Source organism: Girardinichthys multiradiatus, chromosome 12, assembly GCF_021462225.1.
Source record: "Girardinichthys multiradiatus isolate DD_20200921_A chromosome 12, DD_fGirMul_XY1, whole genome shotgun sequence".
In the NCBI taxonomy this organism is placed as follows: Eukaryota; Metazoa; Chordata; class Actinopteri; order Cyprinodontiformes; family Goodeidae; genus Girardinichthys; species Girardinichthys multiradiatus.
The window spans coordinates 12,877,540-14,030,972 of NC_061805.1; the positions used below are offsets into that span (position 1 = coordinate 12,877,540).

The following is a 1,153,433-nucleotide window of genomic DNA, read 5'->3' on the forward strand; positions in this document are numbered from 1 at the left end:
GACTTAGACTGAAGAAAAAATCAGTCCCTACTGTTGGTGGCGAATCTGCAGATGACAGAAATGTAAGTACTTATTTTGTGTCTTATAAGTTTTAGTTTTGTTTTTAGATGTACAAAGTGTTGGTTAGGGCGTGGCCAGATACAGCTAATTTATATAAAAGTGACAGCTCATTCTGAAACGAGCAAAAAAAGGGGTGCCTGAGGAGGTGAAATCTCATTATCTGAGAATAATTTTGTGCAAAAAATGTAATTAGCATGTTTTGTATAGCCCATAGACCTATCCCAAATGTTTAAAAGGAAGTATAATAGGTCCTTACTTTTAAAAATGTAAAATATTAATTTAATATTATTGATCTGGAAATTTCTAAGCTTTTACAGAGAGAACATTATTTGCAAATTTTTAGTCATGATTTCAATTCAATTCAGTTTATTTATATAGTGCCAATTCACAACACATGTTGTCTCAAGGCACTTCACAAAGTCAGGTACATACATTCTAATTAATCCTAACCATTGAACAGTGCAGTCAGATTCAGTCATTTATTCAAATTGGATAAAAAGTTTTTCTATCTAAGGAAACCCAGCAGATTGCATCGAGTCAGAGACTTGTAGCAGTCACTCCTCCCGGATGAGCATGTAGAGACAGTTGACAGTCAATGGAATTTACTTTGAAGCAGTTCCTCATACTGAGCATGCACGTAGTATCGGTGGAGAGGAAAAACTCCCTTTTAACAGGAAGAAACCTCCAGCAGAACCAGGCTCAGTATCACGACCAGAGACAGAGAACCCAAATTCAGCCAAAGACAAAGTGATAAGTTAAAAGGTTTATTCGGAAACCCAGGATCACAGAGCAGGAGAACAGCAGTCAGCTTCCAGGAAGCATTGAGAACAGAGAGACTAGTTAGTGGCTGAATAAAACTCAGGATTTTCAAGGAGTTAGATAAAGCCACTAACCTTCTCAGTCTGGGGATGAGGCTCAGAATTCAGAAGAGGAAGTGATCCAGAGAGCTGTGATTGTCCTCTTGACAATAATTCCAAGCGGACTAGAGAGCCAGGCAGGCTCAGGCTGAATAAACCAGTGGTTAGGCTGAGGCGTAAATCCAGGGACAGAAACAGGGTCGAATTCCAGTGCTAGTGGCGTCAGACAAGAGGCAGGCAGAGGCAGAAAACCAGAGGCAGAAAACAGAGTTGAAATCCAGAAATTTAGTCCGTCAGATAAGGGGCAGGCATGAAGACAAAATCTGTGAGGCAAGGCAAGGTCAGAGAACAAGATCAGTCAGGAAGAAACGCTGGATAACTACTCACAAATGTTTTCAAAAATCTGGCACCCCCTGCCTGTCAGATGGCTGTATATAACTGCAGCTCCACAGGTGTTTGGCATGACGGTGATTGCGCAGCAGCACAGCAGACAGGTGAAACAGATGAGTTGATTGCATGAGTGAGAGCAGAGCAGGCAGACGGGCCAGAATCATAACAGTGCCCCCTCCTCAAGGTCCGGCTCCGGACATACCCCGAGGCTGATCAGGATGGAGGCGGTGGAAATCCCGGATGAGGGTTTTGTCCACAATGAATCGTATAGGAATCCAGGACCTCTCCTCAGGACCATGGCTCTCCCAGTCCACCAGATAACGTATGCCACGTCCCTGCCATCTGGACCGGATGATGCGCCAGACAGTGTAGACTGGGCCATCAGCAAGAAGCCGGGCAGGTGGAGGGGGCCCGGAGGTGGGCCCGAGATGGGACACCACACAGGGCTTGATCCGGGACACGTGGAAGGTAGGGTGAACTTTCATGGCATGAGGCAGACGTAAACGAACAGCCACATGATTGATGATCTTGGATATGGGAAAAGGTCCCACAAAACGAGGTGCCATCTTAAGGGAGTCAACCAGAAGCGGGAGGTCCTTGGTGGACAGCCAAACCTTCTGTCCCACCTGGTAGCTTGGAGCAGGGATTCTCCGAAGATTTGCTGTGCGTGCCTGCACCTCCGACATTCTGATCATAGACCTTCTTGCCTTCCTCCAGATGCGCTGACATCTTAGGGCCATGGCCCGAGCAGAAGGAACCTCAGCTTCTTTCTCCTGGACTGTGAAAATGGTGGCTGAAAACCAAACACAACTTGGAAAGGGGATAACCCTGTGGCACTAGCCGGGAGGGTGTTGACAGCATATTCAACCCAGGGTAAATTTTGAGACCATTTAGTTGTGTCTGACTCACATAGTGCATGAAGTTTGGTCTCCACCTCCTGGTTGGCCCTCTCAGTCTGTCCATCCGACTGTGGGTGAAATCCTGAAGACAAACTAACAGTAATCCCCAGCAAGGACACAAACTGGGGCCCTCTGTCTGAGACAATGTCTGTGGGTATGCCATGAAGGCAAAAAACCTCAGGTGCCAGAATGTCCCCCATTTCCTTGGCTGAAGGCAGCTTCTTGAGAGGAACTAGGTGAACCATCTTTGAAAATCTGTCGATGACAGTTAACAGAACTGTGAAGCCATTAGAAACTGGCAAACCTGTGACGAAGTCCATGGCTATATGTGACCAGGGACGAGGAGGAATGGGTAGGGGTTGCAAGAGTCCAGCAGGAGGGCGACGAGAAGACTTGGGTTGGGAACACTGAGTACAGGCCGTGACGTAATCGGTGACATCTTTGACAAGAGATGGCCACCAAAACTGAGTCCAGACCATCTGCAACGTCCTGCTGATACCAGGATGACAGAACAGACGTGAATTACGGCATGAATTAAGTACCTTGGGTACGAGGCACTCCGGGACAAAACACCGGTCAGGTGGGCATGAAGTTGGGATAGGGAGGTCTTTGGTGGCATCTCTAACCTCTCCCTCCAACTCCAATATGGTGACAGAGAGTCTCACTGATTCCGGGAGAATAAATTCATCCTCCCCAGAGGCCTGTGACTCGGAGGGTTCCTGTATTCTTGGACAGGGCATCCGGTTTGCCATTTTTGACTCCAGGTCTGAAAGACAAAGAGAAGTTGAATCTTCCAAAAAATAAAGCCCACCTTGCCTGCCTAGGATTAAGGCACTTCGGTGATCTCAGGTACTCCAGGTTCTTATGTTCTGTCCATACAAGAAACGGTTCCTTAGCCCCCTCTAGCCAATGCCTCCACTCCTCGAGAGCCAACTTGACTGCCAACAGTTCTCGGTCCCCCACATCATAATTGCGCTCTGCTCGGGACAAAGTCCTAGAAAAGAAGGCACATGGGTGAATATGGTCATCAGAATTTATTTGGCTTAGGATTGCTCCAACCCCTGTGTTTGAGGCGTCAACCTCCACAATGAACTGTTTATCGGGGTTAGGGGACTGTAGAACAGGAGCAGATGTAAAAAATCCTTTGAGCTTGATAAAAGCTCTTTCTGCCGTCTCGTTCCAAACAAACCTTGTCTTACACGATGTGAGAGCATTAAGAGGGGCTGCTACGAGGCTATTATTCCTGATGAAATGTCTGTAAAAATTAGCAAGCCAGAGAAACCTTTGAAGCTGTTCGCGGTCGGTAGGAGAAGGCCATTCCAAGACCACCTTGACTTTGGAGGGGTCCACTATGACTTGGTCTGGAGAAATGATGAATACAAGGAATGAAGTGGTGTGAAACTCACACCTTTCAGCTTTGACAAACAGATGATTTTGAAGAAGACGGAGGAGAACGGTCCGAACATGACTTCTGTGAGTTTCCAGATCCTGGGAATAAATCAGAATGTCGTCAAGGTAAACAAAAACAAACTGTCCAACCATGTCCCTCAGGACATCATTCACCAATGCCTGAAAAACTCCGAACATGACTTCTGTGAGTTTCCAGATCCTGGGAATAAATCAGAATGTTGTCAAGGTAAACAAAAACAAACTGTCCAACCATGTCCCTCAGGACATCATTCACCAATGCCTGAAAAACTGCAGGGGCATTGGTTAAACCAAAAGGCATCACACGTACTCATAGTGACCAGTGGGAGTGTTAAATGCCGTCTTCCATTCATCCCCCTCCTTGATACGAACAAGGTGGTAAGCGTTTCTCAAATCCAACTTAGAGAAGATCTTGGCACCTTGAATCTGGTCGAAAGCAGTGTTCATAAGTGGTAGAGGGTATTGGTTCTTGATGGTGATGTCGTTTAAACCCTTGCAGTCGATACATGGTCTCAAGGAACCATCCTTCTTTCCCACAAAGAAGAAGCCTCCCCCTGCTGGAGAAGAAGAAGGTCTGATAATACCAGCTTTTAGTGACTCACCAACATACTTCCTCATGGCTTGGTTCTCTGGTCCTGACAATGAACACAATTGACCCCTAGGGGGAGAAGTGCCTGGTAGAAGCTCAATGGCGCAGTCATAGGGTCTATGAGGTGGAAGTGCCGTGGCCCTGGACTTGTTGAAAACCTCCATAAACGCATGATATTCGGGCGGCGCCTTAGACAGATCGGGGTATGTCTCCTCAATGTCATTCTCCTGAATAATATCTGTAGAGGCAGAAGACAGACTAGCAGGACATAGCCCAGCCCAATATCTCTTTGGCTTGCCAGTCAATGTGGGGGTTGTGCTTTTGTAACCAGGAGGCCCCTAAAACAATGAGTAGTTTAGGTGAGTTGATGATCCTGAATGTGACTTCGTCCTGATGATTGCCCCCCAGTGTGAGTCTTACTACCTCTGTTTTGTAGTGTGAACTGTTGATACTATGACCATCCAATGCCAGAGCATTACGGGTGTCAGACGTGGGAAGGAGCTTGATGTCATGGTCCCTGGCGAATGACTCATCCATAAACTCTGTGTCCGCCCCTGAGTCAATGAACACTGACACCTGATGAGAAGTAGAAGAAACTTGAATGGTTGCAGGAAAAGAGCATGAGGAGACAGACAGTTGTCTTCGGCTCAGTAGAGTTCTCCTCACCTCTACTGAGCCTGGGCTTCTAACGGACTCTTAAAGGCAACATGATCCTGTCCACCACAATAAAAACACAAGTTATTCTTTCTTCGTCGATCACGCTCCCCCGCAGAAATCTTTGAAAGACCCAACTGCACGGGCTCCGGGTCACAATGGTGATCAGAAGGGGGTGGAAGACCCTTGGGTTCTAGGTGGGGAACAGGACTGTGAGCTGAAGAAGGTTTAACCCCCCTATGAAGCCTCTCCCTCCTCCTTTCTGTGAGTTGCAAATCAATGCAGGTTCCCAGGTCCTCAAGTTGGTGAAGGGAGGCAGGGTAGTCCTGCGTAGCCAGTCATCCTTGATGTTCTCATTAAGACCTTGCATGAAAGCATCCACATGAAAGCTGCCAATAAATAAAAGTTAATGATATAAGATGTGACACTTCTCTCTCCCTGTTTAATGGAGAGTAAACCTCTGGCAGCTTCACGACTAGGAAGAACTGGATCAAAAACCCTGATGAGCTCCTTGGAGAATGCAGAATAAGAAGCACATGTGACCGAACCATTTTGCCACTCTGCAGTGCCCCATTGCTTAGCCTTTCCAGAGAGCAGGGAAATAACAAACGCCACCTTAGAGTGCTCAGAAGGGAACAAAGATGGCTGAAGCTCAAAATGAAGCTGAAAATTGGCCAGATTTTACTATCACGACCAGAGACAGAGAACCCTAATTCAGCCAAACACAAAGTGATAAGTTAAAAGGTTTATTCAGAAACTCAGGATCAGAGAGCAGGAGAACAGCAGTCAGCTTCCAGGAACCACTGAGAACAGAGAGACTAGTTAGTGGCTGAATAAAACTCAGGATTTGCAAGGAGTTAGATAAAGCCACTAACCTTCTCAGTCTGGGGATGAGGCACAGAATCCAAAGGAGGAAGTGATCCAGACAGTTAATGAGGAAGCGTCCAACAGACTGAAGTTGGATTGCCGACTGATCCAAATCCTCTGAGGAATCAGCTGAAGCTGTGACAGGAACACAGAGAGCTCTGATTGTCCTCTTGACAATAATTCCAGGCGGACTAGAGAGCCAGGCGGGCTCAGGTTGAATAAACCAGTGGTTAGGCTGAAGCGTAAATCCAGGGACAGAAACAGGGTCGAATTCCAGGGTTAGAGGCGTCAGACAAGGCGCAGGCAGAGGCAAAAAACCAGAGGCAGAAAACAGAGTCGAAATCCAGAAATCCAATCCGTCAGACAATGGGCAGGCAAGAAGGCAAAATCCGTGAGCAAGGCAATGTCAGAGAACAAGATCAGTCAGGAAGGAACGCTGTATAACTACTCACAAATGTTTTCGAAAATCTGGCACCGTCTGCCTGTCAGATGGCTGTATATAACTGCAGCTTTTTTTAGTGGTTGCTTCAAATTTGATTCTGAATGACCAATGGCAGAATTATCCTGTTTCACTTTGAGTGCACGTTCAACATGTATTTGTTGAAGCCACATGTTATGTTTGTTCTGTCATGGGTGAAGCAGCACAACAGTAAGTATGTAATTGTGAAAAAGGAGAGATTTAGCTAAACTGCAAATAAATAAAGGAAAACCTGCTACATATTTTTAATTAGAAAAAGCCAATGTTGTGTCACTTCTGTTTTACCCCAAATGTTGCCCATAAATTAATCCTGCAGCAACACACTGCCAGAAATAAGATAAAGATTTTATTTTTTAATCTCAACTGCTGATGCAGCTTAAAACAAGGTAAGAAAAAATCCTTAAAGAAAAACAGTCTCATAAAATCACGTAAGCAGTTCAAAAACTGGTGTTTAAAGGTGTCATGACATGAGGCGCTGTTCAGTTGCTGTTAGCATGTGCCTTTGCCAGGTAAGGTAAATTTAAACTTTATATGTTTTAAAACCCATATATTACCAGAAAACCACACCAAAGACTCTGATGCAGAGATTCTGGAAGCTCTGCATTAGCTGAAATGTGCTTGGCTGATTAATGATTAAATAAAATACACCCTTTGTGCCATTTGTAAACCAAAGAAACAGTGGATTCTTATTTTTCGCATAATATTGCTGAAATCTCATCATGTTCTCATGAGCACATATTGTCTTGTCCTACAAGATGGTTGATGGTTGTGTTGTTACACCCCACTGCGGCAAAATATTTAGATTTTAATTAAAAACCAAAACAAGGTAAGACAGTGCTTCCTACGTGTACACACACACACACACACACACACACACACACACACACACACACACACACACACACACACATCTGTTGAAGAGAAAACACAGAGGAAGGCATGGACTCTGGGGAGTGGTATGACACAAGTGAAGATGACACATCCTGACAGGTGAAATATTAGTTCCACTGATGCACAGAGCAGGGGGAAAATGTCACCAGCTTCCTCACAGACAAACACACCAACCTGCTTTTATTGTATATCTCATTGGTTTTTCCTACAGATATATATATATATATATATATATATATATATATATATATATATATATTTATATATATAATAATCTTATTGGCTTTCGGGTGAACTTTCAGGATCTAACGCTTTAATTTGGAACAGCTGATCTTTTAATGAACTGACCAATGTTTCAGTCAAAATTTGTTTTTAAACAGTCCTCTTCATCATGTTGTTCACATTTTGACATCATGAGACCAAGACAACACCTAGCAATCAACAATACCTCACCATTGCGAGGCTTCAAACAGGATGTTCTCAGACGAAAATGACAAGTGAGCTTAAAGTGTCACAGAGTTTCAGAGGCAGGTTGCAACAGAGTTACAGAAAGACTGGAAGAGTCACAGAAAAGCATAGAAGTGGAAGTCCTTTGGCCAAATCCCACACAGATGACTGCTTCATTGATGATGATCAATCAACTTCAGGCAGTTTTAAGGGAGACAAAAGGCACCCAAGCACTACGTTTAAAACCGTCATCTTGTTCTGCGTGCTAGACGACCTGCATGGTTAACTGACAACCCCACCAGGCACAGACATCATTGTCTCTGTACCTCTTAGTTTTTGTTACCAATCAACACAGCAGACAGGTTAGGGTGAAAGTGGTGGATAAGTTTAAAGCAGGGTTAGGTTATAAAATAATGTCTCAAGCATTAAACATCTCACTGAGCTCTGTTCAATAAATCTTCCGAATAGGGCACAACCGCAATCCACCACAACATGGCTGCCCACCTAACAGACAAGGCCGAGCAAGGAGAGCATTGATCAGATAAGCAGCTAAGTGGCCTATGATAACTCTAGAGGAGCTGCAGAAATTCAGGCCTTAGGTGGGAGAATCTGGCTTTTACAGAAGAGTGGCGAGAGCAAAGCCAATAAAGACAGCCATAAAATGTTCTGTTTCCAGTTTGTACTGTAAAAAGTTGGGAAAAAAATTTGACATGTAAATAATTTAGCAGGGCATTTTATTTTATTTTTTCTGCCATTGTCAGTTGTGCGAAGAAGCTTGAGTTAGAAATCGGCAGAAATTTGCTAAATAAACATGAAATCATTAATCACTGTAGCTCACACTAAAGCATCTTCTCAAAATAACACTAGGAGTTGTTTGTTAGTCCTAGCTATAAAATATTAGCAATTAAAAGGACTACAGCCAGCCAAAAACAAATGAAAATGTGAGATGTCTTAGCCTAGTATCAAATATACTTGATACTTCTTATGCAATATGTCAATATGTCTTCTGACTTTTTGTGCTTTTCTTGCCATATTCTTTTTGTATTTTAGGAAACAGGCAACACAACTATGTAGTACAGTTGTCAGAAATTTATATTTCTATATAATTGACAGTATGTTTTTTGATAAAGATATGAACTGGTCAAAAAAAAGTGTTTTGCCTATGAGATGAAAAGGAAAAGTCAAATGACGTAAATAAGCACTAATGTGCCGTGGTGGATAGAAAGTCAATTCAATTCAGTTCAATTCAGTTCACTTCAGTTTATTTATATAACGGCAATTCACAACACATGTGGTCTCAAGGCACTTTACAAATTCAATTCAGTCGAATCATACAGATTTCAAGTCAGGTACGTACATTCCAATTGATTCTAATTATCAAACAGTGCAGTCACATTCAGTTTATTCTTAAAATAGGTTAAAAAGTATTTCTATCTATCTAAGGAAACTTGGTAGATTGCATCACGTCAGTGACTTACAGCATTCTCGCCCGTATACCGCTTGAGATAGGCACCAGCTCCCCCATGACCCTGTATGGGAGAATCGGGTATATAAAATAGATGGATGGATGGATTGATGGAATTATTAGCATAGAATGTATGTGTATGTGATCACTCTGTTGTTAAAACAATGTGGGTCATCACTGAAAAAAACTGAAGCGCATCGTATGCCAGATCCAACATTTGTTTCAGTGACTGACACCTTTGGCTATGAATCCAGCCAAATGAAAAGGTTGTTTCCAGATATCCACCTTTGTGAAGGTTTGGGATTAAGATAGTGGTTTATAAAAATGAGGTAAAAGAAACAGGCTAAAGTGACAGTGGAAACCTTTGATAATACCAGTGGTTTAAATTAAATTATTACTCATTTCATCCCGAGATTCCATGATTCTAGATATTCCAAACAGACATAGTCATAACTACAATTAAACCCATTTATACCTAATATGTTTTTTGAATACAACTGAAACCACAGTCTGGCAGTGGACAGAGGTCACTCGTGTGCTTGGTTCTCAGTTTCTCCCCTCTCATTGGTTGTCCACCCTCTAAATAATGCACACCATCTCATTAATATTCTTCACACATTTTAGTAGTAAATGCTGGTAAGCAGACATGGAGGGCCTGACACCCTTCAGTTTTCCATAGTTGAGCATCTGATTGAAATTGTGTGGTGCATCATTGCACATCACACAATTATGCTCATGCACACACTACAATTATGATACAATGAGTCCAAAAACAACACTGGATACAAACACAAACATTGAAGAGTTCCTTTTTTCAAAGGAATTATGAACTTTCAGGTGACCAAACTCTACAGCTGCTAGCCACTGAGGTTCCTATTGTTTTGCATACAATTAAAAACAGATGGTCCTGGCTCCCTGCATTTGTTTAGCCTTAACTAATTGGATTACAGAAAAAGATCAAAATATCCACCTTAATAGATAAAAAAAACAGCTGCCTGAAAAGAACCTTTCATTCTTCCTTAATATGCAAAAGGGACAATCGCAGCCAAGTGCAGATAAATATAATACTAGAGCAGATGTGTGTTTTCACAATAGCCCCTTTTTAAATCAACCTAATAACGTATGGGGAAGTTGTGAAGAAAACTACGCTTCACTGTCATTCCAGCAGATGCCATTACTCCTTTACTAAGTTAAGTTTACATAAAATAAACAGTCTTAGGGAATGTGTATTTCTTTTGTACAAAGAAAAATTTAAGTGCTCTGATCATCAGTACTGCATTAAAGCATTTGTCTTAGAAAACTATGGTGAAATAGTTAAAAATTAATGCCAACAATAACTTAAAATGTCACAAATATTCAGTTTTATTTTCCGGAATTTGCAGTTATTCAGCCCATACCTACTAAATGCATTATATTCACTACCAGACGTTACCACAGATAACATGTAGCGGAAAATCCCTGAGCGCTGGGCCGAGATCAGGCAGCGGTTAGTGAGAAAGTCCCAGTCCAGCTGCCCGGTTAGCATAGCACCCGGACCAGCATGTAAGCGGAGCTCCACTGCTCCAAAAAACATTTAAATGTAGATTCTTGATGAACTGACTGCACAGATGAAGTTTTGACACCACTGTCAAATGTTTGCCATGGGCCAGAATGGGCAACATCGTGAGAGTAAATACAGTACGATTGTTATTCACGGTGGAGGTAATGATGGCCGGTTATGCCAACTGGAGGTCACCAAAGTTAGTGTTGCTTCAGTGTGTAAGTTTGCCAAAACAATGTCGGACTCTGTAATTTTCTGGTCCCTTCCCTGATCTGATCAGTGAAAACATATTTAGTTGCATGCTGTCATTAAATCACTGGCTGTCTTTAGGTGGCGTCATGATGTGGGCTATTGTTAGAGTTAGAAAGCTGATAAATACAGACAAGTGTAAAAATAAGATACAAGTGAACCAAGTAAGTTTGACTTGCAAGGGAGAGAGTGTCCTCTGCCAAACAGCAACTTCCTTCTCACAAAGAGAAAATCCTTGCACCAGCCTTTTATTTACAACTCACATTCCAACAAGCAAAAAGCTGGAATTGGTTCAGCCAATTCTTACAGAGATTTCAAAATAGAAGAGTGGTCATTCCTATATATGGTATAAGCTTGTCATGTCCAGGGATTGATCCACTCCACCTTGTCTGATCCGCAGAGACGGGATCCATCCCACTTTGGATAAAGTAGCTCTTATATCTAGGAATCTGGCTGAACTTATTCGTTCTCCAAAATTCTGACAACCCAGGGTTCAGACAAGGAATCAGGGTTGTTGTTTCTTCTGTCTTGCCCACAACCAAAATTGAAAATAAAAAAAATTATAATCTAAAAGGAGGAAACCATGAAAATATCATATCAATAAACACAACTCAGATGGAAAAGAAAAAGAAAACAATTAAATCGGCTTATTGAACATACAATCTCTCTCTTCAAAGACTTTGTTAGTTAAGAACTTGATTGGTGACAATCACATTGATTTATTTTGTCTCACAGAAACCTGGCTGCAGCAAGAGGATTATGTTACTATAAATGAGTCAACTACTTCTAATTATTAAAGTTTTCACATACCTTGAAATACTGGGTGAGGAGGAGTAGCAACCATCTTTCAGTCTGATTTATGGATTGGTCCCAGCCCAATTAATAGCTACAATTCGGGCTACAATTCAGCTTGAATATTTAATCCTTAATTTTCCTCATTCAAATTGCAAAGCACTAAAACCACTTCTATTTGTTGTTTTATACCGTCCACCAGGCCCTTATTCTTAATTTTTAGATCAGTTTTCAGACTTCTTATCTGATTTAGTGTTAAATACAGATAATGTCATTATAGTGGGGGATTTTAACATTCATCTTGACACTGAAAGTGACAGCTTAAATATAGCCTTTAATGCTATCTTAGACTCATTTGGCTTTGATCAAAACATTAACACACCTACCCACCTTTGTCTTCATTATCTGGACCTTGTGCTGACAGATGGCATTGAGTGTAAAGACATGACAATATTTTCTCATAACTCTGACCTGTCTGACAATTTTTAATAACCTTTAAGTTTAACTCAACTAAGTATTCCACACCTTAAAGAAATTTTCATTATAGTAGATCATTATCAGACAATGCTGTAACAACGCTTAAAAAATCAGTTACATTTTTAATTTCCCCATTATCACAGAAAAACACAGATGAGGGCAATAATTTTGTTTCTTTCTCTTCGCAAATTGTTTCTCTTGTTGAAAGTGTTACTTCCTCATTGCATGGTGCATTAGACAATGTAGCCGCCTTGAAAAAGAAGGTAATTATTCTTAGGAGGCTGGCTCCCTGGTTTAATTCAGAGCTGCATACTTTAAAGCACAATGTTAGAAAACTGGAGAGAAAATGGTGCTCTGCACACCTTGAGGACTCTTACTTAATCTGGAAAAATAGTCTACTGTTGTGTAAAAATACAATTTGCTAAGTTAGAACAGTTTATTTCTCATCATTAATAGATGAGAATGAGAATAATCCTAGGTTTAATGACAAGAGAAGTGTGGTAACAGACAGAATGAAAGGAGACATAAAGGAGCGGATACCTAAAATCCCAGCTCGTCCTCGTCTACATCAAACAATGTAAACATCATGCTGAGCTGTGCTTTGCATTAGATTACAGTTGCCCGTTATCTAACCTCTTCTCTAACCAGTGTTATATGTTTTAGGCTAATCGGCTGTTGCCCCTAATAAAGCCACGGAGTTATCTCCCAGGCCCTGAACAACTGTCCATTAGCATAGAGTTTATCTACGGCCACTATAGCTCTAATGCCTTTGGTGATATATTTTTTCCTGATTGGGAATAATACTCTCCTCCAGGATATTTTCTTGGCACACTTGGGGCCCCTTAGTACCAATTGAGCATCGTGTCAACGCCGCAGCCTATCTGAGTATTGTTGCTGACCATGTCCATCCCTTTATGACCACAGTGTACCCATCTTCTGATGGTTACTTCCAGCAGGATAACGCGCCATATCATAAAGCACAAATCATCTCAGACTGGTTTCTTGAACATGACAATGAGTTCACTGGACTCAAATGGCCTCCACAGTCACCAGATCTCAATCCAATAGAGTACCTCTGGGATGTTGTGGAACGGGAGATTCGCATCATGGATGTGCAGCCGACAAATCTGCAACATCTGTGTGATACTATCATGTCAATATGGACCAAACTCTCTGAGGAATGTTTCCAGTACCTTGTTGAATCTATGCCACGAAGGATTAAGGCAGTTCTGAAGGCAAAAGAGTGTCCAACCTGGTACTAGCGAGGTGTACCTAATAAAGTGGCCGGTGAGTGTATAGTTCAGCTCTGTCGGGGTCTGGGAGTTTCTGTTTGTTTTCTGTTTTTGCCTTGCCTGCTATTTACTCTGCTTAGTCCATAGGTGGCGTGGGAGCTCATGGTTGCTGAGGTGACAGGTGTTTCTGATCCTGCTGATTGCTGTTAGGAGCATTTAAGCAGGAAGCTGCCAGCGGTTCAACACCCGAGCGTTGCCAACAAGGGTAACAAACTCTTGCCAGACCGCCGCATTGGAATTAAGCTTTGTGTTTGCTTTGTGCCTCAACTAACCTTCGTGTATCTTCCTTCTTAGGTTGATTTCAAGCCCTGGATTCGTTTCTGGTTCGTTTTCTGACTTCTGGAATAGTTGAATTTCCTGACTCTTGGACAAGAAGTCTTCTGGATCAAAGTTCAAGTCTCCAGTTACCCTCTTCGGAAAAACTTCGAGCTGGCAGCTTCCCAACTCCTTGATAATCCGGACCAAGACATAAGCGAGCCCTGTTCACCCTCCAATCTGCTCTCACGCAAGTACCTCCACCCAGTGCTCCACACCACCATCTCTCACATTCTGGACTAAGTTGGGCAGGCCTCCCCAGGAACCACCTACCTTGGATAACTCTCCTTCAAGTCATCTCCGGTCCTGGGATCCCAGACTCCACATTTCTCTTTACCCCTGGCGGCTCAGTCCTCTCTCCCAGTAAGCTACACATTCTTCTGAGTGCAAAATATTCAGTCTCACTATAGACTTTTTTTTCTTCTAAAGAGACAGAGGACGGCAAATTGGACTTTCTTGCTTCGGAAGAATCTCTGGTAATAAAAGTAGATTTCTGTCCTTTTCTCTGTTAACTGTCCAGCCGCACTGCAAAGGCACTAAATATAGAAGTTCTGGCCGCCATATTCATCAGAGCAGCAGAGGAGTGAGTGAGTGCAGCGCTGGTTGAAGAAACCAAGACTTAACCAGAGAGCGTGTACATGCCTGTTAGTGTGAATGAGCCTGGGTTTTAAGAGTGCACTTAACCAAAACATTTTTGCATGTGTTTGTTGTCAGGCAAACATTTGCATCATTCCAGGCATGCTGATGTAGTATAATGCTTGGAAACTTGTTTATTTACTTGTGTGAATTCATGCAAGTGCTTTAAATACAGCTAAGAAGTGTCCTCTGTAGGAAAATACACAGATATGCCTATGGTAAAAAGATTTGACAAAGGTAAGTGAAAATAAATTATTCACTTATTTTGCTTTAGTTTGAAGGGATTTTGAAGAGAGAACAGTTTACTGTAATCCTGAAACCATAACATGTCACATTCCCTCAGAACATGATAAAATCACAGCTCCAGTAGAATCTATGAAGAGAGACAGAGAGCACCACTGATAACCTGAAGACTCTCATCATAGGGCGATGAGATAGAAAGACAGAGAAACGCTAAAGGATCATCGAGTCTGAGCTGGTTTTAGGCTTGTTTTATTTTAGGCACATAAAGCATATCTGCTGGACAGATGGGAGCCTTGACTCAGACTGAGTCTACAGTATGACAGCATTAGCAGATCCAGCCTCGGTTTGGCCATAACCGTTTGTCTTATTGTCTGCGATGTCCCTGATTCTTAAAATCAAACTGTTTACGGAGATGCTGAGATAAAAAACACAAAACATGTCAGACAAATTACATGTTTGAAGTAAGAGCTGCTGTTATCTTTAGCTTCTCGTCCCAACTGTGTTTTAACAGCTTTGAGTTTATTCTTTTAGGTTTACAGTCTGCAAAAAAAAACTGAATTACACATCATTCCATTAAAGTTCAAATTCAAAAATTCCTTATGAATCATATATTAAAATTAAATGTTGTTGTATCTTATATTATATTATATATATCATCATTCAACATGAACATGTTTGACTCGTTAAACAAACAATATCAACAAAAATATGTGTTGTAACAGTGAAAAAAAGTGAGAAGACCTTAACCCCTAACATGTATTTGCAAATAAGTTAGTCTGAGGGGCAGAAGTGTTTGGGAGGAAGCTGTGCAGTTGATAGCAGCACTGGCCAAACACAGAAAATAACATAAATCATTTGATGTCTGGAATCAGAGTAGAACATTTATATAGTTAAATAACTCATATAATAAGAAAACAGGTTTATTTTTTCTTCTGAGTAAACATGATTAAGAACCGTTGGACAGTTAAAAATATCTTGTATTTACTGTACAAATAATTCCTTCAGGAGACACTAAGACTTCATCCAATTTACACACTTTCTGTAGATGTTCAATTGTATATGAGAAAAGGCAGATTGTTACTAACCTTACTGTGCTCATTTCCTATCATGGTAAATAAAGGGCACACTATTTGTATCAAATTAAAAGCAAATCTAGTGAAAACCAAGTACTTTATCACTTAGTCAGCGAAGAGTGTGACGACATCTGGAAAAGCAGGGATTTGGACAATTTTCTGCCCAAGGCCAAGAAGGAAAAGTACCAGAAATGAGCTTAGAAAAGCAACTACTGCAGCCAAACAATGTGGAAAAGGTTACGTTTGGACATTTCCTAACAATTTAAAATGATTCACTACTAGGGATGTTTAGGGGTGGGTACTGAATTCGGTACTTTTATAGGTACTGACTGAATTCCGTCTGTACTACCGAGTACCTATTCACGTAAAATCAAGTGGAACCATGTTTCGGTACCTGAACGCATCATTGTGACACTGAGGGAATGGAAAATTGCCATTTTCCATGGCGGACATGAGCAAAGCATGTCACAAGAGCGTAATGACGTCAGTAGCTGCTGGTACAAAGCAAGCACGGCTGATAGAAAGTGCTCGAAAGTATGACTCACTTTTCAAAATGCAATGCAGATTACGTTCGCTGAAATATTTGTGACGCAATATGCAAGGCCAGCGGCGGGAATACTTCTAATGTGAGAAAGCACCTGCTTAAGCACAATATTTGTTTTATGGTTGAAGACTGCACAATTCAGATCTACAGCTACAACTCCTGCATTTGGCATCGTTAGCACACCTTCATCCGTAAGCGAGTCTGCAGCCAGCAACATGGGAGAAGAAATGTTTGAAACAACTGCGATGTTACAATACAAGCAGCTGAATGTTGTTTTGATATATTCATTAAAGTTTAAATATTGAGAAATAAATGTGTTAAATTGAAAAATGTTGAGATTTTATTATTAAACAAATTAACATTTATTACCACATAAACACGCAGAAAAGTGAAGAAAACTGATGGCATTGAGTACCAATACAGATTTCCAGGTACCGGGCATTGGTACCGTATCAGTTCAAATGTGAAAGGTACTCATCCCTAGGAATGGGTGCCTTTTTATTGGATTTTTAATGGTTTGAATAAATGTTAGTTAATTGACTTTTAACAGTCCTTTTATTTAGTCAAAAGACTACATTTGTTACTGTAGCCTTCGAGTTTTATTTTTTTCTCTTTGAAAACAGGTTGATAGAATATTGTCCTGCTTGAAAAACACTGCCTACATCCAAACAGACATCATGACACAAGACAAGGGGTAACGGGTCACCAAGGCTTTACTGCCCACTCACAGGCGCTACCCTTGCTAGATGAGAAAAGAGGTCACATTAGGTAAGCAGAGGGGGAAAAAAATCATATTTTGCACTTTATCCTTAGCAGGATACAGTTTGAGATTTCAAAAAACCTCAGCACAAAGAAGCAACACGTATACAAAACATCATCATGCTGGGGATTGGTGAAGGCAGTGTGAGGGGGTTCATATGTTTATCTTGAGCATGTGTGTGTGTGCAAGTGAGTGTGTGCAAGTAAGTACATGAAGCACTGTCACAGAGACCATTGTCCTTGATGGTACGTTGGAATGTTCATCAACTGGCCATTCTGAGCAGCTCCACAGATGTCCTCAGGGAAGGGAGGGGGCAGAGGGAGCAGAGCATCATGTTTACAGAACCTCCAGAGAAGCTGAAGATAGCCAGCTATCAAGGCCATACAGGGGAGCCAGATTCAGAAAAACAACAATTATTTGGGTTAGGCTGACTCTTACTTTTCCGTCACGCTTGAGAGTCTCGTTGGTCTCGCTGGTGCTTCTCAGTCTGAGTGTTGATCGCTCTGCAGATCCCATCATACTTCCCAGGAAGCCTTACAATTACCAGAACAGCTGCTGATGTTTTCCAAATTTCTCAAAAACGAGATCCCAGATACAAGCGGCTGAAATGAGCTTCCTCCGTAGGGTGGCCGGGCACTCCCTTAGAGATAGGGTGAGGAGCTCGGCCATCCGGGAGGGGCTCGGAGTAGAGCCGCTGCTCCTCCACATTGAGAGGAGCCAGTTGAGGTGGCTCGGGCATCTATACCGGATGCCTCCTGGACGCCTTCCTCGGGAGGTGTTCCAGGCACGTCCCTCCGGGAGAAGGCCCAGGGGACGGCCCAGGACACGCTGGAGGGACTATGTCTCTCGGCTGGCCTGGGAACGCCTTGGGCTCCCCCCGGAGGAGCTGGAGGAGGTGACCGGGAAGAGGGACGTCTGGGCGTCTCTGTTGAGTCTGCTGCCCCAGCGACCCAATCCCGGATAAAGCGAAAGACGAGTACGAGTGTCACACTCTTCGCTGACTAAGTCTGGAAGTACTTGGTGCTCACTGGATTTGCTATGAAATCAAGAGCTATTGCTGTATGATTCGATTGAATTGACTTTGTAAAGTGCCTTGAAACGACATCTGTTGTGAACTGGCGCTATTTAAATAAAACCGGATTTAATTTAATTGACAGAACACCTGGATTTGTACTGAGATTAAATTACATGCAAATGGGCTAACACTACTATTAAAACTGACTTCTGAAGGCAATTGCCTTTCACCAAATTTTATTTAGGGATAATATTTATTTACACAATGAAGGGAGTGAATATAAATGCAAGCCACACTTTTCAGATTTTTGTGCATAAAAAATAAAGAAAACCATGTATATTTTCCTTCCATTGTGCCCTGCATTAAGTTGGTTTATCACATAAACATCCAATAGAATATGTTGATGTTTGGGTCATAACATGACCCAAACATGTCATGTCATGTGTCAAAATGTGTGAATTACTTTGCAAAGCACAGTAGTTGATCTAGAAATCAGTTTGTTTCCAACTGTTTGTTCAGTCAGTCATTTTCTATACCGCTTCTTCCATAGTGGGTCGCGGGGAAGCTGGTGCCTATCTCCAGCAGTCTATGGGCCGGAGGCGAGGTACACCCTGGATAGGTCTCCAGTCCATCGCAGGGCACTGTTTGTTCATCTAATGTAAATGCAACTCATATAGAAGCAGATTTCTGTCATATTTACTTGCATTCTCCTCTTCAGGAGTTTCTCGTGTCGCTAGACAAATGGAGGGCAGATGAAAGCTCTAGATTGACATTGGATAGGAGTTCTTCATTTGTATATGGGAACCTTGCTATGATGACAGGGACACTGTAGTAGCTGCCTCTGGAGACTGTAGCTATCTGGCTGGAAATCATCCCTGTGCTGTCACCTTGCACTCCCTCACACCCTCCCAGACAGGAAAAAAAACGGATTGAAGATCATTGCCTTTGCCAGGGAGACGTAATAGAGAAGAAAACAATGCCTGGCCGACTACCACTCAAGGTATTAAGGGAAATAAGAGACAGAAAAGGAAAATCTTCTGGGTATTTTGTCATGACAGACAAGATATGTGTTGCTCATCAGAACCATGGACTCGCTCAGGTTTTATCTTAAAGGTTTGTGCCACGGAGTGGCCAAAATTAGCCAGAGAAGACAACAGTTTTTTCACTTGCCAATGCTTGGATTTGTTGCATCATCTTGGCTCACTGTAGTTTGCACACTATTATGCAACAAGCCAGATGCATAAGGATTGTATTCCAGAGTAAGTTTTATTTTCAAGTCATAATATGAATATTTTAACACAGTTTGTCATTTACATAAAACATTTCTTTGTATTTTAAATGTGGAAAATCTGTAACTTGGATTTTAATGCCGGTACATGCTGGTATATGGTATATTTTTTATTTATTTAACTTTTATTTATTTATTTTTTTTTTCATTTCAATATTTCCATATGTTTAGCTACAAAACAATTCAGGAAAATTGTGCTGATTGACTATTTCTTTGCTGTAGAAATAGTTCTTGTGCCCATGAAAAACCAATGCAAAACAGTTTACTCAGGTATTGGCTCTTATTTGGTGACGTTTATTAGATTGGGCGACTGCAGCAACATTGGCATTTAATGGTTTATTAATTTAACAAACAGATACCTTAGTAGTGCTTGGAAAAACCTAATACAGCCACCACAACAGCCTGGCCCCTCCTCCTCATGCTGGTCACCAGCTCGGTATCACACTGCTGTGGGATGGCATCCAATTCAATTGGGATGTGCTTACTGTTTCGGGAGGTTAGGAAGCGCAGAGATGGAGGGTGAAGATCCTGGTGAAGGAAAGCTGGTAAGTTCTCAGAATGGTGGAGAGCGGACAAGCAGGAGAACGCTGAGGAAGGAGGAGCTGTGGAGCAAACCCTGGGGGGAAAGGAATCCAGAGGCCAAACCTGTCAGCGTGGAGTGAACAAACAGTATCCAGGAGTGTCTCAGTACTCCCAACTGAAGGTACAAAGGAAGAAAGACGCTGGATCAGGGGTGAGGTATATCTAAACAACAACTAATTCAAAGAGTCAGATAACTCAGACAGGTAGTGGAACTTAGAGGGCATGATTTTACCAAATACATGGGACAATCAGGCAAAAAAAGGTTGTCTTAGCCACGCCACTGATGGTGTAGGGGTCAAGCACGCGACCATATAAAGAGGCTACAGTCCTCGAAGCAGCCATCCTGGGTTTGAGTCCCGGGCCTGGTGACATTTGCTGAATGTCTCCCCCTCTCTCTATCCCTCTTTCCTGTCTGCTTACTCTCAAAATAAAAAAAGGCCACTAGTGCTGAAAACATATCTTAAAAAAGAAAGGTTGCCTTGCAGCGATTGCACACAGGTGTGCAGCCTGCCACTGATCTGCCACACCCTCCAGCAAAGGTCCTCCGAAGCAGAGAGAACTCACAAAGAAATACAAACACCCACAGCCTCACACCAGGATCACGACAAAACCGATTCTACAGGTGTTTAATGAGGTTGAGGTCAGGACTACAGGTAGGGTGATTCTATTCCTTCCAGTAACAAATTATGGACATAGTTTCATGTAAACCCTGCACTGTAGGGGCAAGCATTGACATCTTGGAGGACAGAGTTCAGTCCCTATAAGCAAAGGTATGGAATTGCGACTGTTTGCAAAAGCTGATATCATCTCTTATCTTTGAGATTGTCCACAGTGATGACAATCCTTGTTTTTTCCAGTTGTTTGACATTGGCCGAGGTTTTTGATGGCTGCAGCGCACAAATAGATTTTCCTCACAAAGGTTTCACCATTTAAGGCGAATAAAGAGGTTTTGTCTGAACCTCTGTATTGATGACAACAACAAAAAAGCAAGTGCAAATTCCTTATGTTTCATGCTATGTTTATTTACCAAAGGCAGTGTTAGGAAATAGATGTCTGGTGTATACACAAAATGTTTTATGTGCCATCCAAAAAATTAATAAATAAATAATTTCATGATCAGGTAATTTTATTATTTCATATCAAATCTACTAGTTAGCAAAAATGCAAATATGCCAATTGGGGGAGAAATCTGTTATCTTATGCAGTTCTACGGATTGGTTAAAAGAGAGAAACTTAATAATGGTTGCATTACTAAATATGAACAGATGTTATATAATTAAATTTTAACACTTGAACTGTTTCAGCTTTAAAGCACATCTGAGCAATAAAAGGACAAGTGCTCTATACCTGGCAGTTCCAATTTAATAGGACTCCTTCCGACAGTCTTGTTGATCCCTAAACACTGACAGTAAAAAATGTTTTATGTTCTTAATTCCTCTGACACTCACCCACCCACTAAAACAAACATCTCCACAAACAGCATGGACTGGCCCAATGCCTCTGTGGGACAAAGTGTTTGGCAGGAGTTTAAGAAGCACCCGATCAGTTGTCTACGATTGAACCTGCCATCAGCTAGTCAGACGCTTAGGATCTGAGGCACAGTGAGAGGACAAACCCTTATTGATAATGCTTCCTTTTCATGTCCTTTATGCATGCACAATGAAGATTTTAGGAATAGGAAACACATCATCTAATTATGTCACAATGCCACCATCTAGTGGTGGATTTTAGAGAAGACATTTGCTGTTTCTGTGCTTCAAGTGACACGCAGCTGCAGTTTTTGAGATCACATTTAAATTACATTCATGTATTTATTACGTTTTTTTTTCCGGGGTGCATTTATGACCAAAGTATTCTCTAAGCCCTGCTCTTACAGCTCTTCCATAGAGCAGTGAAAAAGTATTTGCTTCCTTACACATTTGTTCGATTTTTATTTTTTGCTTTGTGTGACAGTTTAATTGTTTCAGATCAGCAAACAAATTCTGCAAATAAGAGTGGGCCAAAATTCTTCTACACCAATGTGGATGACTGATAAAACTGTATTTTGTATTTACTCTGGTTTTCTTTGTCTGATGTTAAATTATGTTTGATGATCTGAAAAATTTAGATGTAACAAAAAATCAAAAAAGAAATGAATCAGGAAAGTAGTAGATAAATTTTCACCGCACTGAATAATATATTTATAATATAATGTATAATGTATTTAGTTTCAGTAGGTGTTGCTCAGCAGATGGTAAGGCAAGTTTAAACAAACAACCACCGCTTTTGAAGAAATGGAACTGAAACTGCATTGCACAGCAGCACAGCTGTTAGCATTGCTGCCATGCAGTAACAAGGCCCTTTGTTTGATCCCCAGCAGGACTTTCTGTGTGGAGTTTGTGTGTTCTCTCTGTTTATGTGTGAATTTTCTCCAGGTACTCTGGGTTCTTCCTTGAGGCCAAAAACATGCCAGTGCTTTAGTAAAGAATGGTAAATCATCATTGGGACTACCGTGCATTCACATGTATACCTAAGGACAGTTCATTCATTCATTCATTCATAACTTTTATTTATACAAGTGAGTCCCGTTGAGACACAAGGTCTTATTATCAAGAGAAACCTCTTAGGTTTCTCCAACTGATCTAACATGCATTTTTTAGGGTGTTGTGCTGGACAATGGTAACTCTGTTTAATATACATGTGTCTTCTTGCTTATTAATAATCTAGAGTCAGCAAATCATGCAAAATATTATTATTTAGTTTTCTCATTTTGTTTGAATTTGTTTTATTTATTTTTACTTATTTATTTAATTAATGTTACTTATTTTTATTGGGGTTTACACCATCATCTTGTCCAGGACTCTCTGGAAGAAGATATGCTGTATTTCAGTAGGCCCCAAATAAAGGCAAATAAAATCCTAATATTTCAAAGAGGTAAGATGTTAAAATACCTTGTGTAGTTATTACTTGAACTATTTGAGTTGTTTTAGAAGGTAGAAAAATAGCAGAGAGTTGCAGTAATTGTTGCTATTCATAACAGTAGGCAAAGCTGCAGGTAAACTGTACTTGTACTTATAAGAAAGACTATCCCATTAAGGTAATGCAAAAAAATATAGTGTATATAAGTCATGAAAGCAGTTTCTGTTTTGGTTTGTTTCAGGCACAGTTGTGGTTCACTGTTGTTCCCTCAAGATATGATGGAAAACATTTGAATTGAATCCTTTTGTTCTGTCTGTAGCAACAAAACAGAACATTAAAGATCAACCTTCCAGAAAGGGAGTCGATACAGGTGTAACATTAGGGAAGAAAGTGAGACAATCTTGGAATCTATGAGTGTCTCCTCAAAGGAAAGGGATGTGTTCTGCTGCTCTTCATGTGCCCTGGGTGATGGAGGCAACTACATGGTTGTCTCAGCCTTCAGGCTGGGAACGGATCAGGGCTAAGTGGCTTCCTGGACTGCCAAGAATGTTGTTGTAAAGCTCCAGCAGTATCTCACCTCATCACCTCCTGGCTAGAATTAGATGATCAAACCTAATCATTTTAATATCAATTAAAAGGTACTTATAGCCCTGTTTGGCTTAACTGCTGGGAGCAGTGGTCAACGATGAGGTTATGTGTAGCCAATCATTGATTTTATTTGGATATTGTCACATTTTTATGTTCTCCATTCTTAATGACCATGGGTCTGTGGTGGAAAGTCAGAAAAAAAACGTTTGCTTCACTTTTTTGTTAAATGTCGACCAGAGACTCCAACAATACATCAGACGGCCCTGAAATGCACAGAATCCTTGAGGGTCTAACAACACAGTACTCACATATAACACTAGAGGGGGCTCAATGTCAGGCACAATGACTTCAATGTCCAACTTTGTTAGGTTGTAACTAAGCTATGGTTCACCTCATCTTAAATTCATTTACAGTCATTTAAAAAAAAAAAAAACTCCAATACATTTATTTTTCTTTTTGTAGCCTTTTCTATGTTTACAACTCAAATTCTGGACAAATTTAGAAGAATAGAAGAAACACTGAGAAGAAATACAAACAGGGTTGATGGATAAATGAATGGATAGATAACTTTGTACAGGTGCAAAAAATAAAATGACACAGAAACATTATGGAGTGAAGCAGATGCTTATTAATGCATATTAATCCCAGATCAGTTCAAGGGTCACACATACAAATGAGCAGGATGAAATAAAAATAAAATCTAATTAGCCACAAGACCTAGGTTTAATGTAATCCTTTAATTTGACCAACATGTTTCTTCTGACAGGAAACATTAACGTTTTGGAGCGGCCCAACCAGAGTCTTAACTTGAATTTGATATTGAATCAGTAGAGGGACTTAAAGATTGGCGTGATAGCAAAGAAACTTACAAATATTAAAGACTGGGAGCTCATCAGCAGAGATACATCTTCAAATTACCACTAAAAACATGCAAAAGAGCTGGTTAGATTTTGCAGAACCTATGTGCCAACCAGAGCATAAAAGCAACAGAGTGAGTTGAATATTTCATTTAACTACATAAAAGTAAACTTGCAACACAACAGGGGCCGTGGAACAAAGGCAAAGAGTGGGAAAATATCAGGGAAGCAGAGGCAAGGACATGGAGCATGTAGCAGCCAGGAGGAACCAAAGAAGAACAATGAAAACCAGAGAGTATACAGGTCCTTCTCAAAATATTAGCATATTGTGATAAAGTTCATTATTTTCCATAATGTCATGATGAAAATTTAACATTCATATATTTTAGATTCATTGCACACTAACTGAAATATTTCAGGTCTTTTATTGTCTTAATACGGATGATTTTGACACTGGACGTCTAGCATTTTGGCATTTCCTTTTCCCCAGTCTTCCTCCAGACTCTGGCACCTTGATTTCCAAATGACATGGAGAATTTGCTTTCATCCCAAAAAAGTACTTTGGACCACTGAGCAACAGTCCTGTGCTGCTTCTCTGTAGCCCAGGTCAGGCGCTTTTGTACCTGTAGCCCATTTCTTGCACATGCCTGTGCACGGTGGTTCTGGATGTTTCTACTCCAGACTCAGTCCACTGCTTCCGCAGGTCCCCCAAGGTCTGGAATTGGCCCTTCTCCACAATCTTCCTCACTGTCCGGTCACCTCTTCTCGTTGTGCAGCGTTTTCTGCCACACTTTTTCCTTCCCACAGACTTCCCACTGAGGTGCCTTGATACAGCACTCTGGGAACAGCCTATTCATTCAGAAATGTCTTTCTGTGTCTTACTCTCTTGCTTGAGGGTGTCAATAGTGGCCTTCTGGACAGCAGTCAGGTCGGCAGTCTTAAGACAATAAAAGACCTGAAATATTTCAGTTAGTGTGTAATGGATCTAAAATATATGAATGTTAAATTTTCATTATGACATTATGGAAAATAATGAACTTTATCACAATATGCTAATATTTTGAGAAGGACCTGTAAATACTGAGGTAGGGTGGAGAATGGACCAATGTACACCAGGAGTTAATCAGGGGGGAAATCAGGAGCGGCCGATAAAGGACATAAGCAGGCAACAGAGGGAGGGTGGCTAATTAACACAGATAAGCAGGGAATCCAGGGGAATAACAAAACATCTAAATGAATAGAAATAAGTAAACAATGGAACCAACTAAAGAACTTTAACAGAGAGGAACCAGATCTAAATCAAATACAAACTAAAACATCTCACACAGGAGTCCAAAAAAGTAATCTAAACACAAGAATGATGGATAATTCTAATGAACTGAAATAACAGCAACAGAAGTAAAGAAAACAGACAAGGAACTCAGACTCAAAACCTAACACAGGCAGATCATGACATGGTCAGCAATTATAAAAACAGATAAAGGATATTTCGGCTGATTATTGAGAAGGGCATTAATAGTCTTTGACATTGCATTTTTAATAAAATGTAAATAAAACACATAAGAACTTTTTTTTTTTTATGAATAATGATTTTGTTTTATTATCTTCTTAGAGATCACTGTCTCATTTCTTCTCAGAAGCAAATTTCTTGATTGAAATTCTTGAGTAAATAATGTTGTTCTTAACTATATTTTCCCCAGTTGAAAGAGGCTCAGAGTTCACACATATTGATTAGTACACATATTAACCTAGAATGATTTTTTTTTAACCAGACAAATCTTTCTTCTCTTGAACTTGTTACCAGGTATTCCAGAAATGAACTCTCAGAACTTTGTTTTAAACTATTAAATAATTTGCCTGTTCAGACAGAGGCACTTAAAACTTAACAGGGGGAACTATTCAATTCATTTCAATTGATTTTAAGTTCTAATCTTTACAAATTACCCTCTTAAACTATAGTATTGTTTTTTCCAGTTTAAACTATTTTTGAGAAACCTTGGAGGGGTATTGATTAAATGTGGAAAAAAAAAAAAAATTGTTTCTCTAAACTGCAATCGCTTCAAAATGTAATGAACTGAAACACATAAAAAATGTCAAAAGATTTATGGTTTTTTCCATAGTGTTAAAAAATTACCTTTTCTCTTACTGCTCAGTTTAATGTGCATTTTTTCAAGTCTCTTAAGTAGGATTTATGATCACCTTTGAAGTAAGTACAGTGATTTTCTTTGGGGGTTTCCCTCTCCTGCGTTAGTCAGGTGGAGTAAAATGTTTGAGAAGTTTAGGAAAGGAAAAAATGAATAATTTAAATGAAAGACAGATTGAGGAACAATGTGTGTGGGTGCATACAGTAAAGGTAGCCTGGAATTTCACATCACCTAAATTTAACTATATGAATGACAGCAGAGTAAATCCAGTTATTTGTCAATCACTATCAATGAAGTTCTACTCAGATCTTCTGATTATCACTTGATAAGGGCATAACATTTGTAATCGTTTAGTAACCTTTAGTAACCACCATCAAATAGTTTCTCCATATTTTTATCCTTTCCCTTCATTTGAGAAGTCCAAAAAGTTTTTTTCCAAAGCACATGTGAAGGTTTCTCGTTTTTACGTTAGTATTTCCTGTCAGCACAATAAAAGGTATTGTTCCACATCTTAGAACATATGAATTGAATTATCAGCATGGAGGAGAACAAATATTTACATTTAAGTTTTATATTTAAGTTTTTTTTTATTTGCATTGTGAGCAAAATGTCTAAAACACCGCACCCTAACATATATGACAATGACTTATTTTTAAGAAATGAGGTCACCCTCCAACAGCACCTCTGCATTTCTTACACATTTAGACATGTGGATATTTAACTAGTATTCTAACAATAACTGGGAAATTTTAGGTAATATAAATGAGCAGTAATAATGAAAGAAAGAACCTTTTAAAACCTTTATGTAAAATGTAAAGGGCACAACTGTCTAAACTATGCTGAAAGATTATTTCTTTAGGGCTGGTTAGAACAAATCTCTGGCAAGGCATCTCAAACTGGTGTTCCTCTGAACTCCTAATGAAGTAATTTCATTGGCAGACAGGGGTAACCATCTGTCTATGGAGAAAATGCAGAGAATCCTTGAGCATGTTCTTAAAAAACATCTCACACACTTATTGATTCATGACACTATGGTGTTCCAATCCAGTGAATTACGACATAGTTTAAATTTACATTAAGTTGACTGCTTTGTTTTTAAATGTCATGGACTAAGTGACTGATTTCATCTTTAGCTCCCATGCTGTTAATCATGCAACCAACCACATCCAGGAACAGTTTGGAGAAGCACAGGTGGAACTAATTTCATCAACAAGGGAGGATTTGGTTTCATCAAGACACCAAATGAGGCATGACTGTGAGCCAACATGTGTAAAAACTAGGAGCCTTGATGAATCTCACCCACAGTGAGATTGAAGCTGCTGTCATTCCTTCCATGAATGTTGGAATATCCAAAACCCTTTAGGTGGGTCCAAATATCCAAACATTTTGTGGCACTTCATGTCCTGTCATGTATATGAAACATGTTTGTCATATATGAGATGCCAACCATTGTACTGTGTTTTTTACTAAGATGAAGGGGGGAAAATGTGCCTCATACATCAAAGTAACAAACCAGCTCATTTTTCTCTTACTATATTTCATAATCACCTGAACATTTGATGTTGAAACTTCAACGCTCTTTAAAAAGTCTAGTGTTTTCCAAGATTTTAGAAAAACTCTTTATTAACAGACTGGAAAATTTCATTAATATACAAAAACTACATTCTGAAAGCTCATATGGATTTAGATCACAGAGATCCACAGTTTTGGTAGTCCTAGAATTAATGGAGGATATCGCCATTTCCATAGATAAAGAGAGGTTTGAAATTGGTCTGTTTGTTGATCTAAAAAAAGCATTTGATACAATTGATCACAATGTGTTATTCAGGAAATTATAGCATTATGGGCTGTGAGGGGTTGGGTCTGGAGTGGATGAAGAGCATTTAAGCAACAGGCAACAATTTGTGAAAATGGGTGATTATCAGTCATCCTGCTTGGATAGTGCTTGTGGTGTCCCCCAGGGGTGAGTATTGGGACCAAAGCTGTTTATTCTCTACATAAATTACATATGTAAAGTTTCAAAAGTATTGGTTTGTTTTGTTTGCAAATGATATTAATATTTTCTGTATAAGTGAGAGCTTACAGCAACTCTTGGGTGAAATCACACCAGAGACAAATAAACTAAAACACTGGTTTGACCTAAATAAATCGTTCTGAAATTTGGAGAAAACTAAGTTCATATTATTGGACATTATAAAGGAAAGATGTGAACTTCATAATAGATAGGGTAAAGGTGCAACAAGTAACTGAAAATAAAGTCTTAGGTGTGATTATTGACTACAAAATCTGGTGGAAGCCTCAAATTAAATATACAGGTCCTTCTCAAAATATTAGCATATTGTGATAAAGTTCATTATTTTCCATAATGTCATAATGAAAATTTAACATTCATATATTTTAGATCCATTACACACTAACTGAAATATTTCAGGTCTTTTATTGTCTTAATACGGATGATTTTGGCATACAGCTCATGAAAACCCAAAATTCCTATCTCACAAAATTAGCATATTTCATCCGACCAATAAAAGAAAAGTGTTTTTAATACAAAAAACATCAACCTTCAAATAATCATGTACAGTTATGCACTCAATACTTGGTCGGGAATCCTTTGGCAGAAATGACTGCTTCAATGCGGCGTGGCATGGAGGCAATCAGCCTGTGGCACTGCTGAGGTCTTATGGAGGCCCAGGATGCTTCGATAGCGGCCTTTAGCTCATCCAGAGTGTTGGGTCTTGAGTCTCTCAACGTTCTCTTCACAATATCCCACAGATTCTCTATGGGGTTCAGGTCAGGAGAGTTGGCAGGCCAATTGAGCACAGTGATACCATGGTCAGTAAACCATTTACCAGTGGTTTTGGCACTGTGAGCAGGTGCCAGGTCATTCTGAAAAATGAAATCTTCAACTCCATAAAGCTTTTCAGCAGATGGAAGCATGAAGTGCTCCAAAATCTCCTGATAGCTAGCTGCATTGACCCTGCCCTTGATAAAACACAGTGGACCAACACCAGCAGCTGACACGGCACCCCAGACCATCACTGACAGTGGGTACTTGACACTGGACTTCTGGCATTTTGGCATTTCCTTCTCCCCAGTCTTCCTCCAGACTCTGGCACCTTGATTTCCGAATGACATGCAGAATTTGCTTTCATCCGAAAAAAGTACTTTGGACCACTGAGCAACAGTCCAGTGCTGCTTCTCTGTAGCCCAGGTCAGGCGCTTCTGCCGCTGTTTCTGGTTCAAAAGTGGCTTGACCTGGGGAATGCGGCACCTGTAGCCCATTTCCTGCACACGCCTGTGCACGGTGGCTCTGGATATTTCTACCCCAGACTCAGTCCACTGCTTCCGCAGGTCCCCCAAGGTCTGGAATCGGCCCTTCTCCACAATCTTCCTCAGGGTCCGGTCACCTCTTCTCGTTGTGCAGTGTTTTCTGCCACACTTTTTCCTTCCCACAGACTTCCCACTGAGGTGCCTTGATACAGCACTCTGGGAACAGCCTATTCGTTCAGAAATGTCTTTCTGTGTCTTACCCTCTTGCTTGAGGGTGTCAATAGTGGCCTTCTGGACAGCAGTCAGGTCGGCAGTCTTACCCATGATTGGGGTTTTGAGTGATGAACCAGGCTGGGAGTTTTAAAGGCCTCAGGAATCTTTTGCAGATGTTTAGAGTTAACTCGTTGATTCAGATGATTAGGTTCATAGCTCGTTTAGAGACCCTTTTAATGATATGCTAATTTTGTGAGATAGGAATTTTGGGTTTTCATGAACTGTATGCCAAAATCATCCGTATTAAGACAATAAAAGACCTGAAATATTTCAGTTAGTGTGCAATGAATCTAAAATATATGGATGTTAAATTTTCATCATTACATTATGGAAAATAATGAACTTTATCACAATATGCTAATATTTTGAGAAGGACCTGTTTCTAGAAGCATTGCAATTTTTAGTAAAGCAAAACATTTCTGAATCATAAAGCATTACATATTATCTACAGTTCACTGATGTTGCCATACCTGAGCTACTGTGCAGAAATCTGGGATAACACCTACAGGACAACACTCATCGCATTGCACGTTACAGAAAAGATCCATTAGGATAGTTCATAGGAGTGGCTATCATGACCACACTAATCCATTACTCATTCATTCCTGATTGCTAAAACTCTCGAATCTGGTAGACTCTCAAACCTCATAATTAGTGTTAAAAGCTAGAAATAGACAGCTACCAGACAGCATACAAAAACATTTTGTTGAGAGGGAGGATATAATTACAGTGATAACTTAAATTTAAAAATCCTATGTGCTCCAACAAACCTGCATTTGAATAAGTGATGTGAAAGTGGAAGAAACTCTGTCTTGAATTAAAGCAATGTTGATGTTACGTACTGTAAGAAGGAGAAGGGATATGATTAAAAATATTTCACTTCCTTATTCCCTTTTTAGACATAATCACTAAATTATACATATAATTATATATATAATATATATAATGCCTGTTTGTATATGTTAAATTTATAATTTTACTAGATTGTCTGAAATAAAAATAATTCATTAATTCATAGTATGTGCAGTAGTTTACAGTCTCCTCTCTAATTCATCCCAAAGGTGTTCTGTCGGGTTGAAGTCTGGACTCTCTGCAGGCTAGTGACGTTTTTTCACACCAAATTTACACACACATCGGTATGGACCATGCTTTTTGCACTGATGTGCCGTCATGTTGGAACAGGACATCCCTATAACATCCCCAAATATGTTCCCAGTACACTAAAAGAGGACATTTCACTGGATCTAAGGGGTTGAACCCAACTGCTGAAAAACAGACCCTCGTGGAAGTGTTTGGAACACTTGAGTTTGAGGATATGGATGGATAAGGCGACCACTTTGGGCAATATAGTGTACATTTGTATTGGTTCCATGTGCTACAATGAAAGTTTTTATGGCGATACGAATGGGCTGGCTGAATTGGCCACGTGAATATGCAGAGAATGGAGATAGAGGATGGGCAGCTGAGACCTTTGCTGAAAACAGTAAGCTGACCTGCAGTAAATCTACTACACCACTGCCTTCTCCTTTCCTTCTTTCTCTGTTATCCATTAGATAACAGGATACGTTATTTATAGCTGCAAGAACACACACTTTTAATTAATGTCTTTTGAACAAGAAAAATGAAATTTCATCAAAGTTTATATTTTTGATATACATTAAATCATAATAAATTACTTGTTACTTGTGGTTAGTTATGTTTAGAACCCACTCTTTATTTACGGCAGTGCTCTTTGGTAGAACTTCAAGTAAGCCCACTCCCTTGGATCAGAAGCAGATCCACATACGGATTGTATCAGGATGCTTAACTGTTATCACAGCACAGGACTCACCTTTCTCACTCAGCTTTTCTTCTCCTGACAAATGATTTTGAAGATGTTCCACACAATCAGAAAGGCAAAATAAGTATCAGGATTTCAATCTGTTTTCATTGTTTTTCTTGGAAAGAATTATGTCATTTGCTCTTTCCCTTCCTATCACAAGTTTGGAATCCAACACCTGAGTGCAGATATACTCATAGTCAGGGGGGCGACAGTGGTAGGGTTCAAATGCCCACTCCGTCCATCTCAGTTGTTGTGTCCTCGAGCAAAACACTTCACCTGTCTTGCCTGTTCATGGTGGTCACAGGGCTCAGTGGCACCGATTGTATGGCAACCTCACTTCTCTCAGTCTGTCCCAGAGCAGCTGTGGCTATAATGTAGCTTACCACTGTCAGTTTGTAAATGTGTGTCTGAATGGGTGAATGACTGATTGTAGTATAAAAGCACTGTACAAGTGCAGGCCAGAGGGCCAAGGCTGGGCAAGCGCAGCACTGATGGCAAAGTGAACCTGCAAAACACTCCTTAAGAATCAGACCATACTCCTGCTGGACATTCACAGACATCCTGAAGTATTCTTTGCTTTAAATTGTTGAAATGAGAACATCTCTATCTTTAGTCAGTATCAATTTCTTTTTTTTGGAATGATACAACATATGTTCTTCATTTGAATTACTTTACCTTTAAGAAAAAGTGTTAGATTGCCAGATTTTAAACCATGAGTATATTGCTTTAGCAGCAGAATGTGGCCTGAGACAGATTTCCCTATGGGTAAATAAAATGTTTTTTATCTTAACTACAATCAATACTTCTGACTTTTTCAGTTCTTTTTGAGCTGGATAGTGAACCTAAGTGACCTGAGCTCAGTGAGAACCATGTGGGAGCAAGCCAAATGACGAACATCCAAAAACACACTGCGCTGATTGTGCAGAAGTGGATCAGCTTTGCAGGAGAGCCTAAACTGCCATCCCTTGATGCATAAACCCTACTATGTCTTTAAAAACAGGGGTTTGGACCATAATGTTTCCTAATTGGAGCAGTTTTTTGTTGAAATTAGAAATAGGATTAAGTCTAGGAATGTGGTGAATGTTTTGACAGCTACAGTTTATTTAAAGTTGGCTATGTGCTTCTGGAGATGGTTAAATAAGAACAACATTCACTAAAATCTGCAAACTGCTCATGTGGAAGAAAGAATCTTGGCATAATGTTGAAATTAAAATCACATAATCAGAGTTTAAATGCATCCATCCATCTAACATCCCGATCCTTGCTTTTATTGCTGTGCCAAGCTCCCTGTTTCTCAACATCTTCTTAATATGGTCCTTTGTTAGAACATAGAGCACAGCCAGAATTGTTTTAAGAGTTTAAAAAACTTGTCCTCGTGTTGTTTAGACAGAAGCCAAACAACAGACTCAGTAATGGTTCAGAGCTCTCCTCGGTTATGCTGTTTTTAAACTGAGAGAGCAATCACTAGAAGAGCTGAAGGTTAGATGAGGGCTCTCTAGGTTTTAGAAACGTTCTGTACCATATAAACATAAAAACTTCAATTTAAAAATCATATTTAAAAGATAGAAAAAACTGTTTGGGGTAATGGTGTCATACTTCAGTATCCCAGTGTTGCAAATGTCCTTTTTAATTTATTTGAATGGGTACCCGCAGTGCTAAAGTTATTGTGCTGTAATATATCTTTGGAGCAAGGAGGGGCTATGTTTGAATCCTGGAAGGGGCCTTTGTCTGTGGAGGTTGCATGTTCTCACAATTTACACAGAGAAAGCAGAAGCTTTCTCCAGGTTCTCAAACTTCATCCCACAGCAAAGATGTCATTGTCCCACGTCAAGTAGACTAGAATGAAATTAAAATGTTTTTTTTTTTTATCAAATGCATGTGATCTAGTCTGCCTGTAACACTGTATTACAGTTGGTTAGGCTCTGAGACCTATACTGTGTTGTGTTTAGGCCAAGCATTCAAGTTTGACAATTATCTTTTAATGTATTTATTTTTATATTTTTAATATACATATGATGAGCAACGTAAGTGTAGAACACTCACACTATTTTTCTCAGTAAATATATTCCTATTTTTCCATTTACATTTAATTCACACCAGATGTCGGCCACAACACAAGTAATCCACACATACAAAGAAATCAAAGCAAACTAATATACAGATAAAGTTTTAGTTAAATAACACAGGGAATTTGTATTGAACACATTTACGGTAAAGTCTTAAATACTTTTTTGGGTAATGACAACTTCAAGTTGTCTCTTTGAATGGCGAAATTAGTCACATGCATTGCTCTGATGTGATTTTTCCACAAAACTTGTCTTGAAGGTTCTAAGGTCATTTCTATGCTTTCTGTGTCATGATGTGGAATTTTGGTTTGGGATTGGATCATGTTTTTTTCAGTCAGGTATTTTTCTGTTTATTTCTGATTATGGTAGCTTTAGGTTCTATGCTTCAGGTGCGTTTTCCGTTTCTTATAGATTTATCTAGGTTCTGCTTTGTTCTGTGTTCTTATGGGTTTGATGATTGTCTGCTTAGATCTGTTCCTCCTGTTTTTAGTTATGACGTTTATTTCCTGCCTTGTCCTTCATGTGTCTGTTCTCTCCCCTGTGTTTTGGTTCCCTGGGTTTGTTTACAGTTTATTCCTAATCTAGCTCCTCATGTTCCTGTTACTCCTATTTGGTTCACCTGCCTCTCAGTCTCCTAGTCTGTCCACACCTGTGTCCTGCTCCCCCTGATTATCTGCCTTATTGTTTCTGTTTGCCTCCTTCTGTATTTAAGTCTGTTTCTGTTCATTGTTTCCCACAGTGTCGTTATGTCTTTTTTGGGTTTTGTCCTTTGCTTCGGATCCTGGTATGTCAGCTTCTGTCCTTTGATATACCTTGTAATCAGGATTATCTTGTCACCCTGTGCCACGCCTGCATGTAAGTGGACTCTTATAAATTAAAGAAGGAGTTTCCAACTCACCCTGCTGCCTCCTTGCTCGTCTTCATTTTTGGTCCAGCCTAAACAACTTCATGACACTCTGACCTTATGGCTATTGTCTTTTTGAAAATCCACACTCTTTTATCTTCAGAATCGTATCTTTGGACTGATGTGCAGAACCATTTACCCCTAAAAATCACATGTGTGATTGACAAAATTTGTGTTTTCTACGATATTTTAATGATGGCTCTGCTACCCCCAAAATGTTCAACAAAAGATGCATACTAACAATGCTGCTGGGGAAGAATTCTTGGTATCATTCAATAAATATGTTGATAAGGGGGAAGATGTGAACATGCTTATTATTTTCATTAATACACACTGCCCTAAGATTATAGACCAAGTTGCTCCTTTTAAACTTAGCCTGTTGTCTCTTAAAAAGCATTGCCCTTGGATGAATGAAGGTATATAAATACTAAGAACTTAGATAAAACAGGAAAGATGGAAATTCATGGGCGATCTTTTAAATAGCTTATTCTTTCCTTACATGACATGTTGAAAAACTGTAAAGTTACTTATTTTAGACATCTAATATCTTCAAACAAGCAGAACTCTGACGGTACAGTTGGCATCACTGTTTCCTTGCAGCAAGGTCCTGGATCCGAATGTAGGCCGGGTGTCTTTCTGCTTGGAGTTTGCATGTTCTCCAGATCCTCCCACACTCCAAAAACATGAGTGTTAGATTAATTAGTGTCTCTAAATTGTCTTTAGGTGTGTGTGTGTGTGTGTGTGTGTGTGTGTGAGTGTTTGTCCTCAGTGTTGCCGTGTGATAGACTGGTGCCTGTCCAAGGTGTACCCCACCTCTCGCCTGTGGACTGCTGGAGATAGGTACCAGCTCCACTGCAAGGACAAGTGGGTATAGACAAAGGATGGATTGAAGAATAACTCTAATGTTATAAATATTATTATTATATTATTTAATATTAACATTTTAATAAATAACAATTTGGTCTGTTAAATGTTGTCCTGTGCATACCAGCCCAAGACGGCTGTGGTATTAGCACAATAGTGAAAGAGGTGAGCCAAGCTCTGACATTACTGAATAGCAAAACTCTGAAAACATATGGAATAAATTCACACAATTTCTTAAAATACAAGAATTTATAACAGAAATAAGTCAACTCAGAGTCAAACCTATTTCAATCAACAAACTCTCTATACTAGGACAATCCAACTAAATCGACCAAGCAAAACGAAAGAATAAGGAAGACCAACAATATACAATATGAACTAGTGAATCAAAGATGGTTAAAAAACTATGAACACTAGAATTATGCAATATTATTTATGTTTGAGAACCAGGGATTATCTTGAGGAATCTGGAAATTAAGTTAAGATAGACTTGGAACTAACTTGGACAGTAATTGGTATACCTTCAAACAACCATTCACAGTGCAAGGTTAGAGAAAACACAATTTTAATAAAATAATATTTCAAAGAAGGATTTGCTGAGTAAAACCAACCTTCTGGATGACTAAATCTCAATGGTATTTAATTAGCTGCCTTTATTTAGTAAAATACTATTTATTGAAATATTACTGAGGAAATATTAAAATAACATTTAAGGAAATATTATTTTGAATATGAACCAACAACCTTTCTGGAAAAAAGGAACTGGCCCTCACTTGGTGACGAGGAAGCTTATGGACTCAAAAGATGGCTGCGAATCAAGTGTTTAGCTCTAGGAGCTAACAAAATCAAACTTGTAGCTTGCAACAACTCCTTCAAAGTCCTGCATGTACCTTTAAAATACCCCTAACAAAAGGATTAAAATGCATAAGTGTTTATAGCATTATGACCAGTCTGTGTTCAAATCCACCCCTTAAATAACGTTTGTCTTGACTTTTTAAAACACAACACAGAACACCTCATTTGCCTAGCAGCTAGTCTGCTAGTACTTGGATAGCTGAGTTTCTCAACATAAAAAAAAGCAAACATCATGAACTAAACATTATTCATATTATTTAATCCTAAACAAATATTTCTTGGAGGGGAGGACTCTACTGGAGAGACTCCTGGTGGTGTCCAAGCAACAGGTGATGCACCTAGTGGAGATAAATCTAACCCCATCAAAGCGATATGTGCATGATTAGGAGAAGGGAAAGAAAGGACAACAGCCTTAAAGCCTTTTCAAATCAGGACGAGGAGTACAGGCCTTGACCAGAGCAACGAGAATGGCTTTACCTACATGAATACATTATGTTAACCATGTGATGATGGCATTGATGTCATGCCTCTCTGACAGCATTTGCACTACTTTAACACTGGAGCAGTTGTGCCCTGTCAGAATGCCTTGATACAGGAAGATATGGCCAGATCTGCCATTTAGTCTCACCAGTTTTCTCACTACCAGCCAGTTGCATCAAAACACACTGCTGGGGTACATTTCCTGGACATTGTCTTGTACACATGCAGCTGATTATGACTCCAGTGGTGACAGAAAAACTTGTCCAGTCCAATATCTGCAGTGCTTCCACTGTGAGGTGTGCTATATTTTAATAATTGCCAAGATACGATGGGATCTTTGTCCCCTAATTTAAAATCTTGTCTCTCATTTGACTTTCCACTGTGTGGCCAAACTAGTATGGTGGCTTGGCTCGGGATCTCCAACATCCATCAGATCTGCTGCCTTTGCTGACCTCCATAGGGCTGGTTCCATCCTGCCATCACACAGCCCTTTTGCAGGTGTCCAGACAGTAACCACTTGGAATGACCAGTGTGCAAGGAGATATCTGTGTCTTCGATGGAACATTGGAGCACTATTGAGCTGATAACTGCTGTCTGTCTGTCACATGTCATTTCAACATGGCCATGATACTCTTTACAGGAGCCTTTGATTTCTATATAGGTACTGCTGATAGTTGGATAAACCTTGGCTCTTTGGGATGCGAATATAAATTTGTTTTGACCTTCTTCCAAATCTGATTAGTTATGACAAGATTCCTGGGGGCCAGGTTTCAAAATTTTGTATTTCTTTGTTCCTGTTGAAGAAAACTTGTTGTTGTATTCTACTTTTTCAGGAATAAATTTCAATTCAAAGGGAGCTTGTCTGGGAGAAATGCGCCCTCCATTTAACTCTGTGTCAACACTACTTTCACCAATTTCTAAAGATGACCAGATGCTTTGTCTGTTTGATTTCACAAAATATACAGGTCCTTTGCAGACATCTTGTGTTCCTGCTGCTGGCTCAGATCTGTCCAGACAGTGGCAGCTGGCATGGCTATTTTGGAAATTTGGAGTATGGCTTCTTTTGGAGTGCAGAGTACAAAAATGTCATTCCTGTCTACAGATGTCTGTTGGCGTATAATTAAACAATAAAAAAAGCAAAAGCTGTGATTAGCATTGATCAGAAGATTAATTCTGGTTTACATCATGTCTGGAGCCACAAAACATATCGATCTCCATTGTAAATACAGGAATCCTAGAGTTGAATTTACTACCTTTAAGTACTTATTTTACTACCTCTACAATATTTTTACTACCAACATAAAATCAAACAGCAGCTTTTTCTGGGGGGAGCAGTGCCTTCACAGCACCGACCTATATGATGATTGCCCATCTCTCACCCAAGACAAAACTTTATCCCACTAACTTAAAGGTGTAACTATGACTTTTATAGCGTCAAATTCAAGCCAAAACCCGATAGGAGCAATAAAGAAGATCACGAGCAGCTCATTTTAATTCCAGGAGCGCGTGGATTACGTTTCATGCGCGCATTGGAAGTCCCACAATCCAATGACCACGAGCGCTACTCTACGCTGCAGGCACAAAAGTCAACAGAGGGCGCTAGAGATGCTCCTTTCTGTGCTCTTGGTGTATCAATCTGCTCGCGCGTGGATTACTCCTGCGCGCTCGTGTGAAACATTTGGCTGTTTAGAAAAAAAAAGACATTTACCTGCCTATGATTGGCCACTTTTCCGCTATCCCCGCCCCGTGACCCCTGTTGCTAACCCTGACCAGCTAATGCAGCTGACATGAAAACTTTTTTCAGGAAATCGGAGTTTGGTGAGTAAGGGCTTTATGAATTTATCATAGAACATTATGCATGTTTCATAGTTGCATCGGATTATGCATGTATTTATTCACAATATTACTTGGTCTGGAAAAAGACCGGTTAAAACGTTCAGTAGCTAATAGGTTAAGCTAACATTTAGCTGCCTTCTGCGAAGGGAATCAGCAGGGGATACAAGGGCTATAACCACCCAAAACTCCAGTTGATATTGAGTGACAAATACAGAAATTATACAAATGATTTCCTGAAAAACGTTTTAATCTCAGCTGCATTAGCTGGTCACGGTTAGCAACAGGGGTCATGTGGCGGGGATAGCGGAAAAGTGGCCAATCATAGGCAGGTAAATGTCTTTTTTTTTCTAAACAGCCAAATGTTTCACACGAGCGCGCAGGAGTAATCCACGCGCGAGCAGATTGATACACCGAGAGCACAGAAAGGAGCATCTCTGGTGCCCCTGTGTTGACTTTTGTGCCTGCAGCATAGAGTAGCGCTCGTGGTCATTGGATTATGCGCGCGTGGGACTTCCAATGCGTGCATGGAACGTAATCCACACCCTCCTGGAATTAAAATGAGCTGCTTGTAATCTTCTTTATTGCTCCTACTGGATTTTGGCGTGAATTTGACGCCATAGTCTTTGTCTTATGTGTCTTATAGGTGTGTGTATATATATATATATATATATATATATATATATATATATATATATATAGATATAGATATATATAAGCATATATATCTATATATAAGCATTTATTGTTTTTGACTTGAACAGATGCAGTACTATCCATGTACATTCTGCTTTATTTGAGACTAGTGCCAAGTGCTACCCACAATCTTCAGTTTTGACCACTGGAGGGAAAATGATATTGCTATGTAAAGAAAATAAAAATAAAACATCAGGTCTATATTAAGTGCTTTAAGTTAACAAATTCTGAGCAATACAAGCATTAAACACTAAACTTGTAGCTTTTGTTCTGCTTCAAATATAAAATTAATAAAACAGACTCAATCACAGTGCTGTAAGTGAGCACATCAAAAATAACATTGTTCATCATTACAAAATAAAATACTGAAATAACATCAAGCTATCACTTCTAGCAGGCTACGGAGGACAAAGCAGCTTCGGAGGCTCCTGAGTGAGCATACCACCAGTCATCAATACTAATGCTAATCTGCTCTGAAGCGCTGCAGCTCTCCAGACTCCATTCCATCTTCTTCTGAGTCAGAGTCTGACCCCAGCAGGAGAGTCCTCCTCTTCTTTTTCTTAGCAGGTTCATCATCCTCTGTGGAGCGCTGGAGAGCAGCTGCTCTTCTGGGCACTGTTGTTTGGACCATGTTCTCCAGAGTGGTCCACACCTGAATGAATTAAAAGATGGAGAGATGGGCAGGTGGATGAATGAATAATTGTCTTTAAGAAAATTGACTGAGTAGTCAAGCATATCTATATGTTTTTTACCTCTTCTCTCTTTCCTCTTGGAACACATTTCAAATCCTTGAAACATGGATCCAATGCTGTGGCCACCTTGAACCATGTCTCATTGGTACCAGCTCGCCGTTCTGCCAGGTCACTATGGAAGGCATTCTTGAATTTTAACACATAAGTTGGATCCTCATCAGTGACGTCCATGACACACTCAACATGGCGAAAAGCAGGCATCACTACAGAGCAAAAGACATAGGCCACACCACCCAGTAGTTTAGTTACATACCTGCATAGGTGGATAAGTTTGAAAAAATAAACTTAGCTGAATGTTTAAAGTGTAACTGGTTTCCAATTTAATTATCCTAACAAGAAACTGTTTCTTTCATTTAAACATGTGACAGTAGTTCATTTCATTAAAGTGGACTGGTGTTTATTTGGGCTATTTCGAGCAGGACCTCCAATTTGTGCAGTTTCCTCCACTCAGTTTCAGTTGGCATGAACAATCTGTGGTTGCTCTGTTGGTCTAACGTAGCTTGGACAGCCTCTCAGTTGCGAAAGAGGCGTGAGACAATTGAGAGTGTGGAATTCCACCTGGTCGGTAAATCATGTATAAGTTGCTCGCTGTTTTTTTCAAGCACTACTTGTTGCTGGTTAAGTTCTGTGGTACTTGTGTTTAAAATGGCCAACAATTTTGCGGCACTTTGCACTTTGCACTTTACACTGGCAAACCCACTGTATATCGAGGCAGACCGTGATGGTTCTCTGGAGAATGTGAGCGTTGCAGGCGATGCGCTCGTATGGAAGGGCTCTCATAGCAGCCAGCATGTTTGCTGTGCTGCCTATACCAATGGTGGATATCTTGTTAAAAATTGCCCAGTCATTTGCCACCGTAAGGAAATGTTCTGTGCAAATATCAGCAAAGTGCCTGGTTTCTGTTTTTATGACGGTCAGTGCAAATACGTTAAGGTTCCACTCACCATCAGTGAAGTGTCTGGTCACCCCCAAATAGCTGTGGTTGCCAGCTGATGTCCAGTGATCTTCAGTTATATAGCAACATAGTTGGGCGAATCTTCCATCAAAGTCTCCAGTTTATTTTTCTTTCGCTGTTGTGCATTTTGCTGATTTTGCGCATTACGGTTGTCCTTGTATTATGGATCACCGGACGCAGTTTGCAGCACCTCTGTTAACCCCTCGTCTTCCACTATGTTTACTGATCTGCAGCTCATGGCTATCCAAGAACAAGAACATTCGTCAACCTGTTGGTCGCAGACTTGCTCATAATCGGGTTGTAGTCCTTTATCATTTGTCCCGTTGAGGCGTTTTTAAAATGTAAACTTACCATTCATTGGACCTACACCTTTCACATGCTCCTCCATTTTCATGACTCCTCTCTGCTACACTCCGCTCCTCATCTATGACCTTGCCCTTCCAACTACAATGGGAGCCTATCAGCTTATGCTGAGCACACTGAAACCCAATGGCAGCCAATCAATGTCCACTTCAAGGTGTTACTGACTACCCCCAACAACTCAAGGACAAAAAAAACAAATTAGAGATCACAAATTAGATCAACGCGACTAAAATGCACGAAGCACTAAATACGACTGTAATTAATTAATCACAAATAACACAATAATTTGACACCCCAATATATATATATATATATATATATATATACATGTACACATGTATATTATCCTTTCTTTGATTCGTTAATGCGACAGATTTTCCCTATAATGGCTGGAAAAAATACAGTGTGAACCTTGTTGAAGAGGTGGTTTTTATTTTGAGAAACATTTATCAGTCTCATTTTCAATGTTTTTCACTAATGTGTTGCCGTTGCCATAATTACCAGGATCCAATCACTGCCAATAAACAAACTGGTCGCATAAAGAGACTGATGAAAGCCAGCATCCAGTGTCAAGTAAAGGACAATTACAAACTTTCAGGCTGGCCTCTTATAACAGAAACCTGCTGATGATAGAGTCCTGAAATGGGAAGTTTTCCAAAGTACATGAAGCTCTGTCCCTGATTTTGATTACCAGGATGATGACAAAAGTTTGAGAAACACTGTACAACACTAAGAAGGTTAGACCACACAGTACACTTAGAAGTAAGTGCAAAAAAGTGAGTGGCTGAGGCGCAGTTTCCACTTAATGAGTGTGGCAGCATGTGCACACATGAAATAGATGCCCTCAGGGAATCTTCTTCACTTAAGTTAGGTATATAAACAGATAAAGCTGGAAAAATCCTCCTAGTGAAATATTGTTCTTACCACTAAATTTATGAGTGTTTCCCAGGAGCTTGTGATTTCAAAGTTTATTTATTCAAAGCAAACGCAGACACCCAAGTTGTCATGCATGATGTGAACAAACCAGTGTCAACAGCCATGCCTGGGCTTGATGGGCTCATCACAGGGTGCCAAAAGCCCCAGGTTCTCTTCAGTGGGCTGGGAGAGTTAACTGTGGTGATGAGCAAACAGAAAGGATTAAGAAGGAAGAAATCCAGATTTTCTGTAATGCAGGCTGTGCAGACAATATGTATTCTGTCTGATATGGTGATTTCACAGGAGTCATTCTGAAAGGCTGTTGGCACAGCTTCATCTGTATCATGAGCATATTATTAGATTAGGTTCACACATGTAGTTAGGTTTTCTGGATCAAAACAGAAATTTAATCATGACTGGGTTTGAGTCGATGACCCTGCGCCCTGATAGGATGATGTTCTCAAGCAAATATTTTTCTTAAGATACCAGAGAAATTTCTGGAGTGAGTGGAGTTTCTTCCAACTGTATAAGGCTAAGTCCTGTACCATGACAAACCATTTTAGCATTAGCCAGGATGGATCTTTATTTCTCCCTATTTCTCCATTTGTCATGACAAAAAAGTTTTTTTTAAAGGACCCAATGTCTTAGCTATCATTGGTTTTAATTTTATCAGACTTCTGGGGACTAGATTTGAATCCTTGGTTTTTCTAAACAATTATCTGACTGATTTGTATAAAAAAGATGACAGAGTGACAGCCAATACCCAAATGTGTGTTCCCTTGCTCAACGCATGTGTCAAACTATGAAAAATAAAACAAGAGTTAATATTATTGTAATAGTCATATTATTTCACTTGCAGCAATCTAACAATTCTTCCAGTTTTGCTGTTAATAAAGAAACAATGTTTATATCGGTTTGTGTTTGTCTTTATTATCAGTCAGGGATAACATGAGTAAACACAAAAAGCAGTTTTCAAATGGTTAGTTAATTTCTCATAGTAAAAACTAAACTAACCTGATTATAGGGGAAAATCTATTTGCTCCAATAAACTTTGATGTGATGACATTCCTAGCTTGAAACAATGACCTCTGAGTTAAATTGGAGGCAGCATTAATGCAAGGCCTGACATTCATTTCTGTTAAAGGACAGAATGTACATCTTGTTACAACTACATAAAGAATCTGCTTCAGATAAAATTACTAGTGCGACAAACCTTAAATTGCACTGGAAATTTTTGAGTCAACTGGTACCTGAAGAGTACATTTATAATTAGTGTGGAGACATTAGGACTTTTCAGAGAGCACCTGAACCTTTCTGGAAACTGATTTTTTCAATAGGAACTGAGCCAGGAAAACTAAACAGGCACCATATTGTTATTTCAGATGGAAAATCCCCATAAAGCTGTCTTTTTTTTTTTTCATACTGCATTATTATTTTATAACAACATAATTACTAGGGAGGTCTCAGTAGATAGTATACCTCAGAGGTGAAAAGAAAAAAACTTTGGAAAATATTATCAGAATACAAAAATGGATGCACCTCAGCAGGGCCAGACTGCAAAGAACAATCCGGTCTGCAGAGAGGAGCGTCGGGGCTGACCTTCCCACAATCCAGGACCTGTATAGTTCTAGGGTCAGGAAATGGGCAGCTAACATCTCTGCTGACCCCACACATCCTGGTCACAAACTGTTTAGATTTTTAACATAGGGTTGGGGCTATTGCAAATTTTTTTGCTATTTGCAAAAACCAGCCACCACAGAGATGCAGCCATTATTCAGATTGTCCTGTGTTCATCCATCACTGTGTAGTTTGGCTCATCCACAGAACATAGCAAACCCAGACTGCTATGAACAATCAGGTCGGCAGAGAGAATGATCAGGGTTGACCTTTACTTCATCCAGGACTTGTACCTGTCTAGGGTCAAGGTAAGGGCAGTTAACATATCTGAAGACCCCACACATCCAGCACACAAATTGATTTTTACCTTCAGGTTTGCACTACTAAGCGCTATTTGTAAAAACTGCCACAGAGACCATTTCTTCCCCTAGACTGTCTCTGAAGAACACAATGAACACTTCACTGCCAAAGTCGTCAGCTACTCTACTGTGAAACAAAATGAGCACGTTTGCATTTACTGGAGATTGGTTTTAGATTTTGTCAACTAATGAAGTCTTCATGCAACAAAAAAACGTGAAAATGGTCAGTGCTGTTTTTTCCGAATTTCAGAAAAAGACCAACAAGTGATAGTAAAAATAAATAAATTACTGATGTACTTGATGGCACCATAGAAGTGCCACAGGTGGGAAAACCCTTCTTGTTAGACAGACTTCCCTTGACACATCACCTGTGTACGATTACATGTCTGCTACCATGTCTAGTATTTGGGGTTGGCTGAATGGCTGGTTCAATTGTACACAAAGCTAGATTTGAACTTTAGTATATTCTTCTCTGTACCAATAATGTTTACATTCAGATTGACGTCTTTCAGGTGAGTAATTACGTTAATTGCAGAGCAGACAATGTACCTTTTGGCTGTGAAAAATCACTGACCTAAAGCTTTGATTCTGTCCACTTTTATATCTGTATTTTTACTGTAGCTGCAAAATATCTCAATGTTTCCAAGTAGCAGACTTTACAGACAGTTGAAACTCCTCTCCGCTTTGTTTTGGTGCACTATTAAATTTTTGTCGCAGATCATAGAATCCTACATTTCAATTTCACACATAAATGTGCTGCCAAGTGCATGTTTAAAACACTGCATTTGTCCGAGATGTGAATGGGTTTAACTGAAAGTATTTTTTTTAAAACATCTTTTTCAGGTGTAAGCAGGGGAGTATTAATGGGTCATGTAGTTTTACATGATCTTCCTGAGCAACTAAAGCATGGCTGGATTACATCTAATTAGGAAAACCGTGATCCTTGAACACTCTTATTACTGGCTTAAAAGGTTTTCCCATGCTATTTTCCTCATCCACAAGACCCTCCCCTCTGCCCACAACTATCTTACCATGTACACCCATGAACCAATCACACCCCGGGCCCTGGCCAAGCACAGCTCTCTCGTACCATGCCAGGACAAAGTTATGCACTAGCAGGTCATGCAAGACTAGTACAAGGCTGCTACCACAGGCATCATATGTGCACTAGGTTGCTTTTGTTACCGTCCTCTCACCAGTTCCTTCAGTCTTCTAGTAACCAGTAGGGCTGAGCCTGGACGCTATTTGGAGATTTGTGCCATTCTCTTCAGTTTGGAGACCACCTACAGCACCAAGCACAGTGCTTACCTCTTCCTATGAGCAATAACCCTTAGCATAGGGCTGCATGTATTAATGCATGTTGTAGATGGGTTGGTTCAGCCATGTGGTAAGTGAATATTGTGATGCTCTTCGTTGTAGTGAGACAGATTTTAGGAGCTAATGTGCAGCCTTAGTACTGAAAGGATTGCAATAACATAGCCTTCACATGAGGCCGGTGCAGCCAGTTTTAAATTATTGATGCCTAAGCCACATTGGTGTGCATTGGCTCCACTTGATGAATACACTGTTGCCACTGCAACCCCGCTCCCCTATGCTCTACTCGGGACCTTGATATGTTGCCACCACATAAATAACCACCCACAGCATCTAACTCTCACGTTCTATTTTGTAAATTGGTTCAGTAAAATTGGGTGCTTTATACTAAGAGGACTTCACCAAATTGATTTAAATACCATCCTTCTTATAATAGATTTTTGACATAACGGTGGTCACAGGGTGTGCTAGGTAGAGTTCTGGGTATTTTATTAATGGTTTTAAAGACCTTTTTGTATGAGTAAAGTTGTCTTTTCGGTAGAGGCGTAAACCTTTCTTGTTTCTGCTGCGTTGTCACCGCCATCTCAAGAATGAAGATTCAAGAGTCTTTATTGTCATAATGACCTGGCTCAAAAGATAAACATTTTTATTTATAGACATGTGGTTTGTAGTAATGTGTCTGGCCCTTTTCTGGACTTGTGCAGTATAAATCGAGTCCAGATCCCCTGTGCTGTTCTCACCACCTGTGCTAAGTCCTTTCTCTCCTGAGAAGAAGCTTTGGACCTGTTGTGTACATCCTAGAGTTATATTATTGTCAGGCAGGTTTATGCACAGATGGCTCTGTGAATGCCTGCTTCTAACTGTTTTTCAGCTGTAGTAATTCCTGTATTCCTCTCTGACTTTGTGCAGGAGACTAAAACAGCCTTTAATTTTAAGATGTGGTGGGCCAAGATGCATGGCTTTGATGTACCATGACGCATTTCCTAGTTGTTCATTGATGCCTTGTGATCCTTGTTACACCACTTCTGAGACATATCTTTTTGAAGCATAACCTTTTTATATCAGTTACTTTGAACCTAAATGCTCCTAATCTTTAAAGTGAGTGGGGTTTGTTGTGCTTTGCGTTGCACGGGTTTTTCCTATTGAGGAAAGGTTTGCTGTTCTAACCAAGACAATTTAATCCTTGTTGAGGATTGCTGAATTGCTGTGTCAGATTTGGTACTCAGTTCTTTGATGAACTCTGAGTCTTTGCTTCAGTGCTGTTCAGACAAAGCTTTGGAGTACAAATTATGGTTGAAAGTGTCCTTCTGTGCTTGCCTCCAAATCTTTATTAGCTGGCTCTAGTTTCAGCTGTCATTGCTTTGTTGCACACACTGCTCATATTTTAGCTGATATGGTCTCAGTATTAACACAGCCTGAAGCTGGATGAGAACAATATCTTAACCTAAAGCTGCGAGTGCCAACTTCTCATTTGCTTGTAAACTTTTGGAAGAATTTTTGATTTATAATACTGTCTATTATTTTTTTCCACTAGTCTTTTGAAAAGACCTGCAGAAAGCACTAAACTCCCTTTGAGATCAAGAAAAGTGTTGCTGTTTTCAGTGACAAATTGTTGCTGACAATGTCTTGACAAGATGATACCTACTACACCACAATTCCAGCATAGTTGCTTTATCATCAAGTTTTATTCTGTTGACCGCACACTGAAACTTTCAGTACTCACACATTGACATCCGACACTGCACCTTCCTGTTTGCATATTGTTCATTCTCCAACTCCACCTTTTTGTAGACAGTAAGAAAAGTTAAAGCAATCCTTAATGTTTGAAACAATGATATTTTTCCCTGAATAAAGTGTCCATTCCAGGAAAGAGTAAGTCCATTGTAAGTGACGGTCAAAGCCCGTTCAGACTGTTTTCACCCCTCTTTTTTTTTAAATGGTTATCTTGGTAAGACCTGTTTGTGTGTTTTTGGGAAACCTGTTGAAATTGACCTGAGAATATTGGCTTTTCTGGTCTGATTATTTGAAATTATTTGGTAAAAAAAAACTCCCAGTGTGCCTCAGCTGATTTAATGAATTATAATTATTAAGGTTTTATTGTCTGATTCTACTTAAAACCTATCAATATAAAATGTCTTTTAACCCTTGAGGGACCTTTGTATTAAACATACGGGTTTTACACGGAGGTCCCATAATAGTACTTCTTCTAAAAGTGTAATAAAATTTTAATATAAAGTTTTTTTTCACTATCACTGCATCAGATCTTTTCAACAACTTCAGACCTATCCATAGATATATAGTTTTTCATATATTGTTTTACTCTTTTATATGTCTTTTTTTAAAGGGTTTTAACACAAAAAAAATGTATTTTTTCCAAAAATAAACATTAAAGTCCTGGGTGTACCCCGCCTCTCGCCCATAGACTGCTGGAGATAGGCACCAGCTCCCCCCGCGACCCACTATGGAATAAGCGGTAGAAAATGACTGACTGACTGACTGACTGTTTTACTCTTTTATATGTCTTTTTTTAAAGGGTTTTAACACAAAAAAAATGTATTTTTTCCAAAAATAAACATTAAAGTCCTGGGTGTACCCCGCCTCTCGCCCATAGACTGCTGGAGATCGGCACCAGCTCCCCCGCCACCCACTATGGAATAAGCGGTAGAAAATGACTGACTGACTGACTAAACATTAAAGTGGAATATTTAGGATGTGGGTGTTGAAGCCTTGACTTGGTAGAAAATAAAAAAAAATATTTGGATGCATTATTATTGTGGAGCAATGAGAGTTTAATGCAAAAACTTGCACTTTTCACCCTTAGGTCCCCACCCATGGTACCTTTTATAAAAGTGTAATAAAAACTTTATATACATTTTGTTTTCCACTTTCACTGCATTAAATCGTTCCAAAAGATTCAGACCTATCCATAAATAAAACGTTTTTCTGATTTTTAATTTGTTTATATTTTTTTTATGTCATTTTGTCCAAAAAACCCAGATTTATTGAGGGGAGAAAAAACACAAAATATGTAATATTTTTCCAAAAAAAAAAATTAAGGAGAATATTTTGGATGTGGGTGTTACAGCCTTGACTAGGTGAAAATTTATAACAATATTGATTTTGATGCATAAGTCTTTTTGGAGCAATGAAACTTTATTATTAAAATTTACACCTTTTTTGTTTAGGTTCCAAAACAGTACTTCTTATAAAATTGTAATAGGAATTGTAGATAATAAAAAAAAAAATTTTAACAGCATAAAATCTGTTCAATACCTTCAGACTAAACCACAGATATGAATTTTTTTATTTTTCTTCATTTTGCATTCACAACTTGAAGCATAAAACACAGATTACAGTAAGCTGCATTTTGCATTCATGTTTTGCATTCATGTGCTCCACATTTGGCACACTGGTTCCACACAGGACCTTCCAGAAAGCGAAGGAGAATGTTTAGCCAAAACATGGAGAATTTAAATAATAACATATGAATGTCATGCCTGAGTTGAATACAAATGGACTTTTGAGAGTAACAAATTACTGTTAACTTTATACTCTCTAAATGCAAGTAAAAAATAAGAAGTTGCGTAAAACGAAAAATACATAAAAGAAAAGTGGAGAGACGCTGCTTTTTTTGTGGCATTAGTGGAATTTATTTTGAAGGTCACCAACAGAAAATGGGGTGGTGAGAGAGGGGAAGACATGCAGCAAAGGTCAACAGACTGGGACTTGAACACGTGACAGACACGTCGAGGACTGTATCCTTCGCACATGGGACACATGCTTCATCCCTGCGCCACTGCCGCATCCCAGACATGCTAATTTTAACTGCCATGGTGCATTGGGAATGTGATTACTGACAATACAAGTCATTTTTGACCATCTTGGATCAAATTGCAAAGCATGACCACAGTAACTGAGAGATACACATGCCAATACCAAGTAGAGAGAGAGATGTGGTCAAGAAACCACGTTCTTGGGCGCGGCGGTAGTGCAGGGGTAAAGCACGCGACCCAAGAATGCTGGCTACAGTCCTCAACGCAACCATTCGGGTTCAAGTCCAGGCCTGCTGACCATGTTCTTAGGTACCAAGTTAGAAAACAAAATATTTTCATTTATTAGTATATGGACCCTCCCTGATAGAACTGTGCCCAACCTCAGGTCACCCCTTGTATAAAAGTCTATATTCGCAACAGCAAAAAGGTTACTGTTTTTAACGGGATATAAATAACATTTCGCATGTACCCCAAAATATTTAGTTTGGTCTCATTTGGCCACAGCAGTTTGTTGTGTCCCCTACATAATTTGAGGCACACTGCAAACATGACATATTTGGTTTTCTTCCAAAATGCCTCTCTTGTTGCCACTATTCCACATAGACCAAATTTGTGGAGTGCACAACTAATGATTGTCCTGTCACCAGATTGTCCCAACTAAGTTGTGGATCTATACAAATTTCTCCGTGACCTGCCTGCTGTGTTCCTCCGTCTTTATGATGCTGTTTGCTCAACAATGTTCTCTAACCAACCTCAATTGTCATTCAGAACATTTTAAGACTCCAAAGGTGATCCAGCTGTTTCTGTTGAATCAGGGCTTTAGATTGCCTTCTTTGGATATTTTTAACTGGATTTTATTGGTTTTACTGAAAATAATACATAATAATTTTTCACACCACAGTTTACATTGTTTGTAAACATGGTGCACACATGGCTGATGGTCAACCAAAACTGAACTGCCATGTTGGCACTAGCAGTGCGGAACTGTATGAAGAAACTCTCTTACATCCACACCTCAGTCTACAGGCAAAGAGGATGAGCTTCAGTGAGGGTTTCTGAGGAGGAAGAGGTTTAACAGCTTGCTTAAAGCTGTAAAATAGAGCTGGATATCATCAAATAACCATCACATCTGTACTGAGTTATGCCTATTTGCTACAAATTCCTGATTTCATTTTAAAATTTCTCTGACTAGGCTAAAGCCGCATGCTCTCCAATCACTGCTTGGTAACTGCTAATCTCCCTTGGTAAAGAATAAGAATCCAGCATTTGTAGGAATTATTTTAGGGTGGTTGGATCCAGAACGAGGCAAATATGGTTACTGGAACAACAAACATACCTACAGTGACATCACCCTCTTAAAACTAATGGCTATTATTCAAAACCATGTGGCTGCTGCCCACATGTGGCCCACACTAAACATGCACACACACACTCTAAACATACACACCTCCTCCTGCTCCCTTGTGGACTTTTGTAAATGAGAAAACAATTGCTCCTCTGTTTTGTTTTCACTGTCTGTCTGGATTTTGATGACTGTTCATGTCATAATTGCACTCTTCAAGTGCTACTACGAAACATCAAACAGCCTGAAGTTCAGTAAAAAAAAGATTGATGGGAAAAATGTGCCATTTTTGACAACGATCTCAGAATTTCATAGGAATCCTGTCTGTAATGCCTGTGTCGACTTATCCCTCCTCCTTGATTCTGTAAACAAGCCAGATACATTAACTGAGAGCTCTGTGGCAGAGTCAACCACAAAGGGAAAAACACACTTCTGGATTTCAAAGACTTTAAATTCATGCGATGACACACACAGAGGAAGTGTCAGTAAAGCCCAGTAAAGCCAGTAGTGTACTTTAAATGTCAAAAGTCAGTCCAGCCTGACACATTACACATCGTGCGGCTTCAGGAAATCATTTTATTTCTACTTATTAATGTGATTGGTGTACATGTTTGCAATCTGTGATGGCACACCCTACAGCTGGGTGAGCCTCCAAACACAAAATCTTCTTAAATGACCCTTTTAAAATCACTCATTTCTAACAGAGCGCCATAAAACAGTATACAGCTATACCATTATACACTAAGGATGGATTTACAGCAGCAGACACTGAAAATAGAGGGGCATCAAGTTTAAAAAGTTCTATAAAAAGAATGCTTTGGATGTGGTGAAGGAAAAAAATATATATTTAAACATTTCTAGCCTTTTATCAAAACTTTATCAGAACATCAAATTCTGTCAGTCAGTTTCTACCGCTTATTCCATAGTGGGTCGCAGGGAGCTGGTGCCTATCTCCAGCAGTCTATGGGCGGGAGGCGGGGTACACCCTGGACAAGTCGCCAGTCCATCGCAGGGCAACACACAAACAACCAAGCACACACTCACCTAAGGGCAATTTAGAGTGACCAATTAACCTAAAAGGCATGTCTTTGGACTGTGGGAGGAAGCCGGAGTACCTGGTGAGAACCCACGCATGCACGGGGAGAACATGCAAACTCCATGCAGAAAGACCCCTGGCTGGGAATTGAACCCAGGACCTTCTTGCTGCAAGGCAACCGTGCAGCCCCTGCATCAAATTCTATGTTTTCTTAATCAAAAAAGATACATTAGGAGTTTATAGTCATTTATTTACAGTATTTTCCAAGCTAACAATACATACAGTTAAGAACAGAGTGGTTCATACCTCTGGCAGATTTAGGTTTAAAAGAATCTGAAAATTTTACCAACCTATTTATTCTAACAAGAAGAAATGTTAACATTTTGTAGCGGCCCAGCCGAGCTCCTCCTGCCTTGAATCCTGTAGAGAATCTATGGAGGGAGTGAAAGATTAGTGTGAGGATAAGGAAATGCTCCAACCTCAAATAATTTAATTTAACTGTATGTATGTCTTATATTTTGTAAATAACACACGAAGTATTTACCACTTTTAAAAACCTCTTACATTTCTTTTACATGCATTTTGGAATTTAACACAAAGTGTTAAAAAACAAATTAGGAACATCTTTATATGGAACTCTCTTGGAGGTCTCTCAAATATGTGTTTTAAAAAATGAGATGTGTGGCATTGTGAAGTTAAAAAATATTTTTTGTAAGGTTAAAAAAGTTTTTTAATTACTCAATTTAATGCTTTGAATGCGAATCCTGTGTTCTGTCCAGTTAAGGGACTACATGCTTGAGATTACAGTGTTAATTACATGTGAAAATAACAATAGTCAATGTAGTTATCATGGCTAAAAGGATTTATCATTGTCATTTTGATGCATTGGTGGATATTGGAAAACTCTCCCTAATGCCCAAAGGAAACATAAAAAACACACTGGAAGGCGTGCAATGCTTGCATCTCCTACACTGTCCTCTTTCAGGCAGGGGGAAAACCGCTTCTCTGCTGGGAACCGAGACATCTGTGCTGGGAACTCTCTGGCATGCAGGTTGCTCCTGTGTAGGAGAAAAGTCAAGCCAGGCTTGTCTCAATCACCCCACTTACATATGAGCGCTGGATTATCTAAACAGCTGATCAATACTTAACTTTGTTGCACTCAATCGGTGGGCCTTCGACTATCGGATCGTAGCCGCTGTGGAGTTGAAGAGTTATGCCTTTTCGGTTGCAAGGAGACATTCACGCGCAGTGCCTCTCCTGTCTGACCTCGGCTGAGAGTCTTGTTAAATGAGAATGAACGGAAGTAGGGATAGTGTATTTGTTCAGGGATTCCAGCTCTGACTCCTCCTCTTTCTGGACTGCATTAGTTGTAGGTTAGTGTGATTTTTAAAGGTGCAAAGAGGTTTATATCAACCTTTGATTGTGTAAGGTTCATCCATGTTCTATCCATGTTTTAATCCATGGCTGGTCCCCAACATCAGCATCTGATTGATTTGACCAACAAGTGCCCAGACAGGGAACTCTTCCGCTGGGCCAATGTCAGTAAACTCAGGATACGACTCATCAGAGAGCTTTCTCATCAGATCCAGGTAATGAGCTAGATACCAATTTTCCAGTTTGGCTGTTTTAAGCCTTCTGTTTGTCAGCATGGTATCTATCTTGTGTTAAATTCTTTAAAAGTTGGTGTAACATAATTTTTTTCTTCATACACACCGAAGCTCATTTTAACCCAATAACTTTCTTTAGATCAAATTCTCTTCATATTAACAATCCAGTTCTGTCATTATCCAATGTTGGCACGATCGATACAGCCAATGCCTGCTCCTGAAGGAATAACGTACAATCACTGAGAAAGCTGTGGGTGAAATATCGAAATAGGAGGAACCCCAAGATGTGCATTATTTTTAACACGCAATTTAGCACTCCTTTTTTGGAATCTTACTAGATCAGCCCTTAGATTGTTTAAGAACACCCAAACTTGTTTTATTAATACAATATGCCTAACCCACAATAATCTGGTTTAATAAACTGTACACATGAAAGTAAACAGGTTTGAAAACAATGGCTTGGCAAAACATATCTGCCTTGTTTTCTTGGGATATTTGGGCAGAATCACATACAGTAGACCAAGAGCAAAAGGGACTTCAATACTACTCATTTAAAAATGCCTTGCTCGGGTCCCCAAGTCAATACCAGGAATCAGGACTGGACATCCTTGTAATAATAGATCAGCCCCTAGTGCTCAGTTGAGAATTAGCAGTATATGGGCTGATGTATAAATTTAATTAATCAGTTAGAATTAAAAGATGCTAACTTACTTGTTGTCCAGCCTCCAAGGTGTTTTCTTTGAAAGAATTAAAAAAGTGAAAGATAAATTTACCCTTTCTTAGCAAGTGATATGGACGCCTTCTTTTAAATCACCTCTTAATTGCACGGATTTGGAGCTTTGCCATAGATTTTCTGAAGTTGAAGTAATCAAAAAAGTAAAATCCACATCTGAGATATATTTACCATTGGTGAAGCCATTACTGGAACCAGATGGGCAAAATGTGGGCCTGTTTGATACTTCTTGGTTTTTAACAAGCGTTTTTATTGACATGGTGGTTTCATGTTTTTTTTTTCTTTCTGTTTATAGATGTTGAACTGACATGATAGGTCCTAATCCATAAAAGCCTTCACATGAACATATTTATCTTCAACTTTACAAAAGTTATGTTTTTGTTGAGCTTAATACAGACAGACTGCTTTGAGACTTTTGGATGGTGCACACGTTACTTGATTTAAATGAAATGGCCTTAAAAAGACACTAGATGAGTCTGTAAATCAGTTTGAAATGTATGAAAATAGTTCCTTTAAATCAGACACTTGATAAGACAGGTTAAAAAAATTTATAAAAAAATATTGTTATGAGCGGTTAATGATGTTCATTTCTGGATTAGCATTTGCAGGCAACATACCAAGATGCCAACAGTCTGTGAAACAGCAAACACAAAAATGCCGAGATATTGTCCAAGAAATGGAAATAACATCCTGCATGCATAAGAGACTTTCTGGTGCAGAGATCTGGCAACCGTATGTATGGCTTACTCTTTCAAAAACGCTTGAAATTGTTAGTTTGAAACAGCTCTGTTTGACACATCTGTCAAAGCAGCAGTTGTCTGCACAGTTCCTTCTCTACTGTGTTCTAACAGCGTCACACGTCACGTGCCAAGACCCAAATGTGAGCAAAGACAAAGATAAAAGATTGCAGAGTTGAAAAGATAGGTAGTTTCAAGACACCACATTTATTCAGGCATAACCTGGAGATTACTCACATTTTACCTGCTTTTGAAAAATGTAAATAAGAAAAGTGTCCTTCACTTCTTCTGTCTAGTTTATACATTCAGATCCTACTGGCACTCTCTACACACCTGATTAAAGTGAATTTACTGAAACAACAAAATGAAATGTAGAATTTAATGTGTTTTGCAATTCAGGAAGCTGTCAAATTAAAGCAGCTGTGTTTGGTATATCAGACAATGAACTCCACTACCCTGATTAATTATGCCTGTTATGATGTGAAAGTTAAATTAAAAAAACAGATGTAAAAAATGTTGCTGAAATAATTGTAACAGCTATGGAGAGGTCTAAGTTCTTTAAAGTTTTTGGAAATCAGAAATCAGTTCTGGAGTATGGAGTCTGATCGATCTCTGTTGCACAGTTAAAGAAGTGAGAAGATTCTGCATGTTTATCAAAATGAAGAGTCACAATTTTCTAATGATTTACTTAGGGTAAGAAAAGCATAAACAAAAAATGTAATTCCAAAATCAATTAACAATCTAATTCTATGTTGAAAAAGGGAAATATTATCTGAACCAGAAATAAAGTTTTAAATATTTCCCAAATGTGATCTGTCAAATATTTACTTGATCTCTCTGTCATGATGTAGGGTTGTTTGGTTTTTGGTTTCGGGTCTCTTATGTTTTTCACAGTTAAGGTTTTGACTCGTTTGTTTGTTATTATTCTTCTTAGATTTTGAATCATGCTTCTGTTATTTTTCCTGGTCATGCTTTAGTTTTGTCGTCTTGTTCATGTTTTGTCAAGTTTGGTTTTCGGATCTGGTTATGCTTTAGCTTCATGTTTTTCTAGTTTATTTATTAGAGTCTCTGTTTTTGCCGCAGCCACGTTTTTTTCTGTCTGTCAATTAAGTTTATTCGGCTCACCTGTCCAAGTTAATCTGTCTCCTTGCTCCACCTGGTTTTCACTCGATATATTCACACCAGCTCTGTCTTCGCGGAAACATCTTTCACTCTCCTGCTCATGTCAAGTTTTGATGCTCAAGTCTTGTTTTCGGATCATACCATGCCTGTCTTGCCCGTCCATTGTTTTGTTCCTGCCTCCTGCTGTGAGTGAGTTTTTGTTTTTTCGTCATTAAAACCTTTTCTCTTACCATCACGCTGCCTGCTCGTCTGCATTCTGGGGTCCGATATCAAGTAAACCGTGACACTCTCTCTCTGCAAATTAAAGCAAGGTCTAGAAGTCTGAATGCTAACATTAGTTGTAAGGGGAAAATAATAATTCAGTGTCAAATCACCTGGACATATCAATTCTCAGACTACAATGTTAAGATAGCACAGGGCAAGTAAGGGCCTATTTTTGGGTCAGGTATCACACTGCTGTCTCAGTCAGGGAAGCTGCTTTTAAAGTTTGATTCCCACAGTCCCGCTTCTTGCCTCAACTGACTGAAACCTTGGTGAAAAACAGAACTTATGTTCTGGCTGGGACAGCCAGCATGTGGGAATGGACTCCATATGGATTTTGTTCAGACTCCATGGGAACTATGAGTTGACAGCCCACACTTCTACGGTTTCTGCAGCCGGCAGTTTTCAGGGACGGAGCAGTCACAAGGTGCAGATCAACCAACCAGAAGCTGACTTTTTACATTATTGATCTAATAGGCGGAAAAAAATATTACAAACTATCATTGTAGAAAAAAATACTCTTGGCTGAAGATGCTTTCCCATTCAAGGATCCAACGTGTAATCATTCTACTGACTAAAAGAACAGGATTACGTTACAGAGTTTAACACAATAATCACTAATTAACTTTCAAGTTAATCATGGATTGATGCAAAAAGCTTTTTTCTAAATATCTAACTATAAAAAATAACAGTATTCATAGAAGAGATACTTTGACATGCTAACTGATATGCGTTCAGACAAGACTTATTTTGAGCAGAACATTTCATGGTAATAAAAACATTAATGGAAGATTCAGGCACTCCATCAATATGGGATAAGAGGTTGTTATCACTAACCAAAAAGAACCGTCAAGGATATTTTCAAAGTATTTGAAGAGAATGAATTTGAATGGTCAGATATAAAGCTTTCATGGTCATTACACAAGCTACATCCAAATCGAAGACACTGGGCTTGTGTTTTGTTTTATTTACACTAAAAGTACCCCTTTGGAGTTAGTATTGACAAGTTGGAAAAACAGTGCGATCTGATGATGTGCCTAGTAACCCAGCAAACTGCTTTTTTGCAGCTTGAAAATGTTCATGCATTTTAACAGTTTAGGAAAATGTTCACTAACAGAGGGTTTATGTGTGTGTATGAAATTTTAATGGTGAACAAAATGTAAATGAACACTTTATGAAGATGAGTTTGTTTCTGGTCACAGCCATATTGGATTTTGAGGTGGGGGTTGATAAGAAAGCTCCAGCTTTTCAAGGCAGAGTTCCAACTGCGCAGGATGTTCCCATATCTCTTCCACATGAAACTCAGAAAATCAGACCTCTGAGTAAAAACTGAACTCAGCATTGTCTCACATAAAAAGTTTAAATCATGCAGAAAGTTTGGACAGCTTTTTTACAGGATCACAGAACAAGTACGTTTTAAACACTAAATGAATACTTTGTGACACAGTTCAATTTTTTCATATTTTATGTAAAATTTTTATGTACATGTAATAAGCAGCAATGAAATGCTGACACTGAAATCTGAAAAAAAGAAATAGTGCTAAAATGAACCAGAAATGCCAAAGCAGAACAGACAGGAACACCAAGTTGAGATACACTGTGCCAAGTTCAGCATTTTAAACACGTATAAAAGACACGATCCATCACTAATACTTTGCAATGTGCATCACAAGATTGAACTGTGTATCTCTTAGTTTGACAAGTATTTATCATACAAATGCACTTTCATACTCTGTGTCGCTGTCATAGCTCAAACATTTGTACAAATACAGATTAAAATGTTTCAGGACTGATTTTCTTGTCCAGAATTGTGGTTAGCCTGCATTAGCATATCAAAGCAGGGACAACATACTAGCAAGGCCTATCCATAACAATTATATGTTTGCTATTTTCAGGTACATTCAAAAGAGTACATTAATTTTTTTTGTAGTTGTGTTTAGAGGAAATTCTGTGTGTTCAGAATAATGCTTGTTCTTTAACTTTATATTTACCATACAAAACAAGTTAGCAGTATTAAACTTTTCTAACTCTTAGAAATATTAGTTGTTTGGTCAGAATAAGCAACCAATCCTCTCTGACCTGGCACACAAACAGTCTTTTTCCCTAAACTGAAGGGCAAAAGGGAAACTCATCCTTTTCATTGTCGTTCCATACTGCATTCATCTTAAACTGAACAGTGGACATTCTGAAGTATACATGTAAATATACAAAGATATATAGGTATATAAACAGGACAACAGAAAGCAAAGTTTGGCATTGCTTTTGCCAGTTCATATGTAGGATAAAATTCAACTAGATTTTGGGCTGTGCGTGTACTATTTAAAGACAGTGGTAAATTCAGGACATTTGTAGGTTTTGAGTGTTTTCATTGCCTTTTTGAACTCCTTGTTGGACTTGTCCCACTTGTGGATGCCTGTGAGGAGGTACTGCTTGTCCACCTTACGGCCCATGATTAGATACTGGTTTGTAAGGTTGTCTAGCTGTTGGCAGGGGCAGTCCGCACCGTTCTTCAAGTACAACACCAGCTTCTTTGTATCTTTTTTCTTCAGGTTCCCTGATTTTATAATCTTCTTCCTCTTTTGCAGGATCACCTTGCGGTCCATGTTTTCTTGTTTCACCTCTTTTATTTTGGCCTTGATAGCTGTGGTGGAGACATGGGAAAACATTGCTTTATATTCAAAAGTGGGGGAATTTTTTTTTTTTTTTTTTATCCAAGTACAGTCCTGCCGCTTCAGGCATCATGTTAGTGTTTAATAAGCAGAAAAACAGAATTGCAGTGAAGTCTTTTTGAACTCCTTGAGTATGACAGTAATACACAGGGCATGACTCATAGCAAACTGCTGTACTCACTTCAGAGACAAGATGATAATGCAAATATAACCCCTCTCATTGCAATGCACTTTTACAACTATTCAAGCAAAACTGTTCATGAGCATTTCTTTGACTTGAGTCACACCTGATTCCTTCTAATAAAGCACCAGTAAAAATCAGTAAATAAAACCAAAACAACCTTAAGTGGTTTTCTTTTAGGTGTCAGTTTAAACCTGTGGACACTTTTAGAAACTTTCTACCAATTCAGTACCATGGCTGACCTGGTTCTTAAGCAGTTCTATAAAAACACACTAAAGAACTGGTTTGGTTTTCCACAGCCAAAGGTTGCATTATTAGAAGTTTACATATAAGTCAGAAGATCAGATGACTGAGGAAAACTGAACACAGGCTTTCATTTTCTGGTTTTCACAAACTGAATAGACGTTTCACAAATCACAAACTGTGTCTTAAAAAATCAGTAATGAATGTAGAATATTTTATTCCAGGTTTGTATGGTTCATATTTGGCAGTTTATCTGCTTGTCAACTATGGTAGTCCCAATGCAAAAAAAACATTTAAAAAGCACTATCTCTGGCACTGGTTTCTCAGACCCGAAGGTGGAGCATTGGTGGTGGAAACAGAAAGAACTGATAATAAGCCAGAACTGACCGCATTCTACAGTGACTTGGAAACTATTTGACCCCCTTGGCTTTTTCCATGTTTCTATGGACCAAAAATAGTATCACAATATTTTTAAGCCCAGTATACGATTGTCGTATCCTCTGAGCTGTTGGTTTGGGTTGGTGTCTCTCTTTCTCTCCTGCAGGGCGTGGCCAGCAGGTGCTGCTCCACAGCTGCAGGTTATAAGCGGCAATCAGGAGTATAAAGACTTGCAGCGTCCTCGAGGCTGATGTCAGATTGTTTTTACCCACCAACTTGGTAATTCTATGGAGAGCTGTTTCATTCAAAAGTAAATAAATAAATACTGCTATTGATAAATTATTAATAAATATTTCATGAAATAAATAAATATCCCCATGAAATAAAACAAAATAATTATGTTAAAAGAAATTTTCATCTTATTTTATTTAATTCATTTCAAGATTTATTTAATTTACTTAAAGATTTATTTATTTATTTCATAATGTAGTTTTATTTTGTGACACTTTTATTTTGTAAAGATACTTTACATATTTCAGTGACCTTTACTTTTTAACCCCGTTTTTCATTTTAAGCTCTTTTTATTTCATGTTCTTATATTCAAATGAGGGGGCGGAGTTTTATCTGTGGGGCGGCGCTGGGACAGCAGGGCTGAGCTCAATTCGTGGCTGTGGCCGGCAGAAGCAACCCCTGCCTGCCAGAAGACAGCATGTCGGAGGGAGCCAGGGGATTCTGCAAGGATGCCAGAAGGTGCCTTAAAAGCCTGCCACCGCGGTTGCCGCTGTTTTTGTGGAAGGTGTTTGTGCAATAAGTCTTCGTCATCCTTTCAGCACATCATACACACACATAGTGCTATTTATTTTCCATCCCAAGTAAATACAGCCACTTTATGTTATGGGTCTAACGCTGTTTATTAAATAAAAACCAATAAAGACATCATCATTTAAAAGTAACAGGCTATAACAATAATGGCATCCCATTTGCCAATAATCAGCATTGGTTTTCACAAAAACAGCGGCAACCGCCGTGGCAGGCTTTTACGGCCGGTCTGGCACCGGAATCTCCTGGCTCCCTCCGGCATGCTGTCTTCTGGCAGCGCCATGCTTCTGCCGGCCACCGCCAGGAATTGAGCTCGGCCCTGCTGTCCCAGCGCCGCCCCACAGATAAAACTCGGCCCCCTCATTTGGATATAAGAACATGACATAAAAAGAGCTTAAAATGAAAAAGGGGTTAAAAAGTAAAAGTAACTAAAATACGTAAAGTAGCTTTACAAAATAAAAGTGTCACAAAATAAAACTGCATTATGAAATAAATAAATAAATCTTTAGGTAAATTAAATAAATCTTGAAATGAATTAAATAAAATAAGATGAAAATGTCTTTTAACATAATTATTTTGTTTTATTTCATGGGGATATTTATGTATTTCATGGAATATTTATTAATAATTTATCAATAGCAGCATTTATTTAATTTTGAATAAAAATCCTCTCCATATAATTTGACCTACCCATCTAGTACTTTGTCTCGAAACTATTTTCTAATAGTGAATATATATGCACACACTCACCGCCACTTTATTAACTGCTCGTGAATGCAAATTTATAATCAGCCAATCACATGGCAGCAACTCAATGCATTTAGGCATGTAGACATGGTCAAGACGATCTGCTGCAGTTCAAACCGAGCATCAGAATAGGGAAGAAAGGTGATTTAAGTGACTTTAAACGTGGCTTGGTTGTTGGTGCAGGATGGGCTGGTCTGAGTATTTCAGAAACTGCTGATCTACTGGGATTTTCATGCACTACGATCTCTAGGGTTTACAGAGAATGGTCCGAAAAAGAGAAAATATCCAGTGAGCGGCAGTTCTGTTGGCGCAAATGCCTTGTTGATGCCACAGGTCAGAGGAGAATGGCCAGACTGGTCCAAGCTGATAGAAAGGCAACAGTAACTCAAATAACCACTTGTTACAACCAAGGCATGCAGAAGAGCATCTCTGAATGCACAACACATCGAACCTTGAGGCGGATGGGCTACAGCAGCAGAAGACCACACCGGGTGCCACTCCTGTCAGCTAAGAACAGGAAATTGAGGCTACAATTCACACAGGCTCACCAAAATTGGACAACAGAAGATTGGAAAAACGTTGCCTGGTCTGATGAGTCTCGATTTCTGCTGCGACATTCGGATGGTAGGGTCAGAATTTCCCGTTAACAACATGAAAGCATGGATCCATCCTGCCTTGTATCAACGGTTCAGGCTGGTGGTGGTGGTGTAATGGTGTGGGGGATATTTTCTTGGCACACTTTGGGCCCCTTAGTACCAATTGAGCATCATGTCAACGCCACAGCCTACCTGAGTATTGTTGCTGACCATGTCCATCCCTTTATGACCACAGTGTACCCATCTTCTGATGGTTACTTCCAGCAGGATAACGCGCCATGTTATAAAGCACGAATCATCTCAGACTGGTTTCTTGAACATGGCAAGGGGTTCACTGTAGTCAAATGGCCTCCACAGTCATCAGATCTAAATCCAATAGAGCACCTTTGGGCTGTAGTGCAACGGGAGATTCGCATCATGGATGTGCAGACGACAAATCTGCAGCATCTGTGTGATGCTATCATGTCAATATGGACCAGACTCTCTGAGGAATGTTTCCAGTACCTTGTTGAATCTATGCCACGAAGGATTAAGGCAGTTTTGACTACCGAACCATTTTTAAGGACCATGTGCATCCAATGGTTCAAACATTGTATCCTGAAGGCGGTGCCGTGTATCAGGATGACAATGCACCAATACACACAGCGAGACTGGTGAAAGATTGGTTTGATGAACATAAAGTGAAGTTGAACATCTCCCATGGCCTGCACAGTCACCAGATCTAGGCGAGTCAGGAAACGTTTTCCTCCACCAGTATCACGTAGTGACCTGGCCACTATCCTGCAAGAAGAATGGCTTAAAATCCCTCTGACCACTGTGCAGGACTTGTATATGTCATTCCCAAGACGAACGTATGCTGTATTGGCCGCAAAAGGAGGCCCTACACCATACTAATAAATTATTGTGGTCTAAAAACCAGGTGTTTAAGTTTCATTGTCCAACCCCTGTATATATATACACAATATAGAGATGCAGAATGAGCGAGACCTTGGTGGTCTAAAGCTCCCCCATGTCTGTCATGCAGGGATGTAATGTGTGCAGCCAGAAACCATGGTGACAGAGGACTAGGGTTGATCTGACTGTAAGTATAATGCGAATACATCTACTGCAAAGAACTGAAGTGGTTAAAAATGAAATTGTTCTTTTAATCTCTCCCCATTTTAAAACATTTGATCACCTTACACTTACAGAATTATGGTGGACAAGACGGGAAACGTTTTCATAAAACTTAAGTTTCTCCTTCTTCCTTAGCACTTGTATTGTTCATTGCTAATGTAAGTGGTAAAGTGTGTCTTTTTCCTTCACTGTATTAGGGGTGCACATGTTAGAGATTAGGAAATTTATCCCCTTCAAACGCTCTCAATGAGAGGGCTTAGTGCTATGTGGAATCAAACTGGACAGCATTCGTAATTAGTGAGTCATGATGGAGACGTCCTGGCCCATACCTGAGAGGACTTCATCTAGATAAGTCTTCCATCCCCTATAATCCCGTGATGCTCTGAACTTTCTTTGTACTTCATGTCGTTGAAAGGGACCTGATCTGTTTGGCAGGACCACACAAAGGAAAATTCACATCCGATGACTTCTTAATATGCTTTTCTTATTTGCAAGTGAAACTGACTGTTTTTTTTGCTTTTTTCTCCAAATGTTTGGTTTTTAATGACACAAAGACCACAAAATTTACCCCAGGTCCATTGTGGAAGACAGCCAACAAGTGCAATGGCAAAACATGCAGTGATAACAGAGAAAGCAAGCTTTAAAAGCAGTTACTCAGTAGATAGTTTATAGTAGTTCTAAGAACAGCTGAAATGTATCAATGGACCAGATGCCATAGAACAACTCTAGTCAGATTAAAAATACCACAAAATATTACGTACATTAAGATAAACTACTCCCGGTTAGTTAATGGTCTACTGACAGGCAGGAAGTAGACCAGCTATTATTACTGGCAAGGTAATACATTTCCGTTGTTTAATTAAACTACGGGCTTCTGGTTACGTGTTTTTATCAAATTAAAGAATATACAACGTGTCTATAACCTAAACTATGAATATGAACATCCATAAACTTTTTTTGTGTCTGGCTGTTAGTTGTGCAGCAGGATTGGAAGGTATGTTCCCTTCCTCTGCAGGTCTCAAAGGTGCTTGAAAATTATCCTGGTGGACACAGGATCGGCTAATCCATCAAATCATCTGATAAGGTGGTTTAATACTCAACCAAGGTAACCGCATAGAAGCACGGACGCTGTTTGGCTGAAAACAACAGCAATAAGGTGTTTTGATATTGCACACTTCCAATCCCACACATATGAAAATTCTCAGTTTGCTTTAAATTGCGAAAGTCAGCTAAAACAGAAGTTGTATGTCTGCCTAGCTGTTAGCTTCCACCACTCTAAAAATTTATTTACATATTCAACAAGCACACTGTGATAGGACAGCTTTGTGTTACAGGTAGAGGAACAATTTCTTCAGTATATCCAAACTAACTCTGTAATTTGACTGTACCCAGCCTTCCTAACAATACATTTGCTAGCTACTTTGTACATTTATTTACATATTTAGACTCTAACCTGATAAAAAGTGTAGGACATCAATTAGTACTGAAGTAAGTTGATCCTCCAGTGCTTTTCTGATAATGCCTAAACATCATGTCATGACACATAAGCAGTAAAAAGCTCTTCTAATATTCAGTTTACAATAACTCAGAAACTTAGCTGTGCATCAAAAAAACTAAAATCCTTTGTGGCATCGATTCGACAGTGGTGTCTAGGTACATTCTGTATGTGTTCCAGAGTACCAGACAGGAAGTTAGCTGGCATACTATTGAAACCCCCTTACACTTACGGTGTGAGTTTTGTCAAAAACCATGCATACAAATCATAGGACCATAGCGGCAACAGACACAGTTAAACACTCCTGTCAGTAGCATCTATTGGCTGGGAAACGTTTAACCTGGATTGCCTCCTGGTGTTCTCACACTTCTTTATTTGACTCAAGCTGGCTCGGCTTTATTATGATGCTAGTTATTTGTTGAACTGAGTCGAAAATCGTGTTTTATTCTCGCATTTGTTGTTAATTGGAGACTGTTTAATTCCAAGGAGCGATTTCAGTGCCAAACTCAGCAACAATGAACAAGAACGGGATGGTGACAGAAATCCACACGAAGATAAGAAAAAAGCCGTTCACTGCCAATTACGAGCTGGTGGGCAAAGAACTGGGCAGGGGAAAGTTTGCTGTGGTGAAGAAGTGCACCGATAAGGCAACAGGAAAGCAGTATGCTGCCATGTTTCTGCAAAAGAGAAGGAATGGAGCCGACTGGCGCATGGACATCTTCAATGAGATGGCTGTGCTGGAGTTGGCCAAGGCTAACCCCTATGTGGTGTTACTGCATGGGGTCTACGAAACCAACTCCGAAATTATCTTCATTCTAGAATGTGCGGCAGGTGGAGAGATCTTCCACCAGTGCATGGTGGATAACGATGAGGCCTTCACAGAGAAAGATGTAATACGACTGGCCAACCAGATCCTAAATGGAGTGGCCTTTCTGCATAGAAACAATGTCATCCATCTGGATCTGAAACCCCAGAACACCTTGTTGACCAGTGCCAGACCCCTGGGTGACATTCGTGTTGTGGACTTTGGCTTGTCCAGAAGGATGGACAAGATCACAGAGGTCAGGGAGATCCTGGGTACTCCAGAATATGTGGCACCAGAAATCCTGAACTATGAACCCATCAGCAATGCTACAGACATGTGGAGCATTGGGGTCCTGATCTACGTCATGCTGACGGGCGAGTGTCCCTTTCTGGGTGATGACAAGCAGGAAACATTCCTCAACATTTCCCAAGTCAATATAGACTATTCGCAGGACACATTTGAAGGGATCTCCTCCCTGGCAGTTGACTTTATCAAGTCGTTATTGGTGAAAAACCCCAGGAAGAGAGCCATGGCAGAAGAATGTCTCAATCACCCCTGGCTGAACCCCCACTCCCACCCACACCTCCACACGATGTCAGCCTGCTCACTGGATGAGCCCTAGATGAGCCAGTCGGAATCGGAGCCCGAGAGCCCGGCTCCTTCCCCAGAGCTGGGATCGTTTGGATTGTTTCTCATGGCCCTGGGCAGGGCGAGCTGAAGGCCGGCCGCGACACCTTCTCCTTCAGCGAGCAGCCTTTCCCCATGTGACCTGAGATAAAGCAGGAGCTGATATGCTGACACATATTGCACTTGTGGTGAGGGACAAGATGGATCCAAACTCAATGGAGCAACGGCTGAGAGCCAGTGAACCTGCAGCTTCAGAGGCCCTGCTCTTTACACCTGGCTGCCTTTACTGCTGTGATGTTTTTGAGTGGACCTGTTTGTGGCTTCATAACTCCACCTGTTTTTTGTGACTGTGCTTTTGAACTTATTTGAAAAACTGCACAGGTGAAGTGGAAGTGTTTGAGGAAAGATGAAGCAGAAGAGTGGGAGATGACACAAGGAACTTGCTCATACTGCACTGCTGCCTTAAGTGACAGAACTGAAAAGAGCTCAGCTGCACGCTGTCTAGTTCACCCCTGCACTGGTTTCTTTTTACCTATACAGCCTGTTGGACTGGACTGCAGTTCTATCTTTCTTCGCATTAGACTATTTATCCTTCAGTTGACCTGTACATACTTTCTCTGTAATCATTTGAAGACGGTAAAGAATTTAAACTTGGTTCTCTATAAAAAAGGGAAATGCAACAGAGGGCAGCACCTACGCTGAAGACAGACATTAAATGTTATTTTTGTCTTTTTTTATGTTTATTTATGTTTGTTTTATTTTGCCTTAGCAACATAAATGTCTGAGTTTAAGGCTGAAATAGTAGCATTCTTATTTTTTAAGACAATCTTGAGCATTTTTATTTTGTTTATTGAAAGCATACTCTGCTGTTGCACAGTGTGCTGTACATATAAACTGTTCTCCATCCCTCTGTTTTTGCCACATGACCATGACCATATAATGTGCCATTTTTTTTCAGCCACACTTTGTTGTTAAATCCAGTTTAAACTTTATATTTTGGGCTATTGCACAGGTTGCACACGATGTTTTGTATCTACTTGGAAGGTTGCTTCTGGATTTCATGCTGGACATCGGCAGGCGCATAGTGGATGGATGTGTTGTAATTACAGTTTTATGAACTTAATGGAGACAAAGGAAACACAGGAACCAGGGAGATGGCAACGACAAAAGCAGTGACTACAACAGCAATTACAACAGACCACCAGACAACGAAGGGACCGAAAACAAGAATTACAAACAACTGAGGTGAAAGGAACTACATGGAAAGCTGGTGGGTGCCATTAATAGAAACACAAACAGGTGCGGGTCATGACAACCCCAAATAAAAAGGAAACAAACGCAGTAGAGCATTGTGTCTGATTAGTCACTTTCCTTGTTATTGCTTAACAAAACAAAACAAAAATATCAGCTTGATGTTAGCAAACTACATCAATCTTTCCTGTTGTTGCTTTCGACTGATCCCAAGGAAAGTTATGACTTTGCGGACTTGAAAATTGTCCTGTTATAATAGGAGTTTTAATGGAATACATAAAACTCTGTTCCATACATACAACCAATAATTAAATAGCTCCACTCCTTAAGGTCTTGATTTTTAATGGTGCTAAAATGTATGGCAAATTACAGGTTCAACATGAAGTTTGTATAGATAATGTACAAGGGTTGGACAATGAAACTGAAACACCTGTCATTTTAGTGTGGGAGGTTTCATGGCTAAATTGGACCAGCCTGGTAGCCAGTCTTCATTGATTGCACATTGCACCAGTAAGAGCAGAGTGTGATGGTTCAATTAGCAGGGTAAGAGCACAGTTTTCCTTAAAATATTGAAATGCACACAACATTATGGGTGACATACCAGAGTTCAAAAGAGGACAAATTGTTGGTGCACGTCTTGCTGGCGCATCTGTGACCAAGACAGCAAGTCTTTGTGATGTATCAAGAGCCACGGTATCCAGGGTAATGTCAGCATTCCACCAAGAAGGACGAACCACATCCAACAGGATTAACTGTGGACGCAAGAGGAAGCTGTCTGAAAGGGATGTTCGGGTGCTAACCCGGATTGTATCCAAAAAACATAAAACCACGGCTGCCCAAATCACGACAGAATTAAATGTGCACCTCAACTCTCCTGTTTCCACCAGAACTGTCCGTCGGGAGCTCCACAGGGTCAATATACACGGCCGGGCTGCTATAGCCAAACCAAAGAAGCGTACCACCCAGACTATTGCATGCCCAGAATGAAGCATGGGGGTGGATCAGTGATGGTTTGGGCTGCCATATCATGGCATTCCCTTGGTCCAATACTTGTGCAAGATGGGCACGTCACTGACAAGGACTACCGAACCATTCTTGAGGACCATGTTCATCCAATGGTTCAAACATTGTATCCTGAAAGCGGTGCCATGTATCAGGATGACAATGCACCAATACACACAGCAAGACTGGTGAAAGATTGGTTTGATGAACATGAAAGTGTAGTTGAACATCTCCCATGGCCTGCACAGTCACCAGATCTAAATATTATTGAGCCACTTTGGGGTGTTTTGGAGGAGCGAGTCAGGAAACGTTTTCCTCCACCAGTATCACGTAGTGACCTGGCCACTATCCTGCAAGAAGAATAGCTTAAAATCCCTCTGCCCACTGTGCAGGACTTGTATATGTCATTCCCAAGACGAATTGATGCTGTATTGGCAGCAAATGGAGGCCCTACACCATACTAATAAATTCTTGTGGTCTAAAACCTGGTGTTTCAGTTTCATTGTCCAACCCCTATATATACTTAATTCTGTCTATGGTTCACTATCACAGTTCCATGTGAAACAGCAACATTTACTTTTCCTCCCACTATCTACCCGCTCCAAAAGACAGATCATGACATGGTGTTTTTAAAATATCTTGCTTTTGCCTAAATTATACCAAATTATGCGTTCAGCTAAATATGTTGTCTTTTAACAATCATATTTATTGTACAAATAAATAGGACACATACAACCGACATACAATCTACCTGTGGAAAAAAGGTTTTTCTATCACTTCTCTTCATTAAATGATGATTTGTGCATGCAGCAGCTCTTCTTCACTTTACCTTTATTCACAGCTTACATTCTGCTTGTTGGAAAGCCTTTTTAAGTTTAATATCTACTCCATTTTGCTTTGTTTAACATCAATATTGCATTGTACTTACAATTTTTTAACCCACCTCCAAAATGGCAGAACGTATTGAAAAGCATTCTGGGTAGCAAGTGGCATCAGTGTATCTTTATCCATGACCTGATCTGACTTCACTTGACCTCTTCAGCAGGGTAAAATAAGAAAGAGCGAGACGTTAAAATTTTGCTGTTTAATAATGTTAATGTCAGTGGATAATTTTATCGGCTTTAGTTAACACACAACAACTATTTTGTTTACATAAGATAAATGTGCTTTTTACTTGCTAAGCATGTCAGCACAAACTAATGTTTACATTCAACTCTTTTACCAAAGGAAGTGGTCATAAAGTCAATAAAGACAAACCATTAAGCTATGTTTTTTTTGACATTTAATTCTTGCAGTTGCATTGCAAAATTACAATTTGTTTTAGCTGTATACACTTTTGTGAAATACTACACAGACAGTCATGGTGTGGAAACTAAAGCAGTGTTACCCATCACTCCTTTTAAGGTAAGCTACAACCAGCATGTCTGTTAAGCAAATGACTGTAGGCTGGTAACCTAAGTAGCTCGACCAGACTCCCAGTGTGAGTCCATGAAGAGCACAACAAAAGGTAGAATGTTTTCTGTTTGTTCGGTTTTAAATCAAGGCAGTTAGATCATCTTACACATTTTTGTTTGAAATCTTTGAATACACTATTATTGTGAAATCATGATATTTTCTACACAAGGATACTATACTGCATCTCATACCAGCCCAAGCCTAAGTTCACCTAGTGCAATATAACAGAAATTTATTCAACCTGTATAATGCTCCCTGGTCCGAGTACATTCAGCCATATTTAGCCCTCGCATTGAATGAGTTGCTTGTACTCATGTTTAACAAACATGAAATTGTTCTCTATAATATTGGGTACGTTACAATTGATATTGCTGTTCTTTTCTTGTATACTTTAGTCTATTCCTGCTGCCATATAGAGTTGTCAAACAATATGTATAAGGCTTTCTATTTCTGTTTCTAATGCTTTCAGAGATTTTTTAAAACTGCTTTAAATTATGCACTTTATATTTGACGTCTGCTGGGATTTCTTTAGTGTGTGATAAAATTAGAAACTATTAGGGGTGTAACAGTAAACAAAAATCCCGGTTTGGTATGTTTCCCAGTTTTAAAATGACAGTTCTGTACGTTTCCCAGTTATAAAGTCATGGTTTGGTACGCTTCAATCAAGAAAAATTACTTTTTTTTAACTTCAGTAAGCAGTAAACAAAGAATATTTTTCAATTTCTGAAATAAAAATGATTTCATTATGTTCTAAAATTTTAAAAAGAAAGTTTAGAAATGACTGGAGATATTCCCCAATGAGTAAAGCAGTGAAAGCAAGTATAGCCAATGCCAGAACAGATTATACAGCAATATAAATAGGGTTGCACCGATTGCAGTTTTCTGGCCAATCACTGATCTTTAAAAAGCCTGACCTGCCGATTCCGACTTTGGCCAATACTGATATAACTGACACTGTCAAGTGTTATAGGGTCACAATACAACTTCAAAGTTTCAATCTTGCTTTATTCAAAAACATTGAACGATACCTGTGAAACAATACAAACTTATTTTACCTGCACATGAGGCAGTGCTTTCAAATATAAATGAAATGTTTAGGGCATGGCAGTTCATTTAGTCTTTAATTTTTTACATTTGAAAAAGTAATCAAACTTGCACAATAGGTTAGACAGGTAGATAAGATCGGTCGATAAGATCGGTTTCACATGTAAGTATCGGCCACTGACCGATCTCCCAAAATTAAGGAAGTCGGGGCCGATCAATCGGTGCACCCCTAAATATAACCACCTGAAAACGGTCAGTGTTAATGTTTAGAATTTTTTTTAATTAGACTGTGCCCATATTTGAGAAGGTAACACAACCGAACCACTTTGGATCTATTGTAATATTTTGACAACCTAGTTTCAACTCCTCATCAACGGAGATTTCTCCAACTTGCATTTTATATGAAGAAAGGGTTTTGGGCTGTTTGAATGCTAGAGGTAGCATTCTGTCTCCAGTATTTGTGATGTTTCAGGTGATTAATTAAGTTAAGTTAATGTCTAGAGCAAGCTACATCCCTTTTGCTGGTGGGGTCCCTATTTCTTTCTCCACTCTAGCTGCATGAGAAACCTTAATGTTCCAAAAAGCAGATTTTAGTGATAGTGGGGAGTCCTCTCAGGTTTGTTTTGGTGTCACTTTTCAAATTTGAGCTACAGAATGTTGCATTGTGCAGCCCGTTCTGCACATAAACATCCTGCATGTGTTCAGGAATAGAACACCGATGTATTTGTTTGGTACACGTATTTACCCAACCGACAGGGCTGTACCAGATAGTTTTTATACAAATACGTGTACCGTTACACCCCTAGTAACCATGCCATCCGTAGAGACTCCAACTTCAATGAGAAGATTAGGGTCTGATGTTGCAAATAAAGAACAAAATGTGCTGATATCCCAGCTGTATGGGCTGTGCCTTGCTGTGAACAAGTGTTTACCCTATTACAGGTAGATTCCATTTTAGCTTTTTAGACAGTTTAATATCAGCCCAAAAACAAATTTTAAATGAACGTATGTGAAAATACAACTGCCTCTATTGTTAAATCATGATTTAACTTTGATTAACCCCATGTGTTTGGTTCAGTTTCACAAGTAACACTCAGACATAATAAGTGAATGTACTGCAGAATCAGGAGTCACTCAAACAGAATCTGTCTGATAACATAAAGCAAGAAAAGAGATCTCAAAAAGCAACACAACATGATCTGATCCAAAGAAATTATTGAACAAATTAAAAAACGTCAGTGACATCTAATAGCCTGGAAGGTATATCAAAGATATTTCTTTTTTTTTATGTGTTCTTTCCAGCAGAGTTGGCACTCAGAATTGTTGTCCGAGTTAAATGTTAAAAGGGAGAGGAGATAAGAAAATGATCGAAAGAAGGATAGAGAATACAAGATAACACCCTAGAGGTCTGCTTCTACACCTGCAGAAAGAGAGAGAAAGGTATAAAAAAAAAACGCAGGGACAAACAAACGCATATATAGCAACAACAAAGTTACTGAAAAGTACAGGTCCTTCTCAAAATATTAGCATATTGTGATGAAGTTCATTATTTTCCATAATGTCATGATGAAAATTTTAGATTCTTACATTTTAGATTCATTGCACACTAACTGAAATATTTCAGGTCTTTTATTGTCTTAATACGGATGATTTTGGCATACAGCTCATGAAAACCCAAAATTTATCACAATATGCTAATATTTTTAGAAGGACCTGTACATGGTACTAATTAATACAGGATGTATTTAGTGGCAACCACATCTCAATGTGGAGTATATCTGTGTATCTATAAACACCTGGATCCAAACACCTGTGTGAGTGCACTTGTGTATAAAGGGTTTCTCTGTAAGAATATTCAATAGCTGGCAAGAGGCGCCACAGACCTGCACTCCAGAACTTAAGACAGGCACAGAGGAGATCAGAGCCACAGACATCCAAAGGCCCCCCAGAGCCCGGGATCCCCGGGAAGACCACCACACCAGAGGAACCACCCAGCAGCCACAGTGCAGAAGCCTCAGGGAGAGGCAGCGATGAGCCCACAGGCTACGCAGGCAGCCGGCTAAGCCGAAGCAGATCCAGCCATGGACCCAGAAACCCAAGACCCAAGGGCACACCATCCCCCAGCATATGCCCTATGCCCTACAAAGCCAGGGGTCCAGGCCCCCCCAAGCAGCCACAGGGAGTGCGCCTGCACACACCTGAGCACCCAGCCCCGGACACCGAGAACCACCAGCGGACCGGCGGGCAGAGACACCAACTACCACCAGTGAGAGTGACAGGAGGAAGTAGGCCCCACATTTGATGTCCAAAGTAATGCAAACCTCACTTGCCTCATTTAAGATGAATGTTCATGATTCAACAATCAGGACAAAAACTGGGCAAAAATGGCATCCTTGTGAGAGTTCATGGGCTAACACTACTGCTGACCAAACAGAACACAAAGGCCCATCTAACATTTGCCAAAAAAACTTATTGATGATCCTCATTTGATCCCCCAAGACATTTGAAATAATATTTTGTGGATTGATAAGACAAAAGTAGGGGTTTTTGGGAACATGTACATTCCGCATTATGCAGCAGAACAAATATCCAATTTGCTCGAAAAAAAACTACTTTTTTTACTGCACTGTACATTAAAAAAGGAGACTACAGAAAGAGGTGCAGGAGTAAAGAAGGATGGATTGTTGAACTTGATAACAACATATGGTTTAATTTAGGAATATCTCTGGACTGGTCTATTAACCTGGTCATTAAATGTAGCCACTGATGCTACATTGAATGCCATTAGTTCCCATGTTGCAAGGCTATAAATAAAACCTTCCAGTTCATTCAACTATCTCTTCAACTATACAGGTCCTTCTCAAAATATTAGCATATTGTGATAAAGTTCATTATTTTCCATAATGTAATGATGAAAATTTAACATTCTTACATTTTAGATTCATTGCACACTAACTGAAATATTTCAGGTCTTTTATTGTCTTAATACGGATGATTTTGGCATACAGCTCATGAAAACCCAAAATTCCTATCTCACAAAATTAGCATATTTCATCCGACCAATAAAAGAAAAGTGTTTTTAATACAAAAAACGTCAACCTTCAAATAATCATGTACAGTTATGCACTCAATACTTGGTCGGGAATCCTTTGGCAGAAATGACTGCTTCAATGCGGCGTGGCATGGAGGCAATCAGCCTGTGGCACTGCTGAGGTCTTATGGAGGCCCAGGATGCTTCGATAGCGGCCTTTAGCTCATCCAGAGTGTTGGGTCTTGAGTCTCTCAACGTTCTCTTCACAATATCCCACAGATTCTCTATGGGGTTCAGGTCAGGAGAGTTGGCAGGCCAATTGAGCACAGTGATACCATGGTCAGTAAACCATTTACCAGTGGTTTTGGCACTGTGAGCAGGTGCCAGGTCGTGCTGAAAAATGAAATCTTCATCTCCATAAAGCTTTTCAGCAGATGGAAGCATGAAGTGCTCCAAAATCTCCTGATAGCTAGCTGCATTGACCCTGCCCTTGATAAAACACAGTGGACCAACACCAGCAGCTGACACGGCACCCCAGACCATCACTGACTGTGGGTACTTGACACTGGACCTCTGGCATTTTGGCATTTCCTTCTCCCCAGTCTTCCTCCAGACTCTGACACCTTGATTTCCGAATGACATGCAGAATTTGCTTTCATCTGAAAAAAGTACTTTGGACCACTGAGCAACAGTCCAGTGCTGCTTCTCTGTAGCCCAGGTCAGGCACTTCTGCCGCTGTTTCTGGTTCAAAAGTGGCTTGACCTGGGGAATGCGGCACCTGTAGCCCATTTCCTGCACACGCCTGTGCACGGTGGCTCTGGATGTTTCTACTCCAGACTCAGTCCACTGCTTCCGCAGGTCCCCCAAGGTCCGGAATTGGCCCTTCTCCACAATCTTCCTCAGGGTCCGGTCACCTCTTCTCGTTGTGCAGCGTTTTCTGCCACACTTCTTCCTTCCCACAAACTTCCCACTGAGGTGCCTTGATATAGCACTCTGGGAACAGCCTATTCATTCAGAAATGTATTTCTGTGTCTTACCCTCTTGCTTGAGGGTGTCAATAGTGGCCTTCTGGACAGCAGTCAGGTCGGCAGTCTTACCCATGATTGGGGTTTTGAGTGATGAACCAGGCTGGGAGTTTTAAAGGCCTCAGGAAACTTTTGCAGGTGTTTAAAGTTAACTCGTTGATTCAGATGATTAGGTTCATAGCTCATTTAGAGCCCCTTTTAATGATATGCTAGTTTTGTGAGATAGGAATTTTGGGTTTTCATGAGCTGTATGCCAAAATCATCCGTATTAAGACAATAAAAGACCTGAAATATTTCAGTTAGTGTGCAATGAATCTAAAATGTATGAATGTTAAATTTTTATCATTACATTATGGAAAATAATTAACTTTATCACAATACGCTAATATTTTGAGAAGGACCTGTAGATTTCAAAAAGTGCTTCCTCTCAGCTATACTTCCAGCTTAATTGAGGAGTGGAAATTTGTCATTTTCCTGCTCTAATTACTTTTATATGTACAATAATGCGATTTCCGGTTGCAATATTGGTGTGAGAATCACTTTTTAGTTGTTGGCTTCCTGACCCCAGACCCGTTTTCCACTGCCAGGTCAGATGCACAGACAGGATTCTCCAGCTCCCAGTAGCAGGGTGTGGACTGCTCCCTGTTTGCAATATTAGAAACAATAGTGATCCATTAAGCTGCAGCAATCAGTTCTCCAGTATAGAGCTGTCCTGCCGTTTACCACATCAGTAGAGAAGCAACGAGTTGTGACGAGTTGCCGTAAAACATTAAACACAGAGATAAAATGTGGTAGGAACAAAGTAGAGTGAGATGAGCTGTAAATCTGTTAACAGCTGAATGCTGCACACACAAGATGTGTGTGTTCGTTCAAAGAGGAATTATAGAGAGATGTGTCAGAAAAATCAGAGTGCCAGCCTGCAAAACTATATTACCACCTGACTCTTTGCTTCAGATCTGTGTTGCACTACTGGGAAAAGAAGATTGTACAATTACTAGGAAATGTGAAGAGAACAGCAGCATCATGCTTGACATTTACCTCAGCTGAGAACACTTATTTCCCAGCTTCCAGTAAATGAGGTTCACTGACGAAAGAAATGCTCCCTCATGGCCAGGACGCGAATATTTTACACATGATTGGTCCGCGTCAATTAATAAAGACTCCGGTGCGAGTCTCTGATTCATTTCTCAACCCTACCTGTGGTTTTCCAGCCAAGCATTCCAACAGAGACGCGCAAAAAATCTTGTCTATCTATCATATCTGCTTTTGCGGTCTCCTCCAAACAAAATCAGACAAGCACGCCTGTAACTTGGATGTATAAAAACCCAGGCTCCTAAAAACACGCTGTTACCCACCAACCACTTTCAGTCAAGTTGAAACCAGCAGAATGGAATCAGGATGATGGCCTTATCTTTTGTTACTGGGATAAAGTGTTTCATGATTAAAGCCATGCATTTTCCATCAGCGTGCTTTCTTTTTTCTCAAGACAAGACACTAACTCGTGTTTGGCCTCAGGATTTCCAAGGCATATTTATAGCTGCAGTTTTCTCTTTGGACTGAAACCTAACTCTTCTGGAAAATAAAAAACAAATTTTTACTCCAGCCAGGGAAATAAGCAGAGTTCTTCTCATGTCAGGCTCTTTTTTTGGTCATAATAAAGTCATATTGAGCTCAGGGCGAAATGTGATCCATTCCAGAAAGGGTCACCCTGCCTCCATTCGGTAATACCAGTGTATCATCCTCTGTATGATAGTAAATCTGTCTGTGTATCCTCACTTGTCAGCAGGTTAGGGGACTTATGACAAGCAAGAAAAACAACATTTGTCTTCAGCCGACATGAAACAAGCCAACAATGTGCCCCCCTCTCCTTCTGGCAAATCAGGACACACACAGAATAAAGGCGAGTCCTATCACCGCAACATAAACACCAAGGCAGTTCGTTAAACAAATGTAACCTTAAACTCCTCCCGAGAACCAGTGGAAAGTCTGGTTCCAATGTGATTGCAGTCCATGTTTGCTCGGCGTGGCACCAGGGTTTCAGGCTGCCACAAGTTCCAGCTCTGCCAGCAAATAAAACATGAAATCTCTTGTATCTTGTGTGCATCATTCACATATATTGCTCAAGTCCCTCTAGCTGCAATCCAGTTGATGTTTTCAGTTGACCACGGGGCTCTTGATGTATAAGAGTGAATTCTACAGCTGTAATTTGCGTGTACTTAGTCATTTTTTGTATATGTATGGTCTCCCACAAGCATTTCAGTGTGCAGGTACATGCACAGTGTCAGATATTTAAAATATTGTTATTTAACTGGCTAAAATTTAAACCAACTGGGTTCCAGACATAACTCTACCATAAATAGCCACTACAGCTTTTCCTCTCTCCCTTTTATTAACTTGTCTCAATGAAGCATTAGACTGATTCAAGAGAAAGTGACCAATGACCAATACAGATTTCCAAAAAGTGATTATCCATAGACATCATTTCATTGTCATTTTAGGTTGACCGGTTTTTATTTGGCTGAGAGGTATATGAAAAAGAAAGTTGGCCTTTCTTTTTCTTATTCATCCTGTCCAAACAAAGGTAGTCAAAGTCAGGCTTAGTTAAACCATTTAACCCTTGTGTTGTCTTGCGGGTCAATGCCATATTTAGCTGTAGAAAAAATACCTTTAACTATCTTTTTCCAAATTGAAATTTTAAGACTTTTCCTAAAGCACAAGCAAAGCCACAAGCAGACATTTCACTGTCCAACAGGTCCTGGATGAGATATTTTCAGGAGCTCAGGCGGAACAAGAGGATGAAGATGTATCTGAAGAGGAAGATGGGGAGGAATGCAACCAGGAGGGTGATGCATCTTCAGATGAAGAAAAAGAGGAAATCCCTCAAGACAGAGAGACATTTTTGTCAAAGAACGGCAAAATTGCATGGTCCTCATCAAATTCAGACAGAAACCAGGGAAGAACTGCAGCACCAAACATCATTAGGATGGCTCCAAGGCCAACAAGGTATTTGACTGCCCATGTCCAGGACATTTCATCCACCTTTCCCCTGTTCATCACACCAGCCATCAAAAAAATCATCCGGGAGAATACAAATTTGGTTTGGGTTTCCGGAAATATGGAGAAAACAGGAAAAATATGGATGAGATTGACCTGCGTGGCTACATAAGGCTTTTGATATTAGCAGGTGTATATACAAGTCCTTCTCAAAATATTAGCATATTGTGATAAAGTTCATTATTTTCCATAATGTAATGATGAAAATTTAACATTCTTACATTTTAGATTCATTGCACACTAACTGAAATATTTCAGGTCTTTTATTGTCTTAATACGGATGACTTTGGCATACAGCTCATGAAAACCCAAAATTCCTATCTCACAAAATTAGCATATTTCATCCGACCAATAAAAGAAAAGTGTTTTTAATACAAAAAACGTCAACCTTCAAATAATCATGTACAGTTATGCACTCAATACTTGGTCGGGAATCCTTTGGCAGAAATGACTGCTTCAATGCGGCGTGGCATGGAGGCAATCAGCCTGAGACACTGCTGAGGTCTTATGGAGGCCCAGGATGCTTCGATAGTGGCCTTTAGCTCATCCAGAGTGTTGGGTCTTGAGGCTCTCAACGTTCTCTTCACAATATTCCACAGATTCTCTATGGGGTTCAGGTCAGGAGAGTTGGCAGGCCAATTGAGCACAGTGATACCATGGTCAGTAAACCATTTACCAGTGGTTTTGGCACTGTGAGCAGGTGCCAGGTGGTGCTGAAAAATGAAATCTTCATCTCCATAAAGCTTTTCAGCAGATGGAAGCATGAAGTGCTCCAAAATCTCCTGATAGCTAGCTGCATTGACCCTGCCCTTGATAAAACACAGTGGACCAACACCAGCAGCTGACACGGCACCCCAGACCATCACTGACTGTGGGTACTTGACACTGGACTTCTGGCATTTTGGCATTTCCTTCTCCCCAGTCTTCCTCCAGACTCTGGCACCTTGATTTCCGAATGACATGCAGAATTTGCTTTCATCTGAAAAAAGTACTTTGGACCACTGAGCAACAGTCCAGTGCTGCTTCTCTGTAGCCCAGGTCAGGCAATTCTGCCGCTGTTTCTGGTTCAAAAGTGGCTTGACCTGGGGAATGCGGCACCTGTAGCCCATTTCCTGTACACGCCTGTGCACGGTGGCTCTGGATGTTTCTACTCCAGACTGAGTCCACTGCTTCCGCAGGTCCCCCAAGGTCTGGAATTGGCCCTTCTCCACAATCTTCCTCAGGGTTCGGTCACCTCTTCTCGTTGTGCAGCGTTTTCTGCCACACTTTTTCCTTCCCACAAACTTCCCACTGAGGTGCCTTGATATAGCACTCTGGGAACAGCCTATTCATTCAGAAATGTATTTCTGTGTCTTACCCTCTTGCTTGAGGGTGTCAATAGTGGCCTTCTGGACAGCAGTCAGGTCGGCAGTCTTACCCATGATTGGGGTTTTGAGTGATGAACCAGGCTGGGAGTTTTAAAGGCCTCAGGAATCTTTTGCAGGTGTTTAAAGTTAACTCGTTGATTCAGATGATTAGGTTCATAGCTCATTTAGAGCCCCTTTTAATGATATGCTAATTTTGTGAGATAGGAATTTTGGGTTTTCATGAGCTGTATGCCAAAATCATCCGTATTAAGACAATAAAAGACCTGAAATATTTCAGTTAGTGTGCAATGAATCTAAAATGTATGAATGTTAAATTTTTATCATTACATTATGGAAAATAATGAACTTCATCACAATATGCTAATATTTTGAGAAGGACCCGTATGATCTCTGGGATGCAGAGTGGAAGGGCAATTTTTTGGCCACAATGCCGCTGAAAATCTTTCATACTCTCTCAAGAATGCTGAGATTTGACAACCGTGAGTCAAGACCAGCAAGGCGTGTGACAGACTAACTGGCAGCCATCAGAGAGGGTTGAGCATCTGCCATTCTTCTATAACCCTGGGCCTGAAGTCACTGTAGATGAGCAGTTGGTTCCATTCAATGGTATTTTTTTATTTTCATATATGCAATGTTACTTACCTGAAATGTTTCTTTATTTTATTGTGATCTAACATCCTTGATTCATGCAGTTTTCTGTGACACTCACACTGAGTTATTGTAATCTCTTTTACTTTTCAGCCATATATGCAAAGCAAGCCAGCAAAATATACCATCAAAACATGGATGGCCTGTGATGCAAAATCCAGTGATGCATGGAATATGCAAGTGTACACAGGAAAGCTGCCGAGTTGAGCACCAGAGAAGAACCAGGTGAAGCGAGTTGTGCTTGAATTGACAGTTGGACTGAGGGGGCACAATGTCACATATGTTCATTTTTTCACCTCCTATGAACTCGTCCAGCAGCTCCTGAAAAGGAAGATGACCATGGTTGGCACTGTTTGGAAGAATAAGCCTGAACTCCCCCTGCACTCCTCACAACAAGAGACAGAGCGGCCTTCTCATCAAAGTTTGCCTTCACTCCCACCACCACTCGTTTCTTATCTTCCAAAAAGGAACAAGAACGTGGCCCTGCTTAGTACACTGTACAAGACACCTGAAATCAATGATCGTGAGGTCAGGAACCTAGCTATCATTGTCGACTATAACTGCAATAAAGGAGGCGTGGACAACCTCGACAAGGTTATTGGAATGTACAGCTGCAGAAGGATGACTGCACGCTGGCCCCTGGTCATCTTCCATAACATCATTGATTTGTCCTCATATTGCCTTTGTGATATGGCAGGAGATCAACCCGACCTGGATGTCAGGAAAGAAAAACAAGAGAAGGATGTTCCTTCAGCAGTTGGGAAAGGCTCTTGTCACCCCGTGCATTGAGAGAAGGAAGCCTCTGCCCCGCACAGAAGCCTCTGTAGCCGTTGTGGAAGCTGTTCAGGGAGCTGAATATTATTTTAATCCACCTGAGGCTGCAGCTGGGTCAGTCAAAAGAAAAAGGTGCCAGTTCCACCCCTGCAAGAAGGACTGCAAGACAAAAGCTGTGTGCTGCACATGTGAGAAATACATTTGCAAAGCCCATTCTCACGTTCACACATACTGTGCTACATTTGCTAAACAGAGTTGATGTTAAAAATTGTCCACAAAATCAGGCAACAATTTATTTTGTTCTGTTATGAGAGAAGTATTTTTATAAAAATATGAAAGAATAAACTGTTGACAAAAAAGTTCCAGATTATTGACAGTTTTTTCCCCTTTCAATATAATTAAGTCAGAGGTAATTAGTTCACATTCATTTAATAGCAATAATAAACCTTTACTGTGTGTAAGAAAACTGTTCTGACAGTTGGTTTGTGGTAAAAAAAAAAAAAAAAAAGTGTAATACTGTTTACTGGTGATCGTCTTTTTGTATTGTGTAACAAAAAATACATAATAAAAAATTCATGAAATTGAGTTGAATTGAAAAATAACAGGTTGCTTTATCATGTAAGATAGATTTTGGATTTAAAATTCAATTAAACTGCTTTATTTTGGGGCTTTGGTAGGGCGGGTCATTTTTCACCGGTAGAACAAGGGGTGTATACAGAATGTTAAGATCGCACAATGGTTAACAAACCCTCAAAACTTCCTAACTACAATTAGACGTTAATATGAGTCCTAAAAGGATAATTTGGATGTTTTGAAATGAGGTACAGTGAAGTTATTAGTTGTAAAATGATGTCATAAACCCCTTGAGTTTTGTAGAAAAGTAAGGAAATCCTTTGAGAGGAGGTAGGCTCAAAGCTAGTCAGATAGATTCCTTGTTTTAGCAGATTTTAGCCAATTTGAAATAGTTACAAATAAAAAAGTTCACCTCCACTCTGAAAAAACATCCCAGTAACTGTAAAGTCACGCTGGTCCAGTCTGTATTAATCAGCCTCCTCACCTGATTGTTGGTCTGCCAGAATCATTTCCAAACAAGACCTAAAATACAAACCTGACAAACTTACACAAAATGCAAAAGTCTACTTCCCTTTGCAGGAATTCAAACAGATTGAGTTGCAGCTTATCAGGCCAATCCATAGAGCCGGCAGGAAGGATTTCTGCTTGAGAACAACTATCTTTTTCGAAAACGTAAGCATTTAATATGTGCTAATATACAGTTACGCCCCTGATTGTTCAGACTGCTGGCAAATTTAGATTTTGTTATTTTTATTTATTAATACATTTTTTTTATTTATTTAGGAAATGACACAAGCATGTCCCAGAACACAATAAGACAATGTACAGGCTGTAAAAAAGAAAAAAGGAAAAAAATAATATTTAGTTATAGTTACATTTGCAGTAAGCAAATTAGCTTTTAATTACTCGAAATGGCATTAAAACAACAAAGAATTTGCAATAACAAATGTTAAAACGTGTCTCTGAAACTTTGCAATTGTGTTCCTTTCCTTTGTTTTACTTGAGCAATCAAGCTAGCCCAACAATTTATTTAAGCTAAATTAGCAAAGTGCCTAACCTGCTTTTGTCCATTTCATTCAATTAAGAATCATTCTTAAATATCATTGCTGCATAAAACAAAATGTTTCTGAGCACTGTTTATTGTTAAAAACAAGTTACCAATAAGTTTAACTAATTTGTATTAGAAAATATGGTAAGCTAACACAAAGAGGTAACTCATGAGGCTTGACAGGACATTTTCAGGAATTTTATGAGCTTTAGTGTAAATTTCTAATGAAAAGTGTTAACCTAGCACACCTTATGTTTCTACTTTCTATTTACTTTTTAGTAGCCCAGTTTTTGTTTTATTTGCAGTCATAACACCCTCAATGGAAAACAAATGACAAAGTAATTCACATTATTTAAAAGTCCTATTCAGTTTATATTTAAAACAAGTTTTTGGAATGTTGTTCTCATAACATTTTTACATTCAGAACAGTTTGTAACAGCTGACAGTCTTACATCTGCAAAAGTTCCTGTGTAACCCCAGCCAGCCTAGACACCAGAACAAACATCCAGCTTTACTACTGCTTAATAAAGACTTCATTGACCCCAATTCATTAGTCAAACAAATCCATCCTCTACCAAGTCTTCAGAAGAACTGATTAGGAGAAAGAACACACAATTAAATGAAGGGCAAAGTCTGACACATTATGCATAGATGGAAAGTCTGCCTCCATAAGCTTTGAAAGTATAATTCTGAATATTTAAGTAATCCCCCGATCTTAGAAGCAATATAAATTGATCCAAACAAGGATTTAGATTTAACTGAACAATTTAATCTTTGCCAAGGTGGCGGCGGATGCTTACCAAACTCACTGGCACACATGTGCTCCAGCATGGTATCTGTTTTCATTTCATTGTCACATGGAGGGCAGATGGGAGAATGACCTATGAAAAAAAATTAAAATAGAAATATAATGAAGACAGCTGGTGAAATATCAAAAGCAGTAATGGATTAGTCACATATTAGCAAAACTCAACAGAAGAAATTAAAATTTATGCTTTTGGATTCCAAATCTCCACACACGTAACATCTGTCTCCATGCAAAGATCTTGTCTTGTGCCTGATGTCAGTCACCTTGTTTCTTTAGTTTCACGTGTCTTCGTGACCTGACCTTAGAGAAGAATGTCCTCAGCTTTTGTAGCCAGCTGTAACTAACAGCAGCAGTAAACACTACTCTTCACTTTCTACACAGCTTTTACAGTGGATCTGCTCAACATTAACATTTTTATATGTGCAAAAAACCCTAAGAAATGCATAAAAAAAAGGAAATAGTAATGATATTCAGTTACAGCTTACTGGAATGGTTGGACATTCCAAGAAACGCTAGCTCATGGAGAACAACAAGGAAAGCCAAAATGAATTTAGCCAAAAAGTTCTGTCTGGAGGCATATCTGCAAATACTTTACCACCACAGTTTAATTTTTATAATACTGCGAACAATCGCTTTGTGCCAAACAGCTGAGCCTACTTTTCTAAACGTGGACCTTTTTTTCCTGTTTGTTGAAATCTGCAGCATTGCCTTTAAAGAGAATCTGTTATCTCAGTGTTGACTCAGATCAACCAAGCAGATAGGGGCAGGTAAGGTGGAAACTAATGGCCTTCATTAAGTTGCCAGTTGTCCTTTACACATGTTTAACATAAGCTTGTGAAAGTAACACCCAGGTGCAAAGTGTTTGGGGAAAAAAACACACCATTTACAGAGTCACTAGGTCTTTTCCCTATTTGAACCCTTTAAATCCATTAGCACCACCCTGCCGAGCGGTAAGCACTGGAAGCTGACCTCTATTAACATTCAGTAGTGGCCAAGAAGATTAGTCTACATTTGTTCTGTCTTTATCAACCCCAGCATTGTAAATGTAAACGTTTTTAACTAATATTGATATCAGAAAATAAGCGAAATAAAATTCACTTTGAATTGATTAGCTTTTAAAAGCCGGCAGAAAATCACTGACTTTATTTATCACTAGAGTTGAAAAATGATAGCAGGTGGTGTCTGGGGAGGGTAAAGCTTGTGTGGTCCCCACCCTCACCCTGCAAATGAAAACTTTTACCAAAAAACCCCAACTTCCCTCTGTACCACTCAGGGACTCAGTAATCCACCCCCTTTAAATGCAAAACACACACACACACACACACACACACACAAAGAGACATTTAAATACTCCCACTACAGATACAGTGAGCTCTGTCTAACTGTTGAAAGATCCAAAGTCCCCCCATTTATGTCTCACGTGTTAATTTAAAATGGTTCTGAGTGCTCTATTTACAGGTTCAGATGGAAGTAAATGTTGATTGATGGTGTGATGATGGAAGGTCCCCAGCGTATTGCTTCATCTGAATGAGTCAGTTGTGCTTTCTCCATCCCTTGTGTGCAGTTTGTGAAAGCGACCAGCAAGGAAGCTGGCACATCAGCCAACCTCGCGAACCCGCAGTAGAACTGGCTGATGCTTGATCCTTTAGGCAGTTTTTTTGACTTGGCATATAGAGTTTTGTCCTGGAAGATCCAAGTTAATCTATCTCGTTCAGAAGGGGTGCATGAACTGTCTGCAAAACCTTCTGATAGCTGGAATGCATCCTTGGGAGCGCTCCTTGGAAACTGCCTGCAGCCTAGATTACAGTTCACAGTATTCCGACCGGGTTTCTTTCAGCTTTTCGTCTCTCATCAGATTTAATGTGTTTGTCAGACAACGAGAATTAATGGATGCAGGTACTCGCTTTTTGTTGCAGCTGGATTTTTGACCTCCAAACTCGGCAAACACCTTAAAATAAATTACTACCATCTGGAGTTTATTTCCATCAATATTTTGTGATCTTTCAAAGTCAAAAGCAGGCACCTTTATATTCACACTAAAGAGAGCATTTAGGTAGCAGACTATAATGAAAATAAACCATTCACCTTTAGTTTTAGCTGTTCTGGGGACTGGGGGTTAAATGAGACCAGATTCGTCTGTTTCACAGCTCAATTTTCTCTCCCCCAAAAGGTCCTATTTGGTTTCCTTGTGCAAGGATTTGCATGTGCAAACACACCTTTACCGCTGAAACAACATTCTCAAGCCCATTTAAGGGTTTTACAAGGCCTATAAGGGTGCCGACTTTCACACAACAGCAAAAGTGCTGTATTTATATCAGGTAAGAAGCTTATGTTTGGTACCCAATATGTTTTTCTTCTGAAGAGTAAATACTACATTGACTTATTATACAGATCCTATAAAAATTAATCTTGATTTATCTTGATGTTTTCCCAAATATTTATCAAGGCACCTCTGGATGAATATGCTCTTTTGTGCTGGTAAATACACGTTGTATTGCTGTTACATAAAAAGAAAATGTGGGGACATTAAAAAGAAGCTCATGCACCTCCTGATTATTTACCAACATAAAAAGCTGCATAATAAATTAAGATACCTAGAAATGCTATAGCGGATGCCCATAAACATCCTAGTATTTGGTTTACCATAAATTTTAACAATCTTTCCCCACTTTTTTGTTCTTCCTAGAACCATAAAATCCTTCTTACTGCCTTATTAAAGTAAAAAACTACCTTGAGGCTGTTATTTTTACCCACTTTTCTAAAAGTCTTTAAACTAAAAGATTAATTCACCAATGTAAAAGGTAAAATACGTAAAATTCAATCCTCATTCAACCAGCCCTAAAAAAGCTAAATTAAAATAAAAACAACTTTTTCACAGATTACTGACTTTTTTTGCTGCATTACAGAGAGAATTAACAGAGAGGTTTTTTAATACATATCTGGAACTTTCTAGACCAACTCATTCACTGACTAATTTAGTTAAAATTTGAAAACTCAATCCTCATCCAACCATAATCAAAAGTGTGTGAGTAGAAAATAAGGAAGAAGAAAAACAAATCACCTTTTCTTAATGTTACCACCCTAATGTCGCAATAACAACAGAAATGAAGGGAAAATTCAGTGGTTGTTACTTGGAAACCTTTTTTTAGAACTTTGTTCATTGGAGGATCTGTTGACAATTTACAGGTAAATGGTCTATAGCTCAATCATTTCCCTGCCAGCCTTAAAATTACAGAGTTTAAATAATTTTTATGTTCACGTTCCCACTGTTATGACAGCAGCAATCTGTTTTCATAGCCTGTAAGATTGCGTTGACTAATCTGCAAATAGCATCTCAACCTCATCCTCATTCTACTAACATTACATATCTAGAATTCAAACCCCAAGAAAATAATCCTTTCTTGAAACTTTATCAAATTTTTTGTTGCAATAAAAGCAAAAATAACATCAATAATCAGTGGTCATTTTCACCACTTTTTAGAACTCATTAGACTAAAGGATTCACTGGCTAATTAACAGGTAAAACACCAGAAGAAAACAAGCCCAGAATTAAAATGATAAATAAAAATTGATCTACTTTCTATATTGCAATAGCAGAAATGACAATAAACAGTAATCATCTTGAAACGTCGTTAGATCCTTCTTGACTGAAGTATTCGCTGATTATTTACATGTAGATGATGCACTCTTCATTAAATGCAGAATTAAAACGAATAATCACTGACAATCCACCTTTGTAACTGTACCCACAACACAAATAACAGTAATAATCTATTGTTATTTATGCACATGGATTGCTTCATCATGCCCTAAACCCAAGTGTCTTTGTGAAGATTGGAGCTCCACAGCTCACAGCTTAAGCCCCTGGTTTGATCAAAAAAGTGGGTGACAACATGAAGGTGGGGTTGGGGGGTATTTTGTTACCTGTAGACTCGGGGGACTCGGTGGCGTTGTTCGTCAAGGAAATGCACACGTCATGTTCGGGAAACTTGGTACAAGTAAGCATTTCTGGCCACGGGTAGCCGAACGCTTCCATGATCGGGGTGCAGCCGTCCCGCACAACCTCGCACAGATTGCGGCACGGGTAGATGGGGCGATCCAGGCAGACGGGCGCAAAGAGCGAGCAGAGGAAGACCTGCGTGCCTGGGTGGCACTTCTTGTGCACCAGCGGCACCCAGCTGCTGGCCTGCTGCTTCACCTCTTCCATGGTTTCGTGCTCCAGCAGGTTGGGTAGCAGCATATCGGAGTAGCCCACGCCGTGGCAGAGCCGCAGGTCCTCCGGGATACCAACGCACTGGGGGGACTTGCCGTAGATTGGCCCGGCGCTGTATGGGCCGTGCCAATACTCGTACTCCGATGCTCTGCACGCCGACAGGAGCGCCACTGTCACAACCATCCGGATCATCCTCCAGACTAGTGCAGAAACGGACCTCATGGTTTCGCTTTGAATGGTAACCACAGCGCTCACTTCACCAAGTAATTCAGAATGCCGATGAGTGCAGAGAAAGGCTCTGTTGCTCTGCGGTCCTGTCCGGCGCTTCTGCCTTCAGTGAAAGTTGGATGAGGTAAAGCCTCAGCATGCGCTGAGCCTGAAAACAAGAGGGGATTGGAAAGGCGCGATCCGGCCAATCAGAGAGCGCCTGCGTCTTTTGGCTCTCTGCTGTCAGTCAAAGAGTTTAATTGCCCGGAGTATAAAACGCTCCCGGAGCCTTTACCCCTCCCCTGTAGTCCTGGCAGGCACCTCCATTTCCAGTAATGTAAAAGTATTCATAACTCTCATACATTTTCACACCTTTTCACGTTACAACCGCAAAGATCGGTGTGCTTTTGGTTTTATGTGATAGACCAGCACATATGTGCATAACTGTGAAGTAGAATGATACGCGTGAAAAGATTGACAAATAAAACTATTTATTTATTTCAAAAACATCGTCTGCTACAGTTCCAACTTCAAGTCTTTTGGAGTATGTCTCATTTAGAAACTATTCTCCATTCTTCTTTGCAGAATGCCTTAAGCTCACTTTATTTGGATAGAAAGCATGAATTTTCAAGTCTACAGTCTTCAATTGGCTTTAGCTCTGGACTTTGACTGGGCCATTCTAATACATGGATGTGCTTTGGTCTAAATCATCTGTCCTATACTTGAAGGTGAACCTCTCTGGTCACGTGGTTTCTTTGCAGCCTCTTACAGCTTTTCCTCCAGGATCCTCCTGTGTTTGGCTTCATCTAGCTTCCCATTAGCTCCGACAAGTTACCCTCTCCCAGCTTAAGAACACCATCTGTCCTGTATAAAGCTGCTGCCTTCTTGTTTCATGGTGGGAATGGTGTGTTCGGGGTAAGTGTGGTGTTTGTTTCCCACCACAATCAGAGCTTTGCATGTAGGGCAAAAAGTGTATTTTTTCTAACCAGATCACTTTTGCCCACGTTTTCTGTGTCTTACATGGTAAATTGCAAATGAATCTCCTTACAGTGTTCTCTCTACCATGGCTTTCTTGTTCCGCTCTTACATAAAGTTCTGATTTTAGGAGTGCACAACTAACAGTTGTCCTGCTGACAGATCTTCCCACCTGAGCTGTGGATCTCAGAAGCTCCACCAGAGACATCATGGGCCTCTTCACAACTTTCTCTCTGACATGTCTGGTACTTTCGGCCTTTATAATGCTGTTTTATCTCTAAGGTTCTCTAAAATGATTTACTAATTAAGTAACATCAGAAGGAAACGGTTTGTGCTGGATTTTATTCTGGGAAATTAGAATCAGGGGAGTAAATACAAATGCACAAAGCACTTTTCATGTTTTTATTTGTAAGATATTTCCACCAATGTGTGTCATTTCCCTTCCACTTCACAATGATGCAAAGCTTTGTGTCGGTCAATCACATAAAAATCCAGTACAATACATTAAAATCTGGGGCTGTTACATGACAAAATGTGACAAAGTTCAAGGGTTATGAATACATTTGCAATGCAATGTAAATGTATCTTTTTATTCTACACTTATTCTTACACTTAATTCTACACAAACTTAATAAGCAATTTCTTTTATAGTGCAGTAACCAAGGATGGAAAAGGTCCCAATTCATGTTACTATCTTCTCCTAAATTTGGCTAAATCTTACATTCAGTTGATAATAACTGAATAATATACATAAAATACATCTACACCTCTTTGTGAATTTGTCATATATATGTGTAATATTTTACATTTCCCCCTTTCACTTTCAGAACAGTCATGATCCGTTGACGCATGGACTGCAGCTCTCTGTCGGGGTTGGAGATCTCTGTGTCTTGTATTGTTTGTATTTGGTTTTCTAGAGGGCGCTGAAGAGCATGAGCGGTGAGACAGGTGTGTTCCATTCACCAATGATGAGTCCTGGAGTATTTAAGCAGGAGGCAGCCAGCATCTCAGCGCTCGAGTGTTAGCCTTCAGTGGTAGTTACTCAAGCCAACTTTAGAACCACTTCTCGTATTGCTTACTTCGACTTATGTTAACCTATTTCTGTCTTTTCTAGTAACTGTGTCGGTGACTACCTGGATGTTGCCCAGGCCGGCCAACGACAGACTTTTCCTATGGAGACCTTGTTCCAAGTTTCACATGGATGACTCAACTAACAAGTGTCTCACTAATGCTGTACTACTGGGTTTACTCCTGCTGGCTATTTCCTGGCTTCGACCTCCGATCCAACCTCTACGAAACCTGTCCACCCTCCACCGCTCCTGTGATGCCCTCACACAATCCTCCAAACACTGTTATCGACCAAGGAGCTAAGTATCTTTGCAAAACTCGCCTCTATAGTTTGACGCTGTTTCCTCCGGCACGACTCCCTCTCCTCCTTTGTCAACAACGAACTAGTAAGAGACAGTACATTATTAGTTTTCTATTTAGCTACCGTCTTTACTTACCTTGTGCTTCCCTTCTTACAGCGTTGCCTACTTTGTCAAGACAATGCTTGTTCCTGTGATTTCAATAAATCTGTTAAACACTTCCTGGTTTCCCTTGAGCATTTACTGCATGTGGGTCAGATCAATCCATAAAACTATGACATAAATGCCCCTTCAACATTTCTAAATGTTTTCCATGTCAAAATCCCAAATCTTTCCAAACTTGCTAGAGTTCTTGGTTCTTTTTAGCAGCATGTTTTGAGATATCAGAGATTTTAGTAGGATGCTTTTATATTGGCAGGCTTTAAAATACCATGGGGCTAGCAGAAACTGGAAACTGTAAAAGGAAGGAAGGAAGGAAGGAAGAAAGGAAGGAAGGAAGGAATATTTGTAGATACTATTCCAGCCTTGTCCAGTCCCAGTCAGGAATGCTTGTCTGGAACCCTGACATTTTGTTACGTCACATTCACATACATCAATGTAATTTATTGAGATTTTGAAGCACGATCTCTGTTGGGGTTTTGTCCAAGTCAGTCAGATTATTGCTCTGGCCCTTTTTCTGCCTAATATCAGATGCCACCCTGTTTTTAAATTCACACAACAGTGGCATAATGTTATGGCTTTATCTGTGATATACTAGATATCTGCTAAAGCCATCTTTATGATGTTTATGTCTGGTCTCTGGTTGACGTTATTAGATGAAACAGTCTGCTTTTGGCAGCACAGTGATATAAACTGTTGCCCCTTTAAGGAATTTACCAGGTAGTTTTCTCAAACTTAGACATAACAAAGTCTAGCTGCTGTGACAGAATGACGGGTTATAGTTTAATTGCTCAAAATCACATTCTTTTAATTCCACAATAACAAAATCTTGGTGGGAGGAGTTACCTACTTGTCATTTCTTGACATAATAGCCATGTTTTGGATTCTATAGTGAAAAATGTTCACAAAAACCGCCATGACCAACTAATGTGTTAAGGAAAAAAAAACTTTCTGGATCTCATAGTAAAATATCATCTTAAGTTTCATGAAAGTCCAAGTAAAGTACCTGATAGGTTTCTGGAAAGTAACCTTTAGTGCCCTAGTAGTTTAATAAAACCTAGTCAGTAAGTCCTATGAAAATTCCAGGAAAGTAACCAATAGGTTCTATGAAACGTCCAGGAAAACACCAGCTAGACATCTCCTGGAATGTAACCTCTAAGATCTCTAAAAGTATAAACAGTGTTATGGAGTGCTGCTCTGTTCTGTGTGGACTTTGCATACCCTCCCTGTTAATAATTTGGCATCCTCTGAGTACTCCTGCTTTCTCTGACACTTCACGTGTGTATTGTTATTTGTCGATGTACAAGTTTGTGATCGACTAGTGATCCAACAGGATGAACTTTTCTTTTTGTCCATTGACTGATTGTCTGAAGTGTTTTAAATGGGTTTTAAATATTTTCAAATAATGCCTTGATAATACCAGTTGAAGCCTCTTTAGTATGGCCAAACAGAGTGAGCTGTTCTTCTGGTTTGTAAGTGCTAAGATACTCTTAGTCATATCCGACACACTTCTCAACAAGAGGTAATAATCAGTGTGTGCAACAAGCCACAGGAAAGTACTTTTTAATTACCTAAATTAAACCCTGCTGACTAAAGTCAATTTGCGGAGGCTCAAGAGACCATCTCAGTCTTTCCTAGCTCTTTGATAAGTCTTGTGTGAAATTCTACTTAATAAATGGAGGCCAATTTGCAATGCAATGTGTTAGTAATGATCCCATAATGCATAACAGCAAATTCCTTCATTTAATGTTAATGCATGGATGCAGCTAACAGAGCACTTTGAGTACCAGTTTAGTTGAGCTTATTTATCAAATCAATGTGTTTTCCAGCTGTCTCCTCTGCAGAGACGCCACTCACCTACACATTTTCCTCTTTTTTTTCCTTTGAACTGCAGCCAGCAGAAAATATTCTGGAGCGAGATGTGGGATGTTTAATGCATCATTGCGTATGAATAGAGGGTGACAGATGGCACCGTAATCAGCAAACGACTGTAATGTGCTGAGTGCAAAAGTTGGAATGAAATACATAAATGTCATAGGAACGCTGCAAATCATTGTCACGCTGTAATCACATTCAAATCAAAAATATAACCTCATGCTGCTCATCAGCTAAATGAGAAAATTACATTGAACTCTGTGCAACACTGCATACCAAAGTGGTGAAATGAGTAAAAAAAGGTCAGCTCATTATCTAAGTGCTCTAAAGACAACACCTCTATTGATATTTCAAATTAACTGTGATGATTTAACAAGGATGGCTGTGTTCTTGGAGATGCTACATAGACTGCTTAATGGGCTGATGGCATTCAACAACTGTTTGTGCATCTGGTTGCTAAAGCAAACAAACAAAAAAAATTGCAGATCAGGGTATTTTTACCTTCTCCCTCCAGACAAGACCTGGCTTTGCTCAGCTGGAAGAGAAAGCATCCTATCTGCTTGAGATGCTTGCTAAAATCCACCAGTGGGACAGCACTGAGCCAAAACACCAGTAAGCCAAATAAATAGGAAGAACATAAAGTGGGGAAAAAAGCTTTTGCGAGCAAAAGCAGATGAGTATCTGAGTGTACATGTCATTACTACATTCACTCTCTAAAGTGCCTTAAAAGCTTATGACTAACAATAGAGAGACTAAATATTTGGACTCCCATACTTCTGGGAGGACAGTTCCACAAAGAAGCAGCATTGTCTGTATAGTAACAAGAGTTTAAATTTGTGTTTCTATTACAGGAAAAGCCAATTTGTTTCTAAAGAACAAGTAAGGATGTTTGAGATGAAGCACCTGTTGTCAGAAAGCATTAACTAGACATCCAAAATGTAGCTTAAAGAACATTGTTGTGGTGGAAAGAGCTCAGGTTCATGTAAAGACAAAACAAAAATCTTGTAGCTGATTATTATTTTCTGAGTTAGATCTAGGATAACACTGAGAACCTAAATTAAGCGGTCTGATATTGTTTACTTGAGAAACAAACTGTCAGGGACTGTATATTTCTGCTTTGTGGACTTGACTCAACTTTCCGTGATCAGAATCTGAGCGAGGTTGACATGGAAAAATTATAATTGTTGCATCATGGCTGATTGGCTGGCTACATGCCTGGATTAGAGTATGTGATTCTTACCACTGAAATTGTTGTCTCATCAATCTTGTTTATGACTTTCAGTTGTTTCAGTCTTGCTCATGACAAATCGCAGACCTCAGGACCCTTTAACAGCTCAGTGTTGTTGAAGAAAACAGTGAAGTATTGGAAACATTTAAATGATTAAAATGACTATAACGTAATTCAAACCCTAATTCAAACCTATTTGGCTCCTGCGCCTTCCTGTGTCAGGCTGAATTTGGAGATTTGAGAGAAGGACAAATTTCACATGGGCTAAAACGTGCCAGTCTTTCCTAAAGGCAGATACATGGAGTGCACAACTAATAACTGTCCAAAGTTACCAGAGACCTCCTGGCAGCTTCTCTGATTTCTGCTCTCCTTTCCCAGTTTAGGTGGACGTCCATGTCTTAGTAAGTTTGCAGTTGTGCCACACTCTTACTATTGTGGAATCATGAATTGAACAGAGCTCTGTGAGATGTCCAATGCTTGGAATGTTTTATAACCTAATCCTGTGGACTAACTTTAAAGCCTTCACAGAACGGCTGTATGTATACTGAGAGGAAATCACAAATGTGTGGACACTCTTTACTATTTAGGTTGGCTTCTGAAAATGGTTACATTGATTTTTATTTCAGGGTATCAGAGAATTAGGGACGATGAGTACAAAGTCCCCCAATCTGTATATGGTTTTTGTTTTTCCGTTTAAAATAATACGCATAAAAACTAATAAACAAGTTTCTTTGTGTTAAAATTAAATTAGAAAAGCGACAATTCCAAAAAAATGCTGTGTTTTCTAAATTTAATGGTTAAAATGTAGACTTGTTTTATATATTGTTAGTTCACCATTTAGGACCTATTGGCGGAGCCAGATACTGGCAATGGCTGCACTCAAACCCTGATTAAAGAACTAATTACAGAACAGAAATAATGTGTTCCTCGCCACACAGCACCGATGTTACACCATAGGCGCTACATGTATTTCACCATATAGTGCTTACACAGAGTTCTTTAGGTTTAGGTATGAATCCTGAGGTTAGGGTTAGTGGATAGCAGACTGGTGAGGAGAATCGGCTAGTGTGAGGCAAACACACAGCAACAGCGTGTTAGAGTCACAATATACAGATAGAAGGGAAACAGATTATTTCAGGGGAACAGAATTTTGCAAGTTTTATGATCAATGCCAGGTTCGAGTGCAGCCATTGCCAGTATCTCGAGGAATTACTGATTTATTTTCCACAGTTGTTCATCCAAGGGGCTACTTCTTTGGTGACATCTGTCATTTTAGGTGTTCTGACACTCTGTACCACAAATTAGGCTCAACCACATGAATCACAAAAAACACGGGCTATTTTGTGCTTATAATTATATTACATATCAATTTTTTAGAGTACTGATTATTCTGTATCTGTCACTTTATCATTTCAGGTGCAGTGTGACCTGAGCAGTCGGTGGACACATTTTCACTGTACCAGATGTAATAAAGATCGTCACACAACTTATTTATGCAGTGTTTGCAGGGATAACCGGTATTTGTAGATGTCTATTTAATTTATTGGCAATAAAACGTGTCTGATAATGTTTCATTCTTTCACTCTTCAAGTTAGATATTCTGATGAAGGAATTTCTTGCATCAGCATGTGCATGTGTGAAGGGTTTTGGTGCATCTGCACACGTATATTAAACAGGTAGGATGTTCTAGTGGTTTTAAAAAAAGGTTTTTGTCATTTAGATAAATTGTTCCAATGCTATGCATAACTGCTAAACTGCCACTTCAGACCCATCACTTGAAGAATGTTTTCTGACGATTATATTTAACAACAACACTAACCGTTATGGTTTTCGCCATGTAAACATGACGGAAGCAGTTTTCGGAGGGTAGCACCAACAAACAGAGATATAGCTATCTACACGCGCTACGGTAGGAAAATCTGACGAGGTAGCACAGATTGTCAGAACACTGGGATCTCTTTAAATTAAAACAACAGCTGTATATTTTGTTTTAGATTTAGATAGCTAAAGCAAAAATCAGTAGTTCAATATTACATTTTTACCGTTAGCTTTTCAAAACGGAAAAGCAAAGAAACAACACTGTTATTTTCTTTTTGCCATTTTGTTTTGAAACGGGAAAACCAAAGAATTCAAGGCAAACCTCACAAAAAAAGAGAACAATGCCTTTTAATTCCACTTCACATTTATGTAATATTATAACCCAATAAAATACATTATAGTTTAAGGTTGTAACATGACAATGTAAAACAATCTAATTGCCACAAGTTGGCACCGACCTTCAACATTGACTTTTAACAGCTGATTCTATATGGAAGCTTATTTTGCTTTGTTCTGAATGATGGCCCCATTGGTTTATGCAAACAAGATGAGATGTTGATAACCGCAAATTTAGATCTGCCCATTTTCTTCCAAAGGACAGATTAAATATCTGACCACTTTAAAAAGTCCCTCCATGCTCTTGAATCATTTAATCTGTTTATCACAAACAATTGTGTAGTTTACCCTGTGATTGTCTTAAATCTATAATATATTTGATGAAGAATCTGCACGCAAAAGTTAATCTAAAATTGAAAAGTGAAATATATCCTCTCCCTCTTTTTTGGAACTACTTGATAAAATTAGATTAGACTTCGATGATATTTTGTGATAGTTTCACAGATTTCAATCTTGATCCTTAGCTCCATAAAATTGGTCATTTAACAAAAAAAAAGGATAATGCCATGGAAAAACTCCACCAATAAATAACTTTTTTTAATACTCTGCCTGATTAAAGCTGTAAATTTAGAGGGAAAGAAAATGAAGAAATTTAGGAGGTTTACAGAAGTGTAATAATAGTGTATGGGGTCTTTGTAACTAATGTCTTTAAAAATCTACTGTTTGTGGGAAGCTGAATGAATAAAGACCAGGAACAAAATCCACTGCTGAATGTGTGTGTGACCCTGGAGCTCTTGGGCTTCATGGTATGGAAAGCCATCAGGCCACAATAATCAAAATAGCCACTCTAGCTCCGCAGAGCCTTGGAAAACCATTGTCATTCAGTTCAGCTCCCCACAGCAAACAGAATTGTAACCTGAAACCAAATAATGCATGAAGGAAACAATACATCAGTGCTGCGCAGAAAGACTGCAGAGTTCTGTGGATGTTTTCTGTGCTCAGAGGAAATCAACACAAAAACCTGACTGTCATCTGGTTTTTTGGGAATAATGATAATAGTAAAAAAAAAAAAAGAATCCAGACTTTTAATAGAAAACTCTGCAAAAAGTACTATCTATGATAACATCAGTGTAAAATAAAGCGTTGCAAATGTAAAGTTTTTCTTATGTAACTAAAGTAAATGTCACGGTGTGGTTTTGAGTCGGACCAAAGTGCAGACAAGAGCTGGGCAGCAACATGTTGTAAAAGGTTTTCAGCTTTATTTCCAGAGGTTAACAAAGAAACCAAACAAGGCACTGCAATACAAACAAAGTCCAGATCCAAAAACTTACAAGATCGGTTGTGCAGGAACATGGAAAAACTCAGCACAAATACGTGGGTTGAGAACAAGGTATGACAAACACTAGGAACCAGCGATGAACAGAGACACCAAACCAACTAATATACAGGGGAAAGACAAAGGCAGGTAATCAAGGGAACTGAGAACAGGTGTGACAAGGAGGCAGGAAAGCAGAAGGAACAGGTGAAACAAATACAAAGGCTGAGGAAGAGTAAAAGGAATAAACAAACAGAAAACACAAACTAAGCAAGAGCATAAAGCAGAGGAGGAAATAAAGAACTAGAATAACTATGCACTAAAGTAAACGGAGAAACTAGAGGGAAACAGAAACAAATAAACATGATGCAAAAACCAAAATGGAAACATCTAGACAAAATAAACCCTCACAAGACACCAAAACCAAAGTCCAAAATGTCACACCGTGACAGTAAAGCCAGAATGCAAAACCCATGTGGGAAAAAAACTAAGTGCAACCTGTGATTCATTAGCTTGTAGAACTACCTTTAGGAGCAATAAGTTGAATTAGTTATTTGCTGTATGATTTTATGAGTCACATCACTGTGGGGAAATGACAGCCCACTTTTCTTTATAACATTACCTCACTGCTTGCAAAACCCTATTCCAGCTTTAGCTGTTGGACAGATGCTCTCACTAGAATACTTTGATATCTTGGAATTCATGGTCAACTCTGACCGCAAGGTAGTCAGGTCCTTTGGCTGCAAAACAGTCCCATATCACACCCCCTCCACCTCCATGTGCTACAGTTGGTATCAGAGTGTCATATTTGGCTGGAGTTGGGTAGGTCCAAAGTGCAGATCGGAGTGCTGGAGTCACATGGTGAATAGTAAGCTTCTTTAATAACAGTAGTGAACAGAAAAACTTACAAACCGCAGGGCATGGAACACAGGCAGGTAACAGGGTAGATGTCACGAGGAACCAATGGAGAGCAATTAAACCAGAGAGTATAAATACTGAGGTAGGTTGGAGAATGGACCCATGAACCAGGGGCACTAATCAATTTGAGACAGCTGGTGACCAGGAATGCAAGGTAACTGACAGAGAGAGGTTGATTAACACAGATGAGGAATGACTTCAAGGGAATAACAAAACATCTAAGTAAACAAAGAAACTAACTGAAAGAACATAAACAGGAAGGAACAGATCCACAAGGAAACTAAGAATCTAAATGCAAGAATGAACGGTTAATCTAATCAACCTGAAATGAACAGAAATAATAGCAATTGAAGGACATGGTAGTGCAGAGAGAACTGATGGAACTCAAACTCAAGACGTAACAGAGGCGGGTCGTAACACAGAGATGTTTTCACAAACATAAGCTGGTAAGTGTGATAAAACATCAGTATGTTAGTCTCATTAATGTACCAGACATTGTATATTCAGCTACAACTTTGCAAACATTTCATGTCGCCATGACGTTTTGAGAAAATAGGCATTTGCCTGACAGCTCTCACAAATAAGCCACACGTGTACATATTTTTCTAATTGTATTGTCATGACATGATATTCAGTATGCTAAAGTTATGCCTGAAAAGTGTGGTATGGAGCTGTTTGCTTTTCTTGTCATTCTGATGAATGCATGGTCTGTATCTAAAATATTGCAATTATTGATTGGTATTTATTTTTGGCTTAAAAAAAAAAAAAAAAAAGTCAGACTGCATGGAGTGATCAGATTTCTTTGGGTCATAAAATTACAGTGAAAACATAGGTTTGCGCCAAGATTTTAATACCTTTGCAGTTTTCATTAGTTTTTATTTTTATTTAGTTTTGACTTCAAATTTCCAATTCTATTTTAGTTCTAATCCTTGAACTGCCACCTTAACGTGGTGGAGGGGTTTGAGTGCTCAAATGATCCTAGAGGCTATGTTGTCTGGGGCTTAAATGCCCCTGGAAGGGTCTCCCATGGCAAACAGGCTCTAGGTGACGAGTCAGACAAAGAGCAGTTCAAGAACCCCTCATGACAACTACAAAATCGAGGCACGTGACGTCGCCCGGTACGGCGGAGCCGGGGTCCCACCCGGAGCCAGGCCTGGGGTCGGGACTCGTCGGAGAGCGCCTGGTGGCTGGGTTGCTCCTCGCGGGACCCGGCCGGGCCAAGCCCGAACGAGAAACGCGAGACCATCCCCCAGTGGGCCCACCACCTGCAGGGGGAACCGTGAGGGACCGGTGAAAAGAGGATTGGGCGGCGGACGAAGGTGGAGACCTCGGCGGCCCGATCCCCAGATGCTTAGGCTGGCTCTAGGGACGTGGAATGTCACCTCGCTGGGGGGGAAGGAGCCTGAGCTTGTGCGGGAGGTCGAGAGACACCGACTAGAAATAGTCGGGCTCGCCTCCACGCACAGCGTGGGCTCTGGAACCCATCTCCTCAAGAGGGGCTGGACTCTCTTCTACTCTGGAGTGCCCCACGGGGAGAGGCGAAGGGCCGGGGTGGGTTTGCTTGTCGCCCCCCAGCTCGGCCGTCTCGTGTTAGGGTTTACCCCAGTGGATGAGAAGGTCGCATCCCTGCGCCTTCGGGTTGGGGAGAGGTCTCTGACTATCATTTCAGCCTACGGGCTGAGTGGTAGTGCGGAGTACCCGGCCTTCTTGGCGTCCCTGTCAGGGGTGCTGCATAGTGCCCCTCCTGGGGACTCCATCATTCTGCTGGGGGACTTCAACGACCGTGTGGGAAACGACAGTGACACCTGGAGTGGCGTGATTGGGAGGAATGGCCTCCCCAATCTGAATTCGAGCTGTGTTTTGTTATTGGACTTCTGTGCTAGTCACGGATTGTCCATAATGAACACCATGTTCAAACATAAGGGTGTCCATCAGTGCACTTGGCACCAGGATACCATAGGCAGGAGGTCAATGATCGACTTCGTTGTTGTATCATCAGACCTTCGGCCGCATGTTTTGGACACTCGGGTGAAGAGAGGGGCTGAGCTGTCCACTGATCACCACCTGGTGGTGAGTTAGATCCGCTGAGGGAGGAGAAAGCCGGACAGACTTGGCAGGCCCAAGCGCATAGTGAGGGTCTGCTGGGAACGTCTGACGGACCCCTTGGCCAGGGATGTATTCAACTCTCACCTCCGGGAGAGCTTTGACCAGATTCCGAGGGATGTTGGAGACATAGAGTCCGAGTGGACCATGTTCTCCGCATCTATTGTCGATGCTGCTGCCCGTAGCTGCGGCCGTAAGGTCTGCGGTGCCTGTGTGGTGGACACTGGCAGTAAGGGACGCTGTCAAGCTGAAGAAGGAGTCCTATCGGATGTGGTTGGCTTGTGGGACTCCTGAGGAAGCTGACGGGTACCGTGGGGCCAAGCGTGCCGCGGCCAAGGCGGTGGCAGTGGCAAAAACTCAGACCTGGGAAGAGTTCGGTGAGGCCATGGAGAAGGACTACCGGTTGGCCCCGAAGCAATTCTGGCAAACTGTCCGGCGCCTCAGGAGGGAGAAGCAGTGCTTCGCCAACACTGTTTACAGTGGGGGTGGGGAGCTGCTGACCTCGACTGGGGACATTATCGGCCGGTGGAAGGAATACTTCGGGGATCTCCTCAACCCTGCCATCACGCATTCCCTGGTGGAAACAGAGGCTGGGGACTCGGGGTTGGACTCTTTCATCACCCAGGCTGAAGTCACCGAGGTGGTTAAAAAGCTCCGCGGTGGCAGGGCTTTGGGGTTGGATGAGATCCGCCCTGAGTACCTCAAGTCTTTGGATGTTGTGGGACTGTCATGGTTGACACGCCTCTTCAACATTGCGTGGCGGACGGGGACAGTGCCTTTGGATTGGCAGACTGGGGTGGTGGTCCCCCTACATAAGAAGGGTGACCGGAGGGTGTGTTCAAACTACAGGGGGATCACACTCCTCAGCCTCCCTGGTAAGGCCTACGCCAGGGTATTGGAGAGGAGAGTCCGGCTGATCGTCGAACCCCGGTTTCAGGAGGAGCAGTGTGGTTTTCGTCCCGGCCGTGGAACACTGGACCAGCTCTATACCCTCTACGGGGTACTCGAGGGTTCATGGGAGTTTGCCCAACCGGTCCACATGTGTTTTGTGGACCTGGAGAAAGCATTTGACTGTGGCCCTCGTGATGCCCTGTGGGCGGTGCTCCAGGAGTATGGAATCGGGGGCCCTTTACTAGGGGCCATCCGATCTCTGTACAAGCGGAGCAGGAGTTTGGTTTGCATTGACGGCACTAAGTCGGACCTGTTCCCGGTGCATTTTGGACTCCGGCAGGGCTGCCCTTTGTCACTGGTCCTATTCATAACTTTCATGGACAGGATTTCTAGGCGCAGCCAAGGGCCGGAGGGCGTCTGGTTTGGGGACCAGAGGATTTCGTCTCTTCTTTTTGCAGATGACGTGGTCCTGCTGGCCCCCTCTAGCCAAGACCTACAGCATGCACTCGGGCGGTTTGCAGCCGAGTGTGAAGCGGCTGGGATGAAGATCAGCTCCTCCAAATCCGAGGCCATGGTTCTCGACCGGAAAAGAGTGGCTTGTCCTCTTCAGGTTGGAGGGGAGTTCCTGCCTCAAGTGGAGGAGTTTAACTATCTCAGGGTCTTGTTCACGAGTGAGGGAAGAATGGAGCGGGAGATCGACAGACGGATCGGTGCGGCTACCACAGTAATGAGGGCGCTTTGCCGGTCCGTTGTGGTGAAGAGAGAGCTGAGACGAAAAGCGAAGTGTAATAACAGTCTACACACATTTCTTTTTCTCATTCACAAAACGCTAAAATCGGGGACATTTCCGGGGACAGCTTTAGCCGGGGAAAGGTAATCTAAAACAGAGACTGTCCCTGAAAATCGGGGATGCCTTTTTTTCTAAAATGCAGTCATATTCAATCCCAAATTGGACTCTGGCACTTTATCCCAAGTTTTCCTGACATGATGCAAGGTGTGGACAGACCGCACAGATGACTTGATTGATACCTGCCATGTGCTGGCATCATGCGGCACAGAGAGAACAAAACCAAAAACAAACAGAAACTAGACTTCATAATGCATGAGACACAAACAAAAACTAAGCACATTATCTCTATAAACTCAATTAGTTTCAGGTTGTTTTGTGAACACTCATTACAGTTTTAGGTAGATTTCCTTTTTTTTCAAAGTATTGTTTTTATTTTCATTTCAGTTAATGAAAATGTATTTTTATTTCTATTTTTCGTTATTTCCTTAGTTTTCATTTACGATAATAACCTTGATTTGCATTTAACAAATCCATACCATCTATAACAACCCTATATAACACCTTTTCATTTGTAACTGTCACAGTAAGGAGTTGGTGCAACACATAACATATCCTTTATGTTTCTGTAAGACTTTAAATCTGAGCTGCAAAATAAAAGCAAGTGAATGGCCTACCTGATGTGCAGCTGTACAAGATGATTTGGCTGGATACACTGCTGCTACCAAGACAAATTTATATTATTTCTGAAATACCTTTGAGACGACTCATAAATGATACTTTCTGGCTGGAATGGCAGCATCCCTGCACAGCAGGAAAAAGACTAAATACTTACCTGGCTCACACAGATTTCCACATGAATACAACTTATTGTACACTGTGCATTACTGATAAAATCTTCTAAAACTGATTTGGAGTGGAGTTTTTTACTTTTAGTGTTTTTTTGCTAGGGAGCATGGTTTTATTCATTACTGCAGGTCTCCAAGCAGCAAAATAGCCCCAGACCATCACACTACTACCACCCTGTTTGATTGTAGGTACGATGTTCACTTTCTGATAAGCTGTACTAGTGTTACACCAGATACAACAGGATGTTCATTTTCCACTTTTCTCTCAACAGTCCACAGAATATTTTCTTGAAAGCCTTGGGGATTGTCAAGAGGTTTGGGTTATTTGTGGACAGCATAATTTTATTGCCTTGGAACCTTCTCATTGATTCCATTTTAGCCAAGTGTCTTTCTTTTTACTTTTTGAGATGTATCCTACTTGTTCTCAAACAAGTTCTTTTTAAGTGATTTATCCAACACTCAGCTTGGAATAATGTAGTGATCAGAGGAGCAGGTTGGTTTAGAAAACCTTTTCCCCTCATAATGAAACATCTTTTAAAAATACTTTTTGAATTGCACATGAAAATTTGCTTGATGATCTAAAATATGTAATAGTGACCAAAGACAAAAACAGAAGGAATCTGCAGTGGAGCAAATCGTTCTTCACAAAGTTGTTGTGATAAGATTGAAAACCAAAGTTTTATTTTCAGGTCAAATCTTAAATGAACTGTTCTGTACTGATTTTAGTTTCTTTACAACATAGATGATCATTTTCCTAAACATATTGTAAAAATTTGGTCTAGTTCTTGCAAACCCAATAACCTGTGTCATTTCATCTCTTGAGCTTGATGTATTTTTCACCTCTTTTTGTATTGGACAGATGGAATACTGTACCCCACTCTCAGTGTAGTAAAATAATTCTAAACTGAGTTGATTGATGTTTATTTTTACATGTTCAATGACACATTTACACTCTCCATTTCATCGTGTAGCAACTTGGTTCACTTTGCTTTCAGATCTAAACATCATGACAGTTGTTTCCAGCAGTCTGCCTCAGAGGACTTCATTGACTGCATTGCGTTTTGTGCTGCTTTTGAACTGGCATTGCGTGGGCATGATGAAAGGGATGCTTCCGAAAACCCAGGAATTTTCAGAGGTTTTGTCAACTTAATGGCTACTGTCTTTGGAGGCGCCACAAAGTTGGTGCAAAATGAGCTACTTGACTGTATGCTGGCATTTCTGAGAGGAAAAATCTTGGAGGAAGCAAAAATATCAGACTTTTTAGCCATCCAAGCTGATGAAACTACTGACATTTCCACACACTGCCAGTTAGTCCTGGTACTAAGATACATTGACAGAACCCATAGTGTCCGGGATAGTTTTTTTGAGTTTATTAAGCTCTGCAACGCCAGCGCAGACTCAATTGCCGGTGCCTTATTGGAAAGGCTGCGCACCATCCTTCCCGAGGGTCAAGAAAGATTTTTGATTTTCCAGGCCTATGGAGGGGCGTAAGGGATGAAGGGTGCAACTAAAAGAGTTCAGCGTAAGGTCAAGGACACCTATGGAAATGTTCATTGTTATGCCCACCAGTTGAAGCTAGTAAGGGAGTATGCAACATCCTACGTTGCACAGATCATTCACTTTTTTCTGATATCTGTGAATTTTCTTCCTTTTTTTCCAAGTCAAGCAAGACAGTGGCAGTGCTTGATTAGGTGGTGGCGCATCGCCTTCCAAGTTCATTTGCAACACGCTGAAACTTCAGCAGCTGTGCTGTCAACACAGTGTATGAACACAAGGCTGACCTGGTATAGTGTTTTGAGACCATCCGGAACAGAGCTGAAGAGAGAGAGGCTGGTGACTATGTGAGAATGCTGGAAGATGAAGCTTTCGGATTTTTCCTGGTCCTCTTTCACAAACTAATGCCACATGTGGGCATGCTGTATAACCAACTGCTGAAAAGAAACATTGATTCTGTCAACATCTCAGGAAGCATTCAGAGATTCATCAATAGCATACAGGCTATCAGGTAAGCTGCATCTGTGCACAGTGTTATCCAAATGTTCATTCTTTTTGAATAGACTAATGTTTATTTCTCATGTAATTAAAACAGTTTGTTTATAACGTTTCGGTTCATTTAAAAGGCTTGAACACAGTGACTTATTATTTAGTAAGTATTGGGCATATATATATCTGATATCTGACCAATTTCCAGTGATGATTCTTGAAGCTTACATATTGTTTCTGTATTATCAGGGAGGCTGTTCCTTCACTAGTTGAGGGTGAGAAGTACAGGGGACCATTTCAGGAGCCACCCACAAAGAAACGGAGGGTACTGGGAGAAGACAGGCAACAGCATTTGGCACTGGAGGTAAGCACTTGCACCTGCCACCTAGTGCAGTGGTTCTCACCCTTTTTTTAAACATTGTACCCCCTGCAGAATATTTGTTTAGATAAGGTCCCCCTAAACCAGGGGAGATATTGTACATTTTAGTTCAGGTTCCCCATTCATCACAATTTCATCTCCAGCAGGTCAGACCAGCCAAATAACAACACAAGATATAAATAATGCAAACTTCAAATTTTGTTTTAGTAAAAGTATATCAAGATGTTAATATGTAATGAACTATCCTTATAGAAAACGTAAGTAAAATAAATGTACTTTTACTTATTTACATATTTTATTTTTATTCATATTTGATATTTTCATTATATATTTTATATAAATTCAAAATAGAATATATATTTATAATTTTATAAAAATATGTACACATGCAACCAATTTTTATATTTTTAAATTTTTTTACATGATATTTTTATTTATTTCTTTTATTTTTATTTAAGTTAATTTTCATATACTTTATCTATTTTACTAATTTTTATGCTTATACATTTACTTGTGCATAACAACTTCCACATCACTATGCATCTGCAAAGCCACTGTATATTTTATACCATCAGGAATTGAAAAATCCAGTATTTCACATATAATCATAGTAACTTTCTAAAGATCTAGATGTTACTTTAAATGTACATACGCGTACATATCCACATGTGTGTAGTAATCCTGACCACCTGATCTGACTCATCTCATCATTCAAACTGAAGTCATATCTATGAGGTCAAAGATAGAAAAGATAGAACAAGTTATCCTCTTTTTTTAAACTGTGGCCTGTTATGTTATGGATATATAGAGTAAGCCATATTGGCTCATTAAAGTATTATAACTGTTGAGAAAAGTAAAAGAGAATTATAGCTTTTTGTTTAAATACAAAAATAAAGTCAAAAACGTATTTTTACCTCTTTTTAAAATATATATTATGTCATAGGTATGTGACACCATTATTTGTCATGCCAAGGACATTCATTCACCAAGCACTTGGTCAGGCCTACTCTGCTGCAAGAAGACTTATTCCCACAACACAACAAGAAGTTCCCAGATTCAGCACTGGATACCACAGTTGAAGCCAATCCCTCACCGGACAAGGCCAGACTTAAAACAGAACTGTCCCTGATCTACAGCAACAAGGAGTTCCAGAGTTGCAGTGGTGGACTCGCTCTCTTTCAGGTTTTGATGGAGATTAACTTTCAAGACACATTTACAGAGACTGTAAGTCTTCTCAACATTCTCATCACCACACCAATGACAACGTCTGAGTCAGAGGGGTGCTTCTCATCTTTAAAGAGGATAAAAACTTTCCTTAGCAATATCATAGCACAAGATTGCCTCAACGCTCTGGCAATGCTCTCCATAGAGAAAAAACTAACATGGGACATCCCTGATTTTAACACCAGAGAAATTTGCCACTCTGAAAGACAGAAGAGTTACATTTGTGTACAAATAAGAAATGTCCACCCCCTCCACTCACTCCTCACATTACACTCGCCTTCGAAATACAAACATAGCCTTCTTGCTTTCACTCTCTTGTACACTGTTGATTTTTCCAGATTCAGCTGATCATACCCTTTGATTGTTGCTGATTGTTGTATTTGACACCCTTCATTTCTCCATAGAGCATTATACAATTGAAAATTGTTCATTTACTTTATCTGTGGAACTGGACATTTTGAGAAGGAGATTAAATCATTACTGTTCAATTGTATTTGTCATCTCACTGTTGATTCCATTTCTTATATTAGAGTAGCTAGACAAATGTATAGTTAAATCAGCCCAATCAAGAATGTTTTTCACCATCCACCACTGACCAGTACTCTGTTTCCTAACCAACTATTAACCAATATACCATTAAATGTGTGGGGCCTTTTTTTCTTCTTTCTCATGCCCACTTAAGTAATGTAAAACAGCCCATGCTGTGACCACAAAGAAAAGCCAACAGCTTTTCAAATGCAAAAACAACCCTGCATCATTACAGCAATGCTTCAGCTGACATTCAGCATACAACTTAATCAAAACTATTAGGGTGTGAGTAATATGATCCAAATATGTCAATTTGAATCAAACTGCACAAATTATTCATCTCTTCCATGCAGCATTTAGGCAAAAGCTCATCACCAGTGTGCAAGGAACCCTGTGCTGAGTAACTACTTATAAAGCTGCTTTTAATCATGAGCTGCTGTCTATAGCTCAGAGGATGTGAGCCGAATGCATCATTTCTTGTCAAAGAACGAATCCTTCCAGCTGTTTTTTTGTTTTTTTGTTTTGCTTTCCAAACCAACTCCAGAGTTGTTTCTGCAGGGACTCAGTGCAGTAAATCAGCAAATCATGCTGCCTCGAGTTCATCCGTCCTTCACAACCGGAAATTTTCTCCACTACTCCACCCTTTATTTTTATGATACCGATGCCGTATTTATATCTCATTCTAGGACTTCTTCCTCACATTTCTCCCCAAATTGCTGCAGTTTAGCTTATTTACTATACAAACCTTTCTTGTGTTGGACGACATAAGGCCATTTTTAGTCAATAACCTCAAAAGCAAACTAATCAGGGGTGCAAACACCCTCCCCCCCAGCATTCTCCCATCAGGGGCCCATGTTTTTTTAGAAATATCACTGCTTGTGGTCTTATCACATGGGCCCGAAGTATATCACAGGTTTGTTTCTGGAACATCCTGAACATAAACAGGTTTGTCACCCTCGATTTGCAGAGGAGACCGATTATGTGTAGAAGGTGGGGAGGGGGCTTGGTGATGATGATGGGGGTTTCGTGGAGAAAATGTGAAATTGGGGTGTGGAGTAAGTTGTATTCCAATTTTAACAAGGTTTTTCATGCTGTCAGTGAAATCCAGGAAAGGGTAGTCTGGGCTTAATGGAGATAAGGGAGAGGTGGGTGGGGCTGAGGGAAGAGAGGTTTGGGGTCCTTCTTTGGAGCTAAGGGGGGGCCCACTTGTCCTTTTGGAGTCTGAGGAGATTCCATTTGTTGTAGTGATAAAGATTCCTCTGTTTGTGTAATTTTTTCTCCATGGTTCATCCTTACCTCAGCAGGCTGCAGTTGTCCTTCAGAACGCTGTTCTATCAGTTGTTTAGTGCTCTCTGGTCTACTGTTTGTGGCCGAGGCAGCTGGTGTCTGATTCACAGAGTTGTACTCCAGACTTAATTAAGACAAAATCAATTTTTCTTGAAAAGATGCCTTCTTTCTGTGAAAATATTGAAATTGTCGATAAATTGCACAGATTATGATTTTTAAGGCCATTTGTTGAGCATCTGCAGTCTACTGAAGTTCTCATCTCCACCATGAACTTTTAGTAATGGTCCACTTAAAAACACCTTGAAATTGAGATTTGGACTTTGTTCAGCAACTGAAAAAAACCTTTTTTTAAGATTTTTGCTTCACATCAATGGCTACTGTGTGTATGATTTAGTTTTTCATTGTTAGATGTTCTTCTGTGTTCATCAATATTTTCTCAGAGATATCCGACACCAGGCTATTGACCAAAATAAGTACTTTGGTGTTTTTGTTGCTGCAAAGGTGTTTAATCACCTTCACAGCTCCATCACCCACTATTAGGGTTTTTGGCCTGGTGGCCTTCTCTTTTTGAAGCCGTTTAGGAGATCATTTATAGGGCAATCTGTTCTCATACGGCTCACTGGTGAAAGATGAGCTTTCCTTCGGGGAGTCAGTCTTGCAGAGTTGGAGCAGACCTGTTTTCTAGTGGAATTCCAGTATTTTTAGTTGGTTTGCTCCTATTATTTATTGTGAGAACAGTTCACTGCCGTTTTCACCTATTTGTTGGGGTTGAAGAGACATTTTCTCTGCGTTGTTTTATTTAGATGCAGGGTTCGTCCTCTTTGCCGTCTTCCTAGATACAAAGGAAGGGATTATCCTTTGATTTTTTGCCGAGAGTTCCAAGGATGACTGTTCTTCGGTTTATTCTCATTTATTGCAACGTTGTGTTTCTTGGTGGTGCTAGTTAGCTAGATGTCCTTCTTATCATTGTTTTGAGTCATCAGTAGGACATTTAATTTCCATACCCAGTATTTACCTCTACATTCCCTTCAAGGTGATTAAAAAATTTGAGAATTCCTTCAAAAATTTAAAAAATAAAATAATCTCCCGAAAATTCTTGCGAGTCACTGACTTAAAGTGTTTTAGTCCAACTTTTCTGTAGTTTTGGCTAAGTGATAATAAGTTAAGAACAAAGAATACAAGCAAACAGGGAGTGTGGAAATATATTATGTGTGTACATCATTACTATGTTCAAAACCAGTGTGGGAAATAAAATGTGTAACATGTGTTAGTATAAGACATTGTGCGGCCTGCAGAAGTATTTCTCACAGGGGTATGGTGAAGTGGAAAATTACTGAGAACTGCATGTGTGTGAAAATTAGAGATAGTACAACTGACTGAGTTACTCCCTGCTTATATCAGTAGATACGGGATGCAGCTGTTGGACAATACCTGTCTAAATATGGTAAGCCGGAAAAGTGTGTACGTGACTATGTGTAGAAAATATTGTAAATCAGGGCGCTGCCCAGTTTTGTGTGTGTTTTAATAAAAGAAATGAGCCCAGTGAGAGAGAGCCAGAAGAAATCTCGGTGTGTCCTGCCCACATGAGCTCTCTTCCCCTGGGCCCAGGTATTTAAATTGAATACAACGATGTCTTAGTGTGATTTATTCTAATGTGTTGTGAATTCCTCTAGGTTACGGTGAATAAACGAACGCGCAGAAGGCTCCGTTAAAGGGGTATTTCAACAATTTGGTGATCCCGATGATGATTCACGGCTGAATCAGGGAATTCGGATAAAAAGAGAGTGTGACATCCGAACCTCCTGACATCTAGGGCGCCCATAAATCATCAAAGGTAAGGTTGAGCCTATTTTATTAAACTCTCAGATTGAATTTATATATAGGCTAAATTAACCAGGGTGTCAGTTGGTTCTGACTGTCATTTTACTCTGCAAAACTGTAAAAGATTGTGCGTTAACTGAACGTGTTAAAATGGAGTCAGATAAGAATCGCTGAGAGTGTCGTCTGTAGCTTGTCAAAATACAAAAGCTGAAAAAGGTTAGAGTCCTTATATTGCTGAGAGTGGCGTCTCAACTTATTGTTTGACGGAGCAGTAAGATATAGCTGGGTTAAAACCAGTGAATTGGCAAACCAGAAAGGATTAAACCGGGTTAAAGGCCCATTGAAGTCCATCTGAATATTTTTTAACGGGTGACAGGTTCATTCGGAAACTTTACGAAGGGTTAGAGGCCCATCTAGTGGACACACGGAGGAATTACGGTCCTCACAAGCGAGGGGTAGTGGAGTCGATGTTAAATAATTGGACACAAATTCTGAATTAAAAATGCGGTTGGATTTTTGATTATTTGAGGGAAAATAAAAGACAAGTACTAGGTATAAGTATCTGTATTGCGGATTATAGTAGAAATGTGAATGTTAAGTTTTTTTGCTGATATTAAACGGGTGTGACTGTGAGGAGCGCTGACTGACTGAGTGCGTGTGTGTGACTGGGTGAAGCCAGCAGAGAGCAGGCTCACCATTGCTGTTTATTAAATGCACTGTATTGTCTGGTAAACCTGGCGGTGTTAACAAGGACAATACAGTGATAAGCGGATTTTATATGCATATTGTGAAGCGTGAATTGAACATTAATTTCACAGGATTTTAAACAACATGGAAGGGAAATTTCCGGAAGCCCCAATATGGGTAGATTTGGAAACCCAATTGACTAACATGCAAGCACTGGTTCTCCAAACGAGAGGTAAGGAAGAAGGTGAGAAGGTGAAGAAGAAAATGGAAAAACAGGTAAGAGAAGCAATGAAGGAGGATGGACTTAATTTGATGGCCAAGTGGAATTTAGGTGATTGGTTTAGAAAGAAAATGAACACAGCTAAGAAAAACAGACAGGAAGCACAAGGTAAGTTGAATGAAGCTACTTTGTGGTCCAAAGGTAAGTACAAGACCAACAAAGAAAAATGTGAAAAAGAGGAGCCCTTCTGGGGAGACATGGTTTTGATATACCAAGGAGGACAGCACACAATGAAGCAGAAAGAACCCAGAGGAGGAGACAAGAAGGAGGGGTCAAAATCAGCTCAGGGGACGAGCCCAGACAGACCGCCCCCATATAGACCCTCCTCCCCATGCAGCTCCCTCACTGGTTCACCCACACCGCCCCCTGGTGGATTGTACCCCATATTGGAAGTAGAGAATGGAACACTTGTAGTGCATGGCTTGGACATTCCAGAAGGGGGGACTGGATCTGTCAGTGGAAGTTCTGGATTGTCTATGTCAGCATCTGCTGGCTCATTTCAGGATGCGGAAAAAGCAGCCTTTCAGGACAGAGAGGTAAGAGAAAGAAAAGAACAACAACAACAAGGAGGCATCTGTCTAACCCTTTCGCTCACCCCCACAACAATCCTCCCAACCAGCTTCTCTAATTTCAGAGGCTGGGGCACGGGGGCCACCCGGGACACCCGGCCCAAGCTCTGGCTTAGAAGGAGCAAGGACTGATCCGGTGGGATCAGTGGCTTTACTGCTAAGTGGATCCTGGAGGCCAGATAGGGTTTTGTGTCCCAATCCTTTTCTCACACCCACACCTTGTTACACCTCTACCCCACCCCCCACCCCACCCCCCTAGGTATAAACCTTTCTCTCTGGGCGACATTACGGCTCTCTGTGACAAGTTGCCCCCCATAACTGAAGGAGCAGCAGTGTGGCTCCAGACTTTAGACACCCTGACGGCAGGCACCACACTGGCATTGGGAGATTATAGAGCAGTGGCAGGACGGTGCATGCCACACCACACATGTAGAGAGATTGAGACTGCTGCTTACACCTCAAGAGCCCCGGATTCTGACCTCTTCACCCAGCATGTCCACTGGCTAGGTGATGCATTGAGAACAGCATACCTTGTAACCAGGGGACGCACCATTCCTAAGTTTGAATGGGACCCTAAAATTAACCACAGGGAATACCTGGACCAGTGCAAATCCATGTGGCAAACTCAGACAGGAACTAACCCAGCTAATGAGGGAGCACAGCGAGACTGGTTCAGAGATGCTGTCCTTAAAGGACTGCCCCAACAGGTAAAAGCCAGTATGGACGACAATCCTGACATGGCGGGAGCGGATGCTGGAACGTGGGATCGCCATCTGATACACCACCTGTCCAAAATAAGAGAGGAACATAAGAAAAATGAGGAGGAACTTAAGACCCTGCAGACCCAATTGCTAAAAATGCAGTTAGCCGAAGCAAAGCAGAAAGCAGGAGAAAAGAAGAAAGACAACAAAACTCCCAAAATAATGTATGAAGCTGCGGTTTCTCAGGGCCCCCAGACTTCTCCCTTTCCTGGCCATCAGGACACGATTGCACCGAGGTCTGCAACCTCTGGTCCTTATCATGCCCAACCAGGCCGGTTCAGAGGCAGGGGCGGGCCAAGGGGCCGTGGATTCCGTGGAGGACCACCAAGGCGATGGGGAAGTGTTGACGTTTGCTACCAATGTGAGGAGCAGGGTCATTGGAGCCGAGACCATACAACCTTGAGGCATATGGGCGTATGAACCCCTAGGAGGCCCAGGGCGACGCCCGTATCGGGGACGGGGTGGTCCACCATGTGGAGGTCAACAGCAGCACCCTTCACTTCAGCTGCCAGCCTGGGATGAACCCAGCTTTGGGCCAGACCACTACTGAGGGCCCCCACAGAACCCCCCGGACAGAGGGACTGAGGACCTCTTACTGTCCGTGACAGTGTATGGAAAAACTCTTCCTTTTTTGGTGGACACTGGGGCCACATGCTCAACTATTCAACGAGCCCCTCCTACCACCCTCTCCACAAGGACTACCACTGTCATGGGGTTTTCTGGGGCTAAACAGGTCCTACCTTACACCAAACCCCTAAAAACCAAGATAGGGGGACAGACTTTGAACCACAGCTATTTGGTGTCAGCGGACACCCCTGTCAACTTATTGGGCAGAGACATGTTGATTAAAATGGGAGCCACCATTTTATGTGGACCTGATGGACTGTCTGTGCATCTGCCCAATGGAGCTCAACTAGCCTGTGGCAACAATTCCCGCCTCTCTCATGGACAGTATCTCATACAACCCCTGGCTGACCCTATGGCTGACATATATTGGGTCCTCCTGCATCCAGAAACCACAGCGGGCAGAGGCATCCTCTCGTCCTTCCTTCGGTGGAAATCCTGGATCTTGACCCTGGCGCCCTACGTCCCTCCCCCTGACCCGCCACATGTCACCCTCTTCTATGACTGGAATATCTGTGAGTGTTATCAGGAAAGCTTTGCTGAGGAGCTGGAGGGGACTTCCTGGGAGATCGCCAGCGCAGACATTTATGTAGCCCCTGAAGGTGTCGTAGTCTACAGAACAGGAGAACTGGTTTAAAATGTGGTCTGATGGTGTACCCCATGTTTCACTGGCGTTCCACCCTGCTCACGAAGCCCGCGAGCTGGGAGGAGTGTTAAAACGCTCCCTAGCTCTCACTGACTGACATTCTTTATCCACACCAATCTATCTTATTCCCCCTCATGTAACACCTACCGCATTACTAACATGTCCACAGACGTTGGCACCTTGGAACATGTGCAACTTGAAAGACATCATGGGAGAGAAAAAACAGATCATCCAATGGCTGCAGCTGTAGTTCAGAGCATGCCATCTTCACTTTGGGCAGAGGGCCCCACGGACGTGGGACTCATTCAGTGTTCTCCCATCGCTTTCCAGCTTAACACTGGACCGACCCATTTGGAAATCCCAGTACCCTCACAAACCAGCAGCCGAAAGTGGAATTTCTGACACCATAGAAGGGCTGTGGAATGCTGGGGTGCTGGAACCAGCTGATGGCTCTTCTTGGAACACCAAAACTTTCACACTCTCACCATTGAGACAACAGAGATTGAGTAAGGTGCTGGAGGCGCCAAATATCATCTACAGCCATGAAGGGATCAACATGGCAGACAGAATGACAGAAGGAGAGCCCCACGTATGCGCCGAAAAAGTTGAGGTAAGTGAGAAAATCAGACCAGACCTACAAGGAGAAGCACTGACAGAAGCAAGAAACCTGTACACTGATGGCTGTTGTTTTAGACATGACACAGAGGGTCTGAAAGCAGCCTATGCGGTGGTGGAAGACACAGGAACAAACTTTGTGACTCTTAAGGCAGAAGGGCTGACAGACACCCAATCAGCACAGAGAGCAGAGGTGCTAGCAGTAATAGCAGCCCTAGAACTAGGGGAAGGACAAAAAGTGAACATCTACACAGACTCAGCTTATGCCACGGGAGCAGCGCACATGGAACTAAAGCAATGGATGAGAACAGGGTTTAGAACAGCAGGACAAAAACCCATTAAACATGAGCAAGAAATGAGAAGACTAGCTGAGGCCCTACTACTTCCCCAAGAAGTGGCGGTCATAAAATGCAAAGGACATGATAACAGCTACACTATGGTGGCTCAAGGAAATCCATTTGCAGACCAAGCAGCCAAAGCCAAAGCTGGATATCTGCCCATACACATCTTGATGAACTCTGAAGTTGAATGGACACCAGAACCGACTCTGGAGGAGGTGAGTAGACTGCAAAAGGGGGCCTCACCAGAAGATAAATCAGTCTGGAAGGCAAGAGGGGGAAGAAAAGACCAGGATGAACTATGGAGAAGTCTAGACGGATGTCCCATCCTACCCCCAGGTTTGACCACAGCAGCGCTGGAAGAAGCACATGGACCGGGACATGCAGGAGCTGCACAAATGATGAAGAGTCTTGAGCACTGGTGGCATCCATACCTGAAACAGACGGTAGGTCATTGGATAAGCTCGTGTAGCACCTGCCAACAATTCAATGTGAGACCCACTCTGAAGCCTGCACCGGGTAAGTTCCCTGTGGAACCGGTAGCAGGTAAGGAAATCATCATAGACTACACAGACATGACTGAGAGAGTGAATGGGTTCAGATATTTTTTGGTGTGTGTGGATGCGTTCACAGGTCACCGTCAGATCAGTGGTCCCACCAATAGGGGCAGAATAATCCCCTGGTGAGACCACTTAGCTCCAAGTCAGTCTACACCTGTGAGTGAAGACCAGGACATCACACAGAAGAGGCGGATGTGATTGAGCTTTCCTCTCTTTCACTGGTGGTCGTAGCTGCTCTCCCACCGAAGAACTGAACTGAACACTCTTAACTTGAAAAAAATAAGGTCTTTTGTGTTTCACCATATTGTTAATCCTTATCTTCCTTTGCTGGTACCATTGAAATTGACAGGGCGTCTGATATGTATTACTGTCTAGGGAGCAGAAGGACGGTAGAATATTACATTGGTATATTTGGACAGACTATGGAATAAAGCCCGGATAGACACCCTCCAGTTAGAGGGGTCAATACTTCCTGTCAAGACTTAGAAGGTCGTAAGCATCCTTGGGATTACAAAGGCCGGACAGGCAATAGTCCCTGGGCACATGGCATGGCATTGGAGGCAGGGTCAAAAAGCATGATGACAAACATTTCCTTCTGCTCCACAGGTTGTAATGATTGTTAAAATCTTTTATCAAGCATCTTCAAGTAGTGGTGAAGTCTTAGGAGACTTCAAAAGGGGGAAATTGTGGAAATATATTATGTGTGTACATCATTAGTATGTTCAAAACAAGTGTGGAAAATAAAATGTGTAACGTGTTAGTATAAGACATTGTGTGGCCTGCAGAAGTATTTCTCACAGGGGTATGGTGAAGTGGAAAATTACTGAGAACTGCATGTGTGGGAAAATTAGAGATAGTACAACTGACTGAGTTACTCCCTGCTTATATCAGTAGATACGGGATGCAGCTGTTGGACAATACCTGTCTAAATATGGTAAGCCGGAAAAGTGTGTACGTGACTATGTGTAGAAAATATTGTAAACAAGGGCGCTGCCCAGTTTCGTGTGTGTCTTAATAAAAGAAATGAGCCCAGTGAGAGAGAGCCAGAAGAAATCTCGGTGTGTCCTGCCCACATGAGCTCTCTTCCCCTGGGCCCAGGTATTTAAATTGAATACAACGGTGTCTTAGTGTGATTTATTCTAATGTGTTGTGAATTCCTCTAGGTGAATAAACGAATGCGCAGAAGGCTCCGTTAAAGGGGTACTTCAACAGGAGCAAGGGAAGGAGGCATCTGAGCAAGTAGAGGCTGAGCAAGTAGAGGGCCAGAAGCAAAAAGCTTAAATGTTCATAAACCCGATGAGAATGACAAAAGAGAAAATATATGAATTATCTGAGTCCATTAAATATTAAAAACAGTATGCTCACATTTGAATGAGTATGCGGAGTTGGGTTTGTTGTAAATAAGATGTTACTAAGTACCGGCTAAACAACTCTCACTTTGGTTCAAACTAACTGCTATACCCGCTCATGAATGCAGCTGTTCCTAAACAGACAGCAGGAGCAAAAAAACATTACTGAGTTCATTAAGAACAGCAGCAAAAGGAAGGCTGCTGTATGATAAGGTTTTACATAAATACCATCTACTGAGCATTCAGTTGTTGTCATTCTGTAAAAACTTAAACAATGGCCTCACAAGTCTCTTCCTGTTTAATTTGGTTGTGTTACTTATGCACATATGTTCAGGAAAATCTAACTGAGTTAAGTTCTAGACAGTTGTTTAATTTTTTGCATAGAGCCATCATCCTTCATCAGTGCTCAGCTTAGGTAGAGCCTGTAGCAGCATGTCCACTTTGACCTAATGAACCAGAATCAGATATCTGCCAGTTCCTCTGTGCAAGAGCCGGAAGTGAGTAGAAAAGAAAGTAGTCTTTCAGCTTCTGTCAAGATACTTTATTTATAGTTTTAAGACAGATTCATTGAAATATTAGGTTATAAAAACCAGAGAAGACCTTAAACTCTCACTGAACCCATGCTGACATCTTGAAAGTGTTACCTTTTTATCTCTTTGATCAGACATACAAAAATAAGTTATGATAGGTACATTCCAAAATGACTACTTTTGCCTGACTTTAAATGTGTAGATTAGTTTTTCCACAGTAGACACGTTTCTAAGAATAGACATCATTTTTGTCTATGTCATTTTGGTCAGTAAACTCAGTGAAGAAACAACTTTGGTTCAGCCTTCATTCCTTCTGGCTGTTTTTTATTAATGTAGACAAGAGTTTTGTAGATTCTTACAACCAATGTCCTACCGCCAAATAACATATCAGCTCATCAGAATCAGAATCAGAATCAGAATCAGAAAAGCTTTATTGCCAAGTACGTTTTTGGACATACAAGGAATTTGTTTTGGCGTAGTCGGTGCAATACAGTACAAATTAAACAGTATAAACATATCTACAATATAATATAAATATATGTGCACAGTTTTAAGTGAGTGAGAGTAAATATAGAGCAGTATAAGATGCAAGAGCAATACAACAGTGCAGGTGATCATTGTGCAAGTAAAGCAGTGCAAGTAAAGCAGGAGTCCAAGCTGAGCGTTAATGTAACACATAGAGTTACAAGTTACAAGTGTCCTGTCAGCAAAAAAAGGGGGGGTGTGGGGGAAAGGGACAGTGTCAGGGTGGTTTCCGGGCTTTGTTAACCAGGCTGGTGGCAGATGGGAAAAAAACTGTTCTTGTGGCGTGAGGTTTTGGTCCGGATGGACCGCAGCCTCCTGCCAGAGGGGAGAGTTTCAAAGAGTCTGTGACCGGGGTGGGAGGGATCAGCCAGAATCTTCCCTGCCCGCTTCAGGGTCCTGGAGGTGTACAGTTCCTGGAGCGACAGTAGCCTGCAGCCAATCACCTTCTCAGCAGACCGAATGACACGCTGCAGCCTGCCCTTATCCTTGGCTGTAGCAGCGGCGTACCAGATGGTGATGGAGGAGGTGAGGATGGACTCAATGATGGCTGTGTAGAAGTGCACCATCATAGTCTTTGGCAGGTTGAATTTCTTCAGCTGCCGCAGGAAGAACATCCTCTGCTGGGCTTTCTTGATGAGGGAGCTGATGTTTGGCTCCCACTTGAGATCCTGGGAGATGATGGTTCCCAGGAAGCGGAAAGATTCCACAGTGTCAATTGTGGAGTCACAGAGGGTGATGGGGGCAGGTGGGGCTGGGTTCTGCCTGAAGTTCACAACCATCTCCACTGTCTTTAGAGCGTTGAGCTCAAGGTTGTTCTGGCTGCACCAGTCCAACAGATGGTCCACCTCCCATCTGTACGCAGACTCATCACCATCAGAGATGAGTCCGATCAGGGTGGTGTCGTCCGCAAACTTCAGAAGCTTGACAGACTGGTGACTGGAGGTGCAGCTGTTGGTGTACAGGGAGAAGAGCAGAGGAGAGAGAACACAGCCTTGGGGGGAACCGGTGCTGATGGTCAGGGAGTCAGAGACGTGCTTCCCCAGCCTCACGCGCTGCTTCCTGTCAGACAGGAAGTCAGTGATCCACCTGCAGGTGGAGTCGGGCACACTCAGCTGGGAGAGCTTCTCCTGTAGCAGAACTGGGACGATGGTGTTGAAGGCAGAGCTGAAATCCACAAACAGGATCCTGGCGTAGGTTCCTGTGGAGTCCAGGTGCCGGAGGATGAAGTGAAGGGCTAGGTTGACTGCATCGTCTACAGACCTGTTGGCTCTGTAGGCAAACTGCAGGGGGTCAAGGAGGGGGTCGGTGATGTCTTTTAGGTGTGAGAGCACAAGGCGCTCAAAGGACTTCATCACCACAGAGGTCAGGGTGACGGGTCTGAAGTCATTAAGCCCTGTGGTCCTTGGCTTCTTGGGAACAGGGACGATGGTGGAGGACTTGAAGCAGGCTGGCACATGACATGTCTCCAGTGAGGTGTTAAAAATGTCTGTGAAGACTGGAGACAGCTGATCAGCGCAGTGCTTCAGGCTGGCTGGTGAGACAGAATCCGGACCAGCAGCTTTCCGGGGGTTCTGTCTCCTGAAGAGTTTGTTGACGTCCCTCTCCTGGATGGAAAGAGCCGTCCTCGGCGTGGGTAGGGGGCTGGTGGGGGGGAACTTCAGGGTGGGGGTTGGAGGTGCCAAGGCCCCTCTTGAGGTTGGAGAGATGGGGGTGGTGGATTGTGGCTGCAGCTGTTGGGGGGCGTCGTGGGAGATGGTTGCAGGACTGTCCCTTTGTCTTTCAAAGCGGCAGTAGAACTCGTTCAGGTCGTTGGCGAGGCGTCGGTCGTTGATGGAGTGGGGGGCTTTCGGCTTGTAGTTGGTGATTTGCTTGAGCCCTTTCCAGACAGACGCAGAGTCATTGGCTGAGAACTGGTTTTGGAGCTTCTCAGAGTACAGTCGTTTGGCCTCTTTCACTGCCTTGCCAAACTTGTACTTTGCCTCTCTGTATATGTCTTTGTCCCCACTCCTGAAGGCCTTTTCCTTATCCAGTCTTAACCTTCTGAGTTTAGCTGTGAACCAGGGTTTGTCGTTGTTGTAACTCACCCTGGTGCATGATGGTACACAGCTGTCCTCACAGAAGCTGATGTAGGAAGTCACAGCCTCTGTGTACTCGTCCAGACTGTTGGTAGTAGTCCTGAACAAATCCCAGTCTATACAGCCTAAACACGCCTGGAGATTCTCCACAGCCTCACTGCTCCACTTCCTTGTCGTCCTCACAACAGGTTTGCAGAGCTTTAGTTTCTGCCTGAATGCAGGAATCAGGTGGACCATGATGTGGTCGGATTGGCCCAGTGCAGCACCTGGGACGGCGTGATAAGCGTCTCTGATGGTGGTGTAACAGTGATCCAGAATGTTGTCCTCTCTGGTCGGACATTTTATAAACTGTCTGTATTTGGGGAGTTCGTGGGTGAGATTACCTTTGTTAAAGTCACCAACGACGATAACTAAGGAGTCCGGGTTGGTCCGCTCCACACTCAGTATCTGGTCGGCGAGCATGCGCTGTGCGACCTGCACGTTAGCTTGCGGCGGGATGTAAACACCGACCAGGATGAACGAAGCGAACTCACGGGGGGAATAGAAAGGCTTACAGTTTATGATGAAGGCTTCCAGGTCTGGAGAACAGTGCTGCTGAATCACTGTCACGTCGTTGCACCAACCACTGTTGAGGTAAAAACAGATTCCTCCACCTTTTGCTTTGCCGGAGAGTTCCGTGTCTCTGTCCGCTCTGTAGAGCTGGAATCCTGCCAGCTGCAGCGCAGAGTCCGGTATTAATCCACACAGCCACGTCTCCGTGAAGCACAAAACTGCCGATGAATAAAAGTCCCTGTTTTTCCCCAACAACAGTTGTAGTTCCTCAATTTTGTTGGGAAGTGAGCGCACATTAGAGAGAAATATTCCAGGTAACGGTGTTCGTAGTCCACGCTGGCGAAGACGTACCAGCACCCCAGCCCGTTTCCCTCTCTTCCGGCGTTTCACCGCGTGAACAAAGGTGAGCGGAACCTTTGACCAGAATGTCCAAATATTCCAGAGCAGTAGGTAGAAATGTTGGAAATAACTCCTCTGGTGTAGTAGCCCTGATGTTCATGAGTTCTTCTCTGGTGAGAGAGCTCCGGGTACCATCAAAGAAGACCGTTTTAAAGCAAAAAACAAAACACAACAATGCGCACCAACACGCCGAGGCGACCATCTGCGGCGCCATCATGTAAGAAGTATCAATCAGTATCAATCACAGCTAGGTTTCCCAGGCTCTTAACTTTTTCTTTAGTAAACTTTGTATTAGGTCCTAATTGCTTTTTTGTTTTTATTCAAGGTCTGATCTGGAAACAGACTCATCTTCTTCTTCAACTCTTCTCCATGAGCTGGATTGAGTCATTCCACCACTTGTTCACCAGCTTTGCGTCATATTTTTCTTTAATGAATTTTAGATTTCTTCATGCCTTTAACGTTATATTGCCCATTTTCAAAGATGTTTAACTACTTTTCACAACTAAAAAGCAATGGAAATATGCACAGATATTGTTCTCTAAAATAGGTTTAAAATATATGTAGTTATTAAACTATTAAGTATTTTGTTGGTTTGACTTATTTCTCTTAAAAATGTCTCCAGCTGTAACTAAATCACAGAAAATTACTTGTTAAATTTTAACATTGAATAACTGCTTACTGGTACAAATCAGTTTTAGTTTAATCTAAAACTGATTTGAAGGGAAACCTGGGAGAAGGGAAACCTGGAGGTGTAGCTGTGTATGTTGATAAAAACTTAAATTATAAAATAGTAGTAAACATGACCAGAGTGACTAAAGATGTATTTGAGTTTATAACCGTTGAAATATATATGGAAAAGTCAAAAAATGTCATTGTCACTTGTGTTCACAGAGCTCCCTGTTCCAATATGGAAATATATAGAGAATGGTTTGAGCAAACATGCACAGCTACATCTCAGAAGGTCTTTTTCATCTGTGGGGACTTTAATATTGATCTACTTAACTCAAATAATCATAAACCTACTGAAGAGTTCATTAACACCATGTACAGTTTGAGCCTTTTTCCCCAAATCACTAGACCCAGCAGGATCACACTGAACAGTGCCACATTAATAGATAATATATTTACTAATATCTTCAATAATAATACAATAAGTGGTTTAATTATTCAGCATATTAGTGATCATCTTCCAGTCTTTGTTGTTAGCTACAATTTCTATATAAAAAATAAGGATAAAAGTAATCCACACTTTAAAAGAGTAAGAACAGAGGAATCACTCATATCTTTCAAAAATTATTTACTGAAACACAACTGGGAGTCTGTTTTGCAAGAAGTTAATGTTGATATAGCATATGAAAATGTTCTAAGTACCTTTAAAGTATTATATGATAAAAATTGTCCATTAATAATGTACACTCACAAAAACAAATACTCAGAAGCTCCATGGATCACAAAGGGTTTGCAAAATGCCTGCAAAGAAAAGAACAAACTTTATTGAGATTTCATAAAGTATAGATCCTTGGAGGTGGAGAATAAATATAAGAAAAATATAAGAATAAATTAACTACTATTCTACGAATAGCTAAACAGGATTACTACAGTAAATTATTAGATAGAAATAAGATAAACATCAAAGGGATTTGGAATGTATTAAATAATATTACCAAGAAAAACTCGGGAAAAATTAATTTTCCGCAGTTTTTTGTAAATAATGCTGGCAATTTGGAGGACAGTAAGGGGGAGTCAGGTTTAGCCTAAACCGGCTCAGTTATGGTTGAGGTGCAAACACACCCTCCATTTCTGCTAACTGTGTGACCCCCTCTCTTTTCCAATGGTTATGGTCAATCTGACAGAGAGAGGTATCCCAATCATTGTGGTTTTTAGTATAACAATGACCATCAGTGGGACCCTTTGTGGGGTTCCTTGAGACGGCATTGTTGTAAATAAGTGCCGTTTTACTAAATAATCTGAACTGAAACTATCTGTGTAGTTATGCTGCTATAGGCTTAGGCTGCTGGAGGACATAATGACCACTTTCACCCTCTTCGCTACATTCTCACACTACTCTCCAATTTTGCATCATTTGCTGTTATTTCAGCTTTTAACCTTGTTCTCTCTTTTCTTTTCCTAGAAGCTACACCTGGCCTGGCTCTGTGTCTACCTGTGACACCTTTCTGGAGAGGGGCATCGTCCGAGCTTCTGCTGGCAACAACTTAATACTCACCCTCTACCGATGATCCACATGGCCCTGTCTTTTAGTGTTTAACCCTTTCTCTCCTAGACATGGAAATTGACTGAGCTTAACTGTAACTAATTATATGTGCTCTCTTTCAGACTCTAACCTTGAAAACTGGCTCAGAGTTTATATGTTCTTTCTTTCTATGTGAAACGACTAAAGGAGCTACATCCATTAACATTTACTTTTCCTTCCCATAGAAAGTACTTCTGGATCAGTGCTTCTTTGTTCTCTTTGTGTCTCTGCTCTGTTCTCTCAAACCCCCAGTCGGTCGTGGCAGATGGCCGCTCACACTGAGCCTGGTTCTGCTGGAGGTTTCATCCTGTTAAAAGGGAGTTTTTCCTCTCCGCTGTCGCTACATGCATGCTCAATATGAGGGATTGCTGCAAAGTCAACGCCAGTGACTGTCCACTGTCTCTACATGCTCATCCAGGAGGAGGGAATGCTGCAAGTCACTGACTCGATGCAATCTGCTGGGTTTCCTTAGACAGAAAAACTTTTTATCCAATTTGAATAAATAACTAACTCCGACTGCACTGTTCAATTGTTAGGACTAATTTTGAATGTATGTACCTGACTGTTGTGAAGTGCCTTGAGACAACATGTGTTGTGAATTGGCGCTATATAAATAAAACTGAATTGAATTTAATTTAATGACGTTGTTCATAATTTCAATACATTTTTTGTGAGTGTGGGACCCAAACTGGCAGAACAAATCCCTGATCCTACAACAAGTGGAGCTCTGAATGAAACATTAATCAGTAGAAATCCTTATTCTATGTTTCTCACCGCAGTGGGAGGAAAATAAATTATAGAAATTGTCAATAAATGTAAAAGCAAAAGGTCAACTGATTGTGATGGTATTGATATGACAATAATCAAGAAGGTAATTGAGGAAATTATCCAGCCTATGACTTACATCTGTAATCTGTCACTTCAATCGGGTAAATTTCCAGAAAAGATGAAAATTGCCAAAGTTATTCAATTTTATAAATCTGGCGACAGACACCATTTCACAAATTATAGGCCGGTTTCTCTACTTCCACAGTTTTTCAAAATTTTGGAGAAATTATTTGTAAGTCGATTAGATACATTCATCAATAAACATAATCTGCTTTCTGACAATATGACAGTAGAGAGAGTTAAGGAAATTAAGTTTTTGGAAGTAATGATAGACAATACGATTTGCTGGAGTACTCATATAAAATACATTCAAACAAAAATATTCAGAAGTATTACTGTTCTCAGCAAAGCTAAATATTTTCTAAATCACGCTGCTCTTCATATTCTGTATTGTTCACTTATATTACTTTACTTGAGTTATTGTGTGGAAATATGGGGCAACACCTATAAAACCTCACTGCGACCGTTATGCACATTACAAAAAAGGGCCATCAGAATGGTTAATAAGACAGGATTCCATGACCATACTAACATACTATTTATAGAGTCCTGCCTCCTCAAACTCCCAGATCTGGTAGAATTTCAAACAGCTCAGCTGATGTATAAAGCTAGAAATAAACAACTACCAGAAAATATTCAAAAGCTGTTCACAGATAGAGTGGGGGGTTATGACTACAGGGAAAATCTCAATTTCAGAACCTTGAGGGTTCGAACCACCATGAAGAGAATGTGCATTTCAGTCAGTGGTGTGAAGGTCTGGAATAAACTCCAGAAAGAGCTGAAGCAATGTCCAAGCATGAGTCTGTTTAAAAAAAAGGCTAAAACTGATATTTTTCAACATATACTGGGATGAGGAGGTGAGGTGAATGGTATCATATCTGAGCACTGTTTGTGTGTGTGTGTTTCTGCTGTGTGTCTGCATGGGGTGCATGGGGGGTGCTGGGCCCTCTACTCTGCTTCTGGTCCTCTGTGGCTGCAGCCTGACGCTGCAGTTGTTGACGCCTGGCTTCTCTCACTGTCCTTGCTGTGTGCTTCGTGGTGGTGGGGGGCTGGTCGGGGTTCAGGGGACTCTTGTGGATGGGTTGGTAGTTTAGGGGGGTCCTGGGGATCTTGTCCGCCTCCTTGCGCTGTGGGGTTGGAATTGGTGGGGGGAGCTGGTGGTGGAGCTATGGTGTTGGATTGTGGCACTGATGACTGGGGTTTGTGTGGGGTCTCTGAGTGCCGATATACATGAGTGTGAATGTGGATTTAGGCCTGATGTGTATGTGTACGTATGTATGTATATGTATGTATATGTGTGTATATATGTATATGTATGTGTACGCATGTATAAGTATGTATATATGTGCATATGTATGTATGTATATATATGTATGTATGTATAATTGTGAATATATACAGGGGTTGGACAATGAAACTGAAACACCTGGTTTTAGACCACAATAATTTATTAGTATGGTGTAGGGCCTCCTTTTGCGGCCAATACAGCATCAATTCGTCTTGGGAATGACATATACAAGTCCTGCACACCCCAAAGTGGCTCAATAATATTTAGATCTGGTGACTGTGCAGGCCATGGGAGATGTTCAACTTCACTTTCATGTTCATCAAATCAATCTTTCACCAGTCTTGCTGTGTGTATTGGTGCATTGTCATCCTGATACACGGCACCGCCTTCAGGATACAATGTTTGAACCATTGGCTGCACATGGTCCTCAAGAATGGTTTGGTAGTCCTTGGCAGTGACGCACCCATCTAGCACAAGTATTGGGCCAAGGGAATGCCATGATATGGCAGCCCAAACCATCACTGATCCACCCCCATGCTTCACTCTGGGCATGCAACAGTCTGGGTGGTACGCTTCTTTGGGGCTTCTCCACACCGTAACTCTCCCGGATGTTGGGAAAACAGTAAAGGTGGACTCATCAGAGAACAATACATGTTGCACATTGTCCACAGCCCAAGATTTGCTCTCCTTGCACAATTGAAACCGACATTTGGCATTGGCATGAGTGACCAAAGGTTTGGCTATAGCAGCCCGGCCGTGTATATTGACCATGTGGAGCCCGACAGACAGTTCTGGTGGAAACAGGAGAGTTGAGGTGCACATTTAATTCTGTCGTGATTTGGGCAGCCGTGGTTTTATGTGTTTTGGATACAATCCGGGTTAGCACCCGAACATCCCTTTCAGACAGCTTCCTCTTGCGTCCACAGTTAATCCTGTTGGATGTGGTTCGTCCTTCTTGGTGGTATGCTGACATTACCCTGGATACCGTGGCTCTTGGTACATCACAAAGACTTGCTGTCTTGGTCACAGATGCACCAGCAAGACGTGCACCAACAATTTGTCCTCTTTTGAACTCTGGTATCACCCATAATGTGTGCATTTCAATATTTTGAGCAAAACTGTGCTCTTACCCTGCTAATTGAACCTTCAAACTCTCCTCTTACTGGTGCAATGTGCAATCAATGAAGACTGGCTACCAGGCTGGTCCAATTTAGCCATGAAACCTAAAATGACAGGTGTTCAATTTCATTGTCCAACCCCTGTATTTATTTATTTTTTTGTTTGTTTGTGAATTTTGGATCAAAAACATAGACGTTAATCAGGAAGGTTACTTAAAGTTAATTTAAGTCCAATTAGAGTGAGAAGGGGTATGAAAAATAAGTTTTACGTTTTCATACCCCTTTACAGATAATTTATATTAATCAATAATCAATGTCAGATCTCAGGTTAAATATACTGACAAGTTTATTTATTGGAAAATGTTTATTTTACTAGTTTCTATTTATGTTTAAGTTAATTTAATTTATTTGGAACTGGAAACTTAATTTAATTTAATGTTTACCAAACACTTCTTCGTATGGTATTTGGATATTTGCTTGTTTGTTTGTTTGTTTTAAGCATTTTTGAAATTGATTTATTTATTTACTGTTATTTGTCTTTGTCTGAAATCGTTGTCTGAAATAAATTCTACAGTAAAAGAAAAAAAAAAAATCTCAAACTGGGGAGAGTCTGAAAAATGCTTTAGATGTGTTCAGTTCTTGACTCAACATGTGCAGCTCTTATTGGAATCAATCTAAAGGACCTCCTTTGATTAACATTTAGTAGTGTAGACTTTGCAAAGAGACAACGTGATTACATGTGCATTTCTTACTGGGGTTTGCATTTTATTCATGTTTGAACTTTATTTCTCCAAAGTCCTTTTATTCTGAAAGAAGCAATGGGAGATGACCCTTTTCAGTGATCCATGACAGAACAACGGTTGGTGTAGTGGATGGTGGACCAGCTGCTTCATCTACATGCCCTGGATAAGAGAACAGATAAATTTAATAATTTCAGAAAAAAACTGTTAACCACTTAGATATTTAATGTGGTTATTACAAGTCACATTTTTTATTTAATAGGGTATAGTATTCCAAGAGCTGTCCTGAGGTGCTGATCACTGTGGAACAATTAAACTTCACAAAGCCCCAGGCACCATAGCTTGGTAATTGAAAAACTTTGTAAACTCTACTTAAGAATTTCAGTCCTAAATATTTTCTTCATCAATGGTTTTCTCTGATCGGAGGCCAAAACAAAGTATGCTTTGTTAAGCTTTCTATTTACAGTAGTGAGTATGTGTGACCTAGTTGAAGATCTATAACCAAACTGACCAATGTTAAAATAAGAGAAACCTTTTTTTTCATTCTTTTTTTCTTTTTGTATCAGAATATGTAGCTACATAGACAAATCTTACTCCAAAATTTTATTTAGTTTCAGGGTGTTCCACAGAAGAACTGGCAGGTATCTGGTTTTGGTTCATCAGGTCAAAGTGACCGTGCTGCATCAGGCTCTACTTAAGCTGAGCACCGATGGAGGATGATGGCTCTATGCAAAAAAAGAAAACATCTGGTTAGAAGTTACCTCTGTTAGATTTTCCTGAACATGTGCATAAGTAACACAACCAAATGAAACAGGGAGAGACTTTGTGAGCCCACTGTTTAAGGTTTATACAGAGAGGCCACAACGGAATGTTCAATAGATAATATTTATGTAAAACCTTCTCAAGCCCTTCTCTACAAAGGAAGATGGACGCAGCAGCCTTCCTTCTGCTGCTGTTCTTAATGAGCTCAGTAAGATTTATTTGCTGCAGCTGTCTGTTAGGAAACCACTGCAGTCATGACTGGGTATAGCAGTTAGTTTGAACCAAAGTTGAGAGACGTTTAGCCGGTACTTAGTAACATTTTATTTACAATAAACCCAACTCCGCATACTCATTAAAACGTGAGCATACCATTTCTAATAATTAAGGGGCTCATATTGTTCATATATTTTCCTATCTGTCATTCTCATAGGGTTTATGAACATTTAAGCTTTTTGCTTCCACCTCTCTGCTTGCTCGGATGCTTTCTCCCCTTGCAATGTCAGTATTTTATGGTATTTTACCAAAGCAGTTTATATAAAATCTGAAATTTAACAATGAAACTGTTCAAACCCCCCATGTTCCAGGAACACATCGAGAAAGGGGAGGACACTTTTACCATGTTCAGAATTTGGGAATTATGTCTGACTGAAAGTGTAAAAAAAAGATCTGAGCATGAAAAACAAATCTGAAACTGAAACAAAGGATTTGAACATTTAAAAAATGTATTAGAATCTGAAAATTCAAAAAATCAGAAATTGAAAAAAATCAAAACATTTCTAAACATAAAGATATGTAATAAACAAAGAACTGAATTTATTCTTTATTCAAACTAAAAAAATCACTTTTACATATTTTTCAGATCTCAAGATTTGACATTTGGTTTCAATATTTCTCAGTTGCAACTAGTTTTTATAAATATATTTTATAAATATATTATAATTTTGACCCTTTCCTGGCTCCATAGATATGGCTGTCCAACTAAACTGGTTAAGCAGGGCATTAATAGAGAAAATCTGCCAAGAGACCTGTGGTAACTCAGGAAGAGCTCTTGGTGGTGCACTCCAGAAATCTGGCCTTTAAGAAACAGAAGCAAGAAGAAAGTCTTTTGTTTAGTCATAAGATGTCCCATTTGCAATTTGCCACAAACCAAACAGGGAACACAGCAAAAGGGAAGTGAAACCAAAACATATCTTTTTTGCCTACATGCAAACCAGTATGTGTGGTAGAAAACTAATACTGAATGCTTCATCCCTAAAGTGTTTTGATGGTGGCATGATCATGCTTAGGGATACTTGTCTTCAGCAGAAACAGGGAAGCTTGTCAAAGTTGATGGAACTAAATACAAAGCGATAACTGAAGAAAACGTATTAGAGTTTGCAAAAGATTAAAACTGGGTTAGAGGTTCACCTTTCAACAGGACAACAACCCCTAAAATACAGCAGCAAAGATGCTAGAGACATATCCCAAAAGTTTTACAGATGTTTTTGCAGAGAAAGGTGGTTCTACAAACTATCGAGCCAGGTGAGGCTGAATACAATACATGTTACGTTTAGAGTTTTATTTGTCTTTTTTTTTTTTTTTATCCCAGTTATGTGCTATTTTGTGCTGGTCTGTTACAGAAGATTCCAGGTTATGGTTGCAACATGACTGTAAAATTAAAATGTTCAAGAGGTGCGAATGGTTTTACAAAGCACTTTGAGAAGGCCCACCTAACTGAAGCAGCAGAGACAGGGATGTGTGGACGAATGAAGCTATTACCAACAGTTCAGCTCCCAGCCGCTTTAACACCATGGGAAATCTAGCTGGGTGAGCATGGGTCAGGTCAACCTTGTCTCCTCGGCTGACTGTCAAAATAACCTTACCTTCCCCTATGGCGTCCAGCTCTATCAGTCAGAGCCAGGCCACTGAGAGCTGTGGCACAGAGGGGTGGAACAGCAATTAAATCAAACATGGGTGAGTAGTTGCGGGACAAATGCCCAGTGAGCATTTCTTAGCTAAGCAACAGAGATTGTTTTTGATGAGAGGCATTCATAGGAAGAGGGAGGTGAAAAACTAAAGTCTCTAAAAGAGCCCTAAGACATTTTGTTTCTTTGGCTGACTAATCCAGGAGAATCCTGACACACACTGGCCCAATTCATGGCACCATTAAGCTCAAACTATGGTTTAAAACTTAGGGTAAGACACATACTGTGACACCTGACACCCCTGCTTCACTTCTGCTCGTAATTACCCTTGCACATCAAGCTTCTCCGACCCCCTCCAAAGACAATGTAACAATTTGTCTTTTCAATTGTCTATCAGTCACTCTGTTATGAGTCTTTTCAGTGGGGAAATGTGGTTTCTTTTCCATTTGTATTCATTATTTATCTTGGTTGGAGATGTGGGGGTGGTCTGGGGAGTCTTTGTTTGAGCTCATTTCACATGGATATAAACAACACCCTTATAACCACCCCCAACCCCTCCACTCATGTTGCTGCTCCCTGCCTTCCATCCAGCTCAGACCCCATCAATTTGTTCTGGGGCTGGAGAGTGGCTGATTCCAGGGTCATCGTAAATGGCATCACAATAAGCATAAACCAATCAATAAAAAGTTTTGTCTTTCTGTGGACCAAAGAGGTGCTTTTTAACTGGTCTCAAAAGTCAGCTGTTCTGCATGTGGTTATCTCTGTCTACTGTTTTACTGAGACCCTAACCACACCACACAGACATCAGATGATATTTCATGATTTGAACTCTGTTCATTTTAAAACTCCACTGCTATGAGCTAAAAAGAAGGGAATGTTTCTGAGTCTCTTTCATTATGGTAGATTCCATTTGTACTGGAATGCCAGAATATCCAAGTTCCAGTCACATCAAAATCCCCCAAAGCCATAATTCAAAGTCAAAAAGTTGGAGGTTCCTTACCAACCCAATTTAAAATCCAATGTGGCTGTCATAAAGAAAAGGTAGAGATAGCTGCATTAAAGCCTTGTTTACTATACGTTGGTGATTTTCTAAGGGCTTGCAGGCTGAGGGTGCTCTGGCACCCCCTTGTGGCGGACAGATGTTGAAAATATGTAATTAACTGAAACAACTTACAATTTAATATATAGATTCTTAAAGAATGATGCTTTTGGTTGTATTTAGCATCACGAGTAAGATACAATTGCACATTATATATGTATGTATGATCAAGTCTCATCTGTTTGGAGCCTGTTTTATGTGACAGACCAGTCTTTTGACCACAAAGAAAAGCAACTGTCTAAAGTGCCTCAGGCTGTTCAAGCTATGTCTAAGCATATATCTAATCCTTCAAAAGTGAAGTCAAGATTCACAAGAACCGTGAAGTGATGTTTCACGGGTGCCATCCATAAAATTTGTTTTAGACATTACCCTTGGTTAACCATTAAGCAATGAAGCCTTCTCTGTTTTGTACTATTTTCAAGCAACACCAAAAATACCCATGGCTGAAGTTCTGTCTCTGCACACTTAAGCACAATCCATCTATTGCATGTTTTTTGCGAGAATTGACAAGTATCGTGCTGTGTTTTTACCCTACCATTCAACCACTGTGTAGACTGTCAATATTTTCTATTTTAAATGTGCAAAACTGGCTCACCACTTCATAACTCTGTGAAAAATGACATACTTTACCCTAAGCAACTTTAAATGGATTTTATAAGGTTTCTGTAGTTCTAAAATACAAAAACCTAATGATTGTTTTGTCGACAGCTCATTGATCGTTTTGCCTCCTTTTAAAGGTTGGTTGTGTGACAGTCCTTATTTTTAATATATTTCCATATAACTTATTTTCAAAGAAAATCAACTTTGACTCTCACTTGATAATAACTGAAAAGCACCAAAATTAATGTAAAATAAAAAAAATCTATAGATTTTTAGAATGTGTTCTTCACCACAATTCTTGTAACATCTTTGATATTACCATTTTTTTAGTATTTGATTGCTTCAGTAAATTTGTACTCAAGGTTAGAAACTGCAGTTATTTGGATCAACTGGGCACCTAAAAGAATGTTTCTCTGTGATTGATGCTTAAGATGATTCTGAACATTACCGGTCAATGATTTGGCTCAATAAGAGCATCAAGGAGGGTGGTATGTTTTTATACCGATAAAAGGTTTTCCACCACCTTATCATTTGAAAATCACAGCATGAAACAACTGTTTCCAACAATGTTCCAATGCAAGGTAATGAAAGACACTGGAGACAAACAACATTTTAATCTTGAAAAGTGTGATGTCACATGGCTTTTAAAGGGATAAACACGATCTGTCTTCCAGACAGCTTGGTTTGCAAAAGTCACTCATTGTGTTTGTCTGTTATATTTCTTATGAAGCTCCTAATTACAGCAGTGTTGGGAGGGAGATTTGCTCAAAGACTGTGGTTTGCTTTGATCAGTTTAATTTACAGCCTTGAAAAATTGCAAGAATTTGAACAAGCGGTTGAAGTTGGTCCGTGTAGAAACAAAGCTAGGAGCTTAGTATACCAGTGCAAACTGAACAAATCACATCAAATGTTGCAACAAGTAAGTATTTATAGTATTTACCCAATTTCCCCTATCCTTTACATTTTATGAGGAGAACCCATGTTCGGAACTGGAGAAGCCTTTAGGCTAAATGTGAAATGTCTTCAAGAAACAAGTGAAATTCAGTTGTGCTCTACTATAGCACTCAGGGTTGTCATGTCCTGGAAGACAGAATCTACACCAGCAACCTGCATGTAACAGAACTGTATGCATCTGAAACCTTTCTTTAAAAAATTGGACTTCGTACTGTTTCCGTTTATTTGGAATTATAAATCCCACAAGGACCTAGCCCTCTCAGACTTTATACTTTATTATTGGATGGTTAACATACGTTCTTTTTCCTATTGGCTAGAGGAAACCGTTGTCCTTAATAGCTGTCTGGAGATGGAGCGGGAGGACTGTTTCCCTCACTCAGTCGGAGCTATCATAATGTCTCCCATTCGTCTTCGAAAATTACATTATAGTTACAACCCAATTATCCATGATGCTATTCAAATTTGGAAGCAAATTTAAAAAAAACTTTAAACTAAGAGTACTATACTATATACTACACAAGAAACGTAAATAGGTGAATTTCTCAGATAGAAATCGGGCAGATTTATCTTTTTTCACCAAAACTTCTCAATTCCAATTGATTTGGAATTATAAAAACAATTTTCTGCATAAGACCTACGTCCAAAGAGTTAGAAGATTCTCCAGTCAGAAAATATATGTTGCTTTGCCATAACTCTTATGTTTCACCTGTTGCAAAACCTGTGCAAAATCCTTTACAATCGAAACCTGACCTTTCCATACAGTGTACAAGACACACAACCTTTTTTCCCCGCTCTGTGACATCAGGCTGGACTTTTCTTGTTGCGGCTTTGGATTGGCAAGGTTGTCTCTGATTACAGAATGCCAGAATAAGGAGAGAGAGCATTTTTTTAGACCCCAATGTGGATCATGTCTGAAAGAATGAGATCCCAGATACAAGACTGAAAGGAGCTTCCTCCATAGGGTGGCAGGCTCAACCTTAGAGATAGGATAAGGAAGTCCTTCATTTGGAGAGAGCAGATGGATGGATGGATGGACGGACAGATGGATGGATGGATGGACGGACAGATGGATGGATGGATGGACGGACAGATGGATGGATGGATCAATATGTCTGCTGATGTCGACAGGTCACTTCCTCAAATAACAACTCTCCAAGCTTTGCTCCTGCATGATTTAACACCATAATTACCTGTTTTAGCAGCTTATTATTTCTCTGTATTAGCCAAATAACTAACAGATTTATCAGTATTATAACTTTACTTCCAACCCATCATATGTGTAGCATAAGCTTTGAGTGATTTTCAGGGAAAAAACTAACTGAAGATCGATTTTTTGGGTTTTGGTAGGGTGACAGACAATTTCAGAGGAATATTGTTTAGCTGTATTGCAATTAAACTAGGCTGAATAAAACATGATATTTTCTAGAAAAAAAAACTTTAGCTGCTTTCATTCATAATTGCAATATTTTAAATAAGCACTGCATGATTCATTAATGTAAGTGTTTGGTACCTGAATGCTGCCAGAATGCTCTGGGATGTCAACATGTTTGTCACAAGTGGTCAGTCACCACTGTGGTGAATTCTAGGTAGACTGGGCTCATAACATACCACTTGTAAATCCTTGGGTAGGGTGCTCAGACATCTGTCCTGACTTCCCCTTTCTCTCTGAATAAATCATCATATAAAGCCCTACCCTGCTGACGCACACATCTCAGCTTTGGATTTTGCTGTTACTATTTGTGACACACAACACTCTTGGGTCCTGTTTATACAAAATCAATCCATTGAAAACAGATTTGTTTCAGTTTCTGTTAATACAGCTACATGACAATGTTTTAATAACAATCTCCATTCACACAGCAACAGTAGAGACATGACAACGGTGTAACTACCCCACCACTAGTAGGTGGTATGTTCTTTAAAAGACAACAACAGATGTCCTGCTTACAAAACCGGGGTAGAAAATTAACACTTTGTTGGAGAACTGTCATTAGATTCAAGCACAAGTACTCTGCAATCTGCCATTGTTATTGTTGATATCTTCATCTTCTGTGGATTTTAAACTGGTCAGCAGCCATTAGGTGGTACGCTTGCGCATTCATTTCCACTGACTTCAGTCATATTGCGCATGACCCAGGGCTTCCCCATAAGAAAGATAAAATTTTTCTCATCTACACAACACAGAGTGTATTTCAAATCAATATACTCTGGAACTCGTTCCCAAATTGTGCCATTTTCAAGGAAAACATGTGCTGTTGTCATGTAAATGATCAGTACAAATGCAACTAAACTTTTCCGTTTTCACCAGAAAACATTGTGCAAACTGGACCTTAGACTCAAGTTGAATGTTGGCTATTAAAAAACAATGTTATCTAAATAACTAGAGCAGCTTTGTAGAAGTAGTAATTGTATTGTACAAGTAGTATATGTTCCTGCAAAACATTAGATTTGGATGCAGGGTGGGTTAACGGAGTGGGCCAGACTGTAAATTTTGGTTATGTCATTTTATGAATCACGTTTTAATTTTGTTTTATACAATCAATCTGTCAGAGACTGAAGATGCAAATTAGCCATTTGGCACATTTAAATGTGCTTGAGAATGACGAAATAAATGCCTTTTTGTGATTATACATCTTTTGTACAAGTATGTAATGCCTTAGCAAACCAAATGTGTATAATTTGTATGCTTTCTTTAAAGGTTAAGGTAAAGGTTTCTGCACACAGAAACTTTGCTCACTTGGTCTTATGTGTTTTTTTATTTATCCTTTGCAGAGATATACCCTGCAATACAAATTAGGGATTTGTGATGGTCCACTTGGTCTATCAAGTCTGCTGTCAGGCATAAGGGCGGTTTCACTTGCATATTAAAGAGTGGTGGAATAAATCAGATAGATTCTGGTGTATTTTATTAGTTCAGTTTATTGCTGGCAATAATGAGCAAGATGCAAATTACAAAAATGACTAATATCCTTCTACTTATTTATTTTATCTTTTAAGCATTTTTTGCTGAGAAACTGAATAATTTATCTATTCAGATGCCCATTTGGAGAAACAAAGGTACTGCAGATATCTGTTCTAAAAACTTTGGAGTCAGTGTCTAAATCTGACTGTCATGTTGTTCAGCTGTTAGGTGGGGACCCACTTAACCAAGAAAACTAAATATATGATTTAGTTTTAGCAAGACTCCAAATTTTCTGGTTGACCTCACCTCACACTGCGTCTAGTGTTTGGTGCTCTGGTCTCATTCTGGATCAGTTTTTGTATTTTGGTCATGAATCTTATTAAAATAGAAAATATTGAGAAAAAAAACATTTCAAAGACATCACCTCAACAGGCATTTGTCTGTTCCATCAACACCTGAGAATGTAAAATCATAACAGAAGTTTTGAGCTAATGAGACCCAATCACATAACACTCTTACCACCATAAACCAATAGCTTGGACTGAAGGGGCAAATCTTAGAATAACACAAAGCCCATCGCTGCCAATCAGTCTCAGTCAGTGACAAATCTGAACCAAAAAAGGGTAGGTGAAGGGGAAACTGATCCTGCCGGTACAGGGCAGGCAAATTACCAGGACGTTTGTCATAGCGAGATGCAAAAATGCTGACCTGGTCACAATCCGCTCTACAGGTCCTTCTCAAAATATTAGCATATTGTGATAAAGTTCATTATTTTCCATAATATCATGATGAAAATTTAACATTCATATATTTTAGATTCATTGCACACTAACTGAAATATTTCAGGTCTTTTATTGTCTTAATACGGATGATTGTGGCATACAGCTCATGAAAACCCAAAATTCCTATCTCACAAAATTAGCATATTTCATCCGACCAATAAAAGAAAAGTGTTTTTAATACAAAAAATGTCAACCTTCAAATAATCATGTACAGTTATGCACTCAATACTTGGTCGGGAATCCTTTTGCAGAAATGACTGCTTCAATGCGGCGTAGCATGGAGGCAATCAGCCTGTGGCACTGCTGAGGTCTTATGGAGGCCCAGGATGCTTTGATAGCGGCCTTTAGCTCATCCAGAGTCTTGGGTCTTGAGTCTCTCAACGTTCTCTTCACAATATCCCACAGATTCTCTATGGGGTTCAGGTCAGGAGAGTTGGCAGGCCAATTGAGCACAGTGATACCATGGTCAGTAAACCATTTACCAGTGGTTTTGGCACTGTGAGCAGGTGCCAGGTCGTGCTGAAAAATGAAATCTTCATCTCCATAAAGCTTTTCAGCAGATGGAAGCATGAAGTGCTCCAAAATCTCCTGATAGCTAGCTGCATTGACCCTGCCCTTGATAAAACACAGTGGACCAACACCAGCAGCTGACACGGCACCCCAGACCATCACTGACTCTGGGTACTTGACACTGGACTTCTGGCATTTTGGCATTTCCGTCTCCCCAGTCTTCCTCCAGACTCTGGCACCTTGATTTCCGAATGACATGCAGAATTTGCTTTCATCCGAAAAAAGTACTTTGGACCACTGAGCAACAGTCCAGTGCTGCTTCTCTGTAGCCCAGGTCAGGCGCTTTTGCTGCTGTTTCTGGTTCAAAAGTGGCTTGACCTGGGGAATGCGGCACCTGTAGCCCATTTCCTGCACACGCCTGTGCACGGTGGCTCTGGATATTTCTACACCAGACTCAGTCCACTGCTTCCGCAGGTCCCCCAAGGTCTGTAATCGGCCCTTCTCCACAATCTTCCTCAGGGTCCGGTCACCTCTTCTTGTTGTGCAGCGTTTTCTGCCACACTTTTTCCTTCCCACAGACTTCCCACTGAGGTGCCTTGATACAGCACTCTGGGAACAGCCTATTCATTCAGAAATTTCTTTCTGTGTCTTACCCTCTTGCTTGAGGGTGTCAATAGTGGCCTTCTGGACAGCAGTCAGGTCGGCAGTCTTACCCATGATTGGGGTTTTGAGTGATGAACCAGGCTGGGAGTTTTAAAGGCCTCAGGAATCTTTTGCAGGTGTTTAGAGTTAACTCGTTGATTCAGATGATTAGGTTCATAGCTCGTTTAGAGACCCTTTTAATGATATGCTAATTTTGTGAGATAGGAATTTTGGGTTTTCATGAGCTGTATGCCAAAATCATCCGTATTAAGACAATAAAAGACCTGAAATATTTCAGTTAGTGTGCAATGAATCTAAAATATATGAATGTTAAATTTTCATCATTACATTATGGAAAATAATTAACTTTATCACAATATGCTAATATTTTGAGAAGGACCTGTATTAGGGAGGACTCTAAATTTAGTCTATGGCTTCTTTCAGTTCAAAACCAGCTGCCTGTAGACACAGAGATCTAATGTGATTAGAGGAAACTGTCAAAATTCTAAGATGCTAGGTTATGGTTTTAATTTGTATTCATGTTTTTCAGCATGTTCCTTGTTCATAGGCCTTCCCGTATTCTCTTATTTTGACACTAGGGGTTTGCCATATAGTTCCTTTCCTTGTGCTCAATATTCCTTCGGTGTATTTCTTTAGCTCATTCTTTGTGTTTTTCTTGTGATCCTTTAACATTTAGATTGTTTCCTGTTAGATCTCTGTTTGGCATTTCCCCTAAGGTGTCTTGTTCAGTTCCATTCATGTTATTTCTACACTTCTCTGCTCTGCTCTTTTCTTCTGTCCCAGCTGGTCCACATTTCCTCTGATAGCTCTCCCTTTTCTTTGCCTCAGCTGCAATTCGTTCCCTCTGATTAGTTCTTCTGGTTTGCTTGTCATTTCTCTACCCCTGCCTCAGTATATTCAGTTTAATTCTGTTTTATTTATATAGCGCCAATTTACAACACCTCATCTCAAGGCACTATAAAGTTCATTCAGTTCATAATTCAAATTGGTTAAAAAGTTTTTCCATCTCAGTAATCCGGCAGATTGCATCGAATTAGTGAATTGGAGCATTCACTCCTCCTGGATGAGCATTTAGAGACAGTAGACAATTGATTGCAATGACTTTGCAGGATTCCCTCATACTGAGCATGCATGTAGCAACAGCGGAGAGGAAAACTGCCTTTTAACAGGAAGAAACCTCCAGCAGAACCACATACAGTGTTAGTGGACATCTGCCACGACCAACTGGGTGTTTTAGAGAACAGAGCAGAGACACCAAATGAAAGCAGAAGTACTGATCCAGCAGTACTTTCTATGGGGAAGAACAGTAAAACGTTAATGGTTGCAGCTCCTTTAGTGGCTTCATCTAGGAGACAAAGACAGCTAAGTAGATTAACTCTGAGCCAGTTTTCAAGTCTAGAGTATAAAAGAGAGTACATACAGTTAGTCCCAGTAGAAGCTCAGCCAGTAGCTATGTCTAGGAGAGACAGGGTTAAACACTGAAAGACAGTGTATCATCGGTAGAAGGCGAACATTAAGTTGTTGGCAGCAGAAACTTGGCCGATGCGCCCCTCCAAGAAGGTGTCACAGCTAAATACAAAGTCAGGCCATGTGTAACTTCTAGGAAGAGAAAAAATAGAGAGACAGCATAACGTTAAAAGCTGAAATAACAGCAAATAACACAAAATTGGAGAGTAGTTTGAGAATGTTGCAGAGAGAGTGAAAGTGGTCATTATGTGCTTCAGCAGCCTAAGCCTATAGCAGCATAACTACAGAGATAGCTCAGGACAAAAAGAAAAGTTTAAGCCTTAAAGTTTTAAAGCCTTTAGCCTTAAAAGTAGACAGGGTGTCTCTAGGATCCACCAGTAAACCTGCAGTCTGAGAACAAATTGATCTGTTAGGAATATATGGAACAATCAGATCCCTAATGGATGGTGGAGCTAAATCATTAAGGGCATATCTTAGAAGGATATTTTAAATTGTTTCCTGGATGTAAAGGGAGCCAATTAAGGGAAGCAACAATTGAAAAAAAAAATTAACTGTCTTTTTAATTTTTATTAGTACTCTTACTGCAGCATTTTGGATCAGCTGAACTTTAACTGCATTTTGTGGACATCCTGATAGTAAATAATTACAATAGTCCAGCCTTGAAGTAACAAATGCATGAACTAGTTTTTCAGCATCACTCCTGGGTAGGATATTTAAAGTCATCCAAGTTTTTATGCCTATCTAACTGGTTGGGCTCACCAGGATTTATGGATAAATAAAGCTGAGCATCATCAGCATAACAGTGAAAATGTATCCCATGCTGCCAGATAATTTTACCTGTTGGAAGCATATATATAGTAAAGACAATTGGCCCAAGCACCCAACCCTATGGTACTCCACAATTAACCCTGGAGTTTGAAGATGATTTATCATTTACATGAACAAACTGGAATCTGTCAGACAAATAAGATTTAAATACCAGCCTAGCGTTGTTCCCCTGATCCCTACAGCATATTCCAGCCTTTTTGAGAGAATATTATGGTCGACTGTATCAAATGCAGCACTGAGATCTAACAGAACCAGTACAGACACAAGTCCATTATCTGAGGCCATAAGAATATCATTAGTGACTTTCAGCAGAGCTGTTTCAGTGCTATGATGAACTCTGAAACCTGACTGAAACTCTTCAAACAGATCATTGTTGTGTAAATGCTCACACATTTGAATAGCAACTATTTTCTCAAGGATCTTAGATAAGAATGGATGATTGGATATAGGTCTGTAATTTATTAAGTCATCTCGATCAAGCGAATATTTCTTAAGAAAAGGTTTAATTACAGCTACCTTAAAGGCCTGTGGTACATTTACATTTACTAAGGGTAGATTAATCATATCTAAAATGTGGCTGGTTATCAAACACTTCCTTAAATAATTTGGTTGGAATTGGGTCTAACATACAAGCTGAAAGTTTAGATGAAGCTCATATTTTTGATAACTCAGGAAGCTCCACTGGATCACAGCAGTCCAAACACAGATCCGTTTATTACATTAACTTCCAATGTTGTCTCACTTAGTGAGGATAAGTAATCATGTTTGGGAGTATGCCAATGATTTTGTTTTTAATATAATAAATTTTATTTAAAAAGAATACCAGAAAGTCATTACTAGTGAGAGCTAAGGGAACGGATGGCTTAACAGAACTATGACTCTGTGTAAGTTTAGCAAGTGTATTGAAAAGAAACCTGGGATTATTCTCATTTTCTTCTAATGATGAGAAATAAGTTGTTCTAGCTTGGCAAAGTGTCATTTTATACAACAGCAGACTATTTTTCCAGATTAAGTAGGACTCCTCTAGGTGTGTAGAGTGCCATTTTCTTTCCAGTTTTCATTGTGCTTCAAGCACACAGCTTTGAATTTAACCAGGGACCCAGCCTCCTATGAATAATTACCTTCTTTTTCAAGGGGGGGTTAATTGTTTAATGCACCATGCAGTGAGGAAGTAACACTATTAACAAGAGAATCAATTTGTGAATGTGTGAAGAGGACGAAACAAATTATTGCCCTCTACTGTGTTTTTCTGTGATATTGAGGAAATTAAAAATCAAACAGATTCGAAGGTTGTTTTGCGCTGTCTGATAATGATTTACTACAATAAAGTTTTCTTTCAGGTGTGGAGTACTTAGTTAAATTAAACTCAAAGGTTATCAAAAAATGGTCAGAGAGGACAGGGTTATGAGGAAAAATTGTTATTTTCTTTACACTCAATTCTGTCAGCACAAGGTCCAGAGAATGAAGACAAAGATGGGTAGGTTTGCTAATGTTTTTGAGCAAAGCCAATTGAGTCTAAGATAGCATTAAAGGCTATATTTAGGCTCACTTTCAGTTTCAACATGAATGTCTAAATCCCCCAATATAATGACCTTATCTGTATCTAACCCTAAATCAGATAAGAAGTCTGAGAACTGATCTAAAAATTGAGAATAAGGGCCTGGTGGACGGTACAAAACAACAAATAGAAGTGGTTTGAGTGCTTTGCTAAGGATTAAATATTTAAAAGAGTTGAAGCTATTAATTGGTCTGGGACTAATCAATAAATGAGACTGAAAGATGGTTACTATTCCTCCTTCTCATTGAGTATTTCTAGGTATGTGAAAATTTAAATAATAAGAAGGAGTTGACTTGTTTATACTAACATAATCCTCTTGCTGCAGCCCGGTTTCTGTGAGACAAAATAAATCAATCTCATTGTCACAAACCAAGTCATTAACTAACAAAGTCTTTGAAGAGAGAGATCTTATGTTCAGTAAGCTACATTTAATTGTTTTATTTTTCTTTTCAGTCTGAGTTGGGTTTATTGCTATGAGATTTTCATGGTTTCCTCCGTTTAGATATTTTTTTAATCTATTCAATATTGGCCGTGGGAAAGACACTGTCTTAATAGGGTAATGGGTGGGTAACAGTACAGAAGCAGCAGAGAGGAGTGTTAAACTACGACCCTGATTCTTGGTCTGAACCCTGGGTTGTCAGAGTTTTAGAGAACAAGTAAATTCGGCCAGATTCCTAGAAAGAAGAGCTGCTCCGACCAAAGTGGGATGAATGCCGTCTCTCCAGATCAGACCAGGTTTTCCCCAAAATGTTTGCCAATGTAGTGTAGCCGACATTGCTTTCAGGACACCACCTAGACAGCCAGCTGTTGAACGACAGCATGCGGTTAAACATGTCGTATGGGGGAAATTTAATGCCAAAGGTCAAGAGCACATATTTCCAATTTGAAAGAAGGATTTCCTTCTGCTTGTACTCAAACTTAGTAATACTTGCACTCAAAACTAGTAATGCCTGCCCTCAAAACTTCTGCTTTCTTTCAAATATACTGTGTTCTCTCTCAACTCTTTGTTTCTGCGCTCTGATCTACTGCTTCTTGCATAGATAATTTCTCCAAGTGCCCCCCAACTAAGCCTGTGACCTAGCAGTTGCACACTGTCATTCCATTGGCTGATATGGTTGCTAGGAGATGATTCAAATTTAATCTGAGAGAGAGCAAAAATTATTTGCGAGCAGGGAAGAAACTTGATCCGATCAGAGAGCATGTTTGTGCGCATGGAGGATGAAGCAAGCAGGAGGAGAAATTATCTATGCAAGAAGCATTAGATCAGAGTGTAGAAACAAAGATTTAAGAGAGAACAGAGTATATTTGAAAGAAAGCAGAAATTTTGAGTGCAATCATTACTAGTTTTAAGTGCAAGCATTATTAAGTTTGAGTAAAAGTAGAATGAAATCCTGCTCTCAAATTGAAAATATGTCCTCTTGATTTTTCTCAGTAAATTTCCCCCATTTTCTTCCTGCTAGTTCTGCCTGAATTCTGCAAGTTATTTTCATGTGTGTTGCTTTTTCTATTAAACATTCTCACTTTAGTTGTTCTGCATTATGGTCATTTACAACCCAAACATGACAGAAACACTTCCAACCTTTAATGTAATGAGTTTGTAATTCCCTTGGAATTTACAATTTGCTTTTAGGATGTTTCCTGTAAACTATTTAAATACTTTAAATGTATTGAAATTAAAGAAGGTATAGTATCATTTATAGTAGAATAAAGATTCAACTCTTCATATTGTATATTTGAAATATCAAAAAAGATAGAAAGGAACTACATGCAAAATAAAAGTACCAGTTAGTTCAATTTAACCTATAGGTAAGTTCAAGAAAATTTTATTTGGTTTACAAATTATAAGATAAATCTTCTGTGTTATTTTAAAATGATTTCTGATAATATAAGAACACATGATAGGGTCATTATCAGGATAAAATCCAGTTTCCAAGACTGGGCCAATGATTCTCTGTAAAATACTTTTTTTTCTTTTCCAGCCTTGGGTCACTTACAGAGGGCCACTAAAGGAGCTACTGCTACGGTTAACTCTATGTACTCAGATTTTCTGTCCCACACTCCCAGACCAGTGGTTTTTTTTTTTTTTTCTGTTTGCTTTCCGTCTTGTGAAACCCTGAGTTGGTCCCTGCAGATTGCCGCTCACATTGAGGCTGTTTCTGCGGGAGGTTTACTCATGCTAAAAGGGAGTCCTTCATCTATACTGTCACTAAATGCCTGTCCAGAAGAAGAAATTGCTGCAAAGTTAATGACTCAGTACAACTGAGTGTGCTTTCTTACATGGATAAAATTGGATCAACTGGCACTATAACCTGAATTAGTCTGTCTAGCATTTTATTTGCTACCAGACTGGACTGTGTGTAACTGACTCTAATCTGTCTTAATGACTGGATTGTATTGATATAAATTGGATTTATTGTGTATTACTGTATAACTGAAAATTAATTGGAGTTTCTTATCTTATAAATGCCCTAAAGATGACAATAGTTGTAAAAAGAGGCTATAAATAAACTAACCTTAAAACATCAGGTTTTGTCAGATGATCACTTATTCATGCCAGAACAATACATAACACATTAGTCTGAATAAAATCTAACCTTCTACATGCCTGAGGGGCAAATTGGCCAATGGTCTCCCCATGTGAATTCTAGCACCTCTGCTTATTTAAATAAGCAACTTTGTGCAGAATCATGCATTAGAAAAGAAGAAATTGAAAATGTAATTGCTGTTTGTGACAGTTATTCGTGAAACAGGATGCTGGCACCATTCCAGCCTCAATGTCAGGAAAGTTGACAAAAGCCCCAGGATCAGGACTTGTGTGGAGATTATCTAACTCTGTGACTACATGGCTAATTTATGTAGACTTTTTTAATGTGGAGAAAATATTTCATTTTGGTCCTGGGAAATGCTGAGATCTATACACACTTGTTCTTTCTGCTGAGTTGGCAGGCAGCGCTGCATAAGCAGCATGAGCCATTTGATCTGGTAGACTCAGAAGCTTTTCAGGTCTGTGAGTTCAATGAAATTCACTTTTGTCTTCACGATGAACCAAACTTAAAAGGAAAAACAGAGAAATGAAACGTGTTGGCTAAGAAATATGTGCAGGAATGTTTTGGTCAGTGACGCTGTGAAGGAATGCCTTGCTCTACAGACTTCGCCTTGTTAACTTGGAGATTCGGGTGCATGAGTCTGGAGCAGATTTATGTGTGTTATAAACATTCCCACACACAACACTATAAAACTGTCTGGATATATCAGGAAGATTAATGCCTCTCAAACAGCTTACTGAAATATGAAGTAATCTGATCTCTGTCCAAACATGCCGTACACCATCATCAGGATACGTTGAGTAAAACTTTTAGCATTTTGTGTGACACTGCATCCCACAGTATGTCCTTCAGTATGAATTGCAGTTATTTTACTATAAAAAACAAATTGTGTAATATTACTCAGGTGCCCTGTGTCTACTTTTTAAAGTTCAGTGAAACTGAGGAAGAGGAACACTTGTACCTAAAGGAAACAGTGACTTAATCAGGGGATCTTACTGCACCAAGCTGATAAAAGACACCCTAAACAGGATATTAAACAGCTAATAAACATTTAGAGGCATGCATGCTTCTCTTTATGTCTCCTCTAGGCATCTCAGGGAAAGTGAGTGTTTGAATTTCCACGGGCTTTCGAATGCACCCACATCTGACACAAGTGAGTCATGTGGAGGTGAAGTAATAACATCATGTCATTACTTTGGTAATTTGGGGTGGCATGAGGGACCCCTGAGTGGGTACATAGAAACCAGCTGTGACCAAGGCACTGAAGCATGAAATACGGCAGAGTTTCAAAGTAGGTCCAAGGAGGGCTTGAAAAAAACTCTTCAGCCACACATTCTTTATGTCCAAACCAAAATAATACAATTAAATGATTTGTTTTCCTGCTTTGTGCTTGGGTGGTTATTGTGGTTACTGATGAAGGTCAATGGCTAAATAATTATGTGAGCAAGTGATGAGATTTCTTGCTTTCATTTACCAAGCAGACTGACACCATACAAAGTGTTCTGACTAAAGAAAAGTTTGGTGCACTCTTTTGAATTATGGGGTTTTCAACTGCTCTGCAGGATTTGACTGCTATGGGTAAACAAGGGGTGACTGTGGCGACTGTGGCTCAGTAGGAAGAGTAGTCGTCTTGCAATCAGAAGGTTGTGGGTTTGATTCCAGCTTCCTCCTGCCATAGGTCGATGTGCTCCTGGGCACAAGTTGCCTACTGATCTGCGTATTGGTGTATGAATGTGTGAGCGTTAGTGAGTGCAATTGGGTGAATGTGCCTCTAGTATAAAGTGCTTTGAGCAGTCTGTATGACTGGAAAAGCACTATATAAGTTCAGTCCATTTACCATTTGCATCACTATATTGAATACTAATACAACAAATCATTCACCTGCTTTATGGCCTTGCAGCTAGAAGGTGTTGAGTGGAAATCCCAGACTGGACTTTCCTGCGGAAGTTGTATGTTGTACCGGTGCAGGTGTGGGATGTCTCTGGGTACTGTGGTTTTCTCCAGCAGACCAACACCAAACATCTTGGTTTAAGTGGATATTTAAAATTGCCCCTAAATGTCTCTGAATGGTTATTTTATATGTCTGCATCAGCATGGTGATGAACTAACAATCTGTCAAACTCTTCCCCTTTCTTTTGCCTGTTAACCGCTGCAGATAGGCACAAATTCTTATGAGACACAGACCAGAATGAAGCAAGTATAGAAAATGGTTGTAATGGGTTTTACCAGACTCTGAATAACACAACCACGAGTGAACCAAGGCAACCAAGGATTGGGGTCTCACTGAGGGAGAAAAGAGAGGCTTAGAGAAATCAGAATCAGAATCAGAATCAGAAAAGCTTTATTGCCAAGTACGTTTTTGGACATACAAGGAATTTGTTTTGGCGTAGTCAGTGCAATACAATACAAATTAAACAGTATAAACATATCTACAATATAATATAAATATATGTGCACAGTTTTAAGTGAGTGAGAGTAAGTATAGAGCAGTATAAGATGCAAGAGCAATACAACAGTGCAGATGATCAGTGTGCAAGTATGGCAGTGCAAGTAAAGCAGGAGTCCAAGCTGAGCGTTAATGTAACGCATAGAGTTACAGTTTACAACTGTCAGCCAAAAAAACGGGGGGGGGGGGGGGGGGGAGGGGGAGTGTCAGGGTGGTTTCCGGGCTTTGCTAACCAGGCTGGTGGCAGATGGGAAAAAACTGTTCTTGTGGCGTGAGGTTTTGGTCCGGATGGACCGCAGTCTCCTGCCAGAGGGGAGAGTCTCAAAGAGTCTGTGACCGGGGTGGGAGGGATCAGCCAGAATCTTCCCTGCCCGCTTCAGGGTCCTGGAGGTGTACAGTTCCTGGAGCGACGGTAGACTGCAGCCAATCACCTTCTCAGCAGACCGAATGACACGGCCTTATCCTTGGCTGTAGCAGCGGCGTACCAGATGGTGATGGAGGAGGTGAGGATGGACTCAATGATGGCTGTGTAGAAGTGCACCATCATAGTCTTTGGCAGGTTGAATTTCTTCAACTGCCGCAGGAAGAACATCCTCTGCTGGGCTTTCTTGATGAGGGAGCTGATGTTTGGCTCCCACTTGAGATCCTGGGAGATGATGGTTCCCAGGAAGCGGAAAGATTCCACAGTGTCAATTGTGGAGTCACAGAGGGTGATGGGGGCAGGTGGGGCTGGGTTCTGCCTGAAGTCCACAACCATCTCCACTGTCTTTAGAGCGTTGAGCTCAAGGTTGTTCTGGCTGCACCAGTCCAACAGATGGTCCACCTCCCATCTGTACGCGGACTCGTCACCATCAGAGATGAGTCCGATCAGGGTGGTGTCGTCCGCAAACTTCAGAAGCTTGACAGACTGGTGACTGGAGGTGCAGCTGTTGGTGTACAGGGAGAAGAGCAGAGGAGAGAGAACACAACCTTGGGGGGAACCGGTGCTGATGGTCAGGGAGTCAGAGACGTGCTTCCCCAGCCTCACGCGCTGCTTCCTGTCAGACAGGAAGTCAGTTATCCACCTACAGGTGGAGTCGGGCACACTCAGCTGGGAGAGTTTCTCCTGGAGCAGAGCTGGGACGATGGTGTTGAAGGCAGAGCTGAAATCCACAAACAGGATCCTGGCATAGGTTCCTGTGGAGTCCAGGTGCCGGAGGATGAAGTGAAGGGCTAGGTTGACTGCATCATCTACAGACCTGTTGGCTCTGTAGGCAAACTGCAGGGGGTCCAGGAGGGGGTCGGTGATGTCTTTTAGGTGTGAGAGCACAAGGCGCTCAAAGGACTTCAACACCACAGAGGTCAGGGCGACGGGTCTGAAGTCATTAAGCCCTGTGGTCCTTGGCTTCTTGGGAACAGGGACGATGGTGGAGGACTTGAAGCAGGCTGGCACATGACATGTCTCCAGTGAGGTGTTAAAAATGTCTGTGAAGACTGGAGACAGCTGATCAGCGCAGTGCTTCAGGCTGGCTGGTGAGACAGAATCCGGACCAGCAGCTTTCCGGGGGTTCTGTCTCCTGAAGAGTTTGTTTACGTCCCTCTCCTCGATGGAAAGAGCCGTCCTCGGCGTGGGTAGGGGGCTGGTGGGGGGGAACTTCAGGGTGGGGGTTGGAGTTGCCCAGGCCCCTCTTGAGGTTGGGGAGGTGGGGGTGGTGGATTGTGGCTGCAGCTGTTGGGGGCGTCGTGGGGGATGGTTGCAGGACTGTCCCTTTGTCTTTCAAAGCGGCAATAGAACTCGTTCAGGTCGTTGGCGAGGCGTCGGTCGTTGATGGAGTGGGGGGCTTTCGGCTTGTAGTTGGTGATTTGCTTGAACCCTTTCCAGACAGACGCAGAGTCGTTGGCTGAGAACTGGTTTTGGAGCTTCTCAGAGTACAGTCGTTTGGCCTCTTTCACTGCCTTGCCAAACTTGTACTTTGCCTCTCTGTATATGTCTTTGTCCCCACTCCTGAAGGCCTTTTCCTTATCCAGTCTTAACCTTCTGAGTTTAGCTGTGAACCAGGGTTTGTCATTGTTGTAACTCACCCTGGTGCATGATGGTACACAGCTGTCCTCACAGAAGCTGATGTAGGAAGTCACAGCCTCTGTGTACTCGTCCAGACTGTTGGTAGTAGTCCTGAACAAATCCCAGTCTATACAGCCTAAACACGCCTGGAGATTCTCCACAGCCTCACTGCTCCACTTCCTTGTCGTCCTCACAACAGGTTTGCAGAGCTTTAGTTTCTGCCTGTATGCAGGAATCAGGTGGACCATGACGTGGTCGGATTGGCCCAGTGCAGCACGTGGGACGGCGTGATAAGCGTCTCTGATGGTGGTGTAACAGTGATCCAGAATGTTGTCCTCTCTGGTCGGACATTTTATAAACTGTCTATATTTGGGGAGTTCGTGGGTCAGATTACCTTTGTTAAAGTCACCAACGATGATAACTAAGGAGTCCGGGTTGGTCCGCTCCACACTCAGTATCTGGTCGGCGAGCATGCGCTGTGCGACCTGCACGTTAGCTTGCGGCGGGATGTAAACACCGACCAGGATGAACGAAGCGAACTCACGGGGGGAATAGAAAGGCTTACAGTTTATGATGAAGGATTCCAGGTCTGGAGAACAGTGCTGTTGAATCACTGTCACGTCGTTGCACCAACCACCGTTGAGGTAAAAACAGATTCCTCCACCTTTTGCTTTGCCGAAGAGTTCCGTGTCTCTGTCCGCTCTGTAGAGCTGGAATCCTGCCAGCTGCAGCACAGAGTCCGGTATTAATCCACACAGCCACGTCTCCGTGAAGCACAAAACTGCCGATGAATAAAAGTCCCTGTTTTTCCCCAACAACAGTTGTAGTTCCTCAATTTTGTTGGGAAGTGAGTGCACGTTAGAGAGAAATATTCCAGGTAACGGTGTTCATAGTCCACGCTGGCGAAGACGTACCAGCACCCCAGCCCGTTTCCCTCTCTTCCGGCGTTTCACCGCGTGAACAAAGGTGAGCGCACCTTTGACCAGAATGTCCAAAAATTCCAGAGCAGTAGGCAGAAAAGTGGGAAATAACTCATCTGGTGTAGTAGCCCTGATGTTCATGAGTTCTTCTCTGGTGAGAGAGCTCCGGGTACCATCAAAGAAGACCGTTTTAAAGCAAAAAACAAAACAAAACAATGCGCACCAACACGCCGAGGCGACCATCTGCGGCGCCATCTTGGATAAGATGGCAAAAAATACTAAACAGTTTCTTTGGTTTAGACTTACGAAGGCAGAACTCTCAGCTAAACTTGGGAGGAATAATTCTGTTCCACGATGGTTGAGGTTAGCAGATCGGTGCAGCTGAAAGGAAAGTGTTTCCAGGTTCTTCAGACTCAGTGTTTCTTTGCTTTTTGATCCTTTCCATAAAAGCGGGGTATTTCCGTGGGAGGGTGGACAGACAAGTGGAAGGTTCTCAGAAGCAAATGAATCAAAGTTCTAGAAACCCGGGTCCGGGAAGGAGGCAGAGTGGAGGCTCACAGCTGAGACATCGAGGCTTGAATTACCTTGATCCTCAGAACATGCCAAGAATTAACCGGAGGCACAAAAGATCCACAGAATCTTCGGCAAAAACATCTTCCTAAGGGGCAGAGGAGAAAACACAAAAAGTCAGTGATCAGTTGAAAAAGCTGCAGAGCAGCAGAGGTCTATCTGTTTACCACGTTATGTGAGACAATGAGCTGATACTTCCCTCTGGTTCGCCAGTCCTCTTAAAGCCTAGGTTGATTGCTCCCTGATGAGCAACAGCTGCGTAGAAGCACCTGCCAGTCACACCTTGAGTAGGAGGAGAGAAACACAGCAAAAAACACAGACTGCACCCAGCCTGCACACAACCACCGTGGATATGACATTTACCTCTTATGGACATGATAACAGTTTTGTTTCTAGAAGGGGGAAGACCAGTCACAAAATCTAAGGCGATATGGGACCATGGATGACTGGGAACTGTCAAAGGTTGTAATAAACCAGCAGGAGGCTTGTAGGAGGACTTATTTCTGGCACAGGTAGTGCAGGCAGAAACAAAATTTACCACATCCCGATTAAGGGTAGGCCACCAAAAGTATAAAGGATATGGTGCGACTAGAACCTGGGTGACCAGAAAACGTAGAAGTATGCCCTCACTGGATGACCTGAGACCTAACAGCGGTGGGAACTTAAAGGCAACCAGGAGGTCCCCCAATAGGATCAGGTTCGTGTTGTTGAGCCTGCTTTATGTGGTCCTCTAATCCCCATGTTAGGGTACCCACCACACAAGAGGGGCCAGTGATCTGTACGGGTTCGGACTCATCTTTAGCTGATTAAAATTGTCTGGACAGGGCATCAGGCTTTATGTTTTTGGAACCTGGGCGATAAGTGATGGTAAAATGGAAATGAGAGAAAAACAATGACCAACGGGACTGTCGTGGGTTAAGTCGTTCTGATATATTCAAGATTCTTGTGATCTGTCCAGACAACAATAGGTTGGGAGGTTCCCTAAAGCCAGTACTACCATTCTCTGAGGGCCATCTTGATGGCAAGGAGCTCTTGATCCCCCACATTGTAATTCCTTTCTGCAGCAGAAAAACGTTTAGAAAAAAATATGGATGGATGGAGCTTGCCATCTGTGGGAGATCGCTGGGACAAGACATCTCCTACTCTGGTATCGGAGGTGTCGACCTCCATCAAAAATTGCTCCTGGGAATCAGGATGCTTCAGGACCGGAGCTGTGGAAAAACATTGCTTGAGCTTCCTGAAGGCAGTGTCAGCTTCAGGGGACCAGACAAAAGGCTGTTTAATGGATGTCAGAGCTGTGAGGGGCGAAGCAAGGAGACTGTAGTCACGGATGAAACATCTATAGAAGTTGGCAAACCCCAGGAATCGTTGAAGCTGCTTGCGATCCACAGGAACCGGCCAATCCACAAAAGCATAAATCTTGCTAGGATCTGGCTTCACCTGTCCACCCTCAAAAATAAAACCCAGGAAGGTCAATGATGAAACATGAAATACGCACTTCTCCGCTTTGACAAATAGACGGTTTTCTAGAAGTCTTTGCAATACAGCTCTAACATGTTTTGAATGTTCCTCAGGGTCCTTGGAAACAATCAGGATGTTGTCTGGATAGACAAAAATAAAAACATTGATAAAGTCCCTGAGCACATCATTCACCAGGACCTGAAAAATGGCTGGGGCATTAGTAAGACCAAATGGCATCACTAAATATTCAAAGTGACCTATAGGTGTCTTGAAAGCAATCTTCCACTCATCCCCCTCACGTATATGGATAAGATGATAAGCATTCCGGAGGTCCAGTTTGAACAGACTCAAAGGCAGATGAGGGTAAAAGAAGAGAATATTTATTCTTAACAGTGATGTCATTTAATGCTGGATAATCAATACACAGTCTTAAGGTTCCGTCTTTCTTCGAAACAAAAAAAAAAATCCCGCCCCCATGGTTATGATGTCACGCGTATTATGCCAGCCTTGAGAGAGTCATTTATGTAGTTCTCCATGGATTCTCGTTCTGAACCTGATGGGCAGAAAAGACAACCAGAAGGCAAAAGTGCTCGAGGGCGAAGGTCTATCGCACAGTCATAAGGTCGATGAGGAGGTAGAGAAAGGGCGAGATCTTTACTGAAAACCTTTTCTAGGTCATGATATTCTGCAGGAACGTTAGTTAAGTCAACCACCGTGGATATGACAATGGATAGTTCTTTTGAAAGCATAAGTGGACTATGTGGCTGTTTAGAGCCCCTCGCTGGCCTTAGAGACCCAAGAACCAGCCAATATAGTGTACTGGAAGTAAATGTACATTGAAAAATGTTCATGCTTTGAAAGAAACAATAACTGGGTCATAATTAAATGCTATTGTCTGAATAATTTCCATGCTTGTGTCATGCATCACATTTTTTGCTGTAACTTTTTTCAAGCAAATCAATAAGTTGATGGCCAAATTACTGAGGTTTCTCATAAAAACAACACTAATAAACTTGGCTCCTCAACCGCAGTGAGTCAGAGAAATAACTTAATGTTTATTCACGGTGGCCACCTTCGAAAACATGCAGGGACACCTCCACACAGTCTGGCTGTAGCAACCCAGCTCAGCCAAGGAAACTGGAGGCATAAACCAGATGGAACTGTTAAGAAGATTAAATGGTTTATTGGCATCTTTAATGTTGGAAAACAGACAAATAAGGTAGGTTACAATCACTATGAAGGCCTCTCAGCAACAACAACAAAAAACATTTGTTCACCACATTCACACTATACCAGGCAATATAATTTTTATTATTATTTTTTTTATAATTTCTACTGCAAAATAAAAAAAAAAATAAAACATTTAGCAGCAGCATATAGTAAGGTCAGGTAATAGACAGAAGCGGACCAGAAAACATAAGAAACTGCTTAGATTAAATCACAGACACATATCCAATGCCAGGAGATGAGTTCCAACAGATCTTGCAGGTAAACAGTACCAAGGCTGGTCTAAATCTTATTTGTCAGACAGATTCCAGCTTGTTTATGTAAATGATAAATTATCTTTATACTCCAGGGTTAATTGTGGAGTACCACAAGGTTCGGTGTTTGGGGCAATTCTCTTCACTATATATATGCTTCCAGTAGTTAAAATTATCAGGCAGCACGGGATACATTTTCACTCTTATGCTGATGTTAGGAATAACCTTTATTAATATGACTCATAGCTGTTTTTCCCATTTATACCATAGTGATATAAAGCACAAGTTCTAATGTTTCCCTTTTGTCAGAATAGGATAAGAATGCTCATCGACACACAGCACAAGGATAAATGGCCCAAGGTTTGTCATGAACGACCTGAGGCTGGGGCACTGGGTTTGATAGTGGAGCAACTGGTATAACTGGTTTGATTAGAAAGCCACGGCACACTTAGATTAAGGATGGACACCCGCTACTACACAACCTAACAGATAGACACCACAATGCTGACACATAGTCTACTGATTAAAGGAACTAAATGTTAGAGACTGTTTGAGAGTCGTTCATTTAAGTGTGTGTGATTGCTTCTGGGGACCAAGGAACGGAGGAGCTCCGAGACGTCTGACCGCCAACAGGGTGCGGTAGTTCGGACATTGATGATACTCAGCTTTATTTGTCCATAAGTCGTGATGAGCCGAACCAGTTAGATAGACTACAGGCATGTCTTGAAGACATAAAAACTTGGATGACTTTAAATTTTCAGTTTCTAAATTCAGACAAGACAGAAGTTGTCATCTTTGGACCTAAGTCTTTGAAAAAGAAATTGCTTAGTCAATCAATTAATGTGGACAGCATTAAATTGACCTCTGGAAATAAAGTAAAAAATCTTGGTGGTATTTATGACTAGGACATGTCATTTAAATCCCATATTAAACATGTGTCTAGGATTTCCTTCTTTCACCTCCAAAATATTGCCAAAATTCAAAAGCATTCTTTAAAATGTTATTTTATTAAAACATATATGATTCACTTGTTCATATTGTACATATTTGATCTTCCTTATTCTTTCAATTGCTTGGTAGTTTAGTTGGATTGTTCTAGTATAGTAAATAGCTTGTTGATTGAAATATGCTTGACTTTCTGTTGACTTATTTTTGTTAATAAATTCTTGTATTTTATGAAACTGTGTGAATTTATTGCATGTGTGTGCAGAGTTTTTCTGTTCAGTAATGTCAGAGCTTGCTTCACCCCTTTCATTATTGTCCTAATCCCACCGCCGTATAGGGCTGCTATTCACCAGACAACACTTGACAGACCGAATTATTATTTAATAAAATATTAAAATTTTTATATTAAATTATATATTCATGAGAATAAACATAACATCCCCAATAGTCATAGTGCGAAAAAAGAACTGGAAAGTCCGTTAATGTATTGACTATTGTAAGTTTAACATTCTGACAATACGTAATGCATACGCATTCCCTAACCTTGAAGAGACCTTCTCTGCTCTCTCTGGCTTAAATGGTTATTAGTAATGGAACTTAAATCAGGCTGTATTACCAAATTGAGATGGAAGAACGTGACAAGCCATAAACTGCCTTTCTCTGTCTGTTGGGTTTCTATGGGTTGAATCGCATGCCCCAGGGTATTACCAACGCCCCTAGTACCTTCCAACGCTTAATGGAAAAGTGTATGGGCATCCTACACCTCAAGGAAGTTCTAGTCTTTTTGGACGACATTATAGTGTTTTCCAGCTGATTAGAAGAACATGAATCCAGGCTTGTACACATCCTCCAACAACTAAGAATGTCTTAAAACATTCCCTTTCCAAATGTCGTTTTTTTTTCTGACCTCTGTGTGGTATTTAGGCCACATTGTTTCAAGCAAAGGTGTCAAAACAGACCCTGTAAAGGTTGCAACTCTTCGCACCTGGCCAAAACCTCAGACCCTCAAATTTCTCAAATAACTCTTAGGGTTCACGGGTACTACCGCAAATTTGTCCAGAACAACTCGAAGATAGTAAAGCCTCTAAATGATCTTACTGGTGGCTAGCCGCCTCTCTGGAAGGGCAGAAAAGCTACTCCTTGCCAGGGAGCCTCATCAGTGCTGGTACTTGGGTTTACCAATCCCTAGTCACTGTATGTTCTTCATACTAATGCAAGTACCTTTGGTTTAGGACCAGCCCTAGGAAGCTGAAATGTGGGTTATAGCCTACGCTAGCTGGGGGTTATCACCTAGTGAAAAGTGATATCCTGCTGATAAAGAGGTAGGTGATAGAAAAGTTCCAAGATTACCTTTAAGGAACAACATTCGCAGTCATAACGGATAACAACCCGTTAACCTACCTTCTAAAGTCAGCAAAGTTAGATGCAGCCAGTTATTGCTGGGTGGCTGCTCTTTTTCGACATTTAACTTCAACATCAAATACTTTGCCAGCAAGACCAACCAAGATGTTGACGGTCTTTCAAGACACCCCCATGATACACTAAGCGATGACTTTCCATCTGTATTCTAAAATTAATCATTCTGCTAGGTGGGCGGTTTAGTATGTTCTGAACTGCATATAAATATATATATATATATATATATATATATATATATATATATATAGTCTAAGCGCAAGAGGCAGGGTACACCCTGAACAGGTCGCCAATCCCTCGCAGGGCAAACAGGACATACAGGACAAACAACCATGCACACACTCATTCACACCCAAGGGCAATTCAGAGAGACCAGTTTACCTAACAGTCATGTCATTGGACTGTGGGAGGAAGCCTGAGTACCCGGTGAGAACCCACACATGCACGGGGAGAACATGTAAACTCCATGCAGACCCTCGGAGTCCAACCCAGGACCTTCTTGCTGCAAGGCAACAGTGCTACCAACTGCGCCACCATGCATAATTATATGTGTGTTTTTGAGTTGTTAATTTATTACATAGTAATTTAACAAGTACACCAAAAGCTGCTGGTTTAAAACAACCAAGTTTGGATGAATTACTAACCACGTTTTGGGTCAACTATTTACTGGTTCAGTCCTGGGTTGATTAAACACAACAGGGTTGGATTACGTTTGTTTACATTCATTTAAACACAACACCAGTCATTGCAAGGTTTTTTGTTTGTAATAAAAATGCAACAGTATGTCCATAGGATCCTTGAACTAGTCATCAGCAACATTATATGAGGGATAATTTTAGAACTGCCTATTCTGAGGATTGAATAACCACCTTGGTATATATTAGATGTTTATTAGATGTTTATCCCAGCAGCCCTGTTCAAGTCTGACAATTTCTCTAATTTTGATATATGATCAGTTGTTCAATGTAATCTGACAGATCATACAGATATCTTACTTAGAAAATTTGAGAGGAAGGACACATCTATAAAAAAAAAAAATTTACCCAATAAATGCCAAAAGAAAATCCTTTATGCATTGCCTTGGCAAGGTCTTCAGGTTGTATTAAGAGCGCAATAGGCCCATTATTACTCATAATAGAGCATGAAAGTTTCCTTAGGGTTTTAGGTATGCACCAAAAAAGTAAAAATTACTTATTTCTCTAATAAAATGTCTCCCTGCCAATGATGAACAATATTTATTGTCATTCAGTCATTAAAGTTGAATTAGCAGAGAGAACCCAAACTTTTAAGCCCATTCTTTATTCGATATAATTCTACTGGTGTTGCTGTAGTACTGATTGCGTAGAACCTATGGTAAGACAGCAGAGGTTACAGTAAGGCAATTAGTTTTGATTACTAATCTTAGTTGAGTTGTACTTTTTAGGCAAATGGTTTGCAGTTTAGCTAAATTTCTGCTTTTTTGATTATTTCAATGACCACACACTTACAGACATGTCTTAACTTGACTACTAAGCCGACTGTGGCTCAGTAGGAAGAGTAGTCGTCTTGCAATCAGAAGGTTGTGGGTTCGATTCCAGCTTCCTCCTGCCATAGGTCGATGTGCTCCTGGGCACAAGTTGCCTACTGATCTGCATATTGGTGTATGAAAGTGTGAGTGCAATTGGGTGAATGTGGCACTAGTGTAAAGCGCTTTGAGCAGTCTGTATGACTGGAAGAGCGCTATATAAGTTCAGTCCATTTACTTGCTGACGTGTTCTCAACTGCACCTGTAATCAGACAAAGTTTGTTAAACATAAAAAGTGATAATTATTTGCCACTGGTTGTGCAATTTCCTTTAGTTACAAAGAGATAAGAAACCAGCAAGAATGTGTCTGAAGAATCAAAATTGGAAGCAAAACCCTTTATATTTACTCCGCTCAATTTGTCAACAAAAGCCCATGGTGAGAAATCCTTAACCTGTTTGGCTGCAACTGACTACCTGGGAGCTTCTGAAAGTATTGACAGTATTGCTAAGAGTAGGTTATGTGGGAGTTTACGTTTTACAAATAACAATCAATGTAGTAACATACTTTATGATTGATAATAATTCACAAATTACACTTCTTTGTATTTTTCTCTCTCGGTACTGTGTTTCACACATTTAATCATATAATACTGATTGATGGACTGGAAAAATAGTAGGGATTGTGTGGTACTGTGCTAAATGGTTTCAGATCTTATTTGGGAGAAAGGGACTACCTTATTTCCCAGATGTTAAATTGATGGGTTCCTCTAGGTTCCATTCTCGGGCCACTTTTATTCAATATATGAGCCCCATTGCTCAGGTTTTAGATTACTACTATGATTACTACAAAGGTTGTTGTTACCGTATGTATGCTGAGGAATCTATTGCAGTCACTGGATCCATTAATCCATACACCCTCCTCCAGCTTAATGTGTACAAGACAGAAGTAATTGTTTTTGGTCCCAAAAAGGTGAGGATAAAGATCAATCTTAAACTAGACTCAATGGGGCTCGAGAACAAGCAATAAACATTGGTATCATTTGAAATCATACCTAAATGTTAAGGACCACATGAAGTCTGTAACTAAATCTGCTATCTATAGTCTTAAAAACATTGACAGGAAACCCATAAAGGGTTTCCTGTCAGTACAAGACACCGAAAAACTGGTGCAAACTTTTATTTTCAGTAGGTTAGCTCAGTAATGATGTGTTTACCGATCTCTGTAAAAATCAATCAGACAGCTGCAGCTCATGCTTGCTCAGTGTTCCCAGGACCAGAACTAAACAAAGGGAGGCAGCCTTTAGTTTCTATGGGCCTGAAATCTGGAACAAACCCAGTGACACTGTTGGTGATGAGTGAGTGAAACATAAGCATTAGGACTAGATTTGTATTGTGAGATTTGTATCTATTTATGCAATGTTTTTCTAAGCATAAAGTTTTTTGTTATTCTGATTGGTTTCCTTTGATTTTGTGTAAACAAATTTGGACTGCTTTATGTGTGAATGGTGATATAAAAAATACTATCCTTGTCTTGCCTTACCAGTCCATGACGTCTTGGTTGATACATTCCTGTCCCCATTCAAAACCTACACCAGACAATTACCACAAAAAAAAATCATTGAATTCACAATTAATGTACTATCAGGGATATAAAAATATAGAAAAGATCAGTATCAAAATAAATTATACTTATTTTCCTTCATATTATTGGATTGTAACTGCATGGCTGCAAAATTGCCCTGGTCCCACAAAACCTGAACAGCTTGCTGCCTTCATTTCCTCTGACGATGACACTAGAACCCGAGCCCACTTTAAAGTGCATAAGATTGTACCCAACCTCCCTGAGGAAAACACTATCAACCTTCTGACTGGGATGCCTCAGGCCTTTTTAGATTGTTGACAGCTATTACGTTTTGTAGTGGACTTGAGGCAGCTATTAAGACGTAAAAGCAGATTTTTTTAAATCCATCTGAGACCATTTATTTACATGTTAGAATGTTGGTTTGGAAGTCATCTTCCTAATTCACACAATGCATCATGGGTTATATGAATGAGGTGGATACCTAGTTCATTCACCAGATAATTGAGGCAGATGTCAGCTTTTCCTAATTTTGTATTTCATTGTAGTGCACTGTATTGTATTTTGTTTGTTTTGGACTGTATTAAATTTGGTTTGTACCAAACTTGTTTACTTTCTTTACAGAGTGGCCCTTAGAAGACTTTTGATGAAGTTTCGACGCTATATAAAGAAACAGAATAGAAATTTTGTTTTGACCAATGATTGTTTATGCAGAACTTTGCATGTTTCCACTCTGTTTATTTATACTTGCATTTATTCACAATTTTAACCAAACTAAACATTTATTTCAGTACTTCCACACCTTTTTCATTTTATCATATATTTCTCTGTATATTGCTGGATTTAGATGATAAAAACTTATTAAAAGTAGGAATTTACAACTAAAGTGTGGAGTGAAAAAGAAAATCCGGTCTACGATGTTGCAATTAAAATTAGAGAAAATTTATTTTAAAAAAAGAGGGGGGGACTTGAATAAAATTGCCTAGTAATGTAGAGAACATAGCTAACATATGTATTTACCTACTTCCTCCAAAATAAGCCAGACATTTTTTACTTATTTTAGTTCCTAAGGGCTGCCAACAGAGGTAATTAAAATTCATCAGGCTCTGCGGATCATTTTAGGAACTGAAACACCTGGAGATAAAATGTTATGCTGACTACAGTATAAAACAGTTTGGCGAAGCTCTGAAGGCGCTGTTTCTTTTTGGCCTGCAGAACATCTCCATAGGCAAGCAGCTGGAATCCTTTGAGAACATTGAGTGAAATAAAGTTTTCACTATGCAGCCCAAGAGGTAGTATAAACGCACAAATATGGGAAATCACCACAGTTGTAACTTCAAATTGTTGTTGTGATAAATCTCGGTTTGGAAAAATCCAGCTTTTTCATGTTTATCTGGACGGACTGTTTTATGTGTGCAGCCAAGCCATGAAAAGCCTCACTGTGATCTGGAATGCTTTAAAATGAGAAATACAAGTGTGAGTAGCAAAGCCAGGTTGCCACCAGGCACATGGGGTATAATGAGGTTATGTTTAGTAAGTTTTCCAATGCCTTTGGTGTGTAATATTCCATTACTGAAGAATATTCAGCATGCATCAAGTGTGAGCCAGTGAGTGGAAATGTCAGAAAGAAGGACTGACATCGGAGCAATTAGCTTGTCATTACATAGATCATATTGTTTTTCTCAGCATCAACCTAAGCAAACCAAGCCTGTTTGGGTTATTTTGGGTCAAATATGGGCCAATCCAGCCCTGGGTTGATTTACCACAACAAGGTTCAATTATGGACTCTTCATCCTGGGTTAGGTTCCAACACAAAAATGGGTTAAAGTGACTATAACGATAAGACTACCAAAGAGTAGGTTACTGCACAACCTGGATTAGTAAACAAGTAATATTTGGGTTAATATGATGGATATTCAATTTAATTCTGCATTGAAAAATGATCCAGTTAAAAAAACAGCCTCATCTGATGAACCTGTCTCATAGAATTTATTGAATTTCTATCTGACAGGAATAGTCAACACTGTATAAATTTAATCATATTTTTGTTTTCCTCAAATTATTTTTGGTTTAAACTATAAAATGGAAGTAGTAAAGTATTACAGAAGAAACAAAATTAAAGTAGAGATAAATTGCTTCTTAAAGGGCATATAACATAATTTTGTCTCCTTTTTGAGATGTGAATGCATCCAAAAGTGGCTGAAAAGTAATAAGTTAACATTTGGAGTGCCAAAATCAGATATCAATGCATGCCACAAGATAGAAATAGTGATAGCAAAGTCTTCAGGTTAAATTTAAATTCCTGAAATAAAAATGTATTAAGGGACTCAAACAGTAACAAGCAGGAACATTCTGGCAGTATTCAGATTGAAGTTTAAATTTCTGCTCTGGTTCAGACATTGTTCCTCTGGTGACAGCTGTGTCACCAGAATTAGCAAGCCTTCCAGTGATTATTTAAGCCTTCCTTTTATTTAAGTAATCAGTTCATGTTTTATTCATGACAGTTTCACTTCACTGCAATAATGTGTTCTCCTCACATATTTTTTCCATGGGGCTCACCCAAGTTTCCTGCCAAGATAATCTTTGTTGCAAAAATGCTCACACATTTTTTTTTTACTGTTTCCATTAACATTGTCTTTTAAAGCATGTCTGGAAAATAATTCGTTATGTGACCATCTGGGATTTTCATGAGGTACCTTTAGAGCTCCTGCCATCATCAGCATGCTACTTTTTTGTGTGACTCTAAAGTACATATTAAAACTATTTATTCACTCTGAAAAAAACAGAAAGAAACAGATTGTAATTTAGCTATTGTGTTTAATACTTCCAAGATTTTTTAGGTTTTCTTATTCTAAAATATGCCGAGATGTGCATTTTAACCTGTCTATATTGACGTTATGACAAATTCTTTGGTCATTGTGTGAATGTGAACATACCAGCTTGCTTTAACTACTGTTCTTAGAAGATAGCAGTAGGGGCGTAGTACCTAAGAACTGTCTGGAGATCAAGACCAGTCCTTAGACCACATTTTCAAAGTCCTGGGCCCGTATTTACAAAGAATCCTAAAACTAAAAGTAGCTCCTAGTGACTTCATCCTAAGAAAAATCGTAGAATTTCTCGAATTCTAAGATTTTTCTTAGAATTTTCCCTCAATATGACAAAAGTTATTCACAAAGCACCTTGGGCCATAAGAGAGCTCCTAACGTGAGGAAATGTTAATAGTGAGGAGGACTTTTAGTGAGCCTAAGAGTGTCTTAAGCAGGAAAGATGGCAGAAACACTGAGAGAAAGGAGAGATATTCTCTGTACAATGAAAAACGGTGAATTAATAAAACGCTACCCACTTGACCGCACAGGGATCCACCCCCTAAACAGTCGAGTAAATGAGCACATAAACTTCAACAACAAACAAGCAATAAACATAACAATCAGACAATTATTAATATAGAGATAAGATAAACTTTATCATCCCCCTTGGGGGAAATTAAATAGTTTCAGCAGCAGGACAGATTAAACGTGAACCTCTAGAAGGGTAACATTAGGAAGAATAAATAAATAATAGAAACAATAATAAATAAGAATGAATAAAAAGTGAACAAAATTACAAAAAATATAGTACAGAAGTATTTAAATATTTGTAGACTGTAAAATGCTTTCAAAAATAAATTGGAAAAAAATTGGAAAAACTCAAAAAAATATATTAATACAAACTCTAGACAAAGGTACCAGCAGGTACCAGTGCTTCTCACATTCCATTCATTTTACCAAAATAAACCTCATTATATAAGAAGGCAATCACAGTAAAATGCGGAATTTTAATATTAATATGGAATTAATTAATATGAAATAGATGCAGTATGAAAGCAACCAGCATGGCGAATAAACATAATAACAAGCAAATCGAAGTAATGAAGAGCATGTAAATGAGCTACGTTCAACATATTGATACTGTGTGACAATTAATTTAACTTTGTTAAGTCATCATCCTGATTTACATTTCAGAATCCAGTCTAAATTGTATCATCGGTTATTTCTCTCTATTGATTACTAGGAGCGCATTAGTTTTTTGTTGTTGCATTTTTGCAACAAACAATCACAGCTCTTAGAAGACAGCATCACATCAAGCAATGGGTTCAACCACACCTCCTTACTAAGATTGGAATTTCTGTCGTCTCCTCACTCAGAGTCATCCTCACCAGCAAAGTGAATCACTCTTATGCTAGGAGTCCTTGGCAGGATTTTTTAGGCTAACTTCTGAGAAGACTCTGAAAATCTTTGTGAATACGGGCCATGGTCTTTTTGCATTACGTTTTTACCAGGTCTTCTTTCGGGCTTGTTGGACTCAACGTCATATAAAAAACTTGGCTTCATCTCAATGTTTTGGCAGAGCAACTAACTAGAAAATGTAGGTGCATCAGTGCAGCCAATTAGTTGGAGCCCTGATATTCGTAAGCTTGCTAATGAGCTGCCATAGGCAGATTTCTTAGTTTTCAGCAACACCAAGTAATTTTGATTACAGCCATGGTCTGGAAAACGTTTTTGTATTGGTTTGATCTTGGTCTCCCCCTCTGTCAGACTTGGTCTTGAGTCTGTCCCACCTCCCTCAAAGTCTTGGTTTTGGTATGTTCTGGTCTAGGGTTAGGTGGTCTTGACTACAACACAAGTTAATAAGCTAGTCACTTTACCAATGTACCACTTCTTAGTTCAGTAACATTTTCACAGAGAAATAAATGGTGTTCTGTAAAAAATGAATAGGTTCCTTCTAGTTTCCTCTATAACCCAACAAACAGGCTCACAGTTTTTTTACTTCCTGTTTTCTTTAAACTAACCAGCTTCTTTCCCAACAGCATAAACCCAGAATGTAGTTCAAAGAAACAACATAGCAGTGGTATTTTGTGAAGGGCTGACGAAACTATTAGAGCAGGTCATCATTCAGTTGCTAAGGCTAACCTCTGACCGTAATGTTTGCACAGCTGAAATGTGCCTAATCAAAGTTCACGCTTATTTCCTTGGCCACCTCCAAAGTTTCAATTAAAGTGTCATGAATTTTGTAATTTACGTTTTATGATTCATCAAGATACACTTCACATCCCCTATAGAATAATTTCTATGGTTGGTCCTGCTGCGGTTTTGTTCTCTATAAAAAGTTGAGCAGTCATCTGCAGTGGCTGTACAGCATTTCCATGAGAGAGCAACTGAAGCAGTTCAAGTAGGAGTAACTTTATTGTCACAGGTTATAAACCAGCATGAGTTGTAATTGAACAGGCCAAATTGTGTTCATTAGTGCTCCCTCCCCACTCTGGTCATCACAGATGAATGGGGAATTAGTTGTTAAGTCCCATAGAGAGGGTTATTAAAAACACTCTTTAAATAAATAATCTTTTATTGCAGGATCACAAACTCACATCAATAATTTTAAACAGAAATTATACAGGCCAATTAGTGTAGATTTATTCAGGATAGAAAATGTCAAATATAAGAAAAAATTATTTTAACAACCACAGTGGTACAATTGTTGGTCACTCTGCTGTTGAAATGTTACAACGCTAGGATGAGAACAAAAAGTCTTTTCCAACATTTCACAAGGCTGAAGCAAACATCTTTGGAGATATTTAACAATTCCTCATTGCACAATCTGTCAGAGTTGTCTAGTCTCCTGGTCCTCTCTCATGCTCTCTTCACCTCAACCAAGAAGAGTCTTTTTTTCTGGTATCCCTACCAAACAACCTATTGACATGTGAGGGTTTCTAATGGTTGTTATGGAAACATAGGGACCCCAACATGTCCCTCTTTAGCAGTGAATTTTGGAGATTTGTTTTTACTGCTTACCATCCTGCTCACTTTGCATGTGGCAAGCTAAAAATGTGTCTTCATCCACCCTTGTGGCCAGTGGCAAAAACAAATTGGCACCTCAAGACATACTGTGTATATAATCCAAGGAAACACAGAAACATTGTTTTCATTTCCCCAAAGCTATAATTGCACTTTCTCTTTGGCACTTGTGACAAATTACATTTTAAAAAATAAACTTTACAAAGGAAATTGTATAGCTCTGCTTTCTAAATTAATTTTTTATTTTACTTATTTATTTGCTCTGTGGCATTGTCACCAAACCATATTGTGATGAAGGAGGACAGGTGTTGCAAATTTCATTGTACAATTGGGCAAACAATGCAATTAACACACCAAAGTGAATATCTAGTAAACTGAATAGTTCTGTATCGTATTTTTGATGCATTTTTTTACAAGGCAAATCGAATAATAAAATATTTTTAAGACAATGTGTTTTTATTAAATTTAATACATCTGATTTTTTTTCCCCTATATTTTATACATCATTTAATTATCTGCGTTTTTGCCTTTTGTTTCAGCAGTAAACCTGGAAATCTTAGCAGAGTTTGGCTGGAACCATATTAGAGTGTTTCCCTACGGAACTCGTACTCAGTTGCACGTCGTCAAGAATCCTTATCAGATAGACAGAAATTTCCAACATGGCAGAGGTAAGTTACATTTACAAGAGCTTTTGATTCCTCACACCTGTAACAGATAACTTGTCAACTCAAATGTCAGCGGCGGTGCCGGTCTTACTAAAGAAATGAGGTAAAAGAGAGCCTGGCCGGCGGCGGTGTTAGCCTGTTGCTAGCTCACGGTTTGGTTGCTAATTTGCTAAGCAATGTTATGAAAACATGAGGTTCTTAAATGACTTCTTTTGAATTATGCCAAGCAAGGGAACAGACGCTAGCTTCACTTCCTAGCTAAGGTGAGCTGATTTTAGAAGAGGCTAGGTCTTATAAGAAGGGCTAATAAATGACACCATTAACTGTTGACAGCAAACTGGCTCCTAAAAGAAGACAAAAAACATGAACACAATTAAATTAATTGGTAACATTGTTGCTTCAAAAAATGTAGACTTTATTATATAATAAATAATTATCAGCTAAATAATGAGCTGAAATAAATTAATTATTCCGGTTACGCTCCAAGGAGGATTATTCAGTAAATTACTGTGGTTTAAAACAATGCTTTAGCGACTTCAGTTAGTTAAATTATCTCAGGAACTCGTAATATAAAGATTACTCATAGTAATATTTTGCAAGCATGTCTGTTAATTTTGAAATTTACAGCTAACAAAGACCCGACACCAAGTTTTTCAGAAAATGCCAGTATTAAATAAGACCAATAAAGAAAAGACTGTTTGACGCGTTTTAGGTTATGGACCACACATTCATGGGGAAGATGACGGCTTGACAGGTGTCCAGCAGACAGTCATTGACACCCTTGTTAAGAAAAATTATACTTCAGCATTTTCCTTAACTGTGAGTTCAGCAAATCTGAAAAGAAGACTTCATTTAAATTAAAATAATCACACCAAGTTTTAATTAAATGCAAGCTATATTGAAAAAATCAGAAAAGATTAGATTAACATGAGATGTATGTATACAAATGACCTTTTTCACTCTGCTGTGATCAGTGTCACCCGCAAGTGTATGAGCCAGCTCCACAAATGAAAAAGAAACCTGTGTATCTGATGATTAATGTGGGGGTTCAGCCAGGTTTAGGAGCTGTCCCACCCATTGTTGGTGTCTAGCATCTGGGCCTGCGCTCTTGACACATAAAGCTGTCACCAATCTTCATCAGATGGTCGGGTCCACCCCCTGTTGCACCAGTAACAACTCCAATAGATAACCTTCTGCTTATTTGCCACACAGTCATGTTTTTTTCCAGTTACTCTGACTGCAGAAGAATATCTACAATTACCTGTCTATTTATTCTTATACACTGGAGTCATATAAGCAGAGATAAGTCCATAAAACACGAACCAAGTAACACATGCCTGGAAGGAGAAAATACTACAGTTTAAGAGGTCAGCAGCAGATTACTACAATTTGTAACCCTATGCTTATAGGCTGGAAGACAGGGTCTTGCAATAAATATAAAAACTCCAAGTGTCACTGAAAAGCCCAAGAGCTGATTCTCTCTTGTTGAAAGCAATAAATACCTCATCTCACTACAAACAAAGTTGACGTGCTGTTTCTTGTAATATCCCACTAAGAGCAGTATTGACACAGTCAGGAAGTCACTGAGAGGCCACTATTAAATCTATTCATGACTTAAAAAACATGATCAAAAGTAATTAGCTTGCTGAAACTTACTAACTATAAGAGCTGGCATGAACTTTAGCTAATAAAAACTTTTTACTCTAACACCCTTCACTAGGAGGGAAAGCCACAGGTCATTGCCGAAGAAATTTACTGTTTACAATGCTGTACCTAAGTATATTAACGGGAAATTGGGTGGAAGGAAAAAGTGTAGAAAAGCGAAAAGCACGAGCAACAGGGATGACTGCAGCCTTGAGATAATTCTGAAGCAACGCCCATTTAAAGGTTTGGGGGAGATGCACTAGGCGTGGACTGTAGTTAATCGGTGCTTGGGGAGCCCTCTCACATAGATGTATCCAAGACATCGGCTACAACTGTGACGGTAACCCTTGTGCTTAAGTCACTCCTGAACAAGAAACGGCATTGACAGCCTCTTACTGGGGCTAAGGCCTAAAAGCACTGAACTGTCACTTATAGTTGTTGCTATAGTCAGCACTGCCATCTACCAGGAAATTTTAGAGCACTTCATGCTTCCCTCTGCTGACCCACGTTGAGGAGATGCCGATTTACTTTTCCCGGAGGGCCCGGAACCTTCACTCACTAAAATAACCAATATGGTGTTATTATGCTTTAGGGGCCAACAAACTGGCCTGACCTAGACACCATAGAAAATCTATTGCACATCGTCAAGAGGAAGAAGAGAGACCAGATCAAACAATGAGAACACCTGAAGCCCGCTATCCAACCAACCTGGGCTTTCATTACGCCTCAGCAGAACCACATGCTGATCTCCATGCCATGCTGCATTGATGCAGTAATTCATGCAAAAGGAGTCCCAACCAAGTATTGAGTGTACAAACTGTACAGTACATGGACATGCTTTTGGTTGGCTATTAAAATCCCTTTTAATTAGCCTAATGTACTATTCTAATTTTCAAACAATCTGAATTTGGGTGTTTATTATTTGTAAGCCATAATCACTGAAATTAACAGAAATAAATGTTTTAAATATATCATTGTGTGTGTGGAATCCAAATTAACGTTTTAACTGAATTACTGAAACTAATCTTTTTATTTATGCATTCATTGATTGCGATGCACCTGTACAATGTTTGTTGAGCGTTCAGCTCAAAGCATTTTCCCACTCTGCAACAATACAGACCATACCAATTAGGCTAAACTCAGCCTCAGATAATAGTGTTTTAAGCAGACCGTAAAGGAACTCCAGAGTAATGAACATGTTGATTACCTATTGATTAGTTATTTGTTGATGTTTAGGCTGAAATTTCTAAAAGGTTATATAGTAAAATGAAAGCTGCTATTTGTAAGAAGACATGGGTGCAATAGACTAGTAGATGTTTTTCTGTTATTATTGCAGGACTGAACTGTAATATTTCCAGAGCAATTTCAGTAAAGCACAGATGTTTGCTTCTCCAAATTGAACATCAGTTCTGATGTTATTCACTTGAACTATTTAGGCCAAAGGCAGAACCCCAGATTAGATTCCACGAATCTGTCTCCATCTGTAGGTCCAAGGTCCTCCATATCTGTGTTAATTTGCTTTTACATCTCATTTTGATAATATGGGATTAAAATATGACTCATCTCTTCTGCTTTTTTAACTCTAGTACTTGTTCATTCGCTTGATGTAAACTTTAAAACAAAACATGTTATAAGGAGCAGGGCTGCACAATGACAAATATACACTACAAGTCAAATGTTTTACATCCACTTCCTCATTTAATGGTTTTCTTTATTTTCATGACTATTTACATTGTAGATTCTCACTGACAGTATCAAAAATGTGAATGAACACATGGAATTATGTAGCACACAAAAAATTGTAAAATAACTTTAAATATGTTTCATATTTTAGATTCTTTAAAATAGCCACCTTTGCTTTGATTACTGCTTTGCACTGTTGGTATTCTCTCAATGCCTCATGAGATGGTCACCTGAAATGGTTTTCCAAAGAGTCTTGAAAGAACTTCTCAGGGGTGCACCGAGAAAAGGCCAAAGGTTAATATTTCAGTCATCAAAGCAACGGGTGGGCACTTTGTGGAATGTAAAATAAAAAAACATATTTGAAGTTCTTTTACAAGTTTTTGTTTGGTACTTAATTCCATATGTGTGTATTCAGTTTTGATGCTTTCAATGAGAATCTATGTACAATGGAAATAGTCATGAAAATAAAGTCAATTTCAAAGTTTGTCTAAAATATAATGTATAATATTAATCTTGCAAAGGACCGTTTTTGCTTTTTATTATATTCTAGGTGTCAGAACCAAGGGTGGGGATATGGCATTAAATGTTTTCATGATATTTTGTGGTGCTATATTGATAATGTTAAAAGTGAAGAGAAACTATAACTTCTTTTCATTCTTTTTTTAGCTAACTATGTGGCGCAATCAAAGCACCACTAATACTACTGAAAAGCATACTCATTTGAAAATAGGCTTCTTCAGGATGCCAGGTATACAGGTCCTTCTAAAAAAATTAGCATATTGTGATAAAGTTCATTATTTTCCATAATGTCATGATGAAAATTTAACATTCATATATTTTAGATTCATTGCACACTAACTGAAAAATTTTAGGTCTTTTATTGTCTTAATACGGATGATTTTGGCATACAGCTCATGAAAACCCAAAATTCCTATCTCACAAAATTAGCATATCATTAAAAGGGTCTCTAAACGAGCTATGAATCTAATCATCTGAATCAACGAGTTAACTCTAAACACCTGCAAAAGATTCCTGAGGCCTTTAAAACTCCCAGCCTGGTTCATCACTCAAAACCCCAATCATGGGTAAGACTGCCGACCTGACTGCTGTCCAGAAGGCCACTATTGACACCCTCAAGCAAGAGGGTAAGACACAGAAATAAATTTCTGAACGAATAGGCTGTTCCCAGAGTGCTGTATCAAGGCACCTCAGTGGGAAGTCTGTGGGAAGGAAAAAGTGTGGCAGAAAACGCTGCACAACGAGAAGAGGTGACCGGAGGTGAGGAAGATTGTGGAGAAGGGCCGATTCCAGACCTTGGGGGACCTGCGGAAGCAGTGGACTGAGTCTGGAGTAGAAACATCCAGAGCCACCGTGCACAGGCGTGTGCAGGAAATGGGCTACAGGTGCCGCATTCCCCAGGTCAAGCCACTATTGAACCAGAAACAGTGGCAGAAGCGCCTGACCTGGGCTACAGAGAAGCAGCACTGGACTGTTGCTCAGTGGTCCAAAGTACTTTTTTTTGGATGAAAGCAAATTCTGCATGTCATTCGGAAATCAAGGTGCCAGAGTCTGGAGGAAGACTGGGGAGAAGGAAATACCAGACGTCCAGTGTCAAGTACCCACAGTCAGTGATGGTCTGGGGTGCCGTGTCAGCTGCTGGTGTTGGTCCACTGTGTTTTATCAAGGGCAGGGTCAATGCAGCTAGCTATCAGGAGATTTTGGAGCACTTCATGCTTCCATCTGCTGAAAAGCTTTATGGAGATGAAGATTTCATTTTTCAGCACGACCTGGCACCTGCTCACAGTGCCAAAACCACTGGTAAATGGTTTACTGACCATGGTATCACTGTGCTCAGTTGGCCTGCCAACTCTCCTGACCTGAACCCCATAGAGAATCTGTGGGATATTGTGAAGAGAACATTGAGAGACTCAAGACCCAACACTCTGGATGAGCTAAAGGCCGCTATCGAAGCATCCTGGGCCTCCATAAGACCTCAGTAGTGCCACAGGCTGATTGCCTCCATGCCACGCCGCATTGAAGCAGTCATTTCTGCAAAAGGATTCCCAACCAAGTATTGAGTGCATAACTGTACATGATTATTTGAAGGTTGACGTTTTTTGTATTAAAAACACTTTTCTTTTATTGGTCGGATGAAATATGCTAATTTTGTGAGATAGGAATTTTGGGTTTTCAAGAGCTGTATGCCACTATCATCGGTATTAAGACAATAAAAGACCTAAAATATTTCAGTTAGTGTGCAATGAATCTAAAATATATGAATGTTACATTTTCATCATGACATTATGGAAAATAATGAACTTTATCACAATATGCTAATTTTTTGAGAAGGACCTGTATAGACGTGTCATTTACATAACTAAACTAACAGTAACTGCATTTAATCATATTTTATTGATGCTCTCATGGAACAGTGGAGAAAATAGTAAAAGTAACAATCCCAACTATATACCCAGTTTTGGGGGTTTTCAAACAATATTAATTGGAATTTATTGTTGTCACAATAATTACAAATTCTTGTTATAAGAAACTTTTCATGATGATGATAAAAAATACTAACTTAACCGGAACTTAAAAAAACTGGAACTTAACCCAGTCAAGACTGTGGAGATGATGGTGGACTTTCAGAGAACACCACCGCACATACCCCCTCACCATACTTAACAACACTGTGTCTGCTGTAGACCACTTCCGATTCCTAGGAACCAGCATTTCTCAGGTTTCGAGAAATGGTGGTTCTCGAAATCTGAGATGGTTGTCACATATAGACAATGTTTGGAAGAAGTATGGGGTAACAACACTGTCAAAAACAATGTGTATGTAAAGACGGAAATGTGTGCATATTAGTCAATAGTTGTGCATAAGTAAAATCCAAAAGAGGTATTGTATATTTTCTCTATAAGAATACAAAGTAAAATGTTACAGCTTCAAGAAATTACAAACACAAAGTTCAAGTTTACAGTTGTGGTTTATTCTTTATGAATACAATATGTTATAACAGTTTGTGAATGCGATTTCTTTTCTATGAGAATACAAATTTACATCAGCAACTTGGTGTCATGTGATCTCAGGCTCAGAATATAGTGGGTGGAGTTATACAATGATGTACAGTAGGTGGCAGTATGCACCTCTGAATTTGTTGCAAACCGCCAGGAGAAGAAGCAGCAGCAGCACTAGCGCCAAGATGACGGACCAAGAGCATATATTAACGACATTAAGACATATATAAACTTTTTAACGTTACCTGGCTTTGAACCATAGTTTATTGGTCCGTTCTTTTGGCGCTAGTGCTGCTGCTTCTTCTTCTCTTCTTCTGCTGGTGGTTCGCAACAAATTCAGAGGTGCATACTGCCACCTACTGTACATCATTGTATAACTCCACCCACTATATTCTGAGCTTGAGATCACGTGACACCAAGTCGCTGATGTAAATTCGTATTCTCAAAGAAAAGAAATCGTATTCACAAACTGTTATAGCAAATTGTATTCATAAAGAATAAACCACAACTGTAAACTTGAACTTTGTGTTTGTAATGTCTTGAAGCTGTAACATTTTACTTTGTATTCTTATAGAGAAAATATACAATACCTCTTTTGGATTTTACTTGTGCACAACTATTGACTAATATGCACACATTTCCGTCTTTACATACACATTGTTTTTGACAGCGTTCTTACCCCATAAAGAAGGCCCAGCAGAGACTGTACTTCCTGAGGCAATTCAAGAAGTACAACCTTCCACAGGAGCTGCTAGTCGTCTTCTACACTGCCATAATTCAATCTGTCTTCGTCCATCTCAGTGTGGTTTGTATGAACCACAAAGCAGGACAGGTCCAGACTGCAACGAACACTCAGGTCTGCAGAGAGAATCATCAGGCCTGACCTTCCCTCTGTCCATGACTTACACAGTTCTAGGGTCAGGGAAAGGGCAGCTAAAATCTCTGCAGACCCCACTCACCCTGCACACAAACTGTTTAGACTTTTCCTTCAGGTGGCGCTACAAAGCACTGTCTGCTAAAACCAGTTGCCACAGAGACAATTTCTTCCCCCAGGCCGTTTCTCTGATAACACTTAACAGTCCAGAACAACACAATGCATTTTAAAGTCAATTGTGTATATATGTACATTAGATATATATATATATATATATATATATATATATATATATATATATATATAATTAGAAGAATCCTCACTGAGAGCAGAGAGTAACGGAGTTCCTTGTTTGTCTGTACAAACTTGACAATAAAGCTTATTCTGATTCTGATAAATGTCCACTCTTTGTCAGAATGCACTTTTTGCATGCCAATAAGATATTCAGCCTGTTTGATGAAATCTCAGTGCAATAGACCTCAACACCTAAAACGAATGATCATTCCCAAGATGCTGAAGGTCACAGAGAGAATTAGAAGCATAGTAATGCTAGATAAGAGATGAGTGAGGTAAATGGGAGATTTATATCATCTTTACAATATTTAACAATAAAATGACCACTGCAAGACTTTCTATAATCATGGAGACGTAATTTCAGTATTGTATGATAGAGACTCTCCACCGGTAAAATGCTTGGTTGTTAGACCTATGAATCAGTCTGCTATTGTCTTCTCTGAAGATTTTTTTTACTTTAACACAGAGACATAAAAATGATAAAATGTGTATTCCAGTAGTTCAAAACTGTGGTCTGTTTTTTTTTTTTTACTTGTTTTGTAACTCTTTTTAGACCTCGAGTTCAATGACATCACTCTATAGTGGTGCGGTAATGACTGAAGAATAATTCCTGTTTCCACAGACCCACAGCTTGCAGGACATGAGGCAGCAAGCGGCCGTCGCTGCCAAAGTCTTCATTCAGAGAGATTACACCAATGGAACCATGTGCCAGTTCCAGACCAAGTTTCCTTCGGAGCTGGAGACCAAGGTAGGAGACGCCTCTAAAATGTGCTTCACACGAGGACTCCTGCTGGTCAAATTTGGTCCAATATATCTGTGCTGTCTTGTGGTTGACAGTGGTTTTGATCCACAGCAGATGGGAAACAGAATCTGAGTTTTAGTTAATCTTGAGTACAATTTCAGAGTCCTACCTATTGTTTATTTCTAGTACAGATGACATCTTTTTGTACTTGATTCAAATCTCAGTTGCCTACATGTTTTGAGATAATAATCTGTAGACAGTAGGCTAGTGTAGCCACCAAGTAAGTTGTAATTCAAAGTAAGCTTTAGTGATAAGTTAGTTCGGGTCTTTTAATCTGCAGGACTGGTGAGACCAAAATTATACATACTGCTTCAACCTTTTTTATATTTTGTCCACAAACCACAAACTTGGAAGGTTTTACTGGCCTTTTATGTAACTGACCAACATAAAATAGGTCATGATTGTTTAGTCGAATTAAACTAATGGCTGGGGGGGACAGTAGTGGCCTTTATTTTTTCCAGTATTTTTTTTGGTCTTTTTTTTGACAGTAGATAGACAGGAAATGGGGATGGAGAGAAAAGGGAAGACATGCGGCAAATGTCACCGGTTCCAGTGACATGGTCGGGACCCGAACCCGGGATGGCACGTCAAGGACCAAAGCCTTCGCCCTCACCCGATTTGTGGGAAGAACACTGTGATATGACGCGTTTATACCCACCCTTCAAAGCTGACCTGATTTTAGAACGCTTTGTCATTAGCGGTCGCACAGGGTCATAGGGTGCAACGAAGCGGGAACAGACTCAGCGCATGCGCAATAGCCTACATGTAAAAACCACACATGGAGGAAGCCCAGATGTCAGTCTAGGGCCGATACCCTGAAATGCGCTGATGAGAACCCTGGTTCTGTCTCAGTGCTCTGTGGAGTCTGTGCTAATGGCAAGAAATGATGTGCATCCACAGCATGCGATACAGAGATGGTCTCTGTGTTTTTACCTTAAATCTCCAGCCATCTGCCTGAAGGGACTGACTGCAATCATCACAACACACACTCGAGCAAAGCACATGTTCACTTTTGTACAACTTAGCTGATATGGGGCTTGGACTATCCCTAAGTGGCGAGTCAGAGCAATAATAGCAGTGAGTTGACTCTAATCCTGTCGCTGCCAGGTCTGTTTCAAAAAAACATACAGAGATGGCAAAAAGGCCTCTCAGGTTCCATCTTAAGCTTTTCTTCCTCAGGGCGAGCAAAGCTGCTTGATTGGTGGAGGTGTGGATATAAAAACGGGAATCCTGGACGAAAACGTGTTAAAGATTGCAAACGTTGAGGCAGGGGTGGAGATTGACCTTCCAGCAGAACAAGCTTAAACACAGCCAGAGGTACAATGCAAGGGTTTTCCTTCTTGCTACCAGTTATGTACTACTTTGTGTTGTTCTTTGACAGAAAACACATTGAAGTTATTTGTTGTAATATAAAATAAAAACCAAATATAAAATTGTTCAGTGTGTATGGCAAGTTTACTCACTTAGTTATATACTGTGTATTCATTTTGATAGGGGCATCATTGCTGCACAGAGGCGATAAGGACCAACAGGAAGTGTATCAGTGGTGTAAAGTTGACTCTGTATACTGGTTTAGTCCAGAGTCACAGTGGTAAGGAGAGGGTTGAGGAACACCTGACTCATTTTTTCATTACTTCAAACTAATTTCACCAGAGACGCCTGGGATCAACAGATCTGCCTTCATGTCTTTTTTGCCACATTGGCTCTCTCCTCTCCCCACTAACGTGCTCACATTGTGCTAATCTTCTGCAGAAAATTTGCCATGGTAGCGAACATTTTCTGATGGCTTAGTCCGCAGATGAAAAACAACCAGACTATGTAACATCTGCAATGTGTTTGTCTGTTCTGGTTTGTGGAGTTTGATTTGAGGCGTCAATTCCAAACAATTCATATGAATTGGTCAGGAATTTGTAAATGATCGCCACAGCTGACATGCCCCTAGTATTCAGAGCAGAGTTTTCAGCGGTGTTAAACTGTTGTGCTTGAGTAGTTGATAACACTATTTTAGTACTCCTCATCCACATTTATTGGTTCTGTTTGCTTTACTTGAATTTTAGGATCTTGCAAGATGTCAACACTCATAGTGGTGCTGTAGTGCTGTTTTTCTAACAAATGATCTAAAATAGGAGACACACTGCCATTGTTTTTGCATTTAAGTAAAGCACAGTTTGTTGATGGATACTATCAGCTTTCTCTTCATGGATAAGTCTTGACCTCGGTCTTTATGTAAGTTGTGCTGAGGAAGAAGGTCTGATGTGGAGAATGAAGAGCAGGTAGCTGAAACAGCACAGGCTTTATGCTACATTTAAGCCCGTGCCAGCCACATGGACAGAAAGCTGGGGATTTGATGCTCATGCCACATAAAAGAGCTGCTTTTCATCATGTTAAGAGGTTTATTGGCACTTCCGTATAGTAGGGTGGTCTTCAGTGTTTTTTCCAGTAAGATTTAAAGGTCATACACATAAATGCTCACTGCCATAAAATTCCTCCCCCACACATTCGTTCAAGATTAGCTATACTTCTATTTCTAAAATATGCATCATATGGCCAAATATTTTATGGCCTGCATTTTTATTTAATTAGTTGATTTAGCTTTTTTATTTGTGCCAACATTTTTATTTCCTTTTGTAGGGTTTGCATATTTTGTGGTTTTCATTAATCACGTGATTTGCAATGTTTTTTTTTTTTTTTTTTTTTTTTTTTTTGCCAGATTTGTTCATTTAGGATATGGGATTTTCTTTTCATTTTAAGTATGTGGCTGCTCTATAATTATTTATTTTCACTGGGCTGTGTTCACATTGTGTTGACAGTTACAGATCAAAGTGTGCCATGTTTGTTGAATGTGTTTGTAAAAGCTACAGTATGTAGGAATGTGCTCTTATCCTTCATCTTAAAAATCCTTATCTGTCTGGCATAAGCAATGTAACGGTGCTCAGGTCATGTGGTTTGGATCACAGCCTACAGAGTGCAAAATTGCAGGGAGAACAAACCTGCTGCTAGAACGTTGTGTTGCATTCCTCAGGCACAAGAAAGCATAGCATTGGAGGGGTTTCTGCTGCTCATGGCTCCACTTAGACGCTTCTCAGTGATTAGTCTGTTTTGGGGTTTTTGCTCTCAGTACTACATGCAATGCAAAAGTACTAGGGGTGTTATGGTACACAAAAATCACGGTTCGGTGCATACTTCGGTTTTAAAGTCACAGTGTGGGATGCTTTCATGTTTTCTTGTTTTTATGCTTTAATGAAGAGAAACAAACAAAAAGTTACGTTGTTGAACTGACTGGAGATCTGCTTTGATTTTGTTTTTATTGAATAAAGGATGGATGGATGGATTATACAGCAGTGAAACATCTTGATAGTGGTCATTGTTCTTCAGGAATTTGTAAACACAACTGCACAGACATATGTAATGCTGTTTTTAATTATCAGTCAGATTGATGGAGACAATGTCTGTACTTTAACTGGATCATTCTAATACCTCAATATGCTTTGTTCTATTTTGTATAGGCTTTGCCCTTTAAGGCTATCGCCAGTGGGTTCTATTCTTTCGCGCATGCGCAAGCACTGAAATCTTTAGTCTACACCCACCTGCTGGGTAGGCCTCACCCGGTCTGTATAAATTGTCCACAGACTGGGTAATCGGCTGCTTTTTTTTTTCTTCAGCGTCAGCAAGAGCATGGAATTTTAGAACATTATAAGCAAGAAGAATGGCGGGCTACATCATGGGCTATGACTGGCACGCCATCTGTGAGGGTTGCTTAGGACCTGACCACTGGTCTGGCCCTGTCCCTGCAGCCCACCTACCCTTCCTGCAGATACCTCCCTCCAGAGGAGAAACAACAGAGGCTTGCTATCTTTTTTCCCGTAGGAGGAGAATCCCCATAGCTAGACATAGTGCTAGATGCCTTTGATCAGTCGATTCCACCTCTGAGGCGGTAACTGGCAGCACCCGTACTTCCCTTCTCCGGAAGAAGGAGCCGAGATAAGTGCACCATCAGCCCACTCTCAGGGCCTACTGATGTCAGCAACCACACTTCTGGCGATGGTTTCGCTAACATGCGTGGCCATAGCTATCGTAGCAAAGTAGCTAGTGCTAAAGACGTCCCGGTGCCGCTAGGCCCGCCTTCCACAGTTAAGATGTCAGGTAAACTGCCTTGGCACATTTAGCCGACGAGACCCGGTAAGGCCCCGCTTCGCCTCGGTAACAACATACCTGTCAAGAGCGGCAACCGAACCCCTGCAACTGAAGGCCCCTGTCTTTGCCTTCTCAAACATCACGAGGGCAGGGTCCTTCACTGGTCAGGGCTTCTTCTGGGTTCCGCACTAGAGCCCAACCTGACCGTGACGTTAAGGAACAGGCTGGCCTGGCACGTTGGACGACGGCTGGTGCCCCTTCTCCCCAGCGATCAGATCGCAGCAAGGCTCACTGATCGCTTCCATCAGTGTGCCACTCAGGCTGCAGCAGCAACCAACAGCATCTTTTTCCTCGCCTATGCTGTCTTAAGAAGGCTCAAGAATTAGGATCTCCCATCAGAAGACGCAGAGGACTTCTGTAACTTTGCCGACCCCATTCTGAATCTCGATGCAGCGTCAGCTGTGTGCTCCTCTCATCGCTGCTTGGCAGAACCTGCTGCAGTGTCAATATGGCTTTGTCTCTCCTCTTCTATCACATAGGTATTAAAGGAAAAGAGCTGCTGGAAGGTCCTATCAGTACTGCTCTGGTCCGTTTTTCAGTTTTTGCTGGAGCAGCTGCAGACGTTTCATAGTCAGGAGGCATGGGGCCCCATTCCAGCCTGAATCCCGCTACTCCCACACCACCAGCCGCCGGCCGGACCATCAGGTTAGGCAACATCAGTGGAGGCGATCAGCACAATGCGTGGCAGGAGCCCGCTCTGAAATGGCATCTCACTGATGTGCCCACTCAGTTCACACAGTTTTGCCGGCAGAATCCAGCTGCGCGCCCAAGGCTTAACTTCCTGCTGAAGCTGATCTGCAGTCCTCCTCAAGCAGAGGCTCCATGGGTTCTCCTCGGAGATTCCGAAGCATATAATGGCAGCAGGAGCTTTAAACTGGCTCATGTTATTGAAATCCACATTACGGCAAACAAAAGCGCCCCCTCTCAAAGCACTATTATGAGTGGCAGTGCTATGCTCCCGGGACAGATTGAAGGACACATGGATCAGCAGAGGTTACACGCTGCAGTTCCTGTAACATTCCCGATCGTTCAGAGGGCTTGTGGAAACAGTTCTGGCTGGAGACAGCAGAACTGTTTTCACAGAACTGCTAGAACTCCGTGCAAAAGACTTTATTTCCAGAGTTCCACATGCAGAGGAAAACAGGGTTTTATTCCCTTTATTTCCCGGTTCCTGTGAGAACGAGACCCGTTCTCAATCTGTCCCTGTTCAAAAAATCGATCATGGTGAAACAATTCCACATGCTGGCAGTACGGCAGATACTGCAGAATGTTCACCAGAGCGACTGGATCTGAAAGACGTATATTTACACATCCTCATCATTCCTAAATACTATATATCTGCGTTTCGCTTTTCAGGGGACCCCATATCAATACAACCGCCTGCCGTTCGGTTGCTGTGTCACCCCGCTCATGTTCTCCACATGCGTGGAGACAGTGCTCCAGCCGTGGTTTCTACTAGCTTGATCCAGAGAGGAAGCAGCTGTGCAGACAAGGACATGGGTGGCACATCTAGCAAACTTGGGTTTTTCCATAACCTGAGAAAAGAGTTCTGTTCTCCCAACCCAGATTATTATCTGCGATGCAGTTAAACACAGCCACATTGAGAGCCCGACTCTCACAGCTGAGAGCAGCTGTCTGGCTGCTAAACGGGAGTGGTTAGAGAAGATCGGCCTCCTGCTGGAAGTCATGCACATAATTCAGGGGACTTCTACTACAGCTTTAATTACATTTCTGTCATTCAAAACAGCTCTTCTGTTAAGTCTGACATCTGCCAAGAGATTGCGTGATTATCTGTGCTCTCTGTTGCTTCTTCCTGTTTCAGAATACAGGGCGACGGCAGCTCAGCTGAGCAGCATCCTAATCCTGCTTTTATAACTAAAGAATCACAAACTCCTTCAGGTCCAGAGTGATAACTCTGAATGGCTTCTATCCTCCTCATAGCTCTGAGGAGGAAACTACTCTCATCTTCTGTCCTGTGTGTCTGCACAGTGCCTTTCACACTGGTTATGTGAGGCTGTTTCACATACTGATACTTTTCTGTATTGGATCCTCCGCAGAAGCTCTGAGTTCACTTCCGCTGGGGGATTCCATCCCCCACAGCTCTGCATGGATGAATGATGGTAGAGGACATTTGCGTGGCAGCTTCCTGGTCATCTCCGTGCTCATTTATTATGTTTTATCTGCAGGACGTTTCCCATTCTGTTCTCAGGGTTCTAACTGAATGAATTATGTGGAGAGCAGAATGATTATTATTTCACTGAGCTTTCATATCGGCTCACTCTTTCACCTGCAGGCTCAGAGTGAGATCATAATTATCTCCCAGCCCCGATTCGTGACCTCTCTTATTGTCACTACAGCTAAATTCCTCAAGCCTCCCTGTGATCAGAAATGATTCCCTCTGCTGTTGCGCTCATGGCACGCAGGGGATGTTGCGCTGTGCCATCAGGCATGATTCAGCAGCTGATTGGTTTCCTCCTCCACCTACGGAGTTGTTGACCTGCTCTGCTCAACATCATCACAATTCACAGCAGCAGGTCTTTCGTCTCAGCCTCCACCATAAACGGAGATTATTCTCTTCTCTGTTGCTCATTGCGCAGGGCGCTTCTGACCGTGTATTTACGCATGCGGAAGGCTGGGTTTTTGTGGTTATTCTGGTCTAGCAGATGTTTTTTGTGGTTCGGACGGGCCCAGTGAGGCATATACTACATCCTAACGTTTTGCTTGTTGGCTAAAAAAGTCAATTTTAGATCATTTAGACTGGAGAACATTCTTCCACATGTTTGCTGTGTCCCCAACATGGCTTGTGGTAAACAGGACTTCTTATGGCGTCTTTTCAACAACTGCTTTCTTCTTGCCATTATTCCATAGAGACCGGATTTGCAAACAGCACAACTAACAGTTGTCCTGTAAACATATTATCCCAGCTGAACTGGGGATCTCTGCAGCTCCTCCAGAGTTCCCATTGGCCTCTTGGTTGATTCTCTTAGTAATGCCTTCCTTGCCGGTCAGTTTAGCTGGACGGCCATTATGTCTTGGGAATCATACATTTATGCCATACTCCTCCCGGTTTTACATGATGGATTAAAAAGTACTATGTGAGATGGTCAAAGCTTTCAGTGTAACTTTAAACTTGATGATTGTTGTTTTACTAACTTGGTGACTTCAGAAGGAAGTTGGTTTCACTGGAGGTTATGTAGAGGTTCAAGAGGTAAAATGGAAGTCAATACAAATGCGTGCCACTCTTTTTAGGTTTTTCTTCTAGAAATCCATATATTGTTTTTCTTGCACTTCATAATTATGTGTCACTTTATCTATCACACTAGACACAAATGAAATGCATTGAAGTTTGTGGTTGTAACACAACAAAGTGCAGAAAAGTTCAGGGGTGTGAATACTTTTTCAAGGCAACTGTCAACGCACCAGTCTAAGGATCTTAGAGAACAACTGAGATCGATTTAACTCTAAAGAAGATCTATGTCTCTAGGAAGGAATATTTTGAGGATTAGTTAGTAGATTTTTGATGTTTGTGTCCAAGTTGGACCAATTCCCGCCAGTTATTAAGTAGAAACAGCCCCAAGGCGCACAGCCGAGGCATCCTCATCGTTCAGGAGGTGTTTCGAAATGCAGGAAGGAAGCCTAGAGTTTCCTTGATGCATGACCAGTCTAAAAACATGCAGCCCCTCATTTATCAAAAGAGTAGAATAATTACTTAAATACATCCTGGAAACAACACACACAGCTGTAAATCCTGATTTGAAATGTTTAATCTGTTTTGCTTTTATATATGTTAGATTGACAAGCAGCAGTTTGAAGAGACGATACGGACACTGAACAACCTTTATGCAGAGGCAGAGAAGCTGGGAAGTCAGTCATTTATTGAAGGCTGTCTGGCGTGCCTCACAGCTTACGCAGTCTTTCTGTGTATGGAGACTCATTATGAGAAGGTGAGATATGTTGGCTTTGTAAACTCATACAATATTCAAATGTGTATTTGGTCTAGCAATACTTGAACTGCGTCCACCTGCACCCAAACAAATCCTTTTGGTCTTATCAAGAGACTCAAAGCAAACATTCGGAAGAAGCAGCTATTTCCTGTTTTCTTTTCAGAGTGGCTGTTAAAATGATAAAATGGGTATATGCTGATTTTTATCTGAATGGAGAGGAAAAAACTACTTTAAACATGAAATTCAACCTAAACCTAAGTAAAAAGTAATTTCCTCCCATGTTAAATCTTAAATTAACTGTGATTAACCACACTTTTTTTTTAGGCAACTGGATTTAGTGTCACTACCCACATCTAAACCTTATTACTGCTAGACCTCTATAATTTAGATGTCACTTAGAACCTGGCTGGTAACATGAAGTACCCTAAAAGATCTCCCAGAGCACACACCTTCGCTTGTTCTGAAGAAACAAAAGACAGACGAGAAACAAAGCCGCTGACATCTGTCAGTCTGGTAGGGCTCATTTCTAAGGTTTTGGGACTCTAATAAAACACGGTGAGATCCACTAATGGAGATAACTTTGAACAGTGCTAGGCTCATCCAGGAGGTCACAAGAGAACCCAGAACAACATCTAACGGTCTGCAGGCCTCAGTTGCTTCATTTAAGGTCAGAGTTTATGATTCAACAATAAGAAAGAGAAATGGTCTGCATGAAAGAGTTCTAAGGCCAAAACCATTGCTGATAAAAACAAAACAAAAAACACGCAAGGCCTGTTTTAAATATGCCCAAAAACATTTTGATGATCCATAAGACTTCTGGGAAAACATTCTGTAGACTGATGAGCAAAAGTTGAATGTTTTTTAAAGCTAAATAACACTTTCAGAAACGAGTGTCATACCCACAGTCCAATATAGTGGTGGGAGTGTGATGATCAGGGGCATCAGGTTTTGGAGTGGCCTAGTTATTGTCTGGACTGGATTGTCTGATCTGATTAAGATGCTGTGGCATGATGTTATTTAAACAGGCTGTTCATGCCTGAAACCCTCCAATGTGGATGAATTAAAACAAATCTTCAAAGAGGTGAGCGAGTTGTTGACACAGGGTGCCACAACCAGTTATGAGGCTTAGAGGGGATATTACTTCTGATAGGGTTATGTTACTTAGGATAGGGTTTTTCCCTTAACCCTTTATGACTGGCGGGAGCACCGGTGCTTCCATTTGCATATCTATTTTTAAACGCCTGTAGAATTGCGACCAAATAAGCTAGAACAATACCTTTTTTTTTTTTTTTCAAATGAAACCGGAAAGTTCAACTTAAATATTCTACTCACCACATGTCCCGGAGCACGATTTTTATTTTCTAGAAACTGATGCAGAAATCCAGTAAAAAAGCGCAAAAAACGAACATTAAAATCCAGACCAAAGTGTACTTTCTACATTGGAATATGCGTGATGACATTGGTGGATGAACTATCACATGGTTTTCTTTCACACCAATGCCTGCAACAACCGGAAGTGATGTCATTTCCTGGGTGTTTTTTCCCGGGAGTGGTCTTTTTTCTTTTTCCCAGAAGTTGTAGTTTTTTGCAGTAAACTTCGCTCGCACTTTCGCTTTCATTTTCGTTGTTTTTTTGCACTTTTTATTTTTTGAAGATGGTCTTATGAACATATGTGTGTTCATAGGTATCTGGCACACTTAGAGATTTAATTACACTTCTGTAAATAGTTTATTTTGATGTACATATTATCTTTTCTCAAACTGTTCACAATGTACATTTTATATTCGTTTTGGTCTCTGTTCAAAAAAATTTGTGTATTTCAAAACTGAAGTTATGGACACACTCCAAATAAATTTCCTGTGGTTTGAAAGGGGTTTGTGCAACTTTTTTAAATTGCAACGTTTGAGGGATAGAGCTATAATATTTCTGTATTTAGGAAAATTAGTGCGAAAAAAAAACTATTTAAATTTTTCTCGTGGTTAATTGCACTTTTTAGCAATTTACTTAGTTAATATGAAGTTATTATATACAAAATATAAACATTTTGAATATATTGTATTGATGTATAACAAATTGAAATGCTCCAAAAAAATGGCTCTACAGCATGTACAAATGTAAACATATGCTCTGGCAAACTTGTTCTATGGTAGGTCATAAAGGGTTTTAATAAAAAAATAATTTGAAAACTGCGTTTGTGTTTATTTTAGGTTTTCTTTGTCTGTGATGCTACAATTTATTAGAAGATTTAAAAAATGAACAAGTGGTTAAAAAAAAAAAAACAGAAATGGAGGAAATCTGAAAGGGAGTCACTACTTTTTCACAGCTCTACAGCTGTTGGATGGTGGTTTTTACCCCAGTCCCAATCTTAGTAAGCTACTAGTTATAATACTGGTCTGCTGCACCATGCTTTGTTTAGAGGCTAGATGGGAAAGAAATGGTTGATTTCCCTTAAACATAGTTTTTGTGATCTTATGATGTTCAGTACTGATTTACAATTACAAAATAGTTGATTTAAATGATCCAAAATATCCAGCATAAACATATTGTAAATAGAGCCTGATCTTGGCTAAACATGCTTACTATATTTATATTTGGGGCACTTAAACTTCAGGAAAGAAAATCGTGGAAAACAAATTCATTGTTCTTTGTTTTTTTAGGTTCTGAAGAGGATTGCAAAGTATATCCAGGAACAGAATGACAAGATCTATGCACCGCGAGGCCTCCTGCTGACAGATCCTATCGAAAGAGGACTCCGAGTCGTATCCTAAATTCCCATGTGAATCCATAATTATTAAGTACTTTATTTCACAGACACTGTGATGATTGTAAGCCGCAGTGCTCATCAGAAGAACAATCCTCTCTGTAAGCATTAGAATGGTCAGGAAAGCGAACAGTTCTGATTATTTTGGGCAATTATAGAAAAACTGCCAGCTAAACAATTTACCACAGTTGTAGTAGTTTACAGGCCAGCTGCCCCCCACTTTCCTTTAGTGGGTAAATATGGAATCTAACAGTCAAAACAGTTTACAGGAAATCTGGTGCTATGAAATTATATGCTGTAAAAAGTTAGATAAAAGTCAAATGTAATCCATAACATCTACATAAAGCAAGTGGGTGCACCAACATCCTGACTGTCGCTGTATATCTGCGTGTGTGTGGTGACTCGGTATGCTCTTTAATTACATCTGGGAGGGTAGAGGAGATCAGGGTTAACAGAATATGACTGAAATTGTTAGCAGCTGAGCTTTGTTCCCTGTCCTGCCTGAGATTTTATTGAAGTGACAGCAATCTGGATAATTTCTCCAACAATGTCAAGCTGCTGTGCTGATTTTGGCATAAGACCACCGGGGGGAAGGGGGTCTGACAGCAGAGTTTCACCTCAACTATAGTTTCAACATATTAACAAAAGGAATATGACAATTTAATATTTTCAGATCATGTTTCTGGATTTGTTTTGTCTATTTGGTCCTAAACTGTACCTTTGCATGCAGGATTCAGGGGATATCTGTTTTCTTACATATATTTTTAACAGACTTCTAAAGACCCTGAGCGCTGAAATAAATAATGGCAAATAATGACAAAACATATCTGCCAAATACCTGATTTTTCAGCGTCAACATTTGTTTCTGGCACGCTCTGTTGCATTCCATCAGATTTATTGGAGCAGCAGAATCTCACACTGAAAAGTGCACCACAAACCAATGTTTTATTTGAGTACATTTAATCGGAAATGTATTCATTTGTTTTTACATGAAATCATGTTCACCATATTTATTGGCATCCCTGTTGTAAATGTTGGTACAACCCCCTTTTGCTATAGACCTGCACTTCTATGACATTTCACGAGGCTGGAGCAAACAGAGTGAGAAATCTCTGACCATTTCTCTCTCCACAATGGAAATACTGGAAATACCCAGTATCATCCCATTTCATTTTACCGTCAGAGTTCACCAAATTCATGATTTCATGATGCAGTGTCCTTTTCAAGATCCACAGGGTCTTTGGAAGAGATACACACCCACAACTAGCTGTTTCCTGACTGATGAAAATCTACACAAACCTGCCTAATTGAAAACATGTCCTCTTGTCTTTCTCATTTTGAAGAGTAGAGAGGAGAAATGGGCCTCTGCCAGGTTTATACTCGAAGGAAACAAGAAGCTTCGAATTAAAATGTAAATATTTGTTTTACTCTAATAAATGTTCTAAACATAAAAGTTGGGTTCTTCTCAAAGGTTCAGTTTAAGATTGTGCTAGTAAAACATTAGTTCATTTTAATTCATTTTTACCAGATTTTTGAGGGTTTGCTGCCAAAAATGATGCTCCAAACTGTCGAGAAAAGATTTTTTATATTAAATAAAGTGAAATGTCACTGAGCCCTGTTTTGTAGCTCAGGCAGGCACACAAAGCAAATATAACAGCTGCAGTAATTAGACCTATTGTTTCTTAAACTAAATGTGAAACTGCTGCAGCTGCTTTTCCTTGACAGCCTTGACAAGATCGAGATCACCATCTATGAAGACAGAAGCTTCACCAGATAAAATCAGTAACATGGTGAGTCCAACCACAACTAGAGCCAAGGCCTGTTCCAGTAGCTCAGATTTTATGGAGATATATTATGCTCAGCAAGCTAAACATTTCGACATCACACATTTTTTCCCATAGCTGTAACTGAGAGTTGGAGCGAATTGGCTCTGGAAATAAAAGGGAGTAATAACACAAGCTGCTCTCCTCTTTTGCCCCTCTGTCCATTGCTCCTAAAAAAATGCCTCCTACCCTTTCAAAGACGGATCCCACATCAAAGTTAGAAGCTGTGAGTAATATTAATGAGCTACTTCCCCACTAGGAAGCCTGTTTTATGGAGCATTTTTTAAGGATTATTCTACCTCCTTTATGACTTCACATTGTAGCGCCCAGTGTTTAGTCATGCTGTAAATTTACTGAGAGGTTGATGTTTAGAATACATGAGCAAGCCAACCTGAGTAACTAATCCTAAAATTCATGGAGAATCTCTTGATGACAGGAGCCCTCTGGATGTTGCTACATGGGATTAATGAAACTATTCCAACATTTAAAAAGCCACTTGCTTGTTGACTTTGAAGGCCACATTTGCAAAGAACAAGGAAAAGTGTTAGCTTTGTTTTTAAGTCACTTGGAAACAAGAAATGAAGCTTTAATATAACATATAAGCTATAAAGTAATAGTTTAGTGTATGCTGTGCCACAGAAGGTACAGTGCTTTGCAAAACAATTCAGACTTCTTTGTTACATTAAAGCCATAAACCTTTTTTTTTTTTTTTTTTTTAGAGGATTTCATGTGATGGATTAACACAAATTGGTGCATAATTGTTAAGTGGTGGGAAAGTGACAAATGGTTTCCAACATTTGTTTAACAAAAATGTCTAAAATCTGTTTTGCAGAAATATTGAGCTCCTCTGAGTCAGTACATTGTTAAACCACCTTTACCTTCATGCTAAGCCTCTACCAGCTTTGCCCATCCTCATATTAAAAGTTTTGCCAGTTCTTCTGTGCAAAATAACTCAAACTCAACTTTTTCCAGAGGCTGACTATGAGATTTAGGTCTGGACATTGACTGGGTCATTCTAACAAATTAATATGCTTTAATCTCTAACAGGTTTTCTTCCAGGAGTTTTAGCTCCATCCATCTATACACTGACCAGCTTCTCTGCCCCTGCTTAACAAAGCATCCCCACAGCATGATGCTGCCACCACCATATTTAACTCGTAAATGGAAAAATGTCAACAGATAAAATTCTAAATTATGGTGAGGATTGGTATTGGAATCCCTTTATTCTGTTACTCCAAAAAAAGTAGACTGCAAATAGCTGGTCACCTAAACCCTTGTAAATTATTGTCATTTATCTACTTTAATCTGCATTGGGTCTCAATGTTGCCAAGGTGGATATGTATCTCACTATTGCCGGTTACTGCATATTCAACACATTTAAAGGAGTGTATTGAAAGCACTTTGTTGCCATCTAGTGGTCAGAGTTATCTTAAAGTATGCCTAATTTTGTTGCTTGGCAAACTAAGTAAATACAAATTTATTATCTGTACCTTATTCTAATTAAACAATCTCCACTTATTTTAGCCTCTGTTTGACAGCACAACCACATCTGTCAATCATTTCTGTTTTTATGTGATGTAAATAAATCCAGAGAGTAAGGAGCTAATTGGAAATGAAATATATCCAAGTTTGTGGGTTTATTTTGACCAAATTAAGTAAATAGTGAAGGTATGGTTAAAAATGAAAAATGTGGCTGCAATTTAAACAAACATCCTCACTAAACTAATAGCTTAGAACATTTAACGTGAGTCAGAAAATATACTCTGTAATGTTTCTGGTGCTAAGTTTAGAATAAATGTTTGGGAGTAAAGGTTTTCCAGCATCTCAACAATAAGTTTACTCTGGAGCATTTTTTCAGGGGTGTCCTAAATCACAATTGGCTTTCCTAAAATGCTGCATCCTTCTGAGGCAGGACCGCATGATCAACCACAGATGGGAGTTTAAATACCTGCAGATCTTCCACACTCAGTTGGCACAGCTCATCTCATAAATCTTTTCTTTGTCTGTTAAAGAAAATCCCTTTCTTTCTCTCTTGTGTTCAGATAAGCCAGGGAGGCTCATTTAGGATCTGCTGGGTCTGGATCATTCTGAAAAGTACTCTTGTGTAGAACCTGGCTAGTATCAGGTCACTGCATTGCAGCAGAGATACCACCCTCAGACAGAGTGAGACTTTCTCTGTAAATACATTACCAGGAGTCTGTTGTTTTTGGCGACGTCTTTGTGACCATAGACCCCTGTGGACGGCTCCGCTATTGGCCAACTACCAAAAAGATGGATTGAAAGATTTCTCTGGTCATCTGAAATTCCTACTAACGGCCTCAACTCATATGCACCTCCTTCCGAGAAATGCAAACCCGGGGCTTTTATAAGTAGCTGTTGATGGAAGGCTGCATTGGATATTTGCCAGTCAAAAGCAGGGTAAGCTGTAGCCAGCAACGTGACTAAGGAGACCTGTAGTACATTCATCTTACAGTTTCTTCGTCCTGCCAGGGTCTCTCCTCTGTCTCTTCCAAGCACGGCCTGATACATCCGTGTTGAAAATTAGGAAATGCTATCCTGTTCTCAGAACTCTGTTTTACCCTGGAATGTTCAGCTTTAATTACCAGACTTCTTATGGAACCTTAGGTGCACCAGAACACATAAAACCGCCTGCTAGACCTTGAAGAGGTTTAAAGCAGGAATTTTGGTTGCTGAGCATCTGCCAGGTGAAAAGTTGAATGGTGATGATGGATCAGCCTCCAGTGGGAGGAGTATGCTGTGGAGGAAAAACACGCTTGGCCTGTACAGTCCCCGACTGCTGAGCAACTACTCAAAGGCTGATGGCGCCAAGTCCATGTCCCGACGTCTCTTTCCGAACACATTCTGCTGCTGCAGCACTGTTATTTGGCTCGATGTACAAACCTGTAAAATGAGTCAGTGGAGACTGTTGGACAGGGTGAGGGCATAAGTGATATTCATCATTAGCTTTGTGTTCTTTTCATTATCTGAAATGTAGAGTTTCCTCAGCTGTCAAGTTTATTTTTCAAAGACCAAACGGAAGATAATTTTCACTTACCACCTTTTAAATTGCTGTTATTACACAAGGCTGTAAATCATGTTGGAAAGCAGTCAGCACTTTTCTTCAACACTTCTTGATACATGCTTTTGATTGGATTCATTTTACAAATATGTTTTTTTTATTAAAAATATTTATATAATTGTCTTTGGAAAAAAAGATGATTTGTCACAAGTGAGGATTTTATTGATTAGAATATTACAGAACGTGGTTTTTTTGAGCTGATTGTACTGGCTGTGATGCTTATGGAGAGTCATGGGAATGTTGTGTAAGAAAAGCAATGGTTAGAAAAATGTGGGTTAATTATAATCCCATTGTAAGGTAAGGTAAGTTTATTTATATAGTGCTTTTCAGTAACGAGACACTCAAAGCGCTGTACATACAATTACAATCACAAAGAAAATAAACACAGATACAGACACAGAAAAACTACAATCCTTCTGAGAAATCTAAAAATCTCTGGCCAACATTACAATGATACAGATAACATTAATAATCCTTCGGGTTTTACTGGTAAGAGCTGGTTCTAAACCAATCTGTCTAAAGAGGTAATTATATCATTAAGTCCTCTATGTAGGGGAAAGCATCTTGTGCTAAGAGAGAATGATCCTTGGGTTCGCTGGTATAATTCAGTTGTAGTCCCATAATTGAAATTTAACCAAGCAATCACTGAGTTCTGACTAAGGAAGCTGAGTCACTGGTGTAAAAACAGCTTTTGTTCAGCCATGACTGACTAGGGGTTGGTCATGGCAGATTGTCCAGGAGTACTTTCTATGTAAAGGTAAAGTAAAATGTTAGAAGCAGTAGTAGCTCCTTTTTAGTGGCTTCATCTCAGAGAGCAACACAGCTAAGCAGATACTCTGAAACAAATTTTCAAGTCTAGAGTATGAAGGCTCAGCCAGCTATGTCAGTAGCTATTTCTAGGAGACAGGCTACCATTAACCTACATAATTGAGCTAATAAAAAATTCTGTAGCCAAAATAGCCCTGGGCTGAGGTAGGGAACTTCTCTGACTTGGAAAAGTCCTTTAAAACTCTGTGAGACCGCTAAACTAACAGACTCCCTTAAAGAACGGCAGGTGTACAGGGGTTGGACAATGAAACTGAAACACCTGGTTTTAGACCACAATAATTTATTAGTGTGGTGTTGGGCCTCCTTTTGCGGCCAATACAGCATCAATTCGTCTTGGGAATAACATATACAAGTCCTGCACAGTGGTCAGAGGGATTTTAAGCCATTCTTCTTGCAGGATAGTGGCCAGGTCACTACGTGATACTGGTGGAGGAAAACGTTTCCTGACTCGCTCCTCCAAAACACCCCAAAGTGGCTCAATAATATTTAGATCTGGTGACTGTGCAGGCCATGGGAGATGTTCAACTTCACTTTCATGTTCATCAAACCAATCTTTCACCAGTCTTGCTGTGTGTATTGGTGCATTGTCATCCTGATACACGGCACCGCCTTCAGGATACAATGTTTGAACCACTGGATGCACATGGTCCTCAAGAATGGTTCGGTAGTCCTTGGCAGTGACGCGCCCATCTAGCACAAGTATTGGGCCAAGGGAATGCCATGAAATGGCAGCCCAAACCATCACTGATCCACCCCCATGCTTCACTCTGGGCATGCAACAGTCTGGGTGGTACGCTTCTTTGGGGATTCTCCACACCGTAACTCTCCCGGATGTGGGGAAAACGGTAAAGGTGGACTCATCAGAGAACAATACATGTTTCACATTGTCCACAGCCCAAGATTTGCGCTCCTTGCACCATTGAAACCGACGTTTGGCATTGGCATGAGTGACCAAAGATTTGGCTATAGCAGCCCGGCCGTGTATATTGACCCTGTGGAGCTCCCGACGGACAGTTCTGGTGGAAACAGGAGAGTTGAGGTGCACATTTAATTCTGCCGTGATTTGGGCAGCCGTGGTTTTATGTTTTTTGGATACAATCCGGGTTAGCACCCGAACATCCCTTTCAGACAGCTTCCTCTTGCGTCCACAGTTGATCCTGTTGGATGTGGTTCGTCCTTCTTGGTGGTATGCTGACATTACCCTGGATACCGTGGCTCTTGATACATCACAAAGACTGGCTGTCTTGGTCACAGATGCGCCAGCAAGACGTGCACCAACAATTTGTCCTCTTTTGAACTCTGGTATGTCACCCATAATGTTGTGTGCATTTCAATATTTTGAGCAAAACTGTGCTCTTACCCTGCTAATTGAACCTTCACACTCTGCTCTTACTGGTGCAATGTGCAATCAATGAAGACTGGTTACCAGGCTGGTCCAATTTAGCCATAAAACCTCCCACACTAAAATGACAAGTGTTTCAGTTTCATTGTCCAACCCCTTTATGTGCATTCACGTTGTCGCCATGCCAAAGTGTGTGTCTCCTTGTTACAGACCATCCAGGTTTTAGGAGCTAAACATTATTTGTTTGAAATGCAGAGTTAACAGCTTGCCTTCTGTTCCGATTCCTGGCTAGGACACACCACCTCAGTGCACCAGAGCCATGCAAGTTAGTTTATTCGGGTTTGGCACATTTGAAATCATTTTGTACAAATCACTCTTAACTTTCTCAGTAGCATGGCCTTTTTAGGGAAAGAGTGTGGTTTCGCACCATCAGGTGCATTGTTCTTCACAGAAATAAACAACACATCGATTTGACATGCTATGTTAAAAAAAAATAAATAAATCAAATTCTATTTTGGTTTATGATCAAGAAAACGTTCCGAAACCTTCACATCTGACCTTGCACTAACAAACCAAATGCCATGTTCATGAATTCTGTTTGTGTTTGTGCAGAAGCTGTGTGACAGAGCAGAGCTGCTGGGCAACAGAACCAGATCCCTGAAGACCTCCCAGACCCACGACCTTAATGCTGTGTCTTTACAATCTGTCCCTGCTGTTCAAGTGTTGTTCAGAGAATCCCTTGTGACTAAGTTGGACATTTGAAGAAATGTTGGAACATCTGACATTTCTGCGACCCTTTTTGTATTTTAGCGCTCACATTTGTAAACGTTTGTGTTAAGCTGACTACAAATAGAAGTATAGAAAAGTCAGTTTAACTCAGAATGTAAGCAGTCTTTTAACCCTTTCATGGTCAACTACTGCAGCTGTTTGAAAGTTAGCTTTCAAGTTGAATTACCCTTTTTGTTTTGTTTTTCTGGACATATGTGTCCTTGTCAGAATTCCTTTTGGATGGTACAGCCATCAAACAGGGGAACATAGAGTTCAACTGTGCTGTAAGGGTTCATTTTGCCTGAACTGATGGAATAATTCTGGGCTCTGTGGTTATTGGTGCATGGTTAGATCTTTTTATTTTTTGTTTGTTTTCATTTTTTTCCCCAGGGCTGTTTGATAGTTTTGTGCCTGTTTTCTTTGCACCTTATCAGCCTGTTTTCCAAATATGGTTGTAAACCTTGTATTTAAAGCTCTATGGAGTCCTGTGGCAAAATTGTTATTCTTGTAAATATTTGATTTGTATGCATTGATTCAACAGATCCTTTAGTTCTGTACTCCGTGTATAATACTGTAGGTGCAGTCTCTTTATTTTCATTTGGAATTTGTGCTATGCATAACATGTAACTACTGCTTATTTTTATTATTTTTAATATATACATAATACTCCAATATTGCCTTTGACCAAAGTACAAAAAGTGCTCTTGTTAGCTGACTGAGCCCAGAGTGGCTTTGAATGTTGCCTGTATGTAAGATTAAAGGGCCGGTCACATCAAAATTAAAAGAACAAACTTTAAAACATCTCAGTGGAATGGTTGAGATTGGCACACATTATAAAAGCACAAACTGTTTTAAACAAGGCTTGTGGTCTGCTGCTTTCAGGCCTAAACAGGAAAGTAATTGTCAAATATTTCTTTAGAAGTTTTCTAGGTGTGCACTAATCAACTGACCAGAGATCAAAATCTTTGATTTTTGCCTTTCAGGTTAAGGGTTCAGATTTTTTCCTCATTCATTTAAAGCATCACAACTAAAATCTGTCAATAAATGCATCAAACAAAATGCATGTTATATGATGCGTCTTTAATAAAATCTGATAACAGTCAGAGACTCTCATTGTGCAGTATGTACTGTAAGCTGCTGATGTTATGCTTCAGTTATCTCAGATGTCCTGTAAAAAATCATCTTGAATCTGCTACGTTTGTCAGTAGACAGCTTTGATTGTGTAACTAACGGTAAATCAAGTGGAAGTCTTCTATAAATAAACTTCGATTTGTGTTTTGTCTTTAGATTTTTATGTTGAGCCCACTAATTGAATCTTTGTTCTTTTGCCAAATGAAATTCAAATGTATTGACGAACTAAAAGATATGCTAATAAATCATGTAAATATGTGATGGTATAGAATGTTTTCTTAAGTCCTTTTAAAAACATTGGGTTTTAATTATAATTTGCCCCTTTATGAATAGAGTTGGAATTAATTAATTGAGATTAATTCACTAAGCTGAAGATAATGAACATAGGATCTGAGTAGATCAAGCAGGGTTCACTGTGGCATTGCCACCTAACAGTACCAAATGCTTGCCTTACTGAGGATGCAGGAATTGTCCAAGGGGTAGGGTAACCACACCCTGATCCAACTGGGATAAAACAGGATCTTTACGGAAAGGTTGGTGTTGTGGGTGTTTTCTCGAGGACATTAACATCACTGTTTACATAAGTTAATGATGGCCATACAAAAGCACATTAAATTCTTAAGACTGATTAGAAAATGCTGTTAGTCGTATGTTTTGTATCATTTAAAGACAAGTCTTTAAAGCTCCAAAACCGTTTTACTGAGGGAAAAAGGCAGTTTAAGCATCCATTAATACCCTGCCACTCAGTAAAAACCTGGAACCCTTAATTGGGCAGCTGTTTATCTTTACATATAAATGTCTGTGCACGTTTGGCTCATCAAGCTAATGGGATGTTTGCCCAGTCAAAAAACAAAACTGGAGGAGTTTCTCTATTGTACAGCAATCTTTCAATCCAGTCATAGATTCTTGGAAACCACATTAAGATCGGTCCTCTATAAGAGGCCTGGGAGATTGAGGGTTCTATATGGTATTTTACAACTATTCTTGGGACTGTGCTCCTCTGTACACAAATTAACTTTTTACAGCTGCTCTTAGTAACACACAAGTAGGTTGCAGATAGTTATCAAAAAATGTGCAATCAAAGAACAAGAACAAAAATGTGCAAAAACAAGTAATAATAGAATAAAATAAAATAACATGTACAGTAAAAAAGTGGAGGTGAATGTCCTAAAGTGACAGTTATTGCAGGTATTTACAAATACAGAGGTTATGACAGCGGTGGGGATGAAGGAGCTGCGGTAGCGCTCCTTCTTGCACAGAGGATGTCTCAGCCAGCCGCTCAAGGAGCTGCTCAGCTCTTCTACAGTCCGGTCCAGTGGGTGAGAGGTTAAGTATTTTCATTTCCATGCACTCAATACTTGGTTGGGGCTCCTTTTGCATGAATTACAGCATCAATTTGGCATAGCATGGAGGTGATCAGTCTGTGGCACTGCGTAGGTGTAATGGAAGTTGCTTTGAATGGCCTTCAAATCATCTGCATTGTTGGGTCTGGTGTCTCTCATCTTCCTCTTGACAAATTCAGGTCAGGCCAGTTTGCTGGCCAGTCATCACAGTAACACCATGGTCAATGAATCAGCTTTGGCAATGTGGGCTGGTGCCAAGCCCTGCTGGAAAATGAAATCAGCATCTCTATAAAGTGTGTCAGCAGAAGGAAGACTGTTCTTCCAATTTAGCTGGCTCTTAGCACCTTCGTTGCTGCTGTTTGCCTGTGGGATCCCAGGGATTATGCCATTAAAATGTATTTTCTCCTTACATATTTCTTCTGCTTTTGCTCTTTGGTCCCACTTAAATGTTTCTGATCACCAAACAAGCTTTAATGTCAAACAAAGATAACCTGAGTAAGTGCAGAATGCAAAAGGAAAAAACTTTTCCAAACCAATCTGGCCCTATGCTAAAAGTAATTGCAAGTCGCACAGGTCCTGAAGCAGCAAAACAGGCCCAACACCAACCATCACTCTACCACCACCATGTCTGACTATCAGTGTTGTGTTCTTTTTCGCAGATGCTGTTTTAGTTTAGACCAGATGGAACAGGGGCACATGCCCTCTGAAAACATGTTTTCACTAAGATTTTATTTTAGTGAATGTAACACAGCCCTTTTTTCAGCAGTGGTTTTTAGCTCGGAACTCTCCAATGGATGCCAGTTTTTCCCAGTCTACTTCTGACTGTTGAATCATGAACACTGAAGCAAGCGAATAATGTCATTTTGTAATATTGTAATGATGTTGCTTGTAATTGTGTAGTTCTATATCTCTGTAGTCTCTTTTTTTGTTAATTTTCTTTCACCACCAGTAGCTTTAAAGTTCTAATTCCACAGAATTACTCATCATGGGGTTTCCGCTGAGAGAACAGCGTTGTCTTTGTTTTTTCTTCTAAACAGTAATTGGCAGGATCTGGATAAAGCTCCAGGCCTCTTAAACCCCACCTCAGCAACATGCCAGGCTCATCACCGGTGGATAGTGTAAGTTCAGAACTCTCCAGCAATTAAATGGGCTCTTAAAATCCAACTGGCTTTGCCGTTACAATTACTACATTCCACTTGATCTTGGCAGTGTGGTGCAGCCTGTTTCACAAGAGTTTTATTTTACCAATTTGTGTGTGTGTGTTCCACCTCGTTACAGCCGTTGCTTGTATATTTGGCCCTTAAAAACTAGTAAAACCTCCCAAAACCTGAACCTGGTACACTCTTTTCTGACCTTTTGACAGTCCACAGCTACAGTTCCCTGTCATGTTTTGTCTGTTCCATACCAAGATCTTATCAGTTGTTTCACTGTTCATTCAATGTTGCCAAGGTGCGCTTGTACACACTTGACAATACCCTCCAAGGGATCTTTCGTCATGTAGATCTTCCGCCAGTGTAGTAAGTAACCTTAAAAATGATAATGGCTTGATAAATCTTCATGAAAATGATTAATGCTACTAGGCTTCTATACATTAATGTAATTAATTAGCTATAGACTTTTAGCTTCTCTAGAGCACATCTGTTGCTCTCCTGAGATTCAAAAATAGTTTAAACCAGATATTTACAATCATGGTATAAAAAGTCACACAACCAATTTTCTGTCTGACATTAATTGGAATAAAAATTTCCTGTTTTAGGTCAGTAAGGGTAATTATATTTCGTCGTTGTACTCGTAATGATAGATAATTTTGATTTACTTTCTTCATAATTTACTGTACATTTCCTTAGTGTTTTGGTAGAACTACCGATTAAACTTTGTGACTTGACACGTTTTGTCGATCCTTCTACAATCATCTCACAATAGTTTGCTGGGATTTTGGCCCATTGCTCCAGACAGAACTGCTGTAGCTGAGTCAGGTTTGTAGGCCATCTTGCTTGTACACACATTTTTAGCTCTGCCCACATATGTTCTCTGGCACTGAGATCAGTGCTCTGTGATGGCCATTCCAAAAGATTGACATTGTTGTCCTTGAGCCACTTTGGGACTAATCTGTTGGTGTAATTAGCATAACTTGCCATTCAGAAAACCTATTTGTGTCCACGATTCAACTTCCTAGCTGGTGGCTTGAGATATTCCTTCAACATTTCACCTAATATTATCATTTTCCTTGTTCAGCAAAACACGGACAAAACATGATGCAGCCATCCTCGAACATCACAGTTGGGGAGGTGTTTTCAGCTTGCAAGCTTCCCCATTTACATCCGAATGTAATGATGATCATTATGACCAAATACTTCAACTTCAGTTTCAGTGGAACACAAGACATTCTCCAAAAGTTAAGGTCTTTGTCCATAAGTGCATTTGCAAACATTCAGCCTGACTGGCATCTTCACAAGGTATTTTGCTCTTATGGGGTTGATACACACATTTTGCTCTAATAAATACACATAAATTAATCTCTGAGACACAAAACACATTGGCTTCCTGAACAGTATGATGGCTGGACATTCCCATGCTGTTTAGGGTTTGCGTAAGTGTTTGAACAGATGAGTGTGGGACCTTCAAACTTCTGCAAATTGGACTGGAGGATAAACCAGACTTGTGGAGATCCATTGTTCTTTTCCTGATATTATGGCTGATGTCTTTTGATTTTCCCAAGAAAGCAGTATGTTCAAGGTGTTGCCTTAAACTACGTCCACGTGTATGCCTGCAGTTACAGTGAAGTCCCAAACTATCCATACTCATAGAATATTTAGGGTGATGGCAAAGAGACCTTCCAAACTATTGTGCCAATATTAGTAGAAAAATGCAAGAAGCTGGTCAGCAATAATAAGGGTTTAATTGCTGTGACACCAATAAAGGTTTCAATTACAGAGTCATGGCATCAATATCATCATCTGAGCTTTCTCAAATTGTTTAAAGGTATAGTGATCTGTGTCTTTACGTTGTGTGTGTACGAATGAGGTTGGGAACATGTGATAGTGACTGTTTTGTGCCTGCTTTTGTGTCAGGTTGGGTCTTAGGTTGCCCCCTACTCCTGGATCTTCTTAGGCCCCCCATTAAATGTGGTTTTTTTTCTCTCTTTCTGGTGGTGTAGAAGCAGCTTTATAGGGTGTTATCTTGTTTTCCCTTTATCCTTCTTTCTCTCCTCTATTCTTATCTCTTCTCCCTGTTAACATTTTGTCTCACCGCTTTCCCTTTCTTTCTTCTTTTTTCCCCTTTTGTTACCGTCTCCGTGTCCATTGCATTTTAAATACCCCAAAGCAATTTCTAATAAAGTTTTTTATATATCTCAGTCAGAATCAGAGTCAGCTTTATTGCCAAGTTTGTAGAGACAAACAAAGAATTTGACTCCAGTACACTTTGCTCTCTGTGAGGATTTTTTTCTTTTTTTGCATATACAACAGTGGAAATAAAGAATATATTTTTAAATGTACATATATACACAATTAACATTATAAAAGAATACAATGTGAGATCAGTCGAAGTATGCATGGTGTTGTTCTGGAACTCTGACTTTCAAGTGTTCATTAGAGAAAAAGCCTGAAGGAAAAAACTATCTCTGTGGCAGCTGGTTTTAGCAAACAGCGCTCTACAGCGCCAACCTGAGAGTAAAATATATAAATCAAGTGAAGCATTATACCAAAAGCCACAATGCTCCACTTGCGGGTCCATTTTTCCTTGGCACTGTAGTAATCCAGTATGTAAACTTCTGAATTTGAGGAAAGTCATTAAAAGATTCTCTCCCTCAACAGACTTTTAGCAGATATAAATATTTTTGGTAATTCTAACTATCCTACAACAGGGAATGTTTGTTTCTCACTTTCTGACGTTAAATCCGACCAAACTATTTTAATTATTTTTATGCGGTGTCTGCAAATGTCCTGTTCCAACTGTATAGTAGTACAGTAGTATGTAAGTTTTCCTTTCCAGAGGAATCTCTCTGAGTACTATTTTAACAAAAAACAATGATCAGACAGACTGAGACCAAATCTGTTGTTAAAACTATAAAATGCGATTAAATCATTTTATCAGTTTTAGTTCAATTTGGTGGCGTAGCTATGAAACAACTAAACATTTTTATGCACTCAGGTTTACAGAGGATGGTCTGAAAAAGAGAAAACACCCTGGGAGTGGTAGCTGTGTGGACAGAAATGTGTTTTTGATGTCAGAGGAGAATGGGCAGACTAGTTTGAGATGACAGAAAGGCGACAGTTGCTCAAATATCCAGTCGTTACAATCAAGATATGCAGAATACCATCTGACAGTAGTCTTCTCATCCCAGGTTAAAACTTGAAGCAGATGGGCTACAGCAGCGGAAGAACACACTGGTTGCCCCTTCTGTCAGCTAAGAACAGGAAAATGAGGCTACAGTTTATACACGACTGCACAAAACTGGACAATAACTGATTATAAGAATGTCACAATGGTCTGAGTCTCAATTTTAGCTGCAACATTCAGGGTCAGAATTTGCACACAGAATGCATAGCTCCTACACTGTAGAAATAATTGACACTGTAAATAATATTATTAGTTGATACTTAACATACATGAGAATGGATCAACTCCAACTGGCTGAGCTTCTTTAGATACAAAGTTCTTTACTAATTGGCATCATAAAGTGAATAGGACTGCATTGTTCACTTTGTAGATTTAAATTGGAATGTACATAGTTTAATCTGAATCTCTATGTTTGGGTTAATTTGATTGTGTATTACAGTATAGAAATTTGATGTCTTTTTCTGTCTTCAGATGACATTTGTCATGAATTGGTGCTATATACATAAACTGAATTAAAGTGATCTGATTGTCCCTGTAAAAAAAATGAAGTATAAAAATAAATGTAATGATGGTTGTTAGGCACAAGAGGACAGTGTTGCATTATTACTGAGCCCCATGTTCACCTTTTTTTCTGGCGTCCATCCTACCAGTTTGATAGGAAGCATCATTAATTGGATAAATTTAAACACCTTTTTCTTCAAGTCTTTAGATGCTGATTTGCACTGAGTGAGAAGTTTTAGCCTGCCATAGGAAAGATTTTTCTTCTACCATCCTGAAGCTAATTTTCAGTGTGAGGCTATGTCCTTGCATTCTTTAATTCTAACTGGTCAAGCATGACCTTTTAATTGCTCACCAGTTCACCAGTAGACCTTTTGGCCATCACTGATTTCTACATTTTTGCTCGCACCTCTGGCAAAATCAATGGTAGAACAACAAAAGCAAAGCCCTGTGGGGGAAAAAAAAATATTGTTAAAAATGTGGTGAGCATAAATCCTTGACAAAATCCTGCAACTCTGTCCCAATTTTACATGATTAATTTAACAAAAATACACATATTACACAATACATGTATTGCGGGAGGAAAACGTTATGGAGTTTTCTAACCTTATTGCATATAAGATGTGAAATTGTGGAATGCATTAAGATTCCGTCCTCCTGAGACAATACATTGTAGAACCACCTTTTACTGTAATTACAGCTTTAATCATTCTGGGTGTGTCCTCCAAGCTGAAAATTTTGCTCATTCTTCTTTGCGGACAGCTCAAGTTCAATCAGATGGGATGGAGAGCATCTGTGAATGCCAAATTCTAAAATGCCACATTGGATTTAGGTCTGGACTTTGACTGGGCCAATCTATAACACATGGGCATTATTTGATTTCTAGCTCTGGCTGTATGTTTAGAGGTGAACCTCTGCCCCGCCACAACTCTTTTACAGCCTCTAAACAGGTCTTTTTCCCCTGCATTGCTCCATCCATTTTCCCATCAACTCTGACTGGCGTCCCTCTCCAGGCAGAAGAAAAGCATCCCCACACCATGATGCTACCACCATCTTGTTTGTCATGTATATAGTAAAGTGCAGGCAACAAATACAGACACCAAGAGATAGTTTAAAAGGTTTATTGTTAAATGTGTATAGTGAGATAATTCTTCCAGATTAACAGGTTTGGTCTAGGACAGCACGAGAAGTAGTAAATGTCTGGGATCTAAGAGAATTAAGATTTATTTTGTAATGAAGTGAAAAAAAGGTTTCTTACTGATGGAGAATATTGTGTTCCAGGAGGCGTTGATCCACAATAGCTGAGGTTCACAGAGGATTGGTGAGTGAGTTTTTTGGTGATTGTCTCTTTATCCAATTTCTAGGTTGGAGTAGTGGAGTGGTGAATATTTGAGGGTGGACAGGCAGGTCAGTGGGCAATGGGAAATCCAGAGAGGTGGTTCCAGGAGATGCCCTGGCTACCTGTCCAGGGTGTACCCCGTTTCCACTTTCTTCTAGAGCCAGATCTGTTGACAGAATTGTGTATCTGAGCTGTGGATCATTGTGACACCTCCACACTGTGAGGCTCTTATCTTCTCTTTCCGTGATGGACTCATCAGTGTTCCATGAGATGTTCAAACCTTGGGATATTGTTTTTTAACCTAACTTTGCTTTAAACTTCTCAAAAACACCCTTCTAAAGTTCCTTGGTCTTCATGATGCAGTTTGTTCACTAATGTTCTTTAACAAACCTTTGAGCCCTTCACAGGGAAGCTGGATTTAGAGATTGTACATAGCTGACCCCTATTCACTAATAAGGTCACTTCTGAAGCCAACTAGTTGCCACTGAGCATAATTCTGAAGGGAGCTGGAATTCAGCTCCCTTTATCACAGTAAAGGGAGCTGAATTCAAACAAAGGCCACACTTTTCCTGTTTTTTATTTGTAACATTTTGGAAAAGCATATAATTTTCTTTTTACTACACAATTATATGCAATGTTATGATGGTCTATGACATGAAATTCCAATAAACTACATTGCAGTTTGTGATTGTAATGTGACAAAATGACATAAAGCTCAAATGGTAGGAAAGGTTTTGCTATATATATACAAAGGACATTCCATGGCATAGTGTTTTAGTTGCTTTATAACTTTTTATTATAGGTCACCACACAAAGCGCATCGTTTCAATTAAAGTATACAGTTAGTCAGGGGTGAAAGTGAGCCGGTACTGTACGGTACTGCGTACCACTATAAGATTCTGCGCTGGTACCAGGAAGAGGTAAGAACGGCTGTCTGCTATCAAGCCCTCATCCAGACCCAGTTAAGGCTGCAAAAATTCACGAGCACACAAAGAAGATCAGATCCGCTACCAATAGGCAGTCTAAAACATAAATATAGCTTTTTCCCCCCTCATTCCAAATAGTTTCTGAACTGTTCTGCTGGAGCCTCAATGCTCTTGCTTTGCTTCTCTCCCCTCGGAGCTCGAGGATTTTGTGAACGGCCAGCGTTTAAAACGAGCACCGCTACGTTTAATGTCTGTCTGCTCGCTGCTAAATACCCCAGTTAAAAGCAAAGGGAGAGAAACTAGTTGTGTATCATGTTATTTCGCTGAATTACAGAAACACAGTACAACTCGAAAACACCCCTTATGACCAGAGATTTCACATACACTACACGAGAGCGCATGCGCACTTACCTCCGAAACAGAATGGTTGCCAAGGAAATTGGTGCGTTCGATCTAATGGACTGGGAGATTTTACACAGGTGGTGCACAGACATAAAAAACCTCCGCTTCCATTAGGACAGGACGAACAATAAATCACTTACAATCTACAGACTTTTAAATAAAATTGCAAAAACTGTCAATTTTTTTATTTAAAAGAAAAACTTCACCACAAAGCAGAGAACAATAACTTATTTGTTCAAAAGAAAAGACAGAAACTGAGGATGAAAAGTTATGCACAGAAAATTGTTTATCATTGTTTCATACATGGCAGTTCTTTAACAATTGATATATATATTACATTGTCAAGTGATTCTACTTTCTGCCTTATACAGACAGCCTACAGTAAAGTAAAATATTGATACATTTTAATTAGTTTGAGTTTGGACTTTGCTGAGAAAGAGAGATATCGAAGGGGCCACAGATGAGAGTAACAATTACAACACCATCCATCCATCCATCCATCCATCCATCCACATACATATATATATACATATATACATATATATATATACATATATATACATATACATATATATACATATATATACATATGTATATATACATATATATACATATGTATATATACATATACATACATATGTATATATATATACATATGTATATATACATATATATATATATATATATATATACATATACATATATATATATATACATATATATACATATACATATATATACATATATATATATATATATACATATATATACATATATATATATATATATATATATATACATATATATATATATATATATACATATATATATATATATATATATATATATATATATATATACCCTCAGTGCCTCCCCAGGGCCCCCTCTAGCTCCGCCCCTAAGTACCAGCAAGAATTTAAAACTACTTTCACCCCTGCCGTTAGTATTCATAATGTAGCTGTTCAACATGTACTGTGCCCTCAGAAAACAGAGGACCAGTTTGATAGCACCAAAACGTACAAATAAACTCAATTCACACACATTAAAAATGCAAAGGAATACAAAAAAGAAATAAAATTAATTTACAAAATACTCCATGAAATTTGTTCAAGCAATGTTTTAATGTATGCAAACATAAATGTCAGGCAGAGAGAAATATGTGATGTAAAAAATGGTATCTGTGCCATCACAGGGTAGAAAACAAATCTTCCTCCAGATTGTATTGCTGTTAGAATATAATGTGAATGGGTCCCACATAATATTCGACAGGTTTCATACTGGCTCTATAGCCATGCCAGCTTGTGTGTGTGTGTGTGTGTGTGTATGTATATATATATATATATATATATATATATATATATATATATATATATATATTAGTTCCCCTGATTGCTCCATTTGCCCCTATTGTGACCCCACAAATACATATTAAATTAGGAATTATATAGGAAGCCCACCTGGATTTGCCAGTTTGAAACCTACAATAGATGTTTTCCATTTGTACTAGGAAGTGTAATTTCTGGGTTCCAAATCAGAAAGATCAGCTGCATGCCCCCTGAAGTTGGAATTCCAACATCTAAAACCCCAGAGCAACCCTGGTTTAAATATCCAATTTTGCTGACACATAAAACACTAGAAGTTGCATAAATAAACCGTTTATTTCCACTTCTGAGCTTGTTAAATGAATTACATTTAGTACTGCACAAATATGTTTGTGAACATGTTCCTTCAGTGTTTGAATCAGTGTTACTGGTTTAGATAACTGATAGCTAGCAGGGTTATTTATTTAATCCTGCTTGTTTTTTTCCCTGCAATTGAGACATAGTTTGGGTATGGTATAGGTCCCAAATTCAAGTTATGACTTGAAATCTTCTTTGTTTGTTGCAATTAAAAGAAGGGAAAAGTTTGCTAGAAAATGTAATAAATGTTTTGTATCTAAGAACAGGCTACAGGCTGTTAGCAGTGGTTTTCAATATGCAATGTGTTCATTTGGCTTTTTTAACTAAACAATGCTAGTGCTAACGGTCAATGCTACATTATTATACATGAAGAGGACTTTGCTTTGCTAACGAGAGCTGTTCAGACTCTGTAATCTGCTACAGTATTGTTTCACATTTTCGCCTGGAACAGAAAACACCAGCGAAATAATGATTCATTCCTTTTTGTTTCCTGCATCAACAGCTTTCTGAGCTAGTAGACTTGAAAATGTGTGCCTTACAGCTAGTTAGAAGACAGTTAGCTTGGTTTGCCAACAGGATAATAGGATGTTACAAGACATTACAGTTTCTGTCTTGTAAAAGTCTGAAAACTCTAATATGAGGCAGATAATTTATTAGAGGTTACATTGTTCAGCTAACTAGAAATATTAGCTTCTTCTATTTTTGACACATTCAATATGGCTTCTGCTTGTATGAAACAGAGAAAGTTGGAATAATAAATCTATGTGTGATCATGTTATCTTTGGAACATAAAATGAAGATAATTACACTGTTAGTTTGTATTACTACTAGTAGAATAACAACAGTTAGCAAATCCCACTGGTTTCTGACTTGCCGACTTGTGAAGCAAGTAAAACTTAGAAACATGGAGAATGTTGTATCTTGGTCAGTGAAGGTGAATAATTCAGTAATTCAATAATTCAGTTCGGTCAGGTCACCGGAGTTAGCTGATTCAACTGAGCTCTAACATGCCCATGGCCAGGACATTTTCTAAACGCTGTATGAATATATAGCTAATGTCAACCAAAACAGAAGCTCATAGTGCTGAATAAACTCCAACACGATGAAGAACTATAGGCAATTTCTGAACATTTATTTCAAAAAATTATAATCCCTCTGTGACTAAAACCATCAAGTGTGTCTAACATACGGTTACAATCTGCCTGGAAGGTAAGAAATCTGCTCGGTCAATGACTCTCTTTGTAACGCTAACTTATGATTCCTAATTTTACATTTTCTCTTGGTAAGTGTTGTCCTTTTGACATCCTTGACGATTTCCTAAAAGTCAATTTGATGGATGTTTAGGAGAAGCACAAAGAACGAGTGACAAATTATTGATAGAAGGGAACAAGGGATTCACTCACATTTCTTGCACTTTTATATCAATATGACAGTGCTTTCAAATTTTAACAAATATATTTGTTATATATATTTAATATTTATAACAAAAAAGTGCCCCTGATGGATTGTTGAGTAATTCTTCTTTTTAAATTAAGGGAAGTCTACTGAGTCTGCCAAGGAGAAAGTAGAGCAAATGCTCCCAATACTTCAGAACTGATCTTTATGTCCTGTTGGGGATGTTGCAGTTCAAGCAACTATCACTTAGAAATAGTGATGAATAGACTTTAGACATTAAAAGTCTGATCAAATGAATACAAAGCAAAGAGCCTCTTATTCCACAAGCAGCCCTTCATTGATTCGTTGCAGAATTCCAAAGTCTACAGGGACATCCTTGTACAAAAACACCAGGCTCTACAGTTGGGTTCTTTTCAAAGTGCTGCACTTCCATCAAGACAAGTTTTAATGAGGTTCCTTAAAATACCTGTCACTAACCTGGATGTTTATTTAATCACACAATAAACGAAATAGTCTCTCAGTAACAGATCTACACAAAGCTTCATCATTCCCTTGATCACCACAAGGAGTTTGGAAGTGTTTTGTAAAGTTCCTGCTGCCTCAGCCTGGACAGAGGAGGTAATCACACATTCTGTGCTGAGAGTTGGCAGGAGGGTAAAGAAAAAAAGATGCTGATAAGATGAGATGATTTATTCAGGGACAGGAAAAATAATCCAGCACAGATGGAATGGATAGTGGTTGGTAGTACTCCTTCCAATGGAGGGGATTGCCTCTTGACTCCAGTCCTTCATTTCTACCAGTGGGTCACCTGGTTGTTTAGCAGGCCTGGAAACGTCATCTCTGTTTCAGAGCTCAATGAGCCACCTAAAGGCAGAGCAGCAAAAAAAAAACAAAAAAAAAAAAACATGTAGAGGTTTAAGAGAATCCAAAAGTAAATTGATTGGTTAACTTATCTGCTGTAAATAGTTTATAAAATCCTAGAGGCTATGTTGCCCGGGGCTTAAATGCCCCTGGTAGGGTCTCCCATGGCAACCAGGCTTTGGGTGACGGGTCAGACAAAGTGCGGTTCAGAAGCCAGCACGTGACATCGCCCTGTATGGCGTTGCCGGGGCCCCAACCTGGATTCAGGCCTGAGGTAGGCACGCTCACCAACGAGTCCCAACAAGCACGACCTCTCCCTGTGCCTTCGGGTCAGGGAGAGGTCTCCAACTGTTGTTTTGACCTACGGGCCAAGCAGTGGTGCAGAGTACCCGGCTTTCTTGGTGTCCCTGTCAGGGTGTTGGACAGTAACCCTCTTGGGGACTTATTCTACTGGGGGACTTCAACGTCCACGTGGGAAACGACAATGACACCTTGAGGAGTGTGATTGGGAGGAATGGTTTCCTCAATCTGAACCCTTATGCTTGAACACCATGGAAAAGCATAAGGGTGTTCATCAGTGCACTTGGACACCCTTGGCAGGAGGTCGATGATCGACTTTGTAGCCATGTCTTTGGACCTTTGGCCGCATGTCTTGGACACTTGGGTGAAGAGAGTTTGCCCAACTGGGGTGGGGTGGGGGTCATCGTTCCAGGAGTATGGAGTCGGGGGCCCTTTATTAGGGGCCATCCGCTCTCCGAACAAGCAGAGCAGGAGTTTGATTCGCATTGCCGGCACTAAGTCGGACCTTTTCCCAGTGCATGCTTGACTCTGGCAGGGCTGCCCTTTGTCAACAGTCCTGTTCATAACTTTCAAAGACAGCATTTCTAGGTGCAGCCAAGGGCCAAATGGAGTCTGGTTTTGGGACCAGTGGATTTTGTCTCATTTTTTAGCAGATGTCGTGCTATGCACTGGGGCGGTTGGCAGCCGAGTGTGAAGCAACTGGGATGAGGATCAGCTCCTCCACATTCAAAGCCATGGTTCTCGACCAGAAAAGGGTGACTTGCCCTCTTCAGGTTGGAGGGGAGGTCCTGCCTCAAGTGGAAGAGTTAAAGTATCTCGAGGTCTTGTTAACAATGAGTGAAGAATTAAGCGGTAGATGGACAGATGGATCCGTGTGGCCGCCGCAGTAATGAGGATGTTATTGTTGGAGTCATCCATTTTGGGCACACAGTTGAACATGCGCAGCTCAACATATATTGCAGCTCTGATGTCACCCAGGATTATAAAACCCGCGGAAAACATACGTTGCAATTTCCAGCGTGTCTCACGGGACAACGCAATGGAGGCGCATATCTATAGAGACAAAAGCTCGCAGGCAAACTTTTTCTCCACACGGCCATTCCCGAAAGAGCTTGAAAGCTGGAAATCTGTCTGATACAAGAAGGTCAGAAGCTTCATGTACTGATCAAAGACCATGCCGACACCCAGCGCAGGTGAAAAACCTACAGAGGTTTTATTTCCATGGAGATGAGTTTCCTCCTTGTTGATTCAGTTGACTAAATGGTTCTTCAGATTTTCCCCTCCTGGACGGATGAGAAGTTTACCGTTTTTTTTTCTCTTCAGAACTGACCCATCCCCAACCGGTGGAGAGAAGAAATCAACGTCAAAGTAATTTCGTTCTTTTTTTATATATTAAATTGGATAGGTGCATTTAGAAGTCTGGGCAGGATGAGGCATAGTTAAGGTGATTTAGAATCATCGGTAGTTAATCCAAGGTATCAACTTGTTGCATGAAATACCGATTGAAGTGTTTTATGCTGAGCTGTGTTTTGATTTGCTGCGCAAGCGCTGCTGAATCGTGCGTGTTCACGTTTTGTCTGGCTGATCCCAAATCAGCCAGGAGTTAAAAGTTGGACTTTTAAAGTTTTCATTCAAAGCAACTGCGGTCTGGGCCCCGTCTGACCACTCCTTTGTTCCAGTTTTATTACTGGAGTTTTTCCCGCCTCAGTTTTATGACTCTTTGTTTGAGATTTGTTGCAATCAGCTGATAGTAGCAAAGAGCACCCAACTCACTGTTTACCAGCTGATCACTGCAATTGTGACATCAGCACACCAGGGTGGTTTCTCTTTCCAAGTTAACCCAAATTGCAAATTTTGTCCATAAAACTGCTGGTTTGATCTTCATAGACACTCAATGCGCAGATATTTTTATTTTATTATTATTGTTCGGTAGTAATTTTTATCCCTTTGTGTAGAATATTGCTTGTTAGTTGGGTGAAGGTTTTTGGACCAGAATAATGGTATATCAGAAGTATTTGGCTTCAATAAATCTTCATATATATAATTAAGAGAAGCGTTTGTGTTTGTTTCGTGCAAGAGTGAATTATCCGTCAAAACAAGGTCCAAGTTTCCCCACCTTCAGTAAGCGGTTGAATAAACAGTGATGCAGTGAGTTGTCGCTGGAGCTCTGGGTAACGTCACTTCCTGTTTTCGCTGTTGCACTTGGTGTGTGAAGGCTCTCTCATTTGATCGGATTTCTCTCTACTGTGGCCCCGTCCCAATACCCGCACTTCCACCCTTGTGTCCCTGAATTGTGCGTTCCCGTTGATGGGTTCGAGTGCGTAGTGTGTCCCAATTCTCCAGAGTCGTCCTTAGCCCCGCCCCCTTTGTGCCCCACATCCACCCTTCGGCGAAGCCCGCATCTAAGCGGACTTTGCCGAAGTATATTACCCACAATTCACTGCTGCAGATGACGTTCTGAGCAAAAACCAATCACAACCGTCAACGTAACCAGCCATCAAATCAGAATAATAAGAACTGCGTAAACTTTAGACAGCAAGCCGACAAATATATTTTTTTACTGGTTTACCAGGCTCAACATTGTAAGATACCATTGGGTTCAGAGTGAGTCTGGGCAGTCAGTAGGACATAACACTGAAGTTATCTTTCAAACAAACACAGACCCTGGGAGAGTCTGGTGTATAAACCTCCTTCGCTTCCTGCGCTTTCTTCTCCTCAAAACAATTGCTTGTTGCACTTTTAAATAGTTTTTTTTAGCAGCAAGACTGTGAAAACAGCGCTGGTTCCCGCCCTTTTTGATGTTGCAGTTACGATGCAGAGGTGCAAGTCGATGACCCCTACTGTCCCTATTCTCCAATATTGCACGCTTGTAACCTGCGCACTTCAACCCTTACATGCACTTGTTCAAAGTACACACTTCATAGAGGGGCGTAGGGTGTAGTGTGGGTATTGGGACAGGGCCTGTGGTATCTCTTACTTGTTATAATACATAAGCACGTTAAAACACATACTTTCTGTTGCTGTATTTGACGTTTGGGGACTCTCCGTGTCTTACACGGTTTTTCTAGTAGTGGTAAGGGGTCGCTAGCTTAGCGTTAGCTTTAGCTCCACCATGGCTACCTGTTCTGCTGTTTCTCTCTCTGAGTCTCCTCCTCTCTCCTGCTCTCTGTGTCAGATGTTCAGTTACTCCTCTGCCTCCATTAGTGATAATGGTATGTGTAATAAATGTAGCATTTTTGTAGCTCTGGAGGTGAGGGTGTCGGAATTGGAGGCCCGGCTCCACGCTGTTGAAAAACCAGCAGATAGCTGAGGCCCCTTAGGCAGTGCGGAGCCACCGAGGGTAGCTCCCCGTGGCAGTCCTCCAGCAGAGCCCACACAGCCGGGGCCTCAGGCCGGCTGGGTGACAGTACGTGGAAAGCATAGTCCTAGATCCCTGCCCACGGGTCACCACCAACCCGTCTGCGTTTCTAACAGATTTTTCCCGCTCAGCGACACACCCGCTGAGAAGCCAACTCTGGTAATTGGCAGCTCCATAGTCAGAAAGGTGGCACTAGAGACACCAGCGACCATAGTCAAATGTCTGCCAGGGGCCAGAACGGGTGACATCAAATCATACCTGAAACTGCTGGCTAAGGATAAGCGTAAATACAGTAAGATTGTAATTCACGCTGGCGGTAATGACACCCGGTTACGTCAATCGGAGGTCACCAAAGTTAGTGTTGCTTCGGTGTGTAAGTTTGCCAAAACAATGTCGGACTCTGTAATTTTCTCTGGTCCCCTCCCCAATCTGACCAGTGACGACATGTTTAGCCGCATGCTGTCATAGTGGAATGTCACCTTCCCCCCCAGCGAGGTGACATTCCACGTCCCTAGAGCCAGCCTAAGCATCCGGGGATCGGGCCGCCGAGGACTCCACCTTCGTCCGCCGCCCAATCTTCTTTGCACCAGTCCCTCACGGTTCCCCCTGCAGGTGGTGGGCCCACTGGGGGATGGTCTCGCGTCTCTCATTCGGGCTTGGCCCGGCCGGGTCCTGTGAGGAGCAACCCAGCCGCCAGACGCTCTCCGACAAGTCCCGACCCCAGGCCTGGCTCCAGGGTGGGACCCCGGCCCCGCCGTACCGGGCGACGTCACGTGCCTCAATTTTGTAGTCGTCATGAGGGGTTCTTGTACCGCTCTTTGTCTGACCCATCACCTAGAGCCTGTTTGCCATGGGAGACCCTACCAGGGGCATTTAAGCCCCAGACAACATAGCCTCAAGGATCATTCGAGCACTCAAACCCCTCCACCACGTTAAGGTGGCGGTTCAAGGAGGGGCTGTTTGTAAAATAATTAATTTTAAATATATTTTAAAGGTTGATGAAGCACTGGTCATTTCACAGTTTCTTGTCGGGTATTACCTATAGTTGAGTACTATAACCTGCTCACAATGCAACACGTATTATTATTAAATTTAAGCAGTTAAACTGAGAATACCAGGTTGAGCACCAGTTTCTAGTTTGTTTATTATATTTTGGGATCAAAGACAGTAAAAGATATAGCTAGTCTTCAAATCATTTCAAGATCTCACCATTATGGCAGCTGTACATCCACACACGATGACCATCGTATCGACATCTGCATTTGGTGACGTTGTTGGTGTAGTCTGATTCTGGCACTTCATAATTAGGGTTAATAATGATCTGTTAAAGGACGGGCAAGAATTAGTCAAAATTTGTGCAATGAGAAGACATTGCAGAAACACCACTAATAGAAAGAAAAACAAAACAGGACAAATCACCTGAAAAATGTAATCCCCAGGTTTGACATCGGTGATGTCAACCCACTGACAGTCAATGTCGTGCCTGTAGGTATCCCAACAGCCCACAGTGATGCCTTGCTCTCCAAAGTTAGCACATTCATACTTCTTTTCAATACCTACAAAGATAAAGTAAGAGAACTTCACCACACAAGGCTTCATGGAGCCATTCAGAAATTATTGATGTTTTGCATAAGGTGATCTACACTCACCGGCCACTTTATTAGGTACACCTGTCCAACTGCTCGTTAACACAAATTTCTAATCAGTCAATCGCATGGCAGCAACTCAATGCATTTAGGCATGTACAGGTCCTTCTCAAAATATTAGCATATTGTGATAAAGTTCATTATTTTCCATAATGTCATGATGAAAATTTAACATTCATATATTTTAGATTCATTGCACACTAACTGAAATATTTCAGGTCTTTTATTGTCTTAATACGGATGATTTTGGCATACAACTCATGAAAACCCAAAATTCCTATCTCACAAAATTAGCATATTTCATCCGACCAATAAAAGAAAAGCGTTTTTAATACAAAAAACGTCAACCTTCAAATAATCATGTACAGTTATGCACTCAATACTTGGTCGGGAATCCTTTGGCAGAAATTACTGCTTCAATGCGGCGTGGCATGGAGGCAATCAGCCTGTGGCACTGCTGAGGTCTTATGGAGGCCCAGGATGCTTCAATAGCGGCCTTTAGCTCATCCAGAGTCTTGGGTCTTGAGTCTCTCAACGTTCTCTTCACAATATCCCACAGATTCTCTATGGGGTTCAGGTCAGGAGAGTTGGCAGGCCAATTGAGCACAGTGATACCATGGTCAGTAAACCATTTACCAGTGGTTTTGGCACTGTGAGCAGGTGCCAGGTCGTGCTGAAAAATGAAATCTTCATCTCCATAAAGCTTTTCAGCAGATGGAAGCATGAAGTGCTCCAAAATCTCCTGATAGCTAGCTGCATTGACCCTGCCCTTGATAAAACACAGTGGACCAACACCAGCAGCTGACACGGCACCCCGGACCATCACTGACTGTGGGTACTTGACACTGGACTTCTGGCATTTTGGCATTTCCTTCTCCCCAGTCTTCCTCCAGACTCTGGCACCTTGATTTCTGAATGACATGCAGAATTTGCTTTCATCCGAAAAAAGTACTTTGGACCACTGAGCAACAGTCCAGTGCTGCTTCTCTGTAGCCCAGGTCTGGGGAATGCGGCACCTGTAGCCCATTTCCTGCAGACGCCTGTGCACGGTGGCTCTGAATGTTTCTACTCCAGACTCAGTCCACTGCTTCCGCAGATCCCCCAAGGTCTGTAATCGGCCCTTCTCCACAATCTTCCTCAGGGTCCGGTCACCTCTTCTCGTGCAGCGTTTTCTGCCACACTTTTTCCTTCCCACAGACTTCCCACTGAGGTGCCTTGATACAGCACTCTGGGAACAGCCTATTTGTACAGAAATTTCTTTCTGTGTCTTACCCTCTTGCTTGAGGGTGTCAATAGTGGCCTTCTGGACAGCAGTCAGGTCGGCAGTCTTACCCATGATTGGGGTTTTGAGTGATGAACCAGGCTGGGAGTTTTAAAGGCCTCAGGAATCTTTTGCAGGTGTTTAGAGTTAACTCGTTGATTCAGGTGATTAGGTTCATAGCTCGTTTAGAGACCCTTTTAATGATATGCTAATTTTGTGAGATAGGAATTTTGGGTTTTCATGAGCTGTATGCCAAAATCATCCGTATTAAGACAATAAAAGACCTGAAATATTTCAGTTAGTGTGCAATGAATCTAAAATATATGAATGTTAAATTTTCATCATGACATTATGGAAAATAATGAACTTTATCACAATATGCTAATATTTTGAGAAGGACCAGTAGACATGGTCAAGACGATCTACTGCAGTTCAAACCAAGCATCAGAATGGGGAAGAAATGTGATTTAAGTGACTTTGAACGTGTCATAGTTGTTGGTGCCAGACGGGCTGGTCTGAGTATTTCAGAAACTGCTGATCTACTGGGATTTTCATGCACCACCATCTCTAGGGTTTACAGAGAATGGTCCGAAAAAGAGAAAATATCAAGTGAGCGGCAGTTCTGTGGGCGCAAATGCCTTGTGGATGCCAGAGGTCAGAGGAGAATGGCCAGACTGGTTCGAGTTGATTAAAAGGCAACAGTAACTCAAATAACCACTCATTACAACCAAGGCCTGCAGAAGAGCATCTCTGAATGCACAACACATTGAACCTTTAGGCGGATGGGTGACAGCAGCAGAAGACCTCACCGGGTGCCACTCCTGTCAGCTAAGATCAGGAAACTGAGGCTACAATTCACACAGGCTCACCAAAATTGGACAATAGAAGATTGTTTGCCTTGTCTGATGAGTCTCGATTTCTGCTGCGACATTCGGATGGTAGGGTCAGAATTTGGCGTCAACAACATGAAAGCATGGATCCATTCTGCCTTGTATCAACGGTTCAGGCTGGTGGTGGTGGTGTAATGGTGTGGGGGATATTTTCTTGGCACAATTTGGGCCCCTTAGTACCAATTGAACAACGTGTCAAGGCCACTGCCTACCTGAGTATTGTTGCTGACCATGCCCATCCCTTTATGACCACAGTGTACCCATCTTCTGATGGTTACTTCCAGCAGGATAACGCGCCATGTCATAAAGCACGATTCATCTCAGACTGGTTTGTTGAACTTGACAATGAGTTCACTGTACTCAAATGGCCTCCACAGTCACCAGATCTCAATCCAATGGAGCACCTTTGGGATGTGGTGGAACGGGAGATTCACATCGTGGATGTGCAGCCGACAAATCTGCAGCATCTGTTTGATGCTATCATGTCAATATGGAACTGATTCTGAGGAATGTTTCCAGTACCTTGTTGAATCTATGCTACGAAGGATTAAGGCAGTTCTGAAGGCAAAGGGGGTTCCAACCTGGTAATAGCAAGGTGTACCTTATCAAGTGGCTGGTGAGTGTATATGGCAACTTGAGGGCAATGTAAGAAGGTGTGATTAGTCACGTATTTGATTTATAGATCGATTCAAGACATCTGGTTAAGTCCCCTTTTTGGGGGAAAGCAGAACCTAGGAGTAAATTAAATTTCTGGTGTATTAAAGTAAACAGAGAGTGTGTGGAGCAGTAATCAAAGCAAAAGGTGGCTACTTTGAAGAACCTAGAATATAAGACATATTTTCAGTTGTTTCACACTTTTTTGTTCAGTATGTAATTCCACATGTGTTAATTCATAGTTTTGATGCCTTCAGTGTGAAGCTACAATATTCATAGTCATTAAAATAAAGACAACCCTTTGAATGAGAAGGTGTGTCCAATATATATATATATATATATATATATATATATATATATATATATATATATATATATATATATATATATATATAAATATATATATATATATATATAATTAAAACTTGAAGCATCATCATTATAAAGCACATTATAAACACTGAATAAGCTGATTAAACTGAAATGAAAAGTTGCACACATACTCTATCATTGTCATTAACCAGCTAAGCAAACAGTGTCATCAGACAAGCTAACGGAGAGACTAACATTATGTTTCCTCACTCCGAAAAGGAACAAATGTAGAATATTGTAGTGGCTTAAGTTGCTGCTGAGCTCCCTTCACCCTCATCGACTCCAACATGTTTTTGTTTCAGGTGCTGCATCATCACCGTGGTGCTCCGGTGCCATGTCCAATCACTTTTGTAAAGCTTGCATGTTAAGCATCTTTTAGTTTAGTGAAGAGTGAAGTGCTCCCACACTTTTGGACTTGGGTCAAACCGTTTTCTGAGTTGGTCATTTGTGGAATTTACTGAATTTCCTTTAAAAATATCACCTCCACTCTGCCTCCACCTCGCTCCGTTCAGCTCGCATTGCAGGTTGAGTTTTTTTTTTTTTTACTTTTTCGGTCAGTCCGCAGTGACAAAGCTCTGCAGGGGACGTAAACGTAAACATGGTGAGTGACCCAGAAATCGTTGCCAACACTTTTAATAATCGATTTTAGTAATTGATTTTTATTGATTTTATCGATTCGTTGTTGCAGCCCTGCTGTCCACCCTCCGACGCTCTCATCTACTGCACTGTTGTGCCCTACACCGTTGCCCTCCAACCCTCTGCTACAAACCACCACACAGACCTCTGTCCCTGGATTCTCTCTCGCTCTCCCTGGAGTTCATCTTCCACTCCTACCAGTTAGCCTCCTACATTTCCCTCAACATTTTTCTGTGCATTATCTCCTCAACTCACATCTACCTCTCAACCCTAGTGACTCTGCTGACCTGTTTCTCCAGGACGTTCCCAGATCAAGATCACCTGTGCTTTAAGTATCATTGTCTCACAAACTGTTTAAACCTTTCCTCTGGTCTTCTGAGAGCATTGGTCCATGTGGGTCTCGCATTTAGGTAAAACAATGCCATTAGCAGTTTTTAATACTTTATATTGGAAGTTTACACGAAATTCAGTGTGGCCTCTACCTGAAGCTGTCTGGAGACAAACGTGGCACGGACCAACAGTTTGACCCAGCCTATAACTTCCACTCAGTTGTACCTCCTAGTGGCAGAGGTGTCATAGCACATCCTTAGCATGCCCTTTTGTTTTTACACTCATGTAACCCAACATTGAAATTAATATGAAGGTTATTTGATTCAACAATATTTTGAAAATGTTTTTCTGTTATTATTAAATCATCAGTAAAAGCAGCAACAATGAGAGTCCAACCTTCATCACATTCTGAGTCCTCCAGGCAGAAACTTGCTTTGTGTCCCTCTGCCACTCTGGTTCCATTTAGGGTCAATAGGTCATACGTAGTGAACACCTCCATGCTGTGATAATGCCTACACAAAGACAAACATAGAAACATTTTAAATGTCTCTTGATTCAAAAATCACTACCACACTATAAGAGTCTATAGTTCGCAATGCAGCATTTCTGTAGTTCATTAATATATGCGTTGTTATTTATAAATATTTGCTCTGTGACCTGTGACAGTCGTGCCACACCCACAGGTGCTTGGCAGCTTTAGGTTTGAAGTCGGACTGGCCGTTGTTGTGAATCTGGGAGGAGAAGCGCAGCAAGCGGCGGAACGAGTTGCTTGGCGTCCGGTCGGAAGTTGAGGCCAGACAGTTCTCCTCATATGCACACTGCAGCATGAACATTGGGCGGTCCTCCATGTAGGTGGTCTGCTCCACCACCTGAGGGTTCAACACCAGGTCAGGAGCCGCTGAATGCCGGGGGATGCGGGGAAAAGAAACAGGGATGAGGACAGAGACCAAACATTTTTAGAAACACAGAGAAATGGCTGTATGTGAAGAAAATGAGTGGTTTGTGTTTCAAGGAACAGTGATAGTTCAGTAGTTCAACACAGGTTTGGTAACCTTTGTATAAGGGATAAGGAAATGAACCACCTGAATAAAACAACTCTGCAATTAGTTTACAGCAACTTGAAAAGTATTTATCTCCCTTAAACTATTTCACATTATGTCATGTTACAACCAAAAACTTTAATGTGTTTTAACTAGATTTCATGTGACAGAGTAACACAAAGTTTGGCAAAATTATTATGAAGAAATTAAATGATATAGGATTTTCACTTTTTCTTTTTACAAACAAAAAACCTGCTGTCGCCTCACCCTTACATGTCGCTCGTCTGACATTTCGCCAGTATTTCGCATGACCAACGGGCTCCACTCGCTCAACGACGTCATCAAATACAAGGAGCTTCTCTCTGCTGCTTGCCGGTTTCAGCTCATCATGGAGCGAGTGACTATGCTTTATTTATGGAAAAGCCAAACAATGTCGCCAGCGTCAACATTCCTGGGTTCACCACATTCTCCAGAGACGGAACAAGTTTGAAGAGTACCACCACCTACTCCAGGAGCTTGATGATGCAGTGTGAGGATTTGTCCCGCGTTGGGGGACAAATCAGCCTCTGGGACATCAACTACAGGAGCTGTATCCCTGCTGCAGAACACCTGCACATCTGTCTTCGGTGAGTAAATAAATCTCAGCTCACTAGATAAACAGCCAAATTGTACTGTCCAAATCTTCTAAATATAATAAACATTTTTGTGCCTAAACATATGGATGAGGACTGCCAAAATACACCAGGCAAGAGCTGATATGACAACAGAATGTAGCATGGTAGCATATTGAATAATTTTTTAATAATGGCTGATCGGCAACCTAGAAATCAGGCTTGCTGACGTATGAATCAGTAAATTAAATACCTATAAATAAAATAGAATTTCCAACATGAACATAGATGTGCCCTGAGCTACTGCTGTGAGCTTCATACTTGTATGACAATTTTTGTCCTGAAAAGAGGGCTATAAATGCAAAGCAAATTGACAGAAAAGTTCAGATTTTTCAACTCCAGCGAAATTCGCTTCGTGTCCACCGCGACCTTCAGTTTGCTCTCGCTTTGCTCTATTCGCCCTAATCGCATCGACGCATCGCTTTGCTCCTAAACGCGCGTCTACATAGAGATAACATGTAAATCACTCCCACTCCGGTCACGTCATTCGCGTTCGGTCTGAACCTACCAGTAAAGAAGACGAAAAGCAGATATAATCAGTAAAATGCAGGATTGTTTTTACAATCAAAATATTGTATTTTACGGGCAGATTTTGCTGTGTTTGTGTCAGTCAATCCAGTTATTAATTTAATTGTCTTTGAAGTGTAATAACTAACCAAATATAGTGAAGAAATGTGGTTTACATTAGTATTTAGCGATCCTTACTAAATATGTTGTAAAATCACTTTTTGCTGCAATTACAGCTGAAAGTCTGCTAAGATATGTCTGTAACAGCTTTGAACCTCTGTAAAGTCCATTTAAAGTCCATTTTGTGTGTAATTTCAGTCAGTTCAGTCAGATTGGATGGAGAACATCTGTGAACAACAATGTTCAAGTCTTAATATAAATTCTCAACTGGATTTAGGTCTGGGCTTTGACTGGGCCATTCTAACACATGAAAACACTTTGATTAGAACCACTCAATTGTAGCTCTGGTTGTATGTTTATAGATTTATAGTCCTGCTTGAAGGTGAATCTCCATCCCAGGTTTTCTTCAATAATTGCCCTATATTGTATTGTGTGGCTCATTCATCTTCCTATCATCTTTAACCAGCTTCCCTAACCCTGCTGAAGAAATACCTTTCCACAGCATGATGCTGCCCCCCACCATGTGTAACTGTGAAGATGGTGTTTCCAGGGTTACATGCAGCATTAGTTTTCTGCCAAACATAGGGTTTTGAATGAAGGCCAGGAAACAGTATTTTGATCTCATCTGGCCAGAACACCCTCCTCAACATGTTTATGGTGTCTCCTATATAGTTTGTTGCAAAACACAAACAGGACTTCCAATGGCTTCCTATTAAGACTGGCTTTCTTCCTACATAAGACCAGATTTGTGGAATTTAAGATCTTCCACCAGACCTTCAGAATTAACATGCGCCTCTTGGCTGATTCTTCGATTGATGTTCTCCTGCTCTGGCCTTGATAAGTTTGCACTTGTCATACATCTTGGTGGACTCATCAGAGCTCTGTGAAATGTTTAATGCTTGGTTGCTGCTTTCTGACCTAACACTCCTTTAAACATCTCCATATCTTTCTCCATGACCTATCTGCTGTGTTTTTTGGTCTTTATGATGTTGTTTGTTCACTTATGTTCTCTAACGAACCTCTGAGGCCTTCACAGAACAGTTGCATTTATACTGATATTTATACTGAAATTACACACAAGTGAGCTCTTGTTATTAAATTACTTGAGTTATTACTGGTGTGAAGTAAAGGGAGATGAATACAAATGCACACCACACTTTTCAGGTCTTATGTGTGTTGTGTTGCTCTGCCACATAATATTAATAAAAATGGAAGGTCATGGAGTGTGAATATGTTTGCCAGAAGCTGTAACTGCAAGTTCAAATGTGTATCATCGCCGCATTTTATTTTATGCGTCAGTCTGAGTAGAAGTGGGGATCTTAGGAAGGCAAATATTAGGCACTACCTTTCCCAGAGTCTTACTTTCAGAGCAGGAGACTCCAGCGGCGCTGCTTCCCCCTCCTCTGGGGCAACTGAGGTGGGCTCCGTGGTGCAGACAGTGAGACAGAGACATCTCAGTTCCAGAGCAGCGAACGCCACTCATCACCACATTGTCAGCACTAACCTCACCTGGCCAATGCCACGTCTCCTGTTGACAGAAATGTTCAGAGACGAAATTACTTACCATTTTCTCTACTAAAACTGACACTTATTAGACCTTCTCAAACACAGCACCTTATAAAAGTTGCTAATATCCTTACTCTTGCCATGTGTTTCTGCCTGGTGTTACTGTGATGGGACTATCAATGTACACCAGCAAAATAAAAGAAAACTGAGCAAATGCTTAGAATAAGGAGGAATTTCTCTGAGTTTTAGGCTGGCACAGTATTCAGTTTAAGACTTCAAAACTAAACCACTGAACAATCTTTAGATACAGTTTATTATTTTCAGGTTGCTGGAAAGAAAATGTTTGGTGAAAACAGCGATCCCGAATGTGGGCCAAATCCAACAACCTTTGTATTCCAGGTGTATTTAAGATCGAAAGCAACATGAGCAGATTCTTGATTCTCAGGTAGATTTGCTCTTAGGTTAAATGTATTTCCATGTAAACGTTTCCACACCTAAACAAGTAATACAACTGCTAGTTTTGGAGAAGGACTTATAGTAACCGATGTAAAAGAGAACATCCATCCCATTGCAGCTGACAGGCCTTCTAAGGCTTGCCTGGAGGCAATGTGGTGATCTGATCACACAGCTCTAAATTACACAGTTCCACAGACACTTTCAAAGGCTGTTAGAGCTAACCATCAGATTTCTGACTGTAAATGATATGATGAAACAATTAATTTCACACCAGGACAAACCCATCCTGAACAGAATCCTCGCCTGGCGAACCAGGAAGATGTAAACAGGCTCTTTAAGCGCATGAAAACAAAGAAAGCTGGAGGACCTGATAACGTCTCCCCATCATGTCTGAAAGCCTGTGCAAATCAACTCGCCCCCAATCTTCACCTGGATCTTCAACAAGTCACTGGAGAAGTGTGAGGTCCCCTCCGGCCTCAAACGAACCACCATCATCCCGGTGCCCAAGAAACCCACCATCCTAGGATTAAATGACTACAGGCCTGTAGCCCTGACGTCTGTGGTCATGAAATCCTTTGAGCGGCTGGTGTTGAAGCACCTGAAAGACATCACAGGCCCCCTGCTGGACCCCCTGTAGTTTGCTTACCGAGCAAACAGGTCGGCAGATGATGCTGTTAACTTAGGTCTACACTTCATCCTGCAACACCTCGACCACCCAGGGACATACGCCAGGATCCTGTTTGTAGACTTCAGCTCAGCCTTCAACACCATCATACCAGACATCCTCCACCAGAAGCTCACACAACTCAACATCCCAGCCTCCACCTGTCAGTGGATCAACAGCTTCTTGACGGACCGACAGCAGCAGGTGAGACTGGGGAGCATCTTCTCCCGATCCAGATCAATAAGTACTGGTGCCCCCCAGGGATGTGTTCTATCCCCACTCCACTTCTCCCTGTACACAAATGACTGCACCTCATCGGACTCGTCCGTGAAACTCCTTAAGTTTGCAGACGACACCACTGTCATTGGACTGATCCAGGACGGTGATGAGCCTGCATACAGACAGCAGGTGGATCGGCTGGTACACTGGTGCGGTCAGAACTACCTTGAACTGAACCCACTCAAGACTGTGGAAATGGTGGTGGAATTTCGGAGAACACCACCCATATACACCCCCTCACCATCCTCAACAACACCGTGTCGGCTGTGGACCACTTCAGGTTCTTAGGAACCACCATCTCTGAGGACCTGAGATGGTCTTCACACAGACACTGTTCGAATGAAGGCCCAGCAGAAACTGTAATTCCTGAGGCAACTCAAGAAGTTCAACCTTCCACAGGAGCTGCTGGTCATCTTCTACACTGCCATCATTCAGTCTGTCCTGTCTTCATCCATCTCAGTGTGGTTTGGCTCATCCACAAAACAGGACAGGTCCAGACTGCAACGAATAATCAGGTCTGCAGAGAGAATAATCAGGGCTGACCTTCCCTCCATCCAGGACTTATACAGGTCAAGGGTCAGAAAAAGAGCTGCAAAAATCTCTGCAGACCCCACACACCCTGCACATAAACTGTTCAGAGTTTTACCTTCAGGCCATCGCTACAGAGCACTGTTTACTAAAACCAGCCGCCACAGAGACAGTTTCTTCCCCCAGGCTGTTTCTCTGATGAACATTCAATAGAGTACAGAACAACAGCAAGCAGATTTTGCAAATTCACCTTTTTATTATATATGTGTATATTGTACATTGAAAATATGTATATTATGTAATGCAAAAACAAAACTAGAGAGCTAAGTGTACCAGAGTCAAATTCCTTGTTTGTATGTACGAACTTGACAATAAAACTGATTCTGATTCTGATGCTAAAGCAGAAAAAAAACTTTGGGCAGTGGGATGAATGGAGTAAAAAAGAATTCTTCAGATTAAAAAATAAAGTGAAATCTAACTATTTTTATATGATGAATTAATAAAGAGGATGTTCTGATTTACACATATTTGCTCCTGGGTCATTATCCAGCCCTTTAGATGTCCAAGACTGACCCATAGTGGTCAATTGAAAATCCCAAATTTAACATGTGTAGTATAGAGGGACCCCCACGATGTGACATTTGTCCCATGCATATTGTTACCTGCAACATATTGTGGCTTTGTAACAGAAAAACATTGGTTTCTCTACAGACTGAGACTAATGTCCATAAAGAGAGAAATTCTAATTTCATGTTAGCTGACACACACAGAATGTAGAATCATTACTTTAATAGAACCCTGTATACAGTAAAATATGATAATGCTCTATTAAATATTGGGATTCTGAAATGAAAGATTCTTTTTAAATCCTCCTGCCATAATATTTCTTTGCTACAACCATCAAATTATGGCCAAAGATAGTTTTTCCTTGATTCTGTGTGAAAGCATCTCCCATTTGTCAGGATACATGAGGTGGCTTAAGAACTCCAGGTCAGTATTATTTAACTGACCTTTAAAGCTATATAATGCTACATGGCTTTAATTTTTCTAAACTCGAAATAAGTGTTGTACTCAGCATATGCTACTTTAATACCTCGGATCAGCATCAGGGATGAAAAATCCTGATTGGGAGATCCCTAATAGAGACATAAATAATTACAGCTTCTTCTGACTTTATCTACTGCAATAAAGTGTTGCTGGAAATGTATACCGGAATTAAATCTGCAGTCTAATGCAGGTTGGTATAATAGTGAAACGATTTTTTACTAACAACTTTTTAAAGTCATCGGTAAAATCTGCAGATAAACAACAATAAAAAAATAAAAGCATTTTGACAACTTTTTGTGTTAGGCTTTTGTTCTCTAAAGCAGATAACTGCAATCTAGGTCAGATGTCTGATGGACAAACAGTAACAAACTAAAACAGTCATTTTCTACCGCTTCTTCCATAGTGAGTCGCAGGGAAGCTGGTGCCTATCTGCAGCAGTCTATGGGCGGGAGGCGGGGTACACCCTGGGCAGGTCGCCAGTCCATTGCTGCAAACTAAAACAATGTCCTGATATTTTCTGGGAAATCAAAGTCCTTAAAGAGAAGGCTTTTTGGTTTTTGGGATTGTAGAGATTGTAGTCAGTGCTTTTTTCTGTTTGTTCTACTAGACATCATTTTCAAATGCAGTTTATCTATTGTACGAAGTTATTAAGGAAAGTCATGTTTTGTTTTGTCCTCTCATGTTCAGTTTCTTGAGATATTATGTTTTAAATTGTAAGTGACCAGGTACAAGAACTGGTCAAAAGAAAGGCAAATAATCAGCCAATGTCAAAACAAACCTTTTAAAGACCTTGCTTCTGTGTATTAGGGGAGACTTTTCAAAGATGGCACAGTAAAACTAGTAAAGATAGCACTGATATAGTCCATCTTAAGTTGTTTCATATATTTATTAAGCTGGTGTGATAGAGATTACCTGAACATAAATCAAACTGTTGACAAATATGAAATAGTGAAATTTGAGTAATAGAATGTGCACAAAATCCGATTCATGTGAATTTAATTCAAGTGTCTCCTTCTAAGAACACAAGTGAACTTGTTCTGTTGATGGGACCAGTACCTGGAAGGCACTGCTAGCAAAGCCCAGGCCTAACTGTCTGCAGACCACCATGGCCTCCATGGTTCCCCAGCCCTCACTGCATACTGTCCCCCACACCAAAGAGCCGTTCCTCTCCACCAACACCTCCACACGGCCTTCGAAGGGGTTACGGCCACCTCTCAGACGCAGCTGTGGGTGAAACATTAGGGGGAAAAAAAACACAGTTAAGGATGAATCTGTGGTTCCTCGAAGCAGACACTAGATCTTCAGTCACTTTTATTTATATTTTCTACTTTATTGAGGACAACAAATCTACTTAAACATCTTTCAAAAATATAAAAATTTCATCAATTTCAGTCAGAAAAGCCAATAATTAACCTTTCTGTTATAGGAATGATAAGAAAAGCTCTTTCAGCATTTTTCAGCATCAGAAGACCACCAAAGCTCCAGAACCTGATAATGTCTCCCAATCATGCCCGAGAGCCTGCGCTGACCAACTGGCCCCCATCTTCACTCAGGTCTTCAACAAGTCTCTGGAGCTGTATGAGGGTTCAAATGCTCAACCATCATCCTGGTCCTCCTTAAATGCACCATCACAGGATTAAATGACTTTAGGCCTGTTGCTCTGACTGTTGTCATAAAATTCTTTGAGCAACTGGTGTTGAAGCACCTGAAGGACATCACAGGCCCCCTGTTAATGATACAGTCAATTTGAGACTACACTTCATCCTGCATTACCTCGATCACCCAGGGACATTGGCCTGGATCTGGTTTGCATGCTTCAGCTTGGCCTTCAACACCGTCAGCCCAGACCTCCTCCACCAGAAGCTCATCCAGCTCACAGTGCTGGCCATCTATCAGTATATCAGCTGCTTGCTGACTGACCCGCAGCAGCAGGTGAGAATGGGGCGCATTTTCTCCTGTTCAAGAACAATCAGCACCGGCACCCACCAGGGATGTGTTCTCTCCCAACTCCTCTTCTGTTTGTACACAAATGACTGCACCTCAGCAGATCAGTCTGTGAAACTCCTGGAGCTTGCAGATGACTCCACTGTTATTATTTTGATCTAGGACAGTGATGGGTCTGCATACTGACAGAAAGTGGATCGGCCACTGGTGCTGTCAGAACCACCTGGAGCTTAACTGAGTAAAGTGAAGTGTTCTCTTCCAGAGAATACTACCCCCCTCACCATGTTGAACAACACGGTGTCTCCTGTTGATCACTTCCAGTTCCTAGGAACCACCGTTTCATGAGACCTGAGATGGTCCTCCCTCATAGACACGGTTTGGAAGAAGGCCCAGGAGAGACTGTACTTCCTGTGGAAACTCAAGAAGCACAACCTGCCACAGGAGCTGCTGGTCATCTTTTGCTCTGCCATAATTCAGTCTTCGTCCAAAAACCAGGTGCCACAGAGACAGTTTTTTTCCCCCAGGCTGTTTCTCTGATGAACACTTAACAGTCAGAGTGCCCAGATTGCTACCATGCATTTTTGGACTAATTCAATCATGTTTTCGGTTTTGTAAAAACACAGCATTTAAATATACACATTTCACAAAAAAACTTTGGTTTTTCCTTCCCTTCTTATCTATTTAAATTTAATATGTCTTCATTGAGAACAAGGTGGAACAGATGTCACGTTCCTTGTTTGTGTTACAAATTTGGCGAATAAAGCTGATTCTAATAAAGAGAAAGCAAGTTTTTTTATGTTAGTGGTCCAGGACACATTTCATGTTAATAGATTCAGTAAGCAGACAATCATCAACATTAACTGCTGAGAGACAAACTAGTAAATCCCTAATTAGATCATGTTTCTGACCCTCTGCTCGAAGCCCATGGCTGGAACGTTACATCTGACGGCTGCATCCTCCTCATGGCTGCAGCCAAGAGCCTCCTTGTTTAAGGAACACTCAGTTATGGACTTCTCAAATCCTGAGCACTGCACTTCATTCATATGCACGGGCCCCATACCTGAGAAACACACAAGCATTGAGAGGTGATCAGTTTTTCAGGTTTAAAAGTTTGTGATTTAATTTTAAAAAACTTAAACTATACGTCCTCAACAAAAAAACTTTCAACACCACCATTTGTTTTTGGTACTTAAAGTGAAACTTAACTAGATCTAAAAGCATAACCCAGCCCCCAGACAACTTTTTAAAAATGTCACCTTTCAGAATACATTACGTTCACACTGCAGGTATTGATGCTCACATCCGATTTTTGGCTGAAAAACCATTAAAAAAATAATAATTTTAATAATGATTATTATAATATAATAATTAAATGCAACCGCCATCAGAATTCACTCTGAACAGTTGACGACCACAGAGCAACCCGCATGTGCAGAAGGAGAATGTACACAGGTAAAACCACTGAGTAAATTTTACTCAAATAGAAGCAACTTTTACTCTAAAAAAAGACAAAATTTGGTCGCAGTCTAAATGAAAGAGTACAATTTACTCACACAGCAGACTTGAACTTACAGAGTAAAATTTACTCTATTTGGTCTATATGTTTTAATCCACATGATGATAATGTCCTCAGTGTTGTTTAATTTTTTTTTTTACTCTGGCGTAATTATACTCCAATGAGAAAAGAATTTACTTGGAGTGGAACTGAATTTTAATTCAAATAGGTTAAGATTTTTACTCAGAGTAGAATGTAATTATGTCAAATATTGCTCTGAATACACAAAAATGGTTACTTCTGATATTATTGAATTTTATTCCCAAAAATGTGAAAGTTTACTCTTAAAAATATTTTTATCTCTAAATACAATTATAAATATAACCAAATTAAACTTTATTTCACTTACTATATTACACCTAACTGTATTACAGTCATTATGCAGTGCTAGGTTTTTAAAAAGTACAATAAATAGATCAGAAATCAGTATTTTAACAGCACCTTTACTGTTCACAGGAAACAGTATAAAAACTGGCATCGCCATGACTGTATGACACCTGTAAATCAAAAGCTTTGGAACAGAAAAGCTCTTCAACATAAATGACATGAGGTCCATCTCTTGTACACAGAACTTGAAAAACATTGAAATGCTCATTCAGACACAATGTTTGCAGTTCAAAAGTAACCAACAGTAACCTCTCATCTTTCACAACAACATTGTAGATCTTATGAAACTCTGGTATTTCATTATGGACTTTATACAAACAACTAAATCCGCACGATAAATATTTGCATGGTGTTTGGCCCATCAAACGTTTAACACCTTTGTGTTCATTGGTAGCTGAAGAGTCTCTGCTATATCGCAGCCCCAGTCCGATGCATTTAAAGACATCATTTTAACTGATCCAATGCTCAGTTTCTGTAATCAAAAAGTAATACCAAAAATGCAGATGCAGAAAACACTAATCAAAATACAACTGCTGGAGCATCAGGCACCTCACCCACATTTAACTGAGGAGGATAATTTTATTTGTTTGAACAAAATATCAATAACTACTGTAGTTTCACTTGAAGGCAATACATACTTGATGAAATGCAAGGACTTAACAAAATGATGAGCAAATATGATGATTCTCACTTAATTGGTCTCTTTATTTTCATGACTATTTATATTGGAGATTCTCATCAGAGACAACTAACCTGTGAATAAACACACATGGAATTATATAGTAAACTAAAAGTGTGAAATAACTCTAAATATTTTCATATTATAGATTTTTACAAAATAGCCACCCTTTGCTCTGATGACTGGTTTGATCTCTTGGCATTCTCTCCACGAGCTTCATGAGGTGGTCACCTGAAATGGTTTTCCAATGAGTCTTGAAAGAACTTCCCAGAAATTAATATTTCAGTCATTACAGCTAAGGGCAGCTACTTGAAGGATTCTAAAATATAACATTTTTAAAGTCAGTTCACAATTTTTTGTTTGCTACATAATTGCATATGTGTTCATTCACTGCTTTGATGCCTTCATTGAGAACCTACGTACAATGTAAATAGTCATAAACATAAAGAAAACCATTAAATGAGAAAGGTGTTCTAAAACTGCTCCATCCCCCAGCGAGGTGACATTCCACGTCCCTAGAGCCAGTTTAAGCATCCGGAGAACAGGGATCTCCGCTCTCAGATCCTCTTTGCATTTGGTCCTTCATGGGTCCCCCTGCAGGTGGTGGGCCCACTAGGGGATGGCCTTGCATCTCTTGTTCGGGCTTGGCCCGAATAAGAGATGCGGTGCCTGTTGTGGCGGCAATCCCCGAACCCTGTGGTGGACACCGGCAGTCAGGGATACAGTCAAGCTGAAAAAGGAGTCCTATCGGCTGTGGTTGGCTTGTGGGATTCCTGAGGCGGCTGATGGGTACCGTGAGGCCAAGCGTGCCGCGGCCCGGGCGGTGTGCAGAGGCAAAAACACGGGCCTGGGAAGAGACTGATGAGGCCATGGACAAGGACTAATGGTCGGCTTTGAAAACATCCGGCGCCTCAGGAGAGGGAAGCAGTGCTTCGCCAACACTGTTTACAGTGGGGGTGGGAAGCTGCTGACCTCGACTGGGGACATTATCGGGCGGTGGAAGGAGTACTTCGAGGAGCAACTCAATCCTACCATCACGCCTTCCCTGGTGGAAGCAGAGACTGGGGACTCGGAGTTGGTCTCTTTCATCACCCAGGCTGAAGTCACATAGGTGGTTAAAAAGCTCCACAGTGGCAGGGTGGATGAGATCCGCTTTGAGAACCTCAAGTCTCTGGATGTTGTGTGGCTGACACGCTTCTGGCTGTCAGCCACTGTGGCTGACACAGTGGCTCTGGACTGGCAGAGCGGGGTGGTGTTCCTCTCTTCATAAGAAGGGGGACCGGAGGCCGAGTCCAACTACAGGTGGATGGCATTTCTCAGCCTCCCTAGAATTAACTGCTATGTCAACTGCATTTGTATTAATTAAGTGTACTTAACACAGAACAGAATAGAATAAAAAATGCTTTATTGTTCCAATAATTGTCAGCAACAAAGCAAAAGGCAAGGAAAGCATACAGGTTCATACATCACCAAAACTTCAGAAAAGGTTACCAGACTATAGGCTATAAGAACCAATCAGGAAAAACAATCAATTCTAGTAAAGTAGAATAAAACCCAGGATAAATGAAATTTATGTTTGAACATACTGTGTGGTTATCAACAAGTCAGATTAATTAAATTAGAGGTGCAGCATAGTCAGGTGACATTGGTGACCGCATCAATGTAAAAAACAATATATTATAAAACAAATTAAAAAAAAATCTCCTTTATTTAGTAACTGCCATGTATGTGGCCAAGGATTCCTGGAAACCCAGAAATATATGAATAGATAATGCTTGAAGTCTCAAAATGTGATAGAGTGTAAATTAACTAAATCTAAGCTATTTGTGCCTGATAATTAAATACACCCAGAATTATACTATAACCTCTGTCAGCGATCAAACCCCAGTGTCCCCCATGACAGGCAGGGACATGAACCACTTTGTCCAATTTGACTTGATTACTTCTGTTTCAGTAGTTACACAATCAGCCTAACCCCGAGCATAAAACAAAAGAGACCTTCTTCTATCTGCCAGTTACTGGCTCACTGTTAGAGACACATTTGCTTTCTACTTTCTCTACTGGACAGATACAGTCAAGGGGTGAAACCAAAGGACAGCTGACTGCAGGCTGTACCCAAACATCCAGCCTACTAAATACTGTGTACCAATAAAAAGCAGAACAGCAACAATATTCACTGCAATAAGAACTAGAAAACTGCTAGGAAATTTAGCTCACATAAAATCTGTGAGGTCACGACCCTATGAAAATCTGCATATGGTATAGCAATAAAAAGACAGAATCACTTCCTGAAACGTTTGTGAGATGTGGTTTTTACTTGACAAGGAAAGTGATAGCATGTAGGAAATTACAGACAGAGAGTTGTTCCAGCAGTAAAAACTATCATTCTTAGTTTATTATTATGGGATAGTTACAGGTGTATTTTCTAGTTTGCAAGGGTGTCTGGGTTCTTGTGGCCTTCTGTTGGCCACATGTTTCTTTAGACCATAATTACCGGTTGTAATAACACTTAATTTCAATGTGCATCAAACAGTGGAGGAGAAAGGATTCATCTGACAAAAAATTAAGAAAGAAATGTACTGTATGTATAATTTATACCTTGTCCAAGTTGTCCTCCAGACAGTGCTTCCTTAGCTGAACCAAAGCCCAGCTCGCGACACACCACAGTGGCAGACAGTAGGTTCCATTTGTCATCACATATGGTGCCCCATTCTCCATTTTTCAGTATCTCCACTCGGCCCTCACCCACGATGGCTCCACCACGGAGGCGAACCAATGGTTGCTGAAAATTGCAAACACACGGTGTGAGGAGGAACTACCATTAAAGCAGAAGTAACCAAACTTTTAAAGGAGCAAGTCGCATATTTTGGTTATTCTGGTTATCTTTCCATAAAAACGTTTGGAACATCATTTTCCTCCCTTGCAACGAGAAAGTTGAGGCAGCAGAGTGGATGGCTTCTTGTTTCCAGAACAAGTAGATCTTCCATCAGTTCTTAGCATGAGGTGTATCTGTTTCATTTTGCAAGTAAACACATTAGCTGCCGAGTTAAATCAGACTCGATTCTGTTTGTTATCTCAACCCAGAAGTCTTTGTGTGGAATATGTACATACTGGCCAATATTTTAATAATACCATTGCATAATCACAGTGTTGGTTCAACCTTGAACATATTAGTTGCTGTGTTTGAACAATATCTAACTGAATCTTTCTTTCCCAGAACTTCTCAAGAACCTACAACATTTCTTTCAGACCTGAGGTTCCGAGTAAATTTGGGAATATATAGCAATGAGTCAGAGTTTTGTGCAAAATCAGTAAAACTCACTTAGATACAATTGATCAATTATATAACATGTCATGGTCTGTTTTTCTATTTCTTTTCACTAAAATCATCCTTTAAACACGGTAAAATCTGCCCATTCAAAAACAAGCTTCCACATTCTTCTGGTGACATCACATAAGGCGACTGATCAGAGCAAAAGGACATTATTAAGCATGTCTTTGTGTTGGTTTTCCTGTTTGATCACATGTTCTTAATTTCTACGTTTATCCTGACTGCAACAAAACATTTAAGCTGTACACGGGAACACTGAATTGGAAATTTGTTAACACATGGAACACATGGGAACGGTTTATGAAAAGGGCTGAAGGAGACCACAATGGCCACATTTTATTATGAACAATCCTCAGTGATGAACACCACTGGGAGGGAAGGTGGAATAAAATCCCATTTCTTAGAGGTTAAAAACAGAGAAGTTGTTTGGGTAAGATTGAGTAGTATAAATTCAGACTGCATGCAGTGCCACAGTCTTGGCAAATCTTGTAACTATTTAAGGTTATAGAAAGAAAATACAAAATTTACTCATTTTACGAGCAGTGAATATGCACAAACAGCAATCAGATGGAAGAAGATAGACAGGAATTCAGACAGATACCTGGTACCTTGTACCAGGTATAGTTCTGATGCTGATCACAATCTTTAATGTGAGCTTTAGCTTCTTTATCCACCGTGTAGTGTTCATTGTTTGGGAATCATCAAAGTCAGACTCTCGCTCAAACATGTAAGGTTAAACCCCTTGCATCTCAAATGTGACTTAAATGCTTCAGAATCTGCCAAAGCCTGTGAAAAGCTGCTTGTCTTCCATGTTTCACAATGACTGCTAATCAGCCCAATCATGTGCCTCTTATGACATCACAGTCCCATAACACACAAAGCAAAGTTTGCAGTTTGCAAGCTGTGTTTTTTATTGTCATAGTACATTTAATAGTTAAAACAAAATACACCACTGTATAGTATCTTTAAGGTTGTTGCACAGCTGCAGTGATAATGCTTTGGACAGCGGTTTAAAAGTAATAAAGTTAGAAAGTGTAACAATGTCACTGTAAGTCTTCTAAAGCTTGTAAAGCTGTTAATTTTCCACTTACAGCATGAATACTAGTTAAAAGTTTGCAAATATAACATTCAGACTGACACTCATGCTTTTTTAATTAGTTGAGGAGGCAGTTAAAACCTCCCAACAGTAGGAGAGGAAGTTTAAGAGGAAGGCCTATAAAGCTGGAAGCAATGTTAGAATTCTTCATAGCAATTCCAGTCTATCACAAATGAAATTACTTCAAAGGCCGCTGCAATAACTGTGACTGATTTTAAATTAGTTTAACTCACAATAATCTCTGTTTACAACTCTCTGTCTCAAAGGAGAATGAAAGGTGAGCTCTGGATAGCGAAACAGTCCCTTATATAGGTATTCACACTCCTTAAACCTTTTCACAACCTGTTATGTTACAACCACCAACTTCAAAGTATTTCAGTGGGATTTTCAATAACAGACCAATGGAAAGTAGAGCATGATGCTCCTTTTCCACGGGCTCCTTTAGTCCGGCTCCACTCCACTCAACCCATTTTACGAGTGTTTCCATTAGTGTTTTTCTGTACCGGTACCTAGTTTTTTGGTCCCTGCTCGTGAGCAGGTACGATTGGAACAGAGTAGGGACTACATGAGAAGAAGAAGGACATCATGTCAGCTTTCTAAATTGTATGCAGGCGGGGCACTGTATTTAATAATATCCCAAACCAGCTGATCACACATAAAATAATCTTTTCAGATGCACAAACATTTGACCCAAAACTCACAAAAAAAAACCCACAATGAAACCGCGTATTTGGTTTGGAAATTTATTGACTGTGCTTAAGCGAAGCAGCGTCTGCGGGAGGATGGAGCCGGCAGAGAGCAGATGCCCGTAATCAGACTGCCTGCATCGGGTCAAACGGGAGGAATGTCCAATATCTAACCTAAAACTAACTTCACCACAGTCAACAGTCAGTGGTTTTGCAGGGTGAGTGTAAGCGGTAGAGACCTGCGGAGCTGGAACATTCAATTGAAAAGGGGCATAAATGTCAAGTGGAAGGAGAGTGATCCATGTTCATTTGTTTTTGCAAACGAAAACCTTCAAAAGTCAGGTGAGCATTTGTGTTTAGCCTTTCAAAGGTCAATTGTTTGTAGAACCACCTTTTGCATAATTTACAGCTCCAAATAACTTTTGGTATGTCTCTCTAGAGACTAGGATTTTGTCCATTCCGAGATCAAATTCAGTCAGATTGGATAGAGATTGTCTAAAAACATCAGTTATAAAACCTTGTCACAGATTTCAAGCTTAGGGTAAAATTTTATCATCTAACTATGCTTTAAGCTTCTCCATAAATTCCGCCTGACCTGTCTGCTGTGTTCCTTGGTCTTCGTGATCTTGTTCATGCTCTGAAGTTCACAAATCAACCTCTAAGACCTTTTATAGAACAGCTGGATTTAAACTGAGATCACTCACATTTACTAATTCGGTGACTTCTGAGGGCACTGGTAGGGGGGACTTAGCCGGCATTGATTGGGATGTGGCACCGCTTCGGTGGAGGGGCTGGCCGGCTGGACTGCTTGATGGGCCGTGGGTGGCCGGCGGGCTGGGGATCCCCCGGGGTTTGGGGGTGGGGTTGGCGGGGTGCCTGGTAACTGTTGCTGTCGTGGCCTTCTTCCACTGCATCCTTCTGTGGTTCCGGCCTATGGTCGGGCGCCGGGCTGCGGCTGGCGGTTGGGTAGGTGGGACACATCTTGTGACTGCACTGGGGCATCTGGTGGGTTGTGCTTGGCCTGGAGCGATTGGCCTGCATGGCCCAGGTACCTGGGCCATGCAGGCCATGGAGGGGTTGCAGCCTGTTGGGTGGAGGGGTTGTATCCACTTCTGGGATGTGGGGTCACCGGCGTTTGGATCGGCTGGGCGGCGAGGGTGGAGCTGGGCTGGATAGTGTTTCTCCCTGGGCCGTCGTTGCAGTGGCAGAGATGTAGTTTCTTTTTTTTTTGTGGCCGACGGGGGTATTGTGGGGGCATGGTGGGGGACACTGGCCCCGGGTACTGGGTGGGTGAGTTTGTCCTGTCATGCTGCGGGGTCGGGGGTCCTGTTGTGGGTGCGGTGCTTGGTGGGGTCTGCCCTGTTGCACCGGTGGGTCGGGTTGCGCGAGGCCCTTGCCTTGCCGTTGCGGCACGCTGTGTGGTGCGGCAGGGGTGCTTAGAACGGGGCTAGGTGTTGAGATTGCGCTGGGTGGGTGTGGCTTCATCGGTCTCTCGGCTATGGAGTTCACCTGTGGGGGTGTTCCCCTGTGGGGGAGGGGATTCGTGGCGTTTGGGTTCGGGGGGGTTCGATATTGGTGTCCTTGTTGGGGGTGGCCCTGTGGGGAGGTTCATGTTGGGGTTCACTGGGGGTGGGAGACTCATGGGGTTGGGATCGGAGCTCATTGGGGGGTCAGGACTGCTCCGTCCTGAAGAGACTCTGGTTGATGGGCTGGTTTGGGCCATGTGGACCCCTCTTTAGTACATAGCCCCCTCTCCGGAGGTGGATGGGGGTTGTTGGGGACTGGGTTTGGGGTGGGGGCCAGGCCGGGCCGGGATCTTTTCTTTGTGACAGGTTGGGTCTTGGACTGCTCCCTCTCCTGGATCAGCTTAGGCCCCCCCATCTTTTTGGGGGCCTATTTCCTCCCCGCCATACTACCTGCCGGTGGTTGGAGTCTCTGCCCGCTGGTGTACTTGGGGTTCTCGGTGTCTGGGGCTGGGTGCTTTGGTGTGTACTGGCTCACTCCCGGTGGCTGCTTGCCGGGGCCTGGCCCCCTGGGCTCTGTCGGGCCTCTGCTTGGGGGGTGGTGTGTCCCGGGGTCTTGGGTCTCTGGGTCCATGGCTGGATGTGCTCGGGCGTGGACGGTTGCCGGTGGGGCCTGTGGGCTCGTCGCTGCGGCTCCCTGGGGCTTCTGCATTGTCGCTGCTGGGTGGCTCCCCTGGGACTCTCGACTGCTGTTCTCTGGGGGGGTTGTGGTAGTCCCGGCGGTGGTTCTCCTGGGGTTCCTGTGCTTTGGGGGGCCTTTGAATGTCTGTAGTTCGGATATCCTCAGTGTCCGCCCGGGGACCACGGGGCAGGTGGGTCCTCAAACTCCCTATTGCATATTTTTGTGGAGAAACCTAGTATGCAAAGCGCGTCCACACTCATACTCACAGGTGTTGAGCTTCAGGTGTTGACAGATACACAGATGTTTTATATTGGGCTGCACCTCTCACTAAGTACATTTTACATTCATAAATACCGTGTACTATTTTGTTAAACATTGTTTATTTGTTAACATCTGCAGGTGTATAAGCAAGCAGGGTGTAATCTTTTATTCTCTCCATCGTTCTTTCTCTCCTCCACTCTTTCCTTTTTTTCTCCCCTTTTTCCCCATCTCTCTCTTTTTCAAGCTTCCGTTTTCCTTCTCATTTCAGTCTCCGTGTCCGTAACAATTGAAATATTCCCAAAGAAGTTTATAATAAAGTTTATTTTATAAATATCAAGCAGAGCTTTAAAGCATTAGCTGTGATGCTCCGCCTGTGAAAGTAAATCTGTTGTCAATTTCTTGGCACTCAGACAACAATTCTGAGCGATACTCTGCTGGACAGGACACGGTAAAAAAAAAAAGGAATATGTGAGTAATAGAACCACTGAAATTCCCAGATAGGAAATAAGTTTCCCTCTTCTTCTCAGTGTAGAGGTCAACGATTGCAGAGCCAACAGTGATCTGAGGGGAAATTCCCACAAAAGTAAACTTTGAATCAATAAAACAACTTGTGGGTAAAAAGCATTTTAGTACAAAAGGAATTTAGTTATAGATCTGCAGGCATTACACCTACACAGAACTAAAAACTCAGCAAACACTGAGCCCACTTCCTCTCCTTTGGCTGCAAGTTTTCTACCAGATGTTAAACCAGCAGTGGGAGCAGTCATCTGCTCCCACTGCTCCCACTGCATGCATGTGACCACACTGGTCACTAGTGGGTAATGCAAGACCTGCCTGACTCACATGTGGTGTTCACAAGACTCTAAGATGGTGTTGACTCAGGACCTGAGGCTGAAACTGGATGGAGGAACATTTCTGTCTACTGTTCTTTCAAAAACTAATCAGTTCAAATCAAGACTAATTATTTTTAGGCAAAACTATTGAGTCACATAAAAAATCTAATTATTCTGACAGAATTCAGCATATTGGTGTAAAATCTGAGTCAGCAGGGTTTCATACAGTAGATATTTTAAAGTAAACAAAGAAAGGACTCTAAATTAATGCTAGAATATAAGGAAAAGACTCAAGGTGTCCAGTACCACCTAAAGTACCAAATTGTTTCTTAATAAAGGTTTTGATTTTTCAATCAATTTCTTTGGAATTCACATTTCTTTAGCGTCGTTAGTGGCTAGTATATTTTCAAAGTGCTTACACATAACTTGTATGTCTTTGTCTTTTTTCTAACAAGCACCAATATTGCAGAGATGCAAATAATTTAAATGTGGTGGAGGCTTCTTTGGTGCTTTTGGAACCGTGTGATGTTGATTAGGACGATAACATCTTTATTAGCCAACTCTGTCAACACAAAAGAGCAACACAAGACGTCCGTCCTTTCTTGCTACACAACTAGAGTTTTATAACAGAAATACAACAGTGTCAGGTTTAAAGGACACACCTTCATATTTGAACCTCATAATAACAGCCTAGACCTATTTGAGCAGACAAAGTCACAACCTGACAGCAACTGAATAGCGCTTCATGACATAGACTTCACTTTGATGACAATTATTGCAAATTTAATATAACAAGATCTTGTGTAATGGGATTTTGTTAGCACATACCCCTAGCTATCGTTAAACCTTTAGGACAACTATTCTTTTTTCTCTTCTAATTTTAGGGCTTTCTAAGGCTCAGATTTATTTTTAGAGAGAAAGAAAAATACTTATTTTTTATCATTTTAATGACAGCTTTTTGGTACCAAAAAGCTATATGTCATTATTGAATCTTTTTTGTTGCTGTTTTTTTAAACTTTTTATATTACATATATTATCAGACATAATTACTTCATATGCTTGTCCTAAATGCAGGACAGTAATTCAGATGAGATGCTACCTGCTCATAAGCTCTCTGAAGAACCCCACTTTGAAAAAAATGTCAATTGTCCTCTTAATCATGCAGATTTGCTAAGTCCAAGTACCCATTTTACCAAACTCACATAATCCATACAATGCACTGATATTCCTAATAAGTTTAGGATTTGCTACACTGAGACATTGTAGTCATTACCTCTTGTCTGAAGGCCTTCCTATATCCTGTCATGGGCGTAGGGGCGAAGGCTCTACCAGGCACACAGCTCACCACCACAGGCATTCCTCCAGCACACGTCTCATTGGACAACGCTAAGATCTGTCCCAGTTTACAGCTGGACAAGTGGGCTTCACTGCCGGTGCAGTTGACGGAAAAGTCCCAGTACGTTGGCTTCCTTCTGCGAGCAAACATCCTGAACAGATGTAACAAAGAAAAAACAAAATAAAGATAGATTATGTAAAACTAAATCAAAAGATCATGTGTGGTACAAAACGTTTTCTGTGAAGGCCTCAGAGGTTTGTTGGAGGACATTACTAGATAAAAGGACAGAGCACAAAAGTCATGGAGGTGGCTTGTCAAAATGTTTCCACATGTTGGATCACAACAAACATGCATAAGAAGGTGTTCTGATCAGAAGACCCCAAAATTGACATAACTGGCCTACATGCAAAACACTATGTGTGGTAGACAACAAACAACTCAAATAACCCTGAACACACCATCCCCACAGTGATACATGGTGGAGGCAGCATCTAGCTTTCGAGATGCTTTTCTTCAGCAGGGATGGTGGTGCTGCTCAGAGTTGATAGGTAGATGAATGGAGCTAAATACAAGACAATTCTGGTAGAAAACATGTGGGAGGCTTCTTGTCCTTATTTATTTGTTTTTACATATTGTGGTTGTTATTTAGGGGCTGCACAGTGGTGCAGTTGGTAGAACTGTTGAACCCAGGTTAAAAAAGATCCTGGGTTCAACTCCCGGCCTGGGGTCTTTCTGCATGGAGTTTGCATGTTCTCCCTGTGCATGCGTGGGTTCTCTCCGCTTCCTCCCATAGTCCAAATCCAAAGACATAACTGTTAGGTTAATTGGTCTCTAAATTGCCCTTAGGTGTGTGAATGAGTGTGTGCATGGCTGTTTGTGTGTTGGACCGGTGACCTGGAGATAGGCACCAGCTTCCCAGGTGACCCACTATGGAAGAAGCGGTATAGAAAATGACTGACTAACTGACTGGTTATTTGGACTGATCTTGATATACGATATGTGTTATGGAAACCAAAGTCAAATTCCTTGTTTTGGACACAAACTGGGCTGATAAAGTGGATTCTGATTCTGATCTCAAAAACAGTATCTACTGCAAGTGACATACTGGCTGCTAATAACCTCTCCCACCTAAGAAACTCTGCATTAGAAGTGAATTGTGCAAATTGAACCAATAGAGTTCTAATTGTATGTGGCTCTAAATGTTGTTTCTTTTGTGCTGACAAGTCATACCAAAATTAAATTGAAACTTGACAAGAAATTACCATTTGACCCTTTTAATGCAGGTCAGAATGACAATGTTGCCAAACACGACCACGAAATTAATAATTTACACAATATAATTGAGACAACTTACAGTAATAGTAGCATGTCACATAAGACCACATAAGACATACGACCACTGTGGTCGTAATCTCCTCCTCTTTGGTCATTAATAACCCTGTAACATCTATTTAATGATCCACAGTTGCAGAGCACCTTGACATGTCTTCCTGTCCCATTTCTGGGGTATAGTTGTAAAAGCTGGGTAAAGCAGGACAGGAAGTGATTGTTTTTCATTTGGGATATAGCGAGAAGCAAGCTGCCGACTGGAAATTCTCCAGAGCTTGTATTCAAAGCTGCAGGCTTAGGACTGGCTTTGCTATCTCTTCAAAAGCTGCTTGTTCAGTGTTCTGACGTTTGGGAGCGTTGTCCATATGGAGCCCATCCCTCCTTCCACTCATTTTCTTTAAGCCAAAAACTTTATAGTCTTTGTCCAAAACACCATTCCATACCCTTCCAAACTCATTAGACTTCTTCAATGGTTTTTCTAATTACCCTTTCTGAAGCCTGAACACTGAACATGCTAAATAAAGCCTGTAACGTCAAAGCTGGAGCTCCTGGGTGCACTGTAGTTTCTCTGAGCATTGTATGGTCTGACCTTTGGGTGAATTTGCTTTTTCATTGATGAATAATCTTTGTCTCAGTAAAATATTGGACTTTAAGCCGTTTGGAAATGGCATTATTACAATTTCCAGAATAATGGGCAGCAAGAGTTAATTCTCTGAGATAATTTCTGATTGCTCTTATTGTTAGCATTGCATCAGCACACACCTTTATGCTCCAGATCAACAAAATGCCAAAACACTGTGGGTTCATTTGGTGATTAGCAGTTCATTAGTGGCTTAAAACAGAAGCAAACTGCTTCTTTCTTAGATTTAATAGAAGCAGCTAATGAGTACTTGTATTTTTCTCATAGCCAATTTGACAGTTATGAAAGCTTTCTTTTTCTCATTAATGCACATTAAGTTTAAGTTTGTTTTAATTAGGACAGTACACATTCAACAACACATTGACACTATGTCTCAATGTAAATATGCTCAATTCTCGAATTGTGCTGCTTAAGGTGGCAGCATGTTACTCCTCTGTTACTTTTCTTTTTGATATATTCTTTTTAAGAACTCTAATTTCTCTTGTGGTGGACAAAAATCTATTTTTTGGATGTTAATCCTCTCCGGTATCGAATGCTGTGCAGCTGGAAGGATTCTTGCTGATACATTTTTACTTTGGTACATCTGTTATGATGCAAAACCATAACAAGGACGTTTTTTACAACTGGAAACAGCTGGCCAATATCTCAAAAGCACAAATAATACTTCAACTACAACCCCAAATCCCTGGTGAGTTTAAAAGGAGGCGCCATGGATGCAGAGCAGGAGCGAAGAGAAGAGAAGAGAGAATAGGAGGAAGTTTAAACCATCTCTTCCATCGATTCTGTGGGAAATGTGAGATCTTTGGGAAACTAGTTGGATAAACTCCAAGCCCTACAAAGCACCCAGCCAGAGTATCTGAAATGTAGTATTATGTGTTTCACTGAGACATGGCTGCAGGAATCACATCCCTGACTCCAGCGTCTCTCTGCCAGGCTTTCTAACCATATCAGCAGGTAGAGATTTAAAGACGAGCGGCAAACGCAAAGGAGGTGGATAGGGCTTGACGCTATATTGCAAAAATACCGTGATCGCGATAATGGCATTTGGTGTTTATCTGTGGATGATCAATCAGATGCGCCCTTAAATGCTCCCAGCATTCTACCCCCGTACATACTCTTATTGGCTAGGCTAGACCCATAGGCTTAATAAGCAGGTTAGCTGTTGCATGTAGAGGGAAAGCAACGGCGGACACGGGAGAGGAGGAGCTGAATGGGGACGAAAAGAACGAACAACTTATGCCTAAAAAGAATAGCATGTCTTAAATATGGGACTACTTTGGCTTTAGAAGAGAAGGCGTAGCACATACCCAGGTACTGTGCAATGTATGTAAAAAAATAGTGGCTATGTCGAGAGGAAACACGACTGATCTACACAGTCACATGGAGCACAACCACAAGATGCTATATGAAGTTTTCAAGTCTAATACTCCCAAAACTACCAGGCGAAGGCAAGTTGTAAAAAGGCAAATCCACAGGCAATTATAAATGACAGTTTTGCGAGTGTCCCTCCCTCGCAGCTGTTGCACGATATGTTGCCAAATGCATGATACCACTTAGTACTGTGGAAAAATATGCATTTTTGGATCTCATGAAGGAAGTGGTCAACAGATATAAAGTGCCATCACAAACTTATTTCTCCCAGGTTGCCATTCCACAAATGTATGAGGCATGCGTAGTGACTGAACTGAGTCCAGTGGATTTTTACGCCAGCACCACAGACCTCTGGTCTAGTCACACAACTGAACCCTATATGGGCTTTACTGTTCATTTTCTCAACAAATACTTCCAGACAACACGGTGTCTGGAAGTTCGTTCGTTCGTTCGTCGTCTTCCGCTTATCCAGGACCGGGTCGCGGGGGCAGCAGACTCAGCAGAGACGCCCAGACGTCCCTCTCTCCAGACACCTCCTCCAGTTCCTCCAGGGGGAGCCCAAGGCGTTCCCAGGCCAGCCGAGAGACATAGTCCCTCCAGCGTGTCCTGGGCCGTCCCCTGGGCCTCCTCCCGGTGGGACGTGCCTGGAACACCTCCCGAGGAAGGCGTCCAGGAGGCATCCGGTATAGATGCCCGAGCCACCTCAACTGGCTCCTCTTGATGTGGAGGAGCAGCGGCTCTACTCCGAGCCCCTCCCGGATGGCCGAGCTCCTCACCCTATCTCTAAGGGAGTGCCCGGCCACCCTACGGAGGAAGCTCATTTCAGCCGCTTGTATCCGTGATCTCGTTCTTTCGGTCATGACCCAAAGTTCATGGCCATAGGTGAGGGTAGGAACGTAGACCGACCAGTAAATTGAGAGCTTTGCTTTTCGGCTCAGCTCTCTCTTCACCACAATGGACCGGCACAGCGCCCCCATTACTGTGGCAGCTGCACCGATCCGTCTGTCGATCTCCCGCTCCATTCTTCCCTCACTCGTGAACAAGACCCCGAGATACTTAAACTCCTCCACTTGAGGCAGGAACTCCCCTCCAACCTGAAGAGGACAAGCCACCCTTTTCCGGTCGAGTACCATGGCCTCGGACTTGGAGGAGCTGATCCTCATCCCAGCCGCTTCACACTCGGCTGCGAACCGCCACAGCGCATGCTGTAGGTCTTGGCTAGAGGGGGCCAGCAGGACCACGTCATCCGCAAAAAGAAGAGACGAAATCCACTGGTCCCCAAACCAGACCCCCTCCGGCCCTTGGCTGCGTCTAGAAATCCTGTCCATAAAAGTTATGAACAGGACCGGCGACAAAGGGCAGCCCTGCCGGAGTCCAACATGCACTGGGAACAGGTCCGACTTAGTGCCGGCAATGCGGACCAAACTCCTGCTCCGCTCGTACAGGGACCGGATGGCCCCTAATAAAGGGCCCCCGATTCCATACTCCTGGAGCACCCCCCACAGGGCATCACGAGGGACACAGTCGAATGCCTTCTCCAGGTCCACAAAACACATGTGAACCGGTTGGGCAAACTCCCATGAACCCTCGAGCACCCTGTAGAGGGTATAGAGCTGGTCCAGTGTTCCACGGCTGGGACGAAAACCACACTGTTCCTCCTGAAGCCGAGGTTCGACTATCGGTCGGACTCTCCTCTCCAATACCCTGGCGTAGGCCTTACCAGGGAGGCTGAGGAGTGTGATCCCCCTGTAGTTGGAACAAACCCTCCGGTCCCCCTTCTTATAAAGGGGGACCACCACCCCAGTCTGCCAGTCCAGAGGCACTGTCCCCGACCGCCACGCAATGTTGAAGAGGCGTGTCAACCATGACAGCCCTACAATATCCAGAGACTTGAGGTACTCAGGGCGGATCTCATCCACCCCCGAAGCCTTGCCACCGCGGAGCTTTTTAACCACCTCGGTGACTTCAGCCTGGGTGATGAAAGAGTCCAACCCCGAGTCCCCAGCCTCTGTTTCCACCACGGAATGCGTGATGGCAGGATTGAGGAGATCCTCGAAGTACTCCTTCCACCGCCCGATAATGTCCTCAGTCGAGGTCAGCAGTCTCCCGCCCCCACTATAAACAGTGTTGGCAGAGCACTGCTTCCCCCTCCTGAGGCGTCGGACGGTTTGCCAGAATCGCTTCGAGGCCAACCGGTAGTCCTTCTCCATGGCCTCACCGAACTCTTCCCAGGCCCGAGTTTTTGCCTCTGCCACAGCCCGGGCCGCAGCACGCTTGGCCTCACGGTACCCGTCAGCCGCCTCAGGAGTCCCACAAGCCAACCACAGCTGATAGGACTCCTTCTTCAGCTTAACAGCATCCCTTACTGCCGGTGTCCACCACCGGGTTCTGGGATTGCCGCCACGACAGGCACCGCAGACCTTACGGCCGCAGCTATGGGCAGCAGCATCGACAATAGATGCAGAGAACATGGTCCACTCTGAGTCTATGTCTCCAACATCCCCCGGGATCTGGTCGAAGCTCTCCCGGAGGTGGGAGTTGAATACATCCCTGGCCGAGGGCTCCGCCAGGCGTTCCCAGCAGACCCTCACTATGCGCTTGGGCCTGCCGAGTCTGTCCGGCTTTCTCCTCCTCCAGCGGATCCAACTCACCACCAGGTGATGATCAGTGGACAGCTCAGCCCCTCTCTTCACCCGAGTGTCCAAAACATGCGGCCGAAGGTCTGATGATACGACAACAAAGTCGATCATCGACCTCCTGCCTAGGGTGTCCTGGTGCCAAGTGCACTGATGGACACCCTTATGTTTGAACATGGTGTTCGTTATGGACAATCCGTGACTAGCGCAGAAGTCCAATAACAAAACACCACTCGGATTCAGATCGGGGAGGCCATTCCTCCCGATCACGCCTCTCCAGGTGTCACTGTCGTTCCCCACGTGGGCGTTGAAGTCCCCCAGCAGAATAATGGAGTCCCCGGGAGGGGCACTATCCAGCACCCCCGACAGGGACGCCAAGAAGGCAGGGTACTCTGCACTACCACTCGGCCCGTAGGCTGAAATGATAGTCAGAGACCTCTCCCCAACCCGAAGGCGCAGGGATACAACCCTCTCATCCACTGGGGTAAACCCCAACACGAGACGGCTGAGCTGGGGGGCAACAAGCAAACCCACACCAGCCCGCCGCCTCTCCCCGTGGGCCACTCCAGAGTAGAAGAGAGTCCAACCCCTCTCAAGGAGATGGGTTCCAGAGCCCATGCTGTGCGTGGAGGCGAGCCCGACTATTTCTAGTCGATATCTCTCGACCTCCCGCACAAGCTCAGACTCCTTCCCCCCCAGCGAGGTGACATTCCACGTCCCTAGAGCCAGCCTAAGCATCCGGGGATCGGGCCGTTGAGGTCTCCACCTTCGTCCGCCACCCAATCCTCTTTGCACCGGTCCCTCACGGTTCCCCCTGCAGGTGGTGGGCCCACTGGAGGAGGTGTCTGGAAGTATTTCCCTGAATCTCAAATGGGAAAATATAGCCAGCGCTCTGAGGGATGTCTTGGCAAACTGGGGCTTTGAAGAAGAGAAACAGGTGGCTATTACAACAGACAACAGCACCAATGTAGTAAAAGCTACAGAACTCAACAAGTGGGTCAGACTACAGTACGTTTGGCCACCGCCTGCATCTGGTGAGTATTTTTTTATACTATATTTTTTTTAATCAAAGATGCCCAATTTTAACATAAGATTTTTATATTTAATATATTACATTACATCATATTACATTGCCTACGGCTATTAACATAAACAACATCTCGTTGAAAAAAACCCTATGAGTTACGACAACACTTAATTTCCCTTTGGGATAAATAAAGTATTTTTGAACTGAATGGAATTAGTTTAATTGTATTTGACTGTCAGTTGAAATTGTGACATAAATTTGATAATCCCAGGTTATTTTAGCCCAAACTAAATCCACAATTATCCTTTTGTTTTTTCCCCTGTACAGAAAAATCTGTTAAAGGTGACGAGTGTATTTCTTGAGCTGTGGGACTTTGCAAGAATTTAGTGGGGCATTTCTCACACAGCTGGAAGGAGAAAACTGCACTGAGAAAAGCCCAGAAAAAACACCACCTCCCAATGCATGCACTCATCACAGAATGCTCAACAAGCTCTTCATTCTTCTCTGCCGCCCACAAAAAAACGGATATCCCACCCTCCTTTGACCCACAGCTTTCCTGTCATACATCAGATGTTTCATTTTCCACCTGAGCCATGGACCGTTCTGCTTTTACATGTTTGTCTTCAATCAAATCAGAAGATGCTCCCTTGGCCTCCCCCTTCAACCTGTGTGTCTCAATAACTCAGGTGAAGAGGCAACTAGAGAGACTCAACAAGAATAAGGCTGCAGGTCCAGATTATGTCAGCCCTAGAGTCCTTAAGGCTTGTGCATAGCAGCTCTGTGGGATTCTGCAGCACCTCTTCAACCTTAGCCTGGCCCCGAAAAAGGTTCCAGTGTTGTGAAAAACATCTTGCTCCGGTACCAAAAGATTTCACCCATCAGTCCTCAATGGCATCATGAAGGTTCTAGAGAGACTCCTGTTAGCCCACCTGAATAAGCAAACAATAAACTATCAGGACCCCCTGCAGTTTGGTTATCGCCGTAGATGCCATCATACACCAGCTTCAACAAACCTGTCATCTAGACAAAGCCAGCAGCACTGTGAGCATCATGTTCTTTGATTTCTCCAGTGCATTTAACACAATTCATCCTGATTTGCTTTGTCAGAAAGCCCAGAAGACTCAGGTGGAGGCCTCAACAATCTCCTGGATCAAAGATTACCTGACAAACAGACCAGTTTGTGAGACTGAAGGGTTGTGAGTCTAACCAGGTAGTCAGCAGCACAGGAGCATCACAGAGGACTGTACTCTCACCATTCCTTTTCACTCTGTACACCTCAGACTTCCAGTACAAGACAGACTCCTGTCATCTGCAGAAATACTCAGATTATTCTGCAGTCGTGGGGTGGATCAGAGATGGACAAGAAGCTGAGTACAGAGAGCTGGTGGACCGCTTTGTGGCATGGTGTGGAAACAATCATCTCATCTTGAACATGAATAAAACAAAGGAGATGATTGTAGATTTTAAAAGAAACAGGAATAGGTCAAACACTATTTCCATTATGGGAGAAGAAGTGGAGGAGTATAAATACCTCGGTGTTCACCTGGACAACAGACTGGAGTGAATATGCAACTGCGAAGCCATCTGTAAGAATGGACAGAGCAGACTGTACTTCCTGAGGAAGCTTAGGGCCTTCGGTGTTTGCAGCAAGATGCTGCATATCTTCTATATTCTGTTGTGGAGAGTGCATCTTTTCTGCAACCATCTTTTGGAGTAGCAGCATTAGAGCCAGAGACTTAAACAAGCTCAACAAGCTGATAAAGAAGGCTAGCTCTGTTCTGGGGACTCCTCTGGAAGCTCTGGAGATCACTGTGCAAAGAAGGATTCTACATAAAATGAAGAACATTATATTGATAATAATTTTAATAATAATAATTTAGATTTTATTGATCTCCCAATGGAGAAACTATCCTGCATTTAACCCATACCTTACAGAGCTGTGGGCTGCCATTGTGTGGCACCTGGGTAGCATTCAGGGTCTAAGAGTCTTGTTCAGGGACCCAGAGTGGCAGGCTGTGGGATTTAAACCAGGATACTTGTGGCCTCTCCAGGACGCAAATATCCTGCTCTCTATCATTGCCCAGCTCTACCATTCCCCATGGAGAACCCTGAGCATCCTCTTGATGAGACTGTTGTACAACAACAGAGTGTCTTCAGTCAGAGGCTTCTTTAGATCTGCTGCAAGACAGACTGCTACAGGAGATCCTTCCTGTCCACAGCCATCAGCATCTACAACAGCTCTTTGAAGAAACCTGCATAATATGAGCCACAACAACAATTAATTTTCCTTTGGGATTAGTAAAGTATTTTTGAATTGAATTCATTCTTATTCCTTATTCAGATAGTAAAAACATCAACATTTCCATTTACAAAACACAAAAATTCTAAAACAATGCATAACACACAAGTCACCACAAAACTGCATATGTGAAGTTGGTTCTAATTGGGAAAAGTCTTTCAAAAATTTTCATTTATATATTTTGGTGTTGAAAAATAAGTTATTTTAAAAATGTGCAAGATAAATTAGAAAATGCAACACATAAGAAAACATTTAAGTTATTCTAATTTAGCTAATATCCCATATCGTTAGGTTTAATTAATTCAGGAAATATTGCTTTTACCATTTGATTTAGTATTTAAACTGCAAAATGTGACCAATATCTTTAAATAACCAGTTTAGAAAACCATTAAATCTTCTGTATAAGAACTATACAGCACAGGCTTCTGAAAGTCAGGATGGCTAAACTGTCGCAGCTCCTGCTCCACTCATACAATGGCAGCCTGTAGAAGCACACTGTGTTTCACAAGGCTGATGCACGAGCAGCCTGACACGTAGACGGAAAGTTGGGGCGCATCTGTTCTCCACTGTGGTTACCTAAAGCAGGAGACTTCCAGGCTGAGCAGACAGAAAATTTAAGGTTATCTGGAATCCTGGAAGTTTTAATGCTGGGCCATGTTTAATTTGTGGCTAGCAGGCGGAGAGCCTCCCAACGTAAGCAAGATTTATGATGCATCCCTGGTTTCTCATACATTACATCAACTGAACGCAATGCACTGATGTTGGCCAGTCAGGAGTTAAGTACAGGTTACAGGGTTTGAGGACCTTTGATGTCAAACACACCTGTACTACTCCAGATATATAGTTTACATCATAACAGCATTGGTTACACATTTAAGCATTAGGTTGATACATTTGTTATAAAGTAGCCAAGAGTAGAGAGTGGAGACAATGTTATTTACACCTAATATTCCTCATAAAAACATTGTGTCATCCCTTCTTCTAAAGAATGTGATTTATTTTTTGCAGTCGTACTCGTCATGTCCCGCTTTATCCAGAACCGGATATGGTAGAGATGCCCTGACGTCATTCAGACACAGATGCCCAAGCCACCTAAACTGACTCTTCTCGATGTGGAGGAGCAGCGGCTATACTCAGAGCTCCTCCTGGATGGCTAGGCTCCTACCTCTAAGGGAGTGGCTGGCCAACCCTACGGAGGAAGCTCAATTCATCCGCTTGTATCCGGGATCTTGTTCTTTTGGTCATGACCCAAAGTCCATGCTCATAGGTGAGGGTAGGAACGTAGACCAACCCGTAAATCGAGAGCTTCGCTTTTCGGCTCAGCTCTCTCTTCACCATAACGGACCAGCATAGCGTCCTCATTCCTGCGGCAGTCGCACCAATCCGTCTGTCAATCTCCCGCTCCATTCTCCCCTCACTTCTGAACGTAACCCTGAGATACTTGAACTTCTCCACTTGAGGCAGGAACTCCCCTCCAACCTGAAGTGGACAAGCCAGAGTCCAAGAGCGCCCCCCACAGGGCACCATGAGGGACATGGTCGAATGCCTTCTCTAGGACACATAAGGGACACAGTCGAATACCTTATCAAGGACCACAAAACACATGTGGACTGGTTGGGCAAACTCCCATGAACCCTCGAGTACCCTGTAGAGGGTGTAGAGTTGGTCCAGTGTCCCACGTCCGGGACTAAAACCACACTGCTCCTCCTGAAGCCGAGGTTCTACTATCAGCCGGACTCTCCTCTCTAATACCCTGGCGTAGGCCATACCAGGGAGGCTGAGGAGTGTGATCCCTCTGTAGTTGGAACCAGTGGTGGGCAGTGACGGAGTACATTTAATTGAGTACTATACTTTAGTGCACTTTTTGAATATCTGTACTTTACCTGAGTTTTTGTTTTTTTGGAAACTTATGACTTTCACTCAACCACATTTAAAAGACAAATATTGTTCTTTCGACTCCAGCTCCGAGCTTGTAATTTCATTTTCCTTTTTTTGGCTCAGAATTGTTTTGAAATTGCTTTTGCAGTTTTTCTTTCCTGAAATGCAATTTGCCACACGCTGTGCTCCTCACAAGACTCACAAGAAGGAGTCATCACTTACAGTCATGGCCCACACCTGGGATGGATTTGGAAATATGTTATACTCGTACAGTTTCGCGAGTTCTCCCACCTTCATTCAAACAGAGCTTGGCAATGGAGACTGTAGGAGAAACCAGCACACCCATGGCCATATCTCAGCTCGATGTTTGAGATTTGGGGAATAAGAAATAGTTTGTATCAGTTTAAATGACTTCTGTGTTCACCGCGGACAAACATCATTTCTGCATTTAAGAACTCATCATCCAACCTGAGAAAGCACACTGAGGTATGTAAGAAAACCTTTTTTTTCCAGTTAAACACCTTGATGAAGTTGTCTAAGGCTGAAGTGGTTAAGGTTTAATGGCATGACTGATGATTGAAATACAGCCAAGCATTAGTGCGCTAAGCTTGGTGACAAGTGAGATGGAAACAGCCTGCTTAGTCCGACTCAAACTCTTATACGCTGTGAATTAAGCAGTTAATTTTGACCAAACCGGAGGTGATGATTGTTGGAAGAGGGGACAGACTAACAAATATGGTTTGAGTAAGCTTTACCTGTTATTCAGTCAAGTTTAGTTAGGTGGCTGTTAATTAACCAATGAAGTTGTCTTAGTTCAGTAAAAGAGATAAACTTGAATTCAAAAGGTGTACAGCTGTATTTTGGGTCTCTAAATTAACACCCGGGTTAAATTTTCATTTGGTGGGTATAAATAAAAACTTACAAGCCATTTTGGTGGTTAACAAATGAGTAAAACTTCTTTGTAGTTCATGAAAATAGCATGAGCTACTTTACAGCTGTTGCTGATCAGTAACTGAATAAAGTACTTCTCAGTCCAATGCTCATTAGAACAGTTGTAAATGGCATCATGGAGAAGGGTAGAAGCTTCTTAAAGAGATGGGCCAATTTCAAGGTGTCACATACAGCTACGATGCGAAGTCAAATTTTTTAGTTATTTCTGATATATAATATATGCAGCATTTTCATAACTAAAGGTAATATGGTAACTTTATTGTGCCATAAAATTGCACTATGTGCCTGAAAATACATAATGTCCCCCCTTTAAAGTCAGTATCTGCTCTTCTTTTATGAAAATATTTGCAGCAATAACTTTCAGATAGCTGAGGGATAGTAATAAAACAATACTAAAATAATTGATAGATTGTAATCAAGGTAACATGTTAAATTAATCGTAATATTGATTTGAAGTCAGTCCCCAGCCCTACTCAGCAGTATGGTGAAATTGCATTAATATATTTTGATATTCTTTATTTCCACTGCAAAAAAACAAAAAAAACAAAAAACATCCTCACTGAGAGTAAAGTGTACCAGAGTCAAATTCCTTCTTCATCTCTACAATCTTTGCAATAAAGCTGGTTCTGATTCTAAAAACCTGAGACGTAATAATAAATTGCTTTGGAATGTTTTTTATTTGTTTTTATGAAACGCCATCTTAACGTGGTGGAGGGGTTTAAGTGCTCGAATGATCCTAGAGGCTATGTTGTCTGGGGCTTAATTGCCCTTGGTAGGGTCTCCCATGGCAAACAGGCTCTGGTAAGACAAAGAGCGGTTCAAGAATCCCTCATGATGACTACTAAATCAAGGCACGTGACGTCGCCGGTACGGCGGAGCCGGTGTCCCACTCTGGAACCAGGCCTGGGGTCGGGACTCATCGGGGAGCGCCTGGTGGCTGGGTTGCTCCTTGTGGAACCCGGCCGGGCCAAGCATGAACGAGAGACGCAAGGCCATCCCCCAGCGGGGCCACCACCTGCAGGGGGAACCATGAGGGACTGGTGCAAAGAGGAATGGGCAGCGGACGAAGGTGGAGACCTCGGTGGCCCGATCCCCGGATGCTTAGGCTGGCTCTAGGAACGTGGAATGTCACCTCGCTGGGGGGGAAGGAGCCTGAGCTTGTGCGGGAGGTCGAGAGATATCGACTAGACATAGTCGGACTCTCTTCTACTCTGGAATGGCCCACAGGGAGAGGCGGCGGGCTGGGGTGGGTTTGCTTGTTGCTCCCCAGCTCAGCCGTCTCGTGTTGGGGTTTACCCCAGTGGATGAAAGGGTCGCATCCCTGCGCCTTCGGGTTGGGGATAGGTCTCTGACTGTCATTTCAGCCAACGGGGCGAGTGGTAGTGCGGAGTACCCAGCCTTTTTGGCGTCCCTGTCGGAGGTGCTGCATAGTGCCCCTCCCGGGGACTCCATTATTCTGCTGGGGGACTAAACGACAGTGACACCTGGAGAGGCGTGATAGGGAGGGATGGTCTCCCCGATCTGAATCCGAGTGGTGTTTTGTTATTGGACTTCTGTGCTAGTCACGGATTGTCCATAATGAACACCATGTTCAAACATAAGGGTGTCCATCAGTGCACTTGGCACCAGGACACCCTAGGCAGGAGGTCAATGATCGACTTTGTTATCGTATTGTAAGGATTATGATTATTGATTAATTAATATTCATCAAGAATTATAATTTAAAATCATAACTTGAAAAGAAATTAATTTCTTAACCAAAAATCATTACTTATGAATAGAAATCAGAGATGTCCTCTGGTGTTGTGATTATGGGCTCAAAGCTCTTTAATAATTACAAATTATTAACTGTGCTTCACCGAAGGTGGGGGAACTTTGACCTTGTTTTGACAGATAAATCACTCTTGCACAAAATAAACACAAACGCTTCTCTTAATTATATATATGAAGATTTATTGAAGCCGAATAATCCTGATATACCATTATTCTGGTCCAAAACCATCACCTAACTAACAAGCACTATTCTGCACAAAGGGAATAACAATAACTACCCAACAATAATAATAATAAAAGAAAAAGACAGTACAGACCAAACGTTTGGACACACCTTCTCATTCAAAGAGTTGTCTTTATTTTCATGACTATTAATATTGTAACTTCACAATAAAGGCATAAAAACTGTGAAGTAACACATGTGGAATTATATACTGAACAAAAAAGTGTGAAACGACTGAAAATATGTCTTATATTCTAGGTTCTTTAAAGTAGCCACCTTTTGCTTTGATTACTGCTCTGCACACTCTTGGCATTCTGTTGTTGAGCTTCAAGAGGTAGTCACCTGAAATGGTTTTCCAACAGTCTTGAAGGAGTTCCCAGAGATGCTTAGCACTTGTTGACCCTTTTACCTTCACTCTGCGGTCCAGCTCACCCCAAACCATCTCGGTTGGGTTCAGATCCAGTGACTGTGGAGGCCAGGTCATCTGGCGCAGCACCACATCACTCTCCTTCTTGGTCAAATAGCCCTTACACAGCCTGGAGGTGTGTTTGGGGTCATTGTCCTGTTGAAAAATAAATGATGGTCCAACTAAAATCAAACCAGATGGAATAGCATGCCGCTGCAAGATGCTGGTAGCATGCTGGTTCAGTATGCCTTCAATTTTTAATAAATCCTCAACAGTGTCACCAGCAAAGCACCCCCACACCATCACACCTCCTCCTCCATGCTTCATGGTGGGAACCAGGCATGTAGAGTCCATCCGTTCACCTCTTCTGCGCCGCACAAAGACACGGTGGTTGGAACCAAATATCTCAAACTTGGACTCATCAGACCAAAGCACAGATTTCCACTGGTCTAATTTCCATTCCTTGTGTTCTTTAGCCCAAACAAGTCTCTTCTGCTTGTTGCCTGTCCTCAGCAGTGGTTTCCTAGCAGCTATTTTACCATGAAGGCCTGATTCACACAGTCTCCTCTTAACAGTTGTTCTAGAGATGTGTCTGCTGCTAGAACTCTGTGTGGCATTGACCTGTTCTCTAATCTGAGCTGCTGTCGACCTGCGATTTCTGAGGCTGGTGACTCGGATGAACTTATCGTCCGCAGCAGAGGTGACTCTTGGTCTTCCTTTCCTGGAGCGCGTTAAGGCCGATCTTCTGTTTAAAATCACCCTTCAAGTAAGGTTTGTCTTAACTTTAAAAACATACAAACAAAGAACACAAAACTGAACATGAGTGCTGCAGATATTCTGCTAGCACCCAGATAGCTGAGTTTAACACAAACAAAACCAAACTTCATAAAATGAAAAACATTTAGATCATTTCAATCTAAATCCTTCTATTTCTCTGCTCTGCCCAAACCTAACCTCGTATGAACTGTGCTGAGGAAAAGCTGTCCGGGCGACGATGAAGTTTGAAGAGAGCTCTGTGAACAAAGGGTTAGCTTCCAGCTAACCACTGGAGCAGTGGCTGGAAGACGGCTCGTTCTGTCCACTGACCACACTGCATGTTAACTGCCGTAATGCGGCTACTCGTTTGTCCTCCTCTCAGGCAAGGAAAACCACTTCACTCGGCTTGTAGAGACAGCATCTCTGCAGGGACCTCTTTGGGACACTGTTTGCGTCTGCAGGCCTCAGAGAGAAAGTCAAGCCAGGTGTGTACCTTAATTCCCGTTTTTATGAATTAATACTGGGTACACAAACAGTTATTCACTCATACTTAACTTGTGCATATGATCGCGTGATCTTATGACACTCTTGGATCCAGTTGAAGAGTTGTCTTTTTTTTTGCCAGCAAAAAAAAGGCCGTGTGGAAGAGGGCGGATGCAGCAACAGCTGTGCTTTTATCTGGGCAGTGGTGTCACAGGAAGCCCGCAGTTATCCCGTTTCCTGGCTGTGCCGGAAGAGGGTTAATGCACTTCATTTTGAAAATTCCAGAAGAGTCCGTACCGGAGTTTAATGTTGAAATCCATGGCTGTGGTCCCAACAAGAGGGACGTCCGGGCGTTTCTGCTGAGTCTGCTGCCCCCGCGACCCAGTCCCGGATAAAGCGGAAGATGATGAGTAGTGGCCTACCACCATCAATGTGTTTTTCCTTTTGATGCCAATTTGCCAATTTTATCCTGAAGTTCTATATTGTCTTTTATAGAGAAAGCATACAAGTCAGCTGGAGAAAAATAGTCATACTACAGCAGCCTGCAAGTAAAAATCTAAGGGTGGAACGTCTTTGACAAATCTCAAACAGATAAAGCTTTAAGAAACAAAGTCTGTCTCTCAGAAGAGTGACAACAAGGCAGTAATCAACTTTAGAGTGCATAGTCTCCAGCCCTTCTCTCTTGTTAAGCAGCCAGGATTTCAGATGCTTGTCGAACATTTGCAGCCAAACTGCTCCATCATGTATTGAACTACTGTGCGGCACAAGCTTAATAAAGCCACTTTAGCGATGAAGGAGCAGGTGAAAGAAGCATTGAGGAAGATTCTATACATGGCCACAACAACCGATTGCTGGACTGCAAAGAGGAGGAGTTTCATTGGCGTTACAGCCCACTGGTTGGGTCCAAGCAGCTTTGGAGGCATTCTGTTGGTCTTGCATAAAGGCAGTTTAAGGGCGCTCACACATTTGACGTTTTGGCAAGAGCGATGAATGCCATACACTCAGAATATGAAATCCATGAGAAGATAGTCAGAACCACAACTGATCATGGCTCAAACTTCATTAAAGCATTTAAAGTGTTTGATGAAGATGAAAACAATAATGTTATTGCTGATGAGGTAACTGATGACGATTGTGAAGGAAAATGTAGAAAGTGCCTTTTGCTCTAATTGAGGTGACACTGGCCTGACAAAAGGTTTTTTCAATTCCTTTTTTGCTCCCTCCAGCTGGAAACCCCTGCTGTAAAATACAAGATAAAGGGAACATTTATTGCAGAGGAGTTTAGGAAGGGCTCTGCACTTCCTAGAGAGGGGCCAGGCTACATGGGGTTATATAGAGAGGTGATATCCTTTGCCTGGCAGAACAGTGTTGGCTCAGTTCAGGAACACGTATGACCTGTAAACTATCTCCCTTATAATGCTTAATGAATAAAGCTGATTGAGTGATGATCATTGATCTCCTTTGGTGAATATGATTTTTTCCACAACAGGATGCAACACAAGATGATCAGGATGAGGAGGTGGAATTCATTGACGTTGGCACCATTATGACTGAAGAGGATGATGACCAATTTTCGAAGCATCATTGGTGTAATCTTTGGGTAACATCACTTCCTGTTTTTGCTGTTGCACTTGGTGAATTGTTTGGTGTGTGATGGCTCTCTCGTTTGATCTGATTTCTCTCTACTGTGATATCTCTTACTTGTTCTAATACATAAGCATGTTAAAACACATACTTTCTGTTGCTGCATTTAACATTTGGGGACTCTCCGTGTTTTACACAGTTTTTCTAGTAGTGGTAAGGGGTCGCTAGCTTAGCTTTAGCTTTAGCTCCACCATGGCTACCTGTTCTGCTATTTCTCTCTCCGACTTTCTCCTGCTCTCTGTGTCAGATGTTCAGTTACTCCTCTGCCTCCTTTAGTGATAATGGTACGTGTAATAAATGTAGCATTTTTGTAGCTTTGGAGGCGAGGGTGTCGGAATTGGAGGTCCGACTCCGGACCTAACCGGAGTCACCGAAGTTAGCTCCCAGTAGCAGTCCTTCAGCAGAGCCCACGCAGCCGGGGCCTCAGGCCGGCTGGGTGACGGTACGTAGAAAGCATAGTGCTAGATTGGTTGGTCACCACCAACCCAACCCGTCTGCGTTTCTAACAGATTTTCCCCGCTCAACGACACACCCGCTGAGAAGCCAACTCTGGTAATTGGCAGCTCCATAGTCAGAAACGTGGCTCTAGAGACACCAGCGACCGTAGTTAAATGTCTGCCAGGGGCCAGAATGGGCGACATCAAATCATACCTGAAACTGCTGGCTAAGGATAAGCGTAAATACAGTAAGATTGTAATTCACGCTGGCGGTAATGACACCCAGTTACGTCAATCGGAGGTCACCAAAGTTAGTGTTGCTGCGGTGTGTAAGTTTGCCAAAACAATGTCGGACTCCGTAATTTTCTCTGGTCCCCTCCCCGATCTGACCTGTGACGACATGTTTAGCTGCATGCTGTCATTCAACCGCTGGCTGTCTAGGTGGTGTCCAGAAAACTATGTGGGTTACGTTGATAACTGGCGAACATTTTGGGGAAAACCTGGTCTGATCCGGAGAGACGACATCCATCCCACTTTGGATGGAGCTGCTCTTCTTTCTAGGAATCTGGCCAAATGTATTAGTTCTCACCCATTACCCTATTAAGACAGTGTCTCGCCCACGGCCAAAATTGAATACATTAAAAAATTATCTAAAGGAGGAAATCAGGAAAATCTCATAAAAATAAACAACTCAGACCGAAAAGAAAAATAAACAATTAAATGTGGCTTACTGAACATAAGATCTCTCTCTTCAAAGACATTGCTAGTTAGTGACCTGATTTGTGACAATCAAATTGATTTATTTTGCCTCACAGAAACCTGGCTGCAGCAAGAGGATTATGTTACTATAAATGAGTCAACTCCTACTAATTATTACAATTTTCACATTCCTCGAAATACCGGGAGAGGAAGAGTAGCAGCAACCATCTTTCAGTCCGATTTATTGACTAGTCCCAGACCAATCAATAGCTACAACTCTTTTGAATATTTAATCCTTAATTTTCCTCATCCAAATTGCAAAGCACTAAAACCACTTCTGTTTGTTGTTTTGTACCGTCCACCAGGCCCTTACTCTCAATTTATAGATCAGTTTTCAGACCTTTTAACTGATTTAGTGTTAAATACAGATAAAGTTATTATAGTGGGGGATTTTAACATTTATGTTGACACAAGTCATCCCTTAAATATAGCGTTTAATGCTATCTTAGACTCAATTGGCTTTGCTCAAAACATTAACAAACCTACCCACCTTTGTCTTCATTCTCTGGACCTTGTGTTGACATATGGCATTGACTGTAAAGACATAATATTTTCTCATAACCCTGTCCTGTCTGACCATTTCTTAATAACCTTTGAGCTTAATTTAACCGAGTACTCCACACCTGAAAGAAAATGTCATTATAGTAGATCATTATCAGACGATGCTGTAACAACCTTTAAAGAATCTGTTCTACTTTTAATTTCCTCATTATCACTGAAAAGAACAGTGGAGGGCAATAATTCTGTTTCTTCCCCTTCACAAATAGATTATTTTGTTCATAGTGTTTCTTCATCATTGTGTGATGCATTAGACAATGCAGCCCCCTTGAAAAAGAAGGTAATCATTCATAGGAGGCAGGCTCCTTGGCTTAATTTACATCTACGTACTTGAAAGCACAATGTTAGAAAATTGGAGAGAAAATGGCGCTCTACACACCTAGAGGATTCCTACTTAATCTGGAAAAATTACTTACTGTTGTATAAAAAGACACTTCGCCAAGCCAGAACAGCTTATTTCTCATCATTAATAGAACAAGAATAATCCTAGGTTTCTCTTTAGTACAGTTGCTAAACTTACACACAGTCATAGCTCTGTTGAGCCATCCATTCCCTTAGCTCTTAGCAGTCATGACTTTATGGGATTCTTCTTAAATAAAATTGATTCTATTAAAAATAAAATCTTTGACATACTCCCGAAGTAAGACAACATTGGAAAGAACTGCAGAACCTGATTTGTGTTTGGACTGTTTTGATCCTGTGGAGCTTCCTGAGTAATCAGAAATATTAGCTTCATCTAAACCTTCAACTTGTATGTTAGACCCAGTTCCAACTAAATTATTTAAGGAAGTGTTCCCTCGGATTACCACCCCCATTTTAGATATGATTAATCTATCTTTAGTAAATGGATATGTACCACAGGCTTTTAAGTTAGCTGTAATTAAACCTTTACTTAAGAAACCTTCACTTGATTGAGATGACTTGAAAAATTACAGACCTATATCCAATCTTCCATTCTTATCTAAAATTCTTGAGAAAATAGATGCTAATCAAATCTGTGAGCATTTACACAGCAATGACCTGTTTGAAGAGTTTCAGTCAGGTTTCAGAGCTCATCATAGCACTGAAACAGCTCTGCTGAAAGTCACTAATGATATTTTCCAGTTTGTTCATGTAAATGATAAATCATCTTTAAACTCCAGGGTTAATTGTGGAGTACCACAGGGTTCAGTACTTGGGCCAATTCTCTTTACTATATGTATGCTTCCAATAGGTCAATTATCAGGCAGCATAGGATAGATTTTCACTGTTACGCTGCTGATAGTCAGCTTTACTTATCCATAAATCCTGATGAACCCAACCAGTTAGAGTACAAGCATGTCTAGAAGATATAAAAACTTGGATGACTTTAAATTTTTTTCTTCTAAATTCAGACAAGACAGAAGTTGTCGTCTTTGGACTGGAGTCTTTAAAAAAGAAACTGCTTAGTCAATCACTTAACCTGGATGGCATTAATTGACCTCTGGTAATAAAGTAAAAAACCTTGGTGTTATTTTTGACCAGGACATGTCATTTAAATCCTATATTAAACAGGTTTCTAGGATTTCCTTCTTTCATCTCCAGAACATTGCCAAAATTAGAAATATCCTATCCAGGAGTGATGCTGAAAAACTAGTCCATGCATTTGTTACTTCAAGGCTGGACTATTGTAATTCTTTACTATCAGGATGTCCACAAAATGCAGTTAAAAGCCTTCAGCTGATTCAAAATGCTACAGCAAGAGTTTTGATGAAAATTAAAAAGAGAGATCATATTTCTCCTATTTTAGCTTCCCTTCATTGGGTCCCTGTTAAATCCAGAATAGAATTTAAAATTCTCCTCCTCACATATTAAGCCCTTAATGATCTGGCTCCATCATACATCAGAGATCAGATTGTTCCATATGTTCCTAACAGGGCACTTCGTTCTCAGACTGCAGGTGTACTGGTGGTTCCTAGAGTCTCTAGAAGTAGAATGGGAGGAAGATCCTTTAGTTATCAGGCTCCCAGTTTTAGCCCGTGAGGCAGACACCCTGTCTACTTTTAAGGGTAGGCTTAAAACTTTCCTTTTTGATAAAGCTTATAGAGTAGCTTAGTTTATCAGGGAGGGACCCTTCCTCCCTCCCTGTTGAATGGAGTAGGGGGGAGTCAGGTTTAGCCTAAACCGGCTCAGTTATATTTGAGGTGAAAACACACCCTCCATTTCTGCTACCTGTATGGCCCCTTCTCTTTTCCAATGGTTATAATCAGTCTGACAGAGAGAGGTATCCCAATCCTTGTGGTTTTTAGTAATAACAATGACCATCAGTGGGACCCTTTGTGGGGTGCCTTTTGACGACATTGTTGTATATAAGCACCGTTTAACTAAATAATCTGAACTGAAACTATCTGTATAGTTATGTTGCTATAGGCTTAGGCTGCTGGAGGACATAATGACCACTTTCACCCTCTTCGTAACATTCTCACACTACTCTCCAATTTTGCATTATTTGCTGTTATTTCAGCTTTTAACTTTGTTCTCTCTTTTCTCTTCCTAGAAGCTACACCTGGCCTGGCTCTGTGTCTACCTGTGACACCTTTCTGGAGAGGGGTATCGTCCGAGCTTCTGCTGGCAACAACGTAATGCTCACCCTCTACCGATGATCCACATGGCCCTGTCTTTTAGAGTTTAACCCTTTCTCTCTCCTAGACATGGCAATTGACTGAGCTTTACTGTAACTAAGTATATGTGCTCTTTTTCAGACTCCAACCTTGAAAATGACTAAAGGAGCTATGTCCATTAACATTTACTTTTCCTTCCCATAGAAAGGACTCCTGAATCAGTGCTTCTTTGTTCTCTTTGTGTCTCTGCGGTTCTTTCTCTCAAACCCCTCAGTCGGTCGTGGCAGATGGCCGCTCATACTGAGCCTGGTTCTGCTGGAGGTTTCTTCCTGCTAAAAGGGAGTTTTTCCTCTCCACTCTCGCTAAATGCATGCTCAGTATGAGGGATTGCTGTAAAGTCAACGCCAGTGACTGTCCACTGTCTCTACATTTCCTTAGACATAAAAACTTTTTATCCAGTTTGAATAAATAACTAACTATGACTGCACTGTTCAATGGTTAGGACTAATTGGAATGTATGTACCTGACTGTTGTGAAGTGCCTTGAGACAACATGTGTTGTGAATTGGCGCTATATAAATAAAACTGAATTGAAATTAATGTCATTTGTAATGGTTAATTCTTTTTAAATGGTAAATGATAAAGCAACTTTGTCCAAATCAATTTACAATATGTATTAAATTCACGTAAAACTCATTTTTTGTTTTTGTATGTGTTAGGTTCAGCTTAGCTGACATCGTCTTTTTGGGTGAATATGCCAACGCCATGTGTCCAGTTATAAAGGCAATAAACATACTTCAGGGAGAGTCCAACATTCAGATGGGATGGCTGCTTCCTACAATCTTGCCCTGCAAGATGGATTGAAGAAACAATTTGGGGAAGTGATGTCTGACCCAGAGCTAGTTGCTGCAGCCATTTTCATCCAAAATTCAAAAAATCCTGGACCGCTGATGAAGAGGTCCTCAAACCAGGTAAGAAAACATCGATCATTAAATATTGCTCAGACATTTTCCTATTTCCACTTTTTTTTCAGATAAATCAGTCAATCAAAAATCTTATAAATACACAGAAGACCTGAGGATTCTAGATGGTTCACCACTTAAAGGCCAATTTGACAAAAAACTTAGAACAAGGTTACAAAGAGTTTTAAAAACTGGAAGACAATTCAAGGATTTTTGAAAAATGCTATACATGTATAGCCTGATGATGAAAACCATTTGTTTGATTTAGGTCTCTGTTACATCAAGGAGCATCTTCCTGAATAAGTCTCCTCTGTGACAAACTGACTCTTCAGGGCCTTCTGATGAAGCTCCGCAGTTGAAGATGTATGATAACTTTCGCTCTATTAAAACTCCCCTGCTATTAAGAAGAAGTGTCTTACTGAGTCACAGCATCCAAAAGTTGGACATTATGGTCTCAAACACAGTGTGCCAATTAACACTTTGAAATCCCCCCTCCGAGACAACACACATGCTTACTTGTAGACTCTGGCGTTGAACTTCCTCTCCCCTGGGAAGCCAAACATGCCACAGATAACTCTGCTGTTAAACTGGTTCCACTTTGTGTTGCAGATCTGCTTCCATTTGCCGCCATCTTTTACCTCGACGTAGCCCTCTGTCACAGGGATCTGTTTACGGTACGAAGACAGGATGGCTCGTATGCGTACATCCTCCACATGAATATCAAGGTTCTGTGGGAGAACATTGACAGAAACATGTCAGAACTTGGATCCTCAAACAGTAAGAACACATGTGATGAACAGAATATAGTGCACACACCCCATATTTTACCTATAGCAGCTCTCTTTTTCCGGATCAATTTGAATGGCTTTGGTGGACTTTAATCAAAACAAACTGATTTCCACCTTTACAGAGTCAGTTTTAAAATGCAACAAGCATTTTTGTGATCTTGTTCACTATTGTTGTTCTGTTTCTATGAAAACTGCCAACAGAAGCCTCTTAGATGAAAGTAGGTATTGGGACTAGGCCAAAAAAATCTTTCTCTAAGCTTCAGAGAGACTGATAAAGTCTTAATTCATTTTCAGTTTCAATCAATCAACATTTTTGAACATTCATTTCATACCCATAAAACCGTTTTCTTAATAGTCTACTGATTATATGCATTGTTTTTCTTTGTTAGTCATTTTATGCTGTTGCTTTTTTATTTTTTTCATTATTACAAAATAGACAATTTTTTATTAATATTAATTGTCAGTGGTTCCGTTATAGTTGGTGTGTCGATTATTTCTTTGGACTTATTCTAAATAAATCCCACTTGTGAAAAATTTATAGTTTTCTGATTATTCTGTCATTGCTAATGAAAAGGCAAAGAACTCGTCCTTCAAATTGATTTTGGCAGAATATGAGACTGCTTGATTTATAAACATAAAGATAAGTTAACATATCTTAACACTGCGATAAGACATTAAAAAGTTTTGTCTGATGTTAATACACAGTACAAGCTCTCTAGTGGGATGACTATTTGCTGCATCTGTCTAGAGACACATCCTGTGTTACATAAGATGTAACCATCAACCTCCCCCCTCCATGTCTGTTACCCAGTTCTCTGTGTGCTGCCAGTAAATCTTCTCCAGATGGCAAAAACATTTTTACAACAATATACAGGGGTTGGACAATGAAACTGAAAAACCTGTCATTTTAGTGTGGGAGGATTCATAGCTAAATTGGACCAGCCTGGTAGCCAGTCTTCATTGATTGCACATTGCACCAGTAAGAGCAGAGTGTGAAGGTTCAATTAGCAGGGTAAGAGCACAGTTTTGCTCAAAATATTGAAATGCACATAACATTATGGGTGACATACCAGAGTTCAAAAGAGGACAAATTGTTGGTGCACGTCTTGCTGGTGCATCTGTGACCAAGACAGTAAGTCTTTGTGATGTATCAAGAGCCACAGTATCCAGCATACCACCAAGAAGGACGAACCACATCCAACAAGATTAACTGTGGACGCAAGAGGAAGCTGTCTGAAAGGGGTGTTCCGGTGCTAACCCGGATTGTATGCAAAAAACATAAAACCACGGCTGCCCAAATCACGGCAGAATTAAATGTGCACCTCAACTCTCCTGTTTCCACCAGAACTGTGCGTCGGGAGCTCCACATGGTCAATATACACGGCTGGGCTGCTATAGCCAAACCTTTGGTAACTCATGCCAATGCCAAACGTCGGTTTCAATGGTGCAAGGAGCGCAAATCTTGGGCTGTGGACAATGTGAAACATGTATTGTTCTCTGATGAGTCCACCTTTACCGTTTTCCCCACATCCGGGAGAGTTACAGTGTAGAGAAGCCCCAAAGAAGCGTACCACCCAGACTGTTGCATGCCCAGAGTGAAGCATGGGGGTAGATCAGTGATGGTTTGGGCTGCCATATCATGGCATTCCCTTGGCCCAATAGTTGTGCTAGATGGGTGCGTCACTGCCAAGGACTACCGAACCATTCTTGAGGACCATGTGCATCCAATGGTTCAAACATTGTATCCTGAAGGTGGTGCCGTGTATCAGGATGACAATGCACCAATTGGTTTGATGAACAAGAAAGTGAAGTTGAACATCTCCCATGGCCTGCACAGTCACCAGATCTAAATATTATTGAGCCACTTTGGGGTGTTTTGGAGGAGCGAGTCAGGAAACGTTTTCCTCCACCAGTATCATGTAGTGACCTGGCCACTATCCTGCAAGAAGAATGGCTTAAAATCCCTCTGACCACTGTGCAGGACTTGTATATGTCATTCCCAAGACGAATTGACCCTGTATTGGCCGCAAAAGGAGGCCCTACACCATACTAATAAATTATTGTGGTCTAAAACCAGGTGTTTCAGTTTTATTGTCCAACCCCTGTAGGTGTTGCTCAGTATTCCTTTAGAGCGTAGGAATGAGTTAAACATACAAAGTAGCTTCAGAGATGCATGTCTAAGTTACTGCTCCTGGGCATAAAGGTGGCACATTTTAAAAATAAATGGGGTGTTTCAGTTTCATGGTCCAACCCCTGTACCTCATAAAGGTTAAACACTGATGAGCTTTATAGAGTCCAAGGTATTAAAGCGTTTCTGTAATGAAACGTGTCTACTGTAAAACAGCAGCTGGAAAATGCTTATACACACACAATGAGTACACGTGCAATAAGAAGCAATCACAGAACAGACTTTTTTTTCCCCCTCCCAAACCCTTTCTATCTACTTTGTCAATGACTGCAGAGTTGAAGTACAGGGCTTGGACAGTCATTTCGCAAAGTAGATAGAAATATTTGAATTGGTTTTGTGTTTGTGTCCCTATAGTTCCTGACCAGAAAACACTGAAACTCTGAAATGTTTTCAGGGCCAAGATTAGTTAGTTTCTGATAGATCAGTAACAATATTTTGAATCCCTCGTTTTGAAAAAACCTGATATAAGGACTATAACATCATTTATTTTCCTGTTTTTGGTATGTACTCTGACAGCACCATTATGAATGGGCTGCAGCTGCCTTATTGATTTTTTTACTGACATATTTAAATACACTACTACAACAATCCAACCTCCTGAAAGTAAAATCATTGACTAGTTTTCTTTGCTGTGTTGACAGGCACTTATTTTTAAAGTGCCAGTTGAGACTGAGAACATAGTTACAGGATGAATCTGCCAGGTTCAGCACATACTTTTCTTAAACAGAGCCAAAAAAACATAAAACCCTGACATGGAATAATGGCAGAGGAGGGTTTCCATAATTGCCATGTTCCTCCAGGGAAGGGCACATGTCACAAGAGAGAAAACATCATCAGTTTTTCTGTCCTCTGCTATTTTCTCTAAAAGATAACCACATTACTCATTTTAGTCTAGTGCAGCAACGTCTGGATTTTGCGAGACATAAAACTTTTATGGCATGCAAATTATGATTGATTGAAATTATGGTATGCAAAAATTCCTCTATTGGTACACACATGTCATTGCTTGTAATTTATCTTGATGAGTATCCTGTTTAGATTTGCAGCATGTGTGCAGAATAAAATAAAAAAAAGCTAATCTGACTTGGAAAAACAGGCACTACCTAACATGTGTCTCTTGTTTCAACTGACTCTCAGGAGTGTCTGAAAACTGCTACAGACAGAAAAGGTATCAGTGAGATGAACTGAGGGAAAGATTTGGAGGAGCCAAAATGTATTTCAACATAGGTCTGATTCAACATGACAACTCTGAGATCATGTTATACATTATGTACTTTATATTCCTTAATTATGGCAAATCATGTTCATTAGAAATGTAAAATTTGTTGCTACACTTCGATATTTATTTATTGACTCTTTAGTTCTGTTTAAAAAAAAAAAATCACTTCCACAACACTTGTGTTCAACAATGTTACCGAAACGGACATGGTACTAATGAATGCTAGATGTATTTAGTGGCAACCGCAGCTCAATATAAAGAATATCTGTTAACACCTGAATCCAAACAGCTGTGGGTGTATGTGTGACCGCGCTTGTGTATATAAGGCAAAAATGTCCAATAGCGATCTCAACCCCATGAACCTTCCACCCCCCGTGAACACGAACATGAATTTCCATCCCAGCCTCCGCCCGCAAGCGCAACAGAGCAGACACCAACGAGCACCGTACTCAAAACGGACCCCCCAACCCCACATTAAGATGGGACCATCTCATCTGGCAAACAGTCCTGGTCTGTTGGCCACCCCAGCCAACAGACCAGGCACCGAAACCTTGAACTGAAATCCAAAAAATCCGAACAATACCGACAGAGCCGAAACATCAGCCTTGGCACAAATCGACCCCCAAGACCCAACTTCCCACCCCAGCACAGACCCCAAGCAGAAGGCTCGCTCCTCCTCCTGGCCCCCAACCCCAGATGGCAAAAAAGGGAATGGGGTGTGGAAAGAGCCCAAACCTACCTCCGCCCGCTCAAATGTGGTGTTGATGCATGTTGCTGTCGAGAGCATTAAAAAAAAACAACAAAAAAAACAGGTTTCTCTTCATGCAACAATAGAATTGTACAATAGAATTGGGGCCCAGGCCGCATTGGGATTGCAAAGATGGAAAACTTTCCCCATAGTCGAATGACGCACCCGCACCCAAAATCCATCACACAACCTATCTGAGTGGTAGTGTGATGGAGCACGCAGAGGGAAGTGTCCAGGGATTGGGAGGCAAGGACTGGGGGGCAAAATGCTCCCCTGGGGAGCCAGCTCGGTTTGCCGAGTTCCACCAAAGGAGGGAGGCTCCGGCACATCCACCAAGCCCAAGGCTAGGGATGGGCACTGAGTCCCAAAAACTGACCGAAAACAGGACCAACACCATCAGCCCCCCCGGAACCATCCAAAGCCTCAAACCCCGATTCCCAGCCCCAGCACTCCTTCCGCCGAACTAAGAAGCCACCACTCCCTAACGAAGAGGAACCTGCCGGAAGCAGGGACTAAGAGCATGGCCCCACTCCAACAAAAAGAGCCGACCAGTCGGCCTGGCACAATAAGGATACGCAGCACAAAAGAGGGAACACGACCAACATGCCCAAACACCCCCTGGATCCACGGCGCAGAACAAACAGAGCTCCCAGTCCCTGATGCCGCCTCCAGCATGGCAGCGGATCACAGCCACCATGGCCACCACCGTGCTCAAGGGAAAGACACTGGTCCAGCAAACCAAAAATGCCACAGAAACGCCACGGGGCTGTCTGGGGTGGCCCCCTGAGAGCCACCAAAAGCCCCACCCCAATGGAGGCCAAAGACCCCTGTGCCAGATCCCCCCAGCAACCCCAACTCAGGGACACCCCAGATGCCCCAAACACAGACACCCTCCATATCAGCAACAATGCCCCGCAGGATGAAGCCAAAGATCCCCCACCCCCATTAGGTAATGGAGCCAATCAAAGGGGCCCAGAAAGATTGATCTGATGAGGAGGCAGAGGCTGTCTCCAGATTTATGTAATCCAACAAAAGGTCTCTATACTGGTTAACACTAATAAAATGTTTATTTTTTTCAATTCATGAGGATAGTTTTCTCAGCGATACATAAGGCAGTGAAAACTATGTGAACTGAATTTGTCTTCTCGGTGACATCATCTAAGTTGCCCAACAAGCAAACTGAGGGGGAAGGTGAAATATTACATTTCAGACACTTTGATTAGTCTTTATTTGTCCGGCACCAGAACTCTAAACAGTTGTACATTACCATAGTGTGTAGATGGTAATTGTCAGGTATATTGCTTGTGCACTGTAAGCAAGTACTAGATGGTGCAAACCCCATAATGAACATCTGTTGACCTGTACAGTGTACTTTATTAAGGATTTTGTAAGGCATTAAGTGTAATCTAGGGTTACTAGTCATTTTAAAAGTTCTTAAACATATCTGAGACCAGAATCTATGGTCTAAGTTGACTGATAAATTGGCCTCCTATTTCATAATAGAAAGGTATATTGATTAATCTACTTTAGACATTGTCCTCTGTATTTTAGATAGTAATTTGGGGGGGTTGAGATTAAGGGACTCCAATACACTTGATGGCATTTGTAACAAAACATTATTGAGCCTAAATTTATTTTATATTAGAGATTTAATTTGTTGATATTCTCAAGATTTGTTCTTGTCCATATTTTATAATTAATCTGTTAAATGGGATGAACTCAATTCCTTCAAATGTTTTCTATGTATTCAGTTCACTTACACCTTCAATCTGGAAAGTTTATCATATAATTTTTTGTAGGATGTCAGGGTTGTTCAAGATGAGTTTACGTCTGCATGGGATTATTGAAGACCCTGTAATTTTAGATACTCCCAATATGCTGTCAGACAGGAGCTGATATTTAGGCTTTTAGGGCAAACATGTCGTTTTATATTTGAGCTAATAAATGGAAGGTCTGAAATCTTAATATTATTGTATAGTGTCTAGGTATTGCCAGAGTTCATCTAGTGGACTGTGTTTAAACCATTTTGCGATGTTTTGTAGCCTATTAGCTAAGAAGTAATGGTGTAAGTTAGGCAGACCTAGTCCTCCTTTATCTTTGGTCTTCTGTAGCTCTTTTAAGCTAATATGTGGGGGGTTATCTTTCCAAAGACATGTAGTGATGGAGGAGTCCAAAGCTCTAAACTAGTCAGATGACGGTTTTTTTGGGATCATTGAGAATAAGTCATTGATCTTTGGCAAGACCATAATTTTTATTGAAGCAAGCCTTCCCATGAGCTATATGGGTAGAGATTTCCGTCTAACTAGATTATCTCCCATTTTTTTTAAAACGGGTTGTGGTTTAGTTTTGTTAGATCTACCAATCTAGGAGAAACATTTATAGCCAAATATGTAATATTCCCTGACTGCTGTTGTGTATTAAGGGAACTGTGGAAAGAACAATTAATAGGAAGAACTGTAGATTTTAACCAATTTATAGAATAATCTGAAACTCTTTAGAAAGAATTTATCAATCCAATTACCTTTGTTTGTGAATGCTGAAGTAATGCATCATCCGCATAAAGACTGATTGTATGTTCAATATTCATGCATTTTATGCCTTTAATATCTTGAGTTTCATAAAAACAGCAAACAATGAGGGGAAAAGTGGGCATTTCCGCCTACTGCCCCTCTGAAGACAGAAGCTGGAAAATGTTTGGTTATTCGTCCTGATACTTGCTGTTGGGTAACTATAATATGTTTTAACAAGTTTATGAAAGAGTTTCAAAAACCAAATTTACTCAGGGTTGCAAACAACAATATTCAGTTAACTCTATCAAATACTTACTTATTAATCTCAAAGCTTTTACTGTAGGAATAGTCTATTTAAATTGGTAATCTGCATGAATTTGTGGATGAATGCCTCCCTTTTATAAAACCAGTTTAGTCAGGATGTGTTATATGAGGAGTTCCCTTTTCTTGTCTTTTTGTGAAGGATTTACTGATTATTTTCAGATAAACGTTAATAAGGGATATGGAACGATAGTTGGTATAAGATATTGGGTCTTTGCCTGGTTTTAACAGGAGGGTAAAGTTGGCAGAATTTGTATTTGACAAAAGTTTGCCATTTTCCTTAGTTTCCTTCAACATTCTGTGGAATGTTGGTGTCAAAATATTCCAGAATTCTTTGTAGAACTCTACTGGAAATCCATCTGGGCCTGGAGCCTTTTTATTGTGCATGCTTTTGAGGGCTTCCGGGATTTCAGCTGATGCCAGTGGTGCATGCAGAGCCATACCTAGACTATCTGATAGTTTAGGAAGTGTTACTTTATCCAGAAATTGATCAATGTAGTTACCTGATTGGTATATCTGTGGTGAGTATAAAGCTTTGTAAAAAATCTATGAAAGTGCTGTTTATTCTTTCAGCATCATAAACTGTATTCTCTGTCGAGACTTTAACAGCAAATATAGTTGTCTTTTCTTTTATTATTTCTAGCTGATTAGCTAAAAAGCTATCTCTTTTTTTGCCATGTTCAGTTTTCTATTAAGTATTTGTACTAAGAATTGGGGTTTTTTTCAAAATATTTGATAATGGTAATGGTAAATAGCCTGTACTTGTATTGCGCTTTATCAGGCCTGAGGTCCAAAAAGCACTCAGTCATCCACTCATTCATCCACACATTCACACACTACCAGTGGTAGACTACATTGTAGCAACAGCTGACAGAAGTGAGGCTGCCAAAAATGGGGCTTTGAACTAGTCCTCATACCACCATCATCTCAGTGTCCCCCCCCCACAGCATGGTGACATACTCTTTGTGCACCTAGTGCAGAAAAACACAAATATAATGAATGAAATAGTTGCAAAAAAACAGATTTTATTCGCAGTGAATTTCCCCGACTGTCCATGACCTGTCCACAAACCCCATTTCTAAATAACCACACTATCCCTTTAAGAAATACACTCACCAGCCACTTTATTAGGTACACATTGCTAGTACCGTGTTGGACCCCTTTTGCCTTCAGAACTGCATTAATCCTTCGTGGCATAGATTCAACAAGGTACTGGACATATTCCTCAGTGAGTTTGGTCCATATTGACATGATAGCATCAAACAGATGCTGCAGATTTGTCGGCTGCACATCCATAATGCGAATCTCCTGTTCCACCACATCCCAAAGTTGCTCCATTGGATTGAGATCTGGTGAATGTGGAGGCCATTTGAGTACAGTGAACTCACTGTCGTGTTCAAGAAACCAGTCTGAGATGAATCGTGCTTTATGACACGGCGCTTTATCCTGCTGGAAGTAACCATCAGAAGATGGGTACACTGTGGTCATAAAGGGATGGACATGGTCAGCAACAATACTCAGGTAGGCTGTGGCGTTGTCACGATGGTCAATTGGTACTAAGGGGCCCAAATTGTGCCAAGAAAATATCCCCCACACCATTACACCACCACCACTGGCCTGAACCATTGATACAAGCAGGATGGATCCATGCTTTCATGTTGTTGACGCCAAATTCTGACCCTACCATCCGAATGTCGCAGCAGAAATCGAAACTCATCAGAACAGGCAACTTTTTTCCAATCTTCTATTGTCCAATTTTGATGAGCCAGTACGAATTGAAGCCTGAGTTTCCTGTTCTTAGCTGACAGGAGTGGCACCCTGTGTGGTCTTCTGCTGCTGTAGCCTGTAGCCCATCCGCCTCAAGGTTCGATGTGTTGTGCGTTCAGAGATGCTCTTCTGCATGCCTTGGTTGTAACGAGTGGTTATTTGAGTTACTGTTGCCTTTCCATCAGCTCGAACCAGTCTGGCCATTCTCCTCTTACCTCTGGCATCAACAAGGCATTTGCGCCCACAGAACTGCAGCCCACTGGATATTTTCTCTTTTTCGGACCATTCTCTGTAAACCCTAGAGATGGTAGAAAATCCCAGTAGATCAGCAGTTTCTGAAATACTCAGACCAGCCCGTCTGGAACCAACAACCATGCCACATTCAAAGTCACTTAAATCACCTTTCCTCCCCATTCTGATGCTCGGTTTGAACTACAGCAGATCGTCTTGACCATGTCTACATGCCTAATGCATTGAGTTGCTGCCATGTGATTAGCTGGTTATAAATATGCGTTAATGAGCAGTTGGACAGGTGTACCTAATAAAGTGGCCGGTGAGTGTACATTTCAGTGTTTTGCTTAATCAATGAAGCTACAGTTTTTTCTCTCTCAAAGCAACTGTTTTAGGCTCTCATCTTGCCCAGAGCCATATGTAACTCCTAAAATAGCTTTAAATAATTAATTTAAGACAAGAAGCTGCAGAACACAGTGATCTCATGCATGCAAGCACACATCTCTGCCCTTCAGAAACATTTCCTGGTGCAGGATTCCAAAGAATATGACTGGATCCGTGATCTCTTCACTGCAAAACTACCTACAAACGTCAGCACATCAGAGGAGGAACAGTTCATTGATGTCACCTCTAATTCAACAATGCGGCTACAGTTTCAGTCAAAGACACTGGCTGCATTTTGGATTGGAGAGGAGAAAGATTATCCACTGCTAGGTAAGAGAGCCCTGGCCATAGTTCTCCCTTTTGCCACATCCTACCTTTGTGAGATAGGTTTTTCTGCGGTGGCCTCAATCAAGACAAAATACAGATCAAAGCTGGACATTGAAAATGAACTTTGAGTGGCAGTCTCACAATTGCAACCCAGATTTGAGAAGATCTGCAGCAACAAGCAGGCTCACACCAGTCACTAAAAAGACATGAAGATGAAAGATGTTTTCAAAAGAAACCTTATTTTTCTTCTCAGGGAGTTGTTCATGTTTTACACCCATTTTACACATTTTTGAAAAACGGGTTCATACCAATGTTGAATATTGTTATACTGTAAAAACATTTACATTTGAAATGTTTACACTGTAAAAGGTGGTTTGTTGTTTTGTTACTTAAATGACTCTGTAGTTTATTTTATTGCAACCTGTAATTTACTGCAGTTTACCGAGTTGTGAAATAAATTTCAATAGAGTTTGAAAACTAAATACGTGTGTGTTTGGTTGGAGGGTCGATGTGTGCTGAGCAGAAGGGGCAACAACATTTCCCTATAAATCAAAGGGGGGCCCAGGAGAAACACAATTTGGGAACCACTGGCCTAAGGGAAGAGAAAAAAGAGCAATTCTGTCAAAAAAGGGCTTAAGAACATATGGTTCCAGTATGTTTTTGCTAGCGAAAAGCACCTAACATCTACACCAACATCCAATAACATTGGGTTCATGGTGAGGGATGTAGCTGCATGTCAGTTACTAGGGATTTCATACTTTAAAATGTAAATGCACATTTCTTTGGGAGAACTAACTGACCAGGATAATGTGTTTTCGCAGCTGTTTCCAGAATGTTGGGAACATTGCCTCACAGTGTGCACTTCCTCCTTTCAGAACTATTAAAACAGCCCCTTTGTTTACAAACTGGGATGAGATGTGTCTGAGACAAACTGAAGCATAAATTACAGAGTCAATGACTAAATGGAAATGAAGTGATTCAACATGCCATTAAAGCTGAAGCTTGTGGAAAATGGCTGCACCCTAGCCCCAAAGAAGCGTACCACCCAGACTGTTGCATACCCAGAGTGAAGCATGGGGGTGGATCAGTGATGGTTTGGGCTGCCATATCATGGCATTCCCTTGGCCCAATACTTGTGCTAGATGGGCGCGTCACTGCCAAGGACTACCGTACCATTGTTGAGGACCATGTGCATCCAATGGTTCAAACATTGTATCCTGAAGGCGGTGCCTTGTATCAGGATGACAATGCACCAATACACTCAGCAAGACTGGTGAAAGATTGGTTTGATGAACATGAAAGTGAAGTTGAACATCTCCCATGGCCTGCACAGTCACCAGATCTAAATATTATTGAGCCACATTGGGGTGTTTTGGAGGAGCGAGTCAGGAAACGTTTTCCTCCACCAGTATCACGTAGTGACCTGGCCACTATCCTGCAGGAAGAATGGCTTAAAATCCCTCCGACCACTGGGCAGGACTTGTATATGTCATTCCCAAGACAAATTGATGCTGTATTGGCCGCAAAAGGAGGCCCAACACCATACTAATAAATTATTGTGGTCTAAAACCAGGTGTTTCAGTTTCATTGTCCAACCCTGTAAGTTAAGTATTTGTGGTCAAGTCTTCAATGTGAATCCTGTTCACACTGGATAAAACTTACAGTAGGAAAGCAGTAACATATGGTTATAATCTTCAAAGGAAATGCATACAAATAGTATGCAGCCATCCATCAAATGACCCTAGATCCAGATCCAGATTTGTGTTCAAACAGAACAGATGTTCTGGTGTTTAGGTCTGGCATTCCAATGGACCAACCTGTGTGCTGTGTTCTGACCTAAAACTGAGCTTTTTTTTTTTAGAAAGTCTTACTAGCCATCATGGACCTCCTCACTGAAATGAGATAATCACTTAATTTTAACAGATGTGCCCATTGGAGCTGCATGCAGTCCCAATACTATTGTTCAATACTGAGATGAAAATATTAGTTGGGATAAAACCCAAATTTTTCTCTCCCAGTTTTATCATCTGTCATTAGGATATTCTCAGCACTCTCTGGTACCTTTAATATTTTTAGCACTATCACCTGTGTCAGATACAACAACCTATTGCATAGAAACTACTAGCATACAAAGTGTGAATTCCTGTGATATGGAGCAAAATTGCCAATAAATACTGTATTCCAGTCCCTTACAATGTCAATGTAACATAAATTGAGTGTGATGACACTATAGATGCAATATACTGTGCATCTCTACTGCCCATGATAAATAAAGATCATATGGACTTTATATATCCTGTCTAAATGTTTCCTTAACAAAAACAATAAGGATGGCATCAAGATGAACACTTTCCTCATGAATGTAACATGGTGTTCCACAATGATATAGAAAAGAAAATGCTGCAAGCTTCATTAACAACAGGAACATTGGGAATATGACAAATCTGTTTTACACATGAGCAGAAAAACAGTGAGCAATCAGTTAGATGCCAGATCAGCAACTCTGTGTAGGCTTTAGGAGTTTGAAACTGTACAGTTGGAACAATGATGAAAGACCAACAGCTTCACATGAAGGAAGCTCGGGTCCTACAGAGTTTCTTCCTTTGTGCTGATGACACCATGCTAATAAATTAAGCTGTTGTTTTATCTTGCAAAGAATGCTGGTACACTAAAGAAACGAGTGTAATGTTGGCCTAAACATGAGTAAATTAAGGTGATTTTATGGAGCATGAATAATGCGGGTATACTGGGAATTTGATATTTGACTACACCAGTAACATTACTTTTCTGTAATGTCACCACCTCATTGTATCAACTGACAGCCAAATTCAACGCTCATTGCACACCCCAGCTTGGTTAGATAATTATTAGCTAAATTAATCAGTATGTAAAGGAGAGCACACAACTGAAGTACCGTGGCACATCTATTTAATTAAGGATCTTAAGCTGACACCTTTAACAAACATTGAACGTGTCATGCTGAACTGCACCAATACAGGATATGACACTGGACTCCAGGCTTGGATAGTTCTATTAGAAGCGCCAACGCTCATGAGTAGAGGGTACATCACCTTTGAGCGTATTTTTGGATGCTTTTCTGATACCATCAATATGTCTTGTCCTTAAGCAGGCAGAGAACAGTGGCCTGTAATCAGATTCCCTGCATCAGATCAAACGGGAGGAAGTCCCCACTGAATCTGCACAAATATCCAATATCCAACCTAAAACTAACCTCACCATGGTCAAAGGTCCACAGTTTTGCGCTTTAAAGTCCTTGTCCTCGTTATTGCCATGGCTTAGACAAAAACGTCCTCATGAAGCCCAAAATTGTACCTCCTTCAGACAAAGCTTGAGGCATTACCATTCCAGACATATTGTGATATAGTGTTTAGAGGACTTCGAGAGCAAAAAAAGAGTGTTACAATCCTTATGGCTGTAACTCTCTTTAACTGGAGTTGCATCGAGTCGGTAGGTGGTCCTCCAATGTTTATGACTCAATACAACAAATGCATCATAAGTACATCCTAAATGAACCTCCTCTCTGCTTCTTCTGGCACCCCCACCTCACATTAAAATGCCTGGGCCTTATTTTCTAAGTTTTGGCTGGGCTGTGTTCCCGATAATTATTTTTATTATTATTTGATTAGCGGTACTTGGCACTATTTGAATCTTATGAAAGCAACAAGAGTTATTTTAGTTTTTCACACACAGCTTTTCCATGCTGACTTTGTTTTTGCTAAATAAAAAATGACTGGGTGGAATCTGAAGTGTGCTTTTGTTCACTTGGGGCTGAATTTATTTAATTGTACTATTTAAAGGATAAATCATTTCTGTTATGTCCCTATACTTTCAAAACCCAAAACTGAAAAACACTAATTTTTACCATTGTTATACATTACATACATTGGTTCATCTGCTAAACTAATAGTATGGTGAAAAACAATGAATTTAGTTACCAATAGTCAACAGTGACAATAATTAATTTATGTTGTCAAAATCAAGATCTAGCGTGCTACCTACATTCTGAGACAACTGCTGTTATTAACTTAAACTATATATGTTGTGCTGCTAACTTCTCTGGTCAAAGTAATACGAAAGGTGCTGCTTCCCCTTACTTCATTTTCTCTCCTTCGCTTTTCTTTTTTGTAGCCTAATTTCCCTTTCTCGAGGAAAGGCATGACTTTTTCATGTTCTTCTGCTCCTTTGGCTGTGTGATTACTCGACATATAACTCATCTGAATGGACAGAGGAATGTGTGGACTAAACCATTTTGCTCCTCTTTAAAGTGGTCATAGGGGTCTCAGAGAAAATCTCCATTATTATTGTTAATGGTAACTCCAGTTTCTCAACCACTTTATTCAGCCAGGGTCAATTTTATAATGAAACATTAATTAATAAGAAAAAAAAATGCAATCCCTGAGTGCAGTGGGTAAACAGTAACTAGATCCCACCATCCCCACTCCAGTGCCTTATTTCTTTCCACTCAGAGCTATCAATCAGATTGTTGAGTTCCGAATCCAACAGTGCTGAATTAATCTGGATTTTAAAGGCAGAAATCATAACATTTTATGAACCCTGAAAATTCTATTGATGTTTTCTATCGAATGAAATGCCTCTGAATCATTAAAAACCTTAAAAATAGGCTTTTGAACAAACCAAAGGTCAGCAGACTTCCTCAAAGCCATACAAGATAAACAGGAGGTAGGGAAAATAAGGTTATAAGTATTTCAGAGATGCACGACTGAACACTATCACTTTATGTTGCTTACTGTAATGCTAAGACAAACACCGTTGAATGTATAGTTAGGGAAATCAAGGAAACCTCAAACCACAGAAAAACAAATTCATGGAATAAGATGTTTACTTTCTGCTTGTCTGTCATAAAATGCTACAGAATACAAAGCACACATACAGAGGAATCTGAGCGCTGATGACGGGTTAGCAGCATGTGTCTGGAAGTGTTCATATTTCACTTCAGTCTTACCTCACTCTCTCACCATTTCCTGTGTGGGTTTTATTGGCTCAACTGCTGGAGCTGAGCCTTACATCACCTGACAGAGCCTCAGCATGCAGCCTAATAATCATCCTTAACCACCGAAACGTCCAGCGGCATATCGTCATGGCTGCCATTACAACAATGTGCCTGCCTGGATGATAAGTCCAGGCCTCTGTGGCAGAGCGCTACTCCCAACTGGGTGTGTTTTACATGCTAGGGGTCAATTTGACTTATTTTAGTAAACAGAAAAGCTGAGTCGGAATTTTTTCTTTTTTTTCCCCCTGTCTGGCTCCATACGTCTAGGCATGTTTAGCTGTACTCTGTGGAGAAAATCAAAATCTACTTTTTGGGTCTGTAATCCACAAAGCACATCTCTCTTTGCAATCCACATCTATTCCACATCTATTAGCAAATCTCGTAAACATTCAACTTCTACAAAAATTCAAGCTTTAGTTTGAATACACTCATTCAGGGGGGTGGGGAATCCTTCATTAGCAAATGTTTTTAACAAAAACACATTTGTTGGTACTCCTGTTGTCAGTGCTTTTTACAACACTGTTTAGCTGATAGGACAGCACTAAGAGTGTATTCACACTGCTGGTCCGGTCCAGTGATCGGTCCAGGCATCTGTACAAGTGAGAAAATTCACACCTTCAGTTGGTGCGTTTTGCTTTCACACAGAGATTTCTAGACTAGACCAAACAACGTCTTACGGTGGCAACGGATTGCTTCGGGGACAGTATTGCTTCAGCATTGCACTAACTGAGAAGAAAAAAAGCACGACAAAGAAAGTCTGTCTCATCTGGGTTTCTGTTGCTACATTGGTGTTCAAATGTAGTTGTGCTCCTGCACCTCTCACTACTCCACATAGCCCCATGAGATATTTTCATATTCTTCTGTCTCTGATTCGCACTCTTACTATGTTTTTCTTCTTCTTCTACTCAGATGTGCTGCTCTCACATCACACCGTATGGTCCCACACCCCAGTCCACCAAGCCCCAACCACTGCTGCTCCTGGCCCACCCGCCAAGCCAGGCACACCGAGGAGGCAACCTCCACCTTGCACACAGATAGCCACACCACCGGGAGTCACAGCAGGCCCCAAGCCGCCTGGGGACCCACTCCTGGACCCGCCCACACCAGCCAGGACCGAAAGCAGCCCAGACAAGTGGGCAGAGCAGCCCCCACCCCACCGCATACATCTCCATGTCAGACCCACCGCCACCCCAGGGCAACACCTAAATGCCCAGTCTGCCTAGGGACAGCACTGCCCCGGCACCAGCATTCCCATACTCCCCGGCCCGCGATGATGAGGTGGCAATGCCCATACCCCCTACTAGGTGATGTATTCAATTATTGGAGACCAAACCAATTCAATGTTATTCTGTTGCTTTTTTTTTTTTTTTACTTTTTTTTACAAGTAGACATACTCTTCATAAAAACAAATACTAATAACATATTTTTAAAAAGCATTATATTTAAACTCCTTTTATTCTTCTAGTTCTTAAGCAATTCTTTGGCAATGCTTAGGACTGCAAGAAGGATGTCGCATCTATTTTTTTCCAAATGTACTTTTGTGATGTCACCAAGAAGGCAAAGTGAGGGGCAGATTGGAACTGTATACTCTAGGCCTTCGCATACCTTTAGCCAGATGTCATAGACAGGCGGACAGTGCCAGAGAGCATGTAGATAGTCATCAGGTAAATCACCCATGCAGTTTGGACATGTGTTGTTAAGTGAAGAACCCATTTGAAACATTTCTTCCTGTGTAGTGCATACTATGAAGGAGTTTGCATTGTGTCAGCTGAAAATAGGCATTTGAGTCATTCTAAAACAAGGTGGGATTGTTAAATCTACTTCTGAAATTTTTCTGTAGGCTTTGGAGATGGTGGTTTAAAGCAGCAAGTTATTACTAGAGGAAGTTCTATGTTAATTTGTTTAATCTTAAATTTGGATTGATTTTGGTTGGTGATATTCTAAGAATTTATTTTTCACAATGCCATATGATACTTCTAAAACATATGTTTTAGAAGTATCTTCCAACAGATACGTCCTCTAAATGATTTATTCCTTTACTGTTCCATGTTAAAAAGTTAAGCGCCATTTCATTTTGCAGGATGTTTGGTTGTTCCAAATGGGGGTTTGTCTGCATGGGAGAATTGAAAACCTATTCATTTTGAGATATTACCACAAGCCTGTCAGAGGTGTACTGATATTGATGCTTTTAAAACAGTTGTGCTACTTAATTAAAGGGCAGATAAATACAATGCCTGAGATACAGATTTCCTTCCATAGTGTTTTTTTATCCATAGACTATCTGATTTTTTCAAATCCATTTTAAGAGATTTTGAAATCTATGTGCCAAGAAATATTTATAACCATTTGGGATTTCCAATGCTCCTAAACGTTTTGCCTTTTGTAAAGTCTTTAAACTTATGCAAGGAGGTTTAGATGTCCAAAAAAAGGTTGACAGGAAGGAATCTAAGCCTGGGGTGTTTTAACTGGGATCATAGAGAAGTTATAGTTTATTTTAGGGAGGATCATCATTTTTTCCCATAACTGACAAAGGGAAAGTTCTCCCATGTGAGGTCATCTTCTATTAATTCATGATTTAATAATAATAATACATTTTATTTAATAGCATCTTTCATAACACTCAAGGACACTGTACAAGCAAGTTAAAAACAGCAAGCAAAGCACAAAAAAACAACAAAACACAAGCAGCTTAACATAAATAAGACATTACAGGGAATATGCAGATTTGAAAAGGTGAATTTAGAGGTGGATTTTAAACTGAGAAAGGGAGTCAATATTACGGATATCAGGTGGAAGTTGATTCCAGAGCTAAGGGGCAGAGTAAGAGAGGCTCTGCTCCCCATGGTGCTGAGGCAGACAGAGTGAACAGAGAGGTGAATGGAGGAGGAAGACCTGAGGGAGCGGGAGGGCGTGTGAAGACAGAGGAGCTGGGATAGGTAAGGTGGGGCAAGGTTGTGGATGGCCTTGAATGTAATGAGGAGTAACTTAAATTAAATTCTGGATGTGATGGGGACCCAGTGTAGCTGTTGTAATATGGGAGTGATGTGGTGGAAGGAGGGGGTTTGGGTTCTGAATCATTTGAAGTTTATAGAGGGATTTTTGTCAAAAACTGTAGAGGAGAGATTTACAATAGTCAAGACGGGAGGTGACCAGGCTATGAATGAGGACAGAAGTGGAGTGGGGGCTGAGGGAAGGACGAAGACCGTTTATAGAGCGAAGTTGAAAATAAGCAGACTGGATAACATTATTAACATGAGTAATGGGGTATAACTTAATTGTGTCAGGTCATCCAGCCTGTTAGAAATATTGATGCCCAGGTACCTGATGTCTCCAATTTGTAAAGAAATGGTCGGAGAGAGATAAATATCAGAGGAGAGATGAAGGCCCATTGACTAGTTCCAATCAATAGAGTAGTGTGAAATTGTTGAGAACTTACAGTGGCTTTTAAATGTATTCATACCCCTTGACCTTTTCCACATATTGTCACATTACAACCACAAACATAAATATATTTTATTGGAATTGTATGTGAAAGACTGACACAAAGCCAATTATGAAGTGGAAAGAAAATTATTCATAACTTTTTTTTTTTTTTTTACAAATAAAAAACTGAAAAGTGCATTGTGCAAAGGTATTCAGCCCCCTGAGTCAATACTTACTGAACCACCTTGTGCTGCAATTACAGCTGCAAGTCTTTTAGGGTATATCTCTACCAGCTTTGCACATCCAGTGACTGAAATTTTTGCCCATTCTTCTTTGCAAAACAGTTCAAGCTCAGTCAGATTAGATGGAGAGCATTTGTGAACAGCAGTTTTCAGATCTTGCCACAGATTCTTGATTGGGTTTAGGTCTGGACTTTGACTGGGCTATTCTAACACAATAATATGTTTTGCTTTAAACCATTCCATTGTAGCCATGGCGTCGTTGTCCTGCTGGAAGGTGAACCTCCGCCCCAGTCTCAAGTCTTTTGCAGACTCCAACAGATTTTCTTCCAAGATTGCCCTGTATTTGGCTCTATCCATCTTCCCATCAACCCTGACCACCTTCCCTGTCCCTGCTGAAGAGAAGCACAACCACAGCATGATACTGCCACCACCATCTTTGACAGTGGGGATGGTGTGTTCAGAGTGATGTGCGGTGTTAGTTCTCCGCCACACAGAGTTTGGCATTTTGTCCAAAAAGTTAAATTTTGGTCTCATCTGACCAAAGCACCTTCTTCCACATGTTTGCTGTGTCCCCAACATGGCTTCTGGTAAACTGACAATGGAACTTCTTATGGTTTCCTTGGCTTTCTTCTTGCCACTCTTCCATAAAGACCACATTTGTGCAGAGCATGGCTAATAGTTGTCCTGTGGACAGATTCCCCCACCTGAGCTGTGGATCTCTGCAGTTCCTCCAGAATCACCATGGGCCTCTTGGCTGCATCTCTGATCAGTGCTCTCCTTGTTCGGCCTGTAAGTTTAGGTGGATGGCCTTGTCTTGGTAGGTTTACAGTTGTGCCATACTCTTTCCATTTATGACGATGGATTGAACAATGCTCCGTGAGATGTTCAAAGCTTGGGAAATCTTTTTATAGCCTAAGCCTGCTTTAAACATCTCCACAACTTTATCCCTGACCTGTCTGGTGTGTCCCTTGGACTTTATGATGCTGTTTTCTCCCCAATTTTCTCTTAACCAACCGCTGAGGCCATCACGGAGCAGCTGTACTTGTACTGAAATTAGATTACACACATGTAATCGCTATTTAGTCATTAGCTATCATTGGTCAACTTCTGAAGGCAATTGGTTGCACTCAGAGTAAAGGGGGCCGAATACTTTTGCACAATGCACTTTTCAGTTTATTTGTAAAAAGTTTTTGTAATTTTCTTTCCACCTCACAATTGTATACCACTTTGTGTTGATCTTTCACATTCCAATAAAATATATTTATGTTTGTGGTTGTAATGTGACAATATGTGGAAAAGTTCAAGGGGTATGAATACTTTTACAAGCCACTGTATGTATTAGGCTTATTGTCTCTGTTACAAAGCGATTTGCATTTTCCAGAAAGAGCAACAAATCATCAGCATATAAACAAATTTTGTGAATTTTATTGGCTGTTTGGATTCCATAAAAAGTGTTGCTGTGACGAACTGCAGCTGTTTCTCATTCTAACCTAATTGCTCAAACCTTGCTTGCCATGCCTTTCTCCTCACTTACAACTGTATATAAGCTCTCTGGTTTTCATCGCTCACTGCTGGATTCTTCCATTTGATCGTTTCATATTCTGGCCATTCTCTGTGTCCTGTTTCTCCTATGCAGGTTTGCTGTTTCATTTATTAAATTATTCTGCTCACTATGCGTGTTCCTGCATGCACTTTCATCCTGCTCAAACCTCACACGTCATGACACTAGTAGCCAGTGGCTAAAAGAAATGGGTGTCACGTTACATTTATACTGCAGGAACATTGTGAATTACAAATTAGAAAATCCTAGAAACTCTGATCAAATTGAAAAAGTAAATTATAAATTAATATGATGCTTCAGTTTTTAAAGGGATTGTTAGGGTTGTCAACAGGGCCGGTTCTAGGCATGGTTACATGAGGGGGCAGGCAGAAATGTGAAGGGGGCATCTCATCGGTATGCATTATGGTGACGATGGAAAGATGCATTTCAACTAAAGGTGTCCATTTATGGAACAATCTTGACAGTGAGATAAAACAAATAATTTTCTGCCTTTAAATAAAACTTGAAAATCAATATGATGAAGCAATATGGTGTTGATTAAGCTGATGTTTTGTTGTATTTTTTGTGTGTAAATTTTTTGTGTATTTGAATTATCTTTTTAATAGTCTTCTGAGCTGAATAGCTCATTTTCTCTTTATGTGAATAGGGAGCAGATGTAAGTTTCTACTTCTTTCTGCTCCTTTTCATTCATTTCTTTTAGTTGTTACATATTTCATTCATATTTATTATTAAGGGAATTAAATAAAAAACTAATGAAAATCAAATAAAATATACTCTGTCCAACACTACAAAAATGGACTGGACTTTGTCTGGCCTCTACTCCAAGACCTGCCCAGCTTGGGTGTCCCACCTGAAGCAAAGCTCCTACTGATATTGTTCTTAAGGCCACTGAGGCACGCAAACCCCCTGACCACAATAAGGTGGCAATCCTTCAGGGGGGAAACAGAAAGTAATAATAAATAATAAGAAGGAAATTTAAGATACTCTTCATCTAAGATTTAACAACCGACATAACATTTATCTTATTGGATGTGCATTGCATCTTAAACTAATTTGAACCTAATAATAACCGCAGAAAAGTGAAATTAATATTTAAAGCAAATTACACCAAACATTTCCTCAAACAGGATTAACAAACAGCATAGATTAACGGAAAATCTTTTTGTTTGTTTGTTTTTTGACTCCTCAAAAATCTCCTTCTTTGTCTTCTCACCAGTCCAATCTCCTTTCTCCTCACTCTCTTCTACAATAACAGTCTTCTGTTACCCTGTGCAAAAACTCTCACAAATTCATCAATATCCAGGTTATTTGTAATAGTCTTCTCATGGGCCAAGATCACCAAATTCCTTTTTCTCTGGTGTAACATGGTGCGACGGTAAGGAGTTAGGATCTGGGACAATGTCGAGAAGGCTGTTTAATACAATTTATGCAAATCCAGAAAGGCCCCCTTGTACTCATGTAGGTGTTTACACACAGTGGACAGGTTTGTATCATTTGGACATTTCTTGAGTAACATCTGTTTTGCCACAAGTATTTAATTTTTGAGATTCTCATTATCTGTCACAAACCAGCCAGCACAGCCAGTGGGTGCAACAGGGTTAAATCTAGAAATGTACTAGATTTGGGTGCAAGGCTGGATATGGCTTATATCAGGTCAACATTTTTCTGTGAAAATCTATTTCCCTAATAGCCCTATCAAGGATGTTGAGGAGAGACCTTTTCAGAGACTGAGGAGGGGAAATGCTTGGGTCACCAGAGTCTGTATGGCCCACAGTTTTAAAAGCACAACACTTTTACCAAGAAGTTTGCTCATTGTTCTCCTTCTCTTTGGAGGATGTAAATCATCCCTAGCAGCAGACTGAGACTACTTCCCCTCGTACTCATTCTTATTGTCCCGGATGTTTTTTAAGGACTCCAGTGATGCACCAACAACCTCAGCAGCGCTGCACATGTCCACTGTCTGAGACTGAAGTACTAAATTTGCTGGTTTTAAGACACCAAGCACCCGCACTACAAACTTTCCAGTCTCAAAGAAGTCTTGCCTCTTTATTTGACAGAGCAGGCCTGATGCCTCGGTGCACAGGTCAACTGCAGCATCATCATCTTCAGTCATCTCAGATAAGATACTGACAATCTGGTCTTTATTGTCCACAATGCACCTTGTCACTTCATAGTGGCTTGTACATCGAATATGAAGCAATCTTATAAGATTAGGTGCATCATATTTCTTGGACACATAGTGATGCTGAAAAAAGTTGTAGAGTGAACTGGAGAGGTCAAAAAATCTTTTTCCACAAGGTTCGATCTGCATGGCATGCACAACCACTAAGTGCAGTTGGTGATTGTAGCAGTGAATGTATGGGACATGTCTTGCAAGCTTCATTTGGAGCAGAGCTTGTACACCACCACTTATCCCACTTATCACAGACGCGTCATCTGGCTAAGTATGTTGTGAGCACTGTAGCCAGCATCAGAGAGGAATGTCAGTATCTCAGAAGTGGTGTACTCTGCATCAAGTTGACCCAAGTCAAGCAACCCAATTAGATGTTCTTCTGGCATGGAATTGCTGACAAATCGGAGCATCACAGACACATTTTCCACATTCCACCTGTCCCTGGTCCCTTCACTTTTGAGGCAAAACCCTGTAGAATCAGAATTTTCAAATTTTTTATGACTTCCGCAAGCACCATATCTGCCAATGTTTTAATTATTTTATTTTGGATATCCTTAGATGTGTATTTTGCATTGTTTGGGATACCTTTAGCGATATTTGCTAGTTTGTCATCCTTCTCCAAGGTGTACTCCATCAGTTTTAGAAAAAGACCTCAAGCAACATCGTCATTGTCAGCTGTAGGCCTATCATGTTTCAAAGTTTCTGCTGTCCTGTGGAACCCCCAACTCATTCACACAGAGAAACCTTACAGCAATGCCACACTCTTGACGTAGTAATGTTTTTTTTTCAAGTTGTGTTTTGCCAACCAACAGGGAGTCAACAGTCCCCCCTGTAGCCTCTCTGCTTTTGTGCTGAGTCCAGATGGTGGAAGTATGAATATGGTTGTGGGTTGACATGTCTCTGTACCCCCTTGTCCCAATCAAATGCTGCTTTCCAGTTGTTAAAACCAGTTAAGGTAAAAACAACATCCCTCTCGTTAGCAGTTTTATATTTCCGACAGGGAAAACAAAATCCTGCGTCTAGAATAACAGATAAACTCTAGCCATGGTTCGTGTGCGGCACCAGGCAGAATTGAATGGTCTTAATGATGTACCGAATGCACGCTTTGGGTAGCTTCCCAGTATTGGATAAGATGGTTCACTGTCATTTAAATCACTAGGTAGACCTATCTTTGCAGGCTGCATTGGAGGAGCAGCACTTGCGGGAGAAATGTATTTTGCTGATGACAAGGGTGTAGTTACAAGCATGCTAGCTGCTGCCTCTGAAGTACTCCCAGCATCACTGCTACTGGTAGAGGAAGGAGCAGCATCGGAATTTTTAAATGTTCTGAAAATGGATGCATCATGTAGCATTAACTGAATGGAGCTCTTTAGGAGCTACTAAATCCGGTGAGAGTGGAAAGTGAGAAAAGCTTAGTAAAAAATGCGGTAATTATTCTCAAAACAGCATAAAAACTATAAAGTGGATAGGGCTTGATATAAGGGTCTTTTACACACAGGTCATTTCCTCAGTCTGTGTTATGCACAGGTCGCTCATATCTCTCTGTGCTTATGTGCGTGAGAAACCCTTCCACTGACAGGTTCACATTTGGAAATGAACAGCAAAGCATTCCCCAGTTGAGTCAACAAAATAGATGCTATATTTGCATCCGTTTCTTTTGTTAACTGTTTATAATGTGTCTCACAGCATGACTCGCTATAACGAATTTCATTGAGCTTTTCTTCTTCAATGTTTACCATTTCGGCTTTTCCTCTCAGTGAGAGAGAAATCTGACACTGTTAGCTAGTCAGGCTACTTGTAGGCTCATTTGCATACTGAGCGCTGATTCGTCGATTACTAGTAGGAGCGGGAGGGGGTTTGGTCCCTAATATATAATGAGTAAATATACTAATATTTTATATCAATTGAGATATTGTATGATGGATAATTGTTAAATGATCAATTTTAAAATTTTTAATTAATAAAATGTTGCTGATATTGCCTAATTGACTACAGGGCTTCTAGAAAGGCCATCAGGAGGTTTAACTTGTTTACTGTAGAACTTTCTGATTATAGCTCTGCATTCTAGTAACAGAACAGAGCAGTTTCTGAAAAGATACAAATAAATACCGGAAATAAATAACTGATTTGTCAGTATATATTATGGTAAACTGAATCCAGAAAATAAACACTTCCCAGTAAATAAAGAGACATGTACTACTGTATTAATCACCTAATATTCATAAATGATGATTTACCCTCAACAATGTTGCATGCAAACTGGGAGTAATCTGGGTGACAGCTAGAGGCTAACAGCAATACACACAACTGTTAGCTTAAATTATGCTAAATCACGATTGTGCTAACAAGCAAAAACTGACATTTTAAAGGCTGCATAAATACACCAGCAACTAAACAACACTACCAGAAGTAGTAAGCAACGTTTAGGTATTAATTTCACATCACTATGAACTAGACTTACATAGTGACTACTGCACCACTCTAAGCATGTCATGTGGTGAACCTGAAGAATAGGAAGAGCAACTGCATGAGAACACCTTCAAAATAAAACACCCATTTCACATTAAAAGCCTGAATACATTAAACATCTAGCTGCCTGAAAAATTCTGAACAGTAATAGTCATAGTAGGGAAGTTGCAATCTAATCCTAGGTATTGGCTCGGGATCCCAATTATTTTTAAGTGATCAATATTAGGAAGCCATGACTTAACTCATGGGGTTTGGGCAGCCTGTTTTTAACAACCACAGCCTATTTCTAGATTTTCTGCTTAGAAATAAAGCCATTTACACACTTTATCATGGGACTCAGTGAGAAAGAAGCTACAGCAGCTCTCTACCTATCTCAGTCCTGCTCTGCATACTGCACTCAGTACGTTCTCTGTATAGGAACTCTGCATGCAGCTGTAACACCAAACATTACATTTGACCATGTTAAATACAAAGTGCTGAAATTCATAGGCAGAAAAACCTTTTCTAAATGTTTTGCCTGTACATAATTGGAGTCACAGAAATACAAGCTGAATTATCAACAGGTTATGTCAAATGAGAAAGTAAACATGCTAATGTAAACCTGGTCAATAGCAAAATAGCAAAAGGTGAGTTTGTTAAAAAACTGCAGCTCTAAATGTGTTAAGTCATATCTCTTGTAAAACTAATAATAAGCAGCGTATTGTTTAGGCAATGTATTGTCAGAATACCATTGTACCTTTCTAAAATCAGTGAGTTTCACACAGGAAGGTCATTGGTGGTGCACCGCCACTACCATAATGGGCCTATTCTGCTGGTTTAAACTGAATGGACAGTTAAACTGAATGCAACCCTGTCTTTTGGCTGCTTAGAATATTTCATTGCATGTCAGTAACCTTCAAGAAGAACACTACCTCCACCAAGTGATATCTTTGTTTGGAAACTCCCTCTGAAATACAAAAAGGATCCAACCTTCAGGCATGACCACAGTGCATTATCTGCCTCCATCTTTCTCAGTCCTTGGTCTCCTTCTCTGAAAGACCAACTCTCCGCATATCCTCCTTCAATACAGGAAGCTACACTGTTGTCTTCCTCTTTTCTGCCATTCTGGCAGCTTAATATTTATCATCATTTGCCCAAAGCTGCAAGAACAATGTGGTGCATTACCGCCACCAACTGCCTTGGAGTGTGGACCAGAATGTCGCTGACCCACATGGCTGCCCATCATGCCTGTTCAAAAGTCAGACATGGCACCTGGCAGGAATAAAATGTCTACATAGCAAATTAAAAAATGCTTTGAGGTCTGGACAAAATGCTCTCTGGGTTCAGATTTGGACCAGAGTCTGGGGTTTGGAGACCCCTGGTCTAGACCATCTCAACTTTACATCCACTTCAACTTTAACCACTCTATCAGAGCTGTCCCTTTAATACATTATTTTCTAATACTGTCCATTTTGGTAATTTCAAATAAAAAACCTTAAAGCTTTACCTGAACCCCACTTTTTTTTAGTTCCACCATCCCCAAACAAGATATCATACCAGATCGTAACAATATCTTGTAAATCTTCTCTTTCATTCTTGCAACTTTTCTACAGCATCCTTCCTGCATTATGTTAACTATCTTGTGCACTGTCTGTTCCTTTACATGGCTAACCTCAGGTACTTAAACCCATCCATCCTTTAGTACCTCACAGCCATAATTGTCCACTGGTCTCTGTCTTGTTCACATTTTGTCATCATTTCTCCTCAATCATAGCAGCACCTATTCAGGCTTTTGTCCACCCACACACCACAATGTCGTGTGCAAATATTTCAACCCACAAGGATCCATTCCAGCCTCTTGTGTCAGTTCTCCCATTATCACTGCTGCACCGCATTCATAATATTTAAATCTTACAGGGTTTCCTTGCCAAACAGAAGTATTTACCATGAACCGCCATCTCGCTGCTGTCAGCAAGGCACTTAGGTCTGGAAAAGTAAGTCTAACCTATAATTAGGAGCCCGGGACATAAAGTTGAGTGCTTTAATATTGACATCCTGTATCTACTATTGAATTTCTTATTTTAAAGTTAGAAGGGGAGTGGAGTTTGAGTTGCCATGTTGCGTTGACATAGTTAGCTAACAAAGATGTCGGACTGGTGGTGTAGGGGTTCAGCGTGCAACCCATATACAGAGGCTTCAGACCTCGACACAGCTGTCTTGGGTTCGAGTCCCGCCCTGGTAACATTTGCCACATGTCTTCCCCCCCTCTCTCTCTGCCCCCATTTCCTGTCTGCCTACTTTGAATAAAAATACTGTGAATATAAGGGACACCAGTACCACAAAAAAGTCTTTAATAAAGAAAAAAGATTTAATGTAAAAAAACTTTTTTTCAGGATTTTCAAAGCTTTGTTAGCATTAGAGTATTTAAATAAAAAAAGCATGAAAAGAGAAATATTGATGGATGAGACAAAGATTGCACTGAATTATTCTGCAATGACTAGATACCAAAACCTTTACTATGCTGGTATAAACAAAACAAGATAAAATTTAGTATTAACCAAAAATATTGCAGAAATCTCACTCAGAGCCCAATATTGTGTTGTCTTTTAAACTAGATGTTTCCTTACGTTCCTAACGAAGACGCATAAGGTCTGCGTATGTGAGCAGCATGTGAGATATTTTAGTAAGTTCCAACTCTGTTTTTGTACTTAAACTTATTCAGATAGAATTACTTCTACATTAAAGGGTAAATAATGGCTAAAATATCACTCAGAGAAGACGGTAGTTCTTCTTGCTACACAATCAGAGGTAGGTTTATGAGGTTACATTTCCTGATATTAGTGCTATAGCAACTCCTTATGTCCCTTCATATTTTTACAGGACATTCACATTTTTAAACCAAAAATTTATGCTACCTTCCGAGCCTTGTGTAATAGGAAGGTTTGATGAGGTAATTAATTATATAAATTTACTCTTGTTGGTTGTAATCCGCAGCAGCAGCGCCGCTTTTATCATAGCAAAGCCATTATACCCTATGAGGTTCACTCATGACAAGATGAAATAATGAGTAAAACATTAAAGCTTAAGCTGACATTGGAGAAAAAAAGTCACATCAGAATAGACCAAATGCACCAACTGGTACCCAGTAGGTCAACAGACACAGAAGGAAATAAAAAAAGACTTTGGATAGGTTTACCTCCACATGATTGGGCAATGTGTTAACAAATCTAAATCCAGGGATCCTCCTGTCACTGCAGACTACGCCTACATCTTCAGTGTGTTTGCAGTCTGAAACACCAATCCCGTTGGATGGACACAGAGCCAACGTCCTCTCTTTCCCAGTGCATTGAAGATTGTCAAACCAGATGGGTCCTTATAAGATTAAAGGGAGATAAAGGTTTCATTATTGTTAGCATTCAACACGCTACCTTAGTTTTGTTGCTACTATGATATTTAAATTTACACATATCAGTATATGTGTATATTTACACAGTATATGTGTAAATATACACATATACCAATAAATGCCTTGTAAAATACGTTAGATGGGATCTATTTGGAATGTCTGTGCATTACCTTCTCCTTTCCCATATTTTGAAGATGGCACCCATGAGACGGCTTCCTGGTAGCCCAGTTCCTTGCACACCACCTGGGCAGCATGGATACTGAAGTCATCGTCGCAGACAGTACCCCACGTACCGTTGTAGTAAACTTCCACTCGACCCTCATTATGCTTCCTCTTATGTCCCGCTAGTCGGAGCTGAATCCTGGGAGTATCTGGAGCCAGGACTGGGGGGGTGTACTGTTCCTGTTCAGGGTTGGGATAGCCCAGTGGGTATTCGAGGTACTCATACTGGGTATGGACCAGTTTTAACAACACCAATAAGATGCCAGTGCAGTAGGATAGTTTTTGATTGGGCAACATTTTGCTGTAAAAAAAAGATGAGTAGAGAAGAGCAGTCATTAAATGTTGTAAGAAGCGGTCTAAAGCTGGGGCCACACTACACAAAATTTGGCCCAGTTTTACCCTTAGTTCCCAGTCGGGGAAAGTCTGCATCAGGGTGCACAAGTTTTGGTCAGTCGGCAGAGTGAGTCGACACAACAGTCTGAAATTGTGAGAGGAGGTAAGAACTGGAGCCTCCAGTGTGTTTGGGGAACTGACCCGACCTCAGTTGAAGAATTTTTTGAGGTGCACCTGGATGCAGTCGGATCATGTGAACCCAACTGCAAATGTTACTAGACAATGAAAAAGAGTCTTAGATGTGGCAACAGCTGGGACCCCACGTTTTTTTAGGGGTACAACAGTGTGGGCATTAAACAAACTATTAACCAATTACAGCCACAGTGATAAACAACAAACAACAAAACAACAAAGAGATAGTTTAATATTCAAAACTAAAATACAGTAAATTATAAAGGCCCTTATTGAAATAAACCAAACAGTTAATGTATTAAACATAAAGGTAATGGCACATAATTTAATAAATTGACATTTTATTTTTTTTTATTTCAAACCAAATCTGTCATCAATTTTTCATGGCCATTTGCATAATCCAATCCATTGGTGGTGGTGGGGGAGTGGGGGGCTGGGTTGGTGTGAATTCTGACAATATCTTCTATTACTGCCATCAGTTTGGTATGCTCATTTGGCTTGAGCTGGACTGATAAATCCTGTAGTGATCTAGCAGTAGGTCTAGTTGTTACGTGTGTGATCCCCAGTCATTCCTCAGTTGGGAAACAAAAACCAGTCTGTTAGTGTGAACACATAGTTCTTTTAAAATCTGGGACGACTGTGAAAGTTGGGTAGTGCGTCCCAGGCTTTAGATAGCTTATTGATAGTGAAAGAGGAATCGAGCTGAACAAATATCAAGGGATTGCAGGTAAAAGGGGCATTACACTGATTTCATGCATAAAGATCCTACTACAGTCAGCTAGGAGGACTCAAAATAAATGTCCAACAATAAGAATAATCATTATGTGTTACAGGAAATAAGGCATGTCACATTACACATAAATGGAGTTCAGGAGTTGGTACAAAAAGAAAAATAAACAAATGCCAGATGTTAGGTCTCTTTTCACTTATTTTTCAGAGAACATAACCCTCAGAGAAACAGTCCCAGGTAATGGTGTGGCCCTAACCTGCTGCGCTTTGCAAAACAGGGTTTGTTTAGTTGTAATTTCATTATAAAATAAAATAGTGCCCCACAGACCATATATCAACCAAAACCCTTAATGGAGTTCAGAAGTGAATGGCCAGTTTAATTTCAGTGTGTATACACACCAGCAAATACCATGTTTTTAGGCCCTAACTTGTTGATGGGGACAATCTCTGAATCTCTAATTTTCTGCTGGATTCAAAACCCTTACCTCTAACAAAGAATGTGCTGCACTTTTATTCTTTCATATGCAACTGTTGTAATATTGTTGAGTAACAATACATCCAGCTTAAGAGACAAGATGATACATAATATTGGACTGTTAGGACTGAGATGGGACAGGATTTTAACAATATTTAAAAGGGAAAACAAGAACTCACATTGTTTTTGCAGTTTTCACAAATAGCATAAAGTTTACACAAATCAAAAACTATATGAATCTCTAATCAGTCTATTATACAGCATGCAGGTTTGACTAAAATTATGTTTATTTTACAAACAGAATAAAGGTTTCATTCCAGACTGCTACTCTGTTCTTTGTAATATTATCTATTTCAGGTTTGATTAGTCAAAGTATTTTGGGGTGTGGATGAAAGGTGTGGGTCAAAGGCTGTTCAGAACCATTTAACAACAGTGACATGGCCCTAGAATTGAGGAAGCGTTGAAGCAGATGCCAGCTTTAGCATTATTAGCTGCAAACAGTTAGCAAGTCGCTGTATTCTTTCGGGGTTTACAAATCATTTGTTTTTTGTTTTTTTTGTCTGTCACGGTTTTTTTCTACCGAGTGCCCAAATAAAACTGCTACACAAACAATTTAAAAATTGCAGAGTCAAAAAGTGTTTCTGGCCAATTCAACAAGCAGTCTTCATTAGTTGAATCTTCATTAGTTTATACTTTTTTCTACTTCCCTTTGGGCATAACATTGAGTTGCTAATGTAGTATATACTGACAATTTTGCTATAATCCTTATTTTGTATTATTTTCTTTTACTATTTTTTCCTACTACTGTAGTTTGATAAAAACTAATCAGTCAAACAATCCATTAAATAACATAACGGACTTTGCACACATTCACCTCTCACCTTCCACTACTGCCACAGATCACCAGGATTGCCCTGTATTTACTGTTCCTCTAAGTGTGACATTTTTCTTTGTTTTAAAATCTAAAATTAGATATAATTTCTTTGTTCTTTAATTAAACCTAAACCATTTATACAGCAGTTGGTCATAAAAATGTCATATTGCTTTTCAGCTCTAGACAACATTTATTTATTAAGATTAAGGGCTTGTAAAGGTTGCTGACTGGCACATCCTCAAAGAGCTGCTGTTTGTCCAGACGGCTGCAGCTTTACCCAGTCTGCATGCTTTCGGATCATTTTCCCATCAACTTTGAAACAGCTTCCCGCTGTGTGCTGAAAAAAAAGCTATCCCACAGCATGGTTCTGCCACCACAATGCTTCAAAAAGCAATTTTGTGTCCAGAGTGATGTGCAGTGTTAGTTTGTGAGACAACGCACCTATTTGGTGTCACAAATACTGAGAAAGTCTGCAACGTGCCAGATCTTTTAGTCAGCTTCAGACAACTTTCTTTGAGTTAGATGTTACCAAACAGCTTAAAGTTTATGTTGGAATCTGTTTTGATCTGTCCTGAACTTCGTGTTACTTTAACACAGACCATCCTTGCAAACTTCGCAACACCTCTCTTCAATACTAGACAACTAACCTCATCACACCACAAGAAGTATTCTAAAATGACCTAAATAACATGACATCACTAAAATGTAGGTATTGAAGCAGCCCCATGTTCCCCAGGTGAAACATGGAAGGAGTCGGATCTATACGGAGGCACCACCTCACAACCCTGAAGAACCTAAAGGACCAGTTATATCCTGATGCCAACTGTCCAGCTAAGCTTCAAATGTTCTGTCACTGCTTACAAATGCTAGAAAATGTCATGGATTATTTTTTGTGTGAAGCCTCACAAGCATGTAGAAACAAAACAAGCAACCATTAAACAGGATCAATGCCAGAAACAAGAAAACATCCACTCATGAGTGAAAAACAAACTCAAAAACATGCACATAACTGTAATCAAAAGACTTTACAACAGATGTGCCTGTAATGTGCTTCAGTGTGAAAACATCTGGCAGCCCAGGGCTGACCCATCAGCTGCAGTGTTTCTGCTTTCCTTACTGTAACGTGGCATTAGTTACACAACTAATGGAATGAAGCTCGCAGCCTCCTTGATTTCCTTTGGCTTTGGTTTAAAAGGAAACTAAACATTAGGGACATCAATGGATCAGAAAGGCTGAAATATGAAACCTCTGCTGTCAGGAGCAGACATGCACACAAAAGTATTTCCATAGGAGCTCTACTGTATGGTGGCCAGACCCTTTTCTAAAAAGCTTATGTTCAACAAGCTCTAAGGACTCTTTAGGTGTTTTTTGTGTCATGTGAACCTTTTTTCACCTTCAGTAAGGCCTATGACTGCCACCAGTGATGGAAGCGATCTATGGTCTGGTTAAAAAGGGCAAAATGTCAATTTGCAGGAATACCAGAAACTCTTCAAATGACCCTTGCAAAAGACTCCAGCACTGCAGGCACTTACAAAGAGGAAAAAGTTAAATCGCATTGTTTTTTGCAGCAGTCTCCATTTTAAATCATTCTAATTTTGGATTCTTGATAAGTAATTCATGTTGCACTTATCTGATAAATAACTGCAGTCAATTAAAGCACATATAACTTAAACAGAATGTCCTATAGCCATGGCATGTCAATTAAAAGTAATCTAAGGCTAGAAAAAGAAACCTTGGATTTTGATAATGCACTTAACTTGTGTTGAAAACAGTGCGGATGAGAATACATAAAGATGCCGTGCACAGAATTATAAATCTTTGCAAAAGTTTGAAAAAACTTCGAGACTTAAAGTTTGGGTTCAAAGATTGAGAAGTTTTAGCTGTGGCTGAACTTACTGCTCTTCCCTTCTGGCGAGATGAAGCTCCAGTTAACGGGCTCAAAGCAGCCTAGTGTTCATGAAGACCCTGGATCCTGAAGTCAGCTGCTCCTCCTTCTGCCGCTCTCTGAACTTTCACTGCTCTTAATGCAAATCAGCACCATTGGAAGGGGGGCTCCAAAGCCATCAAGGCCCCGCCCACCGACGCCCACCATAATCGTGACCCAGGCGGAAGAGGAAGAGTCCCGGGAGGTGCAACAGCAGCTTGTCCGATAATAGGCCTTCCTTCCCCAGCACAGCGAGAGGATGTCCTGGATGCTGCTTTCACGTACTATCGAACGTTAAATAAAAAATAGATCAAAACTGTACAGCAAAATAGGTTTTTACATTATTTTCACACAAAAAAAACTGTAAACTCTATGGTTATTTTAGTGAGCAAGAAATTAAAACAGCGATTTATTTAGGTTTTTTTTTTTTTTTACCTTCTACATAAACACTCTGGATCTCCACAACGTTGTAAAACTTTCGCAAACTACAATATAACTAATATGGGTTTCAACACTTGCAGTCTCATTAAATTAGTCTTTTCTCAAAATAACAAAAACAAAAGGAACACAAAGACAAAAGCCCATATAACCCACCTTACAGGAGATCTAGAGAACAGAGAAAAACAAAAGCACAGGAGAGGGAGCCAACTCATGAGTCTCAAAACGCTAAAAGGGCAATATCCAGTATTAACTGCCCAAATGCATTCATACCTAGCAGATTTAATTTTAAAATTATTTTCATTCAACTAAGAAGTCTGTTTCTGATGAGAAAAACAACAGGCCCCTATCAAAGGTGATAAAACAACGTAAAAGGAGTATAATGTATTGTGTGTGTTTTCATTTTATTTCATTGAAAGTGGAAATGTCAAAAATTATTCACACTCTTCTCAGTTATCAGTTGAAAAATCTTCACTGTCAAAAGAAACATGTTGATAAACTTAAAATATTTCTTTAAACTCAAACCTGACTGTTTCTAAGTGTATTAATGGAAACTTAAATGGAAGGGAAAAAGTCTGGTATGTAGAGGCAACAGGTACAGCCTTGAGGATGCAGAGCCCATTCAAGAGTTTGGGGGAGATTTACAAAGCTGGACTGCAGCTGGAGTCAGAGCTTAGAGAGCCATCACAAATAGACTATCTAGGACATGGGCTACAAACTGTTACATTACTTAAGTTAAGCTACTCCTGAACCAAAGACGATATCAGTAGAGTCTCAGGTGGGGTAAGAAGAAAAAGAACTGGATTTTTGTTCAAAGTCCTATTTTCAGATTTGATCAGCATAAAAAGAGCGTTATAACACCTGTTCTATGGCAAACCAGAAAAGTACAATCTAAGGCAGAAGATAGGAATAAGCAGTTAGATAATATGGGGCTACAATATAAAAGGAGTAACAGATTGAAATGTTCCCTCACTTTGAAGGCAGTGTCAGATCACTGCATGGAGGAAGAAAACGATCACATGGGGTGAGTGAAACATTCCAGACTGAATCCAGCTCCATCGTCAGCCAAGTAGTAGAACATGCAGCCCCAATTCCAATGAAGTTGACTAGTTAAAATAAAAACAGAATACAATGGTTTGTAAAATCTTTGTATTCTGTTTTTACATTTTACACAAGGTCTTCTCTGGGTATTTGTTTTTATTGAAGTTTACAAAGGTATGAGTCTAATTGAAATTGATGCTTTTGGTGACGAATATGTAGTTTTATGTTTGATAGATCTGGTATCTTAGTACAATAAAACTGAATTGAATTTCACTATCTAGAGATGTACCTATCTGATGATTATTCTATAAATTTGCACTGTACTCTGCTGCCATCTTGTGTCAAATAGTCATAATCATTTTCTACTAAAATCACGGAGGCGTCCAAAGTTTCCACCAGATTCAACTGAATGTGTTACTTTTAAACCAAAGATGTGTTAAATTATCTTCTTCGTGATCGCATCTCACAACACACACCGGGTTGCTCATCAGTGATGCTACGTTTGGTAATATTGTAGAATTAGAGCTGATACGTATGTTTTAGAAATAGAAGACAACTGCTTTCACCATTTTGTTTCTGCGCGGTAGCTTTCCAACATGTGACTTCTACACCTGGGAGGACATGTAGTGTATTTGCGGCTTCCTCTGCATGATGGGATCATGTGCTCCACCACTTTCATTTTCAACCACTGTAGATTACTATCAGAGTCTGGTCAGCCTCGTGTTTCTGCTTTTTCCGTGCAAGAAAAGAAACTGATTCATCATGAACGGCGGTGCAAGTACTTCAACTCATCCTGTCCTCACGTAGGAGAGATGCCACACATGAAATCTCAGCTGTCACACTTTAAGTCATGTTAAATTCATGCAGAGTCTCACAACACAATTCATACCACATGGACTTTTCCACAGATTTTCATGTTACAACCACAAGCTCACATGCATTTTATTGGGATTTTTGTGATAGACACACATACCGTGGTGCATAATTGTGAAGTGGAAGGAAAATAATACATGGTTTATATCAATTCCAAGCCTTGTCACACATTCTCGGTTGGATTTCAATCTGGACTACTCAAACACATCCTACATCTAATTCAATCTAAACCATTCTATTATAGAGTGTAGAGTAGTTGTCCTGTTGGAAGGTGAACCTTCAGCCCAGTTTCAGATCTTAGCTTTTTTCAGGATTGCCCTGTATTTACAACTTTTCTGTCCCTGTTAGATACAGGCGTCCCCACAGCATGATGCTGCCACTACTTTGTTACACTGTAGGGAAGATGTGTCCATGGTGATTTGTAGTGTCAGATTTCCACCACAGCAAACAGACCAAAAGGTTTCATTTTGGACTTATTTGACTAGAGCACCGTCTTCCACATATATGCTGTGCCCTACTTGGCTTGTTGCAAACTGCAAACAGGACTTCTCATGGTTTTATGTCAACAATGGCTTTCTTCTTGCTGCTCTTCCATAAAGGATAAATATGTGGAATGCCCAACTAATGCTTCTCCTACCAACACCTTAGTTAGTCTAACTGCCAAAAATCTTGCAGTGGCACAGCAAAAAACCCTACATAACAGTAAAAAGCGTGGTAGAAAACTTAAGTGTATTACCCTATTCACCAGTGATAATGTCTCTTTTGACTTAGGAAACAGTTACAAAACCTAAAAAATGGTTAATTCAATTTTTTTTTAGTAAAAGTGTATGCATTATAAGCAGTCAGTTTTTGATGACAAGTAGGAACAGAAACCCTGAATAAAACATTATGTGCAGAACGTTGCAAACGTTAGAGAAATGTCCAACAGTGAGACAGAAAGAAGATGGAAACTCTGGAGGATCAAGGTGTGTGTGTTGTGTAAAAGGTTATTCCCTTTTATAGATTTCTTTAATTTTATTCTTGTCACTCTTAAATGTTGCAGTTCATCAAATTAATTTTAGTATTAACCAATAATAACCTAAGCTAATACAAATGTAGTTTTCCAATTATGGTCAAATATATAGAAATAATGATTTAATTGTATTAAGGGGAAAACCACCCTGACCCTATGTTAAAAACTAATTGACAGCCTCGTAAAATCAATAAAAGAATTGTAATTAATCACATTTTATAAAATGATGTTCAATTTTACAAGCCACAATCAGGCTTGAATACTGCCAAACCGGTATAAATAACCACTGAAATAGAACCTATTGGTCTGCATGAAGTAAGATCTGAAGTAGCAACACATCATGTCCCGAGTCATTGACATCCATCTCTTGGGACTCCGGTAAACCAGTCAGACATTATTCACAAATGGAGAAAACAGTGGTGACCTTCCAAAGTGGCTGGCCTCCCAAAATAACTCCAAGAGTGCATTAAAGACTCACCCAGGAGGTCAAAGAAGAACGCAGAACAATATCCAAAGCTCTGCAGGCCTCACCTCGTCTCAGCTAAGGTCACAGTTCACGATTTAACAATAAGAAAGACTTGGCAAAAATGGCATCGATGAGAATCCCGAGCCAAAAACGACTGCTGGCCAAAATAGAACAGAAAGATCCCTCTCAAATTTGCCAAAAAGGTGTGGTGAGGATCCCAAAGACTTGATGGAAAATATTCTACAGATTAGCAAGACAAAAGTGGAACATTTCGGAAGGTGTTAGTTCTGTTGTAAAACTAACAGCCTTTTAGAACAAGACCATCATTCCTAGTCAAGCACGGTGGTGGTAGTGTGATGGCTTAGCACTGCTTTGCTGTTTCAGGAACAGGAAGACTAGCCGTATTGATGGAACAATTCAATCTGCTCTAGTGCAAAATCCTGAAGGAGAATGTCTGCTCGTCAGTTTGTAGCCTTGGGCTGAAGCTCACTCGAGTTGTGCAGAAGGCCACAATTCCCCCAAAGAGATGTTAAACACTCATTGCCAGTTATTCCAAACTCTTGGTGTTAACTGTCTCAGTGGTGGAACAACCAGTCATTGAGCTTAGAGAGCTATTACTTGTTCACATACGGCCAGGTTGCTTCAGATAGCTTCTTTCCCCTTAAAAGAAATAATCATTTCAAAAAAGCTTTTGTATATATACTTATGTTATCCTTGATATTAAATTGATTACATTTGTTCCAACATTTAAGTGTGACAAAAACACAAAAAATCTGTTAGGGGTCAAATTCTTTAACAGCAATGTATGCGCTTATGAAGCGCCTAACAGTTTCCAAAGAAATGAAATAATCTTTCTCCATCTACCCACAGACGTCTTCACTGTAAATCCTGTCGCGTCACCCAGCTTAATAGATTTGGAAGAAACAGGATGTCAGGGCAGGGCTGCAGTGCATCATAGGACAGATTAAAGTGAGCAACAAACACAGGAAGAAATCTGGTGAAAAACTCTTTATTCTTTGGGTGAATAAGCAACCTTAAATATAACTCCAAATAAATATTTACATCGATAACAAGGAGATTAGTTTTGCATACACCAGTCAACAACTTTAATGATCATCAAAGAAAAAAAACATTTAGGCAAAGAGTAATCTTTTCTGACTGCAGTGAACTGGTTGAAGTTCCTCGACTTTCAGTCATTTTCTTCTTGAAGCAACGGCTGTAAGATAAAGAAGATCCGGGTTATTATTACATAATTGACTGAATCAAATGAGCTTTTTTATTCAATATGAGCTAAAGAGATCCTCTCACTGTGTAAACCATGTCCTGAGGCCTAGAATCTGGTCTCTGCCATTTAATGTTAGACAAAATATTGAGGATAACCAAGCCAAAGGCTACAATTAAAGCCCCTAATGAGTTTCCCAACACAGCCTCTGCTGGAAGGTTGGAGTATGGCTCTGCTCCACTGAGGTTTGCTTTTCTGAGGAAAGAAACAGATGTTAGGATTAACATTCTTAAAAAGGGACAAAGTCATAAAAGCAACCCAAAGACAACTCACAGGACAAAGAAGAGTTTCTCGTTGATGCCTGAGATGCAGGCGGCGACGCTGAGCAGCAGGATGCTGCCCCCCAGCCACACGTGAACGGGTTTCAGGAGTTTACGTAGCAATACGGGGGAGCAGGGCAAGAGGAAGCCTGCGAAACCCACCGCCCACTGCACAAAGATAGGTCAGAAAAGACAGGCACAAAGGGGGAAATAAAAAAACAAATCACTAAACGAATGATAAAACAGACATCTATCCATTTGAAGCCTTGTACCTGTACTGCAAAAAGAGCTACAGCTGCGATTCCAATCCAGCTGTGTAACGAGTACAGGTTGGCAATCTTATTGGCATTGTGGAAGTTGAAGACAGCGTAGAGCCCCAAAATGGACAGGATTAGGGAGATGAGCATCAGAGCTGCATGAAGCAGCTTCCAGGGAAGTTTGTTCTGACCCCAGGTCAGGGGAACGCGGTACAACACTGCTCCTGAAGGCAACAGAAGGAAAAATACATTTTTAAATCAGATCTTTAAAGTGACATACACTGTGCCTCCTAAAGACAGTCAGATAAATCCTCAGTATAACCGATGTCGATCCTCCTGGTCCTGTGTTAACTAAAGGTCTGATCTTACTAATCTGTTTGATGATCAGTTAATCAGCGCATTTGTTTAGGAGCACCAAGCTGGTATTTCGATTCTAAATTGCTGTAGAAGAAGTCAGGGTGAAGGTAGATGTTTGTTTACCCCATGCTTCTGCATTTTGCCTCAGTGTTTGATAAATAACTGACAAGGTAAGTCATATTTCCTCAGATTATACCTATGCTGCTGGTCAGAAAATGACATGCACCCATCAGGAGTATGAGTCTCATATGGACTTATTCAGACTGCTCTTTTTCCTATTTTTTTCCAATCCACCCTTGGTCAAAAATATACATACAGTTAGAATAATTCATACCCCATGCAAAATTAGTTTTCATGTTTTTGTTCAACCAAGAGGTCTGTTTTGGATCAGATGCATCTTAAAAGATAAAACAATGTAAACAGAGAATTCATTTTGAGGTTTACCTATTTTGTTTTTACATTTTAGTTAAAACAATTGAATGTTGCAAATTATGTGTACCCTTCTCAACTGCCAACCTGTATTGGCATCACAACAATCAAACCCTTGCTGCCCAGCTTTATTTATTTTTCCACTTTTATTTTGATGACTTCTTTGTGCCGATGAGCTCCAAGATTGGAAGGCCTCCTTGCCATCAGATTTAAGTCCAGGCCCTGACATACACTTCATAATGTTATAATCACTGCCAGTCAGAAGAAACATGTTGATAAAATTAAAAGATTATTTTAAACCAAAATCTGTCAGGGGTATGAATAATTCTGGTCTTAACAGTTAACACTCATCACTACTAACATTAGGTCAAATATCCGTCAGCAGGTTGCAACTCAGCCACAAACTTTTGTTTTGGCGTTTTCAACGTAGTTGAGCTATGGGGCTATCCAGAAGCGTAATGTCAACCTCCTTTTTCCAGTTTTGTTTTGTCATAACGACCGAACAGTACAATAAAAAACAACACGCAACCCTGACATGAACTGAAAACTGCCGGAACACAAGTAGCACCCGTCCACAGTGAAAGAAATTTCATACCGACATGGACTGAGAGGATGCTGACCTAAAATGAACAAAGGCCCTACTCTTGTCAAGCATGTCTCGTTGTCCAGCTAATTTACACTTATGAGCATGACTAAGCATGAAGGAAAAGTCTGAAAAAAGCTGTTATGGTGAGATCAGACAAAGACTGAGCTGTCTGGAGCTTGAACCAACTGTCAAGTATGGTGGTGCTACTAGCATGCTGTGGGACTGTTTTGTTGCTAGGGGTCCACTGAACAAAACAGATGAAATAATGAAAAAGTAGGATTACCCTTATCCTTGTCAACTTCATTTCAACTCAACAACTAGATGTTCCAAGAGAAAAATCCTCCCAAACAGCCAAATAAGCTAATAATAACGTAATTAAGAACCGACCCCAACTATACTGAAAGACTATACTTTAAGTCAGATCCGCGACAGGAAACCCACCTGTTTAGAAACCCACTACCAATTCTGCCAACAAGAAAGGTCAAATATTGAACCTGAATGATGCCAGAGATTTTTTTTTGAACAAAGGTGTGTGATAGATGACGCTGTGTTATTGTCTGCTGGCCTGAAACAAAGCATGAAACCCTTTGTCTTCCTATTTCTACAGTAACTACGGAGCCTGTTAGGTCATGTGTTCTCCATGTGTCTGACAGAGGAGTCACACTTAAAATCAATTCAGCCGACTTGCATGAAAAACAGCTCAGGAGACCACTTTGTCCTGACTGTGAGTTATGCGACAGACATCGGCACCCCTGATCCTGCTTCTGAAGGTAACTCATGAAGTCCTCTTCTGAACTGAATCAGAACCTAACAAATGGCCAATTTAAGAGAGAGACTATAACAGACACAGAGGCAGGTTTTTAAAAGAGATTGTATAAAACATTTTGAGATCAGAGATCATAACTCATACTTAAGCTAGCTAATGGTAGCTACATCATACTTGTATCAAAACAACAAAAATGCAGCCTGAGTCTCTTGTCAGTGAAATCCCTGGTTCATAAATATTAAAGAAGTTAGTGTGTGTAAAATGAAAGCCACAGCTTATCGCTTAAATGGAAGCTCTAACATGTCGAAGTCATTCAGAGCTCCAGGCAACTGTCACTGTCAATCAAAGAAGAAAAAACACACTGATTTCACCCAGAGAGTTAGGGATTCAGCAGCTGGTGTTCCACATGTATATTTTAATCGGATACTTCAGGTACAGTCGTGTGCTCAAAATGTAGTGACACTGAGAAGTGAACTTTTTAAACTGCTGGCCCAAGTTCATCCTCTACCTCCAGGTCTGCAATGAAAAACTTCCAGAGTTGTAAAACCAGATATTTTAATGGTCAACAAATAAAACCAGTTCAATTTGTGAAGCAACGGGACATATTCCTATGGAATGTGATTCCAAAGATCCTGACAGACCAGTGTAACTTCATGCTAAGTCATAAAAAGATTCTTCAGACCAAAACAAGGGCTTTAGACTTCTTGGAATTTAACATGGCTGGAATGTTTCTAAAGCTTCGTTTGCAGCATTGAGATAATGCAGTTTATGCGCAGCCCTAAGCCACAGAGACAACTACCCCCCCCCTCTGAGATTCAGGCTGCTGATCTGTTGTTCAGAGGGAGGAAGTGTTAAGACATGTTGTTCCCCTGAAGCCTAGGCTGGAAACCACAGCTTTGAAATCCACTCACTGAACCATCGCCTACCATCACATCCATCATAATCTGTGTCTCAATAGGTCACTTATGATTACAGTGTTATCATAAGTGATGGAGTTATTTGTGTCAACAGTTGAGGTAAAGATTTAACCATTTACAATATTTATAAAGAACAGTCCAAAAGTTTTCAAACCCTTTGTAGTTCTGGATTATCTGATTCAACACGGGAGCCTACCTAACCCCAGAAATCCCACAGTATTCCAGACTGAAGGTTCTTCAAGCTTTCTGAAGTTATTCTTTGGACACTAGCTCATTTCTTCAGTCACGTTTAACCTACTTCAACATACTTCCTTTTGAAAGTTTTTCCTTGGTACCCCAGTTATGAATCATTCAACACAAATCGGGAACTTAAACTAAACAAATGACCCAGTGTTGTGACCACTGGGTCATCCTAGCAAACAACCAGCTTTAAATTGGATCCTTACACACCTCCTCCTTGTGTCAAAAAAAGAGATCAACAGAGCTTATGATGGTATTTTTGTAATAAAAAGATGATCCCAAAGAATCATTTGCCAGAACATTGGCATGATCTACAGGTCAATTTGGGAGAAAACTTTATTGAAAACAGTGTCTAAGACAGGAAGTTTATAAATTTAACCAGATCTGATACAGGATATTCATCATCCTTCTCTTATCTCATAGAATCCAAGTTTTTAGGAACAAAATTGCTTTTTTATTACAATCTACTGCTTTCTAAACACCAGTTTGCTTCCTGTGTAAAAGGACGTCCTTTAACGCTGAATGCTTTAAAGATCAAGGGTTTGCTGACCTCATCATATAAAAAGAGCAAGTTCAACCGAGCACTTTGAAAGTTCTTCAAAAAACCTGAAGAATTTAGTTTAAAAGACAGTCTGGCTACATAGGATATAAAATATAGCAATAAGGAGCCACGTAAGAGATTTACAGATTTGCAACCGAATGGGTTTTCCACCAAGTTAAGATAAAGAAATTCCAAAACAGTTGCTGGTGGTGTTCCCCAAGGCTCATTCTTTGGGACAATCATAATGTGTTTGCTCCACCTAAAACAAAACATTCAACGTCACTGAGGCAGTGACAACAGCCCCCCCCCCCCACCTGTTGCTGAGCACTGCAATATGGCTGGCTTTTTTGTGTCAGTAATATGTGACTCTAAAACCTTGGTATGATGACTGAAGATCATAACACAAGAACCATGTACTGGCCCGTGCCTATGTGTAAGTGTTAATACCTTGTAAAGGTCAACGGTAGCAGAAGTGCCAACTTCCTATTATAAACTGAATGGCTCTTCACATGATTGCATGGTAACAGAGAGGAATAAAAGTGATGTCCAATACACAATATAGTACAGATGACATTATGCATTATGGGGATCATTGACAGGCCATCATGACATCTCACATGAACAATATTATACTTTAACAGAACACAACACCCACACTGTGTAGTTACATAAATACACCTTCTGCATCAAAAGAAGGAACAGAAGTGAAACCCAGTAATGAAACTGCACAATCCAAATATGTAAAGCCCACCTACCATAGCCGTACAGCACCACCAGGCCTGTCACCATCAGCACTGGGTGCCAGTTAAACTGGAGGGCCGAGCCGTCCCAGGCAAAGCCGCCTCTCCACCGGCTATTCCACAAGCACACACACACCACGCAGGCCAGCCCTAGAGCCAGGCACAACAGGTAGCAGAGGTAGAAATTCACAGTGGACCTCATCTTAAAGGGATCTGCCAGCTGAGGCTGCAGGAGAAGAAAATCATATGAGAGGGAATCAGCAGGCTCAGAACGGAGTTAAACACTGTGTAACTCATTTTTCTGAACTTGTTTTATTACAACCACAAGGTAATAAATGACAACTACAAAAAAAAGGTCAAATATCAAACTAATGCAGAAATAACCACAAATACATGTCAGAACCTCATAAGCACAGTCCTGTCCATCTTGCAGTAAAGCAATAAGCTCTATTACAAATATGAGCCAGTGTGAGAGCCTTACCTCGTCAACAGCCGCTAAGATAGCTAACAGCACTGCCTATACTACTCTACTGTCCAGTGAACTTAGCTCCACATCATGTAGGAGTTACTGTAGTCCCTCCCCTGACCTGGGTTTGACAGACACTCACACAGCCCTGTGTGCTCGCTTCGCCTTTCTGTGGCATCGGCGCAGTCTCACTTCCACACGCAGCTGTGCTGAGGCTTCCGAGGGGAAAGCAGTCAGAGGCGGAGGGGTATGACCCGGTGCAGCTGGGAGATTGAGTTCCGCTCTGATGCATTTGCTGCTCTCGCGTAGCCAGGATCAAGGGCGGCAGTTCAGGTGAAAAGATAAAATGAACAAATACAGAAAATCGTGTGTTTAGTAAAACTGAAAAAGGAAACTATTCGATTTTTGTTAGCTAAATATTTGCCGATAAAATTGTTTAACCAAAAAAAAAAAAAAAAAAACCTGAGTAAAAAAGCTTTCAAACAAGCGGAAAACCGGTAAACAAGTGCTTGTCCTTCCGCTAAAATAGATAATATTTATTAATATATAACCACTGAATGCAGGCCATTTTTAATGCCGATGTCTTAATCATCGCATTGCCAGGTGACTGTCAGCCCGCTTGGAGCGAGGCGACCTCTTATTTGTCAATTTTCCAAATGAAGGTTCATAAAACAAGTTTATTTTGAAAGCATTTCATTTTGTACCTCGTTTACAGACAGTCAGCATACAAACAGGCCGCTGGAATATCAAAAGCAGTGCAGAATAAGGCGCAGGTATCTAGGCTGCTTTCATTTCAGGAAAAACGTCTGACGTATCCCGTTTCCGTGTTGCCTGCGCAAGCCACTGTGGGAAATGCGGTTTTATCTGTCAGTGGCTTGCCGTGCAGCGTGACCTTTCACCCTGAGTTTATTTTGAATGTTTAAGGCCTGAGCTGCATAATGCAATAGTAAGCTCTCCAATTAGCACACGCCACACATTTCAAATTAAAACTTATTTAAAACAATCAAACACTTATACATTGGGACAATAAAATGTCATTTTAACCGAGCATTTAAAAGCAATGGAGGAAAAGGCATATGATTGTTAGTTAATGGATGTCTTCGAGCAGAATGAGGTTATTCTTACTTAAAAGGCTGGCTGAGCTGTGATCCCACTGAACCGAAGTCATTTGTTTCAGCTCCACCTGGAGGCAATGTTAGTGAGCATCTGATAGATTAATGGTCAAGTCAAAGTATTTTCAAAGGACATTTAAAATCAACACAATAGCTTGTGCTCTTCCAGATACAACACAGCACATCTGTTAACATCAATTTCAGTTCCTGAAGCACATTCTCAATTTCATTTAGGTCAGTATATTGTCTGGACCATTCTGGCACCTGGATGGTGACTCACTGCTCCACTCTCGTCTTTTACCACCTCTAGCAGTTTTTCTTCCAGTATTGCCCTGATTTTAGGTCCATCCATCTTCCAACTAGCTTTTCTGTCCCTGCTGATGAAAAGCATCCCCACAGCATGATGCTGCCTCCACCTTGCCTCACCGTGGGGATGGTGTGTTCAGGGTGGCATGCAGTGTTAGCTTTTCCTTCTTAATATGTAGTATTTTGGATGCTGGGAGAAAACTCTCTTCTCATTAGACCAGAGCACATTCTTCCACATGTTTGCTGCATTCTTGCCACTTTCCCATAAAGACCAGATTAATGGACTAATAATTTGTCCTGTGTACAGATTCTCCAGCCAAGCCATGGATCCCTGCAGCTCCTCCAGAGTTACCATGAGACGATTGCCCTGTGAGATCTTCAAAGCTTGATATATGAGTTTATAACTTAACTGTAATTTAAACCACAACTCTATCCCTGACCTGTTCGCTGTGTTCAGAATGAAGTAACATCTTGAACATTATGTAAAAATATCTAAAACCACATGTCAATTTTCATTTTAATAAGAACATGTATAGCTCACCTCACAAACAACGTTTGTTTTGTGATAAAAGCTGATTTATCTCAAAATGTCCGCCTGACCATATTGTTTTAAATGTCTGTAAAACTATGCTGACTCATTTCAACATAAAATGTGTTAATATGTGTGAAGTGCTGACTGGTAGAGCAGCAGATTTTGCCGCAGCTCAGGTCACAATGCTCATTGTCCTCACAGAAGAAAAGCACTGGAAATACACCCCCACCGAAACCAACACTCTGAGTTATCGAGCTGTGGAATAAGTGAACTATTCCGAAGCAAAGTTGAAAGGTGAGACCTGATTCTGTGATGTCATATTGATCTGTTGTCAGTGAACAGAAGGCCGACTCTGTGAATCAGAAATCTTGCACCTTCCTTTCAGGTTGAGAAAGTCATCATGAATTCTGTCACAGGTACCTTTCTACCTTCCACTATTTAATCCCAGCAGGGTTCCACATCAGTCTAACACATTCAGACCGAGCAACAGTATAAATCGGTTCCACAAGGTTGAAGAGTACTACTCATCCTCTTAAAGCTTCATATTTTAGACTTCTATTTTACCTAGATTAGTCATCAAGTTCCACAAAAGTAAAAGTGGAACCCTTTGACCTCTTCATCATTAACAGAATTTTAAACGGAAGACTGGCAAGCTGTTTTATCTCTGCCTTCCTTGGTGTGAATGGAGTGATCATCACAGCCTCCATCACAATCAGCTCCCATTCATGTAGCATTGCACACAAATACCCAACAACCTTCAGAAACAGCACTTCTATTGGTGTGGAGAGAACTGTGTGAGGTAGTCTAAATCTGATTTATTCTTGTTGCATGCATGTAGGCACAGTAGTTAGGGAAATTGGATTTGAAATTGGGAGAATGCTCTCGGAGTCCTGCTGTGCTACTGGTTCTGTCTTGCAGCCACAGGAAACAACTTGTCAGTGGTTTCGTTAAAGGAAACCAATTGCAGTCTGCACCCCTGATTTGATCCCAAAGGTCCTCCTGGCTCACACTCCAAGGACTTTGGGTCTCTGCCCTCAGCTCCATGAAAATTTAGGACTCAGGCAGCTGTGGTGGTCCTTTTGAGGCTTTATTATAAAATGGGAATGGAGACTGTAGAGTGGCAGCTGGGCTCCTTCAGCTTCACTAATCACAGGAAACACTGGGAATCGGAAATTATTTCAAAGCCAAACCAATGATGCTTTATGGCCACTTGGGGCTACAGCAACATGCTGGACTGAACTGAGGTAATTTCTTTCATACTGGTCGCAGTGCCTGGCAAAAGTATTCATGCCCCTTTTAACTTTTTCACATTGTTACAATCCAACCACAAACTTCAATATACAAGGTGGTAGATAACTCTGAGGTAGAAAAACAATCTACACATTTTTTAAAACATTACTAAAAGAAACTACAAAAAAAATCTGAAAATGTGCATTTTTATTCATCTTCTTTAGCTTTGATACCTCTTAAGAAAATCAGGTGCAACCAAAATGCCTTCAGAAGTTACCATATTAATAAATAGAATCCACCTGTATGCAATATAATCACAGTATAAATTCAGCTGATCTTTGAAGGTCTAGGAGGTTGCTTAGAGAACATTAGAGAACAAAAAACAGTAAGAAGACCATGGGTCCCAGCAGAAATGTCAGGAAGAAGGTAGAAAACAATATCCCAAGATCTGAACATCTCTCAGAGAACTGTTCAATTTATGATTCGAAGCATGGCACAGCTATACTTAACAAGCCTGCAGGAGAGCAATAATTAGTCAGAAAGCCCATAATGACTTTGAAGTGGTGGCCTAGTGGTTAGAGAGCAGGGCATTTGCATCCTGATAGAGGCCACAAGTACCCTGGTTTGAATCCCACCGCCTGCCACTCTGGGTGCCTGAGCAAGACTCTTAGCCCCTGAATGCTCCCTGGGCACCGCACAATGGCAGTAAGGGATGTTTAAAATGAGGATAATTTCTGCACTGTGAGATCAATAAAGTCTACATTTATTTTTATTTTATTTTTAAGATCTACAGCTCAGGTCTGTTGACAGGACAACTATTGCTCATCAACTCAACAAATCTGGCATTTGTGTGAGAGTGACAAGAATAAATTCACTGATAAAAGAACAATAAGACATCATGTCTGCAGTTTGCCACAAACCATGAGGCCAAGGCAAGCAAGTTGAAGATGGTGCTCTGCTTATCTGAAATCTGTGTGGAATAAAAGAGACTGCAAATTGCCTTGAATACAGCATCTCCATGGTGGAACATGGCAATGACAGCATCATGCTGTGTAGATGCTTTTCTTCAGTAATGACAGCAAAGCTTGCTGGAGATTGGAAGATAAATGGAGCTAAATACAGGGCAATTGTGGAAGAAAACTCATTAGAGGGGGCAAAAGACCTGACACTGGGGAGGAGTTTTACCCTCCAGCAGGACAACGACCCTCGACATACAACCAGAGCTACAATGGAATGGTTTATGTCATCTCACTGTCCTCTCTTCTATATACTTTCTGTTTTCATGCAATTTATTAAATTGTTTTTAAATGAATGAAGTCATTAAGGAAACACACAGCCCCTCACCTTATGAAGACTTCAACAGTCATTAGTCACAAGTTGATAACAGTTGAACACATTTCTGAGACTGCTGAAGAAAGTGGAGTTGAAGATGAGGCGGCAGGTTACTTTCTACCACTCCATTATTGAAAGTGTTTCGTCATACTGCTTACCAACTTGGAATGCCAGCTCCACAGCGGCTCACCGGAAAGCTCTACAAAGTAACCACAGCAGAAAAGATTAACTGCATTGCGCAGGGCCCTTGCCTTGCCGTTGCAGTGCGCTGTGTGGTGGGGACAGGATGCGGTGGGGGTGCTTGGAGTGGGGCTGTGTGTGGAGCTTGCACTGTGTGGGTGTCGCTTCATCGACTTTTCGGGGATGAAGCTCACCTGTGGGCGTGTGCCAATGTGCTGTAGGGAAGGGATTCATGGCGTTTGGGTTCAGGGGCATGTGTTCGATATCTGTGTCCTGGTTGGGGGTGGCCCTGTGCGGAAATTGATGTTGGGGTTCATTAGGAGTGGGGTGCTCATGGGGTTAGGATCGGAATTCATTGGGGGTTGGGACTATTTCATTCTGTGGCGGCTCTGGTTGGCGGGCTAGTTTGGACCATGTAGACCCCTCTTTTGTACATGGCCCCCTCTCCGGATGAGGATGGGGGTCATTGGGGACTGGGGTTGGGGCGGGGGGTCCGGGCCGGGGTCACTCAGGTTCAGGCTTGAGCCCGGGCTAGCCCCGACCAGGTTCAGGTGCTGGGTCGGTCTGCTTGTCTCGTCTCCACCCCCAGTGGGAAGGGGACAACCTTCTGGGTCCGGGGGCTGGTTTCCCCTATGGGGTATCGGCTCCTGGACCTGGGAGTATAGAGTAGGTATTGGGAGTGTGAGTGAGTGTATGATGTCCTTTGTCTTTAAGTTGGGTGTGTGGGTGTGAGTATTTTTATGTGTACGCATGAGGGTGGGAATGTGTGATTGTGACTGTGTGCCTGTTTTTTGTTTCAGATTGGGTCTTGGGCTGCTCCCTCTCCTGGATCAGTATTTCCTCCCTGCCACACTACCTGCTGAGGGTTGGTGTCTCTGCCGGTGTACTTGTGGTTGTCGGTGTCCAGGGCTGGGTGGTTTGGTGTGTGCTACCTCACCAGGCTCCGGCTGCTTGCCAGGTCTTCGACCCTTGGACTCTGTTGGGCCTCTGCTTGGGGAGTGATATGTCCCGGGGTCTCGGGTCTCTGGGTCCATGGGTGGATCTGCTCGGGCGTAGATGGCTGCTGGCAGGTCCAGTGGTCTCATCGCTGCAGCTCCCTAGGGCTTCGGCGCTATGGCTGCTGGGTGGTTTCCTTGGGACTCTCCCCTGCTCTTCTCTGGGGGGGTTGCGGTAGTCCTGGCGGTGGTTCTCTTAGGGTTCCTGCGCTCTAGGGAGCCTTTGGATGTCTGTGGCTCGGATCTCCTCCGTATCTGTCCTGGGTCCAGGGGGACAGGTCTGTGGCTCCTCACACTTGCTATTGAATATTTATATGGAGAAACCTTGTATACACAAGCGCTCTCACACTTAGACACACGGGTGTTTAGATTCAGGTGTTAACGGATACACAAATGTCCTATATTGAGCCGCATTTACCACTAAATACATCTTGCATTCATAAGTACCGTGCACTTTTTGGTAAAAAAGCTGTTAATATGAACGTTTCTAATAAAGTTTCTTTTATAAATATGAAGCAGAGCTTTAAAGAGTTAGCTGTAATGCTCCACTTGTGAAAGTAAATCTGTTGGGCTTTTTCTTGGCACTCATAACAATTCTGAGTGCTACTCTGCCGGACAGGACACAGTAAAAAAAAAAAGAAAAGATTATTGGTTGCTCCCTGCCCTGAGTTGATCATCTTTCCCATTGCCAATGTATTCGCAGAACCAAGAAAGTTCTTCAGGATTCCTCCCAGCCTGAACATTGCCTTTTCTCCTAACTGCCCCCCGTGAGGAAAAAGACTGGCAAACAGCTTTTATCATTAGGCAACAAGAACTGCGAACTCCTCTTTCCACGACTGTCACTGTCACTTGCACAGCATTTTTATTAATGTGACCTTCTACTAAACAGGTTGTGTGATTGCCCCCCCCCCCCAAAAAAAAAACAAGATTCCTTAAACAGAATAGTAGATAGCTCAACATTCAGACTAGTAGTAGTTCCCCCTGACTGTTTTCATACACAGTTCTTAGGGAAGCTTTTAACACCATCTAGTGTTCTATAAAATGCAACTCAATTTATATCACTGAGTCCTTACATGCAGTTTTACAAAGTTATGATACTTTATGGAGGCAAAAAAGTTCAAAATTGATTCAAACTAAATGATCCAAAATATCTCCCAGTTAATCACTGCTCTGTGGTATTATAGAGCTGGCTGCAGACTAATGGTTTTCTTGGATCCTTATTATTATATAAAATTTCTACCTTTAAAGAGTTAAATGTTGCTGAGGTGTTTGTCTTTGGACGTTTGATCTTATTGCAGCAAAGACCAACATCCTTTAATGTTCTACAGTGTCATCCGTCGCACAAAATGGAGGAACAGTTCAATATCTTTTGATAAAGTAGCAGTTGTTACTCTAGTTTATATCAGCAGTACTGGAAGCTATGTTATTATGATTATTATTATTATTATTATAGTTGATGGTTTTATTGCTTGCAATATTGTTGCTCATATGTAGATTTAAAGTATCTTATTTTAGAAGTATGAACTTATCACTAAAAGTTCATACTTCTCCCCACCCTTTGATAATGTACACCAATTTTAAACACGTCATTTGTTTTCTTGTTCTTTTTGTTTGCAAATGCTGTCGCATATTCAAATGAAATAAATACTAAAAATTAAAAAATATATGAATATGTGACAGGCGTTTTAATCTAATTCAACCGTCAAAGAGATTGAATCACTAAAAACAAAAGTTTTTTGAAGTTCAGAGTTGTAAATCTTTAACTAAAGAAACATTTGATCAGGAAGAATGATGAAAACCAGGCCACTTCCTTGTTAGCATGGTACATATTCAATAGTGAGGAGAACTGATGCAGCAGAGACGCCCACAAACAAATATAGTTCAAGATGAAGATTTCTATCGTCGCATTAGCTTTTTCTTTCTTGTATGTGTGTGTGGCTCAAATTCCAGCCAACATGACATGCCAGTGATACAGATGAAAGCATAATTCCGGGCCAACTTGCAGAGAAAACTCATTCTAGCCGCTTGTATCTGGTGTCTCGTTCTTTCCGGCACTGATTAACTCACGTGGCCATATAGGTGAGGTCATAGGTCGTTCAAGAACTGAGGCATGCTTTCACAACTTTCTCTCAGTAAAGAGGTTCAGGAAACCAGAATTTCATTTTGGTGCCATGTGATTTAATGGAGGGACTGCATGGCCAACCGCTGAGGGCCCAGCTGATCAAAGTGGCTGAGTGAAGAAGCACTGAATTCGGAAAGCTTTGAGACAGAGACTTGACAGTGGAGCTGTTAGCCAAGCACGATTTACAGCTGACCTGCAGACAAAGACAACCACTCTCTAACCATACTCTCCCACTGATGCTTGTTGTTTGGTTAAGGAGATGGATTCCTCTTACCTGCAAGTATGCATGTGCTATGTCTACCAGAAACTACTGTGGCTTATTTTTCTGTCTCCATAGCAACATGTCTGAATCGAGCCGCACTACAAGCTGCACATGTTACTGGCAGCTAACATCCTTCCATCCAGATGACAAAGGGGTTTGTTTACAGCATGCTTCTAATGCTGTGGTGAATCTCTTGATTTAAAAATGTAGTGCTATAATGGAATTAGTGGAGACCACCACCAAACACTGGCCAGTACAACAGCTGATCACCATGAAGACCACAGAGTTCTGCAGCAGCTACCATTGGTGACTGATTGAGAGATGTGACAGGTGCTCTTCCTATCCCAGCTGTTTGATGTCCTACATCTGAGGGAAGGCACTAATCCATCAATATCCTCCAGACAATAAAATCACTATTTTATTTCAATGCATATTTTTGATAATACATAAAATGACAATAAATTACTTTTTATTTGTTACTCATTGTAAGTGTTACAATTTAGAATACTAACTTAAAAGCTTTATTCAAAACACACTTCTTTTTCACAAACAACAAACAGATTGTGAATTAAACACCAAGATAACTGCAAAGTCTCATCTCAGAGAAATCGTCAATTTGAAACCCACACTTTAGAGGTGCTGAACTCGAATTTGGGCCACTGTGAAATGCTGGATTGAAGATGCCAAAAGAATCACATCTGCAAAAACCAAATTGAGATCCCGAGGTTTCCAAACATGTTCCTCTGCACAACTAGACCTTGGTATTCTGTTGGAGGAAGACCACAAACAGAATCAGGTTCAAACAACAATTCTGGTTGGAGTCCATCCACCTCAGCACAGACCAATCACCTGCAGGTAACTGCAAGGGCCTGGGTGAGCTTTTTTGTAGAATCATTATCTGGCTCCAGGGACCTGGAATGTCAGCTACCTCTCTCCAGTCCTGCACACTACCAACTGAGCTATCAAAGGTCTATGTCAGATACTTACTTTAATATTAGGGGTCTCCAGCTCCAGCTTTAGAAGCATTCCTGCTCCAACACACCTGAATCAAATAAATGGCTCATAACTAGGCATTTGCCAAACTTGATGGCATCCTGAAGAGTTACTTCAACCATTTGATGTAGCTGTGTTAGAGCAGGGTTGAATCTAAAAGTTGCAGAACGGTAACTCTTGAGGACTGGAGTTGGAGACCCCTGCTTTAGATAATAACCCAATGTGATATTCAGAGATTTTAATTGTCTGTACTCACTGTCTCACCACTTCTTGGTTTCTTGAAGGTTGTTTAAACACAAAAAAAGGAGAGAAACCTGACCCATATAAATCCAACTGGATAAGACAAAACTGATTTCACACCCAAAAATGAAAAATAGTAAGTTTTTCAACATGGAATTACACAATCTTAGAAGCAATACAAGAAAATAGCTTTCATGTTTCACTCCCTAACATCCAATAATACGAGTTTTATTATAAACCTGAAAATAACTACGTCTGGCATCAGTATGACTGTCACAGCAACTGAATATTCAAAGTCAAGCACATTTGTATTTGATGTAATGAAATATAATGTGGGCCGTGAGCAGCCACGCTCTCGCACCTTTATTATAGGCGAACCAAATCACCTTTCTTGAGTGGTAATTTGGCTGGTACAGTGGACGGCCGCGACAGAACACTTAATAATATTCTCAGCGAACATTAGTTTGATAAATGAGAGTCAGAAAGCTGATTTGTTACAGCAGAGGCATCATTTAACAGAAGGGTACTGTGACACCTCTATTAAACGCTTGCGCTCAAAGCGCACACCGTAGGGCTGCTATCTGAAATGACGGACACGGCAAGCCCATCAGCATTTATTATGGTAATGTAAGAAAAAGACACTTGTCTTCAGAGTAAATGAACAGCAAGCGAGCTCACCGCTCAGCCCACCGAATGAAGAATGAAGAATGAAGGACAAAACGAGGCGGCAGACTTCCGGCACGATTGGCGAATAAAAGCATTTTATCAGGGCGGATTAATGCACGGATGTAGTATTTATGTCTGCATGTACTACTGCTGCTACAGGATTAAACAGAGGTGAGACATTTACACAAATAAAAGCAGCCTGACACCAGTTCCTCCAGACAATAATGCCATCCGTTTCCAGCCATAACTTACATTTTTTGCAGCCGGTGCTCTGGTGATGTCTGCAAGCTCAGCAGGCCCCTCCATCTTCCCGTTGAGTCCCTGTCACTGCCTGCTACTGTCAGGGTGGCAGGTGTACAGTGCTGAACAGAGGTGCCTTGTGTTGTACAGGGGTTGGACAATGAAACTGAAACACTTGTCATTTTAGTGTGGGAGGTTTCATGGCTAAATTGGACCAGCCTGGTAGCCAGTCTTCATTGATTGCACATTGCAACAGTAAGAGCAGAGTGTGAAGGTTCAATTAGCAGGGTAAGAACACAGTTTTGCTCAAAATATTGAAATGCACACAACATTATGGGTGACATACCAGAGTTCAAAAGAAGACAAATTGTTGGTGCACGTCTTGCTGGTGCATCTGTGACCAAGACAGTAAGTCCTTGTGATGTATCAAGAGCCACGGTATCCAGGGTAATGTCAGCATTCCACCAAGAAGGACGAACCACATCCAACAGGATTAACTGTGGATGCAAGAGGAAGCTGTCTGAAAGGGATGTTCGGGTGCTAACCCGGATTGTATCCAAAAAACATAAAACCACGGCTGCCCAAATCACGGCAGAATTAAATGTGCACCTCAACTCTCCTGTTTCCACCAGAACTGTCCGTCGGGAGCTCCACAGGGTCAATATACACGGCCGGGCTGCTATAGCCAAACCTTTGGTCACTCATGCCAATGCCAAACGTCGGTTTCAATGGTGCAAGGAGTGCAAATCTTGGGCTGTGGACAATGTGAAACATGTATTGTTCTCTGATGAGTCCACCTTTATTGTTTTCCCCACATCCAGGAGAGTTACGGTGTGGAGAAGCCCCAAAGAAGCGTACCACCAGACTGTTGCATGCCCAGAGTGAAGCATGGGGGTGGATCAGTGATGGTTTGGGCTGCCATATCATGGCATTCCCTTGGCCCAATAGTTGTGCTGGATGGGCGCGTCACTGCCAAGGACTACCAAACCATTCTTGAGGACCATGTGCATCCAATGGTTCAAACATTGTATCCTGAAGGCGGTGTCGTGTATCAGGATGACAATGCACCAATACACACAGCAAGACTGGTGAAAGATTGATTTGATGAACATGAAAGTGAAGTTGAACATCTCCCATGGCCTGCACAGTCACCAGATCTAAATATTATTGAGCCACTTTGGGGTGTTTTGGAGGAGCGAGTCAGGAAACGTTTTCCTCCAAGGAGGCCCTACACCATACTAATAAATTATTGTGGTCTAAAACCAGGTGTTTCAGTTTCATTGTCCAACCCCTGTAGGTGTTGCTCAGTATTCCTTTAGGGCGTAGGAATGAGTTAAACATACAAAGTAGCTTCAGAGATGCATGTCTAAGTTACTGCTCCTGGGCATAAAGGTGGCACATTTTAAAAATAAATGGGGAAAAAAATCTACCTCTTGGTTTCTATGGAGCAGCATTTTACCATAAAAATGTGAAGGACACTTGTGGGTAGTTCTAGTGCAGCTGATAATCTCATATCCTAACCTTAGGTGTTGACATTGTGATGTGTAACCACTGACATTACTCTTCTTAAGAAAACAAAGTAAGTCCTGCTATTGTTTAAGTCTTTCTTTGGTGGTGGCATTTTGCTGAAACCAGATGACAAAACATTTTTGGATGGTGTTGACGTTATTTGGGAACACCGACAAAGATTGTAGTTCAATAATGGACCTTGTGCCCATCCCAGGATTAAGGTGACTTAACTCAAAAGATATGCTTCCTAAATATAAATGTATACTAAGAACAATATAAATTATAAACCTGCCATATTAATGACAACATTCCCTACAGACAGTTTTACCTCATTCAGAGGTCTCTGATCAGACTGTAGCTGATAGCAGCTTCCCAAACACTCTGAGCAGCTAAGGAAGGGGCGAGCCAGGGACATCACGTTGGGTTGCGCTTTTCAAAATCAAGTATAATTTTTGAGGGGGACAAATGCTCCCGTCTCCAATATTGGGGGATTTCCCCTGCCGTTCCTCCTGTTCCTACGCCTATGTTTCTAAGGCTGATAAGGACATGCTCTGTATGGGGCCAGTGTCACATACAGTTCTATTCAGTATTCATAAATTTATGGAAGGACTTGAGAGACATAATTAAGGCGACAGCCTCTTGTATAACCACAAAATTTGGTGTGTAACCTATCCTAAGATCGGAAATTACTCGATGACTGGGTACACAGGCAGGGACAATAAGAATGTTTTTTTTTTTAAATAACTAGTTTAATAAATTACTTAACACCATTATACTACCAGTACAAAACATGAAATCATAGTTTTTAATTATGTAAGTTTTATTGTTTTTATGCAACTTTTTACCAAAAACATTTCTTTGAATTTTACCACCTAATTAACAGGAATAATGTTAATGTAAATGAGAACATTTCAACTTCTAATCATACATATAAACACTGTTTATGTAAAAGAATTTCCCTTATGGGACAAAACCTTCCATTTTATCATCATGACACTGAACTGCTCATCTTGTAGTTGATGATGTTATCTTGCGTCAGTGGTTGAAGATAAACCAGTTTGCTGTTCAGTAAGAAGGGTGAGGCTCACTGAGGAAGCCAGCTGACAGGCCGAATCACATTTTTAAATAAACAGAGTATACTGTGTAAAGGACACATGTTCGTATCACTGAACACAGATTTACCCCTACTACAAGAAGATTTTAATATGAAATGAAAAACAAACAGAAGAGAATAGAGTTATTTCTGTTGAATTCATCTTTAAATCGAAATGAGCTGAACTGCAGATGAACAGGAAGTTATCAGGACCGAAACAGGCGACATGCAAATAAAAAAAATCTCTAACAACAGAACCAAGCAGACATCCAAACAGACAGGTCCAAACATGACCAAGCTGGAAGTCACACAACACATGACATTTCATAGAAAAAAAAGTGAATGAGAAAAAACAATATAGTTTGAGCTTTGGCACACAGGAATCTAATATTAAAATCAAACAAAATCAGGATCGCTCCTCTAAACAGTTTTTCTGTTCTCCCCTTGAGGACAATATGTAAAATCACAAAACGCAAACTGTCCATTTCCTGACCGGGAAAATATTCAACACATATTACAAGGGCAAATTCCGATTTAAACTCTTCTCCTTTATAATAAATTAAACATGCTTTTAGTGCATAAACACTTTGGATTTTGAGTTTGAAGACACTTACATGAATTTTTACGGATACCTTGAAACCTTATCCACCAGGTTAGTTTCTGTAATATAAAAATTGAACGTAATGAACATCAGACAAAAATAACAGTAAAGAAATCCTTATGTAGACACCATTCATTTCAGTCTGGGAATGCATGCCACTCAGAAAACATAAAAAAAGAGCCAGAATTTCCAATCTGGGTAACAATGTATTTTTTTCAGGTAAAGCAGATTAAGTATTCACCTATAAATTACTTCTCTTTTTACAGGTTGCATTTTACTTTAGTAATCTGACCGGTAACACTATGATCAATGTTTGTTAGGCATTAGTTGTACTTGTTCTACTCCGAGAACCTCTGCCCCATTAAGCTACTATTCCACACAGGCCACCAATAATAGGGATTGACACAAATTGCTAAATTTTAGGATTCATGAGGATCTTTGGGACACAGCACGAACATTGGAAATCAGTTAACATTCCCTTTGCATCTAAGAATCAGGTACCATTCAATTTGAAGTTGTTACTATTCCTGACAATTCATGGGATTTTCCATCAAGATATAATAAAGTGATGAGGGACTAGCAGGAGATAATGTTATTTGAATTATGACTTTTTAAATAAGGTGACTGTTTAGCCAATTAAATAAAAATATGTATTAATTTTTTTATTTTCTTTTATTATCTTCCTTATTTTTAAGTTTTTCATTTTTTTTCCAGGGGCAGAAGAGAGACTTGGGCAGTTTTAGGGAGTACAATGGCCCTGAGTGATGAAGACAATGCTTCATGAAGCCTACCATTGGGTTAAGAACACATAGAAATGCCCAAGAATCAGTAAGAAATCTGTTCTGATACCTAAGAATGACCTACAAATTTCTTATGAATTGACAGATTTTTTGGATTTGAGACTTCCAGATGGCTCAAGAATTGCAAGAAATAAAAATAAAATATGAATCAGTTCATGAAGTTATTACGATTCAACTAAGAATACTGAAATCTTGACTGTCTTGGTGATTCGTGTGTGGAATGGTGGTACTAGGTAGAACAAGCTAAAACAGGTAATGTAAACCAGGTAAAATGAAGATGTGACCTGCACACAAGCTTGTCTTTGATAAAACGTTTCTCCATGACTTCAACACTAAAGTGATTGGTAGTGATGATATGTAAACTTTTAACAATAAAGACCTCACAGATTTTATATTAAATAACTCCCAGAGATAAATTCGCTAAGTGGTAATAACCACGTTGAATAGCTTTCTGCATGATTGTCTCTGCTGTTCTTCTTTGGTTTAAATCCAGTAAGGCTCTCAGCAGGTCATTTAAACTGGCATCTTTGCCCTCTTTCTCCACCCAGTCATTCAGTAGATCATGGATTCGGTCTTCATATTGTAGGTGATCTCTGCTTTTGATCATGTTGTCATTCAAGCCGAGCTGACGGAAGAACCTCTTGTAAAAGTCAACGTTGAGTTCTTCAAAAAACTCAAAGCATTTCTTGAGAGATTCAACACCTGCAAACAAAGATGAAGACAATCATTCAAAAACCAGGTAGTCAATGTGCATGATTACAGAGCTTTGCAAAAGTATTCATACTGCTTGGACTATTCCTCATTTTATCATGTTATGACTGCAAATGTCAATTTATTTGGGTTTTATGTGATAGATCAACATTGTATTATTGTAAAGCAGAAAGAAAATACACGTTTTTGGACAATAGTTGCAAAATCTCTAAAATGCTTCTGGTCCTAATTCAGCCGAGGTGCCTGTTGATGCATATTCTGCAAAATCACAGAATCACTTTGCTAATATCTAGCAGTTAAGAGTCTGAATGCCATTATTATTTTACAATATTAAGCTGTATTTGATACAGAGTGATAATGAACCAGAAAGGATTGTACAAAAGCTTGAATCGTAATTACATTAAAAAAGATTCTGTATTATATCTCTGATTATGCTGCATTCATCTTCCCATCAACTCTGACCAGCTTACTTCCCCAAAAAACAAACATCTTGACACGATGGTGCCACTACTATATTGTGCATTAATAGTTTTCTACCACAAAATGTTTGGCTTGAAAAAGTAGCTTTTAATTATTTTGATTTGTTTTCTTCATCCACTTCACAAATGCAATAATTTGCCTATCACAAAAAACCCCAATAAAATATTATTGCATGTGTGACTGTAACACGATAAAATGTCGACAAGTTACATAGGTATGAATATTTTTCCAAGGCACTGTATGTATACAGTAAAGTCATTTATAACCATCAGGTAGTTCAAACTGTATAAATATTAGTCACACTGAATAGTACTATTAGTTCTTGACAGTTTCAGATGAAACAAATGAAAATAAAAGGAACATTACCATTCGCAGGAACAAGGTTGGGGAATGGCTCTTCTTCCTAAAATAAAGAAAACCACAGATTAAAATACAGATTTCCAAATGAGATCTGTTTTTATGTGTGAGAGGCCAGGTTTAATATTCAAACACTGATGAGCAACAGTGTCTTGTGATGTCAGTTGGTATAGATCAGATCAAGAGCTCTGAATAAGCCAGTCTCACATTGTCTGCTCAGTGTGACTGGTGAGGGTGTGGTGCATTGATGCAGCAGGTAGGACAGACAGGCTTTCAGTTTCTAGTGCCCCTTTTCCACTGGCTCGATTTGGCTCTACTCTACTCCACTTGGCTTGCTTTGCGAGCATTTCCTTTAGAGTTCTTTCTTTACGGGTACCTACTTTTTTGCTGCCTGCTACAGAGCAGGTACGACAAGGGCTGAGTCGGGACTACATGTGACGTGAACAGACTGCTGTTCACTGATTGGCCATGGGACCAGAAGAAATGTGAAGGTTTTCGCTGAGGTAATCCAGGGAAAAGTTAATAAAACTCAAGGATGACTACAGTAATATTGAGGACCACAAAGGCCGGAGTGGGTAAAACCGAAATATAATTTTACTATTTACAAATCATAAACCATACCTAAAGGCTGAAAGAAAAGAAAAAGGACACATCTGCTTTCTGAATTACAGGCAGGTGGGGCACTTTGCTTAATAACATCCTAAAACAGCTGATTACACATAAAATCAGCTGTTCAGGCGCACAAAAACTTTCCTCAAAACACACAAAACAAAACCACCATGAAACAGCGTGTTTGTATCGGCAATTTATTGACAGTCCTTAAAGAGAACCAGCATCTGCAGGAAGAGGGAGCAGGCAGAGAGCAGCTGCCCGTAATCAGGCGGCCTACGTCGGTCAAATGGGAGGGCCAGCCCGTGAAGCATGAATAGCCACTATCAAACCTAAAACGTAACTTTGCCACGATCTAAAGCAGTTTTGCGCTTTAATGTCCTTGTCCTCGTTATTGCCAAGGATTAGACAAAAAACTCCTCATAAAGCCCAAAATTGTAACTTCTTTTGGCAAACTTTGGAGCATCATCAGTTCACACAGCAGCATCTTCTCTCTGCTTCTCCTGCCACACCCCCCTCACATCAGCACCCCTGAGCCTTATTTTAGAAGTTCTGGCTGGGCTGTGGTCCAGATGATTATCTCTGTGGATCATTTTTAAATAAAAACATATAAGACATTCTTGCATATACAATAATACAACTATTGTTGGTATTTAGTTATTTATGTTTCTATTTTCTATTTATTATTTCACACAGATTACTTTAATGTGACAATGTAACACAGTAACATTATCAGCAGCACAGAGCACTACACTGACGCCTGGAGGCGGGGCTTCAGCCGCCATAGCTTCAGCTCTCAGCGGGCCAGTGGAAACAACAGTTACCGTATTGAGTAGAGCGAAACCAAGTGGAGTGGAGCCGCACCGGCTAAAACGAGCCAGTGGAAAAGGGCCATAAGATACAGTAGCAGAATGGGGAGAAGTGGTCAAAGGTGATCCAAATATGAGCTTGCAGTGGATCTGGTCCCAAAAGCAGGACCAATGTGTAAATTAAGGAGAGACCACAACTCTGGTTAGTATAAGGCACCAAAGACAAGAAAAAGTGGCTTCACAAAGACATGCATAAAGAGTCTGTGAAAATCCTAAATATGATCACTAAAGTAAATCAGCATTCGTACTGGAAATAGAGATTAGTGCTGCAAAATATAGTGGTAATTTATGCTTATCGTGATACGATTGTAGGTGATATGTATACAGCAAACAACTGCCTGGACCGCATTAAGCGCTAGCTGCTTATTTAAGTACTATGCATTCATGCTCTCTGTGTCTTTGGTGACATGTTCAATGGAGCATGGAAGTTTTAGAAGGTAAAGAGGTGGTAAGGCAGTCAAATCCTTAAAAAACTACAAATAAATAATTTCAGGGCCAAAATATCAGAAACCTGTTTTTTTAATAAAACCTTTTGTTATTAAGATGTTTCTACAAGTCGGATCTATCTCTCTCTCTCTCTCTCTCTCTATCTATCTATCTATTTATGAACCCAAAGCATAATTACCGTATTTTCCGCACAATAAGGCGCACCGGATTATAAGGCGCACCTTCAATGAATGGCCTATTTTAGAACTGTTTTCATATATAGGGCGCACCGGATTATAAGGCGCATAGAATAGAAGCTACTGCAGTCAAACGTTTGACTGGGGTTGTGTTATGCATCCACTAGATGGAGCTGTGCTAAAGAGAATGTCAACAAAACAGTCAGATAAGTCAGTCAGTCAAACTTTATTAATACACTACAAACCAGCGTTCTGATAACTCCATTCACTCTCATGGTAAGGTCTCCTCTACATAGAATTCTATTGAATAGAGCCAACCGCACGTTAGGAATGCATTGGAGTCTATGAAGTTGAAGTTGAAATCAAACGTTAGTTAAAACGTGAAAGGGAACTTTTCCCTGATTCAGTAAACAGGTAAAAGAAACAGTTTGATGCACTAAATCAAACGTTATTACTGTTAACCTTTCCTGTTTCTGTCCCCTGACCGTAGTCTGATGACACAGGGGAGACGCTTTCTCCAGGGCCGAAGTTACTAGTTTCCTCAGGGTTAACTCCCTCACTCATACGTTGCTGAGTTGAGCATGAAGAAACAGCATCAAAACACTGAGTTGTTGACGAGATTCGGGGTTCTTTTTAATGACTTTGCAGCACGTAAAAACACAGGGCTTACAGACTCATACACCGCTGCTCCGGTCGCCATCTCTACCCACCCCACACACACAATAATACCGACGTCACTCCTTCACTCTTGATTCTCAGCTACGGCAGCACACAGCGCCACCTCTGTCCGGAGGAGTAATGTCAACATCTTCCATACACACACACGAAACATACACCCCACACACTGAGCTTCTAATCACATATAGTTCAGGCAATTCCTGCAACAGTACATTCAAACGTTATACACACACAAGTGGTGTTGGACTAGGAGTAAGCACAGTACAGGTGTTTACCGCTATTACTTCGGCGACGCCCCTGACTACGGTAGCCGTAATGCTGCAAGCGGTGCGGCTTTGTAGTTTACCAGTCGTACTGAAACATTTTGACAGAGCGCCGTGTACAACCAGTATGGATCAACCAATTAACCAATTGATCCATATATAAGGCGCTCCGGATTACAAGGCGCACTGTCATTTTTTGAAAAAATTAAAGGTTTTTAAGTGCGCCTTATAGTGCGGAAAATACGGTACTTTAAAACTTTGTAATTGTGTATTCCTTTTAATTCATAATAATATTGCAACATTCATCAATATTATCGCACTTTTTCTCCCAACATTGTGAAGCCATAGCAGAGATCCTTTAATTTGACTTTTAAAGCTCTTTGGGAAAAAAAAAAAAAAAAAAAAAAAAAAAAGAAAACAAACAGAACCCACCCTGAAATGTTTCAGCCTAATAATAACAATCATTTTTCATTTTCGCTGTGGGGTCCTTTGACTTGATAAAGCGCTATACAAGTACACGCCATTTACCATTTTACAAAGTCGAAGGTTAAGAATAAACTGGGAATGGTTAGGAAAAGAGTAATGGTTAAGGACAAATGGAGATATTAAAATGGAGGTCAATACAAAGTCCAACCATGGGTGTGGATGCGTGTGGGTGACTAATCTATTTTATGGAAATTAATACATGCAAATTTATACATACTAGATTTTAAAATGTTAAAACCTGCAAAACTAAAAATAATATTTCGGGCAAAAGGCTGACTTGTTTAAAGTGACAAGAGCAGCAGATTTCAGGGAGCAGACATTTAAGAATTGCTGTGTAGAAATGAGGAAGCAGACAGCTGAGATATCAAGCGTCAGCGATAGAAGCCTGAAGAGGTAAGGATGAGCTGTTAATCTCACCCTCCTGATGGGGTCTTCCCAGGAGAGCGATGCAGCGGGGGCGGGGAGGAATGGGCCAGTTAGGTTGTGCTGAGAGCTGCTAGCAGAGCTGGTATTGCTGTCACACAGTTTTATACTCTCTTCCTCCAATCGATGTCTAAATTTGGAGATTACCAGTGACTTGTGGACAGTTGGATTTGGGCTGGGCTCCGTGTTTACTGAAGCATATTCCTGGAGAGAATGGGGAACACATTCAAATATGCATTTTAAACTTGTCAATTTTGGATAAGTTTAGGAAATGTCATCGTTTTGTTAGTCTTACAAAACCGAATCCAGGTGACTCACCTGTTTCAAACCGCCGGAGTCTGAGGAGTGAGAAAAGAAAAAAGATATTAGTTGAAGCAATCTGGGTCTTTGGCCTCAATCTCCTCCCAGTTTGTATGCCTACCCTCTTTCATTACAGAATTACCAGCAACTATGAGCAGAAATATACCCCAGGGACAGCTGTGACTAAAGCTTCAAATAAGGAAGATGTGAATCTCTGCAAACAAGCAGACTGTTGGGGTTAAAATCAATAGGGCTTCAAAACAGCAAAGCAAACAGAAACTGGTAAAACCAGCTTTATGTAGATGATGGAATCAGAATAAAAAGATATTTTACTGAGAAAACCAGCAGCCATCTTTTAAATCAGGAACAGCTGATGAGGACAAGCCAGACCTGTTTAGTCTGTGAGATTAAAGATCATATATGCTGTGTAAACAGGAAGTGTCAGTGTCTGAGTTGCCATGACATGGAGATCATCAGCATGGAAACATCATTACCCATCCATTGTAATCCAGCATAACCAGTTTAATAGCAGCAAGGCTTGTGATGTGTAGCCATGCAGCAAAACCAAACAGGTTCTCAGGGTTCACAATAAACTTCCAACATATTAGTCAGTTCTTAACATTTAAGCATAATATTGATTTGTAGTATGATGTTTAATCCTTGGTGACTGTTGGCCTCATCAGGAGTTGTTGGGTTGAATAGACCGTTTAGAAAACATTTTGTGTCTTTGGAAACAAGGATGAACATGCTGGGGGACTCAGTGTGACACAAACTACATAAATACCAAAGATGCTTCCTTCAGGCAGAAAGGAAATTAAAATGCTCATCCCTACTTTCAAAAAGCCTTATTGGAATAGTTTTTGGTGTGTTGTTATGAACCAAGGAAGCAATACTCAGATTAATTTATGAACTCTTTGCTGCTTTGTAACGTCCTTCCCTTGCTTTTAGTGAACACCCGGACCATTGAAATAAAAACTAGACACACTGTTGGATTCAAAGAAACAGTCATTTATGACACGTGGGCCTGGATCATTTAGGAATGACGTGGCCAGAGTGTACTTTCTAAACCACTAGGATAAAACAGAAGATTTACTTTTTAATAATTGTTACAAGAGTTTACTCATACAAATATCAATATTTCGAGAGGTGTTGCTAATAGTTATAATCAATGGTTTTGAACATCTTAATCAGGCAGCATCTATGTTTTTAGTTGACATAATTTCTATGATTTTACCTTTTTTCCTTTTAGTAGTAGTTGTATTCCTCTGAAAGACTGTATATGAGGAGAAGTCCCTGGCTGCTGTAGCCAGGGACTTCTCCAGTCACTGCTTGGCTTCATCTGGGGGAAAGGGTTTTAAAATAACAACGGTAGCCAAGCCTCCACATAACTATCTTACGAGCCTGGTTTAAACTGGTGCTTTGCATTGAATGAAATGCGAAATTTGAGCGCTCTTTTCACTGCATACCACAGAACCACAATTTAATGTTCGGATGCTCCTGATGAACATACTTTTTCTTCTGAATAAATATCTGAGGAAACTTTCAGACCCATGTTTGGTTGATTAATTCTGTGCTTGTGAGCATTATCTGCTTGCTATATGTAGCCAACTCTATCAATTGTTCTTCATCCTGTTTTAATCACATTTCAATGTAAATAATGTTGTAGACATTTTTATGGCCTAGTTTTGTTCAGTTCCAGTTTACTCATACATCTAATGGAGGCACTAGGGGTCTTTCCCTGTTACATATTCTGACTAGGCTTTTTATATATCAATAAATAAGAAAAGCCTGTATTTAATATTTAAGCTGCTGTAGATTTTTAAAAGAAAGTCGAAAAAAAAAAAAAGTGGACAGATTATTGGGAAAATATAGTCATTAGAGGCAGCTCTACTGCACAGAATGATGTGTGGTCAAACCGTAGTGGTTTTAGACTTTAAACTTCACAAGATCTGTTAATAAAACTGAAGCTTCAGCCCTATGATCAAACTTGAACTGTACAACCCTCAGTCATACAAGCTGTTCTATAGTCATTAACATGAACTTGAAGTGAAGAGGGAAATGAAGCTGTTGCTTTGCGATCATTATTAACAGCGGTTATTTATTGATGTGGATGTGAATTTCACCAACATACCTGCCGTTCTTATTTTCTTCTTCCAGATGGTAATTGCTGTTATTATCAAACTAACAAAAATGACTACAAATGGCACAGTCAATCCAGCAATCAGACCAGTTGCTAGTGGAGAAAAAGAGAACATGTAGACAAACATTAGCAACATGTTGGGTAGACAAAACAGAACAACTCATTTATTATATATTAATAGACAACTAACCAGGTGAAAAAGCAGTTTAGAAATCCAAGAAACAAACCTAGTATATTTGTCTGTGTGACCAGTTTTAACTGAAAAAAATATACCTTCATCTGAGGCAGATTTGGGCTGGCTTTTCTTGCACTCAGTGTTACTGGTAGATGTGCAGTTCTTCACAATCTCCTCATCACTTTTACACCTAGTTAAGAGTCAGAAAAACTGATTACTGAAAAGCAGGACAGAAGAAATTATTACCACACTATCACTGAAAGTTTCCATGTAAGAGCTGAGCGAATAAGATTGTCCCCTTGGGTGGCTTGCTCACTTACCTCGAACACTTCTTGCATATTTCACATGCTTCGTCTGGATGGCAGTATTTGCCTGGCTTGCACCGGCACACAGTATCCTGGGTGTGAGTGCATGCCGTTACTATTTCCTGATCTGAGAAAGCAGCATTAAACAGGTCTTGTTAAAGCAGAGTTTATGTTCAGTGCGCACTGAAAATGTGTAGCATTGATTTTCTTCTGCAGGCATTTTCATCAATAGCACAAAACTGTCCAGAAGAATTACCCGGGGGGCACAGGGTGCACTTGATGCATTGTTTCAGTCCGTTTGCGTGCTCAGTGAATGTTCCATAGTCACATTCTTCACAGGTTCCTTTCTTTCCTGCTTCAGTGCATGGGGTTCGCACATACTGACCTAAAACACATAAGTAACAGACCATATTCATGTATTCGTGTTCCACTGTCGGTAAGCATTTAACTCAATGGTTTCGGCCACTGCTGGGTCGGTTACTTGGCTCTTTGTGGCTTACCGGCTTCACATTTTAAACAGCAGATGCTGCCGTGTTGGTACTCCGTATCTTCTCTGCAGGAACTGGACCGGCCTAACCTGATGCCAGGCTGTGGGTATGCTACGGCAAACCGGAGGACAGCTATGAATGCCAACAAAACCTTTGGAAACCAATGACAAAATGTTAGACATTTTGTGGCAGGCATTAGAGGCTGACATTTTTTTGGGAGTCCCACGGGTCACGGGATTCCCACGGGAATCCCGCGGGACGGGAGACAGCATCGGTAAAGATCACGTGATTGGGACGGTACAGGATACAAAATGAACGGGAGCAGACGGGAGCGGGAGCTAATCAATAGGAGGGAAAATAAACTAGGATCAATTGTCTTTGAAAATGTGAAATAGAGACTTTGTTATAAACTTTAAGAAAAAAAAACTTGGATCGACGCCGCCATTGTGTAGTTTTTTTTCAAGAAGCATATACTATAATGTGAGTCAAACGAACTACACGACCCACAAGCCAACAGTGCTTCTGCTCAATGTTTTCCACCTGCGTTCAGAATGGAGGGAGCAAACGCAGGTGGAGAACTGGACGTGGTAAAATTGGATTTGTAACGTAAAGTCAGAAGTAAGGACTTATCTATTAAACTCATAGAGCTGACAGGAAAGTCGCAAATATTACCGAACTTCAGGAGAGTTGAATGTAGCGGTTTTAACACGCAGTCTGCTGCTTGTAAAACGTGTTTAGTTGTAATCAAGGACACCAGTGATTAAGGGACACTTGTAAAACAGATTCTGGATTAAATCAACCCTGCATCTCTTCATTCATCAAACCAAAAGTACCAACATGTGTCAAGTCTCATCTGACCAACAAAATTGCTGCATGTGCACTAAAGATTTAAGAGGTAAGCTACGGAAGCCCGTGAGGGGACATGGGGAAAATTATTTATTTTGCGTCCCCACGCAATACTTTTGCGTTCGGCATTTTGGAGCAACAGCACAGATGACAAACTGCTCATAAAACAAACAGCACTGATATGTCATTTATATGGTTTATTTGTCATATGCAGGTTAACACGCAGTCAACAATGCGATGAAATGCTTAGGATAAGAAGAACCGTTCAAATCACGATAAAAACAAAAACACGGCGTACAAAAAAAAAAGTACACATCATGCAGCAGTAATAAGCAAACAAAGTGTCACAGATGTGGTTTTGTGCAGTTTTATGGTCCAGAGTTCAGTAGTTTGTTTGACAGCTTGTGGATAAAAACTGTCTTTTAGTCTGATTTGAAGATCATTTTATTTAAGGCTGATTTCAAAATAAAACTCAATCAATCTCAAAACGGGTGTAGTGTTTGTTTCATTTTTGCAGTTATCTGGTTTGGAAACTATCCCACAAAGTATTGCGAAATAACGCAAAGACTATTGCGTGGGGACACAAAAGAGAAAACAATTCCCCCATGTCCCCTCGCGGACTCCGTAGAAAGGCTTCATCAAGGGAAGATATTAAATAAATATGTTGTGAAATAGAAAAAAATTTAATGTACCATTAAATGTACAATTTATTTAATACATCATTAAATATTAAGTGTACCACTAATTACGCCATGTCGTCTTTAAAATTATACTTAATTATTCAGTGGCACATTTAATTGCATTATAGTCCATTTCATGATATAATGGTACATTTATTGTTTCTAATGATGTATTAAATAAATAAATGGTACCTTTAATTTAATGGCACATTTAATGTTACATTTCTTTCATGTTACATTTACTTCACTTATGGGACATTCACAACATTTATTTATTTAATGATGATTTTATTGTATTAATTTTGTCCAGTTTGACCCTCCATTCTTGATGCCAGTATAGGAGGTCATGTCAGAATTTGAATCAGGTGTTCTGGAGCAGACACACATCTAAAACTTGTAGGGAAGGGGTCCCTGAGGACCAGGGCTGTGAACCATTGAGGTACAGTTTCTAAATTGTGAAGGTAATGCCTTTTTGTCCTTTTGTTCACCAAGAACAGTTCTCTTACTAGGTGCATTTTTCTTTCGTTTCAGCAACTTGAAACATAAAAGTGATGTCATTGTTCAAAGGAAACAATCACTTAATAAATGAGTAAAATACAACTAGGTACATTTTGTTTATTCAACTAAGATAGGCATGGTCTGTTTCCTTGTTTGATATTTTATTATTTCTTCATTATTATTCTTTTTACTTTAACTGGCCTTTACTACAGCTAAAAACAGGGACCTAACTGGTCTTTCAAAGAAAGAAATTGCCAAAAGACTAAATGAAGAAAACAAAAATGGGAGTGGCACAGGAGTGGGAGTCGTTCTGAATGGGAGCGGGATGGGAGTGGGAGTCAATTTACCAGGAGTGGGACAGGACAGGATTTTTTTTGTTATGCTGGCCTGGGATTGGGATGGGACAAGACCTTTTTCTGTGGGAGCGGGATGGGACAGGAGAGAAAATCCACTCCCGTGTCACCCTCTAGCAAGCATATGATAGTATATTAGTGTAGGATTCAGTTTCACATCCAATAGCACATAGCCATTACATAAGAAAAAGGAAAAAGAATCACTTCAGCAGACTGAAGGTTATAGCACAAGGTTGAAAACTAGAACTTGAGTGGGAGAAATATCTGTAAGTTCTAGTAAGCTTTATTATAAAAATTAGTAAGTAGTTAAATAAAAATCAGATTGCGATGCACCACAGGTCAATAGAAGCTCCTCTACAATGACTTGTTTAAATATTAATCTAAATTCCAAACACCTTCACTTCTCTTCACAAACACGTTGAAGTTAAGATAAATGTGAAATCTAACGTATTAAAGGCCAAAATAACCAATACTTAACATTACTGGTCATATTTAAAAGGTAAAGGAAAACCCAAATAAGGTCATAAAACATCCCACTGTATCTAAGAACCACAAAGAATTCAAGTTGAACCTTGTCCCCCGATTAGCAAAGCTCAACTTGAATACCTGGCAAGGGTTAATAAATAACCAAATAAGGGGAAAACATGCCCCTGGCCACACCCTTCTTCCTGCCACAGTTTACTTTCAGATTACACCCACCACTGTGGGTAGGGACTAAAAGTTCATCCTCTATGACATGTATAACAAAATATTCAAGCCTGCTCACAGATAATAGGAACAAATGTCAAACTATAACATGATCTCTAAACTTACAGGAACACACCTCAGGTAAGCAGACAATCAATCAGTTCATTTTGAGAAGAATTCAGAGTACATGAGTTTAGTTCCCTACCATTTTCCCTACAGACGCACTGCTGATAAAAATGTGGATAAAGTAATATTAAAAGAAAGCCATAGACTGCACGAAATCTATTGAAAAACAAACATTTAGCAGAGATAAAGATGTGTGTTTTAAAGCTAAACAAATGTAGTTAAGATAAATGTGAATTAACAAATAATCTGTGGCATTAAAACCTAATTCATTTATTGCGTGAGCTCATTCCCAAGTCCCAGACAACCACTGTCAATTATCCAAATACTTTCTATTTACCTCTAAAATATCAAAGGTCAGGGGGTCTTTTTCCATCGGTTGTGTCCTGTTCTTCTAAAGAAGCTTAATTAACCCAGATGATTAAACCCATTTGCATTTTTGGCACGATATTTTTCTAATCTAAAACCACCGGCCACTATTTAATCTGAGGATAAAAAAAAAAAAAAGACTTTAAAGGCCTTAAAATGAGGAGAATGTGTATTTGGTAATTGTACTAAATCAGATGCAGTTGCCTCTCTGTAATTGTTGGATCCAGAAGAAGGATGAATATGAATTGGTTAACTAGGTGGAGATGACGCATAAGATGACGCTGCAGTGAGCTGCTCGTCATTCCTCTGGTGATCCCAACCAGCCACACCTTTGTCTGAGATGCCTCTTGTAGATGCCAATACTTTGAGGATTTCATAGTCGTAAACTGCCTTTCATTTTTATTCTAGTATTCTCCTGTTTATTTTAGTCAGGGAGGTAAGTTAATGTCATTTGGTTTATTTATTTTTAAGAAGATCAGTCCATTTAAGATATCAGATAGTTTCCTTTTGTTTGTTGGTTTGGCCTCAAGTTCACCTTGAAGTATTTCTGTCCTTCCTTAGTGTTAAAACATTTAAGTATTCACATCATTGTAAATAAAATCACTGTAAAACTGCACCAACTGTGTTGTGGCTGCTAGAGGTCTCACGAGGGTGGATCATTTTTCATGTTATGGTCTGGCCACCCCTAGAGAGGTCAGAACAGTGCTAATGAGGAAATCACATTTTTCCACAAAATTGTTACCAGAACCTGAGCTTTGATCACTTTAGATCCTGAAGATGTTCTGGAAGCACCACTACGTTTTAAATGAAATAAACTAATGTGCATAGAAATCATCCATCTATTGAAATATGACAGATCTATCTATCTATCTATCTATCTATCTATCTATCTATCTATCTATCTATCTATCTATCTATCTATCTATCTATCTATCTATCTATCTATCCTGATTGAGACTGTTTTCCTGGACAACAGTGGAGAACAGAACCTCCTTCAGATATTGCAACAGATCACAGTCACAGATTTAAACTTAAAAGAAAGACTAAACTGCCATGACTTCATTATAGCCAGTCCTCAGACAACCAGGGATGAACTTGAACCATGGCCCCTGATCACACAGTATTAACTTGAATACCTGGCCAGGTTTGAGGAATGACCAAATAAAGCAAATACGTCCCTCTGAACGCCTTGGCCCGGTTTTTGTTCAGACATCTCTCCTACACACCCTCTTACCTGGGAAACACGTGCTTTCACAGGAACTTTGCTTTACAGCCTTCAGTCAGTAAGAAAAACATGGTGAGTCATACCCGATTTAACTTGATCTAAAGCCGTACAGATGTTTACCTTTCTGGCCACTAAGTTGATTTCAGTAACTTAGAAGACAGACAGAAATAAACAGGAACAATGGCATAAAGCTTCTAATATAATAAACTAACTTTCTGCCATAACGAACCCAATACCGAATTAATTGAAACTCAGTCTTTAAAACAAGAACAACAAAACAACCTCACTGAGCACCCACTGTCTTTTTTAACCGAAGAGGGAGAATGAATGAGTGAGTTTACTTGTTACTTTCTAAGCCCTACGAGGAATTTCACACCTGAGTGAAGACGGAGAAGACATGTCCTGGCAGAGAGACGCGAAAAGGAACACACAATTCAAACTTCATAATCCATAAAAACATTTGTGTTAAACACATTCTGAACTCTAACGAGTTTCACTTCGACATTGGTGTTAACAAGCTTATTAACGGCTTTGTTCACTGTTTAAAGTGATAAGGCCAGATTATGTAGTGTTTGCTAATTAAAAGCGCTCTGGTTGTTTCTCGAGATAACAAACTAACTTGAAGTAAACACCGTTTTTAATAAACAGCAACAAAAAGAAACTAAATATCTACTCCAAATCAACGGCAACAAGAGCTTTGCTCTGTGCCACTTAAAAGAAAATAACACTTACCCTAATAATCATTTTCCTTTCAAAGAAAGAAAAACTTCTGTCACGAGTTACTCTTCATGGATCTAACGCCGCTGGATCCTCCGGCATCTGCCGCAGGTGACCAGCGTCTCATGGTTGACGTCTGAGGGCGGGGCTAGGTTTTTGTCACTCAGGGGCCCATAAAAAACAAACAAAACGTAATGTACACACTGTACATAAATCTATAGATATCTATATATAAATCTATAGATATCTATATATAAATCTATAGATATCTATATATAAATCTATAGATATCTATATATAAATCTATGGATATCTATATATAAATCTATAGATATCTATATATAAATCTATAGATATCTATATATAGATCTATATATAGGTCTATATATAGATCTATATATAGGTCTATATATATCCTGGGTACTAAACCTTTTTTGTCAGCGAGTGTTTTATCATTCAAAGAGCTAGAATTAATAGTGAAATTATTATTATTATTCTTTTGTTATAATTTGAGTTTTACCAAACTGGTTTTATGATGTTTTTCACGTCACTAAATATTCAGTCATCAATCCATTTTGTGTATCTGCAAATTCCTTTGCCAGAGTCGTGGGGGCTGATACCTATCTCCATCAGTTAATGGGTGGGAGTAAAGGTACACCCTGGACAGGAGAAAGACCGTGGAGTTTAAACCCAGGACATCAAGGCAACAGTGTTAAAACTACAATGCGCCTAAATACAGTTATGGTAAAATACCCGCACCCTCTGATTGTAGAGTTAATCTGGACGTTCCTAGATATTTAAATTATTTCAGTCTTACCTTAAATGTACAAAACTCACCACAGATTGCATCCATCTATCTATCCACCCATCCTACTAGGTCCTAGCAGGGTTGCAGAGAGGGTTGTGCCCATCATTCCAGTGGTCAACAGGCAAATAGGGATTTACAGGTCACCAAATAATCACTTGACCAACAGCCAGATACCTGATATGAAATATCAACAGTGTGCAATATTGTGTGAACATGTGGATATTCTAACGTCCAAAGCTTCAAACTGCTATTAGATACATTTACCCTTAGGTGGCAGTCCACGAGAAACTGTCATGTCACAGTGATCAATATGGCCACACAGGCTCAATTACCAAGGAAAACCATTTTTAATCAATACATTCTGCTGCTCTATGCAGAAATGTAAGCTGGCAATGTATTATGCAAGGGGGGTGCATATCAATAGTTATCTGGGCATGAGATCCTCTCAGATGAATAGACAGACATTAAATGTGTTCTGGGGTCACATGAGTCCACCCTTCAGGATGCTTTTTGGTAAAGCAGATGCTGCATACCAGATTTCAAAGTAGAGATGTACTGTATCAGTACAAAGTGAAGAAAAGGGTGTCCATGATGGTATTGGCATCTATCAGAAGGTTTATATGAAGTATTTCCTGGATGCTTTGAGAACCTTTTCCATAGTGGCGACACGTATCCCAGGAAGGGTCTGGGATTACGTCTGTGAGACAACCACAGAACTCATTTTGTGCAACCTTGACCAGTTTAGCCTATTACATCTTAAAAACAAAAACAAAACAAAAAAACAAAAAAAATCAATTGAGCATCATAAAAAGGAGAATTAGAAAAACAACAACTGGTTACTGAACATTTAACATCTTTTATTCAGCAACACTGAGGAGAGGTTCCTCTGCAAACTGAAAAAAACTGTGTACCCAGTTTCTGATCAGATTTAGTTCAGGGGAAGTTCAAGGTTACACCATGGTACCCACACCTTACCCTGACCTTTTCTTAATGGGCCGCTAGAATTGAATTCTAAATTAGTTTATGTTGGTTCAATACAATTGTTTCTCAACGAAGAGGGTAAAAATCTATCTTTTTTTTTGTGATAGAAAGTGTGAATTGCAGCTTTGTTTATTGCATCCGTTAAGTTTGTGTAGCATTCTGTTAGGAGTAATGGCCCAAAAGACTAACAAAATATAGTGAGAAGCATGTGGAAGGATTCCCAAAACATTTGGCACAGGTAAAGAAAATGTATGTAAACATCTGACTTTAAAGAGGGTTTAAAAACAAATCTCTAAAAAAATGTTTTTGTTCATGATTCTGGAATTTCCTAACTGACCTAAAACAGGAAAGATTTAGTCCAAATTAATGTCATTGAGTGAAAGAGAAAGGCCACGCATTCTTATACAGTATAAAAAATACATGTTTTCCACTATACATGTACTATCTCTGTTTTTCTTTCCACAGAAAGTACTCCAGGCTCAGTTATTCTGTGATGAGGTGTGTATCTTTCCTGGTCGAAGCTGCGGACGGTTCTATTACTGCCATTATCTTTTTTTTTCTTTTCCTTGTTCTCCCAACCCCCAGCTGTTTGTTGCAGATGGCAACTCATAATGATCCTGGACCTGCTGGACATGTGATGTTAAAAGGGAGTCATTCCTTTCCAGTCTCACTGCACAACTTATGCAATTAGCTAAGTGTATTTTCAACACCTGCTCAATCCTTCCAGGGTTGAAGTGAGGTTCCTATGCCCAGCAGTGAAAGTGCAAAAGGTGGACAGGTTAAAGGAAAACTATTCACCTACACATAAATAGTGGCAATAAATTTTTTTTACCTAAGATGGAGGTTTTTAGATGGTTTGGATGCTTTTATAAAGCAGCAGTTTAACTGAGCTTGTGTTTGCAGGTTTACTGCTATCTATAAAGCAGTTGTCTGCAGAGCACAGATATGCAGACCAGCAGGAAGTAATGAACTGTCAGTGACAAGGACATGTTGATGAGTGCATGAGTGTGGTGAAATAAAGCCTGTTTCAGTCTGCCAATCATGGCAAATTCAGCTGTGGCTGAAACGGTTGGACAATTATAAGTTGTTGAGGTTATACTGCGGACTCAAAGATTGCTCTCATAGCTGAGTAACTCCTGGTTTCATGGGCTACCGGGCACTCTGAGTCACAGATCATGCAGTGCTTCTGGATGTCTGTGGTTCACTCAGCTTCGTCTTATTCAACATCGTGCAGTCTGTTTTCATTCGACAGTCACCCAGAGTTTACTGCTTCTCTGAATTTCTGGACTGTTTACCCCCGGAAGTCTCTTGGAAAGTGTGTTTTTGATGATAAGGCAAGCGAAGGGGCAGAAACCGAACATCTGAGCCACTTTTTCAAGATAAGACTGATTTTTGAATTGACATTGCTGTGCTCATCTGTTGGGTCTAGGCATGATTAATTCTGGTGATATGGATAAAACTTGTACAACTGAGAGGACAGTATGTATATATATATTGAACACCTAGTTATTTTTATTTTGAGAGTGTTAGTGGCTCAGACTTAGTGTCTATCGTCTGATTGTTACAGCTGCTGACAACAAATGTGGAATGTTCCACTACTTTTCAGCAAAAAATGGAAAAAGAGTTCAAAGCTAGCACAAAAAGTAAGGGGTGTATCAGTATTTCTTTGTAGTAACAATGCTTCTTGGCAATAAATGGTATACATTTGAAAAACCTGTTCGTTTTCCTTTATAGGGTGTCACTGAGCAGAGCTGAGTACATGGGTTGCACCCATAAAATACTTGCCAAATCCTAACTGCCAAAGTCAAGCACTTTATTCTGCTCTCGACTCTTGTTAGGTGTCTTTTATTGGATCGGATAATTAAAGTTTGGAGAAACTAGACATGTTGACAATTTATGAATTAATTAATTTAACAAACAGGGTCCTCAGTAGTGTGTGGGAGACCTGTGCATAAACACAGCAGCCTTCCACCTCCTGCTCATGCTGGTCACCAGGTTGATTACACGCTGCTGTTGGATGGCATCAAATTCCTCAACCATCATGTTTTGCAAGTCAGCCCATGTGATTCTGTTGGCCACATTGTTATGAACAGCCCTGCCAAGCTGATCCCAAGTGCTCAGTGCAGTTGAAATCAGGACTGTAGGTAGGAGATTTCATCCTCTCCACTCCCAACTTCTGGAGGTAGTCTATAATTTACCACCTTCTCTGTGTAGTCGAGCTTCAAAATCTTGGAGGCTAGAGTTTGGTCCCCGAGAGTGGAAATAAGGGATGTCCACTGATTGCAGAATCTCACCTCTTTATTTCTGTGAGATTGTAGCGAATGGTGACAAACCTTGCTTTTCCAGTGAGCAAGATGCTGTCCGACATTATCATACTGCCTCCACTTAAAGCTGTTCAACATTAGCAGTGAGGATTTGACAGGTTTTTCTTAACCCACATACTCAACTCTGCTGCTCATACCACAAATGTGGGGTTTGGTTTTTAAATGTGGCATGATTAAATAGGAAAAACTCAGGCATTCCACCAACATAAGATTTATAGGCAAAAAGAATTAGTACAGGAAATAAAGAAGTGATCAACCCAAATTTCCTTACTTTATGTGGTAAGTTTATTTTGTTGAACACCTGAACATTCTTATTAAACATGCTGCACCTGAAAAAACTCAATCTGTAATTTATCTGTAACGTCTGTAAAGTTTCTCTGTACAGATCAAGTGGAGGAAAAAAATAAGAGAAAATAAAATTGTTTGCACTTCGTCGCACTTCCTGTGGATTTTCTAACAGCCTGAATTCTTTAAGGAATGGACTTCCCAAAAGGAAAAAAAAAACAGTCTTAATTAAATTCAGTTGAGTTTCAGCATTCTTCTAAAGTACATAAATGATGACCTTTGCAGGACAGAGCCTTGTTGTCAACAGTTCTTGTTCACGCACAGGGACTTTTTATTTGGACTGATATCCAGATAGTTTGCTGAACATGTCAATGAGTTGATCTGCCGTCCCTGCAGGAACGGTGGAACCCTTTTTGCTTAGCAGACAGATAGATGGAGAACAGTGTCTAAAATGTCATTGTCCTGTTGTGTATATACTGTAGAAGTAACGCCTGCCATCTGATCTGTTCCCTGATTTGCAGCTCCACACCATCAACAGGTGTAAGACTAGTGTATCGCCAACACAAAGCTGTCGTTTGATCCATCTTTCTTTCTGCATTGTTAGTATAGAAACTGTAAAGCATAATCATAGTCCTCAGGCTGAAACATCTGCGTTGATCTGCTTGCTATTTTGTTCTGGTGTTGTTTTATAAGCTACCTTGAAAAAGTTAGACCAAAAAACGCAGAGTTCCACATTTTAGAATCACAAATAATCATTCTGCATAACTGGTTGAAAACAATGCTGGATTAATTCAGTACACAGACATCTCAACTCACAACCTCCAAACATTTTTATACACACAGAAGTACCCTTGTGCTTGTTTTCCTAAGCAGTCATCTTTCCATGTTTCATTGAGTTGGCACCAAGCAAAAGTTCCAGCCTCATCTCCTTGGCCAGAGGAGATACAGGATTCATCACTGAGTTCCATTTTGGTTCAATGATCTCCAGTCCAAAACTACTTCTTTTTAGCCCACTGGAAACTTGTTTTCTACTGTTTAAGTGTTAATGGCGCCCCATAGTAAAGTCCAAAATTATTCATACTCCTGGCAGATTTGGGTTTTAAGTTTTTAATCTTTTAAATTTACCAGGATGTTTCTTCTGACTAGCCATAATATGCTAAAGATACAGGTAATGTCAAGGAGGCCTTTCAACTTTAACAGTGGAAACATGCAAAATGATGGTCAGTAATTAGAAGAAGGGTTTGACTTCTGTGATGCCAATAAAGATTTTTCCATTGTGAACTGAGAAAGGTAGAAATAATTTTACTTATTATGATTTTCTTTGTTTATATTGCTTTATGTTTGCTTAGGATTTCAGAGATGCCTTTTTCATTTCTCAACTGCAACAAACTTCTTGATTCAATGAAAACTATTTTAAATCAAATCTGCCTGGAGTATGAATAATTTTGACATATCTGTATGTTTCTCTGTTGTCTGTGCCAGCCCTATTTTCTATAGCCAGTCCTGTTGCTTTATTTGTCCTTCATTACTTTTTTCCTGTACTGACACTGGTCTTCCTTGGTCTACCTGGGTGTTTTTATTTTACAGCCCAGCTGGTTGCTGCCAACATCTTTTAGAGCACTTAGTGTTGAGTTACCTGACATTACGACAGTCTCATTTTTGAAGAAAGTTTTACAAATCTAAAAGGTTCAGCTGCTATTTAAACTAGTTCACTGTTGTGCCAGAAAAACAAATGACTGAACATCCTCCAAGAGTGGTGATTCCAGATTTTTGCCAGGGGTTGTTGGAGGCCCGTGTTAAAAGGGACAAGGAGAAAAATATAAACAGTGTTTTGGAAGCAATATATTAAAGTTGGTAAGATGTTGGTGTCAGCTGTTTATGACTCGTTCTCTTCTTTTATGAGAATCTGTTATTTTCTCCAGAGAGCATAACAAGTGAGTCTTTGAAGTGTCTCTGAACCTACAGGTTCCTCGCACAGGATTGCTTGTTTGACTTTCACACAGAAGTTGTTAGCTCCCCACAGTAAAGGAGCCTTTACATACCTTGCTGGCTACATTAGAAAGACAACATAGATAGCTGCGCGGTCTCTCATCTCCAAAGTCACCTGCATATTCCACAACAGCCAATAGACTGTCCATCCGGAAGCCTGAGAACAGTTTTCTGTAAAATTGCAGTAATCTGGAGACTATGTGGTTACTGTCCAGGCAGTAACCTAAGGTGATGCTGTGTCTGGAAGCAGTGATCAATAACAACGAGTTCTGTTATGTTTCATGGATCAATTTTGCTGTATGAGATTCCTAACTGTACTGTTTTTTTTAAGCCCTGCTCATTCGGTTTACTGTTTTTCCTCTTGTATTTGTTAAAATATTTACCACTTGACAAAGAAGCCAAACAATCAAAGCTGGGTTCTCCTGACAGAAATACAAGTTTGACCTAACTTCAAATAGACTAATAATACAGTCGTGGTATTTCATAATGCCCAACCTTGTCAGACTGGTAGAACAAGTTCTCTGTCAACATGACCCATTGATTACTCATACATTCAGCTGCACGATTAAGCTTCATTACGTTAGATCCAAGAAGACAAACAACGAAAATGTTTCCAGGAAAAAAGTCTCAGTCATAAAGTGTTAGTCAGTGGTACAACCTACAGATTACGGAAGGCATAAACACTTTTTTTCCTCCTTTTTCTATGCTGCCTTTCGTACAATAGGCTGTTCAAAGTGGTTTAGAAGAAAATAAAGGAACAGAGCTAATGAGAATTACAATAAAAAAGAAATACAATAAAAATGTAAGTACTACACAAAAGCAAAGCACAATGAATATATACATTTAAAAAGAATTGATTAATAAGAGAAAATATAAATGATTTGATAAAGCAATCTTTGATCTTTTTGGGTAAGCTGCAGTAAACAGTAATTGTTTTCAACTCTATAGTAACCACCAATTTCTACAAATGACAAATGAATTTTCAGGAGTTTGTTCCAGAGCTGAAGAACATATAAACTAAATGTTGCCTCTCCTTGTTTAGTTGTGGTCCTGTGGACACTAGGTGGTCAGCTGTCTGTAGACCTGAGGGGTCTACATGGTTCATAACTGACCAGCAACTTGGAAATATACACTGCTCAAAAAAATAAAGGGAACACTCAAATAACACATCCTAGATCTGAATGAATGAAATATTCTCACTGAATACTTTGTTCTGTACAACGTTGAATGTGCTGACAACAAAATCACACAAAAATCATCAATGGAAATCAAATTTATTAACCAATGGAGGCCTGGATTTGGAGTCACACACAAAATTAAAGTGGAAAAACACACTACAGGCTGATCTAACTTTGATGTAATGTCCTTAAAACAAGTCAAAGTGAGGCTCAGTATTGTGTGTGGCCTCCATGTGCCTGTATGACCTCCCTACAACGCCTGGGCATGCTCCTGATGAGACGGCGGATGGTCTCCTGAGGGATCTCCTCCCAGACCTGGACTAAAGCATCCACCAACTCCTGGACAGTGTGTGGTGCAACGTGACGTTGGTGGATGGAGCGAGACATGATGTTCCAGATGTGCTCAATCGGATTCAGGTCTGGGGAACGGGCGGGCCAGTCCATAGCTTCAATGTCTTCATCTTGCAGGAACTGCTGACACACTCCAGCCACATGAGGTCTATTGTTGTCCTGCATTAGGAGGAACCCAGGGCCAACCGCACCAGCATATGGTCTCACAAGGGGTCTGAGGATCTCATCTTGGTACCTAATGGCAGTCAGGCTATCTCTGGCGAGCACATGGAGGGCCATGGGACCCTCCAAAGAAATGCCACCCCACACCATTACTGACACACTGCCAAACCGGTCATGCTGAAGGACGTTGCAGGCAGCAGATCTCTCTCCACGGTGTCTCCAGACTCTGTCACGTCTGTCACATGTGCTCAGTGTGAACCTGCTTTCATCTGTGAAGACCACAGGGCACCAGTGGCGAATTTGCCAATCCTGGTGTTCTCTGGCAAATGTCAAGTGTCCTGCACGGTGTTGGGCTGTGAGAACAACCCCCATTTGTGGACGTCAGGCCCTCATACCATCCTCATGGAGTCGGTTTCTAACCGTTTGTGCAGACACATGCACATTTGTGGCCTGCTGGAGGTCACTTTGCAGGGCTCTGGCAGTGCTCCTCCTGTTCCTCCTTGCACAAAGGCGGAGGTAGCGGTCCTACTGCTGGGTTGTTGCCCTCCTACGGCCTCCTCCACGTCTCCTGGTGTACTGGCCTGTCTCCTAGTAGCGCCTCCAGGCTCTGGACACTATGCTGACAGACACAGCAAACCTTCTAACCACAGCTCACGTTGATGTGCCATCCTGGATGAGCTGCACTACCTGAGCCACTTGAGTGGGTTGTAGAGTCCGTCTCATGCTACCACGAGTGTGAAAGCACCACCAACATTCAAAAGTGACCAAAACATCAGCCAGAAAGCATAGGTACTGAGAAGTGGTCTGTGGTCCCCACCTGCAGAACCACTCCTTTATTGAGTGTGTCTTGCTAATCGCCGAAGATTTCCCCCTGTTGTTTATTCCATTTGAACAACAGCAGTGAAATTAATTGTCAATCAGTGTTGCTTCCTAAGTGGACAGTTTGATTTCACAGAACTTTGATTTACTTGGAGTTATATTGTGTTGTTTAAGTGTTCCCTTTATTATTTTCAGCAGTGTTTATTGGCCGATGCCAAACCTGACTATAGATGAATATCAAGATTTTCAATTCTAAACTATTACAAACCGAGATCCAGTGAGGTGATTTAATAACTGGCGTGATATTATTCAGTTTTCTGGTGTTGGTCATCACTCTGATTCCAGCATTTTAGATGAGATGCAGCTGATTATTTGTTTTTTTGCCAAAACTCTTAAAGTAGATGCTATAATTCAGGGCTGAGTCCCCACCTACACCTAGGATTCGAGCATGCTCTGGAGTTTTTGATTACATGTGGTCTAGTAGATTCCTGATCTCTAAACTTGTAGTTTTGGGACAAAAACAATGATTTTTGCTGGACGAAATTTTGGCCTTTCCAGTTATTGATATAGAAATCGTCTTTGAGGCCCTAAGGGACTGTATTCCTGCGAATAAGAACAAAAGTGCACTAAGAATGGACCTTTGAGGAACCCCACATGACATTTTTAGTGGTTTAGCATTTTTAAGTGACTGTATTATTGTTTAACATTGTTGCAAATAAACAGAAACATTGTGTCTACTGCTAAGTTCTTTATCTGCAAAAAACCTCATTCTGAAATTACAGCTACATTTTCATCATTGTAGACCAAACATCCCTAAAAACAAAATGTCTGGACCATGTTTGTGTACTTTGTTTTCACATGACAGGCAAAATGCTCCAACAACTGTGCTATAGCTCAGAATAGCCTGCTCTGCCAGTCTGGCAGGAGGTTAAAATGTATAAGTTGGAATTGTAGGGGTCTTATCCAATTAAGCATAGCAAAGTACTACATCATCTTCGACACTTAGAAGTGGATGTTGTTTTTCTTCAGGAGACTCATTTAAAAGTTTGAGATCATGCTAGGCTGTGTAGCAGGGCAAATGTTTCATTCATCTTCCTAGGGTAAGGCTAGAGGTGTTGGAATTCTGTTTCCAAAGTCAGCCGATTTTACTTGTTCTGATATAGTCTCTGACACTAATGGAAGATATATAATTGTGGCTGGTTATGAAAAACATCTCTTGCTTTTGTTAATATTTACAGTCCTAACTGGGACAATGAGGGCTTTTTCCAGTTAATATTTTCTAAATTAACCAACATGCCCTCATTCTTCAACATACTTGGAGGGGACTTTAACTGTTGGATCTACCGTACATTACATCGTTAACACATGAGTGCTCTCCAATGAAAACTTTGTGAAATTTATCTCACAACAAATAGACTATTTTCTATTGCTAAATAAAACTCCTGATGTCACCGTGTCTGTGGTTTGGGAGGCTCTGAAGGCCTATTCAAGACAGGAAATTATTTGGTTTTCAAGCTATGAAAGCAAACTTAGGAGGACAAAAATGTCTGAAGTGAAGCAACAGATAGTTCAGCTTAACAATATCTATGTTACCTCCTCACCACCTGATATTTTTAAAGATCCCCATTCATTGAAAGCGGAATATGGTGTTCTAGCTTCTGCTCAGGTTGAAGACATCCTGCTAAAATCCAGGTAAACGCACTATGAGCATGGGAATAAAGCAAGCCAACTACTTGCTCACTCCTTACAACAGGCAGCATCCCCTCACCTAATCCCGCAAATTAGAACCTCATCGGATGTTACATCAGATCCTAAACCAATTAATGAACACTTCACACAATTCTATATATCTTCTGAACATGCAACTGACTCTTCTGCCCTCGAGCATTTTTTTAGCTCTCTTAATACTCCTAGAGTGGAACCTATGTCTGTTAAGACTTTGGAAGAACCAATCACTATTGCTGAACTCAGACAGCCAGTTTTTTACATGCAAGCGGGGAAATGTCCAGGTTCAGATAGATTTCCAATAGAATTTTACAGAAACTCCTGCGACAAATTAGCCCCAATTCTCATAGATATGTTTAATGAATTTTTTTAATTATCTAAACTCCCACCGACTCTAATGCAGGCTACAATCTTACTTATTTTAAAGAAAGATAAGGACCCCCTACTGGCCATGAGTTATCAACCCATAAGTTTGTTGTCTGCGGACCTGAAACTTCTGGCTTAACTTCTTGCCAGGCACTTTGAATCAGTGCTTCCCTCCATCATCTCTCCGGACCAGACAGGATTTATTCGTAGTAGATATTCTTTTTCTAATCTTAGGTGGCTTTTTAATATCCTATTCAATCTCTCCTCGTCATGCATTCCAGAAGTCTTAATTTCGCTGGCTTTTGACGGGTGGAGTGTGATTATCTCTTCTATACCTTACAGAAGTTTGGTTTTGGCAAGTTTATTTCCTGGGTGAGACTGTTATACACTTCAACCACAGCATCCATAAGAACAAATAACATCCTTTCTGATTATTTTCCTATCCACTGCTCCACCCAGGCAAGGCTGTCCTCTGAGTCCCCTTCCGTTTACTATTGCAATTGAACCTCTTGCTGTATTCCTTCGGTCACACCCCCGCATCAGAGGCATACTCAGGCTTGGTATTGAGCATACTGTCTCACTTTACACAGATGATCTTTTAGTGCATATTTTGGACCCCTCGATTTCAATCCCGACTACTTTAGACACATTTACTTCTTTTGGTCATGTGTCTGGCTACAAACGTTATCTGACCAAAAGTAAGATTTTTTCCCCTGCATAACTTTTCATTTAGGGTTGCTTCAGATAGTTTTGTGTACTTAGGTATTTGGTACCAGGTATACGGTATACTTACTTAAATCTAACATTCTGCCATTGATTGTTAAGATGCAAAATGACTTTGAGCTCTGGAATTTCTTAAATGTATCCCTTGCAGCCCACATCAACTCTACCAAAATGAACAGCCTTCCAGAGTTTTCCTATTTATTCCAATGTCTAACAATCTTTCTTCCACAGTCTTTTTTTCTATAAATAAATTAGTAGCTGAATTTATTTGGAACAAGAAAACCCCAAGACTACGCAAACCTTTGCTTCAGAGACTAAAATCTCAGCATTGGCGATGCCAAATTTTAGATTTTATTACTGGGCCTGTAACTTAATGGCAGTCCAGTTCTGGCTTCATGTTGAGGGCTCTGCTTCACCCCCAGCATGGATAACTATGGAATCCATGTCTGCCAAACCAGCCTCTTTGTCTGCACTTGCTCATGCTCCTGTAAATCACCCAATTTCACCTTACTCAAAGAGTATAACGGTTAAATCTACTATGAGGATATGGAGACAATTTAGATGATAATTTAGCCTTCAGGCTTCTTCTCGACTGGCTCCACTTGCACCAAACCTGTTATTTTACACTTCACTAATGGATGGAGCGTTCTCTTCCTGGCAGGTGCAGGGTATCCTAACAATCAAGGACTTGTAATGATGACATATTTTCATCTTTCTAGTAGCTTTCAGAGATGTTAGCTTTTCCTAAAAAAAAGTTTTTCAGATATTTACAGACCTGTAGTTTTGTTAGAAATGTTTACCACAGCTTTCCTAATGTACCGGATCTCACTGACCTGGACCCATTCTTGGGCGTGTCCTTCCCTGAATACCATTTGGTTAAAGATTTTAAATGCTATTTAACAAATCACAGATTTCACATCAGTTTCTTTCACACCATCTGTGGTCACTGCCTTTTTTGGAGTCAACCTCATACCTACTATACCAAATTAAAGAAGAACCTGGTTCCTTTTGTAACCTTCCTAGCTAGAACTCCCATCCTTATGAAATGGAAATCCCAGACTCCACCAACCTACCATGCATGGATAAAGGATATTTTTTATTTAATTAACATCTGCTGCACACTGAGGAGATCCTCTGCTTCTTTCAGGAAAATCTGGGGGCCATTCTTTGAGTATGCAAACAAGTTGACTTTTCCTAATATCCCGACCTGACAAGGAGCCCTGTACTTCGTCTGATCTGTTTTGACAACATGCTCTGTACAAATGTATGTGATTGTAAACTTCAATGTGTTGTTAATAACTGCCATCTGTTTAAATGTCTAATTCTTCATTTTGTATAGATGACCTACTTTTTTATTGTTTTTGCTTGTTTGTTTATACACTTATATTCAAGTGTCATTTGTCTTTGAGTTTTGTGATAATATTGATAATGAAAAACTCAATAAACAAAGTTGAGAAAAAAAACCCAAAAACAAACGCTCCAGTGGCCCGTTCTTCCAACGAAGAGCCAGTAATCAATTTCCCTCCAGGACCTTTATTTTTACATGTGGGGAGTGATGAGATCTGAATTTGAATTCCCACATTTACATATTATTTTACACCATGTGAGTAGAATGATAGAACATGACCCAAAATAACATGAGAGCCAAGATGATCTTTCAGCTGTACATTTATTTCCAAAAGGCTGCATATACATTTGCAAATTCTACTGTACAGAAAACATCCAAAATGTCCATAATTATAGATACTGTGTACCACAAAGCTGCCCTGGCATTACCAAACATAGATGTTTAGCACTAGAAAAGCTCTGCAGCCTATTCAACATTATAATCTAAAATACTTTTCAACTAATACCTTTAAATGTATGTCTGTACGATTATTATATTTTTTTTTGTTCTTCCCCATCTGCACTTTACAACATTCACCATTTATAGTAGTTAAACAAGGCACAAGAATAGTGATATGAAGCCAAAGGCCATGCGTGTAGCAACGAAGAGCATGAGGCCGACCAACTCCAGGGACACAACAGTGAACTTTTCCTCCCATGAAACAGTATTAGATCTCACACCACAGGGATATACACAGTGAGGATGTGTGTATCAGTTTAAATTTACTGAGACACAGCAGACATGGCTGGAACACATCCGGGCTCGGGGTGAACGTTCATCGTGACAGGAGATAAGGGGCACGGACACTCGTGTTGCAACAGAAGATTAGCTGTTACAAAAACACACTCTTTTTGCCTGCAGGAATAACAAAAAACTCACAATTAAGGATATGGCCTTGATTAAGGGGAAAAAAATTAAAGATGACTTTTTTCACACTTTTCACTTATCACACAAAAGGAGTACTATAACTTGTTTAAATGCATAGAAGTGATTCAGAAAATTAAAGATATTTATTTCGCATGGTGGAACAAAACCACTCAAATATACAGTAGCTGGTCAGAAATAATTGGTGATGTCTTTAAAGTAATACCTGAAGAAAAGTTGCGCTACATTGCCCAATTTATGTGAGTCCCTTTCACTGAAAAATAGGCAATAAAACAACAGCAATAGGGACGAAAATGTTAACGTGGTTAAAAAAATGAGCAGCAAATATTTTTTCTTTCAAAAGGTAAGATAGTAAATTAGTTTTAAGTCCTTCACAATTGATTGTTCTTATCTGAGAAAAAATGTATACTTCCTTAATAAAATCAATACTTCCTTACACTTTAATTAAAACAAATAAGTTTGTACCATCTTGGACTTTTTATTGGGATTTGTAAACTGACTCTTTATCTAAATTTGTAATTAATGGGAACAAATTCGCTATTTTTCAGAATCATTTTTCTTAGCAATAAATTGTAAAACTGAAATGCTGAAAAAACAAAATGGTAAAATATGCTCTCAACTAAAACCTCTCCAATTACGTTTTGAAGTAATGTTTTGTGAGGTTATTCTCAGTAATAGCTCTCTTACTGCTAGTAGAAAGATATCAATCTGCTTGGAGCTTGTTGAAAAGCAAAGAAACCCTCAGAAGAGTGGAAGACTAAGGGCAAGCTTGACCAACTCCTCGTTTTAGCTGAATTTAGCTATTTAAAACTACATTTAAAAATGTCCATATCCTTGGGATACAACGCTATCCAACGCTAAACCTTCACTGGAGGCTGATGTTAAATTTGAGAATACAATGTTAACATCAAAAATGTCAAAACAAGACAAGAACTACGAGAGCATGGTTAACTTGTAGGGGTGTAACTGTAAACATAAATTATGGTTGGTAAACTGTTTGGTTTATGGGGTTCAGTTGGACATGGGTAACAACATAAAGAAACAAATTTCAAATGTTAAATTTATTATTGACACAACCTCATAACCACAGATACAGAATTTGAAACCATGAGGCCGGAGGACTGTGTAAAGCAAGACGGAATTTGTCTCCTTGTAGATTCGCAAAACATGTGGAATATTTTAAAAGTTACATCATTTAAAGGAGACAGCTGATCAATGTTAGTTCATGGTTAACAATGCCAACAACAGGGGAAAGAGCAAAGAAACACAATTTCATTGAGACAGAAATTGATGTGTTGATAACTGAGGTGGAGAGAAGACAAAATTATGTGGTTCCTAAAAGTGGCTTCAGGGATACATGTTGGCTAATTTGCGCAATGAGCCAGTTGCCAGGAACCCCAAAGTGGTTAACACCTGTAACTGAACAGGAATGGAGTGGTTCCGGTGGGTCGTTCTCTCTAAAACTGGACCCAGTGCAGCACATAAATCCAACAGCAATGCTCTAGGGAGTCTAAATCAACATATTGGCCAGTCATCATCATGCACCAGAAAATCTTAGTGATCCCTGAAAACACATTCCCTCCTAATTGCCCCATTTTCAAAGTTTTCCAGCAGTGCCAATGCATCCATCACGCAGCATTACGCACGAGTGTTACCACATGTTTACAGCAGTGTTATTGCCTCACACATTGTCACGATTTATGTGTTAATCAGTGGTACACATAACCCTTGTGATCTTCAGAGAGAGGAATGTGATGGTGAGAAAACTTTGATGAAATGTTGTGCGGACTTTGATTTAAGATTGTGGCTTACCGGCACAAGCATAAATAACACTGCGGTTTTGAATACTTATGACAAAGTCGATCTATGATTAAAGCTTGATATGGAGTGAAATTGAATGTCTGATTGGGAATCACGATGCAGTGTGGCTTCAATTCTCCACCTCATCATCTGCATCGCCAGTTTCTCCTGTCTCCAAAACAAGCGTATGCATGGGTCAGAGTTGGCGTGAGGGACTGCATAGTCTCCCATCAAGTTAGTTTTTTATAGATCGCAACCTTTGTATGGAAAGTGACGTACGCCAGTTTCAGACCAGCTATTTCTGTACATCACGTTTATAAACGAGACCCTAGGAAAGGCTGAGAGCCTTTCTACAGTGCTTCAAAAAACAAGCTGCTGATTCCTCAAGCTCCTGCATGCAATAATAACTAGACATTCTTGCACTGCTTTGGTGTTGAGTGCTTTTGACCTACTTGACCTACTCATTTTTTGTTTTGGCCCTTTACCAAATACAACAAAAATACATGGGTGCCCTGTTCTGGGTAGGAGTGGTGATCTCCTCTGATTAATTTATTCTTCTTCTCATTCTCGTGCCAAGTTATGACATCTGCACCATAACTGAAATAACTGGATGTTTATCCCGAACGTTTCTTGTACATTACAAAACTGTAATAGCAAGAGAGTCAGGGAATAGCAAAAACTCAATTCACAAAGTAGTAGTGGGTATACGTTGCAATGACATCTTCCACAAAACATTTGGAAAGCTGCATTTTAACTTCTTTTTGGAACAGATACACTAAATATTTGAACAAAACAAATCTTCCAAAAAATCCCAAAGTAGAAAAGGTTTGTTTTATCTGTTTGATAACAGCAAATGAGCTACTGAGCCTTCTTAGATACAAGATAATAGCCGACAGCCAGTAGGGGGATACATCACGGCTTCAGGCCTAAGCAAAGTACATCCATCTCTCTGTCATCTGGATTTTGCATTTTTATACATTAGATCTATCTTTTTTAAATGAGGAGTCATGTGTGTAAAAACCCGTCTTCCCTTTCTGGAATATTCTTTTTCATTTCTGCAGCATTTAAACTGTTGTGACTTCAATGCATTTGTGACGCTAACAGAATTCCTCTTGTCATTGCTGTCAAAGATATACACACATGAACTCTCAAGTCATGAAATATCAGTGCACAAGTCTGTGTGTGTGGGTGTGTTGGGTGGTGTAGCCGAAGTGTGTCATCGCCTGATATGAGGGTCTACTGATGGGGGTTAATAGTGGGAATTAGGCGATAAGATAAGACGTGCTCCCCGCTGCATCAGGAAATTATGTTTTACAGCTTCCTCTCTGTTTATCAGTCAAAGCAGGGAACCGTAACAAACTGTGGCACCATTGTGAGAAATCTTCATCCACAATATACCACAGTGTTTTTATTGCTATTATCTATGTCCCCAGTTTAATTCTGATGTTGCAATTCTTCAAATGGGGCAAATGCTGCTTTTGTGTATATGATTATGCTTTAGAAAGCCATCCTTAGAGTGTTCCAGATATTTTAGATTGTTTTTGGGATTTGAAAATGAATATGACTTTTGAATATTTGGCATTTAAAATTCACTTTCACAATGATGCTAGCATGATGCTGCTTTAAATAAAAACTACAGGATTTGCCATAAAAACATACCATTTCAGTCCTCATTGTTGAGATAGAGTGGTGGCTTAACACCAAGGACCATTTCGGAACCTCTAGTCTTTGTCAATGAGGACTGAAGAAAACATAATCCCTTCATTTTAAGCAAATTTAGAAATTGATGGACAATCAAAAGACATGAACTTAAAGCAAAGACCTAAAGAAATTAGAGGAAATGCAGACAAAGATTTACAGTCTGCCCACAGATCTGCCATAACAGAAAAGGCAGATCCATAGCAGGAGCTGGTGCACCTCGACCCGCTATGATTGCTCGCCGTGTTGACCGCTGCCGCTGTCTGCTGCCACTGTTCGCCCACTGACAACCTGCTGACATTGTAGAGTGCCACAGCAGCAGCACAGTGTCTATCAACGGGTGTGTGCGTGTACGCACATGAGTGTCAGTCTGCCAGTTAGAACCAGCCAAACCTTTCTCTTAGCCTGTGTATTCAGGAGCACAGTCCTCCCCCTCTGGAACTGCTGGGTTACCCAAACCGCAGACACCGCCTACTTGTATGTCACTGAGGTCATGCTCTGCTTCATCTGCATCCTTTGGGGAGCTTTTGGAGTGGATCTTGCCAATCTCCTCCAAGGCGCTGGCCAAAGAGTCAAGGTCAGCAGTGTCCTGGTGGCACGCCTCCCACAGGCTCAGAATGACAGCAGAGGGACTCCACTGCTTGGCAAAATACCCCAGGTTCCTGTGGAGGAGCACAACATAGCAAAAGATGAGGATTTCATTCATTATTTGACATCAAATATAACATGAAAGTTGCCCTAATTCATTTCCCGAAATCATGCTTTAAGGATCAATCATTTTAAAGCATTTTGAGTCAAACTTATTTATTTCACAGTTGCTACCTAATTAAAAAAATATTAGTTTCTCACAGTCCTAACATGTGTTTCTGCTGTGGTTTGATACACATTGTCAGGATCAACTCAGTGTTGGTTCTCGTTTTTTCACAGACTTACTTCAAACACAGGAAATATAAGGGTCTACAATAAGGGGTGTATTGACTAATTAGAGGAGGTTGGGAGCATGTCAGTGTTTTTTTCTATATGACTCTGACTGCACAGTCCCAGGCTCTTTTACATGATCAGAATCACATAATATGTGGCTTGTTGGAGAGGAACACAAAAATGTTTCTTTTTTTGCGTTAGAGAAAAAGAGGATTGAAATTTCCTGTCTCACTTCTGTACTGTGTTAGATACAGCGACACTTCCTAACCCTTACCATTAACCATTCAGTGTAGTTTAGATTTAAAGTTTTCAAATTGTATCCAGGGTCAATAACGTGACATCATATTCAATGGTTCAAAATTGCGTTACGCTCACAAAGTGCCGCACTCAGTGGCAGAACTCATTTTCCTGGAAATGTTATTTACTTCTATCGAGTCCAAAACATGGACGTTGAAACCGAGTGTTAACTCTTCCAACGGCAGCCGTGTCAGCCGAGGTCGCACTCAGGAGCTGAGAGTGGGAGAGAAGCTCCCATCACTGCATTTAAAGCTGTGGTTTTCAGCATTAAAGTAACTATAATTAATAACCTATATGGAGTGACTGCAAAGTCCAAAGTACGGAGTGAGGAATTTTCAAGTGATTTCACCGGCAGACTTCGGTGTTCTACCGCTTCTGAGGTGAGGGAGGAGTTGAGACAGCTGGTGTTTATGCTGTAAAACTGTATTATAAGCTGTATAGAAACAGAGGACATTTGCAACATTCACCGGTATTTATTAAACAACATCTGACAAACAGGGCTGAAAGGATCATAAATCAGCAGCAGCAGCAAATTGTTTCTTAAACATAAATGCCTCAGTACACCAACATAAATGTTTGAATGAAAGATTTACTCAATCTTCTGCCACAAATGATTGTAAACAGATGACAATTTAAAATCTACAATAGTTAAAGTTATCAGCAAATGTGAGCTTTAGACTATTTTAAACATATATGACTGAATTATAATGTTTAAAAAAATTCAACCAATTCAAAGTGCTTAGCTCTCTCTAATTGTCTGGTGTAAACTCAAACCCTGCTAGTTTCTTAAATGCGTTGGAAATGCAGGGGGTAAAAATGGCCCGAATAAAACTCCTGTGGTTGCTGGAGGAAGTTCATACACTGAAACCGTACCATGAAACAGTTAGAATGCATTTTAACCAAGTGTGAAAGATAGCCCATCTGCCTAAACCTATAGGGGCCTAAAGAAATAGACTTTTCCCCAATTGATGTTTTTTTTCGAAATTGTTTTTCAGAATTTCATGTAAACAGATTCTTATACCTCAGTCCATTTTTTTTATAGGATTACCTTTTTTGATGCACTTATAAAAGCGTACCTATTAGTTATCTAGAATTAGTTTTATAATGTTATAACAGCACAACTATTTTCTAAAGTAAATAAATAATATTTTTTGTAAAATAAAAAAATCTGATAAAAACTTAATATTTACACCGCATTTCATCTGTAATACATAGGCCACAAAGGTTGGTTTTCTAACTTTGATTTAAAAAACACTGTTTTAACTGGGTTTTACAAAGCTCCTATTAAGATCTAACAACACTTCACCAACATGACTGCCTGACTTGGCAAATATGGTAACAAAAACATCTTCAGTAAACCTGCATCTTGCTCTAACGAGGACCTTGGTATAGATTAAGGCTCATATCTCTGTTCTTATGCCTTGGTGATAATTGGGCTCATAGCATGTTTTCTTTGTGTTTCTAATTCGTAAATTAAGCACTTAGCTTTGATTGAGGAAACTTGATTTCAAGTCCATAGTATAAATATTCTTTGGCAGATTGCAGTCTTTATTCAAGGTGACATTTACCTGTTTTACCATAGATCCAATAGGTAAAGGGATAGAAGCACTCTAAAAGCAGGCTTGTATTATTTTATATCAAAAATAATTTATGGATCCAGTGCTGGACCTACACTCACCGGCCACTTTATTAGGTACACCTGTCCAACTGCTCGTTAATGCAAATTTCTAATCAGCCAATCACATGGCAGTAACTCAATGCATTTAGGTCAAGACAATCTGCTGCAGTTCAAACCGAGCATCAGAATGGGGTGGAAAGGTGATTTAAGTGACTTTGAACGTGGCATGGTTGTTGGTGCCAGACGGGCTGAGTATTTCAGAAACTGCTGATCTACTGGGATTTTCACGCACTAGGGTTTACAGAGAATGGTCCGAAAAAGAGAAAATATCCAGTGAGCGGCAGTTCTGTGGGCGCAAATGCCTTGTTGATGCCAGAGGTCAGAGGAGAATGGCCAGACTGGTTCGAGCTGATAGAAAGGCAACAGTAACTCAAATAACCACTCGTTACAACCAAGGCATGCAGAGGAGCATCTCTGAACGCACAACATGTTGAACCTTGTGGTGGATGGGCTACAACCCCATAAGACCACACCTGGTGCCACTCCTGTCAGCTAAGAGCAGGAAATTGAGGCTACAATTCACACAGGCTCACCAAAATTGGACAATAGAAGATGGGAAAAACGTTGCCTGGTCTGATGAGTCTCGATTTCTGCTGCAACATTCAGATGGTAGGGTCAGAATTCGGCGTCAACAACATGAAAGCATGGATCCATCCTGCCTTGTATCAACGGTTCATGCTGGTGGTGGTGGTGTAATGGTGTGGGGGATATTTTCTTGGCATACTTCTTGGCACACTTTGGGCCCCTTAGTACCAATTGAGCACCGTGTCACTGCCACAGCACTTCCTGAGGATTGTTCTTGACCATGTCTATCCCTTTATGACCACAGTGTACCCATCTTCTGATGGTTACTTCCAGCAGGATAACGCGCCATGTCATAAAGAACAAATCATCTCAGACTGGTTTCTTGAACATGACAATGAGTTCACTGAACTCAAATAGCCTCCACAGTCACCAGATCTCAATCCAATAGAGCACCTTTGGGATGTGGTGGAACAGGAGATTCGCATCATGGATGTACAAATCCACAGCATCTGTGTGATGCTATCATGTCAATATGGACCAAACCCTCTGAGGAATGTTTCCAGTACCTTGCTGAATCTATGCCACGAAGGATTAAGGCAGTTCTGAAGGCAAAAGGGGTCCAACCCGTTACTAGCAAGGTGTACCTAATAAAGTGGCCTGTAAGTGTATGTTGTTGCATTCAGAGATGTGGGGAAAGCCAAGAAATCATCAAAGGATCTGGAGGAGAAGCTAGATTAACTTTACGAAAATAACAAAGGAAAAAAAAAGGAACTGAGAATTACTACCAGCAGAGATCAAACTTTGAATAATAACTGGAAAAATGGGCATTTTGTTTGCTGTGCTCCAGCCATGGATAAAACATAGACTTGAACTACATGGGTAAAAACCTCTAAATGCCAACAGTGCTAAACTACTTTTTAGGCCAGCCCCAGAAAGGATGAGTCATAGCAGTAATACCCATGATGTCATGGGGACCCATGAACAAAACACTGCTCCCAGCTGCACCTTTTTCTCTATCCTGCTGTTCGCCACTAGAGCAGTATAAGGAGAGACAACACTCATGAGGGTCTGAAATTTGCTGGATCCAAGGATTCTTCAAAGAATCCTTGGATCCAACATAATATACAGTTAGCTGTCTGAAAATAAAACAAATTGCGTGAAGTTGTTTTTTTCTGAGCTTCTGCAGGAAATAATCTGAATGCATTACAGATTCCCCAAAAGGATGTTGGCGAGCAGTTTCCTTTCTAGTGCCTTGAGAGAAGACGCCATAGGAACCACAGCCCTGCTTGCCTGCTGCGTGTGCCAGCTGTGCAGAAGTCCCCCAAGTGGCTAGAGCAAGCCGTCCGCTATGCAACCAAGCGACCAGATCAAGCCAACTTTGCCACACAACCCAACACCCTTTGGACCTTCTTCACTCCTGCTCAACAGAATGGTTCATGTAAGAGGTTGTGACTGGGTGGATAAAATTAGTTTAGGATAAAACGACCTAAATAGTGCTTATTCCATGGTGTTTGCTTTTGTTTGTGGTTCTAAGCATCAAACTATTCGAGTGCTAGCAGGCTACCTGTTGAGCTAATGCTAATGACTATTGAGCCTTTAGTTCTGTATTAAAGTTACAACAAACTTTACTTCAATGAGTGGTTTAAACAGAAATCAGCTATAATGCACTGCCAGTGCTCAAATACGCATTAATAGTTATATTAATAGTAGTTAAAGGTACATGTGTGTCTTAAAGAAGGGGTGAATAAACTATAGCCTTTCCTTTGTTAGCTAAACCCATTAACTGCTAATGCTAACATCGGGAAGGTCAAATATTTATTTCGCTGTCTAGTGAGAGTGCATAGACGTTCCTCTCCACCATTTTAGTAGTCCAATGTGATGGCTAGGTTACAACATTAAGATCAATTGACCAAAATGATCCAAAAATTTATTGAACTCTAATTTGGCTACTAATATTCCTTAAATATGTTTTACAAAAATAATAGTGTCTAAATAAAATGACATTAAGAATCATTTGTCCAAAAAGGGCAAATCATTCTTTATAATGTTTTTTATTAGAATAATGTTTTATTTACCCTTCTGATTTGCCTTGTGACTGGTTGTTTGAACACATACTAATTGTTGGTCCTAATTAGTTTTAACTAATAAACTAATAAACCTAATTTCCAAATTCCTCAAATTAAACCTTGGATCATAAACAGAAATATCCACATTGAACTTTGATATCATGGCATACATTTGTTTTTTGGGTCCCTTATTCCTTTATTTATACATGGTTCATTAGTTTTACGTATTCCTTCACTTTACTTGGACGTTATTGATTGAAAATTTTTAACTTGGAGTTGAATCATTTTTTTGTTAATAAATCCCTATATTTTGGAGAGAAGTTGATTGTGTTTGTTCCATGTGTACAGAGCTTGCTGTTACCAAAAGCTAGAGCTTGAATTACCAGTTTCATCTATTGTTCCATAATGCCATGCCATATTGGGCTGGTATTTATAGGACAATACTTGACAGACCTAAAGTCGTTTGGCAAATGATTCCTGATAAGGTGGTGCCTTTATTGCCAGTGTAACTAAAATTCTATATTTTAACTTTATTGGTAATGATTGTATAGTCAACATGTTGAAACAAAACCATAAATAGACTAAGTGATTTGGATAGTATCTGTAAGCTACTATGGTTTAAAGAGAGAAAACAGAATGGTTTCACCCAACCATTAACCATGAGAGAAAAAAAAAATTATTTCAAAGAATATGAAAGGCCCCAACCCAAAATAATTAAAAAAAAAGAAATTCTGCCAGGGAAGGTAAACTTATGAGCGCAATTTCTCTCTAACAATTCTGTAATTCCTCCAAACCTAGATTTCAACTAAGGATAAAAGGAGCTGTGATATTTATGTGGTACAGCCTAATACAGAAAAAGTTACTACATAAACTGCGAAAGGGAGAATTTACTTACAAAATAAAATGTGAAAAGAATGCTTGTCCGGATTACCTTCACCACTTTAGGAACATTAAGTACATATTCAAAACTAGAAAAAAATAACATGGATCCTTAAATGCTGCCTTGCTTGACTTTTAAAACTAGTTTATATCCGTCTTTAAACTGTAAACAAACCCATCTGCTTTCACAGGGATCTACAACAAAAGGCTATGACCTTTAAGACAATAGGGACATAATTAAGAATAAATTAACAACCTAAGTCACGAGTATCTAAAAGCAACCAAAGTTTGACTTGCATAGAAAGAACAGAGAGCCTGTTGCCATGCCAATGCTGTACAATCCCTCATTGTATTATTGTCCAGCAGGGGGCAGTATATCACTGCAGCAGCCTAGCCCATTCCGAGAGATGTCAAGAGCCGGCATGAGGGGCTGCAACTGCAGGTTACTTTGGGCTCAATTCAAAGCTGCCAAAGTTGCAGAGGAGAGCTTAAGTGGATGATCTGCTATTCTGAAGGACTCTTTGAAACTTGTGGGCACTTACACAATAGGCACCACAAGACAGGAACAAGCAAAGACAATTGGTTACCTCACGTTTTTCTCATCATAAATGCACATCTTGATTGAGAAGTAATCAGAATACATGGTGTTGCAAAGATATGAAATACACAAAGATGTCTCAGAGGTAATACATATAAATGAATGCCACACTAAGGTTTTTATTTTCACAACATTTTGAAGTGTATGCTTTTCCGTCTACTTCATAATTATGCTCTACTTTGTGTTGGTATATCACATACAATCTCAATCAAAAGCATTGAGGTTTGTGGTAGTAACATCATAAAGTGTAAAAAGGTTGTGGTATGACAACCTTTGCGGGGCACATCATATAGCTGCCCTGATGTGAGGGGCACTCATTAACTCACCGGTCTATGTGGAGTTTCTGGGCTAAGAGTTGCCAGTCCTTGCCCTTGGCATTGGCAGTGTCAAAGGTGGCGCAGATCCTCTGGCGGATGGACAGTGGGATTTTGAAGGCCTTGGGCCCCGTCTGGGAAGTGACCGTGCAGTCTGTCTGCATAAAAAATGGAACCAGCTCCTTTTCACCCTGGCAGCGCAGAAAAGAAACAGACAACTATTAGATATAATTTGCAGTAGCTGCTTTTAGCTTTTTGTAAGCAATTCAGGGAGGGTCAAGATCAGTCAGTCAGCGTGATTCATATTTTAAAGCACCTCTACATTCTCTGTAAACCAATAAAGCAAAGGTAGAGAGATCAAGTACCCTTTACTGAGGTGCCTGAAACTGGAATATAATTCATAGTTGTCTGACCATACTACCAACGTGAACTTTAAAAGTCTCAGTTCCAGACTGTAAAGAGGAGATTAAAAAGGGAGAAACAGTTTAAGATTACATTTGGCATAAATGACATTTGTCTATGTACTTCAGAGGTATTCACATTGCCATCAATACAGTTTGGATTAGAAAGTTACAACACACTCCTCATCGGGATAAATGTCACATTCCTTTCATCTGTTTATTTTTGATGGTGGAATCATTTTGGGAAATTTTAGGGAGTTTTCAAAACAAAACTTTAGTGCACAAGTTGGAATGTTCTCTTATCCAGAGAGGGTTGAAATTATACAAACAGGCTCAAATACATACAAACGGCTCAGTCTCATGTCACCAGAAAACATTTCTCCAGAAGTTTGAATATGTTGGATTTTGAAGCAGGCACTTATTTCTTGGTTGGCCCCCTTCAGTTTATGCTGATGCTAAACTTGCTTCACCATGGACAGAGACACTGGTGTTCCAGCAGTTTCTACTTTATGATCAGCTCCGGCTTTGACGGTTCTGGAACATTCTAGTAAATTCTCTTTTATCAGAGGGAGATAGTTTTGTTTCAATAACTATAATTTGGACACAGTTGATTGTTCCAAAAGTACGATGATCCCAAGCAAGTGTTCTCACTTTTCTTTTAAAACTAGGTCTGTGGCAAGAAACCAACTATTTTAAATGAACTCTACAATTCTGATCAAAAGAGTGGTCAAATACTCACCCTGAATTATGCCAGAAGCTTGCTGATAGCTACACAAACCTTGTGGTTGAGGTGGAATTTGACAGGAGCCATTTAAATATTAGTGGGGGTGTATGCTGTATGTAGAGCTGCACAATATACTGAATCACAATCATTAACCCAATATCAGCGTGGGCAATGTTGTAATTGCAATAATTGGTAGGGTATTATATTTTGAAGGTCATGCATTCATACTCACATATTGACCTTTTATTTGGCCAGTTGGGTAGAACTATCAGTCTTTCAGGGATTTAAGGATTAAATGATTTTTATTGTCATACCAGCTCACATTTACATGTTAAGGTACGAAATTCGGACTCAGGTCTCCGTTAAGAAGACCCTAATACTTAACTAAAAAGAAGTCTAAGTATAACATACAAAACTAAATCTAACAATAAATAGCAATCAGTAACAATATGTGCACAATTGCCCACATCTGAGGTATATGTTCATTGGCTGAGATGCTTAAGCTGTTGGGACATTTTACGAAGGTAAGACAGGACTCAGGAAAATGTGGGTAAATAACAATCAAAATGGTCCTGAAAATCTTCAGGAATTTTGTCAGAATTACATATTTTCCTGATGCAGCCCTAGCTGTATGTATAATTCAAAACTTAAGTAGATTAGAAAAATCCCAGTAATTGCAAAACTGTAGACCTAATTTGTGTTTCTAAATTAAATAAGGTTGGATGCTGTTTAAGTGTTTCCAGCGAAAACATACCAGTTCAAATCAATAACTAAAAGCCTCAAATGAAAAGGGAGGTTATACAACTCTGTAAAGCAACTGTAGTCAGCTCAATTCCCAGATGAACAGTTTCCTCTCCATGTAAGCCATTGGGTAAAAACGAAAACAGAATTTTATTGCAGTCAAACATTTAGCATACATCTACTTTGCAGAAACACGGTCAAACAGATGGTGCTATTTCGTTTTCTTAAACCTAACCTCGAAGGGAAAGAAGAAGAAACACTCCAACTAGAACAAGACTGTTTTGTTGATTTGCCAGCTACTCTTAAAAGCAGTTTGACTTCTTGTTTCATGAGAAAACCCAGCTTTCTCTTGCTGTAAAATAAATAAAGCTTTAGCTAAAAATGGCCGGAAACCAAGCGGATACTGTGCTGCTGTTTCCTTTGTTGGACTGTCCTCCCCACACGGCCTACATGAGCAGAGTTACCTGTGGTGGTATTAATGAGAACAGAATTGTGATGGACTTGGACCATGTTGAAGTGCATTGCTGAAGACACTGACAGGCTGAGGAATCATTACATTCGGTACATCACAGCACACACAGCGGCCACTGGAACTGCTGCATGACGCCACTCATCACGGCGGAGGGCTGAATGAAGCGCTTCAAATGGAGGGCTAACGGAACTCCAGCCCATTTGCTGACGCTGTAAAGGACACTTCTGCCTTCCCAGCACCATTAATATGTCACTCAGCTGAGCTGGTGGAAGTTGAGCGAATGAACATTTTTTACCCCAAGCCAAGGACAGGTTCTATGGTTCTGACGGGCCTGAAATGCCTTTCCTGAAATAAATCTGCTCATCATTATTGGCTTCTTGATGCTTCTTTGGAATATTCAATTTAAAAAAGTCTTGGGACCTTATCCATTACCATCTCATTTAGGAGAGCATACATTTAACGCAAAAACTGATTTCAGTAGTCGACTAAAACATGCTGTCACTAACCGTGTGTTGATAAAACTAGTATATTGGAGATTATAAAAATATTACTTCTTTAGACATCGAGGATATAGGTTAATTTTTATTAGCCTTAACATTAGGCATTTGGTTACTTTAACCCATTACTGGATTATTAGCTTGTTAAAAACTGTTAAATTAACCCAGCCCTGGGCTGGCAAGATAACCCATATTAAGCTGTTTTCACTCAAACAATTTTTAAAGGCCTGGAAGAATTTCAACAAGCTAAAAATTGTAGGTTATAGTTTAATAATCTGCCTATGTTAGAGGTTTTTGAGTTGAAGTTTTATCTGTTTTCTCTGCACTGCCATGTTCTTCGATTGATGTTATTTCAGTTCATTCATGTTTAGAGTCATCATTCATTCTTGTGTTTAGATTACTTTCTTGGATTCCTGTGTTGGATCTATAAAGAAATACAAACTAAAACACCTGTTTCTCTCTGTTAATGTTCTTTAGTTAGTTCCACTGTTTAGTTTTTTCGGTCCACTTAGATGTTTTGTCACTATTCCCCTGGATTCTCTGCTCATCTGTGTTAATTAGCCAGCCTGCATTCCCTCTTCCACCAGTTGTTCCTGATTCCGTTCTGTTTAGCTCCGTGTGTTCATTGGTCCATTTTCTACTCTTCCTCTAGACTCTCTGGTTATCTGTTCTTGTACTGTTGACTACCTGCTCCCTGACCATTCCCTTACTTGTGTTCTGTGCCCTGCCTCCTTGTAAGTTATCTGGTTTTGTTATTTAAACACCTGATCTACTCACCATGCGGCTCATATGCTCCTGTTCGCACAATGGTCCTGCACAACCTTAGCCACTCATGACAGACTGACACTTTCTAAAGCTGGAAGCATGAACAAGATCAATGACTGTACCAGGTTTTAGCACCACTCCAGAACAAGAACCATCAGGATTTTGACTAACAAGAATTAGGCTATTGAACATTGACCAATCTGAAAACAGGTGGCTAGAAATGAATGTAAGGCAACTTTGGGGATAAGACAAGCTTGAAAGTAGGCTAGAGAACATTTCCAGTCAGTCGCTTTTAAATATACAGTCTAAAAAAAGTTAAACATTAGGAATTTATTGTAAAGCAAAATGCCTACATGACTTAGTGCTGAAGTCATGCTATTTTCTTCTATTTATAATAAAACACTTAAAAAAAGTTGACTCCTTTGTTTTTGTTATGGTTAAGGCTGGTACTAAATGGTTGTCATCAATGCAACATCAGGGGACTAAAAGCCATTCTCTGGGATGTTTTCCACACTCTCCAGTTTGACTGGAGTTCAATTAATTATGCAAACTTATGTGTCCTCTGCTTCCAGTTGGGCTTAATTGCACCTGACTGGATTGTTAGTGCCGCCAGGTGTTGATCTTTATGCATCTAACTCCTAATATTTGCATAAGGGTGGTGGACAAAAACTGATTAATTTGGCTGGTTGAAGATTTGGTGGCAGGTTGAGATAAATCAGAAGAGGACTGATCAGACCTGGTGATCCACAGAGATAGACCTCGGAATGTGGAACTGCTCAGAATTCTCCACGCAATGCCCGTAAACCTGTTTTTTTTACGACACTCAGCAAATCATAAGGGAGGAATTAAGTCAAACTATAAACTGTAATTGTAAATAACTATTCTCCTGTGCATGGGCTTGTGTTTTATTATTGCTGGTGGCCTTGATGGGGGACGAGCTTGTTTCTGACTGCCCCAACAACCACTGTCAAGGTGCCCTTGAGTGAGGAGCTAGAACTCATCGCCGCTTCACTGGAGCTGCTCAGCCGTTGACGGAATATTGTGAAGGTGGGCTGCAGCTGGGTGTTGAGGTGTGTGAACATACAGAAGACTATTTGCAGTAACACATGTCTCCTTGGGCAAATAAAGGTTACAAAACACACAGTTACCCTGTGTGTACGGGGGGAGAACAGCTGAGGCTCTGCAATCGGTGCTCTCCACGTTCAATATGAATCTGCAGGGAGAGAAAGACAATAGTGCCCTCGTCGCTCTATTAATACACAGTGCATGCTCAGAGATGGCCCCTGCTGTCACAGGACTCTCCTGGAAGATTACACAAAGCGGAACACCACCTCGCCTCCCACAGCCGAGCTACCTTACCTCGGCAACGGCTGTGTAGACCTGCAAAATCTGCTCGTGGCCTTTGACCTGCCGCACGCTAATTTTGCAGGAGAGCTGGGCGGTGGCAGGGCTGTATCTCTCCAGCGAAAAGGCACAGTGCAGGGGCTGTTGGTTGCTGCACCACACTTGAGGGAAGGAGAATTCCTGAGGAGGCAGAGCAATAAATAAAACAAAGGGACATCAGAAGCACAGTACACAGCAATGTTAAGATAGGCTCCAAATAAAATGATTGAGTGTTCTCTATACTGTCACATTCAAAGGAGCTTCCAAATCAGCAGGTAAAGTGCTGGCTTTCAAGTTTCTACTGTCCCAGGGTTTCTCCTATTGTGAGGAAATAACTAAAGAGATAAAGAGAAGGTCTTATTCAGGCATTCAAAGACAACCTGAATCAAAAGTTGTGATACCAAACACAGCTTCTAGGCACTGCGTGAAAATGAATTCATACTCCACAAACCTTTTTCACATATAGTCATGTTAAGAACACAAACTTAAATGTTTCTCTGTGGTATTTTATAAGATAGACCAGCACATGGTATTCCATGATTAGGAATTAAAAATAAATTTTTTATTTCTTTTACCAGACCCTAATACTCTGATACCCCTTAAAGGAAATTCAGTTCAATTCAAATAATCGTCTTGAGAATTCACCAAATGAGTAAATAGCATCCACCTGAATGTAAATTACTCTAGATGTAAAACCAGCTGTTCTGTGGAGGCCTCATAGTGAGGACCAAGGGACACAGCGGACATGCCAGAGATAAAGTTTTGGAGAAGCTAAAAGCAGGGTTAGGGTTATAAAATACCCCAGGTTTTCAACATCTTTAGATGTGTACATGATGTGACACACTTTAATCTAATGTGTCACCTCAGGTACACATAATGCCATGTGTGGAGGAATACTAACACTACACATCACACTGAACACAACATTCCCATGTAGAAACAAGGTGGTGGCAGATTTGGGGATGCTTTTCTTCAGCAGGGACAGGGTGGCTGCCAAGAGATGATGGGAAAATGGATGGGGCTAGTTGCAAAAGACTTGGGCAAAGGTTTACCGCACAGCAGGACAACAGCCATAACAATTCAGCCAGCGCTACAATGGAATGGTTAGGATCAAAGCTTGTTCATGTGTTAGAATGGCCCACTCAAAGTCCAGACCTAAATTCAACTGAGAATCTGTGGCCAGATTTGATGTTTAGAATCATTTTCCATTCGCTGCGAACAAGTTAGTCACGGTATTTTGCAAAGCCAAAAAGGACAAAAAATTAAAGTCTGTGCAAAGCTTGTAGAAACAACCCCCAGACTTGTAGCTGTAACTGCAGTGAGAGGTAATTCTACAAAGAACTGAAACAGAGGGGTGAGTGCAAATGCCCACCACACTTTTCAGTTTTTTGGGGGTTAAAAATTTAAAACCATGTACTGTATCAGTTTCTTTCCATTTAAAAAATGTGCTGGTTTATTAAAAGCAGCCCCAGTATTATAAATTAAAGTTTGCAGTTGTAGCATGACAATAGAGAATAGGGATGAATAAAACATGTTGATCAGTGGGGAAGTGTCAGTTTCGGTTAGAGATCTCAGCCATATCTGAACATTAAAGGTGAACAGCTCCTAATGACGGCCTGTGTGCCTACAGGAAACTTAACCCTTATGTTTTTTGATCTGGGCTGCCCGCTGCAGCTCACAATGACTAATAATGCAGCCTGAGGTCATAGACACCAGAGGAAGAAAGGTTGCAGACGTGGAAACCTGGGACGCTTTCTGGCACTAAAAGCTGAATTGATCTATGTCAGCTATTATTCTGCACCTGCTCCATGTAAACTGGCTCTCGCAGCCTGCCTGCCATCCCCGGGCATTCATAAATAAGGTGGCGGAGAAGGCGGGTGTTTTCTGAAACACTTTCATTCTGTATTCAGATCTTCAAGCAACAGAAACATACAGGGGGGAGAATTCTGCAAATGACAACAAAAAGCAATACAAAGCATTCAGACTGCACTCCTAATGTGGTTTGCATCTTAATGCTCCTGCTCGCAAAACAAACACAGCACCATTAATCCTCGCTCATGTCTCATGTTTACAGTCTCTGCAGGAGAAAAAACACCCAGAATGATGGCAGTTTTGACATTAGAAAACTATTTGAAAGAACACAAAATATAAAACAAGTCAGAATGTTGTGTGTGTTCTTGTTGAGGTGTATTTGATGAGCTAAAGGTGTGGCTGTGTCAGGAGTAGCTACGGGAGCTGCTTTGTGCCAACCTGCTTTCAGGTTGATACATTTCTTTTGACCATAAACACCCAAAACCTAAATAGATCGGGGGTTTTTCCCAGGAGGTACATGACTATTTTGCATTTGTTAGATTTCCAAGAAGGTCAAAGGTGCAGGGTGGATGAGGTGTATATAAAATCCTTTTTATATGTGTCACTGCTATTAAACCTAGAGTTTTAGAGCAATTCTGGTTATTTAGTAGAAAACAAAATATTGCTAATGCAACAAAAAATCCTGGCCTGTCTTTCAATGTATGCCTAACAAATTAACTACTGACAAAATGAAATCAAGGTGTTATTGATTCATTCTGATCAGAGACGCGGGCCACCTTAGCTGACTCCTTTTGATGCTGTGAATCAGCGGCCCCCATTTTGGATCTAGGTGCTGCCTTTTCATACATTGCTATTTCCAATTTTTACTTGTTAACAAACCATTTTGGACCAATGGATTTTAACCATGGCGAATCTGTTTTTTGTAGTTGTGTGTTTTGATGAATTATGGCAATAAATAGTAAAAAAAGCTTAAATCTTCATAGAGTATTAAGATTTTATTTCACACCCTATTTCCATTGATGTTGGTTCTAATGCCCTTTTGAAACAGTGGACTCTTAGAATGGGAGATTATTATGGAAGCCATAGGCAAGTGAAAAAGAAAAATAGACTCATTTTCCAAGTGTGACCAAATTATCTTTTTTCTCATGGCTTTAGAAGTTAGCTGCAATTAAAAAAAATCTAAATAAAAATATTTTTATTTTTATTTTTTGTTTTTTCTGCCTGGATAGGCAAGTGAGATAAAAAAAAAAGTTTTCAGAGGCTTATTTTGCTCTTCCACTAGAGGCACTGGAGTAAAACCAGCAGCCTTTACTAACAGCTGTATTGCTAACTGAATAGTCAAAGGGCTGGTTTCCAAGAACCAATGTCCAATTTCCTAACTAAGATTGTTGTATAGTAAAATAAAATACAATATTGATCGTGGATGTTTGTAGGACACATGAACATTGCCCACCTGTCAGTACATGCTCATCATAACCTGTCACAATAAATTAGAAAGGGATATAATAAATCACCAGGCAAAAATTTAATTAATTGTAGTTAGTGTAATTATTTATTTATTTATTTATATTTTAGTAACAGCTGAAAAAAAACTCACTCACTCTATTACATGATAGAAAATCAGTTTAAATCATAAGTTGTCAAAGCAGGTAGGAAATGTCCCCCTTGGCAGGTTTCAACTGATGAATGATTAGTACCTAAAGCCCCTCAGCACAGCTCCCCTTCACACAGGAAAAATGACCAACATCTGTTTAAATGTTGTGTTTACAGATGAGAACCATTCCTGTGGTACAACTAGAACTTAACAGAAGTCATACGTTGGAAAACAAATGTAAAATGACTGAAACAGGGAAGAAAAAAAAACTGGGAATATTCAGCCAATCAGAAATGCTTTTAAATAAAGTGTTGTTGCCCCCCTACACTGCCTCTCGCCTGGTAAACCATGTGTAGAGTAACATTTACTGATATGTTGCCCACCCGAAACACACTCTCCCAGTTTTGTTTAGTGAATGCTTTACCTTGACAAAGATTTTCTTTGTGGAAAACCTTTCCATTACAAAGGCCCAATTTATAGCCGAACCTGCTCCTCTAAATACACGAACGATAAAGGTTCATTGCTGGTCTACATGTGGAACAAATTAGGTTAGAATTGGACCATCTTCTGAGAGCTGAACTTCTAGGAGCTGTTTTTGTCAATTAGTGTGTTAGTCTAATTTTAACCTTGATAATGACAGATCTCTGGCTAAAATAATATCAAAATGTTCAAACCCAAAATAGTTAGTGCTGCGATTGCTCAGAGAACTGCTCAGATATGAGTTGTTTAGAGTTCAGTGGAATCTCTGACATCATTAATGGAAAAGCAAGTGCTGCTCACACTGTGTGATTGATAAGTGAACCCAGGAGGAGCGCTTCAGAAACATGTAAATGAGCGTTTGCCTCCAGTGCCTGTTCTGTGTTCACACCATATGCCTTTTGCAGTTGCTGCTGTGGTTGGTTACCTGACATGTAGTAAAGGGTTTGATGCTCCACAGGAACTGAGGGACATCCTGGATCGACACCTGGAGGCTGAAGGTGTTTGCTCTGAAAGGCAACATCTTTGGCTCTTCGAGGAGCTGACCCCCTCTGGTCCTCTCTGCAGCCACCACTCCCTGAGGACGACAGAATGGACAGCATATTATGGAAGAGAGAAAAATGAGGTGAAACAGTGGAAAGTGAGGAGGAAAAAAACAAAAGCAGATAAACAAACAGGACGGGAAAATAAGGAAAACAGAAAAGAAACAACAATTAGAGGAAAGGAAGGAAATAAAGGGAACAGGGCAAGCTATTACACAGACCATGAAAAGATGAAAAGAAAGCTGATATAGGAAACCAAATGTGAGGAAAAACAAAAAAAAACTAGATTTATGCTGACTACATCAGAAAACCAAGAATCCTCCTTCCGTCTGAAGGTACACTACCTTTGCATATCAGCACTGAGGCTTGTTGCTAATCCTTTCCTTTGTCACATCCACTAATTGACTCATCGCAAATATTAACACAGAAGCAGGCTGCCATGAAGTGACATACAAGTTGCGCTCCCAATTAGCATCCCATTTGCGGCTGTGACATGACAGACTACAGCTCGATGGTAATGCCAGGGTGATTGGTATGTTGGGTGGATGTTGTGTGAGACGAGTGGAAGCACGGTAGCAGGCGTCCATCCCCTGAATAGAATCTGAAATGATGAAAGAGCACTTTGATTATGGCTCGCAGGTATTCATCTGTCATCACTGCTTAGTATCACCATGAATGGTTTAACATCTGGCTGCCTTTCCAAAATTGCTTTTTTTAGGGAAAACAGTGAGAACACAGCTGTGGCTTTCTGCAATTCTTTGGGTGTTGCTACCAAGCAGCCAGACCTTCTTGTTATTTTTTATTGTGGTATCACTGTCAAAGCCTTTTAAAAATGGACATGGCTTCTTTTTCTCTCATTTGTAGTCTGATTCCAAACATTAGACCTCAAAAACCCAGATACCCTGTAACACGTTAACATGTTTGCCTTGCATTTAAATCATGGATGATGTATGTTGCTGTAGAAAGTAACACCTCTTTGCTGAATGTCTAAGTTTACATTCAGCTCACAAGATAAGACAGCACTCGATACCGAGTTCACAATAATGAAACAACATATTAATGATATTTGGATATTAAGAATCCATATTCATGTTTTCACAAATAATTCAATTATATTCAGTTTTATTTATATAGTGTCATTTCACAACACATGTCATCTCAAGGCACTTCACAAAGTCAATTCAATCAAATCACACAGATTTCAAGTCAATTTCAAATAACACAAAATTGGAGAGTAGCATGAGAATATAGCAGAGAGTGAAAGTGGTCATTGTGTCCTCCAGCAGCCTAAGCCTATAGCAGCATAACTACAGAGATAGCTCAGGATAACCTAGGCCACTCTAACTATAAGCTTTATCAAAAAGGATAAAGAAAAAAATAGGATAAAGAATCTTTAAATATCAAACTATGTTTTATAGAATCTCTATTCAGTGTAGAATTATCCAATTTAATTTTGACAATTCAAAATATTTTAGATTCTAAACTGCAATGCCCTATGAAATTTTATAAAAGGTGTGACATAGCTCTTTAGTTTGTGATTGGAATCCACAAAACAGATGCTAACTTTAGCTCTGTTAGTGGCTAATGGTTAGCCAATAATGGTCTTCTTGTAGTGCTTATCTTTCACTCTGCCACAGTTTCTACTGGGTGTCCAAACTGCTGCCACATGAAGAATGCAAAATTGGTGTGGACTTGTATAATGCATAGCTAACCCAGGATTGTCAGCTAGTATGACATACAATATTTATACAAACAGACAATTTTATACAAAATCAGGAATTGCCATGTCTTAGTTTAGTCTCAAACACAGATATAGGGTTAGCTTAGATTTGCTGAAGTCAGGTTCTGTTAAGGTTTTATCAGTAATGGTTCCCTTGACAGTGACAGAAACATGTCATATCTCTGTGAGCTTGTTAGAAAAGTAAATCAACCCTTAGAGTTTTGGAAAACTGACAACCTAGTCCGATATTGTCAGTCCATACATCTTAATGTATCTTAAACTGTATTAATGTTCACCTTGGTGCTGTTTTGTCCAGCTAAACAGCACACATAGAAACACTTGTTTCTATGTGAAGTCATGCTGCAATCAATCAGGTCAGCTGCAACTACTTTGGTAAAATCCTTGTCCTGCACACAGCAACTTTGTATCATACCATCCCACCTCACATATACATCTTAAAAGCAAAGGTTACAAAATAACGCGCCGGGAAAGTTAGACAATCTTCTGCTTTGTTGCTTTTTTTTAAATTTCCTTTGACGCTTCGACACTTTGAATTGCCTTGTAATGACTAGTGCTATATCAACAAACTTGCCTTTATCTATGCCAGGCTATGCAAATGTCCCATGTTCTGCTGCAAAAAATGCTGAGAAATACAATATAAGCGTAAATTGCTTGAAACAGTGAGCCTGGTCACTAAACACACCGTTCTTAAACGGCACTGGTTTTCAGACTTAAAGTTGTAAAAGTCATTTGGATCAGTTTGGTGTGATGTCATTTACAGATCCAGATTCAGACATCCAAGGTAAAGGTCAAGAAGCCTTGCCTTTTGCCTATTCAGCCTCAGCTGCTTCTGGCACACATTAGAGCTGTAGTTGCTGTCCTATTATTTCTTATCTTGTTATTTATGTCGCCGTTTGTAAAAAGGCATGTTATGACAGTAGGGAATGGAACATCATCTTTTTTCCATATCTAAGGGTCAGTTGGGCACTGAAACTGGGTATACAGTTTCAGTGCCCAAGTGGTCACGGAATTATTATCTTAATTAATCAGAGAGTAAGCTGGAGTCATTTGAACAATTCAGCAGGATAGAGGTAAGGGAATCTTCACCTGGGCAGACAACACATCTAGATAGCATAGCATAAGACTCCAACTGATGACAGTCCAACCAACTTATCTAAATCAGCTAATCATGTTTTTGATCACTTTAGGGCTTCCAGACTACATATAGATAATTGAACTTCCACCTCCAGATTACAAGGCAATTACTAGGTATGACTAAAAAGTGATGTGGCAGCAAGTAATTTCTAATCTAAGAACTGGATTTTGAAAAAGACATGTTTCTTGTCCTCATGTTTAGAGCAATGTAAAAAACAATTTTTAGACACAACAATATACATGGCAAGACGATTGTTTTAGATTGGCTCTTTGTTACATTTTTAACATGTAGACAGAACACTGGTTCATCGCTGGGATTAAGGAGAGTTACTGATCATGTTTGGATACTGGTGTGAAAATAAGTGAAAAAGCACCAAATGTCAAGCCTGTTTGCATTTCTGCCCAGCATGTGTTTTCATTCTTCAGCCCCACCCTCATTCATATTGTCTAAAAATAAAATAATAAAATAAACTGAGGTGGTTTGTGAACCATTCCATGGCCAGTAAAAATGTCTTAATGTGTTGTTTGACACGTCTCACCTGACTCATCCTGTTTAATTTTTCAGACCTGACGAAATGATGCAATTTGCTTTAAAGGGTTAGAAAGAATTTTTGACCTTCACATAGCCTTGAGTTCATTTTCTGTATGTGATGTGAAGTTATAGTTGTATGAGATCAGCCAAGATGAGTACATAGAATGAAACAAAAAAGCTGGAGCTGTCCATGACTTTTAATAGTAACCTATGATTTGGGACCAATTCATAAATGTCTGTGTCATACTAAGCCACAATGCAGTGAAGGATTTCAGCTAAAGGATCATAAATGAGCTCTTTCTGCAGTGGAGCAAAGCAAACCTATGCTGGGAGCTTCATACAATAGTCATTCAAGCAAATGTATAAACGTTTGTCCAATAAACAAGGGTTTATAACAGAAAATCAGCAGAACATTAGTAATAGCTTTCTACTTTAAAATCCTTTGAGCAATAGTGCTGTTTTAGGCTTCTTGTATTGTTTTCTGTGTTTTTATGTGATTGCAGACCAAATATATCTGGGTAGCGGAGTGTTTCACAAAATGGGGCCTCACAATTGACATGTAGGTGACTTGATAATAAATTTATTTTGCATCCTGGTTCTTAAATGTCAACACAATTACTGGGTGTGCTATGGGCTATTTGTTGGTGGATATTAGTGCCGTAAGCAGATGATAATACTGGATTGCATCATTGATCCAGAAATTAAACCTGGTTGTGATGGAAAATGCTTATGTATAGTCTCCTCTCACACTAATACTGTTAAGTGTAAAGAGGTTACACATTTTTGTCTACTGCTTACTCATGATGGTGTTGCTACAGGATTGATTGTGTGTTGTTCTGTAAAGGTTGCAGTGAATCTATCTAAGGTTTAGGAAATAACTGTAACAAAGAAATGCTTAATGATTGGAATGATTCATTAGTTCATAACTCCCTGGTCTTTCCCTATTTGACTGCATTCTCAATCTACAACAAACAAATTGTAACTTAAATGAGTCAAGTACACAACTAATGTGCTCTCAGCAATTTGAAAGCACAGACAACTTGGGCCCGTATTCACAAGGATTCCCAGAGTCCTCTAAGAGAGCTACTTTCTTAGCCTAAAAATGTTTGCCAAGGACTCCTAGCTTTAGAGTGATTCACTTCGCTGCTGATAGCGACTCTGAGCAAGGAGATGGCAGAAATTCCTCTTAGTGAGGAGGTGTAGTTGACCCCATTGCTAGGTGTGCAATGTCTTCTAAGAGCTGTGATTAGTTGTTAAAAGAAAAAACAAAAAAAATCACAAATGCGTACCTAGTAATCAATGGAGACAAATTAATAGATGATGATGACTTAGCAAAATTAAATTAATTGACACACAGCATCAAAATGTTTGAACGTAGCTGGTTTACATTCTCACCATTATATATATAGATATATATATATATCTGTATATATATATATAGATATAGATATAGATATAGATATATCTATCTATCTATATATATATATATATATATATATATATGTATATATATATACAGACTCAGAAAAAGGCAAAGTGACAGCGGCAAGATTGGCTTAGTTAAGCTTAAGGGTAGGAGACAAGAAGTCCTTCCCGCTAATCAAAAGCTTTTGCTCAAAGGATTTTTGCAAGCTAACCATAATAAACATGTCCAGTGTGCATATGTTGAACAGCCCACAACATCCCCTTGCCTGTGGGTGTGTTTGTAGATTGTTGCCTGATCTCTCTACCAAAGCAAGTCCCATATAAAGTCCCTGTTGTGTTGAGAAACAAAACTAACCATGACATCACATTGCCCGCTAACTATGCAATAGCAGAGTTAGTTGCCCCTGATTGCGTCATGCCATGTCTTGAGCCTAAGAAAAGTGATCAAAAAATCTCTGCAACTTGCAACTCCCAGCAGCAGACCTCAAGCATGAGATCCCCTTTCAGTTTTGACTTTGGGGCGTTACCATTATCTGAAGAGTGGAAGAAAAACATAACTGAGAAACTGGGTTTTAACAACTGTATGATTGTTATAAGTTCATGTGTCCATTTACTTAACTATTTAGAGGGTGGATCCCTGCACAATCGAGACGGTAGCATCATATCAATTCACTGTTGTTCATTGTATAAAGAATATCTGTCAGACCCTCTCTGTCTCTGTCTTTCTCTGTTTAAATTCCAGTATTGTTTAAAATATTGGGTTTAAAGTTTAAAAGTTGATATTTATTTGTATTTGCTCTGCGAGAGAACAGTTGTTTACACGTAAGAATGCTGCTGGGGAAGTCGTCCACACAAGTGACGCAAAGCACCACGGGTTATAAGAAAAAGGTGGATAAAGGTTATTTCCTTAGCCTAGCTTTTGCAAGATTTTCTGCTGTTGAGACAGAGGTCAGGAAGTCTTAATCAAACATTTTATCAATGGAACCTAGCTTGTAAGAAAACAAACGAGAAGGAGCCTTATTATTCAATGCAAGCTAAAGACAACTATGCTTAAAATTCACACATTGTAACATTAGTTATTTTAACTGTAATAATTTGATAAATAATAAATCACACTCATGCTAATAAAATGACAATAACATAAACTCTAATTCAAGCTATATCTAATGTTTTTTAAGTATTTTAAGTTAAATCTAATTTAAGGCATTATATTCCAGTTGGCAATGCATGTTAATTTCTTTAAATTTAACACAGTCAAGCAGCAACCTGCCATTAATTCTGGCACTTAAAAAATGCCTCATTTAGGGAGGGCAAACTTGTGCTTCGTGCATGAGCAAGGAAGCAAGACTGTGCAGGTTTTTCTGCAAACTGCCCGTTTAAATCATTTGAGAAGTGGTCTGCCTGTGCTGTTGGCAATTTGCATCTAAGTAGTCCACACAAATCACTTTTGTGAAACGGGCCCTTGGAGATGTGATGTCTTGTTTGAAACAGTTAGGATGTAATTAGTTAAGATTTCAATCAAACAATGCTCAATGAGTAATGCTGTTTGATAAATTAAAAACTCTAAAGTCTTCAATTTGAATTTTTCAATATAAAAAAAACGTTCCAACACACATATGATAATTTTTGAAAATGTAAACTGAACATTTATCTGCTAGGTTCAAGATTAACCAGTTATATGGTACAGTATTATGCTTTTGTGTCCCTTCCACAATTGTTTCCAGCTTCCTGCTGATTGTGAATCCGCTCTGTGATTCACTTTGTCCTGGAGCTCTGGAAAAAACACAACAGAGATATGCTGCTAACAGGAAGGAACCCAAGGGATGTGCAAAACGTCTGGCATCTGCTCGGCAGGCTGTGAACTCATAAAGCAAAGCTAGAGCGCATCTTAAAGCCAGCTGCTGCAACATAACAACATGGTTGGGAGTCAGTCACCGGGTTCTCCGTGCTCAGTTCAACTCCTCTCTGGGGAGGAAGGGGAAGCTTGATTTTCCTGATGTTCATTGACAACACCTCATTTTTCAAAAACCCTGTACAGTTGCTTGCTAAAAGATGATCCAGTCAATCAAGTAAAAAATTATTAACATTTGAAAGGCAGTATAACACTATGACAGTGAACGCCTCAGTCTATTAATAGCACACGAAGAGCATCCGTCAGGGCTATCTCAAAGTTCCCACAACACAGCCGTTTTGTTTCACTGTGGTAATGAACCTGCCATCACTCACATGGTGTCACTCTCTGCAGTCCCTGCTGCCTGATTAAAACAAGGCAACAACCACACACAAGATGTGCATTCTGAATCTAGGCCATAACCCTCATAATCCCTGAAGTGCATCTGTGCATCCTTCTGTTTTTGACAAAGACACAAGATGATTTTTTGGTCAATATACACAATAAATCACTTCCTGTGAAGGTTTTGTACTTTAGAATAATTATATCTAATTAGTTGATTATGTTCACTATAAGGTCATGGGTTCAACTAGGTCCTAGGTTTGACTCCCGGGTCTTTCTGCATGGAGTTTGCATGTTCTCCCCGTGCATGCGTGGGTTCTCACAGGGTACTCCGGTTTCCTCCCACAGACCTAAAACATGACTGTTAGGTTAGTTTGTTACGGATTTCGAATCTCCGGTTCTGTAAAGCTTTGATATGCCCATACTGATTTTGTCTGATTCCAACTACAATATGAAAAGATAAAAAGTCAGCACTCAACATCTTTGATTTTCTAGCTTTCCTCGTGTGAGCTATCATTATTTATCTGTATTTGGAACAGAGACAACATCACACCATCGTGTGACAGCTAATATTAGAAAGAAAAACCACAAAATGTTACCAGATTTCACATTTTAAACTGGCATTTACATCTAATATTAGCAATTGATGTGGTTAGACTCGGCTAGTACTACTTAAACCAGTCTCCAGTTACTGTAAATTCCTTTGAACATGTAGATAACTCAGAGAATCCTAAAAGTCTGTCAACAAATCTTCCATGTTTAATGACAGAGGTTTAAAGCCCAAAATTATAAAACAGAGCGAGCAACTTTTCTGCACTCCAACTAACCTTCCTGTTATCTGCTCTTTCTCTCGCTCTCGATGTCTTGCAGCCAGAGATGTCATGATGTGTTTTTTCCTCATAAACAGTTTTCTCCATCCTTCTGCTTTCACTGACCTTAGTTTGAAACACCTCACCGTGCATAACTTTGAGTCTTCTTCCCATTTTAGAGCTTTTTACAACAAAGACTGGTCTTTTAAGCATGACCTGGTTCCAGCAGTGATGTTTGGTGTGTTCACTGATTGAAAAAAGAAATTATTTTTAAATTCTTGATTCATCTGTAAGCCATTAGTTAGGGACAATCAAGCTCAGAATCATCCGGTCAACAGCTGATTGCTCTATTCCTCTCTACCACCTACATGTACCTTTTTAAGTCTTTTTTTTGTTGTTTTTATATTTCTTAATTTTCTTGCCACTTTGTTATTCACTCTGGGCATTATGTTTATGGAGTTCCTGTTTTGTAAAAGCATTGTCTTATTCATTCAAGTGAATGACTTCATCTGGAACTTTCCTTGCATTTGCATGTTTTCTAGTATTCAATGACATTATCTGATTGTGTAGTTCTAAGACTCCTTGTATGATTGGCAGGTGCACTGAGGTACAGATCCCTTTTAAGTTGGTAAACATTGTGACGTATTTGTGTGGGTAGGACATAGCTGGAGGCAGAAAGATTCCCCTGAGCACTTCACCAACAGTAGCTAGTAAGTTTTATGAGGTTTTATTTAGCAATGGCTGTAGAAAAATCTAAATTGATCTGAATATGTAAGGTTACTCACTTTCTGGGACAGTGATAGTTAACTTTAACAGACAAAACCAGATTTGTCGACCCATACACACTCACTCAGTAGATGTACGATCTGACAGGATTACCTCCATTTGTCCTGACATCTATACCTACCTGATAAAGAAACCGAGTGCGTATAGTAAAGACAAACCGAGAGGGTATAAATGCTTACATGCCTATAACTACGTACTGAATGGTCACGTACGTACGTACGTACTTGCATAGCTGGGTGAGTAACTTAGCTAATATCAGATTAGAAAGGTCATATTTGATATTGAACGCTTTAGTTGTTAAAACTTATGTTAGCTATCAGTGTGTTGTGTGTGTTGTTACCTGATATGAAGTGTGCGCAGCATACGCTAGCATTTTTTAGGATCGTTTCTGTCCAGTCTGCCTGTTTTATTGTGTTTAACCACAGCTGTTGACGTTTTTTTTTTGTCTGGCAGTGGCAGCAGGTATGCGAAAACATTTCAAATTGCCTGTACCCCGTCGATACTGGCAACCAAAACACAACAAGATGACATTTTAAACTCCTTGTCTAGCTGACCCTGTGCTGGTTCTTATCGGCTGCCTCCAGTAGTCAGTTTGTTTTGCCTCCAACAAACGCTGTGACCGTGATGTCGGAAAAAAAAGTTTATAGACATGGCATTACCATTAACACCTTAGGTTAACCTTATTTCGACCTAGATGTTTTAATTTAAACTTAAACATAGTGCAGACCAGGCAGATTTACCTTTATAACTTTCATTAGAAATCCTAAACACGTTTCCCAGGCTGTGCACTGACATCAAAACACCTTCTGGATATCGTATAGCGTGAAGTTGAATTCATATTTGTAAAAGCAAATAAAGAAGTTGTCAACATTAGTCATACATACCAACCAGAACTGCGACATTCTGTTAGAGTGACAGAGTTAATACACTTCTGATCTAAACCTTCCTTGAACAGGAAAGAAAATTACAGGCTTTGGCATTTGTTGATGTTTGGATCATATGAAGGTTGTAAGCAGAGCTTAAACATAAAAAAAAAAGAAGAAACAGCAACAAGAGACAAAAAAATAGAGGAGGCAAACCATTGAAAACTGCATTCTGAAAACTGCACAGCTGAATAAAAAATCATTGTAGAAAAAACGTTTTAACTTTTTTTTTTATCTCAGTCAACAGGGTGGGAAATAAATATTGGTCTATTTTAAGTCTTTTTTTATCTCAAGCTTGGAAAATTAAATGGGAAGAAAATATTTCTGTCCTCCTATTTTTGTAATACCACGTCTGTCCACTAAAAAGGGGTAGCGCAGCCAGCCAGCTAGGTGCAGGTGAGCGCAAAAAGTTATATCTTGTTTAAAAAACTCTAGAAGTCTGGTTTAAAAAGATATTCTGAGGTTGATATTACATGAGAAATTTTACCTTACAATGCCATATAATCAGCCCTTTAAAAATGAGGCTGATTTTAGATTCACTATGGTGGTTTACGAGACGCAAAGGCCTGCATCAGACCCAGGCTTCAGCGTGAGTTGGAGATAGCTCATCTCGACGAATATGGTCTGGTCCTTTCAGGGCTCACTGTCATTTTACAGCTACCTGTTTGATGTATAAAGTTAGTTTAAGTGAGATTTAAGGGTTGAAATCCCACTTATTAAACCTGACAGGGCACACCTGTGAAGTGAAAACCATTTCAGGTGACTACCTCTTGAAGCTCATCAACAGAATGCCAAGAGTGTGTGGAGCAGTAATCAAAGCAAAAGGTGGCTAGAACCTAGAATATAAGACATATTTTCAGTTGTTTCACACTTTTTTGTTCAGTATATACAGGGGTTGGACAATGAAACTGAAACACCTGTCATTTTAGTGTGGGAGGTTTCATGGCTAAATTGGACCAGCCTGGTAGCCAGTCTTCATTGATTGCACATTGCACCAGTAAGAGCAGAGTGTGAAGGTTCAATTAGCAGGGTAAGAGCACAGTTTTGCTCAAAATATTGAAATGCACAGAACATTATGGGTGACATACCAGAGTTCAAAAGAGGACAAATTGTTGGTGCACGTCTTGCTGGTGCATCTGTGACCAAGACAGTAAGTCCTTGTGATGTATCAAGAGCCACGGTATCCAGGGTAATGTCAGCATTCCACCAAGAAGGACGAACCACATCCAACAGGATTAACTGTGGATGCAAGATGAAGCTGTCTGAAAGGGATGTTCGGGTGCTAACCCGGATTGTATCCAAAAAACATAAAACCAAATCATGGCAGAATTAAATGTGCACCTCAACTCTCCTGTTTCCACCAGAACTGTCCGTCGGGAGCTCCACAGGGTCAATATACACGGCGGGCTGCTATAGCCAAACCTTTGGTTACGCATGCCAATGTCAAACGTCGGTTTCAATGGTGCAAGGAGCGCAAATCTTGGGCTGTGGACAATGTGAAACATATATTGTTCTCTGATGAGTCCACCTTTACTGTTTTCCCCACATCCGAGAGAGTTACGGTGTGGAGAATCCCCAAAGAAGTGCACCATCCAGACTGTTACATGCCCAGAGTGAAGCATGGGGGTGGATCCGTGATGGTTTGGGCTGCCATATCATGGGCATTCCCTTGGCCCAATACTTGTGATAGATGGGCGCATCACTGCCAAGGACTACCGAACCATTCTTGAGGACCATGTGCATCCAATGGTTCAAACATTGTATCTTGAAGGCGGTGCCGTGTATCAGGATGACAATGCACCAATACACACAGCAAGACTGGTGAAAGATTGGTTTGATGAACATGAAAGTGAAGTTGAACATCTCCCATGGCCTGCACAGTCACCAAATCTAAATATTATTGAGCCACTTTGGGGTGTTTTGGAGGAGCGAGTCAGGAACGTTTTCCTCCACCAGTATCACGTAGTGACCTGGCCACTATCCTGCAAGAAGAATGGCTTAAAATCCCTCTGACCACTGTGCAGGACTTGTATATGTCATTCCCAAGATGAATTGACGCTGTATTGGCCACAAAAGGAGGCCCAACACCACACTAATAAATTATTGTGGTCTAAAACCAGGTGTTTCAGTTTCATTGTCCAACTCCTGTAATTCCACATGTGTTAATTCATAGTTTTGATGCCTTCAGTGTGAAACTACAATATTCATAGTCATGAAAATAAAGAAAACTCTTTGCATGAGAAGGTGTGTCCAAACGTTTTGTCTGTACTGTATATTATTATGGACAGAGTTAGTTTATTGTATGATAATCGAATGTTCCTGAATGCGGTTGTACTTTAATCTAGATTTTGTTTTCTCACTTGCCTGTCAGGGTTTTTTTAATATCTAGATTGACACAAATAGTGTCAGAAGACCAATTAAGTTATGGAAAAATCTTGTAGCAATATTAAAACACCATGCTATTTCTTTCTTAGATTAAAGTCTATTTAACAACCCACTATCCAGTTGCTTCCATCATCAAGTGCAAGCTATTATTATGAGCCCTGCAAATGAAAATGTAAGCTTTTAGCCTGACACCCTGTTGTATCTGTGTTTGATATTCTTATTTTGAAGAAAGAGAGGAAGTATTTCTGAAAATGCTGTGTTGCATTATGAAAATTGACTAATAACAACTGCTTGTTGGGCTGATACACAACACTCAGATATATAAGCACTGAAGAAGCCTTCACCACATTTAAAATAGTATGGAAGAATTTTGGGAAACAATGACAGACAAGTAAACACTGCAGAAGTACTGCAACTTGCTAACCATTAGCTCCTAATGATGCTTAGGTTAGCATGTGTTTTCCTATTATTGTTGCATTAAATGCTATTTCACTTTTTTTTTCAGTCTAGACTACATTAGATCATCTCTAGTTTCTTAACTAAGATACTTACTTAGTACCTAATATCTCCTTGCCAGCAATGTTTAAAATACTTGCCTAGATAATACATATGTAAAAACAGAAAAAAATGGTTTCTTAGTTTTTCCCAAATAGCGTTACAGCCTTGTCTTGTAAATTGCGTTTCATATGTTTCCTCATCTCATGAGCTGGCTTGCCTCAAATAAATGGGGCTATACCAGATTTAGAGGACCCAGTTAGGGAATAAAAAGATACCACGATCAACCTTTCTTATGATAAATATTTACATTTGATAAATTAATGTAGAGCTTTACTTTTCCCCAATCCGCCTATTCAAACTAACCAGATGGATCAGTCTGACACAGCACACTGATGACCCTCTGTTGACTGGATACATATTGATGATGATGACTTTGCTTTGAAAGTAAACCTGCCAGCCAACCTGTCCAACTTAAGACAGCTCAAATCTCCAGTAAGCACACATGACATACACTTACAACGTGAAAAAACATAATGAAGTCACAGGGAGCTACAACACATTAGGTGGTATTTCTGTAACCTGATGTCCAAACTGCAGGAAAGTTGCAGTTTTCAGCCACTTGGGAAAAGAGAGGCTATTTGCTTCCACAATGGGATTCATTCATTCAGATACATTATAAACAAGCCGAAGCTGAGAAATTCTACAACGGAATGAGTTTGGAAGTTCATAAATTATATTCATGACTCTATCTTTGTTGGTAAAAAAGAGGACAAAGCAGTGCTGCGAGCAGGTAAATGGTGTTCTGCCCCCACCTGAAAGGCGTGTGGCGTGTCGTCCACACAGTACACCCGCAGGCTGTAGTTCAGGGAGCCAAGCTCCACGGTCCCAAACACGGCCAGCTTCAGCCTCTTCACTGCAGCCTGTGTCAGGGGCTCGCCCACCAGGGCGTACGAACCTGGCTGGTCCAGCAGCAGGTGGCAGCTGGTCAGATCCATCAGGCAGTAACAGGACGTCGACTCCTCTTCCACTGACATCACTTCCTGCAAAGAAAAACAACATGCATAAAAGTTGCAGCTCTCAGGATAACTAGAAAAATGTTAAACATATTTAATTTTCGAAAGCTCAGTTAAATGAAGTACATTCTACTCGTCTTTTCTGAGAAAAAATAAATGACACCAGAAAGCTGAAGATTTTGTCTGGGAGTAATAACATGAACATTTAAGGAAATTCTTCATTGACAAATGAAGAGATATATTCAAACAACTTCTTTTCTCATCGTTTTAGTCAAACCTTCTTATTGAAACAATTTTGTCCCTATGGTAATATCATACAACAAAGAACGTAGAAGATGTTTAAATCAAAGAAATAGAGGCACACAAATTTCTCTGATGTATACAGGGTCAGAATTATACATACAGGGTAAAATATATGCATATATACATATGTATTTGGAAATATATATGTATATTTCCAAATATATATGTATGTATTTAAGACCAATTTTAAGCAACAATAAACTGAAAATAGGTCCTAAAATACAAAGTGTAGGAGGACAATGACAAAGAAGGGATTTAGAGGGCCCCATGAGTAAGTTTAACCCTGGGCCCCAAAATGGCTAAATTTGTCTCCGAGTTGGCTAAGATTAGGGTACAAATGACTCTCTTTTATATAGAGCAGTGGTGTCCAAATGTTTTGCACTGCGGGCCAAAATTGGCAAGTTGAAAGTTCTCCGTTTTTTTTCTTACGATTAAAAACACAAAGTAATTTCATTCATTTCTTTATAACTCCTCAGCAATAAATTAAACATTCAATGTTTAAATGAAAAATAGTAAAAAAGAACACATTTTTAAGGGCAAAAAAGATTCTCAGACGTTTGTCTTAACAAAATAAAGTTTTTGGGTGAATGTTTTCCATTTTTTTGGTCTAGAAAATGAAATGATTTATTTTATTCCCAACAGCAAAAACAAGAACCTTTTGCGAAAACTTTTGCTGTATTTAGCCAAGTTTAATGAATGGGTGTGCCTAGGTCTGTTTTTGCATAAAAAGTCGCTTAATTGATTGTGACCCTTCAATGCAATTAAAATGAAAGCACAAAAACAGAGCTAATAAAAGAAAAACACCTTGTTTTGTAGCAAACATTTTCCATTTAAGAAGACATGAATTTGTCATTAAAAATCTTACCCTTAACAATTCCAAAAAGTGGCCATCTGCAGGTCCATTTGTTGGAGGGCCAAATTTATACCATTCTGGACCTGCGATCAGGCTCCACACAAAAAGTATTCCAAGGGCTGCAAATGGTACCTGGGCCACAATTTGGATAGCCTTGATATAAAAGGAATCCCAGCGGGGGTAACTTAGTAGCTGAGAGACGATTTTAGGCCAATTTAAAATATTATGTAATATGTGCATGTATATAACAGTCCACACATCTTGTGGTACAGTTTTGATTAAAAAACTTAGATGAACCTTTGAAAAAAACACTCGCCGGTAATCAGAACGGACACACTGTTGCAGAGAAGGCTTATAAGTTTTTTATAGAGTGAATAATTTGTCTGCATCCATATGATGACTTTAAAACTGTGCTAAATAACCTTAGCACAAAGCGAATGTGCTCTCAGATAAAAAGGTACGTGACATACGGTAAGTTTAATTACACAGCATGAACTCAGAAAGGTTGAAAGCAGGAACGTAGAAAACCATTTCCCAACATGAGTGATCTTGTTAGTACAGAGCTCAACAAAATGTAGTCATTACAAACAACACAGACTGTTATTTATGAGACAACTGGAGTAGCTGGAAAGCAATTCATTATTTCCAACTGGAATGAACAAATCTGTTTTCTCTTCACTCTTCCTTTCCTCTAAATCACACCTCAAGGGGACATTTCTCAAACAAAAGCTAATAAGGATAGGGAATGCATGTATATTTTTCAAGGAATCAGATTTTAACAGCAGTAAAATACTCCAGAAAAAAAAAAAGAGAGGTGCGATTCAGATTCCCCATCAGATATGTTCGAGTGGTTATTCAGAACCTTCTCACAGTTTTGTCACGCAGTATGTTGCGATCAGCTTCCTGGCAAGGACACAAAATCCATGAAATTCATGTGAAGGTACAATTTAATGAGGAGCTGTGAGACCAAACAGCGTGCTAAAACACAGCTGGAGGAGCCGTCTCCGCTCCCTCACAAATAATCAAGTTAACTGGCAAAGCGCCAATTAAAAGTCATACTACCAACAGTCATGTCGTGTGAGACGGTAAATCTGCACATGTTCACTTAATGCATCTTGCTTTACAGCAGCATTAGCCAAACGACAGTGCTTTAAAATCTCAGGCCGTATGGCTTGATGCCAACGTGCTCCAACCTGTGTTTTGTCCTTTTTTTGAAAGTAAAAACAGCAGCCGAGATAATCAGTTCAGCGAGAAGCAACACCTAAACAGCAAGCTCTCCGTTCTGTTCTGGTGTTGCTATATGACTGGAGACATTGCTCCTGCAGACCAGTCGTAGGGACTAAATGCATTTTCAGTTGCCTTATGGTGCAGATCCTGAACTGATTTACACATGTCAAAACCGGATTTTCCTAAAAGTAATTGGTAACCTAATTAGGAGGCACACAAAAAAGCCAATGTTGGATACAATTTTGGATGCAGCATCTGGACACAAGAAGATTTAAAGAAAATTTGGAGGGGCACAGTTTTTGTGTCATGTAAGAACAGGTAATGCTGCCTGAAGCAAATATGTTAAAGAATTCAAACATTGAGGAGGTGAGGAATTATAAAAGGTGTGAACAGAACAGAAGAATTACCATAAGTTTATTTGATCCTGGTGGAAATTGTTCATGAAGAACAAAAAGATGTACTTTGTTGCTAGATAGCAACAGTGCACACAGATGATCTGGTCAACAAGCCATGTTGCATTTTGTCGCAAAGGTTGGCGAGGAAGCTATAACTTTCCAAGCTGGAATTCCGACTTCTGGGGGTATTCTTGTTGATTTTGACAAGTTTGAATTTATAAATTCCAGCTTTAAAGTGCAAATATAACACACCACAAACATACTACCTAGAATATATTATTCTAGGTCTAATATTAATACATTAAAATGTATTATTGTTATTTGATTGCAGAAGTCAAATATAGCAATAAAGAAAAAAGCTCATCTTATAGATTTGATTGAGAGAAATTCTAATGCTGGTTTTAGGCTTTGCCAGCAGTGGTTGGTGCTGTCGCCTCACAGCAACAAGGTTCTGGATTCAAATCCCAGTGGAACATGTACAGCTCACATGTTCTCTCATTTTATTCAATAATATTCTATGTGTGTATGTGTTAATGATTGTTTGTCCTGTATCTCTGTGTTGCTTTGCAATATACTGGCAACCCGTGGCTGTTGACAGATTCTCATCCATGACCCTAATTGGAATTAAGTGGATATAGACAATATGTGGATGGTTCTAGATTTGTAAGGACTGAGGCAAAACAGAATACTGTAGGCTAAAACAATCCTTATCTCTAACAATTATATTGTATTATACCTCAATAAACTTCCATCTTGATGTCTGACTGCAACGGGATCAGAGCTTTTCAGGATTAAACTACCAAAACTGCATAAGGCTAAACCCCAATACGGCTCCTGCTGGCAAACAAAGTTTGATGTCTGACATGTGACCATCAGTTCTGCTCTGCTTTACTGTTAAGACATGCAGCGTTATCATTTGGTTCTGCTACATTCAAATCAGGTGCGAGGACTCCTGTGAATATATGTTTATGCATTTTGTATTTATGCTTCTGCATCTTCATAAGCACAGCTTAACACTGCATTATGGCGTTGAATAATAACACATCATAGCAGGGAGTGTTCAGGACTCTTGTGAGTCACATGCATTTTAATGACAGCTGAAATGAGGGTATTTTAATGGCACTGTGCATTTGCAGATATTATGCATTTTCAAACTCCTCACCTCTGTCTCTTTAGGTTAAACCTCAATGGTAAGTCATTATTTCCAACCAAGAAGCTCTAAGGAACTCCGTGCCCTTTTAATATGAGAGTGAAATCTCAAAGTGACATGAATCTTGACTCCATTCTTATTTCCTCTGTTCTCTTTTTCTCCTCTCACTCAGAACTCTGGTAGATCTTGAGAAATTGCCTCCTTTTGTCACACAAAAGCAAACAGAATGCTTGTAAATGCCAAGATTAGGTAAACATGAATCTGAAGTCAAAGGAAAAGCAAACAAGAATGTTGCTGGTGCAAACCGTTTTGTTTTTCATTATTTCATGTTTTCTCTTCAAACGTTTCCTTTTTTATTTTATTTTCTGACCATACCTAACAAGGATTTCACCTAATAGCCATAAAAAAATCTGGTTTGAGAATAAGCCACCATTTAATACCAATTTAGTACCAGTAGGTATTATTTCACCAAACATCCTCAGTGAAATTATTAAATATTTGGTTGTTTTTTTTTTTTTTACATAAAACATGTATGTGAACGTTGTAAAAATGTCATTAATATAAATGTTTCCTGTTTTCCTCTTATTTTCTCAATCGTTGCCAGGATCGGCATCCTTTCTGCTCCATTACCGTAATGCACCTAGAATGCGCTACGCTAATCTTTAAGAGCGTCGGCTGGCGTGACCGCGTATTTCTGACAGTCGGCTCACTTGACCGCAGTTACTTGCTGAGTGGGGCTCACCCCGGTCTCAGTATAAATGATGAGACCGGACAAGCGGTTCCCATAGAAGACGTTTTATCTTCAGCATTTAGGAACCAGTAAACCCCAGACCTTAAAGGGCTGTGCCTATTCTCACAGAATCCAGGGTTATGTAACCCCAGATTCGTAAGAGAGAAGCGTAAAGAGAAGTAAAGGCTTCGAGTGCGTAAATACGCAGTCAGAGGCACCCTGCGCAAATTAACAGGGAGGATAAATCAGGTCGGAGGCTGACATGACAAACCTGCTGGTGTGGACAGTGATGAAACAGCTTAACAAACTGTAACAGTCCAGAAAAGCGGGAGCAAAACATAACAGAAGGAATAACATCAGCAGCTGGATCATAATGACGCAGCGCAAAAACCTCCTGCGTGCTTCAAACGGCCAGAGCCAGTGGTGCTGGCCAGCTGTGGTTCTCACTGAGTCCACAGGAGGATCCACCGTCAGGAGTGGACGACTTCCCTCACAGTCCATGACCGAAGCTCCTTCGTGGTTTTACTCCAGTTCGGCTGAACCCGCAGCCTCTGGATCGGGTCACAGTTCCTCCTGCAACCCATGGAGGAGCCGCAGGATCAGCGGAAAATAAAACATAATTTTAGATAATCAAATTTGACCTTATATTAAATATTTAGTTTTTCTTGCTGTCGTATTGTTGAACAGTATATAATTAATTAAAGCATAATTAAAAGCTTTTAAAACAACTATTAAATATCAGTTTTGGGTTCATATATTTGAACATCCGACTCTAAGGGCTTCACCTGTCATGGACCTCACCGCACGTCACTGAACTAAGATCTAAAATAGCCCGGGAAATACCAAATATGTTCATGTTACAGGCTATTATTATATCACAAATAATCCCAACAATTTATTAAGAACAATCATTAGGCCTACATTGATACACGAACCGGTAGAATAATGATAAACAGGGGTGTTTTCATTGTAAATCTGATTTGTCAGATGTGATATTTTCTTATTAAAATAAAGAAAATTAAAAAATAAAATAAAACGTTGTCTTCCGTTTTGTCGTTATGTTGAACAGTTTTTGCAGAACGTCTGCTAATAAAACAACCGTTTTTTCCTTTTTTTTTTTCATATTAACCAATTGTCTTTAATAAAAGAAAAAGTAAAGAAGAAGTTCTTCATTCATTAAAAACGGTTTCGTGCGTCCTGGTGTCTGGAGAGATTATGTGACGGCCGTTCTTGACTGGCTTGCGTTCAGAAAACGAAACAATGACCCTGACAGGCTGCTAGACGTCCTGATTATTTTTTTATTCTATTATTTCAAAGATGTTCCCACGAACAGAGAAAGTCGTTGCTGTTCTTTTCATCTCCACATAGCGACCTGCCATCGGTGCGTACAGCGCGGTACTGTTGCAAATGGCAGCTGCTTCTGGATCACGCATGGATGACAAACTAATAATGAAAGCAGCTATTTGCAGTTTTAGTGAGATACTAACACTGTAGGTGTTACAGAAACATATAGGCATAAACTCTTCCCAGAATTTGACAACTTTGCGCTGAAACGTCCAGTATTGCACATTCATTGTGGCAACTGGACAGGGGTGTTTTCTGCGCTTCCGATTTCATTGCGCGTGTAAGTATATCACGTTGCGCGTGCTTTTGCGGATGCTGTCAGGTTTCAAGAGGCACACATGTTTTGCTTATGACTCTATCTGTCTCTAGAGAAGGAGAGAGAGAGATCCGTCACAGCCTCTCACCACAATCGGGTCAAGCCCACGTGAATTTTTGTTGGGACCAGATCACGGCCGGCCAGGGCCCCCTGCCCCCCCTATTCCAGCACCACTGGTATTTACATGTTTCCCAGAGATCACAGTATAAGCTTTTTACAAGAACAAGTGTTCCTATTTGCAGGTGGAATTTAACCTATTTCATTATCACACATTTTCTGTAGCTATAGAGAATTTAGGGTCTTGCAAGCACCTGTATTTACCATCCTTTTCCACATCTTGCCGCATTAGTCACACACTTTACTGTGTTTTATTGGGATTGTATGTGACAGACCAACACAAAGTAGCACTTAATTGTGAAATGGAAGGAAGATGATACGACTTTAAAAAAAAAAAAAATATTGCACACATTTGTTTTCAACCCTAGAATGCTGCAGAGATCCACAGCTCAGGTAAAATAATCTTTTAACAGGGAAGATATTGGTCATGCAATCCACAAATCTGGCTTTTATGGAACAGCGGTAAGAAGAAAATAATGTTTCACAAGAAATTCTATCTGCAGTTTGCTACAAACCTTGTAGGAGACACAGCCAAAATTTGGAAGAAGGTGATTGGGTCATATGAGATCAAAACTGAACTTTCTGAACTATATATGCAAAGCACTATGTGTGGCATAAAACTAATATTGCACATCATCATCCTCACGGTAAGACATGGTAGGGGCAGCATCCTTCTGTGGAATGGGAAACTCCAGGAGCTAAACAGGACAATCCCGGAAGAAAACCTGTCTGAGGCGGCAAAAAACCTCAGAGTGGGGCAGAGCTTTCCAACACGTCAACAACCCTAAACATGCAGCCAGAGCTGCAATTGACTGATAAACATTAAAGCATATGTGTGTGTTCAAATGGCCCAGTTAAAGTTCTGACATAAATGCAGTTGAGAAGCTGTTGCAAGACTTGAAAAGTGATCTTCCCAGTTGCTATCCCTCAAATCTGACTGAGCTTAAGCTATTTTGCAAAGAATAGGCAAAGATTTCAGTCTCTAGATGTGCAAATATGGAGAAACAATAGACATAGAACAAACTGCAATGACTGGTGGTTTTATAAAGGATTGAATCAGGTGTGTGGCAGATGAATACAATGTATTGCCACACTTTACAGATTTCTAAATAGATAAAAATTGAAAACCATTTATTGTGTTTGTTCCACTTCAGAATCATTCTCTACTTTATATTTGCCTTATAATTAAATGCATTTAGGTGTGTGGTTGCAATGCACCAAAAAAAGATTCAAGGCATATGGATTTTTTTTTGCAGGGCACTGTATAGTGGCCATAGTGCTGCAGCTTAGTTTTCCTATAATTGCTATGTGCTTGCTAGAAACAGTAACACTCTTTCATGCAGTTTTAAGTAGTAGCAATGCAGATCAGTGGCCTTAATTTCCCTAATGTACCGTGAACCTTTGACGCGGTTCAGAGGGTGGAGACAGCCAAAATTCAGTCTATGTTGCATCTTTTTTTGGGTACATTTATGGAAACAACTACAGCTCTTAAATATTCTCTATGACAGTAGACAAAACTAGACAATGCAGACTGTAGGCAGCAGCGACTCAAATAACACTTACGTGACAAGCACCATAACAGCCATAGGCAAACCTGCACTATTCATTATTCTGATCTATTCTGGGTTTGCCAGAAATTTACATCATCTTTACATTTCCATTAGTCCTTGACGTACTGTTCTCTTCATTATAACTCAATCCCAACATGGCAATCTTTTTTTCCCACTTGTCTTGTTCTCACTTGTGCTGGTTACTGCCCCAAAACACAAGCAAGTAATGCGAGGTGACAACTGCTATTGGGGCATGTTATGGCTTTGGGCCTAGGATTAAACTCTCTGGAGTTCATCCAGACAAGTGAAACAATCAGGCTCAGTGGGGAGGAGGATGGAAAAAACAAAAGAAGATACAAACTCAGAGGAATACAATGTGTCCTGTTGAACAGCACCAGATTTAAGGTAACAATAAAATCTAAAATAACAAGTGAGAGCAATACCATTTAGTGGTGTTTGAAATCAATGCTTGTTCAACTGTGTGTTTTGCCAGAGAGCCAAGGTAACTGGAGGGACAATTGATGATTTTGTTCATGATTGCACCACATCCAAATTAACTGTGTTGTGTATTTCTTGATCTAATAATCAATAATTCCTGTTTCTAACTCCCCCAGCAACCGTCCTGGTTTTGTTCCCTCGCAGACTGACACCAGTCATGCTTCTCCCTGGCCATTGCAAGCTGTAATTGTTTTTTTATTTCCCTCTTGACAGAAGTGTTACATTCACATGGCCTTTTGTCACACTCTGGAGGCACAGAGAACAGGAGGTCGCATCAATCCGCTCACCCAAGAAAGGCAAACAGTCTATCATGACCGCAACATAACACACCAGCAATATATCACACTGATGAAGGGACCTTTGCCTTATAAAGTACATATTGTAGTTAACTGAGCAGAGGGTGGCTGCCCACAGTTTCATTTATCTACATTCAGAGGAAAAATTGTCTAATTTTTGATTTAGTATATATTTTTACCAGTCTCTAATCTTTAAGTCAGTTCAATTTTATTGTAGAGAGATAGAATACTAACCAGAAATCCAGAAAAAAGGCTTTTTCATATGAGTAAAAACTATTGAATAAGTATTTGAGCAAAACATGACTTAGAACGTAACGGAAAATACTTGGTTTGGTAATAACAGCAGAAATATGTTCCTTGAATTCAAGGTATATATGTCCATAAAGGATTTTAACACTTCTTCTGGAAAGCAACATTTTAAATGATATCTTTTATCTAAATGTGTGCAGACTTTCTACCTTGCTTTCATTAGGGCAACAAATTTGTATTTCAATTTTTTCTTGAAAGCGAAATTCTAAATGCTCTCGCATTTGAACTGACACTAGCTGCTGGGGTTGAAAAATTAGCCCCTTTCAAGTCAAAGAAAGGAACACTTGATTTCAACTGAAAAAATATTTTCTTTCATTTTTATTTAACATTTAATTAACACTAGACTTTTTGCTTTTTAACTACTGATCAATTATTCATATGCCCATGAAATGATCTGCTGAACAGAAAAGTGCAATTCAATTTAAGTATCAATATCAAAGGCACTTTGAATGGAACAATCAACCTGGGTCTGTACATGTCGGTGTATCAGTCCTGGTTTCCTCATTGTGCTCGTGGCAGCCAGGGCAATTTGCTTAACCTTTTTCTTAAGTTGTTGTCCTTCTTTTCCATCTAAACGTGTTTCTACCACAGCTTCCATGCACTCTTTGATCATTTGCCAGTCAGTGAAGGGCTTTTTGAGTTTTCCTAAAATCCACTGTATTGACAGTGAACATTCATAGGTTTGCTGTTGCTCTGTAAGAGACTGTGATATCGGCTGTGTAGCTTGCTCATATTGTCCCCTCAGTTAATTTATTCTCCTTATCCTACCATCAGACCCAGGCGGATAGCTTTGGTTGAAGTTCTTATGTTTGGTTTCATGATGTCTCTTAAGATTTCCACTGATTCAGAACATGCAAGGCAGACTGGCCTTACCCCCTACGGAAGTTAATAGGAAATGTGTATGTTTCTGTCTATTCATCTTCAAATAGGCAATTTTCATAGTCCAAGTATTTTTGACAAAGACATCTTCTTTTACTCATTCATCTGTGCACCACCAAGTCATTGTACTGTCAGCAAGCATGAGCTCCCAAACTAGTCAGCAGCTGTTAAAGTTGGTTTATACTTGAAGCACTGAACAGGGTGCGAGTGTGCGCACGGCAACAGTGACGCAATCGCGCCTTTCCTGCCCTTGCGAGAGGGCCCGGCGTGCACCTCTGAATTTTTGTAACTTGCCACAGACCACATGCGCTGCTCTCCATTCAGAATAAGGGAAGTTGAGGGGTTAAACCCTTCACCCCGAATTAAATCACAAGCCAGTGGAAAAGGGACACTGTCAACCAAGGTTCAAGGACCCCACATAGCTTCTTCTTTGCCATTTTCTGCTGGTTAGCATATAAAGATCTGGTGCATTACTGGCACAAGACCCATATAGCTGCCCATCGCGCCTGTTTAAAAGTCAGATGCGGCAGCCGGCAGGAATGAAATGTTTATATCTACAAAGTAAAGGAGAAAATCCTTTGTGGTTCGGACAAAATGCTCTCTGGGTCTGGATTTGGACCGGAGTTTGGTGTTTAGGGACCCCTGGTCTAGTGGAATCTGAACAGAAACTGAGCTGATGAGCTGCGGCATTTAGCAGGAGAATATGGTTGAAGCAGCTCAGATGTGGCAAGACCATGTAAACCTTTAAAAATAAATAAGAGAATCTAAAAATGAGCTCTAAAATGAACAGGCCGCCTGTGGGGGAAAGCCAGAGTGGGGGTGATGTGCTCCCTTTTACCAACTCCAGTTAGAAGCTTAGCAGCTGCATTCTGGACCAACTGAGGATGTTTCAGGGAGGACTGTTTGACTCCAAGGAAAGAACATTACAGTAATAAAGTTGTGATGTAATGAAGGCATTATTTAATGTTTCAAAGTTTTGTTTTAAAAGAATCAGCTTTACCTTTGCCAGGTGCCTAAGATGATTACAAACTAAACTTGACCACTGCTCCAACCTGTAGTCTAATTTAAAATCTCTGTCCATTTTAAAACTAAAAGTAGAAACTGTCTGCTTTAAGTATGACACAAATGAGCCCAAATCAACAGGAGAAAGACCACAGGAGCCATTTGGGACAAACACCATCACTTCTGGTTATTTATCATTAAAATTTAAGATGTTTAAGGCCGATCAGGCTTTCATGTTATGAGCCACACCAGTGGTGTTTTAATTTACAGGGCTTCTTTGTTCAGTGTCATATACAGTACATCTGACTGTCGTCAACATAACAATGAAAGATGATCCAATGCATCCTGAGTATTGAACCCAAAGGAAGCAGTCTCAATAGCATGGAGGAGATTCCAGGACACAGGCAGTTACTCTGGGAGAATTGGACCGTGGAAGTCATTAATCTGTTGGGATCCCAGCCATAGGTTACAACATGGAGGAAAATGGACTCTGAACTGTACAACGAAGGCTGGTATGAACTTTTCTACACCTTTCAGAGTCACACTCATGCCTTATCCAGCCCAGGAAGAGGAGGAGCCAGAGCTGACTCCTTGTGACGTCTCTGTGTGAACAAAAATGCTGTGTTCCAACATGGCGGCCTCTACCACAAGAAGCTCCGGCAGAACTACTAGACGGAGGGACACAGCACACATGAGTTGTATCCTTGCTGGCAGGAAGGCACTCTTTAACTTGGATCCAAAAGTGACTATGATCACGCCGATTGCGTTTAACAAAGTTAAGTAATGATTTGCTGTTCGAGAACTCAGCATCAATTCATAAACAGGCGGTAATTAGGAGAAGCTTGACTTCTTTTCTGAGGCCTACAGAAAGTGAAGCGGTTTTCCCCATGACCTAGTAAAGGTATCGGGACTGCAGTTCGGCCGGCTGAATACGGCCGACCCCCTAAAGCCACTGAGAGTAGCTGCAAAGCTAGTTCCTTTGTTATTGCCAACACATGGATTTTCCAGACTATTACTGCAATTTTGTTGCACTCTTTAATGACGTCACAGAGGAACCTCCGCATGTAAACGGACTGCTGCTACAATGGCAGCAACACAGACAGCAGCAAAGAATCTGATATTTCTTTAGATATACAGGTCCTTCTCAAAATATTAGCATATTGTGATAAAGTTCATTATTTTTCATAATGTAATGATGAAAATTTAACATTCATATATTTTAGATTCATTGCACACTAACTGAAATATTTCAGGTCTTTTATTGTCTTAATACGGATGATTTTGGCATACAGCTCATGAAAACCCAAAATTCCTATCTCACAAAATTAGCATATCATTAAAAGGGTCTCTAAACGAGCTATGAACCTAATCATCTGAATCAACAAGTTAACTCTAAACACCTGCAAAAGATTCCTGAGGCCTATAAAACTCCAAGCCTGGTTCATCACTCAAAACCCCAATCATGGGTAAGACTGCTGACCTGACTGCTGTCCAGAAGGCCACTATTGACACCCTCAAGCAAGAAGGTAAGACACAGAAAGAAATTTCTGAATGAATAGGCTGTTCCCAGAGGGCTGTATCAAGGCACCTCAGTGGGAAGTCTGTGGGAAGGAAAAAGTGTGGCAGAAAACGCTGCACAACGAGAAGAGGTGACTGGACCCTGAGGAAGATTGTGGAGAAGGGCCGATTCCAGACCTTGGGGGACCTGCGGAAGCAGTGGACTGAGTCTGGAGTAGAAACATCCAGAGCCACCGTGCACAGGTGTGTGCAGGAAATGGGCTACAGGTGCCGCATTCCCCAGGTCAAGCCACTTTTGAACCAGAAACAGCGGCAGAAGCACCTGACCTGGGCTACAGAGAAGCAGCACTGGACTGTTGCTCAGTGGTCCAAAGTACCTTTTTCGGATGAAAGCAAATTCTGCATGTCATTCGGAAATCAAGGTGCCAGAGTCTGGAGGAAGACTGGGGAGAAGGAAATGCCAAAATGCCAGAAGTCCAGTGTCAAGTACCCACAGTCAGTGATGGTCTGGGGTGCCGTGTCAGCTGCTGGTGTTGGTCCACTGTGTTTTATCAAGGGCAGGGTCAATGCAGCTAGCTATCAGGAGATTTTGGAGCACTTCATGCTTCCATCTGCTGAAAAGCTTTATGGAGATGAAGATTTCATTTTTCAGCACGACCTGGCACCTGCTCACAGTGCCAAAACCACTGGTAAATGGTTTACTGACCATGGTATCACTGTGCTCAATTGGCCTGCCAACTCTCCTGACCTGAACCCCATAGAGAATCTGTGGGATATTGTGAAGAGAACGTTGAGAGACTCAAGACCCAACACTCTGGATGAGCTAAAGGCCGCTATCGAAGCATCCTGGGCCTCCATAAGACCTCAGCAGTGCCACAGGCTGATTGCCTCCATGCCACGCCGCATTGAAGCAGTCATTTCTGCAAAAGGATTCCCGACCAAGTATTGAGTGCATAACTGTACATGATTATTTGAAGGTTGACGTTTGTTGTATTAAAAACACTTTTCTTTTATTGGTCGGATGAAATATGCTAATTTTGTGAGATAGGAATTTTGGGTTTTCATGAGCTGTATGCCAAAATCATCCGTATTAAGACAATAAAAGACCTGAAATATTTCAGTTAGTGTGCAATGAATCTAAAATATATGAATGTTAAATTTCCATCATGACATTATGGAAAATAATGAACTTTATCACAATATGCTAATATTTTGAGAAGGACCTGTATTACAGTCACTATCAGAGAGAGACGCAGCAGGGTCAGAAGAAGAAAGTCAGCTATCATCAGATGCCAGAGCACAAGTGCTGCAGCGTGTGGATGGCCATCTAATTCAGCCAGAGTCTATTTCTGCTGGATGCCGGAGACAATATGCATGAATCATACTGTACTACAAACAGAATGAGTACAGCATCCAGATTTTCAAAATAATTTACTAAAGAGTGAGTAGATCATGCTATATCAATAAAAAACACATATTTATATATACACATGTATATATTAGCAGTTGTTAACGTTAGATTGATTAGATCAGTTAACTAAGGTATTATAAACTGAGCAACTAAAGATTAAATGCACTAAATTGAGCAACAAATATAGTTTTTTATAACTCTTACACAGAGTGCACAGTTTACATTTTCTTTTCCAATTCACATACTGAAATCAATAAAAAACAATCCTAGTGCTTTTGGATGCAACTGAATCAACCTTCAGTCAAAAAAAAACTACAAAACACGTTTTTTGGCTTCAACATCAAACATTTGCACAGTTTTACTGTAAAGATCCCAACACATAAAGATAATATTTATATTGGTTTGACTTGGCCTAACTGGAAGATGCTATGTGCAAACAAGAGGCAGACAACACATTCAGTCACAGCAAAGTGAGCTGACAGATATGTCTGGTTTCTGAGCAAACAGACTTCTATTCCTGCTGACATTTAGCTACAAAGAAAAAGGAACTACAGAAGAAAAAGATAAGCAATGCGAAGTAAAAGGCATTTGCTGAGCCAGGTTTAGATTTGATGCACTGTAATGTACTTGACAGGTGTTCGGCCTGCGGCTTACCTCCCATTTACCATCCTGGGTTTTCCTCTTGAGCTGAATGTTCCAGTTCTCAGCATCCACCTCTGCACAGTGGGCGATGGTCATGGCAACAGGGCAAAAAAGTTCCAGGCCCGAAGGACTGTACGTCACCTCTGGGCCCAGAAGGATTTCACAGCCTTCCAGTGTCTGGGCGCTGCAAAGCAGAGACACACAAGTACACAAAAGTTTTTCTATATGTGATTGCACAGAAATAATGAGAAAAAAGGTGTAGGCCATCTTGGTAAATGTAAAAGTGAATGACCGAGTGTGTGATAAGCACCGAGTGTGTGATAAGAACAGTTTTCTGATATTAAATTACCCTGATACTAAATTTAGATACTAAATTCGCCCTGTTTTAGCTCAGGTTGGATTAAAAAACGAGACCTTCAGTCAAACAAATCTACAAAACAGATTTTTTGTGGATAATGACATTCAGCTTAAAGCAGCATCTTCATAAGGTCTTTTGCTTTTGTTATGGGGTAGATACACCAAAACACATTCATCTCTGAGAGACAGAACCCATCTCATCCATGAGCAATGTGATGGCTGGACGTCCCCATGTTGTTTAAACCTATATATTAATGTTTGAACAGATGAACATGGGACCTTCAGGCTTCAGGAAATTGTACCTAAGGATGAACTAGACTTGTCAAGCTGTACAGTTCTCTTCCTTCTATATTGCCTGATTTCTTTTGATTTTTCCATGATATCATATAAGGAAGGAATATGTTTGAGGTTATGGCTTAAAGCACAACTCCAGCTGTGCCTCCTTTTATCTCAAATGTTTCCAGAAGCTTACAAAGGCTTGATATTATCATTAGGGCTGCCCCAACTTGGTAAAAGTACAGTAATCTCAGTGTATGTAAACTAATGACTTTTAAGAAAGTGAAAGAAATCATTGAAAAATGTATATTATTATTTAGCAAATAGAATAATTTTGGTAATTCATACTAAACTGAAACAGAAGATGATTTTTCAGATTTAAGGTCAGACAGTGTAAATAAAAATCTGCTACTATATTTCCATGTCCACCAGATTGCACATGGTGCCGTAACACTTTGTTCAGTGCAGCAAACAATGTTCCAACTTACCATATTTAAAATATCCTATTTATCACCACATAGGTGTTGTGTTCATTTCTCTTTGAGCCTTTGTTCATGCAGTGAGGAAAGCAACAAACTAATGAGAGGAACTTGAACACTGCTGAGCTCCAAATACATCCCTTAGGGGCTATACTTCCAGGTCTGTCTGCCACCGAGTCAGCATGTCGTGGACTTTTGGCTCTACAAGTTCATGTTGTTTCTCTACACTGAAGGACAGCGGAAATTAGAATTAGTTCCAGTGTAGGTGAAGAGTCGGCGTGCTTTGACTTTGAGTTGAGGTGCTCATTAAAAGCTGCTTACAACAAACGGGCCTTGCTGGTGTATGGTGGCTGCAGCAGTTGGGTTTTGCTGGAGGGATCACGAATAAGGAAAACACTTTAACAAAGGTGTGTATGCTGCTATCAGTATCCACAGGTCATAAAGATGGTGGGGGTCACTTGTTAGCTTTGCTTCTTTGAGTGAAGAATTGTGGAAAACTATAGTTGAAGCTGCCTTTGATATATGTAGCAAGGAGCTGAATAAAGTCAACGTTGCTGCTGCTAGTAGTTGTAAACAGTGCTGTGGAAAAGTATTTGTCTCCTTACTGATTTCTTCTGTTTTCGCTTCTTTGCCATATTTAAATGTTTTAGACCATTAAGCAAACTTTAATATCAAACAAAGATAACATGAGCAAAACATAATACTAAAAATATTGTCTTCAAAAAAATCATTGCATTGAAAGAGGAAAAAAGGCATTCCAAGCCAACATGACCCTATGTGAAATAGTAATTGCCCCTGGTTATGCAACCCTCCACTACCATCAAGCACTTGGAGGAACTGGCAGTCACTATTTTACATCACCGTGGATGAATTCTTGGCTACTTCTTTCCAGAATTGTTTTAATTCAGCCACACTGTAGAAGTTTAAAAGGCAAGCTGTTTAGAGTTCAAACAGCAACTCAAAGTCCAGAGGCCACTCCAAACCCTTCATTTTGTGTTTTTTGTTTGTTGATCCAGTCAAGAGGTAGATTACCGATATTCTCCTTAAGTATTTTCTGCTGCAGAGTTAAGTTGTGGTAAGTTGTCAAGATGCTGAAAAACCCAAGCAGTCCCAGACCATCACACTACTACAGCCATGTTTGACTGTTGGTACGATGTCTTTTTTCTGAAATACTGTGTTTAACACGAGCAGTATTTTCCTAAAGGTTCCACTTGTCCGTACCTAAAACTATGACAATATCAGTGAGTCATCCTGTCTAAATAGTGCTGTAAGACAGTATAAACACATGCTGTGTTTTCCATCTAAACTTTAAGTTCTTGCAACTTTTCAGACTACTTTCAGGCCTCTCAAGAAAACTCTTTTGTTCACATGTATACTTCAACATCTTCAGCACTGCTCGTTGTTTTTATTGTCTTGCTCAATTTATTCTGAGTGAAGCAGATGCAGTTTGTTTTGTTTATTTTGCAAAACGACTGAAAGCTGGCTTGCTGGGGTGTACATGTCACCAATAAACACAGCAGTGAGGGGTTTGTTTCCTGCTGACAGTAGCCATGCAACAAACACCCTCAGCAGGCTGCTCTGGAAAAAAAAAACAGTTTCAAATCACATATTTATCCCAGAACAACTGATTATTTACTTGTTATGCTGTGATTCACACTGTCTTAATTGTCTTAAAAGCCTCTGAAATGATACTCCAATATTTCTTTTTTCTTTTGACACTCGCCCACATCTGGAAACTTTTGTGTCCTTTTTTTCTAAAGAGAGCTCTTATGTAAGCTCCTCAGCTATTAAAGGATTTTTATCTGAATTAAAATCTCCCTCTGTCTCCTGGAACACCTTCATGGTAAATGCTCTCTCTGGGTGATGACATCCACTCCAGACTTCCCAATTACTGCCTCAATCTCTGACTTGGAGTATGCAGGTTAGTGTGGCGCAGTGTGTGCGTGGAGGCACTTTCATTGGTTAGCTAGGCTTTTTTTCTCCAGCTGTCAGTTGCTGCAGATACCTGAAACCTCATGGAACCGAGCTCATGGTGAGTTTCAGTGCTAAGACATCAGCAGCAAGCCTCTTGACTGCTTCTAAGAGAGCTCTTAATCCCTCAGCCGTCAGCACCAAGCCTGTGTTTAGTTTGAAGTGTAGGAAAGAAACAGATTACCTGCTCCTTAAATAGCCAGTGGCTTGGGCCCCATGGTGGTGATTTTATTTCTAAACTGTGATTGTCATCAGGCTGAAGGGATCTATATGGCTCCCTGATGAGGTGCATTATTTAAAGTGAGCAATGACTCCCTCTTTGGGGGCCGTGAGGGCCAAGCAAAGTTGCAGATTGGGTCACGAGCTGAGATGGTGGGTTTAATGAATGCATCCATTTGCACGCTCCATTACCTTCACCTTTATTTGCTTGTAGTCTCCCACCTGTTTGTCCCACGGTGCTTTTGTCAATTTCTAAGTTGACTCAGACACCTAATGTGCAGTGCAGATACATTAATCAAGCCGGCAGCTAGCGGTGACGAACCAAAATCTCCAAGAAAGACGTGTAGTTTCAGTTCTTCTATTGTTTGTTTTAACTAACTCTTCACTGCAGAGGTTAATAAAAACGGGTCTTGTTAATCAGGCTCAACATGAACAATAACTTCAATGAGCAGTCTGTTGAATAAACAGCCCACAGCACAGAGCCTGGACTCAGAACACCAGTATGTATGTTGTAACGGTGACACCACTTCATCTGCACTCCTAAAGCCCGAGTGTACTGTAGGCTCCTTGAACGAGTGGAACCAACAAAGCTAATCACTTCAAAAACTCACCATGCTATTTGGTCACTTGTTACCAAGAGTGTTACTCAGACAACTAAAAATAACATCAACTCCCTGAACAAATTCAATAAAAGCTTCAGGCCAATCGTTTATTTTGTCTACTTAAAGCTTAATAATGCATTCTTCTTACTTTGTTCTGTTTAGACATCAGTCAGCCAAGAAGATGCGAACACTGACAGGTCAAATGAAAAAAGAAGCTTCTTCCAGTTGCACCTGTCTGTGATTGGGATACATAGCAATTACGCATATCATTATGACCACAGTCAAGCAAAGCAAGTGATTATATATTCAACATATTATCCGATGGTAGATGCATGGTATTCAATTTAATTCAATTCAAAAAGACTTTATCAATCCCAAAGGGAAATTAAATGTTGTTGTAGCTCATTATGAAGGTTTCTTCAGAGAGCCGTTGTAGATGCTGATGGCTGTGGGCAGGAAGGATCTCCTGTAGCGCTCCGTCTTACAGCAGATCTGAAGAAGCCTCTGACTGAAGACACTCTGTTGTTGTAGGACAGTCTCATGAAGATTATGCTCAGGGTTCTCCATAATGTTCTTCATTTTATGAAGAATCCGTCTTTCCACAATGATCTCCAGAGGTTCCAGAGGAGTCCCCAGAACAGAGCCAGCCTTTTTTTATCAGCTTGTTGAGCTTTTTTAAGTCCCTGGCTCTGATGCTGCTACCGCAGCAGATGATGGCAGAAGAGATCACATGCTCCACAACAGACTTATAGAAGATATGCAGCATCTTGCTGCAAACACCAAAGGACCTAAGCGTCCTCAAGAAGTACAGTCTGCTCTGTCCCTTTTTGTAGATGGCTTCACAGTTGCATCTCCACTCTAGTCTGTTGTCCAGGTGAACACCGAGGTATTTATGCTCCTCCACCACCTCCACCTCTTCTCCCATGATGGAAATAGTTTTTGACTTATTCCTGTTTCTCTTAAAATCTACAATCATCTCCTTTGTTTTAGTCACGTTCAAGATGAGATGATTGTATTAGGTATGTGAACATTTTGTCTTCACAGTCAATGTGTTAGAAGCCACAAAAATAGGCAAGCATATTCAATTCAATTCAATTCAATTCAATCCAATTCAATCCAATTCAATTCAATTCAATTCAATTCAATTCAATTCAAAACTACTTTTTTAATTCCAAAGGGTAATTAAATGTTGCTGTAGCTCATATCATGCAGGTTTCTTTAAAGAGCTGTTGTAGATGCTGATGGCTGTGGGCAGGAAGGATCTCCTGTAGCGCTCCGTCTTACAGCAGATCTGAAGAAGCCTCTGACTGAAGACACTGTTGTTGTAGGACAGTCTCATGAAGAGGATGCTCAGGGTTCTCCATAATGTTCTTCATTTTATGAAGAATCCTTCTTTGCACAATCATCTCTAGAGGTTCCAGAGGAGTCCCCAGAACAGAGCCAGCCTTCTTTATCAGCTTGTTGAGGTTTTTTAAGTCCCTGGCTCTGATGCTGCTACCCCAGCAGATGATGGCAGAAGAGATCACACTCTCCACAACAGACTTATAGAAGATATGCAGCGTCTTGCTGCAAACATTGAAGGACCTAAGCTTCCTCATGAAGTACAGTCTGCTCTGTCCATTCTTACAGATGGCTTTACAGTTGCATATTCACTCCAGTCTGTTGTCCAGGTGAACACCGAGGTATTTACTCCTCCAATGGCGCCTCCTTTTCAACCCAACAGGGATTTGGAGTTGTAGTTGAAATATTATTTGAGCTTTTGAGATACTAATCAGCTGCTCCTAGTTGTAAAACAAAAACACATTGTTGCTATGGTGATGCATCATAACAAATGTCCACATTAAAAAAATCCCTCCAGCTGCACAACATCTGATTCCGGAAAGGATAATCGTCCAAAATAAAACCATCACAAGAGGAATTTGGGTTCTTAAAAATAATTAATCAGAATAAAAAGTAATAGAACTACTCCAACCTGCTGTCAACTTGAGCGGTGCAATTTTAGAATACAGATTTAAGCAAGTTTTCTAATGGGTTAGTGTTAAAGAAAAAACCGCAGCTTTTTGGGGTGGGTTGGGGGGTTCCGGGACTGCCGCGGCCAGTATCGATCAAAAGTGGTCCAAGGATGGAACAGTGGTGAATGGGTGACAGGGTCAAGTGCAGCCAAGGCACACTGATGCACGTGGTGCTGAAAGCTGGTCTGTGTCCTCTAATTCACCAGATGAGTTGCTGTAGCTCAAACTGCTGAATAGACTATTGGTAGTTATGATAGAAATGTGTTACAGTGCATCACAGTTTAATGTGGTTGGGGCTGTAGACCAGTCAACATGCCCATGTTGACTTCTGCCCAATGCCAAAAGCCCCAACACGTGAGCATAAGAATTGGACCAAAGAGCAATGGATGGAGTTGGCCTGGTCTGATGAATCAAGTTTTCTTTAACAGCTTAATCTGCTACACTTACCTGGGAAAAACATTACAACTGGATGTACTATGGGATGAGGATGAGATGACAGAATCAAGATGGAAACAGCACTCCCTGATGACTGGCACAAGAACAAGTTTGAGGTATTAACTTTGCCAGTTCTTAATCCAATCCAGTTTCTAAAGGATGTGCTGGGCAAACAAATCTAATTCATATAGGCCCAACTTGGCAACTTACAGGACTTAAAGGACCAGCTGCAAACATGTTGCTGTGGCAGCCAGATACCACAGTGCACCTTCTGGTGTCTAGTAAACTCCATGCCTTAAAGGGTCAGGGCTCTTTTGGCATGAAAAGGAGAGCCAACACTGGTAAGCAGGTGGTCATAATGTTATGGTTAATCTGTATATTAGTCAGGAACACATACGCTTGGAAACTACACAAAGGAGAAGAAAAAGGGAAGTGTAAGGATTTGAATCACTTTCACGAAACAGGACATGATTCCAAAGAAGAAAACCTTTTTGTCAGGATCATGGCCTGATCACATTGATTTTAACACTAGTAGCCAGTAGTCCATTCCTTTGAAGGCAAGAGGCAGGGTACACCTTGGACAGGTTGCCAGTCCATCGCAGGGCAACACACAACCATTCATACCTAAGGGCAATTTGAGAAACCAATTAACCTCAGAGTCATGTTTTTGGACTGTGGGAAGATGCTGGAGCACCTAGGACCAACTGCGCCAGCATGCAGCCTTTCTTTTGAAACTTCACAAGGGATATTGCTTTTCTTCTTAAGTGGGGTTGTGAGTATTTATAAATACTTATTGTTTTTGTCAGCATCATTCTAGATTGCTTTTCATGCTTATGTCATCACATCAAACAGCTCAAACCTCATAATGAAACATGACGTGGATATTTAAATAACTTATTACTATGTGACATTTTCTTAACCACAAAGAATCCAAAACCTTGTTGAAGCCCAGATTTTTATGCAGACTGGTTGTTACCAGTGATATTTTGCAACTATAAATTTAACTATAAATTCATCATTCATCAACTTGGTTTACATTATGAAAATTTGCCTTTTGTCATGGCTGCCTTTTGAGTAGCCAATAAATTAGGTTGGATCCCTGTCAGAAATACAATTTTGATGAAGGTCAGAATTTTTAAAGGTATTTTTTTAGGCACTTGTGGCCTTTATTTTTCAATTTTTTTTTAAAGATGGCAGGAAATAGGGTGGAGCGAGCAGAGAAGGGAATGCAGCAAATGTCAACAGGCCAGGATTTGATCCCACGACAGCATGTGTCAAGAACTAAGGTCTCCAAACATGGGTCAAATGCTTAACCCCCTGCGCAATCAGCAGGGAACCCAGTCAAGGCCAGATGGTGAATACTCACAAGTGCTTAAATTTTTTTAAGCAAAATGCCAGCTTTTATGCGATTTTTTAAAATGTATTTCATATATAAGCAGCACCTGAGAGGCTGCAGCAGCTCACACTAATTGGCACAGCGGTGCTGTGCTACACACTATAAGGCACACCCACACATCAACATCTCCGCAATGTCCAGGAAAACTGACCCTTAAAAAACCACCCACTGCTGTGTGTGCATAGCATGTCCTTATATAAAGTCAAGTCCGGTAGCTACAGGGCGTTGATGCAGTATAGCGCCTTCCTGCTGTAACAGGTATCACCTAGAATCAATCAAAAATTAACTGCATATATTTCAGATGCATCCTAATAGAATAAAATTCAGTTAAATCCAGTTTATAGTGCAAATTGATTAAAAATCTAAAAATGCCCTGACTACACCGAATCACTGCCCTTAATCTTTGCGGCAGTAGCTCCTTCAGGTCTCTGCCCAATAATGACCTTTCTGAACTTTAATTGTTACAAATCTACACTGCCTTGCAAACAATTAATCCTCTTCAACTTTCACATTTTGCTACATTATAATCACAACCTTCAACGTAGTTTAAATAAAAATAAAAATATTGCACCCATTTTATTCAACCCCCTTAACACTGATAACCCAAAGTAAAACAAATATTGCAACCAATTACCTATAAAAGTCATGTAATTAATACTTTGAGTCCACCTGTGTGTAATTTACTCTCAGTATAAAAGCAGATGTTTGGTGAAGCCCTCAGAGGTTTGTTAGACAACATTAGTGAACAAACAGCATGAAGGCCAAGGGACAAAGCAGACAGGTCAGGGAGAAAGTTGTGGAAAAGTTTAAAGCAGGGTTAAAATAGAAAACAATAGTCTCTGAACATCTCACAGGACTCTGTTCAATCCATTATCTAAAAATGGAAAGAGGATAGACCAACAGCAACTCTACCAAGACATGGGTGTCCACCTAAACCTACAGGCTGTGCAAGGAACGCTAAAATACTCAGTTTGTTGCATTGTATGTCTGTGAAGTCACAGATGATCTACACTACTTTGCTTCTCTTCCATTACATCTGCATGGCTATTAGTTCATTAGTTTTGTTGTCTCAATGAGTAAAAACCATGTTGAATAATAAATAATAGCCCATTTGCCATTGCTTGTAAAAAGCCCCAGGCTTTTGAAAAGCCTCAGGCTGTGGAATGCCCAGGTCACGTTTACCTGTTGTCTGTGGCGGCTGAAAATGAATATGAAGCGTTTAGTAGGTGGTGAATAACCGCAAGTGCCAGAAAATAAAAGGGAATACTTTTCATTGGAAATTTGTGACATCTTAAGTTATTGTAGAAAATAATCATAAACAGCATCCCTGTAGTTCTTTAAGACAAATGTTTTGATGCAGTGCTGATGATCAGAGCACTTTCAATTTTCCATGTACACCTAACTTAGTGGAGTATGAACTCCTATACTTATTTCTATCTCTCTCTCTCTCTCTCTCTCTCTCTCTCTTTATATATATATATATATATATATATATATATATATATATATATATATATATATATATACACACACTACTCAAAAAAATAAAGGGAAGACTTAAACAACACAATATAACTTCAAGTAAATCAAAGTTCTGTGAAATCAAACTGTCCACTTAGGAAGCAACTCTGATTGACAATCAATTTCACATGCTGTTGTGCAAATGGAATAGACAACAGGGGGAAATCTTTGGTGATTAGCAAGACACACTCAATAAAGGAGACGCTACCAGGAGACAGGCCAGTACACCAGGAGACGTGGAGGTGGCCGTAGGAGGGCAACAACCCAACAGCAGGACCGCTACCTCCGCCTTTGTGCAAGGAAGAACAGGAGGAGCACTGCCAGAGCCCTGCAAAATAATCCCCAGCAGGCCACAAATGTGCATGTGTCTGCATAAATGGTTAGGAACCGACTCCATGAGGATGGTATGAGGGCCCGACGTCCACAAATGGGGGTTGTGATCACAGCCCAACACCGTGCAGGACGCTTGGCATTTGCCAGAGAACACCAGGCAAATGCGCCACTGGCGCCCTGTGCTCTTCACAGATGAAAGCAGGTTCACACTGAGCACATGTGACAGACGAGTCCGGAGACACCGTGGAGAGCGATCTGCTGCCTGCAACATCCTTCAGCTTGATCGGTTTGGCAGTGGGTCAGTAATGGTGTGGGGTGGCATTTCTTTGGAGGACCGCATGGCCGTCCATGTGTTCGCCAGAGGTAGCCTGACTGCCATTAGGTACCGAGATGAGATCCTCTGACCCCTTGTGAGACCATATGCTGGTGTGGTTGGCCTTGGGTTCCTCCTAATGCAGGACAATGCTAGACCTCATGTGGCTGGAGAGTGTCAGCAGTTCCTGCAAGATGAACATTGAAGCTATGGACTGGCCCGCCCGTTCCCCAGACCTGAATCCAATTGAGCACATCTGGGACATCATGTCTCACTCCATCCACCAACATCACGTTGCACCACACACTGTCCAGGAGTTGGCGGATGCGTTAGTCCAGGTCTGGCTGGAGATGTTCATGTTGATGTATGTGACCTTGGATTGGGTGCCGCTGTGATGCAAAAAGGTGAGGAGAACCGAGAGATTGCGGTCTCATATGCAAGTCGTTCTCTACACAAGGCTGAAAAACCATACTCAACCCCTGAAAAAGAATGTTTGACTGTCATTTGGGCCTTAGAACACTTCAGACCATGTGTTGAAGGCCTTCATGTGACTGTTTTCACAGACCACAACAGCCTTAGGTAGCTTATGTCCCGTCCAAACCCCTCTGGCTGGCTGGCTAGGTGGTCTCTGAGACCACAAGACTTTGACTTTTCAATAGTCCACAAGCCAGGAACGCATAACGCAGTTCTTGATGCTCAGTCCAGGAATCCTTTGCCAAATGTGAGTGACACACCCATTGATATTCTGCCAGAACATGCAGTTATTGGCAGTTTGGACCTCCGTTCCCTGCCCCCAGTGTTACTGTCGGATCGGTAACAATTGAGGCAGCTACAAATGGATGACCCTGTGACAGGCCAGCTCCTTAGAGGCATGGAATCAGACTCACAAGTTCAAATGAACAAAGAAGACCAAGAACAATATGCTGTCTATGACAGTTTGCTGTACTACAAGGACCGAAAGGCTGCATGCAGTTTTAATCTGTTGAAAGGACTCAGACACCAACATCTCTTCGTGGAACACTGTTAAGCTACTACCATGACCATCTCACTGCTGGCCACTTGGTGTTTCTAAAACACTGATGAGACTACGACACAGGTTTTTTTGGCCTGGTGACGTTAAACGTTATGTTGCATCTTGCTCAGTCTGTCAGCTCACAAAACCAAGCCAATATTGTGCCTCAAAAACCCTGGGAATACACCGGAGTGGATTTTGTGGGTCCTTTGCTTCGCACTCAGTCAGGAAATGCTTATTTTCTGGTCTTTATTGACTATTTTTCAAAGTGGATTGAACTGTGCGTAGTTAAAAAGGCCACAGCTCAGGTTGCAGCTGGCAAGTTTTTAAGCGAATCATTTGCCAGGTATGGTAGTCCCACGTATCTCATTTCAGACAGAGGGTTTCCCTTTGTTAGTGAGTTATTTGAACATGTGTCAGCGTTAAGCTCAACTCATAGGCTAACTACAGCCTATCATCCGCAAACGAATACAACGGAACGTGTAAGTAGGACACTCAAAACTGCTATCCGTGCTTATGTGGGTGACAAACAGACAACATGGGACAGGTTTCTACCGCAAATCTGTTTTGCACTTCGCACAGCCCCACGTTATAGTACAGGTCTCAGCCCATCCATGATGTTGTATGGACGTGAGCTGGACACACCTCTTGACCTCATCACACAGCCAAGCTGTGATGGCATGGATGACCTGAGCTTGCCCTATCCAGAGACTCTGAAAGCCACCCTCAGGGATGCTCATCACCATGCCAGGGCTGCATTGGACCTCAGCCACAAAAGACAGAAACACTACTATGACCTGAGATGCTGTCATTCTGCCTTTGAGATCGGTGATCTTGTTCGAGTTAAGTCTCACCCAAGGTCGGATGCACTGGCTAATTTTACAGCTAAACTGGCCCCACTGTTCAGAGGCCCCTTCCTTGTCAGTCAGAAACTGACTGACAATGGCGCAGCTACACGAGCTGATCACATGGAAAGTGACCTTGACAACAGTAATTCTGAGAATGATGTTATTCTTGACCTGCCTTCAGTTGATGCATTTTGTGACATGCCGAATGACGTTAGCCACTCACGGACCCCAACCGATGTAGCTGACGCCCACTATGCTGTGGCTGAACCTGATTGTGCTTCAGGTTGTGCTGGACGGTACAACCTGAGAGCCCGATGTCACCCTAGGATCACGCCTGGTTGGGCACATCATAAATGGACAAATAGCTATCATACTGACAGACTTAATAGAGTATAAGTTTTCGTATGATGTTTAAGTGATTTTACGTTCATTGTGCTATGTGTCAGATTTGAGGTTAACGGCACATGTTTTTCTCTGATAGTTTTGGTTGCCGGTAATTTTAGAGCCATCTCCATTTCTTTTTGTGGAATTTTTGTTGATTGTTCTTCGTGAAAAAAAAAGAGTTCCGCACTTTTTTTATGTTTGTATTTTGAATAGTAATCCGGATATATGTTCTGGTTGTCGACCTATATGTATCCTGGTGTGATCTGGTACCTTTTCCCTAATGTAACTGCAGTCTTGCGGCTATGTGTAGCTTTGCTAAGTTCTGTGGAGGTGTCTATGGTCGTGTACGGCTGAGGACAGCCTTTATCTACTAGGGGGGCATATGTAAGTCAGTATTTACTTCCTAGAGGCGTTTGTATAGAACCACAAGGGGGGGCGTCCTCCCCTTCTCTTTTTCTATCTCTTCTTTTTTTTTAGAGAGAGCTGGATAAGTCGTGGTGTGGTGCTAATGCACGAGTTCTCTGTCCTGTATGAAGAGCTTTAATAAAGAGACCGTGTGGAACCTCCTCGGTGTGTTGAGCTCTGATTATTCCGGTCAGACATTAGGGTCAGTTGCGAACACTCATGCTGAATGAAAGCTGTCAACTTGGATCTGAATCAGGACATATCTCAATGCCAGGTCTGAACAGGGACCCAAAATTGTAAAAATAGATCTACAGGTCCTTCTCAAAATATTAGCATATTGTGATAAAGTTCATTATTTTCCATAATGTAATGATGAAAATTTAACATTTATATATTTTAGATTCATTGCACACTAACTGAAATATTTCAGGTCTTTTATTGTCTTAATACGGATGATTTTGGCATACAGCTCATGAAAACCCAAAATTCCTATCTCACAAAATTAGCATATTTCATCCGACCAATAAAAGAAAAGTGTTTTTAATACAAAAAACGTCAACCTTCAAATAATCATGTACAGTTATGCACTCAATACTTGGTCGGGAATCCTTTGGCAAAAATGACTGCTTCAATGTGGCGTGGCATGGAGGCAATCAGCCTGTGGCACTGCTGAGGTCTTATGGAGGCCCAGGATGCTTCGATAGCGGCCTTTAGCTCATCCAGAGTGTTGGGTCTTGAGTCTCTCAACGTTCTCTTCACAATATCCCGCAGATTCTCTATGGGGTTCAAGTCAGGAGAGTTGGCAGGCCAATTGAGCACAGTGATACCATGGTCAGTAAACCATTTACCAGTGGTTTTGGCACTGTGAGCAGGTGCCAGGTCGTGCTGAAAAATGAAATCTTCATCTCCATAAAGCTTTTCAGCAGATGGAAGCATGAAGTGCTCCAAAATCTCCTGATAGCTAGCTGCATTGACCCTGCCCTTGATAAAATACAGTGGACCAACACCAGCAGCTGACACTGTGGGTACTTGACACTGGACTTCTGGCATTTTGGCATTTCCTTCTCCCGAGTCTTCCTCCAGACTCTGGCACCTTGATTTCCGAATGACATGCAGAATTTGCTTTCATCCGAAAAAAGTACTTTGGACCACTGAGCAACAGTCCAGCGCTGCTTCTCTGTAGCCCAGGTCAGGCGCTTCTGCCGCTGTTTCTGGTTCAAAAGTGGCTTGACCTGGGGAATGCGGCACCTGTAGCCCATTTCCTGCACACACCTGTGCACGGTGGCTCTGGATGTTTCTACTCCAGACTCAGTCCACTGTTTCCGCAGGTCCCCCAAGGTCTGGAATCGGCCCTTCTCCACAATCTTCCTCAGGGTCCGGTCACCTCTTCTCGTTGTGCAACGTTTTCTGCCACACTTTTTCCTTCCCACAGACTTTCCACTGATGTGCCTTGATACAGCACTCTGGGAACAGCCTATTCGTTCAGAAATTTATTTCTGTGTCTTACCCTCTTACTTGAGGGTGTCAATAGCGTCCTTCTGGACAGCAGTCAGGTCGGCAGTCTTACCCATGATTGGGGTTTTGAGTGATGAACCAGGCTGGGAGTTTTAAAGGCCTCAGGAATCTTTTGCAGGTGTTTAGAGTTAACTCGTTGATTCAGATGATTAGGTTCATAGCTCGTTTAGAGACCCTTTTAATGATATGCTAATTTTGTGAGATAGGAATTTTGGGTTTTCCTGAGCTGTATGCCAAAATCATCCGTATTAAGACAATAAAAGACCTGAAATATTTCAGTTAGTGTGCAATGAATCTAAAATATATGAATGTTATATTTTCATCATGATATTATGGAAAATAATGAACTTTATCACAATATGCTAATATTTTGAGAAGGACCTGTATTTGTTGTTGCCCATAAGTTTAGATGTGTATCTTGTATCTGTGTTTAACTACAGCAGGTTGTAACTGATACGGTTTATTGCTGAGCTCATGGAAGGAACATGAAAAGAAAAAGGAACACAAAGAACCTGTTTCAACATAAATACCAACCCTGGTGACCCTGAACAAGTGATTGCAGGGACTGTCTAAAAAAGACAACTTGTGATGATTCTGTTGAAATATCAGGAGTCAAAATTAGCCATTTTACAAACGATTTAGGAATACAAACTCTCTTTCTTATCCTTGAACAACCACTCAATTCATTTATATTTTTTTTTCTAAAGGCCTCTCCTAAAAGCAGGAGATATTAAAGGGAATCAGTCTTCTGGAAACATCCATGGTGACATGTAGTTTCTATTTCTGTGGGTTAACACTTGGAAACAGAACTTCTGCAGTGATGCTGCTGACAACGATACAAAAAGCATTTTGAAAAGATGTCCATCCCTAAGCCCAATCAGGAAACAATGCTGCTTTCCCATTTTAGTTCTGAAAAACTCTCCAATAAAACATATTTGCAGGAAATACAAGATGAACAGTTAATTAAATGTAAATGAAAAACCAATGGAGTGAGTAGACATTGATCAAGCTGTTCAGTTGAAGGAATTCTTTGTATTTAGTGACAGGGCAACGTAATTGCATGACTTTTTATAGCAGAGACCAAAGACTGGCTAAGATATCTCTAGTTTTCTTCTCCATTGTTACCTGGAGGTACAAGACAGCTGATGCTGATCCAAGCAGAGCTGGCAGTCTGATTTATGTGCCAAAGCCTTTCTATATGAAAACCTCTTCATAAAAGCTCTCTAAGTTATTGGACTGTAAACTGTGACACATGAGTAAATCATCTCAACAGGCAAAACATAGAACCAGTTTTAGTGAACCAAGTTGCAAGTAGCTCAAGTCCCAACCAACCTAAGCTGTCATCTGCTCTTACCTTTTGGATGAGATGTTGATTGGAAATACAGGTCCTTCTCAAAATATTAGCATATTGTGATAAAGTTCAATATTTTCCATAATGTCATGATGAAAATTTAACATTCATATATTTTAGATTCATTGCACACTAACTGAAATATTTCAGGTCTTTTATTGTCTTAATACGGATGATTTTGGCATACAGCTCATGAAAACCCAAAATTCCTATCTCACAAAATTAGCATATCATTAAAAGGGTCTCTAAACGAGCTCTGAACCTAATCATCTGAATCAACGAGTTAACTCTAAACACCTGCAAAAGATTCCTGAGGCCTTTAAAACTCCCAGCCTGGTTCATCACTCGAAACCCCAATCATGGGTAAGACTGCCGACCTGACTGCTGTCCAGAAGGCCACTATTGACACCCTCAAGCAAGAGGGTAAGACACAGAAAGAAATTTCTGAACGAATAGGCTGTTCCCAGAGTGCTGTATCAAGGCACCTCAGTGGGAAGTCTGTGGGAAAGAAAAAGTGTGGCAGAAAACGCTGCACAACAAGAAGAGGTGACCGGACCCTGAGGAAGATTGTGGAGAAGGGCCGATTCCAGACCTTGGGGGACCTGCGGAAGCAGTGGACTGAGTCTGGAGTAGAAACATCCAGAGCCACCGTGCACAGGCGTGTGCAGGAAATGGGCTACAGGTGCCGCATTCCCCAGGTCAAGCCACTTTTGAACCAGAAACAGCGGCAGAAGCGCCTGACCTGGGCTACAGAGAAGCAGCACTGGACTGTTGCTCAGTGGTCCAAAGTACTTTTTCGGATGAAAGCAAATTCTGCATGTCATTCGGAAATCAAGGTGCCAGAGTCTGGAGGAAGACTGGGGAGAAGGAAATGCCAAAATGCCAGAAGTCCAGTGTCAAGTACCCACAGTCAGTGATGGTCTGGGGTGCCGTGTCAGCTGCTGGTGTTGGTCCACTGTGTTTTATCAAGGGCAGGGTCAATGCAGCTAGCTATCAGGAGATTTTGGAGCACTTCATGCTTCCATCTGCTGAAAAGCTTTATGGAGATTAAGATTTCATTTTTCAGCACGACCTGGCACCTGCTCACAGTGCCAAAACCACTGGTAAATGGTTTAATGACCATGGTATCACTGTACTCAATTGGCCTGCCAACTCTCCTGACCTGAACCCCATAGAGAATCTGTGGGATATTGTGAAGAGAACGTTGAGAGACTCAAGACCCAACACTCTGGATGAGCTAAAGGCTGCTATCGAAGCATCCTGGGCCTCCATAAGACCTCAGCAGTGCCACAGGCTGATTGCCTCCATGCCACGCCGCATTGAAGCAGTCATTTCTGCAAAAGGATTCCCGACCAAGTATTGAGTGCATAACTGTACATGATTATTTGAAGGTTGACGTTTTTTGTATTAAAAACACTTTTCTTTTATTGGTCGGATGAAATATGCTAATTTTGTGAGATAGGAATTTTGGGTTTTCATGAGCTGTATGCCAAAATCATCCGTATTAAGACAATAAAAGACCTGAAATATTTCAGTTAGTGTGCAATGAATCTAAAATATATGAATGTTAAATTTTCATCATGACATTATGGAAAATAATGAACTTTATCACAATATGCTAATATTTTGAGAAGGACCTGTACATTGAGTCCCAATCACAAGTTTGCATTATTATAATTGACTTGAGTCTTTTTAATTTTGGGTTTTAATGATTTATTTGAGATGTTCTTTTTTTCAGGGTGTACAAATATTTAAACATACAACTTCCATGATTTCAAAAACAAGAACTAGGAACATGTATATGTTATGGAAGCAAATCGTTACCATATTTCAAATGAAAAAGCATTTTCAGAAATGCTTTTTCATTTTAAGAATGTGGCTGCATTGTTTGACTCATAAATTAAATTAGTAATCAATAATCCTATTTGCATTTTAATTTTCTTCTTCAAGACTGCTCATTCTTTCACTTAATTAAAATGAAAAAGAAAAAGACATTTGAGATTTATTTTTCAAAATGTACCCCAGCAAATAGATACCAAAATTCAATTTGAAATGAAAAAGCATTTCCAGAAATGCTTTTTCATTTTAAGAATGTGGCTGCATTATTCAATTCAAATTCAATTAAATTCAAAAATACTTTATTAATCCCAAGGGGAAATTAAATGTTGTTATAGCTCATATTATGAAGGTTTCCTCAAAGAGCCGTTGTAGATGCTGATGGCTGTGGGCAGGAAGGATCTCCTGTAGCGCTCCGTCTTACAGCAGATCTGAAGAAGCCTCTGACTGAAGACACTGTTGTTGTAGGACAGTCTCATGAAGAGGATGCTCAGGGTTCTCCATAATGTTCTTCATTTTATGAAGAATCCGTCTTTCCACAATGATCTCCAGAGGTTCCAGAGGAGTCCCCAGAACAGAGCCAGCCTGTTTTATCAGCTTGTTGAGCTTTTTTAAGTCCCTGGCTCTGATGCTGCTTCCCCAGCAGATGATGGCAGAAGAGATCACACTCTCCACACCAGACGTATAGAAGATATGCAGCATCTTGCTGCAAACACCAAAGGACCTAAGCTTCCTCAAGAAGTACAGTCTGCTCTGTCCCTTCTTGTAGATGGCTTCACAGTTGCATCTCCACTCTAGTCTGTTGTCCAGGTGAACACCGAGGTATTTATACTCCTCCACCACCTCCACTTCTTCTCCCATGATAGAAATAGTTTTTGACTTATTCCTGTTTCTCTTAAAATCTACAATCATCTCCTTTGTTTTAGTCACGTTCAAAATGAGATGATTGTTTCCACACCATGCCACAAAGACCCATAAATAAAATTAGTAATCAATACCCTATTTGCATTTTAATTTTCTTCTTCACGACTGCACATTTTATGCCATAATCAAAAAGAAAACAAAGCACACTTTGCTTTTTCGTTTTCGTGGTCTGCCCGCAAAGTACTGCCCAGAACTCAAAAACAAAAAAGCAATCGAGCGGCGGGCGGAGCAGAGTGACGTCAGCAGCTGCTGTTCCTCAGCTCCCTGCTGATCGAGCTACCCAGATTGTTCTGTAGGGGTCGCTGTGCTTGTCTGCATTGCATTACATTGCAAACGTGCCGAGAAATTGATTGAATTGCAGCAGGGCCGAGCTCAATTTGTGGCAGTGGCAGGCAGAACTGGTAGTTCCGGTGGCAGGCTGTGGAGGTTCTGCCACAGCCTGCCACCGAAGCTGCCACCGGAACTGCCACAGCCTGCCGCAGGGTGGCAGGGGATTCCGCGAGGATGCCAGAAGGTGCCAGACCGGCCGCAAAAGCTTGACAATGTGGTTGCCGCTGTTTTTGTGGAAGTTAATGCTGATTATCGGCAAACGGGATGTCATTGTCGTTATAGCCTGTTACCTTTAAATAATGATTAATTATTGATTATTATTTAATAAATAGCTTTAGACCCATAACATAAGGTGATTGTATTTACTTGACATAGAAAATAAATAGCACTATGTTTATGTGTGACGTGTTGAAAGGATGACGAAGATTTATTGCACAAACAGCCGGTTTATTATAGAGCACGAGTGGCTATTCTGAATTGTCACTCACAGAAAATTATAAATAAATGCTTAAAAACACGCTGGATGTCCCAGACCATGAGGCTGCCACGAGGATGCCACAGCCTGCCACCGAAACTGCCAGTTCTGCCTGCCACTGCCACAATTTGAGCTCGGCCCTGCTGCAATTCAATCAGTTTCTCGGCACATTTGCAATGTAATGCAATGCAGAAGTGCACAGCCCCCCCTACCGAACAAGCTGGGTAGCTCGGTCAGCAGGGAGCAGAGGAACAGTGGCTGATGACATCACTCTGCTGCGCCCGCCGCTTGGAATGCTTTTTCGTTTTCGAGTTCTGGGAAGTACTTTGCGGGCAGACCACGAAAATGAAATAGCAATGTCTGCTTTGTTTTCTTTTTGATTATGGCATAAAATGTGCAGTTGTGAAGAAGAAAATGCAAATGCAAATAGGATGATTGATTGCTAATTTTATTTATGGGTCAAATAATGCAGCCACATTCTTAAAATGAAAAAGTATTTCCAGAAATGCTTTTTCATTTCAAATTGAATTTTGGTATCTATTTGCTGGGGTACATTTTGAAAAATAAATTTCAAATGTCTTTTTCTTTTTCATTTTAATTAAATGAAAGAATGAGCAGTCTTGAAGAAGAAAATTAAAATGCAAATAGGATTATTGATTATTAATTTAATTTATGAGTCAAACAATGCAGCCACATTCTTAAAATGAAAAAGCATTTCTGAAAATGCTTTTTCATTTGAAATATGGTAACAATTTGCTTCCATAATATGTTGCATATGTTGATGGTTAGAAATCCATCAACATATACATACATGGGGGTATGTTTATATTTGAGCCTGGTTGCAAAGTTTTGACCACATTTCTGATGGTTTAAAGAAAACCCACAATATATTTAAATTTGGGCATGCAATTCTTGTTTTTAAACATTACTAAAATTGTTGTATTATTGTAGAATCATTTCACCCTGAAAAACAGAGTAATCCAAATTAATCTATCACTGTGCCCATGATGTGTACAGGGTTAGGCTCTGATATGCCCTGTATGTGGGCCAGTCAACATTAATGTTTTGCTATTGCTAAAACAGGCAGAATTATAATGAACTGTTTAAGCGTTTGGTATGAGTCATAGTCTGGATATCGAGTCAAGTGACAAATGACAGTGATAAAAGTGCAAACTAGAACAGTGTATCATCACAGGAGCCCCACAGTGTAACAGTCATGTAGAATGTCACTAGTTTCACTGTGGAGCAGATCTTTTACCTTTGGAAAATCAGACATGTCAGTTGAAAGTTCAGTGGCAATTTTTTTCTTAAGTGTAATGTCACCTTGGTGAGGAAAGGAAGGAGTAAGCTGTGGATTGAAACCTTGAATGATGGGTCTGTCCAAAGCTCTTGGCAGCAAGAACTGCAAACAATGAGAGCTGACAGCTAAAGGCAAGCACAGCCTCCATGCAACATACAGAAATACGGATCAGCTGGGTCAACCGCTGCAAGCGACCTGGACTCTGACTAGAGGGTTGGGAATTAAAGCAGGAAAACGTATCACGCCTCCACTCTGGGGCTTTACTGCTCACAGTGTGTACAAAAGATAAAAGGTTTAGCCCTTACTTCATAAAACAGATCCTTTGAAGCAATTTGATACTGAGAGGTTTCTGATTAATGAAACAAAACTAAGACTAACGATACAACAGAAAGTCCCAAATGTTTAGTTTCAGCTGAAAAACTAGCATATATATACACATGATATATTTCTTCTGTTTTTGCTTTTTGTTTCAGACTTTAATGTTTAAGATTCATCCATCCATTTTCTATACCCACTTCTTCAATACAGGGGTCGCTGTTGCCCATCTCCAGCAGTCTATGGTCTAGAAGCAGGGTATATCCTGGACAGGTCGCCAATCCATCGCAGGGCAACACAGAGACACACAGAACAAACAACCATGCACACCTAAGGGCAATTTAGAGAGACCAATTAACCTAACAGTCATGCTTTTGGACAGTGGGAGAAAGCTGGAGAACCTGGAGAGAACCCACACATGCACAAGGAGAACATGCAAACTCCATGCAGAAAGACCCCCGGCCGGGAGTCGAACCCAGAACCTTCACCTTCTTGCTGCAAGGCAACAGTGCTACCAACTTCGCCACCATGCAGCCCATGTTTAAGATCATTAAGCACATTTTAATATCAGAAAAATATACCTTGCTTAAATACAAAAGCAATTAACAAACCAACCTGGCTCTGCTTGAAAAAGAAATTGTTCATATTATCTTAGGAAATTGTTTTTGTTCAAGTACTTTGTTTCACTACCCATTCTGATCAGTGCCAGACCTGTAGACATGGGAGAGTTCCAAGGACACAACTACTGCTGAAGTAAAATAACTAAAAGTCTCCACATTTTTTCCAAATAGCATCTTCATGATTTACAAGACTTTTTACAAACCCTACATGGACTGACGACACAAAAGCAGAACTTTTTAGAAATCTGTCATAAAGCATCTGTCACACAGCATTTCAAAAAAAGATCATACCCACAGTCAAACATAGAGGTACTAACGTGATGGTGTGGTGCCATTTTGCTGCTTTAGAACCTGGATGGCATGCAGAAACTAATGGAAACATTAATTTTGATTTCTAGCAGAAGAACCTCAAGGAGAATGTTTGTCCAGCAGTTCATAACATTAGGCGCAAGCAAACTTGTTACTTTAAGCTTAGAAGGAATTTGCCTTACCAGGAATTAGACTACCTCTAAATGGTTGTCTTGCTTGTGGTAATTATTTTCCCTTTATTGTACATAATTTTAATGTGTAAACTTTATTTTGTATTAACTTAGATTATCTTGTCTGATTTTAATATTTGTTTGATGATCTCAATCATTTAAGTGGGACAAAGAAGCTGAAATAGAAGAAATGTGTAAGGGGACACAGTTCTGTATGGAACCTAATTTTATAAATAAAGTTAAACTAGCATGCAAAACTGTCTCTCTGATAAATCCCTTAATAAATTGATATCTTTCCAATATCTTAGCTAATCCCAAATCGGAAGTGAATAATATCTGACCTAATAAAACTCTGCCTTTTAAAAGGTTTTAACCTAAAGGTAATTCAGAAACACTTCAATGGGAAATGATGTGAGTATGGATAAGTAGATCAGGAAGGGGCTGGAGGCTTTTCCAGTAAAATAAAAACCATGGTACTTTGGATGTCCTCTAGCCTGGCAACATGTAGACAGGCACTGACAGGCAGGGGAGAGACAACCACAACAGACTACAGAAAGAAATGCAGGTTTCTAAAAGAAACATCAGCACACATCTCCGGGCTCCCATGGTGTGACTGAGAGAATAAGCACTCGAAAAGAAAATGTGACAGCATGGCACTTTTCATCTGCATGCTTTTGTGTTGCTTAGTTGCTCTAATTTTCAGGCTTTGTTTTTCACAGTTTCTCTTTGATTTTATTCAGCTTATCCTGTTATTCTATTTGATGTGCTTTTTTTACATTCTGTATCCTTGTTATGTTAGTTTATTTCCTGACTGTCAGTTGGTCTTGCTTTCTACTCTGCACTCATAAAAAAGTCTTTAGCTGAAAACCTAACATGGAACTTGACAGATAGCTCTTTGGGATTCACCTTGTTATTGCAAAAAGCATTATTTTAAGGCAAACTGTGTTGCCTTTGGCAGTTTTTGTAAATACAACAAAAATGGTAACAAACTGTCTTTGTGAAAGGTAGTAAGTGGTTACAAAATGCTATAACTGGTTTTAAAGTTGTATAAATGTTTGGTACATTCTTTGTTTTTTTGTTGTTTTTTTTTAAAGCTGTGGTAGGTAACTTTTGTAAAAATATTTTTTTTACAGTTTTGTTAAAAGTATCACTATGTCCTGACAGTAGAATATGAGACAGATTAGCTGTAAAAAAATAAATAAAATAAAGCTCCTCCCAGGGGTTCTACTGCCATTTGCAGAAATACACCGCTCCTGGTGAGAAACAACCAATCAGAGCCAGGTGGAATGTCTTAGCAGCGCCAATCACGCTCATGTATTTGTTGCTCACACCCCTTCGCACCCCGCAATCTTACGAGTGCGGGGTGCTGCAGCTGTGCTAATGATTTCTGGACCAAGTTTGTAGTCAAAGTATAGGCAGGCCATAGTCAATGTAAAGCATATTGTTTCGTTTCTACCAGTGAAGGTGCCAAGCTGTTTATCTGTCATCATTGGTGGCCGTGTTTACTAGCCTGCATATTTACGGCAGGCTACACTGTGGCAAAGGAGGAGTGGAGGGAGGGCTGTAGCACAGGAGAGAGCAAGGAGGAGGGACCTGTAAGGTGTGCTTGTTCAAACTTTCACTCCACAGTTTTCTCAGAACTCCCTACTGCACCTTTAAGCCAAATTATTCACAGAGCTGTGTTTAGTGTTTAACCACAAAAAATATTCATCTGAAAATGGTCACGTAATTTAACACTAGATGGAAAATTTTAAGCTAATATTTAAAGAAAGACTTTGAAAGGTCTGTTGAACTTTGTCTCAAGACTACATATATACCAATTTGAATTACAGTTTTCTAATTGGGTTTTCATAATGCTTTAACCTGTTAATGCAAATATCTGCCTTTTTCAGTGTCTTTTAAGAACTAAAAGAAAACTTAAATCTGTGACAACTGCATTCATAAAGTTTTTCTAGCAGTCGTTTATCATTACCATTAAGAGCAGAGGTGTACACAACCTTTAACATTGTGCATTAGGAGTTAGTACAAATAGAGTGGCTGCAGTCTCTGCGTGTGGACCTTCAACTTAAGACTGAGATTTCCAGAATATTTTTTTAAATTTTCAAATCCACCATGTTTTATGCTAGACAGAGGATGAAATTCAAGGATAAAATAGAAAAAGTTTGCCTCATACAGCCTTCTAATCTGCACTAATTTCACTCTCTCTAGCTCTATAACAGCCTGAATGAACCACAGATATGTTTTAGAAAATACAGTTTCCTTTTAAATTGCTTCCTACGAGGGTTGTCACCATACTAAAATTTCAAACTCGATACGATATTAAAAATACTGGATACCAATTGGTTAATAATTGACAACAATTGGTTAAAAAAGCACAGAAATAGCCTGACATGCTTCTGTACTCAGTAGAAGATAGACCATGTGAAAAGTGATAAGATACAAACGGTTTATAAGCAGTGAGAATACTGAAACTGACTTTCTGTCAGCAGCAAATGACACTAAATTTGGTATCTGCAACATTACTTTCTATGAGTGCTGATTTTAACAAGTCTGAGCTCAAAAGAGAGCATTTTCTATGTATTTTTGGTATTAACCAACTTAGTATTAGACAAGCATAACACTGTAATGTGTATTGTATCATTAAGCCCCTGTTTTTAAGCTTAACAGAAACAATGCAAGTCACATCACATAATGTCTCTTTGGATGGATTCCATTCAGACTGCTAAAGTAATGCAGGTAAAAGTTTCCCCGACCACCTCCGAAGGTGGCCTGAGGCAAAGCGGCAAGTGCCAGGAATGAACGGTGCATCTTGGTCCTCCTCTTCATGAGTATTATTCCATTTACTGCAGAGCTAGAACCAGAAAAATATGTCAAGCATTTCAAATGTGGATTCACCAGTGGGAGAAATGACCAGCTTTGGGTGTGTAGGAATCCTAATATAGGAGATAAAGGCAGCCTCGGACTACTTTCTTTATTAAAGGCAGGCCAACATATTGCCTTTCTGATAAATAAATTTTCTCAAAATCTGCCATGGTTGTACTAACAGACGAGATTCAGTAGGGCACCAGCCTTCAGTGTGTTGCAGGATTAATAGTGAGCTTTCGATCAGCTGCAGTTTAGCAAACAATGAGTTCTGACTGGCCAACAAGTCTCAGAGCAAATAGCTCCATTGTTATCACCTGTACTGGGGATAAATTGTCTTTTGGAGGCTGTGTATGAGGTCAAGGAGATCTGTGAGTAGGATGCATGGGATTCACCTGAAATTTCTCCAACAGCTCAGTAGGCTGAGAGGTTGAAAGAAACTGCTGCTTCAGACAGTTAATTGTTTCAAGCTCAAAGACATTAGCAAAAATAAAACTTATCAGTACTGAATATGAGCCGTGCAATATGAGCCTTGTATGAGTCCTGCAATTTAAATACTCCATCAACCATAGATAACCCTGTGCCAGTCAATCTCTATTGCAGATATTTAAGGCTTACATGTCAATCTGTAGAGGAATAGATAAAGATCACCTTGCTTCTTTGTGTCATAAAAAACTACCACCATTCTTGTTATGAAAAGCTGCTCAAACTTATTAAATATCAATGAAAAGATGCATCTTAATTTTTCCAGAAGCAACATTAAATTTGTACTTTTAAAAGTGATCTAAAGAAACTCAGTTACATGTGCAGTAACTCCATCAATCCTTTGCTATTTGCATCTTTTTATTTAAAAGCGGTGCCAAGATGAGCCACAGCCCTGTCATTATTCCTGCTAAGCGTGTGCATAGCACAGCAACTCTTTCCTTTTGTGACTTTGCTCAATAGGATGATTCTGAATAAACTGACACTACAGGGGGAACTGGACACTCTTGTGGCTCTCTGAGGGGAGAACATGTGCAAAACCCAACCTCCCACCTTCCCTGCAGAGGAGCTCAGTCCATCCTAGGGTCATTACCTAGCTGTGATCGGAATGCATAATGTGTGCACTGCCGAGATGAAAGGCCTGGGGAGATGTCTGCACCTTCTATGTCCATCAGTGCACCACGTGCCATTCATCTCTGCAGTCATCATGGTTTAAACAAGCTATGTGGGTCATGAGTTCCTCGCTGGGGGCCCCATTGTTGACACCAAGAGTAGTAGATAACTACATATTGCAGTGCATTCAGTAGTGAAAGAGAGCTGTAAAACAGAGACCAGAGGACCGAAGGTTGGACTTTGTTTCCTACAGCAAAGTGAAGTAAGACAGCTGGCTAAATGAGGGGCTCTACTGCAAGTTCTTCCCTTGCAGCTGGGACGTCAAAGCACAGACTACCACCTGTGAGATGCTTCTGGATATGAACACCCATATCATGGTGCCTAAAGGTGTCCTATAGGGAGGCATCAGTGTTTGCTGGGTACATCTGCCACAGTAGCCTTAGGGTCAGCACACAGAACACTGAGATGGTCATGGTACATACATCTAGACTATATGTCAGCCAGTTCTACTGGGCACCAGTAACTATACAGTATGTAAAAAAGTATTCGCCACTTACACCTTTCCTCTGTTTTTCCTTTTCTTCTAATTTGAATGTTTCAGATCATCAAATTAATTTTATAGTGAAACAAAGATAACCTAAGTAAATAAAAATCTGTTTATTTATTTTATTTATTCAAGGATAAAGTCTATCCAAACTAAGATGGCCCAATGTGAAAAAGTTATCTGAAGCATATTTTAATATGTGTACTTTACTGATTTAATTTTATGAGTGTTAGGAATTTCTAATTGGTACTCCATGGCTTTCTGTTTTCCTGCAGTATGTATCTGAAATGATAAAAAGGTCCCTATGTGTTAGCCACTTCGCAGTCAGCAGGATGGTATACAAGGTAAGACAAAATCTCTAAACCTCCCTGTTAGAGAACTTCAGACCAGTATCATCAGTTCTCCATAACAACCATCAGTCAATAAAGGTATGTACATTCTCTGAAAGAACAGAGAATTTGGTTCTTTTACCCAAGGTTGCAGGAACAACAAGGAAGTTCTTCCTGGCCTTTTTATACTTCACAAGATCTCTAGTACAGAACCCTCCAATTGAACTTTGCTACTTGCCAATTACCTTGCCAATTGAAACTTGGCAATTGCACAGTATTTTTCAGACACCATACAAGAAAAAGTTCCACCAACAACATATGTGCATTTTTTCTGCAGGAAACGTTTGAGGAACCAGGGTAGTTTTCCAGGGTAGTTTTTTACCCTCAGTGAAAGGCAGGTAAAATCTACCCTGAGAACAGCCAGGCTAGGGAGGTGGGACCTTTTTGGTGGACCATAAACTAAAGGCATACTTTTGCAGTGTGAGGATGGTAAGCATTTCTTACTGGTTGAATATCCCCAGCATATTGTTCCAGAAGTTTGACAGTTTGGCTGCAAACACAATATTCAAACCTAGCCACCAAGGCTGAATATCAGTGTTTTACATTCAAATACATACAACCTCAAATTCTACAACCTTAATGGAAATATTTAAATAAAGGAAGCACAGTGTTTCCCTCCAGAGGGAGAGAGTAACAATGTGTTTTTAATAGCTTTCAACTGGCAGAGTTTGGATATTTTTTTGTGTTTACGTTCTGAGATACAGATTAAAGCAATCTTAAAGAGCAGGATTGATGATCACTTACAGATTTTAAATTGAATGCAGAAGACATGCTGCTGAAGCATGTGTGTGTGGTTATTCTCCCTATGAGACATCTTGCAGGCTTAAATTATTCATGTTCCATGGATTATTACAAATTTACATAGAAGATGGAAGCGGTTTTAATTCGGTTTCAGAGTTTAATCGCTTTGTAACTGTCATAAATAATGTCTCTAGATAGCCCATTGTAATCCCAATCATAGCGCTCCTCTCCTTTCCTCTCTCCCAAACAAAAAACCAGGATCATCAGCACACTTCAATTAAAATTCCTTATTGCTACACACCTTCTCAAAATTTGGAGTTGTAGTACTTTTAGCATTGTAGCCTTTTCAACCATGTCCACTATGAAATAATCAGTTTCATCTGATTTCGCAGTTGACTTTGACCAGTGACCCAACTGGGTCACTGGTCAAAGCTGCTAAGCTAAAAGCCAGTTGTGGTTACCAGCAAATTTCTCAGTGCATCTCTAATAACATCTCTAATACCTATTCTTAGAATACATCATTCTATCCACCCATTGTCTGTTCCTGACAGGGGTTATGGATGGGTAGGTGCCAATCTCCAGCAAACATTGGGCGAGAGGTGTGGTACACCCTGGATAGCTCACTAGCTAACAGTCATGTTCTTAGACCGTGGGAGGAATCAGGAGTCTCTGATGAGAACCAACGCATGTACAGGAAGAACATGAAGAAAAAGAACCGGCTGAACCCAGGATGTTCTTGCTGCAAGGTAACAGTGCTACCAATTGTGCCACTATGTAGCCCCCTTAGATAACAGACAGCTTTTTCTGAACTTGTATACTACCATTACCATACAATGCCTTTTGATGATGTTTAAAGTGTTTCCAGAATGCAAAGTACAAAGATCCTACAATATATATCCCTCCAAAATTATGTTTCTTGTCAAAAGTCCTGCTCCTATGACTTTGCTCTGTTTCTAGAAAGGTAAAATGAACTTAGGACATTAAAAAAATCAATTAAAGAAAACAAGAGTTTCAAATAGGTAAAGAATATAAAACAGAAGTTTCAACTGACTGTCAAACCACAGCATGCAACAATTTTATATTGTGTCTCTTATGCAATTTAGTCTCTGTATCACCACAGCAACAGCTGTATCCTCATTCTGTGGTACAAACAAGTTCTGATTGGACTCTGAGAAATGGATGTCTGGTATGGAAACCTCTGGGCCTCGTTCTTGTTTTTTGTGGAAGATGCAGTACTTCTGGTGCCTTCAAATAATGATCTTTGGCATACAATGGAATGGTTTGGAACCAGGTATTAAGTGGCTGGGAGGAAAATCAGATAATCTAAACTGAGGCCACTGTTCTCAACAGGAAAAGGGTGGGATGCTGTCTCCAGATTTGGGGTAAACATTATCTTAAGTGAATGAGTTCAAGTAGCTTGGTGTCTTGTTCTCAAGTAATGACTAAAGGGTGTATGAGACAGATAGACCAATCAGGAGTTGTCTGTAGTAATGCAGGTATTGCACCTGTTGGTAATTGTGAAGAAAGACCTGAGCCCAAAGCAAGACTCTCAATTTACTGGTATTAAAGTTAAAGATCCAAGATCCAAGTGTCAGAAATAAACCTTCTCCATAGAATGACTGGGGATAATGATGAGATGGGGACTGGCATTGAACGGTACCGGCTGAGGTGACTTGGGCGACTTATTAAATAAACACCATTTAAATAAAGATAGGAGAAGACTGACAGAAGTCCTGTGGGTTTACGTTACAGGAGAAATTCCTTATCTAAATATGAGACTAATAAATAATCTTCTTGTCTTTCTTACTTTTATGTTTTGTTAATACACTACAATACGTTTAAGAGACTAATCATGAATTAATTTCACACAAAAAACTGTTCCATGGTTGAGTTTGACACCTGTAACTTCATTGTGGACGAGGTGGAACGAAACATTTCAGTTCAGTGTTCACTGTTTGAACCATGGAATTATAGATTACAGTCAAATATTGTAACCGATATTGTTAGGCATTTTCATGGTAATTATCATAGTATTATATTATCAAACATTAATACTTATATTATATTAATATGTATATTATGTGGGGTTCTAATTACTGCATTTAAATTTTGAGTTGCCTTTCGCAGTCGTTTTCATCATGCTGCTGTTTGTCCATATCCCAACAAAAAACTGACGAAGTTTGCTGTTGGGATAAGGATGGGGCTTGGATTGAAGGCCTTTATGTAACTGAAAGCATGGTTGCAGGTGTGCACACAGGTCCATTAGTTATACCAGGCTATTTATCGCTGAAAGAGAGAATTATGATTTCTGTCAATTTGGGGGGTATGGGGCAAAACCTCAGCATCAAGTTAAGCTTTGTTCACTTCAAAAACATCGTCAAATTTAACTTTAAAACAGCAAGGCCGATCTGAAGACTTGTACTTAGATGAGAAAAGAAAGTTCAGAGAATTCATAAATAAAGAGTTTCTTCATGGGCTTCAAACAATGGCGGTATCGATTATCTGTAACAGACAGAAGTAAGCTGATTAAAAGCAAAAATCAGTTTTCTAATAATGATGTTGTTTATTAAGGGAAGAAAGTTATCAAAAGCAACCTGATCCTGTGTTAAAAATTAATCATGACTTAACTGTAACAACAAAAGTTTTTGGAAAGCTGAGTTTAGTTTCACAAGCCACGCTCTGGCACCACCAGACCTGTAGAACCAAGAAATAACTTCAATAGAATGTGCCTGGCAACATTTGAAAGTAACTTATCCAAATAATAACTTATCTAAATAAATTAAAAAACAGCCATTTTCAAAATTCTTTTGAATCTTAAAATCATTTCTAAGGCTTTGAGATTGAACTACAGTCGGAGACGTTGTCCACAAGTGGCGAAATCCTGAAACAGTGGTGATCCTTCCCAGGAGTGACAGGCCTACCAAAATTACTCCAGGAACTCATCAGCAACTCATCCAGGAGGTCACATAAGCACCAAAAACAATATCTAAAGTTCTGCAGGCCTCACGTGCTTCAGTTAAGGTCAGTGTTCAGGATTCAACAACAAGAAAGACACTAGACAAAAAGGCATCCATCCAGCTCCAAGGCCAAAACCATAGCTGACCATAAACACAAGGCTCCATCTCACATTTCTGAAAAAACAAAAACATCTTGATGATCCCCAAAATCTTCTAGTGTGGTCTGAAGAGACAAAAGTGGAACAGCCTGGAAGGTGTAAATCCCAGTACATCCAGCATAAAACTAGTATTTCAAAAGAATAACATTGTGCCAAACATGGTGGTGGTAGTGTGATGGTCTGGGGGCTGCTTTACTTTTTCAGGATCAGGATAGCTTGCTGAGATTGATGGAATCATGAATTTTGCTCTCTATCAGAAATTCTTGTATGAAAATGTGCGGACATCAGTTTATGACCTTGTGGTGCCCCAGTCATAAATAACAACATGTATAAAACATGGACTCTGAACTGTGCACAAACAACGATGCTGGAATGGACACTCTACACCTTTAAATACAATGTCAGCTTACTTCTAGCTGAGCCCAGAATGGGAGGAGTCACAGCTGGAATCCCTGTGATTAAATGGAGCCAATTACAAAAACACTTTTCCCGCTCCACCTCGTTCTCTACCCATGCGACTCTACAAGGGAGGCGGACAGGGGAGGAAACGCGTGTGAATGTCCAACTTGCTGGCAAGCAGGACTAATTCTTCAAATTTAGATCCGCAGGTGACAATAATCTGATGTTAGCAAGTTATGCATGATCTGCTGTTAGAGTACCGAGTGATTGTGCAAAAGGGGAATTAAGCCAACTTGTCTTCAACTTTTTTTTATATGAGGTTCTGCAGAAAAGCAACCTGAGCCAGAGAGGCCCAGAAGAGATGTCTCTAATCGAAGCGGTATTAGAGAAGAAGGCATTGGAACCGCAGCTCTGCCAACCCAGTGTAAGCTTTGAGACTAGTTATTTGTTCTAAGTTGTGTTTTAAAGTTAGGACAAACTTTATTTTAATAGGTGATTTTAAACACAGAGTGGCCATAACTAATCACCAGCTCTCATGCGCACATTAATATGTCTTTCGATGGTAGTTAAAGGTACATGTTTGACTGCAAAGAAGTGGTGAACAAGCTATAAGTGTTCCTCTGTTAGCTAAAGCCACTATCAGCTAATGTTAATACCAGGCAGGTCATATATTTACAACTGACTCGTTGCCATCTTATGACAGTCCATAGATGGTCCTCTCTGTACTTTTAGAAGTCCATTACATGTATTGTCTCGAAATAAACTATTCAAAAGGTTTATTTCTATTTCAGCAAATCATTCTTTAAAATATTATTTTATGAAAACAATCTACTCTTCTGATTTTGCATTGTGACTGGTTGTTTGAAGATATTATTGTTCTTAATTAGTTCTAAGACTAATTTGACCTCATTTACAGATTCCTAAAGATAAACCTTAGTTTTTAAACATAATTCAACATTAAATTATGATATCATTGCATAATTGTATTGGTTCCCTTGTTCCTTAATTTGAATATAGTTCATTAGTTTTCTTTATTCCTTCATTTTGCTTGGTAGTTTTGGTTAAATTCTTCTGGCCTAGAAAAGAGTTTGCTGACTGAAATATGTTTAACTCAGAGCAAAATTTTTCTGTAAATAAATTCTCGTATTTTAAAGAGAAGTTGTTATGAATATATTCTGAGTGTGTATAGTTTGCTGTTCAATAATGCCAGTGCTCTAATCACTCTTTCATCTATTTTCCTAATAGTGCCGCCATATTCCCAGGACAAACCCTGAGAGACCGAATGGCTATTTAATTAAATATTAAGTAACAGAAGCATCCAGATTGCACAACCACTTTAAGGTCAAGTGCACTTTGCTTACACCAACAACTCCACCTTTTAGGAGTGGCCTAAACAAAGTTAGGACATAAATTTGTAAGACATACTGTGGCTGTTCATGCTTAAAGATCCTCGATATGTGTGAATAGAAACTATTCTGCAAAGAAGAGGGTGTGAAAATTCCCCCACAACAATCTAAAAGAGTTATTACTATTTACTTAAAATACGTGATGGCAGTTGTTGCATTCTGAATATCCTCGTCCAACATGACACAGCATTTTTTCGGAACTGACACAGCTCCACCAAAGCTAAACATACTAAATAGTGCTGAGCATAGTCAGAAGAACTGGTTTTTATGTGCTAAAATCTGCCAAGGGTTCCTTTTACAATAATGTAAAACGAAGTGCCGTATATCTGTCTTTTTTACTTTCCAAATGATTTATTACAAATTATGATGTGTTCAACCTAAAAACCACCACTGTGGAAAGAAAAGATATGTAAATAGCCTGATATTAAAACCATTAACAAAGGACAGATACTGTAAACTGTGAAATAAACTGTTATGTTGAATATATTTATTTTCATTAAATGTTCCTTTTCTTTTATGTCTATTTATAACACTCAGTCCGCAGAATTAGAGTTGGTTTAATAAAAAAAAAAAAAAGAAATTAATAAAAAACAAAACAGACTCATAAAGCCCTACTCATTAGTCATTACGCAGTAACAAATCACAATACGTTGAAACTGCAAAGCTGAAATTTAATTCTTTGCTAATTAAGTCACCAATTACAGAGAACATTAAACTTTTTAATTGGTTTCAGTGAGATGACTGAGCCCTGATAGGTAATGATCTTATCAAATACTGCAGCTGTAGTCAAAAGAAAAGCAATGGAAAGCAGCCGGTGAAAAGCAGATCAATGAGGACGGAGGATGCAGAGTCCGAGCAGATGGATGATGTAATACAGAGCGACTGACATACAGATGCTTGGAATGATATTTGGGTAAACTCAAGCCTCACCTTGCCTCCCCCTGATTGATGACCATGTATATCTCCCAGGACATATTTTCAGCAACGGCTCCATGAGGCACAAGGAGGCTGACCCCTGGAAAAATACACAAACACACACATGCGTTAACATGCAGAATTATTGATGCCTGACAGCATGGGACGAAAATAGATCTCACAACATTCAGGTTTCATATGCACTGAATATATTCCCAAATGTTTTCATAATCCTGTTAGAATTAGATTCAAAGTGATTTTTTAAATTGGCCAACATGTTTCTTCTGACCATTTGACAAAATACCAGTAGAACCATCCAATCGTGGGTTGGCTTTTTTAATGAACAGTTTGATCTCTGTAATGCAAATAAAAACATTTCCACTGATTATCAAAAAAAGAGTGTACATTATTTTCAACATGCTATTTTTAATAACATTTTAATGAAAACAAATAATTTACTAAATCAAGTTTGTATGTGTGTCTGTAGTTTGCTATACAGCCTTTGCACAGGCCAGGTCCATTATCAGAGATGTGGACCATCCCGTATCCGATGAGTTTAGACTGATGCCCTCCGGACATACAGAATGCCCCTAGCAACAAAGAATTTGTATAATAGTTTGTTTGTGCCACATGCAGTCAGCCTTTTGAACAAGAGCTACAGAGCCTGAGAACCGAGTATGTTGCAACCACCACCACCACCATATATGACATTTGGTAAGTCTTCTTAGGTTTAAAATCCTCACCATGCATTCTCCAAACATAATTCTTGACATAGTGGCCAGAACAGCTCAATCTTTGTCCAGAAAACATATGGCTTGTGCTCGTGCGTAGCTGTAAACTCCAATCAAGCCTAAATGTGTCGATTGGCAGTTGTGTTGATGTTTCCTGTGGACCGTACTGTTCCAGCATCTTCTAATTAATATACCTTGGTATTTTATTGTTTGTTCTTTAACTTCCTAACCAGATTCTTTTCACTTGAGGGAGACACCTTGACCCAGACGTTTTAAAACTTGGACATGATTCCAGAAGGACAGTAACTATGTATGTAGTCCCATACTTCTGCACAGGAAAAAGAATGGTTCAAATACATACTATTAATATGACATTTATACCCATGATGAGTGTATTTAAATGTCAGAAGTGCAGTGATGTGTTTCTAATATTCATACTAAGGCTGTCTGTACTCAATGAAATTGTGCGATCACTGTGCTCACAACCACCCCACGATGCAAACCAAGAAACCATTTTTCAATTAAGTGAAAACTGGACGTAATGATGAAGAAAGTTTGACTTTTCATAACCTTCTAACAATTTAAACCAGCCAACTGGTGATTGTACAACTTAAAGCAAAACAAGTGGGGAATCTTTACAGGATGTTAACACATCAGCATCTACTTTCTACTGCTGCGTAACGCTAGCCATCTGCTGCTGATTAAAATGGCTACACATTTACATGGAAGTGCAAAGAGCATATAACAGTCCTGCTTTGAAAGGGGTGGGTGGGGAGCAAATAAAGAAGGCTTTGTGAAGCTTTGTGGAAAGTGAATATATTATGAAATGTTCATTCTAACAAGTCTGTTTGCATCAAATAAACACTGTTTCACACATCAGACAAGCTGTTCTGCCGGGCCCCGCAGAGGAAGGAAAACATGTTAAACATAAACTACAGTTCTACGGGTTTGCTTTTTATAAAAGGTGAGGAAAGTAAAAAAAAAAACATGTTATCATTTCTCTAAACTGGTCAAACTCAAAGCACAGCATGATGTAAGCAACAGTTAAATCCTTTTTACTGAAAGTAAAAAATAAAAAATAAAACACTGACAAATGAACACCAAGTTCTTTCTTCAACTACAAAATATGTTTCAATGTGGATAATTTTAACTGTGTTTTGCTAGCTGTCCATTTTTTGCATCTTATTTTATGCATATCTGTCACGTTGAAGCATTTTGGCCAAGATTGGTTGAAATTTTATGGTGCTTCATAAATAAGGTGTCATAATATGTTCTTATCCACCCTATTGGTGTGCTGGGGTATCTGGTAGCGAGATGTTAGTACCAGATCCTTTAACCTGTTAAGCCCTAAGGGTTTTAGAAGTAATTTCCGCCTAAAATTACATAATTGAAATAAATTAAGGATAGCTCCATAGTTATAAGGTCTACATGCAATCTTTTGGTACCTGTTTAAAGGTAAGACATAAAACAATATTTTTCAAGTGGAACCACAATTGCAACTGGTACTATGTCACAAACGCTTTAGTGGTCAATATGCCGGGTGGAGCTGACATTTTTGCGCAATATAGCCAAATGAGCAAAAACTGTGCCAAATGTGTTTTTTACATTGTAAAAGGGAAACTGGTCAAATAAAAGTGCTGATTTCCAGGACTCCTTCTGCATATGACAAAGCTTTTGGTCATGACATTTACACTGTGTATCATCAAAATGTGCCACTGTGCACAGCAAATCAATATAATGAAAATAAATCACACTAAAATGTATCCTTTTTTTACTGCAACTGGAGGAATTTACTTGTACTCAGCGACTTCTGCTTCATCCGGGAGCAGGTCGCGGGGAGCAGCAGACTCAGTAGAGACACCCGGAAGTCCCTCTCCCCAGACAACTCTTCCAGCTCCTCCGGGGGGAGCCCAAGGCATTCCCAGGCAAGCCGAGAGACATTGTCCCTCCAGCGTGTCCTGGGCCGTCCCCTGGGCCTCCTCCAGGTGAGCCGTGCCTGGAACACCTCTCGAGGAAGGCGTCCAGGAGGCATCCGGTATAGATGCCAGAGCCACCTCAACCGGCTCCTCTCGATGTGGAGGAGCAGCGGCTCTACTCTGAGCCCCTCCCGGATGGCCGAGCTCCTCACCCTATCTCTAAGGGAGTGCCCGGCCACCCTACGGAGGAAGCTCATTTCAGCCGCCAGTGTCCAGGATCTCGTTCTTTCGGTCATGACCCAAAGTTCATGGCCATAGGTGAGGGTAGGAACGTAGACCAACCCACCAGGGGTGAGTCATTGTTGTTTACAGATTTATTACACAACATATATCCTACACAACAGTGATCACAAACGTAAAATAACTAAAGCATTGTTGAAAAAGCAGACATGAAATGTAAATCTGCTGAAAATTAGAAGAACCGTGAAATCACCCATGAAATCACCTTCTTCATCATCATCTTCCTCACCCTAATCAACGCAGCTGTCTGAACAATATTCCACTTCGATGTTACTCTTCTGCGAAATGTTGTCCAAAACTTCCAAACCAGTAATTATCCTCTTCTGTGCCATTATAAGTGATCAATTGTTCAGAAATACAACTACTCAAAGCCTAGGGAGCAGAGCGCAAGCTAGCTGTGAGGGCCTGCAAATTTACGCAGTCTTTACAACACACACATTTTGTGACCAGAGAAGGGGCTACTAAGACAAGTTATGGCTTGTCGGAAAGGGGGTGCTCTCTTGATTCTAGCAATACCACACATGGGGAGTTGCTGCAAAAATAAAATGGTTTTATGTTGCATTTCGTTCAAAATGTCAGCCCTGTCAGAGGGAACGTCAAACGTGATTTTGGGTGTTTAAATTGCTGTAAAACTGAAAGTATTTGTGAAACACTAATTTGGTGAATTGTTTTACATTACAACATTAAAGCCTCCTTGAGTAAGGGATTTAGGAGAAAAAGAATTGAGAGGAGGGGCCTTCATGGATTGGACTTGGTCTGCAACAATTCTTATATAGGTGCTAAATGTCAAGGTAATATTCACGCAGATGGAAGGATCCATGGTTTTCCATAAGATTATTACTCAAAGCATCAAACTGCTTTCTCCGACTTACTCCCCTCCTATAGTACATCCTGGTGCCATAGGCTCCACAGGTAAGTGCTGAAGATGCACCCAACCATCTATGTGTTATACAAATGTGGTATTTACCTTCTTCCACTGCTTTATAGCTTCCAAGTTAGTGTAGCCAATGCTGGCTCTTTTGGAGGAGGGTAGATGGACACCCTTGCAGGTCTACAGTGTTGCAGCACCACACACAACAAGCTGCAATGCATATGCATTTTCACATATTTCTATCAGAAACAACATTAATGTCTTCAGCAATAGACCTACAGAGGTTCCTCGGCTAGAACAGAACACACAAGCTAGATTTCGCTTCCCAGCTGTATAAGGGAGCCATGGCCAGTTCACTACTGCTCCTTCTTTGGACCAATTTTGATTGATAATGACCACATCACAGCAGTAATAACCCACATCAACTGCAGTATTGGAGATGTGCTGACCCAGGTGTGTACCTGCCCATTTTTGACCAAATTTACTCAGTTTGCTCTCTACACTAGCCGGATTTTTCTGATCCTAACACATTAACATTGAGGACACAATGTATGCCTGCTGCCTCACATGTCTCACTCACTGACTTGTGCCATGATGAAGCAATAACCAGTATTATTCACTTCAGACATGAAGTTCAGCCAGCAGTGCATTGGTGGAAGAAACTAGTCAATACCTTTTATTGTCATTAGATCTATTTCTAAGCTCTTTTTATACCTTTGTAACACTTAATAATCTTCATAATCATCTTCATTGCTTGACTATGCTATGTTAAATGGATTACATGTTTAAGCATTTCTATGCAACCTTTTCTGTCTGTGGATCAATTTTCTTTTTTTAAGAAACAACATAATAGGAAAACAGCCCTCAGCCTTGACTTTCAATTGAGAGCTTCAGGGGTTGATTTGAAGTTTTTAAGTATTAGAAAGATGTCATATCACTGTAATCTGGCTGAAAACTATATGAATCCGTGTAGTGGTGAAAACTAAGAAGTGAGTCAGATGTACGTCATTAGCTAAGGTATGTTTTAGCTGATTTAAGCCATTTAAAACAAATTTAAAACTGATGTTCAAACTGAAAAGAGAGTTTGGCATTAATTCACACCGCTGCCTTCACTGCCTCCTTACTTCCTCCCCACCATTTTCCCAGTCCTGACGTTTTGGGCCAACACCACTGCTGACTAAAGTGGCCCATCCTTGATTTGTCCAAAATATTTCTTGGTTATCCCCAAGACTTTTGGGAAAATATTCTATGGCAAGACAAAAGCATTTGGAACATGTTTGTCCTTTTATTCATAAAATTACCACAGCGGTAGTGTGATAGTCTAAGGCTGCTTTTCTGCTTCAAGAGCTGGAAGACCTTCTGTAACCACGTTTGACCTCATTTACACTTTCTGACTGGTTGGGATAACCTTTTAACCTCATTTGAAAAACAGCATTTTGTATTTATTCAAGTTATTGTTCACTGATATTAAAACTTATTTCATGGCAAATAATTTCCCCAGCACTGTGCTTGGCAAGGCAGATTTATTTATTTCACTTAATCCAAAACCAAAAACTGTTCTAAGGGTCATCCTTAACATCATCATCTTGCAGGGTAATTAAAAAACAGAAAGAAATTGAAATACTTTGCTAAAGTGATAAAGTGATCATAATCAGAATCAGATTCAGAAAATCTTTATTGCCACGTACGTTTTTGGACATACAAGGAATTTGTTTTGGCGTAGTCGGTGCAATACAGTACAAATTAAACAGTATAAACATATCTACAATATAATATAAATATATGTGCACATTGAGGTCAGCTAAATGCTTCATCACAATGTTCATTTTGTTAATGACAAGCACAGTTCACACTTTATTTTGATGTGATTTTCTTTCTCCAATAAAGTTACTGAATTCACACTTGAATTATTTCTTTAATTGAAAGTTGCTTCCATTGCAGCCAATGTTCAAAGCAAGGTCTGTGGAATAATTAAGACATAAATTCAAGGAGGGAAGCTGCTAGTCAATTTTTAAAAATGTTATTCTAATTTAAAATTAATTCAAGCTTTCAAACAGTGATTTGGTCTACTACTGCTGTGTTGGGATGTAGCGTGAAGCTTCTATTTGACAGGCTGCATCTTCAAAGTCTTTGTGAAACTGCACAGATGTGAGATGCTTCTATTTTACAGCTTATTACCGATGTGACCAGAGGCTTCAGTAATCTGCTGTCAAGTGCTGTGTGTGGGGCTGGCGATTAAGGCTAATGAATAGGAGTCCCTGCAGACATGCTGTATGAGTGCTGCACTTGACAGCAGTGACTCCTCGACTCAGATCCTTAGCCTGAAAGTTGTCTGCAGGAGGCTGATTTCACTTCATCCATGAAAGCTAGCTGATGGTGATGCTACGCACATGGCAACCTCTGTTAGAGTACTGAGGGTGCAGCAGTTCAAACATACTGTTGACCGTGTGGGCAACTGCAACAGTTGCTATAGGCGCCCTCAATTGTCCCATTTCTGTTGTGTGTAATGTTATATAATTCTTCTCCACACTCCTGTGTGTGAATGCCCTATTCACTTCAGGTAGATGCGGACACTGGAGTGCCACCTGAAGAAGGGATCATTTTTTCCATTTCTGTCTTTTTTTATCTAGCTTGAACAATAGTTGACAAACATCCAATGCTACGGCTGACCACCATGTTAAAATTTACAGTGCCTTGCAGGAGTATTTATACCCCTTACATTTTATCACATTTTGTCATGTTATAACCACTAATTTCCATATTTTTTGTTGTGATTTGATGTGACAGACCAATACAAAAAGGTGCATTATAGTGAAGTGAAAGAAAAATGATACATGCATTTCAGAATATTTTACTAATGAAATTTTGAAAGTATGACGTTCATTTGTCTGCCTGAGTTAATACTTTAAACAATCACCTTTTGCAACAATTACAGCTGCAAGTCTCCTGGGGTATTCTTCCTCTACTGACTGAGAATTTTATCCATTCTTTTTTGCAATACAACTCATGCTTAATCAGACTGGATGTAGAGATTCTATGAACATCCATTTCAAAGCCTTGCTTCAAATGCTTAATTGTATTTAGGTCTGCACTTTGATTGAGCCCTTCTAACAGCTTTGATCTAAATCATACTATTGCAGCTCTGGCTGTATGTTTAGTGTTCTTTTCCTCCTGGAAGGTAAACCTCCAGCCCAGTTTTAAGTCGTGAAGCATCTATCTGGTTTTCTTCTACGAATATTCTGTATTTAGCTACATCTGTCTTCCCATCAACTCTTACCTGCCTCCCTGTCCCTGCTGAAGACCAGTATCCCCACTGCATGATGTGACAATGCCCAGGTGTAACAGTGGGTAGGTTGTATTTCGGGCAAAGTGCAGTGTTACATTTCTGCCACATTTATTGTTTTGCATTTAAGATACAAAGTTCAGTGTTGATTCCATCCGACCAGAACACCTTCTTCCAAATGTTTCTTGTGTCCCCAACAGGACTTGTGGCAAAATTGTGGCTTTCTATTAACAATAGCACTCTTCTTGCCAATCTTCAATAACGGTCACATTTGTGGGTTGCATGAAAACAATTTTCCTGTCAGCAGGACACCTCCCTGCAGCTCATTCAGAGATACCCATGGGACTTTTGGCTGAAACTCTGATTAATAGTCTCCTTGCCTGGCCTGTCAGTTTAGGGGAATAAACAAGTCTTTGTAGGTTTACACATAATTATGCTTACTTAGTACCATTTCTTTGCTTTTCCACCACCTGAAGCTCTAGCTCTGGACCCTGAAAACAGTATTAACCCAGCACCAATTTGCTGCTGTACCAGTGGAAGGAGACATTTGTGTCAGGGGCTAGAGACTCATGGGGGACAATAGCCAGTAAGTAGGAGAATTTCCTGCTCACTGATTATTTTCCACAGATATAAATGCCATTTCCAACTCAGTTTATTAACACGGTCTGCCTTTCAATATGTGCAGGGCATGTTATTAAATCTTGCTCTAAAAGCTGTGTTCAACTCCTTATTTCCAGTGCTGCCTTCTCCCTGCCCTGTCTGCTGTGTTCCTTGGTCTTCACAATGAAATGTATTAAAGCTTGTGGCTGTAATGTGAAACGTGAAAAAGGATATGAATATTTATGCAAGGAACTGTCTTTAAGGATTTTATATAATTACGTTTTTAGTCACCCTTTAAACAACTAAACATGTTCAATATTAATGGTATGCTAATGTGATTTGTATCAGGTAATAATTGACTCAAAATACAACACTGGACAATACATGCAGATAAAATCAAATTAAGTCAGTCATAAGATCTCATTAAAGCAGGGTAAAATATACGGATTACAACGTATAACATCATATTTTATGTTTTTCTTTTCCACATGTACAATTTTAAGACCATCACAATAAGAACAGAAATATAAACAATCGAAATAATTGTATTATTAACATCTCACAATGCTGTTACTTTCACAAAGCATTCTAGCAACTTTTTTTTTTAAAGATTCAAAAAATCCTTGGCAGTGTGGTTTATCTGGTGTTCGAGTAATGCAAGCTACAGTTTTAAATGAGTTGGAAGATGATGGGAGAGAGTTACTTTCCTATGGGTTCATGTCTTCTAACTTCATTAAAAATAAGGCAGGTATGCGATAGTTTGATGTGGATGTAAATAAACAATTACAGTAGCAACAGTAGCTACAATAATCCTTTCGATTAGCATGGTCTGATCAATTAAAACAGTAAACATGGGTATTTGAGCGTGGGATATTAGCATTGAACTTGGGGTGCATTGAAAAATACAGCCATACATCAATCCTGTGCTATTTTAAACATCAATGAGGTGTTTGAAAATAAATCTGACAATGCACATACTTGTATAAAGCTTTTTAAAACCGAACTGTATTGTCTACATATACATTATAGCCATTTATTCAGACTGCTACTTTTAAACAGGAAGTGAAATTTCAGCAGACACCAGGGAGGCTGTATAGAGAACAGCAATACTGCTCTTCTTTATCATTTTGAGCCTTCTACCTCAGCTTTTTTTTGGATGAGAATGTCTGTAGCCTTTTGGAAATCATAGAGTTAGGTTAATAATGAATATTCTATGAGTAATATATAGAAACAGATTTTCACAATCAAGATGCACTCTGATTTTTATCTTGCCATGCATGATGGTATATTGAAAAACATGCGTAAAATGGTTCTAAATGTGAAGAAATTAAAAGGGTTTTGTGTCAAATCAAGTCCTGTCACAACACATTAAAATTTGTGTGTTTCATTTGAAGTGAAATTGTAATGCTCTGTGAGTGCCCCAAGTGGTCAGATAATTATGGCTCCAATTAATCAAAAAGTAGGTCATGCTGCCATTTTTATTTCAGTTTCAAGCATCCAGACTGCTGACGTGAAACAAAATATTGATGCTTGAGGTTAAGTAACGTTGTTATTTGATCACTGCTGCCATATATGAGTCGTAGTTTTGTTGATTCCACAGCAGTTGTTATGATAATCCATAACTTGCTGTTTGGACTTTTTTTGCCAGTGAAACAAATGGCTGACAGGCAATAGTGACAAGAGTGCCGGTTCTGCTTGGTAATACATTGTTTGAGCTGTTGCAGGATCAGATTTTTGATTACCATAAATTAACACTCAACATTTACATTCAGCATTGTCACCCATTCACATTGACATGGCTGATTTCACTGGCTTTATACACCGGACTGTTATTAGTTTTTAAATAAATATTTGAAAATCATTGTGTTGTGTCCTTTACTATTTTGTCATAACCCATGAGAAAGGTTGTAACAACATTTTTTGATTGATCCATTTCAAATTATATGTAAACTTTACAGTATTTGTTATAAGTGGCGATCGTTGCAAAGGGCATTGTAGTGCTACAACCAACTGCGGTTATATTACATTTATACATTACATTTATATTACATGTGTGGAACCCTTTATTTTTTCTACAAAAAGGAGTTTTCCAACGATTTTATTCATGTTTGGTGTTCTGTTACTGAAATCATAGGTTTTATGTCGGATTTGACAGGTAAAATACCTTCCAAAATGTTTCACAGAATATTATCCCCAAAACCTTGGAAATTATCTTGATGGTTTTTGGCAAATGTGAGATGATCTTAATATTCTTTCTTGTCGGCACTGGTTTTCTTCTTCATACTCTCGCATAATTGCCCAGTCTTTTTCTTGCTGTTTAATTATGAACTGTGTTTTATTTATAAATTCTTATATTTTAAACATAAATTGTTTTGAATTTATTCCATATGTGTGCAGAGTTTGCTGTTTTGATAAAGCCAGTTTTCATCTATTGTTCTAGTCCCAACACCATATTGGGCTGGTATTCATAGGACAGTATTTGATAGACTGAAAGTTATTTAATTAAATATGAATAACTTCAGCCTATTAATGATGTTGACTTTATTTTGGGCAATGGTTTAGCTGGTAGCACAGTTTAGGCAGATGTTCTTTCTTTACCTATTGCGGCATCTTTTCCTCGTACAACAGTCTCCAATTATGGTATTAATGAGTTCCCATAAGTTTTTTTCTGCTTGTGTGGTCACACTTGACATTACAAAGGCTGATGTTGACATATCTCATGTGTCTATGATTTGTATGTTCCTTGTATCTTTAAGTTAGTTTCCTTTGACAGTTTCACAGAATGTGTTGTTGCATGAGCAAAAGAACGATAAGAGTCTGAGAGATCTATTTGATCAAATGTTGCCTGAAGCTGAAGTAAACTGTGCAGCTTGTGGTTACATATTGCATAATGGTCTGTTATTTTGAAAGTTGGTCACTTTGGTTGACAACTTTGTGGAACATTTCAGCTGGTAGTACCAGCAATGTTTCATCAAATGGTTTTAGGAGTGGCACGTGCCACTAACGTGGCACTAACCTAGTTTATCCAGTGTTTGGTTTTCCTAAAACAATGCAGAGTTACCATGGCTCAAAATTTAATTGCACATGTTAAACCATAGTCAGTCATAGCATACCATGCCCAAAGCCAGCCTTGGAAAGGTTTCACCGACCCTGGCATCTCTTTTGCATACCTAATGAATAGACCTGGGTAAAGACTAGGAAGAGGGCCTGCTGTGGCAGATTTTAGCTGCAAGAGAGGCAGTCCAGGAAAACAAAAGCTTCAGCCCCAATGAACTCGCGTTTGAATATAAGTGTGTAAACCCGTGGCTGTATTAAAGGATAACTGGGTTGACTCAGAACCTAGCTATCCTTTAATAACTTGTTTGATTTTGTAAATGAATTTAGACATCGACTGTTTGTAACTGGTGTTCTGGCAAAACAGAATCTGCAAAATCCACAGACTAGAATAAAGAGCAAGTATGATCCTGGCGCAATATACCATGAGTTTAGTCCTGTGGACAAAATGTTGGCGCCATTTTTGAGATCTTACCTTAAGGCCCGATAAACAGGTCCTTATGCGCTTAAAAAAGAAACTTTCTCATCTGAACTGCTTAATTTCAACCCCAAAACAGAAAAAGACCATAATTCTGGTCAGTAATAAGAATATTGTGCACTGTTTTGTCAGTTTCTTTGCTTACACATGTCTGCATAGGATGAAATACCACAGCCTGATGACAGTTGGCTTTAGGGTTGTTTAAAAAAAATCTCCTTGCAACTTTAAATAAATTGCTGTCTCAATTGCCAGAAGATAAATTGTCATGCTGGGTGAGGTTGCTGTGGGACCAACGTGCAAGAAAGAGCACCATGGTGAGTAGATACATGAAACAGGTAAACTGACTGACGCAGGACATGGAAAAGTACAGGACGTCTCAGGAAATGAAGCGGTGAGTAGTAAGACATAAGGAGGAACCAGTAGAGAACAATGACTAAGGAAGAGTATATGTACTGAGGGAGAGTGGAGAATGGACCAATGCACACATAGAGTTACTCAGAGGGGAATCAGGGTCAGCTGGTGGGAGAGAGACTGAGAGTAACTGAGCGAGAGTGACTAATTAACATTGATGAGCAGGGAGTGCAGGGAGGTAACAGAAAAACATTTAAGTGAACTAAACAAAATAAACAATGAGACTGCCAAAAAAACAAACATGGAGGAACAGGATATATAAGGAAATACAAACTTAAAACATAAAACACAGGAATCCAGGGAAGTACCAAATACCTAAACACCAGAATGAATCTAATAAACCTGAATGAGCTAAAATATCGCAAGAACGTAGAAGAAAGTAAACAGAACACAAACTCAAAACCCCAAACACAGGCAGATTATGACATAAATACTGTGTTATCGGGACTAATTTTGAAATATCCCTGTTTGTTTGTGGTTATAGAATGTTTTCATTGACACTATCAAATTCCAAAAGACCCAAATATGCAGCCATTTCAGTTACACCTTAGTGTTTAGTTAAGCATGTTTTTGCAATCTACCTTTAGTTTTAGAATGGTTTTAAGCACTAAATTTGCCGTAATGCAAAAGCATCTATACCTCAGGAGACCTAAATAATGTAAGACCTGAAGACCAATTAAATTATAAATAAATAAACCAGAAATGCAAAGTAAAAATGCTTGTCATACAGGTGGAGACTGGAGCAGACAAGAAGCTCATGCACATGGTGGGAGAGATTCACCCATGATTCCAAAAGAAAACTTTCCTAAATGTTGTTAATGTTTTTCTGGTCCCAACACTGAATTGAATTGAAAGAGTCATTAACGGACGTCTGCAGACACTGATAACATGTGGGAAAATTATTTAGTGCCTGGATGGGGACCTATTAGATGGCAGCACAGAGCGACCAGATTGTCATGTCTGTCATCAGGTAAACAATGATCACATACATGCTAAAGATATACACTTAAAAAAAATGTTGGCTAATGGAACCACCCAGTCTATAAAAAATGTATGTCCTTTTCAAATTCAGAGAGATATGAACTACAGCAGCAGAATTCATATTTTAGACTGTGCATCTTGAAGGTTTGTTTGTTTACAGTTCCCATTATTCCACAATGGACAGACACGGTTTGATGATGTTTTGTGAAAACACAAATAATGCAAACCCTGCTAATTATGGTAATTGAGAATACCGTGGTACCTGTAAATACAAATGTCTGAACATGATTTTTTTTCAAACACAAATGGAGCATAAATGCCCCAGATACAAATATCTCACCAAATACGAAGGCGTAGGGTTTCTTTGGCAGGAATGCACTCTTTTTCCTGTATTGTTTTCTCTGCTTCTCCTGTGCCCGCCATTCAAAGCAGCCCACGAAGAGGTTCTCCATTCCACAGCCATTAAACACGTTTGTGCAATGTGGGTAAAAAGTGCAGAATTTCTGTGTGCTGCATAACCCAAACAAAGCTGCTGTCTAACGAATAATTTCTCTGTACATTAACACTATAATCAATTACTTTTTCGTGATGGGCAAGCAGAAGACATTGCCTAAAAAACAATTTATTTTTATTTGCAAATTTAGAGACAGTGGCACAAGTGCTGTCCGTGCTTCCAGGTAGTTATTTGTGAGGTGTGGGTAATGTTGAAAATGGTGGATAATGAGCCCACACCATGCAACATGATGTCTTCACTTAAGTCAAATTAGAAGTTGTTTGTCCTTCCAAAATAAAAAAAAACACAAATAAAAACCGAACTCTCAATCATCTGCATCACACCAAACAGGTGAATGTCCCAGAGAAACTGTGTTCATAATCTTAATCATTTAGTGTACCATCAATGTTTCAATATGCAATGCTTCAAGCAATCTTACATAGCACTAATGAGTCTATTATGTTAGAAATTATTTTGTATGCTGAGGATTTTTTTGGATGAGTGAATCAGTAAGGTTGGAAAGAATTCTGTTCATTTCCATTATTTTCAATGGGCAAACATGCTTCCAAACACAAATCTCTGTATGGTGCATCCCTGATTTTTATCCCAGTTTTTGGATCTGTTTTTCTGCCAAGCGTTCCACATTCACAGAAACATTATAATTTAAATACTATTTAGACAGGCTGTGTCTTAATGATGCAAGCAGAGCCAAGAGTGTAGGACTAAAACAAAGAGTACAGCAGCTGAGAAAGCCTAGAGGAAGTTGTTAAATGTTAGTCTTGACGAGACTCTCTTAAGCATACTGCTTCTATCACACCGTTCTGGCTTCTGATGTCTGCTGTAATGAGAAGTTACTGCAGCCTGTCATTACTGAAAGTAAGAGACCGGAGCAGGACTGACAGTGTTCTTTTCTCTGAATGATAAACTCAGCCTACACTTTCATCTCACTTCCAGTGACACTCACCTGTGTTTGGCACCACCAGCCGGCCTCCCACGTGGCCGAACACACCACTTGTCCTCAGCTGTTCTCTACTGGTGCTGATTGGACCATTGAGTGTCAGCAGCCCTTTCTTGCGTTGGTCCACAGTGCTACAAAAGTCACAGCCAAGGTCCTGTGGGTAAGACTCACTGGGCGCTTTGGCGTGGAACTCTGCTCGCTCGGCCACACCCAGAGACACCATAAAGGAGCTCTGGACTTTGACTTTAATGTCTGGCAGGGGATCAAAGAGGTCTTTCTCAGCACTGTCGTGGAAGCAGAGAGGGGTGCTGTACGTTTGTCCCACGGTCATGTCTGGCTGCATTGAGGAGTTGAGAAGCAGTGGGTTGCCTGCAGACATGAAGAGACAGCAGTCACACAGTCACTGAAAAACTCTCTATTCATGCGAATGACAGTCAGAAATTACTCAATTAAGGTATCTGTCTCCTTAAAAGACCTCATGTGTTAAAATGACATTCACTGGTGTCCTGGATACTGTATAGCTAAACAAAGTCTGGCCTATTTCTTGATTCCATGCTTGGCATTTTTTGATTTAGCAAAAATGTGTTTCATATTGTTTAAAAGCTTGAAAAGAGCAAAAAGTCAAGACACGGCCATAGCAGGAACAAGATTAAAGAAAACCAAAGAAAGGGAAACATGTCTCACCTTGTTTTTGTGCATGAAATATCACCTGGAGAATTCTATGCTAACCAAATAATTCTCTGGAATATGGCTTTTGGAGTATGTCCCTACCAGCATCATTTTAGCCATTCTATGCTAAATAGCTCAAGCTCAGTGATATAAAATGGATAATGTTCATTAATGCAGATTCTCAACTTAAGATTCGTTATAGTCTGGTTCTTGATTGGACCATTCAAACATATGGGTATTCTTTACTGTCCAGGAAAGCATCCCCACAGCATAGTGTTGTCACTACCCTGTTTCACAGTGGGATGGTGTGTTCAGAGTGTGTCATTTTCTGACACACATAGCATCTTGCACAAAGCCCGAATACTTAACTTTTTGTTTAATTTCACCAGAGCAGTATCTTTTTCCACGTTTGATATGGCCTCTACATGGTTCGTGGCAAACTGCAACTGGGACTTCTTAGCCTGGTGTCGAGACGCACAGATAAGGAAATAGATGCACCCATGTAGAGTACTAACTAGACCCAAACGCAGGAAAGAACTGGCAGTGGGTAGAAAGATACATGCAGTTTGATCTAGTAATACCCCGAGTGTCAAACATGGATTTGTAAAGCAGTTACTGTTACAAAAGAACAGGAGACACCGCCGGGATGGCAGAGAGAAGTTCAACACTTACGGCACCTGAGGAGATGGCAGGCTGATGATCTGAATATCTTGGAGCTCATGAAATGAAGGAACAATGTCTGAGCGGAGAACATGGTGGATGGATCCTATTTTTAAAGCCAATCTTTATGGTCACCTGACCACGACCTGGCACTCCTTATTGTATAATTTCATATATGGCTTTCTTTTTGCTTCTTTCACATACAGGCCAGTGCACAACTAAAAGTTTTCGTGTAGAGAGTTTATCCCTCCTAAACTGTGGATCTCTGCAGCTCCTCCAGGGCTACGATGAGCTTCTTGGCTGTTACTGTGATTTAAGCCCTGTACCTGCTCAGCAACAACCGATAACTTTTTTGTTTTCTTTAGGTGACAAGAAAAAAAACAAAGTTTGCCCTGATGATGTGTCGAGAACAAGCCCCAAATCTGGGCTTCGAGAGAGGAATCATGCCATTCTTTTTTCTAGACATGTAAAGCCGATAGACATACAACCAAAGGAATACAGATAGAGACATAAAGCCCACACTTACAGCTTGCAGATGTCAATGCATGCCATAATTGTTATTTTTATTTGTAAAAGCTTCTGATAACCCTGTGCTATTAATGTGAAAAAGTGAATACTTTTGCAAGGCACCTTTCATTTAACATGACTCATTGCAGTAAAAACAGACACATTTTTTATATTTTGAAATATTAAAAACTATGTGATGTCTTGAGGTTAAGTAAATGTGGCTTAAATCAGACTTCATCTTATCTCAGCCACAGTGGCTCCATAGCTGACCAGTGAAGTTAAAACCGCATGTCCAGGCAGGAGAGTGGTGCACAAGGGGCAAAGGAGCATGACCTGGACAGAAGGTCCAGGGCTCAAAGCGACGGTCAGGACGTCAGATTTAATTACCAAGCACAAACACACTTGATCTCCATAATCCATCTGCTGGAGTCAGCTCCTCGGGATACTCAGTTGTCCTCCTGAAGGAGTAGAAGGTGGGCCAGAAGAGGTCTGCACTGTAAATGAGAAGAGTCACTCAGCTCCCACTGTGTGTGAGGGAGTGTGTGTGTGTTTGTGGACGAGGGTAAGGGCGTTTAGGTCTTCATCTGTGGCCATTAAATGTGGAGACGCTGCCAAGCAGAGTGAGCAGCACACCGCATCAATCTGGCAGCAGTTCCAAGATAACAACAGAGTCACTGAGTCCTTGCTACCCAGCTGTTGCCTAGCGAGGAGTGCAAAGCTGGAGGCTAATGTTGTTTTATTTTTAGGAAAATCATTAATTACTGGGAATGGGATCAGTGACAAGCTTTATGGAGAGTGCTGATGCTTTTTACTGCATGTTTTTATCCTGTAACACAAAATTCTTGTCTTTAAAAATAGTTACTCAAATGTTTAGTTATATTTGAGTAACTTTGTTGTTGTATAACACTGTCATATTTAATATTTTTTGTGAGTCTTTGGTTTACTTCATTACCAATGAATACATATCTGCTCAGTAACATGATCATGTGTCACACATTCAAGTCAGTTTGTTTTCTTAAAGGTTCAGGTTAATCCTCTACAGTTTTCTTTTTACCAGATTTATGTTAAAAATGTCAGGCTTTCACTCTTGCTAGCTCACACTGAAGATGAGGAAGTTATATGTTCTAATTTGTAAAGTAAATATTTGTAAAAGAGTTTTAATTCACTTTTTGGCTCTTCAAAAGGTAGCAAAAATCCTCAAAATGTGTTTCCAAAGGAAAATCAAGTTTCATAATCAAGAATGACGCGCTGCCCAATAGAACCCTTTACACCTGACAGAAATAAGTTTTACTATCATCACTGTAGGTACTTAACCTGTGCCCTGTGTAAGGGTGGTACCGAATTCAGTGCTTTTATATGTACCGACTGAATTTTGTTGGTACTACCGAGTACCAATTCACATAGAATCAAACAGTACAATGTTTTGGTACCTAAAGGCATCACTGTGACACTGAGGGAGTGGAAGAGTGGGCAATTTTCCATGCCGGACATGAACACAGCATTAAAAGCACAAGGGCGTAATGACCTCAGTAGCCGCTGCTATGGTCAAGAAAGCAAGCATGGCTGATAGAAAGCGCTCGAAAGTATGGCTCCACTTTTCAAAATGCGGTGCAGATTACGCTCGCTGCAATATTTGTGACGCGAAGTGCAAGGCCAGCGGCGGGAAAACTTCTCATCTGAGGAAGCACCAGGTTAGGCACAAGCTTTTTATAAAGGCTGAGGAGTGCACAATGTTTGTCAGCCTCAGATATATGGAAGCAAATCATTACCATATTTCAAATGAAAAAGCATTTTCAGAAATGCTTTTTCATTTTAAGAATGTGGCTGCATTGTCTGACTCATAAATGAAATTAGTAATTAATAATCCTATTTACATTTTAATTTTCTTCTTCAAGACTGCTCATTCTTTCACTTAATTAAAATGAAAAAGACATTTGAGATTTATTTTTCAAAATGTACCCCAGCAAATAGATACCAAAATTCAATTTGAAATGTGAAATTTGAAAATAAAAAAGCATTTCCAGAAATGCTTTTTCATTTTAAGAATGTGGCTGCATTATTTGACCCATAAATAAAATTAGTAATCAATCATCCTATTTGCATTTTCTTCTTCACGACTGCACATTTTATGCCATAATCAAAAAGAAAACAAAGCAGACATTGCTTTTTCATTTTCGTGGTCTGCCCGCAAAGTACTGCCCAGAACTCGAAAACAAAAAAGCATTCCGAGCGGCGGGCGCAGCAGAGTGACGTCAGCAGCTGTTCTTCCTCAGCTCCCTGCTGACCGAGCTACCCATCTTGTTCGGTAGCGGGCACTGTGCAGAAACACTGCACTGGGTTTTTCTCTGATTCTGATTAGGTTCTCCAAGTTGTGTTTTGGATCTTGCTTCTGATCATTATGTTTTCCAGATGGTGCTTTAGGTCTTTCCTTAGGCTTAGTTTGTCATGGTTCTTGTATTCTGTTCATGGTGCATTTTAGTTTGTGTTCTGTTATATCTTTAAGATGTTTCTTAGGTTTGATTGTGTCCTTGTATTCCTGTTTAGTTCCAGCCATGTTTTACTTCTGCCAAAGGTTGTAATCAGCTTCATTCAGTCCACCTGCACCATGTCAATCAGTCTCCTGTGTTTCTCCTGTGCCATGTCCTTTATATACACTGCTGTTCTGTTCATTTTCCATGGAAATCTACACTGTGGTCATGCCAAGCCTGTCCAAGTCCTTGTCTGTTTGCCAGACCTGCCCATGTTTTAATGCCTGCCTCTGTTATCACCTGCTTATATGAGTTTATTCTTTTTTAAATTATTTTTTACTCACCATTTTTTACTCAACACTATGCTGCTTTCTGCCTGACTGCATCGTGGGGTCCACTCCTAAGTCACCATTCCTGACATATGTTTTTGTTTTTTTCTTTTGTTGTGCTTAAAGTCACTAAAATATCCAATCAAACACAGACGTGGAAAGCCATTTTCCACTCGGAGGTGTTTAATTTCCTACAGTGTTTATTAAAAGAAAGGGAATTTTTTAATGGTGCTCAAAATTAAGTATACTAATCTAAAAAAAAAAGTACTTTGAAGACAAACTGGGGCTGTTGTACAATAAGAAGAGAAAAGAGGAAGGCAGTGCTCCACATTTCTCAGGGAGTCTCGACCTGGCTGCTAAATGGAAAGGAGGGATTGTGTCCGGTGGAGGGCACGGCAGGCAGGCTGCAAAGAGAGCTGGCCTATTTAAATAAGATTGATGACCTGCTGAATGTCGCATTCTGCACATCTTTCCAGTCTCATAACAAAGAGTGTTTGAGGTAGAGGAAAGGGGTCCATGATCAACTCTCAAGCCCTTAGGAAGCTGGAAAGGGGGGCTTGGTGGGGACTTTAACTGGATGGATCGCCACAATGGCTATCACTTGCAGTAACCCAGAAGTGTCAGGGTATGTTATATGAAAACCTGTAGAATGGCTGGCTGAGAGAGTCACAGTCACCCAGGCTACAGAAGTTATTGATGGGCCAAAAAAGATTTAATTAATGCTCACTGTCCCATACCCCCCACCCATTTATCCATCAGTGGCTTAGGCTGCTGTAATCTGATGTAGAAGATTGGTCGACTGACAGCCGAATGTGCCATCTGGAGGGAGGTGGGCTGAGAGTTGCTGGTGTCTATTAGACATGAATTATCTCCTGCTGCAAAATAACAGTGCAGGGGGCTCCTGTACGAAGAGTGCTTACGCACAAAAACCTTGCGACAGAATGTTTTACGCACAACAAAAATGAAAGTTGCGTGAAACTGTTCCGTAATCCACGCAAATTTTTGAGCTGCCATGAAAATGTGCACAGGCCACGCAAACTTTTTCAATCAGCAGTAACAAACTACAGAGAACTAAACTTCCTCTAAATACACAAAAATATGACAGTTCAGTTTATTTAATTCATGGAGCATCAAACCTGATGTTTCTTCATGTGTTCGAGCTTTTATGGTTTAAACCAGATTGATGAAACTGAATCACATTTAGCCTTGTACAATAATGTAACACCTCAGAAAATTATGGAAACAACCTCAGTTGGATGTAAACTGTGAAACTTCCTTTGTTCATGTCACCTGTAGATGGAAATGCTCATTGGTCTTTGAGCTGAGAAGCATATAATTCATGAAAATCATCAAAATAATTCTCACTGAAAAAGAAAACTGTCTTATCAGCAGATTATCAGCAGGTTTTATGATTCATAAGGTGAAGAAGCAGTAGACAATCACACTTGTCCATAAATAGCTTTTTAGTCCATAAATTGCGTGTAATTTTAAAAAGATTGCAGCTTTGGCTCAGCTGTAGGACATCACTAATGGAAGAAGTTGGAGGAAGCCTTTTTTTCGGTGATCACCAAGGAGGGCTTCACTTTCCAAGTTAACCCAAATCGCACATTTTGTCCATAAAACTGATGGTTTGATCTGCATAGATACTCAATGCACATATATTTACTTTTATTATCATTTGTACCTAGTTATTTTACTCTTTTTGTATAATAGGTGAAGGTTTTTGGACCAGAATAGTAATTATGTCAGGGCTATATGGTTTCAATAAATGTTCACATATATAAAGAGAAGCGATTGTGTTTATTCCATGCAATAATGCATAATCACAACACCAGAGTGCATCTCCGATTTCTTTTCGTAAGCAATGATTTTTGGTTAAGTAATTATTTTTCAGAATTATGATTTTTAATTGGCTGCACGGTGGTGCAGTTGGTAGCACTGTTGCCTTGCAGCAAGACGGTCCTGGGTTCGATTCCCAGCCAGGGGTCTTTCTGCATGGAGTTTGCATGTTCTCACCGTGCATGCGTGGGTTCTCACCGGGTACTCCGGCTTCCTCCCACAGTCCAAAGACATGCCTGTTAGGTTAATTGGTAACTCTAAATTGCCCTTAGGTGTATGAACGAGTGTGTGTATGGTTGTATGTGTGTTGCCCTGCGATGGACTGGCGACCTGTCCAGGGTGTAACCCGCCTCTCGCCCATAGACTGCTGGAGATAGGCACCAGCTCCCCCGTGACCCACTATGGAATAAGCGGTAGAAAATGACTGACTGACTGATTTTTAATTTAAATTTTTGATAAATATTAATTAATCAAGAATCATAATCCTTACATTATGCTTTTGTAAATAGAAGTATTTACATTCAATGTATATGCAACCTATTTGTGTTGTGCAAATGTGTCTCACTAATGCAATGACATGATGGCCACCTCAGCTCATGATTCCTTTATACTATAATAATAATAATTATTATTCTAATTATAATAGTTGTGTTGGGAACAAACCTCCAGCAGGCTTTAGTTTTTGTTCTTTTTATATGACATCCTAAATGGTTGTGAAGTACTTCACATAGTGTGTCAGGTGACAGTCTTCCTAATACAAATATAAGAGGCATATTCACATCATTATATGGATCAGCATTGAGCTATGATTGAGCTCCATGCAGCAGCTAGATGGCACTGTTTATTTTTGACATTGTAGAAAAAAACTGGTTCGAGACCACAAACCTTTTATTTTTCAGTTAGCTTTGAGTTGCTGATGTCATTCAAGAAGTTGTTGGTTTGGTGTAATTCACTAGAGACATCCCTCATGGTGTGTGGACTCAGTCTCTCTTAGTGTTTTTCCACCCAAAGGAACTGGTTCAGTTCTTTGACTGCCACAGCACCATTGCCATTGTTATTTGGACACGTGGTGGGTTCCTTCCGGTTATTTATACTACTTTAAATATATATTTAGGGGCGGGGACTGGGCGGTTCAAATTGGGATGTATGAAGGCTATGTGTGCGGTGACATGTCTTTGCACGGTTCCATACATCTAAATTTTTTGGTGCCTCAGTGTTTTTGTGTTTCAAGTTTCAGAATTTCTCCCTATTGCCAACTTTTAGTATAAAAGCTGAACACTCTTTCATACATGAGGCCCCAGGTCTGTCAAAGTAGATGGACAGGTCCTTTCACTGATTATTAAGGTGTAAATCTTACACAAATAGGGAGGTTGCAGCCCTTTCACACTATTGTGTATCTGTCATGGGTTTCAAGATGAGCTGCCTTAGACAAGTAACCTTCAAGCATCACCACGCATCTGATATTGTAGCACACTCAATATGATACTCACCATGGATTTATTTGGCATTACCGAAAATGTTTGGATCATTAATTTCAGATATAACATTATTGCCAGTAACAGATGAGTGATAAAATCCGTTTCCACAATATGAGTTTTACCAAGAATCAGAGTAACGTGGGGCATTCTAACACATGGATATGCTGTGATATAAATCATTGCAGCTATATCTGCATGTTGTGGGTCATTGTCCTGTGGGAAGGTAAACCTTTGTCCCAATTTCAAGTATATTCTTAAAACTAATTTCCACTATAGAAGCCTTTACCAGTGTAGCTGGGGCCATTATTACCCATTTATGTTTCGAATGCATTTAACAGCATAAGAAAAATTAACAGGATATATATTTACCCCAGAAAATTGCACTGGTAGGGAGGAAGTGCTTTTTCATTTACTATCAATGTTTGGATGGAGTGTTGTGAAGGTATAGAAGGCTGAGTGTTTCCAATTGGTTAAACCTGATAATAATGGCCCTGTTATGGACAAACAAATGGCCAGGCAAGACGAACGTTACAGGAAAATAGTTTTTAGGAAAAAAATGTTCATGGTCTTTCAGTGAAGGCTAGACAACTGGGTCCGATCATCTCCAAAACTGGTGCTCCAGTGGCGTTTAGAGTTCGGTGTCTATCAAATGTCACCCAAAGAAGGAACAGTGGTGAACAGGCAACAGGTTCATGGGCTAATGCTCACCGACACATAGGTGAAGAAAAAGCTGGCTCCAATTGCTAAAGAAGTTAATACTATTTCTGATAGGAAGGTGTTAAAATACAAACAGCATAACAGATTGTTGCGTTTGGAGTTGCATAGCTGAAGAACAGTCAGGGTACCCATGCTTACCATTGTCAATTGCTGGGAGCACCAACAATGGGGAATTGAGGGTACTGAGCCACAGAGCAATGAAACAAGGTGATCTGATCTGCTAAATTACGTTTTCTTTTGTATCACGTGGATGGCCAAGTACGTGGAGGACAGACCTTTTTATGAAAACATTTTCCCGGATGGCTTTGGCCTCTTTCAGCAAGGATAATGTGCCCTGCTTCAAGACAGAATTGGTCCAGGCCTCCAAATTCCACAGATCCCAATCTAATCAAGAATCAGTGGGATGTACTAGGTGACACAAGACTGATCCATGGAGACTCCACCTCAAAACTTACAGGATTTAAAACGTTTTCAGCTAAAATGTTGGTGACAGAAATCTTGTGAGATCTAGTGGAGTGCATATCTCAATGGGTTAGTTCAAAAGCAAAAGTGGGACCATTGCACTCTTAGGTTGATGGTCATAATGTTGGTGTAAACCTCACATAAGCATCCAAACTATGAAATGTATGTGAGTGTAGTTATCCTTTGCCCAAAACTTACATAACTATTCTCATGCTATGCTGTGTAGACACCCTTTCTGCTCTGACGAAGATTATTGGACCTCAATATGCTGAATGCTTGGAGCCACTCCACCTAATGGCAGCCCAGCCTACATTCTGATTGCAGTTAATATTTCTTTGCCCACTTATTTATTCATAGGGCATTAAACCTTCATCCACAAGGGACCAGTTTATCCTTAAATATGGACAGCAATCAAATTAAACAGTGAAATCATGGAAAAAGTAATGTACATTGTCCATTTATTTTCATTTAGCCATTTGTTTTTCAACACATCAACAGAGAAGTAAAGATAAGAAGAAGCTTCACCTTGTCTGGTGGCCTTGAAGTTGAAAGACTGGAAACCTCCAGTGAGAGCCGATGAGTCAATGACATCAACGCCATAATCACTGTGGTTTTTCCTGTACAACATGGCGGCCACAATGAGAATTACCACGGCAACAATTCCTGCTGCAAGGCCTGAGTACAGAGCCACGTCAATGGAGTTTTCCATATCTGTAAGACACAAAAACAAAAAGGAGCTCTCATATAAAAGTAAACTTTTAAATTGTGACTTGGTCAATTTGAAACAAATTTTGTGTATTCATTATATTATTTTTATTGAACTTAATTCTTACTTTACTTAATTCTTCCTAATGTTCTTTTGTTTGTGTTGCTATGTCAAAGGAAAACAAGTGTGTTTATGTGTTTATGCAAGTTGTGAAAAATACTGTATGTGACTTTAGGGTAAGTTAAGTACGTGTTTAAAAACAAAAGAAAAATCTGGGAGTGTAGACTCAGAGGAAAGAAAACATAAGTGACCTCTGGAAACACCCATCTTCTCTGCCTGTGGTGTACGTTAGCTGCCAGAAGCAGATCTCACCTGAACTGAAGTGTGGGTGGGAGTTGCATTATTTATTGTACATAACAGAGATCATCTGTGTGGAATGGAAACACATGGATATATGTATATTAATCTGTTGCATTGATTTTGATATTTTGAGTCCTAGAAAAACAAAAATACAGAATTTCCAAGGGTCTCGAGATTTACTGGCCACTTTTTTAGGTACACCTGTTGGTCTGTTTTTAAACAGTAATAGCGAAGCAGCATTTAGGTATCTAGACATGCTGACGGAATGCGGATTGACTGAAGATGGCATGTTTTTTGGTATTGCAGAAGCTGCTGATGTATGCAGATTTTCAAATACACCCATTGCCCATGCTTACAGAAACTTGCCCCAACAAGAAAAAATATCCAGTGTCTAGCAGTTACATGGACAAAATCCCTTATTGATGACAGAGGAATATTGGCCCACTGGTTTGACATAGGAAAGCAACATTAGATCAAATAACCACTCATTACAACCAAGATTGTAATTTTAAGCAGATGGACTACAGCTGCAAAAGAAAAAGCCAATGATCAGCTAAGAACAGAAAACTGAGGGTAAAATTTAGACAGACAGGGTCAGTCTGGCTTTGCCTCAGCAGTTCAGACTGGAGGTGGTGGTGTAATGGTAAGGCGGGACATTTCTTTGATAATCTTCGAGCCCCATAGTACTAATAATGTATTGTTTAAATTCCACATCCCACCTTAGCACTGTTGATTACCATGTCCATCGCTTAATGACCACAGTGAACCCATTTTCTAATGGCAACTGCCAGAAGGATAATACACCAGATCCATCCATGTTTGTATTGTCCATAACCGCTTATCCATGCAGGGATGCACCAGGTCACAAAATTGAAATAGTGTTGAACCAGTTCTTTGAACAGGACAGTGATTTCACTGTACTCCATTGGTTTCCATAGTCATCAGATCTCAAACCAATGAAGAGGGACACATTTGCAGCAACTGATGCTATCATGTTAATATGAACCAAAATCTCAGAGTAATGTTTTCGAGATCTTGCTGAATATATGCCACAAAGAACTGAGGCAGAGACAAATGAGGGTGCAGCTGAGTGCTAGCAAGGTGTACCTAATAAAGTGACCTGTAAATGTAAATCAGAAAAAAAAGAAATTTTGGTCTTCAACAGGGCCTCAGAGGGAAACACTATTACACTATGTTGTTATTTATAAAAAAAACAAAAAAAAACTAAACCGACTTCACAGAATGAGAACTACATAACACTTTTACGAGTAGTAAATTAAATTTAAGTAAAATTCAGATCAACGTTTGCAAGCACTCGTATATGCCCTCCTGTCCTAAATATTTTTGGTAAGGTTTGGCTCTTGACATGACTTGGCCTAAATTGTAAATCTATTGTTTTGCATAAAATGATTGCTCTCTTTTATGACCCAGTTCAGCGCAAGCTTCAGCTGCTGGACATATGACCACAGCTGACTTTAGCCTGTGCATGCACTTGGACATGTATCTCTATTGTTTGACATAGTGAAATGGAAAGAAATGTACTTCTTTTGGCTTTTATTGCTAATAATATTTAGCCTGGTCACTGAAATTAACAACTGGTTCTCCAACTGGAAACTGAATCCCAGAGAAGTTGGATGTAGCATCATTCCTAGATCTGAATTCTAATTTCAGACATAAATAAAACCCAGTAGTATCCTAGTACATTATACTACTTCATACTACTACAGAAACGGTCATGGGAAAAACAAAGTACACCCCTGCTGCATCTCTGGGATTTAGATGGGGATGTTGCAGTGTGCTGCTTTTCAAATACAAGTGATTTATTAATCTTCAGGAAATGTGACCATCTCGTTTAAAGCAGGACGTTTGGAAGTTTGTTGGTCTGAAACATGGAGGTATGTGTTAAAACAATGTTAAGAAGGAAAGAAGCAAATGGCAGAGGAGGTGCGGTTGTAATGAGGTGCCTGGAAAACATTTCTTCTCTCTAAAATGAACATGGCTGCATAGAATTGCAAAGCTCCATCTGAAAAAAACTCAAGACATCATAAACAATGTGTTTTGGTCGAATGAGACAAAAACAGATATGTTTGGCCACAATGCACCGTCCCATGTTTGAGCCAAGTCGCTTACAGTAAATCAGCACAAACCTCATACCAGTTATATACCACAGTGGTGGAAGGGTCATGACTTGGGCTTGTTTTGCAACCACTGCCTGAGCACATTGTAGTCATTGAGTCAAACATGAACCCCTCTGTAAACCAATGAATTATGTAGTTAAATGTGAGGCTACCTGTCTGACAGGTAAAGCTTTGAACAAACAGGGTGATCAGCAGGTCAATGATCCCAAACACAGTAGCAAATCTACAACAGAATGGCTGAACAATAAAAGAGCTGCTGTGTTCAATGGCCCAGTTAAAGTCTAGAACTCAATCCATTTAAGACAGACCTACTGTGAAACTGTTTAGACATAAATGCCTGCAACTCCTCCACAGCAATCCAAAAAAACAGTTTTAGTTTTCTTTTTTTGTCATGGCAATAAATGTAGTGTTCTTATATTACTTGAAATCAGTAATTTATTTCATTAGAAGAAACCTGTTATGCCCTAACAAGAAAAAAGATGAAAGTGTTTCTAAGTCTTACAGATGAAAGATTGTCTTTGTTGTATTAATAAAGACCCACAGAGATTGAAAAGGACATCAAGTTAGGTGCTGGAGACAAGTCTGGTATTATGTAGATGTTCTAGGGCAAACACTGTCAAGAGTAGCAATGCAATACATTGGCTCTAGTATGAAATAGAGCCAGAAGAATTGAAAGATTGAGCAACCATGTGTCCTACCTCTCAAAGCTACACTGAGAAATACAAAATGGAAACAAACAAGCATGCCTGACATTACTCTACCATGTTACATACAGAGCCTTGAAAAAATATTGAACTTTTTCACATCTTGCATGCTACAACCAATAACTATGTTACTGGGATTTTATGTGACAAACAACACAAAGTATTGCAAGTATACAATTACAGCTACAAGGTCAGGTTTTATGCTTAGGGTTGTTGTTCTGTTGGAGGGTGAACCACCACTTCAGTCTCAAGTCTTTTGTACCTTCTAAAAGTTTTGTTTTCCAGTATATGAACCATTTTCCACAAACCAGGGTGGTTTCTTAGACCATTACTACCCACTGCATTTACCGCAGTAAGAAAGTTTACCTGGGTAAGAGAGAGGCCATTGAAGGTAATTTTCATTTACCTGGAATGTTTGGGTGGAGTATTTCAGGGTTTATTTATTAAACTGTGAATTTACAAGCTTCCTCAGACTTTGAAGTGGTTATAATTCAGTTTCACACTTTATGACTACAACACTGACGGTAGATGTATCTCCTCTTTTCCACCATTCTGTTGCTCCAAAAGTGAAAGAAGATGGAAGTTCGCAAAATTCCTTTCATATCTGTAACACTTCCACCATTCCATGAATGTCGTTTTAACTCTATATAAGTTATATAGTATAGTTGCTGTGACAGAATTATTGGTTATCACTGGGTATGGGTGAAAATCACAGCTTTTGTTTTTGCTTCAGGAGTCTCTCTCCCAATCTGAGCAGTTGAGTGAGATTTTGCTTGATACTGCTGCAGTGAGAGGAGTTAACATTCCTCTGGACTCTTCAGTAGAAATGCTCATAAAAAAGTTATAGATAAATAAGTTGGAGGGAAAGAAATTGATCTTTTAGTTTAAAGGTACTTAAGAAGTTTTCTTCCACGTTTTTCCCGTATTTAGCTCCATTTATCTTCCCATATACTCTGACCAGCTTCCATGCTGAAAAAAAGCTTTCCCACAGCATGATGCTGCCCCTACTGAGTTTCACTGTATAGATGGTGTGTGCAGGGTTAGTTGTTGACCTCACATAGTGAGTAACATTTTTGTCTCATCTTTGTCCACATGTTTTCTGTGTCCCATCCATTGCTTCATACAAACTGCAAAATGGACTTGTTATCGTCCACTGCTTTGTTTTTGTCTTTCACGTAATATACCAACAATGTATATAGAGGTTTGTGACAAAATGTGAAAAAATTCAAGAGATAGAAATATTTTTGAAAACTATTATTACATAATACTGAAGCTGCAAACAAAAAAGTAGTGAGCTTCTTTGCTCCTTATTGATCTGTTGCCAATGGCTGTGTTTTCTCACAAGAATGGGATTCAGAGTGCATGCAGGCTAGAGCCAGTGGTGAAATGTTGGTGTGCAGTGAAAAGGGGAAAATGAAACTGATTCAGAGGACTTCCTGGTATCAAGCCTGCCAGCACAGCAGTAGGCAGGATTTTTACACTAAATTGGCAAGCTAATGGAAATACTCAGGCTACAGTAGGGGCTGACAATCACTTAACCGGGCTGAGTCCAACGCGTGATTGAAAGCTGCCACAGGAGTGGCAGGACAGCACCGTAAATTGGACAAATTTGCTCGTTTGCAATGATTACAGCCCATTAATCCTCCACAACGCAACACATGTTCACTTGTCACAACCAATCTATCTCCTGGCTCAAAGTAGAAGCACAGCTGTGATGTCACGGTTGTCATTAAAAGTCAGCCACTGAATAATGACAGGAACGTGTAATGAGTGTTTGCTGGGTTAATTCAGAAGTTGCTCAGATCAAGGTGAACTAAATGGTGGTAATTCGTGATGTTTCTATTTCCAGCATGTGTGCTGGGAGTGTGCAAAATAACCATCACTCTTCTGCTATTTCTGCCCGCTTGGAATTTAAATAATCTCCTGCCCTCAGATTTCAGGGCAAATTACATATAAATCGCAGGTGTGGGGTAGGTGGTGTAGGGGAGAGGAAGATAAAAGAAATCCACGGAGGAAGACTCACTTTGAGGTTTAACATCATGTAGAAGCTTTCGATCTGCAAAGACAGAGAGATAGAATGAGACAGAGAGGAGAGGAAGTGCTGATTAAAGTGCAAGCCTCTGTGAAGTGACTAAAAGTGAGGACTCAAATCCAGAACCTTCAGTAGGAGGAAGCTCCTCTGTTGATGGAGCTCACACAGAATATACAGAAACTGGTCAGAAAGACATCATTACTGTTCTCATATTACCATCGGTAAAGGTGGTGGAATTCTTATAGGAAGGTATAAGTATCTCCTTGGTTGAGTTAAAAAGCTAAAAAAGAAACAAGTTTGGTTAATTTAAGATCGTGACATGACACAATTGTGCGGTAGGTCATCTACTACCATAATCCCAGTTACCCACAAATATCACCACTAGTGGGGCTTGAACCTTTTTCAACTAGGTCAGAATGGCAAAGGAGAGCATCCTTTTCAGTTCTAGCATTTTATTTGTCAGAATGTAACAAAAAATAATCTGGTATTTACAAAGTTCTAAAATGAGCTAAATCTATATATCTGTGCATTATGCCCAAATGTCTGTACTTTGTTCTCATCTTGTAGTTCACATGTTCACAGTTTTGCTAACTGAGACTTGTATAGACTGAGATGTAGTTTTTAGGTTTTTTATAATTTCTCTGAGTGTAGCAAGATGTAGCAATTGGAGTTATTGCTGCTATAATGTTTGTGTTGTCTTTGTTTTTCTTTCCCATAAAATGTACTTGTGGACCAGTGCTTTGGTTTATTTTCTATATCACCCCAATTATGCCAGATTGCTGCTCATACTGAGCCTGTTTCTGTGGGTGGTTTCATCCCGTTAAAAGGCAGGTTTTCCTCTCCACTGTCGTGGAGGAATTATGCAATGTTAACGACTCACTGCAATTGCCTAGGGTTCCTTAGATAGATAAGACTGCGAAGATCGTTATTAAATGATTGAACTTGTGTTGTTTTATAATTTAGACTGAACTGGACTTCATGTTATTGGAGCTGAATCTGACTATATGATTGAATTGTACTGCAGTTAACTGGATTTATTTGGACTAATCCTGAACTGGACCGGAGTGGATTCTACATATAAATTGGACCTGTTTGTCCTTGTTATGACATTTTTATTGAACTGGGGCTATATTTAACATGAACTGAATTATTATGATTTAGATTAATTGAACGTAGATAACTGTAGCTAAGTCTGACTTTATAAGTGGGTTGTACTGGAAAGACTAATGCTGTTTAGATGGACTTAGTTTTTCACACAGAGCTTTCTGATTATGGATACATGTTGGTTTAATAGATAATGTCGGTGTGAAATCAGTGGTGTGTTTTTGTTCTTTTGAGGTTAGATTTAAATATGGTGCTCTTAAAAAAGTTAATGGCCCATTACAGGTTTCTTCTTCTTTCAGATGTTTTACTTCCAGAACATCATCTAAAGCACTGCAAGTCTCAAGTTGCCTCAATTAAAGTTAGAGTTCATAGTTCAGCAATAAGAAAGACATTGGCCAAAATAGAAGCCCATGGGAAAGTTCCAAGGCAAAACCTCTGCTGACCTAAAAGAGCATAAAGGTGGATCTCCCATTCGCCAAGAATAGCCTGCTCTCCAGCCATCAGTTTTTGACCTAAAGTTCAAGCATAATTTGCTGCAGAACAGTGATCTAAAGCGAGTCTACCTCTGAATTTCTCAAAAAAGAAGGTTTTTGAGTGGTCTAGTCAAAGTGTAAACATAAATTTGAATAAGATGCTAAATAAATTCTTTAAACAAATGTGGGCAGATATTCCTCCACTTCATTACAATACACTCATTGCCAGTCCTGAAATTTAAAATTGCTAAATAAAGGAAGTAATTTATTTTAGTTTCAGAATTAATTATGCTGCTGTGACATGTTTCAACAAGCCATATCATCTGCATGCTGAACCAGTCTAAAAAATTCAGAACCATATAATGTCTGTCTGCATCATCTCTGGATATGCATTTGTCATCAGGGAGAAATCACACTGACTGATTTATCAGATGCAGTTCATTTCTTTGCAAATAGCTTTATGAACTTCAATATTGTCAAGAACATTCCACCTGTAGGAATATTTCTTTCCCAGTCAAAAAACAGTGACAGCTTCCATTAAAGCGAGGAAGGCTTCTGGATATATAAGAGTGTCCAGCAAGTTGCAAGATGGGATTTAAAGACATTTGAATGGCCTTGTGACAAGATGGGAATTATATACAAGATGGACAGATGGATACCAGAAGACTGCTTCTCTGTCCAACAGTTGGGAGATCTGGAAAATAATTTGTCCAAAAAGGAACATTTGATAAATCCCATCATATGTACCATGTATGCTACAGTAGAATCATCCCAAAAGAGTGGAAAATGTGCAACATTATGGATGAAAATGAAGATATCAAGATGTCCCAATGGCCCAGTCAAAGACCGGGCCTAGCTGTATTGGGATCTTAAGAGAAATGTGCAGAAATTAATTGCTGCAATCCTTAATGAACTGAAACATTGTTGAAAAGAACAGTGGGTCAAACTTTCTCCCAAACATTAGAATGATAAAGTCAGACGGAAATGAGTATTCCAAGTCGTTGCTGCTAAAGATGGTTCTATAAGCTGTTGAATCATCAGGAGTACTTCGTTTTTTACAGACAGCTTTTCCGATTCTGGTTTTTAAGTAAATGATGATAGTGTGAAATGGCATGCCTTTATACACGTGTCTAGATTAACATAATCTTAGCACTTGGTAAGGACCAGATCACTTTTATACTTAAACCCTAGAACTGAAAGATGACATAATTACTTTTGTAAATACTGTTAGTCCTTGGGGCTCTGAATAACCTGCAGCAGGTTGTGGGTGCAGGTGTTTGGTTAACACTACAAATGGAAACCTGGAAGGTGGCCGCAATAGCTATATAAGCACATTCGACAGGCCCCTTCACTGCCCATTTTTATAACTCATTTGAATAGGTACTCTTCCTCACTGGCTTTCAACCCAACAAAGTTCTGATTTTACTTAATATTGTACTGGTGATGTTTTGATCTGTTTTTGCATTTTTTTGTGTTTTGTAACCAGTTTCTTAATTTATTATTATGTGCTTAGTTTCCTATTTTATCCCTTATTGTTATTTTATTGCTTTTGACATTCAGCACTGTGTTTCAGCTGTGGCTGGTGTTAAAGCGCTTTATACATAAAGTTGATGATGATAATGATGATATTGCAGTGTTTAGGCTAACATCATTGTTGATCAGTTCTTTCTTTCACAAGCCTCTCTGATATTATTGAGGTTAAAAAAAAAATCTTTCAAGAACTCTCTAGAAGAGTATGAACAGAATGGATGTCACATTCAGAAAGCAAACAAAACACAGAGGTCTGACTACCTGATTTAGCAATAACATGCTACTCAGAAACATTTGATGAAAGAATACTGTTAGGTATTAATTGACATGAGTGATAAACAATGCAAAAGTTTTCAAACCCTAACAAATGCATTATGAATCCCGAAAAAGGGAAATTTGATTTGTTGTGAAAATCCACCTAGGATGATGGATGCATGAACTCCTGAAGGTAAAACTAGAAATGCACCAAGGGTCCAGCTGTTGACTGAAACCAAATGATTTTACGTCTTGACCAGTCCTAACTGCTGATCAGCGGGTTTGAATCAAGAAAAAAAGAATGTTTTTTTTCAGATTGGTAAAACCAAACGTTACCAGACGTTAAGCCGACAAAACACTCTTCTGTGCTGAAACTGTTAATGAGGGAAGAAGAATAAAAGTTAGCTATCTTTACTATCAGTGAGGTGTTTCAAAGGGAGTCAGAGGACGCTGAAAAACGGCAAAAAGCTTCTAGGAAGAAAAGTGAATTTTGTATGAAAGAATGTGAACTGCTCATTCACGTTGCCACAACATTTTTAATAGTTTAGTTCGGTCACTAGGAAATGTTGAAATTCTTTAGAAATTTTCCCTTGTTTAGGTTTACTGAAGAAGGAAACCTCTAAAACATGTGAGAAACCAGCCCTTAATATCCGACATCATGTTGAAGTTTACACCTAGTAATGCAAACTGAACAAATCATGCCAAAATTTAAAATGCCAAAATGTCAAAACTGTAATAATGTTGTCATTGTTTTGTAATAATATTGAAATCTTGTTTAACTACAGGGCTGTGTAACATCAGCTGCTCTCTGTCACACACACTGTAATGTCACCTCTGCTCCTAATATAGATATTCTTTAAATAAGCACTGAAAGGCTTTTCAAGGTTCCAGTATAGATTTGATTATTAAATGGATCATTTAAAAATCTAACACATACAGTGTCTTACGAAAATATTTATACCCTTGGCCTTTTACTTATTTTGTTACATTCCAACCTGTAATTTAAATGTTTTTGAAATTTTATTTTATGTGATGGGTCTGCACAAAATCATCTAAGATGTTGAAGCGAAAACAAAAAAAAAAGAAATATATATATATATATATATATATATATATATATATATATATATACAGGTCCTTCTCAAAAAATTAGCATATTGTGATAAAGTTCATTATTTTCCATAATGTCATAATGTAAATGTAACATTCATATATTTTAGATTCATTGCACACTAACTGAAATATTTCAGGTCTTTTATTGTCTTAATACGGATGATTTTGGCATACAGCTCATGAAAACCCAAAATTCCTATCTCACAAAATTAGCATATCATTAAAAGGGTCTCTAAACGAGCTATGAACCTAATCATCTGAATCAACAAGTTAACTCTAAACACCTGCAAAAGATTCCTGAGGCCTTTAAAACTCCCAGCCTGGTTCATCACTCAAAACCCCAATCATGGGTAAGACTGCCGACCTGACTGCTGTCCAGAAGGCCACTATTGACACCCTCAAGCAAGAGGGTAAGACACAGAAAGAAATTTCTGAATGAATAGGCTGTTCCCAGAGTGCTGTATCAAGGCACCTCAGTGGGAAGTCTGTGGGAAGGAAAAAGTGTGGCAGAAAACGCTGCACAACGAGAAGAGGTGACCAGACCCTGAGGAAGATTGTGGAGAAGGGCCGATTCCAGACCTTGGGGGACCTGCGGAAGCAGTGGACTGAGTCTGGAGTAGAAACATCCAGAGCCACCGTGCACAGGCGTGTGCAGGAAATGGGCTACAGGTGCCGCATTCCCCAGTCCTGGGCTACAGAGAAGCAGCACTGGACTGTTGTTCAGTGGTCCAAAGTACTTTTTTCGGATGAAAGCAAATTCTGCATGTCATTCGGAAATCAAGGTGCCAGAGTCTGGAGGAAGACTGGGGAGAAGGAAATGCCAAAATGCCAGACGTCCAGTGTCAAGTACCCACAGTCAGTGATGGTCTGGGGTGCCGTGTCAGCTGCTGGTGTTGGTCCACTGTGTTTTATCAAGGGCAGGGTCAATGCAGCTAGCTATCAGGAGATTTTGGAGCACTTCATGCTTCCATCTGCTGAACAGCTTTATGGAGATGAAGATTTCATTTTTCAGCACGACCTGGCACCTGCTCACAGTGACAAAACCACTGGTAAATGGTTTACTGACCATGGTATCACTGTGCTCAATTGGCCTGCCAACTCTCCTGACCTGAACCCCATAGAGAATCTGTGGGATATTGTGAAGAGAACGTTGAGAGACTCAAGACCCAACACTCTGGATGAGCTAAAGGCCGCTATCGAAGCATCCTGGGCCTCCATAAGACCTCAGCAGTGCCACAGGCTGATTGCCTCCATGCCACGCCGCATTGAAGCAGTCATTTCTGCAAAAGGATTCCCGACCAAGTATTGAGTGCATAACTGTACATGATTATTTGAAGGTTGACGTTTTTTGTATTAAAAGCACTTTTCTTTTATTGGTCGGATGAAATATGCTAATTTTGTGAGATAGGAATTTTGGGTTTTCATGAGCTGTATGCCACAATCATCCGTATTAAGACAATAAAAGACCTGAAATATTTCAGTTAGTGTGCAATGAATCTAAAATATATGAATGTTAAATTTTCATCATTACATTATAGAAAATAATGAACTTTATCACAATATGCTAATTTTTTGAGAAGGACCTGTATATATATATATGTAAAAAAAACTGAAAATTGTCATGTGAATAAATACTTGCTAAAAAAAAACCTAAAATGTTCTGGTACAACCAATAACCTTTAAACGTCATATAATCTGTGCAATAAGGTTCACCAGTGAGTCACATGATCTGTCATAGTAAACACACCTTTTCTGAAAGGCCCTAGAGGCTGCAACACCACTAAGCAAGAGCCATCACACCATGAAGACAAAGGAGTTCTCCAAACAAGTCAGGGGCAAAGTTATTGAGAAGCACAAGTGGTTATCTGTGATGTGTCCCTAGAGCACAATCAAATCCATCATCTTCAAAAGGAAAGCACATGGTACCACAACAAACCTGCCAAGGGTTAGGCACACACCAAAACTCATAGACCAGGCAAGGAGGGTATTAAACAGAGAGGCAGCACAGAGACCAACGGTAACCCTAAGAGAGTTGCAGAGTTTCACGGCAGAGAGTGGAGTATGTGTCCATAGGACCACAATAAACCATACACTTCATAGAGCTGGGCTTTATGGAAGATTGGACAAAAAAAAGCCATTACTTAGTGTTAAAAATAAGACGGCCGTTTCAAGTTTGCCAAAAGGCATGTGGGCAACTCTCCAAATGTACGGATGAAGCAGCTCTGGTTGGATGAGACAAAAATGGAACTTTTCAGCCACCAAGGAAAACCTATGTCTGATGCAAACCCAACACATTCCATCACACCAAGAACACCATCCCCACAGTGAAACATGGTGGTGGCAGCATCTTGCTGTGGGGATGTTTTTCAGCAGCAGGGACTGGACATCTGGTCCAAATCAAAGGAAAGACAAATGGTGCTAAATGCAGGATATTCTCGAGCAAAACCTGTGTCAGTATACCTGTGATTTCAGTATGGGATGGAGGTTCACCTTCCAGCAGGACAATGACCCAAAGCACACTAGGTGTTGGAATGGCCTAGTCAAAGTCCAGACCTCCAACCAATTGTGAATCTGTAGTTAGACTTGAAGATCACTGTTGACAAGCGAGAACCATTGAATATGAAGGAGCTGGAGTAGTTTAGCCTTGAGGAACGGGCAAAAGTCCCAGCGGCAAGATGTAGAAAACTGATAGAGACTTATCTAAAGTGACTTGTAGCTTTAATTGCCCCCCATAACTGACTTTATGGGGGACAAGCAGTTCTGCAAGCTGAAATTTTCTGTTATTTCTAGGTATGTTCTGTAAATGAAATGGTGCAAACTCTCAAACAATCATATTTAATTCTAGGGTGAATAAAGGCACTGCAAATGTTTAGTTGGAATAAATAAATCTTAAAAATATCCCGAGATAAAGTGCACTTCTACATTTTAAACTGTGCAGAGAAAAGGTTAATGAGTTATCTTTCACTTTTACAGATAACTCTGCCCAATAACCTTGAGGATTTTACTGTATTTATATATCTTCAATGATGGAGAGGGAGAAAAGATCTGTAACTTTGGGATATTTCAGAGCTTTACATAAGATCTTGGATCGGTGCATCTCTAGTTAGAAAAACAAAACTGCTCAATAATCAAACTAACATTTAATTGTGTGCCTGCTATAACATAATTGTAAAGAAAATTATATATCTTGTAAAGAAAAATTATAAAGAAATAATTATATAGAAATAATTATAAAGAAAAAGTCAAAACTCTTGCTAGATGTAAACTGAATAGTTCAGCCCATATCATAGTGGTACTCTGAACAATATTGTTTCAATTTAAACACTTTATAAAAGAGTATTTGTCTAAACTTCTTATTCACAGACTCAGTTTGACATACATTATGGTAAGTGAGCGTAACGCAGGATAAAAAGCATTAACATTTTCATGCACTGAGAGTTTGTCAGTCCACAGACTCTCCTCCTGACATGCCACCTGTTCACATGCTCACGACAAACTGCCCGTGATAGTAGGTGTGCATATGGTAACGGTGATGACAAGAAAACCCTGTGTACGATTATGATACTCGGTAGGAGGGGAGAAGACCCTTACTCTGGGTGCACATTCCATCTGTGCAGTTCTCAGTGGCCTTGCTGTTCCCTTCACACGTCTTGCCTCGGTGTCTGGGTGCCGGGGAGTTGCATTCCCGACTCCGCTGCCGTTCACACTGGCTGCTGCAGACCGTCCATTCACTCCACTCATCCCAGCCTCCATCAACTGAAAAATTATGACACAGACAGCACAGATTACATAGGCAAACCTCTGAAACTAATAAGAACAGGAAAGCCACAATTTAAAAAGGCAGTAATAAATATAAGGCAGTAAAATCACAATACAACTAAAAACTAAATATTACTTGACTTGAACTGGCAAAATTATGGTTTATCTAAAAGATTAAGTAAAAAATTGGAAGGGGTCCAATTGCTTCACAATAAAAACACTGAAGTGATGCTTCTACAGCGGTTGGACAATGAAACCGAAACACCTGGTTTTAGAACACAATAATTTATTAGTATGGTGTAGGGCCTCCTTTTGCGGCCAATACAGCGTCAATTCGTCTTGGGAATGACATATACAAGTCCTGCACAGTGGTCAGAGGGATTTTAAGCCATTCTTCTTGCAGGATAGTGGCCAGGTCACTACGTGATACTGGTGGAGGAAAACGTTTCCTGACTCGCTCCTCCAAAACACCCCAAAGTGGCTCAATAATATTTAGATCTGGTGACTGTGCTGGCCATGGGAGATGTTCAACTTCACTTTCATGTTCATCAAACCAATCTTTCACCAGTCTTGCTGTGTGTATTGGTGCATTGTCATCCTGATACATGGCACCGCCTTCAGGATATAATGTTTGAACCATTGGATGCACATGGTCCTCAAGAATGGTTCTGTAGTCCTTGGCAGTGACGCGCCCATCTAGCACAAGCATTGGGCCAAGGGAATGCCATGATATGGCAGCCCAAACCATCACTGATCCACCCCCATGCTTCACTCTGGGCATGCAACAGTCTGGGTAGTACACTTCTTTGGGGCTTCTCCACACCGTAACTCTCCTGGATGTGGGGAAAACAGTAAAGGTGTACTCATCAGAGAACAATACATGTTTCACATTGTCCACAGCCCAATATTTGCGCTCCTTGCACCATTGAAACCGACGTTTGGCATTGGCATGAGTGACCAAAGGTTTGGCTATAGCAGCCCGGCCGTGTATATTGACCCTGTGGAGTTCCCGACGGACAGTTCTGGTGGAAACAGGAGAGTTGAGGTGCACATTTACTTCTGCCGTGATTTGGGCAGCCGTGGTTTTATGTGTTTTGGATACAATCCGGGTTGGCACCCTAACATCCCTTTCAGACAGCTTCCACTTGCGTCCACAGTTAATCCTGTTGGATGTGGTTCGTCCTTCTTGGTGGTATGCTGACATTACCCTGGATACCGTGGCTCTTGATACATCACAAAGACTTGCTGTCTTGGTCACAGATGTGCCAGCAAGACGTGCACCAACAATTTGTCCTCTTTTGAACTCTGATATGTCACCCATAATGTTGTGTGCATTTCAATATTTTGAGCAAAACTGTGCTTTTACCCTGCTAATTGAACCTTCACACTCTGCTCTTACTGGTGCAATGTGCAATCAATGAAGACTGGGTACCTTGCTGGTCCAATTTAGCCATGAAACCTCCCACACTAAAATGACAGGTGTTTCAGTTTCATTGTCCAATCCCTGTATGTTTCCTATTGCTTTTGATGCTGATCACTGGCTTAGTTGATTAGGTTTCTTTAATGTTTAAGGAAAACATAGTGGTCAAAAAATGAAAATAATAATAATTATTAATATTTTTTCACAAAAGGAAAAGGGACCTTGGAAAGATGGTTGCTCTAGTGTACAGTCAATCGTCATATATTTCCTTGTGCCAAGTACTGAGACAAACTTCTATTTCATTGCATCCAGGTGCTTGAATCACTTTACATCACATGGTCACAGGTGTATTTAAAAAAAGAAGCACCTAAGCACGCAGACTACCACCATAAACATTTGTGCAATATGTGGCTGTGATATTTTTAAGCTGAATCAATTAAGAAAAACAGCAACTCAGCCACAAAATGTTAGGCTACGTAAAATCCCAAAGTTACAGACCTCCAAGCTTCAGATTTGCTTAAGAGCCATTCATACAGAGCTTCATGGAATGGGTTTCCATGGGCGAGCAGCTGCATCAAAACTTTACATCTTCAGGTTCAATGGATTGCTGCAATGCTGGTAAATACACTAGGGTCTAGAGGAGTTGAGAAATGTTCTTTAGAGCAGGGACATGTACCTCTTTTTCTGGAACATCAATGAATTAGTCTGGGATAACCTTATACTCTGCATGACCTAAAATAGTAATCACCCCTTCTCCGTGTCACTTAACCTATGGCCTAACAATGGATCTGCAGAAGGCTCTGTTTGTCCCAGGGGGGGGGGGTTCCAGGGATGAAGAGTAACAGATAAGCATTACCCTGGTATCTGGGCTTCAGTTCCAAGAATTACTGTCTTGAACTTGTTATAAAGGGATGTTCTTTGTTTGTCTAGTTAGAGCGGTTTTATTAGGGCTCTCAAATACATGTCTGATTGCTGTAAACTGCTCTTCCATGCATATAGTAATCAATAAAGCTAACTTGAGTGACAATCTCCAGTCTCTTCCCTTGGAAAATATAAATGTTTTCACAACAATTGACCTCACAAACAGGATTCCTTGACTGATTTTATCCGAGGCCATTGGCAAAAGAAGGGTCTGATCAGCTTGGAAAGGGCTTCCTTGCCCCAAACTCCATTATTGCTAAAGAGAAGGAGGACTTCTAACTCTGTTCTTGAAGACTCGGCACTGGAGTCCTAAAAGAATCAAATTTTATTTCCCAGTGATGGTGAAATCGTCCAATTAGCATAATTTAATTATTGTTAGTATTTCTAATTTGCTTAGAAGCTTGTTAAAATTAGCACAAAATACAACCAAATGCCTAAAATCAGAATCAGAATCAAAATCAGCTTTATTGCCAAGTTCATGCATACAAACAAGGAATTTGACTCTGGTACACTTTGCTCTTTTGTGCTGTTTTTGCATTACACAATATACAAATTTACAATTTACAATGTACAATATACACATATCTAAGAAAAGGTGCATTTGCAACATCTGTATGCTGTTGTTTTGTACTCTATTAAATGTTCATCAGAGAAACAGCCTGGGTGAAAAAAAAATCAATATACTAAAAGAAGTAAAATGATAAAAGGTCCTACTAAGCAATTTAGAAGTTAAACAATTATAACAAAGTTTCGACTGAGGACAAATGTAAATTGGGTTATTCCCCTTTGACAGTGAAAAGTAAAAGTTCATTGTCTGGGAGGTGACAGCACAAAGCATATGTTTGCTGCGTAAGACCCCAGAGTGGGCCTGGAAATGCAGACGTTTTAGGGGGTTGGTACAGAGCAGCGAAAGACATTCACTCTTGGTCTCTAATGTGAACACATTTTAAAGGAATATTCTCTCATTACCCAGACGCATAATAGGCCAGAAAGTTCCCAAGGAATCGGCTCCTCTCCAGGGAGAAACGTTTAATTTCATTCTAAAAGTATGGACCAAAAAAGGCACTGAGTGCATCAATAAACTGGTTAAAACTTGTTCAGCTCTTGGAATGTTAAAAAAAAAGGGTTGGAGAAACTACAAAAGAAAATGAGAAGAGAAAAAAAGAAGGAAATGGATGACAGGTATGTGGACAACGGACTGACTGACAATTTTCTGAATGTGAAAAATATAAACCGTGTACTAAACCTTTTTTTTTCTGCCTCTTACACACACACACATCGGGATCTGAGCGCTTGCTCAGTGCTTTGAGTCTGGACAGTTAGACTCTTGCTCTCCCCACGGCTTCACTACACCAGAGACGTTTCTTCAGCATGGCCTGAAAGTGAATGGTCCTGCCGGCCTGCCTGATGCAATCGCCAGTGTGAGATTTCCACCAGAATGAAACTGAGAAACATTTTGGCCAAAAGCCCAAACCCACTGACATGGGCTACAATCAATGCTGTTTACCAGAGCAAGAAGAGCGTTACACTGGACTCATCTTTGGAGCACATTTTATACAGTCAGAAGAAAAACAGGCAGGAGCAAAGTTTTCCCTCCCTCCTGAAGATGTTTAAGTGGACAAGGAAAGAACGAATGTTCTCTCTAAGCCTCTCTACAGGCTTAGAGAGGTTTATTTTGCAAACTGGTGAAAAGGTAATTGTTTTTAGAGAAACAAGTTCTGTCTCTCATCATGGTAGATTCAGGGTCAAATGTCTGTTAGTAAAAGTCATTAAAGGGCAGAGGAACTTAGAACACCTTCAAAGCTCAGCGGTAACCTTGTGTTTCAATGTTAGCCTCAGGACAGACCATGAAGTAACATTTGAAAAGTCCGTTGCATGTGTAACTCCTGATGTTTTTTTTCTTCAAGCATTGTGTCCTGCTGTCAGAGTTGAGCCCCATAAGTCTTATGGGTAGAGATCTTATGGGTACGCTTGGAATAGTGCGAGTTTAAGGTCTCCATGCTGTCTCTGACACAGTAATTACAGTGGGTAGAGTTTTGTCTACAAATGTTAACTTATGCTTGAATGGAAGGTGCAGATTCATTGTTTTTCACAGCATCTGTTGGGAAAAGGTTAGATTTGCTGTTATTCCCTCTTCTCTGCTGATTGACACTGAACCCCTATATCAGGTCCTGACAAAAACTATGAAAGGATTGGTTTGCATTTTTTCTCCAGGAAAAGAAAGAAAAACCTAATTACTTCTGTGTTGTATTGGAATGTAAACACGCTTGTTGTTTTCTCTCACACCTCAACAGCCAAAACTTGTTAGATTAATGTGTTCTGACACATCTTCCAAGGCAAAAACCTTGAAAATGGGAATGGAAAGATATACAGTGCAGACAAAAGGTTTGGACACACCTTCTCATTCAAAGAGTTTTTTTTATTTTCATGACTATGAATATTGTAGCTTCACATTGAAGGCATCAAAACTATGAATTAACACATGTGGAATTATATACTGAACAAAAAAGTGTAAAACAACTGAAATTATATCTTACATTCTAGGTTCTTCAAAGTAGCCACCTTTTGCTTTGATTACTGCTCCGCACACTCTTGGCATTCTGTTGATGAGCTTCAAGAGGTAGTCACCTGAAATGGTTTTCCAACAGTCTTGAAGGAGTTCCCAGAGAAGCTTAGCACTTGTTGGCCCTTTTGCCTTCACTCTGCGGTCCACCTCACCTCAAACCATCTCAATTGGGTTCAGGTCCAGTGACTGTGGAGGCCAGGTCATCTGGCGCAGCACCCCATCATTCTCCTTCTTGGTCAAATAGCCCTTACACACCCTGGGGGTGTGTTTGGGGTTATTGTCCTGTTGAAAAATAAATGATGGTCCAACTAAACGCAAACCGGATGGAATAGCATGCCACTGCAAGATTCTGTGGTAGCCATGCTGGTTCAGTATGCCTTCAATTTTGAATAAATCCCCAACAGTGTCACCAGCAAAGCACCCCCACACCATCACACCTCCTCCTCCATGCTTCACGGTGAGAACCAGGCATGTAGAGTCCATCCGTTCACCTCTTCTGCGCCACTCGTTTTTATTTACTTAGTTGCTTTTTTCTTGCCATAATACAAATTGTAACAGTCTATTTAGTAGGACTATCAGCTGTTTACTGTAGCCACCTCCTGCACAACACAACTGATGGTCCCAACCCCATTTATAAGGCTTGAAATCCCACTTATTAAACCTGTCAGGGCACACCTGTGAAGTGAAAACCATTTCAGGTGACTACCTCTTGAAGCTCATCAACAGAATGCCAAGAGTGTGCGGAGCATTAATCAAAGCAAAAGGTGGCTACTTTGAAGAACCTAGAATATAAGACATATCTTCAGTTGTTTCACCCTTTTTTGTTCAGTATATAATTCCACATGTGTTAATTCATAGTTTTGATGCCTTCAGTGTGAAGCTACAATATTCATCGTCATGAAAATAAAGACAACTCTTCAAATGAGAAGGTGTGTCCAAACCTTTGATCTGTACTGTAGGTTATTTTGTTTTTGAAGGTAAGAAATATTTAGAGTGGAACCACAAAAACTCTAGTCTCATGTTCTCTAAAAGCCTGCACAGAAAATGTCTTCTTCCAGAAATTGTGGAATTTTTCCCACCACAGTACTCCTTGTAAAATCTGGGTTAAAAGCTAAATGATGTGGAGCTAATTTAGAGCTGTGACCTAGGGAATGCCACTCCAAAATCTGTTATTGTCCATGCCAGAAATAATACACTATTAATTCTGAAGATATTCAATCCATTTTTCAATCTCTGCAAAAAGCTGGCGTCAGTGTTTAAAGCAGTGGTCCTCAACCTGTGGTTCCTGGATGCCTGAGGCCCGTGAACCATGGACTATGTGGCAGCAAAGAAAATTGAAATAAATCAAAAAAGGTACACCATTTAACTAAGCAGGGCTACACTCAAGTGAAAAAAACTAAATACTACACCTATTAAAAAAAGATCTAAGCCAATGATAGGTATTGGCTTTGAACTCTGTTAATACTCAAAATTAGATTTCTGCTACGGGGAACACAGATTGAGGCTGAAGGTTTTTTTGAGCCAGGGCTAGGGGTCAGGAATTAAAATCTTAGGAAAGACCTTTATGGGGCATAAAGGAAGGTAAAGTCATTTATTTTAGGGAAAAATAAAGGCCAAAAGGCCAAAGAGGAAGAGCGGCCAAATACACCAGACTCCATCACAATTAGAATTGTTTGATTTCATGACAACTTTGATGAGTGTGAATTGTTTTCAAATAAAGGTGCAAGAGATCATTTCAAAGTACTATTTAAATTTTAAAAGAGGGGCTCTCCTTTTTATTGCCATTGATTACACCCATAACACATCATCTCTTTTCATTTGGCACCTGATTTCTCTATGAACATACTCTCTTGATGCCCTTTAATGTCTGATGCAATCCTACAGCTTGGCCGTGTTTATTATTCGTGGTTGTGCCGGTGTGCAAATTATCCTTTAAACTGACTTTACCACTGCAGCATGCTGAGTGGGAGCTGCAAAATCTCAACTTTGGACAACTCTTGAAAAAAGCAATGCAATCAAACAGCTACTACTGAATGATAAATGGTAGAAAAAGTAATTTCAACACAATAGTTTAGTAAGGTAAGTGATTAGTTCCTCAGGTTTGTTATTTGAGCATTGAAATGCTTTAAGTGCAGTTTGAATAGAGATCCTTGTGACAACTAGGCTAGGACACAAAATCCAAAAGCAGTGGGGTGTAAAGGAACAAAAATGGTTTCTTAATGAAATTACCCTGAAGCGTTGCAGGGCAGGAAACCCAAGAACAAACTGAATGAAAACCAGAAGTGACGAGATTTGAGGCACTAATCCAAAATCAGTCAGGTAAAGAACAGAGTAAGAGGGATGGGGGTGGGAGAGTGTGGGCTTGGGTGAGGGTGTCAAACGAATTAAACTAACAAGAGAACAAAAAAGCAGTATTGCAGTATTCTATAGTGTGTAATAAATGAAAAAGTAGAAATTTTGTTTGTTTAGTCAAGCAGCTACAACAAAGAGCAAAACTTTAGCAAGAGCTGTTTTTTCACAGCACAGTACCATGAGATGAAAGGCACTATAAGGTGCACTTCTACTCCAAAATCCTTTTTCAGGAAGTTTTTTACCCCAGTTCATTATTACCCTCCTGAATTTCCACTGCATTTACCGAGGTAAATAGAAATGACCAAAGCAGACATTTATTCCAGAATAAGGCCCTAGTAGGAAGGTAGTCAGCATTATACTTTGGTCATATATGAGGTTAAAAAAGTCTTCAGCTAAAATGTCTTCTTCAAATTTCTTCTCAAAATTCTAACTTAAACTGTGATAGATTTTAAATCATCATCATTCATATACAGCTGTCTGTGGTGAAAGAGGTAGTGAATCCTTCATTAAATGTAATATCTTAAATTATGTTATAAGAAATAAAAAAATAAAAAAAACAGAACCTCATGGACTGACTGTCTGTGTTGGAGAAATCTTTTTAAAATGTGTTACGGTTCCACCTTTCCAACAAGTTTTGAGGGATTTCATGTTATAAAGTGGAGACGTCCCTGCTTTGGGATCTCTCCCACGTTTGGCAGCTCATATCTCAGTAGACCTGGATGCAGGGGGAGGAGTTACCGTTCGTCGTCTGCTGGGTTCCTTTAAATTAAATTCTCCATCGAGGGATTGCAAAGAGACATGAATGCCACAGGAATCCTAATGAGAAAACACTGAAATGTTTTATTTGAACAGACAGTTGAGAGTCAGCATTCTGACTGCAGTGTGAAACTGTGTGCCAGATATCTTAACACTGAGGTGAATGCTTGGGGACACCGGGCCAAAAAATAGATGTATACAAACGTTTTAGCAAAGTGTCAATCATTTTTCACCTTAAAAATGTTGAACCCATGCAGAAGCTCTTAGTGGTTTACGGAAACCTTTATGGTTTCATTTACTAAGTTTGGATTTGATGTAGTATTTACATAATTTGAGTGTTTCTGCAGCAGGCACACATAAAGGTTTGGTGTGACAGACAATGAACAGGGAGGTGTGGTGGTGCAGCCTGAGAGACATTTCTCCTCATTAACCCCTGGGCCTGTTTATATAATGAGATTTGATGCAAGGCAATGAAACCAAGACAGCCTGGCTCATGCTAATAGCAGCAAATCTTCCTCTGCGCTCTGTCATCTGATCAAGAAAGAGCTCATCATGCTTTGCTTAACAAATATTGGGATACCATATGGCGCCTGAGGACTTCTGGCAGCAGTTGTGATACCCCTAACTAAGTGAGGCGGGAGGTGGAAGAGGCCCTTTTTCATTGGGATTTTACATGGGTTCGTTCCACTCCGTACCCCACTGTGGTTTTTCTCCTTCCCTACTTAAAATGCAAATGAGCTTGCTTGTATGTTGGAGAGTGTGAGTGCACGCGAGGCTGACCACAGCTGCTGTGGAGTGAGCGTTTATTGTTCCTCCTGACAGTTCTCCAGTGACTCAATGCTCTGATTCTGTTGACTGGGCTCGTCTTTCACCTAGTAAACAATAGTTTCAGAATGATAAAATGAAACATCTGCAAAATTCTGCCTTACTTTGACTTTATATTCTCTGCTTTTATTTTCTATTTGTATTTGACGTAGCCCCTAATAAAGCTCCTTCTCTGTTGCAGCTGACTTTCTGTCCCCAAAAGGACCTTCATTTCTACACAACCACCTCCTTGTTATCTCTCCATCTTCTGTATTTTTCCTGCATTCAGGCCAAACCTGGTACAAACAATGTGCCAAAACGAAACTGACCTCATCTATCAGTCAGTGGCTATAGAGATATTTATAGCAACCTACGCTTCAACCACAACACATACCGATACTGACAACAGAGCAAAACCGGCTTCTTTTACCGCTGCATGCAAATGTGAAACTCCCACAGACAGCAGTGGCAATAGGTAAAGACAAAGACACCCCTACTTTCTTTTTCTGAGGCTGTCTGACACAGCAGTGCACGCCCGATAGACTATATAGACTAATTTGAATAGATGGGGAATTATGGGTGAATTTTGAATTTTTCTTTACAAAAGTGGTGACGAAAGCAGCATCAGTACAGTGAGCAGCACTAGTGCTGCAAGAGCTCCTGTTGTCATGGAGGTGGTGGAAAACAGCAGTAAGGAGTCAGAGTTGGAACCTTCAGGTTCAATTTAAGAGCACAAAATACACCTGCAGGCTATGCTTTTAGAATACGTTGTCCCTCACTCACGACGATCTGTATACAACTAACTTTATAAGCATAGATTAGAATAAAATAAGAAGTTGCTCTGGTCGATTAGATTTCAATTTAGAGTAGATTTAAAATCCAAATTGACCTTTTTTATGCTATTGCAAACTACTATACATCAACCTAAACACACTATCCCTACAGGTAAACAAGGTGGTGGCTGCATTATCCTGTAGAAATATTTCTTTCAGCAGGTAGGGGGAAGTAAGTAAAAGCTGATGCCAAGATGTATGGAGCTACATACATGGCAATCCTGGAAGAAAATCTGTTAGAGGTGGAAAAGAGTTGAGACTGGCCCAGAGCTTTACCTTCCAGAAGAACAAAAACCATAACATACAGCGACAACAATGGAACGGTATCGATAAAATCACATTTATAAGGACCCAGTCAAAGTCCAGACCTAAATCCAAACGAGAACCTTTGCCAAAACTTGAAAATTGCTGTCATCGATGGTCTTTAGCCAATCTGACTGAGCTTGAGCTATTTTGCAAAGAACAATGGGCAAACATTTCAGTGTCTAGATGTGCAAAGCTGGTAGAGACATATTCGAGTAGAACCACTGTAGTTACAGAAAATGGTTTGTATTGAGTCCAAGGAGCTGAATACAAAAACATACAACACTTTTCAGTTCTCAGATCATTATTTTTGTAATGATAAAAACCACGTAATATTTTTTTTCTACTTCACAATTATGCACAACTTTAAGTTGGTCTACATGCATGAAAGCCTGTGGTTGTGATATGACAAAATGCAGAAAGGTTAAAGCAACAGGATTAGCTTGAAAAGACGCTGTACGTACAAAGACACTATTCATCTGTTTCCCGTTACCACTCATCACTGATAAACTTGACTCATCTCACTTGCAGCAGTTTATTAACACAGCCACATTTTACTCAACATGTCAAAACGATGTTATTCATAGGCAACATGGTTTTGTTACACAATCTATTTCTTAATTGATATTTCTATGTTGTCCTAAGTCGTGATTAAATCTAAGGTGGCTGCCTAAGTCATTTTCATTTGCATGATGCAGATCTAACTAAACATTGAGCACAGGAATAAACATGCATATTGCAGCATATAACATCCACTCTGTTAATGATCAGAAAAATTAAAGTTCAACTCTGAAGCAAAACTGGATTAAGACAACATAATTTAACAGCTCTGAAGTGTATGGTGATTATTCAAGACATTTAAAAATGTATTCCTTTACATTTACCTTTCTTAATAATAAATGCCCTAAAGGCTTTTCATTGTGGTTGAAGATTGCATTCTGTTGTCATGAATATTTATTTATGTTGTAATCTAACAGTATATCTGTAAAACCTAAATGATTTGCATACAGTATATGCCTGATTTCTTATTCAGTGTCAGAGCCAAAGCCTGTCCAACATAACCTCACAGTCAAAGCTGCTTATACATGCACAAATGAACAAAACATTATTTTTTAGTGAATTTTTCTTAAACAAAACAACTACAGTGCAGAATTTTAAACTTTTGCACACTAGAAAATACTGTATCATTACAGCGCTGAATGCAGTGACTACTATCACCTGGGGAGTAGTTTAAAAAGAAGTAATTTTGGTCATTGTTACTTTAGTTTTTAAAATCCAACACTGTTCTGATTCACTTGTGGTTTAAGGTCACCCTACAGTATGTTTTGCAGTTTAAATGAATACATCATATAAACTGTTCAGCAGTTAAAGTAGTTCAGATTAATTTATAAAATGTAGCAGTTAACACTGCAACACAATTTCTTTCACTGCAGCAAACTAGTGATTATTCATCAGACTGGAATGACTGAAAAACCTTTAAAATGTTCCAGAACATTATGACTAAATTAGACTTGAGCACTGGTCCAAACAAACTTTGACATGAACATAAAGGAGCAAGCATTTGTATTAATGCATGTAGCGCAATTCTCCTGAAGCACTCATTGGTACAAATAAAATACTTACATGAAGCACACTATTTATACCACAATTGAATGGTGCTAGCTGAAAATTATGAAGTATTTACTGATTCTTATTGGGCCAATTTACTGCCAAAAATACTCATATCTATATGTCAGACTGTAGACACACACACACACACACAAATATATATATATATATATATATATATATATATATATATATATATTAGGACTGCTCTTTAAAGATTCCAAATAAGGAACGCAAATTTTCTTCTGCAAAAAATAAATTGCACATACAATAAGTGGGCATGTTGCGTGCGATCTTCAATGATTGCGAGCGCGATGAATAACAAACTGGCTCTATGGTGCTGGCCGTCACTATAGAGAGTGTTGGAGAGCAGAGCAGTCGTAAAAGGAAGATGAAACTTGAAGCCATGTAATTGGGGATAATAATAATAATAAGAAATATAATACTACTACAACTAATAACAATAATACATTGCATTTATAAGTATCTGAAAGTGCTAATAATTATAAAACCTTGAAAAGCTGACAGCCTCACTGAAATCCTCCCCCAACACAATCCCCCACTCTGTTATAGCTTTCAGCTTCCTTTCTGTGAAGTGATTTCAATTGAAGGATATAACATGACTGACCCAAAAATAGCAAACCAAGGTAGGTCCATAATAATTTAATACATGATTAGGCTTCGTACAGAGCCGTAAAGGAATATTGAGGGAGAAATTTTTTTTTATAATTTGTCTTGCACACAAGGAGTTCACAGGACAGTCTTTTAATTATTTGTTTTTCCTTCTAAGTCCCTTTGGCTTCGCGATGGTTTTATGGTCTCTGGCTGTTAATGTTCAGTGTTTGTTAAAAAACAATATTTTGCGTGTAGATTGGCACCTGCTTTTCAAAAGTGCCAAATATCAACACAAAAACAGCATCCGCTATTCACGAAGGCTAACAAGCTAAAAAGTGTGCGCCCACTGTTCCGCAGACTTTACACACGCAGTTCAATTTGCACCTGGTTTGCAGATCAGCTCTGCCCAGGCAAACGAGTTTGCATGTGATTTTGTACACGCAAACCTTTTGAAGGTTAGGCCCTATGTCTTTTTATCTTTACAAGGACTTTGAATGGACTTCCATTCTTTTTTTTTAAATGAATTTCTATGGCATAACCCTGCTCGTAACCCTAGGTACCCAATTGGTGATAACTGGCCAAAACGCTTGTAGACCCAGCAGACACCACTGATGATTAGCCCTAAAATTTGAATTTAGTTTTAGCTACAAGGTAGTGCAGGAACAGCACTGCTGTGGCTGTACTAACTACGAAAAAAACCTAGGATCCAAAACAGACTCTAGTACAAAAGAGTTTAATATAACACCCAAATCAAAGAAGAGAAACTGTATGCTACTTCATTTTATTATTGAGATTACAAAAAACAAATAAACATTTAAAAAACATCCTTTCTCTTAAGGACACAAACCAGTAATCTAAGAGATTGAACTGTATCCAACCACTGAGGACAGTATTCTTCCCCACAAAAGTTAAACCGTATCCATAACACAAAAATATCTCAGTGGACTACAATTTGCCACTAGGGGACAGGGTTCTTCCACAAAACAATCAAATAGAATGAATAACACATAAATTTCTTGGTGGACTGTAACCAGCGACTACGGGACAGTATTTTCCCCAAACAATTAAAAGGTAACTTATAACACAGCAATATGCTGGTGGATTGTAACCAGCCATCAGGGGGCAGGATTCTTCCCCAGAACAAGCAGATTTCATAACATATTTCATAACACAGCAGTATTAGTATAAGTACACGGAAGTGGAAAACTTATCCTCCCCTACCAGACAGAACTGAACCTTTCAAGGGTAGGAGGAATTATAAAGCTCCTACGCAACTGTGCAGTCAAAAATGAAATAACTGATTAGAACTGTGCATTGTACAGCATCAAATTATCCACAGAACAGTGCAATTGTGCTGTTCATGCTATAGCTGACTCGGGCTTTCATGGTGACAGATATCCTCTTAGTTTAACAAAATTTGCCAAGATTTTTATTACTCAGCTCTCTATTCTTTGTGGATCTAGAACCTAGCCTTGAAAGTTTTCCTAAACCTAAATCAGCCTTAATATAGCATACTTGGGACCTCTGGTTTCCCCTGTGTAACCAATATTTTGGCCTGGATTTATGGACACTTAACTTTTCATTTTTTAAACTCTGTATTCATTAGACATTAGCCTAAACCTAAAACCTAAAACACCTAACATATAAATTACAGCTTATGTCCAGTAAGAGTACCACTAAGATAACCAAAACAACTAAACCTAAACTACCTGAACATATAAAATAATCTTATGGGAAAAAACTTGTGCCATCAGAAACTGAATTTGAACTTGTGAAATTTGAAATTAAATGCATTGGTTTGAAAATGAATTTCACTAAACAGAAACTGAATTTTATGGTTTGAAACTGAATTCATTTGCTTTTAAAATGTATTTCGTTGTATTAAATATTCATTTTGACTACTTTCACTTTCAGGTTTGTAATTCAATTTCAGTTCCAAAATTCAGTTTTTTGTGTCACACATCCAGGTCCTTGAGGATAGCCACAGATTAATCAAACACAGATTCACCGATTTATGTTTCACATTTGGTTAAACTTCCTTTACGGCATGTTGAGCTGGAGCAGTGCAACGTACATGAGCTTGGTGGATGTCAATCACCAGGTCAAATGAGCATCTATAAGAAGCATCATGTAAACAAATGATGGTCAAACAGTAACACTTCTGCTATCTGTAGCTATTAGCTAAACATGCCAGATTAGCATAGTGTGCCGCCAGTGTTATGTCGGTCTGCGTAACTTCTGTTGCCTAGCAACTGTGTTAGCGTGAATCGCAGAGCTGTGAAGCCGAACAAATGGAGCCTGAAGGTTAATAATGTTGTCTCTACTCTAAATAACTACACAGATTTTATTTACCCTTTTATTTACATATTGGTGATGGCTTATAATGCTGTTTTATTTTAAAATGTTATTGTTTTATGTTCTTGTTCATTATTCAGCCATTTAAAATGTTGAAAATATTTTTTGTGTTCATAGATATAAAAATACACTAGATAAAATACACTGATTTATTTGTAAAGTTTCAACAATTTAAACACTAACATATTAACTTTAGGAACAAAGTTGAAATCAGTTTATTTGCAAAACATAATAATAATAATTATTATAATAAATAAACCAAACATTAATATTAGATTTCATCTGACTGAATTATATCTGTTTAACTTCCACCCATTGGGGAAACCCAGCGGGATTTTGAAAACAATGTGCCGGGAGTCAGCTGTTCTCTCGGGGTTTAATGCACCTCAACCACCCAGTCAGCTGACAGCTGGCAAGGGGGGCCGGCTGCTGGGGCAGTGGATGAACACATCGGCGCATTTGTGCAATTAAGGTATATCTTGATAAACTGATCAGATATTTTAGGTTTACACAACTACATTCTCGTCTAAAAACAATGTAAAAGTTCAGTTGTTTCACAGTATGTATATATCCAATTTTATTCACAGCTTTTTTCTGTCCTCCAACCTTTGCTACTTCCGTTTGAACAATCCACTTCGACCCGCAATGAATCATGGGATAGGGTGGGACACAGAGGATACACCGGACCCATCCTTCAAATCTAGGGATAAGAAGGACGCATTTGTTGGAACCTTGGAGATTGGACACCATTTGTTGCCTCATCCAGGACGTTATTGGCCTACAATCCTTCAAAGGATGCAGTCCTGAATTTGGACACAGCAATAGTGAATGACATCCGTGAATCAGTAAATCTGTGTTTGATTAATCTCTGGCTTCAAGAACCCGGATGTGTGACACAAAAAACTGAATTTTGGAACTGAAATTGAATTTCAGACCTGAAAGGGAAATTAATCAAACTGAATTTTCAATACAAAGCAAAGCAATTTTCAAAGTAAACAAATTCAGTTTTAAACCATTAAATTCAGTTTCAGTTTAGTGAAATCCATTTTCAAACAAATGCATTTAATTTCAAATTACACAAATACAGATTCAGTCTGAGCAATTCAAATTCAGTTTCTGATGGCACAAATTTCTTCCCAAAGAATATGACTTCAAGGAAGATACACAAAATAGATAAGTCCTACCCTACCACTGACAGTAGCGACGGTGGCAGGGGGTTCGTCCTGTAACCGCTGGTTTGACCCCCATTCCATCCGCCTCAGTCACCGTGTCCTTGGGCAAAACAATTCCCCTGCCTTGCCTGCCTTCTGGTGGTCAAAGGCGCTGTTTATATCGCAGCCTCTCTTCTGTCAGTCTGCCCCAGGGCAGCTGCGGCTACAGTGTATATTGCCAGTGTGTGAATGTATGTATGAATGGGAGTATGACTGATTATAGTGTAAAGCCCTTTACAAATACAGACCCTTTACCCTGTAACCATAACTCTAAACCTAAAACACCTACAGCCTAAATTAAGTTCTTAATACATTAGAGCACCTGACCAACCACCTTTGACCCCACCCTTCTCTCTGCTCCCTCTCCCCCTCACCCCTCTGCTAAGCACAGCAAACACAAAGAAAGAGGGCTCCCACCCAGTGGCAAACACCCACTGGTCCTATTCCACAGCAGCACATTCAGCACATTATAAATCAAAAGGTTGCATCCAAGGTCTCTTGGTACAACCACCTGCACCATACATTTTTCATGATGATAAGAACTAGGGGCCCGAGATTTGCCTTGATCTCAAGTTTAGCGTGCACAACTTTGGTTTCCACACCAAACCTTGCAGAGCTATCAAGCAGCTGAGAAAACTCTCACAAACCTAAACCTCACCATTACCAGTACATGCCTAACCCTACACTTAACCTAAACTCAATTCACACCTTAGTCCTAAACCTAACCCTTAAACCAAAAAAAGAAGTTCTTCTCATGGGGCCCAGACTTTGGGCCCCATAAGGAGCAGTGGGTCCTCATTGGGTCCATTTTAATAATGGGCCTTACACTGTAACAAATGCTAGAAACACACATATGCTAGAAACACACCTCAACAGATTCAATTAGAGTGAAGATTTCTTTTCCCCCATCTCTTGTTTTATTTTTTTTTGCCCTACATCACACAGACAAAAACACACACACATACAACAGGTACATGTTAGAGCAAGGAATAATAAAACATCAGAAACATCAAAAATGTCAACCAATTACAAAACACGGAACTGAAAAAAGCATTGAAACATACCTACATATGTGACCTTATCTGTCTTAGGTTTGTATTGTTTCGCGTCATGTAATATTGATTTTCATGTCATGAGATTTAGCTGTCATTGTGTGAAACTTCACAAAACAGTTTTTTCCATACTGTGACACAGAGATGGTCATCTTTTTGTATGCATATTGATTTTGTTGTGAGAGTTGAAAAGTGGAACAGTTGTCAGGCCTTGTTCCCTTGCGGTAAGTAGGTCCTGAGTTCAAATCCTAGCTGGGCTAGCTATGAGAACACACTCAAACATAAGGAACATTCAGTCATTTTCTACCGCTTATTCCATAGTGGGTCACAGGGGAGCTGGTGCCTATCTCCAGCAGTCTATGGGCGAGAGGCAGGGTACACCCTGGACAGGTCGCCAGTCCATTGCAGGGCAACACACAAACAACCATGCACACACTCATTCATACACCTATGGTCAATTTAGCGTGACCAATTAACCTAACAGGCATGTCTTTGGACTGTGGGAGGAAGCCGGAGTACCCAGTGAGAACCCACGCATGCACAGGGAGAACATGCAAACTCCATGCAGAAAGACCCCAGGCTGGGAATCGAACCCAGGACCTTCTTGCTGCAAGGCAACAGTGCTACCAACTGTGCCACCGTGCAGGAACATCTTACAGATAAAGCAGAACATAAATTTAAATGGACTATAAACAGAAAACAAGAATCATAAAAAACTAAACCTAAGGAAGAAACTAAAGCACCATCTGGAAAACAATGATCAGAAGCAAGATCCAAAACACAACTTGAAAAACATAACTAGAATCTGAGAAAATAGACAAAATAGACAATGGATGGATGGATACTTTGTTGATATTTTTGTAAAATGGTTTGACGTTTTTATTGCTCTCTACTCGCACTCGTACTTATCGTCATCCACTTCATCCAAGACTGGGTTGGGGGCAGCAGACTTAGTAGATGCCCAGACTTCCCTCTCCCCAGACACCTCCTCCATCTCCTCTAGGCTAGCCAAGAGACATAGTCCCTCCAGTGTGTCCTGGGCCGAACCCTCCTTGAACCACCAACTTAACGTGGAGGGGTTTAATTGCTTGAATGATGCTAGAGTCTATGTTGTCCGGGGCTTAAATGCCCCTGGTAAGGTATCCCATGGCAAACAGGCTCTGGGTAACAGGTCAGACAAAGAGCGATTTAGAAGCCTTCATGAGGACTACCACAACAAGACAGGTGATGTCTCCCAGTACGGCAGAGCAGGGCCCCAGCCTGGAGTCGGGACTTGTTGGCAAGTGCCTGGTGACCGTGGTACTCCTTGCGGGACCTGGCCGGACCAAGGCCGAACGAGAGACACGAGGCTATCCCCCAGTGGGCCCACCACCTGCAGGAGGAACCATGAGGGACCAGTGCTAAGAGGACAGAGCAGCAGTTGAAAGTAGAGATCTCAACAACTCAATCTCTGGTGGCTTAAACTATTTTTAGAGCTCTCTAATGTTTGTTTATGATCTATGAATAAATCATTTTCTTTGTTGTTTTGCACCTATGTTACACAACAAAACATTTTGGACTGGGGGTGCCTGAAATTAAACAATAGCTTTAGCAATAAAATTGGCCAAAATAAATCAGTAAATGATGCTGAATATATTTCAAAATATGAAGAGGGCAAACATGCCCATGCAGGTATGTTTTCCTCATAGAACAACCTTTAATAATTTGTCTGGCAAACTGTGTTAAAAGAAGTAAAATTCAATTTCACAAATATATCAACAAATAATATATAATTCTTTTCAATCGAGCAATTGGGCAGAGGTCAGTTCTGGCCTCTCCTCTCCACATAGACAATGTCCTCCAAAAGATCTTTAAAACTCTAAGCTTAGCACAAAGTTTAGGACAGAATAATACCCCAGCGGTTGTATGACACTTTATGGCAGGTTATTGAAGTGGCGTGTGTGACGAGCACTTCCAGTCTGAGTCAGGTCAGAAACAGGGTGAAGAAGCAAGCTCGTATAAGCCAGTCACGCCTGCAAACTCTTGAACATTCAACTAAATCAGTAGATGCGAGCTGGGACTTTATGGAAAATGTTATGTGCAGAATCAAATATTCCTGAATAAAAAGGATTGACTGACAATAATTTACTTTACAGAAATGACTGTGGCAGATAAAAGGAACACATATATGTCCTGTTCATTATGCATGTGTTCACAAGGTTTCACAATTGATACTTCTATATAATACATATTATTGATGAAGGATTTTTATTTTACAAAACTTTTTTTTACACACAATTCCTAATATCATGCACATAAATAATGTTCTTTTTAAAAAAAAAAAAAAAAAAGAAAGGTAAATACTTTTGAATACTTTGAAAAACCTCAATCTTCTGCAAACAGTTTGTTACATTTGTCAAAGTTGAATAACAGTCGTTAATTGTGGAACTCTTTGGCTATTGATTTAATTCCGCTGCATAATTACACACTTCTTGCTATTGATAAATATGGTTAAAATAGAAAACTGTAATCCAGAAAAGTTAAAATGGAAAAATATAAAAACTGAATTTGGAAAAAAAAAATAAGCCGATTTTATAGGGCCCTAAACAAACGTTATGTCAAGGCACTTTATTAGACAAACAGGTAGAATCAAATTGATCCACTGGACTGATGTTGATGACACAACGGATATTTGGCATACATCAAATCTGTGCATACTTACAACATCTGTTCCATCAGTGAGGGTGTTTTAATGGTAGGAATTTAGATCAAAAGAGTCAAAACACACTTAGTGTACTTACGTAATGTTGGAGGACTCATGTGGTTGATTTCACATATGTGACTCATTTCCAATGATAATAGTAACTGCAGAACACCTAAATTACTTTATAATCTTTTTAAACTTCTTTAAAATCAGATGTAATTGTTCCTTCCTGCGTTTTGTTGTATAAATGCCTTGCAGAAACTTTCCTGTTTCACATTGGTCTTACAGCATGACGCTCACAGTTTACAAGGTTTATACAGGTTTAGGTAATTATAAGGTCCACAACTATCATAAATGGCACCACATTATGAAATGGTAGAAACAAAGTTTGAATTATATATAAAAAAGACAAATTTTCAATTTCAAAATCTTTTCTAATCATCTGATTTAGTGTTTCTGCCCCCTTAGGGTCATGTTTTGGTTAATTTGTCACAGAGGTCAGAGCTAGAGCAGAGAATGTTCTGGTTTGTAGTCAGAAATGGATTTGCTATTTATTTTGATGCTATCAACTATTAGCAGTACAAGTCAATAGCAATGTTTTTTCATTTTAGGTGCTCAATCGCCAAAGTAAGAAATACATTAAATATATTGCCCAACAATATTTGTTCCACTAATTTAATGAGATGCAAACTGTAAAAAGTGCTTATAAATAGCCAATACTAGCAAATTTGATTGGAATCCATGTTGGAGACTAAACTTGGCCACCCTCGGAGAGTTCTGACTTTTCTGTCCGGGGGCGTTCTTGTCCTCCTGACTGGGACCTTGGGATGAAAGTCTGACTTTCGAGCGAAAAGAACGTAACAAGATAAGGTCCCCTGACTGAGTTTACATCCTGCATACAAAGGCATGGAATCTTATGTATTTCTGGTCCATGTTTGAGTCCCTGGCTAGGTTATTCACCCTATCTACTCCTCTCCTCCACTCATATACTGGAACCGCTCATGGCAGTCAACAGGTGAGAAGCATAGTACACCCTAGGCAGGTTGGCAGTCCATCACAGGATCAACACAAGCCAAACAGACAATCACAGTTACACCTGAGGCTATTTGGAATCACGGATTAACCTAAAGACGCATGTTTGAATTGTGGGATGAGAAGGCAGTAAAAACCCACACATGCAGAGGAACACAGGCAAACCTTACAGAAAAATGGATGAGCCAAAATTCAGACTAGAGCCCTTTCTCTAAGGAGTCAAGGCTGATCCCTACACCACTATGTTGCTGATTGTACAAAACACAGTGAAAGGTGTTTTCTGTTTGTTTCCTTTAATGCAGGTCGGTTAACTGTTTTTTTCATTACTTCTGCCTTTTCTTGGCTGAGTACTATTGTGTTTTAATTCTTGCTACACATAAGGGTGTAAACAAGTATATTAGGGCAGCTACTTAAGGAATCTAAAATATAAAACATATTTAAAGTTATTTTCCAAATTTTTGCTACATGATTCTATATGTGTTTATTTACCATTTTGATGCCTTCAGTGACAATCTACGTACAATGTAAATAGTGATAAAGAAAACCCTTAAATGAGAAAGTGTCTCTGAAACTTTTGACCGGTAGATTATATTCCTTCTGCATGTACTGATAATGTGCATATAACAGACTCACAGATCATAGAATCTGACAGGTGGAAAGTATACTATCTGTGATTGACTTTAAAAACTTTTCAAATTTACTCCGTCTTCTTGGATTTTTGCAAATATGTTCATATATGTTTTTCACCTGCTGCTCTGACACTTTCACCACCGCACGCCCTGGCAGTTAGAGAACAGGGCTGGGAAACTAACACAAAGGTTTTTCTACTGTTTTAATTATTTCTATCCAAGCTGTATAGATTTCACAGCTACACAAAGCTGAAACAAAACAGAGGAATGATTAAAAGCAAATGAAAGTTTCTGTTACACTTCTGACTATAATGTTTTTAAGCAAGCCAGTTTTTTAAAAGTTGCACATGTGGAACTTGTTCCAATATAGTTCCTCCGTTGTACTTTTAATAGCCGACAGGAAAAGAAGGGGAAATGCCTTAATCTGATGCAGCCGCTGGGCCCCGTTCTGCATTATATCTCATATTCTAATTATTGTAAGACGTCTGCCTCTGTTATGCTTCTGTTCAATTCAAATTCAAATTCAAGCCGTTGTAGATGCTGATGGCTGTGGGCAGGAAGGATCTCCTGTAGCGCTCCGTCTTACAGCAGATCTGAAGAAGCCTCTGACTGAAGACACTCTGTTGTTGTAGGACAGTCTGATGAAGAGGATGCTCAGGGTTCTCCATAATGTTCTTCATTTTATGAAGAATCCGTCTTTCCACAATGATCTCCAGAGGTTCCAGAGGAGTCCCCAGAACAGAGCCAGCCTTTTTTTATCAGCTTGTTGAGCTTTTTTAAGTCCCTGGCTCTGATGCTGCTTCCCCAGCAGATGATGGCAGAAGAGATCACACTCTCCACAACAGACTTATAGAAGATATGCAGCATCTTGCTGCAAACACCAAAGGACCTAAGCTTCCTCAAGAAGTACAGTCTGCTCTGTCCCTTCTTGTAGATGGCTTCACAGTTGCATCTCCACTCTAGTCTGTTGTCCAGGTGAACACCGAGGTATTTACTCCTCCACCACCTCCACTTCTTCTCCCATGATGGAAATAGTGTTTGACATATTCCTGTTTATCTTAACATCTACAATCATTTCCTTTGTTTTAATCATGTTCAAGATGAGATGTTGTGATAGGTTTTGTTGCTGCCCAAGGATTGGAAAATAAGATTTGATATTCATTGTACGTGTGAATATATTTCAGGCAGAGATAGAAGGCTGGTAGTGCATCAACGTAAAGGAAAGTTGTTGATTGAAACACAATCATATATATATATATATATAAATAAAACCAAAACTTTTAAGGCCTAAGTGCATGTATTAGAACACTAATACTGATCACCCAACTTCACCTTTGTAGTCTGACTAAATGTCTCTGCATTCATTGCTAAAAGACATAAACTTGTTTAATCAACTCATGCAGCTTAAACCTCTCCCCCTGTATCACACATTGTAAACTGAGTCGTATCCTCTCTTTCAGCTTCCCTCTAATCACTTTAACTTGCACAGTAAAGCCCCTAGTGGTTTTAAATTCTCGTCGGAGCAGCACTTCTTTAAGTCTACGATGATCAGTCGATGACTACAAGGGTATAGTGAGCTCACCACTTGAACTGTGTCTTGCAGTCTATAATATTGGTTGTCTATAATCCTGCTGACTCAGGAATTTGAACTAAGTTACAGTGACTTGCAAAAATATTTACACCCTTTATGCTCCTTCAGACTTTAATTTACAACCCTAAACCTTAGTGTGTTTCATTTGAACTTTGTGACAGACCAATACAAATTAGCTCCTGATTGTTAAGTTGAAGGTAAACATGTATTTTTTGATGACTGAAAATTTGAAAAGTGTGGTGTGCATTTGTGTGCTTCAATTCAATGTTTTGTAAGATATTTTGGTGCAACTACAGCTGCAGTCTTTGTGATATTTGTCTCAGTTCTGCAAATCTAGAAATGAAATATTTTCCCATTATTCTTTGTATCAATGTACAAATAATGTACTTTGTATCAATGTAGCTCAAGCTCAGTCATACTAAATGAACAGTGTCTGTTTATATCAATTTTCAAGTCTTGTTACAGATTCTCATTTGAAATTATGTTTGGACTTTAACTGGGCCATTCTAACATGACTATGCTAGGTGAACTTCCAGCCTGATCTCAAATCCTTTGCATCCTATCAACTTTGACCATCTCTCATGTCCTGCTGAAGAAAAGCATTCCCACAGCATGAAGCCACCACCACCATGTTTCACCTGGTGTGTTCACATATAGTGTTAATTGTCTTCCAAACACAGCATTTAGGATGTACTTAAAAAAATATATAATGCTTTTTTATCAGCATAGGCTTTATCCCTGCAGCACTTGCATTAAATGGTAAATGTGTAGAGTGCCCAACTAATAGTTGTCCTGTTTGCACATTATGTTGCATTGGTCTATCACATACTGTAGGTTTCTCCATTACACAATCTTTAAATGATGTTTTTTAACTAAATTTGACTACTAGTCAATGCTGATACACACTTGATTGTCAACAGATGGGATGGTTTTCCTGAATATCATCCTACTTTAAACTACCTGAATATATTTCTCCCAGCTGCATTTATTTAATTAGCTGCACCCTACTGTTAGCGCTTTACTGATAACTCGCTGATCATATTGTACATCCCTAGCTTTAGTTTATCTTTGCTGAAAATCAGAAGTGGAACTGACTTGGGCAGAGTGCGTTGCAGGTGATCTTCTGCACAGACATGCCCTCGCAGAAGGCTCCGCCATTCAGAGGCGCCGGGTTTGTGCAGGTTCTGGAGCGTTTCTGGATGCCCCGCCCACATGGCACGTTACAGGCAGACCACTCTGTCCACAGCGACCAGCCACCATTCACTGGAGAAAGTCCAACAAAGTTAGAAAAGAAAAAGGTAGAGTGAGTGTGAAACAACACATGCTCTATATCTTTTCCTCTCACAGAACTCTGGCAAAGTTTAAACCTCTAATAAGGGTTTGAGCCAATAATGATCCTGCAGGCTCTGCAGTAGTGTGAGGCAACAATGCATAACAGCAGGAGCAGATTGCTGGATATACGGCTCCCTTTCCCTTAATTGGCAGTTCAATGTTCTTTGCTCTTGTATTAAAATAAAGGCATGGAACTGTGCATAGCAAAGAAAGCCATTACGCATAAATGCCATTTCTAAAAGCGACACAGACTCATACAGCTTGACTGGTTGGAATCAACCACTTAGCGCTGTGACTGAAGCCCTTTACACTATGATCTCAGTTTATTACCTGTTTGGAAGCTAAATCTCAAGCAGCGCTTTGAAAGGGGATGAACCCAAGCTTTGTGCAAGGCTTCAGGCAAGTAAATAATTAACAAGCAACAACTCCCTGTAAATGAGATTAAGACACAGTGGCTTACTTCCTTTCATAAAGCAGGCATTGATTTTAAATGAGAGGCAGTAAACTGACTGTTTGAATAATACATTCATTTGAATAAAGAGGAAACAGCATTCTTCACCTGAAGCCTTAAAATGGGATTATGAATCACTTTTGTTTAAGGTTACAGGAAGTCAAACAAATTGATCTGAAGTGCCATGTAAACACTGTGTCAGTGCTTTGCGATGTGGGCAATGATAGATGCAAGGATGGCATACCATAGACGATGACAGCAGCCGTGGCACTGCGTCTCTTAGCTACGATGTTGCTGGCCAGACACGTGTAGTTGCCTGAGTCAGACAGGCGTGCCTTGTTGATGATGAGTTTGTGGTCAGCTCGGGAATCGATGTTGTCGGCGGTAAGGGAACTCACCAGCTCATCATTTTTCAGCCATTCCACCTGCAGATTAAAACATATAAATCAAGCCAAACCTTATCTGAAGTATGTAACTACGTTGAGTTAATTGAAGGTTCTCAGTTTCCCGTGTTAATGTTTCCATGAATGGTCGTTTGTCTTATATATCTCTGTGACTGAATAGTGACATATGTCCCGGCTGTAACCGACCTACTGCAAGTGCAAAAGAACTCTTGTTCTTGTACCGGTTCAGTTCGGGTGTTTTTAACCTTTGGTGTTGTGTTGAGCACCAACGTGTATTCCACCAGTTTTGGGAACCAAGCAATTGAAGGAGCTTTTGCTGCAATTAACTCTGTTATGCACTTCATTCTGGCACAGATTTTATTATGGGATCAGAACTTATCTTTTTAGACACTAAAATAGTGACTGCAGCAATCAACTCTTTACTGTTTCTTTAACATAGAAAGCAATCCTTGACCAACACTTCTGTGTTGCTGTTGTTGGTTTTTTGTTTGTCTGTTCTGTCCTCTAAAACCCCCAGTCGGTTGCAGCAGATGGTCACTCAGAATGAGCCAAGTTCATGTTTCTTCCCCTAAAAAAGGAGTTCTCCTTTCCAATGTCGCCACATACTTATCCAGGAGGAGTAATTGCTGCAATGTCAGCAACTCCATGTAATGGCTGTGTTTCCTTAGATAAAAACCTCTTAACCAATTTACTGTATGATTGGATTGAATGAACTATATATTTCTTTATATAAATTTGATTTTTTTTGTAAAGTCCTTTTAGAAGACATTTGTTGTGAATTGGCACTATATAGATAAGCTGACCTGAATTACACTGAAACTGAATAACACACCATCTGAAGGATTTTGTTGCACCAGCTTTCTGGTAATATAGTAATACATAGACAGACAGATCTGTAACGTTGGGCATTATAAGATAAATCCTAGTTTAATTTAATTGTTAAAATTTTGTTAGATTGCATTTTGTTGATGTATGTAGGTATTAAAGGGAAATCGAAACCAGGTTTGTATTGATGTCAGTACTTAACAAAATTGGTGGTCCAGAATTGGCCTAAACAGACCGATAAGGAGGAATTAACCACATAGCTGCAAGTAAGGCTGAAATGATTCCTCAAATAATTTGAGTAACTCGATTTCTAAAATACCTGACTCAAATTATCTATATTATGTCTGCTTAACTATTCAGCGCACTGTTTTCTTGTGGTTTCTTGTGTTGCACAACTTTCTCACGTCCGCTAATGATCCCTACACTGCTGATAAGTGGATGCAAAGTGCAGTTATAAGCTATAGAGGGAGACAGCAAGGGGCAAATAGAAGAGCAGAGAAAGCAACAGAAAGTGCCAAAAGTGTGGGATCACTTTAAACTAAACAGAAAAAAAAGCACAAAGCGGTGCATGTACCGCAAAACTGAATTAGCATTCCATAATAGCACATCCTTAATGTTGCAACCCTCACGGAAACCCCACGGGAAACCATAATATATAACCATAATAATCCAGTTTTAAATAGTTTGTTGCTAAGTTGTCCCTTATCTTTTGTTGCTGCTCTTGTTTATCTTTTAAATTCAGATCCCTTATTGTTGCAATAAGAAAGCATTTTTTCAGTCTTGCTTAGTGAAAGAATTCAAAATCAGGAAAATTGCATCTTAAGTCCAGAGAAAAACTTTGAAAGTAGTTTAGAAATTTTTGAGCACTGATACTGAAGACCACCTAGTGTGAGCTATAAGCACCTGTACAACATGGAAAATGTTGATGATCTTTTTTTTTTCCAAAAAATTAAGATTGTTGTCTTCTCAAGGATAGATATCCCAAACAATTTCATGTTTAGTCTTTACCTACTTTAGATAATTAGAAAAAAAAAAACAAACAATCAAAATAGAGGTCCATCTCAGAGTCTGCAGGTCTAAATTATCATGTGATGTTGAAGTTAATGACAATCTGAAAAAGACAGAACAGGTAAGTCTTGTCTATGTGCTGCAGGGAGAACTTTGCTTTTTTCAGCTATTATTCTAATCATTTATTTATTTATTTTTTATTTACTTTCTACACAAATAATGCAAAAAGGGCTAGGGTCTATGAAAGACATTAAGTAGGCTGATGCAGCCCAGTGGAACCTAAGACTTTTTTTTTCTTCTTCTAACTGTTTGACATGGACATCATGTTGGTTTTCTCTAAAACATCACATAAAGCATTCTCAAATAAAATTTCATATCACAATTTACTTGTGTTCACACCGTTACATGCATAACTACTGGTCAATTGCGCCTTACCAGCCCTGCCCCTGCTGATTAGTCCCAGTGGGGCGGCACAACCACTATCTCTACCTCCATTAGGCAGTCAGGAGAAGCACTGGAACCAATTACCAGCACATGAGATGAAAACTAATTAGGAATTACAAACTTAGTGATGCTTTAGTGGTTCTAGCCTGGTAAGAGAACTGCATCGCTGCGTTTGCAAATTACATTTATTGCATAGCAGAATGGGAAATGCTGATGGATTTATAGGAAGTGCACTGGCACTGTTTACAATGATCAACTCTCTGTCTGGATGCAAATAGGAAGTGCTCATGGGCATACGGAGACTGGGTAAATAGAAATGACAGACCGGAGAGATGACAGACTCCAGGAATGCATTATATGGCTAAACATATTGGGTCAACAGTCGATATCATTTAATTCAGGTGTTCCAGTCACATCAATGGCCATAGGTGTATAAAACCAAGTTCATATGTATGCAGGCGGCTTCAACACACATCTGTGAAAGAATGGCTCATGCTCAGGAGCTTAGAGAATTCCAGGGTGGTGCTGTTTTAGCATTGCACCTGTGCATTGAGTTCAATCGTGAGATTTCCTTCCTACTAAGAATTCCACAGTTAAACAAATGGCACCAATTGGGGAAAAAGGCAAGTTGGTATTTTTCTGCAGTCATTAGCCACAGACCTCCACACTTCATGTCCTTCAAAAAGCTCCGGAACAGTCCATAGAGAGCTTGATGGAACAGGTTTTCATTGCAGAGCAGATCCATCCAAGACTTACATCACCAAGTGTACTGCAAAGCATCAGAAACCATGGTGCAAAGCAGAAGCGCCTGAACTCTTAAAGAGGTGTTCAATGAAGTGAGCTGAAGACTGCGGTTAGTTTGCAGAAGAATTGTGTTTATCGGACTGCATTGTGCCAAGTGTAAAGTTTGGTGGAGGAGGAATTGTGGCTTGGAGCTATTTTTCAGGGAAATTGTTCTTCCAGTGAAAGGAAGCATTATTGCATCAGCACACAAAAACATTACAGAGAATTTCATTCTTCATATTTGGTGAAAACTGTCTGCAATTGACCCCTTTCTGTTCAAGTATGACTGTCCAGTCCCCAAAGGAAAGTCCATTAAGACATGGATGACCAGGTTTGGTTTGGAAGGGCTTGACTGGCCCCACCCTGTCAGAGCACCTATAGAAAAAGTTAGCTCAGAAACTGGGAGCCTGACCTTCTCATCTAAAATAAGTGTCTTACTTATCTTTGTTGGGAGAATGTTCAAATTGTCCTAAAACATTTGGACAGCCTCTTTCTGAAGAGTTAAAGCTTTTATATCTGTGGGGCAACTCCACAAGTCTATGTATGAAGAATGGATGCCATTAAGGTTCATGTATTTGGAAAGGGAAGCATCTCAATACTTTTGGTAATAAGATGTACTGACACATACAAATTAAGAACATCATTACTGAGTAATAATTTCTGACATTTAGCATTTTTACTTGAGGTTCACTGATTTTGCTAGTTTTGAAGGTATCTGCAGTAGCCCTTGACACCGAATACTTTGATGATTTTCTCTAGGCAGCACACTGTTGCTGTGGTAACACAGAGATGCAGCACACCCTCTTGTTTGTTACAGAGTTTGTCACAGTTTGTCACAGAGGTAGACCTCAGAAAACAGATGTCAGTATTCTGTGGGCTGATTTCTAAACCAACATCATAACTACAAGTGAAAATGGAAAGACATACTGTTTCTTTTTTAAATTTTCATGGGCAGTTTTAATTATTTTATTAGATGTCAGGTGCTGTTTTAGGTAAAAAACAACATGCACATAACAAAGTTTTCAGATATTTAGCTGTGGTTGGCAGTTTCATTAACTTTCTCAGTGGTAATTAAGTTCAAATTAAATAACCAAATTTTTGTATTGGCAAAACACTGAGTTGTTCACTGCAAATATTTGATCTCGTTTTTGATTTGAGGCAGTATGCAATGCAGGGTAGTGTTCAGTCGCTCTTCTGCGAAGGGGCAAGAAAGAAAAGCAAAGATTCTGATCGTATGTAAGAAAAGATTGAGAATGACAAGAAAACATATCATCTAAATATCATAAACCACACAGGACTAAAAAATCAGTCATCAACTGCCCCAAATTTCAAAAATCAGCAACACAAAAACCCATATTGGTCAAACAAGTTTTAGTGGTTATTTCAATCAATTATACCAATCTTTGCTGGACTAAAATTGTGTCATTTTCAAAAGAAATCATTGGAGTGTAGTAACCTCCATACCTCCAACAATCTCAGAGAAAACTTGTTAGGGCAATCCTCAAAGGAATCCAGATTCTTTTCCAAATTAAAAGACGGCCTTGCACCCAGGTTTCATCTGGGGTAAAGCGCCATCGTCGATAAGAAGACAGAGGAGTGGAGGATAGACTCTAATCTCTCATAATTAAAGTCATCCGTCTGGACAGGTGGCACGAGCCGTGGCGCCCGTCCACACCCTTAGCTCTTTCAAGCTGCCCCCTTTTTTATGTGTTCATTCCTGTTTTATCCATGGAAATCTCTGACTTAAAAGAGGCAATTAATGTGCATCACCAGCCAACCCCTCTCAGTCTGAGGTCTGTCTGTTATGAGCAGCCATGGGATTGTCATGAAAAGATTCAAGAGACAGAAGAAATGAGATACGGAGATACTTGGGGCATAAGGGAGGGAAAAAATTGATGGGACACACATGAATTTGCCTGTGCAAGTGCAAGACAAAGAATGTTAAAAAATGAATGAATTAATTGGCACATTTGTTTCAATTAGGACGTGGTCATCAGGTTCATTCTTGACTGAGGAGTTTCCAGCGGTAAGGCTTCCTCCCTGTGATTACATTACCTAGAACTCCCCAGAAGGTCACTTCCCCTGGCCCAGCGTGTCCGCCAGGTCCTCTCATCAACCTACGCACACGAACACAGCTCATCCAGCTGACATTTGCTGATGATTAGATGCTGAGAAATGTAGCGGTTGACGAGCAATTAGAGGACAAGACAGCAATGAGAGCGAATGATACTGCCAGCATCCTCAAGACTTATGAGGAGAACACTGATCAAGACCTTAGCAACTGATGCATTTTATCTGTGGCCCATGCACCTCATTACCCCTGCCCGGGGGTCTAATGGTCACTCAAAGTCAAGGTGTTGCAGAAAAAAACGTATGCATTGGAGCTGGAAGGACAGAAGTCTGCTGAGTCATGATCAGGCCAGGAGTTACAATAACTCAGATGCCTGTGGCAAAGCAAGCACAGGCTGAAGAACTTTTTAATTGCCGAGTGTCTCATCAACGCAATTACACGAATTAAGCGCCTCTGTCAGTGGTGCGCTCAGGGACCCAGGGACGCCAGCGGGGACCTACTGAGCTGCATATCAGAAGTGACACTGCAGAGCACAGAGCTAATCCTCTCAACGGATCTTCTCTGCAACTAATCAGCAGTACAAGTGAAGAAAATCACACTTGCTGCGCACACACATGCTAACTGAGCTCTGTTCTCTGTGTTTATTCAAACTGTGGGCCTGTCAGAGGCAGGTTGGATTGGGGGGGTGGGGGAGGGGGGTTCGGCTGTGAACTCCTGCTCTAGAGGTTAATCAGAAAGAGTACCAGTGAAACACCAAGGGGGGTGGGGGGTTGGGGGGTTGGGGGGGGGGGTGGGCAGGGGCCGGGAAGTGCTGGGGGGTCTCACGACTGCTTCCCAATTCCACCTGTCTTGTGTCACTGCATTAGCACCCCTTCCACAATCTGTCTTATCTTAACAAAATAAGTAGAGCAAGCCACACACTCCACCCTGCACTGGGAGGGCTGTAATTGCTTGGTTTCATAATGCAGCTCATCATCTACTCTGTGGGAGCCTTTCTCTGACCTATGAGAAAACAAAACAGGAAGAAAGAATCTAAAAACTTGGATTGAACAGAAAGGAGGCAGGAGTGGTATGGAGGTAAATGCTCACTAGTTATAAAGTAGTATCATACTGTCTTTGCTGAGCTTGGGTATGCTTTGCAGTGCAGGAGCATTTAGTTGACTCCCCTTTTGTGCCTTGGCCTGGTCTGTCTACCTTAGCTACCATAGATCAAGCAGGATTCATCTTGGATTAAAGGCTTTTATTCAGGGAAGTGGAAATTGGCTTCTGGTTTGGCTTCTCATTTCACACTTTCTCCCTGAGAATCCACTCAAAAGAAACTCATTATAAAGGGTTCTCATGGTTTCCTTTCTCCCCGAGTTAAAAGATCTGCTCTACATTCACACTCCCAAAAATCCGTGAAGTAAAAAGAGCTGTTTGGTTTAGGATTCGGAGGACTGGAACAAAACTGCAAATAATTGTCTCCTATATTTTATTAACGGTAGGCAAATTACACTGTGCTCTTCAGATGCAGTTGGGAATTTGAAAGTGAGACCTTGCACAGCCTTGTTTGAAATGTTCACTGTAGATAGGCTCTCAATTTTTGAGGGTATTTTGCTATTGAAGTCTGATTGAGCAAGTCTTTATTACAAAGATTTTCTGTAGCCTGTGAGACAAAAGATACTGGATAAGAGCTGAACATCTAAAGTACTCTTGTATGGATTTTCACTTCACCAAAGGGTTATGGGAGTAAAACAAAAAAAGCTACTTTTTTCATCTAGATGCTGCTGGGTTTTTAAATTGGTGGGTATGAAAAGTTTTTGTTAAAACAGACAGAGGACGTGTCTCGTATAAGTGTGCTGAGACAGAACAACATAACGGACAGTGAACAGTTTTATCAGAACCACTGATGCTTCTGAATAGAACAGGTAGAAATAAGATTTCTGGGCACTGCTGCCTTGGAACGTTCGCTGTTGGCCTGACCCTGCTGGTCTTGCCTGTGTCAGTTCTATATTTTGTTTTAATAAAGCTTAGTTGGAGTTATGTTTGTGGGGATTTATTGTAGCTTGGAGAAAGCATAACTGACATAGATACATTTTAAAATGGCTTGATACTCTTACAGTGGCATAGTTTTGTAATACTACTTCAGTGCTTAAAGATTACAACAAACAGACAACTAAAAAAAAGAAATTACATTTAGCGTGGTGCAATTTCTTTCTTGTTTTCATTTTTTTTAAAGAGTAATATTGATATATTTAAATAGTGGAATGTTTTATTTCCTCAAGTTCTTCCTGCAAACATGTCAAGTGTATGTATACAGAGATGTTGTTGCAAATTATATTAAACTATTCTCTACAGATTTTCCACTGAGGAGAGCAGACGATTCAAGCAAAACACAAACCTTTGTTCCCTGCTCATGCCATTGTAAAATTTGCTTGAATGAAGTTATCATAATTCATGCATGAAGGGGCTACTTTTTGGTACTGCACAAACATGTTTTTTTGGACTTAAATGTTTATTATTTACTTTCATTATTTAAATGTGACAGTGCATGTTGATGAACATATAAATGTGCTAGAATGAGCTAAAGGTTACTTTACTTTTATAATCCCAAACAAGTCAGATACAAATATAAAATAAGAAAAACAACACATACTAAAACCCTGGCTTGCAAAGACAGACGATTCCCAGCACAAAAATAGATAAAAATAAAAAAAATAAACCTAACTTAATGTTGACTTTGATATGATATGCACTGGAATACTGAATCAAAAATGTGGCACACTAGACTGACATGAGATTTTCATAAACATAGAGTAGTCTTTCTGAATATTTATTGCTGGCTTTGATAAAAATAAAGTCAATTTAACCTGTCAGCAGAAGCAGTCTTCTACCAGAAATATCAAGTGTAATCATCCAAAAGGAGCACACAATTAGGCCATATGTGTTAACAATACATTGAACTTTCCTGTTGTTGATTTTGACATTAGCTGTCATGAAACCATTCCAACTGGGTCATGAATATTTTACTTAAACTCAGAGACTCAAAGCTGAACATGTTGGATATGCCATTAAAGTGTCATCAAGGATCATTACTCTGTCAAATGATTTCATTACAGCATCATGAATAATTCCATTAAACACTGAGCTACAAAAATAAATAACACACTAAATGAGTCTTAAACAAAGCATGTGGTGCAATGATTCCAGATCTAACAGAATATGGCTAATGGCTAATGTGTAATGTGTAATGTGATGACAATAACCTTTAAGGATTATGTGTGATACGAGTTGGGACCAAATTGTATTGACATATGGCCTACTTAATTTCACAAACTCATGTGATAGAGCATCTGTGCTCAAAAGTACATTTGATGGAAAATGGATTCAATTTATTCTTGGTGGAAATGAACAAGCAGGTGCTGCACTTAGAGCCACTCTATAGCTTTAACTGTTTACCCTGTAAGAAAGAAGGTATGTCAAGCAAACACCAGCTGTACATTTGGCTTAAACATGCAGTAGCTAACAGTACAAGCAGTACAACATTTTAAAGAATGAAAGGACAATGTTTTACATGTTAAACACATTACAACTCTTGCACCCTGAATGAGTTTGAGAATCCCAATGTTCTGACAAGGTCCACTTAGAAAAGTTATGTTTTTTTTACACCATATTACACCTATATATATACACCTAACTTAACAAATGCTACCAAACAGTTCTTTAGGTGGCTTTAAATAGGTGCAACTCAGAGATGTTTGCACGATTAAGTCATACATTATCACTGGAAGACACTATAGTAAAACTTTACAACAGGTATAAAACGTTGGTTTAAGTGATGTTCCTATAACAAATGCAAATTGGGTGATATTAAGTTTCACTTACATTGCCTTTTGCTTTCAACACCATTGCCATTAAGCTTTAAGGAGCCCCTCACTATAACATTGCCACCACCAATGCCTTACAGAAAGCATGGGACTCACTCATGTTATTCTTCATTGCTGAGTTGAGGTTGGTTTTTGTTTAAAAAAAAACAATGTTCCTGAATATTGAATCTCGTCAACTTCATAAAATGGAAGAAGTTATTTACAAAGACCTGTCTTTATGACATTCTATAAATGCTAAAGATTTAAATGGGAAGAAACCCACATGTGACCCTATAACAAGGTTCTTATCAACTGTATTTCTATTATACTGGATTGGACATCATTAGTGCCAACTTATGCTGCTCAAAAATCAACACCTTTAAGCTTGACTGAAATGTACAGTCGTCTGTATTGACAATCTAAACGTCATCTGGAGAAAATGTTTATGGTCAGATAAGATGAAAGTTGAGCTCTATGGCCACAATGACAGGAAGAATGTTTGGATAATTCAAAGTGAGGCTTTCAAACCTGAGACCACTGTCCTCCTGTTAAGCATGGCAGGGCTAGCATCATGCTGAGGGTCTGTTTTGTTTCCAGCGTCACTAGTGCGAAGTGCAAACTGGGTGGAATAATGAAGGAGCAGTTTCTATAAATTATTTAACTTAACCTCAAATCAATAGCTAGATGATTCAAACTTGGACACAACTTGGTGTTCCAACAGGAAAATGATCTTAAAGATATATTAGATCTGTTTCTGGAATAAATAAAGCAGGCCAACTTAAATGTTCTGGAATGGCCTCAAACTCAACCCCAGTGTGAAATATGACTGATGCCAAATTGTTATGGCAATGGCCATTTAATAATATTAATTAAAGGCGACCTAATACTGTAATTACCTATAATAGAAGCAACACTGCCATTCAATCGTAATGAAAACTTTACCTCTATGTTAATATCAGTTTTAGAGTTATTTCAATACGTTTCTGTATAACCCCACACTATGACATTCCCACCACTGTGCCTCAGAGTTAAGTCATTTTTCACCATCATGTATTCGCAAGTTAATGGTGATTTCGAGACATTTTTCAATGATAATAATAAAAAGAAACTTTATGAATGTTAAATCCTATTTTTTAACAATTCGGGGTAAATTATTTACAAAGGACAGTTTTTCATACCATTTCTATAAATGTTGAAGATTTTCATGACAAAATACCAAACTATTACTCTTGCAGTTAATGTCAGATTTATCAGCTTTTGACTTTTCTCTTAATTTAATTTTGTCCCCTTTTACAAGTTTTTATTATTCTTTTGTGAAATCACACATTTTCTAAGTGCTATTCATAATCTAATCTAGCAGTTTACAAAAGTGTTACGGAAAATTTAAATGTACAGTGTGAATGAAGTTAGACAGGTTCTTTTAAAGATCTTTCTTTTTACAACAGAAGTAGTACCATTTTCAGACATTCTTGCTTTTCCAGTACAAGATCTGAGTATTTTTTTTTATTACTTCCAATTTTAGCTCACACACATGCAAAAGAAGTGAATATTTGAATGGGTGAATGACGTGAATTACAGTATGTCATCTGTGGCACTCCTGTCATGTAAATAAAGACACCCAGAGCAATGCATCTATTCCAGCAAACCTCCCCTAAATAGACCAGTGTAAACCACATGCTACAAAATACCACTGTAAGTGACTGGAGACTCATTAGCTCCTCGTTACACTGCTGCTGACAAGGATTATTTCCAAACAGTGAATGTGCTGCACCCCAAACCGCAGGCTCACATTATATTGTGATTGCACTTTCCTGTTGCAGCAGCAGCCGCTCCTTGGCCACACTCTGAAACCTCACACTAGCACACTCATGGATGCCATCTCAATATTTCATGGAAAAGCTGAAATCGACTGGTTCCAGGATAGCTGGCTCGTGCTCTTTACATTATTCACTGACATCTCCTGTGACCGCTCTCATTTGTGTTGACAAAGGGCTAGATGGGAAATCATGATTTCTTCAGTTCAGCTCACACTCAACTATTTTTACCACCTTTGTGGGCCAAGCTGAGCTGGAATGACATCAATCCTCAGTGTCCATCAATTTTCCTGCTGGATCATTTGAACTGTGAAGGAACTGAGGCTTATCTCTTCCTAAATTTCTGTCCTGCACCTAAATTGCATATGTACATCTCCCATGCTGATTCATACTGGAACAAATGTGGAATAAAACAAAACAAACAAAAAAAACAAATGCAAAAAATTAGAGTTTAAAAACATATTTAAAATGAGACATTGAAATTTACCAAGTGCGTGAAGTCCAAGCCCAATGGAGTAAGACCTTAGGTTTCCTTGAAACACAAAAGAAATTCTAATAGTGAGCACTCCAGTGCTGATCAGGAGTTTAATACTCTCAAGATCTCCGTTAGTGCCATATAAATTAGAGGTTTTAAATGGTGAATTTGAACCTAAATCTTTATTTGTTGTGGAATGAAAAAACAACATACAACTTGAATTTTAAAATCAACAACGTGGACACGTTTGAATCAAATGCAGAGGCTCAAAGATATACATACTCCAACTTAGATTTGGTTAAATATCCTTTAGCAAATTGCAAAGAAGACTGTTCCATAAAGAGCTTCATAAAGGCCATTTAAGAAGCCTCCAAAACTAGCCTTCATGTTTGTTTGAGATCTCTGTGCCTGTTCAAACAACAAACTATGTTAAAGTTTTAACCATTTGACACAAATTGTTCCTCTCGTTTAAAAGGAAACAGCTTATGGTGTTCCACAACACCCCAAAAATCGGCAAGGATCCAGTGTTTTCTAAACTAGAAGATGCTGCAACACCAGTCTCATTGTCCACAGTGAAACATCAGCATGGACAGACAAGGGGCTCACCATAAAGGAAGTCTCATTCCAAAAATCAACATCTTGAAGCATGAAGCATTACACTGAGTTTCTAGACTAACAAGTCAAATACCCTCTGGAGATAGGTGAACTCTGTAGATTAAAGAAAATCTTAATAATTACAAATTTATACACACCATTTTGTTTTCTTAGAGTGCATTGTAACTGTATGATGTCTAATCAGGCAACCCTGAAAAAAAGAGTGGTTCATATGCCCAAAAAGCCCAAAAACAATATTAATGAGTTTATGTAAGCCATTGTTTGGCACTGGACAGTGTCAGCTTTGTTCATCTGGTCCACATCTGCTGCTGTTACTCAAAGTTTAACTTTCACATATGGTTGTCTTCGCACAAAACAATATAAACCAGAAGGAAAAGCATTTCTATTTGTGCTCATGAGTTGTGTAAACCAGCATTTCAATATGCGAACCATAAGGGTTCCCAGATGGTACAGAATTTAGATACAATGAGACACTACAACATTCTGCAGAAATCTGTATTAAAAATACTGCTGTGTTTGAAGAATCTTTTCTCTCAGTAGCACACATCTTTACTGAGGAACAAAAAACTCATGTTGGCCTATGTACCCGTATGTAAGAAATGTTTCACATTACATTGAATGTGTTCATTGGCTATGGACTCAAACATAACCATGGCACTGAACCAAGCTTTACAGGTCAAGTGGCTCTGAAACAGGATGCTGCTTGACAGAAAATGGTAATAGTTTTCTAGCACCAGCTATCAGTCCAAGTGTTATTCCAGACCCTGAAATTCAGGTTTTATTGTTTATAGTCACTTTAACCTGTCTTTCAAACAGAAAAGTTTTCTTTTATTTATTGAGTGATTTATCCTTTGCACAGCTTTATGCAGCCGATTTTGTGCAACACTGCAAGACAATGCAGAAAAGAAGCATGAATGGACCTGCTTGACATTTCAGCTTTTTTGCATCATCATTTTATAACTCTAACCTCCAGTGTGCATACAATATTTTTTTTAAGGATCCAGGATTTTCCTGTTGGTCCCAATGTAATGAATGATCATCAAGGAATGCTGTTTTAAGAATTTAGGTGTAAGTAGTGTGTACAATACTGCTTAATGAACGTCTCCCCTAGACTTCTGAAGCGCTTAACAAAACATAATAAGACATGTGAAGTCTCCTTCCGGATGACGGTGAGGATCCCATTTTACGTGTGCATTCTTCTTCTGATTGCATGCAGCGGACTGTGGTACAGTTAGGTGCCAGAATTAATGTACCAATAAGTCCCAAACATTCATATATTTACCCTTGACCTAAATGTAACAATGTCTCTTAGAAGATTCTATGAAATATTACATCCAAGCCATCCTTTAAGATCAGAGATGCACACTCTTGATATTGCAATAAGGATTGCAATTAAACTTTATTAGCTCTGATTATGATTGTACCATAACATTTGTACAAATTATGTTTAAATATTCTGTCCTTCTTTCCAAATCTAAATAAGTTCTATGTAATAGCTGATATGGAGCGCTGTAAAACATTTAAGCATTGCTTAATGGACTTCATATTTATTTTGACCTTACAAGCAACAACAGGGAGCTTGTTGACCCCTTTGGCCACCAGATCCAAACAAAGCATAAACCATAAGGATGACAATCAGACATGCACCCATCAGGCTTGTCTTTGCCCATTTCTTGTTCTAATTTTCTCTGAGGTCTCACCCAAATGTTCGGATCTTTTTATTTTTATTTTTATTTTATTTTTTTTGTGATAAGGACCATAACACAAATAAGTCCAACAAGTTTTTTAATAGATTTAGTATTTACAGAAAAAGATTGAGTGACTACATATTTATTATTTATGCATCCAGCCATACACTATATTGCCAGAGGTTTTTGTCTGTCTATTTTTACATGTATATTAACTTTGATGATATCCTATTCTTAATCTATAAAGGTATAATTTGTTGATGGACCCATCGCTGCCAGCAATAGCAAATTTAACTATTCTGTAAACATCTCCACAAGTTTTAGGAATGTGTTGATAGTTAGATGAGAAAACCAGAATTGCAGCCTCCGCTCTAATTCATCCCAAATGTGTTCAAGAAGGTTGAGGTCAGGACTCTGTGCAGGTTGTTTTCTCCACACCAAACTTTATACACCAGAGCTATGGATGTAATTGGAACACCAGAATTAAATGATCTGGTGGCGTGACCCAATACTTTTGTATAGTGTGTCTATAACCTGCACCTAATGCTGGCTAATGTGTTGACCAACCGACAGACCAACAGACAGACAGATAGATAGATATCTTTATTGTCCCATAAAGGGAAATTTGTTTCCACAGGCTGACATAAGAAGTTGGAAGTCCACACCATACATATAAAACATTCAACACAATTAACAATCACAGGACACGTACACAACAAAAATCCATGAGGAGGCTTGTTTAAAACAGCAATGGCAGAAGGAACAAAACTCCTTTAAAAACAGCCCTTCTATATCTAAGTGTCTGAAATCTGTGTCCAGAGGGCAGGAGCTGAAAGAGGTTATAGAGCGGGTTCTCAGTGTTCGAAACTATTGATTTGGCAAGACGGGCAATTGCTCTGTCATTGAGTTTGATGTTTGGTGTGGGGAAACAGATTATTTTCAGTACTATTAGAGTGATTTTGAGACGTTTATTTCTATTTGCGACTGACAGCAAGGTGTAAAAGTAGGTAGAACAGTATAGCAAAATGGACTGAATAATACTCTGGTACAGTAGCAGCAGAAGATAAGGGGCAACACGAAGGGCACTGAGCATGCAAAGGGCATGTAATCTTTGTTGAGAGTTGAGTACTGAGGAAAGCCAAAACTGCAGAATCATTTGAGTATTTATAAAAAGTGGTGAAGTCTATAGAGCTAATACAGTCATTGGTGTACAGCGTGTAGAGTAAAGGACTAAGGACACAACCCTGAGGAGCCCCTGTGTTGGTAATCATGGGATCGGATATGTTAGCGCCTATCCTCACCGCCTGTGGTCTGCTGCTCAGAAAACTATGATGGCAGATAGCACGCAAAATCACATTTTCATCACATTTGCTCACTATTGGTATTAGTGCAACAGGTCTGTAGTGATTCAGTTCTGAAGGGTGTAGTTTCTTTGGCAAAGGGATGATTATTGACGTTCTCAAAGGTGTAGGCCATTATGCAGTACTGTAAGATTCTTGCATGATGGAAAACAGTACAGGACAGAGTTCCATGGCACAGAGTTTAAGCACCTTGGCAGAAGTGCAATCGGGTCCCATTGCCTACTTTACATCTGCTCAACTCCCGTCAAACATCTTCCTCTGTAAAGTGAGGAGATGTTGATGGATCTTGTAAAAGAACATTAAGGAGCTCAAGTCAGTGGTGTCAAATCTGGAGTAAAAGATGTTAAGTGTGTTAGCAAAGGTATGTTGGTCTGTGATGGTGGAGTAATATTGTTTAACCTTCTGTCCTGAGTGTTTTTAACTTTGAAAAACTTGTTTTGTGTTCATTTTAGCAAAATTCTTTATATCTGGTTAAGCTTAAAAATGTCAATTTTAATCTGTTTGTCAATTGTTCTAAGAGAAACCCAGTCTTTACAATGAAATATCTTTTTTTATCATTCTCTTCCTAATATGAGATGTAATCCAAGGTTTGGAGTTTGGAAATGTCCATGAAGTTACTATAGGAATACAAGTACTGGCACAAAATTTGATATAATCCGTCATAACTGATACCTTTCATCCTAGTTGCCATCAAATATGCTCCAGTCTGTGCAGGCAAGGGAGCCCTGTAGACATGCAATGGCATCTTCTGACCACCGCGAGATGCTCTAAGTTGTACCCTGATATGTTTCAACTCCTGTTTGCACAGGGGAAAAGGTATCAAAACATTGTGGTCAGCGGACCCTAAAGGTGGATGAGCATGGACGGTGAAAGCATCTGTAATATTCCTGTGGGGATATATGCATACTGATGGAAGGACGGCAGCATGTTGTCCAGTCGGCAGTTGTTGTAATCCCCCATGTAAAACACTGGGGCTCTGGGATACTTAGCATTGAGTTAGCATTCTCTACTAACTCTGCTGCTGTCCTAATGTTTGTACTGGGAGGACAATAAACAACCCCAATAACCACTGCAGAGAATTATCTTGGGAGATAAAAGGGACGCAGTGAAATAGTTAATATTTCCAGGTCTGGGGTACAGATGAATTTGTGTATTTTTATATTAGCGCACCAGCACTTATTGATAAACACCTAGTAACAGATCCTCTTGACTGTAGGTGAGCGTTGCTCCCCTGCCAGCCACAGGCAGTACTGGCATGAGTGCTGTGCTGTGTCGATAATCCACAATAGTAAAAGGGTTATCAGTAACAGTATTAGAATTCTGATGTTTTAACAGGCTTCACCAGATTAATTGCCTCGACAAACCTACATAAAAAATTTTTTATCAAAAAGACAAGACAAGGATGAGACTGACATGACAGGCCGTGTCGTTGCAACAGAGCGACCTACAGGTCTTAGTTTTGATGTATTCAATAATTAGGATAACATCCAAATTGTTCAGCATTTAACTTGATGACTAATGATAAGAGCGGGGGAAAATTAGCTGATTCTGATCTCTGGGCAAGTATTTATTCCGTGCCATCAACTGTATATTCACACCCAAAACTTTTGGTTTGCTTTAAAAGGACCAGAGTTCGTTTCCACCCTTGGTTCGGACCAAACAACCAAACCGAGACCCACTTCCACACTTCCAAACAAACTCTGGTGCAGTTCGCTTCTGGTGGGAACCAGCCTTGATCCACACAACTACAAAAAACATATGTCTCTTTGGACTTAACAAGCCACCGTAGCAGTGAACGCTATAATGAAATCTTACCTAAACCATGCTCTTTTGCTTAGCAACGCTGTTGCCTGCATGTTTCAGCTCGGTGGAGAGCACAGTGTCTCCTTTGGCTTGCAGCACACACTCTCTGACGGGGTTTCAAAATTATAAATAGGACATTGCAAAATCTGTGTTAAATGAGCTGCTCTTTACCTTGACAATGAAGTTGCAGCTGTAATAATGGCAAAAACATGTAAAACAGAGGTGCTGAAAGTAGGACTTCTACTGCTTTTTCCGCCATTTTCGGGCATGTGCACTGTCTCAACACCGTCATTTCTGCCCAGTGAGAGCACTGAAAGTCACCTGTGTGGCATTGATTATAAGTTATAGTTCACTTGTAAAAAGTACAATGTGAAATCGAACTGCACCAAAGGTAAAAAACAATTAAGACAGGTTTCGGTCCAGACCAAACAAGTGGACCAAAGGACTTTCCTGGTGTAAATACAACCTTGTTCCGATGCAGACTCAGCTACTTCAATGAGCTAATTATGCTAGTTGGTGCTATTGTCGTGTGGACTATATGAGTTGCAAGAATCAAATAATGCCATTATCCAGTTTATTTTTCAATTCCTGGTGAAGTGCCAAGAGCCAGCCGTACGATTATATTTTTTGTGGCAGTAACAGCTCTTAACTATGACCATTTCCTAATAATTGGTGATTTTAATATAATGTACATGTCTGCTGTGACTCGGAGCCTCTGGTCAGGGATTTTTTAAAATCTTATTGATTCTTTTAATCCTAAACAGTGGGTCACTGGTCCCACACATGAAAAGGGACCCACACTTGACCGTGTGTCAAGTGTGTTGGATCTTTGTATTGAGGATCTCTGTAATACGCAGATATCGGATCATCTGCCTGTTTTGTTTACATTAAAGCTACCTTTGGCTCCATTTAAACTGTGCACCTTGACATGTATGCGGCATGTAATTAACTCTTCAACAGCAGAGGAATTTTCAGATACTTTTAGTTCCCTTATGCCCACACTGGGCTTGTCTTGCAGTTCTGTTGAGGAGGCTACAGGCATGCACAATTCCAGATGCACCTCCATTTTAGACGTACTTGCTCCTCTGAATGGTAAATGGACTGAACTTATGTAGCACCTTTCCAGTCATACAGACCACTCAAAGCGCTTTACACTTGAGTCACATACAGGTCCTTCTCAAAATATTAGCATGATGAAAATTTAACATTCATATATTTTAGATTCATTGCACACTAACTGAAATATTTCAGGTCTTTTATTGTCTTAACACGGATGATTGTGGCATACAGCTCATGAAAACCCAAAATTCCTATCTCACAAAATTAGCATATTTCATCCGACCAATAAAAGAAAAGTGTTTTTAATACAACAAACGTCAACCTTCAAATAATCATGTACAGTTATGCACTCAATACTTGGTCGGGAATCCTTTTGCAGAAATGACTGCTTCAATGCGGCGTGGCATGGAGGCAATCAGCCTGTGGCACTGCTGAGGTCTTATGGAGGCTCAGGATGCTTCGATAGCGGCCTTTAGCTCATCCAGAGTGTTGGGTCTTGAGTCTCTCAACGTTCTCTTCACAATATCCCACAGATTCTCTATGGGGTTCAGGTCAGGAGAGTTGGCAAGCCAATTGAGCACAGTGATACCATGGTCAGTAAACCATTTACCAGTGGTTTTGGCACTGTGAGCAGGTGCCAGGTCGTGCTGAAAAATGAAATCTTCATCTCCATAAAGCTTTTCAGCAGATGGAAGCATGAAGTGCTCCAAAATCTTCTGATAGCTAGCTGCATTGACCCTGCCCTTGATAAAACACAGTGAACCAACACCAGCAGCTGACACGGCACCCCAGACCATCACTGACTGTGGGTACTTGACACTGGACTTCTGGCATTTTGGCATTTCCTTCTCCCCAGTCTTCCTCCAGACTCTGGCACCTTGATTTCCGAATGACATGCAGAATTTGCTTTCATCCGAAAAAAGTACTTTGGACCACTGAGCAACAGTCCAGTGCTGCTTGTCTGTAGCCCAGGTCAGGTGCTTCTGCCGCTGTTTCTGGTTCAAAAGTGGCTTGACCTGGGGAATGCGGCACCTGTAGCCCATTTCCTGCACACGCCTGTGCATGGTGGCTCTGGATGTTTCTACTCCAGACTCAGTCCACTGCTTCCACAGGTCCCCCAAGGTCTGGAATCGGCCCTTCTCCACAATCTTCCTCAGGGTCCAGTTACCTCTTCTCGTTGTGCAGCGTTTTCTGCCACACTTTTTCCTTCCCACAGACTTCCCACCGAGGTGCCTTGATACAGCACTCTGGGAACAGCCTATTCATTCAGAAATTTCTTTCTGTGTCTTACCTTCTTGCTTGAGGGTGTCAATAGTGGCCTTCTGGACAGCAGTCAGGTCGGCAGTCTTACCCATGATTGGGGTTTTGAGTGATGAACCAGGCTGGGAGTTTTAAAGGCCTCAGGAATTTTTTGCAGGTGTTTAGAGTTAACATGTTGATTCAGATGATTAGGTTCATAGCTCGTTTAGAGACCCTTTTAATGATATGCTAATTTTGTGAGATAGGAATTTTGGGTTTTCATGAGCTGTATGCCAAAATCATCCGTATTAAGACAATAAAAGACCTGAAATATTTCAGTTAGTGTGCAATGCATCTAAAATATATGAATGTTACATTTTCATCATGACATTATGAAAAATAATGAACTTTATCACAATATGCTAATATTTTGAGAAGGACCTGTACACCCAATCGCACTCACTAACAGATCAGTAGGCAACTTGAGGTTAAGTGCCTTGCCCAGGGGCACATTGACATATGGTAGGAGGAAGCTGGAATCGAACCCACAACATTCTGATTGCAAGACGACTACTCCTAATATTGAGGCACAGTCGCCTCTGAAAATCCGTAGTCTGCATCTTAGCCATGATTAAATGACTCCATTTGTGTGCTTAGGCAAGACTGCAGACGGGTGGAGAGGAGGTGGAAAAAGGACAAATTTCATGTTTCTCTGGATATTTTAGGAAACTGCTTGACTAATTATCAGAGAACAGTAAAGTGTGCAAAAGCTGAATATATGACAAACTTAATATCTACTAATAGTAACAGATCCCAGTCCTGTTAATGTTTTAAAAAGACGTGCAAATCCTGTTGAATCAAGTAATGCTGTATTTTCTCAAACTTTGTGTGACAGATTCCTAAAAATGTTTGTTGATAAGATCTCTGCTATTAGGGACTCAACCAAATTTTGTTTAATGGTCGATTCCTCTATGAATTCAGCTTATTGTGTTTCTTTGGGTATGTTTAAACCTGTATCTCTCAACAATCTGTCTGATGTTGTGCATAAGTTAAAAACCTCTAATTGTCCATTTGACTGTCTTCCAATGACATTGCTCAAAGAGGCTTTTGGTGTGATTGGACCTCATTTATAAGGGATTATCAACTGCTGTCCTCAGGATGTCTCCTAAGCTTTTTTAAACATGCTGCTGTTCAGCCATTGCTTAAAAAGTCAAACCTGGATTCTGAAGTCCTGGCAAATTATAGGCCAATTTCAAAACAGCCTTTTCTGTCAATAGTTTTTGAGCAAATTCAAATTCATTTGGAAGTATATGGTATTTTTAGAGAAATTTCAATCTGGTTTTAAGCTACATCAGAGCACTGAAAAGGCATTTGTGCGTTTTTAATGATCTTCTGTTCACCATCTATTCTGGCTGCTCTATTGTTTGAATGGTCTTAGATTTAACTGCGCCATTTGACACTGTCAATCATAAAATCTTGCTCTCACGTCTTGAGAACCATATTGACATTAAAGATACTGCCTTACATTGGTTGAAATCATATCTGGAAGGTCAGTCTTTTTCTGTGCATCTTGGTCCCTATATCTATAATGTTGCCTCACTCAGTTTTGGAGTGCCGCAGGGTTCTATTTTGGTCCCTTTATTGTTTTTCTTTGTATATGCTGCCCCTTGGGTCAGTTTTTAGAAAGTATAACATCTCATGTCATTGTTTGATGATCTGCAAATTTATCTTCCTTTATATTTAGGCCATATGGAAATTCTGTTTGAATGTCTTACGGAAGTGAAGGACTGGATGTCACAAAATAGCCTAAAGCTGAATAACTTAAATAATAACTGAAATTGTGGTATTTGGAAACGAATTTGATGTCGCCTTGGGCACGCTGAGTAGCTTCTGTCATCAGTCTGCTAGAAGGGCTGCATGGCAGCGTAGTTGGTAGCACTGTTGCCTTGCAGCAACAATGTCCTGGGTTCCACTCCCGGCTGGGGGTTTTTCTGCATGGAGTTTGCATGTTCTGTGTGTGTGTACTCCCACAATCCAAAAACATGACTGTTAGGTTAATTGGTCTCTCTAAATTTCCCTTAGATATGAATGGGTGTGTGCATGTCAGGAAGTCTCAGACACTGAGCAAGACTCAAACCCAGGTCTGACTACTGACACACTCTACACTACACTCTGCAAGTAGACTCAGGAAAAGACCCAAATGCTTGGAGCACTATGAATGTGCAGTGCAGAGTAGTGACTATTGTTACAGAGCTACAGTGAGTTTGCCACAGACTGATAAGGAGGCAATGGCATTGCCAAGAGCTAAAAACTGGAAAAAGGATATGAAAGATGAGATGACTTAATTTAAAAAGAACAACACCATTTCACTTATAAAATTGCCAGGCAGTGGGGGAAAGGTGGGTATTTGCTCTCAAATGTAGCAAAGGATACAATCAGGTAAAGGGACTAAACTATTCTGAGACATTCTCTCTGACTGCCAACCTTATAGCTGCACAGCATGACCTTAAACTAAATCAGATGGACATTAAGGCCACATACTAGCATGCACCTACTGACAAATACGTGGACCAACCTGAAGGTTTCCAGCTTAAACCAAAGAAGGGTGTGCAAGTTGAACAAATCTATCTATGGATTTAAACAATCTGGAAGGAAATGGAACATGATGATCCATGAATTTGAGAATGAGTTTGTACAGAGCCAGAACTGACTGTAAACCCAGAGCTACTTCTAGTGAAACCAAATGTGATCTGATTCCAGAAGGGGAACAAACTGACCAAAAAAAGTACAGAGAAATGTTGGGCAACTTCATCAATTCTAGGATTGCGCTGCTCAAGGTGGTTGCAGGTTGGAGTAGCTCTGTTAGTTTTCATTCTGATTAATTATTTTCAAGGTTTTTTTTTACAACCAGGAGCAGCTGATTACGATCTCAAAAGCTCAAATAGTACTACAACCACAACCCCAAATCCCCAATGACTTGAAAAGGAGGCGTCGTAGCTGCAGAGCAGGAGCAAAGAGAAGAGAGAGAAGGAGGAAGTTTAAACCATCTCTTCCATCGATTATGATGGGTAATGTGAGATCGCTGTAAAACTAGTTGGATGAACTCCAAGCCCTACAAATGACTCAGCCAGAGTATCGGGAATTTAGTATTATGTGTTTCACTGTGACATGGCTACAGGATCTTTTCCCTGACTCCAGCGTCTCTCTGCCAGGCTTTCTGACTATGTGAGCAGACAGAGACTTAAAGAGCACTGGCAAATTCAAAGGAGGTGGACTAGCAGTACTTGTGAACAACAGATGGTGTAATTCTGGATATGTTACTGTGAAGTGTCATCTCTGCAGTCCTGATATTGAACTGTTGGCAGTAAGTTTTTATTCGTGTTATTTACCCATAGAGTTTACCAGTGTTATTTTGGCAACAGTTTATGTTCCACTTTTAGCTGTTGTCAGCACTGCATGTGAAGCCATTAGCTCAGTTGCTGGTAAGCTACAAACACAAAAACACACCAATGCGTGTGTGGCAATATCTGGTGATTTTAACCATGCTTCACTCTGCTACACTTCCAATGTCTCAACAGATTGTCAGCAGCTCTACCAGAGAAAACAAAATGTTGGATTTGTTTTATGCAAATGTCAAGTGCTCATACATCTCTAAAGCAAGACCTCCTCTAGGCAAATCAGATCATAATCTTGTTTTTCCCTGCTCGAAATATAAGTACCTTGTTCAGAGGCAACCTGTAATAAAAAGAATTGTGAGAATATAATGAAAGGAAGCTGAAGAAGCCCTGCGGAGTTGCTTTGCAGCTACAGACTGGGACGCACTGTGCCAGCCACATGGAGATGACATTAATGCCATGACTGAGTGTGTAACAGACTATATAAAGTTCTGTGAGAATAACACCATCCCCAACAAAACATTGAGATGCTTCCCCAGTAACAAAACCTGGATCACCAATGACCTGAAGGACCTGCTTAACAAGAAAAAAATGGTCTTCAGAGAGGGAGACAGGAAATCATTGAGGAGTATACAGAAGCAACCTAAAGTCAAGATAAGATACAGCAAGGAAGTGTAAAAAAAGAAGTTGGGGAGCAAGCTCTAACAAAATAATATCAGAGAAGTGTGGTCAGGGATGAAGAAGGTCACAGGCTTCAAGCAGAAAGATGATCAGATCGATAAATGTCTGGATAGAAGCAATGAACTAAACACATTCTTCAATAGGTTAAGTTCAGAAACATGCTCAGCACCCTCCTCTCCTGCTCACAGCCAAACAGACATCCCACCCTCCTCTGACCTACAGCTTTCCTGTCACACCTCAAATGTTTTATCTTTCACCTCAACCATGGACCCTTCTGCTTCTACATGTTTGTCTTCAACCAAATCAGAAGATGCTGAAGCTCCCTTTGCGTCCACCTTCCACCTGTGTGTCTCAACAAGTCAGGGGAAGTGACAACTGGAGAGACTGAACCGGAATAAGGCTGCAGGTCCCGATCGTGTCAGCCCTAGAGTCCTGAAGGCCTGTGCAGAGCAGCTCTGTGGAATTCTGCAGCACCACTTCAACCTTAGCCTGGCCCACTGGTTCCAGTGTTGTGGAAAACCTCCTGTCTTGTTCCGGTACCAAAGAAAACTCACCCACCACATCTCACTGACTGTAGACCTGTTGCCCTAACATCCCACATCTTAAATGTCCTAGAGAGACTCCAGTTGGCCCACATGAGTAAGCAAACAATAAACTATCAGAACCCCCTTAGTTTTCTTTTTGCTGTGGAGTTGGAGTTGAAGATGCCATCATAGACCTGCTTTAACAAACCCACTGTCATCTGGACACAGCCAGCAGCACTGTGAGGATCATTTTCTGTGATTTATCCAGTGCATTTAACTACATTCAACCTGTTTTACTTTGTCAGAAACTCCAGAAGACTCCAGAAGAGGTGGATGTCTAAACAATGTCCTGGATCAAAGAATACCTGACAAATAGGTGGAGGCCTCAACAATCTCCTGCAGGTCCAGATCAAAGACTACCTGACAAACAGAGCAAAGTTTTGTGAGACTGAAGGGATGTGTGTCTAACCAGGTAGTGAGCAGCACAGGAGCACCAAAGGAGACAGTACTCTCATCATTCCTTTTCATTCTTAACTCATTAGACTTCCATTACAAGACAGACTCCTGTCATTTGCAGAAATACTTAATGATTCTGCAGTTATGGGGTGGATCAGAGATGGACAAGAAGCTGAGTACAGGGAGCTGGTGGACCACTTTGTGGCATGGTGTAGAAACAATCATCTCGTCTGGAATGTGAATAAAACAAAGAAGATGATTGCAGATTTTAGGAGAAACAGAAATAGGTCAAATACTGGCTCCATCATGGGAGAAGAAGTGGAGGTGGTAGAGGACTATAACTACCTCAATGTTCACCTGGACAATAAACTGGAGTGGACATGCAACGGTTAACCATCTACAAGAAAGGACAAAGCAGACTGCACTTCTTAAGGAAGCTTAGGACCTTTAATGTTTGCAGCAATATGCTGCATTTCTTCTATAAGACTGTTGTGGAGAGTGTGATCTTATCTGCCATCATCTGCTGGGGTAGTAGCATCAGAGCCATAACTTAAAAAAGCTCAACAAGCTAATAAAAAGCCTGGTTCTGTTCTGGGGACTCCCCTGGAACCTCTGGAGAGGGCTCAAAGCCCTTAATAATTACAATTACAAAATTATCATTAATAATGATAATTATTAACCAAAACCATGCTAAATGTCACTGTTTAATTAACCGCTTCACCGAAGGTGGAAGAATTTTGACCTTATTTTGACAGATAAATCACTCTTGCTCAAAATAAACAACGCTTTCTCTTTATCTATGTGAACATTTATTTAATCAACGGCCCTGATACACTTTGCTGTTCTGATTTAATAATCTTCATCTAATCAAGCATGCAAAACTCTACACAAAAAGGGGTAAAATAACTAACCAACCAAGATAAAACAACATTGAGTGTCTATGACAGTCAAACCAGCAGTTTATGGTCAAAAATGGTAATGGAACAAAGCTTTGAGTTTACTTGGAATGTGGGACATGTAACCAGTAGACAGCAATACATTCACATGGGCAGCCCTTCAGGAGTGGTCTCCACCAACCTGCAGTCATAAAACTCCCAAAGTGGGAGCTCAGTGAACACAAAGTGTGGTAAAACTTTAAGGCGGCAACCAGTGGAAAAACACTAAGAGTGAAGACAATGGAACAGTGAGTGTTCCACCATGAGGTTCTAGCTGCAGCTTCAAGGCTTCTGAGAACCTCTAACAGTCCAACTTTTAAGTTCACCTGAGTCTGCGCTTAGGGGTTAAAAGCACAGTGAGACTCACATAGCTTCAAAGCATGGTGGCTTTCAGAGTTCAACAGCAATCAAAGCTTCAATAAGACTTTGCATGCACATACAACTTAAAACACATTGGACTGCCAACAATAAATGGCGATTCTAAATCGCCCTAAAAACCTACTCTATCCCGCCCAAGCTATTTCTATCGTACTAACAGAAATAAAACAAGAACCGGATAACTTGTTGTCATCTTCTCTGGATCAGTGAGTAGAGGGGAGAGAGAGGGGAGAGTTGTTAGGTGTCCATAACAAACTCAAGGACGGTTGGCTTCTCCTCCTTTGGCAAAAGGGGAAAAATATGATGGATCATCAGCAGTTGACTGGAGCAAAAACAAAGAGGAAAATTTTTGTCTCTTTGTAAAACCTTCGTGGGTTTTTCTTGAGCTGCATGTCAGGTCCACGCCTTTCATCAGAAAGGTAAACCTACTGATCTTCTTATCCCAGTAAGCTTTTTGCTGGGTGAGCTTCTCATGAGTTTGGCCAGTGAGGAGAATGAATGAAAACCCACGTGTGAGTTTCTTCTCCAGAATGATGCGTGCCTCCGTTGTGTGGTAACCACGTCTCGGTTTCCAGTGGAAGAAAAAGCAATGGTGGAGCTCACTGTGACATCAGAACTGCGACGCCCCATTTCCTGTTAACTGCAATGCATGCTGGGAGGTGTAGTAGAAGACAGTGGTCCAACATTATGCAAAGAGGGAGTTTTTCATAAAATGAAGAACATTATGGAGAACCGTGAGCATCCTCTTCATTAAAGACTGTTGTACAACATCAGAGTGACTTCAGTCAGGAGCTTCTTTAGATCTGCTATAAGACAGACCGCTATAGGAGATCCTTCCTGATCACAGCCATCAGCATCTACAACAGTTTTTTGAAGAAACCTTTATAATTAAGCTACAACAACATTTAATTTCCCTTTGGGATTAATAAAGTATTTTTGAACTGAATTGAATCTACATCATGACCTGCACTAGGCCTGATATTAGTTGGATTATGAGTAGACTGTCACAGTATATGTCTAATCCTAGAGAGAAACACATGACTGCCTTAAAGCATATATAATACAATATACAGATATTTACATGGGACTAAGAACTCTGAGTTGTGTTATGAAAAGTTTAACACCAAACTACAGTTATAGATATATCCATCCATCCATTATCTATACCCGCTTCTTCTGTACTAGGTTACGGGGGAGCTGATACCTTTCTCCAGCATTCTACAGGCGAGAGGTCGATAGTCCATCGCAGGACAACATACAGGACGAACAACCATGCACACACTCATTCACACCTAAGGGCAATTTATAGAAACCAATGAACCTAACAGTCATGCTGGCAGGACACCGGAGAACCCGGAGAGAACCCACACATGAACGAGGAGAACATGCAAACTCCATGCAGAAAGACCCCTGGCCGGGAGTCGAACCCAGGATCTTACAACAGGATATGTACCACAGATTTGTGCATAAAACAATGGTTTGAAGATAACCAAGGCACTATCCTACTTGCCAAAAACTCGGTGAATCATCAAAGGAGCAAACATGTGGACATTAAATATCACTTCATAAGGTCAAATGTATTGCAGGGTAAAACTGTTTATAGTTTACTGTTTGACAGATAAGATGGTCACAGATGTTTTCACAAAATCTGCCACAAGGGCCAAAATTGAGAAATTTGGTTCTTATATGTTTGGAAAATAGTATCGAGTGGGCGTGTTGAGTACAATGTTTACCACTGCTATATTTTGTATTTGGTCGGCACTACATTGTTAAGCGTAAGGTTACGCTGTGTTATAATATAATAAAGGCGGAGGGTCCCTACATTTGCATGTTTAAGCTGGAGCAGGGCAGTGTGGCTACCAGTTAAAAAGAGAATAATGTATCCTGTCTCATATGTACTCGGTGACTAAATTAATACTTCTTTGAAGATGTCAACAGAAGCTGCAGGCACCAGAGAAGGTTCAAGAGCCTCCCGTGTGAATGAGAGACTCGCTGCAGCAGAGCTAACATGATTATATAATTTCAAATTTAACTTGAGTCACAAGGTAACAGATAAATAATGCAGAAGTGTTTACAAAGGTTTGTTCAAATACATGCCATCTATTCTGCCCTGTTTGTCCTCAGGCCTAGTTTTTAGTAATGTGTCGGTTGCAAACAAAACAGCTCTTAGAGCCGGCTTCTGATTGGGAGCCATTTTTTCCCTGCTTCTCTCTCTCTCTTTTTTGTCGCATTTAATTTGTAAATAGAAATTTCAACTAGAAAGCCCCCAAAGTCAGAACTATGAGTCAGAAAGTCGGAGCAATAAGACCATAACCAACTTCCACATTCAAGATGGCTGCTACTTGCTTCAACAGTGTAAACTGACTGTTTTTAGCAGTTCTGTATTTTTTATGTAACATGTAGTCAGTCGTACAACTTTTCAGTGTTTATAAGACGTGATGTTTCAGCTGTGTTTGGTTTCTTCAAACCATACGTGATTGGTCAAAATTAGTGTTGGCATCTCTGTCTGCAGTAGTAGCGCTGCAACACCATGAGCAAGGCTGCTGTTATAATTGTTATAATTAATGGGGCATGTTGCTGCCTAGTAAAGTGTTCAATGTGTTCAATGTGGTTGCATAGATTTGTAGTCACTGGAATCATATTGAAAATGAGACTCCCTGTCTCCTGGTGTATTGGTATCACTGCATTTTAAATTAATAATTATTTTGCATTTGTATTTATGTTATTGTGGGCAATAAATTAATTCCAGCCAAAAAAACTATGGGAGCCGAAAGAGCTGTCTCTTTTTAGAGAGCTGAGCCAAATGAACGATTCTGTGAAAGTAGCCAGAGTTCTAATTGAATACTAGTTGAATACTAATTTAACACACTTAAGTTTCTGAACAGGTGTAGGCTACTTTCATTTATTCATTTTTTTTATTTAAAAAGTAATTTATATATTTATATAACAACTTATGTTCAAAATAAAATAATAAAAAGATATTACCACGTCTTGATTTTAATTTGTAATTGAGTCAAACAAATTGCTTTTTATTTCGTCTTTGGAATGCCTGATTTAAAATGACCACCAGTCCAAGTAAAGCCTGGAGTCTTTATGGCACAAGTTATTGTTGAGTCTATTTTTATGAAGTCAACTTAAGTTTGACTGAAGTGTGATTTTAAGACTTGAGTCCTCTTCTCTGTTTCTGGTGATCACTGGTACAAAGTCTCAGAAAAAGAGAAAAAAATAAACAGCCTAATATAATGAATGACAGAAACAAATATCAATAATCTCAGAGGGACACCCCCAGTTATTCACCTCAACTACATCACTCACTTTATGACTTGATCAATTTCAGACCACATGTTTTAAGCTGATACTAACTTCAATGTATTGTTACGGCATCAGATTATTTTGCATGTTGCACATGTAGATAAAAGATTTGAGTAATATTTATGTTATAAATCCTCTGCTACCCCATTCACACACCTACACCATACACACACACACACGCACACACACACACGGTGTGTTGGTGACGCTAGTGATTGGTACGTGGTAAGTTATATTGCGTCATTGCTTGTTTTCACTGTTGCACTCGGTGGATTGCTTGGTGTGTGAAGGCTCTCTCAATTTGATCTGAATTCTCTTTACGGTGACATGTCACACTTATTCTAACACATAAGCATGTTAAAACCCATTTTCTGTTGTTGCACATAACGTTTGGGGACCCTCTGTATTTCACACGGTTCTTGTCGTAGTGGTAAAGGGTCGCTAGCTTTGCGTTACCTTTAGCTTCACCATGGCTACGTATTCTGTTATTTCTCCGTCTCTGAGTCTCTTCCTCTTTCCTGCTCTCTGTGTCAGATGTTCAGTTCCTCCTCTGCCTCCTTTAGTGATAATGGTACTCTTAATAAATGTAGCATTTTTGTAGCTTTGGAGGCGAGGGTGTCGGAATTGGAGGCCCAGCTTTTGCTGTTGAAAAACCAGCACTAGTGCGGAGCCACTGAGGGTAGCTCCCTGTAGCAGTCCTCAACAGAGTCCGCGCAGCCGGGACCTCAGGCCGGCTGGATGACTGTATGTAGAAAGCATAGTCCTAGATCCCAGCCCACGGGTCACCACCAACCCCTCTGCGTTTCTAACAGATTAAAAAGCCAACTCAGGTAGTTGGCAGCTCCATAGTCAGAAATGTGGCACTAGAGACACCAGCAATCACAGTCAAATGTCTGCCAGGGGCCAGAACAGGTGTCATCAAATCCTACCTAAAACTGCTGGCTAAGGATAAGTGTAAATACAGCAAGATTGTTATTCACGCTGGCGGTAATGACACCCGGTTATGCCAATTGGAGGTCACCAAAGTTACGCCCCTTTTCCACTGGCTTGATTTGGCCCTATTCGACTCCACTCAGCTCGCTATGCGAGCGTTTCCATTACAGTTTTTTCATACTGGTATCTACTTTTTTGGTCCCTGCTCATGAGCAGGTATGACCGGGGCTGAGTAGGGACTACATGTGACATGAACAGACTGCTGTTCAGTGATTGGCCATGGGAGGAGGAGAAATGAGAAGGTTTTTTTCTGAGACAGTGCAGGGAAAAGTTAATAAAACTCAAGAGCAACTACAATAATATTAAGGACCACAGTGGCTGGAGCAATTCAAACATGTAATTTTATCATTTACGGGTCATAAACCATGCCTGAAGGCTGACAGAAAAGAAAAAGAACAAATCAGCTTTCTGAATTATAGGCAGGAAGAGCGCTGTATTTAATTACATCCTAAATCAGCTGATCACAAATAAAAGCAGCTGTTCAGAGGCACAAACATTTCCCCCAAAACACACAAAACAACCACTATGAAACAACGTGTTTGGTTCAGACATTTATTGACGGTCCTTAAGCGAACCAGCGTCTGCAGTAGGAGGGAGCAGGCGGAGAGCAGCTGCCCATAATCAGACTGCCTGCATTGGACCCAACGGGAGGACGAGCCTGCTGAATCTACGGAGCACGAATATGCAATATCCAACCTAAAACTAACTTCAAAGGTCATAAGTCCGCCTTGTGCGCTTTCAAGTCCTTGTCCTCGTTATTGCCATGGATAAGACAAAAACTTTCTCATAAAGCTCAAAATTATAACTTTGGAGCTTCATCAGTCCAGACAGCAGCGTCTCTCCTCTCTGCTTCTAGTGCCTCACATCAGAACCCCTGAGCCTTCTTTTATAAGTTCTGGCTGGGCTGTGGTCCAGATAATTATCCTAGTGGATCATTTTAGACATAAAAAACATAAAACATTCTTGCATATATATTAATACAAACGTTATTATTTCATTTATTTATGTTTTTATTTTCTATTTATTTTTTATCATTTCACACATATTACTTTAATGTGACAATCTAACACAGTAACATTAATAGCAGCTCAGTGCACTAAACTCATGGCTGGAGGCAGGGCTTCAGCCCCCATTGCTTGGCTGGTCAGTGGAAACACAACAGTTGTCGTCCAGAGTAGAGCAAAATAGAGTGGTGCAGAGCCGCGCCGGCTAAAACGAGCCAGTGGAAAAGGGGCAATTGTGTTGCTTCGGTGTGTAAGTTTGCCAAAACAATGTCGGACTGGTCCCCTCCGTGATCTAACCAGTGATGACATGTTTAGTTGCATGCTGTCATTCAGCCGCTGGCTGTCTAGGTGGTGTCCTGAAAATGATGTGGGCTATATTGATAGTTGGTGAACATTTTGCGGAAAACCTGGTCTGATCTGGAGAGACGGAATCTATCCCACTTTGGATGGAGCAGCTCTTCTTTCTAGGAATCTGGCCGAATTTATTAGTTCTCCAAAACTCTGAAAACCCAGGGTTCTGACCAAGAATCAGGGTCGTAGGTTAACACTCCTCTCTGGAGCTTTTGTACTGCTACCCACCCATTACCCTATTAAGACATGTTTCTTCCCCATGGCCAAAATTGAATGGATTAAAAAATAATCTAAAAGGAGGAAACCATGAAGATCTCATAGGAATAAGTACAACTAGGACTAAAAATAAAAATGAAACAATTAAATGTGGCTTATTGAACATAACATCTCTCTCTTCAAAGACTTTGTTAGTTAATGACTTTATTTGTGACAATCAGACTGATTTATTTTATCTCACAGAAACCGGGCTGCAGCAAGAGGATTATGTTAGTATAAACAAGTCAACTAATTCTAATTATTTAAATATTCACATACCTTGAAATACTGGGCGAGGAGGAGGAGTAGCAAGCATCTTTCAGTCTGATTTGTTGATTAGTCCCAGACCAATTAATAGCTTCAACTATTATATTTATAATATAATAGTTTAATATGATATTTAATCCTTAGTTTTCCTCATTCAAATAGCAAAGCACTAAAACCAATTCTGTTTGTTGTTTTGTACCGTCTACCAGGCATTCAATTTTTGGAACAGTTCTCAGACTTATTTATCAGATTTAGTGTTAAATACAGATAAGGTTATTATAGTGGGGGGATTTTAACATTCACTGAAAGTGAAAGCCTAAATATAGCCTTTGATGCTATCTTAGACTCAATTGGCGTTGGTCAAAACATAAGCAAACCTACCCACCTTTATCTTCATTTTCTGGACGTTGTGCTGACATTTAGCATTGAGTGTAAAGAAATAATAATACTTCCTAATAACCCTGTCCTGTCTGACAGGGTTATTAACCTTTTTTTATTAACCTTTGAGTTTAATTTACCCTGAGTACTTCACACCTGACAGAACATTTCATTATAGTAGATCATTATCAGACAATGCTGTCCATCATACATAAGAAATCTGATTGTTCCATATATTCCTAATGGAGCACTTAGTTCCTTGAGTCTCTAGAAGTACAATGGGAGACAGATCCATGAGGATGCTCTCCTGTGGAACCAGCTCCCAGTTTTAGTCCGTGAGGCAGATACAATGTCTACTATTAAGGCTAGGTTTAAAACTTTCCTTTTTGGTAAAGCTTATAGTTAGAGTGGCTTAGATTATCCTGAGCTATGTTGTAGTTGCTGCTATAGGCTTAGGTTGCTGAAGGACATAATGACCACTTTTCCTCACTCTGCTCAATCTCATACCCCTCTCCACGTTTGTGTTATTTCAGATTTTAACTTTATGCTCTCTCTTTTTTCTCTTCCTAGAAACTACATCTGGTCTGGCTCTGTGTTTGTAGCTGTGGTACCTTCCTGGATTGGGACATCGGCTGAGCTGCTGCTGCCAACAACTTAATGTTCTCCTTCTACAGATGAAACACACCCTGTCTTTCAGTGTTTAACCCTGTCTCTCTTCTAGATATAACTAATGGGTGAGCTGTTACTGTGACTTACTATATGTGCTCTCTTTCATACTCTAGAGTTTGAAAACTGTCCACTGTTGCTACATGCTCTTCCAGGAGGAGTGGATGCTGCAAGTCACTGACTCGATGCCATCTGCTGGGTTTCCATAGATGGAAAAACTTTTTAACCAATTTGAATAATAAACTGAATTTGACTGCAATCTTTGATAATTAGGATCAATTGGAATGTATGTACCTAACTTGAAATCTGTATGACCTGATTGAATTGACTTTGTAAAGTGCCATGAGATGGCATGTGTTGTGAATTGGCGGTATATAAATAAACTGAAATAAAAAAAATATTTAAAGAAAATACACACACACTTTGGAAAAAACACTGTTATTTACCTATAGCTCATTTCTAATGTTAATATATGAACCTCTTTAAGGCCAGGAAGTAGAATGCAGAATTGACTGTTTAGGTGCTAAACAGTCACCCTCACTGAGTATAGATCCAGATCTTTTCTACTCAGATTGAGTATAAACTTCTTCAGTTTCAGTACAGAAGGAGCCAAGGAGTGAAAGCCTTACCTCAGATACAGGCACTCCCTCTGGAGGGCGACAGTGCAACACAATCATTCCATTGATTGGCACCTCCTTCCCCTGGGGGTCCTCCTCAAAGTTTTTCCTCAGATCTGTGTAGGGAGATAAAAAGCAGGTGTCAAGTGTCATGATCAGCTTGGTCTTCAGTCCCCTTCAGATCCAGCAGATCTGCAAGCCTACGACCTTCAAAACCCACTCCAGCCTGCACAGTCCCCAAGGTGCTCTGGTGATGGATCTTAGTCAGCCCATTTTCAAACATAGAAATGGTGTTTAAATTGCCTGCTTTTCTCAATTCTGAAATTGATTATGAATAGGTTTCAGGCACTCTTAGGATCATAAATGGTTCTCTGCATATAAGAGATCACAATACAGAAAAGAAACTGCAGAGCCTACAGTCAAACCCTGACCACAGCTTGTAGATAAGTAGGTACCAAATTTAGTGCAAACACAATGATGTGCAAAGTGTGGCAGATAAAGATTTTGACCATTTTCATTCTTGAAAGGACTTAAAAATCTTTTTTCTTGTGATATTAAGAGTATATGATTTTTCTCTGCTTCCAGTAAGTAAAAACAATGCATTCAATACAGAGGAGGGCTTTCAGATAACCCCTAACATCTTCGAGTGGGAGTATTGGTTTTAGACACCAGAGGCTGTGAATAACTGATTGTGCCTAACACAATCAGGCGCCACTGGGGTCTGGGAATTGACTGTTTCATTGCTGATAAAACTAATTCAGTTAGTGCTGAGATAATGTCAGCTCAATGAACTTTTAATTTCTAGTCCAAATTAAAGCAGGAATTTAAACAGGGACGTATTGTTGCTAAGTTTCTCATTAGAAGACGAACACATTGTCAGAGAATTTTGGTGAATCCCGCTCAAAAAGTGGTAAACTGATAATGCTTGCTGTTTTCACATAGTGGTTGTGTAAAACAGTGGATGAAAGTAAGTAATGTCCCCTTTTGAAATGTTCTGCCAATTTGAACTGTTGGTCTTATCTTCCTGAGTGTTTTCCTAAGTGCAACACAGTAACAGAGTAGTTACTGACTTGAGATAAACATGGCTTTTCCAATCATAATCCTACCATGTCCACCATCACTGCTGTATTCAACATAGAAAGCTTTTAATTTCACAGGCTTTGTGTTTTCACCATGAATAATGCAAACCCTACATGTTCATGACCTAATACATTAAAACGGCTATTTTTAAAGTGCAAAATGCATATTATCAGGTATGTTTTTAGAGCATTTCCCCCTATGGTTTGAGCTTTTCAAATTGTTGGGAAGAACCAAGCAAGTTTTTGAAAAATACTACAAATGATAATTTAATCTGTTATTATGACTAAAGATTTTACAAATCACAAACTATGTCTTAAAGAAACTCTGTTCATTGATCTGGGAGCACAGATGATCCAGTGTTATTAAATCCAGAAAAAAATAGCTGCAGACATAGATGCAGGGTATCAAAACTTAATGTCCAGGGCTTATAATAACAGCTCACATTTAATTCACCAGACAAAGGACAGAAAGAGGATAGTGCTTTGTGAGACTTCTCGTAGTTTTTTTCAACATCGCGAGATCTTGTTGTGTGCAAAGTTGTTACGCTCCCTGTGTTAATTGTGAATTTAATTTGACTCCCCCACTTCTCCAGAAGAATAAACAAAAGTTTAGCAGGGACCTTGATCACATCAAGGGGAACATTTCAAGGCCACACTTTAACACACTGAATAAGGTTTCTAAACAATGAGACCATTTTCACACTGATCCCAATATGGTGATAAAAGACACTGATAATTGAATACTGGCAACAAGTTTACTTTTGTACTCTTTCTTTATCAGCGTCATACATAATGAACAAAACCAATAAAGTTTAAGAATCATTTTTTTATCCCTGTTTGTTCTCCATATATTGTTAAAGTATCCTACTACCAAACATATTTCACAGTTTTTTATTTTATGTTCTGCAACTAAATCAATACATGCCAATGCTGTAGAAAGCTCCCTCTTACTTTGAAGGGAAGCAAATACAACTTTGAACAAATAATTTTTAAACATATGTCAAAGTGCGCTGGAGTTTTGTAGGACCGACGTGCAAGCAGGAGCTTGGGTGCCGCAGGGTTAGTTGAATATTCAATAATAGAATTGAAATGAAAGAAAACAAAAACAACCTGAACAGGGTGGGTGGAGGGGTCTTTGGAAGGAGGACTAGAAACAAAACAAGGCACAAAGTGCAGGCAGGCAACAGGGACGGAGCCCTGAAGATCTGAGGCGCAAGAGTTTTGGAGACCGACAACGGCAGAGATGAAGCATTGGAGGCCAACGGCAGCAACATAAAAAGGAGTGTGAGGCAGTAAATCCTCGAATCCCTCAGGAACAGGAGGCAGTTCATCTCTGAACCCCTCACGGAACTCAGGAACAGGAACTTGAGGTGATGATAATGGTGGAGCAGGAGATGCTGATGGCAATGATGATGATTGAACCAGAGGAGTCTCCGCAGCAAAATAGGAATCCAGAGAGCTGCTGCAACTGACACAGTGACAGAAGTGAGTGCCACTGCTTCTGCCGATCTGCTGCTGCAGACAAGGATGAAGGGAAGAGGTCAGCTCTTTGCTGTTTATTGCAAAGCAGCGCAGAAGCCTGAGGCGAGGTTGGAGCAGGACCGAAGGCATCAGCCAGACCCTCCAGGAACAGAGTGGAGGTGTCAGTCCGATCTTTCAGAATAAAAACGAAGGCATTCACGTGACCCTATGGAGAAGAAAAGGAGGCGTCAGCCAGACTTTCTGGAATGGGACTGTCTCATTGATGGTGTTGCCTTCGGTGGGAAGAGGGGAAAATAGGAGGTGCTGAGATGGATGGTGGGGACTGGAGCTGTGTTTTGGATCCCTGCCGACCCAAGTGGAGAGAGCTCGATTTCCAGTAGCAAGGTAGCAAGGAGGAGAGGAGATATATCGCCGGGGCCTGTACCCTGGCGGCAAGAGCACCAGCCTGGAACCCCGGAAAGTTATGGTTATGCTAGATAACCAGTGGAAATTTAGTAAAAGAGAGAAGAAGCGCTTCACATAACACCTGGCTGTGTACACTATCGACATTTCTAATCAGCATGATTCTGTTTCTTGTAAAGTTTCAGATTCACAAGAGTAAAACATTGAAGAGGTAACCACTTTTTAACCTCTTTGTAAACAATCTAAAACTCTACCTAGATACAATTTCGGACTCTTACCAATAAAAAAGCTTGTTAATGCACACAATAACGTTGCATCTCACATTTCTCTCACCTTTTTGGTTTGTTGTTTTTATGTTATGTTAGTCTCTTCCTTCTGTCATGAATAAGTGATCTGTTTGTGCGTGAAATATCTGAACCTTCAACTTCGTTCATTCTGAATGGAGAGCGGCGCGTACGGTCTGCGCCAAATTGCAAATTTCAGAGGTGCACAACCAGGCGCGGGGGCCTCGTGCAGGGGTGGGGATGGGGGGATTGCATCACTGTTGCTGCACGCACCCTAGCGCCCTGTTCGGTGCGTCAAGTATAAACCTAGCTTAAGGCTTTCGCTTCTTCCTCCTACTGCTGGATCCAAGAGGTTGGCTCTGAGGCTCGACTAACTGCTCGGTCCAAAGGACTGGATCCTTCTGTCATAGTAAGCCGGTGTTTTGCAGGACCAATGTGCAAGCAGGAGCGTAGGAAAAGCATGGTGAGTTATTGAATGTTTAATAAAGAACTGAAAAGAACTGCACGGTGGAGCAGTTGGTAGCACTGTTGCCTTGCAGCAAGAAGGTCCTGGGTTCAATTCCCGACCGGGGGTCTTTCTGCATGGAGTTTGCATGTTCTCCCCGTGCATGCGTGGGTTCTCACCGGGTACTCCGGCTTCCTCCCACAGTCCAAAGACATGCCTGTTAGGTTAATTGGTCACTCTAAATTTCCCTTAGGTGTATGAATGAGTGTGTGCATGGTTGTTTGTGTGTTGCCCTGTGATGGACTGGCGACCTGTCCGGGGTGTACCCTGCCTCTTGCCCATAGACTGCTGGAGATAGGCACCAGCTCCCCCGCGACCCACTATGGAATAAGCGGTAGAAAATGACTGACTGACTGAAAAGAACTTACAATAAAGAACACAGAACATGGACAATGAGACAGACATGACAACAGTGACATGGAGCAGGCATTACAAACAGTAGGATCCAGTGGTGAGCAATTAAACCAGATAGTTTAAATACAGAGGCAGGATGGAGACCAATGAGCTACAAGGGCTAATTAGTAAATGCAGAGCAACTGAAGGAGGGAGCGTAATTAACACAGATGAGTGGGAACACAGACGAGTAACAGAAATACCTAATAAGAATTAATAGAATAACAACTGAACAGAGAAATGCAAAGAAACAGACAAGAAACTCAAAACACCTAACACAGGAGAATCATGCAACTTACTCCAAACGCATTTTCACATGTATTGTATCTATATATTCCTACTTGGATCAATCTGAGGCCATGATTCTGACCCAGAAGAAGGTGGACTGCTCCCCTCGAGTCAGCAGAGTTTAGTCTATGCCTCAAGTGGAATTCAATTATATTAGTCTCTTTCTCATGAGTGATGGTAGGATAGTATGGGAAAGAGACAGATCAAGGCTTTATCTGCAGTAATAAATAACAGTCTGTCACTGAAAAGAAAGAGCTGAGCAAAACAGGTAAAGACCATTGACGGTAGATTAGGTCCATGTTCCAGACCTAATCAATGGCCATCAGATATGGATTATAAATAAATGAATATCATCACAGGTTGGATATGACCAGATAATGTCTTAGAGATTAGGTGAGGAGCTCCATCATCTGTCTCAGCATCAAAACGAGTCAGTCATGTTGTCCTGGACACCTCACACTGAATGTGTTTGGAGAATTTTCCAAAATGTCAAAGCAAATCAAAAATATCCTGAAAGAATTGCATATTGTTTCTGGCCTTAGGACATCTTGAGGTCCCCCTTTCGGTAGTGGATAGTAATGCAGAATGTATGGGTTTCCCACCTGGACCTATTACCTCTCCAACCCGATCTTCGCCAAGTGAGAGACAACAAATGATTGAATTACATCAAAACACATCCCATCCTGGCTGCTGTTATTCTGTAAAGACTAAGCCACCCTTAGACCTTAGAATGAAATGCATCTATGGATAACACAATTTACTTTCTTTTGGATGAGAAAAAAATAATTATAGGATAGATTTTCTATGTGGGACAAGGGCACATCTTCAGCCTTTTCATAAATTAAATCAAAACTTTGAAAAATGATGATTGTGGAAGTTGGATATGAGACTCAAGTGTGGAAAGATCCTCTTCAGATGCTAGAATAAACTTCTCAGCACAAACACTATTCCCCAAATCTGTCACTGTTATTGCCAGTACAGATAACATGAAAGAATACATCATCTTTAAAATGAAAACATAGGTCAACAGTTTTTCACGTTTTTTTCTTTGTGACAAATTCTCACAATTTGTGACAATGGTAATGAATGACCTCCACACTTACAGGCAATGCGGACAGTTGCTTTCCGGCTCTTGGAGGTCCCAAGGTGGCTCCAGGCCACACAGAGACACCAATAGTCTTCAGGCCCGTGAAAATCCTCCACCTGCTGCCGGGACACATTGATCATCACCTCACGCACTTTCAGCCCTAAGTGAAGACACAATAAGCCAGTCAGTAATTATATGTGGATGGAATACCTTACTTTAGATTTTTTTTTAATTGCTACATTACCCAGACCTCAATGATTCCTGAAAACAAATCAGAATTTTATTTTTTTTGTTGCAAAATCCAGCAAGGTTCAAGTTATGTGGGGTTGATGTCATGTTTTGCAAGCTTATACAGACAGAAGGCAAGTAGGGTCAAATGTGCATTGGTTGGGGTTTGAAATTGGGTAAGATGAAAAAGTACTGGACTGCAGACACCAAATTATTCATAGGCTTCACCACTCTCAGTCGTTTCTCTGATTCACCCAGAAAAATGTCGTACAAGCATAAGCGAGAGTAGACAATAGATGGATTAATAGATGAAACATTCACTGTCAAAAATGCAACAGACAATTGGATGGACTTTCAGTGCCGCTTATACACACACCTGATATAGAAGTAGAAGAGTGTGGTGGGACCACCATTACAATGGGGAAGAAAGATAAGAATGACAAAAATTTGACTTAATATGCATATAATATTGTCTTTGCAAAACTATTTAGAAAGGAAGGTTCATTTTCTACAGCATTTGAAGACATGTCTATGGCTCATGCACGGTGCGACAGAGTTAGTGAGAGCAAGAATCTCAACAGAGAACAGGAAGGCCAATTCGCTTTGTTTTATCTTTTTCAGCTTTCACTAGTTGTCCATCATAGAAGATAATGGCAGTACTTTTTAAATGTTCGTTTTTAAAGTGAGTTTAGGTAAGGACTGGGGCTGCACACTATCAGGAAACGCAGTATGCTATAATGTTGGCTTGCAATAAATAAACAAATATCTAATTAACCAATGTGAATGTCTTTTTGCTTTGGAATCATTTCAGACATAGACCTCAGATAGATATCCAGCTTCAGGAAAACAAGGATTACACTATTTTTATATCAATGACGTTTTACCCTTGTGTTTTTGGCAAATTTTCTTCACGATTTTTGCAGAACATCTTAATGGCCTCCGGCAGCTTTTTCTGCTGCATAAACAACAAAAATCACCAGAATTATTGCTGACACAGAGGTCCTAAATGCCTGATACTTATATAATTAGTTAATATTTATTACAGTCCGATCAATACTTTGAAATATTGATATTGCATATAGTGATTTAGCAATAGTAATACATTCATGATATATTCTGAAGCCATGGTGATGATCTACAATTCCCAACTAAAACAGCAGGAGGTCCACTACCTCCATCATCCAAACATTTTGGGGTGTGAACATTTTGAATAAACTGACAAATATATTTTCTTTCATTCTTATTTAACATTTAATTAACATTAGAGTTGTTTTTTTGTTTTGTTTTTTTTTAACTACTGATCAATTATTCATATGCCAATGAAATTATCTGCTGAACAGAAAAGTGCAATCCAATTTATGTACCAATATTAAACGCACTTTGAATGGCAGTCAACCTGGGTCTGTACATCTTGGTGTAACAGTCCTGCTCTCCTTGTGCATGTGGCAGGCAGGGCAATTAGCTACCTTAAGTTACCTTAAGTTGTTGTCCTTCTTTTCCATCTAAAAGTGTTTCTGCTACAGCTTCCTTGCACTCTGAAATTTTTTCAGTCAGTGAAAGGTTTTTTGTGTTTTCCTAAAATCCACTGTACTCGCAGTGAACACCCATATTCTCCCTGATGCGCTGTAAGAGACTGTGTTATCAGCGGTGTAGCTTTCTCATGTTTTGCCCTCAGTTTATTTATTCTCCCTGTTCTACCGTAAGACACAGGCTGATAGCTTTAGTTGAAGTTCCTGTGTTTGGTTTAATAATGTATTTTTAGATTTTCGCTTATTATGAGTCCAACTGATTCAGAACATATAAGGCAGACTGACCTTACACCCTACAGAAGTTAAAAGAAAAGCATATGCTTCTGTCCATTCATCTTTAAATGTGTGTTTTGCATAATTCACATTACATATTTTTAAAAAGCCATCTTCTTTTAATCACACATCTGCGCACCACCAAATCATTGTACTGTGAGGTCCCAGTCTAGAAACTTAACAGCGCACTACACTAATGGCTGGAGACGGGGCGTCATCCCCCATAGCTCCACCCGTCAGCAATACAGTGGAAACACAACTGGTACCGTACCGAGTACAGCGAAACCGATAGGAGCGGACATTAGCAACCTGCGTTCAAGGACCCCACATGGCTTCCTCCACATTCCTCCACACCTCAGGAATCTGCGCGGGGATAAGGAAGAAGCTCACAGCAGTGGAGATTGGGCGCGGTAATGGCAGGCCAGGAACAGACTAACAAAGGAGATCAAAGCAGCCAAGAGAAGCTACAGTGAGAAGCTTAAGAACAGCCTTTCTACTGGTGATGCTTCGGCTGTATGGACCGGTCTGAGAAACCTGACTGCGTACAGGAGCACCCCACCCATCCTGAACAGAGTCGTCTCCTGGCCAACCGTCTGAATGGCTTCTACTGCAGACATGACAAGAAGCCATTCACACCTCAAATCATCCCCTCCACATCCCATTCAGGAACAAATTTGACCCGTAAAACAACCAACCCCCTACCTTCAGATCCTCTGCCTACACTAAAGATCTCTGAGGAAGATGTAAACAGGCTGTTTCAGTGCATGAAATCAAAGAAAGCTGGAGGACCTGATAACATCTCCCCATCATGCCTGAAAGCCTGTGCAAATCAACTCGCTCCGATCTTCACCCGGATCTTCAACAAGTCACTGGAGAAATGTGAGGTCCCCTCCTGCCTCAAACGAACCACCATCATCCCGGTTCCCAAAAAACGCACCATCATAGGATTAAATGACTACAGGCCTGTAGCCCTGACATCTGTGGTCATGAAATCCTTTGAGCGGCTGGTGTTGAAGCACCTGAAAGACATCACAGGCCCCCTGCTGGACCCCTGCAGTTTGCTTACCGAGCAAACAGGTCGGCAGATGATGCTGTTAACTTAGGTCTACACTACATCCTGCAACACCTCGACCACCCAGGGACGTACACCAGGATCCTGTTTGTAGACTTCAGCTTGGCCTTCAACACCATCATACCAGACATCCTCCACCAGAAGCCCACCCAGCTCAACGTCCCAGCCTCCACCTGTCAGTGGATCAACAGCTTCCTGACGGACCGACAGCAGCAGGTGAGACTGGGGATCATCTTCTCCCGATCCAGATCAATGAGTACTGGTGCCCCCAAGGGGTGTGTTCTATCCCCACTCCTCTTCTCCCTGTACACAAATGACTGCACCTCATCGGACTCGTCTGTGAAACACCTTAAGTTTGCAGATGACACCACTGTCATTGGACTGATCCAGGACGGTGATGAGTCTGCATACAGACAGCAGGTGGATCAGCTGGTACACTGGTACTACCTTGAACTGAACCCACTCAAGACTGTGGAAATGATGGTGGACTTTCAGAGAACACCACCCCCATACACCCCCCTCACCATCCTCAACAACACTGTATCGGCCGTGGACCACTTCAGGTTGTTAGGAACCACCATCTCTGAGGACCTGAGATGGTCTTCACACATAGACACTGTTCGAAAGAAGGCCCAGCGGAGACTGTACTTCCTGAGGCAACTCAAGAAGTTCAACCTTCCACAGGAGGTGCTGGTTATCTTCTACACTGCCATCATTCAGTCTGTCCTGTCTTCATCCATCTCAGTGTGGTTTGGCTCATCCACAAAACAGGACAGGTCCAGACTGCAACGAATAATCAGGAATGCAGAGAGAATAATCAGGGCTGACCTTCCCTCCATCCAGGACTTATACAGGTCTAGGGTCAGGAAAAGAGCTGCTAAAATCTCTGCAGACCCCACACACCCTGCACATAAACTGTTCAGAGCTTTACCTTCAGGCCGCCGCTACAGAGCACTGTTCACTAAAACTAGCCGCCACAGACACAGTTTCTTCCCCCAGGCTGTTTCTCTGTTGAACATTCTATAAAGTACAAAACAACAGCATACAGATGTTGCAAATGCACCTTTTTATTATATATGTGTATATTGTACATTGTAAATTTGTATATTCTGTAATGCAAAAACAGAACAAAAGAGCAAAGTGTACCGGAGTCAAATTCCTTGTTTGTATGTACGAACTTGGCAATAAAGCTGATTCTGATTCTGATTATTCTTCTTCTTTGATGTGTTGATGCCCGCGGTTGGCATAAAACAATGTGGTGCATTACTGCCACCAGCTGGCTTGGAGTGTGGACCAGAATGTTGCTGGCCCACATAGTGGCCATTGCGCCTGTTCAAAAGTCAGATATGGCAGCTGGCAGGAGTAAAATGTCTACATAGCAAATTAAAAAATGAAAGAAAAATTGAACATCATAGTAAAATTCAAGAAGGAAAAGGAGAACATTACTCTCAGCCCAATAATAATATCCAAAGAACTGAAAACGGAAATAGGGGATGTTAAAATGGCAAAAACATTGACAAATGGCAACTTACTAATTGTTTGTAAATCAGAGAAACAAAAAAGAAAAGCTATGCTTGTTGAAAGTATTTGCAAAAAAAAAAGGGTGAAAAGTAGAAGAGTTGTAGGGGAAAATAAAGTATCTCGAGGAGTTATTTATGGCATTCCACTTAATGAAGACCTGGAAAAATAAAGTGTAACATTAAAAATGATGAAGTCCGTGGTATCAAGAGGTTACAGAACATTCTAAAAAATTAAAGAGTTTACAGCCTTTCAGTGCTTTCTGTTCCTACTTTATTATTAATGGCTATAATAGTATTTGTAGAGATAGGGAAGAGGGTAGTGGAGGTGGAAGTATGATTTTTCTAAAAAGAGGACTGCAATACAGACGTGTAGATAAGGGGAAAACACTCCAATATATTGCTATAGAAATATGGACAAAAGAGGGCAAACTTAAGTTGATTAATTTTCATGATCCATGTAAGAAATTATCTGGTAGTTTATTGGGCGAGATTATATTTCATTTAAAAGGAAGGGTCAGATGGTGCAGTCACTTTAATGCACACAGTTATATATGGGATAACAGGACTGATGGGAATGGGTTGTTTATTGTGTTATCTTGTGTGCATTAATGATGGATACGGGACAAGATTTAACATAAAAACCGGTACAGCAACTGATTTAACATTACAGGTCCTTCTCAAAATATTAACATATTGTGATAAAGTTCATTATTTTCCATAATGTCATGATGAAAATTTAACATTCATATATTTTAGATTCATTGCACACTAACTGAAATATTTCAGGTCTTTTATTGTCTTAATACGGATGATTTTGGCATACAGCTCATGAAAACCCAAAATTCCTATCTCACAAAATAAGCATATTTCATCCAACCAATAAAAGAAAAGTGTTTTTAATACAAAAAACGTCAACCTCCAAATAATCATGTACAGTTATGCACTCAATACTTGGTCGGGAATCCTTTGGCAGAAATGACTGCTTCAATGCGGCGTGGCATGGAGGCAATCAGCCTGTGGCACTGCTGAGGTCTTATGGAGGCCCAGGATGCTTCGATAGCGGCCTTTAGCTCATCCAGAGTGTTGGGTTTTGAGTCTCTCAACGTTCTCTTCACAATATCCCACAGATTCTCTATGGGGTTCAGGTCAGGAGAGTTGGCAGGCCAATTGAGCACACTGATACCATGGTCAGTAAACCATTTACCAGTGGTTTTGGCACTGTGAGCAGGTGCCAGGTCGTGCTGAAAAATTAAATCTTCATCTCCATAAAGCTTTTCAGCAGATGGAAGCATGAAGTGCGCAAAATCTCCTGATAGCTAGCTGCATTGGCCCTGCCCTTGATAAAACACAGTGGACCAACACAAGCAGCTGACACGGCACCCCAGACCATCACTGACTGTGGGTACTTGACACTGGACTTCTGGCATTTTGGCATTTCCTTCTCCCCAGTCTTCCTCCAGACTCTGGCACCTTGATTTCCGAATGACATGCAGAATTTGCTTTCATCCGAAAAAAGTACTTTGGACCACTGAGCAACAGTCCAGTGCTGCTTCTCTGTAGCCCAGGTCAGGTGCTTCTGCTGCTGTTTCTGGTTCAAAAGTGGCTTGACCTGGGGAATGCGGCACCTGTAGCCCATTTCCTGCACACGCCTGTGCACGGTGGCTCTGGATGTTTAGACTCCAGACTCAGTCCACTGCTTCCGCAGGTCCCCCAAGGTCTGGAATCGGCCCTTCTCCACAATCTTCCTTAGGGTCCGGTCACCTCTTCTCGTTGTGCAGCGTTTTCTGCCACACTTTTTTCTTCCCACAGACTTCCCACTGAGGTGCCTTGATACAGCACTCTGGGAACAGCCTATTCGTTGAGAAATTTCTTTCTGTGTCTTACCCTCTTGCTTGAGGGTGTCAATAGTGGCCTTCTGGACAGCAGTCAGGTCGGCAGTCTTACCCATGATTGGGGTTTTGAGTGATGAACCAGGCTGGGAGTCTTAAAGGCCTCAGGAATCTTTTGCAGGTGTTTAGAGTTAACTTGTTGATTCAGATGATTAGGTTGATAACTCGTTTAGAGACCCTTTTAATGATATGCTAATTTTGTGAGATAGGAATTTGGGGTTTTCATGAGCTGTATGCCAAAATCATCCGTATTAAGACAATAAAAGACCTGAAATATTTCAGTTAGTGTGCAATGAATCTAAAATATATGAATGTTAAATTTTCATCATTACATTATGGAAAATAATTAACTTTATCACAATATGCTAATATTTTGAGAAGGACCTGTAGTTTCTGATTCTATGGCAGGACTCTGCTCCTGGAATTGTATTAAAGACACAACTATTGTGAGTGACCACTTTCCTATAATGAATAGGGTTGGCTTAAATAAGCAAGAGGATGAATCTGGAGGGTTGTTTCATTGGTCTTTTATTGGAGCTGACTCGAAGACGTACTGTGGCTTGTCAAAGTATTCATACCCCTTCAACCTTGAACCACAAACATAAATATATTTTATTTGTATTTCATGTGAAAGGCCGACAAAAAGTGGTATACAACCGTAAAGTGGAAAGAAAATTATAATATGATTTTTTTTTTTTTTACAAATAAAAAACTGAAAAGGGCATTGTGCCAATGAATTCAGCCCCCCTGAGTCAATACTTTGCAGAACCAGATTTTGCTGCAAGTACAGCTGCACGTCTTTTAGGGTATATCTCTACCAGCTTTGCACATCCAGTGACTGAAGTTTTTGCCCATTCTTCTTTGCAAAACAGTTCAAGCTCAGTCAGATTAGATGGAGAGCATTTGTGAACAGCAGTTTTCAGATCTTGCCACACATTCTTGATTGGGTTTAGGTCTGGACTTTGACTGGGCTATTCTAACACAATAATATGTTTTGCTTTAAACCATTCCATTGTAGCCCTGGCGTCGTTGTCCTGCTGGAAGGTGAACCTCCGCCCCAGTCTCAAGTCTTTTGCAGACTCCAACAGGTTTTCTTCCAAGATTGCCCTGTATTTGGCTCCATCCATCTTCCCATCAACTTTGACCACCTTCTCTGTCCCTGCTGAAGAGAAGCACCTCCACAGCATGATGCTACCACCACCATCTTTGACAGTGGGGATGGTGTGTTCAGAGTGATGTGCAGTGTTAGTTCTCCGTCACACAGAGTTTGGCATTTTGGCCAAAAAGTTACATTTTGGTCTCATCTGACCAAAGCACCTTCTTCCACATGTTTGCTGTGTCCCCAACATGGCTTCTGGCAAACAGGACTTCTTATTGTTTTCTTTAACAATGGCTTTCGTCTTGCCACTCTTCTATTAAGACCACATTTATGCAGTGCACAACTAATAGTTGTCCTGTGGATCTCTGCAGTTTGTCCAGAGTCACCATGGGCTCTTGGCTACATCTTCGATCAGTGCTCTCCTTGTTCGGCCTGTAAGTTTAGGTGGACGGCCTTGTCTCGGTAGAATTTACAGTTGTGCCATACTATTTCCATTTCCGGATGATGGATCGAACAGTGCTCCATGAGATGTTTGAAGCTTGGGAAATCTTTTTATAGCCTTTAGGACGTGGAATGTCACCTTGCTGGGGGGGAAGGAGCCTGAGCTTGTGTGGGAGGTCGAGAGATATCGACTAGAAATAGTCGGGCTGACCTTCACGCACAGTGTGGGCTCTGGAACCTATCTCCTCGAGAGGGGCTGGACTTTCTTCTACTCTGGAGTGGCCCAGAGTGGCAGGAAGAGGAGGTGGGCTGGGGTGGGTTTGCTTGTCTCCCCCCAGCTCAGCCGTCTCGTGTTGGGGTTTACCCCGGTGGATGAGAGAGTTGCATCCCTACGCTTTTGGGTTGGGGACAGGTCTCTGACTGTCGTTTCGGCCTATGGGCTAAGCGGTAGTGCGGAGTACCCGGCCTTCTTGGCCTCCCTGTTGGGGGTGCTGCATAGTGCTCCTCCTGGGGACTCTGTTATTCTGCTGGGGTGACTTCAACGCCTACGTGGGAAACAACAGTGACACCTGGAGAGGCGCGATCGTGAGGAATGGCCTCCCCGAGTGGTGTTTCGTTATATGACTTCTGTGCAAGTCACAGATTGTCCATAATGAACACCATATACAAGCATAATGGTATTCATCAGTGCATTTGGCACCAGGATACTCTAGGCAGGAGGTCCATGATCGACTTTGTTGTCGTATCATCAGACCTTCGGCCGCATGTTTTGGACACTCGGGTGAAGAGAGGGGCTGAGCTGTCCACTGATCACAACCTGGTGGTGAGTTGGAGTGCCAAGTGCACTGATGAATACCCTTATGCTTGTATATGGTGTTCATTATGGACACCCTAGGCAGGAGGTCGATGATCGACTTTGTTGTCGCGTCGTCAGATCTTTGGCCGCATGTTTTGGACACTCAGGTTGAGAGACTGGCTGAGGCCGTGAGGTCTGCGGTGCCTGTTGAGCAGCAATCCCCAAACCCGGTGGTGGACGCAGGCATTAAGGGATGTTGTCAAGCTGAAGAAGGAGTCCTATCAGCTGTTGGCTTGTGGGACTCCTGAGGCAGCTGACAGGTACGGTGAGGCCAAGAATGATGTGGTTGGGGTGGTTCGCAGCCGAGTGTGAAGCGGCTGGGATGAAGATCAGCTCCTCCAAGTCTGAGGCCATGGTTCTCAACCGGAAAAGGGTGGCTTGTCCTCTTCAGGTTGGAGGGGAGTTCCTGCCTCAGGTGGAGAAGTTCAAGTATCTTGGTGTCTTGTTCATGAGTAAGGGGAAAATGGAGCAGCCTGCCACAGTAATGGGGACGCTGTGCCGGTCCATTGTGATGAAGAGAGAGCTGAGCCGTAAAACGGAGCTCTCGATTTACCGGTCGGTCTACGTTCCTACCCTCACCTATGGCCATGAACTTTGCGTCATGACCGAAAGAACGGGATCCCGGATACAAGCGACTGAAATGAGCTTCCTCCGTAGGGTGGCTGGGCACTCCCTTAGAGATAGGGTGAGGAGCTCGGCCATCCGGGAGGGGGTCGGAGTAGAGCCGCTGCTCCTTCACATCGAGAGGAGCCAGCTGAGGTGGCTTGGGCATCTATACCGGATGCCTCCTGGACGCCTTCCTCGGGAGGTGTTCCAGGCATGTCCCACCAGGAGGAGGCCAAGGCTATGGGTCAGGACACGCTGGAGGGACTATGTCTCTCGGCTGGCCAGGGAACACCTTGGGCTCCCCCCGGAGGAGCTGGAGGAGGTGTCTGGGGAGAGGGACATCTGGGTGTCTCTACTGAGTCTGCTGCCCCCGCGACCCGGTCCCGGATAAAGTGGAAGACAACGAAGACGAGGACTCTATTTAGTCATTAACAATCATCAGGCAACTTTTGAAGGCAATTGGCTGCTCTCTCTCTTAGGGGTTAGGAGCTGAATACGTTTGCACACAGCACCTTTTAAATCATGTATAATATTCATTCCACTTCACAATTATATACCACTTTGTGTTGGTCTTTCAAATAAAATTCCAATAAAATATATTTATGTTTGTGGTTGTAATGTGACAGTATGTGGAAAAGTTCAAGGGGTATGAATACTTTGACAAGCCACTGTATATATCAAGAGCAGCTTAACAATAGTAGAGAGTATATAGCTTCCAAATCTGCTTGTGAGTTAAAGTGCAGTTGCTTTGGCTTACATATATTCGCACTGCGAAGACCACCATATGGCCTGAATTTAAAATATAGTCACTTAAAGAATCCTTTATCAATAGTTTGGTGCATTGAAAGCCTTGAGTCGGCTATCAATGGATTTTAGAGTATTATTTATGCATAAGTTCTTAAGAATGGCTGACACACTTCCTAAATCATTGCCCCTCCCCCACCTCCTCATTGCATAGCTCCAAGAGCTTAACAAAGCATCCCAGACCCCCAGAGGACTGCACTGTAAGTTCTAAGCGCTCAATGCTGCTAACAAGAGGAGCGCTAAATCAGCTGTAGCAGAATTAGCACACTCAATAGCATATGTAGGTGCACAGAAAGCAACACCAGAACAATATAGCACATTATGTAACAAAAAATGCTACACTATTATTGCACTGAATGCAGAAAGCAGAGGCAGACTCTGTTTGTAAGTCATCTTAGGCAAGAAGCTTCAAGCAACCCTGGTTGAAATGTTTGTCACTCTGTCACATAGCTCCAGATGGGTAAAAATTCCCCATATTTAATCTGAGTCATTGGCTTAGAGGCTGTCACATGGGATTTCTTTGAACCGTTTGCAGCCTCCGGGCTCTATGCCCACAGCTGGATTAAACACAAGTGTTATGTAATGTGCTGGGGACTAAAAAACTAAAAGCCACCCTTGGTCCTCCTGTTGACAAGTGGAAGCAAGCAAGTTAGAAAAAGTTAGAAAAAAAGGTAGGACAAAGTAATGTCAAATATACAACGTAACAAAAAACTGGTCCATTATGAAAAGTAGAAATTGTAAACTGAGTAAGATAACATTTACAAACTGTGCTCTATGTATTTGTGCAAAAATAACAACCTATTCACAAGAATATGGAAAGTTGTGTAAATAACAGTAGTGATATAAACAGGGACGTTACCAGAAGTGGTTAAATTTGGCTGATTATTCAGCACCACTGGTAAAAATTTCTTACCAATATATTTTATATCCAGTTTATGTTAAATGCATTGATAGAAAGTTAGTAAGGTTGCATTGTTGAGGCAGAATGTTCATAACAATCCAAAATCTGTTCTGGTTTTCTGTAAGAGCTCTTGACCAGATAAAAGCTGGTTGTGCATCAGTAAAGGTATGTGTGGATGATAATGTATGCTAATATGCTATGCTAATATGGTTTTTATTTAACTGATCTGAGATGGTAGCGATGGTAGTGTTGTGCACGCCTTCACGTGAGTGCCTAGTATGCAATGGTCTTAGTGGGACATGGTTCATTTGAAATGAGAGGCTGGAGAAATACCTCGTTCAGATTCAGTATTAAGAAATACTTTGCATTGTCATTATCCAAGTTACCCAGGGCAGGCTTCTTAGAAATACATACATATAAAAATGAGCCATTTTTGAACTAAATATTTAATGGAGCAGTTGCACAACATCCAGCTCAATTAGTTGAGCCATAAGTCCCATCTCTGACTGCAACAAAAGGCCACCTGGACTACACTTGCTAGCCAGACTAACCAAGAGCGCCTTCTGCAGTCACACCAGTCACACATCCATACACTAAACAGGTAGGCAGGGGTCAGGTAGGCTGGAGTGAAACCAACAAAGCTCGTGATTGCCAGATCCACAGCTGCCCCAATTAGTGCTCTATCAGTTATGATTACTTTCTGTTTGATTTGTTAAAAACTGCTAGAAGTAGCTGTCCTTCCACTATTCTGATTATTCCTGTACTTTTCTACAACTGCTCTGCAATGTCACATTATTCTACTACAGGTAAGAGAACAATTACTGAACCTTGCTTCAAAGATTTCCAACTATCCCCTAAAGTCAAACAGTTGCCTGCTGTTACAATCAATTAAAGGCAAGAGAACTGTACTGTGGCAATGTCAATCTGTGCATGGTGGGAGTTTGAGATGAAATTAGAAAAGCATTCCATGTTGAACAGTCTGCACTGCACCACATATAAGAGGAAAAAGAAGGGCTCTTTTCTACTTTGTCATACCGACTATGACTGACTAGTTGTAAAACACTCATACAAATTAGGTGGTATGTCTCAATACAGTGAAAGCTGTATATTTGGCAACTCGGGTTGTGTAAATCAAGATTGACAGGGCTGGAAGGAACTTTTAAGAGGAGTAATACACAAAGTAGGAGCTCTGTGGTTGGTGCTTCCCAGTCACAGGCCCCTGTTGTGAGCAGGACACAAGCCTCATTCATAATTTCTGTAGCAGGAGCAGAGAGCCAGCTAGTGATAGCCTCAATGTGGAAGAGCGAGGGGATAAAAAATGTCTAAATAACGACATTCCATGATGCCCTGAAATAGATTAGCTTTTTTTTTAAGACTCAAGGGAGAACAAAGCAGGAAGAGTGACAGATGGGTGCAATGAGAGAAATGGTAAGACATCACATTTGCTGGAATACAAACCAGCGTCGACCAACGTGTGGTTTGTCGAAGGGGTGGAGAAAAAGTTCCTTTTACGGTGTCATCTGACAGCCCTAGTTGTTTACAGGTGGAACACTGTTGACTTGATTCATTAGACTAAACCCTTTCCTGAGGTTTCCTGAGTCTCTGATAGGTATACCCAAAAAGGCTGACTCACACAGACAAGATGGCCAATATGGCTGGACTGAGCACTAAGTTTGGGCTGCTATGGTTTGCATCAAATAGAAGTTTGTCGCAGCTGAAGGTCTCCTTGAGGTTAGCTTGTTAGTGTGGCTGTGGATGATGAGAGCGTCATTAAAAAGATGCATGAAGATAATTTCAGCTGAAACGTTTTCCACTTTTAAAGATTTGAGTACAGTAGGAAACTTGACCCAATCGTTCTTCATTTTGCCTACATGCTTCCTCTGGTTCCCTTGGTTTAACGATCCAGTGAAAGTAAATAGGAATGGGAAAATGTCCCATAGATCAATATTAGACTGAAAATGGCAATTTCTTCTCGGGTCACAAGCAAACCAAACATATTGGTTTAACATCTCTCAAGGGAAGGGAAAAGGAAGTTCACGATTAGTTCCCTTGTAAGGTCCCAGCCTCATTTGAAAGGTAAAGCGTACACTAATGTATATTATCACCAGTATATTGATTTTTTTTACTAGTCTGATAGTTTGCACAGGATAAACCAAGAAATAGTGAGCTCGTTGAATGTGTTTGTATATTGAAGCAGTGGATCTTTAGTGACGTAAATGGTTGGTAATTCTTTGGCTTATGTAATTCTTAAGCCAAGATCCAAAGTTTTGTGACTACAGAGCTGGAAATCTTGACTAATGACAGAGATAATAACAGCTAGCACCATTTCTAAAACAAGGACATCAAGAGGCATCCGTAGGTCAGTGGGTAAAGAAGTCATCTTGCAATCCAAAAGTTGTTGGCTCAATTCCTTCTTCCCATGCCACATGTTGGTGTGCCCCTGGGCAAGGCACTTGAAGCTTTGATTGGTTAGTATGACTGGAAAAATACTACATAAGTTCAGTCCATTTACCATTTAAATCAACAGAGCTAAACATTAAGACACAGAACTAACTTAAAAACAGGAAAGTATATTGCCATTGAAAAGTTCCATAATCTCTGAATCTCTTTACATTTTGTGACATTACAAACATACACTTTAGTATATTTAAATGGTAATTTATGTGATGGACCAACATAAAGTATTACTTTGTTATAAAGGTAAAGCAAAATAATGCTTGGCATTTTTTTTACAAATAAAGATCTGAAAGGTGTGGCATACCTGGGTATTCAGCAAACTTGAATCAATATTATGCCAAATCACCTTTCTCTGCAATTACAGCACCAAGTCTTATGGGGTGTTTCTATCAACTTTCCTTATCTAAAGACTGAGATGTTTCCCCAGTCTTCTTTAAAACAACAACTTAAGCTCAGTCAGAGTGGATGGAGAGCATCAATAAACATACATTTCCCAAGTCTTGCCACAGATTTTCAATTGGATTCTAGTTCAGACTTTAACTGTGCCATTCTAGCACAGGATTACCCTTTGTTTAACACCATCCATCTTCCCATCAACTCTGACTGGCTTCTCTGTTCCTGTTGAAGAAGATCATGCCTGCAGCATAATGCTGCCACCACCATATTTGGTAGTTTGATGGGTTTTTAATCATTTTCTGGCCAATTTTTTTAAGCAGCCATCTAGATTTGTGCAATATATGCATTATTCTGCAATTGGAAAGGACTACTTGGACACATTATTTGGTAGGATATCATATTACAAATGTCATACTGTATCTTCACTCTGCATGTTGATAATATACAGTATTAAGCCAAGTGGGTGGACTCTAACTGGACTCTAACGTTGCTGAAAATATTAAAGCTCACCGGAAGTTTGGGATTATTATGTAATTGTGAATAAAGAAATGAGTCAGGAAAATATGAATCAATTGTAATCGACATCATCATCACAATTACATACTTGCCTGATTTCTTTCTAGGACTGGACACCCCAACAGATTCACTCCAGGGTTAGTGTGAGCAGTGCTCCAAGAAAAAATAAACATAGTTCAGGATAGTGAGAAAAAGTCTTGAGAACCATGGGTGGCTTGAAGGGGTTGCTGGGAGAAAGTGTCTGCAAACTTAAATCATGCTACCAAATCTTTTATATATTTCACAGTTGCATCTAAATGAAAATCAAAACAATGTCATCTGGAGAGATGTTGGGCCTTAATGCAGTAATCCATGTTTGACTAAAAACTATTGAAGTATATCAACATAAAGCCCCCAAACTGTCTGCCAAGGATAGGGGTGGAGAGGTGATTATTTGAGCTTTTTTTGCAAGCCATATGAAGTGGGTATCTTTCAGCTACTGTATCAACCGTGAACTCTTCTGTATACCAAAGTTTTGCAGAGACCAATAAGAACACATCTGTCTGCTGCTGAAGCTTGACAGAAACCATGTCTGGTAAAAAAAAAAAAACACTGGAGTGAATGAGTAAATCCATAGGAATAGGACCCAAACACAGACAAGATGAGGGCCGGCACATAGAGGATAGTGGTAATATAACTGCAAAATCTCATGATCTTGTAGATATGAAGAGCAATGGAACACAGGAACCAGGGTGAACAAAGCAGTAGAATCCAACACTTCTGAGAAAACACAGAACTAACTCAAAATATAAAACTCAGAAAAAAGCTAACTTTAAGTCCATGGGATCCTGACACTAGGTGGCCCAGTCAAAGTCCACATCTCAACCTTTTTGAATTGCTTTGGCAGGATCTTGTTAGACCAGTGCAGAAACAAAAATTTGCAAACATAAATGTATTTATTGGAAGTTGTAAAGAAGTTGGTCAACTATTGCAAGGTGTTGCTGCTGAAGGTGGCTCTACAACCTATTTAACCATTTGCTGAGTTTATTGTTGCAACACAGCTTGTTTATGTTGGCTACCTCACTGTTGAATCTGTTGCACATTTTTATGCACTTTAGATAGGATTTCAAATTTTTTTTATCTTTTTATCATGTGCAAATATGTAAAACCTTAAAATTAAAAGGGGAGTGTACTTTGGTTTAGCTATGACTGTACCAGTAAATAATGTTTAGAATAAGTAAGGAATGTCTGTATGTAATACATGAATGCCGTGCATTATTAAACCACAAAACCATCCAGACATGACAGAACACTCTGGGATATGATAACCTAACTGATGTTGTAATTAGATCTAAAGGACAATTGAAAAGACAATATTTTGATGTTGATAAATCTTTTAAATGTCATATTTTTCATCTAAATTTTTTCATGTTATTCTGATATTAAAACCATAAAACATAAGAACATGTAGTAGTTTTCTAAAACTATTGTCCCCCATGGTAAATATTGCCAGTCAGAACCTGGTGGTAAAATTAAGTCTTCATAGATTAAAACAAGAAGAACAGAAAAGGAAAAAGGCATGATTTCCTGATGTTGGGACCACAGCCATGGATTTCAACTTGAAAACTCTGGTACAAACTTTTCTGGAACTTTCAAAATAAATTGCATATAACCGACTTCCAGCACAACTTCAGAAGGGGAAAGGGGGGTAGCAGCGGACTTCCCATGATAACACTGCCCGTATAAAACCCCCACCTTTCCAATGGTCCTTTCTCTTCCACTGCTCCTCTGCGGGACCAGGATAGGGGAGGCAGCGCGCTAATGTCTCCTTGCTGGCAAATGGCATATGCACTAAGTTAAGTACAGAAAGAATGAATTACTGTCTGTGTATCCGGTATTCATTCATGAAAGGGGGTAATAATTAAGGTACAAGCCTGGCTTGACTTTCTCTTTCTGAGGCCTGCAGAAGCAAACTGTGTTCCAGAGATGTCCCCAGTAGAGACGCTGTCTCTACAAGCCGAGTCTGAAGGAAAGACAACGGCCCCGCATCACCGTGGTTACGGTAATATGCAGTTGGTTGGCAAACAGAACGAGCCGTCTTTCATCCACAGCTACGAAGGTTAGCTGGAAGCTAACCCTTTGTTCACGGAGCTTTCTTCAAACGTCGTCGTCGCCCGGACAACTCCTCCTCAACACAATTCAAACGAGGTTAGGGTTTGGGCAGAGAGATATTTAGGATGAAATGATCTAAACGTTTTTCATTTTAAGAAGTTTGGTTTTGTTTGTGTTGAACTCAGCTATCTTGGTGCTACCAAGCTATCTGCAGCACACGTGCTCAGCTTTGTGGTCTGCGTTTGTGTATTTTTAAAGTTAAGACAAACTTTATTAAAGGGTGATTTTAAACAGAAGATTAATCATAACGCGCCATCCGCGCTCATGCATTTTAACTCTTTTATTAACGGTATTTTTAAAGGTGTGTGTTTGATTCTGGTGCTAAGCTATCAGCTTCTTTGTTAGCTTTAACTGCTAACGGCTTAGGACACTTGCCTTAGGACACTCTGTAAAACTATGTTTATAGAGTATACATCACATACACAAAGAGGGGTTGAAAAGAGATGAATATTTCATGTGCATGTTTTTATAAAAGACTAACAGGTAACTGACAGTCACAATAAAACCTGACCTCCACGGACTAGACAATCAGACATCTACAAAATTTTTGTACATGGAAAGAAATGGGTCAGTTACATAAAACATAACAGACTGGATTGTATTTTTCCTTCGGTCCTTATTAGGGGTGTACAAATACACGTATTCGTACTTAAAACATCCGGTAAAATACCTTCAGTTCAGTACACACGTGTACCACACAAATATAGTGTTGTTTTTACCTACACATGCTAAATGTTAATGTGTGGAAATAAGTGAGCAATGCAATGCTCTATAATGCACTTTTTAAAAGATAACACCAAAACAAAACAGAGAGTATTTCCAGCTATCACTGAATTCTGCTATTTGGGAACATTAAGGTTTCCCATGCAGCCACAGTGGGGAAAGAAAGGTGGACCGCACCAGAATTTATTGTCACCGTACACCTCTTTCAACAGCAATAAGGTATGTAGCTCACTCTGGACTTAACTGTATGACTTACCTGAAAACAACGTCAAAGTAGTTGTAAACATCACTGGTACTGGAGAAAAATCGGCTGATATCCAAATCACTACCTGTAGCAACCAATCAGCTCCAAACCTTGTACATCATATAAAATGCAAGTCGGAGGAGTCCACTTTGATGCGAGGGTATTATTATTTCTCTCCTGCGTGTTGTGCATTATATATGTATGTAAAAATCGTAACAGGTTGCTGTTGTTTTGAGGTCAGTCAGTCAGTCAGTCATTTTCTACCGCTTATTCCATAGTGGGTGCCTATCTCCAGCAGTCTATGGGCGAGAGGCGGGGTACACCCTGGACAGGTCGCCCGTCCATCACAGGGCTTGTTTTGAGGTCTGAGGCAAAAAAAAAAAAATGTACTTCTTGGTTTGTTTTCCACTTGTATTTTACTGAATAGACTTTTTAAAGTCCACCTGAATAATGAAATTCTAAACCCAGGTCAAAAGCATACAAATGGGAAAAAAAACCTGTTGTTTAAACACTCACACTACCATAACATGCTATCACCTGCCCTATTTTTAAATAACAGCATCAGCAGCAGTGTTGCCAAGTCCGCTTATTAAAAGCAACTTTGGGCTTGTTTTTCTCTAACGTCGCTGTCAAATCTTGTGAGTCACAGGTTGCGTTTTCTTTGGGCTTGTTTTTGAATGTGAAGTTGTTTATTTGAGCTTGGCTTTCTTTCTGAGTCCCTTTGATTATCTCCCAGTTCCCCACAATACAGCAAAACACGAGTGGTATGTAGTTTGTCCTTTCCATGGCCCCATTTCATGGTTATTGTGCCCACCTGAGTAGACGCGGCACACTCCAAACACTCTCATGCCAGAGCCCAGAGTGACAGAAACAAGTAATGAGACAGCGTGACAATGAGTTTGAGTATGTTGGGAAAATATGGGAAAAATATAAAATGTGTATTTTCTTTTAAACAGAGTTTAAAGAAAGTTTATCGTTCACTGTGTTTACCGTCATGTTGCTGTTATGTATGCAAAATGCACTTTTCTTTTGATCACAATTTAAAAGTATAAGTTGCAAACCTGTAACCAAATCCATGGAAATGTGTGACCAGGGATGCCGTGGGATAGACAGTGGTCGGAGTAGTCCAGCAGGGGGATGTTGTGAAGTCTTGACTTGAGCACAGACATGACAGGCCAAGACATACTCCTTGACATCTCTTGTCAGTGACAGCCACCAGAAATGATCTTGAACCACTGCAATAGTGTTGGTAATACCCGGATGACAGAACAGCTCAGATGCATGAGAGAAGTTAATCACTTTTGGAACTAAATAGTCAGGAACAAATGACCCACATGGCACTTACTGGGAGACGGAAGTTGAGTAAGACACAGGTTGATCTCTTTCTCAAACGCCAAACCTTTGTGACATGCAGATGGGAAAGCGCATTGGGCTTGGTGTTATTGGAGCCAGAACGATATACGAGGCAAAAGTTGAACCTACCGAAGAAAAGTGTCCACCTTGCTTGTAGTGGATTTAACGTTTAGCTGTCTTAATGTATTGGAGATTATTATGGTCTTTCCATACAATGAATGGATGCTCCGCCCCCTCTAGCCAATGACGCCATTCCTCTAACGCAAGTTTGACTGCCAACAGCTCTCTGTTTCCCAAATAATAATTGCGTTCAGCAGGGGAGAGCACGCAGGAGAAAAAGGCACATTGGTTAACTCGGGAGTCACTAGGATTTCTCTGATATGGCACAGCCCCTACTCCTGAATCAGAGGCATCAACCTCTATGATGAACTAAAGAGAGGGGTCGGGAGAACGTTGGATAGGAGCAGTAGTAAAAGCCTCCTTGAGCTTTTGAAAAGCTGCCTCTGCAGCATCATTCCACTTGAACGGGGTTTTGGTGGAGGTCAGGTGGTGCAATGTGTGGCCACCGAGCTGTAATTCGCATATTAACTGCCGGTAAAAATTAGCAAACATCTGAAGTTGCTTACGGTTCTGAGGCACCGGCCAACTGTGTATGGTAGAGACCTTTGTTGGATCCATCTGCAAGTGGTCAGGAGTGAGAATGAAACCAAGAAAAGAACTGCATGACAAGTGGCACTTCTCAGCCTTGACGAAAAGTTGATTCTGTAACAGATGGAGAAGTACGGACCTGACACGGAACTTATGTACCTTCGCATCTTTGGAAAAGATGAGTATGTCATCAAGGTAAAGACATATCTATTGATCATGTCTATCAGGATGTCATTATGCAGGGCCTGGAAAACTGCCACGGCATTGGTAAGGCCAGAAGGCATGACAAGATACTTATAATATCTGTGTAGGTGTTAAAGGCTGTCTGCCACTCATAACCCTCCTTGATGTGAACCTTGATCGTATGCTATCTATCTGAGAGAATTTAAGTGCACCCTTTCATCAAACATTTTGACAGGTGGGCGGGACTTCCGGTGAGGGCGGGACTTCCGGTGGGGGCCATGTGGGCGCCATGTGGTTGCCATGTGGGCAGGAGGTCACGTGGTCAAGCAGGGGGGGGTGTCCAAGGGGCGTAACAGTGGATGTTGATTGGCTGTCATCATTAGGGGCGATACCTTAAATGAGTCAATTAAAACACAGGGGTGTGTTTAAGGGTGTTACGGGGAAGGCCTTAAATAAGCCAATTAAAACACACAGGGGTGTGTTTAAGGGTGTTATTAATAATCTGTATGTTTTTTCAGGCGTTAATACATCTAAAAAACAAAACAAAACAAAAAAAGACATGCATCCTTTTATATTTTAAAGGTATAATCAACTTAATGTTGACCTATCACATGAAATCCTAATAAAGGAACTGTGTAACCTGACAGAATTGTAAGTTAATTTTGCTTTACAGCAGGACCTATTTGTTGAATATATGAGCCAGTCTAAATCCGTTCAAAATAGAAAAGACCTAAAAAAGTAAATAAAAAAAATTGTGCTTCATTACATCGATGGAACGAGAAAAACCTTCAGCTTCTGCGTCAACATACTGGAAAAGCAGCTGAAATAGGTAAGACGAATATCAGATTAACAGAAAAAAAAAAAGAACATCAGTATACTGTTTCCAAGTTACAAATTGACTAGCAATGATGTGTTTGTTTTTGAATCATGAGAGACTCCATTTTAGGAAAAAGGAATGATAATTTTAGTTACCTGTAGCTTTTCTAAAACATTTTACTTTTTCATCTTAGAGTTACAGGGTTACAGTTATACCATATCCAACTGTTAGGGGCGATGTCAGGAAGGGGCAGTTACGTCTGTTTCTTAGATAACATATCACCTTTGAACTCAAGAAGGGTTTTGGTCTTAAAAACATAGTCTTTGCAGTTGAGATAACACTGTCATGTTCTGGTATAAATACTGTGTGTAAATGTTGGGGCTCTGTTTCATTGGTTAACCTCAGTGTCAGGGTCTTCAAATGCTGAATGTCTTTGTACCATAACACTTGTTACATTGAAAAATACCAGTACTGACAAGAAAAAATGTCGGTAAATATTTCAGGAAACCCGGAAATTGTGGCTTCTTCTTCTGATAATTCACAAAAGCACAATGACATCTTTAAACGTAAGTAAGTAAGTAAGTATTCATTTTTAAGAAATCATTAAATGCATGTGAATGTTCTCAAATTTTGTTTATATATATTGTTTATATATATATATATATTTGTTTCTTTGTCATAGAACCCACCGCTGATGACCTTGATGATTTCATCTTGACACAATCAGATTATGGTAAGTAAATGTTAAATGCAATAAAAAAAAAAAAATTATATATATATATATATATATATATATATATATATATATATATATTATAGTTAACCCTTGACAATGTTTCAATTTATAGATTTGATGAGAGAGGTAAACCTGAACGATCAAGTTGGAGGGTTCAGCGGCTGGAATCGACAGTCAAAATTAAGAAGGCGAATTATCTCCAAACAAGAAAAAACCGCAACAACTGAACTTTCTTTTAACACAGAAATTAAAACTGATTCTTTGAATACCCCCCCGTCAATTATCATCATTTCCCCTGAAGACACACCGGACAAGTTACCGGCACCACCAGAAAGTAAGTCCTAAGAACTAACTATTTTTCTTTGAGAGTGAATGTATTTTAAACCTCAGATAAAAACTGTTTACAGATTCGACTGAGAGCTCTGTGGCAGACACAGCTGTCGAGCAGGAGCAAGGTAAGGAAATAAAAATTAAATAAAAACAATATATATATATATATATATATATATATATATGTATTTTAAGCATAGTTCAATAAAATGTCATATAAACCTGTTTACAGATACATCCAAAGATGCCACATTGAATCCGCCCACCAGAAGGTCGCTTTTCAAAGATCAAGACAGCTTTCAGCAGAAAGGCACCGTTTCAGTCCAACAAGAAGTGAAATCTGGAGGTTTTACCGCAAAGAATCGGAGTAAGATAAAAAAAAAAAAAAACTTGTGTATTTTAAAAACTATTTTTCGTTTTATTTATGAACGCTGTGCTGCGCAGCGTAAGATAACTTTTATTGTCTTCTGTTTTTACAGAATATTTAACCCCGGCCAAAAGACAGCGACTCTCTGCGCTACAAAGCAGAGCAACACTAGTGAGTGAATTAATGAACGGTACGTTTTAATTCATACATACATACTGAATTAATTTGAATTCCTTTATTTTTTTTCCAGCTTTAATGTGATTATTTCAATATATATATATATATATATTTATTATCTATTTATTTATTTTTTGTTCATTCTCCTTACAGAGGTAACGTTGATGGTAGGACAGATTGGTCACAGAAACGGACAGCGCAGGAAGATAGTCTCTACAGCCTCACGGAATCTTCGTAATAAGGCCTCATCGTTAACGCTTCTGGCAGCATGTCAGATTCTGTTAAAGAAGCATTTTGGTGACATCAAGGTGATTTTAAACTGAACTGATCACTGTGTTTTGTTTTTTGTTTTATTTGTTTTTTTCTGTAGGTTAATTTTATTTTTATTTTGTTTCTTATGTTCATAGAAATGGATAACCGAATCAGACTTGCCCTGGATGAAATAAGAAATTTAGTTAATGAACTTAACGAAATTCCCGTTAATGCAGAAGTAAATAGCGCACCGTCTCCACACAGCATTGAGCAAAATTATCATAATCCTTCTACGTCACACTCCGCAGATCGGCACGGGGGTCATTTCAATACGGACGTAGCAGTTAGTTCTGATCAAATAATCAGACTTGCCCTGGATGAAATAAGAAATTTAGTTAATGAACTTAACGAAATCCCCGTTAATGCAGAAGTAGCAGATAACATCGTTTTAAATGCATCTCCTGCTAACAGTGAAAATGTAATAAATGAACATCAGCACGGTGACGTTTTAAACGTAATCAATCAGGCTCTTTCCGATTTAAATAGCGCACCGTCTCCACACAGCAGCATTGAGGAAAATGATTCACCTGACACTCATCAGAATCCTTCTACGTCACACGCCGCAGATCAGCACGGGGGTCATTTCAATACGGACGTAGCAGTTAGTTCTGATCAAATAGAGCGAGATCCTCCAGCTGTGGTTGAACGTGAACATTTTAATAACCATGAAATAAGGAGACCTTTTACCATACCGCCGCCCTGTCCAAGTAACGTTCCAGATTTAGCAGCATTCTATACAGACATCATGCGTATTATAATTGAATTAGCCGACGCTGCGAGATCGTTAACCAGACGTAACGACGTTGTGCAGCTGGAATTAGTGGGTGAAAATCTCAATCGTCACATCACATTTACTGTTACAGATGATGGAAATATGATCCTGCCTGCTTTCGAAAACTTCCTTGACGATTTAGTACAATCGAATGCAAATATACCTGTAGATAATAACATGGAATTTGTTCTTCAGGTTGTTAATGACCCAGCAGGAGGTTCTAAGCGTAAAGCTGCAGGAACGTTAGACTGTGAACTGTTTAATAAGAAAATGAGTCATTTGTATATTATAAACAATACCGGTAATCAGTTATGTTTTGCAATCAGCCTCGCACACGTCTCTGACCCTGAGCTTACTGATGACCGTGCTGTAGAACTGGGGAGGAGATGGCAGCATCAGGCAGGCCTCGACGAGCAAACAGCAGTTACTTTTAGTGATATTGGTAAATTTGAAACCATTCTGAAGAGAAAAATTGTAGTGTTTCACAGAACCACAGGCTCTACTGCTCTGTGTAAATTTGAGACCAGTTTCCCTGATCGTTCAAACCCTCTGTTTTTGCTGTTATTTCAAGGTCATTACTATGGGATAAAAAATCTCAAAGGTTTTATGGGGTGCAGATATATTTGTAATTACTGTTACGCCGGCTATCAGAATGCAAATACACACCATTGTGAAGGATATTGTCCAGTGTGTCGAACATATACATGTATGCAAGAGATTAGCAATCCTGTAAGCTGTGCGGGCTGTCAAAGAATCTGTCGTAATTCCTCATGTTTCAGTAGACACAGGGAACCGCGCATCAGAAATAGTGCTGAAAGGCCTATGAGTTACTGTGAGTTGGTAAAACTGTGTAAAGTATGCAAACGGATATACGTTATTCCAATCAGTAAACCGAATAAACCACACGTGTGTAATGTAAAATGCAGTATTTGCGGTGAAAATGTACCCCCCAGCCTAGACATTACATGCGATGATCATAAGTGTTACATTCTGCCTTGCAGTGCAATTAATCAGCTTGATGATAAACTGATTTTTTATGATTTCGAATGCCTCGTCAATGAGAGCGGCATGCATACCCCCTTTCTGGTCTGTGCTAAAACGTTGAAAGGTGATGAATGGTACGCTTATGGACTGAATTGCACCCAAAAATTTCTCCTGCATTTCAGGAGGCCAATGTACAAAGGTTACACCTTAATAGCGCACAATGCGCGGGGGTACGATGGTTACCTGATTCTCACAGCAATGCTGCAGTTAGGGATTAAACCTCATATCGTCATGGTAGGGAGTAAACTTCTCTGTTTAACCGACCCTGATTACAGGTTAAAATACATTGATAGCCTGTCCTTCATGTGCATGAAGCTTAGTGCCATGCCGAAAGCGTTAGGCTTTACCAATCAAAGCAAGGGTTTTTTTCCCCACCTATTTTCCTCTGAACAACATCTCCAGTATGTGGGGGCTTTTCCTCCTCCATCCTGCTACGCTGTAGAACGCATGAGTCTTCAAGAACAACAGGTGTTTAGCAGCTGGTACAGAGAAGCGAGCAAAGAGGTCTTTGACTTTAAGAAAGAACCTATTCGTTATTGTAAAAATGACGTTGAAATTCTTTTTCAAGGATGCTTAAAATTCAGAGACGAGTTCTTTAAGGAGACAAGTTTGGATCCGTTTAAAAGTTTCACAATAGCATCAGCCTGCATGAAGGTTTTTGTAACCAATTTCCTTCCTCCTCAAACCTTAGCCATTCCATCACCTCTGGACTACAGACGTAGCAGTAAAACGTTCTCCAGCGCGTCCATTCAATGGCTCGGCTGGATTGCAGACAGCAGAGCCACATTTATCGAGCATGCATTAAATAGGGGTGAAAAGAAAATCGGGCCATATTCAGTGGATGGGTATGCAGAGATTAACGGTGTCAAAGTTGCGTTTGAATTTTATGGCTGTTTTTTCCACGGCTGTAAAAAGTGTTACATGCCTCATGACAAGTGTCCGTTGAGAGGGGTCGCATTTGAACAGTTTTACGCAGCCACTGTTGAGAGAAGCAAGGTGTTACAAACTGTGTACGGCCTACGTCTCGAAGTCATATGGGAGCATGAGTGGATTGAAATGAAAAAATCAGACCCAGGGGTGATCAGCTTTCTTGAGAAAGTTAATGCACCCGAACCGCTATCCCCCCGGGATGCGCTGTATGGTGGACGCACCTGTCCTATGAAGTTGAGGTACACAGCGGAACCGGATGAAACTGTACACTATGTGGATTACACATCTCTGTACCCTTATGTAAACGCCAACTGCATTTTTCCCCTCGGACACCCCCCCATCATTTACAAAGATTTTGATTACCCCAGCAGCTACTTCGGTATAATCAAAGCTGTGGTCTACCCACCACGTAACCTGTTGTTCCCTGTTTTACCTTACAGAACATCCCAAGGTAAACTTGTGTTCACTCTCTGCCGCACATGCGCTGAATTAAATTACCAGTCAGGTCCTTGCACGCATAATGATCAAGAAAGAGCTTTGATGGGAGCATGGACGAGTGTAGAATTCTGTAAAGCGTTGGAGTGTAGTTATCGTCTTGCTAAAATCACAGAGGTGTGGCATTTTGAAAAGAGAAGTGATACAATCTTTAAAGGTTACATTCATTGCTTTTTAAAGGGTAAGCAGGAGGCTTCAGGCTATCCGTCTGAAGCAGTGGATCAGGAGAGTAAGTCAAAGTATATAAGCGACTACAAACTGCATCAGGGCATCCAATTAGACCCTGAGAAAATCTAGATGAATCCTGCCAAAAGGCAGGTTGCAAAATTGTGTTTAAACAGTTTTTGGGGGAAATTTGCGCAAAGAAGTGATCTGTCTCAGACCACAGTCATCACTAACCCTGAAGACTTTTTCAGCTTCATGTTCTCGAGTAAATACAGGGTTAACTATTTTCATTTTTTCAACCCTGAAATGTGTGTAGTGCAGTGGAACTACAGCAAACGTGTCATATATCCACCAAGTAAGACAAATAATGTGTTTATAGCAGCATTCACCACCGCTTATGCACGTTTAAAACTTCTCAGCAGCATGGAGAAGTTACAGGACAGATTGATTTATATTGACACGGACAGTTTGATTTATGTGACAAAAAGTGGTGAAACTCCTCTGGAATTGGGGAATTATCTGGGTGATCTTACTGATGAGTTAGATGGTGACAGCATTTCGGAGTTTGCATCGACAGGACCCAAGAGTTATGCATACCAAACTAAAAACCGTAAAAAAGTAGTGATACGTGCTAAAGGCATCACTCAGACGCATGAATGCAGCGAGAGGGTCAATTTTGACAGCATCAAAGGGCTGGTCGAGGGCTACTTACAGGGGTCAAGTGAGGGTGTCATTGAAATCCCTCAGCACACGATCAGGAGGGATAAAAAGAGATTCCGTTTGACAAACGCGACATTTCTTAAAAAGTTTCGACTGGTGTATGATAAGAGACGTCTTTTTTCTGACGGGACAACTCTGCCTTTCGGTTATTAGAGTTGAAGAAGAAATAAAATAAAAAGTCACATGGATTTACAGGAGATTGATTTTGATCCTAGATTTAGAGCACCTTTCTCATGTATGATAGTTGGACCCAGCGGCTGCGGGAAAACTTTCTTTGTAAAAAGTATTTTACAAAACTGTAATCATGTCATGGATATTGTTCCAGAAAATATTGTATGGATTTACACATCTTTTCAACCCATGTATGCTGAATTGCAGAAGATGAATAAAAATATTACCTTTGTGGAAGGTTTGCCTCATTCTTTTGAAGATGAAAACTTGTTTCCTCCTGATCAGAATCATCTGATTATTCTAGACGATGTTATTGCTCAAGCCTCAGATGATGAAAACGTGATGAAGGTCTTTACCCAGTTTCGTCACCATCGTAATATGAGTGTTATGATGTTGACTCAGAATGTTTTTCATCAGGGAAAGTTCAGTCGCACTATTAGTTTGAACTGTAATTATATGGTGTTGTTTAAGAACCCGAGAGATAAACTCCAGCTGAATATACTGGCCCGCCAAATGTTTCCATCTCAAAAGGGTCTCTTCTTGGAGAGTTTTGAAGACGCAACGAGAGAAGCTCATGGATATTTAATCATCGATTTTACGCCTACCTGCCCAGAACATTTCAGACTGAGAACGGGGATACTTCCTCAGCAGTGGCCTGCTGTGTACGTACCCAGAACAAAGTAAGTCATCATGTCAGCGCGTATAAAAAGGAATTTACCATTATTCAGAGCTTTGTACCAGGCCTGTCCACAGAAACGTAAAGATATTCTCGCACACTGCTCTCCCGACTTTATTCAGGCTCTGTGCGAGATTGCACTGAATATCCTAAAAGGTAACACCGACAATTGAAGAAACAAAGAAATATCATCAGATTGTTGGGTGATAAAAGAACCGGGATAAAAACTAAACAGTTGGCTCTCAAAAAGCAACGAGGTGGTTTTATTCTCCCCATCTCAACGGCTCTTGCACCCTTGATCGGTGATCTAGTGGGTGGAATCATCAGGAGATAATGTCTCTCAGAACATCGCAGAAGATGTTTCTCATTTCACCTCATCAATTCAAGCGTCTGACCCAGTCAGACACGTCCATCAGACAGACAGCGGAGGAGAATTTGGATGCTGAAATGAGAGCGATATTAAACGAGCCGGGTTTGACTTCTTATGAAAAAATCAAGAGATACGATGCTCTTCTCCAGAGGTATCTGACTTTACTTAAGCAAGGTGTCAAAGAAGAAAAACAGCGAGTCAGTTTAACGCTGCAGCGTGACACAGAGGTTCCTGAACATGAGCGGTCCCAAGAAAAACAAGGCCCAGGGCAGGACGAGGCCCCTAAGGATCAGGTTCTTACGGAAGTACTGAAAAGCCTTCCTAAACACAATCGTAATAATGCCGAGTACATTTTGAAGAAATTATCCGAAAGAAGTGAGAGTTGGACTTCGCGAGGTGAATTTGTATTTAACGGAAATGTTATAAAGGGGTCCCACATGATTGATTTGTTGAAAAATCTCATGCTTCCGTTTAAAAAATCTGGAGCATCACAAACCCGAGGATGGTCTGATTTTCTACACTCCATGTCAGAAGTAAACATACCTATATCTTCAGTCATTAACCCTTATGCTCGTGAAGAATATAGACGTTTCAAAACAGAGGGTACATCGATTGAAAATGGGGGTACACCCCCCAGCGTTAAGCAGAGAAGAAAAAGAAGAAGAAGGCAGATAACTCATTCTCCCTACTGGTCGAGATCTGAGCTGGAAGATCCAAAAAATGCTGATGGGAGATCAAAAAGGTCTCTTCGTAAGACGACACTACCACCCCGATGGATTACATTTTCACCATAAACCGTTATAAGAAAAATGAAACATGTAGTCTATTTCTTTTATTCAATAAAATATTTATTGATTATATTTTTCAAGTCTAACTTTGTTCTCTACTTCACACACTAACATATGATATCATTACACAAATATTAAATCATAAGAAGAAATAAAAAACAAACAATGAAAAAAAAAATAAGACATTTTAAATTCCATAACAATCCAGAAACATCTCCAAAGAGCATGTTCCGTGAGTATAAAATGTACAACTTTGATTAATGACACATTTCTGATATTTTTTCACAAAGTTAGATACCATTAAATCATTCTTAATCACATCTCCGGTGTATTTCGACAACACTTGCTGCATTGATAATCCGCACGCTCTATGACATAGATAAAAAATGCAATGGTGACCGCACACAGTGGACAGAGTGTTTTGAAGCTGATTATTATGATACAATATTTTTGAGGATCTGTCTTCTAAAAATGTTACGATGCTTGACGGGTAGAACTCGAAATCCGGAGAGAATCCATAAGAGTCAAAAAAGCTGGATTGACCATTCTCATCCAATGTCAGAGCTAGCCAGTGTTCCCCCGGCATGTGTGAAGGATGTGTGTTCACAATAAAGTAGCCCGGCCCTGGGAATTTGTCAGCTAGCAGCGGCAGCTGGTCGCACGGCCACACACCGCAAAACAAATCTCCCAGTAGATGACGCATCAGGCTCTCAATTTCATGATTATTCATGCCTGATTAGATTAATAATAATCCACCAGCACACGCCTCTTTGAATCAATCTCTAAAATAGAATCATAACAAGCGTAGATGATCAGCGTGGTGGTATGAGGCAACGGGTTTCTGAAGCGCATTTCCAATCTTAAATTCCCACTGGAAACTGGAGATAGAGCATCTGTGTCCTCGCCCGGGTTAAGATTAAATGTGAATAGAGAGTATCCTTGATTAAATTCCTGACGTGTTATACTCAGTGGAAGATCTTTTAGATGTCGTCCTGTAGCTGTAAACAAGTTGTAATACTCTCTCACTGAATGACCTTGGTTAAAATTTGGCTGGAAGGCTTTAGCAGGAATTTGTCTGCCATCCTTACACAAAGCTAAATATTCCATATCAAAATGATTAAAGTCAAACGGATTGAGATTGCGTGTTCCTGTAAAAGCGTCATGATCCAGTGACGCAATCACCACATACATGGGAAAGACGCCTAAGAAAAGATTCTCTTGGTTGCATACCCTTGAATTTTCAGGGATGGAATATGTTTTTACATTCACACGTGAAAGTGGATACAGAGCATTTGCTTTCATTAAAGCTGAAGCGTGCCCCAGTCGTACAGCTGGAGAGACAGTAACTTTTTTGATAAAAAGAGATGCTCCTAATATCCTGAGTTTGTAAGTGGAGTCTCTTGCGGCCATGAGACAAAAGGCATCGTTGGCTCTTGTAAGTTTAATTTTAAGGTCAACAGAGTTTAAAAGAAGTCTCTCGCAGAAAAATATGTCTGCATGCAGGGGGCCTAGGAGATGTACCTCCCTGGAATTTGCCGTAAAGCCTGCTCTGCTGTTAAGACCTTGGTTAGGGTCGTTAGTTGTAACAATAGAGTTCAGAGCACCTGCAGTGTCTTTATAAAAAAGACCAGAGCTAAACTGGGTTTTTAAAGAATCCTCAGAAAAGTTTAACAATGTCTCAATCATGGCTCTATATGGATGTGTAGCGCTGGATTGTGAAATCATTCGATCTCCGAGAGTGACGTCACACTGACTGAAGATGGTGTTTAACGGGTAGTTGATGAGCCCTACAGGTGCATCATCTGGCAGGTTTGTTCCGTTCTCGTTAGTAATTTTCACTCTGAGATGCAACAGCGTATCGTTGAGATCCAGATACTTTTCTCCGTCTCCCGGAATGAAAAACTCGATCGGCCCTCCATCTGTGATTGCTGATAAAGGCTGGATCTCGGTGTAAATTTTATCTTCGATCGATAGCTGTGTCATCGGGGCAGAAAATAAATCCAACTCTGCCAGCGTGCACTCTGATGATTTGTTATGTAAAAGAGCCATTATTTAAATATATCAAAACTTGCGGATGACTTCCTTCCTCTTTGTTTGTCAGCTCCAACTGATCTCCTTTTTCGCGTTTGTCGTTGTTTTTTAACCGTCCTTAAACGATCACCAGGGGGTCTTGTTCTGGGTCTTTTGGATAAAACCATAATTCCTGAACCTTCTTGACCTTCGGTGCGTGTAGAACCACTCATTTTACTCACGGCTCTACCGATGACATCCGAAGCGATATTTGATGCAGCCGTTTTAAGATGGGGTTTTGCAATTGCAAATCCTTTTTTAACCAGAGGGGATACGAAGCGGAATAATTTTGAAAATAATTATCCAATTCCGCGTCCGTACATGACCGGGGCCCCATAAAACCCTGGCAGATTACCGCCTGATTGACTTACATAGTAATTTACAAAGCGATTTGGATCACGTCTCAGACTTGGCTGTGCCATGTTCTCTCTTGCCTGCTTGATGCAGTGTTGAATGACCAGCGTAATATGAATGATAACCAATCAATCTTAGAGGTTATATACATATCTCAGGAATTGTTTATACAAATAAAATTTATCTCAGGCTACGTTGTGATATCACCGGTCTGAAGTGTAGTCTTATGACGGTCTTTCCATAGACGAAATTTACAGGAACGTTTTGGTCCGATTTAATTTCTATATTGATATTTTCAATATGTCTTCTGGAGACTGGAAGGTAGTGGGCGGGGTTAAACGTCTGAGTAATCATATCACTGAATGTGCCTTGTACTTTGACGGTCCGCAGTAAAGGTGCAAAAGTGTCGCCTACTATTTGAGGGCTGACCACGTCGCTGTAACAGTATAGGTGATAGAAACCAGCCTTTATATCCGCCGGAAAAGGAGCCAGTTTTGGTTCAGAAACATGAATCCATTCCCCTGGTTTCATGCCCATCATATAAGCTAGAGTGCTGAAGAAGCGTATTTCATACGGACTGTTTGCTTGAAATGCAAATCTCTTTTGAACTTTGCTGAATTTAATGCGTAAACCCGATTTCAATTTTTTGAAAAACATTTCCATCTCTGTCTCGAGTTGAATAACGCTGTTATAGTAGCCACTTCTGATCCTTTGCGTATTGATCTCCACATCACCAACCTTCCTCCATTCAAAGTAGGCATCATAATCCGGTAAATTATGCCATGTATGAGGATATGAAATCTCGGCTAATGCAACCATCCATTGGCCTTCTAAATCAATATGTTGAGCTAAATTTACACGGAAACTTGAACTGGTATTATTTTTAAACACTTCCATGCTAGCATTAGATGGAAGAGTAACGTAAAAGCCATCATCCTCTACCTGACGGTTCATGATGCTGTGTCAACTGTGAGGTTTAGTGCAAACCTTTTTTATACGTTTCGAAGTTCATCAAACTTGATCCAACTGTTGAATTTCTCAGGCCAGTTTTTCCAGCTTACAAAAACCTGTTGGACTCCCTTGACCGTACGTCGTTTTAATATTTTTTCCACTTGATACATCTTGTCGTTAAATATTTTTACTTTTTGAAGTTCCTCAGCGTAAAAGGAACCCTCGATAGGTTCTCCATCCAAATCTTTGAGTTTGTATACAGGAGGAGAACGGGGTATCCGGTCATACACTGTAAACACTTCATCCGTAAAACTCTGTTCGTATTTTTTGTCAAACACTCCACGGACCTTGGATATTCTGACAAGATCCCCTTGTTTAAACGTTGTCACTGAGTCCTTGCAATATCTGTTGGACTTGACATCATACAGATTCTGAAACACTTGAAAGGCATTTTCTGGGGTCACTTCCATAGGGCTCATTTTAATGCTGGAGTGGTAGAAATGGTTGTAGCTTCTAGCTAGGTTTTGCAGTACATCGACGTACCGCCGGGTATTGTTAGCTGTAAAATATCTCCACATCCTTGTTTTTAATGTGCGGTTAAATCTCTCGACCACTGAAGCTTTTGCTTCACTCGCTGTGGCAAAATGTTCAATACCGTGTTTCTCCATTAAAACCTTAAATTTCTTGTTAAAAAATTCTTTACCGGCATCAGTCTGAAGTTTTTTGGGGATCTGACTTTCTGTAAAAACTGATTCAAATGCCTTTACCACCTCAGCGGCTGTTTTCCTCTTCAAAACTCGTACATACGCCCTTTTTGAAAAGATGTCAATGACTGTTAATAAATAATTATAACCATCATTTTCCATGGCCAGAGCTTGCATGTCACAGAGATCAGCCTGGAACTGCCTCAATGGTCTGGTGACAAAAACTCTGTTTCTCGGGAACTTTATTCTTGCAGGTTTATGTAGAGTATAGGTATCTTCTCCTGATAAAAAATCTTTAACTTTTTCAACCGCAACCTTCTTTCCCGTTTCATCTTGCATAACCCTCCTCAGCCTATCTACACCCCCAAAACTTCCCGGATTTGAAGGGCTATAATATACTTTCTTCATCAGCCGTCTTCCTGCCATCTCTGCCTTATGCTCACTCTGCCGATTACTTGTTAAATAATGAGAAAAAACACACAGGAGGGTAGATTTATCCTTATTTTATTTTTTTTTTTTTTTTGTATTTAATATAAACAAAAAACAACCAGAAAACAAAATCAGATAAAATGCAGATGAATTCAAACACTACTAGCTTTTAAACAACACTTTTGGGAAAGGTTACTATGTTCCTACTTTAATTGTATTTAATAGTAAAAAGAAGAAAAATCATATAATGCAGATTAACTAAAGTACTGGAATACTAAAAAAAAATGATACAACAAGTCATCAAACATGTGAGATCAGTTTGTCAGTCCATAGCACTCTGAAACAGAGTTAAGTTGTTTGAGATGTTTCTCATCGACCATGCGATCATAAACGTGCGCTATTGCACTGTGGATGCCTTGTACCGATTTCAGTTCATATAAAACCGTCTTGGCAATCGTCTTCACTCTGAAGTCATCCGCTTGTATGCTTCGAAGTACCAGAAGATTCTGAATAGCAGGAATGAGTTTGGGGGTTACGAGTCGTCGTACGATGCGTTGAAAGTTGACTTGGTAATAATCCTCCCCCAGTACCTCCAGGCAATGGTGTTGACGCTGGCTTGGGTGGTTCGTTATACATCCATAGCAGGTTTCTCTGAGATAGTTCAAAGAGGTTATGTTGAATAAATGAAGTATCGCTGTTTTCATCGTATTGATGAGGGTGGTTGAGAACCAACCGTCAATTTCGTCCTCCTGGTTACTCTCATCCTCTGCTGAAGGCTGAGGGTCCTCCATCGGTCCCAGGGTTTGTGTAGGGGCTTCGGTAGAGGGTGAGTAGCCGGTGGCTACCTCCTCCTCCACGACCACCTTCATGTCTTCAGGCAGGACATTCGCGTCTACAGACTCAGCCATGAATAGCGGTGATGGTGAGCAGAGGTCTGGAGAAAGCGGTATATATTTCATGTCGTATCCTGTAGGTGATGCAGGACTGTAGTGGTTCTCTGAGAATGAGGATGTTGAGGTGGATGGTGAGAAGAGGTCAGGGGAAGGCGGATGATATGGTCCAATGTTGAAGCTTTCATCGTGCTCAGGAGAGAAGTGGATCTCTGCTCGGTGGTTGTAGAGATCCCTGTATGGTGTCGGTCCACTCATTCTCATGATACGATTCTCAGTGTCTGTGAGCTTGCAGTTATCCCCCCCGTATATATATCATAGGAAGGGGCGTGTCCTCAGAAGAGGGTTCGTTCTAAACGTAAAACAGGAAACGTCAGCGTTTTTTTCACTGACATGACATCGATCCAACTTCGTGACTTTTGGAAAAGGTCGGAAAGACGATGTCCAATTTCACTCATCTTCTCTGCCCAAGCTTCAAACGGCAGAGCCAGCATTGTCTTGAATACGCCGCAGTCTTGATTGAAAGCCTCCAACACAAACAGATCTGAGGGACTCGTCCGGTTGTTCCTGCGTCTGCTTGCCCGAAAAGACCAGCGGCCATTTGCTGTGGTTTTTGACCCCCACACTGCGCTAAAGAGAGGTTCTCTCTCAGCTATTTCAACATCGGATGGTATATGAAACATTCTCGCCCGTTTTACAGGTCGAGGAGACAGTTCATTTTCTTCTTCTTCTTCCTCCCTCTCCTGCCTTGAGACTGTTTCAGGGCTATCATTAAGGTGCGGGATTGCAAGCTTTAACACAGCCCAGTCGCTGTGGGTGAGTGTACACAGAGCCAGTGATCCATTAAATACCTCATCTTGATCCAATTGATACAGGCAAAGCTCTCCTATTTCATACATGAAAATATAACCCCAGCTGCCAACCAGGCCATATGGCTCCAAAGACCATTCTTCCTGCAGAGTGTCGAACGGGGGTCTTTGTACCCTGCAGATGTAGTATGTTGATTTCTTAGGAGCATTCAATTCACGGGATGAATACTGGTAGACGGTCACTGGGGTTTCGCACAGAACTGACATACCTCTTGGCCGAACCGAGGTCTGATTTTCAACCATGGTTGTTGAAGTTGATGTTGGATCCTCATCATCGGTAGAGTATGTCACGACGGGAATTCCGATAGGTATCTCCGTTGAGGAAGTATATGATGCAGTTGCTTGTTCATCATCATCATCTTGGCACGCGTTGCGTTTCTCCTCTGCTTGACGATAAACTCTCTTAACTCTAGCCATTGTTGAACGGGTGTTCTTTTTTTTCCAACGAATGCTGCATGTAAAGTGCAGAGTTTTATCTCTGTATTTAAAGTAAACACTAAGGCACGCCCTATTGTTTTCATTGGGTTATTCAAGGTTTAACGATGCTTACAAACACACCCCCTCTATTTTTAATTGGTGCTGATGCCAAACAGTTTCCGATAATACCATATTTGTCTTGTTCTATTTATAACAAACACACCCCTGTGTTTTAATTGACTCATTTAAGGTATTGCCCCTAATGACGACAACAAATCAGCATCCACTGTTACGCCCCCTTGGACACACCACCTGCTTGACCACGTGACCTCCTGCCCACATGGCAACCACATGGCGCCCATATGGCGCCCACCGGAAATTCCGCCCTCACCGGAAGTCCCACCCACCTGTCAAAAAGTTTGATGAAAGGGTGTACTTAAATTCTCTTATCTGATTGGCAAACAGGATTCCTTATTTTCTTTTACTAGTTTCGACCAGGTCTTAAGTGCTGTTTCTGAACATGGGTTAAGTTCTTTAAAGTCTTTCAATAAGTCTACATGATCAATTATTGCTTGCAAGGGGATATCAATATTTGAACATTCAATTTTTTTCCATTTTGCTGTGCAGGAGGGGTCACACATCTCCACTAATGGATTTATTTGTACTGCCATGTAATAGTTTTTCATATTAGGGAGTGAGAGGCCTCCTTTGTTTTTAACCAATTGTAAAGTTTTGAATGTAATCCTTGGTTGTTTCCCTTGCCAAATAAAGCTAAATATCAGCTTATCAATTTCTTGGAACGTAGATTTGGTTGGTTCTGCTGGTATTGTCTGAAAAAAAAATATTTTTGGCAACATAATCATTTTAACGACTTCCACTCTTTGCATAAGTCCCAGATAAGGCATAAGGCTCCGTCTGGATAAGTCATTTTTTATTTTAGTCATTAAGGAGTCATAATTTGCAGAGACAATGTTTCTTGTGTCTTTGGGAATGGTCACTCCCAAGTATATAATTGACTCCATGTCCCAATTTATTTTGAAATTGTCTTTAATAATACTATTAGGCGAATATTTGAAAGTTAAAACCTGTGATTTGTGGCAGTTCAGTTTATAACCAGTAAATCTCCCATAGTCCATCAAGGTTTTGTTTAATTCTGGGAGGGACTCCTGATGTTTTGCCAAGTAGATTAAAATGTCATCTACAAATAGCGCCAACTTTTGTTCTTTATGGTTTATCTCAATGCCATGTATTTTGGTGTTATGCTAGAGGTTCAATAAATATGGCAAATAATAGCGGGGATATGGAGCATCACTGTCTGCAACCCTGTTCAATTTGTATTTTCCCTGATAGTCCCCCGTTAATCCTGATCTTACCGGTAGGCTTATTGTACAGTTCCTGAATTATCTTTAAGAACTTGTTAGAAAAGTTGATTCAGGACAAAGCTCTAAACAAGAATGACCGGTCTACCGTGTCAAATGCTTTCTGTGCGTCTAAACCCATTATAATTGCTTGCTTGTCATTCCTTTAAATGTCACTGATCACGCTTAGCGTTCACCTAATATTGTCTCTGGTTCGTCTCTTCTTTATGAACCCCGTCTGGTCTAAATTTATTATATCTGGAAGGATATGTTCTAATCTTTTGGCTAATATAGAAGTAAAAAGTTTATAATCCTGGTTCAGTAGACTTATTGGGTGATAGTTTGAACAGTTCAGTTTGTCTTTACCTTCTTTTGGGATAACTGTAATCATTGTCTCCCTCCAGGATGGGGGGATATGATCCCCCGTTTAGAACCCAGTTAAATGTTCTCAAAAGAACAGGGAAAAGTTATTTCAGATAGACCTTATACCATTCAGCACTGAATCCATATGCTCCTGGTGGCTTGTTAAGTTTTAAGTTATTTACTGCTTTTTCTATTTCCTGGGCTGATATATTTTTGGTCAGGAATTAATTTTGATCAATCGATAGAGTAGGCAACATTATTTAGTAGTGCATTAGCTTCATCCATTCCTTCTTGTTCTTTTAAAGCATATAGTCTTTGATAGTATTTTGCAAAGCATTCTCTTATTTCTTTATCTTTATAAATACTTTTTTTAGTTGTTTGCTCTCACCTTGTAAATAGTTATTTCTTCCTGTTGCTTTTTTCACCTGTATGCTAAGAATTTTGTTGACTTGGGCACTGTTTCATAATAGCTCTGTTTTAAGAATAATAATTTCTTCTGTATGTGGGTCTGAAGTTCTTCGTTAATTTTGTCTCTGGTTTGTTTTATTTTCCTAAGCGTTTCGAGGTCTACTCTGTTTTTATTTTTCTTCTCTGAGTCAGCTAATTTATGTTCCAAATTATTTAATTTTCCTTGTCTAGTTTTTTTTTTTAAAGGGATGATTTTGTGATTATTTTTCCTCTTAAGACTGCTTTACAAGCATCCCAAAGGATTGCTGGGGGGACTTCTCCATTGTCCTTCATATATGTCTGAATTTCTTGTATTGTGTCTGAATTTTCTTGTTAACTCTTCCTTAATTTCACCCTTAAGTAAACTTGAGTTAAGTCTCCACAGATATTGAGTTTTTGCTTTATTGACATCTATTTTTATATGGAGGGGGCAATGATCTGAGATCCAGCAATCTGATTTGACATTTTTCGACCCGACCTATGTCCTTTTTATATATGAAGAAGTAATCAATTCTTGAATATGAGTGATAAGCTGCTGAGTAGAATGTATAGTCCCTCTTTTGGGGGTTTAGTTCCCGCCAAACGTCACTTATCCCCAGCTCTCTCAACAACTTCCTAATCTTTTTACCCATGCTGTTGTTAACTGCGGGTTGCTTAGAGGTATCTTACGAAGGGTTTAATCTTACGTTGAAGTCGCTGCCACAGATTACTTTACCATGTGATTTTGTTATCATGTTGAAAATATGCTTATAGAATGTCCACTCTGAACTTGGGGGGACATACACGTTCACAAAGGTAACTTCTTGACCCTCAAGTCTGCCAACCACTATATTGTATCTACCTTCTCTGTCTTTATATTCACGGATATTCTCAAATGTTACTTTCTGAAATATTAAGGTTGCCACCCCCCTTTTACGACCTGACTTATGTGATGCACTAAATACCTTATTAAAGCCCATTCTTTTAAGTTTACCATGTTCTATCTCAGAGGTGAGTTTCCTGAAGGAATATTACTTCTGCCTTTTCTTTTCTCATTTTGCCTAGTATTTTAGCCCTTTCTATGGGATTAAGAACTCTTTTTACATTATAGGTAACGGTTTTTATTGGTGATGGCATAGTCATGAGTTGTAGATTTCCATATACCCAGAACTCGTATAATAAATTACACCCTTTGGCTACTCAAACAAACAACAACTATCTACAATCTGAACATTTTAACGTTGTTAATTACATTAACACAAACACATTTAAAGAGGACTTCCATTTCTTTGGTTTTGTCAATGACCTTAATGGTGTAATAGTTAGTGAGTGGCTTTGAGGGAAAACCCACGCAACCCTGTGGCTGCGAAGGGCCCTCTGGTGGCGTTACTTTATGTTCCCCTCTCTCTTCTCCCCTCTCCTCTCTTCCTCTGCCCCTTCCCCATCTCTCCCATCCCCCCCTCTTTATACCATTCCTGTCTCCTCTGTGTGACCTCTGACTTCAAATCACTTCAGATAGGAACAGGACACATTCGTCCCATCTGCTCCAATTTGTTCCTCAAGGTTCAGCTTGTTTTCTTCTAAAGGTTTCCAGTTTCTTCTTATATACCTCCCGTATCTCATTCATCGAAAGCTCCTGATCCGTCTTTCCAGACATGCCCATATCGCACTCCTTATTCGGTCCGCCCACGTTGTAGATGGTTGGATGATGGTGACATCGAAGCCTCGACTCATCATGTCTTTTGTTGCTTCAGCTGCGGAGTTGTAGACACGTGTATCGTTCTCATAGAATACCCTCAGCTTGGCAGGGAATGGAGTTTGAAATTTGATCTTCTTTTCTTTGAGGACCCGCTTCGCTTTCAAATATTCACTTCGCCATTTTAACATATCTGGGGCATAATTGCGGTCTACTATTGCTTTCTTCCCTGCCAGTATGAAGCCCCTCTTTTGCCAGGCTCGTTTTAACACTTCATCTTTGACCTTAAATGTGGCAAACTTAACTATTATTGAACACGGGGGAGCGTCGTGTGGGGCTCTGGGTCCCAGAGAGCGGTGAGCTCTTTCAATACCCAGGCCGAGTGATGTCGAAATGTCCAACTTATCTCGGAATAGATTCTCTATGTAGGTTGAGATAGAGGGGAAGCTATCTTCAGAGCCTTCTGCAATCCCATGGAGCCTTATATTCTCACGTCTTGTTCTCCCCTCGAGTCCAATCAGTTTGGCCTCTAGTTCGTCATGCGCTTTGGTTTCATAGCCGCCTCTTCAATCTGCTGGATCCTGTTCTCAGCTTCCATAATGCACATTTCTGCTTCGTCCAGTCAACCGTTTATGTTTTTTATTTCTTCCTTGACCTCTTGGAAGCCCTCTCCATTTTCACGATGTGACTCTCTTAGTTCTCGAAGAATAGTTTGTAGATTAGCATCTCGTTAGCTACATTGTTAGCCACCAGTGATACTTCTGAGTCTGAGAGGCTAGTTGTGCATTCTTTGTTTGTTTCCTCGTCTTGTCGAATCAGATGTCGAGACAATGCAGTCTCATTTGGTTTGGATTTAGGCATTTTGAATTACTCTTTAGTGTTTTTTTATATCCCATAGTTGCTTAAAAAGAGGAGATTTATGGGATTTGATGGGGAGCCGCTTGGTTAAGTTGTCGCCATCTTACTTGCTCACCCGGAAGTCCTTGGCTATATAACTTTAACAGTGCCAAGTTGCTGTTGTCATTTTTCAAGTCAGGTGAATGGGAGGTATACTGCTTATTTATGGAATCTGTGCTCAGATCAGATCTAGTAGTCAGATATCAACCCTAAATAACATTAAAAATGACACCCCAAATGTTACATTGTAATTTGCACTCTGGCTGTGATGGTCTGCAGTGTGAACCTACACATCTGTGAAAAAGTTTCTATCTATCAAGAACTTCACAAGTTTCAAGTAAATACTGTTACATCTTTCATGCGGGGGTTTCCGATGTATGTAAGAAAAAAAGAAAATCTAAAAATATGCTTACAATTAGAAGCCTAATTTGACTTATTTGGTCGTGTTCTTGTCAGACCAATGTGCAGAACAACACTAGGAAGCAGCATGATGAGTCTTCTTTTATTATAATAGTAAAAAAATAAGTGTAACACACTCTTACATGTAGATGTAATTTATATTTCTGCCAAATATTATAGTTACAATATTATAGTCTAGGTTCAAAATGGAGGACAATAAGCACAAACACTAATGTAATACCAAAAGATAAACCATTTAATGTAAAAGAAAATGAAAATTAAGTTCTTGTACTCTCTCTCTCTCTCTAATAACACAAAGTATCCTCTTTATAAAACATGTGGCATGTTCTCTTCTCTCTGAGATGATTATTCAGTTCCTTTTTGTATTTCAGTTTGTAATTTAAGTCAGTTAAGTCAAGTCAGTTTGTTACTACGTAGATTTGTCAATTTCAATGGCCATGTGTTTCTTTAAATCCAAATCTTATCTTAATCTAGTGCAAAGCAGCAGTGGATTGACTCATCCCAGGTCCTGCGTTGAACCAGGAATCCAGTCCATTCAATCCAAGCCTGCAGAAGCCCGCAGCTAAACAGTGTCCACAGTTGAATGGGGTTCTAAAATAAAACCAAACTGCATATACATTAAATGTAATCTATCATAAGGTCCAAAATATGCAGGACTATAAATCATTTAGCAAAACATAACTAACAGTAAGCTTGCAAAGAATATCCTCAACACACTGTATCAATCATTATGAGTTTTTGCATAACTAACATATAGTGTAATACAGTGAAAATCAATCATTATATCTAACATTACACATTTCTCCAATTGGTTTTAATTTTCTCTTGCAGGAACATACAAGGCAGTAATAGCTGTGATAATGCTAACTAGCATTATCACAGCTATTCAAGCATTCCTTGAACACCCTCACCGGAGAAAATCACTGCAGAATGAGTCTAACTGCAGAAATCAGGTCATTTATACTTATTTACAACAGCTGTGGGCTGAAATGTATCAGCATTTACGATATAAACTTATTTTATCAACAAAAAGATAACTTAGGCACACCATGTGCTGTTCCCCACTGGAGATTTTCTTTCTCTCCTTTTATCTCTTGATGTGTAAACCACAGAACAAAAGATCACGCCATCTACTGGCGATTTATGATAGTACAACCAAAAATAAAACGCAGGTAAAGTTACTGGTGCATTGAATTACAAAAAGCAACGAGGACACAAAAATAAAGAAAATAATGAAAATAATAATATAGCCACATTTATGGGGGTTAGGATAGACTTACACAGACTGGTTGATGGGCATGAAGTGGGTTGGAGTCAGGTTAGTTTACAGGAGGAACCAGTGGCGAGAACAGAAAACCAGAGTGTAAATGCTGAGGTCGTGGAGAATGGACCAATGAACTGAGGGAGTTAATCAAGGAGAGAATTGGTAGCAGCATGGTGTGACAGACTCAAGGTAACTGACGGAGAGTGACTGAATTAGGCTGATGAGCAGGGAGCGCAGGGAGGAAACAGAAAACATCTAAGTGAACTGAAATAAGTTGACAATAAGACTACCAAAAGAACATAAACCGGGAGAAAACAGATTTCTAGGAAAATACAAACTAAAACATTTAACCTAGGAATCTAGGAAAGTCGCAAAAACCTAAACACCAGAATAAATCTAATAAACCTGAATGAACTGAAACAAAGCAAGCCAAGAACATGCCAGAACTCAAAACCCCAAACACAGGCAGATTATGACATAATTGTAGTATCTTACTTGGATTTCATGTAATCAACCAACACAAACTAGCTCATATTTGGAAAGTGGAGAAATAAAAAGGACACATGGTTCTCAAAAAAAGTGTGGTGTGAATTTGTATTTATCCTTCACACTAAAGCCACTAAATAAAATCCAGAGAAACCAACCAGAAGTCGCCTATTTGTAAACAGGAGTGTGTAAATTAATCTCAATATATAACCATCTAATACTATGAAGGCCTCAGTGGTTAGTTAGAGAACATTAGAGAACAAACAGCAAGGAACCAAGGAACATAGAAGACAGGTCAGAGAGAAAGCTGTGGAAAACGTTAAAGTAGGGTTAGGTTCTAAAATAATATTCCAAGCTTTGAACATCTCACAGAGCTCTGTTTAATCCATGATCTGAAAATTGAAAGCATATGGCTACAAGAGTTGGCCATTAACTTAAACAAATAAGTTGGGAAAAGAGAGCATTTTTCAGGTTGACAATTCTGGAGGCGGTGTAGAGATTCAAAGCTCAGGTGGAAAATGTATGTCAATTGTACTGGTACCTAAATTAATATTTTAAAACACACATGGCCCTTTACTTCCATTTCAAAATGAGGCACTACTTTGTGTTGTTCACATTAAATCCTAAATTAAACCCACTGGAGTTTGTGGTTGTAAAGTGACAAAATGTAGAGAAAGTCAATGGTTAGGAAGACCCTAGTTTTGACTTAGTAAAAGAATTGCAGAAATGTTAAACATATTTCATCTATTTATTTATTTTACATCTATGTAACTGGGTTTCATTTGCACCCATGAAATACATAATTTTCTCTTATTCCACATTCTGAAACCGTACATGTCAATAATAAACTGCTTTACAATTGACATAATTGTGATTAATGTTTATATAAAAATTTTGACTATAGATAAAAAAGAAAGATTAAAAGAAGTTCAATAATTTGCATTCAGACCTGACAATAAATCTTTATATATTTAATGATTACACAGGGGTTTCACTCAAGACACATTCTTTACCCCCTTATTTCAGGACTCTTGACACCTGATTTAAATTTCTTCAGAGACTGGATATGTTCTACTACCAGAAATAGCTTCCTCCAAATCTAGAGTCAACCCAGTTCTCTGTTTCCTTCATCCATCCTGCAGGGGAGGAGAGGCGAAAGGAAGCATGGCTGACTTTGACACAAACTGTGGTTTGTTTTTCAAGCTTATAGGGGTTATTTGGATGCTTTGTTTAGAGGAAATAATTTCAAAATAGTCTGAAATACCTCACATCAATCAACATAATGTGGGATTTAAACCCAAGACCTTCTTGTTAGAAGTCAAACGTGCTAACGCCTGCAACAGTGAGCAACTATAATTGTGTAAAGGTGTGAGACTGTGTATACTGAGATTAATGCTAATCTGGGGTGAAGCTGATGTCATGAGAAGCGGTGTGAGATCCTTCCTTATATCTAATTATTAATCTAGTTTTTTTATTTTTTATTTTTGGTAAACAGAACAAATCTTTTTCCAATGGTCCAACTGAGACTTGTTAATATGATCAAGAAATCAGCATTTTTATGGTTATAGGAGCGCAAGTGTGAATGTACAATGGCCCACACTTGTAAACGCACAGCAAACGGTGAAAACCCGCTGCAAATACAGGTCCTTCTCAAAATATTAGCATATTGTGATAAAGTTCATTATTTTCCATAATGTCATGATGAAAATGTAACATTCATATATTTTAGATTCATTGCACACTAACTGAAATATTTCAGGTCTTTTATTGTCTTAATATGGATGATTTTGGCATACAGCTCATGAAAACCCAAAATTCCTATCTCACAAAATTAGCATATTTCATCCGACCAATAAAAGAAAAGTGTTTTTAATACAAAAAACGTCAACCTTCAAATAATCATGTACAGTTATGCACTCAATACTTGGTCGGGAATCCTTTTGCAGAAATGACTGCTTCAATGCAGCATGGCATGGAGGCAATCAGCCTGTGGCACTGCTGAGGCCCAGGATGCTTCGATAGCGGCCTTTAGCTCATCCAGAGTGTTGGGTCTTGAGTCTCTCAATGTTCTCTTCACAATATCCCACAGATTCTCTATGGGGTTCAGGTCAGGAGAGTTGGCAGGCCAATTGAGCACAGTGATACCATGGTCAGTAAACCATTTACCAGTGGTTTTGGCACTGTGAGCAGGTGCCAGGTCGTGCTGAAAAATGAAATCTTCATCTCCATAAAGCTTTTCAGCAGATGGAAGCATGAAGTGCTCCAAAATCTCCTGATAGCTAGCTGCATTGACCCTGCCCTTGATAAAACACAGTGGACCAACACCAGCAGCTGACACGGCACCCCAGACCATCACTGACTGTGGGTACTTGACACTGGACTTCTGGCATTTTGGCATTTCCTTCTCCCCAGTCTTCCTCCAGACTCTGGCACCTTGATTTCCGAATGACATGCAGAATTTGCTTTCATCCGAAAAAAGTACTTTGGACCACTGAGCAACAGTCCAGTGCTGCTTCTCTGTAGCCCAGGTCAGGCGCTTCTGCTGCTGTTTCTGGTTCAAAAGTGGCGTGACCTGGGGAATGCGGCACCTGTAGCCCATTTCCTGCACACGCCTGTGCACGGTGGCTCTGGATGTTTCTACTCCAGACTCAGTCCACTGCTTCCGCAGGTCCCCCAAGGTCTGGAATCGGCCCTTCTCCACAATCTTCCTCAGGGTCCGGTCACCTCTTCTCGTTGTGCAGCGTTTTCTGCCACACTTTTTCCTTCCCACAGACTTCCCACTGAGGTGCCTTGATACAGCACTCTGGAAACAGCCTATTCGTTCAGAAATTTCTTTCTGTGTCTTACCCTCTTGCTTGAGGGTGTCAATAGTGGCCTTCTGGACAGCAGTCAGGTCGGCAGTCTTACCCATGATTGGGGTTTTGAGTGATGAACCAGACTGGGAGTTTTAAAGGCCTCAGGAATCTTTTGCAGGTGTTTAGAGTTAACTCGTTGATTCAGATGATTAGGTTCATAGCTCGTTTAGAGACCCTTTTAATGATATGCTAATTTTGTGAGATAGGAATTTTGGGTTTTCATGAGCTGTATGCCAAAATCATCCGTATTAAGACAATAAAAGACCTGAAATATTTCAGTTAGTGTGCAATGAATCTAAAATATATGAATGTTAAATTTTCATCATTACATTATGGAAAATAATGAACTTTATCACAATATGCTAATATTTTGAGAAGGATCTGTACGTGAATGATGCAGACTCCAAAACACACAAACACAAAACGTAATGCAACAGATAAATGCTGCACAAGAAAAATGCTGCAATCACAGAAAATACACTGAAACAAGCTGCAAACTTCCTCTATAAAACGGAGGTGCACTAGGGGGAGTCGACCACCAAGCCATATGGGACCAGACCCTCAATAAAGACAATAACAGGATTCCCAGATTAAACTTGGAGGGAAGAAAGAAAGGGTACTTTTTTTTTTGGATGTCTTTTATAAACAGATGGTCATAATATTTTACAATATTATAGAACAGCAGCATATGTACAATGGTAACATTAGTGGTCGACTCCCTCCAGTGGTCTGGTCCACTTCTATTTGTAGAATAAGTTTGCATCTTTTTTTAAGTTATTTTTGATATTTGCTGTTGTTTTTGTATTTGCAGCATTTTTCCTTTTGCTTCTATATATGTTCTGTGATTGCAGCAGTTTTCTTCTGCAGCCTTTTTCTGTTGCATTAGTTTTTTGTGTTTGTCTCTTTTGGAGTGTGCATCATTAATGTGCAGAATGTTTCAACGTTTGAGGGGCGTTTGCACCTTTCAGCCACCGTGCGTGTGAATGGGTCTGGCATCATATGACAAGTAGCATGGGAAAAGTTTATTCTCCACTAAAAAAAAGGTGTTTCCTGATATGAGTAGGTGCTGCTTTAAATTACAGATCACATGTCTAAGGGACAATGAGGTATGCACCCATAATCGGTGTCTCGCTATAGAGACGAGGTCAGAAATAAATAAATAAATAAAGAAGCTACATGAGGGCAAATACCTTTTGCTTCTAAAGTTTCAGCTATGGTAAGAAATAAAATACTTTTTTGTTGTGTCTGACAGATAAAAGCATTAAAATTTACGAACAATTTGGTTTTAATTAACACCTAGTAAAAAAAAAATAACCCCTCACATAAGCCACACAGTTTTCAGAAGAAAAGCCGATGATCACTAACAGTAAAATAATTATAGAAAAAAAACATTCAGTGAAGAATGAAGACCCGAGCAACCAAACTTTGATAAAGTACCAACAGCAGCTCACTGAAAAAAGTACTGCTTATTTCTGGACCTCCTTTTCCTGTTTAGATTTGGAAATTTATACAGTGAAAACTAATTCAATTTTCTCAAAATAAAACTAGCAAACTATAAAATACAGACATTCTATGGATTTGTTTCTTTGCAGAAATCTAATTTATGATTCATAAAAGATGATGACACTTCATTCATTCAGTTTTACTTCATACATTCAGTTTTACTTCATTTTAGAATAAGTCTGATTTAGCAGTATTTATTTATTTATTTTTCCAATTTTATCAATGTGCAGTAACTGTTCAGTTACTTCCTTAAAAGAAAGAAAGACGGGTTTGGGGTGAAAAGCTAGCCTTATCTTAACTAAAGCTAACCCATCTGACCCAAGTGTATTTTGTTAGTTTCACATGAAAACCTAATGAAAGAATTATTATAATATTATTATTATTATTATACCACTTTTTAAACTATTTTCCTAAAGGGTTCTGCAAAACTCAGCAGACGTGCCAGAGAAAATCCCTGCTTTGGCTTAGGATTTAGGATACGTAATAATTGTAAAATACAGACAGAATAATGAGTTTTAATTTGGCCGTGCAGCATTTGACTCACTTTATTCCAAAAACATATGAAAAGTTTAACCCTGTGAATTTACCTGAAAAACTTAAAATTTTTGCAGTTGCTCAAATTTTAAATGTGAAACACATCTAAGGACAAGGGACAGCGTTAAGTCTCAACCATGTTCCCACAAAGATATGCAGGTACATCTCCAAAAATTGAAATACTGTGAAAAAGTTAAATGTTTCTTGCCACTCATGTTTAGAAAAATAAACGTATATATTTTATATATTCATTAGACATAGAGTGAAATATTTCAAGCGTTTATTTATCCTTGATTCTATAGGAAGCCACGTGCTAAGGCGTATTGCATCACTTCCTATTTTCACTGTTGGACTCGTTGGATTGTTTGGTGTGTGAAGGATTTCTCTATTTGATGTGATTTATCTTTACTGTGATATATCTGACTTATTTTAAAATATAAGCATGTTAGAAACCATTTTCTGTTGGGGCACTTTACGTTTGGGGACCCTTCGTGTTTCACATGGTTTTTGATGTAGTGGTAAGTAGTCGCTACCTTAGCGTTAGCTTTAGCTCCACCATAACTACCTATTCTGTTGTTTCTCTGTCTTTCTCTGAGTCTCCTCCTCTCTCCTGCTCTCTGTGTCAGATGTTCAGTTACTCATCTGCCTTCTGTACGTGTAATAAATGTGGCATTTTTGTAGCTTTGGAGGTGAGGGTGTTGGAATTGGAGCCATCGAGTGTAGCTCCCCATAGCAGTCCTTTAGCAGAGACCATGCAGCCAGGACCTCGGGCCAGCTGGATGATGGTACATAGAAAGTATACTGTAGTCCCAGATCCATGGGTCACCACCACCCCACTGCATTTTTAACAGATTTTCCCTGCTCAGTGACACACCTGCTGAGAAGCCGACTGGTAATTGGCAGCTCCATAGCCAGAATTACCCTATTAAGACAGTGTCTTTCATATGGCCAAAATTGAACAGATAAAAAAATAATCTATAAGGAGGAAACCATGAAAATCTCAAAGCAATAAACACAATTCAGACTGAAAAAAAAAAAAAACTATTAAATGTGGCTTATTGAAATTAAGATCTCTGTCTTCAAAGACTTTGTTAGTTATTGACTTGATTTGTGACAATGAGATTGATCCATTTTGTCTCACAGAAACCGGGCTGCAAATCCTTCTAAATATTAAAATTTTCAAATATTTTGAAATACTGGGCAAGGAGGAGGAATGGCAACCATCTTTCAGTCAGATTTATTGATTAGTCCCAGACCAATTAATAGCTTCAACTCTTTTGAATATTTAATCCTTAAATTTCCTCATTCAAATTGCAAAGCACTAAAACCATTTCTAATTGTTGTTTTGTACTGTCCACCAGGCCCTTATTCTCAATTGTTAGATCAGTTCTCGGACTTCTTATCTGATTTATTCTTAAATACAGATAAGGTCATTATAGTGGGAGATTCTGTTGGGGTCTTGGAGACTTTGTCTCCTCTGCCACCTACTGCTTCCTTTGGTTTCCTCTAGGTGGTGCCAGAGCATGGTCTCTAAGGTTGAGACAGGTGTTCCTCATCAATCCTCATCTTCCTAGCAGTATACGAGGAGCCTGCTGTCAGGACTTCAGTGCCTGAGTGTTAACCTGCAGTGGTAAACTCAAGCCCACTGAAACCTTTTACTACTTTCCCTAGAAAGAATCTTACCTTGTTTGTGGTCCTCCCCCAAGTTGCATAGTTCACTGGATTCCACTCCAGTTCTCCTTCTGGTTCCAAGCCTCTTTCGATGATTCAGACACCTCCATTCAGACAAGATCCCAGCTGACAGCATTCTGGCTTCTCTCTCAAGATACTGGTAAACGAACCCTGCTCAACCTCCACCGTACTCACCACCAAACTTCACCCTGCCTCATTCTGGCCTTCCTCCAGGAACCCACTTATCTTTAGCAAGCAGCTTGGAAATCCTGGATCAAGTTCACCACTCAAGGACATAGTCTCCACTCCCAGACCTCATTCTCCCCCCCTGGCTACTTGTCATCTACTCAACAACTGTAAGCATAAAATCTCTTCAACATCATCATATATCTTAACTCCATTCTAACCTCCCTGCCCTCCTTCCTGCACAGTTGAAGTGTTCCTGGTTCCGGATTTTGACAAACGTTATTCTTTACAGTAAAACATCTTAAAACTTCCTCTGTCTCCTGAGTGTGTTCTGCATGTGGGTCAAAGCAGCTGCTAAAACGATGACATATTTTAACATTCACTGAAAGTGATGGGCTTAAAGGCTATATTTAGGCCATCTTAGATTCAATTGGCTTTGGTCAAAACATTAGCAAACCTACCCACTTTTGTCTTCATTATCTGGACCTTGTGCTGACATATGGCATTGAGTGTAAAGAAAATAACGATATTTCCTCATAACCCTGTCCTGTCTGACCATTTTTTAATAACCTCCGAGTTTAATTAAACTGAGTACTCTACAAATGAAAGGACACTTTCATTATAGTAGATCATTATCAGACAATGCTGTAACAACCTTTAAAGAATCTGTTCCATTTCCCCATTATCACAGAAAAACACAGATGAGGCCAATAATTGTGTTTCTTCTACTTCAAAATTGATTTGTTTATCTTATCTTTGTAGATCTTGTTTATAGTATTACTTCCTCACTGTGTGGTGCATTAGGCAATGTAGTCCCCTAGAAAAAGAAGGTAATTATTCATAGGAGACTGTCTCCCTGGTTTAATTCAGCACTGCATTCTTTAAAGAACAATGTTAGAAAATTGGAGATAAAATGGCACTATGCACACCTAGAGGAGTGCTACTTAATTTAGAAAAATAGTATACTGTTGTATAAAAAGACACTTTGCCAGGTTAGAACAACTTATTTCTCATCATTAATAGAAGACAATAAAAATAATTCTAGGTTTCTTTTTAGTACAGTTGCTAAACTTACACAGAGTCATAGCTCTGTTGAGCCATCGATTCCCCCAGCTCTCAGTAGTAATGACTTCATGGGATTCTTTTTAAATAATGATTCAATTAAAAATAAAATCATTGGCATGCTCCTGAACATGATTACTTCATGCTCAGTAAGTGAGACAGCATTGGAGGTAACTATAAAAAGTGATCTGTGTTTAGACTGCTTTGATCCAGTTGAGCTTCCTAAGTTATTTAAAAATATGAGCTTCATCTAAACTTTCAAGTTGTATGTTAGACCCAATTCCAACCAAATTATTTAAAGAAGTGTTCCCTTTCATTACCTGTCATAGCCCATCTGTTACTATGTGTGTTCTTCCTGTCTTCCTGGAGAGGCTTGCTGGTGGGCGTGGTGTGCAGTCTGCTTCTGCACACCTGTTTCCAATCTTTGACTGGAGCGTTTTTAAGGAGCTGCAGGACAAGCATTCCTTGCCTGCTTCACGTTGAGTGGTAACTCAAAGCCTCCGATATACCAAGCTTCCTAGTTTTTTGGCTGAATCTTTTGTTATCCGGTGTCTGACTTTAAACTAACCCGCTCGTGTTTTTGCTACTCTCAGGTTTTGGATTACAACCCTGGATTCACTCCTGTCACCGTTGAACAAAAACCCAGGACCTAATCTCACTGCTGCCCCTGCAAGCTCCGTTCCACTCCTCCAACCTGCCCGCTCTCCACCATCTCCGGGATTGCTCCTTCTGACCCCCCAGACCGCTGGACCACAGATTGTGCCTCAGACTGCTGGACCACGGATTGTGCCTCAGACCGCCGGACCACGGATTGTGCCTAGACACCCTCCTTCCGAGATCTTTTTACCAGGAGACCGCAAGACTGAGAACCGGATTTCAACTACCTGAGACTGACCTCCTTTGAGATTATCAAACTTTTTGAACTTACCTGTGTCCTCCAGTGATTCTGCATGTGGGTCAGGAAAATCTCTACTAATATGACAGAAGCATCAGGCCAGTATGACCCAGCAGAATCGCCCGCTAGGGTATCCTTAGAACCATCCCAGATATCCTCTCAGCAGGATTCACGTTTCAATTTGCTCTTTGAACAACAGAATTACACCGTTCAGCAGTTAGACCAGCTAACCGCCTCGTTTCAGGGTTTGTCTAAACACCTTCTTTCTTCTGCTCAGCCCCCTCCTACAGCCGGAGCAACTGCCGGCCCATTTGAGTCTCCACCCCAGGTTTCTCTTCTGAGGGAGGTGCCGTCACCTACTCCCGAGCATTACGCTGATCGGGAAATGTGGAGGTTTTTTGCTACAGTGTTCTCTAGTGTTTTGCAGATCTCCTCATTCATTCCCTGACCATACCTCCAAGATCTCTTATGTTGTGGGACTACTTCAGGAGAGAGCACTCAGATGGGCAGAAGCTAAATTTAATGCACAGTCACTCTTGAACCAGACGTACCAAGATTTTGAAGCAGAGTTTAGACAGACTTTCGGACGTTCTGAGTCAGGTCCCGAGATAACCCAAAAATTCTGGGGGCAGAGTCAGGGGGGCCGAACTGCGTCTGAGTTTGCTATTGACTTCCGTACTTTAGCAGCCTCTTCTGGCTGGAATAACCAAACTCTTAAAGGAGCATTTAATCATGCATTCAATGAACAATTCAAGGATGAATTGGCTTGCAGGGACGAACCAGAGAACCTAGAGGATTTAATTGCCCTGGCCATTAAGGTCGACAACAGACTCCGGGAGAGGAAAAGAGAAAGGAGATAATGGAGCCCTTTAAGACCCACCTTCGTGCCTCTTTTGATCCCCAAACCCCAGGGTTTCCAGGCTCCTGAGGAACCTATGCAGATTGGGCGAGGCAAGCTAACTTCAGAGGAGAGAAAGCGGCATTTTGATTGTAAGTTTTGTCTTTACTGCGGCCAGGCAGGCCACTTTGTCGCAAATTGTTCCTCCCAGCCAAAAGGGGGAGCCTGCCAATGAGAAAGTGAGTCTTGACAGGGGGATCAGAACACACAAACCTCCCGATTAACACTTCCCGCATCAGTTATTCTGGACAAAGACTCTTTTTGGGTTCAGACTCAACATTCCCACTGAGATCCTACCCAAGCCTATTGGAGTGGCTGCCCTGGGTGGTAAATCCCTCACCCACATCACTCATAAGACTGCTTTTGTTGAACTTGTGATTTCCGGGAACCATCATGAAAAGATAACTTTATATGTTTTTCCCTCTCCGCAGTCCCCCATAGTATTGGGTTTTTCATGGTTATCCTTGCACAATCCTCAGTTTAACTGGACTCAGGATCGCGTTGAGTCATGGAGTACATCTTGTCATTCTTCCTGTTTACTGGCAGCTCATGTGCACCCCATTCACAACAAGGACTCCAAGGTAGAAGAGACACTCAAATCATCTAATGTGCCTGAGGAGTACCATGATTTAAAAGAGGTGTTTAGTAAGCCGAAACCCCTGTCTTTACCTCCACACCGACCATATGACTGTGCAATTAACTTGTTTCCTGGAGCCAGTCTCCCCTCCAGCAGACTTCATAATATTTCCAACCCAGAAAGAGAATGCATGGAGAAATATATTACTGAGTCTCTGGCTACTGGAATTATCCATTCATCCACCTCCCCACTAGGGCCAGGATTTTTCCTCGTCTCCAAGAAGGTCAGGACTCTCAGGCCTTGCATTGACTACAGGGAGTTAAATCAAATAACTGTTAAAAATAAGTACCCTCTGCCGCTCTGAACCTTAGCTTTTGAACCTGTTCAAGGAGCCACAATCTTTTCTAAACTTGACCTGAGAAACGCCTACCATCTGGTCAGAATAAGAGAGGAGGATGAGTGAAAAACTGCCTTTAAGACTCCTGTTGGTCATTTCGAGTATCTGGTCATGCCTTTTGGTCTGACTAATGCACCTGCAGTTTTCCAATCCCTCATAAACGACGTGTTGAGAGACTGTTTGAATCAGTTTGTTTTTGTGTACCTGGATGACATTTTGATTTTTTTGAGTGGTAACTCAAAGCCTCCGAGATACCAAGCTCCCTAGTGTTTTGGCTGAATCTTTTGTTATCCAGTGTCTGACTTTAAACTAACCCGTTCGTGTTTTTGCTGCTCTCAGGTTTTGGATCACAACCCTGGATTCACTCCTGTCACCATTGGACAGAAACCCAGGACCTAATCTTCCTGCTGCCCCTGCAAGCTCCGTTCCACTTCTCCAGCCTGCTCGCTCTCCACCATCTCTGGGAATGCTCCTTCTGTCCCCCCAGACCGCCGGACCACGGATTGTGCCTCAGACCGCCGGACCACGGATCGTGCCTCAGACCGCCGGACCACGGATTGTGCCTCAGACCGCCGGACCATGGATTGTGCCTCAGACCGCCGGACCACGGATTGTGCCTAGACCCCCTCCTTCTGAGATCTTGCTACCAGGAGACTGCAAGACTGAGAACCAGATTTCAACTACCTGAGACTGACCTCCTTTGAGATTATTAAACTTCTTGAACTTACCTGTGTTCTCGAGTGATTCTGCATGTGGGTCAGGAAAATCTCTGCTAATATGACATTACCAGCCCCATTTTAGATTTGATTAATCTATCCTTAGTAAATGGAAATGTACCACAGGCTTTTAAGGTATCTGTAATTAAACCTTTACTTAAGAAACCTTCGCTTGATCAAGATGACTTAATAAATGACAGATCTATATCCAGTCTTCTGTTCTTATCAAACATTATTGAGAAAATAATTGCTAATCAAATGTGTGAGCATTTCCACAGTAATTATCTGTTTGAAGAGTTTCAGACAGATTTCAGAGCTCATCATAGCACTGAGACAGCGCTGGTGAAAGTCACCAATGATATTCTTCTGCGTTTGATACAGTCGATCAGAAAATTTTGTTACAAAGAATGGGATCAGGGGAACAGAACTAGGCTGGTTTAAATCTTATTTGTCTGACAGATTCCACTTGGTCATGTAAATGATAAATCATCTTCAAACTCCAGGGTTAATTGTGGAGTACCACAGGGTCCAGTGCTTGGGACAATTCTCTTTACTATATATATGCTTCCAATAGGTAAAATTATCAGGCAGCATGAGATACATTTCCACTGTTATGCTGTTATGATTTGGGGTGCTATGCCATCTGCTGGTCCACTGTGTTTTCTTAAGTCCACAGACAACACAGCCATCAAACAGCTAGTTTTAGAGCACTTCAAGCTTTCTTCTAGAGATGAGCTTTATGTAGATGCTGATTTCATTCTTCCAGCAAGAGTTGGCACCTGCCCATATGTACAGTGTGTATATATATATATATATATATATATATATATATATTATATTATATATATATAATATATACATATATATATACATATATATTATATATATATATATATATATATACACATACACATACACACTCACCAGCCACTTTATTAGGTACACCTGTCCAACTGCTTGTTAATGCAAATTTCTAATCAGCCAAACACATGGCAGCAACTCAATGCATTTAGGCATATAGATATGGTCAAGATGATGTGCTGCAGTTCAAACCGAACATCCGAATGAGGAAGAAAGGTTATTTAAGTGACTTTGAACGTGGCATGGTTGTTGGTGGTCTCTCCTTCCGTTTCCTCCCTGTCTTCTTCTTCTTCATCTTGCTTGATGAATATCTCTTTAATGAAAATCAACTCGATGATGATTTTATTCTTCCAGCAAGAGTTGGCACCTGCCCATATGTACAGTGTGTATATATATATATATATATATATATATATATATATATATATGTACACATACACACTCACCGGCCACTTTATTAGGTACACCTGTCCAACTGCTTGTTAATGCAAATTTCTAATCAGCCAAACACATGGCAGCAACTCAATGCATTTAGGCATATAGATATGGTCAAGATGATGTGCTGCAGTTCAAACCGAACAACCGCATGAGGAAGAAAGGTTATTTAAGTGACTTTGAACGTGGCATGGTTGTTGGTGCCAGACGGGCTGGTCTGAGTATTTCAGAAACTGCTGATCTACTGGGATTTTCACACACTACCATCTCTAGGGTTTACAGAGAATGGTCCAAAAAAGAGAAAATATTCAGTGAGCGGCAGTTCTGTGGGCGCAAATGCCTTGTTGATGCCAGAGGACAGAAGAGAATGGCCAGACCGGTTCAAGCTGATAGAAAGGCAACAACTTGCAGCCGACATCATGGATGTCTTGTTGAATCTATGCCACGAAGGATTCAGGCTGTTCTGAAGGCAAAAGGAGGTCCAACCCGGTACTAGCAAGGTATACCTAATAAAGCGGCCGGTGAATGTATAGACTTTTTTATATGTATAAAGCCATTTTCCTGTTGAAAGGTAAACCGCTACCCGAGTCACAAGTCTTGCAGTCACTGTATGTTTTCTCCAGTGTTGCCTTGTATTTAGTTTCATCCATCATCCAATCAACTCCGACCAGCTTCCTTGTCCCTACTGAAGAGGGACAAACAACAGTATGATCATGCCACAACTATGTTTCACAATGAGGGAGTTTGGTTCATGGTAATGTGTGGTTTAAAGAGTAGTTTTGCTGTTTTAATATTCAAAAGCAAAAATCTTTCTCTGACACATGGAATGAAACTGTTTGTTACCCAAATTGTGCAGAAGCCTCGTAAGACTACTTCAAGTAAAAGCGATGATACAACTCATTAGATTCCAATGTAGCAGTAGCGCTTCCTCCATCAGAACCTTATAATTTATGTCAACATTCACAACAAATTTGGCTGATTTTGGCAGGAGGTTTCATAAGAGAATCCTGCCTGTGGTGTTCTGCAATAGTTCCCTGGTCTTCCGTATCTGGAGCACCTAAAGTATAGTTGGTTTTACTCAAAATTAATCTTAAAATTAGCCACCCTTTCACTGTGCCCACATTTAAACTTTCAAAGAGAAACATCTGATAACAGACTTCTATCACTCCTCTTATGATAGCAGAGTTTCTACAGCTCCATTAGGCTTTGTGCCCAACTCTTAGCTCTGTAACCAGAGACAGTCCCAACACACAGCCATCTCTTCTTGAAAGGATAGTAAATTTCAGGCCTGTAATGCGTGAAATCAAGCCTGACAAACCCAAAACATAAAGCTCACAATTGACAAATCCTGTGGTCTTATAAGATCAGGAGAACAAAACACTATAGCAGAAAGCATTGGTGGTAAGCATCAGTAATTATTGCAGCAATAGTTTGCAAAAAAACAAGGAAAACAATATTCTTCCCCTACTGTCTCCTGACAATGAGTTAAATGCAAATTGATGCATCAAATCAACCCACTCAAGAGAAAGCTTACTGCAAACTATAAGCATTTTTCTCTTTAACGGGATTCAGCAGAGATGTGTGTAATGAGCTAGTGGAGGGCAGCAATGCTGCGCTCTGATACAAAACACATCTCTAAATACTTTGTAATTCTGAGCGCATTAATATGACTAAATAATATTCATACTCCTTTAGGTTCTAAACAAAAATTTGTCTAAACTTCCATTCACTGCATTCTCCCAGGAAACAATTCTGCTGCTGAGCTGAAATGTTTGACAAGCAAAATTAGCAATGAGGAAAAGACAGCTGATTTTATGTTGATGTACACTTTGCTCAATATAAAGCCATTATAAAGTACCTTCACACATGGAGGTACAAACTGCTTTCCTTTGGGTTTGGACAATAAGACAAGATTCTAAATAAATCCATAATCTGGTGTATACTCAAGGATTAACCTAAAGGTGAAGATCTTGATTCAGTGGATGACAAATCCCATCTATGACCGTGAGTGAAAGAATGAGCTAAAGGATACAAAAGATTTTCCCCTCTGTTATAGACAGAAAACACCACTCAAACATACAAATGGAATTAGGAGTGGGGAACCACTGTAGAGGCAATTAAGAGTGTTTATTTTTGTTGAATATTTTTTTTCCTATTCATTACCTACATTAAATGAAAGAGCTCTTACCATTTACCTCTTATAAAATCTATTGTTTTTTTTAAAGCCTTAAGGTCTTGAAATATTGGCATACCTTGAACAGGGAACTCGGCTGGTGACTCGAACTGGAAAAATTTCATTCTGACTGAATGACAGCCTGACTGATGACTGACTGGTCAGAAACTCAAAAATTGGATCATTTTCCAGTCAGTGTGGAAACTGACTGCATAAAGGAGCCTTAAAGTGAACTGCAAAATGTTTGTTCAGTAGATTTGGACCATGTTAGGCTGAAGAGGCAGATCAAGACCACATCACAAATATATTGTTAGAATATGTGTACTAACCGTGTGAGATGACTTGGAGCTCCCCATTAGCATAATAATGGCTTTATTAATCTATTAAAGTGAGGCCATTCAGACAGTGATCATGAAAAACTAAACGTTTATGTACACTTAGTCTGTAAAATTGATGGAAAAAGGAACAGTGCATGCCTTACATTGTTCTTTATATTAGACAGTCTAACAAGGTCAAGTAGAAGTGTCCTCAAAGGTGCAGTTCACACTATCCCTTTCTGCACTAGAAACTATAAAAGAACTTTTGAACAAAGAAATGAGGTAGTTCTTAAGATGCCCCGTTGTATTTACAGAGTTGAGCATTAAAGATGGCCCATCAGGCTGACTGAGAAAGTTCTGTTATGTGCTGCTGTTAAATTGTTGGTGTTGAAGTACACTGGGTATGAAGCACTGTGAAAATACTGTGACTGGCTAGATAGTTAGTTGACAAAGTTAGCATCTGCTTTACAACTTCCTATGCTTAAAAACTGCAGTATATGGACCTGTCACACCAGGAGTGGGATATTGTATGCTGATAACAGATTCTTCAAAACAAAGTTGATTTGTGATTTGTGAAGCCTTTACTTTATTTGACAAAACTGAAAAAAAAATTGTTTTGACTTTTTCCAGAAAATGTTTGAAAAATTTGGTCTTCCCTTCTTCTCTTAAACTTAATATGGTGTGGAACTTCCGGGTGAAAACACAATGGAGTAGACATCAGCGCTTCCGAACTTTTATGACATCTACTTGACCATTTGCCTGCTTTTGCCTCATTTTTACTTAATGCTTTCTATCTTGGACTGCTTTGCAACAATGTCAAAAAGTAAGAGGAGGGAGGAACAAGAACGAGAAGATTCGGCCAGGCTTACCAGCACAATTTACAAAACTGCTAACCACGAAGCTAGCGGAGCATAAAACCGAACTTTTTGCCGAGACAACGGACACCTACACTAAATATGTGGCCAAACAGGATGCCGTCCAGACAACTGTTCATGACCATACCCTACGCATTTCCAGTTTGGAGAGGTTTGTGAACAATAGTATTCTGAACTGATGGATATCCAGGCTACGGTCACAGACATGGCTGCGGAGAATGCTAAGTTAAAGGCTAAAGTCGAGTATTATGAGCATGCCAATAATTTTAAGCTATCGCAGCCTAGCTATATTATGGTCTATCTAGCATTTTTGCTGTGCTGAGCTAGGATGAATCCTTTTGGCTTTTTTCTTTTATGTTGTTCATTATTGGAGTTGCTGCTTCCTGTGTTAATTATGATTGATGGCTGCGAGCAGTTATGATTGCCTTTTTTTATTTACAATTGTACACATTTTCATAAATCTGTATACATACTATATTGCTGGTTCTATTGGTTGGAGTTCATAACTGTCAACTCTCTCTGGACAGCGTTTGCAAGTTAATATATTGTCTTGACTAGTGACAATATACAGTTGAGGTTAATATTTTAGTTCATTATTTCACATTGAGTGGATCTATGTCTCGTATATTTGACTGAACTTTTATTTTAATGGTGTAAAGACCACAATTACACACGATGGTGTAATGACCATCCTGTGTAAGTCCTCTGGTTGGAGTTTTTGTATGCCTTTGTGCAATGGACACTTTGTTTCCCAAGCATAAAGGGTTTTTTTTAGGCCTAGGGGTTTTATTAGTCTGTGTTGTGTGTGTGTGTGTGTGTGTGTGTGTGTGTGTGTGTGTGTGTGTGTGTGTGTGTGTTTCACAGATGTTTGCTCTGTTCATCTCGCAAACACAATTGGATTAGACCAGACGGGTTTTGTGACAGGCCGTCAGTCTTCATCTAACACCAGACGGCTTCTTAATTTTATTACGTCTACCAATTCTGTAGTTCCAGAGCTTGTAGTTTCCCTTGATGCGGAGAAGGCCTTCGACAGGGTGGAATGGGGCTTCTTGTATGGTGTGTTGGCTAGATTTCGTCTGGGCAGAGCCTTTGTGAGCTGGGTCAAGTTACTTTATTCTTCTCCGAGGGCTTCAATTCGAACAAATAATACTTTAACTCCTCCTCTGTGTCACGGTACAAGACAGGGTTGGCCACATTCCCTCTTGCTATTTATTTTGGTTATTGAGTCATTAGTCATTTGGTTACATTCAGAGGTTAACTTCAAAGGTATCAGGTGTCTAGACACTGTCCACAAGGTTTCTTTATATGCGTATGACCTCTTCCTATATGTTTCTGATCCTGCTACCTCTTTTCTTATGATTTTTAATATATTGAATGAATATGGTAGCGTATCGGGTTATAAACTTAATTATCAAAAAAGTGAGCTGTTACCTATCAATGACCCAGCCAAATTAGTTTCTCCCAACTTAGTAGCATTCAGGTGGTCAACTGGCGGCTTCTGATACTTGGGCATCCAGATTTCCACATCTTTCTCAGAACCGTATCGTATCAACTTTGCTCCTCTTGAGAAGACTGAGGGGGACTTTACCAGCAGGTTGGCCCTGCTTCTCTCACTTGTGGGTCTGATAAATTTGGTCAGGATGGTGACTATCCAAGGTTTCTTTACCTGTTTCAGCATCTTCCCGTTTTTCTTCACAAATCTTATTTTTGTGAAGTTGGACAAGATGATTCTGACCGTTTTATGGGATGGCAAACCAGCCAGAATTTGATAATTGGTTTTGCAGTCTCCTAAAGATAAAGAGGGATTTGCCCTCCCAGTTTTTAGATACTGTTACTGGGCAGCCAATGTGCAAAATCTTCTGTTTTGGATGTGCAATGAGAGGGACTCACTGCCCGGTTGGGTACATTTGGAAAAGAGAAATCCCTGTTCTCATTTTATTCAGTTTTGTGCTCACAGCTTCCACTTCCACCCTCGCATTTGGCTGGTTTTTCAGTAGTCATGACTTGTTTGAAAATTTGGAATCAGTTCAGAAAGGAACTGGGACTCTCAGGCCCTTCTGCCCTTACTTCTGTTTACAGAAACTGTGCTTTTGAACCATCTAGATCTGATCCAGTATTCGGTCTGGCATGACAAAGGAATGAGATCAATTACTGATTTATATACAGTTGGTGTATTTTCCTCATTTGAGCAGCTTTCTACTACATATAGCCTCCCAAATCATCATCTTTGCCGTTTTTTCCAGATAAGAGATTTTGTTAAAAAATTGTTTCCTCATTTTCCGAACCTTCCACCAGAAACTTTGTTTCTGGTGACACTTTCCTTTCCACAGAACCTGAAGCTAAAATATGTATTTCGATCTTGTACAGTTCTATTTGACTAGCATCCTCAACTTTCCTTACTGCAATTAAGAGTGTTTGGGAGGAAAACCTTAACATTGTATTTTCTAAACAACAATGGTTGTTTGTGTGTTGCCCTGCGATAGACTGGCGGCCTTTCCAGGGTGTACCCTGCCTCCTGCCCATAGACTGGTGGAGATAGGCTCCAGCTCCCTGCGACCCACTATGGATGAAGCAGTTTAGAAAATGACTGAATGACTGGCCAGCAATGGTTGTTTGTATGTTGCCCTGCGATGGACTGGCGGCCTGTCCAGGGTGTCCTCGCCTCCCACCCATAGACTACTGGAGAGAGGCACCAGCTTCCCCGCGACCCACTATGGAAGAAGCGGTAAAGAAAATGACTGACTGACTGACAATGGAATTATGCTCTGTCCCTTATTCACGCATCGTCCATTTGTGCCCATCACAGAGTAATTCAATGCAAGGTATTTTTCAAAGCTCATAATACTAGTGCTGGATTGGCCAGAATTTTCCACTCAGTTAGCAACGCCTGTGGCAGATGTAATATGTCACCGGCAAACCATGCACATATGATTTGGTTGTGCCCCAGACTAGGCCCTTTTTGGGCATATATTTTTGATGTGCTGGGAAAAGCCTACCATTGCTCCATCATCCCAAATTCCTTATCCGCAATTTGTGGTGCTCCCCCTATGTTGGGTGTGCCAAAAGGATTTAAACGATTCTTGGTGTTCACCACTTTGTTGGCCCGCAGGTTGATTCTTTTAAATTGGAAACTTCCCTATCCCCCCACACATGTCCGCTGGGTTCCAGAGGTATGGTACAATCTTAAATTGGAGAAGTTGAGGTTCTCACTTTGTCGCTCAATTAAGTTGTTCCATGACACATGGGATCTCTTTCTGCAGCATATTGATTCCTTGAATATTCAGTATGACCTGGAGCATTTTGGCACAATTTGTAGCCCTGTTGCCTTGAAGCAAGAAGGTCCCTGGTTTAAATACTGGCATAAGTCTTTCTGCATGGAGTTTGCAGATTATCCCTGTGCATGCAGGGGTTTCTCTGGATATTGCGGCTTCCTTCCACAGTCCAAAAATCTGACCCTCAGGTTGATTGGTCTCTCTAAATTGCCCTTACATATGAGTCTGCGTGTGCATAGTTGTTTGTCCTGTGTGTCTCTGTGTTCTCCTGTGATGGACTGAGGACCTATCCAAGATGTGCCCGGCCACTTGCCCAATGACTGCTTGAGATAGGCACCAGCCACCCTGCAACCCTGAAAGGACAAGCGGGTATAGGCCATTTATGGATGGATGAATCATATCTTGTGGCATATCTCCTAAGATATACGTAATGCCTTGCAACACTTTTTTTCTTGCATGTGGATCATTCCAGTGCACCATCGCTGTTAGTGAAATCATCTACTGCTGAAGCACAAAACTGATCATGCAGAAGTGCACACATCAACCCCCAAAAGAAGGGCACACAGTCTTGAAACTGTAACAGCACTTCAAAGGACCCACTGTGCTTTGATGTTGATTATATAATTAATTGTAAAGACTAAATAAAGTCTTAAAAGGCAGATGTAATCCATCATTTGCAAACTGGATGCTAAAATCACACTTTAGCAGGTGAAAAATAACTATTTTAAGGCTGCCTATTGAATGTGTTGAAAAAGACAGTGTACTTTAACCTTGTCACTAAACATAACAAAATGCATTGTTGACAGTAACATTGTTTCATTGCAGAGCAATTGGAGCTGGATCACTTTGATTACGTCTTTTGCAACTTAACATATGCCAGGGGTGGATTTATACAGTGAAAAATGGTTTTGTGTCACCAAAAAACAAACACATCAAACACATTGTAGGTCGTGGTAAAATATTGTCAAAACAAACAAAACGAATTCAGTACAATCATGGGAAAATAATTTATTTCAGTCAGTCAGTCAGTCATTTTCTACTGCGTATTCCTTAGTGGGTCGCAGGGGAGCTGGTGCCTATCTCCAGCAGCCTATGGGCGAAAGGCGGAGTACACCCTGGACAGGTCGCCAGTCCTTCGCAGGGCAACACACAAACAACCATTGTTGTTTAGAAAATACAATGTTAAGGTTTTCCTCCCAAACACTCTACATAAATGTTACATTTAAATTCTTTGCAGGAGAGTTATATGACGTTTTAAAATGAGTAGAGCTTTAACATACAGATAGATTATGTTGCTAATATCACATTTAGGCTTAAATATTGTGGCTGTTTATGATCTGAACTCTTCAAACATATACTCTCTCTAAAAAAAAAAAGAACACGGTGAGTGTCCAAAAAGAATTAAAAGTTCAAGGGAGGCAAACCTCTAATAAATTAATTGACAGGCAAATTGGTCTTTTTTATTGTCAGTATTGATTGGCCAATTTCCAAGCTACAACCATTGCGAGTTACTTCAACACAGTTGACAAGCTGCGCATGCTCCTGTGATGTTATCAGACTAGACATAGCACTGACCAGGTGCCTGTGTGTCCACCGATGGCGGAAGACACAGCTCTGCCCTCCAGCGCAATGGCCTGTAATATCCATTATTCTGATTAAAAGAAAAGCAGGATGTAGTCTTGGCCTCACTGGGTGCATCTGGACCACAAACATAAAGCATCTGCTTGCAGAACAACTTCGAACTCAGCCTCCTGCATGTGCAATTACACACTCAGGGGCGCCTTGCACAAATTAATAGGTAGGAGAAATAATCTCAGCAGGGCAGAGGCTGCGATGACAAACCTGTTGCTGTGAATGGCGACAACAAAAGTTAACCTACTGTCACAGTCCAGAAAAGTGGGAGCAAAATGGAACAGAATTCAAAAAAAATCAGCAAATGGTTCATTCATAATGAAGCAGCGCAACAACCCCTTGCTTGAAACCCCTGTTTTAAGCAACACAGCAGAGAGGTTCTGTTTGCTTTGCATTTACAAAGGTTGATCTGCACCTCTTTTACACGTGTTGCGCACACAATCTTTGAAAATTGTGGGCAACATGCCCACTTATTGCACGTGCAATTTTTTTTGCACAAACATTTTAGCCCTCCTTATTTGGTATCTTTGAAGACCAGATCCTTAACTAATTCATATCATCAAACATACCTTGATCTCAAAGGTATCCTGAACAAATGCAAATAGCTGTTTTCAAATTATTTCATTTATTAAAGGGAAAAAGCTATTAAAACCATCCTGGCCCTTTTTCAGGGAGTAATTGCCCCTAAGCCTAATAACTGGTTGTGCTACCATTGGGACCAAGTGCACTTGAGCTTGAGGTCACTAACAGATGGCTGAAAAGAGAGCAGAATTTGTGGTTTCATCAATTATTTGATCCTGAAGTAGCAAAGCAGCCCAAGACCATCACACTACCACTGCTATGTTGCCAACAGGGATTTCGGCATTGGAATTCTGCCGTGGATGGTGTTTTTCTTAGGTAGCTGAGGTCTCCACTGCTTTAAATGTTGTTCTGGCTTAATTGTGATCTCCTGGATGAGTCATTACAATGCTCCTAGAGTCATTTTGGTAGTTCAGCCACTCCTAGAAATGGTCGGCACTGTTATGTGCTTCCTCTATTTGGGGATAATGGCTCTCACTATGGTTTGCTGGAGCTCCAAGGCCTTAAAAATAGCTTTGTAACCCTTTCCAAACTGATAGATGCCATTGATTTTGTTTCAGGTCTGGGCTTGCTATGCTGCTTTTGAAGATCTTTAAGCCTCCTTAATGTTGTCAGACAGGTTGTAGTTAATGGATTTCTTGATCAGGTTTGACAGGTCAGCTGCATGTATGTATGTGACTGGGGAAATTGAACCAAAAATATGTGGGTATTACTGCTAAAATAATGATTCAATAGGCATCTGGGGGGCAATTAGAGCTGGGTAATTAATCAAATTAATTGTAATATTTTAGATTTGTCCCCCAAGGATAAGAAAATAATGCAATCCTCAAAAACAATTTTTTTAATATTAATTTTGGCATATTCTACTTTTCAAATAGGCTCTTAGAACTTTTTCGTTTTTCAAAAGCTGAACCTATGAACCTAGTGTGGTGTTGACTTTACAAGTCAGTGCCAGTAAATATACCAGAAAGCAGAAGCAGGAGCAGCAGTAGCATCACCCTGGCAGGTATATGTTGGCACATAGTCCAAGCACAGTTTCATACTGTGCTTGGAATAAGCTGAACATGGAATGACCAAAACTGCATAGAATGAAATAGCAAAGGGGTGAAAATGACCACCACACACAGAATAAGCTGCTTTAGCAGCATTTAGCGAACAAAATGCAGTTTGTTAGCTACTTGTTGTGTTTGCATCATTGCCGACAACAAATCTGTACAACCACATGTACAGTAAACAACAAACCAGTTTAGATTTTTTGTTTTAGCAAAGATTATTAAAATACATTAAATAGTGTTTTTTTTAATATCCCAGGTTTGAGTTAATACTTTGTCAGTGGTATTAATGAAATATTCAACACAAAGAAATGTGAAGGTATTAAGGCAATTTACTGTTCTCCAAGTGCAATAAATGCATTCGTTTTTCCAAATTCAGTGAATAATTGTTTTGAAATTATGGTGATAAGAAGTGCGCCTCGGGGTGCTGCGGTAGAGCATGAACCCATGTATGGAGGCCTCAGTCTTAGAGGCAGACGTCCCAGGTTCGAGTCCCAACCCGGCGAGACCTTTCCTGCATGTCTTCACCCCATTTAAAGAGACTATCCACTTTGAAATAAGGGCCACTAGAGCCACATAAATAAATAATTGTGATTTCAATATTGACCAAAATTATTATTATTTTAGGATTTAGCAGCCTTATGGTCAAATATACTTTCCCACTAGGCAAGGCTGGATAGCTTTTTCATTTGCGAAATGAAATAATTTTTTTTAAAACCAATTTTTAATATCAAAGATAACTCAGGTTATTTTTGATATTAAAATCTGCTTGATCTGCTGTAAGGGGAAAATACCTTTTTACAGCACCGTATGAAAATTTGTGGTATGATGGTATCCAAGAACACTATGGTCCATATTCTGACCTGGACAATGCAATGCTGATGGAAACCAAGAATCATTGAAGTGCATCCATTGTTTGATTTCAAATTTGGTAAAAAAGTAGCTTGCCATCCAGTTTATAATTTTTGCTTGAATTCATGCAACGCTGAAGGCCTCCTGAATGCATCTGCATCCACTCTGTTGCAGGTAAGTATTGCAGGGCATTTTTCCAATGTTTTAAATTGGATATAAAAATAGTTGAGCATGCATCGATACCCCTGTGATGGCTTTGGTATTAAAGCAGAATCTCCTGACTCAGCAGCTGCGACAAAGGGCTCCTTTTTCTCGCATAAAGAAAAATAAATAAATAAAAATACTTTACAGTCGAGTCATCAGCTCTGGAAGAAAACATGCGGTGAGGCTGAATAAATTATCTCTCGGAAAAAAAAAAGTTATAACCTCTGCTTCCCCCCTCCAGGAGTCTATGGCAGAGTTAAGAGGGTATGAGTATATGAGTGTGTGAGGTGTATTGTCTGGGCCACACTCGGTTAACAACCCCATTAACTGGCTCACAAAGCAACCCCCGGGGCAACGATAACATCAATCCCAGCTTTAGAGGACCATTACGTTCAGCCAGAGATACTGAATACATGGCGGCTTGTGAAAGCAAGGTGAGGCCCCTGCGGCCGTGCAGCTAGAGGGGGTAGTAAGGTGTCGCTGCCCGTTTGTCAACTTCAACCCTCCGTCCACTCTGCAACCCCAGCCAGACCAAACTAACACTCCGACAAAGTAGCTCCCCTAGGCTGTTTGGCAAGACTGAGTCGGAAGCTGTTTTTCTGCTTCAGTCAGGTCTTCACACACCACAAACACCCACAAACGTGAACATCTTTACATCAACGTACCAACACATACAGGGGCTCACGCATGTTCCCAATAAACTTTACAATTCAAACATTATTTATGCAGTACAGTAGTACATCCTTGTGTCAATCCAGATAAGCATACGAACAAATCCACACTGAAGTGCCATCTCATTATGTTCTTACACATGCAGTGAATATCTACACACTATACACATGAGTATCTACGCACTAATAAATTCTTCCCACCCATAAACCCCTAAAACACATAGACACACAAACGGTGCATCTTCTGCAGGCGAGGGCTTTGTCACGTCGCTGCTCTCAGGTGATAACATTCACATGCTGCAGCAGGAAAGAAAAGTCAATTGGTTTTTCGCCCTCTTCCCATGCCTTCTGTTCCGCAGGAAACTAGCGAACCTCTGGATTCCATATAGAAACATGTTTTGTCTTGAACTTCAGTTGCTCAATAGCTGTACTCCGCAATGGAGGTTTAACAGTCTCAATTAAAATCACCTAAAGGGGAAGCACATTAGTCCTAACAGCATAAACACAGCTCCAATTTTAGAATAAACAAGGATATTGAACCTCCTCCATGATAGAGCCAGGTGGATGCTGATTTCCTTTCACGCTTCCAGGTTGGACTCAGTTCACACAACTAAGAAGGAGCCGAGTGAGGCAGCGCAGTTGATTGACAGCTCCACCCGCCTTCTTGGACATATAGGCAGGAGGGGACAAGCTTACACCAGGATCTCCAGGGGATTGGTCTCGGGGGATACCATGCTGAACGTCTGCTGGAGTTGGTGAGGCAGTGAGGTTTTCATAGCAACTTTGAAAGTACATGCTGAGACTTCTCTCACCATGGGAATGGGATGAAGCATCATTAGTGCTCAGTTTACAGATGCTCCGATCAGAAATTATTCTGTCTTTTTAAAGAGAAATGCACCAAAATTGTTTGTGAAGTCCAGCTTTTTCAGAAGTGTTTTGATTTCCTTTGAACCAAAAATGAACTTATTTTTCTTTTTTCTTTACTCTTAACATCTTAGATCCTGTATACCTTTAGATTAATTAGAGACTGTCGACCATTTTATGCTGCAAATATTTTCATGCATTCAGTATTTTTTCTCATTTGACTTAAGGTGTGGTTATTAGACCACATCTGCAATTATAAAGCCAGTGATAATCATATATAAATGACTATCCGAGGTCTTGGATAGGAAGCCTATTAGATAACATCAATATTAACCAAGTGAATAATATGAACTTTGAGAAGTTCATGAAATTCTCAAACACATGTAAAGTAGAGCTCCTCCAGTACTCAGTGAGGTTTTGGTTCATCTTAGAAGTACAGTTTCAGTTAAGGAAAATACCTACCTCGGAATAACAGAGCAAATATAACAGAGAAATAGCTTCTCTCTACTAGGGCTGCAAGAACAAAACTATGCCATTCCATTCTTGCATCTTATTCTTGGAGCATATTCGGGGAAAATGTTTTTGTGTGTTCAGGTGTCTGAAAGAAAATTTATTGGGTTGACTGTAGTGAGAGGGACCAATGATGACCTCCTAATTGGTCAGAACTGGAGATCTTGTGAAATATGAAATGCCCTGGCTGGAAAGAACTTTGAGTAAAAGAAAAATTGGCTATCAGTGTTTTCTGTTCGGGGTGATTGTGAACACAAGTGCTATGAATAAGTTGGCGAACATGTGACTGTGGCAAGGTAAGATTCTTGTAATCCGATTAATAAAATATGAACTGCAGTTAATGGAATAAATATCAACTGATTCCTGCAAATTCAACCAGCGTCATTTACTATTTAATATCCACATAATCGGACTCTAATAAAATCTTGTGACATTGAAACGTTGCAATATTTGCCTTCAAACTGAAGATTTGCAGAGTGCTTTGAAGTATCGTCAACATGTGGTTTGTCTGGTGGAGCACGTTTAAAAAAGTTTATTATGAGTCTAAGATATGAATGTGAGTGTTTTGTGCTTAACACCCTGTATCTGTGCTTAAGACTCTTATTTTGACGTAAGAGAGGAAGTAGTTCTGCAGCCGTGCTGTAGTGAAACAGTGGACTAAAGGGAACACACATCAGGAGCACCAAAGTGCACTCCTATGCCAATCAGCACATTCAACCCCACTGATAAATGTATCTACATGGGATAGATTGCTTTCTTCACAATCTTTATCAAAAGCTTAAACAAAAAAGATTTTAAAAAGATTGTTAGACACTCGGAGTGTCTTCCGTCAAGCCGATGATCTTAATGTGGGTTGTTTAATAGAAAACTATTGTGGAATTCATTTTTACTGTTGATATAGACAACTCCTCAGGCTGGCCAACAACACTTAGTTACATTAGCTTTAAAAAAGCCCCCACTATTTTAAAATTGTTTGAGTGCTAACAATTTGGTGACTCAGTAAAAAAAAGAAACGGTGACAGAGTGTGTTGTATGCTGATGGTGGTGGTATAACTGTGTGAGGGCTATTGTCTTGGCACGCTTAGGGTCCTGTTGGGAGTTATGATTATTGATTGATTAATCTTGATCAATAATTATAATTAAAAATCATAATTTGACAAAATCAATTTCTTAACCAAAATCCTCATTTATGAATTGAGACCAAAGATGTTTCTGGTGTTGTAATTGTGGCTCAACGCCTTTGACAATTACAACCGTTAAATACTCCGTAATAATTAATAACTATTGCCGGAGATGCCACTGTTTAATCAACCGTTTCTGCCGAAACGTGTGGAACTTTTAACCTTATCTTGACTGACAAATCACTTTTGTACACAATGAACACAAAACGCTCTCTTTTTATCTTTGTGAATATTTATTAATCTTCACCTACTCAACAAGCAAAATTCTACATAACAAGGGTAACACATCTAACTAAGCAAATTAAAGTAAACAGCAGTGGGTGTGTATTGAATCAACCAGCAGTTATGGCAAAAAGAAGGAATGAGAATATGAAAAAGGGGTGTGGTGGTGAGTGGAGAGTGGGGGGCACAGCTCCAACTGTAACTCAGTTATTCTGAGTCATAAAACTTCCCCTAACTCCTGAGCAGACAAAGAGTTATAAAGCTTTTGGCGGCAAGCTAGCGAGCAGTGAGATTGGAGAACACGCACAAAGCTAGGAACGCAGCGGCTCCAGACATCAACACAACACATCAAAGTTTCAATAAACAAGGTTACATGCACATATCGTTCAGAACACATGAGATTCTAACTAGCGATTCTGATCGCTCTACCACCTCTGACCCTGCCCAGGCCTTCTAATAAAGAAATAAAAGATTAAAATAAAAGATGGGTTTTACTTGGTGAAGCTTCCTTCTGGGGCAGCGAGTGAGAGGGAAAGGGGGGGGGGGGTGTTTGAAGCGTTGCTGCGCGTCCGCAGTTAAACTCCAAGAAAGCTTTACTTGACAAATAATATGTTTAAACTGTGCTCTGACAACATAACCAATGCATATGCATAATAAATAAATGTGACATAAATATATTTAAGTTTAAATAGAGAAATTATCAGTTTATTTTTTTTATCCTACAGCAAAGTTGTTTCTGAAAAGAGGTTGCTCAAAAGTAAGAAGCTTGCCAGACGTTTTCTTAAAAAAAAACATCCATCTATAGATTTGGTTCAAAGTTTGTGTTGGAATAATTGTATATAGATTTATCTTACATTTTCTATTTATTACCTTTGCTATTTGACTTTTATAACCTTTCATGTTGTATGTGTAATCAAACATGTGATGAGTTGTTTGTAGGCAAGGAGGAAAGGTGGAATCGAGATGATGCAGTCACAGTTGAGGACATCACAAAGACAACAGCTGACTGCGCTGAACAATGATCGCACATTTCTTAAGATTATGGAGACAATGCAAGCGTGTTTGTACAAGATAATGGTGTGCATGACCTATGTCACGTTGCTGTTGTTTGTTTTCCCCCATCCTTCAGAGCAGCAACGTTCATTGTAACTAGGGACCACCCTAAAAAAAAAGAGGATTCGGAGAGATATTTTTCAGAGCGGTAGGAGATTTGTAACTGAAAGCATATCTCTGTCCGTTCTCCTCGCAGCGAGTAAGAAACTAATTATCTTGTCTTTCTCTTCTTTTTGTGATGTTATAAGTATTTTAGGTTGATTAAACCTGACATTTCTGGTCCTTTCGAGCCGGATTGCAATACGCCTGAAGATTCCAGCGGGTTGGTGGAATCCAGTAAAGACCGTGCGCACCACAGACTCCATCAGGGAGACTCTCAGACCCTTTCCGGGACTGGACCTTGGACCGCCCGCTGGGGTCTGATGGCTGACCGAACTCCGAGAGAGAGGAGAAGAAAAAGTGGTGAGTTGAGTTTGGATTAAAAGTGTGACGAATGACAGGGGGTCATTGCGTGATATAAAACCCTGTGTATCCTAGGCCCTAACAGGTAAAAGTAGGACGGCAGAGTCCTGAAACGTCTTAAGAAGTAATACTGAAAATTATGTGTTTAAAGGACGGCGGAGTCCTGATAAGTATTTAAACAAAATACAAAGAAAATTCCGCGTTTAAAAAATATGTGAATGTGAGAAACGAATGGAGGATTTAAACCACTAGGTTTGCCTCATACCAAAGCAGTAGGATTGTAAGTGACTAACTTTTGTGGATGCAAAGGCAAGAATTCTCCACTCGAAAAAGTTGAAGTGAGAATTACCACAAAAAGAGATTTTTTCTGTCACCCTACTGAGCAGAATAATCCAGTATTTAGAATACCCTAGGTATTGATATACTGAACCAAATTTTTCAAAAATGGGAAAAGGGGCAGGTAAAAATAAACTAAGAAAAAAACGAATTACAATGCAAAGATTGGAAATTCACAGAAGCACAGGATCCAAACAAATTTAAATATTTAGATAAATGGATAACCACATATAATTATGATGGTCGATTAAACTCTCAAAAATTTGTTAATCTACAGGATGCAATAATTAAAAGTACAAAAACATGATTCAAGAAAAATGAAAAAAGAAGGTTATGAGGATGTAGATTATTGGTTAAAAGTAGCTAAAAGAGAGAGATGTGATGCAGGAGATAAGAATGGATGTTTTTGTGGAAAGCAGAAAAGGTCAGAGTGCTAAGAAGTAATTTTTGATGGACTTGCAAAGTAGAACAGCAGGACAAAAGAAAGTGAGTAAAAAGAGTAGGTGGAAAGTTTTTGTTTTGTACCAAAGATCTGATGAGGCTTTGACAGGATTGGATGGGCTAAAATGAGTCTTTTTGACTTGGGATTTTCCCTTTGGTGAATAAATCCATCCCCACCATGGCTGTACCTCGTGTATGTTTTATTTGTGTTTTTTATTGTTTGAGACGCTGGAGGCTGTTGATACAGCTTGTCACGGAGGTTCATGGCATGACCTGTTTTTTTTGTGTAACCTTAGAAAATATTTTACTCTTTTAACAGCAGCACAAATACTGGAGATTTCAGAGTATAAAATGATGCACGTGAAAGAATAAAACCAGTATTAAAGGATTTAATAACTGCAGGGGTGATAATAAAATGCGAGGACTCACCACGTAACACCCCCATTTTTCCAGTTAAAAAACAAGCTCCATCAACAGGATGGCACATGGTACAAGACCTACAGGCAGTTAATAATGCAGTTGTTCAGAGAGCACCGTGTTCCTGATCCTTACACATTATTAAATTCCCTAAGACCAGATGCTAGAATATTTACTGTAGTTGATATAAGCAATGCATTTTTCTCTGTACCTATAGATAAAGATAGTCAGTTCTGGTTTGCATTCACTTTTGAGGGACAAAGATATACTGACACCAGACTACCTCAAGGCTACTGTTAAAGTCCAACTATATACTCTCAGGTAATGAGTGAAAATATGGCCAAGTGTGACCCTCCAGGAGGTAGTCAGGTTTTACTATATGTTGATGATGTGCTATAAGCCTCTCCTGATGAGGAGACTAGTAAGAATGACACAATAGCATTATTGAAACATTTAGCAGAAGAGGGACACAAAGTCAGTAAAATAAATTTCAGTTGTGCAAAAATGAGGTTGAATACCTAGGCCACAATCTTAGCATAGGGGGACGCACAATTGTAGAAGAAAGAAAGACTGCAATATTACAAGTTCCAAAACCAGTAACAAAAAAGCAAATGATGTCCTTCCTTGGACTAACTAATTATTGTAGAAACTGGGTGCCAAATTATGCAGAAATAGTAGCTCCATTAAACAAACTAATGTATGAGGAAGAGCTGAAAATGATGTCTGAACTGAAAAAGAGTGTAGAAGCTGAAGAAGCATTTTCCAACATAAAACAAGTTCTAGTTTCCAGTAGTGCTTTAGCATTACCAGATTATAGTAAACCGTTTGTTCAGATGGTAGATTGCAAGGGACATTTTATGACTTCAGTTCTGGTTCAACAACATGGAGATAAAATGAAACCAATAGCCTATTTCTCTTCAAAACTAGATAGTGTTGCATGTGCGCAACCATATTGTGTGAGAACTGTAATTGCAGCCTCAATGGCAGTTGAAGTCAGTGCCACAATAGTGTTATTCCACCCTTTAAGAGTTCCCCATGCAGTTTCAGCATTATTACTGCAAACAAATATGACCTTTCTATCACCTGCTAGACATTTGTCCTGCATGTCAACCTTATTGTCACAACCACACTTAACTATAGAAAGGTGCACCACTTTAAACTCAGCAACATTGTTACCCACACCTGAAGATGGAATTTAACATGATTATCAAGAATTAGCAGAAAAAGAAGCAAAAACTAGAAGTGATTTGCAGGATCAACCCCTGGTACAGGGCAAGATAGTCTACGTAGATGGTTCCTCCAGAAAATATGAGAGAGGGAAGACACAAACAGGATATGCAGTAGTGACGAAAGATAGTGTTAAAAGCGGAGCAATTACCTTCACATTATTCTGCACAGGCTGCAGAGCTTATTGCGTTAACCGAGGCCTGCAAACTTTTTGCAAATGAGGAAGTAACTATTTATACTGATAGTCAATATGCATTTGCAACAGTGCATACATTTGCTCAATATTGGAAGAATAGAGGCATGGTAACGTCTACTGGGAAACCAGTAACGCATGCTGATTTGTTAAAAAACTTACTGAAATGCGTACACCTCCCTAGAAAATTAGCAGTTTGTAAGTGTGCAGCTCACACTTCTGGCACAAATGATATCATGAAAGGAAATGCATTTGCAGATAAGACAGCAAAAGCAGCTGCAGCAGGACAAATCAAAATATTAGTTATGGAAAAACAGCATAGTGTAGACAATGTTGTGTTAAAAGAAATGCAACAACAAAGCCCACCACAGGAGATAGAAATGTGGAAAAAACATGGAGCTGCATTAAAAGATGAAATCTATATTTGACCAGATAATAAACCTATCCTACCAAAGGACCTATATAAATGGGCGGCAATACTGAGCCATAGTGTTTCAACATGTCTCAGCAGAGGGGAATGGTAGGACAGATACATCAGTATTATACAACATATGGATTTAACTCTTATTCAAAAAAAGTTTTGTAGAACATGTTTAACATGTGCAAAACATAATCCACAAGGGAATCTAAGACCATGAAGGGGACAATTTCCAAACCCACCATACCCTTTCTAAAAAATTCATATGGATTTTATTGAACTAAACCACAGTGAAGGGAAAAGGTTCTGTTTAGTCATTATAGATGCATTTTCTAAATGGATAGAACTATTTCCAACTAAACATCGAGATGCCTTAACTGTAGCAAAAGCACTGTGTAAAGATATCATTCCCAGATATGGGATTCCAGAGAAAATATATAGTGATAATGGAGCCCATTTTGTAAATCAAATAATAAAGAAAATAGGAATCATGTTTCACATAAATCTGAGAAACCATTGCGCTTACCACCCTCAAAGCGCTGGATTAGGGGAAAGAATGAATGGGACTATAAAGAACCGCCTAAAAAAGTGTACTGAAGAGACAGGAAGACCATGGTCACAGTGTCTGGATCTAGTAAAACTATATATAAACATCACAAGTACCTAACACCCCATGAAACATTATTTGGAAGACCATACAGATTACCACAGTTCAAAAATCAGTGGGAGTTAGATGAAAAAGCCAACCTAGCTGATTATATGAGGAGTATGTTAGAAAAAAACAGCAGAAACAAAATCAAACTAATGAGGGATGTTCTATTTCCCAGCAGGAAAATCAACTAGTGGAACCAGGAGACTGGGTGTTAATACACTGCCATCATTCAGTCTGTCCTGTCTTCATCCATCTCAGTCTGGTTTGGCTCATCCACAAAACAGGACAGGTCCAGACTGCAACAAATAATCAGGAATGCAGAGAGAATAATCAGAGCTGACCTTCCCTCCATCCAGGACTTATACAGGTCTAGGGTCAAGAAAAGAGCTGTTAAAATCTCTGCAGACCCCACACACCCTGCACATAAACTGTTTAGAGTTTTACCTTCAGGCCACCGCTACAGAGCACTGTTTACTAAAACCAGCCGCCACAGAGACAGTTTCTTCCCCCAGGCTGTTTCTCTGATGAACATTCAATAGAGTACAAAACAACAGCATACAGATGTTGCAAATGCACCTTTTTTATTAGATATGTGTATATTGCACATTGTAAATTTGTATATTCTGTAATGCAGAATATTGCATTGTACATTGTATATTGTACATTGTAAATTGTAAATTTGTATATTCTGTAATGCAAAAACAGAACAAAAGAGCAAAGTGTGCCGGAGGCAAATTCCTTGTTTGTATGTACGAACTTGGCAATAAAGCTGATTCTGATTCTGAATAAGGAGTGTAAAGAAGAAACATTGGTAAAAAGGTCATTTCGATTGAAAACTCTGCCAGGGGAAGTGATTTACAGCCTGAAAATAGGGTGGACCCAGACATTTAGAGGATGGAGAGACCCAAAAGTCAGTAAGGAAAATTAAGACACTGGAACCACTTAGAGGAGCCAAATTTCAGCCAAATTGACTCTTAGATGGATTAGCGATGCAGTCCGTTGCTGGGCTTTTATACTTTTCCTCATATTGACCATCTTATTTTTCTGGTACCTCTGGGAACCAGTCAAGATAACCTAACTATGTGTACTGAACTTACTTCTAATACTTATGGCATTCAAGTGTGCGTGAAATCTAATACCATAGCTGTGGTGCTGATCCCACTCATTAGCTTGACCAAACGAGGAAGGAAAGGACAGGATTATAGAAGTTATAAATGGTACTTAACTAATGATAGAAGAGACACCTCATGGTCCATGATGGTAGCTGATGAAGGAAACAATTGGACACCAAAGAAGGGCACCACTGCTTATGCTAGTCATCAAAAGAAGTTGTTTAGTCTCCATGAAGATGATAATGCAATCCAAGTAACAATTAACCTCACGCATAACTCTCTATTCCCTCCTGACTATACTTCATCAGGAGAAAAATGTTGGGGTTTTCTCCTGTGGGCCTGGGTTTCAGGGTCAGACCCAAACTTTGACCTTTTTGTTTGTGAAGTAAAAAGTGAAACAACACTCTCCCCTACAACCATGGCAAAGAGAATAAAAATTATGCTAGGAAACTCAACCGCATATGACTGGTTCCAGGTTATTACTGGAGTATTAAGAACAAATAATAACTGGTTATTGATGGTAGAACAAGCGGCTAACAGGACTAAAAGAGATTGTGTTGTGTGTATGGGTCCCAGGCCTTTGTTACAAATAATTCCAGCTGTGATACCACAACCTTGTATGATGGAAGTGATGAATCAAACTAATCCTAATGAAACATGTCAGCACTGGGATTCTGTTTTTCCTGTAACTAGAGCAGATAAAAGTATACCGTTATTCCATAAACAGGTCACCAATGGAAACTACACATGTATAAATATGACAGAGAGAGGCAATAAATTAGGAAATCTCACTGCAATATGGTGTACTACAAGTGTAAAAGTAAATACGTATTTTAAACCAGTCTGTAGAGGAGACATTTGGTGGTGGTGTGGTGACGACAGGTTGTTTGATCGATTACCTTCAAATGTAACGGGACTCTGTGCTCTAGTTACCTTATTGTTACCAGTTTCAATATATCCTATGACAGTAGATGAAGTAACACATGGACTATCTAGTGTAAGACAGAACCAACTAAGTATTTAAAAAAAAAAAATAAATAAATAGGAGTTTTGAGTTTAGAGGTACTCGTAATTTCCCTTAAGAAAATTCAAAAGGAACCAACTCTATAGAAAAATAAAAATAAATAGGAGTTTTTGAGTTTAGAGGTACTTGTAATTTCCCTTAAGGAGATTCAAAAGCAACCAACTCCATGGAAAAATTCTGATTTTAAAAAGAAATGTGCGTAAAAAACAGAAAACCTAGTCTAGGTGACTTAGGCCAATAAGTGATTGTGTGTTGGTGTATGTGTGTGTGTGTGTGTGTGTGTGTGTCTGCAGAATCAGACTGCACTCTCAGTGAGACAACCCGAAACCTTGCTGGTGTTAACATAAAGTTGTTGACAGCTGAGAGGTGTCGTAAGGAATTCTGATTTGGATATTAGGTGCCATCATATCTCAGTCTAAAACTCCTGCATTCTCCGAGAGTAGAACAAAGCGGAAAACCGGATCAAACCTAGGTGTTTGATCTAGAAGCCTGTTTTCCGGGAGATGTTGGGGGCCCGTTGAGGAATTCTGTTTTGATTTGATGGTACAAGATATGTATAATAAATGCACCTCTGTTATATATATATATATATAAAAGAGCGGAGTCTGAATAATAATAAACTAGAGTAAATAGGATAAAAGCATATATAATAAAACACAGAGAATAAAATAAATAGTGCTAATATAAATTCATAGAAGTAGAACTCAGTTCTTAACAATAGTTTTTAATAGATAAAAGAAAAAACAACTCTTAAAATGGGGAACTGCGTCCGGAAGCAGCCCTCGTTAGAAGGAGATGCCAAGTTTATGCACTCAAAAGATCCAGATACAGTAAAAAATGTTGCTAAATGGCAGAAAGATTATAATTTTAAAGGACATCTTTCGGTCCCTGCTTGTACCCATTTGGTACAGAGATTACAACAGAAAGACAAACTTAGAAAAAGGACAAAACCTAGCCAAGAATTAATAAGGGCAAAAAAATTGGCTTGTAAAAGCTTATAAAATAAAGGCAGGAAATGATAAAAAGAGCAAGGAGGTTTATATAGCAGTCGCCAGAGAAGAAGATAATGGCACTGGTGTAGTAAGGGGGAGGGGCAGGCAGCCCCAGCCTGCTGCTGCAGCTGCGATAGTGCCTGAACCCTCAGCGAAGAGGCACCACCATATTCACCATCAGTTTTTCTGACTTCAAAAACTATGAGAGAGGGATCCCCAAATTTAACAACCAGCTCCCCGGTAGCAAAAAAATACTAGGCGGAGAAAACAGGCGATTAAACTGGATGACCTCAATGATACTGCTGATGACACTCCCTATAAACAGCAGTTACAAAATGCCCTCCAGGCAAATGCTTTACCTGAGATTCGTAACTGGGTCACAAAACATAATATTGATCCACCCTCCTGCTCAGTTCCCACTCAGTGGAAAGAAAAAATAACCCCCTACTAATACCTTCTATACGGAAGATGAGATACTAATAACTTCACCTACTGCAATGTTTAATGATCTGATTGAATATGTGAAACAACTGACTAATATAATAATGAAGTTTTTTAACAGGTGATGATCATCCAGGAGGAATGCAGTGTTCCTGGGAAATGCAGGTCATTTATTAACAATACATTTTTCTTCAACAGGTGGAAGCTGGAGAAATAACATCACACTGTGTGGAAGTTTTGTTGACTAATCATTGGTTGGATCCATGAGACATTATGTGCACAGACCAAATGACCAAAAACAACCCAAGACCAAATGACCAAGGTTCTGACTGACTTATGAACCTCACTGACCTGACAATGATAACTTGACACTTCTCCAGACTGGACGGACCCAAAGGACAACACCTTCAAGGTGGACCCCACAAACACCACCTTATTGATCCTTGGTGGACAAAAAAGAATTGAAGCATTCAAAAAAGACCTAGTGGAAACAAAAGGGGTTATGAGAAAACAATGTGTATTTTAAGAATATAAAAAGAAAATTATATGGGAATTTTTGTAAATGAAACTGCTCTGATAAATTTATTTTTACAGCACATTGCAGGCAGGGCAATTCAAAGTGCTTTACATTATAAAAACACAAAATCTTAAAAAATCCATCAAGTGGATATTATGTGTTGTGAATTGGCGCTATATAAATAAAACTGAATTGAAATGAATTGAATTATTAATGACAGCCATGAGGGAAAAGTTGTCAGTGTGTGAATGGGAATGATTTTTTGGGGCCATCCATTTTGGTCGCACATTTTGACATGCGCAGCTCCACAGACTTCGCAGCGCTGATGTTACTGGGAGTATAAACCGGCTGAGATCCAGAGTTTCGTTGCCATTTCCCGCCTGTCTCACAGGACAGCGCAACGGAGACGCATATCTGGAGAGACAAAAGCTCGCAGGTGAACTTTTGCTCCACAAGGCCATTCCCGCAAGAGCTTGAAAGCTGGAAATCTGTCTAATACGAGAAGATCAGGAGATTTATTTACCGATCGAAGACCATGCCGACACCCGGCGCAGGTGGAAACCCACAGAGATTTTATGGCCAAGGAGATGAGTCTTCCTCCTTGTGTAATGCAGTCGGTTCATCTTTTTCCCTCCTGTACGGATGAGAAATTACCGTTTTTTTTTTTCTTGATTTGATCACGAACGCGTGTTCCCCCTGCCCTCATTTTTCTTCAGACCGGATCCCTCCTAAATCGGTGGAGAGCAGAAATCAACTTCAAAGTAATTTCGTTCTTTTCATATTAAACCAGATAGGTGCATTTAGAGGTCTGGGCAAGATGAGGCAGTTAAGGTGATGTAGGATCACCAGTAGTTAATCACAGGTATTAAGTTGTTGCATGCAATACTGATTGAATTATGTTATGCTGAGCTGTGTTTTGATTTGGTGCGCAAGCGCTGCTGAAGTGTGCATGGTTAATGTTTTGTCCGGCTGATCTCAAATCAGCCAGGAGTTAGAAGTTGGGACTTTTAAAAGTTTTTCATTCAAAGCAGCTGCGGTCTGGGCCTCGCCCGACCACTCTTTGTTCCAGTTTTATTGCTGGAGATTTTCCACTGAGTTCCCACCTCTGAGTTTTATGACCTTTTATCAAGATTTGCAGCGATCAGCTGGTTGTGGCTTCTCTTTCCATTTAACCCAAATTACACATTTTGTCCATAAAACTACTGGGTTGATCTTCATAGACACTAAATGCGCATATATTTTTTCTTTTATAATTATTGTTAGGTAGTCATTGTTATTCCCTTTGTGTAAAATAGTGCTTGTTAGTTAGGTGAAGGTTTTTGGACCTGAATAATGGTATATCAGGATTATTCGGCTTCAATAAATCTTCATATATATAATTAAGAGAAGCATTTGTGTTTATTTCTTGCAAGAGTGATTTATCTGTCAAAACAAGGTCGAAGTTCCTCCACCTTCAATGAAGTGGTTGAATAAACAGTGACAGTTTGTGGTTTGGTTAATAATTTGTAAGTATTAATGACCTTTGAGACCATAATCGAAACACCAGAGGACATCTCTGATTTCTATTCGTAAGTAATGATTTTTGGTTAAGAAGTTAATTTCTTTTCAAATTATGATTTAAAATTATAATTCTGGATGAATATTAATTAATCAATAATCCTAATCCTTACAGATTGATTTCATTAAAGAACGTCTTTGAGGGACCTTAAAAGCGCTAATAAAGGTCTGATGTTCTAATGATCATTTGCCAAACTTTTACCTCTATAAGGTTTCCAGAATTTTTCCAAAATCATCTAAAGATAGTAAAGGTTCTACCTGTAATGAAATACTGATAAACATAAGACCTGTCTTTAATTATGTCAAAATTATTTTACAAACAGAGTAATTAAATTGTATGTGGCCAATGTCTGTCCATTTTGTTTGTCTGTTTTTGTGAAATGTTTGTTTTATGTTATGTAAAAATTAGGGTATATGTGCATGATAATAATTAAAGCCTATAAGTCCAAGTCTGATTCTCAACAGTACAATAATATTAGGTCATTTTTTATGGTGAAACAAAAGGATTTTAACAGATGTTTGGACCTTTTCCAGTCAGGTTCAGAATTATCAAATTAGATTTAAAATTTAACACAAGATGAAATGCTCCTTAACAGAATTACTGGACAGAATTACTATTCCTAAAAGTGAAAAACTTGAGGTAATTTAAATAAACTTTAATTACTTGAAATAAATACAAAGTGTAATTAAAAAGGGAAGAGCTATAGCTGACTGAAACTGTACAGGTGTGTTTATAAAACTGGGTAAGACAAACTAAGATTATAAGACATAACATGCTCTTCATTTTTGTGTTCATACATTTTATTAAGCCTTCTAAACTGATGAGGAGTGAGTTTTTTAGAACTAATGCAACCTAAATTAAACTAAACATTATTAAAATAATAGCAACAAAAAGAAATAGTGACCTTATTCTTAAATATACAGGTCCTTCTCAAAATATTAGCATATTGTGATAAAGTTCATTATTTTCCATAATGTAATGATGAAAATTTAACATTCATATATTTTAGATTCATTGCACACTAACTGAAATATTTCAGGTCTTTTATTGTCTTAATATGGATGATTTTGGCATACAGCTCATGAAAACCCAAAATTCCTATCTCACAAAATTAGTATATCATTAAAAGGGTCTCTAAACGAGCTATGAATCTAATCATCTGAATCAACGAGTTAACTCTAAACACCTGCAAAAGATTCCTGAGGCCTTTAAAACTCCCAGCCTGGTTCATCACTCAAAACCCCAATCACTGCTGTCCAGAAGGCCACTATTGACACCCTCAAGCAAGAGGGTAAGACACAGAAAGAAACTTCTGAACGAATAGGCTGTTTCCAGAGTGCTGTATCAAGGCACCTCAGTGGGAAGTCTGTGGGAAGGAAAAAGTGTGTCAGAAAACGCTGCACAACGAGAAGAGGTGACCGGACCCTGAGGAAGATTGTGGAGAAGGGCCGATTCCAGACCTTGGGGGACCTGCGGAAGCAGTGGACTGAGTCTGGAGTAGAAACATCCAGAGCCACCGTGCACAGGCGTGTGCAGGAAATGGACTATAGGTGCCGCATTCCCCAGGTCAAGCCACTTTTGAACCAGAAACAGCGGCAGAGAAGCAGCACTGGACTGTTGCTCAGTGGTCCAAAGTACTTTTTTCGGATGAAAGCAAATTCTGCATGTCATTCGGAAATCAAGGTGCCAGAGTCTGGAGGAAGACTGGGGAGAAGGAAATGCCAAAATGCCAGAAGTCCAGTGTCAAGTACCCACAGTCAGTGATGGTCTGGGGTGCCGTGTCAGCTGCTGGTGTTGGTCCACTGTGTTTTATCAAGGGCAGGGTCAATGCAGCTAGCTATCAGGAGATTTTGGAGCACTTCATGCTTCCATCTGCTGAAAAGCTTTATGGAGATGAAGATTTCATTTTTCAGCACGACCTGGCACCTGCTCACAGTGCCAAAACCACTGGTAAATGGTTTACTGACCATGGTATCACTGTGCTCAATTGGCCTGCCAACTCTCCTGACCTGAACCCCATAGAGAATCTGTGGGATATTGTGAAGAGAACATTGAGAGACTCAAGACCCAACACTCTGGATGAGCTAAAGGCCGCTATTGAAGCATCCTGGGCCTCCATAAGACCTCAGCAGTGCCACAGGCTGATTGCCTCCATGCCACGCCGCATTGAAGCAGTCATTTCTGCCAAAGGATTCCCGACCAAGTATTGAGTTCATAACTGTACATGATTATTTGAAGGTTGACGTTTTTTGTATTAAAAACACTTTTCTTTTATTGGTCGGATGAAATATGCTAATTTTGTGAGATAGGAATTTTGGGTTTTCATGAGCTGCATGCCACAATCATCCGTATTAAGACAATAAAAGACATGAAATATTTCAGTTAGTGTGCAATGAATCTAAAATATATGAATGTTAAATTTTCATCATTACATTATGGAAAATAATTAACTTTATCACAATATGCTAATATTTTGAGAAGGACCTGTAATGAGGACTTACTGCATTTAATAAAAGAGGTTAGATTTAGAATAGATGCATCTAAATAAAACTAAATTAGAATAGATTATTCACAGCTGTTATAATCTTGCTGATGAACACCAAAAAAAATTTCGGTATGGAGCCAGATGATTAAAAGAGAGCAACATTATCATGGCCAAAGAGAAACCTTTGCAGGAAAGATCCAATTAAATATTATTTAACCTTGTCTATCATGAAACCATACAGGGTTTTATTAACATCTTGGACAGCACATATTATGTATGGAAAGAAATAAAAATAAAGTTATAATTGGTAGCACAATGGAAAAATGCAGTTATTACTGAAATTATTAGATGCTGTGCTGTTACCAACTAATTTAGTTGAGGGTAAATGTGAAGGGATTACTAGATGCCCTGAAGGAAAGCCGATATTACCTAAATCAATGTTCCACTGAATTGCAAATGTGAGGCATGTGCAGAGCCATGTCTCAACTGGGGGGATGATTGGCTAAGTGAACAAACAATTCACTACATATGGATTTAATAATTAATACTTACTAAAAAAAATTTTTTTTTTTTGCATCTTGTTTGATATGTACCCCCAAGGAAATCTTTTCTTGCAAAGGACCAGATGCTATAACAGTGGCAAAAAGGACTATGTACATTTGGAATTCCAAGAAGGATTTATAGTGATAATGGAACACATTTTGTTAACAAAGTCATACAAGAACTTGGTAAATGTTTTAAGATTGACCTGAAAACACATTGTAGCTATCATCCCCAAAGTGCGGGGTTGGTAGAAAGAACAAATGGGACAGTTAAAAGGAAGCTTAGGAAGACAATGGAAGAAACAAAAAGAAACTGGGTTGAATGTTTAGATATAGTAAAACTTAATATGAGGATAACCCCATCAGCTCGGGGTGGATTAACACCTTTTGAAATAATACATGGCAGACCTTATTAAATTCCTGATCTCAAAAAAGGACCTAAAAGATCCACAACAAGAGGCAACGTTAGCAGATTACATGAAGGCATTACAGTTTAGAGACATCCAAAATGCTAATAATTTGCCAAATGATGTTTCTGAAGCCCTACAGGTTCCTGGTGATGTGAAAGAAGGTGACTGGGTTCTGATTAAGACCATTAAGAAGAAAACGTGGTGTGATCCAAAGTGGGAGGGTCCATTCCAAGTGTTATTGACAACACCTACCGCTGTGAAAATCCAAGAGGGGGCTACTTATACAAAGTACAATGTAAGAGGTGAGCCTGTCAGTCTTTCCACTCAGGCTGGAAATGATGAAGCCTGACTACAAAGGGGTTGTCGCCATCTAGTGGAGGCTTCGTCTCAATGTCAGTGAAGAAACCAATGATCTTTCCTAGCCTTTAGGGGTGAGAGAGAGACTGATAGGTAAATCTAAAGGAAATATGTTGTTGAAACATTTAATTTTGTTTTTCATGTGTGTCCTGATTGTGTTAATAATATGCCAGACATTTACACAATTTCATAATCTCCAGAACTTAAAGAGGTGGATACATGAAGATTTCCATGGAATGTTTATACAAGATATAAATTACTTGTTTGAGACTAACAGTTGGTACCAATATGTAAAAATTGTAACCAAGTCCAGAAACATTTCTGGTTGTTATGTATGTACTGAACTTCCTATCTCTTCCAACCAGCCCAGGTTGACAGCTAGACCAGTACCAGCGCCAAGAGATGAGTGTTTTATCAGAAATAGTGTTTCTGGTACCAGTACCAGTTTCCGCGTGGTAATGGGTAATGTAACATTTTATCGACTGTGATGTTACAAAGTTTAAACAGTTTAATGTTACAACTCCTGTGTCCAATTATGTGGAGATTCTTGCAGGTTCCTACTTTTCTCATTTTGTCGTGGGCACCGGTTCCATCCCGGTGGGGACTATTCCAATGCACATGTGTAACATGACTTAATATTATCCTTCCCACCAAGCTTGACCAGGGGGACAGGTCCATGATCTAAAGGGCACTTATGCAATAAATGGATTTCACTGGATGTGTGGAACTGCCATTTATTTGCAGTTGCCTCTAAGTTGGAGTGGTGTAGGTGTACCTGTTTATGTCACTGATCACACTTATGTCATTTCAGTTCAACCTTCCCTAAAGAGGGAACTCATTCGTGTGAAACCACATGAGGAATTCAAGCATAGATCAACAGGAAATAAGATTTTGCTAAATTTATTCCCATGGTTCGGAGTAGGAAAGAACATGCTTAGATTAGAAACTATAGATTATCGACTGGGACTCTTTGTTAATGCAACCACAAAAGCTCTTACAGGACTGTTCACAGAAGTCACAGCTCTTCATACCACGGTGTTGCAGAACAGGATAGTTTTGGACCTGCTGACGGCCTCGGTTGGGGGGGTTTGGGCTCTCCTGAACAAGACCTTCTGCACCTACATCCCTGATGAGACCAATGGCGAAGATGGACACACAGTGAGCGATGCTATACGCCAGTTAAATGAAATTAAAAAGGGGTATGCAGCAGGATGTCCATCTCGGCCAAAGAAGCCTTTCTTCATAGCTTACTTCTGGACCATGGTGGCAACGGCTTTTGAAAATCATGACCCCTGTTATCGCTCTGTTATTGTTGTTTGCCTTTTTTACTCTGTGTGTTATTCCATGTATCAGAGCAATGATATTAAGTGCAGTCGCAAAAACCATCAAGCGTTACAAAGAAACTGGCTCACATGAGGACCGCACCAGGAAAGGAAGACCAAGAGTCACCTCTGCTGCGGATGATAAGTTCATCCGAGTCACCAGCCTCAGAAATTGCAGGTTAACAGCAGCTCAGATTAGAGAACAGGTCAGTGCCACACAGAGTTCTAGCAGCAGACACATAACTAGAACAACTGTTAAGAGGAGACTGTGTGAATCAGGCCTTCATGGTAAAATAGCTGCTTGGAAACCACTGCTGAAGACAGGCAACAAGCAAAAGAGACTTGTTTGGGCTAAAGAACACAAGGAATGGACATTAGACCAGTGGAAATCTGTGCTTTGGTCTGATGAGTCCAAGTTTAAGATCTCTGGTTCCAACCACCGTGTTTTTGTGCGACGCAGAAGAAGTGAACGGATGGACTCTACATGCCTGGTTCCCACCGTGAAGCATGGAGGAGGAGGTGTGATGGTGTGGGGGTGCTTTACTGGTGACACTGTTGGGGATTTATTCAAAATTGGCATACTGAACCAGCATGGCTACCACAGCATCTTGCAGCGGCATTCTATTCCATCCAGTTTGCGTTTAGTTGGACCATCATTTATTTTTCAACAGGACAATGACCCCAAACACACCTCCAGGCTGTGTAAGGGCTATTTGACCAAGAAGGAGAGTGATGGGGTGCTGCGCCAGATGACCTAGCCTCCACAGTCACCGGACCTGAACCCAATCGAGATGGTTTGGGGTGAGCTGGACCGCAGAGTGAAGGCAAAAGGGCCAACAAGTGCTAAGCATCTCTGGGAACTCCTTCAAGACTGTTGGAAAACCATTTCAGGTGACTACCTCTTGAAGCTCATCAACAGAATGCCAAGAGTGTGCGGAACAGTAATCAAAGCAAAAGGTGGCTACTTTGAAGAACCTAGAATATAAGACATATTTTCAGTTCTTTCACACTTTTTTGTTCAGTATATAATTCAACATGTGTTAATTCATAATTTTGATGCCTTCAGTGTGAAGCTACAATATTTATAGTCATGAAAATAAAGACGACCGACAGACCGACAGACAGACAGATCACCATTATAGAATCCACCATAAATTCTAGCAAATGACAGAGGCTTTTTGAGGAAAAGGTAAGACCATATGTAAAAAACATCAAGCTGAAGCACAACTAGACCTTGCAACATCACTATTACCCTACAACATGACAATATTAAATTTGTGATTTGGGAAACATTTATTCTACATCATTTATCATTTCATCATTAATTTTTGTGAAAGCATTCTTTGTTTACAGCATTTTTTACACCTGCCTAAAACGTTTGCACAGTGCTATATATTTATATATATATTATATATATATATATTCATGTTTATATTCTTCCCTTCTCCTACTTTTTTAACAGTTCCCACAATGCCTTTTAACAGAAAGCTTGGTATCTTCAATCTCTCAAGGGCTTTGTGAGCAAATAAATATGATATATTGTTGCAGATCAGCCAACCTGTTTGTGAACGATAGAGTATGCAGCATGACCGCTGCTCAAAATACCAGAGGCCTTGGGGCAGCACAGCATTCTGCTTCAGTGATGCTGCTCAGGGTGGAGGCAAAGGTACCTCGCCTTCTTTTACAACAGAGGTCTTCCCCAATGACTGTCAAATTTTGCTAAAACATATTGCAGCTAGAGAGATCGAGTGAAGCGATCCACACCATAACCTCTTTACTATCAAACAAGTAAATATTCAAGGAGAGATGTCCTCTAGCTTTTCATAAGATTTAGGTTTTAAAATGACTTTCAAATGTGCTTGCTAAAAGTGTAATCTGCAAACAGCTGCTGACAACACTTTTTATAGATAGGACAACAATAATCCATAAAAATGCAATCAATATCTATGCACACACTTGGCAGGACTGCTTGTCCTCAGGTGTTCCATGACTCACACTACAAATGTACTGTACACAGTCCTTCCTTAATGTTTGTTGCTAGAGGACTCAAGGGCATTGTCAGTTTTATCAGGGCACTGTGATTCATCAGGTTAGTTGGTAAATAAGAGATGCTATCAAGCGCTCCTGGTGGCATTGAAGGCTCTTGTCCTAATCAATAACTTTCCAATTCTTCACTGATCTCCGCCTCTGATTAGCTGGACTGATCCAATAGGCCCTGTTGTTGTCTATTACTGAGCTAGGACAAAGCCTTCCCATTAAACCTGCCCTTATCTGTGGTATTACTGATATAAGGTGTGCCGGTGCCAGGGAATACAACGATGAAATCCCCAGGCTCTTGTAATTTCTAGTCAACTTGAGCAAGCAGATTGCAAAGAGATTTCACTCCGTCTAGTAGCACCACAGTCCTTTAAAGTGTTGAGACGGTAACCAACCAGTGCACAAAGAAAGGGCATGCTAAGGTAAAATGGCTTGTAATTTTTCATCTTGCTTTAGTGGGAACGAGAGAAAGCAAAGTGACATGGGTAATAAGGGAGTTCAAGACAAGGAGGGGCGGACAGGCTGTCAGTCAGAGAGAAGCGGCGATGGCAGCAGGCACTCACTGATGATGCTGATGAATAAACTCACTCTAATTTGAGTTAATGACTATGAAATATGCATTAATTTTCTTTTTCAAAATGATCTGTAATGAGCACAACTGATGAAAAGGGGAACTGAGCAGCCTTTACTTTGGCATCCAGAGGGCATCCTACATGCATACACAGCCAAAACTACATATCTAAAAAGTGGCAAAACCAAGTTTTGAGCATGATTTTTTTCATATTTCTATGATTCCAACCCTGCTTTTTAATTGGGCTCGAAGGACATTGTGATGAAAATCGCTAAAGGTTAAACCAACGGGAGAAGAACTCAGCAGGATAGTAACTATCCTTATTCACAAAAATAAGGCTAATCCCTAAATCACAACTCCTGTTAATGATTTCATGCAAACCTGTGAGCTTACTTTAATGAAGCTACCAGGCATGGAGCAAAACTACTTTGGGTCGATTTATACCAGCCATCCTGGTTTGTAAGAAAATGTTAGTGAATAATCCAGAGCAACTACGTAAAACCAGTAAAATCTATAAACAATGTGTTAATTAAATGAATAAACCAAATAAGCTAAGTTTTTGTTTCATTGTGTTATTTTTTATCCCTGTCATTTGTTAGCAATGCATGCAGGTTGCCATATAGACCATGCTGTTACTCCCGATGTTTAGGATCTTACGGAGAGCCATTTTAGTAAAACACATTAAGTATTAGACACAGGGCAGTTTGATTTAAATTAAAATACTTCAGATTTTTTAAGGCAATGTTCTGTGACAAAATGATCAGTATTTGTAAATAGGAGAAAATATCCTGATTAAGACGTAGTCAGAGGGGGGCCTCCAGTCTAGCAGAATTGAGCAATTTAAAGCAACTCAAACTGTAAAAATTCATATCTGTGGAATATTAGCAGCTATTAACCATCTGTACTTTCACAAGAAACAACGTTTGTCGCTGTTCTTTCTGCTGAAAAACGTCCATGTGACTACGGTAAAGTTATGCTAGTTTAGGCCGCTGTCTATATCAATCAGCAGTGCCTAATCAGACCAGTCTTAGTCCACCCAGAATAGAGGAAACCTTTGTTCAATGCAACAAGCTTCCAGTTGTCCAGGTTAATCAGTTATAAATTGCAACAATCAGCTAAAACTGAACTTTACAGAATCACTGTAAATGAGATCTTTCCACTACAGGTAAAGGAACTATGTTTGAACATTGCTTCAGAGAACTTTGCTTTAAACAATTTAAGCTAATACTGTTACAAATATTAGTAAATGTATGGAGGTAAAAATACCCCTTGGCAGTTTTAGTATTAAATAAACAACAACAAGTTCCTGATTTATTTATGTCTCACACAAGATTGGTAGCAGACTTACAAAGAAGATGGTAAATGTTACACTCGCCATGTTCTGTAGCAACTGTTCCACTGGCTTTTTGCTTTGCGACAAAAGAAAAAAGCTGAACTCATTGTTACTCTTTGCTCGGAAGAGCTGTGTCTAAGAAGTATCAACATTAGTCATGTACCTTCATGTTATTCATGTCTACAGTGAAAATATAGCTTGAAAAGCTGCTTCAGGGTGTTAGCTTCACCCTGCTGTCATTTATTCCAGGAAGCTGCCAGACTTAACACAAGCTCTAGCCTGAAGTTAAAGTAACAGCCAGCTGCTGTGCCTTTACAGCTTTTCAGGCTGATGTCGGTCCACACGGTAGCAAAGCCTGAGTGCAAAGTTCTGTTCCACAGGCAGGCGAGGTTTTCTGAAAATTATCTTTCTCAGTTTCTCCATCTAAACTGTAGCAAGGATGTGTTTATTCTGACTTAAAGCTGTTGCTCTTCTGAAAGATTTCTGCAGAGATTAGAAGGTCTTTAGCTTAGTACAAGCACAAGGGATTATTTTAAAGTCTTCATGATCTCTGTTCATTATGGCTCTTTGTTGATTTTTTTCTTTTCACCCGGCAGTGGCTTCATACACAACAACTATATTACAGTTTTTCCAAACATTATGTTTTTCAATAAAAATGTAATGTAATGTATGGTCTAGTGTCTATGTAATAAGCCTAGCCTAGTTTTATTAAATAATGCATTACATTAATACAACATACTGTTTCATTCCTTCTTGTCTGTGCATCATAAACATTGAAAGAAAACATACAAAGCTTGTCTGGGATGCAAGATGACATATAACTGATTTTTAACCCCGTCAATGTCACCTTGGGAAGTTAGCCACATCACTCAGACCTGCCACTAAGACTGTAGCCAGGACCGGGGCCAGGGCCTGGTTAGTGTTACATGATGCCATCTCCAAACTATATAGTCAGTAATGAAATTTGGAAAAGAGTCTTGGCAAAACTCCACACTAAGTGTTTTTATTTCTGTGCTCATGAGCTTAGTTTATTATGTGCAAGATAATTTTTTTAAATTTTTTATTCTAAAGTTCCATAACCTCATTTAAATTTCGCTTACAGATATTTCAAGTATCGACTTTGCCCTTTTGTTAACACATCAGTGGGATGGTTCAGCCTGCAGGCAGAGATGGTTTGGTATGGTGTCTAACCTCTTATCTGTCAAATTCACTGATTAGCCTCCCTCCTGCTGGATGCACAGAGACGTGGGAAGTAAAAGTGAACTGTCGGAAACCAAGAAGTGAACATTTCCTTTTTGCTCTGCCCATGAAACAGCAAGCAAATTTGAGTTCCAAATTTCATTTTGCCATTATCAAGCTCACAACAATTTCACAGCACAGCAGTCACACCGTAATGAACTTCCAGAAGTAATTAAAGCCTCTTTCCTGTGGAGGGACCTTCATGAATAGGAGAAAGACAGCTTTCTAGCAGCCTGTAATCATGGAGCATTCCAGCTGAGGTGTCACATTGGCTTTGTTGTTTGCCAGAAATCCCTTCAGCATGCTAAATTGAGGTCCAACCAATCATCATGCTTCCACGTGATGCATAATTACTATGGCACGCCATTGCTTCATTCATACATCCAACCATAAGCTCAACCAGAAATAAATATCAGATGTAAGGTAAAAGGTGGCATTAGATCCTGTTTATCAGTAACTTTGACATTAGTTTAAACTTGTTATCAGGTCTAGCCTAAGGGCCAATGAATCCAATGAAATTCATCTGAGGGCCAAAACATGGAATTATATATTATTTATCCCTTTGGATTCAGCCATCTAAAAACATAGTGGTAATGAAGTTCTAAGCAAAGTCAAAAACTGCATTTAAACAAAAAAATAATAGTGTAATAACTGAGTTATAAAGACATTACATATCAATATATCATACCTTATGGAAGACGAAAACATTTAATATATTATCTTAGTACAATCTTAAATATTCAAAATAAGAAGAAATGAGAAGAGGAAAATTTCTGATAAGTGTCTGATTACTACAATTGCCTGTCTATTTATCTTGAAAGATATAAAACTACAAATGGACTTCCTCCTTTTCCTGAACAAAATATCAATCAAGCTTTCTTCAAATAAACTCACATTTGAGAGTGTTATGTATTGCTGGGTTTTGGGTCGACCAATGTACAGACAGATGGTTAGAAGCAGTATGGTGAGTTGTGAAATTATTTATTAACAAAAAGCAATGAGACTGGAAAAACTAACAAGGGGTCATGGAACACAGGTAGGGTATCAGACATGGAGCATATTGTAGCCAGGAGGAACCAGTGGAGAGTAATGAATACTGAGGGAGTATAAATACTGAGGGAGAGTGGAGAATGAACCAATGAACCGCGCGAGCTACTTAAGGAGCAATGAGGAGCAGCTGGTTGGAGAGAAATGCAGGCAACTGAAGGAGGGAGGCTGATTAACACAGAAGATCAGGGAATCTAACAGGACAGGAATAATTAAACAATGGATTATATTAGATCAGATTAGATTAGATTACATTACATTACATTAGATTTAATGTCCAAAGAAAATGTATCTTGGATTCAAACACTGGCTGCTGCTTGAATATAAAAATATAAAAAATAATAGTAGTAAACAATATTTTAAATGTGTTGATGTCTAAGTAAGCGGACTACAAGCCGGGTCCTCATATGAAATGGAAATGATGATATATGCCCTTCAATACCAGATGAGGACAACTTGCACTAGCTGCCTTACTTTCCACCATTACAGCACCAGGAAAGACATTTACTCGGTGAGAAGGGTGAGATTTATGAGGACGCTGAAATGTTTAAACAATGTGCAAAGCTATCCAAGTGGTGGCTTCTTTTTTTTAAACATAACCTCACTGTGTGAAGATGTATGGCTTTAATAAAGAAAGGTTTTGGACTTTCTTTTTGTTGAGAGGTAGAGAAAATTAAATTGAAGTTTTAAATTGTCCTTATAAGGGCAAAACATATATTTTAGCACATTTTGCTGTCTTGAGTCATATGTACAAATGTTATTTATATCTAGGAGTTATCTCTTTTTAGAGATGAGAGGTTTGACTGATTTTTTTTATTTATTCTTTGGCATCTTTTGGTAGTATCAAATACAACTTTTGTTGGTTTAGCTTTGTTACCCAATTATATTCTCCCTAAAGGTGAACTTGGCCTCTTTTGGATTCTATGATATTCTGCTGCTCCTCCAATGTGGGGGCTTAAAGCTACATTCAGTTTAACGGTCAGGGAAAGGTTAGTTACTTTATAATAATGATAATAATAAAAACAGTCACATGGTTTAGAACCATCTCATTGTAGAGCTTGAGCTGACTTTAGTGGTCCTCCCCAAAAAAATGGGATCAGTTGGTTGTGGCTTAATATTGACAAATTAACTGCGTTGCAGAGCTAATGAACGCCAACAGCATGAGTTGTTAATGAACATTACTCTGTGCTAATCAGAAACTTTTAAAAACACAAGTGCAGCGGAGAGAGCATTTGGAAAACCCGTCAAAACTGAATTGGATAAAAGTGAATAATAAACATCGTTTTGAAACAGGGGTGCCCTAACTGCAGCCCTTGAAATGATTTTGTGCAGCTTTTGACCACAGTTCAAGATTGAAAATAAATACTATGACGGTTGATGCAGACACAAAAAAATTTAGGGTGCAGTTTTAACTGATGTGAGACTTTCAAAAAAAAGATGAAGGCAATTAAAAATCTTCTTAAAATGGAAAATGTAGGGTGCAACATAAAGTCAGTTACCAGCTATTTGTTTCTGTTTTTAATTCAATTGGATTGTAAAAAAGTAGTCTTGGGTGGTGTATCCACTTATTAGACTTGGCTAAATGAGTAAAAGTGAACTATATCTTGTTCTTGTTGCGGAAAATATACACACACACACACAACTCTGACAAAGACAATAAACCAGAAAAATGTAGGACTGACTCTAGCACCATCTCATCAAAGCTGTCTAACACAGAACAGCTGCACAACAATAATGCTACGGGACTCTTAGTAACATTTTTAAGCGCAGGCAAAGCAAGCATTAAAGCACAAATTGCTTTTAAATGCAAGCTCAAAGACAATGATGTGATTCCTGCCAGTGTTCTGAGAAAGTTAATATGGAATGCCATTAATGCTGAAATTCCTAATTTTTGCCTTACACATATATATATACATATATATATATATATATATATAATACACTGAAAAGACAGACAGACAGACAGACAGACAGACAGACAGACAGACAGACAGACATAGAAGATAGATAGATAGATAGATAGATAGATAGATAGATAGATACAGACAGACAGACAGACAGACAGACAGACAGACAGACAGACAGACAGACAGACAGACAGACAGACAGACAGACAGACAGACAGACAGACAGACAGACAGACAGACAGACAGACAGACAGACAGACAGACAGACAGACAGACAGACAGACAGACAGATAGATAGATAGATAGATAGATAGATAGATAGATAGATAGATAGATAGATAGATAGATAGATAGATAGATAGATAGATAGATAGATAGATAGATAGATAGATAGATAGATAGATAGAAATACAAATTGCCTGTCACATTAAATTTATTTTTTGTTCACTGTATTAGGATACCAAAACAGACATGTTTGCCATGAACTAAATAGCTTTCTAGGAAACAACCCTTTTACCAACAGTAAAGCATATGAGCTGGCTGGGCTATGGTTTAGGGATTTGGCAGCAGTCAGATCTGGCCAGCTCGCCATCATAGAATCCACCATGAATTCTAACAAATGTCAGAGGCTTCTTGAGGAAAAGGTAAGACCATCTGTAAAAAAAAAACATCAAGCTGAAGCTGAATTAGACCTTGCAACATGACTGTGACCCTGCAACATGTCAATATTAAGTTTGTGATTTGGGAAACATTTATTCCATACATTTTGATAACAAACCAAACAGGGCAGTTTTCATTAATTAAATTAAAGCCATTATACTGTACACAACTCAATTTGTTAAGAATATGAGTTGCACATTTTAAATTCATACCATTTATGTAAATATATTCTAACAATTCTAAATAAGTGTGAATGAAATTAGTCATCAGTTTGGAGCTTTGGCTCTCATTTTTGGTTCTGCAGTCAGGAAAAACTGCTGGTGTATCAATATACTATCCTTTCCATCTCTTTGAGTGACAGCTCATAGGAAAGCAGCTCTTATTGTGCTGATGTCCTGCAGAATTTCCCAGCTTCGGCTTGGGCTGCAAGGAGCTTAGAATAAGCTCAAGCGGCACATGTGAACGGACCGAGCTGTGATTACTGATGCTGCTCCTGTCCATCGGCATTAAGGCTTAAACCATCTGAGGCCACGCCGATATTCTTCTTGATGACTGGTCTCAGTAACTGCAGTCGGGACCTCAAGTTGTCTCTTGGCAGAATAAAACGCTACATCAATACATCATCTGAGAGCAGCACATTAAGGAGGAGCACTCATCAAACTGAGAATGAAACCTGGAGGCCTTTAAACTTAGCACAAGGGCACTGTACTGGTAAATGACACATGCTAGCAGTATATATTATTGTATTTTGCAGCTAAGTGAAATTCTCATTATACACCTTGTTGGAGCCAAGAGGTTGCGTTAACGGCAAATCAATGCCTGCATTCCAATAATAACTTCTCCCCAGAAAGAAAAGAAAGAAGCGTTGCCTTGGAGGTCAGTGAGAAATTTGGTTGTGATATTCACAGTATGCTATGAATGAACAATTTCTTATTAGTGATCCATAACATTCATAAATATGACATCACACAGAGGTCAATTTTTTTCAGCCACTGGACAACAGGTTGGAGAAGAACCAATATTTTTGCATGGGAGATAAAAAAAACACATACTGTTTGACAACTACAGTGGCATCTTGGGGTCGCCAACTGGCCAAAGGAACCATTAGACATTATGTTCACAGACAGACAGACAGACAGACAGACAGACAGACAGACAGACAGACAGACAGACAGACAGACAGACAGACAGACAGACAGAGACAGACAGACAGACAGACAGACAGACAGACATATTTTGCACACGTCAATTACATACAGTATTTCTAGCTGCAGGTATAGATAACGTAGGCATCTCACACATACATAGCAACATTAGCAACATTTTCCAAACATTTCCCACATATACAGCTACATAGATATTACATATATGGCACCCATCCGTCCCGCTATTCTATACTTCCCCTCATAAACATAAGAAGAACAACACATCACAGGAAACACAAGGAAATTAATCATTGTCACTGAGGGGACAAAACTCTTCTTGAAAACAGTTTTTTTCCAGGCTAGAGTTCCTTATCTGCGGCCAAATGGGAGTATCCTAAAGAACCGGTTCAAAGGATGGTCAGGACTGTCTGCTATGTGCGTGCAAGGCGTATGGTAACTATTTGGATTTGAATCAGGCAAGCTAGGAGTAGGCTAACAACCTGACCCCTGCTGCGACCAGCGTGAGGTCCGACAATCTTACACTGTGCAAACAGAAAAGGCTGGATTTTTCTGGTCAGCAACTTCTAACATCATTTTAGATACAGTCTCTGTTGCACACGTTTCTATGTGATGGTGACATGTTCATTGAAGTTTATTGTCTATGGTAAGGCCCATGTATTTGAAAGTACTGACCTATTCAATTGGTTGACCATGAATAGCAATGTGATAATGTCCAGGGGATAATTTTTATGTGTACACAACCAGTTATTTTGTTTTGTCAATGTTGAGTTGAGTTGAAGATAGTTATTGGAAAACCACATTACAAAGTCTTTGATTGATTGGTGGTGGGGGACTGTGATGGAACTGTTGTCTGTGAGTAGTCTGACTATGGCTGTATCATCTGCGTATATGCTACGCCCTGGGGGGCTCCAGGAGTTTGGTGGTATCATCACCAACACTGGGGGGCTCCAGTGTTGGTGATGATGGCTGATGATATTGTTGTCTTTATTTTCAATGTCTGTGGCCTATTGCTGAGAAAGTTATATATCCAGTGAATGAGGAGAGAGGTGACATTTAAGTGATATAGTTTCTTGATGAGTTGATGGGGCTGGGTTGTGTTCAATGCAAAGCTGAAGTCAACAAACAGAACTGACGCAAAGCTATTAGGAGTCTCAAGATGGTGATGGAGCGAATGAAGAAGACATGCTACTTCGTTCACTGTTCCTCTTTCAGCTAGTATGAAAATTGGTAAGGGTCTAGTAGTGGGCTGACAGTTGATAGGATGAGGTGCAGTATGATTTTTTCAACACATTTCATGACTATTGGTGTAAGAGCAACAGGGCGAAAGTGGTTGGGCTCTGTGGGTTGGGGTGTCTTAAGTACAACTATAATTGTTTATGTTTTGCAAGGAGTGGGTATTGTAGCTGTCCTGTAGTATTCCCAGAAGATGGCTGGGATGCCATCTGGCCTTGGTGCCTTGGTAATTCTGCACCTGCCCAGCTCCTGCTGCATATCTTCCTGTGTAAAGGGTGGATGGGGAAGCTCCTGAGTTTTCCTAGTAGATCCTCACAGGTAGGGGTATAGTCCTGCGTGTCAAACCGGTTGAACAAACTGTACAGGGTTTGCAAATTACAGGGTCCAGATTTTGAAAGTGGTGGTGTGTTTGTTCCTGAACTGTTAGTCGTTTGACTCTGTGGGATGCTTGTATTAACACCAGGTATATAAATATTTGTGCCAACAGTGATTTCTTAATCACTGAATATGTGAACTCAAACTAAAGGTCAGATATTTCTAGAATGGTAGTCTGTAATAATGTGTCATACCTGCTTGTGTTTTTGTTATATTACCTGGTCTAGTCCTTTGTTTTCTGTCTCCCTGCACCCCAAGCCCACACCGGTTCTGTGTTTTCCCCTGATTGTCTTTTCACAATTGTCACTGGTTCCCCCTGCTGTTCAGTTTTTGTATTTAGGCGTGTTTTTTTCCTTTGTTCCCCGCTGGTTCCTTATGTATGTGTATGTACGATCTCGTGTGTTGGCTACCCTGTCTGTGTCCTGCCATGGATAATAAAGACTCATCTTATCTAAAAAACCTCAAGCTTCAGGAGTTCTTCCCCCATATTGGTCCATCAAAAACCATATTATGACATAATGATACTGTGATAAAAATTTATTTTAAGGGTTGCTCATCTGATCTTTAGCAGGACTGCCAACACATTTGCATCTGTGCATACTGTAAATGGCACAATTCAAAAATGTTCAGAAAGAGCAACTTAGTACTTCGAAATTTGGCTAATACTACAATATCGATATAGATTTAATTCAAGCAAAAACAGATCAGACAAGTTGGTTCATTATTCCAGCTCCAGCAAACCCCAAGCAAAAGGTAAAAAAAATCTTACATTGTTCGCCTGACCATAAACAACTTTTACTCTACAGAAGTAAATAGTTTCTGCACTGCAGTAGCCCACTGTGTATTATCAGTAGGCAAATGTGAAAGCAAACCATATATGGGCTACTGGATTTCTATTTGTATCCATGTTACCCACATGAAGTAGTTGGTGACCTCTTTTAAAAGGTTGCTATGCTGTCCCACCTTATTTCCTTTGAAATCCTTCAAGGTTTACTTCTCTACATAGTGCCATTTTCTAATTGATTGGCTGGTGTTCTTATTTTAAAAGCCAAATCTTACCAGTGTTGAGGTCTTTATACTCCTGGGATGTGTGTTCGTTCTGGTGCACCCATTCACCATTGCATTTGAAGAAGATCTGTAAGGCGGGCGTGGCTCGACAGCGCAGCTTGATGGGGTTGCTTTTAACAATGTACGCATCCTCCGGCTCCTGGATGAAGTGCGGCAGAGTGCCTTGCACTGAGGGCATGGTATCTGACTGCCCGCCTGAGGAACCTGCAAACACAAATCCTCGGTTACTTCAAAAAAGCCGGAATAAGAAACAGGCAGTCTGCCAAAGACAAATACAGAGTTGTTTTCAGTTGGATTCACAATTTGGCAATGAAAAAAAAACTGTTAGCTCTGCTTTATTTAGCTAACACAAGTATATAAAAAGTGGCTGGGAATTTAAAAAGAAAGCTCAAATGACAGATTTCTGTATTCCCTATTCATCAAAAGCCAAAATACTGTGGGAAGATGGAGCATACACACAACACAAATCATCCCTTTCTTTCTTGTTCTAGCAGACCTGTTCCTCTCAGAGCAATTTGCAGATAAATGAAATCAGAGAGGAACAAGTGGAGATAAATTAGGAGGAGGCTAATTATCAAAATTGTGGCTGTGGAGTCTGAATACATCTTATCTCACCATGGATTTTGATTCAGAGAAAAATAGACTTTGTGCCAGGGGCAACAGAACTACATCCTCAAAGAAAACTCATGCCACAACACTATTTTTGTTTGATGCTGGTAAAAGAACAGCCCAGTTTTTCACTATTGCATATCATGGCAGCTCATCAATCTGAGGACAGGTTTGAAAAGGTAGATCTTGGAGACTGAAAGAGGGTGACTAGAAGTATTTCTTTTTTCATCTTATAGCCAACTTGTGGCCTTACACAGCATGCTGTTCTTCCTTCCTCTGGAGCAGAGTGTTCACTGCATTCGGAAACAATGAGGAACAGGACGTTTGTGCTCCTGCCATCCCCATGATGCTTCTAAGAACAGCACCTTAACCCCATCAAGGCAGCTCCAGTTGAGCTATTCAGTGCTGTAAAAGGCTAGGGAAGCCATTACACCCCCCAACTTCCTCCTCATCACATCCAACTCTGTCCAGTGAAATCAAATCTGACTTCTCTGCACATCTTTCCATCAATGTTACCCTTGTTAAATGGGTAAATGAATGGATGCAGTGGTAGAGAGGAACCGAACACAAACAGGAAATAAAATTAAAAAATGGAAATAATATGCAGACGGTACCTACTGTTACACAGGCAAACGTCTACCATATATTAACTAAATGTACTCCATTGTATTATTCATACTGCTATTATCATCCGTTTTCCTTATATTCATTGCTTATTATTATAAGTTTGGAAATATTTAGAATTAAAACAATAACAAAACTAACAAAACTTTAGGAACGGGAACAGCCATCCAATGATGCTTTCTCCATTGTCCTTAAATATGTTTGAAACCCTTCAGTTCAATTAGGCTGCACAGCTTCAGTTCCAGTTGTAGTTTGTTGAAAGTAGAAGGGTCATTGTAAGAAAATGCCTCCCAAGTTCTATACATACTGAAGGAACCCTGAATGCAATCAAAGCTTGTGAGGAGAGGCTGTAGTTCCCCTGTTTATGTCATATATAGGATGTTAGATGCACTGGTAGTAAACCAATTACTGATTTATAAATGAAAATATACTAATGCAATAGTCTGTGTAATGGCCAGTTAATCAAAGAGTCTGAACTCCAATGGTGGATTAAAGTTTTGGACCCTTTGGATTTTAAAATGGTTTTTCAGGGAAAATTAAAGTTTCTCTATATTTAGTAAAAAAAAAAAAGTACTTCATTCATATCCTCTTTTCGAGCTTTAACTATCATTCTTATCTTTGGGGAAACTGCTTTAAAAGACTGTTAGTACTTTGTGTTATAAGGTGGAATCCAGGCCTGTTCCCCCCACCAGTATCTGTTGAAAAGCTATTTTGGAACCAACATTGCCAGCCTCTGTCTGCACACTGTACCGTGTCTCCAGAAAACTTTGCAGGCATCTTTGTCATAACTTTTTTTGCTGAGTGAACACTAATGCTCATCATGTATCATGATTCACCTGCAGATATTAGGACCCAATTGTTCACCACCTTTGCCACCATTTTAAGTGTTGCTACCTTTAAAAAAATGTGAAGTACTTAGTGGTGCCAGTCCAGGCCAAGCCCAAGTGGTCTTAAATGATAAATAATCACTGCTATTACTCTAATGCAATTTAGAAAAAAAGAATGGGCATTAAATTGTCTTTTCAAAAACCCAGTGAACAGGATGGTAGAACACTTAGGAAACAGATTACAGTAAGAGGAAAGGAAAGGTAAAATACTTAATACTTCCTCCTACACATCATGGTTAGGAAAGACATATTACAGACTTTTCAGCAGATACGTTTCTCATTAGATCTCATTTTGGATGCTAGAGTTTCATTTCAATTAAAAGCAGGAGCTCAGATGATATATAAAAGAAAAAAGACAAATAACTAGCTGGAAAAACATGCTAAATGGCAGTCTGTTGTTTAAGATGACACAATGTGTGTGCATCGTTTTAGGACCCACTGCTTCTAGAACGTTTCTTGGTCACTCATTTAACAGACAGAGTATAGCCCTTTAGCTGTTCACATTTTGCCATGTTACAACTGAAACCTTAATTTATATTATTGGGCTTTTATGCGATAGATCAAAACAATATACTGCACAATTGTGCAGTGGAAGGAAAAGGAAACATGATTTTTTCTTACATTTTCATAAAAACTGAAACAAGTGTTGCATGTATACAGTCAGCACCCGGAGTAAATACTTTATAGAACCACATTTTGCTGCAGTTAACCTGCAGGTCTTTTTGGTGTCTGTACCAGCTTTTAAAATCCAGACACTGAAATTTTGCCCAATATTCTTTGCAAAATGGGTCAAACTCAGCTACATTGAGTTTGACCCATTAATTGGATATTTTCCTGGACTTTGACTGGGCATTTAAAAAAATACTTGATCCATTAACACATTCTCTGTTTAATGGTAACTTTGCCCAACCAGTCAGTTTATGTGGATGTGCATGACATGCAGTTAAACTCCGTGATTCTTTAAAACTGAAAATAATGTCAAGGAATAAATGCATCAAAAATATTCATATTTTTAGAAAAGTAAAAAAGAAAAAAAAAAGCTGTCAATAATAAAGAACAAGGTTCCAGAAACTTGGCAAATTTTGAAAAGCAAAACTAAAAAATGTTTCAGTTTGCAACTCTTCCATTTCTTTTCAGCAAACACTGTATCTGTATCCCTTGGGACAGTGAAGGTACATAACATTGAAGCATGTTAGGTGATATTTTGTAATTTAAAATTTTTTCTGAAAACACATTGTTTTTGTTTTTTTATTTATGGTTGCATAATCCCATCTTGGGTCTTCTGGCTCATCAAGGAATGTTACAGCAAGCAGGGACTGTGACCACAGTAAAATTGACTTCTCCGGTGGATTTCTATACAAGATGACCCACTGCTGAGTTTACTTCTGCAGTTGTCATATATTATGATACCCATGTCATCGAATCGTCTACTCCCAACAAGATTAAATGTAAGTATTATAAGATAAGTATAGGTCTTTCCAATTAATTGTGGCTTCTATAGTTTTATTTTCTTTCAGTCTCTAGTTGGTTCCTCGATTTTTCTTCTTTTGTCGACATTTCTTCAGTACATCCATAATTATTAACCCTTCACCAACTAGACCCTTCTCATGGCTCTGGACTCCAGTCTTCTATGCATTATAAATGTACCACCTCTTCCCAGCTCCCTCAGCCTCCACGCTGTTCCGCTCTTCTCCGCGTCCAGGTTCTCATTCTTACTCAGCCAGTCCCACTACTTGGGCTCTCAGTCTAAGGGCAGCTCCCTTCTTCCCCCCTTTCACCAGAATCATTTCATAAACTCTGCTTTACTGGTGCTGCAATGTGACAGACTCTTCCTCAGGGTATAAATAAAGATATATCTAAGATGCCATAAGAAGTATTCTGAATTTCAGGTTTGATCTAATTATCTTTATGTACCAATTAAAATATGCTTCCAAAAAATTATTTTAAAAAGTCTCCAGTCTGTTGATTTCTAATAATTTACAATAACTTGAACCTTTAGCTGAAGATGATATCATATAAATGCACAACTAATAACTACTGAGGTGGAATAATATGGTGCCCTGTTTTTTGATCATTGATAATGAATGCCAGCAAACAACGCTTGCATAACAGTGGCGACTATTTCTGAAGCTTTGTTACAATGGTTCTCAAAGGTGTTCAGACCCGTGTTAAAAATGACAGATTTCTGATATGTAAAAAAGAAGACTTTAATACATTTTTTATATCTTTTTCCAGCTTAAATGTAGCATTTTGTCTGCACAATTTTCTTTAAGAAAAGTTTTTTTTCAACCCATCCATAGAATTTGGAATTTTTTGTGGGTGCAAGCCAGGCAGAGTCAAAAATTGGCAAAGATGGTGAAAAGATGTAAAAAAATAAAGTTTTTCCATTCTAATTATGCAAATTGGTAGATGCAGAGCATATTACAAAATATTTTCACCAAACATACAACAATAGAAAATGAACCTTTGATAAACATTTTACTAGGAGAATATAAAATAATATAAAAAGATGCATTTGAAATGCAAGTCAGTGGCACAAAGAGGTGCAGAAGAGACACATTGTTTGATTGTGTGAATGTTGATAATATTATGTTTGTCAACATGTGATTTTGAGTCAAAATCAGGTTATTCAGCTCTTTGGAGCAGTCAGTCTTGCTATTGAAGCAGATCAGCTGATAGTTTTGCTTTTTTTTTTTTTTTTAGAGTTTCTTAAGTTATCACACTTCAGCAAGTTATGTGCAGTTGACTTTAGCTCCATCAGCAATTTTTAGCCAAAACAAAAAAAAAAGATTCAGCATTCACACTGAAGTTTTGCAGGGAATGTATTTCTTTTTCTAGTTTTATTTAAAAGGCATATTGAACACAAGAGAGGAAAAAAAAATATGGAAAAGGACAACTCACCCCAAATACACAACCTGACCAAAGTTTATGTAATTTGCAAAGTTCAGCAGAAAACAAAAGTTAAAACAAAAATATGTGAAAGCAGTCCAGGAGTGTTAAAGGTACCTGTACAAAGGAGTTATTGAATAAAAGTTACATAATATGTGGAAAAAGCTTTAAAATTTTTCATCCTGGTCTCTTCACTAAACAAAACAATTTAAACAGGATTGTAGACATTTTTCTTGATCCACTGTACTTGTTATAACTTATCAGTGTGACAAAAAACTTCAGCAGAAAGTCTGCCTCACTATTTTTCTACTATTATTTAAGGCAACAACACATATAATAGTTGGTGCGTAAATCCGCCTCCACTCAGCACCTTTGTAACCACCGAGCATCCCTGCTCTAATCAGCTAATTGCTGCTGTGGTGGATAATAAAATACTCGAGCACGGCCTTGCTTCTTTCTTTTTATTTTAATGATCTGCTGTGTCCTTTTCTCTTACTGCTTAGGCATTTGGCATATTTAGAAGTAGCAGATAATTGGAACAAGGTGACAATTCACGCTCCATAAGCCTGCAGCCATGGAGCCTGCTGGTTTACCTGTGATGGATGCTCATAAATAGCGTTAATGAGATGACTGCAGCTCCTATAAGTCACTTATGTCCTCATTACGCTGGTTAATTTTAACACTGCCTTTGAAAGGTTTCTTTGCCCTGTTGGCTGCCTGTCACAGATTTCCACGTGACTTGGTGCGAGAGTCAGTGGAGCAGACATGCAGCAGATAAATGCACCTGGGTAACGGGACGTCTGGCTCAGGCTGGCTGACAATGCCTCCGAGCCAGGGGACTGTGTTAAACAAAAGCAGATTCAAATCTACAATCTCTCAGTGACATGCCAGGTCAATAAGCATTGCACATCCTGTTTGGATATGCAAGAGGGGCTTGAGACTGTACAGCTTTTATTAATGAAGAGCAGAGGCATGGGACTGTGGAAGAGCAACTCGTACCACAACCCCACAAAATGTACATCACATAACACCACATTACAGCGAGAGTTGTTTGCTTCTAAACACCAAAAGCTAAATAATTTTAAAATGGACAAATCAAAACAAGCAATAAGCTGACCCCTATGATCTAAACCTGTTACAGTAGATGTTTTGATAACTGATCATTGCTTTGATTCATTACTGAAGGTGTGCTGTTGACAGAATAATCATGTTCATCAAGGAATCATCTTAACCTATTTCATTTTCTAAAAGCGCAGGATGAGTAAGATGAACAAGGTTTCTCTGGAGAAAAATTTGAGATAAGTTAAAATGAAGTTAAAGAAACAATCAGAGATGCACCGATCAGAACTTTGATGCCAATATCTGGTTTGTATAATTTTGACCTGCCAATAACATTTACTCCAGCTGTGCATGGAGCGATCCCACAGATTGTAGCAGAACATATCTACCAGCATTATACAAACATGTATAAACATCTTATGATATTATTATGACAATCTCGTTTCCACATAGGATTCAGCAACATGAGTTTGGATGAACGTTTTCCACAAGAAGCAGGCTGTTAAGTAGAAGTGCTGACTCTCACAGCCTCTGAAGAACTGTGCTAATGAGAGTTGGTAGATTTTGGGAACATCACTTTCAATTTGTGTTATGTTTCATTTCAAAATACATTCTTGATTCAAAAAACAGTTAGGATGCACTAGTTTTAAAACTGCACCTCTGCTCACTCTGCATGAAATAATTTACTCATGCCCTTAACCCACTATATTGTAATATACAAGGGCGTCCTCAACAAATTAGATTTTAGACCCTGAAATTAGATTTTAGGCTCTGAGAAAATAATAAGAGCTGGATAAAAGTTTCATAAAGGCGCATCCAAGGGCTTCAGCTCTCAATCGATGAATGTTAAGCACAATGTTTGCTCTACAGGTACTTGTTCATATGGATCGTACTGGTATTCCATCAGATTATTGCTTGCACTGTTGTAAAATCTGTGAATGTAAATCAATTTAGAAAAGAATAAAGTGAAATATTAAAGACAATATATGATCTCGGTATAATTTTCAAACAACTGCAAAACCTAGACAGAACAGGAACATACCATCTTCAATGTTGCTGCACAGCTGTGAAATCCACTCTACCTTATCCTTTCCTGGTTGAGGTAGAATGCGGTGTGTCACAGCAGATAAGCTGGATTAACACAGCCAGAAAGCTGAACCAATGAGACTTCACAAAGAAACAAAGAAGTCATTATGTTGGACAAAATAGTACTAAACATAGCAACGGTCTCCCTTTGCAAGGGATTCTCCCAAGACAAACTACATCAAAGCAGGAATGTTTTGGAGACCCATGACCCTGCCACCTTGACACAGGTATTGGACTCTTTACAAAACCTAGCATTTGCTGGGCAATGGCTTCTCCATCACATGCTTAAACTGCTATATGATGATGGGAAGAAGAATGGGATGAGAGGTAGGGAGCAATCCTACTAGTATTGTGAAGACACACAAGGATGTCACTGAATGCATTCACCCATTGGGACTTTTGAGAGTCATTCAGGGGACCCTAATGGCACAGCAGTAGGTCAACAGCAACTTGCTGTGTGTAGAGGCAACAGCAAGTATCGAGGGAATGCCTGTGACACGAGTCCTCCTGTTTCCAGCCGGGTCCCCGATCTTTCTTCAGTCAGAAAACCACACACTTCAATGTATTCTATTGGTATCTGGTGTGATAAACTACCATAAAGTGGTGCATTTAATTAGGCCAGAAAACATCCCAAGCATTGAACACTCAGAGCTGTTCAATCCATCCTCATCTGAAAATAGAAAGATTATGGCATAACTATAAACCAACCAAGACATGGCCTTCCACCTAAACTAACAGGATAACCTTAACCTGATAAGCAGCAAATGGGCTAATAGTATAACAGCATTTCCTCAACAAGGACATGGAAGCAGGCCAAAGTTAATAGGAAGATACGAGTTAAACACACAGCAGTTCTAGCAGATAACCTGTTGGAGGCTGTGAAATACTTGCAGCAGAGGTTTACCTTTTAGCAGGGGCCTTAAGCATTAAGCCAAAGTTTGAATGGTATGCTTTAGATTAAATACATTTTCTGTGTTCAAAATGGCCTAGTCAAAGTCCAGACCTAAATCTAACTAAATATCTGTGGTAAGACTTGAAAATTGCTGTTCAGAGGTTCTCTACATCCAACCTGACTGAGTTTGAACAGTTTTTAAAGGAGAAGGCAGAAAACGTTTGGACTTTAGATGTGCGAAGTTGTTACAGACATACTACAGAAGACTCGCAACTCTACTTGAAGTGAAAGAAGAATATACAAAGTATTATGAGGGGACTGAATGCAAACGCATATCACAATTTCCAGATTTATATTTGTAAAAGAAAAACTTAAAAAGAAGTTGGACAAATCATTTTCCGTCCAATTCACATTTATGAACCACTTTGCGTTGGTTTATCTCAATAAAATACATTGAACCTTTTAACATGACAATATACAAGCAGGTTTGTGAATACTTTGGCAAGGCACTGTTTACATCTTACATCAAAGCTATAAACTAAAAACACCAAATGAAAGGCAGTGTTACCCTGCTGTGCCTTGTCTCTAGGGGTTACGGAGACGCAATGGAGATATGTGTGTGTGTGTGTGGAAGGGGGTTCAACAAAGACTTGGTTGAGCTACAGCTGTTTTGCTGACTCAGAGGTCAAACAAAGATAGAAATAGGTCCCCATAAAATGATTATCTGACAAGTAATTCCTCGCCTTCTTTTTTTAGATGAGAGCCTGGCTGATATCATAAAAAGTGTAGCCATTATTTGTGGTGTTTGTTTTAATAAATGATGAAATCTTGTTGCCTTTCATGAAATTCACCATATCCACTGCAACTAAATCATATTATGAGCTTTATAAATCTACACACACCTTGGTTTTGACAAATAAACAACTGGCTGACTGATGTAATCTCAAATTGCTTCTTTTTAAAAGGTAAGTGATGGCAGCTCACTCTCACTGATGGACATATATTGGGGCATTGTTTTGGTATCGGTTGTAAAAGATGCAGAAATTGAAAGAAAAAGAAATTCTGAAACATAACAGGACTTTATACTCGTCCTTCCTGATCCTCCTGGCTGAGCAGAACATTGCTATTTCACAGAGCACCTCCAGAGACATAGTCCTTACATACGTTTCCTGTTATATTCATGAGATCACTAGGGATTTCCTGTGGTAAAGAAAGGTGGGCGCCAAATCTGAGGTGTGCCAGCAGTGTGAGTTTTGGTTCTACGTGGTGAGGACCCTTTCAGCTTCAGTCCTCCATATTTTAAAAGGCAAGGAGTGAGATGTCAGAGCGATCCTTGACACCATAGTAAATCCAGCAGCTGAATAGGAATACACACGGCAAGGAGAGACCGCTGAATGAACTCCACATTAGAGTCACCAGAAACACTAATAGGTCACAGATGTCAGTGAATACACCCCTTTAAGGGAGAAATACACACACACAAGTGCCTTAAAGGGATACTGAAATAAATTCAATGACATTCACTCTAACCTGAGCTTGAACTTGAGATAAACTTGATTGGAATCTTTAGAGAGCAGTAGTTCTGATTCTAAAAATACTTTTTATGGCTGCCTTTCTCATGTGAGTTAGCATCCATAAAAACATGTTCACACCTGCTGCCACACACTGTGAGAATAAACAAACCTAATTCAGGACTTCTTAATTTGGCTGTGAAGGAATATTTTATTTATGAAGCTGCACTTCTACTTTCTGACAGGAAACCCTTTATGCTTAATATTTTCTTAATTTAACTGTATATTAATATTTATCAGCCCATTTTGATTTGACATATGCCGCCAAAACATTATTCATTATGCCACTTGCAAATGTAACACTAACAAAATAACTATTGCCACAATTATTGCTACTCCTAATGACGCTTTTATTTAACTTTAAACATAACAAAAGTGCTATTTTATTTTTTGTTGTTTAGTTTTTTGTTGGTGACAGTTTCATGGAAGTTCTAATTAGTATTCTTTGACTTCCTGTGGTGTAAATATAAGATGACACTGGGGCCCATTTCTTTGAGATAATGGATGAAGAGCCATATATCTCTTGCAACCACGCAGTAAGGAGGTTGGTAAGGGAGGTTGGTCTCTAAAGGTTTTTTAACAGAACTGCGAGAAACAGCATTATCTTGGTCAATATCGAACAAGTCTCCATAGTAACCATTAGACAGTAACTACTTGCAAACAAAATCTAGATATCAAGCAAAGCAGAGTGGTCTAAGATTCCTCTCTCTCTCTGCTCCAACCAAGCATTAAATATAAAATATATACATATATATACACACACACACACACACACACACACACTTTGGTGGATATAAAAAAATTAAAAGATAGCTGTAATATTGTTTACATAGTGTTTTTGAAACCAAAACACAACATGTAGCATTTTGTGTGCTGTTTGTCATTCAAAAACATTGTAATTTGAGACCAGTATGAAAACCATGATATATACTGTAGACTAGTCAAACCATGGCTTATTAACTCTATAAAGATTACAAATAATTTTTTTAATACTTTGTAACTGGTGAAACATTATTTGTGAAAAGAAAATACCGAAAAAAAGGATTCTTTGTTTTCTCCCAAATATTCTTACAATCTCATCTTTCTCATGAACCCAGTATAGTATATTATTGGATGTTTTATCAGACTCAAATCATTTACAATGAGTGAACTGGGAATGTATTTGAGCCACCAGTAAAAGCCTTTTTGTGTAGCTCTTTGCTGGTGTAGATGATAAAAGCTTCTCTGCTAATGTCCTACTAACCCACCATTGTTATCTTCACACCTAAAAATCCACCAATCACAACTGAAATGGGTTTCTGTGAACACAAATATAGCCTTAAGTCTGGCAAGATGGATTCTCTCATGGAAGTACTGTGGAAGTCCTGTAAGATGTCTGCTAACCTCTGTGGTGGAAAGGAATCCTGATGGAATGTACAATGTGAAAATGTCAGGTACAATATTATAAAACAGGAATTTTACACTACTGAATGAAAAAGAATGACTAATAATGTCACTGTAAAAATGGCAAAAAAATGTGCATGGTGGTCTGTCAAATACAGGAGGATTAAACCTTTTCGGGTGAAGGCTCAATGTCTGCAGCCTCCCAGAATGAAAGCGGAGCTGGCCACATTGTTTACAGATTCACATATTGTGGTATGACATTTTCGAGCAATTTTCCTGCCTCGGTACCCATCATCCTGCCTGTACGCTTCTCAGCAAAGCCTCTTACATGGCCTGTAATCAATTTTAAAAGGTTGAACAGTATGAAAAGCAATTACATGGCCCATGTGTCCGCTGTCAGGCATCTGGTAAGTCTGCAGTTTGAGAGGTGGCTTCCCCAGCGATTGCAGTGCATAGATCTGGAGCTCTGCCAGTTATAGGTTGTTTCTGTTAGGTCCTCCTGTTACACCAGAGGCCCAAGCAGCCTTAAAGGCCTGATTGACTGAGACAGGATCTGACAGTTATTGACAGCCTCCTGCACTTCCCAGAAAGGGCAACAGAGAGAGAAACTGGAAAGCATATACCCCATGTTTGGTCTGCTCACAGATCCGGTTTCTGTTTAGGGTTCAGCGTGAATGTTTTCTTTTAAAATATCTGAAAGTGTTTCTTATTGACTGAAAGGTCAATATGGCCCATTGAATATCTGAAGCTCTAGTTGTTCTACAGTAACACTTGTCCTAATATGTTCTGTTTTTCACTTTTTCAAATTACTTATATACGTTGTTATTTATGTAGTTTTATGGCTCTTTTCCATTAGTACCAAGTCAGCTCTTCTACTAGACTTCACAAGCGTTCAGTAGTTCTCTATTGCAGTTGAGTATCACTTCTATGTAGGTGGGGTCGTCATGTTTGGTGAAATGATTTCCCTCTTTTCTCATCAGCCAATAAGCATGAAAATGTCTGTACCTCACTCTGACATTGCATTATGAGCACGCTTGGAACCCCAGTTGAGTAGATAATCTGGTACCACAATCAAAACCTAAAATTCAAGTTGATTTGAGTCTAGTTAAGCTGAGTAGGTTTTAAGAGGAAAAGGGGCTTTAGTGTTACCAACTTGTATGTTTGTTTACTTTAAGAAAAGAACATTTAAAAAAAATCAGAAAGCAGTTTTCCTGTGGTCACATTGTTTCCTGTCCAGCCCTGAAAAATGTGTTACGCATGAGTAAGTCTTGTCTAATTCTGTCACATCTTCATATTATCTGTGCCTTTTTTGATGCAGTGCCAGTTTGAATAGTTCATGCATATTAGAATCAAGCATGTAAATGTACTGTGTTTTTGTGTTTGAATGAGGTACGTTACCTACATGCGGTCAGTTAATTTTTTTTGTTTCAAGCATTTGGCATACCCAGGTGAATGGATTTTCTCCAAAACACACCATTAGCAAAGTCAGAGCTACAATTTTTAAATAGCAATTGTGTAAATGCTATTCCGGTGATACACATATGCCGAATACTTGGATTGAGAGAGCTGCAGTGCTCATGCTGTGGATTTTGTTTAAACCGAATGAACAATAAACCACCCCTCCTTGAACCGCCATCTTAACGTGGTGGAGGGGTTTGAGTGCTCGAATGATCCTAGAGGCTATGTTGTCTGAGGCTTAAATGCCTCTGGTACAGTCTCCCATGACAAACAGGCTCTTGGCGATGTGTCAGACAAAGAGCGGTTCAAGACACCTTCATGAAGACATACAATCGAGGCACGTGACATCACCCGGTACGGCAGAGTCGGGGTACCACAATGGAGCCAGGCCTTAGGTCGGACTCGTCGGAGAGCGCATAGTGCCCATCCTCTCAAGAACTGTCGGACCCAACTCAGAGGAATATTCACCCCCCTGTCCACCCTCCATCATTCGCCTCAAGTCGCAGTGGAGTTTTTTCCCCGCGGAAAAAAGGACAGTTCTCTAACTGGAAATCACAGGAACTAGTCGGCTCACTGCCTGCCAACCACAGACGCTGTGGGGAAGGACTTATTCCCCTACCTCCTTACCCAGCGCTGGCCTGGGAACGCCTTGGGCTCCCCACGGAGGAGCTGGAGGAGGTGTCTGGGGAGAGGGATGTCTGGGTGTCTCTACTGAGTCTGCTGCCCCCGTGACCCGGTCCCGGATGAAGCGGAAGACGTCGAGTACGAGTATGAGAACAATAAACCAGCAAAAAATGATATAGAATCATAGATAAAGTAACAAAGAATTGCATCCTTGAAGCAGATCGCTAATGGATGATGAAGTTCAAGGACTCATTAAACTAAAATGATAGACACATAGGTATTGTTTGATGTTGAAAAACGGTGTGTTTTGCCTTATAAACACATTAATCGCAAACTATTTGATAATGTCTCTGAAGTAAAGCAGCAGTCTGAGTTGCAACTCTTGTAAGCGGGAGAGATGATATTAAATGTTTGAGTAGGAAATTAGACAAACACCGATCTCATCTGCCGAGACAACATGTTGTCAAACTGTTATTTTTTCTCTTATATTCAGAATAGACCAAAGTAAGGACATTAGAGGAGTAAGGGCATGGTCCGGGGGTGATAAAACCAAACCAGTTTATAGCTGGGTCTAAGTTTGAACAAAATAATCCTGATCAAAGTAGTTTACAACAGAATCCATGCCCTGTCTTCAGATTGTGTTACAATGCTATGTATTGTATTTGAATTTTATATCATAGAGTAACATGAAGTACACTTGGCACTGAAATTAAACATATACATGATTTTCAACTTTATTTTCAAACACAATTTTGAAAACTGTGATGTGGTGTTCATTCATATCAAATGTCCTGCTTATTGTTGACTGAGGGTGGTGGTAGTCTTTACCAGATTTCACATCTACATATTTTTTGCAAAGCAGCTCAACCTCAGTCAAATTGGATGGAGCTTATCTAGGAACAGCAACTTTCAAGATATGATTAAAATTCTTAATCCAATTTGGATCTAGACTTTGACTGGTCCATTGTAACCCACCAATATGTTTTGATAAATGAATGCATTTTAGCTCAATGTTTATGGTTATCCTGGTGGAAGGTAAACCTCCCCCAAGTTCAAGGTTTTTGTAGCCTTTAACAAATGTTTCCCATCAGCTGTCATTAGATTCACTGACCCTGCTAAAGAAAATCATCCCAACAGAATGATTCTGCCACTTTCATGTTAAGGTATATGGCAATGTCTTTCTGTGGGTTTAAGGTTCTGCCATACTCTGACAGAACAGTGTTGTATAAAATGTTCAAAGTTTAGGATACTAATTTATAACTTAACTCCTTTTCAATCTTCTCCACAACTACTCCACAATGTACTCTAACAAATATCAGAAGACTTGCCAGAACAGCTGGATTTGCAATGAGATTACACTGCATAAAGATGGACTATATTTATTAATTAGCTTACTAATGGCAAGGGGTTACACTAGATTTTACTAAGGTGGTATCAAGGTAAAAGGGATTGAATACAAATATTCGCCATACTTTTCAGATGTTTATTCATAAAACATTTTGTATACTGTATATTATTTTTCCTCAACAATTCTACAGTAGATTGTGTTGCTGTATCACATAAAATTGGCAAAATGTGGAACGGTTCAAGGGGTATGAAAATGTCTTCAAGGTACTGTATAGTACTACCTTAAAATATGTACAATTCTAAATTAAAGAATCTTAAGAATTTTCATAATTACATGATTAAAATAAATAAAGCTAGTTTTGTGTCTTCATGTAGCCTTGTTTGAAGAAGAAAAGAGCATATTTATTATTACGATGATGGGGCTCTCAGGAAGCTGAATAACTTTGGAAGCTCAATATGAACACAGATGGTTGTAGCTAAAAGCTGCCGGCTTATGAGCTTTATATTTAGTTCTTGTAAATAAATGTGTAGTAGGACCTTTCATCCTAATCCCCAGAATGCATCTGAATCCAGCAGGCTGTTATTAGACTACAAGCCAGTGTACCAATGTCAGTGTCTGAAATAGTGATGACATAGACTTACATTTTACCACAACATCACACAGGATTGTCACACACCTAAACTAACCTTTCAGTTGTAAATCACAGGATCATCAGATTAAATATTAATCCCCAGGCATCACATAGACATGCTGTCAGGCTGTTTGATTCAACAAAAGATTAATGCTTAAGGAAAAAGGACTGCCATCTGTCTCTGCCAAGAGGTTTAAAAAAGGTTTTGAAGCTAAATTAATTCATTTTTCATTTTGTTTATTAACAATACAACATAACAACCTGTTCAGAGAAGGTTGATCTTAGGATTGTTGGAAAATATTTAAAATACTTAATAGGGTCTGCATTGCTATGCTCAAGTTAAGTTTAATAATGTGTGAAATAAAATGTATTGTGTAACTTAGTGGCTTGCTCAAAACAGCTGTGTATGTGTGTCTGACTTGGCTTGGTCTGCCCGGCGACAGTGAAGATATTTCTGTACATGTCTGAAAATAACAGCCAAAAGTAGAATAACAGGAATGTTGTGAAGGTCGAACAGACAGCTGAATGCCAGGTGTAAGAGTTCAACTGACACTCAGCTAAAAATATGTTTTTTCTTTGTAATTGTACACACCTTGCTTTTGAATAAAAACCCTGTTCTGGGGAGGAGAAGTCAGAAGTGTTTCTGATAACTTAGCTGGAACACCTCTCCCCGGCCGGGCAGAAGAAACTGTGCAGACTCTGTGCTTCCTTTTATTATTTAGTTTTACTAAAACAGTATAGCATATGACTTAGTTTTTCCAAAACAAACGAGGAGTTTCTGGGAACAACTCCATCGGGATCTAATAGGGAAGCTGTGGCAGATTTTTGTATTATGTTTTACCATATTGATCATAATTGTAAAGAGGACTGTAACTTATTAGTAGGAGGTTTAGCAATCACTTCAGGGTGTCGGGTCAGGACAGCAATTTATATGTTCAGGCGAGTTGAGATGACATAACACAATATCCGGGTCCAATCTTCGAGTTGTCTTTAATAAGGCATCAACATTGTTCCATACAGGTATCAGCAGTTTGTAAGTGTATGTGTGGTTTCTACAAGGAGAAATAAACCAATAAGCAATTCTTAGTACTAGTCTGTAAGTACTCCTTTAACAAAGATAACTAAAATTGTCCACACGGGGGAATAAACATGTGACTAAAGTCTCTCATAAGATTAAGAATTAACTAATAACTAACTATGAAAATGTACAACATTAATGCACATGAATAATAACAGCTGCCAATAATGGTCTAATGATAGATAAAGACTTACAGCACAAATAAGTCATTCAAATGTAAAATGATAGCAACAACACCAACAGAATCAGATGGAACTAAACAGAGCTTAATTACCAATACAAAGCGGCTAGCAGTTAGCTCCCCAAACTACACAGAAAACTATCTCAAATACAGCTTTAAGGCTTTTAAGAGACAAGGGTAGAGCATAAATAGTATTACTCACTTTTAATGGATGCACACAGTTAAGAGACTGGATTAAATAATATCCGTTTCATGCTGATCGTCTCAGAACAACGTAATGCACAGAACTACAGTGCATGCATTAATGTGGTCTGATAGCCATCTAGTGGTAGACATAAGAACTACATGAAAAGAAACGTTAATAGAAAACACTGAACTAGAGGGCTGAAAACAAGTCAATTACAGTCTTTTGTACAGCCGCCCCCAAATTTGGTGTTCAAATTTGCCCCCTAGGTGTCTTCATTGTCCGGTGGTAGGGTTGGCAGCTTAATCAGGCGAACAACTGGACGAGTATAAGTATAATCTGGAAAATCTGGGAATATCGCCACCTTTTCCAGATTAACTTTTTAGACTCGGGATAGACCACCTGTGGAAGGGAGGAATCCGGCCGCCCCATTAACAAGCAGTTGGGCGTGACTGGGTCTGGGTCGGCAAGGTCAGAGGAAATGTAGCCCAGAGGCCTAGAATTGAGAATGCCCTCAATTTCAACAAGGACTGTCCTTAACACCTCCTCTGGCACTGTCTGAACTCCTAGACTGATGCGTAGGGCGTTCTTTACAGATCTTACCTCACGCTCCCAAGATCCACCGAAATGAGGAGCATTTGGGGGATTAAAGCAGAAGAGAATCTGTTGAGCAGCGAGCTGATCCTTAACTGCTGGTTCCAAGGCACTGAAGGCTTCATGAAGCTCCTTACTTCCTCCTTTGAAATTAGTGCCCTGGTCTGTAAGGATCTCATAAGGCTTTCCTCTTCGAGCTATGAACCGTCTGAGTGACATTAAGAATGAATCAGTGTCCATGTTCGGGAGGAGGTCAAGATGGACAGCTCGAGTTGTAAGGCATTTGTATAGAATGCCCCACCTCTTTTCAATATGTCTTCCCACCTTTACCATCATAGGGCCAAAACAGTCCACGCCTGTTGAATAGAACGCAGGTCGGAAAAGTCTTAAACTGGAGGGTGGTAAATCTGCCATCTTCGGGACTTGAGGGCTTCCTCTCCATTTCCTGCAATCCACACAGTTATGCTGGTGCTTCTTGATAGCTTCTCTTCCTCTTAGCAACCAGTATTTCCTACGCATTTCAGCAAAAACACATTCTGATCCAGGATGGTTTAGCTGTCATATTGCTGGATCAGGAGTTTGGAGACTGGGTGAGAGGATGCAAGTAGAATGGGATGCAGCACATCTGAGCTTAAGCTTTCACATCGACGAAGCCTGCCTCCAACACGGATTAGGCCTGCAGTATGGTCATATTCAGGGGCGAGTGTTAGCACCCTGCTAGTAGATGGAAGAGCTTTGTCAGATTTGAGTAAAGCCATTTCCTCAGGGAAGTTCTCTTTCTGTGCATGTCTAAGGAGAGCAAGCTCAGCATTATGGTAGTCTTCAGCAGTGGGAGGCGTGCCACTAGCCGCCCCGTGTAGTGCTCGTGTAGTAGCTTCTAGTAGCTCTTGAAAGGTATTAAACTGCTGAACGTCGGGTATAAGCTGATCTGTTAAATCGGATGTCAGACCACAAAACACTGTACTCCTCAGCTCCTCTGTTACTTCTGTAACTTGGCCTAGAGGTACTTCAGGCCACTGGTCGGATGACTGCAGAAGAAATGAGGGTCCACTGTTCCAGCGGTTCACTCCAGTGAGCTGAGACAGCGTTTTCCCTCGTGTGATGTCGTCTGCTGGATTAGAGGCTGAGTCAACGTAGCGCCAGTCTCTGATGTCTGATAACTCCTGTATCTCTGCAACTCCCGTGCCTACAAACACTTTACAACTGGAGCCAGTTGAGCACTGTGGTGGAATCTGTCCAGTATACCACCTCTTGGATTTTGATGGTGAATTCCTTTAGCAGCACCGAAGCTAACTGTGCCCCGGTTAAGGCGCCACACAATTCGAGTCGGGGTATTGATAGTTGCTTCTTTGGGGCAACTCTGGATCTGGCAGCCACAAATGCCACTTGTATTTGTCCATTACCATCGTCACTGCGCAGATATACCACAGATCCGTAAGCGCGTTCTGACGCATCACAAAACACATGAATGGTCTGACTGGTGGTGCTACAGCCTGCGCCGCGGACAGTGTAGCATCTGGGCAAGGTGATCTGGGATAACTGAGGAAGTTCTTCTTCCCATAATTTCCAGGCTCGAAGCAGATCCTCTGGGAGATTGGGATCGTCCCAACTTCTCTTCTTATCCCAGAGACGCTGCACAATGATCTTAGCTCTGGTGGTGTATGGAATAATATACCCCAGAGGATCATACTGTTGGGCAAGAAGACGGTAGATGTTGCGCATAGTCGGTTTGGCGCAATCACTATAGGTTTGCTTATAGCGAAGTGTGTCTGACTTACACTGCCAAAACAGTCCAAGTGTGCGCTCTTGAGGTTCAGTTGACTGTTGTGCAAACCAAAGTGTACTGCTCTGTGACCTTGAGTCTTTGGGTAAATCTTCAATGACAGAAGGAACATTGCTGGCCCATTCTCGGAGCTCAAATCCACAGTCCAGGAGTAAAGTGTGCAGTCGACTCACCAGCTTCTTGCTCTGCTCTTCAGACTGGACACTCTGCAAACAGTTATCGACATAGAAGCAGCGTTCTACTGATAGGCGAACATCCTCTCCTGGGGCAGTGTGTCTCTGGACGTGAGTCTGAAGGGCAAAGGTGGCACAACATGGACTACATGTTGTCCCGAATGGGAGCACTTGCCATTCATAAATGGTAGGGTCCTGGTCCACTTTAATATCTCGCCACAGGAAACGTAAGAAGGTTTTGTCCTCATCCAGCAGCCGGACCTGATGAAACATTCCTTTCACGTCACCGCTGATAGCTATTGGGTGTATCGGAACCTGAGGAGGACTCCCAGAAGACTAGCTCCAAGCGTGGGTCCAGGGAGAAGGTGGTCATTGAGGCTCTGCCCATTGAAAATGTAAGAGCAGTTAAAGACTATACGATGCTTCCCATTATGCTCGACAATAAACCAAGAAAGGTTACTCTCCTTAGCTTTGGCTGGGAGTATTTCTTTGACATAACCAGCATCAATGAGCTTGTGGATCTCTTTGGAATTGATGGCAGCTTTCTCTGGATCTTTAGCTAGCCATCTTTCTGTACCACATAGTTGTGGCAAGACTGCTTCTTCACCTGCATGGAGAGAGGGAAGATTATGTTTCCATAGTAATGGAGTTGCATACCTATTTACATTATCGATCATTACTCTGGTGGTCTTTTCTTCTAGTATGCGGACTGCCTCTGTATCTTGTCTTGACCTGGTGATCAACCGCTCACTCCTGTATGGCAGTGTATCCAGCTGCCACAGCTTCTCCACATGATTTAGAAGCTCAGTCTCTGGTGAGTTACACTTAGTGAAAAGGCACTGCTGTGGGAATAGTTGGTTGCGTAACAGACTTGTGAGGCCTTGTAAAGTCCATCCTAACCTGGTATGAACTGCTGCAGGTCCACCTGGTGGTCCAAGACGTATTGGTTCCACTGGCGTAACCAGATGTGGATAATCTGATCCAATCAGCAGTAAGGGCTGAGCACCTTTAATGTTTGGCAGTGGAATGTCTCTGAGATGGCGATACTTCTCCTGCAGAGCTTCAACTGGGTAGGTATGGCAGGCTAGGTTCAACTCTTTGGCTGTGAAAACCCTGTTGAGATGGTATGACTTGCTGGGTTGTAATGCAGGAGCTACTGAGAAGGATATGGTAGCGCCATGGATGGTGCAAACTTCTTGTCGGACTGTGCGCAGTGTGAGATCTTCCGGCTTCCCTTGAAGGCCCAGGCTAACAGCGGCATCCTGTAGGAGTATTGCGCGCTCTGACCCATCGTCCAGTATTGCATAAGTCTCCAGTGTCTTTGTACCACTTTGGAGGAGGACACGACATAACTTGAGTAGCACTTGATTGCTTTGAGCTGGCCGGTCAATATACAGAGTTTCTGAAACAGAACTCACTAGGCATGTGCTTGGCTCAGGTGCTTGGGGATCACCAGTTGCTATAGACATTTGGCTGGTGTTAACCACATGCAGAATATCCAGATGCTTCCTCTCACATTGTTTGCACTTAGCTTTGAGGTTGCACCTAGCGGCCTGATGTTCACGACCACAGCGCCAGCATCGATTGTTTGCTTTAATCCACCCTGTCTTCTGCTCTCCAGACAGGAGATTGAAGTTGATGCACTGGTTAAAATAATGCTGCTCAGTATTGCAGAAAGGACAGTATTTCTTTGGCTTGTCTTGTGTGATCTCTTTCACAGCTGGAGCCTTATCTGATTTCACCTTTGATTGAGTGGACTGACTGCCGAGTAGAATAGCCGTAGATTTTTGTGACTTGTAGTCTGGACGTCGACCTTGGTGTGTAGCGTGTCTCTCTCTGGTAGAGGTACCGCTCTGCTGATCATTACTAACTTGAACTCGTACCTCGTACTCAAGCCAATCAGCCAGATCAAGCAGGGTTGGAACTGGAGTGTAAATGGGATTCACGAATCTATGAAAATGTGCTCTTAGGTCGTATGGCAACTTGACTAAAAGGCGAGAGACGTGTGATGCACATCTCAGTTCTGTCCAGCCTTGGCTCCCAAGTTGCTGCAACATTCCCACTAAGGCACGCACTTGAAAGGCGAATGACTTAAATGCTTTAATGTCCACATTTCGGATATTAGGTCCGTCCATCAGATCAGAAATCCTCTTCAGCGCTAACTGCTGTGGTTGACCATACATCTCAGTGAGTGCTCTTATAGTGTCTGTAAATGGGAGCGGACTATTGCTGTAGGAGTCGGCTATAAGTAGCGCCTCTTCGAACTTGAGATGATCTGTGAGTATCTGAAACTTAAAGTGCTCTGGAGCATCATATGGAAGTAAGTTGTCCAGGGCTAGTTTCAGTCTAGCGAACTCACGTGGGTCCTCGGACTTAAAGTAAGGGATAGTAGGTTTGGGACCACAGTAAGAATCTAGAACTAGGGATTTGCTATTAGAAACATCGCGGCGTGGAGGATATTGGCGGTCAGTTGGGTATCTGCCTCTTTTATATCTTACTCTATCACATCCATAGTGCGGTGCATAATAGTCATCATGGTGACCTCTGTAATCAGGAGATGGCTCCCTATCACGTCCATAGCAGTGACTGTCATGGCGAGATCTTGGACTACTTGGTCGGTTGGGCTTCATCGAACCATATCCATCACAATGGTATGAGTCTCTCAACTTAGATGACGAGAGGCTATTTCTAGGATATCTACTATCATGGTGATAGGGCTCATCATAGCAATCGTAGTCATCCTCATATTTGGGATAATACTTGGCATCAGAACTTAAAGCTGCTTTAAGTTAAGAGACTGGATTAAATAATATCCGTTTCATGCTGATCGTCTCAGAACAACGTAATGCACAGAACTACAGTGCATGCATTAATGTGGTCTGATAGCCATCTAGTGGTAGACATAAGAACTACATGAAAAGAAACGTTAATAGAAAACACTGAACTAGAGGGCTGAAAACAAGTCAATTACAGTCTTTTGTACAATAATCATGTTTTTTATTTCCTTTTATATATAAAATGTATAAAATACATAATTTCTAAATATTTAATTGTATATATAATTGTACCATATCAGTGTCATAATAATCAAACTACTTTAGTACAAAACACTTTTGTCATTGAGAAACCAGTTTGGATAAATGATCAATTACAAGTCCGACTGCATGGTGGAGCCCCCTTGCTTTGAAGCAACGGGGCTCGGGGTTTAATTCGAGACCACAATTTTTCAGCATGGAGTTAGCATGTTTTCCCTCAGTGGAAAAACAGGTTATTCTTGAGGAGAATCTAATGAAGAGATATTAAGATGACACTGCAACCAGTGGCAATACCATACTCTATTCTTTGGGTCTGATCTTCGTCAGTGCCAATGCTTGCCGCCACAGAGTGGGGTATTTAGAGACTACCTTCAGAATTTGGGACTGGAGAGGATGGGCATGCTGTTCATGCCAGAGTTACTAACACAATAGGCTGATTTGCCACAAATCCTGGTTGAATAATGGGATTCCATCCCACTGCAGTGTGTGACCATGGTGGTGACCAGTGTGAGTTGGAGGTGCCAGGCTGTTGTGGTTTTGTCTGATTCTTCTAAGCACAACTGAGGCCCGTTTATTTGTTGAAAGAATTAATTGTTTAATTGGCAAGACATCTTCTTCAAACTTCAATCCAATCCAGAAAAGAGTCACTTAAGTCAATAAGTATTGGATCATACAACGAAATCAATTTATTCCAGTTTTCCAATCACTTCCATGGCTGCAGGTGTATAAAGGTTGGTGTGGAGAAACTTGACAGTGTCAGCTTCCACAGTGTCTGTGTGCAGGTTGTGTGCTATGCTGGACCTTGCTGTGTTTTTTGCTTTTTCCTTTTTTTTTCCTTAGGGTGTGACGGGCAGGTGCTCCTGCACAGGTTTTCCTCATTCTGACAGCAATCAGCTGGGTTTTTAAGGAGTGGAGAACCAAGGGAAGGCGTCAGCCCGTTGTGTTCACCTATTCTACTGATCTTGCCCAGTCAGGGTTCTCATGGAGTAACCTGCGCCTGCTTATCCCTGAGTGGTGTCTTAAGGAGAGTGGAAACCCAGAAACACGACACCTTCAGACTCATGGTTCTTGCCCTCTACCTCCAAGCCCATCCTCTCAAGGAGAACCGTCGGACCGTTGGAGTTTTTTCCCCGCGGAAGAAAGGACAGTTCTCTAACTGGAGATCACAGGAACTAGTCGGCTCACTGCCTACCAACCACAGACGCTGTGGGGAAGGACTTATTCCCCTACCTCCTTACCCAGCCTCTCACTCAGTAAGTCCATCTAACAAATCACTAACAGCAAGATGTGTGGTATCAGAGTCTAAACCAGCATTGTGACAGAACGGGCTGACCAGGATGACTCTGACACACAATTACGTGGAGCCGTTTCACATCAAGGCGTGCTGTTAGGTCAACAGGAAAGCGTACTTAGGACTCTTTCCCAGCAACAAAGTCTTTTACAACAGTCGTTTGATTCTATGGCTACTCAGTTGCACGGTTTGTTAGCGCGACGTCCTGCTCCACCACCTAATCCTGTCCCTTCTGTTTTGCCTTCTCTCCAGGATCGTTTCGTGGGTCGTGAGTTAACTCCCCCTCCTCCTGAACCTTTTTCGGGGAATCTAGACAAGAGTAAGGGTTTCTTACTCCAGTGTTCTCTTATTTTACATAGATTGCCTCGTTTTTTCCCTGACGATGCGAGTAAGATTTCCTATATCATTGGTTTACTCAGGGATCAGGCCCTAAAGTGGGCAGAAGGCATAATTGACGATAAATCAATATACCAATACACCTACGGTGATTTCTTATTTTTATTTAAACAAACGTTTTCACCCAGACAACTTAATGAGGAGGCAGCCAAAAGATTATGGAGTTTAAAACAAGGCAGTAGACCTGTGGCTGTCATGGCCATTGAATTTCGGACTTTAGCAGCAGAATCAGGATGGAATTATCCTGCTCTTAAGAGCACTTTTATTAACGCTCTTAATGAGAACCTTAAGGATGAGCTTACTTACCGTGACAAAACCAAGTCCTTAGAGGAGCTCATAAATCTCGCTATTCGCATCGATAATCGGTTACGTGAGAGAATTAGGATCAGAGGTCTCGATCGTTCCTCCGAATTGCGAGCTAGTAGCGTGGCTGTACCTGCAAGATCCAAGTCGGACAGTAGCTCCCCTCCTGAGCCCATGCAAATAGGGAGAGCTCATCTAACCTTGGAATAAAGGAATAAACGGCTAAGGGCTGGTCAGTGTTTGTATTGTGGCGCTGTTGGTCAATTTCGTTTCGCTTGCCCGATTCGCCCAAAAGCGCATTAACCCTAGATCTGACACCCTCGTTTTCTTATTAAGACTTTTCTTTGTTATAATAATAGGGAACAGATTCCGCTTACCACTCTTATTGATTCAGGTTCAGAACAAAACTTAATTAGCCCAGGACTAGTCCATCAGTTCAAACTACCAGTTTACACCTTAGGGGATCCCATCAGAGTAACTTCTCTTGATGGAGATTCTTTAAGTTCGATCTCTCAGAGTACCAAACCCCTAGAACTAGTTACTTCCGGAAATCCCCATGAGACCATTTCTCTCTTGTTGTTCCGATCTGGTTCTGGGTCATTCGTGGTTGAGGGCTCACAACCCTCACATAAACTGGTCAGAATCCCGTATTGAAGCCTGGAGTGATTGCTGCCATGCAACCTGTCTTCGTTCAGCTGTCCCAGCAGTCTCAGACTCCATAGATCCTAATACTTTACCTGATCTATCTAACATACCATCTGATTTCCACCACCTAAAGAGGGTTTTTAGCAAGGATCTGGCCCTATCTCTACTACCCTCATCGCCCTTATGATTGTGCGATTGATCTTTTTCCAGGCTCCCCATTACCTTCCAGCCGCCTTTTTCGTTTGTCTGGGCCCGAACGCAAATCTATGGAGAAATGCATTAATGACTCCCTCAAGGCTGGTATAATTCGTCCCTCGTCGTCACCCATGGGAGCTGGGGTTTTTTTTGTGTCCAAGAAGGACAGGACTCTTAGACCATGCATAGACTACCGAGCCCTGAATGATATCACCATAAAGAACAAATATTCATTACCCTTGCTATCTTCAGCTTTTGAATCAGTTCAGGGAGCCCAGATTTTCACAAAGTTGGATTTACCTAATGCATACCACCTTGTCCGAATAAGACAGGGTGATGAATGGAAAACCGCCTTCAAGACTCCCGTGGGACTCTTCGAATATTTATTTATGCCTTTTGGACTTACTAACGCCCCTGCAGTTTTTCAGGCGCTCGTTAATGATGTTCTCAAGGACTTCATTAACATTTTTGTTTTTGTTTATTTGGATGACATTTTGATTTTTTCTCAGAACCCCACTGAACATACCACTCATGTCAAGGTTGTTCTCCAGAGGCTCCTAGAGAATAGTCTGTTCGTCAAAGCTGAGAAGTCCGATTTTCATGTCATCTGTGACTTTTCTTGGTTTTATTTTTGAGGGTGGACAGGTGAAGCCGGATACCAACAAGATCTCTGCAGTGGTCGATTGGCCTCTCCATACGGATCGCAAACAGCTGCAACGTTTTTTAGGGTTTGCTAACTTCTACCGCTGTTTCATTCAGGATTACAGCATCATTGCTTCTCCACTCACTGCTCTCACCTCAACCAAGCAGCCATTCGTCTGGTCCTCTGATGCGGACGAGGCATTTTCTGACCTCAAACAATGCTTCTCCACCTGTTTTCAGGCACCCTGATCCCAAGGAGCAGTTTGTTCTAGAGGTGGATGCCTCAGACACAGGGACTGGTGCAGTTCTGTCCCAACGTTCACCCATAGATGGTAAGCTACACCCATGTGCCTTTTACTCCGGATATATAGATATATATACATATATATATATAGCTTCACACTGAAGGCATCAAAACTATGAATTAACACATGTGAAATTATATACTGAACAAAAAAGTGTGAAACAACTGAAAGTATGTCTTATATTCTAGGTTCTTCAAAGTAGCCACCTTTTGCTTTGATTACTGCTCCGCACACTCTTGGCATTCTGTTTCAAGAGGTAATCACCTGAAATGGTTTTCTAACAGTCTTGAAGGAGTTCCCAGAGATGCTTAGCACTTGTTGGCCCTTTTGCCTTCACTCTGCGGTCCAGCTCACCCCAAACCATCTCGATTGGGTTCAGGTCCGGTGACTGTGGAGGCCAGGTCATCTGGCGCAGCACCCCATCACTCTCCTCCTTGGTCAAATAGCCCTTACACAGCCAGGAGGTGTGTTTGGGGTCATTGTCTTGTTGAAAAATAAATGATGATCCAACTAAACGCAAACCGGATGGAATAGCATGCCGCTGCAAGATGCTGTGGTGTCACCAGCAAAGCAACCCCACACCATCACACCTCCTCCTCCATGCTTCACGGTGGGAACCAGGCATGTAGAGTCCATCCGTTCACCTCTTCTGCGCCGCACAAAGACACAGTGGTTGGAACCAAATATCTTAAACTTGGACTCATCAGACCAAAGCACAGATTTCCACTGGTCTAATATCCATTCCTTGTGTTCTTTAGCCCAAACAAGTCTCTTTTGCTTGTTGCCTGTCCTCAGCAGTGGTTTCCTAGCAGCTATTTTACCATGAAGGCCTGATTCACACAGTCTCCTCTTAACAGTTGTTCTAGAGATGTGTCTGCTGCCAGAACTCTGTGTGGCATTGACCTGTTCTCTAATCTGAGCTGCTGTTAATCTGCGATTTCTGAGGCTGGTGACTTGGATGAACTTATCGTCCGCAGCAGAGGTGACTCTTGGTATTCCTTTCCTGGGGCGGTCCTCATGTGAGCCAGTTTCTTTGTAGCGCTTGATGGTTTTTGCGACTGCACTTGGGGACACTTTCAAAGTTTTCCCAATTGTTTGGACTGACTGACCTTCATTTCTTAAAGTAATGATGGCCACTCGTTTTTCTTTACTTAGCTGTTTTTTTCTTGCCATAATACAAATTCTAACAGTCTATTCAGTAGGACTATCAGCTGTGTACTGTATCCACCTCCTGCACAACACAACTGATGGTCCCAACCCCATTTATAAGGCTTGAAATCCCACTTATTAAACCTGACAGGGCACACCTGTGAAGTGATAACCATTTCAGGTGACTACCTCTTGAAGCTCATCAACAGAATGCAGAGTGTGCGGAGCAGTAATCAAAGCAAATGGTGGCTACTTTGAAGAACCTAGAATATAAGACATATTTCCAGTCGTTTCACACTTTTTTGTCCAGTATATAATTCCACGTGTTAATTCATAGTTTTGATGCCTTCAGTGTGAAGCTACAATATTCATAGTCATGAAAATAGAGAAAAGAGAAAAAAAGAAAAAACAAATCAAGCTACAATCTGAAAATAAACAGCACTATACCTTTAGCAGATCAGGCCAGTTTAATCTAATTTAATTTAATGGGAGAGGTTGAGGACTTCACACTGAGTCAATGTGGCTGGGAAACTCTTTGAATGAGAAGGTATGTCCAAACGTCTGGTCTGTACTGTATATAATTTGTGTGTGTGTTAATTGTTACTCTCATCGGTGCCCCCCTCAAATATATATATACACATAAATATGTGTCGTTATATTTACCTCTATCTATCTATCTATCTATCTATCTATCTATCTATCTATCTATCTATCTATCTATCTATCTATCTATCTATCTATCTATCTATCTATCTATCTATCTATCTATCTATCTATCTATCTATCTATCTATCTATCTATCTATCTATCTATCTATCTATCTATCTATCTATCTATCTATCTATCTATATATCTATCTATCTATCTATCTATCTATCTATCTATCTATCTATCTATCTATCTATCTATCTATCTATCTATCTATCTATCTATCTATCTATCTATCTATCTATCTATCTATCTATCTATCTATCTATCTATCTATCTGTCTGTCTGTCTGTCTGTCTGTCTGTGATGTTTGAGCTTTCAGGGTTACCGTAGTTCCCCTGTGGTGCGAGCACAGTGCGACGGTTCCGAGCCTGCAACAAGCACGCGCCTTTTTTGCCACGTGAGTGGCAAGGAGACGCTGGGAAAACCGTATCTGATGGGGAAACGCGAATCGACGTACAGGCTCACTTTCACCCCTGGTGGTATCAGAGTCTAAACCAGTATTATGACAGACAGGACTGACCTAAACGTTCTTGAAAAGCTTTGGAATGAATTAGAATGGAAGCTGCAATTCTGGTTTTCTCATCTAACTGTGAGCACACTCCTAAACCTTGAGAAATATGTTTACACAATCGTTAAAATTGCTATTGTTGACAACAAATTGGACATTATATTTAAAGAACAGGATGTCATCAAAGTTTATGTATATTAAAAAGTAGACAAATATTTAGTCAATAGAGTTTGTGTCTTCTACGAGAAGTGAGAATACACTTAAGAAATATCCAAAGGATGGAGGAGACATTTAAAGTGAAATAGACATGGTTTTGCAGTGGAAAAACAAACCAGTTCAGAGTTTGTTCTGCGTTAGAACCCAAAAAAAAAAAACATGTAATTGTGCTTTTCAAAACTCTGCACACCCCTTAAACCTTTTCCCATTTAAATACATGAAACCCACAAATACTACTTTTATTGGAATTTTATGTGTTGGACTGTGAGGTAAGCAGTTCTATTTCTGAAATGCTGGTGTCCTGCGTGTTTTGGATGTATCTGTGCTCCAACATGGCTAATTCAAATAGTTGAATTTTCTCCTCAATTCAACTCTTTAAACCAGGCTTTGTGCTTTCCTGGTGTTTTTTGTAAGAATCCGATTCCGTTTTAATAAGAGTGTTTAAACTTTATACTTGTCTGATAAGCCAGCATCAAGAGCCAGGAGTGAACAGGAATGTTTAAAGACAGTAGAACAGTCTGCAAGTGCAGGAAATCAGATAATCAACAGAAATTTCTTACTGAACCTCAGTTAAATCGTGTTAAACCACAGTTTCTACCAAGCATCAGAGTACCTCTGTGTTTTAAGTAATTATTAAAATAAACACTTGTAAAATTTGAAATATCTAAGTCTCACTCTATCTTTTTGCATGCATCTGAATTTATTCATATAATAACAGGTTAGAGTCGGATTTTGCATATACAGTATAACTACTTCAAGAATCTTTGTTTTGTTTTGTGCATGCATTTTCCCTAAGTTTGGAATACAACATGTCTCAGTAGGAAATCCACACAAGGCCCCTAGCCTCCATATGAGACCAGAAGCTCCAGGAAAGCCACTGACAGACTAACTACCAGAAGGAATTAAGGGACTGGGAAAATAGTCTTGCCAAAAAGCAAATGAAAGTAATGTAAAAAAAATTGGGACTCATTATTTCTGGTTTTGCTGCATTGCTTTGAAAACATTTTGAAACACAACAGTATTACAAATTGTGGAAGGCTAAATCATGTATACTTTTAATCTACATGCAAATGTAAATGTTCCTGGCAAGCAATACATGAGCTTCAGTGACAGCTTGAAATAAACCTAGGGAGCAAAGCAGCAATATAAGTCAAATCTGAAATGGCCCAAATAAACACAAGACAAGTAAGAAAACGTCTAATGAAAGATGTGAACCTTTTAAGGCTGGTGGGAGATCTATTTATTGCTCATGACATTTGAGCTATTTGAGATTTGAGACATTTGAGATCTAAACACAATGCCACTGAGATATTTTACAAACTGAGAGGGTAGCACCTTGTTTGAAAATGTGAAAAGATAATCAACCTCTCAAAATTAAACATATCAGGCTGAGTGAATTGCTTTAATCACTGCTTCAGCTATGATAAATGCCTTAAGCGTTACCTGGGCTGTCTTCTGCCACATTTCAATTTAAAGGCCAGAGACTAATTACCCACTGTGGCTGTGTTACAAAGCTCCAATTCCAGCTCATTTCCCTTGTCAAACATTACGGGGGTGCACGCTGGAACTTGTCAAAATCAAGACTGCATTTGCATAAGTCCTCCACCTCCCTTTTTTAAATTCTTAATGTCCAGCTCATTGCCATCTCTGGTGTGAGGAGAGAGCACAACGCCTTAGCAATTGTGAGGTAAATTTTATCTCAAAAGAGTAAAGCAATGCGAGGTGATTTATTTAGAAGCTGTCCAGTGTGGGGCCACAGAATGGCCCCTTGGTGCGATTCAGAGAAAGTGACTTTAAACCTGAGATTTCAGGATTCTTTGCTGTGATACAGAGAAACAAATTGAAAAACCATCACAATCACAGACATCATACATTAATATTTACTTTTGTTTCTCCCCTGTTCTCATTGTAATTATAATTTCTAATATTTTATTTTTGAGAATGCTTACTTTTTTAGTACCAGATGCTTGGCAACAACTTAATGCTCACCTTCTACAGAAGATACACTTGGCCCTGTCTCTTAGTGTTTAACCTCTGTATCTCTCCTAGACATAGCTACTGGCTGAGCTTCTACTGTGACTAACTGTATGTGTTCTCTTTCATCCCCTAGACTTGATAACTGGCTTAGAGTTAATCTGCTTAGCTGTTTTTCTCTCCTAAATGAAGGCATTAAGGAGCTACAACCATTAATGTTTTAATTTTCTTGATTGATGCAATCTGCTGGGTTTCCTTAAAAAGAAAAAAAATGTAACCAATTTGAATAATAAACTGAATCCGACTGCACTGTTTGATAGCTTGGATTAATTGTATGTATGCACCTGTGGTGAAATCTGTATGATTCGATTGAACTGAATTTGTAAAGTTTGTGAATTGAATTGAATTGAATCGAATTGAATTTAGCTAACTAGGAGTTAACTAAGACAAGTACATAATAGCATAGGTGATAATGGTCAACCATTACTTTATCCATACATTAATGAGCTATGGCATTTCACTGTAGGACAACTGAACATAATACCTGATCTATGGATTTAACCCCTACGTGTTTGTTTATATTCCATCTATTAGCAAAAAATTTACTTTTTAAGTGATCCATTTTTTTATTTACTATACACGTAATATACAAGTAGCAGTCAGAATCGTTAGGATTCCCTAGGCCACCAAGACTTTTAACCATTAATATAGTTTTAAACTAAACATGGTGATTTAAATTTCTATAAAACATCTAAGATGATTGAGTTTAAAAAACCATAGTTCAGGGTTAAACTATAGATTGATTGTTAAACTAACAACTCTATGTTCCTGCTCAGCTCCTGTACTGTTTAGCTCAAACCTTGGATAACATACTGATATAAAGTATGTTGGTAAAGACACTAACATGGCTTTAGATCGTTTCTCCTGTTAAGCAAGAGCCTGTCACAATATGAACTGTATGACAACTTCAGTCTACTGCTTTTGCACTGTCTTTGTGCTTCACCATTCTCTGACTCTGCTAAGCAAATCAACTGCATTCATCAATCAAAAAGAAAGCAAAAATATTTACGTTTCAACAGAAAGATTGTTACAAATCTGAGATCATAAAATTTCACATATAGTAGACCTTTATGGTTTAAATTTCTTGAGGAAACAAATTACACTTTTGAAAAGGGACAACAATTTTTGAATGTTTGGTATATTCCACAAACTGCGACTTAATTCTTCCAAAACACGTTAACTAATCACAGTAAACAGAAAAGGACAATGGTAATTAGGCACAAACGCCAATATGTCCATCAGGTGGCTATGAAGCATCTCTATTTTCAGATGTCGGCTCCATCTCATTGATTTATGAATATCTTATACTGTAACTGATTGGAGTGGTTTACTGGAGGCTCTTGTTAATATTTCACTTGACCTCTCACCAAATTGGAGCTTATCAGCTCTGACAGATGACTCGAGTGTGAGATATGATATGAAAGCTGTTGCTCTCTTTTCCATTTCATCAAAAATGCAACAGAGAACCTGCTGGAGGTGAGAAGTAATGAGCAGAAGCAGGCACCGGGGTCCTTGGTGGGTCCCTTTAGCCTCTGCTACCTTTTGTCCCCTGGCTTCATCATCACATTTTACTAGTTCATGGTAATTATCAGCTTGTTGGCAGGAGGTTCTGAATTGCAAATTAATTCCATTCCATTGGTATTTATTTGAATGAAACATACCTTACTGGCTGCAGTATGTTCCATATGTGTTATGGATGTGTCATTTTATTTTAATGTACATGTAAGGCTATCTTGTAACAGAGTTTGAAATATATCAGGTAGTCCATCCATGTAGATGCATGCCATCAAGCAATTTGTAGAATGCAATATGCCATCCATAGGCCGGGGCTGGGTATTTCCATATCCGTTAAACACATGGATAATTCAGTTTTAATTGCCATCAGTTATGAGCAGCGCCACCTTATATGCTCGTCTAATGAGATTATATCAAGAAGAGGCAGTAGGAGGAATGATAACTGATAAGCCTTTGGTGAGGTGTTCCCCTCCAAAAGGGATGGGATAGCTACAAGCAGGCAGATATTATCTCCTCTGAAGCCCATTGTGAAGCCAACTCCCTCCGCAGAGGCGTGGACCTGGAAGCATTGTTGGAATTGATTTAGCAAGTGGAGCCCAATCATTGAACACTTTGCTGCTATTCTCTGCAGCTTCAAATCAGAATTTTAAACAGAGCTAACTCAGGGATTTAATTAAAACTCAAAAGGGGAATGACTGACACTGTGGACAGGGTAGTTGCGAGGGATCAATTGTGCAATGCAAATGAGTTTTAAATCCCCCTTTGATTTCTGCTTCTATTATTTATTTATCTCCCTTTTTTTTAAACCTCCACAGCTCTCTGGTGAGGCGTTAGTTAAGGGGATTGCTCTATTTTTATTCAGTAGAAAAGAAGATAGGCAAATGTTTAAGCTCATTACTAAAATTTGTGTCAAAATCATTAGTGTTCCATCTCATGAGCATGTCATGCAAATGAGCTTGTCAAAGAAGAAACTACAGCCAATGTAAACAGGATATCCTCAAAAGAAAACTTGGAAATATATTTGCAGCAAATCAAACTACCAAGATGTGTTTTCACATTTTTACAAGTTGTTCACGAGATGTTGACCTATTTCCACCAAAACTAGAGCAATGTTTGTCAGCAGAACATAATCCAGTTATCTAAAATATCAGCAAGACGCATAAACCTTTTTTCAATGTGTTGACATGAAATCCACCGATCCACAAGGCTGAATTGACATACTGCTTTTGAACATGTCATTTTACCACCCACAAACAGATAAAATGACAGACAGTTTCCTATTTTGTTCAGTCAACACCAGCTACAAGTTGTTAAATGAATGCATCTCTCCACACTGCGACAGGTTTCTACATTTTCCTGTCAAACTGTAGTTGAGGAGTCATGTTAAAATTTGATCCTGTCTAAGAAATAAATTAGATATGCAGTGATCATGAGTCAGCGAATTAAGTGCTGGTTCTTTAATGTTCCTGAGCTGTTAGTATCACACGCAGACATTTTTGCATCTTTCATATATATATATATATATATAATAGTTTGTTTGAATATTATCATCGGGAGTTAAAAATAGCTGGATAAAAGAGCATTATTTTTGGATGACAAGTCTGAGGCACTGGCTCTTGGTCCAGATTAAGGCAAGTGTGGACTGACAGGTGTAAGAGTCACTGGTGATCTTTAAACTCCTCATTCCTCTTTTGTACACATGGGTGGGTTGGACAAGGAAAATGACCACAGTTTCACTGTACCAAAGCATTTAGACAAAGACTATTGCTTTGATCGAAAACAGAAAATGAACCACTATTCCAGCTGCTATTACATATGGTATACAGTATACTTTGCACAAACGTAAGAAAATTTGCGGTTATTTTTTTTTTTTTTGTTACAGTGTTTTTTTTGTAATTGATCTTGTACTGCTGGAAAGTCTGTTTATTTGCCCTTCATGTATATAAAATTGGTTGAGCAACAGCACTGAGTATGTGGGTTGTGGCATGAAAATCTTGCCAAAGTGTCTCTGTCAGTGCCAAACAATGTGTTGTTGTGGGATAGCATTCCCCTCACAGTAAAGAGGATGGGTGTGCGTTCATGCCAGAGTGAACAACACAATTGCAATGTCTGATTTGTCACAAATCCCGGTCGTAGGATAGGATTCCATCCCACAGCAGTGTGTGACCAAGATGGTTACCATCATGGGGAGTAGATGCCATACTCCCAGCCACTACTGGGGCCCCAGTTTTTTTAATGAAAAAATTGTCAGATTAACATTATGTCTTATTTGTTCAAACCTCATGATCCAATCCAATAAAAAGTCGAATTGTGTGTTTTTCATGGGCACAACCTACATACTCAGCTCTGCTGCTCAACCCGCAAATGCATTTTCTCTACAAATATGGCACCATTAGAAGAAATAAACAGACATTTAAAATGACTAAGATTTATTGCATAGGTGGCTGGATTCCTGGTTTAATTCAGAGCTTTGTACTTTAAAGCCTGTAAGGTACCCTGTACTTTAAATGTTAGAAAATTAGAGAGAAAATGGCGCTCTACACACCTAGAGGAGTCCTGCTTAATCTGGAAAAATAGTCTGCTGTTGTATAAAAAGACACTTCGCCAGGCTATATCCAACTTATTTCTCATCATTAATAGAAGAAAATAAGAATAATCCTAAATTTAATTTTAGTACAGTTGCTAAACTTACACAGAGTCATAGCTCTGTTGAGCCATCCATTCCCCCAGCTCTCAGCAGTAATGACTTCATGGGATTCTTTTTAAATTAAATTGATTCTTTTAAAAAATAAAATCATAGGCATCCTCCCATACATAATTACGTCATCCTCAGTAAATGAGACAGCATTGGAAGTTACTGTAGAAACGCATCTGTGTTTGGACTACTTTGATCCAGTGGAGCTTCATGAGTTATCAAAAATATGAGCTTCATCCAATCCCACCCAAATTATTTAATAAAGTGTTCCCATTGGTTACAAGCCCAATTTTAGATATGATCAATAAATTCTTAGTAAATTAATATGTACCACAGGCTTTTAAGGTAGCTAGAATGAAACTTTTACCTGAGAAACCTTCACTTGATCAAGATGATTTACTAAATTACAGACCTATATCCAATCTTCTGTTCTTATCTAAAATTCTTAAGTAAATAGTTGCTATTCAAGTGTGTGAGTATTTACACAGTAATGTTCTGTTTGAAGAGTTTCAGTCAGGTTTCAGAGCTCATCATAGCACTGAAACAGCTCTGCTGAAAGTCACTAATGAATGATGGCCTCAGATAATGGACTTGTGTCTGTACTTGTCCTGTTAGATCTCAGTGCTGCATTTGATACAGTTGTCACAATATTCTCTTAGAAAGGCTGGAACATGCTGTAGGGATCAGGGGAACAGCGCTAGGCTGGTTTAAATCTTATTTGTCTGACAGATTCCAGTTTGTTCATGTAAATGATAAATCATTGTTGGGATTATGAATCTGAGAATATTATTTAATATTTAATATTTTATCAAATAATATTTCGATCTGTTAAGGGTTGTCCTGTGAATACCAGCCCAGTAAGGCGATGGTATTAGGACAAAATAGAAAGGTGTGAGACAAGCTCTGACATTATTGATCAGCCAAACTCTGCACACACATGGAATGAATTCACACAATTTCTTAAAATACAAGAATTTATTAGCAAAAATAAGTCCACTCAAAGTCAAACATATTTCAATCAACAATCTCTTTACTATGCTAAAACAATCCAATTTAACTACCAAGCAGAATTAAAGAATAGGGAAGATTAATGGGCTATGTACAATATAAACAAATTGATTAAAGATGGTTGAAACCATGACCAAAAGAGTGATGCAACATTACTATGCAATGTTATTTATGTTTGAGAACCAAGGATTATCTTGAAGAATCTGGAAATGAAGTTAAGTTAATCTTGGAACCAACTTAGGCAATAATCAGCAAACGTTTAGACAACCATTCACAGTGCAAGATCAGATAAAATATTGTTTTAATAAAATAATATTTTAAATAATGATCTGCTGAATAAAACCAACCTTCTGGATGACCATTTTTTCAACGGTGTCTAATTAGCTGCCTTTATTTATTAAATAATATTTAAAGAAATATTATTAAGGGAATGGTAAAACATTTAAGGACGTATTTTGGAAAAGAGCCAAATCTTTCTGGAGAAATGGGATTAATGGTGTTTACTTAGTTATCAAATTTAGTAAAATTATGTTAGGGACACATTATTTACTGGATTGAAAACTAAACCTTTCTGGGTAAATGTTATTTAGCAGCAGGCACTGTCCTGACCTGTTAGCAGTTGAAGCTAACAAAGAAGCTGCTAGCTTAGCACCAGAATCAAACACATACCATTACAATACCAGGGTTAATAAAAGGGTTAGGTAAGGTAAGATAAGGTAAGTTTTTTTATATAGCGCTTTTCAGCAACAAGACACTCAAAGCGCTGTACATACAATTACAATACAATCACAAAGCAAATAAACACAAATACAGACACAGAAAACAAATCAAAGGATAAAATCAAACAACAGAGGTAATTTAAAAAAGTAAAATAAAATAAAGAGAATAGAATGATGGACAAGAAAATGAAAGGAAAATTGGACTGAAAACGTAACTAATCATGCCTAGATGGCACAGTCAAAGGCCACTCTAAACAAATACGTTTTTAATCTTGATTTAAAGCAATTTAGGGTTTCGGCGCTTTTACAGTTTTCTGGCAGTTTATTCCAGATTAGTGGAGCATAAGAACTAAAAGCTGCTTCTCCATGTTTGGTTCTGGTTTTGGGTATGCAGAGTAGATTTGAGTGAGATGACCTGAGAGGTCTGGCTAGTTGATACACTGACAAGTCTGTAATTTATTTTGGTGCTAAGCCATTCAGTGATTTATAGATTAACAGAAGTATTTTAAACTCTATTCTCTGAGCTATAGGGAGCCAGTGTAGGGACTTTAGAACCAGGGTGATGTGCTCCCCTTTCTTAGTTCTAGTGAGAACGCGGGCAGCAGCGATCTGGATCAACTGCAGCTGTCTAATTTACGTTTTAGGCAGACCTGTGAAGACACCGTTGCAGTAATCAATTCTACTAAAGATGAACGCATGAATTAGTTTTTTAAGGTCCTGCTGAGACATTAGTCCTTTAATCCTGGAGATGTTCTTTAGGTGATAGAAGGCCGACCTAGTTACTACCTTTATGTGCCTCTGAAGGTTCAGGTCTGAGTCCATCACTGCACCCAGGTTTCGAGCCTGACTGGTGGTTTCTAGCTGTATTAACTGAAGATGTGTGCTAACTTTTAAATGCTCTTCCTTTGGTCCAAAGATTATTACTTCAGTTTTGTTTTGATTCAGGTGAAGAAAATTCAGGCCCATCCATGCATTGGTTTCTTCTAAGCATTTACCCAGCGCTTGAATGGGTTCATAGTCACCTGGTGACATCGTAACGTATAGCTGTGTGTTGTCTGCATAGTTATGATAACTTACGTTGTTGTTTATTAAAATCTGAGTTAGGGGGAGCATGTAGATATTGTCTTCAGGATTGTCCATTTGAATGTTGAAGTCTCCCACAATAATTAAACAGTCATAATCAACACATATCACAGATAAAAGCTCATTAAAATCACTTATAAAGTTTGTTTTGGACTTAGGAGGCCTGTAAATATTCAAGAACATGGTTCGGACCGGGCTCTTTACCTAGAGAGCCAAATATTAAAAAGAGTCAAATTTGCCCGGAAATACTTTTTTTACACTCTAATAAATCTTTAAACAAAGTGGCCACCCCTCCATCTTTTCTTTGCTGTCTGCTCTCACAAAGACTGTCAACACTGACGAAGATGCCATTGTCCTTGAAAAAGAGATGGAAGTTTTATCAAATGGCCATAGAGTTCAGTTCACAGAATCCAATTATGTACAAATCTTCCACGTCCTCGACTGACATTGTTGTCAGGCACACAAACTTCCACGGCTGCCAGGAATCCATTTCGTATCCAGAGAAGAATGTCCCGTCTGGACAAGAGGGTTCCCCTTTACCCTTAATTCCCGTCGAGAAAATTTGATCGATTGTGTTGAGAGACCAGCTGACCAAATCCATAATGAACAAATTAGGAGGATATGCAAACAGAGGCTCTAAGAAAAACATAGACAAAAAGCTGAAGCAGGGCAAAAAATGGGGGAGGATCAAGGAGAGAGTGGAAAAGCATCTTACCCCACCGAGGGCAGAAGAGAAAAAAAGCACCACGACAAATCAGGTGAGAGTGTTGCTCTGTACAGTTGGAGAAAACTAACATTAAATAGCTTGATACCAAAAACCAGTCGATGCCCACTTTTATGTAGATGGAACAGCAGCATACAACATTTATATTAGCATACCAATATGGATACCATTTCCAAGATGTTTCTTTAGAAAAAAGGAGGACATTATGGTAAGCATTTGGTGCTTGTTAAGGTCTGTGCTTTAATAGTATTTTTACAATATTTTGGCATTCTACAGACTAGATAAACAGTATAATTATAGTGGTTTTCAAGGTTATGTATCTATGCACAAAATTTCAGCAGAGCACAAACACGGTTTAGACAAAAATATCTACTTACAGCCAGAAGGTCCACAAAAATGGGCTAAAGTATGTTTTTAAATGCCTTCAGGCTTCTTAAATTGTAATTTGTATAACATAAATATTGAAACATTTACAGATTTTAATCTTCGCCTAGTCATTGGAAGGAAGCAGTGATGAGCTTTAAATTTATATTTTAAATTACTATACTATCAGTCCAAATAGTTTTATATCTAGGAACAACTAGAACGTGACACAAAGTGTGACATTAGGAGGTGACTGTTGCAATGTGTTGCTGTCCTTTAACCTGGCTATGGTGCCTTCTGTAGCAGTGACATTTGAAAATATAACAAAACTTATAAGTGACAAATGCCAACAATGTGTGTAAACCTTTAATGTAAAATATCTATGTCAACCCGGTTGAGTATTACTCCCGTGATGCCAGCTTCCTTTATGAAAACTCACACATGTGGGGGACATAGCCAGCTTCACTGGTGATCCATAAACTACCTGAAGCAGACACTGCTGTTTCTCATTATGACTTCTGTCTATTTCACTTTTGACTGCAACTAAATACTTCACATAATGTCTCTTTATATGAAGCTCTTCCTATATTAGGTCTATTTAAAGATGTCTAGATGGCTGACAAACTCTGAGCTTCAGTTTTGATCTTGCTGCCTGTTTTCATGTGCAACAGAAGGCAGCAACAACATGCAACAAAAAGCCCCTGCTGCTCCTCCTCTGTGAGTTGGATCTCATTTTATTTGTAGACAGCACACTGCTGCCATGGTGTGATATCAGTAAAAATAATATAATAGTAAATCTAAAATACAGCTGCCGGTCACTACATTCCACTAACTACAGACCCTGCTATGATGCTTTATAGTGTTTGGATTTGGTTTACTGCTGATGGAGCAATGGGTCTGTGCTAAATTACAGCTCACCTTCAGTTTTGTCTGTCTTGATTATCTCTGCGGGTTTAAGGTTTTACAAAGCCGCCCCGTCATGACATGAATGATGGGTATGAGGGTAGTGGGGGAGGGCTCAAATGTTCGCAGTTTCCTTCTGGTTGCAGGTAGACTTGTGGTGGCAATAGTTGTGCGGCTTTGAGCATAACATTGTATGTAGTTTACACATATTATTAGCAATCTTTTAAATACGTAACTTGATCCATGTTAAATTTGGTGTTGTTTCTCCATAGCACAGCGGTGCAGTGGGAACCATAGCTGCTTCCACCAAGAAGACCATGTGTTCATATCTCTGCAGGGGGTTTTCTGTGCATCTTTGTTTGGTGTCCTTTTCCTTACATTAATTCCTTCCACTGTGCAGAAACATGAATGTTAGGTTAATTGGTGATTATAATTGACCCGTAGTGTGCATGAATGTGCAGAGTCTTTGACAGGAATTCAAACATAAGGTAATGCACAATTGTGAAGTTGAAGGACAATAATATAAACTTTTAAAAAGCTGTTTGTTAGAGAACATTAGTTAACAAATAGCATCAAGAAGATCAAGGAACACAGCCAACAGGTCACGGACAAAGTTGTGGAGAAGTGTAAAGCAGAGTTACTTACTAAAACAATATCCTAAGTTCCCAATTCATCAGAAAATGGCATGGTACCATGGCAAGACATTGCTCTTCAACTAAACTGACAGGCCAGAATCAGCAGGGACAGGGAAGTAAGTTGACGTTGATGGAAAGAAGGATGGAGCTAAATACAGGACAATTCTTTATCTAACCTGTAAGAGGCTCCAAAAGAGTTGAGACTGGCATGTATTTCACCTTCCAGCAGGACAAAAATGCTTAACATAGAGCCAGACTGGCAACCTATCTTTATGTGGATGTACATTTATTAACTATGGACCGCCATGTAAAATGTTTGATGGTTACACAGATGAATTAGTGCAGAGGAGAGATAAAAAGTTTCATCCTCACTAGACCTTGTTAACAGTTCAGAAAACCCAACTTCTTGCTACCAACATGAGCACCTGCAATGCATCATGGTCCAAGGTGATCAATCCAGTATACAACTGCTGTTGTCTACAGGTGTTGTGGTGAACAGCACAACAATTACTGATTCAATACATAAATAACACCATAACACAGAAGTAGATACCAACCAGGACAATATGTGACACACAGAAGTTTAGACCTCAGAGGAAAAACTTGTTTTTTGTTATTTTTTCTTTTTTGCCCTAAACTTCACAAACAACTGATTTATGACTTGAACATCCAAGGACAATTCTATTAGGAAGATCAGATCCATTGATCATTTGTGAAACTATTAAATATGTCTTTTATTTTCACAAAATTACATGCCCTAAGTGGGAAACTGTGGGTGGGTTGAGTGTAGGAAACTAATGAGGATACAGTGTGGGCTAAACAACTTGGAAAAAACACCTTGAAACTGGCAAAGTTTTTTTGGCTCTAATGTCTGACTATTAAATATGTCCACAGGGGCTCTGTCTGGATCCAGCATCCACTTCCACCTCATATAGTTTAGACAGGTGCAGATGAATGCTAAAGCCATGAGATGACTTAACTGAGTGAGTTACATTGACTTTACATTGTGCCATCTTGGTTTGAATATCTAATTTGTAACGATTTATTGAAAAGACTGATAAACAAACAGCGATTTAAAAGGGTATACTTTTATGATTTTTGTTTTTACTTCAACTGTAACTGTTCGCATGTCAATCATACTATTCCTATAATTTAAAGTCATTTCAATAAGATGCTAAAGATGTGATCAGTTTTCTCTGGTAGGTGTGGAGATGAATGGAAGTGTTTGTCTGTGTCTGCAGTAAATTAACCTAAATATTATCTGAAAATTCAATTAGTTGTTAAAATTACATATTACACAGAAATTGTGTATAGCACTTCAACATATGCCTGTTTGTAACTACCTTTTCATGTCTTTGAGTCTTGAAAAGCTCCTGTGAAAAGTGTGTTGGTCTAATATGATAGTGTGACCAGGACAAGGTGGCTTTTTAATTATAAACCGGTAACCGATGGTAGCACATTTCCAGCCAGATAATAATTTATGATGATTTGAAAGAAATGTTCTTTATGTTGTTATTACTGTCGAGTCTACTACATGGGAACGTCCTCCAAAAAAGTCCAGCTACGACCCTTGTCACTTTCCCAGCAGCTAATAGTACGGAATCATTGATATTTGGCAGCCAGAATAATTTACAAAAGGGTCAATTATCAATGGTAATTAATAAGTAGGAGAGTGTGTGTAGTGTGTTGCATGGGTAAATCTGAGAGCATCTGACCTTGGCCATTCTCTGAGCTTGGTCCCAACAATAGAGTTCAGGCCCCAGCAATGTGCCTGTTGCAGTAAAATAAACAGTTTGAAAAGGTGGCAGGAGCCATAGCCTGTTTTAACACTACCCAGGCTGACATACACACAGGGAGAAAGAAAAGCTGACAAAGAGAAAGGAAGGGAGTCGGATCGGCCGGATCTTCTCCACTCTCCGGGGAGGAGAGCCAAGTCAGCATAGAGTTGAATGACAGACAGAGGAAGAGAGAGAAATCTGCTGGAGTGGATCTGGTTGTGCATCTAAAGCAGGGGAGAACAGAGCAGACCACTGCCAGCAAAGGCAGAGGAGAAGAAACCGTCAGGACCTGACCACACTATTTAAAGAGTGGAAGATAAAAAGGAGCTCTGAAAAGGGGCCAGTGCCGCAAAAAAAATATATACATCAAAAGATAACTATGCTGTGTCTGATGTATATGCTGAACACATATATAATATTGTATATGCTGAATGTAGACAGTGCATTCCTGTTATACCCTTTTCACTCTGGATAAAGGCCACACAGCATAACCTACAAGACTTAAAGGAAGGAAAACTTCAGAAACAAGCTGCAATACATTTTAGCCCAAAATTATTGCATTCCTAAACCTTTGTTGTGATATTAATACTATGTACCATGTTGTCATGATAATGGCAGAATCGTGCCATCAGAAAATGAAAACCCTTAAGGCTTAAGCCAATTAAGAGGTTTTTGTTGATGAAGGCTTCCAAACACAGAAAACATACATTGTAACCTTGATTCTATTGTGATAAAGGGAGAAATAAAATAAAACCATTTTTTAAACGTTGTGTGTACTAGTTTATAGATCACATTTTCACATGGCAGATATCCAGATCTACTGATCACATTCAAATATGTTCATATAGAACAAAACATCAGAAAAAATCAAATGCTGTTTTTTAAAAATTAAAGTACATCCCTTCAAATTCTAGGGTTTTAGGTGTTTTGTATCTGGTATTTGCTGAGAGCAATTAATTATCTACAAAGTTTACATTTTGACTTTATATATTTAAAATAAGAACATGGTGGAACTAAAATAGTTAGGGTTAGAACCGATTAATGGTCTCAAACATGTTTGAGAGAGAAGCATCCACAAATAAGACTGTGTTGAAACACGCTATTAGGTTGATACATTAGAAAACCTCTACAGGTCCTTCTCAAAATATTAGCATATTGTGATAAAGTTCATTATTTTCCATAATGTCACGATGAAAATTTAACATTCATATATTTTAGATTCATTGCACACTAACTGAAATATTTCAGGTCTTTTATTGTCTTAATACGGATAATTTTGTCATACAGCTCATGAAAACCCAAAATTCCTATCTCACAAAATTAGCATATCATTAAAAGGGTCTCTAAACGAGCTATGAACCTAATCATCTGAATCAACGAGTTAACTCTAAACACCTGCAAAAGATTCCTGAGGCCTTTAAAACTCCCAGCCTGGTTCATCACTCAAAACCCCAATCATGGGTAAGACTGCCGACCTGATTGCTGTCCAGAAGGCCACTATTGACAGCCTCAAGCAAGAGGGTAAGACACAGAAAGAAATTTCTGAACGAATAGGCTGTTCCCAGAGTGCTGTATCAAGGCACCTCAGTGGGAAGTCTGTGGGAAGGAAAAAGTGTGGCAGAAAACGCTGCACAACGAGAAGAGGTGACCGGACCCTGAGGAAGATTGTGGAGAAGGGCCGATTCCAGACCTTGGGGGACCTGCGGAAGCAGTGGACTGAGTCTGGAGTAGAAACATCCAGAGCCACCGTGCACAGGCGTGTGCAGGAAATGGGCTACAGGTGCCGCATTCCCCAGACCTGGGCTACAGAGAAGCAGCACCGGACTGTTGCTCAGTGGTCCAAAGTACTTTTTTCGGATGAAAGCAAATTCTGCATGTCATTCGGAAATCAAGGTGCCAGAGTCTGGAGGAAGACTGGGGAGAAGGAAATGCCAAAATGCCAGAAGTCCAGTGTCAAGTACCCACAGTCAGTGATGGTCTGGGTTGCCGTGTCAGCTGCTGGTGTTGGTCCACTGTGTTTTATCAAGGGCAGGGTCAATGCAGCTAGCTATGAGGAGATTTTGGAGCACTTCATGCTTCCATCTGCTGAAAAGCTTTATGGAGATGAAGATTTCATTTTTCAGCACAACCTGGCACCTGCTCACAGTGCCAAAACCACTGGTAAATGGTTTACTGACCATGGTATCACTGTGCTCAATTGGCCTGCCAACTCTCCAGACCTGAACCCCATAGAGAATCTGTGGGATATTGTGAAGAGAACGTTGAGAGACTCAAGACCCAACACTCTGGATGAGTTAAAGGCCGCTATCGAAGCATCCTGGGCCTCCATAAGACCTCAGCAGTGCCACAGGCTGATTGCCTCCATGCCACGCCGCATTGAAGCAGTCATTTCTGCAAAAGGATTCCCGACCAAGTATTGAGTGCATAACTGTACATGATTATTTGAAGGTTGACGTTTTTTGTATTAAAAACACTTTTGTTTTAGTGGTCGGATGAAATATGCTAATTTTGTGAGATAGGAATTTTGGGTTTTCATGAGCTGTATGCCAAAATCATCCGTATTAAGACAATAAAAGACCTGAAATATTTCAGTTAGTGTGCAATGAATCTAAAATATATGAATGTTAAATTTTCATCGTGACATTATGGAAAATAATGAACTTTATCACAATATGCTAATATTTTGAGAAGGACCTGTATATTCACTTCTGACCAACAAATGATGAAGCCTCCTCACCAGGAGCCAGGTGCCACGTAAACCCAATATTTTCTGTTATTTTAAACTGTGAAATCTGAAGACCGTCATTTTGACAGACTGTAATTCCCACCCCTGACCTCTTGGTGGCGAGTTAGTAATTAGCTGTTTCCTTCTGCTGAAACAGTGCTTACCGAATCAGGAAACCCCTCGTTCAGTATGGAATGCCAAAGTGTTCAAAATTAAATAAATAAATGAAACATTATGAAATAAGTATCTACATCAATAAATAATAGTTAATGATTTAATGTGACAATACAATTGTGAAATAATTGAATGCATATTAAATTCTCAGCTCATTATTGTGAAATATATTAAATTTTCCATTAAAAATCACCTTTATAATATAAAAGAGTTTTCATATAAACAATTTTTACCTAATAATTGAAATTATTGTTGAAGCTATTTTTATGAAATTCCAGCAGTTTTATATTTCAAAATGTTGTTTTTTAAAAGTCAGCTTTTATTTAAAAAAGCCAGATTTTTTTATAAGGGTGATTTTTCCCCATGTCCTATTTATTTCATAATGTCACTTTACAACTAAATGACTGTGGGGCCAATCAGCATCAACAGGCTGGACCTGCATCCTCATTGGCTGAGCCTTACATAGAGATTAGTTTCCTGGGTACCTGCTCCCTAAGCAGCTACTGCGCCAGCTCAAGGTTTAGGAAGGATGGTGGAGTTTCTTTAACTTCATTCAGCTCTGGTTACCTTAGCAGATCAAACTGAGCTGAATAATTTATCATATGATGTCATTTTGAGTCGTTTGGATGACATCTTTAAAATGATCGGGATGATAATTGCTCTCCAGAATGTTAGCATCGACGACGCCATTGTAGATACCCTAAGAGCCATTGAGCACCGTGTCCGCATGGAATATGCAGAGCTCAGCACTCAAGACTTCAGTGCTGTCTGGCATAACCATCGGGGATATTGCTGTTTTCTGTGTCACCCAGCACAGTTCACTGTGGTCAAATGAGCCGACAGTCACGCCAGCCAACGTTAGCGCTGTTAAAGATTAGCTTCGCACATACAAGGTGCATTACGGTAATAGAGCAGACCAAACGCCAATCCAGGCAACGGTTGAGAAATTAAGAGGAAAACAGAAAAGTAACCTTAAGAACATTTATATTAATGACATAATTACAACTTTCACATAAATGTTTATGTTAAAAATAAATATTTAATAATTTTACTGTAGATTTCTGGAGAAATAACAGGTCAAAGTACCTACTAATTATTATCTGTTACATATTTTTGTGTCACTTTCAGCAATTTATTTCTCCAGAATCATTATCTATTATTTATTGATGTAGATACTTATTTAATAATGTTTCCTATAATTGCTTAATTTTGGACAATTTGGCATTCCAAAGATCAGAGAGTCTGGCCCTCCTCTGAATACTCCAATAAGAGAAATGTTCCCTGTTTTCAAAACTCGGCGGCAGAGCACGGATTCGGCCATCAGAACAACATCAAAACCGCCGTGAGAAGTCGTCAGTTTGAGGCAAATGTCCAAAACCTCATGACAATATCCTCTGCAGCAATCCCACTCTTTGATTACACACAAGCGGCTGCACATTTCAGGTCCATGCGGACCAGGAGGAAGTTGCGAGACTGTGTGTTCAGGTCACAGCAGGTGATCTATTCATATTTTAAGTGCAATTGTTTAATTTCATTGTTTATATGTAGTTATTGGAACCACGGTCAGTGCTTTTAGTCACCATGAAGAAAAAAGTTAAAAGTATTTATGTGGATGATGTGGATTTTCTGTCAAGCTTGTTCAGACTTAATATTAATTAAAATGAATGAAAATAAATGCTACTGAATTTTTAATTATTATCATTTAAAAAAATAAAGTGATGGGTAAAAATAGATTATAAATAGAATATAAATGTATTTACCCTGTTAGTCAAAATGACCGGCAACAAAAAAGTCTAGTGCAACCTCTGCTCTTTACATAAATATTTTCAAGTGTGATGTTGCAGAAATGCTATTAATCCACTGCAACAAGTTTCCTACAAAGCCCCACAACACTCCAAGTTTAGAGCTGGCAGTTGTTGCAGATGCTATAAAAACTACACAACAAATGATACAGTAAAGGGGTAATACATACTTTTGGTTAGATGCACAAATGGGGTGATGGATTAGAAACTGTCGACCTATAAAATTTGAATTAAAAAAACTTACATCCTAAACACATTTATACATGCTTTCTGAAAAAAAAAATGTCAAACTGGGAATCCAGGGTCAGAAGATTTCCGATCATCTCATTTAACAATTTTTCGATTTTAGTGCTTCTTTGCTTCACACAAAGCTTCTAGAGCTCTCTAAGACTGGACAAAACCTTCTGTGAATTTCTCTGTTGAATTTGTCATGTCTGACCTTCATACCAGGTCAGCCTGAGTTACTGTTTAATTTCTTTAATAGTGACAGCGATGCAGTGATGAACAATCTCCATCTAAAAATGTCTGTCACAGGCAGTTTAAGAGACACAAAGGCTCCATCTACCATGGCAGACAAATATGTTCTCAAGATGGGGCTTTTAAGGGCGTGAATAAAAATAGGCTCGTCTCACTTTGGCGTGAATACCTTTGCCAAAGGTTTTACTTTAATTCCCTGACACTTAACAAGGAGCCAGGAGTCTCCCACTCACTCAACATTATGCCTTCACTGGCAGCCTCATTGTCTTCTATAAAGAAGCTGCAGAAATGATCCACAGCATGAGGAGGAAGACTGAGTCAGCCACAGAAAAATTTGTGCAGTCAAACCTGCCATGTGGAACGTGTGTAGATTTTTTTTTACCTGTCTATCTACAAACATGTATGCAATTAGATGAAGCTGCAGTTAAAGAGCATCAGTAACCTACAAACACAATACCAGATAATGTTCCTGGCAATGTATCCATACCCCTCAAACTGTTTCCAATGTTGTCACGGCACAACCAAAGTCTTCAGTGCATCCATTTTCCATCGAAAACCCCGAACTTCAAAGCACCAGGAATTGTTTTAAGTGGGAAAAAGGAATCCTGGGGATTTAGGAGCCTTCTGTTTCCATTGCTCAGAAAGGCCCTGGTACATTTATTTAAATCAGCCTATTGACGTATGGGGAAAATGTGAAGGAAACTGCAATACACCTTCAGTCCAGAAGATTACTCGTTTACTCACTTTAAAAGACTCTTAGCTAATAAATACATTTTTGTTTCAGCTGACGAATGGTAGTAGATTATGAGCAGCTTCAGAGTTATACAGATGAGTAATTCCTTCCATTATTCCTTATGCTGCACTGGATCCATAAACAGGAAAATTTCAATAATTTTATATCTAATTTTTTTTACTGACCTGCACCTGGCCAGAATTGCCACTTTAAAACGTACGGTTCATTTATAATAACAAATAAACACTGATTAACCTGCTTCTTTTTTTTTTACTATCATAATAATCAGGTAAACTCATTTCAGATATCTACAGCAAAAACAAAAAATGGTCTTTGTTAAAAATTGTATTAATTAAAATAAACACATAATCAGCCTGGAAGTAAAGAGAATTGATACCTTGACTGTCGAATAATAAGCAAATATTAAGTAGAAGACGCGTAGGCAGTGGAGTAGAGGATGGACGGACATGAGTGTAAAGAAGATCACTGAGAGCTTTTGGGAAATTGCATCCAAACCTGGACCTCTCTTCTCCTGCAGAGTTGTCTGCATAAAACTATGAAAAATGGAAAATAATAAAGAGTTCACACTCCACTAAGTTAGGTTTACATGAAAAGCCAGATCTTGGTAAAATGTGTATTTTTATGTGCTCTGATCATCAGTAATGCATTAAAATATTTTTCTGACAGAGCTGTGGTGAAACAGTTTATAATTAATCTCTACATTAACTTAAAATATGAACAGGTTCTGACAAAAATATTACAATTTATATTATGGTACTTGCAGTTATTTATCACTGGACTGGTCCAGCCGCCCGGTTAGCTTAAATTAGCAGCCAGGCCGGTCTGTAAGCAGAGCTCCGCTGCTCCGAAACCTCAGAAAGAACATTCCAGTAGGCTCATTCCCGATGTACTGACTGCAAATCTTAAAACTACTTTTTGTGACAAATTAATGGTATAAAAATACAAAATTAGATAAAATACTGAGTTCTTTGTAGTTTGGTGTGGCCACTAGGTGTCACTGTGATTAAACAAATACAGGTGGGAACCTTTGTATGGGGACATGTTGCTAGACAGAGGGGCAAACTGTTTGTTGACCGCTTATTGTTATATAGCTACTGTTTAAATGAGTGATGTGATTTCATGCCATGGTGAATTTTATCCTTGAAATGAGGACTGTGGGGACACCTTTTGTGAGTAATAAATATGCAAAAAACACAGAGACTGCCTCCTGTAAAGTGTTTTCTCACAAAACAAACAGTAAGCTGGAGCATCAACTAACATTACTCTGTCTATGCATTAGTGATAGCATTTAAAATAAGTTGAGTTTGGCTGCAACAACATGTAAGGGGTTACGATTTGGAGAATTCTAAAACAGAGTTAGGTTCATGCCTGGTTCACATGGTAGGAATTTTATGCTGCATTTTGCCCCAATGTTCCCCTTCCGACATGCCCTGATTATCATGATGGGTCTTAGGATAATCTTGTGAGATATTCCTGCCGCGTGTGGTGTGTTAAGAGTGATCTAGTCTGCTAGGAAGCACGTCGGGACCACTTCGACCTCAAATCGAGATTTTTCAACATGTAGGATTGTCTTGGCCCGATATCCTATCATGCGGGCTGTTCCCGAGGACAAACGAGCACGCAACCTGCTGTGCCATATAGCCAATCAGAAAGCGAGGTGACAGAAATACAGAAGGGAATTACTCTGAACTCACAATTGATCTTTGCGAGATTTCTGGAATCAGAATGTTTATGAGTAAGATCTGTTTGTGCGTGGTATGCTGTGCTAGCCGTGAGGCTGGACACCACACACTGTTGGACCAAACCAATTTTTTATTGTCATGTGTGGGGTCTCTGAGGTTTTCAAAATCAGCCAACAATTTGAAAAATCTGCCATGTATACCAGGCATAAGGAACAATATCGCAAACTTTAAACATCTCGCAGAGCTCTGTTCAATCAGTCATCTGAAGATGGAAAAAGTATGGCCCATCTGAAAGCCATCAGGCCAGGTGAGAAGAGTCTTAATCAGGGACCAAGATGCTCATGGTAGTTATGGTAGAGCTGCAGATATCAACAGCCCAGGTGGAAGAACTTGTCAAGACCACACTTATTAGTCATGGACTCCACAAATTTGGCTTAACATTTTTTTTTAAAGGGCCATAAAGGTCTGATTTGCTATTTGCCATAAGCCCTAAAAGGAACAAAGCAAACATGGAAGAAGGTGCTCTGACCTTTCTTTAGCAGAGGCAGGGAAGCAGGTCAGAGTTAGTGGGAAGATTAATGGACAAGGCAATCCTGGAAGAAAACCTGCTGGAGGCTATAAAAGCGTTGCAATTGTAGCGGAGATTCACTTTCAGTCTGGACAACAACTCTAAATATATAGCAGCTACAATTAAATGATTTATTAAAATATATTAATTTGCTACAATGGTCAGGTCCACACCTAAATCCATCAGAAAATCTGCAGGTAGGGCGTGAAAGTCAAGGCTCTCCATCCAGTCTCACTGAGCCTGAGCTAACTGCTGGTAGAGTCATACCCCTGAAGAATTGTAGCTGTACGGAGCTACAATTATGCCCTACATTGTGTTGGTATATCACATAAAATCCCAATAAAACACATTGGCGTTTGTGACAAAATGTAAAGAAGTGGTGCAAATAACTTTACAAAGGAGTGTACACTGCCATTTTGGGTGTTTCAGGCCTACAAAGACACAGTTCAATATTAAAGTAATGTCACAAATGTTATAAGAAAAATGTTAGCCACAATGAAAATCAAAAAGGAAAGCCTTTACTGCACTACTTTAGGTTTGGCAAGAAGTGTGTCCTTTCAGCTCTGTTGATCTTGTTCGAGGTAGTTTTAGATGTGCTGGTATTTATGCAGAGCAAGACCACTGAGACCACAAGTGGAGCATTGTGTGACCCACATTCAGCAGACTTGAAAGTGCTGCTCGTTGCCAAGTTTACCAGAGGGTAAAAGTACAACAAAGGGCACGGCTCTTTCATCAGGCAGCTCGGCCTAAGCGTGCGAGCTATAAAAACACAAAGCACCTAAATGTTTTATGAAGGTCAGAAAAGCAACATCGAGCTGTCACTTTGTCTGCTGTGCTTGCTTTCAAAGCACAAATCTTTGTTTCCTGAATGTTGTTTTAAATTATTTGGAGATATCTTTGGTTCTAAAGGTAAGTTTTAGTAAATTAGGAAAGCACACCAATCTGGGACAAAAAGGGCAATGTTTCAGAAGTTCACCGATATGGTGTTGCAGGAGGTGCAATACAAAGTGGGACAAATTGACAGTTATGTTCTATTGCAGTGTTTGAGTTATTTGAAACTGATTTTCTGTTATGAGTAATAATCATATTATATGTGAGAAAAAATAATCATATACTGAGTTTACATAAGACCACCTTCATGTTGCCATTCCCTTCTGCTTCCTTAGATCCTCCTCCTCCATACACCTGTCTCCGCCCATCGCTTTCAGTAGCTCTGCATTGCGTCTCTGGAATTCATTAACATCCCAACTCAGAAACATTGATTCACTCCCCCATTTCAAATTACAACTCAAAACACATCTATTTATGACTGACTATTCCATCTGATGGCTAGTGCCCTGTCTATTTGAATATTATTTTTGTGTTTATTTTTATTGTTGCTTATTTTTATTGTGTATTATTGTAGGGTGTCCTTAAGTGTCGAGAAAGGCGTCTTCTATTATTATTTTTAGATTGGAAATTATTTGATTCTTAAATTGACTACTAAAATGGTGATGAGGAACATCTATGGACTCATAAGTGTGTAAACCTCTGACTTCTTTGGCATTAGCATCAGGCCTTAGCAGTTGTAGCTAACAAAGACTTGTTTACCACTTCTTTAAAGACAAACATGTACCTTAAATAACATCAATAAAATGATTAAAATGCATATGAGTGAAGGCGGTGGGTTATGGCTGATCTGTGTTTAAAACCACCCTTTAAATAAAGTTTGTCTTAACTTTAAAACAACACAGAATAAATAAATAGCATTAAGGCTGAAAGGTCTGTTTACATTAGCAGGACAGACAGCCTGCTAGCACTTGAGTAGCTTGGCTTTCTCACCACAAAGCGAAACATCATGAAATAAACAGTATTTAGATTGCTTCATCCTAAACTAATTTTCTCTGCCCAAACACAACCTCTTACGTGAACCGTTCTGAAAAAGGGGTTCCAAAGACTGCTGGTTTTGGGAAGCAAAGTTGCTCCTGTCAGTGGGTATTCAACAGATCAAAGTCACTTTGGATATAAGTGTGAAGAGTTAGTTATTTTTGCCAGCAAAGAAAACATTCACATGCATTGCCTCCCCGTTAGCTGCGAGGCAGCCAGTTAGAGGATGAGCGGAGGAGAGGAAAGTGTTTTTGTTCAGGGATTCCAGCTGTGACTCCTCCTTCCTGGGTTGGGTTAGACGTGGGTTAGTGTTATTTTGAAAGGTGCACAGAGGTTCCTTATTGTATAGTTCAGTCCATCTTTCATCCATGTATTTAATCAATGGCTGGGGGCCCAACATATTTCTGGTACTTTTAATGTCATTCCGTTGTGGAAATGTATTGCAATTATTCCATGAAAAAACAAAACAACTGCTGAAACCTTCATTTATTATATCCATAGTTGGTTCTGTATTATTTTTCAGGCATTAAGAGTCACTGTGTAAGGCCCAAAGAGCCACAGTTTGCTGATCCCTGCCCTTTCTCTCAGCCCATCTGTGTGCATTACTCCCTGCAGCAATAAGAGACAGGGGGCTTAGCTGGTCTGACCTCAGGTTCAATCAGATTGAAAAGCAATTTTCAAGTTTTGGAACAAATTCTAAATTTTATTTATGTTAGGACTTTCACTGGGTCATTCTAGGATGCAAAGATGTTTCGATCTAAACTATTCAATTAATAGCTCTGGCCTTATTTTAGCGTTATACGTGGCATTTTCAAGTAGTTCTAAAAGTTACATAGAAATAGAAACTCAAACAAATACAATAAACCAGAGATTCAAATATTTGCAGCAACATTTACTCTTCATATCTCTTTTTTCCAAAAAGGGATGTACTGTGAAATTCTAAACTGATTCAAACAGCTGGTAAGTGGGCTTCATAGTTTACTCAGCTCACCATCAACTAACCGATTGTGTCAAACACTGTAAGGATGCCTTCACTGTCTGCACATTCAGGAAAAGTTTGCTCTTCCAGAAACAACTTGGAGCAACCTCCTTAAGGAAGGACACAAGTACTGACTCCCAATCCATGGATGTAACAGTTTTCAGCAGTAATGGTGCTGTAAAATAAGAGTTTGAGACTTACAGTTTAGTCTGAGCAAAGGACAGTACAAGAGATGTAATCCACCAACTGACTGCCAAACATTTGCAGAGTGATTCTTTTGGGACTCTAATCTAAAAACGGCCAAATACAAGTATAAGAGTCCCTTTCTTCTTTACTCGCAAATGACAGGAAATCACCTGAACAACTCTTATGTTCACTGAGGTATTGACCTTGCAAACCTAACTTGATTTTTCTCCCATGTGGACAAGAAGCCAAAGCTGGCTGACAGACATGAGGGAATTAATTACACACACACACAGATTCACAGTTGTGATTGCAAACACAAAGAGTTCAACACAAACAAACAGTGGTCAGCATTCATTCGCACAGATGAATAAAACAATAGCAGTCAATTATCCATGTCTCTCATGCCTTCTCTTTCTGCGCTGCTCCACTTTATCCAGAATTTGCTAACAGCCTTTATTGTGGGGTTTAATTTATCTGACAGAAACGCCTCTGATTTCTGTCTCCATGACTTCCAAATGATGCTCTACCCGCCCTCTTCTCAGCTAATAAAAAATACATAAATTTATTATGAGGCCATTATAATAATAATAATATTACATTTTAATGCACTTTTCATTCCAAGGAATATCAGAGTGCTACAATCAAAACACAAGAATAAAACACTAGAGTAAAATAGAGATATTTAGCAGTTAAAAGCTTTGCTAAACAGGAATGTCTTAAGTCCAACTTTGAAGGAATCCAGACTCTCTCTCAGTGCTAGATGGAGGCTATTCCAGAGCAAGGGTGCAGCAGAGCAAAAGGCTCTGTCTCCCACGGTTTTGAGCCTGGTAGATGGGACCTGGAGGTTTGGAGTATAATAATCTCTTGTAAATAAGATGGACCATGGCCGCTTATCCATTTACGGGTGAGAAGAAAATTTTATACTGGATCTGAAATGGGACTGGAGCCAGTGGAGTATAGGATGGGTATAATGTGTTCATATTTGCGTACTTGCATGAGTACTCTTGCGGCACTGTTTTGGGTATGCTGTTATTTTTTATAGGTTTTTTTTATGAGATCCCCTTAAAAAATCCATTGCAGTAACCCAGACTGGAGGAAACAAAGGCATTGATAAGTTTTTCTGTCTCAGAGCGGGAAAGAAGTGGACAGATCTTGGAGATATTGTGAAGGTGGTGGAACGAGGTCTTTGAAATATTCTTTATGTGGTCGTCAAATGGGATTGAAGGGGAGAAAGTGATGACCTGGCCGTCAAAGGAGAGCTGGGATATTGAGGAGTTGGTCATCTAGTGAGTTGTGCCAACAAGTAGCGCCTCAGTTTTGCTACTGTTAAGCTGAAGAGAGACAGCAACAAGTAACAGGGCTATGAAGGGGGTGGGAGCAGTTCTAATGTAGAATTGTTTGTCATTAGCTAAACAATGGAATGACAAATTGTGTCTGCTGATGACACAACTGAGTGGAATCATAGGTGACAAAGAGCAGGAGGCCCAAGACCGATTCCTGAGGGACACCACACTTAACAGGGAGGGGTCTGAACTTACATTATTCCTACAAAACATATTCGGTTCTTTCAGAAAGGTATGATTTAAACGGCCCGACAGTCCCGCAGTGTCACGGAGGTGGTCCAGGAGGATAGCATGGTCCACCGTCTCAAAAGCAGCTGACAGATCGAGGAGAATTAGGAGTGCTGGTGACCCAACATCAGCTGCCATCAGCAAGTCATTTGTCACTCTAAGCAAAGCTGTTTCTGTGCTCTGTCCTGAGCGAAAGCTTGACTGGAAATTTTCAAATAAGTTGTTGCTCTTCAGATGAAGTTGGAGCTGGGAGGAAACAACTTTCTAAAGGACCTTGGACAAAAGAGCAAGGTTGGAAATAGGCCTATATTTTACAAGATCATTTGGGTCCACATTAGTGTTTTTGAGTACGGGGTAGATGACGGCTACTTTCAGCATAGTTGGAACTCGTGCAGATTGAAGGGAGAGATTAATAAGAATTTTCAAAAGGAATTCAGTGTGTAATAAAATAAATGTGAATAAATAGATTTCTTTAATGCCGTTTAGTTGGTGCTATAAACTTAAGAGCTCTTGTGAGTATTTAATTTTTATTATACATCAGAAAATGGAAATATTTTCAGACCAATATTTCAGAGCACTTATAGCTTAATATATCATTGCTTAGAGATTAAATGAACATTATAAAACCACTTTCACTTTCACCTTTTCACTAGCAGAAGACCGTGTTGTTTTTTTGTTGCTAACATTCTAGACATTCTACACGTAACATTTTTTTCTCATCCATAAAACACTAAAATTGGGGACATTTCCAGGGGCAGCTTTAGCCGGAGACAGATCGTCCAAAGCAAGCAATGTCCCTGGAAATCTGGGATGTCTGGTCACCATATCAATGGCGTCCTTATTTGTGCTCACTTTAAATTTGTCATTTGAAAAACAACATGGTTCAGTTTAAAGTTCTCAAAACAGTGAGTGAGGCCCTAATGCACAACTGTTCACACAGTTCAAAACAGTCATCTTGGAAGAATGTTGAAGCTTCTTGTAGCCCCTTCTCTAATCCAACAACTGGGTCCACCAGCGATTGATTAAAGCTAGCTAACGTCTGTCCCAACTGCATGAACCTAGTATTTAGGTAATATGATTAACATAGCAGGGCCTGACTATGCCAAGAAGGACAGAGGACAATTATAAAAAAAAAATTGTGTTTGTATTTGTTTGTTTTTTAAAGAAATTAAAATTATGATTTTTTGCTATTACTTTCTTCCTCAACTTGAACTGAGACAAGAAATGTAAATTATTGCATATTTTATTTTTTTATTGGTAGAATGTCCAGTTAAATAAAATAGCTTGTTGTTATTTCTGTGAACATCCTCCAAGAGTAGCTCTCCTATTTAATTAATGCATGCTAATAAACACTGCTGCCATTTTTCAGGCTGACAATTCTCAATATCTTCCTCATGTTAATTAACACTTGGAATCTGTGTTACCCAACATGCCTCGTACAATTCAGCATGCATACAGTCTTCATCCATCAGAGGGACTGTAGTCACCTTGAACACCATGTTGTTTTGCTGAATTTACAATATGGCTATAAGTGCACACTATTTTACACAAACACATATTTTCTAGGCTAAAGCACATTTTTAGAATAACTGTAAGAAGATAACCACTTTATAAGGTTTGTGATTCTATATATGTGCTAACCACTCAGTGCATAACAATGGGTTTGGACACACAGGTTGCCAGTTTGTAGGTATTTTGTAACTGTAAATATGTGACCAAGCTTTGGTCTCAGCTCACTACTCAGGGATGCATTATAGCTGTAACCCTATGTACCACACTGGTCGCAGGTTTCACTTCACAACTGTTTAAAAAGAAACATGTCTTATGCAAATTCACAAGCTCAACACAGAGTGGATGCCTGTTTTGTAAATCTCCCCTTTCTGCCATCAATAGTTCTGCTCCTACACTGTGATCTTAGACTGACAATAAATCAGTGTTCATCCTGTCTTGATCATGCAGCTGCACTGAAGCCTTGTGCTGTGTTTAGACATACGGGTACAGAGTGGTAGGCTGTTTACTATCTTATTTTTGCACATTCTCGGTGCCTGCTAAAGAAACAACACATTTTAAATCTAAGAAAGGCACCATCATGCTTTTAGTGGTGTTGGTTTATTTGCATCATGCATCATTTCCAATAATTAATTTTTCTACTGTGTCCTTAATTTTTAAACATCTCAACCCTGTGACCAAATCATTTGAAAATTTGTGCCAGTGTATTAGCCTACCTATATCCCTTGTTTTCTGTATACTATGTTTTTTGTTTTTGTTGTTTCTGACCCACCTGGGTAAAAGGAATATAGACATGTTACCTATTGGTGAACATACCTTAAATTTCAGGAACTCCCTGTTAATTGGGATCCATTATGACACAAACACTCAGGAATAGGTGTTTAAAAATACATAATTTAGCTCATTAAACAAAGCATTCTGATTGGTTTGTTTTCACAAATAGAGAAAATGTTTTTTTTTTTTTATTAAAGATGGTGTTGTAGTGGTTAAAAAAATCTGTAGTCAGTGAAAAATCACCCAGTCCAGATTTAATTCATGGGTATATTGAAGTATACTTGTCCAATGCTTAAGTGGTTCTATTGCAAAATCTATCCAAAATGCTCCCTTTTGATGTTTTCACAAACGGAATAAAGGTTGGTATCATGATGTTCAATGCTGAACAACCCGGTTCATATTTCAAACTAGACACGATCAAATTGAGTCCAGACTAAGTAAAAACAGTCCAATAGCATTTAGCTTAATGCTGATAAGAGGCTCCGAAGAAGGGACCAACATTAGCATCACTGGCATTAGCACAGTGCAAACCAATTTTTCTAATCTAGTATATTCTCTCTTTACCATATCTTTATTCTAACAAGTACACAAAATGCTGCCAGAAAAGAAAATGGTGGCTGATCTGACAAGCGGTCTTATTAGTCACCTCGACCAGGGCAACAACTAAATAACTACTTCCTTTTACACTTCAAAATAAGATTACGAAACATACTTTAAGGATGTCTAATTTAGAGTACTCTCTTTCATATCTCTAACTCATAATAATAACTGGTATATATTTTACCAGACAGTCACATGTGGACAGTAATTAGATGCCGACAGACTTCACTTCGACCGGACATAGCCCCACTTGCTCAAGAAAATGTATTTGGGCCATCACCTATCAAAGTAATATCCACATGATAGCATGACATCACAACATTGGCAAAAACACTCTTCCCCACATGCAAGAGTTCTGCATGATAAAATCATGATTTATGAGACAAAGTCAGCTATTTGCGTTGTTAGATTTTTGTCAGATTTTTTACAGTTTCACTGGGCTTTTGATCAAGCTCAGTTGTTTTGGTCATCCATAGATAGATCTTATACCCCTACTGATGAATGCCATCAAGACAATTCCTTCAAAAAGAATACCTTACATTAAGCCATGAAGGTGAGAAATATACAGGTCCTTCTCAAAATATTAGCATATTGTGATAAAGTTCATTATTTTTCATAATGTCATGATGAAAATTTAACATTCATATATTTTAGATTCATTGCACACTAAATGAAATATTTCAGGTCTTTTATTGTCTTAATACGGATGATTTTGGCATACAGCTCATGAAAACCCAAAATTCCTATCTCACAAAATTAGGATATCATTAAAAGGGTCTCTAAACGAACTATGAACCTAATCATCTGAATCAACGAGTTAACTCTAAACACCTGCAAAAGATTCCTGAGGCCTTTAAAACTCCAAGCCTGGTTCATCACTCAAAACCCCAATCATGGGTAAGACTGCTGACCTGACTGCTGTCCAGAAGGCCACTATTGACACCCTCAAGCAAGAGGGTAAGACACAGAAAGAAGTTTCTGAATGAATAGGCTGTTCCCAGAGTGCTGTATCAAGGCACCTCAGTGGGAAGTCTGTGGGAAGGGAAAAGTGTGGCAGAAAACGCTGCACAACGAGAAGAGGTAACTGGACCCTGAGGAAGATTGTGGAGAAGGGCCGATTCCAGACCTTGGGGGACCTGTGGAAGCAGTGGACTGAGTCTGGAGTAGAAACATCCAGAGCCACCATGCACAGGCGTGTGCAGGAAATGGGCTACAGGTGCGGCATTCCCCAGGTCAAGCCACTTTTGAACCAGAAACAACGGCAGAAGCGCCTGACCTGGGCTACAGAGAAGCAGCACTGGACTGTTGCTCAGTGGTCCAAAGTACTTTTTTCGGATGAAAGCAAATTCTGCATGTCATTCGGAAATCAAGGTGCCAGAGTCTGGAGGAAGACTGGGGAGAAGGAAATGCCAAAATGCCAGAAGTCCAGTGTCAAGTACCCACAGTCAGTGATGGTCCGGGGTGCTGTGTCAGCTGCTGGTGTTGGTCCACTGTGTTTTATCAAGGGCAGGGTCAATGCAGCAAGCTATCAGGAGATTTTGGAGCACTTCATGTTTCCATCTGCTGAAAAGCTTTATGGAGATGAAGATTTCATTTTTCAGCACGACCTGGCACCTGCTCACAGTGCCAAAACCACTGGTAAATGGTTTACTGACCATGGTATCACTGTGCTCAATTGGCCTGCCAACTCTCCTGACCTGAACCCCATAAAGAATCTGTGGGATATTGTGAAGAGAACGTTGAGAGACTCAAGACCCAAAGGTTCATAGCTCATTTAGAGACCCTTTTAATGATATGCTAATTTTGTGAGATAGGAATTTTGGGTTTTCATGAGCTGTATGCCACAATCATCCGTATTAAGACAATAAAAGACCTGAAATATTTCAGTTAGTGTGCAATGAATCTAAAATATATGAATGTTAAATTTTCATCATGACATTATGGAAAATAATGAACTTTATCACAATATGCTAATATTTTGAGAAGGACCTGTATGTGGCAACTAATTATTTAGAACATCATCATCCCTGCATGGTCTGATAGCAAGTGAAGACTGTGTGTAATTAGAGACAATTTGTCATGCATATATTTAACCAAAAATAGGAGCAGGTCTTGTTATTTTTGATTATTGAGTTGATGGAGCTTTGCTCTCCCAAGACACGCTTCCTGCATGCCCACCAATTCTGGGAAACACAAGCCTGATTGGAGAGGACAGGCTGGTCTGCCGTTGCCAGTAGAGTGTTCAGGATTCAGCATATGTGATAGAATCCTGGCAAGGACATGGGTCTACTGAGCTCTGATTGGCAGTGGGAGCCAGCATGGCTCTCTAGAAGCACACCTGATGACAGGGAGGTTCAGCCAGATAAGGCTGTCTAGATTCTCCCCACATGAGAACCAGCTATAATCATCCACTCGTCTCTTAAGTGCTTCCAGTACCCTGGGTAAATTTACAAGAGGCTGGAGGAAGTCACTCTTCAGCATAGTAGGGCCATCTACAGTTCAATGGAGTGATGGACAGTCAAGCAGGAAGACAGGCTGGTGGACAAATAGCTTGCGTTTGCTTTCTCCCCAATCATACGTATGTCAAAAGCATTGCTTGACTCTCTGACTTTGAAGCCTAATGGAATTAGGGTTGTGAGCAGACAACTGGTTAGAAAGGGGAGCACAGAGCCTAGAGAGCATTATTAAGTGTAATGAATGTCAATGTACCAAGCTCGTTCGACATATCAGGTGCCAATTACAGAAGCGGACCTTGATTTGATTCTAAACTCAATGCACCACAGAGGAGCTCCTTTGGCCTAACTGACATTTGCCTCATTAACTTGGAGAAACAGGAGAAGCAGAGCACTGAATCTAGCCTCTAGGCCTCCATGGGCCCTTACTGGGGCACAGGAACTGGCATGCTCCTCATGGTTCCCCTGAGTTCACTTCTTACCTATTATTGATGAGCTGGAGGCTGAATGGAATATAAATGGAGGACACCTGGAGTGACATTTGGAGGTGATTAGATACTCTTGTGTGCCGTAGCTGCAGTGTTTGCCAGGGCAGTTCATTCATTAGTCAGCAGTGAATGGTTCTTCAAATCTTTACGCATAAAGAGGTAAATAAAGCATTCATTGGTATCATTGCCTCAGGCAATCAGAGCAAACACTATTGATTTTTCTGGGGCGTTCTAAAATGATGGTCACAGATGTGTAAAGACATTTATCCAAGTGCCTAAAAGAGCCAAATACTCAGTGCAGTAAAAAACCAATATGCAGCCCTGCTCTGTCAGAGAAATGGGAAATGTGTGCCAGTGTTAGCAGGGATGCTTTTAGCTACTTGCCACAATATACTCCCATTCAATCACATGCACAGCAGCAGCATACACACCAGAATTTCTTTTTGGCTGAAAACAACATTTGCCCGCTCTCTCTTATTTAAAACCACAACTCAATATACTGAAGATTATTGCAGCAGCAGATTTATAAATTCTCTAAGGTCAGGTTTTAAAACCAAAAAGTCTCAAGGTGAGTGTTTTCTTATTTTCTAACAATATGTAGTGTACTCTCCACAACAAAGCAGAGGATCTGAAGGCACTGTCAGCTGTCTCAAAATATATTCTTGGTCAATTTGTGGTGTTGATTATTAGGCCAATATATCATGGTGAACAGCAGAAAACAACCACAAGAAGAAAAGGTGACCATAGGCTTTTTATAACTGTATGCACTGAGCTTTAATCGGAAATATAACAGGTCATGTGATAGATGGCCGGAAATATCCAACCCCACCTAAAGAGGTATTTGCGGCTGTAATGGAGTGATCTATGAATTGCTTCTGATGTGGGCACCACTGATCAAATAACCATCTGTCAATGAGCGAGTAGGAGAAGAGGTGAAGTAGAGGGGGTCAACAATAAAGTATCTGAGATAGGTATTATGGAGTTTTTGCTAAGCTGTTGAAAAGAATAATGCCTACTGCAATTACACCAACATCAGAATGCAGTTGTGTGGCAGAATACCCATGATGCAAATCTACTGTCCCTTAAAAGATGATTAAAACCTGTTTTAAACAGAGTATTCTTTGGTGTAAAAACTGGCACTGGCAGGATGCATGAGAATTGTCTGCATATCCTGCAGTAATACAGAGTGCCACAAAACCACCAGGGTTCTTTCTTTTGAACCTAAATGCTACTAAGATGTTAAATAGTTTGAATCAAACATTTGGTCAGAAAATTGTGACAAGGTTTGTTGGGTTAGAGTAGAGACAATAAAGAGTCCTATTTTTCTCAAGGTAAGATAAAATAAGATATTGCGTTCATGACAAGTTGAGATTTTAGCAATATTTTGGGGAAAACGAGGAATTCCCATTTTGTTGGTTTTCATAAAAACTTTAAATTTTTGTGTTCTTAAACTGAATGAAGGTTTTATGGAGCTTACTCTTTATAGCCTTACTCTATATAAAAAAAATACGTTTCAGAGATACGAACGGTTTTTTTCATGTCTATCACCATTGTGTTTTTCTATCCAAAATGCTGCCACTTAAATCATTACAAAGTGGAGGCTTTATCAGTGTAAATGTAAATGAATCTTGTTGACCAACCCAACTAGCAGGTTTTATTTGTAGATTCTGCTATTACAAGAGGGCAACGTCACCCTTTATTTCAAGCTGAGTGCTTTAAGGGTCTAGCTTCCAGCACTCAGTGTCATATGTAGGGAACATAAAAACAGCTTGCACATACTTTAAAAGAAAAAAGTCACATGCTGACAGGAGCAGGATAACGCTACACGAGACAGTCTTTACTTTCATGAGAAGGTCTTTACAGACTACCATTTATGAACCTTTACTGAAGTAGGAAAATAAAACGATGCTTTATAAAAATGTTAATGTGGGTAGGTTGTGTAAATGACTTTAGTTTACAATAGAGAAACAGTTTGTACACTTAACATAATAATAGCAGTTTTTTTTTTTTGTGGCACTAGTGCCCTTTAATTGCTGTCCTCAAACAGGAAATGGACAGAGATAGAACAGGGGAAGACATGCTGCAAAGGTCCCAAGGTTGCTTTGTGTAATGATGATTCCAGTCACCCTCTAAGTTTGACCCCTGGGTCCTTATTCCTAAGTCATGATGCATATCTCATGACCATTGGTGAGGGTTGGAACATGGACCAGTCAGTAAATCAAGTGATTTGCTTTTAGTCTCAGTTGTGTCAAGACAGAACACAATTTTTGGTACTTTTTTGTTCACTGAGTTATTGGTTTGGTGATGAAAACAGAGAAAACAATCATTAGTAATGGAACCAGTTTGGTGGAAATACTGTGTGAACTGTGTACCCAAAATTACCTTTACCTACCAATCACGTGTGTATGTGTGAATGGTTGTCTCTTTTTTGTGCCCGAGAATAGACTGGCGATCTGTCAAGATGTACCCTATCTTTTGTCATTTGTAGATGGGAGGATTCGACAACTCATGCCAAACACTTTAGCATGTTAACATCCAAAGTTAATGTGTCCCATAGCATTGCAGCCCTATCACCCTTATGCGCCAAAAAGTATGGAAATGCATTGGAGATTTCCAAACACTGCAGTGCCAATTAGAAGGCTTCAAACTGTCCAGCCTGGAACCATGTCAGAAGTCCTCCATCATTCATACGTAGTGTATTGCAACTCTCATACTATTCTTTACAAATAGTCACTGAGGTAGGAAGGCAGCCTCGTTCTATTTGCCTTATGTTTCAATGACTATGAAGGTTCACCATAAATATATACTACACTTCAAAAGTATGCTGCTCTCACTCATCCAAAGATGACACATACAACTTACAGTACCTTTAAAAAGTATTTGGCTTATCACCAATCTCTTCTATTTTTGCTTTTCTGTCACACTGTTTCAGATCACTAAATTAATATTAAATCCTGTAGTGATTTATGCCTCACTTTTCCTTGCCGAATAGTTTTAATTTAGCCACACAAGAGGGCTTTTAAGCATGAACTGCTTGTTTGCAATGCTGAAGAATAACAATAGGATTTAAGTCCAGATTTTGACTAAACCACTCCAAAACCTTTTTTAACCCATTATAATGCTGGAATTGCTGGTCTCTTTTTAGATCTGTGGAACTACTCAAGTGTGCTTAAACTCAAGGTCACAAACTGATGACTGAACATTCTCCTTCAGGATTTTCTGTGAGAGAAATTCATGATAGAGAATTTATGGTTTTATCAAAAGTGGCAAGTCGTCCAGGTTGTAAGCCAGCAAAACAGCCCCAGACCTTCACATTAACAACATGTTTGACTGTAGGTATGATATTGTTTCTTCAATGCTGTGTTAGTTTTATGCTTAATGTAAAGGGATGCACATATTTTAAAATGTTCCACTTCCTTCTCTTTAGTGCACAGAATATTGTGCCACTGTTTTTTTTACAGATGTGAGATGGGCCTTTGTGTTGTTCAGCAGCGGTTTTTACGCTCAAACTCTTCCATTGAGGCCAATTTACCTCCGTCTTTTTTGACACTGTCACTGACTTTAACTTAAGCAAGTGAGGTCTGCAGTGTTTTAGATGTTGTTCCAGATACTTTTGTGACCTCCTAGATGAGTTGACAATTCTCTCTTGGAGTAATTTTTGTAGGCCTTTGGAGGATCGCCACCATTCCATATATTCTCTATTTGCGCATGATGGCTTTGTGGTTCACTGAAGTCCCAATCCTTAAGGAATTGCTTTGTGACCCTTTCCATACTGACAGATATCCATTACTTTATGTCTTATCCATTTTTTTATTTATTAAGATAAGGAGCATGTTGTCTGACAGGTTCTATTGAAGTGATTCTTGATTCTTGATTGACAGAAAAAAAATAAAATAAACAGAACAAATGTGTAAGGAAACATTTCTTTGCAGCACCATGTATGCTCCCTCATAGACACCTCTCATCTACTCATTGCTATAAGGATAAAGGAAAAGGAAAAGGTGAACTCTGAAAAAACATTCTGTTGAAGTTTGAGGAGCAAAGGTCATGGGAATACTTTTGGGCAAGCCTTTAAAATTAACACTATACATCAGCAAATTGTCCTTTCACAGCTCCATACAATTCTGCCTATTAAATAAAACACCAGTGAAGTCATAGGTGAGGAGCCTTATTCAATGTCCTTTAAACTAACCATAAAACATAGAAAATAAGCTTTGTGCAAAGTTTTATTCAATTTGTTGGCACTCTCCAGAGAGGTTGCCAACAAATGGTTAACATCCAAGATACAACAGCGTTCAGTTGGTAGTCACTAGCATCTATGTTTGAAGAGTTTTTTTTTTTGACTGCTTTAGTTTGAAGGAAAATAGTCATCACAGATTCACAGCATAAGGCTGTTGAAACACTTCTTGAGAACTTTCAAATATTATAACCATCTCATTAAAACCTATTAACTTTAAAATTCCTCCTGTTAAATAAAAGGTTGGTCAAGCCAGGTTACTCTCTTTCTAATTCACACACATTTGTGTAGGATTTTAAGAGGTGTCTCAGGTCATGCCTAGCACTGGGAGCCTTGCTTCTAAAGGCCCTTTGGACAGTCCTGGTTGGTGACAAATTGATGTATGAGCTCCAGTTTTTGCTCCTTCCTCTTTGCAGCACAGAGAGGCAGGTGTGCTGATCAGTGCCACTTGATCTGTCAGTCGGATGGATAAAAATAGCCTTGGAGATTGAGCTGGGAGCAGGACTGGCCAAACTCTATGGTGGAGATTCAATTGATTTTAAAAGGTTCCAAGAATGTTCTTGACCAAAGTAAATGAGGCAAAGACTTCTCAAGGTTGGTCATCTTAAAATATTCTTCATAGTTATCAGTTAAGTTGAATGAATGAAGCTTGTCTTACCTCTGGGTATCTGTAACCTGGAAAATAAGTATTCAGTTCTTGTATCACATTAAGACTTATAATACCTTTTTCACATTTTGTCATGTTGTTACCACAAACTAAAATGTGTTTTATGGGCATTCTGTTATCGGCCAAAACAAGTAGCACATCCTTGTACAGAAATAGATTTTTAAATAATTTTCTTGCTTTTTTTTTTTTACAACAGATCTGAAAAATGTGGCATTCATTTGTACTCATCCCCCTTTACTTTTGATAAGCCTGAATACAATTGAGTGATACCAATTCCCTTCAGAAGTCATGAAGTGAGTAAATGGAGTTAACCTGTGAGTAATGTATTCTCAGTATAAATTCAGACCTCTGAGGCTTGTGAAGGCCTCAGAGGTCTGAATTGCTAGAGAATTGTTAGAGAACATTAGTGAACAAACAGCATCACAAAGACCAAGGAACACAGCAGACAGGTCAAGGATAAAGTTGGGGGGATAAGTTTAAAAAAGGTTTAGGCAAGACAAGGCAAGTTTTTTTATATAGCACATTTTAGTAGCAAGACAATTCAAAGTGCTGTTCATAAAAAAGAAAAATACAGTGGCGTGAAGGTAATTAATTAATTAACAAACACAAATAATTAAAGACAATAAAAATGGATAAGTAAAATGATAAGACAGTAATAAAGAAATAAAAAAAATATGACCATATGATTGATAAGAAAATGAAAGGAAAGTTTGACTGAAAACCTAACTAATAATGTTTAGATAGCACAGTCAAAGGCCACTCTTAACAAATAAGTTTTTAATCTTGATTTAAAGCAACTTAGGGGTTCAACACTTTTACAGTTTTCTGGGGGTTTATTCCAGATTAGTGGAGCATTAGAACTAAAAGCTGCAAAGTCTGGGTGGCTGATATACTGACAACAAGTTTGTAATATATTTTGGCGCTAAGCCATTAAATGATTTATAGACTAACAGAAATATTTTAAAGTCTATTCTCTGAGCTACAGGGAGCCAGTGTAAGGACTTTAGAACTGGGGTGATGTGCTCCACTTTCTTAGTTCTAGCAAGGACGCGGGCAGCGCTCAACTCCAGCTGTCTGATCAACTTTTTAGGCAGACCTGTGAAGACACCGTTGCAGTAATCAATTCTACTAAAGATGAACGCATTAATTAGTTTTTCAAGGTCCTGTTGAGACATTAGTCCTTTAATCCTGGAGATGTTCTTTAGGTGATAGAAGGCCGACCTTGTTACTGTCTTCATGTACCTCTGAAGGTTCAGGTCTGAGTCCATCACTACGCACAGATTTCGAGCCTAATTGTTGGTTTCTAGCTGTATTAAATGAAGCTGTGTGATAACTTTTAAACGCTCTTCCTTTGGTCCAAAAATTATTACTTCAGTTTTGTTTTGATTCAGCTGAAACAAATTTTGGCACATCCATGCATTGATTTCTTCTAAGTATTTACCAAGCGCTTGGATGGGTTCATAGTCACCTGGTGACATCGTAATGTATAGCTGTGTGTCATCTGCATAGTTATGCTAACTTATGTTGTTGTTTATTATAATCTGAGTTAGGGGGAGCATGTAGATATTGAATAGGAGGGGCCCTAAGATGGACCCTTGGGGAACGCCACATGTGATTTTTGTGGTCTCTGATGTAAAGTTACCTACAAACACAAAAAAGTCCCTGTTCTTCAAGTAGGATTTAAACCAATCGAGTGCTGTACCAGTTTTCCAGGTACTCTAATAAAATGTGGTGATCAACAGTGTTGAATGCTGCACTAAGGTCCAATATTACCAGCACTGAGGTTCTTCCACAGTCTGCATTTATACGGATGTCATTGAACATTTGACAAGAGCAGTCTCTGTACTGTGGTGAGCATGGAAGCCTGACTGACCAACCGCTTCGATGTCTTCCATTGTTAGGAAGTTGTTTAACTGTTGAAATACGGCTTTTTCAATAATCTTACTGATGAAGGGGAGGTTTGAGATAGGCCTGTAATTCTGTAGTAGCACCTTGTATAAGTTACTCTTTTTCAATAGAGGTTTGATAATTGTTGTTTTTAGGGCCTGGGGGAAAACACCTGACTAAAGGGATGTGTTTATTATGTGTGTTAAATCAGATGTTATGACAGGCAAAGCTTTCTTAAGGAAAGCTGTGGGTAAAACATTGAGACAGCAGGAAGAAGAGCTTAGTTGCTATAGGTTTCGTAGTTTATTTGGTGAAATTGGGAAATTTGGTCAAAATCAGTTCTAGTTGAAGACAACTTTGGTACTGGAGTTTATGTGGATGTGCTGACTGCCTCTCTGACCTTTTGTTTTTTTTTCAGTCAACAAGTTAGTAAATTCATTGCAGGCCCTGATAGAGTGGAGCTCAGATGCTACACTTATAAGACGGTTTGTTAACCTGTCAACCGTGGTAAATAAGGCACGAGCATTATTAATGTTTTTGCTGATGATCTCAGAAAAGAAAGATTCTCTTTTCTTTCTCGCATTTTTCATTTTATAGTGAACCTGGAGTCCAGTCTTTCGCCAGCTACGTTCAGCTTTTCGCACTCCCTTTTTTCACTTCTGACTGGTGGAGCACTTCTCCACGGAGACATTTTCTTCCCAGAAACAACTTTCACTTTAATTGGAGCAATTGAATCAATGATGTCCGAGATTTTAGAATGAAAGTTGTTTACCAGCTCATCTACAGTGTTACAGGGCAAAGTGGAGGTAGAAGAGTAAATCTGGTTAAAGGTTTCCTCAGCTCCATCTTTAAAGATGCGTTTTCTTGTAATGTCTTATTGGCTAACTGTGTCATTGGAGATGATGCTTTCAAAATTAACTGAAAAGTGGTGAGATAGGGAAACATCAGTTAGAGACACCTTGGAAATGTTTACAACCTTAGCGATGATCAAGTCCAAAATATGTCCCTATTTGTGCGCTGTTTAACATGTTGAGTCAAAACAAAATTTTATTTTAGTGTCGCATAGTGCTGTTGCAATTCTGTCTTTGGGATTGTCAATATGAATGTTGAAGTCTCTCACAATAATTAAACAGTCATAATCAACACAGATCACAGACAAAAGCTAATTAACATCACTGAAAAGGTTTGTTTTGGACTTAGGAGGCCTGTAAATATTCAATAACATGGTTCTGACCGGGCTCTTTACCTGGAGAGCCAAATATTCAAAAGAGTCAAATTTGCCCAGAAATACATTTTTACACTTTAGTGAATCTTTAAACAAAGTGGCCACCCCTCCACCTTTTCTTTGCTGTCTGCTCTCACAAAGAAAATTGTAGTTCGGAGGCATCGCCTCTATCAGAATGAGAGCTTCATTAAATTCATGTAACCATGTTTCTGTTAAAAACATAACATCAAGATCGTGGTCAGTAATGAAGTCATTAGAAATGATTTTCCTGACAGATATCTAATATTCAATAAAGCTAGTTTATATGCCTTAGTGACTGATTTTTAACTTTGTGTCTTGTTGTACTTGACAGTTTATGGCTTGTAAGTTTAATTGTTTATTACTGCTCTCATCCTTTTAGCTTTGCTCTTTCTGTCATGCATAAGCACAGAGATTTTACAACTATCTCCCATCGTTTAGGTTCAAAAGCGACATCCCAAGCAATATTTTACAGAGACCTGTTTAGTATATCATCCCATAATTTGCTACCTGTGTGGCCCCTTCTCTTTTTTGCAATGGTTATAATCAGTCTGACAGAGAGAGGTACCCCCAATTCTTGTGGTTTTTAGTATAACAATGGCCAACAGTGGGCTCTAAATGGACAAACTTTATCAGTTTATTATTTTACTTAGTACCCCTACACATAGCCCATTCTAAAATGGCCAAACTTTAACACTAGTAGTTTATTCTAACCTCCCCAACAACCCCGCACCATTCCAAACCCTTTGTGAAGTGCCTTGAGACGACATGTGTTGTGAATTGGCGCTATATAAATAAAACTGAATTGAAAATTGAATAATGGAAAGAGTACCGCAAATCTACAGACCAACAAAGACATAGTTAAGCAGAACATCAATCAGAGAAGGATCCTAGAGAACCATGGGAAATCTGGAGATGTTTCAGAGGTCCACATGTAAAGTAGGAGAATCTGTTGACAGTGCAACTATCTGTTGTACTCCACAAAACTGTGCTTTATGAAAGAAATGTTCAAATAAGGATTCATGTTTGCAGTTTGCCACAAGTCGTGTAAGGAACATAGCAAATATGTGAAAGAAGGTCCTGGAAAACTGAAAAGAGGTAATGGCAAGACCTATAGAGGTAAATACAAGACAATACAGGAAGAAAACCTGTTTTCTTGAGACTGGGGCAGGGGTTCACCTTCCAGCAGGAGAACGACCCTAATCAAACAGCCAGAGCTAAGATGCATATCAATGTTAGAATGGTTCAATCAAAGTCCCGACCGAAATCCAGCTGAGAATCTGAGGAAAAACTTGAAATATACTCTATTCTATGAAATTTGAATGAGCTTAAACTGTTTTAAGATTCAGCTGACTTTTCATGTTTTTATTTACAAAAAACCTGAAAACCATGGACTATTTTTTACCATGTCACATCTCTTTGGATAAAAAAAAAAAATCGAAATAATATACGTCGAAGTTTGTGGTTATAACTACTTTTGCAAGGCATTGTATTCTGTGGATTACCGAGTGGTCCATTGATGAATTCCAAATTAGAAAATACATTAAAACAATGAACTCCAACTAAATCAAGTCCAACATGCTTCAGCCACGGTTCAGTGTGAGCCATGTCAGCGTGTAGATTATTGCAAGACCAGTGTTGGGAGTAATGGTGTTACAAAATAACGGCGTTAGTAACTGCGTTACTTTTTTGGTAATGGAGTAATCTAACTAATTACTTTTCTCATTTACGTAACGCTGTTGTGATGTTTACAGGTTTCTTAAGAGTACAGTCTGCTGCTGCAGAGAGATCTGCTTTTCTTCTGCAGCTGCAGTGAGGATTTTTTAAAGCTCTTCAAGGAAAAAGCTGAGGTGGGGGAGAGACAAAAAGCAGTATACGTTACGCCGATTAACGGAGAAGGCATCAGGTAGGCAGGTTTTCACCACACAGACAGCGCAAACCAAGAGCAAGAGAGAAACATGATGATGGAGAGGAGTTAGAAGCATAGGAAATATTTCCCGTTCGCTGTAGGTAAAGGCATAAAATGTGCATGTGATTTGTTAGTTATGTCCAGGAACAAAGAAATTATCCATGTCCATGACCAGCAACACCAACCTTATGAAGCACCTCGCATCGTCTCACCCTTCCACATTACTTGTGACTAACAACCCGCGCCCTGTCTAGTAATTAGTTACTTTGATAGTGCAGTAACTGAGTTACTAAGTCAGTTACTTTTTGGGAGAAGTAACTAGTAACTTTAACTAGTTACTTCTTTAAAGTAACATTCCCACAACTGTGCAAGACTCCGCCCCCTCATGGTTTTTCTCCTTCCTGGTCATTTACACTCGGATTAACTTGACATATCTTGAGTTCTTCTCTGATGCTGCAGGCTGGAAAGAAAAATGCATAACTTTGCGATTTTTCTTTTACTAAGGATCCTGATCAAGTGAGATTGAGGGCAAGACTATGACATGGGAATGAATCTGCAGTGTCAGCAGCTTTCACTGTGTGTATGTGTGTGTGTGTGGGGGGGGCAGAGGAGGCTCTGCGAGTTGTTTGAAGAACAGGCAGCTAATACAGCACATGGATGCTCGATGTAATTAAATCTGTTCTGTTCCCTTTCATGTTCTCCCCTTTGGTCTCCGCAGTCTCTTAAATCTCAACAGATAGGTTTGAAAGAGTATTAATGTCAACCATGTTGGCTCAGACCTTTTGCTGCAGATAAAGCACTTTTTTTCTTCTTATTGACTCATCTTAGCCACCAAACAACACTGAAAAAACACTCAGGAATGTTCATGGCGGTGGGTCTAAATGATGAAGTTGCTCATTAACTCCACAAATGAATTAGTTGTCCACCCAGATTTCTATTGAATGAAATCTCCTTTCATTAGCAGTTCACTATTTCGAACAAAAAAAGTGCAAAGAAGCCTGTTTATTTAGCTACCCACTTGTAATGGTCCCACTGGTACGTGCAGTTATAAATATTGAAGCTATTGCCATGATCACCTTCACCATTAACATCAAAGTGAGGCAACAGACTGTTTAATGAAGCTTCCTGGATAATCAAGTATCAAAGCAGGACAAGAAGATGGAGCTCAGCAGGTGGTTTGATTAGACTGACTTACTAAATTTTTACTGTACTTTTACACAAAGTTACTTAAGATCTCGTATTCACCTCTTGAAAGATTTCTTTTGTTTCTACTTTTTTGTCACGCATACAGTAGATGTTTCAAATTATTAAACAGATTTTAATATCAGACAAAGATAAATTGAGTAAATACAAAATTCAGTTTTTAAATGATGATTTTACTTATTAAAAGCTAAATAGCAAAACAAGCCAATGTAGCCCTGTGTTAAAGAGTAACTGGATTATCTCAGAGGGCAAAAGTCATGGTTTGATCCATTATAGTCCATATCTTGAAGCAAAGTAGCTCCAGGCCATCACATTACCAGCACCATGTTTGACAAGAGATTAAAGGTTGTTTTTTTTTTCTCTGAAATGCTTTTTGGATGTTCTTCAAAGGAAAGAAATACAGAAAAAACATATTTGCATCTATCTAATTATCGATCATTTCCTCATTAATATGGTTTGTCAGTTTAAATTTGCATCAAAAAGACAACTCTGGCATGAAACATTTTTACAGCAATAAGAATGAACAAAGTAAGCAACTCCAATGTGGATATTGAAAAACCACAAAGTGAGATAAAAGCAATAAAAACCAGGAAAAGGGAACCCTCTCTTTCTGGGAGGTGGGAATGAGGATGCCGCCAATATACACAGCACTTAATCCTCAAAGTGCTTTGAATGAAGTCAGGGCTTTTGTCATTGCCTTCTTGGCAAGATGATGCATACATCTGGTGTGTCTTGGAAAATTTACTTCTGTTTGTTTGGTCTATAGGAAAATACATAGACATGTTTTCCCACACGGCCCCTTACGTTTGAAAAGATGGTAGAGGAAATGAGCTGAAAGGAGAGAGAAATTGGAGGGATGGCTGCTGTAATCACTGCAATAAGTAAATAAATAAATAAAAACAGCCATGGTTGTTTGGTGTCTGCCTTACATTTGGTCCTGCCATCATCTTGTGGAAGGGAAAAGACACAGAGGATGTGGTCATATAAAAACAATTACCTGAATGATCCCACTTTCACATTTCCATATTATAATTAAGTTATTCATCTCTGTGGTTTTGAACTCCTATGTCACTGCGGGTATTGTGATGGCATAGCTTTTAGTAGTTAAAGAGCCAGGGAGCCTAACGCTTTGATAAAAGACCAACATCACCTCTGAGATGACCGTCTGTGGAGACAGGCTTGGATGAAATGATAACAGATGAGATATTGATTCAGTGCTGATTACAGCAACACAGATGAATGTCACAATATTGTCAGCATCTCATTCCTCATTATATCATCACTGTGGGGACAAAAGGACAGCCAACAGCAGATTAATTCCATTGGGAGAAATCCCAGCAATGGTTTTTATGTCAAGGTTAGCAGAAGTGACTTTACAGTATATGATGATAAAGTTTGCATCAGATTCAATTAACTGGAACATGCTCCAATAACTGAGCTGCTCCATAATAGGTTGGATAAAGCTTAGACCTAGCATTATGAGGGTCATAGGTTCATATTCCTTGTGACAACTGCATTTAGCATTCTTCTTTACATTAAGTGTTCTGGTATAGGTTATGGGATAGAGGTAGAGTAGAATAACTTCTCTAGATCTTTCACCATGTTACAACTGTTCAAAATTATTCATACTCCATTGCATGTCTAAAATTATCTATACGGAAAGGTCTATTTTGACACTATGGAGTCTAACCCTGTTGGCAAGCTTCTTGCATGTTTAAACTGGTATTTGTCGAGATTCATCTTCTTTGATGAGCTCCAAGTCTTTGAGGTTCAAAGGCCTCCTTGCCAACACCCTAATCTGTATCTCTCTTGAAAGATTATGTGTCAGATTGATGTCTGGACTCTAGTTGGGCCACTCTAAAACATTTATGTTGCTTCCAGGCAGTCATGTTTGCTGGTTAATAAATGACCCAAGCGCAGACTGTGGTAAAAAAGCAGACTTCACACAAAGAGCAGGACATGAAGCACAGCAGAGTAACAGAGAAATCAAACCAGACAGCTAATAAACAGAGGAAAGGGTGGAGAATGACATTGGATGCAGGTGAGTTAATCAGGGAGTTTTAAACAGCTGTGGAGGAGAGCAAAACAGAAAACTGAGGGAAAGAGACTAATAAACACAGTAAGAACTAAACTAGACACAAATAAAACTAAAAACCAAAGGGAAAACAATTAATACGGACATAAGAGAATAATTGAAAATACACAGAGATTAAAAAAAATAAGCAAGAAAGTAAACACAAGGCAATGAACTATACATAAAATAATGAAAACCAAAAAAACGAACTGAATATGGTAATAACTTTAAACAACTACATAGAACTCAGATGTTATCAAAGCACAAACACAAATAAAAACCAAAACCCGAAACACCCTAGGATCATAATACAGGCGGAAGAATCATGTTGGTAAAAATAAAACATACTTTAAATCTAATTCTGACAGGTGTATGTATAATTTTGGGTCTAACTGTAGGTCTAAAAATGATTTGAGGAAAGTCAGTTTAACAAGTCAAACAAGTGTGCAAAAGGAAAAAAAAAAAAAAAAAAGCTCAGGTGAAAATATGAGCAAGTTTGTAAAGCAACAATGGAAAGATAAATATGGTTAAAATGTGAGTTTCCTCAATAAAAAACAGCAATACAAATTACAGTTTATGCCTAACAAGGCAGAGAACATAGAGACATCAGAGAAATAATTACATCAATTCTCTGTGTCTGTTTAGTTACTATGTCTATCGATCATTGAGTTAGATACACCCTGGACAGATTGCCAGTTCATCCTCTTGCTCACACTGACACGTACAAGGTCAACAACTGTTTACAAACTTACACTTAAGGGTAATTTATAATTAAGCTAACTTGCTTGTTTTCAGACTGTGGGTAGAAACCACAGTACCCAGAGAAAACCTATGTATGCATGTGGAGAACATACAAACTCCCCTAAGAATAGTAATAGGCAGGGATTGGATCTTCCCTCTGTTAGAAAACACAGTTAACCACTGCTTTATGTGAATCCATATAATTATTTCACACAGTCATAGAGAAACAGGTTTTTAAAGTAGCTCTTATCATCTGTGATATTCTGAGACAAATAATACAGATGAACGTTTATGAATCAAGATCAAGTACCTGACCAGTAGCAATACCTTCCCCAAGCCAATGATACTTATGACAACTTTAGGAACATCAGCCTAGCATTTATCTTCAGTTTATCCAACAGTTAGGATAAACTATCCTTACTGTCAGAAGTTACTGCATCTGGATGTCAGAGTGAAATCTATCAGACCTCTGATCTTGAGTGAAAAGATAGTTGTTGCTACTTAAGATTTTTTGAAAAAAACTCCACCTACACCTATCATAATATTGCATATCTGCCTGCCAAGTCAATGATGTAAGAAGGCATGTCTGATACATGTGATCTGATATCCAGCTAAGCTTGGCTACCATCATTTTTTTTGACATGTCATAAAAATTCCATGGCATGAATGTTGCAACTCTAGGGCACCATATTTGTGGCACATATCAGAATCAGAATCAGAAAAGCTTTATTGCCAAGTACGTTTTTGGACATACAAGGAAGTTGTTTTGGCATAGTCGGTGCAATACAGTACAAATTAAACAGTATAAACACATCTACAATATAATATAAATATATGTGCACAGTTTTAAGTGAGTGAGAGTAAATGTAGAGCAGTATAGGATGCCAGAGCAGTACAACAGTGCAGATGATCAGTGTGCAAGTATGGCAGTGCGAGTAAAGCAGGAGTCCAAGCTGAGCGTTAATGCAACGCATAGAGTTGCAGGTTACAGGGGTCCTGTCAGCAAAAAAAGGGGGGGAGTGGGGGAAAGGGAGAGTGTCAGTGTGGTTTCCGGGCTTTGTTAACAAGGCTGGTGGCAGATGGGAAAAAATTGTTCTTGTGGCGTGAGGTTTTGGTCCGGATGGACCACAGCCTCCTGCCAGAGGGGAGAGTCTCAAAGAGTCTGTGACCGGGGTGGGAGGGATCAGCCAGAATCTTCCCTGCCCACTTCAGGGTCCTGGAGGTGTACAGTTCGTGGAGCGACAGTAGACTGCAGCCAATCACCTTCTCAGCAGACCGAATGCAGAACTTCTGCATAATTTACTCAAGAGAATTACCTAATCTCACGCTGTGCTACATATATGTGCTGTCTGCACTGATGATTTACTCATCTCAGCATGCTTAATGCTTGGAGTGGCTTGAACTCACAGCAGCCTGATCTACTTCTTGATCATTTCAGCAGATAATTATTTGACCACCTGGAGGTACTCAGACATGCATACCCAGATAGCAGAGGTGGGACCAAGTGATTATATTGCAAGTCACAAGTCCTTCCAAGTCTCGAGTCAAGCCCCAAATAAAGACATGAAAGTCCCAAGTCAACTCCAAAGTCTAAGCACACAAGTCTCGAGTCAAGTTGGAATCCTGAACTTATTAATATCGAGTCATGAATAAGTCATTTGACCCAAAATGTTATTTCTAAGAAATAATAGGTTTGAGATTTTTAAAACATTTTTAATAGTGTTTGTGTACTATATTGCCAAAAGTATTTCTTGGTGTCCTTTACGTGTACATGAACTTCGATGACATCTAATTTGTTGAGGGACCCACCATTGCCAGGAATAGCAACTCTATTCTTAACACCTTTCTCTCTCTTTCTCTCTTGATGGCTGCTGTACTCACTCAGCTGAGCAACAGACTAACCACACTCATCAACGTCTCCCAACAAAACCTTGAGTTCATACTCATTCACAACAAGAAGCAACACGTACCCTACCTTCCAGCTGATTGCCGATGGCCCCCATAGGTTACAATCCGACTCTAAGACTGTAAGTATTATGGGAGACAGGTAAGGGTTGGCAGGTACAAAAATAGATTTATTTTACAAAAAAAAGTAGACATCAATCAAGCGTCGCCTTCACATCCCTCCTGGCAGGATGTGAAGGCAAAAAACAGCCGCCTGCTGCAACCTGGTCCGTGAGGAAGGAAAAAGAACAAACACATTTTGCTGGAGGAGAGATTTTAAAACGCCAACCCAGGTGTGGCTCAATCAGCCAGACGGGCCCTCTACCTTGTTCTCTACAAAAAAGAAAAAACAAAGAGGGAGACAACTAGTGGACTAGAGGAGCCGTCACACCCTCCCCCATTCTAAGCATTTAGGTTGTTTCATCTAAGCATGAGGTGACTGTGGCTCAGTAGGAAGAGTAGTCATCTTGCAATCAGAAGGTTGTGGGTTTGATTCCAGCTTCATCCTGCCATATGTCAATGTGCCCCTGGGCGAGGCACTTAACCTCAAGTTGCCTACCGATCTGCATATCGTATGAATGTGTGAGCATTAGTGAGTGCAATTGTTTGAATGTGGCTCTAGTGTAAAGTGCTTTGACTGGTCTGTATGACTGGAAAGGCGCTATATAAGTTCAGTCCATTTACCATTCCATTTACCATAAAAACATAGGAACGTACACTACAAACTGAAATACACATAAGATCAACATCAAGTTATATTATACTTGTCACAGCCATAACCATATACTGCCCAACTGCTTGTTACCTTTCCCCAGTCAAACAATTTTCCCCCCTGTGCAATCCAGCCAACTCAAGCACCAAGAAAATATTTAAGAGACACAGACAATAAAAGGAAACATGGAGAACAGAACATAGAGAAAAGAAAAGGCACAGTATAGATCTAAGAAACAGGTGCTCTAGACAGTGCTCTACAATATTATCTGAGCCCTTAATGTGGCGGATAACCAAACAAGAAGATTGCAAAAACAAAATCCATGGCATCAATGTACGATTTGGGCACTGTACTGAATGCAAAAAGGTTAACAGATTATGGTCCATATAGACCACCTTAAGAGCATTGCTGGAATCCAAGTATACTTCAAAATGATGTAAAGTCCAGATGAGTACAAGCATCTCTTTTTTGAGAACAGTAATTCAACTGAAACTGGTCAAACATTTTTGGTAAAAACTCACGGGTCAATCAACCCCACAATACTGCACCTACATCACTCGCATCCTAATGCAATTGGAAGGGACGATCCATATGTGGAGCTAAAAGAACAGGAGGAGAACATCCTCAAAAGCTTGCTGACAAGAAGGTGACTAGATGTATTTTGCCCTCTCTTTCAGCAAATCAGTCAAAGGACCTACCACAGTAGAAAAGTTTTTACAAAAACTCCAGTTATATCCCACAAGGCCCAAGAACCGCTGAAGTTCTGTTTTAGTCACTGGAACTGGATACTGTACAATTGCAGTCACCTTGGCTTCAACTGGCCACTCGTTCCCTTGCCCCACTACTTTGCCAAATTAATGGTCAGACGTGCTTCAGTCAGACAATCCAACAGCTTTCTAATATGGACTAGATGTTCTTTACACAAATTACTATAGATCACAATGTCATCCAAGTACACCGCACAGCCCTCCAACCCAGACACAACCATATTCATCAAACACTGAAACGCCGCCGGTGCATTTCGCAGTCCAAAACTCATAACCATATAAGAAAACAGACCAGAGCGAGTAATAAAAGCAGAGATCTCCCTCGCCTTCTCGGACAGTGGGAGTTGCCAGTGACCCTTTAATAAACTAAATTTGCTCACAAACTGAGCTGAACCAACCCTATCAACACAATCTTCCATGTGCGGCAAAGGATAAGCATCTGGTTTTGTGACAATATTTAACTTCCAGTAGTCGGTACAAAATCTAAAACTCTTGTCAAATTTCTCCACCAACAAGCAAGGCGATGCCCAGGTAGAAGCAGAGGGTTCAGCAAAACCATTGTCAAGCATGTACTGTATCTCACTGTCCATGACCTTGCACTTCTCTTCTGATACCCGGTAAAAATGCTGGCAAATTGGCTGCGCCTCGCTTACATCAATGTCATGCTCAATTAGGTGAGTGCGACTTGGCACATCACCAAACAAACAAGAGTACTCATTTAGAACAGAAGATAACTCTGTGTATCCCTCCTCAGACAGATGACCAAACAGAGGCTCCAAACTTCTCAGTTTCCTGGCACACAACAAACTTTCATCAGGTGGAATAACCCCATCATCATCTGGTACAGACACAAATGCTGACTCTCCCACTGCAGTAGCAACAGACACAGCCCTGCCAATCACCTTCTGCTCCTCAGAAATCTGCAACCCCGGAATGTAATAAGGTTTTAACAAATTTACATGGCAAAGTTGTGTTGACTTCCAACAACTTTGTGTTGAAAGCAGATAATTTTGGTCCGACAGCTGGCGTAAAACTGTAAATGGCCCTGTAAACAGCCTGAAAAGGGGAGCCAACAATCGGAAACACCTCAACTTTTCAATCATAAAGCCTCATCTTCTCCTGGGAAAAGGTTATTTTGGAAGGGACTACAATTTACCAGACCGGGTCACCAACAAAATTTTCCCCATGCGGCAACCATTTTTGTAACAACAACCCATCCTTCACCATATACCCACTTGCACTCTCCTCATCAGTAAGAACTTTGACAAACAGCTGACTCAGAAAGGTATCTTCTCTCTGCTCCACCAACAGGTCACTGTGAGAAATAGACAAAAAAAAACTCAGGAATATCAATAGAAAAACTTTCACTCACTCCTGCTCCACCACCCTCAAAGTCTGAATCTGCAGGCACATAGCTCTTGTCACTGGAATTTTCTTAAATACCCCAGGAAAACACTAAGAATTCTCATCTGGCTGTCTTATAACAGGTGAAGATGTTACTATGAGGAGAGGTGGCGGACCATCAGCCCACACCCTGCTCCCAGCAAGATTGTTACCAAGATCGTTACCAACATCAACACCCTCAAGGGGAAGAGCAAGGCGCACCCCCATAGTAACCTCCCCCTGAGCCAACCCACAGTTTAGAGTTAATGTATGCAGCGGAACTAGCAACACAGTTAACGCCATTCCTCGTGTCAAGACAAAATCTCCAGTATGAGTTTTCTCTGAAAAAGGCAACACAGAACTCACAATATACAAATCAAAATCTTTACCGGCACAGTAGCATCACTCCCCACTAGTGACACATAGCCATCTGGTCCTTTGAGCGCCTTGTGCTCTCACACCTAAAAGACATCACCGACCCCCTCCTGGACCCCCTGCAGTTTGCCTACAGAGCCAACAGGTCTGTAGATTATGCAGTCAACCTAGCCCTTCACTTCATCCTCCGGCACCTGGACTCCACAGGAACCTACGCCAGGATCCTGTTTGTGGATTTCAGCTCTGCCTTCAACACCATCGTCCCAGTTCTGCTACAGGAGAAGCTCTCCCAGCTGAGTGTGCCCGACTCCACCTGCAGATGGATCACTGACTTCCTGTCTGACAGGAAGCAGCGCGTGAGGCTGGGGAAGCACGTCTCTGACTCCCTGACCATCAGCACCGGTTCCCCCCAAGGCTGTGTTCTCTCTCCTCTGCTCTTCTCCCTGTACACCAACAGCTGCACCTCCAGTCACCAGTCTGTCAAGCTTCTGAAGTTTGCGGACGACACCACCCTGATCGGACTAATCTCTGATGGTGACGAGTCTGCGTACAGATGGGAGGTGGACCATTTGTTGTACTGGTGCAGCCAGAACAACCTTGAGCTCAACGCTCTAAAGACAGTGGAGATGGTTGTGGACTTCAGGCAGAACCCAGCCCCACCTGCCCCCATCACCCTCTGTGACTCCACAATTGACACTGGAATCTTTCCGCTTCCTGGGAACCATCATCTCCCAGGATCTCAAGTGGGAGCCAAACATCAGCTCCCTCATCAAGAAAGCCCAGCAGAGGATGTTCTTCCTGCAGCAGCTGAAGAAATTCAACCTGCCAAAGACTATGATGGTGCACTTCTACACAGCCATCATTGAGTCCATCCTCACCTCCTCCATCACCATCTGGTACGCCGCTGCTACAGCCAAGGATAAGGGCAGGCTGCAGCGTGTCATTGGTCTGCTGAGAAGGTGATTGGCTGCAGGCTACTGTCGCTCCAGGAAGTGTACACCTCCAGGACCCTGAAGCAGGCAGGGAAGATTCTTTGAGACTCTCCCCTCTGGCAGGAGGCTGCTGTCCATCCGGACCAAAACCTTACGCCACAAGAACAGTTTTTTCCCCATTTGCCACCAGCCTGGTTAACAAAGCCCGGAAACCACCCTGACACTCTCCCTTTCCCCCACACACCCCCTTTTTTGCTGACAGGACACTTGTAACCTGTAACTCTACATTAACGCTCAGCATGGACTCCTGCTTTACTTGCACTGCCATACTTGCACAATGATCACCTGCACTGTTGTATTGCTCTTGCATCCTATACTGCTCTACATTTACTCTCACTCACTTAAAACTGTGCACATATATTTATATTATATTGTAGATATGTTTATACTGTTTAATTTGTACTGTATTGCACCGACTACGCCAAAACAAATTCCTTGTATGTCCAAAAACGTACTTGGCAATAAAGCTTTTCTGATTCTGATTCTGATTTCCTGCAACCCGGCCTGAACCCATGGCGGAGCAGGGGGTCGTACCGACGACCGGAGACCAGCAGAGGGCATGACGAGCTCAGGTGCTGCTGCTACGGACATGGCAAGCTCAGGCGCTGCTGCGGACGTGACGAGCTCAGGCGCTGCTGTTGCTGCCGCTGCTGCGGACTGCTTGCGGCGCCATCTCCGACGAGGTGGGGCAGGCTCCGAACTGGGAGAGTGCGCTGCAGGCAACTCTAGCTCCGAAAACGAGGAGGAAAAGCAGACTGGAGCCAGTGACTTACTCCGGGGATGAGGAGAGGGTCTGTGGCGCAGCGGACCGGTACCCGGAAGAAGCCTAGCCAGTCTTGTGCCCCAAAACAGTGACCGCTGCTCTCTCTCCTCTGCAGCCTGACGTGCGCTCTTCTCCGCGGCACGTCGGAAGTACTCAAACAAAATAATCATCTCTGGTTCTGCTTGGTCCTCTTTTTGGCTGGTTCGTAATGTCGGGGGAGGACTGTGGGTCGGACCAAAGCGCAGACAAGAGCTCGGTAGCCGCATCTTAGTACTTCCTTGTTTATTCAAAAAAAATCCAAAACGTAACAAAAACACTGCAGGGATGAATCATAAGTACAGTCCAAAACTTACACGAACTCTGCAGGTCACTTAAGGCAAAAACGTAGCAAAAACGTAGCATAGTCTCTAAACGAAGCATAGACAAAGCCTAGACATGGTAAACGTAGCATAAAAACAAAGCGAAGCAAAACAAAGTATAGACATGGTAGGGAACGAGGTAGTAACAGAACGAACCAGTGAGGAACTAAGCAAACAGAACAACTAATATACACAGAGCACAGAGAGGGGAACAAAAGGCAGGTAATCAAAGAAACAGGGAACAGGTGTGACATGGACGCAGGGAGACAGAGGGAGCAGGTGAACCTAATAAGACTAAGACATGAGGAAAGGGACTGATTAACAAAACAGTGAAACAGACCTAAACGAAAACTACAGACCAAGATAAAACAGAATCAAGAATAAACATGAACTAAAGGAAACTGAGAACAACAACCTAAGATCTAAGGACTAGCAAAATAAACCATAAAGTCCAAAAATGTCACTCCATGACATAACCACTGCATGGCTAATATGAAATTAGACTATTCTTGTGGCACAATTGTTTGGAGGAAAGAGCTGGTGCATGCCTGTGCACATCAGATTAATAATACTGGTCAGAACAGGAACAGAAAACAACATTTATACCTGATGTTGCCAGAGTTCTTATATTTCGAATTATAGTTTAAGTTAAAAATGCTCACTTACCACAATGTGGGTTATTGGCAGTTTTGTTAGATAAACAAATCTTTACATTATGAACTTAAAGTCAAGCTGATGACTTTGCTATTGCTACATTTTTATTGGTTGATAGTGGAAAACATCAGCGTTCTTCACCATTTTTAAGAAATTTCTGAGTTGCTTTGCGTTTTATTTTCACACTTTTCACATATTTCTGAATTTCATACATGTAAATATATATAAGCCCTTAAAGGTTAAATGTTGATAGAAAACATTTATCTTCACAACACATCATTAAGATGTTCTCAACAAAATGGGAGATGTGTCATGTCAGTTACATAGATTATTAACAGATTTTAATCCATTTTATTTTTTCTCAAAGAAAGTAATAAGCATGCCCTTTAGTATAAAACACACAACTGATTACTAAGACCTGCAAAGCGGTCAATATATGCAGGTGATTCCAGGCATAATTGGTTATTTATTGTCCTCAGTGTCTGAACAGATGGCCACCATGAACACCCACTAAACTTCAACTGCTCTCATTAGCCTGACCACTGAAAATTCCATTTGCACTACAAACCAGGACCCTGTTGGGTTTCTTCTCCAGGAGCTCTGCCTTCCTTTGCTGATCAGCAGCTATTCAAGGTAGCTAGGCCTCCTTCCTGCAGCCTAAATACTGGGAATCAGAGAAATCACACACCGGAAATCAGTTCAATCTGTATGATAATTTGAGACTCTCATCTGGGATTTGGTGCATTGGTCCATTTCAGCATTTAGAAAGTAACGGATTGGTTTGTAGCCTTATGTAAATGATGCAGTCAAGGTGATGTACGTCAGTTGCAGCAGTTTTCTGTGAATTAGACTTTTATAATAATTTCATAATCAATCTTTCAGTGTCCTTTTACTCCACACAAAACTGAGTGATGTTACAGAGCTAGCCAAGATGACCTGCAGTGTAATATGTGAATTCCTTCCACTGATGCCTCTAAATATTCTTGGTGACCCGGTCTGGCAAGTAAGGACATAAAAGGCATCCTTTTATTTCCCCTACTAGCAAGAAAAACTGGCAAAAGGATCAACACTTTAAAATGCCCCAAAGCAAAATAGCAAGACAAAAAAAAATAAAATTGGAGAGAGGAACCAGCTACTTCTGCACAAATCTCTCCAAAACCAGTGCACTGGAGGACAATAGGATTTTTGCAAACAAGAAAAGCCCATTTGGACTGTCACAGGGCAACTGCTTTCTCAGAGGGGCTTTCAAAGCCTAATCATGAGCAGGCTGCATTTTGGCTAGGAATGAAACTTTAATTATCTTGATGCCTCCCTCAGAACCAGACCCGCGATCAGAGCTGCCCTCACCTCCACAGGGAGCCACAGGAAGACAGGTTAATAGGGGTGCATGTTTGACTGCAAAGTGAAGCAGCCATGTTTCAGTGTGATAGAAAAGCAAAATCCTCACTTTAAATGATTTAGGGGAAAAGATTCTAGGAGGGTCAATAAATTGCAGTGAAATCAAACCAATTAAAAGCCAGCAGCTGGTACTGGATGTTTGCCTGCTTTGGTGGAAAGTTACAAAGATATACATATATCTTTTTTGTATAAATACAAATACAGGTTACAATTTCTTAATAGCCAGGCTCAACAGTAGTTCTTTTGTTGTCTGTGATTTTTGTTTTCTTCAGCTACCCCCCTAATTCGTGGCCTATTTTTGTGCGCAAAGCAAGCAACAGTATATATGTATGTTATTTTGTTCTAAGGAATCTGAGGAATCTGGGATTTCTCTATCAATTTGTTTCTTCACTCTTTACAATGATGTGCGCTTCCTTTTTTCTGCATTATGGTTTGCTCTATGCACCGTGTCTACACAGCTGTCTGCTAAGAGAAAAGCTGCACAAAGACTAGTTGAAGCATTAGTCGTCACTAAATTTCATAAGGTACAAAGCAAAGTGCTTAGTTTTTAAAAAAAAGTTTTAGCAGTAAGTTCTATCCTCACTCTATAAACTGGAACTGCATTGAAATATGTTACGAGAAAAACAACCAATGGGCAACAAAAAACAGTGTAAACATGCATGGATTGATCTAGGAGACAATTTTCCGATATGGACACCCCTATTTTGTGGATTTAACAGGTTTATAAATTATATGTATTGTTCATACATTTATCTTCTATCAGCTTAATTCCTGCAGGGTTGGACGGTTTATTGTTAAGATTCATGTCATAGATGGTAAAGGCAAAATACCACAATCCACAACTTCCACAATTAATCTCTGTTTCATGAAAATGTAGGACAGAGGTCCCCAAACATCGTTTTGTCTGGACCACAAAGCATTTTCTCATTTAGTATGTAGATACAGATATTTTACTCTTGCCAGCTGCCGCGTCTGACTTTTGAACAGGCTCGATGGACAGCTATGTGGGTCAGCGACATTCTGGTCCACACTCCAAGCCAGCTGGTGACAAAGAAGAAGCTATGCGGGGTCCTTGAACCCGGGTTGCTAATGCCCGTTATCCCCTGGCTCGTTATAGGCAGCCCAGGACTCGGCTCCACTCGGTTTCGCTCTGCTCAGTACGGTACCAGTTGTGTTTCCACTGACCCACTGATGGCTGGAACCCCGCCTCCAGCCGTCAGGCGCATTAACGTTACTGTTTACAGCTGTGAAGTTACTAGCCTGGGAGCTCACGCCTGCTGACAGTACAGTGACTTACTTGGTGGTGCACAGATGAGTGAGACTTATAAAGAGTGGAAATCTAAAGAGACATTATGAAACCAAACATATGAACTTCAATCAAAGCTACCCGCTGGGGTCTGACTTAGGACAAGGAGAATAAATAAACTGAGAGGACAGCATGAGTGAGCTACACAGCGCAACAATGAGCATACGAGTGTTCACTGCGAGTACAGTAGATTTTAGGAAAACACAAAAAGCCTTTCATTGACTGAGAAATGAACAAAGAGTGCATGGAAGCTGTGACAGAAACACGTTTAGATGTAAAAGAAGAACAACAACTTAAGGAAAAGGTTAAGCCAATTGCCCTGCCTGCCACAAGCACAAGGAGAGCACAACTGTTATATCAAGATGTACAGACCCAGCTCGACTGAGCCATTCAAAGTGCGTTTAATATTGGTACATAAATTGGATACACTTTTCTGTTCAGCAGGTGATTTCATGGGCATATGAATAATTGATCACTTGATCAAAAGTTTGATTGCTGTTAAGACAATAAATTATGCCAGTAAATTAAATAAATAAATGATTATTGAGAATATTATAAATTATTTTGGCATGAAATGTTAGTAAAAGCAGATTTGTTTAAACTAATGCTCCTTTCACTTTTGGTTTATCTTTTGAGAGATGCCTGTCTCATTTCCTATCAGAAACAAACTTTTTAATTGAATTAATATCATCTTAAGTCTAAATCTGCCAGCCATATAACTAATTTTGGGTTCAACTGTTACTGTGCAAAATTTGTAAAATTTATTCCAAAGGTCTTTAAAGGTCCATGACACAATTCAACTAAGACATCACTAGAAGGAAGAACTACTGTGCTTTTATTCTGTGTACATAAAATTTAGTAATACATGTATTTCGCTCACTACTATTGACTTGACTTGACTTTATTAATCCTCAAAGAGGAAATTCACTTGTCTCAGTCTTTTTTTAGTTGATTTATTCTTTTTGAGTCCTTCACCTTTACACCGTCACCCCAGCACACCACCGCGAAGAAGATGGCACTAGCCACCGATGATTGATAAAACATCTGGAGCATCCTACTGCAGATATTGAAGGACCTGAGCTTGCTTGTGATGTAGACAATTACGGTGCTTGTTTGTCATAATCGGCTTAAACACCTGCACCCTGTTATGTCGTAATGAGAATAAGCAAAGATGGAAACAAAGATGACTGAGTACATTGAAGCAGAGGAAGTTGAAAGCAATTTCAGAGAAGATTTTTGTGATTTATTGATAGTTTTTGAGAAAAAAGCCAGAATGGGTGATGAAGAAAAGAGAGCTGGTTCTGCAACCCTATTTATTTGAACTATTTGGTTTTGAAAGCGACAATGACTCACACAAATCTGAGGAGGAAGGGTTGGAGATGGACCTTGGTTGCCTCCAAAACACTGCTGTTTGATATGCTATCATCTTCAGTCATTGGTTTTTATTTAAATATTGTAGGTATAGCAGTGGGTTTTAAAATGCCTTGAAAATAAACTTTCAAGCCGAAGTATTCCTGTATAGCAGGTGCCTCGTAAAAAAGTCTGCTGTGAAATTATCTCTAGAGTACAGAAAACGGAGTTGGAAGCCATTCATCCCTTGCTCTTTGTCCTTGCTTTGCCCATTTTCACTTAAGATTTTTTTTTTTATACTTTATTTTTATTTTGTTTTCCATTTTACAATCAGAAAAGAACAGAAAAGTGTCAACAACAATTAGTAATTACTGTTCTCTAAGAACTATGGATAATCCATAATAGATAATAGCTAATAGATACTGGCATGGTTCAACTTACTGATTAACTTAGTTTTGAGCAGCATATACCATTTCCAAACTTCTGACAAATGATTTACATTACTTATTTCTAAGGAATCTGGTCCATTTGCCGCATCTTCTAGTGTAGAGCTCTGCCTGTAGTCTTACCGTAATAGTTAATCTTTACAATTTGTGGGTCTCTTCAACCAATTTCAAACAATCTTCCAGCGTGGGTTCAGTTGGAGCCATTTCCGAGTGATTTTTTGTTTTTTGTTGTGGCGCTGAAAATATTAAGTATATTAATATTAATATTAATATCAAGTATTTATCATTTGTTTCTAAATTGTCAGGAATGGCTCCTAACAGTAGTAATAAAACATGTTGTTAAAATTTAAACCCAAAATCAATAAAAAATTTTCTAAAACATCCTTCCAATACCTTTTAAATTTTAGGCAGGACCAAAGAATGTGATGGTAGTTTGCATTTATGTCTCCGCAGCCCCTCCAGCATGCTGACAAGTTTGAGGTTCTATAAGATGTTATTTTGGTGTTATAAAAAAACCACACTACATTTTTCCAACTGAAAACCCTCACCAATAGTTTGAGGAGGATGTTGATGAGTCACACATACTGTCCCATTGTTCTTGAGTTATTTCTATGTTTAATTCTTTTTCCCATCGTTTTTTTTTCTTGTTTTTTTTCATAGCTGTAAATATCTAAAAGAGTTCTCTTTTTCTAAATCATGTTTTTGTTGTAGCATTAAGCTTGGCAAAGTAATCTTATCCATTATATTGCAATATGCTGTTATTCCTTTGTGTGCCCAGTTTTTAATGTTGAGTCAATTTGGTTGGGTGTAAAGTCTGAGTCAAAAGCAGCCCATCAAAGAACTCATACTCATAGATTTAGTTCCTTAACCAAATCAAACCAGGTCAGTAGTGTAAAAGATACGGATTTAATTCTTTTTGCATTGTGCTGCAGGTTTCTGATCTCCAATCAACGTTTGTGTTGGGATATTTCCACACGTTTTCAATTTCCTTCCACCTAGCCTCAAAAGTACCATCACACCACTGTAACACTGTTTTAAGTTGGGCTGCCAGTTAATAATCGCAAAGACGTGGTAGAGATAAACCACCTTTATCTCTTCTAATCATCAAGAGTATTGTATTTAACTCTGGGTTTGTTCCCCTTCCAAATAAAATTAGATGTCTATTTGTCCCATTCACAAAAATGAGCATGAGAGATTCTGATTGGCAGAAATATAAATAAATATAACAGCCTGGGTAAAACCGACATCGTTATGAGATCAATTCTTGCTTTAAAGTCATTTATACATGTCGCCCATTGTGTTTATTATTTGAGTTAAATCAGATGTTATGACAGGCAAAGCTTTCTTAGGAAAGCTGTGGGTGAAACATTGAGACAGCAGGAAGAAGAACTTAGTTGCTATAAGATTTCTTCTAAGTTTTTGCTGTTTATTTGGTGAAATTGGGAAATTTTGTCAAAATCAGTTCTAGCTGGAGAAAACTAGAACTCAAGAAATTATGGATTCAATAAGAGTCCTGTATAATATACAGGTCCTTCTCAAAATATTAGCATATTGTGATAAAGTTCATTATTTTCCATAATGTCATGATGAAAATTTAACATTCATATATTTTAGATTCATTGCACACTAACTGAAATATTTCAGGTCTTTTATTGTCTTAATACGGATGATTTTGGCATACAGCTCATGAAAACCCAAAATTCCTATCTCACAAGATTAGCATATCATTAAAAGGGTCTCTAAACGAGTTATCAACCTAATCATCTGAATCAACAAGTTAACTCTAAACACCTGCAAAAGATTCCTGAGGCCTTTAAAACTCCCAGCCTGGTTCATCACTCAAAACCCCAATCATGGGTAAGACTGCCGACCTGACTGCTGTCCAGAAGGCCACTATTGACACCCTCAAGCAAGAGGGTAAGACACAGAAATAAATTTCTGAACGAATAGGCTGTTCCCAGAGTGCTGTATCAAGGCACCTCAGTGGGAAGTCTGTGGGAAGGAAAAAGTGTGGCAGAAAACGCTGCACAACGAGAAGAGGTAACCGGACCCTGAGGAAGATTGTGGAGAAGGGCCGATTCCTGAACTTGGGGGACCTGCGGAAGCAGTGGACTGAGTCTGGAGTAGAAACATCCAGAGCCACCGTGCACAGGCGTGTGCAGGAAATGGGCTACAGGTGCCGCATTCCCCAGGTCAAGCCACTTTTGAACCAGAAACAGCGGCAGAAGCGCTTGACCTGGGCTACAGAGAAGCAGCACTGGACTGTTGCTCAGTGGTCCAAAGTACTTTTTTCGGATGAAAGCAAATTCTGCATGTCATTCGGAAATCAAGGTGCCAGAGTCTGGAGGAAGACTGGGGAGAAGGAAATGCCAAAATGCCAGAAGTCCAGTGTCAAGTACCCACAGTCAGTGATGGTCTGGTTGCCGTGTCAGCTGCTGGTGTTGGTCCACTGTGTTTTATCAAGGGCAGGGTCAATGCAGCTAGCTATCAGGAGATTTTGGAGCACTTCATGCTTCCATCTGCTGAAAAGCTTTATGGAGATGAAGATTTCATTTTTCAGCACGACCTGGCACCAGCTCACAGTGCCAAAACCACTGGTAAATGGTTTACTGACCATGGTATCACTGGGCTCAATTGGCCTGCCAACTCTCCTGACCTGAACCCCATAAAGAATCTGTGGGATATTGTGAAGAGAACATTGAGAGACTCAAGACCCAACACTCTGGATGAGCTAAAGGCCGCTATCGAAGCATCCTGGGCCTCCATAAGACCTCAGCAGTGCCACAGGCTGATTGCCTCCATGCCACGCCGCATTGAAGCAGTCCTTTCTGCAAAAGGATTCCTGACCAAGTATTGAGTGCATAACTGTACATGATTATTTGAAGGTTGACGTTTTTTGTATTAAAAACATTTTTCTTTTATTGGTCAAATGAAATATGCTAATTTTGTGAGATAGGAATTTTGGGTTTTCATGAGCTGTATGCTACAATCATCCGTATTAAGACAATAAAAGACCTGAAATATTTCAGTTAGTGTGCAATGAATCTAAAATATATGAATGTTAAATTTTCATCATGACATTATGGAAAATAATTAACTTTATCACAATATGCTAATATTTTGAGAAGGACCTGTAGTATTGTTATAACATGACTGAAACAAAGCATCAAATAGGAAAGTAAAGTGTTCATTTCGGATCCCAAAGGGGAGATATATCTATATATACATATACATATATATTCACAATTATGCCATACTCACATAGCGGGGATATATACAGGGGTTGGACAATGAAACTGAAACACCTGTCATTTTAGTGTGGGAGGTTTCATGGCTAAATTGGACCAGACTGGTAGCCAGTCCTCATTGATTGCACATTGCACCAGTAAGAGCAGAGTGTGAAGGTTCAATTAGCAGGGTAAGAGCACAGTTTTGCTCAAAATATTGAAATCCACACAACATTATGGGTGACATACCAGAGTTCAAAAGAGGACAAATTGTTGGTGCACGTCTTGCTGGCGCATCTGTGACCAAGACAGCAAGTCTTTGTGATGTATCAAGAGCCACGGTATCCAGGGTAATGTCAGCATAACACCAAGAAGGACGAACCACATCCAACAGGATTAACTGTGGACGCAAGAGGAAGCTGTCTGAAAGGGATGTTCGGGTGCTAACCCGGATTGTATCCACAAAACATAAAACCACGGCGGCCCATATCAAGGCAGAATTAAATGTGCACCTCAACTCTCCTGTTTCCACCAGAACTGTCCGTTGGGAGCTCCACAGGGTCAATATACACGGCCGGGCTGCTATAGCCAAACCTTTGGTTACGCATGCCAATGTCAAACGTCGGTTTCAATGGTGCAAGGAGCGCAAATCTTGGGCTGTGGAGAATGTGAAACATGTATTGTTCTCTGATGAGTCCACCTTTATTGTTTTCCCCACATCCGGGAGAGTTACGGTGTGGAGAAGCCCCAAAGAATCGTACCACCCAGACTCAGTGATGGTTTGGGCTGCCATATCATGGCATTCCCTTGGCCCAATACTTGTGCTAGATGGGCGCGTCACTGCCAAGGACTACCGAACCATTCTTGAGGACCATGTGCATCCAATGGTTCAAACATTGTATCCTGAAGGCGGTGCTGTGTATCAGGATGACAATGCACCAATACACACAGCAAGACTGGTGAAAGATTGGTTTGATGAACATGAAAGTGAAGTTGAACATCTCCCATGGCCAGCACAGTCACCAGATCTAAATATTATTGAGCTACTTTGGGGTGTTTTGGAGGAGCGAGTCAGGAAACGTTTTCCTCCACCAGTATCACGTAGTGACCTGGCCACTATCCTGCAAGAAGAATGCCTTAAAATCCCTCTGATCACTGTGCAGGACTTGTATATGTCATTCGCAAGACGAATTTATGCTGTATTGGCCACAAAAGGAGGCCCTACACCATACTAATAAATTATTATGGTCTCAAACCAGGTGTTTCAGTTTCGTTGTCCAACCCCTGTACATCTTAGGTATACAGCTTATACTTGTGGTCACTGAAATCCACAGAGCTTCTTCCTAATATGCTTGGAAAAGGTGCTGTTTGCTTTATTACAGTGTGTCTTGCATGAGTAGTAGCTCCTCATCTACAGCAGCTGAGTACAGCGTCTACACGGAGAATCCCCTTTCCTTCATGTCCTCGGTCGCTTCCAGCGCATTCCTGTACAGGTGAGGTCGGTTTTCCCAATGAATCCTAGCCGGGTATGGTTTTTGAAAACATATATTTTCTTCTTTGAGAATCTTAATGTATTTGTATTCTTTAAGCTTGTTGTTTATCTCAGTGCGCAAATGATATCAGTTTACCTTCGAAGATAATCTTTTTTTCCCATGCCTCTTTTAGGATCCTCTCTTTTGTGTTAACTCTATCAAAGTTGACCAGGATAGATCTTGTGATCGCCATGTTTTATGGTTAGGGACCCAGTGATCGGTGTGCTCTTTGTATGTGCAGTTCCACGTCTTCCTCAAGCGAAAGTTGTTCTTTCAGGAAGTTAGCAATGAACACTGATGTAGCATTACACTCAGCACCCTCTTTGATGCTGTAAATGCAAATATTATTTTGTCGGAACCTTCCTTCTAAGTTGGTGACTTTATCCTGGAGAGTTTTCTGTTGTTTGAGGCAATAAAACAGCGAGTCCCTTAAGTCCACATTCACCGTCTTTAGTTCATTCACCCGTTCGTCTGATTCACTTAGCCTTGCTCCTTGATTACGAATATCTGCACTGACCTCCTCCAGCTTCTTGTTGATTTCAGTCTTAAAGCTGCCCAGATCCTGTTTGATATAATTTTTCATTACGTTGATGTCATTTTGGATTTCTTTAATATTGTTGCACAAGTTCTGAATAGCTTTAGCCATTGTCAAATCACTCTCCTCACCACTGTGAGGTTATAGATTTTATTCATGACCTTCATTATAGGCATCTCTGGAAACACTTTTACTTCATGTGCAGCATTTACTTTTATGAATTACTATGTTGTGTCATAGTTCTATTTTTGTGGTGGACCAAAAGGCAGACAAGCACGGAGAAAAGCAGAGACTTGGTCGAAAACTCCTTTAATTTAAAGCGAGTCCACTTACATGCAGGCGAGGTGCAGGGTGACAAGATTATCCAGCTCAAGGACAAAATCCAAAAGACATCTCATGAGGACATTGAAAAGACATAACGACACCACGTGGAACAAAGGACGGAGGCAAACTTAAATACAGACAAAGGTAGACAAGAAACAATAGGGCAGGTAATCAGAGAAACAGGGAACAGGTGACACAAGGAGGCTCGGAGGCAGAGGGAGCAGGTGAAACAGATTAACCAATAAGGAGAAACACAGACCCAAGCAGAACAGGAGAAAAGATGACTAGAATAAAAGTAAACAGTAACTAAAGCTAACCTGTTAGAGGAATTGGAGAATGAAGATAAACAGAAGAAACAGAGCTAAGAGGGACATTGAATGTAAAGGGAACAGAAACGGAGTAATTAACAACTAAAAGAGGAAAACTAATGATGAGAGGAGAACAGACAGGGAGGCAAAAGGAAACCAGAATTGTCAGAACACAAAGTGATGAACAAGAATACAAGACTTCAAACAAGAGGATCTAGTAAAACAAAAACACCAAACCACAAAGTCCAAAATCTCACATCCTGACAGTTGTCACTGTTATACCCCCCCATTCCTCATGTGTCATCATCTTTGGGCCCCATGCGTAAAGCCTGGTAATTAAGGTCAGACAATTAGGTTCAGTCATCGACAGTCCTGGTGACGTAATAAGTATAGACAAATAACTGAAATTAATATAATAGATAGTTTAAATAATAGATCCTCTGTATTAGCTTGAGTAATGATACTCTGCATGCCAAACTGAGCCATTTTCATCATAGAAAGTGTGATTATTAGTTACAGGTGTATCTGTGTGCTAAAGTTACTCACCAGAAGGATAACTTTCTATGCTATTTAAATGGACACAAATATGTGGACTTTTTATTAAGCATTTTTCTTGGAAATTTAAGATTGTGACAAAACTTTACTGCACTGAAGTAGTAGTCTAGTTTTGAGAGCTGCACCCTTGCGTTCTGAGAAATACCTAGTTCAAATCCCACAGACTGTCACTTTGGGTCCCTGAGCAAGACCCTAAGCCCTAAAATGCTCCCCAGGTGCTGCACAGCTGCCCACTGCTTTCTATGGAGCATCCTTATGGGATCAGATACATGCAGAGGGCAATTTTGTTTTCTTCTCCTGTTATTTTACCATTGTTATGTTTATGCCACTAAATATCTGTCATAAAAAGTTAGCATTTGCATGTTTAAATTTGAATGAAATGTGTGGTAATCTTTCTTCGTGCCAAGTTGACAATTTTAAAGCTTTCAAGATAAGTCCCACTTTCCAATACAACAGCTTTGAGGAAAGCTGCTTGCTGTAAACACCAAGAAAATCTACAAACTGAATGTAAAATAACTTGCCAATAAAAAATAAAAAAGCTGGTGTTTAAGGCCTAGTTTACAAGACAATCCATTGAAAGCATCTTTTTTTTTTCCTGTTAATACATCTACATGATGAAGTTTTAATTACAATCCATGTACACAGCTACAGTAGAGACGTGAAAATGTTGTAATTCCCACGCCACTTGTTAGCTGTATGTACTTTGAAACTCAACCTCATGCGCAAACACTTCCGGCTTGTTAAACGGGGGAGAAAATAAGAACTTTCTTGCAGAACCATCATTAGATTCAAGAGTCAGCACTACAAGTAAATACTCAGCAATCAGCCATTGATATTGTTGATATCTTCATCTTCTGTAGGTTTTAAAGTGATCGACAGCCAATATGTTGTGCATATGCGCATTCATTTCTACTGATTTCAGTCGGGCGTCTGCATAAGAGAGATGACATTTTCCCCTTCTATGGTAATGACAATGGATACAAGGACATTTTCAACCCATTACACTCTGGAACCTGTTCTCAAATTGTGCCATTCTGAGAGAAAGCATGCACCGATTTGTAGAAACACATCTAAACTCTTCCATTTTTACCAGATAACATCATGTTAGCAGGGCTTAAGATGATTATCCATTCTCTTGCAAGGACAACAAGGTGTTAAACCTTATGTTGGTAAATTGTCGTTCTCTACTGTTTATTATTGTTTTATGAGCTTACAAGTTTTCTTTACTAGCCATAATACATAGGTAGGTTTCCCTGCAGTAGGGAATGGGTTAAGATTGAGCCAAAGTAAATATCTGATGCAAAATAAAAGCACCGTAATTTCAATACTGTCAAAAACATCTGCAATAATGTATTTTATTTATTTTGCAGTAAAAGTTTTGGATGTTAAGCACATACTAACCTTAACGTATCATGGTCCTCACTGTTATAATCAACATCTCTGTTACTTCTGATCCTTTAACATATATTCGTCTTGGCCAAATCTATCTTGGATAATTTAAGTCATCTATTAGGGAAAACATTGCATTAAGCCTCCTTCAGGGGGCAGATTGACTATCCTGTCAACCAGCAATCAACAATTTAAATGCCAGTATGTAAGTGTAATTATGTTCGAAACATGTGTTCTTTGTCTATGTTCTAGTGCTAACTGTAAACACAATTCCTCTGAACCTTTTACCTCAAACCAAGTTCACCAACATGCATTAATGGGCTTCTCATACACCCATTTTCTCATAGTTGCAGCGTTTGTATAACAAAATATAGCAACTTGATGATTATTGGCCTATCAGAAAATCTATATATGGAGCTGACTGAACAAAAACCTTGTATCCAGTAGTCAGCCTGAACCTGGTCTTTCAACTAAGACAAAGATATTAATGGTTCTCATACAAGCAAACCAGCCAGCATGCATATGTGGGTTTTTATAAGTTTGATTATGTATTGGTTTCATAAAATCAAGGTGCAGACGGCTATAATAAAAACCCCTAAGGCACTGTTTGTTACATATGGAAAAAGGACAGTCCAGAAAAGGAAAAAGTGAATTCTACCTGAATCCAATTGAGATCAAAATTATGGTTTGAAGTACTGCTTCATTTAAGTCTTTGAAATCATCAATGAATGTTCATTATGTAGCTTCAGTAAACAGCTGAAAACATTTCTGTCAGCTTCAACACATTTGGCTATTTTCCTCTTGTATCTGCAATCCAGGTCTAATCTTTTTTCTGTCTATTCAAAATTTGAAAAGATTTCATATATTTTAATAATTCTCAAACCTGTGTAGCAACCCTGTGGTACACAGCGTAAAGGCACAGCCTTAAATACTTGTCTAACAGTTTTAGACAAGTATTTCCTTTCCACAAACTCCAAATAATTTTTGAAGCATTGTTTGCCGCCCTTTGAATCTCAGAGGAAATCACATCCACCAAGTGCGACTGTACATTCAGGTTCAGATTCTGTAGAGCAATTTGCACTATAGAGTTTGCTGTTCTCCAGCAGTTCTAGCTTTTGACACCTGTTACCACACGGTATGGTTTTCCCATCTGGGGCCCAGCACCATCTGAAGGCTATTCCTTGAGGACAGCAACAAAGGTGGTGAGAGGCATATTGCTGAAGCTGGCTCAGTCTTATAATGAGAGCTGTCAGGGATTTGCAGCACTGAACTTTTGTGCCCTGATCTATGGCAGGTCACAGCTGAGCTTGTATCAATAATTCATCTCGCAGTGCTACCCTGTTCCCTCTTATGAAACAAATCTTGTTAGAAAGTCCTGCCAATGTCGTCTCTAGCAGACTTTATCTGTATTCTCCCCTGCTAACACAGGAAAAGATGTGTTTAAGGGGTTATAGGAAAGATTAACTGAGTTCATCTATGTGGAACACTTGTTTGGCAGCAGGCACAGGAAAGCAAGCTAGAATCTAGTCCTTTATCTTTTGAATGGAGTTTTCCCTCCTACTCCCAAAGTTGAAGTAGATGAGCTCATGAAAAGCAGATTGAATGTGGCTTTTGCTCTTTATCCTTGCAGTGTGACTCTATACAGTTATCCCTTTGCTTATTGTGAAACAACCTGGAGCTGTCAGACACTTGGAGGAGGCCTGGGGAGAAAAGAGCAGAGAAGTGGAACATCGTAGTGCTTGCTGGTTGCTCCGATAACATCCAGGGGGCAAACCTTTTCCTTCTGCTCCGTAGTCTCCTCAGCTCGCAGTGAGCAACGGTAACCTTTGTTGTCAATGACAGTTGCAGGAAGCAGCAGGGGGATTCGGTGGCCTTATGTCTAACTTACTTTAAATTAGCACTTTTTTAGTCATTGCCAATGTCTGTTAGTGCCTCTACTCATCAAGGATGCTGCAATCATTCCATTCACTGTGAATAATTACATGCCAGGGATTACTTAGCACATGAACATCCTGTAAACACTCTACATAATGCTCAGGTAACCATAAAACTTCAAAAACATATTAAGACATGATCAAATCAAACACACCACTTGACTCCTCTTTGCAGGAGACTTCTAGCATCTCGGGCCTTGAATCTGCTACTCCAATATGAATGAGATCTAACCTAGAGTAGAACAGGTCTAACAGTTCCCCTTATATTAGCGTGCTAATGAGGTCCCAGTGTGATACTTTTTAATGAGACCATCCAGGAGGCCAATTGTCCATAACTAATTATCATATGCTAATTGGTATACCAAAGTGCAAAAAGAGTACTAATTTTATTTGTCTGCACCTCTCATCACTTCTTCTCTGTGTGCGTGGATTGGATGAAAGTGCTCAATGACTGTAATTATGGTTCAAAGATGGTGCACTTTTTTTTCAGTACAATTACCACTAAACTGGCTATAAACAGCAAGCAACCTGTTGCATGTGAGAGAGGATTTTAGAAATGCATAAAATGTACACTAATCAGGCATCACATTATGACCTCTGATCCATCAAGCTTTGGACTCCACAAGATCCCTGAAGGTGTGCTGTGGTATCTGGCACCAAGGTGTTTGCAGCATATCCTTAAAGGCCTGTAAGATGCAAGGTGGAGGCCCAAATATGCTCAATTAGATTGAGATCTAGGAAATTTGGAGGCCATGTCAATAACTTTATTGCTTTGCTTCTCAAATTATTCCTGAAACATTTTTGATTTGCCAGAGGGTGCATGTTTCTGCTAAAAGAGTCCACAGCCATGCCAGGAATGTTTATTTTTTGCAACAATTAGATAGTAAGTGCAAAGTAACATCCACACGGAGGGCAAGACCCAAGGCTTTTCAAAGGAACATAGCCCACATCTGTCCATAGAAGTAATGTAAAAGAAAATGTCATTCATCAGATGAGGTCACCGTCTTCTATTGCTCTGTTGACCAGTTCTAATGAGGCAGTTTTGGCTAGGGGGCAAAAGTAGTTGTCTTGCCATCAGAGGGTTGTACATGTTATTTCAGCTTACCCCCCACCTGCCATGTTTCCGTGGGTAACTGTTTATGAATGCATAAATGTTAGCGGTGCAGATGGGTGAATTTGACCTGTGGTTGGCAGTTTGACTTGATATGCAACTAAGTTTCAAGTAATGTATGTAAGGTTAGCCAACTTATCTGCCTATTGTGAGTTCTTAGACGATAGACAGCAGCCAGCAGGGGCACCCTGACTGGTCTGCAGGTTCACAGTCAACAAACTGCATTCTGTGACCTTTGTACAAGAAACAGGATGAATTGGTCCAGCTTTACCTCCCTACGTGCATCAAAATGAGTCTTAATCATTTACCATTTAGTTGCCCATTGCCCTGCCCTGTTGGTAGCTTATCCTCCTTGGACCACTTGTAATTTATTCTAAGAACTGCAAATCAAGAACATCCCACGATAGTTGCAGTGTTGGAGATGCATTGGCCCTGTCATCTAAACATCACAATTTGGCCCTTGTCAAACTCACTGAAATCCTTATGCTTGCCCAGTATTTATGGCTTCTAACACATCAACTTTGAAAATTAAATGTGTCCCTGTTGCCTAATATATACCATCCATTAACAGGTGCCAGTGTAAAGTAGTAATTCTTGGTATTCACTTCATCTGCAGTGGTGATAACGTTATACCCGAGCAGTGTATAACCACTTTCAGGGCTGTACGTATGAAAAAACAATGACTGACTTCTCTGCTAAACTGTGGACTGATTTTTATTTCGATCACAACCTTTCAATCTGTCTGCAATGGTTTTGATAAGCCAGGTGTAAGAAATTCTTGCAATATTGCACATTATCCTCATCTGCCACCCACTGACGCTCAGAAGTATGAAATAGGGTTGAGAAGGAATCTCAGATAGATCTCACTGATTTGGGAAAGAATGCACCCTGATGAATGGAGCCATATCGAATTACACTCAAAGTAAAAGAAAACACTGGATGGCATCTGGCAATGGAGCATATTGGTTCAGTTCTGGTTCACTGTGCCAGAAAATGGGACAGGGACCAATAACAAATACAAATAACTGCTATTGGTTTAGAGCTTGTGGCTGACCACTTCTGCAAACTGAATGTAGCAAAGGGTTCTGGTTCAGTGGCTGACACAAAGGTGAGGCTCCTGCTGGAATCCTGTGGGGAAAGCTGCTGTCTGTGGAGACAAACAATACCTAGATTGAACTTATCATGGTGCTTGAGGGAAAATACTCTAATAGGCAGAGGTCACATACAGTGCCTTGCGAAAGTATTCGGCCCCCTTGAACTTTTCAACCTCTTGACACATTTCAGGCTTCAAACATAAAGATATAGAATTCAAATTTTTTGTGAAGAATCAACAAACGGTGGGACACAATCGTGAAGTGGAATTAAATTTATTGGATGTGTCAAACACTTTTAACAAATAAAACACTGAAAAGTGGGGCGTGCAATATTATTCGGTCCCTTTACTTTCAGTGCAGCAATCTCACTCCAGAGGTTCACTGAGGATCTCTGAATGATCCAATGTTGTCCCAAATGACTGATGATGATAAATAGAATCCACCTGTGTGTAATCAAGTCTCCGTATAAATGCACCTGCTCTGTGATAGTCTCAGGGTTCTGTTCAAAGCGCAGAGAGCATCATGAAGACCAAGGAACACACCAGGCAGGTCCGAGATACTGTTGTGGAGAAGTTTAAAGCCGGATTTGGTTACAAAAAGATTTCCCAAGCTTTAAACATCCCAAGGAGCACTGTGCAAGCAATTATATTGAAATGGAAGGAGTATCAGACCACTGCACATCTACCAAGACCCGGCCGTCCCTCTAAACATTCATCTCGACCAATTAGAAGACTGATCAGAGATGCAGCCAAGAGGCCCATGATCACTCTGGATGAACTGCAGAGATCTACAGCTGAGGTGGGAGAGTCTGACCATAGGACAACAATCAGTCGTCCACTGCACAAATCTGGCCTTTATGGAAGAGTTGCAAGAAGAAAGCAATTTCTCAAAGATATCCATAAAAAGTCTCGTTTAAAGTTTGCCACAAGCCACCTGGGAGACACACCACACATGTGGAAGAAGGTGCTCTGGTCAGATGAAACCAAAATCGAACTGTTTGGCCACAATGCAAAACAATATATTTGCTGTAAAAGAAACACAGCTCATCACCCTGAATACACCATCCCCACTGTCAAACATGGTGATGGCAGCATCATGGTTTGGGCCTGCTTTCCATCAGCAGGGACAAGGAAGATGGTCAAAATTAATGGGAAGATGGATGGGGCCAAATACAGGACCATTGTGGAAGAAAACCTGTTGCAGTCTGCAAAGACCTGAGACTGGGACGGAGATTTATCTTCCAACAAGACAGTGATCCAAAACATAAAGCCAAATCTACAATGGAAGATTTCACAAATAAACATATCCAGGTGCTGGAATGGCCAAGTCAAAGTCCAGACCTGAATCCAATCGAGAATCTGTGGAAAGAGCTAAAGACTGCTGTTCACGAATGCTCTCCATCCAACCTCACTGAGCTTGAGCTGTTTTGCAAGGTAGAATGGGCAAGAATTTCAGTCTCTCGATGTGCAAAACTGATAGAGACATACCCCAAGCGACTTGCAGCTGTAATTGCAGCAAAGGGTGGCACTAAAAAGTATTAACGCAAGGGGGCCGAATAAGCCCCAAGGGTTAGCAAGCCCCACTTTTCAGTTTTTTATTTGTTAAAAATGTTTGACACATCCAATACATTTCATTCCACTTCACGATTGTGTCCCACTTGTTGATTCTTCACAAAAACTTTTAATTTTATATCTTTATGTTTGAAGCCTGAAATGTGTCAAGAGGTTGACCAGTTCAAGGGGGCCAAGTACTTTTGCAAGGCACTGTAGCAACCAATTGCAATTGGTACACACCTGTTTGCATGAAAGTCCACATCACCTCCAACATCTTCATTCTGTCTAAATACATGCAGATGACCACAATCTATTTTGCTCATTTAAATGGTCATTAAACTTGTGACAATTAGCCAAGCACCATGAAGCTTGGATGGCAGGACAGCGGTATCATGCTGGATCCCTATTAACTCATCTGTGTGGGTTCATTAGACAAAGTGCGACAACAGCCAATCCAGTTGTTTATTGCACGGCACTGCACACTGCTGGAGGACAGCCCTGTGGTCCCGCCCCAACACACACATCAGTAATTGGGGATATTTCAACAGCATTTCTTGCAGAGAGCCATTAGGACATTGATGAAATGCCTTCTAAATTCTTAGTACCAGTCAGTGAGTAATTCCCCACAGTTATCCCAAAGATTTTTTTAAGATGTTCTTCCAAGGTTGTTCAACAATGTGAAGTCATAGGATAATGTCATAGAGCGAACTAATTACCATGTCTGATGTGAAGCTTTTATGAGATGAAGCAAAGGAGGATTCCTGATGTGTCTTTATGCAGGCTGACAGCTCATTAAATCAGAGAAGTCAACATGCAGCATATCACCGCTCAATTAAACTCGTGAATTACACTATACTACATTTAAATGCCTGAAACAAAACAGAGCAAGAGAATTGTGAATATGTGTTGAATATTTGGGAAAACTAATGACCCATGCCACCTTCGATGAGCACTCTCATTTGATCTCTGTGAAAAATTAACAGCACGGTTGTTCCCCACAGCAACATGAGCATTATGTAAGCTTGATGGATGGAGCTTTTTCCATCGGCAATCCATCATGTCATGTCAATACATTCCAGGAAATAAATTATGTTTATGTTTAAGATGAAATAGGTAGTGGAGGTATTCAGTGTAGGGTTGGTACAGTCATGGTAAAAAGTGCAACCTCTTTTAATTCTTGGGTTGTATGTGTAAGAACATAGGGTAAATGACCTGGTCTTTAACCAAATTTAAAATAATTTCAATTTAACCTTAGCTGTACAAAAACACACACCAGATTCCACATGTCATGTTTAAAACAAAGTCAAAATGGAAGAGCTGTGTGCAGGAAAACATTTTACACCCTTGTTGCTTAAATGGCATTTAAAAGGGAAAGTAGGAACTACGAGCAGTACAGTACAGGAGTGTGGTAACAATACCAAGAAGGATAGACATAAGCAGTGACCCAACAGGAACAACTTTTGTCATAAATCTGGGAAGGGTATCAGTGCAATTTCTAAACCATTTTAAGTGTTTCACTCTACATATTGAGAGATTATTCACAATTGGAAAACAATTGTGATTGCTAGCACTCTTCCCAGGAGTGGAAGTACCAGCGAATTCACCTCAAGGTTGGACCATGCAAAGGTCAGGGACATTTAGAAAAACGAACAGCTCCATCTGAGACTCTACAGGCCTCAGTTAGCATGTTAAATGCTAAAATTATTGGCAGGAAAATTATACAGTCTGAACAAGTGCAGCCTGCTTAAAAGGGTTGGCGGAAGAAAGCCTCCTCTTCCTGAAAAGAAGACTTCGGGATCAATGTCATTGGATACATGGGACCAAATTAAATGTTTGATGACACAGAATACAATGCTGTGGAAAAGTATTTCCCAGACAGATTTATTCTGTTTTAACTTTTTTTTTTTTTGTCACACTTGAATGTTTCAAATTATCAAAAAATTTAAATATCAGACAAAGATAAGCTAAAATGAAAAAAAGCAACTTAGACCAACTGTGTCTTATGTGAGAAAGTAATTGCAGCCACTGGATAAATGATAAATTACCTGGTATTGACCACGTTTTATCTCCCACCAGTACAATCAAGGCATCGTGTCAACAGAGCCTGTCTGATGACATAAACTACGCTACAATATCTTAAAAAGCAGCATATTATGCCTCCATCTAAAGAAATTTAACAACAGATAGAAACAAAGTCATTGGCATCTATCAGAACAATTATCCCCACATGAAGAAACTATGGAACAGTGGTGAACCTACTCAGTACTCATTTTAATGACTCATCTAGAAGGTCACAAAGAACCCAGAACATCTAAAACACTGCAGGCCTCACTTGGCCTACTTAAAGTCAGCATCATTCATGGGAGAGTTCCAAGGTAAAAACAGCTGCTGACTGAAAGAACACAAATGCTAATCTCACATTTGCCAAAAAATATACATATCTTGATGATCTTCAAGACGTTTGAGAAAATACTGCACTGGGACTGAGGGGAGAAAAGTAGAACCTTTGGAATGTTACTATACATGTGACACAAAACTAACATAGTATTTCAGTAAGAGATACTGACAGTAAAACACGCTGCAGGTGCTGTGATGTTCGCATTGAGATCTGGACAACTTGCTGTAACTGATCCACCTCAAAGTCCTGAAGGAGAATGTCAGGCCATCATTTTGTGACTATAAGCTCAAGCACACTTCTACAGCAAGCCAAGAATTCAAGAAATTATTATGTACTAATACATACAGTAAAATCATAGAACTGAAAAAATAATATACTTTTTATTTTTCAGTAGAAAGTACATTGTCTTACAGATAACCCAGTGGTAGGCTAATTTGATCTTCACAGTCTGCTTCCATGGCAGCAGTAACTTTCAGTGCTTACACCTTTGGATTGACTGCACAGGAGCTGCAACTTCTGAGTGCATATTGACTAGCAAACCTGGGAACAGGCAGAATTTCAAAGGGTTTCCTGAAAACGGGAGGCTAAAATCATCCATCACCTGGGCTGCTTGGGATGCAGACATCAAAAAAAGATACCTCACAGATTGATCTTGGTGATCACATAATGCTTTCCGCCAGTGCCAGACTGACGGCTGTAATAGGTTTCTATGCTGGCTGCCTATCGGAGGTCTGGCTCTCCATTATGTGCTCTCTACATTTATAGGGGGCTCCTTATACATGCTCCTGGGGGACAATATACTAAATTGACTTCAAGGGAACTCAAGGAGACAAGAAAAAGAAACATCAGCAGCTCCTGGAGTCAGAAAAATAGGATTACATCTGAACATGTTTCTCAAGTCTGCATTGCATGGACTCAATATTTACAAGAAATTCTCTGTGTTTGCCTCACACTCCACTGAAAATGACCATAATTAATAATTTACTTCCTATTTGGTACAGAATGTTCACTGAGTCAACATCATATAACTGCAGGCTGTTTTGCATTATAATGAATTAGTTACATGGAAATCAAATTAAGCAAATGGAGCACATGACAGAATTATGCAAGCAGAGTTTCTCAGATGGAACAATTTCCTTTGCAACTCTGATGAGTGATTTTCCAGTTAAGTGAGCTGCTGGTGCATTCATCCCATTTATTGACAGTAACCTGTCATTTGCAGCACTTAATCTAGCTGAGGACAGAGCACAGCTTTCAATTAACTCGTCAAATAGGCCAAGTGACATATCCATCATGCGCTTCGCTCTGAATTGCTATTTTTTAGTTCTCTTGGAAAATAAGCCTAACAGCAAATTATGCTTCAAACCACATTGTCATTGCACTTCATGCATTCATGTCAAGAGAAAATAGGTCTTTCCAATGTTTTTTTTTCCTTTCCCAGTATTGTTGCCATGTTTAGGGAGCTCTACCATGGAGTTTGTTCTCCAGGTCATTTTTAAATTCACAGAACGGAGCAGTTACACACCCCAGATGTAATCAAGCAAGATCTTTTCCCTCAGTGACTAATTACTTCAATCACGTACATCATTATGCATCAATCATCTACCTGCAGGGGACAGTGATTTAAATTCTCAGTACAGTTGATTATGGCACACAGCGTCCCAGCAGACAGCTTTGCACAGACCAGCTGGACATAGCAGATCACTGCCAGCCCAGGGCAAGGAGCACTGGCCTTCTTTTATAGCAGTCCCCCATTCTCTGTTGTTCATCAATCAAGTTAACCTTGACTTCTCAGTGGAGAGGTCCATCTTCCACATTGAGATAAATAAAATAGCTGAAAATTTGTAAATGTCTATATCAAATACCTTAAAGTGAGGAGCTGGTTTCGTACTGCAGCTGCCACAAAACAGCGAGCTGCTGAGGGGGAAAAGGAGCAATAAGGTCCTGGCCCGGGGAGTGCAATAACAGGGTAAATAAATAAATGAAAGTCCTTGTATGTTATTATTGCCAGGGGTTGGTGATATAAACTGGCTTATGGACATACAGTGCAGCAAGTTTACAATTAGTTTGACCTGTCTGCTGTGACTCAGAGCTGTATAGACACAACACTACACAGTCAGGACCACCTGATGGCATGATCAGTGCCTGGTAAAGCTTCACACTTTATTGGAAAAAGCTTTGAGTCGGCGATTTTCTTCTTAATTAATGAAAAGTTACCCAGCCTTTGGCACCACTGTGGCAAATACATTTTCCTACAGAACTAATGCACTCTTATTGTGGCATTTTAGGAGTTGCCTTCAACTCCTAATAAGAAAGAGCTGTGATTCTTTCCCATAATGATAAATTATTTATTTCTTTGGATAAACCTTTGGATTACTGGTTCATTTACTTCTCAACAATCACCTACAGTGCATCCGGAAAGTATTCATAGCGCTCCACGTTTTCCACTGCAGCACTGTGAATACTTACGCAAATGTGATTTCTTAGTTTTCTATTTGTAAAAAGTTTGCAACAATCTTAAAAATACTTTTTTACACTGTTATAACAGGATCATGTGTGTAGAATTTTGAGTAAAGAGGAATAAGGTTGTAACATAACTAAATGTAGAAAAACTGCAGTGCTATGAATACTTTCCGGATGCACTGCATGGTCCTAAGACAGGGATCATGTCCAGAACAACAAAAATTACAAGTGCCTGAAATACATTTCTCACATAGGGTGGATAGCCTCAACCTTAGAAGTCAGCTGAGGTGGTTTAGGTGAAGGATCTCTGCGGCAGGCTCAGAACCCGCTGGGGAAACTATTTATATCTCTGCTGCCATTTGGATTCTCTAAAATGAGCTGGAGAGTGTTGCCTGGGATAGGGAAGTTTGGGTTTCCCCTCCTGAACCTGCCACGATCAAACCTTAGCTAAGCAGATGACAATGGATGTGGCCCACTTAATAATTTGAAATATTTGCAAGGTTTTTGAGTTCTCAACTTCAATTTGAGGCTAGCAGTTCTGGGTGGTAATAAAATAAAAAGTTACACACTGGCCCAGGACTGTGTAATCTTCAGGCATAGTTACAGGACCAAATGCAAAGAGAGGAGTTGGAGGAGCTGGTTTCTACTGTCCCCAGAGTTATGTAACTGTGCTAAGATTCATAAATTCTTTGAAAAAAAAAAACCCTTGTACGCTCCAATAAGTCAGACTGATGAACTGATCTCAAAGCATAATTTCTGTGATGCCAAAACTGAATGATTATTTAAAACCAACTGCAAGCTGAGCAAGATGTACTCTCTTTACCTACATTCATTTAGCAGCAGTATGAATTCAGCTTTTAGCAACGTAATTTAACACAAAGACAATTTAACACAAAACCTAATAGATGTTTTGAAAGAGAGAGTAAGATGATTCTCAATGTTTGTTAGTGGTACAGATTAAGTCTGTTACAAAAACCTGATAAATGGCTGACAAATTAAATTGTGAAGTGACATCAGGGTAATAATCTCCCAATGCAGACCCTTCTGAATCCTTTGACACCTCCTTTACCCCATTATCCCCTCACTGACTCTGTCTAGTGGAGGTCCGTGGGGTCCACTGTCTTTGCACTAAATTGGGTGGCTCGGGATATCTCGGAGCTTATTCAGCTTTGAGGTTTTTTTTTTAAAGCACTAAAGAGTAAGTGACATCCCAACAGGGAACATTATGATAATCTACAAAATGTTAATTAGGCCCAATGGGTTAATTTCTTCTGCTTTTCATCGTAACACTTTAATCTGCCTGCTTATATTGGCAAATGCTTAGAAATAATAAGTGTTACAAATTTTAAAAACATTACTTTTCAATCCTTTTTATTGAAATGTTTCCCTAATCCTCCTTTTAAATGTAATTGGGAGAGTTTCCAAGCTAAGGAGCTCTTACTTCAAACCCCCAGCATAGCATAATCTTCTTTAATTTATCAGAGTAACAACATTTTGCAGCAAATCTCCCTTTTTATTGCACTGTAGATTCTTTGTGGTGCAGATTAAGAAAGAGGCTGTCAGGTATTACCATTGAAAACAGAAAAGAAAAACAACATACGATTAGTTAATATGAAATCTTAAATAAACATTCAAACACCTACAAATTAATTACATTCCATACATTGAATTCTTTTTTGTGATTCAGCCAACAATACCCCAATGAATGATAACTACTTTAATACCAAAGAGCTAATCTTATTGTACAAATTTTTCTGTCCACACGAGGATTGTGATTAAGGAAATGCTGAACATGCTGTGGATGGGAAAAAAAAAAACGTATACCAGTAGAGTCAACAGGGGCTGTGTTGCATGTGAAACGCTTGATTTGGTACCGAGTGTTGTGTGCACTTGGGGGCAAAATTGTCTCACAGCTCGTTTGAAACTAACCAATGAGTGCTCTCAGAAAACAAGTTACTGCTCCCCGAGGCTTGCTTATTCAAGTGTACATTTTCCACAAAACTTGTGCCTCTCCTCCCATCTTTTCATTATAGTGTCACAGTAACTTGAAAAAAGTTTCAATGACTCATAGAATAAATCGTAGAATAAACATTGTAGCTTATAGAACCACCTTTTGCAGCATTAACTCTCTCCTCTTTTTTTTTGCTCTCGGTGGAGGAGGACGCTTTTTCTCTGTCTCCCGCAGCCCTCCCATATCTGCCCTGCTTCAGCTCTGTGTCTTGTCTTTTTTGGAGCCTCTTTTTGCATATCTTCCAAATTCTTCCTAAAAATGGATTTGGTCAGCTGGTCTCTCAATGCAATTGATCAAATTTTCTCAACGAGAAGACAGGGGTAGGGAGAGCCCACTTGCCCGGACGGGACATTTTTCTCCGGATACACGATGGACTCCTGGCAGAAGTGAAGGATTGTGTGTCTGTCGATAATGTCAGTCGAGAATGTGGAAGATATGTATATAATTGGATGTTTGATATCAGGATTTCTGCTTTTTGGAGTCAGCGGTTACCTGGCATATCGAGAAATTCGGAGAATGTCAGCAGCTGTTCTGGCCATTGTAAGGCTGCCTGGCATATATGATGGGATCTTCAGAGCGATCAACACTCAGACTGAGATATTACGTGAGCTGAATCGCAGACTGGATGTGATCCTTACAGAGGATCACAGGCAGGTTGCGGTTCCTGGACTCAAGGGTGAAATGGGATAAATCTTGGAGAAAGTTGTTCGCTCGGATCTGGTGAAAGACCAGGAATTTGGCTGTTTGGATTCACCTTTGAGAAGCACCAGCGAGACTCTCAAGGCTGACAGAAAATTAAGAGTCAGTCTAACCCAAATAATTATTGTTTGTCTGAATCTGGCTCCCCCTGCACGGCCTTGATGGCTGGCTATCTTCAACCTCTCCTGGAAGTTATGTAAACATGACACTCTGCTCCTTCTGCCCCCTCCCTTCCCTGAGGACATCTGTGGACATGTTTTGTCAACTTGTTGCTTCTTTGTGCTGAGGTTTTTTGCAATCTCAAACTGTATCCTGCTAAGGATAAAGTGTGAAATATGATTTTTTTCCTCTACTTACCTAATGTGGCCTCTTTTCTCATCTAAACAAGGGCAGCGCCTGTTAGTGGGCAGCAAAGCCTCAGTGACCCGTCCCCCCCTTGTCTTGTGTCATGATGTATGTTTGGATGGGTTGTACTGGAATTCTAATTTCCCCTCGGGGATCAATAAAGTATCTTTGAATTGAATTGAATTGAATTCTTTATAGCATTGCTTCAGTTGACTTTGGTTGGTTTGTTACTTCACAGCTATTTTAAGGTCCCACCACACCATTTCAGTTAAGTTAATGTGCGGACTTTGATTGAGCCATGGTTACACGCTTATTCTCAGCCATTCTGATGTAGATTTGTTGCTGTGTTCAGGATGATAGTCCTATTGAGGACCCAGTTTGGGTTAAGCTTTAGCTGTTGGCCACATCATCTCATGTTTTTATCTAGTACACATTGGCATAAAGTGGAGTTTAGGGATGACTGCAAGGTACCCAGCTCCTGCTGTGTCAAAACAGGCCCTAGTCCTTCACCACCAAGCTTAACCGTTGGGATGAGGTGTTGGTGATGTGTCTGGTTTTCTTCAAACATGATGTTGTGAATTATAGCCACAGATCTCTGCTTTGGTCTCAATTACCATCCATTATGACTTTAAGACCAACGATGCTGTGAAAAAGTATTTTCCCATTACAGATCACACTGAAATGTTTGGCTTTATAAACAAACATTTTTTATCAGACAGAGATAAACAGCAGAATGACAAAGTCAGTTTTCAAATGTTGATCTCATTTTTTAAGGAAAATAGATATTCAAAACAATTTAGCTCTATTTAAAAAAAAAAAAAAACAACTAATTGTCTTGCAAACTTGTTAACTGATTCTGCAATAACCAGCAATGACTCTTTTACATTGCTGTGGAGGAAATCTGACCCACTCTTTTTTATATAATCATTTTAATTTATTCACTCTGGAAGGTTTTTCAACATCTAAATTAGATTTAAGTCCAGACTTTGATCATGCACTCCAAAACCTTCTCTTCACTGCCACGTTCTGGACATGCTTTATTTCAGTTCATTCTGGTAATTAGATTCATTCTATTGTTAGGTGTTTGTTACTTCCCTAGTTAGATGTTTACTTTTGTATTTGCCTGTAGATTTGTTGGTAGTCTCTTTGTCTACTTACAGTGGGGAGAACTTTGATACAATGCCGATTTTGCTGATTTTCCCACCTGCAAAGCATTTAGAGGTATTTAATTTTTATCACAGGTACTCTTCGAGTGACGGTATGTAAAACAAAAATACAGAAAATCTAATTGTGTGATTTTTAAGTAATGAATTTGCATTTTATTGCATGACATAAGTATTTGATACATCAGAAGTACAAAACTTAATATTTGGTACCAAAACCTATGCTTGCAATTACAGATATCAGGCGTTTCCTGTAGTTCTTGACGAGGTTTGCACACAATGCAGCAGAGATTTTGGACCACTCCTCCATACAGATCTTCTCCAGATATTTCAGGTTTCGGGGCGGTCGCTGGGCAATACGGACTTTCAACTCCCTCCACATATTTTCGATTGGGTTCAGGTCTGGAAACTGGCTAGACCACAGGACCTTAAGATGCTTCTTATGGAGCCACTCCTTAGTTTCCCTGGCTGTGCGCTTTAGGTCATTCTAGAAGACCCAGCCACAACCCATCTTTAATGCCCTTACTGAGAAGGAGGTTGTTAGATAAGATCTCCCGATACATGGCCCCATCCATCCTCCCCTCAATACAGTACAGTCATCCTGTCATCTTTGCAGAAAATAATACCCAAAGAAGGATGTTTCCACCTCCATGCATCATGGTAGGGATGGTGTTCTTGGGGTTGTACTCATCCTTCTTCTTCCTCCAAACACGGTGAGTGGAATTTAGACCAAAAAGCTCTAATTTTTGACGAATCAGATCACATGACCTTCTCTCATTCCTCCTCTGGATCATCCAGATGGTCACTCGCAAACTTCAGACGGGCCTGGACCTGCTCTGGCTTGAGCAGGGGGACCTTGTGTGTGCTGCAGGATTTTAATCCATGGGGATGTAGTGTGTTACTAATGGTCTTCTTTGAGACTGTGGTCCCAGCACTCTTCAGGTCATTGACTAGGTCCTGCCGTGTAGTTCTGGGCTGATCCCTCACCTTCCTCATGATCAGTGATGCCCCAGAAGATGAGATCTTGCATGGAGCCCCAGACTGAGGGAGATTGACCATCATCTTGAACTTCTTCCATTTTCTTATAATTGCTCCACCAGTTGTTGCCTTCTCACCAAGCTGCTTGGCTATTTTCCTGCAGCCTTGTGCAGGTCTACTATTGTATCCCTGATGTCCTCACACAGCTCTCCGGTCTTGGCCATTGTGGAGAGGTTGAAGTTTGTTTGACTGGGTTTGTGGACAGGTGTCTTTTATACAGATAACCAGTTCAAACAGTTACAGTTATTACAGCTAATGAGTGGAGAACAGGAGGGCTTCTTAAAGAAGAACTAACAGGCCAGTGAGAGCCGGGATTCTTATTGTTTGTTAGGTGATCAAATACTGATGTTATGAAATAAATGATCCCTATGATAAAATTAAAGACTTCTACATGCTTTGCAAGTGGGAAAACCTGCAAAGTCGGCAGTGTCAAAAACTTGTTCTCCCCACTGTATTTCTGTTAACTCCCTGCTCTCCATGCTCATCTGTGTTAATTAGTTACTCTCCCTCATTTCTTTTGCATTCCCTCTTCGTCCAGCTGCACCCAATTCCCTCCGTGATTAGCTTCCTCAGTTCACTGGTTCTTTCTCCACCCTACATCTGCAACAATACTTTCTGGTTTTCTGTTTTCGACACTGGTTCCTCCTGGAGACTTTCCTGGTTACCTGCTCTATGTCTCCGTGTGCCTGCTACTCCTTGCCAGTTACTTTGTCTGTGTTCCATGTAAAAAACCAAAACGCAAACACCTCCAAATCATGACATGATGTCAGTGATATGTGATGGGCTTCATAACTGGTGAGGCACAGACTCCTCTGGGGGCAGATGTACAAATATATGAACCCAAAATACAGGCTTATATTTCAATTTTGACTTTATTGGAAAGATTTAATTATTTTAAAAGCTTTTAATTATGCTTTACTTAATTCCATACTGTTCAATATGATAGCAAAAAAAAAAAAAAAAAATGAATGTAAGGTCAAATTTGATTATTTAAAATATGTTTTTTATTTTAGCTGATCTCTCTGTTTTTTATTAAAACTGAAAATTGTGTATGATCTTACTTTTCATTTGTATATGAAGTTCATGGAAGGAGGTTGCATTAATAAAATCTTTTAAATTCTCCCAGTACTCCCTCACCTTCGTGTTGTGGAGGCTGTGCTGCCCATTCAATGCCGAGTGAAATCTGTGTACTCCACACTGTTCTCAGGTGTATCACTCTGGTTGAAAAGAGCGGGTTACCTTTTTCCCACTTGTTTAAAGCAAATTTTTCAGCTCCGGAGTAGGTCTTCCTCCCTCTAAAATCTCCTGTTTAAACTGAAAATACAGTTTAGAAAAATCCTTTTCCAGTGTGACGAAGTAATCTTCCATTTAGTCTGACCAAATTTAAATTAGAGTACAGACAGGACTTGTTGGTGAAAACACCCCTGCACTCTGCGTCAGCATGTTTAGTACATGTGCAATCCAGCATGTATATTTGCCATATAAAGCGAGACAGCACTGGGCGTGTGCCAACTGCCTGCATCAGTGAGTGTGTGTGACACAGCGCCATCGGTGGTGAGGCACAACTATTCACTGTCTCACCTTGCTTTTCTCCCATGCATTTGAATCCACATTGCATAAATTCAGCAATTCTGACCATAAAAAATGTTAAAATCATACTGAAATCTAATTTATTGAAGATTCTAGTGGACAAATTGTTTTTCTCTTGTCATTACTAGAATTTAACCTATCATGATGACAGGCGAGGCTGTGCCTCCCCTGACTGCACTTCACTGCATGTGTTGCTTTTTGAGATCTTTAATCCTAGTTCATTTTCTTAGACAGGTTCTTTTAAATTGATTTCTTGATTCTGAAGGTCTGACAGTAGTGAGGCATGGGTGTGAACCACATTTAGTTCATGCTTTAACAAGGGGGTGATTATATTTTTTTATATAGGACCAGGGTGGTTTGGATTTCCTTTTTTCCCCAAAAAAACAAAACAGTTATTCCTTTGCTGCTTTAACCATTTACTCATGTTATCTTTAGCTAATATTATTATTTATTTGATCATGTGAAATATTAAGTGTGACAAAAAGCTTAAACAAAAGAAACTTGTAAGGGGGTTGATTACTGTTTCAGGACACCATGCATAAATCACAACAAATAACCCCTTCATCCATCCATTTTATATACCTGCTTTTTCCATAGTAGCACCAGGATGCAGCAAGGATGTACTGTAATTTTTCCTGAATGTACTGACAGCCATAGAAACCTTTATTTTACCATGTCTGGAAGTTCACAGTCACTAGGAAATAGGAAACAGGAGCAGTGCAAAAGCATAGGTGCCCATGTTTTTTTTCTTTTGAATGGATGGCTCTCACTACTCACATTGAGTGATGAACAGGATCCTGACATGGCAGGTAACAGTAATTTATCGCCCCTCTGCCTATTAGTGACACATTGAAATGATAGGCGTTACTGCAGGGAGTGATGGATTCAGCGGTGCTGCAGGAGCTTACAAGCAGGGGTTGAACTGTAAAATAGAAATTCATCTCAAGGTTGGTCTAAAAGTAAAGTTAAAGGATTGTGGGGACTTCACTGTTTCAAGGTTATATTAACACCCTTTCTCCTCAAGGTACAGTTTGTGTATTGTGTTAAAAAGCAATAATTACAGAGACGGAATTAAAGAGCAAATATTAATATATTCTTTGAAATCTTTGAAAGTGTAAGTTGTTTGCCAATTGGACATTGTTTTTCAACTTCATAACCCTTGTATACAAGAGGGAAAACTAAGTTTTCAGGTCCACATGAGCTCTAGTTTGCACAAGCATCTTTTCATGTTTGAGCGACTCAAGGGAATATGCTGAAGGACAACAGAAATGCAATAAAAAGATTTGTGCAGCAATAAAACTGAAGGTCAATTGCTTTATAATACTAAATTAATTTACAGAACCAATCACGACAAAACTCCCAGTTTTATTGGATTGAAATGATTCTTGCAGTCACATGCAGGAATGGTGGCAGATTTTAGTACAACAAAGTAACACACGCAAGACACAAAAGAGGTCGATGGCATAGTCATAACATTATGACCATATGCCTAACAATTCAATATGTCCTCCTTTTGTCCTCAGAAATTGGCCAGATCCAGTGAGGAATGGACACCACTGGGCCAATGTTGCAAAGTTGTCAGAAGGTGGACATTAAAGTGTTGGAAGTTGCAAGGAGGGGTCTCAATAGATCAAACTTGTTTATCGAGTTCATGCCACAGATGCTTGATTGGACTGAGATCTGGAGAATTTGAAATCCAAGACAAAAACAAACTTTAGCAATATTTTAGGTAAATATTTCTGAGCTAGCCTTCTTGGTGAGCTTGGTAATTTTTCTAAGTCACTGCTGATGCTGCCACCTCAACAGTTGTCAGCAAGAAGAGACTCCCCTCTCTAGACTTATTTAAGATCTGTAGCATCTTGCTGCAAACTCTCAAGGAGCTAAACCTTCTTAAGAAGTACAGTCTGTTGTGTCCCTTTATTTAAACAGCTTCACCATTGTGTCTCCAGTTTGGTTGTTTAGGTGGACACTGGATCCAATAAGTACGAGACTGAGCACAGTCATCGGAATATGCTATTCGAGCTTTCAATTGGCTCATGTAGACATAAGGTTCAGTCATCCAGAAATGTCCAGACTTTGAACTGGTTTTGGTTTATTTAGTCCTCAGGATTTCTAGACTACTGCAACCCAAGAACATCCTGCAAAGGCAGCAACTGAGGAGATTACATGATACAGCAGTCCACCTATGAATCTAGCCTCTGTGAAAGACGTTTGTTTTTGTTCACTTCTCAATAACAGAATGTTTATTTGATAATTAGAATATGCCAACTGCTGCTGTTACAAGGTATTGTGTTTGTACCTCTTGGGAATCATAACCTAATAGCAATTTGTACACTAAGCCTGTGTTATCAACACAGTTCTAAATATTAACACACTTCTACAACTTGAACATGGAGTGCAGTTGTATCCTTAAAAAGTCATGACTGAGAGAAACCAAACAGCACCCCAACAACTGCCTAACACTAATATTGTTAAGTGGGCATAATGTGCACCTGCCTCCTCCTGTCAATTTCTAAAGAGAGATGGACCAGCACTTAGGCAGAGAAGGTGGAATTATGCAGTTTCCCCCTCCACAGCACTCAACCTCTAACACACCAGCACACTGAATGGGGTGAGGGGAGGAGTGGGGTGCATAGAGTTGAGCAAAATTTGTTCACATCAATTTAGTGCCATGAGGAAAAGCTGCTCTAAACACTGTTAATTTAGAGCTCCTGTTTCTTAGTGGTTTGCAACCCTAATAGCTGGGCCTGCCCACTTTCTTGCAGACTTGTCCTTCAATAAAAAAAATTATAAAAAACTTCTCATATATTTAGACATCATCAATGAAGAATAAAGGTTCCTTTCCAGACAGAAAATCCAGGAATACAACCTCACTGAAATTAACTGTGCTGTGTTATTATTGCCAACTGTGCCTTAGGGGCTGGACGTTAGCCTTTGTTCTTTTTTTGAGACACAAAACCCTATCCTCCTAATTGATTTCCCTTGTTCCTAAGAAGCAGAGCCAGAAACAGTGTGCCAAACAAAAGCAAATGATAGAGTTAATTAGTAATAACTGTTTGTGGATTAGTAATGAAAGCTCAGGAGCTTTTTAGGCAAAATGCACAACAGGAGTACAATCTATTAACAATTGAAAGGCAGCATTGGAGTATTACCTCTGCTAGTTTTTATCTTACTAATTAAACGTCTTCTATTGTGTTAAGAATTAGAATATCCCAGACCAGTACGCCGCAAAGACTTGACTGCCAAAAGTATATCCCCAGTTAATTATATGTTTAACCAATTCATGTGGTAAAAAAGAAACTGCTCTCCATGTCTACTAATGCCAGAATTACGGCACAATTTAATGCACACCCTCTTCACTTAGTCACAGTTTGTACACTTAGGTATTTAAATACTTCTAAAATGCAGAGCAGCTTTGTAAGCACAATTAATCTATTTTTTCAGATAAAGCTCAGGGGAGCAGTCAGAAAAGTACAGCTTTAACAGTAAATTAGCAAGATATGAAAGATTATGCTGTGATCTCAGTACTCGAGAAAAATGTAGCACGTGTAACCTTAGAATAGTATTGATGACTTTATAAACTTGGATCATCTGGACATTAAATACAGTTCTACCTTAGAGTTTACAACTTCCACTGTGAATTAAATTCACTGGCAAAATATACAACCTAGCAGCTGTTTGCAATAAACAAAAGAAACTATAATTTACTCCACACAATCAATATTACAGGCAGTTTATTCTGAATTCATCATAATATCCCACTGTTAGCGACTACTGCGGTTTCAGAATTATTCAACCCCTATATATGACAAGCATATTTAAGCACTTAGCAGAGATCTAAGCAGAGCAGGGCATTGGAGTTCTACCATGGAGGCCATTTTTTGCCCAGTCTCTCTTTCTTATTGTTGAATCAGGAACACTGACTTTAACGGAGGCAAGTGAAGCCTGTAGTGCTATATAATTTGTTCTTGGTTCTTTTCTGACCTCCTGGAGGAGTTCATAGTGTGCTCTTAGAGTAACTTTGCTGGCCACTCCTCAGAAGTCCTTTCTCATGTTTTCTCTATTTGTCAGTATTAGTCCTCACTTTGATTCACTGGAGTCCAAGTACCTTAGAAATGGATTTGTAAATTATTCCAGACTGATAGATGCCAATGACTTTGTGCCTCATCTGTTCTTGAGTTTCTTTAGATCGGGGCATGATGTGTTGATTTTTCAGATATTTCGGTCTACTTCATGTTTTCAGACTGGTTCTTTTAAATTGATGTCTTGATTGTACAGGTCTGGCATTGATCAGGCCTGGGTGTGACTAATGAAATTGGACCACAGGTAAATCATGATTTGTCGAGTGTGGCACTGGTGGCACTGGGTGTTCAGCGCGACCCATGTACAGAGGCTTTAGTGCTTGACGTAGGCTGGCACAGGATCAAAATCCCAACCTGTTTACTGCCTACCCTTCCCCTGCCCTCTCCACCCTATTTCTTGTCAACTTTCTTTTGGCTGTAGAAAAAAATAAAGGCTGCTAGTGCCTACAAAATGACCTCAAAAAAAGTCATGAGTAGATATATATTTTACATAGGACCAGGGTGGTTAGGATAGCTTTTTTCCTATTAAAAAAATTAAAACATCCTTTGTCAGAGTGGTTCTATTTAGCATACTGTGGAAACTGGAACCTCAGTTGCTGCTGCCACCAAGTCTCGCTGCAGGTATTTTGCAGTGAATGGGGGATTTTGCACCATCTTTCTCCTCAGGAATCTCGTGGAAGCTGTTGATTGCTCTGTCTTTCTGCTACATCCAGGTAGCATAGCTACGGTTTGTTTAACTTTAAACTTGTACACTTTGCCTCCAACTTTATCTGTAGGAACATTCATGGCTTTTTCTATCTTGTTGTATGCTTTCTTAACAGTTATCAACTATCTGACTTTTTTAGGACAATTCTCTTGACTTAGCCAGTTTTCAAACAGGCAGTTTTCAAACAGGCAGTAAAACATTGGCATCGACAGTTCAGGTGTTTTCTATCCCAGGCACACCTGATTTACCTACTGAAGTCTTTAATTGGTTGCATCAGCTGTGTTTGCAGCTACACCTGATTTGAAATGTGTGCTAATTTGATGGATTTTATTCATTAAATAATTCTGAGGATGCAGTAGCCTATGACAGTAGGATTTAGTGTGGAATTTGGATGAAATTTATTTATATGAACTGTCATTTTGAAACCTATTTACTGCAAACACCTGACATTTATAATTGTGTCAATACAGTAAATAAGGAATTTTAGAGATAAGAATGCTTACATTGTGGAGACCATAATTAATATCATTGAAACAAAACATCTTATATAGGGTGCTGTGTGTCAAATGTTTATTAAAGATAGCCACTTAGCCTTTAATGACTTCCATTTCCACTTAGATAGGTCACTACTTCCGACAAAGGACGGCCAATCACACACACACTCACACTTGGGCGCAATTTGAAGAATGGCCACGTAACCTAACATGTAAGTGTTTGGACTATGGACTATGGGAGGAAACCAGAGAGCCTGAAAAAAACCTACACAGATATCGGTAAAATATGGCATTATTTGAACCCACAAATGTTTGCTGTAAGGCAACAATGCCAAATACAGAGAGATTGGAATGTTCATTGGCTGGTACATTGGTGTAACTTGGTTAACTGTGTAAAAGCAAGCTCGTATTTATTTTGACTCTAGAAACGTAGTTTCCAATAAACTCAGACGAACAACTCTGGGTTAATTAATATCAAGTGATGGTCACAACGTTTTAATGGTCAAAGCTGAAATTTTGATCTGGCATCAACAATTACAGCCTGAATGACCAGAGACATGTCTTGGCTTATGGAAAATACATTTGTCTTATTAGCTTCTTACATCTCTGTGTCTACTGTATCTTCATTTTAAACACATCAATTAGTTTTAGAATTGCCAACTTTGCAAATTCTTCACTCATTAATGACCTCAACACTAAAGAGCTCATCAATCAAGCTAAAAAACTAAAAAGACAGATCACAGTCATCAGATGATTATGTGTTCCTTGTACCTTTTAATGCAGTGAAGTTTAATTTGTCTTCCCAACAGTCAGAAACCTTTGAACGATTTAGGATAACCTCTCAAACGGCATAAAGAAGTCACAAAACAAGGAGATTCCTAATTATGCCCATCCTAATTAAGCATTGCATTAAGAACATGACAAAATATGTTCTAAATTATATATAGTCAGTTGTATAAAATCCACACTGTCATAATTCAGATCCCAAACTATGGCTGGATGAATTAGAACAGGCATTACACTAGAGCGAATAGCCAGAAGAATCTTTGTAAACTGGACAACAACTGCACTGTTTATACCATCTCCAACAAACTATATAAGAACTGAACCCAACCAGAGAAAAAGACCCAAATTCTAAAATAACTTTTACATATGGAAATTGTTGATTGGACAAACCAGAGATCTAGAGAGCACAGCAACAAGAGAATGTCATTTATCACATTGGTGAGGGAATATTTCAATTAATTTAAATCGGAGGTCAAGAGGTTTTGCTGCTTCTCCCAATCATTGCCTCCAGCTGTTTCCCTGGTTAGGGAAAATTAGGCATAATGAAGCAGCCAATGCACAGGAGGAATATTAGACTAATGAAAAGCTCTGTCCCCTTCTTGGCTGCTGGCCCATCTTGTATACTTCCCGGCATCGTCCTTTCCACAGGTGCTTGCTGTTTTCCCTTGGCAAAACAATCCAACCCCCATCCACAGGTTGCTGAGTGTCATGCAGGGTAGCTCCACTGAGCAGTGGCAAACAATGAGTCTGAGGAAAAAAACGTGCATAAAAAGAATCATTTAACTTGTTTCTAAGTGGTGTGGTGTGTTTGTCTTTTTGCCTGCCTTTGAAGACTTACAGGGGTGGGCAGCCAGCCCTGGATCATCATGACAGAGTGGACAAAGTGGTAGGTAGAAGTGCCAACTTGGAAGTGCAAGCAAAAGCAAAGCCTTGCTTAGCAAGAACTAAAAATGAAAAATTCGCATCTCATTGTGAGGATAGATTTATTCAGGAGTCAAATTTTGCAGCAGGAGAGGATCATCTATACAATAAACTACAGGAAGTAACACTTTACTTAGGACAACGGTGTCAGTATACTTGTGGGCTATTTTCCACATCCATAAATAGGTTTTAAAGGGTTAAATTAGCCAATAGCAGATTGGTTAATATTTCACAAAAAAGAGAACTGCTGCTTGATGTCAGCTGTAGCTTCTAAGAATTGTCAGGGTTTCTGCATTGTTTGAAAGTTGCTTGTCTAGTTAGAATCAAGAATAATAGAAGTAGTATGACTCTAACAAAGAATTTGAACCAGGTATGTAGGGTTTGTGTTTTACTGTATCTTGAAATGGTGAGGAACAAATAATATGAGCTATTTGGGTAGAACAAGAACCCATGGCACAAGAACTCGCATTTGACTAGTGAAGTAAATGTAAGCTAATATACAAAGATGTGCACTTAACGTTTGACACACTGTATCAATATTTTATTGATTTGATTTGATTTTGAAAAAAATAATATGTTGGTTTTGAGTTTCCCAGTTTTGTTGATGAAGGTCATATATATAAAGGCTGGCCTCAGCTGAACAAGCCACCTTCATTTTTAGTAGTTTAGTTTTTGGCTGGTGTGTGACCTGGTACAGAGAAGAAAACCAGGCAATATCAATGACGGTGAAAGCTCATCCATTGGCTAATGGCGAACTGCTAATGATATTTCCCTTTGTAACGTCCTAAATTTTTTATCACTCTGGACTGCATTTTATCATGTTTCGTTTATAATCTAAAATACTTAGGCTAATCCCACCTGAACGGATATTCTTTAATAACAGTTTCATATAAAACCTGTATTTTCAGAATCAGAATCATAATCAACTTTACTGCCAAGTTTGTACACAGAAAAAAATTAATTTGACTCCGGTACACTTTGCTCTTTATTTATTTATTTGTGTACATGTAACAAGAATATCTTTTTAAATGTACATATATACAAAATTGACATTACAATATAATATAATATGAGATCAGTCCAAGTATGCATGGTGTTGTTCTGGAACTCAGGCTGACAAGTGTTGATCAGAGAAACAGCCTGGGGGAAGAAACTGTCTCTGTGGTGGCTGGTTTTACCACACAGCGATCTCTAGCGTCGCCCTGAAGGTAGAAGTCTAAACAGTTTGTGTCCAGGGTGTGTCGGGTCTGTAGAGATTTTAGCTGCCCATTCCTGACCATATACCTGTATAAGTCCTGGATACAGGGAAGGTCAGCCCCGATGGTTCTTTCTGCAGACCTGATTGTTCGTTGCAGTCTGAACCTGTCCTGTTTTGTGGATGAGCCAACCACACTGAGATGGATGAAGACAGGACAGACTGAATCATGGCAGTGTAGAACACGACCAGCAGCTCCTGTGGAAGGTTGAACTTCTTGAGTTGCCTCAGGAAGTGCATTCTCTGCTGGGCCTTCTCCCGAACAGTGTCTATGTGTGAGGACCATCTTAGGTTTTGAGAAATGCTGGTTCCTAGGATCCAGAAGTGGACAACAGTAGACACAGTGTTGTTGAGGATAGTAAGGGGGTATGTGGGAGTGGTGTTCTTCGAAAGTCCACCAGCATCTCCACAGTCTTGAATGGGTTAAGTTCCAAGTGTTTCTGACCACACCAGTGTACCAGCCGATCCACCTCCTGTCTGTATGCAGACTCTTTGCTTCACAGACGGGTAAGCTGAGGTGCAGTCATTTGTGTAAAGAGAGAAGAGTACTGGGGAGAGAACACACCCCTGGGGGGCACCTGTGCTGATAGTTCTTGTGCGGGAGAAGATGCTCCCCAGTCTCACTTGTTGCTGCCAGTCCTTCAGGAAGCTACTGATCCCCTGACAGGTTGAGGCTGTGACTTTGAGCTGGATGAGGTTCTGGTGGAGGATGTCTGGGTTAATGGTGATGAAGGCTGAGCTGAAGTCCACTAACAGGATCCTGGTGTATATCCCTGGGTGGTAGAGGTGTTGCACGATGAGGTGTAGTCCAAAGTTGACTACATCATCTGCCAACCTGTTTTCCTGATATGCAAACTGCAGGGGGGCCTGGGATGTCCTTCAGGTGCTTCAACACAAGTTGCTCAAAGGATTTCATGATCACAGGCATCTGGGTGACAGGCCTATAGTCATTGAATCCTGTGATAGTGGGTTTCTTGGGTATTGGGATGAAGGTGGAATGTTTAAAGCAAGAGGGAACCTCACAGAGCTCCAGTGACTTGTTGAAGATCTCAATGAAGATGTGTGCCAGTTGATTACCAAAGGCTCTCAGGCATGATGGGGAAACATTATCAGGTTCTGGGGCCTTATTTGTTTTCAGGCGCTAAAATATACTGTTTAAATCTTCCTCTGGATCCTAAGTGCAGGTGGGGATCTGAAGGTAGAGGGGTGGTTGGTGTAGGGCAGGAATTTGTGTTTGAATGGGATGTTGAGGAGTTGGGTTGAGGTGTGAACTTCTACTTGTCATACCTGCAGTAGAAGCCATTCAACTGATTTGCCATTTGAGGATTCTGCTCAGGATTGGGGGAATGGCTCCAATCCTGAGCAGATTGGAGCCATTCTTCCATTCATTACAAACAGCAGAAGCATCTCCATGTGAGAAGTTTTTATATACAGGGGGCCCGCTCCCCCAATGCTGTGAGCCTCTTCCTTATCTCTGCACAGCTGCCTTAGATGAGAAGTGAACCAAGGTGTATTGTTATTGAATGTACAGAAGGTCTTGGTCAGCACAGACATGTCCTCACAGAAACTGATGTATGATGTCACTGGCTCAGTAAGCTGGTTTAAATCAGTGGCTGAAATTTCAAAAATCTGTGCAGTCAAAGCAAGCCTGTAACATCTGCTTTGAGTCATCAGTCCACTTCTTAACTGTCCAAACAACAGGTTTGAAAGCTTTTAATTTCTGCCTGTAGTTTGGAATGACATGGACCAGATAGTGGTCAGAAAGTCCCGAAGCAACCCTTGTGACAGCATGATATGCATTCTTTAAAGTTGTGTAGCAGTGGACCAGAGTGTTTTTATCCCTGGTGGGACACCTACTGTGCTGTCTGTATTTGGACGTTCATTGGAGAGGTTTTCTATGGCATTTTCTGTATTTTGTTTTATTATTTGAATTGATGCGAATAGCAGTCTGCATTGTACTTGGATGGGAAAGTTTTATTCCAACAGGGTGGATTCAGTCTATATTTGTGCTCTTTGTAACACTTATGAAGGTTACAATAAAGTGCCCAGAAGAATCTGTCATTACTATCTGTCCTCAAGTGTCTTTCACCTAAACACAACACAGTGTGTCTAGGACTGCAGACCATTCTGGCTACACTAATAAACCCACTAAGCTAGCACAACACCACTGCAATGGGTACTGCACATTACTTCTGCACTAATGATTGAAGGTCCCGGTGACTAAGCCGGGCCTCAAGTTGTAGATACACTGCTACTACTACCATAACTCCACTATCGAACCCTTTTGTCCAATGTTGACACAAAAAAGATGATTACATCTTTATACATGAGAATATTTTGTCTTGTGAATGTGGTCTTTCAAACTGTCTTCAACAGCAGCTGTGTGTAACCTGTAATCTGACCCTCTGAAAAACGTCATGCCACAATGACGTACAATGCAGCTGTCCAGTCTACGTTTTGAGACGTGCTACTCCAGAAGCAAAAACCACCAGCTTTGCAGACCTTATGGCAATAATAGCTTTTTTGTCATTGCAAAGCACTGGCAAGGCAATGCATCAAGCGCTGCTCATTGTGTAGCACTCCAGATTTGTGTAGTGCGACCTTGACACTTCTGCGGTTTTATTGGGAATTATTTGCAGTCGATTATTAAATGCCCCAAGTTCCGCAGGATGAGGAGCAGGGAAGCACACCCTGATAATGGAGCGGCATCCATCACATCAGTTGTCAGGACACCGCAACTGCTGCTGCCACCCAGATTCATGATGCACATAGGAAAGACAACAACAGCTAATAGGGATGACATTAAGAACACCTGGAAATGATCCGATGATGAATGTGGGAGATGTTTTGACTACTTTGCCCATTATGGTGAACAAATAATGCATTAATCATCTCTGTCTGTGACGGCAATCCAAAAGTGAGTTTAGAAAAACTAATTTACAGTCTTTTTTTAAATGAAAAAGCTAAAACCTTTCCCTCAAACTGGACAAGGTGAAATTAAAATAGCCTGGCTTTACTCTTATACATTCTCAGTTTCAGGTGCGAACAAATGACAAGTGAGCTATCTATCCCACTGGCAAATTTGCTAACTAGAAAAAAGGGGTAATTTACAGTAACATTTGAAAAGGCAACCCTTCAAAGGCATGCATTCAGATATTTAAAGCTCAAGTTGAAATTTATAAGCTTGAAAATGATTTTACCACAAATGAATTCAGCCTATCATTTGAGAACTCTCAGAGGACGGGGATAAAAGCAAGCTGTTTTTCTGACACGTCATGAATAAAAAAGGCCTGTGGGCTCTTAACAGCCCTTGGCCGACAGCAAAAACAGAAACCTCAGCGAACGTTTTCCGCCAGTGCTCCAGTAATAGGCCAGTGGAAATAAATGTAATCACTGCACTTTGTTCTCCCCAGTGATATAATTCTTCCGTATTACTTTTCACCCCTTCTCCGCATTTCAAGCCACCATCAGAATCTCATTTGATTGTATTTACATTGGCTCTTGCTTCAAACCCTGCTGATGGTAAGAAGCAATTACTATTTGAAGTTGCAGTCTGCCAAACAGAGCTGCGCAGGCTGTTCTTGCCGAATTGCAAAGGATTTCAAGCCTGTCTGCGGTTGACATTTCAGCTCTTGTCTCCTCTTGTAAGCATGGTTCACTACATTTAGAACTGATTATGACAAACATGGTCTTTGAAAGTGTCTTTTGATCTGGAGAAAAAAAAACCTGCAAAGAGAAATATATCATTGTTAAATACCAGAGCGGCTCAGAGCCGAACAACAAAGAGCTGTATCATTAATTAAACTAGAAAATCACCTGAAATTTAATTGACTGTTTGGACAGGAGTTTTTATTAGCCTCATAAAATTAAACTTAAAATTAAATTAAAGCAAACGGGTAAATATTGGGAGCAGTTAATGCACTCAGCCAGATGACTGGGAGGAACAGATATAGATAAAAATAATAAGTGATATTTGATTATATTTTGGTTTTCAGTAAATTAATGTATTTTTGATTTCTTTTATTAAAGCATGACCACACAACTTTCCATGTTTAATCTTTTATTCTTGTCTTTTGTGCTACTGGAGTTCTCCCTTACTCTTTTTGTACACTTCTTTGATTTCCAACACTTTGTGAAAGTATTTGAACTATCACAACTTTTCCACATTTTGTTATGTTACAATTACAAACAAATGCTATTTTTTCACCTTTTCATGTTAACAAATAATTGTATGTTGATTTTTATTAATCCCTCAGTCAATGCTGACCTCAAACTGTTTCCCCCTTACTTCTTAGCTACAAAGCTCAGACTCAGATGGGATGGAGTGTCTGTTTGTAGGTCCTGCCACAGCTGTATGTTTAGGGTCCTTTTCCACCTAGGAAGTTAATCTCTGTCTTTTATTCCAAGTATTTTACAGCCTCTAACATGTTTTCTTCCAGGATTGTCCTGCATTTAGCCTCATCCATCCTGCCATCAAATCTGACTAGCATCCCCGTTCCTGCTGAAGTAAAGCATGATGCTGCCATCACCATGGCAGTCTTGCTGGGCTACTACAAAAAATGTATATTACATTCAGTCATAAGAAACATGTTTGTAAAAGTAAAATATTAATTTAGTACTAAATCTGCCAGGAGTATGAATAATGTTGGGTTTAACTGTATTTCTATGATGTATAACAGTGTATGTATAATGGTAGGAATGTGTATTTTAACCAGGAAAAGACAATTTTCTTTGCAATAGTAACGTATCAATGGTAACTTTACTTTGTAATTGTTCTTATATATTTATATACAATAACTAAGTAAATTGAATTTATGGTATATAGAAGGGCCTATTATTCATAAGTTTTGGAGTTGGGGTAGAAAAAAATAAGTTTGTATTTCTTTCCACTCCTTTTCAAATATGTAAATCACTAACTAATTAATAACAACACAGTTGCCCTGGCACACATCACTCAGCATAGTTTTGGTATAGTCATATTCTAAGCACAGGCAATGCTGTAAAAGCTGTCAATGATGTTGATGAAGGCTACAAGCCAAAATGCGTTGGTTTGTTAATAAAGTTAGTTCAGTATTTTAAGTGTTGCTGGAGCCTTCCCCCCATTAGTTCTTCCTTCATCTTCTAGCACATTGGGAGTGTTTGGACCCAGCCATGGAAACAACATTAAAACTCCGGTACAAACTTTTCTGAAACTTTCCAAATAAATTGCATTTAACTGACTTCCAGCAACTGAGAAAGGAATGAATAACTGTTTGTGTACCCAGTATTCATTCATAAAAACAGGAATTAAGGTACACGCCTGGCTTGACTTTCTCTCTGAGGCCTGCAGAAGCAAACTGTGACCCAGAGAAGTCCCTGCAGAGATGCTGTCTCTAGAAGCCGAGTGAAGCGGTTTTCCTTGCCTGAGAGGAGGACAAACGAGTCGCCGCATTACGGCAGTTAACGTGCAGTGTGGTCAGCGGACAGAACGAGCCGTCTTCCAGCCAGAGCTACGGAGGTTAGCTGGAAGCTAACCCTTTGTTCATAGAGCTCTCTTCAAACTTCTTAGTCGCTTGGACAACGTTCCTCACCACAGTTCATGAGGTTAAGTATTTGGGCAGAATAACATAGAAGTGATTTAGATTGAAATGATCTAAATGTTTTTCATTTTATGAAGTTCGGTTTTGTTTGTGTTGAACTCAGCTCTCTTGGTGCTAGCAGATTATCTGCAGCACACATGTTCAGTTTTGTGTTATTTGTCTGTGTTTTAAGGTTAAGACAAACTTTATTTAAAGGAGGGATTTTAAACAGAACATTGATCATAACGCGCCATCCGCGCTCATGTATTTTAACCCTTTTATTAACCCTGGTATTTTAAAGGTGTGTGTTTGATTCTGGTGCTAAAGAATATTTAACAGAAAGGTTGTTAGTTTTCAAGCTAGTGAATAATTATCCCTAAACATTATTTCACTAAATCTGATAACTAAGTAAACACCATTAAGCCCCATTTCTCCAGAAAGATTTGGCTCTTTTCCAAAATACTCCCTTAATAATATTTCTTTAAATATTATTTTAATAAATAAAGGCAGTTAATGAGACACCGTTGAGAATTAGTCATCCAGAAGGTTGGTTTTATTCAGCAGATCATTCTTAAAACATTATTTTATTAAAATAATATTTTACCTGATCTTGCATTGTGAGTGGTTGTCTAAACGTTTGCTGATTATTGCCTAAGTTGGTTCCAAGACTAACTTAACTTCGTTTCCAGATTCTTCAAGATAATCCTTGGTTCTCAAACATAAATAACATTGCATGGTAATGTTGCATCACTCTTTTTGGTCATGGTTTCAATCATTTTTAATCAACTTGTTTATATTGTACATAGCCCATTAGTCTTCCCTATTCTTTAATTCTGCTTGGTAGTTTAGTTGGATTGTTTTAGCATAGTGAAGAGTTTGTTGATTGAAATATGTTTGACTTTGAGTTGACTTATTTTTGTTAATAAATTCTTGTATTTTAAGAAATTGTGTGAATTCATTCCATATATGTGCAGAGTTTATGCTGATCAATAATGTCAGAGCTCGTCTCACACCTTTCCGTTTTGTCCTAATACCATCGCCTTACTGGGCTGGTATTCACAGGACAACCCTTAACAGACCGAAATATTATTTGATAAAATATTAATATTAAATATTAAATAATATTCTCAGATTCATAATCCCAACAGGAGTCAGTGAAGTTGTGCCAAAAATGTTTAAAAAGCTGAAAAAGCATAGCTGGAATCTTTCTGGTTAGCAGACTGATCACTAAAATAGGGACATGAGATATGTTAGAATTCACTGTCGTCTGGTTTTAGCTATGATAATCTCTAGTAGGAAAGCTGCAGCCATCAGTCCATTTGACCAAAATGACTTAACATGAAAAGAAATCTCTGCTTTGAATTTTTACCGTGAAAGAATTGGTACGATCATGGCCAAGTCCCTCGGTGACAGGTTCAGCTGTAGTGAAGACAACTTCTTCAAGTGTGGTATTTAGAGGTATTTAATTATCCAAGAGCAACTTCTTAAAAGGTCCAGGCACAAGTAGATGATGTTCTCTGGATTTTCCACGATGTTGGAGCAGTGAGTCCCAAAGGAATAAAATACAAAGTAGATCAAAGATCAGAACATTGTAATTCTGCACCCACAGTGAGAAAACTCACCACTTAACTCAAACTTAACCCCACTGAGAACCTGTGGTCAATTTTCAAATAGCAGGTGGAGGATATGAAGCCAAAGAGCGGAATCAACTCAAACCTCTAATGAGACAAGAATGGTTCACCATCAGTCAGGATTTGGCCCAGGAGTTTATTTCTGCCATGCGAAAGTTAGCTAAAGTGGTGTCCAATTGTATTCTCCTTGTTTGCACAATAAAGATGAAAATGAATCGCTGATCTCCAGAGATTTTCTGCACTTGGAAGTTTAATGTTCTTCAGCTATGCAGCACTTGATTCAGCCACTGTTCACTGGCAGATGCTCAGTGTGCCTAAAGACCACTGCAACTGACATCTTACCTGATGCATTTTTCTTTAACATATAAATGTTATTTAATCATCCTTCAATATTCAAAAGAAACAAAAATAACAGAATCTAAAAATGCACCTCTCCTCTCAGGTTTTTGTTGTAAATAGACTTCTCATGCTGACCACTCAAAGTGCCTTTTCATTTTAACCACTTTGCAGATCGGTATACAACTAGGGGTTATGTGCCTTGCCCTGGGGTCAACTCGACACAATGGCAGGGTAGGAAGCTGAACCTAAAACTTTCCAATTGCAACACAAGTACTCTTCCTGCTAAACCAAGCCTCCAGGAAGCTGAAAGGCGAAGGACACAAATTTTGAGACCAGAGCAAAACAAAGCAGGGAAAGCAAAATCTGTCAGGGTGTCGAGCTGAAACAAGAAACAGGTGAGACTGGTTAACAGTGGAAGGAGCTAAAAGGCAGGATGGTGCAACCAACTGAGAGCAGTTGGCTGTGGAGAATGACTGAATAAACACAGAAAATGATAGGGAAATTACATCTAAGCACAGAAATGACCACAAATAACAGGAACAGAAAGAAACTAAAGTAACAAAAGTAAATCAAATTCCAACAGACAAACTTTTAGCTTTATTTCTATTGTTGCATTTGTAAAGCCAGGAGAGGATAATAGTTATTGCTTCATTAAAATGCAGTTACTCCTTTATTTGCTTCTTTAAATTTTACTTGACGCCATAAGAGAGGATATAACAAAAAAGAATAATATGACATTCTATCAAATACTGTATTGATGTTCTTTTATTTATCTTTAAAATTAAATCTGATCTATTTTCACCAGCCTTGTTGAGGTGGAGGGGTCTGGAAAATGTTCCTCTATAAAGGGACCTAGATTTTAAAATAATTGTTTTATTTTTAAAATATCCGTAAAGAACAATAAAAGGTATTTAGAGTTGACATAATTCAATGTTATCGCCATGGTTTTCCATCAGAACAGGATGGTAAGTTTCACAGGCTAGATGTTTTTAGCTAGTGTAATAAAACTATTTCTTTCCAATATGATCCTTAGGTGGAATCATTTTGATGCAATATAACATGACTGAACAATCATAATTTAAGGGCTTTTTAAGGTCACCAAGTTTAATGATTAATTCACAGGACATCTTTATGCATCCACAATATTAAAAACATCTATCAAAGAAGAACAGAGTAATCATCATTAAAATAATTAATAGCGTACATAATTTCTCAATTAGTGTTATTAGTTGAACAATTTCATAATTTCTTTAAGCTGCACTTTAATTAGCACCACTCAGCAACAAATTCCTAAACCGTTATGATGGAACACCTTGTAAATGCATGACCACTGTCACCTCGAATAACTCCAACAAGGTAATCAAAAGGATGTTATTTTCACTTCCCTCTGTGATCTGTGTGGTTGTCCATAGCATTAAATGCAAACTCTTAAGCAACCCTTTTTCTGTATTGATTGTGTTGTTTTGTGAGTGGAAATTCAATTATGCTGTTCTTCCAAGTGAGCAAAAGTGGCATAGAACTATCAATGGTAGGCTGCTCAGGGGACAGATGCCGCAAAGGATAAGCGAGATATCTGGGCCGTCTTTGCACTCTTTGTTAAATTACCCAAGGTTAGAGCAGCATACTGAAGGCAACTAAAGCAATTAGTTTTCCAGCAGTTGGTCAATTGTCAGAGTCTGTAGGCATGAGAGCTGCTGTGTAAAGAGTCCTGTTTTACACCAGATGCCAATAAACAGGAATTACATTTGAGCATGTGCAGGCATGCATCAAGACTATGCAGGGAGTTTTAGGGGCTTGTTTTAACATTGCTACCATCTTAGCGTTGAGGTGAATATATGAATAACTGGTGAAGAGCATATTTTGTACTGTACAGTGCCTTGCAAAAGCATTTATATAGTTTGTGGTTGTAACATTGTCATGTTGCAACCAAATCCTTCAAATGTATTTAAAATGCATTTAGTTGACGGATCAACACAAAGAAATTGTGAAGTGGAAAGAAAAGTAAAACATATAGTTAAATAATTTATTAATAGAATGGTGTGCATTTGTGTTCAACCCCTGTACTCTAATACAGCTAAATCAAAGCTGGTTCAACAAACTGTCTTCAGAAGTAAAGCTATTAGTAAACAGAGTCCCACTCTGTGTGATTTTTCTCAGTATAAATGCAGCTATTCTGTGAAGGCCTCACAGGTTTGTTGGAGATCACTACCAAGGAACACAGTAGACAGGTCAAAGTTAAAGCAAAATGGTTATGAAATCATATCTTTAACTTTGAACATCTGACAGAGCGCTGTTTGATCTATCATCTACAAACCTACCTCAGTCATGGCCTTCCACCTAAAACGACAGGCTAAACAAGGAGAGCATCAATCAGAGAAGCAGCCAAAGGTTCCAGGATGAATCTGGAGGAGTGGCAGAGAATTAAGTGACAGGACAACTATTAGTTGCACAATACAGAGTCCTTACCTACACAGAAGAGTATGTAGAAGAAAGCCATTTTTGACATATAAGAAACTTTTGTTGCAGCGTTAATCCCAAGTGTAACCCAGAGTTCAGATAAAGGCTAAAACTACCACCAGTACAGTAATAAAAAAGCCTTCTCAATGAATGGTTCTGTTGCATTCATCAGTGCAGCATATTCTGTTGCACTTGATGTTTTATAAGCAGAATCAGCTCATGGGGATTACAACAAATGACACAGATTAAGGTTTTATACTTTTACTTATATGTAATCCATTATGTCTCTCAATTCCAGGCTAGGCATTTGTTTTATCGCAATTCAAATTCTAAATGTGTGCTTCTTAACTGTGCTTAGACATGTTTTTCTATATTCCAATCCTCCCTTGTGGCGGATTAAAGCGGAGCTAAATGGGGAATATCCCAGATTAAGTATCCCACTTAAGGACAACAAAACGTTTTGGGCTTTTTTCTGCAATTACCACTGCTGTTCAAACAACCCCAAGGGCTGCTTGTTACTCAATGATTTAAGGTAGTGATATATTATTTGAGATTATTCTGCTTAGTTTGCATATCCTGAAAACATTCATTGAATTTCTGTTCCCTTTAAAACAAGCAGAAAGATTTTTAAAGAAAACCATTTGGGACATTGTATGATTGCTTGGTTTTATTTCCTGATGTATGGCTATGAGATGCATAGTCCTGAGGAACAGATAAACTGTTTTGCGTGATAAATTCCTACCTGATACACACTGTCAGGTAGGATTTAAAAAAAATAAAAATATTTGAGAGACTTTATTTTAAATTAATAGCATTACAGACCCCCACAGTTGCAGTCACTAAATGCGTGCAATAGCCAAAATATAATGTTAAACTGTCTTTCTATGAATGTGTCCTTAACCTGATGTTAAAAGCTTTTCACAGTTGGAAGGTGACGAGTTATTTTGGAGGATAGAGTGGATATGACTTCCACATAGAATGACTTCCACTTATTGCATTCTGCGTCTTCTGAGTACATGAAATGCACAAAGACCAAGAAAAGTTACTTAAGGCTCTGGGCTCAGGTGTTGGGTATTTAATCAAATCGATCAAATAAGGTTTGATTAAATAAATTAATCAAACAAAGTAGGAACATCTTCCTAAGACGACTGAGAATCTAGATATATGGTCATTTTACAAATTTCACCCGAAACTTTTTCTTCTCTCTGTGTGTCACAGTGTAGCGTCACCTTTACTCAAGAATAATTTTTACTGTTCAAGGCAGAAGGCCTCGTTAATTTGCACTGTCAAGTCATTTTGCTGCTATATGTGCTGGGATGTCAGAATGTTTTATCAATAATTTACACTCAACATAAGCTACATAGCTGCAGATTTTTTAAACTGCTGTTATATTCCGAAGTCAGTTGTGGATCCGCCACCCTCACCACTCCCTCTAAGTCTGCAGTTCAACTTTTTTTTTTTCCCAAATGACAATAATGTGAATGTAGACAGTAAAGCATTATTCTGTGGTTTATTATGTAGTTTCATTTAAAAAAATATATATATATAAATACACCTGAAGATGTGGGCAAATATCAGTAACGGTATATATTAAAATTCAAATATCAGGATCAGATCGGAAGTAGAAGGTCCTAGATTAAACCATTTCTACTTAACAGATACCTTGTTCACCATCAGCCATTATAACTTGTCCCAGGGTTCTACTATTTACTTTTTCATACCAGGTTTTCAAGACATTAATCCGAGATGTAGAGTTGTCAATGCTTTGTTTGGCATCCCTACCAAAACAAACCACTCAAAACAAAAGTGATTAATAAAGGTGGGTCGAAAAAAAATTGCAATGTAACATATCAAAGCTAAAAGCCATCACCTAAATAAAACAACAACGTAGGAATACCTTTTTTTCAGAAATTATTACCTGTATATTTCATGTAATGGAATAAAAAAAAGGCTGAGACCTTAAACATGTTTTCATACCCCATTCTCATTTTCCATATTAATGTGGGAAATAATAAAACCAAACTCCATTCTTTTGCTTCCAGACCATGTTTTGTAATGTCATAACTAATAAGCAACACTTTTTCAAGTCTAGACGAGAAAAAAAACAACAGATATTCCTCATTTATTATTATTATTTATCTTATTCAAGAAAAAAATATAATGTAGTTTAATGTACAATTTTGATATTTCATCACAATGTAGAGTATGCATCAAAGAAATGGCCCCAAATATTTTTTTCTATTGCATATTAGCGACAGAAAAAAAAAATGGCATCAGTATCAAACACCACTCACCACTGATGATCCAGTTTTTACAGGACAGCATTCATTTTGATGGCATTTAATGACACAAATTACATAATGAATCATAGAGGCACCAGTAGCGGACATGAGATGATCCCAAACATGCAGTAGCTTCAGGCAGTGCCCACCACATTGTTTCATAACTGCTATTAATTCGAACCAACATTAATACAGCTGAAAAGACAAAGTGATGAGAAGAAAGTGATCATTTGTGGGTGCAGATTGCAACAAATCAGGATATAGATACTAGATGGCCAGCAACGTTGAGATGAATACATGATGAGTTACATGGGTGGGTTGAGTAATCCCCAGCGGTCCTGACCAGGGAGACCTCGGAGATTGTATCAAAAGCTGAAATGAGTTTCAAAAGGAAAAATGGAAGTGATGGGATGCCTTAGGCTCATGAGGAACTGTAGAGGAGACACAGCACATACCAACCAAGCTAAAGCAACATGGAGCTCGATGCAATAGTCATCCAGTAACTGCTTAACTGGGTCAGATGTCAGCAATCAGAACCTCTACAATTTAAGAAATTCAAGGAAATTGCAAAATATTTTCCAACAATCAAGGGAAAAAAAATGTGAAATGTGAAATGGGCAAAATAAACAAGATGGTTCTTCACCTCCCTGCCGAGACACTCAGGTGGTAACAGCATCTGTCTGCTTTCACCGGAACATAGCTACCTCATTTTCCTGTCCAGAAGTCTAACTTGAAATATGCCAGAAGCCATCACTGAGCGTTGTTAACCGATGCTTGATGTCTCTGCAATGGTGAAAGGCTTTGAATGTATTTTCACACTACCCTCCGTTTCAAAGTGTCCACGAATGTTCTGATCATCCGTCAGTCCCAATTGATACTTGCATTGAGTAATGTTATATGAGAGGCATGGCTCATGTGGCTTGTGAGTGAACGGACTTGTCAAAAAGCAGATAGACCATAAAGCAGTGAGGCAATCAAGAAAGGTGCCTTTGAGGCAGAAAGGAAAGCTCAGACCTTTTTTCTTTGTGTCTCATGGGCCTCTGCAGCATTTTAAAAACACCACTAATTTATTAAAGTGCTTGGGTGATAAAGCCCTAAAGTAAGTGAACAAAGTTTATATCCATTTTTAAACATTACCCAAAATTAAAATGCAAATAAAAGACTGCATTCACCAAATGTCTTTTTGTAAATAGAAAGTTTTTAGCACTTCAAATAATTTCAGAAAACAGAGCTAACATTTTCAGTAAGATCAAACATGTATGTGCAGAATTATACATATCCGGAATGTACTGCTAGCTCACAATTCAAGATAAAAATTGACTATTTCCAATCTCTTTCTTTTTAATCCTTCTATACTTCAGATTTTCCTTTCTAGTTAATTACAAAAGTGCAGGATAGAGGATAATTGACCTTGCAAGCTTCCTGCTGTCACAAATGAATAGTTTGGAGCTCAGCAGGTAATGCCTTAGATGGCAAGAATGGTCAAGAGAACTATCCTGGCTTGAAGCTAACACATATAAAGGACATTTAATAAATGTGTGTATAATTATGCGTCAGTTTGAGATTCTGATGGGATAGGGTTAACCTTGAATAAAAATATTGTGAAATAAACATAAAGATTTAAAAACAAATACTGATAAAATAATAGAATATATTAAATAATGAGGTTATACTTTTTTTTTAAGATAGTGTTATTTAACCCACTGAGCTGCAGAGTAAAAAATAAGTACATGTAATAATTTCTGTGGTATTGACAAGCAGAGCATGTGAGTGATCATACTTTTAAAATCTGGAGGCATCTATGTGTTTCCATTGGCGCCCTTAACAAGTAAGACATGCAGATATGCAGTCAAAGGGAGCAGGAAGACAAGATTTCCTTCTGATTTAAGATATTTTGATTTGACACACAGACGTATATACAAATATAGACTATCTGCAAAATGTATTAGTAATTCTTAAGTAAATGTGGGTATTGCTCCGAATGTTATACCTTTTGTCACTGCACTATTTATAAAGTAACATTCTGAGTATTGCAAGTTGATATTAGCTCCGTATTTATTTGGGCTATCTGCCCCTCTCGTGAGGTTTTAGAGCTCCCTGCTTAAGGGCGACTGTCCACTGTAGATATATTACTGAGTTACCTTAATCAGAGTGATGGATTGTGCTCATTTAGTTTCCATACCATAGCTGCTCATGTTTTTCATGACTTTTGTTTAAATAACGGAACGTGTAGCAACATCTTTTCAGTCATTTGGCTCGCAGTGGATAGTAACAAATAGGGGCTGGGCTACACGGTGTTATTCCATGCTCCAAACATAAAATAAAAATTCTAGTATCTCCCTGATTTCTTCTGGCTTTTCGTAAAATATTTTTTTTTTTTGTACATTTACACAGTACAATGTGTGTTTTCAGCATTACTGGTGACTGCAGAGATTAATTAATACATCTACATGGTGAAGCAGAATGGCAAAAGTATATAAAAAAAAAACAGTTTGAAAAATATTTCCAATGTAAATACATCTCTCCATCAACCTACTTATTCTTGGGAGAGCTGCTTGCTCACTTGCTATGAAAGTGGAAAAAGTCTTCCACACTGTACATGTAAACCAATTTGTACCCATGTACCTAAACCATGGGTATCAGTAAATTGCTTTCTAATTGTTTTCCTAAATTATGATAGTAAATATCCAAGAAATACTAAAATATCAATATTTAATTTAATTTCATATCATTATCTTGTCACTGTGCTGTGGTGTTAGGTGTAAGTTGCTGTCTTTTGTGTTCATTCATTGTTTATAAGGTTCTTAGTTCATTATTGTATTCATTTTGTATTAATATTCTGTTAGCTTTCATCCCTGTATTCATCCCTGTCTGCTTCTGTTCATTTTCTCTCCTTCCTCACCTCTCTCTCCCTTCTTTGGTTTCAACTATTATTCATTCTCACCTGATATTATCACCTGCTTGCCATGCCCCTTCTTAACTTCTCCCATGTATTTAATCTCTTAGGTTTTACTTTTTCATTGCTGGAGTCTTCTATGTACTCTGCTTCATACCCTTAACCCTGTTTAATTCCCTGGTTCTCTGCCCATGCAATGTGCCCTGTGGCTCTTTGTATAGTGCCTGAAAGTTTGTTGTTTCATTTATTAAATCACTGCTGCTCCCGAGGTCCTGCCAACAACCCACTAAACATGACAGAAGATTCCAGCTATTTGGATCAAGCAGACAGTAAAGCAGCTGAACTGCTTAACTGGATCTAAAAGCAGCTGGAGGAGGCGCAGAACTTGCACGACCTGCCTTCTCCACTGCTGCTGGAGGAAATGGAGCCAATTTTCCAGGGATCCAGGCTGATGCTTGCGCTGATGTCATTCAAGAAGTTGTTGGTTTGCTGTAATTGACTACAGACATCCCTCATAGTGTGAACTTGGGAACAATCCTGTTCCAAAGTTTGAGGACAAGCAGCCTCACGTTCCTGTGCTCAAGTTCTCCATGGGGCTCAAGGACAAGCTGTCTCATGCTCCTGACCCCGAGTTCTCCGAGGAGTCCATAGACAAGCTGTCTCACATTCCTTATCCTGAGTTCTCCAATGATGATCTGCCTCACGTTTCTGTGCCCCAGTTCTTCGAGGGGTTGGAGGATGAGCTGTCTCCTGTTCCTGTTCCCAAGTTCTCCAAGGACAAGCTGCCTCTTGTTCCTTAGATCTCTGAGAGGTTCGAGGATGAACTGTCTCATGTTCCAGTTCCCGAATTCTCCTACAAGAGTGTCCAGATGGAGCCGCCTCAGGTTCCGGTTCCTGATTTCTCCTACAAAGGTGTCTGTGGGTTCTCCTGGTTTCCTGGTCGGCCTCTTGACAAGGTTCTCCATGGGTTCTCCATGCTCCTCGTTTTTTTTTTTTTTTTGCAACGCAAATTCAGTAAATTTAATCCCGCTAGCTGAAGCTGAGTTAGAATTTCAGACTATTTTTATATTGGTTGCTGAAATGACATAAAAACATGATATAGCTACTGATTTTTAACTAGTAACTCAAGGGTCCTGTGTTTTCTCACTCTCCATGTCTGTCTTTCTCACAATCAAATAACTACAAATAAATACTAAAGATATTCTAGCTAAAAAATATACAATAAGAAGAGTTACATTAGCAACAGTAATAATAAGTTTTTCAGCTTTTAAAATGAAACCATTTCATGTTATACATTTTTGTTTTAATACTGTAAAGCTGTAATTCATTTTGTCTTTGTTCAAAGTTGCCATACTGACAGACTCTTGTATCGATCCATACCTTTTCTCCACTCAGTATTTTCACTTATGTCCTGTAACCTTTTAAATTTGTCACTTTTTGATCAACACATTTTCGTCTTAAATTGTACACTACGGGTATTGATCTTTACAGTGACAGAATTTTCAGTGCATAAAATTCTATATTGTGCTTGGTAAAATCTCCATAATTGAGAGTACCACTGGGTATCATTCGGAATAAATTGTTAATGTGTACAGCACCATGGTGATGCAGTGCTTAATGGCTGCCTCAAACATGTGTAAAGGTGAGAGCTTGCTTTGTGCCTGTCCATCTGTGTTCACCATGTGACAGAGAGGCAACATGTTCATCCTGCACTCTGCCTGTCACACAGCATCACCTAGAAATAGATAAAACTAACAAGATGAATAAAGTTCAAAACATGTAAGAATGGATTTATGATTTTTTTTTAAATGTTTGGTTTTGCAAAAGATTAGTGAAAAAACATAAATGCAGCACAGTGTTCAGTGAGTAAAGGTAAAATAACATATATTCCTAATAATACACCTCAGTGGAAAGACTACACATTCTATTCCAAATTAAAACATTAAGGAAAACTGATCACATTTGTTATCACTGAACAGACAATGAGAAAAAAAAAAACGAATATTAAAATGACAGTCTCAGCATTGTTTTCTTTTTAAACTCAAACATTTACCGTGTAAACTGAAAAAAAAAATTGAAGATTTAGCTTCTGTGAAACACTGAACTGCGTGTTGGGGTTTACCCCAGTGGATGAGAGGGTCGCATCCTTGCGCCGTCAGGTCGGGGACAGGTCTCTGACTGTCGTCCTGGCCTACGGGCCGGGCGGTAGCGCGGAATACTACCGCCTGGCCTTCCCATCCCTGTCGGGGGTACTGGAGAGTGCCCCTTCCGGGGACTCCATTATTCTGCTGGGGACTTCAATGCCCACGTGGGAAATGACATTGACATCTGGAGAGGTGTGATCGGGAGGAATGGCCTCCCCTATCTGAATCTGAGTGGTGTTTCGTTATTGGACTTCTGTGCTAGTCACGGATTGTCCATAATGAACATAGCATAAGGGTGTCCATCAGTGCACTTGGCACCAGGACACCCTAGGTAGGAGGTCAATGATCGACTTTGTTGTTGTATCATCAGACCTTCGGCCGCATGTTTCGGGTGAAGAGAGGAGCTGAGCTGTCCACTGATCACCACCAGGTGGTGAGTTGGATCCACTGGAAGAGGAGAAAGCCGGACATACTTGGCAGGCCCAAGCGCATAGTGAGGGTCTGCTGGGAACATCTGGCAGAGTCCTCGGCCAGGGACGTATTCAACTCCCACCTCCGGGAGAGCTTTGAGCAGATACCGGGGAATGTAGAAGACATGGAGTCCGAGTGGACCATGTTCTCCACATCTATTGTCGATGCTGCTGCCCGTAGCTGCGGCCCTAAGGTTTGTGGTGCCTGTCGCGGCGGCAATCCCCGAACCCGGTGGTGGACAAGCAGACAGTAAAGCAGCTGAACTGCTTTACTGTCAAGCTGAAGAAGGAGTCCTATTGGCTGTGGTCGGCTTGTGAGACTCCTGAGGCAGCTGACGGGTACCATGAGGCCAAGCGTGTGGTGGCCCGGGCTGTGGCAGAGGCAAAAACCCGGGCCTGGGAGAAGTTCGGTGAGGCCATCGAAAAGGACTATCGGTTGGCCTCAAAGTGATTCTGGCAAACCGTCTGGCGCCTCAGGAGGGGGAAGCAGTGCTTCGCCAATGCTGTTTACAGTGGGGGTGGGAGGTTGCTGACCTCGACTGGGGACATTATCGGGTGGTGGAAGGAGTACTTCGAGGATCTCCTCAATCCTCCCATCACGCATTCCCTGGTGGAAACAGAGGCTGGGGACTTGGGGTTAGACTCTTTCATCACCCAGGCTGAAGTCAGCGAGGTGGTAAAAAGCTCCATGGTGGCAGGGCTTCGGGGGTGGATGAGTACCTCAAGTTTCTGGATGTTGTGGGGCTGTCATGTTTGACACGCCTCTTCAACATTGCGTGGCGGTCAGGGACATGCCTCTGGACTGGCAGACTGGGGTGTTGGTCCCCCTTCAACGGAAGGGTGATCGGAGGGTGTGTTACAACTACAGGGGGATCACACTCCTCAGCCTCCCTGGTAAGGCCTACGCCAGGGTATTGGAGAGGACACTCTGGCCAATAGTCGAACCTCAGCATCAGGAGGAGCAGTGTGGTTTTCGTCCCAGCCGTGGAACACTGGACCAGCTCTATGCCCTCTACAAGGTATTCGAGGGTTCATGGGAGTTTTCCCAACCGGTCCACATGTGTTTTTTGGACCTGGAGAAGGCTTTCAACTGTGTCCATCGTGGTGCCCTGTGGGGGGTGCTCCAGGAGTATGGAATTGGGGGGCTTTTATTAGGGGCCGTCCGGTCTCTGTACAAGCGGAGCAGGAGTTTGGTCCGCATTGCCGGCACTAAGTCGGACCTGTTCCTGGTGCATGTTGGACAACGGCAGGGCTGCCCTTTGTCACCGGTCCTGTTCATAACTTTTATGGACAGGATTTCTAGGCGCAGCCAAGAGCCGGAGGGGGTCTGGTTTGAGGACCAGTGGATCTCGTCTCTTCTTTTGGCGGATGACGTGGTCCTGCTGGGCCCCTCTAGCCAAGACCTATAGCATGCGCTGGGGCACTTCGCAGCTGAGTGTGAAGCAGCTGGGATGAGGATCAGCTCCTCCAAGTCCGAGGCCATGGTTCTCGACCGGAAAAGGGTGGCTTGTCGTCTTCAGGTTGGAGGGGAGTTCCTGCCTCAAGTGGAGGAGTTCAAATATTTCGTGGGTCTTGCTCACAAGTGAAGGAAGAATGGAGCGGGAGATCGACAGACGGATCGGTGCGGCTCCTGCAGTAATGGGGGCACTGTGCTAGTCCGTTGTGGTGAAGAGGGAGCTGAGCCGATAAGCGAAGCTCTTGATTTACCGGTTGGTCTACGTTCCTACCCTCACCTATGGCCATGAACTTTGGGTCATGACCGAAAGAACGAGATCCCGGATACAAGCGGCTGAAATGAGCTTCCTCCGTAGGGTGGCCAGGCACTCCCTTAGAGATAGGGTGAGGAGCTCGGCCATCTGGGAGGAGCACGGAGTAGAGGCGCTGCTCCTCCACATCGAGAGGAGCCAGTTGAGGTGGCTCGGGCATCTATACTGGATGCCTCCTGGACGCCTTCCTCGGGAAGTGTCCCACTTGGAGGAGGCCCAGGGGACGGCCTAGGACACGCAAGAGGGACTATGTCTCTCAGCTGGCCTGGGAGCGCCTTGGGTTCCCCCCGGAGCAACTGGAGGAGGTGTTTAGGGAGAGGGACGTCTGGGTGTCTCTGCTGAGTATGCTGCCCCTGTGACCCGGAAGACGACGAGTACGAGTACAAGTACGAGTACGAGCACTACCGGTCAAAAGCTATAGATACACTTTCTCACTAAATGGGTCTCTTTATTTTCATGACTATTTAAATTGTAGATTCTCACCAAAGGCAACACAACTATGAATGAGCACACATGGAATTATGTATTAAACAAAAGGTGTGAATAGCTCTAAACATTTTTAGATTTTAGATTCTTCCAAATGTTTAAATTTGGGCTATTAAGCTCTGCACCACAACCAAATTGATAAAATGGAGTATTTTACATTTAAAATTATTCACAGAAATACTTAATTTAATCAAGCCCTGTGTAATCAGCAAAATTCAAATCAGTCACTAGCACCCTTCACTCTCTTCTTTTATTTTGACCCAATTTAGTGTAATAAATACTGCTCTCAACAAGTGTTGCTGATTTATTGAACAAATGTCCGAAGAAAGACAAAACCGTTGGCTTGTTAGCCTGCTAGCTTGTTAGGTACAAGACTGCTGGAAGTCATTGTGGTCCTTTTCTATTGAGCTTGTGGTAAGATGTGGGCCAAGATGTGTGGAGATAGTATGCCCTAGAGAGCTAGTTTTTGCAATATAATGTATGTTTCATGCTGTCTGCAAAGTAATCACTTCCAATTCCATCAACCAAACGTAGGTCACACTATGACCACTAGATAGTTGCAAAACACTTCAAATAGGATACTTTGTATGGCATGTATATACACCAGCATTGGTGATAATACACTATATAACCAAGTATTGGGTCACACTACCAAATCAGTGAATTCATTTCACTTTCATGGCTGCAGGTTTATGAAGTTTGGTGTGGAGAAACGTGATTGGCCTGAACGGAGTCCTGACTTCAACTTTCTTGAACACCTTTAGGATGAATTATAGTGGTGGCTGAAATTGTAGTTGTCTTGCCTAACTATGAACACACTCCTAAAACTTGTGGAAGATGTTTAAAGAATATTTTTAAGTTTAATTTTGAGTTTAAGTTTGTTAAAAATGTCAGGTTTGTTGATGTCAACGGTGGCCTTATCAACAAATTGGACCATATAGATTAAGAATAGTGTTACAGGTTCTTATAGATAAGAATTTGTGACATTTGCCCAAAAGCAGTTATCAGCAAAAACTGGACACGAGGCATTGTCTTTTTCAGATCTTTAAGCCTGTTAGACAGGATCTATATATATGATTTGTTGATTTCTGGTTAATAACAGTTGATTCATTATTATTCACATCATTCCAGGTTGCTTTGGATCGCTTTGAATACATAATAGGGGTATTCATCATTTGAAAACTGCATCATGTTTCTACTCAGGTGATCGTGATATTAAAATTAATTTCATCATTTGAAATATTTAAGTTTGACAAAAAAGATAAAACCAAAAAAATCAGTGAGGAGCCATTTACGTTTTCACAGCACTCTCTTTTAGGATTGCAACTTTTCAAAAAGCTGCTTGTGACTTAGGCAAACAGAAGAAATAAATATGTATATAAGAATATTACAACAGTTAAAACATGCACACTGTAAGCTAATTTGTATCTAAGTGATCATACAACTGGATCAAAGGCTAACATATAATGAATTAACTAGTTACATGTAATTGTTCAAAATATTATGATCATAATTACCAACCAGGCACATTATTGTCAGGAAAGATAAAAACCTCTTATCGAACCTTATCCCTGGCTTTTTCTGCACCACCAATGAGTGTTTACTGCGCATTTAGAATAGTTTCATCCAGTGACTATAAGGCTGGCAACAACAGCAAGAGGTCCTCCAGGCAGGTACAGGACATAGTGAGGTGGGACTAGGACTGGGCAGTCCATTCATCACTACCTGTCCTTCAGCACTGTTCTGTCCCAGTAGACCTGCTGCTCCACCATGAATCAACAAAAGACATGTTTGAACAGCTCACCCAAGGCCATGAAAGTTGGTGCGGCAGCAACACAATAGAATCAGGGTCAGCATATCAAAGGAAATACATCAGACCTCCAAGAAAATTACCTGTGATCTATGAAGTCGTATCACAGCTTCTGCCTTTTGACTATTGCTGGGTTGCTTTCCTGTCCACTTGCTTACAGTAGTTTATTTAACTGCTTCTGTTTACTTTGTCTTTTTGTCTTTCCAGCACTACATGCAGGCCTAATAACAAGTCACAAGTCAACGACAGAAATCTGGTAATGATTCCACCAGTGATGATGAAATATAACACAGTGAGGCTTAGCAGTTTTCATGTTTGGCTAGTTACTGTCAATCTCGGTGGTGTGACGAGATCTTGTTCAATGAGATTTTGTGAAATTAAAATGCTACATCAAAAAAAAGCTGGTCTTGCAAAATGCAATCCTATTCCTGACTTAGTCTAGAGCAGTATGTGTTTATTGCGAGTTGACACTGTGAAAAACCCACCACTGGCTAACCATTACAATGATGCTAAAGTAAAATTTGTAGCTTTCTCTTTAGAATAGAAAAGGGTATGTATAACAGCTTTTTATTGAATCTGGATGCCAATTTATAATCAAGCCCAAATTTTAAAATATTTAGAGTTATCAAAGCTGAACTGGACATTCTTTTATACACAGTTTCAGATTAATAAAACCTTTATGCTATGTATGAAAAAAGAAAATTGGAGCATTTTCAGTTTTTTCCGCCTTTAGAACCATGACAAAATGAAACAAACATTAACATCTCAATATAAAGACAGTCAAACCAGTAATTATCTTACACTGTTTAATGATTCTTTGAAATGTTTTTGTTTTTTTTTTTGATTAGGGAATCCCTATTAAAAATGAGATTTAATTTCATGTAGTGTATTTTCTCGTGTTCTTTTTTAGCATGATATCATGCCAAGTTTACCTAGGTGACCACTAAATGTGAATCGCACACAGTTTTTGGCAGTATTTAGACAAAACCTAACAAATTGCCAAACTAGATTAGTTTTTTTCTGTAGGTGATCTTGTGAATTGTCTGGCTTATCTGTTTAACTTGTTACCAGCTTGTCACATTTTAGGAGTCAGGGGGCGTGAGAGGTAAGTTGGATTCAACTGTCGTTATTCATACTTGAACGATATACAAGCCTCCAGTCACTAGGTGGCAGCAGTGCCCAAACAAATCAACGGGCTGCCTTTACCAGTGGTAGAAATGCACAGCACCGGTGAAAACAGAGCTAATAGAGGAGAGATGGAAAAGTTTGTCATCTGAGTACAAAGAAAAGCGGAGGATTTGTCAGTGGTAAGAAATGGGGGTAAACATAAAATCTGAAAATATGTGAAAGCCTAACTTGCCCTTTTATTCATTGTTAATACGGTTGAAAATGAAGAAATACCTGTTTGTCTTTTCTGTCTAAATACTCTGGCAATGGTTAGCATGAATTCAAACAAATTAAGGCAGCACCTGGAGACTTTATGCCCCAGTTATACCAGTAAGTCCAAGGACTTACTCGATTAGTTATTGCCAATAGGCCAGTCATTTTGTGAGCGCGGCATCAGTGAATAAAAAAGCACTGCTCATCTCAAAACAAAGTTTCCCACCACATCGCAAGATGCAGAAAACCTTGCATGATAGCAGAGGAGGTAATACTTCTGGCAGCTTTGAACATGGTCACAATCATGCTAGATGAGAAAAGTGCCAAGACACACAATACTTCTCTCCAACAACACTCTTGGTAGACAATAAAGTGAATTTATGCAGAATGCTAGTACCAGCTAATCATACAGTGGCTTACGGATAAACAATATACATATCGGGTTCTGAACTTCGGGGGTGGTGGGGGTACAATAAAAAATAATTAAGAACCACTGGAATAAGGGGACCACATGTAAGAGCAAATTATTTCATCAACATAAAATGATGCAAAAAAAATTTATTTTATAATGTTTTCTTGTTTGAGAACAGTCTGTCTTTTTATTATGTGCTTTGACTAGAATTAAAGATGTTATACAAGGCATGGGAATATAGCATGATAATAAGAGAGGATTAGAGACAAAGGGCATTAAATTAAGTGGATGGATTTATAACAAAATTCTAAATTAATGTGGCTTCTTTAAACAGCTGTGTTTTTTTGTTACTGTCAGGATTGAAGTTTAGTAATTGCACAGCTCGACAGTCTAACCTCTTAAACAAATAAGCCCAATTTTCACTACTAATTAACATTGTGGTAATAAAAAATGCCATAACAATTAGCCAAACCCATAGCAATCCAGTTTCTAGAAGATCCCATTATTGGGCAGCCAGTGGCATTCTTTACAGCAAATCCCTGTCAAGCTACATTATAGATTTGTTTTCTGTTTGACTTCACTTTAAACAACAAAGACTGATTAGGAACATGCAGTAAACACAGTAGGAGTGCTGTTTAAATTGGGTTCAACTGGTGGACTTTGAGGGATTCTCTTATAGGCTCAAGTCTTTCAAAAAACAATTTACTTGAGATCTGCTTAGATAGATTTCAACTAGGAGGCATACATCAACAAGACATGTTTTTCGATAACATTATTGAACTCTCTAACTTGATAAGAAATGAGGCTTTGCCTTTCAGTTGACTCTGAATATATACAGGCCCTCACACAGATCCTATCAAATATGGTTAGCCGTGTTATTTTAACCAAATTTAAAGGAAACTCTGTGTGGGTTTCTTAACTTCTTCTTTGTGTGCATGTGAATCTAGACATGGCCACAACAACACAGGTAGTGGGCAAGTTTGCTAAATAAGATGGCATCATAAAACCGCCTTGTGAAAAGCTCATCTGCTAGACACCATCTGTAAACACTAAGGTACTAAGATGTCATAGAGTCTGTGCAAACTGATAACCCTAAATTTGGGGAGCATTAATGCATACAAAGGGTCAGTGTGTGGAGGACAGAAAGGCCTCAGCAGTTTGGGAAAAAACATGCTTTAGGGCTGTGTTTTTCATAATAATAACCGTATTAAACCGTAAATTACGGTTTAAAGTAATGTGTGTGTTTATTTAGAGTGCTTGTAAGATTCTTTAATATTACTAAGATGTTCAGTTAACAATTTCAAAATTACTGATTAGAATGCAACTATATTTTTATGTAAATAGTCAAAACATTGCTTAGGTTTAAACAAAATCATCTGTAGATGAAAATAGTTTCTATAAAATGCATGTAATTTTACGCAGAAATGTTTTTCTTACAAAATCACACATCTACAACAGTTCTATGTATTGCCTTGTGCAGTTTATTGCTGTTTTATGTGGCAAACTAATATAAACATATTACAGGATTGCAAAGTTATTAAGAAATAAAGGATCTGGTGGTGGAAGAAATAGGATACATGGTTTTAATTTTTGTTTTACAAATAAAAATCTGAAATGTATGGCAACACCACAGCATGATGCTGCCACCGTCATGTTTCACAACTGGGATGCTGTATGCAGGGTGATGTGCATTGTTTGTTTTTTCCCACACAATGGTTTGCTGGTAGACACATATGTCATGTTTTGGTCTAATTTGACCAGAGCATCTTCTTCCACATGTTGGCTGTGTTCCATACATGACTTGTGCCAAACTGCAAAATGGATTTCTAACTTTCTCTTAACAATGGCTTGCCACTTTTCTCTGAAGGTCAGATTTGTGGAGAGGACGACAAAAAACAGCTGTATTGTCAATACATTTTTGGGATGACGGGTGGATTAGTGCTCTCCTCAGATCTTAGGGTCTTGTTTTATAAACTATCCCCGATTTAAACTTCTCCACAACTCTTTCCCTGACCTGCTGTGTTTCTTGGTTTTCATTTTGTTTGTTCACTAGTGCCCCTTTTCCACTGGCTCGATACTGCCCAGCTAAGCTCCACTCGGACACATTTTATATTTTTTTATTCTAACAAACAGAAAAGCATATATCCATTTCCTTCTGCTCCACAATTATGTGCTAAATTGTGTTGGGCTGCTACATAAACAGCTAATAATACACAGTTGTATTTGGCTGTAATGTTAAAAAGTATGAAAAAGTAAATTGGACATGAATACTTTTGCATAGCTGTTAATAATGTTAAGAGTCCATATGTTAAGAGTGTATTCCCAGAGCGTTTTTACACAGGTTCAAATAATTAATTAGGTCAACATATCTTTTCAGTTTATATAATTGTTATCTGAAAGGAAAGCTACTCTGCCATGGTGTAAACGAGGCTGTGGACTGAATACATGTATCTCTAGGAGCACGGCTGATTGAATCTGCTGACTGAGATGGATGAAGAGTATCTGCAGCTTTGTTCCATGATTTAGCACTGTGGCCGAATGGGCCATCTCACCCAGTACTGATGGCAGTTTTCTCAGATTTCTGGCAGCAATTATAAACAGATGCCTGCCGGGTCTTGGAGAAATCAAAAGTCAGGGATCAAAAAGGAAAATAGAGCCCTGACATGTCACGTTTGACACTGCTTTTAATACCACAGTATTACGGCAGAACTTAAACACTGAGGGACGGGGGGTGGGACTAGTATGGTATATAACCCAGAGGGCAAGAAAGACTTGGAGAGCATTAATTCAAGTTAAAAAGCCATAGAGAATAGAAAAGTGTTTATTAAAGTATTTGTTAATAAAGAAAGAATTACTGAACTTTGAACTCCTTGCCCCATTGTTAAAAAAGTCTAAATTAATGCTTATTTCCCAAAGGTGCCCATGCTGAGGATGCCAATATTACATTTGCCTTGTTGGATGGACCTTCACTGCCTACATCCAATATAAATTTCAGTCACCAAAATGCTTAACCTCAAAGACATTGTGATAATGGAAAAAACACAAGAGTTGGGGAAATGTGGGTCAGCTCCAACAGATATCATTACAACATCCCATTATGATATCACAATTGTTTGTTTTGCAAATATCATGTAGCCCTAGGTAAAATTAATAATCTTGATAAGGTCAATTAGGACAATACCATCAGGTGTTACAAGTAGTATTCTGTTTCCCACTGATACTTTAACACTGCCCTACATAAAACAACAGCCCAGTGTTATGATTTGGGGTTGTTTGGTTTTGGTCTGTGGCTACGCGGGATGATGTCCTGGTTGCCCACCTGAACTTTGTGCCTGCGCGGGGTGACGTCGTGGTCGCCTGCCTGAACTTTGTGCCTGCGTGGGATGACGTCCAGGTCGCCCGCCTGAACTTTGTGTTTTGGTTTTTGTTTCTGTTGTTTTTGTTTTCTAGTTATATTTCTATTAGTTTGTATCCTTGAATTTCTGTTTTGCTCCAGTCATGTTGAGTTCTGTCCTGTTTGTCAATTAACTTTATTTGGTTCACCTGAACTAAGCAAATCAGTCTCCTCGTTTTGCTCTTGCTCCATTGTATACACCTCTGTTTTGTTCATTCCTCGCGGAAACATTTCATATCATGTCACCTTGTTTTCTGCCATTTCATGTTGTTCTTGCCAGGCCTGTTCATGCCTGATTTTGCCTTCACCGTCTGTAGTTAGTTTGTTTCATTAAATCATATTACTCACCACCGATGCTTCCTGTCCATCTGCATTCTGGGGTCTGTCACGGAGTGACATTTTTGGACTCTGTTTGTGACTTGGTGTTTGTTTACCTTTTGCTTAGATGTTTCTATTTCGGTTTTTGTATCATGTTTTCTTTTCTCCCTCTTCCGCCTCCTAGTGTTTTCTTTTTAAGTTCTTTTATGGTTGTTTTCTTATTACTTGATATGGTTTATTATTATTATTATTATTGTAATTATTATAGTTCTTGGTCTTCCCTGGATTCTCTAGTTTTAATTCTCTTTAGTATCTTTGTATTTAATTGTGTTTTATTATTTGTTCCTTTGCACTCTTCTTGTTTACTAGTTTATTTTCTGTTTCCTTTCCAGTTAATTCAGTCAGTGTGGTTAGGTTTGTTTACTTTTGTATTCAGGTTTTCTATATGGGTTCTTTGTTTGTTCTTAGGTTGTTATTGTTGTTCCTATGTTCCCTCTAGTTTCTCTGTTTACTTTAGTCATGATTATTCTAGTTTTCTTATTCCCCATTTGATTAATTATTTTTGTCTATAGGTTTGCTTGGTCTGTGTTTCTGTTTATTGTTAGTTACTTTGCCCATCCTCAGCCTTTGTATTTGTTTCACCTGTTCCTTCTGCTTCTCTGCTTCCTTGTCACACCTGTTCCCTGTTCCGCTGATTATTTGCCTTTGTTATCTCACAGTATATAAGTTGGTTTTGTGTCTTTGTTCAGTGCGGGTTCCTTGTGTTCGTCACACCTTGTTCTTGTCCATGATAATGCTTTGTTTTTTTGCAATACCTTGCCTTGGGATCTTTTGCCACGCCTTGCCTTGGGAAACCTGCATTGATTTTTGTAAGCTTTGTATCTAGGCTCTGGTTCGTTTCCTGCAGTGTTTTTGCTACGTTTTTTGACCTTATAAATAAATCTTTGAATCACAAAGATGATCCTGCCAAGCTCTTGTCTGCACTTTGGTCCGACCCAAAACCACATTGTGACAGGTTCCTCCGCCATACCAAGCCTGACACCCAGCAATATAAGACCTTTTAGTATTATCTAAACATAGTTTCTTACATTATGAAGATGTAGTCATAATGCAAGAAATGCTCTTCTATGCTGAGGCAGGACTGAAAAATGCCACAAATGTAGAAGCTCAAATGTGTCAGTCTTTTTTAATGATTGTTAGGCCTGAGTCCAGAGAAATAACAACCCTTAAATAACGTTTAGAAACCTAAATGGATGAAAGCCTTGTGAAATAGCAGAAACCTACAGATTTGTATGTCATAAAGAAGTCAAGAAAAAAAAAAAAAGATTTTTAAGCACTGTTCTGCCACACATCAGATTGAAAAACCCAATGATCTGCAGGGCTGACTGCGGACTACATTAAGCCTCTTAGTCAGTATGCTGATGAATCTACTCATTGAAACGTTAAGGTAATAGTCTTGACATAGCAAGACATAACTCACTGACTGTACCTGAAACTTCCTCCCCAACGACAGCAATTCCAAGCAGGAGCTGGTCCTATATGAAAGAGGACATTGCTTTTATTACCATCATCATTACTGTATATCATTTCTGAATGTACAGCCATTTGGTTTCATTTAAATGTAAATCTGGGCACTGAACTGCACGTTGTCCCCCGTGGCAGCCCGACTATGATGATCCATTCTTGAATCTGCAGGCGGAATATAAGAACCCCTTTACTTTCTGTCAAGAAAAATAACAGATTTGACCTTCGTCCGTTATACTTATAGCCCCATGAGCAGCAAAAAAAGAAAACTTAAGATTTTTCTTTGGTTGGGAAAATAACTAGCCACATTTTATGACTCTTTTTTAAAAATTATTTTTTCAACCTTAACCTCGTAAGCCTGTCGGACACACCCGTGGGTCCAGCTGAGAAATGCAGTTTTTTCTCCACCTCTAAATCATGTCAGGCACAGCTGGGGTTTTTTTCCTCAATCCCTTACAAGAGGAGGCTTTAATGTTTATAAAACAATTCACCAAATTAGTTTTTCACAAATTCTTTTGGTTTTTCAGCAACTTAAACACCCAAGATTACAGACAGGGCTGACTGTCAACAAAACGCAACATAAAACCCCTTTCTTTTTGCAGCAACCCCCATGTCGGATATCATTAGAAACAAGAGAGCCCCCCCTTTCCGACAAGCCATAGCTTGTCTTTGTAGCCCCTTCTCTGGTCACAAAATGCGCATGTTGCAAAGCTGCGTAAAGGCTGCGTAAATTTGCAGGCCGCTCGCTAGCGTGAGCTCTGCTCCATAAGCTTCCAGTAGTGGTAATTCTGCATAGTCATTCACTTATAATGGCACAGAAGAGGATAATTACTGGTTTGGAAGTTTTGGATATTTAACGGACCAGTAACATTGAAATGGAATATTCTTCAGACAGCTGCGTCGATTAGGATGAGGAAGATAATGAAGGTGAGCTTTGAAAGGAAGGGGGCTATTTCATTAATAAGTTACATTGTTTCTTCTTATATTCAGCAAATTTATGTTACATGTCTGCGATTTCAACGATGTATTAGTTATTTTATGTTTGTAATTACTGTTGTGTAGGATATATGTTGTGTAGTAAATCTGTAAACAACAGTCACCCACCCCTGCTCCAGAACAGACAGACTGGCTGCTTATGTAACACTGATTCAAAGCATGTTTTTTTTTTTTATTTGACCTAGGTTTTCTCAACCACAATATGTAAAATGAAATAAAATTCCTCCAGTTGCAGTTAAAAAGAACACAATTTAGTTTGATTTATTTTCACTGTATTTATTTCATGCTGTGCACAATGGCACATTTTTATGATACAAGGGGTAAATGTCATGACCAACGGCTATGTCATTAGCAGAATGAGTCCTACAATGGAAATCAGCTATTTTATTTGACCAGATTCCCTTTTATGATGTGAAAAACACATTTGGCACAGTTTTGACCCATTTGGCTAAATTGTGCCAAAATGCTGCCTGCCAGGCCAAAGCAGAGCCTAGGAAGAATCGATGGTACCACATGTTAAATGAGGCTGCCCAAGCAGAACACAGGAGAACAGCATCACAAGCCATGTGGTGATGATTACTAGAGCACTTGACACAAGTACGCATCTGAACAGAGGGAAAGATGCTGTTTGTTACTACTAAAGTTTATCAAATGTGGTGACCACCAGAGGCCGTGAATGTGTGCACTAAGGTGACCAGATTTCTGAATCAAATCCTGGGACATTTCCTGCGTGGAGATTAAAAGAATTAAATGTTGTCAAGTTATAACAAAAACATTGGTACTGTTAAGGTTTTAGTTATTTTAAAATATTGACTTAAAAATAAACAATATGATTCAAGTGTAATAGCAGGAAAGTGTCTATACACGCTGTTTTCATAGTGCATTTCCTAAGAGTAAAGCAATAAAACTAAAATAATATTAGTAGGAATGTCTGTCTTCTTCCCTCTCCTCCTTTTTCTTTCTAACACTTCTGCTCTTTCCCGCCTCTTAGCTTACTCTTCTTTCTATCAGTCTATTTTCCTCTTCTCTCCTCTTCTATAGTCTTTCACTGCTCTAAAACAGAGACATAATTCTCTCCACAAACTTTAGAAAGTATAACATACTGAAAATTTACAATTAAAATAATACGATTTTTGTTTCGGATACCCTTCAGAAGTTGGTTATTTTTAAATGAGAAACTAGGGTAATCCTAATATAATCTTAAAAATATTATATATGTATATGTGTTATATACACATATACATAAACACATACATACATATATATATATATATATATATATATATATATATATATATATATATATATATATATATATATATATATGTTTTTGTATATGTGTATAAAACATATATATATATATGTATACACACACACACACACACACACACACACACACATATATATATATACAGGGGTTGGACAATGAAACTGAAACACCTGTCATTTTAGTGTGGGAGGTTTCATGGCTAAATTGGACCAGCCTGGTAACCAGTCTTCATTGATTTCACATTGCACCAGTAAGAGCAGAGTGTGAAGGTTCAATTAGCAGGGTAAGAGCACAGTTTTGCTCAAAATATTGAAATGCACACAACATTATGGGTGACATACCAGAGTTCAAAAGAGGACAAATTGTTGGTGCACGTCTTGCTGGCAAAACTTTGACCAAGACAGCAAGTCTTTGTAATATATCAAGAGCCACGGTATCCAGGGTAATATCAGCATACCATCAAGAAGGACGAACCACATCCAACAGGATTAACTGTGGACGCAAGAGGAAGCTGTCTGAAAGGGATGTTCGGGTGCTAACCCGGATTGTATCCAAAAAACATAAAACCACGGCTGCCCAAATCATGGCAGAATTAAATGTGCACCTCAACTCTCCTGTTTCCACCAGAACTGTCCGTCGGGAGCTCCACAGGGTCAATATACACGGCCGGGCTGCTATAGCCAAATCTTTGGTCACTCATGCCAATGCCAAACGTCGGTTTCAATGGTGCAAGGAGCGCAAATCTTGGGCTGTGGACAATGTGAAACATGTATTGTTCTCTGATGAGTCCACCTTTACTGTTTTCCCCACATCCGGGAGAGTTACGGTGTGGAGAAGCCCCAAAAAGCGTACTTAAAATCCCTCTGACCACTGTGCAGAACTTGTATATGTCATTCCCAAGACGAATTGACGCTGTATTGGCCGCAAAAGGAGGCCCTACACTATACTAATAAATTATTGTGGTCTAAAACCAGGTGTTTCAGTTTCATTGTCCAACCCCTGTATACATATATATAGGCGACCTCCTCAGGGTGTACTCCGCCTCTCGCCCATAGACTGCTGGAGATAGGCACCAGCTCCCCCGCGCCCCACTATGGAATAAGCGGTAGAAAATGACTGACTGACTATATATATATATATATATATATATATATATATATATATATATTTTGATAAAACGCCAAAATTGCTATATTTAGCAAAGAAATACAACTATTTTTACTTGGAACTAAAAGCTCATGCAACAGAAGAAATGCACATTTAACCAGAAGATTATCTCCCTCATCATTCTCAGTTCATGCAGTTCTTACCTCATTCAGTTTCCCTGTTACTGACTCCTTTATTTTTTGTGAGGAACTTTCATATGTCCAAACCAACAAACTCCCTTCAGCCTGAAAGTCTGTGTTCACAAATCGCTATAGTAAATTAAAGCTACAAGCAGCATGGCCCTTGCAGCTAGGCACTGCTCAGTCTGTGTTGTGACCATGGGAGCCTGGCATCGCCGCGTCTATGCCACCGAAGAACCTGCCACACAATTCTACATGTGGCCACTAGGCCATACCGTGAGCAAGCTTATGTACAATCTTCGTTCATGCTGAGTCCAGCTCCGACGAGAAGCGTTCAAAATTTGACTGAAATTGTACTTTCCTGATGGAAGCTACGCTCACTTCCTGTTTGGTGGTGAAGGATTAATGACAACTTCCTGTCGTGCTTTGAAAATGTCATAAAAATGATTAGCATTTGTCCACGATGATGCAAACCAAATATGGAGTGAAGCCGATGATTTATAAGGCAGATAAAGTGATTATAGTTTCCTATGGGGTGCCGTCGATCCAAATTCCAATAGTTTGGGGGATGACAAAGATCAACCATATTCAGTTTGGAGAAAACTGGACCATGCATGTGTAATTTAGAGCCAAACCTAAGGCTATGGTGTGACATCAGACTTCCCCACGCCACCACGGCCACATCCCCCACCCAAAGCTCTCAGTACTAGACACCAACTTAAACCATCATGTTATCTGTCAATGAGGAACGTTTCATGTTGATTAGGTGAATGAGATCAAGTATGCACCATCTAAAGTAAAAACCTCCACTTCCTGTTCTCAAGGGGCGGGGCTTCAGTGATGCCAGTACTTGACCATTGAATATTGTTTGGGGCCAGATGCAGATCAATCTCAGGTTTGGTGTCTCTGCAACTTTCCTTGTAGGAGCAATAACTATTTCGTCTTTTATGGCGAGAAGTCAAGATTTTGAGGCTCGGCCAAGCCCACATACTTTAATGTAGCAAAAACCCTTAGATAACTTTTGATCCACAATGCCTTGAGAATATACTGCGTGGTTTTGAAGTCTCTAAGTCAAAAGCTGTAGGAACAGTTCTCTCAGATTCGACGTGTGTAAATGAGAGAAAATGGCGTCTTTAATCCAAAATGGCTGACCTTCTGTGGGGTTTGGACAATGGCTCCAAGAGACTTTTTTGTAGGTCCTGAGAAGTTACATTTGTACCGAATTCCAAATTTTTCGGTCAAAGCATGGCTTGGGGCTCATTTTAGTGCTTCTAGGGGGCGCTGTGGAGAAATTAGGCCATGCCCACAAATAATTTCACTACACACTATATCTTTTGGGGGCTGGAATAATATCAATCATATTAAATTTGGTGCCCATCAGATGAAAAATTTGGAAATTAGAGCCAAACGTAACGCTATGGCATGACGTCGGGCTTCGCCATGCCGCCACGGCCACACCCACCAGCCTAACCATGTCGATTAGGTGACGTGGGTAAAATATGGACCTTTCAAAGTAAAACATTACACTTCTTGTTGTCAGGGGCGGGGCTTCGATGATGTCAGGATATGACCATTAAATATTGTTCGGGGGCAGATGTGAATCAATACCAGAAGATTTCGTGTCTCTGCAACTTTCCTTGTACACAATTTGTTTTTCTTTTTGGCATTATGTCAAACTTTGAGGAGTGGCTCCACCCCTTCAACATGTTAAAAAAACTATTTTGATACTTTAGGTCACCCATCCCTTCTGAGCAAACTCACCAAATTTCAAGCTGATCAATCAAAATCTCTAGGAGGAATTCTTTCAAATACGGAGGCTATAATATGGGGTAAAAACGCTGTCAAAAACAATATGTGTGTAAAGACGGAAATGTGTGCATATTAGTCAATAGTTGTGCATAAGTAAAATCCAAAAGAGGTATTGTATATTTTCTCTATAAGAATACAAAATAAAATGTGACAGCTTCAAGAAATTACAAACACAGTTAAAGTTTACAGTTGTGGTTTATTCTTTATGAATACAATATGCTTCTTCCTCTTCTGCTGGCGGTTCGCAACACATTCAGAGGTGCATACCGCCATCTACTGTACATCATTGTATAACTCCACCCACTATATTCTATGTTTTAGTTTTGTATTTCATGAAAATAAGAACAAGGCTTTATTAATAATACTCTTGATTTCCCCCCCATCTCCCCTCTGTTCCTAATAATTCTTTTAGACTGAATTATCTCCCATTCCGGCACTACGTTTACTGGCGGTGAGGAGTGTGACAGCGCATGCGCAACGCGAATCGACTTTCTCTGTGCTCCACTAACCAGCTTGAGATCACGTGACACCAAGTCGCTGATGTAAATTCGTATTCTCATAGAAAATAAATCGTATTCACAAACTGTTATAGCATATTGTATTCATAAAGAATAAACCACAACTGTAAACTTGAACTTTGTGTTCTTACCCCATACTATAAACGACAAAAACTGGGTCAAAATCGAAAATTCAATCCAAGATGTCCTACTTCCTCTTTGCTGTAGGATGTGGGTCCAAGAGAGTTTTAGGTAGGGCTCTGGCAGTTTTATAAGTGTACCAAATTTCAAACCTCTAGGACAAAGTAAGGTAAATGAGGAGGCAATTTTGAAAATTTCTGGGGGGTTGTTGAGCGATTTTTATTGCTACTTTTGCGAAACCCTTAATATATGAAATTTTACACCAGGATTGATGCCTGTTATAAAACGGAGCGATAGGCCTTCGCAGAGCTCAGCTGCTCAGGCCTGATTAACAAAACTAATAACTAGCTCTGAAAATATAAACAAAGGTCACCAATCAATTCTAAAACATCTTACTTTGGATGAACCCTTGTTGACACTATAGCTCCTCTTTCCTAAATCAGGCAGCACTTAAAAATGTGTTTTTAATCATCTTGCTATGATTTCTCCCTCTCTCCCTCACCCAGCTGCAGCTAATCACTGTGCACTTTTCTTGCCTTTTGTTGTTCTGTTCATTCATAAAAGCGTGTTTTGTTTGCATTTGGGTCCTCACCTTTAGTAAAACAAAACACACCACAGCCCTATTTTCTTTTATATGGGCACAGCGAATGTCGACAACACTAGTAACGTTTCCTACCGCAAACCAAACCCTCATCAAGGCAAGGATCAGCCCAGTCTAAGGCGCCGTGCTCAGCTAATTTTCTACTTTGTAACATTAACAGCAGCGCAACCAGCTACCATAACAGCTGTTGTTGCACACAACATGCTCACTCACGCTTTCTACCCCTGGCTACCGTAATAACAGTGTACACGAAACATTTTTATCTCATTGTCAAAACGCTAAAATCAGGGATATTTCCGAGGACAGCTTTAGCCAGGGACAGGTCATCTAAAACAGGGACCATCCTCGGAAATCAGGGACGTCTGGTCACCCTAGTGTACACGCATGCCATGAGGACAGCAAATACTAGAGCAGGCCATCCTGAATTACTAATAAATGAACAGGATGAATTTAAACCTTCTCAGTAAAATTTGAGATAATATCAGAGCACTCTCACAACCTCTTTGCATGTTCAAGTAGAGCATCTTAAAAAAACAAAATCAAATTCCTTATCAAAAGGGAGTCACAGCATGGCTAAGAAAGATGTGCGTGTTCAAATAACCCCCGCATGTTTCATCAGAATAGTGAGACATAGGGCGAGAGCTTTTTAAAGTGGCCCCCCAGGCCACACTATTCATATGTTGCACATGAAGGAGCCCTCGTTCATGACCCTTTGTGTGAGTCACATTCCAAGCCACCGGGGAACCCGCTAACATTGGCCATTGATCCTTGAGAGCTTAAATCTCGCTGCATGCAAGCAGGAGCTGTCAGATCGCGCTGCAGCCAACAAACCACTGCTGTTGGCTCCTGTCTAGTTCATAGAACATAGAAGAGAGCATGGGAAAGGGGAGGGGGATGTCTGTGTGACGTGTGTCACGACATTTATAGCCCTTGCGACTGATGTGGTGTATGGAGAAATGGCAAAAAACAGACGGTGATTCCTGGAGCTAGAGATGGCACAAAGGGGCCTTTTGATGCCAACATTATTAGAGCATTCCTGGTTATTTTGTCAGAAACCCTTTTTCACTTTTGGGGACGTTTTAATTTTGTTCCCTAATAACATTTGAAGCATTCTCAGATTGGTCATAACATCTGTATGCCATTACCAATAAACACTTATTTCAAGTTCTGTCTTGGCCTTTATTTACCTTTCCAGCCCCACAAGTTTAGGCCCCAGTTTCATTTATGTTTTATTTTTCTAAAAATATAAAAGTACGTATGCAAATTGCTTAAACATAAATAAAAATGAAATAAATTCAGTTTGTAAGGTAGAAATAATGTTTGCACAATTGAAAAAACCTTGATAAACCTGTCCTGATATGCTCTCACTGCATTTGCATTACATTTAGTTACTGTCATGTTGAAAGTAAAGCTGTTGTTAGCTGTTCATTTCCAGAAGTTGCATATTGGATACATTTTTTATTATATTTTTCTGTGTTCGCAGTTAAATAAAATAAAAATATTACAAGATCCCCCTCACCTATGACTTAAATTTGGCTCAATATCTCTTATACACTTACTACTTAACAGATGACTTAGACTTACATGACCCTCTCTGACTTCCTGTGAACCTGTGTACATGCAAATGCTACATATAATGGTACTGGCTTCATGAGAACAAGACAAGATTTTAACACAATTTTTTGGGAAAACAACTAGAGCAAATGTTTCACAACTCCAACCCAAAACTGTTTTGAAGAAGCAGTAATTCAGTCCTGGCTTGACCAGTCTGTACCTTGCAGTTTTCATGCACATCTCAACCTGAGGTGGTTAACTTGAGCAGCCCAAAAGCAGTCTAGATTCCCTAAAACTGTTAAACATCTGTTTTGTTCAGAGCTGATTGAAAGCTGGGAAGCAGATTCCAACTAGCAGTGTCAGAGGGTGATGGCAGCCTCTAACACTAGATGGACCAACTGGTAAGTCGTAGAGATTTGAAATTTGGTACAAAGGTAGATCTCTTCAAATAAATAAAAAAGTATCTTGGAGGTATGATCTAAAACCACCAGGAAGTCAGCCATTTTGGGCCAAATGGTGATTTTTGGCATTTTTGATAAATCTCATACATGTAAAGTTTTTCAGCATGTCTAAGGGGCTAATAGCAAACTTTACCTAATTGCCCAAAAATTCAAAGAGCTGCAACTTTTACATAAAAAGGCCGAATTACACCAAACTTTGTATGATTGATTTCCTTTGGGTGCCCGATAATCCTATGTGGTCATATGCTGACATCATCAAAGACCTGCTTCCTGAGAACAAAAAGTCACTTTTTTCACTTGGAAAGGCCCCTCTCTGACCCTCTTAATCAACTTGAAATTGTGTCAGAAGACACAAATGTCAGATGACATCCCTTTAGCCCAGCCCACTGACAACAAATAACAGGTTTCTGTGATGAAATGTCTCTCAATGACAGTCTGTAGAGGCTTCAAACTTTGTCTAACCCATACAAATTTCAGTTGGTATTTTTAAAACACCAATCCTTGAACCGCCACCATAACGTGGTGGAGGGGTTTGAGTGCTGGAATGATCCTAGAGGCTTTGTTGTCCAGGAATTAAATGCCCCTGGTAGGGTCTGGCCAAACAGGTTCTAGGTGACGGGTCAGACAAAGAGCAGTTCAAATGCCTTTATGAGGACTACTATAACAAGGCACGTGACGTTGCCTGCTACGGCGGAGCGGGTTTCCCACCCTGGATGTTTTGGGGCTATCAGGGCTGACACACTTTTTCAATTTTACGTGGCGGTCAGTGACAGTGCCTCCGGATGCTAAAACTGGCACTATGGATGTGGAATGTCACCTCACTGGGGGGGAAAGAAGCATGAGTTGTGTGGGGGGTTAAGAGATATTAGCTAGAAAAAGTCGGGCTCAACTCCATGCACAGCATGGGCTCTGGAACCTAGCTCTTCGGGAGAGGTTGGACTCTCTTCTATTCTGGAGTGGTCCGGTGGGAGAGGCGGCAGGCTGGGGTGGGTTTGCTTGTCGCCCCCCGGCTCAGCCGTCTCGGGTTTACCCCGGTGGATGAGAGGGTTGCATCCCTGTGCCTTCGGGTCAAGAAGAGGTCTCTGACTGTTGTATCAACCTACGGGGCAGAGAAGTGGTGCAGAGAACCCGTCCCTTTTTGCTTCCCTGTCAGCTGTCAGGGGTGCTGGACAGTGCTCCTCTCGGGGACTCCGTCATTCTGCAGGGAGACTTCAATGTCCATGTAGGAAACAACAGTGACACCTGGAGGAGTGTTATTGAGAGGAATGGCCTCCCCGACCTGAAGCAGAGTGCTGTTTCACTTTTGGACTTCTGTGCCAGTCACGGATTTTCCATAATGAACAACATTTTCAAGCATTAGGGTGTTCAGTTATGGTTGAGGTGCAAACACACCCTCCATTTCTGCTACCTGTATGACCCCCTCTCTGTCCACTGTCTCTACATGCTCATATGGGTGGAGAGAATGCTGCAAGGTTCTGACTGGATGCAATCTGCTGGGTTTCCTTAGACAGAAAAACTTTTTGTCCAATTTGAATAAATAACTGAATCTGACTGCAAAGTTCAATGATTAGGATCAATTGGAATGTATGTACCTGACTTTTGTGAAGTGCCTTGAGACGACATGTGTTGTGAATTGGCGCTACATAAATAAACTGAATTGAATTGAATCAGTGCACTTGGCACCAGAAGACCCTAGGCAGGAGGTCGATCGACTTTGTTATCGTGCCTTCGGACCTTCAGCCACATGTCTTGGACACTTGAGTGAAGAGAAGGGCTGAGCTCTCCACCGATCCCCACCTGGTGGTGAGTTGGATCCCTAGGAAGAGGAAGAAGCTGAAGATCTGAATGATCTTTTGAAAGACTTGATCATTTTCGGTAAAAGTACAGATAACAAGAAAAGTCAGTTCCGTTTCTTTTTTCAGCAGTGAAAAAAACTATTAAAAAGTCTGAGCATATGATGAAGTTTACATTTTCAGATGTTAGATTAGGTGTAGGAAGATTAACCTTTGATATAAAAGTAGCATACAACAAAAACTACACTGCATCAACAAGGCACTTCTCTGCTAATTATGTCTATATGTTCTCTAGCCAATATAACATAAGGCTCCATATCTTTAGAGGTGAAACCCCCTAGTGGTTCAGTTCTGGCTCTTGTTCTGTCTTGTTTTTATGGAGAGGCTAGTAAAAATCTTTGGGGAGTACAGGTTCTTTCCTAACATGACACTGGGGTGTAGTCACCAAATTGAGTTCTCGGTTCTGTATCCCCTTGTAAAATGTTTTATGCATATAACATTGGATAAGTTTGTCATATATCATGTAACATAATGGAGGAGGGTAGCAGCAGAACACATCTTTTACAACTGGCAAACTTGGGTAGAAATCAATCAAATTAAAAACACCAAGCAGGAATTTAAATAGATTTATACTAGTTTCAGGTCTCAAGATGATCATTATCCTCATCACTGCTTATTTCAGCCTCTAGACCCATGTTATCATCCATGTAAATCATCAGAGTGAAATTCTAGATGAAAATATAAGGCTGATTTGCTTGTAGCAGGAATGCTTACTAAGAGCTGTATTCTCAAATACAAACTCTTTCTGACTGGATTAGAATCCTGGCTTACAATTACAATAAGGCTGCCAGACCTTTGACCTCCCTATGACACCATATAACCTGGATATTTACAATCTCAACATATTTATTTTATGTATTTTGTTAAAATCCTGCATTGAGAATTCATGGAATTCATCGTTTTTTTATCCTGCTCCTTTTATATCAAAATATTGTTCAGATGTTGAAAAGTAAATTGACTTCTGCCCATTTACTTGACACCCTGTATCTATGTTTTTTTAGAACCTTTATTTATCAAATGCAGGTCGCTTTCAAAGTGCGTAGAGGAATGCAAAGTTTCCTTTTCAACATATTATGAACTTAACTTAACAATCCCCACTCCCTCCCAACCATAAATCTCCTTCTGCTATTAATGGGTATTATAAATATAAAATATTATATAAATATTAAAATATTATATATAAATTTTAGTGGTCCTCAGTTGTCAAAGCAAGCTTGTTATGCTGGAGTCTCTTAGACAAATATTTATTTAAGGTGGGCATCTATTTGACCACCACAGATGGGTGGACCCAGCCATGTTCACCTAGAGGATCCTCACAAGGAGACCTCCAGAGCTGGCATCCCGTCAAAAAAATGTAAGTAGTGGCCCCATAAGTGAAAACTTTATTTTCTGCAGTTTCAGAAGGCTTAGAACCACCACATTTTTTTTTAATCATTGGTGGTTGAAAAGACTTCCACAATAAAAGGATTCTCTTTTGAGCAAAGGCAATTACATTACTTTGGATGGCTGTGGTGCGGGTGTCATCTGCAGGTTTGCCGAAAATAGCAATATGTGGAGTTGGAATTAGAATATATGTCTGAAATTAATTTGAAAAACATTTGCCAAAATTCAGTCAGCTTGGGGCACATCCAGAACATGTGGGCGAGGTTGCATTGAGTCTGCAAACATCTACCACATTTGTTTTCTAATTTGTCTGAAAAAAGCCTTGAAAGTTTTTCTTTACTGTAGTGTAGCCTGTGGAGGACTTTAAACTGTATTAGTGAGAGACTAGCACAGCTGGTTGACGAGTTAACAACCAGTATGGCTCCTTTCCAGAACTTCTCAGAGAAAATGAATTTGAAGTTCTGACTCCCAGCTCATCTTAACATTATCAAGACTAGATTCACTGGCTGAAGAATAACTTTTAGAAATATGTGATATGGCTCTTCGACAGAGTTTGGCTTTAAGAGCTAGATCAATCCCGCTGGGTGTTGTCATCTATGGGAATGATGTAGTATGCCTTTTTGCAAAGTCCTGCAGCTGGAAATATCTGGTAAAGTCAGATTTATTTAAATCAAAAGCGGAAGTTAATTCGTTAAAACTCACCAATATTCCATCAATCTAGTGTCCCAGACTGCGTAACCCTTTATTTTCTAAGGCGAAAAACTGCTAGTCAATTTTGCTGGAGTAAACAAGTGATTATTGCAAATAAGAGTCGGTAAAGGAAGAGTGAGCCATCCAAAGTGACATCTACTATGGCCCCAAATTTGGGTGCCAGTGACCACCGGGTTAAAAATGAAATTTGAGGGCAAGAAAGGCAAGGGTCTACATGTTAAAGCCTGCAGTGAGAGGAACAGGAGGATGACTCACTCTGGCACCAGCTAGACTCTGGGAAAGTAAACCAAGATTATCTTGTGCATATTTGCTGCCCAAGAGTAACCAATTAGATGGTGTAGTCCTAATGCCACGGTAGGTTTTTCCCTACAAAGTAAAGTACGGCTTGCCCTGGGCCGTTTATCAGCCCAAATGAATGATGAGATCATTTCATTTAAGGTTGAGAAAAGGGATTTAGGAAGAAAAACAGGCAGACATTGGAAGACATACAAATATCTTGGTAACATATTCATATTTTATAACTTGTATTCTTGCAGCTAGGGACAATGGCAGGTAAGGTTGTAGGTCAGTCTTGACTGCCCTAGTTAAGGAGGTAATGTTTTGGTCATGCATTATCCTCAAGGATTCTGTGAGTATAGTCAATGGTGGTATGTCTATGGCCAGTTGGTTAATTGGAAAATGTTCACTTTTGGAAATGTTTAGTTTATATCCAGATAAATGACCAAAATAATTAAGTAGTGTCAAAATGGGTGGGATGCTTACTAATGATTCACTCACATTTAAAAGTAAATCATCTGCGTGTAGAGAAACTTGATTCTCTCTGACCCACCAAATCCCTCCTCCATTTTCAGGGCAGCTGAAAGTGGTTTGATCACTTGCACAAATCATAACAGGAACAGTGGACATCCCTGTCATGTTCCCCGAAAATAGTGGTAATGGAGCAGAACATTGGGTAATTGTTTTACACTGAGGCAAAAGGGAAGGAGTACAGTAATCTGACCCATGAACATAAATTGGTATCAAAGCCTAATTGTTTCATGGAAAAGAAGAGATAGGACCACTCCACCTTGTCGAAAGCTTTTTGGCATCTAGAGCTATTATAATATCTGGGGCATTGGAAGAGGAAGGAAAAATGACAACATTTAAAAGTTTTCTTATGTTGGAGTTAGAGTGCCTTCCTCTTATAAATCCTGTTTGGTCTTCTGAGTGTCAAGTTCTGAGGTCGGATCGGACCAAAACGCAGACAAGAGCCAGGTAGCCGCATAATTAAAGGAATCTCCGTCTTTAATTAGCAATCTTGAGGAAGTAGCAACACACAAAGAACTGATCAGGGAAATGAAACATGGCAGAACAGTGAGTGAATAAACAGAGGAACCTGCAGGGACCAAAGAACACAGACCAACTAATATACAGGGAGAAAACAAAGGCAGGTAATCACAGGAACTAAGAACAGGTGTGACAAGCTGGCAGGGGGGCACAGGGGACAGGTGGAACTAATTAACAACACAGGGAAACAGAGAACTAAGCAAAAGTTAACACAAAACACAAACCAAGTCCAAGGATGTCATATCATGACACTGAGATAATCTGGGGCAAGACAGATTCTAAATGTTGAGCTAGAGTTTTTGCGACTTCTACCAGTGTAAGTGATATTGGTCGGAAAAATACACATCTCAATGGGTCCTTACCCTTCTTAAATATCAAGGAGATGGAAGCTTCCATGAGTGTAGGTAGCAGGGTACCTTGTCAAAATCAGTGGTTGAACAGTAGTAGCGGGGCTAACTGATCAGAAAATCTTTTATAGAACTCAACCAGGTATCCGTAAGGACCAGGAGATTTTCCATTGTTCATTGAATGGCTCATTACCTTTATTTCTGAAAAAGTGAGAGTGGCGTCATGTTTAAGATTGTCCTCAGGTGAGACCCTGGGTAAGTCCAATTTTTCGAAAAAGTTGATTTTCATCTGCAAGAGACTGAGATATACAACTGTGAAAATTATGATCAAAAAGTATAAAAAAAAATTTCAGGGTCAGAGATTATTGAGCCTGATTCGTCTATTATTTGTGTGATTTGGCTCAGTGCTGTTTTTGCCATCATTTGATTTGCCAGCTTTGCACCATGCTCATACACCGACCCTCGAGCATGAAGAAGCAGCTGTTCAGCTTCAGATGTGAGGAGAAGGTCAAGTTCTGTTTTATCCATTCTTTATAAAGATCTGGTGAATTTGTGGAAAAAAGTGAACTGTCTAGATCAGCAATGGCTCTCTCAATTTTACACTGTTTATGTAGCAGCATGTTGTGTTCTTAGTTGAGAAAAGAAATAGTAACACATACAAACGAATGTAAGCAGTGTAAAAAACATTGCTGTTCACCGTGGCTAACTGATGACAAAGTTAGCATTGGATTTGTAGCTTTCCATCAGTGTTAAAGTAAAGGGCGATTTTACTGTTTTTAAAAGACTCTTCACTGTGTCTAGCTTTAAATGTAAAATGGACTGGTAAAACTTAAACTGGACAGTTCTACAATGAGCAAAGATTTTTTTTTAAACCCAGTTTGAGATTCATGAAATTGTTACTATACAGGTCCTTCTCAAAATATTAGCATATTGTGATAAAGTTAATTATTTTCCATAATGTCATGATGAAAATTTAACATTCATATATTTTAGATTCATTGCACACTAACTGAAATATTTCAGGTCTTTTATTGTCTTAATACGGATGATTTTGGCATACAGCTCATGAAAACCCAAAATTCCTATCTCACAAAATTAGCATATCATTAAAAGGGTCTCTAAACGAGCTATGAACCTAATCATCTGAATCAACGAGTTAACTCTAAACACCTGCAAAAGATTCCTGAGGCCTTTAAAACTCCCAGCCTGGTTCATCACTCAAAACTCCAATCATGGGTAAGACTGCCGACCTGACTGCTGTCCAGAAGGCCACTATTGACACCCTCAAGCAAGAGGGTAAGACACAGAAAGAAATTTCTGAATGAATAGGCTGTTCCCAGAGTGCTGTATCAAGGCACCTCAGTGGGAAGTCTGTGGGAAGGAAAAAGTGTGGCAGAAAACGCTGCACAACGAGAAGAGGTGACCGGACCCTGAAGAAGAATGTGGAGAAGGGCCGATTCCAGACCTTGGGGGACCTGCGGAAGCAGTGGACTGAGTCTGGAGTAGAAACATCCAGAGCCACCGTGCACAGGCGTGTGCAGGAAATGGGCTACAGGTGCCGCATTCCCCAGGTCAAGCCACTTTTGAACCAGAAACAGCAGCAGAAGCGCCTGACCTGGGCTACAGAGAAGCAGCACTGGACTGTTGCTCAGTGGTCCAAAGTACTTTTTTCGGATGAAAGCAAATTCTGCATGTCATTCGGAAATCAAGGTGCCAGAGTCTGGAGGAAGACTGGGGAGAAGGAAATGCCAAAATGCCAGAAGTCCAGTGTCAAGTACCCACAGTCAGTGATGGTCTGCTGCTGGTGTTGGTCCACTGTGTTTTATCAAGGGCAGGGTCAATGCAGCTAGCTATCAGGAGATTTTGGAGCACTTCATGCTTCCATCTGCTGAAAAGCTTTATGGAGATGAAGATTTCATTTTTCAGCACGACCTGGCACCTGCTCACAGTGCCAAAACCACTGGTAAATGGTTTACTGACCATGGTATCACTGTGCTCAATTGGCCTGCCAACTCTCCTGACCTGAACTCCATAGAGAATCTGTGGGATATTGTGAAGAGAACGTTGAGAGACTCAAGACCCAACACTCTGGATGAACTAAAGACCGCTATCGAAGCATCCTGGGCCTCCATAAGACCTCGGCAGTGCCACAGGCTGATTGCCTCCATGCCACGCCGCATTGAAGCAGTCATTTATGCAAAAGGATTCCCGACCAAGTATTGAGTGCATAACTGTACATGATTATTTGAAGGTTGATGTTTTTTGTATTAAAAACACTTTTCTTTTATTGGTCGGATGAAATATGCTAATTTTGTGAGATAGGAATTTTGGGTTTTCATGAGCTGTATGCCAAAATCATTCGTATAAAGACAATAAAAGACCTGAAATATTTCAGTTAGTGTGCAATTAATCTAAAATATATGAATGTTAAATTTTCATCATCACATTATGCAAAATAATGAACTTTATCACAATATGCTAATATTTTGAGAAGGACCTGTATAGCCAATGCTGGTGTATCCTCTTTGGCTATCTTTAGTTCTGCACCCCTTCCTTCACCGGGTCACTGGTGCAAGCCTTTTATGTATGCAAGCCATTCCAAATCCTAATCAGGGTAAATAATAAAAACCCATTGAGCCCAGTTTACAATTAATAGATTAAGACCAATATTCAGTTTGATACAGCTAAGTGTTACTAGGCTTACTATGCTTTTCTGTGAAAGCATACATCTAATTCCAGGGAAAGATCGTGGCACTGCTTACTTTCTGAGTGCATTCATTCACAAATCTGATGTGTGAACACGGTCAAATTGAATGTGAAAAAGGCAGAGAAGACTCAGTCTGCTCTGAGTTCTCTGGAGCCACAATTTATTGATCTTTTTCTTCTATGAGCTTTTTGATGATGACTCCTTTGGTATCAAGAGTCAGTGAATGACTGGATTTGTAAGCACAGCTTATGCAGCTCACCTTGAAGGGCTTTTGTTGTATTCCGGTGTTCCAATTTCAACCTCTGCCATTAGTGCAGAACTAGATTTTACTATTCTGATGAGAAAATGCACCAAAAAAAGGAAATCTGCAGAAAGATGCAAATTGGTTTAGTAGAAGGCTAAGCTAGGTTTCTATCACCAGTGTTGTCACTAAGAGTTTAAATAGGTGTTTTTTAAACTTCCATGCATTTAGATAGTTACAATAACATCAAGCCTTGTTCAATAAGTTAACTTTCACTAGAGAATTTAGAATGAGAAAACAAAGCACACTCTGTGGGATTCCTTTATTCATTAAAATCCTACATATGGAAACAAATCGCAAAGAAGCTATTTTTACTTAATTCCATTATGCCTCTGCTAAGCACTAAATAGAAAATGTTTTACCCACAAAACTGCTTTAATTTCATATTCAATAAGTTTCATTAGTGTGAGCGGGAAACTATTGTTTTTTAACTCACAGGTTTTAATCTTTAAACCAGCAATTAATTTACAGTAGCTGTGGGGCCATTGGATTTAAGGAAACAAATCTGAGCTTAGACATGAATTTAAGAGATACAATTTCAACAGATTTTTAGCTAATTAAAGACCCAGTGGGCTTACTAACGTTTAACACATGTGAAAAGATGCATATTTGAAAAAGGAAATAGAAAATGAATCTTTTGTATGGGAAAATCTCGAGATATCGTTATTATCTATTATATTCCAAAGTACTACCTCTATCAAGTAATCTGCAGCACATTTTTATTATATCATAAGAGTTTTCCATGTTCATAAAAATCTATCTGGCAACCTAAGAATAATCAGTGCATCTCCAAACCGTATTTTAATTTTCATTAACATATGTTGCGTTTATCTGGATCACATGGTTGTTAAGGGCTAATTCTGTGATTATCTTTGCACAGCAAGTGGTGACAGCATGGCAGCATGATAAAAGCAACACGATCCAACAGACTCCACATGTACAATGAAAAGGCGAGAGCTCTCTGTATACACAGTATACACTGGGAACTGTGCTCACATGAGTTTTCACTGAAATCCAGATGCTGTAACCTAAATATATCGCAACAGTCAATCTAGTTTTATAAAGCAACTTTCAGAATGTTCATCTATAGGGGGATTAAGAAGTTTCACTGCCTGCCGTCCTTTACAGAAGGAGGATAATACAGAATGTGTACAGCAGATAAAGTCAGTAAAATATAAATGTGACTTTACTGTCACTATATTGAAATAATAAAATAATATACGGTATATTCTTGCCCAGCTTGTAGATTGAGTAATTTTAATTTTTGTTTTTATTTATCTCAGTGCAGCAGCTTAGAATCATTGAACGCCCCTACAACAAAGACTGACCTTGTCTAAATCAAAATTGTTTCTGATTCTTTTTATTTTATTTTAATGAAAACTAAAACATCACCCAGCGGCATATGGCATAATTTTATCTCAGTCAGGGGTTCACACACTTTAGGGCGTTCTGTGTGAATAGGAATGCAGACTGTTTGCAAAAAGCGTTATTTTACATCTGCAATGCCTCTCATGTGCTCTCTAAAGGAATCGCCGAAGGTGAATCCGACAGCTCTTATTGTATGCTTTAACTTGATATAATGGCTGTTTTTGATGGTGCACTGCCACATAAACTAATTTTGTTTTGTTTTTGTTTGTTTTTTTCCAAAAACAACCACTTTTTACCTAAAAAGAAAGAACAAACGCACTATGCCTGTTGCACAGGCGTGCCTGCATCAGTGGCTGCTCTTCTCCCAGCAGCGTGGTCATACTGATAGATTAATAGGACAATTAGCGCAGATCCGACTCATAAATAAGCACTGTGAGTGCCTGACAGTGCAAGTTGTAGCATTATGAATCAAGACGGTGCTCATTTTGGGATCAGGAAGAGCTTCAACAGCGGCAAAGCAGGTTAAAGAAAAAACTCCAGAGGATGAATGAAAATACACACTGGAGACTGCGTGTGCGCTTTGGAGAATTTACAAACCCCAGTTCAATAACGTACGTTTCATTCAGGCGACAAGTGGTGCGCAACCACAAGGACAGCGAGCGCAAAGTATCCATGCGTGCACATGGAGCAGAAGCTCCTACCTTTGGAGATCACTGGTGCTGGCCAGTAAAACCCATACAGGAGGCCTACGGTGAAGAGAAAGCGTCCTTTTGTCCGTGCATCCATAGCCCCCCACTGATGCGCTATAGAGGTGACGGTTCTCTGGATCTCTCGAGTCTCCCTTCGCCCCCTCCTTCTGCTACTCCTCCGAGCTGCGCGGATTCCTCACGTAAAGCGGGAACAGAGGCAGTGTGACAGGCTGGCAGCAGAAGAAGAGTCAGGGAAACAAGTGGACGTCTTGCGGGCTGGACTACTGATCGAGAGGAAACACGCATCTTTACTTTAGCGGTGTGTGCGCAGTGGGGGAGACGTGCGCTCTCAGTTTACTCCCCCTTTCACAGCATCATCAGCACCGGAGCCTGCTGCGCTCCGACCAATGGCTGAGGGAGGAGGGCGGAGAGGAGAGGGGGGAGGAGACCGAGATGTGGACTTCGAACACTCAAACAGTTCTTCTTACTGTAATGCAGCAGGCACAGGTCCACCCATACAGTCCGGCAGCAAGATTTATGTCAAGCACCAAATACGACTGACTTCACTCGAGAATGAAGTTGGGTATTTTTTTTTTTTTTTTGGTGGCACTAGTGGCATTTATTTCACCGTAAATGGGCAGAGAGAGAAGGTGGGAAGAGATGCAGCAAAGGTCCCAGGGTCGGGAATCGAATCCAGGACGGCTGCGTCACAGACTCAGCCTGTGTGTAAGGTGCGCACGGTCTACACCTACACCACGCGCCACGCCCCTAGAATCGCATAGTTTGATTGAAAAAACAAAACAAAAAAACCCCACATAAATCAAAGTAAGGGAAGAAGACTCCAATAAATTAAACTTGATTAGTGTGATTTTTCCCAGAGCCAAACTAAGCGGCTGCTTAGGGGCCCAGAATTCAATCGGCTGCTTGACTTTTAAAGCAGAGCACAGATTCTTAAAACTTGAGATGTTTGAAGTCAAGTTCACCAAGAAAGATGCTACTTTTAAATTCTTATTGTTTTCTGAATACAGTGTAATAATGGAAAATAATTTTTTGTTCCGGAGCTTTTGTCTGTACCGGGGTCGATTTTCCTGCATAATGTAACAGTTTAATAGAGATAGTTACACATGCAGCTTCTACACTTAATACAAATTTCACAAGAGGGATATACAGAAGGCTCTGTTTGTTCCAGGGAGGGTTCCAGAGACAAAGAGTCCCAGATAAGCATGCCACTTTATCAAGGCTTCAGTTCTAAGAATTACTGTGTCTTGAATGTGTTATAAAGGGATTCTTTGTTTGTCTAGTTAGAGCAGTTTTGGCAGTGTGCTGGAATACATGTCTGACTGGTAATCTATAAAGCTGACTTGAGTGACAATCTCCGGTCTCTTCCGTTGGTGAAAGATTTTTCCACAACACTCTCCTGTTAAATTGTCAATTAACTGTGATGGACCATATTTTTGCTCAATTTTACGAGAAACCCCCAGGCCTGATTGATTCCTGACATGTAGGATCAGGGAATAGAACCAGTCTGACAACACGAAGTTGGCTAAAAGATCTCAACACATTATGCCCAGAGATAAAAAAGAAACAAACTTATAGACATCTATTATTCAGAAGTACTCCAAGAGCGCCTCAAAGCCTCCTCCAGGAGTTTACAAAAGAGCCCATAATTCCCTCTATAGCTCTACAAATTTAATTTGTCTCATTTAGTCAGTGTTCATAATTTAACAACAAGAAAGAAACTGGACAAAAAAAATAAAAAATCAACCAATGTCAGATTTCTAAGGCACAACAAATAACACAAAGACCCATCTCTCATTTGCCAAAACATCATGATGATCCCCAAGACCTTTGGGAAACTGCTCTGTGGACTGACAAGACAAACGTGCAACATTTAGGATGGTGTGTATTTCTTACAACTGATGTAAAACTAAGAAAACCATAAATAATACATAACACCAGCAATCGTGTAGAGAGAGAGACCTGCCATAAATGATGCAAACATAAATTCTGATTTGTTGCCTAAAATCTTGAAGGAGAATGTCCAGCCTTCAGTTCATGAGCTTAAGCTCAAACACACTTGAGTTATACAGCAGGATAATGATTCAAAGCCCACCAGCATGTCCACCTCTGAATGGCTAAAAAAAAACTAAATTAAGTTTTCGGAGTTAGGACCAAAGTTAGGACTACATCAAACTGAGTTGGTGTAGCTTAACAGACTGTCCATGTTTGGAAACCCTCCATTGGGGCTGAATAAATACAATTCTTCAAAGAATTGGATGTAAAAATTATCCCAAATTGGATGTAAAAGACTCACTGCCATCAGTGCTTGATGAAAGTTGTTGCAGCCAATAATGGTACATTCAGTTATTAGGTTTAGAGGGTAATTATTTTTCATCTATGGCCAGATATGTTTGAAAACATTTTTATTCCTTAAAAATAAATCTTTATCGGATATGTGATCCGGGGAGCCTGGTTCTGCAACCAGCTCCTCCATAGCAACTGACTATATGCAACAGGAGGCACCTGGATAAGAGGAACCATAGGCTTCGGTTGCAGAGGGACATCAGTCCAACCGGGTGCTATTTCTGTTAGGAACACTGTCACCACAAACACTGTGTGAAGTACTTTAAACCGTTAAAACTATTCAGGAGGTAACAAGAAAAACATAACAATTTTTCTAGAAGGCAGCTATCGCGAACAACGCCTATTCAAAGTCTGTTTCCACAGTACAAAGGAATCATAGGCTGAACCAGGCCCAATGTGCCAAAATATTTGTGAGACACATTTGCTTATCACAAATGAGTAGATTTTTGAAAATGCTTTTTTTTTTAACAAAAGCAAATTCATTTGGTGCCTTCATGTATTTAGTTTTTGTACTTGATATTGTCGACTGCAAAAGTTTGCGTGGCTGTCCGCACACTTTCAAGGCAAGTCTCAGTGTATTCATGCACACTATCACACAACATCCATTTCGACACATCCCGAGTTGTGTGTGAAACATGGTGCCGCAATGTTTTTGTGTGTACGCACCATTTATCCATGAGGTCCCAGAGGAGATAAAAAGTGACCCATATTGCCCGCATGTACAGGGGTTGGACAATGAAACTGAAACACCTGTCATTTTAATGTGGGAGGTTTCATGGCTAAATTGGACCGGCCTGGTAGCCAGTCTTCATTGATTGCACATTGCACCAATAAGAGCAGAGTGTGAAGGTTCAATTAGCAGGGTGAGAGCACAGTTTTGCTCAAAATATTGAAATGCACACAACATTATGGGTGACATACCAGAGTTCAAAAGAGGACAAATTGTTGGTGCACGTCTTGCTGGCGCATCTGTGACCAAGACCGCAAGACTTTGTGATGTATCAAGAGCCACGGTATCCAAGGTAATGTCAGCATACCACCAAGATGGACGAACAACATCCAACAGGATTAACTGTGGACACAAGAGGAAGCTGTCTGAAAGGGATGTTCGGGTGCTAACCTGGATTGTATCCAAAAAACATAAAACCACGGCTGCCCAAATCATGGCAGAATTAAATGTGCACCTCAACTCTCCTGTTACCACCATAACTGTCCGTCTGGAGCTCCACAGGGTCAATATACACGGCCGGCTGCTATAGCCTAACCTTTGGTCACTCATGCCAATGCCAAACGTCGGTTTCAATGGTGCAAGGAGCGCAAATCTTGGGCTGTGGACAATGTGAAACATGTATTGTTCTCTGATGAGTCCACCTTTACTGTTTTCCCCACATCCGGGAGAGTTACGGTGTGGAGAAGCCCCAAAGAAGCGTACCACCCAGACTGTTGCATGCCCAGAGTGAAGCATGGGGGTGGATCAGTGATGGTTTGGGCTGCCATATCATGGCATTACTTTGGCCCAATACTTGTGCTAGATGGGCCACGGACTACCAAACCATTCTTGAGGACCATGTGCATCCTATGGTTCAAACATTGTATCCTGAAGGCGGTGCCGTGTATCAGGATGACAATGCACCAATACACACAGCAAGACTGGTGAAAGATTGGTTTGATGAACATGAAAGTGAAGTTGAACATCTCCCATGGCCTGCACAGTCACCAGATCTAAATATTACTGAGCCACTTTGGGGTGTTTTGGAGGAGCGAGTCAGGAAACGTTTTCCTCCACCAGTATCACGTAGTGACCTGGCCACTATCCTGCAAGAAGAATGGCTTAAAATCCCTCTGACCACTATGCAGGACTTGTATATGTCATTCCCAAGATTAATTGACGCTGTATTGGCCGCAAAAGGAGGCCCTACACCATACTAATAAATTATTGTGGTCTAAAACCAGGTGTTTCAGTTTCATTGTCCAACCCCTGTAACTTGCAATTTGCGGCATAAACCTTACAATGCACATCACTTGAAACTCAATGCAACCCCTAGAATGGATGTTCAGCACAGTCAAATACAGTGCTCCTTTTCTACTCCCCCCTACCACCAATGTCTGCAATGACAGACCTTTTGCCGTACCGTCCTTCTTCTGAAGCCATTTAATGATTGTGATTTACTTTGGCTCTGATCAGCAGACTTTTAAAGACATAATATGTTCTACAGATGCATCAAATCCCCACAATGTGTAAAAGATATGTAAAATATTTTAGGTAAAACTCACTCTCACACTCGTCCAAATGTATTAACAACCCTTTTACCAATATGTAGGACACTGACCAGTCCCATTAGAGCAGTCCTTAGGAGCTACTATCCTACATTTAGATGGACCCTTTCTCCAAAACACCTAAATGGAAAGGCTGAATTCCCTCATCAGCAGTCATTCAGCTCTGCAAATGCCTGGTTATAAGCCATCCATTTGATTCAGGTGTGTTGACAAAGGGACACATCTATAAGGTGCAGGATAGTAGCTCTCCAGGACTGGACTTGGCAACCCCTGCTGTAGAATATTATTCACTTTGCAGGAGAGCTGTGTCTTAATTTAAATGGGCATTTTTACAGCACAATCTACAGTAAGGCCATGACCTATTTGCTTTCGCTCTTCTGTTGTACCAGAACAAAGACACTTATTAGAGACAAAGTGGAAAGGTGGTCTGTGGAAATGCAAATAAACTTTGGACTTTGACTGGACCATCACAATTGGTTGATCTTTTTCTTCTCAGCAATTCTACTGGAGATTTGCTGCTGTGTTTGGGATAATTTCCTTCTGTTCACACAGGTTGGGCCAATCTTCAGCTGTTGGACAGATGGCCTCACATTTGACTTTTAAATACTTTGGTTTATAGAGGAGTTTATGGTGAACATAATGACTGAAGTCACTGAAAAGCGACTATAACTGAGTGTTAAATTATTAAGTGTAGTATCATCAAACTCATTTACTTAACTTACCTAACAGTAGCCTAAAATGTTTTAAACTACAGTCTTTTGACCACACGGTTTTGGATATGAAGGCTAAACCGGTGAACAGCCCTTGAAATGATTTGACTCTAAAAGCATTTTGTTATAAAAATCTTGAAGAAAAATCTATGGAAGTACACTTAGCCATGTAGATGAAACAAAGTGGGAAACCTTTAGTTTTATCACACTACTAATTTAACTATACTTGGCAGAGCAGCAGTGGCATTGACATGAAGACTTTGCTGTATAACGTCATGACAGTTTGATTTGAATGAAGGACATAGACAATCAATCTTTAACAATCATTGTTTAAATGTTGTCCTATTGAATTGCTTGGTAATTCCAACTTGCTGAAGGGAGGAACTGTTCTGTAAGTGTCCAATGTACATCTTCCTCATATTTATTCTATTTGTATGCAGCATGCTGGGAAATAAGAGGAATATTTAATAGGTACATTTTGTGTCAAAAGTTGAGCTGAGGGTTCACACATGAATCCTCTACATGCTGACTGTAAGTCCAATCAAATATCCCTCTTACACCCATGAGACTGTGCCAACATGATGAATATGCAAGGTGAGGCTTGAATGTGCGCATGTGTCTTATATTAACCGCGCTTTTATTATTTTGTTTGCTTTACCCCTAGTTATAAGCAAAACATAGAGACACTTGCTGAAATAATATTATGATTCCTCCCCATTGAATTACCTTTATGCAATCTGCAATATGAAACACTTAATAATGCCTAATAATTAACGTGATACACTGTTGGTAAAGGCCAAGACGATTCCATAGATATCTGTTTAAGCTGCAGAACATGTGGCATCACACTGTAGAAAAAATAAAGAGAAACAGGCTCAAATGTCCGTCCTGCCAAGATTCTAAGATCCCCTTATCTTTAAGTCATTTTATCAAACTAACACAAGGCTCTGATGTTTGCAAAACACAGGAGCAAATTACACTCAAGCATAATGTCTGTCCAGTGAAAATCACACAGTTTTCCACTAGCACCTGTGGCAACACTGTAACAGGAAAATATAAATAATTGAGCTAATGTACATGTGAAGCAGGTGCTGGGTGAGGACACACTCTGACTCTGCATTTTACACATTTAATCACCGATGAGTAATCCTCATCGAACTGTCATGTTCGGATTACACTTCCATATATCTGTTTTGTATTCAAAATCCCAACAAAGTCATGATCCACCTGGTATTCATTTAGTCAACACTTTTATTCAAAATGTCTTACAAGTGAGGAACATATTGGGAGATGAGGGGTGGGGACGTGGGGTAGCATGGGGTGATACGCAGATATTTAAAACCACAAAGTCAACCATAAGATTGGTCTAAACCTTTCCATTGTAGCTCTTGCTGTATGTGTTATGATTTGGAGTTGTTTGGTTTTTGGTTTCGTGTTTTTTCTTTATATGTTTTTCACAGTTAAGGATTTGAATCGTTCTTCTGTTTATTATTATTATTATTATTATTATTATTATTAGATTTTGAATCATGTTTCTGTTTGTTTTCCTGGTCATGCTTTAGATTTTGTATTCATGTTTTGTCAAGTTTGGTTTTTGGATCTGGTTATGCTTTAGTTTCATGTTTTTCTAGTTTCTGTTAGTTTGTACTCATGAATCTCTGTTTTGCTCCAGCCACGTTTTGTTCTGTCTGTCATTATCTTTATTTGGTTCACCTGCTCCAAGGTAATTTGTCTCCTTACTCCACCTGGTTCACACTCCATATATACACACCTGTTCAGTTATTCATCGCAGAAACATTTTCAAATCATGCTCATGTCTAGTTTTCAGATCTTGCTCATGTCTTGTTTTTCGGGTCATGCCATCTCTGTCTATCCAGCCCATTTATTGTTTTGTTCCTGCCTCTTCTGAGAGTGAGTTTTTGTTTTTTATTAAGTCGTTTTTCACCTACTGTCATGCTGCCTGCTAGTCTGCATTCTGGGTTCGTCCGTTGTTCAAGCCCTAACAGTATGTTTAGGGTCGTTGTTCTGCTGAAAGTGGAAACTGCCACAGTTTTTTGCAGTCTCTAACAGGTTTTCTTCCAGGATTTTCCTGTATTTAGCCCCAACCATCTTCCCATTAGCTCTGACCATCTTCAATGTCCCTGCAGAAGACAAGAATGCTCACAGAATGTTCTTGACACCACCATGTCTAATCATAGGGATTTTGTGTTCAAGGTCACGCTTAGGTTTTTGAATGTTGGCGAAAATGATAAATTTTGTTCTCATCTGAACAAAGCATTTGACTTGTTATGGCTTTCTTCTTGCCACTCCTCGAGCCCTGATTTAAAGTGAATGACCATAGGTTTCCTGTTAACATACTCTTCCACCTAAACTGCAGGTCTCCGCAATGCTTCTTTGAGTATTGTCCTCCTTAGCCCAAACTCTCAGTTTAAATAGGGGACCATTCTTGGTGAGTTTACGCAAGTGTCATGCTCCTTCAATTTTCACATTAAGGATTGATCAAGTCAAGTCAAGTTTGTTTATATACGCTTTTCAGCAACAAGGCACTCAAAGTGCTGTACATGAGGAAAAACATTACAATGATAAAGAAAATCAAACACAGAAAAACAAATCAAATGACATTAATAATCCTTGGGAGTTTACTGGTTAGAGCTGGTTCTAATCCAATCTTTCTTATAGAGGTAATTAGCTCGTTAAGTCCTCTGTGGTAAGGAATTCATCCTGTGTTTGAAGAAAAAATATAATATTAATCGTTGATGTTGCTGGTATGAGGCAGTTGTGGTCCCATCATTCAAAGAGTAACAGTCATGGGCACTCACTGAAGTCTAAGTAGAGAAGCTGGGTCACTGGTATAAAACATTTTTAGTACAAACTTTTTAAATACTAATAATGTTTGGCTTTCACTGGTATGAAATTGTTGTAATACAATCCTTCTAAGAAATATTTTTCCAAATCTCTTGTCATTGGTGTAAAAACAGCTTTAGTCAAATTTTCAATTACTAATAATAATTGGCTTTTGCTGGTAATCCTTCTGAGAAATTTGAAAAGTAATGAAATCACACATTTGGGTAAAGTAAGATAGGGAAAAAAATCATATTTCAGACTATTCTGAGCAGAATAGAGTCTGAAACAGTACAAAAAAAACCTCAGCAGGGGTAAGCAACACACACATAAGGATTTAGCAAGGGTACGGTGGAATCTCGAGGGTGCGAATGTATAAGTCTGAGTGTGTTTGCAAGAATTAGACTGTCAACACTAATAGAAGTGCCATTGTCCTTGAGAAGAGAGGTGAAAGTTTTATCAATCGGCCGCATAGTCCTATCAGCACACAGCTGGTAGGGAAGTGCTGGGGAAGAGCGTCGTGTTTATATAACATCCAGGAGATATTGTGGCAATAGCCAGTCAGCAGAAGTTGCCAAGGCCACATTGGGGCGCCAGATTTGGAAAAACAATAAATGTTGTGGTTCAGGCAGTTGTGAATTTCCAAGTACCTTAAGAGTTTTACTGGTATGTCTCAATTGCGATTCCAAATAGCCAAATTTCTGGTACTTTCCACAGATCTCGAGCATACAACTTCTCCAAGATTATATCCTTTAACATCTGAGTCCAACCGCTGCCAGGCTGCGATTCTGTTCAAGAATCGTGTCCAGCTTGCAATTCTGCTCTCTTAACATTTCAGTCTGAGTATTGATCGCTCTACAGACTCCATCCAACATCGTAGGTAGCTTTGGAATGCTTTGAACAGCTGCCCACGTTTTGCGAATCACTCAATAAGCCAGGTAACCACCAACTCCAAAAAGCAGAAATCTTGTTATCAAAAGTCCAAAAATCAGTGCGCCTGGACTAAATTTATATAGTGCTTTTCCATTCATACTGACCACTCAAAGCGCTTTACACACAATCACTAACGCACACATTCATACATCCATTGTAGCTCTTGCTGTATGTTTAGGGTTGTTGCCCTGCTGAAAGTTAAGTCTGACACAGTTTGGAATCTTTTAGAAAAAATATTCAACCTAACTGAATAAACTGAATTTGACTCCACTGTATGATAGTTAGGATTAATTGTAATGTATGTATCTGACTTGAAATCTGCATGATTCAATTGAATTGACTTTGTAAAGTATATTGAGGCGACGTGTTGTGAATTGGCGCTATATAAATAAAACTGAACTGAATTGAAAAAAAAGTTATGTGCTACTTTGTGTTGTTCTATCACAAAAATACTGTTTGTGGTTCTAATGTGACAAAATGTTCAATGAGTATGAATACTTTTACAAGGCATTGTAATCTGGGGAAGAAAACAATTGTTTTGGGAGCTGTAGGAGGTGCACTCTACCTTCTGACTAAAAGTTCTAAGGGCTCTGGACAGGAAGTTAAAGGTTCACAGGATGGGACTCAAACTCAGGCATGCTGTGATGAGGATATTCTGTATGCGTAATTTAAAAAGGCAAAATAAAGTACATTACTACAATTTTCACATGTTCACATCAACTGATTAGAACCTTTTCAGGCGGAACCTGTGCTGACATTTTTATGTTTGGATTGTTACTGATGGAAAGTGGGAGAGGAAAGAGGTAAGGGTAATTTGAGCACAGTAAACTGTCAAGGTTACAGCAAGGGGTTCCATCAAAACTTATTGAAAGTAAAAATGTCTAACATTTATTTAAAAATGTGGTTCAATTACGTTACAAAGTATTCAAGCTGCCATGGTGTGCAATATGTTAAGTATTCTAGTCTGGGAGTATACAGCATTTAATGTATTTCAAATATTTTGGGATTTTGTGTGTGCTGTTTTTACTCTGATATACCAAAATATGTGAAATACAGAACACTAAATATCTTATTACACAAAGGCATGCAGTAACACTGGGAAAACTGGGCTTCTGACACTATGGTCTATAGTCAGACATAATCACTTAGTTTTGTGCACAGTGAAACTGCAGACGTTACTACCGCACCAAGGACATTATTTAAAGAGATAGTTCAGGTATTGCAGAGTGCTATTCTGTGAGCAGTAAATATCTTATCAAGAGTAGATAACTCTTTGCATCTTCAGTTTGATGAAACAGCTATTTGCAAAGATAAATAGGTAATTAAACAATTATTGCCTTTCTACTCATCTGGTACTGTGACAAACTGCTACTGATTTGTTTGTGTGCTCCACATATGCTCCACTGCTACAGAATTTACACAAGTGCTACTCAGATGTTGCAGCAATGATCTGTCATAACATACATCCTGCACAAAGCAAACATTCCATCTGCACTAATAAAGATTCACTAACATGCCAAATATTTTGAGTGGCTCAAATGGACAGCAGCTCCACCCATTTTCTGATTAATTTCGTTGCTAAATACTTGACCACTTCGGGGCACACTCATAGATTGTTTATAGACACTGAACTTTAATCCATAGGTTGCCAGGTGATCATTAAGTGTAGACAAAAAATAAATTAGATGGTAATGAAACAGCTAAAGTACCTAAACACAGACTGTTGTGACTGTACTTGATGTGGTTGTTTTATTTATGCTAAACTCACAATGAGTCATACACATCAAGATTCTTTACAGTAAAATCATCACTATTTCAAAAGATTTTGAAAAAAATTCTAAATACTCCTCTACATAAAGAAAATACATAACCAAGTACTTAGGCCACATTTTAATCTGTTTGCAAAATTTAGCACAATTGTGTCAAGCACACTTTGCATTGAATGTGTTGCTATATTAAAGACTTGAAGTACACTGTGTTTCAAACTGTTTGGCCAAACTAAAGGAAATTGTTTTAATTTGAAAAATAAACACCAACAGCAAGTTTGCTACACAATAGTTCAATAACAATCAAAGAAATTTTGGATTATGACTGTTGTTTGCAAATTCTCTACAAATATCAATTTAACTTTACCATCAATGCAAACATGATTTATAATAGTCTACATATTTTTCATAATTTAATTACACATCAGCATTAAGACTCTTTGGTTTTTACCAACTGAGAGATACTGTAAGCTGTTTCAGTTATCTTTAAAAATTTAATTTGATGTTCAGACCACTTCATACATATAAGATGTTTGGTGTACTGATGCTAGAAAATAAAGGTATACACTCATCGGCTACTTTATTAGGTACACCTTGCTAATACCGGGTTGGACCCCCTTTTGCCTTCAGAACTGCCTTAATCCTTCATGGCATAGATTCAACAAAGTACTGGAAACATTCCTAAGAGAGTTTGGTCCATATTGACATGATGGCACCACACAGATGCTGCAGATTTGTCGGCTACACACCCATGATGTGAATCTCCCGTTCTACCACATCCCAAAGGTGCTCTATTGGATTGAGATCTGGTGACTGTGGAGGCCATTTGAGTACAGTGAACTCATTATCATGTTCAAGAAACCAGTCTGAGGTGATTCCTATCTTATGACATGGCACGTTATCCTGCTGGAAGTAACCATCCGAAGATGGGTACACTGTGGTCATAAAGGGATGGATATGGTCTAGAACAATACTCAGGTAGGCTGTGGCATTGACACGATGCTCAATTGGTACTAAGGGGCCCAAAGTGTGCCAAGAAAATATCCCCCACACCATTACACCACCACCACCAGCCTGAACCGTTGATACAAAGCAGGATGGATCCATGCTTTCATGTTGACGCCAAATTCTGATCCTACAATCCGAATGACGCAGCAGAAATCGAGACTCATCAGACCAGGTAACGTTTTTCCAATCTTCTATTGTCCAATATTGGTGAGCCTGTGCGAATTGTAGCCTCAGTTTCCTGCTCTTAGCTGACAGGAGTGGCACCGGGCGCGGTCTTCTGCTGCTGTTGCCCATCCGCCTCAAGGTTCGATGTGTTGTGCATTTAGAGATGCTCTTCTGCATGCCTTGGTTGTAACGAGTGGTTATTTGAGTTACTGTTGCTTTTCTATCAGCTCGAACCAGTCCGGCCATTCTCCTCTGACCTCTGGCATCAACAAGGCATTTGCGCCCACAGAACTGCCACTCACCAGATATTTTCTCTTTTTCGGACCATTCTCTGTAAATCCTAGAGATGGTAGTTCATGAAAATCCCAGTAGATCAGCAGTTTCTGAAATACTCAGACCAACCTGTCTGGCACCAACAACCATGCCACGTTCAAAGTCACTTAAATCATCTTTCTTCCCCATTCTGATGCTCGGTTTGAACTGCAGCCGATCGTCTTGACCAGCTGCTGCCATGTGATTGGCTAATTAGAAATTTGCGTCAACGAGCAGTTGGACAGATGTACCTAATAAGGTGGCCGGTGAGTGTAAACCCTCATGTTAATATTTTGACTGCCGTGCCAAAAATAAATAGATACAATGGATGTAGTTTAGTACATCTGACAAGCTGGTAACAACTTAATCTGACAAACCAGACCTTTTGGAAGAGCACAAAAATCCAGCTAAATGTTTACCCGCTTAGCATTAGCAGCTAGGCAGCCATCTGCTATAGGAGAGGACTGCTCTTTCTGCAGTTTCTTTATACAGTACATGTAATGAGGAACATCTTTCTTGCATAATAATACAGCAGAAGTAAAACTGCTTTAAATGCTTGGTGAGTGAAATATTTCTATTTTACTTTACCTGCTTTCTGCTGACAAGTCCAGCAATATGCAAAAGGCGATGCATTGACTATCAAAGAAGCCCAGTCTTTAATAGATTTGTCACTCAAGATGGCTGTAATTGCAATTTTATTTTTAAACAGTATAACGTAACTATTCTAATGCTATACTATTATCAAGCTTTTCATCAAAACCTTAAACCATTTAATTTATATGTGAGAGTTAAATTAATGTTGAATAAAATGGAGGAAAAGAGAGGTAATTTGGCTGAGGTAGAACATAGAACAATAATGCAAAGAATCCACCTCACATACGATGTCACAATCTCTCTGGTATGGCAGATCACTATCTAACCCTTCACAATCTAATATTGTCACATTGCCCTCCCATAAACCCACATATCAAGGAACAACATGGCAGCATCTTAAAACAAGGAGGGGTTGGAGGAGCACCTGCCAATAGATTACATACCTAATTCCTTTTATCATAGCTCATATTTGGTATGTTCCAACCAAGCTGCTTTTATTTCCTGTTTTATAGTAAATCTGCTGTACACGTTGTAGTCTGACCCTTGTTTGTTTCACCACTGGCTGGGTCGGATCTACCATATGGGCAATCTGGTCACTTGCCCTGGGCCCCTCTCTGCCGGCAGAAATGTTTTCCCACTACACAAAAATAGCGCATGCAGGGCATTTCTCTCAATTTTCATAATCGTCCAATCAGAATAGAATAAAAGTTTTTTTTCTTTTATAAAATGAACTCTTATGATTGTCTTTTTTATATATTAAGTTTGTTGTCTTGAAGAGTGTTCACACCAAACGCAATTCCAGATAATTTTTTGCCTCATTCGCGTGCTGTCATTTGCCTGACATTTCGCCAGCAATTCGCGTGGCCAACAGGTGACAACACTCCCCTAGCTTCACTGTGTCATCAAATAGGAGGAGCTTCTATCTGCTGCTTGCCAGTGTCGTGCCAAGGTACTTATCCCTGACAGAATTTGTATCCCCTGCGTTGGGAGCGTGCATTTGGCAGGAAGAGCGGACCCAGTTGTTTCTGCCTCAATTCTAACCAACTGGATGTGGAAGTAGAGATTATTTACTTTTGTAAAAGATGAGTGTCATTAAGTTAATCATTCAGCTACTGGTTTACAACAGATAATGATGCATTTATTGATGTTCTTACGCGGTATCAGACTTGATTATTTGAACAAACCGAGAGCATTTGCCCAATAAGAGGATAATCACATCAGTATAAACTCGATTAATAAAAACATTAATGCTTGATAAACCACATTCTCAACATGTAAACTGATCTGTGATTATTTCCAGATCGCAGATCACCGTAAGTTTGTCTGCTGATAACAAAATACACCTTCCTGAGTACATCACTGAACCATTGTCTACTTTAGTCTTTTAAAACACATTTTGTTGCTAGATCCATATGAATGGATCATGTGAAACAGATCCCAAATGTAAAAAATAGAACTTCATCATGCCACTGCAATGTACTTTTTTATGTTCTTTTGATTTTCAGTGCAAAGTTGTAAAGCACTTTGAATTGTGTTGTTGCTGTAATGTGCTATATAAATAATCTTGCCTCGCCATGCCTTAACAGTATACAACAGTATGTAACACACCACCATTCAAATTTCTGACAACAATAATATTTTCCTTTTAATTATTGTTAAAATAAATGCAGTAATACATATGTTATTTTGTGGTGTATGGCCTTTTTTGTTTTTTTATTCCACAGATGACCTGACTAACAGTATTGCTAACAATAACATGTTTTATACACTGTAAGCTGAATATTCTTTGACAGATCTACATTCAGGCTGCTAGCCAAAAAAGGTCATTGGTTTTTTCCACTTTGCAGTGTTATTGAAATGTAAATATTTTTGAAAAATTAAGTAAAAACATGGAGAAAGTACTTGTATGTATCTTTGCAGACAAGCGAGAACATCAGTCTTCATGATGAGTTTTTAAGTAGAAAAATCAAGAGTGTGGGATACTGTTCAGGGTCAGCTGTCAGGATCTGCCTGTGTTAGGTTTTTGTGTTTGTTTACCTTCTTTGCTCAGCCAGGTGCTTTTCTGTTAATTTTAGTTTATTAAGATTCCTTCTGTTTAGTTTTTGTTACTTTATGTGTTTATAATGTTGCAACTTGGAACCTGCCTATTTGCTGGTCTGCTCTCCGCTCTGCCACTAATTGCATTCATTCTGTTCACCTGTGCCTGATTGCTGTTTGCTACCTGTAGCTCAGGTCTCTGCCTATAAAAGCTCCTTCCAGCCAGGTGTTCTCTGCCAGATTATCTTAAGCTTCTCAGCCTTGCCTTGATATTTTATTTATTTTTTTTGCTTAGCTGTTCTTGACCTTAGCCTGTTGCCTGACCTTGATTTAATAATTATGGATTGAAAACCTCTGCCACTATAAACTGTACTTACCTATTGGAAATGTGCCTTTTGGATTATCCCTGATTGTCTTTCTTGCCATGTGCTCTGGATCTTGGAGCTGATTCTGGATCTGTGCGGATCAGCTCATCATAAGGAAGTTAGCGGCTTTTACCTCCAGCATTTCCCCCCTCAGATTTTTGCTCAGCCACTTACCTTCTCCATTCCCTTACAAAAGACTCCAGATCCCTGCAGAGACCAGCTTCTGTCCAACACCAGCGGTCAAATAAACTTTTGTTACATAACGTCACTGTGTCTGTCTGAATTATCGGGTTTTCAGATCTGGTCACAACAGTGTTAGATATGTTTAGTTTACATTTTCTCATAGATCTAGTTTCCCCCAGTTCATTGGTTCACACTTCACCTCCCTCAGTATTTAAGCTCTCTGGTTTTTGTGGTTTACCACAGGTTCCTACTGTTTGCTACCCTGATGTTACCCAGTCTGTTTCCTGTCCAGGATGTATCCCATAAGCCTGAGTTTATTCATTTATTAAACTAACCATCATTCCTCACCTTGTGACTTCCCACTTTTTCTGCATTTTGGTCCTACACTCTGTTATGACATCAGCCTGATATTTTTGGCATGCCCCTCTAATTTTACTATCTTAAGAGCTCCAAAATGTCATAAGTGTTTGTGAACTAAAAATCAAGACTGTGCGATAATGTTGGTGTGTGGTGTGTTTTTTCTTTTTGTTTGTTTGTTTTTTCAGACAGAGGGGTACACAAATCATGGCAGGGTCAGCCGGGCGGTCTGTTTCCACCCAATACGGGGGAAGACTGGGGAAGAAAGATTTAAAATGTCAAAGATAAAGAGCACTAACTAATTTTAACGATATTAAAATTAAAATGGCTGGAGTAAAATGGGGATACAGATTATTGCAGTGTAGAATGAAATAAGAATGTTCAAATGAAGATGTTAGAACAGACTCTGTGTTGAAGATTATGGTAATGGCAAGGAGGACTTCCAGTCTGAATGACTATGTGCTACAAAGAAAAATGCCAAAACACCAGTGGAAACGAGCAAAAAGCTGGTTAACACCTTTTTAAAATGGGTTTTAGTGCTTTAACATCTGTACAAGTCTTTCCATTGATTATTGAGAAAACTATGAATACTTTTCTACATACTATTTTTTCACAATGTAAATATAAACCTTTTTATTTTTCTTATACATTGATTATTCTTTGAAAGATACCTGCCTTGTTTCCTACCAATTCAAATCAGTTTAAATCTAGATTTGCCAGGGTTACAAAGAACAATAAATGTGTCATTATCTGTTGTAAGCCACTAACTGAATGATTAACTAACGACATTCATTTTTCACAAAAGTGAAATATCACCTCCACGTCTAGTTTGTTAGAATTGAGGCGGAAACAATTGGGTCCTCTCTTCCTGCCGAATGAGCGCTCCGGACGCAGGTGATAGAAATTATGGAGATAAATTGGGGCCATAAAGTTTGTCTGAAAACATTTTTTTTTAAATTTAAAAATATTTTTGAAACTGAAAAAAAAGGATTTAAAACTGAAAAGAAATGTCTTTACCAGATTCTCCAGAGACGGAACCAGTTTGGAGAGTACCATCACCTACTCCTGGAGCTGTCTTGGTCTAGTTGACGATCAATTTTAGTCATACTTACATCTATCCAGGACCCAGTTTGAGGACATGCTCTCCCACGTTGGGGGATGAATCAGCTTCCGGAACACCAACTACGGGCACTATAGAATGCCTGTCCATCTGTCTTCGGTGAGTAAATAAACTTCAGCTCAATAGAAAAACAGCCAAATTGTACGAGGACCGCCAAAATACACCAGGCAAAAGCAGCTACAACAGAATGTAGCATGATAGTGTGGAAAATATGAAGGCATTATTATTAGTAGCTAAGGGTGTATTCACACTTGCCACTTTTGGTCCGCTTTAAACGGACCAGAGTTCGTTTCCCCCCTTGGTCCGGACCTTTTGTGCAGGTGTGAATACACTCAAGCAAACCCTGGTCCGAGACACCACAGACAGAATGACCGAGACCCACTTTTTGAGGTGGTCTCGGTCCGCTTCCAAACGGACTCTGGTGCAGTTCGCTTATGGTCTGAATACAAACCGGCCCCGATTGGAACCAACTACAAAAAGCGTACGTCTCTTTGGACATAAAAAGCCACCGTAGCCGGTAGCAAAGGTGTGTGTTGTAAGGTAATCATACCTGATAAGCTGTGTGTTGCTTAGCAACGCTACTGGCTTGTTGTGGGACAAGGGACGTAGAGAACGTCGGCATTCAGCATGCATTCTCCAACGGGGTTCCAACATTATAAATGGAACGTTTCAAAGTCTGTGTTGAATGAGCTGCTCTTGACTCACAATAATATTGCAGCTGTAATAACAGCACAAATATGCAGAACAGAGTTGCTGCACACAGCACGTCTACAGCTGTTTTCCTAAATTTCCGGGTCTGTGCTCTGTCCTGCCTCCATCATTTCTGTCCAATGGGAACAATGATCGTCACCCGTGTGGCTTTGTTTACAAGTAATAGTTCACTTGCAAAAAGTACAATGTGACAACAAACCACACCAAATGAAATGTATAAAGTTTGCTTTTGGTCCGGACCAAACAAGCGGACCAAAGGACTTTCCCGGTGTGAATACAACCTTATACTACGATATGCTCTGCTGCTTATAGACTGATTTTAATTAGGAATTTTATACTTTTGATAGCTTGAAAAAACCTTAACATTAGCTTCTAGTGACATAATTAATAACATAAGGAGTGAGAATTATTAAAGGTTAAGGCTTGCAGATGTTTTCTGTCTGTACCATGAGGAGCCAGGAGTATTTGTGGGGCGGTGTGCCACTCCTCTCTGAATGACCAAAACTTCTAATAACTATTCCACCTAGAAAATCCTGTGAGCAACACAATTCTTTAATTAATGATGAAATGTATGTCTGTTTCTTTGATGCTGTTGTTGGGGAGATATTCCACAGAGAGAATGATTGTGTATGTAACTGAAAAATTGCAGCACAGCAACGGTGAGGTATAAAACGGAATGGAACGCAGGCCCAATCAGACAACACACGGAGGCAGGTCGAGTAGCAGAGTAAGTATGATGTCTCCCCCTTTGAATTCAGATTGGTTTGAATAAACCTGTGGAGCGTGTAGCTGATCTCTGACTGATTATTGTCCGTTGGGGCGCCAAATAAAAGAGTCAATGAGAGGAGAGGAGTAATAAAGGAATTAACGGACGGCCAGGGAATTTTTCCTACCTCAACAGTAGCGATAAGTACTGAATAATTATGTAGTTTAAATAACAGCTGACCAGCGACCTAGAAATCAGGCTTGCTGACATATGCATCTGAAAATTAAATACTTATGAATAAAATATCCCACAAAACATTAGACATCTAATGGACGTTTAGATCAGATCTATATTGAGTCCGTCGGTCGAAACCCAATTCTGGACAACGTGCAACGTGCAAACAAGGTCCGTCACTTGGATGTTTAATGATGACCCCTCTTGTACGTCAATAGGCAGGTTAATGTTTGAATGTCAGACTTTTGAAGGTCATATAGACATCAAAGACAGGTGCAGATTTATTCTTTTATTTTCTTAATATGAATATATATTATTTAAAATAAAACATCATTTAATTACTTATTTGTAATATGTTGAATTTTGTATTACATTTTAATGCATTTACTCAACTTTTTTTATTTTATTTTCATTTTTATTATTTTCAATTAATACAATTATTATTATTATTATTATTATTATTATTATTATTACATTTTATTCAAAAAGGTTGTTTCAAAATTCTTACTGTGGCTATGAGGTTACACACTCATGTAAAGTAAGTTGCTGTGTGTACCGGTGAAGTTATTTGCTTTCCGCCATTAAGAAAAAGAAGAATTGTATTCTTTGTTTTATGGTGCGTTCACACCGAATGCAGATTCTGTGAATATTTCGCCTCATTTGTGTGCTTTTGCCCGCTTGACATTCCACGTGAAGTCTGCGTTGCCATTTGGCAACAAGCGGCAATGCTTCGCCGCGTCATCAAATAGGAGGAGCTTCCATCTGCTGCTTGCTGGTATCAACTGAACATGGCGGACATGGATTACATGTACCTAATTAAGGTGTTTTATCTGTGGAGAGCCGAAAAACGCCACCGACGTCAATGTCCCTGGGTTCACCAGATTCTTCAGGGATGGGAACAGTTCGGAGATTACCACCACCTACTCCAGGAGCTGCGTCTGGCTGACGGTCGATTTCAGCGGTACTTCCATCTATCTAGGACCCAGTTCGAAGATCTGCTGTCCCGCGTTGGGAGACAGGGACACCAACTACCGAACCATGTCTTCGGTGAGTAAATAAATCTCAGCTCAGTAAAAAAACAGCCGATTTTTAATGTCCACTTCTTCTGAATATATAATATTTGTGCCTAAACATAACCAGGCGAGGTCCTTTCTGTACTTGTCTCGGTAAAAGTAATTAGTTGAGTCATACAACTCTGGCTTGCCGCACACCGCCACTATGATCTGGTCCTCCATCTTCACTGACAACCGCGTCTTCTCCGCTGCTGTCTTTCACTCTACGTCACAGCCACATCCAGTCCCTGATTGGTTGACGCAACGCGAATTTAGGAAAAAGTTCAGATTTTTCAACTTGTCCATCGTTCCCACTTCACTCCTACTTTGCTCGGTGCGCCTTCCGTGCCGCATCCTCTGTCTCCTTCACACCGCACCGCGCCGCGCCGCTCCGCCCCTGAACGCGCCTCTACATAGGGATAACATGTAAATCGGCTGCTCCTATTGCAGAATCCGCGTTCGGTGTGAACGCACCATTAGAGCCCCAGCATTATAATTTCAACCAGTCAACGCCACTCTGAATGGCTGAGGCAGCACATGATCAACCAATCAATTTTGCTCTTAATGAGCAGCACACTTAATTTAAAACTACTGCTTTTTGGTGTTCATTTCTCCTCTAGCTGAAGTAAATGGCCATGCTCAACTCACTGCAGTACACTCAAAAGTTGAAGGTAAGTTCGATTCTGCTTACTTAATTTTATGTGTTAGATGTTTTAGCTTTGTTGTCTTAAACTGCTGGCTCTAATGGCTTGCACCTCTTCAGGTAATGTTAGCTACAACATCTGTCTCTTGTGGTTCCTGTGGTAGACTGTTATTAAGGCAAATAGAACAATGCGGGTTAGAAAATTAATTATTCTAACTTACTATTTTTCCATTGTGGAAAAGGAATCTGGGCTTCTCCGCAATACAAAGCATTCATTTTTGAAACCATGTAAAAAGATTTCACAACACTGGTTCTGTGTTTCAGAAAGCTTAATTTGCAATAAAGAATAATTTAAAATCAAGTTGGACAAAGTGTAAACATAACCACACGAAAGTTAGGGGTACAGCATTAAGGAAAATAAAAAATCTAAATCACAATATTTTAGCATACAGAAAAAAACAAAGAAATTGCACATAGAGCAACATTTTTGCAAGATATACATGTTAAAATAATAATTTAACATGAAATGTTGTCCAAAAACTGCCTTCAACCTTAGTAAGCAGAGTACAACTTGGCAGTGAAAGATCTCCTAATATCCAGTTACTATGGGAAGAAATTTGTGCCATCAGAAACTGAATTTAAATTGCTCAGACTGAATCTGTATTTGTGTAATTTGAAATTAAATTTGTTAGAAAATGAATTTCACTAAACTGAAACTGAATATAATGGTTTAAAACTGAATTTGTTTGCTTTGAAAATTGCTTTGCTTTGTATTGAAAACTCAGTTTGTTTAATTTCACTTTCAGGCCTGAAATTCAATTGCAGTTCCAAATTTCAGTTTTTTCTGTCACACATCCGTGTTCTTGAAGCCAGAGATTAATCAAACACAGATTTATTGATTCACGGATGTCATTCACTATTGCCGGGTCCAAATTCAGGACTGCATCCTTTGAAGGATTGTCGGCCGATAACGTCCTGGATGAGGCGACGAATGGTCTCCAATCTCCAAGGTTCCAACAAATGTGTCCTTCTTATCCCATGATTCATTGCGGGTCGAAGTAGATTGTTCAAATGGAAGTAGCAAAGGCCGGAGGACAGAAAAAAACTGTGAATAAAATTGGATATATTGCGCATTCTGTGAAACAAACTTTTTACTACGTTTTTAGATGAGAATATAGTTGTGTAAACCTAAAATATCTGATCAGTTTATCAAGATATCTCTTAATTGCACAAATGTGCCGATGTGTTCGTCCACTGCCCCAGCAGCCGGCTCGCCTCGCCAGCTGTCAGCTGACCGGGTGGTTGAGGTGCATTAAACCCCGAGAGAACAGCTGACTCCCGGCACATTATTGTTTTCAAAATCCCGCTGGGTTTCCCCAATGGGTGGAAGTTAAACAGATATAATTCAGTCAGATGAAATCTAATATTAATGTTTGGTTTATTTATTATAATAATTATTATTTTTATGTTTTGCAAATAAACTGATTTAAACGTTGTTCCTAAAGTTAATATGTTAGTGTTTAAGTTGTTGAAAGCTTTACAAATAAATTTGTATTTGTCATCAATGTATTTCTTCTAGTGTATTTTTATATCTATGAACACAAAAAATATTTTCAACATTTTAAATGGCTGAATAATAAAAAAGATCATAAAACAGTAACATTTTAAAATAAAACAGCATTATAAGCCATCACCAATATGTAAATAAAAGGGTAAATAAAAACGGTGTAGTTATTTAGAGTAGAGACAACATTATTAACCTTCAGGCTCCATTTGTTCGGCTTCACAGCTCTGCGATTCACGCTAACACAGTTGCTAGGCAACACAAGTTACGCAAACCAACGTAACACCGGCGGCACACTATGCTAATCTGGCATGTTTAGCTAATAGCTACATGTAGCATAAGTGTTACTGTTTGACCATCATTTGTCTACATGATGCTTCTTATAGATGCTCATTTGACTTGGGGATTGACATCCACCAAGCTCATGTATGCTGCGCTGCTCCAGCTCAACATGCCATAAAGGAAGTTTAACCAAATGTGAAACGTAAATTGATGAATCTGTGTTTGATTAATCTGTGGCTGTCCTCAAGGACCCAGATGTGTGACACAAAAAACTGAATTTTGGAACTGAAATTGAATTACAAACCTGAAAGTGAAAGTAGTCAAATTGAAATTTAATACAACAAAATACATTTTAAAAGCAAATGAATTCAGTTTCAAACCATAAAATTCAGTTTCTGTTTAGTGAAATTCATTTTCAAACCAATGCATTTAATTTCAAATTACACAAACACAAATTCAGTCAGAGCAATTCAAATTCAGTTTCTGATGGCAAAAGTTTGTTCCCACAAGTTACGCCTTTTTCAAGTATTTTGAATTAGAGGGTAGACATTTACAGAGCTTGTATTTTTCTGATCCTTTGTAAACTGTCGAGGTAGGAAAACTTTACTGGCCGTCCATTAACTCTTACATTACTCCTCAATTCTCATCGACTCTTTTTATTTGCCACCCCAAAGGACAATCATCAGTCAGAGATAATTTGTATGCTTCCACAAGTTTATTAAAACCAATCTGAATTCAAAGGGAGAGACATCACACTTACATGGGTACCTGGAAATGTCTGTGTGCTGTCTAACTGGGGGCTGCGTTACATTACATTTTATATTCCACGCTGCTATGCAGTACACATACACAATCATTCTGTCTGTGGATGTCTCCCCAGCAACAGTGTCAAAGAAACCGATATACTTCATTATTTAATCAAAGAATCGTTTCCCACACGTGGATACAGACAGAGAACACCTGCAAGCCTTATCCTTGATTAATGAACACTCATTGTTTTATAATACTAGAGGCTACTGTTACAGTATCAAAGAAACAGAGATACATTTCATCATTTAATAAAGAATTGTTTCCCACACGTCTTCGGGAATCTTCAGGGTGGAATACTTATCAGAAGTTTCGGTCAGCACAGAGAGGAGTAGCATGCCTCCCCAATACACTGCCGGCCTCTCACGATACAGACAGAAAAGACATGCAAGCCTTAACCTTGAATAATAAACACTCATTGTGTTATAATACTAGAGGCTAGTGTTGAGGTTTTTTCTAACTATCAAAAGCATAACTAAAACTTCTAATAAAAATCAATCTATAAACAGCAAAGTCCCAAATATATCTTAGTCTTAGCTACTAATAATAATGCCTATATATTTCCACAATTTCCCCATTTTGATCTCCACTAGGAGATCACTCCACATAGGGTGCAGCCAGCTCCAGCCCCTGAAGTTCATCCGTCAAAGCACACATCTGATTAGTAGGAGGTTTAGATTCAGCACTCCCCTTCTCAATTGTGGCAGTGATGAAGCAAACCATCAGAGCCCTGATGCATGGTACACAGAAACAACCACAGGTAACAATAATGGCAACAAAAGTAGCTACCTACCTTCTACTGTTTCTCTCTGAGTCCCAATCTGAACATGAAGTGGTACAGTCACAGGCAGAATTTGTGTAGCCCCTGAGAAGCCCATCACAGAAACAGTCTTGGCAGAAAGCAGTGGTTTAGGAGGTTGCTGTGTTATGGTGGAATAAGTTGCTCCAGTGTCCACTGAAAAATTTAGACCGTTCTCTCCCACCTTTGCAGACAACATGGGGTCTGCCGTGCCCACGCTGCCAAGGTCCTCCTCAGGGGTGTGTCAGTATGGACTATAAGACGGGTATCCACCCATCTGTGGATACTGGCCCTGCAGGGGTGGGGGAGGTGCCATACCTGCATTAGGAGGGACCCTGCTGCAGCTCAACCTGTTCCTCCTGCTGGAGATGCAGCTCCAGCAGGAGGAACAGGTTGAGCTGCAGTTAACATTACCTTTTCAGTTTTATCACTTTTTCTCTTATTTAATTTCTCTTTGGCCTCTTGCAGCTGCAATTTAAGGAGCTGATTCTGTAGCTGCTCCTTCTCCTCCTTTTTCTTTTTCTCTGCCTCCTGAGCATTATGTAAATGGTGAATTAAACATTTTTCCCACTTTGTGAAGTCTGTTCCTTGCAAATCAGGATTATTTTTCATCTTTTGACACACCTCAACAGGAACTCCTTTTAATACGGCTTCTCTAAACAGCTCTCCCATTCCGGTCCCGTCACCCTTGAGATTAACTCCTGTGTGTCTCATCCACGTGTCCACTGCACCACTAATGTACTCTTTAGGATGCTGGTTAGGGACCCAATCAAATTGAGGGACTGCAACGGGGGCGGTGGGCAGATACTGATTTCTTATGGTCTTCCCTAGGGCTGTCATTACATGTGTCAGGGGTCCTTACTGCAGTCAGCATTCTGTTCTATTTCTCTAGCAACCGAGGGATGCACAGATCACCCCAAAATTGCTCTAAAGTCACCCAAGGCCAGTGTCATGCCTTTAGTCAATCTATCTAATTTCTGTAACCAGACACGTCCACACCCTGCAATAGGTGGCAACTTATCTACTAATGTACGGTGGCCGGGGGGTGCAAAAAACTTTTACAAGTACTGAAACAAATTTACATTTCAGAAAACATTTTTACATTTCAGAAAACCAATTTATATTTCAGAAAACACTTTTACATTTAAGAAAACTAATTTACATTTCAGAAAACAAATTTACATTTCAGAAAACAATTTAACAAGATGCTAAACAAATTTACATTTAAGAAAACTAATTTACATTTCAGAAAACAAATTTACATTTCAGAAAACTCTTACATTTCAGAAAACTCTTTTACATTTCAGAAAACACTTTTACATTTCAGAAAATCAACCAGAAAGGGAATGCACCAACGCCAAGGCTGACCCGGAAGTCAGCCTCAGGGGCTGCATCCTTCGACGGCCGTATTTGTAGGCCAATTACGTTACAGCGCGGCGACGAAGGCTGTCCCAATTCATGAATCATGACTCCCTCAAATGCGGCCGACAAATGTGTCCTTATTTTGCCCAATTTGAAGGATGGGTCGTGAGTATCCTTCGCGGCCCATCATTTCCCATCATTCATTGCGGGTCGAAGCAGATTGGTCAACCAAGGGAAGCCATGGCGGACCATAGCAACAAAAGCTGTGAGTAAATTGTGGAAAATTACACTTTCGGTGACACAAATTAACTTCCACAATGTTTTTAGTGCGGGGATATAACTATGTAGACGTGAAATATCTGCTTGATTTATCTAGACATCGCTTAATTTCAAACGTGCTCCGACGTGTTCGGAGTTTTCCGTTCCCGGCGTAGTAACTGGCTCGCCTCGCCAGCCCTACCGGCGGTGAGGCGAGCTATACTTGGAGATATCTGATCCGACTATCGGCACTAAGCTCCAGCTGGCTGTCATCACAGTGAACGTTTAACACAAGTGATTTCTAACAGTTTATGTTATTATTTTAATTGTTACTGAAAATCAATTTAACATTTCAGGTGATATTAAGGTTAACCAGAATAAATGGACAGTTTTATGTAATCCAACTGTATCGCTGGACAGTGTGATTGAGAATAAATAAGCTTTTCAATATTAATTGTTAATGAAGAAATGTGCTACATGTTTTAAAAGTTTATTTATAATTCAGTTAGCATTATAATTTCTGATTCCAGGTAAACCCGACGAGGAATACACCTCCAAATGTAAGTGAATCTCAGTAAAGAAGTTAAAAGTTTGAAAGAGCTTTTTTTAGACATTTGCATAGAAATATTTTAAGATATTCTTCAAATTAAGACAAATGTGAAATTAAAAGGCTTTATTTTTGCTCTGATATTAAGCAAAATGTTTTTTTTTGTTTTTTGTTGTTGTTTAGGGACAAAAAAGCAGATGGGCCAGTTTATTAAGCTCAGGGGTGAGAATGACCACCTTTTTACTGGAGCTAAAAACTCAGCCACCGTGGCTTGGAGGTACAATAACAACATTATTTGCAGTCAGTTTCTGTCCAGTTTCAATAACTCCTATCTTTCTAACTTTCATAAATATCCATCCAGTGATTAACATACTTCTTTCGGTTCAGGACAATTCTGGCGAAGATGGACCAACAGGGGAAGGTCACCCCCTTTGCAGGCCAAAACAATGTGGGACAATTTGAAAAAAAAAAAAGAGAATTTCGAGTATGTTCAGAAGTTCTCATGTCACACACAAATAAAAAAATATTTCTAAAAGTCTTGTTGGTTTCTCTGTTTAGTCAATTTTTTTTTTTTTTTTTTATTCCATCTAACTTTAGGATTGTAAGTATCCAGGGTCAGGAGAGGGAGTCAGTGAAAAGCCCACTGCTGCTACTTGGCCCTGGTTTGTCCTTATGGATGAGGTGTTGGGACCGAGGTCTTCCACAACACCTCCTGTCCTAATTGCCTCCATCCCTGAGGACACTCCAGGGCCAAGCGGAGCGGTGGGCAACCAGATGGAGAAGGAAGACAGTGAGCCAGCAGGAAGGGGTCAGAAAAGAAAGAGGGACAGAGATGAAGAGATGATGGAGTTGATCAGGGAGGACATGAGGGCACAGAGAGAAGCAGAGGAGAAGAGGGCAGACTGTTGGACAGACTGTTTTCCAAAGAATGGCACCAAAATAAGGTGCTACATAAGAAATATTAAGTTTGGTTCAGATTGTTTCTTAAAGTTTTAAGGTGTTCTAATAAATTTCAAAATTGTTTTTGTACTCGTCGTCTTCCGCTTATCTGGGACCGGGTCGCGGGGGCAGCAGACTCAGCAGAGTCCCTCAGACGTCCCTCTCTCCAGACACTTCCTCCAGTTCCTCCAGGGGGAGCCCAAGGCGTTCCCAGGCCAGCCGAGATGTCCCTCCAGCATGTCCTGGGCCGTCCCCTGGGCCTCCTCCCAGTGGGACGTGCCTGGAACACCTCCCGAGGAAGGCGTCCAGGAGGCATCCGGTATAGATGCCCAAGCCACCTCAACTGGCTCCTCTCGATGTGGAGGAGCAGTGGCTCTACTCCGAGCCCCTTCCGGATGGCCGAGCTCCTCACCCTATCTCTAAGGGAGTGCCTGGCCACCCTACGGAGGAAGATCATTTCAGCCGCTTGTATCCGGGATCTCGTTCTTTCGGTCATGACCCAAAGTTCATGGCCATAGGTGATGGTAGGAACGTAGACCGACCGGTAAATTGAGAGCTTTGCTTTTCGGCTCAGCTCTCTCTTCACCACAACGGACCGGCACAGCGCCCCCATTAATGTGGCAGCCGCACCGATCCGTCTGTCGATCTCCCGCTCCATTCTTCCCTCACTCGTGAACAAGACCCCGAGATACTTAAACTCCTCCACTTGAGGCAGGAACTCCCCTCCAACCTGAAGAGGACAAGCCACCCTTTTCCGGTCGAGTACCATGGCCTCGGACTTGGAGGAGCTGATCCTCATCCCAGCCGCTTCACACTCGGCTGCGAACCGCCACAGCGCATGCTGTAGGTCTTGGCTAGAGAGGGCCAGCAGGACCACGTCATCCGCAAAAAGAAGAGACGAAATCCACTGGTCCCCAAACCAGACCCCTTCCAGCCCTTGGCTGCATCTAGAAATCCTGTCCATAAAAGTTATGAACAGGACCGGTGACAAGGGGCAGCCCTGCCGGAGTCCAACATGCACTGGGAACAGGTCCGACTGTTCCCAGTGCGGACCAAACTCCAAACTCCTGCTCCGCTCGTACACTAATAAAGGGCCCCCAATTCCATACTCATGGAGCACCCCCCACAGGGCATCACGAGGTACACAGTCGAATGCCTTCTCCAGGTCCACAAAACACATGTGAACCGGTTGGGCAAACTCCCATGAACCCTCGAACACCCTGTAGAGGGTATAGAGCTGGTCCAGTGTTCCACGGCCGGGACGAAAACCACACTGCTCCTCCTGAAGCCGAGGTTCGACTATCGGTCGGACTCTCCTCTCCAATACCCTGGCGTAGGCCTTACCAGGGAGGCTGAGGAGTGTGATCCCCCTGTAGTTGGAACACACCCTCCGGTCACCCTTCTTATGTAGGGGGACCACCACCCCAGTCTGCCAGTCCAGAGGCACTGTCCCCGACCGCCACGCAATGTTGAAGAGGCGTGTCAACCATGACAGCCCTACAACATCCAGAGACTTGAGGTACTCAGGGCGGATCTCACCCCCCGAAGCCTTGCCACCGTGGAGCTTTTTAACCACCTCGGTGACTTCAGCCATGTTTGAACATGGTGTTCGTTATGGACAATCCATGACTAGCCCAGAAGTCCAATAACAAAACACTACTCGGATTCAGATCGGGGAGGCCATTCCTCCCGATCACACCTCTCCAGGTGTCACTGTCGTTCCCCACGTGGGCGTTGAAGTCCCCCAGCAGAATAATGGAGTCCCCGGGAGGGGCACTATCCAGCACCCCCAACAGGGACGCCAAGAAGGCCGGGTACTCTGCACTACCACTCGGCCCGTAGGCTGAAATGATAGTCAGAGACCTCTCCCCAACCCGAAGGCGCAGGGATACGACCCTCTCATCCACTGGGGTAAACCCCAACACGAGACGGCTGAGCTAGGGGGCAACAAGCAAACCCACACCAGCCCGCTGCCTCTCCCCGTGGGCCACTCCAGAGTAGAAGAAAGTCCAACCCCTCTCAAGGAGATGGGTTCCAGAGCCCACGCTGTGCGTGGAGGCAAGCCCGACTATTTCTAGTCGATATCTCTCGACCTCCCGCACAAGCTCAGGCTCCTTCCCCCCCAGCGAGGTGACATTCCACGTCCCTAGAGCCAGTCTAAACATCCGGGGATCGGGCCGCTGAGGTCTCCACCTTCGTCCGCCACCCAATCCTCTTTGTACCGGTCCCTCACTGTTCCCCCTGCAGGTGGTGGACCCACTGGGGGATGGCCTCGCGTCTCTCATTCGGGCTTGGCCCGGCCGGGTCCCGTGAGGAGCAACCCGGCCACCAGGCGCTCTCCGACGAGTCCCGACCCCAGGCCTGGCTCCAGGGTGGGACCCCGGTCCGCCGTACCGGGCGATGTCACGTGCCTCGATATTTTGTTCTCCATGAGGGATTCTTGAACCACTCTTTGTCTGACCCATCACCTAGAGCCTGTTTGCCATGGGAGACCCTACCAGGGGCATTTTGGCCCCAGACAACATAGCCTCTAGGATCATTTGAGCACTCAAACCCCTCCACCACGTTAAGGTGGCGGTTCAAGGAGGGGAATTGTTTTTGTCACTAATGTTATTTACATTTGATCTAACAATATATCAACTTCATTTAAAGTTATAAACATAATTTATTATGAAAAATACAAACAGCACTTTAAACAGAATGGGGGAAGAAAACATTCAAACAGATCAAGATTACAAGACAAAAGGCATAAAATAAAACTATGTACAAGTATTTACAATGGTGACAGCAGGATCAACCTGAGTGGTTCCTGGAAAAACCTCTTCAAGAGAACAAAGAGGCAGATGTCTTTTTGAACAGAAAGTCTGGCGGTGTGGCTAAATCTCTCACAAGGTCAGAGACATGGATGGGATGCTGCAACTGAGACCTGTGGTTAGTCTTTCTGGATGGATCACTAAGAGGTAATCGGAAAAATGCAGAATTAGAAGATAGTACTCACAAAATATTACAATTAGTTATACCCCTCAAAAATTAATCACATCTATAATATTATACTTGGCTGACACAGTAGTCATGTTCTGGTGGTACCTCCTCCAGGGCAGACACCTCAGCTGAAAGCTGGTCCCGCCAGAGAACAACGCTGACTGCCTCAGTCCAAACCTCACCCTCATCCTCTTCTACAGCCTCCTCTGGGGCCATGACATCCCCAGCACCAAGGCAGATGTTGTGGAGGATGGCGCATGCTGTTATGACCTGAAAACAATTTAAAAGAGTTTTTTTTTGGAATGATGGCTTTTAAAGCACTGGGCTCCCACACCTTGTCTTGGCCTCTTGTAGGGAGTGATGAGGGTGAGTGGATATTGGAGGCATGGGTACCCTCCATTAGCAAGGATAAAATGCCCTGGAGGAGGATAAACTGTACAGCAGGCTGTGGCGGAGCACCCTAGAGTCATGCACTGACCCAAGCCAGCCCACATACGTGTCAATAAAATGGCTCTCAGAAACTGTTTGCAGGATTATGGGAGGGAAGAGTTTCCTGTTCCTGTAGCACTGACCATAAGGGCTGCTTGGACACCTGAAGCGGATATGGCAGCCGTCAATTGCACCCACAGCTTTAAGAAAAGCTCTGTGGCGTGCCAGCCCTGCAAAGTTACGGGACACTGCCTTAAGTCCTCAGGGGTCTTTAGAAGGTAGATGACCTGGTGACGAATAGCCACCATCTCCTCTGTAACTCTGTGGACGATGCGATGGACAGTAGAGCGAGGCATCCCAAACACTCTGCAGACCACTGTGTAGGATGTGCCACTTGCCAGCCAGAAAAGAAAAACCAAGATCTCAATAGTAGCACCACATCCATGTCGCCTATCGTGGTGCAAAAGATTAAGCAGCACTGCCAGAGACTCCCTGCTCAGCCGAAAATCAGGCCTGGTGTCCTCCTGGTTGAAGAAGCGATCAGTACTGGGACACTCAGATTGATCCTGCAGTAAAGGGGTCTGGTCCAGAAAAGGGAATAATGGATATGAAAAAACACGTTATTTTTAAGCCATGCTTCTGGATATTTTAAGTGATCAAAGCAAGTAGATACTAATACACCAAAAACACTGCATTATTATATAATTATCTAAGAACAGCCAGAGGGGATCAAATACTTTATAATTCAGATCTCTCTTAAAATTGAAAGTTGTTGTTTATATATATATAAAGTGGGTAGAAGTTGACTCATAACAAGAGAAAATCCGGACTTTGTCTTTATAAGTTTTATTCAAAGGCATCAGCGTTTGAATGACTCTGTCACCAAGCAAGTCAGTTGAACAGAGCCCCGATCAACATTTACACACAGTATTTATACCAGAACATGACAGTGTTATCTCAACTGCAAAGAGTCTGTGTTTTATGACCCAAACCCTTCTTAAGTTCAAAAGTGACAAGGTTATCTAGGAACAGACCTAACTGCCCTTCCTCTAACACAGATGTTCTGAGGAGTAAGATAAAAAAGGTCATACACTGTGAAATGCTTAACGCAAGAATTTCCATCACAGTTGCTATCTCTTTGTTTATTGGCTAGTTAAATCAAACATCTTTTTTACCTGAACATGATTGTCTCTGGATTGTACCTGGAATCAGAAATTATAATGCTAACTGAATTATAAATAAACTTTTAAAACATATAGCACATTTCTTCATTAAAAATTAATATTGAAAAGCTTATTTATTCTCAATCACACTCTCCAGCGATACAGTTGGATTACATAAAACTGTCCATTTATTCTGGTTAACCTTAATATCACCTGAAATGTTAAATCGATTTTCAGTAACAATTAAAATAATAACATAAACTGTTAGAAATCACTTGTGTTAAACGTTCACTGTGATGACTGCCAGCGGGAGCTTAGTGCCGATAGTCCGGTCAGATCTCTACCGGGCTAGCTCACCTCACCGCCGGTAGGGCTGGCGAGGCGAGCCGGTTAATACGCCGGGAACAGAAAACTGCGAACACGTCGGAGCACGTTTGAAATTAAGCGATGTCCAGATAAATCAAGCAGATATTTCACGTCTACATAGTTATATTCCCGCAATAAAAATATTGTAGAAGTTAATTTGTGTCACCGAAAGTGTAATTTCCCACAATTTACTCACAGCTTTTTTGCTATGGTCTGCCATGGCTTCCCCTGCTTGACTAATCCGCTTCGACCCGCAATGAATGATGGGAAATGATGGGCCGCGAAGGATACTCACGACCCATCCTTCAAATCGGGCAAAATAAGGACACATTTGTCGGCCGCATTTGAGGGAGTCATGATTCATGAATTGGGACAGCCTTCGTCGCCGCGCTGTAACGTAATCAGCCTACAAATACGGCCTTCGAAGGATGCAGCCCCTGAGGCTGACTTCTGGGTCCGCCTCGGCGTTGGTAGCTTCCCTTTCCGGTTGATTTTCTGAAATGAAAAATTGTTTTCTGAAATGTAAATGTGTTTTCTGAAGTGTAAATTTGTTTTCTGAAATGTAAATTTGTTTTCTGAAATGTAAATTTGTTTCGGTACTTGTAAAAGTGTTTTGCACCCCCCGGCCACCGTACTAATGCCTGTACATCTCCCAATGAAAAAGGGACATATTTTGTCATTCCAGCTGATGAGGTCAACAACGGACATTGAAATCTGGATGGACCGCTCTGGCTACGAGTAGTCTATTCGGTCAGAGAAGGGTTCATAACAGGCACCACCCACTGGTGGTGTGTATACTTTTGACAGTTCAGGGATAAACGGGTTGTAATGTGCACGTAACTGGCCTGATTCTGTGTCTCTTCTAATATATATTTCTCCACTTTGCACATCTATCACTGGATATATACCATGTGTGGGACTATAGGGGGAGGGACACTCAGCGGGGGTACTACTGTTTTTCTTACTGCTTCATTTGTGTTCTCTCCTTACTGCTTTGGATCAATCCCTGCCACCAAACCAACAAACGACCCCATTCTGTCTCTCTTTTCCCTGCGTCTTTTGCTTCACCTTTACACTTTTCTTCCACCAAGTCCTTTCTCATCAGCTTTTAATCAACCAACTTTCTTTTAATCAACCAACTTTCTTTATCCTCTTATATTCTCGGTTCAACCATCTACCTAACGGTTCCTTGTTATCCATTCCTGCTTCTCCTGTACCAATCACCTTCTTGATTTTTTTTCTATATTTTTCTGAATTTCCTTCTTTGACTTTTTCTCATGTTTTTCCATAAATCCTGCCAGCACAGCTACTTGTTCAACGGGAGCCAGGGACCACTTCCCCATCCATCATCACTCTTTTCCCTATCAATTTCTCCTTCCCATGTTGCTCAATTGTTGTCTTATTACAATATGTTACGCTTGTTTTCCCCTTTTTTGTCACTTTCTATGGTTTATAATATAATCAGAGCTTCTACAATTCATTCACCTCTTATGCATTATGCTATGGCAGTACAGTTTATAATAAAATCACCGCTTATACAATCACTTCACCTCTTATGCATTATGCTCGGCAGCATCACTTCACAGATCATTTCAATTCCTTTCACATCAATCACACTCAAGCACAGCCAATCACAGCCATTCGCAGCCACTCAATTTTATTTTCTTCTCACTCATATGCACAGTAAATCCAGTTAGACTAATACAACACCAGATATATAGCTTGCGCGCGCGGAGGGCCTCAAACCCTTTCACTCAGCGGGACTCTCTTTTTCAATCTCTCCTGGTCCAACCACTGTGGTGCCAAACCCAGTTTGACACCTAGGAATCAACCTTCCGTTGACTCCCTGGAATTCCTTTTACTTAATTTTACTCTTACAGTCTCAACATTGAAGTATCTTGATCTGTCTTCCCTCACCTGCCAGTTCAGGGTCTCGGGGACCTATCCCTGGCCACTTAAGAGGGGTCCCCAGTCCCTCAGGGAGGCTCTTACTAACCCCAGCCTAAATATCCCAGTCCTCATCAGGACTGAGTTTAGATTGCTAAATCTGGAACTTATTCACTTTAACACCCTCACCATTCAAGTATCTCAGGTGAAAAGTATGTTACAACAAATATTTTTCCTCAATACATCATTTATTTACCTTAATACATTATTTCAACCAACAAATATTTTTACCCAAAATTGATCAAGACTGTAAATTTAAGAGAAAACAGATATCTATTCCACAACACCACCAACACTATTAGCAGGCAAAAGGAGAATAAATATAGATCTCCTTAGCTTTTGCTTTGGGTCGACCTTGTGGTGTTGTAGAACGATGTCCGCCTCCTAGTCAATTAATTATCCTTTAGTTAGTGCCAAATCCGGGTCACGGCACCAAATTGTCGAGGTAGGAAAACTTCACTCGCCGTCCGTTAACTCTTACATTACTCCTCACCTCTCATCGACTCTTTTTATTTGCCACGCCAAAGGACAATCCTCAGTCAGAGATCAGTTGTACGTTTCCACAAGTTTATTAAAACCAATCTGAATTCAGAGGGGGAGACATCACACTTACACGGGTACCTGGAAACGTCTGTGTGCTGTCTCACTGGGGGCTGCGTTACATTACATTTTATACCCCACACTGCTATGCAGGACACATACACAATCATTGTCTCTGGATGTCTCCCCAGCAACAGTGTCAAAGAAACAGATATACTTCATTATTTAATCAAAGAATTGTTTCCCACACGTGGATACAGACAGAGAACACCTGCAAGCCTTATCCTTGAATAATGAACACTCATTGTTTTATAATACTAGAGGCTACTGTTACAGTATCAAAGAAACAGAGATACATTTCATCATTTAATAAAGAATTGTTTCCCACACGTCTTCGGAAATCTTCAGGGTGGAATACTTATCAGAAGTTTCAGTCAGCACAGAGAGGAGTAGCATGCCTCCCCAAAACACTGCCGGCTTCTCACGATACAGACAGAAAAGACATGCAACCCTTAACCTTGAATAATAAACACTCATTGTGTTATAATACTAGAGGCTAGTGTTAAGGTTTTTTCTAACTATCAAAAGCATAACTAAAACTTCTAATAAAAATCAATCTATAAACAGCAAAGTCCCAAATATATCTTAGTCTTAGCTACTAATAATAAGCCATTTATATTTCCACACAACTAATAATAAGGCATTTATATTTCCACAAAATGTTACACCTGATGACCAAATTATAACTGCCATGCTTTCAAATGAAGTTCAGCAGCATGCCAGGGGGGGTCTGCCGGTAGGTTTATTCTCAGTGTTCTGATTGCCGGCCGAGTTGTTGAGCTGGCTGTCACTGTTTGGGATCTTAGGCAGAGTTGAATCATCGTTGTACCCCATATTCACCTCCACATTCACTTCTAGTCGATGGATTTTCATCTCCAAAACAGCCAATTTCTGTAAAAGTTTGTCGAAGTCCTCTGTGGTGAAGGGAGGCATTTTGTGCTGATTAGCTGGCGTCAACTTGTCCTGCTTTCTAATTCGATTATAAAAACATCAAAGTCCTTTAAAAAAATAAAATAATAATAATAATCCTTGGGAGTCGCTTGTAAGAAGTTGTTTTAGTCTAATATTTCCGTAATTTTGGCTAAGAGTTAAAAAGTTAGGAGTAAAAGAATGTAAGCAAGCAGGGAGCTTAGGAGAAAAGCATCTGAGCAGGCAGCATTAATATATGTATTACATATAATGTATGTATTACATAATTATTGTATTATGTCAGTTAAAAAATGTCAAAGTGATTTAAAATAAATTGAAATGGTACTAGGCCCAGCAGTGGATGCAGCATTAGGTCCAGGCATTGCGATGATGCCCACAGGTCAAGGCACCTCAATGACGCCTCGAGGTCAGACAATGAAAAGCACTCCCATTGCCTCAGGATGGTAAGTATTGATCAATTGTCAGGGTGACATTTTTATCTTATCTGCTGTATAAATAAAAAATACAGAAGCTGATTACAATAAAACAATTAACCAGCTAGGTAGCCTTGCTATTCTAGGTAGAGATAGCCATCTTAATCAACAAATGTGTTTATTTCAGTGTTCCAGAAAAGAGTGTTAAACATACTAATTGACCTCCTCGATCTCCTGAAACACGTACAACCCACCTCACCCACCCAGCCGTGCAAATTGAGAGAATGGAGACCATTGAGGATTTACAGAGAGAGGAGCAACGCTTCCAAAAGTCTTTGATGTAGGTAGGTTTTACAAATCTGGAAGAAATTGATAGCCTAGCATAACACAGTACAGTGTACTCACACACTGTTCACAGGCTCTCTTGGGAGTGTCAGTCACTTGTATCATGCAGTTATTCCAACAGGTGCTACAAATTGCCAGAATTGGAGGAAAAAACACCAAGGACTATGTGCACAATGTTAATAGGTATGTATCTACACACACACACACAGTTCTCATAATTCCCCCCAACTGCCTATTAGCAAGCCCCTCCTCTCCACCAAAACATTCGATGCAATTTAGTCCCATTCCTCCCATCAACGTAGTAAAGCGGTTTACTGACATGTATAATTTGTCCTTCATATATTCATATTGATTTATAACTGTAATTTATTGTTCTTCAGGCTCTTCACAATGCACTGATGGCCAAATTCAATATGAAGAGGAAACAAGGCAACCAATCTTTGGAGAAAGCAAAGGTTTATGGAGCAATGAAAGTTATCCTATGTGCTCAGATCTGTTGTTAAAGCAAATGAAGATTTTTCAAAAAGTAGCCATTGTATTGAGACAAGTGTGAAAATGATTGGCAAAAACCAAAAATTCAAAGCCAACTATCATAACATTTGCAGAGATGGTTTTGTAATAATCCAGTTTTGCTACCGGAAGCCACAGCAACATATTTTTGTCCATTTTGGAGATTGTCCTTGCGTATTACTAATCATTTGTCTTTTTCTACAAATGCAGATGGAATCATAAATGGTGATCGAGCACCTACAGAAGACTTAATGAAGATACATGCAGCAGAGCATCTGAAACATGTACCACAAAGAAGTGGGAACACAAAGCGGTCACTCAGGACTGATAAGGGTTAAAGTTAAGCTGTGTAATTGTATATGTTTTTTGTATATATTTTATATTTCCACTTCTGCCTCTCTGTCTGCTCAGACGCTTTTCTCCTAAGCTCCCTGCTCGCTTGCATTCTTTTACTCCTAACTTTTTATCTCTTAGATAAAATTACGGAAATATTGGACTAAAACAACTTCTTACCAGCGACTCCCAAGGATTATTATTATTATTATTATTAAATTTTTTTTTAAAGGACTTTGATGTTTTTATAATCGAACTCGAAAGCAGGACAAGTTGATGCCAGCTAATCAGCACAAAATGCCTCCCTTCACCACAGAGGACTTCGACAAACTTTTACAGATATTGGCTGTTTTGGAGATGAAAATCCACCGACTAGAAGTGAATGTGGTGGTGAATATGGGGTACAGCAATGATTCAACTCTGCCTGTGATCCCAAACAGTGACAGCCAGCTCAACAACTCAGCCGGCAATCAGAACACTGAGAATAAACCTACCAGCAGACCCCCCTGGCATGTTTTTGGGGCATGCCCAAATAAATCAAGGTGGACGACTCACTGGAAGATCTCAGCAATTAAATAAATTAGAATGGCCAGAATTACAGAGAAATATCCCCGTTTCCCCTGGGAAAAGGAGACTTCGACAGCAAGCTGCTGTCACAACAACTGATAGGAGTGAGACAGCTGGAAATAATGGAATTCCCCTCCAAAACAGATTTGCCCCACTACAAAATGAAAACCAGGAAAACTATCCATCTTCTGAGAACAATAAAAGGTTTGAAAACAACCTTCATTCTAAACAGTCTTCTCCTAAATTGCCAAAGAAAAAGTACCCCACCAGACCAAGAACCCTAATAGTGGGCAACACAGCTGTGGATGGGATTAAAAACTTCTACAACAAGAAAAATGCAGAAGTTATAATTGGTACCAGTAACGTGGTCTCTCATATCTCAGAGAATATTCTTACAATCACAGAAAAGCGCCCGTCTCTAGAAAACCTTATTATACACGGTGGAGCCATGGATGACGTGGCTAAGAAAAAATCAGAAAGACTGAAGGAGGATTTCACTCATCTTCTGAATATTGTTGGAGGTCTCAATATCAAGGTGTTTCTCATTGGACCCTTTGCACCGATTTTCTGTGGAAATTAGGTTTTTTCCAGACTTCTGTTGATTAATAAGTGGTTGAAAAAAACATGTGCCACCACACCTGTGTTGGACCACTTGTTTGCTGAGTATATATCTGCACGTTGCTGGACGTCACTGTGCCCCTCCAATGGCATCGGCCATTTTGTACCCAGGACAGCCCGCTCCTACATATCCCATCGAGCATTGCGACTGATATGACTGGACGTCCCCAGTCTGACGTCACAGGGTGCTATATAAGAGGCGCTCATGTTTGAAAACTCGCCTTCTGCTAGAAACCGGTCTGGCGACTGAAGCGCGTCACTTTAAGAGAAGAACTCTGTGCAGAGTTCATTCATTCTCTCTCGTTGGACAACGAACCATTCATAACTGAAGTTTTTGGACTAAGAAGGCCAGAGATTTCACTTTGCCGATTGAAGACGTGAGTTAACACGTAACTGGAGACACGGAGTTTCGGAGAGACGAACCGCTACCGTGTTTCATTTTCAAGTCGACTTTGATGGTCAGATCATATTTTTCCTTTTTGTCAAGAAGACCAAAGGACAAAGACTGACCGCTCCCCTGAAGTTAATTGTGGACGCACATTAACTTAACCCCACTTGTCCTCGCTCGAATTCCCTCACCTGGAAGAAGACGACACCAAGTAAAACCCATCTTTTATTTCTTTATTAGAAGGCCTGGGCAGGGTCAGAGGTTGTAGAAGCGATCAGAATCGCTGGTTAGGATCTCATGTGTTCTGAATAATATGTGCATGTAACCTTGCTTGTTGAAACTTTGATGTGTTATGTAATATCGGGATCCGCCGTGTTCCCAGAGCTGTTTGTGTTTACTATCTGAACGCGGGTGCGTTGCAAGACTGGACTGTTAAAACGACCACATGGTAAAATTCTCCATTTTACCTTTGTCTTCAATCTCACTGTGCTAGCTTGCCACCAAAAGTTATCAATCCTTTGTGCTCAGGAGTTAGGGGGAAGTTTTATGATGAGAAGATCATAAAGGACACTCTAAGCTGCGCTCCAACCCCCCACCAGTCGCCACCACACCCCCTTTCATATCCTCTCCCTTCGTCTGTAGTGCCATAAACTGCTGGTTGACTCAATACATACCCACTACCGTTTGTTGATTTTGCTTATTTAGATGTGTTACCCCTGTGTGTGTAGAATTTTGCATGTTGAGTAGGTGAAAATTAATAAATATTCACATAGATAAAGAGAGAGCGTTTCATTGTGTGCAAAAGTGATGTGTCAGTCAAAATAAGGTTCAAGTTCCACCCGTTTCGGCAGAAACTGTCGATTAAACAGTGACATCTCCGGCAATAGTTCTTAATTATTATGGAGTATTTAACGGTTGTAATTGTCAGAGGCATTGAGCCACAATTACAACACCAGAAACCTCTCTGGTCTCGATTCATAAATGAGGATTTTTGGTTAAGAAATTGATTTTGTCAGATTATGATTTGTAATTATAATTATTGATCAAGATTATTCAATCAATAATCATAATCCCAACACCTGTGAACTTCGACAACTCTTCAAGCAAGATGGTTTCTGTTTGAACAAGCCAGGAGCCAGATGTCTCACATCTAATCTCTTCTATTCAGTAAATAATCCGCCAGCAGCTTCGAACTTCAGCAGAGAACATGGAGTATCAACAACAATGATAACGCTGCCTCCAACAGCTCCAGCAGAAACAATCAGCCAGTTGGCTGAGAAAGAGAGGTCATCACAAAAGGTCTCCCCGTCGAAATCCTCAGGAGAAGTGGAGCCCCCCATTATACCCCCATACCCCCAAACCCAGACCCACACCGACACCCCTGGTAACCCCCCCTCACCCCAGACCCCGACCCAGACCGCACAGAACTCTCCCATCTCCCCACTGAGCCCGTTTTTTGCTTTACTGGATTCTGATAACATGAAAGGAGCTCTTAAAATCGGGACCCAAATGGCTCTGACATCTTCTCCATTCAACACCCCCCGTGGCCGAGGCCCTGCTACTAAACCAACATCTGCCAAATGCTGCAGACCTCCACCACCTCCTAATCTATCTCCTCCTAATCAGGACCTTCAAATCAGTTCTCTGTGATACTGTCTGGGCCCCAGTGGTAACTCTATCAGAAATGAGCATTTCCAGGAAAAACTTGGGCCCCTAGGAGATAGTTGTAAAATCTCTGTGCTTATACGTGACAGAAAGAGCAAAGCCAAAAGGATAAGAGACAGTAATAAACAATCAACAAAAGCCATAAACTGTCAGGTACTGTAAGGTTCAGGACGGAGGACCCAGAATTTCAGCCAGAAACAGAATAAAAGTTAAACGATTTATTCAGGAGCAGCGCACAAATACTCAGGACTCCACCAGCCGGGAACCCGGGATCACTTAACAGAGTCCATGTAGGACGGAGGAATCAGAATACTTGCGGGGTGCGGTCCTGGCAGTCTCCAGACCGGGAGGATCGGTGCAGAACATGCCGCAGCCAGAAGTCGGATTGCCGACAGGGGGAACGATCCAAGGCTAGGTAGTCAAGGGGGGCAGTAACTGGGTGAAACCAGGGAGGCAGACTCAGGCAGACAAATCCAGGGGTGAGGCAGGAGGCTTTGGTCGAGAGGCAGAAACAAGGTTGTAATCCAGAGGCGAGAGACATCCAATGAGGGTCAGGCAAGGCAGGGAAATCCAAGATGCAAAAAGTGGTCAAAAACGTGGTCAGGCAGGAAGGAATGCTGGACATCTACTAACTGGTAGGTTTTCGAACATCTGGCACTGTCTGCCTGTCTGAGGGCTGAATATAACTGCAGAAAAACAGGAGCATGGCATGATTGATTGCACTCCAGTGCAGCAGCAGACAGGTGAAGCAGATTAGCCGATTACATGAAGACAGAGCAGGCAGACGGGCCAGAAGCATAACAGGTACAACCAGACACAGAGTTAATATCAGCAACTAAATCATATAAACTGGCTTTACTGAACATTAGATCTCTGTCAGGAAAATCATTTTTAATCAATGACTTCATTACTGACCATGATCTTGATGTTATGTTTTTAACAGAAACATGATTACATGAATTTAATGAAGCTCCCATTCTCATAGAGGCGACGCCTCCGAACTACAATTTTCTTTGTGAGAGCAGACAGCAAAGAAAAGGTGGAGGGGTGGCCACTTTGTTTAAAGATTTATTAGAGTGTAAAAACGTATTTCTGGGAAAATTTGACTCTTTTGAATATTTGGCTCTCCGGGTAAAGAGCCCGGTCCAAACCATGTTCTTGAATATTTACAGGCCTCCTGAGTCCAAAACAAACTTTTTCAGTGATTTTGATGAGTTTTTATCTATGATTTGTGTTGATTATGACTGTTTAATTATTGTGGAAGACTTCAACATTCACATGGACAATCCTGAAGACAGAAGTACAATAGATCTATGTGACACTCTTAGAAATTGTGGTGTGACTCAACATGTTAAACAGCAAATGCACAAACAAGGACATATTTTAGACTTGATCATCACTAAGGGTCTAAACATTTCCAAGGTGTCTGTAACTGATGTTGCCCTGTCTGACCACTTTTCTGTTATTTTTGAAAGCATCATCTGCAATGACTCAGTTTGCCAAAGAGACATGATAACAAAACGCATCTTTAAGGACGGTGCTGCTGAAACCTTTAATCAGATTTACTCTTCTACCTCCACTTTGCCCTGTAACACTGTAGATGAGCTGGTAGATAACTTTCATTCTAAAATCTCGGACAACATTGATTCAATTGCTCCAATTAAAGTGAAAGTCGTTTCTGGGAAGAAAATGTCTCCGTGGAGAAGTGATCCACCAGTAAGAATTTAAAAAAGGAGTGTCGAAAAGCTGAACGCAGGTGGTGAAAGACTGGACTCCAGGTTCACTATATTATCTATAAAGAGAGACTATACAGATATAACCTACAACTGAAAAATGCAAGGGAATCTTTCTTTTCTGAGATCATCAGCAAAAACAATAACAATTCCTGTGCATTATTTGTCATCGTCGACAGGTTAACAAAGCCTCCTGTAACTGTAGCATCTGAACTCCACTCTACCAGGGCCTGCAATGAATTTGCTAAATTCTTTACTGAAAAAACCCAAAAGATCAGAGAGGCAGTCAGCACATCCACATCAACTCCAGTACCAATGTTGTCTCCAACTAGAACTGATTTTGACAAAATTTCCCAATTTCACCAAATAAACTACAAATTTTTAGAAGAAATCGTACAGCAACTAAGCTCTTCTTCCTGCTGTCTCGATCTTTTACAAACAGCTTTCCTTACGAAAGCTTTGCCTGTAATAACATCTGATTTAACTCAAATAATAAACACGTCCCTTTTGTCAGGTGTTTTCCCCTAGGCCCTAAAAACAGCAATTATAAAACCTCTATTGAAAAAGAGCAACTTGGACAAGCTGCTACTGCATAACTACAGGCCTATATCAAACCTCCCCTTCATCAGTAAGATTATTGAAAAAGCTGTGTTTCAGCAGTTAAACAACTTCCTAACAACAACCAACCGCTTCGATGTCTTCCAGTCAGGCTTCCGTGCTCACCACAGTACAGAGACTGCTCTTGTCAAGGTGTTCAATGACATCCGTATAAATGCAGACTGCGGAAGAACCACAGTGCTGGTATTATTGGACCTTAGTGCAGCATTCGGCACTGTTGATCACTCCATTTTATTAGAGCGCCTGGAAAACTCAGTTGGCCTTTCTGGTACAGCACTCAACTGGTTTAAATCCTACTTGAAGGACAGGGACTTTTTGTGTCAATAGGTAACTTTACATCAGAGAGCACAAAAATCACATGTGGCGTTCCCCAAGGATCCATCTTAGGGCCCCTCCTATTCAATATCTACATGTTCCCCCTAACTCAGATTTTAAGAAACAACAATGTAAGTTATCATAACTATGCAGACGACACACAGCTATACGTTGCGATGTCACCAGGTGACCATGAACCCATTCAAGCGCTGGGTAAATGCTTAGAAGAAATCAATGCATGGATGTGACAAGATTTTCTTCAGCTGAATCAAACCAAAACTGAAGTAATAATCTTTGGACCAAAGGAACAGCATTTAAAAGTTGGCACACAGCTTCAGTTAATACAGCTAGAAACCACCAATCAGGCTTGAAACCTGGGTGTAGTGATGGACTCAGACCTGAACCTTCAGAGGCACATAAAGACAGTAACAAGGTTGGCCTTCTATCACCTAAAGAACATCTCCAGGATTAAAGGACTAATGTCTCAGCAGAACCTTGAAAAACGAATTAATGCGTTAATTTTTAGTAGAATTGATTACTGCAACGGTATCTTCACAGGTCTGCCTAAAAAGTCGATCAGACAGCTGCAGTTGATCCAGAACGCTGCTGCCCGCGTCCTCACTAGAACTAAGAAAGTGGAGCACATCAGCCCGGTTCTAAAGTCCCTACACTGGCTCCCTGTAGCTCAGAAATAGACTTCAAAATACTTCTTAGTCTATAAATCACTGAATGGCTTAGCACCACAATACATTACAGACTTGTTGTCAGTGTATCAACCACCCAGACCTCTCAGGTCTTCTGGCTCAAATCTACTCTGCATACCCAAAACCAGAACTAAACATGGAGAAGCAGCTTTTAGTTCTTATGCTCCACTAATCTGGAATAAACTGCCAGAAAACTGTAAAAGTGCCGAAACCCTAAGTTGCTTTAAATCAAGATTAAAACGTATTTGTTTAGAGTGGCCTTTGACTGTGCCATTTAGGCATGATTAGTTGCGTTTTCAGTCCAGACTTCTTTTCATTTTCTTGTCCATCATTCTATTCTCTTTATTTTATTTTACTTTTTTAAATTACCTCTGTTGTTTGATTTTATCATTTGATTTGTTTTTCTGTTTTTCTAGGGCCATACGTTTGTTCAAAAGAAAAAAAATTGAACCTGAAATATAAATTTTTTCAAAAGAAAACATTTTAACCTGAAAAATCTGAATTTCACCTGAATTTCAGTCTCTCCATGTGCAAAACTGATAGAGACATACCCCAAGCAACTTGCAGCTGTAATTGCAGCAAAGGGTGGCGCTACAAAGTATTAACGCAGGGGGCCGAATAATATTGCACGCCCCACTTTTCAGTTTTTTATTTGTTAAAAAAGTTTGACAAATCCAATAAATTTCATTCCACTTCACGATTTTGTCCCACTTGTTGTTGATTATTCACAAAAAATTAGAATTTTATATCTTTATGTTTGAAGCCTGAAATGTGGCAAGAGGTTGACCAGTTACTACAATGGTCAAACGGGTATTCCCTAAAATCAGTTAAAATGTTACATAGAAAAGGCGTCTACAGCGACCACATTTGCACTATTTTTGCACTACAATTAGCGGCGCTGTTCACTAGATGTCTAGAAGGCATCACTAACATCACAGTCTGCAAATTCGGGAGACCAAAATTAGATTTGCAAAAATTATTTGGAAAGGACATAGTTTCGATATCTTTGCGCAGTGGCACCATTTCCTACATGAACATTAATGTACCCTGAATATTTGCTGTGAGTTTCATACTTGTATGATAACTTGTGCTGAAAAGAGGGCTATAGACGTGATGTGAATTAACAGCAAAGTTCAGATTTTTCAACTCCAGTGAAATTCACTACGCATCCATCTCAGGTTTCACTTCGCTCTATTTGCCCTAATCGCGCCGCTCACATAGGTAGAAACCAGTGGCGGATGCTGGTCTTTCAAGGAGGGGAAGCTCAATTTCAAGATCGCTGATTCACTCATTTCGCTGTCAATCAAAAAGGGATTCAGCCTCAGACAGATCATCCAATCATCATGCAGAAGCTGAGCAGCCAGGCCAGCCGAGGCCAGCCCACTGCCACATAGACTCCCAGAGACGCTGAGCGTCCGATGGGCGGGACAAAGCCCAGCATTTATCCAATGACTCGTCTCGTTTCGCTGCAGCCGAGGATGCCCCATAAACTCCCAGAGACGCTGAGCGTCCGATGGGCGGGACAAAGTCCAGCATTTTTGCTTCGCAATTGAAATCACTGTTTAAAGCACTGTGAAGATGCGGGAATGAGTGAGAGGAAAGCCGCGTCGTTACCGCTGATAAGAAGCTGATTCTGAACAAAAGTTGAGCGCGTTGTAGCACATATTTAGTCAATGACATGTACACACAACAATATACATTTGATCACTTTTTTGACAGTTTAGGGGAAGCTGAGTTTCCCTTGCAGTCTTAGAGCAATCGCCACTGGTAGAAACGCTTCCTTTGCATCACTTCCTCTAGGGATAACATGTAAATCACTCGCTCCAGTCGCGTCAATCGCGTTCGATCTAAACACACCATAATGATTGGAAGCAGGAGGCAATGCACAGTGTAGATTGGCGAATAATAATGGTGGGTGTAAATAATTTGGTGCTGATCTATGGCCAGATAGGTTTTATCTGTGAGTGGAACTTTGGGAACATTTAGCGTGCTCGTGTTGGCAGATAATGGACAGCAGTAGCAACCGAAAGCCCAGAGGGACTGCAAAGAGAAAGAAGCAGCTGCAACAAAACATGTTCCGCCAATAAGTAGCTTTTTCAAAAAAGCTAGAAATAGGGAGAAGGATTTTGAGTTAGCTTGGAAGCATCGCCCTCCACCAGCTCTGCTGAGCCTGAGTAGCTAGTGAAGCAACCAAAAAAGCACAAAGTGACACCGGTGAGAACGAAGTAATGTTTTTGTTGCTCTCAGGCTTTTTCTCACACTGGCTGTATTTAACTGTAAGGGAGAGATGACTTTTTCACAACTGAAACATAGTACTCAGGGCATCTATTGGTCAGAAGAGGCTTTGTGCACTGTCCTTGATGGGCATCGAGTTCGAGTTGGTGAGGGAGCTGGACTTTGAGGAGTAAATTTGCTGCAAATCACGATTATTAAAATAATCGATTACTCTTTCGATTATTCGATGAGTTGGACAAAAAAAAAATAAAAACATTTTTAATTTTCACCTCTTTCTTCCAAAATAGAATATTTGGACTGACAAGCAAATAAGCACACAAAAACAGGTTGCTGCTTGATTGCTCTGTTACAATAATAATAAATAATGAAATATAAATAAATAAATGTTTGTCAAATAGCTTCAGTGAAACAAAAAGGTGTGTCCATGATATCTTTCCTATTATGAAGCCTGTCATTTTCATTGCTGTTTTTTTTTTTGGAATGAGAAAGACAGTATAATACACACACACATATATATATATATACATACAAGTACCATAAAAAATACTTAATTGCACAAATTTGAGTAGATCTGAGAAGCTACTTTAATCCCTATCTGAATGCAATCCCTCCTGCCTCACTTGTCCCTCCCATACAGTGCAGTGTATTCACTCTATCATATCATTCATTATTTGAACCTTATCATTATAAAGCACATTTAAGGACTGAATAATCTAATTAATCTAAACAAAAGTAGCACACACATGCTCTATTACCGTCATTAACTTGCTAATATGCAAACAGTGTCATCAGACGAGCTATAGGAGGGACTTACGTTAAGTTTCCTCACTTTGAAAAGGAACAAATGTAGGATATTGTAGTGCGGGGGTCCCCGAACCCCGGACCCAGAGAGTGCTTTGTCCAGACCGGAAAGCATTTTCTCATTTCTCATGTAGATATAGACATTTTTATTCTTGCCGGCTGCTGCGTCTGACTTTTGAACAGGTGCAAAGGGCAGCTTTGCAGGTCAGTGACATTGTAGCTCAGTGTAGTGCGCTCGGGTGATATTAATATTACTGTTAATAGCTGCTAGGTTACTAGCTTGGGAGCTCACACTTGTTCACAGTACAATGGCACAGATTAGTGAGTAAAAGAAGATGGCTTTGTCAAAAATATGTAAAGTGGACTGTGAATATTACACATTTAAAGATGAATGGAGAGAAGCATACGCTTTCCTTTTCCGTAGGGTGTAAGGCCAGGCTTCTTTATACAGGTCCTTCTCAAAATATTAGCATATTGTGATAAAGTTAATTATTTTCCATAATGTCATGATGAAAATTTAACATTCATATATTTTAGATTCATTGCACACTAACTGAAATATTTCCTTCTCCCCAGTCTTCCTCCAGACTCTGGCACCTTGATTTCCGAATGACATGCAGAATTTGCTTTCATCCGAAAAAAGTACTTTGGACCACTGAGCAACAGTCCAGTGCTGCTTCTCTGTAGCCCAGGTCTGGGGAATGCGGCACCTGTAGCCCATTTCCTGCACACGCCTGTGCACGGTGGCTCTGGATGTTTCTACTACAGACTCAGTCCACTGCTTCCGCAGGTCCCCCAAGGTCTGGAATCGGCCCTTCTCCACAATCTTCCTCAGGGTCCGGTCACCTCTTCTCGTTGTGCAGCGTTTTCTGCCACACTTTTTCCTTCCCACAGACTTCCCACTGAGGTGCCTTGATACAGCACTCTGGGAACAGCCTATTCGTTCAGAAATTTCTTTCTGTGTCTTACCCTCTTGCTTGAGGGTGTCAATAGTGGCCTTCTGGACAGCAGTCAGGTCGGCAGTCTTACCCATGATTGGGGTTTTGAGTGATGAACCAGGCTGGGAGTTTTAAAGGCCTCAGGAATCTTTTGCAGGTGTTTAGAGTTAACTCGTTGATTCAGATGATTAGGTTCATAGCTCGTTTAGAGACCCTTTTAATGATATGCTAATTTTGTGAGATAGGAATTTTGGGTTTTCATGAGCTGTATGCCAAAATCATCCGTATTAAGACAATAAAAGACCTGAAATATTTCAGTTAGTGTGCAATGAATCTAAAATATATGAATGTTAAATTTTCATCATGACATTATGGAAAATAATGAACTTTATCACAATATGCTAATATTTTGAGAAGGACCTGTATGTTCTGAATCCGTTGGTCTTATAAAGATTACAAATCTTAAGAGACATTATGAAACCAAATATAGGCACTTCAACCAAAGATACCCATGAGGGTCTGATGGTAAGACAAGGAGAATAGATTAACTGAGGGGACAATATAAGCGAGGTACATGGCTGAACACAGTTTCTTACAGCACAACAAGGAGAGCAGAATTGTAATACCAAGATGTACAGACCCAGCTCAACTATGACATTCAAAGTGTGTTTAATAATGGAATTTAAACGAAAATTCAAAATGGAAGACTCGTGGTGAGTCTTCCATTTTGAATTGTCCCCGCCACGTCCAATCACTCCTCACTGGCTGCTCCAATCAACGGCAGGTCTGCACTCCTCCTCAGCCAATCATCTCCCAGGGCATCACTTTTAAAGACCCTCTGCATGGAAAAAACTACTCTTCTGCTGTGCTTCGACCCTCCTCCACCCCTTCTCCATCATGGGCTCCCAACTCCTTCCATACCAAGGCCTACACCACCACCAGGATCAGATCCCACGGAGGAAGACGTACCTAATCATAATACTAAGATGTTTATTCAAACCTACTTCATCCTCAGCGTTTACGTCTCCCTCAGGGGTCCGAGTGCCAAAGTAATAATCTTTCATTAATAAATTATTTAACCGTCTTCTCGTTGTTTCTCCTTTATGTGGGTCTTTCCAGGTTGAATTGGTACTTAAATTGGATTGCACTTTTCTGTTCAGCATAAAATGTTTGGACCCCAAATTGTTTGGATGATGGACCTCCTGCTATTTTAGTTGCGGACACCTGTTGTAGTGGCTTACGCTGCTGTTTAGCTCCCTTCAACCTTTATTTACTCCAAAATGTTTTCGTTTCAGGTGCTGTATCATCACCGTGGGGCTCCGGTGCCATGTCAAATCACTTTTGCAAAGCTTGCATGATACCCATTTTTAGTTTTTTTGATGTGTGAAGTGCTCCCACACTTTTGAGGACTTGGCTCTACCCATTTTCTCTGTGTTGGTCATTTGTAGAATTTACTTAATTTCCTTTGAAAATACTGCCTCCACCTGGCTCCGTTCAGCTCACACTGCAGGTTGAATTTTGTATTTATTTTTTTACTTTAATTCGGTCGGCCCACATTAACAAAGCTCTGCAGATGACATAAACAGCTCCACGACATGGCAAATAACACAGAAATCGTGCAACACAACGAATTGCTAATGAAACTCGTTGCCAACACTTTTAACCGATTTTTATCAATTTATATGGATTTGTTGTTGCAGCTCTAATTGTATTATTATCAGTCTGTCGCATTTCAGCAGTACTGGTGTGCTTTCTGCTTGGGTGAGTTTCAGAGAACGCTATATTGCCGTAATCTTGAGCCATGCAGGCTTGGGAGGATTTAATCAATTGTATTGCTGTCGTGTGATTTGTGAGTGAGGTGGCAGTTTCTCACACTGAAAAGGCACACTTTCAGCTGGAATAGTCATTCAGCGTTTCACCAACAAATGTGATTTGACATGCCAGCATGTTTGGAAGTTCAAATAATAAGGGTGGGCCTTAGCATTTTGTGTGTGTGTGCGTGTGTGTGTGAAGTCTGTCAAAAGTTCTATCAGGTGCAGTTTGTTGGGTGTCAATAACTTTGAAGGGTGTGGGTGTTAGGGTTGGGAGGGGGGCCTGTGAGCCTCAGTGCCCAAGGGACCCTGAGGTTACTAATCCAGCCTCGACCACTGGATTAGGATGGATGAACACTTTGTACCAGTGTTTTTGCTGGAATGCTCCATGCAGAGACATTTGTATAATAGAATGAGGAAACCACAGATGAAAAGCCATTGCTCTTTTGACTGTCTCCTTGCATCCCCACAGCAACATCTTAGAAAAGACAGTTTGATTATCTTTTACAGCAGGACCTTTCAATTATTTCTGGAAGGTTTTCTATCTGCAGAACAGTGCATGTGGCATGGCATGTGTTGCTTGAAGAGTGCTCTTCCAAGCACAGAATGAATGACACTACTTACTGTATTATTACCACAGCCTGCCTCTTTAGCAGAGTGGCTATAAAGAGATGCCATTTATCATGGCAGACATGAGGCCTGGTTTTTACCTAACACATTTTCTCATACAGGGAGTCTGTGCTGCACATCTCTGATGCAAAATCAAATTTTTTGGACATCTTTATTTATATGTTTTGCTTGAAGAGAGCAAACTAGTGTGGATACTCCCAGCACAGGAGCCAGAGTACTCGTCACTTTGCTGTCAGAAAGTATTGAGTGGCTGTAATGATAAACATCCCATGGCAATAAACTCGTATTTCCTTCAAGCAGACATGCTGAAAATCTATAAACAAAGCAGCAGAAAGAGAGTTTGCTTGTTGGTCTGCCTGAAGGCTTTGTGTGATGGAAGATTGCTGTAGCTAGTCCCAAGATATTCTGTAACAGATGAGCTGAGTCATGCATGCATGCAGATGTAACACATGGTATGCCTATAGATTTTCAATAAGCAGTACAACCTGCTCACCATTAGTTACGAGCTAAGGTGGCTAATTGGGAACTTAATTATTGCAAGTAACATTCATCAGATTTAACATCTTTCTTTTTTAAAATAACTGAAACAAACAATTATTCCATCACATTTCAGACTAAAGTATTTAAAAAAAAACTATTTTACAATGTTTTTTTATCCTTTATTATTATCATAGTTTTTATGGAAAATCTGTCCAAATTCTTTGCTGGTTTGCCCACCACAGCAGTTTGTATAGCATGTTTGAAATGAACTTGGACATATGCCTGTCAAGATAATAAACTGATTACGATAAACAATAATATTGTCTTTTCTAGACCATTTTCAACTAATATAATGATAATGACATAATAATGCAGGTAGCTACATCCTCTGAAGATCAATTAACTTTAATTTATAAAGAACATTTAACACAGGATGACTTTTTAAATATCCAAAATAAATTAACAACCAAAAACAATAGATATGCGAATCTGTAGCTACTTTAGTCTGGCAGATTAAACGCTACAGTTATTGTGGTCTGTCAGGAAAACTGAGACGGCCCAAATTATTTTGCCAGCTGGGAAACTGCATCGGATAATTTTTAGTTTTAAGTGCAGATGCATGTTTGTTGTATTGCCACATTTAATTGGTACTGTTTTACACCAAATGTGACATACCGGCTTGGACAGGTTAAGTGGTTCACCACGGTCATTTGGTTTGAATCCAACGTGCTCCCACACTGCAGCTGTCGCGTTTGACTCCATCTTTGTTTTTTCAAATCTGAACTAGCATTTGTTTGGCTTGCTACTCCTCACGGGGCTCTCATACTACACTGTGAGGTACATAATGAGGCCATGCGCCTGGCTAGTACCTCTCGTAAGAGTTCACTCCTCCCTATGTTAACGAAATGAGAAGAACAGGGATGGGTCGCGATGCACTTAGGTGGAACCTTTTGTGTCATCCAGTCTCTAACAGAAAGAAAGTGAGACACAAGGAAAACATACAAGCAATAAAACAGAAATTATCAAGCTGAATTAAATGTATCATGTGATTAATTTAATTCATGTGAATAATTGATATATTGCTTATTGCTGTTGTGATTATGAATACAGGTCCTTCTCAAAAAATTAGCATATTGTGATGAAGTTCATTATTTTCTATAATGTAATGATGAAAATTTAACATTCATATATTTTAGATTCATTGCACACTAACTGAAATATTTCAGGTCTTTTATTGTCTTAATACAGATGATTGTGGCATACAGCTCATGAAAACCCAAAATTCCTATCTCACAAAATTAGCATATTTCATCCAACCAATAAAAGAAAAGTGTTTTTAATACAACAAACGTCAACCTTCAAATAATCATGTACAGTTATGCACTCAATACTTGGTCGGGAATCCTTTTGCAGAAATGACTGCTTCAATGCGGCGTGGCATGGAGGCAATCAGCCTGTGGCACTGCTGAGGTCTTATGGAGGCCCAGGATGCTTCGAAAGAGGCCTTTAGCTCATCCAGAGTGTTGGGTCTTGAGTCTCTCAACGTTCTCTTCACAATATCCCACAGATTCTCCATGGGGTTCAGGTCAGGAGAGTTGGCAGGCCAATTGAGCACAGTGATACCATGGTCAGTAAACCATTTACCAGTGGTTTTGGCACTGTGAGCAGGTGCTAGGTCGTGCTAAAAAACGAAATCTTCATCTCCATAAAGCTTTTCAGCAGATGGAAGCATGAAGTGCTCCAAAATCTTCTGATAGCTAGCTGCATTGACCCTGCCCTTGATAAAACACAGTGGACCAACACCAGCAGCTGACACGGCACCCCAGACCATCACTGACTGTGGGTACTTGACACTGGACTTCTGGCATTTCCTTCTCCCCAGTCTTCCTCCAGACTCTGGCACATTGATTTCTGAATGACATGCAGAATTTGCTTTCATCCGAAAAAAGTACTTTGGACCACTGAGCAACAGTCCAGTGCTGCTTCTCTGTAGCCCAGGTCTGGGGAATGCGGCACCTGTAGCCCATTTCCTGCACACGCCTGTGCACAGTGGCTCTGGATGTTTCTACTCCAGACTCAGTCCACTGCTTCCGCAGGTCCCCCAAGGTCTGGAATCGGCCTTTCTCCACAATCTTCCTCAGGGTCCGGTCACCTCTTCTCGTTGTGCAGCGTTTTCTGCCACACTTTTTCCTTCCCACAGACTTCCCACTGAGGTGCCTTGATACAGCACTCTGGGAACAGCCTATTCGTTCAGAAATTTCTTTCTGTGTCTTACCCTCTTGCTTGAGGGTGTCAATAGTGGCCTTCTGGACAGCAGTCAGGTCGGCAGTCTTACCCATGATTGGGGTTTTGAGTGATGAACCAGGCTGGGAGTTTTAAAGGCCTCAGGAATCTTTTGCAGGTGTTTAGAGTTAACTCGTTGATTCAGATGATTAGGTTCATAGCTCGTTTAGAGACCCTTTTAATAATATGCTAATTTTGTGAGATAGGAATTTTGGGTTTTCATGAGCTGTATGCCAAAATCATCCGTATTAAGACAATAAAAGACCTGAAATATTTCAGTTAGTGTGCAATGAATCTAAAATATATGAATGTTAAATTTTCATCATGACATTATAGAAAATAATGAACTTTATCACAATATGCTAATTTTTTGAGAAGGACCTGTATATTATTTAATATTAATACTTTAATATTTTATTAAATAATATTTTGGTCTGTTAAGGGTTGTCCTATGAATACCAGCCCAATAAGGCGGTGGTATTAGGACAAAATTGAAAGGGATGAGCCAAGCTCTGACAATATTGAAGAGCAAAACTCTGTAAACACACGGAATAAATTCACACAATTTCTTAAAATACAAGAATCTAATATCAAAAATAAGTCAACTCCAGTCAAACATTTTTCAATCAACAAACTCTTTATTATGCTAAAACAATCCAACTAAACTACCAAGCAGAATGAAAGAATAAGGAATACTAATGGGCTATGTACAATATAAACAAGTTGATCAAAGATGGTTGAAAATCATGACTGAAAGAGTGAAGCAACATTACCATGCAATGTTATTCATGTTTGAGAACCAATAATTATCTTGAAGAATCTGGAAGTGAAGTTAAGTTAGTGTTGGAACTAACTTCGGCAATAATTGGTATACCTTTAAGCAACCATTCACAATGCAAGATCAGATAAAATATTATTTTAATAAAATAAAATTATATTTTAAAGAATGATTTGCTGAATAAAACCAATTTTCTGGATGACCAATTCTCAATGGTGTTTAATTAACTGCCTTTATTTATTAAAATAATATTTAAAGAAATATTAAGGAAATTGTGAAATAATATTTAAGGAAATATTATTTTGAATAAGAACTAAATCTTTCTGGAGAAATGGGGCTTAATGGTGTTTACTTAGTTTTCAAGTTTAGTAAAATAATATTTAGGGAAATATTTTCTAGATTGAAAATTAACAATCTTTTTGGGTAAATGATCTTAGCAGGCAAGCACGTGTTCTTAGCTGTAAGTGGTTGAAGCTCACAAAAGAAGCTTATAGCTTATCACAATTAAATACATACCTTTAAAATACCATTAATAAAAGGGTTAAAATGCATAAACATGGAAAGCGCATAATGGCCGGTCTTCTGTGTTTAAAATCACCCTTTAAATAAAATTTGTCTTAACTTAAAAAAAAAACCAGAAACATAGAACACACAAACTGAGCACATGTGCTGAGCAGATAATATGCTAGCATGGCTGAGTTTCAACATAAACAAAACCAGACGTCATAAAATGAAAAATGTTTAGATTATTTCATTCTAAACTACTTCTCTCTGCCCGAAACACAACCTCTTACGTGAACCGTGCTGAGGAAAAGTTGTCCGGGGTGATGAAGTTGAAGAAAGCATCCACCGTGAACAAAGGGTTAACTTGCTAACCTCCGTAGCTGTGGGGTGGGGCAGCTCGATCTGTTGGGCTGCCAAGCTGCACGTTACAGCAGTAACCAAGGTGATTCGGTCCCGTTGTCCTTCCTTCAGACCGGGAAAACTGCTCCACTCGGTGTTGTAGGGATGTAGGGACAAGGTCTCTGCTGGGAATTCAGTTTCAATTCAGTTTATTTATTTATATAGCGTTAATTCACAACACATGTCGTTTCAAGGCACTTCACAAATGTCAGGTACATACATTCCAATTAATCCTAACCATTGAACACTGCAGTCAGATTCAGTTATTTATTCTAATTGGATAAAATGTTTTTCTATCTAAGGAAACCCAGCAGATTGCATGGAGTCAGTGTCTTACAGCATTCACTCCTGGATGAGCATGATGAGACAGTGGACAGTCACTGGTATTGACTTTGCAGCAATCCCTCATACTGAGCATGCATGTAGCGACAGCGGAGAGGAAAAACTCCTTTTTAACAGGAAGAAACCTCCAGCAGAACCAGGCTCAGTGTGAGCGGCCATCTGCCACAACCAACTGGGGGTTTGAGAGAACAGAGCAGAGACACTAAGAGAACAAAGAAGCACTGATCCAGGAGTCCTTTCTATGGGAAAGAAAAGTAAATGTTAATGGATGTAGTTCCATTAGTCATTTCACCTATAAAGAATGAACAGATAAACTCAGAGCCAGTTTTCAAGGTTAGAATCTGAAAGAAAGCACATAGAGTTAGTCACAGTAACAGCTCAGTCAATTGCCATGTCTAGGAGAGAGAAAGGGTTAAACACTAAAAGACAGGGCAATGTGGATCATCGGTAGAGGGTGAGCATTAAGATGTTGCCAACAGAAGCTTGGACGATGTCCCTCTCCAGAAAGGTGTCACAGGTAGACACGGAGTCAGGCCAGTTGTAGCTTCTAGGAAGAGAAAAGAGAGAGAACTATCATGAATCACTAAGGTAGTCGAAATAGAACAAACCAGAGGATGAAAACAGACTCAAAACACAGGATGTAGACGGTAAGTGAAGTTTATTCCTGTGTAGGCTTGCCTAGGATAATAGGTTGGTGTTGTCCAGGAACCTGGGGAGGAGGACGGAATCCAGGAATCCAAGGTGAGCGTGCTGATGGTGAGTATATTAACAGTGCAGTCCTTAGGTGAGTATTTACAAGGTGAAGGCGGGCAGGCAGATAGGCAGGTAGACAGGCAGGTAGGTAGCCGGGCAGGTATGCAGACAGGCAGTCCACATAACTGAGGTTATGTTCCAGTGAAGACCTGTTCCAGCAGCTGCCTTAAGAAGCCCAGTGAGCTTATCAGGAGATGAGCTGCAGCTGCTGATAATGAGCTGCCAGAACCAACCAGGAGGAGAGAAGCTGAGATCCTACAAGAACAAAGTTAAAAGCTGAAATAACAGCAAATAATGCAAAATTGGAGATTAGTGTGAGCACCTCTAGAAATATATTTAGAAACAGGAACTCTAACCTGCTGGAAGTTAGGCTTCCATAGTCCAACTAAACAACGGTGGAAATGAACACATTCAAATTTGTAATAATACCATAATGATAGATATCAAGCAATAAACATGAAAGTTAGATAAAAGCATCCGAGATTTCCTCCTCAGAGTCAGTCTCGCTGTCAAAGTGGGAGGAAAGAATCTCTCACTGTGGTGTGTGTGCAGTGAGGCAAATGACCTTATGATTTCTAACTTTCAGGCAATGCGATGGCCTTAAGTAGATTCTGAAATAACGTTGCACTGCCCAAGGGATTATTGTGCCCTTGTAAGAACAGTGTTTTTCAACCACCTCTTCAATCACTCGCCAGTGATCAGCTTACAGTTCTTTATCTTGTGGTGGTCCGCTGTCCTCACACCTGGGTGTCTATTAGGATCTGATATGGGCCATTCCAGCACCTGGACTTCCTGTGTTTTCTCCTAGATTCTCTGACCAGAATCCAGTCGCCAGGAATAAAGGACTGGAGGGTGGAAGTGGCTGTTTCTGGTAATGCAGCCTTCACCGTCTGTGAAACTTGAGAAAACACAGTGGACAGGTTTTGACAGTAAAACAACATCCTATCTTCACACAAAGATGTGGAAGAAAATTATCTTGGCAATATCCCTATGTCCAAATTAGGAGACCTGCCACACAGCACTTCAAAAGGACTGAGATTTGCCTGTGTCCTTTGTATCAATCTCATATGATTGTGAGAACAATAGGTAGAGCCTTCACAACGCTTGGCTAATTTTCAATTCAAAGTCCCATTCTCAAACCTAAGTGCTTAACTACATGAACTTCATCAAAACATCCAACAAAATCCAAATAATTGATCTTCTGACTTCACCTGATATACTAGCAATGACCATCAGCTAAATATTCTGAATATCAAAAATGTGACATGATGTTTGAGGAAGGTCTGATTACAGGTCGATATTTCATAGTTTCAGAATACCCACAAAGAATTTCAAAAATTGTCTAATCTGTGGAGATGTAAAATTTCACAAAAGAATCAACACCATAATTTCAGAGAGGTTTTCAGAATGTGGTCTTAGGGAGCTATGCACCATTTATATAAACAAAGTACAACGTCTCTCTCGCATTGTCACTAAGTCCTCACTGGAGGTATGAGCTACCCTTTTTCCCATGAGTGCTAAAACCTTTGGAACCCCATGTTGCTTTATTCTGACATTCCCCTCTTCTGGCACAGGGTTCAACCCATGCGACAATCCAGCAAAACGTTTGTACAAAAATGTTCTAGTAACCAAGATCACATAACCTAGAACCAAAGAAATGAATGCTGACATAACTACGTGTCACTACGAAATTAACGAAAGCAACATAAAGAAAATCCAGATGTTTTTAACTGCAATTCAGTTCCATCAACAACAAACACAAACTTTAGTTATTCACGTCATCAATGTCTCACTTAGAAATTAGTCACATATCATCCTGATTTGTCTTGTACAAAGATGAGTATTAGATTAATGGACACCCAATGTAATTTGGATGAATAAACCCTACAAATTGAATCTAATAAATAATTCCCACCAAGTATAAAGGCATGACTGATTCTTTATCAAAAATATATTCCTTACTTTTGGCATATCTTGAACTGTCAGCTAGCTTAATGGCACCAGGGAAACTTTCAATCTAATAAATCACCAATGATTCTGTATGTAAAACTAATTCTTCAAACTAGTTTAAACTATTTCATTAACCTTTTAATAATAAAACACGTAAATCTAAAAGTCATGCTACATCCTTGATCATTATACAAAAAAACATGTTATTAAGGCAACAATCACTACAAGCATTTTGATTGTCTCTTAAACAGTGTTAAAACTCAGGAAGGGAGGTGCTGAGCGTTACCATGACAACAATGGCATGAACCAACCTAGTAGGTGGGCGGAGTCAGGCAGAACTAACCTCTGATTGACAGCCTATGGGCGGACCAACAGTTTCTTCATCCCATCCCACATTAGTGTAACTTAAACTGCAAAGCTATTAACATGCACCTACCTCAGAAACAAGCTGCTTCTTAACTCTCCTGAAAACTCAAAGTTTAATCAATCTGAGATTTAGAAACATTATTCTAAACATGGATTATTGTTTCATGCAACATATAATCAAACATTCATACCAACAAAACAAAGACAAAACATCAGAGACAGACAAATGGCCAAATTTGAAGCTTCAAGAATTCAAAGAAATTTTTAACAATCTCTTTTCAGAATATGTTTTCTCAACCATATATTTTAATGCTATAATTGATAAATTTTGTTATGACAATCGTCAGGATCCTTTTTAAAAATGAGTGCACATAGTCCAAAGAGATCTCAAAGTATTTAGAAGCACAGCAACAGTTTTCTCTTATATGAATCCAAATTTACTGATGCTGAAACCTTTTGCTAATTCTTTGTACTGTAACTCTATAATAATAACTACAATCCTGAGAGTTATTGTTATAATTCTCTTTTTGTTTGGCTCAATTTGATCGCAGCTGTATTGCAGAATTTCAAGTTAAATGCAAAGAAGTATTTTAATTCAATTCAATTCAAATTCAAAGATACTTTATTGATCCCTGAGGGGAAATTAGAAAAGTCAGCATTGACATTTTCATGTTATACCCAAACTAAACAAAACTGCAGTGTTTGACTTAATCAGAAATTAAGATAAGAAGCTTGTCTCCAAACTGGACTTTTCCCCACATAATGTTTCAAAAAAAACCAAAACATCATTTTCTTTAATTTGGCTATTTAAATTTTGAGAGTTGGGGAGAACTTATTACTAGAACCCCTCTTTAATAATCCAAATGCTGATAAATGTTCCAATATTTTATCTCTTAGTAATCTGAAATCACCTTGTGTACCTTTCTACTCCTATGTATTCTTTTAATCTTTAAACCCTAAGAAATCAAACAAGGAGACTTGAGTTTGAGCCGACCATCCTCTTACTGTTAAGAGGGCCTTTATTTCTTTTCTTTTCCTAAAATAAAGGATTTTACTTGTCTTTATTCCGTTATACAAGTCCTAACCTTGGTTCCAAAACTAAACTCTTCAACCCCAATCTGTGTTCCCCAGAGTAGAGATTTTGAGTATTATTGCATTTCAAAGTCACCAAAATGACTGGAACTCATCATTGGCTTAGACCTATTTTAATAAGTAATCAGCCTACCTTTAATTAAGTATTAAAATTTCATGGACCCAAAATCTATGGCTTACAGGCTTCAGGAGTCCAGGAACCACAAGTTGAGTACTACTGCATTGAACAATGGTGTTAACTTTCTGTAGAGATTGAAGGATTGGCTAAATATATTGTTTCTGCTTGGACCATAATCAGATTTAAAATTATTAGTTCACAGCTCCTAATTTACCTCAGATCATATTTGCTTCTAACCCAGTTCATAAGAAGCTTCAGACAAACATTATGCTAAAAAACCAAAAACAAAACAAAAACCAGATCTGTTTTAAAATAAAGAAAAAGCATGCTTAAAAAAACGTGTTACTGTGGTGGAAAATAACCACGGTTCTGAAGGCCTTTTCATGCAGTCTTTTAGGAAGCATGAGATTAGTTAAATTTTTGTGTGGCACCACTGTCCAATCAGATTCTTTCTAAATAACCCAATTTTTTCATACTCATTTTAAAGGTTTGTTTTACCAAGGAAAATGTGTTTAACAAAACCAATTACTCTCAAAAGTTTTAAACGTTTTTAGCTGGTGATATCTTAGAAAACAACAAGTGTTTTAATATTTCTATGCAACACAGAACTGATCAGGTGTCCTTTCCTTCTCCAAAGGGAGAAAAAAGAACCTACAGAACCAAACCTTTCATAGTTTTTTGTCAGGACCTGATAGAAGGTACAGTGTAAATCAACACGCTGCATGAATCAGAAGAGGGAAGAAAAACCTAATATAACCTCTTCCCAGCAGCTGCTGTGAAAAACAATGAATTTGTACTTTCCATAAGCGTCAGTTAACACTTGCAGACAAAAACTGCACCAAACTGTAAATTCTGTGTCAGAGACTGTATGAAGACCATCTGCAGTAGAACTAAGCCTGTTTTAATGAGGTCTCTACCCATTAGATTTATGGAATACAAAATCTGACAACAGAAAATAATATCTGAAGGAGAAACCCATCAGGTTTTACGCATTCGCTGGGTTTTAAAAATGCTCCTTCATGAGATCTGTCCTGAGAATAACATAGAAACACATGGTTACTGCTGAGTTTTGGAGATGTTGTAACTTCCTCTGCTTTTAATAACTTTTAATAACTAGAATAATTGACCCTGAATATTCCACGACGAAAGAGAACTTGCTTCTCTGAAAGAATTAACCGGAAAGTATCAAATGAACTAAGTTATCACCTTTTTAAAGATACTTTTCTAACCCTAAAATAATATTTTAACCCGCTATATCTGTCAACGTCAAGCAAGCGTCACATGAGCAGCGGTTAATAAGCGTTCTTCATTGCAGAAAATAGGAAAAGATTTATGCAAATGTGTGTGTGTTTGTACGTTACCCCCATCAGTTTCTAAATCGCTCCAGTGTCAGACTGTCATGGCACACAGTTCTCTATCAGTCCAAAAAAAACAACCAGGCCCTTCTGTTGGTGAGACATTCAATCATTCTTTGTCCACTTTAACTTCTCCAGGAGGGAGAAAGAAGAAACTTTGATGAAACTTTGATGAAAGCATCTTATGCGGGCAGAAGATGCTTTCAATATAAATCCAGTGTATCGCTCTTCTGGCTCTTGCATACAACATGGATCTTTGTCCATCTCAGAGGGTCCAGATTTCTTATGAGTTTCGTTTTTTTTTTTTCTTGTAGAAAGTCACACTGCGATTTTCAACATGCAGGAAGGCAGATCTCTCTCTTTCAGGCCGTGCTGGAGAAGCGTCTCTGGCGGAGTAGCCATAGAGAAGGGCAGGTTTCTAAAATCCAGACTCAAAAACGCAGATGTTGAACTCAAATCCCATATATGTGTGTATTTGTGTGTGAGAGAGGCAGAAGAAAAGTTTAGTATAGGTTCAGATTTTGTACAAAGAAATATTATCAGTCAGTCAGTCAGTTGTCCCCCTGCCTGTCACTTCCTTCCACAACATGAACTATACTCCTTTCTAAAACAACTTTCTTTTCACATCTCTAATGTCCCTTTTCACTTTTACCTTCTTTACCGACTGATCGCAATATTTAAGACAAACAAAACTTCCTTCAGGAAAGTTTTAACTCTTTAACCCCTTAATTGCAATGAAGCATCTACTTGGCTAAGCCTAGAGGCTTTTTTGACTATAAAACACACATAATATCAATAGCAATACAGGTTTGTGTGCTTTGGTGCCACTGAGCAGATTTGTACCTTTGAATTGAAGCAGATTATGACAGCATAGCCTGAAATTACTGCTTTTGTACTTCGTATAGGGTACAAAAATCAAGCGCCTATTTCTCTTTGTGTGGAGACCATTTCTGTGCAGAGTATTTACCACACATCATTTTTTGCAGTTGAACAGGTCAAATTAATGTGTGCAGAGACAGAACAAATCACTGGACTTCATCCGAGTATAGGCTCTCCAGTAACAGCTATGTCTGAAGATAGAACTACAAAGATATGTTTAAAAGTGGAAGAATTTTTTGACATTTATTTCATGTGTAAGTTTTGGACCCTGCTGATGAATGATCAAAGACAGCTCACAGAGGGGTCTGTCTTGGCAGGTTTATAATGGTACTGTTTTGTGGGCAGGCAGAGGTATGAATGGGCATTCCTACTTCCAACAGCTCGATCTCGGATAAGCACAAGACAATGGATGGATAGGTATTTTTGATAATTTGTTACTCGTGGATATGTTATTTGTGATTATTTCTGGATCAGTATTGTTGCTTTCTTTGTTGAGTCAATCAAAAAGACAGTAATGTAAGAGAATTGTACTTTATTAGTACCTGAAGGGAAATTACATTCCTTCCTTCCATCCAATATATTCTGCTTGTTCTGGGGTCAGGTGCGGGGGCAGCAGCTTGAGTAAAGAAGCCAAGACATCTCTTTCCACAGCCACCTTTAACAGCTCTTCTAGGAGAACCTCAAGGCATTCCTAGGCCAGTCGAGAGACATCTCTCCAGCATGTCCTGGGTCTTCTTCGGGGTCTCCTCCCAGTCGGACATGCCCAAAACACCTTCCTTTGGAAACGTCCAGTGGACATCCTTACCAGTAATCCTAACCACTTCAACTGGCTTCTCTCGATGCAAAGGAGCAGCAGTTCTACTCCGAGTCCCTCCTGGATAGCTGAACCTCTCCCCCTACCTCATACCATTGGGAAAGATAGGAATGTAGGCTGACCGATAAATAGAGAGCTTTGCCTCACAGCTCAGCTCCCTCTTCAGCACAGACCGATACAGAGAACGCAATACTGCTGAAGTCGCACTGATCAATCTGTCAATCTTTGGCTCCATTCTTTGATCGCTGGTGAACAAGACCACAAGACATTTTAACTCCTCCACTCGAGCAGCACCTCCTCTCCTGCTATAAGAGGGTAGTCCACCATTTTCCAACTGTGGACCATGGCCTCAGATTTTAAGGTGCTGGTCTTCATCCCAGCCGCTTCACACTCAGCTGTGAATCGTTCCAATGAGAGCCAGTGATCTAACAGGACCACATCATCCGCATATAGCAGAGGTTAATGAATCTGACCCCTTCTCTCCCCGAGCTGCATCGAGAAATTCTGTCTATAAAAGCTATCAGCAGAATCTGTGAGAACAGGGGTTCTGGCGAAGTAAAACCCTGACCTTAAAGCGGTCCGACTTACTGTGGCAATGCGAACCAGACTCTCGCACTGCTTGTTTAGAGACTGAATGGCCTTTAGTAACGGACCTCCAATCCCACACTCACGGAGCACCCCCCAGAGGGGATTCCAGGAATACGGTCGAATGCCTTCTCTAATTCCCCAAAACACATGTAGACTGCTTGAGCAAACTCACATTCCCCCTCAAGAACCCTAGCGAGGGCAAAGAATTGGTCCAGCTTTCCATGGCCAGGATGGAACCCGCATTGTTCCACCAAAATTCGAGGGTTGATTACCGACTGGACTTTATTCTCCGGCACTTCTGAATAAATCGTACCAGGGAGGCTGAGAAGTGTGATTCCCCTATAATTGGAACACACCTTCTGGCCCCCCTTCCTAAAATGGGCAAGCACCACCTCAGTCTTCCATTCCAGTGGCACTGCCCCCAATTGTCCATGTGATGTTGCAAAGGCACGTCAATTAAGACAGCCCAGCAACATCCAGAGCCTTAAGGAACTCAGGGTGGAACCCTGCGACAGTGCTTTTTAACTACCTCGGCAACCTCAGCCCCGGCAATGGACGAGCCTAATACACACAAACCCTTAACTTCCTGCATAGAAGACCTCCCGGTGGGATTTAGAAGATCCTATTACCTCCACCATCCACATCACTGGTTGAGGTCAACAACACTCCACTTACAGTATACACAGTGTTGGTAAACACCCTTCCGGCCATAGCTCAGGGCAGCCGCCTTGACAATCGAGGTGCAGAACATGGTCCACTCGGAATGTTCCCCTTCTCAGCTGAATGTCTCAGCTGAAGCTCTGCCGTAGGTGGGAGTTGAAGATATGCCTGATGGGGTCTTCTGCCAGGTGATTCCAGCAAACCCTCAGTACACGTTTGGGTCTACCTATTCTGTCCGGCATCTTCCCCCGCCATCTGATCCAATCCACCACCAGCTGATTAGTTGATAGCTCTTCTCCTGTTTTTACCCAAGTCTCCAAAACATACAGCTGCAGATCATAACAACAAAGTTCATTATCAATGAATTGATCAAATTATTTTGACGAGAAGACAGGGTGAACGGGAACCCTCTTGTCCAGACGACACATTTTCTCCGGATACACGATGGACTCCTGGCAGAAGTGGAGGATTGTGTGTCTGTCGATATTGTCAGTCAAGGATGTTGAAGATGTGCACACAATTGGTTTTCTGATAACAGCATTTCTATTTTTTGTAGTTGGCGGTTAGCTGGCATATCGAGAAATTCGAAAAACGTCTGCAGCTGTTCTGGCCATTGTAAGGCTGCCTGGCATGTATGATGGGATCTGCACAGTGATCAACACTCAGACTGAGATGTTACGTGAGCTGAATCACAGACTGGATGTGATCTTTACACAGGATCACAGGCAGGTTGCGGTTCCTAGACTCAGGGGTGAAATGGGATAAATCTTCTGGTGGAAAGGAATTGAAATTTGGCTGTTTGGATTTGCCATTGAGAAGCACCAGCGAGACTCTCAAGGCTGACGGAAAATTAAGAGTCAGCATAACCTAAATAATTGTTTTTCTGAATCTGGCTCCCCTGCCTTGATGGCTGGCTATCTTCAACTTCTCCTGGAAGTTATGTAAACATGACGCTGTGCTCCCTCTTCCCCCTCCCTTCCCTGAGGACATTTGTGGACCTGCTCAGAACTGTGTGGCTGGTTGATGAACATTCCATCGTACCATCAAGGACAATGGCCTCTGTGACAGTGCTTCATGGACTTACTTTGCACACACTCACATGCACACACACACATGCTCAAGATAAACATATGCACCCCTTCACACCGCCTTCACCGGATCCCCTGCATTTTGTATATATGTTGCTTCTTTGTGCTGAGATTTGTTTGCAATCTCAAACTGTATCCTCCCTCTTACCTAATGTGGTCTCTTTTCTCATCTACCTAAATGTGTGATTTTAATACTTTTCATAGATTTTCAGATTTCTCAAAAGGATTACCAGAGAAAGCCAAATATTAGTATTTGAAAATTTAGACTAAAGCAGTTTTTACACCAATGACCAGAGAATTTTAGATTTCTTAAAAGGATTGCATTACAACTATATCATACCAGTGACAGCCAAACATTATTAGTATTTAAAACGTTTGGAGTAAAACTGTTTTATACCAGTGACCCAGCTTATTTAAATGATGGGACCACAACTGCCTCATACCAGCGACCTCAAGGTTTAATATTATCATTTGTCTTCTAGCACCAGATGAATTCCTTACCACAGAGGACTTAATGAGCTAATTACCTCTATTAGAAAGATTGGATTAGAACCAGCTCCTACCAGTAAACTCCCAAGGATTATTAGTGTCATTTGATTTGTTTTTCTGTGTTTGATTTTCTGTATCATTGTAATGTTTTTCTTCATGTACAGCTCTTTGAGTGCCTTGTTGCTGAAAAGCGCTCTATAAATAAACTTGACTTGACTTGACTTATGTTGGAACATGTATGTTATGGACAAACCATGACTAGCACAGAAGTCCAACAACATAACACAGCTCAGGTTCCAAGGTTCCGGAGGCCATTGCTCCCAATCACGCCCCTCCAGTTTATAGTGTCATTATTCACGTGAGCATTGAAGTCCCCCAGCAGGATGAAGTCATCCATGGAGAACCTCCTAGTACCTCAGCGAAGGATTCCAAGAAGGTTAAGTTGCCGTTCAGCACATAGGCAGAAAGAACAGTTAGAGTCTATTCCCACCCGAAGGTGCAGGGAAGCTACCCGGTCATCCACCGGGGAAAACCCCAACTCACAGGTGCCAAGCCGGGGGCTATAAGTAGCCCTGCACCAGCCTGGCGCCTCACACCATGGGCGACTCCAGAGTAAAATAAAGTCCAGCCCTATTCGAGATTGTTTCCAAAACCCACACTGTGCATTGAGATGAACCTGACTATTTCTAGTCAGTGCCGCTCAACCTCATGCACAAGATAAGTCTCCTTCCCCACCAGAGGTTACATTCCATGTCCCAAGAGCCAGGGTCAGAGCACAAAGGCCTTCGCCTGCCGCACATGACTCTTTGCACACGAACCACATGGCCCCTCCTGCAAGTGGTGGGCCCACAGGAACGTGAACCTATGTTGCTCATTAGGGCTGAGCCAGACCAGACCACATGGGTAGAGGCCCAGTCACCAGGCTCTTGCCGATGAACCCTTCCCCGAAGCCTGGCTCCAGGATGGAGCGCTGCTAATCCAGATCGAGGCAAGGGACACTGAACTCCATTATTTATGTCTATATGAGCATGTCGAATTGGTTTTTGTCTGGCATGGGTAATTTAGGTCTTAACCCAAATTAGTTAACTTTCTAGTTTTTACTCAAACTAGAATGTGTAAAAACTATTCTAATTAAATCCATCAATGGATCATCATAACCAATGTAAAAAGGTACAAAAAGTATCAGCAACAAACCTTCCAGCTGCACGTCATCCGATACTTGAGAGGATAATAATAATAAAAAAAAATATATATATATACAGGTCCTTCTCAAAATATTAGCATATTGTGATAAAGTTAATTATTTTCCATAATGTCATGATGAAAATTTAACATTCATATATTTTAGATTCATTGCACACTAACTGAAATATTTCAGGTCTTTTATTGTCTTAATACGGATGATTTTGGCATACAACTCATGAAAACCCAAAATTCCTATCTCACAAAATTAGCATATTTCATCCGACCAATAAAAGAAAAGTGTTTTTAATACAAAAAACGTCAACCTTCAAATAATCATGTACAGTTATGCACTCAATACTTGGTCGGAAATCCTTTGGCAGAAATGACTGCTTCAATGCGGCGTGGCATGGAGGCAATCAGCCTGTGGCACTGCTGAGGTCTTATGGAGGCCCAGGATGCTTTGATAGCGGCCTTTAGCTCATCCAGAGTGTTGGGTCTTGAGTCTCTCAACGTTCTCTTCACAATATCCCACAGATTCTCTATGGGGTTCAGGTCAGGAGAGTTGGCAGGCCAATTGAGCACAGTGATACCATGGTCAGTAAACCATTTACCAGTGGTTTTGGTACTGTGAGCAGGTGCCAGGTCGTGCTGAAAAATGAAATCTTCATCTCCATAAAGCTTTTCAGCAGATGGAAGCATGAAGTGCTCCAAAATCTTCTGATAGCTAGCTGCATTGACCCTGCCCTTGATAAAACACAGTAGACCAACACCAGCAGCTGACACGGCACCCCAGACCATCACTGACTGTGGGTACTTGACACTGGACTTCTGGCATTTTGGCATTTCCTTCTCCCCAGTCTTCTTCCAGACTCTGGCACCTTGATTTCCGAATGACATGCAGAATTTGTTTTCATCCGAAAAAAGTACTTTGGACCACTGAGCAACAGTCCAGTGCTGCTTCTCTGTAGCCCAGGTCAGGCACTTCTGCCACTGTTTCTGGTTCAAAAGTGGCTTGACCTGGGGAATGCGGCACCTGTAGCCCATTTCCTGCACACGCCTGTGCACGGTGGCTCTGGATGTTTCTACTCCAGACTCAGTCCACTGCTTCCGCAGGTCCCCCAAGGTCTGGAATCGGCCCTTCTCCACAATCTTCCTCAGGGTCCGGTCACCTCTTCTCATTGTGCAGCATTTTCTGCCACACTTTTTCCTTCCCACAGACTTCCCACTGAGGTGCCTTGATACAGCACTCTGGGAACAGCCTATTCGTTCAGAAATTTCTTTTCGTGTCTTACCCTCTTGCTTGAGGGTGTCAATAGTGGCCTTCTGGACAGCAGTCAGGTCGGCAGTCATACCCATGATTGGGGTTTTGAGTGATGAACCAGGTTGGGAGTTTTAAAGGCCTCAGGAATCTTTTGCAGGTGTTTAGAGTTAACTCGTTGATTCAGATGATTAGGTTCATAGCTCATTTAGAGACCCTTTTAATGATATGCTAATTTTGTGAGATAGGAATTTTGGGTTTTCACGAGCTGTATGCCAAAATCATCCATATTAACACAATAAAAGACCTGAAATATTTCAGTTAGTGTGCAATGAATCTAAAATATATGAATGTTAAATTTTCATCATGACATTATGGAAAATAATTAACTTTATCACAATATGCTAATATTTTGAGAAGGACCTGTATATTTTCATCCACCACAAGAGGAATTTGAGTTTTTAAAAAGAATTAATCAGAATGAAAAGTAGTTATACCAAAGAGGTCCCCATGTAGGTTTAACACTTTCTAATACCAGGCAATAAAGATACTTGATCAGCAGCACATAGCTGCTAATTACCTTCCTACTTCATACATAAGCATTACAAATGGTGTTTACTTTCTGTGAAGATTGTTTTCACCCAAATAAAAGGTCATGTATAGTGAACAGAAATTTGATCCCTTGTAGACTATTGTTGAATATTCACCTCAGTCTACCAATGTCTGTTGATGCATATCAACACATACTAAATATCATACTGGAAGCACTTCAACACCATTTAGTGTTATGCCAGTCAGTGTTATGCCAAATTTAACTCAACTTGGGTAATTTGTGTATTAAGCAGTTCCATTTGTATCTAGTGTACATGTTATATTAAAATGTACGGCAAAAATTTAAATACTTAATAATTTCATATAATTGTAAATAAATTTGGGCAGTATGGAGATAATGGTAGATGGAATGAAGTTATATAGTGGTTTTCTAGATCATTCAAAAGTGTTTTCATCCATCACACAAGTGCACAGTTTTTTGTTTTAAATGCATATGCAGATTGGTTGGTAACTTGGGGATTATGCCTCTTTCCCAAGGACATTTTGCCATTTGACTGGAGAGGGCTGGAATCAAACTCACAACCATCCAATTACCACATGAGAAATTGGAAGCCAAATAATAACCAGGTTCTCCAAATAAATCTGCAAAGTTATACTGAAAGATTATATTTTTTTACAAAAACTGATGCACTGGTCTGAGATTCATGCCTAGTCAGTCTTTGTGACTCTGGAAGAATTTTAGCCTTGTTTGTGCTGTGAGGGGCTTTTGAACTACAGGTGCATTTCCTCAAGGTCTGTTGAAGTGATGGCGCATTACTCTTCCTTAAAGACACAACAGCGCTCTGTGGTTAGAAGAGAAAAAAATTAGAAGATGTGTGACTATCATCTATCATGATCAGGACTGTAGCGTTTTTTGCAACCATGTGGAGGCCCAGACAGTATGTGCAGGAGGCTTTCCAGTGGGGAAATGACAAATCCTGGGTGTGTTTTGACTTTTAGGATGTGATTTTAGCACTTCAGGGGAAAATATACAAAAGGAATTTGTGAGACTGATGTAAAAGTTCAACAGGGAACCATTGAAATGTTAAAGATGAAAGCCAGACTTTTACTGCCCCTGCAACACCAAGTCAATAAAAATGTGACTTTGCTGTTTGTGCCAGCGTTAACAGCCAGAGTAATTTAAAGGCCTGGGAGTTGTATTGATTTGTTTCTCAGTGGTTATGGGCCCAAGGATACTTTTTTTGTCAATAAAATGACAGAATAGTTATTTTAACACATTTCTTAAATAAGCAGGAGATCCACTAAACTGCTAACAGTTTTAGCGGTTATATTATATTGTTACTTAGGCAAAAATATACCTCCACCATATTTAAATTTAATACGCCATCAGTGAGAGAACTCAAGTTTTCACTGAAAGGGTTCCTTACTTTGGCCTAAAATGTCCTTAATGTGTAGATTAGGCAGATTCCTGAATTTATAAGACTACAGTGCTTTGCAATAGCATTAATAATTCTTAAACATTTTCACACTTTGTCACCTTACAATCAAAAACCTTAATGTATTTTATTGGGATACTATTTAAAAAGCAACACAGAGTAATGCATTATTGTAAAGTAAAAGGAGAATAAAACATTAATTTCAAGATCTTTTACAAATTAAAATCTAAAATGGGTGGTGTGGATTTGTAAGTAGCAATGGAGAAATGTACTGTGGCATTCTTAATCTGAAGGTACTGTTAAATGGCCCAGTCAGTCTACAGGATTTGAAGTCGGTTTGTGTGGAAGAATGGGTCAATCTTGTTATGTGATTTGTTTTGTGATTTCAAAACAAATCACATAAACATAGAATATCGATAAAGTTTTACAGACATTTCTAGTTCCCACGGTTCCTGGAATGCAACACCAGGGAATATTTCCTTTAGTCATCATTCCACACCCCATGCCATCTATGTCCCGTCCCCACACCGAGGGAGCAGCAGTTTGAAACTGAAAAATAAATCTGAAACTGAGAAAAAATGTTAATCTGAAAAGTAGTTTTAAACATTTTTTTCAGTTTGAAATCTTTTTTTTTTCAGTTTCAAAAATATTTTCCGTTTCAAATAATTTTTTTCAGTTTCAAAATAACTTTTCAGTTTCAAAAAATGTCTTCAGACAAACTTTATGGCCCCAATTTAGCTCCAGTAATCTTACTGTATGTAAACTTCTGAATGTGACAAACGTGATGGAAAGAATCTTCAAAACAATCTTTCAGTATTCTGACACTTAATTCTACCTGACTTTAAACAGCCAAAGTTTAATCTGATTTAATGTCAGAGTGAAAAAAGTTTAAATATCCAGTTTTAACTGTATGTCGGGCTGGCCTGCTAATGGTGATAAGGTACTTTTGCAAACCATTTGGGATAAACGTTATATACCGTAAATTCTGGACTACAGAGCGCACCTGATTAAAAACCGCATGCTCTAATTTTAGAAAGAAAATCAATTTTGTACTTGTACAGGCCGCACCGGATGTTAAGCCGCGGGTGTCCGACGTTGTAATATGATTTACTCAGAAAGATATTACACGTGAGGAATTTTTAACTTAATCAGTATGGTACGGTGGCCGGGGGGTGCAAACCAACATTACAAAATCTAAAACACAGAATTGTCCTAAACCGAAAGAAGTATGTTAATCACTGGATGGATATTTATGAAAGTTAGAAAGATAGGAGTTATTGAAACTGGACAGAAACCGACTGCAAAGAATGTTGTTATTGTACCTCCAAGCCACGGTGGCTGAGTTTTTAGCTCCAGTAAAAAGGTGGTGGTTCTCACCCCTGAGCTTAATAAACTGGCCCGTCTGCTCCTTTGTACCTAAAAGAAAATATGAAAATACCAAAAAAAAAACATCTTGCTTAATATCAGAGCAAAAATAAAGCCTTTTTTAATTTTACATTTGTCTTAATTTGAAGAAAATATTAAAATATTTCAATTCAATTTCAATTCAGTTTTATTTATATAGCGCCAATTCACAACACATGTCTCAAGGCACTTCACAACAGTCAGGTACATACATTCCAATTAATCCTAACAATTGAACAGTGCAGTTGGAGTTAGTTATTTATTCAAATTGGATAAAAAGTTTTTCTATCTAAGGAAACTCAGCAGATTGCATCCAGTCAGTGACTTGCAGCATTCCCTCTTCCCGGATGATCATGTAGAGACAATGGACAGTCACTGGCATTGACTTTGCAGCAATCCCTCATACTGAGCATGCATGTAGCGACAGCGGAGAGGAAAAACTCCCTTTTAACAGGAAGAAACCTCCAGCAGAACCAGGCTCAGTGTGAGCGGCCATTTGCCACGACCGACTGGGGGTTTGAGAGAACAGAGCAGAGACACAAAAAGAAGACAGAAGCACTGATCCAGAAGTACTTTCTATGGGAAGGAAAAGTAAATGTTAATGGATGTAGCTCCTTTAGTCGTTTCATCTAGAAAGAAAGAACAGATAAACTCTGAGCCAGTTTTCAAGGTTAGAGTCTGAAAGAGAGCACATATAATTAGTCACAGTAAAAGCTAAGTCAATTTCCATGTCTAGGAGAGAGAAAGGGTTAAACACTAAAAGACAGGGCTATGTGGATCATCGGTAGAGGGTGAGCATTAAGTTGTATGCAAATGTCTAAAACAAGCTCTTTCAAACTTTTAACTTCTTTACTGAGATTCACTTACATTTGGAGGTGTATTCCTCGTCGGGTGTACAGTACCTGGAATCAGAAATTATAATGCTAACTGAATTATAAATAAACTTTTAAAACATATAGCACATTTCTTCATTAAAAATTAATATTGAAAAGCTTATTTATTCTCAATCACACTCTCCAGCGATACAGTTGGATTACATAAAACTGTCCATTTATTTTGGTTAACCTTAATATCACCTGAAATGTTAAATCGATTTTGAGTAACAATTAAAATAATAACATAAACTGTTAGAAATCACTTGTGTTAAACGTTCACTGTGATGACTGCCAGCGGGAGTTTAGTGCCGATAGTCCGGTCAGATCTCTACCGGGCTAGCTCACCTCACCGCCGGTAGGGCTGGCGAGGCGAGCCGGTTACTACGCCGGGAACGGAAAACTCCGAACACGTCGGAGCACGTTTGAAATTAAGCGATGTCTAGATAAATCAAGCAGATATTTCACGTCTACATAGTTATATTCCCGCACTAAAAACATTGTAGAAGTTAATTTGTGTCACAGAAAGTGTAATTTTCCACAATTTACTCACAGCTTTTGTTGCTATGGTCGGCCATGGCTTCCCCTGCTTGACCAATCCGCTTCGACCCGCAATGAATGATGGGAAATGATGGGCCGCGAAGGAATGATTCATGAATAGGGACAGCCTTCATCGCTGCGCTGTGATGTAATCGGCCTACAAATACGGCCTTCGAAGGATGCAGCCCCTGAGGCTGACTTCCGGGTCAGCCTCGGCGTTGGTACATTCCCTTTCTGTTTGATTTTGTCAACTGTAGATTTGTTTCAGTACTTGTAAAAGTGTTTTCTGAAATGTAAATTTGTTTTCTGAAATGTAAATTTGTTTCGCATCTTGTTAAATTGTTTTCTGAAATGTAAATTTGTTTTCTGAAATGTAAATTTGTTTTGCATCTTCTTAAATTGTTTTCTGAAATTTAAATTTGTTTTCTGAAATGTAAATTTGTTTTCTGAAATGTAAATTTGTTTTCCGAAATGTAAATTTGTTTTCTGAAATGTAAAAGTGTTTTCTGAAATGTAAATTTGTTTTCTGAAATGTAAATTTGTTTTCTGAAATGTAAATTTGTTTCGCATCTTGTTAAATTGTTTTCTGAAATGTAAATTTGTTTTCTGAAATGTAAATTTGTTTAGCATCTTGTTAAATTGTTTTCTGAAATGTAAATTTGTTTTCTGAAATGTAAATTTGTTTCGCATCTTGTTAAATTGTTTTCTGAAATGTAAATTTGTTTTCTGAAATATAAAAGTGTTTTCTGAAATGTAAATTTTTTTTCTGAAATGTAAATTGTTTTTCTGAAATGTAAATTTGTTTCGCATCTTGTTAAATTGTTTCATGAAATGTAAATTTGTTTTCTGAAATGTAAAAGTGTTTTCTGAAATGTAAATTTTTTTTCTGAAATGTAAATTGTTTTTCTGAAATGTAAATTTGTTTCGCATCTTGTTAAATTGTTTCATGAAATGTAAATTTGTTTTCTGAAATGTAAAAGTGTTTTCTGAAATGTAAATTTGTTTCAGTACTTGTAAAAGTGTTTTGCACCCCACGGCCACCGTAGCTACCTTTAAATATATGTACGTCATCAGTAACACACAAATTTCGTTGCTAATGCTTTTTTACTGAACAGTGCATGAACAACATTCTAATATCTCCTAACTGATATACACTGCAGCCTACCAGGTCAAAAGTCATTGATTGCCTTCTTCATCTTCTTCCTGCGCACTGAAACCATCAAAGTCCTCTTCTTCAGTGTCCGAATTGAACAGCCTCAGGATCTCGTCACTCACTTCAGCCTCTTCGTTGTCGCTCTCACTCGCACCCGGTCCCCTTAATCACGCAGCAGTCCAGCCTTTCGAAACCCATTGGTGATTTTTCATGTTGATGAGGGTGAATATAAATGTCTGATTTACAATACTGGTAATTGAATTGTGATAGTGCTCTTGATTTATCGCACAAGTTCATTGGACCTCTTTGAACTACTCATCAATTTGATTCTTCTACTGTTACCAGGCAAAATGTTTTTGGCGGCATGAAAAAAAAACATACATTAGCCGCACCGTTGTATAGGCTGCAGTGTTCAAAGTGTGTGAAAAAAGTAGCGGCTTATAATCCGGAATTTACAGTACTAATATGCTGTTAACACACAAACAGAAAACAATTACTCATACAAAGCAGTAAAGCTCTGTTATAAGTGAGAAAATTCATATGTGTTGTCAACATGTGGGCTTTTCTCACCTCAGATCAATGGCATGTGTGGTAGGATAACGTATGAAATGCTGTGTGGTACAGTAGAACATCTAAGTTACTATTTGCCTTTCAAACAAACAAGATTGCGGCATGTGTTAAAAGGGTGAGAAACGTTTGAATCCTTGTATCGTGTACGTATTGAAGGAAATGACAAAGCTACATTGGCTCTCCAAAGTGTGTACACCTGTGCTAAAATGTAAAAATTAATGACTTTGATGAAACATTTAAAAATGTTTTACACATGTACTGTGACTTATTTCCTGCATATGTTTGTTTATTTCTTTTAATAAAAGGACAGTGGATATTAATTAACATGAGTACATTAAACTGTCATGTAAATATGCCAAATATAGCCACAAGGGCTAATTTTCATCTGTAGTCCCATGGCAGGTTAATGCTAAAAACACAAATGACAAGCACACCGACACACATTTACAACAGGACATAACATTTACCGAATATAACAAGGCTACTTAATATTAAAACAGGTTGGCGATTGTAAAAACATTCTATAAAAACATTCAATAAAAAAATGACATTCACAAAACCAACACAGAGGAAAGAAGTAAAACTTAGATTTAATACTTGTTAATTCATAAAACATGTTAATTTAGATCATGAGTGCAATTTTGATTATTCAAAAGCCACTACGTAAGGGTTTTACTAAAAATGTCCAGTGATGAAATGGTCCATAGTTCTAATGGTACTGCTTTCCAAGAGTGCAATGCACATACTGAAAAGGCAGACTGACCAAGAGCTTTTCTCGAATGGTATGCTACAGTCTCCCCTATTACCTGCTCTTGTGTTTCTATATGACTTTAATTGAATGATGTCTCGTACAAGTGGTGGAGCCAGTCCATGTAGCACTTTGTACACGAGTATGATATCTGAATAAATAATCATATTGTCCCAGTTTAGAAACTTTACTTTATGTTTTACAATGGTGATGTGAATTTATTTTATTGTCCAGAGTTTTCAAGGTGTGCTTTTAGAGTCTGTTGACTCTAGACTCCATTGACAGCATTTTGGTTCTTCTCGTTTGGGTCCAGCTCTTCATGCAATAATTTATGTGAGAGAGAACTGTGGCACTAAGATATAATTTTGAAGCTTGTACTGTGATTATTTTGAATATGTCTAAAATTCCTCTGACTATATTTCATTTTGTTTCTTAGTTTTTAACATGAGTTTTAAATTAAAGTTGTGAGTTCATTATTATCCCCAAATATTTATACTCCCGTACTGGCATTAATGTTTGCCCAGCAACTGTAATAATAGGGTCTGGCATACTTGCACACTTTGAATAGAACATACAGTCAGTCAGTCAGTCATTTTCTACCGCTTATTCCATAGTGGGTCGCGGGGGAGCTGGTGCCTATCTCCAGCAGTCTATGGGCGAGAGGCAGGGTACACCCTGGACAGGTCGCCAGTCCATCGCAGTACAGATGTTTTCTAAATCCAAGTGCTTGGGGTGCAAAATGAATGGGGTGGAATTCAGATGTAGTATAATTTGCTCAGAAATCAGTTTTTCTATTACTTTAGATACAGTTGGAAGAATACTTATGGGTCTATTATTGCTTATCTCACTTTCTGCACTCGATTTAAAAACAGGTGTGATTACTGCTGTTTTCCATGCTATAGGAAATATTCCTTCATTAATTGAGCAATTTACAATTTTACAGATGAATGGAATTGGAGCATTTTTATTTGTGTCCATACTGAATATATTTTTTGCCTTTGGTGATTTTAAACTTGAAATTACTGTTTTTATTTTAGAGCATGTCAGAGTCTGGTTCCCCTGCCTGCGTGCCTGCCTGCTGCTAACCCGTTCCCCCCACCAGGTGCCGTCAGCTGGGAGACACCAGGGGAATGCATCAGGTGTGGCTCGTTATCCCTTCAGCCGGGGAGCTTTAAGAGGAAGGACTGCCAGCACTCCTTGCATGTTTTGCCCTCTGCGGTATTTCCTCCCGGCCAATTTCTTGTCTCAAGTTCTCTATTCATCCTGGAGTCAGCCAAACCAAAGCCACAGTTTCCAGATGCTTGTGGTGGCCCTCGCTACATAAACACACCAGAGAATATGTCAATGCCTGCACCACATGCGCCTGAAGCAAGTCTTCTAATAAGCCTTCTGCAGGCTTGCTGCAGCCGCTCTGTGTCCCCGGGCGACCCTGGTCCCACGTCGCCCTGGACTTTGTTACCGGACTGCCAAATTCCCACGGGATGACCACTATCCTGACGATCGTTGACCGGTTCTCCAAGGAATGCCACCTGATTCCCCTTTGAAAGCTACCTTCAGCTCTCCAGACCACCAAGCTGATGATCAGGAATGTTTTTTTGCCGCCATGGCATCCCCCTAAACCTGCTGTCTGACCGGGGGCCCCAGTTTACCTCCCAGGTCTGGAGACATTTCTGCGCTGCCTTGGGGGCTACAGTGGTGCTGACCTCGGGCCACCACCCCCAGTCCAATGGCCAGGTTGAGCGACTCAACCAGTAACTAGAATCGGCTCTGTGGGGTGTTGCCTCAGCAAATCCTACAGAGTGGAGCATCCAGCTGTCGTGTGTTGAATACTCCCACAACTCCCATGTCTCGATGGCAACCGGTCACACTCCTGAGATCTCCTTGGGATACCAACCCCCACTGTTTCTTTCGGTGGAAGCTGACAATACTGTCCCGTCTGTCCGACATTATATCAGAAAATGCAGGCAGATGTGGGAATCCACTGTCACCGCACCACAGCTCAGAACAAGCGCTATGCGGACAGACGACACACCCCGCCCCGCAGTACCACCCCGGTCAGAAGGTCTGGCTCGCTGCACGAGACGTTCCACTGAAATCCCTGTCCAGGAAACTATCTCCTAGGTACATTGGTCCATACGTCATTGACTCCCTAGTTGGTCCCACCTCTGTTCGCTTACGTTTGCCTTCCAGTTTCCGCATACACCCTGTATTTCACGTCTCTCAGTTGAAGCCTGTCCAGACCAGCTCGCTCTAGCCTCTGGCCGAGCCCCCTCCACCCGCCCAGGAATTCCAAGGCCACCTGGTCTATTCCGTCTGGCGGATCGTTGCCTCCCGTCGACGGGGTCGTGGATGGCAGTACCTGGTCAATTGGATGGGCTACGGTCCAGAGGATCGCTCCTGGGTGCCTGGGTCCTTCATCCTCGACACCGCTATGATCCACAACTTCCAGGCCTCCCAAGCCGCTCCTTCTGGGCCGCCAGGTGGCGACCGTTGACGGGGAGGTGGTGTCAGAGTCTAGCTCCCCTGCCTGCCTGCTGCTAACCCGTTCCCACCACCAGGTGCCGTCAGCTGGGAGACACCAGGGTAATGCATCAGGTGTGGCTCGTTATCCCATCAGCCGGGGAGCTTTAAGTGGAAGGACTGCCAGCACTCCTTTGCCTGTGTGTTTTGCCCTCTGCGGTATTTCCTCCCGGCCAATTTCTTCTCTTAAGAGATCAAGAATTGATTCTCAAGTTATCTCTGTGTTTAATCGCCATTCTCTGCCTTCTCCAGATACAGACTTCGGACCCGAACTGGTTTCCCCTGTACTTTCAACCACTGCTTAGAACAGCTTCCAAAACTTGGACTGAACCCCCGGCTGGCAATCCTTAGAACCTCTGGGCCCCGGCCCCAGACTCTGAAACCTCTCCCTGGCGGGGTTCATGGCTCCATTAGTAAGCATGCCGGTTTTCTTCTTACCATTCGGTTATCTTACTTGTTTTCTCTCTCTGTGTGTGGGGGTTTCCGGCTCCTGAGCCGCTCAAGGCCTGCTACCCGTTTTCAATAAACCAACTAAACTGTTCTCTGTTATCAAGTGTCTCTGCATGTGGGTCAGATCGGCCCTTAAAATGATGACAGAGCATGCCTCTTCTTGAAAATTCAATATGGGTTCATTGATGGTCAGTGGTGTCCTTGAGTAATTAGAATCATTAACATTTAGAGTTATTTTTCTTAATCAATAAAATACTGATTAAAGGCATTGTCATATAATTTATGATTTATATTAAGTTTCACTGGGATTTTTTTGTTATTGATTTCACAATTAATTTCTTTAGGTTCTGCCAGATCTCTTTAAGCATTTCCTTTGGAGTTAATAGCATCAATAAAAAAAGTTGCTTTTGCCTTTCTGAGCTCTATTGTGATTTGATTTCCTAGTGTAGTGAATACACATCTGTGATGTTCCTTTTTCGTCTTAAGTACCATCTTAAGAGCGTGATTTCTTTGTTTCATAAGTGACCATATTGTTTCATTTAACTATGGTAGATTCTTTCTATGACCTGGTTTGCATTTGACCTTCGTCATTGTTTTAGGTTGGGCAACAGAGGAGCTACAACTATTGTCCATACTTTTGTCCTTGAAATGTTGGCTCCAATCTGTTTTACTGATTTAATTTTCAAGGATGTGCAACTGACTATTAGGGACTTTTAATTGTTCATGTTTCATTCCATGTGAGAAATGGAATCTGCTTTTGGTCTGACATCCCTGTGGCCAAATTGTAGCTTTTATTTATTTGTTCAAATCGATTAGTAAAAAGCAACTCAATTAATGTTTCTGAGTCATCTGTTTAAAATCATATTTGCCTAATATTCTTTTTAGCTCCTTTCTCTTGTCTTTGTTGTTCCAATTTATCTTAAAATCTCCCATTAATATTATTTCATTGTTCATGTCTCAATGTCGCACTGCATTTAATTAATCGTTACATTTTGCATTTGGAGGTCTATATATCCATTTTGAAGTAAAAGACATCTATTCTGCAAAAATTATTTATATGCCAATACATTCCATGTAATTTTCACTTAAACAAGTTATTTGTCACATTTTATATTCTCTTTGAGATAAAATAGCACACCTCCTCCACAGCCCTGTGATCTATCCTAAATGAATTATACCCCTTTACATTTAATACATCAGCAGGGGAATTCTCAAGTAGCCATGTCTCTGACAAACATAAAAAGTCCAGGTTTGATTGATACAGAAGATGTTAGAACTGGTAGTTTTTTGGAATAGCACTTCTAATGTCCAAATGTCCACCTAGTAGGCCATTTGGTTTAGCCCGAGTGTCCCTGAGAACCCAAGCATGGTTTACAGTTCTGACCTTTTTTGAAACGTAGGTGGTTTCTGATAGCAATATTCAGCTTGTGATGGGATGTATTCCACAGTGCAAAGTCAATGGGCTGTGCAGGTTAAGAATCAGGTTTCTGTTACCCCTTTGCTTTTGATGTTGTCGGGGTACAGGTCCTTCTCAAAATATTAGCATATTGTGATAAAGTTAATTATTTTCCATAATGTCATGATGAAAATTTAACATTCATATATTTTAGATTCATTGCACACTAACTGAAATATTTCAGGTCTTTTATTGTCTTAATACGGATGATTTTGGCATACAACTCATGAAAACCCAAAATTCCTATCTCACAAAATTAGCATATTTCATCCAACCAATAAAAGAAAAGTGTTTTTAATACAAAAAACGTCAACCTTCAAATAATCATGTACAGTTATGCACTCAATACTTGGTCGGAAATCCTTTGGCAGAAATGACTGCTTCAATGCGACGTGGCATGGAGGCAATCAGCCTGTGGCACTGCTGAGGTCTTATGGAGGCCCAGGATGCTTCGATAGTGGCCTTTAGCTCATCCAGAGTGTTGGGTCTTGAGTCTCTCAACGTTCTCTTCACAATATCCCACAGATTCTCTATGGGGTTCAGGTCAGGAGAGTTGGCAGGCCAATTGAGCACAGTGATACCATGGTCAGTAAACCATTTACCAGTGGTTTTGGTACTGTGAGCAGGTGCCAGGTCGTGCTGAAAAATGAAATCTTCATCTCCATAAAGCTTTTCAGCAGATGGAAGCATGAAGTGCTCCAAAATCTCCTGATAGCTAGCTGCATTGACCCTGCCCTTGATAAAACACAGTGGACCAACACCAGCAGCTGACACGGCACCCCAGACCATCACTGACTGTGGGTACTTGACACTGGACTTCTGGCATTTTGGCATTTCCTTCTCCCAGTCTTCTTCCAGACTCTGGCACCTTGATTTCCGAATGACATGCAGAATTTGTTTTCATCCGAAAAAAGTACTTTGGACCACTGAGCAACAGTCCAGTGCTGCTTCTCTGTAGCCCAGGTCAGGCGCTTCTGCCACTGTTTCTGGTTCAAAAGTGGCTTGACCTGGGGAATGCGGCACCTGTAGCCCATTTCCTGCACACGCCTGTGCACGGTGGCTCTGGATGTTTCTACTCCAGACTCAGTCCACTGCTTCCGCAGGTCCCCCAAGGTCTGGAATCGGCCCTTCTCCACAATCTTCCTCCGGGTCCGGTCACCTCTTCTCGTTGTGCAGCATTTTCTGCCACACTTTTTCCTTCCCACAGACTTCCCACTGAGGTGCCTTGATACAGCACTCTGGGAACAGCCTATTCGTTCAGAAATTTATTTCCGTGTCTTACCCTCTTGCTTGAGGGTGTCAATAGTGGCCTTCTGGACAGCAGTCAGGTCGGCAGTCATACCCATGATCGGGGTTTTGAGTGATGAACCAGGCTGGGAGTTTTAAAGGCCTCAGGAATCTTTTGCAGGTGTTTAGAGTTAACTCGTTGATTCAGATGATTAGGTTCATAGCTCATTTAGAGACCCTTTTAATGATATGCTAATTTTGTGAGATAGGAATTTTGGGTTTTCACGAGCTGTATGCCAAAATCATCCATATTAACACAATAAAAGACCTGAAATATTTCAGTTAGTGTGCAACAAATCTAAAATATATGAATGTTAAATTTTCATCATGACATTATGGAAAATAATTAACTTTATCACAATATGCTAATATTTTGAGAAGGACCTGTATTTAAATTTGGGTCGTAATGGGCTTGTTTTGTATAAACAATGCTTTAATTTTATTGTTAAAAATCATTACCTCTAGGGATATTATAAACAATGCAAATTATTGCAGATATAGACCTGGTTAATTGAGAATATATTGGTAATTTTATGACAAACTATGTATTTTTAAGGAATTTTTCAAATTGGCCAAGTACTGTAGAAATAACGGTTTACCGCTTTTTGGCAGACAAAGTACTACACTGAGAGACTTTAAACACCCATATTGTTCCTTCTACAGTAATGTTCCTCTAAAAATATTTTGGGAATTTTATGATGAAATATAGATTTTTAATGAATATTTCAATTCCGGTCATTATAGGCTTATAAACAACACATTTTTGCATCTACAATGCATACTATTGCAGATGTAGACATGGTTAATTGAGAATATTCTGAAAATGATCAGGTATTGTATGGACTTTTAGTACATTTCTGAAATCTGCATATTATGCTCTGTTCACTCTGAAAATGGGAATTACCATTTTTCTTTTGAAAAAAGAATCGGTCTTAAGGACATACATGGGTTTTCATATTGTGGTATCACCATAAAATGCTTCCTCTAACAGTATTTTAAGAATGTAAGGAGACACAGGACTGTCCATGATTTATTCTTTTTATTTGTCTTCATTGCTACAAATTAGTTACAGTCCAGTCAAGACTGCTTCTGCAAGCAAGTTCTACCCTGAGCCTATGGAAATACAGTCATATTAAATGGTGTTCGCATGCTGGGTTGGCTGGGCGTATCATGTGGCGTGCAGGGAGGGGCCGAGCTAGGGGCGAACTTGCTGGGAAGGGCTTGGAACCCGTTAATAACTCCTTGCAGTCCTACTTTTGCATTTACTCTGAGGTGAAGGTCAGTGTAATAGAAAAGCTGTGGTGATGATAGATTAGCCAGATTTACGCTTCCATACGTTCCATATGCTAGAAATGAGTAATCATGAACGAGCATGTACTCCAAGACGCCAGTCCTGGGTGCGGTTAGCTAAACTCGGTGGTGGATCTCAACATTCTTCTAAGAAAAACAAAAACAGCGGAGTCTTTGATGAGATTACAGTCAAGAGTCAAACAGGGAGTGAAAAAAAGCAGCAAAGCTTCATCTTTGCTGTTCCACTGAGACCACAGATCTGGCTTTGTGCACCTCTTAATAAATTGACATAAAAACCCAATCTTTGACAAATAATTACAAACCCTCCATCACTTCTGCACAGTGCTTTCCATTTCTTTTTGATCATAAGCTCTTATGAGGATCGAAGTTGGAATGTATTCAAATTCTATTAACCCAAATCACACAAGAGGGTATGAACAAAGTTGTTTTCATGCTTGAAGGAAAAATTAACTAGATAATTACAAAACTAAATGCCAGGTTTTATTTGGAGTGCCAAATTAAGCCTTTTTTACTCTGATTTAAATCCATTTCAGGACCCTAGAGTTGAATTTCCAAGGCCAAAATCAGAGAAGGCAAAGGGAAAACAGGCAGAGATGATAGAAAGTTCACGCTGTGCTTTGGATAGTTTATTCTGTTGGGCCCCCAGCTGTCTGTCATGGTTGATCTGAGCCCCCCAGCTGGGGTGACCACCGGGCTCCTGTTATCAAAGCTGACTGATGTCTAGCACAGCTGAAACTATAGAGAGCCTACGTGTTCTTTGATGAATATGTCCCTTTAGTCATCATTCAAATTAGATGTGTGTGTGGCATGAAGATTATTTCCATTCATCCGAGCTGTGTGACAGCAAAGGCTGTGGAAGCTGCTTCACTCTGCGGTGCAGTCAGTGTTTCTGTGGAAAGGCTGATGTAACAGTCAAATTAAAAATGGACCATATCTCCCACAAGAGGTTTCAATTGCAGAGTAATGCGACATATAGAAGTATCCTCAAAAAGAGCAGCATCATAAAACCCATTAGCTGGTTTGTAAAATGTAAAATGACAACAGTTTGCATTGCCTATTCAGTGGTACTGAAGACAGGATTTAATTCTCGATACTGCTTTGTTTTCAAATTTCAAAGCAGACCCGGATTGTAAATAGCAATGTCATTCATTAAAGGACATTAGGAAAGCAAAGCCCCTCCTCTGTGGATCGGCTGCTTAAAGCACATAATGCTGCCACATTCAGGGCCTCTAATTGTGTGTCCTCCAGGCCAGCCCTTCCTACTACCTGATAGGGTTTCCTGATGTCAGCCACTTTTCCAAGCTGGTGATGATATAAGGGGTTATATGGTCCCTGATACGTCCTTGTTCTCCACATCACTCTTTTTTCTGCTACCTTAGGCACTCTTATCAGATGATCCTGGAGGCCTTTCTTCCAGTTTTTTTCTTAGTGGTTTCTTATATGTTATCAGACTACAGTGACATGCAACAGTATTCATAACCTTTCAGATTTTTGTATACAAATTACATTTGTGTTGTATTGTTGGGGCATTTTATTTGATATACCAACACAAAATAGTGGACCGCTGTGCAAGAATTAATTTTTATTTTATAACACATACAGTACAGACCAAACGTTTGGACACACATTCTCATTCAAAGAGTTGTCTTTCTTTTCATGACTATGGATATTGTAGCTTCACACTGAAAGCATCAAAACTATAAATTAACACATGTGGAATTATATACTGAACAAAAAAGTGTGAAACAACTGAAAATATGTCTTATATTCTAGGTTCTTTAAAGTAGCCACCTTTTGCTTTGATTACTGCTCTGCACACTCTTGGCATTCTGTTGATGAGCTTCAAGAGGTAGTCACCTGAAATGGGTTTCATGTCAGGTTTAATAAGTGAGATTTCAAGCCTTATAAATGGGGTTGGGACCATCAGTTGTGTTGTGCAGGAGGTGGATACACTCCACAGCTGATAGTCCTACTGAATAGACTGTTAGAATTTGTATTAGGGCAAGAAAAAAGCAGCTAAGTAAAGAAAAACGAGTGGCCATCATTACTTTAAGAAATGAAGGTCAGTCAGTCCACACAATTGGGAAAGCTTTGAAAATGTCCCTGAGTGCAGTCGCGAAAACCATCAAGCGCTACAAAGAAACTGGCTCACATGAGGACCGCTCCAGTAAAGGAAGACCAAGAGTCACCTCTGCTGTGGACGATAAGTTCATCCGAGTCACCAGCCTCAGAAATCGCAGATTAACAGCAGCTCGTATTAAAGAAGGGGTCAATGCCACACAGAGTTCTAGCAGCAGACACATTTCTAGAACAACTGTTAAGAGGAGACTATGTGAATCAGGCCTTCATGGTAAAATAGCTGCTAGGAAACCACTGCTGAGGACAGGCAACAAGCAAAAGAGACTTGTTTGGACTAAAGAACACAAGGAATGGACATTAGACCAGTGGAAATCTGTGCTTTGGTCTGATGAGTCCAAGTTTGAGATCTTTGGTTCCAACCACCGTGTCTTTGTGCGGCGCAGAAGAGGTGAACGGATGGACTCTACATGCCTGGTTCCCACCGTGAAGCATGGAGGAGGAGGTGTGATGGTGCTTTGCTGGTGACACTGTTGGGGATTTATTCAAAATTGAAGGCATACTGAACCAGCATGGCTACCACAGCATCTTGCAGCTGTTATGATTCTGGCCCGTCTGCCTGCTCTGTCTTCATGTAATCGGCTAATCTGCTTCACCTGTCTGCTGTTGCACTGGAGTGCAATCAATCATGCCATGCACCTGTTTTTCTGCAGTTATATTCAGCCCTCAGACAGGCAGACAGTGCCAGATTTTCAAAAACCTACCAGTTAGTAGATGTCCAGCATTCCTTCCTGCCTGACCACGTTTTTGACCACTTTTTGCATCTTGGATTTCCCTGCCTTGCCTGACCCTCATTGGATGTCTCTCGCCTCTGGATCACAACCTTGTTTCTGCCTCTCGACCAAAGCCTCCTGCCTCACCCCTGGATTTGTCTGCCTGAGTCTGCCTCCCTGGTTTCACCCAGTTGCTGCCCCCCCCTTGACTACCGAGCCTTGGATCTTTCCCCCTGTCGGCAATCCGACTTCTGGCTGCGGCGTGTTCTGCACTGATCCTCCCGGTCTGGAGACTGCCAGGACCGCACCCCGCAAAGGAGCCTATTCTGATTCCTCCGTCCTTCACGGACTCTGTTAAGGTGGGTGGCTTCTTTGGAATCATATATATTTACCTAAGCTTTTTCAAGCCACTAACCTGCCTCTACGTTCCCAGTGATCCCAGGTTCCCGGCTGGTGGAGTCCTGAGTATCTGTGCGCTGCTCCTGAATAAATCGTTTAACTTTTATTCTGTTTCTGGCTGAAATTCTGGGTCCTCCGTCCTGAACCTCACAGCAGCGGCATGCTATTCCATCCGGTTTGCGTTTAGTTGGACCATCATTTATTTTTCAACAGGACAATGACCCCAAACACTCCTCCAGGCTGTGTAAGGGCTATTTGACCAAGAAGGAGAGTGATGGGTTGCTGCGCCAGATGACCTGGCCTCCACAGTCACCAGACCTGAACCCAATGGAGATGGTTTGGGGTGAGCTGGACCGCAGAGTGAAGGCAAAAGGGCCAACAAGTGCTAAGCATCTCTGGGAACTCCTTCAAGACTGTTGGAAACCCATTTCAGGTGTCTACCTCTTGAAGCTCATCAACAGAATGCCAAGAGTGTGCGGAGCAGTAATCAAAGCCAAAGGTGGATACTTTTGAAGAACCTAGAATATAAGACATATTTTCAGTTGTTTCACACTTTTTTGTTCAGTATATAATTCAACATGTGTTAATTCATAGTTTTGATGCCTTCAATGTGAAGCTACAATATTCATAGTCATAAAAATAAAGACAACTCTTTGAATGAGACGGTGTGTCCAAACTTTTGGTCTGTACTGTATATGTCAAGAAAAACCCAAAACAAAAACCCAAGGGATGAACCAACAGTTTGAACACCATTTTATAAATGAGAAGAACACATTGGGACATTTTGTCACAAATAATGTGAAGTATTGGTATATAACCTATTCGTGTCTACTGTAGGGAATTGTGATTATAGGACTCTACTAAGTAATGTCTACCATCAGGGGTTTTATCAGGGGTCAAAATCTGTAATATTTAATTATAAAAAATTCAGATGAACCACACAGGGATTAGAGTTACAATCAATTGAAATACTTTGCTAGTTCTGGGCAATATGGAAAAATAAAAAAACATATCACAATATGGACTATTTTATATCACAATAACAATATATATCACAATATACCACAATTAAGTACGTTTTCAGTTATTCTTTGAAAAATATGACAACATAATATCGTTGCTAACTTTTCTCCAACTTTATTTTGAAGTGACATTTAACCAAACTGTCACAAATGAGACAGTTAACTAAATTGTTAACATTTTTTGAAGTGCATGTTTCAAGTTTCTGAAGTTTCTGAGCTGAAAAGAACACATTTTTGCACAAAACATTTGTTTTGGAAAATTTGCAAACCATACTAGCAATATTAAGGATCAAAAGTAAATATCAGGGTTGAACATAACTCTGTTTAAGGCATCGACCATCAAAAAAGTGCAAACATAAAAGGCTACTTTGTAGAAGTAGAAATATTGTTTCTGTCAAATTTATAATGCGTGCGAGGAAAACAAGTTGGTCAACGGTGTTTGGCTTAAGACATGACATCTTACATGTGATGATGTTCCCTCTCGCACTAAAGGCCTGTTCGGATAAGGAACTAGTAGCATATAGGTTAGTAAAGTAAAAGAGAATAAAGAGAATAAAGAGAATAAATAGCAATAGGAGAAATTATACAAATTATTGCACGAGTAACATACCTTGGGCTAACATGGCTCCTGTGTGGTCATCTGGAAAGTAGGCAGTCTGTAAACAGCGAGCGCAGAGGGTCCAGTCTTCACTGATGAAATGGACGGTTACACTCATGTAGGGCTGCATCACTCTACTTGTCCACAGGTTAGTTGTCCAGGGATAATGTACCACACTGCGAACCTCCTTTTCTACCTTGGCCCAGCATGCTTAATATAAGCAAGGCAGCTCGACTTGACTGAAGTGCTTGCAACTGGGCATAACGTACCTCGGGTGAAGGACTTTGACGAGGTCTCAGAAGCTGTCCTTCTCAACTGCATACATGGGGGTCATGCCTTTACATATGTAATGCAAGATGGCAGCTATGATTTGTTTATGTCACTGGGAAGGTATCTCATATGACCTGGCTTGTACTAAAGATTCTGTTATCTTTGGCTGGCCATAGTTTTTCTTCTTTCTTTCTTGCCCCGGCTGTTTCACAACTTACTTTACCTCACAGTTTTTGGATTCTCATTCTTTTTCGTGCTTCTTCTTTAGGTGATTGAAGAGGTTTGTTGTGTTGGCGTCCGGCAAGGGAACAGTCTTGTAGCATACTTTGCAAATGACAGTTTTCTGCTCCGTGTCAGATGTCTTGAACTCAAAATGTAACCAAATCACAGACGTACCCCCTCATTCTGGTTAACAAGCTTTGGCTGCCTGCGTGGCTGTGTCTGTTTGTTGCGACCTGGGGTATGCAACTTCAACCTCTTGCATCTCCATCTTTCAGCACTCATGAGTTAAATAACGTAAAGCATGTCGCAAACCCACGTGTGAGTCAAATAACATAAAGCGGCGTCATGTCGCAAAACCACAAGACAGAGCTTCTTTGTGAAGAAATTGTATTTTAGTCTTGTTTATGACTTATATAAACTGAGTGTATGCAAAGTGACAACATTAATACATTTGTCACAGCCTACTTTGTGAAATATTTGCTTAAATAGTTGATAAAATTCTGTTAGAAATGATAGATACAATACAAGAGAAGTAGCACAATAGATACTTTTCTATCATCCCTACGATATGTATCGTCTTATCGCCCAACACTATACTTTGTAATATAAAAAATACTGACATTTCAGCATTTTTTATCCCCATACTTAAAAACTCTTTACTACCCAGAGAAAGTTACTGATGTTGAATAGTTAAATGGGTACAAACTGGTTTGTTTGCAGGTAAAGAATGGAAGTAGAAAGTGCTGACATGGTGAGAAACTGGTACAAAATGGAGGTAAAAAATTGACACAGGAGTAAACTGACCCGGCAGTCAGTTCTTTTTTACAGAATTAAAAATGTTAACAATATCAACATTTTTAAAAGAGAAACGTGTTTCAAACAGATACTGACTTGTAAAGCTTTTTTTGTGACTAATGTAAAATTAAATTCGAACCAACTTTTGTAATGGGTTGTTCTTGACCACTAAATACATTCCTGGTTAAATATCAATACATTGAAAGTAATAAAATAATCACTTATACAAAAAGATATAAACATAAAAAAAATAGCTGAATGTAGTTGAAGTTGTAAGCCTTCTCCACAGCCTTCTGCGGTCCACAAAATATGTGGACTGCACCACCAAAATTTTGTGGCCCCCCCTCAGCATTTCTGCAATAAAGATCTGCTCCAGAGCTCCACAAAGAGGACAAAATCCACACTGTAACCATGTCAATTGAACAACTCACCACCAATATTATGTCTGCATATGTTACATGTCACATATGCTGGATTTGTCAAAGAAAGAATTTGCACAGCATGTTTAGTTGCTGTGTGTTTAACAGTAATCAGTGCATTTTGAATATATCCAGAAGATCCTCTTATCAAACAGCCACTACTCTTCAGTTTTGTCACAGCTTCTTTTTGAACATATAAGGTTAGAAATGGCCTTCAATGGATTCTATTGCCATAGTAACTATCTGTGTGTCTCCTTGTAGCTTACTGAACTCCCACAACATTTATCATCCATGGCAACATTGCTTGCATGCCGCAAATATTCTTGTTAGCACTATAAAAGTGTTCAGGGCTCTTTTTGCTTATTGTTTAAAGGAAAATTTGTCACCTGTTGAGCTTTTTTTTTTTTACATTTTCTTGGCTTTCAACCACAAACTTTATTTTGTTAGGATTTTAAATTGTAGACCAGTATAAGGTATCACATAATTGTGAAGTGAAATAAAGATACATGGTTTTCAATTTATTTTCAAGCAAATACAATTCCTTGCGAAAGTTCTTGGCCCCCTTGAACTGGACAACCTTTTGCCACATTTCAGGCTTCAAACATAAAGATATAACATTCAAATTTTTTATGAAGAATCAACAACAAGTGGGACACAATCGTGAAGTGGAATGAAATTTATTGGATGAGTCAAACCTTTTTATCAAATAAAAAACTGAAAAGTGGGGCATGCAATATTATTTGGCTCCCTTGCGTTAATGCTTTGTAGCGCCACCCTTTGCTGCAATTACAGCTGCAAGTTGCTTGGGGTATGTCTCTATCAGTTTTGCACATCGAAAAAAAATAAACTGAAAAGTGGGGCGTGCAATATTATTCGGCCCCTTTACTTTCAGTGCAGCAAACTCACTCCAGAAGTTCAGTGAGGATCTCTGAATGATCCAATGTTGTCCCAAATGACTGATGACGATAAATAGAATCCACCTGTGTGTGATCAAGTCTCCGTATAAATGCACCTGCTCTGTGATAGTCTCAGGGTTCTGTTCAAAGCGCAGAGAGCATCATGAAGACCAAGGAACACACCAAGCAGGTCCGAGATACTGTTGTGGAGAAGTTTAAAGCCGGATTTGGATACAAAAAGATTAATATAGAATGATCTGCAGCTGTGAGGAGAACATGACTGGAGAAGCTGGGGACAAATGATGAAGTGGTACAGAACTAAGTAAAAACAACAGGGAACACGAAAAATAACTAACAAAACATTAGGAATAAACCGAGAAACACAACTGTCATGATCCGCACCTGTTTGTGTTTCATTAATTGCACCCACCTTTTTGCCATGTAGTTCTTTTTACCTCAGTGCATTTAAGTTCCTCTTTCTGTTTATTGGTTGCGTCGTCTGTTGTTTTAAGAAGCCTTCCTGTACTGTATTAAATTCACCTCTTTAAACTTGTTGCTTGTCTAAAACACACCTGTACACACACTCAATCAATCAGACTGAAACTTCTCCTTTATGGCCAAGAGCTTTCTAAGGACACCAATGACAAAATCAAAGACCTGCACAAGACTGGGTAGGGTTACAGGACAATAGACAAGCGGATTGGTGAGAAGGAAACAATTGTTGGCAGAAATATTATAGAATGGAAGAAACTCAAGATGATTGTATATCTCCCTCGGACTGAGGCTCCATGCAAAATCTTACGTCATGGAGTATCAATGATCATGAGAGAAGTGAGGGATCAGCCCAGAACTACATGGGATGACTTGGTCATCGACCTGAAGAGAGCTAACTGTCAGGTTTAACCAACCTAACAATACTTATAACAACACAAAAAGAAAAGAGAGACAAAGTATTAGTTCCTTTTACTCGCTTTGCGAGGAGAAACGGTCAAGATTTGCTCAGTTACAGATCTCGCACCGCTCTGAAGCCTATCCGACCGCTTCCTCTTTTTATTGTCTTTCGGGGGTCCCTAGTTTACAAAAACATTGTTCTCTAAAGGATGGGGGAAAACAACAACTGCATCGTAAACAGGTCATAAACAGGTTTATACATTAACAACACATTTCCCACAGTCTCCTCCAACTGGTAGGGTCAGTTGTGCCTTTTGTTGAGTGTAATCAGCCTTCATCTTTATGACCTCCTTCATCTTTATGACCTCCTCAACTGGACTGCTTCCTTCTCTGCTAGTTCAGCTCCATTTATTATCCTGCAGACAAACTCATCACATCCTTTCTCACACATACATCATGAAAGGTTATATAATCAAATAGTCAAGTTAAAGAATAGGAGAAAATATAAGATAAATCTATATTCAATTATTCCAACATTTCCCCCCTGTATATCTTATATCTGCTCATATTCTCATATCACTTAACAGCCACTTCTGTCAAATTTTGTAACTGTAAGTTTATCTTCATGTGTACAAAAACAAGAGGTACTTACTGACATTTAAATCACAGAATCATATAGAAATGGATCTGCATACAGGTCAGAAAAGTGGTCAATACCATCATCTTCATCATCCTGATGTTTAAATAACGGATAGAGTTGTGTAACTCTGCTTTCCATAGGAGAAATAGCTGTGGTGATAAGACGGTTAACAGTACAAAAGCAGGGCATTCAACAATATCCACACAATGTCAAAATTTCAGCAAACACTGCAAAGGAAATTATTACTCATGATACTAAAATTTTATACTTCCCAAACATATCCAGCCAGGAGTCCCACATCGAGGCGTCTACTCCATAATGCTCTTTCATTTTGCCATTTAGAGATCTCAAACCTTCTATGGCTTTCATTTGGCTGCCATCAGCCAGTAGCAGTGTTGTTAGGTATGAATGTGCAACATTTTTCTCCAAAAATAGCACAAACTTCTCCTTTTTCAGCTAACAGCATGTCCAAAGCAATTCTATTCTGGAATGCCATCAGGGAAGTTGAAGCCAATTAGTCATGGACAGTTCAAACCCGCTTTGTGTCCAATTTCCTAGTTTTTGTACATTGTAGTGAATATAGTTGATCCTGTCTACGTTTCTGTTCAACGTACATCACCAACAGATACTTGATTCAAATCCTGCAACTACTTGATCAGTTAATTTATATTCATCTATAGCTTCTATGTATGTAGTCTCCCTCAATCTGCCAAGCTGCTTCTCTGCACTTCCTATCACACCAATCATGTGGATTTAACACTAAATAGTCCATCTGTTACTCCATCTACTAACATAGGATATAACCATAAAGTAATTAAGCACAGAGTCCTGTTACTTTTGAAGGTAATCAATCAAACAACCACCACCAAATGTCTCCTCTAGAGACTAGTTTAAAACACTTATTTACTTTTACAATTGTAGTACACCATACTGCAATGAGATTTCCCAATTTATTACCTCTCTCTGTCATATTTATACATGTATAGTGTCCAGTGGTGACTCGTTTATGGAAAACTGATTTATCCTTATCTGCTCTAATTACAGGAAAAACAGAATCCTTGTGCTGACACATTTCATTAGGATTAGTTTGATTCATTACTTCCATCACACAGAGTTGTGGTATCACAGCTGGAATTACTTGTAATAAAGGCCGGGGACCCATACATACAACACAATCTCTTTTAGTCATGTTAGCCCTTGCTCTACCATCAATAATCAGTTATTATTTGTTCCTGATACTCCTGTAATAACCTGGAACTTAGTCATCTGTGGTTAACTTTTCTAACATAATTTTCACTCTCTTCGCTTTGTAACCTGGATTACATTATCAGCTTTATGGAGCTTAAACAACTTCTTTTAATAACTAGCATAAGCAGTGGTGCACCACTCTGGTGTCCAATTGTTTCCTTCATCAGCTACCATCATGGACCATGAGGTGTCTCTTCTATCATTAGTTAAGTACCATTTATAACTTCTATAATCCTGTCCTTTCCTTCCTTGTTTGGTCAAGCTAATGAGTGGGATCAGCACCACAGCTATGGTTTTAGATTTCACACACACTTGAATACCATAAGTATAAGAAGTTTGTTTAGTGCACATAGTTAGGTTATCTTGCCTTCCTTGATTTAGTGCTACTTGTTTCATATGACTCATAACAGATGTTGTTATATTCTAATTCATCTTGACTGGTTTCCAGAAATACCAGAAAAATAAAAAAATCAATATGAGGAAAAATATAAACACACAGCATCGGAAAACATTGTTCATCCATCTAGAAATTATTTTGGCTGAAATTTTCACTCCTCTAAATGTTTCCAGTGTCTTAATTGTCTTCACTGACTTTCGGGTCTCTCCAGCCTCTAAATGTCTGGGTCCACCCTATTATCAGTCTATAAATCACTTCCCCTGACGGAGCTTTCAACCGAAATGATCTTTTTACAATGTGTAAGGTGAATCCAGGTTCATCTCTCAGTTATTTTACTGCCCTGGCAGTGGTTAATAATACCTAATATGGATCCTCCCACTTAGGTGAATAACAATGCTTCTTCTTTACACTCCTTATTAACACACAGTCTCCTGGTTTCACTAGTTAGTTTTCCTGCTGGGAAATAGAACATTCCTCATTAGTTTACATTTATTTCTGTTGGTTTCTAACATACTCCTTATATAATCAACTAGGTTAGCTTCTTCATCTAACTCCCACTTATTTTTAACTGTGGTAATCTGTATGGTCTTCCACATAACATTTCATAGGGTGTTAGCCCTGAGGTGCTTGTAATGCTTAGTTGGAAATAGTTCTATCCGTTTAGAAAATGCATCTATAACGACTAAACAAAACTTTTTTCCTTCACTGTGGTTTAACTCAATAAAATCCATATGAATTGTTTGAAAAGGGTATCTTAGTTTTGCAAATTGTCCCCTTCGTTGTCTTAAATTCCCTTGTGGATAATGTTTTACACATACTAAACATGTTTTACAAAATTTTTAATAAGAATTTTTTAGAATTTAATCAATATGTTATATAATATTAATATATCTGTCCTACTATTCCCCCCTGTTGAGACATTATGAAACACGATGGCTCAAATATTGCTTCCATTTATAGGTTCTTTGGTAGGACTGGTTTATTATCTGGTCAAATATAGTTTTCATCTTTTAATTCAGCTCCATGTTTTTTCCACATTTCTATCTCCTGTAGTGAGCTTTGTAGTTGCATCTTTTCTAACACTATATCCATTGTCACCAATGCATATCCTGTTTGTGTCTTCTCCCTCTCATCTTTTTAGAGAAATCATTCACATAAACTATTTCATGATCCTGCAAATCACTTCTAATTTTTTTCTTCTTTTTTTTCCCTAATTCTGCAGTATTAATGCTGAAACTGCATGGGAAACTCTTAAGGTTAAAAGGTGAAACAACACTATTGCAGCACTGCAACTGTCATTTTAGGCTGCAATTACAGCTCTCACATAATATAGTTGCACACACGCAACACTGTCTAGTTTTGAAAAGAAATAGGCTATTATTTTCATTTTATCTCCGTGTTGTTGAACCAGAACTGAAGTCATAAAATGTCCCTTGCAATCTACCATCTGAACAAATGGTTTACTATAATCTGGTAATGCTAAAGCAGTACTGGAAACTAGAACTTGTTTTATGTTGGTAAATGCTTCTTCAGCTTCTACACTCCATTTCAATTTAGACGTCATTTTCAGCTCTTCCTCATACATTAATTTGTTTAATGGAGTTACTATTTCTGCATAATTTGGCACCCAGTTTCTACAATAATTAGTTAGTCCAAGGAAGGACATAATTTGCTTTTTTGTTACTGGTTTTAGAACTTGTGATATTGCAGTCTTTCTTTCTTCTACAATTGTGCGTCCCCCTGCGCTAAGATTATGACCTAAGTATTTAACCCCATTTTTACACAATTGAAGTTTCTTTTTACTAACTTTGTGTCCTTCTTCTGCTAAATGTTTTAATAATGCTATTGTATCATTTTTACAAGTCTCCTCATCAGGAGAGGCTAGTAGCACATCATCAACATATAATCAACCCTGACTACCTCCTAGAGGGTCAAACTTGGCCATACTTGCACTCATTTCCTGAAAGTATATAGTTGGACTTTCACAGTAGGCTTGAGGTAGTCTGGTATGCAAATGTATCCCTTCCTGCACTGTCACTCTCCAGAGTAGTAATTTTCTAATTAATCCTGTGGATGCACTAGGTTCTGTATTCATTATTGTTACAAACCAGTCTGTGACATCTTTTACCCTCTGCACTATTCTACTCATATCATGCTACTTGAGTTCTTTATCCTTGAATAAAGATATTTGTGGAGGTGACCACATGTTGCAGAACTTCCTAGTGTCTTCCTCTAATACTACTTCAGCAACTGACGTACTCTTCCTATCTGTATAAACATAAGTTACCATGACTTTTATAGGGGTTACTTTATTTAATACTATCTAGGGAGAGAAGGTCCTGGAAACTTAAGAGAATATCCTGCCCCTGTGTTTTTGATTTTTTGTTTTCATTGGTATTTGAGGTACTAGGAACAATTTCACTTGTTTTCTGTCCTAGTCATGCTAAATCATTATTTTCTCTTATCAGGACAGTCTCTTGTCAGATGCCCTCCTTTCCCACAACACCAACACCCTGAGATGTATTGTCTGTAATTTCCTCTGCTCACTCCTCCTCTCTGACACCTGCGGTTTTTTCCTCTGCCTCTAAATTTTTCTCTTCCTCTGTTGCTTTGATAATAAATCTGCTCTTCTTGCTGGAAAAAGGTGTTGACTATCTTTTTTTGTTTTTTATCCTTCATTACTTTTTCTGCTCTATGAAACAATAATTGTTTCCTACAATTTTCTTTTCCCTTTTTTTTCTTTTCCTCCTTACGCTTCTTTACTCCTTCCTCTCTCCTTTTAGCTACTTTTAACCAATAATCTACATCCTCATAACCTTCTTTTTCCATTTTTCTTGGGTCATGCTTTGTTTTTTCAATTATTGCATCCTGTAGATTGACTAATTTTTCAGAGTTTAAATGACCATCATAATGATATGTGGTTATCCATTTATCGAAATATTTTAATTTACTCGGATCTTGTGCTTCTATGAACGTCCAATCTTTGCATTGTAGTTCATTTTTCAATTTATTTTTACTAGCCCCTTTTCCCATGTTTTGATTTAAATTTGGTCCAGCATATAAATACCTAGGGTATTCTAAATACTGGATTTTTCTCTTCAGTAGGGTGACAGAAAAATCTCCTTTTGTGGTAATTCTCACTTCAACTCTTTCGAGTGGAGAATTCTTGCCTTTGCTTCCACAAAAGTTAGTCACTAACAATCCTACTGTTTTTGGTATGAGGTAAAACCTAGTGGTTTAAATCCTCCATTTATTTCTCACATACATACATTTAAACGCAAATTTTACTTAGTATTTTTTGTTGTTTAAAATACTTAAACGCAGATTTTACTTAGTATATTTTTGTTGTTGTTTAAAATACTTAAACGCAGACTCCGCCGTTCTGGAAACACGGAATTTTAGTATTACTTTCTTAATACTTAAGAGGACTCTGTCGTCCCCTATAACCTCGGAATTTTCAGTATTTTTACTAATACTTTAAGCAGAACTCCGGCGCACTGCTGTTACCTGTTAGTGCCTAGGATGCACAGGGTTTGTTTCCTTTACACAATGACCCCCAGTCATTCGTCACACTTTTGTTTTAAATCCAGATTCAACTCACCACTTTGTCCTCTCTTCTCTCTCTCAGAGTTCCGTCAGCCGTCAGACTCCAGCGGGCGGGCCGAAATCCAGTCCCGGAAAGGGTCTGTTTGTCTTCCTGTTGAAAACAGTGCGCATGGTCTTTTCCTGGAGTCTACCGACCCGCTGGAACCATCAGGCGTAGTTGGAATCCGGCTCGAAGGACCAAATTAATGTCAGGTTTAACCAACCTAACAATACTTATAACAACACAAAAAGAAAAGAGGAGAAACGGTCAAGATTTGCTCAGTTACAGATCTCGCACCGCTCTGAAGCCTATCCGACCGCTTCCTCTTTTTATTGTCTTTCGGGGGTACCTAGTTTACAAAAACATTGTTCTCTAAAGGATGGGGGAAAACAACAACTGCATCGTAAACAGGTCATAAACAGCTTTATACATTAACAACACATTTCCCACAGTCTCCTCCAACTGGTAGGGTCAGTTGTGCCTTTTGTTGAGTGTAATCAGCCTTCATCTTTATGACCTCCTTCATCTTTATGACCTCCTCAACTGGACTGCTTCCTTCTCTGCTAGTTCAGCTCCATTTATTATCCTGCAGACAAACTCATCACATCCTTTCTCACACATACATCATGAAAGGTTATATAATCAAATAGTCAACTTAAAGAATAGGAGAAAATATAAGATAAATCTATATTCAATTATTCCAACACTAACCCACAGTGTCAAAGGTTACCAGGGGTAACACACTACACCATCATGGATTAAAATTAGTTCACAAACTAATCGATTCTTTTGAACGGCTTCTTACCTTGAACGATAGGACTCAAGTCTTAGTGAAAGCCGTTCTCTGTTTTTTACTACTTTGCTTGCTTATAACGCTACGTTTCCAATATAACTTAATTTTAAATTATGTTACTTAGACATATGTCAGGGCAGCAGGGTGTGCCATAGAGTGTGTGGTGTTGTGTGCGGCGCAGAGTGTGACCAATTGCAGGGCCGACAAATGCAGTGGAAGAGAGAAGGAGGACATTCACAGTGTGCTCGTTGTTCAAGGATGAAACAATAAGAGGCACAACAAAAAGTCTGCAGACTTTATTTGGTTAATGTTAGGTGTTGTTTACTATTAGTACGTTGCCTTAATAGTTATATTTAATGCTGCAGCTGATGGTTTTTATTTCTGCCAAAGCAACTCAAGTGCATTTTTTTCTCTTCTATTTTGTTTTATTTTGCATTCTTTACAAATACAAACATAAAGAGATTTTTGCATGTGGTTCTATTTTGCACCTTTTAAATAATAATAACATTAATCTAACAATAAAATTAGCCAGATTTTGTAGTAAATTGCAACAACACATGCTAGGTTTCCCAAAACTGATATATTTAACACTATAGTAAGGGTAAAATTTATTTTCTTCGAAATATGCAAATTTTCAAAACCTGATCATTTCAACTGCTCTTTTGAACGGCTCTTTGAAGTGAATTGATCCTGAAGATTTGGTTCCCTTCAAAGAGCCATAAGTCCCATCACTAATTAAAATCTTGCAGAGCGAGCAAGGTCCCCCTCCATGCCTGTCTCAAGTTTGCCTATGACCAGCTGGATGATCCAAAGGAGGCATTGGAGAAGGTCATGTGGTGAGATAAGACCAAAATACAACTTCTTGATATAACCCCCGCTCGCCGTGTCCGGAAGAAGATGAGTACTACATACTCATCCGGGAGGAGGGAATGCTGCAAGTCACTGACTGGATGCAATCTGCTGGGTTTCCTTAGACAGAAGAACTTTTTATCCAATTTGAATAAATAACTGAATCTGACTGCACTGTTCAATGATTAGGATTGATTGGAATGTATGTACCTGACTTTTGTAAAGTGCCTTGAGATGACATGTTGTGAATTGGCGCTATATAAATAAACTGAATTGAATTGAATCCCAAGAACACCATCGCAACCGTGAAGCATGGGGTTGGAAACATCACACTTTTGGGTTGCTTTCTGCAAAGGGGACAGGCTGAATGGACCATATTGAGGTGACGATGGATGGGGCCATGTACCATGAGACTTTGAGGAACAACAACTGTTGGTAAAATGTATAAAAAATATAATTGTTTAGTCTAAACAAGGTTTATGTTTTAAGTTCTACTCTAGTGAAGAAGATTCCTGTGATTGGTTTTACTGTGTAAAAGGGTTTGTGGAAAGTCAAGGAATGTTGTCTGGAGTGGATCACTCTCTGGACATGACCTGCTCATACCATATATGGAATTGACTACATTTTAAGTTGAAATCTCTGTAAGAATTGGCTGAACCGATTCCCGCTTTTTACTTGAAGGAATGTGAGTTGTAAATAAAAGGCTGGTGCAAAGATTTTCCCTGTGTGATAAGGAAGTCGCTGTTCTGCCGAGGACTGTCTCTCCCTTGCAAGTCAAACTTACTTGGTTCATTTGTGTCTTTAATTACACTTGTCTGTATTTATCAGCTTTCTAACTCTAACAACAACCTTCATCAGTAACAGCATTGAAGATGAATTGTGTCTGGGTCTTCCAGTATGACAATGACCCCAGACACATAGGCAGGGCAACTAAGGAGTGGCTCCATAAAAAGCATTTCAAGGTCCTGCAGTGGCCTAACCAGTCTCAAGACCTAAACCTGATCTTTGGAAGGAGCTGAAACTCTGTGTTGCTCAACGACAGCCCCGAAACCTAAAAGATTTGGAAAAAAGATCCGTATGGATAAGTGGGACAAAATCCCTGCTGCAGTGTGTGCAACCCTGGTAAAGATTCATATCAAATACTTATTTCATGCAATAAAATGCAATATTTTATGAAATATAATGCAGTGTTATTTTCTGGATAACGTTTATACAGGTCCTTCTCAAAATATTAGCATATTGTGATAAAGTTCATTATTTTCCATAATGTCATGATGAAAATTTAACATTCATATATTTTAGATTCATTGCACACTAACTGAAATATTTCAGGTCTTTTATTGTCTTAATACGGATGATTTTGGCATACAGCTCATGAAAACCCAAAATTCCTATCTCACAAAATTAGCATATTTCATCCGACCAATAAAAGAAAAGTGTTTTTAATACAAAAGACGTCAACCTTCAAATAATCATGTACAGTTATGCACTCAATACTTGGTCGGGAATCCTTTTGCAGAAATGACTGCTTCAATGCGGCGTGGCATGGAGGCAATCAGCCTGTGGCACTGCTGAGGTCTTATGGAAGCACAGGATGCTTCGATAGCGGCCTTTAGCTCATCCAGAGTGTTGGGTCTTGAGTCTCTCAACGTTCTCTTCACAATATCCCGGAGATTCTCTATGGGGTTCAGGTCAGGAGAGTTGGCAGGCCAATTGAGCACAGTGATACCATGGTCAGTAAACCATTTACCAGTGGTTTTGGCACTGTGAGCAGGTGCCAGGTTGTGCTGAAAAATGAAATCTTCATCTCCATAAAGGTTTTCAGCAGATGGAAGCATGAAGTGCTCCAAAATCTCCTGATAGCTAGCTGCATTGACCCTGCCCTTGATAAAACACAGTGGACCAACACCAGCAGGTGACACGTCACCCCAGACCATCACTGACTGTGGGTACTTGACACTGGACTTCTGGCATTTTGGCATTTCCTTCTCCCCAGTCTTCCTCCAGATTCTGGCACCTTGATTTCCGAATGACATGCAGAATTTGCTTTCATCCGAAAAAAGTACTTTGGACCACTGAGCAACAGTCCAGTGCTGCTTCTCTGTAGCCCAGGTCAGGTGCTTCTGCCGCTGTTTCTGGTTCGAAAGTGGCTTGACCTGGGGAATGTGGCACCTGTAGCCCATTTCCTGCACACGCCTGTGCATGGTGGCTCTGGATGTTTCTACTCTAGACTCAGTCCACTGCTTCCGCAGGTCCCCCAAGGTCTGGAATCGGCCCTTCTCCACAATCTTCCTCAGGGTCCGGTCACCTCTTCTCGTTGTGCAGCGTTTTCTGCCACACTTTTTCCTTCCCACAGACTTCCCACTGAGGTGCCTTGATACAGCACTCTGGGAACAGCCTATTCGTTCAGAAATTTCTTTTTGTGTCTTACCCTCTTGCTTGAGGGTGTCAATAGTGGCCTTCTGGACAGCAGTCAGGTCGGCAGTCATACCCATGATTGGGGTTTTGAGTGATGAACCAGGCTGGGAGTTTTAAAGGCCTCAGGAATCTTTTGCAGGTGTTTAGAGTTAACTCGTTGATTCAGATGATTAGGTTCATAGCTCGTTTAGAGACCCTTTTAATGATATGCTAATTTTGTGAGATAGGAATTTTGGGTTTTCATGAGCTGTATGCCAAAATCATCCGTATTAAGACAATAAAAGACCTGAAATATTTCAGTTAGTGTGCAATGAATCTAAAATATATGAATGTTAAATTTTCATCATGACATTATGGAAAATAATGAACTTTATCACAATATGCTAATATTTTGAGAAGGACCTGTAGATTATGTCTCTTGCACACAGTTAAAGTGTGCCTATTATGAACATTACAGATCTCCCCTTTCATTGTAAGTGGGGAAACTTGCAAAATGGGCAACGTTTAAAATATTTACTTTCACTTTAGTAAAGAAAACGAAATTGGGGGGTTCAGAAGTCCACCTGTGTAATTTAATCTCAACATAAAGTAAATGCAGCTGTTATGTGAAGTCCTTAGAGGTTTGATAGAGAACATAGGTGAACAAACAGCATCATGAAGACCAAGTGACACTGCAGACAGGTCAGAGAGGAGGTTGTAAAAGGGTTAAAAGCAATATCCCAGCTTTTAATATCTTATGGACCACTGTTAATCACTGAAAAATGTGGAGATTGGCTCAACTCCAAACCTACCAAGGTATGGGCACCCAAACGACCATCTAGAGGAGCAGCTGCAAAGATGTGCAGCTAAGGTGGAAGAGTTTCTTGGGTAGCAAGAAGAAAGAAAATGTTAAAAGAAAACAATAAGAAGTAATGTTTGCAGTTTGCCATAAGCCATGTGGGGGACTCAGCATCTTTTGGCTCTCATGAAAATCACTTTGTACTTTGTATCCCCTTTTTATATACTTATATATGCTTTTTTACAGAAGAGACAGGAAGGCTGGTCAGACTTAATGAAAGATTGATATAGGTAATTAAATACTGAAAAAAAATGTTACAGGCTGCAAAAAACGTGAGATTATTTCACCTTCCAACAGAACAATGACCCTAAACATACAGTAATATGAAACTACAATAGTACAATAGAATGGATTGGACTGTCAGCTATAATTGCAGCGGAAACCGGTTCTACACACTTAGGCATGTTCAGTATAAATTAACATAACACTTTTCAGATTTTTATTGGTAAAGATTATAAAATCATGTATCATTTTCCTTCCACTTCATAGTTATGTACCACTAGATAAATAACCTAGATAGGTTAAATATTTGAATTTTGTCAATGAAAGTGCATTGAAAGTAGAAATTCATTCTCAGTCTCTGCTTACACACCATGAGCCTTTTACTAGAAAAGAGAGAAGGCATCACATAGTTAATGTAAACTGGCACAGTAGAATTTATTTTATCTGAAAATGGATACAATGGAATGAGAGACATTATTTGCCAACACAATATACAATATACAGTTAATCCTAGAGACATTATATCGAAGTCAATTTGAAAGACTCTTTAAAGACTAGCAGCCAGATGCATATAGCCACAGGACTATCATAATGCCAATGATCATTTCCTCCACTTAACAGCTGGTCAACTGATACCATAGCTTTCCACAAACCAGAGGTGGTTCTGCACATGCAGCGCTCACTCAAATAAGCTGCAACATGCTCTGGAAAGCGAATCCCACAACACTTTGAATAATAAACCCAATTCCAAGCTAAATTGACAGAATAATCCCACCAATTCCACAGAAGATTTATGCAACAGTTCTGTGGCATACTAAGTCGGTGCTGTTATTTACTGAATCACAAATCTCTGGAATTACTGCACAACTGTGAGAGGGAAATCAGGTTACCTTCTGTATGAGGACTATATTCAATCACTGACCTTTAGAGCTAAAAAAAGAGAAATAGAGAGGGAGGGATTTTATCCTCTCATTCAAATGAAGCTGTAATAGAGAGCCATGCATAAATGATGGATGAGGTCTACTCTGAATCTCACTGCAACAGAGAGATATGCTGCTGTTCGTGCGACGTCTGATTTTGCAACTGCAAAAGGTAGTGCATCATTCTTTTCTTAGTTATTTCTGTGTAAATGAAAATATGAGGGGAAATCAAATGTTAACCATTAATCCTTTTCTCATCATAAGATTGTATGGGGCAACAACATAAATCAAACATAATAGTTCTGGTGCAAGTATCTGGGCATGGATGATTATTTTGTCAGAGTTTTAAAAGCTGATTTGTCAACTTTAATATAGATCAAATATAAAATACATTGAAGTTCAAGCTTGCTAAAGCAAACTTTATCATCATATATTTAAAACATAGCATGGTGTGGAAGTGAGCAATCTAAGAGTGATCCTGATAGCAAAATTGCTATTTCCTTAGAGAATATGTTACCATCTGTCAGCATATTGCTTTTTATTCTTCTTTTCCATTCAATGCTTTCATTGTCTACACTTTACTGGTGCCTTTATGAAGTCCCACTTCAAGTATCTACAGATTTCAAGGGCTTTCAAAGTATTTTGATAAAAGGATGTTCAATTTATCTTCTGTTTCTGGCATTGTAAGCAAGTTATTACATATGTATTAACTCCTGTCAACAGTTAAAAAGGAAAAACTGAAAATGGGTATTAACCGGTTCGAGCACAGTACTGCTGTTTTTGGTTGCTTATAAACAGTTGTCTAGTTTTTACAGGCGAAACCATGATTATAACACCATGGTTTTATTTTCACAAATCAGTTGCAGTGGTAAGGTGATGCTAGTGCATGCGCAGCATCAATTTTTGTGCGTTACTTAGCTATAACATTTAGTCAAATAATATTTAGGGCAATATCATTTCTTAGTTTGGAAGCTATCAACCTTTCTAGATAAATGATTCTTAATGGCCCTCACCTGGTGACGAGGAAGCCAATAAACTCATAACATGGCAGCGAGTCAGGTGTTACTCCTGACTTGACTGGCATTAGCCGTTAGAGGTTTCAGCTAACAAAGGAAAGCCTATAGCTTGTTTAAAGTTGAGCATGTACCTTAAAATACCTTTAATATAAGGAACAAAATGCGTTAGTGTTGACAGCGAGTTATGTCCGATCTGGGTTAAAAAAACTTTAAATGAAGTTTAACCTTAAAACACAACACAGAATAGTTTCATTGTCCGATGAGCTAACCCCTCCCTCCTACTTCCCTATGTCTAAAGGGATTGCTCAATCCAGCTCTCCATCCAACGGGTCTGGACTTCCCTAAACCTGAAAGATCGTACTAAGCAGGTTTACTGAAAATTCAGTTTAACTTGGTGTCGGGAAATGACTCGCCTAGCCTCTGACAGCCATCATACAAAAGTCTCGCCCTTATTCAACTGGAGGTTTGGACGACTGAGTAGCCCACAGCAGTTGTTCACACTTCAGTCACTTCTGTTTACAGCTGCTCATTCCCTAATATTACAAATGGCTCTTGGTATATGAGCTAGGTTAATTTTAATGACCCGGCACAAGCCCCAAGGGCGCTGTTTTAACAAACTTGGCTAAGGCAACCTATAAAAACCTACTACAATTTCCTAGAACCAGGCCACAAGACTTTTTACCACCAATAAAAAACCAAAAATAAGGTGACCCAAATAATTGAATGTCCACGATTTAACTAGAATTTTAAATGCTTTCTTTAATTAGTAACGCTTAAGCAGGGGTCAGTAACAGCTTAAATTCGGCAATACATAATAATTTCAATAATGGAAATGAATCAATCAACTCAACTCCTCACTTGAAGACAGAGGCTCATCCATGCACCTGATGGAGATGTTTCTTCTGGTAACAACGAGTGATTTCTTTAAGGAGATATGACTTAATCTTCAGTTTTCTTCCTCTAAGTGGACAGGCACTGATGCTCCGGGTTTCGATGGTTAAACAGGAACTTTGTTGTCATATGTCTCAGAAGACAGTAGTTTCCACAGGCTGAAGAGTTGAAGGAAAGCCCGGATACATAAATGAGGTTGATTCAGGACTTCCAGAAGCCTGAAACCTAGAGCAATCAGTTGTTTACCGATCAAGTTCACTTCTTTTGTCTAGATAAAAAGGCTGTAGATGAAATCAGATTCTTAATTTTGAGGCACAGCCCTTCCAGGACAAACGGGTTGATCCTCTTTTTAATGCAGTCGATCAGCTGGGCTGTGTCTCTGGTCCTTTGATTCATCTGTAGCGTCTTTCTCCGTCCGATCTTGTTCGCTGGTCTTCTGCGAGGAAAACAACCGCAGTTCCCCTTTTTGGCATTGCTTTTATAGTGCAGATGCTCTCACTGGTCAGTCGTTTGTTAGTCTTCTCAGTTATTGCGCAACATACTTTTGCCCAGTACGTTATTGCTCAATACTTAGTCATGGTCATTGTGACTTTCTGGTGCAGTTTTTTGGCCTTGAAGATTCTAGTAATAGCCACACAGCTGGCTGTAGTCTCATCCTCCATTCCTTGCATTTGTCTTCAAAAGATTTGCTGTCAGCATGCAGCTGGCTCTCGTCACTCCTAGTCATCCTACAGTTCTCTCCCTAATCTGCTCAGTCTTAAACTTTACACAGTATTACACATTCCATTTGCAGCTTTCTGCATTTACTTTAAAACATAGTTACAAAACCATCACTTCATTCTTTTTATTCATACATCACAAATGATCAACATTATATCTCTTTCATATATAGCTGATTGAGAATTTTAAACCTTAATGTTTATTATTTTAAGTATCAGTTCTCAATAATATTTCAATAATACGTCTTTTAACTTGTTAATCAAAGATTACTCATTTCATTTAATACTTGTAGAAAATGGAAAATCGTTATACATAATTTCCATGGTTACACTTCAAAATATAAGACAGTTAATATGTGGCTCCACACAGGCCTCTCCAGTCTCTCAGCCCCAGAATATGAGAATATGCTTGTTTAGCTCTCTACTGTTTTAACTGTGTATTTTAATAATTATTGCATGGATTACACAAAAGGATATTTATTGTAATTTTTATGGATTTAACTGTGATGCAGTTAATAAATTTTGCATGGATTACATGGAAAGATCTCACCTTATTTTGACAATAGCCTCAATGCTGAGAGGCCTTTTCACATTAGCTGAACAAATAGTCTGCTAGCACTTAGATAGCTGAGTCTTCCCAGCAAACAAAAAACAAACTTCATGAAATAAACATTATTCATATTATTTCATCCTAAACTTATTTCTCTGCCCAAACACCATCTCTTACATGAACCGTGTTGAAGAAAGGTTCCAAAGGGTGCAGATTTTGGGAGGTGAAGTTCACCGATCATCCACGTGTGGACTGAGCTGTACAGCAAAGGTAGGTTTCGGCTACTTAAGTGAGCACTGTGCGGCGGGGTAGCTCTTGGTACCTGGGCATGCACGCAGATAGGCGTGCTAAGCTGCGGTCCCGATGCCTTCTTTCCATTCCATGTGGAAATCCGCTTCAGTTAGGGACATGGGGGCTTTCATGGGGGCTCTCTGTATGCCTCATAAGAAAATAAGCTTGTCTTAATTAACCTCTGTTTATTAATGAACGCTGGGTACTCTAACAGCAGATCATTTCTTCACTTTGTTGCACAAGATTGGCAGGTATTCGGCCACCAGTTCATAGTCACTTTGGATCCATGGATTCTTCAAAGTAGAAATCTTATACTCGCCTGTGAGTTTAAAGACCTTCAGCTGACGTGCGTATCATTCCGTTTATCTCTCGCTGGATCTCCGTGTCGTAGAGAATGAATGGAAGTTGGGATAGGGTTTTTGTTCAGAGATTCAGGTCTGACTCCTCCTTTTCCTGGGCCTAGCTGGAAGTAATTTAATGTGATTTATTTTGAAAGTTCCAGAAAAGTTCATACCAGGCTTTGAACTGTACAGTTCAAAGTCCATGTTGCAATCCATGGCCAGGGTCCCAAAAAGACCAAGCTCTGCTCAGGATCCAAGCCTCCCAAGCTCTGCCCATGATCCAAGCCTTCCAAGCCTCGGCCAGGATACAAGTCTCCCAAGCCTCAGCCAGGATTCAAGTTTCCCATGCCTTAGCCAGGACCCAAGTTTCCCGGGCGTTGGCCAGGATCCAAATCTCCCAAGCATCAGGTACAAATCTCTTGGTCGGTCTACAAATAAGGTTCTTTGTGGGTGCTCACGGCTGCCTGGTTGGCCTCCGGGACTGCAATGCTGACTCTAGCCACCAAGACTGCATAGCCAACACCGGCCTCCAAAGTTCCTGCATCCCCGTGGCCGGGGAAAAAATCAAAAACCAAATATCAGGGATTCTTGGATGCCAACCAGGCAGTTGGAAGCATCCACAGAGAACCTTGTATGGAGACTGACCATGAGACTTGGGGAGTCCATAAAGGGGTTTGGCCAAACCCTCGGAGGCACGAGTGGCGGCATTAGCCAGACCCTCAACGGCAGGAGGAGAAGTGTCGGGCAGACCCCCAATGACGAAAGAAGAAGCTGCCAGCTGACGGCGGCCTCTGCTGCATGCAGAGGAGGTCGATGCGGGGATTATAGCTGACCCTTCAGAGGCAGATGCGAGCTGTTGCTCATACAGAGGTGAGCAGCGCTTATACTGCTGCCTCGTAGGTCCTCTCCGTTTTTACCTACCCCTCCGTGAAACCTGAAAGGGAATGGAGATGAGTGGACTTGTGCAGCAGTCCAATCTGGTCTGCAACCACCCTCAAACGCTCCTCCAGATCATCAGGCAGGGCCAGGGTGACATGAGCAGGCGAGAACAAAGACAGCGTAGGTGGTACAGAGGAAGATGTAGGCAATATCTCCGTTCTGGAAAGGTGAACAGGAGCGGTGCTTATGAGGACTTGTTTCCGGTAAAGGGAACGCCAACTTGGATCCCTTAAAGGCTGACTGCTTCTCTTCAAGCAACAGAGGACAACGCAGGACTTTCAGGTCATTGGGCAGATTACTGAGTGCCTCCTCCATCTGCTGCCGAACCCAGAGAGCTGTTACGCTCACTGCCATTCTTCCACACGGTTCATTTTCTGGTTGGAGAATTCTGTCAGGAAGAGCTAGTGGAGTGGACCCAAAAAGCAGACAGGCAGGAAGCAGTAGAATGGTGAGATGAGAAATCTGAAATTTACGACCGGACATGAAAACATCTGAGGCAAAACATAAGCGGGCATGAGCGAAACAGTATTCTCCAGGCAGGAGTAAACAGAACAGAAGAGTATATAAAGAGTATGGCACAGATGAAACTACATTGATAGTAAAGAGACCGATTGGAATAAAGAAGGTGGAATGAATAACACTGATTAAAGAGGCAGTGGCAGAGAATGAAACCAAAAACATGACTGAAACTCAACAAAGATACTGGACATACATTAACAAAGATACCAACAAGAAAAACCTAAAGTATAAATAACACAAGACTAAAATAATAAAATAAAGCTGACAAACCCCTAACAAAATATAAGCACATGGTGAAGTGATATTGCAAAACCCTTCAGAACATAACCCAAAATACTACAAATCATGAAGGATCTACTTGGACTTTTATGCACAACCATCTCCCAGGTTTACAGAGAGAATGAGAAAATGGTTAGAAAAAGAGTGGACAAAAATGCCTTGGAGGTCAGAGGAGAATGGACAGACCAGTTCATAATAATAGAAAGGCAGCATTTGTGTAGTTCAAATAACCACTCCTTATAACCATGCTATGTATGTCGAACACCATATCTATTTTTGAATTGAATTGAATTGAATTGAATTGAATTGAATTGAATTGAATTGAATTGAATTGAATTGAATTGAATTGAATTGAACTGAATTTTCTGACAGGTACTTTCAGCAGGATAATGCACCATATCACAAAGCTAAAATCATCTCAAAATTGTTTCTTGAACATGACAATTACTTAACTGTACTCCAATGGCCTCGATAGTCACTACATGTGTTGGAATGCAAAAATTGAATGATGGATGTGCAGCCAGTCTGTGAAAATTGCTTGCCACATATTGATGTCCTGTCTTTTTAGACTGTTTGAGATACTATGGTTGTTTGTATTTTTACAAATAAATGTTACTACATTTGGAATCCAGAGTGATTAGAATACGACCTAAGATCAGCTGATTTCAAGTTTCAGGTGTCTTTGCAGAGACATACTGGTCACTGCTTTGGGTTCATAAAGTGGCTTAAAAGAAAATGTTTTTATTTCTCACAAGAATCAAACGTTTCTCAAACACAATATGTGTTTTCATAAAAGCTGTAAAAGTGGGTTTGGGAAACTTATTCTGAACTGTACATTGCTGCATACAGTTCTTACTGTGATGGAAATTATTTTATTAAGTGTTCCAAAGTGTATGACCTTTAGGTTACCTCACTCCTCAGAACATCTGTGTTAGAGGAGGAAGCTGTAAAAGCCAGTATCAGAAGTTTAATGGTTAAAACCCATCATTTAGGGTGATGCCTCAGGAAGAGCCGATGGTTTGTTCCTAGATAACTTTGTCACCTCTAAACCCGAGGAGGGTCTAGGGCCATAAAACACAGACTCTTTGAAGTTGAGATAACACTGTCATGTTTGGTATAAATACTGTGTGTAAATGTTGATTGGGGCTCTGCTTCACTGACTAACCGCAGTGACAGGGTCTTCAAACGCTTAATGCCTTTGAATAAAACTTTAAAGACAAATTCCGGATTGTCTCTTGTTGTGAGTCAACTTCTCTCACACTTTGATAAGAAAATTCCACAACATTACCATATTAAACAATTTATAGGCTGTACATGATCTGTTATTACAAACCGAAAAATTGGACAGCTGTGAGAGAAAAACTGTCCATGGACACAGCTTGGCAGCAAACAAACATACTAATTAGGTAGTCATATACAATTTTAAATACAGAAGGCCTGCACTCAGGTGATTGGCTGGCCAGTAGCTTTTAGAACATGGTCAACGTGCTCAACATGATCTCTGTTCATTCCGTCCTGCTGGACATGAGGATTATCTCATGCATCTTTAATCCTGTTGTATTATGCTCAGTCTTACAAAATAGATTGGCTGTGCAGCACTGGAACAGTGGAAGGAAAACACTGCTGCAGAGTAATAGAATCCACATATGAAATGTTTTACAAGCTGTGTTTACATTGCCATGTTTGTCATCATCCTCATGTATGATCTAACTACAAGCTACTGTTACATTGCAGGCCAAGATCTTAATTTCCTCTGTAAACCAATGCACATTTAAATCAACATAACAGCACTTCAGTATAGCTGGAGGTGGTGCTTTTGCTTTTGTTAAGGATCAGATTTGATATCAACATGGCATTTCCTTACTGCAGCAAAAACAATCTCAATGTTTTTTCATACATGACAAAACTGCAACATTCAGGACATTACAATAAGTTATTTACTGCTACAGTATGCTTTTAACATTTATTTTTAGATTATGAAATCATTAAGAATAAAACATTTGGACATTTCTCTAAAGAAAATTTAAACCGTGGGTGTCCATGGACACCTAACCCATTGACTGGGGGTTTCTCTCAAACCTCCAGTCGGTCATGGCAGATGGCCGCTCACACTGAGCCTGGTTCTGCTGGAGGTTTCTTCCTGTTAAAAGGGAGTTTTTCCTCTCCACTGTCACTACATGCATGCTCAGTATGAAGGATTGCTGCAAAGTCAACGCCAGTGACTATCCACTGTTCCTACATGCTCATCCAGGAGGACTGACTGCTACAAATCTCTGACTCGATGCAATCTGCTGGGTTTCCTTTGATAGAAAAACTTTTTATCCAATTTGAATAAATAACTGAATCTTACTGCACTGTTCAATGGTTAGGATTACTTGGAATGTGTGTACCTGACTTTTGTGAAGTCCCTTTAGGTAACGTGTTGTGAATTGGCGCTATATAAATAAACTGAATTGAATTTAAATTTAATTTTTTTACATTTTTACATGCTGTACAGCCATTTTTGGAGCATTTCAATTTGCTAGATATCAACACAACCCTTACATCGCAAATTTTAATAATCTTTATGTAATAAGTCCATATTAACTAAATAAATTAATAAAAGCTGCTTGGTTATTTTCCTGTAGCCCCTCCCAGCCTTGTGCAGATCTACAATGTTATCCCTTATGTCCTTACACAGCTCTCTGGTCTTGGCTTTGTTGAGAAGTCAGAGTTTGTGGACAGGTGCCTTTTATACAGATAACGAGTTCAACAGATGCAGTTAATACAGGTAATGAGTGGAGAACAGGAGGGCTTCTTAAAGACGAACTATCTATCTATCTATCTATCTATCTATCTATCTATCTATCTATCTATCTATCTATCTATCTATCTATCTATCTATCTATCTATCTATCTATCTATCTATCTATCTATCTATCTATCTATCTATCTATCTATCTATCTATCTATCTATCTATCTATCTATCTATCTATCTATCTATCTATCTATCTATCTATCTATCTATCTATCTATCTATCTATCTATCTATCTATCTATCTATCTATCTATCTATCTATCTATCTATCTATCTATCTATCTATCTATCTATCTATCTATCTATCTATCTATCTATCTATCTATCTATCTATCTATCTATCTATCTATCTATCTATCTATATATATATATATATGGCCTGGCGTCTCCTGTTCGAGCTTGGCCTGGCAGGGTCCTGCAAGGAGTAACCCGGCCACCAGGCACTCACCGATGAGTCCTGACCCCAGGCCTGGCTCCAGGGTGGGACCCCCGCTCAGTAGTTGCTGTACCGAGTAGAGCGAAACCGAGTGGTGCAGAGCCACGCTGGCTAAAACGAGCCAGTGGAAAAGGGGCATTTTTCTCCAACATCCCCTGAAATCTGGTTAAAAAAAAAAACCCCGAAGGTGGGAGTGGAATACATCCCTGGCAGAGGGCTCTGCCCGACGTTCCCAACAGACCCTCACTATATGCTTGAGCCTGCTAAGCATAGTCTGGCCCATCACCCAGAGCCTGTTTGCCATAGGATACCCACACAACATGGCCTAAATAAAAGCTTGCTGTGATATAAATACATAAATACCTTGCAGTGTGTGGTACCATTTCCTTTAATCTACTTCTAATTAAACTCCAAACCCGACTCATTGCTGCACCAAATGGCTCTCCAGTTAGGCAACAAAAAAATATGACTACCTTCTTATGTAAGGTAAATGCAGCTCCACAAAGAAGCCACATGGCTATTACAGGAGCTCTTGCATTGTCTTCCTCAATTTCACTGAGTGTAAGTAAGCAGATGTTACCTTGGCATGTTTACCTTGGCTGCAGGGGATCCTGAGCAAGACTGCAGTTGCCACCTAGAGCTTCCACTTACTTTAAACAAACTTCAGTGGCATAAAATGTCTCTCCCTGAAGTTCTATTTATTAATTTGACAAATCATCCAGCATTCTACTGCATCATCACCCATGTTAATCTAACAGTGTGGGAGATTGGTATAGGGATGATATTTCCTTGTGAGGCACCAGGGAGACTCTAATGGTATTAAATGATTCGTAACTTAGTTATCAATAGTGATGTCCCTGAGGAAAGAATGAATTGCTTCAGTTTTCAAGCAGACACTGCTTGAGTGTTCATGGTTGTGTTGCATTAAGTTGCAAAGTCACAAAGGAGAATATAAATCAGGAAATGTTTTTCTTTTTGTTTAAATATTTTATGGTTACCCATCCAAGTGTCAGATGGTACAGTGGCTCAGCAAAAAATGTGTTCTGAACACAGTTTTCCCAGAACAAAAGAAAAGAACCTCTAGTCCTCCCTTAAACTTTTTATGTTATGTGATAAACCAACAAAAGAATGATAGAATTATATTTTTACAAATAAAACATCCGGGAGCCAGTTGAGGTGGCTCGGGCATCTATACCGGATGCCTCCTGGACGCCTTCCTCGGGAGGTGTTCCAGGCACGTCCCACCGGGAGGAGGCCCAGGGGACGGCCCAGGACACGCTGGAGGGACTATGTCTCTCGGCTGGCCTGGGAACGCCTTGGGCTCCCCCTGGAGGAGCTGGAGGAGGTGTCTGGAGAGAGGGACGTCTGGGCGTCTCTGCTGAGTCTGCTGCCCCCGCGACCCGGTCCTGGATAAGCAGAAGACGACGAACGAACGAACAAATAAAACAATGAAAAGTGGTGTACATTTGCAGCCCCCTTTTCACCCTTTAAAACCAAACAGGAGCGCCAGCGCTCCCATTTTCATATCTATTTTGAAATGCCTGTAGAATTGCAACCATTTTTGCAAGTGAAACTGGAGAGTTAAACTTAAATATTCTGCTCCCAATGTGTCCAAGAGAATGGATTTTAGTCTCCAGAAACTTTTGCAAAGATCCAGTAAAAAGCGCAAAAAACTAACATTATAATCCATAATGCTGTGTGCTTCCTACACCAGAATATGCATGATGACATTGGAGAAAGAACTATCACATGGTTTTCTTGCATGCTGATGCCCGCAACAACTAGAAGTGACGTAATTTCCCAGGTCTTTTTTCCTGTAGTTTTTCCGCCGTACACTTTGCACGCACTTCAGCTTTCATCTCGTTTTGTCTTTTAGGATTTATTGCTCTTTTACAAACACACATAAACACCAGACACTCAACACACACACACCACACACACATTGATGGAGCAGCAAAAGGCAGGACGCGCCAAATGGTATTTTACCTCGAAACTTTGGAACTTATTACAGTGCTGGATGAAGGCGAGATTCTGTCCACAGTTGAGATTAAGCTTATTTTATTGACGGGATAGATCCTTTCCATGGTATGTATGTATATTTTTATGAAATATTACTTGTTTCTGAGTTAGAGAAAACTAAGGAAAATATACAATTGAAAGAATTTCACCGTGTTACACATCATTATTATATTATGCACGTTATGTTTCACACTAACTTTTTTGTGTGCAGTGTTGATGATCAGGAGGAAGACGAGTAGACCTCCTGCTCCCCTAAGAATGCCTGTGCTCTGGGGAGAAGCAGAAAGAAAAACTGTCGCAAGGCCTATAACAGCTCCACTGGTCAAATTGAAAGTTAATGTTTGACTATGCAGTATTATAAATACATTATTGTAAATAGCTTTTTGTTGTTCATGTTGTCTTTTTGCATTCAGCTTATTAGTATCTTGGTAAAAAAATACAATTTGAATTTGTGTTCTTCTGTTCTATAGTTTCAACACAGTAACAAACAATTATAGCTTCTGTTTATTGCACTTTTTATTGTTTGAGGATGGTCTTATGAACATATATGTGTGCTCATGGGTACCTGGCATATATAGAGGTTTGATTTGCACTACTGTAAGTAGTTTATTTTGATGTATCTATTATCTTTTCTCAAATTGTTTACAATGTACATTTTATAAATGTATAAAGTTTCATAAAGTTTATAAAAATGATGAATATGTGTATTTCAAAAACGATGTTATGGACAAACTCCAAATATATTTTCTGTGGTTTGAAAGGGTTTTGTGCAACATTTTTACATAACAGTTTTTGAGGGATACAGCTATGATATTTATGCATTTAGGAAAATACGTGTAAAAAAAAAAAAACGATTTTCATTTTTCTTGTGGTTAATTACACTTTACTTAGAAGATCTGCACAAGGCTGGGATGGGCTACAGGAAAATAGCCAAGCAATGTTTAGCAATTTATTTAGTTAATATGGACTTATTATATACAAATTATTAAAATTTGGGATGTAAGGGTTGTATTGATATCTATCAAATTGCTCCAAATGCTCAAAAAAATCTCTATACAGCATGTAAAAATGCAAAAAATATGCTCTGCCAAACTTGTTCTCTATTAGGCCATAAAGAGTTAATATGAAACCTCGAAATGAAATTCACTGTAATATATTGCTTTCATGTGTCACTTCATGAGTCGACCTGTGTGTAGATTCATCTCAGTATAAATTCAGCAGTTTTAAAAAGGCCTCAGAGGTTTTTTAGAGAGCATTAAAGAACAAACAGCATCATGAAGACCAAGGAGTCTGTAACAAAGGTCCTAATAATAAATAAAGCTGCCTGGGTGTTCTGTACTTACAGAGGTGAAGATGGTCCACTTTGAACAGCACAGGTGCAAACATCAACATGAACTGCAGACAATAAAAACAAAATTAGTTGGTGACTGATATTATCTAGTGTTACATGTCACCATGAGAAAACATAAACCCAACTGACTCTGTTAACAGACCACTGCACTCTATGTTAAACCTCTTCTATTTCTTTGTATTTATGTTTTGTAATCACTTATGTACATTTTCTTGTTTCCCTCTTTTTTCTGAGACTATTCTCTCTTTAACTTCATTGTGTTTGTCCTTATTGTCCCGGGACAACAGTAGTAACAGTCCATCCTGTAACTAGTGGGTTGCCGGGTCGAACCCCTCTGTCTGACTTAGTCGTGTCCTTGGGCATGACACTTCACACGCCTTACCTGCTGATGGTAATCAGAGGGCTCGGTGGGGCTTGTGTATGGCAGTCTCACTTCTGTCAGCCTGCTCCAGGGCAGCTGTGGCAACAATGTAACCTACAACTGTCAGTGTGTGAATGTGTGTATAAATGGGTGGATGACTGATTATAGTGTAAATTGCTTTGGTGTCTCTGGGGACTTGATAAAGCACTGTACAAGTACAGGCCATTTACCATTTTTACCATTGTCTCATCCTTCCTGTTTTTACTGGAGTTCAGTGTCTCTTGTTATTTCTGTCTCATCTCATCTGATCCTTCACTTTCCTTCTACAGGCAAGAAATTAGCCACCAATTAATCCACACTTACAGCATATTTAAACATCATTAATAACTCTTAAACTGGTTGCTTTTGAAATTCAACATAAGTGCATAACCAAACAGCTATTTCTTGATTATGTAAAATCTTAGTAATTTTGTTCTGTTTTACCCTTTCTAATCAAGTTGTTTAACAGTCCACTACTTTTGGCTTCTTCAAGCAGATCCTTCCTTGTTTGTTACAGGTGAAAACACATAATGAATTAGAATCAAACAAATATTTTAAAATGCACTACTTAAAATGTCCACACTACTTTCTTATCAAGTTCCTAGAAATTAGTCATTATAAATTTCTTAAATAATAAAAAGAATAACAACATTTTATAAAATTATATCTTATTAAATGTTATATAAAGCCCACATTTATAGTTGAGGAGAAAAATGTTAACAGAAATGTGATTAAATCTACAAAATTATTCATTAGTGACAGGCTATTTAGTTAATTCTAACCTCTAAAACCGCTTATTGATAAAAGAATAGCATTTTTTCATTGGCCCCCGAAAAGGTTAAATATATGTAAATTGCAGTACCAACACTTCTTATCATCTACCAATAATATAGTACGGTGGCCGGTGGGTGCAAAACACTTTTACAAGTACCGAAACAAATTTACATTTCAGAAAACAAATTTACATTTCAGAAAACAAATTTACATTTCAGAAAACACTTTTACATTTCAGAAAATCAACCGGAAAGGGAATGTACCAACGCCAAGGCTGACCCGGAAGTCAGCCTCAGGGGCTGCATTCTTCGAAGGCCGTATTTGTAGGCCGATTACGTTACAGCGTAGCAACGAAGGCTGTCCCAATTCATGAATCATGACTCCCTCAAATGCGGCCGACAAATGTTGTCCTTATTTTGCCCGATTTGAAGGATGGGTCGTGAGTATCCTTCGCGGCCCATCATTTCCCATCATTCATTGCGAGTCGAAGCGGATTGGTCAAGCAGGGGAAGACATGGTGGACCATAGCAACAAAAGCTGTGAGTAAATTGTGGAAAATTACACTTTCTGTGACACAAATTAACTTCTACAATGTTTTTAATGCGGGAATATAACTATGTAGACGTGAAATATCTGCTTGATTTATCTAGACATTGCTTAATTTCAAACGTGCTCCGACGTGTTCAGAGTTTTCCATTCCTGGCGTAGTAACTGGCTCGCCTCGCCAGCCCTACCGGCGGTGAGGCGAGCTAGCCCGGTAGAGATCTGACCGGACTATCGGCACTAAGCTCCCGCTGGCAGTCATCACAGTGAACGTTTAACACAAGTGATTTCTAACAGTTTATGTTATTATTTTAATTGTTACTGAAAATCGATTTAACATTTCAGGTGATATTAAGGTTAACCAGAATAAATGGACAGTTTTATGTAATCCAACTGTATTGCTGGACAGTGTGATTGAGAATAAATAAGCTTTTCAATATACATTTTTAATGAAGAAATGTGCTATATGTTTTAAAAGTTTATTTATAATTCAGCATTATAATTTCTGATTCCAGGTAAACCCGACGAGGAATACACTTCCAAATGTAAGTGAATCTCAGTAAAGAAGTGAAAAGTTTGAAAGAGCTTGTTTTAGACATTTGCATAGAAAATTTTTAATATTTTCTTCAAATTAAGACAATGTGAAATTAAAAAAGGCTTTATTTTTACTCTGATATTAAGCAAGATGTTTTTTGTTTTTTGGTATTTTCATATTTGTTTTAGGTACAAAGCAGCAGATGGGCCAGTTTATTAAGCTCATGGGTGAGAACCACGACCTTTTTACTGGAGCTAAAAACTCAGACACCGTGGCATGGAGGTACAATAACAACATTCTTTGCAGTCAGTTTCTGTCCAGTTTCAATAACTCCTATCATTCTAACTTTCATAAATATCCATCCAGTGATTAACATACTGCTTTCGGTTCAGGACAATTCTGGAGAAGATGGGCCAACAGGGGAAGGTCACCCCCTTTGCAGGCCAAAACAATGTGGGACAATTTGAAAAAAAAAAAAGAATTTAGAGTATGTTCAGAAGTTCTCATGTCACACACAAATAAAAAAATGTTTCCAAAAGTCTTGTTGGTTTCTCTGTTTAGTCAATTGTTTTTTTTTTGTTTTTTTTCTTGTTCCATCTAACTTTAGGATTGTAAGTATCCAGGGTCAGGAGAGGGAGTCAGTGAAAAGCCCACTGCTGCTACTTGGCCCTGGTTTGTCCTTATGGATGAGGTGTTGGGACCGAGGTCTTCCACAACACCTCCTGTCCTAATTGCCTCCATCCCTGAGGACACTCCAGGGCCAAGCGGAGTGGTGGGCAACCAGATGGAGAAGGAAGACAGTGAGCCAGCAGGAAGGGGTCAGAAAAGAAAGAGGGACAGAGATGAGGAGATGATGGAGTTGATCAGGGAGGACATGAGGGCACAGAGAGGAGAAGAGGGCACAGAGAACGGACAGACTGTTTTCCAAAGAATGGCACCAAAATAAGGTGCTACATAAGAAATATTAAGTTTTGTTCAGATTGTTACTTAAACGTTTAAGGTGTTCTAATAAATTTCAAAATTATTTTTGTCACTAATGTTATTTATATTTGATCTAACAATACATCAACTTTATTTAAAGTTATGAACAGAATTTATTATGAAAAATACAAACAGCATTTAAACAGAATGGGGGAAGAAAACATTCAAACAGATCAAGATTACAAGACAAAAGGCATAAAATAAAACTATACAAGTATTTACAATGGTGACAGCAGGATCAACCTGAGTGACCAGCTCCTGGAAAAACTTCTTCAACAGAACACAGAGGCAGATGTCTTTCTGAACAGAAAGTCTCTGGAGGTGTGGCTAAATCTCTCGCAAGGTCAGAGACATGGATTGGATGCTGCAACTGAGACCTGTGGTTTGTCTTTCTGGATGTTGAGCGAAGCATCACACAGGTGGTCTGCAGATGTTTGTGATTCCTCTCTTCGCTGTCCACGTCATCGTCCATCAAGTGGGTTTAAAGGGCTGGCTGAATTGACGGCTGCCACATCACTAAGAGGTAATCGGAAAAATGCAGAATTAGAAGATGGTGCTCACAAAATATTACAATTAGTTATACCCCTCAAAAATGTATCACATCTATAATATTATACTTGGCTGACACAGTAGTCATGTTCTGGTGGTACCTCCTCCAGGGCAGACACCTCAGCTGAAAGCTGGTCCTGCCAGAGAGCAACGCTGACTGTCTCAGTCCCGACCTCACCCTCATCCTCTTCTACAGCCTCCTCTGGGTCATCCTCTGGGGCCTTGACATACCCAGCACCAAGGCAGATGTTGTGGAGGATGGCGCATGCTGTTATGACCTGAAAACAATTTAAAAGAGGTTGCATATGTGTGTATATTATATACAGGGGTTGGACAATGAAACTGAAACACCTGGTTTTAGACCACAATAATTTATTAGTATGGTGTAGGGCCTCCTTTTGCAGCCAATACAGCATCAATTCGTCTTGGGAATGACATATACAAGTCCTGCACAGTGGTCAGAGGGATTTTAAGCCATTCTTCTTGCAGGATAGTGGCCAGGTCACTACGTGATACTGGTGGAGGGAAACGTTTCCTGATTCGCTCCTCCAAAACACCCCAAAGTGGCTCAATAATATTTAGATCTGGTGACTGTGCGGGCCATGGGAGATGTTCAACTTCACTTTCATATTCATCAAACCAATCTTTCACCAGTCTTGCTGTGTGTATTGGTGCATTGTCATCATACACGGCACCGCCTTCAGGATACAATGTTTGAACCATTGGATGCACATGGTCCTCAAGAATGGTTCGGTAGTCCTTGGCAGTGACACGCCCATCTAGCACACGTATTGGGCCAAGAGAATGCCATGATATGGCAGCCCAAACCATCACTGATCCACCCCCATGCTTCACTCTGGGCATGCAACAGTCTGGGTGGTACGCTTCTTTGGGGCTTCTCCACACCGTAACTCTCCCGGATGTGGGGAAAACAGTAAAGGTGGACTCATCAGAGAACAATACATGTTTCACATTGTCCACAGCCCAAGATTTGCGCTCCTTGCACCATTGAAATCGACGTTTAGCATTGGCATGAGTGACCAAAGGTTTGGCTATAGCAGCCCGGCCGTGTATATTCACCCTGTGGAGCTCCCGACGGACAGTTCTGGTGGAAACAGGAGAGTTGAGGTGCACATTTAATTGTGCCGTGATTTGGGCAGCCGTGGTTTTATGTTTTTTGGATACAATCCGGGTTAGCACCCGAACATCCCTTTCAGACAGCTTCCTCTTGCGTCCACAGTTAATCCTGTTGGATGTGGTTCGTCCTTCTTGGTGGTATGCTGACATTACCCTGCATACCATGGCTCTTGATAAATCACAAAGATTTGCTGTCTTGGTCACGGATGCGCCAGCAAGAGATGCACCAACAATTTGTCCTCTTTTGAACTCTGGTATGTCACCCATAATGTTGTGTGCATTCCAATATTTTGAGCAAAACTGTGCTCTCACCCTGCTAATTGAACCTTCATACTCTGCTCTTACTGGTGCAATGTACAATCAATGAAGACTGGCTACCAGGCTGGTCCAATTTAGCCATGAAACCTCCCACACTAAAATGACAGGTATTTCAGTTTAATTGTCCAACCCCTGTATAATGTATATATAAAATGGATCTAGGTCAAAACTTACGTGAGGTACAAAGGTGTCGTGCACCTCCAGCGCTTGCAGGAAGATGGCCTTGAATCTGGTTTTCATCATTCCAAAAACACTGTTAAAGCGCTGGGCTCCCACACCTTGTATTGTCCTCTTGTAAGGAGTGATGAGAGGGAGTGGATATTGGAGGCATGGGTACCCTCCATCAGCAACGATAAAATGTCCTGGAGGAGGATAAACTGTACAGTGGGCTGTGGCGGAGCACCGTAGAGTCATGCACTGACCCAGGCCAGCCCACATACGTGTCAATAAAATGGCTCTCAGAAACTGCTTGCAGGATTATGGAAGGGAAGAGTTTCCTGTTCCTGTAGCACTGACCATCAGGGCTGCTTGGACACCTGAAGCGGATATGGCAGTCATATATTGCACCCACAGCTTTAAGAAAAGCTCTGTGGCGTGCCAGCCCTGCAAACTCACGGGACACTGCCTTAAGTCCTCAGGGGTCTTTAGAAGGTAGATGACCTGGTGACGAATAGCCACGATCTCCTCTGTAACTCTGTGGACGATGCGATGGACAGTAGAGCGAGGCATCCCAAACACTCTGCAGACCACTCTGTAGGATGTGCCACTTGCCAGCCAGAAAAGAAAAACCAAGGTCTCAATAGTAGAACCCATCCATGTCGCAAATCCTGGTGCAAAAGATTAAGTAGCACTACCAGAGATTTCCTGCTCAGCCGAAAATCAGGCCTGGTGTCCTCCTGGTTGAAGAAGCATTTCAGGACTGGGACACTCAGGTTGATCCTGCAGTAAAGGGGTCTGGTCTAGAAAAGGGAAGAATGGAGATGGAAAAACACGTTATTTTTAAGGCATGCTTCTGGATATTTTAAGTGATCAAAGCAAGAAGATACCAATACACCAAAAAGACTGCATTATTATATAATTATCTAAGAACAGCCAGAGGGGATCAAATACTTTATAATTCCCATCTATCTTAAAATTGAAAGTTGTTTATATATATATATATATATATATATATATATATATATATATATATATATAATATGTCGACATACATTAGCCATAAACTTGCTATCTCTTTGTTTATTGGCTAGTTAAATCAAACATCTTTTTTACCTGAACATGATTGTCTCTGGATTGTACCTGGAGTCAGAAATTATAATGCTAACTGAATTATAAATAAACTTTTAAAACATATAGCACATGTCTTCATTAAAAATTAATATTGAAAAGCTTATTTATTCTCAATCATTCTCTATCGATACAGTTGGATTACATAAAACTGTCCATTTATTCTGGTTAACCTTAATATCACCTGAAATGTTAAATTGATTTTCAGTAACAATTAAAATAATAACATAAACTGTTAGAAATCACTTGTGTTAAATGTTCACTGTGATGACTGCCAGTGGGAGCTTAGTGCCGATACTCCGGTCAGATCTCTACCGGGCTAGCTCGCCTCACCGACGGTAGGGCTGGCGAGGCGAGCCAGTTACTACGCCGGGAACGGAAAACTCCGAACACGTCGGGGCACGGTTGAAATTAAGCGATGTCTAGATAAATCAAGCAGATATTTCACGTCTACATAGTTATATTCCTGCATTAAAAACATTGTAGAAGTTAATTTGTGTCACAGAAAGTGTAATTTTCCACAATTTACTCACAGTTTTTGTTGCTATGGTCCGCCATGGCTTCCCCTGCTTGACCAATCCGCTTCAACTCGCAATGAATGATGGGAAATGATGGGCCGCGAAGGATACTCACGACCCATCCTTCAAATCGGGCAAAATAAGGATACATTTGTCGGCCGACAAAGGGAGTCATGATTCATGAATTGGGACAGCCTTCGTCGCCGTGCTGTAACGTAATCGGCCTACAAATACGGCCTTCGAAGAATGCAGCCCCTGAGGCTGACTTCCGGGTCAGCCTCGGCGTTGGTACATTGCCTTTCCGGTTGATTTTCTGAAATGTAAAAGTGTTTTCTGAAATGTAAATTTGTTTTCTGAAATGTAAAAGTGTTTTCTGAAATGTAAATTTGTTTTCTGAAATGTAAATTTATTTTCTGAAATGTAAATTTGTTTTCTGAAATGTAAATTTCTTTTCTGAAATGTAAATTTGTTTTCTGAAAGGTAAATTTGTTTTCTGAAATGTAAAAGTGTTTTCTGAAATGTAAATTTTTTTCGCATGTTGTTAAATTGTTTTCTGAAATGAAAATTTGTTTTCTGAAATGTAAAAGTGTTTTCTGAAATGTAAATTTGTTTTCTGAAATGTAAAAGTGTTTTCTGAAATGTAAATTTGTTTTCTGAAATGTAAATTTGTTTTCTGAAATGTAAATTTTTTTCGGTACTTGTAAAAGGGTTTTGCACCCCCCGGCCACCGTAATATAGAACACTGCTGACTGAAAGTTTTTTAGACACCTGCAAAGTGTTTAGCTAGCAGCTAGTTCATAACACGACGATAGCTTCTCCTCACCTGTCTACTCCCACTCAGAGAGCGCAGAGCCCTTTCCTTTCTACCCCTGTGTGTGTGTGTTGTGTTTCAGCCCTGCTCTGCTCAGACTGCTCCTCCGTCAGTGATGAAGCAGAAATGATATAAAGTTGTCCTATTGTCTGACAAGTTCGCATATCTTATAATGTAACTCACTTATCAGTTAAATGACCTGGAATCTGGACCAAAAGCGACATATTCTGGGGTCCACAGTCTGCCTCTCTATCTCACTGCGCAGGGGGCAGTTATTGCTCGCAACACAGGGCCTAAAGGTTAAAGGTAACAGGGTGACGGGGGGTGTCATCATGTCATCTTTCTTATGAAATAACATATTAAATAGCATTATTAATACATGTTATCATTAGGTGTCAGAGAAGGGCTTATGTAAATAAATAAATAAATAAGGGCTGCACTGTGGAAGAAGGTATTGGCTTAGACTCCCGCCCAGGGGTCTTTCTGCATGGAGTTAGCATATTATCCCCATGCATTCATGGGTACTCTCTGGGTACTATGTTTTCCTCCCACAGTCCAAAAACATGACTGTTAGATGTTAGATCTCTCTAAATTGCTCTTAGGTATGACTGGTTGTGTGCATGGTTGTTGTCTCTGTGCTGCCCTGTTTTACGGATGAAGTGAATATAGAAAATGAATGGATAAATAAATAAATATATATATATATATATATATATATATATATATATATATATATATATATATATATATATATATATATATATATATATATATATATATATATATAACTTTATATGTATAACTTTATATATATATAACCTTTTTTTTTTTGGAAGATTTTTTGACAGTAGATAGACAGGAAATGGGGATGGAGAGAGAGGGGAAGACATGCAGCAAATGTTGCCAGGGCCGAAACTCAAACCTGGGACAGCCGCGTCGAGGACTAAGGCCTTCGTATACGGTTTGCGCGCTTAACCCCCTACACCACCAGCGTCACGCCCCTAATAAATAAATATGTTGACGAAAAGGGCATTTCTGGTTCAAGTACTCCAGAATCCCCCCTCCCCCCTTTTGCACATGCCTGCCATCCACCTAAACAAACAGGCAGGAGGAGGAGAAGATGCAAAGATTTGCAGATCATGTGGAAGAATCTGTTAGGCAAGAAGAAAGCCATTGTTAAAAGAAAGCCATAACAAATCCTGTTTGCAGTCAATCATAAGCTATGTAGGAATTGTAACAAACATGCTTCAGAAGGTGTTCTGGCTTAATGAGACCAACCTGAACGTTTTGGCCTATGTGAAAATTAACACTATACAGAACCTTAAATACTCCATTTCTTAAGTGAAGATGGTGGTGGCAGCATTATAATGTGGGGATGCATTTCTTTAGCAGGGACAAGGAAGCTGGTCTTAGTTAGAAGTTAGAGGGATGGAAGTAAATAATAGGGTTTGCTTGAATAAAACATATTTAATTTAACTAAATAAGAGTCTTTTATAACCAAGAATCATTTCTGTGAGTTGGCATTTGCTGCAAAATAGGAGACCTTTAGTACAAACAGAAACATGACCTTGTTGGGACCCTAGTCATGGATCACAACATTGATGAACATGGACTCTATACTGTACACAAAGGCCAGTATGAACTTTTGTACACCTTTCAAAATCACACAAACCTACACCTAACCCAGCACAGGAAGAGGAGGACTCAAACCTGACTCCCCGTGACGGTTACAATTGATTTGGCTGGCTAAACAATCGACTACCCACGGCTACTGAGAGTAGCTACATTGCTAGTCCCTTTGTTAATGCCCACACGCGGATGAACCGGAAAACTTCGCTACCCGGGGGCCCTTCTCCAGAAACTGTTCACGTAAGATGTAGTGTTAAAGAAAGGTGAAGAATAATGCTAAAATTACAAAATATTCTTAAAGAAAGGAGTAGCATTTTAACACTTAAAGCATAGTGCTGTCATAAGTCACAGGTTGAACGGTAAACCTGTGCACTTGCTTTTTACACTTATACACATTTTTTAAATATATGTATAGTCAAAGATGCATATATAACTGGATATATACATTGTATATTTGTTAGATGTATATTGTTGCTTTTAGCAATTTGTCTCATAACACTGTTGTTTTGCAGTGTCTGCCTGAATGATGGATTCACACTCCGTTATGAATTCGGCCAACACAGAAAAGCAGAAGCTTGTTGTTGCTGATCTGATCCGTTCGTCTCCAGATGAATGGAATGCTTTAAATCAGTTTAACGTTGCTGCATGTGCTGAAAGGATTCAGGAGTTAGTCAACTTCATTAAGTATCCGATTAAAGAGGCTCTGATTTCAGATGTTCTTTGTCAGCTTCCCTTGTTGTATCAGCAGAAAGCACAACTGGAAGCTGAACGATATTCTCAGTTGCAGTCTGCCCATCTGATGATGAGAGAATGCTGCAAAACGTAAGCGCTCAAAAGTTGAAGAGACGATGGAAAAAGGTGGAGCAGAGTATGAGGATCTCAAGGCTCATTGTCAGGACACGGGGCTGAGTGCAGGTTTGTTGTGCTGTGTGAGTGTTGTGTCTCCTTTCCTCCACCAGGGTGCAACAGGCAGGTGCACCTCTCAGTTGGGACACCCAACCAGCCCACAGCCCCTCCTCCGGCCCCCTGTCCAAACCCTGTTACCAGTCCAGCCGACTATAAGAGCATATCAACTCCTACACCTGAACCCTTTTCTGGGGACCAGGAGAAAAGTGTGTTTTTTGCTTCAGTTTACATTGATGTTTCAGCTAGTTCTTTTCCAGACGACGCTCGCCGGATTGCTTACATCATTGGCCTTCTGAGGGGACAAGCATTAAGGTGGGCCAAAACTCTCATTGATGAAACAACCATTCATTGACAAAGCTCTGAGCCAGAAAATTTGGCTCTTTGGCAGCACCAGCACTCTGTAGCAGAAATGACCATAGAGTTTGGAACCCTGGCTGCAGAATTGGGGTGGAATGATCCAGCTCTGAAGAGTGCTTTCAGAACGCACTAAATACAAATATAAAGGACTAATTAGCTAGCCATGAGAAATCTAAGACCCTGGATGACTTAATAAACCTATCTATACACATTGATAATAGGTTAAGAGAAAGACAGCTGGAGAAGAAGAATCAGTCCAAAAAGGAAACCATAAATCACCAGTCTGTCTCTTTATCACCAGAGACTAAAATAAAACCTGCTACTCTTTTTTTCCAGGTCGAACCCATGCAGCTTGGCTGGAACAGTCCCACCCCCAGAATCTGATGCCTGTAATCTGGATGTTTGTACTGTGGTAAGATGGGGCACTATCGGCAACATTGCCCGGTCCGACCAAAAGAGAGAGCCTGTCAGTAGAGAAGGGGGTACTGATGGGCCCATCTCCATTATCTAATTACCCTTGCTTCAATCTAAAATCGCTCCTCTATGTTGAACAAGAACAATTTTCTGTCCTGGCCATCATTGACTCTGGTGCTGAGCAGAATCTCATTAGCCCTGAATTAGTAAAGATACAAATCTGGTTGATCCACTAAAAGTGTCTGCCTTAGATGGCAGTGCCTTACAAACAGTTCTTCTAGAAACTCATCCTCTTCATTTCATCTCCTCAGGCAACCATCACAAAGAGCTTTCGTTTTTTTGTGTTTCCCATAAAAAGGACCCACATAGTTCTGGGACATCCCTGGTTAAAACTCCATAACTCCCACTTAAACTGGGCCGAGTCTTGCATCGAGACGTGGAGTGAACATTGTCATTAATCATGTCTTCGTCTTCATCATCTCCAGTCCTGCTCACTCCCCTGATTCTGAGCCTCAACCCAATCTGTGCCAAGTTTCCCCTCAGTACCACGACCTTAAATGGTCTTTAGCAAAGATAGGGCCCTGTCACTGCCTCCACATCGCCCCTACGATTGTGGTATTGACCTGCTTCCAGGTGCTCCAATACCATCAGGATGCCTTTACAATCTGTCTGGAACCGAACAGGAAACCATGGAAACTTACATTAATGACTCCCTAAAAGCAGGCATCATTAGACCATCTTCCTCTCCTGTTGGTTCAGGGTTTTTTTTTTTTTTTTGTTAAAAAGAAGGATAACACCTTAAGACCATATATCGATTACAAAGGATTAAATCAGATAACGGTCAAAAACCAATACCCACTTCCTCTCCTGGCTTCCACTCTAGAAACTGTTCGAGATGGCACCATATTTACAAAACTTGACCTCCGCAATGCTTATCACCTGGTCCGAATCAAAGGAGACAAATGCAAGACAGCCATTAAGATCCCCCTGGGACATTTTGAGTATTTGGTCATGCCATTCGGTCTGACCAACGCACCTGCAGTTTTTCAAGCCCTGGATAACGACGTACTCAGAGATTTCATCAACATCTTTGTGTTAGTCTACCTTGATGATATTCTTATTTTTTCTAAAGACCTGGGGTCACATACAGACCATGTCAGAAAGGTCCTTCAGAGGTTATTGGAGAATCACCTTTTCGTAAAGGCCGAAAAGTGTGTTTCATGTACCCACAATAACCTTTCTGGGATTCATTCTAGAGGACGGACAGGTGAAAGCAGACCCCAGCAAGATCCAGGCCAAGGTGCAGTGGCCTACACCCAACACAAGGAAGGAACTTCAAGGTTCCTGGGGTGTGCAAACTTGCAAAACAGGCGGTTTATTAGAAACTTCAGTCTCCTAGCTTCATCCTTAACGGTACTCACGTCCACCAAAACACCTTTTCATTGGACCCCTGATGCAGAAAGAGCATCCCAGACTTTCAAAGAGAGGTTTTTATTAAATCCCAATCTGTTTTATCCAGATCCCAAGTTCCAGTTTATGCTGGAAGTCGATGCCTCCAATACCAGGGTTGGAGTCGTTCTCTCCCAAAAAACCACCCAACAACGACAACAAGCTTCATCCATAGGCATTCTTCTCTTGGTGCTTTACGCCCCCCAAGAGAAATTACGATGTTGGAGACTGTGAACTGTTGGCCATCAATCTGGCCTTAGAGGAGTGCCATCACTGAGCAGCTGAGAGGTTGGAGGAGCCTTTGAATTATTTGCTCTGTGTTTGCCTTTACACTTACCTGCCTTTTGCTAATCCCAGCTCTGGTACTCCTTGAAGGTTGCTGTCAGCGTAACCCTGCTCTGGATAAACCCTCTGTGGTTCTGGTTCTTACCCTGTTGGGTGTCAGCAAACTTGCTTCCTGGAAAACCCACTGTGGTTCATCCTACTGGCAAATGGTAAATACTTCACTGAAGATACCTCAGCCCGAGAACCGCTCAGGATCTATAGGATCAAATTGCAAGATTGCTTCTCGCTTCACCTGCCCTGCCTGTCCACCCTCCAATGCCACTCACGTCTCCCCAGAACCAACACACTAATCCACAAGTAAGCCTTGGATTCATACCTTCAACATTCAACATTCCGTCTTCCTGATAGTAACTTATCTCTCTCTTCTAGAGAGCCGATCACTGAAGCCTGCCACCTACAGAATCCTGACACTGCCCAAAAACATTTCCTGTATCTCTGTTTTGCTACTCTAGAGCCTCCTGGTTCAGAACCCATCATGACACTCATGCAATCAGGAAGCCTGCATTCCGAAAGGGGAGGAGACCCCCACCTCTCAGGTACAAGATTTGCATAAACCCTCACAACAGCTGCAGCAGCCACCTCAGGAGACAGGCTTAGACAACAGGGATCCAGTGTCTAGCACAAAACCTAGATCAGAGTCTTCTCCTCATAAATTTCCTCAAAGTGTTCAGCTGGCCCAGTGTATTTACACACACCCTAACACAGACCCTAAGTGTTGAAAGTTTCCAGTGGTGTCCTGCCACCTCCCATCACAGTGGACAACCACCATGGAAACCAGAAACTGGACTCAGCAGGTGCAAGTGGTGCAAGTGGGAGGGAAAAGCAGCTTCCCAGCCTGATTTGCACTCCTCCCCTTTCCGATTAGGTGTCGACCCCTAGGGGCCTGGTAAGACACACATGGTTCTCAGGTGACTCATTCCAACCTGACCCCCACTATCACATGCACGAGTCCACTCATTGGAAAGCTCTCATTTAAATCATGAGAAAACTCTTTTTTTCTCCAGAGGTTAGATCATAATCTTCCGTTCCATTTCATGAACATAACTAACTTGACTTTTCAGATTGACACGGACTACCTGTGAGTATGATGTCCATATTCAGCAGCTCAAGTCCATTGCTCGGGAAATAGAGGTTTTTGATCCAGGTAGTCAGGAGTCAAATACTGATGCTTACCTGCTTAAGCTTGAAAATTGTCTTCTTGACTTGAGTTTTTCTTCTTCTCGTGAGAAGACGAGGCTTATTTCTATTCAATATCTACATGCTCCCCCAACTCAGATTTTAATAAACAACAACGTAAGTTATCATAACTATGCAGATGACACAGCAATACGTTACGATGTCACCAGGTGATTATGAACCCATTCAAGCGCTGGGTAAATGCTTAGAAGAAATCAATGCATGGATGGGGCAAAATTTTCTTCAGCTTTCTTCAAACAAAACTGAAGTAATAATCTTTGGACCAAAGGAAGAGTGTTTAAAAGTTAGCACACAGCTTCAGTTAATACAGCTAGAAACCACCAGTCAGGCTCAAAACCTGGGTGTAGTGATGGAGTCAGACCTGAACCTTCAAAGGCACATAAAGACAGTAACAAGGTCGGCCTTCTATCACCTAAAGAACATCTCCAGGATTAAAGGACTAATATCTCAGCAAGACCTTGAAAAACTAATTCATGCGTTCATCTTTAGTAGAATTGATTATTGCAACGGTGTCTTCACAGGTTTGCCTAAAAAGTCAATTAGACAGCTGCAGTTGATCCAGAACGCTGCTGCCTGCGTCCTCACTAGAACTAAGAAAGTGGAGCACATCACCCCGGTTCTAAAGTCCCTACACTGGCTCCCTGTAGCTCAGAGAATAGAGTTTAAAATACTTATATTAGTCTATAAATCACTGAATGGTTTAGCACCAAAATAAATTACATACTTGTTGTCAGTGTATCAACCACTCAGACCACTCAGGTGTTCTGACTCAAATCTACTCTGCATACCCAGAACCAGAACCAAACATGGAGAAGCAGGTTTTAGTTCTTATGCTCCACTAATCTGGAATAAACTAACAGAAAACTGTAAAAGTGCCGAAACCCTAAGTTCCTTTAAATCAAGATTAAAAACCTATTTGTTTAGAGTGGCCTTTGACTGTGCCATCTAAACATTATTAGTTACGTTTTCAGTCCAATTTTCCTTTCATTTTCTAATCCATCATTCTATTCTCTATTTTATTTTTATTTATTTTTTAAATTACCTCTGTTGTTTGACTTTCTGTATCATTGTAATGTTTTTCCCTATGTACAGCGCCTTGAGTGCCTTGTTGCTGAAAAGCGCTATATAAATAAACTTGACTTGACTTATTTGGAAAGCCACAGCTAAGAGTTTTCATAAGAACTCTTCCTCCAGAATTTAGTGACAGCTATTCAGCTCTTTGTCAAGATCTAAGAGAAGAGTAGTATGTTTACAGAGATGAAGCCACTGTCAATCTTGATGCTTTTGCAGTTCTGCGATAGTTCTCAGATAGTTTTCCACAGGCCCTAAAAAATAGCTTTTAAGGAAACCAAATTTAGATGCAATAATAATTAATAATAACAGGCCAGTATCAAATCTTAATATTTCTGGCAAAGGTAATTGAAAAGGATCAACAAATTTAACACTTTATAATGTATCTTTAGTGCTTACCACTCAGGCTTTAGACCACACAGCATCAAGACCGCATTGGTAAAAGATCTGAATATACAGGGGTTGGACAATGAAACTGAAACACCTGGATTTAGACCACAATAATTTATTAGTATGGTGTAGGGCCTCCTTTTGCGGCCAATACAGAGTCAATTCGTCTTGGGGATGACATATACAAGTCCTGTAACAGTGGCCAGAGGGATTTTAAGCCATTCTTCTTGCAGGATAGTGGCCAGGTCACTACGTGATACTGGTGGAGGAAAACGTTTCCTGACTGGCTCCTCCAAAACACCGCAAAGTGGCTCAATAATATTTAGATCTGGTGACTGTGCAGGCCATGGTAGATGTTCAACTTCACTTTCACGTTCATCAAACCAATTTTTCACCAGTCTTGCTGTGTGTATTGGTTCATTATCATCCTGATACACGGCACCGCCTTCAGGATACAATGTTTGAACCATTGGATGCACATGGTCCTCAAGAATGGTTCGGTAGTCCTTGGCAGTGACGTGCCCATCTAGCACAAGTATTGGGCAAAGGGAATGCCATGATATGGCAGCCCAAACCATCAATGATCCACCCCCATGCTTCACTCTGGGCATGCAACAGTCTGGGTGGTACGCTTCTTTGGGGCTTCTCCACACCGTAACTCTCTTGGATGTGGGGCAAACAGTAAAGGTGGACTCATCTGAGAACAATACATGTTTCACATTGTCCACAGCCCAAGATTTGCGCTCCTCGCACCATTGAAACTGATGTTTGGCATTGGCATGAGTGACCAAAGCTTTGGCTATAGCAGCCCGGCCGTGTATATTGACCCTGTGGAGCTCCTGACGGACAGTTCTGGTGGAAACAGGAGAGTTGAGGTGCACATTTAATTCTGCAGTGATTTGGGCAGCCGTGGTTTTATGTTTTTTGGATACAATCCGAGTTAGCACCCGAACATCCCTTTCAGACAGCTTCCTCTTGCGTCCGCAGTTAATCCTGTTGGATGTGGTTCGTCCTTCTTGGTGGTATGCTGACATTACCCTGGATACCGTGGCTCTTGATACATCACAAAGACTTGGTGTCTTGGTCACAGATGCGCCAGCAAGACGTGCACCAACAATTTGTCCTCTTTTGAACTCTGGTATGTCACCCATAATGTTGTGTGTATTTCAATATTTTGAGCAAAACTGTGCTCTTACCCTGCTAATTGAACCTTCACACTCTGCTCTTACTGGTGCAATGTGCAATCAATGAAGACTGGCTACCAGGCTGGTCCAATTTAGCTATGAAACCTCCCACACTAAAATGACAGGTGTTTCAGTTTCATTGTCCAACCTCTGTATGTCCTAATAGTGTTGGGTCTAGAACTACTGTTTTTGTATTACTGAATCTCATTGCTGCGTTGATCATAACACACTGATTGATAGGCTATAAAAAATAAATGCAATTATCTGGTGCTCTGCTAAACTGGGTCAGATTGGCAGACAGAGAGACTAAATGTACATCCTTCAATCAAACGAGGTGTGAAAATTTTGACAGGTGGGCGGGACTTCCGGTGGCTGGGACATCCTAGGGCGGGACCTCCGGTGGTGGGCCTTCCTGTGACGTAACCGGATATCATCATTAATCGGATGTTGTCATTAGCCGGATGTTGTCATTAGCCGGATGTTGTCATTACAAGGAAGCGAATCTTTCTAATTGTGTGTTTTTAGATGTTTTTTACATCTAAAAACAAAACATGTAGTTTATCCACTTTAAAAGGTCACTCAGGTTAATGCAGGCACGTCACACAAAATTCTGATAAAAAGAGAGAACCTGACAGAATTGTAAATTCATTTTGTTTTAACATGGGTTATTTAGATGGATGATTTTACATCTGAAAAACAAGGAAGACAAAAAGTAGATACAGAACCTTTCTTCCTCTGCTCAAATGTTTGAGTAATCTAATCTGCTCCAGCAACTTGTAGAGATGATCTAAAACAGAGAAACCAATGAACTGAAAAAATAGTTATGAGTGCTCAGTATGCTGTTTCCAAATTAGAAATGGATTCTACAGCTAAAAGACTTTGTTTGGAATCATGAGAGACTCCATTTGGTAAAATGGATGATAATTTTAGTTACCTTAAGCTTTTCTTTTTTCATCTTAGAGCAATAGTTATTGATGATTTAGAGAAAACAGTTTCTCCTCATTCCACGTGGGAGCAAGAGGTTGTAACCAGTATGTCTATGTAAAACGCCACAAGAAACTGAAAAAATAAAGGTTATAAAATCCTCAGACATGTCACTGTTTGTTGAATTAAGCCAGACATCCACAGCTGTTTCTTGCGTATTGTCTCAGACAGTCTTCACACCAACTGTAGTCAAAAGTAATTAAAGCGACGGTGCTCCTTCCCTGCCCAAAGTGTCGACCATTGTCTCAGACAATCCACATCCACTGTTTATTGAACAGGTGATCAGACCTCAGACACGTCACTGTTTATTGAATTAAGGTGTCTGCGGTTTTGCGGAGGTGTCTCGGGAGCTGTGTATATTCTTTAATGCGAAAAAAAAAACAAAAAACCAGAGAGCAAAGTGTACCGGAGTCAAATTCCTTGTTTGTACATACGAACTTGGCAATAAAGCTGATTCTGATTCTGATTAAGGGAATAGGAGAGAGGATTTGTCAGCTTAACTGTCAAATAACAAATATTTGAAATAAATGCATTTTTTCCTGCCTTTGTCTGAGCATCTTTCTGTCAGTCATTCTCCGTTGATTTCATTTCATATTTTTTGCCCATTAGTGCTAACAGTCGTCATTCTCTGTAATGCTGGCAGACTATCTAAAATACGTCTTGCTTACAGATAAGCGCTTCTCTCTAAACCTCCCAGGAAAAAAAAAGGACATTTACAAATTGCTGTCATTTCCTTTCCTCAAGGCACCTGAGCAATTATTTTGTACTTGTTGTAATAGGGAGCCGGGGGTTTCATTAACATCACTTTTAAATATCTTTGCCGTGAATTGGGGATGGGTTTGGTTCCTCACTGATCACTTTAGAGACACCTGCGAAATTCCTTTCAATCCAATTAAATTTAAAGTAAACACAGGATTAAGCCACAGTTTAGCACAGTCAATATGACATGACTAGTGAATGCATGATGGGGTAATAAAACACCTGGTTCACTTTTTACTTCTTCACAAAACTTCCACTACTATTATAAACTTTACTCTTTATCATCAGCCTCATATTAAATTATTCAAGATTTGATATTTCATTTAATATTTATTTCATTTGGCATCTCTTGCTTTTTCTGTTATTCAATCTCTACAGACTAATTTTGCATTTTTCCTCCAGGAGAAAAGACACCATCTACTGATTCAATCTATTGAGATACAACTGATTCAAATAATTAAAGAGAATAAAAATAATTAAAACAATAAGATGATAAAAAACTAAAAATTAAAAATTAATGATAATATGATTGATAAAAACATTAATGGACTGAAATTTATTTATTCATTTACTGAATAACAGAAGTATTTTAAAGTCTATTCTTTGAGATATGGGGAGCCAATGTGATGACTTTAGAACTGGGGTGATGTGCTTCACTTTCTAACTTTTAGGTAGGACTAGAGGGTGACACAGGAGTGGATTTTCTCTCCTGTCCCATCCCGCTCCCACAGAAAAATGTCTTGTACCATCCCAATCCAGGCCAGCATGAAAAAAAAAATCCTGTCCCGTCCCACTCCTGGTAAATTGACTCCCACTCCCGTCCCGCTCCCATTTAGAACGACTCCCACTCCTGTGCCACTCCCATTTTTGTTTCATTCATTTAGTATTTTGGTAATTTCTTTGAAAGACCAGTTAGGTCCCTGTTTTTAGCTGTAGTAAAGGCCAGTTAAAGTAAAAAGAATAATAATCAAGAAATAAAATATCAAACAAGGAAACAGACCATGCCTATCTTAGTTGAATAAACAAAATGTACCTAGTTGTATTTTACTCATTTAGTAAGTGATTGTTTCCTTTGAACAATGACATTACTTTTATGTTTCAAGTTGCTGAAATGAAAGAAAAATGCACCTAGCAAGAGAACTGTACTTGGTGAACAAAAGTGCAAAAAGGCATTACCTTCACAATTTAGAAACTGTACCTCAATAGTTCACAGCCCTGGTCCTCAGGGACCCCTTCCCTACAAGTTTTAGATGTGTGTCTGCTCCAACACACCTGATTCAAATTCTGACATGACCTCCTATACAGGCATCAAGAATGGAGGGTCAAACTGGACAAAATTAAAACAATAAAATTATCATTAAATATTAAGTGTACCACTAATTACGTCATGTCATCTTTAAAATTATACTTAATTATTCAGAGGCACATTTAATGGTACATACAATTTTTTTCTATTTCACAACATATTTATTTAATATCTTCCCTTTATAAAGCCTTTCCCCTCTACTGTGGCAAAAGCTCTTAAATCTTTAGTGCACATGCAAGCAATTTTGTTGGTCAGATGAGACTTGACATGTGATGGTACTTTCGTTTGACGAATGAAGAGATTCAGGGCTGATTCAATCCAGAATCTGCCTGACGAGTGTGCCTTAATCACTGGTGTACATGATTACGACTAAACACGTTTTACAAGCAGCATACTGCGTGTTGACACCGCTACATTCAACTCTCCTGAAGTTCGGTAATATTTGCGACTTTCCTGTCAGCTCTATAAGTTTAATAGATTAGTTTAATATAAGTTCCTTTTTTTTTTTTCTAATTTCAAGTAGGAACTCTGACAGCAAATCAAGCATGTTTAAATCTTTGTAAACAGATAACAGTACCGTTGTGAAAATGAGAGGAATAGGCATGTAAATGCCAAGTGTTACAAAGTATTAGAACCTAAATACTCAAATATAATTGTACCTGGAGTTGTAACAGTTGTAAAGCTGTGTACTTTTTTTTTTTTTTTTTTTTTTATTGTTTTGCCTTCCGTTTTTGGTCATTAGATGTAATAAGCAAAGGAAGAGTGTGGAACTCTCTTATACAACTTTAACATTGTTGAACAAAGATAAGGTGAGTAGCTGGCTCTATGTTGAACTTAATTTCCCCCTTGAACTGGCATAACTCGACTAAATGTAACTGGTATAAAGAAAAAAAAAAACTTAAGTACAAATCCAGCTGCTTGTGGCATTCAAGTAGTCCTTTGCTAACAATTCAGACCATACCATACCAAACCAAACCAAACCCTACCAAAGCCATAACAAATGCTTTGAGAATCTTTATAGCTGTAGATGTGGAACGTAACTTTGTCAATGCACCACATTTTAACACATATAGAAAGGTATTAGAATTACATTGTGTTTTTTTTTTTTTCATGCTGCTCCTCGATAGATATATTTTGCAGATTATTGAAAAGCTGTGTTTCAGCAGTTAAACAACTTCCTAATAATGACCAGCCTCTTTGATGTCTTCCAGTCAGGCTTCCTTGCTCACCACAGTACAGAGACTGCCCTTGTCAAGGTGTTCAATGACATCCGTATAAATGCAGCTTGTGGAAGAACCACAGTGCTGGTATTATTGGACCTTAGTGCAGCATTCAAAGTGATCAGTGAGGAACCAAACCCATCCCCAATTCACGGCAAAGATATTTAAAAGTTATGTTAATGAAACCCCCGGCTCCCTATTACAACAAGTACAAAAGACTTGCTCAGGTGCCTTGAGGAAAGGAAATGACAGCAATTTTTTATTGTCCTTTTTTTTTTCCTGGGTGGTTTAGAGAGAAGCGCTTATCTGTAAGCAAGACATATTTTAGATAGTCTGCCAGCATTACAGAGAATGACGACTGTTAGCACTAACAGGTAACAATAGCTAAAATCATAGAGTACTACAAAACTTTATATGTCTGTGTCGCCACATAAACCCAGTCCACTACATTCACTAAATAACTGTAACCATGATTTACTGTAAATAAGTGGATGGTTCAGAATGTCCTCCAGCTTAATGAAGATAAGACAGAAGTCATTAATTTTTTGTCTCAAATATATGAGGACTGAGATTAGCTCTCAACTAGACTTAACAGCGTCTTCAACAGAGACAACAGAGTATGCGAGAAATGTAGATTTGGACTCAGATCAATATTTTGAAAACCACATGTAAAGCCTGTTACTTAATCTGTTTGCTATCTTAAAACCATTGCCAGAATAAAAGATTTGTTGCCAAAACATGACACAGACAAACAGGAGCATGCTTTTATTTTCAGTAAGTTAGAGTAATGCAACAGTGCCTTTACTGGTTTCTGTAAAGGATTCATTTAAAATGCTACTGCTGGGTCCTGACCAACACTAAAAAAATGTCTTAAATCACTGCACTGGCTCCCTGTTTGTCAAATTATAGATTTTAAAATTCTGCTATTGGTTTTTAAAGTGGTCTTTGGCCAAAATACATTTCTAAGTTGTTGGCCAAGAAGAAAACCATGTAAATCCCTCAGGTCTTCAGAGACATGCTTACTCAGTGTTCCCAGGACCACAAGCAAACAAGCTCTGGGAAAAACTCTGAAAACCAAGATGTACATAAACTGTTTGTTCCTTTAAATCAGGACAGAAAACACTTTTGTTAACAGCAGGTATTGATCAATGCTTTTATGGTTATGGTTAATTTTCTGCTTGTGTCTCTTCTTTGTTGTCCTGTAAAGCGGTTTGGATTCCTTTGGATATAAATGGTGCTATATAAATAAACTTGCCTTGCCTTACTTTAGTCAGTGACTCAGTGCAATCGGCTGGGTTTACTTCTACCAATTTGAATAATGAACTGAATTTAGCTGTTAATTTGTGTCATGGCTAGGATAAAAATGGCATGTATGGAACTGACTTTTAACATAATTTCTCAAACTCAGACTTTGGTCTGGACACAGAGGAAATACCATGTCAATCTGCACTCAGACAACTAACTCAGAGAAATTAGGGTTGAATCACAAAATTTGTCATGTAAAAATGTGAAAGGTCTGGAATTTGGTCATTTGTGCATTTGATATAACAAATCTAGAAAGAGCAAAGTATCATAAGTGTTCCCTTACATCGACACTCACAGTGAAAGAGCATAAAAATATATATATATATTTTTTGTTAAGTCCCTTGAGACATTTATTGTCAAATTCAGCAAAATGAATAAACTGAACTAAACTGAACCACCCCTCCTTGAACCGCCACCTTAATGTGGTGGAAGGGTTTGAGTGCTCGAATGATACTATAGGCTATGTTGTTCAGAGCTTAAATGCCCCTGGTAGGGTCTCCCATGGCACAGGCGTTGGGTGACATGTCAGACAAGGAGCGGTTCATGCACGTTTATGAGGACTACTACAATGAGGCACGTAAAGTCGCCTGGTAGGGCGGAGACAGGTCCCACCCAGGAGCCAGGCCTGGGGTCGGGACTAGTCGCCTGGTGGCCGGGTTTCTCCTTGTGGAACCGGGCCAAGCCTGAATGCAAGATGTGAGGCCCACCACCTGCAGGGAGAACCATGAGGGACTGGTGCAAAGAGGATCGGGCAGTGGAACATGTGGAGACCTTGACAACCAGATCTCCACATGCTTGAACTGGCTCTAGGACGTGGAATGTAACCTCACGGAGGGGAAAGGAGTGTGAGCCTGTGCAGGAGGTCAAGAGATCTCAGCTAGAAATAGTCAAGCTCACCTCCATGCACAGCGTGGGCTCTGGAATCCAGCTCCTCAAGGAGATGCTGGACTCTTCTACTCTGGAGTGGCCTGCAGGGAGAGGAGGCGGGCTGGGGGTTTACTTGTTACCCCCAGCTCAGCAGCTCCGCCATCTTGTGTTGAGGCTTACCCTGGTGGATGAGAGGGTCACATCCCTGTGCATTCAGGTCTGGGAGAGGCCTCTGGCCATAGTTTCAGCCTACAGGCCAAGCAGTGGTGCGAAGTACCAGGCCTTCTTGGCATATCTGTCCCCTCTCGGGGAGTCCGTCATTCTGTTGGGGGACTTCATCGCCCACGTGGAAAATGACTGTGAAAAATTACAAAAACTTGCTAGCTTGTTTACAGGCTTCACTGTAAACAAGCTAACTAGTTCCCCTGTCATCTAATAATTAGAACTGCGAAGGATGTGCCACACATCCCACATAACTTGAATCTAACTTACTCTCCAAAAGTACCTATAATTAGATCATACAGTCACAGAGGAATTATTTGCAACGTCAAAGCTTTGCAAAGTGTCAGACAGTGCACCCCGAGTCTAAAATCTGGTGTGGAAATGTGAATCAGAGTCGAGATATTAATACATTTTCACCTTTCCTTACACACATACACACTCTTTCTGATATGACATTCTCTTTAGATGTCCTATTCATTTCAATTTCACATCCTAACAAAAGCTTGTATCTGCACAATGCACTGTATATGCCACAGATGATATGTCACCAAAAGAAGGTTTGCAGCTATGACAGACACTTGCATAGCTCACATCACTTGATATATGCAAAGGAATTACCAGGCTGACATTCTGAGAGAAAGGGTCCATGCTCAGGAATATCACCTCCTCTGATCTCTTTGTGATTGTTCATTTCACATTAGCTCATACGCCAGCTGAGCACGCAGCTGGATGGTGCACCAGGGCCGCTGACAGGCCGAGCCTCAAAAAATAAAGAACAGGTGGAGACAGAGGCCCTTCACAGAGAGCTGCATGACTTTTATAATGGACACTCAAATGAATGTCCTACCTTTGTGTGGTGCAAATGTGAGACTAGGCGAGGCAATGTGCGAGGAGATGCAGAGGTCAGGCCAGTTTACTGCCCGCTCTGTGACCTCCACGTCCTCATCATAATGTGGTGTCAAACATTCAGACAGGGCTTTCAGCCATGACAGGCCAGCTTAGTATCCTAGAGAAGAGATAAACAGAAAATGTTCACGACCTACATGATTTAGGTTGATTTAGGTATTGTGAAGTAGAAAGACAAGGAAAAAGGCTTAAAATCTTTTGTACTAATAAAAGAATAAAATATTTGTTCCTCTTTACTTTTATACCCCTAAATAAAATACAATGCAACCACGTGCCTTCAGTAATAACCTAATAAGAACTAATGGCCATAAGTGTAATGTAATCTCAATATAATGAAGCTGTTCTATGAAGGCCTTAGAGGTTTATTAGAGAACTTTATTGAACAAAGAGCATCGTGAAGAGCAAGGAACACAGCAGACAGGTCAGGGAGACAATTGTGGAGAAGTTTAAATAGGGTTAGGTTGTATACCAAGATTCTAAGTTTTTGAGATCTCACAGAGCTCTGTTTTATCCATAATTTGCAAATGGAAAAAAAAACCTCAGTTTCAGCTTGTCTGAGTGAACACACTATCCCCACAGCAAAACATGGTGATGACAGCATCATGCTGTGTGAATGTCATTCTTCTGCAGGGGGAAATAAGATGGTCAGAGTTGATGGGAAGATGGATTAAGGTAAACGCAATTCAGTAAGAAACCTGAACATCCGCCCTAGAGAATGGGGGAGTTTTACACTAATTCACTCCATAGACATATGACCAAAATAACTTACATGGCATCATTAGAGACATAGTAAAGCCACAACAATCAAAGCATTGAGCTCAATAGAGGGTAGGGTCAGTGACTCAGCTGTCCTAATTGCTCCTTTAATGGCCTTAACCTGTTAAGCCCTAATGGGTTTTAGAGCAATTTCCGCCTGAAATTACATATCTTAAATGAATCAAATATAGCTCCACAGTTATAAGGTCTACATGCAAACCTTTGGTACATGTGTAAAGGTAACAAATAAACGACTATTTTTTCCAGTGGAATCACTATTGTAACTGTTAACTATGTTTGATTTATTTGTGATTAAACAAAGAAAATAATAAATATTTTTGAGCCTTGCCAAAAGAGTTTTCTAAATGAACATTGCAAAACACTATGGAAATTCTTTGAAATTCCTAGGAGAACCCCCAGGGTACATTCATCCACATCTTCACTATAACTGCAGCAAATTTGGACTTAATAAGTTGAAGCATATATGTTCCACAAACGTTTTAGAGGGCAATGTGTCAGGCGGAAATGGCAGTTAGGGAAAGGGTGCCAAAACATTCTCAAATGTGTCTTTCACCTCAAAAAAAGGAAATAAAAGGGAATCTGGACAAATAAGTGATTTCCATTGTAGGAGTCCTGCATACGACATAGCTTTTGGTTATGACATTTATCCTGTGTATCTTCAATATGTACAGTTGCAAACATAACTGGAAACTAACGGAGTAGCGCGCAAGCTAGCAGCCGGTGGACAGCAACCAGCAGACTTTAATGTGCAAGCAAATTACATCACCAGAGAAGGTGCTAGAAAGAAAGGTTATGCCTTGTTAGAAAGGTGAGTGTCTCTAGTTTGTTATGGTATGAGACATGTGGTGGTGCTGTAAAGAGAAATGTGCTTTTTGTACTGTTTTGTTTACAGAGTCAGCAATGTCTGAGGGACCTTAAAAGGTTATCATCTGTTTTTAAGTTGTTATAAAACTAAAATGTATTTGTGCAAAACTCATCTGAAGAATTGTTTTGTGAAGATTCAAGCCTCCTCCTCTTGTGATATATTTAAGAAAAAAAAAATTGGTAGTTGTACCTAGTTTTATAGACCGCCAAAAAGGGCGTGGCCTAGCTGGCCCGTCGGGCTTAAGATGGCCCTGTTAGAATGATTGTCAGTCAGTCATTTTTTACCGCTTATTCCATAGTGGGTCGTGGGGGAGCTGGTGCCTATCTCCAGCAGTCTATGGGCGAGAGGCAGGGTACACCCTGGACAAGTCGCCTAGAATGATTGTTTTGAAAAAAAAAAGAATGATTGTTTTGACTACAACTTATAAACCTTTTGGATGGAAACATCTTCAAGAAATAAGAGAATAAGTTTTGTTGTTTTCTATTTAAGCACTAAGTATTGGCATGTCCTGGATGACTGAGAATCTGTACTAGTTTTTTGCAATGTAGTACTGTCACATTTGGGCTGAATAAAAATGCAAGCCAAACTTTACAGATTTCCTAGTAAAACATGTTGACAACCATCTATCCTTTTCTTTCCACTTCATAATTATACAGTACACTTGGTACTATTCCATAACTCTTAATAAAATACATCACACATGCAAATGTGGAATAGTTCAAGGAGCATGAATACCTTTGGAAGGCAGTGCTAAACCTTAGTACTGAATGACCCAGCAAGTATTTTTTTTATTTTTTTTTATTTGACTTTAACCTTTATTCTTTGTTATAGATGACTAATTGTCGTTTTCTTGGCATATTTGCAGTAAACCAGCCTAAACTCAAACATAAGAAGACTAGTGCTCCCTTAAAATAACAATAGCAGTTTGGATTATAAAGCTCCTGCTATCATTTATCCACGGAAAGCTGCTTTCTTGGTCTAAATTTGGGAGCTTTTATTCTCCACTCAATGGGTTTCTTACACTTATTTGTTGGTTGGGACGTTTTTCTTATCTGTAAAAGTAACTTTGCTTCCCTTGCTGTTGTGCATTATTACTGTGTTCTCCGGAAACTCATTGTTTCTCCTCATCTGTCTTGACTTCCGTGAGCCCTCTCCTTCAGCTTCCTTTTTTTTCAGGTGCATTTAACTAGGTATATATTAATAAAGCCTCACATAATGAAATGAAATGTTGCCATGGCTATGAGAATAAGGACCCTGGTTTTCTCGGCTGTGAAAACTGAATGCCAGTTGTGCAGCCTGCTTACAAAGATGTGTAAATAAATAATGAATTTGTCAGCTGCTACTGTCATACTGTTGCTGTAGCCAATTAGATGAGGCAGCAAATACTAATGATTTTTTAATTGATAGACTGATAGATAAAAAGTGACAACGTGATGTGCTGAGTTCTCGGAAGTGTGGCTCTTTAGTATACAAGCTAGTGGTGGACAAACAAAACAAATTTTCCAACTCAGGTAAAACAAGTTAAAAAAAACAATCCAAATATCATACGCAATTGAATTCCTTTCCTCATTAACAACACCCTGGACAAAAAAAAACTGTTGACTGTCTGTGGAGCAACACTGATGAGATTTTTCAGTCATAATTGGAAAACCAGAGAAACTGACGGCCACTCCAATGTCTAAGCGGACACATCTGAATGCTCTACCGGTACCACCTCCTCACCAGATAAGAGCTACAGAGACATTTTAGATTCTATTCACCAGAAGCTTACTAGCCTCGATGCCAGACTGGCCCTGGTAGAAGTTCTGCACAAATAACTCCAAGCCCTGTGGGAAACACTAGAAAATAGCCAGAAAAAGGTGGCAACACTAGTGGCTAAAAACAAGACACTGAGGGAAAATGTACAACAACTCACTAAAGTGATAACAGCTCTCCATTGACAACAGAAAAATAGAGACCATACTAGATAGCCAAGTGAGGAGCATGTGGGACGACCATGTTTCCTCCTGCATTCCTAAACGGACAGGAGACCCAGAAGCTACTGTGCGAGATTCCCTCCAGTTACAGCTCAAGATCCCAGGCAATGTTGTCAAGGCCCAACATGTGAAGGCACAGTCTCTCCCTCTTTCTCCATTATACACACGCGCACCCACACACTTAGAAAAACACTTACAGAACAAATTTAATTTAGACCTCATACCTATTTAGCGATGTGAATTCAATACGATTTGTCACGTGAAACGTAAGTGGAATTGGTAATAATATATTGCAAAACATGAAATCATAGATTAACCAAAAAAAATTCAAAGCAGACTTTATCTTGCTTCAGGAAACCCACATATCCAAACCTAAGGTGAATACACAAAGTTCACCAGACTTTCCTCATTTTTATTTAACTACGTAACTATAATTCTCAGCAGTGAGGAGTAGCAACTTTAACTGAGGAATACAGTTACAAGCAAAGACAGCATGTTTGATCCAGAAGGGAGATGTTTAATTAACAAAAATATAAATAACTATAGCTAATGTATACAGCCCAAATATGGATGATTCCAACTTTTGTCCCAGTCTCTTTTCTGCCCCTTCAATTAAGACTGGAACAGCACTTGTGGTGGGAGGAGATTTCAACCTCACTGAACAGGCTCAGCAGATCATCTGCGCTTCATAACTTGCAGTTAGTTAATACACAAAAGCAGTATATGAATGGTTTTGGTCTGTGACTGTGTGATGCCTGCCGCTTTTGTAACCCATCAGAAAATGCGTTTACCTTTTTCTCACCTGTCCACCACTCTTACTCCTGTATAGACTTCCCTTTAATCAGCAACTCTGTTATAAAGGAGGCACATGATGCACAAATTGATCTCATTTCCTTAACAGACCACGCACCAGTATCTATGATGGCAATGGAGAAAAATATTAACACCATCTGTAAAACTTTGGAGGTTTAACACATGGTTACTGAAAGATGAAGCTTTCACTGGGTTTTTGAGAGAAAGATTTTTTAAAAACAAATGATCACCTTAATATATCTTCTGGTATCCTCTGGGAGAAGGAAAAAGTTTAACTTTTATTATTTATTTATTGGAAAAAAATTTAAAGCAGTTGTAGAGGAACTAGAACAGCAAATAAAGGATTTGGAAACAGCCTCTGCCACATCCTATGAAGAAAATCTGTTAAATGAAATATGAAACTAAAACTAGAACCTAGAGGCAAGAACAAAATTCCAAATACAGAGGTTGTTTTTGGAGAACTTTGATCATAATAATAAATCTAGCAAACGTCTTGCAAAGTAATTGAAAACAAATAAACAGAATGTAAGAATTTAAACAATTATTGAAAGTAATGCTACACCAATGATACTAATGATTCTAAAGTAATTAATACATTTTTTAGAATTTCTTACAAAAATCTAGACTCATATAATATTGATCCCTTCAATTCTGACATAGATGATTTTTTTAATGAAGTTAATATTACTAAATTAAATTAGCAACATAAGTTACTGGAGTTGCCTTGAGCAGCAAGTGAACTCGATGAAGCAGTTGAAAGTATGCCTAATAGCAAAGCTCCAGGACCTGATGGCTTCCCTGAAGAATTCTATAGAGTTCTGGCCACTGCTGGGCCCCACCTTCCAACAGATGGTCACAGAAATTCAGAAAACCTCAATACCTTTTCCAAACATAAATTGTGCTAACATAAATCTTATTCTCAAGCTGAATAAGTATCCAACACTTCCATCTAGCTACTGCCCAAAATCATTTAGAAATGCAATTCTTAAAATCATCTGCAATACGATGGCCACAATCTTTAAACGATAACTCCTCATATAAATAAATCCTGACCAAGCTGGGTTATTAACAATTGGTACACAATGCATAATACAAGAAGACTCATCAATCTAATAGAATATTGCAATATACAAAATGAATATGGTTTAATTGTTTCATTAGATGCAGACAAAGTTAAATGTAAATCTTTATTTCTTCCCTTGGGATTTGGACTTATTTTTTGTCATGGATCAAATTACTATATAGCCTAGCTAATGCTTTTTATCAGAGCTTCAGTCCAGAGAAACCCACCAGACAGGGCAGTCCACTCTCCCACTTACTGTTTTTATAATCATTGAACCATTCGTGCCTGCAATTAATCAAAGCAAAAATATTTATGGAATCCAAACAGCTAATAACATCCACAAAATGTGTTTCTATGCTGATGCTGTGTTGGTCTTTCTGGAAAATGCAAACCCCTCTCTAAGAGAGAGAAAAACCCTAATAAATAAATTCTCAGCAATTTTAGATTATCAACTGGAGCAAACCAAAGGTCCTTCCAAACTCTAATATTTTTCTCTCTCCAACCATTCTGCCACATATTGGAAACATCAGGTACCTGGGCATCAATATTTCTAACAGGCTGAATGAGCTGACACAATGAAGTTATACCCCCTTACTCAAATTAATAGAAAACGACCTCACACGGTGGAGAACTCCTCCTTTGTCACTCATTGAAAGAGTCTCTGTAATTGACCCTTTATGACCTACCATAGAACAAGTTCACCAGAGCATATGTTTAAATTTTTACTTGCTGTAGAGCCATTTTTGGAGCATTTCAATTTGCTAGACATCAATACAACTCTTAAATCCCAAAAGTGTTATATAATAAGTCCATATTCATTAAATAAATTACTGAAAAGTTAAATTAACTACCAGAAAAATTAAAATAAGCAACACAAAATATGGACGATAAACAAAATAGACCAACAACAAGTTTGAATGAACCAAAATCCTCAACTACTAAAACAGAAAGAGCAACAACTAGTAACGAATGTCTTGAAACCCTGCGTTTGCAAATGTTTGACTACACAGAGTATGAACAATAAGATATGCAAAATGATATTGATCCAAAGAATAATTTATCTCTAAACTACAGAACATACTCATTGTGAATATTACTGAAGACCAGTTTGAGAGCAGTGTGATTACAAAAGACAAACTATCTGTTATACATTTCAATTGCAGAAGTCTTAACTCAAAGTTTTCTAATTTCTTTTACTGGTTGAGACAAACAAAAAATAAATTTTCTGCAATAACAACTGAGACTTGGTTTCATGAAGAACGATCTTCTATGTTTCAAATTGAAGGATATAAAATGTTCTTCACAAGTTGAGACCGTCAAAAAGGTGGGGACATCGCCTTATATATTGAGCATAACCATACAAGTAAATTGTTGAGCAACATGTCATTTATCAATACAACTATGGAGTGTTTTACTGTGGAAAATGAGAAGGAAAAGTCAAAGAATGTAATAATCAGCTGTATATACAGAAAACCGGATCCTGTATTGAAAAGTTTAGGGAAAAAATAATTGAAATGCATAATGGCATCAACGACAGAAAAATGTGTTTTGTTTGTGGGGATTTAAACATTGATCTTTTGAATCATCAAATGCAAAATGCCAATTACAGAGTTTATTAATTCCATGTTTAGTTTAGGATTGTATCCATCAATCACTTGACCAAAACAAATAATAAGAAACAGTGTAACATTGATTGACAATATATTTTCTAATGTTATTAAAAGTGATGTGATAAGTGGACTTTTAATTACTGACATTTCTGATGATTTACCTGTTTTTACAATAGCACAAAGGCCTACAAAAATCACTAAAAATAAAATTATTGTAGTTTCAAGTCAAAAAAAGAGGCAATAAACTCATTCAAAGCTGATTTAGGTAAAGACATCTGGATGATGTTTATGTGGAAGAAGTAAACATGGCTTATGAAAATTTTCTCAATATCATTATTACGCTTTACGAAAAAAGTTGCCCTCTTGTCCATAATGTAAAGAGAAATAAATATGAAAAGCCATGGCTAACCAAGGGTATTTAAAAAGCTTGCACTAAGAAAAATAAGCTGTAAAAAGACTTCTTTAAAAATAGAACACAGGAAGCAGAACAAATATATGAAACTGAATGAATTCATAAGCATTATGAGATCTAGTAAAATACATTTATTAGAGTAAAATACTGGAAGAAAACAAATCAAATATCAAAAACACTTGTCGTGTACTAAATGAGATAATTAAAAAAGGGTATCTGTAGTTCTAGTTTTCCTAATTATTTTTTTAACAAAAGAGAAATGTAAAATCAACCAATCTAATGACATTGCAAATTAATTAAATAAATACTTTATTGATATTGGGCCTAACTTGGTAGAGCAAATAAATTCTAATCATGATTATCATATTATTGGTAAAATAACAAATTTAGATAAAACTATATTTATACAGGACACAAATGAAAATTAAATTATTACAATTGTTAAAAAAATCTAAAATAAAATTCAGCAGACAGGAATGGACTGGATATATAGTATATAGCCAAACCACTTGCACACATGTGTAACCAGTCCTTGCAGTTAGGCAGGTTTCCAGAAAAGATGAAGATTGCTAAGGTTACCTCTATTCACAAGGCTGGGGACAAACATGACTTTTCTAATTACAGGCCAATTTCCCTTTTATCTCAATTCTCAAAAATACTGGAAAAAATGTTTCATAAAAGATTATGTTTTATTGTAAAATATAATATTCTCTGTGAACAGCAATATGGGTTCAGACTTGATAGGACCACTACTCTGGCACTTGTTGATCTTGTTGATTCAACAAGGTACTGGAAACATTCCTCAGAGAGTTTGGTCCATATTGACATGATAGCATCACACAGATGCTGCAGATTTGTCGGCTGTACATCCATGATGTGAATCGCCCATTCCACCACATCCCAAAGGTGCTCTATTGGATTGAGATCTAGTGACTGTGGAGGCCATTTGAGTTCAGTGAACTCATTGTCATGTTCAAAAAACCAGTCTAAGATGATTCGTGCTTTGACATGGCGATATCCTGCTGGACGTAACCATCAGAAGATGGGTACACTGTGGTCATAAAGGCATGGACATGGTCAGCAACAATATCTCAGGTAGGCTGTGGCATTGACACAATGCTCAATTGGTACTAAGGGGCCCAAAGTGTGCCAAGAAAATATCCCCCACACCATTACACCACCGGGGCTGCACGGTGGCTTGCACTGTTGCCTTGCAGCAAGAAGGTCCTGGGTTCGATTTCCAGCCGGGGGTCTTTCTGCATGGAGTTTGCATGATCTCCCCGTGCATGCGTGGGTTCTCACCGGGTACTCCAGCTTCCTCCCACAGTCCAAAGACATGCCTGTTAGGTTAACTGGTCATTCTAAATTGCCCTTAGGTGTGTGAATGAGTGTGTGCATGGTTGTGTGTTGCCCTGCGATGGAATGGCAACCTGTCCAGGGTGTACCCCGCCTCTCGCCCATAGACTGCTGGAGATAGGCACCTGCTCCCCTGCGACCCACTATTGAATAAGCGGTAGAAAATGACTGACTGACATTACACCACCAGCCTGAACCGTTGATACAAGGCAGGATGGATCCATACTTTCATGTTGTTGACGCCAAATTCTGACCCTACCATCCGAATGTCGCAGCAGAAATTGAGATTAATCAGACCAGGCAACGTTTTTACAATCTTTTATTGTCCAGTTTTGGTGAGCCTGTGCAAATTGTAGCCTCAGTTTCCTGTTCTTAGCTGACAGGAGTGGCATCCGGTGTGGTCTTCTGCTGCTGTAGCTCATCCGCCTCAAGGTTCGACATGTTCTGTGTTCAGAGATGCTCTTCTGCATGCCTTGGTTGTAACGAGTGGTTATTTGAGTTACTGTTGCCTTTCTATCAGCTCGAACCAGTCTGGCCATTCTTCTCTGACCTCTGGCATCAACAAGGCATTTGCGCCCACAGAACTGCCACTCACTGGATATTTTATCTTTTTCGGACCATTCTCTGTAAACCCTAGAGATGGTAGTCCGTGAAAATCCCAGTAAATCAGCAGTTTCTGAAATACTTAGACCAGCCCCTCTGGCACCAACAACCATGCCACGTTCAAAGTCACTTATATAACCTTTCTTCCTCATTCGGATGTTCGGTTTGAACTGCAGCAGATCATCTAGACCATGCAACTCATGCATTGAGTTGCTGCCTTGTGATTGGCTGATTAGAAATTTGCATTAACGAGCAGTTGGACAGGTGTACCTAATGAAGTGGCCGGTGAGTGTAGATCATGGTATGTCCACATTGAAAACACTGACTCACAGTTACTGACAATGACCACTGGTCTCCCACAGGGGTCAGTTTTGGGTCCTTTATTATTTATTCTATATATTAATGATATATGTTTAGTTTCAAAAAACATTACATTTTATATAATTTGCAGATGATACTAATATCCTTAGTTCTGATAAAGATTTAAAAACACTAATGGACACAACTGAAAAAGAATTTAAAAAGTGTTGTATTGATTTAAACAAATTAATCTTGAATTTAAAGAAAACTGAATTTATCATATTCACAAATGGTGCTATTAATGTGAACACAAAACTAAAAATAAATGACACAGAAATCAAAAGAGTAAGTGATGTAAAATGTCTTGGAGTAATAATGGAAATAAGTGAAGTTGGAAACCAAATATTGATTATATTATATATTGAAACAAATCATTGGCAGTGTTATACAAAGTTAAACAGTTCGTAAATCAAAAACCTTTATACCTCTTGTACTGCTCCTTAGTTCTACCTTACCGGATGTACTGTGTTGGAGTGTGGGGAAACACCTACAGAACTAATTTAACCCCTGTGTTCATAATTCAAAAGAGAGCTATTCGATTTGTAAATAAAGCAGATTGCCGAGAGCATACAAACCATTTTTTTGTTAATCTAAAAATATTAAGATTTGGTTGACTTTAAAACTGCTCATTTCATGTACAAAGTAAAGCATCATTTGTTGCCAGTATATATTCAGGGCCTGTTTTCAATCAGGGATGGTGTTGATAATCTTAGAGAGTACAAAATGTTTAGAAAACCAAAAGCAAGAAAAAACATTAAACATTTTATTTCTTTTGTTGGGGTTGATGTGTGGAACAAATTAGACCACGCGCTAAAAGACTGTACAACATTAATACAATTTAAAAACATATTTAAGACAAATGTGATTACACATTATAAATCAGGTGAATGTAATTAACAGCAGAGAGCTCTTGGCTGTATTATTTCTTTCTAAATTGCTATTATTGTAGACTATAATTATTTTCCAAAATTTTATTTTTGTATGCATGATAAAGGTAGCTATCTTCTTTTCCACTCCATAGTAAATTGGTTTTGGACGGTAGGCATTATAAGCTTATTGCTTCTGCCTATATACCCTTTTTTGGACAGTTTTTTTTTTTTATACAAGGACATATATTGTATATTTTTTTCTTTGTAAAAAAAAAAAAAAAAAAAGTAAATAAAGCTAACTTTATCATGGCCCCCTCTCTGGATGGGAATGAGGATTGTTGGGGCTGAGGTCGATGCAGGGTGGTTGTTGGTGTCTGGGCTGGTGCAGTCTGCCTGTTTCCACCATGGAAGGAAGGGGTCCACCTCCTAGGTCTGGTATAGTGTATGTATGGGGAGTGTGACTGAGTGTATAACGTCCATTGTTGTGTGTCTTTATGTTGGGTGTGTTTTTATGTGTAGGCATGAGGGTGATACTGTGTGATTGCGACTGTGTGATCCTCTTTTTTGCATTTTATTGCATAAGAAGTTGATCACCTAATGTTTAGAAAGAATTCTGTATGAATTCTGTGTGACATCTCTACATGTGGAGTTAAGCTGCAGAGACCTAGGGGTTAATCTGATGTCATATAAACAGAAATGAGTCCATTAAACAGAAACTAACTAAACAGATGCCTGGAAGGAGAAAATACTGCAGTTCAGAGGGTCAGCACACTTCCATGATGTGTAAATCCTGGATATGTGGGTTGGAGGAGGGGGCTGGTAAAAAGCATAAAAAAAATCTAAGCTGTATGTGAGTTTCAAAGTGTCCTTATAAAACCAGACAGTTTGTCTGATACCTCAGTTTGGACAGCAATAAATAGCTCTACTCACTAAGAGCAAAATTGACAAAGAGTTAGAAAGTCACTGGGAGGCAACTATTAAATCTATTCATGACTTACAAAACTGTAAGTCACAACATTGGATCGAGTTGGAGAAAACATCTGGTTAAGGAGCAGATGGACTCATAAATCATCTCCTTCCAGGATATCTTCAGGGAGACGGTATCTTCTGAGGGATGTTGATGTTGTTTTACACACAACTGTTGACCTCCATGCAAACCTGAGAGGTCACTACTTACGTTGAGGGTTGCATTTCGATCTCTTATTCCTCTTTCGACTGAAAAGGAATTCCCCATTCCTCTAATAACTGTTAAATACAATAAACACATGCATGCTAATAAAAAAAATATTCCCATAATTAACACCTTTTTTTACTCACCACACCTCTGCCAGCCTGTCTGCACTTTGGTGCAGTCCAAAAGCCACCATCTTTGACAAAAACAGTTTTTTTTTTCGTTTTATAGACAAGATGCAGTGTAAAAATTACATTTAAACTAAGTTTAAATCAGCCTTTAGCAGATTTTTTATGGTAAAGTAAATGTTAAATTATTAAAAGATAAGCGTTAATAAATATTGAAAGACAATTATCAAATGTTTATATAAAATTTAGGCCTAAGGACAAACAGTACAAAAAACATTGGTTTGGAAACCTAACAGCAATGCAAGGTTAGAGGTGACATAGATGTCATGGATTTGATGGGTAAATGTTCATTTCTGTTGGTAGGAGACCTGATAATTGACTCTGAATTGAGGTGAAAGACTTGAGACTTGACTTGGAAAAAATGACTTGTGAACATCACTGGTACTGTGAAAGGACAGAGTACACTCTTAAAACAGTGTTAATATTAACACAAATTCAAAACTCGACACAATAAAATGTGCCTATACAAGGATGACACATTTTGTTTTCAACTCGACACAATCACTGTTCTAAAAAATTAAGACAACTGCTGCGTTAAAATTATTCAACACAATAACTGTGTTCATTTCCACATTTTATTTAGTGTTTGCTGAATTTCTATTAAGATGCCTGGTCTGCTTTTTGAACAGTTGTGTTGTAACAGTACTAATGATGAACTGGCTATCCGCTCTGTCTCTCCTGTTGTTTCTCCATCTCTCTCTAAGTCTCCTTTTCTCTACTGCTCTGTGTGTCAGATGTTCAGTTACTTATCTCCCTCCTTTAGTGATAACGCTACATGTAATGAATGTAGCATTTTTGTAGATTAGGAGGCAAGGGTGTTAAAATTGGAGCCACCTATGGTAGCTCCCCATAACAGTCCTTGAGCAGAGCCTGCACAGCTGGGACCTCAGGCCAGCTAGGTGATGGTACATAGAAAGCATAGTCCTATATCTCAGCCCACGGGGCACCACCATTTCTACTGGAAATTTTTTTACTGGGAAAAAGGAGTAGCAACATCTTTCAGTCCGATTTATTGATTAGTCCCATCATTAATAGCTACAACTCTTTTGAATATTTAATCCTTAGTTTTCTTGATCCAAATTGTTAAGCACTAAAACCAGATATGTTCGTTGTTTTGTATCATCTACTAGGCCATTATTTGCAAATGTTCGATAAATTATCAGACTTCTTATATGATTTAGTGTTAAAACAGATAAAGGCATTATAGTGGGGGATTTTAACATTTATGTTGACACTGAAAGTGACAGCCTAAATATAGCTTTTAATGCTATATTAGACTCAATTGGCTTTGCTCGAAACATTAGCAAACCTACCCACCTATATTTATTCTCTGGACGTTGTGCTGACAAATTTGACGCTGAGTGTAAAGAAATATCAATCGTTCCTAATAACCCTTTCCGGTCTGACCATGTTTTATTAAACCTAGAGTTTAATTTAACTCTGTACTCCACACCTGAAAGAAAATTTCATTATAGTAGATCATCATCACACAATGCTGTAACAATTTCCTCATTATCATGGAAAAACGCAGTGGAGGGCAGTAATTTTGTTTTTTCTCTTTTACAAATTGATTCTCTTGTTAATAGTGTTACTTCCTCATTGTGTGGTGCACTAGACAATATAGACCCATTGAAAAACAAGTTAATTATTTATAGGAGGCTGGCTCCCTGGTTTAATTCAGAGCTTCCTACTTTAAAGCACAATGTTAAAAAATTGGAAAGAAAATGGCGCTCCACACTCCTAACTATCAAACAGTGCAGTCAAATTCAGTTTATTTTTCAAATTGGTTAAAGGGTTTTTCTATCTAAGGAAACCCAGGAGATTGCACTGAGTCAGTGACTTGCAGCATTCACTACTCGTGTATGAGCATATAACGACAGTGGGCAGTCGCTTGCATTTACTTGCAGCAATCCCCCATACTGAGCATACATGTAGTGACAGTGGAAAGGAAAACTCCTTTTTAACAGGAAGAAACCTCCAGCAGACCAGAGTCCATCTGCCATGACTGAGAGAACAGAGCAGAGACACAAAAAGAACACTGAAGCACTAATACAGGAGTACTTTCTATGGGAAACAAAAGTAATACTTGTGTCTGTATTTGATACAGTTGATCACAATATTCTCTTTGAAAAGCAGGAACATAGGGATCAGGGGAACAGCATTAGGCTGGTTTAAATCTCTGACAGATTCCAGTGTGTTCATTCAAATAATAAATCAGTTTCAAAACCCAGGGTCATTTGTTGAGTACCACAGGGTTAAGTGCTTGGGCCAGTTCTTTTTACTACATATATGCTTCCAATAGGTAAAATTATCAGCTAGCATGAGATAAATTCCCACTGTTATGCTGATTATACTCGGATTTATTCATCCATAAATCCTGATATATTTAGTAAGGAAAAAATCTTGGTGTTATTTTTGACCAAGACATATTATTTAAATCCCATATTAAACAGGTTTCTAGGATTTCCTTCTTTCACCTCTGAAATATATATATCATATATAATATAAATATAATATTTATAGAAATATCATGTTGAGAAAAACTAGTCCTTGCATTTGTTACTTTAAGGTTGGACTATTGTAAGTTTTTTGTATCAGCAAGCCCCCAAAATGGAGTTAAAAGCCTTCAGCTGATCCAAAATGCTGCAGCAAGAGTTCTGACGAAAATTAAATAGAGAGATCACATTTCTTCTATTTTAGCTTTCCTTCATCGGCTCTCTGTTAAATCCAGAATAGAATTTAAACTCTCCTGCTCACATATAAAGCCCTTAATGATATAGCTCCATCATACAACCAGAACACTTCGTTCTTAGACTGCAGATTTACAGAGTCATTAAAGTAGAATGGACGGCAGATCCTTTAGTTATCAGGCTCCTCTCCTGTGGAACCAACTCCCCATTTTAGTCCGTAAGGCAGACACCCTGTCTACTTTTAAGGCTAGGCTAAAAACTTTCCTTTTTGATAAAGCTTACGGTTAGACTGGCTTAGGTTATCCTGAGCTATCTCTGTGGTTATGCTGCTATAGGCTTAGGCTGCTGGAAGACATAATGACCACATTTCCTTTGCTCTCACTTTTTCTTACTGCTCTGCAATTTTGCGTTATTTGCTTGAATTAGTTGTTTTAATGTTTAAGTTTATGTTCTCACAACAGGAAATACGAATTAGCGTTATATACACTACCGGTCAAAAGTTTATTAACACCTTTCCCATATCATGGATTTCTTTATGTTCATGACTATTTACATTGTACATCGATTATCAATGAAGGCATCAAAACAGTGAATGAACGCATATGCAATTATGTAGCAAAAAAAATTCTAAAAGAACTTTAGATATGTCATATTTTAGAATCCTTAAAGTAGCCACCCTTTGCTGTAATGACTGAAATATTAACCTCTGTCCGTCTCTCAATGAACGTCTGGGAAGTTCTTTCAAGACTCTTTGGAAAACCATTTCAGGTGACCACCACATGAAGCTCATGGAGAGAATGCCAAGAGATCAAACCAGTCATCAGAGCAAAGGGTGGTTATTTTGCAGAAAACTAAAATATGAAAATGTTTAGACTTATTTCACACTATTTATTTACTACATAATTCCATGTGTGTTCATTCACAGGTTTGTTGTCTCTGGTTAGAATCTACAATTTAAATAGTCATGAAAATAAAGAGACCCATCAAGTGAGAAAAGCATTCTAAAACCTGTGACCAGTAGTGTAAATAAACTGAATAAAATTTAATTCCAATAAACTACTCCGGATCTAATAAATATATTTTTAGATGCATCTGTGTAAATTTATACATAGTTGTGGGAAATGCTTTGGCTCAATTAACCCTTTTTGTCAGATTTAACTTAAAATACAATAATGTAAAATCAGCACAAACTTTGATACTATCCTAATAAAGCAACATGTAAGGGTTTATTCACATTTGACAGTGGCTTCTTGAAGATCCCATCTTCACTGAGATCTTCAACAAGTCACTGGAGCTGTGTAAGGTTCCCTCCTGCTTCAAATGCTCCACCATCATCCCAGTGTCCAACAAACCCACCATCACAGGATTAAATGATTACAGGCCTGTTGCCCTGACGTTTATGGTCATGAAATCCTTTGAGCGACTGGTGTTTAAGCACACGAAGGACATCACAGGCCCCCTGCTAGCCCCCTTGTAGTTTGAATATCGGGCAAACAGGTCGGCAGATGATGCAGTCAACTTGGGACTACACCTTATCCTGCAACACCTCAACCAACCAGGGATGTACGCCTGGATCCTATTAGTGGACTTCAGCTCGGCCTTCAACACTATCAACCCAGACATCCTCCACCAGAAGTTCATCCAGCTTAAAGTCCTGGCCTTCACCTGTCAGTGGATCACCAGCTTCCTGAAGGGTCCGCCAGCAGCAGGTGAGACTGGGGAGCATCTTCTTCCGCACAAGAACCATCAGCAACGGCGCCCCCCAGGGGTGTGTTCTCTCCCAACTCCTCTTCCCCATCTACACAAATAACTGCACCTCAATGGATCCGTCTGTGAAACTCCTGAAGTTTGCAGATGACACCACTGTTATTGGACTGATCCAGGACAGTGATTAGTCTGCACACAGACAGGAGATGGATCGGCTGGTGCACTGGTGTGGTCAGAACCACCTAGAACTTAACCAACTCAAGACTGTGGAGATGATGGTTGACTTTCGGAGAACACCACCCCCACATACCTCTCTCACCATCCTCTGGTCTGGCCTGCTGTAGAGCACTTCCGGTTATTAGGAACCACCATTTCTCAAAACCTGAGATGGTTCTCACACAAAGAAAATGTTCAGAAGAAAGCACAGCAGAGACTGTACTTCCTTAGGCAACTCAAGAAGTACAGCTTTCCACAGGAGCTGCTGGTCATTTTCTACAGTGCCATAATTCATTCTGTCATGTCTTTGTCCATCTCAGTGTGGTTTAGGTCATCCACTAAACAGGACGTTCACTCTGCATGGATCCTGACTACATCAACCGGTATCATTGAGACGGCCGGGTGCTCCTGTGTCGTGGGTCAGAGCAAGTCCTGCAGTCATGCACCGGCGATCTTATTGAAGGTAGGCTAATGATTCGTCTTTTCAGTGCCTTAACATACTAAGTGTTGCCTATGTTTACAAGTACATAAGAATTGGCAATAAGGCGCCGATCAGATTAAAAAATGTGTCATGTAAACACACCAATAGGGATATCATGATCTAATGGAAGGAAATCATATTCTTACTGAGAGGGTGATTGATGCCGATCAATAATCCATTGGGATCCATCTAATCACTGGTTCTGATTATGTCATTCGGATTGGGGCAAACTGAAGTAAATGAGCATGTATGTGGAGGAAGGGGCAGCAGCATTGGACAGCATAGAACTTTTAAGGATGTTTATTTTATTCATCTACAACAGCTCTTTGAAGAAACTTGCATAATATGAGCTACAGGAACATTTAATTTCTCTTTGGGATAAATAAAGCACAAAGTACAACATGTCTGTTATGGTTGTTTCAGGGACATTTGACAATTTGAAGCCATAGCAATGGTTGTGAAGAAAACTTTTTGTATTAGCTGCTACAGTGAAAGGGAGTCAGCTAGCCAGGGACCGGAAGTGCCTGACTGGAAGTCTCCCACAAAAACACGTCAATTGACAGTGTCTGTATTTCCATTGAAAATAAGGTGAATATATGTACATTTAAAGAGATATTCTTTATTATTGAGGACAAATGTACCAGAGTCAAATTCCTTGTTTGTCAGTACAAACTGTTTCTGATTCTGATTTTCTGACCTGAATGAAACAGGTGAAAGCGTAGCAATGAGGACAGAATGCATCAGGTTTTCCCTCCAGTTTGCATCCAATGATTGGATGCACAACAAAAGTTCCTCACTACAGTGTTTATCTTTCCAAACATAACAACTAAATGTGGTAATCCTTTTCTTAGGGGTGCCAGACTACTGTTGCTTTTTTGTCATTATCATTCATCATCATGATCTGCCCATTCTTCTCTAACCTCTGACATCAACAAGGCATATTTATCCACACGCATGCTACAAATGCTACGAAAGCTTGCTGTGAACTCCAACAAGTAGTCTTTACTCCGTCTAGAGGGCTAAACTCATTGAGTCAGTACCATGTGATTGGCTGATTGGCTGTTTGTGTTATTAAGCAATTAAAGAGATGTAAATAATAAAGTGGCCAGTAAGAGCATTTTCTGTGTATATATGGCATCTCTATTTTGCAGCACTCAAGGCAATTAAGTCTTCAACAGGTGCATTAATATCTTGGGCAGCCTGTTGTTGTAAGACATCAGCGCGCTTTTCTCTCCTATCCGGTCCCTCTGCAAGAACGCGTGGAAGAGAGCGATATGTGGGAAGGGTGGGGGTCTTATACGGGCAGTGGCATCACTGGGACATCCTCTGCTACCCCCCTTCCCTCTTCGGAGTTGTGCTTTATTTTGGGTAATGGCGCCACAGGTAGTCCGCAGTTATCCCCTTTCCTGGCTGTGCTGGAAGAAGGTTAATGCACTTTGTTTTGAAAAGTTCCAGAAAAGTCTGTACCGGAGTTTTAATGTGGAAATCCATGGCTGTAGGTCCCAACATCCCCCCTTTTTAGTTCCGAAGAATGGGCTGAAGTCCAGTCTTTGGGGCTAACAATCTGTCCTCAGCCATGTGAAAAGAGTCACTGGGGTCCTGTAGCAAGGCAGAGTTCCACAGTTCATTTTGGTTCAGAGGTTAGTGTTTGGACAGGAGTGAGGCAGGCTTGGGCAGAGACTAATACTAACAAAATGTTTTAAAAAAAACAAAAAAACAAAACAAAAGTCATGTAATAATTTTCACACCATAATAATACTGTTTTTAAACCTTACTTTCTGAAGTTCAAACCATAAGAAAGAAAAAAGATTAAAAACAGAATATAGGGTGTTGGAAATCATTTACCATCTTCATACCTTGTTTGATAGATTTCCCAGGGTTGATTCTGGACTGCAACGGCTTGCCATGTCTTTTAGGAAAGCTGTTACCTCAGTTATAACACACCTGCAGATCATCTCAAACTCCTCCTCTGTGATGACATCTTTGGAGTGGCTACACTCTTTACCACCAACCTCACAGTTCGATGTTGCACTGTGAAAATGTGTTTGTCTTTTAACTGGTGGCTTGTCTTTTGGCTGACGCCAGTTACCACCCCCCTGGTTCTGTTGCATCACTTGGGGACTTACTTTGCACCTCTTCTTAGGCCTGTTCTCTGTTTGAATGTTTAACACTCTAACTTTACATTTTCCTGCTCTGTCTGAACTGACACGTGTTTCCCACACAAGCTGAGCATATCTATGAGTCTCCTGCATAGAGAGATTCTCTGTTATGCAATGCATGGTCACGTCATACTGCACGCTAACGTGGAGGTTGTGAAGAAACAACGAAGTGTGGTCTTCTTCACGACCTGGAGCATAACATCCCTGAAAATAAGCTGTCTTCAAACGGTGGAAATATTCTCTGGGAGGTTCGAACTGTTTTTGCAAAACTGTCAAAGCATTAATAGTGGCAGCGGCTTCATCTCTGTAAACATAGTACTCTTCTCTAAGAGCCTGGCAGAGAGCTGGATAGCTGTCACTAATTTCTGGAGGAAGAGTTTTTATGAACACACGAACACTCTTAGCTGTTGTTTTCCAAATAAGCCTCAGCTTCTCACGATCAGAAGGAAAACACAAGTCAAGAAGACAATGTTCAACCTCAAACAGGTAAGCATAAATATTTGACTCCTGGCTACCTGGATCAAAAACTTCTATGTCCTTAGCAAGGGGTTCAAGCTGTTTGAAACGGTGATTAGATTAAATTTGGGATTTAATCTGGCAAAAATCCTGTTCTTTCAAACCATAAAACAAACTATAAAGTTTCTGAATGGATACATGCATCAAATTAGGTCAGATACTAAACTAACTGCAAAGTAAATTTAGTTTCAAATTGTGGTCTTACACAACACACAGCCTCTGGATACAGATGTGCAGCAACTGTCTGGACAGTGAGGTTAAGTGAAGTTAAAAGTTATTGCTTACACAGAAGAAACCAGACTGAGTCAGAACATCTAAAATTTTGCTCATGTAGCAGAGTTGATTGTTACTAGCACGGAGATATCGGAGTTATTAATTTTAACGAAAGTCTAAATTTGTGAACTCTTGGAGTGTCACGAGTTATAATGTTATCCTAAATATAATCAGTGACATCTGATGTTAGAACTCTGATGATTTGAGTCCTATTGTGGCCAGTGACAGCTGGTTTTAAGCTAATCACTTGGTACATCAATAATGTGCAGTTGTGGTTTATTCATTCACATCTATGTACAGTGCAAGCTGTTCATAATAATGCCCACCCAGGGACGTCACTATGTTGTAAATATGAATCTGAGAATATTATTTAATATTAATATTTTAATATTAATATTTTAATATTTTATCAAATAATATTTCGGTCTGTTAAGGATTGTCCTGTGAATACCAGCCCCATTAAGGCGATGGTATTAGGACAGAATAGAAAGGTGTGAGACGAGCTCTGGCATTATTGAACAGCATAAACTCTACACATATATGGAATGAATTCACACAATTTCTTAAAATACAAGAATTTATTAACAAAAATAAGTCAACTCAAAGTCAAACATATTTCAATCAACAAACTCTTTACTATGCTAAAACAATCCAACTAAACTACCAAGCTGAATTAAAGAATAATCAAGAATAATGGGCTATGTACAATATAAACAAGTTGATTAAAGATGATTGGAAATCATGACCAAAAAGAGTGATGCAACATTACCATGCAATGTTTATGTTTGAGAACCAAGGATTATCTTGAAGAATCTGGAAGTGAAGTTAAGTTAGTCTTGGAACTAACTTAGGAAATAATCAGCAAACGTTTAGACACCCTTTCACAATGCAAGATCAGGTAACATTATTTTAATAAAATAATGTTTTAAATAATGATCTGCTGAATAAACCAACCTCATGGATGACTAATTCTCAACGGTGTCTAATTAACTGCCTTCATTTATTGAAATAATATTTGAAGTAATATTATTGAGTATTTTGGAAAAGAGCCAAATCTTTCTGGAGAAATGGGGCTTAATGGTGTTTACTAAGGTATCAAATCTAGTAAATGATGTTCAGGGACTATTATTCACTAGCTTGAAAACCAACAACCTTTCTGTTTAATAGTCTTAGTGCTAGCACGTGTCCTTACCGGCTAGCCGTTGAGCTAACAAAGAAGCTAGCTAAGGTGCTAAGCTAGAAGAAAGCTTAGCACCAGAATCAACACATACCTTTAAAATACCAGGGTTAACAAAAGGGTTGAAATGCATAAGCGCGGACGGCGCGTTATGAGCAATGTTCTGGTTAAAACCACCCTTTAAATAAAGTTTATCTTAACTTTAAAACATACAAAGAACACAGAACCGGCGCGTGCCGTAGCTAGCCTACTAGCTCTAAAGATAGCCAGGTTCCACAAAACAAAACTTCATAACATGTTTAGATCATTTCATCCTAAACCTATCTGTTAATCTGCCCAAACCTAACCTCTGACCATGTTGAGGGAATGTTGTCCAAGGGCGAAGTTTGAAGAAGGTATCCAGTCAACAAGCAGTTGGCTCGGTAGCTAACCTCTGCGTTCGCTCTGTGAACAGAAGAGTTCGCTCCGGAGAGCTGGTCGGCTAGTTCGGTCCGTCAACCAGCTGTTCGTTACCGTAACACGGTGATGCGGGCCATAGTCCTTCCTTCAGACTCGGCTTGTAGAAACAACTTCTCCACAGGGGTCTCTCCTCGACACAGTTTTGCTTCTGTGGGGCCTCGAAGAGAAAATGTTAGCAACTCTTACACCTTAATTTCCCCGTTCATGAATGAAAATACCGGATACAGAGACAGTATTTCATTCTACTTAACTTTGCATATGATCGATGATCGTATGGCTTTGGATCCAGTTGAATTTATGTCTTTTTGCCAGAAAAAGACATCAGCACGCTTTCCTCTCCTATCCGGTCCCTCTGCAAGGCCGCGTGGAAGAGAGCGATATGTGGGAAGGGTGGAGGTCTTATATGGGCAGTGGCATCACTGGGACTTCCTCTGCTACCCCCCTTCCCCCTTCGGAGTTGTGCTTTATTTTGGGTAATGGTGCCACAGGAAGTCCGCAGTTATCCCCTTTCCTGGCTGTGCTGGAGGAAGGTTAATGCACTTCATTTTGAAAAGTTCCAGAAAAGTCTGTACCGGAGTTTTAATGTGGAAATCCATGGCTGTAGGTCCCAACACTGGCTTAGCTGGACCTCACATTATGTATGCTACAGTATAAGATACTGTAAAACAGGTATGCTATTTACTTAAAGTCCCTCGTTCTCGTACTCGTCGTCTTCCGCTTTATCCGTGTCGCGGGGGCAGCAGACTCAGCAGAGACGCCCAAACGTCCCTCTCCCCAGACACCTCTTCCAGCTCCTCCGGGGGGAGCCCAAGGCGTTCCCAGGCCAGCCGAGAGACGTAGTCCCTCCAGCGTGTCCTGGGCCGTCCCCTGGGCCAACCTCGTGCCTGGAACACCTCCCGAGGAAGGCGTCCAGGAGGCATCCGGTATAGATGCCCGAGCCACCTCAACTTGCTCCTCTCGATGTGGAGAAGCAGCGCCCGGATAGCCGAGCTCCTCACCCTATCTCTAAGGGAGTGCCCGGCCACCCTACGGAGGAAGCTCATTTCAGCCGCTTGTATCCGGGATCTCGTTCTTTCGGTCATGACCCAAAGTTCATGGCCATAGGTGAGGGTAGGAACGTAGACCGACTGGTAAATCGAGAGCTTTGCTTTTCGGCTCAGCTATCTCTTCACCACAACGGACCGGCACAACTCCCCCATTACTGTGGCAGCCGCACCGATCCGTCTGTCGATCTCCCGCTCCATTCTTCCCTCACTCGTGAACAAGACCCCGAGATACTTAAACTCCTCCACTTGAGGCGGGAACTCCCCTCCAACCTGAAGAGGACAAGCCACCCTTTTCCGGTCGAGAACCATGGCCTCGGATTTGGAGGAGCTGATCTTCATCCCAGCCACTTCACACTCAGCTGCAATCCGCCCCAGTGCATGCTGTAGGTCTTGGCTAGATGGGGCCAGCAGGACCAGGTCATCTGCAAAAAGAAGAGACGAAATCCTCTGGTCCCCACACCAGAGCCTCTCCGGCCCTTGGCTGCACCTAGAAATCCTGTCCATAAAAGTTATGAACAGGACCGGTGACAAAGGGCAGCCCTGCCGGAGTCCAACATGCACTGGGAACAGGTCCGACTTAGTGCCGGCAATGCGAACCAAACTCCTGCTCCGCTTGTACAGAGACCAGATGGCCCCTAGTAAAGAGCCACCGATCCTGGGGACTCCATTATTCTGCTGGGGGACTTCAACGCCCACGTGGGGAACGACAGTGACACCTGGAGAGGTGTGATTGGGAGGAATGGCCTCCCCGATCTGAATCCAAGCGGTGTTTTGTTATCGGACTTCTGTGCTAGTCACGGATTGTCCATAATGAACACCATGTTCAAACATAAGGGTGTCCATCAGTGAAGTTGGCACCAGGATACTCTAGGCAGGAGGTCAATGATCGACTTTGTTGTCGTATCATCAGACCTTCGGCCGCATGTTTTGGACACTCGGGTGAAGAGAGGGGCTGAGCTGTCCACTGATCACCACCTGGTGGTGAGTTGGATCCGCTGGAGGAGGAGAAAGCCGAACAGACTTGGCAGGCCCAAGCGCATAGTGAGGGTCTGCTGGGAACATCTGGCAGAGCCCTCGGCCAGGGATGTAGTCAACTCTCACCTCCGGGAGAGCTTTGACCAGATTCCGAGGGATGTTGGAGACATAGAGTCCAAATGGACCATGTTCTCCACATCTATTGTCGATGCTGCTGCCCGTAGCTGCGGCCGTAAGGTTTGCGGTGCCTGTCTTGGCGGCAATCCCCGAACCCGGTGGTGGACACCGGCAGTAAGGGACGCTGTCAAGCTGAAGAAGGAGTCCTATCGGCTGTGGTTGCTTGTGGGACTCCTGAGGTGGCTGACTGGTACCGTGGGGCCAAGCGTGCCGCGGCCCGGGCGGTGGCAGAGGCAAAAACTCGGACCTGGGAGGAGTTCGGTGAGGCCATGGAGAAGGACTACCGGTTGGCCCCGAAGCGATTCTGGCAAACCGTCCGGCGCCTCAGGAGGGGGAAGCAGTGCTTCGCCAACAATGTTTACAGTGGGGGTGGGGAGCTGCTGACCTCGACTGGGGACATTATCGGCCGGTGGAAGGAGTACTTCGAGGATCTCCTCAATCCTGCCATCACGCATTCCCTGGTGGAAACAGAGGCCGTGCGGCCCTCCAAAGAAATGCCACCCCACACCATTACTGACCCACTGCCAAGCCGGTCATGCTGAAGTATGTTGCAGGCAGCAGATCCCTCTCCACGGTGTCTCCAGACTCTGTCACGTCTGTCACATCAGACACATGCACATTTGTGGCCTAATAGAGGTCATTTTGCAGGGGTCTGGCAGTGCTCCTCCTGTTCCTCCTTGCACAAAGGCGGAGGTAGCGGTCCTGCTGCTGGGTTGTTGCCCTCCTACGGCCTCCTCCACGTCTCCTGGTGTACTGGCCTGTCTCCTGGTAGCGCCTACAGGCTCTGAACACTACGCTGACAGACACAGCAAACCTTCTTGCCACAGCTCACATTGATGTGTCATCCTGGATGAGCTGCACTACCTGAGCCACTTGTGTGGGTTGTAGAGTCCGTCTCATGCTACCACGAGCGTAAAAGCACCACCAACATTCAAAAGTGACCAAAACATTGGCCAGAAAGCATAGGTACTGAGAAGTGGTCTGTGGTCCCCACCTGCAGAACCATTCCTTTATTGAGTGTTTCTTGCTAATCGCCAAAGATTTCCCCCGGTTGTCTATTCCATTTGCACAAAATCATGTGAAATTAATTGTCAATCAGTGTTGCTTCCTAAGTGGACAGTTTGATTTCACAGAACTTTGATTTACTTGGAGTTATTTTGTGTTGTTTAAGTGTTCCCTTTTGAGCAGTGTAGTTTGTTCTTCATTGCTTTGGTTACTGTATTGCTGAGCAGATAAAAAAATAATCCACTAATAAAATGATTTGGAATTTTAAGTGAAAAAAAAAACCCATTATGGCCCCTCTTTACTTTTAACTTGGTTATTTTGGCCTGCAGTGCCAAACGCTTGGACAACACTGAGTTATGGACTGATGATGTGCATAATTAAATAAAAGTGAAACATATCTGCATTGAACACAGAGATGATGCTTTAATTGGTTCCTTCCTAAATTAAACATAAGGGGTGACTGCCTAAAAATATCAAGCAAATCTGCACTATCATTGCTGTGATTATTATTATGATTATATTATTTAATATGTAATTAAATAATAATTTGGTATGTTAAGTGTTGTCCTGTGAATCCCAATAAGGCGGTGGTATTATGACAGAGAAAAAGGTGAAACCAGCTCTTGCACCACTGATAAGCAAAAATCTGCACACACATGGAATAAATTCACACAATTTCTTAAAATACAAGAATTTATTAATTAAATTAAATCAACTCAAAGTCAAACATATTTCATTAACAAACCCTTTGCTATACTAGACCAATTCAACTAAAACTACCACACAAAATGAAAGAATAAGAAATACCAATGAACTATATACAGTATGAACAAGGGAATAAAAGATGGTTGAAAACCATGACCAATAGACTCATGGTTTAACTTAGACAATAATTGGTATACCTTCAAACCACCAATCACAATGCAAGAACAGATAAAACATTATTTTAATAAAATAATATTTCAAAAAATGATTTGTTAAATAAAACCTGACATTCTGGGTGACTAATTCTCATTGTTGTTTAATTAGCTGGCTTTATTTATTAAAATAATATTTAAGGAGTTATTATTTTAAATATGAACCAACAACCTAGCTGGATACATGATTCTTAACTAGCCATTACCTGAGTCACGTGTGCGTCTGGCCTGCCTAGCCTTAGCCGTTAGCGGTTTCAGCTAACAAAGGAAAGCCTATAGCTTCTTTAAAGTCAAACGTGTACCTTTTAAATACAGTTTAAAAAAGGATTAAAATGCATGAGTGTTGACGCTGCGTTATGGCCGATCTGTGTTTACAAAAAAACACATTTTAAATCAAGCTTGTCTTTCCTGTATCGCACAACACATAACAAATAATTAACCCGTATGCTGAGAGGCCCGTTAACATTAGCTGAGCAGATTGCCTGCTAGCTAAGTGGATTGAACTGTACAACAAAGGCCCGTTGCAGCTACTTAAGTGGCTGCTGTGCGGTGAGGTAGCCCTCACTACCTGGATGTGCACGCAGGAAGGCATGCGATGCTGTGGTCCCGATGCCTTCTTGTTTAGGCCGTGGGTAAAACCGCTTCAATCAGAGGGTCTGCTGGGAGATAGCTGGAACACTGGTTGCTTCTCTAGGCCTCATGAAAAGAGAAGTTAAGTAATGCTTGTGTTATTGCCCCTTTCGAATGAACGCTGAATTATGCGAGCAGCTTATCAGTACTTTGTAGTTGCTTGTGATCGGCAGGTATTCGACTGTCAGATCATAGTTACTTTGGATCCAAGGTCGCTTCAAAGTAGTAGTCTTATTCTCACCCGTAAGCTTAAAGATCTTCAGCTGACGTTCGTTGCCTCTCCATTCAGTCAGCAGATGGATTGAGGGAGACTAGAAGTGGGTAATAGGTTTTTGGTCAGAGATTCAGGCTCTGACTCCTCCTCCTCCTAGGCTGAGCTGGAACTAGGTTAATGTGATTTATTTTTAAAGTTCCAGAAAAGTTCATACCGGCCTTTGATTGTGTACAGTTGAGAGTCCATGTTCCAACCATGTTTCAATCCATGGCTGGGGTCCCAACAGTAGGTACTGAACAGAAGTCAGTAGATGAGATTTTGGCCAGTTCCATATTGCAGTCAGCAACTGGTGTTGCTGCAGATTTATTGAAACTGCTGTTTTTTAAGGGACATTAAGTAAGATATGAGTCCCTGCAGATTAATTTCTGCTGAGAGTAAAAATGGAATAAAGATATCATAGAAAGGAAGCAAAATGTCATTCATTTTGTTTTTTCACCAAGGTTTGTGCCTTTCATTTTCTATGCACTGATCTATGTGGCCTGAGGCAAACGTTTGAAGGTAGAAGTTGAGGTAGAGGCCAGGGTTGAAAATTTTGCAATGAGCTGTCGAAAGACACCACCAGCAGAATCGCTGATTACCAATTTTTCTGACAGATTGAAGCCAACACTATGAGCATTGATTCTACTCACTGTGTCTTGGAAACCAGAATGTTATGACAGTACAAATAGGGTAAAAACCAGTTGTACACAATGTTAAATTGAAAATAAATAAAAAGTGGAAAAATAGAGGCTATAGTACTACTTTTGCTTTCCACCACATCATCAAGCTTAATAATACAGGTCTGCCTTGCTGACAAAATAAATGTGGAGGGGCTTACTCCTCTTCCACCTGAGATGAAAGCTCTAGTTGCTCAGGAAGCTTTGAATACCTGCAATCAACTTTCATTGATTTTGCACTCAAGGGAAAAACTATTGGTTCTACTGCAATGTTCAGCTTGTGAGGATTCAGGGAACCGTAGCAGCCTTTCTGCTGTTGGCAGCCCGTCATTATGAAAAGTGCTCAAGGCTTGTTGTTCCCAAACATCAGCTGAGTTCCTGTCATTGCATGAATATTGCCACTCATTGTACACACGATCAAGCTTCAAGAGCTAATGTGGAGGATAGTAATTCCTATGAGCATCCATGTATGTATTGGATGACTTTATATAGCATCCGTAATTCCTCCACCACGAACCCACCATTCAGACACCAAGCACATCAACAGCAGATAGCAATTTCCCAAGTGTCCATGGGTGAGTGATTATTACATTACTGTTGCTACAGGTCTAATATGTCAGGAAGACATTTCAATGACCAACACTTTTCCTAAGTGATCTGTTCACATATCTGCATTAGTTGAATAAAAGATGTGATGTAAAAATTCCATATAAATAAAATAACGTAAATCCTTCATGCTTGCAGTTAATGCTACAATCCAATGCTTGGAGGAACACAAATAGGAAAAAGATTTGTTCTTTTTCTTGTGTTGTTATTCTTTCTGTTGCTAAGACCACCAAGCAGGTCAGGACTGCAAGCAAGGCAGTTCACTTTTTGTGTTGCTTTTCCCATGTGGTGTTTGCATTGTCTTGTATAAATCCAGTCTTTCCTGGAAAGATGCGACTTTAGAACGACATTTGTTGCTCTTTGGTGTAGTGTACAGTATAGTAAGTATTATTTTGAGCCTCTGCTGGATTTAAAACGTTGATGACTTAGAAATTAATAGTCTCTTTTCTTATGCTAAAAGAATGGAGTTCTAGGATGGGGTTAGTTTATCCACAGAAACTGAGGTTGGCAGGGGATTGATGTATGGCAGAATGTAATGTTTGTTTTGATTAAAAACAGATTTGTAAGCTAAAAAGTGAAATAAGTATTTCAACAAATATAATTGGAGAGCAAGCCCAGCAGTATTTCCTGTGGTTGGTGACCATTCTTGCACAGGATTCTAGCTTACGTCTTTTATTTTTTAGAATTTCTAAATTATTAAGGTTTCTTGCCTGCCGGGTTGCAACTTAAAGCTTTCAGCTCCTTCCACAGGTGATCTCTAGGCTTCACATTAAGAGGCTGGTTAGGCTACTCCATCATAGTCTTGTTCTTTTTCTTCAACCATTCCTTTGTTGCTTTTAAAGTGTTATTTTGGGGAGACCCATCAGCAACCAATTTTTAATGTTCTGTCTGAGAAAAAAAAAAACTCCCTGTCCAAGGTTTCATGGTACATGAGCTTTTTTTTATTGTCAGTCTGTATTGGCATTACAGCAATGGAATCCTTTTTTTGACTCCTACACAGTTTTATGTTTGCACTGTTGCACTTGCCATCACCCTAATCTTTAAGTCCCTCTGGAGAATCTCTATAAAATTCAAGTAGTGACTTTAGCTGAGCTGCTCAAAAACGTTAATATTACTTCCTGTCAGATGAAACATTCTAGTTTAAATTAAAAGCCCTGCAGCCATTGCCAGAGGTATGAATAATTATGTGCTTAAAGGTAAGCCTGAAAATATTCACCTTTCTTTTGTGATTCACTTTTGGTTAACAAATAATCTTAATAAAGCATTAAAGATATATTTCCCTACCACCATGATTTATAAAACTAAAGTAGTAGTTAAGTAGTTTCATCAAAACACCAGTTAGTTTAAAAGAAATGTCCCTCTGACATTTACATGAAACGGAAATTCATAAAAAAGCATTGAGCTCACCCTAACTTGTGCATTTTCTAACTCTAGAAACAGTTCAATGCAACAAGCTCACTACAAGGTGTAAAGAATTGTTCACTGTGGGGCGACGGTGGTAGTGGTTTATATTGTAACTGGTGGGTTGCCGGTTCGATCCCAGCTTTGCCCGTCTCAGATACTTCACCTGCCTTGCCTGCTAATGGTGGTCGGAGGACTCGGTGGCACCAATGTATGGCAGCCTCACCTCTGTCAGTCTGCCCCAGGGCAGCTGTGGCTGCTATGTAGCTTACCACTGTCAGTGTGTGAATGTGTGCATGAATGGGAGGATGACTGAGTGTAGTGTAAAGTCCTTAATAAAGCACTATGCAAGTGCAGGCCATTTACCATTTTAATGCTTTACTATATGAATAAGTCAAAGAGTTATCGCAGGCAAACTGTAGGAGCAGAATGAGCCACTCAGGAGAGTACTGTACCATCTTGATCATCTAGGGCAGGGGTGTCAAAATCCAGTCCTCAATGGCCAGTGTCCTGCAACTTTTAAACGTCTCCCTGGTCCAACACACCTGAAACAAATGGCTAAATTTCCTGAGATACTTGAAATCAGAATTAGGCTACTCATAAATGTGGCCTCCCTGATGTTCAGTCTCTTTGTCAGGTTCATTTGTCTCTTTTTCAATTTGCTCTGTGTGTTCTATTGGGTTTAAGAGTAATGAAGACTTCACAGATGAAGACTTCACAAATATGTTTTGTTTGAAAGGTTGGCCTTGTGACATGATCGACTTATGTGTATAGGTCTTTCATACACACTCAATATTGTTTAATGTTGTTTAGTTATTTTACCCCTTTTGTGTAGAATTTTTGCATGCTTGATTAGGTAAAGATTATTGAATCAGAATAGGAAGGTGTATCAGGGCTGTTGATTTAATAAATGGGAAAACCAGGGACAAGTCGGCAGAGCGCAAATGGTGAAAATGAGGAAAATCCGTCAATTTCTGAGAAAATAGTGATTTTCGTTTTATTGTAAAATGTGCAGGTAGAAATTATGAAGTATCCACTCAGTTCTTTAAATGACAGTTTCAGAGGTTTTAAAATGGTAATTTTAATGTTTAAACTCGGCTTGTTTTCAGCCCAAAACTCGGCCAGCTCGTATTTTCATTTTGGGGAGGGGAAAAACCTCAGCTCATTTCTGTAGTGGTTTTCTTTGGCTTTTGTTCTGCTTGCCAACCAATAACCAACGTGCTTCAAGAAACCTCATGGCTACTTAACAGCTCCAATGAAAAATAATGTATTTCTCCATGATTGACCAAGCTCAACGTGTTGCAAACGAACTGAATCACGGCTGTTACAGCGCTTCGCTGTGGGAGTACATGTTCAGCAGTACCGCCGCCGCCGGACTCTCTTCAGATTCTGAATCAGAAGGAGATGAAGCGGAAGATGATGGGGACTGCATTCCTAGTTTGCAGCTGTCTTCAACCCAAGACGAGGATGACGAAGAAAGCTTTGGACTGGCGGCTGAGGAGCTAGAACGTAAGATATCAGAAGCTATTGCTATCACAACATTTGAGGAAAACAGAGACAGTGAAATGGAGAAGATACGTAAGTTTGACTGTAAATGCTAAGGAAGAAGAAAGGAGAACTCTTCACTTGGGACACAGTCCTGTAGCCGCAAACTTACTTTCTCCAGAGCTCATGTACAACATACGGATTGATTCTTTAGCAGCAGAAAGGGAGTGGCACGACATGAGAATAATCAGACATCTTGAAGCAAACCGGTGTTACGTCGATTCGCGTTTCCCCATCAGATACGGTTTCCCCAGCGTCTCCTTGCCGCTCACGCGGCAAAAAAGGCGCGTGCTTGTTGCAGGCTCGGAACCGTCGCGCTGTGCTCGCACCACAGGGGAACTACGGTAACCCTGAAAGCCCAAAAATCGTGTTTCGGAGAAGTCGATATACATTTGTTTAGCTAGTGTGTTGTTATTAGATAATATATCATCATTTTATTTATAGATAGATAGATAGATAGATAGATAGATAGATAGATAGATAGATAGATAGATAGATAGATAGATAGATAGATAGATAGATAGATAGATAGATAGATAGATAGATAGATAGATAGATAGATAGATAGATAGATAGATAGATAGATAGATAGATAGATAGATAGATAGATAGATAGATAGATAGATAGATAGATAGATAGATAGATGTATTTTGAAAGGCAAGAGAACCACTGAAACTATATGTGAAGAAGTGATGGTGCCTGTGGTAATTTAAGGGGGGTCATCACACATAAAACAAGTTTTCCCTCTATTTTGAAGGTAGAGTCTTGGATTATTTTGGTGCTAATGGCAAAGCTATTATAAAATGCCGGGATTACAGTGCATCAAAAATATGTGGTTATAATGGGAGTCAATGGGACCAAATTGGTACTGACGGTAAGGAGTGTATACAATATGCATAGCTCTTGTTTTACATACCTTACAATCAGAAGAAAAATGAAATTTTTTGAATAAAAAGCAAATCCTGGCCAAGTTTTATAAAACTAACCTTTAAGCTGACTGAGATATTGAGGATAACAAATAAAAAAAACAAATAAGCAGAAACTACTCGTTTGATCTCCAAGTTGCTTCAAGGCTTTAGAACTCTAATTCTTCTTGTTGATTAAAATACATTTTTTGGATGATTATCCTTATTGCATGCTGTGCAACTGGAATGACTTTTGATGCATAACCATAGCAACAAGGTGGATTTTTACAACCGGGTGCAGCCAGGGCTGGAATGGGACCGAAAAATGGCCCTGATATTTTTGATCATGGCGGCCCACCATGATTAGTAATATGATATGCAGAGACACATGACATACCATAGGATATATGCACACATTGTGTTGTGTCATTTTTTTTTTTTAAACAGAGCATAATAGCGTACATGGAAGAGAGTAACCATGTTAAAAATGTCCTACAGTGGGTGTCAGGGGTTAATCACCCAACCCATGTATGGAGGCCTTAGTCCTCGACGCAGCCGTCTCGGGTTAGAATCCTGGCCCTGGCGACATTTGCCGCATGTCTTCCCATTTTCTCCACCCCCATTTCCTGTCTGCTGACTTTCAGAGAATATTCTGGAAAAAATAAAGGTGCCGCAAAATACTAGCGCCACAAAAAAAAAAAAAAATCTTGAAAATGTCCAACAGTGAGGCAAGATATTCATGCTGAATAACATGGTGGCACATTAAAGTAGGAAAAAGCAAAAAGAGAATGTGTGTGAGAAAAACAAAAGTAAAGCACATCACTCCAGTTTTAAAGTCCTTAAACTGGCACCCTGTATCTCAGAGAATTGACTTTAAAATACTCCTGCTAGTTCATACATTAATGAATGGCAGATTTGCTGTCAATGTGTTAACCTCCTAGTTTACTCAAGTCTTCTGGTTCAGATCTTCTCTGCATCCCCAGAACCAGAACCAAAAATAGAAAAGAATGTACAAGTGGATTGAATGGCTTGATATCTGTCTGTTTTGATATTTGATATTGATATTTGATATTTTTATATCGTGTGTGAGAGTGAAGTAGTGTTTTTATGTGTGTGTAAATGTACCAATAATATGTCTAGAACATTATTGTTTCATTATAATTAAGTGAATGCAATATAACTGAAGTGAAATATTGACATTTTTGTTATTGTTGCAGGTATGTGATAAATTCTAGGTGGACAAAAGTATGTGTCATGCTCTGTTGTTATGACTGCTTTTTGCCATCTCCCTTGGGTGATGGAGAGCTCAGAGGATGATCCTGCCTACATGGTCAATTTCAAGTCTACATTTAGAGCACACCTGGAGACACACAAGCAAAATACAAATTTTGCATATCTTAAGATTGCTACCGCATTGGACCCAAGATTCAAGGACCTCAAATGCATATCTAGAATTGAGAGGGGTGAGGTGTTGGCCTCAATTACCAGTTTATTCAAAGAAAAGAGGGATGCTGCAGAGAAACCTGTGGAAGCAACAACATCAGAAACACCAAAAAGAAAATTGTCCTACTGGCTGCTTCATCAGTCTGATTCTGAACAGAAGAAGGATCCAGGTGAGAGCCCACCATCAATGCAGATGCTTCTTCCTTGACTGAGGGTTCAAACATGCATGTGCACAAAACAGGCTGGCCTCCATTGCACAGAAGTACTTGGCAACACCAGCAACATATGTACCCTGTGAAAGGTTGTTTTCTCTTGCAGATCATGTTGTACAGAAGAAGATAGTTAATTTATCATCTGAAAATATAAATGACCTTGTGTGTCTGAGCAACTGGCTTGATGCAGATGAATAAATGTGGCTAGATATTTTGTACTACTTCGCCTGCATGACTAAAAATATTTTGTTTGACTAAGATTCAAATGCTGCTCAAACATGGACTTCATAGACAAAAATCTCTCCTGCACACTAAATTCTAGCAGTATAATTATGCTTGAGCATTTTACCTTTCTCTAACAAAAACAGTTATTACTAAACAAACTGTGATGCTTGCTGATTTAGGAAAATTTTTTTGTTTTATAAATGTTTTTTTGTTGATTGAAAAACAGCTGTTACCGTTATGGCTTTGGACTGAGGGTAACTATTTGATTCAAAAAACTAAATAACACTTTGATGTTTGTGTCCAGATCTCTTCGAAATACAAAGGAATGCTGCAGTGGAAATTGTTGAAGTTCCCCTTTACCGGGACCTTCTGCGCGTTCGTTTATTCATCGTAACCTAGAGGAATTCACAATACATTAGAATAAATCACACTCAGACACCGTTGTATTCAATTTAAATACCTGGGCCCAGGGGAAGAGAGCTCATGTGGGCAGGACACACCAAGACTTCTGGCTCTCTCTCACTGGGCTCATTTCTTTTATTAAAACACACACGAAAATGGGCAGCGCCCTTGTTTACAATATTTTCTACACATAGTCACGTACACACTTTTCCGGCTTACCATATTTAGACAAGTATTGTCCCACAGCTGCATCCCGTATCTACTGATATAAGCAGGGAGTAACTCAGTCAGTTGTACTATTTCTAATTTTCACACACATGCAGTTCTCAGTAATTTTCCACTTTCACCATACCCCTGAGAGAAATACTTCTGCAGGCCACACAATGTCTTATACTAACACATGTTACACATTTTATTTCCCACACTGTTTTGAACATAGTAATAATGCACACACATAATATATCTCCACAATTTCCCCCTTTTGAAGTCTCCTAAGACTTCACCACTGCTTGAAGATGCTTCATAAAAGATTTTAACAGTCATTACAACCTGTGGAGCAGAAGGAAATGTTTGTCATCATGCTTTTTGACCCTGCCTCCAATGCCATGCCATGTGCCTGTCCAGCCTTTGTAGTCCCAAGGATGCTTACAACCTTCTAAGTCTTGACAGGGAGTATTGACCCCTCTAACTGGAGGGTGTCTATCCGTGCTTTATTCCATAGTCTGTCCAAATATGCCAATGTAATATTCTACCATCCTTCTGCTCCCTAGACAGTAATACATATCAGACGCCCTGTCAATTAGTCTTACGGGTTAATCTTCGTCCTCCTCCTCGTTAGCATCAACCGCAAGCAAAGGCATAATTTGGGAAGGAGGAGGAGGTGCGGTTTTCCCTTCCATGGTTGTAGTAATAAAGCGAACAATCAAAGATCTTATACATGGCACACAGCAACATCCACGGATAACCATAATAGCTACAAAAACAGCAATAGATATAAACAATGACATAATCAACCCTTTCCAGTGTCCAAACATGCCCGTCATCCAGTCTTCTAACGGATTGTCTATTCCTGAGTGCTCATGCATGGTTGCGGAGAGGGTCTTAAGTCCCTCTAAAGCCTTTGACACTGAACCATCTGGTGCAGTGTTGTTGGGAATAAAAGTGCAACACATATCCCCAAACATCGAACAGACACCCCCTTTTTCTGCTAACAACATATCTAATGCCATTTAGTTTTGCACAGCCATGAGGGAGGTTGGTGCCAATTGTTCAGACAGGCCTTCTACTGCATCCCTTGTTAGGTTAGCTATACGTAAAACATTGTAATGGATGTAGTTGATGCGGTCAACATTCTTATTTGGTGTCACCGGAAAAAAGGCTGCAATTATTGGGATATTTTCAAAACCTGCTGAGACTTGATCCACGATTTTATATTAATTTGGCACTCCCCGAGGTACTCCTATGGCATCAATGTAAGTGGAGGAGCCTTGACTCAGGTCAAAGGTTCCTGCGCTCCTTTTCATGACGTGCCTTCTTCTTCTACGTGTTAACGCCCTGGTCTTATCATGAGTGGTCGTGGCATATGTTATATTCGGTCCTATCAGGACCAGTGGTGCCTGTAGCCTAACCATGGCACACAATCCTACAGTCTCTTGTGGGATATTAGTGAGCAGTCTATGGTCTCCGCAATAATAGTAGAGTCCTGACCTTGCCCAATGTCCCATACTCCCACCTGAAGCGGTCCTATTACACCAATCTAAGGGCATCTGTCCCACATTGATTTTAGGGTTCTGAGCAGTAAAATTAAAACAAGTATAAGTACCATTCAATGTTTCAATGTGGAGTAATCAAGTTCCATCACCTGGGGTTTATTTTTTGGCCTGACTGTTGGTCGGACGGTAATTGTGTTGTCCTGGTGCACAGACGGTGTTCAAAAATTAATTTTTATTGGTCCCCATGTGTCTGTTCCTGACTGCCATACTGCAAGAGTAAAATACTCTACAGAGGGTTGAGTGCAGTTAACGTTCATGGAGAGCATAAGGGGGTTACGTCAGTTGGTAATGGCTCCACCTGGCATGCCGCGCTGGATGCTGATATTTGTCAAATTACCGGGTACTGCCTTTTTATTAGGAGTCTATCCAGAGCCCGTCCAACTAGTCACCCCGCTCCAAGAGCCACATGGCAGGTGCCTGGGAAAAGGGTACCTCCGTTGTTTACAGTACTTAGACCATCTTTCGTCCATGCATAAACAAATGGCATAACCTTCCCACCCGGTTCCGCCATTCCCGCAATTCACTACCAGACAGATGTCAAAAGAAAAGGTGGTGGTGGCCCCACAAACATAATTGAGCTCTACCCCCTCAATTCTATCCATACACCAGTCCACTTTTCCCTTATTGGTTGCTCGTTTGAACATTTGCTCAGTTTGGCGGCTGTCAGAGTATGTCTGGAATGGAAGTTCACAATACAAACCTAGAATCAATGTGACAATGAAAAATGATAAAACACCTATACCTCCCGTGACCCAACCCTTAAAGGGCCTGGGTCCTAGCTTTTTACCTCCCATTCTTTTCAAAGGTACCTGCAAAGGAAGATAAGGATTAACAATATGGTGAAACACAAACTACCTCTTTTTTGGGTTTTTTCAGTGTTCAGTTCAGTTCTTCAGTGGGAGAGCAGCTACGACCACCAGTGAAAGAGAGGAAAGCTCAATAACATCCGCCTCTTCTGTGTGATGTCCTGGTCTTCACTCACAGGTGTAGACTGACCTGGAGCTAAGTGGTCTCACCAGGGGATTATTCTGCCCCTATTGGTGGGACTACTGATCTGACGGTGACCTGTGAACGCATCCACACACACCAAAAGATATCTGAACCCATTCACTCTCTCAGTCATGTCTGTGTAGTCTATGATGATTTCCTTACCTGCTACCGGTTCCACAGGGAACTTACCCGGTGCAGGCTTCAGAGTGGGTCTCACATTGAATTGTTGGCAGGTGCTACACGAGCTTATCCAATGACCTACCGTCTGTTTCAGGTATGGATGCCACCAGTGCTCAAGACTCTTCATCATTTGTGCAGCTCCTGCATGTCCCGGTCCATGTGCTTCTTCCAGCGCTGCTGTGGTCAACCCTGGGGGTAGGATGGGACGTCCGTCCAGACTTCTCCATAGTTCATCCTGGTCTTTTCTTCCCCCTCTTGCCTTCCAGACTGATTTCTCTTCTGGTGAGGCCCCCTTTTGCAGTCTACTCACCTCCTCCAGAGTCGGTTCTGGTGTCCATTCAACTTCAGAGTTCATCAAGATGTGTATGGGCAGATATCCAGCTTTGGCTTTGGCTGCTTGGTCTGCAGATGGATTTCCTTGAGCCACCCTAGTGTAGCTGTTATCATGTCCTTTGCATTTTATGACCGCCACTTCTTGGGGAAGTAGTAGGGCCTCAGCTAGTCTTCTCATTTCTTGCTCATGTTTAATGGGTTTTTGTCCTGCTGTTCTAAACCCTGTTCTCATCCATTGCTTTAGTTCCACGTGCGCTGCTCCCGTGGCATAAGCTGAGTCTGAGTAGATGTTCACTTTTTGTCCTTCCCCTAGTTCTAGGGCTGCTATTACTGCTAGCACCTCTGCTCTCTGTGTTGATTGGGTGTCTGTCAGCCCTTCTGCCTTAAGAGTCACAAAGTTTGTTCCTGTGTCGTCCACCACCACATAGGCTGCTTTCAGACCCTCTGTGTCATGTCTAAAACAACAGCCATCTGTGTACAGGTTTCTTGCTTCTGTCAGTGGTTCTCCTTGTAGGTCTGGTCTGATTTTCTCACTTACCTCAACTTTTTCGGCACATACATGGGGCTCTCCTTCTGTCATTCTGTCTGCCATGTTGATCCCTTCATGGCTGTAGATGATATTTGGCGCTTCCAGCACCTTACTCAATCTCTATCAAATGGCGCATGCCCTGTTTCTTCATTAAGTCGCGGAGTGGGGCAGTTAGGTCAGTGTATCCTGGAATAAATGACCTGCTGTATCCGGTGAGTCCCAAGAAGGAAAGCATGTCCTTCACCCGCACCGGTTTTGGATGAGAAAGGACAGCAGATTGATGTGAAGGGGACATTCCTGTCCCGGGCTGGGAGATTACCCTGCCCAAGAAATCCACCTGTTTCTGGCAAATTTGTAGTTTGGCTTTGCTGACCTTGTACCCAGCTTTTGCTAGGTGTGAGAGTACCACAGCCTTACAAACTTAGGAATGGTGCGTCCCCTGGTTACAGGGTATGCTGCTCACAATGCATCACCTAGCCAGCGGACATGCTGGGTGAAGGGATCAGAATCCGGGGCTCTTGAGGTGTAAGCAGCAGTCTCAAACTCTCTACATGTGTGGTGTGGCATGCACCGTCCTGCCACTGCTCTATAATCTCCCAATGCCAGTGTGGTGCCTGCCGTCAGGGTGTCTAAAGTCTGGAGCCACACTGCTGCTCCTTCAGTTATGGGGGGCAACTTGTCACAGAGAGCCGTAATGTCACCCAGAGAGAAAGGTTTATACCTAGGGGGGGGGGCTCCAGAGCCTTGTTGCTGTAAAAGGGGATAATTGGCTTTCGGGGCATAACTAAAGCCTTCTGGTTTAGCTGCAGCGTGGCGGGCTAAATGTTCCCTTAACTGTACAACTGTCTGACTGTGTATTGGGGGTCCGTCCTCAGGATGGATTTGCTGCGGATCTGCTCTGTCTTCTCCATCTTCCTGTGGTATGCTGTGCCTGTTTTCCTGCAGCTCTACAGCTGGGGTAGAGGTGTAACAAGGTGTGGGTGTGAGAAAAGGATTGGGACACAAAACCCTATCTGGCCTCCAGGATCCACTTAGCAGTAAAGCCACTGATCCCACCGGATCAGTCCTTGCTCTTTCTAAGCCAGAGCTTGGGCCGGGTGTCCCGGGTGGCCCCCGTGCCCCAGCCTCTGAAATTAGAGAAGCTGGTTGGGAGGATTGTTGTGGGGGTGTGGGAAAGGGATTTGTTAAACTGATGCCTCCTTGTTGTTGTTGTTCTTTTCTTTCTCTTACCTCTCTGTCCTGAAAGGCTGCTTTTTCCGCATCCTGAAATGAGCCAGCAGATGCTGACATAGATAATCCGGAACTTCCACTGACAGATCCAGCCCCCCCTTCTGGAATGTCCAAGCCATGCACTACAAGTGTTCCATTCTCTACTTCCAATATGGGGTACAATCCACCAGGGGGCGGTGTGGGTGCACCAGTGAGTGAGCTGTACTTGGAGGAGGGTGCATATGGGGGAGGTGTGTCTGGGCTCATCCCCTTAGCTGCTTTCGGCCCCTCCTTCTTGGCACCTCCTCTGGGTTTTTTCTGCTTCGTTGTGTGCTGTCCTCCTTGATGTATTAAAACCATGTCTCCCCAGAAACACTCCTCTTTTTCACATTTTTCTTTGTTGGTCCTGTACTTACCTTTGGACCACAAAGTAGCTTCATTCAACTTACTTTGTGCTTCCTGTCTGTTTTTCTTAGCTGTGTTCATTTTCTTTCTAAACCAATCACCTAAATTCCACTTGTCCGTCAAATTAAGTCCATCCTCCTTCATTGCTTCTCTTACCTGTTTTTCCATTTTCTTCTTCACCTTCTCACCTTCTTCCTTACCTCTTGTTTGGTAAACCAGTGCTTGCATGTTAGTCAATTGGGTTTCTAAATCTACCCACACTGGGGCTTCAGCCTCCCATCCAGAGTCATCCATTTTGTTTAAAATCCTGTGAAATTAATGTTCAATTCACGCTTCACAATATGCATATAAAATCCGCTTATCACTGTATTGTCCTTGTTAACAACACAGTGCATTTACTCAACCGCAATGGTGGGCCTGCTCTCTGCTGGCTTCACCCAGTCACACACACTCATACAGTCAGTGCTTCTCACAGTCACTCCCGTTTAATATCAGCAAAAACACTTAACATTCACAGTTCTTCTATAATCCGCACTACAGATACTTATACCTAGTACCCGTCTTTTATTTTACCCCAAATAATCATCTAGCTCAGTCGCACACACACTTTCCGCCTATACTTCCTCAATTCAACACCACTGTCAGTTACAGACACTCGCACACAGGAAATGCACAAATATGCAGAAACAATCCACTACAAAGCCACTTCACCCTATATTCAATAAATGCTTTTTATTTTCCCTCAAATAATCAAAAATCCAACCGTATTTTTTTATTCAGAATTATTGTCCAATTATTTAACATCGACTCCACTACCCGTCGCTTGTGAGGACTGTAATTCCTCCGTGTGTCCACTAGATGGGCGTCTAACCCTTCGTAAAATTTCTGAATGAACCTGTCACCTGTTAAAAATATTCAGATGGACTTCTATGGGGCCTTTAACCCCGTTAAAAATATTCAGATGGGCCTCTAACCCCCGTTAAAAATATTCTTTGTTGTTTGCCAAGTCACAGCCCTTGAACCTAGCTATATCTTACTGCTTCATTAAACAATAAATTGAGATGCCACTCTCAGCAATATAAGGCCTCTAACCTTTTTCAGCTTTCGTATTTTGCCAAGTTACACACGACACTCTTAGCAAATAAGGCCTCTAACCTTTTAAGCTTTTGTATTTTGCCAAGCTACAGACGACACTCTCAGCAATTCTTATCTGACTCCATTTTAACACGTCCAGTTAACACACACTCTTTTACAGTTTCACAGAGTAAAATGACATTCAAAACCAACTGACACCCCGGTTAATTTAGTCTACACATAAGTTCAATCGGAGAGTTTGAGAGAAACAGGCTCTACCTTACCTTTTGATGATTTGTGGGCGCCCTAGGTGTCAGAAGGTTCGTCTGTCACACTCTTTTTGTCCGAATTCCACGTCGAGGTTCACCAAATTGTTGAAGTTCCCCTTTATCGGGGCCTTCTGCGCATTCGTTTATTCACCGTAACCTAGAGGAATTTACAATACATTAGAACAAATCACACTCAGACATCGTTGTATTCAATTTAAATACCTGGGCCCAGGGGAAGAGAGCTCATGTGGGCAGGACACACCGAGATTTCTTCTGGCTCTCTCTCACTGGGCTCATTTCTTTTATTAAGAAACACACGAAACTGGGCAGCGCCCTTGTTTACAATATTTTCTACACATAGTCACGTACACACTTTTCCGGCTTACCATATTTAGACAGGTATTGTCCCACAGCTGCATCCCGTATCTACTGATATAAGCAGGGAGTAACTCAGTCAGTTGTACTATCTCTAATTTTCACACACATGCAGTTCTCAGTAATTTTCCAATTTCACCATACCCCTGAGAGAAATACTTCTGCAGGCCACACAATGTCTTATACTAACACATGTTACACATTTTATTTCCCACACTGTTTTGAACATAGTAATAATGCACACACATAATATATCTCCACAAAATGTACTTCTTTTGTTGGAATTTTTCATAAAACAGTACTAAAATGTGATATACAGTTCTGAATCAGGTATTAAATTGTGTACATAATAAACAATCATTGCTCAGCACTAATCAAAATATAAACATCAAATACCCATGTAGTCCTTTTCGCTACAAGTGTTGTGTGCATTAATAGCATTTTAATGCTATATATGTGTTGGGGTCATCCATTTTAGGGAAATAGACCGGCTGGGCGGCGCAGTTCGACATGCGCAGCTCAACAGACGTCGCAGCTCTGACGTCACCCGGGATTATAAAACCCCTGCAAAATAAACCTTCATTGCCATTTCCAGCGTGTCTCACAGGGCGACGCAACAGAGAGACACTCATCTGGAGAAACAAAAGCTTGCAGGCAAACCTTTCCTCCACACGGCCATTCCTGGAAGAGCTTGAAAGCTGGAATTCTGTCTGATACAAGAAGGTCAGAAGATACAAATACCGATCGAAGACCCCACCGACACACCGGTGCAGGTGGAGACCCACAGAGGTTTTATTTTCACGGAGACCCTTGTTGATTCAGTCGACTGGTACGGTTCATATTTTCCCCATTTTGGACGGATGTCACAGCAATTTTAAGGGACTGTCGAGTTCTGTAAATCATGTTCACAGTGCCAGTTGTTAGCACAGAGTAGAAAAGGTGAAAAACCCAACTTATTCCTATGCCAGTGATAGACACCCCTTTTTCTGGTGTTGCCATGGACATTATTCGCCCACTGGAGAGGAGACGTTCAGGGTGTAGGTATATTTTAGTGGTATATAAGTATCAAGATATCCTGAAGCTTTTCTATTTAGAAGGATCAAAGCCTGCTAAATTGCTAATTGTCTGATACAGATGTTTTCAATGGTCGGTATCCCCAGAGAAATCCTGACTGACCAAGGCTCCAACTTCACTTCCAATCTACTGAAAGAAGTTTACAAACTGCTGGGAATTACTAGGATCAAAACAAGTCCCCACCATCCACAGACTGACGACCTTTTTTGCTTTTTGCCTACGGAGAGGTACCACAGGCATTAGCTGGATTTTCTTATTTTCAGCTCTTATACGGTCATACTGTCAGGGATCCACTAGATGCCCTCAAGGAGGCCTGGGAGGGAGACAGGCACTGCCCAGTCTGAAGTTTTGAAAATGAGGGATAAGCTTGAATAGCTTCAGGAACTGGCTCACTGTCATCTATTAAAAGCAAAGTTATGACAAGACCCCAAGCAGGAGGACCTTCAAAGAAGGACAAAAAGTGTTACTTCCTTTGCCAACCACTGAAAGAAGCTTTTTAGCCAAGTTCCAGGGGCCATTTGTTATCAACTGAAAAGTGGGTCCTGTCACATATGAGCTCTACATGCCTGATCAGTGTAAAAAGCATCAGGTGTTTCATGTCAACATTTTGAAGGAGTGGAATGACAGGTCGATGGGCTCGTGTTGTAATGGAGGAAGATGAATCTCTAGAGCAGTTCCTTTCCTTCACAGCTGAGGAGCAGCTATTTTCAGATTTAAGTCATCTATCTCCAGAATAGCAGGGCGAGCTACAAACCATTATGCCTTGGGAGCTTTTCAGCACAAAGTCAGGCTGCACTCATCTCATTCAGCATGACATACAACTCCGTTGTCCAAGTCAACCACCTATTAGGGATACTACCTCCAAAGTTCTTGCAAAGCTGATGCCAACTCTGAAAAAGGAAGTGGAAGACTTGTTTGCCACAGAGATCATTGATCATCATCTAGAGGTGAGTAGTGTATCCCAGTTGTATTTGTGTCTAAGAAAAACGACTCAGGGCGGAGATTTTGTCTTGATTTTTCAAAACTTAATGCTGTCTCTGTTTTTGATGCTTATCCTATGCCAAGAGTGGATGAACTGATTGATTGCTAAGTACCTCACAACATTTGACCTTTGGAAAGGTTATTGGCAGGTTTCCTAAACAAAGTCCTCAAAGGATTTAATAACATTCAGGGTTCCCAGTGGACTTCTATGTGTCCACTATGTGTGATTCATAAAAAAAGTGCAAATGAATCACTAAAACGTGCATTTTTGTAGAAGTTATACAATGACATTCAAAGTCTTTTGTAAGCTCCATGAGCTTTTTCTCTTTCACATTTTTTGTGCAAAAGTTTGCACAATTATATTTTAACTTATGCAAAAGGCTCAAGTGCATAACTTTTGTATTTCCCTAAACCAGAGGTCTTTAACTCTGGTCCTCATGAGCCCTGTCCTGCATGTTTTAAATGTTTCCCTGCCTCCACACACATGGCTTCCATAAATGGGTGATTTACAGGCCTCTGCAGCACTTGATGGCTGCTAAGGAGGTGATGCCGAGCTCACATAATGACCGGCCTGTTAGTGATACTCATCAAGTTTTTGATGAAAGAAGTACAATGACTTACTGGTATAACTGGGCTGTAAAGTCTCCAGGTGCCGCCTTTGTGTGGTTTCATGCTATCCGCTGCTAGTTTTTAGACACAAAACACAAACAGATCTTTCCTCAGTTCCAACAATATTAACAGTGAATCCAAGGGCAAGGTAGGCTTCATCATATTTTCTGATTTTATGTTTACCCCCAGTTCTTGGCACTGACAAATCCATCCATTTTTCTTTTTACTCCTATGACACACTTCTCCATCTTTCCTCCATCAGCTCTGTTTACATTGGTGCTGTGCACTTCTTCCACTGGTACAGGCAGCTTGTTGATTTGTTTGAGGACTGCTGTCACCTAGTGACTGGAAGCTTGTAAATCGTTCAAGTATAATAAAGACAGTTGAATCCACCTTGCCTCTCATGCCCCCTCTGATTTCTAAACACCCCTGGGGTGCAACCCCCACTAATTGAGAAATACTGCATTAGAGATCAAATATGACTCAATTTTATTTGCGATATAGTAGCCAAATTCTTTGTCTTTCAGCAAAGAGTTTTTTAAGTGCCAGCTTCACTTCCCGTTATTATAATTCAGCTTAAGGTTCAGAGACACCAGAGCATAATCTACACAATACAGGGGCTTGTAATAGTATTCATTCCCCTTGAACTTTTCCACATTTTGTCACATTACAACCACAAACATAAATATATCTTATTGGAATATTCTGTGAAAGACAGACACAAATTGTGAAGTGGAAAGAAAATTATTCATGATTACATTTTTTTACAAATAAAAAACTGGAAAGTGCAGACTGCAACATTATTTGGCCCCCTTTACTCTGAGTGCAACCAGTTGCCTTCAGAAGTTGCCTGATGATTACTAATGACTAAATAGAGTCCACCTGTGTGTAATCTAATCTCAGTACAAATACTGCATGGCTTCAGAGGTTGGTTTAGAGAATATTAAGAAGCAAACTGCATCATGAAGTCCAAGGAACACACCAGGTAGGTCAGGGATAAAGTTGTGGAGAAGTTTAAAAAAGGCTTAGGCTATAAAAAGATTTCCCAAGCTTTAAACATCTCACAGAGCGCTGTTTAGTCCATCATCTGGAAATGGAAAAAGTATGGCACAACTGTAAACCTACCAAGACAAGGCCATCCACCTAAACTTACAGGCCAAACAAGGAGAGCACTGATCAGAGATGTAGCAAAGAGGTCCATGGTGACTCTGGATGAACTGCAGAGATCCACAGCTCAGGTGGGGGAATCTGTGCAAAGAACAACTATTAGTCCACAGGACAATTATTATTTGTGCACTACACAAATGTGTTCCTTATGGAAGAGTGGCAAGAAGAAAGCCATTGTTTGAAGAAAATCATAAGAAGTCCTGTTTTCAGGTTGCCAGAAGCCATATTGGGCCAAAAGGTTATCGCATTGCATCCAGTTCCATAATCCATTATTCATGCAGCCTCTGTTGAAGATGCATGGTCACACACTTCGGATAATGCCACTTTGAGGCTGGAAATGGATTTGTTGAGCTCGGCGAGTCTCCTGTCGACTGTATTGCTAAGGTTATAAATGGCTGCCAGGACATCTTTGTTGGTGGTGGCAGCTAATCGCATCTGCATTAGCCCCCTCAGAGCCTGCTAGCTTTTTCCAGCTTAAAAAGTCGCACGCCTCTTTCCCTTTTATGAATTTTGGGCTTCGTCATTTTGCTCATGATGTTGACCAACACTGCAATTGTGCTGACCGGAGTTATTTAGAGTGAAAGAGTGGCGAGGATGAGACGGAGCTCACTGAAACACATCAACTCCATGCTGAGACAAAACTTCGTCCCACTTTTATCTTATTGCTTTTATCAACAGATATGACCATACTTGTGCTCATACCCTTCATCTTCCATTTTATCCGGGACCAGGTTGCAGAGACAGCAGACTTTGTAGAGATGCCCACCCTCTCCCCAAACACCTCTTTTAGCTCTTCTGGGGGAAGCCTAAGCTGTTCCAAGGCCAGCCACAAGTCCCTCCAATGTGTTGTGGGCCGTCCCCTGGGCCTCCTTCAGGTGGGACGTGTCTGGAACTCCAACCGGGGGAGACGTCCAGGAGACATCCGATACAGATGCCCGAACTACCTCAACTGGCTCTTCTTGATGTGGAAGAGCAGCGGCTCTACTCCAAGCTCCTCCTGGATGGCCAAGCTCCTCACCCTATCTCTAAGGGAGTGTCCAGCAACACTGAGGAGGAAGCTCATTTCAGCCACTTGTATCCGGGATCTCGTTATCTCGGTCATGAGCCAAAGTTCATGCCCATAGGTCAGGAGAGGAACACAGACGGACCTGTAAATCGAGAATTTCGATTTTTGGCTCAGCTCTCTCTTCTCCACAACGGACCAGCACAGTGTCCTCATTCCTGTGCCACACCGATCCATCTGTCGATCTGCTGCTCCATTCTTCTCTTACATGTGAACAAGACCCCGAGATATTTGAACTCCGACCCGAAGAGGCAAGCAAACCATTTCCAGTCGAGAACCATGGTCTAGAACTTGGGGAAGCTGATCCTCAACCCAACTGCTTCCCACTCGGCTGCGAACCGCCCCAGTGCATGCTGTAGGTCTTGGCTAGAGGTAGCCATCAGGACCAAGTAATCTGCAAAAAGGAGGGACGCAATTCACTGGTCCCCAAACCAGACCCCCTCTGGCCCTTGACTGCGCCTAGAAATCCCGTCAATGAAAGTTATGAACAAGACTGGTGACAAAGGGCGGCCCTGCCGGAGTCCAAAATGCACCGGGAACAGGTCCGACTTTGTGCCGGCAATGCGGACCAAACTTCTGCTATGCAGAACAGAGACCAGACCTAATGAAGGGCCCCCAACTCCATACTCCTGGAGTGCCCCCCACAGGGCACCATGAGGGACACAGTCGAATGCCTTCTCTAGGACCACAAAACACATGTGGACATGTTGGGCAAACTCCCATGAACCTTTGAGCACCCTGTAGAGGGTGTAGAGCTGGTCCAGTCTTCCACGTCCAGGACGAAAACCACACTGCTCCTCCTGAAGCAGAAGTTCAACTATCGGCTGGACTCTCCTCTCCAATTCCCTGGCATAGGCCTTACCACGGAGGCTGAGGAGTGTGATCCCAGAAACACTCCTTATGTGGACATAAGGAACTGTTATATTGTTGCTGGGTGACATCCACAGACAGAAAGATTGTGTATGTGTACTGCATAGCAGCGTGGGGTATATAAAGGTATATATGTCTCCAACCTCCCCTAGAATCTGGTCAAAGGTGGGAGTTGAATACATCCCTGGCAGATTTTTCCAGCAGACCCTCACTGTATACTTGGGCCTCCCAAGTCTGTCCAGCTCCCTCCTCTTCCAATAGATCCAACTCACCACCAGGTGGTGATCAGTGGACAGCTCAGCTCAGCCCCTCTCTTCACCCATGTCCAAAACATGCGGTCGATAGAAGTGTATTCAGGTATTTGTAATTTTGCTTTGTTTGATAAATTCATATTTTGTTCAAAGATTAAATATGTTAAAATATTCATTTTGCATAATGTTAAAAAACTTTTAGAAATGTAGAGGAATTCTGTATGCTAAAGAAAGAAAGAAAAAATCCCACAGCGTGGTTATGGTGCGTTCACACCGAACGCGGATTCTGCGATAGGAGCGGCCGATTTACATGTGATCTCTATGTAGAGGCACATTCAGGAGCGGAGCAGCGCGAGGCGATGCAAAGGAGACGACGGACGCGGTGCAGAAGGGGCGCCGAGTGAAGCGGGAGCGGAGCAAGGGTGATGGACGAGTTGAAAAATCTGAACTTTTTCCTAAATTTGCGTCGCGTCAACCAATCAGGGACTGGATGTGGCTGTGATGTAGGGTGAAAGACCGCAGTGGAGAAGGAGCGGTTGTCAGTGAAGATGGAGGACCAGATCATAGTGGCGTCAGAGTTGTATGACTCTTACTTTTACCGAAACAAGTACAGAAAGGACCTGGCCTGGTTATGTTTAGGCACAAATATCTTATATTTAGGAGATGTGGACATTAAAAATCGTCTGTTTTTTTATTGAGTTGAGATTTATTTACTCACCGAAGACAGATGGACAGGCGTTCGGCAGCGGGGATACAGCGCCGGTAGTTGGTGTCCCGCAGGCTGATTCGTCTCCCAACACGGGAGAGCAGATCTTCAAATTGGGTCCTGGATAGACGGAAGTACTGCTGAAATCGATCGTCATCCAGACGCAGCTCCTGGAGTAGGTGGTGGTAATTTCCAAACTGTTCCCGTCCCTGAAGAATCTGGTGATCCCAGGGACGTCGGTGGCGTTTTCCGGCTCTCCACAGGTAAAACACTAATTAGGTCCGTGAAATCCATGTCCGCCATGTTCAGTTGAAACCAGCAAGCAGCAGATGGAAGCTTCTCCTATTTGATGACGCGGCGAAGCATTGCCGCTTGTTGCCAAATGGCAACGCGGAGTTCACGTGGAATGTCAAGCGGGCAAAAGCACACAAATGACGTGAAATATTCGCAGAATCCGCATTCGGTGTGAACGTACCATTAGGATTTTACGCTGGTGTCAGCCACGTATGGACATGACGTAGGACACACGCAGTGCAGAGCCACAGAGACAACTCAAGGAGCGTGAAGCAGTGAGCTTCAATGGTGATGCTTGTAAAGGACGCATGCTCAAATTAAGAATATAAGAGCGCTTAGAGCTTAACTTTACTCAGCCTGGTTAATTTCCCCTTGCTCCAGAGAACCGCGGAGGACTCGTGGACAACCAAGGGGTGAGTTTGAAACATTATCACAGTACGTGGATGAACGAGTTAAGCTAAGGTTGCTAAGCTAAAGCTGCTATTGCTTATGCTGCTTACCTCAGACCCAGACGAGGGGAGAGTTGGTGTTGTTGCCGGAGATCTGCACATACCTGTGTTGAGGACGACCCAGGATAGTGGATTGTCCGTGCTGTCTTTTTTTCCCTGCTGAATCGCTTGGACCGTGACGGTTTTGTTGCCAGGAAAATGGTAGGGTGGACTCAATCTTTTTACTTTTGAATGAATAAGAGCTCCACCGCGCGCCAACGTAGTTTGCAAGCTTGTTTCCCAAATTGAGTGTACTCAGGGTAAAACTTTCTTTCCTTTTTGTTATTGTTGTTTGCTCTTTTGGGGATAAAAATATATTTTATACTTGTGAAACTTGTGTTTATCACTTGTACAAATTTCAATACAAGAGACCCCTCAGAAACTTATTTATTGTGTCCTTTTTCATTTCTTCAGCAACAGTTAACATTAAATTATTTGCCAGATAATTATTATTAATGTCTCTGGGAAGCCTAATTTCTACCATTTTGCAGACGAGAATCATACATTACCTTAGATGTCGTTTGATACATTGGAATGTCTCTTTTGGCTATTTGGATTTGAAATTGCCCCACGAAGGGCTTGACCTGAGAAATGTGGAACGTGGGGTGAATCCTCATGGAGTTGGGTAATCTCAGTCGTACAGCGACAGGGTTGATGATCTTGGAGATTGGGAAAAGTCCAACAAATCGGGGTGCCAATTTCCGGGATTCTACCCTTAATGGGAGGTCCTTGGCGGAGAGCCAAACTTTCTGCCCCACCTGGTACTTAGGGGCAGGGTCCGTCTCCGGTTGGCCGTTCTTGACTGAACCAGTGACATTCTGATCATCGACCTCCTGGCCTTTCTCCATATTCTTTGGCACCTTAGGGCAGCCACTGTGGCAGACGGAACATTAGCTTCTCTCTCCTGAACTGAAAACATGGGTGGCTGGAAACCAAACACAACATGAAAAGGGGACAAACCAGTGGCACTTGATTGCATAGAGTTCATGGCGTATTCAACCCAGGGCAAATTTTGTGACCACTTGGTCAGGTCAGACTCACATAAGATACGAAGTTTGGTTTCTGCTTCTTGGTTGGCTCTCTTAGTTTGGCCATCAGACTGAGGATGAAACCCTAAGGAAAAACTAACAGAAATTCCCAACAAAGAACAAAACTCCTTCCAGAAACGTGACACAAATTGGGGTCCTCTATCGGAAACAATGTCATTTGGGATATCTATTTTTAACTGTTATCTCATTAAGGCCTCTATAATCAATGCATGGTCTCAATGAACCATCCTTCTTCCCAACAAAAAGAAACCAGCACCTGCAGGAGAGGAAGAGGGTTGAATGTGCCCTGAATGTGCCCTGCCTTTAATGCCTCATCAACATAACTCTTCATGACCCTGTGCTCTGGACCAGACAATGAATAGGTTCTGCCTTTAGGGTGTGATGTACCAGGAAGCAAATCAATAGCACAATCATAAGGTCTATGGGGTGGCAAAGCTGTGGCCTTGATTTTATTAAAAACCTCCTTTAAATCATGGTATTCTTGCGGTACCTTGGATAAATCCGGATAGGTCTCCTCAACCTCATTCTCCACACTGACCTCCGTAGCAGCACACAAAAGACAGTCAGCGGAACATGACTCAGACCAACCCAGAACTTCTTTTTTCTTCCAGTCGATGTGAGGGTTGTGTTTCTGCAACCAGGAGGCCCTTAGGACTATAGGAAGTTCAGGTGAATTAATGATCATTAAAGTTACTTTTTCTTGATGATTACCTCCAACTGTTAAGGTGATCTCCTCCGTCCTGAGATGTGAATTATTCATGCTGTGACCATCCAAAGCTAGCACATTTCTTGTGTCAGCTGACGGAATAAGTTTTATGCCGTTCTCTATTTGCAAATGTTTCGTCCATGAATTCAGTATCTGCTCCTGAATCAATAAACACGGCCCACTGCAGAGACAAAGAAGAGGTTTGAAAATGGGCAGGAAACAAGAAGGAGGAGGCAGATAGTTGACTTCGGCTGAGTAGAGACCTCCCTTCCTCTGCTGTCCCTTCTCTCCACAATAAAAACAGAGCTTGAATCTTCTCCGACGATCTTTCTCCTCAAGGGTAATCTTGGTTCTGCCCAATTGCATGGGCTCACAATTATCATTTTCCTCAGTGCGAGGTGACCGACTCCGTCTCTCATACCGGTGTGCAAAAACCTGAGTTAATGATGAGCAACCCTTCTCATGGTGCTTCTCCTTCCTTCTCTCTGCCAACCGAATATCAATGCGAGCAGCCAAATCCTCGAGTTGTTTCAGGGAAGAAGGATAGTCACGGGTCGCTAGCTCATCCTTGATGTCTTCGTTTAATCCTTTCATGAATGCATCCATTTGTGCTGCCTCATTCCAACGGCTCTCTGCAGCCAACAAATGAAAGTCAATTATATAGGTCGAGACAGGCTGATCACCCTATTTGAGGGACAATAATCCTCTTGCGGCCTCACGACTTGGAATGACCAGGTCAAAAACTCGAATGAGTTCCTTGGAAAAAGTTTCATAAAGATTACAAGATGTAGACCTGTTATGCCATTCAGCAGTTCCCCACTGTTTTGTCTTTCCTGCCAGCAGAGATATAACAAACGCCACCTTGGAACGTTCAGTGGGAAAGGATGACGGCTGAAGCTCAAAATGAATTTCACACTGAGTTAGAAAAGCTCGACATTGGTCTGAGTCTCCTATGAACATCTCAGGCGGAGAGAGGCGTTGCTCCCTTACATCTGCTGCTTACTTGGGCATGGTTACTTTGTGACGGTGGCGTCTCGAAGACAAGATTGCCAGAACGTAATGTGGAAATTATTTCCTCCATGCCGGAACCCAACCAGGAAAGGGTCTCATCAACGTGGGTATGTCACTGTTGTGCTGGTGATGGGTCCATTTTTGGCCAGATTTTTCTGCTATGAATCAGAAAATGGTGGACCCAAGATTCAGCCAGACACAGTACTGAAAGTTTAAAAGGTTTATTTAGCCACAGGAAAACGTCACACAGGTAACACTCCTCACAGCAGAAAGAGGGATTAGTGACTTGTAGTCTCTCCAGATTTTACAGGGATCAGAAAAGTCACTAACCTGCTTTTGTCTTGAGTGGAACTTGAAACCCAGAGGGGAAACCTCAGTGGGCGGCAGGCGGTGATCTCCACAGCACAGGTAAGAAGTGACTCCGGGCTGAATAATCCGAGGGCTAGGCTGGCTCAATAATCCAAGGACAGAAACAGGGTCAACGATCGGAACAAGAGGCGTCAGGCAAGGGCAAGCAGAGGCATAAGCCAGATGCAGGAAACAAGGTCGACAACCAAAATCCAAATAGTCCGACAGGGAGCAGGCAGAGGCATAAATCCAAAAGGCAAGGCAAGGTCAAGAACAATGATCAGACAGGAAGGAACGCTGGATATCTACTCACACGGTGGCTTTCAAAAATCTGGCACCGTCTGTTTGTCAGAGTCAGTATATATCAGGGAAGACACAGGTGCTTGGCATTCCACAGATTGCACTACACTGCAGCAGCCACCAGGTGCATCTAATCTGCTGATTGCAGCCAGGGAGACAAGGTAGAGCAGACATGCCAGAATCATAACATATTTTTACCTAAATGTGGATTTCATTTCTTCATTCCTTCTCCTTTTCATAGATTTTTAGATTTACCAGTGAAAGGAAAATAATACTAGTTTCTTCAAAATTTGAACAAAAGCTGTTTTTACACCAGTGATTCAGCTTCCTTAGTTAGAACTCAGTGATTGCTTAGTTAAATTTCAATGGATGCAAATGGCTGTTATTATTGGACTACAACTGCATTTATACCAGCGAACCCAATATCATTGTTAGCACAAGATGCTGTCCCCTACATAGAGGACTTAATGATATAATTACCTCTTTAGAAAGTTTGGTTTAGAACCAGCTCTTACCATCAAAACTCAAAAGATTATTAATGTTATCTATATCATTGTAATGTTGGCCAGAGATTTTAAGATTTCTCAGAAAGATTCATAGATTTTTAGATTTATTAGAAGGATTGTAGTATCATTTCATTTGTTTTTCTGTGTCTGTATCTGTGTTTATTTTCTTTGTGATTGTATTGTAATTGTATGTACAGCGCTTTGAGTTTCTCGTTACTGAAAAGCGCTATATAAATAAACTTACCTTACCTTACCTTACCTTTTACCATAGCAGTGGTTGAAAAAAAGGGGTCTTATGCTAAATAGTTTTCACCTCATTACAACGAGCCGGGTGGTAAAAAGGTTACACATGTATAAAAATTATACATCTCGCAGGAGTGGCACCTAGTGTGGTCTTCTTCTGCTGTAGGCCATCTGGTTCAAGGTTTGGCATATAATATTTTTAAAGATCTATATACCTTGGCTATAACTAGTGGTTATTTGAGGTACTGTTTTCTCTCTGTCATCTGGAACTGGTCTGCCCATTTTCCTCTGATCTCTGACATCAATGAGACATTATTTGCTGACAAAACTACTACTCCCAGCATATTTTCTCTTTTTCAGACCATTATCTGTAAACCGGACAGATGTTTGTGTGTGAAAACCCCAGTAGATTAGTATTTTCTGGAATACTCAGGCCAGCCAATCTAGCATCAACAACGATGTCACATTTAAAAAGGACTTAGTATGCAAAATTCACTTTTTGATTATTTTTATACTTCCATTTGGGTCTCTAATGCTTCTACAAACAGTCCAAACACACAAACAAAAAAAATATTTAGCCATTTTTTGGCTATAAATTAATGTTTTATATTTTCTAGAGAATGTGCGTTTCAAAAGCTGTGTAATTGTGATGTCACAATCACATTGGCACCTAGCAACGTTACTTGAGTCCTGCCCCTGACTAGCACTTGAAGCGGAGCTCCACCTACTTGATTTTCAGTAGAGGATCACGTCTCGTCGGCTGATTTGACCTTTTACGCACTTTGCAATAGCCACCCTCAAAGGCAGATGCTCTGTTATTGGCTGCAAAGACCTACATGTGTCCATGCATATTCTCCCACTGTCACATAACAGAGATTTGTGGCTTCATTTTATTTTTGAGGGCAACGTTCCAGTCATATTGCTGAAGAAAGTACTAGTTTGCGTGAATCACGTCACCACGGACTGCTTTAAGGAACTGGGAATATGTTTTATTAGCATTGTTGGAAAAATGTATATAAGTTATCATTGTTTAGTTTAAATCATGTTTATGTCTGAAGTTCTACTATAGTTAAGATGGTTCCTATGATTGCTATTTTAATGTGAAAAAGTGTTTGTGAAAGGTTAAGGAATGCGGTCTGAAGTGGATCACTCTCTGGACATGACAAGCTTAAACCATATATGGGAATGACTACACTTTTAGGTTGAAATCTCTGTAAGAATTGGCTGAACCAATTTCAGCTTTTTGCTTGTAGGAATGTGAGTTGTAAATAAAAGGCTGGTGCAAGGATTTTCCCTTTGTGAGAAGGAAGTTGCTGTTTTGGCAGAGGACTGTCTCACCCTTGCAACTTACTTGGTTCACCTTGTGTCTTATTTTACACTTGTCTGTGTTTATCAGCTTTATAACTCTAACAAGCATCCATGTGTTTATTGTGTTAAACGGTTAATAAAGAAATGGGTAATTCTTTTCAGGTTAAAGGAGGAGTCGAATTGCAGCCCTTAATGCACAAACTGGTGACCTCTCGGGCTTTGCAAGGGGTTCTACTGTGCGCAAACACATACCTCAGATGTTACCACCTCCCTGAGGGTGTCTTGGAAGGAGATGAAATGTGGTTCCATCTGCTCCTAAACTAGATGTTTGTTCCAACTGGATCCAATGTTGTGACCATATAAAGAGTTCTTTTTTTTCCAAGGAATGCAGGCCTGAGCCATCTCAGGAAGCACTGGGGTGCTTGGTTTTGGGTCTTTCTCTTATCAGTTCCTGCCCCACCCCCAAGTGTGTGTTAGTATGAGGGAACTTTGTGGACTCTACTCTTTATGCTTTTTGGCTTCAAAGAAGCTGACGGCGTTCAGTGGAATGAAAAAGGTCACTGCATGCATACAATGTTAATATACTTTTTTCTGATCCAATATAGTATGAATGGTTACATTGAATTTCTCCTGTGACTTTTGCTAACTACCAGTCTTGCTTTCATAATATGAGATCCATAAGGAGAGGCGAGGGATTTTCTCCAACAGAACTCACATCAGTCCAGTCAGGATTTGCAGAAAGACTTAGACTGAAGAAAAATTAATTCCCTGCTGTTTGTGGCAAATCTGCAGATGACAGAAATGTAAGTACTTATTGTTGTGTCTTATAAGTTTGGTTTTTGTTTTCAAGTGTATGGAGTGCTGGTTGTGGTCATATACAGCTAATTTGCATAAAGAGCCATACAGAGCCCTAAAACAGCTCATTCTGATAGGAGATCAAAAAAGGAGTAACTGAGAAGGTGAAATCGTATTATCCGAGAAGGATTTTGTGCAATAAATGTAATTAACGTGTTTTGTATAGACCATAGACCTATCCCAAATGTTTAAAAGGAAGTATAATAGGTCACCTTAAATGTTACTCAAATGCCCTTTCTTCACCATTCTAATGCTCAGTTTGATCTTTAGAAAGTCAATGTCATCACTTCTAAATGCCTAAGTGCATTCCATTAATCCATGTAATTAGCTGTTTTCGTAAATGTTAAACAATTGAATAGGTGTACCAAACAAAGTGGCTGGGGACTGTAATGCAGTCAGTTCAAAACACCAAAATGAAATAGCCTGTTTGATTATTTTGTTATTGAGTCTGAAAGCAGGGAGAGCCATATTTAGCCCACCACCTCAGCACTTCATGAATAATCTAATATTCCCTCCCACCTAATCATGGGGTTGCTTTGTGCCCCTGGTGCTTGGAGGGTCCCTCCTCATCCCACCTGTACTTTACCTCCACATTGGGCTGCTCTCTGCACTTTCAACTAAATGTCTAAGCCAAGATTGTGGAAGAAATATTACCGAGCAGAGGGTCATCCATCATCAGGGCTGCTCCGGCTATGAAATACAGGTCCCTACCAACAATGGCTCCTATCTTGTATGTTAGTCCTCATGCTCGTGTATTTATCACATAAGCGGCTGCACAACGTGTGATTCATTGTACAGTCTTGCTGATACAACACGCTGACTACATCTCTGGGCAGTCAGCCCGCTGCTCTATGATAATACTTCCCACCTCCTTTTCCCCAGAGCACCCACAGGAGGATCTGCATTCTGTGTGTTTTGCTTTTGTGGTTGCGCCTCTCACACTGCTGTTGTGCTTATAAAAGAGTCTCATGGTGTTGATGTATTTAGGTCGACCTCCTAGCGAGGCCTGCCGCCTGAGGCATGGATGTGTTGCATTAGTGGGAGAAAATCTAGAAATGCCAGGGATGTTCTTTAAAAGAAGTAGAAGCTACTGTCTGCAGGCTTGTATCAAAGGGCAAAGGCTCTGTTTCACACAAACTGTATGCCTTATCTGTTGCCAACTTTATTTTACTTTATGACATTAAATTACTTTGTTTAAATCTCTAATAAAGTTTCAGTCCTGCTGTGTGCATGTGAATGTGCCTTTGCCTTGTGGCTGATTTTAACAGTTGATAAAAAAAATTCCTACATCTTAAGACATGGAGTAAGGCGGGTCAACGTTTCCAAATGTTAATCATAAGTGTGAGGTGTGTTTTTAATGGAAAAGGATTGGTAGCAGTCTGTTTGATCTCTGTTTGGAAAAAAAGATTCTTAAGGAATTCTTAAGGAAATCAAAGTATAGCTAGAGAAAATATGGTCAATACTGGATTTTAGCCTTTTCAAACACATAGAACAGCACAAGGTTGTAAAGGGGCTGAAACTTTCAGTTAAATGTCTAGAAACTTGTCATTGAAAGTTAAGCTGGGGAATTCTGAAAGCATTCCTAATTGAAAACTTTTCAATGGAATTATGAAAAATTAGAAAGTATGGGATTTAACTGGAAAGTTTTTTTTTTTTAAACAATCATATCCAAACAGAAATAAAAGCATTTTATTTTGTCATTGGGAGAAACCCATGTTAGATTTGAAAGGTATACATGGATACCATACATCAAATATATGACACCTAATAATATCATAACATCTGACTTTACTGTATGTAGCCTACAGACTCAAGTATATGGCTGCAAGAGTCTTGTGTTCTGGGCTTAAAATGTGGCCTCACTACTCCAGGGTTCCAGAAATCATTTGTGCATTTGATGAAGGAATGCACTCAACATACTGAAGTGAACTTGTATGGAATCTGTATGTTTTAGTTAAAAGTATACCAAAATATGATTTTGTCCCAACTATATTTGAATACCCCAAGAAGGACCAACCTTCAATATTCTGAATTCCAGCTTTACACTTCACAACATGGGCAGACAAATGAATTAATATAAATGATATAAATAAATATATACATAAATAAATGATATGATATGATAGCCTTTTCATTTCATTCCAGTTCAAAAATACCTTATTAATCGAACCAAACTAAATTGAGTCCCCGATATCAGGTTGTATGTTTTAGCGTGATACCCTATTGTACTTCTGTTTGAGAGTTTGAGAGCAAGCCAAGCCCCTCTTTTTTTAATATAAAATATGAATACTACTAAACTTAAAACTTCTACTCTCACAAAGATTCTGTTAAAGATTATAACACGTTTATTCGATTTGTGAAAGCATAAAGCGAGCCTTTTCAACACTGTTGACAACTTAATGATTTGTCATTTATTTAGTGACTTTTTCCACACTTCTTGCAATATTTGTTTCTGGTTATTTTAGCCACTGGGTGATTTTATTACGGTCAGAGCAGGATGTAAATATAAAATTGTCCTTGTTACAAATAAATCATTGCATTTCTGTTGACTATTTTTTGGCTTATTTGATAAAGTATATTATGTCAAAAATCCTAAAAATAATTAAAGCCAAACCAGACATAAGAAAAAATAAATACAAATCAACTAAAAATGACTTTTCAGAAAGTTATTTTAAAGTTTTAAACATACACTATTTTATGCCCACTTTATTTATCTCTTATAGATTGGCTATTACAGTTACATGCATACATCCAGTTAGCTTTTGACGTCATTTAGTGACTAGCAGTGTTTAGGACAACCAACAGCTGCTTTCCTTACTTAGTAGTTGACAACAGTGCTTTATAAACAAATTTTGCTCTAGGACCTTAGACTCCCCTAGCATACAACTTGGAGTAGGCAGACTAGTAAAACCTTAAATGGAATATTCTATACCGATTACAGATTCTTAAAAGCAAGGTCTCAGGGAAAAAAAGGAGATCATATATTATGATTTTTTTCGGACATATTGCTAAAATCTTGCATCGTTCTTGAGAAGCCATTTATTGTCTTTTCTGGTCAGCTGAATGCAGTTAAACCCCTAATTTAAAGAGCATAATTCTCTCAAATGTTTACATATGAACCTCACATTATAACACTTTCTGAAACGCTTTAAAACCTTTTTGAATCTAAGTAGAAAAAAACTCTATCTAATTTATGACCTTACTATTATAACATTCACATTACCATGAGTGGAGGTTAGCGTAACCTGCACTTCAAGAAGACATATACTACTAACCAGAGCTGTTTGTAGACACCATGGGGGCCCTAGGCAAGAGGGTCACCTGAGGCCTCTTATACGCTACATGCCAATTTCAATTAATGACGTATGCACCCAAAAAAATATTAATTAATATTTTTATACCCATTTTGTGACATTTACAGAACTATATTTAAAGCAATGTAAATATAAATGTATATGTTGTTACAATTATCAAACTTTTTTAGGCATTTACCGCAGACAATATCTGTTTAGAACAAATTTATTGAAAAATGTTTTATTTCAGGACTATACTAAGTCTAAATAATTAAGAACAACAACAAACAGGTCTAAAACCAACCTAAACAATAACACCGAACAACTGTGAACAAACCTATTTTTTGTCAACCATCAGTTCTAGAGAAGTTTGCAGACTTTAACTTGGACAAATGCAGCAACCAGATCTTCCATGTCTAAAACCTGCAAATAATGCGTTCGATTGAAATCAGAGCCAGTCCTCTGAGCTTCCCTTGGGACATGGATGATCACAGATAGGATTTGATCAATTTTAAAGCCGAGAAGCTCCTTTCTCCTGTTGCAGCGGTGACTGGAAGTGTAAGAAAGAGACGCAGTGCTTTCCTGAGATTACAGTATAAGTCTAGAAGCTTGTTGTCGTTGTCTTCGGCTTCATCCGGGACCGGGTCATGGGGCAGCAGATTCAGTAGAGACACCCAGACGTCCCTCTCTCCAGATACCTCCTCCTGCTCCTCCAGGGGGAGCCCAAGGCATTCCCAGGCCAGCTGAGAGACATAGTCCCTCGAGCGTGTACTGGGCCGTCCCCTGGGCCTCCTCCCAGTGGGACGTGCCTGGAACATCTCCCGAGGAAGGCGTCCAGGAGGCATCCTGTATAGATGCCCGAGCCACCTCAACTGGCTCCTCTCGATGTGGAGGAGCAGCGGCGCTACTCCCAGTGTTTCAAAAGCTTCACAATAATTTGACTTGGTTTTAATTTTTTGTTTGTTGTTTAGTTTAAGTGAAGGATGAAGATTAACAGTTTATAACTGATGAAAAAACATTTGTCAAGTCAAGTTTATTTATATAACGCTTTTCAGCAGCAAGGCACTCAAAGCGCTGATTAGTGACATTTAGAAAAAACTTTCTGCTCAGTCCATCCAACTAAAGTTGTTCTTAAACTTTGCTGTGGCTCAAATAAATGTGCTTCTTTTCTCATCTATGTTAATGACTTTTAAATTTTACTGTCTCACTCTCTCCCACATCTGAGGCTCCGTTGTCATAATTTCTTACATTTCTAAAAAGAAAAATGGTATAAAATTGATTTTCTTAGATTTTAATGGAATGGTAAACCCCTAAAAACTTGTTCTCGTCATCTTCCGCTTCATCTGGGACCGGGTCACGGGGGCTGCAGACTTAGTAGAGACACACAGACATCCCTCTCCCCAGACACCTCCTCCAGCTCCTCCAGGGGGAGCCCAAGGCATTCCCAGGCCAGCCGAGAGACATAGTCCCTCCAGCTTGTCCTGGGCCGTCCCCTGGGCCTCCTCCCGGTGGGACGTGCCTGGACCAAGTCCCAAGGAAGGCATCCAGGAGGCATTCGGTATAGATGCCCGAGCCACCTCAACTGGCTCCTATCGATGTGGAGGAGCAGCGGCTCTACTCCGAGCTCCTCCCGGATGGCCGAGCTCCTCATCCTATCTCTAAGAGAGTGCCAGCCACCCTACGGAGGAAATCATCTCAACCGCTTGTATTCAGGATCTTGTTCTTTTGGTCATGACCCAAAGTTCATGGCCATAGGTGAGGGTAGGAACGTAAAGCGACCGGTAAATAGAGAGCTTCACTTTTTGGCTCAGCTCTTTGTTCACCACAACGGACTGGCACAGCGCCCCCATTACTGCTGCAGCCTCCCCAATCCGTCTGTTGATCTCTTGCTCCATTCTCCCCTCACTTGTGAACAAGATACTTGAAATCCTCCACTTGAGGCAGGAACTCCCCTCCAACCTGAAGAGGACAAAGGGAGTTCCTGCCTCAAGTGGAGGAGTTCAAGTATCTTGGGGCCCCCTAAAAACACATTTATTTATTGTAATTATGCTGTGAGCTATCCCAACATTTCATTAAAATATCTTCCTCGTTTCATGAAACTTTTGACTAAATATCAGATATTTTTCACATCATGATGCAGATCCGGCAAGAAGCTCACGGAGAGGGTTCCTTCTGTTTGCTATCATGGCCAGGGCATTTAACTCTACCTGTAGCTCAGGTGACAGTCCCTCATCATGACCTTGATGATGCCCATTAGCGAACCTCCGCCTCATGTCTTGCTGGGTGAATCAGTGATTAGAGCTAGCTTAAAATTATCCCATTCTGAGCCAGCTCTCAGATTTAACACTAACTTCACCTTCCACCTGTTCCTGGGTGCACACACCCATCAGGCTGCCACTTTCTAGTTGGCTCTGTGGCTGCCTGAAATGAGCCGTCTCCCCTATTGTAGCCCTGTTTGATGCAATGCACTCAGTGTAACTTTTCAGGTGATTAATGAGGCAGGCCAACTCTCCTGGACTGAACAGCTATTCTGGATTTCTCCAGAATGGACAAATTGCCAGTCAGCTGAGCCTGTGTGCGCAGTTGTGCAGTCGCGGTACCGCGTTTGCGCAAACAACCAATTTTTGTCTTCTTTTTCTTTAGACTCATTGTCAGATTGTGTGGAGCGAGCAGTGATTAAATGGAACACAATAGAAACAAATCTCATTGCTTTGAAATAAAAGTGTGAAGTCTGGCATTTTGGAGCTTAATGCAACAGACGGTCAGTCATTTTCTACTGCTTATTCCATAGTGGGTCACAGGGGAGCTGGTGCCTATCTCCAGCAGTCTATGTGTGAAAGTTGGGGTACACCCTGGACAGGTTGCCAGTCCATCACAGGGCAACACACAAACAACCATGCACACACTCATTCATACACCTAAGGGCAATTTAGAGTGACCAATTAACCTAACAGGCATGTTTTTGGACTGTGGGAGGAAGCTGGAGTAGCCGGTGAGAACCCACGCATGCACAGGAAGAACATGCGAACTCCATGCAGAAAGACCCCTGGTTGGGAATCAAACCCAGGACCTTCTTGCTGCAAGGCAACAGTGCTACCAACTGCGCCACCATGCAGCCCTGCAACAGACATTAACTCCTAAATGCTCTTGGTCTGTTCTGAAAACATCTGGAGGTTCAGTCCCAGAGGTCCAGGTGACAGATCTAACAAAGCACCTGGCTACCACTGTATTGCCATTCAGTGTGTCTGCGTGTACAGGCGTGTGCGAGCGGCATAGAGAAAACTAACTTAAAAATACATGTATATTTAACTCATTTTGATTTTCGCTCTTTTTACAAGATGTTGTTGTCGACCAACTTGTTGTCGTCCACTTTTTTGAGAGTACTACCACTCTCACCGGCATCTGAATCAAAAGTACAGCCCCTCGCAAATTTCGCCCTTGTCACTTAATATAGGCTATAATTTGTGAATTGGTAATATGAGAGGTTAATATTATACTGTGTTTTGGCAGTATATGTATTTGATATTTGTCATATTTCTTATTTCATCCATGTTTTCATTGGTTAAGTTAAATGTAACATTAAACTTTTTGATAATATATGTGTGGCAGCTTTTAGATTTATAATATTCATTTATTATAAAAAAATATATCCTTTATCTTGTGGTAAAGTTTTGTTAAAGGGCCAAAATTAAGTGTATGTATGAACCGCAGTACTACTCTGCTTTCTAACATTAGGTGTCAGTGTTAACATTGATGTTTTAACAAGATTTGCACACAAGCTAACATTACATTTAGTCTTTTATCAAGTCATGGGGCTAAGGCAGACAGTTGAGAGTAGTTGACTGACCACTATCTCTTTTCTGTTTTTCCATTTTCCTCCTTATTGTGTTGTCTTTTTGGAAATCCTAAAGAGCATGTGAAATTCATGTTTTTAATTTGACCTCTATATGCTATTGCTTCAGTGGTGCCATGGAGGAACCTTTTATAGAAAGGGTGCTTTCAGGAAAATAGAATTGTGAGAATTTATTATTCACTTTACTGATTTTTCTTTGCTTTCACTATAACATTATCCACTATCAGAGTTATTATTATTATTAACAACTGTACCGTCGTCAGGGGCCCCCTTCAGTTCGAGGCCCTAGGCAATTGCCTAGTTTGCGTAGCGTATCGTGACGGCTCTGCTACTCACAAAAAGTTTGGCATACTGTATTTGGCTTTCGGGTGAAATTTCAAGATGCACTATGACCTTTACAGGTGACCATAATGTGACATACTCTAAAGCTTTTAATGCACATGTCCAACAGTTCAGTGTTTTACATCTTGTTGTTTTCTAACAAGGAACTTAATGGCAAAATTCACAACAGCTGTTTGATCCATGAATCAACCATTAAATCTTCTGGTTCAGTCAGAATTGGTATTTAAACAGTCATCCTTATCATGCTGTTTACAGTTTGACATCATGAAACCAGGACAACACCTAACAATTGATCAACCATACCTCACCATCATGCGGAAGTGGCCACTGAGATTAGAGTGTCACAGAGTGTTATCATCAGGTTGCAACAAAGATACAAAGGGACTTGAAGAGTCACAGAAAGGCATAGAAGTGGACATCCTTTGGCCACATCTCACACTGATGACCGCTTCATTGTGAAGAGTGCCCTGTGAAACTGGATGATGAATGACACTCAACTGTAGGCACATTTAAGAATGACGAGAGGCATCCAAGTGTCACGTCACACCATTTGAAACCGTCATCATGGTCTGTGTGCAAGACGACCTGCAAGGGCATCCAACCACACCACCAGGTACAGGCATCATCGTCTCGCATGACTCAGGGAGCATTTACGCCAGACGAAGTACCAGTGGGCCTCAGTGCTCTTATTTGATCAAAGTCGATTCAGCAGAAAAGAGAGTACTATGCATCAGCCACTGTTATCACCAGACGAGCCTTGGTTGTGGTGTTACAGTGTGGGCAGGTGTGTCTAGTCAATAGAGAACTGCTCTACACTGTCTGAATTATTCAGTGGCAAGACCATACTACCTGAATAACACCATTAATCCAGTCATTGTGCCCCTGCATGAACAACACAGCTGCAATTTAGTCTTCATGGACAACAATGCTTTAGGTCTTTGAGGTCGCATCATTAGGGACAGGCAGCTGCAGACTAGGATATCTTGAATGTAATGGCCCGCATTTACTCCAGACCTGAATCCTATAGAAAACCTCTGGGATCAGCTGTGTTGTCGTCTAGAGGCTCATAACTCTGTAACCCAGAACATCAATGACCTGAGGGCTGCCCTTCAAGAAGACTGGGATGCCATGTCTCAGCAGACAATAAGTCGACTTGTGAACAGCATGAGGCATCATAGCAAAACTGTAATTGATTCTCAAGGGCACATTATTAATACTTTCACCTTTTTTGTTGTTGTATACCAACCACTGTTGTTGGCTTTTGTTTTAATAAATTGTTTGAAATGAGGAAATTACCATTACATGCATCTACTTAAATGCCCCACTTTCATGATTACTGTAGTGTGAACTTTTTACTTTCTATATAATTCCATAATTTCACCCAAAAGCCAAATATAGCCAAATTTTTTTTGTGTAGTGCATTTTGTTGATCATATAAAACAGTAACTTGCATTAATGTATTCATTAAGGCTGAGTTAATTACCTAAGCTGCTGTCATGTTCATGGTAATGTGAATTACAATTGTAATATCAAACCTTGCTTTTTTGAGTGACTTGTATAAGGAATTATCTTTCACAGTAGGTGGGGGTGTGCAAATAATCTGTACAGTAATAATGTACAATTATACAGTAATAAGAAAAATAGACCAGTACAGATTAGAAAGGTTCCACATAGTGTTAGGTTATCTTTTGGATTTTACAATGTTGAAATGTTGAATTAATTTTATTAAATCAAACCAAACATGTCATCCAACTCTACAGCAGAAGAAATAACTGCCTTATCTCCCCACACAAACTAATGCTCATTAACTTACTGTTTATCAGACCTATTTATATGATTCTGTGCAAGGGGATTCCACTCATAAAAAATGTTTACAGCAAACTTATTTTTAAAGAATAACTGCTCGCTATCCAAGCCCTACAGACAAGTGCCACTTCTTTGCTGGTTGACTAGAACCTGGGTTTCAAAGGTGTCGTTACAACGGCATACCTTCCTTGATGTGCTTCGACTACTTTATTTGCCAAGTTCATTATGCACACTATCTGTGACAGACTACATTAGTTCAACACACCACAGCTGCCAGCCCCAGTAATCCAATAGCAATGTAAAAATTCCATGTGGCAGGCCAATAAAACTCTGATTAGTTTCTCAGCTAAGGTACACTGATGCAGCAGTTGACAGACATGTGAAGAAAGGATTAGCATATCATCAGCACGGATTCTCCAGGGATGGAGAAGCTCGGTGCCCTCTCCTGTCTTCATTACAGACTGTACATATGCTGAAAAGCTCTGATCTGGTTTACACTGCCATTTGATTTTATACATGCTCACTGTGACCACCATGCTCATCAGAATGGCAGGTGTTAAAAGAAGCAGAAAAAAACAGAAGGCGTCAAATGGATTATGTAAATCTGCTCTATGTCATTGTTTTACCCTGTAAACCTTATTAATTTTTTTTTTATCTTTTTTTATTTCAGTGTTGTGATTATTAGAAGCCAATGACGGCCACAAAGTTAGCTGTGGAATTTAGTAAAAAGTTGAAAAAAGTTATTTGTAGGGGAGTTTAATGAAAATTGTTGTGTGCAAACGAGGAAAAATACTCCTAAATGGCTAAGATGCCTGAGTTTTATTGTGTCAGCCATTGTAGAATATTAGTTATGATGGTAAAAGGTAAGTTCCTTCCATGTCAATTCCATTTAATTTTTAGGATAATACTTAGTAGGACTGTACAGTGGCGCAGTGGTAGCACTGTTGCCTTGCAGCAAGAAGGTCCTGCATGGAGTTTGCATGCTCCATGCATGCGCGGGTTCTCACCGGGTCCTCCTGCTTCTTCCCACAGTCCAAAAACATTATTGTTGTCTCTCTGAATTGCCCTTAGGTGTGAAAGGGCGTGTGCATGGTTGTTTGTCCTATGTGTGTCTATGTGTCTGTGTTGCCCTGTGATGGACTGGTGACCTGTCCAGGTGTGCCCCGCCTCTCGCCTGTAGACTGCTGGAGATAGGGACCAGCTCCCCCGTGACCGACTATGGAATAAGCGGTATAGAAGATGAATGAATGATGACAAACATAATAGGACCTGTGACCCACAATGGAAGAAGCGGTAGGTTGGTGACATAATAGAAATTAATGTTAGGGCTGCAGGATAAGCATTAACACTGATTCCTTGCAGCAAGGAGGTCAAGGATTCAAATCTCGTTCTAGAGCTTGGAGTTTGCATGTTCTCCTTGTGGATGCCGAGGTACTCTCTAGATACTCATGTTTCCTCTCACAGCCCAAAAACATGCATGTTAGGTTAATTGGCCTCTGTTCATTGTCCTGAGGTTTGAGCGATTGTGTGCATGATTGTCCTTGTGCTTCCCTGTTTTGCCCTTTTGGTTTATTTGTGACCTGTCCTAAGTGTGCCCCGCCCCTCGCCATTTGATCTCTGGAGACACCAGCCTAGCTGACTTAGGATGGTTGGATACATGAATTAACAAATAACAAACCAAAAGAACTACCCAGTCTTCACAAGGTCAGAAAAGTAGATAAACCCTTCCTTCTGCTTTTCTGGAGCAGCAGCAGGTTTGTCGTCATTGCCTCTGCCCTGAAGAGATTATTTCCCCTCTCTGCTCATTTGTACATGGAGCTAATAACCAGTGTAGATCCACTTTATTGCTGTTGATGTCTTTGGGTTATATTCACAGTGGTAAAGAGGTTTCAGGAGAAGAAACGTATTATGTACAGGTGTGTCTAATATATAGAGCAAGTTAAGGACAATAGTACTTGTAGTGGATAAACTGATTGGTTTCTGGAAATCTGTGGATCAAATTCTTACTTCATACAATGCAAATACATTTTTTACTTTAATATCATGTTTTTCAATTTGGATTTTTGGTTGATATTCTGCCTGATCAAATGCTCATTTCCCTGAATTCATCCACTTCTTTTCTGCACCAACGTAATCTTGCTCAGGGTTGCAGGGGTGCTGGAGCCAATCCCAGCAGTTAAGGGGAAGGAGGTGGAGTAGAGCCTTGGCTCACCACCATTAATTTGTCTTGGCTACATAATGGACAGATAACCATCAGTCCATTATGTAGCCAAGACAAATTAATGCAACATATATTTTTTGGAAAAGAAACTTGAAGAAAACCCACACATACACTACCAGTCAAATGTTTTAGATACACTTTCTCACTTAGTGGGTCTTTTTTTGCATGACTATTTAGATTGTAGATTCTCACCAAAGGCAACAAAACTTTGAATGAACACACATGGAATTATATAGTAAACAAAAAGTATGAAACTCTAAACATTTTTATATTTTAGATTCTAGACTGGGCGCATGCGCACCCAGTGACTAGCAGTGGATACGAGTGCGTGTTGTTTGTTTTTTAACATTTCCTTAAGTTTTAAAGTTTTAATGTTTTTCTCATGTTTTAAAACTTTTGCAGCCTGAATATCAAAGGCACCAACACCGGCAAGCAAAGATGGACTCTCTTTTATTCTTCGGGCTGTGCATACTGGTATATCAGCTGATCAATCAGCTGTGTGCTGGCGAAATTACCGGGAATTGCGTGCAAAGTCAGGCTTCAGTACTCAAGAGACACACTTTTAGAGAAAATGTTGCCACTTTAGCTCCAGTGTCAGACTTTAATCCACAAATACCGGATCTCATCTGGAAAGACTTATATAGAGCAAGGAGAAATAAAGCCACAAGTAAAAAAAAGCAGGAAAGACAGGCAGGGATTAGACTTCCCCTTCCTTCTCTAATCTTGGCAAATGTCCAGTCCCTCAGGAATAAACTTGACGAACTCCTAGGTAGCGTTCGCTGCAAAAAGGAATTCAAAGACTTCTGCGTCTTGGCCCTCACTGAAACATGGCTCACTGAGCGGGACCTGGACTCTGACTTATCTATTGAAGACTTTGGGGCTCCACTTCAGCCAGCAGAGGTGACTAGGAAATCCCAAGGAGGAGGGGTCTGTCTATATATTAACAGGCGTTACTGTTCTTCTGTGACAATAAGGGAGCATATTTGTACACTGCACGTTGAACTGCTATCTGTGTCATTACTGGCCTTTTACCTTCCCCGCGAGTTTCCCTGACTCTTCACATGAATTGTGTACATTCATCCGAAAGCGTACCCTACCTGTGCCTCCAACACGATCTTCAATGTTGTGCAGAAACTGCAGTCTATCTCCCCTGATGCAAACTTCGTTCTAGGTGATTTTAACCATGTTTCTCTTAAAAAAAACATTAAGAGATTTTTATCAATATGTCTCCTGCCCAACAGGACATGATAAGACTTTAGATTTTTGTTATGGAAAAGTGAAGAATGCTTTTAAAGCTGTCCCTCTTCCTCTTCTAAACTCTGCTGACCATAACTGCATGTATCTGCTGCCCACTTACAAGACTGTTCTGAAGGGAGAAAAACCTGATACCAAAGACATAAAAGTCTGGACAGAGGAATCAGTTCTATCGCTGCAAAAATGTTTTAAGTGTACTGACTGGGATCTTTTTAAACAGTCGTGTGGTGATGATTTAGACTCATCGGTGGATGTTACATGCTATTATATAACTTTTTGCTGAGACATGATTATTGCATGTAAGCGGGTTAAACTATATCCAAATATATCCATGGGTTATGTCAAAGCCGTCTCTGCTTCCCCGTGTCCGTTGATTTGGGTACAGGTTTCAAAAGAGTGAAATAAACACAAAGTACAATCAGCTTATGTTCGCCTCTGCGCAGAGTGAGAGATAGGCCCCAGCCAAACACCTGCGAGCCCAACTCTGGTCTCTCTCTGCTTCCAGCTCATTTTATTCAGTCTCAAGGTGTGTTCAACTTATACATATATCATGTCACTCATGTATAGCATAACAATTCCTTAGGTCCAAATAAGGAGTGCTCCTGACATGTAATTTAGTTCTAATCTCCCATAATGCTTAAGGCACATGTCCTTGGGTTTGTTTACCTTAGACCTTTTGGACACCTTTCCGGAATGGTTTTCAGAACATGTCTGGAATGGAAGTTCACAAAAATACCATAAGATAAATGTAACAATGAGTGCTGAGAGAAACACTCCACCTATGATGAAACTCCTAGAGAGTCTAGTTCCCTTGCTTTGGGTACTCATTTTTTTTTAGAACTAATGAAACTTAAAACATAAACCTATAAAGTTAAATCATAACCTTAAAAAGATACAGAAACATCAAAATGTAATATAAAATGTTCGCCGAACGATGCCTTCTGGAGTGGGAGGGAAACTCTTCCACTCCTAGTGAGAGGGAAACTCAATCACTTCTGCCTCTTCTTTGCTGTTCTTCCTCTGTCTTCAGCTCTCAGGGCAGACTAACCCTGGGCTAATTTCTTTCACCCGGGGATTATTCTGCCCCTTCTTGGGTGAGAGAAGTGAGATTGTCTTTTCCTGTGTTTTCGCTCAGATCCTTCTGAACCTGAGAGAGGGATCGTTGAGGTGGTTCTGCTCCTGCACACTGGCTCCAGTGATACCAAGTAGCACCTTTGCCCTTCAGCCTGACTGCATGGGTTGTCCTCTCTGTGACCTGAAATGGACCAGTCCACCTTGGCTTTGACCACTTTCTTTTGATGACTTTCAGGAGGACCCACTCGGCTTCCGAGGTGGTGGTTCCAACCCTGGTCTCTGGTTCTGCTGGGATCTGTTTGGAGAAAGCTGTAACAAGACTGTGGAGAGATCTATAATAATCACGATGAGACATAGATTGTTCACACTCAGTGAGAAACGGTAACCTTGTTTGGGGGCCTGGAAATGGCCTCCCTGTTTGCAGCTCATGTGGGGTCAAATCATGTTTCTGATGTATAGAACTCCGTACAGACATCAGAGCTAATGGTAAGGCAGTAACCCAATTCATTTTGGTCTGTGCACAGATTTTAGCCAATTTGGTTTTAAGGGTTTGATTCATTCTTTCAACCTTCCCCTGTGACTGTGGATGGTACACAGTACCAAATGAGTGTTTCAGTCCCAGAAATTTTTCCACTTCCTTTAGTTCCTCATTTTTGAAATGTGTTCTGTTGTCAGACCTTATTTTAGCAGGAAAACCGTGTCTAGGGATATAATGATTTATCAAACACTTCACCACAGATTTGCTACACACCAACAGATATCTGAACCCATTTACTCTCTCAGTCATGTCTGTATAATCCATGATAACCTCTTTTCCTGCTATTGGGTCTACTGGGAACTTTCCAGGTGCTGGCTTCAAGGTTGGTCTAACATTGAAGTGCCTGCACATCTCACATGAATTAATCCAATACACTGCCATTGGTTTCAAAAAAGGGTGCCACCAGTGTTCAAGATTTTTCAACATTTGCGTTGTTCCCACATGTCCTACTCCGGTACTTCTTCTAGGGCTACTTTAGTAAGACCTGGTGGCAAGATGGGACGTCCGTCTGGGCTTCTCCAGAGACCACTCTGATCCTCTGAGCCCCCTCGGGCCTTCCAAACTGATTTTTCCTCAGGAGAGGCCCCCTTTTGTAATTTCATTACTTCTTCCAGGGTGGGTTCTGGTGTCCACCCTGCTTCTGAACACAGCATTATGTGCCTGGGCTGATATCCTGCACACTGTTTAGCTGCCTGGTCAGCTGCCTGATTCCTTTGTGCTACTCTGGTGTTACTGCTGTCATGTCCTCTGCATTTAATCAGAATCAGAATCAGAATCAGAAAAGCTTTATTGCCAAGTACGTTTTTGGACATACAAGGAATTTGTTTTGGCGTAGTCGGTGCAATACAGTACAAATTAAACAGTATAAACATATCTACAATATAATATAAATATATGTGCACAGTTTTAAGTGAGTGAGAGTAAATATAGAGCAGTATAAGATGCAAGAGCAATACAACAGTGCAGGTGATCATTGTGCAAGTAAAGCAGTGCAAGTAAAGCAGGAGTCCAAGCTGAGCGTTAATGTAACACATAGAGTTACAAGTTACAGGTGTCCTGTCAGCAAAAAAAGGGGGGGTGTGGGGGAAAGGGACAGTGTCAGGGTGGTTTCCGGGCTTTGTTAACCAGGCTGGTGGCAGATGGGAAAAAACTGTTCTTGTGGCGTGAGGTTTTGGTCCGGATGGACCGCAGCCTCCTGCCAGAGGGGAGAGTCTCAAAGAGTCTGTGACCGGGGTGGGAGGGATCAGCCAGAATCTTCCCTGCCCGCTTCAGGGTCCTGGAGGTGTACAGTTCCTGGAGCGACAGTAGACTGCAGCCAATCACCTTCTCAGCAGACCGAATGACACGCTGCAGCCTGCCCTTATCCTTGGCTGTAGCAGCGGCGTACCAGATGGTGATGGAGGAGGTGAGGATGGACTCAATGATGGCTGTGTAGAAGTGCACCATCATAGTCTTTGGCAGGTTGAATTTCTTCAGCTGCCGCAGGAAGAACATCCTCTGCTGGGCTTTCTTGATGAGGGAGCTGATGTTTGGCTCCCACTTGAGATCCTGGGAGATGATGGTTCCCAGGAAGCGGAAAGATTCCACAGTGTCAATTGTGGAGTCACAGAGGGTGATGGGGGCAGGTGGGGCTGGGTTCTGCCTGAAGTTCACAACCATCTCCACTGTCTTTAGAGCGTTGAGCTCAAGGTTGTTCTGGCTGCACCAGTCCAACAGATGGTCCACCTCCCATCTGTACGCAGACTCATCACCATCAGAGATGAGTCCGATCAGGGTGGTGTCGTCCGCAAACTTCAGAAGCTTGACAGACTGGTGACTGGAGGTGCAGCTGTTGGTGTACAGGGAGAAGAGCAGAGGAGAGAGAACACAGCCTTGGGGGGAACCGGTGCTGATGGTCAGGGAGTCAGAGACGTGCTTCCCCAGCCTCACGCGCTGCTTCCTGTCAGACAGGAAGTCAGTGATCCACCTGCAGGTGGAGTCGGGCACACTCAGCTGGGAGAGCTTCTCCTGTAGCAGAACTGGGACGATGGTGTTGAAGGCAGAGCTGAAATCCACAAACAGGATCTTGGCGTAAGTTCCTGTGGAGTCCAGGTGCCGGAGGATGAAGTGAAGGGCTAGGTTGACTGCATCATCTACAGACCTGTTGGCTCTGTAGGCAAACTGCAGGGGGTCAAGGAGGGGGTCGGTGATGTCTTTTAGGTGTGAGAGCACAAGGCGCTCAAAGGACTTCATCACCACAGAGGTCAGGGCGACGGGTCTGAAGTCATTAAGCCCTGTGGTCCTTGGCTTCTTGGGAACAGGGACGATGGTGGAGGACTTGAAGCAGGCTGGCACATGACATGTCTCCAGTGAGGTGTTAAAAATGTCTGTGAAGACTGGAGACAGCTGATCAGCGCAGTGCTTCAGGCTGGCTGGTGAGACAGAATCCGGACCAGCAGCTTTCCGGGGGTTCTGTCTCCTGAAGAGTTTGTTGACGTCCCTCTCCTGGATGGAAAGAGCCGTCCTCGGCGTGGGTAGGGGGCTGGTGGGGGGGAACTTCAGGGTGGGGGTTGGAGGTGCCAAGGCCCCTCTTGAGGTTGGAGAGATGGGGGTGGTGGATTGTGGCTGCAGCTGTTGGGGGGCGTCGTGGGAGATGGTTGCAGGACTGTCCCTTTGTCTTTCAAAGCGGCAGTAGAACTCGTTCAGGTCGTTGGCGAGGCGTCGGTCGTTGATGGAGTGGGGGGCTTTCGGCTTGTAGTTGGTGATTTGCTTGAGCCCTTTCCAGACAGACGCAGAGTCGTTGGCTGAGAACTGGTTTTGGAGCTTCTCAGAGTACAGTCGTTTGGCCTCTTTCACTGCCTTGCCAAACTTGTACTTTGCCTCTCTGTATATGTCTTTGTCCCCACTCCTGAAGGCCTTTTCCTTATCCAGTCTTAACCTTCTGAGTTTAGCTGTGAACCAGGGTTTGTCGTTGTTGTAACTCACCCTGGTGTATGATGGTACACAGCTGTCCTCACAGAAGCTGATGTAGGAAGTCACAGCCTCTGTGTACTCGTCCAGACTGTTGGTAGGACGAGTACACGGCTACTTCTTGAGGGAGCAACAAAGCTTCAGCCAACTTTCTCATTTCTTGTTCATGTTTAATGGGTTTCTGTCCTGCAGTTCTGAATCCTGTCCTCAGCCACTGTTTGAGTTCTACATGTACTGCTCCTGTAGCGTATGCGGAGTCTGTGTAAATGTTAACCCTCTGTCCTGCTCCTAGTTCCAGAGCAGCTATTACTGCCAAAACGTCTGCTCTCCGCGCTGATTGTGCGTCTGTCAGTTCCTCTGCCTGTACTGTGACAAAATCTGTCCCTGTGTCTTCCACCACCGCGTATGCTGCCTTAAGTCCTTCTGTGTCATGTCTGAAGCAGCACCTGTCTGTGTACAGGTTTTGGGCGTCTGTTAGGGATGTACTTTGTAGATCTGGTCTGATTTTTTCATTGAACTCCACTTTTTCTGCGCAGACATGTGGTGTACCGGTAGTTATTCTATCTGCTATATTTATTCCTTCATGTGTGTATGTGATGTTTGGGGCCTCCAGCACCTTACTCAGCCTCTGTTGTCTCAGTGGTGAGAGTGTGAAAGCCTGAGAGTTCACAAAGGCCACCACACCATGTGATGTCAATATGTTAAGAAGATGTCCCATCCCTACATGAGCTGTTTTTTGGATTATTTTAGCCATCCCTTCTGCATGTCGGGTGCACTCATGATGTCTTTGTTCCATGTTGTCCAGCATTACACTTATGTACATGTGGACTGTCCTAACCCCCCCTTTTTTCTGGAACAGCACACCATTTGCTGTGTGTGCTGTTACAGAAACATCCAGCTGAAAGGGCAACGTGTAATCTGGGTGTGCCAAATGTGCAGCTTGCGAGAGGCTGGTTTTTAAGTTAATGAACGCTTCTTCAGCTTCTCTGGTCCATTCAAGCGGGGCAGTGAGGTTTCTCATGCCCTGTTTTTTGACAAGATCTCTAAGGGGTGCAGTGAGGTCGGTGTAGCCAGGCACAAAAGATCTGCTATACCCTGTGAGTCCTAGGAAAGACAACATGTCCTTAACCAGGAGTGGTTTTGGGTGGGACAAAACTGCAGATTGGTGAGCTGAGGACATCCCCGTGCCAGGTTGGGAAACAACTCTGCCCAGAAAGTCAACCTGGCGTCTGCAGATCTGGAGTTTGGCTTTGCTAACCTTGTAGCCTTTTTTAGCCAAATGTGACAGGACAATTGCTGTTGCCTCAAGGCATTCAGCCACAGTGGGTGTTGCGAGGAGAATGTCATCCACGTACTGAATCAGAGTGGTGTTTGGTGGTAATAGGCAATCTTGGAGAGAGTCTTTTAGAACCTGATTGAAGATTCCTGGAGAAAGCGTGAATCCCTGCGGCAAACGAGTGTATCTATACCTATGAGATTTATAGGTAAATGCGAAAATGTCCCTGCATTCCTCAGCTAAAGGAAGGCAGAAAAATGCGTTGGCCAGATCAATGCAGGTAAACCAGCAATGGTCAGGGTTAAGATTTGTCAGACCAACATTGGGATTGGGCACAGGAACGGTAGGGGTGGTCAAAGTTGCATTTATGGCCCGTAAATCATGTGCCATGCGCCATTTACCTGTCCCTTTTTTCTCCACTGGCAAAATGGGTGTGTTCCATGAAGAGGAATGTGCGGACTCTAAAACGCATGAGTTCCAGAGGCCTTCCACTGTATCTTTAATGCCTAATTCTGCTGCTGGTTTGTGAGGCTATTGGGGCTTCCATATTTGTTGGTCAGTGATCAACTGAAAGGTAATGGGGGAACATTGAATCAGGCCTACATCTGTGGGCCCCTCTGCCCAGAGAGTGGAAGACATTTTTTCCACAATAGCAGCTGCCAGCGGATGGTCTGTTTTTTCCCTACATTGGTGTCTGTCTAACTGAACATGCTCCAGTGAGCCCACATCCGTGGAGTGGTTGAATATAAATGGTAAATGGACTGAACTTATATAGTGCTTTTCCAGTCATACAGACCACTCAAAGCACTTTACACTAGAGCCACATTCACCCAATTGCACTCACTAACGCTCACACATTCATACGCAGATCAGTAGGCAACTTGAGGTTAAGTGCCTTGCCCAGGGGCACATTGACCTATGGCAGGAGGAAGCTGGAATTGAACCCACAACCTTCTGATTGCAAGATTACTACTCTTCCTACTGAGCCTTGCCGAATATGTGATAAGTGTTACCTGAGGGCGAGTAAAAAAGGTCAGGGGTTGCCAAAGGCTGCCAATCCTGTAGGTTCAGGGAGCATTTTAACACACCTCCAAGTTCACATGCTTCATGACCTGGGTGCAGGGCCAAAGAGACATGAGGCACGCCATCAGACCACATCCTAAACCACACTTCCTGCTCTTCAGTCAAGTGAACCTCGGCCACCACTCCTTCTGGTGCTACATAAATGTCTGTGGTGACAATGTCCCAGTGTGTACCCTCTAACTCGTCAGCAAAGCTTTCCTGGTAACATTCACAATTATTTCTATCATAAAACATTGTGACATGCGGGGTGTCAGGAGAAGGTATATAGGGCGCCAGAGTGGAGACCCAGGATTTCCACCGATGGAAAGCCGAGAGAATGCCTCTGTGAGCAGTGGTTTCAGTTTGCAGCAAAACCCAGTATATATCAGCCATTGAGTCCTGCAGTGGCTGGAGGAGGTACTGTCCATGTGAAAAAGAAGTGTTATTGCCATAAAATAACTGGATGCCATTGGGCAGGTGAATCTGCAGTCCATCAGTCCCGCATAAAATGGTTGCTCCCAGTTTTATTAACATGTCTCTACCCAGTAAATTTACTGGTGTGTCAGTGGAGACTAGATAACTGTGATTCAGTGTCTGTCCACCAATTTCAGTCTTTAAAGGCTTGGTATATGGCAGGACCTGTTTTGCCCCCGAGAACCCCATGACAGTTGTAGTCCTGGTGGAGAGTGTGTTTGGAGGAGCCTGTTTGATGGTTGAACATGTGGCCCCAGTGTCCACCAGAAAAGGAAGGCTATTTCCGGACATAGTCACAGACAGCAGGGGGTCCGCAGTCCCGCTGTCTTCTGGGGTCAGTGGGGACCTTCAGTGGTGCTCAGGCCAGAGACTAGGCTCGTCCCAGGCTGTTCATTGGAGTTGTGGTCCGTGTGCACCGCGTGCTGGGCCACCTCTGCCTCTCTGTATGGACGGGCCGGAGGAGCCATGGCGGGACCATAACACCCATACCCTCCGGGTGGACCATTCTTATGGGTGCAATCTCGGGCCCAATGTCCAGGCTCATTGCAGTAGTAACACACATCAGCACCACCCAGTCTCTTCTGTGGTCCTCTCTGGAATCCCCTTGCTCCTGGCCCCCCACGTCCCCCAAAATGACCAGCATGTCCCTGATATGGGACCAGGGCCTGATGCCACTGTCCTGCTGTTTCTTGATTTCCAGGAAATGGAGGAGCCTGAGGGGGCTGAGACACTGCACCTTCATATATAATTTTAGATGTTTTACCCTCCTTTTTCTTTTCCCCGACCTTCTGTTTAGCTTCTGCTAATTGCATTTTCAGGAGCTGAGTTTGTTACGTTTTTAATTCACTCTCCTCATTTTGTTTTGCCTCTTTGACTTTAGATAAATGATGCATCAGATGGCGCTCCCATACTCCAGTCTCTGATCCAGGGAGGTCGGGATTATCCTCCATACTAGTTTTAACCTGCAACGGTAACCCTCTTAAGACAGCATCCCGGAACCAGTCCCTTTGGGGACCAGCTCTGTCTGGATTTGTTCCTGTCTGTGTTTTCTACATGGATTTGCACTGATCTAAATATTCTTTAGGATTTGTGATTGCGTTCCACTCAAATTTTGGAATGGTACGTCCTCTGGTTACTGAATACATTTGTCTAAGAGCTATGCCTATGAGAGTGGAATAAAAAGTAAATGGGTCCCCATCTGGTGCTGTTGTTGTACCCGCAACAAGCTCTATGTCCCTACAGCTGTGTGGCTTCATGCATCGTCCGGCAATGGCCCTGTAATCACCTAGAGCTAACGTGGTGCCTGCTGTCAGGGAGTCCAGTGTCTGTAACCATATAGAGGCACCTTCTGTGATCAGGGGCAATTTATCACACAAAGTTGTGAGATCTCCCAGTGTGAATGGCTTGTATCAGTTTCCTCCAAATTGTTGTTGGAACAGCGGACCCATATAAGAAGGTTTGGGCTGGGTTCGGGGTCTCATGTTATAGCCATGTCCAGCAGGGGGAGGAATAGCCTCAGGTACTGGTGGCATTGGGATTGAGGGAGATGACATAACTTCCTAATTTTCAATTGGTGACTGATTCTGTACTGTAATAGTTGGTGCCTGCATGGCAGCGTCTTAATAAGTTACTGCAGTCAGTGGTTCTTGTTTTACCCATTTCCCTGACACTGACATATTAACTAAGCCCTCAGTTACATCTGATTTCAGAGGTGTGACCAATTCCATATCACTAGGTGAATGGGAAATATACGAGGTGGAACACTTTATTTGGCCAGAAAGCTGGCTGCAATTAGTCCCGTAATACCCGGTCAGCAAATGGGTCAGTTAGTGGAGCCTGTGAAATGAATGAACCTCCACAAGACAGCTCAGAGTCAGCACTGGAATGTAAGCTGAGAGAGATGGGGGCGGAGAAGGACGAGGGGTCAGGCGGTGATGGGCCAGGAGGAGGCTGGGCAGTTACTGGCGGTAAATCACACACGCTCACGTGTCCCCCAGTAACTTGCAGCGTGGGGTATAAGCCAGTAAGAGGAGAAGTGGGGGCCGTGGTGTGTGATAAAGTAGGCTGATGTGCGAGAAGTTCATATGATGGTGGCATTTCAACTGTACTGCTATCTTTAATCTGTCTGCTTTTCCTGTCAGTCATCGCATGATCAAAATGTTTCATCTTTTTCTGCTTTGTCTCTAAGTTCCTTCCATTTTCCTCTGCCCAACCACCTGCAGTCTCTACACTGTTTATCAGCCAACTCTTTCTCCTGATTTGACTTTTTCACCTTCAACCAAAACCACTTGCCAACATTCTCTCTATCTGTCTTGCTCTTTCCATCTTTTGACAATTCTTCATTTATTTTAGAATCCATCCGTTTAACCAACCTCTGTTCCTCTGTGTATTCATGTGATTTCTTAATAGCAGCTTTCATTACTAGCAGCTGGTTCTCTATGCTCTTCCATGGATCATTCTGTTTCTCTCTACTATTATCAAATTCACCTTCCATTCTTATGACAACTACTATACTTTTTTCTAAAAGATATATTTTTAATGCGTTATCTCAGTCACTCACTCATTCAGTTCTGACCGACCATCAAGACACCAGAACACATTCACCCCCCAGGAGCCTGTTTTCAGTGGCCAGTCCTTGTTATCACCGTCAGGTTACCAGACCGAACACTTATCCAGTCCCCCGGGCCTTTCACCGTTTTTTTTTAACCCGCAATGGGAGCCGCTCGCTGCTTGGCGTTCTTCCCCATACACACAACCGCTTTCATTCACTCGTGTTTTCCTAATTAGTCTGGTCTTGCTTGTGTGTGTCTCCAGCTCACAGCTCATTCACTTTTTAACCCTAACAGGTCTGTTGTTGGTTATTCATATCCAACTCACAGCTCATTCATTTTTAACCCTAACAAGTCTGTTGTTGGTTATTCACATCCAACTCACGGCTCATTCATTTTTAACCCTAACAAGTCTGTTGTTGGTTATTCATATCCAACTCACAGCTCATTCATTTAACTTTTATTTCTGTCTGATCTTGTTGGTTTTACCCAACTCACAGCTCATGGCCGGACTTACAGTTATAATAACTTCTGTTCAAAGCTCTTAAGAAAAGCATCTCGAACTCATAGGACTTTTCTATCTTACAGTGTTATTTCCACCGCTTATATTGTTCCTTCTGTGTTTATGCAGACGTCTGTAATCTGAGTTTTCACAGAGAAATGTCTCTGTTAGCATCAGCATTCACACACAGTATATTTTGCCTAGTCTTGTTCTCAGTTATATGTAGAATTTGAGGTTTCTAAATCCCCTCGGGCCTCTAACCCAGCTAACAATAGTCCTCCGTCGAAGACTACTCTGAACTGCCACGTTCGAGAAATTACTATATTTTTCCACACAAAACCACCACTAAATCTTGTAATTCTCTTAAAACAACATCCTATTCACCAGTTTAAATCCTAATCAACATTTATGACACTCTTTTTCTTTACGTTTTGGCAAACTCAGACTTACTAAGACATCGGACACAATTTTAATTTAGCCTATCGAAAATCCAAAAGCAGAGTTTGATAAAACAGGTTCTGCTTACCTTTTCTGTAGTTTTTGGCTAGCCTGTGTCCGGTGTCTGTTGGTCCTTGTCAGTGATCCCAATTTTTCACCTGTTCTTCCAAATCCCGGACGACGCCCCCAAGTTGTCGAAGCCGTCTCTGCTTCCCCGGGTCCGTTGATTTGGGCACAGGTTTCAAAAGAGTGAAATAAACACAAAGTACAATCAGCTTATGTTCGCCTCTGCGCAGAGGGAGAGATAGGCCCCAGCTAAACACCTGCGAGCCCAACTCTGGTCTCTCTCCGCTTCCAGTTGGTTTTATTCAGTCTCAAAGGTGTGTTCAACTTATACATATATCATGTCACTCATGTATAGCATAACAGTTCCTTAGGTCCAAATAAGGAGTGCTTCTGGTTATTTTCTTCTGGCAAGCTTATCCTCCCCTATCTTCTTCACCCCCATCCGGTAATCCCCTGTCCTTCACCAATTTATGACCTCTCCCTATGCTTCACTCCCCTCTCCTCTATCTGCACATTCCAGTTACACACATAGATAGTTTATATTCTACAGTTACTAAATCAGTCAAGTCCTGTTTACACAAGAAATCAGTTACTTTTAAACAAAGAACAGTTCCTGACCAGCATTTAGCATAAAAATAATTAAAACTTGAAATTTTAAAAGCAAAAGTATAAAACCAAATTGGAGAAAAAATGTATGTACAAACAAAACTTGGTTCAGCATGGGCTAGTATGAAGACTAGTATTGCTGGCCTTCGGAAGCCACTTAGCGGCACCCATGTCACTTTAGATGGTTTTAATTCAGACTCTGATCTGGAAAATGCTTGTAACTCATTTTACTGTCGTTTGGATACTTGCGATTTTAGCAAGAAAATTCAGAAACTTGTTCATAACCTTAAAGACACAGAGCACTTTAACATCAACCTCCAGGATGCGAAAAAGGCTTTTCAGAGTTTAAATGTAAACAAAAGCCACAGACATAATAATGCATGTGGCCATTCTGTTAAATTTTGTGCCAATGAGCTGGGCCCTGTGTTTCACTATATTTATAATAAGTCTTTTCAAACACAACATGTTCCTACTATTTGGAAAGATGCTGTTGGGGTTCCCATCCCTAAATCTAATTGTCCAAAACTGTTAATGATTTTAGACCAGTAGCTGTGACCTCAGTCTTAATGAAAATTTTTGAATGGTTGATTAGAGGTAAGATTTTAAAGCAGATTTAAATTTTTTTAAACCCCATGCAGTTCGCCAACAAGCCTCACAGAGGAGTAGAGGATGCAAACCTCACTCTGCTAAACTTGCTTTTTAAACACCTGGATTTTAATGGGGCCACAAGCCAGATTTTTATTTGTGGATTTTTCCTCCGCTTGTAATACAATCCAACCTCACATTTTAATTAAGAGACTCCTTAAATAGTTTGTCTTAAGTAAGAATCTTTCTGGTTGGATTTGAGATTTTTTAATTAACAGGACACAGAGAGTGAGAGTAAACAAGTGTCTCTCAGATTTTAAACATACTTCCACTGGGTCACCTCAAGGCTGTGTACTGTCACCTTTACTTTTTATTCTATACACAAATGGATGTCAGAGCAGACATGACAACAGGTTCATCATAATGTATGCAGATGATTCTGTTATTGTTAACCTTCATAAAGAGAGTGAAAGCAGCCACAGCCTGGTGACTGATGACTTTGCCCAATGGTGTGAGGAGTCCTACCTCCTCCTTAACCCAGATAAGTCCAAAGGTATGATCATTGATTTCAGGAGGAAGCATTAGTAAATTTTTCTTGCATTTAATGGGAAATGTTAAATCTATATCTAAATCTTAAATCTATATCTAAATATATATATCTTCAATCTAAATATTAAATCTAAATCTAAATGTGAAATCTAAATATTAAATATTAAGGTCAGCATAATGTAGATATACATGCAGAATTAGAAAGAATGACACTTAAATGTTTGTAAGTTAAAATGAAGTAACTTGTCTTTATTATTTTGTTTCTTTATTTTTTTTAGGATCCAGGAAGCAAGAGCTTGATGAAGCTCTTGTGGACTTCATAGTGAAGGACTCCCAGCCTTTCTCTGTATCCAAACCTATACCACCCAGCCAAACAGTTCCTTGTCACACCAGCCTCCTCTGTTCCCTGTGAAAGAGTATTTTCCAAAGCTGGCAAAATTGTCTCAAAAAAAGAAACCATTTGAGCCCTTCTACTGTGCAGAAATAACTTTTCTTGAATAAAAACACCTGAAGTAACACAAGCACCCTCTTTATTACACCAAGCACAATATCCAAAAACACTCAGTACACCAAGCACACTCCCAAAGAAAATATCAGAATCAGCTTTATTGCCAAGTTTGTACATACAACAAACAAGGAATTTGACTCTGGTAAACTTTGCTCTCTGGGTTTCTTTTTGGTTTTTTTTTGCGTTATAAGATATATTCGGCATATATCTTTATGTCCTTAAATACATATATACAATATACACATATACAAGGTGGAATTGCGACTTTGGTACTCTATTAAACGTTCAACAGAGAAACAGCCTGGGGGAAGAAATGACAAACACCACCCCTCTCAATCCAAGACCATTCTATTTTGCAAACTCATAGTTCTTATAGCCTGCTGCTCCTTGGTCAGAACAGTGAAACCTTCCTCAGTTAAAGCAGTAAGATTTTCTAACTCAACTGACAACTCATTAATCCTATGGGCCGCAATAGCAGCACCATAACTAGGAATAATTGTACCCAAAATCACTTTCCAATGTGGAATCCTAGCTCTCTTCGCGGTCGTTGGAAGCCCCTCTAGGCAGGGGGTTCAGAACCAGGAAGCTGCTCAGGTGGTGTTCCCGTAAACACCTTGCAGTGTAGCATAGACTCAGGTAACATGCTCTGCTACCTTGACAGCGGTGTGGGTGACTAGTAGGATCTGATATGGGCCATTCCAGCATCTGGACTTAAAATGTGTTCTCCTGGAACTAAGGAGTGGAGTTTGGAAGTGGCTGTTTCTAGTAATGCAGCATTCATACTCTGTGAAACTTGAGAAAGCACAATGGACAGGTTTTGACAGTAAAACAACATCCTCTCTTCACAAAAAGATGTGGAAGGCAGAGATCCTAGCAATATCTCCATGCCCAAATTAGGAGACCTGTCAAACAGCACTTCAAAAGTCTCAATCGTAAGTGAAAACAATAAGTAGAGCCTTCACTTGGCAAATTCTTTATTTCAAAGTCCCATTCTCAAGCCTAGGTGCTTACGTTGAACTTCATCAAAACATCCAGCAAAATCAAAGAGAATTAATCTTCTGACTCCACCTAGTATACTAGCAGTGACCATCAGCTAAATATTCTGAATATAAAAATGTGACATATGATGTTTGAGGTAGGCCTGATTACAGGTCATTATTTCCATAATTTCAGAATACCCAAAGAGAATTTAAAAAATGGTCTAATCTTTGGAGATGTAAAATTTCACAAAAGAGTTAACACCATACATTCAAACAGGTTTTCAGAATGTGATCTTAGGGAGCTGTTCACCATTTATATAAACAAAGTACAACGTCTCTTTCGCATTGTCACTAAGTCCTCACTGGAAGTAGGAGCTACCCTTTCTCCATGAGTGCTAAAACTTTTGTAATCTCATGTTACTTTATTCTTTATTCTGACATTCCCCTCTCCTGGCGCAGAGTCCAACCCATGCGACAATCCAGCAAAAAGTTAAAAAAAAAAAGTTCTAGGAACCAGGATCACATAAAAAAAAATCAAAGAAATGAATTCTGACATAACTATGTGTCACTATGAAATTACCAAAAGTAACATAAATAAAATCCAGTTGTTTTTAACTGCCATTAACAACAAAACGCAAACTTCAGTTGTTGTGCAGTATATCAATGTCTCACTTAGAAATAAGTCACATATCAACCTTATTTGTCCTGTATGAAGATGAGTATTAGATTAATGGAAATCTAATTTAATTTTGATGCATAAACCCTACAAATTTAATCTAATTAATAATTCCCACCAAGTATGAAATCATGACTCAGATTCTTTATCAAAAATATATTACTTACTTTTGGCACATCTTGAACTGTCAGCTAGCTTAATGGCTCCAGGGGAAACTTTCAATCTAATAAGTCACCAATGATTCTGCATGCAAAACTAATTCTTCAAACTAGGTAAACTATTTCATTAGCCTTTTAATAGTAAAACACATAAATCTAAAAGTCATGCTACATCCTTAATTATTTTACAAAAATCATGTTTTTAAGGCAACAATCACTACAAGCCTATTGATTCTATTGTCTCTTAAACAGTGTTAAAACTCAGGAAGGGAGGTGCTGAGCATTACCATGAAAGCAAAGGTGTGTACAAGCCTGGTAGGTGGGCAGAGTCAGGCAGAACTAACCTCTGATGGGCAGCCTATGGACGGACCCCACAGTTTCTTCATTCCAACCCACCTTAGTGTACCTCAAACTGCAAAACTATTAACATACACCTACCTCAGAAACAAGCTGCTTCCTAACTCTCCTAAAAACTCAAAGTTTTAATCAATCTGGGATTTAGAAATATTAGTCTAAACATGGATTATTGTCATGCAGCACATAAACAAACATTCATTCCAACAAAACAAAGACAAAACATCAAAGACAAACAAATGGCCAAATTTGAAGCTTCAAGACTTCAAAGAAATTTTTAACAATCTCTTTTCAAAATATGTTTTCTCAGCCATATCTCTTAATGCTGTAATTGATCAATTTTGTTATGACAATCTTCAGGATCCTGTTTTAAGATGAGTGCACATAGTCCAAAAAGATCTCAAACTATTTAGAAGCACAGCAACAGTTTTCTCTAACATGAATCCAAATTTACTGATACTGAAACCCTTTGCCAATTCTTTGTACTGTAACTCTGTAATAATAATAGCTACAATCCGGAGTTATTGTTATAATTCTCTTTTTGTTTGGCTCAATTTGATCGCAGCTGTATTCAAGAATTTCTCTGCTCAGGTTAAATGCAAAGAAGTATTTTAAGTCGGCATTGAAATTTCATGCAGTGTCTTAAACAAAAATTAAGCTAAGAAGCTTGACTCTGAACTGGACTTTGTTCCCACATAGTGTTTCAAAAGAGAACAAACATCATTTTCTTTAATTTGGGCTATTTAAATTTTGAGAGTTGGGGAGAAAATTATTACTAGAACCCCTATTTTATAATCTAAATGCTGATAAATGTTCCAATATTTTATTTCTTAGTAATCTGAAATTATCTTGTGTACCTTTGTACTCCTAGGTATTCTTTTAATCTTTAAACTCTAAGAAATCAAACAAGGAGACTGGAGTTTGAGCCGACCATCCTCTTTAGTGTTGAGAGAGCCTTTATTTCTTTTATTTTCCTAGAATAAAGGATTTGACTTGTCTTTATTCCGTTATAAAGAATCCCAGCCTTGGCTCCAAAACAAAACTCTTCAGCCCCAATCTGTGTTCCCCAGAGTAGAAATTTTTAGTATTATTGCATTTCAAAGCCACCAAAATGACTGGAACTCATCATTGGCTTAGATCTGTTTTTAATAGGTAATCGGTCTACCTTTAATTAAGTATTATAATTTTATGGACCCAAAATCTATGGCTCACGGGCTTCAGGAGTCCAGGAACCACATGTTGAAGACTGCTGCAATGAACAACGATGTTAGCTTTCTGCAGAGATTGAAGGATTGGCTAAATATCTCCAAATCTAAGATTGTATTATTTCTGGCTTGGACAATAATCTGATTTAAAAATTACTAGTTCACAGCTCCTAATATACCCCACATCATATTTGCTCCCAACCCAGTTCATAAGAAGCTACAGACAAATATTATGCTAAAAAAAAAAAAAAACAAGAACAAAACAAAAACACTGATCTGTTTTAAAATAAAGGAAAAGCATGCTTAAAAAATTTAGTACTGTGGTGGAAAATAATTCCACAGTTCCGAAGGCCTGTTCTATGCAGAGTCTTTTAGGGAACATGAGATTAGTTTAATTTTGTGTGGTACCACTGTCCAATCAGATTCTTTCTTAACTTCAAAAATAACCAAATTTTTTCCATTCTCATTTTAAAGGTTTGTTTTGCCAAGGAAAATGTGTTTAACAAAACCAATTACTCTCAAAAGTTTAAAAGGTTTTAGCTGGTGATATCTTAGAAAACATCAAGTATTTTAATATTTCTGTGCAACAAAGAACTGATTAGGTTTCCTTTCCTTCCCCAGAGGAAAACAAAAAGAACCTGCAGAACTAAGCCTTTCATAGTTTTTGTCAGGACCTGATATAAGGTACACTGTAAATAAACAGGCAGCATGAATCAGAAGAGGGAAGGAAAAACTAATATAACCTCTTCCCAGCAGCTGCTGTGAAAAACATTGAATTTATACCTTCCACAGGCGAACGTTAGCACTTGCAGACAAAAACTGCATGCCACTGTAAGTATTGTGTCAGAGACTGTATAAGGACCATCTGCAGTAAAACTAAGCCTGTTTTAATGAGGTCTCTACCCATTAGATTTACGGGATACAAACTCTGACAACAGAAAACAATGGCTGAAGGAGAAGCCCATCAGGTGTTACGCATGCGCTGGGTTTTGAAAATGCTCCTTCATGAGATCTGTCCTGAGGATGACATAGAAACACATCGTTACTGCTGAGTTTTGTAGATGTTGTAACTTCCGTTGCTTTTTAATAACTTTTAATAACTAGAATAATTGGCTCCGAATATTCCACGACGAAAGAGAACTTCTCTAAAAGAATTAACTGGAAAGTATCAAATGAGCTAAGTTATCACCCTTTTAAAAATTATTTTCTAACCCCAAAATAATATTTTAACCCGCTACATCTGTCAACGTCAAGCAAGCGTGTCACATGAGCAGCGGTTAATAAGTGTTCTTCGTTGCAGAAAATAGGAAAAGGTTTATACAAATGTGTGTGTGTTTGTACGTTACCCCCTCAGTTTCTTAATCGCTCCAGAGTCAGACTGTTGTGGCACACAGTCCTCTATCAGTCCAAAAAAACCCAGGCCCCTCCCAGGTATGTTGGTGGGGCATTCACTTCTTTCTTGACTACTTTTACTTCGCCAGGAGGGAGAAAGAACTTTGCTCCAGCCTGTTTCTCTTCTGCCTGCATAAGATGTGCTTTCAATATAAATCCAGTGTATCGCTCTTCTGGCTCTGGCAAACAGCATGGATCGTTGTCCATCTCAGTGGGTTTGGGGCCAGACTTCTTCTGAGTTTCGCTCTGGTGGAAACTCACAGTCATTTGCAGGAGGCATGCAGACCCTCTCTCTTTCAGGCCATGCTGAAGAAGCGTCTCTGGTGGAGTACCCATGGGAACCCTCTTCCCTGCTGTTTTTTTTTTTTTTCTTTTTAAATGCACACTACAACAACACGCATCAACACCACATTTGAGCTGGCGGAGGCAGGCTTGGGGTCTTTTCACAACCCGTTCGTTATTTCCCATCAGTGGTCAGAGGCAGGGAGAGGGATTGGGTCCTCTACTCGGGTCTGGGCTGGGGTTGGGGGTCGGGTCTTGGGGATTGTCTGGTGCTGGGACTGGCGTTTCGGCTCTCTCAGGATCGCTTGGGTTCCCTTGGATCTCAGCCCCTGGCTTTGGCCCATGGTCTGCCAGCTGGGGGGGTGCCAGGGTTGATTGGGATGTGGCCCCGCTTTGGTGGAGGGGCTGGCCGGCCGGACTGCTTGGCGGGCCGTGGTGCGCCATGTGGGGGTGCGGGTGGTCGGCTGGCTGTGGCGCCGCCGGGGTTTGGAGGTGGGGTTGGCAGGGTGCCCAGTAACTGGTGCTGCTGTGACCTTCTTCAACTACTTCCTTCTGTGGTTCTGGCCCATGGTCAGGTGCCGGGCTGTGGGTGGCGGTCGAGGGAGGGGCGGTGGAGCATGTCTTTTGACTGCACTGGGGCGGCTGGTGGGTTGTGCTTGGCCTGGACGGTTGGCCTGCATGGCCCAGGTACTCGGCTGGTGCATGTATCCCTCTCGTGGACTGGTGGGCTGGGGCTGCTGGCACTGTCTGGGTGGGTTGGGCGGGCTTGGAGGTGTGGTGCTCTGCTGGCTGTCGTGTCCAGGGGGGGGATCGGGGCAGTGGGCTGGGGGGTGGCGTGGAGGGGTTGTGTCCACTTCTGGGATGTGGGGTCACCGGCGTTTGGATCGGCAGCGATGGAGCTGAGCTGGATAGTGTTTCTCCCTGGGCGGTCGTTGCAGTGGCAGTGATGTAGTGTTTTTTGTGGCTGAGGGGGGCGTGGTTGAGGACACTGGCCCTGGGTGCCTGCCGCTGGCAGGGGACCTCTTGGTGGGTGAGTTTTCCCATCATGGTGCGGGGTCGGGGGTCCTGTTGTAGGTGTGGTGCTCGGTGGGGTCTGCCCTGTTGCACCAGTGGGTGGTGGGGCCGTTGCGCGGGGCCCTTGCCTTGCTGTTGCGGCGTGCTGTGTGGTGGGGACTATAGAGTATGCATGGGGAGTGTGAGTGAGTGTATGACGTCCATTGTTGTTTGTCTTTACTTTGGGTGCGAGTGATTTTATGTGTATGCATGAGGGTGGGAGTGGGTGATTGTGACTGTGTGTGCCTGTTTTTTTTTTGTTTTTTTTGGGACAGGTTGGGTCTTGGACCGCTCCCTCTCCTGGATCAGGTAAGGCCCCCCCATATCATGAATGTCTGTGGCTTGGATCTGCTCATCCAAGCCACAGTGTCCATCCGGGGACCGTGGGGCAGGTCTGTGGGTCCTCATATTTTTGTGGAGAAACCTTGTATACAAAAGCGCGTCTACACTCATACTCACAGGTGTTAAGCTACTCTGCTGGACAGGACACGGTAAAAAAAAAAGAAGTAGCCACGGGAAGGGCAGGTTTCTAAAGTCCAGACTCAAAAATGCAGATGTTGCACTCAAATCCCGTGCTTGTATGTGTGTGAGACAGAAGAAAAAGTTTAGTATAGGTTCAGATTTTGCACACAGAAATATTATCAGTCAGTCAGTCAGTTGTCCACATGCCTGTCACTTCCTTCGACAACATGCACTATACTCCTTTCTAAAACAACTTTCTTTCAGCATTTTTAATATCCCTTTTCACTTTTACCTTCTTTTCCAACTGATTGCTGTATTTAAGACAAACTAAACTTCCTGCAGGAAAAAAACTTGTCTTATCTTCCCAAATTAAAGCACATTTAACACAACCATCCCCACCATTTTTTTCATTATTTTATAAATCACAGAGTCTGGAGAAGGACGCACCCCTGATGCCTTTGAGGAACCCATTTCTTTTTTACCTGTTCAGCGGCAAGTGCCTTTGTTCCTTGCTGGATCCTTTTCTGTTGTTTATGCCATTGTTACCAAAGTCCTGTCTGGTCACCCTGTGTCCTGGTCTGGATCTGGTTCAGCCTGATTCCGGTTTACCTGCCTGGTCTGCTTACAAGAACAATTAAAGACTCGTCTTATCTTCGCTCCTCTGGCTCCTGCCTCCTACACTGCACGTTGGTCCTACTACAAACCCGCATTCTCTGACAATATTTGGATAACTGTCCTGTACCAAGTTGCATTGGAACAACACACTTTCCAAAGCCATATATGAACTCATATATTATATAGAATCATTACACATAGAGTGATATATTCTAAGTCTTTGTTTCCTGTACCTTTAATGATTATGGCATACAGGGAAAGAAAATCCAAATTTCAGTGTCTCAGAAAATTAGAATATCACATTAAACCGATCAAAAAATTATGTTTTAAGCACAAATGTCAGGCTTTTGAAAAGTATGCCCATTTCTATGCACTCAAAACTCAGTTGGGCCTCTTCTTGCATGACTTACTGCATCAATGCACTGTGGCATAGAAGCGATCAGCCTGTGGCACTACATAGGTGTACTGAAAGCCCAGATTGCTTTGACAGCTGCCTTCAGGTCATCTGCCTTGTTGGGTCGGGTGTCAGAGAATTTAAGTACACCCTTTCATCAAACTTTTTGACAGGTGGGCGGGACGTCCGGTGAGGGCGGGACTTCCGGTGGGGGCCATGTGGGCGCCATGTGGTTGCCATGTGGGCAGGAGGTCACGTGATCAAGCAGGTGGTGTGTCCAAGGGGGCGTAACCGTGGATGCTGATTGGTTGTCGTCATTAGGGGCGATACCTTAAATGAGTCAATTAAAACACAGGGGTGTGTTTAAGGGTGTTACGGGGAAGGCCTTAAATGAGCCAATTAAAACACACAGGGGTGTGTTTAAGGGGTGTTATTAATAATCTGTATGTTTTTTCAGGCGTTAATACATCTAAAAAACAAAAAAAAGACATGCATCCTTTTATATTTTAAAGGTATAATCAACTTAATGTTGACCTATCACATGAAATCCTAATAAATGAACTGTGTAACCTGACAGAATTGTAAGTTCATTTTGCTTTACAGCAGGACCTATTTGTTGAATATATGAGCCAGTCTAAATCAGTTCAAAATAGAAAAGACCTAAAAAGTAAATTAAAAGATTGTGCTTCACTACATCGATGGAACGAGAAAAACCTTCAGCTTCTGCGTCAACATACTGGAAAAGCAGCTAAAAGAGGTAAGACGAATATGAGATTAACAGAAAAAAAAAAAAGAACATCAGTATACTGTTTCCAAGTTACAAATTGACTAGCAATGATGTGTTTGTTTTTGAATCATGAGAGACTCCATTTTAGAAAAAAGGAATGATAATTTTAGTTACCTGTGGCTTTTCTAAAACATTTACTTTTTCATCTTAGAGTAAAAGGTTATTCAGGGGGGTGGGGGGGGGGGTTACAGTTATACTATATACAACTGTCAGGGGCGATGTCAGGAAGGGGCAGTTAGGTCTGTTCCTTAGATAAACTCAAGAAAGGTTTTGGTCTTAAAAACATAGTCTTTGCAATTGAGATTGTCATGTTCTGGTATAAATACTGTGTGTAAATGTTGTTCGGGGGCTCTGTTTCATTGGCTAACCTCAGTGTCAGGGTCTTCAAATGCCGAATGTCTTTGAACCATAACACTTGTTACATTGAAAATACCAGTACTGACAAGAAAAAATGTCGGTAAATATTTCAGGAAACCCGGAAATTGTGGCTTCTACTTCTGATAATTCACAAAAGCACAATGACATCTTTAAACGTAAGTAAGTAAGTAAGTATTCATTTTTAGGAAATCATTAAATGCATGTGAATGTTCTCTAATTTTGTTTATATATATTGTTTATATATATATATATATATATTTGTTTCTTTGTCATAGAACCCACCGCTGATGACCTTGATGATTTCATCTTGACACAATCAGATTATGGTAAGTAAATGTTAAATGCAATAATATATATATATATATATATATTACAGTTAACCCTTGACAATGTTTCAATTAATAGATTTGATGAGAGAGGTAAACCCGAATGATCAAGTTCTAGGGTTCAGTGGCTGGAATCGACAGTCAAAATTGAGAAGGCGAATTATTTCCAAACAAGAAAAACCCCCAACAACAACATCTGAACTTTCTTCTAACACAGAAATTAAAACTGATTCTTTGAATACTCCTCTGCCAATTATCATCATTTCCCCTGAAGACACACCGGATAAGTTACCGGCACCTCCAGAAAGTAAGTAAGTCCTAAAAACCAGCTATTTTTTCTTTGAGAGTGAATGTATTTTAAAGCTCAGATAAAAACTGTTTACAGATTCGACTGAGAGCTCTGTGGAAGACACAGCTGTCGAGCAGCAGCAGCAGCAGGGTAGAAAAAATAAATAAAAATTAAATAAAAACAATATATATGTATTTTAAGCATAGTTCAATAAAATGTCATATAAACCTGTTTACAGATACATCCAAAGATGCCACATTGAATCCGCCCACCAGAAGGTCGCTTTTCAAAGATCAAGACAGCTTTCAGCAGAGAGGCACCGTTTCAGTTCAACAAGAAGTGAAATCTGGAGGTTTTACCGCAAAGAATCGGAGTAAGATTTAAAAAAAAAACTTGTGTATTTTAAAAACTATTTTTTGTTTTATTTATGAACGCTGTGCTGCGCAGCGTAAGATAACTTTTATTGTCTTCTGTTTTTACAGAATATTTAACCCCGGCCAAAGGACAGCGACTCTCTGCGCTACAAAGCAGAGCAACGCTAGTGAGTGGATTAATGAACGGTACGTTTTAATTCATACATACATACTGAATTAATTTGAATTCCTGTTTTTTTTCCAGCTTTAATGTGATTATTTCAATATATATATATATATATATATATATATATATATATATATACATATTTTTATTTATTTATTTATTTTTTGTTCATTCTCCTTACAGAGGTAACGTTGATGGTAGGACAGATTGGCTACAGAAACGGACAGCGCAGGAAGATAGTCTCTACAGCCTCACGGAATCTTCGTAATAAGGCCTCATCGTTAACGCTTCTGGCAGCATGTCAGATTCTGTTAAAGAAGCATTTTGGTGACATCAAGGTGATTTTAAACTGAACTGATCACTGTGTTTTTGTTTTTGTTTTTTTGTTTTTTCTGTAGGTTAGTTTTATTTTTTATTTTTTTCTTATGTTCATAGAAATGGATAACCGAATCAGACTTGCCCTGGATGAAATAATGCAGAAGTAGCAGATAACATCGTTTTAAATGCATCTCCTGCTAACAGTGAAAATGTAATAAATGAACATCAGCACGGTGACGTTTTAAACGTAATCAATCAGGCTCTTGACGATTTAAATAGAGCATTTTGTCCACTCAGTATTGAGCAAAATGATCCACCTGACACTCATCAGAATCCTTCTACGTCACACGCCGCAGATCGGCACGGGGGTCATTTCAATACGGACGTAGCAGTTAGTTCTGATCAAATAATCAAACTTGCCCTGGATGAAATAAGAAATTTAGTTAATGAACTTAACGAAATTCCCGTTAATGCAGAAGTAGCAGATAACATCGTTTTAAATGTATCTTCTGCTAACAGTGAAAATGTAATAAATGAACATCAGCACGGTGACGTTTTAAACGTAATCAATCAGGCTCTTGATGATTTAAATAGAGCATTTTGTCCACTCAGTATTGAGCAAAATGATCCACCTGACACTCATCAGAATCCTTCTACGTCACACGCCGCAGATCAGCACGGGGGTCATTTCAATACGGACGTAGCAGTTAGTTCTGATCAAATAGGACGAAACCCTCCAGCCGTGGTTGAACGTGAACATTTTAATAACCATGAAATAAGGAGACCTTTTACCATACCGCCGCCCTGTCCAAGTAACGTTCCAGATTTAGCCGCATTCTATACAGACATCATGCGTATTATCATTGAATTAGCCGACGCTGCGAGATCGTTAACCAGATGTAACGACGTTGTGCAGCTGGAATTAGTGGGTGAAAATCTCAATCGTCACATCACATTTACTGTTACAAATGATGGAAATATGATCCTGCCTGCTTTCGAAAACTTCCTCGACGATTTAGTACAATCAAATGCAAATATACCTGTAGATAATAACATGGAATTTGTTCTTCAGGTTGTTAATGACCCAGCAGGAGGTTCTAAGCGTAAAGCTGCAGGAACGTTAGACTGTGAACTGTTTAATAAGAAAATGCGTCATTTGTATATTATAAACAATACCGGTAATCAGTTATGTTTTGCAATCAGCCTCGCACACGTCTCTGATCCTGAGCTCACGGATCACCGTGCTGTAGAACTGGGGAGGAGATGGCAGCATCAGGCAGGCCTCGACGAGCAAACAGCAGTTACTTTTAGTGATATTGGTAAATTTGAAACCATTCTGAAGAGAAAAATTGTAGTGTTTCACAGAACCACGGGCTCTACTGCTCTGTGTAAATTTGAGGCCAGTTTCCCTGATCGTTCAAACCCTCTGTTTTTGCTGTTATTTCAAGGTCATTACTATGGGATAAAAAATCTCAAAGGTTTTATGGGGTGCAGATATATTTGTAATTACTGTTACACCAGCTATGATAATGCAAATACACACCATTGTGAAGGTTATTGTCCAGTGTGTCGAACATATAAATGTATGCAAGAGATTAGCAATCCTGTAAGCTGTGCAGGCTGTCAAAGAATCTGTCGTAATTCCTCGTGTTTCAGCAGACACAGGGAACCGCGCATCAGAAATAGTGCTGAAAGGCCTATCAGTGACTGTGAGTTGGTAAAACTGTGTAAAGTATGCAAACGGATATACGTTATTCCAATCAGTAAACCGAATAAACCACACGTGTGTAATGTAAAATGCAGTATTTGCGGTGAAAATGTACCCCCCAGCCTAGACATTACATGCGATGATCATAAGTGTTACATTCAGCCTTGCAGTGCAATTAATCAGCTTGATGATAAACTGATTTTTTATGATTTCGAATGCCTTGTCAATGAGAGCGGCGTGCATACCCCCTTTCTGGTCTGTGCTAAAACGTTGAAAGGGGATGAATGGTACGCTTATGGACTGAATTGCACCCAAACATTTCTCCTGCATTTCAGGAGGCCGAAGTACAGAGGCTTCACCTTAATAGCGCACAATGCGCGGGGGTATGATGGTTACCTGATTCTCACAGCAATGCTGCAGTTAGGCATTAAACCTCATCTCGTCATGGTAGGAAGTAAACTTCTCTGTTTAACCGACCCTGATTACAGGTTAAAATACATTGATAGCCTGTCCTTCATGTGCATGAAGCTTAGTGCCATGCCGAAAGCGTTAGGCTTTACCGATCAAAGCAAGGGTTTTTTTCCCCACCTATTTTCCTCTGAACAACATCTCCAGTATGTGGGACCTTTTCCTCCTCCATCCTGCTACGCTGTAGAACGCATGAGTCTTCAAGAACAACAGGTGTTTAGCAGCTGGTACAGAGAAGCGAGCAAAGAGGTCTTTGACTTTAAGAAAGAAGCTATTCGTTATTGTAAAAATGACGTTGAAATTCTTTTTCAAGGATGCTTAAAATTCAGAGACGAGTTATTTAAGGAGACAAGTGTGGATCCATTTAAAAGTATCACAATAGCATCAGCCTGCATGAAGGTTTTTGTAACCAATTTCCTTCCTCCTCAAACCTTAGCCATTCCATCACCTCTGGACTACAGACGTAGCAGTAAAACGTTCTCTAGCGCGTCCATTCAATGGCTCGGCTGGATTGCAGACAGCAGAGCCATATTTATCGATCATGCATTAAATAGGGGTGAAAAGAAAATCGGGCCATATTCAGTGGATGGGTATGCAGAGATTAACGGTGTCAAAGTTGCGTTTGAATTTTACGGCTGTAAAAAGTGTTACATGCCTCATGACAAGTGTCCGTTGAGAGGGGTCGCATTTGAACAGTTTTACGCAGCCACTGTTGAGAGAAGCAAGGTGTTACAAACTGTGTACGGCCTTCGTCTCGAAGTCATATGGGAGCATGAGTGGATTGAAATGAAAAAATCAGACCAGGGGTGATCAGCTTTCATGAGAAAGTTAATGCACCCGAACCGCTATCCCCCCAGGATGCTCTGTATGGTGGACGCACCTGTCCTATGAAGTTGAGGTACACAGCGGAACCGGATGAAACTGTACACTATGTGGATTACACATCTCTGTACCCTTATGTAAACGCCAACTGCGTTTTTCCCCTCGGACACCCCACCATCATTTACAAAGATTTTGATGACCCCAGCAGCTACTTTGGTATAATCAAAGCTGTGGTCTACCCACCACGTAACCTGTTGTTCCCTGTTTTACCTTACAGAACATCCCAAGGTAAACTTGTGTTCACTCTCTGCCGCTCATGCGCTGAATTAAATAACCAGTCAGGTCCCTGCATGCATAATGATCAGGACAGAGCTCTGACGGGAGTTTGGGTGAGTGTAGAACTCTGTAAAGCGTTGGAGTGTAGTTATCGTCTTGCTAAAATCACAGAGGTGTGGCATTTTGAAAAGAGAAGTGATACAATTTTTAAAGGTTACATTCATTGCTTTTTAAAGGGTAAGCAGGAGGCTTCAGGCTATCCGTCTGAAGCAGTTGATCAGGAGAGTAAGTCAAAGTATATAAGCGACTACAAACAGCATCAGGGCTGAGAAAATCGAGATGAATCCTGCCAAAAGGCAGGTTGCAAAATTGTGTTTAAACAGTTTTTTGGGGAAATTTGCGCAAAGAAGTGATCTGTCTCAGACCACAGTCATCACTAACCCTGAAGACTTTTTCAGCTTCATGTTCTCGAGTAAATACAGGGTTAACTATTTTCATTTTTTCAACCCTGAAATGTGTGTAGTGCAGTGGAATTTCAGTAAACGTGTCATATATCCACCAAGTAAGACAAATAATGTGTTTATAGCAGCATTCACCACCGCTTATGCACGTTTAAAACTTCTCAGCAGCATGGAGAAGTTACAGGACAGATTGATTTATATTGACACGGACAGTTTGATTTATGTGACAAAAAGTGGTGAAACTCCTCTGGAATTGGGGAATTATCTGGGTGATCTTACTGACGAGTTAGATGGTGACAGCATTTCGGAGTTTACATCGACAGGACCAAGAGTTATGCATACCAAACTAAAAACCGTAAAAAAGTAGTGATACATGCTAAAGGCATCACTCAGACGCATGAATGCAGCGAGAGGGTCAATTTTGACAGCATCAAAGGGCTGGTCGAGGGCTACTTACAGGGGTCAAGTGAGGGTGTCATTGAAATCCCTCAGCACACGATCAGGAGGGATAAAAAGAGATTCCATTTGACAAACGCGACATTTCTTAAAAAGTTTCGACTGGTGTATGATAAGAGACGTCTTTTTTCTGACGGGACAACTCTGCCTTTCGGTTATTAGAGTTGAAGAAGAAATAAAATAAAAAGTCACATGGATTTACAGGAGATTGATTTTGATCCTAGATTTAGAGCACCTTTCTCATGTATGATAGTTGGACCCAGTTGCTGCGGGAAAACTTTCTTTGTAAAAAGTATTTTACAAAACTGTAATCATGTCATGGATATTGTTCCAGAAAATATTGTATGGATTTACACATCTTTTCAACCCATGTATGCTGAATTGCAGAAGATGAATAAAAATATTACCTTTGTGGAAGGATTGCCTCATTCTTTTGAAGATGAAAACCTGTTTCCTCCTGATCAGAATCATCTGATTATTCTAGACGATGTTATCGCTCAAGCCTCAGATGACGAAAACGTGATGAAGGTCTTTACCCGGTTTCGTCACCATCGTAATATGAGTGTTATGATGTTGACTCAGAATGTTTTTCATCAGGGGAAGTTCAGTCGCACTATTAGTTTGAACTGTAATTATATGGTGTTGTTTAAGAACCCGAGAGATAAACTCCAGCTGAATATACTGGCCCGCCAAATGTTTCCATCTCAAAAGGGTCTCTTCTTGGAGAGTTTTGAAGACGCAACGAGAGAAGCTCATGGATATTTAATCATCGATTTTACGCCTACCTGCCCAGAACATTTCAGACTGAGAACGGGGATACTTCCTCAGCAGTGGCCTGCTGTGTACGTACCCAGAACAAAGTAAGTCATCATGTCTGCGCGTATAAAAAGGAATTTACCATTATTCAGAGCTTTGTACCAGGCCTGTCCACAGAAACGTAAAGATATTCTCGCACACTGCTCTCCCGACTTTATTCAGGCTCTGTGCGAGATTGCAATGAATATCCTAAAAGGTAACATTAAACTATCACCCTCTCAACACCGACAATTGAAGAAACAAAGAAATATCATCAGATTGTTGGGTGATAAAAGAACCGGGATAAAAACTAAACAGTTGGCTCTCAAAAAGCAACGAGGTGGTTTTATTCTCCCCATCTTAACGGCTCTTGCACCCTTGATCGGTGATCTAGTGGGTGGAATCATCAGGAGATAATGTCTCTCAGAACATCGCAGAAGATGTTTCTCATTTCACCTCATCAATTCAAGCGTCTGACCCAGTCAGACACGTCCATCAGACAGACGGCGGAGGAGAATTTGGATGCTGAAATGAGAGCGATATTAAACGAGCCGGGTTTGACTTCTTATGAAAAAATCAAGAGATACGATGCTCTTCTCCAGAGGTATCTGACTTTACTTAAGCAAGGTGTCAAAGAAGAAAAACAGCGGGTCAGTTTAGCGCTGCAGCATGACACAGAGGTTCCTGAACATGAGCGGTCCCAAGAAAAACAAGGCCCAGGGCAGGACGAGGCCCCTAAGGATCAGGTTCTTACGGAAGTACGGAAAAGCCTTCCTAAACACAACTGTAAAAATGCCGAGTACATTTTGAAGAAATTATCCGAAAGAAGTGAGAGTTGGACTTCGCGAGGTGAATTTGTATTTAAAGGAAATGTTATAAAAGGGTCCCACATGATTGATTTGTTGAAAAATCTCATGCTTCCATTTAAAAAATCTGGAGCATCACAAACCCGAGGATGGTCTGATTTTCTACGCACCTTGTCAGAAGTAAACATCCCTATATCTTCAGTCATTAACCCTTATGCTCGTGAAGAATATAGACGTTTCAAAACAGAGGGTACATCGATTGAAAATGGGGGTACACCCCCCAGCGTTAAGCAGAGAAGAAAAAGAAGAAGAAGGCAGATAACTCATTCTCCCTACTGGTCGAGATCTGAGCTGGAAGGTCCAAAAAATGCTGATGGGAGATCAAAAAGGTCTCTTCGTAAGACGACACTACCACCCCGATGGATTACATTTTCACCATAAACCGTTATAAGAAAATGAAACATGTAGTCTATTTCTTTTATTCAATAAAATATTTATTGATTATATTTTTCAAGTCTAACTTCGTTCTCTACTTCACACACTAACATATGATATCATTACACAAATATTAAATCATAAGAAGAAAAAAAAAAAAAAAAACAATGAAAAAAAATAAATAAGACATTTTAAATTCCATAACAATCCAGAAACATCTCCAAAGAGCATGTTCCGTGAGTATAAAATGTACAACTTTGATTAATGACACATTTCTGATATTTTTTCACAAAGTTAGATACCATTAAATCATTCTTAATCACATCTCCGGTGTATTTCGACAACACTTGCTGCATTGATAATCCGCACGCTCTATGACATAGATAAAAAATGAAATGGTGACCGCACACAGTGGACAGTGTTTTGAAGCTGATTATTATGATACAATATTTTTGAGGATCTGTCTTCTAAAAATGTTACGATGCTTGACGGGTAGAACTCGAAATCCGGAGAGAATCCATAAGAGTCAAAAAAGCTGGATTGACCATTCTCCTCCAATGTCAGAGCTAGCCAGTGTTCTCCAGGCATGTGTGAAGGATGTGTGTTCACAATAAAGTAGGCCGGCCCTGGGAATTTGTCACCACAAAACAAATCTCCCAGCAGATGACGCATCAGGCTCTCAATTTCATGATTATTCATGCCTGATTAGATTAATAATAATCCACCAGCACACGCCTCTTTGAATCAATCTCTAAAATAAAATCATAACAAGCGTAGATGATCAGCGTGGTGGTATGAGGCAACGGGTTTCTGAAGCGCATTTCCAATCTTAAATTCCCACTGGAAACTGGAGATAGAGCATCTGTGTCCTCGCCCGGGTTAAGATTAAATGTGAATAGAGAGTATCCTTGATTAAATTCCTGACGTGTTATACTCAGTGGAAGATCTTTTAGATGTCGTCCTGTAGCCGTAAACAAGTTGTGATACTCTCTTACTGAATGACCTTGGTTAAAATTGGGCTGGAAGGCTTTAGCAGGAATTTGTCTGCCATCCTTACACAAAGCTAAATATTCCATATCAAAATGATTAAAGTCAAATGGATTGAGATTGCGTGTTCCTGTAAAAGCGTCATGATCCAGTAACGCAATCACCACATACTTGGGAAAGACGCCTAAGAAAAGATTATCTTGGTTGCATACCCTTGAATTTTCAGGGATGGAATATGTTTTTACATTCACACGTGAAAGTGGATACAGAGCATTTGCTTTCATTAAAGCTGAAGCGTGCCCCAGTCGTACAGCTGGAGAGACAGTAACTTTTTTGATAAAAAGAGATGCTCCTAATATCCTGAGTTTGTAAGTGGAGTCTCTTGCTGCCATGAGACAAAAGGCATCGTTGGCTCTTGTAAGTTTAATTTTAAGGTCAACAGAGTTTAAAAAAAGTCTCTCGCAGAAAAATATGTCTGCATGCAGGGGGCCTAGGAGATGTACCTCCCTGGAATTTGCCGTAAAGCCTGCTCTGCTGTTAAGACCTTGGTTAGGGCCGTTAGTTGTAACAATAGAGTTCAGAGCACCTGTAGTGTCTTTATAAAAAAGACCAGAGCTAAACTGGGTTTTTAAAAAATCCTCAGAAAAGTTTAACAATGTCTCAATCATGGCTCTATATGGATGTGTAGCGCTGGATTGTGAAATCATTCGATCTCCGAGAGTGACGTCACACTGACTGAAGATGGTGTTTAACGGGTAGTTGATGAGCCCTACAGGTGCATCATCTGGCAGGTTTGTTCCATTCTCGTTAGTAATTTTCACTCTGAGATGCAACAGCATATCGTTGAGATCCAGATACTTTTCTCCGTCTCCCGGAATGAAAAACTCGATCGGCCCTCCATCAGTGATTGCTGATAAAGGCTGGATCTCGGTGTAAATTTTATCTTCGATCGATAGCTGCGTCATCGGTGCAGAAAATAAGTCCAACTCTGCCAGCGTGCACTCTGATGATTTGTTATGTAAAAGAGCCATTATTTAAATATATCAAAACTTGCGGATGACTTCCTTCCTCTTCATTTGTCAGCTGCGACTGATCTCCTTTTTCGCGTTTGTCGTTGTTTTTTAACCGTCCTTAAACGATCACCAGGGGGTCTTGTTCTGGGTCTTTTGGATAAAACCATAATTCCTGAACCTTCTTGACCGTCGGTGTGTGTAGAACCACTCATTTTACTCACGGCTCTACCGATGACATTCGAAGCGATATTTGATGCAGTCGTTTTAAGATGGGGTTTTGCAATTGCAAATCCTTTTTTAACCAGAGGGGATACGAAGCGGAATAATTTTGAAAATAATGATCCAATTCCGCGTCCGTACATGACCGGGGCCCCATAAAACCCTGGCAGATTACCGCCTGATTGACTTACATAGTAATTTACAAAGCGATTTGGATCACGTCTCAGACTTAGCTGTGCCATGTTCTCTCTTGCCTGCTTGATGCAGTGTTGAATGACCAGCGTAATATGAATGATAACCAATCAATCTTAGAGGTTATATACATATCTCTGGAATAGTTTATACAAATAAAATTTATCTCAGGCTACGTTGTGATATCACCGGTCTGAAGTGTAGTCTTATGACGGTCTTTCCATAGACGAAATTTACATGAACGTTTTGGTCCAATTTAATTTCTATATTGATATTTTCAATATGTCTTCTGGAGACCGGAAGGTAGTGGGCGGGGTTAAACGTCTGAGTAATCATATCACTGAATTTGCCTTGTACTTTGACGGTCCGCAGTAAAGGTGCAAAAGTGTCGCCTACTATTTGAGGGCTGACCACGTCGCTGTAACAGTATAGGTGATAGAAACCAGCCTTTATATCCGCCGGAAAAGGAGCCAGTTTTGGTCCAGAAACATGAATCCATTCCCCTGGTTTCACGCCCATCATATAAGCTAGAGTGTTGAAGAAGCGTATTTCATACGGACTGTTTGCTTGAAATGCAAATCTCTTTTGAACTTTGCTGAATTTAATGCGTAAACCCGATTTCAATTTTTTGAAAAACATTTCCATCTCTGTCTCGAGTTGAATAATGCTGTTATAGTAGCCACTTCTGATCCTTTGCGTATTGATCTCCACATCACCAACCTTCCTCCATTCAAAGTAGGCATCATAATCCGGTAAATTATGCCATGTATGAGGATATGAAATCTCGGCTAATGCAACCATCCATTGGCCTTCTAAATCAATATGTTGAGCTAAATTTACACGGAAACGTGAACTGGTATTATTTTTAAACACTTCCATGCTAGCATTAGATGGAAGAGTAACGTAAAAGCCATCATCCTCTACCTGACGGTTCATGATGCTGTGTCAACTGTGAGGTTTAGTGCAAACCTTTTTTATACGTTTCGAAGTTCATCAAACTTGATCCAACTGTTGAATTTCTCAGGCCAGTTTTTCCAGCTTACAAAAACCTGTTTGACTCCCTTGACCGTACGTCGTTTTAATATTTTTTCCACTTGATACATCTTGTCGTTAAATATTTTTACTTTTTGAAGTTCCTCAGCGTAAAAGGAACCCTCGATAGGTTCTCCATCCAAATCTTTGAGTTTGTATACAGGAGGAGAACAGGGTATCCGCTCATACATTGTAAACACTTCATCCGTAAAACTCTGTTCGTATTTTTTGTCAAACACTCCACGGACCTTGGATATTCTGACAAGATCCCCTTGTTTAAACGTTGTCACTGAGTCCTTGCAATATCTGTTGGACTTGACATCATACAGATTCTGAAACACTTGAAAGGCATTTTCTGGGGTCACTTCCATAGGGCTCATTTTAATGCTGGAGTGGTAGGAATGGTTGTAGCTTCTAACTAGGTTTTGCAGTACATCGACGTACCGCCGGGTATTGTTAGCTGTAAAATATCTCCACATTCTTGTTTTTAATGTGCGGTTAAATCTCTCGACCACTGAAGCTTTTGCTTCACTCGCTGTGGCAAAATATTCAATACCGTGTAGATTTATCCTTATTTTTTATTTATTTTTGTCAGTCAGTCAGTCATTTTCTACCGCTTATTCCATAGTGGGTCGCGGGGGAGCTGGTGCCTATCTCCAGCAGTCTATGGGCGAGAGGCAGGATACACCCTGGACAAGTTGCCAGTCCATCGCAGGGCAACACACAAACAACCATGCACACACTCATTATTTTTGTATTTAATATAAAAAAAAAAAAACAACCAGAAAACAAAATCAGATAAAATGCAGATTAATGCAGATGAATTCAAACACTACTAGCTTTTAAACAACACTTTTGGGAAAGGTTACTATGTTCCTACTTTAATTGTATTTAATAGTAAAAAGAAAAAAGAAGAAAAATCATATAATGCAGATTAATTAAAGTACTGGAATACTAAAAAAAGCTGTGGTTTTTGACCCCCACACTGCGCTAAAGAGAGGTTCTCTCTCAGCTATTTCAACATCGGATGGTATATGAAACATTCTCGCCCGTTTTACAGGTCGAGGAGACAGTTCATTTTCTTCTTCTTCTTCCTCCCTCTCCTGCCTTGAGACTGTTTCAGGGCTATCATTAAGGTGCGGGATTGCAAGCTTTAACACAGCCCAGTCACTGTGGGTGAGTGTACACAGAGCAAGTGATCCATTAAATACCTCATCTTGATCCAATTGATACAGGCAAAGCTCTCCTATTTCACACATGAAAATATAACCCCAGCTGCCAACCAGGCCATATGGCTCCAAAGACCATTCTTCCTGCAGAGTGTCGAACGGGGGTCTTTGTACCCTGCAGATGTAGTATGTTGATTTCTTAGGAGCATTCAATTCACGGGATGAATACTGGTAGACGGTCACTGGGGTTTCGCACAGAACTGACATACCTCTTGGCCGAACCGAGGTCTGATTTTCAACCATGGTTGTTGAAGTTGATGTTGGATCCTCATCATCGGTAGAGTATGTCATGACGGGAATTCCGATAGGTATCTCCGTTGAGGAAGTATATGATGCAGTTGCTTGTTCATCATCAATAGGTATCTCCGTTGAGGAAGTATATGATGCAGTTGCTTGTTCATCATCATCATCTTGGCACGCGTTGCGTTTCTCCTCCGCTTGACGATAAACTCTCTTAACTCTAGCCATTGTTGAACGGGTGTTCTTTTTTCCAACGAATGCTGCATGTAAAGTGCAGAGTTTTATCTCTGTATTTAAAGTAAACACTAAAGCACGCCCTATTGTTTTCATTGGGTTATTCAAGGTTTAACGATGCTTACAAACACGCCCCCTCTATTTTTAATTGGTGCTGATGCCAAACAGTTTCCGATAATACCATATTTGTCTTGTTCTATTTATAACAAACACACCCCTGTGTTTTAATTGACTCATTTAAGGTATCGCCCCTAATGACGACAACCAATCAGCATCCACGGTTACGCCCCCTTGGACACACCACCTGCTTGACCACGTGACCTCCTGCCCACATGGCAACCACATGGCCCCCACCGGAAGTCCCGCCCTCACCGGAAGTCCCGCCCACCTGTCAAAAAGTTTGATGAAAGGGTGTACTTAAATTCTCTGGTGTCTCTTATGTTCCTTTTAACAACAGCCAATAGGTTTTCAATGGGCTCAGGAGAGTTTGATGGCCAATCAAGAACAGGAACACCATGATTATTGAAACAGGTTTTGGTACCTTTGCCAGTGTGGGCAGGTGCGAAGTCCTGCTGGAAAACAAAATCAGCATCTCTTGTCAGGTGAGGGAAGCATGAAACTCTCTTAAATTTCCTGGTAGAGGGCTGCATTGCCACGTGAACTTCAGAAATCAGATGACATGGCACCCCAAACCATCACTGACTGTGGAAACTTCACTCTGGACTTCAAGCAATGTGTATTCTGTGTTTCTCCACTCTTTCTCCAGATTCTGGGTGTCAGAACCTGTCTGTGTATTAGTTTGTGTTTTGTGTATTTCAAACCTGGTTTAGTCTGTGTTTACTTTCTGTTCTGTGTTATAATGTTAATAGGTGTCATCCCCTCTGTCTTCCTGCTGTCTATTAGACACCTGTTCTGAGTTTCCCCTATTTATCTCGTCTTGTTCTTGATTGGATCTCCCTGTACTCTCGTTTGTGTTTAAGCTCTTTAGTTTCCATTGTTCCCCACTGGTACCTTTTGTTGTCTTCCATGTCATTCAGTCATGTCTGGTTCAATACCTGTACCATACCCTTATGTCTAGAATTCTGTACTCTGGCCTGGTTGGAGCATGTCATACTACTGGTTTCCTACCTTGTGTGTGAGTAAGGATAATTAAAACTCTTCCTAGAACTTTCTCTGCACTTTGGTCCTACCACAAACTGCAAAATATGACAGAAGGAACCCGCCTAATGGACCAAGTGAGAAGGATTCAAATGGGACTTAGAGTCGGGGAGGAATTGTTCCAGCGTTACTCGTGCCTCCTCGCCTCTCGCAGCTCGCCGTGGCAGAGGTTGGAGGTGGCTAACCAGATTTTGGACTGGCTGAAGGTATGGGGTTTCTTTCCCCAGAGTCCCCTGACTCCCATGATGGGCGTGGCGGAGATCGGCCCTTTATTCTATCTAATCCCTGGAGGTCCTGACTCTGTGGGTCGACTACCTCCACTATTGGCTCCTGATCCGCCTCCATTCTCTGTTCCTGTCACGGAGGAGTTCAAGGACAGACTGGCTTTACTTCCTGTTGCTGTTTCTGGTCCTGCTCTGTAGGGGTCTGAAGACAAACTGCTATCACTTCCTGTTTCTCCCCATTAAGAGTTCGGGGACAGACCTCCTCCACTTCCTGTTCCTGTTCTGGAGGACTTCGAGGATAAGCTGCCACCACTTCCTGTTCCTGTCCGTGAGGGCTGCAAGGACACGCTTTCTCCATCTGCTGTGCCTCAGTGGCTCTGCTGCAGGTCTCCAGGGCTCCGCCGTAGGTCTCCAGGGCTCCATTGCAGGTATCCACGGCTCCATCACAGATTTCCGGGGCACTGCCGCAGATCTCCACAGCCACGTCAAGAGTCCCAGCAGTTTCTGCACTGCTCGCCAGGGGTCCACCATGGTTCCGGCTCTCCAGAGCTCCACTTTGGTTCAGAGTCTCCCGAGCTCCACCTCCGGCTTCCTCGTGGCCGATCTCCTGATCGGCGTCTCCGAGGGTCCTCTATGCTCTGTGGTCGTCCTTGAGACCATCTACACCGAGGGTCTACAACGTGTCTAGGCCGGCCTCCTGAAAGACGTCCTCGTGGGTGCTTCTGGTTCTGCCGCCGGCCTTCTGACAGCCTGTTCCATCGGACTACCTCCGAATCACCCACCTGAGCTCTGCTTTGTTTTGTTTTCTGCTCTGTCCGAGGTACCGCTCTGGTTAGGTTGTTTTCGGTTTTGTTTCCTGGCCGTTTGGGTAGTTTTGTGTTTCTGGCCCTGTTCCATGTAATTTTAGTTTCTTGAAATTTAGGTACTTGTGTTAACTTCCATGTCATTCAGTCATGTCAGGTTCAGTACCTGTACCCTATCCTGATGTCTGGAATTATGTACTCTGGTCTGGTTGAAGCATGTCATACTCCTGGTTTCCTACCTTGTTCTGTGAGTAAGGATAAATAAAACTCTACTTACCTTCATTTCGCTGGCTCCTGGAACCTTCTCTGCACTTTGGCCCTACCACAAACCTTAAAACATTACACTGGGACCTTGTTTTCCAGATGAAATGCAGAATTTACTTTCATCTGAAAACTGGACTTTGGACCATTGAGCAACAGTCCAATTGTTTTTCTATTTAGCCCAGGTAAGATGCTTCTGACGTTTTTTCTGGATTAGGAGTGGCTTGACCCAGAAATGATACATTTGTAGACCATGTCTAGTATTGGTCTGTGTGTGGGCGCTCTTGATGCACAGACTCCAACCTCAGTCCACTCCCCGTGAAGCTCCCCCAAATTCTTGCATAGATTTTACTTGACAATCCTATGAAGGCTGCAGTTCTCCCTGTTGCTGGTGCACCTTTTCCTAACACACCTTCCACTCAATTTTCCGTTTCAATTTTTCTTCCACTCAATTCTCAGGCAGTTTTAGAGTACCTCGACTCGTGTTTGTCAAGACTGAAAGCTGTTCATTGGTATTTTACGGAGAAATGCAACACAAAGCAAGGCCTGCTTTTCAAGGTGGTCAGAAAATTTTGTGAAATTGATGTTATCTGACCTTTCCTTCACCTGCACAGCCTTGAAAGCACTGAGCACAAAACACTGATCTGTTCTTATTTGTGCATCTGACAAGTTTTCAACATATAAAACACAAATATGAAAATAGTCAACACTCCGGTGTCAAAAGGATTGGACTTGAATGTTTAAAGCAATATTGCTTTCTGAATGTGTAATAGCTGAGTTCACATGACTGCTGATTCCTGGAAAAAATGATGGCGTTCGCATTTACAAGTTTCATGTAGCTGTGCTTGAGATAAACTATTTCACTTTATATAGTGCATTGGTCATTTATCTTTGTGTGTTGAGCAGACAGTGCCCTCCTCTTCCATTTCATATATCATATGTTCACACGGGAGTCTGGTTTCCTGCATGAAGCAGTTACCTTAAGACATAGGGACCATGCAGAAATAGAACATTCATACAAAACGACCTCGAGAGATAAGATCTCCTCTAAAACATTTAAAGCAGTCCTGCCACCGTTGACCTAACACAGCTCTGCAAACACAGACGCAACCACGAGAGTGCACTGAAAATAACACAAATGTCCTGCTTTAACCCACCTTGTGAAGGGTCTTCAAAGCAACATTTGTCAGAGTTTGGGGTTGTGAAGGACCAAAGCAGCAGGACATCGGCAGGCGCATGGTGGATAGATATATTTAATAAACAGACAAAATTTACAGGACACTAAGGAAAACTCAGGAACCATGAATAACAGGACCGCAGGCTTAAAAGAACAGCAAGATTAACAGACAACCCAACAATGAGGGAACAGAAAACACGAACGGCTTGTTCACGAACCCCTCTGGAACAGGATCAGGAGGCAGATCCACCTGGACATCCTCGTCGGAGATCTTGGGCACTAGAGCACGAGGCGGCAGTAGCAAATTGAGACGGGAGTGGGGACTGGTGCCCAGAGGTAGCTTGGTGCTGGCTTAGGCGCTTCCAGGCAGCTTGGCGCTGGCTCAGGCATCGAGGAGGAGGCTCAGACATTTTTAGGCAGTGTGAGGTGGGCCCTAGGATCTGGAGACAGATTGGAGTGGACTTCAAGACCCTGAGACAGTGTGGAGCAGGCTTAGGAACAAGTAACAAAAAGTCTGATTCGGCCTCTGTGTGCACCTGCAAATGAGCAGGATGGTCCACTGAAAGCCCACGCTGTAGCCGTGGAAGAAAAGTGAAACATTAATGGTTGTAGGTCCTTTAGAGGCTTCATCTAGAAGACATTGACTAAGCTGTACCTTTTGGAACCAACAGAAAAATTCCACTGCAGTAGCCATCCTCCAAACTAAGAGGTCAGCAATAAGACGGTTTTAGGCCAAATATTGCAGAATTAAACAAGTTCACATAAAAATGTCAAAATTTGCAACAAAAAGATAACACCCTTAAAGCCCAATTTAAACATTTTGTCTACAAAAAGGTTTATTTGGTTTAGCTACTATCTGGTGAGACCAAATTGTTTATACATTAAGACAACTTGCTTGGTTTATTCAGACACACAAACTGGTATAAAATGATCTAAAATAACAGGCTGAGTTGGAGCAGGGACAACCAGATAACCTACAAAGAAATATTATTAATAAAGCTAATCATTCTCTCTCTGCTTCTCTCACTGTCTTACAGTCTGAATGATACACAGTAATGTTATAACATGTCGTAGGAAATACAGTTTCCTTTGAAATGAATTCCTTCTTCTTTTCCCCTGACCTTTTTTTAACCATATCACTGATACTCAAAATACCTAACTTTGAGTCTTCACTCGGAAACAGCATCCATACTGAAAAGTGTTGTTGTCATTGTGACCTGGTGACAAATATTAGATTTTCTGGTTTCCAACTAGCTGCCAGGCTGCTCCGGCCAGTCAACTGTAAATGTACACATTGTGTTCTTCAGTACAGGTTTCACATGGAAAATTGTTGATAGTAAAGCTACCATGGTCTCCAGTGTAAATAGACATGCGAATGTAAATAGAATTTTGAAAATGGCAATAATAGTTTATAAACTACTAAACAGCTATGATGTATTGAGACTGGAATTGTTTTAGGAAGGAAAAAATCAACTCGGAACTGACCCTGATTGGACAGGACCAAAACTCTGGGAACAACTAATATCCGTTTATCTCAAATGAGGACAAGACGCTATCTACAACAGGTAAGACAAAAACTACTAATAACCTCATAATAAAAGCTATGCATTAACAAAATTAACTGTTCCCTTTAGTCTTATGAAAGGTATGATATAAATTTTTGTTATTTTTATAAGAGAAGCAAGGAACCCACAGGAAACATCATTGTCCAGCCACCTACTATGGGCTATTGTTTTTCGCAGGTTTTGATTATTGGACCATTAAACATGAATTTAGCAAATATGTCCACATTTTCAGATGATTAAAAAATTAATCTCCTTATTTACTCAGAGCTAACAATGTTGCTATACATTAATCTAGCTTTTGTACTCAGTAGTTTCTTACAATCTTCAAGAGAAACTTGTAATTCCACATATGGCTGATGGTAATGTAATTCTGCTGCAGCCTTGGCTTCACAGGAAACGAGTTGCAGTTCAGCATAATCAAATTTATTCCCCATAACCCCAGCGCAGATCTGTGAACGTTGATAACCCCAATAAGCTCTGATGCATGGGTCTGTCTCATAATATGGGACACATCAGTTTATCTCTTTGCCTCTTAATGTAGGTTGCACCCAGCAACCACAGCTTACCCTCTGCGGTCCTGCGGAAAGAATCCAATATTGACTTTGGGGTATTATAAAAGACTAAATTAAGTCAAAGCAGGGATGTGACATTGCATAAAAACTACCTGATGACACTAAGCTTATTCAAAGCCATCTCAGATCAATTGTGTGCCTCTCAGACACACAAGCAGTTATAATCCTGCTGACAGTATCAGCCAAGATTCCCAGCTTTATGTTTCTGCATTTACCAACAGCTGCATGTGGAATCACAAGTCACTCTGATCGCACAAGTGAAATGTTTTCTAATACACTGTGAACTTAGCTGTGTATTGTTTGTATAGTCATACCGAGGCTCTATTTGCTACCTTCACCTATCCCAAAATTGTTTATCAGCAATCCTGCCATTCGTATGTGCTGTAATGAATAGCTATTTACCCAAAGATAAATTATAACAACAAGGATGCCTCACTTTTTGAATTTTCCAGTAAAAAACTAAACATCAAAATAAAACTCTGATAATGTCCTCAGTGTTGAATACACAGCTTCAGGAATAAAAAATACAGAGTACCATTTATAGGTGATCATAATTTTTACATGTTTTCCTTCTCATTTATATTCAGGGTTGTACCCCACAAAATGTATGTTTATATTTCTGTCTAAAATAAAAAAGAAAGGCCACAGGGCAACAAAATGTGCAGCAAAAATAGTGTCAAAGCATCTCTCTATGTCAATCAAAGACAACATTACAGCGAAGTAATAAAGTGAAGATTTATGTGGCCATTTATCCAATGAAGATGAGAATGCATGTAGATATCTTGACGGAGAGCATTACTTTAGAGACCTAATAAACTGGCACCCTATGGATTAATTTAAAGGTGCTCTGTTGCACTTTACAGACACACAGTCAGAAATTCACTACAGTGGCAACTGACAACTTGTGATAAAAACTATAGTTCAAAGCTCTTAAATCCTGACAGCTTTCAAGTGGATTTTTGTTTTCTAAATCAGTTCTGACCATCATTGTGACTGTAATGCATATAGGCAACTTTCAGCATGTTACTCCCAACAACATGTATTTTAAGAATGGCCCAAATTATATTAAGAAGCCATTCAGCTATTGTACGTAGGTTTCACTTTGTTCAACATAATCAGTATCTGCCTAACTAAAAAATAGTAATGTATTTGTCAAAACAGTGTTCTCAGTACATCTTAGTCACACCACTGAAAACTGTTAGGTCTGTCTGCAATTAGTTTCCTGACAGTCTCACTCTCTCCTTTATTTGGCTCAGACACTGAAAAAATAAGATGAAGTAGAAGAAAGCAGTTATTGAAATCTTGTAATGATAAAAAAATAAGAAAGTATTTTCCTACTTGATAAACATTATTCTCACAACAGCTGTGGTCACCTTGGTGGTCTGGCTGTTTACTACCTGCTCAAGCTGTCTGTCCTTGCTCACCCAAGATAGCTCATTGTATCTTTTTTCTGTTTGTTTTCTGTTTGTTAGACTGAATGTTTCATATGCTGTAACAGCTTTATATTGGTTGTTCTTACCAATGCCTTTTTGACAAAATGGGAAGTTTTTCCACACATAAATATTTTGTCCTTCAAATAAAGTAGCTTTTGTAAGGGCTCCTTGATGCTGGATTAAGACGTTGCTATAATCTAAATCAACAAAAACATGGGTGAATTGCTTGGCAAGGTCTTGAGGAAATTCTTAGGAACACACTTGAATTCCTAAATCTCACCTCAAGTTTTGAAAATTTGTGGGAATGTGGCATCACTATCAAAGCACTTATTGCTGACACTGTCCAATTGAGTACGATATGGTGAGATTATAGGTTTGTTGTGGGGACATGCTGCTGACATGCAGGTTCATGAAAGCTTCTCTGGGAAGCTGAAAATGGCAAAAACAACTATTTTGTAAGTACTATGAGCAAAGCAGCCAGATTAAAACCTTCACATGAGATGAAGTTTGCCTCATTTACCACAATCCACCCATGTTCTACAAGGAAATGTGAGCCTAGGAGACTGTAGTGGATTTTTCTCCAGAGCAAATGGGCATTAAAAGAAAGGTTGGTTATAGTATCTCTTGTGTTTTTACCAGTCAACTCATTCTGTTATCTGTAGTTTAACTTGGATAATGTTGTGAGAACCAAAGCTGCCTTGGTAGTCCCTTCCTTTTCCTTTGTTCTATTGCATTATAAGCATCTGATGGTCTGGGTCCTGTGTCCAGCTATTTCCTAATATCACCCCTTAGTGAGCATTCATGTTCACTTTAACGTGTTACAAAATCATCTGATTCAGTGACTAAGGTAAAGCTGGCCCCTTGCTGTTTTATTCTTTAAGAATGTTTAATACATTTGACTCATAGGGTCTGATCTACAAAAGGTTTGCGTGTAAAAAAACACATGCAAACTTGATAGCATGCGGAAATGGGTTCAACCGTTGCACCGAGGATCGCATCTTTCAAATGAGCAAAATATCAGGTGCAATCCATTTAACTTGTCTGGATTCATGAATATTCAGACAATATGCTGATCATCAGAAATGCAAAATAGTGGGAGGAGCATATGTCATTACTTACCACCCGCAATGCTATTTATCAACCCTGAAATGTGCTGTCCATGTGTCACACAAGATGAGCAAATATCCAGTTCCCAAGCACTTGGGAGACATTAAATGACACCAAACTAAAGCGGCTTTTATGGAGTTGCTGGCTTACCCAAAACAAGCAATTAACTGCACTCATATGCAGCTTGTTCCTCCTTCAGATAGGGAACATGTCTTTCGGAATTGCAAGCACACACATTCTTAGAAAGTTCAGGTTGTGTGCTACTCAACAAGGGTAAATACAGACATCCTGGCAAAATACCCAGGGTCAGTGCATGACTCCATGCTGAGAAACAGTGTGCTTCTTTCAGAGCTGAGAGTTGGAGAATATGGAGATGGCTGGCCTTGGGGGTAAGTTCATTATATTATTTATGATTTGTTAAAATAATTACTCAATTTACTGTCAATATGTGTTACTAATTTTATGGTCATCATACTCATCATCTTCTGCTTATCCAGGACTGGGTCACGGGGGCAGCAGTCTAAGCAGAGACACCCAGACTTCCTTCTCCATAGACACCTCTTCCAGCTCCTCTGGGGGAAGTCGAAGGCGTTCCCAGGCCAGCCAAGAGACATAGTCCCTCTGGTGTGTCCTGGGCCATCCCCTGGGCCTCTTCTCAATGGGACGTGCCTGGAACACCTCCACGGGGAAGTGCCCAGGAGGCATCTGAAACAGATGCCTGAGCTATCTTAACTGACTCATCTCGATGTGGAGGAGCAGCGCCTCCCAACCAAGTGCCCGGCCATCCTGCAGTGTAAGCTCACTTCAGCTGCTTGTATACAGAATATCGTTCTTTCGGTCATGCCCATAGGTGAGGGTAGCAATGTAGGCCGACCAGTAAATCTCTCTTCACCACAACGGACCGGTTCACTCATTACAGCGGCTGATGTCGATGTCCCGCTCCATTCTCCTCACACTTGAAAAACAAGAGTCCAAAATGCTTGGCTCTTCCATTTGAAGCAGAAGCAAGCCACCCTTTTCTGGTCGAGAACCATGGCCTTGGACTTGCTGATCCTCATCATGGCTGCTACACACTCAGCTGCGAACTGCCCCAGTGCATGCTATAGGTATTGGCTAGAGGGGGCCAGCAGGACCACGTGATCTGCAAAAAGATGAGACACAATACACTGGTCCACAAACCAGACCCCCTCTGGCCCTTGGCTGCGCCTAGAAATCCTGTCATGAAAGTTATGAACATAACCGGTGTCAAAGGGCAGCCCTGCAGGAGTCCAACATCCACCAGGAACTTGTCTAACTTAATGCCGGCAATGCAAACCAAGCTCCTGCTATGCTTGTACAGAGACTGCATGGCCCTTAATAAAGTAAATAAATAAATTTATAAAATATATAATTATAAAATTAATTAATAAAATTCTAACATTGTCCTTTAAAGTACGCAGCTCTGAATTAAACCAGGGAGCCAGCCTCCTATGAATAATTACCTTCTTTTTCAAGGGGGCTGCATTGTCTAATGCATCCCGCAATGATGAAGAACACTATGAACAAAATACTCAATTTGTGAAGGGGCAGAAACAGAATTATCGCCCTCAATTGTGTGAGGAAATTAAAAGTGGAACAGATTATTTTAAGGTTGTTACAGCATTGCCTGATAATGATCTACTGTAATGAATTTCTTTTTTTCAGGTGTGGATACTCAGTTAAATTAAACTCAAAGGTTATTAAACAAATGGTCAGACAGGACAGGGTTATGATAAAATATTGTTATGTCTTTACACTCAATGCCATATGTCAGCACAAGGTCCAGAGAATGAAGACAAAGGTGGGTAGGTTTGTTAATGTTTTGAGCAAAGCCAATTGAGTCTAAGATAGCATTAAACGCTATATTTAGGCTATCACTTTCAGTGTCAACGTGAATGTTAAAATCCCCCACTATAATAACTTTATCTGTATTCAACACTAAATCCGATAAAACTGAAAACTGACCTACAAATTTAGAGTAAGGGCCTGGTGGATGGTACAAAACAACAAACAAAAGTGGTTTTAGTGCTTTGCAATTTGGATGAGGACAACTAAGGATTAAATATTCAAAAGAGTTGTAGCTATTGATTGGCCTGGGACTAATCAATAAATCCAACTGAAAGATGGATGCCATTCCTCCTCCTCGCCCAGTATTTCGAGGAATGTGAAAATTTAAATAATTAGTAGGAGTTGACTCATTTATAGTTACATAATCCTCTTGCTGCAGCCAGGTTTCTGTGAGGCAAAATAAATCAATCTGATTGTCACAAATCAGGTCACTAACTAGCAATGTCTTTGAAGAGAGAGATCTTATGTTCAGTAGGCCACATTTAATTGTTTTATTTTTCTTTTCGGTCTGAGTTGTGTTTATTTTTATGAGATTTTCCTGATTTTCTCCTTTTAGATTATTTTTTTATCTATTCAATTTTGGCCGTGGGCGAGACACTGTCTTAATAGAGTAATTGGTGGGTAGCAGTACAGAAGTTGCAGAGAGGAGTATTAAACTACAACCCTGCTTCCTGGTCTGGACCCTGGGTTGTCAGAGTTTTGGAGTTTTAGTTGAGAAAACCAGAATTCCACCCTCCACTTTAATTCATCCCAAAGATGTTCTAAAAGATTGAGGTCAGGACTTCGTGCAGACCAGTCAAGTTTCTCCACACCAAACTAGATACACCTGCAGCCATGGAAGTGATTGGAACACTGGAATTCATTGGTTTGGTGGTGTGACCCAATACTTTTAGCAATATAGTATTATTGTTCCAGTACATTTCTTTACGATTAAAACTGTGACTGATGTAAAATAGAAAGTATTACACTAAATAAATAAACACTAGCCAAAATTTACTTTTATCATGAGCTGGTGAGCATATCTACCCTTGACAATGCACAGCAGCTGCTCTGGAGAGGTATCCAGCCATCTGATGGTCAATGCTCCTGTCAATGATGGCCAGGTGCAGCAAGAAATTCCTGTGTGATTGACAAAACCTTTAGCCAAGGTTGTCCGCCATGTTGGACTTGGGGATCATGTGTTGGCAGCGGTGATTCTGAGTGCCCAGTGAGTAATCACCCCTCTAGTTTCTCATTCTGCTCAGATAGGGTTGGGCGGACGTAATTTCCATGCTAGTGTTGAGTCTAACCATTACAGACAATTTTGTTATTGAAAATCACCTTGGGAGCTTTCAACACATAAAAAATCATGCTGCTTGAACCCAGCCAGTGTTTGATGGATGGCCATGTGTGGAAGGAAGCCAAGTACCTCTTCTTAGGTTTACATGGTATTCGAACCTTAAGAAACATTGCAATTACAACAGATTGTTGTAGCGAAAAATTAAAGACTACAAATCTTGAGAAGTAGCCTGGCCAATTTTATTCCAAAGTCCTACAGATACATAAAACACCTGATATTATCTAGTGGAAGATTTTTCAGCAGTTATTCAGTGTGCTAGTGGATATCTAATGCGTCTTAGGGCAGGCATTCTTAAAATTTAGATTTATAGGCCTAGAAAAGCAGGCAAGACTAACTCTTTTAGTACTCTTTGTCTCTTTTAGTACTCTTTGTCTCTCAGTGTAAAGTTGAACTTGCTGTATATGATATGATTTTCATATGTTGAGATTCCATATGTGTTTCTTACCGTGGATTGGGTTTAGCTTAATTTGCCATTCAGTCCAGATCATTTAAATTCCTTTGCTGCCTCTGCTTATCATTCAATTTGGAAAGGTTTATAAATGGGATTTTTGCCCCACTGTTTATTTAAAAGTAGACCTTTTGCCCATTTATAAATGTTCTTTCTCTCTCCTTCTTTTGCATATTTCTACTAAATTAAAGTCCATATATACCCTCACTTTAATTTTCCCAGTGTCGAAAAAAGGAAACCTGTTGGTTTTAAGGGCCAGATCATGAGCCTTCAGTTAATATCCTTATGTATAAAGCAGAGGTTGCGCTAGAATTCTCCGTTGTCTGTAATTTTGCCTGATGGGGTCAAAAAAACATCGTGTCATAATCTATTTTTACCCATTACTTTTTTTTTTTAAATGATAATACTTAAACATTCAATGGCACTGTAATGATTGTCAATGGATCTCATTTATGATAAACCGGTGGCCTGACAGTTTCAGTGGAGAGTAATGTAGTGAACAATAAAATAGAACTGAACAACTGAATCCAGACATTGACAAGTGAGATTTACCAAATGTCATCACTTGTACATTCTAACTCAACAAGAAATTAATCTGTCCTGCTGACACCACCTTCCAGTCTAGTGCATCAAAGAAATACTCAGATGATTTGGGAGACCGATCAATATCTGTTTTGTGTCTGTACATTCTGTAGCTGGCTTTCACCTCTTAACCTCTTAAGCCTGAGGGTCCCCTTACAAGGGGACTGTAAGGGGACATTCAAACGCCATGCAAAAAAGCACCCAGATGCGAAAATGCAACTTATGACCAAGAACTGTTTTTCTGTGTGTCATGATTCAAAGTGAAATGTTTTTTATTTTCTCTGTTCACCCTTTTTCATTATAGTTTGTTTGTATATATAGTCTGGAATTAAAGTTTGAAAATGAAGGGTGCTGAAAAATTAAAAATTGTGTTTTTTAAAAATAGTTTCATGACCAAATATTTAATAGCAACCCACATTTTCAATTTCAAGAATAAATTCAAAATTTCAATAATTGTGCCAAAGTGTGCCAAAATAGCACAGTAGGGGTCCGCCTGGATTTGTTTCAGTCTAAACATGTATAACTTTTCAATTGCTTGTTGTGTTGACACCGGACTGGCTGCAGATGTCACTCAGATGTTGTAGTTACAATTTATTGTGTTTATTTCCTTCTTTACAGCAAGAGTAAGAGGTTTCGTATGTAAACATCTGGGGTTTTCTTTGGCGGAAATTATTTTTTGGGCATTTAAGTCTCATTTACTCAGGTCCAGAATAATTTATTCTGAAATGTTCACATCCACATCATCCTCCAGAACCTTTCTGTTAGTTGATACCAAGATTTGCAGTTTAGGCATTGTACAAGTTAAGAAATGCCTTGTAAAGTATGAGTATGGATTTTTGGGAAAATAGACCCTCGGGCTTAAGAGGTCATTACGACTTAGCTAAGTGCGAATGATAGCAGTAGATAAAAGTCAGTAGTGTACTTGCTAAAAGTGAACTAAACATTCAGTGGAATGATTTGTGCTAAGTTGCGATGCTAAAAGGCTAACAGCTGGAAGTCAGCTACTAGACTGTATCACTCTAGAAAACATTTAAGATTATTTTGAGACATTTCTGTTTTATGTGATAGTAGAGACAGAAAAAATGGAGGGGGACTAGACTTGAAAACTGGCTCAGAGTTCATCTGCTTAGCTCTTGGCTGTGGATGTTTCTACTCCAGACTCAGTCCACTGCTTCCGCAGGTCCCCCAAGGTCTGGAATCGGCCCTTCTCCACAATCTTCCTCAGGGTCCGGTCACCTCTTCTCGTTGTGCAGCGTTTTCTGCCACACTTTTTCCTTCCCACAGACTTCCCACTGAGGTGCCTTGATACAGCACTCTGGGAACAGCCTATTCGTTCAGAAATGTATTTCTGTGTCTTACCCTCTTGCTTGAGGGTGTCAAGAGTGGCCTTCTGGACAGCAGTCAGGTCGGCAGTCTTACCCATGATTGGGGTTTTGAGTGATGAACCAGGCTGGGAGTTTTAAAGGCCTCAGGAATCTTTTGCAGGTGTTTAGAGTTAACTCGTTGATTCAGATGATTAGGTTCATAGCTCGTTTAGAGCCCCTTTTAATGATATGCTAATTTTGTGAGATAGGAATTTTGGGTTTTCATGAGCTGTATGCCAAAATCATCCGCATTAAGACTATAAAAGACCTGAAATATTTCAGTTAGTGTGCAATGAATCTAAAATATATGAATGTTAAATTTTCATCATGACATTATGGAAAATAATGAACTTTATCACAATATGCTAATATTTTGAGAAGGACCTGTATGTTTAACTGAAACATGGCAGCAGCCAAACGATTTTACTCCACTTAATGATACTACTCCTCCGGGGTTTGTTTACATTGCTCAACCTCATGATTCTGGTCGAGGGGGAGGTCTTGCGAAAACTTACCATGGGAATGGAAGATAGCGCCTGTAAATACTGCTGCCTCCCGGAGCCTAATGAGGATTTTATTACTGACTTTCAGGCTTCCTGATGCAGCTTTCTGCACTCTCACCAAACATAATACTTCTGAGGGATTTTAAGATTCATATGGACAGTGCCAATAATATTTTCACCAGACGTCATATTCTGTTTGGACAGCTTTGGACTGCAGTAACATATCTGTTTTCCTACACATGTTAAAGGACACATTTGGACTTAATCTGCAGTTCAGGTGTTACACCTGTTGGCTACAAAGCAGAGTCCCTTCCTCTTTCAGACTATATGTTTTTATCATTCAGTGTTAATCTTTCACTCTCCAAATTGAATTCCCCACGCAATATATATTTCCATAAAATCAAGGACATCAACTTGGACAATTTATCTTCTTGTATCAATAGTTTTCCCAGTATTGATAGGTTTTCTACCCCAGATGAATTGCTCACAGACTATAACAACTCCCTTCATAACCTTCTAAACAATCTTGCTCCACTCAAAACCTGATCTGTTCCATTCACTCATACTGCACCTTGGTTCACTCCCACTCTCAGACAAATGAAAGCAAAATGACATCAACCTGAAAGACTTTATAAGCAAACTGGTCTCACTTTGCACAAATACCTGTATTCCAATCATGTTCTTTATTACAAAAACTGCATTTCTGCCTCCAAATCCATATATAATTCTGGCTTAATCAGTTGAAATGAGGGTAACTCTGAGGCCCTTTTCTCCCTACTTACAAATATTGCAAAATCACAAGATTCACTTTCTCCCCACCTGCATTCCTCTGATTTCACTTTGGTATCATTTTTCTCCCTTGAAATAGAACATATTCACCAACAGCTCATACCCACCTCTGCTTCAAAAACATCTGCTTTAATTTCATTTGTCCCCACCCATTCACTTTGATTATTCAATTTCCCCTCAGTTAATGAGGAATCCAAAATCATTCAAAAATCCAAATCTTCAACTTGCCAATTACTATGCTCACTGTCCTTGTTAAATCTACCCTCTCCTCATTGTCTCCTCTCAGCACAGACTTTATATACTCTTCCGTTACCACGGGTGCTGTTCCTTCCACCCTTAAAACAACTGTTGTAACTTCACTACTCAAGAAATTTGATTCAGACCACAATAACTTTAATAATTTTTATCCTATATCAAATCTTCCATTCGTGTATAAAATTCTTGAAAAAACAGTAGCTGCTCAACTTCATACCCAGTTATCCTGTTATAAGTTATATGAACAATATAAGTCTGGTTTCCGTCCCCTTCATAGCACTTTCTAAAGTCACAAATGACCTCCTCCTTCCATTGTCCATTTTCCTCCTGTTTGATCTAACTGTGCCCTTTGATGCAATCTCACACACCATCCTGCTCAACAGACTTTCCTCTCTTGCTATCACAACTACAGCTCTTATCTGGTTTTATTCATACCTTTCAGGCCTCACTCAGTACATTCAGTTAAAAGCATCCACTTCCCATTCAGTCACCTCAGGTGTCCCCCAGGGCTCTGTCCTGGAGCCCCTGTTGTTCATCATTTACCTTCTTCTCCTCAGTCAGATCTTCTGCAAACATCATATTCACTTTCACTGTTATGCGGACGACACCTAACTCTACCTCTCAACCAAACTTAACTTCACACTTTCTGATTCGTCCCTTACCAATTGCCTCCTTTAAATAAAATCCTGGTTCACCTCAAACTTCCTTAAATTAAATTAAAACAAAACAACTTAATTGTCGGGGTCTGGGTTAGAGTGTGTGTTTGTGTTTTGTGTGCAACTTTGTTTTCAGTTTCCAGATGGTGCTGGAGTTTCTCAGGTGTGCTGGGTGACAGGTGCAACTGATCTACTGATTGCATGGAGAAGTATTTAAGCAGGAGGCTGCCAGCACTTCGACGCCAGAGTGTTTGCCTTCAGTGGTAACAAGCTCAGCCACTTCTAAGCTATGCTTCGTTCCTTGTCTCTAAGCTGACTTGGTGTATGTTCCTTCGCAGGCAGAAACCTGAATCTTTTGATTATCTTCGTTGAACACTGACTTCAGTTCCAGACGTTTCTGGATGATCAAGATTACCTACGTTTGGTGGATTTCGTTTGGATTTTGTTTCCAAGGACCAAGCTGGCAGCTTCCTGTTTTCCTCCATCTCCTGAACCAAGGCATAAGCATATCCTGTCCACCCTCCAACGCAAGTACCTGAACATTGAACTAAGTCCTGAACTCACCAGAACTCATTCTACAACTCAAGTAAAACCATCTGGATTTCTCCACTTTGCACACCTGGACCCCGACTCCCTCTACCCCTGGCGACCTGACTCCACTTGTTTAGTAAGCCATTCTCCTGATTACAATAGTTACCTTTCGTTATTTTTGTAACATAATAGTTCCTTGTTTCACCAGTTCTCTTCCCCCTCTTTCCATACAGTTGGCGATTCACCCATTCACATTCCAGACTCAGTTGCTGTAAATAAACACCTTTCACTGATTCAGTTGTTTCCTCAGTGTTCGTCTGTATGTGGGTCAGATCTATTACAAAAATAATGACATTAATTAAACAAACCTCATAACCTTTTCATTCCTATTGATAACTCCTCCATCCTTCTCTCCCCTTAGGTCAGGAGTCTGGGTGTCATTCACAACAGCACCCTTTCTTTCATCTCCCATGTCAATAATAATACTTGGTCTGCCTATTTCCATCTTTGTAACATCAATCATCTCTATCCTTCTCTCACTCCTCACTCTACTGCTGTTCTTCTTCACAGTCTGGTGACTTCCCGTTTAAATTATTGTAATTCTCTTCTTTTCGGCCTTCCACATAAAACCCTTCATAAATTACAACTGGTCCAAAACTCAGCCGCCCGTATCATCACACGCAGACCTTCAATCAGTCACATCACACCTATTCTACAGCAGCTTCATTGGGTCCCCATCACACATTGCATCAACTTTTTAAGACTCCTCCTCACCTTCAAAGCTGTCCACAACCCCATCCCCCCATCTGTCTGACCTCCTTCACATTGCTACACCCTCCCACACTCTCAGATCTTCTTCCTCTATTCATCTTACTGTTCCCTCTGCCCGTCTTGTTACCATAGGGAGCAGAGCATTCAGGTACTCTGCTCCCCATCTCTGGAACTCACTCCCATCTGATCTTTGTAACACAGATACACTACCACATTTTAAATCCAAACTCAAAATCCATCTGTTTAAACTAGCTTACTATCTCTGATCATAGCTACATAGTCTATTTTATATTGTATCTTTTTACTTATAAATAAAATGCATTATTATTATTTTTTTATTATATTTTTATTATTATAGAAAATGGATGGATGGATGGATGGATGGATGTTTTGAAAATTACATGAGGGCTCCCTTTGCATGATTTACATGAACAGGCTTGTACATGAACAGCCTGTGTCACTGCTTAGGTGTTAAGCAAGCCCAAGTTGCTTTTATAGCAGCCTTCAGGTGATCTGCATTATTGGGTCTGGTATTTTTCATCTCCTTGAACCGCCACCTTAAGGTGGTGGAGGGGTTTGAGTGCTCAAATGATCCTAGAGGCTATGTTGTCTGGGGCCTAAATGCCCCTGGTAGGGTCTCCCATGGCAAACAGGCTCTAGGTGATGGGTCAGACAAAGAGTGGTTCAAGAATCCCTCATGAAGAACAAAATATCGAGGCACGTGACGTTGCCCAGTACGGCGGAGCTGGGGTCCCACCCTGGAGCCAGGCCTGGGGTCAGGACTCGTCGGAGAGCGCCTGGTGGCCGGGTTGCTCCTTGCGGGACCCGGCCGGGCCAAGCCCGAACGAGAGATGCGAGGCCATCTCCCAGTGGGCCCACCACCTGCAAGGGGAACCGTGAGGGACCGGTGCAAAGAGGATTGGGTGGCAGACGAAGGTGGAGACCTCAGCGGCCCAATCCCCGGATGCTTAGGCCAGCTCTAGGGACGTGGAATGTCACCTCGCTGGAGCCTGAGCTTGTGCGGGAGGTCGAGAGATATCGACTAGAAATAGTCGGGCTCGCCTCCACGCACAGCGTGGGCTCTGGAACCCATCTCCTTGAGAGGGGTTGGACTCTCTTCTACTCTGGAGTGGCCCACGGGGAGAGGCGGCGGGCTGGTGTGGGTTTGCTTGTTGCCCCCCAGCTCAGCCGTCTCGTGTTGGGGTTTACCCCAGTGGATGAGAGGGTCGTATCCCTACGCCTTCGGGTTGGGGACAGGTCTCTGACTATCATTTCAGCCTACGGGATGAGTGGTAGTGCAGAGTACCCGGCCTTCTTGGCGTCCCTGTCGATGGGGGTGCTGGATAGCGCCCCTCCCGGGGACTCCATTATTCTGCTGGGGGACTTCAACGTCCACGTGGGGAACGACAGTGACACCTGGAGAGGCATGATCGGGAGGTATGGCCTCCCCGATCTGAATCCGAGTGGTGTTTTGTTATTGGACTTCTGTGCTAGTCACGGATTGTCCATAACGAACACCATGTTCAAACATAAGGGTGTCCATCAGTGCACTTGGCACCAGGACACCCTAAGCAGGAGGTCGATGATCGACTTTGTTGTCGTGTCATCAGACCTTCGGCCACATGTTTTGGACACTCGGGTGAAGAGAGGGGCTGAGCTGTCCACTGATCACCACCTGGTGGTGAGTTGGATCCGCTGGAGGAGGAGAAAGCCGGACAGACTTGGCAGGCCCAAGCGCATAGTGAGGGTCTGCTGGGAACGCCTGGCGGAGCCCTCGGCCAGGGATGTATTCAACTCCCACCTCCGGGAGAGCTTCGGCCAGATCCCGGGGGATGTTGGAGATATAGAGTCCGAGTGGACCATGTTCTCCGCATCTATTGTCGATGCTGCTGCCCGTAGCTGCGGCCGTAAAGTCTGCGGTGCCTGTCGCGGCGGCAATCCCAGAACCCGGTGGTGGACACCGGCAGTAAGGGATGCTGTCAAGCTGAAGAAGGAGTCCTATCGGCTGTGGTTGGCTTGTGGGATTCCTGAGTCCGACCGATAGTCGAACCTCGGCTTCAGGAGGAGCCTTGTGGTTTTCGTCCCGGCCGTGGAACACGGGACCAGCTCTATACCCTCTACAGGGTGCTCGAGGGTTCATGGGAGTTTGCCCAACCGGTTCACATGTGTTTTGTGGACCTGGAGAAGGCATTCGACTGTGTCCCTCGTGATGCCCTGTGGGGGGTGCTCCAGGAGTATGGAATCGGGGGCCCTTTATTAGGGGCCATCCGGTCCCTGTACGAGCGGAGCAGGAGTTTGGTCCGCATTGCCGGCACTAAGTCGGACCTTTTCCCGGTGCATGTTGGACTCTGGCAGGGCTGCCCTTTGTCACCGGTCCTGTTCATAACTTTTATGGACAGGATTTCTACACGCAGCCAAGGGCCGGAGGGGGTCTGGTTTGGGGACCAGTGGATTTCGTCTCTTCTTTTTGCGGATGATGTGGTCCTGCTGGCCCCCTCTAGCCAAGACCTGCAGCATGCGCTGTGGCGGTTCGCAGCCGAGTGTGAAGCGGCTGGGATGAGGATCAGCTCCTCCAAGTCCGAGGCCATGGTACTTGACCGGAAAAGGGTGGCTTGTCCTCTTCAGGTTGGAGGGGAGTTCCTGCCTCAAGTGGAGGAGTTTAAGTATCTCGGGGTCTTGTTCACGAGTGAGGGAAGAATGGAGCGGGAGATCGACAGACGGATCGGTGCGGCTGCCACAGTAATGGGGGCGCTGTGCCGGTCCGTTGTGGTGAAGAGAGAGCTGAGCCGAAAAGCAAAGCTCTCAATTTACTGGTCGGTCTACGTTCCTACCCTCACCTATGGCCATGAACTTTGGGTCATGACCGAAAGAACGAGATCCCGGATACAAGCGGCTGAAATGAGCTTCCTCCGTAGGGTGGCCTGGCACTCCCTTAGAGATAGGGTGAGGAGCTCGGCCATCCGGGAGGGGCTCGGAGTAGAGCCGCTGCTCCTCCACATCGAGAGGAGCCAGTTGAAGTGGCTCGGGCATCTATACCGGATGCCTCCTGGGCACCTTCCTCGGGAGGTGTTCCAGGCACGTCCCACCGGGAGGAGGCCCAGGGGACGGCCCAGGACATGCTGGAGGGACTATGTCTCTCGGCTGGCCTGGGAACGCCTTGGGCTCCCCCTGGAGGAACTGGAGGAGGTGTCTGGAGAGAGGGACATCTGGGCGTCTCTGCTGAGTCTGCTGCCTCCGCGACCCGGTCCCGGATAAGCGGAAGATGACGAGCACGAGTACGAGTATTTTTCATCTTCCCCACAGATTCTCTATGGTGTTTTTAGTGGTCTATAATTTCCTGGAAGGAGTATCCACTGACTCTGATTTGATAAAATACAGTAGGCTAACACCAGCAGATAACCTTGCTCCCAAAACCTTTCACAAATCATGGAATATGAAAACTACACTGGACCTTAAGCTGCTAAATTCTGTGCCTCTCTAGTCCTTCTCCAGAATCTGGGACTTTGACTCCAAATAAAATGCAAAACTTGCTTTATTCTAAAAAAGAAGACTTTGAAAAACAGTCCAGTCTTTTTTTCCCTTCACCTACATAAGACTTTTCTGTTGTTATCTTTGGTCCAGGAGTGACTTAACGTCACTCCTGGATACATATGCGTGTGATGGATGCCTTGTGAATCTCCTTCTCAAACAAGTCTTGTAAAGACTGTTTATCCTTGCTGCTTCCCTCTTTCTTTATCCTTCCACTAAACTGTCGGTTCAGAACTTTCTGAACAGCCAACTTTTTTAGAAGTAACCTAGGCATTGTGTTTGAATTGATTGAATTCTAAAACAAATTACATTTTCAACATTACTCTAATTTATTAAGGTGCCCCTGTACATTCCTCAATAAAATTCAGATTAAATATTTTTGCATATTCTTGCAATTTTTTTCCTAAAAACAATTGGAAGCTCATGTGAAAAGAAGAAGAATTTATTTTAAAAATTGCATGTGAGCTGACACCAAGGACTCAGCTGTCTTTTAAAAGGCAAAAGGTTCAAAGAAAAAATATTAATAGGCTTAGTAGGTAGAAATAAGTAGACTGGGGAAAGAAGTTTCTCATAGGAAATTAGTTTTAATAAAAAAAACTGCTCGTTTCCTTCACAGTGGGCTAGACAGAACTCTGAATATGTATTACCCAACAGTCTGTCAGCTGTTGGGTACAGAGCCTTGCTGAAACAATAAGCTCAGGTGCAAAGTACTAAAACAACCCAACCTCGCCACATATGTGGGTCCTCTTGCTTTAGGTCATGATCCAATCACCCAACAAGAATAACCCTGGTGCAAAAAAGCAATTACCCTGCAGTCTAGACAAAATGTCCCATAGAGACAAGACCACCAGGGCCAGCATGGTGGCACCAGGTTGCTGATGTCAGTGCTACAGAACTATCTAATATTCTTTGCTTTGCTGTGTGGTTACACAGAAACATACATTCTGCCCTAAAAACCCAATGTTTTGGTGATAAGCCATTACATTTTTCAGGGACATATCTGTTATATTGCTTTCTCTAATCACACGCTATCAGACAGCATAGTATCAGACAGCATAGTATCAGACAGTTAGTATGAATCGTAACATAGAGATGAATAGGTCCATCCAGAATACACACAAATGAGAAGAAATCAAGATTACCATATTCCCAGAAGAGTGTGATTTTTCTTTTTTTTTTTGCTGATTACCTGGATAGTCAAGGTACAGCACCACATTTCAACATAATTGATTGGGATTTTATGTGGCGGACTAACATGAAGTAAAAGGAAAATGATTGATAGTAGTTTTTATTACAAATGAAAATCTAAAATGTTCTGTGTCCATTTGTATTTTTTATTATGATTTCTTTTTTCAAAGGTTTTATATTTACCACAACAAAAACACACTAACTATGCAGTGAAGATGACCCCTCCCACACACATACACATAAAAAAAGATTAAAAAAAATATATATTTTAATTCTGACTCTGCTGCACCTTCAAACATCGCAAATAATGAGATTGAATCTATATTACAAGACAGTAAAGATTCCACCAAAACTGAAAGATGGTGTGTACCTTACAAAGCTGCCTCAAAGCCCGAAAAAATGCTTCAAAAATGGTTGCCAAATTTTCGAAAATTTATCCCCAGAGTTAAGCAAATAGCACCGCATGTTCTTTAACCTCAAAATGGATCAGGAAAGAGAGCTTCCCTGATCCATCTGAGATAGGTGGGGAGATGCGGGCTCTACCACGTCACCAAAATGATACGCCTTACCAAGAGTTTTGGAAACGCTAACATTGAACATTGTTGAACAATGCTGAACATTGATACTTGTAATGGCATATATTTCTCTACCAGCTCAGCATATCTAGAGAATGAAACATTTGCCCATTCCTCTTTGAAAAAATAGCTCAACCTCAGCCAGATTATGTCAGGGAAGGACTGTGGGTCGGACCAAAACGCAGAACAGAGCTCGGTAGCCGCATCATAATTTATTCCACACTCCAGCTAGTATGGCAAAACGAAGCATGAACAAAACATAGTCATGGTACACGTAGCATAAACGAAGCATAGACATCACCGACATAGAAACAAGGAACCAGTGAGGAACTAAAGAAACAGAACAACTAATATACACAGAGCACAGAGAGGGGAACAAAATGCAGGTAATCAAAGAAACAGGGAACAGGTGTGACAAGGAACAGGTGAAACAAATACAAAGGCTGAGGATGGGTGAAAGGACTAAAACAGAAAACACAAACTAAGCAAGAGAATAAATCAGAGGAGGAAATAAAGAACTAGAATAACTATGAACTAAAGTAAACAGAGAAACTAGAGGGGAACATAGAAACAATAACTTAAGAAATAAACAAAGAGCCATAAGGAGAATCAAAATTACAAAATAAACCAACAAGTCCAAAATGTCACTCCATGACATAACCCCCTCCTCAAGGTCGGATTCCAGACGACCACTTGGAGACTAAAACAAAAGTTCAAAACAACCCAACCAGGGCGGGCGGAGGGGGCCCCGGAAGGAGGGCAAGAGTCCAAAACACAAACCACCAAATCAGGGTGGGCGGAGGGGGGCCTTGGGAGGAGGGCCAGAGTCCAAAACAAAAATAACTCCCAATAAACAAAACAACAAAACCAAAGTCCATAATCTCCAGGGGCACAAAATCCAGAAGGCCGATGATCCGGAGGCCTGCGACGAAGTAGCCAGCGAAGTGGTTGATGATCCGGAGGCCGGCAGTGACGAAGTAGCCATCGAAGTGGTTGATGATCTGAAGGCCGGCAGTGACGAAGTAGCCATCAAAGTGGTTGATGAAATAAAGAACTAGAATAACTGTGAACTAAAGTAAACAGAGAAACTAGAGGGGAACATAAAAACAATAACTTAAGAAACAAACAAAGAGCCATAAGGAGAATCAAAATTACAAAATAAACCAACAAGTCCAAAATGTCACTCCATGACAGATTAGGTGGAAAGCATCTCTAAACAGTCATGTAGTGATAACAGTAAAGTCAAATCTTGTCATAGAATCTCAGTTGTAATAGGTCTATGCTTTGATGGGCTAAATGTCTAGGGTTGATGTCCTGCTGGAAGGCGAACCTCCATCTCAGACTTAATTATTGTGCAGCCTCTCCTGAGCTACTTTTCCAGGTTTACTATGAGCCCCTTAGCTGCTTTTCTGAATAATTCTCTCCTTGCCCAGTCAGTTTAGGTGGACAGTAGTGTATCCGTAGGTTTGCAGCTGGGCCACAACTATTCCTCTGAAGGCAATTACAGCTCTTACACTTAATTAAAAGCACCTCAATTTACTGCTCTTATCTTAAGTAATCATGTCAAACAATAGGGGTGCTAAAAACCCATTAGGGGCATGGATTTTAATTAGCAACCTGGAAGATGTAACATAAAATCACCAGCCCTCCTCACTCACCTTCCTTTGAACAGAAATCATTAAGCTGTGGGAATGTTTAGGCCTTGCAGTAGTCCGAAGGGATAATTATCAGGTATTCTGTTATTTTTTCTGCTGCTCTGTTTACACTTTAGAAATCCAGGTGAATCTTTATAGTAAGTGATGTAATTTTATCAGCTGCTTAAATAGACACCAGTACTACTGTGAAGTCTTTTGGGATTGTCTAGGTACATGTAGAATGCTGTGATGTTAAATCTGCAACAAAAAGGCAGCAATGTGGGGTTTCAGAGTAAATTAAGAATCCTTGACATCTAATAAATGCTTAATAACCCCTGTAGATGGAGTGTGATGTAAACTGGTGTCAGGTGTGAATGCATACTGGCCAAGCTTGTCCTCCACTGAATTTTAAACAGCTGTAATGAGAAAAAATGTTACCTGACTTAGTCAGTCATTGCTGTTTAACACTGCATAATTTTACACAACTTTACTGTTTTGCCTATTTATGAACTTACTTATTACATTATGCCACATGTCAATATTTAATTACCTAATAAATAAGTCATAACGAGCAGAGCAACCTTGGATTAATAAGGCCCAAACTATCAAACTGTGCAGATTATGAGAACATGTAGAGCCCTGTTAAGAGAGTGGTGCAATCAGATTAATTTAATCAAACAAAAAAAGAGAGTCTGTTTATTTGTGTGGTCACACTTTGAATTCTAAAATGCAGAGGTTGATCAAAAAACATGATGTGCAAGATTTACTCCTGAGGGGTGTTTTCACCACTCAGACACACAACAAATCTGTGGAACCACCTGAAATGTCTAGTTGCAATGATCTATTAGCAACACATACAGAAATAGACTGGAATTTATTGATAATTTATATATCTTGCCAAAATTTTTATTCACATATAGCATCTTTTAGTAGATGCAGCAAAATATGATGAAGTGTTTGCCCTTCATGGAATGGTGGAAAGAGATGTAACATTGGTGAACTTTTCCAGAAGACGCTGATCTACCAAAAAAACTCCAAGAGCCAATCAACAACTCATCAAGGAGGAACCTAGAACAACATTTAAAACAGTGCAGGCGTCACCTGCCTCAGTGAAGGTCAGAGTTCATGATTCAAAAGTAGGAAAACAACTGAGTAGAAATGGCATCCGTACACTCCATTTACAACTGACCAAAAAGAACCCCAATGTAACAGGAGTCACACCTTTTAAAAGTCTTGCTGCTCATAAAGCAAGATGTATGAAAGAAAATTCTGTACACTGTTCACAGGGTGGTGCAATCAGATTAATAAAGTCTGTTAATTTGTGTGGTCACACTTTGGATTCTAAGATGTAGATGTAGATCAAAAAACAAATTATGTGCAAGAAGGTGTTACTGTTATAAGTGGTACAAAACAGCTTTTGAAAAAAAGAACATAATAACAACTGGGGCTACTTCCGGACCAAGATGACTTGCTATAATTATTGAAACCATGTACTCTGCTGCAAAAAATCCAGCCATACACTTTAAATGTAGGACTTGATACATCATATCATTCCTTGCACTTTGGCTCTTTTTCTGATATTGAAACTTGTTTGATGTGAAACATTTATGAATGACAATCAATTTCACATGTTGTTGTGCAAATGGAATAGACAACAGGGGGAAATCTTTGGCGATTAGCAAGACACACTCAATAAAGGAGTGGTTATGCAGGTGGGGACCACAGACCACTTCTCAGTACCTATGCTTTCTGGCCGATGTTTTGGTCACTTTTCAATGTTGGTGGTGGTTTCACACTCGTGGTAGCATGAGACGGACTCTACAACCCACACAAGTGGCTCAGGTAGTGCAGCTCATCCAGGATGGCACATCAATGCGAGCTGTGGCAAGAAGGTTTGCTGTGTCTGTCAGCGTAGTGTCCAGAGCCTGGATGCGCTACCAGGAGACAGGCCAGTACACCAGGAGACGTGGAGGAGGCTGTAGGAGGGCAACAACCCAGCAGCAGGACTGCTACCTCTCCCTTTGTGCAAGGAGGAACAGGAGGAGCACTGCCAGAGCCCTGCAAAATGACCTCCAACAGGGCACAAATGTGCATGTGTCTGCACAAACAGTTAGAAACCGACCATGAGGATGGTATGAGGGCCCGACGTCCATAAATGGAGCTTGTGCTCACAGCCCAACACCGTGTAGGACGCATGGCATTTGCCAGAGAATACCAGGATTGGCGCCCTGTGCTCTTCACAGATGAAAGCAGGTTCACACTGAGCACATGTGACAGAGGAGACACCGTGGAGAGCGATCTGCTGCCTGCAACATCCTTCAGCATGACCGGTTTGGCAGTGGGTCAGTAATGGTATGGGGTGGCAATTCTTTGGGGGGCCGCACGGCCCTCCATGTGCTCGCCAGAGGTAGCCTGACTGCCATTAGGTACCGAGATGAGATCCTCAGACCCCTTGTGAGACCATATGCTGGTGTTGTTGGCCCTGGGTTACTCCTACTGCAGGACAATGCTAGACCTCATGTGGCTGGAGTGTGTCAGCAGTTCCTGCAAGATGAAGACATTGAAGCTATGGACTGGCCAACCCGTTCCCCAGACCTGAATCGGATTGAGCACATCTGGGACATCATGTCTCGCTCCATCCACCAACGTCACGTTGCAACACTGACTGTCTAGGAGTTGGCAAATGCTTTAGTCCAGGTCTGAGAGGAGACCATCCGTCGTCTCATCAGGAGCATGCCCAGGCGTTGTAGGGATGTCATACAGGCACATGGAGGCCACACACAATACTGAGCCTCATTTTGACTTGTTTTGAGGATATTACATCAACGTTGGATCAGCCTGTAGTGTGTTTTTCCACTTTAATTTTGTGTGTGACTCCAAATCCAGGCCTTCATTAGTTAATACGTTTGATTTCCATTGATGATTCTTCTGTGATTTTGTTGTCAGCACATTCAACTTTGAACGGAACAAAGTATTCAATGAGAATATTTCATTCATTCAGATCTAGGATGTTATTTGAGTGTTCCCTTTATTTTTTTGAGCAGTGTATGTATATTACACAGAAACTCTGTATGTTTTTTTAAACCCAAAAGCCCTGTTTTTCTTGAGACTGTTCATTTTATTTTTATTTCAATTAAAATTATATAAATTAAAGTTTAGATAAAGATTTTCATTAAGTGGAAAAGTGCATTTAGCCTCCTGACATTTCTTAGCAGTCTGTATGATTATTTGTATTTTTGTCATTTTTAATTCCTACACCTCTGTATTTTATGTGGGAATAATTGAAGGTAAGAAATCCTTGTTCCTGTCATGATTGGCTTATGTCAGGACTATGTTAGTTTTCTTATTCTCAAGTTAATGTTCTATTTTTGCAGTTATTTTGTGTAATTATGTACATTTATATTTTGTTAGATTTTTTCCCTGTTGTTAATGTTCTTCAGTTGCTGTTACTTTAGTTCATTGATTGTAGTTTAGGTTCATGTTTAGGTTCATTCTTGTGTTTAGATGGTTCTATTACTTCTCTGGACTCCTTGCTCATCTGTGTTAAAGAGCCTCCCTCCTTCTGTTGCCCTGCCTCCTCCCTGTCACCAGCTGCTCCTGTATTCAGACAATGTTGTGAATCTATTTATCAGTGTGTACATAACACATCTAGAGATGTCCAAATCAGCATTTTTGCCCCAGTGATAGTGATCAAGTTATTTAGGAATATAAATGTGTCAATTCCGAGTTTCAGTTTAATATTAAAATCAATGCCATTCATATGTTTGAAAACTAAGAAGCTTCAAAGTGCAGTAAAATAATACATTACATTACAGTGGTATTACAGGGTAAGCACTACTGTTGAAATTATGTCCCACATAACTCACTCACCAATGAGCATTAGAACACTGCAGTCTTTAATCTGTTTCTTGATAGCAACAGATAATTCTGAGTTTCTGCAGCATATACTCAATATGCTAAATTACGGTGGCAGATGCAGTCAGCTGTATGCATTCCACTGATTAGCTGTGACTTGTCAATCAGCAGAAAATGGTAAAATCTGACCAGGGTTTCGCTTTGTTGGAAAACCAGTGGGTGGTATCATCTTTGAAGCAATTGGAGAAATTACTAAATGTGTGCCGAAAATCTGCAGAGTCGAATTGTGAGTCCCCACTAGGCCCAACAAAGTGGAGCAAACTTTAAATGTCCAAATGATAACTCCCATCATTGTATACCAAAGATATGAATTTCCTTGCACAAGTTGTTCTAAATTGATAAAATCCTCAACTGTTCAACACTAAGAACATCTTATTTTTTAACAAACTCAGTAATATGACATCTGTTTACTACAGGAAAGAAAGGTATTACTGATAATAACTTACCAGATACTCACTTTCGAAAAATTTTAACTATCCCTCAAAGAAAGCTATAATGTTCTCAAAATGTCGAAGGTAAACATGCAAAGCTTTGTCATTTATTTCTGACAATATATCTGATTCAGCAATATTGCTACAGTTATAAATCAGGTCCAGTCTTGCTCCTGTTGATATTGTGACTGATTGATGATTTTGCACGTAATATGTTTCAGCGTGGTTCCAGTCTTTTACAGAAAAGATTGTTCTCCTGCTTGAATGTCATCAAATTTAATGTCAGGCGTTTCAGCTGCTTTCAGTCAGGGCAGCTGGGGACAACAGATGTACAAAATTCAATACAATTCCAATTAGTATAAATTAGTTCAGCTGTATTTAAATACACAGTATATTTTTAATCCTCATGGGAAATCCAATGTATACTTTTCTTTTAGGAGTTGGAGCTTTAGGTGATGGCTGTGGGCAGAAAGGATCTCCAGTAGTGGTCTGGATTAAAGTGGATCTAAAGAAGCCTCTGACCAGAGATACTGTCATTGAATTACTGTGTCATGAAGAAGATCCCCAGGGTTTTCCATTATGATCTTCACTTTATAAAACATCCTTCTTTCATTAATCTTTAGAAGCTCCAAAGCAGTCCTTAGAACAGAGCTAGTCATCCTTATCAGTTTAACAGTTTTAAGTCACTGGCTCCGATGCTGCTGCCCCAATAGATGATGACAGAAGAGATAGCACTCTCCAAAACAGACGAATAGAAGATGTGCAGCATTCTGGTGTAAACAGTAAGCTTTTCTTCCTTCTTCTATACACTGTTGGGTCTCCTGTCCAGTCTTTTGACAGATGAACACCAATGTATTTTTACTGCTCCACCTCTACTGCAATTATAGAGAAGAGGTGGAGAAGGACTGTGTGTTTTATTGTATGATATTTTATTTTATTTTATTTATGCCACTTAATTTTAATAGTTATTTTATTGGTTTTCTGTACAGTGCTCTGTAATGGTCTTGTCTGAGAAAGGCGCTTAACGAAAAACTTTACTTATCTACAAACTTTACATACAAAGTTGGATGAACTCCAACATGACCGTTCAGACTGGGGATGCTTTGAAAATAATGAGACCTTGTTTTAACAAATATGTTTTCACAGTTGAAATGTCAGTTAAACAGCAGGATCCCCTTTCACACCACTGACTAAAACTGTATTCAGGCAATGTATGGTTCACAATATCTTAAATATGAAAATTTTCATATCTTCACCACACACAGCCTGTGTACATTTCATTATCTTGCAGGGTGCCAGGCAGCTACCCCCTATGAATACTGAAAGTGTTTTAGGTTTCCCTGAGAAGGAAATTAAAAGGTGAAATGAAAAGGTCAGAGAAAAATAAGGATCCAGAGGAAACAGCACTAGATGATGAAAGTGTTGCCAATAGAGCGAAGTGTGTGTGATCATAACCAGCAAGTCTTCCAGTTAACTCAGAGGGGGAAACAGCAGTCTATCCATTACTCTGCTCAGAGTACCTTTATGGAAGCGCAGAAATCGATTGCTCAGGTCCGAGGTTGCTGTGGACACCACAACACTAAGCCAAATGATACAGGAAAGTAAAGCCAAGGCTGGCTGGGACCCGGAGTGGATGAGTAGGAAGTGTAGGAAGAGGGGGAAACATTTTGCTGTAAATCTGCACTGCACGCTGTGAGTGCAAAGAAGCAGAAAAGTGAAACATCAAGGTCTAAACATTTTGGAGATTAAGTCGTCCGAGATAAAATGAAACTACTGAAAAAGAAAAGTCATCCATGCTCCGATACGAAACAATGTTTGGGCTGGCCTGATTTCCATTTTTTTTCTTTTTGAAATTCTATGATCATTTTTGGAACAATCATGCATGCCATGGTATGAGTGCAGCACCATTCCCATCATGCAGGCACTTCTTTATGCTTATGTAATACTCCACTGTATGTAGAAACAGTTGTAATGCTGCAGAATCAAATTTACAAAGGACAAGTGTTAAACAATGAAACCTTTAAAATATCGATCAATTGTTCATATTATAACACTTTGTGCAGATGAATAAACGTACAAACATCTCCTATTTTAACATCTCCAAATTATAATATCAGACAAAGATAACCAAGTATATACAAGAAGTACTAATGACATGTTAGTTATATTTATCAAGGGAAAAAAGCTGCCCATACCAAAATGGGCTTGTATGAAAAAGTATCTTTGTTAAATCAGAAATTAACTGGCATAAACTATAAAACCAGAGTTCAGTTTCACCAGCCACTGTTATGATTTCGGGTTTTTTGGTTTCAGGTTTTTCCTTATATGCTTTTCACTGCTCAAGTTTTGAATCATGCTTTTGTTTATTATTTTTCTGGTCATGTTTTAGTCTTGTTCATGTTTTGTCAAGTTTGGTTTTGTTTGTATATTAGAGTCTCTGTTTGACGCAATCACGTTTTGTTCTGTCTGTCAATTAAGTTTATTCGGTTCACCTGCTCAAAGTTAATCTGTCTCCTTGCTCCACCTGGTTTTCACTCCATATATACACACCTGTTCAGTTAGTCGTCGCGGAAACATTCTCAAACCTGTCTTGTTTTTTTGATCATGCCATGCCTGTCTTGCCTGCCCGTTTGTTTTGTTCCTGCCTCCTGCTGAGTGTGAGTTTTTGTTATTAAACCTTTTTTCACTTACCATCACGCTGCCTGCTCGTCTGCATTCTGGGGTCCTATATCTCGCAAGTCATAACAGCCATATGCAGGCTTGACCTATGGAATCAGGAAATTACTTATATAGAACCTGCCTGACAACATGAAGTAGGATACAAAATGTAAGTGCAACCATCAGTTTCAACTCGAAGCACCAATAAGACAAGAATGAATCGCTAGAGGTCAGACGTTTACAGTATGTTTATCATCCTTATGAAAACTGCACAACTGAAGGTTCGATAATGAATAGTAACGTTTATAATTGACTCCTCACATGAATGAGAGGACTTTTGCTAGTAAAATCATTTAAAACTTGTAAAAAACAATTCATTGTTCTTAATATTGGCATTGTAATGAAACCTCCAGTTAATAAGACAAACAATTGGAGTAAATGTGATCACAAATTCCAAAACTTTTTTTTCTTTCTAAAAATCAATCATCTATTCCAAGTTTGACTACAGCGGTTTTCTTGTTTGTCTGATTCTTAGGTGTTCCTAATATTAATTAATTGTGGGCTTAACTGCATATCATTTTATTCAGTTGAGCCAATATTTACTCATACCTCTGGAGTATTCACATTTTTGATCGTTTTTTTCTGACTGGAAGTAATATTAACATTTTGGAATAGCCCAGCCTGAGTCCCAACTAAAATCCAAAAAAGAATTCGAGAGAGAGCTGAAGATTAAGGTGATGAAAAGGAGGCTTTCCAAACTCAAAGACATTTTGAAATTGAAAGCATGTGACTGCTAAAAATCCTAAAACCACTTTTCAATTGATTACTGACAAGAGTATCAACTGTTTTTGAAATGCATTGTTTAGTTAAAATATACATCTAAATATTTTTTAAATAATACCCATTTTACATTGTTTTATTATTTCTTGGGAGATGCCTGTCTCTATCAGAAAATATAGCTGCATTAAAATATGTTTAGGTTTAAATCTGCCAGGAGCAGGAATTTATTTTGCGCTTAAATGCAATAGCAGTAGTTCAGATTTCAAGCTTTGTAATAAAAACAAATGACAAACAAATTATGGTAAAACAAATCTTTGATGAGCAATCATACATACCATTTGACAAAGTAAACCTACCACTTCTGAGATGGTCCGTTTAGCAAACAGATGGTCAATGGGACACCTGCTGCAAGAACATGGTAGCAATAGCCTGTTTCAGCACTAACAGATAAAAACAAAATGAAAACAAAACTGCAGGCAATTACAGCTTTAACAGAGCGGGACTGAGTGATGCTTTGTTTTTACAAGCTTTGCTTGAGTTCAATGGACCTAATGGCTTTAATTCTTTCATTTGCCTTGCTGCTCATTTGCCACAGATCTATATGGCAATGGGACTGAAAAGATAATCAGATCTACTTCACCTGATATTTTAGTCATATTTAAACTAGAAAACAAACAGAACATAACTGGAACTTTAGCTATTACATCTAGAGCAGGGGTGGGCAGTTATTTTTTTCCATGGGGCCACATGAGAAAGAAAAATAATGTATGGGGCCAGGTTTAAAGGCTGTACTTAATTCTTTATAATATCAATTGTATTTCTTCATAAAAAAAACTGTGGAAAAACATGGAATTGTTTTGACAAGTTGGTAAACTGGTAAGAGTATATGTGTTATAATTAAGCATAATAAAATAGAGAGATTGCCTCACAAAGAATATTTATCGAACCAAATCTAAAATGAATGGTAAACAAAATGTGGAAGTTTTTACCATTTATAACTCATTAGTGAATAATGTAAGACACATTCACCCTAAAACCTGTTCTGAATTTTATAGTTGCAAAGAGGTTCATAACTTTCTCAATGTTGCATTTGTACACCAAATATTAAACAGATGCATCAGATTATAGAAAGGGTTGTCAGTGAACTGTGATTTTGAGGAAAAGGCCTCCTAAGAAAGTGTTAAAATTCACTGCAAGTTATTACCTTAACAGACCTACATTTGTAGTCCAACCACCTCATCTGTTTTTCAGTGGGATAAATCTAGTCTCTGTTGGGCTTTTACAAGTGCATCAAAGTCAGGTTGAATGTCTGAAGTGGAGATGCAAAGCGCAGCTGACAGATGATCATCTGTGAGAGAGGATCTACATCTAGATTTGGTAAACTTCATCACTGAGAATGTTTGTTCACAAATATGGGTATATCCAAAGACAACCAACATCTTTCGAGCATGCCTTTTTATGTTTGGAAAGTAAAAATCTAGCTGTGATACTGCCCTAAAGTTGCTCTGCCACTACTGCAGGTCAATAAGCTCCAGCGAAACATCACTGGGAGCGTTATCCACACTGCATCTAAAGGAAGAGGAAATCATGTGCAATACATCCTCAATTGTTCTGAGATCTTCAAATTGAACTCATCATGCAGTGCTCTTAACATGGATGAGTACCAACAGAAGTCATCAGCTGGTGGTGTGACTTCTTTTAGAGTTTGCATGTGAGTAAGAGTATTCCTCTCCAGTTGGCTTGATAGAAACTGAAACTTTCTCATAAAAGCTTTCACCAGGCTGTGCATTTCATAAACAAAAAGGCCCCTGCCTTGCAGTTTGGTGTTCAGTTTATTCATCAGTGCAGTCACATCAACAGCAAATGCTAAATCTGCCAACCAGTCCTCATTAGTGAGCTCTGGGATGTTTTTGCCTTTTTCCTCACAAAACTGTAAAATCTCTGTTTTCAGGTCCATCACTTTTTTTAGCACTTTTTCCAGACTGATCCATCTGAAAATTGTGTGGTAGCCGATGTCACGACGTTCAGTTTCATGGTCCTCTAAAAGTGCGACAAATTGTCTGTGATTTAAACGTTGTGCCCTGATGAAGTTAACTACCAATAACATTGGTGATTTTTAGCACTTACCTGCACAACACATGCTGATGTATTACCCCTAGATTTCTCATCCTCTGCTCCGGTACGTGTCCGTTCTGTTCCAGATTGCTTCTGTGAGTTCTTGAAAAGCAACGGCTACTACATCCGCGGTAACTGATCTAGACGTGTTTTTCTGGGTACCACCAAAATATGGACCATAAAAAAGCTAATGCAGTTAAGTTTAGCTGTTGTTTAGTTAGCATCGTAATTACAAGCAGGATGCAAATCTATTTGGAGAGGATTACCATATTTCAAATTGAATATTTAAATGACAAATCTGCTTCCTTATTTGGTGCAAAAAGAGTGATATGCATCCAATATTTAATAAAAAGGTTAACTTTATCGTGAATATTTAAAAAATGGATTTAATATGTGGTTAACGATCTCTATTTACTCTATTAAACTTTGACAAATCAGATGTTGTTGGCTTTCTTTTTTTCTTCGCAACGATTGAAATTATGGAACTTGACCCACCCGGAGCCAGACGGACCAGAACGGAACAGAAAATTGTAGTTGTTCCATAATTTGATGGAGAACAGCGGAGAGCGGGTCCGTCGACTGTGGCGTTAGGAGTAGTAACATGTGGAACTGCTCTTATTAATTAAACTGACAACAGAGTTGCTCCGTCGGTCGGACGTGAACGGAACAGGGCAAGCATGGAGGATGTGGAATCTGGGGGTTATACAATGCAACAATACCAACGTTTGATCAGCATCTATTTCAGTCACTTTATCTTGCATAAGTTTGAAAAGTCCAATATTTTTCCAACCATCTTTTGTGACATCTGCCAGTCGGTTCCATTTCAGTCCCAGCGTGTCCGTTCATTCATTTACCTTCATGAACAGATCGCTCCCTGTCGTCGTTACTTTAACTGGCCACATTGCTGCGAGCTCCTCAGTAATCTTAATCTGTAATCCCAAAGACAAATATGAGCAGCTGTGCTGTATCATGCACATCACAGCTTTTGTCAAAAGCCAAGGAGAAAAAGTCAAAACTTGCCTTTTGATGTTAAAGCTGTAGCTTCAGATTCACAGCAATGTCCCCAATCCTTCTTGTCATGGATCGCCTGGACAGCAGGACTTGCTCAAATGTTTCTTTTTTTTCAGGGCATAACAAAACTGCAGAGTCCACCAAGCACTCTTTGACAAACTCCCTCTCAGAGAATAGCTTATTGTTTTTAGCAATTGTTTGGGATATCACAAAGCTTGTCTTGGTTGCTGCATCCCTGGGGGCGTGAAGCTTGGTAAAAAAGACTTGGTGCTTTTATAGTTTTGCTAGCAGAGTTTCCAATATCTTTCAGTATCAGTCAGGTTTCTGTATTGCTCCGTGTGTCTCCTATGGTACTGGTGATTCATTTTGTAATCCTTAAAAACGGCTACCTGCTCTCCACAAACTAAACACGTGGGTTTTTCTCTGACTTCAATAAAGAAGTACTTAACAGTCCGTGTTTTGTTAAACACCCTGCATTCAGCTATGTTTATTTTTTTAGCATGGGCGGACATTTATTAGAGCTAAAACTGATCTGTGACCAGATCTTGTGAGTGTCCAGGTCCGATCTAGAGAAACATCAGATTTTAAAAAACAAATAGGACATTCGTTTGTCTAACGAAAAAACGTCTAGTTGGGCCTGTTTGGCCCTGTTTGTTGGCAACAGCTAGGCCAAGTCCTATTTCTTATAACCCTAGACTCACTGCTTTGGATTTTTTAAATGGTTATTTGGTTCTTAATTTTTAACATAATCTAATATAAACACAATCTAAAAACCCATATTATGTTACTAGGTGTCCATATAACAAAGTTTTGTTGCAATAAATTAATTTAAATTTACTTATATGGTGACAATTCACAATAAATGTAACCAACTAACCAACTCCTTGAAGCCTCCAGAATCCCCTTTGGAGGATTTGCATGGCAGATGTAGTAATCCATTTCAATTTGGCTGGCTGTGACTCCTGCACGGTCGGGCTCTGGGAACACCCCCACCAATGCCCATCGAGTCAATTGCAGAAGATGTCCCTCTTCCAGGCCAGGTTCTCAAGAAGGTCAATTTAGACTCTTAGTCTTACCAGGCCAAGATGTTGAGGTGACTCAGCTGGGGTTCAGCTCAGATGCGTATATTACCCACCAAAAAGTCCCTGCTTTGCTGGTCCCAGCAATGCACCATGAACGTTTGGTGCAACTGGACCCATTTAGACCCTGGCTTGTCTGTACTTTGCTATCTGTGTCCTGGACATCCTGGGTTGATCTCTTGAACAGTTTAGCCCTTGGCAAAATAAGGTGAGATCTTTCCATGTAATCCATGCAACAATTATTAAATGCACAGTTAAAGCAATAAAAAGTAGAATAAGTATATTATCGCATTCTGGGACTAAAAGACTGGAGAGCCCTGCATGGAGTTTTATATTAATCTAGTCTTATCTTTTGTAGAAGTATATAAACTACAAGTGTAACCAAAGAAATTATGTATGATGATTTTCTACAAGTATTAAATGAAATGAGTGATCTTTGTTTGTCAAATTAAAACACGTATGATTGAAATATGATTAAGAACTGATGATTAAAATAAAACATTAAGGTTTAGAGATTCTTAATCAGCTATATATGGAAGAGATACATTGTGAAATTGTTGCCTAAGAAACGGCAGACCAGTGAGACCATCTGCACTTTAAAAGCAACGCCAAGAAAAGGAACAGCGGTTGTTTCCTTGCAGAAGACCAGCAAACAAGATCGGACGGAGAAAGACGCCACAGATGAAGCAGAAGACCAGAGATACAGCCAGCTGATCAATCTGCATTAAAAAAGCCCTGGAAGGACTGTGCCTAGAAATTCCGAATCTGATTTCATCTATTGCCTTTTTACTCAGACAACTGAAGTAAACTTGATTGGTGAACAACTGATTGCTCTAAGTTTCAGGCTTCTGGAAGTCCTAAATCAACCTCAGTTATACCTCTGGGGTTTCCTTCAGCTCTTCAGCCTCTGGAAGCTACTGTCTTCCGAGACATAAGGCAACAAAGTTCCTGTTTGACCATCGAAAACTGGAGCATCAGTGCCTGTCCACTCAGAAGAAGAAAACTGAAGATTAAGTTGTCTTTCCTTCAAGAAATCGCTTGTAGTTTCCCGAAGAAACATCCCCATCGGATGAGCCTCCATCTTCAAAGCATCTCCAAACTCACTAGTTTCAGCATCAGGGAAAGACAAGTTAAGTTGATTGATTCATTTATATTATTAATGTTATTAGGTATTGCTGAATTTAAGCTGTTACTGACCCCTGCTAAAGCGTTACTAATTAAAGAAAGCATATAAAATTCTAGATAAATTGTGGACATTCAATTATTTGAGTCACAGTATTTTTTGTTTTTTCGTTGGTGGTAAAAAGTCTTGTTGCCTGGTTCTAAAAGATTTTAGTAGGTTTTTATAGGTTGCCTTAAGCCAAACTTGTTAAAACACCCTTAGCCAGTTGTAATATTAGGGAACGAGCAGCCTTTAACAGAAGTGACTGTCGAGGAGTGGATGACTGGTGTGGGCTACTCAGTTGTCCAGACCACCAGTTGAAGAAGGGCAAGACTTCTGGATGTAGACTGTTAGAGGTTAGGCGTGTCATTTCCCGACACCAGCTTAAACAGAAGTTTCAGTAAACCTGCTTAGTAAGACCTATCAGGTTTAGGGAAGTCCGGACCCGCTGGATGGAGAGCTGGATGAGCAATCCCCTCAGAAACAGGGAAGTAGGAGGGAGGTGTTAGCTCATCGGACAATGAAACCCTCCTGTAAGGAATGTTTCAGTTTCCTTCGTTGAACTGGGTTCAAAGTTATAAAAAAAATGCACCTTTATTTTTCTTATTTATTTGGACTGCCATTTATTGCAAATGCATTCCATCTCACATCTTTAATTTCAAAAGGAGAACATTATAAAAGGGGTATTTTTATAGATTCTTATTAAACATATTTCCCATTGGTAGCAAAATAACATTCCAGCCATATTTCTGTCTTTTATAAGTATTATAAGTAAACAGTTAAAGACGGTTTAGTTTATTTAGGGATTGCGTAAACCGAATATTTTCTGATAGCGAGTGCTATCCAAATCAAGCAACCCCTAGTTCAGAGAGGCTTGCCGACTTCTGATCACTTCAATTGGAGAAATGTTTCCTGATTTCAAAACTTTGTTTGAAGTGGCACTTTTAATTCCGATCTCTAGTGTGGCGACAGAGCCAAGAGCGCCTATCAAATGTGGGGCCCATTTCCTTCCCGCCACGCTCCCTGCCGGTGGCTGGTGTCTCTGCCCGGTGGTTCTCTGTGTCTGGGGACTGAATTTTTCACTCTAGGTCTTTCTGCAAATCCTGACGTGTAGTGATGTAAGTTCTCAAAGCAGTCCATGAAGTGATTTGCACAAACTAGTACTGTCTTCAGCAGTTTTACTATGACTCTGGCCACATACTCCTGCTCACCATCCATTCTACTCAAGCGCTCATACATCTTAGGTTCCCCAAGGTTTCTTAAAAGATAAAATGAAACTCTTCAAACATTTGATGTAGTGTAGTCTTTGAATTTGTACGAGGAACTTTTCTACAAATTTATTTTTAACTGCGGCTTCATGTCCTTTTAATTCTATAAGATGCACTCTTGTGCCCTAAAGCTCACTGTATACACCAGTAGCACTTTCCTACAATGATCCGAGAGGTAGTCTGGGGGTAAAAAAAACTTCATAAATTGTTTCTTTGAATTCTGGCCAATTACAGATGTTGTTCCTGGCTACACACCACCAGCTGTGAGCAGGACCCTTCAACACATCAGTCAAAGTCCTAATTAATTCAGGGTCTGACAGAGGACTCACCGTTAAAGTCTCTCTCTCAGAATTTGTAAAAATATATTTTTACTAATTCTGGCGCCCCTTATGGGCCTGAACAAAAGTAACTTCTAAGACAGGACATATAAAATTAAAAACATTAAAAATAGGACAACACTGACCTTTCTGGAAACCACCAATGCTGTGCTTAGAAGTTGAATGTTTGTCAGGTTGTGGTTTTTGGAGTAGGACCCAAGCTCAAACAGGAATGCGGATGCAGCACAACAAGTAGAAGAATTTTTTTAAATAAAAGACAAAGAAAAACATACAGCAAGGCACGAGGAGATCAGGACATTGAACATGGACAGGGCAACAGGCAGAACAATGTCGGTGAATCATGGAAATGGACATGGTACAAGAACGGAAACAGAAAAATCCTCCAGTGAGTAACGACAACCAGTGAGTTTATATATTGAGACAGGAGTGCAAAAAGACAATAATACCAGAGGAAATGTGGAGCAGCTGAGGCAGAATGGCAGTAGAAAAACTAAGGGAGAGACACTAACACAGATAGAGCTTAAGAGAGACACAAGGAAACACTAAATCAAGGGGAAAACCAAATACTATCTTAAGAGGAGTAAACTAGAATACACAGGGAACAGTAAACAGGGATGAACAAATAAACTAAGCTCAAAGCATAACTATAATGGCAATGCCTTAGAGACTATAATGAAAAAGGATAAATGAGGATATGGTAAGAGCTATAAAAATATAATTAACTACATGAAGATTATGAAAACATAAACAGAAATGAAAACCAAATCCTAACACCTAATTATCATGAATGTTTCTTTGTATCTAATTCAAACCTTCCAGATAGTTGATTGAGGTGGTTGCTATTAAATTAACTTTATTTAAATCAAGCAGCTTCATGGAGTCGTTCCTCCCAAAAAAGCATTATTGGATTAATAAGATTTGGATTCTAATTGTGTGTAGTTGTCTGTGTCTAACTTTGATAAACTTCCTGTTCCTGCCAAACAAAAGCATCTCCACAGTATGATGCTGCTATCACCATGTGCCACAATTTAGGTGGTGATATGCAGTTACCAATAACACCTTCCAACCATTTGCTATACCCCCTACATGGCTTGTGGCAAACAGATATTGGGACTTCCTATGGTTTAGCCATCAGCATCTACAACGGCTCTTTGAGGAAACCTTCATAATATGAGCTACAACAACATTTAATGTCCCTTTGGGATTAATAAAGTATTTTTGAATTTGAATTGAATTGAATTTCCTTCTTGCAACTCTACTGTAACAGACAGGTTTGAGAAGTGCATGACTAATAGCTATCCTATTGATTGATTCTTCTTTGAGTATTGGGTCTCTGCAGCTTCCCCAAAGTTAACGTGGACCACTTGGCTGCTTGTCTGATTAATGTTCTCCTTGTCCTGCCTGTCAGTTTAAGTGGATGGTCATACGTTTGACATACTGTCTCTGTTTTGCTACTCTGCTTTATTTTTTTCCACAACTATCACCCTCACCTGTCTGCTGTGCTCCTTGGTCTTCATGATAGTTTACTGATGTTCTGTAAAAAAAAAAAAGCCCTAAGGCCTTTGTCAAACAGCTATACATATGCAAGGAATAATTATGTAAAAATGTAAAATTTTTGAAAACAATTTATAGTTTTCCTTCCACTTCATAATTACACACTTTTTGTTTGTTTATCAGATAAAATCCTAATAAAATACATTGAAGTCAGTGGTTAAAATGTGACAAATGGATCTTTTTGCAAGGCATTACACCTAAAATGTTTGTTGCCATATTCATCCAACTCATGTACTGCTATATTTTATGATGTAATGCATAATATAGTACAATACATTTTAGAGGTATCACAACTAATAAAGGCATTAAAAAATCTATAGTTTACAAGCAGAACAAATCCTAAAATTCTTGTCCAATGCTTTTTAGCACTGGATACTCTGCTCACAGTTTTACAGTCTTGAAAAATACATAATCCAGAGATATAAGATGCCATCTTAAATAAACCATGACAGCTACTGTGTCCTGTGTGACCTCAGCAACTGAATGATGAAAACTACAGCAACCGGTCATCTCTTTTCCTCTATTTCCTACATTCTTTTCATATGACAGTAATAGTGTGCATCCAGTTTGTTCTCTGCGTTAAAGGCAGGTGGAGTTCATGACAAGTCAACTCTAATGCCAGTCAGTGTCACTGAGCAGAATTAAACAAGAGCAAACTGCTCCAGCCCATCAGGTTTAGAACCACATTGCCTACAAAACCTGTAGCGGAGCAGGGAAACAGCTGTTGCAGCAGGCTTTTGTAAAGATGCTGACCAGTTTCCCACTCTCTCACAGGGTCCCTGTTTGGCTGCTGTGACACAGCATGCAAATCCAAATGGATGCCCCCTGCTTTACAAGGGGAAAATCATTTAAATTTTCTGCATTCTGAGCAGCTTGTGCAACAACACCACATGGCCCCATATGTTAGATGTACACAGACAAAGGAATGGTTAGGTTATGTTAACACAGCCATATTTAAACTAAAAAACTGATGGGAGATAAAAAGAATTTTATGGGTGCAAAATCTTTGCACACCTGAGTTTGCACTCCTATCTAATTTTGAAACTAGACACAAAGGAGGATCTGCTCTTAAAATAGCTCTGCTGAGCAGTTAGCTTCTCTTTAGGTCGGAACAGATGTTTAGCGTGCAGGATTCAATAAGAGACAAGGTTCAATAACAGAATTACAATAAATTACCTAATTTGTTCACCACACATATCCGTTTGTATTGCAGAACTTAGGAAAAGTGACCAAAGGATGTATTTGTAGATGTGTGCCAAAGATGCATTCATCCAATATTTACTTACTTATCTGAGATTGGATCATAAAGGAAACCATTTCTCTTCATCTTACCATCATTTGAGAACACCAAGACACTTTAACTCCTATAGCTTTCATTCCAGCTAATTCACACTGTGAACCGCACCTGAGCACAATGAAAGTTTTAACATTGTCAGTGGAGCCACACATGCAAAAACCCAAAGACCCTTGGATTTCTAAACCAAACACCCTCATATTTGCCTTGAACATCCATTAACACCACAAACCAAACACGTTTTTTAATCAAGTCAGATCAGCAGGACTTTAGTTATACCTCCTTCCCATTTGCTGGGAAATAGTGGGTGCGAAACAGCTGCTAAAACTGACAAGATTGCACTGAAACCCTCAAAACTTTACCGTGTCTTTGGCCCACATGTCATAAAGTGCTATGAATCAGAAAAAGGCGGACGCAAGACTCAGCCAGACACAGTACTGAAATTTTTAAAGGTTTATTCAGCCACAGGAAAACGTCACACAGGTAACACTCCTCACAGCTTCCAGGAATCACTGCTTTTGTCTTGCGTGGAACTTGAAACCCAGAGGGGAAACCTCAGTGGGCAGCAGGCGGTGATCTCCACAGCACAGGTAAGAAGTGACTCAAGGCTGAATAATCCAAGGGCTAGGCTGGCTCAATAATCCAAAGACAGAAACAGGGTCAACGATCGGAACAAGAGGCATCAAGCAAGGGACAGGCAAAGGCATAAGCCAGATGCAGGAAACAAGGTCGACAACCAAAATCCAAATAGTCCGACAGGGAGCAGGCAGAGGCATAAATCCAAAAGGCAAGGCAAGGCAAGGCAAGGTCAAGAACAATGATCAGACAGGAAGGAACGCTGGATATCTACTCACACGATGGCTTTCAAAAATCTGGCACCGTCTGCTTGTCAGAGTCGGTATACAGGTCCTTCTCAAGAAATTAGCATATTGTGATAAAGTTCATTATTTTCTATAATGTAATGATGAAAATTTAACATTCATATATTTTAGATTCATTGCACACTAACTGAAATATTTCAGGTCTTTTATTGTCTTAATACGGATGATTTTGGCATACAGCTCATGAAAACCCAAAATTCCTATCTCACAAAATTAGCATATTTCATCCGACCAATAAAAGAAAAGTGTTTTTAATACAACAAACGTCAACCTTCAAATAATCATGTACAGTTATGCACTCAATACTTGGTCGGGAATCCTTTTGCAGAAATGACTGCTTCAATGCGGCGTGGCATGGAGGCAATCAGCCTGTGGCACTGCTGAGGTCTTATGGAGGCCCAGGATGCTTCGAAAGCGGCCTTTAGCTCATCCAGAGTGTTGGGTCTTGAGTCTCTCAACGTTCTCTTCACAATATCCCACAGATTCTCTATGGGGTTCAGGTCAGGAGAGTTGGCAGGCCAATTGAGCACAGTGATACCATGGTCAGTAAACCATTTACCAGTGGTTTTGGCACTGTGAGCAGGTGCCAGGTCGTGCTAAAAAACGAAATCTTCATCTCCATAAAGCTTTTCAGCAGATGGAAGCATGAAGTGCTCCAAAATCTTCTGATAGCTAGCTGCATTGACCCTGCCCTTGATAAAACACAGTGGACCAACACCAGCAGCTGACACGGCACCCCAGACCATCACTGACTGTGGGTACTTGACACTGGACTTCTGGCATTTTGGCATTTCCTTCTCCCCAGTCTTCCTCCAGACTCTGGCACATTGATTTCTGAATGACATGCAGAATTTGCTTTCATCTGAAAAAAGTACTTTGGACCACTGAGTCCAGTGCTGCTTCTCTGTAGCCCAGGTCTGGGGAATGCGGCACCTGTAGCCCATTTCCTGCACACGCCTGTGCACGGTGGCTCTGGATGTTTCTACTCCAGACTCAGTCCACTGCTTCCGCAGGTCCCCCAAGGTCTGGAATCGGCGCTTCTCCACAATCTTCCTCAGGGTCCGTCACCTCTTCTCGTTGTGCAGCGTTTTCTGCCACACTTTTTCCTTCCCACAGACTTCCCACTGAGGTGCCTTGATACAGCACTCTGGGAACAGCCAATTTGTTCAGAAATTTCTTTCTGTGTCTTACCCTCTTGCTTGAGGGTGTCAATAGTGGCCTTCTGGACAGCAGTCAGGTCGGCAGTCTTACCCATGATTGGGGTTTTGAGTGATGAACCAGGCTGGGAGTTTTAAAGGCCTCAGGAATCTTTTGCAGGTGTTTAGAGTTAACTCGTTGATTCAGATGATTAGGTTCATAGCTCGTTTAGAGACCCTTTTAATAATATGCTAATTTTGTGAGATAGGAATTTTGGGTTTTCATGAGCTGTATGCCAAAATCATCTGTATTAAGACAATAAAAGACCTGAAATATTTCAGTTAGTGTGCAATGAATCTAAAATATATGAATGTTAAATTTTCATCATGACATTATAGAAAATAATGAACTTTATCACAATATGCTAATTTTTTGAGAAGGACCTGTATATCAGGGAAGACACAGGTGCTTGGCATTCCACAGATTGCACTACACCGCAGCAGCCACCAGGTGCATCTAATCTGCTGATTGCAGCCAGGGAGACAGGGTAGAGCAGACGTGCCAGAATCATAACATAAAGATAAACACAAGTGAAATAAAAGCCAGCCAACAGTTTGCATAATATGAAATGGAGAGTGAACGAACATACAAATCTGAAATGGAGAATTCAAAATTGTGAAAAATATGAAGTGATTTCTAAATTAAGGAGCCTCTACCTCCTCCAGCAGCACTCCTGTAGGAATCTGACAGATGGCCCAAAATTCAAGGGAGAATTGATAGTGGCCCCACAGTATATCATCAGAATCTGTAAAGTTAAAGAAGAGTGAGGCAAAAAGCAACTTGGTTGATGAGCATTTCAAATGAATATTACACAACAAAGTTCACAATAGTAGAGCTTACTACCTCACAGTTAAAGGGTATACAATTACCTGGCATTAAACACTCCTGACTCCCTCCTAAGTATAAACCTGTGTGAATAATCACAGCTCACAGCAATTGATGGAGAAACTCAGTGGAACATAGGAAAAAGCAGCAGCTTGACTGCACATTTTTAATTTTGCAGATTTTATTAGTCCTATTTGTTTTTGAAATTAGACTCATGAAATGTGGCTGACCTTCCAATGCCACACAAGCATGCCCCAGTTACAATCTGATTATAGCTATTTTGCATGGTTGCATGGTTGGGCTGTCCTTCTTCAGCTGATCAGGCGAACTGACATAGCTGGCATCAATTCCAATTAATCCTAACTATCAAACAGTGCAGTCAGATTCAGTTTATTATTCAAAGTGGTTAAAAAGTTTTCTGTCTAAGGAAACCCAGCAGATTGCATCCAGTCACTGACTTGCAGCATTCCCTCCTCCTGGATGAGCCGAGAGACAGTGGACAGTCACTGGCGTTGACTTTGCAGCAATCCCTCATACTGAGCATGCATGTGGCGACAGTGGAGAGGAAAAACTCCCTTTTAACAGGAAGAAACCTCCAGCAGAACCAGGCTCAGTGTGAATCTGAGAATATTATTTAATATTTAACATTAATATTTTAATATTTTATCAAATAATATTTCGGTCAGTTAAGGGTTGTCCTGTGAATACCAGCCCAGTAAGGCGATGGTATTAGGACAAAATAGGAAGGTGTGAGACGAGCTCTGACATTATTGAACAGCATAAACTCTGCACATATATGGAATGAATTCACACAATTTCTTAAAATACAAGAATTTATTAACAAAAATAAGTTCAATTCAATTCAATTTTATTTATATAGCGCCAATTCACAACACATGTTGTCTCAAGGAACTTCCCAACAGTCAGGTACATACATTCCAATTAGTCCTAACCATTGAACAGTGCAGTCAGAGTTAGTTATTTATTCAAATTGGATAAAACGTTTTTCTGTCTAAGGCAACCCAGCAGATTGCATCCAGTCAGTGACTTGCAGCATTCCCTCCTCCTGGATGAGCATGTAGAGACAGTGGACAGTTGCTGGCGTTGACTTTGCATCAATCCCTCATACTGAACATGCATGTAGCGACAGTGGAGAGGAAAAACTCCCTTTTAACAGGAAGAAACCTCCAGCAGAATCAGGCTCAGTGTGAGTGGCCATCTGCCACGACCGACTGGGGGTTTGAGAGAACAGAGTGGAGACACAAAAAGAAGACAGAAGCACTGATCCAGGAGTACTTTCTATGGGAAGGAAAAGTGAAACATTAATGGTAATAGCTCAATTAGTGGCTTCATCTAGGAGAGAAAGTGTCATTTTGGTTGCCAATCTGACCCACATGCAGAAAACACTCAGAGAGAAAATGAAGTTTAACGTGTTTATTTGTTCACAGGTCCGATGGAGGTGGGATCTGGGACTGGAACCTCTTGGCTGCATGGAAGGGTAACAGGTAAGTAGAGGATGATGACAATGTGGATTTTGCGGTGTGAGGTATATTACAGTTTGTTGCAGGGGCTGGTTCGCCGGAGGGGAGTTATTCCGGGTCTGGTAAGTTTGGTAAGCCTGGTCACTTTTATAACTAATCCTTTCCGCAGATCAGAACTGATTCATTGTTTCCTTAGTGATTTGGTCCAGTGGTGCTGCTCGCTGGAGGGTGATTTCGCTCAGAGAAGCTGAGGTTATGGAGTCCAATTGCTGCCAGCAAAACCTGACTGGAAATCTTGGCAACGGAGGTGAGGTCAGGTAGGTTCTTCAAGGAGCTTGAACTGGGTCCAAAACTGAACCTGGAAAATAAGCAAGGACAAGACTGATAAGTCAAAGCTTAGAATAAACATGGGTATCATAAACTTGGCCAGTTGAATGTACCACAGAGGCAAAACACTCAGGTGTCAAAGTGCTGGCAGCATGCTCCTTATAAACCTCCCAGCTTGATCAAGGAGATGGAGAACACCTGTCCAAACCCAACAGCACACAAGTGACACCTAGAGGCGAAGCAAAGTAAATGGCAGGCAAAAAATACAAACAGGAACTCCCAGAGCCCAACAGAAAGACAGATAAGCAGATGAACTATGAGCCAGTTTTTAAGTCTAGAGTATGAAAGAGAGCACATAAGGTTAGTCACAGTAGAAACTCAGCCAGTAGTTATGTCTAGGAGAGACAGGGTTGAACACTGAAAGACAGGGTGGTATAAGGTGAGCATTAAGTTGTTGGCAGCAGCAGCTCAGCTGATGCTCCCCCTCCAGGAAGGTGCCACAAGAGCGCCCACAGCCAGGCCAGATGTAGCTTCTAAAACAGAAAAAACACAGAGTAAAAACAGAGTTAAAAGCTGAAATAACAACAAATAACAACATTAGAGAGTAGGATGAGAATGTAGCAGAGAGAGTCAAAGTGGTCATTGTGTCCTCCAGCAGCCTAAGCCTATAGCAGCATAACTACAGAGATAGCTCAGGATAACCTAAGCCACTCTAACTATAAGCTTTATAAAAAAGGAAAGTTTAAAGCCTAGCTGTCAGAATCCGTGGTGTGTCTGCTTGCAGCTAACCATTTTACTGCCAGGTGCCGTTGCCTGGAGGTGCTGGAGAAGGGACAGGTGCAGCTCATCAGGCTTATCAACTGGGTAGTATATGCCTTCGTTGCCTGAGCGTTTTGGCCTTGCGGTAAACCTACTGGCCTCCCCTGAAATCTACTCTCGTAGTTTGAAAGTTATTTCTGAAATTTTCTGTAAACTTGCACTGATTTTGCCTGTCCTGACATTTCCAGGTGCCTTACCTCTGGATCCGACAGAGTTGACCAGAGATTTAAAGAATCGGTCTGAACCGAGTCCCGAATTGAACCTTCAGGCTGACTCTTCTGTGAGCCAGCAGCAAAGCGAATCCTGTTCGCCCTCCCAGCACCTTCTGTCGGCCCCGTCTCAACGAACACGGCGGTCAAGGCGAGCCACTCTGTCTTACACCACTGGATCTATGACCATTCCCCCCGGCGGGTTTCCCTGCGCTTACCTGTAAGCTGCACAATCAGTTCTGGTGCATTTTCTGAAGTCCAGTTTGTAACTCTGCTCTTCTCCCGCAGCCAGACGGTTCCAGTCTTGTTTCCTGTCCCCACGATCATTTGCTTAAATAAACATTCACTAATCTCATCTGTCTCTGGTTGTTCTCTGCATGTGGGTCAGGTCGGCAGTTAACATTATGACACTAGCCTTAAAAGTAGACAGGGTGTCTGCCTCACAGACTAAAACTGGGAGCTGGTTCCACAGGAGAGGAACTAAAGGATCTGCCTCCCATTGTACTTCTAGAGACTCTAGGAACCACCAGTAAGCCTGCAGTCTGAGAACAAAGTGCTCTGTTAGGAACATATGGAACAAACACATCTCTGATGTATGATGGAGCTAGATCATTAAGGGCTTTAGGGTTAGGGTTAGGGTTAGGGTTAGGGTTAGGGTTAGACACTCACACTGAGCCTGGTTCTGGTGGAGGTTTCTTCCTGTTAAAAGGGAGTTTTCCTCTCCACTTTTGCTACATGCATGCTCAGTATGAGGGACTGCTGCAAAGTCAATGCCAGCCACTGTCGCTACATGCTCATCCAGGAGGAGTAAATGCTGCATGTCACTGACTCGATGCAATCTGCTGGATTTCCTTAGATAGAAAACTTTTTTACCAATTTGAATAATAAACTGCACTGCAGCGGCAGTCCACACCTTGTTAATTTCTTCAAAACTCTGTTGCTTGTTCACTCTTTTCATCAACAGTTTTTTTTTTTTTTCCAGCCAACATTTTATTAATACTGATACAGCTCTCTGTGATCAACACAATTACTTTCTGTGGCTTACCTTCCTTGTGGAGGGTGTCAGTTACTTTTTGCGGGACAACTGTCAAATCAGTCTTCCCTATAATAATGTAGGCCATAACAAAACAATTCTGCATTAAGAATACTTTTTTGTTCCTTTATGTTATATTCTACTTCTCTGAGAAGTTGAATTTTGGATTCTCAAGCTAGAATCAATGACATTAATAGAAGAAATTGCTGCACCTGTTTGATGCTGTTTTAAATAAACCACCAATACTACAAAGGATGGATAGTGGGTTCTAAACCACCTATCAGGAGGTTAAAAAAAGTCTCAACAGAAGTCCCGCTATTAGGCAGAGAGGTATCAGCTCTCTTGGCTAAGCACCAAAGACATTTTACTGACCAATCATTGACATCTCTTGTAACCAACCAAGATGTATCATGCTTTATATACCTCTTGGTTATAGGAGGTACTAAAACCCATCACAAACACGCTGCTTAGAGGGTGAGCTTTAAGGTATTACTTTCTACTTTCTTTAGAAGGAATAGGAGATCCATGACAAATAAAGTAAATGAGAGGGAACAACACAGCTTAAATTCCAGGCATTCATTAATATGTGTTGTGCTGAGACACAACTCTTCTATTGACTACTTCAGCCGGCTCAGCTACACTGCTGTAAGAACTGATAGTACAGATTCACAGTCTGAATCTTTGAACAGAATAGGGAGTTCTACCCTCTAAGGCAATGGGATTCAACCTTTGTTCTTGGTGTTCTGCCAGCTTGTATCTACAAGAGAAGCTGTAACCCCACAATGACTGAAACAATATACAGATAAACTAGGTTTAAAGTAAACTAAACTTTTGCTCTAAGCACAAACCCCTCTGGCTGAGTTGGTGGGTTTTCCTCTTAAGCCATATTCTAAGGTACAAGCCTATAGACATTTAACCTATTATTAATTGTCTAATAATACTATATCTGACTATTCTGTACAGCAGAAGCTTTTCTGCTTTGAATAGTTGATAGGGCGACATGCTGCAGTCATCTGCCCTGACAAGTATTAATGTTCCATTGTGTTGTATTTTGCAAAGGCTTCATGCTTCCTGGGAGCTGTAGACATGGGATTTGTACTGTGAAGTCCAAGGCTTTCCCTATGTCAATAACACATAAAAAATATTGGAAAACATTTAAAGCTTGTCAAAGCATGTAAAGTTACAATGCATTCACATTCTTTTAGCAGTGAAAGGCTTTACTAATTAAACATCTGATTTGAAGATGTGCCTTCCAAAAGCTTTCCAAACTGATTGAAATGTTTCACATTTTCTCTTTTAAAGTAAACTATAAATAAAAAATTGATGTTTGCATTGTTCCTTTTGAGAGATGCCTGTCTCATTTGTTATAAAAAACACGTAAATAAGTTGGATGAAAATCATTATGAATCTAAATCTGTATGAATACTTTTGGGCTTAACTCTACAACCACTAAATCTGATGAATTTCATTGGGATTTTTTGTGGTACATCAACTCAAACTATTCCATAATAGTGAAGCGGGAGGAAAAAAAACATATGTCAAAATTCTTAACAAATACAAAATCTAAAAAAAGGGTGTGCATTCATACTCATCCCCCTTTACTCTGACACAACTTTATAAAATTTATTAACAAACACTGTAAAATGGCAGTGCAATCCTGGAAGAAAATGTGGCTACAAAAGTTTTAAGACTGGGACAGACATTCACTATCAAGCAAGACAGCAATGCTAAACATACAGCCAGAGTTACAATGGAAGGGTTTAGATTGAAGCGCATTAATGGCCCAGTCAAAGTCCAGCAATTCAGGGTCCTTATCAAGATGTGAAAATTCATGTTGTTAAACACGCTCACTTATAAAATTTTTCTGACACGCACATGTAGGCCCTTGGGGGTGGGCTGCCTTAATGGCATCCAGAGGGGAGCCTAATCAGTTAACCTCACCTCTGGTGCCTGTGCTTACTTCTAAATGTTAAGTTGCATGGCACACACCGGGTTGAGATCAGAATTCATTGGGCGGTTGGGACTGCTTCACCCTAGGACGGCTCTGTTTGGCAGGTGCTTTTGGACCAGGTGGTCCCCTCTTTTGTTCGTGGTAGTGCCGGGTCGGACGGTGCCGGCACTTGTCTGGACTGATTCTGGTGCGGACTGCCTTTCTCTATCCCAGAATGAAGGGGACTGCCTCCGGGGTCTGGGGGCTGGTTGCCCCTCTGGGGTATTGGTACTTGGACCTGGACCTGGAAGTATAGAGTATGTATGGGGAGTGTGAGTGTACGACATCCATTGTTGTGTGTCTTTAAATTGGATATGCGGGTTGAAGGTGATTTTATATCACACATGAGGGTGTGTGGCTGTGAATGTGTGTGCCTGTTTTTGTGTCAGGTTGGGTCTTGGGCAGCTCCGTATCCTGGATCAGCTTAGGCCCTTCATCAAATATGGGGACCATTTACTCCCCGTCACACTCCCTGCTGGTGTTTCTGCCCCTTGGTGTATTGCTGGTTCTCAGTGTCCAGGGCTGGGTGCTTTGGTGTATGCCGACTCACTCCCAGTGGCTGCTTGCCGGGGCCTGGGGCCCCGGGCTCTGTCAGGCATCTGCTGGGGATGATGTGCCCCGGGGTCCCAGGTCTCTGGCGGGGCCTGTCGCTGCACTTTCCTGGGGCTTCTGCACTGTGGCTGTGTGGTGGTTCCCCTGGGGATCTCCTCTGCTCTTCTCTGGATAGGCTGTGGTAGTCCCGGCAGATGTCTTTGGCTCAGATCTCCTCCGTGTCTGTCTAGGCTCCAGGGGGCCAGGTCTGTGGCTCCTCACACACGCAATTGCATATTTTTATGGAGAAATCTTATATACAGAAGTGCGCTTACACTAACACCCACAGGTGTTTGAATTCAGGTGTCAACAGATACACAGATGTTCTATATTGAGCTGCAGTTGCCACTAAATATGTTTTGCATTCATTAGTACCAAGCACTTTTCAGTTTCTTTTTGGGTTTTAGGCATTTCTCCAGGTGTAGAAGCAGTCTTCAAGGGTGTTATCTTGTATTTTCTTCATCCTTCTTTCTTTCCTCTATTCTTTTTTTCTTCCCTCCCTTTTTCCTTTTTGCTCCAACTCTTTTTCTTTCTTGCTTCCTTTTTCGCCTTTTCATTTCATCTCCATGTCCTTTGCAATTGAAATAATCCCAAAGCAGTTTCTAATAAAGTTTTTTATATATATATAAAGCGAGCATTATAGCGTCAGCCGTAATGCTTCACTTGTAAAAGTAAATCTTCTTGGCACTCAAACAACAATTCTAAATGCTACTTTGACGGACAGGACACGTTGGGATAAAAAGAGGAAATTGATGTTCAAAGATTTTTTCCATCCACTCTGACTGAGTTTGAGCTTTTATGTAGAAAGAAATTGACAGATTTCAGATCTCTTCATGAACATAGTGGGTAGAGAGATTCCCTTAAAGGGACCACAAAATAATGACTCAGCGGGAATGAATAAAAGTCCATGCTAAACTCAAGATTTTAATAAAAACAAATGCTGAAGCCCATCCAGTACTGTGAGCTGGTCTATCAAGTATTTTGTTTATAGGCAGTATCCTTGACAAGAAGAGTCATGAATGAAGTGTTAAAAACTAAATGTCAAATGAAACCAGGAGCGGAAACAAACTAATTATTTATTTTCCACCTTCTCTCATTCAAAAATGAGACCATATGAGTTCCCATTCAGTTTAATTATAGACAACAACAACAGAGAGCACTGGACAGAACACAGGTCATCTCTCTCCTCGTCCCGGCTCCTCACATCATCACAGACTTTGTCCTTCCTCTTTAATGAATTAATTATGAGACAGACATCTCACTTGTCAAGGTTCTGCTCTCAGTCTACAACAAAACCCTCCACTCCACTGGATTCTCTTTCTGTATCAGTTTTGTTTTGTTACAGAGATGGTAAAAATTAACACAGAGCAGCAAAAAGGTCTGATGGAAATCTGGCCACTGCCTACTGCTTTATGACTCACCTGGTGATCAGTGTGCCCTTTTTGCCATATTTATGAAGGGCTTGTACATCAGATAATCTATTCAGTTGTACTTGCATACTTAAACTACATTTAAATTAATTACTGTGTGTTTTATGTAGAATTCTAGATCAGTTTAGGGATCAACTGAACCTGTCCTAGTGCAGCCTTGAAAATGTCCAGACAGTACCCCATGGCCAAACTAAGATAGCAACCAGCAGTTTCATGTTTTCTTCAAAGCTTGACCAACTGTCACCATGTGTTTCCTTGTCTTTCACTCTAATCCCCAGGATTTTTCGGCTGGTTTATTTGGCAGCATGCTCGTTTAAAATGTTAACAATGACTAGAGATAAATGCTGCAGCAATTGCTCTTCACACTGCAGTTTTGTCAGAAATCCAACAGAGGACCTGCTGGTGTTTCTGTTTGCAGTCCAGCCAAACAAGCTTGTATTTATTTAATTAGGACACCACTCAATAATGGCAGATTCAATAAAGATCAGATATAATGATACTTGCAGTGTAAATAGCTACCCTATACATTGTAGTTCACAGTGAAAGTTGCTTTAAAAAAATTGTTCTTCTAGAAAGGTGTTGGATGGTCAAACAGTATTAAAAGGCATGTATTGGAAGTACAAATACATCAATTTTGTTTGTTTTAAACAAATATTGAAACACAATGACAATTTGCACAATGACTTCACGGTGAATACTCAATTTGATCAAAAAAGAACTAGCTGATTTTGTTTAGCGGAGGGCACATTAAACAAGAGATTTCCCAACTTTAATCAAGATTCTAGGCTGCATTAAATAAGTCTCAGATAGTATTTAAATGACCAGTGCTCCTTATGTTTTTTTTTACATTTAAATTTAACTCTTAATATTGATGTATAACATTATTGTGGTTATGTATTTTTCCTTTCTTATTGCAGCAATTTGTTGAATCAGAATCAGAAAAGCTTTATTGCCAAGTACGTTTTTGGACATACAAGGAATTTGTTTTGGCGTAGTTGGTGCATTACAGTACTCGAATTAAACAGTATAAATATAGCTACAAAATAAATATAAATATATGTGGACAGTTTTAAGTGAGTGAAAGTAAATGTAGAGCAGTATGTAGAGCAGTATAAGATGTGAGAGCACAATAGTGCAGGTGATCAGTGTGCAAGTATGGCAGTGCAAGTAAAGCAGAAGTCCAAGCTTAGCGTTAATGTAATGCATGGAGTTGCAAGTTACAAGTGTCCTGTCAGCAAAGAAAGGGTGTGTGTGGGGGGAAAGGGAGAGTGTCAGGGTGGTTTCCAGGCTTTGTTAACAAGGCTGGTGGCAGATGGGAAAAAACTGTTCTTGTGGCGTGAGGTTTTGGTCCGAATGGACCGCAGCCTCCTGCCAGAGGGGAGAGTCTCAAAGAGTCTGTGACCGGGGTGGGAGGGATCAGCCAGAATCTTCCCTGCCCGCATCAGGGTCCTGGAGGTGTACAGTTCCTGGAGCGACAGTAGACTGCAGCCAATCACCTTCTCAGCAGACCGAATGACACGCTGCAGCCTGCCCTTATCCTTGGCTGTGGCAGTGGTGTACCAGATGGTGATGGAGGAGGTGAGGATGGACTCAATGATGGCTGTGTAGAAGTGCACCATCATAGTCTTTGGCAGGTTGAATTTCTTCAGCTGCCACAGGAAGAACATCCTCTGCTGGGCTTTCTTGATGAGGGAGCTGATGTTTGGCTCCCACTTGAGATCCTGGGAGATGATGGTTCCCAGGAAGCGGAAAGATTCCACAGTGTCAATTGTGGAGTCACAGAGGGTGATGGGGGCAGGTGGGGCTGGGTTCTGCCTGAAGTCCACAACCATCTCCACTGTCTTTAGAGCGTTGAGCTCAAGGTTGTTCTGGCTGCACCAGTCCAACAGATGGTCCACCTCCCATCTGTACGCGGACTCGTCACCATCAGAGATGAGTCCGATCAGAGTGGTGTCGTCCGCAAACTTCAGAAGCTTGACAGACTGGTGACTGGAGGTCCAGCTGTTGGTGTACAGGGAGAAGAGCAGAGGAGAGAGAACACAGCCTTGGGGGGAACTGGTGCTGATGGTCAGGGAGTCAGAGACGTGCTTCCCCAGCCTCACGCGCTGCTTCCTGTCAGACAGGATGTCAGTGATCCACCTGCAGGTGGAGTCGGGCACACTCAGCTGGGAGAGCTTCTCCTGTAGCAGAACTGGGACGATGGTGTTGAAGGTAGAGCTGAAATCCACAAACAGGATCCTGGCATAGGTTCCTGTGGAGTCCAGGTGCCGGAGGATGAAGTGAAGGGCTAGGTTCACTGCATCATCTACAGACCTGTTGGCTCTGTAGGCAAACTGCAGGGGGTCCAGGAGGGGGTCGGTGATGTCTTTTAGGAGTGAGAGCACAAGACGCTCAAAGGACTTCATCACCACAGAGGTCAGGGCGACGGGTCTGAAGTCATTAAGCCCTGTGGTCCTTGGCTTCTTGGGAACAGGGACGATGATGGAGGACTTGAAGCAGGCTGGCACATGACATGTCTCCAGTGAGGTGTTAAAAAATGTCTGTGAAGACTGGAGACAGCTGATCAGTGCAGTGCTTCAGGCTGGCTGGTGAGACAGAATCCGGTCCAGCAGCTTTCCGGGGGTTCTGTCTCCTGAAGAGTTTGTTGACATCCCTCTCCTGGATAGAAAGAGCCGTCCTCGGCGTGGGTAGGGGGCTGGTGGGGGGGAACTTCAGGGTGGGGGTTGGAGGTGCCCAGGCCCCTCTTGAGGTTGGGGAGGTGGGGGTGGTGGATTGTGGCTGCAGCTGTTGGGGGGCGTCGTGGGGGATGGTTGCAGGACTGTCCCTTTGTCTTTCAAAGCGGCAGTAGAACTCATTCAGGTCGTTGGCGAGGCGCCGGTCGTTGATGGAGTGGAGGGCTTTCGGCTTGTAGTTGATGATCTGCCTGAGTTGTTTCCAGACAGACGCAGAGTCGTTGGCTGAGAACTGGTTTTGGAGCTTCTCAGAGTACAGTCGTTTGGCCTCTTTCACTGTCTTGACAAACTTGTACTTCGCCTCTCTGTATATGTCTTTGTCCCCACTCCTGAAGGCCTCTTCCTTATCCAATCTTAACCTTCTGAGTTTGGCTGTGAACCAGGGTTCGTCATTGTTGTAATTCACCCTGGTGCATGATGGTACACAGCTGTCCTCACAGAAGCTGATGTAGGAAGTCACAGCCTCTGTGTACTCATCCAGACTGTTGGTAGTAGTCCTGAACACATCCCAGTCTGTACAATCTAAACACGCCTGGATTCTCCACAGCTTCACGGCTCCACTTCCTTGACTTTCTCACAACAGGTTTGCAGAGCTTTAGTTTCTGCCTGTATGCAGGAATCAGGTGGACCATGATGTGGTCGGATTGGCCCAGTGCAGCATGTGGGATGGCGTGATAAGCATCTCTGATGGTGGTGTAACAGTGATCCAGAATGTTGTCCTCTCTGGTCGGACATTTAATAAACTGTCTATATTTGGGGAGTTCGTGAGTGAGATTAGCTTTGTTAAAGGCGCCAGTGACGATAACTAAGGAGTCCGGGTTGGTCCGCTCCACACTCAGTATCTGGTCGGCGAGCACGCGCTGTGCGACCTGCATGTTAGCTTACGGAGGGATGTAAACACCGACCGGGATGAACGAAGCGAACTCACAGAGGGAATAGAAAGGCTTACAGTTTATGATGAAGGATTCCATGTCTGGAGAACAGTGCTGCTGAATCACTGTCACGTCATTGCACCAACCACTGTTGAGGTAGAAACAGATTCCTCCACCTTTCGCTTTGCAGGAGAGTTCCGTGTCTCTGTCCACTGGTAGAGCTGGAATCCTACCAGCTGCAGCGCAGAGTCTGGTATTAATCCACACAGCCACGTCTCCGTGAAGCACAAAACTGCCGATGAATAAAAGTCCCTGTTTTTTCCGAACAGCAGTTGTAGTTCCTCAATTTTGTTGGGAAGTGAGCGCAGGTTAGAGATAAATATCCCAGTTAACAGTGTTTGTAGTCCACGCTGGCGAAGACGTATCAGCACCCCAGCCTGTTTCCCACTCTTCCAGTGTTTCACCGCGTGAGCAAAGGTGAGCGCACCTTTGACCAGGATATCCAAAAATTCCAGAGCAGTAGGCAGAAAAGTTGGAAATAACTCCTCTGGTGTAGTAGTCCTGAAGTTCATGAGTTCTTCTCTGGTGAGAGAGCTCCGGGTACCATCACAGAAGACCGTTTGAAAGCAAAAAACAAAACAAAACAATGCGCACCAACACGCCGAGGCGACCAACTGTGGCGCCATCTTGACATTAACCAACAGTGTTTGTCAGTGTTTGTCCACATCTCGTTCTTGTCCACATCTCTTTCCTGTCCACCATACGATAGAAATAGACGGTATTCATCCTTAGCCTGGTTCTTCTAGAGGTTTAGTCGCATTGTATAGTGCCCTGAAAAGACTTTTAGTTTTGATTTTACACTATGCAGTTAAACAAAATGAACTTCTTTGTGAATTTTTTTGTCCTAAATTATGACTGGATTCTGCACAAGCCTAAAAAGATGGAGCTGTTAAGGCTCAGTTATAGTCAAGCTTTGGGGTGTCGCGCATGACTCCGCTCACGGCATGCGAGCCTGAACAAGCGCTGTTAGCATTTATAGTTGGCACGCACGTTGCTGCAGTATTCTCCGAAAACACGGGGTAGTATTCTAGGTAACCAGTGGAAATGTAAAAAAAAAAAGAGAAGTTGTCGTTTTAGGAACCGACTTGACCCACATGCAGAAAACACTCAGGAGAATCTGAATAATTTAACAGGTTTATTTTGAGAAAAGGTGTTGTCCGGTCTGTACCGGTCGGGAAACTCGCCAACTGTGTGAAAGAAAACAGAACATGAGTAATGGCTTTACCTGAGAAGCAGAAACCGACTGATTACTGTGTCTTACTAGGTTTCGGAATGAGAACTGCCAGGAGGAGAGTAATGTGGGGAACTGGAAGCAGCTTAGGACAGCAAAGGTAGGTACGAAGGTTGCCTTTAGTTTCTTGATCTAGGAGGACGAGGTTTGGCTCTGCAGTATCTGTGTCAGATGTAGGACGTGGAGTGTGGTGGAGGGTGGACAAGGTTCGCTGGAGACGTTCGTGGTGGAGGAAGCTTGGTAGCGGCCAGCTGGTGAATAAATCCGGTTGATCCATGGCTTGGTTGCGGCTTGTAGTCCTTCAGGTATCACCTGTAGTCCGAGAAACGAGGTAACACTTGGAATAGTCAGCCAGAGGCAAGTCTGGGTAAAGGCCAGGTGGTCTCCGGCATAGTACTGTTGAAGAGGACAAAAATAGGTTAGACGAGGTCAAAACGAGTAGTTAGGTTTTCTATAAGGATACTTGGCTTGAGCTTGTACCAAGGTTGGTTAACACTTGAGCAATGAGATGCTGGCCACTTCCTACTTAAATACTCCAGGGATAATCATCGGGAAAGGTGTACACCTGTCTCCTTACACCACGGTCACCAGCGCCGTCTAGGGGCTAAACACAGACAAAAGCAGGCAGAAAAAAAACACTCATACCCAGAACCCCGACATTACCCCCGTGAGGCAGACACCCTGTCTACTTTTAAGGCTAGGCTTAAAACTTTCCTTTTTGATAAAGCACAGAGTGGCTTAGGTTGTCCTGAGCTATCTCTGTAGTTATGCTGCTATAGGATTAAGCTGCTGGAGGACATAATGACCAGCAGTTGTTGCTGCTGTCAACAACTTAATGCTCACCTTATACCACCCTGTCTTCTAGTGTTTAACCCTGTCTGTAGACATAGCTTCTGGCTGAGTTTCCACTGTGACTAACCTTATGTGCTCTCTTTCATACTCTAGACTTAAAAACTGGCTCAGAGTTCATCTGCTTAGCTGTCTTTCTCTCCTAGATGAAGCCTCTAAAGGAGCTCCAACCATTAATGTTTCACTTTTCTTTCCTTTAGAAAGTACTCCTGGAACAGTGCGTCTGGCATTCTTTTCTTTCAGACTTTAACCTTGTAAACTGGCTCAGAGTTTACCTGTTCTTTCTTTCTAGATGAAACGACCAAAGGAGCTACATCCATTAACATTTATTTTTCCTTCCCATAGAAAGTACTCCTGGATCAGTGCTTCTGTGATCTTTTTGTGTCTCCACTCTGTTCTCTCAAATCCTCAGTCGGTTGTGGCAGATGGCTGCTCACACTGAGCCTGGTTCTGCTGGAGGTTTCTTCCTGTTAAAAGAGAGTTTTTCCTCTCCACTGTTGCTACATGCATGCTCAGTATGAGGGATTGCTGCAAAGTCATTGCCAATGACAGTCCACTGTTGCTACATGCTCATCCAGGAGGAGTGACTGCTTCAAGTCTCTGACTCGATGCAATCTGCTTGGTTTCCTTAGATAGAAAAACTTTTTATCCAATTTGAATTAATTACTGAATCTGACTGCATTGTTCAATGATTACGATTAATTAGAATGTATGTACCTGACTTTGGGAAGTGCCTTGAGATGACATGTGTTGTGAATTGGCACTATATAAATAAACTGAATTGATTTTTTGTGTCTCTGCTCTGTTCTCTTAGACCCCCAGTTGGTCGTGGCAGATTGCCGCTCACACTGAGCCTGGTTCTGCTGGAGGTTTCTTCCTGTTAAAAGGGAGTTTTTCCTCTCCACTGTCACTACATGTTCATCCAGGAGGAGTGAGTGCTGCAAGTCACTGACTCGATGCAATCTGCTGGGTTTCCTTGGATAGAAAAACTTTTTAACCAATTTGAATAATAAACTTAATTTGACTGCTGTCAGGATGTAGGGTTGTTTAGTTTTTGGTTTAGTTTTTTTTTTTTTTTATGTTTTTCACAGTTAAGGTTTTGACTCGTTCTTTTGTTATTTTCCTGTTTATGCTTTTGTTTCATGTTTTTCTAGTTATATTTCTGTTTGTTTCCTTGGATTTGCATTCTGTTCAAGCCATGTTTTGCTCCTGTCACGTTGTGTTCTCTGTCAATTAAGTTTATTCAGTTCACCTGTCCAAGTTAATCTGTCTCCTTGCTCCACCTGTACCATGCTCCATTTATACACACCTGTTCAGTTAGTCATCGCGGAAACATCTTTCATTCTCATGCTCATGTCTTGTTTTCAAACCAAGTCTTGTTTTTTGCCATGCCTGTCTTGCCTGCCCATTTGTTTTGTAAGCCTGCCTCCTGCTGTGAGTGAGTTTTCGTAATTAAACCTCTTTTTTTTCACTTACCATCACGCTGCCTGCTCGTCTGCATTCTGGGGTCCAATTATCAAGTAAACCGTGACAGGATCAACTAGAATATATGTACCCAAGTTGAAATCTGTATGATTTCACAGAATTGACTTTGAAAGTGTCTGTTGTGAACTGGCGCTATATAAATAAAATTCAATTCAATTGAAAGAATATGGTGCTAAAACCTCCGCACTTCACCAATGATCGTCATTATGGCCAAACACTTCACTTTTAGTCTCATTAGACCACATAAATTAAGGTCTTTGTCACTGAGTGCAATCAAATCTGGTATTTTATGTTGCTTTTGAGTAATGACTTTTTTCTCTCTGAATGACTTTTCAGCCCATGTTTGTACAGGATACATGTCATTTTGGATAATGACACTCTCTCACTAGCTTCAGCCACCATCTTCATAAGGTCTTTTTCATTTATTCTGGGGTTGATAAACACATTTTGTGCCAAAACGTGTATTCCTGGGACACAGAAGCCGTCTCCTTCCTGAATAGTATGAATGCCGGACATTCCTATGCTTTGTAAAATTATTTCCAAACATGAATGCGACACATTAAGGCATCTGGAAATTATACCCACCAACGATCCAGATTTGTGCAGGCTCATTATTCTCTTTCTGGCATCTTGGCTGATTAATTTAGATTTGTTTATGATACCAAACAAGGAAGCAGTGTGTTTGTGGTGTTGCCTTAAAATACATCCACAGATGTGCCTATAATTACATCATATATGAATTAATCAAAAGGTTATAAAGGCATGACATCCATCATCTATGTTTCCCAAATAGTTTAAATGCATAGTAATCTTAATGCATGCATAATTCTGATCTTGAAGTATGTAATGAAACATAAGTGTACTTCAAAGGTTATGGTTGGAAATATTTTGAGTAGTGTTTCACAAAAACCCTTTTTGCATCTTCAACATTGCATGATCTGTGTATAATTTTGTGATAGCCAGTATTTGCTCCTTTGCATTTTGCAAGTTTTCAAAGTTTTTAGCCCTGATATCAGTGGCTAATATATACATATATATATATATATATATATATATATATATATATATATATGTATATATACAGTCTGATATTCTGTCTTAAGCAGTCAGTTCATACATGATGAATGAGGTCATTCGTCGCAATGGGTAAATTACAGTTCGTCACAAAAAAATGTTCTTTCAGACTTAAGAAAAAAAATCTTTGCAGGATATTCTCAGACATAAACCTGGTGGCATTTAGGAACAGAATGGGGTGATCCTTTGCAAATATGGCCTCAGGGCTTTAAATCTGAATTAAAGTCAGAAGGCAGAGCACTGTCTGCAAGCCAGGAATGTGTCAGCCTGCTATGTAATTCTCAATTCTTTAAGGATCTAAGAAAATGGCATATACACTGAACAGAATAATCCCTTACGAAGCAAGCAGCATTTCATTTTTGATTTTTAAAAAAAAAATTATAAGTGATTGCATAGAGCTGGAAAAAGCTATTTATTTTTTTTTATGAATGGCACAAACAACATTGTCATACACTGCTCGAAAAAATAAAGGGAACACTTCAACAAGACAATATAACTCCAAGTAAATCAATCTTCTGTGAAATCAAACTGTCCACTTAGGAAGCAACACTGATTGACAATCAATTTCACATGCTGTTGTGCAAATGGAATAGACAACAGGGGGAAATCTTTGGCGCTTAGCAAGACACACTCAATAAAGGAGTGGTTCTGCAGGTGGGGACCACAGACCACTTCTCAGTACCTATGCTTTCTGGCTGATGTTTTGGTCACTTTTGAATGTTGGTGGTGCTTTCACACTCGTTGTAGCATGAGACGGACTCTACAACCCACACAAGTGGCTCAAGTAGTGCAGCTCATCCAGGATGGCACATCAATGCGAGCTGTGGCAAGAAGGTTTGCTGTGTCTGTCAGCGTAGTGTCCAGAGCCTGGAGGTGCTACCAGGAGACAGTACACCAGGACATGTGGAGGAGGGCGTAAGAGAGCAACAACCCTGCAGCAGGACCGCTACCTCCACCTTTGTGCAAGGAGGAACAGGAGGAGCACTGCCAGTGCCCTGCAAAATGAACTCCAGCAGGCCACAAATGTGCATGTGTCTGCACAGATGGTTAGAAACCGACTCCATGAGGATGGTATGAGGGCCCGACGTCCACAAATGGGGGTTGTGCTCACAGCCCAACACCGTGCAGGATGCTTGGCATTTGCCAGAGCGCACCAGGATCGGCAAATTCGCCACTGGCACCCTGCGCTCTTCACAGATGAAAGCAGGTTTACACTGAGCACATGTGACAGACGTGACAGAGTGTGCAACATCCTTCAGCATGACCGGTTTGGCAGTGGGTCAGTAATGGTGTGGGGTGGCATTTCTTTGGAGGACCCATTAAAGAGTAACCCATTAAAGATTCTGAGTAATTAACTCATGAAAAAATAATAATTTAAAAACAATATGAACTGTAGGGGATTACAGATAAAAAATAGCCTTTAGGCTAATTCTGGCTTCTTCAACTTGAATTCTCATTTGTTTTATGAAATTCCACTCTCCCATTTTAAAGAAATAACTAAAGAAATATAAATGAGGTCAAAATCTTTGATTTGTCATTCATATTTTCTTTGGGAGTGTGCTTGGCGTATTAAGTGTTTTTGGACATTGTGCTTGGTGTAATAAAGAGGGTGTTTGTGTTACTTCAGGTGTTTTTATTCAAGAAAAGTAATTTCTGCACAGTAGAAGGGCTCAAACAGTTTTTTGTTTTTTTTGAGACAATTTCTCCAGCTTTGGAAAATACAGGGAACAGAGGAAGCTGGTGTGATAGGAACTGTTTGGCTGGGTGGTATAGGTTTGAATATATAGTGAAAGACTGGGAGTCCTTCACTATGAAGTTCACAAGAGCTTCATCAAGCTCTTGCTTCCTGGATCCTAAAAAGATAAAGAAAGAAAAGTAACTTAAATTTCACTTATAAACATTTAACTGTCAGTCTTTCTAATTCTGCATGTATATCTATGTTATGCTGACCTTGATTGGTGGCACAAGGCTGAGTGTTTGGTTCTATATTCCCTCAGCATTGATGACGTATTAGTATTATACGTCAGCAGCTGCTGCGGGCAAAGCAAACACTGCACCTGTAAAGCCAAGATGATACCATGACTATTACACTACATACCATGACTATAACACTACTGCATAGTATAGACTATAGACTTTCTAACACTTTGAATGTACATTACCTTCTTAGGTGGCACCAAATCGAAATATTCCCACACTTGGGAACACTTCCTAGATGGTTGCTCCATGACAGAATAATCCACCAAAAACGAGAGCTGTTCGTAACGTATAATACGTGTAGAACGGGGATGTGAACCGGGGTTTGAGCCATCTTAAATACGCTGAATCGCGCCAAATGTTTGAAACTCCACCAGTAAACTCGAAGCAGTCACCTGACTCGGTTCTGAATGAAGCAGTGAAGTGGTTCACACGTCATCGGGGACGTCACATGAAGCAAGCTCCGGCCCACTGCTTCACCATAACTACCCTGCTGAGTTTGAAACGTATTTTGAAGCCTCGGTGTTAGGGGTTACATCACTAGCCACACACAATACTAAGCCTCATTTTGACTTGTATTAAGGATCTAGTTACTGTGCAGGCCATGGGAGATGTTCAACTTCACTTTCATGTTCATCAAACCAATCTTTCACCAGTCTTGCTGTGTGTATTGGTGCATTGTCATCCTGATACACGGCACCGCCTTCAGGATACAATGTTTGAACCATTGGATGCACATGGTCCTCAAGAATGGTTTGGTAGTCCTTGGCAGTGATGCGCCCATCTAGCACAAGTACTGGGCCAAGGGAATGCCATGATATGGCAGCCCAAACCATCACTGATCCATCCCCATGCTTCACTCTGGGCATGCAACAGTCTGGGTGGTACGCTTCTTTGGGGCTTCTCCACACCGTAACTCTCCCGGATGTGGGGAAAACAGTAAAGGTGGACTCATCAGAGAACAATACATGTTTCACATTGTCCACAACCCAAGATTCGTGCTCCTTGCACCATTGAAACCGACGTTTGGCATTGGCATGAGTGACCAAAGGTTAGGCTATAGCAGCCCAGCCGTGTATATTGACCCTGTGGAGCTCCAGACGGACAGTTCTGGTGGAAACAGGAGAGTTGAGGTGCACATTTAATTCTGCCGTGATTTGGGCACCCGTGGTTTTATGTTTTTTGGATACAATCCGGGTTAGCACCTGAATATCCCTTTCAGACAGCTTCATCTTGCGTCCACACTTAATACTGTTGGATGTGGTTCGTCCTTCTTGGTGGTATGCTGACATTACCCTGGATACCGTGGCTCTTGATACATCACAAAGACTTGCTGTCTTGGTCACAGATGCGCCAGCAAGACGTGCTCCAACAATTTGTCCTCTTTTGAATTCTGGTATGTCACCCATAATGTTGTGTGCATTTCAATATTTTGAGCAAAACTGTGCTCTTACCCTGCTAATTGAACCTTCACACTGTGCTCTTACTGGTGCAATGTGCAATCAATGAAGACTGGCTACCAGGCTGGTCCAATTTCGCCGTGAAACCTCCCACACTAAAATGACAGGTGTTTCAGTTTTATTGTCCAACCCCTGTATATCTCCAAAGCAAAATTGATTGCCACGTGGCAAACCATAATGCTTACTTTGTTCCAATCTCTCTGGCAAAAGAAACACAATGTGTCAAGGTGAATATTTCTCAAACAACAGAATAATTACAGCAGCACTGTACCAGTAGGGGGCCATGTTTGGTTCTTCCAGCCCCCGAAACAACAAGACAGAACTCAGTGGCTCTTTAGATAAGCTGGTGGTGCCAAAAAAGGCTGACACAGCATTACCTGTACTGCATCGTTTATTGATGACCACCTAATATAATTAAGATGAAGTTTACCTATTTCTTCCTTTCTCTCTCTCTCTCTCTCTCTTTATTTCTATATATATATATATTAGGTACACCTTGCTATTACCGGGTTGGACCCCCTTTTGCCTTCAGAACTGCCTTAATCATTCGTGGCATAAACGAAGCACTGGAAACATTCCTCAGAGAGTTTGGTCCATATTGAAATGATAGCATCACACAGATGCTGCAGATTTGTCGGTTGCACATCCATCATGCGAATCTCCCATTCCACCACACCCCAAAGGTGGTCTATTGGATTGAGATCTGGTGACTGTGGAGGCCATTTGAGTACAGTGAACTCATTGTTATGTTCAAGAAACCAGTCTGAGATCATTCGTGATTTATGACATGGAGTGTTATCCTGCTGGAAGTAACCATCAGAAGATGGGTACACTGTGGTCATAAAGGCATGGACATGGTCAGCAACAATACTCAGGTAGGCTGTTGCATTGACACAATGCTCAATTGGTCCTGAGGGGCCCAAAGTGTGCCAAGAAAATATCCCCCGCACCATTACACCACCACCACCAGCCTGAATCATTGATACAAGGCAGGATGGATCCATGCTTTCATGCTGTTGAGGCCAAATGTCGCAGCAGAAATCGAGACTCATCAGACGAGGCAATGTTTTTCCAATCTTCTATTGTCCAATTTTGGTGAGCCTGTGTGAATTGTAGCCTCAGTGTCCTGTTTTCAGCTGACAGGACTGGCACCCTGTGTGGTCTTCTCCTGCTGCAGCCCATCCGCCTCAAGGTTCAATGTGTTGTGCATTCAGAGATGCTTTTCTGCATGTCTTGGGTGTAACGAGTGGTTATTTGAGTTACTGTTGCCTTTCCATCAGCTCGAACCAGTCTGGCCATTCTCCTCTGACCTCTGGCATCAACAAGGCATTTGCGCCCCACAGAACTGCCGTTCGCTGGATATTTTCTCTTTTTGAGACCATTCTCTGTAAACCCTAAAGATGGTAGTGAGTGAAAATCCCAGTAGATCAGGCTGGAAGGCGTGGTAAGGCGTATTCGTCACTTCCTGTTTTTGTTTTTGCACTCGGTGGATTGTTTGGTGTGTGAAGGCTCTCTCATTTATTTGATTTCTCTCTACTGTGATATCTCTTACTTGTTCTAATACATCAGCTCGTTAAAACACATACTTTCTGTTGCTGCATTTAACGTTTGGGGACTCTGTGTCTTACACGGTCAGCGTTAGCTTTAGCTCCACCATGGCTACCCATTCAGCTGTTTCTCTCCCTGAGACTCCTCTTCTCTCCTGCTCTCTGTGTCAGATGTTCAGTTACTCCTCTGCCTCCTTTAGTGATAATGGTACGTGTAATAAATGTAGCATTTTTGTAGCTTTGGAGGCGAGGGTGTCGGAATTGGAAGCCCAGCTCCACGCTGTTGAAAAACCAGCAAATAGCCGAGGCCCCTTAGCTAGCGCAGAGCCACCGAGGGTAGCTCCCCATAGCAGTCCTTCAGCAGAGCCCGCACAGCCGGGGCCTCAGGCCGGCTGGGTGACGGTACTTAGAAAGCTTAGTCTTAGATCCCAGCCCACAGGTCACCACCCACCCGTCTGCATTTCTAACACATTTTCCCCGCTCAGCGACACACCCGCTGAGAAGCCAAATCTGGTAATTGGCAGCTCCATAGTCAGAAACGTGGCACTAGAGACACCAGCGACCATAATCAAATGTCTGCCAGGGGCCAGAACAGGTGACATCAAATCCTACCTGAAACTGCTAGCTAAGGATAAGCATAAATACAGTAAGATTCTTATTCACGCTGGCGGTAATGACACCCGGTTACGTCAATCAGAGATCACCAAAGTTAGTGTTGCTTTGGTGTGTAAGTTTGCCAAAACAATGTCGGACTCTGTAATTTTCTCTGGTCCCCTCCCTGATCTGACCAGTGACGACATTTTTAACTGCATGCTGCCACTCAACCGCTGGCTGTCTAGATGGTGTCCAGAAAACGATGTGGGCTACAGTGCAGACCAAACGTTAGGACACACCTTCTCATTCAAAGAGTTTTGTTTATTTGTATGACTTAAATCTCCTGTCTTTCTGATTGGCTGATTAGAAATTTGCATTAACGAGCAATATATATATATATATATATATTATGTATAGATACAATAAAAACTAAAAAAACAGTTTTTAATCAAGTCAGTTAAACCTCTGGAATATTGATCTGGTCAGTTAGGTAATAGAGGGGGTGTTTATGGTTTTGCAGGTGGGGGCCACAGACATTTTATTTGACTGCTTTTCAGTAGTGTTGCATTTGATGAGGGTCAGTGTCACTACTGGTAGAATGAGGCAATACCTGGATCCTACAGAGGTTGCACAGGCAGTCCTACTCCATCAGGATAACACAACAATTACCCATTCCATATCAGTATCGATGTCCAGCATGATTGAGACCTGATGTGTTTACAAAGTGCTCCTAGACTAAATCTATTTTGGCCTGTTAAGGCCACAGCATAAAATATCCAACAAAACAATCCTTTGAAGAGTAATAAAATTGCATACATTCACTGTCTATTATATTATTGGTAAGTTGGCAGACAAGGATTCATCTGTTTCACAGTCATTTTGGTGGCATTTTATTATTCTATCTGTTCCAATCTGACTTTCTGACGTTTTCATTATATCTATTTTAACTTGTATTCTGTTTCAGTTTTTCTGTATTTGTAAGTTTGATGTGAATGACTTTGTGGGGTTTTTTTCTTCTTCTTGTGTGCAAAAATGATCTCAAGCTGCATTATTAAGCGTTCAGCACACAGATTTGAAAAAACATACACATAATGGGTAAAATCCCTTTTCATTGAGCTGTGTTGTGAAATAACAATTTCGTTTTGATAGTGCTCAGTGAAATCATCTTAAAATGTTCTAACTTCTCACTGAATGGAAATGAGTTTCAGGGTCAGCTTTCAACACAGGGCTAGTATATTTTCAGCACAAATTGGCCGACTTATAAGGCACCTGAAGAGGGTTTTGATATTTTCATCTGATCTACAGTGACATTGCAGTCTTGGCATTCTGTTTGAAGTATGAGGTGTGAGTCACAGTGCAAAGTTTTTTCTATAAGTGTCTTTAATTTTTGTAAATTTTGTAAGTGTCTATAACCTATCTGTATCCTTTGAGCTGGGTCTCAGCTAAATTTCATTATGGTGACATAATGACAATAAAGAATCTTTAATCTTTAATCATGAAGGTAATTGTTTCCATCGATAGCCTCATATAGCATTGTCACAGGAATATAATCACTGAAGCAATCCGACATGATGAATCCAAGAGCAGGAAGGTTAGAGCTGAGGGATCAGGCTGCCATCACAACACTCTATGGGCCACTCCAGCAGGATGATAATCATACATCTAATCAACAAGGTCTTTCTGAGATGTTAGATTAAATGATCCAGATAAGTGCACAGGCTCTGTGGGAGCTGTAGAGTGAGCAAAGTGAATGAGTTTTGTTAGTAAGGTAGGTTGGATTCATTTAAAGGGGTTCCAATGTGGGTCTATAATAACCAATATTAACACTCAGCTTGAAGCATTAAATACGGTAATGACTTTGCTGTCCTTTAGCTGTCATGATTTGCCTGTGTTTGGGGTTTTAAGTTTGACTTATGTTTACTTTCTCTGCACTGCCATGTTCTTCATTTGCTTTATTTTAGTTTATTCATGTTTATTAGATTCATCATTCATCCGTGTGTTTAGATTACGGTCTTGGGTTGCTGTGTTAGATTTTTTAGTTTTTTTTCCTTGTAGATCTGTTCTTCTTTGTTTATGTTAATTTAGTTCAATTTTTTACCTACTTCTGTTCACTTAGATGTTTGGGTTATTCCCCTGGATTCCCTGTTAATTTGTATCAGTTAGCCTCCCTCCTTCAGATGCCTGCACATTGTCTCCTGTCAGCTGATGCTAATTCCCCTGTGATTAACTCCCTGTGTTCATTGGCCCATTCTCCAACCTGCCTCAGTATTTACACTCTCTGGTTTTCTATTCTGGTCACTGGATTGTACTTTGTACTACCTTGTTATTTACCCCGCGCAATGTCTCCATGTGCCTGCCTGCTCCATGCCTGTTAGCTTGCCTATTACCCTGCCCATGCACTGTGTCCTGCCTCCCTGTAAGTCTTCCTATTTTGCTGTCATTAAATAACTTATCTACTCACCATACGGAATCTGGCATTAACCAAAAAACCACACCATAGTCCATCTGAAATTGTGGGTCTAGCTTCCTTATCCAGTTGCAGTTTACTTAGAACAGGGGGGCAAACTCAACTCAACTCAACTTTATTCAGATGTCCCTGAGGGGAATTAGTTTTGTAGCACATAAAAAAACACAAATATGTCCCAATGACAAACAGAAAATAACGATATAAGAATACTCTGAAATACAGCAATCAAGGTGATAGGTACATACCAGTGCAAAACTACATAAAAAATGAATATATTAACAAAATATCGATATTCAAACACACAGATAATAATTGTTATTATTATTATTATTATTAATAATAACAATAATCAGACCTATTATTTTCTCTGCATTTAAAAGAGAGAATGCTGTGGGGACAAAAGAGTTTCTCAATCTATTGATTCGTAGGTCCTTACTGGAGCTAGAGGGAGTCAGATACAATGGAAGGAGCCTTTTCCAACGGTTTGACTTCTGAACAGATCAGACATTGAGCTCTGTTTTAAACCTCTAATTTTACTGTGTGCTTTTACAGTTCTAGAATATGGAAATGGACTATCCAGTGAACCCAAGAGAAAAGAGAAACAGAGGGGAAAAAAAGGAGGAAGGAACATATGATTTGCAGTCATATATGTGATCAAGAAAAACTAAATCCTTGCAATGTCTTTGCTCAGCGTCTGAATAACAAGTTTCTTTCTTCTGTTTGTCTCATGTACACAGAGCAAAATACTGGTTCGATTAATGGATCGCTTAATGTCTCACCTGCTGGTCATACTGGGCAGCTTTGTTTGATAGCACCCCGAGGAGTAGCTGTTCTAAATGCTTAATGTTATCTTGGCAGTTTGGTAAAAGTTTTAAAAAAGTAGTGTGAAACTGAACCAAAGCAAATAAAGGTGTGAAATATTTCTGTCTTCCCCACCTAGCTGAAGCAAGTCCATCAGACTATCCCAGTGTAAAAACTTCCTTGTAGCACGAAGCTCTGGAGTCATCAGTTTTCCAGACAAATCACTCTTCAGGCATCTGTGTGTGATTATAGCAGATCTGTCACTATCCCTTCATTGAGGTATATAAATTAAGTTATGGTTGCAAAAACACATTTTTAAAAGAGGACCACATTGTCTTGATAACATCACACAGTTACAACTGCCAGTCTTTTGGGGTGCTCTCACAAAAAGCTGCCCAGTATGAGCAGCAGGGAGGCATGCTGCTCTTGTATTTAAGTCCTTTTAACGAGATATTGGACAAAGTGCCAAACAGGCAGTTTTTCTCTGCCTGTGTGGAGTATGGAGTAATGCAGTGCTCTCCCGCCTCACAGGGGCACAGGTTGCTGCACATGCTGTACAGGTATAGCCTGGATTTCAGTCACAGTCAAATATAACCCTTCTCAGTAAAAGTTGAATTAGTTGAATTAGTAGGCAATGCTCACACAAAAATCACAAATTTAGAGAGAAAACACTGCAAAACAAAAAAATGTTGAACATATTTGGTTAAGACAGCTCTGCCAACAGTTTCTCAAACTATTTGGCAGATCCCACACCATATAACAAAGCCTCAGAGTAGTTCCCCTACAGAACATAAAATCATTTCCTAATAATACAGTCATAAGTGGATTTGATTCTTTCTCTCTGTTTCTGATTTCAGTCTGCAGCTCAAAAAAATCTATTTTACTTTCTCCAGCTTGGCAAACAATAGCAAGTACAGAGCAAACAAATAATAATTCAGACTAAATTAAACATCACGGTACTGTTGTAATATTTCAAAAGTTTTTTTTTTTTGTTTTTTTTGTAAAAAGTCCAATTAAAACAGTATCTTAGACTGGATCCCACAATGGAGAAATTATCCTCTGCATTTAACCCATCCCATAGGGAACAGTGGGCTGCCAATGTGCGACGCCTGGGGAGCATTCAGGGGCTAAGGGTCTTGCCCAGGGACCCAGAGTGGCAGGCTGTGGTGGATTTGAATCAGGGTACTTGTGGCCTCTCTAGGAAGCAAATACCCTGCTTTCTAACCACTAGGGCACCACTTCCCCAACTGTCAGCTAGACTAAAAGAATATCCATTAAAGCCATCATCACTGATGCCCATGTAATGTTTTTGTACTGCATTCAGGAGGGCAGTTTGAGCAGACTATAAGCAGATAGCATTTGGGAATACAATACACATAATCAGGTTGACAAATGTGATCATTACATATAAAAGAAAATGTTCACACAAAGTTATTTTTTTTTATTTTTAAAATTTGTCTCTTTCCTTATATTCCTTTCTTTGTTTTCCAGATTTGACTTGGCCTTAGGTTTGGTGCCACTGTGTATCAGACTTTACCTTGACATTACACTTCAGACAGCTTCCCCAGCAGCAGTTATCTATCTGCTGATATCCAACAGGTGCAGGGAATATTTTTACCTCTAATATTTCCATTTCCTTCCCCTTTGTGTTGTGCCTGGAAACATAATACATTGAAAAAAACATCTCACACACAAACAACAGGCAGCTTTCATCACTGATGCTTCTCTTCTATTTTTCCCTCAAAATATACCCTCACAGCAACAAAGTGGGGTGCTTCAGTAAATAAAAGGAAAACATAATTTGAAAATCCCATTCCCATTTGAGTGCAAGTCTTACATTTCAGTTATAAAGCTTTGTCTTTGCACCATCCATCTTTGAAGAATGTAATTTATCTTGTTATATCATCTGTCTGCTCACCTATACCCTCAATGTTCTGGGTTAGGGGTGTGGGGTGACTCTAGGGGAAGGAGTGTATATGTATCATTGAACAACAGCTTTGCACAACCCTATGGGTTTTTAGGGTAACACATGATCAAGATTCAGCAAGCAAGCTTACATTCAAATTTACTGCTAGTTTAATTCTCCAGAATAATTACCAGTAACAAGATGGTAAGGTAAAGCAAGGCAAGTTTATTTCTATAGCGCATTTCAGTAACAAGACAATTCAAAGTGCTTTACATGGTGAAAACATAAAAAAGTAAATTGCAGTGGCATAATTAGGTAAAAGAAAAGTTGGACTACAGACTAAAATTACTCATTTTTAGTTAATAGATTAAATAGAAAAATCTAAAGCAACTCTAAATAAATGGGGTTTTAACCTTGATCAGAATCAGAATCAGCTTTATTGCCAAGCTTGTACATACAAACAAGAAATTTGACTGGTACACTTTGCTCTCTGGGTTTTTTTTACTTATTTGTTTTTTATGACTAATGCGTTATCTTTATGTCCTTAAATAAACATATATACAAAGGTGCATTTGCAACTTCAGTATGCAGTTGTTTGGTACTCTATTAAATGTTCATCAGAGAAACAGCCTGGGGGAAGAAAAGGTGTCTGCGGCGGCTGGTTTTATTAAACAGTGCTCTGTAGCTACGGCCTGAAGGTAAAACTCTAAACAGTTTATGTGCAGGGTGTGTGGGATCTGCAGATATTTTAGCAGCTCTTTTCTTGACCCTAGACCTGTATAAGTCCTGGATGGAGGGAAGGTCAGCCCTGATTATTCTCTCTGCAGACCTGATTATTCATTCCAGTCTGGACCTGTCCTGTTTTGTGGATGAGCCAAACCACACTGAGATGGATGAAGACAGGACAAACTGAATGATGGCAGCTCCTGTGGAAGTTTGAACTTCTTGAGTTGCCTCAGGAAGTACAGTCTCTGCTGGGCCTTCTTCCGAACAGTGTCTATGTGTGAAGACCATCTCAGGTCCTCAGAGATGGTGGTTCCTAGGAACCTGAAGTGGTCCACAGCTGACACGGTGTTGTTGAGGATGGTGAGGGGGGTGTATGGGGGTGGTGTTCTCTGAAAGTCCACCACCATTTCCACAGTCTTGAGTGGGTTGAGTTTCAGGTAGTTCTGACAACACCAGTGTACCAGCCGATCCACCTCCTGTCTGTATGCAGACTCATCACCATCCTGGATCAGACCAATGACAGTGGTGTCATCTGCAAATTTCAGGAGTTTCACAGACGAGTCCGATGAGGTGCAGTCATTTGTGTACAGGGAGAAGAGGAGTGGGGATAGAACACACCACTGGGGGGCACCAGTACTTATTGATCTGGTGCAGGAGAAGATGCTCCCCAGTCTCACCTGCTGCTGTCGGTCCGTCAAGAAGCTGTTGATCCATTGATCGCTGGGGCGTTGAGCTGGTTGAGCTTCTGGTGGTGGATGTCTGGTATGATGGTGTTGAAGGCCGAGCTGAAGTCTACAAACAGGATCCTAGCATACGTCCCTGGACGGTCGAGGTGTCGCAGGATGTAGTGTAGACCTAAGTTAACAGCATCATCTGCCGACCTGTTTGCTCGGTAAGCAAACTGCAGGGGTCCAGCAGGGGGCCTGTGATGTCTTTCAGGTGGTTCAACACCAGCCGCTCAAAGGATTTCATGACCACAGACGTCAGGGCTACAGGCCTGTAGTCATTTAATCCTAGGATGGTGGGTTTCTTGGGCACTGGGATGATGATGGATCGTTTGAAGCAGTAGGGGACCTCACACGTCTCCAGTGACTTGATCAAGATCTGGGTGAAGATTGGGGCGAGTTGATTTGCACAGGCATGATGGGGAGACATTATCAGGTCCTCCAGCTTTCTCTGTTTTCATGTGCTGAAAGAGCCTATTTACATCTTCATCAGAGATCTTTACTGCAAGCAGAGGATCTGAAGGTAGCGGGTTGGTTGCTTTATGGGAAAAATTTGTTCCTGAATGGGATGTGGAGGAGATGGTTTGAGGTGTGAACGGCTTCCTGTCATGTCTGCAGTAGAAGCCATTCAGACGGTTAGCCAGGCGATGGTTCTGTTCAGGATGGTTGGGGAGGCTCCTATAGGCTCCTATAGGCAGATTTAAAGAAACTCAGGGATTCAGCATTTTTTGCAGGTTTCTGGAGGTTTGTTCTGGATTTGTGGAGCATAAGATCTTAATGCTGCTTTTCCATGTTTTGTTGTGGTTCTGGTGATGCAGATAAGACATAAATCAGAAGACCTGAGAGATCTGGAAGGTTGATACAACAGCAGTAGATCTATAAAGTATTTTGTGCTAAGCCATTCAGCTATACAAACTAACAGAAATATTTTAAAGTATATTATCTGAGATACAGGGAGCCCATGTAAGGACTTTAGATCTGGGGTGATGTGCTCTACCTTCTTAGTTCTAGTGAGGATGAAGGCAGCGGTGTTCTAGATCAGCTGCAGCTGTCTGATTGACATTTTAGGCAGACCTGTGAAGACACTGTTGCAGTAATCAATTCCACTGAAGATAAACACATGGATGAGTTTTTCAAGATCCTGCTGGGTCATTAGTCGTTTAATCCTGGAACTGTTCATCAGGTGGTAAAAGGCTGAATTAGTAATTACCTTTATGTGCCTCTGAACATTCAGGCCTAGTTGATGACTGATTTCAAGTCTGATCTGTAGTTTCTAAATGTAATTGAAGCTGTAAGCTCGCTTTTGCTTGCTCTTCTTTTGGTCCAAAAATAATTACTTAAGTTTTTGTTCTATTAACCTAAAGAAAATTTTGGCTCATTAATCTATGCATCTTCCCAACACTTGAATGGATTCATATAAGTTCAGAATTTGAATAGGATGGGGCCCCAAGATGGAACCTTGGGGAACCCTGCATGTGATTTTTGTCAACTCTGATGTAAAGTTACTTATTGACATAAATGTCTGTCCTTCAAGTAAGACTCAAACCAGTCAAATGCTGTACCAGAAAGTCCTAGTTCTTCAGTCGCTCCAGTGAAATACCATGATCAACTGTCAAATGCTGCACTGAAGTCCAATAATACCAGCACTGTGGCAATTCCACAATGAACCTTGACGAGGGCAGTTTCGGTACACTGGTGTACACAGAAACCTGACTGGAAAACGTCAAAATGGCTGGTCATTGTTAAGAAGGTATATAACTGTTGAAACACTGCTTTTTCAATAGAAATGTCCTGTCCATAACTGTCAGCACTACTAGTACAATCTGTCCTCACAGTTTTTAATTGTAATTTTAATTTGTGAATTCAAAAATGCATAATGTTATTATGTGTTTTCATTCCATTAAAAACAGGTTAAAATTGTGGATAGTTTGATAGGCTATTACCAGAAGTTTTTCTGATGCAAAGTGGAACTTTAACAGTAAAACATTTTATACCAACTACAAAAACTACAATGCTGCTTGAACATTTCTTAAACTTCAAATTTTTTTGTCATATTTAAAACTTTCAAACCATCAAACAAAATTTTATAACAAACTAAAAGAACCTGAGTGAATGCATTTCCAAAGCTTTGGGACCCCAGCAAACCACACTCAGTCATGGAAAACATGAAATTGTGGTTTCAGCATGCCAAAACTACTCCAAATGTGCATCGAGGACTCACCCAGGAGGCAGGGACCTAGAAAATCTCTCAAGACGCTTGGAAAAATATTCTGCAGATTGATGGGATAAATGTGGAAGTTTTTTGAAGGTGTGTGTCCAGTTTCATCTGGTGTAAAACTAACACAGCATGTCAGAAAAAGAAAATATTATAGCTGTTTTCCATTAGTATTTTCTCTGTTCGACTTGACTCTACACAATTCGGGTAGAGTACCACCTCAATGTGGGTGGGGTCGTCATAGTAATGCAGCCCGAGCAGTAGTATTACTTGATTTGTATACACAAACACAACACAACAATGGATGGCAGATAAACCTGCTGCTTAGTCTGCTTCTTTCTTTCAGACTTTACATAAAAGAAGAGAACCGGAGAATGTCTCTACTTTTGTTTTGTATAGATTACAAATATTTCATGACAAACTGAATGCTAAAAGAAAAAAGGCTAAGAATAATCCAACAGTTAATGTAGAATATAAACTATCTATGTGTGTAACTGGAATGTGCAGATAGAGGTCATAAATTGGTGAAGGACAGGGGAGTAGCGGATGGGAGTGCCGGAGACAAGATAAGATGAGCTTGCTGGAAGTAATAACAGGAAGCACTCCTTATTTGGACATAAGGAACTGTTATGCTATACATCTAAATGATATGATATATTTAAAAAAGGAAATGTGAACACACCCTGGAGACTTAATAAAACGAGCTGGAAGTGGAGAGAGAGCAGAGTTGGGCTCGCAGGTGTTTGGCTGGGGCCTATCTCTCACTCTGCGCAGAGGCGAACTAAAGCTGATTGTAATTTTGGGTTTATTTCACTCTTTTGAAGCCTGTGCCCAAATCAACGGACCCGGGGAAGCAGACACGGTTTCGACATTGGATAAATCACTTTTGGTTTGGTATGATTTGTTCAACAGAATTATGAATCATGAAGTAGCAGGTTAAAACAAATTCATTTCCATTAAACACTAGGCCAGAATCAGGAAATACAGATGTTAGTATGGCACAGCATTAATTGATATAAAAGTGCTTTCACTTCTTGTGCACTGGCACATCCAAGAATAGAGTCGTTTGTGTGATGACTTCACCAGTTAAACAGATGTTGTGATTATGAATATGAATATATTATTTAATATTTAATAATTTAATATTTTATTAAATAATATTTCGGTCCGTTAACTGTTGTCCTGTGAATACCAGCCCAATAAGGCAGTGGTTTTACGCCAAAATTGAAAGAGATGAGCCAAGCTCTGGCATTATTGAACAGCAAAATGCTTTACACACACAGAATGAATTCACACAATTTCTTAAAATACAAGAATTAATTAACAAAAACAAGTCAACTCAAAGTCAAACATATTTCAATCAACAAACCCTTTACTATGACAAAACAATCCAACTAAACTACTAAGCAGAATTAAAGAATAACAAAGACTAATGGGCTATGTACACTATAAACAAGTTGATTAAAGATGATTGAAAATCATGATCAAAAGAGTGATTCAACATTACCATGCAATATTATTTATGTTTGAGAACCAAGGATTATCTTGAGGAATCTGGAAATTAAGTTAAATTAGTCTTGGAACTTAGACAATAATGTGTATACCTTCAAACCACCATTCACAATGCAAGATCAGATAAAACATTATTTTAATAAGACATTTTAAAGAATGATTTGTTACAAAAAAAAAAAGAACAACCTTCTAGATGAGTAATTATCTACGGTGTTTAATTAGCTGGCTTTGCCTAGTACAAATAATATTTAAGGAAATATTATTAAGTAAATGTTAAAATAATATTTAATATTTAATAAATATTTAGAATGAGGACCAACAACCTTTCTGGGTAAATGATCTTTAGCTGACTCATAAAGTGGGCAAGCACATGTTCTTAGCCGTTAGCGGCTGGGGCTAACAAAATAATCTTATACAGTAAAGACCAAACGTTTGGACTCACCTTCTCATTCAAAGAGTTTTGTTTATTTTCATGGCTATGAATATTGTAGCTTCACACTGAAGGCATCAAAACTATGAATTAACAAATGCGGAATTGTATACTGAACAAAAAAGTGTGAAATAACTGAAAATATGTCTTATATTCTAGGTTGTTCAAAGTAGCCACCTTTTGCTTTGATTACTGTTCTGCACACTCTTGGCATTCTGTTGATGAGCTTCAAGAGGTAGTAACTTGAAATGGTTTTCCAACAGTCTTGAAGGAGTTCCCAGAGATGCTTAGCACTTGTTGGCCCTTTGCCTTCACTCTGCGGTCCAGCTCACCCCAAACCATCTCAATTGGGTTCAGGTCCAGTGACTGTGGAGGCCAGGTCATCTGGCGCAGCACCCCATCATTCTCCTTCTTGGTCAAATAGCTCTTACACAGCCTGGAGGTGTGTTTGGGGTCATTGTTCTGTTGAAAAATAAATGATGGTCCAACTAAACGCAAACCGGATAGAATAGCATGCCACTGCAAGATGCTGTGGTAGCCATGCTGGTTCAGTATGCCTTCAATTTTGAATAAATTCCCAACAGTGTCACCAGCAAAGCACCCCCACACCATCACACCTCCTCCTCCATGCTTCACGGTGGGAACCAGGCATGTAGAGTCCATCCGTTCACCTCTTCTGCGCCGCACAAAGACACGGTGGTTGGAACCAAAGATCTCAAACTTGGACTCATCAGACCAAAGCACAGATTTCCACTGGTCTAATGTCCATTCCTTGTTTTCTTTAGCCCAAACAAGTCTCTTCTGCTTGTTGCCTGTCCTCAGCAGTGGTTTCCTAGCAGCTATTTTACCATGAAGGCCTGATTCACACAGTCTCCTCTTAACAGTTGTTCTAGAGAAGTGTCTGCTGCTTGAATTCTGTGTGGCATTGACCTGTTCACTAATCTGAGCTGCTGTTAACCTGCGATTTCTGAGGCTGGTGACTCGGATGGACTTATCATCCGCAGCAGAGGTGACTCTTGGTCTTCCTTTCCTGGTGCGGTCCTCGTGTGAGCCAGTTTCTTTGTAGCGCTTGATGGTTTTTGCAACTGCAATTGGGGACACTTTCAAAGTTTTCCCAATTGTTCGGACTGACTGACCTTCATTTCTTAAAGTAATGATGGCCACTCGTTTTTCTTTACTTAGCTGCTTTTTTATTGCCATAATACAAATTCTAACAGTCTATTCAGTATAACTATCAGCTGTGTACTGTATCCACCTCCTGCACAACACAACTGATGGTCCCAACCCCATTTATAAGGCTTGAAATCCCACTTATTAAACCTGACAGGGCACACCTGTGAAGTGAAAACCATTTCAGGTGACTACCTCTTGAAGCTCATCAACAGAATGCCAAGAGTGTGCGGAGCAGTAATCAAAGCAAAAGGTGGCTACTTTGAAGAACCTAGAATCTAAGATATATTTTTAGTTGTTTCACACTTTTTTGTTCAGTATATAATTCCACGTGTTAATTCATAGTTTTGATGCCTTCAGTGTGAAGCTACAATATTCATAGTCATAAGAATAAAGAAAACTCTTTGAATGGGAAGATGTGTCCAAACGTTTGGTCTGTACTGTAGCTTGTCATCAGAATCAAACACATACCTTTAAAATGCCACTAATAAAAGGGATGTAATGCATAAGCGTGGACAGCATGTCATGGCAGGTCTGTGTTTAAAAACCACCCTTTAAATAAAATAAGTCTTAACTTTAAAAAAACACAAACAAAACACACACACACAACACATCCTTAGCTGAGTGCTAGTCTGCTAGCACTTACTGTAGCAGAGTTTCTCAACACAAACCAAAACAAACGTCATTAAACGAACATTATTTAGATTATTTACCTCTAAACTAATCTTCTCTGCTCAAATACTACCTCTTACGTCAACCGCGCTGAAGAGAAGTTGTCCTGGGGGTTAAGGAAAAACATCCACGTGTGGGTAAACAAAGGGTTAACTTGTATCTAACCTCCGTAGCTTTGGGTTGGGGTAGCTCATTCTGCCAGCCTGGCCGAACCGTATTACAAAGGCACGTTTTTGGCTCCTTGAGTGGCCGCAATACAGCAGGGTAGCTCTCGCTTTGATCCTGGCCTTCTTTTCCAGGCCGTGGGGAAATCTGCTTCAATTAGGACTGCTTCTGGAGGCCTCAGGAGAAAAGCCAAGTCAAGCTTGTCTTATTACAACCTTTACATGAATGAATGATGGATACATAAGTGTGTCAGCAAAATGAAGAATGGCTGCCTTGACTGTGGACTTCTGAAAACACAATGGACCTATACCAGCAGATGACTTGGCACCCCAAATCTTCACTGACTGTGAAAAACCTGGAATCTGTGCCCCTTGACTCTTCCTCCAGACTCTGGGGGCTTTATTTCCAAATTACTGCAAACTTTACTTTAATCTGAAACAAAGATTTTGGACCACTGGGCATGAGTCCAGTTCTTTTACTCCTTAGCCCAGATACTTCTGAAATTGTCTCTGGTTCAGGAGTGGCTTGACACGAGGCAGAAAAACTTGTCCTTGTGTAGAATCATGTGCAAAGTAGCTCTTGATGTCCAGCCTTAAACTACTCCTAGTGAAGCTCCCCCAAATTCTTAAATTTATTTTGCCTGACAATCCTCTCAAGGCTGTGGTTATCCCTCTTGCTAGTGCATCTTTCGTACCTTAGTTTTTCCTTCCACTCAACTTTCTGTGCATTTGCTTGAATACAGCACTCTGTGAACAAACCAGCTTCTTTGGCCATGACCTTTTGTGGTTTACCCTCCTTGTGGAGGGTGTCAGTGACTGTCATCTTGACATCTGTCCAGTCAGCAGTCTTCCCCATGATTGTGTAGTCTACAGGTCCTTCTCAAAATATTAGCATATTGTGATAAAGTTCATTATTTTCCATAATGTCATGATGAAAATTTAACATTCATATATTTTAGATTCATTGCACACTAACTGAAATATTTCAGGTCTTTTATTGTCTTAATACGGATGATTTTGGCATACAGCTCATGAAAACCCAAAATTCCTATCTCACAAAATTAGCATATTTCATCCGACCAATAAAAGAAAAGTGTTTTTAATACAAAAAACGTCAACCTTCAAATAATCATGTACAGTTATGCACTCAATACTTGGTCGGGAATCCTTTTGCAGAAATGACTGCTTCAATGCGGCGTGGCATGGAGGCAATCAGCCTGTGGCACTGCTGAGGTCTTATGGAGGCCCAGGATGCTTCGATAGCGGCCTTTAGCTCATCCAGAGTGTTGGGTCTTGAGTCTCTCAACATTCTCTTCACAATATCTCACATATTCTCTATGGGGTTCAGGTCAGGAGAGTTGGCAGGCCAATTGAGCACAGTGATACCATGGTCAGTAAACCATTTACCATTGGTTTTGGCACTGTGAGCAGGTGCCAGGTCGTGCTGAAAAATGAAATCTTCATCTCCATAAAGCTTTTCAGCAGATGGAAGCATGAAGTGCTCCAAAATCTCCTGATAGCTAGCTGCATTGACCCTGCCCTTGATAAAACAGTGGACCAACACCAGCAGCAGACCATCACTGACTGTGGGTACTTGACACTGGACTTCTGGCATTTTGTTCTCTCCAGTCTTCCTCCAGACTCTGGCACTTTGATTTCCGAATGACATGCAGAATTTGCTTTCATCCAAAAAAAGTACTTTGGACCACTGAGCAACAGTCCGGTGCTGCTTCTCTGCAGCCCAGGTCAGGCGCTTCTGCTGCTGTTTCTGGTTCAAAAGTGGCTTGACCTGGGGGATGCGGCACCTGTAGCCCATTTCCTGCACACGCCTGTGCACGGTGGCTCTGGATGTTTCTACTCCAGACTCAGTCCACTGCTTCCGCAGGTCCCCCAAGGTCTGGAATCGGCCCTTCTCCACAATCTTCCTTAGGGTCCGGTCACCTCTTCTCGTTGTGCAGCGTTTTCTGCCACACTTTTTCCTTCCCACAGACTTCCCACTGAAGTGCCTTGATACAGCACTCTGGGAACAGCCTATTTGTTCAGAAATTTATTTCTGTGTCTTACCCTCTTACCTTCTGGACAGCAGTCAGGTCGGCAGTCTTACCCATGATTGGGGTTTTGAGTAATAAACCACTTTTAAAGGCCTCAGGAATCTTTTGCAGGTGTTTAAAGTTAACTCGTTGATTCAGATGATTAGGTTCATAGCTCGTTTAGAGACCCTTTTAATGATATGCTAATTTTGTGAGGTAGGAATTTTGGGTTTTCATGAGCTGTATGCCAAAATCATCCGTATAAAGACAATAAAAGACCTGAAATATTTCAGTTAGTGTGCAATGAATCTAAAATATATGAATGTTAAATTTTCATCATTACATTATGGAAAATAATGAACTTTATCACAATATGCTAATATTTTGAGAAGGACCTGTACTAACTGGGAGACCATTTAGAGGCTCAGGAAACCATTGCAGGTATTTTGAGTTAATTAGCTAAATAAGGTGTGACTCCATGAGTTTACAATATTAAACCTTTTACAATATTCTTTTTTTCTGACACATTAAATTCTGGGTTGTCATTATCAGTAAGCCATATTCATCAAAATTACAAGAAATAAAGGCTTGACATATTTCACTCTATGTGTAATGAGTCTCTATAATGAGTTTCAATTACTAAATTGAGTTAGGGAAATGAATGAACTTTTTAATAATGTTCAAATTTTTTGATGTAATGTTGAAAATCAGCATTGAGCAGGAACACCAATTAGGCAAGAATTTCTTTTAACAGCTTCAATAGCAATTAGCTTAGTTCATGCATTCACTACACTCCCTCTTCTTTGTTCCTCAGAGCTCATCCGCATCCTAATATGTCACCTAGTGGTGAACACAACAATAAAGATTTGTTGGTAAAATGCAGCAAATATATTGCTGCATTGAGGATCATTCTGTTTATGCTGATTAACTTTTGTAGTTTAAGTCGCTAGAGTAGTGATAGTCAGAGTTTATTGACTGAAGTATTTTCATTCCGGTGTGATTTAAAGAGAAGTTGTGTGTATTTATTTTTTATATGTGCATGGTGCTTGTTGATTGAGAATACTAAAGCTCAGATTCTCTACTTCATTCATTGCTTTATAAAACCTCACGTCATCCAGGCTGGTACTTATAGAACAATACCCTACTTAGACAAAACGTGTTTGGCTATTGATTCTTGAAAATCAGGTGGTGCCCTGATTTATTCTCGATTTGTTCACAAATCACTTACTTTTCTTAATGAATGCCCTTGGGTACTTATTAATAGGTACTGATAGAAAAAAAGAAATTTTTTTTCCAAAACAGGTACTGTTATGCAGAGAAACATAGAAAAGCATCATTCTCCCACTGTGCGAGTTAGCCTATGTGTGAGAATATTAAAGTAAAATGTAAGAGTCAAACAAAAGAGGGCTGTCACCTATGAAAATAGAACCAAATTACAGAAATATTTTCTTTAAAATGTATAAAACATAGTTTGTTTGTTTTTTCTCTGTAATTTAGAACAGTATAAAATGAAAGCATGAATATGGCAAGTTTAGGTAAAAGAAAACATGGCAGCATCTGGATGCATTTTCTGATGGCAAAAACAATGTGTAATATTTTCCACACAAATATCACATTCAAGGCTAGGTAAAAGCTGTACAGTGGTACAGTTGCTAGGACTGTTGCCTTGCCGGAGAGAGGGTCCTGGGTTAGAATCCCGATTTAGGGTCTTTCTGCATGGAGTTTTCGTGTTCCATTTGTGCAGGCATGGATACTCTAAATTGTGAGTGTGTGCATAAATTCTTGTTTGTCTTGTGTGTTTCTTAATAAGCAGGCATATAGACAATGAATGATTTGAAGTCTGGGTCATCATTCAACTAGTGAGAATTTCCAAAATAATTTGAAGGCTTCTTAAAAACAATGCATAAAACTACAAAAGGTCCCATTTTAACAGTAGTATATTTAAATCGTATATGGATGGATGAATGGATGGATGGATGGATGGTCTGGACCTACATCTGATGGAGATGCTTTTGCACTTCTTAGAATATTACTTATTACTTTACCAGAGTTTTTCATGTCAAGTCTCACCACTTGCATCAACCTTGCAAATGTTTCCTATGATCTGTGAATTATGGCAGTAAATCTCAATGGTTTCATAGATCAGTGATAGAAATCCAACTGAATAATAAAATAGGTACAAAACAAGAATCCTTCAGGTCTGCACAACTACTGTTTGGCTATGTAGCCTGACCTTAATGAAATTAAAGTCCCGTGTGTCTCTTTGTTGCCCTGTGATAACTTGCAACTTGTCCAGAGTGTGCTTCATGTCCTACCCAGTGCCATATAGAGAGAGAGTTACGACACTCTTGGAACTAGCTGACACACAGTCAGTTCATGTAGCCCTCAATAGTTCCAAACATCTCATTGTTGTCAGTCAGTTTGAGTGGTACTGGCGGGACAGAATGCAAAAACCTACTACTTTCTAATTTCCCCCACGATCTTCTGTAATATTGACCAATAATGTCCACTGATTACCTCACTGACTATGCATTTTATCAAAGCATTTTATTAGGAGCCGCGGGGGCATTTATTACTGTTCTAAATTTTAGAGGGAAATGAGATTGCACACATAGAATACATTTAGGCTAAAGATCACATTTGATTTAAAAATAAGTGTTTGTGCAATACACTGATCAATAAAAGCGTGTCTATAGTGGTTTATGTTATGCACATAAAGAAAACCAAGCAGGAGTAATAATACCCATTTTAAAACTCTTTGTGATGTTTTCTGCATGCTAGCATGGGAATGCTTGACCTTGTCCTCCTGTTGGGACCTACAGCCATGGATTTCCACATTAAAACTCTGGTACATACTTTTCTGGAACTTTTCAAAATAAAGTGCATTAACCTTCTTCCAGCACAGCCAGGAAAATGGATAACTGCGGACTTCCTGTGGCGCCATTACCCAAAATAAAGCACAACTCCGAAGGGGGAAGGGGGGTAGCAGAGGACTTCCCAGTGATGCCACTGCCCGTGTAAGACCCCCACCCTTCCCACATATCGCTCTCTTCAACACCGATGACCATCGGGATAGGAGGGAGCAAAGCGCGCTGATGTCTGTTGCTGGCAAAAAGACATAAAATTCAACTGAATCCAAAGCCATATGATCATCGATCATATGCAAAGTTAAGTAGAATGAAATATTGTTTGTGTATCCGGTATTTTCATTCATGAACGGGGAAATTAAGGTACAAGCATTACTTGACTGTCTCTCTGAGGCCCCGCAGACGCAAGCGGTGTTCGAGAGGAGCCCCAGCTAAGACACAGTCTGGAAGGAAGATTGCAGCGGACAACGTTCGTTCTTCATCCACAGCTGGAGGTTAGCGGGAAGCTAACCTTCGTTCATAGTGGATATCTCTTCAACCTTCGTCGCTTGGACAACCTTCCTCACCACAATTCATGAGGTTAAGTGTTTGGGCAGAATAATATACAGGTCCTTCTCAAAATATTAGCATATTGTGATAAAGTTAATTATTTTCCATAATGTCATGATGAAAATTTAACATTCATATATTTTAGATTCATTGCACACTAACTGAAATATTTCAGGTATTTTATTGTCTTAATACGGATGATTGTAGCATACAGCTCATGAAAACCCAAAATTCCTATCTCACAAAATTAGCATATTTCATCCGACCAATAAAATAAAAATGTTTTTAATACAAAAAACGTCAACCTTCAAATAATCATGTACAGTTATGCACTCAATACTTGGTCAGGAATCCTTTTGCAGAAAGGACTGCTTCAATGTGGCGTGGCATGGAGGCAATCAGCCTGTGGCACTGCTGAGGTCTTATGGAAGCCCAGGATGCTTCGATAGCGGCCTTTAGCTCATCCAGAGTGTTGGGTCTTGAGTCTCTCAACGTTCTCTTCACAATATCCCACAGATTCTCTATGGGGTTCAGGTCAGGAGAGTTGGCAGGCCAATTGAGCACAGTGATACCATGGTCAGTAAACCATTTACCAGTGGTTTTGGCACTGTGAGCTGGTGCCAGGTCGTGCTGAAAAATGAAATCTTCATCTCCATAAAGCTGTTCAGCAGATGGAAGCATGAAGTGCTTCAAAATCTCCTGATAGCTTGCTGCATTGACCCTGCCTTTGATAAAACACAGTGGACCAACACCAGCAGCAGACCATCACTGACAGTGGGTACTTGACACTGGACTTCTGGCATTTTGGCATTTCCTTCTCCCCAGTCTTCCTCCAGACTCTGGCACCTTGATTTCCGAATGACATGCAGAATTTGCTTTCATCCGAAAAAAGTACTTTGGACCACTGAGCAACAGTCCAGTGCTGCTTCTCTGTAGCCCAGGTCAAGCGCTTCTGCCGCTGTTTCTGGTTCAAAAGTGGCTTGACCTGGGGAATGCGGCACCTGTAGCCCATTTCCTGCACACGCCTGTGCACGGTGGCTCTGGATGTTTCTACTCCAGACTCAGTCCACTGCTTCCGCAGGTCCCCCAAGGTCTGGAATCGGCCCTTCTCCACAATCTTCCTCAGGGTCCGGTCACCTCTTCTCGTTGTGCAGCGTTTTCTGCCACACTTTTTCCTTCCCACAGACTTCCCACTGAGGTGCCTTGATACAGCACTCTGGGAGCAGCCTATTCGTTCAGAAATTTCTTTCTGTGTCTTACCCTCTTGCTTGAGGGTGTCAATAGTGGCCTTCTGGACAGCAGTCAGGTCGGCAGTCTTACCCATGATTGGGGTTTTGAGTGATGAACCAGGCTGGGAGTTTTAAAGGCCTCAGGAATCTTTTGCAGGTGTTTAGAGTTAACTTGTTGATTCAGATGATTAGGTTCATAACTCGTTTAGAGACCCTTTTAATGATATGCTAATTTTGTGAGATAGGAATTTTGGGTTTTCATGAGCTGTATGCCAAAATCATCCGTATTAAGACAATAAAAGACCTGAAATATTTCAGTTAGTGTGCAATGAATCTAAAATATATGAATGTTAAATTTTCATCATGACATTATGGAAAATAATGAACTTTATCACAATATGCTAATATTTTGAGAAGGACCTGTAGAGACAGATTTAGGATGAAATAATCTGAACGTTTTCATTCTATGAAGTTTTGTTTTTGTGAAATCCGGCTATCTTAGCGCTAGTAGGCTAGCTACAGCACATGCCGGTTGGTGTTCTTTGTATGTTTTAAAGTTAAGATAAACTTTATTTAGAGGGTGGTTTTAAACAGAACATTGCTCATAACGCGCCGTCCGCGCTTATGCATTTTTAACCCTTTTGTTAACCCTGGTATTTTTAAAGGTGTGTGCTGATTCTGGTGCTAAGCTATCCACTTCTTGGTTAGCTTAACGGCTAACCGGTAGAGAACACATGGGTGCTACAGATAGCGACTATTCAACAGAAAGGTTGTTGGTTTTCAAGCTAGTGAATAATAGTCCCTGAACATCATTTACTAGATTTGATAACTGGGTAGACACCATTAAGCCCATTTCTCCAGAAAGATTTGGCTCTTTTCCAAAATACTCTGTTAATAATATTTCTTCAAATATTATTTTAATAAATAAAGGCAGCTAGTTAGACACTGTTGAGAATTGGTCATCCAGAAGGGTGGTTTTATTCAGCAGATCATTATTTAAAATATTATTTTATTAAGATAATATTTGATCTGATCTTGCATTGTGAATGGTTGTCTAAACGTTTGCTGATTATTGCCTAAATTGGTTCCAAGACTAACTTAACTTCACTTCCAGATTCTTCAAGATAATCCTTGGTCCTCAAACATAAACATTGCATGATAATGTTGCATCACTCTTTTTGGTCATGATATCCAATCATCTTTAATCAACTTGTTTATATTGTACATAGCCCATTAGTCTTCGTCATTCTTTCATTGTGCTTGGTAGTTTAGTTGGATTGTTTTAGCATAGTAAAGAGTTTGTTGATTGAAATATGTTTGACTTTGAGTTGACTTATTTTTGTTAATAATAATACCATCGTCTTACTGGGCTGGTATTCATAGGACAACCCTTAACAGACCGAAATATTATTTGATAAAATATTAATATTAAAATATTAATATTAAATAATATTCTCAGATTCATATTTACAACACTCCTATACACTTAAAGATGCCAGCTTACCTTCAGATCTACATCCTTCAACAAAGCAGACGATATTACTTTTTCCAGGATTTACTCCTATAGTACCAAACCACCATGTGTAGCAGATGTCATTCAGTCTGTCTGTTCTCTCTGCCTGGTATCAGATGGAAAATGAGCTGAATGGCAGAGCTGATCTGAGTTATTTTAAATGACTTGGAGGATAATGTGAGACTGTAGATGCCTTGACTGATGACCCGTCATGTTTCTTCTTTTCTGTAGAAGACAATTATTCTATATTTAATTTTTTGTTTTTCATGTGAATTAAGAACATGTGTCTATAACCTAGTTTAATTTGCATCTAGCCTGACAACTATTGTAAAATAGTAACACATTGATTAACATGTTAATTTAAATAAAACTTTCTGGTTAAATCCATATTAGATGACATAATAAGTGTGTGTCAACTGTGTAAAACAAATGATCAAATATTTTATTATACAATATTATGTAAAATGTAAAACATGCTTTAATAAAGAAGTACTTTTACTACTGTTTATACTGCTTAGTCATTACATCAGCATCAATAAACTGTATCTGATAAAATGTGGAAATGTGCTGAAGTCCTAATGAGAGTTCATCTTTGGCATCATCTTCAGCAGCTCCCTTTGATATTGACGACCACATCCGCTGACCTCCCTAAAAAACAACAATACAGGTCCTTCTCAAAATATTAGCATATTGTGATAAAGTTCATTATTTTTCATAATGTAATGATGAAAATTTAACATTCATATATTTTAGATTCATTGCACACTAACTGAAATATTTCAGGTCTTTTATTGTCTTAATACGGATGATTTTGGCATACAGCTCATGAAAACCCAAAATTCCTATCTCACAAAATTAGCATATCATTAAAAGGGTCTCTAAACGAGCTATGAACCTAATCATCTGAATCAACGAGTTAACTCTAAACACCTGCAAAAGATTCCTGAGGCCTATAAAACTCCAAGCCTGGTTCATCACTCAAAACCCCAATCATGGGTAAGACTGCTGACCTGACTGCTGTCCAGAAGGCCACTATTGACACCCTCAAGCAAGAAGGTAAGACACAGAAAGAAATTTCTGAATGAATAGGCTGTTCCCAGAGTGCTGTATCAAGGCACCTCAGTGGGAAGTCTGTGGGAAGGAAAAAGTGTGGCAGAAAACGCTGCACAACGAGAAGAGGTGACTGGACCCTGAGGAAGATTGTGGAGAAGGGCCGATTCCAGACCTTGGGGGACCTGCGGAAGCAGTGGACTGAGTCTGGAGTAGAAACATCCAGAGCCACCGTGCACAGGTGTGTGCAGGAAATGGGCTACAGGTGCCGCATTCCCCAGGTCAAGCCACTTTTGAACCAGAAACAGCGGCAGAAGCACCTGACCTGGGCTACAGAGAAGCAGCACTGGACTGTTGCTCAGTGGTCCAAAGTACCTTTTTCGGATGAAAGCAAATTCTGCATGTCATTCGGAAATCAAGGTGCCAGAGTCTGGAGGAAGACTGGGGAGAAGGAAATGCCAAAATGCCAGAAGTCCAGTGTCAAGTACCCACAGTCAGTGATGGTCTGGGGTGCCGTGTCAGCTGCTGGTGTTGGTCCACTGTGTTTTATCAAGGGCAGGGTCAATGCAGCTAGCTATCAGGAGATTTTGGAGCACTTCATGCTTCCATCTGCTGAAAAGCTTTATGGAGATGAAGATTTCATTTTTCAGCACGACCTGGCACCTGCTCACAGTGCCAAAACCACTGGTAAATGGTTTACTGACCATGGTATCACTGTGCTCAATTGGCCTGCCAACTCTCCTGACCTGAACCCCATAGAGAATCTGTGGGATATTGTGAAGAGAACGTTGAGAGACTCAAGACCCAACACTCTGGATGAGCTAAAGGCCGCTATCGAAGCATCCTGGGCCTCCATAAGACCTCAGCAGTGCCACAGGCTGATTGCCTCCATGCCACGCCGCATTGAAGCAGTCATTTCTGCAAAAGGATTCCCGACCAAGTATTGAGTGCATAACTGTACATGATTATTTGAAGGTTGACGTTTGTTGTATTAAAAACACTTTTCTTTTATTGGTCGGATGAAATATGCTAATTTTGTGAGATAGGAATTTTGGGTTTTCATGAGCTGTATGCCAAAATCATCCGTATTAAGACAATAAAAGACCTGAAATATTTCAGTTAGTGTGCAATGAATCTAAAATATATGAATGTTAAATTTCCATCATGACATTATGGAAAATAATGAACTTTATCACAATATGCTAATATTTTGAGAAGGACCTGTATGTTGCTTTGAAGGAAATAATTGGAACAAAATAAAAAATACTAATCAAGATGTTGAGAGTGGAACAATATGTTTGGTTTTGTTGCCCTCTAGGAGGCGCTATAGATCAACAAAATCCAACACCAGCAGACTGACAGAAAGCTTCTTCCCTTGGGCCGTACGCACTGCAAACAAGCACAGAAACACAACTGACACCCCTTTGCCTTAATTAATGTTTACAGCTTCTTTAAATTGTAACATTGCAGTTTCAAATTTTATTCATTCTTCAACTGTAATTTACTCACTTTGAAACTGTTATTTATTATTATTATAACATCATCTGATAGCTATTCAACATATGTACATATTTATATACATATACCTCCTTGCACAATTTCACTGTTTACAGCATGTCCTATAGTATATATTTTCAGTTGTACATATCATGCCTTCTGCAGTGTATATTACACTTCATCTATCATATCTCTATTTTAAGAGAAAACCTTAAATGCTCTGTTATTTTATTTGTTTATCCTACTGTGGCGTATGGTAGCCCAGCACAAGCTCCCTCAATTTTGTTGTCCCCCCAGTACAATGACCTTAAAGACTATTCTATTCTAAATGTTTTATATAGTTAAAATATATATTTAAATAAAGCCATTACAGATTAATTTCCTTACCATGCAATGGCAGCAATGTTACCTTTTTTTTTTTATTACTGTTCTACAGTTATTTATTAATGTCGATCTATTATTAAGAAATGTAATTTTCTTGTTCTGTCTTAAAATAGAGATTTTAATCTCAACTTGATCACATGATTACAAATGCTAAATTAATGATATAAATCAAATGTCTGGCAGTAAATACCAACTTTGTGAAGAATATGGTGTTAAAGATTTGTTGTTCAAACATCTTGATTCAGCAGGAAAGAAAATGAAATCTTTTTACCTTGGTGATCCTGTGTATGTAACATACTTCAACAGTTCATTGAAGTCAGTATCGTGTGGTTTAACTCAAAAATATGAATAAATACTCATCTTCACAATCTTATTTTTCTTTACTGATAATATCCCCATTTATGCTGCCGTCTCTGACACATTGTCTGTCAAAGAATCTATAACTGAAACTAAATTAACCATGTCAATCTCACAGAACAAAAGCTAAACCTGTTTTCTAGTTGAGATAGTTTAATAACTGGAATCAAAACTACTTAAAGATTGTGGACACAGCAACAAGTAAGAATAATCTTCTTGTCCTCTGCCTCTGTCAGTTGGAGCCTCCACTCTACACACAAACATTCTGTCTTAGTGGAATGCATTTTAAGCTCAGAAATCACAAATTTAGAAAATTATAAAACTTTGATATTTTAAACTGTGCTGAATATTTTTAAAAGCTTAATTAGACAGACTGAAATACACCCGCTTAAACCCTTCAAAACCCGTCTTGCTTACAGTTGGCTACCTGCAGTTAAACCACAACTAGCTGGTTAACACAATTAAACTAAAACTGTCCACATGAAATATCATGGTTTACTTATTTTGATGTGGAACAGTCAGCTATTGCTTCACAATGCTAATGGAAATGCTTTTGCATGACCTTAAACAGGCCATTAATGCTTCAAAATCTTAAAGGTGGATAATTTAAAACAATTCTACAAAGAACAGTAGGCCAAAATTCCTGTTGCTGCAAACATATTGGTGGCACATGTTGATGCTGAGAGTGGCACAACCAGTTAGTAGGTTTTGATGGCAATTACTTGTTCACATATGGTCATGTTTGTTTGGATTTTTTTCCTAGATGTCATTGAGATGCATTTTGTATTTACTCAGGTTATCTTTGTCTGATATTAATATTTGTTGAGTGATCTGAGACATTTGGAGGTATCCCAATCATTGTGGTTTTTAGTATAACAATGACCATCAGTGGGACCCTTTGTGAGGTGCCTTGAGACAATATTGTTGTAAATAAGCGCCGCTTAACTAAATAATCTGAACTGAAACTATCTGTGTAGTTATGCTGCTATAGGCTTAGGCTACTGGAGGACATAATGACCACTTTCACTCTCTTCGCTACATTCTCACACTACTCTTCAATTTTGCATTGTTTGCTGTTATTTCAGCTTTTAACCTTGTTCTCTCTCTTTTCTCTTCCTAGAAGCTACACCTGGCCTGGCTCTGTGTCTGCCTGTGACACCTTTCTGGAGAGGGGAATCGTCCGAGCTTCTGCTGGCAACAACTTAATGCTCACCCTCTACCGATGATCCACATAGCCCTGTCTTTTAGTGTTTAACCCTTTCTCTCTCCTAGACATGGAAATTGACTGAGCTTTTACTGTAACTAATTATATGTGCTCTCTTTCAGACTCTAACCTTGAAAACTGGCTCAGAGTTTATCTGTTCTTTCTTTCTAGGTGAAACAACTAAAGGAGCTACATCCATTAATATTTACTTTTCCTTCCCATAGAAAGTACTTCTGGATCAGTGCTTCTGTCTTCTTTTTGTGTGTCTGCTCTGTTCTCTCAAACCCCCAGTCGGTCGTGGCAGATGGCCGCTCACACTGAGCCTGGTTCTGCTGGAGGTTTCTTCCTGTTAAAAGGGAGTTTTTCCTCTCCGCTGTCGCTACATGCATGCTCAGTATGAGGGATTGCTTCAAAGTCAATGCCAGTGACTGTCCACTGTCTCTACATGCTCATCCAGGAGGAGGGAATGCTGCAAGTCACTGACTGGATGCAATCTGCTGGGTTTCCTTAGATAGAAAAACTTTTTATCCAATTTGAATAAAAAGCTAACTCAGACTGCACTGTTCAATTGTTGTTAATTGAAATGTATGTACCTGACTGTTGTGAAGTGCCTTGAGACAACATGTGTTGTGAATTGGCACTATATAAATAAAACTGAATTGAATTGAATTGAATTTAGGTGTTACAAAAGAAGCAACAACAGAAAAAATCTCCTGGGAGGGTGGATGTTTTCATAAAATTATACATTTACTTATAACAATAAATAAAACATTGATGTGGAACTTTATCTGGTGTACAGATCAGACTACAGTATTAATGTTTTGTTTTCTGAGCTATACACATCATGGCTTGGTTGAAACATATCCTTTACTTTCAAGTAAACAAATTGAACATCGAATTATGTATTTACTTCTTTTCTTTCTGCTCTCGGTGGAGGAGGACGCTTTTTCTCTGTCTCCCGCACCCTCCCATATCTGCCCTGCATCAGCTCCGTGTCTCGTCTTCTTTTTGGAGCCTCTTTTTGCATACCTTCCAAATTCTGAGTTATGGATTTGGTCAGCTGGTCTTTCAATGCAATTGATCAAATGTTCTCGACGAGAAGACAGGGTGAAGGAGAGCCCAACTTGTCCGGACAGGACTTTTTTCTCTGGATACACAATGGACTCCTGGCAGAAGTGGAGGATTGTGTGTTTGTCGATAATGTCAGTCGAGGATGTGGAAGATATGTATATAATTGGATGTTTGATATCAGGATTTCTGCTTTTTGGAGTCAGCGGTTACCTGGCATATCGAGAAATTCGGAGAATGTCAGCAGCTGTTCTGGCAATTGTGAGGCTGCCTGGCATGTGTGATAGGATCTTCAGGGCGATCAGCACTCAGACTGAGATGTTACGTGAGCTGAATCGCAGACTAGATATGATCCTTACACAGGATTGCAGGCTGGTTGTGGTTCCTGGACTCGGGTGAAATGGGATAAAAATTGTTCGCTCAGATCTGGCGAAAGACCAGGAATTTGGCTGTTTGGATACGCCTTTGAGAAGCACCAGCGAGACTCTCAAGGCTGAGAAATTAAGAGTCAGCCAAACCCAAATAATTGTTGTTTTATGAATCTGGCTCCCCTGCATGGCCTTGATGGCTGGCTATCTTCAACCTCTCCTGGAAGTTATGTAAACAGGACGCTCTGCTCCCTCTGCCCCCTCCCTTCCCTGAGGACATCTGTGGACCTGCTCAGAACTGTGTGGCTGGTTGATGAACATTCCAACGTACCATCAAGGACAATGGCCTCTGTGACAGTGCTTCAAGGACTTACTTGCACACACTCACATGCTCAAGATAAACATATGCACCCACTTACACTGCCTTCACCGATCCTGGCATGTTGTTTTGCATACGTATTGCATCTTTGTGCTGAGGTAGTTTGCATCTCAAACTGTATCCTGCTAAGGATAAAGTGCGAAATATGATTTTGTTCCCCCCTCTACTTACCTAATGTGGTCTTTTTCTCATCTAGCAAGGGCAGCGCCTGTGAGTGGGCAGCAAAGCCTCAGTGACCGGTCTCCCCCCTTGTCTTGTGTCATGATGTCTGTTTGGATGGGTTGTACTGGAATTCTAATTTCCCCTCGGGGATCAATAAAGTATCTTTGAATTGAATTGCATTTTCTTTGGGTTGTTACAATATTCTCTTGGAGAGCTCACCAGATATGTGGACTTAAGCTTGCTTTAACAGTGAACATGCACAACTGAATAAACAATTAGATATTAAACTTTAGATTTTATGTAAGTCTCAATTTCAGCTGGCATATACATAAACATCACACTGTGGTGATCTAATTTCTTCAAAGGTCACATACTACTTTGCTGCTTATGCCTCTAGAGTCCAGGGAAAAATAATATCTGAAACGTGTGTATTGAAATCACTATGTAAATATATTCAGTGTTTCTCAGAGTGCCATTGGAGCATCACTGGACCTGGGCCACTGTTAGCAATGACTGCAGGATGATGTGTTACTGTGAGCTCAACATGTGGTAGGTGTGATGAGGGCTTCTTAAAAATGAGGGAAAGAGCCTAAATCAAAGATAGCATGCTGTTCTGAGTGAATAATAAAATGTAAAAAAGCCACTTTTTTACATCACATCAGCATTACAGATTACAGATGATTACAGATGTAGAACATCCATGGGGCCTGCTAACAACTGTAGAAATCACAATCTGACACTAATGTTCTGTGACATATGAGACCCTGCCTGAGTGGTAGGAAAAATGTGAATACAAGAATGTTTTTCTGCTGCTTCCACAGATTTCAGCATATTTAGTCCCTCCTCTGTAGTGAATAGTGCAGTTAAGTATTTGCTCCCCTAAATTGTCCTCTGTTTTTGCTTTTTGTCACATTTAAATGTTTCAGATGATCAAACAAATCTTGATATCAGAATAACCAGAATAAATACGAAAATGAAAATTTCTAATAACAGTTTTATTTAGTGAGAAAAAAAACTATCCCGGTTGGTCTGAATAGCATTTTCACCTAAATGGAAATTGTTGTAGTTACTTTTGTCTGATATAATTTATATTAAAACCTGAAAAATATAAGTGGGAGATAAACTCTAAAATACAAGAAATCTGTAAATGTGCAAACAGTTTTTCATAGCACCCAACACCACATTCATCAGCAGCACAGCCAGCCATTAGCTGTAATTTAAGATTACTGTCAAGAGCTCACCTGTTATAAATCAAACTTATGTCACAACATTATCATCAAATACCTATATCCCAATGTGTATCATTTGTTTTGCTATTAACAGTATGCAAATTGAACACCAATCAGTGTTCTTTTTTTCCCCATTATTGTGCCTGTAGACATAATGTTACAGATGTATGTTTGTTTGTGTGTCAGCAACTTGATGGCACAGTATCGGGTTTCAGGTCTAGTCCAGAGAAGCATTTTCTTTGACAATGGATAGATTTAATTACAATAGCCCAGCAAATTAAGACGTGCGTGAGGTTGTTGCTGATGACGAATAAGATAATCCAGCATTCATAAATCAGTGCTTAATGACATATTCTGTGGATGGGATAGTAGTCATGACTCAGTTAATATTGTACAATTGGAATCCAAGGAAAAGCATTTTTCAAGGACCAATTTTAGAGGAAAAACTGAAAGCCTGTTGCTGTAGCAACAGCTGGTAAAAATCAAAGAGAAGCCATGAATTCCGAAAACTGATGGATGTCCTCATAAAGTTTAGTTTGTAAGGAAACAAGGCTGCTTCAATTAAAAAACATGCAACAAAAAAATGTCATTTAGTCATCCAAACATTACAGTACCTTGCAAATTGACACTCATTGAATTCTTTTGAATTTTCATGAATTAGATTCACAAGCATCAATCTATTTTTTGGGATTTTATGTGACAGGGTGGTTGGATGGATGGATGGATGGATGGATGGATGGAGAGTCAGAGTCTGGACCTACATCTGATGGAGATGCTATTGCATGACCTACAATAGGCCATCAATGCTTCAAAACCTTCCAGTGTGGCTAATTTATAACAATTCTGCAAAGAACAGTAGACCAGAATTCCTGTTGCTGCAAACATATTGATGGCACATGTTGATGCTGAGAGTGGGACAACCAGTTAGTAGGTTTTGATGGCAGTTACTTCTTCACATACGGCCATGCAAGAGAATGCTTATTGTGAAACCGAACTGAAATGATTAATGATGATTAATGCGATTTTCTGTTATAAAATCAGACCTGAGCCAGCTTGCCGACAGACCACAACATTGTTTTCCTTACGATCTTCTGCAAATATACAGACCCAGCTGAGGCCTATAACAAGGCCTATAACATTTGGAATGTCCAAAGCTTAAGATAACCCTGCTTTAAACATCTCTAGAACTTTCTCACTGAACTATCTTCTGTGTTCCTTGTTTTTTTCATTAAACTAAACATTCCAACTTTGTTAATGATTTTGCTAATAATTGTTAATTATTAATCATAATTATTAATAGTTGCTAATATTTAAATCACTCAAGTATTCCCAACAACCCAAAAAAATATTATAAAATTATAGTTTATATTATAAATTAATAGTTTATATTATAAAATTATATAACAAAATTATAGTGTTTTATAGTATAAAAAATTATAGTTTGTGGTTGCAAGGTAATGACGGTTTATTGTAGCACTCCAAAAAATGCCCCAAGGTGTGTTAAGATAATATTTGCACCAATCTTTCAATAATGAGTAATCTTTTGAGTGGAATTCAGGGACTAAACAGTGAGCAGTGGTGAAACATGCAATCATGTATGGTAACACTGTAAAGTATATCTGCATGAGGGGGGATATAACAGGTTTACACTGTTTGGATTACAGTGCTGTGTGTTGCCAAGAAAGCAACCCAGTTTCCATCATTATTAAACCAAAACTCAACCGGATTTTTCTTAACACCACAGTGCTGTGTGCAAATGCTATACACTGTCTCTCATAAATGAACTTTGTTTCTGAAAACAACATAGCATCTGTTTCTGGAGAGATGATCATATAGTATATCTTGCTGCCACACTATTCACATATTATTTACATCAACAGGATTTATCACAGAGGTTTTGTCACCCAGATATAAGCCAAAGCAAACTTGGACAGAGTAAAATATGGGCTGGAACACCCACAGTTATAAATTAAGACCCATAAAGCTATAAGCAATAGTGGAGGCATGAAGATATCATATCTACTGAAAATGCAGCTTGAACGTTAGCAGGCCCCGAAAAGCCATCTTGACACTAATCCGTAACATATTGCGTGCAGCTCCTCTGTCAGCAGCACCGTCCTCATTACAAGTCAATCAGACAGTCCTCTCCATCTTTAGCCTGTTTTCTTTGTGCTTCCTGTCATTTCACTGAGCTAGGAAGTGTAAGTAGTCATTTCAACTCTATTGATAAAACGATTTTAATTAAGATATTTTTGTTCAGCTTCGATTAGGTAGATCTGGTTAATTAAAGTCCAGGCTATATTAGGCAGGTAATTAAATGTCATTTCTACTGAGGCTTATATATTTGATGACCAATAGCAGTATCAATATCTTTATTTGCAGGTTTTGTGTTGATGTTTACTTTGCTGTAATGACTTTTTGGGGCTTCAGGCGATAATCCAAAAACAAGCAAGAGGTGAGACCTGAACAAATACACAATATGGGCTTTCAAACATTACTTCCACACATGTTCAATTAACCATCAGATCGTTTCTCCTGCAAAGATGATTTGTAGTTGTTTATTGTGCTCACAGCAAAGCAATTAATTTTCCTTATGAATAATGTAAGTGTGCAGTAACATATTGCGAGTGTACAAAAACACAATGAGCTGTAATCCAGAAAGAAAAGATACATTTCATCCATTGCATTAATGACACATATCGCTGATGGAGAGAAGGTGATTTTATGATTTATGAGGTGAGTGGTGTTTTATAATCTACCAGCTTAAAGTGTAGTGACCCCAAGTTTAGTGCTGCATACACTTATTCATGGATGCATCTCTGGATATGTCTCTGAATCAATGTCTGCACATTCTACTGAAATACTCTGCTTAAGATTCTTGGTTTTATTATTCTTGCTCTTGAAAATAGGGTACATGATAGGTATTTTTTCAGGGATTTTGTGAAGCTAAAAAACAGACACTTGCAAACTTTCTCTTTTGAAAAGATTTTTGAACATTGATGTCTAATCATTTTTTGTCATCCATAAAAAAATAAATAATTTAGCAAAGGTAAAAAACAAACAACCTTGTTTCAATCGTCAAACATGCATTTCATATCTGAGGCAAAAGTTAGGACACCCTAATATTTTAATAGTTGGCCCTACCCCCGTTGGCTTAAATATCTTAAATGAGTGAACTGTTGCCTAGCAGCAAGAAGGTCCGAGGTTTAAATCCCGGCCTGGGGTCTTTCTGTATGGAGTTTGCATGTTCTCCCTCTGCATGCATGAGTTTTTCTTGGTACTTCAACTTCCTTCCACAGTCCATGAATGGATCTAAGTTTATTTTGTCTCTCTAAAATTACCCTTGGGTATAATTGTGTGTATGAGTGGTTGTTTGACTTTTGTGTCTTTGTTGCTCAGTGATAAGACTGGCAAGCTGTCCAGGGTGTACACCGCCTCACAGCTAAAAGACAAATTTATACAACGAATGAATGAACTTCAGAGAGACACTTCTTACAGTCATCTAATAGTCACTGACATCAGCCAGAGGATGTGATGTTTTTCCACTGGAAATTCAAATTATTTTGTAAGCTCTTAAAAGCTCCTACCAGACTCATAGGCTGCCACTGTATCAACTATGTTAACATAGTGTGAATGCTTACTTCAACAGTCAGGAGCACACCACATTAAAATGTTGTATGGTGTCCAATTTTATTCCATGACTGTGAATACTCAACACACCCTAGTGAAATGTTTTCAAAATGTTGTTGTATGGAGTTTAATATACAATAAAATACAATACATTAATTAGATGTTACTGGGAAACTCCTCTTGTATTATATATTGTCTTGAGTGGGAAAGAATACACTTACAATTCACATGGATAAACTCACAAAACCTGTATATAAAGGACTTTTGAAAAATTAAGGATTAAACATTATATTCAGGACAATAGTTACCATATGTGTTTTTTATTGGCATTGGCTTGGATAAGTAGTCTCCCCAGACATGTCCTCCACTTCCTCTGGGGGAAGCCCGAGATGTTCCAGGCCAGCCGGGAGACATACAGTGCCTTGCAAAAGTACTCGGCCCCCTCGAACTGGTCAACCTCTTGCTACATTTCAGGCTTCAAACATAAAGATATAAAATTCTAATTTTTTGTGAAGAATCAACAACAAGTGGGACACAATCGTGAAGTGGAATTAAATTTATTGGATGTGTCAAACTTTTTTAACAAATAAAAAACTGAAAAATGGGGCTAGCAATATTATTCAGCCCCCTTGCGTTAATACATGGTGGCGTCACCCTTTGCTGCAATTACAGCTACAAGTCGCTTGGGGGATGTCTCTATCAGTTTTGCACATCCAGAGACTGAAATTCTTGCCCATTCTTCCTTGCAAAACAGCTCGAGCTCAGTGAGGTTAGATGGAGAGCGTTCGTGAACAGTAGTCTTCAGCTTTTTCCACAGATTCTTGATTGGATTCAGGTCTGTACTTTGACTTGGCCATTCCAACACCTGGATACGTTTATTTGTGAACTATTCCATTGTAGGTGTGGCTTCATGTTTTGGATCATTGTCTTGTTGGAAGATAAATCTCCGTCCCAGTCTCAGGTGTCTTGCAGACTCCAACAGGTTTTCTTCCAGAATGGTCCTGTATTTGGCCCCATCCATCTTCCCATCAATTTTGACCATCTTCCCTGTCCCTGCTGACAAAAAGCAGGCCCAAACCATGATGCTGCCACCACCATGTTTGACTGTGGGGATGGTGTATTCAGGGTGATGAGCTGTGTTGCTTTTACTCCAAACATATTGTTTTGCATTGTGGTCAAGTTCATCCAGAGTGATCATGGGCCTCTTGGCTGCATCTCTGATCAGTCTTCTCCTTGTTCAAGATGAAAGTTTAGAGGGACGGCCAGGTCTTGGTAGATTTGCAGTGGTCTGATACTCCTTCCATTTCAATATGATTGCTTGCAAAGTGCTCCTTGATATGTTTAAAGCTTTGGAAATCTTTTTATATCCAAATCTGGCTTTAAACTTCTCCACAACAGTATCTCGGACCTGCCTGGTGTGTTCCTTGGTCTTCATGATGCTCTCTGCACTTTGAACAGAACCCTGAGTCTATCACAGAGCAGGTGCATTAATACGGAGACTTGATCACACACAGGTGGATTCTATTTATCATCATCAGTCATTTGGGACAACATTGGATCATTCAGAGATCCTCACTGAACTTCTGGAGTGAGTTCTCTACAATGAAAGTAAAGGGGCCGAATAATATTCCACGCCCCACTTTTCAGTTTTTTATTTGTTAAAAAAGTTTGACACATCCAATAAATGTCAATCCACTTCACGATTGTGTCCCACTTGTTGTTTATTCTTCACAAAACATTTGAATTTTATATCTTTATGTTTGAAGCCTGAAATGTGGCAAGATGTTGACCAGTTCAAGGGGGCCGAGTACTTTCGCAAGGCACTGTAGTCCTATTGGCGTGTCCTGGGCCGTTCCCTGGGAACACCTCCCGGGGGAGGCATCTGAAACAGATGCCCGAGCCACTTCAACAGACTCATCTCGATGTGGAGGAGCAGTGGCTCTACTCTGAGCTCCTCTGGGATGGCCATGCTCCTCACCCTATCTCTAAGGGAGTGCCTGGCCACCCTGCAGAGGAAGCTCACTTGAGCCGCTTATATCTGGGATTGACGGGTAAATCAAGAGCTTCCCCTTTGATCTTAGCTCTCTCCTTACCACAACAGACTAGCACAGCGCCCTCATTACTGTGGCAGCCACACCTATCCGTCTGTCTATCTCTCTCTCCATTCTCCCCTCAGTCGTGAAAAAGACCCCAAGATACCTATTACCTGAGAAGGGAGCCTCAAGTGGAGGATCCACCCTTCTACAGTCGAGAACCATGGCCTCGGACTTGGAGAAGCAGATCTCCGCCCATTCACAGTTGGCTGCAAACCGCCCCAGTGCATGCTGTGGGTTTTCGCTAGAGGGGAGCAGGACCAAGGGTTTCTCAAGGGTTGACTTGACTCGCCACCAAATATGGCTGACAATTAGGCACTGAGGGGTCACCAGAGAGCTGCTTAAATATCCTGATGTTATTAACTGATGACAGTCAGGTGTGACTGCAGCACTCAGCCCAGACCACAGCCCTCGGCACAAGTCCTGCAGCTTCTGTAAAGAGAACGCCAGCACCAGTACACAATACTCCAAAACCATGACAGTTATAGTTGTTGCAGAAAACTCCAATACGGTTTCAAAAATGCCTGAAAGTCTTTACATGTCCTTTTTATTCACAAAGTAACAACACAAAATAGAGCATGTACTTCTGATATCATAGAGTAGAATTAAAGACCAATATTTGAGCAGAAGACATATGCATAAATATATTTGGGCGAGGCAGTGTCACAGCGGTAAAACATGAGACTTATATTCAGAGGCATCAGTACTCAACGCAGCCTGATGCAGGTTTGACTCCCGGCCAGGGCGACCTTTGCTGTATGTCTTTTCTTCTCTCCACCTCTTTCCAGTCCGCTCATTGTCAAAGAAATAAGAAGAATAAAGGCCACTAATGCTGCAAAAAAAGAAAAAAGAAAAAAAGAAACATGTTTACTTTAGAGACATCTTGTCTGCATAACTACAGCTAATAACTGGAACCATCCATGTGATTTTTCTTTGAGGAACAACTTTTGTTCTTTGGCTTTAACTTTACTTTCTCCAGTCATGATAAATATACCCTTAAAATGTCACCAAGCAAACAAATAAGTATTTTCATCTAAAATGTATGGATCTTGACCTGACATTTAAATGGCATTACCAAGATTGTCTCAGAACAATTAGCAAAACTAGGTTTAAGATAGCTGTTGCAGTTTAAGGTGTTTGTATTTATCCTCTGTTCTTTTAGCTTTTAGAAAAACACAAGTTATAAGAAGTTATAGTTATAACTTATTCATAGTTGTAACTTAGTTATAGTTTGCCTTTGATGCCCACTTTTGGTATATGTTTAGTGCCCAAGATACTGAAGCTCACAAAGAGTGCAACAGACATTGTTATAGTGGAAAATTATTGAAATGAAATTGAAATGTAAGTTAACAGTAATAAATAGCAATATACAGGTCCTTCTCAAAATATTAGCATATTGTGATAAAGTTCATTATTTTCCATAATGTAATGATGAAAATTTAACATTCATATATTTTAGATTCATTGCACACTAACTGAAATATTTCAGGTCTTTTATTGTCTTAATACGGATGATTTTGGCATACAGCTCATGAAAACCCAAAATTCCTATCTCACAAAATTAGCATATTTCATCCGACCAATAAAAGAAAAGTGTTTTTAATACAAAAAATGACAACCTTCAAATAATCATGTACAGTTATGCACTCAATACTTGGTCGGGAATCCTTTGGCAGAAATGACTGCTTCAATACGGCGTGGCATGGAGGCAATCAGTCTGTGGCACTGCTGAGGTCTTATGGAGGCTCAGGATGCTTCAATAGCGGCCTTTAGCTCATCCAGAGTGTTGAGTCTTGAGTCTCTCAACGTTCTCTTCATAATATCCCACAGATTCTCTATGGGGTTCAGTTCAGGAGAGTTGGCAGGCCAATTGAGCACAGTGATACCATGGTCAGTAAACCATTTACCAGTGGTTTTGGCACTGTGAGCAGGTGCCAGGTCGTGCTGAAAAATGAAATCTTCATCTCCATAAAGCTTTTCAGCAGATGGAAGCATGAAGTGCTCCAAAATCTCCTGATAGCTAGCTGCATTGACCCTGCCCTTGATAAAACACAGTGGACCAACACCAGCAGCTGACACGGCACCCCAGACCATCACTGACTGTGGGTACTTGACACTGGACTTCTGGCATTTTGGCATTTCCTTCTCCCCAGTCTTCCTCCAGACTCTGGCACCTTGATTTCCAAATGACATGCAGAATTTGCTTTCATCCGAAAAAAGTACTTTGGACCACTGAGCAACAGTCCAGTGCTGCTTCTCTGTAGCCCAGGTCAGGCGCTTCTGCCGCTGTTTCTGGTTCAAAAGTGGCTTGACCTGGGGAATGCGGCACCTGTAGCCCATTTCCTGTACACGCCTGTGCACGGTGGCTCTGGATGTTTCTACTCCAGACTCAGTCCACTGCTTCCGCAGGTCCCCCAAGGTCTGGAATCGGCCCTTCTCCACAATCTTCCTCACTGTCCGATCACCTCTTCTCGTTGTGCAGCGTTTTCTGCCACACTTTTTCCTTCCCACAGACTTCCCACTGAGGTGCCTTGATACAGCACTCTGGGAACAGCCTATTCGTTCAGACATTTCTTTCTGTCTTACCCTCTTGCTTGAGGGTGTCAATAGTGGCCTTCTGGACAGCAGTCAGGTCGGCAGTCTTACCCATGATTGGGGTTTTGAGTGATGAACCAGGCTGGGAGTTTTAAAGGCCTCAGGAATCTTTTGCAGGTGTTTAGAGTTAACTCGTGATGATTAGGTTCATAGTTCGTTTAGAGACCCTTTTAATGATATGCTAATTTTGTGAGATAGGAATTTTGGGTTTTCATGAGCTGTATGCCAAAATCATCCGTATTAAGACAATAAAAGACCTGAAATATTTCAGTTAGTGTGCAATGAATCTAAAATATATGAATGTTAAATTTTCATCATTACATTATGGAAAATAATGAACTTTATCACAATATGCTAATATTTTGAGAAGGATCAGTAAGTTTTAAATAAACAGTCCAATTCTGTGAATTATAAGCTTTTAAACTAACGTCTAAATTGAAAGAAAACCTCATGTTACATTAAACTCTGGCAGGATTAATTACCAAATAAAACAGAACTTTTCTACTGACGTCAGGGTGTCACAGACAATGCAGGACGAGAGACAGAGCAAAGAGCTTGTTTCAGCTGCAGCAGCACACATCAGCTAGACATGCCCCTTTAAGACACCAGCTCTGGCCTTATACAATCTTTATTATCTGTCCTTCATTTCATAGAGCTCCGACACACAAATTATTGGCAAATGAGAAACACATGAAAGCAAGTGGCCTTACCCAGTGAAGCATCCAGACTTTACTTATTAAAAAAAGGCTCCCTAATTTAATAATTACTGCTCTGTCTGTCAATGGGACTGATGTATGCAAAACACATTAGAAAGTCATGCTTTTACTCCTGACTTTCTCCAAGAAAAAGGTAAAGATGCTGAATGAAATAGAGAAGAAAAACACATTTTCCTCTGCAAGTAACTGCTGATAGGAGCAACAGGAGGCTGAAGCTAAACTTTCCTTTCTTGCCATTTACAGTGCAGTGAAAAAACAGCCCCCACCCTTACAGGTTTACATTTTTTTGTCATACTTACATGTTTTTAATATAGCACAAAATCCCCCAGACTAAATAGAAAAAACAGGATTTAATTTATTAAAGGAATGCTATCTGAACCAATTTAGTCTTGTTTGAAAAGGTTATTGGCAACCTTGTTTGTTTTTACGATTCAACTTTTATTGAATTCCTAAGAATATAAAAAACACAGCACAGACTAAAGAAAATTAACATATACATAGAATAGCTTCAAAACAGAGTAGAAAGAGCTGTGACTTTGCTCCTCTTACAAGGGACAAAAACTTATTCCAGACAAGCATGTAAGATTCCTGTCGGTCATGTAATTTGGCTATCAGTAACTCAAAAGTTGCAGGTCTTTCTTTCGGCAAGCAAGACCTGTCTTATAAGAGACAAAGCTGAACAAATTCAGGCACAGGTATGCCAAGCCTTTTTTCCTTTGCTGTGTGAGAAATTTGCTTGTTTTAAAGAGCTCATATTTTGCCTTTTTATTATATATCTCTTACAATTGCAGTTTCATTTTATATACAAACATTTTTATCCTGTTCAATTATGTATGCAGTTTGTTTTTTTTATTCTTAAAACCTGCAAGAATTTGCCTGCACAAATTCACCTACAAATGTGTTGACCTTATGGTGACTCATGCCAAAGCAATCAGCACTAGATCGAGTCAAGTGGCTAATAATGCATCTTAACATTGGATGCCACCTGCCAAAGAAAATCCAAGAAGGAGAAGAACGAAGCGGCTTTTAGCCAATCAAATCTCTGCAGAGGCTCTTCTTTTGACCCAAAAGGAAGCGACGAAGCTGAAGTGTCATTTCAGAAGCTACAACTGGAAGCTTCCGAATAATTAAGCATCCCTAACTGGAAGCTGTACTTCTGGATAGTAATCAGTCCAGAAGAACAGGGAATTCATACTTTTAATATTTAATTTTAAGCAAATATTTATATAAGATAGGACACAAGGATGAATAGGATTACTGGGAGACTTTGGATGAATAAAACTACGAAAAATGGAAAATAATAAAGAGTTCATTCTCCACTAAGTTAGGTTTACATGAAAAGCCAGTCTTAGAGAAATATGTATTTTTTATGTCCATGGAAAAGTAAAAGAGCTTATTAAGAAGCATTCAACTGAAATATTTTTCTGTAGTAAAACACTTTATAATTATTGCCTACATTAACTTAATTTCCAGCAAAAAATATTACATTTTATATTCTGGTATTGTAGTTATGCACCACATACCTACTAAACGCTCTATATTCACTTTCAGTCAACAAAGGGCAGTGGGAAATCCCAGATAGCGTTTTTCTATCTCATTCTTGAACCGGTTCAATTTGCGTCCTTTTGATCTTTGGTGTTTTGTTGAACACCGACGCGCATATCCACCAGTTTTTCGAACCAACCATGACTCATCAACAGTGGACATTACACAGCAGGGGGGGGACAGCTTGCTCAGCTGCACGCAATGTTCCTTCTAATGCAAAAAGCAGATGGAGTCTCTGTGCAAGAACAACGGTATGTACAATGTTTTCAATTGCATATGTTAAGCATCCCTAACAGAAACGAATAACAGAAATGAGTAGTTATCCAATACGTGTTTAGTGTGTATTGGCAAACATAACTAATTTTATATGGTCTGTCTTCATCTTTGCTGACATACTTGTTGCTTCTATTGTCTGTGGCTTCGACACGCCCACGGATAATATAGCGGTTCGCACAGAAGACCCAAGTATTCTGCGTTGCCCGAGTTTAACCAGAGTTTATGCTTTGCAACCTCTTCAATGGTGGAAACAAGTGTCACCGGTTCACGTTCGGGAACTGGAACAGGCTCGGATCTGCGTTGGTGGAAAAAGGGTAAGTGACAGCATCAGAAGCGTCTTGCCTGGGCTAAAGACAAAAAGGACTGGGCTGCTGCTGAGTGGTCTAAAGTTATGTTCTCTGATGAAAGTAAATTATGCATTTCCTTTGGAAATCAAGGTCCCAGAGTCTGGAAGAAGAGAGTAGAGGCACAGAATCCACGTTGCTTGAGGTCCAGTGTAAAGTTTACACAGTCAGTGATGGTTTGTGGTGCCATGTCATCTGCTGGTGTTGGTCCACTGTGTTTTCTGAAGTCCAAGGTCAACACAGCTGTCTACCAGGACGTTTTAGAGCACTTCATGCTTCAAGCTGCTGACCAACTTTATGAAGATGCAGTTTTCATTTACCAACAGGACTTGGCATCTGCACACAGTGCCAAAGCTACCAGTACCTGGACAATGTTCTTAATTGGCCAGCAAACTTGCCTGACCTTATCCCCATAGAAAATCTAAGGGGCATTGTGAAGAGCAAGAAGCAATACGCCAGACCCAACAATTCAGAAGAGCTGAAGGCCACTATCAGAGCAACCTCGGCTCTCATAACATCTGAGCACTGCCACAGACTGATCAACTCCATGCCACACCACACTGCTGCAGTAATCCAGGCAAGGATCCACTGTTCCGCTGGGGGCAGTAGAAGCCACACACAATTTCCTCATTTAAATAGGGGGGTCTGCACCTCTTTTGCATCTGTTATCCATTGCAAGTGCTATCTTTGAAAATCACATGCAACATGCCCATTTATTAAACATGCAATGTATTTTCGCGCAAGTAATTTAGTGCCTCCTATTTGGGATCTTTAAATATCAAGGCCAAAGTGTGTGGCAAACCGAAGCAGACAGTCTTAGCTCCAGCGCACCACAGATTGGTGATGTCAGAATGGAGACTGAATTTGAATTTTCCATTTGCACTCTCTGACAGATCCTCTACCCTAGTTAGCTATAGCAAGGGACAAGCACAGCTGTTCTGGCTCTGAATGTGGCTGCTGTGGCTTTGGCGGCATTTTTGTCTAATACTCTCAAAGACTTAAAAGTGTTTTCACCTGCGCCTGGGTCGCGTCTGACAGTCTTCAATCGGGATATGAATCTTCTGATTGTGTGGTATCACACAGATTACCAGCTTTCAAGCTCTTCTGGGAATGGCCAGTGTGGAGGAAAAGTAGACCCAGCTTCTATTTCTTCTTAGATGTGCCTCTGAACACAGTCTCTCTTGGTGGGTGGCCTAACATAGTGCACTCCACTTTGACCTGTTTGGCCATTTTTGTAGTTTCGTAACAATTATCTAGCTCCGCAGAAACAAGACAAAAATGGCAAAAACAATGCAAAACTGTTTATGTAATAATACTATTTAAAACACGCAGTATATTTCCTCAAGGAACACATAGCACAAACATAAGGTTAACATGGCCAAGATGTCATATCAACACACTATAAATTAATGTCTAAAATAAAGTTTGCTATCATTTTAGCCATATTTGCAGCTTACCGCTTTGCTGTGTCTGTCATTTGCATAGACAGAAGCAACTGTCCTCTTATTCAGATGAAATCTTTCAGCAAATCTTTGATACTGGTGGTGGTTGCTGAAGTCACTCTTACTTCAAGTGGGGAAATAGGAATTTCCCCACTGGGAACGATTCCATGAAAAATACAAATTAACCAGGCACTTGGAAGAGGTTCTGATGCTGGGGGATGGTGTAATGACTTGTGTGGGTGAATACACCCAACAACCGAACCAAACTCATCGTCTTTCAGTGTAGGCATGCTTCAGCTCAGACTAAAATGGACTGAAAAATATGACCAAAACATAATATAAAGATATCTCTGCAACACCCGGAGAGTCTAAATTCAACTTCTGGGCTCCAACAGACTTCAAGTACACTACAAAATGTATTTCAAGGCTACAAAAGTGGATTTTGCATGATATGCCCCCTTTCAAAAACATCTTAAAACTACTTTTTATAACAAACTAATGGAATAAAAACGATAAATTTATATTCTCACCACCACCATTGGTGGTGCAATGCAACTGCTGCACACATCACCCTTTAACAATCCCAGTGAAATCTGAAAAGTGTGTCATCAGACCAGTACCTTTTAACTTTGAACGTAAGGCCCTGGGAAGGTGAAATACCCTGGGTAAATTTGTATCGAAATAGGCCCTGGGCTTTCAAAAGCCTGGGGCTTTCCACAAGCAATGGAAAAGGGGCTAAGTTCACTTTGGAACCGTCCTTCTTTCTATTTTAACTTGAACATGCAATAATTCTTCCCCTAATAAATGCCTTAGACACATCCCAAACCATACCAAACATTGAGTGGACCCTTTGTTTATCTGAAAGGACCTAATGTTATCACTTAACATCTCTTTAAAAACTTGATCTTGGAATTAAAATGTAATAAGCCTCCATTTGACCTCTTGATGAACTCTTGACTGCCACCTCCCAAATCATAATATCCAACATCACTGCATGGTCTATTAGTACTATGGGCTCAATTTACAATTAATGCACAGACTGATCAGAGTATTAGACCTCGCAGGCAGGCCAGGCAAGGAGACCATTAATCAAATTAGCAGTTAAGAGGCCCTTGGAAGATATGGAGGAGCTGTAGAGATCTTCACCTCAGGGGAGAACTTAAGTGACTAAACTAGTCAGCAGGTTTTGAAGGCTAGATATTCATTTTATAATCCGGCCATTAAAAAAGACCCAAAATAGAAGAAAGTCATTGACAAAAGAAAGCCATACAAATTCCAATTTGACATTTCGCTCAAGCCCTATAGGAGACACAGCAAACTTGTGAACGAAAGTGATCTGGATTGATTGAAATGTGACAAACTATAAAAAGGTTAAAAGTTCAAAACTTTATAATTAACAGCAGATGAAATGCTTGCATCCATCCATTTTTTTGATGTGTCTATGAACATACTTGCTTCACTTCACCCTTAAATTCCCCTTAGGGGACCAATAAAGATTTATTTAAGTGAATTGAATACCCCTCAACCAGTGATGCAACTCAGTTTTAGCACATTTGACAAAAAACAATTGTGTATTTTTTTACTTTAGCAAAGTGAAACCTTTATTTATCAATTCAAGCTGACTTTTTTTAACAGCCAAGTATGTCACTTTAATGAAAGCATTTTAACAAAAGTTTTATTATCTTTTAAATATGCCCATTCGCTGAGACGGTCAATGTACTCATGTTCTGTACATGTGTTGAAACCAGCAAGGTAGGCAAAAAGGCTAGAAGTATGAGAAATGCCCAGGCCCATTTTTCGCACCTCAAATTTAAGAAAATATTTGATTCAAGGATCAAGCAGTCCTCTATTGCTCGATCATTCTTGCTCTGTCATGTCTGCTTGTTCTGTTCACACAGTGACAGCCTTATGCAGCAGTAACAATGCAGAACACAGCAGAATAAAGATTGATAAATTATGAAGAAATAAAAATGAACATTATCCTCTTCCACACAGGTAGATAGGGCAGAATATGTTTTATCAGTGTAGCATTATTAACTGTACCCTATGTGTTCATTTCCTGTGGAGTTTAACCCTTACCTTAATTGTGAGATTTTGAAACCTCTGAGTGACAGATATAAAAAGCTGGGACTTGTGAAATGGATAAGAAACAGCAGGCTTGTTGTCATACAATATATTCAGCCTCCTGTTATCTGCTGAATTCTCACACATTAAGGCCACTGTTGGCATAATTTATTCATATTGATCAAGCAACATTGTTCTTTGATTAAAGTACTTACTTATTTCTTTACATGAAAAATAAAATCCAAGTAAAGTGAAATTAATTTTGTCAAGTAGTAAGCAAAACTAAACTTTGTATAAATTACTTTTTTAATGTAGTAAATGAAATTTGCAAGTAAAAGCAACTTGATTTTATTATGTAGATCAAACAAAAACCTTTTTGTAAATTACTTCTTTTTTTCATTGTAGTAAATGAAAAAAGCAACCATAAACAACTAGGTTTTACAATGTAGATCAAAACTAGACTTTGTATAAAATACTTGATTTTTTAAATATATTTAATGACTTATAATGTAGAATTAACTTAATTTTATCATGTACATGACTTTTTGTATTTATATATTTTTTCTTAGATATTTACAATTATTTCTGAAAGTGACATTTTTTGAATTTATAACAGATTGAGCACAAATGCTGATTCTATTCACTATTTTAGTCAAGGTTTCTGCAGGTGTTACCAACTCAGATTTAAAACATTTTAAGGACCTGTGGAGACCATGTTACTATTGTTAACACAAAATTAGTTTTTATTTTAAAATAGCATTTTATATTGAACAAATATTCAATCCAATATGCAATGCATGCCTGATAATGACAGAAAAACAGATAATCAGAATCAGAATCAGCTTTATTGCCAAGTTCGTACATACAAACAAGGAATTTTACTGTGAAACACTTTGCTCTTTTATTCTGTTTTTGCATTACAGAATATACAAATTTACAATGTACAATATACACATATATAATAAAAGGTGCATTTGCAACATCTGTATGCTGTTGTTTTGTACTTTATTGAATGTTCAACAGAGAAACAGCCTGGGGAAAGAAACTGTCTCTGTGGCGGTTGGTTTTAGTAAACAGTGCTCTGTAACGGCAGCCTGAAGGTAAAGCTCTGAACAGTTTATGTGCAGGGTGTGTGGGGTCTGCAGAGATTTTAGCAGCTCTTTTCCTGACCCTAGACCTGTATAAGTCCTGGATGGAGGGAAGGTCAGCCCTGATTATTCTCTCTGCAGTCCTGATTATTCATTCCAGTCTGGACCTGTCCTGTTTGGTGGATGAGCCAAACCACACTGAGATGGATGAAGACAGGACAGATTGAATGATGGCAGTGTAGAAGATGACCAGCAGCTCCTGTGGAAGGTTGAACTTCTTGAGTTGCCTCAGGAAGTTCAGTCTCTGCTGGGCCTTCTTTCGAACAGTGTCTATGTGTGAAGACCATCTCAGGTCCTCAGAGATGGTGGTTCCTAAGAACCTGAAGTGGTCCACGGCCGATAGTGTTGTTGAGGATGGTGAGGGGGGTGTATGGGGGTGGTGTTCTCCGAAAGTCCACCACCATTTCCACAGTCTTGAGTGGGTTCAGTTCAAGGTTGTTCTGACCGCACCAGTGGACCAGCCGATCCACCTGCTGTCTGTATGCAGGCTCATCACCGACCTGGATCAGTCCAATGACAGTGGTGTCATCTGCAAACTTAAGGAGTTTCACAGACGAGTCCGATGAGGTGCAGTCATTTGTGTACAGAGAGAAGAGGAGTGGGGATAGAACACACCCCTGGGGGGCACCAGTACTTATTGATCTGAATCGGGAGAAGATGTTCCCCAGTCTCACCTGCTGCTGTCGGTCCGTCAGGAAGCTGTTGATCCACTGACAGGTGGAGGCTGGGACGTTGAGCTGGGTGAGCTTCTGGTGGAGGATGTCTGGTATGATAGTGTTGAAGGCCGAGCTGAAGTCTACAAACAGGATCCTGGCGTATGTCCCTGGGTGGTTGAGGTGTTGCAGGATGAAGTGTAGACCTAAGTTAACAGCATCATCTGCCGACCTGTTTGCTCAGTAAGCAAACTGCAGGGGGTCCAGCAGGGGGCCTGTGATGTCTTTCAGGTGCTTCAACACCAGCCGCTCAAAGGATTTCATGACCACAGACGTCAGGGCTACAGGCCTGTAGTCATTTAATCCTACGATGGTGGTTTCTTGGGAATCGGGATGATGGTGGATCGTTTGAGGCAGGAGGGGACCTCACATTTCTCCAGTGACTTGTTGAAGATCCTTGTAAAGATCGGAGCGAGTTGATTTGCACAGGCTTTCAGGCATGATGGGGAGACGTTATTAGGTCCTCCAGCTTTCTTTGTTTTCATGCGCTGAAAGAGCCTATTTACATCTTCCTCTGAGATCTTTAGTGCAGGCAGAGGATCTGAAGGTAGGGGGTTGGTTGTTTTACGGGTCAAATCTGTTCCTGAATGGGATGTGGAGGGGATGATTTGAGGTGTGGATGGATTCTTGTCATGTCTGCAGTAGAAGCCATTCAGACGATGACTCTGTTCATGATGGGTGGAGGGGCTCCTATAGGCAGTCAGGTTTCTCAGACCAGTCCATACAGCTGAAGTGTCACCAGTAGAAAGGCTGTTCTTAAGCTTCTCACTGTAGCTTCTCTTGGCTGCTTTGATCTCCTTTGTTAGTTTGTTCCTGGCCTGCCTGTACCGCGCCCAATCTCCACTGCTGTGAGCTTCTTCCTTTTCCCTGCGCAGATTCCTGAGGTGTGGAGTAAACCATGGCTTGTTATTCCCAAAGGTGCAGAAGGTCTTGGTCTGCACACACATGTCCTCACAGAAACTGATATATGATGTCACCACATCAGTTAGTTGGTTTAGGTCAGTGGCTGAAGTTTCAAAAACAGTCCAGTCTGTGCATTCAAAGCAGGCCTGTAGCATTTGCTTTGATTCCTCAGTCCACTTCTTAACAGTATGAACCGTGGGTTTGGAAGCTCTTAGTTTCTGTCTGTAGGTTGGGATGAGGTGGATTAGATAATGATCCGAAAAACCCAGAGCAGCCCTGGTAACAGCATGATATGAGTCCTTTAAAGCTGTGTAACAATGGTCCAGTGTGTTTTTGTCTCTGGTGGGACACTTAATATGCTGTCTGTATTTGGGGAGTTCATTGGAGAGGTTTGCGCTGTTAAAATCTCCCAGTATTATGATGAAAGAGTCCGTGTATTTTTTCTCCATGTCTGTAATCAGCTCAGCAAGATGTTTTTCCGCGGCAGAAGTGCAGCCATGCGGTGGAAAATATGAGCCGATTATTATAAACGAGGAAAACTCTCTCGGTGAATAAAACTGTTTACAGATTATGGAAAATAACTCCAGATCCGAACTACATGTTTTTCCCAGCACTTTTACGTCTCTGCACCAACCTTCATTTATATAAAAGCAGATTCCGCCTCCTCGCCTCTTCCCCGATAGCTCTGCGCTGCGATCCGCTCTGAGCAGCTGGAAGTTCGGCATCAGCACTGCGCGGTCCGGGATGTTTTCACTCAGCCATGTCTCGGTGAAGCAGAGAACCGCTGATCTGCAGAGGTCTGAGTTTTTACCGGTGAGGAGAAGCAGCTCGTCCATCTTGTTGTTTAGAGAGCGGACATTTGCCAGGTGGATTGAAGGCAGTGGTGTGCGAAGTCCTCTTTTGCTTTACCAGCGCGCCAGCAAGGTTTCCCCTTCGACGCTTTTGGCGCAGTATCCCGTACAGTGCCGCAGCTCCACTTGCCAGGAGCTCAGTGAACCTCGGATCGATGATAGATGGTTAAAACATCCCAAGAGAGGACTCTCTGATATTGAGAAGTTCCTCTCTACTGAATGAGACCACAGGATTGTGGCCCGACACCACAGAACTGTGGCTCGAAAAACATAAAAACACACAAAATACAAAAACCAAAGCCAAAGCCTTGGTTTTTCCTAGGTTGTGAATAGTGCAGCAAAGGAGGGATATTGGGGGGAAAAGCATTTGACAAGTGAAACAGGCAGCAGAGTAAATTCATGAAATGTACACTAGCGTCACAAAATCCCACTATACAGTGTGACCTAAGTGCAACATAAAACAAACAAACAAAATAAGAGTTCAATCAAAGTCTCGACCTTGTATGTGTGACCTTTAGGCATGGAGACTGATGTACCTTTGAGGACATTCTTTTGTTCCCATCATCCTGCACAAGGAAGATCTTCTAAAAGATCTCGAAGGTGTACTTCAGTTTGTTAGGGTAGCGTATTCCAAAGCAAAGATGAGGTACCATAAGGTAAGCACATGCATGTGCCACATTGTGAACCCCTAAAAGTACCTCAGTTCTCTTGATGGCTATCCCAACTTTCTGCCCTTTACTCCCAGCTTTTCTGACCACAAAGATTTTGAGGACAAATCTTGTAAGGGCATCCTGGACATCCGCAGCATCATCATTATCGCATACAGGGGTTGGACAATGAAACTGAAACACCTCGTTTTAGACCACAATAATTTATGAGTATGGTGTAGGGCCCCTTTTGCGGCCAATACAGCGTCAATTTGTCTTGGGAATGACAAATACAAGTCCTGCACAGTGGTCAGAGGGATTTTAAGCCATTCTTCTTGCAGGATAGTGGCCAGGTCACTACGTGATACTGGTGGAGGAAAACGATTCCTGACTCGCTCCTCCAAAACACCCCAAAGTGGCTCAATAATATTTAGATCTGGTGACTGTGCAGGCCATGGGAGATGTTCAACTTCACTTTCATGTTCATCAAACCAATCTTTCACCAGTCTTGCTGTGTGTATTGGTGCATTGTCATCCTGATACACAGCACCGCCTTCAGGATACAATGTTTGAACCATTGGATGCACATGTTCCTCAAGAATGGTTCGGTAGTCCTTGGCAGTGATGTGCCCATCTAGCACAAGTATTGGGCCAAGGGAATGCCACAATATGGTAGCCCAAACCATCACTGATCCACCCCCATGCTTCACTCTGGGCATGCAACAGTCTGGGTGGTACGCTTCTTTGGGGCTTCTCCACACCATAACTCTCCTGGATGTGGGGAAAACAGTAAAGGTGGACTCATCAGAGAACAATACATGTCTCACATTGTCCACAGCCCAAGATGTGCGCTCCTTGCACCATTGAAACCAACGTTTGGCATTGGCATGAGTGACCAAAGGTTTGGCTATAGCAGCCCGGCCGTGTATATTGACCCTGTGGAGCCCGACAGACAGTTCTGGTGGAAACAGGAGAGTTGAGGTGCACATTTAAATCTGCCGTGATTTGGGCAGCCGTGGTTTTATGTTTTTTGGATACAATCCGGGTTAGCACCCGAACATCCCTTTCAGACAACTTCCTCTTGCGTCCACAGTTAATCCTGTTGGATGTGGTTCGTCCTTCTTGGTGGTATGCTGACATTACCCTGGATACCGTGGCTCTTGATACATCACAAAGACTTGCTGTCTTGGTCACAGATGCGCCAGCAAGACGTGCACCAACAATTTGTCCTCTTTTGAACTCTGGTATGTCACCCATAATGTTGTGTGCATTTCAATATTTTGAGCAAAACTGTGCTCTTACCCTGCTAATTGAACCTTCACACTCTGCTCTTACTGGTGCAATGTGCAACAAATGAAGACTGGCTACCAGGCTGGTCCAATTTAGCCATGAAACCTCCCACACTAAAATGACAGGTGTTTCAGTTTCATTGTCCAACCCCTGTATATGTGGGAAATACACCAAAGAGAATCAAGCCTACAAGCCTATCTCTATCAATAAGAGGGATGCAGATTTCCTTATCATTAAGTCTCTTATCAGCCAGGAGAAGCAGGTAACCGCTGTCAGGGTATACACAAAAAGTCAAACAATCCAGTCAGTTGTATTCTGTATTCAGTATTTCTTAGTATTATTCGGTTATTTGTTTCCTCTTGATTTGGTTTTTATTAATTTCTATTTATTGTTTATGTTTTAGAATATCAGTTATTTTAGGTTTTTGTTTCCCTGCTCATCTTTGTCAGCTTTAGATTTGTTGCTGTCTCTTTAATTAATTTCCAGTTTCCTGGTCTCTAGTTTTGTTTACGTCTCTAGTTTAGGTTCTCTTATGTCTCTGCGTTTCCAGCTTAGTAACCATAGTAACCTCTATTACCTCATTTCCAAAACCAGGAACAAAGAACCCCTCTTTTTCCAACTGAACAAGATTAATAGTGGCTCTAACATTGCCTCTTAGCCATACTTTTTTTAACATCCACAGCCTTGCACAGCACAGCTAAATAAATTGACTTCATTGTGGAGCAAAACTCTGTTGGGACATTTCTGAATACCCAGTAAACCGCTGTAATCTTGTGTTTTTTTCCAGGATGTTCCAAGTGGGTTGCAAACTTCAAAGTCATCAATGTAGAGAAGGAGGTACAGAGTTAGGTCTCCAATGGACAAAAATGCATTTTCTTTACAATAAGTTCCATCCTTAAACGACTCATACTGTCCGTCGTGAATAATGAATGAAGTGTTGAAAGCTTTCTCCCATATGTCTTTCAGGCCCAATAACTGTGACAATAACTGTAGAATACAAACATACTTTAAAGTTTGACCTTCCTTCTTGTCCAGAATGTATTCAACAGGCTCAATCACATTGAATGTCTACTTAAAAACCTCTCGTCTTTTATTGGATGTGGAAAGTGGACTGTCAGCTCTCAAAGCTGTGCTAAGGGGGCTTGATTCACTCAACTGTTTGACCAATTGAGACAACTTGATCTTCAAGCACACAGTCATGTTTCCTCAAACACAGGTTTACAGTCTTTCTTATGCCAGAACCTGTCAATGCAGTGAATATAAACTGAAGCTCCGAGACTACTTCAGTAATGCACTTGCACTGCACATTATACAGTAAATGCTCTCCAATATCAATAAAAGGTGACCTAATTTAAATGCAACTTCTTCCTCTTTCAATTCTTCAGCTTTAAACTTGCCTGAATATTCATATGCATCAGAAACATGTGCTTCAGCTATATCATCTGTAATATTTCACTGATTTGCATAGTTTTGTACAATATGTGCCCAAAATTCACTTAAAATATGTTCAGTGTGTTGTCGGAATCTGTGTGACCCCATAACGTCCCATAAATATTTATGAAAAACATCACACTCTCTAAATATGCAGTTCACAGTTTAATTTTTCTGAAGATGAACTCCAAGATGCTTAAAATATTCATTTTCAGCAAAAAAAATAAATAAATACAGGAACCGCCAAGTTTACAATTGTACTTCTCTTACTGATTTTTCAGTTTAATGTTTCCGTGATAGATGCCATTTATGTGCATTCCAGGTTTTGAAAGAGCAGGGGCAATCAGCATGTAAACAGGGAAGATATTCGTTGTGGTTGTGCCTTAACCTGCAGTGCCTCAAAAGTTAATTTGCTTCAGTGACAACAAAGGTACCCATCTTGTAAATCCATCCCATAAACAATTTGTCTGATGCTTGATCAAACTGCATCTAAGGGTTTCAACTTTGGTGGTTCTTCTGGCAGATGTTAAGGTTGGACTTGGCTGACAGATTTTCCATGTATGTGGGAATCCAGGTTGCAGTCAGGTGCTTTGCTTCTGTTAAGTAGCATTGACCGTCCAACAACAAAAAAGAAAAGAAAAAAAATGCTCAAAAGGTGATGATATATATCTTTGACCTTTTGCAATATTAGTTAATGGCACAACGGGTAAAGGGATGACCACAGCTGATTTCTACTCTCAATATGCTATTTGCAGAGCTCTTTCAAAACCTGAATTGCAACCAAAACAAAAGACAGGAACAACAACACTTAAGAATGTATTATTTCAATTGTGAACTTCATAGAGCTTGTGTTAGCAATGAGGGTGATTGTCTCCATTAGGAACGTATGTTTTGTTATCATTGAGTCTCTTTTATATGTTCTCTGAAAGATCATATCAAACAAGAATCAAACTGTGTAATTCCACACGTTTAAAAATACATGTATGGATTGTCAGCATTTCAAAACAAATATACAATGTGATATTTGGGTTATTTGAACAGCTGTCTATTCACAACAAAAATAATGAATAATTGATTTTATATTCTATATTACAATGGATATTTCTAAAGCCCTTTCAGCTGCAGCTAAAATATTCTTGTGAGGCATATGATTGTACTGGAATATACGACTGACCATAAGAAGGGGCATAAGAAATTTAAGTACTAAAAAAAATAAAAACAGCTACACTATGGGACCATATTTTAACTAGGGTAATGGTAATCTGGTTTGACAGATAGCTTCATGTTTATAGATATATTCATCATAATTAACTAATTACTCTGACAACTTAAAAAAAAAACTAATTTCAAATGTCAAAGGTTGTGCTTTATGAGCTAAATGAATAAATCAAACTATTGCCCACTTCCCCACAATAATTATTTCAGTGTTTGAACATACTTTCATCCAGTGTACTTGTGAAGATCTGTGAACCACCTGGTAGAAATAAAACATAGTAGTTATCATCTACAGAAAAAAAAGGCCCAACACCAAAGATTTTTTTCTTTTCAAATAGCCTATCATTCACAACAAAACAGGATTTATTTTTTTGTACTTCTAATTTTGTATTTTTTGTAACTTTTAATGTATGGTGCTATACAAATGTAAACACAAAAGGGCCTCTGTCTTTATCTCTAAAATGACAAAATAATTAAATAAGGCTCAAGACTCAACATTTTTTGCCATGTCAACTGGACCATACACTCACATAATACACAATAAGAATACTTCAACAAATATTGTAAAAACCAACGGTGATATAAAGAATTGTGCAGCCCATCTTGTGTGTAAGTTACATCACTACTGTAAATAAATACTGTGAGTTAGGAAGCTGCTGGAGTCACATGGAATAAAATGAT

General features: G+C 40.3%; 6 protein-coding genes, 5 long non-coding RNA genes and 1 pseudogene across 19 annotated transcripts; 6 read left to right on the top strand and 6 right to left on the bottom strand.

Moving 5' to 3' along the window:
• Positions 1–13,576: 13,576 nt before the first annotated feature.
• Positions 13,577–15,191, top strand: LOC124878482. The gene is made up of 2 exons (XR_007040787.1): positions 13,577–14,053; positions 14,211–15,191. It is a non-coding gene; the product is annotated as an uncharacterized LOC124878482 (long non-coding RNA).
• Positions 15,192–52,040: 36,849 nt separating this feature from the next.
• Positions 52,041–55,818, bottom strand: LOC124878413. Its single transcript, XR_007040764.1, has 2 exons — positions 52,748–55,818; positions 52,041–52,238 (listed from the first exon to the last, which is right to left on the bottom strand). It is a non-coding gene; the product is annotated as an uncharacterized LOC124878413 (long non-coding RNA).
• Positions 55,819–57,714: 1,896 nt separating this feature from the next.
• sfrp1a (secreted frizzled-related protein 1a) lies at positions 57,715–87,654 on the bottom strand. Its single transcript, XM_047382657.1, has 3 exons — positions 86,948–87,654; positions 83,016–83,096; positions 57,715–58,908 (listed from the first exon to the last, which is right to left on the bottom strand). Exons 1-3 carry the CDS (start codon positions 87,456–87,458, stop codon positions 58,583–58,585), a joined length of 918 nt encoding a protein of 305 aa, XP_047238613.1. The 5' UTR covers positions 87,459–87,654; the 3' UTR covers positions 57,715–58,582.
• LOC124878609 lies at positions 64,629–66,663 on the top strand (annotated as a pseudogene).
• Positions 87,655–89,251: 1,597 nt separating the features above from the next.
• LOC124877365 lies at positions 89,252–89,998 on the top strand. The gene is made up of 3 exons (XR_007040501.1): positions 89,252–89,452; positions 89,533–89,872; positions 89,945–89,998. It is a non-coding gene; the product is annotated as an uncharacterized LOC124877365 (long non-coding RNA).
• A 73,362-nt stretch (positions 89,999–163,360) lies between these two features.
• LOC124878179 (golgin subfamily A member 7-like) lies at positions 163,361–191,957 on the top strand. 2 transcript variants are annotated; one of them, XM_047382007.1, is made up of 6 exons: positions 163,361–163,517; positions 171,649–171,774; positions 179,814–179,966; positions 182,624–182,725; positions 184,463–184,517; positions 190,412–191,957. In XM_047382007.1, the coding sequence occupies exons 1-5, from the start codon at positions 163,509–163,511 to the stop codon at positions 184,502–184,504; spliced, it is 432 nt and encodes a 143-aa protein (XP_047237963.1). In that variant the 5' UTR covers positions 163,361–163,508; the 3' UTR covers positions 184,505–184,517; positions 190,412–191,957. The 2 variants fall into 2 exon arrangements, with proteins under 2 accessions (XP_047237963.1, XP_047237964.1); XM_047382008.1 differs by having other exon boundaries at positions 190,415–191,957.
• A 9,692-nt stretch (positions 191,958–201,649) lies between these two features.
• Positions 201,650–291,338, bottom strand: loxl2b (lysyl oxidase-like 2b). The gene is made up of 14 exons (XM_047382030.1): positions 291,200–291,338; positions 286,649–287,001; positions 286,269–286,444; positions 258,227–258,438; positions 234,938–235,151; positions 227,911–228,094; positions 223,600–223,751; positions 221,804–221,971; positions 217,630–217,795; positions 214,587–214,827; positions 214,326–214,441; positions 209,560–209,696; positions 209,350–209,461; positions 201,650–204,485 (listed from the first exon to the last, which is right to left on the bottom strand). Exons 2-14 carry the CDS (start codon positions 286,995–286,997, stop codon positions 204,415–204,417), a joined length of 2,298 nt encoding a protein of 765 aa, XP_047237986.1. The 5' UTR covers positions 286,998–287,001; positions 291,200–291,338; the 3' UTR covers positions 201,650–204,414.
• Positions 291,339–296,050: 4,712 nt separating this feature from the next.
• LOC124877454 (lysosomal membrane ascorbate-dependent ferrireductase CYB561A3) lies at positions 296,051–312,269 on the bottom strand. 5 transcript variants are annotated; one of them, XM_047380668.1, is made up of 7 exons: positions 312,121–312,269; positions 302,041–302,193; positions 301,448–301,658; positions 296,872–297,080; positions 296,613–296,767; positions 296,366–296,534; positions 296,051–296,273 (listed from the first exon to the last, which is right to left on the bottom strand). In XM_047380668.1, the coding sequence occupies exons 1-7, from the start codon at positions 312,172–312,174 to the stop codon at positions 296,247–296,249; spliced, it is 978 nt and encodes a 325-aa protein (XP_047236624.1). In that variant the 5' UTR covers positions 312,175–312,269; the 3' UTR covers positions 296,051–296,246. The 5 variants fall into 5 exon arrangements, with proteins under 5 accessions (XP_047236624.1, XP_047236623.1, XP_047236625.1 ...); XM_047380667.1 differs by having other exon boundaries at positions 302,020–302,193; XM_047380669.1 differs by lacking the exon at positions 312,121–312,269 and adding an exon at positions 302,603–302,748 and having other exon boundaries at positions 302,020–302,193.
• On the top strand, positions 302,121–303,898 carry LOC124877455. Its single transcript, XR_007040530.1, has 2 exons — positions 302,121–302,231; positions 303,624–303,898. It is a non-coding gene; the product is annotated as an uncharacterized LOC124877455 (long non-coding RNA).
• A 2,150-nt stretch (positions 312,270–314,419) lies between the features above and the next one.
• Positions 314,420–330,655, bottom strand: hdr (hematopoietic death receptor). Of its 2 annotated transcripts, none has more exons than XM_047380212.1 (10): positions 330,532–330,655; positions 325,031–325,169; positions 324,787–324,915; positions 324,546–324,657; positions 324,324–324,415; positions 324,042–324,143; positions 321,929–321,948; positions 321,758–321,814; positions 317,669–317,705; positions 314,420–316,813 (listed from the first exon to the last, which is right to left on the bottom strand). In XM_047380212.1, exons 1-10 carry the CDS (start codon positions 330,541–330,543, stop codon positions 316,506–316,508), a joined length of 1,008 nt encoding a protein of 335 aa, XP_047236168.1. In that variant the 5' UTR covers positions 330,544–330,655; the 3' UTR covers positions 314,420–316,505. The 2 variants fall into 2 exon arrangements, with proteins under 2 accessions (XP_047236168.1, XP_047236167.1); XM_047380211.1 differs by having other exon boundaries at positions 321,605–321,814.
• A 13,222-nt stretch (positions 330,656–343,877) lies between these two features.
• On the bottom strand, positions 343,878–793,990 carry unc5db (unc-5 netrin receptor Db). 3 transcript variants are annotated; one of them, XM_047381512.1, is made up of 17 exons: positions 793,495–793,990; positions 624,869–625,081; positions 526,952–527,095; positions 521,428–521,531; positions 488,014–488,194; positions 487,082–487,249; positions 463,088–463,252; positions 455,013–455,045; positions 449,607–449,792; positions 439,959–440,321; positions 425,892–425,976; positions 392,715–392,886; positions 377,962–378,189; positions 364,569–364,718; positions 360,235–360,399; positions 355,288–355,466; positions 343,878–348,659 (listed from the first exon to the last, which is right to left on the bottom strand). In XM_047381512.1, exons 1-17 carry the CDS (start codon positions 793,577–793,579, stop codon positions 348,398–348,400), a joined length of 2,883 nt encoding a protein of 960 aa, XP_047237468.1. In that variant the 5' UTR covers positions 793,580–793,990; the 3' UTR covers positions 343,878–348,397. The 3 variants fall into 3 exon arrangements, with proteins under 3 accessions (XP_047237468.1, XP_047237469.1, XP_047237470.1); XM_047381513.1 differs by lacking the exon at positions 455,013–455,045; XM_047381514.1 differs by lacking the exons at positions 449,607–449,792; positions 455,013–455,045.
• LOC124877889 lies at positions 579,448–580,593 on the top strand. The gene is made up of 2 exons (XR_007040626.1): positions 579,448–579,752; positions 580,206–580,593. It is a non-coding gene; the product is annotated as an uncharacterized LOC124877889 (long non-coding RNA).
• Positions 793,991–1,153,433: the final 359,443 nt, after the last annotated feature.

Bases quoted from the DNA above. Each gene is read 5' to 3' on its own strand.
- hdr (XM_047380211.1), bottom strand. The intron at 324,416-324,545 runs GTAAGTGAGCAA...ACTCTTAACTAG, and splicing joins ATATGCAAGAAGTGTTCGAG to GTGTAAAAGTGATGAGGAGA. The intron at 321,949-324,041 runs GTATGTTGGTGA...CTCACTCCTCAG, and splicing joins GAAGAAAATAAGAACGGCAG to ACTCCGGCGGTTTGAAACAG.
- loxl2b (XM_047382030.1), bottom strand. From the start codon at position 286,997: ATGTTGCCCAATCAAAAACTATCCTACTGCACTGGCATCTTATTGGTG. The intron at 223,752-227,910 runs GTATAAATTATA...TGTGTTTCTCAG, and splicing joins TGGAGGACAACTTGGACAAG to GTATGGGGCCCGTGCATATG. The intron at 214,828-217,629 runs GTAAGACTCTGG...CCCGGCATTCAG, and splicing joins TGGAGTCTCCTGCTCTGAAA to CGGCTCCTGACCTGGTGTTG.
- LOC124878179 (XM_047382007.1), top strand. The intron at 171,775-179,813 runs GTAGGAGACGCC...TATATATGTTAG, and splicing joins CTTCGGAGCTGGAGACCAAG to ATTGACAAGCAGCAGTTTGA. The intron at 182,726-184,462 runs GTATCCTAAATT...AGCCTTGACAAG, and splicing joins TCGAAAGAGGACTCCGAGTC to ATCGAGATCACCATCTATGA.
- sfrp1a (XM_047382657.1), bottom strand. From the start codon at position 87,458: ATGAGGTCCGTTTCTGCACTAGTCTGGAGGATGATCCGGATGGTTGTG. The intron at 83,097-86,947 runs GTAACAAAATAC...TTTTTTTCATAG, and splicing joins CGAGTCCCCCGAGTCTACAG to GTCATTCTCCCATCTGCCCT. The intron at 58,909-83,015 runs GTAAGCATCCGC...TCTCCACCACAG, and splicing joins CATGTGTGCCAGTGAGTTTG to CTATCAAGGCCAAAATAAAA.
- unc5db (XM_047381512.1), bottom strand. From the start codon at position 793,579: ATGGATGCACGGACAAAAGGACGCTTTCTCTTCACCGTAGGCCTCCTG. The intron at 487,250-488,013 runs GTATGCCATCCT...GACTTTCTCCAG, and splicing joins GGCTGCTGTCATCGTCTATG to TGAATGGTGGCTGGTCGCTG. The intron at 440,322-449,606 runs GTGAAGCTTCTT...TCATGTCTGCAG, and splicing joins CTTCAAGGCCACCAGACAAG to GCAACCCACTGCTTCTCAAC.
- LOC124877454 (XM_047380667.1), bottom strand. From the start codon at position 312,174: ATGGAGGGGCCTGCTGAGCTTGCAGACATCACCAGAGCACCGGCTGCA. The intron at 301,659-302,019 runs GTCAGGGGAGGG...CTTCTCCTGCAG, and splicing joins TGAGTGTCTGTCAAACCCAG to CCTCAGCTGGCAGATCCCTT. The intron at 296,535-296,612 runs GTGAGTTGTCTT...TTCTTTCCTCAG, and splicing joins GAGAAACTCTTCTTTGTCCT to AAAAGCAAACCTCAGTGGAG.